The sequence below is a fragment of the Ambystoma mexicanum genome, chromosome 10 (genome assembly GCF_040938575.1).
Source record: "Ambystoma mexicanum isolate Mex_15411 chromosome 10, UKY_AmexF1_1, whole genome shotgun sequence".
Taxonomy (NCBI): Eukaryota; Metazoa; Chordata; class Amphibia; order Caudata; family Ambystomatidae; genus Ambystoma; species Ambystoma mexicanum.
The window spans coordinates 267,899,302-268,988,492 of record NC_090932.1 but is presented as its reverse complement, the minus strand read 5'-3'; the positions used below and the strand labels follow the sequence as shown (position 1 = coordinate 268,988,492).

Below are 1,089,191 nucleotides of genomic sequence, written 5' to 3'. Positions count from 1 at the left end.
GGAGTGCGCTTGTGTTTCCAGTGCGGTGTTCCTTAGCGCGAGATTTTGACTGTCGCGTGCGTATTCAAGTGAGCGCGTGCTTTCTAGCGTGTGTATTCCGAGCGCGAGTAGAGGTTGGTCTCGTTCCATTTTAAACGCGCGTGTGTTTTATTGCGCGGGTGATCCTTTGCGCGAAAAGCTGTACGCTGCGTGAGAACTACAAAGCGCGTGTGAAATACAAAGCGCGTGTGAAATACAAAGCGCGTGTGAAATACAAAGCGCGTGTGATTTTTAGCGCGGGTGTACAAAGCGCGAGAATCTGTTCGTCGCGTGCCATGTGAGTGCGCGTGTGTTTTTTCCATCGCGAGTGATTTTGCGCGTGAGAATCACTTTGTTGCGTTTGAACTCAATAGCGCGGGTGTTCTTATTTCGCGTGTCTCGCAGGAGAACATTATTGCGCATGTGGACTATTGCGCGTGTGAATTATTGCGCGTGTGGACTATTGCGCGTGTGAATTATTGCGCGTGTGGATTTTTTGCGCGTGTGGATTATTTTGATCGCGCGTCTTCATCCGTTTGCGCGTGTTCTTCAACCAGGAAGATTTCTATGTGAAGTTCATCGATAATTTTAATGAAAATAACCTGCGTGTGCAGTTAGCACGTGTTTCCTCTTTCTTCAAGGATTCAAAGACTCAAGATAATTATAAATAGTTTGAAAAGTTTTGAAATGACAAGAAAGAACATTTTAAAGACAATCTAATTGAACTACCAGTGCATGTTGGAAAAAAGACAAACAAAGAACTAAGACTTCCAGTTTTGCCTAATGTAAGAAGTTGCTGGGAATTTCAAGTATCGCAAGTAAGAGAGATTTTCAGCTTCTTATCCGCTTCTCTAAGAAATTTCAAGAGAAGAACCAGGTAGGATTCTCAATTATTAGTTAAGGATTAATGTCTTCCCATTCATAAGGTTAAGTAAGTGAATTAAGGAAGTGTATATGTTATTCTTTATCCTCTGCAGGTTCAGCACTGATTAGCCTTGACGCAGTCTGCCTGGTGTTGTTTTGTTGTCCCATTCCCCCTTTCCCTTTGGAGTGTAGTTTACAGAGCTGTATTGAAAACTAGTTCTGGGAAATACATCTCAGGGGGATTGTCGGGGGTTCAGCAGCTTCCGCGGATACAGGACCTCTCAGCCTGACAGATGGCTAGGAAGTCTAGTTTTTCTTCTAGAATTAGGTCTTCTATATCTGAGGCATGGGCTACTACGGAGCGCACATTAAGGCGCCTCTAATGGACGGGGGGATAGTTTTCGTCTGGGTAGGAATGGCTATGTTGTGAGGCTTGTACTTGGCTGTGGTATTAGTTAGGGTATTGATCAAGGGTCGTTTGGTGGGAGTGACTGTGTGTCTATATAGGGTCCGGTTAGTTAGCTTGGACTGGGTGGAATCCCTGACACAAGGTTCATGTAGATTGGGTAGTCTGGCTCGTAGTCTGATATTTCTGGTGGATGGGCTACAAGGCATGGATAGGTGGGGCAGAGTGGGTGTGATGGTGAGTGTAAGTGGTAGATGGTCGGCATAAGGCGTGATGGTAGGAAGAGTGGTGCCTATGGAGGCAAAGCTAACGGTGATGCTTGAGTAGCTGGATGGGTAGATAAGGTAGTGAATTGCTCTCAGCAGTACTGAGAAGATGCCTGGTAGGTACATTCTGGTGGGTGTGGGTGTTGCTAATGAGACTGGGTGGCAGGATGTGATAAGTGTCAGGGCAGATGGAGGCTAAATGCAGCTATCAAATGGCAAGGCAAATCGAAGAAAGTGTCCGCGAATGCCACCTGTCGGCCAGCAAGAAAAACACATCCCTTAGCTGCTGCTGGGTGTCCGGTCCATGTTAAGAAAAGAGGCAATAGAGCTGGTTCCAAAGCGACTTCAGGGCTCTGGAGTTTACTCAAGATACTTTCTGGTGAGATAGAAGACCGGGGGCTGGAGGCCCATTCTCAAGCTACTACGACTCAACAAGTACATCAAGTCCCAGAAATTCACGATGGTCACGTTGCAACACTTGCTTGGCCAACTGGAGGAGGGAGACTTTCGGTCGTCATTGGATCTAGAGGATGCTTACTTCCACGCCCCCATTCACGTAAAGCATTGCAAGTTCCTGCGCTTTGTCGTACAGGGGAAGCATTACCAGTTCAAGGCTCTTCCCTTCGGACAGAAGTCGGGGACCAGGGTCTTCATGAAATGCATGGCGCCAGTGGTGGCCCATCTACGGCTACAAGGAATTCATGTTTACCTTTATCCCGACGACTGGCTCATCCGGGTCAGGTCGAAGCACATTGCTTGCTGTTGATCACACTGAAAGGACCGTCCAGCTGCTGACACATCTGGGGTTCTCAGTGAATTATGCAAAGTCCTGCTTAACTCCATCGCAGAACGTGCTGTACCTGGGGTCCAGGCTCAACACTGTCCTGTCTGGCGGCCCCATCGGAGGAGAGGATAGCAGCCATTTTGTGCAAGGTGCAACGGCTGTTAGCACTGAAGATCGCCACTGTGGGGACCATAAAGTCACTGCTCAGTATGATGTCATCCTGCATCTACCTGGTCCGGCTCTGCAGGTTTTGGATGTGACCACTCCAGGAGTTCCTGGACGCCTGATGGATCCAAGAATCCAGAAATTTAAAAGACAGGGCCGTGTTCAACGAGGAGTTCTGTCGAGCGATAATGTAGTGGGGCGTGCGCTTCAACATTGTTGGGGGCGCAGACTTCCAGAGCCTGCCATACCAGGGGACAGTCACGACAGACGCTTGCCTTGAGGGATGGGAAGCACACATTGAACGTCTCCATGCCAGAGGACTGTGGCTGCCGGAGGAGAAGGCACTACACATAAACGTCCTGGAACTATGAGCAGTGTTTTGGGCCCTCAGGTCATTCCTTCCGTCCCTCAAGGGCAAAGTGGTGAGGGTCTTCACAGACAACACCACGATGTTCTACATCTGGAAGCAGGGGGGCACCGGGTCACCGGCACTCTCCAGAGAGGCGCAGGAGTTGTGGCCCTGGGCAGTCGCCCAGGGAGTGTTCCTCATTCCTTTTCATCTCGCAGGAGTAAACACTGCCGACTCCCTCAGCAGGGAACTGCGTGAGAGTGGGAGCTTCGGCAGGATCAGGTGAACAATCTCTTCAAGTAGGGCAATCCCCAGGTCGTTCCTGCAACGGCGACAAATGCCAAGTGCCAGAAGTTCGCCAGCATGTTCCCCCAGCCGGAGGGCATGGGGGACGCGTTCTGCTTTCCTTGGGAAGGCCTGTTTCTGTATGCGTTCCCTCAGTCAGTTGCCACAGATACTAAGAGTCATCTGTCCACTCAGACGGTGCAGAATGATCCTCGTCGCACCAGTGTGGCAGAGGCAAATCTGGTAGACTAACAGTCTCAGCATGTCAGTGTTACCTCCAGTCAAGCTGCCAGTGGTCGCAAATATTGTTGCCAGGGAAGGAGGCGCAATCCTGCACCACGACCAAGGATCGCTGAACCTGAAGGCCTGGCTCCTGCACCATTAGAGTTTGGTGGGTATCAGCTGCCTGTTGACTGCAGGGAAGTCCTCGCCAAGGCCAGAGCTTTGTCGACTCTGAAGTGTATGGAAGTGTTTCGTGACCTGGTGCCAGTCGCAGAAGATTAACCCTCTATGGGTCACTGCCCCACAAGTCCTTATGTACTTGTCATTGGCTAAGTCGGGGCTGGCGCATGCCTCCAAAGTGCATCTGGCGGGTATCTCCCGCTGCACGAGATCTCTGGGAAGCTCTTCTCTTTGGTCAGACTGTCTGGTGAAGGAATTCATCAAAAGACTGTTCCGTTGGTTCCTTCCAGTGAAGGCTCCTGCCCCGGTGTGGGAGCTCAACATGGTGCTGACAAGGCTCAAGGGGGCCCCCAATCCAGCTGATGCATCAGGCTCCACTTGATGGGGGCCCCTAAGGGACCCTGGCGTAGGGAAACCAGGCACAATCAGCACACATTAACTGATACGCCAGACACGAGGTTCAATTCCCAAAATCTAGGGTTTATTGCAAAGCAAATAGTCTCAGTTGGCCGACTGGGTCTCACGTCCCGCAACGTGTGTCAGCCAGACCTCGTGGGACGCAAGAGGGCGAGCATTTTACATCAGTTACATATATACAAAATGACCATCATATCAGTAGTTACACATTCAAACTGCCCATAATGTATCTTTCTTTGCAATGGTACGATGATTGACAGTTATGACGAATATGACACCCTTAAGACATTTCTTCAGCAACAGTTGCAATTTTCAAAGATGCAGACGACATTCTTTGTTTTAGGGAACATAGTGCTCTTGTTCTACAAGCAAGCTGCGTTCCGGCGGAGTGACATATTCCAGGCCTCACTATCTTTGAGTTTCTATTTGTGAGATAGAGGTCAGCTCGATCTACAGGGGCTCAGTGAAGGGGGGGCCGCAAAAGAGCATAATTCAAGCCATTAACTATCCATTTCTACAGTTTCCACCGCTCCAGTGGGACCAGCTGTCACCTGTGTAGTGATTAAATGCCTTTCTGCTTACTTCCAACTTGTGAGGGAGGGAACCGGGGCATTGCTGTCTGGGCTAGTTTTTCAACATGTAACTTGTGGCCTTGCTCTGTACATGAGCAAAACGAAATAGAATTCACTTACAGCAAAGCATTTTATACAGAAAAACAAGAAAAGCAAAAATTACCAAAATGGTGAATTCTATTCCTACAAAATGGACGCTTTATGGTTATGCTGATGATTCTATACTGACTATGCTAGAAATATGATGCGGTTGGTTTTAGGCCAACATAATATACCGTCAATGCTACGGAAGTGTTTTTTCTAGACTCACAAACGCATCAACCAAACATCGCGTCTTCATCTGACCATGTATCTGATTCTGAACTCTGCATACTACTATAATCATCATTATCATCGATATTAATTGACATGAATTCTTTAACTGTCTTCATTTCGTGATTTGTGTTTTTATTCAATCCGGGAGTTCTTTTCTGTGTCACCATGTGTATGCATTCATCACTTCTGTGCAAATTATTGGTAGACCGTGTATGCAACAACATGTTAAGAACACTCTGAGCACTGCTGCTAGAATTGCAACCAATTTCCATCCCCATGAGCGTAATAATTCCCAAAACCAGGAGCTTATGTCTAATTCCCAACTACCTTCTGGAGGATGGAGGTCGGAGCTCAGGACGTGTAATTTTATTTTTTTATTGCTTCAAAAATCGTCAACACAATGTGCATACGATTTTGCAAGATCAGCCAAAACTATGTCAAGAGCCATCCTATTTTGAAGTGTCATTTGCCTGATTGCTTTCTCCTCTAGAGTCGTATTATACAATATATCCGTTGTTCCATTTATTGTTTTCTCTAAAATTCTGGACATTGTTTTATATTATATGAATTTATTGCTTGACCCCAAAATAGTATAAATGATTTTGCTATGTCTTCTGCGATTAATCCTCCTTCCTCATCTCGCCGCGGCCTTGATTTAGATGATTTTGCTATGCCTGACGTTTTTGAAAGAAAAACCCCTGGAAATAGAATCCCTAAGTAACAAATACCTCCCCAATTTCTCATAAACCAGGGATAAGCTTTTTCCCCACATATCAAATAGTTACCTACATATACTGGTTCTTCCTCTCGCTCGAGGATTGCAATGTTCATACACCTAGAGAATGTCCCTACTGAATAGAGCCTTTCTTCCTCAAACAAAATGGAACAGTGCGAGGACTGTAATTTATTGTATATGAGGGGGGCACTGTATCTTTATTTCCTTCTGGGTTAATGTGAAACGTGATTACAGATGATTTTTATGGCACATATAATCTATCTTGTGGCATTACTACTGGTGTTATCAGTCTTGCTTTGCGAAATATAGAGCAACCTACAGGTTTCATTACTACTTCTTCAAATTCATCCGTTTGTCCTATCCAATCGACCCGTTTCACTCTTATTCCATTTCCCATAATATAGTGCACTTCAGGACGCAGAACATGCAGAATTTAACGGTAATGGCTGCACATACCAACCTATTCCCTTACCACCATGTTGCGGTATATGGGTACACACCCAACAATAGTTTTTTTTTCAGAATTGAATGTGCCATATTCATTATCAGAAGTAATGTATTATTTCCATAACCTTCCTTGTGTCTTTCCTCCATCGTGGACAAAGTATAGGAAATTACATGGACCAGGCTTTCAGTGACAGAAATATTACTAATAGGCAACAACACTCCCAAAGGGTGTATCTCTTCTAAATACCATAATACCAGGATTATCGTTATCGGTGCTAGTATACTCATAACGTACATGATTATTGTGATGATTAGCATACATCTTTTACGGCAATTCTTTTTCAGCAATTTTACAGTCTCTTCACTACATTATCAGCATTGGTGCAGGAGCTGGTGCAGGCATCTTCTTGAGTCTTCTTCTCCAACAATGTTCGTCGTGAATACCTCTCACCGCTGCACTTGTTCAAATACCAGTAAGTTCGGAAATGTTAAAGTGTTTAGGCCAGTTCTCGGCAGCCTGAATTGTTAAACATTAGGCAAGATTATCGTGCTTCTGCACATTGCTCAAAAGACTCTAGAGCAATCATCAATTGCCTTTGTACCATATGAGCCCCGCTCATTCGCGTGGGGTGATCAACATATGGATTTTCAAAGGTAGCACTGGGAAGCCGCGTTCCAGAGCTATCAGATTTGCACAACCCCCACTCTTCTCTCTCCTAGGCTTCCGATTCCCACTTCATCTGTGATGGGAAATAGAGGCAACAAAGAAAAAATGAAACTAAGATCTGATCACTTCAGATTTTGAGAACGTAGGTTGTACCACATTGCTCCAGGTACTGAGTGATCATCAAATAGTGCTTGTGCACTTCCGGATTCAGGCTCAGTCAGCCTGCGGCGCAGCGAGAGGTGGTGGGCGCCAAAATGATGATGCAAGTTTCATGTCAACCTGCAGCGATGCAGTTCTGCTGGGCAAGGTTGGGGCACTCTTAGCCTTTCCTCCTTTGTAGCAATCTCGCCAGGCTTTGTCTCAGATTCAGGCCAATTTTGTGGCAGAGAACTGGCAACGATGTCCTTCGATTCAGAGGCAGCTGTCTCTTCCTTGTCTGGATCAGGCAGTTATTTCAATGGCGATGGAATTCTCTTAGTATGTGCAGCATGTATCCATGCCTTCATACCGTCCACACGGACCGCTGTCTGTGTTGCCAGAAGAACTTGATAGGGCCCACGCCATCTTGGTGCAAGCAATGACTTTCTTTCGAAGTTCTTTATTAGGATCCAGTCACCTGGTTGCAGAGAATGCCCTGGACCTGTATATCTGACAGGAAGAGCCTCCTGCACCTACTGATGAATCAAACAAAGCTTTTGCATTAAGATTTTCCAGTATGTACTAAGCACAGGATATTCTACTTCATTTAACCGCCTAGGCTGCAGCGCACACCAAACATTAGCGGGCCCCCCATCACGATTTCGTAAGGGGATAGTCCAGTCCTTGCTTGCACAGATGTGTGCATGCACAACAAAGCTAAAGGCAATGCGTCCGTCCATCTCAACTTGTTCCCTGCACAAATTTTACTGATCTTACTCTTCAATATGCCGTTCTGGCGTTCAACAAGATCCGCACTCATCGGATGTCTGGCGCAAGGAATCGTTTATCAATTTGAAGACGTGCGGACATCTGTAATATCACGGCGGCAACGTGGCAGGCCGAATTGGGGAAAATAACTCTTTTAGCATCACTTTAGCAGTGCTCATGTCTGTACAATCCTTCAGCGGATAGGCTTCCACCCATTTACTGAACGCACACACTACCACCAGAATGTATTTTAAGTTCTGACACCTTGCCATTTCTATGAAATCAAAATGGATCACCTCAAAAGGCATATAGGGTGGCCAAAACTACCTTTTGGAGTAGCTGTTCCTTTTCCAACATTGTGTTGCAAACATATTATACAATTCTGCACTAGTCTTTCAGCATTTTTTCTTATGTGCGTGTTCTGCCATACAGTAGCCAAATGTTGGACCATTTTCTTTGCACAAATGTGCGTGGGACTGTGGGCTATGGTGACCATTGCAGTTACATAGGAGTTGGGCAACATCCATTTTCTACTCTTTTTGTCCACCCAGCAACCTTCCAAGTCTAATTCTGCAGAGCCCTTAGCCCACCCTTTTATTTCATCAGAAGTCCCGTCAGCCTGCATCTTTGATTGTAGCAATCCCATTTTCTATCCTGCAGGGCACTTCCTCTGACTGTACTATCAGCATCTAGGTGCTTAAGTCAGTGGCGGTTTGTTTTGCAATTTTGTCTGCAAATGCGTTTCCTTCTCCCACTTTGCTTGTTACTTTTTTATGCACCTCCCATTTCATTATCGCCAGTCGCTTCAGACATGTAAGTGCAGAAAGCAATCGCACTATCAAAGGGCCATGTTGGATCCTAGTTCCATGTGATGTTAAGAAACCCCTCTCAGCCCAGAGTCGACCAAAATTATGAACCACCCCAAAGGCATACTAACTGTCAGTATATATGTTTACATTCAGGTTTTCAGAAATTCCACATGCTCTGGTTAACGCTATTATCACCACGGCTTGTGCGGAGTTGTAGGGGATTCTTTTGCTTTCTACAATACTTTTTTGTGTCGTAATGGCATAGGTAACAGTTGATGTGCCATCAGGTAATTTAAAACGGGAGCCGACACAAAACAGTTCTCCATCTGTCTCTTTCTGTGGTGTCTGTTAAATCAACTCTTCCTTTTGTTTCTGCTTCAGTAACCATTAAACAATCCTGGGGAGGTGATTCAGTCTCACCTATTCCTCCCCTGGGCAGTGGCATTAATTCTGCAGGATTCAAAGCGTAACACCTCAAAATTTGAATGTTTGGTGCGTACAGGACAATTTCATATCTAGTCAATCTAGCAGATGTGAGGTGTTGCGCCTGCGTTCTGTTTAAGAGAACATCTATTGCATGTGGCACCATCAAAAGTAAGGTGTGCCCCGCACCATTCCTTCAGTTTGTTTCACTGACGAGGCAGCCGCTGCAACAGCTCGCAAACAACATGGCCAAGCGCATGCTACAGGGTCCAGCGCGGAAGAAAAATAACTGCATGGTCTATTTCTTCCTCCATGATCCTGTGCTAAAACAGCCATCGCGCAGCCTTCATTCTCATGCACAAATAATCTAAAAACGTTTTCATAATTTGGTGTGTCCAGAACTGGGGCAGAGCACAACACAGTTTTGAGCAGATCAAATGCATTCTGGCGTTCTTCACTCCATGGCAAAGGCAACACAACATCCTTCTTTGTCAATGCCACCATCGGCTTCACAATCATTGCAAAATTTGCTATCCATTGGCGGCAATAGGAAGCCATGCCTATTATGGCTCCAACTCCTTTCTGTGTTTTTTGAATAGGCATACCAGAGATACACTGTATCCTTTCTGGTGTCATTCTTCTTCGCTCTTTCGAAAGTAGGTAGCCCAAATAAGCCACCTCCTTTTGACAATATTGAATTTTTTTCAAACTAGCTTCATGGCCATGTGCTGGTAAATGTGACAACAACAAAACAGTACTTTTTACAAATCTCCTCTGTATCAGCAATTAACAAGTCATCTATGTATTGCAATAATACACAACCCGCTGGTAGTTCTATCATGTCTAACTGTTCTTTTAATGCTCTGCTGTAAATACTTGGGCTCGCAGTGTAACCTTGTGGAATTCGTGTGAATGTAAATGACCGCCTTCCTAACGTGAAAGCAAATCCGTATCTGCCATCCTGGTGTACTGGAATGCTAAAAAATGCATTTTTAAGGTCAACTGCGCTAAAATAAACAGCCGAAGCAGGTATGATCGTCAAAATTGTAGTGACGTCTGGGTCCAACGGGAACTGAGGAACAACCACTTTATTCAATGCGCGTAAATCAATTATAAAACGGAACTGTATTTCATTACCTCCTTTCTTATAAACCGGGAGAATGGGGCTGTTACAATTGCTCCCTGTAATCTCTTCAATTACATTTCTTTTTACCAAATCTGAGACAATGCTTTCTCGCCTTCAACCGAAATCTTATACTGCGGAATACGTGGCAATGCTACTCCTTCTTTCAACACAATTTTCACTCTTTGCCCATATACAAGTCGGTACTTCACTTGACTCTGCCGGCAGAGGTTTGGACAGGAACTCGGACACTAGTATATTCCGTGGTGATATTGTCAAAGACACTCGATCAGGAGTACAAATGGATAATCGCACTCCACAGTTTCTTCAATAAGTTTGAACCTAATACATTTTCTCCTCAATTCTGTGTCAATAAAAACGGTCAACATTCAGTAAATGGCCCTAGTGTTATTGGTACTGATTGGGGCACGGGATTAATTACTGGGGTGCCTGCAAACCCTACTGAAACATTCTTTTGCCCTGACAGTGGTATTTCTGGAACCAAGCGGTGGTCTATTGAGCACTTCTGTGCACCTGTGTCTACAAGAAAACTGCTCTCTATTCCCAACTTTCATTTCTACGTAGGGTCCTTTCTGGTCAACGGGAACAGACACTGGTTCCGACCCCTGTCTTGGGCTGTCCTAACGGGGAAACAATACGTCATCTGATGTGTAGTCACCAGAATAGTATGTATTTGGTTGAGTATCAAAAATATTCCCATCCCCACTTCCATTGTGCTGATTCTGGTTTTGGTTCTGATTTTGGCGGCTATTTCCTTGATTATTCTGGTTTTGCTGTGTACTATTATTTCTATCCTGTCCATATGTTCCCGGGCGGCCTCTGTTCTGTCTTCTTTGACCATACCCATTTCTATTTTGCAAGTGCGGACATTGTGCTCGCCAGTGACCCTCCCCCCTACAATATGCACACTGGTTTAATCCCAGAGGACCTCCATGCATGTTTGAATTACTCCCTCTCCCTTGTGCATTTCCTCTTCCTCTATTATGACCCGCTACATGCTGTAGTAACACCCTTGTTTTTAGATTCACTCTGTCTCTCACCTCCTTTTCTTTCTCTGTATTTACTCTGTTTTCATAATACTGGGCCATGTGTACTCAGTGAATTTGCTTGCCATGCACTTTCAGATGTCATTATCAATTTTTGGATTGGAGGTATTAATCCCCTCACATATTTATTAACAAATAGTCTTTTTCCGGCCTCAGTACTTAAATCTTGCCCACTAAAATCTGTAATTACTTCCTCAAATTTATTAAAGTAGTCTGTAGCCAACTCATCTTTGCTACATGCAGTTAGTTTTTCCCATACAATTATTTTCTCTGGTACTATAACTTTCAATTTCTGTATATCCTTGCTGGTAATGCTGCCATATTTGACGATGGTTTATCGCCTGCTTTCCTGTCCGCATCCTCTTTTGCTAAACTGTCCCATGTGTCACCGAAACTATCCTGATCATCTTCTTTTCTTATCTGTTTCCATATGTCTGCTGGTAAAATTACTGGGAATATTAGGTCAATATTGTTCATAGTAAAAATGGACGATTTCAAATAAGACTCTATTTCTTTATAGAATCCTGCTGGATTTTTCCTCAAATCAGGGATCGTTTGTTTTATATTATTCACCTCTTGTCTGGAGAAAGGGACATGCACATATTGTGCTGTATAATGTGCTTCTATTACCTGTGCTGCTTGATCACATGTTGCAGGAATTTCGACTTTCGGCACAAAAGTGGGTGGAACCTCCCTCATGGGAAATATCGCACTCGCTTTTCCTTCTCCCTCCCTAATATGCAGCACTATTGCCAAATCAAGGGATAAGGCAGTTTCTCCTGTGACACATGTAAATGCTCTTATACACTGCCATTAATTCAGATGGACAAATTTGCTTATCTATATATTTATCCTGCAAATATTCAACCATCACCTGCAGTGCCTTTCTTTGCATTGCTAATGTATACTGATCAAATATTTCATGCACTTCCATTGTAGGAATGCTAGCATCTGTGATCCATCTAAGCGCCTCTCGTGTGCATATTTTCATTTCCTCACTGGCTTGTTTTGACGGCGGAAAAAATCGCCGTTGCACATATGGAACCGCCTCTTGCCTCCCTCTCCTTATGTCCTTGTTCCTAAGCCCAGGCATAGAAAACATTTCAGCATAGAATTCATAAACTCAAAAAGCCTATCAACATGTTCCTTCATTTCTGAATCTTTCTCTCATACGTGCAAAAGCATTCAAGTCCCACAACTTCTGCGGCAGCACCATTCCAATTAGTTGCTTCCGTCTCTCCATTAAATATTCTCTCATGCATTCCAACAATACCTGTTTTTCACTAAGCTTCCGATAATCGTACATCGAATGCAGCGTTGATGTCTCATCACCTCCGTCTATATACATTTCTGCCTGTTCTTTCAACTCCTTCTTCCTTTCTCTGCTGACCGCACTACGGGTTATTCTAGCACACTCACTTAGCGCCGTCCCTGCTCACTCATCCCTTACGGTCTTCTCTTGTTACAGTTGATTCAAGTTCGGTAGGTGGAGTGGGGGAGTGAGATTGCAGGTAGAGGAGGGGCTGGTGCAGATGGAACGACTGGAAGGGGGAGTGGTGGCTGCGGCTGTATTGGAGGCTGGATAACGGGGCTGAGCAATGGGCGCTAACGCAATTATATCATTCTTAATTTTGGGACGTTCTTGTCTTCATTTAATATCTTATTGATTTGTCTGATGAATGCAATTCTTGTTGGGGATATATTTTGTCTATTCCTATCTTCACACCTCTGTCCGTCTTTATTTGCTCATCCCATTCTTTTTTGTCCTGTTCCTGCGCTCTTTCTTCTCTAGATTTGTGCCTACGTCTCTCTGCTTCTCAAGCGGATCATAGCTTCCTTCCTCCAATCTCTAATGACGCCAAATGTCGCAGGGCGTGCTTTTTTTCGCAGCAATACTGATTCCAAATAATCTATACTCGCCATCTCATAACTCCCATTTTTAGGCCATTGCAAATCTTCATGATGTCTGGTTTGCCTGTGCCAAATTTCACAAAACATTATTGCCCCTATTCCATACTTCACATACATCTCATACACTGGCGACCCTGCGGGTGGCGCAGCCTGGCCAGTTTCCAAAGATTGTCTACCGCAGTGAAAAAATCCCACTAAACAGGAAGACCAATTCTCAGGCATGTTTTAAACTTTTTCGTACCTTACCTTGGGCGTTTGATCTTGCAAGAGCAACAGTCAACCAATATAAGGGCTATTTGAATCGGGGCATGACTCACCTGATCAACCAAGTTGTCTTTCAAGACGCAATTAGTCTGTATACTGACGCAACCAAGGATCGTTGTGTCTGCGTATTTTGGCTCACTGCCTCGTTTCGGGATCCTCATCTTCTTGCTCTCTGGCCGGACACGTCGATCAAGGATCGGTTGTGTACAGATCTGCAAAGAGTCTCATCACTTTCACAGGGGCATCCAGAACACCTCTTTATCCCGGCTCGACGGTCTCGTCCTCGCTTCATTCTTCCCTCTCGCCTTTTTTAAATTACAGCGTATGCGATGGAGCAAATGGGGGAGGGTCCCTATTCAGGTGCCATCTTGATGGGGCCCCTAGGGGACCCTAGCATATGGAAACAAGGCACAATCACCACACACAAACTGATACGCCAGACACGAGGTTCAATTCCCAAAATCTAGGGTTTATTGCAAAGCAAATGGTCTGTCGGCCGTCTGGGTCTCGCGTCCCGCAACGTGTGTCACCCAGACCTCGTGGGCCACAAGAGAGCGAGCATTTTACATCAGTTACATATATACAAAATGACCATCATATTATCAGTAGTGACACATTCAAAACCGCCCATAATGTATCTTTCTTTGCAGTGGTACGATGATTGAAAATTATGACGAATATGACACCCTTAAGACATTTCTTCGGCAACAGTTGCAATTTTCAAAGATGCAGACATCCTTCTTTGTTTTAGGGAACATAGTGCTCTTGTTCTACAAGCAAGCTGCGTTCAGGGGAGTGACACATTCCAGGCCTCACTATCTTTGAGTTTCTATTTGTGAGCTAGAGGTCAGCTCAATCTACAGGGGCTCAGTGAAGGGGGGGGGGGTGAAAAAGAGAGCATAATTCAAGCCATTAACTGTCCATTTCTACAGTTTTTGCCGCTCCAGCGAGACAAGCTGGCACCTGCATAGTAATTAAATGCCTTTCTGCTTACTTCCAAGGACTTGTGAGGGAGGGAACCGGGGCATTGCTGTCTGGGCTAGTTTTTCAACATGTAACTTGTGGCCTTGCTCTGTACATGAGCAAAATGAAATAGAATTCACTTACAGCAAAGCATTTTAAACAGAAAAGCGAAAATTACCAAAATGGTGAATTCTGTTCCTACAAAATGGCCTCTCTATGGTTATGCTGATGATTCTATACTGACGATGCTAGTTATATGATGCTGTTGGTTTTAGGCCAACATAATATACTGTCTATGCTGCGGAAGGGTATTTTCTAGACTCACACACTTAAGTTCCTGGCTTGGAAGACAGCTTTCCTTGTAGCCATCACGTCTGCAAGGAGAGCAGGTGAAATCCAGACTATGTCCTGCTAGCGGCCTTACTTGACTTTCCACGAGACGAGAGTGGTGCTTCGGACGCACCCCTCATTCATGCCTAAGGTTCCATCGGAATTTCATCTCAACCGGCCCTTGGTGTTACCTATGTTTTTTTCCAACGCCTTTGTCGCCGGCTGAAAGGACTTTGCACTTGCTGGATGTCGCTTGAGCGTTGAAGTTTTATGTGGCCCGCACAAAGACTTTCCGGAAGACTTCTCAGCTTTTTGTGAAATTTGGTCCTGGGAACCATGGGAAGGCTTTGTCCAAGGCTTCGATCGCCAGGAGGTTCTCCGGGTGCATCACTCATTGTCACTGGTTTGCAAACCGACCGCTGCCTGGCTGTCCAAGAGCCCATTCTACCAGAGCGATCCCTGCTACGACGGAATTCCTGTCTGGTGTGCCCCTGCTGGAAATCTGCAGGGCTGCTACATGGAGGTCGACTAACACCTTCACGAAATTCTACTGCACCGACAGGGACTCCAGAGAGTAGTTCAGAGTGGGCCAAGCAGTGCTACGCAGCCTGTTCGCTTGAAGGTGAGCCTGGTGAGGAGGTAAAGTGTAATTGCTTCTGTTGGGCCTTGCCACCTCCCTTGGTTGTGTATGTATTGCTGAGCATTCTTTATTCTTGAGCATGTGAATCCATACCAGACCCCATGCTGGAGAAGAAACAAGTTACTTAACTGTAACTGTTGTTCTCCAGCATGGGTCTGGCATGGATTCACATGTGCACCCTCGCTCCTGCCCCTCTGCGGCTATTCTTAGTCATACTGCCACTTTACACGCCACCAAATCTGAAGATAGCTGCCAGAGGAGGGGCTTCGGGAGAGGGCAGTCATTGGCTGATGGCGGTATGACTCGGAGCTCAGTTTTTAGGAGAAACGAAAACGAAAGTGAAACTGTTTTTTCTGTTACTCAGGATTCCCAGCCTGATGGTGAATATTCATGAGCATGTGAATCCATGCCAGACCCATGCTGGAGAACAACAGTTACAGGTAAGTAACTTGTTCCTTCTTCAAACTCTACGTGAAATGTGGACTGTGGAACAGTTGCATTGAGGATAATCCCCTCAAGTTCCTATGTTGCCTGCATCCGGACCACGACGAGGATGGATGTGAGATTTGCCACAGATTCCCAGCAAAGATTTACTGTTATCGCAGGTTAGTGGCATGGCTCGAGTTGGGGGAAGGCCTCTGACTCGACCTCAGGACGCAGTTATGTCTCGTCCAGGATGGCCGGTCCCATGAGCTTGCTCCCACTGGGAAAAGGATGAGCTCCTTTGAGGATGCCACTTCCCAGCTGATCCAAAAGAAGGCTAAGCACAATGCTGCTGATCCCGCTAAGGTCGCTGCAGCTGCATGACCCACTTCAGGTAGGACTGGTTCTACATCTGTCCAAGGTGAGCCTACTGGTTTATGGGGGTCCTTTGGCAAGGAAGTCTGTGGCCCCTTTGAAACACAGGTCCTCTTCCAAGGACAAGGTTAACACCTGTGTTGACGACTGCCTCATCAACTACCTGATTGATGTCTGCCTCGCTGACTGTCCCGTTGACGTTCACCACCATTGTTACTTCAGCAAAGGGGGACCCTACGACAACCGTGGTTTACACTGTCACAATGACTGTGATGCAGAGGGTGGCTCTACCTATGTCTGGCTCTACCTATGTCTGGCAAATGTGAGGCAATATCTACCAGCGGCTGGAAGATATTGCCTCACATTTATACGCGCTTCGATGACTAGCACTTGCCCGAGGACTACTATTTGGATCATGAGGGATCTCCAGGGGAGCTGGATCATCCATTTGCCCCTCCGAGGCGTTTCTGTCAGGTTCCATTGCCAGGTGCACTGCTGGTGCCCAAGGACATGTCATTGGACATTCTTATGACCCTACGCACTTTGGTGTCTGAGATACAGTAGAGACTGCTGGCTGCTCCTGTGTCTGGCCCAGTCCACAATCGTCCTAGGCTGCCAGCCAGAAGTTCTCCCGGGCCTAAGTCCTCCTAGGCTGAGGCGTATGCCGAGCCCTACCGGATCGAAAGACCCTTCAGAACCGAAGTGCCAGCTGACGCCACTGCAACCCCATAGGCCTTTGACTCCAGTGGTGGAAGAACAGCCATGCACCGACACCAGTATTGATTTGGACACTACAGTGACTCATACCGATGAGTATGATGATTATGTCCGTGCTGACGAGCCCGGCAGGGCCTTGCCACCGGACAAAGTACTCTTTTCATGCAATGATTTTGAGAGCCTCTGCTTCGCTTCAGTTTGGTGCCGCAGGAAAATAGGAAAGAGGGGTTTCTCTTCCAACTCCGGGAGTGCTCACGGAAGACTGTCATGTCAATCACTTTGCTGGATGATATTTGGCCCTAATGATGACGCCAAGTACTGCACGCTCCAAGAGAGAGAGGCTGCAAAAGAAGTAGTGTTTCTCAGGCTCGGCTCCCTCGTGCTTGAGATTACAGCCTTCTCCAGACTCTGTGGTCTCTACCGCCACCAGGAAGTGCTTGTCGAATCCATCATCCTCTTCCATGGTGCCCCTGGACCAAGAGGGGAAGAAGCTTGATGTGTTGGACAAGCCCTTCATTTACACTGTGGCTTCCACCGTCCAGGCCGCCCATTTCCTGGCCATCCTGTTGCGCTACGACAGGGGGCTATGGTATAAGCTTGGGCTGATTTTGGACTTCCTACCAGACAACAAGACGACTGAGGCCCTGGCTCTGTTCCAGGAAGGTGAGGTGATCTCGGACCACAACATCATGGTGATGCTGGACATTTCAGATTCTGGGTTCCGCCAGATGGCAATGGGGTGGCCCTCCAACGTCCGGGCTGGCTGAAGGGCACTAACTTCAGGGTGGACGTCCAGTCCGAGGTAGTGGACATGCCCTTTGATGGAGACCATCTGTTCGGCAAGGCTGTGGAACAGACACTCCAAGCAATTAAGATGGATACAACCTACGGTGGAGGAGGCTTGTGTCGCTGCCTGCAGGCCAGGATGCAGAGACCCAAGCAGGCCAGACTTGGCCGTGGATCCGGGCCCCCACTTTTGCACCCCAGTGGGAGGCCGGCTAGTAAACTTTGTTGAGTGGAAGACCATCACCACCGACAAATGGGTGCTGGGCATCCTTCATCAAGGGCACACTTTGGAGTTCAAACACAGGAACCCTCGCATTCCTCCCGTTTTGTGTCGAGAACTACATATGGCCCAACTGTTGCTGGAGGTTTAAGCCATGTTGAGAAAAGGGGCTATAGAGCCAGCACCTCAGCGCCTCCAGAATGTACGCTGCATACTTTCTGGTGCGAAAGAAGTCAGGAAGGGTGGTGGCCATCCCAGACTTAAGACACCTCATTCCTAGAAGTTCAGGATGTTCATGTTGCAGCACATGCTCTACCAGCTGGCGGAGGTACACTTCCTGGCAACTTTAGACCTGGAAGATGCTTACTTTCACATCCCCATCCACCCAAAGCATCAGAAGTTTCTACGTTTTGCGGTCCAAGGCTTTGCCTTTTGGCCTGAAATTGACCCTAACGGTGTTCACAAACTGCTTGGTATTCTCGTTCCTGTGGGACTGGCTCTACCTGTATGCCTTTTCTCTGGTTCTGCTCCTGCTAAGTATGATCAACACGTTCAGATGGTGGTGTTGCAGGGTGATGCTCATTGTTCCGGTGTGGCAGCAACAGAACTGGTACCCGGACCTGCTCAGACCATCTGGCTGCCTCCACTTTTCGATATTCTTGCCAGAGAAAAAGAACAATACTGCACCATGATCCAGCGTCACTGAGCCTCAATGCCTGGCTCCTAGAGCCCTAGAGTTTGGGCTCTTTTGCCACTGGAATGCAAGAAGATCCTGGCCAAGGACAGGGCTTGCTCTACGTTGTGCTAAGTCCACAAATGGAAAGGTTTCAGTGTGGTGCAGGACTCAGCAGATGATGCAGCTGTGAATCACAGCTCCACAGTTCCTTCTGTATCTGCTTTCCCTGGCCAAGCTCAAAAGTTGCTTCTGACTGCCATATACTGTTGTGCCTGGTAAGCCCTACCTGTGGTTGCACAGGCTTGTCAAGGAGTTCCTTGAAGGCCTCTTCAGGCCTTTTCTACCAGTGAAGGCTTCTGCTCCAGCTTGGGAGCTCAACATGGTTTTGATTAAGCTCATGGGGCCCCTTTTGAACCGATTTATCAAGTCCCTTTGAAGTTTCTCTCGCGGAAGATGACTTTCCTGGTGGCCATTATCTCGGGCTGGGGAGATCCAGCCCCTCTCCTGCAAGCAGCCGTACTTGTCCTTCCACACTACTAGGGTGGTGCCGCAGACACATTCCACCTTTAGGCCGAAGGTTCCTTCAGAATTCCACCTCAAAGAGCCCTTGGTTCTGTCAATCTTCTTCCAGAATCCTTCCACGCTTGTGGAATGAACCTTGCATTTGCTGGATGTTGCTCGTGCTTTGAAATTTTATGTTGCATGCTCACAGGATTTTCGGAACACAGCTCAACTCTTTGTGAATTTTGGACCTGTGGGACATGGGAAGGTCCTGTTTAAGGCTTCAATCTCCAGGTGCCTCCCTGGCTGCAGCATGCACTGTCATCGTCTGGCCAACAGACCTCTTCCTGGCCGGTCAAGAGCCCATTCTATCAGAGCCATTGCAGCGACGACTGCATTGCTCTCTGGAGTTCCCCTGCTCGACATCTGCAGGGCTGCTACGTGGAAGGCCACCCCACCATCACAAGATTCAACTGCATCGATGGGGGTTCCAGGGAGGAGACCCCGTTTGGCCAAGCGGTGCTACGCAACCTGTTTGCTTGAGGCGAGTGTTCCATGGCTAAATGTTACTTCTGTTGATCCTTGCCACCGCCTGTGGTTGTGTATATGTACTGCTGTCTAATCATATCCATGAGCATGTGACTCCATGCCAGATCCCATTACCTGTTCCTACTGTTCTCCAGCATTTGTCTGGCATGGATTCACATGCAGAGCTCCCTCCTCCGTGGCTCTTGGTTCATACTGCAACTTTACATGCTCGACCAAATCTGAAGATGGCCACCAGGGGTGGAGCTTAGGGAGAGGACTGCCATTGTATGGGGCAGTATGACTCAAAGAACAGTGATTGGTTATAGGAGAGACCAGCCGTTTCCAGGCTAAAATGAAACTGCTTTTATTTTTTTACTGAGTATTCCCTTCCTGATGGGGAATATTCATGAGCATGTGAATCTATGCTAGACCCATGCAGAAGAACAGGAGTATGTCATTTATTTCTTCAAGGCTACTTTTTAGTTTTTTAGTTTGTCTACTAGTTTTCACTTTATAGGTTTCGTAGTGCAGTTGCTCTAGAAATTGGGGGAACAAGGATTCAAATTGTTAGCATATTGGATAGGCAAACGAACCAGTGAGTGACTATTTGGGAGACTCAAAACACTATTCTATTTAGTTTAGACTTCTATGTGCCAATTTTTTCCTGACAATTCTGATGGTGCACAAAACCTGCAGAGCTTGCACACACTATCAGCATAGACAATTAGGGTTCTGAGAGTGCTCATTTAATATTGTTCAGACTGAGTGCACAAGTGCAATCTTTCAGAGGTACTCAAGGAATGTTTCTGATGTATGTTACACTTGCTATTGTTTTCTTTTCCAGAATTTCACTAGTGTAGAATTTAGAGACCCCTTTTGTAATGGTGTGTAGGTAGAGCACCTTAAGTTTGTCCAAACTCTCATAGTTAAATGACTGAGCAGTAAGGCTTCGCTCCTCAGAAAAGGGGGAGATTGGTGTAAAGTACAGATCTGCAGGGCACCAAGGAAAGGATTCGCCACATAGTTATAAAGTACAAATATATATTGTTTTTATGTAAGTTATAATGTGCATAGAGAGTAACAGCATGGTAAGTAAAACCCAGACACGTATTTCTGAGGCATGTGGATCTGCTTCGATCACGTGCTATGCATAGGCTGACATCTAGTGGTAGCTGTGGAGTATTACATTTTTTTGTTTTCGAAACTCAAAAAGGGACGTCGACAGGGTGTGCCAGTAATACTATCCCTAGTATGACTTTGCCTGTACCCATGGTCCTTAACATGTCGCGGTCCCTCAGATTGTTTTTTTCCACCATCATAATTGGACGCAAGTTGTGGAGTGTTAGGCAACGTTTGTATGCAGTACCCTTTGGGGCCAATATACACAACTATGACTACAGGTGTGAGCAAAACCAACCTTTGGTATAAGTCTGTACTACACAGTTTTTGGTAGCAGAGCTGAGCAGCCAGGCTTATCTCAAGAGGGAATGTGAGCTGTAATGATGTTACACAGAGGTCTATAATCACAGGTGTTAAAACAAACTCTTACACTCAAGGTTTCTTTGTTAAATACTTATTAATTTAACTGTCAGTTATAAAACATTCATAAGGAGGAGGCAATATAATCACACACAAATAAACTTCAGTACTGTACACTAAGTTTCTGGGGCATTCTAGAATACTTTGAAGGAGGAGCTAAAGGGCATAGGTTATCAGAACATAGAAAGAATACAGTTATTTCTTAGGCAGTGCCGATATTTTGAGTTCACCAGAAGAGTCAATTCAATAGGTTAGGCCAAAGTCAATGGGCTGAAGCCTTGGATAGGATAAAGCAGCTCTGGTCGATAAACGGAAAAGTCTCTGCAAAAGTTCTTAGGAATAGTTTGTAGCAAGAAGAATCATATGTTGGGTCACAAGCTGATTAGGCCTGCGAGTTAGTTAGGAAAGTTTCAAGCAATTTCACTGCGAGAGGTAAGTACTCTCTCTGGTTTTACAGTACCTTTACAAAAGAAGAAAAAGATGCAGCGGAAGACTTCTGTTCCTGGCAGTTCCTGCAGATCTTGCTGTTCCTGGGCCTCAGTCATGGGAACAAGGAGGACGTCGGGCGACTCCTGCACTGGGGCTGGTCAAAAAGCTGGCAACTGGCAAATCTTCAATTCCACTGGCTGTAGTCAAGCACACAAGCTGGCATACAACCAACTCGGAGAATGGTATCCAGGTGGCTTAGTGTCTATTTGATTGCTCCCACCAACTGAAAGGGAGAAGTCGTCCTAGCAGGGCTTCTCTGTCTAGATGAACTTAGCGATTCGGACCTGCAGCAGGGCTTCATCGGGCAAACCAACAGTCCAGGAGTTGCAGCAGCCGTCCTCTTCAAGCTCGTCTTCGGTTCTTTCATTCCAACGGTTGACTCTGCCTTCCAAGCCAAGAGACTCGCCTTTTATTCAGTTCTCTCCCATTCATTCCAGCCTGGCTGTCACTCACCCAGCAGGGTGGCTTTTCTTGCCGGACAGTCAGCCACCCAATCACCACAGAGTGCATTTGGGTCTCCTAGGACTCCCTCACTTCCTGCCCACTCCAGACACTCGGGCGCCAGAGGCGGTCTTCACTCCTGAAGCCCGCCAAAGGCGAATGAATAAAGGAACCAAACCTGGTTTGGCGCGCAGAGCAAAACTCTAGAAAACCTTTCCTCAAAGAAATGGGGGAAAAAAGACCAGACCTGTTTTTACAGAGGGGGCTCAGATGCCATCTTGGAAAAACATGGCTCCCGCGATTTACCGGTACCAGTGTTCGCGGTCAGGAAAAAATCATGTTAGTTCGTTGTAAAACAACTACCACCAGCCATTTCGAATGGAAAGGGTAGCAATTGACTGCTACATGAGTATCTAGACACAGGGGATACTATGTAACCCCTCCAGCACTCTATTGTAAGATATGGTGTGCTGGGTCTAGGAAGTTAAAGACTAGTAAAGTCAATTTTGCTTTACTTACTCTGGGAAACGGTAGTTTATCCCAGAGAAGGTATTTAAACTTTGGGAAAGCCTGGAAAGGTTTCCATGTGCCACTGCACTGAGGGTGCTGTGTGACGCACATAAAAAAGACGCCTACTAGGGAGTTGGTTAGGATCCATAATCGAAGAAAACAAACACAGAAAACAAATGGAATTAAAAGTACAAAGTCCCGCAAAAGAGCTAGAGGTTTCTAAGGTAGAGAGGAATTGGCACATTTATGAGAATTCTCCCTAACACTGAGTTCCATCTTCTTGATAACACCATTACTTATGCAAAGTTTAAGATTTAGACTTTATTGCTGTCCTTTTGATGTCTGTACACCGCAAGATTTTTTTGGTGGCGGCTTCTTTTGAGGACAAGACCATTCGTCAACGACTCCCGTCTCGACAAACTTTGCGGCATACTTAGGCCCCAGTGGGTCTCGCCCCATACAGTAGGGAGAGTGTCATAATGAATCTCATTTAGAGAATGCCTTTTCCCCTATACTACCTTCTTTCCTGCCAGGCTGCCATCTATCCAGACTATGGAAAATGCACCATTTAAATTCTGTCCTTCCTGGAACAGGAGGTTTCCCTGCAAGGATGCACAGAGGGTGTGTAACTTCTACCTTGCTAGGGATAATGGTTAACAAAAAAGTCAAGTGCAGCCGACTGTTTAGGCCAAAAACTTTGAAGGACTGGACAACTAAACGCTGGGCCCACCATGCAGGCCAAGGCCACCATAGACTTTGAGGGAACCTCCAGCGATGGCAGCGTCCTTAGTGATGCAGAGGGCGATTGGGACCTGATGGATTCCCACTTGCAAGCAGGCCATCAGTTTTGCTACGGAGAAGACACCCGGCGACTCAGGCACTCCCACTGCAGGCCACACTAAACCCACAGCCGACCGTCGACTGCGTCGAGGACTGATGAGCTACATGTGGTGTTGAAGGGAAGGCCCTAAAAATCCCTGGGCCATCACGTTCGCCACATGACAGGCCCCTGAAACAGATGCAGAAGTCAGTTTCTAACACTGCAACCAAATCAGGAATGTCCTTGGGTTCCGGCAAACATGCGTCGAAAGATGGGTTGATGGCCTCTGATAAAAATACAAAAAAAGTCTCGGACACACTGCTCGAAGCAAAGACTTTGAAAAACTCATACTCCTACGTCCTGTCTTCCTTCCTCCATGTTTGTGGGAAATTCCGTCCTTCAGGACAGGACCGGAGCACTTTTGTAAAAAGCATCAAAAATTGAACATTTTTGTCCTTCTATTTTTATGCGCGGTGCGGCACATGGCCGTAACCCCGCTCTCCTGAACTCTGCATCGCACTTCAGTCCTTTTCTCTGCATGGTCGGGGCTGGAAGCAATTGCATCACCAAGAATGTTTTTTCTTTATTCCCTTTGTTCTTCCTTCCTGCTCTGGTTCCACGGTCACTTAGTCATCCGTCTATGCCGGAACATCTGGGATTTGTGTCCTGTTCTTAATACGTACATCGCTTCGCTAGGGCGGATCCCCATTCTCTCTGCTTGAAATGCCTGGGCCCGGACCATTGTTGGGACTCGTGTTTCTGCTGCGACTCCCTCTCTGTCTGAGCACTCCAGCGTCGTCTTCTTCCGGGGGAGGAAGTATTTCAGCACGTTCCTCCTCCTCATTTCCAGCTTTTCATTGACGAAAAGAAGAGATGCCCGTTAAGTTCCTTACTTTTTAGGATGCCCCGGCCAGGGGACTCCTTCCTCAGGTCTTCCAGGTCCGGGAGGGGCTTGAGTAGCTCTGTTACCACGGGTTCCCCTGAGGTGCCTTGTAGGCCTAATGTGCGCACCAGAGTTTTCTCCGAGGGTTCCCACGACGGACCAGCCAACACCGGACTACGTTGCGAGGATCACCTGTTAGGTGCTAAAGTTCAGCCCAGTTCATCTGCGGCTCTGGATACCGGGGTTCACTACAAGGTCTCAATTTCTGGAGCTTTCCACACAGATACCGGGGTACGCCCTGAGGACTCAGTTTCTAGAGTTTTCTGTACCGAGCCACAGCTTGAGGCCCCTCACGAGGGATCTACTCATACCAGGGTGAAACCTGAGGTTCCTCTTCTTGGGGCGAAGGTCTGTACTGACAAAACCGAAAGACCTGCTTTGAAGGTCTTGTCTGTGAGGTGGGTTCTTCAACATTCCCGTGCACAGGGTCGCAGTGATACCGGTTCTGTCGAGGGGGCAAAGAGGGTGGTCACAGACTGTAACTCCTCCATTACTGGCTCTGCCGAGGTTCCTCCTCTGGAGGCTAATCTTGGGGTGACCTCCAAGATGTCCAGTAACATCCGAGACCTCCCAGTACCGGCTTTGCCGAGGATCCTTGGGCCTCATTATGAGGTAGGTGGTAGCCATGGTGCTATTAGCACCATGGCTACCCCCTTACCGCATTCCGGGTCCGGGTTGTCGAAATAGGGACTTACCGGGTCATTCCAACCTTGGAGGACCCGGTAAGTCCCCATTCCGAGAACCATTCCCCATTCCCATTCAAGCCCCCATAGGGCTCAATGGGAATGGAGATGGAGCTAATAACGGTCCCGTTATTAGCTCCCTGGTCCCTTAGCAGCTCCATCTAAGGACGCCTGCAAAAAGCAGGCGCCCATAGCGGGACCCGCCAAGGGACCTCAGAATAGGGTGGTAAGGGTTTACCCGCAACGGTCTCCTTACCGGTACCCGTTAACCCTTACCGCCCACCTCGTAATGCGGCCCCTTGTGTCAAGGCTAAGGTGTTACTTAAATCCCCTGACCTGCCTGAGGAGACAATTGCCTCATCTACACATGTGACGCAGTTCTCTTCGGGTGTCCACAAAATGGCGGCTCAACCCTCCTGGTTTACGGTGGCCATTTTGGATACTTCCCTTACACCCACGCTCACGACGTCAGGTGCTGGGAACCTTCTTTTTGGGGCTGAGCAGCTGTTTGCACGTCATGTGGACAGCAAAAATCTCTTCCGCCCTTCTTATGACTGGCGCGCTCAGACACCGCTGCCTTATACTGTCTCTCTTCCTCCTGCTTCTCCACTGGTCTATGTGGACCCAGGCAGTGGCGGACCTTCCCGGCAACAATCCTCATTGCGTTTGTGGGGGTATGCCCCTTACGAGAGGCCTCTGCCCAGCTCAGAGCCTAAACCTTCATCAGAGAATGCGTTGTTTGTGAAATTTCAGATGCTCATGCACTCTGACCCCATGAAGAAGTATTTTAAGGGCCTTTTCAAGGATATTTACCATGAACCTCCTGTCCATCTTCCGTCCCGGTGGTGCCACCTCTTCCTCTTGGCCCACCTCCGGCTCTTCCTCCTCTACTTCTTCACTTTGGTGGCGTTTCAGGTGAGTGCAGTTGCAGCCTGACTTTAGACCTCCGGGCCTCTTAATGTAATTTTCAAATTGCCTAACATCTCTGCACTAGCAGTGCTGGATCACTCCCTCCCACCCCTCCCCTGCATCTGTTCCAAGCCCCAGCTCTCTCCCGCCCACCTCCCCTGATTGGAGTTCTGTTGTTCATCCCTGACCTTCCCAGGGCAGCCCTCTGCCCAGCAGCCCCTGTGGCTAAGGGCCCCTTGGCAAAGGGCAGCTCCCACTGGCAGCTCTTGCCAGTGTCAGCAGGGGAAGCCAGTTGCCAGACACCAACCAGTAGCCACCAAGGAAGGTAAGAGGGACCTGGGTTAGGCTTAGATCCTCACTGTACCCTGCAATCCTGTCAATGTAGTGGACTCTCACTTAGGTGTTTTTCCAGGTTTGTTCCACACAAAATTGCATTGTGAAAATATTTAAAATTGCATTGTACAACCTAGCCCCCCCCCACTCTTACAGGACTTTAAGACGTGTTTGTTTTTTCCAGTATCCAAATATCACTGTGATAGTAGTGTCATTCTGTTGTCGACTACTTAGCTTAGCACTCCTCCAGCATCTCTCTACCATTGTCTGAGTGTCTGTTATCCTGTCCAACCTGTCTTGTCTCACACTGTTCTCGTCTGCTTGTACCCCGCCCTGTGCCCTTCCCTGGTGTTCTCCCCTCCAACACCCCCCTCTTCTCTCCCAACCTACTCTATGGTGCTCTGTCTCCCATATCTTTTCCAACTGCTTCTCTATTGCCGATCATGCTCTCCTCACTAAATATGGTACGAAGAAGTTTAAAAAGGATATCCTGGTCTCCAACCCAGGCCTCCCTATCGCTGACAACTTAACCAGTGTTGCCTCTAGGAAAACCTTCACCGACATCCTCTTTGTCGTTCCCTCGCCAGTCCTATCGACTCTTCATATGGTCTCTGTGCTTTCTCCTTTCTCTTCTTCTCCCTTAAATGGTTGCAACCGATGGGAGGCCCTCCTGGCCTCCTTCCATTCCTCTAAGGTCATCAGTAATGTTAACCTGAATGGTACCATCTTGGTCTAAGGCCCTCAGGCCAATCTTCTCCTCTTTGATAGACGCTTCCTGTGCCTCATCAATGTTCTTCCTTCTTTTGCTGTCCCCTCTATGCCCTCCACGGCTTCCTTGCCGTGCCCTGCTGTCTCCTCCTTGGCTTGGCTACCTTGCCCTCTCCTTTACCCTCTTCTACACCACTGCAGGGCATACCTCTGTTTGGACCCCTCCCTGGAAATCTTTCAAGGACTGTGTAACCCTCTCCACATTGCCACTCTTAACTCTTGCGCAGCTGTCAAACACTCCTCTGACATCTGCCGCCTCCTGGAGGAACTTGACATCGATGTCCTCAGTCTCACCGAGACATGGTTCACGGCCAGCTCTGTCATGAGCTTCAACACTCTCCTCCCTGACGGCTACGAGATCCAGAGGGGGTGTAGCCCTGATCTTCCCCGAGTGAATTCCTGCCTCTTTCATTCCTACGCAGGCCTACTCCTCTTTTTTGAATGCCTCGTCTGCAGGTTCTCTCTCGCTCCTAGCCATTCCCTTACTGTGGCTATCTATGGACCACCTTGTCCGATGTCCGATCTCCTCCTTCCTCTTTGAATGGGCGGACCTTTGCTCTTCCCCCCCTGGTCTCGACCAATCAACTCCTCCTTCTTGGAGACTTTAACATCCACCTGGATGCTTCCTATCCTACCTCTGGACACTCTTGTGACCTCTGCGACTCTCTCTCACTTGCTATTCTCTCCTCTGGCCCGACTCACTCTGCAGGGCACACTCTGGATATTCCGATCTCCTCAGACCTTCCCATCCCCTCACCACTCCTCTCTCCTGGAGTTATCACTTTCTCCTTTCCTCCCAGGCTAAGCCAGTTCCAGTACTGCCCCCACCCCCCCCCCCCTTCTCGGTTATCTAACCCATGAAGCGTGTGTCAGTTGAGGCTTTCGCCACCACTTTCTCACCCCCCTCTCCCTTTGGCTGACTCACAGCCTGTCACAGCCCTTTCCATGCTCCACTCTGCTATAGCTGATATTCCCGATGTTCTTGCCCCTGTCATGAGGATCCGCTTGAAGCCCAAAGCCAAGTGCAATTCCTGGTACGATTCAGACCTCATCACCCTTAAACGCAAGTGCAGGGTGGCTGAGTGGAAATAGGGTGCTTCCGGTACACCCTCCGACAAACTGGCCTGCCGACTGCTCCAAAGTCAATACCGGCTCTCTGACCGCACCAAGAAGAGAGCTCACATCCAAGCCTGCATCTCTGTGGTATCTAACAACTCGGCCAAACTCTTTAAAATCTGCAAGGAACTGGCCAATCCTGCTGCAGTCTCTACGTCTCATGTCCCTTCCCAGGCCCTCTGCACGGCTCTGGCTTCTCATTTCATCTCTAAAACGCAGGACATCCTGTCCTTTCGCTCTTCCTCTCCCCCTTCTACTCCCTGCTCTTCCTCTGGCTCTTCTTCAACCACCTCTCCTCCCTCATTCTTTGCTTTTCCCCTGTTCTCCCCAGATGAGGGTTCTAGACAAGTCAGATCTATGAAAGTCTCATCAAAACAGGTTCATCCCTGTTCTTCCAAAACCATCAAGGGCCACATTGACTCCCTGGCTCCTGCTCTGGCAGTCTTCTGCAACCACTCTTTCACAACTGCAGTCTTCCCATCCCCCCCAAAGCACTCCCTTGTGCACCCTCTTCTTAAGAAACCCTTTGCCGACCAGTCCTGTCCAGCTAACTATCGCCCAATTTTCATTACTCCCTTCCTGGGCAAACGCCTGGAAAAGCTGGCCATCTCCCAGCTTAATCTTCACACTGAATCTGTTAGCTGTCTTCATGACCATCAGTCTGGCTTCAGAGCTGCCAGAAGCACGGAAACCGCTCTCCTGAACATCCGTGAAGACCTGCTCTCAAACCTTGATTCCAACACCCTGTGTCCTCATCTTACTTGATCGCTCTTCAGCCTTTGACACTGTCAACCATGCCATCCTGCTGAACCGTCTCTGTGATAATCTGGGCATCACCGGTCAGGTCCTGGCATTGCTGACTTTTCTTCTCTGATCGACCCTCCCAGGTCCAACTTGGGTCCTTCCTCTCCTCTATCTCTACCTGTTGTCCCCCAGGGGTCTAACCTCTCTCCCTGGCTATTCAACCAATACCTTGCCCACCGCATTGCCGCTCTCTGCCCCAACTTTCAGTGCTATGCGGATGACACTCAGTTTAGTTTCAGGCTACCTTCGGCCACCTCTTCTCCGTCTCTCATCTCCGGCTGTCTGCTATCCAGGAGTGGTGTGCCGCCAATGATCTTTGCCTTAATGCCAGTAAGACTTGAGATTCTCCTCAGCACTCCCGCCCCACCTTTCCTGTCACCCTTTGGCTGGCCTCTCTTGCCCTCCTGCTACCACCTGCAAGGCTAAAAACCTTGGGGTCCTCTTGGACTCCACACTCTCCTTCTCTCCTCACATCTATAAGAAGTCACACTACCAGCTGCACCTCCTCAGAGGTATTCTTCCTTTCCTCTCCTTCCCCCAGAAGCTCACTGTCTCCAGAGCTCTGTTCTCTCTAGGCTGGACTATTGCAACAGCCTCTTTCTAAATATGCCTGCTTCTACTCTCTGCCCTTTGCAACTCATCCAGAACAGGACTGCAAGACTTGTCCTTGGCCTCAAGCCCAGGGATTGTATCTCTCCAGGACTGAAATCTCTGCACTGGCTCCCACTGGCTGCGTGTATTAAGTTTAAAACCCTCTGCATGGTCCACAAGGCCCTCTGGGTCCACAATACCTTCAACTCCATCTTCCTGAATATCTTCCTTCGAGCTCTTCGCATATCTGCCTCCAACTCCCTCAGGGTTAGTTGCTTCTCCAAGCAATGAGTTGGTGGTAGATCTCTTTCTTTGGCTGGGGCCTCCCCCTGGAACAGCCTCTCTGCCTCCTGGAAACTTGAGGAGAACCACCTCACAACCTTCCTCTTTGCTTCTGCTTTCTCTCCTCCTCTCCCCTGCTGAATTCCTGGCTGATACTGTACTGGTTAACTGGCCACCCTCTGATCTCGGGCCCTGGTTCCGTCCCTCGCCAGTTACACACCTGCACTTCCTCTTTGGCAACCCCCGCACTTGGACTGTTTTTCTGTACCCCTACAGTCCCCCGCCATCACTTGACACCCGCCCTTGAACTTGCCTCCAGCTGGCCTGCTTCGCCTATTGTTTGTTTATTCTATTACCTTCCTCCCACTCTGCATGTTTCCTCTTCCCCTGCACTTGCGCGATCTGAATGACACCGGGCCTAGTAAGATTGCTGTCTCGGTCTTCCCTCTTTTGCCCCTCCGGGCACTCCAGAAGTTGACCTCTTTGTGACCTTTGCAAACAAGAAACTTCCTCTGTATGCATCCAGAAACATCTGTGTTTTCTCCCTAGGGGACGCGCACCCTTCATCTGAAATGGCATCTGAATGTGGTGCTTACTGCGTTGTGCCATAAGCCATTTGAACCCATGACCACTACCGTTCTAAAATAACTTTCTTGGAAGGTGGCCCTCCTAATCGTAGTGACATCGGCAAGCAAGTGAGCTCCAAGCTCTTTCTGTGGAACATCCGTTACTTTCCATAAGGATAAGGTGGTGCTTCACACTTATGCTTCCTTTCTGCCTAAGGTAGTTACCGATTTTCATTTGAACCAATTGACCTCATTACCTTTCTTTTTCCCAAACTTGTAATCCGATGCTGAGAGTCTTACATAATCTCGATGTCAGGAGAGCCCTGAAATTCTACCTCGATAGAACGAGCGAACTAAGTGTCTCCTCATCACATCTGGCAATCCTAAAAGGAAACCGGCTTCCAAGGCGACCATCTCCCGATGGATTGTCTCCTGCATCTCGGAAGCCTACAGCATTCAGGGCCTTCAACCACCCAAAGGCATCCATGCTCATCTTGTACATGGCAAAGCGGCTGCTGTTGCCTTTCAGAAGTATGTTCCTTGGGAAACCATTGCCAAGGTGGCTACATGGGCTTCCCCGTGAGCTTTTTGTAAGAATTATTGCTTGGACCTGAGCTCCAGGGCTGATGCCCAGTTTGGCCAGGCTGTCCTAAAAAATGTGTTCCAGTATGGGGGTTTCCATCCACCCAGATCAATTGAGGTGCGTGCTTGGGAATCTCCCACAAGTATGGAGGAAAGAGGACAGGACGTAGGAGTATAACAAAGTTCCTCACCATAGTGACGATCTTACTCCTAGTCCATAGTCCCCTTTCCTCCATACACCCGCCCCGTCCCCTCTAAAAAGTATAGTCTAGGAGACCACCAGGGGGCGCGGAGCATGTCGGACATGTAGCTCTCGCGCTCCTCCAGCACCGCAGGGCCTAGTGTGCCATCCAAATCCCCTGCCAGGATTTTCGTGTGGCGCAGGAGAGGACCCGAGCCCCATGGGGGTTGCCAAGCTGTCTCAGGGCCCCCAGAGATCTAGCAAGGACTGGTCCCGGATTGAGGATCCAGAGGAGCACTGCCAGGAGAACGTTCGCATCGGGGCTCCCTGTGGGGCAGAGCGCGCGGAGGCAGTCGGTCCCACGGAGCCACCGGCTCACGAGAGGACCGCTGCGGGGCCCGAGTCGCCTGGACTACCCCCCCCATCCCTCACCCCCCGCATCCGCAGAACAGGACTTGAGACCTGGGGTTGAGATCCCTCCCCCCCCCCAGTGCCCAGACTCTCGTGTTGAGGGCACCGGGGCACATCCTCCGCTGTCACTGAGCCCACACAGGCCCGAAAGCAGACAAGGGCCCAGCTTGGATCCCCGGCGCATGGAGAAAACCCGAAGTGGCCTACGGGAGGGGATCGCCCAGCGGGCCCCCATGGGCCACCAGTTGGGTGAGTGACTGAGGCCCGACAATCCGCCTCCCACAGCGCCCAGAAGGAGACTCGCATGCACCGGGGCCAACAGTGAAGGAGCCTAGGCTGGGTGCGCAGACCCCCGCAGATGTCAGACGTGCATCAGGCCCCCCGGCTCGAGAGAAGCACGGCCGGGAGGACACCCGCCCCGGAGCCCCTTACACAGCCGATCCTTGGGAAACGGCTTCCCCCACAGAGCCACTGGTCCCTGAGAGGACCGCTGCGGAGCCGGAGGCACAGAGACTCTCTCCCCCCACACCACAGAACAGAATCGAAGAGATGGGGTTGGGGTTCCCCACCCCCCACCACCCTGGCCTCCAAAGCCTTGAGTGGAGGGCCCCAGGACACGTTCCCCGCCGAAACTGGGCGCCCCATAGGCCCGGAAGTGGAGAAGAGCCCAGCCCGGGCCCACAGCGCCTGGGGGCGTCCTGGAGCGGCGCACTGCGGGGGGACTCCCTGTAGGTCCCCAAGAGCCAACGGTTGGGTGAGTGACCACCCCACCTCCTGCATACGCCAGAACAGGAACCGACACAAACCGGGGCCAACAGTGGAGGAGCCCGGGCCTGGTGTGCCCCAGCAGGAGCCAGGAGGAGGTGAGGAGGGTGTGGGGGGGGGGGGGGGGACCTGTGCAGAGAGGTCGTATTGGGGAAGACCCCCTCCCTGGAACCCCAAGGGGGCTTGCAGCAGTGACCCGCTCCCCAGAGAAAGTGGGACAGGCCGAACTCGCCCCTGGAGGGCCCACAAGCCTTCCCCGGACTTGGCAGCAGAGGCTTACTCAGAGAAGCGGGTTCCAGCCCCTGGTGCTGTGCCCCCCAGGGAGCCCCAGGCCCTCACCGGGGCCCCCGCCTGTGGACAAAGTAATCTGGAAATAAGGAGGGACCGGGGCCATGCAGTGGAATATCAGGACCAGGCAAGGCCGGTGCATATAACACCCCCACGCCAAGGTGCACGAAAGAGATGGAGCCATGGAGCAGAGACTCTGGCCGCCAGCGCAATCGTCTCCCTCCAACGCTTTCGCCAGTCACATACTGCCCCGAGCGAGGCGCACAGAGCCACCATGCCCACAAGCTCCAACCTCTCCTCTGCAGTGCTAACGAAGGACGATCTCAAGGACATTCTACAGGAGATTAAAGCAATCCAAACAGATATTCAAGCATCAATAGTAGACCACAGGGGGAGAGTGGATACGCTAGAGGAAAAAATGGAAGGGAGGGAAAATAACCACCTCCAGACGGATCTGTTGGACATGAAGTACGAGGCGAGGCTGACAGACCTAGAAATAAGAGAGGAGGACATGATCTTGAAGATGGATGATCTAGAAAATGGGGAATGCCAAAATAACCTGCGCATCATGGCCATGACGCGGCAGAGGGGGGAGGCAGCCGCCGACGTGGGAAAGAAAGACCAGGGACTCATAATCCAACTCTTCACATTGGAGGGGGGCAAGGAGGTCCAGCTGGAAAGAGCACATCGAGGTGGGGGGGGCAGAGGGGGAGGCCCAAGGTCCATCGTTGTGCGCTTCCTCCGCTACAGAGAAAAAATGGAGGTGCTGGAGAAGGCTAAAAGGCTGGAGAGTTTCATTTTTGAAGGAGACACAATCCGGATATACCAGGACCTCTCAACCCTCACACTCACCTGCAGAAGAGTGTCGGCCGCTCACCCAGTGGCTCACTGGCCAGGGTATAAGACATAGGTGGTCCTTTCCATTTGCCCTATCCTTTGAACGTGCTGGTGTAGACTACAGAGTTACTAGTGGCAAAGAAGCCTCGCAGGTGCTGCAAGTGCTTAAGGGTGACATCTCGGAGGAAGGAATCGAGGTGGACATACAGGCAACACCGGATGCCAGGAGAGAACCGGAGGGCCCTTGGTCCACAAAGAAGAAGACAAAGGGCAGAAGAAAATTCAGGAAACCAAACACCCCCACGATGGAGGCTGGAGATGACTAGGTGGATAAAAACTCTCCAATAAAGAATGCAAGGGCTCAAACTAAATACCCCCGGCCGGGGACACAGAGCTCGCCAAGGGAACTGCGGTGGATGGACATGTTTTCACCCTGGTGGCTTGCCCGTTGGCAGGCGTCAAGAATAGGGGTAGGAGGGGGTTGGGGAATGGGACTCTCGGACTCAACACCGATCCAACCTCATATGGGAACGGAGCAGCCCACACGGAACCGGGAAGACGATGCATTCAAGGCAAAGAATCAATGGCAGACAATGAGAGGAAGGGCCGGGTCGAGACACTGAGGATAGGCTTGCTTAACGCTAAGGGGCTAAATTCACCAGCAAATCGCTCCCTCTTTGGGAGGGAAATGAAGAATGCCAATTTGGACGCCCTCTTTGTCCAGGAAACCAGAACGGTGAAGGGGGAGGAGAGGGCCATCCCAGGATCGCAGGTGGGCCAGACCTTCTGGGCATCCGCGCACACAGAGAGGCGGAGTCGGGATCCTTCTACACAAGAACCAGATGCTCACTGAGGTAACCAAGTGGGAAAAGGAGGATGGGAGATCCTTGGTGGTATTGGGTAACTTGCACAACTCCAGAGTCACCCTAGTGGTCATGTACTGCCTCAATGTGGGCCAGATCAAACTCATCCAAGAGGCAATAGGGGAGATAATGGCCAAAGGGCGATGCGTGGCTCAGTGCTCAGGTGGGCAGGGTTACGGCCACGTTCGGTACAGCGTGTAAAAATAGGACAAACATTTTCAATGTTTTATGCTTTTTACAAAAGTGCTCCGGTCCTGTCCCGAAGGACGGAATGTCCCACAAGTATGGAGGAAAGGGGACTATGGACTAGGAGTAAGATGGTCACTACGGTGAGTAACTTCACAAGTCTCAAAGGAGAAGGAACACTCTGCGCCTTGGGACACTCTCTCAGGGGGCAACGCCCCACAAACAGCCCTTTGCTGCAGAGCCTTGGCCTGCACCTGCTCCCACAGTGTTACCAAGCTCCTCCCAATGGACCCTTGAACAGTTTGATAGGGTTATGAGGAGAATGTCTAGTTTTATTTTTTTTTATCAACACCCAGATCAACTTGCCAACCTCCAAGGCCCACCCTCCCCCTAAAGGCGAAGCAGCTAACAAGCTGCCCGACGCCAAAACAGTCCACCTGGACGTAACACAACCTAGTACCTCTACCTATCAAGATTTATCTGATGACCTATACTATTATCACACTAAAGGTTCACAAATCCTGGCTCATTAGCAGACCAAGGGGACATGGAGGGTACAAACCAATGCTATGACGATGATGATATCATTAAATCTCCAGATCATATTGACCAACCAGTGGCTGATTACCCTGTGGATAACCAGCTACAGTATAATGATCTTCTTTTAAAATCTGTGGAACACTTTAAAATCAATACCTAGGAGGCACAAGTTGATCAAGACCTCGTAGAGGACATCCTCTGGGATAAGAGATCTGCAGCACAGTTCATTCCACTGCTCCAATTTGTCCAAAGGCGCATTCAGCCTTCTTTACTTGCCCCCAATCTGACCAGGGCAGTCAACACTCGCATTGACAAGATGTTTAGACCAGCCCCATTGTACATCAGAGGGCAGCTAAAGCCTGACTCTCTAGTAGTGACCACCACAAGGAAGAGAGCGGGCCCACCTTTAGCCTCTGCAGAAGCCCCTCCTGACAAGCAGAGCAAAACGATTTACACCCTAGGTTAAGAAAGTAGCTTCCTCGGCTGCTTACCAAGTGAGGATAGCCAACAACACTACGCTACTGGTGAGTTATAATTGCCACAAGTGGGATGAGATCTCACAACAGAGACACAGCCCCAGAGAGCCCCTAAAGAGACAGCTTTTACAAACAGTAGCTGAAGGTAAACCAGTGGCAAGCGGCATCCTAAAGAACATTATGGACGCAGCAGACAATGCAGGGTGGATTGTTGCTGAAAGTACCCTCATCACATGCCATGCATGGCTGCGTCAATCAGGTTTCAAGCTAGAAACCCAAGCCACCCTTTTGAATATGCCAATTGAGCCTTATGCCTTATTTGGTAATGCAGTCGAGGGTGCACTGAAAAGTGCCAAGGAGGAATATGGCACCCTCAAATCCCTGGGACAACGAACGAACAAACAAACCCTTTGTGCAGAGAGGCGGTTTTAATACATGCCGTTTTAGAGGACAAAACTCCCAGTGATCCTCCAACTACAACCAGGGCGGCCAGAATTCATCCTGGGGTTCCCTGCATGGGCAGTCCTCCCAACAACATTTTCAAAGGGGTCACAGAAGTAGAGGCATATCATCCTCCAGAGGAGGCTCCACACCACTAAAGCAATGACCACCCACTACAGGCCGTGCTGCTCTAGTAGGAGCTTGCATTTCTCATTTTACCCACGCATGGGAGGGGAGCATGTCAGACAAGTGGGTACTTTCAGCCGTGGCGGGAGGCTATTGCATAGAACTCATGCAAACCCCACCCAACCACCCGCCAAGATGAACGACGCAGGAGGAACAGCGCATCCTGCTGGAAGAGGTCAAAGCACTGTTGCTAAAGGACGCCATAGAAATCGGCCCGGGAAAAACAGGTAAACAAGGGTATCTATTCAATGTTCTTCAATGTGCCAAAGGAAGACCTACCAATGTGTCCTATCCTAGACCTAAACCTTGCGAACACTTTCATCAAGCCTCAGAAATTCTGCATGACAATGCTACAAGTAGTAATTCCACTACTGAAACGGGGACTACATGGCAACCTTGGACATGTTTCCAGAGCACAGAAAATACCTGCACTTCAAAATAGCAAATCAACACTACCAATTCAAGGTGCTACCCTTCGGTATAGCCTACGCTCCAAGGGTATTTCCCAAGGTATTAGTGGTAGTGGCAGCACACCTACACAGAGAATCAATCCCAGTATACCCTTATCTGGACAACTGACTAATAACTGGAAGCCCCTAAAATTTGCAAGCAAAATACCCAAAGGACAAACTTCTGTTTCATTTGGGATTCTCCATCAACGAGACCAAACAGTTCTTAGAAGCTATCATAAAGATGAAAGAGGAGCTAGTCTTGCCCTCAAATGAAAGAGTACAAAATATACTGCTGCAAATACCAGGGTATCTAGCCGGCCGCCAAATAACTGTACGCAAAGCAATGCGCTTGCTCAGGATGATGGCTTCATGCATTTACCTGGTTCTGCACACACGGTTGCGCATGCAAGAGTGGTTAGCGAAACAGTGGTCTCAGGCAAGCGGTCAGTGGGACGATCTAGTGCTTGTTTTGCTAACCCTAGTTCAAGCGCATCGCTGGTGGACAAAGGAAAATCTGCTGAAGGGAAAACCCTTTCACAATCCTAAGGGTCACACGATTGTTACAGCGGACGCCTTACTCTCCCCATATGGCAACCCATTACCTTCACCACACAGCGCATGGCCTGTGGACACAGATCACCGCCCAGAATCACACAAACCTTTTGGAGCTGTTAGCGGTGCTCAAAGCCCTACCAGCCTTTTAAGTGCATCTAATAGGTCAAACAGTACAAGTCCTTACAGACAGCACCACTGCCTTGTTTTACATAACCAAGAAGGGAGGTAAACATTCTCCAAGTGTTTCCAGGGTAACCCAAAAATTGTGGAAGTGGGCACTCAAGCGGAACATGTTCCTAGTGTCTCCACATGTTCCAGGAGAACTCAATTCTCTAGCAGATTCGCTAAGTGGAGATCCTCTACCCGAAGAACATGAGTGCCAACTCAAAAAACGTTTTCGACCATATCTTTTCCCTCTGGGGCTATCCTCCTTTAGACTTGTTCGCCACAAGTCTAAACGCACAATGCCCATACTTCGCATCCAGGTTTCCCAACCCAGATCCAAGGGGAACGCCCGGCGGATGAGCTAGTCAGGGAAAATTGCTTGCGCTTTCAACCCCCCCACAACCTCAACACCGCTCCTGAGCAGAATAGTACACAAGATGCACCAGGAAAAAGAAACCCTAATCCTGGTGGCTCCAATGTGGGCACGACAACCTTGGTTCCCGCATCTGCGCAAACTGGCGATGTACGAATCAATCAAGCTCCCGTGCCCCTTCGACATGCTCACCCAACATGGCGGGACAACGTTACACCCACATCCTCAGTGTATGAACTTGGCAGCTTGGCTCCTCAAGTCATAGAGTTTGGTAATTTAAAACTACCTCAAAGGGAAATGGGAATCCTCAATGAGGCACGTAAACCAAGCACCAGACACTGTTACATTAACAAATGGAAAAGATTTGTAATATGGTGCCAGTCAAAATGTGTAAACCATATTGAATGTACCCCATCACACATTCTTCATTACATGCTGCACTTACTAGACTCTGGTCTAGTACTCGACTCAATCAAGGTTCACCTAGTGGCTCCATCTGCGTACATCACTTCTCAGAACAAGGTGTCCTGCTGGAAGGTGCTCATGGAAGTAAAGAGGCTTGGTACTCTCAAAGCTCATAGATCCTCCCTTTGAGCCTATGCACAAATCCAGCCTTAAACACCCAACATACAAAACAGCTTTTTTTGGTGGCCATCGCCTCCATGAGAAGAGTCAGCGAGCCAAAAGCTTTGTTAGTGAAAGACTTTCTTTTCTATCCACAAAGACAAGTTGGTACTAAGAACACACCCTAGGGCTAGGTTTTCACAAAGTCATATCTAAGTTCCATGTTAACAAATCCATGGAACCTACCTGCTTTCTTTCCAAATCCTTCAAACTCAGCTGAGAAAAACTTCCATGCACTGGATGTAAGGAGACAGTTCTTTACTATGTAAACAAGACAAAACCGCTAAGAAAAACAAATCAACTGTCTTCATTGCACCTGGCAGGGAAGGTGTCCATGTTTCAAAAAGCACCATCTCCCGATGGATAGTGAAATGTATACAGCTCTGCTACTCCTTTCAAACAAAACTCTGCCTTTCACTCCAAGAGCTCACTCTACCAGAGGTACAGGAACTTCTTTCGCTTTTATTGCAAACGTCCCTCTAGATCCCATTTGCAAAGCAGGTTTATGGAGTTCCATAAATACTTTTACTCAGCATTACTACATTGACACATATTCTAAAGCAGATTCACAGGTGGCACAAGCAGTGCTAAAACATATTTTTGCCGCTGTACCCTCTCACGACTCGCCTCCTTCTCCAGATGCTGCTTGCTAGTCTACGCATAACATGTGTTCTAAGCAGATCTACAAGCCTCAAAAGGGATACATTACACACCGAAATCGTATATATCTGATGCTTTGAAACCCCTTAGATTCACATGCCTCCACCCCTGCTCCCCTGTGGAGTAGAAGGTGCATAGATGTTTTCTGGCTTTACCTACTCTATCTGCTTTATTACATCTGTACTCCCGCTACACTTCATGCTATCATTCTGAGGTACCACGATGCGTGAAGGACCATGGGTACAGGAGACGTCACACTAGGGATAGTATTACTGGCATACCCTGTCAACGCCCCTTTTTGAGTTTCGAAAACAAAAAATGTAATCCTCCGCGGCTACCACTAGATGTTGGCTTATGCATAGCAGGTGAATCTAAGCAGATGCAAGCATCAGAAATGCGATTACTGTGGGTAATGTATCATATATATATTGTTGGGCTGAAAATGTTGGCAAAGGTTGGCATACCAGTCTGGGGTGTTCTGGCAATAATGAAATTTGACCAACCCCATCCATTTGCCCTGTACAGGGTGGGGTCCGGACATGTGCCATCAGTATAGATGATTTCTGGAGATTGCTGATTTTGCAATTGTTGGCTCCAGCCCCACAACAGTTGAGCTGAAATTCTGGCCCGAGGTCAGCATGACAGTCTGGGGTGTACTGACGATGGTGAAATCTGACCAACTCCACCCATTCGTCCTATGTACAGGGTTGGGTCCGCCCTATGTACAGGGTGTTATCAGTATAGGTAATTTCTTGAGATTGCCGATTTTGTGACTTTTCCAAAATTTGGAAGTTAGGACACAAGGTCGACATACCAGTCTGGGTTCTACTGGTGAAATTTGACCAACCCCACCCATTCGCCCTGCACAGGAGTGCAGTGGGGTCTGGTCCTGTGCTACCAGTATAGGCGATTTCGGGAGATTGCTGATTTTGCGATATTTCAAAAATGGGGAGTTATGGCACAATAAAACATACACAAAGCTGTTGCAGACCCCCATGTGCATGTCTGCTACAGACCTGTGCAATGCTGGGTGGTACAACTACTATATATTTCTGAGGCTTGTGGATCTGCTTAGATTGCATGTTATGCATAGGCCGACATTTAGTGGTAGTCGCGGAGTATTACCTCATTTGTTTTTCGAAACTCAAAGGGACATTGACTGGGCATGTTAGTAATACTGTCCCTAGTGTGAGGTATACTGTACCCATGGTCCTTCACGTGTCAGGTCCCTCATGTTGATTTTTCCACCATTGTGGTCGGTCGCTAGTTTGCAGAGTTCTTCTGGCTAACGCCTCTGATTAGAAAAAGTTTAATATTGGACTTTCTTAGTATTCTTTTTACAACCGCCCATCACCCGCTGCACTAACTGTTTTAGCAGCTTTCGACGGACGGCTCCATCGTCGATGCTACATCGTATGATGAACGACTGCAGCCTACACAATCCATATTGATCCCCGGCCCATTACAGTAGGGAGAGTGGGCACGGTGGCTTACACTTCTTCGCTTTTTAGAAAATTGCCTCTTCCGACCCCTTAACTTCCCTTTCATCGCTGCGCTGCCTATTCCACTCACCATGGAAAACGCACCATTTAATTCTGCCCATCCTGTAACAGGAAATACCCCTGCAAAGACATGCACAATGTGTGAAGCCACTGTCTGCCAAGGGATCTACCCAAAAATTACTGCAAGTGCTGCAGGCATTTCCGTCCTACAACTTTGAAGGACCGTCGAACCAAACGCTAGGCGGCCCATGCCATGCCGGCCAAGGCCTCCATAGACGTGGCGTGGAATCCAGTGAGTGAAGGCAGCATCCACGTCCTAAATTACACCAAGGGTGCTCAGGGTTTGAAAGAATCCCATGTGCAAGCAACCAACTCCAGCAAGCAGGCCAACGGTCCTGTGACAGGGAAAGCACCCAGCAGCAATGGCATCCATACATCACGCCTCACTAAGCACACACCCCACGTCCGAAAGGTCGACAATGCCGTAGACATTCATAGCCATGCAGTGTCTACAGAGAGGTCCTCCAAGTCACCCCTGTCCTATGGGCCATCGCGTTTGCCGCACAGCAGGTTTACGAAACAGGTGCAGACACATCACCTAAAAAGGCCTGCCTTGCGCACGCTGATTGGCGTGCGTTGAAGGGTGCTTCGATGCCCCCCTCTAATAAGTCCAACATGAGGGAACTTAATAAAAATCATGTCCCGATCACACTTTTAAAGTTCAAAACGTCAAACACCCAAATCTGCAACGCCCATCCCAGCCTTCTACCTCCCTAGATAGCGGCTATACTCCCTCCCAAGGACACCCTTTCAGGTGCCCTGCGTTACAAGGAGCCTACACCCTTGCATGACACTCCTATCCCCTCAGCATTTCCTAAGACAACTGAGGAACCCAGACAGTTTTGATGGGGTCGGGGTCCGGAGGAGGATATCTTGTTTCGTGGACTTCATGGACTGCCACCCTGAAGAATACAAAAGAAAAACCCAGGGCTTAACACAGGTAGGACGGGTAGCCAGGGATGAACCACCTGCCAAGGTGCCACGTTTGCACACTGCACAGCCCAGAAACTCCACCCAAACACATACTCCACAGTCCTATGACCCCTCACAGGAGCTCTATATTGTAGACCCCTCAAGCTCTCAAGATTCTAGTTCCCAGGAGGACCAGTATAGTCCTGCCAATGTTACAATGACGACATCCCCAGACAATCAGGAACAGCCAGTGGCTGACTCACCGATTTGACAATCGGCTCCAGTACAACAAGCTGCTCCTCAGGGCTGCCCAGCATTTCAAGATCGACACCCAGGAGGCACAAATCGACAAGGATTTTGTAGAGGACATTCTGAGAGACACGAAATCTGCTACAGTTTATCCCCCTCTTGCAATCAGTCCATATGCAAATTCAGCCTTTACTCCTAACACCAAACCTTACAAGAGCGGCCAACCCCCGTTTCAAGACGGTATTTAGGCTGGCTCCTACAGACCCACTGTACATCAGGGGTCAACTAAAACCTGATGCCTTGGCTGTCACCACAACAAGGAGGAGAGCAAGCACTCCTCTGGCACCAGCGGAGGCCCCATCTGATAGAGAGCAAAAAAGATGTATACTTTTGGCAGAAAGGTGGCATCCTCAGCTGCCTACCAAACCAGAATAGCCCTACAAAACCACCATTCTGGCTAGCTATGGTTGCCATAAGTGGGACGAGCTGGAACAACAAATTGAGCCTGTCCTGAGCCTCTGAAGTCACAACTCCTAAAAACAGTGTTGGAGGGCAAACAAGTGGCTAACTGCATTTTAAAAAACAACTTAGATGCTGCAGAGCAATGCAGGCTGCATCATAGCCAAATTAAGCTCCATGTCTGACTAAGGCAGTCTGGTTTTAAGCTAGAAACGCAGGCCACGTTACTTAACATGCACATTGAGCCTAATGCCATGTTCAGAAAGGCAGTTGACAATGCTCTCAAGAGTGCCAAAGAGGAATATGGGGTCATTTGAAACAAGAAGATTCTTCCCTGGGCAGGACCCACAATGTTCAAAGAAGCTACAAAATGTCCAGGAGCAGAGGTGGAGCCTCCTCCACCAGAGGCTCCACTCCACCCAAGCAATGATTCCCAGCTCCAGGTCCCCCCAAACCACCATTCTACTCCAGTAGGAGGTTGCATCTCACAATTCACCCACGCATCGTAGGGGATCTCTTCAGACAAGTGGGTGTTGTCCTCCGTAGCGGGCGGATATTGTTTAGAGCTTCTAGAGAAACCATCCAACCACCCGCTAAGACACAGAATAGTGACACCTGAGGAAAAGCGCATATTACTGGAAGAGGACGCCATACAGATTGTCCCGGCAAACCAGGTAAACAAGGGTATTTATTCAACGTACTTCCTTGCGCCAAAGAAAGACGTAACAATGCGCTTGGTACTAGACCTGTGCCCAGCGAACATGTTTGTTAAGCCACAGAAATTTCACATGACAGTGCTACAGGAGGTAATTCCTCTCTTAAAAACAGGGGGATTACATGGCAACATTGGATATGAATGATGCATACTTTCATATTTCAATGGTCCCAGCGCACAGAAAATATTTGCGCTTCCAAATAGTGGGAGAACACTACCAATTCAAGGCGCTCCCCTTTGGCATTGCCTCAGCTTCAAGGGGTATTCACAAAGGTACTAGCAGTGGTAGCGGTGCACATACGCAGAAGGTAAATCCCAGTGTACCCTCATATAGACAACTGGCTGATAACGGGGGAATCCCCTCAAATTTGCAAATACAACACCCAAAGAGCAATCAACCTTCTGTTCCAATTGGGATTCTCTATCAACGAGAACAAATAAAGTGTCGTACCCAGTCAGAACAATTTCTGGGAGCAATCATAAAAACAGGAGGAGCTAGCCTTCCCCTCAAAAGATAGAGTACAAAACATGCTGTTGCAAGTACCCCACTATCTAGCCGGTCACTGAAAAACCATATGCAAGGCAATGCGCCTGCTTGGGATGATGGCCTGAACTATTTACCTAGTTCCACACACGCGTGCGCGCATGCACCCAATGCAAGAGTGGTTAGCAAAACAATGGTCTCAGGCAAGCGGTCAGTGGGACGATCTAGTGGTTGTTTGGCTAACCCTAGTACAGCTTCGCTGGTGGTCCAAGTACAACTTGCTGAAAGGAAAACCCTTTCACAATCCACCAGTTCAAGTGATACTAACTACAGAAGCCTCACTCTCTGGAGGGTGGGCCCATTACCTACACAGCTCACGTCCATTGGACACAGCCCAAAATCACAAAAACCTTGAACTCCTGCAGGTCTCAGGGCTCTGCAGGCTTTTCAGCAGCATCTGACAGGTCAAACAATGCATGTCCTCACACCACTGCCATGTTTTACCTAAACAAGCAGGGAGCAACACGCTCTCCTAGTCTGTCCAAGCTATCCCCAATAATTTGGAACTGGGCACTCAAGCGGAACATGTTCCTAGTCTCTTGACACGTTCCAGGGGAGCTCAATGCTCTAGCAGACACTCTAAGTAGAAATCTGCTAACCGAGGAGCACAAGTGACTAATCAACAGAGATATTTTAGACGAAATCTTCTCCCTGTGCGGTCATCCTCCTATAGACATTGTTGCACCAAGCCTAAACGCACAATGCCCAGACCTCGCATCAGTTTTGCCAACCAAGATTCATGTAGAACACCATGTTGATGAGCTGGTCAGGGAAATTTCCTTACGCTTTTCCACCACCACTCCTCAGCCGGATAGTGCACAAAATGCACCAGGAAAGAGTCACTCTAATCCTGATCGCTCCAATATGGGCAAGACAACCATGGTTTCTACACCTACTCAAACTGGCATTGTGCAAACAGATTAAACTTCTGTTCCCTTCCAACATGCTGTCCTAGCATGAGGGAGACAACTCTCCATCTGAAACCTCAATCTATGAACTTGGCAGCTAGGCTCCTGAAGTTATAGAGTTTGGGCACTTAAAGCTTCCTCAGATGTGTATGGATATCCTTAAGTTAGCACCGAAACCCAACCCCAGACACTTGTTACTTTAACAAGTGGAAAAGGTTTGTCCTCTGGTGCAGATCACAATCCTTAAACCCAATTGAATGTTCACCATCCAACATTCTAAACTACATGCCTTATCTACTAGACTCTGGTTTAGTATTCAACTCCATCAAGGTACACCTAGCGACCATGTCTGCGTACACCACTTCACAAAACAAGGTGTCTTGGTATAAGGTTCCTGTTATCAAGTCTTTCATGGAGGGAGTAATGAGCCTATACCCTCCCATGTCTAACCCTCCTCCCGGTTGGGACCTTAATGTTGTACTCTCAAAGCTCATTGGTCCACCTTTTGAGCCTATGCACAAGGCCAGCCTAAAACACCTTACTGACAAAACTGCCTTTCTGGTAGCCATCACTTCGATAAGACAAAGTCTGTGAACTACAGGCATTGTCTGTGCAAGACCCTTCCATTGCATTCCACAAAGACGAGGTGGTTCTTGGAACACACCCTAGGTTCTCACCAAAATTCATATCCAAGTTCCATGTCAACCAGTCAATTGAAATATCTTTTTTCCAAACGCCATCTAACTCAGCTGAGAGAAGCCTCCATACTTTCGATTTAAGGAGGGCGGTCTTGTACTACATAAACAAAACCTCTAAGAAAAACAGACCTTCTCCAGCATCGGATCTGGGATGGATTCACATGCTCATGAATATTCCCCGTCATCCGGCCGGGAATCCTTGGTAAAAGAAAAAACAGTTTCACTTTCACTTACAAACTCTTTCCCCTATAAACCCATCACTGGGGTCATACTGCCCCAGCCAATGACTGCCCTCTCCCTAAGCCCCTCCTCTGGCAGCCATCTTTAGATTTTTACTGCACGTTCAAGTGTTGGGAGTCCTCGTGTTTTGCTCCGTACCTTATCTACAATTTCTTTTGTGCTTTTTCGGTTAAAAGTTTGATTTTTGTCAAATAAGAGCCTGTGTGCTCTTTAGTTTCTTTGACCAGCAAGCAGGGATCCGTTTGTCGACGTCTTTCATTGCCCCTCAAGGGCAAGAATCGTTGAGTTTTCATTGAAGATTCTAGAAGGCCATCGGGCCTACACTGCACCCTGCACCATGTCGGAGGAGAAGGACGACGGAGGTTCTCTCTTCAAGCTCTGCTCCAGCTGCAGATTGAGGAATGTTTTGTGGAGGACAAATGCTTGCAGTGCCTCTACTGTCTACATCCGGATCACAAAAAGGTGGATTGCCAAATTTGCCTGGGATTCACCAAGTGCACCATCAATGATCGGCACAGTAAATTTGCGGCGTGGCTCAATGCCAAGGCCTCTAACTCGTGCGGCAAGTAGGGGCATGCCTCACCCAGGACCGGCCGTCTGAGGAGCGGGCTTTTAAATCCTTTGAGGGCGCCCCATCCGTGGGGGCCCAAGACAAGGCCAAGCACTGCAAATCCATTTCCGTCGGGGTCGCAGGGTAAGAAGGTCCCGCGACGGGCAGGCCGCGTTCATCGTCCACATCTGTATCCATCTCAAGCCATCGCTCCAGCTCCTCTTCGAAAAAGAAAGTCGGCTAACCCCAAGAAGCTGCGGGATAAGCCAGAGAAGGCCAAGGCACAGGGTAAGGTGTCCGACCTGCCCCTGAAGGCCCAGGTAGGCCAAGAGAAGTCCTCATCAATCGAGCTGGTGGTGACTGCCCTCTCAAAGGTGAAAGGGGCAGACCCAGTCCAAGGGACCCCAGCGACGCCCAGAGTGGCCCTTCCTCCCAGGCCAGTGGAGAAGACACTGGAGAAAAGGATGCCAGCCATGAGCCCGGTTCTGACGCCTCAGGATGCAAAAAAAGGGGGGAGGGCGGTGGAGGCCTCTACCACGCTCCAGGGCACAGATATTTCCTCTTCGGATGAAAAGAATGTGGTGTCCGTTCACATGGTCCATTCCGACGTAGGCACTGGTCCCAGAAAGCCTGCTCCCCTTCCACCTCCCAGGGACGTGTCTCTGGACATCCTGTCAACTCCCCACACACTGGTGTCAGAGATTCAGAAGAGGATGCCGACGGCAACCCGCGCTGGTGGCATCGGGCCCTCCGGCAAAGAGGAAGCTGCACTCCACGCCGCCTCATCAACTGCTGCACATACCAACTCCCCTTAGGGAGACTGACATGGCACACAATGATGGCCATGGACCACGACGGCTGCGTTTCCCCGCCACCGGGAGTGTCTCCACCGGACGATGTGGGATCATTCGACCCCATGGTCACCAACGTGTAGAGCTCTTAGAGCTGGCGCCAAAAGGGATCAAAAAGGAAGGGTTCCTGTACCAGCGCTGACAGGCCAAATGGAAGACAATTCTGGTGGTGCCTCTCCTGGACGATGTTTAGGATGAGGGCCTGGCGCTGATGAAGAATCCTGCATCATCCCCGGCAAAAAAAGACGGGCTGGAGAAGAAGTACCGGGTGCCGAAGTCTGCACCCCAGTGCCTGCGATCGTCTCGGCAGCTGCGAGGAAGAAGTCCACAAATCCATCATCGGCCTCCATTCACCTGGACAGCGAGGTGAAGAAATTGGAAGGTATGGGCCGAAAGGTGATCTACTTGGCAGCAACGACGGTCAAGGCGGCAAATGCTCTTGCGATCCTGGCCAGGTTGTTAAACCATGTTCGCATAATACCGTCTGGTTATGAACATTGGCCTAAGCACATTAACATTGTACAGAAAACAAACCGCGTTTAAAATGCTCCAATTAGAATTGACTTCGCTGCCATCCTGGAACCATCCGCCATTTTGATTCTAACTTTTGCTTTGTGTTCTAAAATGGTGGACTGTGTTTTCAGCTACAGCTGTGTAAAGTAAGGCTGTTGAGAGCAGAATATATATTTTTTTTATTTACTTTGTTTATAATTGCTTTAGCAAATTTTTACAAAACTGTTGCTGCTCGTTCCAGAAGAGCCACATAAAAGGGAGAAAACCAGAAGGAAGGGAAGACTGGGCCAAGGCAGGCAGACAAACAGGGCAGACTTTAGGTCGACCGAGCATGCACCCAGTTTATCATTCTAGAGAGCGTTCCGCCTCGGGTGTCTTTATAGGACACCCTCTCTCATCGGGGTCTTGGTAAGAGGTTACTGTTGAGGAGCGAAGGGTGATCATGTGGAAAGCCGTCTCTAAGATTTTTGCAGCGGCTATGGTCCATCTCGTTTTCTCCCCTGACATTAGCCTGTTCCACCATGTTGAATCTTCCTCTTCTAGGTATCCCAAATAATCTGTACGAAGGTTAGACAGGTATGTGGCTCTTACGATTCTTAGCTCCGGGCAGTTGAGGAGAAGGTGTTTTATTGTTTCTGCGTCGGAGGATTCAGTGCAGAGCCGACAGGTGCTGATGTTTGATTGCATCCTGATTGCCATGATTTCGCGCGTCGGGAGGAGATTGAAACGCGCTCTCATATATAGTTTTCTTAGTTGTTGGTTAGGGAATTTGGTACAATATGGGATGGGTTCCTTCAGTTTGTTGAAGTTGGGTGGCAGGTCTTTAGTGAGCTTGTTAGTTTGTGCTTTGGCCAACGTCTCGATCCAGTCTTGCACCTCAAGTTTCACTTTCACTCTTTTGGGATTCGTTTTTAGATCCTCTTCTGTGCAAGCAATGACAACAAGCTTTTCTCTGAGCCTGTCCGTCCATTTGTTCAGGATAGTTAGATTCCGGTTTGTTATTTCCTCGGTTATGATCTTATATACAGACAGACTGTCTGGCATTAAGATGTTTCTGAGCAGTTGCATTGCGTTCTGGGTCACAGTCGCTTCAAGTGAGAGCAGCCCTAATTCTCTTCTGATAAGGTCCATTGAGGTTGCATTTGGCAGTCCAAGGACCGTCTTCCAAATCAGGCTCTCTAATTTCCGCCAGATGTCATTTGGCATAGTTAGAGTTGCCCCCATGCCGTACGTTAAGGTTGGCACCACTTTCCCTTTATAAAAAGATATCGCTGGAATTAAGGAGAATTTGCCATATTTTCTGTCGATGGTTTTCATCTGGGCGGCGAGATTTTTTGCTTTTCCCCATAGCACTCTTTGCATCGTGGCTTCTTTTGCTGAGTGATCGATATGCACTCCTAAATATTTGAAGCTAGACACCACTTCAATTTCAACTTTGTCCAGTGCCCAAGAGAATCGTGCTTTGGTCTTCTTTGCGCTTTTTCCCAGGATCACTATTTTGGTTTTAGATTTATTTCTTTTCAGGTTGTTCTGTTCCATATATTTCGCCAAGTTTGCAAGTTGGCGTTGAAGGCCGATTTGTGTCTGGTCTAATAATATCAAATCATCAGCGTATAGAAGGCGCAATATGTTTTCCTTGCCCAGCTTTGGAGGAAACGCTTTGACTGATTGTGCTGATTCTTTCATATCCCCCAAGAAAGCGATGAATAGCGCCAGTGCCAGTGGGCAACCCTGCTTCACTCCTCGCTCTACTGGTATCTCTCGTGACAGTAGGCCTTGATTGTTTAAGCAAATTCTTAGTTTCGTGTTGCTGTGCAGAGCCATCACGGGGTCCAGTAATTCCATTGGGCAGTGCCATTTTATCAATTTACTCCACAGCATTTGCCTGTCCACTCTGTCAAAGGCCTGGGATAGGTCTACAAATGCCAGAAACACAGTTGGTGTGTCCTGCTTGACCTTTGCTTTTAACAGATTAAGCATTAAGATGTTGACTGACGTTCTCCCTTTCTTCAGGAAACCCATTTGAAAAGGGTTGTGTGCTGGGGAGGTTCTGGCCCAGTTCCGGAAGTGATTCAGGAGGAGAGTAGCGAAAATTTTACCTATTATGTCCAGGAGGGCAATGGGTCTAAAGTTGCCTGGATCTTCTCTATTTCCTTGCTTGAAGATCGGGACCACCACAGCATTGGTCCAGGATGTTGGAATGGATCTTGTCAGACCACACCGGGCGAAGATTGTACTGATAAAATGGTCCATTGGTCAGGGTTTTGTTTTAAGTCAATGTTGCGCAAGCCATCCGGCCCAGGGGCTCTAGATTTCTTTAATTTAAGGATGGCGCCCTTTATATCATCTCGCAAGGATAGATCGATCCAGGTAGATACGGCCGATCTTTCAATTGTCGGGGCGTGAAGTAAAGGAGCCCTAAATAGGTTTTCAAAGAATGTAGCCCAAACGTTTTCGCTGACTGAATTTGCGATTTGATTTATCGTCTTCTTAGCTGTTTTTTTTTATGAGCGTCCAGAAGTTGCCGTTTTTTTTGGAGCTTAATGCCTGGATCATTTCCTCAGCGTCATTCTGGAGCATTTCATGTCTGTGGGTTCGGATCCAGGATTTGTATTTTGCATTTTCTTGTCTCCATTTGTTCCAGGCCGCCGGTGATTTATCATTTTTAATCTGTCTCCTCAGTTTTCTTACTGATCTTTCTTTCCGCGACCAGTTTGTCGAACGTATGGAGATTTTGATGCACCATTCGGATATTTCCTGGCCTCTTCATCCTGTATTGAAGAAGAAAGGGTAAATAGTCCGGGCTTTGGATCTTGTCCCCTTGCGACAAGTTACCTATTCTGTAATTTTCGATGATGCATTCTATATTTGTCGTAGTCAGACGTAAACAAGTTTGTTGGTTATTTGATTCGATGGAGTGGCTGTAATAGACATTTGGGGATCGTCTGGTTTTCCATTTTATCGCCAACAGATTATGATCGCTTTCTTGGGTTTTGGTTACTGCGTAATCTTCTATGCCCGCCACTAAACTGTGGGAAATGAAGAAATAGTCCATGTTTGCACTGGAATCCCCCCGTTCCCATGTTGGAGTGCTAATATTCCAGGGTTTGAGTGCTGACACATTATGTAGGTTTCTCGCTTTCATCAGCATCATCCATGCCACTCCCCTATGTTCCCCTGGGGTTTTTGGCTTCTTCTCCCCAATCTCTATTTCATTGCTGCACTTTGCATTAAGGTCACCACAGATTATTATGTGTGTATCTGGATCCTCGACAATGATGTCATCAATTGTTTTTGCGATTTGGTTGCAGAAGTCTGATGTGGATGATTTTTCTGGGTTCCAGTATATTTTAATGAGGGCTAGCAGAATATTTGTTCTGTGCAAAGAAACCTTATGACTAGAATGAACTGCAATCTAAGTGTTGTCTGAGCCCACAGCCTCATCCTCGTTCAAACAACGGAACATAATGTGAGACAACTGAGATCGTGCACTTTGGCTGAGACTTATTGTGTTAATTCTTGAAACTGGATGTACTTTGAGCTGGAGAACCTACATTACCATTGAATTTTCATGGATAAGCAAATATGTGAAATGTCTTAAACAATATTGTCATATTTGTCATATGAACTGGGCACGAACCCTTGTATGTTACTTATTAGTTTGGAGAAGGGCTGGACAATAACCGGGCTGGTGTATAAAAGAACATGTATTCGGATGCCCAGCTCCCTCTCTCCGTAGTGTTTGCTGGTACACACTGCAAGGTGTTGGGAGCCAGATAGCTATCTGATTTTGCTTTGAAAGTGTACAGAAATAAAGATACTTGTATCTTTCGACCCGTGATTGGCGTATTTCATTTTGTGGTACTAAGCCTCGATATTTCTTTGATCTTTCAGATGGCGCCTGAAAATGGACCCTCAAGATTGATGTCACCTCATTGAAAAGAAGACGCAGCTATCGAGCCGGGATCGGAGAGTGAAAGGCGACCCCTTTTTGTATGAGATGCAACACCTCGACAGTACTTCATGATCCGATCCCTGGACGGTGAGCAAGCGGTTCAAGAGGGCATCTTGACGAGGCGGACCTTTGCTGAAATCGCCAACCATGGGGATCCTTTGTAATCCGATCGGACCTTCTTAGACTTTGAAATCAGGTGAGTCGTGCCCCAATTCCTAAGAATCCTGATATTGGTTGCAGATTTGTACAAACAAGGCCAGGTAACACCAGTAATCTGACATGCCTGGAAATTGTCTGCCTGTTTCAGGGGTTTATTTCGCAGAGATGGACCATCTTTGGGATGAGGTCAACCGGCGCCACCCGTTGGGTCGCCGGTTTGTTTAATGTACTGCAAGTACAGCCTAAATACTACTGTATTTGATATTTGGCACATCCAAACTAGACATGCTTCTGAATTTCAGTGGCCAGTTCATGGTAGTTTTGAAATTGCCCGTATAGAGTATTAAGAGTCTATATTGTTGAAGAAAAAGGCTAGGCCTGCAGCATTTGATGTAATTAAAGATTGGAGAAAGGAAGCTATGCAGCAATTAAAGAGTAAAGAAAAATATACACGTCGACACATGTCTAATACTGAAAAAGCATTATAGTATGATCAACAGAAACAGTCAGAATCTATTAGAAGCATGGATAGCGCTTTTCAACTTGCAGAACAGAAAATATATCCGTCTCAGGATTTTCATACCTCAGGCGAACTGATTAATAAGCTATTGAATGAACGTAGGACTGTTGCCACTGCACAACCTTCTTATGTGACTCTCACTGTCGGTTTACCTTCTCCTACTGTTGCGCCTCCTCCCGTTGTTGTTCCCTTTCATCCTGCTGTTGCTCCTCTTCCTGCTGTTGCTCCTCTTCCTGTTGTTGTTCCCTCTTCTGCATCCTCACCCTTATTGACAGTTGTCAATCCCTTAATTCCGTCTCCACCGCCAGGGGTAGTGTCTCCACTGCCTATTGAGCACGATTTGTCTGAACTTCCTTTTCCAAGTGGTTCTGCTCCAGTTATAGAGATTGAAGGGGTGGGAGCTGATTCAAGAATAGTAACTTGTAGCACAGTATCTAAAGCTAGAAAAAGAGAATTGTGTACTTGGGCTAAGAAATATATAGAAGAGGGTAGAAAATCAGCTGTTTTAGCTGCGATTTTTGTCCAAGAAAGTATTCCAGAACAGAGTATTTTGATAGAGGGGATGGGAAAGCATTTGGCTGATAATTGGAGTGATTTGACGGGCATGAATGTCCTAGCTCGCTCAAGGGACACTGCAGAGAAAGTACACAAGCATGTTGAGAAGGTATTTGAGTTTAAGAGGGAGCTAGATTGGTTACTGAATGATGAAATAGATGGTAATAGACTGGAAGCCTCATATGTGCAGAAGCAATTTCTTCCTTCGTTTAAACCAATGAGTGAAGAAACGCATATTTGCACAAGAGGCGCTCTTAGATGGATTTCGGATGTTTCAATTTCTCCCATTGAAGTGACACGTTTAGTCAGTATGCTCCGGCAATGCAAAGGAAAGTGTTACAGGTAATGGTAGAGTATCTACAGAATGAGTTTATGAAGAAAAAGGTTTGTTGTCCCGCAGATTTGATGGTCATTTATAAGAGCATTTTCGCCCGATACTTCTTTGACTACTTTGTCACTTGATTTAGCTTTGTTGCTTAATGAACGTTCAGAATTGCCTACTTTACAATTGCCGATGAGGGAGGTCCCTCCGACATTTGTTCTTAAAGTAGAAATTCCAGCTAATGCCGCAACAGGCGCAGCAGCCATTACTATTGAAGCACATTATGTCTCAGTTTGTGCATGTCCCATTTTCTAGATGGGAAGTGAATACCATTAGACAAACAATTTCAGATATTAGGAAGAATCCAACATGATTTTTATAAAGAAATTGAATCTATCTTGCATTCATCAGTTCTCCAGCATGCGGTCTGGCATGGATTCACATGCTCATGAATATTCCCTGTCGTCAGGCCGGGAATCCTCGGTATAGAAAAAAATCAGTATCAGTTTCGTTTCTGATCTGTCTTTCTTAGTAGTAACCAATCACTGGTATCTGGGTCATACTGCCCCCAGCCAATGACTTCTTTCTCCCTAAGCCCCGCCTCCGGCAGCCATCCTCAGATTTTTACCGCACGTTCAAGTGTTGGGAGTCCTTGTGCTGTAGCTCTCGAGCTTTTGCTGCGTTTTCGCGCTTTTTCAGGATATTTTTCTCATTTTTCGGTTAAATAGAGCCTCAAGCTCCACCGTTTCTACATCCGATCAACAGGGATCCGTTTCAGAGTTTTCTACGCCCCTCAAGGGTGAAGATTTCGTCGAGTTACGCTTTTTGAGGATTCCAGAAGTTCCGAGGCCTACCCAGGACATGGCCCAGGAGAAAGGAAGCTCGACGCCCGGGAAGCTGTTCCGGACCTGCCCTGGATGCCAGCTTCACAATGTTTTCAAGGAGGAGAGCATTCATTATGCCTCTACTGTCTCCATGAGGACAAGACGCACAAGGAGAAGGACTGTGCGTTTTGTGGGAACATGTCGGAGTGGACCATGAGGGATCGCCACCTCCGTCTCGCCAACTGGCTGGAAGGGAAGAGCCTGTCAGGCGAGAAGAAGAAGAAGAAAAAGAAGTCTGAGCGGTCTTCTAAGTCCTGTGAGGGCGCCCCTGCGACAGGGGCCCAACAAAAGGCTAAGCACCGTGAGTCCGCAGGCACCGGGAGTGCCGAACGGTCGGGCTCCTTGGCTGCCAGGCAAGGCGCATCCTCCCCGGCGCCATCAACCACGAGCCAACGCTCTGGCTCGGGTAAGAGGAAGTCCGAGAACCCGGCGAAGCTTCTGGAGAGGCCCCGGTCGATCTCAAAGATTCCGCCAGAGGGGGAGCGAGGCTCGGACCCTCCCCCCCAAGGTGAAGGCCCCAGGCGTCCAGAAGGTGACGATGGCCTTAATTCACCCTACTAAGACCTCGATTGAGGATGTCGCCGTGGCCCTGGCTCAGCCTGTGGAGGCTACACCAGTGGAGGCGCCCTCAGGACCCAGAGTCTCCCTGCCACCGCGGAGGGAGTCTTCTTTCAGGCCCATTGAGAAGACCCCCACGAAGTCCTCGTTGGAAAAGGTGGGGGAGGGGCTGGTGGCCATCATGGATACTGACACGACCTCTGAAGAAGAGCTCATCGAAGTCGTGGAAGAGGCCCAGTCCATTGGGAGGGATCCCGACGAGGGCGATGTTGAGAGCGACGGTGTCGCCGACAAGGCTCCTCAAGAGCCCTCGCGCCCGTCGATTCCGGCGCCGCAGGACACCTCGGTGACCATTTTGTCAGCGATTCAGTCCTTATGCTCGGAGATAAGGACAAGGTTGCCCCTTCCCCCGATGGAGGTACCTGAGCCAGACCCGACGGGGGAACCGGAGGCAGGACCTTCAGAGAGTCCACCGCATAAGAGGAGGACGTATCCTACGCCACTTCTCCCACCTCTGCGGCCCGCTCTGCCTTCCCCCGGTCTACTACCCACGGGGATGATACAGGCACGGACACGGCTACGACAGGTACAGATGACGACGGAGGCGACGACAGGACGTGTCCCCCGTCGCCCCCTGCTCGGGCTTCCCCGCCCGACGAGATTGGATCCTTTCATGCCATGATTTCCAGGGCATCCAAGCTTTTTCAGTTCTGCCCAGAAGAAAAAAAGAAAGAAGGGTTCCTTTACCAACGGCGCGAGGCTAAAAGGAAGACAGTCCTCGCCGTACCGCTTCTTGATGACATCTGGGATGAGGGGCTCGCCCTCCTCAAGAACCCTGCCACGGCGGTGGCAAAGAGGGACCAGTACGAGAAGAGCACCGGGTCCCCCACGCTGCCCCCTTGTGCCTTCGGGCACAACCTACCCCGGATTCGGTCGTCTCGGCGGCGGCAAAGAAGAAAGCTGGGGGGGGCATCGGCCTCGACATCAACTTCCCCGCCGGACGGCGAGGGCAGGAAGTTGGACACGATGGGACGACAGATCATCTCATCCGCAGCAACGACTATTAAGGCGGCCAACGCCCTGGCTATCGTAGCCCACTACGACAGGGAGTTGTGGTTCAAAATCGCCCCTCTGTTAGACTTCCTTCCGGACGCCAAAAGGGCTGAGGCCCTTGAAATCCTACAGGAGGGGGAGATTGCTTCGGACCACGCCATCACGGTGGCAACGGACATTGCCGACACCGGTTTCCGTCAGTTGGGCAACGGCGTTTGCTTGAGACGACGAGGATGGCTCAAGGCCACGGATTTCTGCCAGGACGTACAAACCAAGGTTTTGGACATGCCCTTCGACGGGAACAACCTGTTTGGGAAGGCGGTTGATGAGTCCCTTCAGGCCATCAAGACAGACACAGAGACTGCCCGGGCACTGGGAGTGCTTCAACAATGACGGCCGTCCTTTCGGAGCTCCGGAGGCAGACAAGGTGCCTTCAAAGGATCTGGCAGTGGCTCCTCCACTTGCCGCCAAGCGGCAGGATCTTCGTCCCAGGAAGCCTACAGGGGACGTGGCAAGTCAGGTGGTGCCCGTCGTCGTCGACAAGGAGGTCAAGGAGGCAAGGCGGCCTCCAAACAAGATTGAACCGACCGTGGGGTCGGGCCCCTGCCGAAGCACCCCGGTGGGAGGCCGGCTGGCGAGATTCGTCAGTGTGTGGGAATCCATCTCCACCGACCGTTGGGTGCTGGACGCCCTGGCACAAGGGCACGCCCTCGAGTTTCAGAAGAAGTACCCTCGCGTTCCACCCGTGGCCAGGAAGGAAAATCACGTCCCTCAACTACTGTTGGAAGTAAGGGCGATGCTCAAGAAGGGTGCCATCGAGCTCGTCCCAAAGAAGCTTCGGGGCTCCGGAGTTTACTCAAGGTACTTCCTCGTAAAAAAAAAGAAGACAGGAGGATGGCGTCCCATCCTGGACCTACGTCGACTGAACAAGTACATCAAGGCACAGAAGTTCCGCATGGTCACCCTCCGGCATGTGCTGGGACAGCTGGAGGAGGGTGATTTCCTGTCGTCGTTGGACTTGGAGGATGCCTACTTCCACATCCCCATTCTAAAAAGACACCGAAAGTTCCTCAGGTTCGTGGTCCAAGGGCGGCACTACCAGTTCAAGGCCCTCCCGTTCAGATTGAAGTCGACACCCAGGGTGTTCACCAAGTGCCTCGCACCGGTGGCGGCGCGGCTGTGCCTACAGGGGATCCACGTCTACCCCTACCTGGACGACTGGCTCATCCGGGCAAGGACAAGGGAGCTCGCAGTGGAGCACACTGCGAAGACCGTCCAGCTGCTCACGGACCTGGGATTCTCCATCAACTTTCCAAAATCCCACCTGGTTCCGTCGCAAGTCGCCCTGTTTCTGGGAGCCAAGCTCGACACAGTGGCGCGGCTGGCCTCGCCGTCGGAGGAAAGGACCAGGACCATTCTGGGCAAGGTGCAGCGTCTGCTGGCCACGGACATGGCCAGGGTAAGATCTATCAAGTCCCTCCTCGGGATGATGTCCTCCTGCATTTATCTGGTGCTCTTTTGCAGGCTTCAGATCAGACCCTTACAGGAGTTCCTCGACGCCCGCAGGATCCAGTCGACGGGCAGCTTCGAGGACAGGATCCCTCTCAACGAGACGTTCCATCAGGCGATCCGGTGGTGGGGTACCCACTCCCATCTGTCGGCGGGCACGGACTTTCAGACCCCAGCTCACCAGGTGACGGCGTCGACGGACGCCTCCCTGGAAGGTTGGGGAGCACACTCCGGAGATCTTCACGCGAGAGGCCTTTGGCTCCGGGAGGAGAAGTCTCTCCACATCAACATCTTGGAGCTCCGCGCTGTGTTCTGGGCCCTCAGGTCTTTTCTTCCGTCCCTCAAGGGCAAGGTGGTGAGGATCTTCACCGACAACACCACCACGATGTTCTACATCCGGAAGCAGGGCAGAACCAGGTCCCCGGCCCTATCCAAGGAAGCCCAAGATCTGTGGCATTGGGCCGTCGCCCAAGGGATGTTTCTGGTGCCTCTTCATCTGGCAGGAATAAAAAACACGATTGCCGACTCACTCAGCATGGAGCTGCGCTCGTGCCACGAGTGGGAGCTATTCCAGGATAAAGTGGATCGACTCTTCCGACGATGGGGCGAACCCCAAATCGATCTCTTCGCGACGGCGACCATTCCAAGTGCCGGAGGTTCGCCAGCAGGTTTCCCCAGCCGAGGAGCATGGGCGATGCTTTCTCGTTCCCCTGGGACGGCCTATTTCTTTATGCGTTCCCTCCGCTGCCGTTGCTGCTCCGGCTCATCAACCAGCTAAAGAGGTCCCGGTGCAGGATGATCCTCGTCGCACCGGCGTGGCCGAGACAGATCTGGTTCCCGGACCTTCTGGACTTGTCAACGTCCCCACCAGTCAAGCTGCCGACGGACGCAGACCTTCTCTCCAGAGAAGGAGGCGCCATTCTTCACCACAACCCGGAGTCGCTGAACTTGCAGGCCTGGCTCCTGCAGCACTAGAGTTTGGAGGGTACGACATCCCGGCCGACTGCAGAGAGGTTCTTGCAAAGGCCAGGGCGTCCTCAACTCTCAAGTGCTACGGACATAAATGGAAGAGATTTTCTGTCTGGTGCTGTGCACAGAAGATTAACCCTCTGTGGATTACGGTCCCTCAAGTACTGCCGTACCTACTGTCGCTGGCCAAAGCTGGACTGGCTCACGCCTCCATCAAAATACATCTGGCTGCAATCTCCCGATATACCAGGACGACAGGACGGGCGTCCTTGTGGTCTCATCGCCTGGTGAAAGAATTCATGAAGGGACTATTCCGATCATACCCGCCGGTGAAGGCTCCTGCCCCGGCGTGGGAGCCTAATGTGGTGCTGACCAAGCTCATGGGGGCCCCATTCAAGCCTATGCATTCGGCGCCTTTGAAGTTCCTGTCATGGAAGACCGCTTTCCTCGTGGCCATCACCTCCGCACGACGAGTGGGAGAGATCCAGGCCCTATCTTGCAAGCCTCCATACTTGACTTTTCATGACACGAGGGTGGTGCTGAGGACACACCCATCCTTTATGCCCAAGGTGCCGTCGGACTTCCACCTCAACGAGCCCTTGGTGTTGCCAGTTTTCTTCCCGTCGCCGGCCGAGAGGACTTTGCACTCGCTGGATGTAGCTAGAGCACTGAAGTTCTACGTGGACCGCACAAAGTTTTTTTGGAAGACGTCACAGCTGTTTGTGAACTTTGGGTCTGTGAATCAAGGGAAGGCTCTCTCGAAGACTTCCATTTCCAGATGGCTCTCCGACTGCATCATGCACTGTGACCGGTTGGCAAACCGACAGCTGCCCGGCCGTCCGAGAGCCCATTCGACCAGAGCGATCGCTGCTACCACGGCGTTCCTGTCTGGTGTGCCCCTGCTGGACATCTGCAGGGCTGCGACGTGGAGGTCGACGCACACCTTCACAAGATTCTACTGCGTCGATCGCGACTCCAGGGAGGAGTCCAGGGTTGGCCAAGCAGTGCTGCGCAACTTGTTTGCCTAAGGTGAGCCTGGTGAGGAGGTAAGAGTTGCTTAATGTTGAGTTTTTGTATTGCTTAATGTTGAGCCTGTTGCCACCTCCCGGGTTGTGCATGTGTGTACTGCTATGTATTCTCTTATTCATGAGCATGTGAATCCATGCCAGACCCCATGCTGGAGAAGGAACAAGTTACTTACCTGTAACTGTTGTTCTCCAGCATGGGTCTGGCATGGGTGATATAGATTTGATGTTCCCTGTGATCCTAACTGCTGATTTATGGAAACAGATTAGAACTGTAAACGATCAGGCAGGACTGAGTGATACATGGGTTAACTTGGTGCTATAGATTAGGAATGGAATGCTGGTGAGAAACCGCCACAGGTGATATTGATGTTGCCAGACAGAATAGTAGCTAAATTGAAAACTTTGGTTCCAGAGAGAAGAAAAGTTTGGGACAAGCCTACAGCTTGCATCCAGGGGAAGTCTGAAGGTGCTACCAAATTATTTAATCGGTTCAAGTGTTTTCAGATTTCAGCGGTCAGGACTTAAGTACCGAGTCAGGAAAAAGGCTGTTTGTAGAAAAAATGTGTGCGTGGACTGTTGCCTGAAATCCAATCATAAATTATGACTTCCGAAAGCGCTTGGCAAGCAAAATCGCAGTCTGAAGTATTACATATGGCTCAGTACTATGAGAATAGGGTTAATACTGAAAAAGAGAAGGCAGAAAAGAAGGGAGACTTGAAAACAAAAGTATTGTTGCAGCAAATAGTAAGAGGAGCCAGAGGTGAGAATACAAAGTTTAGAGGTCAATTTACACCACAGAGTAATGCGCAACTGGGTCCTGTACACATGAACCAATGTGCCTATTGCAGACAGGAAGGTCATTGGCGAGCACAATGCCCGATCCTTCAGCAGTGATCAAATAACATGTATGGTAGCATGGGGTAGACGATCCAGAGCCCGTCCTGGGATAGGGGGTCCTGGTAGAAGTCAGTTCGCTCAGCATCAAGTCATCTTCACAGGATAGTCAACAATATAGTGTTTATAGTGGGAACATTTTGATAATCCCTCGACTGTCTATTTTTCGGAGGATCTTGCATTTGATGATGTATTGTTCCGTTAGGGCAGCCCGAAGTAGAGTCTGGAACACTGGTTCCTATTCCTGTCGATCAGAAAGGGCCCTACGTTGAGATGAAGGTGGGGAATAGGAAGCATCTATTTTTTATAGATACAGGAGCACAGAAGTGTTCCATTGATCATTCGCGGGTTCCAGGTATTCCACTGTCAGGGCAGAACAATATTTCTGTAGGGGTCTCTGGTACGCTAGTGGTTATTCCGGTCTCTCAGCCGGTGCAGATTTCTCTGGGGCCATTTACTGATTAATGTCCATTTCTTTTGATGACGAATTGTGGTGAGGATTTATTGGGATTGATTTTGTTGAAAGAATTGAATGCCGTGATTTATTGTTATCCTGATGGAGTACATTTAACGATTTCACCTCAACGAACTTCTGTTTCAAAATTCTTGAGTAGGCCTTTACCGACTAAATTGGATAAGGTTCCGGCATGTTTATGGGTGGTTGATGATAATGACGTTGACATTTTACAAATCGAGCCTGTTAAAATTGTTTTGAAACCAGGTGTTAAACTACCGCCTATTCCACAATATAAGATTTCGGTTGATGGTGCACAAGCTTTGAAGAGTATTGTTTCCGATTTTGTACATCGAGGAGTGATTGAGGAAATTGGAGGGATTATGTGTAATCCAATCCTACCAGTATATAAGAAAGGGGATAATGCAATTCCTTTCCGTTTCATTATTGATTTGCACGCCATTAATAAGATTGTTGCCCTGCAGTTTCCGATTGTGCCTGATGTGACTACGATACTGACAATATTTTCAGCTTCAACTACTCATTTTAGTGTTATGGATTTAAAGAACGCCTTCTTCAGTATTCCTGTACATGTTGACAGATATTTGTTCATGTTCACCCTAGGGGGATGCTTGTTTACATTTACTTGTGTGCCACAAGGGTACACTGAGAGTCCAACTATTTATAGTAGAGCATTGAAGGAACAGCTTGTTACGCTTGTGTTGACTTCCACTTGCACATTGTTGCAGTAAGTCAACGATCTTCTAGCTGCAGATCCTGAAGTTGTTTGCAAGGAGGGCACTGTGTTGCTACTTATCCATCTAGCAGAACATGGGCATAAGGCTTCATTTAAAAACTTTCAATATTGTCGACAGGAGGTCGCCTATTTAGGCTATCTCCTGTCGAAGGAGGGAAGAAGACTGTTACCTGAACGGATACAAAGCATCTCGAGCATGTCTGTCCCAAATACACCAAAAGAGGTTAGAGCCTTGATAGGTATGGCTTCATACTGTAGACAGTGGATCCCTAACTTTTCATTAATGATGAAACCTATGTTGGCATTGACAAAGAAGGGCATTTCTTTGCCTTTACCATGGAACATGGATTGCCAGAAAGTTTTTGATCTGATCAAGGCTGCGTGGTGTTCATCACCGGTTTTGGGCACACCAAACTACGAAAAGGCTTCACATTGTATGTGCATGAATGTGATGGATCCGCTTTGGCTGTACTGACACAGGAACATGGGGGAGGGGGGAAAATAGACTATGCAGTTATTTTTTCTCCACGTTGGACCCTGTTGCATGCGCTTTGCCGAGATGTTTGAGAGCTGTTGCTGCTGCATCCATGAAACAAAGTGAGGGTATGGTTCTAGGTCACTCCTTAACCGTGATGGTACCTCACTCTGTAGACGTTCTATTAAACGGAACATAGAGGCAACATCTCACATTAGCATGACTAACGAGGTACGAGCTGATTCTATTTGCACCGCATATCCAAATTAAGAGATGTTGCTCATTAAATCCGGCCGAACTATTGCCTCTTCCGCAAGAAATTGATTGCAGTGACAAAATGTCACACGACTGCCTCTATACCACAGAACAAGAGACTAAGGGCAGAATTGACCTAAGCGATACACCCTTAAAAGATCCACAAGGGGAGCTGTTTTGCGATGGCTCCCGCTTCAAACTTCCGGATGGTACATCCACTGCTGCTTACGCGATCACTACATTAAGCACTAGTGTGGAAACCAAAAGAATTCAGCATAATTCTGCGCAGGCCGCAGAGATTATTGCTTTGACCAGAGCTTGTGAACTTTCAAAAAGGGCTCAGTGTGAATATATTTATGGACAGCCAGTATGCCTTTGGGGTGGTTCACAGCTTTGGTCGATTATGGGCAGCAAAATGTTTCTTGACCTCGCATGGAACTAAGATAGAGCATGGCACTCTAATAGTTTGGCTACTTTCAGCACTTGCGCTTCCTACTCAGTTAGCAATAATGAAGTGCGCAGCACACCAGAGAGTAACAGACGATGTGGGAAAAGGAAACACTTTTGCTGACAGAATAGCCAAACAGACTGCCACTGATTTGCATTCCAAAATGTATGTGACGAAAGAGGTCACTAACACTTGTGTGATAGATGTAGGAATTGGTTGCATAAAAGAAATTCAGGCTGATGCCACACCAGACAAACTTAAACAGTGGGCTGAGGGTCCAGCAAGTTTAGATGATGAAGGTTGTTGGGTGGATAATGAAAAACAAAAATGGATGCTGCCCGATACATATGTCACTGCTATGGTTACGATGGCTCATAGTTCAACTTGTATATGTGCCAAAAAGATTAGTAAATTGTTAGAACCTGTCTGGGTTAATTAAATATCTAAAAATGCTGAGCATTTTGTCAAAAATTGCATGGTATACTTACAGCATAATGTTGGGAAAGGTACATCGCCACAAAGGGTAGTTTTGGTCCCCCCTTCTATGCCTTTTGAGGTCATACACTTTGACTTTATCAAAATGGAGCGTTGTCAGAATTACAAATATGTATTGGTAGTTATCTGCGCTTTTAGTAAATGGGTCGAAGCTTTTCCTCTAAGAGAAGCCACAGCAATGACGACGGCGAAAACCAGGCTGGAGGAATATTTTCCTAGGTTTGGTTTGCCAAGAGTCATTTGGTCGGACAGTGGTCCACATTTTATCACTGCTGTTATCCTGCAAGTATGCGCGGGATTGCAGATCAATAAACTGTTCCATTTGGCCAGACACAATCAGGAGTGCCGGACTTGTAGAACGCCATAACGGTATACTAATAAATAAGATTGAGAAGATTTGAGCAAACAGCAATTTGAAATGGCCAGATGCCTTACCGATATCTTTGTCGATGCGGACAACCGCACAATCAAAGACGGGGCTCTCTCCTTATGAGATAATCATGGGAAGACCAACCAATATTTGGAATGTACCGAAACCCAAGTCATTAAAGGATGTAGAGCATTTGCTCCTTTCCGAGTACTGTGACCAGTTAACTCAAAACTTGTATTTGATTCATCAACGGGTGTGAGAAGCCCTCCCACTGAAGTACGATGGACCGGGTCCTCGACTTCAACCTGGAGACTGTGTCCTCATAGTCATTTGAAAGAGCCTCCTGTCTCGCACCTCGCTGGAGAGGACCGCACCAAGTCCTCTTGGTTACACAGACCGCCGTACGAGTGGCAGGGAAAAGACATTGGATTCACGCAACACACATCAAGAATATTCATTTTCCTCTGCCCCACAACAAAGGGGAAGAGAAGGAGATTGTCCACTTTGATGCTCACAACAAGCCTGCTTTGTCTATGGAAATCCTTCCTGAGTCTGTGGGGCCTGGGGAGACTGCTGCTTTGTCTTCAAGTTCTTCTTCAAATTGTTCTTCACTGTTGAGCAACCTTGCTTCAGCTTCATCACTTCCTTCAGGAAACGAGACACTCTGCTTGCAGATTACACCGTACCTGGAGTCTTGAGGTACGATCTGCGACCAAGACATAAGACTTACAGTGCAGCATCGGCTATGCCTTCAAGAGATCATCGTTGAGCCAGTCCCTCATCACTCTTCTGCTGAAAAATAAATAAGAGGCGGGGACCGGCAAAGTTACCTTCACGCAAGATAGGCTACATGGTCAGGAACCACCGACGGATGAACTAAAATACCCTAACGGAGAGGCTTCTAAACGGACTCTGAGAAACAATGCCCAAACCTAAGCCCACTCGCACCGGAAAAGATATTGGTCACTTATCCGATGATGAATCTGTTTATTGAAGGTCATGGTCCCCGAGGACCCACTGTTTTCCAGTCACATTAATAATGTGTTTTATAATTATATTTACACTTGGGTTCTGGTACATGGAAGAAGTGCATCCACTCGATATTCTGTTACCCACTGGAATAATCCCCACTGTGTCTCCACCCTTCATGCATCTGCATACTCTTCCTCCTCAAGACTCCCATCATAGAAAGGGTTACCATAATAACACTCTTAATGATCATAAATGCAACCCATGCGATTCTGAACAAAACGAATTGCTGGGTGTGCTCACTTGCCACAACATGGGGAAAAGGTACTGGGCTGGTATATTCATCCTCTTCCCTTAACTACTGCATGCTATGCCTCACTCAGGGCACTACTCTTTGGTCGTTGGAATGATAGTATTTCTGTGAACTTTGACAGGATTCATCTAACTGAATTTGAAAAGCGAGTCTGAACACCTCTGCAATGTTCTCTTTGAAAATAGAAGCAAGCTCAATGTTGCTTCTATTAGGCCTTCTGATAGACTCTCTCGACTCTTTAAATCATTGATTCCTTTCAAAATGGCTCCCGTAGGCAACCGGGATGCCATGCCTCCTTCCTATACTATCAATCATAGCCCCAACTATGTTCCTTTCTGTATACAAAGAGAAGATTCTCAGCCAATGGGTACATTTGAGGGTTGTACTAACATTGCAAATCTAACCAGTGAGGACAGACCTTTGTATGCAGGAGACCCTGTTTACTTTGTTTGCGACCTATCCTTGGTTACCCAGAGATTGTCAGGGTACTTGTTACTTGGGTATCTTGTTGCCAGGAGTATATGTGGCCACCATCATTGAAGTTTCTAGAGCTCGTCCAAGGCGGGATGAGAATGGTGATACACCTTCACAAGTTATGGGTGAAGTTGCAAAATCCCTTGTGCCATTCTGAGGACAGATAATGAATTCTGAGGATATCAGAAGACTAGCAAGGGTTCTGGAAAAGACCATCAATAGGACGACCGATATTTTGTACAACATGACGCTGGAGCAAAAGGCATCTAACTAGTAATATAAAACAAATAGATTTAAATGGACTTCTGTGGAAGTTGAATATCTTTTCGAACTGCTTCACCAAATGTGTGATTTATGGCATAAGATGCCCATGTGGTCTTTGGTATTTTGGAAAAACCAAAAGAATAGTTCAAACACGAATCTGCGAACATCGGTCTGCAATTAGAAATCAAACTGCAGACAAACCCTTCGTCGGACATTTTCAAGAAGCCAAGGATTTACAGAATGATCTATACTGGTGTGTGATTCAAACAGTGAGGGCCCATCCTCGGGGTGGTGATAGAAATCGGGCCCTTAAACTGGAGCAAAAATGGATTTAAGATTTAAATACTGTTAAAGCAGGCTTAAATATCGCTGTGGAATTTGTTCTACCATTGAGGCTCCCGGTATTGGCGGTATGTAACCCACTATCATATCAAATACAACTACAGTATTGATGAATGGCTGTTGGTGTTAATCATTCATGCTGTGTCGTACTACCTCCCAGACATGGCCTTTTTCCAGGTGATATATAAATATCCTTGACCCATAGCCACGTTCTGAGGGATTCCATAGGCATACTCATCCAAGATGGCGGCCACATGCACACACGCGCGTATACGAACGCCAGACTAACAGCAAGACCACACTAACACAAGATGGCGGCTAACTGCATGCATCTACAAACGCGAGGATAAGCTCAGCGAGTGCACCCAGCAGAGAACAGTTCGATCGCTGGAACCATGTGATTGAGACTGCAAAAAGTGCTCCAGCACGCGCACAAGTAAGTGTATGTTTGTAGGCGTAGTAGAAATCAGGAATCGAGGCAAGCAGATAAATACTGATAGAAATATATATGTATATCTCTGCAGGACCCTCGCCTTGCACCAGGACAGACAAAAACACTTGTGTCTGCATTACCTCGCTGCCATATTACAGAGGTTTTGAAGTCCTGATCCACAGATCAGAGATCGATCGAGTAAGTGATGTAGGCAGGATGAACTAGATATAACAAGATTTCAGCTGACTAAATAGTCTAAAACGCTGCCTTTCCGTGTTTGTCTAGTGCAGATTAGACAGTGAGGAATTATGGGTGATGGCGGTCACCTGATTAACAGTTGTGTTCGGTGAAAAAAACACCAGGAAGAAATAGACATATCTAAATTGAAAAAGGTAAATCACACAAATTAGATGTCGACAAATAAATGCATTCAGATGCAGATGCATCAGGTTAAATGAAAATGGGGAGAGACAGGTTATGTTCTCTTCTTTTGTTTGCAGCTATGGATTTATTCAGAAGCATAAACTTTATGCAAAGTAACTTTAGAATCCTCCCACACGTAAAAGGAGCTACGAAAGTAGCAGGTTAGTGGGATGGCTTCTCCTTTTGCTGTTTTATAAAGTAATTACTGTCAGAAGCACACTATAGGTATCTTGGTTTTAAAGCTTGGTTTTTATTTTTTATTCATAGGTAGAAAAGGTAGTGCACATGGCCCAGTGCAAATAGCCCAATTGTTCCCAGAATTTAACTTCCAATGGCATCCTGAAGAAGGGGGCTGACTACACATATTGCATTAGGATCCAACCGGTTCATGTGTTTCTCTACCCCCAGAAACACGATTAGGTGTTGACGTTTCATGATAGATAGATACTAATCCATGTTTACCAAAAGTCACCAATGGTACTAACATCGCATATCTTTGAAAAAAGTCATATGTAGACTTATTTGGTCAATAGTTGCTATAACCATCTGTATGCGATTCATGTGATGTTTTTCTTGTTATTGTAACGCTCACCTGATTCCCGCAGAGGCGCCGGTCTTGACTGGGTGAATGCCGTATCTTCAAAGGTGATGTGTAACACACGGTTGGCTCTTTGGGCTGGACCTCTGTGCACTGTATGTCTGACTCGAAGAGTAAGATGTCTTAGGTAAGTGAACGCCGAGCTCTCCATCTGCCTCGGGGCAGGGTGCCGTAACCAGTTTCTTCACTGGATAAGGGTGCAGGCCTCTTGACCTCAGAGGACTGCTGTCCGTCGTTAACGGCACGAACGGTAAGTTCCGGGCACTTCAAATGTCTTAAAAGACTTTTGTAATGATCTCTTGTTTTGCAGGGTTCCGGCGATGGCGGATGGCGGGCTGATGAGAGTTGAGGATCGAACCCGCGTGAGGAATAGAAGCGCCTGGAAGCACGTAAGTAAGCGCTTGTAGCCTGCTTCACGATGCGCACTAACTGTCCCTTTTATCTTGCAGGTACAAGTTCGGAGCTTTAGAGAAGCTGAAGGGTGCTGGAATACCCACTGGATTAGGCGTGGGAAGGAGTAATGGCACGTGAGTAATAAAGTTGCCCAATGTCTTTAAACGCACCTTCTTTTGTCTTTCAGATGCGGGATGCAGCGCCGAAGGCCTCCGGAGTGTGCGAAGAGCTGGTAAGCCTTTGTCTTTCAGATGCCGGGATGCAGCGCGAGGCGTTGGTGACAGCCAATGGACCAGGTAAGAGATGCGCTGCCACTGAAGACCGTAGTGCTAACCTGTTCTTTCTTTGTCTTTACAGGTGCTGCTGAAGACTGGATTCCAGGATGCTAAGCCTTTGTTCCCTTAGGCCCAGGATCAGAAGCAGAAGACACGATGAGCGTTCTGCTGCAGAGAATGCAGAATAACGCAAAGCAAGATTCATCCATCGGGTGTGGTTTAAATAGCCTCCTGTAGTGCTTAGGTGTCTCCTTCCACAGCCACGCCTAGGTAAGAAAAGAGTTCCTGCTTTCCAGAAGAGTTCCAGTATTCTGAACCTAGGGAGTGGCTCCTGCCCCACCCAACAGGAAAAGTAGTCCCAAACAGAAGAGGATCAGGGGTTCAACTGGCAGGTAAATAAGCAGCATGGTCTGCTGCAGGTAAGTCCACCCAAGCATTATGAGCCTGGCGCTTCCAGCGCTGGGACTGGGCATCTTTATGAGCCTGGTGCCACTGGCGCCAGGACAGGGTCCAAAAGGTCCCATTTGGGACTGGCTGGCACTCGGAACCGGGGTTATGGGTCTGCTTCCAAGGGAGTCGGGCAAGTCCTGATCTTTTGGAAGCAGAGATCATGACAGCACCCTCCCTCAAGGCCCCTCCCAAACCGGGCTTCTCCGGGGGTTTGGGCTTGTTAGGAAATGTTCGATGAAAACTTTTGATTAGACGAGGCGCGTGGACATATTCTGCAGGTTCCCAGGATCTTTCTTGGGGACCGTAGCCTTTCCAGTCAATCAGGTAAAATAGTTTAGATTTGGAGATCTTGGAATCCAGGATGCTTTTGACTTCAAACTTGAGTTCTCCATCAACTAGAATAGGTTTTGGAGATGTAGTTAGTCGGGTTTGAGGTTGCACGGGTTTTAATAGAGAGACGTGGAAGACCGGATGTATCTTCATGTGAGGGGGCAAGTCCAACTTGACCGCTACTGGCTTTACTATGGTAGTGATGGAATAGGGACCAAGGTATCTTGGGTTGAATGTGCGTGGTCCTTTTAGAGGTAGATATTTGGTGGATAACCAGACTTGATCTCCTACTTGATATTGGGGGGCTTCCTTCCGATGTTGGTCTGCTCCTTTCTTGTATTGTTCTTTAGCCCTTTGAAGGTGAGAAACGGCTTCCTTAAAGGCTTGGGTGATTGTAGAATGCAGGTGGTCTACTGCTGGTGTTCCAAGATCTTGGAGTGGATCCAATTGCGAGGTTCGAGGGTGACTACCGTATAAAAGAAAAAACGGGGTCTTCCCAGTTCCCGAGTGGACAGAGTTATTGTAGGCATATTCGGCTATCCAAAGGATATCTTTCCAAGTGTTTTCAGTTTGTTGTAGCATGCAGCGCAAATACTGTTCCAGAGTTTGATTGGTCCTCTCGGTTTGTCCGTCGGTTTGAGGGTGGTGGCTGGTCGAAAGTCTCACATCAATTTGAGCCGACCGACAGCAACTTCGCCAAAAATGAGAAATAAATTGACTACCTCGATCCGAAATTAGAACTGAAGGAAAACCGTGCAGTCGGACGATGTTTTCGAGAAATTCTCGGGCCAGAGTTGCTACTGTTGGTAAGCCTTTGAGTGGAATGAAATGCGCCATCTTGGAGAATAGGTCCACGATTACTAGGATCGTATTGTATCCGGAGCATGGAGGTAGATCGGTGATGAAGTCCATAGAAAGCGTATGCCAAGGGCGAGGCGGGATGTCAATAGGGCGTAAGAGGCTGGCTGGTTTTTCCTTTTGACTCTTGTTTTGGGCGCATACTCCACAGGACATTATAAAGTCTCTGATATCTTTTTTCCAAGACGGGCACCAGAAGTAGCGCTTGACCAAGACCTCGGAAAAGGTCATACCGGGATGTCTTTCCATTAAAGAATCGTGATAACAAGAGATTACCTTTTTCTGTAAATCTGTGCTGGGCAGGTATTACCGTTCTTGGAAATATAATAGGTTGTCCTTCACTGTAAAGTCCTTTCCCTGCAGATGCCAATTCTGTATGTCTGCTGGAGTTACCAGTAGCCTGGCTTTATCCTTAACTTCCTCTATGGATTGTGTGGCGATTACACCTAGAATTCTTTGTTCGGGAATGATAGGTACAGGTTTAGGATTGATCAAATGTTCTTCCACTCCCATCCGAGAAAGGGCATCAGCTTTACCGTTTTCTGTACCAGGTCGATAGGTAATTATGAAGTCAAACTCGGCAAAGAATAGTGCCCAACGGAGTTGCCTAGAGGATTGAGCTTTTGCGGTTTTCAAATATTGCAGGTTTCGGTGATCTGTAATCACAGTAACGGTGTGTCGGGCCCCCAGAAGATAATGCCGCCAAGCCTTAAAGGCGGACTTGATAGCTAGAAGTTCCTTATCAGTAATAGTGTAATTGATTTCAGGAGGCGAGAATTTGCGGGACCAAAATGCCACGGGATGCAACTGATTGGTTACTGGGTCCTTTTGTGATAGAACTGCCCCCATGGCAAGGCTCGAAGCATCAGTTTCAACGATGTAAGGGAGTTCTGGGCGAGGATGTTTTAAGATCGGTGCAGAGATAAATCTAGTCTTCAAATTCTGGAAAGCTTGTTCCGCCTCGGTAGACCATTCAAAACGTTTGTTTTTCTTTAACAAGGCGGTGATGGGCTGGACTATTCGAGAGAATTCGGGGATCAACCTGCGGTAAAAGTTAGCGAAGCCTAACATGCTTTGAACACCTTTTACGGAGGATGGCGATGGCCATTTGAGAATTGCATCGACCTTCTTTGAATCCATACGCACTCCGCTAGGTGATAATATGAATCCCAAGAATTCAACTTCAGTCACGTTGAAAACACATTTTTCCAACTTAGCGAAAAGTTTGTGTTGACGCAATCTCTTGAGGACCATTTTCACGTGTTTCCGATGTTCAGTTTCCGATGAAGAATAAACAAGGATGTCGTCAATGTAAACAACAACACACACATCTATGAGCTCTCTGAGGACATCGTTCATAAAATATTGAAAGGTGGCCGGGGCATTGCAAAGTCCGAAGGGCATGACCTGATATTCAAATAGCCCATACTTGGTGCGGAAGGCCGTCTTCCATTCATCGCCCTCTTTTACTCGTACCAAGTGGTAGGCGCCTCTAAGATCCAGCTTTGTATATATGCATGCTTTTCTGACTTGGTCCAGGAGTTCAGGGATCAAAGGTAACGGATATCTATTCTTAACGGTGATCTGGTTCAGGGCGCGATAATCTATACAAGTTCTAAGGTCCCCTTCTTTTTTTGGAACGAAGAACAAAGCTGAGGAAGCAGGGGACTTGGAAGGATGAATAAACCCATTCGCTAGGTATTGATCCAGGTATTGTCGGAGGTGAAGATTCTCAGGCTCGGTGAGGGCATAGATTCTACTACAAGGAGGAGTAGATCCAGGTATCAGGTCTATCTGGCAGTCGTAAGACCTATGAGGAGGTAGAGAGTTAGCCTGATCCTTCCGGAGAACATCTTGGAATTCTAGGTATTCAGGAGGTAACTGAGGAGCCTCCGAGGAAATTGCTGCCAGTGCAACACCAGGTCGAGGGTGACAAGTAGAGATACATTACATTCTGGAAACTGAACCGTTCTTGCTCGCCAATCGATCTGAGGATTGTGCTTCTCTAACCAAGGAATTCCTAGAATAATCTGGAACTGAGGGGCCTTGATCACATCGAACACTATCTTCTCATGGTGTCCATCTTGACTTACTAGCGTCACTTCTTGGGTGGTATGCGTTACTGGTCCGGAGGCTATCTCCGTATCATCCACCGTAGTAATGACGTCCTTTACAGCCTTTGGACAAAGTCAGATTTATCCTCAAAACCATTTCATGATCCACATAATTGCCGATGGCACCGCTGTTGACGTAAGCTTCAATCGCATGTAATCGATCCGGATGTTCAGGGCTAATGAGGACCATAGGTATCACGAAATGCGAGGTCACAGAACTGGTTTTAACGCTCGGCAAGAGGACCTCTATTCTTGTTGGGCGAGGTCGTTTCCCTGCTCAGAGTTTGTGACCCTGGTAACTGCAGCTCCTACTGCCTTCTTGGCTGGTTTCACCGGACAGTCTCGAAGAAAGTGCCCCGAGTTTCCGCAATAGAGGCATAATTGCAGCTGTTTTCTCCTTTCCCGCTCCTTTTGTGTTAGTGGTCCTTTCAGGCCCCCTATTTGCATGGGTTCCCCGGAGTCTACTCCTTTGGTAGGAGTTGGTGGTTTGGAAAATACTCGAGCATCAAACTTGGAACGATCGGCCTTCCTGTTCTGCAGTCTGTGATCAATTTGAACGACTAAGTCAATATAGTCCGAACAGTCTTGCGGGGGATTCACTACTTGGGCTAACACATCTTTGAGCTCTCCACGTAGACCTCTATAAAACAGCGTAATCCTTTTGTCCTCAGGCCATCGAGTTTCCACTATCAGTCTGTTGAAAGACGCTATATAAGCCAAAAGGTCTTGATTACCCTGTCGCAATGAAAAGAGCTCATTGTCCAAGGCCTGCCCCTGTGAATGTCTTGCAAACAGTTTTTCCATACTGAGCTGAAAAGCTTGAAAATCATGGAGAACCGGATCATCTTGATTAACTAGAGGGATCGACCAGTCTGCCGCATTGCCACTAAGGTACGAAAGCACGAAAGCTACCTTAGCTTGATCAGTTGGAAAGGCTGCTGGCCGGCATAAGAAGTGCAACCGGCACTGATTAATAAATACTGCAAACCTCTTTGGGTCACCAGAAAATCGTTCGGGCGGAGCCAGAGGTACATTCCCAGGTAGGTTGATCTGCACTGGGTTCGTAGAGGATGTTGAAGGAAGATTTTCCCCTGATGCGGGTAACGGAGTTTGTCCGGCTTGTGACTGTAGCAATTGTCTAGCGAGATCGTCTGTTCGCTCCTTGGAAATAATCAGTTCCCTTCTTAGAGCATTCGTTTCCTGACGGGCTGCATGCACTTCTGCTCTTAGTTCCCCAAGTAACTGGGCTAGCTGGTCAGTATCCGAGGTTTCCATAGCGCCTGGGTGGGAGTTTTGCGATAGGCTTTGCGTTCTGTAACGCTCACCTGATTCCCGCAGAGGCGCCGGTCTTGACTGGGTGAATGCCGTATCTTCAAAGGTGATGTGTAACACACGGTTGGCTCTTTGGGCTGGACCTCTGTGCACTGTATGTCTGACTCGAAGAGTAAGATGTCTTAGGTAAGTGAACGCCGAGCTCTCCATCTGCCTCGGGGCAGGGTGCCGTAACCAGTTTCTTCACTGGATAAGGGTGCAGGCCTCTTGACCTCAGAGGACTGCTGTCCGTCGTTAACTGCACGAACGGTAAGTTCTGGGCACTTCAAATGTCTTAAAAGTCTTTTGTAATGATATCTCTTGTTTTGCAGGGTTCCGGCGATGGCGGGCTGATGAGAGTTGAGGATCGAACCCGCGTGAGGAATAGAAGCGCCTGGAAGCACGTAAGTAAGCGCTTGTAGCCTGCTTCACGATGCGCACTAACTGTCCCTTTTATCTTGCAGGTACAAGTTCGGAGCTTTAGAGAAGCTGAAGGGTGCTGGAATACCCACTGGATTCGGCGTGGGAAGGAGTAATGGCACGTGAGTAATAAAGTTGCCCAATGTCTTTAAACGCACCTTCTTTTGTCTTTCAGATGCGGGATGCAGCGCCGAAGGCCTCCGGAGGGTGCGAAGAGCTGGCAAGCTTTTGTCTTTCAGATGCCGGAATGCAGTGCGAAGACCTCCGGAGCATACGAAGAGTAGGTAAGCCTTTGTCTTTCAGATGCCGGAATGCAGCGCGAGGCGTTGGTGACAGCCGATGGACCAGGTAAGAGATGCGCTGCCACTGAAGACCGTAGTGCTAACCTGTTCTTTCTTTGTCTTTACAGGTGCTGCTGAAGACTGGATTCCAGGATGGTAGGCCTTTGTTCCCTTAGGCCCAGGATCAGAAGCATAAGACACGATGAGCGTTCTGCTGCAGAGAATGCAGAATAACGCAAAGCAAGATTCATCCATCGGGTGTGGTTTAAATAGCCTCCTGTAGTGCTTAGGTGTCTCCTTCCACAGCCACGCCTAGGTAAGAAAAGAGTTCCTGCTTTCCAGAAGAGTTCCAGTATTCTGAACCTAGGGAGTGGCTCCTGCCCCACCCAACAGGAAAAGTAGTCCCAAACAGAAGCGGATCAGGGGTTCAACTGGCAGGTAAGTAAGCAGCATGGTCTGCTGCAGGTAAGTCCACCCAAGCATTATGAGCCCGGCGCTTCCAGCGCTGGGATTGGGCATCTTTATGAGCCTGGTGCCACTGGCGCCAGGACAGGGTCCAAAAGGTCCCAATTGAGACTGGCTGGCACTCGGAACCAGGGTTATGGGTCTGCTTCCAAGGGAGTCGGGCAAGTCCTGATCTTTTGGAAGCAGAGATCATGGCAGTTATTTGTTCTTCATGATAAACGCTGATTGATTAACTGGCCCGGAGTAGGTCTTGTTGTCTGTTTTAATAAGACTGTTCATGTGGTTTTGGTCTTTATAGAAGTGTTGTGTACAACTATTAAAATATGTTTTTGTGATACCTGCACCGATGTTGACAGATACAGCTGAGTAAAAGTGATTACCACTCATGGAGTATTCATTCCACGGCCTATGTGTTCGGAAGGTGGGAAGCTAGTGGTGAAACTGTTCTTGTATACATATATCTCCTCAATCACCCTAGTCCCTGAAAAAAGAGGAAAAATATGTTCTCAAAATGTATATACTATATTTGTCATATGAACTGGGCACAAACCCTTGTATGTAACTTATTAGTTTGGAGAAGGGCTGGACAATGACCGGGCTGGTGTATAAAAGAACATGTATTGGGATGTCCAGCTCTCTCTTCCCTCAATGTTTGCTGGTACACACTGCGAGGTGTTGGGAGCCAGATAGCCTCTGATTTTCCTTTGAAACTGTACAGAAATAAAGATACTTGTATCTTTCGACCCGTGATTGGCGTATTTCATTTTGTGGTACTAAGCCTCGATGTTTCTTTGGTCTTTCTAAGTACGACAGGGAGCTCTGGTACAAGATGACCCCGTTGTGGAGTTCCTCCTCGATGACAAGGAAGTCGAGGTGCTGGAGCTCCTCCAGGAGGGTGAAGTGGCATCGGACCATGCCATCATTGTGACCATCGGCATCGCGGACACGAGATTAAGAACGGTGTCTGCCTCCGTCGTCGTGGCTGGTTGAAAGCCACCAACTTTCGGCAGGAAGTTCAGACAAGGGTCCTGGATATGCTGTTTGACTGGGACAATCTCTTTGGGAAGGCTGTCGACTCGTTACAAGCCATCAAGACTGACACAAAGACGGCCCGGGTCCTAGGCATGCTCTAGCAACACAGCCCTTCCTTTCGTGCCTCAGGAGGCAAATCCAGAAGATCAAAGGGTTTTGGCGGCGGATCGTCCTCATACCATTAGCCCTCCCGTTCCACAACCCAGGAGGCCTACAGGGGTTGTTCAAAGGCGTTCGGAGTTTGCCGTCGTCATCATCGCAGGCCCCGAAGCAGGACTGAACTGGGCCCCCACCCATGCACCCCGGTGGGAGGCCGACTGGCAGGCTATCTCAGCGAATGGAAGAAGATCTTCACCAACCGATGGGTGCTGGACACGCTCGCCCATGGACACTCTAGAATTTCAGCAGAAGTGTCCGCAGATGCCACCGGTGGCCTGGCAGGAGCAGCACATCCCTCTGCTCCTGTACGAGGTACGGGCCATTCTAAGAAAAGGGGCGATAGAGTGCATTCCAAAGTGACTCTGGGGCACCAGAGTTTACTCCAGCTACTTCTAAGTCAAAAAGAAGACCGGGGCTGGAGGCCCATTCTTGACCTGCAGCGACTAAACCAGTTACTCAAGTCCCAAAAATTCAAGATGTTCATGTTGCAACACATGCTCTGCCAACTGGAGTAAGGGGATTTCCTAACCTCGCTGGATCTGGAGGACGCTTACTTCCATGTCCCTGAGAAGCGTCAGCCGTTCCTGCGCTTCGTCGTTCAGGGAAACATTACCAATTCAAGTCCCTTCCCTCTGGACTGAAGTCGGCGCCCAGGTTATTTACCAAGTGCTTGGCAGAGATACATGTGTACCTGTACCTGTACCTTGACGACTGGCTCATCCGGGCCAAGTCAATGGAAATCGCCGTCGACCACACAGACAGGACCATCCGGCTGCTGACGGATCTGGGATTATCTGTGAATTATCCGAAGTGCTGCTTGATTCCATCGCAAGACGCTCTGTTTCTGGGGGCCAGGCTCAACTCGGCGGGCCCCTCAGGATAAAAGATCACAGCCATTTTGGGCAAGGTGAAGATCGCCACGGTGCAAGCCATCAAGTCATTGCTCGGCAAGATGTCATTGTGTATCTACCTTATCAGGCTCTGCAGGTTGCAGATGCAACCCCTCCAGGAATTCCTGGATGCTCGGTGGATCCAGGTGTCCGGAAGCTTCAAGGACACGATTGTTCTCAACGAGGAGTTCAATCGGGCGATAAGGTGGTGGGGCGTGCGCTCCAACATTGCTGGGGCACAGACTTCCAGAGCCCCCTGTACCAGGAGACGGTCACCACAGACTCTTCCCTGGAGGGCTGAGGAGCCCACACCAGACGTCTCCACGCCAGAGGCCTGTGGCTACTGGAGGAGAGGGATCTCCACATCAATGTCCTGGAGCTGCGGGCAGTGTTCTAGGCCCTCAAGTTGTTCCTTCTGTCCCTCAAAGGCAAGGTGAGGGTCTTCACGGACAATACCACCATGATGTTCTACATCAGGAAGCGGGGGGGGGGGGCACCAGATCCCCAGCGCTCTCCAGAGAGGTGCAGGACTTGTAGATGTTTCTCATTCCTTTTCACTTGGTGGGATGCGTTCTCCTTCCCGTGGACTGGCCTGTTCCTGTGCATGTTTCCGCTGTTGCCACTACTACTTTGAGTCATCGGTCAACTCAAACGGTGCCGATGCAGGATAATCCTTGTCGCCCTTGTGTGGCTGAGGCAAATTTGGTACCGGGACCTTCTCAGCCTGTCGACGTCACCTCCAGTCAAACTGCCAGTGGTCTCGTATCTGCTTGCCAGAGAAGGAGGCGCTATCCTGCACCACGAGCCGGGATCGCTGAACCTGAAGCCCTGGATCCTGCAGTCTTAGAGTTTGGTGGGTATGAGCTACCGGCGGACTGAGGGAGGTTCTTGCCAGGGTCAGGGCATCGTCGATTCTTAAGTGCTACAGGCACAAGTGGAAGCGGTTCGCGACTTGGTGCTTGTTGCAGAAGATCAACCCTCTGAGGGCCATGGCCCCTCAGATACTTCCCTACTTGTTGTCATTGGCTAAGGCGGGGCTGGCTCACGCCTCCATCAAAGTACACCTGGCGGCTATCTCCCACTACACCAGGTCTCTGGGACGGTCTTCTCTTTGGCCACACAGTCTAGTCAAGTAGTTCCTCAAAGGACTGTTTCGATCGTACCCCCGGTGAAGGCGCCTGTCCCGGCTTGGGAACTCAATGTGGTGCTGACAAGGCTCATGGGGGGGCCCCCTTCGAGCCTATGCATCAAGCTCCCCTCAAGTTCCCCTCAAGTTCCTTTCGTGGAAGACCACTTTTCTCGTGGCCATCACCTATGCCAGGAGGGTAGGTGAAGTCCTGGCCCTGTCCTGCAAACCGCCTTATCAGCCTTTCCACAAGACGAGGGTGGTGCTGCGGATGCACCCCTCCTTCAAGTCCAAAGGTCCCGTCTGAATTCCATCCCAACGCTCCCTTGGTGTTGCCTGTGTTTTTTCTGACACCTTTGTCACCGGCTGAAAGGACTGCACTCGCTGGATGTGGCTCGAGCACTGAAGTTCTATGTGGCCTGCATGAAGTGTTTCCGTTCCATGCTGGAGAAGCAACACGTTACTGTAACTTGTCCTCCAGCACGGGTCTGGCATGGTTTCACATGCAAACCCTCCCTCCTACACCTCTGCGGCTCTTGTTGGTCATACTGCCACTTTACATGCCACCAAATCTGAAGAGGACTGCTAGAGGAGGGGCTTAGTGAGAGGGCAGTCGTTGGCTGGGGGCAGTATGACCCAGAGCTCAGTGATTGGTTTATAGGGGAAAGACACTATTTAAGTGAAAGTGAAACTGTTTTTTCTTTTACCGAGGATTCCCGGCCTGACGACAGGGAATATTCATGAGCATGTGAATCCATGCCAGACCCATGCTGGAGAACAACAGTTACAGGTAAGTAACCTGCTCCAACTCCTTGTTTCCAATGGCGCCTGTTAGGGAAGGAGACCACATTTCAAAGAACGCTATCCCCAGATGGATAGTCCAGTGCATACAGCTATGCTATTCACTATCAAGAAAAGACTGCCTTTTGCACCAAGAGCTCACTGTACCAGAGGTACAGGAGCTACTCTAGCATGTATTGCAAATGTCCCCTTAGACATAATTTGCAAGGCAGCTATTTGGAGCTCAAGTCATACATTTACCCAGCATTACTGTATTGATACACACTCTAAAGCAGATTCACAGATGGAACAACCCACCTCCTACTCCAGGTACGGCTTGCTAGTCTATGCATGGCTTATGATCTAAGCAGATCCACAATCCTCAATAGGCACACATTACTCACTTTATTTCTGATGCTCGTATCTGCTTAGATTCACATGCACCCACGCTTCCTCCCCTCCGGGAGTCGAAGGTGCATGGATGTTTCTTGCTCTATCACTATTTTCTGCTTTATTACCTCTGTACTCGCACTACACATCATGCAGCCTCATTTCAAAAACAAAACAATCTGAGGGACCTCGGTGCGTGAAGGACTATGGGTACAGTAGATCCTACACTGGAGATAGTATTACTAACATGCCCAGTCGACATCCCTTTTCGACTTTCCAAAACATCCTGTAATACTCATCGACTACCACTAGATGTCTGCCTATATATAGCATGTGAATCTAAGTAGATGCAAGCATCAGAAATACTATTACGGTGAGTAATGTATGCCATATGAAAGTTGTTTTTCTCAAAGTAGGTTGTTGACATGGCTAGTGGTGTCACATTATTCCTACAGTACATGTGTACCCATGATACTGCATCAATGTCCTCGGATTGTTTCAATGGATTGCCTTTCTCCCACAGATTCCTCCTCTGATAAATATCCTCAATCAGCTCTGCTGAACGGAAACTCCTTTGGGGGCGTAGTTGAGCTTAACTCTGCTGTCGATCCATCTTGCTTGGGTCTCAATTGTCGGCCGTCGTATAGATACTACATCACTAATCCCTGTACCTCAGTTCCTTTTTTTCCACGCTGCTCGTGAGGAACATAGTTTTGGTATAATCAAGTCCTCCACTCTTTTTCAATTAATTTCTCGTCAGATTTTGTGCTTTCCCTCAAACGCGAGATGACCGCCCCTTGGATTTCGTGTTTTAAACAACGCATTGACTCTAAGATGGCGGCGACCTACCCACATGACGTGTGTGTGGTGCCTCAGCATTGATTATGACACCGAAGGGTGCACATCATGTGATAAAATGAATCCAAAGTCCAACCTTGTGATGGGCTGACAAGCGTCAAAATCTCCTGCGCGGACCTCTGTTCGGTCCTCTGAGGCTGAAACGGAGGGGACTACCCCTGGAAAAAAAAGAGAGAGAAAGAAAGGCATCAGCGCAATATGAAGAAGCGTTCCCACTCACAGAGCCACTCTTTCTTGTCTTTTCATAAGATTCAACGGTGCCACCAGCACTGACAAGCCTCTTGAATCTTCGACAGCTGTCGTCGGATGGGCTGACCACTCCTAAGGAAATGTTTGTGATGTTTGAAAAACCGGTGGCTGCAAGTGCTAGCTGCCCTTTCCCCCCGCAGGCGCAGTGACTGCAGCAGTGCCCGGTACTCTCAACCCCACGCAGACACCTTTACCGACTGTCACAATGGGTATTCATGCGTAGACTATGAATACCTCCGTCCCAAAGCACCAGACGGAGAGATAGCAAGACAACTCGCTGTCCGCATATTGAGGCCACAGGTGGCTGGAACAAGGCACCATGTACCCAGGTGGCTGAAATGGAAAACACTGGGTTAACAAAGCAATCATGTGAAAACAACCTCACCCAATGAGTAGGAGCACACTGCCACCTACCAATGGATATGCTGGGGAGTTGTAGAGGAGGAGGAGGAGGAGGAGGAGGAAGGAACCCTCAGGAAACCCGGGTGATGTGTCTTCCCCCACGTGGTTGGTGCATCAGCCAATCTCCATGGCCACCTCCAGGGTGGCCAAAGCCGCAATCAATGCTGCCGCGAACCACAGCGCCGAACACTAGCAAGATTTGTGGTGTACAGATGGCCCGGATTAACACGATGCTTACGCTGATATTCAGGCTGCAATCCGGAAAACTGGACAGGGTCTTCACCAGCATGCTGGAAACCGTCAGGTGTGTAACGTGAACCAGAGGTATTTGTCGGGGGTCAATGTCCTGATGTGTGGAATATGTGACACAGACACCATCAGTGTTGGGAGAGCCTTCAGGCTCGATGCTGAAAAAGGCACTAAACCCCTTGAAGCCTGGTCCCTTCCGTGAGCCTCAGGGTACAGACATTCCCGACGTCCCTTCGGTGCTCAAACCTCTCGATGCCGACATCCACCCCTTCAACCTCGAAGCATAAGCCCTCGATGCTGACCATAAGCGATCATTCTTTCCTCTCTCTGACAGACTTCTTCACCTCCATGGTGTCGATCTTCAGCGCAGACGGTGGAGACCACCTAGGAGATGTTGACCCTATGCAGGCGCTGGTGGTGTCGACTATTTCGATAACCAGACATACCTCCTGGCTTTGGCGCAAGGGATGCATGACGCTAGCGGCTGGATACATCGCCTGATGTGGAATTGCAAGAGGCTCAGCCATACACACCTGCCCCCACCAAATTCAGGGCACTAGTGGACAGGGTACTCGACACTGGGGCCAAATGCTACAGCGGTTTTGGTCCAGGTATACGACCTTACTGACATCTTGGACGAGGGTCCAACTACTGAATACCACATGCCTCTGAACCCAGCTAATGCCAAACCTGTTGCCTCCTTGTGGCAGCACCCCTGCTCCATACCTCCGGTCAGCTCCACCATGACCGGGAAATACAGGCCGACAAGAGGAGGCCCGTAATTTTTGTCTTTGCACCCATCACCGGAAGGTCTTGTTGTGAAGGCAGCCACGGTGTCCACCAAGACAGCTTCCTCACCTCGAACCTGCCTCCTGACAGTGAGGGCAAGCGACTGGATGCAATGGCAAAAAAGGTCTTAACATCTGGCAGCATGGTCTTGAAAGCACCCAATATAGTTTATGGGTTTGCCAATTATTCTTTTGGCTCTAGAAGACGGTAGAGCAAGCAACCCAATATATCCCAGAAGGGGAGCTGCGAGAAGGTTTCATAATGCTGATGGAAAATAGAAAAGAGGTGGCCAGGCAGTCGCAAACAGGCCTGGACTTGGCTGACTGTATGGGTTGTTAAATGGGATCGGCTGTGGCACTAAGGAGACAGGCCTATCTGCGCTCTTCAGGCTTTTTCGACAAATGTCCAGATTACATAACTGGAGATGCCCTTTGAGGACAAATTTCTTTTTGCTCATAAGGCTGACTCCCCCCTAGAAAAATTTAAGGAGTCTACGATTTCTGCAAAGTCGTTGGGCCTAGCTTCACAGCCGGCCAAACCTGCCTTCAACTTTGCCTCTAGGGGCAGGGGCTACAGGCGTTACGTGCCTTATGGCAGGAAGGTGCAGGTCCTGCAAGCCAGGCAGGGGCAGAAGTGTTTTTTGCACTCGGTAAGGGGGACGGAGACTTCCAGAGACACCAGCAGGCAGCGGCGGAGGTGGCTCCGCCATCTAAGCCACTTTGATTTTCCCCTCCCACAACTTACTGGTTGGTGGACTGCTGTCAGAGCATTGGCCCCAATGGCGGGAGATTAACTGACGCCTGGGCCCTGGAGCTTGTGCGGTGAGGCTATTGTAGAACTGCACGCCTTGTTGAAGGGTACAGTGGAAGAGGTATCTTCCAAGCAGAGAGAACTGAGGTATTCTCAGTATTTCCTGGAGCACAGGAGCGGAGGAGGTCACCATTCCATCCTGGACCTCGGGCCCTTAAATAGGTTCCTGGGGAAAGACAAGTTCAAGATGGTGATGTTGAGAAAAATTCTCCACGCTCTCGAATTGCAGGGCTGGCTTAGGTCAATAGATCTGCAGGACACTTAATTCCATGTGCTGGTACATCGCAAGCACAGAATGTTCCTGAGCTTCCTCATAGGGGACAAGCACTATCAGTTCAGGGTGCTCCCTTTTGGGTTGACCTATGCTCCAAGCGTCTTCACCAAGCTCATGGTAGTAGTCGCGGCTCACTTAAGGTATTCCTGGCTGTACCTGGATGACTGGCTGATCCAAGCGAAGTCGGTGCAGCAAGTTATTTCCCACTCCTGAGGAGAGAGTCAACAGCATTGTGTAGATGGTGAACCTGTTCTGGAACTATGCTACCTTACCAGCAGCTTCCTTTCTCTACCTCTTAGGCCTCATGCCCTCCTGTATTTTTCTAGTGCCAGAGGCCAGGCTGCAATTGAGATCTCTATAATGACTCCTATGGGACCAGTGGTCCCAGTGCTTTGGAACTCTCACAGATCCCCTCGGGGTGTTCAAGTCGGTGGTCGATCTTGGTTGGTGGTCCGATAGCAGCAATTTCATGGCAGGGGAACCCTTCTGGCCTCAGGCCAGAGTGGTAACGGATGCATCTCTGAAGGGTTGGGGTGCTCACTGCAAGGATCTGCAGGTGAACAGCCTTTGGTCAGCAATGGGAGCCAGGTGGCCCATCAACAGGCTGGAGTTGTGAGCCATCAGGTTGGCCCTGTGGGCCTTCGCCCCGTCTCCGAAGGGGAAGCATGTCCTGATCCTGACAGACAATACGGTGGACATGCACTACCCGAACAAGCAGGGTGGCGTGCGCTCCCTCCCGCTCTGTAGAGCGGCGATGCAGCTGTGGTTCTGGCTATTGGAAAACCGGATCTCTGCCTCAGCAGTTCATCTGGTGGGGATGGAGAACAGTTTGGCGGATGCTGTGAGCATGCAGAGCACAGTCTCACATGAGTTGCAAGTGAGCCAGGAAGTACTGGAGGAGGTCTTCTCTCTCTCGGGGTACCCCATCAGTAGACCTGTTTGCCACGGAATCCAACAGGAATTGCAGACCGTTTTGCTCAAGGGAATTCCCAGCGAACGGTGTGCTAGGGTATGTGTTTCTGGTGGATTGGACCTTCTCTCTCCACTACACCTTCCTTCCGATTCTCGTCATCCCTTGGGTTCTCAGGAGGGTGAAGAGGTTTTGAGCAGCCATGATCTTGATCGCCCCGGATTGGGCGAGGGGAACAGGGTGCTCAGACCTTCTGGATCTGACCATCTGCCCACCTCTCTGGTTGTATTGTTGCCCAGATCTCCTGACCGTGTCTGAAGGTCTGGTGCTTCACCCGAAACCGGAATCCCTCAACCTACATGCGTGACTCTTGAGAGGATGAGGTATGATGACTGGACCTCTCTGAGGAGGTACTCAAGGTGTTGCCAGCTGCATGCAGAACATCTACGAGATCCCTTTATGCATGCAGGTGGAGAAAATATGAGGCATGGTGCAGGGAGCGAGTTATTGACCTAATCTCTTGCCCCACCACTACAGTGATGGATTTCCTGTCACTGGCCTCAGCTGGCCTTCAGGTTACCACAGTCTTATATTTGGCGCCCCTGTGTTCAAGAGGTCCGTGGATCTAGGTTCCCTTTTTACAATCCCGGTTATGACCCAATTCCTGAAAGGCTTTGTAAATACATTTCCGACAACTCTTAGTTGTCCCAGATTGGTATTTAAATCTGGTGTGACTTTCTTGACGGCGGCTCCCTTTGAGCCCATGCACTCCTGTTTTTTGCAGCTGCTCACCCTAAAGAGAGCCTTCTTCGTCGTGATAACATCCGCTAGGTGGGTCAACAAATTGCAGGCCCTTTGAGGTCCACTGCACCCCCTGTCAAATAATGTTTTGAGCAGCAGAGCTGGATGAGGATATCTATCAGATGAGGAATCTGCAGAAGAAGAATCCATATAAAGAACATTACGGTAAATAATTTCTCCTTCCCCAACATGGGGTCTTTCATGGATTCAAATGCTCATGAATATTCCCCCTCGTCAGGCTGGGAATCCTCTGTAATAATAAAGCAGTTTTGCTTTAAAGCTAAAAACTGCTCATCGCTTCTATAGCCTTTTGCTGTCACTTTGGGGTCATACTACCCCATCCAATGACATACGTCTTCCTAAGCTTCACCCCCTGCTGGCCATCCTCAGATTATTGCAGCATGTATTTATATTTGGAGTTGTTGGGTACGTTTTTCTAAACTCTAACTGGTGTTAGACTTCATAAGACGTATCTCTTGGTATTAGGGACCCAACTCTCAATATAGGCATGTACTACACAAGTCGCTAGAGTGGCTGAGCAGCACAGCTTATTTTAGGAGGGAGTAATGTGAGCTGTAGAGCAGTACAAAGAAACCAGTTCATACAAAGACCCAAGGAAACACTCAAAGTTATATATACATCTATGTATTTATATATACACAAGGCACACCAGCAAATCTAAAATGCTGCAACTAACAACAATAAATGAAATTAAGATTATAAAAGAACAATAATGCAGGTGAGATACTTTTCATATCCAGCACACAGTGACTTCAGTTAAGGCCAGAAACAGTATTTATATGCATCACCTTTTCAAAATTCAGTTTAGGAGGGAACACAGCTAAGTAACAGTTTATGCTCTCCTAGAGGGATTCAGATAGTCTGTTTCCTAACTAAAAAAGTGTTCACAGTCAGGTTTATGGTGATACCAGCATTGCCAGAGTCAGTAGGATCAAGAAGATGGACCTTTGGAAAACCAGCAAAGTCACAGTAAAGAAGACTGCACCAGTTCTGAAGAAAAGCTTCAGAGAAAGGTTTAGTAACCAGTCAGTGGTTCTTGTATAAAACACAGGAGCTTGAGAGGAGCCTTTCTGATAGCACACAGGCACTAATGCCTGCATAGGGGAGTTGAGGTCAACTCCAAATTGAAGACAACCCCACTCCCAAGCAAAGGAGCACTGAAGATCACCTCAGGTAAGTACAACCCAAGCCCACAGTACCTGAAGAGTGAAGGTGAAAATGTAGCTGGTTGCCTTCTGGATGCAACAAGGAAGACCCTGATTCCTGCTCCTTGGTCGTGGTGATGGAAGGGGGGATGTTTGGGGACATTCTGTAACATCACTCGAGATAAGGGGCTGGCAGAAATGGATTCAGATCACTTCAGCGGCTCTTTGTGGGTTTAAGGCCTTTTTCTTAGCGCCAAGAAGAAACCAATATCGCTGTTTGAATTACTCTGTCCTGAACTCTGGTGAGGGGACTTTTGGTGACGAATCCCTGCCTCTGGAGGTCACACGGATGCCGGCAAAGTTTGAGAGATTCGATGTTTGTAAGACGTGGCACTCGCAAATGGTCCATGTTCCCCAGGTATTGAAATTCTGCAGCCCAGGAAAGTTTCAGGATGTCGTGGGGGTCGAGGGGGGAGGGGTGGGGCAGGGGCAGGGTGGCCCAAAATGAAAGTCTTGAGGCTAGTTGGTCCCACCAGCCCAAGGGAGGAAGTTGTGGTTGGTAGAGCGTCCCTGTTGAGATGAAAACGGGGTTAGGAAAGCTGTAGGGCTTCACCAGTACTTCCACAGCTGTTTAAGGTGCTGCTGGTGTCTGTTCGTCTTCTGCTTCGGATTCCGTGTTCCAGTGGTCGAATCTGCCTGTAGTCTAAAAATCCTCGCCTTATATGCTGGAACCCATTCATTCACTCCTATGTGAGCTCTCAGTTACCTGTGGGTTGGCTGTCCTGCTAGACAGCCAGCCGCCCAATTGCAATTGGTTTCAGCCAGTCCCACCTACAGACAAAGGACAGTGAAGTTTCGGGACCCTCCCTCACTTCCTGCCTTCCCAGACACACTGGAGCAGCTTCGGCAAAACTCACAAAGGACTCAAATCTCCATGGACTGATAGGAGAGCCCTGAAGGAATTGACAAACTAAAAATGGTGAAAAAAGACGACTATGGCCATTTTGAGAAAATGGTCACCCATGGGTGCTGTACTGCAGCTGAGAATTCTGCCTGCCAGTAACCTGCACAAAAGGTAGACAAATGATCCTATGCCACCAGCCATTTAAGTTAGTTGGTCACTGTAACAATGTAACCCCCTGCACCCCACAAAAGGTGGTGTGTGCTGGACCCACAAAGGAAAAGATAAGTAAGTTATCTTACTAATCTGGGAATTTTGGTTCACACAAGAGAATGAATTAAAACATAAAGGTAAATCCAAGGGTCTCCTCAGTGACACTGCACAGAGGGTGCTGGGTGTCACAAAGTCAAAAGCAGATGCCTGTATTAAACAGGGGGAGATGAGCATACTCCCCAAAAGCAGAAAAATAGAAACCAAGTCAGAGAAAAAGAATGAGTGGTAAAATGTTCCACTCATTCAGGAGATTAAAATCAAAGTCCAGAGTCCAGCAAAAGTGCTGAGGGTCTCTCATGTTAAAGGGAATTGGCACAGAAACGGAACATTTTCCCTAACAAGAGTCCTCATGTTTCGCCCCTCGTAATATCGATAACGTTTACTATTTTTGTCAGAAATAGTCTGAAATATTTTCATTCTTCAGTCACTGTGACTACCGGTGGCAGGGACCCATTGCTGGACGAGATCCAGTCCATCATCTGATATCCTGACCATGTGAGGCCACAGGCCCAAGCTTTGGCCTTTCTACATGTGCCATGGCTGACCCCCAAAGAAAAAGCATCTTCAGGGCCTGCTTGAAAATGCAGACTGAAAAACATATTTGTAGAGGATCAGCATCTCAAATGCATCTACTGCTTGCATCCAGACCATGACGCAGACAGATGTTCCATCTGCCTGGCCTTATCTTCCAAGATGCAGAAAGACCACCATCGAAGATTAATGGCATGGATTGAGGAAGGGAGGGCCTCTGACTCGGCCTCCGTGTGCAGTCATGCCTCTTCCAGGGGCGGTAGGCCCAAACAGCGTGCTCCGTCTGGCAAGCGGTTGTGATCCTTTGAGGACACTTCCCAGAGGTAGATGCTAAAAAAGGCTAAGTCATCTCACACTCTGACATCTTCATTGACTGGCACGGTGGCTGTGGAGCCTTCGTCTGAAATGCACCAGTTGTCTGTGATCCAGTCTTCCAGTGCTTCTGAAGAGGGCCTACTAGAGGGATTCTACTCCGACCAAGAACACAGTCAGGTTGAACTTGGTCCCAGTCTGCCAGTTCTCGACAAGGGGCTCAGCCGTCTCACCCGACTAGCCCTTGGACTCATGACCAGGTGCAAGCTGCGCCTAGAGAATCGTCAATGGACATTTTAACCACCCTCCACGTGTTGGTGTCATAAATCCAGCCGTGTCTTCCGGCAGCACCCATTGCTGCTCCAGCAGGGAGGCCTCCAATGCCTACCCGGGCCTGACTGACACTGTCTCATCCAGCCCCACTGCCCCTCTAAATTTGTGAGTTGCAACTCCTCTTGTGGTGGAAGAGGCAGCTCAGATAGATAACAATATTATCACAACCCAAGTTACAGAGGGGACTGATGAGTTTGACTACGTTTCGCTAATGGGGAGCAAGGGACTCTCCGCCAGATGAGTGTTTTTCATACCCAGATCTCACATGCTGCGAAACTATTCAACCTCATTCCTGAAGGAAGGCTTCCTTTTTGAACAGCGAGAGTCCTACACAAAGACTATGGTTTCAGATCTCCTCCTGAATGACATTTGAGAAGATGGCCTGCTGGTTATGAAGACACTGAGCACGGCCTGTGCAAAAAAGAACCGCTTAGAGAAAAGGTACTGGGTCCCTGATACAGCCCAGAAGGGCCTCCGATACCAACCATTACCGGACTGTGGTCTCTGCTGCGGTTAGGAAAAGGTCCTCTAACCCATCTTCCTCTTATGTTTCCTTCCGATCAGGAGGGTAAGAAGCTGGATGCGACTGGGAAACGCATTATCACAACTGGGGAATCGACAATCAAAGCTGCCAATGCGTTGGCCATTCTCTCGAGGTATGATGGAGCGCTTTGGTTTGAGTTGGGACCCATACTTGACTTCCTCCCGGACGACAAAAAGGCAGAAGCCCTAGCCCTTTTCCACAAATGGGAAGTTACCTCCTGTAACGCTTTATTGAGAAGCCACCCTCAACTTGGGAAGTTCCTTCCCTCCCCACTCGAGGTGTGACGCAAAAAATTGATTCTTTTATTCAGCCCTACTTCGGACACATATCATGCCCCTTGGATCCTGGCCCCTCCCATCCCCCACCCTCCCAGAGCCAACAATAAGCCAAGAACCAGGCTGGTGTACAGGAAATATGTTTGTATTTATTTAAATAAAAGTAATAGAAATCACACTGAACGACACACACCCCCTTCTTTGTGGCTCAACATTAACTTCTTGTTACACAAATCAATTACACAAATTAGTTAAAACGCAAATCACAAATCACAATTCTTGACTTTCTACAAATTTCACTTCAAGACATAATTAAACTGATCAATAACCAAAACAATTATAAATGTAGTGTTGGGCAATTTTGATTTTACTGTGGGCTTAAAAGGCTAGCACTAGGGTTTCAAGATTTGTACAAATACATATGGCAATTATGTCACCCACACATTTGGTTTAAAATAAACACAGGGTGATTTAGCAGTTTGTTTTTCAGACCCCCCCACCCCTACTTTGGTCTGTGTTGGGGAAGTCAGACAGAAAAATTGGAATGATTTGCGGAATTTTGGATTTCAGACCTCCACTGAAAGCCCGGTGTTGGGGGAAGTTGGACAAAAACATTTGACTGATTTAAGAACAAATACACCCCCTCTTCCTTAAAGAAGTCTGGGTCAACAGGACAAAAAGGATTACCCAAATTAATTGATAGGCTATAGTTTTCAGCGCACACTGGGGAGTGAGCTTTAACTTCTAATTTTAACATAAATCAGCCCATACTGCTCTGCCAAAGGGAATTATTAAATTAATATGTTTAGTTAAGTAGGTAGGCTAAGGATCTACACTGTGCCCCCCCGCCCCACCCACTATAAAGGAAAAGGATTTAATGCTAGCGGATTCCCCAACCTTTTGGTTTCCCAGGGCTCATGTCTACTTTTTACATCAAAAGCCTCTGGTTAAAGTTCAGGACAGCCAGCTGCATGTCATGACCCTCTGGAAAGATAGGGCAGGGGTTCGGTCTCTCCACTCTCAAGGATGGTCTCCCGCTCTCCACCATAGGACACAGTCAGCGTTTAGGCCTTCTTAGCAATAGACAGCGTCACCCAGATGCACTCTCAGCAATCCCCTCTGGTGTTTCCTTGCAGCTGTCAGATCATAAGTTGCAGCAGCACTCTTTTGATGGTACATTTCTGCAGCTCTGTCCCTTCCTCCTAGTACAGTCCCCCTAATATAGCAGTGATGATGCCACCAATTTTACAACCTTGAAGGAGTACCCTGCATGATTGGACAGTTGCCCTTCTCTCTATTGTCATGATTCCTGCCCCTCATGTCCCCAGCCCTCCAGGATGTCAGGCTGGAGCCAGGCCACGATCACCTACATGGCCCTCAAGGGCCTCTCCATCCCTCCAAAGACCCACTTGGAGTCAGACTTGGCGCTTGTGGCACCAGACTCACTCACTCCCATAGGATAACATTGGGGATTGGACTTGTAGTGCATTGATGGGGACAAGATGAATGCCCCCACATATTTCGGTTCCCAGAACTGCATGTGCGGTCTAGTCTTTTGGGTGTGGTTCAGCCCAGAGACACCTGGGATACCCAGAGACTATTTAAGCCACACTCAGGTTGAGAAACATGCTTTGCGTTTTCTGCACCTGCAGCGTGACACTCACTGTGTTCGGATCGGTCTCCAGTAGGCCTGCATCTTTCTTCTGCGCCCAGCTCCTGCAAGAACAAGAACACCATTAGGAACAGCCTTACCTTGTTGCCCATCATTCATCGCTCCTTATGTTTTGCAGGCATCTTCGGCGGTGTCATTCCCATCCCGGCACGCCGATTCCTAAGGAAAAGGGAAAAGAACAGAAAAAAAGGCATTAGTAAGCATTCTGCAAATCTTCGCTTATTTTTTAAATACTGTACGAGCTTCAAACACTTACCTGAATCCCAGCCGCTCTGGCGGAACTCTGTCTCCGGAACTTCTCATCCATCTGCAAGAGGGAAAAGACACTCCAGGTTAGTGTGGAAACATCTAGAGGCGCCGCATACCGCGCTTACCCACCGCATTTGTTCTTCATATCTGGCATCCACGCTGAAAATGTTGCGGCAACTAAAAGACACAGAAAAAGAACTCCGTTCAATGCAAATACGAAAGGGGTGCATCGCGCATCGCGCTCTCACTCACCTTCAGCGCTACTCGTCTCAGCAGCATGCCGCCATCCCCGGACGCCGGCCATCATCTAAGGAAGGAAAGGAACGAAGTTAGAGAATTGTTCAAAAGACTCATTATACTTACCTGTCAGACTCTTACCAGTGAAGTAACTAGGCAGCAACGAGCCCGCATCAATCAACGCGCCCCTGCGCTGAAAGCAGGATGGAGAGCACACTATCTAAGAAAACAAGGTGAGCTGTGGATCAAAGAGAAGGGTTGAACCCCGGGGAAGAAGGGGTTCAAGCACCCAGAGACAATAGGGAGTTAAGCTCTACCAATCCTGTGTTTCAGGCCCAGTCTCCAGTCGAATAGCCTCCAGGGAAGGGTTTGAGGTCGTAAGAGGTCAGAACAGGTTGAGTGACATCCCCGTGGATACCAGGTGAGTGTTACATCTCCTGCCCACTCCAGCCCCTCTCTACGGATTTGTTTACGGATCTGGAGCAGACCTATGGCAGCTTAATTTACAAGCCCCATTTGTTCTCATGTCAAATATTTGGCAAAATCTAGTTATGTGGCAAAACTGATAATTTTACTAATACCTGCCATAATATACATATTTTCTGATTCAGCTAATCATGGGGAATTAAATAAAACGACTCCCAGGTCTGCAATATGTTGCACAGCCATGTGGCAATTTTCTGCAGTTTCCGTAAAAAGCAGAACAGTTATGAATGTGTAATTTGTTGCCCATACTCCTAATTGTATCCTCCACCCGTTCACCAACTCATATTTGGAACATTTTCAGATCAGCCAGAAACCTAATTTAACTGGCCATTATAGTTCCCTAACTCGTAGGTGCATGAATTTTATATCTCCAAAATCGCCTGGAAATGACCAAAAAAAGGTACAAACAAGAAAATCTGCCTTATGTTTGCTGGGGAAAAGGCTTAATAAAAATAGTCCTTATAAATCAATAGTATTATTAAAAAAAAGGTTTTAAAAATAAACAAAACAAACCAAACTAGCAGCCTTATTTGCAACAGAACATGAACATCAATTAATACGCACTACTGCTCCCCCATTTCCTCCCCCCTCAAGAGCTTGTTTGCGTTTCTCATTCTGTATCTGCTACATGCGGCCGGGTATCACTTTCTTCCGAAGCTGCGGAATCCATTACTGTGCCAAACAGTCCTGTTACTAACACTCTCCATGCCATCAGGTTACCCACTCCTTATAAATCAATAGTAAATCTTCATGTGGGACAAATGGCCATTCTCCTGCCTTCAGGCCATATGGTCTCGCTAGGACAGCCTGTAACCAGAGTTGTTATTCTCTTTGTGTTTGCAGCTTCCTTTTTGAAGTTTGTTGCCTGTTTTGAAGTTGTAGCCTCCAGTCTTCACACCTTTGTCATGCTCCAGCCAAGGGGAACTTGTCCTAAAGTAACTGCCTTCAGAGCCAGCAAGTCTGGGGAACAATGGGTTTTCCACACCTTTAGCAGGACACTTTATTGCAGTTTGTAATTAGCTGGGGATGTAAAATCCACACTGGTAGTGGGGGATTTCTTTAAGTGTCCCACAGCCAGCAAAAGGGTTTGCCTCTGGTTTAGAAACACTTTTTCCTTCTTTTCCGGCATCCTGGGGCTCTCACCGGACTCCCCTCTTGCCTGCAGGCTGGAAATGAAGGAGGTTAATTCTCTAATTGAAAGAAAAAGGAGTTCAGTACTTTTAACACGCAGGTCCCCGGAAGATTTACATAGAATGGACAACAACAGCATACAAGTATAAAAAGACATTTTCAGCATTTTCAAAAGTCATTTTATTTATTTTCTTGTTTTATTTAACCATGAACACCAAATAAATTACTCTGTTATATATTTGTCTTAGTTTCCATCTGATTTTTCATCCTTCCTTTTCATTCTTCAGAGGGTTCCTCTGCTCGACTTTCATTTGGCTCGTCAATTCATCGTAGAGCATGTCTGTGATGACAGCTCTTCAACTGATTTATGTAGACCCATTTTTATTCAGTCTGTTCTCTTTTTGGAATGCAGATCTTGTAGGCAGCAGGTGATATTTTATCTACAATTTCAAAGGCACCACGCCAAGATTGGAGGGATTTCAGCTCCTTGGCCTGATTCCTTTGAGAATTGTACAGGCAAACCTTGTGCCCTACTTTATATTCTTTCTTGGCGGTCATTAGATCATAATAGGTCTTCGTTCCTTCAGCTGACCTTTCTAAATTGCACTGTGTATGCGCAAAAGCTACTGCTTCATATAGATCACATGCTGTGGTAACACAATCTTTTGTCCTTTCATTAGCTCAAATGGAGACTTCTTTGTTGCAGAAGATGGTGTAGACCTAATAGCTATTAGGACAAGCGGTAATCGGATGTCTCAACTGGGTCCAGAGTCTGCCACAAACTTCTTTAAGATACTCACAATTGTGTTGTTGTATCTCTCTACTCCCCCTTCCCCCTCCCCCCAACTTGAGGCCGTACTGTAGGGATTGTGAAGTTTTCTTTTTACCCCTAGAATCTCCCACATCTTCACCATCACCTCACTGGTAAAATAACTTCCTAGGTCCGACTCAGTCCTTTGAAGGAGGCCGAAACGAGAGAAGATGTGGTTGATCGTTAATGCAGCTGCACTCTCCACCTTACAGTTCGGGGCTTGAAGACATTCTGCCCACTTTGTGTATAAGCATTTCACAGTCAACATGTACTTGTTTCCTCTAGAGGAGTGAATCACTGGCCCGATGAAATCGACTTACAAACCTGACCAGGGCAATGTCATTCCACTTTTTTGTAGGGGAGCACTGTGTGATGGAACTGGTCTGGAATTGAACACACACAAGACATCCCTTAAGGCAGGTGTTGAGGTCCTGGCTCATGTGTGGCCAGTAAGCAACCTTGCGCACGATTTCTAATGTTGTGAGAAAGCCCTTATGGCCGGCAGTGGCTGCGTCATGGGTGTGGTTCTACGTCAGACTTCGGAATGAGGTAGGTACCACCCACTGGTCACAGCCAGATAGGGCTCTCCTTACCAACAAACCGTCTTGGTCCGGAACATCTTGGATAACATCATCAACACACTGAGATACTCTTTACCGGTATAATCTGACTATGATAGAGGAAAGCTTACAGGGTCTTCAATGTGTCAATAAACTTTCCCAATGATCGGGTCCTCTTTCTGCGCAGTACTCAAATCTGCATCTGGGGTATCTTTACTCCACTGAGCAGTTGAGTTTTTCTGTTTGCACGAGTTTGTGACCTGGGGACAGCAGCAACTTGGATTTCTCCCAGCAGGGATTCTGTTTCTATGAAATCCCCCTGCAGAGCTCTGGTTTTAGCCAGCAGGTCAGCCAGGTCATTCCCAGATTTATATGGCCCCTCTATCTTGGAATGACCCCTTATTTTCTCCCAATAGATGGTCATCTCATTGGAGGTCACCAGATCGTCAATTGACTGCATCAGTTTGGCATGCTTTAGGGATTTGTTGTTTGTTGTTGGCACAAAGTTTGATTCTTCCAGGTAATCGGGTGCTCCACAAACCCATTCTGTCAGTGATTATGACTAGTTCATTGAAATGGTGGTGCACTGCAGTGAGGATGACATGATGAACAGCCATCAACTCTGCAACCTGACTACTTCGTGGTACTATTTTATAATAAGCATAGGGTTCCGGGGTATCATTCACCCAGGTATTCCCAATGCCAGCCACCAGTTCTTTTTCCCTGTTATCAACATGGTAGGAACACCCATCCACATAAACTGTGGGTATCCTCTGACACGTGTCTTCTTCATAGACCTTGTGTGGGGAAGGTAAGTATGCCGCAAAAACAAAGAGGTGATGGCTGGAAGGTTTAGAATAAATCTTAACCACCGGCATTGCTCTGGGCAACCCTCCAGACCACTGTTCTTCGCCTGCCAAGCCATTACAGAAGGGGAAAGACCATATGCAAGTCAGGCTTGGCCCCACCCCAAAAGGGGCAGTCCAGCCCAAACTGCTAGGCCATATCCCTTCTGCACGAGACCACAAGCATCCCCAAACATGTTTTGTCCTTGTTGGGGCTCATCAGTGAGGAGTAGCTTGGGTCTCTAGGCCCAGCAGGCACGGGACTCACGTCTGGGCATACCCGCTCCACTCGGGGTGACAAAGCAAAAACAAAGAGGTGATGGCTGGAAGGTTAAGAATGAATCTTAACCACTGTCATTGCTCTGGTAAGTACGCCTCCATGCTGTTGTTGTTCGTTAGAATTTCATCCTTGAGACCGTTTTTTTTACCACAATCATGCAAGTCTGCCAACCCTTGCGCTAGGGGACTCTTCTTGTTTTGGACATAGCTGACCTCCACAGGAAAGCCTTGCATGGACAGAATCCAGGAAGTAATTCTGGAATTGCTAACGTTTCCCGCCCAGATTCTGTCACTTTGTAGATATTGCAAGGGTTGGTGAGGAGTCTCGACAATTACGTGCTCCCCCTGTATGAATGGGAGGCAATTTTTCAATGCCCACACTGTTGCCAGGAGTGCCTTCTCGCAGTCATTGAATTTTTCCTCCACAGCGGACAAAGTCTTGCTCTCATATATGATGACTTTGTTGATCTTGTCATGCTTTTGGTACAATAACTCTGTTGGGCAACTATCTGAGAACACCATCTCCAAGAATAACCCCTTGTTCTTTAAGGGGTCAGCCAAACAAAGAACCTAGGAAAGGCTTCTTTTCAGTCGTTGAACTGCCTCGGATTGTTCTGGACCCCACTCCCACTTGACTCCGGCCTTTAATAAATGGACCAAGGGCCGAGGGACCTCTGCGTATTCTTGAATGAACTTTCAACTATAATTAGTGAGTCCAAGAAGGCATCTTAATTCCCGTTGAGTAGTAGGGTATTTTAATTTAAATAAGGATTCCACCTTCTTCACCTGGGGATTAAGGGGTGATCTCGTGCCCTAAAAAGTTCATTCTGGTCTTACACAACTGTGCCTTCTAAAAGGACAGTTTTACTCTTGCTTTCTGCAACTGGGTTAGAAGCTAGCAGATGTCTGCTATATGTTCGTCCACAGTTGGAGTCCTTCATGAAATCATCATCCACATAGGCCAGTTTTCCCCTTTCGCCCAAATCGGGCCAGGTTTCCCCTTTTGCCCAAATCAGGTATGGACTTGTATAGGAAGATGTTGAACTCCTTGCCGGAGTTTATGTATCCAAAGGGGGTCGGGTCCACGTATACTGCTGCTCCCCCAAAGGTAAATGCAAGCTTGTACTTGTCTTCCCTACTCATGGGAACCGTTGGCTAGGTTAATTGCGGTTTACACCTTTGACCCTTGGATCTGGGCCAGTCCCTGACCGATGTAGGGAAGGGGCCATCTTGACATGTGGATCCGCTTGTTGAACTCCCTCAGGTCTACACATAGTCTCCATTGGCCGTTCGGTTTCAGTATCCCCAATACCGGGTTGTTGAAGGTACTGTGGATCGGATGAATTGTGCCACGGGATTCTAAATTCTTAATCTCTGAGTGACTGCATGGACACTAGAGGTATCTGGTACTGTTTCACAACTACTGGAACCATCTCTGGGTCTGTGGGAATGGTGGTTGAATGAATGGATGTGCTTCCACAGGCGTATGAGCCCACTGAAAAGATATCTTGGAATTCCAGCAAGACCTGTTTTAGCTTTTCTCTTTGCTCCTCGATCTCACAGGCATCAGCAAGATTGATCCTTTCTTAGACCATCTGCTTGAAGCCTGAAAAGATTTCGGGCTTGGCAAATTCAGCGATATCCTCCAGTTGGGTGGAGAGATCACTTTTGATGGTGTTGACCTGGACAGGGGATTCAAGGTAGTAGTCCTTAACTCTGAACACTACTGTCTACCTTCTACCGTCACAGGTCACCTCTTACACACCATAGGGCAAGATGAGTGCACCAGGACATATCCCCCATGCCTAGTATAAATCTTTTCTGGAGAAATACTGTTGCTGATGTTTAAACAGTCATTTGGGATTGGTCCCATGATTTCATTATCTAAATCAATAGTATAATGTTGGGTATCAACCGCCATTCCAATAAAGGTGTCTGTGCCCAAATGATACTTTGAGGGTCGCTGTTCTCCACCAATATTCAAATGGTATCATGTTCTAGGTCTACTAGTGGTGTCAGATTTAAATACAAACCTTGTTGTGGGATATGGGAATTTAGATTTAAGTGTCCTGATGTTTAAGGTTCTGTCCTCACTTAATTTTGAGAAGAGTAAATTGTTGCACATGCCCTGGGATGGTAACCTCGTCTCGCACTTGAGCTTCATGGAAAAAGGCAGCAATTGAGGTGACCGGAATGCTTTTTCAGTGTTGTCAAAACCCATGGGGTTACCCCAAGTCTGTAGCAGGCTTTATAATTAATTAGGTCCAAATTGATTGTGAATCGGTTGTGAATGTCACTTCCCAGCTAAAAGGCGGACAGGACACCTCTCACAACCCAGCAATTATGTTCTATTGTTTTGTTGCCAATTGACATTTTTAGCATACACTTGCTAGGCAGGAGATGTTTGGAATTTGGGTTTCCAAACCTACTTCCCATTTGTCAATCAATTTAAATGTGGGAATGGTCTGATCTTTTGGGAGTTTCGTGAATAATTCTTTGCTGATGAAGCTCCTTCCATTATTCAGGCATACTCTGGTGAGCACTGGCTCCACCCCCTCATTTACCTGAATGGGGAAAATCATCTGCTCGCCCTTTTTCTGAATGTCTGTCAGACTTTTAGCAGGTTCTTCCTTGTCGTGTTTCACAAGACTCAAATGTTTCTTCTGATTTTGGACTGGTGTAAAATTTTAGGGTGTTCCCTTCCAGTGTGGATTACCACTTAAAACTCGGGGAAGGTGTATTTTCAAGAATGGAGAAGGGTTCCCATCACCAGTTTGTTCTCCTACAGAGATACACCTCCCTGTGTCTAGTGGCACAACCTGTTGTTTATCTATTTAGTCCACAACCTTTTAAATTTACAAAATATAGTAGGGTGCAGGGAAGAATAACAACCCTAACACAAGGTTGTATATTGTACAAAAAGAACAGCAGGTGTCTGCAACCTTGTGGAGCACTCCCATCCCCCACACTCCTATTTGTATTGGAATCCCAATCAATATATTAATGTATTTTTCTTTGTTCCTTTACCCTATATCATAAACAACTGAGATTAGATTTTTCTTAGGATATAAAAGAGTTTTTATATATAAAAGTGGAATAATCTCACTTCTACTTTTCAATTTTTTTTTTTACAAAAAAACGTGTTTTATACGTTAACAATCTGTCCGCTGGTAACTGTCACAATCTGTTTATCATTTTCATAATATCAACTGGTCCAAAACAAACTTTCATCATCAACATTTGTAATGCATATTCAACATGATCACTTCTTCATGCATGTTGTTCTGCTCAACGCGTTTCGGGAATTAATCGTTCCCTTCTTCAGGAGTTGTCAAATCAGAGGTTTTCCCTTTCCTTTTCATTCACATCTATTAATTCATATCAGAAGGTATCAGTCAATATATTTGTGGATTACCATTGTTTCATTTTACTGTCATTATTCTCAATGTGATAATAACCTGTATGTTATCCTTCCTCTTTCATTAATACCCATGCAATGGTATAATTTGTCACTTTGAATCATCCCCCTAAAAAACATAACCCCAATTGGTTGTTCCAGTGCCATTGGCTTTACTATTCCAAGTAATTCATATTATTAAAAGACTCATGTAAATCAGGAAGTACCTGTATTATGTTGTAGATAGTAATTCCCTCTCTTGTAATATTGTTCCAGATGCAATGCAACGTAATGCTCCACTGCTACCTCTTTCACATATATCAGCGGGATCCTATTGGGCAAGAGATTATCATGTTGGTTTTAGATGTTTAGGTCCTCAAAGCTTATGTCCATACACGTTGCCTAACATCTAGTCCTTTTTATAGAGTTACTGCTGTTGTATTCATGATCCTATATAGCTCCTGGTTTCAAAAGCCAGGTATCATAAAGACTTTATTAGAATCATTCTATTAGAGCATGCTATTGTAGCATCCTTTGTCTTTAAGACCTTAAAATTTAGTCACTTTTATACCGCACTTATAGTGCATCTGAATACAATTATACTGTATGTTGGTGAGAATGACCTTTTCCTATTTAATCATGATTAAGGAGATTTCAACAGAATAATGCATACAGGTCCAGAGTAGCAAGTCTTTATGATAACTGGCTTTTGAAACCAGGAACTGTGTAGGATCATCAATACAACAGCAGTAACTATAAAAGGACTAGATGTTAGACATAAAGTGTATAGACATAAGCTTTGAGGACCTAAACATCTAAAACCAATATAATTATCTCTTGCCCAATAGGATCCCGCTGATATTATATGTGACAGAGGTAGCTGTGGAGCATTACATGCCATTGCATGTGGCACAATATTACAAGAGAGGAATTACTACCTGCTACAAAATACAGGTATTTCCTGATTTACTTATGAGGAGTCTTTTAACAATATTAATTACTTGGAATAGTAAAGCCTTGTTACGCTCACCTGTCTCCCACGGAGGTACTGGCCTGGTTCGCGCTGCTGACCTCTTCTAAGGTGATGCGCAGGGTTCGGAAGACGGACTGGACCGGGCCCCCCAAATCTGGCTTGTCTGGCTCGCAGAAGTATCCTTCTTAGGGTCTGGAAGGACGAGCTCTCCATCCTGCTTCTGATGCAGGGGCGCATTGGTATCCAGTTACTTCACTGGATTTTCGGATTGATGAGAACCAAACTTGCTTGGCTTCCAGGTAAGTTTTTTGATAAGAGGTTCCCCTTTTGTCCATGCATTAATGTAATAATGCTAGTGTCTTTTTCCCCATAGGGGCCGGGGTACGGAATGCCGGGGAACAGGCACCGACCCGAGATGAGAGGTGAAATCCTTGTAGAAATCAAGTAAGTCTTTAATGAGCGTTTTTTGGTAATGTCTTTTCATTCGCTCATTAACGCTGATGTCTCTTTTTCCCCTTAGGGGCCGGGGTCCGGAAATGCCAGGATGCGGGGCGGACCCGAAATGAAGAGGGAATGAATCAACAGGTAAGTCTTAACATGGAGATTTAGCTTTCCTTATTCCCTTCTCTCTCTCACCTTTTGTTCTGGTCTATTTCTCCCTAGGCGCTGGGGCGTGACTGCGAATCCGGATGATCGCTGCTGAACATGGAGGCGCCCTGTAAAGGTGAGTGTAATGCGGCGCTGCAGCGATCGACGCAATGAGCTTTTAAATAAAAGTTTTCCTTTTCAGGATTGTCGGCGAGATGTCTCCGGGATGCGGATTTAGCAGGTAAGGACTTTTCCTTCTTCTGTTCTCTTCTTCTCTTCCTTTGCAGGTGATCCAGGATGCTGGCAGGCGTGGCAGAAGTCAGGATGCAGGAGCAGACACGGTGAGCGTCCAGCTGCTAGATGCAGAACAACGCGAAGCACGTGTGGCTGCTCGGGTGGGGTTTAAATAGCCTTGGACGAAGTTCCAGGTATGTATCCTTCCTCCAATCAGGTGTGTATCCTTCCCCGACCACGCCTGGATGGTAAATTAGTCCCACAGGTAAAGTAGTTCCTTTCAGGCCTGAAGGAGGCCGGGATCCTGCAGCATGGTCTGCATCAGGTAAGTGCACCCAAGCACTCCCATAATGAGCCTGGTGCTTATGGCGCCAGGACTGATGTCTTTTATGAGCCTGGAGCCATAGGCGCCAGGACACTGCCCAAAGGGCCCCTATTTGGGGCTGCTGGGTCCTTCCTTGGGGACTGGATGTCCGCTTTCGGGGACGCAGGGCTTGAACCGGCTCCCCGGGAGCGGGCATCATGACAAGCCTATGGCACTGGAACAATCAATTGGGGTTATGTTTTTTATTGTTTTTAGGGGAACGATTCAAAGTGAGAAATTATACCATTACATGGGTACTAATGAAAAAGGACGGATAACATCCAGGTGATTATCACATTGAGAACAATGTCAGTAAATTAAAACAATAGTGATCTACAAATATATTGACTGATACCTTTTTGATCTGAATTAGATGTGAATGAAAAGGAAAGGGAAAACCTCTGATTTGACAGCTCCTAAAAAAGGGAACAATTACTTGCCGAAACGAGATGAGCAGAACAACATACATGAAGAAGTTATCATGTTGAGTATGCATTAAAAATGTTGATGAAGAAAGTTTGTTTTGGACGAATTGAAATTATGAAAATGATACAGAGTGGCAGTTGTTACCAGTTGACAGACTGTTAACGTATAAAACATGTGTTTTTATTAAGTAAAAGTGAAATTACTCGACTTTTATATATAAACATTCTTTTATATCTTAACAAAAATCTAATCGCAGTTATTTCTTTATGATATGGAGTAAAAGGAACAAAGACAAATACATTAGTATATTGATTGGGATTCCAATACAAATAGGTGTGCAGGGGACGGGAGTGCTCCACAAGGTTGTGAACACCTGTTCTATTTCTCCTACAGAGATGACAGTGATGTCTGGGACTTGGTTATTCTTGACATGGAACTCTATATTCTCAGAACGTTGATCAATTACGCGACGGGTACTATTCAGGCTTACATAATTGGTACTCAATTTTAATTTTATAGGGCGTTTAGTCTGAGTCCGGAGGACCTTGTTTACATAGTCTATCAGAGGTGATAACCTCCTCAGGAGATCGTTCCCCAGTAAATAAGGTGTACAACTATGACCAGATGTTTCAGCCGATGGCGTCCAATTATTATTTCCAGATCTGCAGTCACTTCGACAGAAATATCATTCCTGTCCACATTTTGGAGTTGTCTGGGAAGTGGTGGGAAGGCAATTTGATGGGCAGCCCACTGTCCTGAGTTTAGGTGGTCAAAGGCCTCTTTGGACAGGAGGGTTGCTTGGGATCCAGTATCCACCAGAGCTGATAATTCACACTGACCCTGCACCTTAACCGGTGCATAAAATCGGCCTTCTTTCTCCTCCAAGGTGCAAAGAAATTGTGAGTTATTTGACAGCTCGGTGGTTATTTTCTTAATATTGACCTCTGACACTGTGATCTTGGGCAATTTTCTGTGTCGGAGTTTGGGAATCTGTAAAAAAAACTTTGCAACTCACAATGGGAGTTGTTGGGGAATAATACTCCTTTCCCCCAACTCCTATGCTGTACCCCGTTACCTGGCAACAGTTCTCAGAACCTGTTTGGAGAAAGGACACCCCCTCCGTTTCAATTATGTTCGGCTCACCTGTTTGGGGTTGAATAGTTTCTGGTTCTGAGTCGGTCTCCATACTTACCCTGTCCCACTCAGTCTTTTGGGACCCATTTTCCTTTGGCAGGGATCCCCCTCTTTTTAAAAGAGGTCTGCTTAACCAAGTCCTCCAGGGATTCTTCTCTTTCAAAGGGGATAATCTGGAGTTCCTCCACAAAGTGGGTTCTCCTTTGGCCTCTTCTACTGACCCTTTTGCGTTTTGGGTTCTAACATTTCTGGGGTAGAAGACCCTTTCAGGCGCAGAGGTTTTTAGGGGTTCTGTTTTCGTGAGAAAAGAAGCCTCCTCTAGGGCTTGGCATCTCCCATCCACCAGGGCCCCCTCCTCAGGAACCTGTGGTTTGTCAGAGGTTTCCTCCCATAATTCCCCCCCCCCCCCCCCTGGGGCATCAGACCTGGGTGTTGGGGAATTCTGGGAAGTAGGGTTAGGTTGAGAGTAGGACTGAGCCCTCAGCATGCGCCCAGATCCTCGGTCAGTTGCTGGACCTGTCGCTCCAATTGCAAGGCCTTGTCTGGGTAGTAGGGAGGTCTCAAGTCATACCTCTGCTGCTCCTGAAAAGGGGAACTGTTGCTTCTCCCAGAGTAGCTTGGGTACTAGAAATGTCCCCCATAATTTCCCATCCTGAATCTCCCTTCTCCCCGGTTCAGGGATCTATTGTCTTGGAACTGGGGAAAGAGAGAAAGATTGTTTTGGAAGTTCTGGTTCATGGGATATCTGGGGAAAACATTCAGATTGGGAGGTGGAATGATAGTTCTCTCCTGAGGGAAGTTTGGAAGGACGTTTCCCAGGGCAGTACTTACCTGATTTGGCCCCCCCTACAATCCCCCCCATTGGGCTGGGAGAGTGTATACATACCTCAGGATTGGTTTAGTAACCTTGTACCTCAGACTTTTATATAGGTGGCAGGGGCAGGGGGATTATTGTTCTGGGGCCCTGCCTGACTAAATTTGATTGTGCCAGGTTGGGGGGGGGGGGGGATCCCTTCTGCCTTCCATTTTGCTTGTTGGTAGGTTGGTTACTTTTAGGCCCCACCGTCTCTAGATCCAATGGCGGGGTAGGCTTTACTTCTGCCACCTTCGCAGCAGCAGGGGTGTTGGATAATTTGGAGGTTTATGTGGTATTCTTGCTCTCAGCAGGCTTTTCGACCTCATAAATCCTGATGGCCTGTTCAATTACCCAAGCCAGGCTCCTATGCTTGTGAAAATCACTAACCAACTAAGTCATTATGTATTTGGGGCGCAAATGGAAATATGTAGTTATGAAGTTCCTACTATTAGTGTTCACCCACCAGGAAGTCTGAGCAAATGCCTGCTTTAACTCCTGTACAAACTCTCTAAGCACCCGATCCTCCCCACATTGCAAGTTATATGCAGCCTTACGGGCCTCTTGTGGGTTCCTACGTGTTGAAAAATGTTTCAAAATGGCCACTTTATAGGTGGACCATTTATAATCATGATCCTCTAGTCCCGCAAAGAAACTGGAGTACTCGGATGAGAAACACCATTTTGCAGATGCTATACAATTAACATCATTGCTGATCTAGAATGATATGACAAATGAACCGAGAATTGATTACCGATTTCTATAACACTACCTGATGGTATGAAATTGGTGCAGTTGTACACAGAATTTGATACACAGAAATACATATAATCCCTAATGATCACTCAATGAATGCAAAGTCCTCTAAAAAAAATAGAGTAAAGCCAGAAAAATTTCAAAGGAATTGTTTTTTTAAATGTATTCATAAATATTAGACACACAAATCATTTCATAAAACACAGTATACAAAACTAAACGGGTAGGTATTAGAAAAAGTACCTAAGAAGCATCAAATATTTTTTTCCGGGGTGTAAGTCACTAAATAAACAATTTTCAAAACAGTTGGTACAAAGAGCTGATGATATTAGCAGTCTTTTTTCAGGATAGTCGACATGTTTCGGTCATAAATTGGATTAGACACTTATCCCTAGTGTCTTTTCAGAGATGGATGTATAGGCCTTCTTCAGGACAAAAAATGTCTTCTATATTTTCTCACATTAATGAATGACCCCAATGTGTGATGCATATATGGCATCGCTGATATCTCAGGCAAAGTGAGAAGATGATTGACATAAATTTATGCCGTATCACAAATTTCTTTGGGTTGGACAAAACGTGTGCAAGTAAAGTTACGTCATTGTGGCAAAAGAAATTGCTTGTCTTTACTGTGAGGAGACTCACTGGTCGATATAGGCTGGTAAATGAAGAGTTAAATGCAACTAGCCGCCGCTGCACATGACAAATGCGGAGCAAAAACTATTCCAGAAAATGCTGAAGGGCGTTAACAAAGGTACATGGAGCAACTTTGTCCAATGACTGGGGGTGCGTGGCTTAACAGCCATGGAGTAGGCAGTTCTACCTGTGAGCTCCTATACATCCGACGGTGATTCTGATGCGCGAGACTAAAAAAGAAAGCTGAAATGATAGAAAAAGCACATGCAGCCGTCGGAACACATGGAGCACAGAATAAGCGCATGACGAAATGAAACAGATGCGCAAGTCGTCGGATATGGCCTCATGAATGCAGAGACGTGACCCGGCGAGGACGACACCAAGATGACGGATGCAGAAGAACAAAGGGACTTGCCAGTGCACCCGATGGACTGAAGATCGTGCGCAATGCACAGCGCTAAGGATCTGTATTGAGCCAGCGAGTCAGAACACATTGAGGGCGGATCACTAGCCTGATACAGTGTTCATAGCACAGCGAAACTTTGTTGTAAGCTCCTTATGAAGACCTGGCACTGCGGATCGCTGGTAGCAGAGGAAGCTAACAAACTGCAGCCAGGTGGGGGGAACCCTGGGTGCACTCTTGCCGGCAAGAGCAACGAACTTGGCCCTCTATGAACAAGGGTGCTGGTCCGGGCGTAGGGGCGATTAAGGAAGGGGCAAGCCTCCGGTGCCAAAGAATGGTGCCACAAGACACGGACGGTGGGGAGCAAACGAACACTTAGTCACATGCAGCCACGTACCAGCTGCCTAACAGGAGCCCGCCGCAGCTGATGCACACATCGGGGAGGGGTTAAAACAGGTGTGCGCCGCCGGTGCTGGAAGCGGCAGAGGCGGAGTACGCACACCATATATATATATATATATATATATATATATATATATATATACACATACACACATACATACATATGCAACGTTGCCTGAGCATTGGGAAAGGCTTTGTTCAGTTATGGCAACGCAGATCTGTTGAGAGGATGGCACAGGTCTGTCATATTGCTATAACACGTTGCCCAAAAAGGTGAGGCAAAGCCCAAATGCCATGGTGCATGCAGCACCACACTAAGGAAGGTTCTGCAAGTAACACACGCAGAGAAGTTAAGCAGCATAACAAGGTAGCATTGGGGCAGAACTGGACTGCATTGGACCCCCGAGCGAATCATCAGACACGGGGATCTCCTGGAGGGAGCAGATACACATGGAACAATACCCCCCTGTGACAATGTGCATGTCTTATTGTAGCGTCTGCTTTTATTATATATATATAAACACGACTATAAGGCTTGGCTGACACAGAGATACTGGAGCAGGAAGAAAAACGGGTAGGACCTTTCCTCTAACACTGTTTTCGTTGCCTAGGAAACGGGGTCTGAAGAGGAGATCGAGCCCAACGGTCTCAGCTGGGCGTATTCATGGATGCTGCCAGAAGTTGATCAGGATAAGTCCTGTAGCGCTGTTGCGCAAAGTTGAGTGTTTCAGCATTTAAAGTTAAAAGGTTGCTTCGACGTAGAAGCGGAGTAAGAGAGGAGAAGCTGTTTAATGAAATGCCGTTGTGTTTCATGAGGTTTTGAAGAGCCGCGGAGCGAACGTATTACCTGGAATGCGGAGAGGGAGAGCGAGGTAGGAGAAGTTGTTTAACGAAACGCCGCCGCGTTTCATGACATTTTACAGAGCCGCTGAGAGAAGCTTTTCTGTGTATGCGGAGAGAGAGAAAGAAAGAGTTCCGTATGAGCCGAACTGAAGAGCACAGCTGACTCCGGAGCCGAGCCGAGAGGTCAGAAAAGGGGCGGAAAATAGGACGAGCCTTCTCTCGCCCTCGACAGCGGAGGAAAAGACATTACTCAGATAACGCTACGTAATAACAGGGAGGAGTCGAGAGACAGAAACTGCTATGAGCCAGGCAAAGCAGGAAAACTATCTTTCAACCACTAATAGGGCATTGTACTGAAGGGGTAAAATATACAATCTACGAAGGGAAGACCGAAATAACAGGGTAGCCATAACTACCAGTCAAAATATGCAAAGGTGAAGAGAAAGCGAAGGAGAATTTTAAAGAGGGGCCGTCAGGATTGCATAAGAAACCGTCAAGCTAAAATATAAAGTCAACAGTAAGGTTGGGGAGGTTATAAAAGCAACGGAGTCTCCGCAAAGCTAGAGAATATCTGAACTGTCGAGTGCTAAAGGTTGATTTTGAAAATAAGATTGAAGACTTGTTAAGGACACTTCTAAAACAAATAGAGGAAAAGAGAGCAGACAATAATTATCTAAAAGAGAAGAAGATCTCCAACAGAAGGAGAGAATACCGCACAGAGAAAAGAAGAGAACCCGAGACAGAAAACAAGACAAAGATAAAACAAGACACACGGCTCTCATTTGAGTATAACTTACCCATTTGGCCGTGCCGGCTGACTCTCTCTCTCTCCTTGAAGATCTACAGCAAGCTGAAAAGAAGTATCCTTTTTCTGGTGTTTCTAAAAGAAAAGAAAATTTGATTAATAAAGATTTGGGCTCTCTTTCAGTCCAAAGAAACTATTTGATGGCTGAAGACTCATAATTCTTTGGTTTCAAACAATATCATAAGTATATCATACATAAATTATCACACCCCCCCAAATTGAGGCGCATAACAAAAGACCAGGAAAAGTCTGTAAAAGGCAGTGGAGGTGGACACAAGGAAAAAAGTGAGCCATGAACAACACGCATCATAAAGAGTTGAGGAGGCGGGCTGGCTGACGTGCATGCTGCGGCGTAGTGTGAGACACCAAATTACTGCAGCAAGGAGAAGGCGCAGCTCATGACCAGGAGCTGGTACACTGCCTAGGAAAAGCGAACACCTGCAACAATTGAATGCAGACAGAAGAGCTGGCCGTGGGAATAAGGAATTTGGCACCCAGGAATAAGTGTCCCAAGACAATACTGATGGCCAGCCCGCACGAAGCACACAGGAAGTTAGGGCTGCAAAACCCCCAACGAGGCGGACAGGAACAGTACGCAAGCAAGTTCAAGATGGGCAGTGCTATAGGAGACCTGCAGCCACGGAAAAGAAGCTGCGGGGGGACAAAAGACCCGCACACTACTGGTGAAACGGATCGCAAGGTAACGGCAGGGTGGCACAATGTCTGTGAAGGGAGGTAAAACCAAGGGCAAGCAGCCCACAATGGACATCTTTGCTAAGTCTCAGCAGCCCCCCACCACCCCGGCACAAGGTATGGCTGCCGCACCCGCAGCTGCGGCTTCGCCGAGAGAGGACCACTTGATCTTAATAGCCATCACAGAATTGAAAACTTAGTGGGGAACAGCAATGGCAGACTTGAGAACTGCACTGGAAACCAAAATAGATGCAGTGGGGGTAGAGGTCAATCTGCTGAGACAAGATGTGAGAGCGCTTGCAGAAAGAATGAATGGCCTAGAGAGCGCAGTGAAATCCAACACGGATACTAGCACAAACAATGCCCAGGAAGTCCACATACTGAAGCAACAGGTGGCCAACCTGAAGGACTGAGCAGAGGAAGCCGAAGGAAGAGCGAGACGCGATAACCTACGTGTGGTCGGCCTGCCGGAGGGGGAGGAAGGCAAAGACCCCACAGACTATGTGGAGAACATGATTATACAAGAAATAGGAGCGAGCAAGCTCTCCCAAGGGTTCGCAATCGAACGCGTGCACAGGGCCCTGATGAGGAAACCGCAACCCGAAGCCCCCCCTCAAACAATCCTAGCAAAGATCCTGAACTACAGGGACAGAGAGAAGATCTTGGAATTCTTTCGTAAAGGAGGGACGATAACAAGGGCGTCTGCGACCATCACTGCATTCCCTGATTTACCATGCGGGTGCAGAGACGGTGCTATAGCTATGCGCTGATCAAGAGGAGACTGCGCACAGCCGGATTCAAATACATGCTCTTGTATCCCGCAAAGCTCAAAATTCTACACAAAGGCAAAGCGCACTTTTTTGACACCCCGGAGGATGTGACGACATGGTTGGACGCACATGGCAGCCCAGAATGAGATGAGGAGCAAGGCTGTGACGAACACGATAAGTGATTACATGATAAGAGGCGGGAAGGAGGGGCCGGGGGCAGAGACTGTAGAATTAATAACAATGGCACAGTTAGTAATGGGAAATCGTAACAGGTGACACTTGAACACGTTGCACTGGAATATAAATTGTAAAAAGCAAAACGGCAGTGTTAAGCGCGCTTAGCAAGATGAGCAAAATAGGAGTTACGAGATGGAGTCAACCTACCCCCGGGAATTAGAGTAGTAGGACCGCCACTAGGGCGATATCTCCCTGCTGAGCTGTGAGTATGGGCAATTGCTGGGAAAAAGCTAGATGCGGGGATGCATGAGATCCAGGGATGGAGCGGGGCAACAGATGGGGAGTGGCAGAGATAGGAGGGGGTTGAAGTGTAAGTTTGGGCAGGGGGGAAATGAGGGAGGGAGGGGTGGTGGGTAAGAGGGGTGGGCGGGGAAGAGGGAATGTTGGGAGTTGGGTTGTGTATTGGGGTTGGGATGGGAAGGCATGGTTATATAAAAGCGAGACCCCTAGACCCACAATCAGACAATAACGAAGGAAGATGGTCGCATAGTGGACACCCAAGAAGGCGTTAATCAGGAATTTGTAGACTATTACAGACTCCTGTATGGAGATGAAGAGGGAAGCGATTGCAGGAAAATAAGAGAAACACTGGAAGACATTGGGTAGCAGAGGAGCGGGAGCCGCTGGATGCTCAGATTACTCTAGTGTAGAGGAACTAGAAGAGGTAGTAGTGCAACTACTCATCAGCAAGACTCCGGGGGCCGATGGACTACCTAGCGAATTTTATAAAATGTATAGAAATGAGGTGCTCCCCCCGCTCTTGGCAATGTTAAATGAGGCATACGAAGAGGGAAGGCTACCAGAGTCCCTAAGAGAGGCGATTATCATACCGCTCCCTAAACCCAACAAGCCTGGCAATGATTGCGGCTCATATAGACCGCTGTCAATGCTAAATCAGGACAGCAAGAAGGTAACTGCAGTCCTGGCAAACAGAATGAGGATAATTAATAAATTAATACACCCCGACCAGACCGGTTATGTCCCGAATAGGAATATATCCAACAACCTTAGATGACTCCACCGTAATATTGAACACGCGAATGAGGATGCCGGCGAAATGGCAATCCTATCGCTAGATGCAATAAAGGCCTTTGATTCAGACTAATGGCCTTGGCTGATTGCAGCCCTGACCAATTATGGAATAGGACCTGGGTATCTGAAATGGGTCAAACTATTATACAGCGCGCCGCTGGCCAGGGTTAAAACGAGAGCAGTAATATCAGAGAGGTGGCAACTCAGCAAAGGCACTAGACAGGAATGTCCGTGGTCCCCTATGCTGTATATCTTAGCCCTAGAGCCCCTGGCGATATACCTGAGGCAGCAGTATGACATAATAGGCATCACCATAAAAGGATAACCGCACCTAATCTCATTGTATGCAGACGATAGGCTGTTGTATCTATACTACCCTGAAGAAAACCTCCAATATGTTCTGGAAGTGATTGAGCGGTTTGCAGGGCTGTCTGGCATAGCAGTGAATCCTAATAAATCTTGTATATTTCCACTGGGCAGATACAAGGGGATCCTGTTAGATCAATTACCTGTTTTACAGATACCATGGGAAGTCAATACATTTAGATATCTTGGGATAGACATCTGTCACACGGTGGAGGCAAACACAGACATAACACCGAGAAAGCGATCAAGAGTATTGAAAATAGCATGAAGTTCTGGGTAAAGCTCCCCTTGGCGATGATGGGATGAGGGGCAATGCTGAAAATGGTGGTCCTGCCAAGACTACTGCATTATTTTGGGAACATCCCATACCTCATACCAAGGCGATTCTTTGCTAAGATACATGGCATATGCAGGGAATTCCTTTGGCATGGGACGAGGAACAGAGTTGCCCTTTGGAAGCTAAAAAACTCTCGCGAAAGGGGGAATACAATTGCCAAACTATGAAATTTACTATATAGCAAGCCAGCAGCAAGCCAGCTACAATATGTAGCAAAATGGCTCTCAGAAGAACCAACCACAGAATCCAGGTTGTACCGACGGCATTGTGCCCCATTCTTCTTAAAATAAATGATGTGGTTGCCCAGATCGGATATGGAAGGGCGCCCAAAGATGATTATATTGGGGTGGGAGATGTGGCGTAGGGCCTGTCAGGTAATGGAGAACCCATCCCCGTGTTCCCCGCAAGTGCCTCTAGTTGCACTGTCGGGAAAAGAAAAGCAACTAAGGATGACGATCAGGAAGCACTGGGAACCAGTAGGGATAGCAACAATGCGAGACATATGGCAAGAGGGGAGGATAAAAGACTTTGAGATGTTGGAGGAGGAAAGGGCGTTACATATGGGACAATATATTACATACCATAGGGTGGTGCGGCGAATTAAAGAGACATGATCCGAAGTAGTACTAGAAGATCAACCGGACACCACCATAGATACAATATCCAACATAGCAGAAGGAGGACATGAGATATCTAGAATATATGAGCTGATGATGTCCAGAGTGGGGAAGGAAATGATAAAACTGAGACAGAATTGGGAAGAGGAAGTGGGTGCCCCAATGAGTGATGGGATGTGGGAGAGAGCCCAAGGGTACCATATAAAAGTGTCAAGGAATGCAAGGCTCCAGTAGATACAACTATATATAACCCATAGGGCTTATATGACACCCCAGAGGATAGCCAAATTCAAATATATAGGACGTCAATCATGCCCCAAATGTGATGAAGAAAATGCCGGAATGGTCCATTTGTTTTGGACATGTCCAGTAATTGAGAGATTCTGGGGAAAAATAGCACATAGGTTGGAAGAAAAAGGGATTAAGATAGTGGTGGAAACAGCGTGGGCATGCCTGATAGGGGAGTTTCCCAGACCACATAAACTCCTGCATGTAAGTAAACTAAAAGACTTGGCATACATACTGGCAAAACATAGAATCACCATGGGATGGAAGGCATGCCATAGTCCAAGAATAGAAGTATGGTGGAAAGACCTGCAGAAATGGGCAGAAGCTGAAACCACAGTTTGGCAGGAAGCTAGTAATGTTGGAGGGGAGGAGGAGGCTGAAACCTTGATAGCCTGTAAATATCTGATAGCCACGTTATTTGGCCCCACGCAAGACTGGTCAAGTGATCGGGACCCAGCAGAGACCACAGGAGATGAATCCCTACGGCAAGAATATGAAGGAGAATAGGCTCGAATAGGGGGGGGGGGGAGCAGTGGACAAGGAGAAAATGATGTAAATTCAAAATGTCATTATATGCACTGCAAGTTTGGTTTGTGGTGCTTGTTGAATTAAAATTAATAAAAAGTGTTTAAAAAAAAACTTTGTCAAATGACTAGCACAAGGAACAAGCTCAAAGGTTGCGTAAGGTTGCTTGGAGACCAGAAGCAGGCTAGAGAAAAACTGTCATGAGTCCTGCCGTGGCTGCAAATTTTCCCACAAGATAAATGGGTGGCGTGGTGGCCTGTAGCATTGTTGCCAGGCAACAACGCTATAGGCCGCCACGCCGCCCGTTGTTACTTGTACTCCCATTTGAGAATTGATCCCCCAATACCAAAAAATAGGGAGTTTACCTCTCTTTTAGTAACCTGATCTGTAATGATGGCATCATCTGTTCATAAATTTCAAGGTGCTCCCATACCGAATACTTGGCATTCTTGTGGTATGGGGTCACAAAGCTCTTTATGGCCTTGATATATCTGATTGGTTATTTGACAAAACCCTTTCTTTGTTTCCTTGTCTTTTTCATCTTCTGCACCGGAGTCCATTCACCTTCTGACTCAGAGCTGTTACTGATACTCCCTTCCCTGTCTTCTAGGCACGCCCTTTGTCTGAGACTGGGATTATCTCCCAGAACCACAAGGTCTGGAGTCCTTTTGCCTGGGCCAAAGCTAACTCAGGTTCACACTCCCTGGATTTCCTTTCCGGCCCAGGATAGAACCCAGTTTCCTCATCCCTCCTACCAGGGAGTCTGAGGAATACCCCCCTTCCCCTGAATATACTGACATTTTTAGAATGCCCTTCCTAGGCTGAGGGTCTGGCTTTTCTCCGTCAGCAAAGCGGGCAAGATGGTCTCTTTGTAGTCGCATTTTCAACCAATCTAACTCCCTGACTTTCTCCTCATAAGAATCTTTATGGTCTGAAGTACTTAGTATTATTCCTTCCTTCCCAGGACACACTGGTCCGGCTGCATTTGCTTCTTTGTGGTATAGATGAATGTTCATCCTTATCAGACAAGGACTGGCCTTCTGCATCAGTCGGACTAAACCTGGGTAAGTGCAACTGCCCCATGTTCTCCTGTTCTTTGTCAGTGGCATACATGGGGTCAGTTCCAATTTGTACCTGGAATTTGTAAATGACGGGCCTGAGGTACCTGATGGAATGGGAATCTCACCTTAATCAGTGGGCCTTGTCCCATATCCTGATTGGTCAGGGTGCCTCAGCGCCTGTTTGTAATTTGCAATTTTGTTTGTGAGACTCACACCTGCTTCTCTGTCCTTATTTCGTGTTGGTATTCAGAGAGCTGGATTTCTAATTCTGACAATAAGGCCTGATTAATGTAATGCACCCTGCTGTGTGCTGACAACCGGTCCTTTGTTTGATGGAACTCATTCTGAAGTGATTCATTATCTCTCTGTGAATCTTGTATGCTGCGTGCATATTCAAGGCGCTTTTCCTTCAGGAGTCTTTTCTCATGCTCATCCCTACCATTCGCTGCCTCTGATAGTTCAGCTTCTATTTGTCGCACATGCCTTTCTTCTGTAATTCTGGTCAATTCTTGAAAACCTTGCTGTTCCTTTTCTACCTTCATTTCCAACCGATTTATTCTCTGTAAAAGGACGCTGTTATCCTGATTTAAGAGGTTGTATTCCTGAATCAGCTGCGTCCTCTGTTGTTTCAGAGTACTTCTACCTTGGTGCATTTCATCAAACTCCTTTTGTGAGTGCATTTGTTTAAGGATAAACTGACTATTTTCCTTTTCTAAGGTCTTGATTTGTTGCTTGAGGGCCATAATGTCATCCTACAACCCTCTATTATAAATAGTCCGATCATTAACCCTATATCGCAGTGTGCTCAAAGTTTCCACACACTCAATGTGCATTTTTCAGTGCAGAAAACGGTTTCATGCACTGCAGTCTCTTGCTGCTGGAGTTTTTTTTTTTCAAACTGTTTATTCAGTTTTCCAGCATTAGTATACAAGAAATCACATCTTAGAACAAACAAAAACAAACTTATCAAAAATGCGAGACGATCAGTCACGTTTATTTCCCTTCCGAGAGTCAAAGATATACTGATGCCTGCAAGTCCCAGATTATATATATGCTGTTGATATTCGCCCACCCCGGCTGTTCCCCTTCTGCTCCCGTCCCTATCCTTAGTTTCCCAGACCTTGCTCTCATCCCAGGTCTTGCGACCCTTCTGTCCTCCTTTGCCTATTCAGGGTCTTGGTTCGTTGGGGACAACAATCAGATATTTTCTGGCCTTGGTCATGTTATGTCAGATGTATGCCTCCAGGATCAACCAAAAGTGGTGTCCTCTGATGGGGTTCAGTTTCGATTGTCTTTTGAAGGCTGCCCGTTCGCGTCGGCATGTTTTGGAGAGTGTTTTTGCCCATTCAGCAGTCGTAGGTGCTCTACTTGACTTCCAGTGCATGATCAAAGGTTTCTGTGCTGTAAACGTTAAAAGGGAGATCAGTTTGTGGGTTAGTGTATCTTCGTGGCAGTCTGTACCATCTTCCCCTATAACCAACGCATTCAGGGTGAATGAGATGTCTGCCCCCTCGATGTCTCTTAGCGTTTAATAGATCTGTCGCCAGCATATGGATATGGAGGGGCAGGACCAAAGTATGTGTCCCATTGTCCCTGTGTTTTTGCATCCTCTCCAGCAGTTGTCCGAGGCCTGGATTCCCATTTTGCAGCTTGTCGGGGGTATAGTATATTCGCTGTAGTATTTTGTACTGGATATCCCTATTTTTGAGGTTGAGGCAGATGTTGGGAATGGCCGCAAAGCTTCTTTGGATGTCTGGAGCACTCACAGGGGTTCCCAAGTCCTCCGTCCATGCTGTATCGAGTGTGTTTAATCTGTGTTGATTCTTTGGTATTGTCATTGAATAGAAGGTGCAAATGCGTGGAAAAGCGTCAGTATTATGGTCCATTGCTTTCTCGCACAGTGTGGGGGTTGTAGTCAGGATTCTGTTGTGGTGTGTCTGAGGATCGCCGCCTGGATAGTGGTAGTATAGCCAGTCGCCTGTCCCCAAGTCCAGCTTATTGCGTGCTTCCGGGAAGCCTACTAGTGTTCCCGCCTCCATTATGTCCATTAGCCGAACGTTGGCCCATGGACTTGTTTGGTGGCAGTGTATTGCTTGCGTCACCCCATATGTCAGGATCGATCTTATACTGGCCCAGGCCGGTGCGTACTTGACCCGTGCCCCTTGTGTCTCCTGGAGTTTGTGTCACTGTTGTAGGGTTGGTCCTTTGATTGGATGTGTCTTAATACTTGATGGGAGCTTGTGTGGTGGCGTCGCCATGATTTCGATGGGGTATATCGGGGCCATTATGGATGTGTCTATGTGGTGCCAGCTGGTGTCCTCACTTGTGTTGAGCCACCGTTTCGCTCAGATCAGTTGAGCTGCTTGATAGTAGGCCTTAAGTGAGGGGATCACTAATCCTCCCACAGATTTGTGGGCTTGTAGAATAGGAAGTCCGGGCCTTCTTGCCTCGCCAGATGAATTTGCTGATGGCTTTGTTCAATTCTTTCAGCATGTGTGTCGTCAGTTCAACTGGTAGCATCAACGTGATGTTGAGTTTGGGGAAGGAATTCATTTTTAGGGCATTGATCCTCCCTGATAGGGCGAGTGTCAGTGTGTCCCATCTTTCAAGGTCTATTCAGATGTTATTGTGTACCTGTGGATTGTTGAGATCTCGAAGTTCTGCTATTGAAGCGCTTCTTCGTGTTCCTAGGTATTTTAGGGAGTGTGATTGGAGCGTGAACGGTGCTAAGTCTCCTGGATCACATGGGATGTCTCACCGGAGGGGCATTACTTCAGATTTGCTCCAATTTATTCTATAGCCCACCATCAGGCTGATATTTTGTAGTTGGGATCTAATGTAGGGGAGGGTTTAGGGCTGTTGCTGATATAGATTAATAGGTCGTCCGCATATAATGCGACTTGGTGTTCTTCCTGCCCCTGGTGTATTCCTGACCATGCTGGGTTGATGCACATCTTTATTACCATGGGCTCAATGGACAGAGCATATAGGAGCGGCGATAGTGGGCATCCCTGACGTGTGCCTGATTGTAACGTGAATTCCGCAGGCACCACTCCGTTCGTGACCATGGCAGCTGTGGGGCCTGTGTATATATAGGAGCTTTATTAACTGTATTGATCTGGGAGGAAGACATTATCTGGAGAGAGCTCTGAACATAAATTCCCATGACACTTTATCAAATGCTTTTTCTGCGTCAACCGCTATGATTGAGGGGGGCGTGGCCAAGCAGCCATGTAATAGGACGTGCATCCACACAAGCTCCTGATGATCCTGCAATGATCCTTTGAATATACTAGCACGGAAAGATCCTAGAAGGAAGAAAATCCAAGCAGAAGCCCGTGACATGCCGGGGCACAACTGGTGACATTCTTATGTTGATTGCTGGTGTGGTTCATGGGGAATCAGCAGGAAGAAATTCCAAGGCAGACTGAGCGCGGCGTCCCAAAATGTCAGACGTTAGAGAACAAAGAGACTGCTTGAGATATAGACCCCCGACACCTGGCCCGCTGCGGAGGTGAGCATTGGCGGAAGCGAAGGTATCCAGGGGACCTGAAGCAACAGCACCCCCTGGGATGGCTCCATTAGTGAGGCAGATACAGAAGAGCCCTGTAGTGCGAGGGCTGGAGGCTACACAGAGCGCCCTGAGTGAGCGTAGCAGCGGTTCCATAACCGCGGATTGCATTGCGGAGCATTCCATGCTTAAGCTGAGATCGGACACTGAAGGAAGGACTGAGACGCGTCGGAATGAAGGGCAGATTGCATCCATCTGCTAAACTCTGCTTGGAACGAACAATAGAACTGCCCGGCGTTAAATTACAGCGTGATACTACGTGCGGATCCGGTGAGGCAAACTGAGCCTGCAAACGCTCTGTAAGCCACCCGCGAACAGAAGGGGAAGGGACACAGTGCATGGACAGAACGGTACATGAAAAGGAGACGCAGATTATAACGAAAATCAAACTGGTCACGAGGCAAAACGGATAAATGGACCAAGAACTTAAGGAACTGGCACAATACAAGTGTAAATAAACACTACCAAGAAAGAAACACAGTGCCACAATCACGAGGGCTGCAAGACAGACAGAGAGTAAAGGGTGACCTAAGAGACACAGCAATAAAGATTATATTATATAAGATTACATTGACGACATCCTGGTGTACTCTTCTTCAGAATCTGATCACAGAAAACATGTTAGGGCAGTTCTTGAGAAACTGCGCCAGCACAGACTATTTGCCAAACTCGAAAAATGCATTTTTCATACCACAGAAGTTGAGTTTCTCGGATTCATCCTGACACCGCAAGGAGTCCGAATGGACTCGCGAAAGGTGGACGCCATCCTCAAATGGCCATCTCCAAGCTCGGTGAAGGGAGTTCAAAGCATGCTCGGCTTTGCCAATTTCTATCGAAGATTCATCCCGGAATTTTCCCGAACAGTCCAACCCATCACCGCTCTCCTAAAGAAAAACAAACGCTTCAAATGGACTCTTGAGGCCGAACAAGCCTTCCAGGACCTGAAAACCAAATTCACCTCTGCACCTGTATTGAAGCACCCGCACCCAGATCTCCCGTACATAGTGGAAACCGATGCTTCCAGTTCAGCCATGGGAGCTGTCCTGTCGCAAAGAGACCCAAAAACTAACCAACTACACCCAGTGGCCTTTTGGTCCAGAAAATGTTCTCCTCCTGAAATCAACTACGCAATTACCGATAAAGAGTTACTGGCCATCAAATCTGCTTTCAAGGCTTGGCGTCACTACCTTCTCGGGGCAAGACACACCATCACCGTAATTACGGACCACAGAAACTTACAGTATTTAAAGACGGCCAAAGCTCAATCTTCACGACAACTCCGATGGGCTCTATTCTTTGTGGAATTTGATTTTGTAATTACCTATCGCCCTGGCTGCAAGAATGGAAAAGCAAACGCCTTATCCCGGATTGGCATGGAAGAACCTAATTCGAGCTTAGAACCTGTGCCCATCATACCTGAGCAAAGAATCTTAGGCTTAACTTCATTGCAATCTATTGAGGATATCCAAACGCAAGTAAAACAACTTCTAGACTCTTCAACCTTACTGGAATGGAGTCAAAAGGGTCCTCATTACACCGTTAAGGATGACTTACCCTACTTCCAGGAGCGGTTGTTTCAGCCAAGTAAAGAATTGCAAGAACTTGTTATTGCCCATCATCATGAATCTTTAATGGAAGGACACCCTGGTATCGCTAAAACGGAGGAAAAAATCAAACGCCACTTCTGGTGGCCTTCTTGGAGAAAAGACATAAAGTCTTTTGTACTGTCTTGTGGAATTTGCGCCCAAAACAAGGCTCAAAAGAAAAGGCCAGCAGGCCTACTTCAACCCTTGGATATTCCACCGGCACCATGGCACACCCTGTCAATGGACTTTATAACAGATCTGCCTCCTTGTGCTGGTTACAACACAATCCTTGTAATTGTGGACTTATTCTCCAAAATGGCCCACTTTATCCCTTTAAAGGGTTTGCCTTCAGCTTCCACCTTGGCCAAGGAATTCCTGGAGAATATAGTTCGCATACATGGTTTCCCTTCCATTTTAGTCTCGGATCGTGGAAGTCAATTTATCTCACATTTTTGGAAGAAGTGTTGCCAACTAGCACAAATAGATGTGCGGTTATCCACCAGCCACCACCCCGAGACCGACGGACAAACCGAGAGAACCAATCAGACTCTCGAGCAATATCTTCGGGACATGTTACACCAATCCGAGTTAAATTGGAAAGATATCCTTTAGATCGCAGAATATGCATACAACAATTCAGTGCATTCTGGAACCGGACAAACCCCCTTTTATACTTTGTATGGTCACCATCCTCGGACCTCTGATCTAGATCCACCTCTGACCATGGAAATGCCTGCAGTAAATCATCTGCATTCCACAATAACCCGAGCCTTCGAAGAAGCTGCAACTCATTTACAGCAAGCCAAGAAAAAGTATAAAGAAAACGCTGATTTGCACCGAAGTAAAACTCCTCCTTACCAAGTAGGAGACCAGGTATGGCTAGCAACTAAACATTTACCCCTCAAGGGCCCGCAAACCTTCAATCCCAGATTCATAGGACCTTATCCCATCAAAGCTATAATCAACCCAGTGGCCTTTAAACTGGATCTACCGTCCAACATACGTATTCATCCAGTTTTTCATGCATCACTTTTGAAGCCAGTACAACCAGGAACCCGATTGTCCAAGCCTCCAGATCCAGTTCAAATTGAAGGGGAATTAGAATTCGAAGTTAAAGACATTTTAGACTCCAAGGTGGTAAAGTCGAAACTCTTCTATCTTGTTGACTGGAAGGGATATGGACCTCAGGAGAGATCATGGGAGCCTAGTAACCATGTCCACGCACCTCGATTAATACAAAGGTTTCACCGGAGATTTCCGAACAAGCCCAAACCCCCGGAGGGAAGAACCTTGGGAGGGGCCTTGAGGGGGGGTTCTGTCATGATGCCTACCTCCAAGGAGCCAGGTCCGACCCAGCAACCCCAGAGGCAGGCATCATTTCCCCCAGGGGGGTGCCAGCGGGCCCAAGCTGGGGCCCTTTGGACGCAGTCCTGGCGCCTTAGGCGCCAGGCTCATGTTGGACCTCTGTCCTGGCGCCTTAGGCGCCAGGCTCATAAAGCTAGACATGTGTTCAAGTGTTTTAATGTGCACTTACCTGATGCAGACCATGCTGCCACATCCAGGCCCTCTTGAGGCCTGAATAGGAACTACTTTACCTGTGGGACTACTTTCCACCCGGGTGTGGTTGGGGAAGGATACATACCTGATCGGAGGAAGGATACACACTTGGAACTTCTTCCAAAGCTATTTAAACCACACCCGATCAGCAACTCACGCTTCGCGTTGTTCTGCTCCTCGCAGCTGGATGCTCACCGTGTCAGCTCCTGCATCTGGACTTCAGCCACGCCTGTCAGCATCCTGGGTCACCTGCAAAGAGAGACAAGCGACTTACTAGCTAATCTGCACCACGGAGACATCACCGACGATCCAGAAAGGGAAGACACCATTTTTAAAAGCATTTCGTTACGATCGCTGCAGCGCTGCATTTCACTCACCTTTCCTGGGCTCCTCCATCTTCAGCAGCGATCATCCGGATACACAGCCACTTCCCAGAGCCTAGAGAAAAAGATAAGAATAAGAGGTGAGAGAAGGAAGGGAATAGGAAAAGCTCAGTTTCCTTCTAAGACTTACCTGTTGGGTCATTCCCATTTCATTTCGGGTCTTGCTGCTTCCAAGCAGGACCCCGGCCCCTATGGGGAAAAAAGACAAAGACATTAGATGAGCGAATGCAAAAACATTACCTGAGCGCTCATCTAGGATTTACCAGATCTTTACTGGAACTGCACGTTTCACTTCGGGTCGGCGCCATATTTCCGGCATTCTGAACCCCGGCCCCTATGGGGAAAAGACATCAACATCAGCGCTTTGTTGCAAGAAGTCTCCAAAGGAATCTTCATTCATCACCTGAAAAAGACAATGAACATTATTATTTAAAGCTTGAACTTTTGAACTTGCAACAGAACTTTTACAGCGCCTTACCAGTATAATCAAGCTTACCTGAACTCCCATCCAACCTCAATCCAGTGAAGTAACTGGGTTCAACGCGCCCCTGCGTCAGAAGCAGGATGGAGAGCTCGTCCTTTCAGACCCTAAGGTGAGACTTCACGGGGAATCGTGGAAGGGTATCGTGGAGGGTTGGAAGAGAGTGGGAGGCTTGAGCATAACTCAGTCAGTAGGTAATACTCCCTTTTCACGCACAGGGGAATATTCCTGCGAGCCGGAGAAGCCAGAGTAGAGGGCCCTTCCTGTCCATCTTCAGAGTCCTGTGCTTCACCATTGAAGAAGCATCAGCACTCGAAGCCAGACCTGCGCCTCCGTGGGAATCAGGTGAGCATTACAGTCCGGGTCAAAATAGGCAAGTTTCCTGGCTTCCGCCAGGGACTATTTGATGGTGTCAAATGCCTCCTAGCATTCTGCTGACCAGGCGAAAAGAATGTCTTTTTGGAGTAACTTTCGGAGTGGTTCGGTGATTGTGGCATAATGCGGTATGTATCTAGCGCAATATCCCACCATGCCAAGAAACGATCTGACGTCTACAATTAGTCTCGGTTCTTGTAGGTTGAAAATCGTGGCGACTTTCTCAGGGTCCGGGGTCATTCCATCTGCTGAACAAATGTGTCTGAAATGTATTTATTTGGGTTTGCTGAATCAGCACTTGTCAAGGTTTAGGGTGAGACCAGCTTCGTGAAGCGCTTTGCATGTGGCTCAAAGGGCCGTATCATGTTCTTCTGTTGACTGACCATACACGAGAATATCGTTGCTGTAATTTAGTTCTCCTCTTATTGGCCGAATGACTTGTCTGATGGCCTTGTGGAAAATTTCCACGGCTGCTGATATGCCAAAATGTTAATGCTTGTAGCGGAAGAGGCCGTCGTGCGTGGCGAAGGTGGTGATCATTCTTGATTCCGGGTGGAATACCATCTGGTGGTACACTTGGTTTAAGTCGAGCTTGGAGAAGAGGGTGGACTTGTTCAGTTGTGCTATCATGTCCTCAATCCTCGGGCCCGGGTGTCGTTCGTGCTGGATGGCAGTGTTTGCTATTTGCATATCCACGCAGAGTCGAAGTCGTCCTCCGTCTTTGGGTACTATTACTAGCGCGGAGACCCATGGGGTCGGACCTGTAGCTGGTTCAATGATTCCATCTTCCAGTAGTTGTCTCAGTTCGGCTGACACTCCGGCTTGCAGATGGAAGCTAACCCTTCTTGGGTGTTGCGGAATGGGTTGGACCTTTGGGTCAATGTGAAGTTTCATGGGTGTTCCTTTCATTTTCCCTGAGCCCTTGCATATGAGTGGGAACTCCTTCATGATGGTCTCCTTCGACATCATCTCTGTTCGGTCAGACCAGGTTTTAATGTTGAACACATTGTCTCTTGCGTCATGTGTTGGTTCTGTTGAGTGAATCTTGTCGCCCTCTTGGATGTGTATGTCTGAGTCCCAGGCATGAGGCCGTTTTGTAACTTAGGGGGCATCTCCCTTTGGTTGGGCTGCGGATGACATGAATGCAGGTAGTCGTGGAGTGCTTGTCGTGGATGAGTCAACGTTCGAAAGAGCCAATGGCTTGTAGGGGGACTGCGGCACCCAATTGGTATATCTTGGAGGTGGATGGTGTGAGGGTAGGTTTGTCAGAGATATGGTGAAACTCTTTTTCTCCCATTACATTGACGGTGGCTCCTGAGGTGACTAGGAAGCAGAATTGTCTCCCTCCTATTTCCACTGGTATTTTGGGCGCTTCACGCGCTTCTCCTTCATCCATGTTGAGATTGACATACTCGTCTTGCGAATACTGGTCATATTGGTCAACTTCGTAGTCAAATCCTTGTTGTTCTGCTCTGTAGTAATTCTGGTGTGTTCGGGGTCCATCATATTCATCTCGTATGCGACTGACTGAAAGTGTCCTTCTCTCCCGCAGTTGGCGCATCTCTGAGACAGTGCCAGAAAGGTCCCCGCGTGAGGGAATGCCATCCCACACTGGTAGCACTGGCGCTGGGTACTCGTTGTCATTAATAGTTGGAGGGTCTTTCTGTCGTTCTGTTGGTATTGGACTGCATTGCCACTACCATTTAATGCTTGTCTTGTTTAGTTGAGGTGTTCCCTGCTATCTGTGTTACCTGTTTGGCGACCCTTTCTAGAATTCTGGCCATCTCGCTTACTTCTTCTATGGTGATTGGCTTCTTGAGGAGTTGCTTTTTTAGGGTCTGGCACACACATCCCTCAATGACTCTTAGGCGTATGGCTTCGTCGAGCGAGAAGGCATGAAATTGGCAGTTAGCTCCTTTTATTCGTAGGCGGGGGATGAATTCATCAACTATCTCGTCGATCCTTTGCATGCACTGGTTAAATATGTACCTTTCATAGTCTCTGTTGGGCTCAATTACTGATCTCTTGTTCAGGGCTGTTATTAGTGCTGGAAAATCGGTTTGTTCTGTGGTTGGGGTGGTCTTCAGAAGGACTTTGATGTCATTCCCTGCTAGGTTCAGGAACATATTGCGTGGTCTGTGATTTTTCTTCCCCTGCGGCGTCTATGAATGTGTTGAAGTCTTCTAACCACTCCACCCACCTCGGGCCTTTGTCCGCTTGCGGTGTCATGGAGAAGGGTGGGGGCATGCACCATGCCGTGGCCGCCGTGTTCCCTGTAGGGCCTGGAAGGGTTGGAGCTTGCTGGTCACTTGGAGAGCTCATGGCGGAGTGGTGTTGGTCCTCGTGGACTTGGTGCTGGGGGAGCCGTTGTCTTTTGTGAGTCTCACTGTGGCAGGTCACCCTTATGATGCTTGCCCTCTGGGCTTTGTATTGGGCCCCCCAGGCTTGTGACTTGTGTAATGTGCGAGGAAATGCAGTGGGTTGCTCGGGGCTTTCTTAAGGGCGCCGTCCCTGTAGACTTTAGGGTGTCACCCACCTTGTTTCTTGAGTCTGCTGGCTTGTGAGCCTCCGATGCGACCGCTGGCGGATTGCTGCGCAGTCGAATTGATGCAGGCGCTCCTTGTGCACCCTGCAAGGGGCCAGGTGTCTTGCTTGTTCAGGGCAGCTGCTTGGTGGAATTGATTGCTGGAGCAGGAGGCACTCTGCAGGGGGCCAGGTGTCTTGCTGGCGTGGGCAGCTGCTTGGTGGAAGGATTGCTGGAGCAGGAGGCTTGTGGGGGCATAGGCCTCGTGATGCAGGAGTCTGGGAGTGGAGGACGGGCCTGGGGTCAGGCACTCGCCTGCGCACGTGGGATCCACGTGGCTGTTGTGAGGGAGCAGGAGGAGGGCGGCCCTGGGATCAGGCGTGCTCCGCTGTGGGCCAGGATCGGTCCGTTACGAGGAGGAGGAGGAGGAGGAGGGCGGGCCTGGGAGCTATTAGCGCCATGATTAGCACCATTACCGGTACCGTGTCCACCCTTGTTCAATGGGGACTTACCGGTCTAGTCCGACCTTTGCGGGACTGGTAAGTCCCTATTGAAAATGTCAATCCCCATTCCCATTTGAGCCCCCATAGGGCTCAATGTGAATGGGGAGGGTGCTAATAACGGTACCGTAATTAGCTCTGAAGTCCCTTTCCGTATCCCGTCCATAACGCCTGGTAAAAGCAGGCGTTAAGGACGGGGCCGCAAAGGGACCTCGTAGTAGGGCGCAAAGGGTTTACTGTCACCGATGTCCTTAACGGTGCCCGGTATCCCTTTGCGCCCTACTCGGAATGAGGCCCATTAACCCTGTAACATGCTCCATCCCCCAACCGGAGTTAAAACCTTCCAGAACCGCAGAGCGAAGTGAGTCAAGTGACAGTTGCAGTTAGCAGGGAGCGGTTGCGGTGTTGACCCCCCTGAGGCTGCATACTAATCTTCATCACACAGCGCGATTCCAAGAAAATTGTGTAACTGCTCCTGTTCAACCTCTTGACAAACTTTAAGTACCATATAACAAAGCTTCTGAAAACGCATGGGTGCTCACTACTTATTGCTATTGGATTGTATTAAAGCCTGGAGCCTTCAGGGAGACTGCAGGGCAGGGCCCTTTGATCCCTGAAGCCGGGTGGTCATTAGAACTCATTGGCCCTCATCACGAGGTTGGCGCTAAAAATCAACCCGTACCGGCATGGCGTTAATAACATGTCCGGCTTGGCACCAACCCGCAAATAGCGGGCGATCAAGATTGCGTGAGCACGCGCACCCCTGCATGCCGGTAACAGCCGTACCGGCATGCTGGTAACGACCCTCAAACCCCCAGATAGCGGCATCGACCAATACGCACAGAATGCCTCTGCCCTCGGCAACCCCTAAATAGCAGTACCGGTATGAACATAGTGCTAATAACGGGCCCGTTATTACCGGACCCGGAAGTAACGCCAATGCGCCGGAACGGGAAATGTCATGGCGGCCATCTTCAAAAATACAATCCATTGCCATCCTCCACCTACAGGACCTTCAACACCACAACTCCTAGGCCACCACGGACAACATGTCGAAGGCCACCCGGAAAGGCACAGCCCGCCTGCGCAAACCACGTTTCACAGACGATGAGCTGAACATGTTAGCCGACACCCTAGTGGCAAATGCTGAAGTGGTGTTCTGCAACGACCTCAGGCGCCCAGCTGAAGAAGAAGGCCATCTGGGAAGAAGTTGCCCAGAAAGTAAGTGCAGTCGACACCACCGCACGCACAATGCGTGATTGTAAAAAATGGTGGGACGACCTCAGGCTGAGAGTCCGGCACATATTGTCGGCCAATCGGAGCCAGGGGCTGGCAACAGGAGGAGGACCACACTCACCACTGAAATTGTCCAAATGGGAGGAGACCTGCAGCTCTGTCATAGACGTGGAGTCAATTGAAGGAGTCGGTGGAGCAGAGTTTGGCGTGCCAACATCGGCAGATGAAGGCGAGTGTCCCTACAAAAACACGATAATGAAACAACTTCATAGTCTTCCAAATGTTGCAGCAACGTCAGCTGATACATGGCACATCATGCACACCTACACATATCCATATACACATGCCGGGGCCACCACTATCCCATCCCAATGCATGCTGCGCCCATACACGAATACACACCCGACACACAGATTATGTGCAAGTGTCACCCAGGACGACACTCCCAACAGACATCAAGGCCCAACAGCAGCCAACATGGTGTACATGTGAACACCAGTAAGATTTCAAAATGCACCCTCCAACATTGCATATACACAGTCCCCTACAAAGCCAGGCATGCAACTGATCAGATGGCGCCACATGCCCAAACACTAATGCATGCTTAATGCAAGCGCCACCATCACTGATGCCCTGCCACTCTCTGTCCCCCACAGGTACGGATGCAGACAGTGCATCAAGCACATGGGAGTGCACAATGCACAACAGCAGCCAAAAGGCCTAAGAGGCAAGGTGATGGCACAGGAATATCAACCTCAAGTGGACCAAGGATGGGCCAAGCGGGAAGCGGGTCAACACCGGTGCCAATACAGCCACACAGACACCCACACAGGGCGAGCAGACACCTGCCCCTGCGCCCCTGGTCACACCATCCACACTGGCTGAGGACACAACAGGCATGGAGGATGGCACACAGTCTGCTGCTGCCAGCACAATTGGGGAGATGGCTGCATCGGCAGATCATAGTGTTGATGAGGGAGCTGACCCGGACAATGAGGGCGATGCAGGACTTGTCCCCTCGGAGCCTGTAGTTCACATACCAAGCCCGCAGGCCACCCCACAGGACACACCTCGGCAGGACTCATCCGACCAGGGCAGCCATGGAGAGTGGTCTCCGGCAATGCACAGCCCCATGATTCATGCAGTGCCACCACATCACCCACCGACCACAACCCACACTGCATACGGGACCTTGAGGGACGTCTGTCCAGGGTGGAGGGCCAGCAGGAGGCGATGCAAGGCTATGTGCAGCAGTACCTTGCTGAAGGGGAGACAACATGCTGTATCATCCAGGACAGCACAGCGGCCGTAATCCAGGCCATCAACTCAAGTGCACAGCAAGTGCGTGATGGCTTCAATGCCTTGGGTCAGATCCTCACCAGGATTGCTGACAGCATGGACCAATGGCAAACCCTGCCCCTGGGCTCACAACCATCTGGCTCATCCGCATCAACCACGCCAGCGACTTCGAGGCAGACCAGCCCCGTGCGCATGTCCCTGCATAGTTTGCAGCGCTCAGACATCCAACCCCCACCTTCAAAGGGGGCTCCACAGTAGCAGGGCCACCCTGCAGAATCTCTTTGGGTATACATCCATACACATGTTGTGCCATAGTTGACTTTGGGTGTTAGGGGGTGGGTGGAGGGTGGTGGTGGGTGTAGTGTGTAGTACTGGGGTGTTTGGGGACATGGGAGTAGGGTGGAGGGAGGTGGAGGGGGGGTGGGGGCGTGGATTGTTCAATCATGTCGTACAAAATATCTCACAAATACACCTGTTGTGTAGCAAACATCACATGAGTGGACATTGCTGATTTGTTGTATGTCAATTTATTGCTTCATGGTGAATCGTGCACATGTGCCCACACACCCAGTGCCCACAGTTCCCAACACATGGCACCCTCTGCATCAAAGTACATCAGAATGATTGGTCTATGACCATTTGCCGCACTGTGTGACCCTCACGTGTTTCGCGTCATCGCCTATGTCGTACTTCTACTCCTTCACCTCCTTCTACTTCACCAGGTGGTGGCAGCTCCACGTCAGGTGGCAGGGGTATGTTCCGCCGGATGGACATGTTATGCAGCATTGCACATGCTGTGATGATCTTGCCCACCTTCTCAGGCCCGTATATGAGTGCCCCTCCTGACCGTGCCTTCAAAAGGCCAAACGTCTGCTCAATAATCACACGCATACGTGTATGTGCACGATTGAAGTCCTCCTCGTGCCTGTTCTGCGGGTTTCCGACAGGGGTGAGTAGCCACGCCTTCAGAGGATATCCAGCAGCACCTACATGGGAGCAGAAGGAGGTATGTGTGAGGATGAGGCTCAGTTGACAAGTGTGCTCAGCCTGTACATCATTCAAGTTCATATGCACAATCTTGTCAATGGCAGCCACATCCACATGACTGTCAGCCCTGTACAGTGCATGCCAATCCATAGAGGGAGCCTTGGGTGACATACACGACCGAGGGTCCTAGGCTTTTAAACCACCAGGCCACCCAATGTATGTCTTGGCTAGGGGCATTTTGTATGCAAATGTGAGGGCTGTGTGTCGGCAGATGACTCACAAAACTTCCATTCCCCCCAATCCATCTGCTCCCATGGCCCAGAGGGCATTCCCCTTGCATATGCATGTAGCCCCCCCAATCCATCTGCTCCCATGGCCCAGAGGGAATTCCCCATCCATATGCATGTAGCCCCCCCCAATCCATCTGCTCCCATGGCCCAGAGGGCAGACTCACCCAACAGCCAGCCACTTCGTACAACGTCTCCTTCCATGTAGCGGGTTAGTGAGGGGTTCCGCAGCACCATGGCATCATGCGTGGATCCTGGGTATCTGGCACAGCAATGTGTTATTATATGGCTGGCATCACACACCATCTGCCCATTGATGGAATGGTATAGCTTTCGATTGCGGTACTCCGCCTCCACGGCATGTGGGACTACCAACTCTACATGGGTACAGTCGAGGGCACCAATTACATTGGGAATGCCTGCCATTGCATGGAAAGCTATTTTGGTGGCATTTGCCTCCTGTGGTGTCCTTGGTAGGGATATGTGGGCACTTGCGTGCTTCAGTAGTGCATCCAGCACTTGGTTTAACACAACAGATAAGCATGATTGGGAGATGCCATGCATTTGGCCCACTGTGTGTTGGTAAGTGCCTGTGGCCAGGAAGTGGAGCACAGATGCCACCTTCAGCAAAGGGGGAATGGCTGTGCGGATGTTGATCAGGCTGACCAAGTCATCCTGTATTAATTCCACTATGTTGGTGATGGTGTCTCTGCCCAGGCGGGACAGGGTGTGGATCTGTGCTGGGGTTAAGTCAAATGGATTGGCCCTTATACGTGGAATTGTTGGCTGTCTGCGGGGAGCGACTGCCTGCACTGGTGGGATTTGCTGGGCATGTCTCACACTCCTTCTCCTCCTGCGTCTCCTCTGTGTTTCCTGTTGTACTGCCTGCTCAAGGAATAGCAGTGCAGGCATGTCCTCCAGGCCCAGTATGGCAAGTACAAGTGGTAGCATTTTGGCTTGGAAGCGGGTGTGGTGTGTGGGTGTGCTCCTTTTGTGGTGACCCTGACTCCATTGCCTCCACCTGTGCTGATTGTGTGCACCTGTGGCACTTAGTTACACAGCAGTTTGCTGTTTACGGGTGGCCCACGATGCCGTTATTTGCGGCATCATGGTGGCCCTTCTTACCGGCATCTCAATGCCGGTATGTACTTGTCCGTGCGACTCGTGGTGTCCCCTTCTTAGCAGGATGGCGGAATTAAGGCCTCCCCATCTGCGTGCGTGCCCGCATGCCGGTACGGTGGCGCACGGCCACAGCGGGTCCTTGACGATGCCGGTAGCACCGGAATCTAGGGTCATGATACACCAGCCCGGTAATGGATGTCGGTATTGCCTTACCGGTGCCGTTCTTACCACAGCGCCAACCTTGTGAGGAGGGCCATTGTCAGTGAACGGCTGAACATCGGAATGCCAATTGAGGGGATGTAAACATCCACAAGTCAGTAAATCACAACTACGAAAACTGCAATCTAATACTTAAGTTAGACGCGGCGTGAGGTAGTGCGTCCTCGGGCGTTGATTACTCTAATACTAACATTCGACTACAAGCTGTTCATAATTTGTCAACTATCACGCGGGGATGAGTGAAAATGAAAACTCGCCAATTAAAGAAAGGGATTAGTAGTCAGTCAGCTTCTGAAGGAGACTTCAAAGGAGAGCAAGCCCCAGAACACGCAAAGAGCTCTCCGAACACTCAGAATCAACCAAATAGAAAGTCTTCAATGCGGAGAGTAAATGCAATACAATCGGAGGAGAATAACGTGATGCATGGCAAAGGAAGTATGATTTTACAACGAAAGAAATAGATTTAAGCGAACTGATACACTCACACGATGTAGAATATGAGTCTTCAACTGGCAGAGGAAGAAATAAGTCAAATAGCCTTAAATAAAGAAATAAACGGAAATCTTGCGATGGAACTCAATCCAGGAGTGAGTGGAATCATACCTGATAAGGTCTTCACTGAGATTGAGTGCCTTGGACCCTCTGGAGTCTCCGCACTGACGTGCAAGGTGGCCCTTCAAACAGAAATAGATACAACAGAGACTTCCCTTGAACCAGCAAATGACAAAGCCTGGCACAACTGCAAGAGAAAGTGCAAGTGAGTCTTCAGAGCTTTCACTGAAATATAAGAACTCTGATCTCGGAGTGCAATTAGTAAAAGATCTTTCAGTTTTAACAGAAAGAATTTCCACGCAAAAAAGGAAGAGTCTAGCCTCAATTCAAAATAGGCTCTGTGAGGTTTAACTTCATATGTCATTAGAGAAGCTGCCTAGAAACTCCATCAGAGAAACAGAAAAAAGTGAGCCAAAAGGTGAACACAACAAGAAGAGAGAGGAAGTCAGACAAAACGAGAATAATAACCTGAGTCCATCATTAAGTAAATCACCTGATGTGAGCTGTGAATATCCTGAGATCATAACACCTAACAATCTTGCATTAAATGAATCGATTAACACCTCAGACTCAAGCCAGGAAGAGTCAAATTGGGAACCACAGAGTGAGGAGGCAATTCCTTTAATAACTAATAAGGAAGCATTTGAATTACAAAGAACTATGTTAGCCTCCATTTCGCTCTCTGTCACCTTTTTTAAAACTATATGAAGCAATTAATGACTCTGAGAGATCAAAGCACTTTGATAGCAATGCCGCAGGCCAAGTTAGTAACAGTGGAGAACCTAGCTATGAAAGTGGAATCCCGTCTAGAGAAAGAAGCAGAAACCTTGGTGCTCTGGCAGAACCGTCTGTGCGACTTGGCATGTACATCATCTGCCAAATCCACCTTAATGGAAGCTATATTAGAAGATTGTAGATGGATGTGATCAATGTAGAAAGATCTGAAACACAAAGAGCCCTTGACCCAAGTGAACGCTCCACCCCTTGTTCCTGAGAAACCTCAGATACCAGCAGCGATAATAGATCTAGTCCAAGAAGATCAAGGAAACAAAGCCACTTCAAACATCTTCTCGATTTTCACGAAAAAAGATTCATCGACACCGAAAGGAGACTGGGAGAAATTACTGGTAAAAGGAAAACGAAGAATCAATCAGCCCTGAAAAAAAAAATAATAATCCATTGGTTCGAGAGCATTTCTTCGGAATCTGAGGACTCCACCGCCGCTGCTAGTGAATCAATCCGCCAAACGAGCTAGAAGGGAACTAGCCAGATCGGGAGATGTCAGCCCCGGTGGCGAAAAGATCATTCATGTTCCCAGAAGATGGGAGTCCTTTAAGAGATGATCTTTGTGAAATAAAGGACGTAACATGCCTCAGTGCCTTGGTGGAAATCATTGAGAAAGACAAAGAAGATGCCCACTGGAATAACCTCCCTGAATCTGAATGGGTAGAAATTGAATGTTTGTGATGCTGGAAATGCATCGGAGGGACTGGGCCTCCGAATCCTTGTCCTTTACTGCCTTTTATTGTGTGTTCTGTTGTGTTTTCCGTGCTGGAGTTCATGTGGGACTCCTCACGGTGCAGCTCCCTCTTTTGGTTTGGTGTACAGACCCATGGGATACCCTTATGGCACCCATGGGTGGGGGTACAACCTTCTGCCCTAGTGTATGTTTTTGGGCACCTGTGTGTGGCCCACAGAGCAGGCTATGGGCTGGTGGCAGCTCCATGCTGAATTTGACAGGTGCTCTGAGTATCCTCCATTTTGGAATATCCAGGCCCTGCCATTGGAATCAGTTGATTCCTGATAGGAAAAAAGATGGCCCCTGTGGCCTCCTGCTTTCTATTGCCTGTTACCTTGTTTTCCCAAAGTCCTGGGAAGCCCCGACTCTGTCCCTTCCCCCTGACTGGCTGTTGGGTGGAAGTTACATATATGGTGGTGTTGTGAAGTCCAGGCCAGACTGGCTGGAGCCTTCCCAGTGACTGTATGTTGTTGGTACACCCTGTGGGTGGGACCTGGGTGAAAGGAATGTGTGACGAATACGCATTCTGTGTTGTGGATGTCTAGTATCTGGTGTTTGACACAATGACTGAGACAGCCCTGCCCGAAACTGGTATGAATGCAGTGTGGAGTGTTCAATGGCTGGGTACTTGTTGCAATACACATACATTGTTGTGAGTGTCTGGAGAGAAGTGAATGGCCTGAATGCACTATGCACCTGATTGGATGCCTGTCTGCATGAATGCCCTTCTGACCGATTGGTTGCCTGAGTGTGACCCAGCAGAATGAATGGGAGATCAACTGGTATATCTGGGGGCCTCTCACTGCTAGAATTCGTGTTCAGAAGCTGAAGAGAAACTGGAGTTGAAATTGAAGCTTAACCTTGAAGCCCTGCTGGAAGAGAAGAATTGCTGTTGCCCTTCTTCATCAATCTGAAAGCTGCTGTGTCTCCAAGTACTGACCCAGAGAGGACCTGGTAAGGCGCCCTCTTCCTGAGCTATGAGGGACCATCGTGCACCAGCTGATCTTTGCCAAAGCTCCCTGGTAGACAGACATACGACAGGCTGCCGACCGGAGACGGGGAACGCAACAGAATCACAAGAAAGTGCCCGGACACTGTTGTCCACCACCGTCGACGACCACCGTCACTGACTGGAGCCGCCGTGCTCCCGTTGCATAAGAACTTTCAATTCACGGACGTGCTCTTCTGTACCGCCACCCCCCTTATCCCTCCAGAGACGGCCAGGCCGTCGACACACAGAGGAGCATCCACCGGTGGGTTTCCCGCCACTCAAAGACCACAGAGATGCCGACGACTCGACACCCTTGCTGGGCCACAGTTCTTCAAACTCTTTGCGGTCCTGAACTATCGCCATCCAGCTGCCCCGCATGCCTCATCCTTGCAGGATGTCTACGATCTGTCGCCGACGAGCACTGCTAGGAACGAAGCTGCCACTTCACTGCTGTAGTTCACCCTGTTAATCGCCGGAAGTTCGACCCGTGGCTCCTGCCTTAAAGGGAGTGTACTCAAGAAGGGCAGTCGATTTCCCGACGATGAACTCTACAACACCAGGTACTTTGGGGTTGCTGAACTATTGGAAAGACTCTTGTGAACAATATATGGACTGGGCTTGTGATATATCTTTACTTTACAGGTTGTCCAGGTGGGGGGGATATCCACACAGAGCTGTGTCTAGGTAGCAGGGCCAGTATTCTGCCTATTGTTCTAACCAACTTCTTATATCTATTGTTGGTTTCCTTTACGAACTGATTTGTGTGACATTTAACCATACAGTTGATGCACTTTAATGAGATCTAATAGTAAGCGTGGTACCACGTAGAACTGTATATTTGCCATTGTAGATAACCGAGTACAAAGTGAGTTATCGTGATATTGTACATAACCTTGAACATTAATTATATAAAGACTGTGTTTTAACTAATACAGTGTGTGGACATTTCTTTGTCGGGGCTTGGGGACTACAATGTACTTAAGAACCAGCCTGCATCACCTCCTGAGAAGATAGGCCTTGATTGCTCGACCACGTACCAATAATGAAGAATCTTGGCTGGGGTTCTCTGTGCCTCTCCTCTACCATATAGAGAGCAGAAGTACAAACACCCCCCTCCAGTTTTTATAATCTTTAGCCGCCCAGCTCACGGATGAGTCCAGTCTGAAGGAGGAGATAGTAAAGAAGAGAGTAGCTTTTACTCCTGTGAAGAACTGTGAGGAGGAGAGAGAATGTCTTACCATGGATCAGAAAAGAGAAAAATTGCGCCAACAGAAACTGCCGCAATCTATTCACTCTAGGCGATTAAGAGCGAAATGTCCACATGTTAACAACGGAAGGCATGAAAAGGAAATTTCAAAAACTTATTTAGAATGGATTGGAAATGGTTACAAGGCTCCCATTTTAAACAGGTTGAATGTGATGATATTATTTCAACACATAACACATGTGAAACCTAGGCCTTTCTCCTTCTATTCAAGATTCTCAAACTTGGGTGGTTCCACCGTGTGTTTACATGTAACTGTCTGAATACCATAAAATAGAAAATGCATTGTGAAACCTAGGCCGTTCTCCCTCTCTTCAGGATTCTCAAAATTAGATGGTTCCACCGTGTGTTTACATGTAACTGTCTGAATACCATAAAATAGAAATTGCATTGTGAAACCTAGGCCTTTCTCCCTCTCTTCAGGATTCTCAAATTTAGATATGTCTTCCCTCCTGTCTTTTTTAAAAAAAAACATATTTATTTATAGCAAGGCAGGACAGGTTACAGGCAACATTGCATGGACACATTGCATATCAATAGTAGGTCTACAAATCTGTATTTCCCGATATTGCAGCGTCCCCGGGCCATGGCCTCAGCTCACCGCCCCAGCCTGGTGTGTGTCCCCTCGATCACTCAGAGCCCATCGGGTGTTGATCGGTTTGAATGTCAATGCGGGGAATCGTTGATCATAGTACAGTACTGGGGCCCAAATGTTCTGGAAGCGGTGCAGGGCCCCGCTCTCTCCACGGTGACCTTCTCGGCGATCAAAATGTCCCAGAGTTTCCCCCACCAGTGGGCCATGAAGGGACCATCTGGGGACTTCCAGAATCGGGCCAGCACCATCTTGCCCGCTAGGAGGCATTGCATTAGAAGCTTTGCCCTGTTTCCAGAGGGGGAGTAGATCCCGGGGACCGGGACCCCTGGCAGGACAGTTTCAGGGTCCAGTGGGAGGGCGGTCCTGATAATTTGTTCGATGGTCGAGAGACACCTGGTCCAAAATTGCTGGATCTTGGGGCAGGCCCACCACATGTGAAAAAAAGAGCCCGGCTGAGCGCAGCCCCTCCAGCAGGAGGGATCCACTTGTGAATTCATGTGATGAAGTCTGAGTGGGGGGTAGAACCATCGCAGTGTGAGTTTGTAGGCACATTCCTTATTGGTGACACAGGAGGAAGAAGAGTGGGTGCTTGTCCATATATCTACCCACGTTTGGTCGTCAATTGGGTGACCTAGGTCTGCCTCCCACTGGGCCATATATCGAGTCTTTGGGCCTCATTACGACCCAGGCGCTAATGGGTTAACAGCACCGTAAAAGGCTGCGGTGCCGTTAACCTATTAGCGCCTAATTACGAGGTCCCTTTGCGGGACCCAACCTTAACGGCTGGTGTAGACCAGCCGTTAAAGTAGGGACCCGCAAAGGGACCTTGGTGCTAATTACGGTGCCGCAATTTGTGGCACCGTACTTAGCGCCTTCCCTATTCCCATTGAGCCCTATAGGGCAAAAATGGGAATGGGAAAGGGCCATGGAGGAAGGGGGAATTACCGCCCCACCAACCTTGTAATGTGGTGGTAATTCCCCCTTTCTCCATGGAGGAGTTGGTAACTTACTGGCATGGACCATTGTGCTAATAGCACCATGGTCTTCCGCCAGGGTCGTAATGAGGCCCTTTGTCACCAGAAAGTCCCCCATGAAGCGTCTGTATATGGTCGAGGTCCTGCCTCTGGCTGGTAACTCTCTGAGGGTTAGCTCAAGGGACGTCGGGGGGCGGTGGCCGCCTGGAGGGTCTGAGGATGGGAGCACCAGTGGCGGAGCTGGGAGCACGTAAATCTATCCCCTTCCTGGAGCCAGAAGACCTCTGTGCATTGTTCGAAGGTATGGGGTTTATTCCCAAAATATAGCTGTTCCAGGGTTTCGAGGCCCCCATCTATCCAATTTTGGCAGTTATGGGGATGGGCCCCCGGAGAGAAATTTGGATTATGAAAGATCGGTGAGAGCGAGCTTTGGCCTCTCCGGATTCCCTTCCGTCTCAAGGCCCAGTCCCAGGAGCTTAGGATATGTCTCGTCGTCCGCAGAATATTCTTCCAGCGTTCCCTGAGGGGAGGCTGGATGTGTGGGAGGAACCGGAGGGGGAGCGGAAGTTGAGCTTGTTCTAGTTCCACCCATCTGGGGCGAGCTGTGCTTGTTTGCCAGGCGTGCATGTGTGCTAACTGTGCCGCTGCCCCAATAGACCTGTAGATCGGGGACCCCCAGGCCTCCTAGCTTGGCATTACCAATCAGGGTCCTATGGGGGATCCTGGCCTTCTTGCCCCTCCATATAAATTTTGACATTTTCCTCTGTAGGTCTTGAAGAGCCGGAGTCAGAATGGGGACGGAGATGGAGAAGCAGGTGTAGAGGAATCTCGGGAGCAAGTTCATTTTGGTGGCTGTGATCCAGCCCATTAATGAGATTTCTTGCGTGGTCCAGCGCTTCAGGTCTCCCTCCAGTTTTCAAAATAATCTGGGGAAATTTGTCTGCTAGGTGTCCTTCGGGTTCGCTGGAATGTGAACTCCCAGATAAGGGATGGACTGATCCCGCCACTTAATTGGGCACAGTCTAGTCAGCGCCTCCCTCTCCTCCGGTCGGAGGCCGACTCTCAAGGCCACTGATTTGGCAAGGTTGACAGTGAAGCCGGTGACCTCCCCAAAGTTCTTTATTTCGGCTAGGGCATGCTTCGCTGAGGTGCTAGCTTCTGAGAGCGTTAACAGAACATCGTCCGCGTATAGGGCGATTTTATGTTGAGATGGGCCCACCTGCGGGCCTTTAATAAGTTCATTCTGCCTGATCCTCTGGGCGAAGGGCTCCATTGTGGGCGAAGAGAAGGGGAGATAGTGGACAGCCTTGTCTTGTCCCGCAGGACATGGGGATCGGGGCGGAGAGGGCGCCATTGATCCTCAGGATGGTTTTGGGGGCCTTATAGTTGGCTAGGACCATGGTCCGGAACGTCAGGCCGAAACCAAAAGCTTCTAGGGTGCATTCCATGAATGACCAGTCAACTCTGTCGAAGGCTTTGGTCGCATCCAGGGCCATTAGGGCGAGACGCTGGGAGTTACAGTGGGAAATGTCTATCAGGTTCAGGGTCCGCCGGATATTGTCCCCCGCAGATCGGTGGAGGATGAAGCCCGTTTGGCCAGGGTGGATAATGTCCGGGAGAATGAGTGACAGCCGATTAGCCAGGATCTTAGAGTACAGGTTGGCATCAATATTCAATAGGGCGATGGGTCTGTACGAGGCTGGATCTCTCGGGTCCTTCCCGTGCTTAGGGAGGAGGACCGTTATAGACTCTTGCATTGAGGGGGTGACAGAACCCGACCCCTTAAATGAGTTGAAAAGAGATACCAAGTGGGGGATGAGTTGGGGTCTGAATATTTTATAAAACATGGGAGAGAACCCATCTGGGCCTGGGGCCTGTGATTTGAGAGGCTTGATAGCCTCGTTGACCTCGTCGTCGGTTATCGGAGCCTCCAGCTGCTCTTGCGTGGAGTCGGGGAGGTGTGGCAGGGTGGCCTTTCGCAGGTATGCTTTTTGCTTGGATCGATCACGTGGAGGTGCCGTCATGACCTGGGTTAGGTGGTCCGTAGATAATTGTAGTTTCATCAGCTCCGAGTAGTGAGTCACCCCCTGTGGGTCTCGGAGACCTGCAATGGTGTTGGTGCATCTCGTTTTGGCCAGCTGACCACCAGAAGCTTGTTAGCCTTGTTGTTTTTGGCGTAATAGAATTGTCTGGTCTTAGCCAATAGCTGTGCAGTATGCTCAGCGTAGTGGGCCTCCAATTTCTTTCGGGCTGATCGGAGAGCTCGTTGAGATCTGGGGGACCAGCCGCTTATCTCTTGGGCTTCCTCAGCTGACCGCAGGTCTTCCTCTAGGGCTTGCCGGTGTGTCTCCGGTCTCGGTGGAATGCGACCCCTTGGGCTATCAGAGCTCCCCGAAGCACAGCTTTCATCGCACCCCAGTTGTTAGCAGGGGAGGTATCTGAGACTGGGCTCTCCTCAAAGAAGTTCCTGATGGTGGTAGTAATTTTGTCCCTGATTGACATGTCTTTGAGGATCGGGTCATACAGCGCCCATCTGCGCGGGGCGTAATCGTTGGGGCTCTGGATGCGAAGTTCCAGTACTATCGGCGCATGGTCCGATAAAATCCGTGGGCCTATGGACACCTCATTGGTGAAAGCGAGAGTTTGAGGGGAGGACAGGAGGAGGTCAATTCTGGAGAGTGTCTGGTGGACGAAGGAGAAGGAGTAGTCTTTCTCAGTGGGGTGAAGCACCCGCCACGTATCCACCACCTCCAAGGTTCTGAAGAGGGGCAGGAGGCTGAGGGCCTGTGCGAAATCGCCAGGGCTGGGGGGGTGTAATTTGTCTCTTGTGTGGTCTGGTACCCCATTGATGTCCCCTCCTATTATTGTTTGGCCCTCTACAAAGCCCGAGAGGGAAGAGCCCAATGAGTCATAAAAGGTTGCCTGCCCCGAGTTGGGTGCATATACAGATACAAAAGTGTAGAGGTCTCCTAGCAGAATCTGGGGATGTAGGTCCTTCCGAAACAGGATCACTGTGCCTCCCTTCTTGGTGTCTCCCGAGGCAAAAAACTGGCATGGATAGGCGCTGGATTGAAGACGACCAAAGTCAGCCAGGTGGAGATGAGTTTCCTAGATTAGCACCACCCCGGCCTCCTCATCTTGTAGTTTCTGAAGGATTGATTTACGTTTCGGGGGGGGGGAGTTAAGCCCATTAACGTTCCATGAGAGGCATCTCAGCGTCTGATGCTCCAGGGTCGGGGATCCGGGTACTCCCTGCTCGCAGGGGAGGGGGGTAGATGCCAGGCTGTCCATTAGTTGCCATCAAAGGGGTGAGTTGGAAGCGACCTGTGTTGCACTTGCGGTTTTAACAAAGGCCCCCAAGGGGAGGCCAACTTTTTAACTGGTGGGGTGGGTAACATTGTGGGTGTAGCCCCACCCCTGGCCAACAGGGCCAAATGAGAGTGAAGGAATAACATGTGTATCCAAGGACTTTAAGATGGAACGGACCTTGGAACGGGCATAAACCGTGGATGAAGCCCGCCGCACTGGGGGATCATAGATCTGTGCAGGGCCGAAGCCGATGTTTTTAGTTTGGCAATGAGGGCGAAGGGCGCCTGGGCAGATGAAGCGGTAGTGGATATTTGAGGTAGCTCAGGCTCTAATGACCTCCTCCTGTTGTTTCGGGAGGCCCTGGTCCACGAAGATCGCCTGGGTTGAGGGGGAGGAGGGGCTGACCTAGGGCTTCCTGATGCATCGGCTCGGCGAGGTGGCTCCTTCGGGGGAGGCCTGGTGCATGAACTTAGCGGCATCTTCCAAGTGGGAAATTTTCCGGAGAGAGCCATTGAAGGAGAATTGCAGTGCCGTGGGGAAGAGCAATCTGTACTTGATTTGTCGCTCCTGGAGAATGAGGGCCCGGGGCCAGAGAGCCCTTCTTCTTTGTAGAGTCAGAAGGGAGAGATCCTGGTAAATCTGAATAGGGAGGCCTTGAAAGGAGAGCTCATTGTGGGAGCGGCTGATGGCGGAGATGGCTTCTTTCGTGGAGAAGTAGTGGACTCTTGTGATGACACCCGGAGGTAGGTCCGAGTCCACTCCTCGGCGCGGGTGCAGTCTGTGGGTCCGATCCAGCAAGAGCTGGGATTTGTCTAGTTGTGGGAGGAGGGCCTGGAAGAAGTCTCCTATATACTCTGGCAGGTTTTTATCAAGAACTGAGGATGGAACTCCCCGGATCCAGAGATTGTTACGACGGGCTCTGTTTTCCAAGTCCTCTTGTTTGAATTTGAGGATTTCACATTTGTCTTGGAGAGCTCTTACTGCTTGCTGGATATCTCTGTGTGGTTGCCTGGTCTTGGGAGCGGTCTTCCACCTCACCCAGCCTCCGCTCCACCTCGGCCACCCTGTGGTCAGTTTGCTTCAGTTTGGTGGTGAGCTCCGACATACAGGACCGGAACTCGGCCTTAATGTCTGCCATGAAAGCCTACAGGTTGCCCCTGGTGGCTGGGGTGTCTCCCCCCTCATGGGAGGTCGGTAGGGTAGGCTTAACCAGTTCAGGTTTCTTTCCCTTGTCTGGAGCGGTGAGCATGGTGGCAATGTCTGCGTTTTTGGTTGTTTTCGTCTGCTTGATCATGGTGGCGGTCCGTGGGGTGGAGAAGGAGCTGAAAGAGTCTATCACGCGTTCAAACACCAAAGTATGACAGCTTAGAGTGGAGCGTTGTGCGGAGGACAAGATCCCCTACGTTCGGTGGAGGGTGGTGGTGAGGTACGCAGGTCTCGGGAGGCGAACAGATTGCCTGACACCCACTTGGATCTGGCCTGAAGAAGGTGCGTGAACAAAGCAGTGGGCCGGAGTGCCCTAGGAAGTGAGCCGTCGCTTCTGGAGATGTTCTGAGGCTGGGGGTAATTCCCTATCAGGAGACGGTGTTGTTGCTTAGTAGGTCCAGCTACCCCCCGGAAGCGGCATGAGAGGCTGAAGGCTCAAGACAGCGGGATGAGTAGGCCCCACGACGGCCCGGCAGGGACCGCCCTGCGTATGAGAGCCCAGCCTTAAGTCCACAGCTGGAGAAGATGGTGGGAAGGGGCCTCAAAGTCCCAGGCCAGGGAGGAGACGTCAGGCGATAGCGTGGGCCGGGGCGCCCTAGGAGTGCAGCGTAGGGGATCCAGGACAGTTGAAAGACACCCTCCGGAGTGGATCACAGAGCGAGGAGCCGAGACTGGAGCGTGTTCCGGGGGCGCCGGTGGGGAGGGGGCAGCCCCTACATTAAGAGATGGTTGCGGGCTCCTATAAAAAAGCCCAGGAGAGATGTGAGGCGGGCCTCCAACCCAAGCCTCATCCCCTAGCAGCCCCTACCTGGCAGGCACCGTCCGTGCCGTAGTCTGCTCCGGCGCCGGAAGAGAGGGGCTGCGTCCCACGGGGGGGGAGAGCCAGGGGGCCAGCTGCACGGTTCCTCCACTACGGATTCAGGAGCCCCGGCGGTCCGAATCGCTGCTGGGGGCGGTTTCAGGCGCCGTCACCCACACCTCCGGAGCTGGGGGAAAGGCGCGGCCGCCATTTTGGATGACCCGGCGCTGGAGTCGGCCCAGAGGACCGAGGTGGATAACTTTGCTTCTGGAGAGCGTTACGCTCCCCACTTCGGCCCATATGTGCCCCAGGTGTTTCGATGCCCTAGGGATCAGTTGGGCTCCAGCACAGGTGCGTGGGACCGCATTACTGGCCAAGTTGCGGCAGGCTTCGTACGGCGGGCCTCAAGGGAGCAGCCACATCGATGGCGCTCCAAGCCATGCCCCTCCTTCCCTCCTGTCTTAAAATGTGCATTTTGTGATCTCTTTTTAATTAATCCTGAGTGTTGTCTTGTCCCATTGCTCAAGCTGCTTGCCTCTCGCTGTCCTTTTCTGCCTGCGCTAGTTGTCCTCTCTAGTGTCTCCCCCTCTCCCTTCCACCTCTCCCCTCTCCCACCTATTCTGTGGTGGTCTCTGTCTCTTTCCCATCTCTTCCAACTGCTTCTCTATTGACTATTCTGCTCTCCTCACCAAATTCGGTAGGAAGAAGTTTAAAAAGGACATCCTGGTCTCCAACCCAGGCCTCCCTATCGCTGACACCTACACCAGTGTCTCCTCCAAGGAAACTCTCACCAACACCCTCTTTGTCGTTCCTTCGCCAGACCTATGGACCCATCATATGGTCTCTTTGTTCTCTCCTTTCTCTTCCTCTCCCATTAATAGTGGCACCCGGTGGGACACCCTCCTGGCCTCCTCCTATTCCTCTAAGGTCATCATTAATGTTTACTCTAATGGACCGTCTTGGTCCAAGGCCCTCAGGCCAACCTTCACCTCTTTGATAGACGCTTCCCGCGCCTCATCAACTTCCTTTCTTCTCCTGCTGTCCCTTCTCCCCTTTACACGACTACCTCTCCTCCCCCTTCTGCCTCCTCCTCCTCTACTACCTTGCCGTCTCCTTCCCTCCGAAGGGCATACCTCTAGTTTGTACCCCTCCCCGGAAGTCCTTCAAGGATGGCAACCTTCTCCATATTGCCACTCTAAACTCTCGCTCTGCTGTCAAACTCCTCTGATTTCTGTCGCCTTCTTGAAGAACTTGACCTTGATGTCCTCGGTCTCACTGAGACACGGTTCACAGCCAGCTCTGTCACTGGCTTTGACATGCTCCTACATGATGGCTACAAGATCCTCTCCGCACCTAGGTCCAACCGCTCCGGGTGGGGTGTAGCCCTGATCTTCCCCGAGTGGATCCCTGCCTCTGTCACTCCTACACAGGCCTACTCCTCTTTTGAATGCCTCATCTGCATGCTCTCTCTCTCTCTCTCTCTCTCCTAGCCATTCTCTTACCGTGGCTACTATCTATCGGCCACCTGGTCAAATTTACTCCTTCCTCTCTGAATGGGCAGACCTCTCCTCCTCGCTCCTGGCCTCAAGCACTCAACTCCTCCTTCTTGGGGACTTCAACATCCACCTGAATGCCTCCTGTCCTTCCTCTGTACTCTTTTGCGACTCTCTCTCACTCACTATTCTCCCCTCTGGCCCAACTCACTCTGCAGGGCACACTCTGGATGTTCTGATCTCCTCAGACCTTCCCCTCTCTGTTCCTCGTGCCACTTCGCTCTCCTGAAGTGATCACTGTCTCCTCTCCTCTCCTCCCACCTCACTCTCCCTACCCCTCTGGCCAAGCCACTTACATCACTGCCACCCACCTTCTCGGTCATCCGGCCCATGCAGCGCATGTCAGCTGAGGCTTTCTCTGCCACCTTCTCACCCCCTCCTCCCCCTTTGGCTGACTCTCACCCTGACACTGCCCTCTCCACGCTGCTATATCTGTTGCTCTTGATATCCTTGCCCGTGTCATGAGAATCCACCTGAAGCCCAAAGCCAAGTGCAACTCCTGGTACGACTCAGGCCTCCTCACCCTAAAACGCAAGTGCAGGGTGGCCGAGAGGAAATGGCGTGCTTCATGTCCGGTTTTCGGTGATTACCGATTACCCCGTTATTATTTATTTATTACTCGGGGGACTCCAATAAACCCAGGTAAATCAAGACAGATGCGTTGCCAGTGAGCTATCATGGCAGCTCTATGAAAGACTTGAATTTAGTGCCTTAAATGATTATGCACCATTGCCACCTTGTGGCTGAATGGTGAATTGAATGCATTTTGCAAATTCTATGAAAGACTTGAATTTAGTGCCTTAAATGATTATGCACCATTGCCACCTTGTGGCTGAATGGTGAATTGAATGCATTTTGCAAACAGTTTTTTTTGTTCTCTCTGTCAACTAGTCCCTTATTGTTGTGCTTATTTCTTCATAAGCACAACAATAAGGGCACTTCTTCCCCACCAACATTGCGGAAATAAATAAATTAATTGGGTCCACGGACCCGAAGAACATTGTCCAAATAAATAAAAAAACACGCCCGTGGCGAAGGGGGCACCAGAGGCAGTAACAGTCCTGCCCCAGTACTGCTTCTCGGCCACGGCCGTGTTTATTTATTTATTTGGACAACTTTCTTCGGGTCCGTGGACCAGATTAATTTATTTATTTCTGCAATGTTGGTCCCCACCAACATTGCAGAAATAAATAAATTAATCGGGTCCATGGACCCGAAGAATGTTGTCCAAATAAATAAACACGGCCGTGGCCAGAGGCATGTCATGCCCTTGGCCCCCGAGTGGCTCCCCCACCAGCAGAGAAGCGGGATGTGGGGCAGCAGAGGCAGTTACAGGCCTCAGCCACGGCCTTGGTTTTTTTATTTATTTGGACAATGTTCTTCGGGTCTGTGGACCCGATTAATTACTTATTTCCGCAATGTTGACCCGAAAAACATTGTACAAATAAATAAAAAACCAAGGCCGTGGCAGAGGAGCAGAACGGGGCAGGACTGTTACTGCCTCTGGTGCCCCCTGGTTATTTCCCCACCCATTGACTGTCTACTGCTAAACTAAACCCTATTGTCCTTACCACCCATTACCTGCCCTTCCCCACTCAATGCCCACCATCCTGGTATGTCTTAGAGCTTTCTCTATCAAACCGTAACATCAAGCCACTACTATTAATTAGTAGTCTGTTGCGAGTTAATGGCTTAATTGCGTTTGTAAATGTTTTACTGGTAAAATGAAAATGTCTTAAGTGTGCCTTTCCCCCACATCTGTTCCTCGAAGCAAAAGTCCTGTAAAAAGCAAGTACTGACAAAGTCAACGATTTCAGCTCGTTCTTAGGTTTTGGGTAGGACTTGCATGGTGGTAGTCATGATAATATAGTCATGTAGTCATAGCTGGTCACAGAGGAAAGCATACCTAGTTACATCTTGGATACAGGTATTGCATAGACTTACAAGGTGGTGTGTGAGGGTATGACCCCTTAATCCCCCTGCCCTCCAGCACTATCTGAAATCTTGTCAGGCCTAGTACGATAGTCGCTTGTTTTGTTCCTCCCTTCCCTTTCTCCACCACTCTCCCTCACCTTTTGTTTTCTCCAGCTCTACCAGAAATGTTGCCAGGCCTAAATCGGTAGTCGCCTGTCTGTTTCCATTTCCTTCCCACTCTCCGCCTCCCTTCCTTATCTATGTCTTAGCTCTTGCACTATCTGAAATGTCGCCAGACCGAGTACGATAGTTAATTTCACATCCTTACTTTTCATGGCCTGTAAGAATGTCATTAGGTCCGAAGTGTGACTCACTGGTGTGGGGAGAGAAATGCTCCCTCTTACGGTCAATCTAGAAATTGTTTAGAACATCTCACATTGAGAGATTACCCTACATTTGCATGCAATGAAGCAATAAAATAAAATTTCTGTGTTTACACCTGGAAAAACAGTTGTCCGCGATTTTTTGAAAGGGGCAAATGGGAAAACACTGATAAACACAGATTTTGAATTTTTTGAAAACACTGGAAAAACACCCCCGGAAGTAAAAAAAAAATAAACCCCTAAAACAGGAAACCCTATACATCCTCTGACAAACTGGCCTGTCGCCTGCTCCAAAGGCAATACCGGCTCTTAACGAAGAAGAGAGCTTATATCCAAGCCTGCGTCTCTGTGGCATCTAACAACTCGGCTGAACTCTTTAAAATCTGCAAGGAACTGGCCAATCCTGCCGCAGTGTCTACCTCTCCTGTCCCTTCCCAGGCCCTCTGCACAGCATTTGCTTTTCACTTCATCTCTAAAACTTAGGATATCCTGTCCTCACTCTCCTCCTACCCTCTCCCTCCCCCTACTCCCTGCTCTTCCTCTGGCCCTTCTGCAGCCACCTCTCCTCCCTCCTTCTCTGCTTTTCCCCTGTTCTCCGCTGATGAGTGCTCAGACAAGTACGATCTATAAAAGTCTTGTCGAAACAGGTTCATCCCTGTTCCTCAAACTATCAAGGACCACATCGACTCCCTGGCTCCTGCCCTGGGTGACTTCTGCAATCACTCCTTCGCCACTGGAGTCTTCCTAGCCCCCCTGAAGCACTCCCTTGTGCAACCTCTTCTTAAGAAACCCTCTGCTGACCCCTCCTGCCCTGCTAACTATCGCCCAATCTTCATCACACCCTTCCTGGGCAAGCTCCAGGAGAAACTGGCCATCTCCCAGTTTAATCTCCACACTGAATCTGTTCGTTGTCTTCATGACCATCAGTCTGGCTTCAGAGCTGCCAGAAGCACGGAAACTGCTCTCCTGAACATCCATGAAGACCTGCTCTCCAACCTTGACTCTAACACCCCTTGCGTCCTCATCTTGCTTGATCTCTCTTCTGCCTTTGACACTGTCAACTATGCCATCCTGCTCAACCGTCTCCGTGATAACTTGGGTATCACTGGTCAGGCTCTGGCGTGGCTGACTTCTTTCCTCTCCGACCGACCCTCCCAGGTCCAACTTGGGTCCTTCCTCTCCGCTATCTTTTTCTCTACCTGTGGTGTCCCTCTCCCTAGCTGTTCAACCAATACCTGGCACTCCTTGCCCACAGCATCACTGCTCTCTGCCCCAACTTTCAGTGCTATGCAGATGGCACCCAGCTCATCTTTAAGCTACCCTAGGCCTCCTCCTCTCCTTCCCTCATCTGTCTGCCATCCAGGAGTGGTGTGCCGCCAATGACCTCTGCCTTATGCCAGTAAGACTGAGATTCTCCTCATTGGCTCCCTCCTTCCCTGGAGCTCTCCGGCTGGCTTCTCTTGGCCCTCTCCCTGCTCCCACCTGCAAGACTAAAACCCTCAGGGTCATCTTCGAATCCACACTCTCCTTCTCTCCTCACATCTCTGACGTCTCTAAGAAGTCACACTACCAGCTGCACCTCCTCAGAGGTATTCTTCCTTTCCTCTCCTTCCCCCAGAAGCTCACTGTCTTTCTCTCTAGGCTGGACTATTGTAACAGCATCTTTCTGAATTTGCCTGCTTCTACTCTCCGCCCTCTGCAACTTATACAGAACAGGACTGCGAGACTTGTCCTTGGCCTCAAGCCCAGGGATCGTATCTCTCCAGGATTGAAATCTCTGCACTGGCTCCCAGTGGCTGCGAGGATTAAGTTTAAAACCCTCTGCATCGTTCACAAGGCCTTCTGGGCCTCAATACCTTCAACTCTCTCTTCCTAAATATCTCACCTCAGGGTCAGTCGGTTCTCCAAGCAACGAGTTGGTGGTAGATCTCTGTTTTTGGCTGGTGCCTCCCTGTGGAACAGCCTCCCTAAAACTTGAGGAGAACCATCTCCGGTTCCGTAAGCACCTCAAAACCTTTCTCTTTGCTTCTGTTTTTTCCTCCTCCTCTCTTCTGCTGACCTCCTGGCTGTAACCGGAACTGCACTGGCTACCTGGATACCCTCTAACCTTGGGCCCAGGCCTTCCCCTGCCAGTGTCACACACCTGCACTGCCCACCTGGCAACCCCTGCACTTGGGGACTTTTCTGTATCCCTACAGTCCCCCTACCAGCCCTTGACACCTGATGTTGCCCGCACTTACCCATGCACTTGCCACTCAGTGGCCGTTTACTTACTATGGTCATCATCTTTCTCAAGTACTGCACTGTTCCTGACCCCTTCCCATGCACCTATGTGATCTGAATGACACCTGGCCTAGTATGACCCTTGTCCATCCTCCCTTTGTTCCCCTCCCTTGCCTCGTCGCACCTTGAAACACTTGTGTAGAGGCGCGTTAAAAATGCAATATCATATCATACCTAGTTTGAGATTTCTCTCTTCCGATGATATCAAGATAGTGGAATTTGTGTCCGAAAAGTCTACCGATCGGGTGGTCTTGCACTTGACATCATGGGAAATAAAGAAGGCAATCTTGGAACAAAACAAGAAATGACTGCCATTGGGCTATGACTTACAAGACTATCAATGGTCCCGTGTCAATCTGAGCAAAGATCCCAACTTGTACCGGATTCTTCTAGAAAAAAATATAACTACAAAGAGTCGCAAAGAAGGAAATCCTCAAATAAAACAGTTTTTAAAACTTAAATAAGCGACATCACAGTAACCAAGTGGAGGGAGGCCAAAATATCCATAAGTATTCCACATCTCAACAGAAAAATGGGGGGCAAATGGAAAGAATTAGAACCCTACCATTCAAAGGTATGGAAAGAAATTCAGCTGAGAGCCTTTCACCAACTAGGAATCCTGGGAAACCTCCAACAGCAAGCATGCACGACTTGCGTAAAGTTTGCTGCACAGTGAGAAATAACCATCGAGAAGAGAAGATCAGCAGAGGAGAGTGACACCTGGAGGTGGTTGGTAGACGCATTAGCAGCCAGAAGAAAGAAATGGACTAAACGTAAGGAAGTGGCCTTGTGGATTTGGTTTGCTTCCTGGAACACTAAAGGATTTAAGCCCTTATGTATGGATGAAATGAAAGCTCTAACAAAGTATGATGTCATTTGTATGCAGGAAACCTGGCTTAGGAGTGTTCCATCATGTGATGGTTACGAAGCTTTTCTAAATCCAGCTTGTAAAGGCCTCCTAGGAAGACCCTATTTGGGGCTACTAACCTTGGTGAAGGTCGACTCAGAATACAAAGTAGTCGCGCATAATATCCCAAATCCATATATGCAAGTTTTGCACCTGCTGGGAAAATGCGAGAGCAAACAGGAAACCGTGATACTAATAAATGCATACTGGCGGGGGAACTCAGCTCAAGAAATTTACTTTGTTCAAGCAATGTGCAAAGAAGTAGATGGATCCCTGGCAGGTTGGAAAGAAGCCCTAATGATAATGTGTGGTGATTTTAATATACATCTATTAGATGAAAAAGGATTCCCAAAAAAAGAGAAAGATTTGCAAGGAAGTGCACAGACCTGGTATCAAGAAATAAATCTAAGAGACCTCCATATGCTTAATGGACAGACACTTGGGGATACCCCAGGGAGAAGCACATGGGGCTGAGGAAATAAGAGATCTTGTTTACACAACTACTTTGTGTCCGGGGACTTGAAAGGAAGAATTAAGAACCTAGAAGTGAAAAACCAGACTTCAAGTGATCATGATTTAGTTGCAATGGCACTAGAAGTAGGTGAAGAACAGAAGATCCGTGATGTAATGGACCCAGTCAAACTAGCATGGACAAAAATAGATGAAAGGTAGGAAAGAGAGAGATCGCGAAGATTGGCAGCCAATTTAAAGAAGCAGTGGAAGCTGATAACAAACAGGTGGACTACACATGGATTTTGAGAGATTTTCGAAGCCATGTATAAACCCATGTGTGGCTCCAAAGAACGCCTGTGATCCGCTAGTCCACAGAGCCCAAAAACACATCTGTGCTGATCTAAGAACAATGCAAACCCCAAAATTACCAGAATGGGTGGAATTAATCCGGCAAAGGAAACAGGGGGTTACAAATTGGCTCATTTCCACCAAGTCTCAGTGACTTCAATCTGAAGCAGAAAAAATGCTAAAATTGATTGTTCAGAAAAACACCAGAGATCTCTGAGAACTTTCAAATAATGGAGCTCCTTCAGAGCAGAAAATATGCTTGGGAAAGTCAGTGAGGCAAGGTGGCCGGCCATTATTCAAATCTTTTTTCCGACTCTGGAGATGTACCATCAATGTAATCCATCAGATCTCAAGCGGAATGGGCCATAAACATAGGCAAAGAAGATGGGGAAGCAAGGATCAAGAAGCTTAGTTCATCAAGAGCAGCCGGCCCAGACAGGATATCAAATTTCTTACTAAAAGAGAACCCAGAAGAATGGAGCGGTCTTTTGACACAAATTTTCAAACAAGTTCTGAGTACAAGACAAGTACCGGCATCCTGGCGTGAATCTATAGTGGTTCCAATATACAATAAAGGGACAGAGCGGATCCACATAACTATCGCCCAATTGCCTTGTTGGACTCAATGGGAAAGTTGTTCGCTGCCATATTATTGAGAGACCTGACAAAATGGGCCATACAATCTGGAATATTAGACCCCCACCAAACAGACTTCATTAAAGGCGTTGGTACATCCTTAAACATCTTCACAATTGGGATCCTAAAATCAAGAGCGCTGGAATTAAGGTCAGCGGTCTACATAGCCTTTCTGGACTTAGAAAAAGCATTTGACTGTGTAAACAGAACAAAATTATGGGCAGAATTTAAAAAAATGAATTGTCCCTGAGATCTGCTAGCAGCAATCCGTGCACTCTGTACAAACACCTCAGTACAGGTCAGGCTAGCAGGCACAAGTGTGCTTTCAGAAAACAAATCAGACATACAGAGGCTTAAAACAAGGCTGGGCCCTCGCAGCGTTCTTGTTCAGTTTATATATAGCTGACCTAGGAGTATTGCAGAAAGAAGTGAGGGTGTTTTCACCCAAAATAAATGGGAAATGTACACTGTGGATACTTCATGCAGATGACATTGTTCTTATGGATTTATCTCCAGTAGGTCTACAAAGGAGACTTAATTGTTTCCTGCAATATCTCGAATCCAATGACATGAAAATCAATGCCTGTAAATCTGAATTCCTAAACATGACATCAGCTCGAAGGTCCCAGCGATTGGATCAAGTTTGGTGGATAGGTGACGTGAGGATGGAAGTTGTGGACACAATTATATATTTGGGGGTCATGATAAATAAAAACTGTGATGAGAGTGCTTATTATCATGCACTTTGAATAAAGACTAAACGCCTGGCAGCACAAGGCATGAGAATCCTCCAAAAATATGGCAGTTACTCACTCATACCGCTCCTATCATTCTATTGCCAGAAGATAGTTTCCATCTTGTCATATGGCTCGGAAGGAATGCTATCTTTGTCCTGGAAAATCTGGCCCTACTACAAGGTTTATTCGGGCGGAAATGTTTGCGGCTGCACAATGCCCTCTCAATGGCAGTTATACGCCAAGAACTCAGCCTCCAATCTCTGGAGAGCATTGTGCTGTGGAAATCCATCATACTATACCAAAAAACCAGATTGGCAGAAGATGAATCTCCTTTGGAAATCTTTAAATGCCAAGGAAAAACCAATGATCCAACGTTGCAAAAATGGTGGGCTAAAATGGAGAGAATTATGAAAGATTGTGATATAGATGAAAATTAGCTACTCTCTAACCCCATGAAAATTAAAAAGAAGCTATTAGAGCAAGACTGGATTGAAACAGTGCGCATGAGGAACTTAGACATGAGAAGACCTACTTAAGAGAAGGAGAAAAGAGGGCTAAACCAACTCCCATTATATTTGCAGAAGTTTCCATCACCAATTTACAGAGATCTCTTGTTGAGAGCGAGACTGAACATCTTAGACACAAGAGAGGTGGCACTTGAGAGAAAGTTAATAACCTCGGAAGAAGCACACTGTAGATTCTGTGGATCGAACAGAATGGTGGAAACCCTCAATCACTGGGTAACCACTTGCACAACTATGTCAACTTTATGAACTATACACCTCAAGAAACATCAAAAATGTGTAACATTGAATTAGACGAGAGCTGGTGGGAGTGGATGCTAATAGGAGAGAGTACCAGTCTTAGCCTAGAAGTTCTCAAGCTTATTGAAGCCGTTCTAGTAAAGGCTAAGGAGCACTAACCTACTCAACACAAGGAGTTGGAAGCTCACATGAACGTTTAACAGGGGAAACTGATTCTGGGACATCATATTCAAAGATTTTTATCATCTCCACTTACGATTAGTCTGACCTCTTGGCTAGCTTCAAAGAAACGGACAAACTAAAATATTGAAAATAACTCTAAGAGCTTTATTTCCTATTCTAAAACTCAAACGTTCAAGGAAAGGATATTCTTGTCAGGATCAATCCAAAACATAAAGTCCCCAACCCAAATCCTATACTAGCCTAACACATTTATAGAAAAATGAACACACATAAATCTAAAGGGTTTAACAACTGAAAAGATGCTTGACTGTTGCTTCTGTTTGGTTTTCTCCCCTAGATCTTCGTGGAGGTATTTAAGTCTCTATTTCTCATGACCCCTCAGAGTGCCGTTTTCATTTGTTTACCCCACTCCAGAGTGTTTTACCTTCCCTCCATGGGTTCACCCCACTTAGGGGATTCTTCTCTCTTTGTTCTCTCTTTCAACCTTGTTCCAAGGTGTCTTGACTCTCTCCTCTCTCTTGGGGTATCTTCACTCTCTCTTCTTCTCTTATGGTATCTTCAATGTTCCCTCCTTCTCTTGAGATAACTTGACTCTCGTTCCCTATCCTCACTCACACTACCCCTATCTTGGAGTATCGTCACTCTCTTAGGTTGGCTTCACTGAGAGTAAGGGGGAGAGCCTCTTGCATGACTCCTTCACACAAGGGTCACTCCTCACCTATTGCCCCCTCCAGGAGTGGCCGGCTGCCCACAGTCCCTTCACTTTAGGTTGCCTAGCTCCTTCCACAGGCTAGCATGGTCTGCCTTTCATCTAGCACCTTTTGGCTGGGAGACTTCTTCTCCTCAGCTGAGATGTTCCTCTTATACATAGAAGGGTAGCTACCAGGCACAAGGCAGTCTTCATTCCTCTGCTTCTGGCTTCTTCTCCACTGCGTTCCCATACCAGTGAGAGAGGGAACCAGTCCTCAGCTGAGACAACTTGCAACTGAACTGGCTCTCCTTTTATTCAGCACTTTTTCCCCCTAGCACACTACTGATTGGCTGAACTGTCCAATTTTCACTGGACAGTTTAACCATTGCCTCCCAGAGTAGGTCATCTCCTATTGGCTCCAGTAACAGTTGAGTCAATTAGGAGTTCCAATTAACTCTCTCATATAAGAGCTCTGCTCCAGTTTATCTGGTTTGCTCCTCTTGGGTAGATGGTTGGTATGGCATTGTGTCCCTCTTACTTTATGAAAGAAGGTTTTATTTTATTTCCCTATACCTTTGTGGTGTTGTAGATGTTATTTAATTAATTTAGATTCAGTTTACCCATGGTCCTTAATGGTGAATGGAACCTTGGTCTTTTACATGGGAGGTACCAGTTCTACCAGTGTGCTAGGAAACCTGAAGCCCTTTCTTGCAGCTGATGAGTGATTTTCCTCTCTCCATGCTGGTAGCGCACCTTGCTGCATTTTGCCGTCTTGACTAGTCATTCCTCTCCAGAGAGAATTACCCGTGACCTGGCTAAATGTGAGAACGTGATGGATTTGAATGCCTGGGTAGATTCTTTTGAAAAGATTATTCCTCAGCCAGTCAGGATGGACAGTTAGTGTCAAACTGATTTTTGAACTACATAGTCAGTTGCTTGTAAGAGGGAGGTCAGCTGCCAAACAGATTTGGAACCAGCTATCAGTCTTTCAGTTGCAAATGATGTACTTCCTATAGGCAATATTAAGCCACAGACATCAGCCCTCAACACAACTACTTTGCACAGCATGATTGCCCTAATTGGTAATGGTCCAACGCAGTGTCCAAAACTGCCAGAACCTAGGTGCGCCATAACCAATTCAACTTGCCCTTTTCCGCAGAGTGATATATGCATTAGAAAGTCTTTAATGCCAGAGATTACGGATCCATACTTAGAATGTTTGGCTGCGGATCAAAGAAACATGATTATTGTGAATGTCAATAAACCTGAAAGATCCGAACCGAGAGATGCTCTTTTGAAAAAAGTATTGTCCTGGTTATGGTCTAAAGCTGGAGAGAGTTGTGTCAGGACCCAGGACTTTAGATTTTTCCTGAGCATTCAAATCAAGGAGTGGTGCCAAACAAATGTCTCATATTGCATTATTATTGGTTGTGGGCGTAGTAATCTCCCATCTTTTCTGAAAAGTTGTAACAAACTGGGAAAGTTGACATCTTCCTCAAGTCTAGGAATTGTAATTGACTGACCATCGTAGTATTTTACAAATGTATAGGATATGGGATGGTTAGCGTTTGTATGGCTTTCCGCACTTGTCTTTGTTTATCTTTTATGGTTGGTTGTCTGATCTGTTATGTTATATGTTGCGCCTATATGCCTCCTGGCCCTTGCTGCCATAAATGTATTCAAGTAAAGTTTGCCGCCACAATGATTCTGCGATATGTTATTTATGTGAGTTGAGCAAAAACCTCAATTCACCACAATATCTATTAGAAAAATGAATGTATTACACAGGAGTTTTTATTTTTTTTGGGCAATCCTATTCTCCAACATTCGATCTTTCATATATTCACATGCTGTGTGAACATTCCCCTTCATCAGGCTGGGAATCCTCTGTAACATTAGGGCAGTTTACATTTAAATTTGAAATAGCAATCACTTGAGTGTTCTCTTCGAGTCATTTAGTGTCATATTACCCCACAGAGAATAGGACGAGACTCCCTTAGACTCGCCGCTGGAGCCCATCTTCAGGTTTGTACGATCTACACACTTTCTCCTACAGTTTTACATCAGAATTGGGACATTTTGGAAAGCCTCTGTCGAGTTCTTTCCTTTTGTGGTGGTTGGGAGTGTTAGGCATATCTTTGCCACATCAGGGTTGAGGCCATGTTGGAGCATTCCTTTTCACCCCACCATAGCTGACCCTGAACCAAAGGCTAAGAAAAGCCTCTTCAAGACATGGGGCCTCATTACGAGCCTGGCGATAAGTGTTTAACGGCGCCGTAAAAGGATGTGGCGCCGTTAAACACTTAGCGCCTTACTACGAGGTCCCTTTGCGGGACCCGACCTTAACGGCTGGTCTACACCGGCCTTTAAAGTAGGGACCCGCAAAGGGACCTTGTGGCTAAATACGGTACCGCAATTTGCGGTACCATACTTAGCGCCTTCCCCATTCCCATAGAGCCCTATGGTTCGAAAATGGGAATGGGGAAGGGCCATGGTTCAATGGGGAATTACCGCCCCGCCAACCTTGGAATGGGGTGGTGATTCCCCATTGAACCATGGCGGACCCGTTACAACACCGGCACCAACCATGGTGCTAATAGCGCCATGGTTTAGCACCGGTATTGTAATGAGGGCCAAGGTCCACCTGTCTCTTGAAGAATATCTTCATGGAAGACCGGCATGTAGAGTGCATCTACTGCCTGTATCCGGAACACAACGTCAACCCATGTTCCATCTGCCATTCCTTCTTGAACAGACCATCCTAAAAGGTTGGGGACTTGGCTTGACAAGGGCACTGTGACCTCAGACTCTGCTTCCATTTGGAGCCATGATTCACTCCGCCACAGCAGGCCCCAGGAGCGTTATCTATCTTCTAAGAGGAGGCTTCCCATAGGAAGAGGGAGAGCAGAGAACATGCCACCCACGTTCAACCTGGGCAAGTTGCACTAGTCAATGTACCTAAGCAACCAAGAAAAAAGCCTAAGCCCATGAAGACTGCGGTAAAGGCTTCATTGACAGCTTCCACCATAATGCCTGTAGTGTCTGCGACACTCTCGTCCATTAAAACGACTCCAGCGAGCTGCAGCCATCCCATATACATCCTCATCCATCACTCCATTAATGATCTTGTCAGTGACAACATCATCCACCACTACTTCGTCGACCACCAAGACTTCCACCTGATCGATGACAAAGCGATCTCCATCGATCACAGTCACCTCTTCGTTCACCACAAAATCTACTATTTCATCTGCTGATGCCCGACCATGACCCCTCAATATCCTCTGAGCTCTCTGCAAATAACTTCTGTTTACACTGGTCGTCCTCATGTCCCTCCTGACGACATCCTGGAACATGTCATAGACATTGATTTGGAGGGCCAGAAGGGGTGTTTTCGGATGATGATGAGGAGGAATAAGTCATTGCATCACTACTGCGTACACAGCATCTGCCAGCACAACCGTCCATCATGCAGCTGCCCCATGCTCCTCCTACTTTGGCTACTCCCCACGGGAGCTCCCGGCTCTCCCACCTCCTCCTAGATGCAGCACTACATCTCTCCATTGCATTAATGCCCTCTTGTTGATCTCTCTGATTCCAAGACTGAGAGTGATGTTTCTCAAGATGGAGCCTCCACTCATACTACAGCTGATGAGTTTGATGACCTTGTATCAGCGGATGGCGAACCTGATGATCCACCCTTCAGATTGGTACTTTTCATTCTCTTTTGTCCAAGGCTACTAGAATGTTTGATCTGCTGCCTGACGAACAGAGGAAGGAAGGCTTGGTTGTCTCTATCCTTGTACTCAACTTCTGGGAAGAGGGCCTCCTAACTATGAAAAATCACTTTGCGGCCCCTCTGAAAAAGAAAAGGTTCAAAAACAAATAGAAGGCCACAGACAGTGTTCCCCAATATCTGCAAACCCAGCCTGGATTCTCTGGTCTCTGTAGCTGCTCAAAAATGCTCTGCTAACTCTTCTTCCATGTGTGCTTTTCCACCTGACAAAGACGGGAGGTAGCTGGGCACTTATGGTAAGCACATTATTTCCACTGCGGCCACGATAATCAAAGCCGCCAACTCCATGGCCATTCTGTCCCACTACGAGAGAGAATTGTGGTACAAGCTGGGCCCCATTCTGGATTTCTTGCCGAACATCAAAGAGAAGGCTTTTAAGCTTCTTTGTGAGGGTAAGGCTGCTTCCGACAACACCACCTAATGGCAATGGACATTGCTGACACTGGTTTCCGGCAAATGGGTAATGGTGTGGTGCGCTGAACAGGGATGATTGAAGGCTACCAATTTCTGGCCGAATGTGCAAGCTAAAATTGTCGATGTCTTTTAACACTGAGGATCTCTTTGACAAAAAGGGCGACAACACTTTCCAGGCCATCAAGATAGACACTGCCAGATCATAGGGTACCCTGCAGCAACAACCGCATGCCTTTTGTTAAAGGAATGGTTCGGTCAGAAAATATTTTTGGCCAAAAAGATGGCCAATAATAAAACAAATATCTAAAATATATATTTTTTTAAGTCCCTATGGAAAGTTTCGAGCAAATGAAGCTCAAACTTTAAAATTGCAAACACTAGGGGGCATCCATTTTGTGAAATGGATGCCGCCTGTTCTTGCGTTTGCAGCACTAATGAAGCAAAAGCCAGCCTGCTGTAGTAAACAAAAGCTACCACCGGGTGGCTTTTGCCTCATTGGTGCCGGACTCGGAGGACAGGGACCAGAGACTACAGGCAGGAAAGCTGCAGCTGCATCTCGGTAAGTGCTATTTGTTTTTTAAATAAGCACTAGCTGCGTTTTATTTCTAAGTTTTCTGGGCTGGAGGAACCCGGAAAACTTAGAAATAAAACTGCAGCTTTTAAAATCTTGTATTTATTTTTGCGGTAGCTTCAGCTTGCAACCCTGTGGGCTCCAAGCTGAAGCTACCGCAAACATAAATACAACATTGTTGTGTTTCAAAAACGCTGCGGTTTTTCTACGTTTCTTGCGCTTCTCCAAGCTGGAGGAGCCTGAGAAACTTAGAAAGAAAAACCGCAGTGTTTTTGAAACACAACCGCGTTGTGTTTCTGCTGCCGTGGCTATCACTTTGGGTCTCGGGTGATCCCCCGGGGGAGCACCGGAGACCCAAAGTGAAAGCCAAGGCAGGTAGAAACCCAACACAATTGTGATTCCATGCCGCAGTGTCTCTGCCTACAGCGGCTTCACTTTGGAGCTTTCGGGCTCCCCGTGGGGAGCCCGAGAGCCCCAAAGTGAAAGCTGCTGTAGGGAGAAACACAACGCGGGTGTTTAGAAATGCTGCAGTGTTTCTGCCTACAGCAGCTTTCATTTGGATCTCTCGGGCTCCCTGTGGGGAGCTCGAGAGCCCCAAAGTGAAAGCTGCTGTAGGCAGAAACACAACGCGGGTGTTTAGAAATGCCGCAGTGTTTCTGCCTACAGCAGCTTTCAAAAGCCACAATTGACTCAAAGTGGTAATCATTATAACTTGACAACAATCAAGTAAATTACCATTATGTAACATAGTCTTGTCTTCCATTAACAGTGTCAATTGCTCATTCCACATATCCCCTCAAATAAAAGGGCTTACAACATTCTCCTGTTGGACGACAATCACATTCACTTCTTGGACAACCATCATCTTTATTGCTAGATACAGTACTGAAACCTCTTTTATTATTTCTGTAAGACTAACAAACTTTATTCTTGTTACAAACTTTACCATCAGAAGTTCTTACAGCTCCATGTAATACCTTTAACACTTTGATCGGTTCGGACCAATTCACCATTCCTTCTTTCCTCCCTACTTCAAATCTTCTCTCTTTCACAGCTGTCACAACATCAAAACATTCCTTATTCTGCAATTGTTCCTTACTAATGTTTTTCTTAATGGTATGAACATCTATGTTTCTCACCCCTGCCTTACCAATCCAAGGAGGAGGAAATGCTTTGGCATTGGGCTTCCTCCCTTTGAGCATTTTAAAGGGTGAAATACCTGTTGTGGAGTGAGAGGTAAATCTATACACTGCCACCATTTCATCAGCAGCTTTCGTCCAATCCCTACTTTCAGCAATGGCACCTCTGATACTGTCCTTGATAACTCTATTCAACTTTTCTACTGGTCCATTTGTCTCTGGATGATAAATTGAACTTGTCCTATGTTGAATCCTATTGCTCTTGAAGAAGGCTTCCATTTCTTCCGATACCTATTGCACACTGTTATCTGTAATGATAATGGACGGATATCCTTCTCTCCTGAATATCTCGACTAGGAATTTAATTAGGTCTCTAGTACATATAGTTTGTAGCCATGAAGTCTCCACCCAATGTGATAGCATGTCAACTAAAATAATACAATACCTTAGATTTCCTTGACATCGTACTGGACCTACAATGTCTAACCCTACTCGCTTCAACGGAATCCCAGGAATAGACATTAAAGTCATTGGCTCCACTCTTGTAAAACATGTTTTGTCAGAATCTTCACAAATGTGACACTCCCTAACTAATCTTTCCACTTTTATGTCCATTTGTGGCCACCAATAGTCTTGTCTCCACAATAGTTTTGTCTTTGTCATACCTTGATGGCCATCATGGGCTCTAGCCAATATCTTCTTTCTTACACCCTCAGGGGGAACGAGCTTGCCTCCCATCATTTGCATATCTCCTTTTCAGCTCAGCTCATCAAACACTAGTCTTATGGCATCGGGTATGGATCCCCTCCTTATTTCATGAAATTTCATTCCACACTCAATGCGCTCCTTGCTATCTCTCAATACTTCATCTTTTGACTTATTAATATTTTAAACACATGATCATCTAAGTTCTCATTGCTTGCATCTTGTTCCTTAACCACATTAGTTAATTTAGACAAACGATCTGCCTCTTTGTTTCTAACTCTTGGTACCTACTCCACATCCCATACATAATCCCGAAGACTGGCAACCCACTTTCTAATTCTGGAAAGTACCTTATCCAAACCTTTTTTAGTCAGAATGTCCTTTAAATGTGCATGATCTGAACAAAGTGTGAACTTCACACCCCACAAAAATTGACGACATTTCTCTGTAGCCAATTTTACTGCCAACAATTCTTTCTCAATGGTGGAGTACTTTTTTTCTGCTACCTTTAACACTCGGGAAGCAAAAGTTACAGTATATTCTTTCTCCTTACACACTTGAGTTAGAACAGCTTCTAACCCATGGTTACTAGCATCTGTAGTTACTAAAGATCTCATACTGGGATCATAGCTATTTAGTGTCGGGCCTTCATTCAAGGCAGACTTGATGTCTTGAAATTCTGTTTCACGAGTGCAAGCCAGGTGAAAATTAGCAACCTTCTTCACTAGCTTCCTCATGTTCACAGACCTTTTGGCTAGACCAGGAATACATTTTGAATAATACTCTGCAATTCCTACAAATTAAACTACTTGAGCTTTGTCAGTTGGACTAGGAAACCCCAGGATGTTATTTACAAGCTCCAATTTTTGGCCTGATGCTATCCTCAGAGATTTCATGATCAAGGTGCTAAATTGTGGTTCTGTGAAATGAACACTTCTCTTTGCAAAGTGTCAATCCATTTTCTAAGCAGGATTTGAAGTATTATGCTGCCTGCATCAAGTAATTCTGCAAGTCATCTCAATTGTTTGTGGGTTTTGGTTCCATGGCAGTGTACAATGGGCTGTCTAAGTCCCCCGCCTCCCCATGGCTATCGGCGTGCCTCTCCGACTGCCACTACATCGCTAACAGGCCACTTCCTGGTTGGCCTAGGGTGCCCTCCACAATGGCTGTTTGGTCCACCACTGCTTTTCTCTTGGTGTTTCGTGTGGGATATCTGCAGGGTGACAACATCAAGGTCTGTCCACACATTCACATGGTTCTACAGGTTCACCTTCACATGGTTCTGCATCGACAGCAACTCCACAGAGGAGTCCTTTGTTGGACAAGCAGTGCCCTATCATTTGTTTGTGTGGGGTAAGCTTTTCCTGAAGGTGACCATGTTAACATCTGCCCTGTTTTTGCATTGTATGTGTATACTACTTTATAATCCAAACAACCAGTGAATCGATAACAATCCAGTGCTGGAGAAGGAATAAGTTACTTACCTGTAACTCCTGTTCTCTAGCATTTCATAGATTCACATACAGCCCTCCCACCTACCCCACTCATGGCTCTTCTTGGCTCATATTGCCACTTTCAGGTGAGATATACTAAATCTGAAGATGGCCTTCAGGGGTGTAGCTAAGGCAGTCTCTGCCTTTTGGTTGTGGGGCAATATGACCCAAAACGATTCTAAGAGAACACGAAAGTGACTACAGTTTCAAATTTAAATGTAATTGCCATAATGTTACCCATGATTCCCAGCCTGATGACGGGGAATATTCAAACATCATGCGAATCTACGAAAGATACCAATGCTGGAGAGCAGAAGCTGCAGGTAAGTAACTTGTTCCATACTGAACCGGTATAAATAATTAAGGAAATGGCAGAAGCTGATTGCTCATGTTGTCTGGCTCGGAAATAAACAATGAGTAGTGAAAAGGGAGGTTTGTGATTCCCAACAATGTATGCATTTTTTAAAGTGGCTCAGATCAGGGTATCGGTGAATGGATGCAATAGAGGTCTTTTTTTATTCAACAACCACTGGCAGGTAAATATATTTGGTCACAACCTTGGGTCTCGAAACAGGTTAGGCAACCAAGTCTTTATATTAACTCTATGACGAGAGCCACCTTGGAAGCATGGGCTGCAATACAAAAATACATGGAACTTCAGTCCTTCACATCTACATTCAACCCAATTACAGGTAATACTTTTTTCTCACTGAGGAGGAATGGAAAACATTTTAATGAGTGGGAGGAAGGACAATGTATGAAAGCGGAACCGTTTTAATCGTTCTGAATCTTTTTAAACATTTGAGCAATATAACGTAAATATGCAGATCCATCGTCCTAATGCTGTGAGCAAATATAAGATACGAAAACTCTTTTAGCAAGGCATTAGGCCCCTGGTGGTGATGTAGATGTCACATGTTGTTTTAAGTGTGCCATTGTATTTAGAGTAGATGTAGTTTTGCCAGACCTCAGAGAGCTTGCAGCAAATCACTTTTAATTATATTGTATTCTTTTTCTCATACTTGTATTATTAGATGAAGTAGTTTGGATTTAGTTGGAATGTGTAGATTGAGTTTTAGTTAGTATAGGTGTTAGTTGTATTGAGCAAGAAGTCTGCCATGTTGAAGCACACCATTGTTACATACAGGCTGCAGATCTTGGCATCCTAGGTTGCTAGGCTGCATTTTGGAGCTATTGTCATTTAATTTAAACTTCATTTTGCTGGTGGCAAGAAGGCTGCAAGCAGCCAGGGTCAGGATGGGAAGGGATGCCAAACAGTGTTCTGTTAATTGTTGCGAGGGTGAAAATTCTCAGGAGCCTGAAATGGGGGTCGAGACAGCAGGTGCCTTCCCAGATGATAGCCAAATGAATACTTAATGGTTGTGAAGGACACAGTGGGCTTCATTACGAGGTTGGAGGTAGCCTTGCCGGTAAGAGTGGCAGGGCTACCTCCATGAAAGTCTGGCACCCGCGAATGGGCAATTACTGGGGTATTCCGTTCCCGCCGGACCTGATAATTGACCTTACGCGGGTGCCAGTAGATCCCCATTCCCATTTCAGCTCCATAGTGCTCAATGGGAATGGGAATGGGGATGCCTGTAGCACCGGCACCGTTCACAACGGTGCCGGTGCTACAGGCATGCTGTGCTCACGGGTGCCTTTCATTCAGCCAGGGCAGACCTGGTGGAATGAAAGGCACCCGCGGCACAACTGAGTTTGCCGTTCCGGTAACAACGGTACCGGCAAGCACACCGGTACCGTTGTTACTGGACCAGCAACCTCGTGATGAGGCCCAGTGTGACACATAAAAGGAAGCCTACACAGTAAATTGAAGATCTAGGATGTGAGCACAGCGCCCCCAATGAGAGCAAGGCATTTGATCTGGAGATAAAAGTGCCATGTTGAAAAAGATAAATAGAAGACATTAACTTCCAGGAGCAGGGCCGCACTAATGTTTTTTCATACAGCTATTCATTGTGAGCAGATAACTAGAAGGCCAAATGCAGAGTTGGCAGCATAACTCGGGGAGGGAATTGCAGGTGCAAGGGGAGGAAGGCTAAAGGGCCAATCATAGGGAAGGGATTGTGTTTTTCCAGGGGATGGAACAAAGTTGTGACCTCACTGATTTCTACTCACAGTATCATTGGTCCCTCTCTCTGGAATGTTACGGCCCAAGCTGTCTCAAGTATCATTCCCAATTAGGACAGCGCTTTATTATCAACTGTATTCCCGAGAGTGCCAACCAATGGCAACTCTGCACCTTTTGCTGACTATTAGATCATCATGTTTAGGGGGTTGTATTTTAATTGTCACATGAAAGTAAACCCCCAATCAGATTGTTTAATGTAGAGTGTTCTTTAGGGGTCCATTGACATAGCCAATGAAAAATGTTAGAGCTATAATTAATGTTGCATTTATAGAATATTATAATTCTGCGGGTTTTGCCTCAAATATTGTAGCCGGGACTGGACGTGTTGAGTTGATCATCTTTTCAGTTCCATGGAGCGGTCTGATTCACCCGACCTTATTTGCAAATAAAAAGCTGCTTTATCTTGCAAGCTGTGCACTCTATTTTTGATTGCTTTCGTGTTATTGTCTTGCATTACTTCGGGGACTGCACCTTTACATTTAGAGGCCCCAGAAAGCTTTCCAGTACCCCCAAAGAGCTGGGTGCTCCCTGCCGCACATCTTGGGGGCGTGGCACAGCGCCGACCTGCAGTGACCAGCTTGTGTGCGCACAACCGAGGAGGTGAGCAGATGCTCAGTTGCCCGAAGGTCTGCCTGATCCCTTAGGCGGACCCAAGATCCAGGTGGAGCATGCAGTTGAGAGAGGAAACTCAGCATTGAGGGAACTCAGAGTTCTTATATAACGTGAGTGTTAATTGTTGGTTTAATTGGTTAGTAGATTAAGTTGGAAGGGAACTCCTTGGGAAAGATGCGCTGTGTAGTATTGCATGTGGTTTTTATGAGACGTTGAAGAGACCTCGTCAATTGTGAGGAAAGTTGACGTCATAAGTAGAATAGAGTTATGAACTGATGTAGGATCTCCTCTTAAGGGGGTATGATAGTGCTGTGAAAAAGTAGAAAGGGATTCCTCCATCTTTCTGTGGGAGGGGCAAGAGGAAGATATTGTTGTAAATATTATTGGTTGACATTTTATTGGAATGATATAGTTAGAGGTTTTGGCCAACGTTTGTTTAGAGTGGTGTATTTAGAGTTTTTTTGTGTTTGGGTGTGGGTGATTTGGTTGGTATAAGGAATGTGTGAGTAAGGAGAGTTGAGATTAATGTGTGAATATGAGCGCTTTTAAGAGAGAACTGGTTCAGAGTTTGGTTTTTGTAATTTGGGGTTTTGTTGTGATAAATTATTGTTGAAACTAATTGGAATTTTATACATTTTTTTTATTGATGGGACGTTGAGTTTGGAGAGTATATGAAACTGCTGGAACAGTGCGAATAGATTTTTAGTAGGTAGAGATGGGATTTTGTTGACATTATAGATACGTATTGTCCACACACCAATGGAACAAACTGAAGAGTAGACAAAGGATACTAGAATTTAAGAAAAATGTTTGAGGAAGTGGAGGACGCTCCTAATAACTAGACTGACAAAAATAATAAGGACATTCCAGTGTCTTCTACCCTGCCCACTTATGAGTACTTTCCTCTACAGCCTGCTGCAGGCTATACCATTCCTTGTTATGCACCTCTAGGTGATGATAAAAAAGGGCTGACAAGGAAACTAGCAGGGGCAATTAGGAAAACATCAACAGACACTGTTGGCAATACAACATCAAAGGTTGTTAAAAACCCAGAACTTTGCGAAATAGACAGGCATGCGTGAAGTTAGATAGATGATGTATTAAAAGAAGATGATGAGGAGCTCATCAGAGCAGCATGGGATCAGGAGATGGGGGTGCGCAACTGTAGCAGCAGACAAGTAGACATCAGGAACGACAAAGAGATCCCTACCATAGAAAAAGTGGATAGTGATTCAGTGTGTGATGACGCGCAAGTAGAAACGATGATGGCAGGGGTGTAACTGCATATGCAGGGGACAGGGTCTTTTGGGAGGACAGACGTAGGGTATAATGGCCCAAGGAGGGCAGAGATAGAATACCATCATGGTTGGGTAGCTCAGAAAGAGGCCCTCCAAAATAGCTGTTGTAAGCAGCAAGACGGAAGAGGAATAAGTACAGCCTCAAATGCAGGGGACACAATTTCCCCTACTACAGAAAGGCAGAGGGGGGGGGGCACAGTAGACACATTGGCCAAATATGGATAAGGAGTATTTAATTAACAGCTCACCGTACCTCACAGCAGGGGCAGGCAAGTGGATGTATGCCCTTGAGAAACATACAGCAGGGATTAGTCTGGATGTAGGGGATATGAAAGGTCTGTTTGTATTGTTATTGGGTGAACAAGCAGACACACTTTGGAAAAAGGCAGGGTATGAAAGAGTAACATTAAACAGTAATGACCATGATGAAGCACCATTTAATAACTCTTGAGCACACATATGGAGAGTATTAAGAGAAAGGTTCACAGATACCTCAGACATGCAGTCAATCCTAGTTTGCACTATGAGACCAGATGAAGCCCCTGTATTGTATATTCAGCAGATATAGGAGAAGTGGCGGTTAGTGTCATGATCTTTGCTTCCCAAAGGTCAGTGTTTTCCCAACTCCCTTGGATGCAGATCCATAACCCAGGTTCCGAGTGCCAACCAGTCCCAATTGGGACCTTTTGGACCCAGTCCTGGCGCCAGTGGCACCAGGCTCATAAATATGCCCAGTCCCAGCGCTGGAAGCGCCGGGCTCATAATGCTTCGGTGGACTTACCTGCAGCAGACCATGCTGCTTACTTGCCTGCCAGTTGAGCCTCTGATCCTCTTCTGTTTGGAACTACTTTTCCTGTTGGGTGGGGCAGGAGCCACTGCCTAGATTCAGAACACTGGAACTCTTCTGGAAAGCAGGAACTCTTTTCTTACCTAGGCGTGGCTGTGGAAGGAGAACCTAAGCACTACAGGAGGCTATTTAAACCACACCCGATGGATGAATCTTGCTTTGCGTTATTCTGCATCCTCTGCAGCAGAACGCTCATCGTGTCTTCTGCATCTGATCCTGGGCCTAAGGAAAAAGGCTTACCATCCTGAATCCAGTCTTCAGCAACACCTATAAAGACAAGAAAGAACAGGTTAGCATTACGGTCTTCAGTGACAGCTCTTCACTTACCTGGTCCATCGGCTGCCACCAACGCCTCGCGCTGCATTCCGGCATCTGAAAGACAAAGGCTTACCTACTCTTCGTGCGCTCCGGAGGTCTTCACACTGCATTCCGGCATCTGAAAGACAAAACAAGGTGCGTTTAAAGACATTGGGGAACTTTAATACTCACGTGCCATTACTCCTTTCCACATCTAACCCAGTGGGCATTCCGGCACCCTGCAGCCGCTCCGAACTTGTACCTGCAAAATAAAAAGACAGTTAGAGCGCATCGTGAAGCAGGCAACAAGCGCTTACTTACGTGCTTCCAGGCGCTTCTATTCATCACACGGGCTCCATCTTCAACTCACTTCAGCCCGCCATCGCCGGAACCCTGCAAAACAAGAGACATCATTACTAAAGACTTAAAGACATTAGAATTACTCGAAACTTACCGTTCGTGCAGTAAACGACGGACAGCAGTCCTCTGAAGTCAAGAGGCCTGCTCCCCTTATCCAGTGAAGAAACTGGTTACAGCACCCTGCCCAGAGGCAGATGGAGAGCACAGCGTTCACTTACCTAAGGTGAGAGCGTTAACCTTTGGGGTTCTACAGGAGAAGAGAAAGGGAAGAAGAGAGAGACATTCAATAACCCAGTTCCTTAATCCCATATTTTCTATCTGCAGACATTTTACCCTTCGAGTCGGACATACAGTGCACAGAGGTCCAGCCCAAAGAGCCAGCCGTGTGTTACACATCACCTTTGAAGATACAGTATACGCCCAGTCAAGACCGGCGCCTCTACGGGAATCAGGTGAGCGTTACAGAACGCAAAGCCTACCACAAAACTCCCGTCCAGGCGCTATGGAAACCTCGGATACCGACCAGCTAGCCCAGTTACTTGGGGAACTAAGGGCAGAAGTGCATGCAGCCCGTCAGGAAACGAACGCTCTAAGAAGGGAACTGATTATTTCCAAGGAGCGAACAGATGATCTCGCTAGACAATTGCTACAGTCACAAGCCGGACAGACCCCGTTACCCGCATCTGGGGGAAATCTTCCTTCTACATCCTCTATGAATCCAGTGCAGATCAACCTACCTGGGAATGTACCTCTGACTCCGCCCGAACGATTTTCTGGTGACCCAAAGAGGTTTGCAGTATTTATCAATCAGTGCCGGTTGCATTTCTTATGCCGGCCAGCAGCCTTTCCAACTGATCAAGCTAAAGTAGCTTTCGTGCTTTCGTACCTTAGTGGCAATGCGGCAGACTGGTTGATCCCTCTAGTAAATCAAGATGATCCGGTCCTCCATGATTTTCAAGCTTTTCAGCTCAGTATGGAAAAACTGTTCGCAAGACATTCACAGGGGCAGGCCTTGGACAATGAGCTTCTTTCGTTGCGACAAGGTAATCAAGACCTTTTGGCTTATATTGCATCTTTCAACAGACTGATAGTGGAAACTCAATGGCCTGAGGACAAAAGGATTACGCTGTTTAATAGAGGTCTACGTGGAGAGCTCAAAGATGTGTTAGCCCAAGTAGTGAATCCCCCACAAGATTGTTCGGACTATATAGACTTAGTCGTTCAAATAGATCACAGACTGCAGAACAGGAAGGCCGATCGTTCCAAGTTTGATGCTCGAGTATTTTCCAAACCGCCAACTCCTTTCAAAGGAGTAGACTCCAGGGAACCCATGCAAATAGGGGGTCTGAAAGGTCCTCTAACACAAAAGGAGTGGGAAAGGAGAAAACAGTTGCAATTATGCCTCTATTGCGGAAACTCAGGGCACTTTCTTCGAGACTGTCCGGTGAAACCTGCCAAGAAGGCAGTAGGAGCTGCAGTTACCAAAGTTACAAACTCTGAGCAGGGAAACGACCTTGCCCGACAAGAATAGAGGTCCTCTTGCCGAGCGTGAAAACCAGTTCCGTGACCTCGCATTTCGTGATACCTATGGTCCTCATTAGCCCTGATAATCCGGATCGATTACATGCAATTGAAGCTTACGTCGACAGCGGTGCCATCGGCAATTATGTGGATCATGAAATGGTTTTGAGGATGAATCTGACTCTTTGTCCCAAGGCTGTAAAGGACGTCATTACTACGGTGGATGGTACGGAGATAGCCTCCGGGCCAGTAACGCATACCACTCAAGAGGTGACGCTAGTAAGTCAAGATGGACACCATGAGAAGATCCTGTTCGATGTGATCAAGGCCCCTCAGTTTCAGATTATTCTAGGAATACCTTGGTTAGAGAAACACAATCCTCTGATCGATTGGCGAGCAAGAACGGTCCAGTTTCCAGAATGTGTCTCTACTTGTCACCCTCCACCTGGTGTTGCACTGGCAGCAATTTCTTCAGAGACTCCCCAGTTACCTCCCGAATACCTAGAATACCAAGATGTTTTCCGGAAGGATCAGGCTAACTCTCTACCTCCTCATAGGTCTTGTGACTGCCAGATAGACCTGATACCTGGATCTACTCCTCCTTGTAGTAGAATTTATGCCCTCACCGAGCCTGAGAACCTTCACCTTCGACAATACCTGGATCAATACCTGGCAAATGGGTTTATTCGTCCTTCCAAGTCCCCTGCTTCTTCAGCTTTGTTCTTCGTTCCAAAAAAGGAAGGAGACCTTAGAACTTTTATAGATTATCGCTCCCTGAACAAGATCACTGTCAAGAATAGATATCCGTTACCTTTGATCCCTGAACTCAAGTCAGAAAAGCATGCATATATACAAAGCTGGATCTTAGAGGAGCTTACCACTTGGTACGAGTAAAAGAGGGCGATGAATGGAAGACGGCCTTCCGCACCAAGTATGGGCTATTTGAATATCAGGTCATGCCCTTCGGACTTTGCAATGCCCCGGCCGCCTTTCAATATTTTATGAACGATGTCCTCAGAGAGCTCATAGACGCGTGTGTTGTTGTTTACATTGACGACATCCTCGTTTATTCTTCATCGGAATCTGAACATCGGAAACACGTGAAAATGGTCCTCGAAAGATTGCGTCAACACAAACTTTTCGCTAAGTTGGAAAAATGTGTTTTCAACGTGACTGAAGTTGAATTCTTGGGATTCATATTATCACCTGGCGGAGTGCGTATGGATTCAAAGAAGGTCGATGCAGTTCTCAAATGGCCATCACCATCCCCCGTAAAAGGTGTGCAAAGCATGTTAGGCTTCGCTAACTTTTACCGCAGGTTTATCCCCGAATTCTCTCGAATAGTCCAGCCCATCACTGCCTTGTTAAAGAAAAACAAACGTTTTGAATGGTCTACCGAGGCGGAACAAGCTTTCCAGGATTTGAAGACTAAATTTATCTCTGCACCAATCTTAAAACACCCTCGCCCCGAACTCCCCTACATCGTGGAAACTGATGCTTCAAGCCTTGCCATGGGGGCAGTTCTATCACAAAAGGACCCGGTAACCAATCAGTTGCATCCCGTGGCATTTTGGTCCCGCAAATTCTCGCCTCCTGAAATCAATTACACGATTACTGACAAGGAACTTCTGGCTATCAAGTCTGCCTTTAAGGCTTGGCAGCATTATCTGCTGGGGGCCCGACACACCGTTACTGTGATTACGGATCACCGAAACCTGCAATATTTGAAAACCGCAAAAGCCCAATCCTCTAGACAACTCTGTTGGGCATTATTCTTTGCTGAGTTTGACTTCATAATTACCTATCGACCTGGTACAAAGAACGGTAAAGCTGATGCCCTTTCTCGGATGGGAGTGGAAGAACACTTGATCAACCCTAAACCTGTACCAATCATTCCCGAACAAAGAATTCTGGGTGTAATCGCCACAGAATCCATAGAGGAAGTTAAGGATAAAGCCAGGCAACTTGTAACTCCAGCAGACATACAGAATTGGCATCTGCAGGGAAAGGACTTTGCAGTAAAGGACAACTTATTGTATTTCCAAGAACGATTATACCTACCCAGCACAGATTTACAGAAAAAAGTAATCTCTTGTTATCACGATTCTTTAATGGAAGGACATCCCGGTATGGCCAAGACCTCAGAAAAGATCAAGCGCTACTTCTGGTGGCCGTCTTGGAAAAAAGATATCAGAGACTTTATAATGTCCTGTGGAGTATGCGCCCAAAACAAGAGTCAAAAGGAAAGACCAGCAGGCCTCTTACGCCCTATTGACATCCCACCTCGCCCTTGGCATACGCTTTCTATGGACTTCATCACCGATCTACCTCCATGCTCCGTATACAATACGATTCTAGTAATCGTGGACTTATTCTCCAAGATGGCGCATTTCATTCTGCTCAAAGGCTTGCCAACAGCAGCAACTCTGGCCCGAGAATTTCTCGAAAACATCGTCCGACTGCACGGTTTTCCTTCGGTTCTAATTTCGGATCGAGGTAGTCAATTTATTTCTCATTTTTGGCGAAGTTGCTGTCGTCCGGCTCAAATTGATGTGAGACTGTCGACCAGTCACCACCCTCAGACCGACGGACAAACCGAGAGGACCAATCAAACTCTGGAACAGTATTTACGCTGCATGCTGCAACAAACTGAAAAAACTTGGAAAGACATCCTTTGGATAGCCGAATATGCCTACAATAACTCTGTCCATTCGGGAACTGGGAAAACCCTGTTTTTTCTTTGGTACGGCAGTCACCCTCGAACCTCGCAGTTGGATCCCCTCCAAGATCTTGAAACACCAGCAGTAGACTACCTGCATTCTACAATCACCCAAGCCTTTAAGGAAGCTGTTTCTCACCTTCAAAGGGCTAAAGAACAATACAAGAAAGGAGCAGATCAACATCGGAAGGAAGCCCCTCAATATCAAGTAGGGGATCAAGTCTGGTTATCCACCAAATATCTACCTCTAAAAGGGCCACGCACATTCAACCCAAGATACCTTGGTCCCTATTCCATCACTACCATAGTAAACCCAGTAGCGGTCAAGTTGGACTTGCCCCCGCACATGAAGATACATCCGGTCTTCCACGTCTCTCTATTAAAACCCGTGCAACCTCAAACCCGACTAACTAAATCTCCAAAACCTATCCTAGTTGATGGAGAACTCGAGTTTGAAGTCAAAAGCATTCTGGACTCCAAGATCTCCAAATCTAAACTATTTTACCTAATTGACTGGAAAGGCTACGGCCCCCAAGAGAGATCCTGGGAACCTGCTGAATATGTCCACGCTCCTCGCCTAATCAAAAGATTTCACCGAACATTTCCTGACAAGCCAAAACCCCCAGAGAAGCCAGGTTTTGGGAGGGGCCTGGAGGGGGGGTACTGTCATGATCTCTGCTTCCAAAAGGTCAGGGTTTTCCCAACTCCCTTGGAAGCAGATCCATAACCCAGGTTCCGAGTGCCAACCAGTCCCAATTGGGACCTTTTGGACCCAGTCCTGGCGCCAGTGGCACCAGGCTCATAAATATGCCCAGTCCCAGCGCTGGAAGCGCCAGGCTCATAATGCTTGGGTGGACTTACCTGCAGCAGACCATGCTGCTTACTTGCCTGCCAGTTGAGCCTCTGATCCTCTTCTGTTTGGAACTACTTTTCCTGTTGGGTGGGGCAGGAGCCACTCCCTAGATTCAGAACACTGGAACTCTTCTGGAAAGCAGGAACTCTTTTCTTACCTAGGCGTGGCTGTGGAAGGAGACACCTAAGCACTACAGGAGGCTATTTAAACCACACCCGATGGATGAATCTTGCTTTGCGTTATTCTGCATCCTCTGCAGCAGAACGCTCATCGTGTCTTCTGCATCTGATCCTGGGCCTAAGGAAAAAGGCTTACCATCCTGAATCCAGTCTTCAGCAACACCTATAAAGACAAGAAAGAACAGGTTAGCATTACGGTCTTCAGTGACAGCTCTTCACTTACCTGGTCCATCGGCTGTCACCAACGCCTCGCGCTGCATTCCGGCATCTGAAAGACAAAGGCTTACCTACTCTTCGTGCGCTCCGGAGGTCTTCACACTGCATTCCGGCATCTGAAAGACAAAAGCTTACCAACTCTTCGCACGCTCCGGAAGCCTTCGGCGCTGCATCCCGCATCTGAAAGACAAAACAAGGTGCGTTTAAAGACATTGGGGAACTTTAATACTCACGTGCCATTACTCCTTTCCACATCTAACCCAGTGGGCATTCCGGCACCCTGCAGCCGCACCGAACTTGTACCTGCAAAATAAAAAGACAGTTAGAGCGCATCGTGAAGCAGGCAACAAGCGCTTACTTATGTGCTTCCAGGCGCTTCTATTCATCACACGGGCTCCATCTTCAACTCACTTCAGCCCGCCATCGCCGGAACCCTGCAAAACAAGAGACATCATTACTAAAGACTTTAAAGACATTAGAATTACTCGAAACTTACCGTTCGTGCAGTAAACGACGGAAAGCAGTCCTCTGAAGTCAAGAGGCCTGCTCCCCTTATCCAGTGAAGAAACTGGTTACAGCACCCTGCCCCGAGGCAGATGGAGAGTACAGCGTTCACTTACCTAAGGTGAGAGCGTTAACCTTTGGGGTTCTACAGGAGAAGAGAAAGGAAAGAAGAGAGAGACATTCAATAACCCAGTTCCTTAATCCCAAATTTTCTATCTGCAGACATCTTACCCTTCGAGTCGGGCATACAGTGCACAGAGGTCCAGCCCAAAGAGCCAGCCGTGTGTTATACATCACCTTTGAAGATACAGTATACGCCCAGTCAAGACCGGCGCCTCTACGGGAATCAGGTGAGCGTTACAGTTAGAGACATGACAACCATGAGATAGGAACATCCCCATTTCTTATCATATATTGGTGAAAGGGCTTCCTGATGCAGTAAAGGCAGAATTAGGAAAGGTGGTAGAAATCAAGATGAAGGGATGGGCGGAAATACAATCATACATAGTACACCATTGCAGTGCGAAACAGGAAAAGGAAAGAAGCAAAACTGACCAAGCGAAGAAGGCTAAGAAAAGCTGGTTCAAAGGAAATTAGCTAAATTTAGCATGGAATGAGCAGTAAGTATAAGCATCCAAGAAGGGCAGCCTGAGTACAACTACCAACAGGAAAGGGGGAGTTTAGTAGACTATCCCCCACAAGCACGGTATCCTCTACAAGTTCCACAGGGAGGATAATTCTCACAAGCAAGGGGTGGCTTCCAGAGGGGAAGGTGGACTAGATTTGGATCTGGGGGCGCAAGACCAAGTTTTGGAGGACCATGCTTTATTTGAGGAATAATGGGACACTGCACAAGAATGTAGGAGTAAGAATCAGGTACAATATGGCGCTTGGGGTATCACTGCATACCAGAACATAACGTATGCCACACAGCCACAGATACAACGCCAACAGATGCAATTCCCATTACCACAGCAGGAGCCCCCCAGTTACACAAAATGCCCCATAGCAGATGTCCCCAGTTGCCCAAACTATACAGAGTATGGCCCAACAGTAGCCCCAATACCCACCAAGCACAACATAGGCACTTGCTTAGCAATGGGACAAACATGTGTTCCCAAGGCGCAGTACCACATTACAATGGAGTGACAGTGTTAGGACGAAATGCTTTCCCATTTCCAGGCACAGATACGACTTCACCATATGACAGCCCACAAAGGGCTCCGACATTCCCAGTTCTCTTAGTAACTACACACCTGGAAGATTAACCAGAGGTTGCAGTGAAAATAAGTGACAGGCCATTTTCATTTTTGGCCACCACAGGGGCTATCAAGTCTTGTATTAAGGAAAACATTTTTCCTTTGTCAGACAAAATAATGGACCTGCAGGGATTTTCTGGGGCTGTTGTAATGGTTCCTTTCACTGAAGATGTGCCCCTTACCAAAGGCACACAAGAAGTGTAGCACCTTTATTTCGTTATTCGGATTTGTAGAACGGACATTACAGACATATCTTAGTTGCATATACACAAGTAATACATAATTTACAGGAGCAGGTATGACATTTGTACAAATTTACAGTGCAGTATATTAACATAGGTTAGCGAGTGTCACATATTATTGTGCAAGGAAGGAGGTCTTAAGTTTCCTACGAAAAATCGGGAGTGAGTTCCCCGCTCTAATGTCTGCAGGTAGAGCGTTTTAGGACTTGGCAGCAATGTAGGGGAAGCTTAGGCCACCGGCTTTGGCTCTTTTGATGCGTGGGATATCGAGTAAGTTGGTGTATTGCGTCCTGGTGGGATGTGAGGAGGTGGGTTTGGAGATGGTCTCCGATAGGTAGGATGGGGCGGAAAGAGAGAGGCATTTGTGTGTGAGGGTGAGGATTTTGAGTGTGATCCGCTCTTTGACCGGGAGCTAATGGGCTGAGTGTCTGGCCTGGGAGATATGCTCTCTTCTTGGGATGCTAAAAGCGGCCCGAGAGCATTGTTCTGTGTGACTTGTAGTCTGTTTAGGTTTTTTGCTGATATGCCTGCTAGGAGGGCATTGGAATAGTCCAGTTTGGCTCCAATGGTTGCCCTGGCTATTGAAAGGCAGTTAGGTTTTGAGAGGTATGGCTTGATGGTGTTTATAAGTTTGGCGGTATGCGCAGATGAGGAAGTGATTGCGTTGACTTGTCTGGTCATTGATAGTGAGGAGTCTAGGTAAACTCCCAGTGTCTTGACCGCTGTGGATACGGGGATGATGGAGTTGTCAATGGAGAAGTTGGCGTACAGTTTGTCCAGTTTGTCTAAGGTGCTCTGTTGACCTAGTATCATGATTTCAGTCTTGTCTCTATTAAGGCAGAGGCCATTAGCTGCCATCCAAGCCTGGATGATGGAGTAGATCGTGTGGCGTGCCTTGGCGTCTTCGTGGTAGGATCCTGAGAGAGGTAGACGTACTTGTGTGTTGTCCGCGTAGTTCATGTACGTGATACCATGTGAGTCGAGTTTGTCTAAGAGAGGCTTAGTGAACAAGTTGTAAAGTGTGAGTGCAGTGCAGGATTCTTGAGGGACCCAGCAATGGATTGTAGTGGGTGTGGCGTTAGCAATGTCCGAGAAGACTTTCATGGCTCTTCCCTCGAGGAAGGAGGTGATCCAGAGGGCTGATTTTTTGGAGGAATTGGCTGAGTGTGTGAGGTGTGAGGTGAGGGTCTTGTGATCAACCAGATCGAATGCGGCTGAGATATCTAGGAGAAGCAGTAGGGCTGGCTTGCCCTTAAACATGATTTGGGTGATCTGACTCTTCAGATCCACCAGGCTGTTTCAGTGCCGTGTCCTTTCCGGAAGCCTGATTGCCTGGTCCCTAGGATGGAGTGGGTTTCCAGAAAGTGTTGGATTTGGCAGTGTGCAGCTTTGTCCAGTAATTTCAAGAGGAATGGCACTGTAGTTATCGGTCTGTAGTTGTTGGATTGTAGGGGGTCGAGGGTAGGTTTTTTTTAGGAGGGGGCGGACCCAGGCCTCTTTGAAGTTAGCTGGGATAATGCCTGATTTAAAGGACACATTGATGAAGGCCGTAAAATGCGGCGCAAAGCAGTCTGCGTAGTCTTTGATGAGCTTGGGCGGGCATATATCGCCTTTACAAGGGGATGGTTTGAGATTTTTTAGTAAGTTGATAACTTCTGGTTCAGTGACATCCCTGAAGGAGAAGTCAGGTATGGTCGGCTTAGATGAGGCGGGTGTGGGGTTGGTAGGCTTGGTTCCTGTCTGTTGAGGTAATGCTTTGCAATGGTCTTTGATTTTCTTTTGGAGAAAGTCAATTTTGTGTAGCAGGGCAGCTTGGATACTAGCACACCAGGCTTCATCTTTGATTATTTCATCAGGTGTATTGGGGGGAGATGAGCTCTTTAAAAATGGTGAAGATTTCTTTAGAGTGCGATTTGGCATTAGAGATTAGTGTGTTGAAGGCGTTGGCTTTGGCAGCAGTGATAGCTGTTTTGTATTGGTGGGGGATTAAGTTGAATTTGTTTTTGGCACTGCTGCAAGGGTTGGTTTGCCAGTTTTTTAGTGCTTCTTTTTTGTGGGAGCGCATTGAGTGCAGTTCTTCAGTGAACCAAGAGTTGGTGTGTAGTGATTTCTTTTTTCCATTCGAGTGGTGCTATTTCATTAATAGCTTTAGTGATGACATCTTTGTAGATGTCTGCTAGGATAATTGGGGTCATTAGCGAAAGGGGGTGCTAGTTCAGGGGTGTTGAGGTAAGGGCGCAGGTTATCCTCTTTAAGCTTTTTAGAGCTTCTGACTTGCGTAGCGATAGCAGGGGTCAGAGTTTTGTGGTTTTTAGTGATGGGAACAGAGAATTCGATACAGTTGTGGTTGGTCCAGGGCAGTGAGGTGTTAGAGGTGATAGTAGCGAGGCAATTATGGTCTGCGATCCAATATAGAATGTGGCCTTTGGAGTGAGTTGGACTTTCTACTTTCTGGGTGAAGCCTAAGTCACTAAGTTCCTTGGTGAGGGTGACCACAGGTTTGTCTTTAGCATCATTGAATCCCAGATTGAGTTCTCCTAGTAGAAAGGTTTTAGTGGAGCTTTTGATATTATTACTGAGAATGTGGATGATGTTTTCCTGAGAGTCTAGGGTGAGGCCTGGGGGACGGTATAGTAAGTGAATATTGATGGTACTGTTGGGTGACAGTGTGAGTTTGGCCGATAAGAGGTCAGAGTTGCTGGTCGAGGAGTGACTGACAAGTCGGAGTTGGAGGTTCTCCTTGTAGATGAATGCTACTCCGCCTCTTATTCATTCAGGTCTGTCTTGTCTGAGTATGGTGAAGCCTGGTGGTAGTGCAAGTGCAATGGTGGGGCCTGATGCTTCATGTAACCATGTTTCTGTGATGGCTAATAGGCCAATGTTGTTGTTGGTTAAGAGGTCATGAATATCTGATGCATGAGCTGGGAGGGAGCGAACATTGAGGGCACATTTGATGTGTGGTGTGTGTAGTTTGTTAGTGGAGGCGTGGGCGTCGGATGTGTCTGATATGTTATGTGTGGTGACATTGTGGGGTATGGTTTGGTTAGTGGGTGGTGGTTTGTAGGTATGTGGAAGTTCAGTGCGAGGGATGTGTTTGGAAGTGGTGCGGAAGCTCAATCTATAGTTTCTGTGTTCTATGTGAGGGGGTTGTGTGCTGATTTCTGCAGTCAGTGTGCGAGCTCTAAGTCTTTCTAGTCTATACATTATTGTGATGCAGGGTGTGCGTCTTTGAGAGGTGAGTGTGTTTGTGAGGTATCTAGGGCAGTGGGTTGATTTAAAACAGACACTGGTCAACACATTGGGCAGAGATAAAGCAAACTAAACATGACAATCAAATTCTTTCCGAAAAGGGCATAGTGTGTTCCATCCCAGTCGTGTATTACAACCGGATCACTGCAATCATATAAGCATTCTGTGAACACAGCGCTCCACGAGGTGCACCACTTCATCCAGACTTATTCCTTTATGGGGTGCAGACACTGTTAGGATGGGTGCCCAGGATCAACAACCACACATTCAGATTATCCACAAAGTTTCTGTTCAGACCAGCAGTTCACAGGGAAGTGGCACCAGGCACCACTATCAGATTACATTTAGAATCAGCCATCACAAAAAAAGACCAACTAGTTTTGCATGGAACAGACAATGATAGTATTGAATGGCGCACTGTCGTTTATATTCACCTAAAACAACATTTGACAGACTTGACTAACAACAGCTTACTACAGACGATGATAACTTAGAGCTGATGGTGTTTCAAATATGCATACCATGTCAGGTGTTTGTAGAACACAGAGAGGTTCCCCAGAAAATACTTCTTACAAAAACCCTATCAGCACACCTGCAAGAAGATCTGAACAGAGTGCCTAAATAAATATAGGGGCCATTTGCATCAAGCTGAAAACTGGGGCAATTTTTCCCTGTGTCAAACAGGACCCCATGCTACGGGAAGCGGATGAATTGATTTATGAAACAATTTTAATGTTGTGGCAACAGGGCATCATACTGGCATCAATATCCCCATGCAACATGGCTAAATATCCATTGAAAAATCCAAAAGTGTGGTCTTGGAGGATGGTGATGGACCTCCGCCCTTTAAACAACATTGTAGAAGCAGAGCTCCTGGTGGTTCCAAGTCCAGCCATATTTTGTATAACATACCCACAGAAACAACTTACTTCACAGCAGTTGACCTTAAGAGCACATTCTTTCCCATTCCATTGCATCCAGATACCCAGCACCTTACAGCGATTACCTACCGTGGACAAAGGTCCCAACATACTTGTTTACCACAAAGGTATTGTGAGTCCCCAAGCATTTTTTTATTTTTTATTTTTTTTAAACTTATTTTTATTGTTTTCACAATAGAAACTGATTACAAAATACCAACAAACCCCCCGAATATCCCACCTCCCCCCTCCCCTGTCCACCCCCTTCCGGAAGAAGTATCAGTGATTCATTGTCCTCGGGCTAATTTAAAAGGTGAATATGTCAGTTATTGCAATATTATGTGGGCACCATTGCGCCATGTAGTCCGATTGCAGGTATTCTAGCACTCCCCCCCCCCCCATTCTCTCATGAAGGAGTCCCGTGTTCCCTGAAGGTTATGCGTAATTCTTTCCATGGTCATTTGCGACCAGACCTTATGAAGCCAAGTGTACATCATTGGTGGGTCTTGCTTCTTCCAACTCTGTGCTATTGTAGCCCATGCCGCAACGACCAGGCCCATGAAACTTCTTTGTTGCGCCTTTGTGTATTTCCTGGTTTGTTGATCCTGCATTCCGCACAGCCACACCTTCTCCCCAACCAGGTCCGCCTCTGGGAATATCTTCTTCATTTCTGCAATCAGTTCTGTCTAGAAGCCCTTGACCCTATGACAGTCCCACCAGATGTGTCTCCATGTACCTGGCTCAGCGCAGCCTCTCCAGCATCAGTTTGGCGAGTTCGGATACATGCTGTTGAGCCTCTCCGTCGTGTAGTGCCATTGTGTGACTATTTTTATCCACATTTCTCTGGTCTGGACAGCTCTTGTTAGTTTAGGGATGTCTGCCCAGAGTGTCTGCCATTGGTGGGTCGTAAATTCTTCCCCCAGAGTTCTTTCGCATTTTTTCATGTAGGCCCATTTCACACCTTCTTCCTTTCTGTTTATGAAGTGGTATAGAGTGGAGACCAGTTTCTTATCCCCTGAGTTGGTAAGGAGGAACTTTTCAGATCCCTGGTCGCCGCCTGGTACATCTCCGGTGTCGTCAACCAGTGTTTGAGCTGTTCATATTTATACCTGTCCGCGCTCGTTAGGTTCCACATGGTCTTGCATTCTGCGTATGTTCTTATTTCCTTGTCCTGGAACATTTCCCCGATTTTCCTGCACCCTGCCTCTTCCCAGTTTTCGAAAGCCCCGTGTTCTAGTCCCGGTGGGAACTGTGGGTTCCTGCAGATCGGTGTGAAAGGGGCGGTTGTCGTGGTGATGCTTTCTTTCCTCGTTTGCTCATCCCAGGTATTCATTGTGGCCTTCATGATTTCGCTTATTCGAAGGTTTGGATGTCTGTGTTGCTTGGGTTTCCATAAGAGTTCTTCTAGGGGGGTGCTTGCGACCACCCTATCCTGCATCACCCAGATCGTTTTTTGGTTGTCCCCCAGCCATTCCTTCAGTACCCAGAGTTGCGCTGCATGATAATAATTTCTGAAGTGTGGGAGTGCCAGTCCCCCTCTCTGACGTGGGTCGAGAGGACTGCTCTAGCAATTCTTGGGGGTTTCCTGTTCCAGATGAACCTTGAGACCGTCTTTGCCAACTCTTTAAAGAACAAGTTCGGGATTGTGATTGGGAGGGCCTGGAAATTATATAACAGTTTAGGAAGTGTGTTCATTTTTACTGATTGTATTCTCCCCCACCATGATACATTTAGCGGGCACCAGCGCACCAAGTCTTTTTTTAGTTTGGTAAGAAGGGGGGGTAATTTTGTTTGTAGAGTGCCTCTACTTTTTGTGTAAGTGTTATGCCCAGGTATTTTATGCCTTCCGCCGCAATTTTCAAACCTAATGATCCCGCCCCCCTATCCAGTGGGTCTCTATCCCCTGCTAAGTGTAAAATCTCTGATTTATTCTTATTTATTTTCAGGCCCGAGATGTCCCTGAATGACTCCAGAACCTGTACCGCACAGGGGAGTGTGACCGTTGGCTCCTCTAGCGCTAAAAGCATATCGTCCGCCTATGCTATCACCTTATGTTGTCTGCCCACCATCTCTATTCCCTTAATTTGCGTAGATTCCCTAATTTTGATTAAGAGCGGTTCCAGAAATATTGCATACAAGAGGGGGGAAAGTGGACAGCCCTGTTTCGTCCCCCTAGTAATCATTACCCTCTCCGTGACTATCCCATTAACTGCTATTCTTAACGAGGGGGAAGCGTAGTTGGCTTTGACCATTTGTATTAAGTTGTTCCCAAATCCCATGCGTTCCAGGGTTTTAAAGAGTATGGACCATTCTACCCTATCAAATGCCTTTTCGGCGTCGAGTGATAAGAGAATTGTGGGCGTATGGGTGATGTTATTTTCTCTATTAGGTGTATTAGTCTTCTGAGGTTATCATGAGTTTGCCTCCCCGGGATGAAGCCTGATTGATCCGGGTTTATCAGAGAGAGCAGCAACGGGGAAAGCCTTGCAGCTAGAATTCTTGTGTAGATCTTAGAGTCCAGATTTATTAGTGCGATTGGGCGGTACGAAGTGGGGAAGGAGGGGTCTTTCCCTTCTTTGTGGAATACCAGGACCTTTGCTTCGTTCATGGATGGGGTTACATTTCCATTGTCTTTGAAAGATTTAAGCAGTCGCGTGTGAAATGGGGTCAGGATGTCCGTGAATTTTTTATAGAAGGAGGCCGTGAAACCATCGGGGCCTTGTGCCTTATTGAGTGGGAGATCATTTATTGCCTTTTTTACTTCACTTTCAGTTATCTGGGTATCCAATGCAATTTTAGCTTCTTCTGATATTTTTGGGATGGGGAGTGGCCGCATGAAGCTGTTTTGGTCCTCCCCATCTGGGTGTTCTGTTGCGTACAATTCCTGATAGACTGCCCTAAACTTTTCCCCAATATCTTTGGTACGCGTTAGCATCTCTTCTTGTGGATTTTTGATGTTGAGAAAGGTCATGGACTTTTGTTTTGCGGAGAGTTGCCTTGCAAGAAGTCGATCCGCTTTGTTGGCTTTTATGTAGAATCTTTGCTTGAGGTAGAGGAGCGATCTCTCTGCCTTTTTGTTACGGAGGAGTTCCAGCTGCCGCTGTGTGTGTTGTAGTGTCCTCTTCAATTTTCTGGTGGGATGGGTCAATAGTTCTTCTCGGATCTCAGTTAGTTTCGTTTCTAGCTCTCGCTCCCATCCAAACCTTTGTTTGTCCCTCAAGGCTTTTAGTGCTATAAAGTGTCCCCTAGTTACTGCCTTGAACGCCTCCCACACCGTGCCCAGAGGGACGTCCCCCGTATCATTGTGTTCGAAGAATTCTAAGATTTTATCTCGAATTGCCTCTCCCATCACTGGTCAGAGAGCAGATCTTGCGGTAGTTTCCTACGCCATAGGCCTCCCTCGTTCCCAGGGGTCAATAGATTTAGCCACAGTGGAGCGTGATCAGACAAAGCTATGGAGCCCAGTTCCATTCCCTGAACGTTGCCCAGAATCCTTGCTGAGACCCAGAAATAATTTATTCTCGACAACATGTTGTGCGAGTGATATGTATACCCCTTGTTGAGACCCTTTAGTTCCCGCCACGTGTCGCAGAGAGCCATGCCATCCATTTTTTGTTTAAGTTTGACGGATGGGGCTCACTGGGTGTGGGGGCCCCCCCGCACTCCTGTCTAGTTGTGGTTGCCATGACATATTAAAATCCTCCCCTATAATTAGCTCTCCTTTCGCGAACCCCTCCAGTCTCCCCATCGCATCCCGCAAGAAGCCATCCTGGCCCGTATTTGGAGCATAAATGGATGCCAGGGTAAACATAGAGTTGTGTATCTTAATGTTTGCAAATGTGTATCTCCCTTCTTTGTCTGTCTGCTTGTCTATCAGTGTTGCTTCCAATCCCCCCTTAACTGCTATCAACACCTCTGCTCTTTTCCCTGGTGCATTAGATTGTGTTAGTATGTCAAATCCTCAAAGGCGTACTTTCCCCCTATCCACGAGTCTTATGTGCATTTTCTACAGGAGGAGCACTTCCGCCCTTTCCCTCCTGAACATATTCTCTACCTTTCTCCTTTTCACCGGGGAGTTTAGGCCCCTAACATTTAGGGTAAGTAGTCTAATCTTCCCCATTTCTGCCTGCCCTTCTCGATTTTCCCCTTAGCCTGTGAGTGCTAGTCCTCAAATTCTTCCGGATGATCCCCCCTCCCCACCCTCCACAACACCCCAACAGTGCCCCAACTAGTAACTATATAACAACTTTGCTCCCGAAGAGGGCGCGGGTTCCTATGGTAGCTCTGGCGTTCCGCCTATCGCTCCCTGCCCTCAGTAAACTCCAGTTTACTTTTGCGGGGAATCCTAAACCCCGCATCTTCCTCAGGCCTACATGCGAGTCGTTCCTGATCCGCTCCTGGCCTGTAAATTCATTTGATTCCCTTCATCAGATACCTCTCTGCGTACTTTGAGTATAAATTAGTCCCATTCATGCCCCTAGGGCGTTAATGGATTTATTCTGGTGAGGCCGGCATGATCTTTCCCTTTCCGATCCGTTTCTTTTTTTGCCGAAGCGTATCCCAACCTCTCGGCCTCTTTTGTTGGTCACCCTTTGCCCTTTCGCGCCTGGTAGGAGCCTCCTCTATCGGAATGTCCATTATGTTTAGTCCCTCTTCCCAGGTGGTCACCCTTCTCTGGTTTCCTTCCCACTCAAACAACAGGCCAAAGGGGAAAGTCCACTTGTATTTTATCTCTCTCGAGGCCAGTTCTCTTATTAGTGGGGCCATTTCTCTTCTCTTTAGGAGTGTCACGGCCGACGGATCTTGGTAAAGCTAAATGTCCATACCGTTCATCCTAATCTGATCCATCTGCCTCGCCCTCCTTAGAATGAGTTCTTTTTTGCGGGTATGATGAGAGGGCGGCCTGCACATCTCTCGGTCTTTCCCCTGGCGCCCCTGTGCGTTTAGGGCCCACTCTGTGGATACGGTCAATCCCAATGTTATCCGGTTCTTCTACATCAATAATATCCCCGAACACTTCCTGCACCGTTTTTTTCAAGTCTTTGTCCAGTACTGATTCTGGTAAATTTGAATGCGGATGTTCGATCTGCGGGACCTGTTTTCTAGGTCTTCGCACTGAATCTCAAGATTGTGGGTTAGGCGCACCAGTTGCTCCTGTGTTTTGCTGTGCTGGGTTGCCTCATCCTCAACGTTTTGCACAATTTTTTCTAGGGTGTCTGTCCTTTCTTCGAGGTTGGCAATGTCCCCTTTACAGTCCTGGACTGCCTGTTTCAATTCATTTTTTATTGAGGCAAATTGATCTTGCACGGTCGACATGAGCTTATCTTGTAGCTCAACGAACCAGGCGTGCATATCGTCCTTTGTCGGGGGCTGACTGCCGCCTGTGGTGTGGGTGGAATCTGTTGCCGGCCCCGTTGACTCTTCTTGTGTTCTACCCCTAGTCGTTACTGGGGTATCTGTTGCCCACATCTGAAGGAGGCTCGAGTCTTGTTTGGGGGGTTGAGAGGTCTGTTGGGACCCCCCTTCCCTTTCACTTTAGACATGGCCCCTTCTTGATATTATTATGCCTTCATTATGCACAGGGCCTCCGTCTCTTTTTTGGTTTGGCTCGCTCTTATGGCCCCTGCTTGATATTGTTATGCCTTCGCTATGTGCAGGGCTTCCGTCTCTTTTTTGTTTCTCCTCGCTCTTATTGGCGGTGCCTCTGATTACCAGGGTGCGGGGTTTGAGGCTCTGCCTGTAGCGTTCCTCCCCTCTCCTTGCCCGCTCACTTGTTTGAATTAAATTATACCGGGTGTTGGTGGAGGAGGGAACCTTCCCCCTCCTTGTCTCTGCCGTTCCCATACCCTCTTTGGCAGGCCAGCAAGGTATATGGGCGTCCCTCCCCTGCGAGATGTTCGAGGAGTCCCGATTAATGCAGTGCGGTGGCTGGAGAGCGGGGGCGGAGGGAGCCGCTCACCTGGTTAACTGCTGCTCCGGTAGCTGCTGCCGTTGTCTCAACCTCAGGGCTTGAGCGGTATCCGTCATCAGCGCTGCCTCTACACCCCTCCTCCCAGGCTTCTTTGTTGTGAGAGGGAGCGGGGGCCAAGTCACCTAGTCCCCGTGCACCAGGCCGTCCCCCACTGGTTCCCAGCTCCTTGGAGTTCCGCTCCTCCCGCTCCGTCCTCAGTGTGAGCTGCTGTGGAGACTGTGGGGGAGTGAGGGGGCGACTCTGCTGCTGGCCCCCCGCTGTGCTCCTCGCCGTCAGAGCGGATCCCTGTCGCTTCCCCCGCCGTGTCTCTGTGACGCTGAGGGAGTGTGTCCGCTCAAGTTCCCAGCTTCCCGGCCTCGGGCTCCTTCAGTTTCCGGGCCGCGCTGGGAGTGCTGTTACCGCGGTGGGGGAGGGGGACTCCGCTCCTCCGTGCCGCCTGGAACTATTACAGGGATTTCGCTTCCCAGTTCTGCCTGCGGTCTCTGGGCGTGTGGGGCCACTCGTTACTGGTGGAGGTACCCTCTGGATAGTAGCTTATGTGGTTCTAGTGTCAGGCCCGGCCGGAGCGAGACTCACACGTGTCTCCCCATGCCGGCGGCCATCTTGGAATGTCCCCAAGCATTTTAACAGAGTTTTACAAATACATTCAGGAAATTTGCAAACACAAGGCACTGTGATAAAATGCATCGACGACCTCCTGGTATGTAGCACCACAGAAGAACAGTGTAGAGAGGATTCAGTAACACCTTTGATACTGTTAGCACAAAAGGGTTACAAGATTTACAAGACGAAGCTGCAAAACTGCCAAAAAGAGGTGGTGTACCTAGGACAGATAATATCAGCCAGCAGGGAGAAGGGTTACACTAGAAAGGGCAGCAGCAGTGCAAAGCACTCCACAGCCAAATACGTTGAAGGAAATGCAACAATTCTTGAGTCTTTGCAACTATTGCTGTTCCTGGATCTTTGATTATTCCAGTTACACCAGTTACACCAAGCCCCCCTTACAGGGGTGGAAGGAAGTGCAGAAAGTGAAGGGCCCATTAATATGGATACCTGAAATTATAGACTAATTCAAAGAACTAAAGGATGCACCTCTTAACAACAACAGATTACACAAATGTTTCCTTTTTCTCATTCTAATGGCCAGGTGATGACGGCTATCCTCGCTCAGGAAACGTCACAGGGACGCAAGCCTTTGGCTTAATGCAGTGGTCATTTAGACCCAGTAATGCAGGTACACTTTACATGTGAACAAGCACCTGCAGCAGCCTTTGCAATACAACAATCGGCAACAATCACTATGGAATGCCCAGTGACGCTCTTTGTAGAGCATGCGCTGTTTACTATCCTGGAAAATCTAAATCTGCCCTTACCACCCAATGAGCTTCTGGGTATGAAGTAATATTATCCAATCCCTCCATTAATATTTGAAGGTGCCACATTGTTAATCTAGCAACATTTCTAGCAAATCCAGTGCAAACACATAACTATGTGCATGATGGTGCTACATACCAGGACATATTAGATGATGTATCCCAGTTTAAGGAAGGCTCTTTGGAGGAAGGAGAGATACTTTTCATTGACAGGCCATCAACGATCGATTAGAGAACTGATTATCGATACATGTGGGCAGTGGTATAGGATGAGGAGGGGGAGTTTGAGGTAATGGTAAAAATGTGACTTCCATTACACTATTCAGCACACGCAGCAGAGCTTGTGGCATTAATAACAGCTGTAGAAATGTCAAAAGGATGTTGTGACACCATTTATTCAGATTCAGCATATGTCACATTAAGAGTGCACTCAGGGTTGTCCAGATGGAATAGGAGAGGGGTTTATAAAATCAGGTGGCATGCAGAATGCAGCTTTACTCTCCAGATTAACAGAAGCAATGCCATATCCTTCAGCAATAGCAGTAGTGATGTGTGCAGCCCATACAAGAGGTACAGATTGTGTATCTCGGGGCAACAATGTAGCAGACACAGCAGCAAAAGGAGCAAAATATTTACAACATGTTTCAGAAACATTTACCACACTTCCACACATAAAACAACAGCAAGTACAAATTACTGAACCCTACAATGCCCGGCCCGTGGCACAAATAATAGATTTGCAGGGAGGTGCCCTTCAGCAAGAGCAAGGATAATGGACAAGGAGAGGGTGTTCTTTATTCCCTGCAGATTTAATATGGAGGCAAAACCTTTCTGGGAAACCCGCCATGCCCCAGGAATTACTTAAAATTGAACCCTGTCGAAGTCAGCTAGCTGCATCAACAAGAAGCACCAATGACACAAGAACAAGATTCACTGCTACAGCAACCTCAACTGTACCCATGGGATCAGGTCTACATTCGGAACTTCACTCATAATTGGCATCAATCACGTTTCATTGGCCACTTTAAGGTCACCTAGGCCACTTCAACTGTGGTGAATGTTGCTGGGCAGAAGACATGGGACCACCTCTCCGACATCTGGAAGGACAAAGACAATGGGGGCGGACACAAGGAAAGGTATGTCCTGTTAACAGTGACTTTTTTTAACATCCTTTTGTGTTTTCAGGAAATCAGACTTTTTTTCCAGCCTCGCAACAGAGGAGCACCGGAATAATAATGAAATCGATATTATGCTCAATTGTTGTTTCTTGTCTTTTTTCTCTTCCTTTCCTTTGAACATGCATGGGGTTTTGTTAGAGGTAGTGATATTAATAATACAGTACCAGAGAACAATAATGTGTCAGCAATTCGAGGCAAGAGGGATGTCATAAACTCCTTTTTTTGGGGGGGCAGCATTGGGAAGGATCATCACACCGACACAGACAATATGTGTTACAACCACATGGGAGCAGTGGGAAGAAAGAGGGCAAATGACACATATAATGTGTGTTCCCTGATTCCACATGCAACAGGTACACAAAAGTCATTTATCCCACAGGAAGTACCAGTACAGACAGCACACTGTTTGGTTCATCTGGCTTTGTGCAGGGTTAGGGGGACATTCCAGGGACTCACGGTATGGGTGTAATGGGTGGAAGAGGGCCATGTTCTTTATCAAGATAATTATATTAAATTAAAAGAATTGGCAGAAAACGAAGAAACAAAGGATAAATACTTCATTATGAAACAAAGGGATCTAGGAGGGGGGAGCTATCATTCACTACACAAAACACACTTCCTTGGGAAGATGAGATAGGGCATTTGTTGCCTTGTTGTAAGACCAGGCCACAATTGCAGATAGAAGGGGCAGTTTTCTATCAGGACGAGTGTGTTGAGGGGCTCATTGGGTTTTGAGCAGAAGGATTGCTGGGATTTCAGAAGTAGCGGTGCATATGAACAAGACTTGTTTAAGTATTTGGGAAAGTAATGTCCAGAGACTGACCTGAATAGGTGAAAATAACCACCCTGTTAAGATACAGGTACTTACACAATATTCTTTATGTTTCAGATCCAGAGGTAGTGTCAAATTGGATATCAACAAGAAATGCATGAGAACAATGGAGCTCTCGAGCCTACGAGCAGGAACTGTAGCACTAATGAATACCTACTGGGTGTATGACACCCTGGCCTACACCCAGCATCCAACACTTTGGGCAGGAATGTGGTCCCTTGTTATCCTGCATTCACCAGCACTAGTGGTACCACGCTCAGATCTTCTGTCATTTGCTGAACATCCTGATACTAAGGAACTGTACCATAAGTAGACTAGGCAGTCCCTGAATGTACAAAGGAGCAGGCACAGCAACAATTATTTTTCACAGGAATCCTTGGATAGACTAGGAGATGTAACTGCAGAGTTTAGACTGTTTTTGAAAGCTGCTATCTTTTCACGTCACTCTTTGCACCCGGCATCCAGACTCCAGCCAATGCCAAATGGCTGAAGATCATCCGCTTGGAACTGTTGCAGCTAGCTATTGGTACAGAGCGGGGTTTGAACATGATCAGGGAAGAACTCAGGGCACTTTGGTTGACCACCTTACAAAATAGATAAGTATTAGATTTAATCACAGCTATGGAAGGTGGAGTGTGTGCGAAGATCAGATGCACTTGCTGTACTTGTGTGCCCTCAAATGATGCCGAAAATGGAAGCTTGACTGAAGCTATTAATGCACTGCACACACTCCACACTACTATCGAAAGAAAAGTAGCAGGGTGGTCAAAGATAACTGGTACAATACCATTTTTTCTTGGGTCCCGATGTGGTTGATTAATGCCATAAAGGTTTTGGGTACTGTCCTTGCAGTATTGCTTGTTGGTCTTTGTGCATTTAAAACTATTTTGGGTTGCTGCAATGGAGGTGGGGCTAAGGGGACATCTATGATGACAGTTAACCTGAAGAATCCCTATGACGATGCCACATCCCTCTGGATACATGTTCATACACAGATGGATAAGTGCAATGGTAAGGTAGAACACTGTATGGTTGAAATAGGGAATCCAATTGGTCCCACAGGGACGCTCTCTATCGCACCTTCAGATCCTGAGAATTGGACTTTACATTGGTTAGATTGTTATGGCGATAGTGATTCTTGTTTTTTGACCTGTACATCGGAGACGTACGCAGCACAGGGAGGACGCTTATGTGGTGTTTTTAAGATGTGGATTCCGAAAGATGATTGGGATATTAAGCAGGAGGAGTATAAATATGCAGGTCCAACGTCTTAAAGGTGTGCACAAATATAAGATAAGAAAACTCTTTCAGCAAGGAATTAGACCCCGGTGATGACATATGTCACCTGTTGGTTTTAGTGTGACATCGTATTTAGAGTAGATGTAGTTTTGCCACACTTCAGGGAGCTTTTAGGCTGTGTGCTGCACAGTAAAACAGACATGCAGCAAACAACTTTTTATTATATTGTACTCTTTTTATTATACTTATATTATTAGATGAAGTTAAGTAGTTTGGATTTTAGTTGGAATGTGTATATTGGGTTTTAGTAAGTATAGGTGTTAGTTGTTGTACTGAGCAAGAGGTCTGCTTTGTTGAAGCACACCATTGATACTGGCTGCAGATCTTGCCACCCTAGAATTCTAGGCCGTATTTTGGAGCTATGGTCATTTAATTGAAATTTAATTTTGCTGTTGGACAGAAGGCTACAATCAGCCAAGGTCAGAATGTGAAAGGATGCAAAACAGTGGTCCAATAATTGTTGTAAGGGTGAAAGTTCTCAGGAGCCTTAATGGGGCTCAAGACAGCAGCAATGAATACATAATGGTTGTGTATGACACAGTGAGACACGCAAGAAAGCCCACATAGTAGCATTGGCCAATTGAAGAACTAGGATGCCAGCACAGTGCCCCTGCAGGGCATTTTGTCCAGAGGCAAAAGTGGGATGTTGAAACAGATAAATAAAAGACATTACTTTCCAGTAGCAGGGCCGCAAACACATTTTTTCAGACAGCTATTTATTGTGAGCAGAAAACTAGAAGTCGAATCTAGAGTTGGCAGCATGTCTTGGGGCAGGAGCTGCAGGTGCAAAGGGGGAAGGCCAAAGGGCCAATCATGGGGAAGGGATTGTGTTTTTAGAGTAGATGGAACAATGTTTTGACCTAACTGATTTCTACTCCCTCTCGGTGGGATGCTACGGCCCAAACTATCTCAGGTGTCATTGCCCAATTAGGACAGATCTTTATCAACAACTGTATTCCGAAGAGTGGCAACCAATGGCAATGCGGCACTTTTTGATGACTATTAGATTGTCATGTTCAGGGGGTTGGCATTTTAATTGTCACATGAAAGTAAACACCCAATCAGATTGTTTAATGTATAGTGTTCTTTAGGGGTTCAATGACGAATAGTCAATGCTAGAGCTGTAATTAATGTTGCATTTGTAGAATATTGTTGTTCTGTGGTTTTTCGCCTTAAATATTGTAGCCCAAAGTGGGCATGTTGAGTTGATCATCAGTTTAGTTCCATGGAGCCGTCTGATTCTCCCAGACATATTTACAAATAAAAGGCTGTTTTTTCTTGCAATCTGTGCATTACTTTTGTGTTATTGTCTTGGATTACTTTGGAGGGCTGCACCTTTACATCAAGTTGAATTTTAAAGTGAGGGAATAGAATTGCTTCCTATACTGGCAGTTGAGACACTGGTTATTACAATCTAAGATTCAAAGCAACGTCACCAGAACTCTAACATCTTTTTAAAAAAAATTATCAGAAAAAAAAGGCAGGATTGATTTCGAAAATATATGGGCTCTTAGGAATACAAGGGGGAGAGGAGACAACACTCTATAAGGAAAACTGGGATGAAGATTTAGAGAATTAACAAAGCTAATTTGGCCACAAATGTAAGGGGGGCTATGTAAAACTATGATCTGCTCTACTTAGGGGGCGGTTCAAATGAAAATGTTGTGCAGGTGTTATTTAACATCGCATAGAGCCAAATAAGAGCAACAGATTCTGGAGAGAATGTGGAGAAAAGGGCAATTTGATGCATATTTTATGGATTGCCCCTGGATTATACATTTCTGGCTAAAGATGTGATCTAAAATTAGGGAAAATTATGAATATTGAAATTCCTGGTAACTGTATATGGTGCAATTGACATATTACATAGCTCTACTGGTCCAAGGGATCCTATTTAATTACACTTATTCTTGGAAGCTAAACTTGTGATTTGTGCATTATGGAAAACAATTATAGTACCAAGGAAGCAATTGTGGATGACTAAGCTGAGGTATGTAATACCATGTACAAATTAAAGGAGAGTTTCATTCAGGAGTTTTTTTTCGACTAATCAACAAAGCTTGTATTTTTTAGCATATATTGCTAAAATAAATTCTTTCAATGCATCCCACCTTAGATTTCCGTACATTTACACATTCGAACCACACGTGTCGGAAATCACCATCCTGTGATAATCTAATCAGTTTATCAATCGCTTTAAGGTCCAGTGCCCTGGTGGCAATAAATCATACCACGTGCCCCTCTAGGTGAGAACTGCACATCAGAATGCTATGATACACTCCTTCTCAGGATGTAAGTGCACAGCATAGTCAAATGTCCTCTGTCAGCATCTGCGCAATCATGTTTCCAAATGCATAACGCAGAAGAGACTCTTTAAATGTACACCCATGTTGAGTTTGTTTAGTTGTGTCTCTTAAAAAGAAGATAAAATGTTTTACTTTTCAATAATTGCCTGGAGTTGAGAATTTAGTATATCGTTATATTTTGTATACTTTTTGAAAGGTTTTAACTAGATAGATCGGAGCCATTCAAACTGTTTATGTACATAACCATTGGAAAGACAGACCATCAATCAATAGCATTTTTCGGTAGTCCAAGCAATTGAAAGCATGTTATAAGCACCAATCACAGTCAGATTTTTCTATTCAATCATTGTTACACTTTTCCATTATTATTTGAGATGAAATTGTTACTTGAAATATTTATTTTCCCTGTTTTATTCCCAGTTCTTTAATTGGAAATTAAAATGTTCCATCGACTCCCATCAAAATCCATGGAAAACATCTGTCATCTAATCACACTTGGCTACCTTTTATTAAAAAGCACATGGCGTTCCCTTGTGTAGAAAAAACGTTTTGTTGAACATCCGCTAACATGCTGTATTCGCCAGTTCTATTCACAAGGCTGCAACTGGCATGTTGGTTCTTAAAACGGGTACCACAAATGGGCAAACAGGAGCAGCACGACCATCCCCTAATATAGCGATCATTGATCTCTTGGTAATAATGAGACTCAAGTGCTGGGAATTCACTCCATCCACGGAAACAAGGCTCCCATCGCACATGCACATTTTAGTCTTTTACCATTGTCAATAAATGTAATATTATTACCTACATTGAAACTACATTATTTTGATTCTGCAGATAGACATCATGTGCCTGATTCACAGTGTGTTTAAATGGGATTGTGCCATTATAAAGGTCTGCTGATAATCGGGCACCAAGCCTGTTCCACAAGTGTTTGTCGGCTCTGGGTGTGCTGTGTTTTTCAGCCGATATTTGATATCTTTTAGCCGTCAACTCTTTAAACAAAATGTCTCTATTTGAATTTGTTCGCCAATATATGCACACCATCAAAACATTATTTGTTGCTTACGTTTATTGTCCTGCTCAATATTACATTGTTATAATATTGCATTCCCCCACCCTCTGGAACTCTATCCCATTGTCAGCTCAGAAATGCCCCCACAATTCTCCAATTTTGCAAATTTCTCAAAACATGGCTCTTTCAACAACACCTGACCAAGGACTAATTCCAATGGACGCACATACCGATGCACAGACCTCACAGTACTGCGCTACTCTTAAATGATGCTTGCCAAAATGCTGGCTACTCACACTCTGTACAGCGCTTCGCTGCTCTTGAGCTAGGTCTGTGCTTCAAACAGTATAAAGTAAAAATAAAATAAAATATTGAAAATAAATAGCATCCTACATACATAAAATTCAACTGGCCCTCATTACGGGTGAGCCAGTGCAGAAATAATACTGGAATAAATTCTGGTAATAACGGATCTGGCATTTTTACAGAACCTGTTCACTCCGAGTTTGCCGGTAGGGGTAGTAAGCTACCGACAGGCCTGACCAGGCAGGAGTTCAGGCCCCTAACGACAAATAACTGCCCCTAGCACTGGTGCCTGTACAACCGGTGACAGTGATAGGGGCAAACCCAAACCTTGTAGTCCAATGGGATTCCATGGAATGGGAATTTACCGCTGTTGCGTGCACTCATAATATTCCAGTATCACCGGGATATCGGGTGCCGGCAACGGTAAGGCGTTTCGGGGTTAACCCACCAGCACTGCCAGCAGGTTACCGGCAAACTATTAATGAGTGCCAATGGGTCCACTCTGAATATGTTTCTGTTTAAAGAGTTGTGACATGATGAGTCTATTTCAGTGTACATGGTGTTTTAGTAACACATTGGCCATTGTATGGTCGCTTCCATAAGAATATGTTATCATTGTAATGTGTACTCCCTAAAAATCTAGGGTCAGAATACAATGTGGACACAGTTTGACAAAGCTACCGACCAAGGTCAAAACTGCTTTTGTTTATTGTTTTGCAACCTTTTCTAAATTTGCTTTGCCTAAGCAAAGTACTTGAAATTCAAAATGTTACTTATTGTTATAACAAACCATGTGAACTAGTAATGTGAGTGTTAATCTGATTACACAATTTAGAATTCATTTAAAATCTTAATTATGTTCATTTAGTTGTAACTATTGATAAAGAATAAGTCCCTATTAACATAAGCAAGATTAGATGCATCAGTGAGAGAGTGTTATTTTGTTATTCGTTGTGCTTGGACACTGTTACATATCTCTGGGCTTATCACACGCTTTCCTAGTGAAAAATAATTCCCATTGAGTTTTAAATCTTATTAACTTTGTACACACAAGATCATGTTTTTTTAAAGGCATGTTAACCTAATAAGATTGAGAATTTAATTTTGTTGGAAATACAAATGTATGGATAAAAGTGTAATGTTTTTAAAATATGGAGGGATAGAGTAAGATACATTTTTTTTAAAAGAAAGATGTGCATGCCTTGTGACAGAGAGTGACATGGGGGAGGGAGGGAGGAGACGAAAGGATATTGAGAACGTGTGAACGATGTGGGGGCAGGCAGACCTACAGATGGCCCCAGCAGTACATTACATGCACAATCTGGTGGCAGACATGTGGCTATAAAACCATCTGGTATACACATTATAGAGGTATATTGTTACTAACTCAGATACATCTGTTCAGACGCTTCACTGGGGACAGAGAGCAGTGCAGGCTTAGGGAGGAAAAGAGGAGAGATAGTGAGTGGAAGTGAAGTACTTGGGGATAGACAGGGGGCAAGTAAGCGATAGGCATAATAGTAGAGAAAGACTAGCACTTTTGGGTTACATGCTTGTGGCTCTATAACACTCAAGTCTCGATTGATAGAGGTACATTGTAACCAGCAGAGAGACATGCGGTCAGACACGTCACTATGGACAGAGAGAAGAGAACTGGATAGAGGAAAGGAGAGTTAGAAAGAGTCGGGTAGAGAGAGGGGGGGTTTAGAGAGACAGAGAGAGAGAGCTAGAAAGTGAGGGAGGTAGAGGGAGCGAGGGAGGGAGGGAGAGAGTGAGATAGTTTGTGGGATGTATAGAGAGAGAGAGTCAGTCGGAGGCAGAGGCCAGGAGAAGGAGTGTGTATGAGGAAGGAAGGATAGGAAGGAGGTAAATGAAAGATAGGCCTAACAATAGATAGGACAAGCACAATTAGGTAACAGACAAGAAGCTCTATAACCTTTGAGACTTGTCTGATAGAGTTACATTATTACAAACAGAGAGACATACAGTCAACCACATAACTTCAGACAGAAAGGGGAAGAGAAAGATATTTTCACGTACATATTTAAAAAAACTGAAAAAGATGCACAATAATAGAGACAGTAATCAAAATTGACAGTAATACTGATAAACAGAGATAGCGTTTCATGTATTAAGAGTAAAATTATGAGCAATATACATCGAGAAATAGTTAAACATAGACAGTATAGAAATCAATTCTTGGACAAACAGAGAGAGAAATAGTAAAGAAATTTAGACTGAAAAAATGCATGAATTAATTATCGAGAATCAAAACAGATAAAATGATAAGCTGCCATTGATATTCAGACAAAGCGATAGCGTGGAAGAAACTGAGAGAAGACATTACAAACATTAATTTTAAATAAAATAAGATAAAGCAACTGATATATATAGAAATGTACAGATTGTAATTTGTTATGTGATATTTTAAAAGACTGACCGAAAAGAATTCCAATAATAAATGAGAATAGAGGCACAAATAAATATAGACATACAGTAACATGCAAATATATAATGAGCAATAGTTGGAGAGCAAAGGAAAAATACATTGAGATAACACACATAGATTTAGAGTTTTTATTTGAGAAATAGATATAGGGTTCAAGAGAACAAGAAAGACAGAAATATATACTAAATTATTTAAAAAAAATGTAAATGTAGAAACCAGAACTATTAGAAAAGATAAAATATATAGAGAGCATTTGACAGAGAGATGGACAGAGGAAAAAAGAAAGAAATAATACAGAAAAAACAAACAAATTCAAAGTGTTTTGGCGACAGAAATTAGACACAATATAACAATCATAATGAAAACTCCTAAAACAAATTTGTAATTTTTTTAAAAAGAGAACTTGGAATATTTATGATATGGCATTTATAACGCGCCTATACACAAGTGTTTCAAGGCGCGATGAGGCAAGGGAGGGGGAACAGGGGGAAGACAGACAATGATTCTACTAGGCCAGGTGTCATTCAGATCGTACAAGTGTGAGGGTAGGGGACAGTGCAGTACATGGGAAAAGAATAAATAACAATAAGTGACAGTAGGCCAGCAGGTGCAGGGGTAAGTGCAGGCATCAGGTGTCAAGTGCTGGTAGTGGGACTGTAGGGATACAGAAAACAGTCACCAAGTGCGGGGTTTGCCAGGAAGGTAGTGCAGGTGTGCGACTGGTGAGGGAGGGGACCTGGGCACCGACTTCAGAGGGTGACCAGGTAACCAGTGCCGATTCAGCTAGGAAGTCATCAGGGGAGAGGAGGAGAAAAAGCAGAAGCAAAGAGAAGGGTTTTGAGGTGCTTCCAAAACCACAGATGATTCTCCTCAAGTTTCAAGGAGGCAGAGAGGCTGTTCCAGATGGAGGTCCCAGCTGAGGAAAGAGATCTCCCACCAACTTGTTGCTTATAGAAGCAACTTCCGTTGAGGGAGTTGGAGGCGGATGAGCGAAGAGCTCTAGAAGGGAGATATTTAGGGAGAGAGAGTTGAAGGTATTGAGGCCCCAAACCCCAGAAAGCCTTGTGGACAATGCAGAGGGTTTTGTACTTGATCCTCGCAGCCACTGGGAGCCAGTGCAGAGATTTCAGTCCTGGAGAGATACGATCCCTGGGCTTCAGGTCAAGGACAAGTCTTGCAGTCCTGTTCTGGATGAGTTGCAGAGGGCGGAGAGTAGAAGCAGGCAAATTTAGAAAAAGGCTGTTGCAATAGTCCAGCCTAGAGGGATCCAGAGCTCGGGAGACAGTGAGCTTCTGCAGGAAGAAGAGGAAAGGAAGAATGCCTCTGAGGAGGTGCAGCTGGTAGTGTGACTTCTTAGAAACATCAGAGATGTGAGGAGAGAAGGAGAGTGTTGAGTCGAAGATGACCCCAAGGTTTTTAGCCTTGCAGGTGGGAGCAGGAGGAGGGCCAAGCGAGGGCAGCCCAAGAGTGACAGGAAAGGAGGGAGTGGGAGCCAATGAGGAGAATCTTGGTTTTACTGACATTGAGGCAGAGATCATTGGCGGCACACCACTCCTGGATGGCGGACAGACAGTCACAGATGAGAGAGGGAGAAGAGGTGGCTGAGGGTAGCCTGAAAATGAGCTGAGTGTCATCAGCATAGCACTGGAAGTTGGGGCAGAGTGCGGCAATACGATGGGCAAGAAGTGCAAAGAATTGGTTGAAAAGACAGGGAGAGAGGTTAGACCCCTGGGGAACACCATAGGTAGAGATGGAGATAGCGGAGAGGAAGGACCGAAGTTGAACCTGGGAGGGTTGACCAGAGAGGAAAGAAGTCAGCCATGCTAGGGCTTGACCAGTGATCCCTATGTTATCACGGAGACGGTTGAGCAGGATGGCATGGTTGACTGTGTCAAAGGCAGAAGATGGATGAAGTAAGATGAGGACACGGGATGTTGGAATCGAGGTTGGAGAGCAGGTCTTCACAGATGTTCAAGAGAGCAGTTTCTGTGCTTCTGGCAGCTCTGAAGCCAGACTGATGATCATGGAGACAACCAACAGACTGGGAGATGGCCAGCTTTTCCAAGAGTTTACCCAGGAAAGGTGTGATGGAGATTGGACGATAGTTGGCAGGGCAGGAAGGGTCAGCAGTGGGTTTCTTAAGAAAAGGGTGCACAAGGGAGTGCTTCAGGGAGGAAGGGAAGACTCCAGTGGTGGTGGAGGAGTGATTGCAAAAGTTGGCCAGGGCAGGAGCCAGGGAGTCAATGTGGTCCTTGATGGTTTTGGAGGAACAGGGATGAACCTGTTTTGACGAGACTTTCATAGATCGGACTTGTCTAGAAACCTCATCTGGGGAGAACAGGGGAAAGGCAGAGAAGAATTAGATTAGGATTAGAATAACAAATATATTTTTTAATAACGTATAAAAAAGATTAATGAATAAACATTTGTACAAGTAGAAGAACTGTAATCGACTACACCACTTCCCTTGAATCTTGTTAGTTGTGTCACACTGTCGGACTTTGCTGGACGCTCCACTGTTGCAATGCTCTTTGGCATAGACTGTGCCCTGGAAACATATTCAGTTGTCAGTCTGTGCGTTTCCATTGCTAACACAGCCAAAGTCAGATCTTTCCTGAAGTCAAAGTGCATCAATTCTAATACTGGCTTACCCACCCATTGCTTTTTTTTCTTTTGGTAAACACCATGTTGTAACACAGCATACCAAAAGCACCAGTATGTTCTTCCTTGTTCCCTTCCAACATACTCATTGTCAGCAAGTACAGCCAGTCTTGTGTGGGCCTCCATACTGTCTATGCCAAAATTCAACCTTTTTCACCTATGTTTTAGACACGTTTTATGAAAAACCTCAAAATCCCCAGTATGGCAAAAATCAGTGAGGCCCTACAAATCGTTGGTCATCACTTTTGTTGCACATTATCTTTTGAAGGGATTTCTGAGAAGGGGAGCCGGGCCCCAACAATTTTTTCCTATGCTCTAGATCATTACTCAAACGTCCATGTTGACATGCGTGATAATGTTCATTATATTCCCATGAGTGTTTGGTTGAAAAATGTTGGAGCGGTGACTGCCACTTTTCCAATAGTCCCTCTACTAAACCCTCACGTGTTTTGGAACACCAGCATAGATGGTTGCAGATGGACTGAGAACATTTTAGAATTTCTTCACATCCTTTTTTCCCGGCAGCATTAACGTTCTTGGCAATTGATTTAACACATGCCACACATAAAATTGATCATTTATGTCTGGAAATTCCTCTCCTATAACCTTTGCAATGACCACACACCTGTCTGTAGCTATCAATTCTATTTGTAATCCACAAGAAAGCAGAAGTTCTATGGATTTCATGAAACCATATTTCTCCATGGCAAAAGGGGATATTCAATGTGACAATTGCACCATGACAGAGCTGATTTTTAATTTAGGCATCCATGTCCTGGAAGTGGTAAGTGCAGTACTTTGCTGAAAATCCAAGACTGTTGCACTGTCTATGACCAGCAAGTCTGAGCCTTTTGCGTGCGAGAGCATTGTCAAATTCTACATGTTTGAGATTCCAGCCATGATTTACAGCTGGGAAAAGTGATTTTTCTTATATTTGTATCATGCCTTTTCAGAAATGAAATCAAGTCCTAAAAATATTCAGAAAGTTCACATGCTACTAAATGTTGATTGGCTGAATAATAGAGCACAAAAACAAATTACATTTCCGTAGGTACTTTGCCAATAACGGGTTGAGTGGATGATGTAAATGGTGAATGTTCATGCACACATCTCCCCTTGCTCTTTAGGTTGATTCTGACTCCTTAAGTACAATTCACCAATGGCTTCCCACATGTCCTCCCATGTTTCCCATAGTTGAATTTAGAACATTTTTAAATCTCAACCAGGCAGCTGTCAAAGATAACATATTTAGGCTCCCTCAATAGAAATTCGTCCTGTGCTGTGGTGCATTCAGATTCAACCGTGGTAAATTCTTGCTCACTATCCATGGTGTAGTTGATCCATTCAGATGATACCTCAGTGAATTCATACTGTGACATTTCCTTATTTTGAGACTCTGCTGGGCAAACGGGGAACAGGAGACCTTAATACTGTACAAATCAGTTTTACGGCAGAGTTATTGGGTCAGTGGATCAAATAATGGTGAATCATAATCTGTGGTTCAGGAGGACATTGTCTGCTGTAACAATGATCCATCAATACTTTCTATGGCTTGCTGGTGATATCTAGTTCAAACTCAGGTCACTGCACATTTGCATCTCAAGTCTTAACTTTGGGACAAGTATTTGAAGGTTCATACACAAGTTCCTACCAAATCACATCCTACCAAGTCACATCAGTTTGACAAGCAGCATCAATTGTTAGTGGTGTTGTCTGAGTCTTCCTGTTCTACTGCATTGGCCTCTAGTTGATAAAAGAAAAATGTAATCATTCTTTCCAAAACCTATAAATATAAGGTTTACCGTTTAATCCACTACAACAAATGTTAAAAAATGCCTTTTCTAAAAATGTTCATTACAAATTATTATTTACCCTGGTTCTTCGTCAGTGTTGATGTGCCAATCTTACACCACATCTATAATAATACATTAGACATCATTGGTAATTTTAAAATTGCAAAGTACTTTTTGAACATAATATTTAAAAAGCATCTATAATTTTGATAAATTAATACTTATAGAATTAATTATAATTTGACCTATAAAATCAAAAATAGGTCTATGTACATCACTTTTCATATCAGTATGTATGCCTGAGGTCCTTGAATGATGTAGTTTTTGCCATGATGAAAAGTTGCAATTATGATCTCTTTGATTTTCTTTTTTTAAAAGTGATACACTCAAATGATTACACACACACATTCAAAGCAATTATATAACTTCAAAACTGGCACAACATAAAGTTATGTTATTAGATATAAAACACTTTCAAATTTAAACAAAATAGCAAGAGGCAGTCACTTCTACTTTTCTACCTGTGTTCCTTGTGTTTGTTCACTGTAAACTGCATAAGTGGCCTTGTACATCGCAAAGCACAAATTAATTATGTGAGAAATTATTGGTGTTTTTTTATAGTGTTTCTCATTCATTTCAAGTTTAGTATATTTAATTTGAAAATATGCTATATTATCTGTAGCAGGGATATTTATGATCTATATATCCTAACCATGTAATAATAATAATTATTATACACGCATTATAACCATGCAATAATAATTATTATTATACACGCATTCCCAACAATTCTCTATCTAACCGTTTTCACCTTTGTGCTATAACTTGATATGTAAAAATAATTTTACTTTACAGATTCATGGCACTGCACAAGAAGTGAGGAGAACATATTGAAAATAAAATAATTATGAAGGCATAAGGTTATAAAGACTCACGATATATAAGGATCAGATAAGGAATTTTAAAAGAAAAGACTGATTAAACTTAAAATTCTCTTGCTGTAGATATTAAAGAATTGAACATGTTTAAAAAAAAACCTGTTGTCCATCAGTAGTGTTTTAGGGAATGGAGCTAACAGGTTGAACCAATTTATCCTACTGAGACTCGTGGATGAAGGCAGATGAGAATACAAAATATAATCAGAAAATAAAACATGTTATTGTTTTCATGTGCTTCATGCAGGGTTGTCCAACTAAAGACCTTGAGGGCCAGAAACCTGGTGGGTTTTCAGGATATCCCTCATTAATATTCATGAGAAAAGATGTGCATACATTTAGAATCCTTGTATGCAAATGTATCTCATGAATATTAATGAGGGGTATCCCGAAAATCCACCATGGATCCGGCCCTCCAGGCCTGGAGTTGGAGAACCTTGATGTATAGCATATTGGAAACAGTAGAATTATCATTACTAACAAACAACTCACACAATTTCACTTTATTGATCACTTTGAACACTGGAAAGTGAATTAAACTACAATGAATAATACATTATGACTATAACTTTAACCGTTGTACCTGTGGTCCTTGTCTTTCTGCCATCTCCACCGCATCAGTAGTAGACTCATCGTACAAAGCAACACATGAAATACGGATACAAAAAATATTTTTAGTATGAACATTGTATCTTTATTGAATTTCATTTTTGATTACACATGAGGCACTTTAAGTACTTCATAGTCTTCTAATCTAGTATTGAAGGACTTTGATTCCAAATAATTATGCAATCAGAACATTACCCATGTATGTTATATTTCGATAAGCACGGAATAGTGGCCTTTTCAGCATTAATATTTATGACTACAAGGGATGAGAAGACCCAAATAAAATAATGAAATGAAACCACTTAGTGTTATCATCCAAAAATTGTTATTACTAAAAAGTTATTGATTAAAGAAATGTGGAATCTAAAGACTAAAACAATTATCAAATATATACATGTTGAACATCGTTGGTGTCATGTGGATTAGACATCAAAGTTACCACAAAAGTCTTGTTCTATAAATCAAAACCGAAAATGTATCTAATATATATATTTTTTTGTTTTGTTTTTTTCAGTAAAAAAACTTTGTTAAAGGGACGTTATGGTTAAGTTGCGCTACTAAAAACCTATGAAATTCAGTAAAAAAACGTTGTTTAAGGGACGTTATGGTTCCAAGTAAAACCGAAAAACCCCTGAAATTTGCCAGTTATGGTAAGCTAAGCAACCATAACTCGCGCCACCACCGTGCATTGCTAAGACTAACACCCAGGACATCAAAGTTGACATCACAAATAACTGGAGAATTTTAGGTGGTTTTCGGTTTTACTTGGAACCATAACGTCCCTTTAACAAAGTTTTTTACTGAATTTCATAGGTTTTTAGTAGCGCAACTTAACCATAACGTCCGGTTAACAGTTTTTTTTACTGAATTTCATAGGTTTTTAGTAACGCAACTTAACTATAACGTCCCTTTATCAAAGTTTTTTTTTACTGAATATACATATACATAGTGTGAATTTGATAGATGTTTACTAGGATTCCCTTACTTTATATACATGTAACATAGAGCATGCCGAATCCCATGCTAGTGATTTTGATGTCCGCGGACTGTGCGTATGTCCGCGGACGGACACAGACAACATCAACACTACCCAAAAACTCAGGGGGTATCTTAGATTGTTCTACCATGTCATATTAACACTGAGCAAGTTCAAAAAGCAGCACATAAACACATTATATGTAATAATAAATAAGAAGTGCAACCTATATATGTAACGCATCAACCATCTATTTAAATACCATTTGTACTAAAATGGAATATACCAAAACAAAAAAGATATGCTTCCAACATAATTACCTCACAGAAACTGCACAGCTAGGTGCAACAACAGACCTACACAACAGTAAGAACACAATTTACCAGAAACTAGTAAGTAAACTTCATTTTTCTTATAGATTTCTAAACTTTCTGTATTTGGTACACTAAAAGTAATATATATTTTTTTTTTTTACACAGAAATGTCCAGTACTTTGGAATGGCTTGAAAAAAATTTCCCACGTGATGAAATGTCTGAAGACAGTGATACTAATGGTAGACACTTCTCTATACAAGCAAATTAATAATCATCACTTTATTTGTATTTAACATATATATTTTTTTTAACAGACCACACAAACATTGAAAATAATACAGTTAGAGAGACATAAAATACTCTACAGCGCATGGAAAAGAAAATGGATATGCTTATGGAAAATTTAAATCTTTTGAAACATTTTGTAGAGGACCACATAAAAGAAAAAAATAAATATCATTGTCCCACATGCACCTGTTCCCCCTCTCCATGTCCCAGTCAACTATCCCTAAACCCTCACCACCAAGAAAAACATTATGATGAGACTTCCATCCCTTCATCCCCTCCCATCGATCCTCTCCAAACCCCTAATTCCCCAGTATTTGTGTCAGTTTCTGCTTCCCCCTCTCTTTCATAAATGTTATATTTGTATATAATAATAAAATATTATATGTGTTGTTACTTCATTCCTTTGTGTCTTATTTTTTTTAAAAAGGCAGTTAGGGTGTCCGCGGACAGTGCGGGTGTCCGGAATGTCCGCAATTATCCAAAATGGAGGTGTCCTAAGGACACTACACCTGTCCGTACTGTCCGCAAGCAAGATGAAACTGTCCTTAGAACACAATCGGTGTCCGGAATGTCTGCAAACAACCAAAATGGAGGTGTTCAAAGGACACTATACCTGTCCGTACTGTCCGCAAGCAAGATGAAACTGTTCTTAGAACACAATTGGTGTCCAGAATGTCCGCAATTAACCAAAATGGAGGTGTCCTAAGGACACTATACCTGTCTGTATTGTCCGCAAGCAAGATGGAACTGTTCTTAGAACACATTTGGTGTCCGAATGTTCACAATTAGCCAAAATGGAGGCGTCCTAAGGACACTATACCTGTCCGGTCCATACTGTCCGCAAGCAACATGGAACTGTTCTTAGAACACACTCGGTGTCTGGAATGTCTGCAATTAACCCAAATGGAGTTGTCCTAAGGACACTATACCTGTCCGTACTGTCTGTAGAACATGTACGCACATGCGCACCACACCCATAAGTCCTACGAACATCGCGCCTGTCCGTAACTGTCCGTCTCACGTGTGTCACACTTTTAATTAGTTTGAGAACCTGAACACTGTCTGTAGCACATGCGCACAACCGTTCCCATCTGCGGACGTGTTCGCGACGTCATCATGTGACCACACCCACGCTGAGCATGTGTACTAATTTGCGGATACTTTCTGGGTCCCCGAACATTTTAAAAGTACTTTTTTTAGACAATCCAAAGTATTTTACAGTAAAAATTCACCATTGCACATGTCCCAGACAATGACTCTGGCTTTCTACATACTTTTTGGAACTTTTTGAGCCTTTTTGGGGTGTTTGATCTGTCCGTGGACAGCGCGGCTGTCTGCGGAGCGTACCCCTGCAACCCTATAAAAGGCCACACCCCAGAGCTCATCCTCATTGTGCTTCTGGCTACCAGACAGCATTGTCTATATTAGCTTTTGCTAATCTTCCTGATTTATCTGCTCTTGCTGCTTCCCATCAGACCTGATGGCATCTATGCTTGCTGCTGCTCCAGATGATGCTGCTAGTGCCTCAGCACCACCCCCACCCCTTCATCACCAACACCTCCCCAAGGGTCTGCAGAGGGGAACAGGCGGGAGGATGTAGAGGAGGAGGATGAAGAGGATGAGGTAGTGGAAGTCCCTACTACCAGCACTCAACGTGAGTCTTGGGTGTGGTGGTTGTTTACCATTCATGGTCACGTACCAAAAGCATGTGCGAACAAGGTCATCTGCAACCAGTGCAAAATGGTGCTGAGTCGAGGGAGGCCTGGTTCGTACAGCTTTGGTACAACATCCATGAAGCGACACCTAAGGTCGTTCCACGGTGGGGCCGTTCGCAAGGTCGTACCTTGTGATAAACTTAGTAGGTTGAGTTCCTCTACAACATCCTTCGTTTCCACTCCTGTCACCACAAGAGACACTCCGGTGGGACAGCGCATCCCTCCAGCTGCCTCACAGGCCATCCATGTTGCTGTTGACCCTTACCTTTCGAGGGTCACAATACTGTGTATGTACTGCAACGGGGAAGAGTCTTCAGAGTGCTTTCGAGGCTGCGGTCACGGAGCATGAGAAGGTCTGCTACCTACCTAAATAAGGCCTACCCTACATCTTCCTCTCTCCACCTGCCCTTTATTATCCCCGTGGTTGGTGTCCCTTCCTTACCCTCCTTTCCTAGTGTGTCGTGTGTAAAAAACAAAAAAAATATGAAACAACAACCCCCCAAAAAAAGGCTCCTTTCAGAGCCGCCTTTCACAGTTTAAAAATAGAAGCGGCAAAGAAATGGAGCAGTGCCCTGTGCATTTTGTAGAAGTCCGCGGACAGTTCGCAGACATCTAACATTTTGGGGTGCCTCCCTATCATAACCATTGCACTTTTCTCTGGGAGGAAGTGGTGGCTCTGAAATCACATCAACCATCCATTTAAATATCATTATCTGTTTGTTTGTGTTTGAAAAACTTCAAATAGTCAACACCTACTGCAAAATGGATGGCTGTAATTCCAAAAAAGGTTGTAATGCATTTTGTACATTTCTCAGAAAAATCTGATTGCCAGCATAAGTAAGAAGGACTCCATCTCTGCGAAAAATGTACGTGCTATGAAACATAATATTTTCATTGTGAAAAGAGGACATGCCAACATATCTTAAAAAGGCACAAACAGCCTTATTGACATTGCGCCTCGCTTTCTCCATTTGTGGACCAAATGAAGAAGAACGCAGCCACATTTGTCTCTGCGCAACACAAGAAGAAATTACTTGAGAATTTAGAAACATGTCCATGACCTTCCCAAGTCCTTCTTTCATTGCAAATTGCAAAGAAATTCCAGACACATGTCCTAAACTGTTCCCTCCACAATGAATTATAATTATGTCTGGATGATGCTGTGTCTCCAAAGTAGAACAGAGAGATACCAAGTCCAGCCACTTCATTCCACGCACTCCATGCCAATGCACTTCCACATAAGGGAATCCAAGATCTGCAGCTACTCCACAGTGTTCTGCATGCACCTCCAACCAATGTATCCATGAGTCTCCCAAAATGCAGATAATCTGTTTTCTGAAACACACAGCCATAGCTATCTGTTCTTCTCTGAGAAAAAAGACTTTCTGACAAACTCTCTCCTTACACAACACACCCAGTAAACTTTATTGGCCAATCCCTTGATCTACTCATTCTCATTCGCATTCCTCTCCGCCCCAAAATCCCTGTATGTAATACGCGATGTCTGCGGACTACCGCTATGTCTGCAGACATATCGAAAATCTGAGCGTGGTAAATGTAAATTTAAATAGTGTGCCCCATTTCCCCTTTGAAGTTGCCCCTGAAAAGAGCTGTTTTTTGGGGGATTTTTTGCAGATGCTTTTTCTTACTTTACTCCTAAAATCTTCATATAACCTTCTCCAAAAGAACCCCTACATTCCAGAACAGCATGGCATTTCCCATAAAAGATACAGAAATGCTATCTTCTTTAAAATAAAGAGCATTACTGGAATCAATATTCTCATTATTACAGAAGAACATACCAGCTCTAAGCATGAAAGCACACATGCCTTGGTTGATTGCACACCTAGCAATGTTTTGGTGAGGACACAAACAGAACTATTGTCCCATATTTCCCTAGGTACTAATCCAGAAAAAATAAGTTCAGCATTTGGAAGGATGCTCATTACTGCTTGAACCAAGTGTTCAAAATCTGCCAACAAAGTAGGGGCACTGACATAGCCCAAATGGAAAGCACTGCAGTGCAAAACTACCACATGGGGACTGTTCATCCTGCCCATATCTTCACAAACTTGTACAATTCCCTGTACATTGCAATCAGGCACAGTGCTCCACACCACCTCCACTCCTTTAACATCAAAATTGTTTGCCACGTTCCTGCATTGAGCATACTGCTGAAAACCATGCACAAACATATCTCCAAGCACCAACGCCCAGACTTTCTCCACCTCTGCCATCTTCACTACACACAGTCTCTTTCAACACAAATCCACAACCTCAACACCTGATTGGGTAATACCTACAGTCCCCTTTCCATGCTGGATTTGCTGGAAAACCCTGGATGTGGCACGCCCTGTCCGCGGACAGCTGCGGTGTCTGCGGACCGTGAAACTCTGACAGCCTTTCTACCCTTTCCACTTCACTCTCTGTGCCATATCCTCATTGGATACAGCTAAGCAGTCACACAACCATCCACCAATCACATCCATGACCTCTACATCTAACTCCATCATCAGAGTTCAGTACTTCAAATGTAATGTTGATCACTCTGAGTACAAGTCTCATATCATTGGAAAGCACCTACTACAAAAACTATTCTCCAGGATTTCTACTGGCTGCTGCATGCATATCCACATGCATGAATACAAACTACAGGTATGCATATTTTATGTACAGTACATGTACAACTCTTATGAATGCATATAAACAGAGTAACTGCCACTTAACCTGTATAACCTATAAAATTAACTTACTATTATTTTTCCCATCTGCTATAATCAACTGTCACTTCCAACTCTGTCTACTATCTAAATTCTTTTTTTTACACACACAACTATCTAAAAAATTATAATATTAAAAGATGGGAGAAATAACAGTATAATTGTAGAAAAACACTTAGTAGTGTATTATACAATTACACACAGCCAGTATAAGTCATGCATCTTTATACACTCACACAGACACTATCATTGAAAAACTCACAGCTGAATTAACACCACTCCCTGTACATCACATCCTTCTGCTTTATTACCCACACCTTCACAAATGCATACATTCTATGCTTTTCTATACAGTTTCTGCCTTTTACCTTAAAAAAATTGCAAAACAAGTACATCATTATTTCTTCTATCTCCTAACATGCAATAATAACACAGCCCTAAGAAACCAAGTGAGTTTCAGTTTCATATACTTAGTATTATACGCATTTGCAAACCACGTTGAACTAACATATTGTAATTAAAATATAAAGGCTGCACAAAGTCAAAGGAAACTGCATGCACACACTATGTTCAGTTATCAAACAAGAATACTACTACAAAAACATCAAAATCAACGTCTAAATTAACATCAGTGCTATAAACACACAAAATTACTAACTTCTTTCTTTTACAATTTCAGTGAAGACCACTCTCCTGAAAAGCAGTAGCATCTGAAGTACAAACAACAACTCAGAAGAAACCTGCTCATTCCAAACAAAAAATGTAAGTACAATACTACCATAATATTCTTACTGTTACTCAAACACACTGTGGGGTTGATTCATGGAATTTGTGTGCCAAAAAACAGAGATTTGTGCACCATTCTGCCCACAAATCCCCATTTGTTAAACAGGGATTTGCAGGCAGAATGGCGCACAAATCCCCATTTTTCGGCGAACAAATGACATAACTCAGCCCCTAGAATGTTAGTATTGCAGAACAAAGAACTGTTTTAATTCTATACCATTAGATTTATTATTAGTGCTTCTCCTCACCATTAGCTTACTTTCTGCTGTAATCTGAACCCCAGGATAATAACACACAAATACAAGAATAGCCTTCCCAACTAGTTGTAGCTGTCCAATGCACAATGACACACCACCACATACATCCTTAACATCATACTCAGACACTCATGCACACAGCACACATACATTGCAGGACAGCCCAACCCATACCTTCTTTTTTTTCAACAGACCCCAAAGAATGGTTACCAAAAAGCAAGTCTGTAGAAAGCCTTGAATAAGTAGAGCAAATGAAAATAAAAGTGTCCAAAATAAGCATCCATCTCTAGCAGAATGTGTACAAAAAGTTCAAACAAAAGATCTAAAAGAGTCATTAAGCGAAACAAAACAAGCTTCCAGTACAAAGACTTTCCCTCCTCTTTCAAAATGTAAAACGAAACAGAAAGTGATTAACAAGAATTCAGCTACCACTACTGCTAAAACTGCTCCTATAAATCTTGATGTAGTGGCAAGTAACCATACCCAAAAAAGTATTTTAGAAAAAATGTTCTGCCACAGAGTCCTTCAGAATCTTATAAAAACAGGAGAGAAATCATGCACAACCCCAAAACCTACCATTGAAAATTAATCTTAGAAGCTCTCATAGACAGTGCAATCCTTCTCAAAAGGAAGTTATTTATTTTAGCGTTAAACAGAATGAAAGCACTAACAAAACTAACTACTAAATTACAAAAAAGACTTCTCAATAAACGGAATGTCAACAAAAATAACTTCTTAAATATCTGTGGAGGTGAATGGAGTCACACCACGAGCACAGAACCATATTTCACTGAAGAAGCATACAAACAAAAGCAAACAAACACAATTGCCATACATAGCAGTGGACGAGGGTATGAAAAACGTAATAATACCATAATGGAACAAGAAATACTGCTTACAAAAATAACCCCAGAAAACTCAGTATCACCTCTCCATTCGACTGAACCAGAACGTCCAGCATACAAATGGCTGTGCATGTCAATGTGTAACATTGCCAAAAAATCTTTCAAATCTTTACGCCAGTTCCTCAATCAGTATGTGAAAGGCAAAGACAAAATCAAAATGAAACTACTACAAAATTTCGATACCTGTCCAGTGCGCAAATACACAGGACTAAAAGCACATGCATTAGCCTGCATTTCAGGACCTATTTGCAAAAGTGCCTTCCATCATATCAAAATGATATCAACACATCATTCAAATAACTGAAATCTACTCTATAAACTGTGCTATGCTAAAAGTCCTGCTTTAGCAGTAGACAATTTAAATAATCTTCTACATGTTACAGCCAAAGACTGACTTGAAGAAAAGTGCATATCCAGAGAAAATATTTTGGAAGTGAAAGCCACTTACAAAATGCAGTAGCTTTACAACAGACTAGCAACAATTGTACAGATGGCAACCTTCTACTACACACATACAAAAAAGAAATACTAACATCCGCTGAAGTACCAAATAATGTGTGTGTGTGTTGCTGCAGAACTTTTTATAAAAGTAAAACAAAAACTGTAGACGTAACATACAAAATAGTAGACAATGAACATTCCAAATGGTTTGAATTAGCTCTCTACCTTATAGCAGAAAACAAATACGAAATAACGGACCCCTTAATACTTTGCACTTACTGCACTACAAAACTTGACAACATCCAAACTCCTTCATGTGCTATCACAAATTACTTGGAATTATTACTACTACCAAAACCCCTGCAACAACTCAACTCATATGAGAGCATCATAATTCAAACAGTGCACTAATTTCAAGCAATAATACACCTTCAACCAAAAAGAGCAAACTTACCTCCCTCTGAATTAGTGAAAGGCATTTGTGGCAAAGTAGTTTATTTACCATTCGATCTGAAAGAAAATGTGCACTCTCTGGGAGTGCAACGTCCAATAGAGCAATCTTTAATTGTCTTAGTAAATGGTGTACCTACAAAAGACAAAATAATTTGGCAACAACTCGTAGATTTACATAAAGTTAGACAAGCCTTCCAATATCTAAAAGACAATAATGAATACTACAAAGAAATTAATATTGAAGAAAACTTGAGGGAAACCACTGAAATAATTTGAGTCACCAGAAACTGGTCAATTTGAACTTCTAGATCCTGCTACAGTATCCAATATTTTAGACCATTATACAATTCATCCGTTACACTCTAAAGACACCTTAGATGATGTAGTAGAAACGTACCAAATGCGACAAATCAAAGGATCACCAATCAGCATATGCAAAAAAAGTATAGAAGCACATGCTTTCTTCTCTTTCCTACTGGGAAAGGAGGAAGGTAGGATGGTAGACCCACTCAGAGCTCGGCATCAGAATGTATTCTGAATATCCCAGATTTAGACAAAATGTGGAATACATATTCCACCTACTCTTTTAAAGTGAACTAGCAACTCTATGCTACAGAGTTGCACACACATTGAAATCAGGTACCCACTTTCAAAATATGTCAGCTACGCAATTACTACAAAAAGTGCAATTAAAAGATGAGGTTTTACAATCAAGCATTACAAATCTGTTAGCAAACATGTGTGGTACTAAAGAGTACTGGTTCCGACGTCACAGAGATGTACGTTGTATGATAAGAAACCTTGGCCCACCCACTTGGTTTGTTACATTAAGTTGTGCAGAATATGCATGGGAAGATTTACATGATACTAACACCTGGAGAACTTTGCTCTCTAGATCCTGTTAATGTTTCAAGATATTTCCATCATCGCTTCATTGCTAGGCTACACTTTATTTGTAATAAAACTGTTCCTCCCCTCTGAGAAGTGCAACACTTCTTTTGGAGAAAATAATACCAAGCCAGAGGAGCACCACATATCCACATGCTTTTATGGATTAAAGATGCTCCTAAATTTGGTCAAGACAGTGATGCCACTGTTTTACAGTTTATCGAAAAATATGTCACCTGTGAAATTCCTACAGAAGCAACAACTATTGTACTTCATGCACAAATTGTACAATTCTAAAGACAAATGTGGAAATATTGTCATCGCAAATACAAAAACAAAGGGAACTAATACACCAAATGCCGCTTTGGTTTCCCTAGACCAGTTACAGAAACAGGTGAAGTGAACAACTTCATTTCTTCAGTTAGACATAGTGTTAAAGGTAAATCACCTAAGAACATATATTTAAAAAAAACAGAAGAAGCAAAATATATCAATGATTACAATGCAATCATTGCCCTCTTATGGAATGCGAACATAGATGTGCAGTACATTGCAGACAATTCCACTGCAGTTGCACGATATGTTACAGCCTACTTAACCAAAGCAGAAAAAACGGAGCTTCAAGACCTCTCGGATGACCTATCATCGAACAAAACACTGGGCCTCATTACAACTTCCCTGGTCCGGACTGCGGTGAAGTGATTCCGGGGCGGCGGTAACAAAGTTTCCGCATCCGCAAGGTTGCGGAAAGACCGGCCAATTACATGCTGTCGGTCGCGCGCACCACATGGACGCCGAAACGGTGTAACAGCCGTCACGGAAAAACCCACGGAAATGGACACAGCGGCGCTACAAGTAGCGTAAAACCCATTTCCGCCGCCACGGCCACGGAACCGGAAATACCATGATAGCCAAAACAGGAAACAGAGAGGCGGCCATCATATAAAGTACAATCCATTGCCATCCAGAGTCAGCACAAGCAAAATTCACACTGTGAGAAGCCAAAAGGGACCACCAGCATGTCTGCCAGGATTCCAGCCCAGAGACAGCGCAAACAACGCTTTAGCGAGGCGGAGCTAACTGTTCTGGTCGAGCACATAGTGGAGCATGCTGAGATGTTGTTCATTGCCGATCAACGGCGTGCTACACAGCAGCGGAGGAAGGAAGTGTGGGCGGAAGCAGCACGCAGGTGCACTGCTGTGGGCGTGACTTGAGGAGCGTAAAGAACTGCCACAGCAGTGGGACGACCTCAGGCTGAGGGTGCGGTACCTGATCTCCACACACCACCAACACAGCAGTGGGACAGGTGGAGGACCCCCTTCCCCACTGAGGCTGCAAACATGGGAGGAGTGCTGCAGCAGTGTCCTCCACCTTGAGGGCACCAAGGGATTGGGGATGAAAAGGCAGGAGTGAGTCCACCTGCAGATGCTGGTAAGTGCGCAAATTTGAATGCCATATGAGTATATGTTGAGGCCAGGAGTGGCCCAATGGACCCTTTAACAGCCCCCCCAGGCAGTGCATGACTGGGCCAAAGGACCCATTAACAACCCCTCCACCCCAGTCAGTGCATGACTGGGCCAAAGGACCCATTAACAACCACCCCCCCGGCAGTGCATGAATGAGATAAAGGACCCATTAACAACCCCCTCCAGGCAGTGAATGACTGGGCCAAAGGACCCATTAACACCCCTCCCCCCCAGGCAGTGCATTACTGGGCCAAAGGACCCATTAACAACCCCCCACCCAGGCAGTGCATGACTGGGCCGAAGGACCCATCATGAACCAGATGGTGACCCATATCACTACAATGCATTACCGGCAACAAGCAGATGCATGTAAATGCTACTATTTAATGATCAACCTTTATGATGCATGTGATGCACCACTACATAACTAAATGCATGCCCTCTGTGTCCCCACAGCCGTATCGAGTGACAGTGATACTGCACAACAGCCCAGGCAATCAGCTCCTGCACATGTGCAAGCCAGCGCCCCTGCCCAGGAGGATGCTGCCAGCAGTTCGGCATCTCTGCCCCAGTAGCAACTGCAACACATGTGCCGGCCACCATCACCAACACCTCCACCATCTCCACGCTGCCTGATGCAACACAGGTGCCACGGGCACCCATCATGCCAATGCAACCCACCACAGAGAGCATCTGCACTGCAGAGGAGGCAGCATGTCGTGATAACAGTGCCCCGGCAGTGCAGTCTGATACAGGGCCATAGGGGGAGGTTCCCACCCTGGATGACTTGGAATCGTTCCATCAGCTGGAGTTCGAGCCCCACATCACTCCACAGTCCTATGAGGTCACCTACCCCCTCAATGGCAGAGCTAAATTCCCACATGCAGCGGATGGAGGAGCAGCAGGCTACCCTCACCCAGCTGGTGGAGAGGCAGCTCGAGGAATCCAGGCTGCAGAGGGAGTGCTACAGCACATCTGTATGTCGCCTCTCAAGGTCCATAGGACGCTTTGCCAGCACTATAGTCACCCTGGCACGCCATGTGCGGGAGGGCAATGACAACACTTGAAGGATGATTGAGTCCATGTTGATTGGCCAACAGGCAAATCTTGCACATATGCCACCCATTCCAGATTCTGTGCCATCCAATACCACCACCCCCCCATCGAGCTCCACCACTGCAAGTCCACGGAGGCACTCGAGTCGGCTAACAGGGCTCTCGGACAAGGATGCACAAGCACATAATAGCACACAGAAATGATGGCATGTGTGTCGGGCACTGCAGGACACATCTGGACTAGAGGGGGTGGGTACGTTTGGGTGGTGGGGGAGGACCGTTAGGGGGTTTGAGTATTGGGGCCTGGTTGGGGGTGGGCACGTTTGGGTGGTGGGGGAGGACCATTAGGGGGTTTGAGTATTGGGGCCTGGTTGGGGGTGGGTATGTTTGGGTGGTGGGAGGGCACGGGAGTACAGCTTCCCTAACCATTGCACCTCCTTCCCTGTTGTTAATTCATCAATATATCATCATTTCAAAAAAACATACATGAGTGGACATCCATCATTTCATTTCCAGTACAACAATTCATTTATTGGCATCACCATATCCATGCAATGCTGTGAATGTGCTGTCTCTCAAAAGTAAATGCGAATCAGTGCATCCCATGCTCGTTGTACATCTAGTGGACTCCCAGGAGGTGGTTGTGCCATCCCATCTCCGTCTCCATCCCCATCTTCATCATCTGCGTCTGGGGGCATTGGAATGTTTCTGCGCAGGCACAGATTGTGCAGCATGGCACAAATAAGCGTGATTTTGCCCGTCTTCAATGGGCTGTACTGCAGTGATCCGCCAGATCTGCTCAAACAGCGGAACCGGGCCTTCAGTAGTCCAAATGTCCTCTCAATCATGGCACATGTGCGGACATGTGCCCTGTTGTATGCCTCTTCATGCCTGTTTCTTGGCCTCCGTACAGGCATCATCAGCCATGGCGTGTGTGCATATCCAGCATCACCTACATGGGACGTAGATGGGGGGACATGTCAGTGTTTGTGGTATCATGTCTTCATCAGATGCAGTGCAATCTTGTGTCATTGTTCATTCATGCATATGTGGCATGCAGTGGTTGGACCGGTGTGTGGTGGTTCTGTTCTTTGCCCGTCGTAGAGGACGTTGGCAACTGGACATTGACCAACGCATTGGTGTGCATGTGTACTCTGCCCTGCGGGTGACATTGGCTTGTGAGTATGGCATTGTGCAGTGATGTGCACACATGGCAGAGTCAGTCCACCGTGATGATGTAGTCCATGCAGGACGTCTCATGTACAGGCATCATGTGCATTGGAAGGGCAGTGTTGCATATTGTGGGTGGGTGTTTGCAGTGGCTCCAGGTGTATGTGCCAGCGGCAGTTCAGGCTGTGTGTGTCATGTGGCAGGGTGTGTACGGGGACACTGTGGCAACCTGTCATGTGTTGCTTTGTGATGTTTGGGTTCTGTCTATTCAGTTGATGGGCGGGGGGGGGTGATGCATGTGCAGTCACAGCGGCACACTCACATTGTTCATTGCCCTGGACACACACACACCACTTCCACAGGGCCTGTGCATTGGCAGCTGTACTCACCCAATAGCCATGTGCTTTGTCCAGCATAGCATTCCACGTACCATGGCAATGTGGAATTCCACAGTACCATTGAGTCATGGGTTGAGCCTGGGAAACATGCGCAGCAATGTGTTATCACTTGCGTGGCATCACATACCATCTGTACATTCAGTGAGTGGTACTGTTTCCTACTGCGGAACACCATCTCGATTGAACGTGGTACTGTCAGCTCAATGTGGGTGCAGTCGACTGCACCTATGCAATTTGGCATGCCTGCTATGGCATGGAAGGCCGACTTGGTGGCAATAACCTGGGGAGGGTACGGGGTAGGGCTATCTGTTCCGACACATGGTGCAACAGGGCATCCAGTACGTCTACCAGGATTTTGGAGAAACAGGGTTGTGATAGGCCGTGCAGCTCACCAACTGTGTGTTGATAGGTGCCGGTGCCAAGAAAATGCAGAACAGACACAACCTTCAGGAGGGGGGATGGCAGTGGGCTGCTGATGTCGTCCTCTATCATGGCGGTGATGTACAGGATTGTTGGACGGTCCTGCTGGTATAGTGTGTGGATCTGTCCTGGGGTAAGGTTCCAGGGTGAGGCCCTGATACGTGGTATTGCAGGCTGCCTGCGGGGTGGTGCCGGCTGGACAATGGGGTTTGCCATGGGTACAGGGTTAGCTGGTTGCCGTCTGTGTCTCCTGCGACTCTGCCTCCTCCTCTGCAACATTACTGCCATCATGTGCAATGCTGCCTGTTGGTTGAGTAGGCCCTTTCCCAATGCTACTAGAGCTGCTGCCTGCATGGTTCTGTTTTGTGTTGGGCTGGGTGTGGCCCTTTTGTAGACTCCCAGTGGCCTGCTGGGTCAGCTGGGCTGATTTGGTGCACCTGTGCCCTGATTCAGGTCATCAGGCACTGTTTGACGTTATGTACGCGGTGGCGATGGTACCGCCACCGTGGTCACAGTTTTAACGCCATTTTTCAGGCAGTGTTTCCATGTCTGCGCTAGTTGTGATGCTCGCAGTGTTTAGTCTTGCCGGTAACGGAGGAGTTTCCGTGCAGGTGGAGTTTACGGGAGCCTAAGCTCTGCGGTGGCGGTTGAGGGTGGTGCTATTTCCGGGTCCGCAGGTCATGATTGGGCGGACGCGGAAACAGTGCCGGTATGGTTATACCGGCGGCGTTAAGTCCGGACCGATGTACTTGTAATGAGGCCCACTGTCTCAGAAATTTTACAGCTTAGGCATAAAAATGCTCTCTCACAGAGAATGTGGCTGCTATGAAGCTCCAGATAGTTTAACCGGTACTGCTTTATATGAAAAATCTGAAAATAAAGTATGGCTAAGTCTTGGTCCTCCTAAATCTAGAAAAAGAGTTCTCAAATCATACGATGACATAGAAACAATAGCCAAAAATTATCCCAACAGCCAAGACATTTTGAAAAACAATTTAGTAGACACATACAACCCAAACAGGAGTACCACTTTGGAAACCATGTGTCTATACCACATAGCCTAAAACTTCACATACAAAAATAATATAAAACCCTATGAAAATACAGGTATATACAGAGTGACATATTGTGAAGGCATCTTAGTGAAACTTACCAAACGAAGCTTAATTAATCATATCAAATTGTCATTAAAAACTCCTCAACATAAAGAACTATATTACATGTCCCTGCTACAACTTATTAAAGCATGGAGAAAAGAAGAAGAGTTACTAGATATCTATGACTCCTAGGAAGACGCTTTCAAAGCAAATGAAAGCACCATAACCGATGTAAACTTTACACAGTACAAAACAATGTTGCACAATGAACAGCAACATGAAGAAGAACTCCAGGCCCAACTAGATAAGGACACTCCCGACAGTAGTCAACCTTCTGTAACAGGAATCCAAGAACCACAGGGAAAGCCACTAATAGCAAATGAGGCAGAATTAGCTATGACAGAAGTAGAAAACACCATGTCTCACTATGAAGAAGATACAGAAGATTTAACTGTACTGCAATCAAAACTGAACAATGAGCAGAGTAGCATTTTTCAAGAAGTAACAAAAGAAATTGGTGTACAACATGAAAATAAAGAAGGTACTGCCAAAATTACAGACCTATACTACTATACGTCAGTGGTCAAGCTGGTTCAGGCAAAACATTCTTAATCAAAATCATCAGCAAGTTCCTTCAACAATTGACAAACAACAAACTGTCAGCTGTTGTAACTGGCCCCACAGGGTTAGCTGCCTACAACATAGGCAGTGTCACTTTTCACTGATTACTACTCCTTCCAGTAGAACACCAAAACAAATTAGAATATTACAAACCTTCTACAGAAGCTGCAATGGAACAATGCAGAGTGTTAAAACAAATGAAAATGCTACTAATAGATGAAGTGAGCATGGTTTCCAATCTAATGTTGGCTTTGATTCACCTCAGATTACAAGAAGTACTCAAAACAAACTACGAAGAGCTCTTTGGAGGAAAACACATTATTGTTTTCTGAGATCTTCTTCAATTGACAGCAGTGAAAGGTGAACCTATTTTTAAAACCTTAGGATACAAACTATGCCATAAAACTGTTGGCAGCATAGGAAATGTTAACCTTTGGCAACATTTCCAATACAGAGAATTAACAGAAAACATGCGCCAGTCTGCAAATCTCACCTACGCCAACATTTTAAAAAGTATTAGAGTTGGTGTACTATCTCAAGAAGCACAAGCATTATTAAAAACCTGGCACATCCATGCACTCTATGGCCATAACGCATGTGCTACTGATGTCATGGAACAATTAGCACACAAAAATGTCAATTGTATGTCCTTGATGCCAACTCTTGCAAGCTGTTCCAAATTCAATGAAACAATGTTGAAAAAAGAAATCCAACCAATAATTGAAATGTGCTCCACAGACAAACTGGACGTACATGGTATGACACTACCCATGTGTCAACAAGCCGCAACAAGACTAAATACCTTGGAAAACTCTATCTCCAACACAGCTGGTTTGGAGAAAATATTAAAATTATCTTTAAACTGTAGAGTAATGCTTAAACGTAACCTTGACGTGGAGCAAGGACTAGTTAATGGAGCACTTGGTACAGTTGTTGTCTTTCAAACATACCCACGTCGGGCTATAAGCTCAGAACTCATTACAACTGGACAGGTGAGGAATCCGTTTAAAGGGGAAAAGGTGCATGAGAGACATAATTCCAAAATGCACTGGATATACGCACTTCCCAAAAAAGACCATCATAAGAGCACACCTTGTCAACAACGAACCAGCCCCTAAAACACTAAAGTAATTATAGAAGATCCATACAGAGGCTAGAGGCTGACAACAAAAGGGGGCTACTAATAACGAAGTTAAAACACAGACAGAACAGACACTTGCAGGTGCGCAGAACCAGCTCAGACGGCAAACCAAAAAAGCCTCCACAAGGAAAGCTTCAGTTACCACTCCACACTCACCAGGTATAGGAATCAGGCAAAAGAGGATTACAGGGCTTGCTCCCGGGTTACACCCCCTCAAATAAAAAAAACGATGCCCAAGAGCTTTGGCCCTAAGAAGGGAAGAGGAACCATTGAAAAATACACAACAGCAATAAGGAAAGATACGGAACTCGTGATGGCCGAGGAAATGCCCCCAGAGGAGCAACATGCTACTTCAGTACTAATGATGGACCCTCAGGCGGTCTTTCTGGCTATGCAAAAGGGATTCTCCGCCCTCAACGACAAACTGGACAGGATAACAGCAAATGTGTCCTCCATTAAAACACAACTGGATAAAACGTTGCGTATGACAGAGGCAGAGACGAGAATATCGGGCAGAGAAGATGCACTTGAGGCCTTGAAGAACACAGTGTCCACAATGGCAATAGAACTAGGGACGGTGAAATCCAAATATGAAGATTTGGAGGCGAGATCTCAGCGGAATAACATTCGCATAGTCGGAGTTCCGGAGGAAGCCTTGAAAGGGTCAATGGAAAAGGCAGTAGAAGGTCTTTTACGTAATCTCCTGGGAGATCCTGGATGGTTGGCAATGTTCATCGTGAAGTGGGCACATAGGTCATTCGCCCCAAAGCCAAAACCTGGTGCATACCCTAGACCCTATCATAGCATGCATGATAAACTACAGAGACAGGGACTTGATTTTGAAAACTGCCAGAGAAAAACAAGAACAACACCATACGTATCTTTCCGGATTTCACACTGGCGGTACAACAAGAAAGGAAACGCTTCAAAGGGGTCAAGAAACTACTTTGGGAACGACAAGTGCAATACGCAATGCTTTACCCGGCGAGACTAAAAATACAACATCAGAACAAAATATATTTTTTCACATTTCCAGAGGAGGCGGTGAACTTTGTTGAAACACATATGCCTTCTCCGTCTGGACAGCCCAGAACCGATGGAAACTCTTGAAACCCCAAAGTCATATAATAGCAAGCACGTACACGATAAAATTCGGACTTGCAAAAGCAAGGACCCCCCTCAGGTGGCTCACATAGGGGGTGAACATTACTTATTCTGCAAATCATGTTGCTGAGCATAACCCCACATGTGTCAACATGAGTGAGAGCAACAACGTAGAACCGGTCATACTTAAATGACCAATTATGGCATGGGCACTGGATGTCGCCACAGACCCCCCTGTAGCAGGTGCACAAGAAGTTGATGGGTGGGGAGGGAATCAAAGGGCACAGTTGAAGTTTGGGGAACTGTGGGGGAGGGGTCAGGTTGGGATTGTTGGGGTTTAGTTATGGAACGAAAGGTATTAAAACAAAAAGCACGCAGGTACAAAGCACTACGTTTATTGAGTGCACAATGGAAATAAACTGGCATGCATATGATTGCAATTACTTCATAGATAATGGCAAAATCAGTCATGGAGAACATAAAAATACTGAGCTGGAATGTACGTGGCTTGGGATCCAGAATCAAGAAAAGGATGATACTAGCATATATTAATAGACAGAGCCCCAAAATAATTTTTCTGCAGGAAACACACCTCAGCAAGTGGGACAACTGGTGCCGAATTGGGGGACACACCAATATTATACAACATATTCCAAACGGGCAAGAGGGGCGGCGACTCTAATACATAAAACCCTGCCATTTACCTGTATTAATCCCAGCTGGTGGCGCTCAGGTAAGAGTCTGTATTACCCGGCGCTGTCCGGTAAATGTTGCACAAGGAAAACGTGTTGTTTTGTCTCTCTTTACAGATGCGGCACGTGAAAATATGGAGAGTCACAAAAGAATGCCTCCGGTGGTAAATCAGGTAAGTCAATGGTGGTAAGAATTATATTTGTTGGTTCCCTCAGCTCACCTTGTGGTTTTCTTTTGTCTCCTAGGTGCCGAAGTTTGGCGAAGAAATGATGGAGGCAGCTCCGACCCGAAGGATGCTGTGAAGACTGACGAGTATGGCGCGGCGCTGCAGCTGGAGATGCGGCGCGTGCAGAAATGATGTTCTTTACAGGTCCGGAGACAAGATGGATCCAGAATCAGGTGTGGAATAGAAATAAGTTCATTTTCTAACCTTGTCCCTTTCTTTCCTCTTTGTTTTAGGAGGTCCGGATTCGAGGCGGGCGTGGCAGAAGACTGGATGCAGGCTGCAGGCACGGTGAGTGTTACGCTGCTGGATGCAGAATAACGCGAAGCGTGTGTTGCTGGTCGGGTGTGGTTTAAATAGCCTCAAAAGTAGTCCCAGGTAAGAAGTCCCTAGAACCACAGCCGAGTAAAAAATAGTCCCTGTAGAAAAATAGTCCCTTTCAGGCTTCATGTTGGATTGGAGTCATTTGCAGCATGGTCTGCCTGAGGTAAGTAATGACTATGAGCCTGGCGCCTTAGGCGCCAGGACTGATTCCTACTATGAGCCTGGCGCCTAAGGCGCCAGGACTGATCCAAGATAGCCCCTAGCCGGGGCTGCTGAGGTTTTACTAAATGTCTAGATGCCTGCTCCCGGGGCTGATGGACTTGGTCCGGATGCCTGGGGGTAGGCATCATGACAGCACTCCCCCTCAAGGCCCCTCCTAAAGTTGTTCTTCCCCTGGGCCCTGGTTTGTCTGGGAAGTTCCGATGGAATCTTTTCACCAACCGAGGTGATTGGACGTGGTCACTAGGTTCTCATGACCTTTCTTGTGGTCCGTAGCCCTTCCAATCGGTTAAATAAAAAAGTTTTGATTTAACCATCTTGGAGTCCAGGATATTTTTTTACCTCGAATTCAGGTTCTCCATCTATCAAGATGGGGTTGGGTGGTTTGGTTAATCTTGTTCCTGGTTGAACTGGTTTTAAAAGTGAAACATGAAAAACAGGATGAATGCGCATATTAGAGGGTAATTCCAATTTGACGGCTACCGGGTTGATAATGGCCTTAATAGTGTAAGGTCCCAAATATCTAGGGTGAAAAGTCCGAGTTCCCTTCAAAGGTATGTGTTTTGTAGCCAGCCAAACTTGATCCCCAATCTGGTATTGTGGAGTTTCACTTCTATGTTGATCAGCATTTTTCTTATATTTCTCTTTTGCTTGTTTCAAATGTTCAGTTGCCTCTTTAAAGGCGTGTGTAATAGTAGAATGCAAATGACTAACTGCAGGCATTTCTAAATGCTGAGGCGAATCTAGTTCTGAGGTTAGAGGGTGATGTCCATATATGGTATAAAAGGGGCTTTGTCCGGTTCCTGAATGTACAGAGTTATTGTATGCATACTTGGAAATCCATAAAATATCTTTCCAATTACTTTCAGTCTGGTGTAGCATGCAATTTAGGTACTGTTCAAGGGTCTGGTTGGTCCTCTCCGTCTGACCATCGGTCTGGGGATGGTGACTGGTTGATAACCTCACGTCCATTTGCGCCAGTTGACAACATTTCTTCCAAAAATGTGAAATGAATTGACTACCTCGGTCAGAGACCAATACGGAAGGAAATCTGTGTATTCAAACAATGTTTTCGCGGAACTCGTTGGCCAGAATTGAAGTGGAAAGTAATCCCCTTAGAGGAATAAAGTGGGCCATCTTGGAAAAAAGATCCACAATAACTAGAATGGTGTTAAGTCCATTACATGGAGGTAGATCTGTAATAAAGTCTAACGATAAGGTGTGCCATGGTGTAGGTGGAATATCCAAAGGTTGTAAGCGGCCAGCTGGTTTTTTCTTCTGACTTTTGTTTTGGGCGCAAATGCCACAAGACATTACAAATGACTTTACGTCTTTTCGCCAGGTGGGCCACCAGAATTGTCTCTTAATTTTAGCTTCTGTTTTTGCGATACCTGGGTGTCCTCCCATCAGGGTGTCATGATAATTGGAGATGACTAGTTCTTGTAGTTCCTGGTGCGGTAGAAATAGTCGCCCTTGATAATAAGGTAGGTCATTGATGACTGAGTAGTCCGGGCATTTCTTCACCCAGTCCAGCAGGGCTGTTGGATCGAAGAGTTGTTGGATCTTTACTTGAATATCCTCTAGTGTCTGTAGAGTGGTTATGCCAAGAATTCGTTGTTCTGAAATTATAGGCACCAGTTCCGGGTTCGCATATGCTTCTCCCATCCCTATTCGGGATAAGGCATCTGCCTTGCCATTTTTACAACCTGGTCGATAAGTGATCACGAAATCGAACTCGGCAAAGAACAATGCCCATCGAAGTTGCCGCGACGATTGGGCCTTGGCTGTTTTTAAATACTGCAAGTTCCGGTGATCGGTGATTACCGTAATGGTATGCCTGGCACCGAGAAGATAATGCCGCCAAGCCTTGAAGGCGGATTTGATGGCTAATAATTCTTTATCGGTAACTGCATAGTTTAACTCTGGTGCCGAGAACTTTCTGGACCAAAATGCTACTGGGTGAAGTTGACCGGTTTCAGGATCCTTCTGGGACAGGACAGCTCCCATGGCTAAATTGGATGCATCAGTTTCAACTATGTATGGAAGTTCGGGGCGTGGATACTTTAAGGCAGGTGCAGACGTTAATTTCGCTTTCAGCTCTTGGAAGGCCTTTTCAGCTTCTTCAGTCCACAAGAAGCGTTTCTTTTTTCGCAAAAGTGATGTGATAGGGTGTACAACATGTGAGAAATCTGGAATGAATCTGCGGTAGAAATTAGCAAATCCGAGCATGCTTTGTACCACTTTAACTGAACTGGGTGATGGCCACTTGAGGATTGCGTCCACCTTTCAAGAGTCCATTCGGACTCCTTTTGGAGTCAGGATAAATCCAAGGAATTCAACTTCCGTAGCATGAAAAATGCATTTTTCCAATTTTGCATATAACTTGTGCTGGCGTAGTTTCTCAAGGACTGCACGAACGTGCTTCACATGGTCTGATTCTGAAGAGGAGTACACTAGAATATCGTCTATGTATACAACAACACAGACGTCAATGAGTTCACGAAGGACATCGTTCATAAAATACTGGAAGGCTGCTGGTGCATTGCACAACCCGAAGGGCATCACCTGGTATTCGAATAACCTGTACTTAGTGCGAAAAGCAGTCTTCCATTCGTCGCCTTTCTTTACACGTACCAGATGATATGCCCCTCGGAGATCTAATTTAGTGTAGATGCAAGCGTCCTTTACTTGATCTAGTAATTCTGCGATCAGAGGCAATGGGTATCGGTTCTTAACCCTGCTCTGATTTAATGCGCGGTAGTCTATGCACGTTCTGAGGTCACCTTCCTTTTTAGGCACGAAGAACAAAGCTGAAGATGCAGGGGACTTGGATGGACGAATGAAGCCATTAGCAAGGCATTGGTCCAAGTATTGTCGTAGGTGAAGGTTTTCGGGTTCCGTAAGGGCGTAGATCCTACTACATGAAGGTTGTGCACCGGGTATGAGATCGATTTGACAATCGTATGATCTGTGAGGTGGTAGGGTGCTTGACTGGTCCTTATGGAAAACATCCTGGAATTCTTGATATTCCTGAGGTAACTGCACGACTGGAGTAGCGACTGTGGCCAGGCCTTGGTTCAAGGGTTTTTTTGGGTAACAAGTATGTGCACAATTCGGGAAGGTTATTCTCTTCTCTCGCCAATCAATACGAGGATTATGTGTTTCCAACCAAGGTATCCCCAGTATTATTTGGAAGTGCGGGGCTTTGATTAAATCAAACACAATAGTCTCTCGATGCCCATCCTGACCCAATAGTGTCATCTCTGCGGTGGAATAAGTTACAGGCCCAGAGGCAATTTCCGTTCCATCGACTGTGGTGATGACATCCGAAGTGGTCTTTTTACAGAGAGATAGATTCATCCTAGAAGCCAACTCATGGTCCACATAGTTTCCAATGTTCCCGCTATCAATGTATGCCCTTAATGCGTGCATACGTGATAGCTGCCTTGGATCTATAAGGACCATTGGTATGATGAAGTGCGAGGTCTGAGTATCCTTCTTCAAGCTCAGAAAGCGGACCTCTACGCTTGTCGGGCGTGGTCGTTTCCCGAATCATGCTCTGTTTGATTTTTATCAGCAACTCCAACTACTTTTTTAGATGTTTTCATAGGGCAATCCCGTAGAAAATGTCCTGAGGCCCCACAGTACAGACACAACTGCATCTGCCATCTTCTTTCTCTTTCCTTTTGAGTTAAGGGTCCCTTAACCCCCCCGATCTGCATCGGTTCTGATACATCTGTTCCTTTGAGGGTAACATTGGGTTTAACCAATACCCGATTCTCGGACTTAGCTCGATCAGCCTTTCTATTCGGAAGTCGGTGGTCTAACTGGACCACTAAGTCTATATATTCTGCACAATCCTGAGGTGGGTTCACAACTTGGGCCAAAACGTCTTTGAGTTCACCCCGAAGTCCACGATGAAATAATGTAATTTGTTTTACCTCCCCCCGGGCATCATCCAGATATTCAATAAAATCCCAGCAGCCCCTGCTGGGGGCTATCTGGGTTCAGTCCTGGCGCCTTAGGCGTCAGGCTCATAGACTTTACTTACCTCATGCAGACCATGCTGCAAATGAGTCCAAGCCAACGTGAGGCCTGGATGGGACTATTTTACAACAAGGACTATTTTTTAATTGGGTGTGGTTCTAGGGACTTCTTACCTGGAACTACTTTGGAGGCTATTTAAACCACGCCCGAACAGCAGCACATGCTTCGCGTTATTCTGCATCCAGCAGCGTAACGCTCACCGTGCCTGCAGTCAGCATCCAGTCTTCAGCCACGCCCGTCTCGAATCCAGAGCTCCTAGCAAAAGAAGAAAGAAGAAGGAAAGGTTAGAACACAGATATTATTTCAATCCTTACCTGAATTCCGGATCCATCACGTCTTCGAACTTGAAAAGGACACTATTCTGCACGCGTCGCATCGCCAGCTGCAGCACCGCGCCATACTCACCAGTCTTCACAGCATTTTTCGATCCAGCGCAGCCTCCATCATTTTCTTTTCCGAATTCCACCATCTAGGGGACAAAAGAAACATAAGGTGAGCCGAGAGAGCCAACAAATACAACCTCTCCACCATAGACTTACCTGATAAAAACAACCGGAGGCATTATTCTGTAACAAACCGCAACTTCTTAATCCGCACCTGTAAGGAGAGAGAAACCAGCAATTTAAATACACGCATATTTTACCAGACAGTGTTGGGTAATACAGACTCTTACCTGAAAACCATCAGCTGCCACAAGACAATCTTCCCTTGGACCCAGCTGCAACACAAGAAAGGAATGTACAAGAGTGAACATTGGACATATTGAACTCTTTGAACTTATACTTACGGGCTCTCGCCTGGAACCTCAGAGTCAATATTCATCCGGAACTCTTCCAATGCCTTCAAACCAGTGAAGTAACTGGTATCTACGCGCCCCTGCATTCCACGCAGGATGGAGAGCTCATCATTTAAAAACATAAGGTGAGCTTACTGAAAGTGAATATCAGTGGTGATTAGTGGGGAGAACAGTGGGGTGCCATTACTAGAATCCACGGGTGGCTAAATCCCTTTCTCCACTTGCAGGAGAATACTTCTACGGGTCAAGCAGACGGGATTAGGCGGTCCAGTCCATTCTGTCATCTCTGCACTACGCTTCACATTGGAGGAGGTTGCAGCTGTCTGGGTCCGATCGACGCCCCTGTGGGAGCCAGGTGAGCGTAACAGAACGCAAAGCCTATCTACAAATCCCCACCCGGGTGTTATGGAAACCTCAGAAACAGACCAACTAGCCCAATTATTAGGGGAACTTAGGGCGGAAGTGCACTCTGCGCGCCAAGACACTAATGCCCTCAGGAGAGAACTGATTGTGTCAAAGGAACACACAGATCTTGTTAGACAACTGCTGCAAAATCAAGCTGGGCAAACACCCCTATCTGGACTTGGGGGAAACCCAGCTCCTGTTCCATCGAGCAATCCTGTGCAAGTAATCCTACCAAGGGCTATTCCTTTAGCTCCACCCGAACGCTTTGCCGGGGACCCAAAAAGGTTCGCAGTGTTTATGAATCAATGCCGCTTGCACTTTTTATGCAGACCGGGAGCTTTTCAAAATGACCAAGCCAAAGTAGCCTTTGTACTATGATATCTTAGTGGCAGCGCAGCTGACTGGTCAATTCCACTAGTCAACCAAGATGACCCTCTTCTTTGGGATTTTCAAGGTTTTCAAAGAAGCATGGAAAGACTACTCGCCAGATATTCACAGGGACAGGCCCTGGATAACGAACTTTTATCCCTACGACAGGGTAATCAGGATCTGCTAACCTATATCGCAACCTTCAATAGGTTGGTGGTGGAAACCGGATGGCCTGAGGAGAAACGAATTACATTATTTCATCGTGGACTTCGGGGAGAACTCAAAGATGTTTTAGCTCAAGTTGTGAACCCACCTCAGGATTGCGCAGAATATATAGACTTAGTGGTCCAGTTAGACCACCGACTTCAGAATAGAAAGGCTGATCGAGCTAAGTTCGAGAGTTGGGTATGGGTTAAACCCAGTGTTAGCCCCAAAGGAACAGATGCATCAGAACCTATGCAGATCGGGGGGGTTAAAGGACCCTTAACACAAAAGGAAAGAGAAAAGAGATGGCAGATGCAATTGTGTCTGTACTGTGGAACCGCAGGACATTTTCTACGGGATTGCCCTATAAAACCACCCAAGAAAGTAGTAGGAGTTGCTGACAAAAGTCAAATAGATCCTGATTCGGGAAACGACCACGCCCGACAAGCGTAGAGGTCCGCTTGCCGAGCTTAAAGAAGGACACTCAGACGTCCCACCTAATTACACCAATGATCCTAATTGAGCCAAGGCAGCCATCACGTATGCACGCAGTAAGGCCATACATTGATAGCGGGGCCGTAGGAAACTACATGGACCACGAATTGGCCTCAAGGATGAATCTACCCCTTTGCAAAAAGACTGCTTTGGATGTCATCACCACAGTTGATGGAACTGAAATTGCCTCTGGGCCTGTAACTCATTCCACCACTGAGCTAACACTGTTGGGTCAAGATGGGCATCGAGAAACTATTGTGTTTGATTTAATCAAGGCCCCGCAATTCCAAATAATTCTGGGATGGAAACACATAATCCTTGTATTGATTGGCGAGAGAAGAGAGTGACCTTCCAAGATTGTGCACACACCTGTTACCCAGAAAAAACTTTGAACAAAAGCCTGGCCATCGTCACTAATCCAGTTGTGCAGTTACCTCAGGAATATCAAGAATTTCAGGATGTTTTTCAAAAAGAACAGGCAAATACCTTACCACCTCACAGATCATACGATTGTCAAATCGACCCAGTACCCGGTGCACAACCTCCATGCAGTAGAATCTACGCCCTTACGGAACCCGAAAATCTTCACCTACGACAATATCTGGACCAATACCTTGCTAATGGCTTCATTCGTCCATCCAAATCTCCTGCATCCTCAGCTCTATTCTTCATGCCTAAAAAGGAAGGTGACCTTAGAACGTGCATAGACTACCGCGCATTAAATCAGATTACGGTAAGAAACAGATACCCATTGCCTCTGATCCCCGAATTACTAGACCAAGTAAAGGATGCTTGTACCTACACTAAGTTAGATCTCCGAGGGGCGTATCATCTGGTACGTGTAAAGAAAGGAGATTAATGGAAGACTGCCTTTCGCACCAAGTACGGTTATTCGAATACCAGGTGATGCCCTTCGGGTTGTGCAATGCACCAGCAGCCTTCCAGTATTTTATGAACAATGTCTTTCGTGAACTCATTGACGTCTGTGTTGTCGTATACATAGACGATATTCTAGTGTACTCCTCCTCAGAATCAGACCATGTGAAGCACGTTCGTGTAGTCCTTGAGAAACTACGCCAGCACGAGTTATACGCAAAATTGGAGAAATGTGTTTTTCATTCTACAGAACTTGAATTCCTGGGATTCATCCTGACTCCAAAAGGAGTTCAAATGGACTCTCGAAAGGTGGACGCAATCCTCAAGTGGCCATCACCCAGTTCAGTTAAAGGGGTACAAAGCATACTTGGATTTGCTGATTTCTATCACAGATTTATTCCTGAATTCTCACATATTGTACATCCCATCACAGCACTTTTGCGAAAAAACAAACGTTTGTTGTGGACTGAAGAGGCTGAAAGAGCCTTCCAAGAGCTAAAATCGAAATTCACGTCTGCACCTGTCTTAAAGCATCCACGCCCTGAACTTCCATACATAGTTGAAACCGACGCATCCAGTTTAGCCATGGGAGCTGTCCTGTCCCAGAAGGATCCCGAAACCGGTCAACTTCATCTAGTAGCATTCTGGTCAAGAAAGTTCTCAGCACCCAAATTAAACTATGTGGTTACTGATAAGGAGTTATTAGCCATCAAGCCTGCCTTCAAGGCTTGGCAGCATTATCTTCTCGGTGCCAGGCATACCATCACTGTAATCACCGATCACAGGAATCTGCAGTATTTGAAAACAGCCAGGGCCCAATCATCGCGTCAACTTCGGTGGGCATTATTCTTTGCCGAATTCGATTTCGTGATCACTTATCGACCAGGTTGTAAAAACGGCAAGGCAGATGCCTTATCCCGAATAGGGATGGGAGAAGTATATTCGAACCCGGAACCGGTGCCTATAATTTCAGAACAAAGAATTCTTGGCATAACTACTCTACAGACTCTAGAAGACATTAATTTAAAAATCCAACAACTTTTCGATCCAGCAGCCCTGCAGGGCTGGGTAAAGAAAGGCCAAGATTATTCAGTCATCAATGACCTACCTTACTATCAAGGACGTCTATTTCTACCACACAAGGAACTACACGAACTAGTCATCTCCAATTATCATGAAGCCCTTATGGAAGGACACCCAGGTATCGCAAAAACTGAAGCTAAAATTAAAAGACAATTCTGGTGGCCCACCTGGCAATAAAGGACGTAAAGTCATTTGTGATGTCTTGTGGTATCTGCGCCCAAAACAAAAGTCAGAAGAAAAAACCAGCTGGCCTTTTACAACCTTTGGATATTCCACTTACACCATGGCACACCTTGTCTTTAGACTTCATTACAGATCTACCTCCGTGTAATGGATTTAACACCATTCTAGTTATTGTGGATCTTTTTTCCAAAATGGCCCACTTTATTCCTTTCAAAGGATTACCTTCCGCTTGGATTTTGGCCAAGGAATTTCTCAAAAACATTGTTCGAATCCATGGATTTCCTTCCGTATTGGTCTCTGACCGAGGTAGTCAATTCATTTTGCAATTCTGGAAGAAATGCTGTCACTTGGTGCAAATCGACGTAAGGCTATCAACCAGTCACCACCCCCAAACTGATGGTCAGACAGAGAGGACCAACCAGACTCTTGAACAATACCTATGTTGTATGTTACACCAAGCCGAAAGCAATTGGAAAGATATTTTATGGCTTTCCGAATACGCATACAATAACTCTGTACATTCAGGAACCGGACAAAGCCCCTTTTATACCATATATGGGCATCATCCTCGAACCTCAGAACTCGATTCGCCTCAACACTTAGAAATGCCTGCAGTGACTCATCTGCACTCTACTATTACACAAGCCTTTAAGGAAGCAATAGAACACATGAAACAAGCAAAGGAGAAATACAAGAAAAATGCTGATCGACATAGAAGTGAAACTCCACAATACCAGATTGGAGATCAAGTTTGGCTGGCTACAAAACACATACCTCTAAAGGGAACTCAAACTTTCAATCCTAGATATTTAGGACCTTACACCATTAAGGCCATTATCAACCCGGTGGCCGTCAAATTGGAATTACCCTCTAATAGGCCGATTCATCCTGTCTTTCATGTTTCACTTCTAAAACCAGTTCAACCTGGGACAAGATTAACCAAACCACCTGACCCCATCCTAATAGATGGAGAACCTGAATTCGAGGTATAAAATATCCTGCACTCTAAGATGGTTAAATCAAGACTTTTTTATTTAATCGTCTGGAAGGGTTACGGACCACAAGAAAGGTCATGGGAGCCTAGTGACCACGTTCATACACCTCGGTTGGTGAAGAAATTCCATTGGAACTTCCGAGACAAACCAGGACCAAGTGGAAGAGCAACTTTAGGACGGGCTTTGGGGGGAGTGCTGTCATGATGCCTACCCCCGGGCATCCGGTTCAAGCCCATCAGCCCCGGGAGCAGGTATCCAGATATTCAATAAAATCCCAGCAGCCTCGGCTGGGGGCTGTCTGGGTTCAGTCCTGGCAACTTAGGCGCCAGGCTCATAATAGAAATCAGTCCTGGCGCCATAGGCGCCAGGCTCATAGACTTTGCTTACCTCATGCAGACCATGCTGCAAATGAGTCCAAGCCAACGTGAGACCTGGATGGGACTATTTTACTACAGGGACTATTTTTTACTTGGGTGCGGTTCTAGGGACTTCTTACCTGGAACTACTTTGGAGGCTATTTAAACCACGCCCGAACAGCAGCACATGCTTTGCGTTATTCTGCATCCAGCAGCGTAACGCTCACCGTGCCTGCAGTCTGCATCCAGTCTTCAGCCACGCCCGTCTCGAATCCAGAGCTCCTAGCAAAAGAAGAAAGAAGAAGGAAAGGTTAGAACACAGATATTATTTCAATCCTTACCTGAATTCCGTATCCATCACGTCTTCGAACTTGAAAAGGACACTATTCTGCACGTGTTGCATCGCCAACTGCAGCGCCGCGCCATACTCCCCAGTCTTCACAGCATTTTTCGATCCAGCGCAGCCTCCATCATTTTCTTTTCCGAATTCCACCATCTAGGGGACAAAAGAAACAGAAGGTGAGCCGAGAGAGCCAACAAATACAACCTCTCCACCATAGACTTACCTGATAAAAACAACCGGAGGCATTATTCTGTAACAAACCGCAACTTCTTAATCCGCACCTGTAAGGAGAGAGAAACCAGCAATTTAAATACACGCATATTTTACCGGACAGTGTTGGGTAATACAGACTCTTACCTGAAAACCATCAGCTGCCACAAGACAATCTTCCCTTGGACCCAGCTGCAACACAAGAAAGGAATGCACAAGAGTGAACATTGGACATATTGAACTCTTTGAACTTATACTTATGGGTTCTCGCCTGGAACCTCGGAGTCAATATTCATCCGGAACTCTTCCAACGCCTTCAAACCAGTGAAGTAACTGGTATCTACGTGCCCCTGCATTCCACGCAGGATGGAGAGCTCATCATTTAAAAACATAAGGTGAGCTTACTGAAAGTGAATATCAGTGGTGATTAGTGGGGAGAACAGTGGGGTGCCATTACTAGAATCCACGGGTGGCTAAATCCCTTTCTCCACTTGCAGGAGAATACTTCTACGGGTCAAGCAGACGGGATTAGGCGGTCCAGTCCATTCTGTCATCTCTGCACTACGCTTCACATTGGAGGAAGTTGCAGCTGTCTGGGTCCGATCGACGCCCCTGTGGGAGCCAGGTGAGCGTAACAGAACGCAAAGCCTATCTACAAATCCCCACCCGGGTGTTATGGAAACCTCAGAAACAGACCAACTAGCCCAATTATTAGGGGAACTTAGGGCGGAAGTGCACTCTGCGCGCCAAGACACTAATGCCCTCAGGAGAGAACTGATTGTGTCAAAGGAACACACAGATCTTGTTAGACAACTGCTGCAAAATCAAGCTGGGCAAACACCCCTATCTGGACTTGGGGGAAACCCAGCTCCTGTTCCATCGAGCAATCCTGTGCAAGTAATCCTACCAAGGGCTCTTCCTTTAGCTCCAACCGAACGCTTTGCCGGGGACCCAAAAAGGTTCGCAGTGTTTATGAATCAATGCCGCTTGCACTTTTTATGCAGACCGGGAGCTTTTCAAAATGACCAAGCCAAAGTAGCCTTTGTACTATGATATCTTAGTGGCAGCGCAGCTGACTGGTCAATTCCACTAGTCAACCAAGATGACCCTCTTCTTTGGGATTTTCAAGGTTTTCAAAGAAGCATGGAAAGACTATTCGCCAGACATTCACAGGGACAGGCCCTGGATAACGAACTTTTATCCCTACGACAGGGTAATCAGGATCTGCTAACCTATATCGCAACCTTCAATAGGTTGGTGGTGGAAACCGGATGGCCTGAGGAGAAACGAATTACATTATTTCATCGTGGACTTTGGGGAGAACTCAAAGATGTTTTAGCTCAAGTTGTGAACCCACGTCAGGATTGCGCAGAATATATAGACTTAGTGGTCCAGTTAGACCACCGACTTCAGAATAGAAAGGCTGATCGAGCTAAGTTCGAGAGTTGGGTATGGGTTAAACCCAGTGTTAGCCCCAAAGGAACAGATGCATCAGAACCTATGCAGATCGGGGGGGGGTTAAAGGACCCTTAACACAAAAGGAAAGAGAAAAGAGACGGCAGATGCAATTGTGTCTGTACTGTGGAACCGCAGGACATTTTCTACGGGATTGCCCTATAAAACCACCCAAGAAAGTAGTAGGAGTTGCTGACAAAAGTCAAATAGATCCTTATTCGGGAAACGACCACGCCCGACAAGCGTAGAGGTCCGCTTGCCGAGCTTAAAGAAGGACACTCAGACGTCCCACCTAATTACACCAATGATCCTAATTGATCCAAGGCAGCCATCACGTATGCACGCAGTAAGGGCATACATTGATAGCGGGGCCGTAGGAAACTACATGGACCACGAATTGGCCTCAAGGATGAATCAACCCCTTTGCAAAAAGACTGCTTTGGATGTCATCACCACAGTTGATGGAACTGAAATTGCCTCTGGGCCTGTAACTCATTCCACTACTGAGCTGACACTGTTGGGTCAAGATGGGCATCGAGAAACTATTGTGTTTGATTTAATCAAGGCCCCGCAATTCCAAATAATTCTGGGATGGAAACACATAATCCTTGTATTGATTGGCGAGAGAAGAGAGTGACCTTCCAAGATTGTGCACACACCTGTTACCCAGAAAAAACTTTGAACAAAAGCCTGGCCATCGTCACTAATTGTTACGTCTCCTACACCTGACATCCCCTCTGCGGGTGCCACGCCCCCACCCTCGGCATCTTGCCGTCCCACTCGCTCACATACACATCCGATTGCACGCATGTCCAGGCGCCCATTCAGTCAACATACCCGGGGGTTTACTCATTCACCTGGCACTTACTTTCCCTCCCGCTCCTGGCAGCTACACTGGAGACTTCCATGTCGCCAGGGTGCCCTGAATGGACCTCGGAGGATCCGCGCGTCACGCGTCACGTGACTCTCCATTGCAGCAATACTTCCGTATCACATGATTTCTGTCACTCCCCATCACGTGATACGCCGTCATTGGATAAAAGAGTCCGGAAATCAATGAGCGTCGCTTCACAGCTGTTTCCACCCGGATTCCGTGACGCTCGTTCTGTTGCTGACTCTACGGATACTCTCGACCACGTTTCTATATCACGGATTGCCTTTGCCTTGCCCACGTATTGACATTGGATCACCAGTTGCCGGACTACCTTTGCTCATTGGATTCCTAGTGCCTTTGCCTCTTGTTGCCTCGTTTTGGAACTGTTTTTCTTGCTACCTGACCCTTGGACTGTCCTTGATCTGCCTTACGGATATTGTTCTTGTCTTCGATTCTGGGCCTCTGGCCTTCACGCTGGGCGTTTGCCTGTCTGCATACCCACCATCCGCACTCCACCACTTGGGGAACCCCAACGCCTCTCTGCTGTTATTGAAACATCTATTGCCAACACATTAGGTAAGCCATTTCGGATCACATCCCTGTGGTTCTACTCTTGCCAAATGCTCTGTGCTTATCCTATAACCCATTGCCTTACAGCGTTTGAGGGGTCCTTTTCCGGCTGTTCCCGAATCCAGGCCTACGAACCACTTCACCTGTGGCCTCAAAGACCACACAGGCAGTATTTCTGGTGTTGTCTGTGCGGTACTTGGGGACGGAGGTACCCTTACTCTGCACGACCATCAAGTCTATATCACTAATCCAGTTGTGCAGTTACCTCAGGAATATCAAGAATTTCAGGATGTTTTTCAAAAAGAACAGGCAAATACCTTACCACCTCACAGATCATACGATTGTCAAATCGACCTAGTACCCGGTGCACAACCTCCATGCAGTAGAATCTACGCCCTTACGGAACCCGAAAATCTTCACCTACAACAATATCTGGACCAATACCTTGCTAATGGCTTCATTCGTCCATCCAAATCTCCTGCATCCTCAGCTCTATTCTTCATGCCTAAAAAGGAAGGCGACCTTAGAACGTGCATAGACTACCGCGCATTAAATCAGATTACGGTAAGAAACCGATACCCATTGCCTCTGATCCCCGAATTACTAGACCAAGTAAAGGATGCTTGTACCTACACTAAGTTAGATCTCCGAGGGGCGTATCATCTGGTACGTGTAAAGAAAGGAGATTAATGGGAGACTGCCTTTCGCACCAAGTACGGTTATTCGAATACCAGGTGATGCCCTTCGGGTTGTGCAATGCACCAGCAGCCTTCCAGTATTTTATGAACAATGTCTTTCGTGAACTCATTGACGTCTGTGTTGTCGTATACATAGACGATATTCTAGTGTACTCCTCCTCAGAATCAGACCATGTGAAGCACGTTCGTGTAGTCCTTGAGAAACTACGCCAGCACGAGTTATACGCAAAATTGGAGAAATGTGTTTTTCATTCTACAGAAGTTGAATTCCTGGGATTCATCCTGACTCCAAAAGGAGTTCGAATGGACTCTCGAAAGGTGGACGCAATCCTCAAGTGGCCATCACCCAGTTCAGTTAAAGGGGTACAAAGCATACTTGGATTTGCTAATTTCTATCACAGATTTATTCCTGAATTCTCACATATTGTACATCTCATCACAGCACTTTTGCGAAAAAACAAACGTTTGTTGTGGACTGAAGAGGCTGAAAGAGCCTTCCAAGAGCTAAAATCGAAATTCACGTCTGCACCTGTCTTAAAGCATCCACGCCCTGAACTTCCATACATAGTTGAAACCGACGCATCCAGTTTAGCCATGGGAGCTGTCCTGTCCCAGAAGGATCCCGAAACCGGTCAACTTCATCCAGTAGCATTCTGGTCAAGAAAGTTCTCAGCACCCAAATTAAACTATGTGGTTACTGATAAGGAGTTATTAGCCATCAAGCCTGCCTTCAAGGCTTGGCAGCATTATCTTCTCGGTGCCAGGCATACCATCACTGTAATCACCGATCACAGGAATCTGCAGTATTTGAAAACAGCCAGGGCCCAATCATCGCGTCAACTTCGGTGGGCATTATTCTTTGCCGAATTCGATTTCGTGATCACTTATCGACCAGGTTGTAAAAACGGCAAGGCAGATGCCTTATCCCGAATAGGGATGGGAGAAGTATATTCGAACCCGGAACCGGTGCCTATAATTTCAGAACAAAGAATTCTTGGCATAACTACTCTACAGACTCTAGAAGACATTAATTTAAAAATCCAACAACTTTTCGATCCAGCAGCCCTGCAGGGCTGGGTAAAGAAAGGCCAAGATTATTCAGTCATCAATGACCTACCTTACTATCAAGGACGTCTATTTCTACCACACAAGGAACTACACGAACTAGTCATCTCCAATTATCATGACGCCCTTATGGAAGGACACCCAGGTATCGCAAAAACTGAAGCTAAAATTAAAAGACAATTCTGGTGGCCCACCTGGCAATAAAGGACGTAAAGTCATTTGTGATGTCTTGTGGTATCTGCGCCCAAAACAAAAGTCAGAAGAAAAAACCAGCTGGCCTTTTACAACCTTTGGATATTCCACTTACACCATGGCACACCTTGTCTTTAGACTTCATTACAGATCTACCTCTGTGTAATGGATTTAACACCATTCTAGTTATTGTGGATCTTTTTTCCAAAATGGCCCACTTTATTCCTTTCAAAGGATTACCTTCCGCTTGGATTTTGGCCAAGGAATTTCTCAAAAACATTGTTCGAATCCATGGATTTCCTTCCGTATTGGTCTCTGACCGAGGTAGTCAATTCATTTTGCAATTCTGGAAGAAATGCTGTCAATTGGTGCAAATCGACGTAAGGCTATCAACCAGTCACCACCCCCAAACTGATGGTCAGACGGAGAGGACCAACCAGACTCTTGAACAATACCTATGTTGTATGTTACACCAAACCGAAAGCAATTGGAAAGATATTTTATGGATTTCCGAATACGCATACAATAACTCTGTACATTCAGGAACCGGACAAAGCCCCTTTTATACCATATATGGACATCATCCTCGAAGACCTCAGAACTCGATTCGCCTCAACACTTAGAAATGCCTGCAGTGACTCATCTGCACTCTACTATTACACAAGCCTTTAAGGAAGCAATAGAACACATGAAACAAGCAAAGGAGAAATACAAGAAAAATGCTGATCGACATAGAAGTGAAACTCCACGATACCAGATTGGAGATCAAGTTTGGCTGGCTACAAAACACATACCTCTAAAGGGAACTCAAACTTTCAATCCTAGATATTTAGGACCTTACACCATTAAGGCCATTATCAACCCGGTGGCCGTCAAATCGGAATTACCCTCTAATAGGCCGATTCATCCTGTCTTTCATGTTTCACTTCTAAAACCAGTTCAACCTGGGACAAGATTAACCAAACCACCTGACCCCATCCTAATAGATGGAGAACCTGAATTCGAGGTAAAAAATATCCTGCACTCTAAGATGGTTAAATCAAGACTTTTTTATTTAATCGTCTGGAAGGGTTACGGACCACAAGAAAGGTCATGGGAGCCTAGTGACCACTTTCATACACCTCGGTTGGTGAAGAAATTCCATTGGAACTTCCGAGACAAACCAGGACCAAGTGGAAGAGCAACTTTAGGACGGGCTTTGGGGGGAGTGCTGTCATGATGCCTACCCCCGGGCATCCGGTTCAAGCCCATCAGCCCCGGGAGCAGGTATCCAGATATTCAATAAAATCCCAGCAGCGTCGGCTGGGGGCTGTCTGGGTTCAGTCCTGGCAACTTAGGCGCCAGGCTCATAATAGAAATCAGTCCTGGCGCCATAGGCGCCAGGCTCATAGACTTTGCTTACCTCATGCAGACCATGCTGCAAATGAGTCCAAGCCAACATGAGACCTGGATGGGACTATTTTACTACAGGGACTATTTTTTACTTGGGTGCGGTTCTAGGGACTTCTTACCTGGAACTACTTTGGAGGCTATTTAAACCACGCCCGAACAGCAGCACATGCTTCGCGTTATTCTGCATCCAGCAGCGTAACGCTCACCGTGCCTGCAGTCTGCATCCAGTCTTCAGCCACGCCCGTCTCGAATCCAGAGCTCCTAGCAAAAGAAGAAAGAAGAAGGAAAGGTTAGAACACAGATATTATTTCAATCCTTACCTGAATTCCGGATCCATCACGTCTTCGAACTTGAAAAGGACACTATTCTGCACGCGTTGCATCGCCAGCTGCAGCGCCGCGCCATACTCACCAGTCCTCACAGCATTTTTCAATCCGGCGCAGCCTCCATCATTTTCTTTGCCGAATTCCACCATCTAGGGGACAAAAGAAACAGAAGGTGAGCCGAGAGAGCCAACAAATACAACGTCTCCACCATAGACTTACCTGATAAAAACAACCGGAGGCATTATTCTGTAACAAACCGCAACTTCTTACGCCGCACCTGTAAGGAGAGAGAAACCAGCAATTTAAATACACGCATCTTTTACCGGACAGTGTTGGGTAATACAGACTCTTACCTGAACACCATCAGCTGCCACAAGACAATCTTCCCTTGGACCCAGCTGCAACACAAGAAAGGAATGTACAAGAGTGAACATTGGACATATTGAACTCTTTGAACTTATACTTACGGGTTCTCGCCTGGATCCTCGGAGTCAATATTCATCCGGAACTCTTTCAACGCCTTCAAACCAGTGAAGTAACTGGTATCTATGCGCCCCTGCATTCCACGCAGGATGGAGAGCTCATCATTTAAAAACATAAGGTGAGCTTACTGAAAGTGAATATCGGTGGTGATTAGTGGGGAGAACAGTGGTGTGCCATTACTAGAATCCACGGGTGGCTAAATCCCTTTCTCCACTTGCAGGAGAATACTTCTACGGGTCAAGCAGACGGGATTAGGCGGTCCAGTCCAGTCTGTCATCGCTGCACTACGCATCACGTGGGTGGAGACCGCAGCAGCCCGGGTCCGACCGACGCCCCTGTGGGAGCCAGGTGAGCGTAACAGGTACTTCTTCAAAGAAGCAACACACACTCCGAAGAAATGACTTGGACACAGAACTATCTGGTCCATTCAAATTTTCAAATATAACTGGTGTAAATTGCTATGCAAATATAGCAATAAATATTCTATTTCAATTGCCACCAATTGTTGACAACATTTACTTACACAATACAGACCAATTGTGTTTGCAAATGTTAGTCCTTCATAGAAATGCAAGCAACAATCCTGAAAACACAGACAGTGTTCATGGAATAAGACAAGAATTGGACTACTGTGCTGGAATGGTGAAATTCACTATAAACTCACAAGAAGATCCACAAGAATTTCTAATGTAATTACTACAAGTACTGGAAAACAAAAACATACCTATAAATGAAATCTGCCAGATTTCATACATGTGGAAACATACATGCACTCTCTGCAACAATATTGCAAAGGAACAAATCCCTAATGAACGCTTCATGTATCTATTCATACCCAACTGTGAATCCGTTCCATTTCAGCAACTTGTACAAAATGCAAACCATGGCAGATTATGTACTACCTGCAATTCAGATAATCGCTCTACCTTACTGTGACACTCACCTGATTCCCACGGAGGCGCGGGTCTGGCTTCGAGTACTGATGCTTCTTCAATGGTGAAGCGCAGGACTCTGAAGATGGACAGGAAGGGCCCCTCTACTCTGGCTTCTCTGGCTCGCAGGAATATTCCCCTGTGCGTGAAAAGGGAGTAATACCTACTGACGGAATAATGTTCAAGCCTCCCACTCCCTTCCAACCCTCCACGATACCCTTCCACGATTCCCCGTGAAGTCTCACCTTAGGGTCTGGAAGGATGAGTTCTCCATCCTGCTTCTGATGCAGGGGCGCGTTGAAACCCAGTTACTTCACTGGATTTAGGTTTGATGGGAGTTCAAATAAGCTTGATTATTCAGGTAAGGCGCTGTAAGAGTTCTGTTGCAAGTTCAAAAGTTCAAGCTTAATAATAATGTTCATTGTCTTGTTGCAGCAAGCGCTAACGCTTATGTCTTTTTCCCCTTAGGAGCCGGGGTTCGGAATGCCGGAGATATGGCGCCGACCCGAAGTGAAACGTGCAGTTCCAGTAAATGACAGGTAAGTTCTGGATGAGCGTTCGGGTAATGTCTTTGCATTCGCTCATTCAATGTCTTTGTCTTTTTTCCCCCATAGGGGCCGGGGTCCGGAATGCCAGGAAGCGGCAGGACCCGAAATGAAATGGGAATGACCCAACAGGTAAGTCTTAGAAGGAAACTGAGCTTTTCCTATTCCCTACCTTCTCTCACCTTGTGCTCTTGTCTTTTTCTCTCTAGGCTCAGGGAAGTGGCTGCGGATCCGGATGATCGCTGCTGAAGATGGAGGTGCCCAGGAAAGGTGAGTGAAATGCAGCGCTGCAGCGATCGAAGCGAAATGCTTTTAAAAAATGATGTCTTCCCTTTCAGGATCGTCGGTGTGATGTCTCCATGATGCAGCTTTAGCAGGTAAGGTCTTCTTTCTCTCCAATTCTCTCTTATCTCCCTTTGCAGGTGACGCAGGATGCTGACAGGCGTGGCTGAAGTCCAGATGCAGGAGCTGGCACGGTGAGTGTCCAGCTGCGAGGAGCAGAACAACGCGAAGCGTGAGTTGCTGATCAGGCGTGGTTTAAATAGCTTTGGAAGAAGTTCCAGTTATGTATCCTTCCACCGATCAGGTATGTATCCTTCCCCGGCCACACCCAGGTGGAAAGTAGTCCCACAGGTAAAGTAGTTCCATTCAGGCCTCAAGAGGGCCTGGATGTAGCAGCATGGTCTGCATCAGGTAAGTGCACATTAAAACACTTGAACACATGTCTAGCTTTATGAGCCTGGCGCCTAAGGCGCCAGGACAGGGGTCCAACATGAGCCTGGCGCCTAAGGCGCCAGGACTGTGTCCAAAGGGCCCCAGCTGGGACCCGCTGGCACTTCCCTGGGGTGAATGATGCCTGCCTCTGGGGTTGCCTGGTCGGACCTGGCTCCTTGGAGGTAGGCATCATGACACTTACAGATACAAACACAGAGTAAATACATAATATTAATGCTTCTACATTACAATGCAGATGGCACCAAAAACAACTGCAAGCTGACTGGATTCACACATGGTCAAGTATCACTTGGTAAGAAAGCCTTTAGAACAATAGGTATAATCTACCACGCAGGAGCCACAACCAATGCAGGTCACTACACTGCATATATAAAAAAGAATTGTGGATGGTTCAAATATAATGATAGTACCATTACTCTAAAGCAGAGATTACCAGCAAATCTTATGAACGCTTATTTAATCTTCTTAAGACCAACATTTAATTAGTAATCTGTACATAAACATTAACAAAACATCAATTAGAAAACTATAAACAGTTAGAATACGCTGACAGGTATCTAACTGCCCCAAGATTCTGCAACAACCAAACAAATAAATCAATACCACTAAATTATAAGAAGAAATAAAGTTAGAATACGCCAACATGTATCTAACTGCCCCAAGAATCTGCAACAACCCAACAGATAGATGAACAACTTGAGAATATAAATAAAAAACTATAATAAGTTACAATTTGACAACCGGTATCCAACAATCTGCAACAAGCCAACAGATAGAACATTAGCCAGAAACAACAAGTAAACACTAAAAACAAAGAAAGAAATGTACTGTACCATAACAAAAAAGTTTTTTTTTTAATCCAACATGGATTTTTTTTCCCACAGCCCCAATGATTTAAGAAACAAACACAGAAACTGAGCAAATTGCACAGTCCACTGGTTTGTAAAGTACTAAATATGATGGTCGAAATAAAGCAGAAATGTCTCTTATGCAATGTAATAAGTCTTTATAAACTACCTACACTAACATGATTTTTTCTTTTGTCACAGAAATTGAAAAAGAATACCTGCTCCAGTAACCCAATGTATGAAAAAAATATATCCAATCACAAAAAAATCAAACAGTAAGTATATCATAATACAACTCATAAATACTGCTCCATATCACAACCATTGAAGCAAACATCTAAACATACACCACAATACAAAATGTTTACTTTCATGGATATGTTATACTGCAGTGCTTGTTACCAAACTCTACAATCTTAATGACATGACGTACCTAAAACTTCACATACAAACTATACAAATCAAATAGTACACACACTGTAGATTTGCAAATATTTGATAGATGTTTGATTCTATGGGTGTGATCTATGGGTGTGATATGCTGCGGTGGTTGTGGCCAGGGCCTAGAGTCTTGGGTGCATGGCCAAAGGCCGTAAGCCGTAGGCCATGCACCCAAGACTCTAGGCCCTGGCCACAACCACCGCAGCATATCACACCCATAGATCACACCCATAGAATCAAACATTTGAACTGGCTATATGGGCTACTGCATTGTATTTTATATGTCTGCGGACAGCCGCGGTGACCGCGGACATGACTAACACATCAGGGGTGCCTGCCACCTAAACAAATACAGCATTTGACCCATCTCTTACCCCCCACCCTCTCCAACCACTCTCACACACCAACACACTTGCCAAAGTTGTATTTCTTCCCCGTTCGTCGCCGCACTGTCCGCGGATCCAAGATGGCGGGTGCATCTAAACAATACGCCTCAGCTCACGCTTCATTCCAGCCAATCAGCGTGTCTGTGTACATGACGCAAGCTGATTAGCCAATCAGTGTCCTATCCGCGGAGTGAACAGGGAGTGTGTCCGCAGAGCGGACATAGATATCACTAATTTTTTGTGACCTACTTTTTGGTCATTTAAAAAAAAGACTACTGGTCGAATTTTCACCAAATTTACAAAAGCACACTTTCAGGACCAAGCTGCTGCTCCTGCCGCAAATTTGGTGAAAATCCATCCAGGGGTTTGGGCTTTAGGCGTGAGCAAAGTTTTTTCCCCATTCAGTCCATGGGAAAAAAAGACATTTTGGGACCCCCCCCATAACTTTGCCCCCCCTGGAGCAAACCTCACCAAACTTTGCCATATACTTTTTTTGCAAAGTTTGGTAAGGATTCGTCCAGGGAGAGCGAAGTTATAAGCCGCCCAAAAAGTGCTCTCCCTATGGAATTAGCAATTTAACCATAACTACACAGCCACTACTGTGGCTGTGTAATGTATATGTATATATATATATATTCAGTAAAAAGAATGTGGTTAAAGGGACGTTATGGTTAAGTTGTGCTACTAAAAACCTATGCAATTCTTTAAAACCCTTTGCTAAAGGGACGTTATGGTTCCAAGTAAAACCAAAAACCCCCTGAAATTCGCCAGTTATGGTAAACTAAGCAACCATAACTCGCGCCACCAACGTGCACTGCTAAGACTAACACCCAGGACATCAAAGATGACATCAAAGATGGCATCACAAATGTCATTGATGACATCACTGATGACATCACTGATAACATCACATGATAACATCACATGTCTGACTCGCTGTTTTTTCCTTTAGTGATATAATATATCTTAGACAGTAATAGTTAGGAACAAAAAAATCAAAAAGTACTATATTTGTAGACTTATACTTTAAATGTGTTGTTACAATAATTCTCTTAGGGTCCACTCATACCATATGAAACATATACATAGGGAAGTAACAGGTTTGAAGCAGAGCAACCCTTTCTGTGCATAAAGATACTCAGTTAGGTTGTGAACACTTTCTGCTTCTACTGCTGCTTTTTTGCATACTTCACTTTCTCTATAGTGCAACTTAACCACAACGTCCCTTTAACAAAGTTTTTTTACTGAATTTCATAGGTTATTAGTAGCGCAACTTAACCATAACGTTCCTTTAACAAACGTTTTTTACTGGTTTTCATAGGTTTTTAATAGCGCTACTTAACTGTAATGTCTATGAACATCTGACTTCATTGCACACCTTCCAGAGAATGCCACATGATCATATGCTGGCACACAGCATGATGACATGTCTGAGAACCCATACGCACTTCACAATAACATATGTGCCTCATGGACAGTTTGGAACTACATTTTCTACTGATGTAGGAACTTGCAACTTCAACATTTCCCTTGCACAGCTCCAGCACCTATTTGTACTCATCCATTAACAATCTAGTACACAGTACATACTTTTGGCAAAACGGCTATTTACGTTAAAATGACATCAGCTAACGCCATCCCTCCTCCCCAAGAGACACCACCACTGCTGTAATCAAGGAGCATGAGAAACACTGCCCCCTAGGGTGGCCAACTCTTTGATAGTCAGTTGCGGGACACTTGGCCACAAGGCGGTGATGACGTCACTTCATTCACCTAAAAGAAAATGTTTAATGGCTCTTAATTCCTGGTTTAATTTAAATGCAAATGGTTTGTCCTGGGAAGATGATGGTCACGTTTTTTAACTGCAAACATGACCATCACGACCCCAGAAACAAAGCATTAGCATTTGAATTAAGGCAGGTGTCCGAGTGTTACAGCTCCACCTGTATGCTCAAAAGGAGCCAGGGCTGCAGAGGCGCCCAGAGAAAGAAAGCATCAGGCGCCAGCACCATACTGAGCAGATGGTCACTTCAGTTTGCAGAGTGGCTGTGCTGGAGGCAGGTTGTCCGATGCAAGTCGGGACAACCTACGTCCCGCACAGTCACTCTGCAAACCGCGGGATGGAGTCCCTAATTGCGGGGCAATCCGGCGAAATCCGGGACACTTGGCCACCCTACTGCCCCCTACCTTAAAAATAACACACGCACAACATTTCCCCCTTTTCCATCTGCCCCTCCATATTAGTGTTTGGTGCCTCTTCCCTAATTTCCGTCCCCACCTTTCGTTCTTACCTCTCCTGCCAAAAAAAATCCATTCAAAAACAAAATAAATGTTCCTTTAGGAACCACCTTTCACAGTTAAAAAGTAGAACTAAAAAAACGCATAGACTCCATCTACTTTGTATTTCTCAGTAAAATACAAAGACGCAATAAGATTTCCCAACATTTCCATTTGCATTTTGTGTTATAGTAATGTGAATATTGTAGCGTTCATGCACCGAACGGTGGACAACGGCTCAGTAGCCCAAGTTATCAGCCCAAGCGAAGCGAGGGTGGATAACGAGGTCTCTGGACCCTTACCCCCCATTTAGCCCTTAAAATGGGGGATGGACGCCATTAGCAGCCTAGGTTTCCAAAGCGGTAACCCGTGCTACTAAAAAATAGGATTTTTTGTCCTATACCGGGATGCGGCATCCCGGTTTAGGAATAAAATCCTTTTCCAAGATGGCCACCATGGAAAGGGAAAGCGCCAGTTCCATACAGGGCCCCTCTTCGTTTTCCACGGCAGTCTCCAAAAGGAAAAAAAAAATTCCTCTAACCATATTAACATGAGCACATTTTTCTTTCCTTTCAAATCTATCCTAATTGCGAATAACTTTATCACAAATCCAGTCCCAGGTGGACATGACCACTTTAATCCTATGTTTTGTCCCTTCTGGTCACGCCAGTAGCCACATTGTCTGGATCATGACCTTATACCATGACCCTGACATTCGGGCCACTGCCCATGACTACAGCCTACCCCTCAGGCACTAAAAAACCATGATTCTCGATCCTTGCCAATGAGCCTTACTCAAATTTGCTGTAAATCCACCCACGTTTTATTTTTTCAAAACTGTCAAAATAATACACAAATCATTTGTCATATAAACTGTGTACAAAATTCCAACAAACTTTGTAAACTTATTTGAAATTACGTCTGAAATATTCCAACCATCAACATCACCCCTCACCTCCCCAAACATTATTGCATAAGTTTCACAAGTGCAATGCTCACAAAATATTATTGTCCCGAGGGTTTGACCAGGTATTTTTGTACATACGTACATTTATCGCAAACAGTTCTGCATCATCTTACCTTATTTCTTTGAGAAACCTACGAAATCTGGCAACAGGGCGCATCCATCTTGTGCTATTGTTAACCATTGCTGCATCGGCCTAAGGTAAACTGGCCGGATGTCACTAAATTATATGCCCCGCCCCGACCCTCACATAACCAACCCTGGTGATAATGAACACCTTTCACGGTGACATTAGCCAAATGCGCCCATAATCACCTACGTGACGTGACCCAGAACCCAAAAATCAACACACATCGACTAACAACATACCACGTCACAATTCAAATTATTAAACAGGTCTTTAAAAGAAAACAATATCAGTATCGAATTTGTAAAGTACTTTTATTTCCCAATAAACTCTCCGAGAACATCCGACTGTTTCCATATTCAATCAAATTGCAAATTTGTTTCTTCGCTCGTGATCGAAAATGTTAATTGTGAGGCACACGTTCTTCTTTTTCCATACACAAAGTGTTTGTTTTTGATGAAGGAACCGCTTGGGTCACACAGTGAATTCCAGGGCGTCTGCATCAATTTACGCCTAGACCACCATAAAAGATGTTATGTTACTCCTAATCGCTAGTGCAGCATACGGACACATGGGCCCTGCCCGATTGTCCCACAAAACAGTCACAGTGATCCTGCCGTTGACGACTATGTACACCTGGCGAATGAAGAAACCATCAGTTGGCATCTGGAATCCATGGCAATCGCAGTAAGGCAGCATGTAGCTATTTGGAAAACATAACAGAAAATATGTATCAATACCCAACCTTTATTACAATATATGTATTATTTTCTTAATTCGACATAGAGTTTAAACTAACGATTAGCACACACATCAAACAATCTCAAAAAAGACAAAAAGAACCTAGAAACTGATACACAATTCCATATGGTCATACATGACATTTAAAAAAAATATTAGCGTTGAACCTGGGTGAATCTAGATATAGTCGACATACACATACATTCTGCACTCCCCATAAGCACATACAAAAGATAACCACACAGAAAAATAGTACTTGAGGTGCATTGCCGAAATTAATCTTCAGATAATAATAGGTTAAAGCTTGTTCCGGTATACAGTCGTCAAAAGCAAACTTACATAATATTCACTGTCTCCATTCTCTTTGCGTAAAGCAGTCCGTAATGCTCAATCCGCTTGCATCAAAGAATCTTCATGAATTGAATTTACATGTTCCGTACACACTTTTGGAATGCATAACCTTATCAAATGTTCATTATTACAAACCTCCTCTCACTGACTCTTCACGAAAAAATCCCTTTCTCTCAAGGTCAAAAAACAATTGACCCTTCTACTTTCTGTCCCATGCGTGGGCTGCCTTAACATGCAACCAGAAAATCAAAGCTTGTGACCTTCACTCAGAATCTAAATACATTCTCACTTTGCAACAACACGTCTCAACACACCCATGAGAACTCGTATTGTCATACACGTGCACGGCCGCTGTTTCCATCAAACACTGCAGGTGGCTGCCTCAGATGCCAAACTCTAGGGGGCACCAATCTGACTCCAATATTATTTTAAATACATTGTAACACAGACACATTACTCCTTCACTGGTATTTTATGCGCAATATATTGAGGAATATCTCCAAATAGGGTGGCCAACTTTGTCACATCCCTTTGCGGGACAAAAGATGGTGATGACGTCACAGCGTCATTCACCTGGCAGAATCAATGCATTGCACCCGAAGCTACTGACATGACCGGCCTGCAAGCCTGTCACGTCAGTAGCTGTGGTTGCAATGCAATAGGACTCTTATTTACAGAATAGCTTCCATTTGCCAGCCACTGTTATTCCCATTTGCGGGATATGTATGTATATGACCCCCTCCCCACTTGGCTCCACCCCCCAGCATGACTAATTGTGACTACTAACTTACTCTGTTAGATCACAAATTGTGCTCGGACAGAGCAAGTCGGGACAACCCGTGTACCGCAGAGCCACTCGGCAAACTGCGGAACACAGGCGCCAATTGCGGGACAATCTTGCAAATTACGGGACAGTTGCCCAACCTACCTCCAAATATACTGTATGACTTTCGTGACAAAAAACACCACTTTTTTGCTTCTTGCTACCACATCCCGTCCCATTTTCATCAACCCTCACCTCCCCAGACAGTATTTAATAAATTTAACAAATGCAATGTTGTGTTTTTTTTATATGTTTTGGCAGCGATGTCTGCGGACACCAAAACACGGATCAAAGATGGCGGCCGCATCGGAACAATTTGACGCATTTCACGCTCCACACCATCTAATGAGCGATCGCATCACATGTCCACGGACATGACACGCCCGATTACCCAATCGGTGTCCTGCACGCGGAGCGACCAGGGAAGCGGACATAGATATCACTAATTTTTTTAGACCTACTTTTTGATCATTTAAAAAAAACCTACTGGACGGATTTTCACCAAATTTACAAAAGCATACTTTCAGGACCAAACCGCTGCTCCTGCCGCAAATTTGGTGAAAATCCGTCCAGCGGTTTGATCTGTAGCCGTGCACAGTTTTTCCCCCATTCAGTCTATGGGAAAAAAAGACGTTTTGGGACCCCCCCCTATAACTTTGGACAAAACCTCACCAAACTTTGCTGAACAATTCAGAGTGGGGCATATACGTTTTGTGCAAGGTTTGGTGTGGATTCGTCCAGGGAGAGCGGAGTTATAAGCTGCCCAATAAGTGCTCTTCCTATGGAAACAGCAACTTAACCATAACTACACGGCCAGTAATGTGGCCGTGTAATTCAGTAAAAAAACTTTGTTAAAGGGACGTTATGGTTAAGTTGCGCTACTAAAAACCTATGAAATTCAGTAAAAAAACTTTGTTAAAGGGACGTTATGGTTGCAAGTAAAACCGAAAAACCCCTGAAATTCGCCAGTTATGGTAAGCTAAGCAACCATAACTCGCGCCACCACCGTGCACTGCTAAGACTAACACCCAGGAATTTTTTTTTTACTGAATTTCATAGGTTTTTAGTAGCGCAACTTAACCATAATGCCCCTTTAACAACGTTTTTTTTTACTGAATATACGTTTTCATAGTGTGAATTTGATAGATGTTTACTAGGATTCACAAAGAACATACTGAACCCCCTGCTAATGATGACAACATCAACACTACCCAAACACTCAGGGGGTATCTTAAATTGTTCTAGCATGCCATATAAACACTAGACAAATTCAAAAAGCAGCACATTATCACATTATATGTAATAATAAATGAGAAGTGGAACCTATGTATCTAACAGATCAACCATCCATTTAAATACCACATGTACTAAAATGGAATATACCGAAACAAAAAAGATATGCTTCCAACATAATTACCTCACAGAAACTGCACAGCTAGGAGCAACAGCAGTCCTACACAACAGTAAGAATACAACTTACCAGAAACTAGTAAGTAAACTTTATTTTTCTTATATATTTCTAAACATTTTGTATAAGGTACACTAAAATAAATATATTTTTGTTTTTTACACAGAAATGTCCAGTACTTTGGAATGGCTTGAGGAAAATTTCCCACGTGATAATAATCATTACTTTATGTGTACTTAACATATATATATATATATATCTTACGTGATCAAGCGCTCAGTTGAGCGTGAAACGCGTTGTAGGCGGGCCGTGCCCTAGGCGTCCTGCTCCTGTTTGTTTTGCTGTTTCCCCAGCCTTTTGCTCTGCACATTATGTGCAGTCTTTCATTATTAAAATAACTTCCTATTCTACCGTGTACAAACATTGAAAATAATATACCAAAAGACACATTGGAAAATACTCTTCAGTGCATGGAACAAAAAATTGACATGCTCATGGAAAATTTCAATCTTTTGAAACATTTTGTGGAGGACCACATAAAAGAAAACATTAAATACCATTGTCCCACACGTACCTGCTCCCCCTCTCCATGTCACAGTCAACTATCCCCAAACCCTCAACACCAAGAAAAACATAATGATGAGACTTCCACCCCGTCATCCCCTCCCATCCATCCTCTCCAAACCCTTAATTCCCCTATATTTGTATCAGTTTCTGCTTCGCCCTCTCTTCCATAAATTGTGTATCTGTATATAATAAAAAAGATATTATGTGTCTTTTAATTCAATCCTTGTGTCTTATTTTTTTTAAAAAAGTCAGCTGCCGTGCCCGCGGACAACGCACCTGTCCGGAATGTTCGTAATCAGCCAAAATGGGCCTATCCTAAGGACATTATACCTGTCCGTACCGTTCACAAGCAAGATGGAACTGTTGTTAGAACACACTTGGTGTCCGGGATGTCCATAAGTGAACAAAATGGAGATGTCCTAAGGACACTACACCTGTTTGCAGGGGAGTTGCTAGGTCTGGAAAAGACCCGGGGCTAAGCTGATGTCAGAAGTGTTGGGACTGGGGGCTAGCTAGTCTTTTGGCTGTAGCTCCTGAGATTCTATCCGAGGCTACAACCAAAAGATCAGGGGCTATAGCCTCCTTACCCCCCCCCTAGCAACGCCCCTGCCTGTTTGTACCGTCTGCAGGCAAGTTGAAAATGTCCTAAGAACATGCGCGGTGTCCGGGATGTTTGTAATTAAACAAAATGGAAGTGTCCTAAGGACACTATACCTGTCCGTACAGTCTGTAGAACATCTACGCACATGCGCACCACACCCATAAGTCCTGCGAACATCGCGCCTGTCCGTAACTGTCTGTCTCACTTGTGTCACACTTTTAATTTGTTGAGGACCCGAACATTGTCCGTAGAACACCTCCGCGCATGCGCATGACAGTTCCCATGCATTTGGTGTCCTACGGACACCTGTTCTCTTCGCAGACGTGTTCCCGACGTCATCATGTGACCGCACCCCAGCTGAGCGTGTGTCCTGATTTGCAGACACTGTCCGGTTCCCCAACATTTTAAAAGAACTTTTTCAGACAATCCAAATTATTTTACAGTACAAATTCACCATTGCACATGTCCCAGACAATGACCCTGGCTTTCCACATACTTCTTGGAACTTTATGAACCTTTTTGGGTGTGTTCGATCTGTCCGCGAAGCGCACCCCTCCACTCCTATAAAAGGCCAGAGCTGATCTTCATTGTGCTTCTGGCTATTGCAGATTGACTTTTGCTGCCTTTGCTGCTCTTGCTGAGATTATCCCATCAACCCTGTTGCTACATCTGCCTAAGCACCTTCCCGAAACCCTCCACCACCAAAACCCCCCCCCCGAAGACCTGCGGAGGGGAACAGGCATGAGGATGTAGAGGACGAGGAAGAGGATGAGGTAGAGGAACGCCCTACTACCAGCACTCGCCGGGAGTCTTGGGTGTGGCAGTTGTTTATCATTCATGGTAACGTACCAAAAGCACGTGTGAACAAGGTCACCTGCAACCAGTGCAAGATGGTGCTGAGTTGTGGGAGATGTGGTTCGTACAGCTTTGGTATGACATCCATGAAGTGACACCTGAAGTCGTTCCACAGTGGGGCCGTTCGCAAGGTTGTACCTTGTGATGAACGTAGTAGGTTCAGTTCCTCTACCACATGCTCCGTTTCCGCTCCTCTCACCACAAGAGACACTCCTGTGGGAGAGCTTATCCCTCCAGCTGCCTCACAGGCCATTCACGATGCTGTTGACCCTTACCTTTCTAGGGTCATAATATTGTGTATGTACTGTGACGCAGTACTCTGCAGTGGGGAGACTCTTCGAAGTGCTTTCGAGACTGCGGCCACGGAGCACCAGAAGACCTGCTACCTACCTAAGTAAGGCCCACCCTACATCTTCCTCTCTCCACCTGTCCTTTCTTATCTCCGTGGTTGGTGTCCCTTCATTACCCTTCTTTCCCCTCCTCTCCTAGTGTGTCATGTGTAAAAAACAAAAAAAAAATATAAAAGAACACAAATCCACAAAAAAAAGGCTCTTTTCAGAGCCGCCTGTCACAGTTTGTGGCAGAAGTGGCAAATAAACAGTGCAGGGCCCTGTGCATTTTTAGAAGTCCGTGGACAATTCTAGGACATATAAAGTTTTAGGGTGCTGCCCTAGCAAAACCAAAGCACTTTTCTCTGGGAGGAAGTGGTGGCTCTGAAAAGAGCCTTTTGGTGGTGTTTTTGTGTGTTTGAAAAACTTGACATCGTCAACATCTAATGCAAAATAGATGACTGTAATTCCACAAAAGGTTGCAATGCATTTTGTACATTTCTCAAAAAAATCTGATTGCCAGCATAAGTAAGATGGACTCCATCGCTGCAAAAAATGTATGTGCTACGAAACATAATATTTTCATTGTGAAAAGAGGACATGCCAACATCTCTTAGAAAGGCACAAACAGTCTTATTGACATTGCGCCTCGCTTTCTCCATTTGTGGAGCAAATGAAGAAGAACGCAGCCACATTTGTCTTTGTGCAATACGAGAAAAAATGACTTGGGAATTTGGAAACATGTCCATGACCTTCCCAAGTCCTCCTTTCATTGCAAATTGCAAAGAAATTCTAGACACATGTCCTAAACTGTTTCCTCCACAATTAATTATAATTATGTCTGGATGATGCTCTGTCTCTAAAGTAGCACAGAGAGGTACCAAGTCCAGCCACTTCATTCCATGCACTCCATGCCAGTGCACTTCCACATGAGGGAATCCAAGATCTGCAGCTACTCCACAGTGTTCTGCATGCACTTCCAACCAATGTATCTATGAGTCTCCCAAAATCCAGATAATCTGTTTTCGGAAACACACAGCCATAGCTATCTATTCTTCTCTCAGGAAAAAAACGTTCTGACAAACTCTCTCCTTACACAACAGACCCAGTAAACTTTACTGACCAATCCCTAGCTCTGCTCATTCTCATTTGCATGCCTCTCTACCCCAAAACCCCAGTATATGATACGCGCTATCCGCGGACTATCGCCATGTCAGCGGACATATCGAAAACCTGAGCGTGGTGAATGTAAAATTAAATAGTGTGCCCCATGTCCCCTTTGAGGTTGGCTCTGAAAAGAGCAGTTTTTTGGGGTTTTTTTTGCAGATGCTTGACAGACACCTATTATTTTGTATTTTTTGTTTTTTTTGTTCTTACTTTACTACTAAAATCTTCACATAACCTCCTCCAAAGAAACCCTTATATTCCAAAACAGCATAGCATTTCCCAAAAAAGATAAGGAAATGCCATCTTCTTTAAAATAAACAGCATTACTGGAATCAATATTCTCATTATTACAGAAAAACATACCAGCTCTAAGCATGAAAGCACACATGCCTCCGTTGATTGCATACCTACCAATGTTTTGCTGAGGGCAAAAAACAGAACTATTGTCCCATATTGCCCTAGGTAGTGATCCAGAAAAAATTACTTTGGCATTTGGAAGGATGTTCATTACTGCTTGAACCAAGTGTTCCAAATCTGCAAACAAAGTAGGGGCACTGACGTAGCCCAAATGGAAAGCACCATTGTGCAAAACTACCAGATGCGGACTGTTCACCCTGCCCATATCTTCACAACTTGTACAATTCCCTGTACATTGCAATCAGGCACAGTGCTGCACACCACCTCCACTCCTTTAACATTGAAATTGTTTGCCACATGCCTGCGTTGAGCATACTGCTGTAAAGCACGCACAAACATATCTCCAAGCACCAACACCCTGACTTTCTCCACCTCTGCCATCTTCACTACACACAGTCTCTTTCAACACAAATCCACAACCTCAACATCTGATTGGCTGATCCCTACAGTCCCCTTTCCATGCTGGATTTGCTGGAAAACCCTGGATGTGGCACGCTCTGCCCGCGGACAGCCGCGGTGTCCGCTGAGCGCGTAACTCTTAGCCAGCCCTTCTACCCTTTCCATATCACTCTCGGTGCCATTACCTCATTGGATACAGTAAGCAGTCACACAACCATCCACCAATCACATCCAAGACCTCTACATCTAACTCCATCATCAGAGTTCCGCACTTCAAATGTATTGTTGATCACTCTGAGAACAATGTTCATATCATTGGAAAGCACCTACTACAACAACTACTCTACAAGTCTCCAAGATTTCTACTTACAGCTGCATGCATATCCACATGCATGAATACAAACTACAGGTATGCACATTTTATTCACAGTACATGTACAACTCTTATGAATGCATATAAACAGAACAATGCCACTAAACCTGCATAACCTATAAAATGAACTTATTGCAATTTTCCCCATCTACTATAATCAACTGTCACTTCCAAACCTGTCTGTTATCTACAACACAGCTTTAAAAAACCAAGTGAATTTCATACACTTAAAATTCTACTCATTTGCAAACCATGTTGAACGAACATAATGTAAATAAAATATAAAGGCTGCACATAGTCAAATGAAATGCATACATACACTATGTTCAGATATCAAACAAGAATACTACTACAAAAACATAAAATTCAACGACTAAATTAACATCAGTGCTATAAACACACAAAATTACTAACTTCTTTCTTTTACAATTGTAGTGAAGACTACGCTCCTGAAAATCAGCAGCATCTGAACTACAAAAAACATATCCAAAGAAACCTGCTCATTCCACAAAAAAAGAGTAAGTACAATACTACCTTAATATTCTTACTGTTACTCAAACACACTGTGTAGTTCGTTCATGTAATTTGCACACCACAAAAACAGGGATTTCTGAACCTTTCTGCCCACAAATCCCCATTTATTAAACAGGGATTAGCAGGCAGAATGGCACACAAATCCCTGGTTTTTTTCGAACACAAGTAACATAACTCAACCTCTAGAATTTTAGTATTACAAAATGAAGAACTGTTTTAATTTTATACCATTAGATTTACTATTAGTGCTTCTCCTCACTACTAGCTCAGTTTCTACTGTCATCTGCACCGCAGTATAGTAACACACAAATAGAAGAATAGCTTTCCCAACTAATTGTAGCTGCCCAATGCACAATCACACACCACCACATACATCTTTACCATCATACTCAGACACTCATGCACACAGCACAAATACATTGCAGAACGGCCCAACCCATACCTTCTTTTTTTTTTCAACAGACCCCAAAGAATGCCTAACAAAAAGCAAGTCCGTATAAAGCAATGCAGAAATAGAGCAAATGAAAATAATTGTCCAAAATAAGCATCCATCTCTAGCAGTGTTTGTACAAAAATGTCAAACAAAACAGCTAATACAGTCATTTAGCAAAACAAAACAAGCTTCCAGTACAGAAACTTTGCCTCCTCTATCAAAATGTAACACGAAACAGAAAATGATTGACAAGAATTCAGCTACCAGTACTGCTAAAACTGCTCCTATAAATCTCGATATACTAGCAAGTAACCATACCAAAAAAGTATTTTAGCAAAAATGTTCCACCGCAGAGTCCTTCAGAATCTTATAAAAACAGGAGACAAATCATGCACAACCCTTAAAACCTACCGTAGAAAATTAATCTTAGAAGCTTTGATAGACAGTGCAATCCTTCTCAAAAGAAAGTTATTTATTTTAGTGTTAAACAGAATGAAACCACTAACAAACTAACTACTAAATTACAAAAAAGACTTCTCAATAAACGGAATGTCAACAAAAATAACTTCTTAAATATCTGTGGAGGTGAATGGAGTCACACCAAGAGCACAGAACCATATTTTAATGAAGAAGCATACAAACAAAACCAAACAAACACAATTGCCATACATAGCAGTGGACGAAGTTATGAAAAACGTAATAATACCATAATGCAACAAGAAATACTGCTTACAAAATATCCCCAGAAAAGCCAGAATTACCTCTCCGTTCGACTGAACCAGAATGTCCAGTATACAAATGGCCATGCACGTCAATGTGTGACATTCCCAAAAAATCTTTCAAATCTTTACGCCAGTTCCTCAATCAGTATGTGAAAGGCAAAGACAAAATCAAAATGAAACTCCTGCAAAATATGGATACCTGTCCAGTGCGCAAATACACAGGACTACAAGGACATTCATTAGTCTGCATTTCAGGACCTATTTGCAAAAGCACCTTCCATCATATCAAAATTATATCAACACATCATTCAACTATAAGAAATCTAGTCTATAAACTGTACTATGCTAAAAGTCCTGCTTTAGCACTAGCCAATTTAAATAACAATCTTCTACATGGTACAGCCAAAGACCTACTCGAAGATATCGACCATATCCAGAAAAAATATGCAATAGCTTTACAACAGACTAGCAACAATTCTACACATGGCAACCTTCTACTACACACATACAAAAAAGAAATACTAAAATTTAAAAGTACATCCGCTGAAGTACCAAACCATGTGTGTGTGTGTGTGTGTTGCCGCAGAACTTTTTATAAAAGTAACACAAAAACTATAGACGTAACATACAAAATAGAAGACAATGAAGATTCCAAATTGTTTGAATTAGCTCTCTACCTTAAAGCAGAAAACAAACATGAAATAACTGACACCTTAATAATTTGCAGTTATTGCACTACAAACCTTGACAACAACCAAACTCCTTCACGTGCTATCACAAATAACTTGGAATTATTCCCACTACCAAAACCCCTCCAACAACTCAATTTATATGAGCGCATCATAATTCAAACAGTGCACCCATTTCAAGCAATAATAAGCCTTCAACCAAAAACAGCAAAATTACCTCCCACTGAATTGGTGGAAGGCATTTGTGGCAAATTAGTTTATTTACCATTAGATCTAAAAGAAAATGTGCACACTCTGGGAGTGCAACTTTCAATAGAGCAATCTTTATTTGTCTTAGTAAATGGTGTACCTACAAAAGACAAAACAATTTGGCAACAACTCGTAGACTTACATAAAGTTAGACAAGCTTTTGAATATCTAAAAGACAATAATGAATACTACAAATAAAGAAATATTGAAGAAAACTTAAGGGAAACAACTGAAATAATTCAAGAATCACCAGAAACTGGTCAATTTGAACTTCTAGATCCTGCTACAGTATCCAATATTTTAGACCATTATACAATTCATCCATTACACTCTAATGACACCATAGATGATGCACTAGAAACGTACCAAATGCGACAAATCAAAGGATCACCAATCAGCATATGCAAAAAAAGTATAGAAGCACATGCTTTCCTCTCTCTTTCCTACTGGGAAAGGAGGAAGGTACGATGATAGACCCACTCAGATATCAGCATCAGAATACTTATCGTTGCGAATGTATTCTGAAGATCCCAGATTTAGACAAAATGTCGAATACATATTCCACCTACTCTTTGAAAGTGATCTAGCAACTCTATGCTACGGAGTTGCACACACATTGAAATCAGGTACCCACTTTCAAAATATGTCAGCTACGCAATTACTACAAAACGTGCAAGAAAAAGATGAGGTTTTACAATCAAGCATTACAAATCTGTTAGCAAACATGTGTGGTACTAAAGAGTACTGGTTTCGACGTCATGGAGATGTACGTTGTATAATAAGAAACCTTGGCCCACCTACTTGGTTTGTTACATTAAGTTGTGCAGAATATGCATGGGAAGATTTACATGATTTCCTACGCATATCAAACAAAAACAAAACAAACCTAGATATACTAACACTTGGAGAACTTTGCTCTCTAGATCCTGTTAATGTTTCAAGTAATTTCCATCATCGCTTCATTGCTATGCTACACTTTAATTGTAATAAAACTGTTCCTCCCCTCGGAGAAGTGCAACACTTCTTTTGGAGAAAATATACCAAGCCAGAGGAGCACCACATAACCACATGCTTTTATGGATTAAAGATGCTCCTAAATGTGGTCAAGACAGTGATGCCACTGTTTTACAGTTTATCGAAAAATATTTCACTTGTGAAATTCCATCGGAAGCAACAAATAGTGATCTTCATGCACAAATTATACAATTTCAAAGACACAAATGTGGCAAATATTGTCGTCGCAAATACAAAAACAAAGGGAAATACTACACCAAATGCTGCTTTGGTTTCCCTAGACCAGTTACAGAAACAGGTGAAGTGAACAACTTAATGTCTTCAGTTAGACATAGTGTTAAAGGTAAATCACCTAAGAACACATATTACATAAAAAGAACTGAAGAAGCAAAATATATCAATGATTACAATGCAATCATTAACCTCTTATGGAATGCAAACATAGAGGTGCAGTATATTGTAGACAATTCCACTGCAGTTGCACAATATGTTACAGCCTACTTAACAAAAGCAGAAAAAACAGAGCGTCAAGACCTCTGGAATGACCTATCATCGGACAAAACACTATCTCAGAAATTTTACAGCTTAGGCATAAAAATGCTCTCTCATAGAGAATGTGGCAACTATGAAGCTGCAGATCATTTAACCCGTACTGCTTTGTATGGAAAATCTGAAAATATAGTATGGCTAAGTCTTGGTCCTGCTAAATCTAGAAAAAGAGTTCTCAAATCATGCAACGACTTAGAAACAATAGGCACAAATGATCCCAACAGCCAAGACATTTTGAAAAACAATTTACCAGACACATACTATCCAAACAGGAGTACCACCTTGGAAATCATGTGTCTATACCACATAGTCCAAAACTTCACATACAAAAATAATATAAAAACTGATGAAGAAAAAGGTAGATATAGAGTGACAAATTGGAAGGCAGCTTAGTGAAACTTACCAAACGAAGCTTAATTAATCATATCAAATTGTCATTAAAAACTCCTCAACATAAAGAACTAAATTACATGTCCCTAGTACAACTTTTTAAACCATGGAGAAATGAAGAAAAGATACTAGAAAACTATGACTCATATGAAGACACTTTCAAAGCAAATGAAAGTACTATCACCAATGTAAACTTTACACAGTACAAAACAATGTTGCACAATGAACAGCAACACAAAGAAGAACTCTAGGCCCAACCAGATAAGGACACTCCTGACAGTAGTCAACCTTCGGTGACAGGAAGCCAAGAACCGCTGGGACAGCCACTAATAGCAAATGAGGCAGAATTAGCTATGACAGAAGTAGAGAACACCATGCGTCACTATGAAGAAGATACAGAAGACTTAACTGTACTACAATCAAAATTGAACAAAGAGCAGCATACCATTTTTCAAGAAGTAACAAAACAATTTGCACATGGTGTACAACATGAAAATAAAGAAGGTACCTGCCAAAATTACAAACCTATACTACTATACATCAGTGGTCAAGCTGGTTCAGGCAAAACATTCTTAATCAAAATCATCAGCAAGTTCCTTCAACAATTGACAAACAACAAACTGTCAGCTGTTGTAACTGCCCCACAGGTTTAGCTGCCTACAACATAGGCAGTGTCACTTTACACCGATTACTACTCCTTCCAGTAGGTGTCATGACCGCAGCCTCCAAGGAGTCAGGTTTAGCTCAACTGCCTCGGAAGCTGGATCACAACTTCATTTTCAGGCACTCATCGGCTCCCATAGGGGCCTTAAGGACCTTGTCCTGGCGCCAGTGGCGCCAGGCTCATAAGGGGACCCAGTCCCGGCACAGGACGTGCCGGGCTCATGATGTAAGGAATGGTGCTTGGGTGGACCTACCGGCTGCAGACCATGCTGCTCACTCCCCTGCAGGATGACATCCTCATCCATCCATGGCTGGAACTACCTTACCTTCTGGGTGTGGCCAGCACCACTCCCTGGGACTGGATACTGGAACTATTCTGGAAGCTGGGACTTCTTTCCTGGGCGAGGCTGCTGTGGAAGGAGACACCTAAGCACTCCAGTAGGACTATTTAAACCACGCCCGATCAGAGCAACGTGCTTCGCGTTATTCTGCAATAGCAGCAAGACGCTCACCGTGTCAGCTCCAGAGAATCTTCAACTTCTGCATCTAGGGAGGAGAAATCCGTAATCTTACCTTCTGAAATACCATCTTCGTCTTCTGCAGCATCTGAGAAGGGAAAAGAACACCAGGTTTGCACGAGATAACAACCAGCGCAGCACTTACCCAATCCATCGGTGCATCTCAAGCCACGGGCTGCAGCTTTCCATTTTTCGGCACCCTGTGGAAGCAAGAACATTGGTTAGTAACCATCGTGAAACTTTCCCTACCTGCACTGCATTCTTCTCGCCTCCGCCGACGCTGCTACTCGCATCTGCAAAACAAAAGGACATCATTAAGAAATACAAAACTCCATTCATACGCACGTGTTTTGGGCAGCTCTCATCTTTCTCACTCCTCGGCGCATTCCTCGACATCTATTTTTCTACCCAGCTGCTTCTGCAACCTGAAAAAGGAAAAGAGACATTAAGAAGTGCTTTAAACTTCGAATTGACATTTTCTACTTACTTGCCTGCAATACCTTCGCCTTTCCATCGCTCTCCATTCAAGCAACCGCCGTTCGTGCTGCTAACGACGGCCTAGCTCCAAATCTTCATCCTCTGCAACCAAGAGGCTGGACAATAAACCAGTGAAGTAACTGGCTTCGGCGCCCCTGCACAGACGCAGGATGGAGAGCTCCGCTTTCACCTATATAAGGTGAGCACATTTAGCCTACGAACTACGTGGGGAGTACCAGGAAGGGGAGTCAGCTTGCCCAGTCAGGCTTATATATCCTATTAACCCCTTGCTCTCCCAATTGCAGACACCTCACCCTTCAGATCAAGATCTCAGTGAGGAGAGGGCCTTTCCAGGGTGGCATTCGAGGCCTGCGCGTGACCCTAGAAGACTCCGAGAACCCCCAGCCCAGACCTGCGCCTCCGAGGGATTCAGGTGAGCGTTACAGAACGCGAAGCCTACCGCAATATTCCCACCCAGGCGCAATGGAAACCTCGGACACAGATCAACTGGCTCAATTGCTTGGGGAACTAAGGGCAGAACTACACGCATCTCGCCAAGAAACAAACGCTTTACGAAGGGAATTGATCATGGCCAAGGAACGGACTGATGATCTGGCCAGACAGTTGCTACAGGCTCAAGCGGGACAGACGCCACTGCCTCCCTATGGAGGGGGCGGCACTCCTACAACCTCAAGTAATCCGGTGCAAATTAATCTGCCAGGGAATGTGCCTTTGGCCCCGCCCGAACGTTTTTCCGGTGATCCAAAGCGATATGCAGTATTCATCAATCAATGCCGCTTGCACTTTCTGTGTAGACCCGCCGCATTCCCAACGGACCAAGCCAAGGTAGCGTTTGTACTTTCCTATCTTAGCGGTAGTGCTGCAGACTGGTCCATTCCTCTCGTGACACAGGATGACCCGCTCCTCTATAACTTTCAAGACTTTCAGACCAGTATGGAAAAGTTGTTCGCAAGACATTCGCAGGGGCAGGCCTTGGACAATGAACTCCTGTCACTCAGACAAGGTAATCAGGATCTCCTGGCTTACATAGCGTCCTTTAATAGACTGGTGGTTGAGACCAGGTGGCCTGAAGATAAGAGAATCACGCTCTTCTACAGAGGTCTACGTGGGGAACTAAAAGACGTTTTAGCTCAGGTGGTGAATCCGCCGCAAGACTGTTCAGATTATATCGACCTAGTGGTCCAATTAGATCACCGGCTACAGAACAGGAAGACCGATCGATCCAGACTTGAAACCCGGGTACTTTCAAGACCTCAGAGCTCCGCTAAAGGGAATGACTCAGTGGAACCAATGCAAATAGGAGTAGTAAAAGGACCATTAACCCAGAAAGAACGGGAAAGAAGAAGGCAATTACAGCTGTGCCTATACTGTGGGAATTCTGGACATTTCCTTCGTGATTGCTCAGTGAAACCGGTCAAGAAGACCGTAGGAGCTTCTGATAAAACTGCTGAGAAACTGGAATCGGGAAACGACCTCGCCCGACAAGCGTAGAGGTCCGCTTGCCGAGCGTTAGAACCAGTTCCTTGACCTCGCATTTGGTCATGCCTATGGTCCTCATATGTCCCAATAGACCAGATCGCATGCATGCTATCAAAGTATACATCGATAGCGGAGCAATCGGTAATTATGTGGACCACGACTTGGCTACCAGGATGGATCTTCCCCTACGTCCCAAGATGGTAAAGGACGTAATCACTACAGTGGATGGTACTGAAATAGCTTCCGGACCAGTTTCTCATACCACCGTGGAGGTAACGTTGTTATGTCAAGGTGGACATCGGGAGAAGATCGTGTTTGAAGTAATCAAGGCCCCGCAGTTTCAGGTGATTCTGGGCATGCCTTGGTTGGAAAAGCACAATCCTCAGATAAACTGGCGAGCCAAGGTGATTCGGTTTCCAGAATGCGCTTCAACCTGTTATCCTCAGCCCGAAATCAAGCTAGCAGCCATCACTTCCGAGGACCCCCGATTACCTCTGGAATACCAAGAGTTCAGCGACGTCTTTCAGAAAGATCAAGCCAACACCCTGCCTCCGCATCGGTCATACGACTGCCAGATAGACCTGATACCTGGGTCCACCCCTCCGTGCAGTAGAATATATGCCCTCACTGAACCAGAAAACCTCCATCTCAGGCAATACTTGGACCAGTACTTGGCTAACAGATTCATCCGCCCCTCGAAATCCCCGGCTTCCTCAGCTTTGTTCTTCGTCCCGAAAAAGGAAGGTGACCTAAGAACGTGTATCGATTATCGCGCCCTGAACCAGATTACAGTCAAAAACCGATACCCGTTGCCCTTGATTCTTGAATTATTGGACCAGGTAAAAGGCGCCTGCATATACACAAAGTTAGACCTCAGAGGAGCTTACCATTTGGTACGCATTAAGGAGGGCGACGAATGGAAGACGGCCTTTCGCACTAAATATGGATTATTTGAGTATCAAGTAATGCCCTTCGGACTATGTAACGCACCGGCCGCTTTCCAGTTTTTCATGAATGATGTCCTCAAAGAACTTATTGATGTGTGCGTAGTCGTTTATATTGACGACATCCTGGTATACTCAGCCTCAGAATCTGATCATCGTAGGCACGTCACAGCGGTTTTACAGAGACTTCGCCAACACCGCTTGTTTGCTAAACTGGAGAAGTGCACCTTTCACGCAAAGGAAGTGGAATTTTTAGGGTTCATCTTATCACCCAATGGAGTTCACATGGACTCAAGAAAAGTGGATGCTATCACCAAATGGCCTTCCCCAACTTCTGTGAAAGGTGTGCAGAGCATGCTGGGCTTCGCTAATTTTTACCGAAGGTTCATTCCTGAATTCTCTCGGGTAGTCCAACCTATCACGGCTCTTCTGAAAAAGAATAAAACATTCGAGTGGACTCCAGAAGCCGAACAAGCCTTCCAAGAATTAAAAACCAAATGTATCTCTGCTCCAGTCTTAAGGCATCCCCGTCCAGAACTTCCCTACATCGTCGAGACAGACGCTTCCAGTCTTGCAATGGGGGCGGTGCTGTCACAAAGAGACCCCGACACGCACCAGTTACACCCTGTAGCCTTTTGGTCTCGCAAATTTTCGGCTCCTGAAATCAACTACACAATTATGGACAAAGAACTCTTGGCAATTAAGTCCGCCTTTAAGGCCTGGCGGCATTATCTTTTGGGAGCCCGGCACACAGTAACTGTAATGACGGATCACCGTAACCTCCAGTACCTGAAGTAAGCTAAAGCTCAATCTTCGAGGCAACTACGCTGGGCTTTATTCTTCGCAGAATTCGATTTTGTAATCACATTTCGACCAGGCGTTAGGAACGGAAAAGCAGACGCCCTTTACCGGATAGGGGTAGACGAACTTACAGCTAATCCGGAGCCGGTGCCAATAATTCCTGAACAAAAGATACTAGGAGTAATCAACACATCATCCCTCGAAGAGATTAAAGCAAGGGTCAATCAACTCATAACTCCCGAAGATTCATCGAATTGGCAATTGAAAGGAAAGGATTTTACAATAGATCAGAACCTATTGTATTTCCAAGGAAGACTATTCTTACCCTGCGCTGACTTACAAAAACAGGTCATCACCTGCTACCATGATTCTCTAATGGAAGGACATCCTGGAGTTGCCAAAACCTCAGAGAAAATTAAAAGGCATTTTTGGTGGCCATCTTGGAGGAAAGATGTTAAGGAGTTTGTGGCTTCTTGTGGTATCTGCGCACAAAACAAGAGTCAGAAGGAAAAACCAGCAGGATTATTACGTCCAATAGACATTCCACCAGGCTCTTGGCACACGCTCTCGATGGATTTTATCACGGATTTACCCCCTTGCTCCGGATACAACACAATTCTAGTGATCGTGGACCTTTTTTCAAAAATGGCTCATTTTATCCCACTGAAGGGTTTACCTACAGCTTCCATTCTAGCCCGAGAATTTCTTGAAAACATTGTCCGGTTGCACGGTTTCCCTTCAGTACTAATCTGTGACCGAGGGAGCCAATTCATTTCCCATTTTTGGCGGAGTTGTTGTCGTTTAGCACAGATTGATGTACGACTTTCCACCAGCCATCATCCTCAAACCGATGGGCAGACTGAGAGAACTAACCAAACTCTAGAACAATATCTGCGCTGCATGTTGCATCAATCCGAGGGTACTTGGAAGGATGTCCTTTGGATTGCTGAATACGCTTACAATAATTCAATCCATTCTGGGACAGGAAAAACCCCTTTTTTCCTGCTGTATGGAAGTCATCCTCGAACCTCAAATCTGGACCCACCTCAAGCTCTCGGAACACCTGCTGTTGACCATCTGCATTCGGCGATAACTCAAGCATTTAAAGAAGCCACAGCTCATCTTCAACGAGCTAAAGAATCATACAAAAAAGGAGCGGACCAACATCGAAAAGAGGCTCCTCAATATCAAAAAGGAGATCAAGTCTGGCTGTCCACTAAACATTTATCTTTAAAAGGGCCACGCACCTTCAACCCAAGATATTTAGGACCCTACTCGATCACGGCCGTGATTAACCCAGTGGCTGTCAAACTAGAATTACCTACTCGAATGAAGATACATCCTGTCTTCCATGTTTCTCTCCTGAAACCTGTGCAACCCGGAACCCGTTTGACTAAACCTCCTGAGCCAATCCAAGTTGACGGAGAATCCGAATTTGAAATTCGAGACATCTTGGACTCCAAAATTTCCAAATCAAAACTATACTACCTGATTGATTGGAAGGGATATGGACCCCAGGAGAGATCTTGGGAACCCTCAGAATATGTACATGCACCTCGTTTAGTCCGAAAATTTAATCGGGCTTTTCCCAACAAGCCAAAACCTCCGGAAAAGACAAGCTTGGGAGGGGCCTTGAGGGGGGGTACTGTCATGACCGCAGCCTCCAAGGAGTCAGGTTTAGCTGAACTGCCTCGGAAGCTGGGTCACAACTTCATTTTCAGGCACTCATCGGCTCCCATAGGGGCCTTAAGGACCTTGTCCTGGCGCCAGTGGCGCTAGGCTCATAAGGGGACCCAGTCCCGGCACAGGACGTGCCGGGCTCATGATGTAAGGAATGGTGCTTGGGTGGACCTACCGGCTGCAGACCATGCTGCTCACTCCCCTGCAGGATGACATCCTCATCCATCCATGGCTGGAACTACTTTACCTTCTGGGTGTGGCCAGCACCACTCCCTGGGACTGGATACTGGAACTATTCTGGAAGCTGGGACTTCTTTCCTGGGCGAGGCTGCTGTGGAAGGAGACACCTAAGCACTCCAGTAGGACTATTTAAACCACGCCCGATCAGAGCAACGTGCTTCGCGTTATTCTGCAATAGCAGCAAGACGCTCACCGTGTCAGCTCCAGAGAATCTTCAACTTCTGCATCTAGGGAGGAGAAATCCGTAATCTTACCTTCTGAAATACCATCTTCGTCTTCTGCAGCATCTGAGAAGGGAAAAGAACACCAGGTTTGCACGAGATAACAACCAGCGCAGCACTTACCCAATCCATCGGTGCATCTCAAGCCACGGGCTGCAGCTTTCCATTTTTCGGCACCCTGTGGAAGCAAGGACATTGGTTAGTAACCATCGTGAAACTTTCCCTACCTGCGCTGCATTCTTCTCGCCTCCGCCGACGCTGCTACTCGCATCTGCAAAACAAAAGGACATCATTAAGAAATACAAAACTCCATTCATACGCACGTGTTTTGGGCAGCTCTCATCTTTCTCACTCCTCGGCGCATTCCTCGACATCTATTTTTCTACCCAGCTGCTTCTGCAACCTGAAAAAGGAAAAGAGACATTAAGAAGTGCTTTAAACTTCGAATTGACATTTTCTACTTACTTGCCTGCAATACCTTCGCCTTTCCATCGCTCTCCATTCAAGCAACCGCCGTTAGTTGTGCTGCTAACGACGGCCTAGCTCCAAATCTTCATCCTCTGCAACCAAGAGGCTGGACAATAAATCAGTGAAGTAACTGGCTTCGGCGCCCCTGCACAGACGCAGGATGGAGAGCTCCGCTTTCACCTATATAAGGTGAGCACATTTAGCCTACGAACTACGTGGGGAGTACCAGGAAGGGGAGTCAGCTTGCCCAGTCAGGCTTATATATCCTATTAACCCCTTGCTCTCCCAATTGCAGACACCTCACCCTTCAGATCAAGATCTCAGTGAGGAGAGGGCCTTTCCAGGGTGGCATTCGAGGCCTGCGCGTGACCCTAGAAGACTCCGAGAACCCCCAGCCCAGACCTGCGCCTCCGAGGGATTCAGGTGAGCGTTACAGTAGGACACCAAAACAAATTAGAATATTACAAATTGTCTACAGAAGATGCAATGGAACTACGCAGAGTGTTAAAACAAATGAAAATGCTACTAACAGATGAAGTGAGCATGGTCTCCAACCTAAGGGTGGCTTTGATGCACCTCAGATTGCAAGAAGTACTTAAAACAAACTACGAAGAGCTCTTTGGAGGAAAACACATTATTGTTTTTGGAGATCTTCTTCAATTGACACCAGTGAAAGGTGAACCTATTTTTAAAGCCTTAGGACACAAACTCTGCCGTAAAACTGTTGGCAGCAATGGAAATGTCAACCTTTGGCAACATTTCCAATACAAAGAATTAACAGAAAACATGCGCCAATCTGCAGGCCTCACTTACGCCAACATTTTTAAAAGTATTAGAGTTGGTGTACTATCTCAAGCAGCACAAGCAATACTAAAAACCTGGCACATCCATGCACTTTATGGCCATAACTCATGTGCTACTGATGTCATGCAACAATTAGCACACAAAAATGTCAATTGTATGTCCTTAATGCCACCTCTTGCAAGCTGTTGCAAATTCAATGAAATAATGTTGAAAAAAGAAATGCAACCAATAATTGAAATTTGCTCCACTGACAAACTAGTCGTACATGGTATGACCCTACCCATGTGTCAACAAGCCACAACAAGACTAAATACCTTAGAAAACACTGCTGGTTTGAAGAAAATATTAAAATTATCCTTAAACTGTAGACTAATGCTTAGACGTAACCATGACGTGGAGCAAGGACTAGTTAATGGAGCACTGGGTACAGTTGTTGGCTTTCAAACATACCCACATGACAACAACATTCAGTTTGTCAATATTCTCTTTGACAAACTTTCAGACGTAAAAAGGATAGGGTGCTCAACAGCTCGATTCCTTCTTTTCAAAGACATGTATGTACGCAGAGAACAATTTTCTCTAACTCTAGCATATGCAGTCACCATACCTCATGCAGACCATGCTGGAAATTAATCCAAGCCAACTGTAAGAGGATTCAATTCAACACGACAGCTAAGTCAACGCCTAGTCTAGAATACTGAATGAAAACCCTTATTGATATACCTTTATGTCCAGTTCATGCGTTCTGGATGACTACCCCTATATAACACCCCTCTCTTGGAATCCTCCTGACCCCACTGAGCCAAGAAGTAGTTCTGTTTTGCAAGTTAAAAGGTTTATTTGATAACTTAAACAATATATATTATATCACGCTTTATAATAAATTAATAATTGGATATCACACTTAATCTGGTATGATAAAGATTAACAACGGAGAATCTGGCACTAGCACACTTCTTTATAATCACTAAGGAGTTGACATGAAATGGATAAGGTAGCACACAGGTGAATAGGAACAAAAGAAGAAGGTGGTACAGAATGCTTTATGTAAGCTCAGGTGGATGCAATATTCAATGAATGCAGTACAGAAAATACTCAATATGATTTCAACCAAACAATGTAATCACTTTTCTCTGGCTATTCACTCCCCCCCTCTTTATGCAATGCAAGGAAATGGAAGGAAGCACACAGTTCTCAGAAATGTAATCAATGTAATTCAGTTCAATCCCCCCCAAGCACGCTTAAAGAAAACAGATAGGAGTTTTGAAAACACAGGCCCGAATGCTTTTATATGTGCTAGCAATGGATGAGAAATATGCTGGAAATGCTTTTAATTCCCTTTCAGAGGTTCAGGGTGAGTGGTATCTAGTTAATATTAGTCCAGGCTCACTTTAGCAAGGATCTAGGGTGTAACTAGCAGGTTAAACGAATTTTTAGCAAATGGAAGGCAAGCAGCAGCAGCTTTTTTTTACACGTGGAGAAATTTTCAAATCGCGGTAAAATTCGCGAATGCGTGTTCCGCGATTGCGGTACAACTATAGGGGGTAGGAATGCGGTTCTAGGTTCGTAGGAAAGCCACGATTCTCAGCTTTCAGGGGAAAGTTACTGCAAGTCTCTAGCACAAACGGTTGCGGAGATATGAGCGATTAAATAAAGGTCGTTTTTCAGATTTGAAATTTTAAAAGCTCAAAATGACAAGTGCAGCTTGCAACTAGAAAATGACAAGTGACAGCTATGCAAATGACAGGTGACAGTTAGGAGGCAGTTCTACTTAGATTAAAATAGCTTGGATTATATTATTTTAACTAAGAGATTGGTTCTGCACAGTTTTGCTAGGTACTCACACTATATTTAGAAATATGCCTTGCCACGGATCTGGTCAGGTTTTGGACTCGCCTCTGGTCTCTGCACTTCACAGTGATCTGGGTCAGCTCTCTGTGGTTCTGCTAACAGGTCAGCTCTACTCTGCTGGTCTGGTCTGGGTCTCTAGTTCTGGATAGATTGAAGTCTCTAGGTTGGCTCTCTGGAGGTTTGATGGAGGTAAAGTATGGATTTTCCCGGCAGAGCTTCCAGCTGCAAATGGATTTGAAGGTCCCTATCTGTCCTGTCTCTCTGCTTTTATGTGTTTTGAAAATGGGTGTGTGTGAGCATCACTGACCCTACCTCTCTCTCAGCTTCTAATTGGTCAAACTTCCATTTCTCATTTGATTGGGGAAGCTAAGTTGTGTCAGAGTGATGTCATTTTACAGCCTGCAGAAAGTCCACTCCTCCTGTCAACTTACACACAAATCTAGATTTGAAACAAATACATATTTGCAGAGGTACATATTGTTTTAAAATCATATGCACCCCTCACATATCACAGGAGGTATCTCCTGTTCAAACTCTGCTCTTCCTGGGAGCTTGCATTCAGAAATGGCAATATTTTGCACTTTTTAACTGGTTTGCAATTCCGGACATTACCCCAAATTTACACACATGTGCGCAAGGAGTATGGACATTAATTGATGAAGTGTCAGATTTTTCACATGCACACATTTTGAGTAATATCCTCTTTTCCGCTAAAACCCCCCTGAACATACCACCGGGTCCTAGCACGTCTTAAAATGTGGGCAGAAAAATCACAAGAATTATGGTGTCATTTATACAATTTTCACATGTCCGCTCTATGAGTTATTCATCTTTTTCTAAAACCATATTCTGGCTATAGAGGTGTGTCTTTTCATGTCACATGGTACAGAAACCAGTCTTTCCAGTTTCTGGCAAGCTCAGAGACCCTGCCCCTCCCAGCTTCTGCCAAGAGGAAGCTCCATTTACGACTCCCGCCAATAAAACATTTGCCTGAGTCAGGACAGGGCTTTGTTCAATTTCCTGCAGAAATTCCAGGTAATTCAATCAGGGAAGTGTCATATCCCTTTTGGTGTGAGCAGCAAAAGGGCAGCTAGGCCTGGGAACACAGCTGCGACTCAAGTTTCACTCCTGATGGGGGTAGCTGTCAAGCAAAATCAAGTTCCTTAAGCCAGACTTTCAGCTAACTGTCATGTTTTTTTTGTTGCTTTTTAAATTAACTTGCAATTTTACACATGCAGCTAGAATGCTGATTCTAAGTGCAAAACTATGACATTTCAACAGTTACAAAGGCATGTGACACCAAACATAGGTCACTCATTTAATCTAAACATTTTCGATTTTAGTGTCTTTAAATCCAGTGCAACTTAAACTGCTGACTCCATAGCAGTTTTGTTATAAGCATTGTTTTGGGCTCTTCATTTCCCAGATTTTGTAGGCACACAACACTCCATTCTACCAAATGTCTGCTGGTGTCCAGTGAGTTTTTAGATGTGTTGCAATGTTTAAAATAAACATTTTGAGCCTGCCTTCAGAGAAACACAGGGTGGTTTTAAAGCGCTTTGAAGCTAACCGGCGCTACTGTTTTTCCTTTGGCAACCCATTTCCCTCATGGCAACCCGGCCTATCATTCTCGCACTGGTGGGTGGCAAGTGAGGCAGCCATTTTGGTGTGCGCACAAACTGCGCAGCTTTCCTGGATTTCGGCGCACATGTGGGTTTTCCGCCATCTTGAATTTTCTAAGCCCACAGCACCAAATGTTGCAGCATGATAGCTTAAACGTGGGTCAGGACACCCAACACAACGTGAGTCCTGGATGGGACTATTTTTCTACAGGGACTATTTTTTACTTGGGTGTGGTTCTAGGGATTTCTTACCTGGAACTACTTTGGAGGCTATTTAAACCACGCCCGAACAGCAGCACATGCTTCACGTTATTCTGCATCCAGCAGCGTAACGCTCACCGTGCCTGCAGTCAGCATCCAGTCTTCAGCCACGCCCGTCTCGAATCCAGAGCTCCTAGCAATAGAAGAAAGAAGAAGGAAAGGTTAGAAAACATATATTATGGACTGGGCACCAGGGGGCGCATGGATGTGGAAGCTCTCCGTGTGAGCTCCCGTTACGCAGCCCCAAGAAGTGTGTTGAGCCCCCACTTTTTGGCCCCCCCGCATGTACAAACTGGAACCTGGCAGTGTGACACGGCCCCCCACCGGCTGGCTGAAAATCCGATGAAAAACGGACCTTCCTTCACTGTGAAAACGTCGTGTGCACAGAGGCCCCCCTCCCTCGGCGCGCAAAAGTGAGAGGAGTACGGAGAAGCGCTGCGGAGCAACGAGGTACCCCGTCGCGGAAGTGCGTGGGCTGCCGCCTGTGCTCCCTTGCGACCCCGCCCCACGGCGGCTCCGGGAGCACGTTTGTTGAAATAAGGTGAGAGGCAGCACACAAACAGACACCAGCCCCCCGTAGCCCTCAGACCGCGTTGAAGCCAAATCACGGGCCTATTCCATGGGCCCAATCCAGACCCCCAGCACACTGTCGCGGCTCGACCCTGCAGCGTGACTCGCCTTGATTGTGGCGCAGAGCCCCCAGTGTGGTGGTGAGGACATAGCAGAGCGCAGGGAACGCTGCGCTGATTCAAGAGGAGGCCACCCTCATGGGCACTCAGTGGGCCACGTAGGGGACACCCGCGTATAATACGCACAATCCCGCCCCGGACACAAAGCGGGCCCGTAGCAGCTGGGAACGTGACACCATCTGTCCAGATCTTGAGCCCCCTCAACACCTCCCCTCATGGACCTGCGAAAGTGGTATCTACGAGGCCCCAGAGACCCCCTGGCACATTCTGAGGGCCCATCAGTAGAGAACATCCACACGGCAACAGTGATCAAGGAGGACTGGAAAGCTAGACAGTGCCTTAATTCTGCGCACATTAGAGGTCCCCCACTACAGCCTGGCACGAAGTACCCCTCAAGAGACACCCCGACAGCACACGCGGATTTTGAAAAAGGGGGGCCTGTGCAACATCCGAGGTAAACCAGGAGGTGTACGCCTACCCTGTACAGGCGGCAAATCAATAATTGAACGACGCTGCACCCCCCGAGAATACGCAAAGAACGTCTGTGAAGCCTCTGGAAAGGCACCCCACCTGTTGCAATAGAAGCCATACCAAACGGAGGGTACGGCCCCAGGAACAGGGCGAGTGCCTCCTCCGACCACACGGACCAAGGCCACCACTGCCCTCGACACCGCATCAGCATATCCCCAACACTCTAGCCCGGCGCTGAAGTTGTTCCGCCACCGCTGAGGAGGTACAAATCTGCGAAAACTCACGACGAACTAGCGCAGAGGGTAAGGCCCCCAACACAGGAGCGTGTGCCTCCTCTGCCTAGCCTGTCGGGACAAGGAAGCCACGACCCCAACCAGCAAGACCGGCAAGCTGACCACACTGCCAGGAGATTACATGGACATTAGGCACAAGTTGGCTCCTTTTGCCTACACCGCCACCCCACATACACCAACAAGGTCTACAATGGCAAACAACGTTACCACAGCGAATGACCTGGCCGCAGCAACAAAAGGTGACATCGCTGCCCTGCTAGGAGAAATTAAAAATCTGGGCTCCAACATAGGGGGGAAGATAGATAAAATCACCCAAAGGCTGGACAATATGGAAGACAGGCTCTAAGGGGTAGAGAGCAATCAGGCCTCCATTGACACCCTTGAGATCCGTCTCGATCAGAGACTATCAGAACTGGAGCACAAAGAAGAAGAGTTTAAACTCAAACTCGATGATTTGGAAAACAGAGAGCGCCGTAACAATCTACGCATCTTTGGAATTCCGGAAAGGGAGGGCGAAACAGAGGCGGACCTGAGGGAAACTCTCCACAATATCATCAAACTTCTTGTAGCTGATGACGCGGTGGACGCACCAATGACGGAAAGAATCCACAGAGCCGGTGGCCCTGCAGGGGGTCCACGATCAGTCCTCGCCTGGTTCCACCGGTTCAGAGACAAAACCCGAATCATCAAGAAAGCGAGGGAAATCGATGAGATCACGCTGGGAGGGGGTCCGGATCTCGATATATCAGGACCTCTCCCCCTTAACATTGGCCCTCAGGAAAATGTGCGGCCCCCTCACAAGGAAACTCAAGGAGAAGAATGTTCGATATAGATGGGCTTACCCTTTCTCTCTCACGTTTGAATATGAGGGAACCAAATTTAGATTGCGATCTGAAAAAGAAATACAGAAATGCATCTCAGACCTTCTTGAGCCCCGACTAGACGGGGAAAGCCAGGGAGAGGTGAAAAAAGGAGACCGCAAATGGCTGATTCAGGGACCCAGAAGGAAGAAAGTAAAAGGATCTCGAAAGTTCCAAAGAGGTAACCTCTCTCCGGAGGGGGACAACTGAAATTGATCGACTCTGGTAAGAGGAACACACATGTTTCACCTACCAATGCTACAATGAGACATTAACGTGTATATCGTTCCAAGATGAGAATGGAGAAAATTAGGGGGGAACCAAGGAAGGGCTCAACTCAGTTAAGAGTAGTAGTATCAGAATGAGGGGCATGAAGTAACGGCCCCCACAGGTGGTTCGATGCCGACTCGGTGCTGTCAACCGCGTTCACTCGAACGCCTTCGACAGGGGAGAAGGGACGGGACGGGAGGGGGGCGGGTCGGGAGGGGCCGAAAGAAAGGAAACGGGTCAGAGCAATATCAAATGCACCTCAGAACAACCGATGCAGCTCACAATCTGAGATGAAAGAACGTTATCGATCACATGGCAAACATTGACATAAGGGAGCTTGCCTCCCTAAGAGTCGGGACACTCAATGCCAAAAGGCTCAACTCACTGACAAAACGGTCCCTTGTGGCCAGGGAATTTCGTAGAAGTGGTCTAGACATCCTACTATTACAGGAAACAAAATACATAAAAGGAGAGGAACGACAGGTCCTGGGGAAACGAGTCGGGTTCGAGTTTTGGGGGTCGGGCCCGTTCAGGAGGGGAGGGGTGGGAATCCTCATCAGGAAAGGTATAGGCTTCACACTAACCAAGATATGGTCGGATGTAGAAGGACGTGCAATGCTGGTGAACGGTCAGTTGGGTAAGCTGAGTGTCACCATTGCCACTCTGTATTCTCCAAACACAGCCCAATCTAGATTTCTTTCCAGAACAATCCCTAAGATACTACTTGAAGCCACAGGGCACATTATCTTGCGAGGGGATTTCAACCAATGGGCGAATCCGGCGAAAGATCGAAAGCCTGGGAACCCCGATATGGTGCAGCAAGACAGGACCGAACTCTCTGAGCTGGCTCATATGATGGAACTGTACAATATGATAGATGCATGGAGGGTCCGCCATCCGGAAGAACTGGGCTACACCTTCTATTCAGCTCCCCACAATACGTTCACCCGTATCGATTATATATATCTCTCCAGGGTGCTCTCTGAGGTGATATCACAAGCGCAGATAACACCGATCACCTGGTCTGACCATGACATGGTCCTCACGGACATCCAGTGGGCTGATTTGCCAAAAAACAATGGAAAATGGTGTTGTAATGAGAGTCTCTGGAGAGATGTTGTCTTCAGAACAGAAATGGAGACAGAGATCTCTGAATTTTTCAAAGCGAACAACAATAGTGAAGTGTCCAGACAAACGGTATGGGAGACTGGGAAGGCTACCTGGAGAGGGATTCTGATAAGGGAAGGCGCATCGAAAAAGAGGAACGTGCCCTCGTTGAACAAAGGCTACGAGCTGAAATCTGCCAGTTAGAAAGCAAATCCAAAGTGGGTGAAGAATTAGGCCCGCAGAAAATGAATAGGGCCAAAGAGAAAAGAAGCGAATTGAAACTCCTGGAGTATGAACAGGTTGTGCGCAAACTGAGAATGTTAAAACAGAAATTTTACGAAAAAGGCGATAAGGCTGATGCACTTCTTGCTGCCAGGCTGCGTGAACAAAGAGCTGACCGTAAAGTAATAGAGATTAAAGACGATTCCTCCCCTACACCATACGCCCACACCACTATTCCAGAATGCTTTGCCAACTTTTATGAAAGATTATACTCCTCCGACGTGGACCTAGGGCCATCAGAGATTGAGTTATACCTGTCCTCAATAGATGTACCCCGCATTCCTGGCCCAGATGCCGAATCCCTAGAATCGCCTATCACAGAACTGGAGGTCCAGGCTGCCATAAAGAGGCTGACTTTGGGCAAGTCCCCAGGCGAAGACGGCAATACAGCCGGCTTTTACAAAACTTTCATGACCATATTAGCTCCCTTTCTGACACTCCTCTTCAATGACATAATGGAAACAGGGAAGCCCCCGGACTCTTTCACCAGGGCACTGATTACTGTCATCCCCAAGGCTGGGAGGGACCCCACGAATTGCACCTCATATCGCCCCATCTCGCTACTCAACCTCGATGCAAAGATATATACCAGAGTTTTGGCGGCAAGACTTGAATCCCTTGTCCCACAACTCATACACTCTGATCAAGTTGGGTTCATATTAGGAAGACAGGGGGCAGACACAATCCGCAAAACCCTCCACCTAATCCATGCGTCCCAGCATATGGAGAATGACCCGATCTTACTCTCTGTTGATGCAGAAAAGGCTTTCGACAGGGTGGAGTGGGGGTTCCTAAAGGCGGTACTACGAAAGGTGGGATTGGGCGATAAATTCAGACAAGCAATACATGCGGTGTATACAGACCCCAAAGCATCTATATTTGTGAATGGTGAATACTCACGGTGGTTCAATCTCCAAAGTGGGACCCGACAGGGGTGCCCCCTCTCGGCGATTCTCTTTGCCCTCTCCCTTGAGCCCCTGGCAATAACGATGAGAGCGGACCCCACGCTTGAGGGTATCCGACTGGGGACAATGGAATATAAAATTGCCCTCTATGCTGACGACATCCTCCTTCATATCACGAACCCCTCCTCTTCCGGCCCCCGAGCCCTATCCTTGATAGAGGAATACGGCAAACCCTCTGGGTTTAAAGTAAATAGAACAAAGTTGACACTCTTTCCTCTCCAGGGACAAGAGGATGACAATATCATCAAATTTTCCTCACTCGGCCTACATATCGAGCATTCAAAACTACAATACCTGGGGATACAAATAACGAGAAATTTAGAGGACCTATTTGAAGCTAACTTTCCCCCCTACTGAAACAATTCAAGCTAGATTTGACAAGGTGGGATAAACTCACAATCTCCTGGCTAGGTCGGCTAAACGCAATAAAGATGGTATCACTTCCCCGCTTCTTATACCCCTTCCAGACATTACCCGTTAGGATTCCGAAAAGCTTCTTCACTGAAATCGAAAAGACCATGCTCCACTTTCTATGGCAGGGGAAGAAAGCGAGAATCCCATATAAGACTTTAATACTTCCCAAAGACAAGGGAGGGGTGGGTCTGCCCAACCTCCAAAAATACTATGAAGCCTCAGAACTCAGAGTATTGATCCCACACCTGCGCGACCAGACAAACATCCAGTGGGTCAATATGGACAACCACTACTTTTTGCCGGCCACAGTATCTGAATGGCTCTGGGCACCCAAGAAACGGATATGTCGAAAACTCAAAGATCACCCGATACTTATGACCATCTGGGACATCTGGATGCATGGCACGAATATGCAAGGCATTACCACCTGGCCGAGCCCCTTGAGCCATTTATGGTCCCCAGGAATCAACGACCACATTCCGGATGTAGGAAGGTACCAAAGCTGGTACGAGGCTGGTTTAGAGAGAGTAGGCCAACTACAAAGGAAATACGCCTTAATTTCACTCCCTGAGCTGACCGAGGCCTGGGAATAGGCTCATTATCCACATTTCAGTACCTACAACTGAAAGAGGTTTTGACAAGAACCATGTGGAGACCCAAACTGATGAGAGAACTCACCCCCTTTGAGAAAATACTGGACTCAAGAACTGTAATGAAGGGGCTAATATCAGATATGTACAGGGCATTGATAGAGGGAGAAGGTGTGAACACTGACGCACTAAAAAACAGATGGAAAAAAGATTTCGCTGAACAGTTCACACCCGAACTTTGGGACACTGTATGCCAAGCAGCCATATGGATATCCATTTCAAGTCAGTACAAACTACATGCAATCAGATTATTACACAGATGGCAATATGACCCCGTCAGACTATCCAAAATGTTTCAGACGCAAGCCCGGACTGCTGACGTGGATGCGGACAGAGGGCAGACTACTGGCACATGTGGTGGGGATGTCCCCGGATACAGGTATTTTGGTCAGAAGTTCTAGGCTGGATCAAAGAGGTCGATGGCATTGCCAGAACACCCACTCCCTACCTCATACTGTTCGGCCTCGAAAAAGATAAAGACGACTGGGTCAAGATCAAAGACATAGCCCCGCAACTGCTCTTGGCTGCTAGGGCAACACTGGTTATGAGGTGGAAGGCTCCCACAAGCCCCACGAAAAATGAATGGATCCATGTATCCACCAACATTTGTATAATGGAACACATAACAGCATCGCTGCATGGTAAACTCTCACAGACTGAAACCCTGTGGATGGAATACAAAAGCATATAACTACCAGACGGCCTGTCCCGTAACACAGCTCTTACTCTGATGGCGGAGGAGCAAGGAATAAACTAAATGATGTTTAAGTTGAACTCTTCGACGGACACTCTTACGAATAACGTGAACCCGACAATAAACTCTGATTCTGATCATTGTATGATGAATGCTGCATGATCTGTGATAAAGGCTCTGACCATGGGGGATGGGGGTGGGGATTGGGAAGGGGGAAAAAGTTATGATGTTGCGCGAACATTATGCATGCAGAAAGTTTACATGTGACGGACGCAAAACTCAAGGAATTCTGGGGGTTTGCTTTATTATAGTGAAATTCTTAATTGTGTACCTATTGTATACTTTTCCTGCATAACCTGTATTCGTAAAACTGATAAAACCAAATTTACAAAAAAAAAAGCAAAACAGATATTATTTCAATCCTCACCTGAATTCCGGATCCATCACATCTTCGAACTTGAAAAGGACATTATTCAACACGCGTCGCATCGCCAGCTGCAGCGCCGCGCCGCGCCATACTCACCAGTCCTCACAGCATTTTTCGATCTGGCACAGCCTCCATCATTTTCTCCGCCAAATTCCACCATCTCGGGGACAAAAGAAACATAAGGTGAGCCGAGAGAGCCAACAAATACAACCTCTCCACCATAGACTTACCTGATTAACAACCGGAGGCATGATTTTGTAACAATCCGCAACTTCTTACACCGCACCTGTAAGGAGAGAGAAACCAGCAATTTAAACACATGCATCTTTTGCCGGACAGTGTTGGGTAATACAGACTCTTACCTGAACACCATCAGTTGCCACAAGACAATCTTCCCTTGGACCCAGCTGCAACACAAGAAAGGAATGTACAAGAGTGAACATCGGACATATTGAACTCTTTGAACTTCATACTTGCGGGTTCTCGTCTGGAACCTCGGAGTCAATATTCATCTGGAACTCTTCCAACGCCCTCAAACCAGTGAAGTAACTGGTATCTATGCACCCCTGCATTCCACGCAGGATGGAGAGCTCATCATTTACAAACATAAGGTGAGCTTACAGAAAGTGAATATCGGTGGTGATTAGTGGGGAGAACAGTGGGGTGCCATTACTAAAATCCACGAGTGGCTAAATTCCTTTCTCCACTTGCAGGAGAATATTTCTACGGGTCAAGCAGACGAGATTAGGCGGACCAGTCCAGTCTGTCATCTCTGCACTAAGCTTCACGTTGGAGGAGGTCGCAGCTGTCCGGGTCCGATCGACGCCCCTGTGGGAGCCAGGTGAGCGCAACAGAACGCGAAGCCTATCTACAAATTCCCACACGGGCGTTATGGAAACCTCTGAAACAGACGAACTAGCCCAATTATTAGGGGAACTTAGGGCGGAAGTGCACTCTGTGCGCCAAGAGACTAATGCCCTCAGGAGAGAACTGATTGTGTCAAAGGAACGCACAGATGATCTTGCTAGACAACTGCTGCAAAATCAAGCTGGGCAAACACCCCTACATGGACTCGGGGGAAACCCAGCTCCTGTTTCATCGAGCAATCATGTGCAAGTAATCCTACCAGGGGCTATTCCTTTAGCTCCACCCGAACGCTTTGCTGGGGACCCAAAAAGGTTTGCAGTGTTTATGAATCAATGCCGCTTGCACTTTTTATGCAGACCTGGAGCTTTTCCAAATGACCAAGCCAAAGTAGCCTTTGTACTATCAAAACTTAGTGGCAGCGCAGCTGACTGGCCAATTCCACTAGTCAACCAGGATGATCCTCTTCTTCGGGATTTTCAGGGTTTTCAAAGAAGCACGGAAAGAGTATTCGCCAGACATTCACAGGGACAGGCCCTGGATAACAAACTTGTATCCCTTTGACAGGGTAATCAGGATCTGCTAACCTATATCGCAACCTTCAATAGGTTGGTGGTGGAAACCGGATGGCCTGAGGAGAAACGAATTACATTATTTCATCGTGGGCTATGGGGAGAACTCAAAGATGTTTTGGCTCAAGTTGTGAACCCACCTCAGGATTGCGCAGAATATATAGACTTAGTGGTCCAGTTAGACCACCGACTTCAGAATAGAAAGGCTGAACGAGCTAAGTTCGAGAGTCGGGTATGGGTTAAACCCAATGTTACCCCCAAAGGAACAGATGCATCAGAACCTACGCAGATCGGGGGAGTTAAAGGACCCTTAACTCAAAAGGTAAGAGAAAAGAGACGGCAGATGCAATTGTGTCTGTACTGTGGAACCGCAGGACATTTTCTACGGGATTGCCCTATAAAACCACCCAAGAAAGTAGTAGGAGTTGCTGACAAAAGTCAAATAGAGCCTGATTCAGGAAACGACCACGCCCGACAAGCGTAGAGGTCCGCTTGCCGAGCTTAAAGAAGGACACTCAGACCTCCAACCTAATTATACCAATGGTCCTAATTGATCCAAGGCAGCCATCACGTATGCACGCAGTAAGGGCATACATTGATAGCGGGGCCGTAGGAAACTACATGGACCACGAATTGGCCTCAAGGATGAATCTACCCCTTTGCAAAAAGACTGCTTCGGATGTCATCACCACAGTCGATGGAACTGAAATTGCCTCTGGGCCTGTAACTCATTCCACTACTGAGCTGATGCTGTTGGGTCAAGATGGGCATCGAGAAACCATTGTGTTTGATTTAATCAAGGCCTCGCAATTCCAAATAATTCTGGGAATGCCATGGTTGGAAACACATAATCCTAGTATTGATTGGCGAGAGAAGAGAGTGACCTTCCCAGGCTGTGCACACACCTGTTACCTGGAAAAAACCTTGAACAAAAGCCTGGCCACCGTTACTAATCCAGCTGTGCAGTTACCTCAGGAATATCAAGAATTTCAGGATGTTTTTCAAAAAGAACAGGCAAATATCTTACCTCACAGATCATGCGATTATCAAATTGACCTAGTACCCGGTGCACAACCTCCATGCAGTAGAATCTACGCCCTTACGGAACCCAAAAATCTTCACCTACGACAATATCTGGACCAATACCTTGCTAATGGCTTCATTCGTCCATCCAAATCTCCTGCATCCTCAGCTCTATTCTTCATGCCTAAAAAGGAAGGTGACCTTAGAACGTGCATAGACTACCGCGCATTAAATCAGATTACGGTAAAAAACCGATAAACATTGCCTCTGATCCCCGAATCACTAGACCAAGTAAAGGATGCTTGTATCTAAACTAAGTTAGACCTCCGAGGGGCATATCATCTGGTACGTGTAAAGAAAGGCGATGAATGGAAGACTGTCTTTCGCACCAAGTATGGGTTATTCGAATACCAGGTGATGCTCTTCGGGTTGTGCAATGCACCAGCAGCCTTCCAGTATTTTATGAACAATGTCCTTCGTGAACTCATTGACGTATGTGTTGTCGTGTACATAGACGATATTCTAGTGTACTCCTTCTCAGAATCAGACCATGTGAAGCACGTTCGTGCAGTCCTAGAGAAACTACGCCAGCACAAGATATACGCAAAACTGGAGAAATGTGTTTTTCATTCTAAAGAAGTTGAATTCCTGGGATTTATCCTAACTCCAAAAGGAGTTCGAATGGACTCTCGAAAGGTGGACGCAATCCTCAAGTGGCCATCACCCAGTTCTGTTAAAGAGGTACAAAGCATGCTTGGATTTGCTAATTTCTATCACAGATTTATTCCTGAATTCTCACATATTGTACACCTGTTAGGGGGAATTCTCTCTTTAGGCTGAAATTCCTAACCTTGTGAGTCCCCCAGCAGCTTTGCTGGATTTCTGGAGTTTGTTTTTTTTCTCCTGCCAAGAGTGAGACTCTTTTTCTCCCACTCTTGGACATGATTTATGGTATTCCTTTGACTGGTAATGTGTTTTATGGGCTATGGGGTCCTTTACTCCATAGGGTCTCATGTGTTTTTCCTATGCGTGTTACACAGCACCCTCTGTGCAGTAACACAGGGGTGTCATAGTGACACCCCACCATAGACTCCATACCCTGGGACTGACTACTGTCTCCCAGGGCATGTAAAGTCACCATTGGCTTTACTAGTCCCAAATTATTAAAAGAAACCAGTACAAACCATCATATTGTGGACGTACTGGTCGGGGCAATTCGATTGCCCTGGGGTCTGTTAGTCGAGGGGGCACGTCTCCGTCCCCCCGATCGAGTTTTGGCTGGTGGCAGTGGAAACTACTTTTTATATTCGACCGCAAATATTTTCCTATGGGATTTTCCCATTGTTCGAGGCTACCAACTTTAATTATTTAATTCTCATAGCCTCGAACATACCGGCGGTTTATTTAATTAATATTAATTCTCCGGTTGGTATTTTTTGCCAAGACTCGATTTTAAAATGGCGTTTGTGTTCTCTTCCGTGACTCCAACCCAAGTCGAGCCCTTTGTTCCTCTTTTTTGGCGGGCTTCTCCACAGAAGCCTCCAAAAGTGGTGCCACTCTGTCTGGGTACCACAGGGGGTGTGGGAGGGGGTTTATGCACCCTGGACTGAGTTACCTTGGTAACTAAGGTCGCACTCTTGTGTGATTGGCCCAAGTGGTGAGCCGGCCGGCTCACCACTTAGCATGTTTGAGTGACAGCTAGGCTGAGTGAATGGGGGTTTTCTGCATAAAAGCAGGGCTTTGGGGACTGGAACTTCAGAAGTCGCCACAGGACCTGAGAATCCAACGAGGGAGAAGCTGAGCCGACCTACCACGACGACACCACCGATGGAGCCCTGCAGAACCGACTCACCACTTCCCGACGACAGAGAAGATCTCCCGGCTGGAGAGGCTTCTTCCCCTGACTGGTGGGCACAACCAGTTTACCTTTCTTTCTTCGTACCCCAGCCCGGTTTGTGGTCGAATTGCCCGTGCCAAGCACCCCGGCAGCCGGATAGCCACTCACCACTGCACCGCGAATCACCGGACCTCTCCTTGTACCTGAGAAACTCCGCGGCTGGTTTCTTCCCTGGCAGGGCAACGGACTCCTGGCTTCCTCCACGACGAGATCCTCTCTTTCCCCGGACAAAGCACCGACTTGCACCCGCTGCCAGGAACAACTGCCCCTGCTGGAGCGTTCTCACCACTTTAAGGTACCGTGTCCGCCAGGCCTCCCTTTCTAAAGATTGCTACAAGGTAATAATAACCCCTTAACCTTCTGGACTGGGCTGGCCGCCTTGACCCTCTAACTGGTCCCTTTCTTTGGTCCAACTCCTTTTTGAACCTTTACAAGACTTTTGTGCACTGCAACCGTGTGACCTTGGACACATTTCGTTTGGATCCTCTGAAAGTGGATCCGGCCTCTTGAACTCTAACTTCACGGTTTTACTTTGCCTTCCTCTCTTGTTATGTTCTGATAAAAGTGTTGGGATCTGTTTCAACTTGTTCTCTGCTCTTCTCTCCCTTTTTAAAACAAATTATTAGAGTGCCATCTACGTTAAGCGCTCACCGCTGTCTGAAAATAAGTGGGGCTTTACTTAAGACTTGTCTAATATTCTTTTAAGGGAGTGTATATCTTTTAGTGACCGTGTTTTTGAATTGCTTACTATTAGTGCGTGTGTGTTTTTCCAGATGTGGTTTTAAATAAATAATTATATCTCTTTTACACCAAGCCCTGGTCAGTGTTTACTTGTTCTACTGTGTTCTCTTGACCTATTGTGAATACTCTACATACTGCCTAACTCTTCTTGAGGGAAGTCTGACTGCTCAGCCACAGCTACCAAGTGAATCTGTGTGGTACAGACTGCTACCAAGTGGGTTTACTGCCAAACACCTGTAGTCCTAAATCTTTTGCAGTGGTCCCAGAGGGAACGGCACAGGTTTCTGCCTAACACTGGTGTACAGCGGTGGGATTTGTATTGAGTATACACTTTAGAGTGCTTGTTGAACACTTTAGGACAACTAACCACAGAGCTTAGCACTAAAAAGCTGATTTTCTAACTATGTCTGCTATGGAGAGTTATACCCTAGAATAATTGTTTGCCAAAACTGCTGATTGCTTAAAAGTACTGTGTAGACATAAGAATGTCTCTGAGAAGGGCAAGAAAATTGAACTTATAGAAAGATTGTTAGAAAACCAAAGCCTGGGTGGTACAGAGGAATCTACCTCCCCAGCAAATGTAGAAAACAGTGTTGGTATTGATCTGAATCAAAGTCTTGAGAATGAGTCAGAAGAGGAAAGTGAACCTAATGAAGTTAGCCACTCTGAGCCTCTGTCTGCTTTACCTCCTGTACCTACTGGGCCTATACAAGGTCCTACATGTAACCCTGCTTATTTTGAACTTGAAAAAATGAAGCTTGAATTAGGGTACAAACGTTTTTTAGCTCAATCTGAAAGAAACCAAGAGCTAGAGTTCAGAAGAATGAATGCCCAGGCTGAGCAGAAGCAAGCTGAGTTAAGACTCAGAGAAATAGAGCTTAATCATGAGTTGGAAATGAAAATGTTTTCTGTGGAAAATGCTTCTCTCTCCTCTGGTTCTTCTAGGAGTTCCAGTCCCGAAAGATCCCGGATGCCTAAGGAATTAGTGGGTATGTATGAACCTAGATTGGATGTGTTAGATTGGTTGAAACTGTTTGAGTATAATCATGGGCTCCAGGACATCACAGGGAATGAGTTACTTCCCTGGTTGTTCTCTAGCTTCCCCCTGTTGCAACTGATGTGGTAATGGAGTTGGGGGAGGTGGATAAGAAGGATTATGAATGTGTGAAGCTAGCTTTGATAGCTATATTTGGGAAGACCCCTTCCCAGTACCTTAAGAGGTTTAGGACCCTCAAAAAGCATGATGGTACCCCTTGGGCTACCTGGGTGAGTGAAAGTTTGAAAAACTTAGAGGGATGGATTAAGGGTTACAGAGTTAACACTTAAGAAGGAATGAAGAATCTTGTAATGTTAGAGTCAATTTATGATGCCTGCTCTCCTGAGCTCAGACAGCACTTGGCTGATTCAAGGGGATTAGATTCCAGGGAGTTAGCTAAGGCTGCTGACTTGTGGGTTGCCAACAGGGCCACTCACAAGGATTCTGGGGCTACTCAGAAAAAGGATGAGGGAAAACAGCCAAAAAAGGACTCCAAACAGAATTCTAATAATTCCAATTCCAAAGAGGGCCGCAAACAGAACCAAAAGGGTAAGCCACCAGGGAAACCAAATCAGGCTAGTGTACCTCCTGGTGCCAAACCAGAAGGAGGTCAGAACAAGCCACCGTTCCAGAAAGTATTTGGTAAATGCTTTGTTTGTGGCTCTACTGACCATGTGAAAGGAGATCCCAGATGTAAGGGTAGACCTTCAGGGGTCCAGCTTGTCTCCTTAGCCTTCGCTCCAGAGGAGGAAGTCCAAATGGCAAGTGGAAACTTTATATTACTGGCTGATGAACCCATTGGCGTCTCAGCTAGTGTTTCTTTAGTGTCTCTGGGTCTGTGGGAACAACAGAACTTAGATGTCTATAATTCTATCCCAGATAATACTAAAGAGTATTATAAGGACAGTGTCCAGGTGAATGTTCAGGAGACTCCTGCCATTAGGGACACTGGGGCCAGCATAACTGTGGTGGACAAATCGTTTTTTCAGGCTGAGGATGTTGCTAAGGCACCCAAAGGCCTCACCAAGTTAGCTGGAGGGCCTGTGCAGATGCTTCCCCAATTACCAGTTTTCATCCAGTGTAATGACATGACTGTGAAGATACCTGTCAGCATACAAAGTGAGGTGCCAGGAAGGGTTCTGCTGGGTAATGACTTGAAAACTCTTGGAGTAGTGTCACATACCACCAGACCTCCTAGTAAAAGGTTACAGGAGCTCACCAGACCTGCAAGAGAGAGAACCATGAGAGGTACTCCCAAGGAGATGATGAAGAAAGAGATCACTCCTGCTCCACTAGAGATGTCAGCTGCTGTCTCTAAGAAACCAGAAGCAAAGGGGAAACCTAAGACTTCTAACAAGAAACCAGCAGTCAGCACTCCAGTGCAGCCAACAAGCACTTCCCCTAGGTTGTCCAAAGTTAAACCCGTAACTCCCCCTCCAGCTGAGGCTGAGAGGGAGGAACAACCCTGTGTGGTTGAACTAGACTCTGAAGAAGAGCTAGTGGAAGGCCAGGAACTCATTGGAGATCTGGATCCTGTCGACCATCCTGAGCTGCAGTCTTTACTGGCAGAAGGTGGACCCAACAGGGCAGACTTCAGTAAGGGACAGAGAGAATGTCCAACTCTGGAAGGTATGCGCCACCAGGAAGATGCTCAGGCTGAAGGGCAAGAGCCTGGGAAATATAGGTTACACTGGGAAGATGGCCTCTTCTACAGTGAACCAACCGAGTCTGCACCTGGGGACAACAAACGACTTGTAGTACCCCAAGAGAACAGACCACAGTTCTTGCAGTTAGCCCATGAGATTCCTTTGGCTGGTCACTTGAGTTTCATGAAGACTAAGGAAGGCTCTCACTCTACTTCTATTGGCCAAAGATGGGGGCCGAAGTAGATAAATACTGCAGGAGCTTCCACACCTGCCAGACTTCTGGTAAGGTTGGCTCCAAGAATGTGGCACCTTTAGTGCCCCTCCGAGTTGTGGTAGTCACATTTGAGAGAGTAGGGATCGACATTGTTGGTCCCCTTGATCCTCCAACTTCCTCAGGCAACTGTTTTATACTTGTTGTGGTAGACCATGCTACTAGGTACCCTGAGGCAATTGCTATGAAGACTGTTACAGCTCCGGCTGTGGCTAAGGCCCTCCTTGGTATTTTTACCAGGGTTGGGTTTCCTAAGGAAGTAATCTCTGACAGGGGGTCAAATTTTATGTCCCACTACATGAAAGCCATGTGGAAAACCTGCGGAGTTACTTACAAGTTCTCAACCGCATACCACCCTCAGACAAATGGGCTGGTTGAAAGGTTCAACAGAACCATGAAGAGCATGATAGGTGCTTTAAAGGACCCCCTTAAAAGAAAGTGGGACCTTCTACTGCCATGCCTTCTCTTTGCTTATAGAGAAGTCCCTCAGGAGGGAGTAGGTTATTCTCCCTTTGAACTTCTCTATGGTCATCAGGTCAGAGGTCCATTGGCCCTGATCAAGGAGGGGTTGGAGAGTGCTCCTTCCCCCAAGCCAGTCAGAGTGACTGACTATGTGATAGGTCTCCGCAGGAGAATGTCACAAATGATGGCAGAAGCAAGTGATAACTTGAAAGCTGGACAAGCATTGGTCAAGCACTGGCATGACCAAAAGGCTAACATGGTTGAGTTTACTCAGGACCAGCTAGTTCTCGTTATGATTCCAACAAAGCAGAAGGCCTTGCAAGACAAATGGATGGGACCTTTCAAAGTTGTGGGTAAACTTGGAGAGGTCAACTATCTGGTGGACTTGGGCAACCCCAAGGAGGCTCCAACAGTCTTCCACACCAACAGACTAAAAGCGTATGTCTCCAGACCTGATGTAGGAGCTTTGCTTCTAGCATCATCAGAGGAAGAAGAAGAGAGCAAAGCTCTTCCTGATCTCCTCAGAGGCTTACCTTTAGACGAAAAGATTCAAGGAGTAAATCTCTCTTCAAATCTGACACCTGAGCAACAGGAAGAGTGCAAATCTATGTTGAATCAGTTTGCCTCCCTGTTCTCACTTTCACCAGGCTTGACCCGTTGGGGACAGCATGACATACTCACTGGTGACTGTCTGCCAGTCAAAAGCAGAGGATATCGAATGTCAGAAAATGTAAGAACCCACATCAAAGGTGAGGTCAACAAGATGCTTGATCTCGGGGTAATAGAGCCCTCTACTAGTCCATGGTCTAGCCCAGTTGTGTTAGTACCAAAGGCAGGATCTAAAGAATTTAGATTCTGTGTGGATTACAGAGCTCTTCATGCAGTCACTAAGACTGATGCCCACCCTTTGCCAAGGACAGATGAGTTGGTGGATAGACTTGGTGCAGCCAAGTTCCTCAGCACATTTGACTTGACGTCAGGCTATTCGCAAATAGCCCTGACAGACCATGCCAAGGTGAAAACTGCATTTTCTACCCCAGTTGGCTTATACCAGTTTAAGGTTATGACTTTTGGATTGACAAATGCACCTGCTGCGTTTCAAAGGATGGTAAACCAGGTTCTGAATGGGATGGAGGACTTCTGCATGGCATACTTGGATGACATAGCAGTGTTCAGCAATTCCTGGGAGGAACATGTGGACCACCTGAGATATGTTTTGCAGGCTCTTGGAAAGGCCAATCTGACCATGAAGGCAAGTCAATGCCTGATTGGACAGAGTAAAGTGGTCTACCTTGGACATGAGGTAGGAGGTGGAGAAATAAGGCCTTTGCCCAGTAAGATTGAAGCTTTGCAGAATTGGACAACACCTGCTACTCAGACCCAGGTGAGAGCCTTCTTAGGTCTCACTGGGTATTACAGGAATGTCATTGAGAACTATGGGTCCATTGCTTCTCCACTGAATGTCATCTCCTCTCCTAAATTCCCTAAAAAGGTTAGATGGAATGAGGAATGCAATCAGGACTTTGAAACCCTGAAAAAGGCTCTTTGCCAAGCCCCAGTACTCAGAGCTCCTGACTATCACCAAACTTTCATTGTGCAAACAGATGCTTCAAATGTAGGAATAGGTGCAGTCCTCAGTCAACTGGATGGGAAAGGTAGGGAGTACCCCATTTGCTTCATCAGCAGAAAGCTGAAGGATCCTGAGACAAGGTGGGCAACAATCGAAAGAGGATGCTTTGCCATTGTGTGGGTACTGAAGAAGTTTAGGCCATACTTGTATGGTTCTACTTTTGTCATTCAGATTGACCACCAACCCTTGAGATGGTTAATGCAAATGAAAGGGGAAAATCCAAAACTATTGAGATGGTCAATCTGCCTTCAAGGGTTTGATTTCACCATTGAGCACAGGTCAGGGTGTCACCATCAAAATGCTGATGGACTCTCTAGGATGTATGTCATCGACTAGAGGTATGAGGTTCATCCAGGAATGGATTAAATCCTCCTGTCCCTTAGTCTGGGGGGGGGCGAGTGTTAGGGAGAATTCTCTCCTTAGGCTGAATTTCCTAACCTAGTGAGTCCCCCAGCAGCTTTGCTGGATTTCTGGAGTTTGTTTTTTTCTCCTGCCAAGAGTGAGACTCTTTTTCTCCCAGTCTTGGACATGATTTATGGTATTCCTTTGACTGGTAATGTGTTTTATGGGCTATGGGGTCCTTTACTGCATAGGATCTCATGAGTTTTTCCTATGTGTGTTACACAGCACCCTCCGTGCAATAACACAGGGGTGTCATAGTGACACCCCACCATAGACTTCATACCCTGGGACTGACTACTGTCTCCCAGGGCATGTAAAGTCACCATTGGCTTTACTAGTCCCAAATTATTAACAGAAACCAGTACAAACCATCATATTGTGGATGTACTGGTCGGGGCAATTCGATTGCCCCGGGGTCTGTTAGTCAAGGGGGCACGTCTCCGTCCCCCCTGATCGAGTTTTCGCTGGTGACAGTGGAAACTACTTTTTATGTTCGACCGCAAATATTTTCCTATGGGATTTTCCCATTGTTCGAGGCTACCAACTTTAATTATTTAATTCTCATAGCCTCGAACGTACCGCCGGTTTATTTAATTAATATTAATTCTCCGGTTGGTATTTTTTGCCAAGACTCGATTCTAAAATGGCGTTTGAGTTCTCTTCCGTGACTCCAACCCAAGTCGAGCCCTTTGTTCCACTTTTTTGGCAGGCTTCTCCACAGAAGCCTCCAAAAGTGGTGCCACTCTGTCTGGGTACCACAGGGGGTGCGGGAGGGGGTTTAGGCACCCTGGACCGAGTTACCTTGGTAACTCAGGTCGCACTCTTGTGTGATTGGCCCAAGGGGTGAGCCGGCTGGCTCACTACTTAGCATGTTTGAGTGACAGCTAGGCTGAGTGAATGGGGATTTTCTGCATAAAAGCAGGGCTTTGGGGACTGGAACTTCAGAAGTCGCCACAGGACCTGAGAATCCGACAAGGGAGAAGCTGAGCCAACCTACCACGACGACACCACTGGTGGAGCCCTGCAGAACCGTCTCACCACTTTTCCCGACGACAGAGAAGATCTCCCGGCTGGAGAGGCTTCTTCCCCTGACTGGTGGGCACAACCAGTTTACCTTTCTTTCTTCGCACCCCAGCCTGGTTTGTGGTTGAACTGCCCGTGCCAAGCACCCCGGCAGCCGGATAGCCACTCACCACTGCACCGCGAATCACCGGACCGCTCCTTGTACCTGAGAAACTCCGCGGCTGGTTTCTTCCCTGGCAGTGCAACGGACTCCTGTCTTCCTCCACAATGAGATCCTCTCTTCCCCTGGATGAAGCACTGACTTGCACCCGCTGCCAGGAAAAACTGCCCCTGCTGGAGCGTTCTCACCACTTTAAGGTACCGTGTCCGCCAGGCCTCCCTTTCTAAAGGGCTGCTGGATCGAAAAGTTGTTGGATTTTTAAATGAATGTCTTCTACAGTCTGTAGAGTAGTTATGCCAAGAATTTTTTGTTCTGAAATTATAGGCACCGGTTCCGGGTTCGAATATACTTCTCCCATCCCTATTCGGGATAGGGCATCTACCTTGCCGTTTTTACAACCTGGTCGATAAATGATCACGAAATCGAATTCGGCAAAGAATAATGACCACTTAAGTTGACGCGATGATTGGGCCTTGGCTGTTTTCAAATACTGCATATTCCTGTGATCGGTGATTTACTGTGATGGTATGCCTGGCACCGAGAAGATAATGCCGCCAAGCCTTGAAGGCGGACTTGATGGCTAATAACTCCTTATCAGTAAGCGCATAGTTTAATTCGGGTGCTGAGAACTTTCTTGACCAGAATGCTACTGGATGAAGTTGACCGGTTTCGGGATCCTTCTGAGACAGGACAGCTCCCATGGCTAAACTGGATGCATCGGTTTCAACTATGTATGGAAACTCTGGGCGTGGATGCTTTAAGACAGGTGCAGACGTGAATTTCGATTTTAGCTCTTGGAAGGCTCTTTCAGCCTCTTCAGTCCACAAAAAACAGTAACAGGACCCCGTTCCTTCTCCCACACAGGTGATGCGGGCTATCCCCTGAAGACCTGGCTCCTCACACCTGTACGGAACCCACAGAACAGGCACGAGGAGGAATACAATCGTGCACATACCCGTACCCGCATCATGATCGAGCAGACTTTTGGCCTTTTGAAGTCACGGTTTAGGTGCATTAGCAGGTCTGGCGTTGCTCTCCTGTATGGACATGAGAAGGTGGGCAAGATCACCACGGTATGTGTCATGCTGCACAATATGTGTATCAGACGGAATGTGCCACTGCCCCCTGAGGTTGTAATGGAAGCACCTGATGAGGATGATGATGGTGATGGTGATGAGGACGGAGGTGAAGGGGATGCAGGTCTTGCAAGAGGGGATGGCCAGGAGGGACGTGCTGTGAGACAGCATCTGATCAACCAAATATTCTGAGGAACATGTTTACGTACTGTCACATGGATATGGGTATCAATGCACTGGTGTATGTTTGGGAGCACGCAATGGACCCTGTCGCCAATAAAGTACACATACACAATGAAGATGTCCAAGCCTGTGTTTTGATCATAAACCAGTGTATTGAGAAACAGAAAGGTGTAGAAGTGCAAGTAACAGAACATCCCACCACCCTACCCCCCGCCCCCCACCCCCCACAACAGACCCATAACACCCTACCCCCCACAACAGACCCATAACACCCTATCCCCCAATCCCCACAACAGACCCATAACACCCTACCCCCACCCCCCACAACAGACCCATAACACCCTACCCCCCACCCCCCACCAACAGTCCCTCATGTGTCTGGCATGTTTGCCCTGGCCAATGCACACAGAGGAATCTCCATTGGCACACTATTTGCCATTGTCTTTGGCAGCATCTTGGGGGCGGTCAGTCGTGTGCCTGGTGGTGTGTGTAGAACGCCGGAGGGGGCTTGTCTGTCTCGACCCCGAAGATGATGATGGGGCAGACTGGCTGTGAAAAGTGGCAGTCCATGGTGTCGGCCATGCGAACAAGGACCTCCCTGAGCATTGCTATCTCGCTATCTCGTTGCATAGCCTGTCAGTGTTTGCATCCATTCTCTGAGTGGAGTGCCTCACCGTCTCCACAATGTTCTCCCTGAGTCGGGCAGCCTCCTCGACATGCTGGCCAACCAGCACAGTCAGCTCATGTTGTCGCTCCAGGATGGTGGTCAGTTGGGGGGCAGTGCTGGGTGACCGTGCACTGGATTCTGTGCCCTCTGATGCACCCACTGCAGCAGGTGAAGGTAACATGGGGGACATAATTGCTGGTTAGTTGTCCTCAACAGTCACATCAGACCCAGGGGTCTGGGTTGGGGCTGGCTCTGGGGTTCTAGGGGGGCTTGGGATGTGCATCACCATAGGCTCCACTAGGGTGTCCACCGGATCGGATAGGGGTGCAGTGGTGGCTGCCTCACCAGCGGAGCTTGTCGCAGCTGATGGTGGGCCCTCGGTGGCTGGCATTGGTGCAAGTGGTTTCTCCACCGGTGGTGGGGCTGCAGTTTCTGGTGCAGCTACTACTGCCCTGGCAGTGGCACTGTGGCGATGTTTTCTGCTCGTCAGGTGTGGCCTTCCCCCCTTGCCCCTGGATGTTGTTGGGGTGTCCTCCGGCTCCTGTGCCCTTGGCCTCTTGCACGTAGCTGGTGCCAGGGATGCATCAGTGGCATCCTCTCCATCTGTATGTGAGCCTGTCAGGGACGAGAAGGGGGATGGCATTGGTTGCGTTTCAATATACTTAAAACACATTACATAAATGATGCAGTTGTGGCCATTGGGACTTAGTAGTTGTGGATGCAGGTGATGTGCCAGTTCAGTGCCTCATCCATGCATGGTTGTGTTTGGAACTTGTCTCTGGTGATGTGTGCATGTGTGTGTGTTTGGGTCTGACACTGACATGGTGAGGGATGGATGCATGTGTGGATGTGTGTCCATGCATGAGAGGAGTCTGTGCTCACATATGGGGGGGACAGTACATTCACATCGCATCCTGTCATGTGTACACTCACCTCCATCTGAAGTGGTACCCAAGCCGAACTCCATGCTGCCCACTCCTTCAATGGATTCAACGACAATCAGGTTGGAACATGTCTCCTCCCATTCCTTCATTCGGATAGGTGAACCATCTCCACCGGAACTGGCAATGCGATGGTTTTCAGCCAGGAGCCCCTCACCCGCAGTCTGAGGTTGTCCCACCTCTTCCTGCATTCGCGCACAGTGCGCGTGCTGGTGCCCACAGCACTGACTTTGACAGCTACCTCCTCCCAGATGGCTTTTTTTTTTCAATAAGGTTGGCCGGCGCATTTCATTAGCAAACACTACCTCGGCATTCTCAGCCAGGGTCTGTGTTAGCATGTTCAGTTCCTCTGGTGTATATTTTTCCTTGCGCTGCCTGTCAGAGGTTTTTTTTAGTGCCTTGGGCATGATGCAGGTGTCCCAGATAATTTTGCACTGCTCACAACTCGAAACAGGTCCTGGGGTCAGAGGATGGCAATGGATTGTGTTTTTAAAGATGGCCGCCGTGTTCTTTCCCGTTCCTGTGCGATGACGCTATTTCCGGTTCCGCAATTTAACGGTCATCGCTAATAGCGGTGACCGCTATTTGCATGTAGCGCGAGGGCAGAGGTGCTATCTGCACTTTCGTGGAAGCCGGTAAGTGACTTTTAGGGGACTTTAGCGGCATGGCGGTAGGGTCATTAACGGCATGGCGCTATGCTCGTGTCCGCGTACTCGTGATCGTGCGCTATTAGCGCCCTCTTGCGAGGGCGGACACGTTAGTAGCGCCATGCCGCTAATTTGCGGATTTTACCGCACAACGTGCAATGAGGCCCTTAGAAATGCCTGAAGTGACTCATCTGCACTCTACTATTAGACAAGCCTTTAAGGAAGCAATGAACACTTGAAACAAGCAAAGGAGAAATACAAGAAAAATGCTGATCGACATAGAAGTGAAACTCCACAATACCAGATTGGAGATCAAGTTTGGCTGGCTACAAAACACATGCCTCTAAAGGGAACTCGAACTTTCAATCCTAGATATTTGGGACCTTACACCATTAAGGCCATTATCAACCCGGTGGCCGTCAAATTGGAATTACCCTCTAATTTGCGGATTCATCATGTCTTTCATGTTTCACTTCTAAAACCAGTTCAACCTGGGACAAGATTAACCAAACCACCTGACCCCATCCTAATAGATGGAGAACCTGAATTCGAGGTAAAGATTATCCTGGACTCTAAGATGGTTAAATCAAGACTTTTTTATTTAATCGACTGGAAGGGTTACGGACCACAAGAAAGGTCATGGGAACCTAGTGATCACGTTCATGCACCTCGGTTGGTGAAGAAATTCCATCGGAACTTCCCAGACAAACCAGGACCAAGGGGAAGAGCAACTTTAGGAGGGGCCTTGGGGGGGAGTGCTGTCATGATGCCTACCCCCGGGCATCCTGATCAAGCCCATCAGCCCCGGCAGCAGGCATCCAGGTATTTAATAAAACCCCAGCAGCCCCGGCTGGGGGCTGTCTGGGTTCAGTCCTGGTGCCTTAGGTGCCAGGCTCATAATAGAAATCAGTTCTGGCGCCATAGGCGCCAGGCTCAAAGGCTTTACTTACCTCATGCAGACCATGCTGCAAATGAATCCAAGCCAACGTGAGGCCTGGATGGGACTATTTTTCTACAGGGACTATTTTTTACTCGGGTGTGGTTCTGGGGACTTCTTACCTGGAACTACTTTGGAGGCTATTTAAACCACGCCCGAACAGCAGCACATGCTTCGCGTTATTCTGCATCCAGCAGCGTAACGCTCACCGTGCTTGCAGTCAGCATCCAGTCTTCAGCCACGCCTGTCTCGAATCCAGAGCTCCTAACAATAGAAGAAAGAAGAAGGAAAGGTTAGAAAACAGATATTATTTCAATCCTCACCTGAATGCCGGATCCATCACGTCTTCGAACTTGACAAGGACATTATTCTACACGCGTTGCATCGCCAGCTGCAGCGCCGCGCCATACTCACCAGTCCTCACAGCATTTTTCGATCCGGCACAGCCTCCATCATTTTCTCCGCCGAATTCCACCATCTAGGGGACAAAATAAACATAAGGTGAGTCGAGAGAGCCAACAAATACAACCTCTCCACCAAAGACTTACCTGATTAACAACCGGAGGCATGATTCTGTAACAAACCGCAACTTCTTACACCGCACCTGGAAAGAGAGAGAAACCAGCAATTTAAACACACACATCTTTTGCCGGACAGTGTTGGGTAATACAGACTCTTACCTGAACACCATCAGCTGCCACAAGACAATCTTCCCTTGGACCCAGCTGCAACACAAGAAAGGAATGTACAAGAGTGAACATCGGACATATTGAACTCTTTGAACTTTATACTTGTGGGTTCTCGCCTGGAACCTCAGAGTCAATATTCATCAGGAACTCTTCCAACGCCCTCAAACCTGTGAAATAACTGGTATCTATGCGCCCCTGCATTCCATGCAGGATGGAGAGCTCATCATTTACAAACATAAGGTGAGCTTACAGAAAGTGAATATCAGTGGTGATTAGTGGGGAGAACAGTGGGGTGCCATTACTAAAATCCACGGGTGGCTAAATCCCTTTCTCCACTTGCAGGAGAATATTTCTACGGGTCAAGCAGACGAGATTAGGCGGTCCAGTTCAGTCTGTCATCTCTGCACTACGCTTCACGTTGGAGGAGGTTGCAGCTGTCCGGGTCCGATCGATGCCCCTGTGGGAGCCAGGTGAGCGTAACACTCAGAGCTGTTTTCCCCCCCAAGGAAAATGTATGTAGTTGGAAGATCCAATGCACTTTCTTTTTTTTGTGCTGCATTTTTGCCCATAGGGCAACATTCTACTTCTGATTTCACGAGGGGCAAGTGTTCTACAGTGTCATCCTACTTTTTTCATTTTATTTACTGAAAGCCGAAGCACCAGCATTTGGCTGGGCATTATTTTCTTACTTGCATCAAGCTTTGAGGATTCAGTCACGTCATGCAGCAATGTAATTGATGATTTGTTATTATGTACATTGACTGCTTTTCTTTTTCTGTATGAATATCTATCCACTTGTATCTGTGATTTGTATTTTACACATGTTATTTTGTATTGTTTTATGGAATTCTTTGTGCATTCTGATTAAACATAAATCAATGATGGTATACAATGAATCTTGTCATATTGTGAATTTTATCGACTATCCTCTTTTTCAATTTTTAATTTTATGTATGCCAACATTCCTAACTTTATATACAATTCATAGCAATGTCACCCCTACTGTTAGCAAGTATTTGTAATATCTGTTGTTTTCTTAATTATTTTTTAATTTCAATGTCTTTTGTTACGTAGACACATGGATGGAAGTGCTGCCAGGTACTTTGGAAGAAATGACAACCCCAGCCAGAGAGCCCTTATCACATGCTTATATATTTCAGTATATTTTATTAAATTGGTCCATGTTTTAAATGATATATGTTTTCTATTGAGTTTGTCACTATTTTCATATGGGCATAACCAACTATCAGGTGTTAGACCTTCCTGCTAAGTGGGAATTTGTATGTGTCAACAAACTAAATGAGGGTCTCCAACTGCAATTTAAAACTGAGTTCTACATGGCACCAGGCCCCCTGCCCAGTCCACCCCTACCCCTCGCACTTAGCATGTGGACCCTCTCCCCCTGCACCCCATGCAAAACCTGGCACTTGCCTTTGGAATTGGAAAAGCCCAACAAAATATTATCATACTTTTCAAAGGCTTTGTTTGTGCTATATAAACCTTTAAGACCATAATAAGTGATTCAGATTCACACAATTTCATAAAACGGTTGATTCCTCCCAAGGATTGCTGCATGCTAGAGGTTTGTCTGCCAAAGTGTGGTTTGGCTGCTTTTTTTGTCATTCTGTAAGCAGCGCAGAAAAGCACAGATGCAAAGAGAAGGAGAGATACTCCATTAATTAAAAAAGCTCAATTCCAAGTCTAGCAATAAAATCTTTTTAGAATTCGAATTGAAACTTGAAAATCATAAATTAATTCAAGAATTATAGAAACCAATATCCGATGCATTGATCCTCCTGATGAGCCACCATAAAAATGGTGAAACCCGTCTGGAGGATGAGGATTTTGAATTACAGAAAAAGATAAGGATGCAAATTTTGAATTGTCAAAGAGGAAGAGGATTAGAACTATCAAATAAGCTAGTTATAATGCAATCTCAGAAGGTTAATGAGATTGTCATGTTAAAGATTGTGGAGTTATACACAATATTCTCCGGCATTGGATCTTTCACAGATTCACATGCTGTGAATATTCCCCGTCTTTAGGCTGGGAATTAAAGTTAAACTGAACTTCAGTCACTTTTGTGCTCTAGTATAATCACTTTTGGGTCATGCTGCCCACAGCCAATTGGAAAAGCTCCCTTAGCTCCACACTGTCGGCCATCTTCAGATAATTTCATGCCATGTTCATGTTGGGAGTCCTCAAAAATCTCTCTCACTGTATTGCTTCTAAAATTTACTTTATAATAATTCTACTTCAATTTCAAAATCATCTCCTTTCAACAACGCTTCAATGTCCTTTACAATGGGAATGGTATCCTTCATCAAACGGTCCTCGGCACTTACAGATTCCTATTTTCCAGTGTCCCTCAGCATTTTGGGCCTACTCTACAGCCGAGACCAAGAGAGGAAGCCTACTCAAGGCCTGTGCACTGGTGGCTTAAAAAACGTCTTTGTGGATGATCTACACAATGACTGTCTGTGCTGCCTGCACCGTACCATGTCATTAAGGATTGTAACATTTGCCAATCCTTCTCCAATAAACCCCCAGGATCATCACTGAAAGTTTACGGCGTGGCTCGAGGACACTGGTGTGGCATCGGACTCTGTTTCAGTACGGAGTCATGCCTCACTCCGGCAAGGTAGGCCTACTCAGCGAACCACCCCTAGTAAGAGGTCAACATCGCATGACGAGCCTTACAGAAGCAGTAAAAAGGCACACAACGAACAATCCAAAGGCAAACCAAGGACATCATCAGAAAAATATTCCTTGCCATCTAAAAAACCCAAGGTCGGTGGTTCCTCATTGTTGTCTTCTAAAATAAGGGTACGAAGATGTTGTCGGCAAAATTGTCATCAGCATCACTGTTGATGACAAAGACCACCTTGTCCCCTACGACTTCAAAGACCACCTCATTGATGATTGTCGCCCCATCTGCAACCACAAAAATATCACGTCTACAGCTGCGGAAGTGTCTAAGGCACCCGGTGACACATGTTCACCTCCAGTTGTACAACCTTCTGTTCTGGCGGTGCTACCACACCCTCTGTTTGGGGGAATGGGACCCACATAGCTGCAATCACTGAGGTTAGTGTTCCTGCTTGTCCCAACCTGTCATTGCCAACTGAGGATCCACATCCTATTTCCTCTTATTATGAAGCAGAAGGTGTCATGTTGAATTCCAGGACTCCTCAGGAAGCATGAGCACCCTGGGTCACCCTGCCTTTACAACCCCAGGGCAATCCACATATACCATGAATCCAACAGAAGTCAGTCCCAGACAGGGAATCCTTGCTGGTAGCTCTGACGCCTGCTTCTAGTGACAGAGATCTCTCTTTGGACATTCTTAATGCGCTTACCACTTTTGTGGCCACTCCACAGCAAAGGTTGCCAGGGCCATTTCCTCCACCAGAGCCAAGGCACCCACTAACTGGCCCAGTGGTATCCCTAACCCCCTCACCCTACTAGGAAGGAGCGGCAGCTGCTAAGGCCTCTGCAGCTAACTGACACAGACACTGATCAGGATCCACAGGAAGATCCGGCTTCAGTTCAATCAATTTATGCAGATGAATATGATGACATAATTTCTGCAGATGGCGAACCATAAGAGATGCCCACAAGGACCCCCCCCACACCCGGTGATGAAATAAAGTATTTTCATGCTCTGATGGCAGAGCTACTAAAATGTTGAGCCTTGCACTGGAGAAACTAAGGAAAGACCGTCTTCTGTACCAGTGGAGTGAACCACATTGAAAATTAATTATGTCCATACCACTCCTAGATGACAAGGCTGATCCCTCCATGGCACTGGCAAAGAAAGACAGATTTGACAAGACATGCAGGTTCCCGGACTCTGCTCCTGTCTGCCCACAATGGATTCTGTGGTTTCTGCAGTAGCCCGTAAGCGGTCGGCTAGCCCGTCTTCATTGTGTTCCTTCTCTCCAGACAAGGAGGGCAAACACTTGGATGCGTTTGTTTAAAAGTGGGCCCAGTTTGAACCATAGCTCGTAATCATATCTGGCGAGAATAGCCATGGTGTTAGCCACCTTGATGGTGGTGGCGGCTGTGGTGATTACTTTTCTGCGTTTCACCCTGAAGACGAGCCTCAAGAAGCAATAGATATTTTCCATGAAGCTGAGGAGGAGTCGAACCATGTCATCACAGCGTTTGTCTATATTTCCAACACAGGAATCCATCAGCTCAGAAACTGAGCTGTTCTGAGAAGGCAGGGCTGGCTCAAAGTGACCAAGCTAGAGGTACAGTCTAAAGTAGTGGACTTGCCTTTCGTCGGCATAGACGTTTTTGGAAAAAAGGTGGCCGAAACACTGCAAACCATTAAAATAGAATCTGACACTTCACGCTCCCCAGGCCCATCCCAACAGCAGCGCTAGTCCTTTTCGATGGGGAAAGCCAATTTTAGCAGGATGTCAAGGGATCTACCAGTCTTCCGCATACAAGACCCTGGCATACTCATCAGCGGACAAGTACAGGGGAGAAACCCAGTCATACAGAGGTACTCAGCACCGTCATGGCTCCTCCCAATCCTAGGGTCAATCTGCTAAGCGGCCCTGACCCATCCATGGCCCATCCCTCCCATTTCAGCACTCCAGTGGGAGGAAGGCTATCATAGTTCATCATGCATTGGACAAACATCACCACACCTCTCACGACTGGATGATCTCCCGACTCCGGCAGGAACATTCACTGGAATTCATAAAGACACCACCAGACATGCCTCCTGTGGGCAAGGCATAGAACCTTCACCATCTGCTGCAATGGGAGGTACAAGCTTTTCTATCCAAGCAAGCAGGGAAGAAGTCCCAGATGCACAGCAAGGATCAGCAGTCTACTCAAGATACTTCTCAGGGGGTTGAAGGTCCATCTTAGACTTAAGACTGCTCAACAGGCTCCTCTAGGTGCAAACCTTTGGTATGGTTACTCTGCAGCAGGGCCTCTCTCAGTTACAACAGGGAGAACTCCTGGCGTCATTCGATCTAAAGGACGCATACTTCCACATTCCTATTTGTCACTAACACCGCAGCAAACTGGTTTTTGGTGGCCTGAGTACATTATCAATTCAAAGCTCTGCCCTTCAGGATCCAGTCTACCCCAAATGCCTCTCTCCATGGGTGGCACATCTACACTCAGAGGGCATCACACCTACGCATATCTAAATGACTGGTTGGTACGAGCACCGTCTTACAATGTGGCGGTAAAGAGCACATGATTGACCATTCACTGTCTAGAATCTCTTGGCTTCTTCTTCAACAACTTCCCAAAGTCTTGCCTCGTTCCAGCAAAACAAGCGTGATACCTGGGGTATAGCCCGACACACTCTCTTGTGCAGCAATGCCATCGGAAGAACGGGTAACCGCCCTCCTCCGCAAGTTGCATCAACTCAACACATCAATCGTGGTTCCAGTCCACAGCTACAAATCCTTGTTGGGTATGATGTTGTTGTGTGTTCCTCTAATCAATCACTGCAGGCTATGCATGCGCCCTCTATAAGAGTTTCTCAATTCTTGATGGGTGCAAGTCTCTGGGTCCTGGGAGGACCGCATCCTGCTCAATCAACAATTCAAAGACGGGGGGCATGGTCAGCAGCAGAGCGATGCAGACGTCTAATAAAATCCTTGCAATAACCTGCACAACTCGCACTTTCACCTGGAAATGAGAAGGCTGAATCTCTGGAGAACTGAGTCAATGCCTGGGATGCCTGATAGGGGCCTGGAGGCAAGCCAGGACGCCAGCACAGAAAGCGGGCCTTCGGAGGGTGGCCAGTCAGGCATCTTGGTGGAGGAGCAGAGGTAGACCTGCTGCGGTGACAGGTGAGCCACGTGACATCAAAGCAGACCTTCTGTAGCCAGGGGGACCTGGTTGCAGTGTGATTATAAGGAAGGCTCCACACACCGCGGGCGCCTGGTGGAGCAACATCCAGCCCGGTAGAGTGCAGAAAAGAACTGTTGGCAGCAACGGGAACGCACTAACAGCACAGCAGGTGAGAGAACACAGAGCAAGCCCCTGTGGAGCAAAGGGAGGTCTGTGAAGCCTGCGTGCACTTTGGAGAACAGAAGCAGAGAGGAACACTGTCACAAGGGTCATGCCAGCTAAGGGGCATCACTGGCGATAACAGATCAGCAGCAAGTATCAGTCCAGTGGGGATCATAACCAGCAACAACAGATAAAGAGAGGAGCAAGGGAGCTTGCATCAGGAATCAGAGACCCAAGGGAGCAAGCGGCAAAAAGTAGAGGGGGGAGGCACTGTTTGCCATTCCCCATTAACAGAGAGGTTCAGGGAAGAGAGAGGACTGGACACACAACGTTGGAGCCAAAGAAGAAAAACCCTGATTAAGGTGAGCATGCAGCTACTGGCCCCTGGAGATAGGATTAGAACAGTAGCAGACCACACTGGGAAGCCCAGGACATTGGATTAGAGCAAGAGAGAACACCAAAGTCGTGGACAGGACTCACCTACAACAGCAGGGGGCACATCCCGATAAGGAGAAGAGATGGTGAAGGGGAAACAGAAGATGAATACCTTTGTGGTGGCGAAATCAAAGCAGCATAAACTGGCAGCGGACCGGCAGGAGGATGTTGTGGGCACTGAGCAAGCAGAAGGACCGGTCACTATGCAGAGCCTTATGGCAGCAATACAGGACTAAAGGAAAGCGCTAGAGACCAAAATTGAGGAGGTAGGAGTGGATGTGTCATTGGTACGAGTGGACCTGAAGAAGGGATCGACAGAGTGTCTGAGGCAGAACAGCGGCTCAGCGATTTGGAGGATGCAGTGGCGCTGCTGCGGAATCAGGTTAAGGGCTTGGTGGGCGCAACAAGAGTCCTTGAGGAGAAAGCGGAAGATGCGGAAGGCCGTTCCCGGAGATGCAATATCAGATTGCTGGGAGTACCTGAAAGAGAGGAGGACAACAGCGTGGAACTCTTCGTAGAGGAACTGGTACTGGAAGTCTTATGCCCACAAGGCTTGTCGAAGTTGTTTACGGTGAAGAGCGCACACAGAGGGCCTCATCACGAGTTGGGTGGTAAGCGGGTGCTATTACCGCTGAGCAGAAACAACATTACCGCTGTGGCCCGCATCGCAAATAGCACTCTATCACAGCACTGCAAGCACGCTAGCGCCTGGCGAATATAGTGCCGAAACAAGGGCTACCACCCAAGATCCCGGTACAAATTGCAACACTGCCGGAACCAGAAGCACTACGGTCGCCATTCTGAAAATCGCAATCCATTAAATTTCTCCACTTCCTGCAGTCATCCAGACCTGCAAACCAGACAGAATGTCCCGGGAGAGGGTCAGAGGCAAGGGTGCCCAAGATCGCCTAAGAAAGCCAAAGTTCAGCAAGGGAGAGCTGGTGGTGCTTGCTGATTAAGTGGTTGCACACCATGATGAACTGTATGGGCCAAGGCAAAGCAAAAAGCAGCCCAGCGCAGAACAGCCATCTTGCATTCAATAAGCTAGAAGGTGACATCGGTGGCAAGTGTCCTCTGTGATGGGGAGGACTGCTGTAAGCGCTGGAATGACCTGAGGGTCAGGGTGCGTGGACTGCTGTCCCAACACTGGCAGGAGAGCATAGCTACCAAAGGAGGAACTGTGGAGATACTGGTTCTCACAGCATGGGAGGAGAAGTGCAGCACAGTATTGGACATGGAGGGCATCGAGGAAGTTGGAGGTGCAGCGGCGGGTGCCAGAAGCCAGAAGGCTGGAGGTGAGTCAAGCCCCCCCCCCAGCACATGTGCATGCATCAATGACAGATGCACCAGTGGACAGACCCAGGAGCCGGGCATGGCAACGGGGTGCAGCAAGTGGGTGCCACATCAGCCATCTGCCATAGCAATCATCACCAAGGCCACCCATGTGAGTCAGATCCATCCAAGTGCCATGCACTACACACCCATGCTGACAGCACAGGAGTGCCCCCTAGGGAGCTGCCAGTGCCATGTATCAAGCCTGCCCCCCCAATTTGAGTGTCATCCGTGGAGGATGATGTGGGTGCATGGGTACTAAAAGCATGCATGCTAGACAACCGCTGCCCCAGCAAGGACCCGTTGCCATCCCCACACACAGGCCAAGGACCAACTGGCCATGTGACAGACACCCATATCTGCATCCGTCCCCATCATTGTGAACCCACATGCAAACATCCCTGACCAACCATGCCCATCAGCCCAATCGTCTGGGGTCCTACTGAGCACCATGTAATGAATGTCTTGCATGCCAAACTCATGGGGGAATGAAACCTGACAACATCTCATATGTCCCCTTCAGGCACACAAGCAATGCCAGAGGCATTTGAGGATGACGAGGTGGCAGGCCCATCTATGAGTGGGATGTCCCGGCACTCCAGAACCACCAGTACCACCAACGCCCGCAAAGGGGAAGACAGGCCATGCAAAGGTGGACATCCCGCCATGACACACTGCATCACAGCAGGACCAGGCACACCCCCACGCCCCACAGTCCACCAGGAGCATGGCAATGGCAGCTGCACCCACACCTGTGGGCCCCACCACGGAGGCCACACCACCTAGCAGAGTGACCGTGGAAACACAGGGAGACAGCAGCCCGGTCACAGCACATGCGGAAGTACCTTGTGAGGGGCGTTCTTTTACTCCCATAGTCAGTGCATGTGGACGCAATCTTGTTTTGCCTGATGGTTTGCTTGTCCAAGGCTTCGGAGCAGATGAGCATCAGAAGGAAATTACTCTGGAAATTCATTTTATGAGGAGGAGGCTGTTCAGTGATGCCATGGCAGAGAAGGTGCATCTGGTGTTCAAGGCAGATAAACAGGAGTTCTGTAGGTGTATGGAAGTTACGCTTCGGACAGGGGTGTTTGGGGCCCTGAGAAGCTTTTGTGGAAAAACCTCTATGAATGAGGGCAACAGCCCCAGAAGTCAGAGGAACCTTTTTCGCCAGTGAAGTTGGGGCATTCACATCCCGTGTGTGGGGGGCTGGCTCCTCTGTTTCTTTTTTTCTTCTTTTTTAAACCTAACTTTATTAATGCACTTGACTACACAGTTTCGACAGTACAGATCCTGAAACAAAATGAAGCATAAAATCAAAAAGCCTCTTGATGTTTTACAGGAGACTCAATGGGCAGATCCACACATTTGCATACGGCTATGCAGGACTAAGAACTTTAGACATCGACTTACACTGAACAGAGATCATTCATAAGAATGAACATTCAAGAAGCCGGGCTAATCAGTGCAGGGTCCCCCCTGCGTTTGCTGTAAGTATGCTTTGAAAGGTTGCCAAATATCAGTCAGGCATCAGCCTGTCGGTTGCATGGTTGCCCACTGGTCTTCAGTGTAATTAGCCCAAGTAACTGCTCGCAGCCACTGCTCAATTGTCGGTGCAGTGGCCTTGAGCCACAATAGCAATATGCAGCGCACTGCCAATAGCAAACAGATACTAGCGAGTTTCGCCTAAAGCCCCCTAGATTTTCAAACATATGGAAGAGTCACTGTAGAGGAGTAGTAACAAGGTTACAACCAAGAATATCAGAGAGGGATGTGCAAACATCATTACAATATTTATTGGGTTTTTATAATGCGCCTATACACAAGTGTTTCAAGGTGCAATGAAATAGTCCTCAAGCTTTGGGCAATCCCATACCATTTGGAAGTACCTGGCATCGGTTGCCCTGCTTCTAGGACAAGTAATGGTATGGGCTTGAGAGATAAATTTCAGTATGGCCAGGGTGTAGTGGTGCCTATTAAGTACCATGTGCTGTATCAGACGGAATTTGGAGTTGTAAGAGACCTCTTGGGTCTGCACACAAATCGCCCTCCAGGTCTGGTCCGCGATATCAAGGTCAATGCCTCACGGCCATTTAGCTCGGGTCTTGCTTGGGGTTGCATATGCGCGGTCCTGAACCAGGTAATATAAGGATGAAACAGTTCCTCGGCACCATGTGCGCTCAATATGAAATCCAGTATGGGGTCGTTAGAGGGCTTAACAGGAAAGTCCACCCATAAGTGTTTAAACACCCCGCGTTCCCCAAGTACTTTAGCCATTGCGATGATCTACGGTGCCTCAAGCCAAGTATATCATCTGCTGCAATTAAATTTGCATCCACATACATACACTAAATCAATTACGCATCCACTTCCACTCTGAGGCAATATCCACTCTGGGAGGGCTGAGAGGCATTTACACATATGGAAGCCACCACGAAGGGATGGATCATTCCCACGTGCCTCCAGAGTTTGCCCCAGGTCGGCGCAGTCACAAAAGCAGAGTCAGACAGGCAAGGGTCTGTAAACAGCGGTGACAGCACCACCGCTCTAACGTCCTGCTCCGCGTCCAGTGTCCTGCGTGAACCAAAACGCAGCATATTGTGCTTGCGCTGCTATCCAATACACTTTCAAGTTGGGCGCAGCAAAGTCCCCTTGTGCATAAAGCTTCGTTAATGTTTCCCATTTAAGCCGCACTGACCCAGAATGTCACATATAAGCATTAAAACTGGCTTCTAGGTGCTTAAAGAACCCTTCTCCGGGCCATAGGGGGATATTATGAAAATAATAAAAATGTTTGGGAAGGAGCACCTTTTTAAGGAGGGCAATTTTCCTGTTTCCCCCGAAAATGTACAAAAAAAGTGTACGTATGGTGTAATTGTTCAAATTTGGACTGTACTAAAATTTCGTACATCCCAAAATGTCGCACAATTATACCATACTATCCCATTATAGCGAACAGGGGAAGGAGGGGTTGCAGGGGGGTCCCCTGCACCCCTTGTTCAATATAATGGGATTGAGGGTTTTGGGGGTGTTCCGCGCTTTCATTAAATCAAAGGGAAAATAAAGTTAAAAAACTAAATGTAAAAAAAAGGACCATGTGGTGCCGGTTCCCATCCACGTAAGTGAAGGGAACTGGCATCGAAGGGAGACATGGGTATCGGTGGCACACTTCTTTGTGTGCCGCCAAAAGGTAAGTAGGGCAGGCAAGTGTAGCGGGTAAGGGGATGTGGGGAAACCTAATGTGCTTGATTACACCACGGCACACTTTTCAAATCTAACATTTTCTAATTCGTAATTTCACGCCGCAGTGTAATCACGTACATCCATTTTTTCTGCGACAGTCAGCGTCAGTTGTGCCCAGGACCTGAGCTTAGTCTTGATTTGTGCCAAGTAAGTAGCATAGTTGCGATTGGATATGGAAGTGTGTTGCCTGGTTACTGTGATAGCGAAGTATTTAATCTCCAGGGGACAGCAGCTGAAACCAAGGAGGTCGTGAGGCTCCGTCGCTGCTTCCGTTAGGGGAAATATATCAGACTTTGCATAGTTGACACAGAATCTAGACAGCTCCCCGAAAGCAATAACATCATCCATAATTGGAGCTAAGTGCTTGTGTGGTTCCTTGATGTACAGGATCGCATCATGTAAGCGATTTCAACCCAGCACTCCAACTAAGTCAATGGGCCTCATTATGACCCTGCCTTTAATGGGTTAATGGTGCCGTAAAAGGCTGCGGTGCCGTTAACCCATTAGCACCTTACTACGAGGTCACTTTGCAGGACCCGACCTGAACGGCTGGTCTAGACCAGCCGTTAAAGTAGGGACCCGCAAAGGGACCTTGGTGCTAAGTACGGTACCGCAATTTGCGGTACCGTACTTAGCGCCTTCTCCAGTCCATTGAGCCCTATGGGGCAAAAATGGGAATGGGGAAAGGCCAATGTTCAATGGGGAATTACCGCCCCGCCAACCTTGGAATGGGGTGGTAATTCCCCATTGAACATTGGCGGACTCGTTACGATACCGGCACCAACCATGGGGCTAATAGCGCCATGGTTTAGCGCCAGTATCGTAATGAGGGACAATGCCTAGTATGGGATGCCCAATGGAAACCCTTATTTATATATTTTTATGTCAAAAGTTCTTTTAATTCTGGATGATGTACCCGTATATAACGCCCCTCTCTTTGAATCCCCCCGGTCACACTGAACCAAGAAGAAGGTTTGTTTTGCAAATTAAAATATTTATTTGAAGAATTGAACAATATATATATCAAACTTTTATGAATATGAACAATATCTGAATATCACACTTATGAATATTTATGCAATGATTAGCAATGGGTAATATGACAATATCAACAATCTCTTTAATCAATTAGGAGTAGGAATAGGAAGAATAATGTAGCAGAGAATACTTTGTATGGGTTCAAGGAAATGCAATGATAGGAAAGAATGCAACACAGAAATAAAACTTGATAGGAATTCAGTCAAAGATAATGGAATCACTCTTTCCCTCTGTTACTACTCACTCCCCCCCAATATGCAAAATGAAGAGAAGGAATGAGGGCACACAGGTTTCAGGAATAACAATCAACAATTGCAATTTCAATTCTGATTCCCCCCAGCAAGCTTAGAGAGAACAGTAATGATTTTAAACAGGTCAAATGCTTTTAAATGTGGTTTGAATTGAATGGGAAAAATGCTAAAAATGATTTTTATTCGCTAAATGAGATTCAAAACTAGTGAGAGTTGCTTTCGATTGGGTCAGGTAAACACTAGCAATGATTGTAGAATGATTAGCAGATGGGAAATGAAATTCAGAAGTTGGAAGCAAGAAATAGCTGTTTTTACATGTGGTGAAATTGAACCAAATGCAAAATCGTGGCAACTTTTCCGTGTGCGAGAAACGCGATTACGGAAAAACTATAAGGAATTGGAATGTCGTTTTGGGTTCGTTTGGAAGCTGAGGATGTGAGCTTCAAAATGACATTTAAATTTCTAGGACGTACGGTTCAAAAGTTACAGAGGTTTCAGTGAAGGTAGATTTTTCTCAAAAAGGGTCAAGATTTTACAAATGGGATTGCGCTTTTGAAGATTTACAAACAAGAATGGGCTTATACTAAGGGGCTATGAAGATGCAAGATACCCAACAGCCAGCCACCAGAGCAGCTGCGCCTCCGCTCCGACTTCTGTCCGCCAGGACACTTGACTTTCTTCAGAAAAGATATTTAGCGCAAGGATGATTTATCGCTACAGTTATCACAAGACTATATAATGAGAAGGATTCAGGATGGACACAAGATTCTATAATGCAGTTCTGGATAGGTTGAAATGGATTGAATAGGATTAATTTAAACTAAGAGATGACTATGGACAGTTCTATACTAAATACTCACTACTATGGCTTTGGAATGGAATGGGTCCGTCAATGACCTGGTCAAAGGGTTGGACTTCACTCGCCACCGGACAGGATTCAGGACACCTGGACTCTGCTCTCAGCAAGGCACTCTTGTCTGCATGGCCTCTTGGACTGGATCTGACGGGTTCTGGGTTACAGCTCTGCTGGACTGATCTGGATCTTGGGTTCTAGCAAGGGTTCTCGGCCAGAAGCAGCAAAACAGCTCAGCCAGGCTGTTGGATCAGTTAGGTTAGGCCCCGTGGAAGTTTAGGGGTTAAATAAGGTTGCTAGATTTTAAAGGCCTGCTGAAAAGGGTTCAGCTTTTTGGGTTAGGCCTCTGCTTCAGGGTTCTGGAGTCTGGTTCTGGAGTCTGGTTCTGGAGTCTGGATCTAGGTTCTGGATCTTCCTGCAGGGTGCTTCACCAGTGGATCAGTTGATGAGTAAATGTGTCTCTTTCTGGGTCCTCAACAGTCCCTATTTATCCATCTTCCAAAGGGGTGGGGAGGCTGATTATACAATGCCCAACCCTCTAAGGATCTGATAGGTCAGAGAATTCCCCCTCTCCTAATTAGAGAAGGGAACAGTGTGTCATAATGTGTCAGAGTGACACTGTGTTTATGGTCCAAAGAAAAAAACTCCCTTTTGTGTCTAACCAGAAAATCAATTTTTCATAAAAAAACATATTTCCAAAATCACAAACTTATTGATAATGCATATTTACATTACAGATTACTTAAGGTACGCTTCTGTCAAAGTGGCATATTCCTATGAGTTTTGGTTCACAAATAACAGTGTCAGTTCTGTACCAATTTTCACACATTCATGCAGATACCCTCTAGGCATATTCCTGTAATTTTTCATGTTCCTAGCATAATCGCAATTGTGTAACGCTCACCTGACTCCCACGGAGGCGCTGGTCTAGTCTGGGTTGCTTTGGCCTCTTCGAGCGTGATGCGCAGAACTCGGAACACCGACTGAACAGGACCCTCAAATCTTGCTTGTCTGGCCCGTAGGAATATCCTTCTGCAGATGAGAAAGGGGATTAACAGTCTGCAGAATAGTGTGCTTGCTCCCCCCTTCCCCCCTTCGTTCTTCTCTAACTTCCTCTGAAATCCCCGTTTGAAGCTCACCTTATGGTTTGAAAGGATGAACTCTCCATCCTGCTTCTGGTGCAGGGGCGTGTGCTAGTCCAGTTACTTCACTGGATTTCAGAATGGCGCTGGCAAAATCCACTTGACTTTTCCGAGCGGAACGCCGTAAGTATGAAGATTACAAAAGTTCAAGTGTTGAGCCTCCTTTTCTTTTGCCTTCCTAACCTGTGATCTGTCCTTTATTTCAGGTGCAGAATGAAGGTGATGCGTTGAGGGATTGAATTGCCGATGGTAAACTCAGGTGAGTTAGCGATGGAGGTGATCCCTCTTAATGTCTTTATATTCCTCCAGTAATGTCTTTTGTCCTTTCCCCATAGGGGCTGGGGTGCGGTACCTGCCAACGAAGCGGCGCCGACCCGAAATGAGGAATGGTCCACCAACAGAAGACCGGTAAGTGTTATGGCTGAAAATTAGGCTTTCCTCATATGTTCCTTCTGCTCACCTTTTGTCTCTTCTTCTCTCCCCTAGGCGCAGAGATGTGGCGACCGGTGCGGACATTCGCGGTGGAGCCAGAAGAACTCCCGAGGACAGGTGAGTGAAGCGCGGCACTGCAGCGAGCAACACGATGCTTTTAAATGAAAGTCTTTTCTCAGGAACAGGAACGTTGGCGTGAAGGTTCCGGATGCAGGTAAGAAGTTTGATAAAATTCTTGGTTTTCACCTTTCTCTTCTCTTCTTTCCTTACAAGTGTTCCAGGATCGAGGCAGGTGTGGCTGGAGACCAGATGCAGGAGCAGACACGGCGAGCGTTCAGCTGCTTGGATGCAGAACAACGCGAAGCGTGAGCTACTGTCTGGGCATGGCTTAAATAGCCCCCAAAGTAGTTCCAGGTAAGTATCCTTCCCTGGCCACGCCCGAGTGGCAAAATAGTCCCAATGAAAAAATAGTCCCTTTCAGGTCTCAGGGAGGCCTGAATCTTGCAGCATGGTCTGCATCAGGTAAGTGCACAAAACACCTTCCTTTATGAGCCTGGCCCCTATGGCGCCAGGACTGATGTCCAACATGAGCCTGGCGCCAACGGCACCAGGACAGAGTCCAAAGAGCCCCTATAATGGGCCACTGGGCTTTTACCCGGGGGCATGATGCCTGCTCCCGGGGGTGCTGGGCCTGGCCTGGTGCTCCGGGGGTAGGCATCATGACAAATTCCTAGAATATGAACTTTTTCGTGGTTCAGTCTCTGGATGTTGCACAGATTCAAGATTAGTTTTAAACTGTGGGCGAATTTTTCATTTTAATAACCTATAAATCCCATATTTTTATCAGTTCAGTACAATTTGTTGTAAGTCTTTTTCTTAAACATACAGTTTCTTCAAATTCAAATCCACATTTTCAGTCTGGCCGGCCTCCAAGGCTTGGCTGAGTCAAAGAGTCACATGGGCTTGTCTTCCTGTGCAGTTGATGTCAGTCACACCCGAATTAGCATTTTCATTCAGCTCAAGGGAGTCCTTTGTCTTCACTCAGAGCAACATGCCAGAGTGCTCGTCCCATTTCCTTTCACACTTGCCTGTCAGATACTCAGCAGAGCACAGGGGAAAAGATTCCTTTGTTTAGGGAGAAGGTGTGGAATGTGTTTGAAGCTCAGTTTGGGAAACCTCTTGGAGTTTAGCTGAATCAGTGTCGTAAATCTCCCCCCGTCTCACCTGTGATCGGGATCTCCCTTGTTCGGCCGCAGGACTCTTCCTGTGGATGGTTCAGGTCTTGAATAGGCTCGCCCGAGCCTCGTCAGGTTGCAGGACGCGTTCAGAGTTCCGGGAAGTTTGTGGTTCCAGGGTATCCAGGATTAGCGTAGAACGAGTAAGTAGGGGGGGAAATCCGGGAACAGGATAAAGGCAAGGAAGGAAGCAAGAGGATCAAGGAAATCAATGTAGAGAGTAAGCACACGTCGGGTCACTACCAAAGATAGCGTTGAGACGAGCGGACCCGCAGGGGCGTGACCAATTTATAGTACGTGCCACGACGTGAATGCTAGTGCGTAGCACGGAGCTTGGTACGGCCACGTTGGGAGGAAGAAGGAGTACAAGCCCTTCGTGACAATGAGCATGTGGTCCAGAAGGGGCAATTTCGCCGGGTCATGACAGCATGCCCCCTCCGAAGACTGGTTCCTCCAGGCTTGCCTGGGTGAATAAGATGGAATCTTCTGAGCAAACGGGGGGTCTTTAAATTAGAAACTGGTTCCCATGCTCTCTCGCAAGGAGAGTAGCCTCTCCACTCGACCAGATATTGTAGTCGACCCCTCCTATACCTGGAATCACATATCCTGGACACCTCATATTCCAACTGGTCGTCCACAACCACAGGTGTGGGTTTGAAGGGTTTTCGAGTAGAACTAACGTAGGGTTTCAACAGGGAAGTATGGAAGACTGGATGTATCTTTTTCCAGGAATCCGGAAGCTTAAGTCGGAAGGAGACAGGATTGATGACCTCCTTTATAGAAAATGGACCATAATAGCGAGGAGCTAATTTGTTTGGTCGTAGATGTCAAGGTAACATTTTCGAGGCTAACCAGACTTGATCGCCAACTGAATAGGAAGGTGATGCTCTTCTCTTAGAGTCCGCATATCTTTTGGTTCGAGTCTGGGCCTGTTCTAACTGATCCTTTGCCTCTCTTTGTAAGTCGATCAGCGTCTGAATCCAAGAGTCAAGGGTAGGTACCAGAGTAGATTCGGGAAGAACTGATGGTAAAACAGACGGGTGATAACCTTGACTGCAATAGAAAGGGCTGATCTTGAGAGCTGAATGATCTGAGTTATTGTAGGAGAATTCGGCTAAGGGTATAAGGAGAGACCAATCGTCTTGAACCTTGGTGGCAAAACAACAAAGATATTGTTCCAGGGTTTGATTTACTCGTTCCGTTGCCCCATTGGTTTGTGGATGATAGCCTGAGGAAAGGGCACGTTGGATTCCTAGAACACGACAGAGATGTTTCCAGAATTGTGAAATATACTGGGGTCCCCGAACCGAAATAATCTTGGAAGGAAGGCCATGAAGATGAAAAATATGTTCCAGGAAAATTCCAGCAAGTTCCGAGGAAGATGGTAGTTTATACAATGGTGTAAAATGAGCTAGATGAGTGAACAAGTCAATGGTTACCATAATGGTTGTATTTCCTCGGGAAGGTGGTAATTCAACAATAAAGTCAGTGGCAATAACTTCCCAGGGTCGGGTTGGCAACGTAGGTTGTAGAAGCAGACCCGCCGGCCTCTGATTATCGTACTTGTTCTGACTACAAATAGCACATGTCTTGATGTATTGAACTACACTGGACTTCATCCCTGGCCACCAGAATTGTCTTTGTATAAGACGGAAGGTGTTGGTTACTCCTCGATGGCCGGAGTGAAGAGTATCATGGCATAGATTCATTACCTTCTGGTGAAGTTCTTTTCTCGGAATGACCACTGAATTGTTCTTGAATAAATATCCTTCCTTGATTGTCAGACGGCAGGGATTTTTCTTCGATATGTCCTTCCAGAGTTCAGATAATTGAGTCTGTGCTCTGATTTCTTCCAGGAGATTGATCGCTTGAGCTACAAAGATTGTGGGTGGAAACATTTTTGGATAGATCTTATCCTCCAAGGAAACATAGTCGGGACGCCGAGAAAGGGCATCGGCAATCAAGTTTTGCGATCCAGGAACATGTGAAATTTGAAATTGATATTGAGCAAAGAAGTAGGCCCATCGAGCTTGTCTACGATTCCTGCACTCCATGGATTGTAGGACCTGAAGATTTCGGTGATCAGTACGGACTTGAACTGGATATTTAGCACCCAGGAGTAAATGTCTCCATTCAATGAAGGCATGACGAATAGCCAATAACTCCTTCTCCAGAACTGAGTAGTGAGTCTCGCTGGTGGTCAGGGGCCGTGAGAGATAAGCAATGGGATGTTCCAACTTATCATCGGATTCTTGTTTTAAAACTGCACCCATGGCATAATTGGAGGCATCAGTTTCCACTAGAAAAGGACGATTTATGTCAGGTTGGGCCAGGATGGGGGCCTGGGTGAATTCTTCTTTCAAGCGTTGGAATGCCTTGTCTTGTGGTATAGACCAGTTAAATGGAACGTCTTTCTTCAGGAGATTAACAATGGGTTGAACAATCTCGGAAAAGGTGGGAATAAATTTCCGGTAGTAGTTGGCAAGCCCCAGGAAGGATTGTATTTGCTTAACAGATGTTGGGGCGGGCCAAGCCAGTATGGCCTACACCTTTGAAGGGTCCATACTAATTCCTTCTGAACTGAGGACAAATCCCAGATAGTGAACTGATGTGACATGAAACAAACATTTTTCTGATTTGGCTAAGAGTTGATTTTCACGGAGACGTTGAAGTACTGCTTTTACATGTTCCTCATGTTTCAAGGAGTCCTTGGAGAAGATCAATATGTCATCCAAGTAGACGATAACATTGAAAAATAACATGTCAGAGAACACCCTATCTATAAAACGCTGGAAGACTGTGGGAGCATTGGTCAGACCAAAGGGCATGACTAGGTATTCAAAGTGACCAAAGGGTGTTCTAAAGGCTGTTTTCCATTCGTCTCCTTCCCGGATACGGATCAAATGGTAAGCACCTCGGAGATCCAGTTTCGTGAATATCACTGCACCTCTCACAGCTTCAAGGATATCCGAGATCAGGGGTAGAGGGTATCTGTCTTTCAGGGTGTATTGATTTAGGCCCCGATAGTCCAGGCAAGGTCTGAGCTCTTTAGTATCCTTTTTCGGAACAAAGAACAATGAAGCACCAGCTGGTGATTTTGAAGGTCTTATGGTGCCGTTCTCAAGATTAGTGTCTAGGTATTCCCGGAGGGCTCTCTTTTCGGGTTCTGAAAGGATAAACATCCTGCCAAAAGGAATCACTGCTGAGGGTTCAGTATCTATGGCACAGTCTTCGGGTCTATGTGGAGGTAAGGCTTGAACAATGGCAGTAGAGAATACATCAGCATACCCTTGATAGATCTCTGGAACTTGTACAATATTGGAAACCATGAGTGGTGTCTCTGGACACCTTGGTAGACTTATAGGAGCTGTGACTGAGGTATCCAGGTTTAAAAAATGGTTCATACAGAACTCCGAGCCCAGGGATAAGGATCCGGCCGTCCAGTTAATATATGGATTGTGCCTTTGTAACCAGGGCATGCCCAGAACCAAGGGGTAATGGGCTGATTTTATAATGTCAAACACAATCCTTTCTTGATGATGATTTATGGAAAGATGGATCTCCCTTGTTTGCAGACTTATGGGTCCTGAGGAAAGAGGTCTTCCGTCAATTGCTTCCACTGGCTGTGAAAAACTTCTTGCTTCATATGGAATGTTATGACTTCTTACCCAATCTTGATCAATGAAGACTCCCATTGCTCCGCAATCCACCAAGGCCAGTATGGGGTAGACCTTGTCCTTGGATGGCGATATAAAGGCCTGTAATATCACCAATTTGTTTTGTCCAGGAGAGTTCAAGGATGGAATTGATGTGGAGCAAACATTGCTCTCCCGAAACCTTGCTCCATTTATGATCGGGAGCTGGCGTTTCCCGAGCGTCGGGGAGGAGCCAGAGGACACTCTTTAACTAGATGTTTATCTGAGGCACAATACATACATAAGCCTGTGTGTATCTTTCTTAACCTTTCCTGCGGGGAAATTGGTCCACGAAAGGCTCCGAGTTGCATGGGTTCGGATTCTTGGCAGATTCGGTCCTTGTACTATTCTCTGGGGAGTTTCTTTGAATTGAGACTTTATTCTTTTTCTTTTCGGCCTTTCTTTCTTGGATTCTGAAGTCTATTTGCATAGACAAGTCCAGGAGGGCCTGGAATGAACTAGGACGTGCCACTCTGGCTAATTCGTCCTTAATCTCTTCATTTAGACCTCTGCGAAATAAGGTAAAACTGGCTTCCAGGGGCCAGTCGGCCTCTTTGGCTAGCTGTTTGAATCTGGTAACATAGGTCAACATGTCTTGGGATCCTTGTTGGAAGTCGAGTAACTTCTCTTGAGCACCGTGGACCAGCTCTGGACGTTCGAACATGGTCTTGAGTTCCGCGATGAAGCCTTCATAATCATCCAGGAGAGCATCCCCTGAATTGAGTAAAGGAGTGGCCCATGTAAGGGCCTTACCAGAAAGATGCGATATTATGAAGCCCACCTTAGCCCTAGGAATTGAGAAATAGTAGGGCTTGAAGGTAAAATATACCAAACAAGAATCCAGGAATCCACGTAAGGTCTTTGTTGAACCGTCCTATTTATCAACCACTCCTCCCAATAGTATGCTGTCCTTGTTCGCGGAGTCACGTGACAAGACAAGCTGTCTTAGCGCCGCATTCTCGGCTTTTAAATTCTGCATCTCTGTGGAAAGTTCTTGCATTCCGAGCATCAGGTCCTGAATAGCATTCTCCATGGTAGAATCCGTATTGATCGTTTGTCGTCTCAAACTGTCGTAAATCTCCCCCCGTCTCACCTGTGATCGGGATCTCCCTTGTTCGGCCGCAGGACTCTTCCTGTGGATGGTTCGGGTCTTGAATAGGCTCACCCGAGCCTCGTCAGGTTGCAGGACGCGTTCAGTGGTTCCAGGGTATCCAGGATTAGCATAGAACAAGTAAGTAGGGGGGGAAATCCAGGAACAGGATAAAGGCAAGGAAGGAAGCAAGAGGATCAAGGAAATCAATGTAGAGAGTAAGCACATATCGGGTCACTACCGAAGATAGCGTTGAGACGCGCGGACCTGCAGGGGCGTGACCAATTTATAGTACGTGCCACGACGTGAAAGCTGGTGCGTAGCACGGAGCTTGGTACGGCCATGTTGGGAGGAAGAAGGAGTACAAGCCCTTTGTGACAATGACCATGAGGTCCAGAAGGGGCAATTTCGCCGGGTCAAGGCAATCAGGTTAGCTTTAGGTCAATTGTGACATTGTTTTTTTGTGGAAATTAAAGTTACAAATTTTAAAAGAAGCAAACATATCTTCAATTCTAGCCTTTTTCAACATGAAAATCAATGTGTGGCACCCCATATTGCATTAGATGAAAGTCCCTTCTTTGGCATATTTAGCTTTTGAGACACAAGTTTCACCTGTCAGATTCAGAGATCGCCAGCGTTTGACGGAGGCGAGTAACGGTATTACACCCATTTTTGACATATTTCCTTCCAGCAACCATCTTCAAAAGTGGATTTTGTTCTGATAACATATACTTCTGCTGACATTATATTTATGTGTATACTTGAAGTAGAATGATGTTCAGCACCCAACAAGGAGATTGGATCTTTTGGGTGGTTTGTGAGCCATGATCTTTGCAAATTTGACAACCTGTTACGCTCACCTGGTTCCCAGAGGGGCGTCGATCGGACAACTGCGGTCTCCACCAACGTGATGCGTAGTGCCAAGATGACTGTCTGGACTGGCCCGCCTAATCTCGTCTGCTTGATCCATAGAAGTATTCTCCTGCAAGTGGAGAAAGGGATTTAGCCACACGTGGATATGAGTGATAGCCCCCTCTCACTGTTCTCGTTCTCCCTTCTTGTCACCTCCGATATCCCCTTTTAGGAACCTCACCTTATGTTTTTAAATGATGAGCTCTCCATCCTGCGTGGATTGCAGGGGCGGGTTGATGGCAGTTACTTCACTGGTTTGAAGGCGTGAGAGAGTTCCGGAGAGTATTGACTCTGAGGTTCCTGGCAAGGTTCGGTAAGTATTCGGTAAGTATCAAGTTCATGGAGTTCAATATGTCCGATGATTCACTCTTGTTCCCCCCTTCCTTCCTTGTCTTGCAACTAGGATCGTGAAAAGAAAACCCTCGTAGCAGTTGGTGGCGCTCAGGTAAGAGTCTGTATTACCCAACGCCGTCCGGTAAATGTTGCTGGTGTTTAACGTGTTGTTTTCTCTCTCTTGGCAGGTGCGGCACATGAAGATGTGGAGAGTTATATAATAATGCCTCTGGTGGTAATCAGGTAAGTCTATGATGATAAGTGTTTTATTTGTTGGTTTTCTCGGCTCACCTTGTTGTTTTCTTTTGTCCCTGAGGTGCTGGAGTTCGGCGAAGAAATGATGGAGGCAGCGCCGAATCGAAAGATGCTGCGAGGACTGGTGAGTATGGCGCGGCGCTGCAGCTGGAGATGCGACGCGTACAGAAATGATGTTCTTTCCAGGTCCGGAGGCGAGATCATCAAAGCCCATGGGTTTATCCGCTAATCGTGACCAAGCTTTGAAGTTTATTAGGTCCAAACTAATGGCAAAGCGATTGAGAATATCACTGCCTAAGTAAAAGGCGGCAGTGACGTCTCGCACGACCCACCAATTATGGACTATGCTCTTGTTGCCTATGGAGATTTTGAGCATGCACCTGCTTGGCAGGAGATGTTTGGAATTGGGAGTTTCCAGATCCATTTCCCATTTGTCTATGAGTCTAAATGTGGGAATGGCTGGATATTTTGGGAGTTGGCGGAACATGGCTTCGCTGATGAAGCTCTTACCGTTGTTCACACACACTCGGGCGAGAACAGCCCTTCACTTCATTTAACTGAACAGGGATGAACAACTGCTCTCCAATTTGCTGAATATCAGCCAGACTCTGAGCTGATTTTTCATCTTTCTGGACTATAGGAATGGGAATGTCTGATTGTGGATTGGTGAAGAATTTCAGAGTGCTTCCTTCCAGTGTGCAATGCCACCTTAAACTGGAAGGAAGGTTGATTTTCAGAAATAGAGAGGACCCCTCATCACCAGTTTGTTGTCCTACTGCTATTACTGTCACGTCTCGGATTTGGTTGTTCTGGAAGTGAAATTCTACTTGGTCAGATTTTTGTTCAACCATGTGGCATGTGCCGTTTAAACTAACATGGTTGACACTTTGTTTTAGTTTGAGTGGTCTGCTAGTCTGGGTCCAGAGGACCTTGTTTACGCAATCGATTAGGGGTGGCAACCTTTGCAGGAGGTCATTCCCTAGTAAACAAGGGGTGCCCTCTGGAGTCACAACTATGACCGGGTGCTTCACCTTGTGTCGCCCAATTTTAATGTCCAAATCCGCAGTCCCCTCAATGAGAATTTCCTTCCCGTCAAAGTTCTGAAGTTGTCCAGGAAGAGAGGTGAGAGGAATTTGGTAATTCTCCCCCCCTTCCTGAATTCAGTTCATCAAAGGCCTTTTTGGACAGAAGGGTAGCTTGGGATCCAGTGACCACCAGTGCCAAAATTGTACCCTGCCCTTGCATTTGAACCGGGGCATAGTATCTTCCCTCCTTCTCTGCAAGGGGGCACAGATAATGCACAATTTTGGAAAACTGGTGGGTTAATTTTCTAGTTTTGGACATTGAGAGAGAAAAAATTTGGGCAGAATTTGGTGGGGAGTCTAGGGAATCTGCAAAGAAAAGGTGGCAACTAGAGATGGGAGTAGTTTTGAGTTCCCCTGGTTCTGGGCCGCCCACCCCTTTTTGGGGGCAGTCACCAGGATGGGTTTGAACCAGGGGATTTTCATGCTGTTGGTTCTGGGGTTGGATGACGGGCGGTGCTAGCTCAGTCCCCCTTTCTATTATCCAGTCTGGATTTGAGTCCTCTGGGACCCATTTTGTCTTTGGGAGAAGTTCCCCAATCTCTGAAGGAGAAGATCCTTTTCCCAGGATCCTCTGGAGATCCCTCTCCTTCAAATTGGAAGATCTGTACCTCCTCCACAAAATGGGTCTGTTTGGGTCCTTTGTTTCTCCTACCCCACCTCTGCTCCTTGGGTGCCAGACTATCAGGGGCAGGAGATTTTGGTTCCGGTTCCTGGGTTTCCAGGGGCTTTTTACAAGTGGGGAAGGAAGCTTCCTCCAAGGCTTTACACCCCCTTCCCCTTGTGCCTCCTCCGTGGAAACCGGTGGGTTGTCGGGGTGCTGCCCCCGTCATTGTTCTGGAGCACCAGGTCCAGAGTTGGAGGCATTCTGTGCCGGCATGCCCATCTGAGGGTTCTGGTTGAGCCCTCCGCATGCGACCCAGATCCTGTGCCATGTTTTAGACCTGGCACTCTAGCTGCGAAACCCGCTGAGGCTGATACAGGGTTCTCATTTCTCCCCTGGGCTGATCCCGGGAAGGGTAGCTATCCCTTCTCTGGTAATATCCCGGGTTGCGAAGATTTGGGTACCCCTCCACCCTTGGCCTCCCCTCTCCCAGATTAGGTTGTCTGGGCTCAGGAAATTGGGGAAAGAAGGATGGACTGTTCTGGGGTTGAAGGTTTTGTGGGTATCTGGGGAAAAGGTTTTTCCCAGGATTTGGGGAATTTCTGCCCTCCTGGGGGAATTGAGGAGGGAAATTCCCCGGGTTAGGTGCTTGGTTGGATCCCCCCTTGGGCTGGAGGAGTCCACACATAACCCAGGATGGGTCGGATCCCCTTGTAGCGGGGACTAATATAGTCAGGGCAGTGAGGGATCCCATTTGTGCCATTACCTTCTTGGCTCCCTGTCTGTGACTGGCCCGAGGGCCTTCTGGGCTTGGAATTATTCTGCTGTGCAGGTGGGTTTTTAGGCCCCCCCATCTCCAAATCCAAAATGGGGGCAACTTTTACCTCTGCCACCTTAGCAGCAGCAGGGGGGTTGGTTGTTTTTTTTGTATTCTTGTTTTCTATGGGCTTTTGCACCTCATAGATTCGGGTGGCCTGTTCAATGACCCAGTCTAGTGATCTTTTCTCATGAAAATCTCCCACTAGCTGGGTCATTATGTACTTTGGTAGAGCATGGAAAAAAGTATTAACAAATTCTTTTCTGTCCGGGCGTAACCTTCTGGTAGTCTGCGCAAAGGCACGCTTTAACTCCTGCACAAATTCTGTGGGGCCTGATCCTCCCCACATTGCAAGTTGTAGGCTGCCTTGCGAGCCTCTTGGGGATTTCTGTGAACAGAAAAATGCTTCAAGATGGCCGCCCTATATGTGGACCATCTTGAATGATTTTGGTCCACCAGCCCGTAAAGAAACTGGAGTATTCTGTTGAGAAAGTCCATTTCACATACTGAATGCAGCTACTGCTATCTTTCAAATGGAAAGTTTCCATCATCTGCTCCAAGAGCTCTAAGTGCTCCCAAACAGAATACTTAGCGTTCTTATGATAAGGCGTGATGACGCTCCTTATTGCCTTGATTTGTTTCAAGGGGTCCTTAAGCAAGGCCCTTTTTGCCTTATTGGCCTTCTTGGTTCGGGTAACCCTGGCCCAATCATCCTCTGACTCAGAGGCACTGCTCCCAGAGGTGTCTGTCTGCTCTTCCAGGTTCTCCCGGATTCTGCGAGCCTGGGAATGGCTGGCAGAATGTGGGGGCCTAGTCGCCTGTGTCCTGGGGCGCTCAGAGGAGTCTTCTGATTCCTCCTTGCTCCCAGGATTTGATGGGTACCCCCCACTGTCCTAGCTGGGCGGGGTTTTTTAGGATGCCCTCAGTGAGCCTACCCCTCACTGTACTTGGGTACCCATACCCAGATGCCCGCCCACCCATACCTGGGAGGTACTGGTCTACGAGCCCCATACTTCTGACTGGATAGTAATCTGCCATCCCCATGGCCCTGGGCTCATGTGCGCCAGTGGACATGTGGGTGGCAGAGTCCAGGGACTGGGAGAGAAGAAGGCCTCTGGTACTAGGGTTCCTGAGGTTATGCTCAGGTGTTTCCCTTTCCCAGCGAACTTCATCTCTATCAGCCCCTGCTCCCTGTTGCCATGCAAGAATCTGAGCTTTCTGTTCCTCAATCAAGGCCTTACTAGTCTCTATCAGTCTCTCTTGCATGGCTACCTGCCTGTGGAGCCTATCATTGTTCTGACAGAGAGCCTCATTTTCTCTCTGGGCTTCCTGGTTTGTCTTTGAATACTCGGCCAGTCTTTGCTGCAGGAGGGTTACTTCCCGAGTCCTGTCCATACTGGCCTGCTCCTTCCTTGCCAGAGCATCTTCCACCCTCCTGGTGTGCTCTAACAATCTATCATGCTCTTTTTGGAGGTCACCCAGTCCCTGGAGGGCCAGGTGATTTTCTTCCAGTTTCCCTTTTAAGTGACAGACTTCCTGGCCTAAGGTGTCCCTTTCCTGTGCAAGAGCCTGCCTCTGTGCCGCCAGGTCATCTCTCTGTCTTTGAAGGGCACCAGCTTTCTGGCGCTCTTCCTCAAATTCTGCCTGGGTATCCAGGTCTTTCAGAATTAATTTGTTGCTCTCTGCCTTCTCTCTATCTAGATGGCTTTGCAGGGTGGATACCTGCTCTGTGCATGCCCTGTTGAAATCCAGTTGTTGCTTCAGCTTTTTCTGGCTCTGCAGTAGGGAGTCCAAACTTTCTTGGTACTCCTTCTGCAAGGCCAGAATTCTGGCATCCTGCTCTGCCTTTTCCTGTTGCAGGATACCCATGTCCTCTTTTATTTTAACTATGTACTGCCTGCTTTCATTTTCTGACTCCTGGCTCCTCTGCAGCATCTGCTCAGAAGTGTCCAGATCAGATTGGTCCTTTTCTAATGCCATCAGCTGCCTGCTTGCCAGATCTTGGCCTTCAGCATATTTATCCTGTATGCTCCCATAGATAAATATAGATATGCCGCTATCTTGGCAATCTTATTTTGCTCATCCTTAGCCTTAGGGGCCAAATATAGTTCACTCAGGGACACATGTAAGGGACCCTGGTCTTTTCAGGTATCTAACCCTTTTGCAGTGATCTGTTGTGTGATTGCCTGCAACCACACAATCTGGTCCTGCTTCGTCCATTCACCTCTCACAAATAACTTATGTAAAAGGTGTTCTCTAGCCATCTTGATGTCTACCAATGTTGTCATTTTGGAAATATTGATTTCCTTCCTGAATTTACAGAAGTTTTTTATTTTATTTTTGCAAAACAGACCGTTTCCTTAGAGCGTTCCCTTTTAAGGGGTGCTTTTACAGTGTAACACAGCGTGGTAGCCCAACAGGATTTATGTATCCTGTCAGTTAGCACACTGTATTAAGCTGCACAAGTGGTAGTTCTAATCCAGAAATCCAGGACAAGCCCCCAATCTGTAAGCGATTTCAACCCAGCACTCCAACTAAGTCAATGCCTAGTAAGGGATGCCGAATGGAAACCCTTATTTATATATTTTTATGTCAAAAGTTCTTTTAATTCTCGATGATCTACCTTTATATAATGCCCCTCTATTTGAATCCCCCGGTCTCACTGAACCAAGAAGAAGGTTTGTTTTGCAAATTAAAAGATTTATTTGCTATACTTCTTTCAGGCGATCCCCCAACCGGTCCCCGCAAGCTTTTTTAAGGAGTTGGGGTGCTGACTAGACATTTTATCTGGGAAGGGAAGAGGCCCAGGGTGGGGTCCAAGCTCCTGATGGCTCCTAAGGGAGAGGGGGGGGGCTGGTGTTGCCGGATTTTCAGCGATACTGTGAAGTGTCCCAACTTCGGGTCATCAGGGAGTGGTTACATGACGAAGACGCCAAGCAGGACAAGTTATGGGTGCGGATGGATAGGCCAGTGGCGCACCGCAGTTTGGCCGAAGTGCTGTGGCTCCCGAAGGCGTGTAGACCCAGCCAACTGTATCAGAGCGCCATTACCAAACTAATGGCAGACATATGGGACAGACTAGCGGGCCCGGAGGGGATTACCACATTCCCGTCCCCTTTTACCCTCATTTTCGGTAATGGAGATTTTACCCCGGGGTTGGAGAAGGGGGCTTTTACAAAATGGCGGGAGGGAGGATGCGAGAAATTGTGTGACATGTTCAGGGAGGGGGGGATACTTTCCTTTAATGACTGCAAGAGGAGCTTTGCTGTACAGGAGGGGGAAAGGCTTAGGTACGCGTAGATACGCCATTGGGTCCAACAGCCGGGGGTCAGGCTCACAGCCACCTGGACCCCAACACTATTTGAGAAATTCTTACTCTCCAACGATGGATCGAAAGGGCTCATCTCTAATATATATAAAATCCTAGTCGCCGCAAAGGCAGGAACGCAATGGGCCTACATGCGGGAATGGGAACGGGTCTTGGGACGTGAGATTGGTAGGGGGGAATGGGAAAGGATTTGGAGGAGAATACCTAAGCTGGCCAGGGCGTCCCAATTACAAGAATCTTGGTATAAGATATTGATGGGGTGGCACTATACTCCTGCATGGCTTCACAGATTTTATCCTGCTCTATCAGGGTCCTGCTGGAGAGGGTGAGGACTGGGAGGCACTGCGGAGCATATTTGGTGGAACTGCCCAAAGATCAAGCCCTTTTGGGGAGAGGTAGGGGAGGCGCAGGAACAGGCATTTGGTCGGGGTGACAACAGAACTCCACTGCAGATCCTCTTGGGTATGCGTGACACCGCAGGGGTTGGGGAGGATAGAGGAAGGGAGAAAGCAAAAGCGATTCTGACCTTGGCGGCTATGCAATTAATAGCGCAAAATTGGAAAGGACCCGAGGCACCTAGGTGTCAAGACTGGCTGAGGAAAGTGTGGGAAATCGTGGCTTTGGAATGGGCCACCTACGCCATGAACAACAAGGTGCAGACCTTTGCGGCTGATTGGGGAGAGGTTCTGTCTGTACTTAAAGATGACTTTAGGGTGATGTGGTGCCCACAGCGTTTAAGACCATTGGAGCTACAATAAACTCGAAGATACAGCCTGGAGGGAAGGAGAGAGTCTAAGCTAGTCGCTGAGGGGGGAGGGGGGAGGGGGGAAGGGGGAAGGGGGAAGGGGTATTTTTCTTTGACTTCTTTGACTGTTTTGTTGTAAAACTTAATAAAAAGAGTTTACAAAAAAAAAGATTTATTTGAAGAATTGAACAATATATATATCAAACTTTTATGAATATGAACAATATCTTAATATCACACTTATAAATATGTATGCAATGATCAGCAATGGGTAATATGACAATATTAATAAATCTCTTTAATCAATTAGGAGTAGGAATAGGAAGAATAATGTAGCAGAGAATACTTTGTATGGGTTCAAGGAAATGCAATGATAGGAAAGAATGCAACACAGAAATAAAACTTGATAGGAATTCAATCAAAGACAATGGAATCACTCTTTCCCTCTGTTACTACTCACTCCCCCCAATATGCATTATGAGAGATGGAATGAGGGCACACAGGTTTCAGGAATAACAATCAACAATTGCAATTTCAATCCTGATTCCCCCAGCAAGCTTAGAGAGAACAGTAATGATTTTAAACAGGTCAAATGCTTTTAAATGTGGCTTGAATTGAATGGGAAATATGCTAAAAATGATTTTTATTCGCTAAATGAGATTCAGAACTAGTGAGAGTTGCTTTGGATTGGGTCAGGTAAACACTAGCAATGATTGTAGAATGATTAGCAGATGGAAAATGAAATTCAGAGGTTGGAAGCAAGAAATAGCTGTTTTTACATGTGGTGAAATTGAACTAAATGCAAAATTGCGGCAACTTTTCCGCATGTGAGTAACGGGATTACGGAAAATGTCGTTTGAAAGCTGAGGATGTTAGCTTCAAAATGAAATTTCGTTTCTAGGACGTACGGTTCAAAAGTTACAGAGGTTTTAGTGAAGGTAGATCTTTCTCAAAAAGGGTCAAGATTTTACAAATGGGATTGCGCTTTTGAAGATTTACAAACAAGAATGGGCTTATACTAAGGGGCTATGAAGATGCAAGATACCCAACAGCCAGCCACCAGAGCAGCGGTGCCTCCACTCTGACTTCTGTCCGCCAGGACACTTGACTTTCTTCAGAAAAGATATTTAGCGCAAGGATGATTTATCACTACAGTTATCACAAGACTATATAATGAGAAGGATTCAGGATGGACACAAGATTCTATAATGCAGTTCTGGATAGGTTGAAATTGATTGAATAGGATTACTTTAAACTAAGAGATGACTGTGGACAGTTCTATCCTAAATACTCACTACTATGGCTTTGGAATGGAATGGGCCCGTCAAAGATCTGGTCAAAGGGTTGTACTTCACTCGCCACCGGACAGGATTCAGGGCACCTGGACTCTGCTCTCAACAAGGCGCTCTGGTCCGCACGGCCTCTTGGACTGGATCTGACAGGTTCTGGGTTACAGCTCTGCTGGACTGATCTGGATCTTGGGTTCTAGTAAGGGTTCTTGGCCAGAAGAAGCAAAACAGCTCAGCCAGGCTGTTGGATCAGTTAGGGTAGGCCCCGTGGAAGTTTAGGGGTTAAATCAGGTTGCTAGATTTTAAAGGCCTGCTGAAAAGGGTTCAGCTTTTTGGGTCAGGCCTCTGCTTCAGGGTTCTGGAGTCTGGTTCTCGAGTCTAGATCTAGGTTCTGGATCTTCCTGCAGGGTGCTTCGCCAGTGGATCAGTTGATGAGTAAATGTGTGTCATTCTGGGTCCTCAACAATCCATATGTATCCATCTTCCAAAGGGGTGGGGAGGCTGATTATACAATGCCCAACCCTCTAAGGATCTGATAGATCAGAGAATTCCCCCTCTCCTGATTAGAGAAGGGAACAGTGTGTCATGATGTGTCATGATGTGTCAGAGTGACACTCTGTTTATGGTCCAAAGAAAAAAACTCCCCTTTGTGTCTAACCAGAAAATCAATTTTTCATAAAAAACATTTCCAATATCACAAACTTATTGATAATGCATATTTACATTACAGATCACTTAAGGTACCCTTCTGTCAAAGTCTCATATTCCTACGAGTTTTGGTTCCCAAATGAGTTTTTCGTGCTTTTGGCCGGTTACTCAGTGTCAGTTCTGTACCAATTTTTACACATGCATGCACATACCCTCTAGACATATTCCTGTAATTTTTCATGTTCCTAGCATAATCACAATTGCCAGAATATGATTCTATTTTTGGTTCAGTCTCTGAATGTCACACAGATTCCAGATTAGTTTTAAATTGTGGGTGAATTTTTCATTTTAATAACCTATAAATCCCATATTTTTATCAGTTCAGTACGATTTGTTATAAGTCTTTTTCTTAAACATAAAGTTTCTTCAATTTCAAATCCACATTTTCAGTCTGGCCCGCCTCCAAGGCTTGGTTGAGTCAGAGAGTCACATGGGCTTGTCTTCCTGTGCAGTTGGTGTCAGTCAAAACCCGAATTAGCATTTTCATTCAGCTCAATGGAGTCCTTTGTCTTCACTCAGAGCAACATGCCAGAGTGCTCCTCCCATTTCCTTTCACACTTGCCTGTCAGAGACTTAGCAGAGCACAGGGGAAAGATTCCTTTGTTTAGGGAGAAGGTGTGGAATGTGTTTGAAGCTCAGTGTGGGAAACCTTTTGGAGTTTAGCTGAATCAGGTTACCTTATGGTCAATTGTGATATTGTTTTTTTGTGGAAATTAAAGTTACACATTTTAAAATAAGCAAACATATCTTCAATTACAGCCTTTTTCAACATGAAAATCAATATGTGGCACCCCAAATTGCATTTGATGAAAGTCCCTTCTTTGGCATATTTAGCTTTTGAGACACAAATTTCACCTGTCAGATTTAGAGATCGGGTGGGTGGTTTGTGAGCCATGATTTTTGCAAATTTAACAACCAAGAAAAACGGATTTTCACACAGCTGTGTTTCTTTTGCAGTAATTTTGCTCTGTGGGTAGCCAAATGATGGGTTTTGGCAGTGGTCTTCTGTGTTACCACTGACATGGGCAAAAGTGGATGGCGGCCTATTTTTCAGATTTTTCCTGCACACTTCAGGGTGATTTTTAGCGAGCAGAATGCTTTCCGGCGGCCATTTCTGATGTTTCTGATGCAGGCAATGCACAGTAATGTTGCAGGGCCTGGCATAGTGGGGGAAAACATCCCACAAGCATCAGCATAAACGGATATTATATCGAGCTTCGTCTAATAAGGTCTGCTAGTGGCTCAATGACTATCGCAAACAACAGGAGGAACAAAGGGCATCCCTGACATGTGCCCCTGGCTATCTCAAAGGGGGTGGGAAGTGTACCATTGGAAAAGACCCTGGCCGGTAGAGAGGTATACAGCAGTCGCACCCATGATAAAAATCCAGGGCCGAAGTTGCATTCACGCAATATCGTGGCCATAAACGGCCATGAGACATATTCAGAGGCCGTCTGTATTTCTAGCATGACTGCCACTGCCCGGGCGGCCAGTTCCACCTGAGCTTGGATGTTAAAGAGCCAGCGTAGGTTGAGGGTTGTGAAACACCCGGGTATAAAGCCAGCCTGATCTGGGTGAGTTGTGTGTCATGTACGTTGTCAAGCGGGGGCACAAAATCTTGGCAATTGTGTTTACATCCGAGTTAATTGATGAAAGAGGGTGGTATGAGCCGCAGTATTCAGCAGGCTTTAACAGTACCATAATTATCACCTCTCTCAGCATGGGGGAGGGAGTGTGGGCTTGTCCTCAGCCTCAACCCACAGCTCCTGTAGGAAGAGAGCGAAAGGATTTTTAAAGTGACGGTAAAACGGCCCTGCCAGTGGGCAGAGCGTCTATGGTCTGAGAAATGTCATCTAGTGAAATAGGGGTACCCAACTGGGCACTGGTATCTGCGGATAGTTGTGTAAGGGGGAGACTCTCCAAAAAGTCCTAAATGTCAGCAACGGAACAAGCTTTTGTCTTTGTTGGAGTATAAGTCGGAGTAGAAGGCATCGAACACCAGGTTGACCTTGGACAGTGTGTGCACTAGGGTACTAGTCCTGTCAATAACTGAAGGGATGCAGTTGTTGCCTGCCGCTTGGCGAATCATGCGAGCCGGTAGCTTACTCAGCACACTGTGAGAGTGTAGCAGTACAGGGCCGTGCTGCTTGCTGTAGTTCCAGACTCCAGAGTCTCTCCTCTCTATTCAAAATGTCCTGTCGTATAGTTTTAAGGACCCCGTGTTCTGTGGCCATTGTAATACCCCATATATATATATGCCTTAAAGGCCTCCCAGATCGTACCAGCGGAAGTCACAGACCGCACATCTGTCTCAAAGTATAGTTTAACCTCCCTGAGGTTACTCTCAAAGGCAACATCCAATAGTGTCTGAGACTTAAATCTCCAGTTGGAGCGGGGCTTGGAGAGCCCATCCAAGTGAAGGGTGAGCAAGATCATGGAATGATCAGAATATGTCCTGGGTGACACGTCCACTCGGGTGACACCCCTGAGCAAGCTATCAGAGATCAACCACAAATTGATACGGGAGAAGGAGTCATGGACTGAGGAGTAGAAGGCGTATGCACGTACCCCCAATGGAGAAATCTCAGCGCGTCCACCACCCACAGCTCAGCTCAGTCATTCTGTCACACAACTTTTGAGTGGCCTTTGTAAGCGTTCTGGCGCTGCAACCAGCTTGGTCCAGGTTTACATCTAAAATAGTATTAAAGTCGCCACCCCAGAGGATAGGTATAAGGGGATAGAGGGCCAATATATCTGTAATTTCCTCATAGAATACTGGGTCATCAATATTGGGTCCATAGGTGTTCAGCAATATTTTTCCCCTACACGCCATCACTCCATATATCAGTACATACTGCCTCAGTGGATCTATGTATATCTTCCTGTGTGTGAATGGTACTGTGTTATGAAGAAGGATCATTACCCCCCGTGATTGCATAGAATATGCTTTATAGAACCTGTTCTTCCCCCAGTTTCATGGGAACCTTTCAGAGCCAGCAGCCATGGCATGGGTTTCTTGCAGAAACAATAGTTTGGTCCAATGCCTCTTGATATGGAGTATACGTTGATGCATTTTTACTGTGTTCCCCAATCCACGCACATTCAAGTTCACCCATATTCGATATACCAGACAAACATAGACCACAAACAGAGAATTGATTGCATCAGTGCCCCATCTGGACCCTACTGCTGCATTGTGCCTCTGTACCCGTACCAAGTGCGTTTTGAACCCCCAATAGAACCTGCCCCCCCACCACCCGCATCCTCCTCCCAATCAGGAAGATGTAACCCCAAAATACTGTACCCCAACAACACTGCAGCATTGCATGGGGAGGCCAGTGCATGTGAGGGGGTGGGGTTGGGGGCCGGGAACCCGGGCTCTACCATGATCCATTGAAAAAAAAGCATGAGTTTAAACAACAATATCACTCCTGAGCAACCTTTGCAGAATGCTATTAGCACAGTGTGAGCCACACACTGGCAACATCTTTAACTCGACAGTGGCATCAACTCTGTGTAACAGCAAAATCACCAGAGCAGAAAACAGTTCTCAACAAGTGTTAGGTGTGCAACACAAGTGCACCCTGACTGTGTATTGAATCAGCATTTGTGCAGGCCAGCTCAGCACTCATTCATTAACTTAATGGCTTCCTCAGGTAAGGTGAAGAAGTATGTCTTGCCCCCACTCTCAATACATAATTTGGCTGGGTAAAGCACAGAGTATTTCATGCCCTGATCATAGAGCCTCTTTTTAACTTCCAGGAACGATTTCCGCTCCTGCTGCACCACCACTGAGAAGTTCGGGTAGATGTGCAACCTAGTAGACCCCAAATAAAGCTCCCATTTTTCTCGGGCAGCACGTAAAATGGCATCTATGTCCCGGTAGTTTAACAATTTGCCAATTATGGGACGGGGCAGCTCTCCAGGCTTGGGCTTGGGAGCAGTGTGGAGCCGTTCAGGTTGTTCTTCGGGACTCCGATGATCCGGATGTTGTTCCGACGTGATCTGGATTCAGGTTCGTCATTTATCTTAGTGACTAGCTGTACCTGCTTAGTCAGAGCTGCCACGTCGGCCTTCAGCCGGGAGACATCATCTTCCACAGTTCCCACTCTGGTTTTAGCTTCAGTCAATCGCACATCAATTTTCTCCAGGCGGGTTTTAATGGAGCTAATGGTGCCACACATGTCGTCCTAAAGAAAAAGTGGACCAAGCTGTGAACAGCTCAATTCATTGAAAGAATTTCAATTATTTTGAAAAAATCATATCGTGCAAAAAGTCGCATAGAGTATCTCAAACATCAAGTTTTATGTGAAAATAGAAAATTACGTGTCATTCTCATACATACAGAAACAATACATGCTAGTAATATATTTGCATGACAGAATAAACAAATTACAAAGTAATAACAAACAATGACAAAAAAGAGATTATATATGTGCAAGTGATATATTAATTCTTTTTAATCCATATTATTTTGTTGTGAAGGGTATTCGATTTAAGATCCCGATTTTGGCATGGTAAACAAATGTTCATGCACTTGGTCTGCCTACGTGTGTGTCAAAATGTCAATTTTTCGCAATGTCCCTTCCTGTCTATTGGGCACATGAACACGTTTCCGTTCACCAACTGTTTGACATCCATTAGCACCTTCCTCAGGGCACGAAAAACAAACCCCAGGGGGAAGCAGACAAAGAACTAGTTCAGATTAGTGTTCTGAGAGTTTCTAAAAATATGAGATACTCTGAGTCAAATTTAACTGCCCACTCTATTGCAATTCCCCAATTAGCACTTACCTTGTACTGCCAACAAGGGTAGACAGGGGTTCCAAAATTGCAGGGTCTTCTGAGTAGGGGGCACCCAATCCTGGGATGTCAGCTGATTTCCCAATTAATGGTTTCTGGTTATAATTGTCACATAAATCTGGAATTTTGGTGACCCAGGCTACACAAGAAGCCCTTAAATATAGTTCCAAATAAGTAATGTAGCACATGCAGCATAGATAAAAAGGTTTGCAAATTATGAAGTGGTAATATACCTGGCCGCTGCGTTAACAATAAAGGATCCTGATTACATTTTCTTTAAATACGTGAAGCTGTGCTGGCTGCGCGGACGACACTTGGCGTGTCCCTGCATACAAGTTAGAATAGCATGGTCGTTGCTGCAGCATAATGGGGCACAGTAAAGGAAGCGTAATAGACCTAATTAGTAGCGCTGAATTTTTATCATTGAATGTATTGAATAGTAGCCACAATATGTTTAATATTCAAATGCTCTATTTCCAAAGACTCAGACCTCTGGAATGTATCCTGTCGGTATGGCTGTGCTGGCATGGCTGCTCCAATTGGGGATGCATGCAATGTCTGGAATCCGGATAATTCGGTCCTATGAAGAAATACTATGATGGGGATTCCTATAAGAAATGTGGTTGTGAACTCAATTCAGTACATAAAAGTGGATTCCATAAACTTACCTACCTAACTCTCACAGTTATCATCTTCAAAGTCACGTCCCCTTGATGGAGAAACCCTCCGTTGTCATGGCAGTCTGATGCTGTCTACAGTGCTGCAAAGCACGTCGCCGCGAGTAGCTGCGTGCAGCACAGTGTTCTGAGTTATTTATGTGTAGTCATGGTAACTAGGTTTCGATTTCGGTTACCCACGTATTCAATCTTGTTTGGGTCTCAGCGCCGTTTTGTGAATGCACATGCTTTTTAACAATGTTGAATGTATATGGAAGGGAAGCAGTTTTAAAAGGGCGCAAATGTATGTATTCAATCTCTATTTGGTCTCTGCGCCATTTGCTATGCATAGACTAGTTCCAGATCATCAATATTAGATAAAACAATAGTGGCGTATAAGTCCGCTGAGGGCTGTGGAATGCTGATGCCAGAGATCACCAATGAGAACAATTATCGCCAAAGGGAGGGAAAGACCCAACTTTGATGTGGATGGTTTGGAATAAGGATTCAGGAATGTGTTTGGGCCACAACTCACTTGTGGGAATAAATGTATAAATTACACTTTCAACATGCTAAAGGTCATGAACATGATTTGAGAAACAGAAAGTAGATAAGAATGGACAGTGAATCATACTGGTGGCATAAATTCCTCATTTAGACCCCTGTGGTAAGTATCTAATCTATATATCCATCGTGCTTCTTTGTGTAGAAGGCTTCCTAGGACATTTTAGAATTCTTTGACAAAATCAAAGATCTACCATATCATATCATCTGCTGTGTGTTGATACTTTATGTAATGGTTCACTAAGGGAGCGCTCAAGTTTTTGCAGTGTATCCTTGACCTGTGTTCGCAGATCCTTATGTGAACTGGTCTAATTGTTTGGGCCACGTACCTTAATCCACAAGGGCACTCAATACAGTAAATTACCTGTTTAGTTTTACAATTGGTGAGGTATCGAAGGGTCCATGTATGACCTTCAAAGCAGAATTCCTTTGTCTTCTTAGTGAACTTGCAGGCAGAACAGTTGACACATGGGTAGTGCCCTGTGGTAGTTCTGAGGACCCATAGGCCAGGTCGTGGTATTGGCTTGACAAATTTTGAATGGACTAATTTCTCCCGTTTGTTCTTGGCTCGTTTAAAGGCGACCTTGGGTATAGGTTTGCTGAGGAGGCTAAGTTTGGCCAATGGGCAGTATTTGAAATCAATTCGCAGACTTTAAATGTATTTGTACCATATGTGATGGCATATGTCATCCTTTGATCCTCTTGGTTATCAATATTTTTGAGCGTTAGTAGAGCATCTCTGTTGGTGAATCTTGCTAATTTCTTAGATTTATTAAGCAGTTTGCGTGGATAGCCCCTTTGTCATCCAGCTTCATGTGGATGGCCGAGAACCCCTCCTGCATGCACTCCATCATGCGTTGTGTCTCTGACGGTTCATTTGCATCTATTGTGGCTGTCAGGGGTGTAGTACTCCCCGAAGCCGCTGGCTCCTTCGGAGCAGCTTTAGTAGACATGTTCATGTAGCTCTGTTCCCTGCCAGCTCTCGTTGTCATCCCTGAATGTGCGGTTTGCAGAGACGTGCCCCCCACTCCTCGGGTGGCACTTATCACTCAACTCCAGAGGGAGCCAATCCCAAAGATGCAAAAACGGGGAAACACGTCCTGCCCGCAGCTACAGTCAAAAGGAGTAGCAACGATTCTCCCCGGAGGCCCAATTCTTCTCAGCACATCCACTAGGCGGTCACATAAGAAGGCCTGCACCATAAGCCCTGGAGTGGTACCAGCAACAGGGCCCTAGTAATGCAACAAGGGATTCCACGTCTGGCCAGTTCTGCAATGTCAATGTTGTCTCAGCACCCAGGCCTGCCGCCTCTAGGTGCAGTGCCACCTCCACACTGAGACACTGAACTCACAGTACCTCGTCCTGTTGTACTCGGTGCAGCTGGTATCTTTATTGGCAATTTATATGCAGGTGCAGGGACTGTACCAAAGTATCCTCTGCCAGCACTAATACCAATAGTTTGGCTGCTTCTTCACGCGGCAGCACTCACCCACTCCATTAGATGTCTTTTGCAGAAATGCTGATAATAGACCCCGCCGGTGGTGTAGTCCTTGCCCCAGGATATGTCCTTCACTGGAGGGCGGTGTGGCACACGCCTCAGGGATCAGGATCTACTGCCCTGAGGCGGCAATGATCCTCCTGCTGTGGCTCCACATCCAACCCCTCGCCGTGAGATCGCTCCCTCGACGCAGTCGCAACCAACCAGTAGTCTGAGGCTAGCAGCACCACAGAGGTCCCCGCTGCAGGGGAAAAGGATCTACCGGCCTCCCACTGACGGTGCAGATGCTGCACCAAGGCAGCGTGAGCTGTATCTCGGGCAAATGAAGACCGCCCCGGCCCTCACTCCAATACGGCGCACACGTTGGCTGCCATTTCACACTGCAGCAGGGTGTCGGGCTGTTCGCCCCTCAATTCAGTGCATCGCCACCTTCGTACCGCGCAGCAACTGGCAGGTGATGTAGAGATTGACCTGGTGCACTGTAATCCGCCCTCGGTGGTAGTGTAAGTCGGCTTCAGGAGACAGCAGAGGCCATCCCAGCACTGGGTTGAGCTGTTTCAATAAGTGGCCATTTTAGCCTGTGCACTGCAGCTGGTTCCTGTGGTTGTTGAGTGCACGAGAGGCCATATCCTCAGACGCCTGGGAAACTGGATTGTCACATGGGAGTACAGGGTGGATTTAGCATCTTGCCCCCTGTTGCCTGGAATAATGGTAACATCATTCCCAGGGGAATGAAGAAAGCCTTCATGATGTTCCAGGGGATCGTGGTCATGTGGAGTTAAGCAGCCATTCCGAAATTTTTCAAGGAGATGGCTCTGGGACTTTTACTTCATCATCTTTGTGGACCCAGAACCAAATCACTAGTTCTGAATGCTGCTTGATCTGAAGCGGTTGAATGTGATTGTGCAGATGCAGCAAATTGAGATGGAGAATCTTCAAAGGTGTATTCCCCTAATTTCCAATTAGGGAGTTGGATTTTCTGGCATACCTGGATTTGCTGGATGCATAATTTCCTGTGCCAATCAGTTTGTCTCAGATATTTCTGCAATTCATAATAGGAGAAAGGCCTTTCCAGTTTCAGGCTCTGCCCGTCGGCCTCAATGACACCCCCTGTGTATTTACCTATGTGATTGGCCAAGTGGTCTCTCACCTTCATACTGTGTGGGGTTTATGCTGTCCAGTACCTAGCTGATTGGCTAATTAGGGGAGCTCCTGGTCCAACATATGGGGATCATGTGCAGATTACTGCAGTCTCTGGGATTTCTGCTGACCCTGGGCGTGTGTTGCAAGACCTTCAGTACAACGGGGGTTGCGTTTAGCCTGCACAGGAGTGGATGTGCTCCTGTTGCTTAGGGCTCTCTAGCATCTTGTGGAGATCTGCTGTCATGTGACTCTGTGATGTCCAGGGAGGTTCTCAGATTTCAGGCTCATGTGGTCTGCAGTGTGTTTGGTTCCATTGGCAAGGACCCACATGTGCCCATAAGTATCTCCCCTCCAGTCACAGGCATACAAGGACAGGATTCTGATCACTCCTGAGATGAGGGACAAGCTTCAGTAGTGGTTGGACGGGTGGATTTTCTGAGAGGGTTTGCACTGCAGCTGCCTTTTCAAAGCATTGTTACTACCAACACCAGGGTCCTTGGCTGGGTAGTGACATTGGGAGGGACGCAGTACCAGACGTTATGCACTCTCCAGCATGTTGTCTATTCATTCATCTCCATGGAGCTGGCAGCGATTTACAGGGCTTTACAAATCTTCTGTCACTGCATCAATGAGTTCTCTGTACTAAGGGTGGCCTACACCTCATCTATGGCCTATGTCACCAGCCAAGAGGGCACTCGGTCCAGGCAGATGGAGGCTCTGACTTTCAAGATGGAGAACAAGATGGTACACAACCTCTGAGGGTGTTCCATATCAGGGGTACGGACAAGACAACGTCTGGACGGATGGTCTGAGCTGGATATTTCCTTCCTCTTCCTCACTGTTTCTTCAGGTGATGTTCTATCAGATCATCCAGCAGTTCAGCTTGCTGGTGATAAACTCTTTTATCTCTCAATAAGTTGCTCAGCTACCACACTTCTGCTCCAGTTTCCCACGCCAAGGGATATTTGGGGGAGGAAGGTGGGTGCTATGGCAGTTCCCGGGCTGAAAATACATCTCTGTGCTGTTCCTCCTCACCCCTCATCCAAAGTGAGCTGGCCAGGATCAGAGGTGTTTTGGTGATGTCCTTGGGGTTGAGAAGGTTCAGGCAACCTCTGTTTTCCATGTGTCGGTGTTAATTTCACGCTGACAATTCTGTTTACAGAATAAATATCTGCTGCTCAGGCTGGCGGTGGCCCCAATGTGGTTACCTCTGTCTTACCCATGTCCCTTCAGGGAGTTTCGAAGGGCTCGACCATCCGGCAACCCATTTTAGGGGGTTTGGCTATTGAAAGGCAAGACTGTGGAGGGTGAGTTTGACCCTGCATCTGGTGTTTCAACCTTCACCAGGCCTTCCGTGCTGGAGGTGTACGATAAACATTGGAAGAATGGTTCATAGTGATGTGCCAAAAAGTCGGTGCTGGCTCTTGATTGCTCCGTTCCTGTGCTTTTGCAATTTCTAAGTCCAGATTGGGAAATGAGTGTGGCAGTCTCCTTTATAGGAGCTCCGTGGAGGGTTATGCGCCCATTTCGCAAACTGTGTGCTATGAGCTCAGGTTGTAAATAACTGGTGGCCCAGTTTCTGAAGGTGTGACTTGCTCACCATGCCCAAGGTGTATATGCCCTTGAGGTCGTCCCCTGGTGCTGAGGGCATTGCAGGACTTTTTCTTTGATCCAATTGTTTATGTTGACTTTGTATTGCTCACTTGGCAGTCAGTTTTCCTGGTGGCCTTTATGCCTGCCTGCAGAAGGGGGGTGATTGTGATCCTACTGTGCAAGGAACTATTGCAACAAATGATCCACTTGTTTTGAGATATAAGCCTGGATATCTTCCTTAGGTTGTTTCTATGTTTTAGCAGACATGGGATATTGCGATTCAATCTTTTTCTCAGACTCAGCCTCTACAGAGGTGTAGAGGTGTAGTACAAGTTCGTCATTAAAAGGGCTGCGTTGGCTTCACCAGCAAGTACTGCAGAGGTCTGACAGCCGGAGAGCCTGTTCAAAGTGTTTGGAGGATCCAAACCTGGAAAACAGGCGTCAGTGCCAATCTACCAGCGAGTGGATCCACAAACTATTTAACGGCATAGCCAGTGGTGAATGTTCTCTTGACGGACTCTGGCCAGGGTCGCACTTGTAGGAGGATGACAGCATTCTGAGCAGAGGTGCAGGGTGTGCAGATTCATGACAAAATCCTGGACGGCAACCTAGGCCTGAGCCAGCCTCAATGGCTTCACAAGGCACTACCATATCAACTTGCTTAGACATGGGTCAAATTCCTTCAGGATAGGTATTCTGAGCTCCAGCATTCACTTTCAGCGTAATTTGGTGTTGTTTTCTGGAAATTATTTGGTGATTGGGTATTTGCTCAGTATGAGTGGTCTGTGTTTTTTTTCATGAGCTATTTCACCACAGTCTTTGGTAATCCTCAGAAGTAAGTATTGGGATGAGGAAGAGTGACGTGGAGATAATGGCATTTGTACTTAACAATACTCCTCATTACTCCAATTCACAGTACTTACAACCCACCTTACCCTCCCTGGAGCAGAGTGAAATGAACGACAATGTAGACAATGTATTGGGTAAAATTAACTGATGTATGATAGTGACTGGCAGTGATATGCTCGCAGGAGAGAAGGCGGGACGTATGCTCAATAAAGAAAAGGTAAATGGATTCCTGACATGGAGTTTGGGACCTCAGAAGTAAGTTCTATGATGAGGAAAAGTAGAACTAGCAGTAATGAGGATTACTGGGAAGAACTCAGGCCCATAGAGGCCACAAGCATTTGAAAACACAGGGAAATACAACATGCCTCCGAGCATCAGTCATTGCAATACATATTATTATGTTCACAGTTACGTACTATTAAAAAAAAGTAAAATACCACCAGCAACACTGTAGTATTTAGTGAAAATGTATTAATAACACAACAAAAAAACAATTTACAGCAGAATCGAACAGCTAACCTCAAAAGACAGATCAGCTGTATTAACTATTCATCTGATGTATGAAAACCATAGCTGCAGTTGGAGTCAGGGCTGAGTCTTGGTGTCTTAGGGGGTCATTACAAGGTTGGTGGTAAGGGGTTAACGGCACCCGTAATGGTGCCGGAGCCGTCAACCCCTTACCGCCTGATTACGCGTATGCTCGTCGGACCCGCAAAGGGCACCTGGTAAAACCAGGTGCCCTTAGCGAGTCCCGCTAGCAGACCGGGGAGCTAACAACGGGCCCGTTACTAACGGGCCCATTGTTAGCTCCCTCCCCATTCCCATTGAGCACTATGGGGGCTCGAATGGGGATGTACCGGGTCCGGTTCCTCGAATGAGGAATTACTGGGTCCTCCATGGTTGGAATGGCCCGGTAATTCCTCATTTAAGGAACCCGGACCCGGTACCAGGTAAGGGGGTAACTATGCTTCAAATTGCGGCATGGTTACCTCCAAGGTCATAATGACCCCCTTTGTGTCGACAGGGCAGCGCAGGGGGTTCTGTGCTGTAAAAAACATAAGGACAAAGTGTTGGGGGCATGCCCCCGAGTCACCAGAGCCGGCCACCCTGACGTCGGGATCACCCAACGTGATCACCAGGGCTGCGTTCACACGGCCAAAACTTGGCAGGGATCACCCTGCATTCTCCGAATCACCGGTGTTACACACAGGGCTGGGGGCACCCCGCATAATGCAACCCCAGCTACGGGTGCACCCAGGCCGGGGTTGCCCATTCAACCATGTTCACATGGTCCCGACATTCACAGGGGGACAGTGTTGCCCAAAAGGGTCGCGGGCCAAGGGAAGGGCCACCTGGCTAGGCCCTAGGCATACTGTGCAGCACCAGCATGGTGCACGAACAAAGACACAGGAGTCAGGAATGGAATCGGCTGACGATGGTTAACCCATGTGACCAGGGCACCTACACTGGAATGTACCATGTCCCCCAGAAGCGGTGACATGCAACACTCCTCCTTTTTCATAACAACAAACTTAAATGCAAAACAACAACACACTGCACACAGTGATACTAGGATTCTAACGTCTCTTAGTCTTCATACTCTCAGGGGCCCGCGGTGCCCACAGGGTGACGTGCTGGGGTGGTGGTGACATGTTAACATTTGACATCCAGGCACACACTTTATTAACCTGGGTGGGGGTCTTACACCCCTGACACACCATTACTTATAGCCGGCACCCCGCGACCCAAACGCAATAATACAATATCACACCCTATTTCGGCTGGACTGGTCCAGGTCTGTGGGTCACCAATCCGACCTCCGTTGACATCTCTTCAGGACAGTTCGGGGTTCACTGATGGGTAGGGCCGCCCCTGGGGGTTATCCGGGACCACATCAGTACCTTCTCCAGACAGTTGAGCACACTTATGGCTGGATGTTGGCGGCCAGATGAAAGTTCAGGGCCGGCAAAGCCGCACCTGGGAGCACCCATAGGCCACATCAACCTGGTCCTTAGCTAGTGGTAATCGGCTAACAAACGAGCACACAGTTCGGGGTGTCTACACACACTTCTGGACACCCCGGGGCCACACTGGTCACGTTCATCAGTGAGGTGGGCTCCCTGCTGTAGTGCACTGGTGGTGGCGTGACAGACTGTTCCTTTCCCTTCCCCCTCTGTTCCCCAGGGGTGCTGACACGGAGGCAGCAGTGACACGGTGCGTGGTCCACTAATCCTCTTCCGCTCGCCCCGGTCAGGAGTTTCTGTGGCATGGGAGGGCACACAAGCGCTCGTAAGAGCTGCAACCCTCAAGGCGATTACTCCGGTGCGGGCCACCCTGACGTCAGGATCACCCGACGTGATCACCAGGGCTGCGTTCACACGGCCAAAACTTGGCAGGGATCACCCTGCATTCTCCGGATCACCGGTGTTCCACATGGGGCTGGGGGCACCCAGCATAATGCAACCCCGGCTCTGGGGGCACCCAGACCAGGGTTGCCCATTCATCCATGCTCACATGGTCCCGACATTCTCAGGGGGACGGTGTTGCCCAGCAGGGTCGCCGTCCAATGGAGGGGCCACGTGGCTAGGCCCTAGGCATACTGTGCAGCACCAGCATGGGGCTCGAACAAAGACATAGGAGTCAGGAATGGAATCGACTGACAAGCCGGAATCGGCTCGTTCCTTTCATTTACCTGGTCACATGGTTACCCCATGTGACCATGGCACCAACACTGGAATGTACCATGTGCCCCAGAAGGGGTGACATGCAACACAAACGACAAAGTAAACTACTTTAGTTTGTCCACGGCTGTGGCCAAAAGAAAGCAAGTGAAAATGCTGGAGGCGGGTCCCCTAACTCACCAGAAGCTCTTGCTGCAACAACACAAGATCGATCCTGCTAATGAAACGGCCAACGAAACAGCGTGCCAGCAAGGTGAGTGCAAGTGATGCCTTGGCCACTGCAATGCTGCTGAACTGTCCTTAAACTGTGCTGCTCATACACACCCCCGCGCCTTGCACATCAGCATAAATGACAATGTAGATTACCCCTGCTAGCTGCGCAGGGAGTATTAATTCTATTAAAGACTAGGAGGCGAGCATTATGCTTCATCTTCCCTTTATTCTACTCTTCACAGCAGTTCAACAAACACAATAAAACTCTTGAAAAGTGACCAACAACAAAACTTTTCTTTTAAAACTACAACGTCCATGAACCTCTGTAGTCCAGGCTCCTTCCGACAGCCACAACCCACTTCCTGTACATGGGCTCCTCCTCTGCTTTTACTTGCTCTAAATGTCCATATAACTCTCATAACTGTTCCTCGCTAACGGCGCAAAGCCTCCATCAACTTGATAACTCAACTGCCGAACTTGGCCTTCTAGACTCCCTCGTCTTCAGTTACTCTTCTGGTCTTCCCCTAATAATCAAAACAAATAGAAAGTCTTTAGGGTGGTGTCTGCGTGCTGTATTTACTAACATAAGAGCAATACAAATGTAAATCGACAGTACAATACTCGGGTGGGAATTTAATGCTCGCCTCCTAGTCTTTAATAGAATTAATACTCCCTGCGCAGCTAGCAGGGGTAATCTACATTCTATGACAAGACTGGAGGCGAGCATTATGCTTGTTCAAAGCTCCCCCAACACCGTAACTGCTACATTCTCTGTTGGTTTAAAATAAAACTCTTTGAACGTGCGTTCACTGCTGCTAACATTATTTCCCTTAAAGATACACCGGCCCTTATGGCTCTCGAGGCCATTGCCTCTCTCACAGAATGAGCTCCATACATGCTCACATTCACTCCTGCAGCCTGCATAATCTCTTTGACCCATCTCGCGATAGTTGCAGCAGTTACAGCGTGAAAAGGCTTCCTACGTGGTACCTACTGCTCTATATTCCGCCGTCCTGCTCTCGTATTCCTTAATGCAACGTGCAACGCACCATTTCCCATTACTCGGAAAATAGGGATAATGTACCGACGTGGTCCCTGTCTTAGTTCTCTTCACTATCGAGACAGTCACTCCCTCCGGCCCGAATGACCTCCTGGACACCTCCAATGCTCTCACGTCCGACACACGTTTACAGGATACCAAGCACAATAGCATAGCCAGTTTGCCCGATAACTGCTTGAGTGAGAGGTACCTATCTGATGGCCAATCCGCTAGTAATCGTAGCACTATCGCTACGTCCCACGTCGAGCTATATCTGGGCTCCGGCGGCACCTTAAACTTTGCTCCTCTAATGAGCCTTACTACTGCGGGGTGTTCTCCTGCCGGCCCTCCTTCAATCGGCAAATGGCCTGCTGAAATGGCCGATCTGTATACTCCTATAGTACGGAAGGCTCTTCCGTCCTGCAACAAATGCGCCAAGAAGTTCAAAATTTCCACTACAGGCGCTGAAATGGGATGAACACCTCTGTTCCTACACCAGCTGGACCACCTAGCCCAAGCTGCGTCATAGCTCCTCCTAGTGGATGGCGCCCAGGATTCAGCGATAAGCTCCGCAGCTTGCTTCGAAATTCCTGGCAGCGCCCAGCGTCTCCTGATATCCTGCACGCGACTAACGGGAGTGTCCCTCTCACTCTCAGAGGATGAGACGACCCAACTGGGTCCGTGAGTAGTCGCTCCCCGTCTGGTAGTACCCTGGGTATGTCCGTCACTAATTCCATGAGCGTCGGAAACCATACCTGGGACTTCCACCCGGGCACAACTATCACCAGCTTCGCCTTCTCCCTCCGACATTTCGCTAGAACTCTGTCCAGCATCACAAAGGGAGGGAAGGCGTAGTGTGTGCCTCCGGACCACTCCTGCAGGAAGGCATCTGTTCCTTGTGCCCCTGGGTCTAACCTCCAGCTAAAGTAATTCCTTGTCTGGGTGTTGAGTCGGGAGGCAAATAGGTCTATGTGTACCGGGCCCCATCTCGCGTTCAATTCTCGAAAGACTACCGGATCTAGTCTCCAGTCGCTGGAGTCCGTCAGATACCGCAAGTTCCAGTCCGCCACTGCATTCAGGGCGCCTGGTAGATATTCTGCTGTCACTGACGTCTTTGATTCTAGGCAGAAGTGCCACAAATCCTTTGCTAGCTCCGCTAACATCTTGGACCTCGTCCCCCCTAGGTGGTTGATATACCGTACCGCCGATATGTTGTCCATCTTCAACAGGACACAAGATTTTACTCTGTCTCTCGTGAATGCCTTGATCGCAAACGAACCCGCCAAGAGCTCCAGACAGTTTATATGAAGGCGAAGTTCCTCTTCGCTCCACTTGCCTCCGGTCTGTAAAGACGCACATCTGGCTCCCCAGCCCTTCCGGCTGGCATCCGATTCTATGATCAGATCTGGCCTGTCTCCGAATATGGCACGCCCATTCCAGGCGTCCATATTCCTCAAACACCATTCCAGTTCCGTAATGGATTCCGAATCTAGGGGTACCGACTGATGATACTTCAACCCCTGCTGAAGGTGTCTGATCTTCAGCCGCTGCAGCGCTCTGTAATGCAACGGGCCCGGAAATATGGCCTGGATAGATGCAGCTAGCAATCCCACTATCCGCGCCATTGTCCTGAGCGATACATGCTGCTTCTCTAAGCATGCCCTGATCTCCCTCTTGATATCTTTTATCTTCCGAGGTGGGAGTTCTAGAGTCGCTTTCCTGGTATCTAGCACAAACCCCAGGAAATCTAACCTTTGTGCTGGCGTGGTGTCGGACTTCTCTGTATTCACCAGAAACCCTAGTGATCCTAGAAGGTCCTGCACCCACTGTGTCTGATAAACCAGCACCGCCCGATCCTCTGCTAAGAGTAAGAGATCGTCCAGATAAATGATCATCCTCACTCCCTTCTCTCTGATTGCCGCCGCTACCGGCTTCATCAGCTTCGTGAAAGCCCAAGGCGCTGATGCAAGACCGAATGGCATCGTCTTGAATTGCCAGAACTGCCCCTGCCAGTGAAAAGCTAGGAATGATCTGTACTCCTCGAGAACTGGGACTGTCAGGTATGCGTCCTTCAAGTCGAGACGCGTCAACCAGTCTCCCTCTCTCAGGGAGTCTCTTAGCTGATGGATACCCTCCATCTTGAAATGTCGGTATACGATCCATCCGTTGAGCTCTTTGAGATTTATAACTGGCCGCACTTTCTCCTTCCTGCGGACCAGGAACATGTTGCTCACAAACCTTGGCGCTGCCTCGAATTTCTCTATCGCTTGCGTGTGCACTAATTGCGCTAACTCGCTGTCTAAGCATGCTTGCTCTGCTAGCGCTAGCTTCTGCCTCTGAGGCCTGCTGACCTGTACTGGGTCTTCTACAAAATCTAGGAGCAAACCTCTGACGGTCTGTAATACCCAGGAATCGCTTGAAAGCGCGCGCCAATTTTCCAAAAACCTGCGCGTCCTCCCCCCTACGGGGGGATATACCTTCGCTCTCACCTGGTGTAAAACCTTGGCCTCGCCCTGATCCTCTGGATCTGCGTCCTCTCGGGAACCTCCCTCTGGACGGAAAAAAGGTGTCCTGGCCCCTGTTCTCCCAGTACTGGGCTCTGGATGTATGGGATCTTCTTCCCCCTTGGCCGCGACCGGCTGCTCGACCCCTGAAATGGCCGGTCCCGCCAAAAACTCTATTTGGGAAGATCCTGCGGATCGATGCCTGGGCCTTCTCTAAGGACCCATACGTTCCGACAAAGCGTCCCATCTCCTTCCCAAATGTCTCACCAAACAGGAGACCCTGAGCCCCTTCTCCCACTTCATAAGAAGCCAAATCACTAAGCTTAGGGTCAATCTTCAGAAGGAGGCCTCTTCGCCGCTCCGACGCAATGGCACTGTTAGCGTTCCCAAGAAGGCAGACTGCCCTCTGGGCCCAGCCGGCGAGAGCCTCGGGGTCCACCTCTTCCCCAGTATCCTTTGCCCTCTCTGCGAGGTCCATAATTTTTGCCAGCGGGCCGGCCAGGTCCAAAACTTTTTCCTGGCAGCTTCTCCAGGATCTATCGATGCCCTTGCGCGGGTCCTTGACTGATTTCGACACAAAGGTCAACATCTTTGGGTCGAGTTCGGGGGCCTCAGCTACCTTTCCCGGAAGGTCTGGGCGTGGACACTCAGCCCGAAGGCGCTGTCTTACTTCCTTGTCTAGCGCCTTGCGCAACCTTGCTGCCATATATTGCGTTACTCGGGGGCATGGCTGCCATTTCGAGGACCTTGGGTTGCGGATAATGTCTGGGTCGAACATATCGTCCTGGGGCTCCAGGAGATGTTTCTCTTTTCGCACCTTCTTTCCCCCGCTTGGGATGGCCCAGTCGTCTTCCGCGACTTCCTCGTCTCCTTGCGAGGTCCGATCATCTACCAGCTCTTCTTCCGAGCTAGGGTCCTCTCCAGCTTTTTCTTCCCCTGGAGATGGGGTCAAGAGGTGCGGCACTGTTTTTACGCTGCAAATAAGCCTCCTTCAGCTTCGCAAACGCGTCAACCACCTCTGGGGCCTTGTCTTCTGCCCCTTCCAAAGAGCCCCGGGGGTCGTCAGAGAATTTTCTCTTAAGGGCTGTCTTACTCCCCTTACTCCCCTCTTCCGAGGGTTTTGCGGGCGTGCTTTTCCAGGTCTTGGTGCTTGAACTGGGTTGGGATAGCCACGCTTCCAACGACTCCAGTCTCATCTGCAGGGGCCTGACCCCTTCCGCCACTGCATCTGCTAGGGAGGTACCCAGCACTTTCTTGAAGCTGGCAGCGAGGTCCTCATTCTGTTCCTCCTCGCTCCACTCGAACTCCGACATTATGCTGTTGTGCTCTGTGCCTACAATACCTGCCACAGGTGTCTTAGCACGCCCCTGCTCCCTTAGATGCACTGCTATACGAAAATACACTTTTTATTTTTTTTTTATTTTCGTCGCTGCACCAACCTCTTTTGCCTTCTGGCCAGCTGCGAGACACCTCACTTCATGCGCTGTGTACTGGGCTTCTCACTGCCCCTTTCCTCCAGCTGATCTCCCTCAGCTGTTGTTCTGCAGCGCCGCGACCGGGGGATCGCGTGATGAATTACAGCTGAAGCTGTAGTCTCTATCTCTCGAAGCCTTTCTTTCCTTAATGTCGCTTCAGAACGACGATCGGCTTCTGCGCGAGGCCGAACTCGCTATTGGCTCCTCCCACCCGCGGGTGGGGGCTTGCTCGCCGGAGCGCTATTCGCTCGTCCTCCCGATCGTAGCTCCGCCCACCCGCGGGTGGGCTCCCTGCGATCGGCGCTTCCCGCGCCCGCGTGTGCCGGCTCCACCCCTCCAAAGGAGGGGGCCGATGCGCGAGCAGCGATGAGCTCTGCGCCGTTCGCGAGGTCGGCCGCACCCCCGAAGTGGCGGTAATGCGACACGGGGCCGCCGCCTCGCGAGCCTACTACACTGCGTCCCCGTGGGAACGCTACTCACCTGAGGCTACTGCGACGAGGTCGCCACCTAACGTAAAAACACCTACGGTGTCTGCCGCGCCGCGCCGCCCACGCGCACTCTGAACACTGCCTATAGAGGCAGAAACAACCTCTGCTCGCCTATCAGAGCACAGCCCTGCATTGGTAAAGCTGTTCGCTATCCCAATAACCACTCTCTCTAGTCAATCCCCCCAGACACACGGAGAGGAAAAATGAGGTACTTATCTGCTTGAAGAGCAGTAAAAGAAGAGGAGGAGCCCATGTACAGGAAGTGGGTTGTGGCTGTCGGAAGGAGCCTGGACTACAGAGGTTCATGGACATTGTAGTTTTAAAAGAAAAGTTTTGTTGTTGGTCACTTTTCAAGAGTTTTATTGTGTTTGTTGAACTGCTGTGAAGAGTAGAATAAAGGGAAGATGAAGCATAATGCTCGCCTCCAGTCTTGTCATAGAATGGAAGTATACTCGCTGCTGCAGTATGCCCTGTTTCTCACGATAGCTCCGATGGCACAAACAACGGTCAAACCCCTATGAGCGGAGAAGAGAACACGAACATCATACCAGATTTAAAAAACGCTTAGCCCCAAGCTGTTGCTATTTCAAATAATTGTTTGGGTCCTCCAACTGAAACAATGACTGAATGTATCGCCGCCGCTGTTAATTTCCATACAGAAAAACGTGGAAAGATGGGTGAATTTACCGACCAAGAAATACTGGAACTAAGCAAATGTGCAGATGAACTATTTCTTTCTGTTCATTTACATGAAGCACAAGAAACTTGCATCACAGGTCGTACGCTTTTAGTATCCGTACATGAAAACTTACCTAACCACAATAAAGGCGTACCCGAAATTGAAGACAGCCCGGGCAGCTGCACTAAGGAAAAGACCTGTATTAACGAAAAGATGACCATGGTTGACAAATCACTGAACCGGAAGGAATTCGCAGCAAACAGAGTCGAGTCTGATAAAGTGGACGTGCTGACAAATGCTTGTAAAAATGGCACAACTGCTCCTTCCAGAAATCAGCTGCTGAGAAGTGTTCCACTCGAAAAACAGAATACAATCTTACCACAGACCGTGGTCTTCTCCCAAGAGGCAAGTGATAGTATGACTGCAAGAGACGACACAAACACAGGCATTCTGTCTGGCAATTCCCAATCATTAAGACTAGTCGATAACGAAAAAGGAGGTCGCGCTTTCACTTCGCAGATGAAGCTGCAGAGAGGCGCGGTTCACAGAAAGGTTGAAAAACGACTTCCCAAAAATAAAAAAGACGTTAACTGAGCCTAGGATCTCCATATCCTATAGAAACAATGAGGTTGATTCCATTACTACAGGACATCATTCCTTTTTAACAATCCCCTGTACATCACGTATGGAAACTAGGCAATCAGATAGACTAAACGCAGTTCAAAAACATGCAGAGCTAACCTTTGGTAAACAAAATTCAGACTTTTCCGAATCCAAACCAAAGATCTCGACACATCAAAACTGTGACGATGAACCGAAACCCAATGATCACATACATGGCGAAAAGTTCACGTCCTCTGAGAGTCATACAAATGCTTCACACTTGTTACACCATGATGACATTGGAAACGAGCAAGCTAATAAACACTACTTGTCAGTGGCAGCTGGCCTTCAAATCTACAACAATTGCCGCTTGATAATCCTTTTTCAATACCACACAGAGGAGCGACCCAACCTAGACTACACATTAGGAGTCCAGCTACAAAAGGAGCTCAAACTCCCACAGTTCTGTAAACCAAACAGTCAACTGATCCCAAAACAGCCTCTTTTGGAATCTTCCTAGATTCAAAGACAGATCCAACGGGTAAATCCAGTCGCAAAACAAAACTAATAGCTGTAGCCAAAACCGTTCCATTGAATGGAGGAAATGGCCAAAAACTGAAATCTAAGACTGTGATAAAACTTATTAGAAACTTAACAACCCCTCCTCTGATTGAAATCTTTAAGCGTCCAATTCCAAATGCTTTATTTGACAGATCTACTAAAAATGCTGGGCTAAAGGCGAACACAGAGGATTCGATTGGTCATGCCATCAAACGTCCGAGAATTGCGACCGATGATTTAATCGAAAAAGTATCCTTTACATCAGAAGACCTAGAAAACATTTCCACTTACTCAATAGACAATGAACAATATCATGCAACTTTTAAACTGTGTGCCAGCTTTGGGGATTATTGAGTCTGACGACATCAACATAGTTAAGTACTTGTCTGAAGATCGCTCAGATAGGGTTGCGCTGCATATGCACTCCCATCTGGTAGCCAATACCTTGCGACAGCACTAAATCTCCTGCAGCATCACCCCCGGCCAAGGAAGGAACCTGGGGGGGCGGCACATACTCCCAACCCCCAGCATTGGACTATGCAGGAGAGCGCTGCTCCGCTCCACCACCTACCCTCATGAAAACTGACCCTGCCATGCAAGATTAAGCAAGAAGGAACCTCCAGGCGGCAAGAGTGTACTTAGAGGCTCAGGAGCGGTGGGAGCACAGGGGGCACCCCAGGAAGAAATACATTCAAGAAGCTCCTGGGCTCTGGGCCAGTGTGACACCAAAACCTTGACCACTTCAAGGTCACCTTTGAGTGTACTCGCCCCACAGCCCCCAGGGGGCAACCAACCCAGACTCTAAAGCTGAGCTAGACCCCCACGGTGCACAGGAGGGAGAGAGGAGCATCCCCTTCATACAGAACAACTGGCCAATACCCCAGGGTCAAAAGGAACCTCAGAGGCCTGGGAAGAAGCCCCCACAGTAAGGTGCAGGCAGGCACTTGCCATCACCCGGCAACGTCGTGCAACAAGCTCAAGGAGGCCAGAGAGGGACCCCCCGGGTTAAGATCTCAAAAACACAGGAAGGGACCCTTCAAAAGCTATGGAGAAAGGAGGGGGAAGCCAGAGGAAGAAGATCCAGCAGTGATAGAGAGGCAGGGGTCGGAGGAACCCCCAATGCTGCCAAAGGGGCAAGAGGTCACGAGCGTGGTGCTGCAACAGTGCTTTAAGGCATTCAGTGACCGAATGACGGCTACCCTTAAGACACAATTAAGTCTAATACGCGCAGAAAATGCACAATCCCTGCAGGAAGACGACATAGTTGAATTGGATGACAGAGTTGATACAAATGAAAACACCATTCAAGAATTCACTGAAGACACCCGGAAGATAGCTGTATTTGCCAGGCCAAGAGAAGTGGTGATGGCTTCACAGTGATACGACCAAAAAGAATGGATCAGCGAAGCAGCGAGGAAAGCAACCCTGATAAAGGTGAACGGCACCATCATAGAACTTTTCCAGGACCTGGACAAATACACACTAATAAAGAGGAGGAAAAAACCGATGCCCTGGACACTATCACCCCATTAAAACTAAGAAATAGAAAACCTAAAGCACACTTAAATGCCTGGTTTAACCCTTATCTAAAAACACTAAGGAAAGAAAAACGAAAGTGCAAATCCGCATAGACACTACTTCCATCAGAAATGAATAAAGCCTCCCTCATTAACATCTCCACAAAATACAAAACAGCAATAAAGCGAGCCAAAAAGAAAGTTTCAACAACAGAATAATGCAAGCCAAATCAGGAACTAAGGAGCTTTTCACAATCCTGAAGGAACTAGAAAGCCCTATGCCAGTCCCAGATAACTCTGACAAAAACAAAACATTGTGCTCTAACATCCAGAGGGCCCTAAGTGACAAGATTGCCACACTCCAAATCAAAATTGACAAGAAAAAACTAAACATACCCGTGACAAGCATCCAAACTAACAACTCACCTACCAATGCCAAACCAGAACATAACTTTAACTTCACTAAAGTCTCCATACTGGAAGTCGAAAAAATAATCCTATCTCTGAAACCATCAAATTGTCGAGGCGATAACTGCCTGGCTCAAATAATAAAAGACGCTGCCAGAGACCTATCTCCATTCATTACTAAACTTATCAACTATTCATTCTCTTCAGGCACTATACCAAGTAACCTTAAAGAAACAAACACTAGACCCAGCGATACCAACAAATGACAGGCCCATCACTACGGTGCCCTTTCTACTAAAGATTCTAGATAGAGTGGCCTATTTACAGATCCAAATATTCTTGTAGATGCACCATCTCCTAAGCACTAGGCAATCTGGATTCGGACCACAACACGGTACTGAAACAGCACTCATCGATCTCAAAGCCCAGGTCGACGTTCTGAGAGACCAAGGAAAAACTGCCTTACTCCTCCTCTTGGATCTCTCAGCAGCAATCAACCTGGTGGATAACAAAGTGCTCTGCAACCATCTAAAATCAGCAGCTCACTTCTCGCCACAAGCCATAGCTTGTATTAAATCATTCTTAAGTGAGAGAACAATGAGGGTCTTCTCCACCTCAGCAGCTGCCGACCCTGTGCCTATCACATGCAGTGTGCTCCAGGGATCTTGCGTCTCCCCCACCATGTATAAGATTTTTACTAAGCCCCTGTTTGATGATTTAGACCATCTGGGCATCACCTACACTAACTATGCAGATGACACCCAAATTCTTATCCCACTTTCTGGGGATTACAAACAGGATTTGTCCTTGGTGAACAAGATATACCTCATCATCCAAGCATGGATGGCCTGTCATGGTCTATGTCTGAATGATGACAAAACAGAACTCATCATACTGGGGTCTACACACAACATCAAGAAACTCAGTCAAAACTACACAACCTTTGTCATAGACGGACACATAATCAAAGTTGCCAAGGAGGTAAAAACAGTAGGTTTTTACCTCGACATCAGTTTAACTTTAGCAAAACAAGTGAACGCTATGGCCTCATCCACAGCCTACACTTGTAAGTTAATCCGGTCAGCTAAACCCTACCTCTCTACAACTAGTTGCACCACACTGGCACAAGCACTTGTGCTGTCCAAACTGGATTACTGCAACGCTCGCTATCTAGGTGCGAATAAATACATCATGCAGAAAACCCAAATACTGCAAAATAATGCCCTTAGAGCGGCACTAGGAATCTCCAAAAGAGAAAATATCTCAATAATCAGCAGAGACTCTAATTGGCTATCCACGACAAACAAAATTAAACTTAAAACGGCATCCCTAACATTCAAATGTCTCAATAATTTAGCACCCAGCTACCTCTCAGAGAGGTTCAAAAGAAGAAACACATCTAGACCCATGAGAACTGCCTATACGAACTGCCTCGCAGTTCCACCTTTCACAATGACTACAATTGGAGGGAACAGCTTCCCGGTCAAAGCTGCTCAATTGTGGAACTCCCTCCCACCGACCTTAAGACTTGGAGGGAACAGCTTCCCAGTCAAAGCTGCTCAATTGTGGAACTCCCTCCCGCCGACCTTAAGACTTGACCAAACATATCCACACTTCAGATCAAACTGCATCAAGTGGCTCAAAGAAAACAAGCCATAGGTGATCCTACCAACCAACTGACCAATAGCCAAACCGACCTTTCCACCGTATCTATCTGCTATGTAAATGTATTACCTGCTATATTGTCATTGATCTGCACATTTTTGTCATTGATCTGTACGTTTTTGTGATTGTGTAACCTTGTAACTTGTAAGCCTAAAGTATTCTTATCTTCGCGCCCTGATACCTTTGAGTCCGGCACACGTCACAAATAAAGAAACAAACAAACAAACGAAATGGGTCGTGACCAAAGCCCAGATAAGTTACAGGTGGACATTCCCCTTTGGAATGGTCTTCAAGTGGGAAGGGCGCCAACACTGCATCACCACATTGGATGAGGGACTCAAGATCCTGAATATTGAAGAACAAGGGGATGCAGGGGGAGGAAATAATAGGAGGCCAGAACATGAAAGCCAACAAGAGAAGCCATGGGAGTGGAGAAGAGTAGAGCAGTCAAAGACAAGACGCAAACAATTGCGGGGCCCAGGGGGGCAGCAACCAAAGCCCCCAGGCCGAATAGGCTGTCCACTTAACAGCAGCGGCGGGGATCACAACACAAGGGTTAAGACCCAGTGAGGTTACAAGAGGAATATCAGCCTAAGGGTCGGCTCGGGGAGACGGTGATGGATCTTCGAAACGGGGAGAGCAGAGGAATGGCTCTCCCTGCACAGTTATTCTCCGGGATGCGAACGAGACCCAGCAACCTAGGTTGACGTTATGTCCTGGGAAAGATGAGTCAAGTCCAGTCGGAGGGAGCGAGAGGGAAGGGGGATGGGGAAAATCAAGGGGGATTGCTGCAACATGGTTACTCTCAGGGCGTAACGGGGTATGGGTAGCAAATGAATACTAACACTCAATGTTAGAGGACTAAACACACCGGCTAAGAGACGGAAACTGGAGAACCTCCTCCAGGAAACCAAGCCCGACATTGTGACGCTGCAGGAGACCCATATCTGTAAGCAAGACAAACACAGAATGAAGTTGAGAGGGTACCCCTGGGTTCTGCAGGCTAACGACAAGAGCAAGGCTCGAGGGCTCCTTATAGTGTTTAGACACCTACCTGACGTCCAAATAATGGGCACAAAAGCCGACAAGGATGGTAGATTCCTCTTCGTCCAGCTATAATGGTGGGGCGGGGGGACCTCTCGCAATCACCCAGGTGTACACCCCCAACTCAGGGCCAGAAGACGGATACTTGCGGGGGGGGGGGGGGTTGGAGAAGCTAGACCAGTTCACAATGGGCCAGCTATACCGACAGGGGATTTTAACTTGCCGTGGCACCCATTCACGGACAGAAGCGCGGACAGCATGCCCACATCTAAAGGCCCATCTAGTAAACTACAGGTAAGCATAAACTAAACTGGGACTCCAAGGGGTATACTTACTACTCACATGTGCACTGATCATTCTCAATAATTGATTACATATGGGTTTCAGTGACACTGCTTTGCCAAGTACAGAACATAAAAAGGGGACCCCATAGCCCTATCTGACTACACTCCCCTGCAGCTAGAAATCCAATGGGAAAGGGGGCTGGAGGGAGTCAGGGCTCTGGAAGTGGCAGTTCCCTTGACATCTGCTGAGAGACGCAGTAATTTGCGACAAGATACGAGAGTCCATCCGCGACTTCTTTGGGGAAAATAAAACCCCAGAGGTGCAGGAACATGTAGTATCGGACGCCTTTAAGGCAACCATGCGGGGGGTGCTCATAGCAAAGCAGGCATCTCGAGTCAAACAGGAGAAGGTCCTCCAGGTGGACCTAGAACAGCACTTAAAAGGGGTAATGGAGAGAAAAGAGAATGATAGGGGGGAGTATAGGCATATCAAAATGCAAATCAATATCCTTCGAGGTAAACAAGCAGTAAAATCGCTCCTATTCTTGAGACAGAAGTATTACCTCCAGGCAAGCAAGACAGGCCGGCTCTTAGCCAGGCAGGTTAAGCAGAAGGAGGCGGCAGGTACAATGCGCCGCATTCAGATGGTGGGGGGACAGGAAATCACACGTACAGAGGAGATCCTGCAGGCATTGACCGAGTTCTATACAAGCCTCTAATCTACGGAGGCACCGGACAGTGACCCCCAAAAGGCTTTCTTAAAATCTTGCCAGCTAAAAAGATCAGAACAGCCAGCGTGACGCTTTAGAAGGGACGATTACCGAAGACGAGGTGCACGCAGTGATCCAATCGCTACCACCAAATAAAGCCCCAGGCCCGGATGGGTACCCCGCCACATTCTATAAAGCATTCCAGACCACATTAGTCCCATTAATGACATCCCTGTTCAACTCCTTCTCCGATACGGGCCACATCTCCCAGTCCATGGAGGAGGCCAAGGTAATCCTCTTCCCTAAGCCAAACAAGAAACGAACCCTCTGTAGCTTCTACCGCCCTATTGCCCTAATAAACCTCGACGACAAAATCTTTACAAAAATTCTAACATCTAGAATGGATAAAGTAATCCCGACCTGATCCACCCGGAACAAGCGGGCTTTGTCAAGGGGAGACAAACATTTGACAACATTAGCCGAATATCCCAACTGATAGAGAAGTCAAACAGGGCGGGCCTGAGGGCGGGGGTGTTAGCACTAGATGCCGAGAAGGCATTCGAATGAGTCGAATGGTCATTCTTGTTTGCTACCATGGAGGTTATGGGGTTTGGGCCGGGCTTTCTCTGCCTGGTCAAAGCCAACTATGGAGCACCACTTATCAGTCTAGCTATCAATGGGCATTTCTCCCAGGCGATAAGGGTCACTAGGGGTACTAAGCAGGGCTGCCCCATGTCACCAGTCCTGTACGCAATCTTTCTCATATCCTTCCTACTTAGAATTAGAAAGGAGGGGAATAAAAAGGATTACTTTCGGTGGGGGAGACCATAGGGCAATGGACTTTGCCGACGACCCCCTGGTCGTGCTAACAGACATGGACACTTCCCTCCCGAAGTTAACAGCACTCCTAGGTGAATTTGGCAGAGTGGCAGGCCTGAAGACTAACAACCAAACATCGGAACTAATGGTGCTACAAGAAGGCACAACCTCAGAAAGATCAGATACAGGGCAATTCACACGAGCAGGTGGATCCCTTCGATACCTGGCGATGACAATAACCAGTACCCTAGAGGATATTTACCAAGCAAACTAACCCCACCTGTTGGAAACTATCAAGACTTGGCTGGGAGAGACGAGGCTCCTTAACATATCATGGATGTGCCGCATCAATGTCATCAAAATGATAATTCTCCCAGAGTGCTATATTACTTTCAGGCTCTCCCTCCAAAATTCTTCAAAACCCTGAATAAACTAGTATGTAACTACATTTGGCAAAGGCAAAGAGCGAGGGGGGCCTGGAGGGTCAAGGTCACTCCCACGGGTGGTGGGAATGGGATTTCCAAACTTTCAAATGTACTAACGAGCAGCCCAACTGAGGGTAATCCGACAATGGTTAAATGGGAATCCCAACAGCATCTGGTGAAGCATGGATAGGGCAGTTGTGGGAAGGCCCCTTGACAAGGTCCTGTGGTGCCCAAGAGCGGACAGGCCCCCCAACATGTACAGAAGCCGAATTACAGTCCTGGTGGGGATACATGGGATGCTATGGTTAAAAAAGCAAAGATCACATCCTACCCATCTCTGTTCACTCCCCTATTCTGCAACCAACAGTTTACCCTGGGGCTGGAGAAAGGAGCATATGCCAGGTGGGAAGAGGCGGGCAGCATTTGTGCAAGGGTCATGATGGAGGGACAGGAGGTTAAGTCATTCCAACTCTGCAAACAAACCATGGGTTTGTGGGAGGATAGGTACCACTATGCTCAACTGCAGCACTGGCTCTCTTCTCGAGATATGAAACAATCCACCACCAGAGAATTCCCTCCGTTAGAAAGGTTCTTGCTAACAAATTCCGGTGATAGAAAAATGATTAGTAAAATTTACAAATTATTCACCATGCCAGAGGCACAGGTCCAGTGGACCTATGGGTAGACATGCTCCCTCCTCCTGAGCCCCAGAAGAAAAGTGGTGGGTAGTGTGGCAGTGAATCCCCAAATTGACGAGAGGGATGCAGATCAGGGAAATGTGGACCAGGATACTGGTGCAGTGGCACCTAACGCAGGAGAAGCTACATAAAATATACCCCTCAGTATCACAGATGTGTTGGCAGGGCTGCAAAGAAGTAGGGACGTGGCTCCATGTCTGGTGGCACTGCTCCATCCTAAAACCGTACTGGGAAGTTGTCAACAAAGAAATGAAAGCCATCTTTGGTCCCCAAATACGGAGAGAATATGGAGAAGATATGCTGGGCCTGAGTGACGTGCTGGACACACTCCTGACTAAACCACAGAGGAAAGCATATATAGTCCAAGCATGGCGGCCCTCTCCCTAATTGCGCAAAAGTGGAAACAAACCACGATCCACAGCGAACAGGAATGGACAGCAAGAATTTGGCATTACACTTATCTGGAATAGGTAACATACACTATACAGGGGGATTACGCAAAATTCAAGAACGAGTGACGCCGTGCTGAGCTTCCTGCACAAAGACTACCGTGAACAATGGTGTCCTCTGAGACTAAGACTATTGGATATACTATAGACTATGACCCGTTATACTCTGTACATTCGCCTCAGAAGATATTTATTTATTTATTTCCATTAATAAAGCGCACAACAGCCCTAGGGCATCGTGGCGCTGTTACAGAATATTCACTTAGGTTAGGTACATGTTACATAAATACAACTCTCAACAGAGTGATACAGATGTTGTGAGACAAAAACAGTACTCGTGTTCTTTGACCGGGAGCCAGTGGGCATCTTGTCTAGCCCAAGAGCTATGCTCTCTCCTAGGGATACTGAGTGCAGCTCTCAGAGCATTGTTTTGGGTAATTTGTAATTTGTTAAGGTTCTTGGTGGAGGTGCCTAGGAGGAGGACATTACAATAGTCCAGTTTTGCACCTACGGTGGCCCTACCAATGTTTTTGGAGGAGAGGTGGGGTTTTACAGAATTAAGATGTGAAGCTCAGTGATCCGGCGGGGGGTACCGGAAGGGGGAGTTCGTTGGAAAAGGGGATTGTTAATGTTAATGTTCAAAACTTTAAAATGCCAATAAAAATAACATTAAAAAAAAAGCTTCATAAGAAATTGAAGAAGCAAAATGTAATGAAAAGTAGCTAGGACAAGAGGCCGGGGGGGAGGCAGCGCCGTCTGTCCCGCCGCCGCAGCGAGACAGCCCAGCGCTCCTTCTAGCTTCTCCACTTGGGAGTCAGCTGAGACGATCAGGGTTTTAAAACAAAACAAACAAAAAAAATCCATGCGCTCAGCCCGGGAAGCCTGCCCGCCGCCTGCAGCAGCACGGCTTCCCATGGCGACGGAGGTAGGCCGCTCTGCCGTCGCCCCCCCCCTGCTCATCCTTCCCCAACCCCCTCCGTCGCTCTCCTTTCGGGGGCCAGAAGGAGAGGCCGCCCAGAGACAGCACAGGCAGGCGGGTGAGGGGGTCGGATGGGATTGCTAGAGTCTTCAAAACCCAGCCCGGCCGCATGGGGCGAGCTCCAAGTACGTGGGCAAGAGGGAAGGTCGCCCCCTTCGCCGGCGGACCTGGCTGTCTGCACCAAGGCTCAGGGCTCGCCCGCCGTGCCGGCGCCTGTCTGCTTGGGGAGGTGTCCCTCAAGAACGGCCAGGCTTCCCTCGGCTCCCGGCTGCGCCCACCCGGGACTTCCCTGCCGACCGGGGGGCACTCACCAACGCCTCGACCACTGGCAGGTCAGGGTGGAGGAGCGCGCCTCCGCCCGGCGGCTTAGGGGTCAGCTCGTTGAGGAGGGGATGGGGGCCACTCGGGGCTCCATCTCTCCGGCGAGGGGACGTCCCTGGCAGGTTAACCTAACTCATAAGACTTTTACTTCCTCTAGATAGTCCAGTTTGATTGTCTTCTCGCCACTCTGCCAGGGCCGTTGCTGACCCCGGCGGGGCCGATCCGAGCACCTCACTAAACCATCCAATCTGTAGTAGCGACGGGCGGTGTGTACAAAGGGTAGGGACTTAATCAATGCAAAGTTATGACCCGCACTTACTGGGAATACCTCGTTCATGGGAGATAATTGCAATCCCCAATCCCTAGCAAGAATGGGATTCAGCAGGTAAGCCGCACCTGTCGGTGAAGGGTTGACACACGCTGATCCGTTCAGTGTAGAACACGGGCAGCCCCGGACATCTAAGGGCATGACAGACCAGTTATTGCTCGATCTCGTGTGGCTGAATGCCACTTGTCCCTCTAAGAAGTTGAACGCCGACAACTGGGGGGGTCGCGTAACTAGTTAGCATGGAGAAGTCTCGTTCGTTATTGGAATTAACCAGACAAATCGCTCCACCAACTAAGAATGGCCATGCACCACCACCCACATAATCGAGAAAGTGCCTTCAATCTGTCAATCCTTTCTATGTCCGGGCCAGGTGAAGTTTCCGGTGTTGAGTCAAATTAAGCCGCAGGCTCCACTCCTGGTGGTGCCCTTCCGTCAATTCCTTAAAGTTTCAGCTTTGCAACCATACTCCCCCTGGAATCCAAAGACTTTGGTTTCCCGGAAGCTGCTCGGCAGGTCAAGGGAAGAACGCCGCCAGATCGCTAGTCGGCATTGTTTATGGTTGGAACTACAACGTTATCAGATTGCCTTTGCACCTCAGACTTTCGTTCTTGATTAATGAAAACATTCTTGGGTAATGCTTTCACTTTGGTTCGTCTTGCGCCGGTCCAAGAATTTCACTTGTAGCGGCAAAATACGAATGCCCCATGCCGGCCCTCTTAATCATGGTCCCTGATTCCGAAAACCAACAAAATAGAACCAGAGTCCTATTCCATTATTCCTAGCTGAAGTATTTAGGCGACCGGCCTGCTTTCAACACACTAATTTTTTCAAAGTAAATGCTTCGGACCCCCAGGTCACTCAGTCAAGAGCATCAAGGGGGCGCCGAGAGGCAGGGCCTGGGACAGGCGGTAGCTCACCTCGTGGCGGACTGCCAGCTCGATCCCAAGATCCAACTATGAGCTTTTTAACTGCAGCAACTTTAGTATACGCTATTGGAGCTGGATTTACCGCGGCTACGGTCACCAGACTTGCCCTCCAATGGGTACTCGTTGAAGGATTTAAAGTGTACTCATTCCAATTACAGTGCCTTGAAAGAGTCCTGTATTGTTATTTTTCATCATTACCTCCCGGAGTCGGGAGTGGGTAATTTGCGCGCCTGCTGCCTTCCTTGGATGTGGTAGCCGTTTCTCAGGCTCCCTCTCCTGAATCGAACCCCGATTGCCCATTACCCGTGGTCATCATAGTAGGCACAGAAAGTACCATTGGGCAGACATCCAAATGCATCGTCGCCATCACAGGGATGTGCGATCAGCACCGGATTGTTCTTGGTGTGATAAATGCTTGCATCCCGGGAGGTCCTCGCTCGTTGGCATGTATTAGCTCTAGAATGACCACAGTTAACCAAGTAACAGATGGAGCGATCAAAGGAACCATAACTGATTTAATCAGCCATTCGCAGTTCAACTGTACCGGCCTGCGTACGTACACGTGCATGGCTTAATCTTTCAGACAAGCATATACTACTGGCAGGATCAACCAGATAGCCACACCTGCTGGAGGATGGCAATGAGGGGGGGCGCGTGCCCGCCTCAGAAACGACCTTCGCACCCTCTGGGGCCATCTGAGGGACCTGAGCGTCAAAGAGCATCCCCAGACGCGTACGTGTCGGGTGGACAGGTCGGTCATACAGGCGCCCGCAGCCCCGCCTGCTCTGCCACGGGGTGGGTGGGAGCGAGAGGCTGGGCCCAGGCACAACTTGGAGCGGTAGGGGGTTTGCCCATATGCCACCACTGTTGTAGCGACACAGGGGGTCAGCACCCCACGGAACGTGCGTTCTGAACTGCTGGAGAAACGTTCTTGGTGGAGGGGCCGCATTGTGGCCTGCGGGGGGACCCTGTCCACTCTGATCTGACCACTGGGGAGCTGCCGGGCTGCTCGGCCTTCACTTTGCTCAGAAAGGAGAGCCACCCACAAGAGGGGGCCCTCCCCGAGGGGGGCATACCCTTGACACCGTCCCAAGGCAGGTGGAAGCTAATTGCTAGAAACAACAGCCAAGGCTGGCCAAGCAGTCCAACCCTAGACCGACCAAGTGCACCAACTCGATCCCATGGAGTGCTCGGAAGATCTGCTGGGGCATTGCCGCGTGGGGCACGTCCCCCCGGCCGGCCGGGGAGGTGCAGTGGTTTCGCCACAGAGCCCGGGTCGGGCAGCGAGAACAAAGAGGAGAGCAGACAGGTCCCTCTAACCCTGTCTATGGTAATCCGGAGGAAGGTGACTAAGCTTTCTTGTAATCTGTGCACCCAGAGTGACGGAGTGGGATCTCTCTGCAAAAGCGTCCGGGCTCATTATAGACCCAACTGGAGAAAAATTTCAAATTGGCGCCCATCGGGACTTCCAGAGCAGCCCGGCCATCTGGTCCTTGCAGTCATTACTATGGCCACCGACAGCGCTCGGAGAGTGGCCATCTGGTAGGGCAATGCATTCCAATGGGCCTGGACGGGAAGGGCCTTTGGCCCCCCACCTGACAAAGGACAGAGGACCGGCAGGTGCCAAAGGGCATGGGCCAGCACCAATGCTCATCCTTGAGCTCTGGCCAGGCCACCCTAGAGCTTTTTCCCTCTTCAAGTAAGAGGTTTCTCGCCCACCTTTGAGCTTATCAGCACCCCACCCCCAGCCAGCTTGGAGCTTTAGCAGGGCCCCTTTAGAGTTTCTCCCTTCGGGGAGGGATGGGAACCACACCGGGGTTCCCTGCGACTGCCACCGCGCTTGAGGACTTTTCGAAACCAGGCACAAGGCTGGCGACCATGGCCAGTGGTGGCAGCAGCCCAGCCACCCTGGAGCTCTGGTTGGGCAAACCTTAGAGCTTCTCACGCAACATTAGAGCTTTTCCCTCCAGGAAAAGCTCCCCATGACCACCACCGGGCTTGGGGACAGTCGACACAGACGTGAGACAGGCGCCCAAGGCTGTGGGCCAGCACTCCCAACCCCCAGCCACCTTGGAGCTTAAGCAGGGCTCCTTTAGAGCTGTTCCCTGTGGTGAGCGATTGGGACCCCACAGGGCTCCCCACAACCACCACTGGGCTCGGGGACTTTCGAAATCAGGCACCAGGCACGAGACAGGCACCCAAGGCTGGGGGCAGCAGCCCAGCCATCTCCCTAGAGCACTGGCCGGGCACCCTTAGAGCTTCTCCCACCACATTAGAGCCTTTCCCTCTGGGACTAACCCACTAACACTGTGGAACTTAGGGCCGGTCACTGCAAGCGCATTTACCCCCACGTGGAGGAAAGGGACTCGCTCAGGATGCCCCTTGACAAACGCACCCGGTCTTGGGTTTCACCGCACAATGGTGGCACTGGACCGAGGACCGTGAGCAACCCATGAATGCCATGGAATTTAAGGCCGGGTGCTATAAGCGGTTATAGCCCCGTGGAGGTAAGGGGCCCACTCAAGGGTGCCCCTTGACACACGCACCCCGTTTTGGACCTGACCACACATGGGTGACACTTGCCCAAGGACCAGGAGCAACCCACAAACACAATGTAACCAAAGCCAGTAACTGCGCAAGGCCGCAGGGTGGCACTTCCACGCCGACTATTAAGCCCCCACACAGTGGGAGCTTATGGAACCTGACTGTAGCCAAATCCAGGAGCCAGCCGCAACTCGGGTCATCTGGTCTGCCGGCCACAACTTGGGCCATCAGGGCCTACTCCGCGGGCCAGTTTGCCCAGCGGCCGTGGCTGCCCCAACCCCACCGTCCAGGGGCACAGGCTTAAGGTACCACCCCATGCACCCTGGGGTGGCTTGCAGCCTCTCTTCCCCCACTCTTTAAGGCACCACCTCGAAGGCCAGGGGCTGAGGCCATCTGGTCCGCCAGGCTGAGCGGGAAAGGTGAGAAAAGCGCCACCCCAGCCTGCACACTCCCGTGGGTGTACACCTAGGGTGGGTGGGAGGCACAGCAGGAGGAAGGATGGAGACTCTTGGCGGCACCTTGCGACTAAAGTTTGGTTCAGAGGATGACTTTCAATAGATTGCAGCGAGGTAGCTGTTTTCCTACTTACGAAACCCTGAACCAGAATCAGGTCCAATGATTTTGCACCAGTGTCCCCACGCACATGCAGTACACTATGGGCAAGAGAGGTGGGCCCCTTCTGTCCACACTCAAATCCGAGGCGAGCGACTATTGCACCGGCCCAGAGGCCGGCTATCCTAGGCCAACCGAGGCTCGACAGCGGTACGGTATAGGGGGATTCTGACTTAAGAGGCATTCAGTCATAATCCCACAGATGGTAGCTTCGCCCCATTGGCTCCTCAGCCAAGCACATACACCAAATGTCTGAACCTGCGGTTCCTCTTGTACTGAGCAGGATTACTATTGCAACAACATATCATCAGCAGAGTCAAACTAACCTGTCTCACGACAGTCTAAACCCACCTCACGTTCCCTATTAGTGGGTGACCAATCCAATGCTTGGTGAATTCTGCTTCATTATAGGAAGAGCCGACATCGAAGGATCAAAAAGCGACGTCACTATGAACGCTTGGCCGCCAAAAGCCAGTTATCCCTGTGGTAACTTTTCTGACACCTCCTGCTTGAAACCCAAAATGTCAGAAGGACCGTGAGGCCCCGCCTTCACGGTCTGTATTCATACTGAAAAATCGAGATTAAGTGAGCTTTTGGCCTTCTGACCGCAGGAGGTTTCCGTCCTCCCTGAGCTGGCCTTAGGACACCTGCGTTATTGTTGACAGGTGTACCGCCCCAGTCCAACTCCCCAACTGCCACTGTCCCCGGCGCGGGTCACGCACACCGGGCGCCGGGAGCTTGGAGCCAGAAGTGAGAGCCCCACGGGGCTCACCCGCACCTCACTGGGTAAGTGAAAAAACGATGGAATTAGTGGTATTTCACCAGCGGCCCGAGGGCCTCCCACTTATCCTACACCTTGCATGTCTCTTCACAGTGCCAGACTAGAGACAAGCTCAACTGGGTCTTATTTCCCTGCTGATTCTGCCAAGCCTGTTTCCTTGGCTGTGGTTTTGCTAGATAGTAGGTAGGAACAGTGGGAATCTCGTTCATCCATTCATGCGCGTCACTAATTAGATGACGAGGCATTTGACTACCTTAAGAGAGTCATAGCTACTCTCGCCGTTTACCCGCGATTCATTTTATTTCTTCACCTTGACATTCAGAGCACTGGGCAGAAATCACTTCACGTCAACACCCACCGCAGGCCTTCGCAATGCTGTTTACAGTCAGATTCCCCTGGTCTGCACCAGTTCTAAGTCAGCTAGTAGACGTCGGCCGAGGCAGAATGTCGGCTCTGAACCCCGGGAGGGGAAAGGATAAAGGCGACCACCGCAGCAGGGGCGATCCGCAGGCAGGGCCTGGCTCGCATCCAGAGTCAGCACTGACCCTGGGGGGAGGGAGGGTGAGACACCTTGTCCAGCCGCAGGGCGCGCCAAGCCCACTTCCCAGCCCGACCGACCCAGCCCTTAGAGCCAATCCTTATCCCGAAGTTACGGATCTGGCTTGCCGACTTCCCTTACCTACATTGTTCCAACATGCCAGAGGCTGTTCACCTTGGAGACCTGCTGAGGATATGGGTATAGCCCAGCGCGAGATTTACACAATCTCCCCCGGAATTTCAAGGACCAGCGAGAGCTCACCGCACGCAGACGGAACTGCAACGCTTTCCAAGGCTCGGGCCCCTCTCTCAGGGTGAATCCATTCCAGGGTGCCCTGCCCTTCACAAAGAAAAAAACTCCCTGTGTCTCCTTTGCAGATTCCTACTTCCATGGCCACCATCCTGCTGTCTATATCAACCAACACCTTTTCTGGGGTCTGATGAGCGTTGGCATCGGGCGCCTTAACCCGGCATTCGGTTCATCCTGCAGCGCCAGTTCTGCTTAACAAATGTTGCCCACTGGCCCCTTGCATTCAATGCCCGGCTCCACGCCGGCGAGCCGGGCTTCTTATCCATTTAAAGTTTGAGAATAGATTGAGATCATTTTGGTCCAAGACCTCTAATCATTCGCTTTACCCGATAAAACTGGGGTTTCCATGCGCCAGCTATCCTGAGGGAAACTCTGGAGGGAACCAGGTCGGATGACCGATTTACACGTCAGGGCCGCTACGGACCTCCACCAGGCCTAGTTCAACATCTTTCGGGTCCTATCACACACGCTCATGCTCCATCTGCCTGACAGAGCGGGCGAGACGGGTCGGTGGTGCACGCACTGCGACGGGATCCCACTGCAATCAGCGCGCGCCGGCCCTTACCTTCTTTGAACCACAGTGTTTCATTTGGCCCCCCGACTTGCGCATGTGTTAGGACTCCTTGGACTGTGTTTCAAGACAGGTCAGGTGGTTAACTGACATCACCTCAGACCCCTGGCGCCCTTTGTGGGCGTCCCTGCCCAGCGCACAACGTGGTCTGGGTGCACTGAGGGCAGTCCGCCACAGTCGCATCGGGTGCCCTGTCTCCAGTTGCCAACCCGGTGACCCCAAGAGGGCCAGGACGGTTGCCGGAGACGGGCATGGCAGCGGTCAATCTCCCTCGGCCTGGCGGACACAGCAAAACTGCTGTCAGGGGTCTGTAACACTCTCTGACGGAGCAGAGAGCCACCTGCCCCCTGGGGCCTTCCCAGTCTGTCGCAGTGCACCGCCACAGAGGAAATGTGCCCTGCAGCTGCCGGGTCTGCCCAGGCCGCAGTTCCGTGAGAGCATCCACCGTTCCAGGCGACCGACCTGCCTGCTGTGTTGAATCACGCGGCCTGACTGCACGGACCCCACCAGTTTACCTCTCAACGGTTCATTCCCTCTTGAGCTCTCTCTTCAATGTTATTTTCAACGTTCCCTTGTGGTACTTGTTAGCCATCCGTCTCGCGCCCGTCTTTAGCCTCAGATGGAGTTTATCACATGCTTTGGGGTGCATTCCCAAGCAACCTGATTCCAAGAAGACCTGATCTCGGCATCCCAGAGACTGCTACCAGCCTAATACCGTCTGCAGGGTGAGACTCGATCAGAGGACTTGAGCCCCATGAGCGATGCTGAGGAGTCGATCTTCTGTACGCCACATTTCCCCTTGCCTGACGCTGAACGGGGATTCAGCGCTAGGCTCTTACCTCTTCACTGGCCGTTACTGAGGGAATCCTGATTAGTTTCTTTTCCTCTACTTAGTAATATGCTTATATTCAGCGGGTCGCCACATCTCATCCGAGGCCGTAGTCGGGTGGAGCACAAAGCTTGGGGCAGCTGGCCTCAGGCCCGTACGGGGGGGTTGTCCCAGCTCTGTGCCTCTGGCGCAGCAGAGCATGCGCTGTCCCAATCTGCGGCCAAAGCCCACATGGTCCCGAGGCCTGCGCTCCATGGCCAACTTGCGCCTACAGCCACAGGAAACCAAAGACAGCCACACACAGCAGGGCGCGGTGCCCCAGAGTAGGTTGAAGGTGCGCCAGGCTTTTTTAAGGCCTGCTGCGGCTGCCACCACATCCGCGGTGCGCTGGCCACCCAGCCCTTCCAAAACCCGCATGAGGCAGGGAAACTGGGCAGGCCGGAATGCGCTGGCAATGAGCCTGCGTGCCAGATCCAGGGATCCTGCGACGGTGCTGATCGGGGTCTGGCCTTAGGGGGACATTCCCTTGGGAGGGAATCCCGGGGCGATTGATTTACAAGCAACCCTCAGACAGGTGTAGCCCCGGGGGGAACCCTGGCCGCATGGTGCCTTGGAAGTGTTGATCAATCTGCCCTGCAATTCACACTAATTCTCGCAGCTAGCTGTGTTCTTCATCGACAAATAAGCCGAGTGATTCACCGGCAAGAGTCACAGGCAACATTCTTTTTGTTCCAGACGTCAGCCTGACCCTGCCTGTGGGAGTTAGCACCGCCTGTGGTGAAACAGTCCAGCCCTCTGTCTAACTCGGCCGAGACCATTGTGGTTGTTTAAAACAATTATAATAATCCAGGCTATCAGCCCGGTAAACCTGCACCCTGCTGCAGCAGCACAGCGCTTCCCAGCGGGATGGATGCAGGCCGCTCCGCCACCAGCCTACCCGCCTCGATCCACTCATCCTTCCCTTACACCCTCATTTCCCTTTTTTGGGGGTGCTAGGGGACAGATGGCAAGGCGGGCCAGAGACAGCACAGGCTGGGGGTTGGGTGGGACGACTAGAATCTTCTAAGCCCAGCCTGGCCACAAAGGGCCGAGCTCCAGGTACCTGGGCAAGAAGGAAGGTCACCCGCTGCACCAGCGGACCTGGACATCGCTCGCCCACAGATGTGGGCGGCTGGAGCCTCGACGCCCCCCAGTCGAGTAAGCCTGCTGCGCCATGGCTCAGGGTTTGCGCCTGGCGTGCCCGGCCGCTGTCTGCCTGGGAGGCGCCCCTCGGAGCAGTAAGGTTTCCCTCGGCTCCCACCACTCTGGGCTTCCCTGCTGACCGGGGTGCGCCCACCAATGCCCACTGGCTGGCGGGTCAGAGAGAGGAGTGCACGCCCCTGGCCAGCGCACCGGCCGGCTCCGTGAGGATAGGGGCCGCGCGGGGCTCCCTTTCCGGTACGTACTTGGGGACATCCCCAGCAGCCGACCCTGCCAGGTGTCCCCGTCCATCTGCTGGGTCGTGGACCCCCCTACTGTGGAAAGGAATCCCTGCTCCCCCGGCACCTGGTAGCCAACGGACCCTGGACCGATCTGTGAGATGTGCTCCAGGCTGTGGCTGTGCATGTCTGGGATGCAACCGAGGTCGGGCCTGCGGCTCTCCCTCCGGCTGCTCTGCTGTTAATGATCTTTCATGCCCCCACTCACAAGCAGATACCCCAGCCCTAGATGTCCCAATTCACACTGAAATGCCCCATTTCTCCTTCCAAACACATGTTCCAGATTCAAATGCCACCTTCCTCCCGACCCACATGCCACCATTCCTCCCCTCCCTCCGAACCCACACAGACACCAACATCCGTCCCTCCATACCAGGCAAGCTATATAGCTAATCCTGGCTAACTAGAGGTGGAAGCCGGCCTCCTTCAACAAAGGCCTACCAACCAAGGCCATCCATCTGTCTGCCCAGTTACCCCTCACCTTCACCAGGGCAGGAGTCCCCTCGTCCTCGCCCAGCTGCCGGAGCAGCTGCATCCCCGGAGCTGCGATCGTCACTGCAGGAGCAGCTATAGCCGTGACCACCCCAACGCTGGAGCCGGGATCGCCGCATCCCCGGAGCTGCGATTGTCGCTGCAGGTATACCTGTGACCACCCCAACGTTGGAGCCAGGATCGCCGCTGCTGCAGGAGCAGCAGCTTCTCTAAGCAGCTGTGCTTTTTGCCATTACCCAAAGCTTTCCACCACATTCAATGCCACTGCTTCCCCACGTGGAGTGCCCATTTTGCGGCATGAGCTACGCTCTGAAATCAAGATGGCCGCCGTATTTTGATCCGCTACTCCGGATCTTTGTTGTTCTGGTTGCCCAGCAACCTGACTAGGCGATCCATATAGCCAATCCTGGCTAACCGGAGGCGGAAGCCGGCCTCCTTCAACGAAGGCCTACTAACTAAGCCTATCCACCTGTCGTTACCTGCTGCGCCATCCATGCTGCCCGTTTGCCTTTCCTATCTGCCATAGCACACGGTAAGAGATCGTCACTGCCTATCATTGTGGCCCTTTCCGCCCCTCAAGTGCCCTAATACGAACCGGCGATCTACTTAAACTATCTGGTGCATAGACACTGGTGCCCTACTACGCTCTGAACTTCCGAACACTGTATAATTGCGTGCGCACGCGGCTCCGTTACTAATTGCCTATCCTATTCGATTTAGCCCATCATAAGTAACTATACTTTACCTATACTGATCTGCCTGTGCAATTTAAGAAAACCTATCATAGCAACTGCATTGTAGCTGCACTGAATTGCCTGTGTAATTCGTACTAGCCTATACTGATCTGCCTGTGCAATTTAAGCTAACCTATCATAGTAACTGCATGGTACCTGCACTGAACTGCCTGTGTAATTCGTACTAGCCCATTACAGCAACTGCATTGCACCTATATTGAACTGTATTCACCCGAGCGACCCTAGCCCCCCCCCCACATTAATTAAATAACATTAGTACTGAATTGCAACTAGCCTAGCGTACACATGTCCTACCAGCCTATCACAGCAATTGCACGGGATTATCCTGCCAGTATCCTAACCCGCCCTCACTCCAGCCTGACTAGTCTTTGCGCTGTTACCTAATCCCAGAATTATTCTGCTAACCCATGGCCTCACTCCCCCCATTGGCACTGTCTACAACACTATTACACCATGTATACACATGGTCTTTACACAATCTTACTAAGCACCATTCTTAACCTGATCTGCACGACCATCCACACCTGCCCGCTAGCCTTTGCCACAATAATACCACTACCCAATGGCATGACTCCTGCTCACTCACTTATCCCTAATGTCCACTTCCTGAACCTTCCTAAAACTGATAAGCCTTGCTGCCCCACTACCAGAAACCTTAGACTCCGAGCCAGGCTACCTAAACTTTTCAAACCACTCACCAGGTCTACGCTGCCCGCTAGAGCAGGAAATATTAAGAAAACATGTCCTCGTACCAAACCTATTAACCGTCATTTAAACTCACCCCACCCCCCTCCTCACTCTCACCTGAGAACCTCCAATAGAACAAACTAGGCAAAATGCCTCCTAAGAACAAACCCATCATTCAGGCCTCAATAGAATCGCCCACTGGGACTAATACTTCAAATATCAGAGGCGCACTAATAAATGCCTGCTCCATAGTAGCGCACGCTACAGAAATTGACGATCTCTTACAGCTAGAAAATCTGGATTATTTAGCTATCAATTAATCCTGGCTCCACACCGCAGCTGGTCCTGTCCTCTTATTAGCTGTTCCTGAGTATTACACGATATTCCGAGTAGACAGAACCGAGTCTCGCGGCGGAGGCCTCGCTATAATAGCCAAAACTAATCTAGCTATGAGACTCGTCCCATCACCTAACACAGAATCCTGTGAATCCCTCACCACCAAAGTACATATCACCGGCACCAAAACCCTCACTATCCATCTTCTCTATAGAGCCCCTTGCCCCTTGGGGTCTTTTGAGGAAGACCTAACCACCATCCTCTCCGATAACTTATAAAATACGTCCCATAGCCTACTTCTAGGCTACTTCAACCTGGGGTTCAATGACCCCAAAGACCAGCATGCCATACTAATCGCAGGCACCCTGGCAAAACTAGGCTTCAATCAAAAGGTTACTCACCCTAATCATAACAAAGGCAGAACTCTTGATTGGGTTGCTGACTATAACTGCCATGCCTCAATCACCTCCATCTCTCCTCAGTTATGGACTGACCGTTACCTCCTAACCTTCTCACCCAAGACCCTTACACCTGCCCCCCAAACAACCTGCTGGCACCTGCCATTCCCACCAGAAGCAAAAGAAATATTGCGGCTGAAAAACTTGTCCACTTATTCTTCCGACACTGAACTCACTAACAGAGTCCACGGATCCCTTCATCCTTGTTGAGGAATACAACAAAACTATGACTGCATCCCTAGACTCCATTGCTCCTCTCAAACTAAGAAAGAGCAAACCCAAAAAGCATCTAAACACCTGGTTCTCCCCATACCTTAAATCACTCAGGCTTGAAAAAAGAAAAAAGTGAACAGATATGGAGACAATCACCATCAGTTGACAATAAGACCAACCTCAGCAATATAAACGCTAACTACAAGAAATAAATATTATTAGCTAAACAAGACTCCTACAACAAGAGAATCTCCCAAGCTAACTCCAGCATAAAAGAATTGTTCACAATCCTTAAAGAACTGGATACTTCCACTCCTATCTCAGACACCTGTGTGAAAGACAAAAGCTGGTGCACCAGCATACAGAAAGCCCTCTCCAACAAATTAGCGTTCCTCGAGGTCAAGATTGCCAATAAAAAGAAGTCCTCCACCCCCCTAGACAATACACCTACGTCTATCCCCACACAACAGGATAACCTTAAACCTTCTCACTGCTTCTACTTCTCCAAAGAATCAATCTAAGAGGTGGAAAAAGTCATTCTCACCCTCAAACCGTCAAACTGCCAAGTCGAACCATGCCCATCCCAAATTATTAAAGATGCGGCCAGGGACCTATCACCCTTTATATCAAAGCTCATCAACACCTCCTTTTCCACTGGTACCATCCCTGCAACCTCAAGGAGTCTTGCGTCCTCCCCCTACTCAAAAAACAATCTCTGGACCCTCTATACTCACTAATTACAGACCCATTACCACAGTTTCCTTCCTTCTCAAGATCATAGACAAGGTAGCTTACCTCCAAATTCAGCAAAACTGAGAATAACCACCTCCTAGGAGTCTGCCAGTCTGGCTTCAGACCCCAAAACAGGACTGAGACAGCACCGATAGACCTCAAGGCACAAACTGACATACTGAGAGACAACAGTAAAACCGCCCTGCTACTACTCCTCAACCTATCAGCGGAGTTTGACTTAGTAGACCACAAAATCCTATGCAACCACCTGGATTCGGCCGCACACTTCTCAAAAGAAACAATAGGCTGGATACAATCATTTCTAAATAACAGGCCAATGCGTCTCTTCTCACCCTCAGCTTCTGCAGACCCCATCCCCATTACTTGCGGGGTCCCCCAGTGATCATGTGTCTCTCCCACATTGTACAATAAATTCACAAAGCCCATTTTCGATGATATCAATGGTGTTGGCATCACCTACCCTAATTATGCCGATGATACTCAAATCCCCATACCGCTGATAGGAGATTATGACAAGGATTTGGCCTCGGTGAATAGAGTGTACCTCATCAAACAGGCAGGGATGGCCGCTCATGGCCTATGCCTGAACGATGACAAGACTGAGCTTATAATCCTTGGCACTGCCCATAACACTAGCAAACTCAGTCACAACTACACAAGCTTTATCATAGATGGCAACACCATCAATGTAGCCAAAGAAGTTAAAACTCTGGGCTTCTACCTAGACGCCACACTCTCCTTCAATAGACAGGTCAACTCTATGGCCTCCTCCACCGCCTACACATGTAGACTAATTAGAGCCGCCAAGCCCTTCCTTTCCACCAACAGTTGCACCACCCTGGCAAGAGCCCTAATTTTGTCAAAACTTGACTATTGTAACGCCCTATATCTGGGGACTAACAAATATATCATCAACAAAATTCAGATCCTACAAAATAATGCTCTCAGAGCAGCATTGAGCATCTCCAGAAAACAGCATATCTCTGACATCAGGAAAGCGAATAATTGGCTCTCCACAAAGGACAAAATCTCTCTTAAAACCGCCTCCCTCACTCACAAGTGCCTCAACAACACTGCCCCACGTTACCTCATAGACAAATTCAAGAGACACTCCTCCAGCCGCCTTACTAGAACTGCCAACTCCAATCTCCTTACAGTGCCCAGATTCAAACTCTCTAAAACTGGAGGCTGTCGTTTTCCAGTGAAAGCAGACCAGTTGTGGAATTCCCCCTACCCCCCTAACCCCTCGCCTTAAGGATAGACCAGATCTACCTACACTTCAGGCATTATTTCATTCACTGGATCAAGGAAAATGACTGCTAAATCCTAGTTTTTTTTTTATTTTTTATTTGCATGTGGTTCTATCAAAAAATGACAGAACCTTTACAAAATTTAAAACACAATAATTGTTACAGTATAATTCATAAAACATGTAAAAACATAACTCCATATAAATTCATAAAAGGACATAGCACATGTGCAAAGAGCAAGGCAGTTATTGAATTTGAATTTGAGAGAGTGCAAATACAGACATTCTTAGGTATAACGAAGATGAAGAAAATTCGACATCATTCGTATAGGTCGATCTTTAGAATACCAAGATTTACATATATGGTTTTCAAGCATTCATGTCCGCATGTTTATCTAGCTCTCTATCACTTTACAAAATCTCGTAAGGGCAAAAATAAGAAGTTTGTGATTGCCTTGCATCATACGGGCCCATAAAAATGGTAAACAATCAATATAATTAATGTTTATGAAATCCATAAATAAGACAGTTCTTGCATATTTAAAATGAGGACAATATAAAATCCGATGTTTTAATGATTCTATGGTTTCAGTGCACATCGGAAAACTACACTGCTTATTTTCGCTATTCGTCCTACTACCAATCCAGTTTGCAGTTCTTTCTTTGGTATACAACAGATTATATTTAAATCGTAAGAAAGTATTGCGGGTATGATTGCAGGGAAATAGAGTAATATGATCGTATCTTGGTGTCCGCTTTTTGGTAAAAAGATAGTATTCATTATAAAGTTTGTATGAACCTATCTGGTCAATAGTTTTGCACCAATCGAACTCAAATAGCGTTTTTTGGCATAAGCAGGTCTGTAGTAAACATCCTCCACTGTGACATTAACTTCCTTCAGAATGGCATTAATTCTTGTCAAATATTGGACCATGGAAATCGTTGGTCTTGAGTTAATTGATTCCTTCATGTCTATGTATAGGGAGTTTGGTTTAGGATATGTTATTTTTGCGAAATTGGTGAGAAGTCGCCATTTCCAGCTTGTGGATAGCGCTATGAGGCCTAGTTCGTGTCTTAGGACTGCATTGGGCAGTGACATTGGAAGAGACATCGCTCACTTCAAAGATGTCCCTTGCAATTGATCTAAAATCACGCCCATTTCACTCAGACAGATATCTAATGAGTAGAGGATGACACTTTCAATTTTCAGTGTGAAAAATTCGATGAGAGGCATTAATGAGAACTTGCAATACTTTGCATGTATTATTTTTTGCTGTGATGTCAGCGGTCGGATCTTGGTGTTCAATAGATTGGTCCATATTTTGATGGAGTTTTTCTCAGCTAAATAGTAGCCTACGTAGATGGTATCAATATTTAAAGGGATGATAGTATGCATAATATGCCATTGAGTTTTTCCAGTTCTCTTCTGGACACCGAATTTCATCACTGCTGTTTTTGCTGGGTTAGGAGCTAAATTATGAGTTATGGCATATTGTTCAAATAATCGTATTTTGGTTTGAAGGCCACCAGGAGTTGGATCAAAAAGGATGATGTCATCTGCGAAGGCGAGCCATTTCAGGTGAATGAGCCCAATTTTCATAGAGAATAGATTTTGCTCATCCCAGCCTTTGTCAAGGTCTGCTAAGTATAAATTGAAAAAGGTTGCGGCTAAGTTGCAGCCCTGTTTTAGGCCTATTTCAGTATTGATTGGTTTGGTTATGCGGCCTTCTGTGGTAAGACTGATTCTATAAGAAGTGGTAGTATGAAGAGCAATGAACCAGTATATTAGCACTAGGGGTACTCCCATTTTTGTTAGTTTGGACCATAGTACGTTCCAAATGACCGTGTCAAAGGCTGAAGTCATATCAATCAGTGCAATATAAACAGGGTTAGCAGATTTTGGCTTCTCTCCGGCGATGGTAAATGCCATTATCAAGGCGTTGAGCGAGGTGCTCATCCCCTTCCTGAATCCAGTTTGATATTTGGAATATGACTGATGAGTTTCGATGTATTTTTCTAGATCGTAAAGAAGTAAGATTGCGAATAGTTTAGCCTCTGTATCTATTAAAGCAATGGGCCGATAATTTTGAGGTAAAGAGGGATCTCCTTTTTTAAATATCGGTATGATATTAGCCGATAGCCAGGAGATAGGTACAATTCCTGATTTGGGAATGGTCTCAAATTTACTTTTTAAAATTTGGGCCCATAAATCTGGATCTGCTTTATATAGGCAGGGGGGAAAACCATCAGGACCAGCAGATTTAGAGTGGTTCAATTTAGAAATAGCCCATGTAATATCAGGAGTAGACCAACTGAAGCGCGGAAGGTCTTGGTATCTTAACTTACTGATGATGGTGTTCTGGAATTGATCGGGCATCTGAAATTTGTGCGTGATATAGGTGCGCCAAGTTGCTTCAGAAATGGCGTGTAATGATAATAACGGAACTTGAGTCTATTTATTTTTGATGGTTCGCCAGATGGTGCACGTATCATGAGCTATAATTGCTCTAATAAGATTGCAATTGATTTCATTGTGTCTTAGAATTCTTAAATGTTTGAGTTTTTGTTTGTTAGATGCTATGATACGGTTGCGCTGTATTTGATATGTATTATAAGAAATAGTCTTATTTTTTTCCAGAGCTCGGAGAGCTTTGTTTTGTTCACGCTTCTGCATTTTACAGAGGGAATCAAATGAATGGCGATGGGTAGTAACAGTTTTTCTATATTTGCTGAAATGAGATATGGCAGCCTGAATGATTTCTGGATAATTTAGCTCTGTGGTATTAATAGAGAAATTGCCAGAGATATGACGATTGGAAATAGCCAACGTTACGTATTGAATAAATTGTTTACATAGAGCTTGGCTCCATCTAAGAGAGAGGTGGGGACGATCAATTTCACATAGCGTTGTAGAAGAATCAACTGCAAGAATGGGGAAATGAATCTTTAAAGTGCCAAAGATTTGAGCGTGGTCACCATAAGAGGTTGAGATGATTTTTAATGGTGTAGATATTGTAAGTAAATTGTTAAGTAACGACAATAAAATCAATAGTTGAGGATTTTGCTTCCCTAGACCATGTGGTCCATATCGTTTGTGAATCAGGAATAATGATGTCTAAATCCCAATCTTTTAAGAAGTTGCGCCATTTAGTACCTCTCTGCTTAGATAGGATATTATGGTACTGGAGGAGATCTGTCTTTAACAGTACTGCTAATAAGTTTGCAGCCTTCCACACAATATTAGAACCGAACCCCAGCGCATTATCAACTGCTATAAGGATGCCTCCGCTGAAGCTTGTATCGCTGGAATGCAATGAGTTGTATAGTCGGGCAGCGAGAAGATAGCAGTTTTCATGGTTTCTTGGATCATAACGATTGAAAGCCGATTGTGGCCATCGATCGTTGTGTGCAATTGCATAAGATTACGATAGCCACAAGAGTTGCACGATTGAACGGTTAAACAAGTTTTAGAGGGAAGCTACGATTGAGCAGAGGATTCTTTAGATTTAAGAATGGAGTTAAGCATTGGGGCTAACCACGACAAGTTGTGAGAAATGGCCACTTTGTTTAGCAATTCATTAATGGCTCCATTTCCTTCTTCTTTGGTGTTAGATAGTGAAGTAGCATAGAGATCAGAGGTAGGAGCCTGAGGGCATTTGTACTGAATGAATTTCATTGCTTTTTGTTTGTTTTCCATTGAACTTAAAGCAAGACCTTCCTCTTTTATACCTTCCCGATTAAACCATAGATATTTTAGAACTGCTTCAGAGGACAAGTAACATACTGACCGATAATTGTTTTCAGTAGAAAGTGATACTCTCAAAATGTCTTCAGATTTAAACATCCGTAGTTGAGGGATTCGGCTAAATAAGGTTAGAAGAAACGGTCTATTGATGCAATTTGTTCTAAGTAGATCGCATTTTCCTTCAAAACCCACAAGATGGTGCTTTTCCGCAATAGTCTGTTGGATCTTATCAGTGGGTAGTTCTAACGTTTTAACAGGATGGTCCGGGGAGCTGTTAGAAAGGGGGGGAAGTTTATGCTGACTGGTCGTATTTGGGTTTGTTGATTCTTTATCCAAGGAAGATCCCATAGAACGATCATAAAGTTCTTTCCTGAGAATATTTAAAATGTCATATTGTGTCAAAGTAGTGGAGGGTGATACTTCCAAGGCAGATCTATATTGAGAAGGACCATACATCATTGTGCAGTTGCGCTCAATTGAGGATGGTATACTTTGGTGGTCCTGATTTATTGTTGACGAGGACAGTGATTTAGTAGAGGATAAAATTGTCAGAGATGTAACTTTGCCTTGCCCATTGACAATTATTTCTGGTCGAGCTGGCAGGGGCTGGTCTGTTTTAGAAGTGTTAGTAGCAGGTGCATTTAGACCGTCAGGAACAATAGGTGTTAAAACATTAGAAGTAGTCGAATTAGCATTATTCGGCTGTATAGATGGCTGCTGTACTACTGATAATACAGGTATTGAGCCAAGATTTGCACATCCATTTATTGGAGGTATTGGGCGGGTCGTATTTGGGGGATCAGTGATACCTGACAAGGTTGAAATTGAATTGGGAACATGTGCGCAGACTTCGCTGTAAGTTTTAGTTACTGTAGTAGCAGAAAGTCCTAATGGCCCAGTATCAGCATGGCGAGTAGTGCGAATTCTGCCAGATATTGGGAAATAGTTGGCTAGGTTCGATTTGGAACCGGACAATTGTGCTGTTACTTGCTCATTTAATAGTGCCACAACTGCTGGTGGGTGATTAGGTGTCATCTTGACTTTTTTATTGTTTCGTTTGGATGTTGTTGGTACTTCAATACTATCACTAGAAAGTGTTGATGGTTCATTGTTAACAGAGTTCATAAGATTAGTTTCATTCAAAGAGTTTGGGTTTACCAATAAGGACAGAGTTTTTGAGGTATTAGTTACATTATTACATACTTTCAGATGAACTTTTATGGGTAGTATCAGGGCTTCTTGGCTTTCTTTGGAAAGTTGGTGGAGGTCAATATGGTCATCATCTGTGATTATATCAGTTGCAATGCATGATGCTTGTTCAAGTGGATCAGTTTGAAGTGCAGAGCCTTTGAACAGCGCCTCCTTTCTTCTTTTGGCATACCTTTTAACAGCCCTTTGGTGAAGTTTTTCAGCTCTTCGTGACATAAAACCGATAGGTGCTTCGGTTAATGGCTGTTCCAGAGGGTCTGGATGCATTTGTTCAAGTGCATCAAGCAATTCTGTTGGGCTACCTGGACCGTGTTGATGTGGCGTAGGATTTGAAGTATATAACGCTATGATAGTATTCATTTTTTCTATTGCTGATTTTAGCACGGAAGGAGCATTTTGACAGGTACATGTGGAATGAATTGACAAAGCTTCAGGAAGAGGTGGGGAGGGTATAGGTGTTTGTACGGAACAGCATTGAGTATGTTTATTTTTCATTACTGGATTGGACACGCTAACATGATTGAGAATTGGGTCTGATTTGAGATTTTTAATCGTTTCAGCGGCCATGATAAATCCTTCAATGCGATCCATTTTAGAGGACATGAGTAGAAGCATTGATTTGATCTCCTTTAATTCAAGATGAGTCAAGTCGTGGCCCTTGTCAAGGATCCGTATGATAACCGGAAATGAACCTGGGGAATGGTGGATTGAGCTCTCACCTGGGGATGGAGGGAGGTGGGAGGATTTATTTAGGTTTACCCCTGGTTCAGGAGATAAAATTGGTTGGGATGGCAATGGTTCTTTATTTATATCATCCACAATTTCAGTACTCATGTCCAATAGATTTTTAGTGTAGTTTGGTAGATTTGAATGAAAGGACATGTGCCTTTTTACTGAGTTAAAGACTATTGGAGTCAAAGTGCCGATGGAGCGGCAAATCGCCTGATCTAATGCCTCCATTTTCTCCATTGTTACCTCATGTTGCCTTTTGCCAGTTTCGTAGACCAGTGGTGATTCTGAATAACTTCTGAAATCGTCAATGGCTTGACGCACCTCAGGACTAATAGAGGGAACAGGGGCAGAAGGCGCGGAGAGTTCCATAAAAGGATCATGGTTGGGGAAGTGGAAATTCCCTGTGCGTGTACTTGGGCGATATGTGGAGCCTGAGAGAATATAAAAGGCTCTTGATTGATAACACTCATTGCATGGTCTTCAGAAGCGGATGGTTCAATATATGCGGATTTTCCAGGACAGACAAGGGAGTCAATTTTTCTAGCGGACATCGGGAAAGGGGTAATCAAGTTGCCCTTAAGACTTCTTAAGCCATTCGCCATGATAACGTTGGTTAGGGAGGCCGGGTAAATGGTATGTCACAAAAATCTTAATGCGGTTCGCTTTAGCAGGTTGGAAGTATTAGTAACATTTACATCAATGTATGTGCTAGGAGCGTTGAAAGCTAGTAGCTAAGTGACAAAATAAGGCAAAGAAATTACTAAGTGTAGTCAAAAAGGCGTTGGTTGTTTGCTCCCTTTTACCTGATGTTATTAATGTAGAACGAGGGGGCCACCAGCTGCCAGCTAACAACTAACAGCACTATTTAGAGCGCGTACCTGAAAGATTGTGGGAAAAGGGGCAGAGTTACCTTAAAAGAAGGAAGAAAAAACACTTAAGAGGAATGGCCCCAAGCTGCTCCTCGCACAATTGACAGCCCCCGGTCTACGATCACAACTCCGGGTTTGGGCTGCTGCCTTATAGCTGACAGCTGGGCAAGGATATATTTCCTCTTTTTATTTATTTTTTTTTTTTTTTTTATATACTTACAACACAGAATCAGAAAAATCAGCACAATAAATCTCAGAAAGCAAAGTGAGAATAATAAAAGCAAAAATGAGTCAGTTCACCAGCTAGGTGTAAAGCAGTTCTGTTTGATACCGCTGAATTCAACGGCACGGAGTACTGACGTTCACAGTTAGATAATTGAAAGTTCGAGCAAGGAGAGCTTAAGCAGCGGGATCAAAGAGACAAGGCTCCGCAGTCTCCCACTATATGAATTACACGGCACACAACTGCTTGTAAGTTTGAAAAGGCAGGAATTCACAGAGGGATCAAAGAGCGAAATCTCCACAGTCTCCCACTGTGATTAGGCATTCAGTACACCGCCCTACGAGAGGACGAGCAGTTTGCCCATCCTACTCCACCCTACCTGTTATGACTGCCTACCCTTGGCTGTATATACTATCCTATTGTGTTTTCCTTCTTCCTGACCATCTGCCTCCTTGCCTTTATTACCTGCTATGCCTATGCCATGTGTGTAATCTGTATATATCTGTATATAACTGTAAAGCACTGTAACCAAAGCTGAAAATCCTCTTGCTGGCTTCTGCGCCCTGATACCCTCGGGTCTGGTGCACATTATAAATAATAAAACAAACAAACAAATGCACCAAGAAGCTCCACCTCTCAGAGCCACACCCATATGCTTCACCTCTACCTCCAGACTCACACTCAGATGGCACCAACCGCCCTCTCTCTATACTCACACCTGATTACCCCATCCCTTTTTATCTCTAGACATACATACCCCATACCTCCATTCACACCCAGATGCCCCCCTTCCTTCCCAACAGAGTGCTCCAGCCCTCACTCAGACCTGCATACTCCATCATTCCCTGACATGCCCCATCATATGCCGTCCCTCCATTCCAGATCAACAATGCCCCCCTCTGATTAAGACTCCAAGATGCCTAATCCCTTCCTCAAGACCCATACCATGATGGCCCATCCTCCCCCTACACAGCAAGATTCCCCTATCCCTCCCCCGACCAATGAGCACCCATCCCTCCCTCCAGCCCCACACCAATGTGTCCTATGCCTCCCTTCACACCCACAATGACCCCATCGCTCCCGACCCACACCCATGTGCCCTAGCCCTCCCTCTCAGACCCACACCAATATGCCCCTGCAGAGGCAGACCAATATGCCCCATCCCATCCACACAAGGATGCCCCAATCCGCCCTCCAGACCAACAGATGCCCCATACCTGCAGACCCCACCAAGATCCCACCATCTCTCTAGCCACACATCAAGACACAGACCAATGTCCCCATCCCTCCCATCAAACTCACACCGATGTGGCCCATCCCCTCCCTCCAGACCCACACCAATATGCCCCATGTCACCCTCCAGACCAACAGATGCCCCATACTTGTTTCAGACCGACACCAATGTGCCCCCATCCATTGCAGAGCTCATCAAGATGCCACATCCCTCCCTCCAGACCCACACCAATATGCCCCATCCCTCCCTCCAGACCCACACCGATGTCCCCATCCAACCGAAATAGGGATGCCCCATCCCTCCCTTCAGAGCCACACCAAGATGCCCCATCCCACCCTGCAGATGCACACAGATGTCTCCATCCCACCTACACCAGGACGCCCCATCCCACCCTCCAGACCAACAGATGCCCCATACCTGTTCCAGATCAACACCAATGTGCACCCATCCACTGCAGACCCCAACCAATATGCCACCATGCCTTCCTCCAGACTCACACCAATATGCCCTCATCCCTCTCTCCAGACCCACCAATATGCCCCACCCCTTCCTCCAGACCCACACCAATATGCCCCCAACCCTCCCTCCAGACCCACACCACTGTGTCCCTATCCCTCCCTCCAGACCCACACAACTGTGTCCCTATCCCTCCCTTCAGACCCAGACCACTGGGTCCACATCCTTCCCTTCAGACCCATACCAATGTGCCTCCAGCACTACCTCCAATTACATGGATTGAAAGCACTATTATTTGCGGCCTTCATTTTGCTTACTTTAGCATTAAAAATCATTAATTCAATGCTATAGTAAGCAAACTGAAGGCGGCGCCTCTGCAATAATAGTACTTTCAATCCAATGACATGAATTGAAAGCACTATTATTTCGGCGGCTGCACCGCCTTCATTTGCTTACTATAGCATTGAATTAATTATTTTCAATGCTATAGTAAGCAAACTGAAAGCTACAACAACCGATTTTACCTTTTTGACAGGTGGGCGTGGCGTGTGGGCGGAGCCATGTGCAAATGGGCGGAGTCTTGTGTGGCTGTGGGAGGGACATAAATCTCAGGAATTTTGATTTTCAAATGTAGGCAGGTATACCGAACCCTCCCTCCAGACCCACACCAATGTGCCCAACCCTCCTTCCCGACTTACACAACTGTGTCCCTAGCCCTCCAGACCCACACCACTGTGTCCCTATCCCTCCCTCCAGACCCAAGCAGAACATGATTTTTAAAAGAAAATGCAAATTGTATTCTCGGCCAGCAAAGATCACACGGATTACTAATGCTCTTGCAGCCTGGCGCCCTGTGCGTTCGCGGTTCCCCTCAGAAAAATGACTAGAGACAAGACGAAGTTAGAAGCTCCAGGGTTTTGCAGTAACGTTCCAGGTATCCTGAAGAAAATGCCCACGTGCACTGGCAACCACAGCCTTCCCGAATTCCCGCTCAGCGCTCACTATAAAGCTCCGAAACCGCTTCATTGCTCCGGAAAAAAATCGCAATTATGACGTGTGGAGTCACGTGAAGAAGAGTGGGCGGGACATTGCTATGGTCCGTTTCTCGGAAGGGGAACTGAATTCTCGGATAGCGGTCTAGTGTTTAATTGTTTATTGTTACCGGAAGAGTAAGAGTCGGACTTTGAAAAAAAAAATGGCTGATCTGAACCGGCAACTACAGGACTACTTGGCGGAGTCAAAGACCGGAGGGGCAGGGCGGAAGCCCTCTGCACCGGTGACCTCGCCCTCTTCTTCTTCGGATGGTAGTAGCGGTGGTGGATGGATGGGCAGTCTGCCTTCACCCAGAGTTACCTGGCCATGGTCACCTAGCCAAAGTTCTACCTCTGCTGGTGCTGTGGAATCAGCCTGTTTACCCTCGATGTCTCGCGGCCAGAGGCTGGCGCTCTCTGCCGCGTGCGCGCTCCTTGCAGCTTGTTGCTTTACTTTAGCTGTTCTGCACGCTCCATTGTTGGTGCTGAGGGCGCGCAAGTTTGCGTTACTTTGGTCACTGGGCTCAGTGCTAGCGCTGGCAGCGGCGGCGTTGTTGCTAGGCGCTGGGGCAACGACCCGCATGGCACGTGAGCCTGGCGCACTGCTCTACCTAGCGGCGCTGGGGGGCACCCTCTACGCTGCGGTTGGACTTCGCAGCACTGCCTTCACCGTGTTGGGGGCTGCAACACAGGCTTTGGGGCTCCTGATTTTCCTGCTGGCCCTGGTACCCGGGGGAGCAACTGGGCTGCGCTACCTGGGCGGGCTCTGCGGCTCCCTGCTTCGGCGAGGAGTTAGTAAGAGTCTTCCGGTCTGAATAGATGACTTTGAATCCTGTTTAATGGACACGGACGAGGAATCATTTTGTTTTCCATTGGCCTCCTGGGACAATGGGATCCGAGTGTTGGCACAGGCTGTGGTCTCGCTGAAGAGACACATTGGATATCTTCGCCGTTGGGGGACGAAGGCTATACTGGAGCTCCCCTTGGAATGAAAAACTTTTGTTCAAACTGTTTTACTCGAAGGGCACTTTATTTTTCACATAATTGTCTACGGCTGCAGTCTCCGGCCCCTTCCTCGTTAGTGTTGCATCAACACCCAGCTAAGAAGTGGGCGGGGATCATGCACATGGCCATCAGAGCCATGTTCTCTTTGACCGCTTTCCCTTGTAATTGCATTTCTGCCTGGGGATTTATCATCTATCGCACCAGATAACCGGTGCAGCCAACGCATTGTTCTGCGCGTAGACCAGTCACTTTCTTCAAAAACACTCTTCAGCAACTCGTGGACTTTTATGTCCGTGGACCGTTCAACGTAGTAAATGACGCTGCAGTCCATGGGCCCATTGCCGTCTTAAATGATGTACTTAATGTTCACGCTGCCATCCTCACGACAGCTCGATATAAATATACACACATCGACAGCCACCTTAAGTGAAAATATTGAGTATGAACCTGGCCACCTTCTGTGAAGACAATTGGCCCTCGTTGACACTGTACTAATTAACCATTCTTCATCTTCAATACACATTGATTCTTTATCAAGTACCAGTATGCAGAATTATTTGGCCTTTTACCTATTGTTTATTTCGTATCCAGTGATAATGTCGTAGTGAAAATGTCCACCAAGTGGTGGCATTTTCCCTAAAAATGCGCCTTCCAGCCAATCGAACGCGTTCCCCAAATATTCGAGGATTGGAGGTAATATATAATTATACCCCTTCTACCATATTTGGGGGGGAGAGGGTGAGGGGAAAGTCATCTACCTGGCGACTTTTTCACGACGACATTATCACATGGGACTGTTTAATATGATTATAAGCGCTCTTAATAATGCCTCCTTGCTTTTCAGGGAACCCGACCATACCTTCATTTGATGCTTTGCACTGGCAGTTCTTACATTGTTTACCGTCCCGTATAGTTTGTGCTGTTACTGACTCGTCTCTTTTGCTGTTCTCATGTTTTCACATTTGGAATCCTAGTGTCATCCTTTAAAGTAGCCACTTTTTGTAGCACAGGGGCTTGCTCTGAATGTGGAGGACACCTTCTGCTGCTCATTCACTTCCTTCGAATGCAAGAAACCTATATTGAGTGACTTGCCCTGTGGGGGTTCTTCGCCCATAAGGGTGCTAGGGTCGCACCCCCCTTAATTTTTAGGATCCTCCAGTTATCCCCAAAGAAAGGCAGAGCAGCAACATAAAAAAAAGCGTACACATTACGGAGTGAGTGACTTTAACCGGCTCCATGATGATGCAAATGTATTTGCAAAGAATCTAAAAACATTTTAAGTTTTTGCAAATACTGATGGTGGTGTCCCTTATGCCCTATGCAACACTTTGCATGTCGTGTGTGATGGGCGGTGAATTGAAACAAAAAAAACACGCCTTCACTCATGTAACGGGTTGTGAAAGGGATGACGTTGCACCCTGTAAGGTGCCTTGGTGGTGCTAGAAAAATTCCGGCTCAGGAGGCATGCACCCTATCGCCTGTCTCTTACTCTGGAGGTGGGGTCAGAAAGCTGACCCTGCCCTCTGCCTAATACTAGCATAGGCAGGAGGAGGGGCGAAGGGTGCCTCCTGACCGCTCAGGTAAGTTTTGAAAAATAAAAAGGCTGTTTGTGAGTGTGAGAGAAAGATATTAAGTGTCTGTGCGTGAGTTAATTGTTCAGGTGAGTGCCGAGGGCCGTGCGTATGATTGGGAGAGTGTGTGTGGCTGAATGTCATGAATGTGTGTATTTGCGTGAGCGAGTGTTCTCCTGGGCGCTGAGTGAATCATTCACACATCACCCACCAGACCACTTACTCAGGCAGGTAACCATATTCATATATACAGGCACGTGTGTATCTGCCCAAAGTGGTCTGGTGGGTGCCGTGTAAATGTCTGAAAAAGGCTGTATTGGTGCCTGACTGCTTGTGTGCAAGTTAGTTACGGTAGGTTATTTGATTCATGTATAGCCCATGGGCCTGCAACATGTGGGGTCCTATGTTTTTGGGCCAATACTTCCATGAACCCTCTCCATTGACTATGCTGTTTAAGACTCATGGGGGCTTGTGGTCCACAACATATGGAGCCAAAGGTTGCATGTCACTGGGAGAGTGCCCATTGCTATGTCTTCAAAGCACTGTGTGTTGGGAAGACCGTATGCTCTGCAAACATGAAAATAAAGAGCATTACATGGAATACGAGCAGTAATTAGAATTGGGTAAATATTCTATTACTAGCAGAGTTGACTAGTTTCTAACATTGTAAAAATCGGGGAGAGCACTGGGTTCAGGCACAGAGATGACTGTCAGTTACTGTGACTGTTGGACTGAACTTTTCAGGAGGTGGGGGGGTCTTGCCATGTGTCTATATTAATGTGTGCATTTGCATTCGTGCACTGTTCTGCTGGGTGCCGTGTGAATCATTCACATGGCACCCATTGGAACATTTACTGAGGCAGAAGTACATAGTCATATATACATGCACACAAGCAGCCACGCCCTCCATCCAGCTTCTCTCAATCATTCAATACTTGAGAGAAACTGTATGGGGGGCTTGCCTGCTTGTGTGCATGTATATATGAATACCTTCAGCTGTCGGGGGATCCAAGCACCCAGGATCGATCTAGTGACTGCCTTTGGACCCCAAAACCACAATCTCTGTAAGGTCTTTCCCCCTCCAAAAGGGGCTTTCACTGGGTTTGGAGCAACATGGAGCTCGCCCAACACCACCAAAAGCCCTCTTTCCATCTGCCTGAGACTGCCTGCAGAGGTCAGGGAACCCACAAGAAGCATCCAGGATCGAGCTAGGGACTGTCCACCTGACCTCTGACAAAGTTACTTCTGAGTTACTTTGGGTACATAAGCACTGTAGTTTGGGCATCTGTTCGCGGAAGAGCTAAGGGTTGCTACTATAGCCTTCTCTTTTTCGTTCTGTGATCCGAGTTAGCCCCTGTTTGCCATACAAATGCCATGTATGCAGCACACATGCAACATCCAAATCAAGCTCTACCGCAACATGTCACTAAAACCACTAATTGCATACACCTGCATTCTTCTTGCTCTCGCACATGAAATTAATAAACTCATTAACACACATTCCCCAGATATACTCTTCCTTAATGAAACATGAATCAAACCCCACCACACATTCCTGGCATGCTTCCACCACACAATCGCATCCACCACAGTGACCTCCCACACAGACAAAGTGGTGGCATTTTCATCACATAAAGACACACTTACACTTGGTAATCACACACCCCCCATACACATCTTTTGAAGTTCTCATGTGCTCCTTTCCATCTCATCCATACACCACCTTTCTCCACCTCCTTTATCACCTTCCTCCACACAATCCCAAATTCCACACAATCCCAACTTCCACACTGACTTCACAACTAACAACCAAACCTCCGCCTGGAACAATATCTACCGTAGCAACTTCGACCCCGGTAGCGCCCTTCCAGACACCAATCCCATACTAAAGACTATCCTCACTTCACTCACCCCCTATGACCTCACACAACTGATCACCTGTACCATGCACACTGCTGGCAACCCCTTGGACATTTTGATCGCAAGCAAAAATCATGTCTTTGTGGATAATCTAATCTGGGTATTGTGGTCTACCCACTTTGCTATTCCTGTCACGCTCGCAGTTCTGTACAAAATCCCACCACCTGCCACACAATCCCCCTCCCAGACAAATCAAACACATTACAGACATAGCTGTGGCACCATTTACACTCTTTACTCCCCCAGACCTTTACATCCTACTCCGCCAACACCATCATCACACAGCACTCAACAAAATTGCACCCCATGAAATTACGAAAACCATCATAGTTCACCAGTTCCCTCCTCTCTATCAAGCAGGAAGCCAGATGCCCAGAAAGAGCCTGGCTAAAGATCCTATGCCCCTCAACCAAGACACACTTTAGACATTGCTGCAACAAATATAATATGGCCATACGCAATGCGAAACCCACCCATTACTTCCAAAAACGTCAATCCACCACCAATCGTACCCAGAAACTATTCAACACCGTCAAGTCCCTCTAAAACGCCATCCTCACCTTCTGTGTCCCCATCCACTGCAGTATGCAGCTTCCTCATAAACTAATTCAACTCCAAAATACACATCAAAACAGCCCTCCCCTCTGCTCTCTCACATCCTCCACTCCAAAACATTCCAATGCATGGGATATCTTCCACCCTATGAACACCCTCACTGCCAAAACACAACCTGCACTTCCTGGATGATGCGTGCTCATCTCAAGCTGCATCCAATTCCATCACCGTCCTAGTTCCCCACTGACATAGTTTTGTTAACCTGTGTCTCTTAAATGACGCTATCCCCACTTTGTCTCCATGCCCCCTTATCGATCAGACCCCACACATGTCCAGTATATAGTCCTGCAAGGCTCAGACCCTTAGCCAACACAACTTACATTTCCACCAATACACAGATGACACATTTCATCCCCATCACAACTCCACACCCTTAAAACATCTCCGCCATCTCCAACTGAATGGTCACCCACTTACTCAAACCCTCCAAAACAGAATACCTCCTCATCTGTCCCACAAGGCACCAAACGACCTCCACCCTCTTTCCCTCCCCCGTCCCCCATGGATCCAAGATATCACTGCGCCTGTTAAATCCCCTGGCTTCACCATCAATCCCACCTTTCCTTCACACACCACATACCCGCTGTCACCAAAATATGCAATCTAAAGCTACTACACCATGACAAAATCAGACCTATTCTTCCTCCTGAAGACTTCCGGAACACAGTCTAAGCCATGGTGCTCTCTAAACTGGACTATGGACATACTCTCCTCACTCGACTCCCCAACAACACCCTTGCCCCCCGTCAATCCATACAAAACGCAGCAGGCAGATTCATCCTCCACCTACCCAAACATTCACACATCACCCCTGCTCTTGCCCAGCTCCACTTGCTCCCCATATCAGAGAATTGCCTTCAAAGGACTGCGTTGTATACTGTAGGGGAAATTCTGACCCTTCTCTTTCTACCAGTTTTTATGCCATGGGATTTTAGCTAGGCATCTACAGACTGTACTGTGCTTTTCATTCTAGATGTTTATTTACCTCTGGCTGCAACCCAAACAGAACTAGACACCAATAAAGACCACTGCACGTTTTCACAGTTTGGCACATATTCAGTTTCATCAGCCAGAAAAACACACACTACATCAACATTTTGCATTGAGCACACGTGACAATATAAGAAAACATTCTGCATCACAAAGAATTTTGCGTTGGGCCAGCATAGCAATTCAAATGTGTTTTCCCTCTAACCTGAGACATCCTAACTGGCACTCTGAGAACACTATGAATACAGTTCTTGCTCTCAATTACTTTCCCTACCCTTGCCTAACGTTGGATTAGTAGCAGAATTATGAGATTGGTGATTATGTGATTCTGACCCCCTCTGCGTGAAAGACGAAACCCCCAGCTAATCCTTTGGATTCTGGTTACTTTGTTAATCCTTTGGTACCAGAAGGAGTACTAAAGTTTTGCCTTCTGTGTCGAGTCTGTTGCTTTGCCAATTAAAATACCCTGCAGAAGGGGACCCTAATAAATGATTGACCTATTTATACTCGCACTGAGCTCTGCTTTTCTGAATGATTGTCCCGCAAGTCCCTTCTTGCAGCCAAGTATGATTTGGCCTGTTTGCCAAGACACTGACCCAGATTCGAAATATTGCCTTCAAGGAACACCCTCTGAAGCTATGCTGCTCTCCATCTCAGCCTAGAAACCTCCAGAGACAGCTACGCAGGACATCCCCCCTCCTTTTAGCCAGCAGCCCCTCTCTGACCAGGAAGCTCCCAGGAAAAAAGACTTCCTCCTTCCTCTCTCTTTTAAACCTCTCTGTGAAAACCACCTCTAAACCTGTCTCTGCATGTTTTCTTTACCATTTTCCAGCCTCTTCGTGGTGTCGTCTGTCACACCACATGCCAGAACATCCCAGCATCCATTCCTGGCACTTCTGATTCTGCTTGTGTAATTTTCCAGCCCCTGACTTGAATGACCTTTGCACAGTATTCTGCATCCCAATAATGTTGTATTTTCCTTCCTTCCCCCTTTTCCTGCTCTGCATGATGACGGTTATTCTAAAGGCCCACCACTCTATTACGCTGCACGCTCTGCCTTGTGAAGCACTGCTGTCCAGCTTTCAATTTTGCATTGTTTTCTGACTGGCGATCAGTGCTCTTGTGCCTGCTGCAATATTTCTGCACTCCGAGCCTGTGGCCTAACCACTCTTGCCCACTGAATCCACCCCTATACTATGTCTTAGTAACTAATATCACCCCCTTTGTCCCAGTACTAAATGTTAAACCACGCTGTGCAAATTCTTTAGCTCATAACATCCTCTACACTTCAAAGCCATCCACCTCAAAACGTAATCTTACCTTCATGACAAAGTCCAACCTATCACCCACACAAACACCAGACAAGCCAGCCAACAACCTCTCCACTCTGCAAACTCGCATGCACACAAAAACGAGCATTTACCCACTGGGCACGCAGGGCATGGAACATACCCGTTTACCCACACATAACTCTGCCGCCTTTCACTTATCTGTCCTAATCTTCCTTTCCTGTAAACATTTTGTAATTATTTTTTTTTAAACGCCCACTTTTTTATATATGAACCATGTAAGGCTCTCCGAGGCCCTCTGGGTCGGGCCAGCGCTAAACAAAAAATTCAAATAAATAATTATGTGTACTGCCTCAGTAAGTGTTCTGGTGGGTACTGTGTGTATCTGCGTGAGTGAAGTGAAGTGTTCTGGTGGGTGCTATGCCAATGATTGTGAGAGACTGTGTGTGTGCAGGTGCATGTTTGTGTATATGGTTTTATATATATATGTGTGTGTGTGTCTGGGAGGGCTCTGGTTTGGACAGGGCATAGGTGCAGGGCAATACCAAGGTAAGAAAACATGTCCAGCAAACAAGAAGATTCCATCTTACCTTGGTATTGCCCTGCACCTATGTCCTTTCCACACACACATTCATATACACATAAGCAATCACACACCCATACAGCTTTCTCAATCATTCTCACAATGCCCACCGGAAAACCTCACTCGCTCTGATGCACACAATCCGATTCACGCTATGATGCACATAATCCTATATCTGTGAGAGTGGAGTGTTCTGTTGGGTGTCGCCGGGTAAATGATTGAGTGAGGCTGTATGGGTGCACAACTGCTTATGTATCTGAATGTGTGTGGGCTTAGGCTTGAAAGGGGCATTGGTTCAGGTCAATACCAAGGTAAGTAGAGGTGTTTGCACACGAGGGGTGAGTCAGCTTGTGCTACACCAGGATTCTTTCTGGCGTATTTGTTTGAAAACAATAATTTGTACTGATTGGTTGCGAGATCATGGTTGGTGGAGGTGTTGCCCACACCTTTTATTTTGGATAAGTAATTGTTTGTTCCTAGATACCTTGCACATGAAACAAAGGGGAAAGCGTATTCCTTATATCGTTATTAATAAACCATTTTGTTCTTTATTGATGGGGTGATTTAAGTGGTTAGCTGACACGTGTTTTGACCTCTCGGGGTCTTTATCAAAACTGGTGCGTTTATATCCATTAACCGAGCAGTTGGGTGGTTCCTGATGATTGGTTTTAGTGGATGCCTTCTACTGCTGCACCTGATGGGCTGTAAAAACTTGGGCTCTGATGGGCATTGGTCTGGCCGGTTGGCCTTAAGCGCCTTGAAGATACGTCCGGATACCAAGGTAAGATAACATGTTCTTGCTGGCAGCATGCAGTGCGCACAGTCAGCAAGAACATGTTTTCTTACTGTGCATGGCATTTGTTTGCTGGACATTTTGAAGTCGGGAGGATAAATCAGGGGCAACGTGTTTGACTTGGAAGCAAGCCAATGCCTAGCAACACGGGTTCTAATCCTGGTATCGCGCTTAGAAAATGGCCCCTGGTCTTAAGCACGTTAAGAACAAAAGTAAGTTTGATGAGTGCTATTACGTGGCTAGCCTGAAATTTTGGTGCAGCTGGTATAGCTATTATTTCTTACTATGGGAATACATTTCACACTGGGCATCAATGGTAAAGCAAAGATTGTATGTTATTACATGCCTTCATTCGTGAAGCCAATTTGGACTTTTTATTTTGGCATGGCATTTTTAATGGCAGCCAACAGGAGTATGTTCTTACAAGGGGATACTGACATTAGGCGCAAAGGAACATTCTAGTTCGAGGTATGCTCTCGTCTTGCTCTCAAAAAGAGTTGCTGTCAATTATCTTATGAATTCATTCTTGTTTTTCATATATGAGAGTAGGAACGTTTTTAGTATAGTGTCAGTTTTTAATTGCTTGAAAGCAAAAGTGCATAAAAATGGTCAGTGCCAATATTTTGGTTGCCAATGCATTTCGGACAAAGTCCGTCTTCAGGGCTAGGGGACTGTGTTTTTTAACAGTGAATGATATCATTTCCATTATTCCATTTGTAGGTGCCTTTCCCCGGCTTACCACGTGCAAGAGAAAAATAAAATAACCAACACAACCCCTGTCGGGGAAGGAGGCACTGAGACCCGGCTGCAAGAGTTCAAAGGATGGTTTATTTCTCCAGCTAGGAAATAACCCAAAAAACCATTTACATTGTCACTCATATATATATCAATTAAAGTAACTCTAACAACAAATACTAAATGGACCCGATTTGCCAGGCGGTGTGGTGCTGTAGTTGTGGGTGGCATCTCTTCCTTCTGATTGGCTGAGTGGCTGACGAGATGATGGACGTCAAATATCTTGTGCTTCACGCAGGTCAGGGTCCGGTCACTGTGGTCACTACCTAAGCTAATATGTTGCATTCGTAAAACACTAAATAAATTATCTAAACATTTTATACTTTTCATATTTCTACACAAATCACACATAGTATTTACTGTCAGTACAATTGGGTCATTCGTGGCTTTAATTGGAGGCCTTGAGCTTTATTGTGCATGTAAAAAGAGTCAAGCTGTGTTTCACATATCTCCTAAGCTTTAGACCTATTAGTATAAGTAAAAACATATATTGTGGCAAGATGCTCAAGGTTAATAGTGGGTGTGTTGGGTGGGTTTCGCAGCGCAGGTGAGGGTCTGGCACTTGAAAGAAATACCTTACAGGGAGCGCAGGGTCAGGATGGCAATACATTGCTTTAAATGGGGGTGGGTGGCTTGCACGTTTATGGGGGACGAACAAGCAAAAAGTGCTCATCCTGGTTCACATGCTAACGGTGATCTCAGAGGAAGAAAACTGTATCATATTGGTTGTTGCAACTTTCTCCAGCTTCAGCGTGAGAATGGGAGCGCAGAGCTTTCCTTCGCAGGGGGAGTGCAAGCCTGCGCCTTGTGTGCATCTCTGTCCTTGGCTGTGGCGGTGGAAGGGGAGCTGAGCCTTGCCGTACTATCGCAGTGAGGCCTGTTTACCCAAGATGGAGTCGAAAGGGGGCACAAAAGATGGATGCCCCGTGTCCTGCTCAGTAGTCCCATCTATGTAGCGGTCAACCGTGGTTAACTTTACATAAGGGCAAGGGGCAACCCCACTACTGGAGGCACGTGGTCCAAGTCCCGTACAGAGGAGTATACGGCGCGAGGGGGCCCGGGAGCCCCTCGCTCCCATACACATTTACCAAAAACATATCACCAGGTATGTATAATCGCACAGAACAGAAACCATTGTGCACATGTCATAAGGCCAATGATATTGTCAACATATATATTCATCCAAACCATCAGATAAAGTAAGTAAAAGTTCACATACCATGTCCAATTCAAGTGGTGGGTCAAAAAGCATAAAATAAAATAGCAATGGAATGAGTAATTATGCATTAACATCCCTTTACAGGTTAAATGTGCAAGGAATGGGTGCCAGGGGCACCATCTGCTTTAAACAATTTTGTTTGGCGTCAGACCAATATAAATATATGCACAGTTATCTCTAAATCAAGAATGAAACTAAGTTAGAGTCTTTATGGTATGTAGCCTATGGCACTATGATCGATATTCAAAACTGAGGGCATGTACCTGCTGGCATGTTCTCCGCTCGTGGGCTTTAACCTAAAAACAGAAGAATTGCTAAGTATACTCTTATTGTGGTGTATTCATAGTTTTATCTGGTGAACAGAAACCTGTTTGATTTCAGGATCTTACCTTTTCCAAGCATGAACGGGTGCCGAATGGATGAAGTCCAGCGTGCGCTTGTCTGTGATGTGGCTATAGTGTTTACGTCTCGCCGTTGCTAGGCGATGGATGCACGTTTGGAAGCGCTGCAGTGTCCCGTATGCCCCGCGTCCCGCTTGCCCTGTATCCAATGGCAATGAGATGGGGACCGTACTGTTTGCATGCCGATCATGCATACTAATGGCATTTTTTTGCAAATGTATGTTGTTGTGATAATTCTTAGAACAAATGTCAAATCAGTTGCATATATGCTTATACTTATGCTGTGATCACTGTGTCTAGATGGTGAGGGGACTCCATGTACTCGGAGGAATTGCGGATGTTGACAATGTGCAGCTCTGTGGTGCGAACTAAAGTATGTGCCGCTCAATGCAGTGGGCACGGGCCTTGTCGATGGAACAGTTATTGAATAGGTTGCAAACATGCTTGTACTGTGGTGGACGTACTGCCAATGTGCTGCTCTGTGGTGCAGTCATAAAGTATGTGCTCCATGTTCAGGGCACGGGCCTTAACGGTAGCTCCTCTGCTGGCGGACAGCTAAGGGTTTTAGTCTCTACTAGTATGTCAGGAAAACATGTTTGTCAGAATCAAAAACATTCAGCAGGGAAAATGTTCAATCCTATTGCAGTCAGAACAATAGCTGGTTTATGAAGCTGCTGTGAATCTGACAGCCATGTGGGAGGATCACAGCTAACAGAAACAGTACATTTCTTCATTGATGCCCCCTAGCACCAGGGTGTCAAGGTGGTCTAGCCAGTAGGTCTCCCTCTGGTCCAGGCGTCTACTGAGATTTTCATGTGTGTTGTGTCTTGTGATGACATCTACTATTTGAAACCGTATTTGGTTGATGTTGTGCTTCTTCTCGTTCCAGTGTCTTGCTTCTGCTGAATTGGTGTTGTTCGTCCTGATGCATGACCTATGTTAGTTCCATCGTGTTTTATCTTGGCGTTTGGATTGTCCAACGTAGTATATGACAAGGGCATTTGATGGTGTATATTATATTGGATGTATCGCATGTAGCATAGCTATTGATTCTGATCCTCTCGCCTGAGCGTGGGTGGTTGATAGTTATTCCATCTCTTCCTACATGTGCTTGCACAGGATACATCCTGACAGGGTGTGACACTAGTATTTTTTCGAGCCCCAAACCGGTCCTGCATATCTCGCCACAGAGAGACCTCATGCAACCAGCAACCCTTTTTAATCCAATGATCATTTTCATTGGACGGGGCATTCTCATGTATATACGCAAGGTATTCCAGTATTTTATACAAAGTCACTTCCTGTATCTTTCTGTCAGAATATATGCATCGATTTCCTCTAGTGTAGGTGCCAATTTGCTGGTTCTGTCAGTAAAATCATTAACGTGGCTGATAGGGTCATCCAATGCCTGATGTGCTGCGCATTTGACAATCGCGATCTGTTGAGGCAACATTATATCATCCAAGCGTGCTAACACATATTGACTATTTAAAAAAAAATGTTTTATTGGTGTGCTGGTTTAGGTCAAGAAGACTCTGCTCCCAGAGCTCCCCAAAATCGTGGGCTACGCCAAACGCATATCTATCTAAATATTGACTGACTACTGATCCTCCCCCAATCGGCTCGGCAAGCTCTCGTAAAGGACACTAGTTTGTCCACCTGCACTGACGTTACTTGGTGTAGTTTTCCACTCTCTACCACTTCCGAGGGTACATATTGTATACTCTGTGACCACCAGCCTACTTTCTAGAACACGACCCATCCATGAAATGCTCAAGGTCGGAATTGGGCAGCGGCACATCAGAGAGGTCTGAGTGGGGCATCACCAGACAGTCAGTTACCGACACACGATCACGAGGGGTGGAGTCGTGTGACTCTTCCTCTTGTGGTGTAGTCAACAGAGATGCTGGATTCAAACCAGAGCATTTTGTCATGGTGGGGTTTGAGGAGTTCAATAAAAGCATCTCTTACTTACTAGCTGTTGATACAGACATGTGCTGTGTTTTTGTCTTCATTAATAGTGACACTACGACGTGTGGCACAGCCACCTCTAAGGGTGGCCCCAGTACGATATGCTCACTTTGTTCCACTGCCAATGCAGCAGCTGCCACTGATCGTAAATGAGGCAGCATTCCAGCTGCATCTGGATCCAATTCCTTACCATAATAGGCTACGGGTCTGTGATGAATTCTGTGTTTCTGGTTAAGGATAGCCAGGGCAAACCCATTCTGCTCTTGACAATACAAAGTGAATTATTTCTCACAATAGGGCAGCCCTAAAGCAGTTGATTCTGCTAATTGCTGCTACGCCATAGTAAAGCCCTCCTCTGCCTCTAGCGTCTATTGCAATGGCTCTAGAGTATTCAAACGTGTATATGCCTGAAGTTATTTAATTATTTCTGCATATCCTGTGATCTTTTTCCAGCAGTAACTGACTGCCCCCAAAAAGGCTTGCATTTGTGTCAGTCTTGGGCTTTGGGATCTTGTAAACTGTCTCTTTCATTCGAAGGTGATATCGGTCAATATTCCTCCATAATGACATGACTCGGATAATGTACTCTTTGGGCACATAACTGTAGCTTCTTCTACGTTGCCTTATGCCCTTTCCCTGCCAATGCTTTTAACAATACTTTGGTGTCTTCCTTACAAGTCACGTATGAAGGTAGGCAATCAACAGATCATCAACACCTTGTACCAGTACAGATTTTCCTGGCAACTTGATATCATTCAAATCTTTCTTTAGCTATTGTGAAAAGAGGGTCCGGGACTCTGTATACTCTTGGGGCAAACATGACCACATGTATTGGACTCCCCTGTGAGAAAATGCAACCAAATACTGACTGTCTTTGTGGATGGGATCTGTGGTGAATCTGTACAATTTGTCCCTTCTCCTCAGAGGGGAGCTTCCTCCTTTTGGGGCAAGGGAGGTGAGGCTGCTACGCAAAAGACCCTCCATAGGGGCCTAGGCAATGGGGACCTCACTGGGAGTGACTCCCCTCTTTGGGACAAGGACTCGCGTTCCAATAAGGTAATCCCTGTCCAAAAGAACTTTCGGCCTATATGGGTTTTGGAATGACTTTGGTATCTCCCATTATGACTATAACAAACAACCCTTTATTCACTCTTGGCATCAGGTGATCAGTTGGAGGCCACAAACAAAGAAGACGAACACAAGTCTTTTTGTTCTGAATGTGCTTAAGAGCAGCTCAGACTGCAAATGGAGGAGAGACTCCTACGGATGGAGGGGAATGGCTATGTAGAGGTGAGCCGGGGTCCTGGATGGACAGAGCTATGCCAACCTGCAGAGGCATAGGAGATGTGAGACCTGCTAGCTGGAGGTTGAGAAGCGGGTGCTGTGACCGAGCAAGAGGCTCCAGTCAGGAGAGGAACAGAGACGTATAGAAAACCATCTTGCCTGGTGATGCGACCACTGGAGAACAGTGGTGGGTCTGGCGCCCAGCAACCAAGGCCGAGACCAGGGGAAGGAAAGAAGCCGGGTCCCCGAACTCCACATGGCAAGCGACTTTGCCGATGAGACGAGTACCAACAGGGAAGCAAGCTCTGTCGAAGCGAGGACACCAGTAAGCGCTATGAACTTTGGTTTCTGAGACTGCTGAAACCGACAACAGTGTGAGAGTCTGAGAAAAAGGAATGGGTAAAAGACCCAGGTAAAGCAAAGTGAAAGAGGTAGGAAAATTGCGTATCAAGGCTGGTGAAGCCACCAACAGTACGAGTACTTAAGGGAAATGAACGGACACACGTCCTATGTGAAAAGAAATGAAAGGGAAATGTGCTTTATGCCAAGACTGGGAAAACCAATCAATATATGAGAAACTGATAAAAGTCGGACTGACATACGACCCACGTGGAACAAAGCAAAAGGATCATGAACACTCTTCAGCAAGGCTAGCCAAGCTGACCAGGTAATAGGAGCCTGTAATACCGGAGTGGGCCGAAGCCCTGCGTTTATTAATTGGTCTGAGAACCAACCACCCAGCCAAAGATTCACAGGACTTTGGGGAGTCCAAGTGCCAAGAAGGTGGGATAGAGAGTAGGGAGGATGCTGGAGGATTTGACCAGTGATCAAAAGGTGGAGAAAAATACTTTAAAAAGATTGTTTTCCAAAGGGGAAAGAGAAAGCAAGACAGAGGATATTTTGTGTTTTTAACCAACTGTGGACTTTATCCATATACTTTAAAGGAACTTTGAGACCGAGAATACATCTCATACGAGTTGGGTCAGGGAGAGGCTCATTCTGGGGCTGTTGTGCAAGCCTCCGTTTTTCTTTTAGTAAGATTTTCTAAAGGGGTAGGGCCAGTTAGTCAAATTAGGATTTGGACTAGGAACTCTTCATTTTTGGACTTCGACTAGCACCCTTACTTTTTGTTTTAGAAGGTAGGGGACTTCCCTCATACTGATGGGGTCAGATAGGCATTTTTCTTTCAATTTAAATAAACCACATCAAATATGACCCATTGTAGTCCCAGTCCTTCTGCTCGTTCGCAAATGGACTGAGAAACAAGCTGAGCACAGATCAATTGCTGTGAAATGCGTGGCTTCTGGCTGTATGCAGGACAATGTGGTGGCCAGGTTTGTCACCACTGGGAAGGAAGGTATCACCATGACATTGACAGCCCCTAAGTATTGAACAAAACAATACATCTCCATTCCTGGTTTTTCACTGGACAAAACAGAGTACTACATGGGCTACTGGTTGAGCTCATCAATGATTCAATGACTGAGGTGATACCTGCCTCTGCCTCAGGCTTCAAGTGGTATTGGGGAGTATGGGGAAACCTCTTAAACAGATCTACCTTTTATCTTTACTGGTGCAGTAGTGTTCATGTATCCCACCTCATTATCATGGGTGGCCCACAAACAATCCGGTACCGAATCAATTAGTTCAAACACCTCTTCCGACCATTGCCTGTCTTCCTCTCCATCTTTCTCTTCCCTTCTTGATATTGTCTTTGAGTTGCCATTACCGCTACTGCATTATCGGAGTGCACACTCAAAAACACCCCCTCCGGGGTGCAATAGATAATGCACCTCGTTTTACACAACAAATCTCTCCCTAACAAATGTACAGGTGACGTTGCACTTAGAAGAAAAGCCTGCTGGTCCGTGATTTGTCCCAGCATAATTGTAAGGGGTTCAGTCACCTGATGAACAATAGTAGTGCTAGATATGCCTACTGCCATCACTGTCTCTCTGGGCTGTCCAAACCCTTTCAAATCCCCCTATGCCCACTTTGGTCCCCAGGGATGAAAGGCGTTGGCATTTGAATTCGAAAACAAAGGCATAACCTCTGGAGGGGCTGCATGCATTTGAACCTGTCCTTGCTGTGGTATCTGGCTGTTATTGGGGATCATATGTAGCATTAAAAAAATATATTGTTCCTGAAGTAGAAGCCGAGATCAGTGGAGGCCAAAGTTCCTCTGGTAGAAACAGAAGAACCTTCCATAGGATTTTTAGTTTCAGATGTCCCGCACTACATCGAGCAATGACTTGGAGTGTCTGGGCCAGGGATTCTGAGATTTTTATGCCAAGACTTTTTACTTATTCCACAGATGCTGGAAGAGAGCCCAGTTCTGATGGCCAGCTGTCCATAGTTCAGAGGCTTTTTGAAGACTGGGGACCAATGGTCAGGACCTCGTTTTTATCTCCATTTCGCTTGAGACAATTCTGGCACATCCACTGGCTAATTGCAAAAGACAATGATGTCTGTTGTAATTGCTGTTAGATCTTGCTCAATACGGAAGACCAGTTGGGTATTGTCTGCATATGAGTAAACCGAACACTCAAACGACTGAATAATGGCCATCAATGTTTTTTTTATATATACATACATATATATTTTTTTAAACTTTTGTTTATTGGCAGGAGGTTAAGACAGGTACAGCACAGATGCAGGTAAACAAGCAAACAACATAACAGCACGTATACGCATTGCATCACAGCTATTATCAACCGCACATCTTAGAAGGGGTGGACATTGTGGAATAGCACGTATGGGTCGTACCTCGTCTTTTTTATTCAGATAACTGCAAAATTCCGACCACACATTTCTAGGGCGGGAAGGCATGGGCAAGGATCCGATGTACTCCTCCTTGCATGTTGGTACCCACTTGAGGGCCCTCAACCACATGCTGAGCGTGGGGGGGGAGGGGTGCGCCGCTTTCAGCATTGTAATATACATCTTTTGGCAACAATAGCACTTACATTCAAGAATTTTGACATTTTCCTTACATTTTCTCCAGTCCAAATACCAAACAGCAAGGCTAATGGGTCCATCTCCACTGGGGAGCCAATTATCTCCAAAAGCGCCTCTGTCACCTCCACCCAAAACGTGTTCAGCGCAGCACAGGACCAAAACGTATGAACATGATCTGCCTCGTTCGATTTGCATTTCGGGCATGTATGTGCCGAGGTGAGCGTGAATTTTGCTACTCTGTACGGCGTCTAGTAAAGCCTATTGAGAAGTTTGTATTGTATGCAGCGGAACCTGGGGCTAAGTGAGACCTTGCGCATGTGTGCACACATTTTGCCCCACATTTCGTCAGTGATCTCTGTTTCGAGCTCCCTGGCCCATGCTTCCCGTGGTACCGAGGACATATTCTCTAGTTTGCCCATCTGTATTTTGTACAGGGAGGATAGTGTGCCCCTACAGCCTGTGGAGTTTGCTGTGTATTGGAGTTCAGGTGAGTCTGGAGGTTCCTCTTGGAAGGAGGGCCACATTGCCCGTACCGCTGCTCTCAGCCTGTAGTATTGCAACAAGTCAAGCGCAGAGCTGGGGTGGCCGGGGCGCAATGTTCGGGGGGTAATAAATGAACCATCAGGATAAAGGTCACTCAGGGCCCGATATCCCAGGCTTTCCCAACGCTGAGAGAGATGTTGATCGTGTGTAGGGGTGAGGCCGGGAAATTGCTTTGACTGGAGGGAAGGATATTATTCTATGCCCTGATCGTGGTAGCCACCGGGTCTAATGGGGCATCCACACGAAATCCATAGTGTAGTAGTAAGGTCATGATGTCGGTGCCGTCCCCCGCCATTTTCTCCAATTTAACATGTGGGGGCGGATTTGGGTGTGTGTACCAATGGGTAGCATGTTAGGCCTGTGCAGTGCTCCAGTATAAAGTTAGATCAGGGGCATTAAAGCCCCCTTTTTCATAAGGCAGGGTCACATGTTGCCACTTCTTGCGGACCGCTCCGGAGTGCCAGAGAAATTGAGCAAACGCCGTGTGCAGCCTCTTGAAATACTGCTTGCCTGGCCACACTGGCACATTCGCAAATATATAGAGAAGCTTGGGGACCGCAATCATTTTTATTAGGGAGAGTCTGCCTGCAAGGGATAGAGGGAGATTGCGCCACTTGAGCATCTTGGATTCGATGAGCTGTGCCGTTGCTTTGTAATTGTCTGCCAACAAGGAAACTTTAGCCAGTGACACCTGCACCCCGAGGTACTTGATTCCGCCGGGGGACCAGCGTAGCGGGAATTCGCAGGACGGTTGCTGGGTTGTTTTAGTGAGAGGGAAGATTTCGGATTTAGAGTAGTTTATGGTGAAGCCCGAGTATGTGCCTATTTTTGTTATGTCTCGAATGATGGGGTCCAAGTATGTGGAAGGTTGTCTGACGTAGAGGAGTACGTCATCTGCGTACAATGAGATGATTTCCGGTGTATCCTGCAAACGAACGCCCTTACGAGTATGTCGATCCCTGACATGATCGGCCATGGGTTCAATGGCAAGCGCAAAGAGGATGGGGGAGAATGGGCAGCCCTGTCGGGTACCCCTGTGTAATTCAAAGGGGGAGGAGGGGACGGAGTTGACTAGCACCCTTGCCGACGGTCCCGTGTACAACAGCTTTATATAGGAGATCATATTCGGCCCTATTCCCATTTTTTCCAAGACAGCCCATAAATATTGCCATGAAACCATATCGAACGCCTTTTGGGTGTCTAATGTAACTGCCACTGCGTCCGCATTCTGATCGATTCTAGACAGCACGTTAAATAGATGCCGGATGTTAAGTGCCGTAGAGCGACCAGGGACGAATCCGCTTTGGTCGGCATGGACCAAGTGGGGCATGAATGGAAGGAACCTATTGGCAATTACCTTAGCAGAGATCTTCATGTCAGTATTGATGAGGGACAGGGGCCTATAGGAACCACATTCGTCTGGAGGTTTCCCTGGTTTAGGGAGGATGGTGATTAATGCTTCTCTTAAAGAGGGGGGGAAGGGTATGTGAACGGAGTGATTCAGTCCAGACCCCATGTAGTATGGGCGCTAATATGGCAATATGCTCTTGATAGAACTCTGATGTGAGCCCATCGGGGCCCGGGGCCTTGCCCTTAGGGAGATCCGAGATCACCTGGACTATCTCGTCTAAGGAAAATGGGGCAACAAGAAGTTCTTTGGTGCTTTGAGAGATCAAGGTCATAGGGATGGACTCTAGTAGGTCGTCAAGGTCTCGGGCTGTGTGCTCAGACTGGGGACTGTATAGGTTGGCATAAAAGCTGGCGAAAGTGTCAAGGATGGCCTGGTCTGACCAGTGTCTCGACCCCTTCTCATCGATAATACTTTCTATCCGGGTCCTACCTACCTCAGACCGCACCAGTTTAGGCAAGGTCCTGCCCGCCCTATCCCCCTCACCATACCTTCGGGCAGCCGCGGGGCGGGCATAGTATCTCACTTCACTTAGGGCATGTGCTTCAAATTGTTCCAGTTCTGTCCTAATCTTCGCTAGGGTAGCAGGTGCTGGATTGGAAGCGCACTCTTGTTCTAGGGTTTTAAGCTTGGTTTCGGAGTGATTTAAAGCCTGCGTTATGGCTTTGAGGACCCCTGCTTCCCTAGAGATGCACATTCCTCTGATGTAAACTTTGAATGCCTCCCAGCGGGTCCCCTCGGGCGTGTCGGAGGCATTGTTGTTTTCGAAGAACAAGTTTATGTCTGCTAGTATCTCAGCCCTAAAGATGATATCTGATAGGGTGTCAGATTTGAAACGCCAGGCGGGACGGGCCCCAGAGGCATTACCAAGTTGGATCTGTAGCAGCACGGGGGAGTGGTCGGAGAGTGTGTGCGCGAGGATCTTAACATCAGAAACCCTGCCCATCCGGTCGCCCGACAGGAGGAATAGATCTATTCTTGAGGAACTATCGTGTACCGTAGAGTAAAAGGTGTAGTCTCTCTCCTGGGGGTGAAGTGTTCTCCAAGCATCGTGTAAATTCAGAGAGTCCATGTGAGTTAGAAGCCATTTGGCCGCTCGGGTTATGGGTCTGCGGGCAATGGTGGTTCTGTCCAGGGCTGTATCGAGTATAAGGTTCATGTCTCCGCCCCATATAATGGGGACATCTACATATTTCATGAGACTGGCAGATACTGTATCTATAAATTCGGGGGAATCAATGTTGGGAGCGTACGAATTCACAAGCAAGCATTCTTTGTTAGCTAAGGTACAATGTAGGATCACATAACTGCCTTCTGGATCGATGTGGGATGTGTGAAGTGTGAACCCTACCGATTTGTGGATGAGGGTGAGGACTCCCCTGGACTGAGTGGAGTACTGAGTATAGTATCTGTTGGGGCCCCAGGTCTGTGCAAGGTTTGATGACAAGAGTTTCTTAGCGTGTGTCTCCTGCCATAGGAGAACTTTGACCCCATGCCTCTGTGCATACGCCGTTATCCTACGAGATTTGGTAAAATTGGTCAGCCCCCGTACATGCCACGTCAACACTCTAATAGCCATACTAAAGAGTTAAGGAACATCCCAGATGTGGAATCTCACTTCGAATATCACCAGGAGCGCTGTGTTGAGGCAGACCTGCCACCTTTTAGTACCAGTCAGGACAATCCTGCCATTTTGTGTAAAACAAACCCCAACTGTCCCTCCTACCACCCTCACTGCCCAGTAATGATTAGCAGTGCATTGACAACCACCCTTAAAACAAACTGCGTGCCATCCCCAACTCGGCAGCGCCTGAGAAGTAGCCCAACCGGGGCTTGAACACAAACCCACCGCCGTAAATGGCATTGCAGCTGCAGTGGGGGCTGCTGCTGCCGTCTAGCCCACCAATGTTAAAGCTTTGCATGATAAGACATCATTTACATTTTTCAGCATTGTTCGAGTAGTAAAGTAGAGGTTACAAGAAAAGGATAACCATAGTTTTCAGGATAGCAAGGATGAAATTGGAACTACCACATGTCAGTGCATGACAGTGCGGCCCAGTTTCCGGAGTGCAGGCCCGGAATGTGGCAACAGAAACATGGGATACAGGGAGACAACTCCCGCAGGAGATAAGGTACTAGATATGGCGCCAGAGGACCAAGGCAGACCAACAAATGGGATGTCAAGGGGGCGGGCAACAGTACGCCAGGTGAACAGTCTTCTGGTCGCCCCGTCCACCAGAGGCCAGCGAAGGGGGTTACAGCATCAATCGTCGTCCATTGGTTCCTCTGGAGGATTCAACAGTGGGATCTGTGCTTCGATAAACTTAACGGCCTCATCAGGGACCGTAAAGAAATAGCTTTTATTGCGATGAATGAATTTCAGTCGGGCAGGGAAAAGCATAGAATACTCAATTTTTCTATCTCTCAGCATCTTCTTCACCCCGATAAATCGGCGTCTCTCCATCTGGACTCCCACCGAAAAGTCAGGGAAGATCCTGATGATTTGCTACTTGAGCCTCAACTACCCTCTCTCTCTCTGGCCAAACGGAGTATGTGATCCCTGTCTTTGTAGCTCAGTAATTTCGCAATGATTGGCCTGGGGAAATCGCCTAGTTTAGGCCGGGGTGCCAGAGAGCGATGCGCTCTTTCAACTGTAAAGAATGGTGAGAGCTCGGGGTTGCCAAGGAGATCTTTGATGAGTTGCTCGACCGCGAGTTCCATGCGTCCCTTCAGTGCAGATTCAGGAACCCCAACTATGCGAATGTTATTTCGCCGTGACCTCGATTCGAGGTCATCATTCTTGGCTTTGACCTGTTTCATGTCACAGACAAGCTCTGTAACTGTGTTTTGAAGAGTATGAATGTGATCCTCATTGGTCCCTATCCTTTGCTCCGTCTCCGTGAGCCTGGTCCCATGTTGGTCAATTTGAGCTCGTAAGGAGGCTACATTAGCATTGATGTCGTCCAGCTTTTCATGGAAGGATGCAAAGTTTTTTGCCATGGACTCCATCATGGTGGTTAGGTCCGGTTGCGGGGGGTCCGGCAGTGTCTTTGCTATCCTCCTGTGCTGCCGAGGAGGACGCCAGGTCCGCCCGAGGCGCCACCTTGGCAAACTTGTCCATAGCGCCCACATTGTTAGCACCTCGCGCTCTGTTGGACATTACTATGGTGGGGAGTCCCGCTCAACCTGGCAGAGTTGGAGGTGGATGGCGTCTGAGGCGTCGCGGGGGAGATGGTGGCAGAGCAGCGGCTGCGGTCTGTAGGTATTGTAGGTTCAGAGATGCTGATATTATGCCGACTGGGTGGGGAAGGCAGATTTTGGCGCGGCAGCACTGGTGATGTAGCCGTGAGCCAAGGCCAGCCAGGAGTATACGTGGGTCCAGAACAGCGCGGGTCTAGTGGGGAAACCAGGCCTCGCTGATAGAAGGAACTGAGGGTCCCCAGCGTATTCTGTGTGAATATTGACTCACTGGGGTAGGCTTGAACCCAGGGCACCGAGCCGACGGCCAGTCGACCCGGGGACCACACACAACCAAGGGAGTGACACCGCAATCAATCGTACAATAAGGTGAGTGGGGCGCCTCCCCATACAATGGCACCCCGAGGTATGTTAGTTCACTGTAGGAGCCCCGGCACGATGATTTGTGGAGCAAGATGTGGCGGGGGGCGAGGAGGTGGGCGCGCGACCACCATTGCCAGGTAGGCCTCAGCACCGGTGGCAAGGTAAGACGCAGGAGCCACGTTCCGCGGGCAAAAAAGTCAGCCGGGAGCCGAGCTCCTGTGCAGGCAGCCCCACAGTGGGCGATGAGGGCACACAGGATGTGATACTAGCAGCCGGGGGGAGTGGGGGCCCGCACCAGGAGGGAGCAGGGGGGATACAGCACAGCCCCCAGCACCCACCTTGCAGCCTTTAGGGTGGCTAGACCCGCGTGTCCTCTGGAGGCTAATGGGCGCAGGTCCGCAGTCGGCAGCAGTCCAGCGGGGTGATCCTCGTGGACGAGGGAAGGTGGTAGGAGTCTCTGCACAGGTGCCTCTCGGATGGTGTTGCAGGCATCACCCCGCCGCGGGGGAGCGCCCGCCCGCCGGAAGGTCCGGTCACCCGGCCCCCAAGCAACCGCAAGCACAACCAGCCAGCACGGCCCGCACAGCCCCAAAAGCCGGGCAGGAGGTCCGCGCCCGTATGCGGAGGCAGTGGGCTACAGCCCAGCCCGCGGCGCACGGGGCAGATCAGAGCGCCGCACCGCCACGGCGGCCAGGAGCCAGCAGTGCCGGGGCGCCCGCTGCAAATTAGCGATCCAGACGGCAAAAAGCCTCAGGGTACAGTCCCCCGGGCACCAACGAGGAAGCCCGTCCCCGCAGCGAGGAAGCACCACAGGTGGCCGCGGACAGCAGCGCAGCAGGATCAGGTGCCGCAGTACTTCCAGGCGGCGGTGGAGCCAGCGGCCGCGAGCAACCGCGGGAGGCCACGGCGAGGCCCCGCAGGGAGGCCGCACGCAGATGTCAGATGTGCGGGTCCCGGGCCCCGATTCAGCCCCAGATTACAGGTACGCGTAGAGGGCGATGCCAGCAACAAGATCGTGGTAGTGGGTGTAGCAAGCAGTCAGGATTAACGCCGATGTTGGAAAGATTCTGGGTGGCCACGACGGAGCTCACAGGCTAAGCGGCCATTTTCCTTGGCTGCTCAACAGCGCCCCCCCTATACATACATATATTGAATAAGATGGGCACCAGGGCCGAGCCCTGTGGAACTCCCCATTCTACCAAAAAGTCTCCTGCTTTATACAGAGGCATCGATACTACCAATCGATGACTGGAGAGAAATGATTTTAGCCATAGCAATACTATATCCGAAAAGCCACTCTCTTTGAACAGTTTACACAGACAGCCATGATCAATCGTATCAAAGGCAGCTGACAGGTCCAGCAGTATCAAAACCACTGCCTTTGACTTGTCAGGGCCCTGCTTGGCCGAAAACCTGATTGGTGGGGATGCAATATATTTTCTCTATCCAGATAATCTAACCTGTGGAATGACCGCCGCTTCTGATACCTTCATAAAATATCTTAGAAGGGATATTTGTCGGAAGTTAACCGGCACTGATGGATCCAACTCTGGTTTCTTAAGCCGTTGGGTAACAAGATCATGCTTCAATGATGCTGGAAAAGTAACCAGTACTTAAGGACTTATTTAATGCCTCTACGATCAGTGGAGCAAGCTCACCTTAGCAAATACTAAACCTCTAAACCCACGCTGGCAGGGAATGGACATTGCATAGCAGACCATGCAAAACCACTTGGGGCAGCAATAGGTTTTAACCACCCCGGAACCCCAACTCGCTCCGTTTTCCATTTACATGTCCAAATGGTATCAGAAGGCGCTGAGGTGCTTAGTTCCGAGCAGCTACATGCCCTTCTAGTTTCATGAAATAGAACTGCATTAACAATGTTATTGGTCGTTGGGAAAATAGTCACCTTCTTCCAGAGCCCCTCCTTGGCCTGAATGGGCCCAGACGGCTTGCCTTTTGCGCATCTTCTGCCCGTATCGGGTGCGCCTGCTGTGCCCACCTGCTGCAGGGATGTATCTCTCGGCACATAAAGGCCGTGGTAGAGAAGTCAGGTGACTGGCTGAACGTTAGCTAGTCACCAAACAGTAAAGAAAGACTGCCGTGAATGAACTGCTCTGACGCATGTAAAAAAGGTAATGTAAACCTGCAATATACTTTTTTAAAATTTAAACTGTTGTCTATGTACCCCAAGGCTCTGCCTTGTCCCCAATGCTTTTTAACATCTATGACCAGCCGCTGGTTGCTCTCACCGGCTCTCATGGCATCCAGTGCTACACCTACGCTGATGACACCCAGGTTATGGTCTGTTAGATCTTGACCAGCCTGAGGTATCGGTACGTCTGTGTGGTGCCTGGTGGCGGTGAAGGGCTGGATGGATAACCAGTTAAGGATATTTTGGGAAGGTCCGGTAGAACAAATCCACAATTTCACAAATCAATGTATAAAATCCAGCACAAAAAAGCATAGCATGCTCACACAAGCACCCCGTCTTATTTTTCATCTGAAGCCTGCGGCACCTCTCGCGGCACATAAATGCGGTGGGAGAGAAGTCAGGTAACCGGCTGAATGTTAGCTGGTTACCAAACAGTTAAAGACTGCTGTAAATGAATGGCTCTGTCGGTATCTGGACATTTCATCGAAATCTAAGACCTTTCCATCGAATTTTATTCAACGAAAATACTTCCCATCGAAAGGCATTTTGATTGAATACATTTCGATGGAAATTCGATTGATTTTTTAAAATTAGGGTATGGGGTGGGGCAAGGGTTAGATTTAGGTTAAGGGGTAGAGTAAGGGTTAGATTTAGGGTTAGTGTAAGGGGTTGGGCAAGGGTTAGATTTAGGGTAAGGGGTTGGGCAAGGGTTAGATTAAGGGTTATGGTTAGTGTAAGAGGTAGGGCAAGGGTTAGAATTAGGGTAAGGGGTAGGGCAAGGGTTAGAATTAGGGTAAGGGGTAGGGCAAGTGCTAGATTTAGGGTTAGGGTTAGGGCAAGGGTTAGGGTTTGAGTTTGGTTAGGGTTGAGTGGGTGTTTTGGGAGTTGGGGGGTTTGAGTTTGGTTAGGGTTAGGGGGGTGTATTTTGGGGGGGCGTTTAACCTTTTTTTTTTAAAATGCAACATTACATGAAGCTGGCCATTGCCAACATCCTTTGAAGATTTCAGCACTGGACACCTCCATGTAATGTTTTAACGATACAAGAAAATGCATTGAAATGCAATTTTAAACATTTAAAAGTCTATATCCATCTAAACCTGTCCAATTATATATTCGATGGACTGGTTTCGATGGAAATGCACTTTTACATGTAAAAGATAGCATTTCGATAGGAATGGCATTCGATGCATTTCCATTAATGGATTTGCATTTCAATGCATTGCCAAGGATGGAAAGACCATGAAGCACTCTGACACAATTAAAAAAAGATTGGAGCCCTGCTTCACCTCCTCCATCTGCACACCAGAAGGCCCGCTGTCTGCGCTGCTGGAGCAGATGCGTTGCCGAGACCTGCGCTGCAGGAGCAGCTATGCCTAGCACATTCTTCTGTATGCATACCCAGGTGAGAACGTTCCAGCAGTATCATAAGTAGAATCACAACCATTTCCTTGAGCCGTCGCCTTGAAACCACAAGAAGCAGCCCTTCCGAAATGGCCGCCCTGCGTATTGTTAATACGTTGTCTAGCAACGTTTGTATTTGAATTTGCAAACGCCCACCCGCCGGCAGGCGTAAGCCGGCCCTCTTGCGTGAAGGCCCACGAGAGTAAAGGCCCTGTTTGCCCCTGTTTGCACTGGGAGCACCTAAGCCTGTCAGCCCTTTAACCTGACTTATTACCCTCAATGGACCCACCGGCAGCCTGCAAATCACCTCAAATGCCCCAAGTCTGGCCGGATTGCTAAACATTGGACTGTAAAACTATGTGAGTATGATCACTATCCACACCATTGCTGTACTACTTCTATTCGGTGTCTATGCGGGGATGAATACTATTAGTTTTAGCCTACTGCATCCCTCAGGTATTCGCGCTTAGCTTGCCTCAGTTACTGTCTTAAACTAGCCTTCTGCTGCTCATTGTATGTGCCTTATGCTTTAAGTACACTGCAAGTGCTCTCTTGTAACGCCACAGTGTCTCCACCCCTCTCAGCGAGTATCTAGCTTGGGTTCATATTATGATGCCTGCAGGCCCCTAACTGTCTCACCTCACCTGGCCACCTGTTGTGTGCCTATCGGTCACCAAATGCTCGATTATAATTACAATCCAACTATATAGTTGGCCTCAGCCTACTCGCAACCTTTGGAACTGTCATTGCGCTACTGTTTACCTCATCTAGACAAATCTGGAACTATGTATGAATATTATTTTTCTATCTGTATTAACTGTATCAATTGCATTAGCGATTATTGTGTGCCCCATCTAGACAAAATTGAATCTAGCCTACTTCTACTAATTGCATTAGTGATTACTGTGTGCACCACCTAGACATAAATTGGAACCAGCCTATTTGTATTAATTGCATTAGTGATTATTGCGTGCCCCATCCAGACTAAAGTGGAACAAGCCTTTCTTCCTAAGAACTGATCCAGCGACCAATGTGCGCTCCCGCCTAGGCAAGACCAGTCTAGTCCAACTAATTGCCTCTATTCACAAGGTGCACCTTCATTTAGAGCATTTCTTAATTTAGAGCAAGCAATAACCAAAGCTACATTACATCATGCGCATTATAGTCTACAGCCTTTGCGCCCTGATAACTCTGCTGCTAATCACCCCCCTATCGCTTCGTGTTAGCCACCTAACAACTAGAAAGCGAGCCCGACCAAATCCGGCCAACAGCCTACTAGACAGTCCAATCACTATGGATCACCCTGCATCGAGTCTACCAAGCCTGTATCTAAGTACTCCTTGCAGTCTTGCCTCCAGAAATTCTACACTCAGATCAAAACTAACTAGACTTTATGAACCTCTTACTAGATTCCTACCCTCAGCTTACAAAAGAACTAATAGCCAGATGGAAAACATCACTAACCCCAATATCATGAGGACCCGACCCCTAACCACTAAAATAAAACCTACTCACATTCATGCCACTGTAGTAGCCCTCCCTCTCAAAGGAGCCCTATTAAATGCCAGATCCCTGACTGCTCACACCACTTATATCTGACCTGGAATTTCTTGCTATTACAGAGTCTTGGTTGCATGAAGCAGCAGGACCCCTATTTGTATTAGCAATTCCTGATGGCTATACCATACTGAGACAGGACAGAGACAAGACGCGAGGCAGAGGTATTGCCATCATCGCAAAATTCCGCCTAGCTATGAGAATTACACCCTCCCTAGTTACCGACTCATGTGAAGTGCTCACAGCTAAAATTCCGCTACTTAACTCCCAGACACTTACAATCCACCTTATCTACAGACCCCCTGGCCCTATTGAAACCTTTGAGGAGGACATCTACACCTTACTATCCAATAATGTTAAAATCGCTTCTCAACTACTTGTCCTAGGGGACTTCAACCTGGGTTTTAATGATCCTCTAGACAAACATGCCACCTCCATTGCCAGCACCCTTACTGGACTTGGCATAACCCAAAAAATCACTGTACCCACACATATCAAAGGGAGAATTCTTGATTGGGTGGCAGACTATAACTGCACTGCCAACATCACAACTATTTCCCCAAAACTATGGATGGACCATTTCCTCTTGTCCTTTGAACTCTCCGCCTCAAGACCACTCCCCCAAGTCCCTGCAACTGCCCTGCCATGTCTAACCAGGAATAAAAAGAGTATCACAGCGGACAAAGTGATTCCTGCCATCCTACCTACTCTCAACCAGCTGGCCGATCACTTAGACCCAGAAACGCTTGTTGAGGAATATAATAACATTATGTTAACTACGCTCGACAATATTGCCCCTATGAAACTTAGACCAAGCAAACCCAAATCCCATCTAAACAAATGGTTCGCCTCCCAACTAAAGGATCTACGATAGCTAAAGAAGAGTTGCGAAACCTCGTGGAGGCTACACCCTTCAGAAGACAATAGAACTAAACTAAGGGAAAATCTCTTCTCACCACAAAAAGGAAATCTACCTGGCCAAGTGTAATTCATACAATAAGCGTATATCCAATGCTAATTCCAGCATGAGACAATTGTTTGCTATCCTTAAGGAATTAGAGTCCCCCATCCCTATTCCTGATACCTGCACCAAAGATAAAACATGGTGCTCAGATATACCACAGGCACTATCCAATAAAGTTACAACACTTCAAATTAAAATAGCCCAAGAAAAAGCCACACTCAATTACCTACCTCAGTCCAACAACAATACTCCTGACGCCCCTCTGAAGGAACAAGACTCTTTAGCCTGCTTTAAGTTCACCAAAACCTCCATTCTTGAGGTAGAGAAAGTTATCCTCTCACTCAAGCCATCCAATTGCCAGGGCGACCTCTGCCTAGCCCAGCTCATAAAAGATGCTGCAAGAGATCTGTCCCCATTTGTCTCCAAACAGCCTCATTTGCATCTGGCACTGTCCCTACCAACTTGAAACAATGCTGGGTGCTGCCTCTGTTAAAAAAGCAAACCCTAGATCAACTCATACCCACAAATTACCGTCCCATCACAACAGTTCCATTTCTGTTAAAAATCCTGGACAAGATTGCCTACAATCAAATTCAAAAATTCCTAGAACTACATAAGCTTTTAGGAGCAGGACAACCAGGATTCCGACCTCAACATGGAACTGAGACTGCCCTTATTGATCTGAAGGCACAAATCGATGAGCTACGAGACAGAGGGAAAACAGCCCTCCTCCTATTTCTCGACCTCTCGGCTGCATTTGACCTTGTAAACCACAATGTCCTATGCAGCCACCTAAATTTGCTGCCCATTTTTCCAAAGAGGCTATAACGTGGATTGAGTCTTTCCTAAGGGACAGGACCATGAGGGTGTTCTCTCCATCAGCAGCGGCAGACCCGATCCCTATTACCTGCGGTGTACCACAGGGTTCCTGCGCCCCCCCCACCCTATACAATATGTTTACTAAGCCCCTTTTTGATGATCTGGACCTTCTTGGTATCACCTACACTAACTACGCAGATGATACTCAGATTCTCTTCCCACTTTCCGGGGATTACAACAAGGATTTACCTTGGTAAATAGAGTGTATCTCATCATCCAGGCATGGATGGCAACCCACGGTCTATGACTGAATGATGATAAAACCGAACTTATCATCCTAGGTACTCACCCTAACCTCAAGAAATTAGGCCAAGACTTCATTCGTAATTGATGGCGACTTCATTAAGGTGGCCAAGGAGGTAAAGACACTTGGCTTCTACCTTGACTCCACCCTCTCCTTTGCTAAACAGGTGAAGTCCATGGCCTCAGCCACAGCCTACACCTGTCAACTCATCAGAACAGGCAAACCCTTACAGGCAAACCCTTTCTCTCGGACGACAAATGCATCATCTTGGCCAGAGCCCTTATTCTATCTAGGCTAGATTATTGTAATGCCTTATACATCGATGCTAACAAATCCACTATCCATAGGATTCAAATCCTTCAAAACAACGTCTTGAGAGCGGCTCTCAGCGTGTCTAAAAGATCTCATATATCCATGATAAGGCTCCAAAATAATTGGCTTTCCACCCAAACTAAAATTCACTTAAAAGTTGCATCCCTTACTCATAAAGCTCTGAAAAATGCTGCTCCTAGTTATCTCATGGACAGATTCCAGAGGAGAATCTCCACCAGACCCTCGAGAACATTCAATACCAATAGCTTCATCATACCGAGATTTAAGTTGTCTAAGGCCGGAGGTGACAGCTTCCCAGTCAGAGCGGCACAACTCTGGAACTCCTTGCCACATCTTATAAGAGAAGAGCAGCCCTACCTCAAATTCAGATCAAAGTACATGAACTGGCTGAATTATTTGGATACTTAGTCCCACACTATTGTACAAAGGACTCCCCGCTTCACTTTGCTTGTATATACATATGTACCCTTTTGTCTATAATGTACGCTTTCCCATATGTATCTATTTATTTGACCTACTACTGCCATGTATATACACCTCTGCTCTTCATACTGTGTAACCCTGTAACTTAAGCTTCGCATATTTTGTACTGTTGCTCCCTGATACCTTTGTGTCTGGCGTGCATTATAAATGAATAAACAAACAAACATGGATATTTTGGGATGGGGAGGTAGAAGAAATCCACAATTTCACAAATCAATTAATAAAATCCAGCATAAAACAGCATAGCACGCTCACGCAAGCACCTCCCTCTTACTTACCTTTCATCTGACGATAAATCACCAGAACGAATATGCTATCCCTTGCCCAAAATGTCCACCCACAGACCTATTTAAAACTTATATAGTTGGGGGTCGGGGGGTCAGGGGGGTGGGAGAGGGAGAGTGCTTGACGTCAGATAAAAAGACCTCAAATGGGAAAAGAGAATTCCATCAAAGTCTCAAACCAGGAAAACCGCAATCACCTAAAGGGTACCATGTTATGCATCAAGACAGCTTCCTTAAAGCCAAAACTAGAAGGCGAGAGAATACAGATGATTTCTGAGAAAGGGAAAAAGAACAAATGTAAAAATCAATACCTTTGGCCGGGAAATAACACCACATATCGCATCCCTGCCACCCTATGATTTAAGCAAATATGGGCCAATCTGGATAGTGGAAGTAAGTGATGAGCCATAGAATCAGAGCTACTTCCACAGGATTGGTAAAAGTTAAAAAAGAAAGAATGTGTTGTATCAATGGCCATATAGAAAACGCCCACAAACCCAGATTCCTGTTAACATCATGGGAGAAGAAATATGGTTGACAGTAGCAGTGATCCCCAACCTACCAACGCAATTGGTCATTGGCAGTAACATCCCACACTTTCACCAGTGGATGACCCGAATTGCAGAAATACAAAATGGAAATATTCTCAGCCCGACTAGAGCATTTCCCCAAGAAACACCAAAGACCGTGACAGTTTCTTAAGATGAGGAAGCAACCATCATAAGGGGAAGTGTATGTGACAAATCCTCCGATGTTGTCTCTTCTCCCCTAGGGAGAGCCCCTTCCCATGTGGCCAGGGAGGTGAGGCAGCACCCTGATAGTCCCCCTGGGGGTGGTACTCAGCTGGAGGATCACATGGGTGGGGATCCTCCCTATAGGACTAGAAACATCCTGGAGAAAACACAATATTCCCCAATTCTTTCACCTACCTACTACTGCCAATGGTCAGCAGAGTACCTACAGGACAAATTCCAGCCTTACACTCTGAGTCAGACTTTGTAGTCTGGGGCGGCCAACCTTGTGGTCATTCCAAAATGTTGGCTGACACAGGTAGGAGGCTGGTCTTTCTCAGTTGCTGCGGCAAAACTCTGGAATGCCCTCCCCATTGTTCTTCGGAGCATAGAGAATCATCTGCAATTTCATCTCTCCCATAAACACTCCTATTCTAGGCCGGTTGCCTCCTGTTATCCTCGTTATTATCCTAGCGCCAAGATGCTCTTTGGGTGTACGTGCACTCTATAAGTATAGGTAACATAACATAGCATAACACTCATCAGAACACTAGTAAGCAGCCTGGTGTTTTCCCAAATCCTATTGGCCAGAGCCAGTATAAAAAGGAAGAGTGACTCAGAAAGTGTGAGAGGATACCTCTCTAAGGAAGGAGTAAAGCCAGTCCAGAGAAGCCAGAAAAGTAAAGACCTCCAGAGAGACTCTCACTGACATCCTTTTCTTCGTGAACGCACCTGACCTATGGACTCGCTACATGGTCCGCTTTCTCTCTCCTATCGCCTCTTCTCCCATTAATGATGGTACTCGCTGGGAGGTTTTCCTTGACCTCTTTGCCACCTCCAGAGTCATCATTAATGTCTATTTCAATGGAACCATCATGGTTCAGAGTCCTCAACCCCACCTTCTTCTCTTTGACAGGCTCCTCCCTCGCCTCTCCAACCTCACCTCTCCCTCCGGCCAGGCTCCATTGCCACACTGAACACTCGCTCCGCCGTCAAACACTCCTCTGACATCTGCAACCTCCTCGAACTCAAGGATCTTCACCTGGTCGCTATCACAGAGAAATAGTTCAAGGAGAGCTCTGTCAGGAGCTTTGACACATGCCTCCCTGAAGGCTACAAAATAGGCCAAAGAAGACCGGTGGGGGGAGTGGCGCTGATCTTCCCAGAATGGATACCTGTGTCCATCATCCCTACTCAGGCCTGGGGCCTAGTTTGAAGTCTCTCTCTGTCTCTCTTTCTCTGTCTCTGTCTCTCTCTCTCTTTCTCTCTCACTCTCTCTCTCTCTCTCTCTCTCTCTCTCTCTCTCTCTCTCTCTCTCTCTCTCTCTCTCTCTCTCTTTCCCGCCCGCCCGCCCCTATGGCCACCTTCTATTGACCACCCGGACAGTCCACTCTCTTCCTCTTGGAATGGGCTTTCCTCCTCTTCCCAACTCCTCCTGATGGGTGATCTTAAAATCCATCTGGACTCTCCTGACTCCTCAGGACCTTTCCGAAATGTATGCGACTCCCTCTCCCTCTCTATCCTACCCTCCGGCTCCACGCACACCGCAGGCCACACTTTGGATGCTCTCATTTCTACTGACATCCCTCTCTCTATCCATCTCACTAAATGTCTCTCTTGGACCGACCACTCTCTTCTCTCAACAGACCTGAAGCTCTCCTCTCCTCTTGCAGCAACACACCGGCACAGCCACTCAGCTTCAAAGTTACCAGACCCATGAAAAAAGTGACAACGGCTGCCTTTGCCTCCACCTACTCTCCTCTGCCCATTCCTGCGGCTGACTCCCACTCTGACACAGCCCTCGATAACCTCAATCTCTCTATCTCCAACACTCTTGATACTCTTGCCCCTGTCGTAAGGGTCCGACTGAAGCCTTCCAAAAAGTGCAACTCTTGGTACGACTCCGATCTGGCTGCCCTTAAACGCAAATGTAGGGCAGCTGAGCGGAAATGGATTTCGTCGGGCGAACCATCTGACAAACTGGCCTGCCACCTCCTTCAAAGGCAATATGGACTCTGCATCTGCTCCAAAAAAAGAGTCTTTACTCAAGCCTGCATCTCCGCAGCATCAAGCAACATGGCTGAATTTTTCAAAGTCTGTAAGGCACTGGCCAATCCTGCAGCAGCCTCTTCTTCTGTCACACCCAACCAGGACCTTTGCTTGGCCCTGGCTGCACACTTCATCACAAAAACCCAAGACATCCTTTCCTCCCTCCCTTCCACACCACAGCATACACCAACACCGGAGACTCCCTTGGCTCCCCTCCACTTCCCCTTTCTTCTCTCTCACCTGTCTCACCCGATGACATCGCCACACAAGTCCAGTCTATGAAGGCTTCATCCAAACAGGTGGACCCATGGCCCTCCAAAACCATTAAGGACAACATTGACTCCCTCGCCCCAGCCTTCTTTTCCACTGGAGTTTTCCCAACTGCTCTGAAGCACTCCCTTGTGCACCCTCTGCTCAAGAAACCCTCTGCCGACCCCTTCATTCTGGCAAACTACCGCCCTATCTCTATCACTCCTTTCCTGGACAAACTCCTGAAGAAGTTGGCTATCGCTCAGCTGACCCTCCACACTGAATCTATTGGGTGCTTTCACTACCATCACTCTAGCTTCAGAGCACCCAGAGGCACGGTAACTGCTCTTCTGAACACCTATGAAGACCTGCTCTCAAATCTTGACACCAACACCTCTTCTGTCCTCATTCTCCTTGACCTCTCCTCGGCCTTTGACACAGTTAATCACAGAATACTGATTGCACGTCTCCATGACACCCCGGGAATCACAGGCCAGCCTCTGGTGTGGTTAACCTCCTTTCTCTCTGACTGCCAATCTCAGCCTTTCTCTCAACTATCGCTCTCTCAACCGGTGGCGTTCCCCAGGAATCTAACCTATTCCCGTGGTTCCTCAATGTCTATATGGCTGCCTTGACACGTATGATTGCCACTTTCACCTCTAACTTTCAGTGTTATGTGGATGACACACAACTATCTTTCATGCTACCCTCAGCCGCAGCCTCCCCCTCCTCGCTCATATCTGACTGTCCGCTATTCAGTCATGGTGTGCTGCAAACAACCTCTGCCTCAACGTCTGTAAGACTGAGATCGTTTGCATTGGGACCCCTGCTTCTGTTTTCCCACTTTCACTCTGGCCGGCCTCCCTTGGGGTCATCTTTGACTCCACCCTCTCCTTCTCCTCTCACATTTCGGACATCTCTTAAAAGTGTATCAGCTACATCTCAGAGGTACTTACTCTACATTTCCTCACTTTCCCTCAGTGGCTCATTGTCTCCAGAGCCCTGGTTCTCTCTAGGCTGGACTACTGCAACAGCCTTTTCCTCAACCTCCATGCCTTTGCTCTGCACCCTCTGCAACTCATCCAGAACAGAACCGCAAGACTTATCCTTGGCTTCAAGCCCAGGGACTGCATCTCTCTGGCACTGAAATCCCTCCATTGGCTCCCTGTGGCTGCAAAGGTCAAGTGAAAGACCTTCTGCATTGTCCACATGGCTTTCTGGGATCAGGGACCTACCTACCTGCAACAATGCCTACCTAAATACTGTCCCTATTTGTGGAGGGGTCCTCAGAAGTATTACGTTTCTGAAAGTTATAAACACGCTAAAATCCGCTGTTTCATCAGCTTTTCTATCGACTGATACTCCAACTACCTTGCTCGGTTTGATACTTTTTGTGTAATACCTCATATACACCATGAGCAGCGCAAGTTCTGCATTGTTGTGTTGAAGCACTTTTACCTGACCCCTAACTTTATTGAGCCTACTTCCCCATCCTGCTGACCGATTTTTCAGCTGCTTTAGTTCAGCAGGTTCTTTCTCTTATTTGCATCCATAACCTATATTTTGGCTCGAGATGTTGCAAACCTGCTTTCAAGTACTACTCACTAGAGGGTTAGTGGGGATGTGCTATGGTCCTGCACCTGTACAGGAGAGGGACAGTCATTATCAGTAGGGGTCTGTCACCTGAATCCTTACGTATGTCAAGCACCAGCGGAAGTGTATGTTTGTTTCGACTTGGCGTATTGAGGGATGCTTCAAGAAACCCTTGGACTAGACCCAGCGACTCTGTGGCTCACAAATACACTTAACTGCATGGAATGCTTTTCAAAGCTTTTCCTTATTATTTTATATCAAAACTAGAAACAAGATATGGTTAGAGCATACCTATAGTACAACCACATACCGATTCCCTTAGGATATCAGTGGCATTCCATAAATAATACCTTTTACTTACCACACCAATTTAGTTTCTACAGACGGGGGGCTGACATAGTGTTCCTGTCCGAGACACATCCTGCTGGCACAGAATGCACCCTATTTAAGCGTACAAATTATAAGCTGATATTTCACTCAGGCTTTACGATGGGCTCAAGAGGCGTTATGATCCTGATACACAGAAACCTACCCCTCCACCTCTACACAGTGACCCATGATACAGGAGGCAGATACATATATGTGACGGGTGACCTATGGGGGCAGTCCATTGCACTGACAGCCATCTATGCACCACCGACCCTTCTAGAATCACTGCTCACTGACATTACCCCGTTAATTGCTAATGACACCTCTGACTGACTGATACTTGGCGGTGACTTCAATGAAGTCATGAATGTCACCCTGGATAGATCCCATATACGAAATAGGAACCCCAAAGTCCCCACTAGGCCTGCTACGTTCGCCAACGCACTCAGCCTGTGCGATGTGTGGAGGGAACTGCACCCAGATGCTAAAGCGTACTCTTTCCACTCAGGGGCCCATGCCTCGCTCTCCAGACTGGACTACATCTTCACTCCTGCAACTGACCTACACAGGGCACAGGAAATAAACATACTACCTAGAGGCATCTCTGATCACTCTCCACTAGAAATGCTACTTGTAACGTCCCGGAGGGTCCCACCGCCATGTTGGCGCCTGAACAGTTACTATCTGGGAGACCCAGAGCTGATAGATAAACTACAGGAGACCACCAACTCATACTTTGAGTTAAACACACAGACTGCAACAAACCCTGAAATGCTATGGGAAGCCTATAAAACAGTCCTGAGGGGCGAACTAATATCATGGACAGCGGCCAAAAAGAGGCTGCACATGAGTAAGATCCTTGAAGCGGAGCTCCAAGTCAAACAGGCAGAGGAGAGGCACGTAGATGAAAATACGCCGGCCTCTAACCGGACGTTGCTACTTGCACAAAAAAGACTGCAAAGCATAGCGCTGGACAATGCGCGCCAAGCGCACACTGCAATGAGAGCAAGGATCTATGAAACCGGTGACAAGGCAGGTAAGATGCTGGCATGGCTGGAAAGGAAGGAGCAGGGACATAGCCATGTCCGGAGACTTGAAGCGGACGGTTCGAACGCAAGGGTGACGGACCAGGAAATAACCCAGGGCTTTGCGGAATACTACGCAGAGCTATACAGTGAATCCACAACCCCGATGGACGCCAAGATTATGGATCGAATTGAAACCCCTACCCTGAATGAGGCGCAAAGGCAGCGACTGGAGCTGGAGATCACAGAGAATGAGATCCTAGCCGCCATTTCTGGGCTCCAGACCGGTAAGACTCCTGGTCCAAACAGCTTCCCGGTACAGCTATGGCGAAGGGTGGGCACTAACGTGATAGCCCCCCAGCTCCTGCAAATGTACCTCCATGCTCGTGAAAAGGGCATTCTCCCCCCAGATCTCTGAGAAGCAACAATTGTAGTGATCCTTAAGCCGGACAAGCCCCCAGACAGATGTAGCTCGTACAGGCCCATCTCACTCATCAACTCTGAAACTAAAATACTGGCGAAGCTTCTAGCAGACCGTCTACAAGAGGTAATTCCCTCCTTGATCCACCCGGACCAGTGCGGTTTCATGCCACAGAGATCAACTCGCATGAACCTCTGCAGACTATTCGCGGCTTTGGAAAGAGCCGGCAGCACACAGGGACCACTGGCCCTATTGGCAATTGACTTTGAAAAAGCCTTCGATTCGGTGAGACGGGAGGCTGTCTGGACCATTATGCGCCGCATGGGCTATGGCGAGAACTTCATGAGTTGGGTGAAGCTACTATACCAATCCCCGGTTGCTAAGACCAAGGTCAACGGTTGGCGATCAGAACTCTTCGGTCTGGGAAGGGGTACAAGGCAGGGCTGCCCACTATCCGCCATGATCTTTGCTATTGCGATCGAACCCCTGGCGATCCTGTTACGAAACGACCCAACATGGGAGGGTTTCCGATGGTCCGATACCTGGGAAGACAGAATATCCCTTTACGCAGATGACCTACTCATCTACCTGAAGGACCCAAATAACTCCTGCCCCAGAGTCGTGCAGCTGCTGGGCCAATATGAGGCATTCTGTGGACTAAGCGTGAACTGGTCCAAGTCCATCCTTTTTCCTATAGGGAACACTCCATCGTCATGTCTGGCGACCGGCCCCTACCAAATCGAGAAGGAACAATTGAAATACCTGGGGATACACATTACAATGCACCTTACTGAATATGCTGCCCTGAACCTGTCCCCCTTGATGGCAAAATTTGCAGACAACACTCGCCACTGGATCTCCTTGCCGCTGACACTGATGGGTAGAGCAGCATTGTTTAAAATAATCGCCCTCCCGAAATTTCTATACATCCTGCAAAATGCGCCATTACATATCGACCAACGGGACTTCCACAAAATCGAATTCACCCTCCGGAAACTGCTCTGGAAAGGTGGCCACCCGAGAATTGCTCTTGCGACCCTTCAGAGGTCTGTTTGGGAGGGGGGTCGGGCTGCCCAGGATGCAATCATACTACTGGGCCAGTCAGATGGAGGTAGTAAACGACATGCTTCACGGTGACAGGAGTCTCCCGCATATCAAGGGCTTCCATTGCAACACTACAATCAAGCCAATAGAGCACCTCTACAGAGACTTGGACCGCCCTCCGAAATCTGACATGGCATCCAACATAACGAGAATTTGGAAGGAAGCGCTTCGATTCTTGGGCTGGGGTGGGAAAACAACACTCGCCCAGCCGTTGTGGAACAATTGCAACCTCCCCGAAGTATGAAACTGCTGAAATGGCCCGAATGGACCCAGCGTGGAATCTCCACCGTTGGAGATGTGGTACAGGAAGACAACCTGGCAACGTTTGTAAAATGATGCAAGAAAGGTTCTCCCTGCTGGACACGGAAAGGTTCCACCACATGCAGCTAAATCATGCCTGGACAGCCCACCGACGGACCATACAAGATCTGCCCGAAAGCTCCCCGCTTGAATGAAACATAGTTCTGGATCGGGTGGAGCGGAAGGTCACCTCCACCATGTACACTGTAATAACCTCCTTCGCAACATCAGAGCTATCCGACCTGAAAACAAAATGGGAGTGAGATGTGGGCCCCCTCCTTCCGGAAAACTTGCCGGAGGCCCTGATGTACCCGTGTGAAACCACCATCTTTTCGAGACTTTGACTCGTCCAGCTGAAGATCCTGCACTGCACCTACTACCCGAGAGTGGCACTCTTCGGATGGGGCAGGGCCGCGGACACAAAGTGCCTACGCTGCAAGCAAGAGGAAGGTACCTTTTTTCATATCCTGTGGGAGTGTAGCAGTATTCAGTTGCTCTGGCATAAATGCTTTGATAAACTGTCTAACGTTCTGGGAAAGATGATACAGAGGTGCCCGAAACAATTGCTTCTGGGGGTCTCCGGGGAAACTGACTTATCTCGCTATGAGAAACTGCTGTGGTCAACCGCGTTCGCAGTCCTTAGGCGGAACATTGCACAACTATGGGGTTCGGAGCGCACACCCAGCTATGACCAGTGGGTCACGGACGTGGACATATGTGCGGCAATGGAGCACCGGGTGTACAAGGTAAGAGGGTGCCCCCAAAAGCAGGGAAAATATGGAGAAGATGGGAGGACGGCTGAAGGCCGAGGCTGACCCTGTATCCACTGTGACTGTGTGAGATCCATTGAAAGGGAAATACTAACTCTGTTAAGACCGCCTGTGCCATGAAATCATCCTATGTAAAAATTGATGGTCTGTTGGACCAAGGTCCCTGAAGCTGAGTTCGTAACGTTAATGTTGTTTCTTTTGATTACTTTGCTCTCTCCCCACCACACCCCTACCTTGGCACTTCCCCCCCTTCTCTCTCCCCCTCTTCGCCCCCTTCATCTCCCCCCCTTGCCCACCTCCCATGCCCCCTCCCTGGAATGTTGAGAGATGTTTGTAATGATGTTTAACCTTGAAAACCACTAAAATCTTTGATCAAAAAATGTAGTTTCTACAGCCTTTACCAAGAATACCGCTCCTTCCAGGGTTTCTGACTGAACAACCAAGTCTTTTGAAAGACACTGGCCTTCATTATAGGTCTGGTGGTCTGGACACAACGTGCTGGTAATTCCAATTACCGGCACTCATTCCGGACCGCAGCACTATGAGAGAGAATGGCTGTCACAATGGTGCCGGGAACAGCGTACACTGTGCTACTGTTGCCGGTAGCACAGGTCACTGAAACTGCGGGACCGTCATGAATCAGTGCCGGAAACAAGGTGGCATTACAACAGCTGATTTCCCAGAAGGACCAGCACATAAATGCCTTTGCCTCTGGGAAAACCCTGCCAGAAACACTGGCACCGCAGAGCAGGCAGTAACCAGGCCCAGGTGTGGAGGAACAAGCCACATGTGCACTCAATTGACCCATCAGCACACAATGAGCACAGGGACTGCTGAAAAGGACCACACCCACAACACACACACACCTTCCAACATGACCATGCTGCCACTTGTAGCAGCAGTCATGGACATGCAGGAGTGCAGCTCTATTAACCGGAGGTGCAACAGTGGCAACAGGCCAACAGGCAGTGGAGAAGGGGGAGGATGAGAAGGAGAATGTAGAGGAACAAAGGGCAGCAGATTGTGCCCAGGAGGCATGCCTGTATACCCTGCACAAGGGCCACACCCTGGTCCCTGACTGACAGGCAGATCTACACACTTTACTTCCTGAACAGGGAGACCATCATTGCAATAGTGGACCTCATCCAGGATAACAACCAGAGCGTCATTGGCATCCGCCCTGCCATACCCCCCCTGTTGAAGGTGGTGTCTATGCTGCATTTCCTTGCCACAGGCACATTTCAGAACACAGTCTTGGAGCTGCAAGGCATCTCCCAGCCAGCATTTTCAATTTTGCTTGTGCATCTATTGAATGTCCTCCTGCATCTTGTGTTCCAGCACATCGCCCTACCAACGACACAGGGACGCAGGCACAGGTGAACGCCACCAAGGCCCCCTTCCATGCCCTTGCAGGCATGCCTAATCTATTGGGAGCAGTGGACTACACACACATAGGAGTAAGACAGTCTGGATTCCGCCCACGACATGGGACTGTGACGCTCATCGATTTAAAAGCTCAAATTGACGAGCTAAGAGACAAAGGTCAAACAGCCCTCGCCTTACTTTTGGATCTCTCTGCCGCATTCGACCTTGCAGATCATAAGGTCCTCTGTAACCACTTGAATTCCGCTGTACACTTCTCTAAAGAAACCATAATATGGGTTGAATCCTTCCTCAGCGAAAGGACTATGAGGGTGTTTTCCCCATCAAATGCAGCAGACTCGATTCCCATCCTGTGCGGCGTTCCCCAAGGCTCCTGTATATCTCCAACACTATACAACATATTTACTAAGACCCTTTTTGATGATCTGGACCTTCTTGGTATCACCTACACCAACTACGCCAATGGTACCCACATCCTCCTCCACTTTCAGGGGATTACAATAAGGATTTGGCCTTGGTAAATAGGGTGTATATTATCATCCAGGCATGGATGGCAACTCACGGTCTATGCCTGAATGATGATAAAACAGAGTTAATCATTCTCGGCACACAGTCTAATCTCACCAAACTAGGCCAGGATTACTCTGCCTTTGAGATTGACGGGAATACCATTAAGGTAGCCAGGGAAGTGAAGACTCTAGGTATTCATCTAGATGCCACCCTCTCCTTCAACAAACAGGTGAACTCACTAGCCTCTACCACAGCTTACACATCTAAGCTTATTAGAGCAGGTAAACACTTTATCACAAACGACAATTCTATGATCCTAGCTAGAGCTCTCATTCTTTCTAGACTCGATTACTGCAATGCTTCATATTTTGGGGCCAACAAACACATCGTACATAGAATACAAATTCTACAAAATAATGCCTTGAGGGCAGCTCTTGGTATCTCCAAACGATCACACATCTCTCAGATAAGGCGCAATAACAATTGGCTGTCAACACAAGACAACATTTTACTGAAAGTGGCCTCCATTACACATAAAGCCCTGAATAATGCAGCTCCTCCCTACCTAACAGATAGATTTATAGAAAGAAGATCCGCCAGACCCTCAAGAACCACCTATGCCAATATACTCATCATTCCAAGATTCAAATTTACCAGCTGGGCAGCCCAAGTATGGAACTCACTGCCTCACACTATACGTGAAGAGAAATCCTACTTTAAATTTAGATCTAACTACATTAAACACCTGAAACAGTCGATCAACTAGCCAGTGCATCCTGCCCCTTACCACCCGCCTGACATTTCACTTGCATCCTGTACAATATCATGTATATAATCTACTGTATTACTGCTACTGCCTGTATATCTTATCTGTATTATTTGTGATTATGTGTATTCATGTAACTGTGTAACCCAAGCTTCGCATATATCCTGTATTGCTGCGCCCTCTTACCTTCGGATCTGGTGCGCATTATAAGTGAATAAAACAAACAAACAAACAAACAAACACATGCAACTAGTGGCTGAGTGGGTGGCCACGACTGGCATGTATCACATGAGTCAACGGAAGGACACACCAGCACAATCTGGGCACAGATGGACAGGCACACGTAATGCACCAAAGGTACCAGAATGCATGACTCCCATGCCACAAAGCACAACCACCAACCCATCCTTGAAAGTCAGATTTTACAAATGTCCTGCCCAGCCTTACCTGTCACAGGGTGCAACAAGCAGACTGACTGTCCACAAGCGCACAGACCCGATGCATGTGCCACACATCCACATCCCAACATGCATACACTGCCCAGTCACCTCAATAATATGGCCCTCACTGTGTCAATTTCCATGCAGGTGAATCTGGCTGCCCATTACTACCATGGCTGATGACCCCCTGGGAGACATCCACAGACTCACCAGGAAACAGTGTACAATTGTGCTCACATCAGAACAAGGGCCACTATTGGCCAGACCTTTGGACTGTTGAAGGCCCAGTTTCGTTGCCTTCACCGCTCCGGTGGGACACTGATGTACAGGCCAGTGAAAGTGGGGAAGATAGTCCTGGCCTGTGCCATGTTGCACAATATGTGCATCCAGCAGAACATTCCCCTGCCCCCTGGCAGACGATGATGATGATGATGACAGTGACGTGGATGCAGCTGCAGACATGCGACTACACCAACACAGGAATGGGCGTGCAGCCTGCCAGGAACTCGTATATAACTACTTCTGAGGATAGAGCACCTGCACACCACCCATGGCATACACTGCATGTGATAAAGCACAAAAATAAAGCACTCTAGCACACAAATTGAATGTCCGGACATGAATTCATGTGTATAACCATGTGTATTATTGCATGAACACACAACAAGAAAAGTGTGGCCCACCACCCCCTTCACAACTAGCTCCACCACTAACCCTCCCAGTAGGCACCCCACTAACCCACCCCAACTGACCCAGCCCATCTGACCCACCCTGACTGACCAACCCCGACTAAGCCTCGCAAACGCACCATCCCATAAACATTCCCTAGATGGCATCAGTGTCACTTGATGTATAGAACTGACTCACTTAACACTGGACCTGTTCTGCGGTGAGCATGACAGGTGCAGGGATTGGCACATCGGGCTGCTCTGTTGTGAGCTGGCAGGTGTGGTGATGGTTGTAGGAGAGTTGGAACCTTGCCATTCCCCTGCGCTCTAGTGCCGCCTGCAGGGAAAGGGTGAGGAACTTGGCTACTGATGAGATGGCCTCATTCCCGTCCCAGACCCTCTGTGCGAGCAAGACCATTGTGCATGGTAAGCGGGCCAGTGCATGTGCACAATGCCGGTCAGTGGCCTGCACACTCTCCTGCAACAACCCAGTCTCCTCCATCATCAACCTGGTCTCCTCCAGGTGCTGGCGCACAAGTCTTGCCATCTGCTCATGCCGTTCCTTGATGCGCTGCTTGGGTGCATCCATGTCTCGGATGCTGGGTATGGGTGGCGGAAGTGGGCTGTGGAGGTCAGAGGGGCTGAATGAGGAACACTAGTAGGGTGTGTGTTCTGGTGTCCCTGGCCTCCTGCCCGGCATCGACATCTATAGATGCGCTGATGTAAATGAGAGGCTGGTGTGTGGGGGATGGGCATTCTATTGGCGCACAATGCTGAGCATCAGGGGGTGCTGGCTGTGCCTCTGTTGGGGCAGCAGGTGTGGCAGCCAGCATGCTCACTGGGCCTGTGGCTTGTGTGGCCATCCACCTTGGTCATTGCCCGATGATGTTTCTGTAGGGGTAAGATGGGCATGCTCTTATTCACCTTTGTGCCATCTTATGACCTTGCAACATGCAGTTCAAACAGCGTGTGACATGATGCCTGTGGATATTATTTACAATTCATGCATTGCCAAATTGTATGGCGCATACACACAAGTGTTTCCAGGTGCCACCAGCAAGATGTTGGTGGGCATGGGTGGACAAATTAGGAGATTCAGTCATACTGGGCCTTGTGTCATTGTTCCTGTGCAAAATGTTGTGCAGGGGAGGGAGGAGTGAGGGGACCACAAGGGGCTGGGCACATGTTGATGGGAGCCACACAGGCAGGTGCAAGGGGTGAAAGGGCGAGGGGAGTACAGTGTGAAGGATGGGGTGGTCCAGATTCGGGCTAGTCCAGAGAAGGGTGTCTGTGGGACAGTGCTGGTAAGGGATTCTGGGGGTGACTGGACAAGGATGGGCTGGCACCAGTGTAACTCATGGCTCATGGGGAACAAGGTCACCGACAACCTTGTGTATGAGGCAGAGTGTCTTGCAATTCTTCCTTGTGGTCACAGGAAGCCAGTGGAGTGATTCCAGGGCTGGAGAGAAGCGGTCCCAGAGCTTGTGGCCTAGGTTGATTCACGCGGCACTATTCTGGATTTGTTTGAGCGGGGGAGGGGGTTACGAGGTAGATTGAGGGAGAGGCTGTTGCTGATGTGAAGCCTATTGGGAACCAGAGCTCTGGGCACATTGGGCTTCTGGGGATAGGTGAGGTAAGGGGGAGGATGGCTCTGAGGTGGTGGTGCTGTAGGTTGGACCTCTTGCTATGGTCCATGATGAGCGGAGGAGTGGTGTGGGATGAGTCAAAGATGACACCAAGGTCTGTAGCCTCTCAGGGGGTTATGAGGAGGGGGCCCATGGAGTGTGGCCAGGGAGTGGGTGGGCAACACGGTGTAGGCGTCACAATGAGGGGCTTCTCGGTCTTGCTGGCATTAAGGCAGGGATTGTCAGTAGAGCACGTAGCATGATTAGCAGTCAGGCACTCATGTATGAGAGAAGATGGAGAGGAAGTAGAGGATGGAAGATTAAAGTTCAGTGGTGTTACATCAGCATAACACTGGGAGTGGGATGCAATAGTGGTGATTGAGTGGACCAGAGGGGCAAGTTAGTTGTTGGGGTGCAATGGCGGTAGAATGGTGTCCTGAGGGATGCCACAAGTGGGGACTTAGGTGGAGGTGAGGGAAGGGCTCTATTGCACTTAGGGGTGTCAGTCTGACAGGTAGGAGGTCGGCCAAGTCAGTCAGGGTGCATTTGATGCACCGCCCTCTCCACATGTCCCTGCACCAGCCTCTGCCCCTCCCACTCGATCCCTTTAAAGTGCAGCACACTGCTGCATTTCTCCTCCCATGGCATGAGTTTCATTGGTGAGGCCGTCCCACTGCCGGTGGCCAGGCAAGCCTTACAGTGGGTTGCAGGTTGCCCTCAGGCTTTTGGAAGTCGCGTATTGTGCGGGCATGTTCTACAATGCAGTCTGTCAGGATGGTTAGTTCCTGCTCGGAAAAGCATGGCCTCTTCTGCCGTCTTTCAGCGATCCGAGATGCCATGCCTGCTAGTGAGAGGCCGGTGTCTGCGTGTCTGGATGGCAACAGAAACTTGGTGATTTTCAATGGATTGTGTTTTCCAAAATGGCTGCCGGAGAACTTCCAGTTCTGGCGGTAACGTTTCCGGTGCCAGTGTTTCCGCTGCTTTTGTTTCCGTAAGTGACATGCCGTAAATGGTGTCACTGGCATTGTTGCTGGCAGTGCCACCAATTTCACCATTCGATGACAGTGTTTCCGTCATGCCAGTCACACCATTTCCCATGATGTTTTGATGTGCCAGTGATTCCCTGGTTATGGTTGCCGATAACTGTGCCATCGGATACACGGAATCACCGGCAAAATATTGGCTCACTTGTAATGATTGCCACTGTTTGTGGTGCAGGGAAGAGACTTGCTCAAACCAACAATGGAGGCAACGCATGCGTCTCTGCATAGCGTAAGAAAACGGGTGACGTCAGCGCCCAAACCACCCCAGGCTTGCACCTGCAGCCTGTGTAGTTAATGTTTGCCAGCAATCGAAAAAGAGATGGTGCACACATTAAAACCACTCAGTTTATTTTATGCTTCAATCTTACTGGGCTCTGCTGGTTTACAGGTGGACATGGGCACTGCAGCCCTCAGGACCTCTCTACCCAGATGTCTGAAAGTGACAAATCTTATTAGAGAAAATCGGGTTGGGTATAGGTAGCAACACTCACTTCAGAGGAGTGGGATGCAGCACCACTGAACTTCACTGTTTTTCAGGGTGCCCATGTGCCAGCATGGAGAACATCTTTTTTCTGTGCTGTGGTCTGTGTTGGTACCACGAAAAACCCACAGTTGGGTTTCAATGATGACTCACCAGCAGGACAACCCCAACAACAAAAGGCAGGTGAAACATTTGAATTCTCTGTGATGGGACAAACATGCATTGGTAATGCCAATAGTTTTGGTGTTTACAGCTGTTCTTCTGTCATGGATATCATGCAGGTAGTTGGGGCAAGCTGGGTGGAGGCTTGGCAGGCCTGGCATAGGCACAACAAAGAACCCATAACAAATCCCTCCTTTCATTCCTTCCTAGTGTTTGTAGTAACTTCCTGGTTCCCACTTTCTGTTGCCAAACAGGAAGTGCATGATAACTCATGAGCTCTCTAGTGTTTGGGTGTGGCTGGCTATATAAGCCACACCCAAGATTCTTCCAGTGCTTCGTGTTGCTTACTGTGAGCTGTATGAGCAACACACTTGCCGTGCTCTGGATCAGCCAGCATCTGCTTACCTGCTCCGGATGATCCTGTTTCTGCTTACCTGCTCCGGATCATCCTGCTTCTGCTTACCTGCTCCGGATCATCCTGCTTCTGCTTAACTGCTCCGGATCATCCTACTTCTGCTTACCCGCTCTGGATCATTCAGCTTCAGTTTACCTGGTTCTTACTTCACGCTGCAGCTATCTCCAGTCAAGAGGGGACTTCTACACCGGCACCTGTAAGAACAAAGAAGAACAGCTTTAACACGCACACATCAGTAACGCTGCGCATACTCACTGAATCTTCCCGTGACGCTGGAATCCAGGTTAGTTGCACAAGTGCACAAACCCCTGTAAGAAAGAAGAGACATTATTCATTGCGCTCACTCCAATAACGCGGACACTTATTTCACTGCGCTCTCTCTCTCTCTACGCGGTGCATACTTACCAAAAGCCTCCGTGCAAACTTACCTAACCACCAAGTCTCCAGTAGCGCTGAACCCAGACTCGAGGCACTAATACCACATAATTTCTCCTGCAAGGGAAAGGGAGAGACATTATCAGGCGCGCTCAAATTGAAGGCGATGCGCAAACCTACCAGCAGCTAGCTTCTACACGCAGCGCTACTCACCCACAGAAATACCGGCAAACAAAGACAATACAGACAATTTTGGACACTCAACATTCTCCGCACAAACGTTCACTTGTGGGAAGGACTTTCTAGCCAGTGAAGAAACTGGCACCTTGAACTCTCGGCCTCGCTGTAAAGGCATAACACAGCGTTTGGCATCTGAACTCAGCCTACAGACATTGGCACCAATCACATGAGTGAATCACGCCCCTGCAAATGCAGGATGGAGGGCACACCCTATTAAAGATCAAGGTATTCCTCTGGGTGAAACAGGGGAAGTGAAGACTCGGGGTCAAGGGCGGCTCGTCCATCGCTCCTGCAGAGACACAGGTGAGTGTGACATCTTTGCATTTTGCACTCATAGGAACCAGGGTGCAATGAGAAGAGTGTAACATTTTTCATGGGCGAAAGTTAGAAGAGAGAAGAGGATTAGCAGAAGGCTTCTTCAATATAGGGATTATAGTGCCATGCTTGAAGGCAGAAGGGAAGGTGGCCGTAGAGAGACACTTATTGAAGAAGGAGGTTAGATAGGGCATGAAGGGGGGTAAATCTTAGGAATAAGAAGGGTTGGGATAGGATCGGAAGGAGCGGCGGTGGGGTGAGATTTAGTTAAGAGGAGAGGGACATCAGAAGGACTGATAGGAGAAAATTTAGACATGCTAGCCAAAGGGGGGCAGGGGGTGTATGGAGGGGAGAGGAGAGGAATGAGAAGGAGAACAGACCATTTTTTGGCGAAGAGAAATCATTTTTTTAGAAAAGAATTTAGCAAAGTCAGAAGGAGAAAGAGGAGAAATGGAAGAGATGTCAGGAGCGGGAGGGGAGAGGAGACGAGAGAGGGTTTGAAAGATACGACGAGGATGAGCGACTTGGGAGTGAAGGAGGTTAGAAAAGTATGCGCATTTGGTGGAGTTAAGGCAGGAGTCATATAGAGAGTGATAAGAGAAGTAGGAGGTTTGGGTTGGAAGAGTAGGGGATTTGTCCCAGCAACGCTCAAGGCGACGGAGGAGACGACGCATGGAAAGGAGGTGGGGAGAGAGCCAGGGTTGGAAAGGTTTATGAGTAGGGCGGAAAGAAGAAAGGGGGTAGAGTTGATCAAGACTAGTGGAGATAGAGGAGGAAAGAGAGGATAAGGCAAGATCATTCGGGAGTGAAGAGAAATCAGAAAAGGGAGGAAGAGAAGAAGAGCAGGTATCAAGGAAGAATGAAGGGCTAAAGTTCCGGAAGTCACATCGAGTAAAAGATATGGAGGAGGGTAGAGGAGAGGAAGGTGTAATGCTGGGAGTAAGGGAGAAGGAGAGCAGAGCATGATCAGATAGACAGATGGGTAAAGAGGAGACAGGAGAGGAGTAGGTGGAATTAAAGATGAGCTCAATAGTGGAACCAGAAGAGTGAGTTGAAGAAGAGAAGAGGAGAGAGGAGAGAGAAGGTAGGAGTCGAGGATCGAGAGAAGAGGTGAAGGTTGAGGGGAGGTGGTGAGGTGAAGGATGAAAATCACCAAGTACAGTGAAGGGGAAGGGGAGATAAGAGAGAGGAAGTGGTCAAGGCTGTCATAAAAGGAGGAGAAGGGACCAGGAGGTCTATAGATAATAATTAGGAAGGAAATGGGGTGAAGGTAAGTGAAGGATTTATACAAGTATTCAAAAAAACGGAAGGTAGGAAGGGACAGTGTAGAAGTAGATGAATGGTATTTAGGATGGAAGATGATACAAACACCTCCACCACAACCAGTGGGACGAGAGACATGAGAAAATGAAGAGGAAGGCGTAGTAAGAGAGGCAAGGACGGTAGAGTTGTGTGGTGGGATCCAGATTTCAGTTAGACAGAGGAAATGAAGATTGAGACGAAAGAGATCTGGCATTCCAAAGAGCGATATTGATTAGACTAGAAGGTTGGATTGGAGGGTAGATGAGGTTAAGACGATAAGGAAGCGAAGAAATGGAAGGAGGTGTATGGGGGAGGGGGTTGAGCAAGGGAATGGACATGAGGAAAAGGGAAAGGATGAGTAGGAGAGGAAGGGGGAGGGGAGGGAGCAGGACGGCGAAGATGAGGAGAAAGGAGGTAAAGAAAGTAGAAACCGGGTGATGCACATGACAGGGAGGGGGAGAGATTGCAGAAGGTAAGAGAATGGAGAATGGAGAAGGAAGAAGCAAGTACAGCAATGGTAGTTCCGTAAGGTAATGTTGTGACAGATGGGGGAGGGAGAATGAGCCGATAAGGAGGCGGAAGGCAGGTGCAAGGGGGCTCAGGAGGCAGTAGGTAGTGGGTAGATCGGGAGGGGAACAATAGAAAGGTCGAGGAGGAGATCGGCAGACTATAGTATGAAGCGATCTGGTGGTGGCAGGTAGTCAGTAGGAATTAAGAGAAGGGATGGAAGGGGGAGGATCAGACAGAGGGAAGGGAGGTGGTAATGAGTCTAAGGTGGTCTCAGGCATTCCGACACGGCACTCTTGCCCTTTGCCGTCTCCTTAAGAGTGCACCATGCTCCTAGTGACCGATAAGAACATAGATTGACTACACCATTTTGCTATCTCTGGTGGGTTGGACTAGTCTCCCAGACAGCGGTCCCTGGCATGGCCTGGTTTGCCAGCAATATTAATAAGCTTTTCCAGGATGCCAATCTCTTGAGCAGTTTTATAAATCTGAGGACATCCACCCCCCTCATATGCCTTGCTGCCCATCAGTCCTGCTAACATTCTGTGGAATGTATCAGAGCTGGGTCACAGTCTGCAAAGTGCTTTTTCCCATCAAGGTGCTTTGGGCGGCAGTGGATCTTCAACTGCTGCAGGAGGCCAGTGTGTTGTAACTAGGCACAGAAGTGTGTACTGCTCTGAAAGTTTTCTGTGGGTTCCCATTAAGCTGTAGGAGGTTTACTAAGTCGTGGGTGGCATTCTTTACCAAGTGGAGGCGCACTTGCTTTGCGAAGTCTGCCATTTTCTGACCTTTCTTCTGTTTTTCTGTCCTCTGTTTACAATGCTAAATCCTACTTAATAACAATGTACCGAAATCAAAATAGCCACGCCTTTTGAGAACACACAATGGCAAACAATGCCGTAGGTGCCCCAGTTGGTGCCAGATCACACTCCCCTCGACCTACCTCGCACCGCTGCGAGAATTCGACATCACAGGAGCCCCGTCGTACTTAGGCTCCAGGTGGTCCGCAAGGGTGTCACGGCTAGAGATATTTCTGGCAGCCACGGTTGAAAGAAATCAATTATGCCTTGTTCAGCTGGTCCTGCCATACAGAATATTTTTGAGACCATACAGCCTGTTGATAGCACTTTTGACGCTGCCAAGGCAGCACTCCAAGAACTCTTTGTGCCAATGCCAAACCTGGACTATGATAGGCTTCTCATAAGGACAGCGATGCAGAAGGAAGGAGAGTCCCTCAACGCATTCCACAGTAGACTGCGGCGAATGGAGGTGGCATGTGCCTGACCGGATGTGTAACATTAGATGGGGCAGCTGCTGATCCAGGGCTGTTCATCGGTTAAGATGAGGCGTCAAACACTAGACAAACCTGGCATTACCTTGGTGCGCGTTCTAGAGCTGGGACGCTCCCACAAGCTGGCGAATGTCAGAGCAAACAAGATGTGTGCCGCCATGAAATCAGTCAAACTGGAGGACACGTGTACTTTGGCCGACAACAGTATCGCAAAGTTAATAAGCAACCTTCCTGTAACAAGAAGGATGATCAGGGGAATGATCCAACCCTGTGCTCCCAGTGGGGCTATGACCTTCCTCATTCTAAAGACTGCCTATCGAAGGGCCACGTGTGCGGCAGGTGTGGCGTGTCAAATGACTTTGCTTGTGTCTGCCGTGCACCTATGTCGTCCACGCACTCGAGAGGGCATGTCTCTCCAAGGCAGTCGTTTCAAAGGCTGGAACCGAAAGTAGCCTAGGTGGAGCAGCCTCCCGTGGAGGTGGACCATCTGGAGGAGGAAGAGGATGTATTGTTTATGTCCAGTATGTCCGAACTACAGGTGTCTAAAAGGTGCCAACCTAAGTGCGTAGTCCACATCTGTGACTCACAGATACCCGTGCTGATCGACACCGGGGCATCAGTGAGTGTCATGGCAGAAGTATACACTTAAACAGTCAGCGACTAGTAAACCATTTGTGAAACCCTATCCATGTATTCACTCCACCATTACACCTTAAGCATATTTTAACACACAAAAACAGTTTTGGAGCACACGTGAGTACACATGTAGGTTATTGATATTGGATTCAATCTCCTAGTCCACTAGCACTATCCCTAGATAGAAGCACACCCTGTCCCTGTCAGGGGGTGCTATCCCTGGTTTGTCTGTGATGTACCACCTATCTAACAGGAAAGAGAGAGGTAACTATCCCCTTGAACACAACCCAATCTATTTTGTGGGGTATAGAATTGCAAATTTAAAACCATATGCAACAGCCCACACCAGGAGAAGAGAGAAATATATAAGTATTTCTTGACCTGCGAGGTTATTTTACCACCGCATTTCCCAGTTTTAAATTGTGTGAGCAACGGAGCATAATTTGAGTGGTAAGCGGTACCGTATCATAAAAAATGTCCACGGTGAGAGAAACAATTTGATGTTGATTGATCCGCAAACGGTTCCTCCCCTGGTTAATAACCAGGTCTCCATCGTATGTTTTTGAAGATTGACCGGCACACATATGCCAAGTTAATTTGAGGGCGTTGTAGTCGCTGTTGCTCATTTTTAGCGTTTTCATTTGACTTACTTTTGCTAAAAAGTTTTTTGATGAGCAGATGTGATCTAAGGTTATATGGGTCACATTCCGATGCCACGTATAAGCTGGGGGAATATCACCCTTGGTTTGACCGTTTAGCATGATAAAGGTCTCAATTTGAGTTCTGAGTACCACTGTTGTCCCCTGTTTGCTTTCCGTAATGAATTATTTCCATCATAATCAATTGGCTCCCTGCTGTTGTCAAACCAAGAGAAATACATGTCTCCACAAATAATGATTGTGAGATCTTCGTATTTAGTCATACATTCATCTATGATGGAAGTCACTGAGTTTATAAACATGCAAGCAGCGATCATTACAGAGTTCCAGTATACGTTTACTGTAAGCAAATGATTACGCACATTCGGGGCCGAAGATGTGTATTGTAGGGTTGTGGCTTTTATGAATATATTAGGATTATTCACCTTTACACTTCCCAGCCATTGGCGATCTTTATCATTGTCAGTAAACCAGAATACAGGAGTCCTGTACGATTTTACTTGGCTGCATTTAACAGTATCAAATAACCGTCTCAGATAGGGGCTTCACGAAGCCACGCTTCCTGGAGACAGATCTCAAAATTGTTTTCAATGGTGTGGCAGGCTTCCGCAAATAAATTTTGAAATACACGTGTATTCCAGGAAATCAAGGAATATAGCTCCTCCTGTTATTGGCTGCCTAGCTAATGTCTAGAATTTCACTGGAAGGAGACAACAGACGGTTTATTTTGTAATGCCGGGCATCGGTCTGAAGTATTACTGTCCAGATACTTAGATTTTATGTGGTTTCGCAAAACCCTGCACCTTTATTCGTTTGATGACTTGGTATCAACATGTTGTTTGTTATGAAGTTCATTCTCATCGTGCACTGAGGTAAGCTCAAAACCAAAAAAAGAGCAGCTCGTCTTTTGCCTCTCGTAATGTTTTTATAATGAATTGGGATTTAATATGTAATATCACCCAATCAGTATGCGTTTCGGTGGCATATTCTACGATCATCTGAGGTGATTGTACATAACGAAGGAATGCAAGGCAGCAATTTCATTATGTTATGTCTATACAAATTTACCTCATTTTGATCTTGGAGAAAATTTCCCAGTTGCAGTCTAGCATATGACAGGGTCGCACCAGACTTCAAATTTTTTGTTCTCGAAGCTGGTCGCGCTCCTTGTTTAACTAGTTGTGCTATAGTTAATTTTGTATTAGGTTTTGAATCAAGGTCCTACCATCGACCGTGGGTGAAAATTCTATACCAACCCGCTCTTTTTCATATAGAGGATTACCGGAAAAAATCTCTGATTGGCGATTTCTTCGTGAGTCAACCTCACTTTTTAAAATATCAGCATTTGTCTTTGTAACTGGATTTGGAAGTGTTGGAACTTTGGGTGGCTGAGTATTGCAAACACTTACATCACCATTCATTGTTGTGTCTGCGACAGAAACATCATCGTCACTGACTGAATAGGTTGACAAGTCGCATAGATCAACAGACGATGCAGAGTCTCGACTCAAGGAGTCTTCCAAGTCAATTTGTAGTCTTTTATTTGGATTATTTGTATCCGATAGCGGTTGAGCCAATAGTCTCGTCGTTGTGACAGAGGATTTTATTTTTGGCTGATCAACTGACTTTACTGGATGTTCAAATAATCCAAGTCGTGGGTGGGGTAGATACATTCCTTATGAATTTCTTTGCATGGTTTGATCGTATTTTTGGACCACTATTTTTTTTGTCCTCAATTAGTTTTGGTGGTTTGAGATACCACTCTTGAGTCAATTGTCAAGGTTTTTGACATGCCTGCAAAAATCCCAAACAAGGGCATTTGGGTCAAGTTCGGTACCGCCGCTTCCACTTGTTTTTTTGGATCATGTACCAAAGGACTACTGCTATCATCTTGGGTAAGAGCCTCACGCCCTTCAGAATTTTTTGTTGAACTCTTTATGGCGTGCAGATCTTTGATTGCCTTGGCGTTCCGACTTGGAACCGTTGCAGAGGAGACCTTGCAATTGTTGGGAATGATTTTGTCTGAGGCAGTGTCTTCTGTGATTGACACAACTGCTTCTCTTCCATTAGACAGTTTGCCTTTTGGAATTTGCAGAGGGTATTACATCAACTTTAGAGGGTACAGTTTGGTTGATTGATATCGTTCTGCCCGTCCCATACGGACAATTTTGATGTTACTTGATGGAATCAAGTGAGCTTAGCAACACAACGGGCGACTTATAATTATGGCGCATCCATTTTGTGCATTCAAGAACTGCTTCAATCAGGTCTGCTTTTTTTGCCAGTTCATTTCTCGCAAGATCGCTTAAGCGACTTTGCCATTTCGCTGATTGCTCCGCTTCACCATCAAGACGCTTCTCCAGCTTAAGCGTAAAATTTTCCAGCGACATACATTTTGAATTGAGCATAGCTAACATGACCCTTGTTCTTCTAACGTCTCATAAATGGCATGAGCGCCATTGAAGTGGCTTCCAAGACCAGACTACCTTGTTGATACTTGTCAGATCGTTGGCCGTCGGTCTCATTGCTGTTTGGCACTACAGTGTACTTCCTTGCCCCGCTGTTTCGGTCGGCTGGTGTCATTGTAAAAGTCGACTTTATAAGCGGTGTGCTTGTCAGCTCTTTGTGTGAACAAGACGCCATTGACACATGTGTTGTTGCAACCTCTAACACTTGAGGCAGCACTTCTTTCGGTCTTCAAGGTATGTAGCCGCTGGTTGTAAAGCTACTTTCGTTCAGCTGGTCTCGCATCTCTAGAAAGTCAGCTTTTAATTACTCTGTTAAGTGAGCTTCACATGCTGCAAGGTCAATTGTCGTATTATTTGGCAGGTTTGATAACGGTGCAAGAACTGGTTTCATCAGGCTATGTGCTTCAGAGATCGCTGCAGGCTTGGCAACCAGCGTCACATGTGTTGTTTTCTCAATAATACTAGAGTCCCCAAATTCTTTATTTAACACTTGTTCCTCACGATTCACAACATGGGGAGCAGCGCAGTTGACAGAGAGGGACATCATTTCCTCATTATTGTCACTCCTCGTGTTTTTCCCAACAAGTGCTTCTGCCGCAGTGGAATATCCGACAGAAGGATTCATTACACAAATGAATGTTCTACATCACCATTTTTGTGTGCATTGATATTGAAGGGAAATTAAACACGGAGGCACGTCTTGGCGGACCTAAAACAATTTCAGAGGCGTTTCTTAAGTGGTTGGTTGATCGTTTGTTGTCATTACCCACCACATCAAAGGGAGTCTGAAACAGGTCCGGGTTCACGTCCACTGATTGTACTCGTACCTTCCCCTTAGTTCCAATTGGTGCCGGTAAAACATCACAAATGATTAGCGGGTTTAAAGATTCGAGTGAAGGAACGTCAGTAGCAGTGTGTGAATCATCCATGTTAGCCAGGCGTGCAGTGGCTAACTCCAAAAGAAGAGGCACCAGTAAGTAGTTAACGTCCCTGTTCTCAGCAGTTTGTTCTTTTGAAATGCTTGCCTCTGGTTCAGGGACTTGGAGGAGCTCATGCCCTTTCTGCTGCTGATGCAGCATGAGCTTCTGACGTGTCAATGGGCCTAAAGTGTCTGCCATTGTAGAATGGATCACATGAGTCTTGCGGACCTCAGCGGCCTTAAGCAAACTGAGCTCTTCACTCCATGCGGGGTTCCAATGAGACTTTGTAACAGGGCACGCCCAAATTTAATCCTTCAAATGGAAGTTGGTGCAACAGAAAAAATGCTGAAAAATGATGTGACAAGGCAGACTAAGGAGCCGCTATCCAAGATACATCCCCCACTGCACGCTCCAGCCCTTATACGCCCCTTACATGCACCCAAGCAGCCAACAGACACCCTAGATTAGGTGGCAGGCCGTTGGGCAGGGAGCGCTCAAGCGGGTCGGGGAAAAGGCGAGAAAGCGGGGAGGGGAGGTGGAAGGCAACAGACTATTTGCAAACTTTGCAGCGTACTCACAGCTCACTTTCGCTGCTTCGCCTTAATGCCTTAGCGCCTCCTCCCAACTACCAGATTACCGGGCCGGACTTGCACTTTACTTTATAGTTACCACGGCTTCGGCAACCGCTCCGGCGACCACTCCGACCAGCACCTGTCACCTGAATCCGGTCTCTAAAGCTCTAAAGCTCCAGCTCGCGATTCACAACACTGGGCTAGAGGAAAGGACCCACAGAGACCGTCAAGCCGCACCAGCCACTCTATGCTTCTCATTACTGGCCACTTACGACAATCCAGGAGTATTGTGCAATCATCTGTTATGTATAGAGCATTGTCTGGGAGCATCCAGTAGTCTATCTGAGAATAGCTATGGGCTCTATGAGAGAAAAAGTTGTAATCTTGGTAATCACGGTGTGTTTCTCGCCATACGTCCTTCAGGCCAAAATTGACCATTAACGCATGCAGGGTATCACGTTTTTTGAGATTCGCGGGTCTGCCGGTGGCGGCACTCTGGCGATCTAGGATGGGGTTGATGGCTACATTGAGATCCCCCCACGATTGATAGGCTCCCCAAGTGATGTGCGCATGACGTGAAAGTGTGAGTAAAGAATGTTGGGCTATCTGTCATTGGGGCATATATGTTCAGAAGGGTGAAGGGGTGCTGATAAATTTGTCCTTGTAAGAGGACGTACCTACCCTCTCTATCGATACTTGGACATAGTGATCACATTTGGGGCCCAAGTTAGGCCGCAGGAGATGAGATGTGTGATCATTTATCTCTCTGTTTGAAAAGAAAGTTCTGCGGTTGTGCCCATCATTAAGGCCTTGGTAAGACATTAGACCAATGGGGCAGTATTAGTATCTGATGAGCTTCACCCCTGCAATTCCTGAGATACTGGACACCAGTATGGTCTTTTCCATAACAAGGAAGGCCGGGACAATACGTTCAAACATGCTGTGATGCGAATCCCCCAAGGTCATCATTTAGTTTCCCCACTGTGTCCGGAATCTGGGTCCGAGGGCCGTTACCTGATTTTTACCATTGCCCCCTCATTTGGGAGCGGTGTAGAGGGAGTGGGGAACCTGTTTGTGTTCCTTCTGTCCCGTTGTGATTAAAGTCTGTGGTCACCATGTTTCGCTGTTGCAGAAATCGCCAGGCCTCCCCTGGTTCTTCAAAAGAATGCCATTGTCGTTCCACCTGAACACACCACACCGCAATTAATTTTTTTAGTGTCTGTGCGTTTGAGCGGATCAGAGATGGGGTTGAAACTTTTCCGATGCTGAGATACTTCAACAGAATAGTCATTCAAAGAGTTTGACATCAATGTTATCAACTTTCACTTGTCCCATCGCACTGTATGCCTTTAGGATGGCCATTTTATGTTGAAAGTTCAATAGTCTCATGGTGATTGTTCATGGGAGTTCTCCCACCGCTGGCTTGGGGATAGGAGCACGGTCTACCCTCTCAATGACATACTCTTGCGGGTTTTCCATGTGCATTATATCGCGTAGGAAGTTGTACACAAACGATTCTAGATCTGGGGCCTCTGTGTTTTCTTGATCTTTGAGTTTGGCTCCCAGTCTCTGTACCTCTTTAATGACCCCATCTAGGTCCGTCGCCACTGTGTTGTGGTTGTCCTCCAAGGTGCTGATGTGTTGCTCATTACCGTGGTTCTTTCTGCTTGACCATTCAGCCTAGTCTGAACATCCTGTAGATCCCGCTTAATATCTTGAACAGTGGTATTCAACTATTGGGTCAGTTTGCCGATGATTCTCATCTCTGCCAAAATAGCCTGGAGTTGTGTCTGTGTATCCATTTCAGACGTATGCCTAGCAGCTCGACGTAATGTGGTTTCTATCTCTCCCACTTCCAATGTGGAACCGAAGTCCAGGTCCGGTTCTGAATGTGACATATCATTAGGGCTTTGCAGTCGGTGTGGTAGAGACAAGGCCTTGGGGTGTGGCCTAGGCGTAGTTTAATAGTTCCAGTTTTAGTATCTGTGCAGGTTGAGGGCCATGTAGCATCTAATATTTCTGTGGTAGTATATCCTCACTGATGATAGGTAGTGAAGTATTGCGTGTGGTCAGCCATCCTCTTTTTCTGCAATTTTACTCCTGGTGTGGACGAAGTTAAGTGAGCGCTTAGGTTGTCCTCCTTCTCTATGGTGAAGAAAGTTCCACTGGTTAATGCGGGTAGTAGCGCTGGTCACAGCGGAGGCTGTGTTATTTTACGGGTATCCAGTGATGATATGTGCAGATGCGGGGCCACGGCGGAAATGACTTAAGTTAATTTATGTATCCTAGGCCGTCATGCCCCATAACCAGCATTGTTTATTGTGAGTATTTTGGAGCAGTATCAAGCTTTCCTTTGCGTTTGCTACTTCAGTTAGCCCCTTATTTCGTATGTCTTATATTTCTTATCGTTTCATGTTGTTTTTTTTCATTTTTTCCTTTCTCTTGTTCCCCCCTACTTTTGTCTGAGTTCGGGGGTGGCGGGTGAAAAAGACTATCTGCATCCCCCATGGACACTGTTGCATGGCCCGACTGGTTGCCACTGTTCCCTCTCAACTGTGGAGCATGCAGTGTGCCGGTGGTATCCGCCGCATAGCAACAGCTGTCAGTGTATGGCGGAAGAGTACTGCAGCGGAATCACCATCGGACGATGGCCGCTGGTTACCTCCTTAGCGTCTAGTGCATGGCTCTGCGCTTCAACTGAGGTATCCGGCACCGGTTGATACGTCCCTCAGCTCAAATGTTTCGCCGAGAGCTGGGATCCCACAGGGGCTCCCAACAGCCTCCAGCTCATCTGTCGCCGACCTCTTGTATCATGGGGGGTGGATGTACTGGGTGGACAGCGTCTCGGATCGCCTTGTTACTGGGGGCTTTGTTGACCGGCGGCGCCTCGCCTCAGATCTTGCAGCCACAGACGCTTACAGCGTGGAGGTGGTAGGGCCCGTGGCCGCCGCCAAAGGCCCTTATTGCATATAGACCCACATCTCTGTCACCAGAGCTTCTCGTCCAACCAGGGTCAGGTCGAATATTCTTCTCCGTATTAATCGGCCAAGTGGCTCTTCAACAGGGCAATCCGTGCATCGTGAAGGGAGTGATAATTTGCAGTTTTATTCGTCTTGTCTGGAGCCTCATCAGCGCATGGACATCTTGCTTGGGCTCTCGAGCGCCCGACCCCCCAGTATAATAGTTTTTTTTAACGCAAATATGAACAATATCTTTGTGAGTTATGATTACATTCTAATACAAGAGACATGGCTGAATGTGGATCCTGTACTTGACAGGTTTATACTAGATACAAAAAGGCAAAGAAAGGTAGTAAGGATAGACCATTTGGGGTGATTCTCAAAGCGATAAACGATTTTCAAGGATGGATAATTAAAAAAAAGAAACTGTTGTCATGAGCAGTGTGTTGGCAACAGAAGTGGTTGACAAGCAAGACGGAAAAGAGAAAAGAGTGTTTATAATAAACATCTATTTTAATCTTCTGCGGGACAGTGTAGATGATGCTATGGATGAAATTGAAATGTCTTGATTGAATGAACAAATGGGGAAAATCCCGGTCCAATTATGTTGGGCGGTGATTTTAAATGTGCGCGTGATAAAATCGATGTTGCATTCGAGGAGTTAAATATATAAATGTCCCGTAAATCAGGAATAGCAGGAAGAATAGGTAGTGAGAAAGTGAGGTGTGGTGAAGTGTGGGGACATTCCTGGCCAGGTGGGGGTTTTGTCAAATGAATTCAGTATTTAATTCAGGTGCTCCCCCTACCCCACCTGTTTCGGAATCTAATCTACTTCAGTGATTGACTATTTCTATTTGGATAATGTAGAAATCTGTGACATCACACATTTTGAAGTAGTGAAAACTCAAAAGAGTGATCACACAATGCTGGTAGCAGAATTTTTGTCTTCAGTGTGTGGTGAGGAAAGTTCCCAATCCGGATGTGAAAACGTAGTCTTGAATGCTTCCAAGAATGGAGTATCTTAATCATAGCTCTCAACTCACACGCTTTTGGCGGGTGTCACCCGCCTTGTAAACAGCTGACTCACCCGCCAAGTCTCCTGCACGCCCATTCATTTCAATGGGCCTCTCACCCGCCAAAAATAAAATCGTGTGTTTTCACCCGCCTTTGCAAAATAAATGGTTGAGAGCTATGTCTTAATTTAGCAAAGATTTCGAAGAAGGTAAACGGTCGTCTATCTAAATGGTGGGATTCAATTAGCGACAAGGACAAACATCAAAACCGTTTTCCTTCAGATTCTCCTAAAACACTAGTAATGCTGAAAACTTCCAACCATTGTTTCTCAAGTTGTTAAAATACGGCCTTTGTTGATAAGAAGGGTAATCAGTTTGGTCAAATTATCAGACAAAGCGCGAGACTAATCTCTTAATTAGAGTCACTCAGAAATCAAATCAGCTAGATTGAAGGGGAAAAAAGTGGTAAAACGTCAGACACACCGGAAATTCAAGAACTGGTTGTAACACCACAAGATCCAGAAATACATAGTCAAGAATCAAGATCTTTAGAAATAATTATAAATAAGGACGTTCGATCAATAGGCAGGAGGTTAAATCAAAAAAAGGACGCACAGTCAAAATAGTAGTCTTTGTGTGTTGCTGAAGGTGCTTGGGTTGACCATTTGACTGCAAAGTTCATGTCACGACCCTCGCCCAAAACCCCCTCTGGCAAACCCATTGGCCAGGTGGAGTCAGGACTCAGGACTCAGGCCTCTAGAGCCTGGCATTCTCTTCAAAAGCCCTCATGGGGCCAGTCCTGGCGCCTATGGTGTCAGGCTCATACACCATAAAAAACAATGTGCTTGGGAATTACTTTATTGTATTGTTAGCCAACATGGAGGCATCTACATAGCTTGGTTCCTAAGAACCAAGCTATGCGGTCTAGTGTTTTGGGTGTGGTAGAATAGGGACTACTTTACCTGGACTATTTTGTTGGGGCTATTTAAACCACACCCGAGCAAGACAACACGCTTCGTGTTACTTTGCAGCTTTCAACGTGACGCTCAACGTGTCCAGCTATTCCCTCGAACCTCGGAGAAGCAGAACCTGCAAGGAGACAAAAGGAACATCATTAGCAGCAGCATCTTAGCTGCAGTCTTCATCTTTAAACCCTCACAGCTACTGAGAACAGCTTCCTCGAATCTGCACGCCTCCCGGACAGAACGACCTGAAAGAGGAAGATAGAGGCAACATTAAAGAAAGCAGTAGAGACATTTACAAATTACGAACTGCTCAAAAGGCATACCTGGCTGGTCGCCTCTCGGCTGGTACCACTCCGGACATTCCACTCGCACTGAAGAACACCGCGACCTACAAGGAAGGAAAACACAGGTTAGCAAAGGCAAGACTTCGCAGCGCTGCGCATATCGCTTACTTACCGCATCATAGTGCTCTTAATGCGTCATCATTTACCAGCGGGGCTCAACCAAGCCAGTTCGCCGCGCTGAAGCTCCGCATAGCTAAGGGAGAAAAAAGAGACATTTTAAACAAAGAAAGGCATGCAGGATAGCAACAAAACTAAAGAACAGCAATAAGACCTACCTGAACAATATCAAACGGGCCGGCGTCAGTGAAGTAACTGGACTGCACTCGCCCATGAAAGACAACGCGCCCCTGCAAAGAAGGCAGGACGGATAGCATGCCTAATTCTACCACAAGGCAGAACCTTCCCCGCAGACAATATCAGGGCAAAGCTGAGAAGCATTCCAGTGAGTAACCCGGCTGGGTGGTGTCCCTGTGGATACCAGGTGAGCGTAACAGAATGCGAAGCCTACCATAACAAATCCACCTGGGTGTCATGGAGACATCAGAAATCGACCAATTGGCCCAATTACTAGGAGAGCTTCGTGCTGAGGTTCAGTCTGCCCGACAAGAGACTAATGCCCTCCGGAGAGACCTAATAGTGACCAAAGAACGCACTGAAGAGATTAGCAGGCAATAATTGCAATCACAGGCAGGACAGACGCCTCTACCTGGAAGCAATCCAACGATGCAAAACCCCACCATGCCACCCACTCCGGTACAGGTCACCTTACCTGTAACAGTGCCCCTGGTACCACCAGAAAGGTTCTCAGGCGATTCACGGAAGTATGCGGCATTCATCAATCAGTGCCGCCTTCATTTTCTTTGTAGGCCTGGAGCATTTCCAAACGACCAAGCTCGGGTAGCTTTTGTCTTCGCATACCTGAGTGGTAGTGCAGCAGATTGGTCGGTGCCGTTGGTAACCTATGACGATCCTCTATTACATGACTTTGGGGGGTTCCAGAGAGAAATGGAAAAACTTTTTGCTCGCCATACCCAGGCACAAGCAGTAGACAATGTCCCTCTGACAGGGGAATCAGGACTTGTTAACGTACATTGTTACCTTCAACAGACTGGTTGCCGAAGCTAGGTGGCCAGAAAACAAAAGAACCACGTTATTCCATCGAGGCTTACGAGGCGAATTAAATGACGTCTTAGCCCAGGTGGTTGATCCACCCAGAGACTGTGCAGAATTAATAAATCTGGTCATGCAGCTAGACCACCGGTTGCAGGACCGAAAGGCAGACCGGTCTAAGACGGACCCTCTGACCAGGTATGTTCGACCAAGGGAAAACACACCCCGTGTACCTGAAAATGCTGTAGAACCCATGCAGATTGGAGGGATACGGCCTCCATTAACAAAACAAGAGCGGGACAAAAGAAGACACCAACAGCTTTGTTTGTATTGGTGGAAACCAGGACATTTTCTGAAGGACTGTCCAATAAAACCCCAAGGAGAACAGTCGGGTCACAGAGAAGGATGAAGCTAAGGAATCGGAAAACTACCAAGCTCGATAAACGTAGAGGTCAGTTTGTCGAGTGAGAAGAAAGAGTTACTGACCTCGCACTTTGCAATACCAGTGATCTTAATTAACCACCAACAGTCGTCAAGAATGCATGCCGTTGAATCATACATCGATAGCGGAGAGGTTGGAAATGATATTGATCAAGAACTGGCAGCAGAGATGGGGCTTCCTTTGTGTTCTAAGCCAACTATGGACAAGGTAACCACCGTGGATGGGACAGAAATCGCTTCCGGACCAGTAACCCAGTGCACAGCCAGGGTAACCTTGCTGTGCCAGGACGGACATCGGGAGTCTATTTCATTCGATCTCATCTAGGCACCTCAGTTCAGGCTAATACTAGGGATGCCATGGTTGGTTGCTCACAACCCTTTGATAGACTGGCGGGCACAAAAAATTAACCTTCCCCGGTGACTGCTCCCCTGCCTGCTATTACCAAGAGGAGAAACCCGACATCTGTATCCCCATGACTCCCGGAGCGACAGTATCAAACCTGGGAGCAATAATACCTTCACAAGTGAATACCATGATTTCCAGGATGTTTTCCGAAAGGACCAAGCCAATACATTGCCACCGCACAGGCCCTATGACTGTCAGATCGACCTTGTTCCTGGTGCACAAATCCCTTGCGGCAGGATCTACGCTCTCACAGAACCAGAAAACCTTCATTTGAAATCCTATTTAGACCAGTACCTTGAAAACGGATTTATCTGTCCTTCGAAGTCCCCCGCAGCCAGGAAGGAGACTTGAGAACCTGTATTGACTACCGCGCATTGAACCAGATCACCGTGAAGAACCGCTACCCCTTGCCACTTATCCCTGAGATGCTAGACCAAGTTAAAGATGCCCAGATTTATACCAAATTGGACCTTCGAGGAGCGCACCACCTGGTCCGAGTCAGAAAAGGAGATGAATGGAAAACCGCCTTCCGTACTAAGTACGGCTTATTTGAATATCAAGTCATGCCCTTCGGGTTATGCAACGCTCCTGCGGCATTCCAATATTTCATGAATGACATCTTAAGGGAGTAAATTGATGTGTGTGCCTTAGTGTACATAGACGACATCTTAGTATACTCAGCCTCGGAACAAGATCATGTCAGGCACATTTGTTCGGTCCACCAAGCTCCGTCAACATCGCTTGTTTGCAAAGCTTGAAAAAATGTTCACGTCACCGAAGTAGAATTTCTTGGTTTTATCCTTACTCCAGGAGGCATCAGAATGGACGTGCACAAGGTAGATGCCATTCTGAAATGGCCTTCACCGATGTCTCTGAAAGGGGTACAAAGCATGCTGGGCTTTGCGAACTTCTACCGCCGGTTCATCCCAGACTTCTCTCAGGTTGTGCACCCAATTACAGTACTATTACGAAAAAACTATTAAAAATCTGCTTGGACCGAAGAAGCAGAAGAAGCCTTTCAGGAACTTAAACAAAGGTTTACCTCCGCTCCAATCCTGCAACATCCTCGTCCAGACCTCCCTTATGTCGTTGAAACTGATGTGTCCAGTCTCGCAATGGGGGCTGTCCTTTCACAGAGAGACCCGGAAACGGCCAGCTACATCCTGTGGCCTTCTGGTCAAAAAAGTTCTCACCTCCAGAGATTAATTATGCCATCACGGACAAGGAACTCCTGGCTATCAAATCCGCCTTTAAAGCCTGGAGGCACTACCTTCTGGGGGCCAGACACACCATTGCAGTCATCACAGACCACCGAAACCTGCAATATCTCAAAACAGCCAAGGCCCAGTCCTCGCGCCAATTACGGTGGGCCCTTTTCTTCGTCGAATATGATTATGTAATCACATTTCGACCAGGAGTCAGAAACGGAAAGGCGGATGCCTTATCTCGCATGGGCTTAGATGAAATAGTATATACAACTCCAGACCCAGTACCTATTATATCTGAAGACAAACTCTTGGGTATCACAACAGCCTTAAAACAAGCAGAACTACGAAAAGAAATCCAGCGGACAATGAATCCTGATGCCTACCTCGCATGGCAAACTCAAGGAGAACAATATACCATCAAGGACCATCTACCCTTTTTTTAGGGATCACCTATATGTACCCAAGAAGGAATTACAACAGTATATTATTTCAAACTATCACGATTCACTGATCGAAGGGCATCCTGGGATCGCCAAAACCCTAGCTAAGGTGAAAGAGAACTTTTGGTGGCCTACCTGGTGTAAGGACATCATTCAGTATTTTCAGTCCTGCGGTGTCTGCGCACAAAATAAATCACAGAAACAAAAACCATCTGGTCTCCTACAACCATTGGACATTCCTCCAGTTCCATGGCACACTCTTTCCCTTGACTTCATCAATGATGTACCTCCAAGCCAAAGGTTCAACACCATCCTTGTAGTTGTGGACTTATTCTTGAAGATGGCCCATTTTATTCCTCTCAAAGGCCTCCCAGACGCAGCCATTTTAGCAAAAGTGTTCCTGGAGGGCGTGGTTAAGCTACATGGCTTCCCTTCGGTTCAAGTCTCTGAACGAGGCAGCCAGTTTGTTTCAAACTTCTGGAAAAAATGTTGTGCAATGGCGCAGATCGATGTTCGGCTATCTACCAGTCACCATCCCCAAACGGATGGCCAAACCGAGAGAACCAATCAGACACTCGAGCAATATTTACGGTGCATGCTGCACCACGAACAAAGGAATTTGAAAGACCTACTATGGATAGCCGAATATGCATATAACCATTCTTTGCATTCAAGCACGGGTTAAACGCCCTTCTATACCCTTTATGTCAGACATTCACGCACCTCTGAACTAGACCTTCCAGCCAGCTTGGAAATGCCAGCGGTAAAGACTCTACACACAACCATTACTCAGGCTTTCAAAAGGGCAAAGGAACACCTTATTCATGCCAAAGAAAAACAAAAGAGATTCGCCGACCAACACCGGAAAAAGGCCCCTGATTATCAAGTAGGAGATAAAGTTTGGTTAGCCGCTAAATTTGTACCCATCAAGGGAACCCGGACCTTTCATCCCAGATTCTTAGGACCCTATACCATTAAGGCAATTATCAACCCAGCAGCCATGAAACTGGATTTACCACCTAATCTACACATCCACCCGGTATTCCATGTGTCCCTCCTGAAACCAATGCAACCCGGCACACGGATTGGGACACCACCTAAGCCCATACTTGTTGACGGAGAACCAGAATTTCGAAGTCAAAGATATCTTGGACTCTAAATACTCTAGGACCAAGCTATATTATCTTGTTGATTGGAAAGGATTTGGACCACAAGATAGATCCTGGGAGTCCAGTGAGAATATCCACGCACCACGTCTAATCAGGAAATTCCATCGGAACTTCCCAACCAAACCTGGGCCAGACCGAAGGAACACCATGGGAGGGGGCTTAGGTGGGAGTGCTGTCACGACCCTCGCCCAAAACCCCCTCTGGCAAACCCATTGGCCAGGTGGAGTCAGGACTTGGGCCTCTAGAGCCTGGCATCCTCTTCAAAAGCCCTCATGGGGCCAGTCCTGGCGCCTATGGTGCCAGGCTCATACACTATAAAAAACAATGTGCTTGGGAACTACTTTATTGTATTGTTAGCCAACATGGGGGCATCCACATAGCTTGGTCCCTAAGAACCAAGCTATGCGGTCTAGTGTTTTGGGTGTGGTAGCCTAGGGACTACTTTACCTGGACTATTTTGTTGGGGCTATTTAAACCACACCCGAGCAAGACAACATGCTCCGCGTTACTTTGCAGCTTGCAACGTGACGCTCAACGTGTCCAGCTATTCCCTCGAACCTCGGAGAAGCAGAACCTGCAAGGAGACAAAAGGAACATCATTAGCAGCAGCATCTTAGCTGCAGTCTTCATCTTTAAACACTCACAGCTACTGAGAACAGCTTCCTCGAATCTGCACGCCTCCCGGACAGAACGACCTGAAAGAGGAAGATAGAGGCAACATTAAAGAAAGCAGTAGAGACATTTACAAATTACGAACTGCTCAAAAGGCTTACCTGGCTGGTCGCCTCTCGGCTGGCACCACTCCAGACATTCCACTCATGCTGAAGAACACCGTGACCTACAAGGAAGGAAAACACAGGTTAGCAAAGGCAAGACTTTGCAACGCTGCGCATAGCGCTTACTTACTGCATCACAGCGCTCTTAATGCACCAATCTTTTACCAGCGGGGCTCAACCAAGCCAGTTTGCCGCGCTGAAGCTCTGCATACCTAAGGGAGAAAAAAGAGACATTTTGAACAAAGAAAGGCATGCAGGATAACAACAAAACAAAAGAACAGCAATAAGACCTACCTGAACAAATGAAACGGGCCGGCGTCAGTGAAGTAACTGGACTGCACTCGCCCATGAAAGACAACGCGCCCCTGCAAAGAAGGCAGGACGGAGAGCATGCCTAATTCTACCACAAGGCAGAACCTTCCCTGCAGAACACATCAGGGCAAAGCTGAGAAGCATACCAGCGAGTAACCCAGCTGGGTGGTGTCCCTGTGGATACCAGGTGAGGGTAACAGTTCAAGGACAAATAATTTATTTTGGACACTTCTTCAGTAAATAATAGTGTTTTGTCTCAATAGTCATTTCAATTTGACAGGCTTAATATCGCGAACATAATAAGTAAATAAAAATACTCGGGAGCCTGTGGCACAGACGGCATGATAAATGTCTTGTTAAAAGATAATATAGAGCTGTGTGCAGAAATTGTATTCTTACTATTTACTGAAGTAGTTGCCTCAGGTGCTTGTCCAATATCCTGGAATCAGGCTATTTTGGTGCCCATATTTAAAAAAGGCCTCAGAGAAGAACCAGCGAGCTACCACCCTATTGCATTAATAGACATGTAATTGAAAATATTAGCAACACTAGTATTAAAAGAGCTCACACAGTGGGCTGAGAATACACTGAGATTTAGTCCTTTGCAGACAGGCTATAGAAAGGGCACTGGAACAGCGCTAAGTAGTTTAGCTGTATCTGCATTCATGTCATTAGCAGAAAGAAGAGCAGGACGAACGCTGTATATGGCAGCTTTAGATCTTTCCTTTGCTTTTGACAATATAGACATATCAAGGTTGTGGGGTAAGCAAAGAAGATGGGGCATTGACGATGGGCTGTTACGTTTTTACAGCTCCTATATTCGAACAATGTTGATTGATTCTGGTTTAACACAGCTAGAGATCTGTTCAGAAGCTTACCTATGGAAAAAGAATTCAGACAAGGCTGTAAACACGCCCCAACCCTTTTTAATCTTTATATGGCTGAATTATGGGATGTGAGCAGTAGTTGGGGCCGTTACCACCAAAATGTATAGATTTACAAATGAATTGCATTACTTATCCTGACAACCTATTCCTGTTAGACTATACTCCATCTGGCCTGCAGCGCACCCCGAATGGTGTTGAGTCCTATTTATGCGATAACAAATTGGCAATTAATCTGGTTAAATCTTACACAATGACAATAAGCGGAAGAAGAAAGAGAAAGAGGTATGTGTGGACTATAAATAAGGCTATAGTTGAATCCTTGAACAGTTTGGGTCTGGTGATTTCTCCACAAAAAGTTTTACTAAGACACAAAAAATATGCTAGAGGAGGAGATCAGATCTTGTACAACTTTAATGAAGGTGATAAAACCAAATTTTGGGTTACCGCCCAACGTTATTAGCGTTACCGCTACTTGGTCTGGCTCTATTTGCGCCAGATCGCGAGTAGCGGTACAGCAGTAGGTTCCCATTCCCCATCGGCTCTGTTGGTTCTTTACCCTCCAGTGTGTCCATGATATCTTCTGCCACCAGATTAGGTTGCGTGGAATGTGAAGTCAGGATCACTTGTATGTTTTCTGCATGGGTTAAAACAGTTTTCTCTGGGCATTTCCGCAGGGACCCCTAGCACCAAATCATTGTGCAGGGTCAGTACCTTCTGGTTTTGCCCACTTACCTTTTCGATTGTGTTGTTCTTTCCTTTAAAACAAAAGTCAGCCTCAAAAGTAAAACTTTTTTTAAAATCACTTTGATAATCAACAAAGACTGTTTAGGGTTTCAACTTTAACTAACATTCAATGTATTCAATATTTAAACACACCCTTGGTGCTGATCTCTTTAGTTGCCTCCACCATGCAACCCCCTTTCAAGTACCAGCATCTCAATGGTGAGTGAGGTGTGATATCGCACTGCACCTCTACGGGAGAGGGCCTGACGTTGCCATTAGTAGTATAGCACCTGAATCCTTATGTATTTTAGAAACACCAACAAGAGTGTATGACATGCCTGAACCAGAAGAATTGAGGGTCTCTTCTAAGAAACCCCCGGGCAAGACTTTGTGGCTTCCACTTTCACAGAATCGTGGTTTAAAACGGCTTCTTGCACTTGCTTCTCAAAATCAGAAACAAGAACTGTTTGCAGCATAACTATAATAAAAATACATACAGGTTCCCATAGGTTGACAGTGGCACTTCATACATCACAGTTTATATTCTAAGGATCTTAAACTATAGACCATCACAGATTTCCCCCAAAGCAGTAACAGTGAATGTTTCTTAAAATGTCTGACTAAGAAATCTATCAATCTCTTTCGTATGTTTGTTGCTCTTTGTGTCAACACAGAATTGAGTTTGTTTGAATTTGTACTTTAATTTGTGCTCAACATCTCATCAGAGCTAGGAAATAAAATATGTCTGCTACAATATAGAAAAAGCTGTTACTCCTCTTCAGCTGCTGAAAGGAGTACTCTTCATAACTAGTGCAGTTAACAATACTGGTAATAAATCCAGCTCAATTACTGCTAATGATTCATTCCATGGGACAACAATATAATTGGCTAGACATCCAGATAATAAGTGGAACTATTCAGACCATCACCAGACATTGGGCCTCATTACGAGGTTGGAGGTAGCCTTGCCGGTATTTAAACACACCCTTGGTAGAACCGGCAAGGCTACCTCCAAACTGGCACCCAGTTCCGGGCACCCACGAATGGGCAATTATTGGGCTATTCCGGCCCAGCCGGACCCGCTAATTGCCCTTTCGCGGGTGCCGGGCCCGGTACATCCCCATTCCCATTTGAGCCCCACATGGGAATGGGAATGGGGACATCGGATGCACCGGCACCGTTTACAACGGTTCCGGTGCATCCAACTTGCTGTGCTTGCGGGTGCCGCACTGCCCGCCAGGTCAGACCTGGGGGGCTGACAAGCCCCCGCAAACACAGCTCGTAGTATGGCGGTACGGTAGCAACGGTGCCAGTAACGCTACCGGCACCGTTGTTGCCTTACCACCATACTTATAATGCGGCCCAATATGGTACTACTTCAAATGAAAATGCTGTGCACCTCCCGAGACCTATACCAGCATTCCTCCTGCTTCAATTATCAAAATGGATTGTCCTGTGCCAAGGAAAGAAGGCTCAAACAAAGTTGACTATCAACTAATATAGCAAGACATTTTTATTTTATTGCTTATAGCACCACCCTAGCACGCCAGTAGCGGAGTGCTTTACAATCGGAGGGTGCCAGCATTGGCCTTGGCATTTTATACAGTAGTGCAGTACTATTTGTGGAGGGAGGGCAATGTTTTTCTTTCTCTTGAAGGTATTGTTAAAAGAGCTATGCTTTTACTGTTTTACAGTACCGGAGGAAGATGGTGGGAGCATTTCGAGCCTCTGCCGGGATTGAGTTCCAGCTGGTCAGAGCATGGCAGGAGAAGGACTACTTGTGAGTATTCTCGTTATGGGCTAGATTAGACCCCATCCTCGAGAGGTGTGGAGTTTAGCCACCATATATGTTGGTGTTTTGTTTTGAGACTGCTTTGTAGGTTATATATGCAGTTTTGAGTATGATCCATGGAGAAGGCATATACCTGGCTGGAGCTAGTGACACAGGTTCCAGCTAGTGACATACTCCAAGGTAATACAATACTCTCTTTAGCGACATACCATTCAAGTCAACAAGAAGCACCTCAGAAAGATGGTGAATTGGCACTGGCTTCCCTGCTCCATTATTTCTGGACCATGCCATGATTTGCCATTCAATTGATATTCTGAAGACAGCAGTTTAAGCCCCTACTCATATTATTTATATATTTTTACATTTATATAGCGCACATACAGCCTAGAGGCATCGCAGCACTGTTACTTGTGACAATCTTAGTTACAAAAGAAATACATACGTGTGATAATAGGTGTTGGGGCTATGGGCAGGGGACAATCATCACACTCAATCAGCCACTCTACTCAGCAAAACAAATCCAGTGAAAATGGTCAGCAACTCATGGTGAGGATACATTTATTTTAATGTCTGCTGGGCACCATATTGAGATGGCATTTCTGAAGGTACTTCGAAATCCTCTTGACGGAAGTGGGTGGACTGGAGCGCTTGTTCAGGCTGGTGTTATCACCGCTGGAAAAGAGGATTCATTTATACATGTCCTACGTGACACACACCCATGGGTATCGTTGCATCTCATTACTTCTCCAACAGCCAAGCAACATGTGCAGCCAAGACTTAGAAAATATCAGGCAAGTAACATCACCAGAAGACTAGTATGAGGAAAGAGGTGTTGCATGTCCCCAGTTCCGACTCTGTTTCGTCTTTCTACCGTTGGAGTATGTATGTGCATCTCCATGAGGTCAAAAAAGCATTCACAGATGGTGGGTGAAGAAGATGTAAAGTCTCCCACCCAAACATTAGAGGATATGGGAAACCCATTTAGTGAAACCAGCTTTTATCACATTGTACCCAACATTAGAAATATAGTACCACCGACAGTGGCAGACAATGCTAAAGATTGAGAAACTTGGAGTTCAGCAATATGTGACACACATCGTTAAGAGGCTTGTTGGTGAAACCAAATGTCTCGCAGGTTCTCAAAAACGGAATAACCAATATGTTTTCAGCCGTCCTCCATTTCGGCCCTCCTCCCTTCTTCATAGAGGATAATGGCCACAGTGTTTCTCCATCTGGACGGTCCTTCCAGCCTTCCGTCTGCCTCCTGTCTTCGTCTGCCAACTCCAGTCTGGTCCGCGCACACTAATCTCCTGCCCTGCTTTCCGAAGTCAGCCCTTTTATACTTCTCTCAGCATAAGCTGTCAACTTCCCCTATTAGCATAAAATGTAACAGAAGCAAAATGCTGTTTAGACCATCGGCCCAAAATGCTGTTCAGCTCACTGGACCAGAATCAGTGTTCAGCATCTTTTCAGGGAAGTAAAACGCTTGTTTCTGTTAAAAGCAAGGCTGAAGCTGTCTGCCGAAACCTTTCGCCTGATTATACAAACCGCTGTCATATCGCACAGCAACTACAAGTTTTTCATGAAGTGCAGTAGTACCTGTAGTTCTTTCACTTATTTCTATTTCAGTTTCATTTGCTATAACTGAGGCACTTGGAACACTTCCGAGAAAGTCAGAAATACAGTCAGGGACTTGGTTTACGCTATGTACCCGCAAGTATCATAATAAAGATAATGGTCTCACGTGGAGCCGGAAATCCAAGCCAATGTTATTCTCTGCATTTAGTTCTGAATCCTACTCATTGCCTGAATATATCAAATGCATTACATTAGGTGCCCATGTTAATGGGCATCATTACAAGTATGCCGGTCCAGAAACAGCATTGCTGTTATTTCCGTACCGGCACCCTTTACCGGACTAGTGTATCCCGAGTCACAATGCCGGTGTTACCGGCATAGCCAGGGACCCGCAGTGCCCGGCCACACCATTGCCGGTATCAGCGTTGACACGCGGCAGCTGTTCCAGTGATACCTGCATAGTTGCCGTTATCAGCGTTGACACGCGGCAGCTGTGCCAGTGATACCCGCATTGGCGTAAGTAAGTCCCCATTAAGAGGTGTACGACACGCAACCACCAGCCTGTACATGCCGGTAATAACGGATACAATGATGCTGGAAAAACCGGCATCGCGGACCAGGTGTTAAGAGGAATCTGGTGTGTAGAAACCTGCCACAGGTGCTCACAATCAGCATAGGTGGAGGCAATGGACTGTGGCAGAGCACAAAAGGACCACTCGCACACCCCACACCCCTTCCAAATCCACAATGCTACCATTAGCACTAGCAGTACTGGAGGACATGACTGCATAGTTACTCATTGAGGAGGCAGTGAGCCAGTGGATGTAGCGGAGGCGCATGAGGAGAAGGAGGGCCATGATGGCCCAGCAGATACCCAATTTGCAGCCGGTTGTACCCTGCAGGCAGCCACCAATCCCTGGCCTAAAGGCCACCCCATTCAATCTCACCCCTGCTCAGATCCACACCCTGCACCGGCTGGACATGGACCCCATCACCACTATAGTGGACATGATACATGATGACCTGGTGAGCCTAATAAATATCCGGACAGCCCTCCCCCTTTGCTGAAGGTAGTGTCTGTGCTACACTTCCTTGCCACAGGCACTTAACAACACACAGTGGGTCCGCTGCATGGAATCTCACAATCCTGTTTGTCCCGTGTGCTCACCCAGGTGCTAGATGCACTCCTGTCCCATGTACGCGACCACATCAGCTTACTGTGGAGGAGGTGAATGCAACAAAAATAGCATTCCATGCACTTGCAGGCATGCTTAATGTAATTGGTGTGGTCGACTGCACACATGTGGAGCTGGTTGTCCGGCATGCTGTGGAGGGAGTGTACCGCAACAGGAAGCTGTACCATTCCCTCAACGTACAGATGGTGTGCGATGCACGCAAAATAATCACACATTGCTGCGCAAGATTCCCTGGCTCCAGACATGCCTCCATGGTGCTGCTCAACTCCACGCTTCCCCTCTACATGGCACGAAACGCTGGACATCGGACCTGGCTGCCGGGTGAGTCTAACCACAGGCCCATGAGGAGTGTTGAATTGTGGTGGAGGCAGTAAACAGCATAGGCATCCTAGCTGCTGGGTGAGTCTAACCACAGGCCCATGAGGAGTGTTGAATTGGGGGGGGTAGTAAACAGCATAGGCAACCTGGCTGCTTGGTCAGTCTAACCACAGGCCAATGAGGAGTGCTGAATTGGGAGGGGGCAGTGAACAGCATAGGCAACCTGGCTGCTGGGTGAGTCATACCCCAGGGCCACGAGGAGTGTTGAATTGGGGGGGGGGGCAGTCAACAGCATAGGCAACCTGGCTGCTGGGTGAGTCTAACCACAGGCCCATGAGGAGTGTTTAAACATAGCACAGCATAGCATGCATAAAGGGCGGATGTGCACACTGCATGCATGAATCCATCATCACTCCTTCTGTAATATCCCATAACCATTACCAAGCATCTATTGAAGTGCACAGAGACTGAATAGGCCAATAGAAAGCTAAGGTAGATGAGGAATAACACCAAGCAACTTCACCATCTGCAACCTGCACAACATCAAACCTCACACAAAGAATGGAACATGACCAAACACAGCGTACTGAGTGCTTTGAACTTGCAAGTGTGTTTATGTAACTGAATGTGCAACACAGTAATAGCATGCCCGAAGCATAAGGCCTTCCCAGCCGTGTCTCCGTGCATTTAACAGACACAGTGCTCACATTAGCATATGTATTAGGATCATTGCAAAACAGAAACCACATGTACCACAATGCACCACTCATTAGTGACAATGAATGACATTCAAAAACACAGTAAAGTAATTCACAAGTCATGATGGTCAGCCAGAGAGAAAACAATCTGCCACACTGAAATTAATAGTGACTGCACTCACATTCCACAGGTACACCGCTGGTCAGTACGCCTATCATGTCACCTTAAGGGACACCTTCAAGTAGAATGCGTTAAGTCCAAAATACCAAAATGTTACAAATCTTGACTACCACCAATACATGATTGAGAGGTGCCGGCCTCACCCAATGTAGCTTCATTCATCCATGCAAACACCCACCCAGCCGTAATCTTGTTACGTAACCCTTTACCCGTGACACATATGGGCCTCATTACGAGGAGGGCGGTGAAGGGTTAACGGCGCCAGAAAAGGTGCCGGAGCCGTTAACCCCTTACCGCCCCATTAGGAGGTCCGCTCGCCCGACCCGCTCAGGACGCCTGGTTTTACCAGACGTCCTTAGCGGGTCCTGCGAGCAGCCCAGCATGCTAACAACGGGCCCGTCATTAACGGGCTCGTTGTTAGCATGCTCCCCAGTCCCATTGAGCCCTATGGGGGCTCAAATGGGAATGGGGATGGACCGGGTCCGGGTTCCCTGAAGGTCGGAATGACCGGTATTTCCCCATTCAGGGAACCCAGACCCGGGTTTGGGGGGTAGCCATGCCCTTATTAAGGGCATGGCTACCTCCAAACTCGTAATGAGGCCCCTTGTCATATGGGTAACGGTGTAGATGGATATGCACATGACGACCTGTAGATGTAGAATTCATACCGTGAAGACCACTGTATAACAAATGTAAATGAGGCAAATGTGTAAAGTGCCACTGTATAGGCACAGTCCACTCTCCTTGGTAACACATACATGAGATTTGAGTCCATTGTTGTCAGCTGTACTTGATTTGTGAGAGTGCAGGTTCACAGTGAATGGCCCATGTGACAGCAACTGCACCTAACCCCCTCTCCACCCCCATGCATCTGCCCTGCATTCATTTATGGGGTACATAGCCAATGACACATGCCATGTACAGTTATAAATCCCTGTGCATAGTTGACTTATCAAATGAACACTGTACAGCCTGTGCCAACATGGAATGACCACATAAATCACAAGTACCCTTTCTCTTGCTCCCATTCAGGTGATGCCAGGTATCCCCTGATGGCACGGCTCATGACCTCCATCAGACAACCACACAACAGGGACTAAGAGGTCTACAACCGTGCACATGTATGCACTCGCTGCACCATCGAGCAGACGTCTGGCCTGTTGAAGGCCAGGTTCCACTGCCTCAGCAGATCGGGAGGAGCCCTCATTTACGGGCCAGAGAAGGTGGGTGAAATTGTGCTGGTATGTGCCATGCTGCACAACATGTGCATCCGGCAAAACGTCCCCCTGCCCCCTGACATGGACATGATGCCACCAGAGGACGAGGATGAGGATGAAGAAGATGTAGGAAATGCTCCACGCCACAATGGCAATGATGGACGTGCCACACTGCAAGAGTTAATTCAACACTACTCTTGATGGACTGTTACAGACATGGCACTGGACATGGGTCGTACTGAGCACTCGACACTCTACATGAGTAAATGCATTCACACTGAATAAGCAATGTCCAGTCATGTTTCTTTGAAACACCACGTGTATTGCAACATGATTAACTATGTACAGAGGTCAATGACATTGCCTACCACTACAATCCTGTTGTACTGGCCCCACACCCCCTCCCCCACTACCCCCACACCCCATTCCCAACTACCCCCACTCCCACTTCCCAACTGCCCCCCACGCCCCCTCCCCAACTACTCCCTCCCCACATGCACAAAAACCTTGGCCTATTTACACCCCCTTTTAGGTGGACGTGGGTGCCCCTCTGGCGGAATATTGAGCCACTGTGAACGATGCACAGGGCTACTTTGCATCAAACTCATTGGTGTTGTGCTTGAGGATGGGGCCAGTGAGGTGGTGACATGGCGTTGGTCCGCAATTGCGTGGACCAACTGGTTGATTGACTCCACCAGTGAAGACATGGTCCCATTGCCCTCCCTCACACACCTCGACAGGTGGTACACCCCCTCCGTGGCTCTACCCAGCATTCGTGCCGTGTTCCGTGAGGTGTCCTGCATCGTCTGGCTTGTGAGTTGTGACTCAGTAAGGTACTGCTGCACCAATGCGTGCATTGCCTGCTGCCTTTCCTCCATCCTGGTGAGGCGCCCCTCAATGCCCAGCTAGCCTCATCAAAGATTCTGCACCTACCTTAGCCCCCTTCCTTACAGCATTTATCAACTCCTCCTTCCAGTCAGGCCATGTCCCGTCTGGACTCAAGGAAGCTTGGGTACGCCCACTCCTCAAAAAACCCTCGCTCGACCCAATAATCCCTGGGAATTACAGACCCATTACCACTGTACCCTTCCTGCTCAAAATTGTGGACAAAGCAGCTTACCTGCAAGTCCAAAAGTTATTAGAGTATAACCGTCTCCTAGGCCTGCAGCAATCTGGATTCCGTCCACGACCCGGCACCGAAACGGCCCTCCTAGACCTTAAGAATCAAATGGATGATCTTAGAAACGCAGGCAAACCTGCTCTCCTACTGCTCCTTGATCTATCAGCGGCTTTTGATCTCGTGGACCACAACACCTTGTGCCACCATCTAGCCACCCAAGCCAATTTCTCCCCTAAAGCCTGTCAATGGATCACCTCCTTCCTCCAAGAAAGGGCCATGAAAGTCTTTTCAGAGTCTGCATCCGCCACCCCCAGCCTTCTTACCTGCAGTGTTCCCCAGGGGTCCTGTATCGCCCCTACGCTTTACAACCTCTTCACAAGGCCCCTGCTCAGCATCCTGGACTCCCTTGGTATATCTTACACCAACTATACGGATGACACACAGGTACTCATCCCACTCACGGGCGACTACCTAGCAGACACCAACACCCTCACCACTATCTACTCTACCATCCAATCCTGGATGGCAGAGAATTGGCTCTGCCTCAATAGTGAAAAAACTGAACTCCTCCTCATAGGGTCACCCTTCACACTGGGCAACCCTGGAGATCAGTTCGCCTCCTTCACCATTGATAACATTCCTATCAAGGTCTCAAACCATGTTAAGACACTCGGAGTCTACCTGGACTCCGACCTATCCATGGACAGACAGGTCAATGCTATCGCCGCCTCCTCAACCTACTACTCTAAAATCCTCAACGCTGCCAGGCCCTTATTGGCCCGCCAGAATTGCCTCCCCATTGCCAGGGCAATTATCGGGTCAAGGCTAGACTATTGCAATGCCCTTCTCGTTGGCCGCCTAAACGTGGCCAAATTGCAGCTAGCTCAAAACATATGCACTTAGGGCAGCCACAGGTACCGCAAGAAGAGACCATATCTCCGAAATCAGAAGGCAAGCACACTGGCTCCCTGTCAAAGAGAGAATTGTCTTCAGAACTCTTGCCCTCACCCACAAATGCCTCCACAAACTTGCCCCTCCCTACCTGACTGATTGAATCACACCTAGCCTTTCGTAAGGCTATCAAAACTAGACTCTTTGTCTAAACCGAATACCAAATACGATTCAGTATCAGCCATTTCCTGCATACGTGCTCGCTACTGTGTAACCATGAGCCCACTGGGCACCCGCCTGTAACCTAAATCCACTATTTTTCTGTAACAGCGCCTCGATGCCTCATGGGCTGCAAGTGCGCTTGATAAATGCAAATAAATAAATAAATAAATAATGTCACGTATATGACGGAGTCCAGGTTGTGGCATGGGTGGTGGGCTCCGAGGGTCTGTGGGACTGAACACTGCATCATCCACATGGCTACTGTCACTGAGTGTGTCGTGCACACTGGCTTCCACAATGCTGTGGGCTCCAGACACTTGTGTTAGTATTGCAGGTTCATCCTGCTGGCTGGGGGCCGGGGAAACAGGTTCTTCCTGCTGGCTGGGGTCCAGGGAAACAGGTTCATCCTGCTGGCTGGGGTCCGGGGAAACAGGTTCATCCTGCTGGCTGGGGTCCAGAGAAACAAGTTCATCCTGCTGGCTGGGGTCAGGGAAACAGCTTCATCCTGCTGGCGGGGCTGCTTGGCAGCAGGTGTTTCCTGCTGGCAGGGCTGCTTGTCAGCAGGTTTTGGTGGCAGGCGGGACTGCTTGGCAGCAGGTGTTTCCTGTTGGCGGGGCTGCTTGGCAGCTGGTGTTTCCTGCTGGCGGGGCTGCTTGGCGGCTGGTGTTTCCTGCTGGCAGGCTGCTTGGCAGCAGGTGTTTGTGCCTGGCGGGGCTGCTTGGCAGCAGGTGTTTCCTGCTGGCGGGGGGGCTGGGCGGCAGGGCCAAGGGTGTTGTGGAACGCTCCAGTATTGTGGTGGATGTGCTTGGATCCTGGCTAGAGGTGGTGGATTTCCTGCTTCTGGGCCGTGCCCCATTGCCCCTGGATGTGGTTGCATGCTCCCCATCACTGTCAGATGATGTGACTGGGGGGGGACAGTGAGGCAGGGCATCAGTAATGGATGTGGGTCCATCAGACAGGCATCAATGCTAGTACATTCTGAGTCATGTGCAATGTCATGGACATGGTGGAGGGAATGGCATGGTGCACACATGAATTTGTGGGGGATACAGTGTGGGTGCATGTTTGTAGTGCGGCCATGGGGGTCTGTTGCCTGGGGTACTGGTGTTTACCGGTTTGGGTGTTATGGGCATGCCACACGAGCTGTGTGACATGTTGAGTTTGATTGTGAAACGGATGTGTTTCACTTGTGGCTGTTGCCGCGTTGATGGTGATTCAGCGTGAAGGGACATGGTGGGTGTGACAAGTGTGCGACAGGTGTCATTGATGTGTGCATCTTGCATTAAGGTGGCTTTGGCCATGTGGTGGCACGGCGGTGACGACAGCAGTTGGACATTGTCTGGGTGATGTGTGTCTGTGTGCATGCAGATGCTACTTGTGTGGCCAATGCAGGGGACATGTAGGGTGTGTCAGTGGGGTCAGTTTTCAGGTTGCAGCCAAGTACATTGTACATATCTCAGGAGGATAGCTCAGCAGCAACGTGCTTGCCTTGGGAGCAAGGTGACACGAAGCAACACAGGTTCGATTCCCGGGTCCGCGCTTAGAAACCTTAGGGCATTAAGCAGTTATAAATAGCCTATCTTATCGTATCATGTGTGAAATGAGGTTGTCGGTGGGTGGAATGGCAGCAGGGATCAGGTTCCACAAACTTGACATGTTGACCTGGCCATTTCCATTGGGGCTACTAGGTGTGTCATGTGACTTTGGGGTTACAGAGACTCAGCTGCATCATCGGATGTCGCACCTCCCGCCTCCGCATCTCCAATTCCCTTCCTGGCCTCCATGTGCAGGACGGTGCTCCTCGTCTCCTCCGATGCCTGCAGTTTTACAGGGGATGATGCTCCCCCTCCTGTGGCAAGGCCCTGGCAGCGCACTGCGGCAAGTAGGTTGCAGACACAGAGATGTAGGTCGTCCCACCTCTTCTTACAGTCTTGCACAGTCTGGGATGTTGTACCCACCACCAAGACTTTACAGGCCACATCCTCCCATATGGCCTTCTTGCGTATTTGGGGTTGGCGTCGCAGATCTGCACAGAAAACATCATCTGCGTGCTCCACAAGAGTGTCAGCCAGCATGTTCAGTTCTGGTTCACAGGTCACCTTATAGACATGTTCCTCTGTGTCGGTGGGTGCTCTTATTTTGAGTAACACTCCTGTGGACTGAGGATTGCAATGGATTGTGTTTTTATAATGGCCGCCGGTGCATTTTCTGTTCTGGGTCGATGACGTTATTTCCGCTGCTGTTAATACTGGCACCAGCAATTACGGGCTCTTCGGTGCCAGAGTCTGCGGCAGCGAGGATGCCGGTATCGGGGGTTTTGGGGCCGTTACAGGCATGCGGGTGCTACCATTTCTAGTATGCCAGAATGCGCGTGTATTCCGCCAGCAGTGCTACACGGACACGGTAGCACCAGCATGCCGGTAATTTTCTTTTTTTACAGGCAAACTCGTAATGAGGACAGTACACCACAAACATGGTTAAAACTAAAAATGCAGAACACAGGAGCTTTCTGCTCTGGAGCAATGCAGATTGCCTGTTTCCTTCTTGCTGTTGTTTGGATGAGTTTTCTCCCATGACTGATTGTGTGTCAGCTGTCCTCTTTGCAGATACATATTCCTTTATGGTTTCCCCGGTGTGCACTATCGTGACCTTTGCTGTGCATGGTTGGTAGTGCCTTATGCTGTCCTGCTTTTCTACTGTGCGTGTTCCTGTGTTGTCTGATGTGTGATCGGTAGAGTGTTCAACTCGTTTGAATGCTGTGATAGGAAGGGAGGCGCTTTATATTTGTTCTACAGTGTATCTGGAAAGGCGTTGCTTCACAGCTAAAATGTTAATGACTGTAGATGAATGACAGATTCAGAGAATGTTGGGTGAGAGTGATGGAAGTATGATTTGAGAGTGTCTCTTGCAGATGAGCTGTGTATGCCTGAGGATTGACTGGTGGGTGCCTCCCATGGCTACAACTTAAAGATGAACTTGAGTATTGTACATATGTAAGAATGAAGCTAAGTGTTTTGGTGCTGCCTGCCTCCTGCTCGTACCAGTTTGTGGAGTGGTATAATTAAGGACCTGGGCATTTTATCATAATCCTTACAATGGGGCAAATTCCTTAGCACAATTAGGGAAGGACTTGTGCAGATCCTCGCACTCTTGCCATGTGGAATGTTCCTGGGCATTTGAAGTCAGTTTTTGGAAAGAAGGCCAGTTTCTGTGAATTTGCTGTAATGCCGGACATTGGGAAAAGTAGCTGGGCTTTTGATGGCAATTCTTGGCAGCAACACAAGTACCCGGGTAGTTAATAACAATGCTTGGCAATAGAGCAGGTTCCATGACATTTGGTGGCAATTGGTGGCAAAGCGGCTTTCCTCCATCATTCATGTTGGCCGCCTACCATTTACTCTGCCCGGAACCTGGGAGAAAGCGTATGCGGTGTGCATTACAAAAGCCAAAAATGTATCAAGGATGCGTTGGACACACCATCATTGAAACCGTTAACCTTTAAGCTGCACACGTTTCTAGAAAATAATGATTTGCCATTTGTCCCTTAACCCTAAAACCCTAGGGGAACCAATAATCACTTCTACATAAGGCCTGCTAGATAGCCTATTAACAGCCTGTTTTATCCAATGTGGCAGAAGGTAAGATAGCTAAGGCAGTTAAGCACTTGCCTCAGAGATCCATCTGAAACCTCAGCCACAACATTTAATCGAGGCAGGACCTTCCTGTGCTTCCTTCAACTTTGGAGAGCGAGTGTGGACAGTGACAAGAGGGAGTGAACTTTTTAATTGAGCCCTATCTGAAAGCCCTATCACCCATGCAAGTACACACATGCATGAGTATCATAGTGCACATCAGAACTCACTACCCTCTAGCACTCCCTAGAATGTATTCATAGAGTGCCTACAACTAATTCCTCAACACAACCTATAAAATATTAAAAATTAAACAAAAAGACAAACATGATTGGATTACTTTTAGCTAGTTGATTGATGGGATCTAAACCAAGCTTTGAGGTTTACTCAAAAATCACATCTCTGGTTCAAAGTTGTGCAAAATAACTCTTTGCATCTCACTGTAGATTTGTGACCTATGAGGCCTCTTTGTGTGGGACGTCAATGTCAGTCGTGGACGCGGTGTGCCATGTGGCTGCTGTGGTTTCACTTTGTGCAGTTGAGGGCTAAGTTGGGTGGGTGTTGTCAGTGGTGCTGGATGCGTTTGAGGAGTTGCCCTTCTGTTTTGGTGTTGAGTCCAAGCAGAGCCTCTGCTACTGAGCTTTCTCCGAGTAGCTAATATCATGCTATGCTGTCGGGGCTGAAGTATCTCAGCATCTCTCCTTTGCTACTTGAAATGCAGGTTTGGAATGAATCATTTGCAGCCATTGCTGGCTGCTATCTCACAGCACATGACAGGAGATAGGTCTGGTGGTATTCGCCAGGTCTGTTGCGTGTGGCTAGTTTTGCAGGTGGACCTCATCAGCGCCCAATCTCCAGTGGAGGTTTGATCATGCGCGGACGCCATTGGTGATTGGCAGGTACTAGTTTTGGCGGTCTGGTAACAAAAGGTTTTCAATGATGTCTTGGAGAGGAGAGTGCCCTCTGAGGTTCCTGGCAGGTTGCCCCACCTGGCCACTGGGGCAGGCTCCATCATGACTGCTATGTGTAAGAGGGAATGACTGATGTTTGTGTGTGACCAAGTGTGGCACCATCAGGGGATGCAGAGTGGGGGGGGGATTGCATTGCAATATTGTGCAAGCTACAAAGAAGGCTTGTCTTTCCCTAGATTTGATGTAGATGGATCATGTGTCTGCAGACGTATGTGCATTTGAAGATGGATGGTGCTTGTGGTGGTTGTCAATATGTGCAGGAGGCTTTCATTTTCTGTTGGAGAACTGTGTTTTAAGAACCTTGCTTGTTGTGGCTTTGTGTACAGGCCCTGCTCGAATTGGCAGAGGGTGGTCTCTGCACCTTCCGCTGTGAATGGGACATTGCTCATGGGCACATGTAATTCGCATTAGTTTTGCAAATGTGCCAAATCTGTGTTCATCTCCACCTGGGACCTTGGAGCTACCGTTTACTCCCAGCAGGTGTAGGAGTGTGGTGCACACCTTAGTTTTTATCTACATTATTTGCAAGCTTGCGGGCCATGTAGCAGAGCTGGTCGAGCAAAGGCTCGTAGATGAGGCAGAATTGCTTTGCGGTCAAAAGGTGAGGAGGTGTCCCTTGAAGAACACGGTATTCAGTTCCTTCCTAATTTGGAGGGGGATTGGGCCCATCTGCTGTGCATTGCTATGTTACTCCAGAGAGTTTATGGCAGGAAAAGGCCTGCTTTCTGTTACTTTCCATCCAAATTCTAGTCTATAAATGCTGTGTTTACAAGTGATGCAGAGGCTGCCAGAGATGATGAGTTTTTCAGGCAGGTTGGATGGAATTTTGTCATAGCCTTGCATGTGGCATGTGCCGCTTTAAGCTGCAGGCTTGGAGGGGCAACCAGTATAGCTCTCTGAGGTTGGAATGGAGAGTAGGTCTGAAGTCAGTGGTGAGGATCAAGAGCTTGATTCTGGAGAAAGATGTGGTACCAGGCTGCCTGGGTTTTCTTCGCAATGTGGGTCGTGAAGTACACTGTAGATTGTGAAGCCAAAGAACTTTGTGCAGGTTGTGCGCTGAGCAGAGAAGCCATGAACTTTCATTTCTGCCAGCATTTTCTGGATTTGAGCATGCATGGTAGAGCCAGGAGGAGGTTATTTGGTTGACTTTGAGGCTTGAATAAGTGATAGACCGAGATTCAGTTCATGGATGCCACTGACAGAATGGACCTTTAGATTGAGGTGGATTTTATTGATGTATTGATGGATCTTGATGTTCAGGCTATGGAGGTGTTCGCCCAGTGCATCCATTTATATGCTGACATGACTGGGGTTCGGATCGATCCTTGCGGGACTCTGCAAGTTATGCTGCAGAGCTGGGATTTGTTGGCCCACATAGGGATGATCTTCTACCCGTCCATGAGGTAGCGGGTGAACCAACATGAACTGAGCAAACGTCACCTGGAAACTGTATTTTGCAGGATGCCTTTAACAATGGATTCCTATAGAATCCATCTGACTTTAGCAGGTGCTAATAGGAGGTGGATTTTAAAGGAATGCACTACCTTTACACCTGCATGAAAATCTCACACTGGCATAAAGTGGAGAGGTTTTGCAGGTGGAGTGGGAAGCACGAGGCAGAAACTTATTTCCCCATCTGTCTTCTACCCCATCTGGAAATCCTTTGAAAAAAATAATATTGGAATAACAAGGCATAAACAACTTTACACCTTGCTAAGCCACGCCCCCATATGCAAAATGCCCCCATAATGTTTAGATTCTTAAACATCAAATAGTCTTGAGTGATTGGGTTTAATACATTTCTATGATAGCGAGGTGGGCAGGATACTAAGTGTGACAAGGCCAGTACTGTGGCCTTGTCAAGAGGGGATGGGCTGCGAGGCCTATCAAGGAGCGACCCAGAGCCAGTCTGACCACTGAGGTGGATGATGGCAGTTGAGAAGGATGCAATTCCTGCCCTCCCCCCATTGTGCCAGCATGTATTTATGCAGACCATTGCTCTCCACCCTTTACTAATTTCCCATTCACTTGTCACTGTTTTTCTTTTAATTCTAGGGCTCCCACATTACTATCAGAAAACCCAAAACTAGAAGAGACATCTGATATGCCGTTTTATTTGCAATTTTAATTGTACTATGTATATTGTGCATTGCAAACTGTTCTCAATTGATCTTAAATAATCGTTACATTGTTATATTTGAAAGGTTGATTTATCAACCAACCAAATAAAAAAAAAAAAGAAAAAAAAAAAGATATGCTTCTTGATCTCCATGGAGGGAGAGAGAGAGACGCCAAACAGAAGAGAAAGAGAAACACTCCTGTTGAAACACAGCAGAGACACCAGCTTGAAACAACGAAGAGAGCGAGATGCAGTGTCGCTACCCAGCAGCCCAATGAACCTCACAGAGCTGCCGAACTGCACAGGCAAGCGCACACAATGACGCTGAGGCCCCTGGACCATTGGGGAGGAAAAGGCGAGAAGGACCCACCCTTCCCTTATTGACTTACTGAGAGACCCCACAGGTCAGGGACCTGAAGCATGAACATGGATACTTACCTTCCCATGCTGCAATGTCTAGTACGTGGCAAGCCCACGGAAAAAAGTGTTTTCTCACAGTATACACATGCCTTCGGTGCAGGAGCTATGGTTAGATTGGCTATGGAAATCCTGCCCAAGAACGAAAGTAGGAAGCAGGCAGTGTGTCTTTTTTGGGTGAGATCAAAGGTGGAGGTGAAGGACGAACAAGAGACCAGCATGAGGGAGGAAGGAGTAGTGGATCATGGAGTCAATTGTAGAGAATGCGAGCTATTGGCTAGGTGCAGAAGTGATGATTCTTCAGTGTGAGTGTGAATGCTTGTGGGGCAAGTGCTTAGATAAGGTATTGTAAGGAGTGATTGCGAAGTGAATGAAAAATGGGTGTAAGGAGTGCGACTGTGTAGAATACTGTCGAGGAGGGAGTAGTAGTGTGAAGGAAAGAGTAGTGACATCAAAGGGTGGAAGCCAGCTCTAGGAGGAGTGAGAACACCAAGGAACTGAAGAGTGGCGGGAGGAGCTGAGTGGAGAAATAGGAAGAGTAGAAGAGGGACAGGTAAGAGTGAGCATGGTAGAACTCTTCCTGAATCAACCGGTTCATTTGCAAGGCGCTGCCCCAACTCCCCATTAGAAAATAAACCCTTCCATAGCATAAGGAAAGTTCATAAGTCACAGAGGGTGTCTGGAACGATAAGGCAGTCAGCCTTTAGATGATCACTTCCTGCTTAAGACAGGCCTAGAAAGTAGGGGCAACCTTCAGTAAACACTAACCTGGAATCAGGGACACCGGTGTCAGGGTGGAGGTTCAAAACTAGATGAGAGAGAATGGGATGGCAATGAGCCCCACAAATTCTTCAATAAAAACCCTTGAACCGCCTCTGAGTCTGGGAGTGGTTCTCGGGCCATCTGTGACATAAAACCTTGGGCTCCCCCCTGAATTCACACCCCTGCTTCCCTTAAGCGCCCTCCCCAGGGACTACTTAGAAACATAGTAGCCCACAGGATCTTCCGATCTGCACTCCTCAACACTTCAATATTCACATCTTACCCTCTCCTCTTACTAATCTCCCTCTTGCCACCAGCTTTCTCCCATAATCATGCGCCAATAGGCTGCTGGAATGACAGAAGTTGAGCTATATAGGAGCACATTACATTACATAGAATAACGTCAAAACAGGTTTAAGAGAGTAGAGGCATCTTCTGCTCTGCGGGCAGGAGCAAGAGGTGAAATACCATCTAATTTCTGAATATCCCTTTATAATAGTCAGACTAGCATTGGCTTGGCAAGGCTGAGTAGAATGTAGTGCCTTGAAGAGAAAGAGTAAGTAGTGTGGTGTATGCTTAAAGGACAGTCTAGGCTACATTGCTTAGAATAGCAGCAGTAGTGCTGGAAACAGCACACGTATACTCCAAGCGCTTTAATGCTCAAAGAGGCTCCTAGAGGCCTATATTAGCATTGTATTGAAAAGTAGCTATATAGCAATAGAGCTAAAGCAGTAGTGTCACAAACGCATAGTGAAGTGTGTTTCTATGTTAACATTTATTAATTCATTGATGTATGTAACCATTTATTGTAGCAAAGCGTTTAGCAGCTTGATCGTCCATGCATGCCTGTGAACCTGCGTGCATATGTAGTTATGAGAACGCTAGTACATTAACCCCATATGCATCCAAATAGCACAAAGCTACACATAACTACAATGAGCAGACTGCGAAATCAAATCCATTTCATTTTCTATGTTAGTGGTATAGACAGAATTTTGCTTAGGAGCTTAGACAAAATAATATCCAGTTAGTGCCTTGAACAAGGGACATTTAGGGCAGTAGAGATAATTTAGCAAGAAGCTGAGGTTTGATATTTTGTCAAGAAGCTAAAGGTAGGTACCAATCATATTGTTTACTTACATCATACACCATACTACTGAATAGACAGGTACTTCTACATTAGATTCAGAAGCAGTGGATTTATCCCTCAGGTTCCAGCCCGTTTGGTAAGGGGGATTTCCCAGCAAGAGATCCTATAATTATTCTACAAGTCCACAAGCCAGGGCTGCAGCTGGTGCCTATGCTGAGGCCAAGCCGGAGGCTATGCCAGGGGGTGCAAGCTCTAAGCTGCAATTTATAGTAATTTCAGATTGAGATGCAATAGGGTTTAGCAGGATTGAGTGGTGTGCAACAATTCTGGTCCTTTAGTATCTTGATGCAGTGATGTTGTGCATTGTGATATATATTGAAATGCAATGATTGCTTTTTTGATTTAAGCTTTTGGTTTAGTTTGGAAACCATAGAATAGGGTTGCATACCTTTACACAGTATTGCTTCCGACAATATTGCTTCAGGGATAGAAGAGGTTTGAATGACTTCATACAATGTTTCTCTAAGTGAATTCAGCATTGGGATTTGATTTTTAGAAATATAGTGCATTTCCTTAAAGGAAGGAAATGTGAACTAAGCCCCATCTTGGGATGGAGGGCTGTTTGTATTGGATATGTGATTGGAGCCACATGATCAGAGAATTGTAAATTGGTTAAATTACAGAGAAGTGACTCGTTACCTACCAAACAGATGTGTTGGAATCTTATGTTGAACTAGCAGTTGTACCTGTGCTTCGCACAGTAATTCCTACCAAAAAAAGTGGACAAATGTATATTTATATTTTACACTTTTTACATTGTCAACACCATGGAACCTACCCAAATGCCACATTTCAGGGTTGTAGCATGTTGGGAAGTATGCTGAACATTTCAAACAGACACACACATATTCACAAATGTCCCTTTTATATATAGAGAGACTAGCAAGATGAAATGAGGGGCATTGCAAATGACAAGTGTGCTTGATTTTTATGTTGAACTAGCAGGATGAAATGAGGGATTATACATGTAAATAAAACACTTATTTTGTACAACGTTGGTCATTCTTGACTCCGGGATATGTTGGTACAGTGAAATGCTAATCAACAGCACTGTGATATGTGATGCATTTTGCCTCTCCGAAGACTTTCTGTTTTGTTACTCCCTATCCGAAGTGTGCATTAGGAGCAACAAGGATTGTCGTGGAAGTGTTGCAGAACCGGAGAGTAAACTGGCAGGTTTGATGGTTGTTAGTACATTGCTGTGATAGTGAGTTGGGAAGGGGAATACACTTTGAGCCCCACTTACTCTAAATCTAATCATTATAGCAAGAGCACAAAATCAGTTCTGGTCGAGGGGAGACGTCCTCTCTGATCGGTCCAGTGGCTGATGGCTTCTTCCGTCACATAGAAGAATGCTAGACCTTTCTCTGAGCTCAGCTGAGAACTTTGGGGTGGGCCCCCTTGAGGTCAGTGTTCTTACTAGCCGGGTGTGATCACTAGCAGACACGCAACAATCTTTCAGTGGTGGCTGGTGACATCTTTTAATGGTGTGGAAATATTTCCCAATAATCAGCAGAAGGAATGTTTTTTTTTAAATAATGGGTTAAAATGGTGCACTTTCAACATACCTCCTGTTTAAAAAAAATGGGTAAAAAGTCACAATTTACAATCTGTGCTGTAGTGTAACACATGAAAAAATCCAATAGAAGCCAAATCGCCAATAGTAATCAAAAATATAAGGGAAGATCCAACATAAGCAAACTAAATTGGCTCAAATATAGTGTCAAAAGGAAACGTTTGGATGCCCTTAAATAATGTATATGATTTATTTTTCTATTGCTTGAGCAAGTAGTTGGGAATCTTAGATACCTTTCACATGGCAATTTACTACAATCAGATAACTTTACAACACAAGTAACTGAAAATAATGTAATACATAAATAGCACAAAAAAAAACGAATAACACAAACCAAACCTAATAACACAGACGAATCCCACAAGTGTGTTGATGGGGAATGGATAGGAGACAGCATACAGACAAGTCTAACACATTAATTACATCTTGGGAGGCTTCTGTAATCTTCATCAGGGCTAGTGCTGTGTGAATATGCTTGCACATTTCTTAAATGGGCAACCAATGTGTGGTGATCAAGACTGACACTGATATAAAGATATGGAATTCAAACTTGTTAGTGTAGCCAAATATATCTTACTAGTGTACATGGGCCAAAGTGCAGGTTTTCATTGACACAGTTGGACTACTATATATCCTAAGCCAACAGCTCCCTCTAGCGGTGACATCAGGCAAAGCTACTGCATCGGACAAACATACATGGACATAGATACATCTGGTCTTTTATTATATTGTTAGATGAGATTAGACAAGTCTCACAATATCCACAACAATCCAACCATTCACTTTGAAAAATGCTCATTAGTAATTTTAAATTATAACCTAAAGAAGGCTGTGTAAATGAACAAAGAGAGCACCAGAGGGAATTGGCAGAGCTATACCCACATCTGCTGCTCCCCAAAAGCTCAACATACTGATATTGTATGCATAAATGAATGATATGACATATCCCAATATAAAGAGACTAAAGACTTATTAAGATTCCAATTGTGCAGATGGAAAGCAAATTTAAATTTTTGTCATTGGTACCCTGAAATGAAATAAATAACAGGTATTTGCATGGCATTTCTATAACTTATTAGAGCGAAACATTTGGAATTAGCAAAGGTTTTCAACAATATGTGCTTTCATTTTATAGAACTAGTGCGGCTGCACACCACATCAAGGGCCTATGCAGATACGACCACATCATCACGGCCCTCATCGGCCTTCACTGGCTCTCACTTCATGCACGAATCACCTTCAAGTTTTGATGCATCATCTATAAGGCAGTCACACTCATGTCACCCAGCTACCTCGTGGAGAAAATCAGCATCTTTGGAGGACCGCACACAACCGGAAGCCAGGACACGTGCACACTTGAAATCTGCCACTGCAAAAAGGAAAGGACCAGAAAACAAGCCTTCTCTGCCTATGCCCCAAGACTGTGGAACCTCCTCCCCGTCAGTATCAGACTCGACCCCAAGTCCCAAAAATTCAGAAAAGAACCCAAGATCCACCTCTTCAAGGAGTCTCTCCTTCTCAACACCTACGTCATCACTTTGCCCCTCGTGCCACCTGACTCACTAGACGCAGCATTCCCCTCTACTCCCTGCGACCCGGTACAGCTGTACCCCTCCTCCGTGCCCCTCTGTATCCTACCCCCCACTGTGTATCTGTTCTCTTGTTACCTTTGTAAAATGTAGAGTGGTCCGTTCTATGAAAGTCTCCTCTAAAAAGGTGCTCCCCTGCTCCTCTAGAACCATCAAAGCCAATATCGGCTCTCTCACTCCAGCCTTGGCTGACTTCTGCAATCACTCATTTACCACTGGCTCTTTCCCTCAACCCCTTAAACCCTCTCCTGTGCACCCTCTTCTAAAAAGGCCCTTCTTGCCCGGCTAACTATTGTAAAGACTGGAGGGTGGTGTCTGTACTTCCGCTCTCTATATGGTAGAGGGGAGGCACAGAGGACCCCAGCCAAGATTCTATATTATTGGTAATGTAGTCGAGCAATCAAGGCCTAGCTTTTTAGGTGGTGATGCAGGCTGGTTCTTAAGTACAGTGTAGTCCCCAAACCCCCACAAAGGAATGTCCACACACTGTATTACTGAAAACACAGTCTTTATATAATCAATATTCAAAGGTATGTACACAATCACAATAGCGCACTTTGTACTCGGAAATCAACAATGATAAATATATACAATTCTAAAGTGGTACCACCAATGTTATCAAATCTCATTAAAGTGCATCAACTGTACGGTTAAAATGTCACACAGATCAATAACGAGGAAACCAGCAATAGAGATGGGAAGGAACGTAAGATGGTTGAAACAATAGGCAGAATGCTGGCCTCTACCGATAGACACAGTTCTGTGTGGAGATCCCCCCACCTGGGCAACCTGTAAAATAAAGATATATAGCACAAGCCCAGTCCATATATTGTTCAATAGCATTATTTCCTCCTATTAAGGTTTTACCCCCCCAATGTACCTGGTGGAGTAGAGTTCTTCGAAGACGCGTCGAAGGATCTTTCTTGAGTGACTCCCTTTAAAGCAGGAGCCACGGATCGTCGAGAGGCGTCGAAGATGGTGAACTTGTCGTCGACGGCGGCGATGAGAAGTTCAAGGGAGCCGAGACCCCGATGTCGATCCAGGCGTTGTTCGTCAGCGACGTTCTGCGAGGATGAGGTGTGCGGGGCACCTCGGCGACAGATTGTTCAGGACCGCAAAGAGTTTCAGAAGAACAGTGGCCCAACAAGGGCGTCGAGTCGTCGAAGTCTTTGTGGCCTTCAGGTGGCGGGAAACCCACCGGCGGATTCTCCTCGGCGCGTTGGTCGTCCTCGACTTTCTCCGGCGGGACAAAGCGGTCAAATGTTCTTAGGCAAAGGAGCGGGCGGCTCCGGTCATCGGCGGCACGGCGTCAAGTGGTCCCCACGGCTGGGCAACACAACTTCGACGGGCCTCCAGTGGTTACACAAACCTGCAAACCCTGGTCGACGGCAATAGACTTCGACAGCGGCGAAGTCCGGGTGCTTTGCTTCGTTCTCCTCAGCGGTCCCGTCTCGGGTTGGCAGCCTTTCGAGGGTCTGACTTCCAGGGAGCTTTGGCGAAGGTTAGCGGTGCACGATGGTCCCTCGGAGCACGGGAAGAGGGCGCCTTACCAGGTCCTCTCTCGGATCAGTCCTTAACGAGTTCGGCAGCTTTCAGATCAGGTCGAAGCAAATGCAACAGCAAGTCTTCGTCTTCCAGCTGGGCATCGAGGATCAGCAGTTCCAGTTACTCTTAAAGTGTAGACACAGCTTCTGAACAATTTCCAGTGGTGAGAGGTCCCCAGATATACTATCTTGTCTCTCATCCACACTGCTGGGTCACTCTCAGCAGCCAATCATACAGAAGGGCATTCATGCAGTCAGTCAGCCAATCAGGCACACAGTGCATTCAGGCCATCCTCCTCCCTCTCAGACACTCACAACAAGGAATGTGGATTGGGACAAGTACCCAGCCATTCAACACTACACACTGCATTCAGGCCAGTTTCGGTCAGGGCTGTCTCAGTCTTTGTCTCTCATACCAGGAACCAGACAGCCACAACAAGAAGTGTACATTGGTCACACATTCCATTCACCCAGGTCCCACCCACAGGGTGTACCCACAACATACAGTCACTGGGAAGGCTCCAGTCAGTCTGGACTGGACTTCACAACAACACCATATATGGAACTTCCACCCAACAGCCAGTCAGGGGGAAGGGACAGAGTCAGGGCTTCCCAGGACTTTGGGAAAACAAGGTGATAGGTAAAAGAAAACAAGAGGCCACAGGTGCCATCTTGTTTTCCATCAGGAATCAACTGACTCCAATGGCAGGGCCGGGGTATCCCAAAATGGAGGATACTCAGCGCACCTGTCAAATTCAGCATGGAGCTGCCACCAGCCCATACCCTGCTCTGCGGGCCACTCTCAGGTGCCCAAAAACATACACTAGGGGCACAGGGTTGTACCCCCCCACCCATGGGTGCCGTAAGGGTATCCCACGGGTCTGTTCACCAAACCAAAAGAGAGAGAGAGAGCTGCACCGCCAGGAGTCCCACATGAACTCCTGCGCGGAAAATATGACAGAACACACGATAAAAAGGCAGTAAAGGACAAGGATACGGTGGCCCTGTCCCTCCGATGCATTTCCAGCATCACAACTATCACCCTATCTCTATCACCACTTTGTTGGGCAAATTCATGGGGAAGTTGGTCACCCCCCAATTGACCCTCCTCACCGAAATGGCTGGCTGCCTCATGACCACCAGTCCGCTTTCAGGGAAGCCAGAGGCATGGAGACTGCTCTATTGAAAACCCATGAAGACCTACTCTCTAACCTGAATTCTATTACTCCCTGTGTCCTGATCCTCCCCGATCTTTCTTCTGCTTTTGACACAGTCAAACACTCCATCCTCATAAACCATCTCCATGATACCCTAGGCATCACAGACAGGGAACTGGCGTGGCTGACCTCCTTCCTCTCAGACTGACCTTCCCAAGTGAAATTGGTCCTTTTCTCTCCTCCACATCCAGTGGTGTCCCTCAGGGCTCTATCCTTTCACTGTGGCTCTTCCACATCTACCTGGTCCGTCTGGCCCACCTGATCTCCACTTTCTCCCCTCATTTACAGTATTACACAGATGACACACAGCGCTCTTTTAACCTGCCTTCCCCTACCTCCTCTTCCTCCATCATACCTGACTGACTGCTGTTCATACATGCTCCTCTGCCAATGAACTCTGCCTGAATACCAGTAATAGAGAGATCCTTCTCATTGGGACACCTGCTCCGTGCACCCCCCCTCTCTCTGGCCAGTCTCCCTCGGTCCTCTCCCCTCACCCACTTGTGAGGCAAAAAACCATGAGATCATCTTTGACTCCGCTCTTTTTTACTCTCCTCACATCATGGACCTTGCCAAGAAGTCTAATTTCCAGTTGCACCTCCTCAGGGGCTTTCTCCCTTTCCTCACCTTCCCCAGAAGCTCAACGTCTCCAGAGCCCTGGTTCTCCTTAGGCTCGACTACTACAACAGCCTCTTCCTCAACCTGCCTCTTTCCTCCCTTCAACTAATCCAGAATAGGACTGCAAGACACATCCTTGGCCTCAAGCCTGGGGACTGCATCTCTCCAGCTCTAAAATCTCTCCACTGGCTCCCGGTGACCGCAAGGATCAAATTCAAGATCCTTTGCATCATCTACAAGGCAGTCTGGGGCCTGGGATCTCTTTACATCCAGCTTTCCCCTCCCTAAATACCTCCCGGCAAGAGTCCTTTGGTCTTCTGGCTCCAGCTCTCAGCAGATCAAACGATTCTCCAAGCAGAGAGTGGGAGGTAGCTCCCGTTCCTCGGTTGGATGCTCCCTCTGGAACGGCCTCCTTCCTCCCCTCAGACTTGAGCCAGATCTTCTTAAGTTCCGGAAACTTCTCAAGACTTTCCTTTTCTCCTCTTCCTTCCCTCACCATCTCCCCTAACTCTCCATCTGCCACTGCAACTGGGGCCTGGTCCCTTCAGAGTCATACTGGTGCCAGGCCAGCCCCTACCAGTCCCACCAGCATCCCTTCTCAGCACTTGCTTTCGGGCCTCCTTTCCCGGACTAGCCAAACAGGTCCTCCTCGTCCACTGCACTCTTCCTCCCCATCCCCCCTATCACCCTGGCACTTGCCTCCTTGGACCGCCAAGCATTTGCCTGGCACCCCACCCTTGGGGGCATCCCACTCCTGCACTTCTCCCTCACTCCATCCCCTTAGCACTTACCACCTTTTCATGCACTTGCACGGTAGGATTGTCACAAGGCCAATATAACCGCTTTTGTTGTTTTAATTTTTGATTCCCATGCCCCCCCTCTGTGTTATGCATCTGTAGTGTTGTATACCTCTGTAAAGTGTTCTGTTATGCATCTGTATTGTTGTATACCTCTGCAAAACTCTCTGTTGCATCTCGAAGCTAGGTCCGCGCTCAATAAATGCCATATTAATAATATAGTGCCAGTAAATTGGTTGTATTAGTATTATTTTACTTAGCACTTTTAATAAAAGTGATTAAGATAATGTAGTAGGTAAAGCTTCAAAAGTAGATGAAGGCTGAGATAAGTTTTCTGGTCTACAGCATTTTCCCCCACAGAGGAAACAAAGGCAGAAGAAGATTACACGATTTTTAACCACCCAGTTAAACCAGAGGGGTTTAACTGGGTGGTTAAATAAGTCCCTATATTCAAGCATATATAATGTTATAACATCAAGGTGTATCATAGGTGAATGTTTGGGTCGACTCTTACAATCCAAAAAGGCATTCACACAATATGGCGTAAAGCTATCAGAGATATGTTTTAAACATATAGATGGAAATGAGGCAAGCAAAACCTTTGACAAAGTTATGTCTTTTATTCGACCATGCTCATGATGTCAGATTAAATGCATCCAGGAAAAATAAATGTACATAATGCACGCGGCTCCAAATGACTGGAAACATACTTTTTCTGGCAGCGCACACTGTCCAAAAAGTGTTTTCTTGGATTGCATTGAAATGCCTGCCATGTTTATTTACAAAGATACAGCCAAGTAGAACGGCTTATTGCCCTAATGTCTCACGGGAATGTAATGACAGGGTGTCCACTGTGTGTTGGATGTGGCTGAAAATCATTGTTATTTTTATGTAAAGGATTAATTCACCAGCCACAAATGGTTACCCAAACAGAATGAAGCAAAAGGAACTACCAGTGGCATATGTCACACAAGGGGGGCCAGTGCAGAGAACAACAATGTACCCAAAGCACCCAGTTCATAAACTGACCTTGGGCAGAAAAATGGGTGTGCCTTACCAGGATTTTTCAACATAGGCAGGGTTCTGTTATGGGTATGTTTGCCCGAGGTGCAGTCACTTCTCTCAATGCGGCATGGAGCCTGTGGATCACCGGCCCTTACTCGCTCACAATTAACCACTCAGAGCCTCATCTACTTTCGACCTATTTTAATCCTTTCTCATCAACTCTAATCCCGTTTCCCTCACGCCCCTCTTCTTCCTTCCTCTTCTCACATGTCTTAAGGACATGTCATCTCGTTATCACTTCACAACATCTCCCCCCACTTATCATGAGACGTCTTACCTCTGTTTGATTAGTCTCTGTGGCTTCTTGATGATTCTTTTGGGTCTACGTTGTTCCTCTGCTGGCTCTTCTATCACAGGACATTCTGGGGCGGGTGCTTTGCTCTCTTTTGATTTTCCCGAACTGTCTTTGGGAGGTTGCTCATCTTCTTCGACCTCTGATGTACCATGGAGTTTGCGGAAGAATGTCGCATTTCATGTAATTTCTCTTCCTTCCCCTTTTTTGTCAATGACCATGGATCCTTTCACTTCTACTATCTGAAGTCGGTGTGGGTTATATCTGATGTCGCTTTTCCTTTGCTGTCATTGTCAGACCAGGACTTCTCCTGCTGGCAGTTGTACTGCCTTTGCTGCTCTGCTGCAATCCGCCCACGGTTTTTCCTTCTTTTTTTCACATCATCTCTTCTTCTGAGCTCCTCGTCTTGTTTGCTGGTGTAGTCCTCTAGTTGGATTAAGCATGTTCTTGGCTTTTAGTGGATCATTATCTCCTTTAAGGTTTTCCCAGCGGCTTTGTTCCATGTGTTGTGATAGCTTCTCAGCTTCTTGCACAGGGCTTGTCGTAGGGGCACTTGGTCAATGATCGCTTTCTGTCTTGTTCTTTTGATAGTTTGCATGAAGCGCTCCACCATCCCATTGGCCTGTGGCCACTCTGGTATAACCTTCTGGTGCTGGAACCCAAGCTGAGCTGCAAGTTTCGTAAATTCATGACCATGGAATGGGGGTCTGTTCTCACAACATTGGGTATCACCCACTCACTGAACCGTTGGTCAAGCATTCTGACCATGCTTTGAAAAGCCTTTGATTGAACTAGTTTCACTACTGGGAATCAGGGGTATAATCTATGACCACCAGCAAATATCCACCTTTTCCCAGGGGTCCATAGATATCTAGGGCGACTAGTTGCCACCGACCCTGGGGAAGTGAACTTATTCTGAATGGACATGGTGGTTTTGCCCTCACTGCACGTTAACATGCCTGGCAGTGCATGAGTATATCTTCCACCACGGTGTCCATCTAGGGGAACCACACCTGGTTGCGCAGTATTTTTTTTGTGTTGGATATTCCTCTATGTCCTTTGTGTGCCAGGTTTGCTATTGTCTTCCTTAATGTCCTGGGTACTACCAGCCTGACGCCCCTTAGGAAGATACCCTGATTGGTGGTGGCTAGTTCGAGGTGTACCTTGGCCAGTCTGCCAATTTCCTTTGGGTCCACCTCTTGGACCAACTTTAGTTCGCACTTATGGTTCCTCCACCTGTTTCCATTCGTCAATTGTACCGCTGCCCTGTTGGTGGGGTCATCCCTGCTTTCATTGGCGAACATCGCCGGCGTGAGTGTAGGGTGAAGGGCGTTCTCTGAGATGTACCAGATGCAGTATTCATCTTCACTTCCCATTCATTTGTGCCCCGGGTGTCTTGACAGGAAATCTGCTGGATTTAGTTCCCTGCCTGGCTTGTGTACTATTTTGAAGTCAAATTCTTGTAACTTGATGCCCCATAGTTCGATTCCTGCTGGCATCCAGGTCTCTGGGTTACCAAATAGGGACAGTAGGGCTTAGTTGTCTGACACGAGGATGAATTGCTGCCCTATCGCAAAGTGGTGGAATCGCTCACAGGCCCACATGGCTGCCAGGTTCTTCTTCTCTGCTTGGGAGTACGCTGTCTTAGTGGGGAGAAAGCTCTGCTGGTGTAGGCTACAATGTGCTTTACTGGCTGTGTTTCTGAGTCACTCTGCTCCAGATGGTCCCCGGTCATATGGGGCTGTTGTCCACCATTACTTCTGTGTACCATTTGGGGTTGAAATATGCTAATTGACGTCTGGTAATGAGTTCCTCCTTGATTTATTGGAACACCTTTTTGCAATCCTTTCCCCCACAGGAATGGCGTTTCCTTCTTCAGTAGGTTCCTGATGTGGTCTGTGAGGGTGGTGTAGTTTGGGAGGTACGGTGCACAGCAGCCCACCATTCCTAGGAACGATCTGAGTTCTGTTATATTCTTCGGGGGCGCTAAATTCACTATAGCACTGATCTTGTCTGGGTCTGCTGTCATGTCTTGGTCGGAGAAGATGTGTCTGTAGAAATTTAATTGTGGTTTGTTGATGTTGCATTTTGCCCCATTGAGTGAGGCCTGCTGTCTGCAGAATTTCACACACTTCCAGTAGCGTTTTGTCATGCACTGCTTGGGACGTTCAGAATACAAGGATATTGTCTCTGTATCTGAATGCGGACGTCACCAGGGATCTGCGTCTTCTGATGGTTTCTTGAAATATCTCTGCAACCGAAGAAATACTGAAATTAAGTCTCTTATAGCAGAAAATGCCATCATGGTTGGCAAATGTTGTGATGGGTCTGGAGTCTGGGTGGAAGGCAAGCTGGTGGTAACCCTGGTTTAAATTGAGCTTGAGAACCGAACTGCCTGATTGAGCCTGATGATCATATCGTCTATGCTCGGTCCCGGGTGCCTCTCACAGTGGATTGCAGCATTTGGGTTGTGCATGCCAACACACAGTCTGAGCCATCCATTGTCTTTGGGGACCATTACCAATGGGGACACCCAGGGTGTTGGTCCACTGACACTTTATATGATATCGTTGTTTAGGAGAAACTGTAGTTCTTTGGACACTTGTGCTTGCAGGTGGAACCCCACTCTTTGTGTGTGTTGTGGCACTGGGGTGACGGCTGGGTCTATATGGAGGGTTATCACTGTGTCTTTGAGTATACCTACTCTCTTGAACAGCTCGGGGAACTTCCTTTTTATGTGCAGAATGGATAGATGGTGATCCTCTATCACAATGATGTGTCTCCAATTTACTGGGTGACCTTGCACAATCTCTGATTTGTCGTTGTGCATGTCAATGAGCTCAAAGGGCCGAGCTGTGCCGTAGCTTAGCAGACATCTCCCAGCTATGGGACTCTGGATGACATGAATCGTGGATGACACAATGCGACCCTTGTGGTACAGATTGCATGTGAATTGTCCTGTTGAGATTAGTGGTTGGTTAGCCCCCCCATTGGATTGGATTGCGTTGGATTGCGCCAGGGTGTAGTGCTCTTTTATCCATTAATAGTCATCCATGTTCATCACATTGACTGTAGCTCCCATGCCGACGATAAACTGGTGATTTAACCCCCCCCCCCTATTTGTGGTGTTAATCTTGGGGCAGTGTCGTCATCAGCTTCCGCGAGCATTAAGTGCACATATTCTCTGCTGTATCTTTCAACTGGACTGTAGTCATCTTGTTCTTGATATAGGGGTGGGTTTTCATATTGATCTTCGGGGTATTGTGGCTCATAAATGTCTCTCTGGAGTTCGTATGTGTCTCTCAGGGCATGGGGGTACTCTGTGTCCTACCGGTACTCTTATGGCATCTGTAGGCTGATGCCCCCCATCGCCCAGATTACCTTTTTTTGGGGTGTCAATGGTGTGTTGTTTCGTACTGGTTGTAGCCTTGGGTAATTGTACGTTCAGTGTTTCTGGATGTTTGCCATGATGGTGTGGGTTTGTATCCCAGGGAAAATGATGTTCTTTCTCCTCACATCGATTAGAAGTGGTTCTCCTTCCCACATCTCATACATATTTGTCCCAATGCGGGAGACAGCTCCCTATGGGGGAAGGCAAATCTGCGCCTGTAGCACTGTCTCTGTCCTTGGTTTCATGGGTAGGGGCTTCCATAGATTTGTCTTGTGGTCCACTCTGACTTTTGGCACCCGATGCGTAAGTTCCGTGCATTGCTGCTACACATTTGGCATTCCTTGGCTTTTCTATTGTGGCTCTTTGGACGTCTACTCTCTCATATACGCGGGCTAAATCTATTGTCTCTGGTAGTGTGATTGGTTTCTTCTTTAAGTGTTTTCCGAATGTCGAGGATGTACATTCATCAATAATTCTTAGCCTAATGGTTTCCTCATCTGAAAAGTCCGCAAACTCCCAGTATGTCATTTTATTTTGGAGTCGATTGTCTCTTGTGGCATCTGGACACATTGGTTGAATGAGTATCTTTCATAATCCCGGTTGGGGAGGACTATTTGCTTCTTGTTGAGCCTGCGATGGTTATTTAAAATGTCGGTTTCTCTAGTTGCGGTATAGTTTTTTCAAAACTCTTTATCTCCTTTCTTGCGAGGTTGGTGAATTGTCAATAAAGAGGTGGTGTATATGGGGTGTGCCCTTCCTCACTTCGTCTCTTGCTAGCGCAGTGGGTGGTCCTCCCCTCTGTCGTCTATTGATTTTTCTTCCAATCTTTTTTCCTGCCATGCTGTTTTGGAGTGTGGGTGTACGCTTAATGTCCTGCTCTGGATGGGTATGGCGTTCTCAGCCACAGCCTCTCTCACTGGTGCACTTTTGCAGTATCTGTACTTTCACTTCTTCTATTTATTTTTTTATTGTGCGCTCCCTTGGTGTCATAATTTTCCTCCGCAGTTCGTTCCTTCTGCAATACGTTATGTTCTGTTCTTTGGTCTGTTCATGCTTCACTTTCACTGCCTGTGCGCTCCCTAGATGTCTTAATCTTTATGTACCTTCGGTATTTTTGGTTCTTTCCCACCTTCCAGTGCCTGTCACACTCCCTTGTCGCTCTTTTTTCACTTTAGTTGTATGGGATCTTCTTCACCTGTCAGGGTCTAGTGCGCTCCTTTGTTGCCTCCATATTAATTTCTTTTTTCCTTATATTGCTTCTCTTTTCTTTTCTTCTGGGAGCGTGCGCGTGCGCAAAGTGGTCGTCCTCTCCTGTATTCTGTAGCAGGCCTGATGTGCGTGTGCGGTGTTGCGGCTCCCTCTGCAAGCCTGTTCTCAACTTCTTTTTCAGCGGCCATGCACCAGCGTGCCGCCGTGCTTGTCTTTCTTTGGGCTGTTTCTTCATACTTGCCAACTCTACTGATTTAGACAGTAGGCTGCTGCTTTTTAGGCAGTCCTACCGCCTACAGATTTGGGCGACAGATCCTACTGCCTACTGGCATGTAATTTATGTGACTTTAAGGCATTTAATCTGTCTGTGCGGTGGGCGGGTAAAGTGATACAATTGAATGATGGGCTCTGAACAATCCACTAACCTGAAAGCTACATGACTCTGCCCTGCACTCTTGCGGGGACAGACCTTAGGTGAACCACCAGTCAAGGCAAGTGGCAGAGCCTACCACCATCACACAGCATCTGCCTATCAGACTGAAGAGGGTATCAGTCTCCATGTTGTTCAATGTTCAACCTGCACTGCAGGAATAATTATGTACTGCCCAGACTGCTGCTACAGAGCAGTGGCACACGCTGCCTACCAGCTCTGTGTGATTATTTTCTGTGAAGTTAGGTAATTGAATTTGGTGTTAACTTACCATTCACAATTATACATTTTAAATATTTGAGCATCTTTCCATGTTGTGCTGTTTGATTGGTTGTGCACTTTAGAATGCTCCCCGTGGTGCCACATATGTATGTTTTGTAATATTCTGGGATGTCACTGTTATGTAAGTATTATTTTTGAAACTTAAAAAGTCCTACATCTTTTTGGTCAAAGAATGTTGGCAAGTATGTAATTCTGTGTGATTGTACGTGTGTGCAGCCGCGCCCCTTACCAGCACCGGTGGATCACTGGGTCGCTCCGCTCACATTGAGGGAGTCTTTCCGGGTCCTTTGCCGAGCCTCCACTTCACGCGGCAGTCTTCCGGCTGATGATGCTGTACTCCGGTCCTCTTCCCTCTCTACACACTCACAACGTTTATCTCCCATTACTTTTGTGGATTCCGGTATTTCGGGTACCTTGGTCACGGGCACTCCACTCATGCACACTCCTGGATGTGGATCTTTCCTTTCGTCGCCAGTTGTTATGGGTATGTTTACCCGAGGTTCAGTCACCTCTCTCAATACAGCAGGGAGACCTGTGGATCATCAGCCCTTACTCGCTCACAATTAACGACTCAGAGCCTCATGTACTTTCAACCATCTTGAATCCCTTCTCATGCACTCTAATCCCATTTACCTCTCACCCCTCCTCTCCCTCCCTCTTCTGATGTTCCCCTGTCTTCCCCTTAAAGTCGTCCTCCTCTTAAGGACGTGTCATCTCGTTAGAACTTCACAACAGGATCCACAGAAATTATTCAGGGTTTGTGCCTCCTAATTGAGTGTTTGCGGGAGCCAAACATACCCTAAATATGTTCACTGTAGACAAAGGAACACTCAACAGGGTGAACCTGGAGGTTTTCTGATTGGTGCATTTTTCATATAGCTCCTTGCTCCATTGTTTTGGCTGCAGCACTGAATCCTGTGCATGGGAAACCCATGTTACAATGAACAAAACCTCCCACCATTACCAGACCCTCTCTGGTTAAGTGTGCTGTTTTACTTCCTATTCGTTCAACAGGTTACATGTCGCGTGGAGTGCACAGCTATTGTGCAAACATCGTTCTGTTTTAATCTGTACTTGGAGTATACTGGCAGGAAACATCACGCATACATCCTCGCTCCCCCCAAATTCATTCACTCTGCATTCACCTGCATTCATTCACTCGTAAATTCACCAATGAATCACCCGCATTCATTCACTTTCACATTCACTGGGTCCAGCTCACCTGGCCCACATTCACCCTCACACTTATACATCTTGCTCTCACAAACAAATATACATTCACAAGCATACACATTCACAAAACACAGTTTCTCACATGCATGACCCCACGCATAAATACAGGCTGTTTTCTTTAAATGTTTACAATGCTTACCTGCTGGTCGGCTCAGCTCCAGACTCCTGCTTACTCCACTGGTGCTCCCGAAGTTTCGATCTGCATACCCTTCAGGCAGGAAGCACCAGGGAATGACATTCATACACCGATTCCAGATTCCTTAAGGGCGTGGCTACCCCAGCCAGGATTGCCAATGGACCATGCAAGGCTGGGGAACCAACACATCCTGGCCTTGCATGGCTCATTGGCCATCCATAGTTGTGTTACTTCACTGAAGGGGAAAACATGTTTCATCCACAACATAGCCAACTCAGGAGTGCTCCTTCAGCGAGACCCTGCAGCCTAGGGAGCACGCAGGGTTTATATAGGGTCACTTTCTTCCCAGTGCTGAAATTGGCTCATTGCTAATGGGTGGTGTGTTGGTGCACCATCATCCATTATCGTAGCTATCTTATCTTTTCATTTGTGTTCTTTTGCGTGACATACTGCTTTGAACAAAAAAAACTGTAGGCAGAGCGATCCTGTTTCCATGTGCTTTACAATCGAAGGGTAGTGGAATGCAGTTGGTTAATGTACAACATTTCCATTAATTTACCAGCAGTTCAACTATTTACACTGGTTTGGATTCATGTAAAGGTGGGATAAGCAAAGATAATCGCTTGGGGGAGGAAAATGAAGCTAATGTAGATCTTGGGAGCTCCTTTGATAGAATAGGGTAGCTTTTAGGGTGATTTTAAATGGCTGATCTCAGTGGGCATGTTTTTAGTTTCAGGGAGGCAGTGGCTACCTTAAAATCATGAAGAGCCCAAAGGTGAAGTACCCGAAGCAGGACAACAGGCCAGAGGTGGACTGGAAACTCAAGGAGAACCTGGAAATAATGTACAAAGCAGCCTCATATTACACATGTTCAGCAACCCAAGCCTTTTCCGATGAGAAAATATGGAAATAAAATAGGATACCACACAAAAGAGGCCCAGGGTGCAGAGGCCTCCCAGAAAATCTCCAGAGTTCCCAATAGGCCAGCCCACCCCTGCAACAGGCTGAATGGAGAGGTTTAGGGGTATCTTATGGGTGGGAACTGGGGTCCAACTTGGGTCCTTCCTCTCCTCTATTTCTATCTCTACCTGTGGTGTTCCATAGAGGTGTAAGCTCTCTCCCTGGCTTTTCAACCAATACCTGGCCCTTCTTGCCAACCGCATTGCCACTCTCTGCCCCAACTTTCAGTGCTATGCAGATGGCACTCAACTCATTTTCAGTCTCCCCGCGGCCACCTCTTCTCCTTCTCTCATCTCCGACTGTCTGTCTGCCATCCAGGAGTGGTGTGCGGCCAATGATCTCAGCCTTAATATCAGTAAGACCAAGATTCTCCTCATTGGCACACCTGCTCCCTCCTTTCCTGTCACTCTCTGGCCGGCCTCTCTTAGCCCTCTTCCTGCTCCCACCTGTGAGGCTAAAAACCTCAGGGTCATCTTTTACTCCACACTTTCCTTCCCCCCTCACATCTCTGTCGTCTCTGAGAAGTCACACTACCAGCTGAACCTCCTCAGAAATATTCTTCCTTTCCTCTCCTTCCCCCAGAAGCTCACTGTCTTCAGAGCCCTGGTTCTCTCTAGGCTGGATTACTGTAACAGCCTCTGTCTACATCTGCCTGCCTCCACTCTCCGCCCTTTGCAACTCATCCAGAACAGGACTGCAAGACTTGTCCTTGGTCTAAAGCCCAGGGATAGTATCTCTCCAGGACTGAAATCTCTGCACTGGCTCCCAGTGGCGGCGAGGATTAAGTTCAAAACCCATTGCATTGTCCACAAGGCCTTCTGGGGCCTGGGACCTCAATATCTTCAACTCTCTCTTCCTAAATATCTTCCTTCTCGAGCTCTTCGCTCATCCGCCTCCAACTCCCTCAGGGTCAGTCGCTTCTCCAAGCAGCGAGTTGGTGGTAGATCTCTTTCTTCTGGTGGGGCCTCCCTCTGGAACAGCCTCCCTTCCTCCCTGAAACTTGAGGAGAACCATCTCTGGTTCTGGAAGCACCTCAAGACCTTCCTCTTTGCTTCTGCTCTCTCTCCTCCTCTCCCCTGCTGATCTACTGGCTGAATCTGAAACGGCATTGGTTACCTGGCTACCCTCTGATCTCGGGCCCAGATCCCCCTCACCAGTTGCACACCTGCACTGCCCCCCTGTCAACCCTTGCACCCTGGGACTGTTTCTGCATCCCTACAGACCCTACTAGCACTTGACACCTGATGTCTGCACTTAACCTTGCACTTGCCACCAGCTGGCTGCACTTTATTTATTATTTATTGCCTTATTTATTTTATTGTTACCCTATGTACGGCACTGCCCCCTCCCCGTTCCCCCTGCACTTTTCCCCTTTCCCCCTCCCCTGCACTTGTGCGATCTCAATGTCACCTGGCCTAGTAGGATCTTTGTCTCTGTCTTCCCTCTGTTTCCCCTCCCTTGCCTCATCGCGCCTTGAAACACTTGTGTATAGGCGCGTTATAAATGCCATATCATATCATATCATATGAAGTTTTCCAGGAAGTGGGTGTCATTCTAGAAGAACAAAGAAGACCCTTAGAGAAGAATATTTGTTGCAATGGGACGCTGCCTGTTCTGAGACGATGTTCAGATGTGGGAGAAGAGTGAAAAATTCTGTAGACTGTGCAGGTGGTAGAGATGAGTACTTTACCAAGGGAGAAAGGGACTAGGAGGGTGGAGCAGCCTAATGGGGACCAGAGGGGGGATTGTTTTTTTTTGTTGGGTGAACTGTGTAGTAGGGGTAGATTTGACAGATATTTAGTAGTGTTCGAATGACCGCTGTGGCAGAAGAGGAGATAAAAACAGTTGGAGTTTAAAGTTGCAATCTAAAAGAACTGCAGGTTGTGAGCCTCGGCCAATGTGGTGAGGAGATGGAAATTAAATAGGCGAGGGCAGACAATGGGGACGTTAGGAGCCAAGAAAAAGATAACATTAGTTTTGAAAGAGTTGAGCATCACGCAGTGAAGAACCATCTGGTAATGCAGCGAAAGCAAATGGGTGGTAGGAAAAGCCAAAGAGAGAGATCAGTTGGCTGATGAAGAACATGTCAAGTGTGAAGATGAGGTTAGTAAGGAATGATCCTTAAGGGCCACCTAATGAGAGTTTGTTGCAATGACAGTGGCTGTTATCGTAAGAGATCTCAAAGGGGCATTATAAGCTAGGAGGAAATCCACACCAGAGCTGTGTCCTGGAGTGTAAGGAGCTGCTCACTAGTATTGATGGGAGGCAGAGAAGTCAAGGAAGATGAGGATGGAGCAGAGTTTGGAACCAAGATCAGTTGTGAGGTGGTTAAAAACACATGCAAACATCATTTTATTGGAGTGTAGAATCCAGATTGGAAGGGGTCGCAGAGGTTCTTATCCATTTCAATATCACATGTCCCAGAACATTTTACACTAATGTGGGAGAACAGAAACATGCTGATGTTTGGGTCGTTGAACTGAGTAGATGGTTTTATTAGGACGGGTAATATGGTATCCGCCTTGAAGCAATCTGAGACGATCCTAAAAGGCAGCAAAAGGTTAATGAGGGGTGACAAGAAAGAACATGTAACAGGTCCCAAATACCTTATTGCCTGTGTGGGAAATGAGTCAATGGGAGCACAGTTTAGGTTGCAGCTTGTAGAAGTGCTGACAGTTCTGCTAGTGTCTTTTGAGAGAAGGGGCATAGAGATGTGGGGATGGCTGTTGCAGAAGAGAAGTAGGGTGGAGGAGTGAGAGATTAGACAGCAGCAAGGGTTTACCTGATTTTGGTAGTTTTAGGAGAGAGCTAATGGGCTAAGTCATTGCTAAGTCATTGCCAGAGACCGAAAAGGAGGTAGAACGCAGTGGGGCCTGGAGACAACATGACCATCCTCTTGGGCAGTGTTAGGAAAGATTTCCATTTATGTGTAATTTTCCTTCCAGTTGTGAACCCCCCAACGTTTTGCTTTGCTTTGTTTAAACACCATAGTCTGACTTTACCAGTGGAGCCCAGTATTTTATGGGGAAACTGACATGCCCTTAAAACAGTCAGTACTGGGAGACTTTGTTTAGCTTAGTCCTTGTCCATGTTGCAACCTTTCTGCAACATGTAACAACTGTACAATGTACCTTACAGTACAGTGCACTTGGGTCTAATAGTCATTTCCAAAAGCCCTAGATACTCTTGAAGGATATTTTAGGAGAAGTGCAGATGTGCCTTGGACAGGGCTGGTGGCAGCTTATCATTTCGTATATTTTTAACCCTTTCCTGCCAGGTAAACCGCGATTACCGTGTTTGACCCGAATAGGTGGCCTGGCTCCAAATTGCCATGCCACGAGGTTCTTTGTCCTGTCCTTTGGTCATCTTGTCCCTTCACCTTCCCCAGGTCGAGCCGACCCGGGTCAGTCCTTATTTGGGCATGCATTCTCCCGTGAAACACCAAGCTTTCGCAGGCTTCTGCTTCCCTTGTGTGTGTGCCTCTAGGATATGGGCTGGAACGTCTGGTTCCAATACACATCCTGGGTGCCAGAGAGTCTGAGGTGCTGTGAATGCCTGGGACCACTGTGGTCCCTGATTGGTCCACGTATGGTATGTCTGTATGTGAGCAGATCTCCCATTGGGTCCTCTTCGTTTTGGCGCGAAGGAGATTTTCGATAAGAGAAGGCCCCAAACACCCATAGCATGTCGATCTCTGGAGTTCTCACTGAATGAAGGATAGGATGCAAGTATCCTGAAACTAAGAAGCAGAGTTGAGGAACCACTTGTGACCCACTGGACGGTTTGGCACCCTAAGCCCGCTGTCGTCCCGTGGGACCCCTCTGCATCTGGTCGTCCTAGAAGGTCTGCGAAGACACTTCGACCCATTGGAATAGTGGGACCAACTATTCCTGACACCTTCATCAAACCCTGCAAGTAAGCCTTCTCAGAAGTGTCCCTGGGCCAACCAGTGGGCTGACCAGCTTATGCAGACTCTTTGCCCTGATACCACCACCGTTTTGAGGAGGCACTTAGAATTTCGTACACTTGGCCTTCCCGGGTCTGGAGTAAAGTGAGTGTGCCTGAACCGGAGTATATGCGGTTACCGTGTTGCCCAGCCGTGGTGACGAACTTTGCAGGTGCACTGCATTTGTGCCCCTCTTGCCCCTGAAGCCTGCTGCAGTGAAACTGGCCTGATCCATCCACCAGGAGCAGAGAAATCGCCACTGTCCCATTTGGGAATCAACACTGTATCTTCGTTGCTGAAAGCCACAGAGCTGCCAAATTGCCGCACTTGAACCTGCAACCGAAGTGGACTCGACTGCGGAAGTTTGGTCGGGAGTGCGCTGGGGGGCGGTGAGTGATCGCAACCCTAACTGGTGGCCCCTCGCGCCTCCATCCATTTTTACGCACGAGTGGCCCCTTAGGGACCCTCTACTTTCCACTGCCAGTGCGAACTAGCAAACTATTCCCAACTCTTGGAATCGACGCTGCCCTCAAGTGGAGGCCCCCCTTGAATAGTGGGAACCAATTCTTCATCACCTCACTCACCTTCCTGAGCTGCTACAGACCCTTGAAGAGACCCCGTTTTGCCCATCTGCATTACCGCGTGCGCCAGCATTGCAAGTACATTTGAGCAATAGGCTCCACTCTTCTTAGGGATTGGACTGCCTCTTAGGTAGGAGTGTTTTGGATGCAGAAGGGACTAAAGACTATCTGCACTGTCTGTCTCCTTCCCCTTTTTATGTTGTGGACCCATTTTGCGCATTAACCCTTTAGACCCCATTGGTCTTGTATATATGTATTTATATAGGATTGTGTTGGCTTAAAAGTATTACTGTGATTTGATTTGTGTGTTGAAACTCAAAGGCCTTGAAATAAATACATTTGTATTTTTAATATATATACACATGACTGGGAGTGATTTGTAAGTGTCCTTTGCTCTGTGTGCTCATTGAGGTCTTCCAGTCACACTCACCCCCCTGAGACCTAGTCTTGATCGCCGCCAAGCTACCTTGATTGGTCTGGCTTGTCCAGAAGGTTACCCTGTTCCAAGAAACCAATAAACTATGGTGGCCTTCTTAACCTCTGCCCACCAGGTCACAGTTCAGAAATCTGTCTTAACAGGCAGGTGCCCTTGCCACTGTTCCCCTTCCCCTGCTCCGTTCCAACTCTGTAAAACTTTCCAGCCGTCCACTAAAGGCTAGGTTACACCTTTGCCTGAATGTGCACAGCTATCATATCACTCTGTTGTACAGCTCTTTCTTGCTATTTCCTGTTTGCTTTTTCCCTGTACTTTTTCTGCACTCCCTGTTTTTATTCCTTTAAGTGTGATGCCTGGCTCTATACCTGTGCATTATTCTTTCCGACCCCCAGCCTATTCCTATTCTTCTGACTATCATAATTTCTTTTACTTGCGCTATCCTTCTGTTACTCCTCACCTTCACCGCACCATCTCAATGGCCCTTCAAAATGCATGCTCCATTTTTCATAAAACAAATTCTGTTCTGTATCTATTTTATTCCGACATCAAATCCCTTTCGAGTACATTTACAATTCCTTTGTCATACTGATATCTGGCTTTCTACCTCTTATATTGCCTGTGTTGCTGCTTTGTCCACGCCTCTTACCACATCCTGTCACTTCCCTCGTCCCACTGGTCGTGATGGTGGTACTGAGATTCTTCCACACTCTTCCCGGTTACCGTCTTCTTCTGGTCGGTCTTGATTTACCATCCTTTTCTAGCTTTAAGTCCAATTTTAATTCTTTTAAGTCTCCCTTTTTTCTGAATCTACTTGTTATTTATCACACCCTCCCAGCCCCCCAGTCCTATTGCATCCTTTTTTGAAGACCTGGATGTTCCCCTTTCCCGTTTACTCCCATACCTAGCTTCCTCTTGCCACTTCTCATAATTCTTTTCCTTTTATTCCAATCATTGAATCTTACCATCTATTCCAATTGCCTACAACCCATCTCATTGATTTGATTCCTCACTGGACATCATCTTTTCTTCTATTCCCTCTCATTCCTCTATTTCTGCCATTCCCCTGCCTTGTGCAGACCATTTCCCTCCTTTCTTTGTTTGTTTCTTTCTTTCTTTTCACAAATCTGCAACTCCTTCTCCCTCCCATCTAATGTTTTCTCATCATGACCCCAGGAACTTCAATCCATCTATATTTGTTTCCTCCTTTAGTTCTGTTCTTCCTTCTCTTGCCCAGTTCTCAGCCCTTTCAACTGACAGCACGGTGGACACTCTTTCCTCTGGTCTCCAATCTACTCTAAATCTTTTTCACCCTTCTCGTTCCCTTTCCCCTTCTCGTAAGACTGCTTAACCTTAACTTACTCCCTCTCTTCGTTCTTTCAGGACACAACTTCAGCGGGTCTAATGTTGATGGAAAAAAACTCACTCCTCTTTTTATCTTGCGTCCCACTCCGATCTTCAGACTCTATATGACAATTTCCTAGTTTCCGCTAAACAACACTACTATTCTACTGTTCTTACTTATCTTTCTTCCCATACTCGTAACACTTTTTAATGAACTTAATCACCTTCTCTCTTCCCCATCTGATCCCTCCTTATCCTGTTCGCTCTCTCCTGATGATTTTGCTTCCTACTTCATAGTTAATATCCGATCATCTTGTTCGCCTGATTCTGAAACCCTATTCTGTGAAACCCTATCCTCCTCTGCCCTCTCCTCTCCTTATTCTTGTTCTCTTTTTTCTCCCCTCTCACCGATAATCATTTCTCTTTTTCTTGCCAATCCTACTGCTGCTCCTAATGACTCGTTCCCATCTTCTTTTATTCCTCCAATGTTCCCCTTCTTTTTGCTCATTTCCTCTACCCATTCTTTCTCTTGATTTGTATCCTTCCTTTCACACTCAGCTGAAATCTCTTGGGTGGGAGAAATTTAATCACAATATGGCACTGAAATCCCTCCACTTGCTTCCTTTGCTGCAAGGATCAAATTCAAGACCCTCTGCATTGTCCACAAGGCTTTCTGGGGCCTGGGACCTACTTACCTTCAACGTTGTCTTCCTAAATACTGTCCCTCCCGAGCCCTCTGCTCATCTACGTCCAACCTTCTGCGAGTGAGCATGTTCTCTAAGCAGAGATTTGGCGGGAGATATCCTTCCTCAGCAGGTGCCTCCCTCTGGAACAGCCTCCCTGCTACCCTCGTCCCGAGCCTGATATTCTTAAGTTCTGGAAACTCCTCAAGACCTTCCTCTTCTCCTCTTCCTTCTCTCTCACCCTGTTAACCTAGCTCTCTGCTCTTCCCTCTCTCCCTCCTTTCCATACAGCTCACTGACTGGGCACCTGGTGTACCGAAGAGTCTCACAGGTCCCAGGCGCCCCTGCCAGTTCTTCTGCACTTACCACAGGGCCCTGCATCCCACCCACTCCCTGAACTTGCAATAAATCCTAAGAGCTTCTCTCCCCGCACTTACCCAGTCTCTACCGATTGGGTGCACTTGGTCCCCTGCCCCTCCCTTGTCCTGTCTGCACTTGCACTACAGCTCTGCCATTGATTGTTCTGTCCTTCCTTATATGTGCACTTGAAAAAAACTGCAGAATCGCCGTCAGGCCTATTTGTTGTATTTTAAACTGGTAAATGTACCATATTCACTTAATCTGCCTGTGCAGACCGTTATCGCTTCAGAAATTCAAGGGCTCTGACCGACTGTTGTTTTTTCCCTGTGTTCCCACCCTCCTTGAGCGCTTTGAAACACTTGCCTGTGCATAGGCGGTTTATTAATAAACAATACCAATATGTTTGAAGGAGGAAGCGTGAAGGTTAGATGGGATATGGGGGATTTTATGGCAATGTACACTATTAATCTAACCTTGTATTCTTAGTCAGACAGGGAGAGTGAGTGAAGGTTGCAGATTCAGTGCGACGAGCTGCAGGAGTCACTGTATTGTGCTGGGTAATCCAGATTTCAATAATATCCTTGATGGACATGTGGAGGATGTGGGCATCAAAACTGTCAGTAAATAAGGAGGTTTTTTGTAGACTGACTGCTCATCATAGAGCCCAAAGAATAAGGTCAAGAGGAGTTGGAGCAGGGATGGGGGTGCGGGGGGTAGGGGGTTACATAAGGTTTCAGGAAGAGTGGTGTGTGGGTGTGGCCATATTACCTTTTATTGTTGAATAGATTTGATAAGGATGGGAAGAGAGAGGAGGTTTGTAGTAAACATGAAGGGGGCATCATGGACCTCCCAGATCGAAGGGCACAGAAAGAGTCTAGGAGTAGGGAGAGGACAGGTAAGAACATTGTATAGGCATGTAGGTAGGTAGGTAGGTTAAGAGTGACGTGAGGATCTGGTTGTGATCTTTTAGCCAGTACAGTGGCAATTAGGTGGGAAACAGATAGGTATGTCCCTAACAGAACAGTCAAAGGGTTGTGTCCTCTTTTTGGATATCCCTTTTCCTGGTACATTTGAACTGTTTCTCTTTTTCTTTTTTTACATGTGTATTTAGACGTGTTCTTCCCCCTTACTACTGTTCTTACCCCATTTCATACCTGGATGTTTTGTTTTTATGTCACTTTGAATTGTCCCAACTTAAAATTGGACAGAAAGAAAATTGACCAAGAACACACCACGAGATTGTTGTTTGAAAGTATTGAATTGTATAAATACATCTCCGTTAGAATATTCATATTTTATTTCAGTCTCATCTTATTTGATTCATCTTATTTGATTTATTTGATTATTTGATTTGATACGGAAGTATTATAAAAACAAAAACGAATGTGTGCATTCTGCCTATTCTTTTATGGCAAATAATAGCATTGCAATAGCATCTATTTTTATAACATTGAAGAATACAAAATACATTCGGGTAAATCGATGTTATTAAACACAATGTTCCATTAACCTATTCTAAGTTACATTACTGTTACCCCTGCCCACTGCCCTTTCTCAGCTGTAGACGTTGGCAGTCCTGAAAATTGAAAATGCTGTCACTGGCTTTTCAGGGAAGAGGATGCCACAGGCCACAGGGGATTTATACGACAGAGGCAAATGCAACGCATTGTGAGGGAGACATTTTCGCGGCCTGAAGAGGTATGCAGGAAATGTGGAGAGAGATGGGCGCACTTGGAAGATGTCTCCCAAAATAATTAAATATTGCGGCTGTCTTTCTTACGTGAACAGTAATTCACTCTCAATGTTGTTGTCATATGTCCCTTTGAAACCCGTGGTATTTCCACAAGCCATGCATAGCATATAAAGTTACTGAACTTCGAGGACTAGTGAAAAATACAAATGTCTTCTATCCTAGCTTGCACTGAACTTTCGAAAACCCTGGCAAAGTGACCTTTCCATATAAGTAAATATTGTCATCAGTTCCCATATTGAGCTGCTTTATCAAATTCTTCTCAAAGATGACAGGGTGGTAGGCTCCCCACATGCAGGCTTCGTTTTTAGGTTTCTCAAAATAATGGCAGAGGTCGGTTTTCCTTCGGGAAGGCAGGTACTCGTAAACGTCCACTTCATCACAAAGACTCATCATCAGCACAATACCTGTGAATAAACAGCAAATAGGTTATTAGAATGACCCAGTGTCCTCAGCTGGTTTGTGGTCTTGAGGGGAAGGGACTACCTGATACTCTTGCTACACCTGGGCATATCCTACAATCCACCCAGAGGTTTGCAGAGGGAACACAAGTGCAATCACACATAGGCTTTAATGCCTTGTAGCCGACATGTGCCCTGTTCATGTGAATTTGACAGTAGGAAATGTTTTGGTTTCAACCATAGTGATCGATCCTGTGTGCAAAGGTGTTAAATTACTATTATGTCTCTGATTCTGTTTACACCCATACATAAGGCATAGAAGCATGTAGTGTTGCAGATGTCCAATTAGTTCCGTTCATGTAAAAAAGAGAAGAACACATTACTTACCTCTTGGTAATGTTCTTTCTGATGGATGTTCTGCCAATGTATTCCTCATTGGATTCCTCATCTTTGATATCTATCTCCCAGCACAGCTACTTTTCGGATGATGCTCTGTCCAATGCCTCTACGCTCCCTGCATGGATATGAAGTCGGAACCAGTATATTTTGAGGTGATGCACCCAGTAACCTCAGTCCCACCCTTTTTCCCTAGCACTCTGACTGCAGAACCAATGTGTACCTGCTATTCGACCAATAGGAGCAGGAAGGGATGGCGATGAGCAATACGTAGGAGGAGCGTCCATCAGAAATAACATTACAGAGTTCTTCCAATGGACTCCTTCCTGCAAGAGATTCCATACCTTTGATGGACTCCCACAGCAGTATGTAGATCTGGAGGAGGGAGGATAGCGAGGACACCACCTAGATTGGAGAACTCTGAAGGACAGCTCTGGCAAAAGGAGCGCCCTGTCCAGACTGAGAATCCAAGCAGTAATATTTGGCAAACACGTGCAACGAAGCCCACGTAGCTTGCCTGGCAAATGTCCAGAACAGGGACTCCTCGTTGCAGAGCCAAGGTCACAGCCATGCCTCTTGTGGAAGATGCCCTGATTGTGCCACAGGCATGTCCCTACCAGTCAGATCATAGATTTTTGAGATATAGGGGATGATCCACCTTGACAGGATCTGGTACGTCACAGCCCTTCCAGCATGGGCACCAGCATAACCAATGAAAAGCTCGTCATCTTTACTGGTCTCTCTCCTCTGAGAGATTTAGTAGTTGTGGTCCCCTACCAGGTCCAGCTGAAGGAACTGTTGCTCTGCTTGGGAAGGGTGTGGCGGAGGAAAGAAGACAGGAAGAAGAGATCTGGTCAGAGAGATAAAAATAAGAGACTATCCTCTGGAGGAAGGATGGTCTCAGTCTCAACATCACCTTCTCTTTGGAGACAACTGAATAGGAAGGATTAACTAACAACACCTGGAGCTCACTCTAGCGGAAGAAGATGGCATCCAGGAAAATCACCTTACGGGTGAGAAATATTAACAAACAAGATTAAAGTCCCATGCCAGAACAACAAACTTGCACAGGGGAAACTCATTACATAGTCCCCGCAGGAATAGTATGACCATGCAGACTGTGATAAAGAGTCCCAATCTGAGGTCCTCTTGAAAACTGAAATGGTTGCAAGATAACCGTTCACAGTGCCAATCTGCAGGACCGTCCGAGCCAAAGAAAGCAGAATATCCAGTACAGATGATGTGCAACAGGTAAAATGATCCAGATCCCTCTCCTGGAATCAAGTCAAACAAATATGCCACCTACATGCATAAATGGATTTGGGGGCATGTCTTCTAGCAGAGAGGAGCTTGTCCAAGATGTCCTATGACAACTCCCACTCCTTATGCCTCAACCTTTGAACAACCAATAATGAAGGTTTAGGCTGTTGAGGTTCTGATGCAGGATAACTTGCTGTGATTGGGAGTGGTGGTCCACTCTCAGCGGAAAGGTATTAGGGAGGACAGATGGGCATGTTGCACATGGACATGTTGTACAGCAACTCCAGGTACCACATTCTCCTGGCCCAGTTTGGAGGGATCAAAATCATTGTGGACCCAAAAAGGCATAGTCTCCTGAGAACAGCAGTATGACAGGGGTTGGCGGGAACGCATAGATCAGGTAAATCCAACTCGACCATCAAAGCATCCCCAGTCATGGAAATTCCCTGGAGAAGAACCACCTGCACTTCCTGTTCACACTGGCAGGGAAGAGGTACATCTGTGAAGTCCGCCAATTGGGGGAATTCCTCCTCCAGAACTTCCTGACAGGGCGCCCACTCGTGGGAGGCCGAAGTCCCGCTGCTCCAGGAATGCTCAATAACGTTCTCTCTGCCAGCTAGATGAGCTGCCATCAGAGACATGCTGTTCTCCAGAGCCCAGAACCACCATCGCATTGCTTCTCTGCAGAGAGGCAAGAAGCTCACACCACCACGTTTGGTGAGGAAGAGCTTGGCCACTGTGTTGTCCGTCAGGACTAGAACAGTCTTGCCCCATACCGAAATAAGAAAAGTGACCAGGGCCAGCCTGATCCCTCTTAACTCAAGCGCACTGATGTGCCCTCAGGATTCTGAAGGTGACCAGAGGTCGCTCACCTTTAGGTCTTGTAGGTGAGTGCGCCAGTCTTTCTGGGACATGTCCCTGTCTAGGCTCAGTTGGGGCCCGGGTTGCCAAAACAACTCCATATTCAGTAGGTTGTTTCTCTGGGACCACTATTACAGCTCTCTGGACTCTTTCGCTGAGGCCTGAAGAAGATCTGATGTGTGATCCTGAAACTGAGACTACTGACAACTAAGAAGCTACTGCTGTCGACCTCATAAGTAGCAGGGCCTCTGGCACTAAAAGAATGCAGGAGGTCATAAAGCACAGCCAGTGCATAAAGGTAAGGCAGGAACACTTTACTGCGATTGGAAGACACGTACCATCTTGGCGATGTTCGCTACTCGATCCTTGGGTGGGAAGGCCCTGCTCAGGCGACTGTCCATCACTGTCCCAAAGAACCAGAGGGACTGGGATGGCAAAACGTGAGACTTTCTGAAGTTCAGGGAAAAGCACAAGCAACGGGCTGCACATCCGGTACAAATGTGCTGAAGAGCAAGCTCAGACCAGATACCTAAAGGCATGGATGCCTTCCCTTCTGTGGCGGACCACTTTACCTGCCAGCAGCTAGTGAAGAGCCTGGATGGTAAAGAAAGTCTGAACAGCAGGACCTTCAATTGCTAGTGGCAGTGCCCCACTGTAAATCTCTGTTACCTCCAGTGCTTCTTGTGGATAGGCACATGGAAGCATGCATCCTGGAGATCCAGGAAGCCCAGCAAATCCTGCAGGTTGAGGTCTTAAAGGATTTGGGCTACAGTGACCATCCTGAACTTATGTTTGCTTACGCGCATGTTCAAGAGCCACAAATCTATTATCAGACTTAAGCCTCCGTCCTACTTTGCCACCAGAAAATAAGTTGAGTAACAGCCTTTGCCTCATTCTGAGCTGGGAACAAACTCTATGGCCCCTTTCACCAGAAGCTGACAAACCACATACAGTAGGAGGTGGTTTGAAGGGAAGTAATACCTGGCCAGTGGGTAGTCTAGAGGTTGCTCAGCAAAAGGGAGACAGTATCCCTGGTGGACAACCTGTAAGGCCCAGGTTTCGAATGCGGTAAGAATCCATTCCTTGCCGAACCCAAGAGATTTTAATTCCCCGGGGGAAAGGTGGTGGATGTCCGATTCGCAGGGGGTTTGCACCAGGAGCTGCAGAAGGCACGACGGAGGCTGATTACTCTCCCCATGGAGCACCTGTGCCACAATCCCTTTGGGGTTGGCGCTGCCCCTTCTTGCCAGAGGCAGCTTGACCTCGGCCCCTATGGGTGTAAGAAGCGAAGGGACCAACACCCCTGCCTCTGCCCATCGGGTTGCAGGCTGTTGCTGCTAGACTGTGTGACTGACAAAGACTTTACAGTTGCCTTAAAAGCCTGGAGGTTCTCAAGGGACTCATCAGCGTTTTTTTCCTGGACCTCCAGGGTGTAGCACAACGTCTTCAGCCATGAATATCTCAGTAACACTGTTCCAATGTCCATAGTCCTAGCTATGCAGTCGACAATATCCAGTCCCGACTGGAGGATCTGGCGAGAAGCCTCCATGCCATCCTTTAATAGGGCTTCAAACCATCCTTTATATCACCTGCAAGGATGTGCTCAGCCGCCTTGGAATTAACAGGCTGAAGGCCAAAAGAAAATGTGGCCAAGGTGCAGAAGGCATTGATGGATCGCAGGCCTAGGCTGACCCGAACCAAAGAACTTTCTTCCCCAGGCATCAGACTCTTGCTCTCCAGATCCAGGGGCAGCAATGGAAAAGACCTTGTCTTCAGGTTTGCCGTGGACGCCTTGACAACTAGGTTTTCTTGGGATGAATTAACAGACAGGAATTGTGGGTCAGAATGGGCTGCCTTGTGCTTTTTGGCTAGGTCCTGGTCCACAATAGGGACTGGGTTGGCTTAGACCACAGTTCTAAGACTGGCCCTTCTACTGCCTGATTAAAGGGCAGTGTGGCCCCTCTCGGTGGACCTTCATCCAGAATGTCCCTCAGCTCATACTGTACGTTGTGTCTAGAGGGGTCTGATAACCCTAACACATCCACCACCTTTGCTATTAGATGTTGAAAAACAGAAGCAGGGAGCATGTCCAATTCTGGTGAGGTGTCCAAGCCACTTGCATCTTGTAAATCAGTAGCAAGATCCACCAAGTCACCACATACCCATATAATTCCTCTGGAAAGTTTCTAACTACCTCGGGGTGTAGGGGTTTCAAACCAAAAGGAATGGGATCCCCTTCTTCATCATAAATGTCTCCCATGCGAGATATGAATTCACCCCCAGGGACTCGAGCATATTCCTGGGCAATCCTGGCATTGCTCTTGTCAGGGGCACCTATGAGGAAAGGGTCGGGACGGAAGACTGATGTTGGCAGACGGAGGGGTCCAGCCTCTAGACGGATCCTTATCCATTATTTTGTGGCCGAGCCTCAGGGCATACAATCGCAATATTTTGTGGCGTCTCTGCCAACTCGTCCATGCATGGAGGACTCGCACTGTGGTGACAGGCTGAGCCCAAAGCTGCCGTCACCATGGCTGAAGCTGTGATGCATATGAGAAGAGTGAAAGAGAATATAATAAGAGAGAGCTTTGGCAAACGTGGGCTGTTAAGTGGAGGAGGTTGTCAGAAAAGACTATATTGAATTTTTAAGAAGGACGTTTTTACCATCTGGAGGTGAGGGGGGCGATTGTGAGTAGAATAGAGGGGAGGTGTATTTGGAGAGAAGGGGAACCCAAGTCAGGCCCAGGATGGATGTTAGAGGTAAGAGGAGAAATAAGATGGTCCCACCTCAACAGGGGCCACGGAGGTTATTGCTTGTGTAGTGAGGTGGGGAGTCCCAGGTACCAGAGCCGAGAACAGGGAGGTGGTCAGGGACCAGAGACCGCATCCCAGCTGTTTCCAAAAAGAAATTTCAGAGAAAACTGCTAGCAGAGAAGGTCTGACCCACATGGCGGATGTTTGCTAGAGAAGGACCTGTGGCTTGACAACACATGGACAGGTCCTAATAATGGACTGAAGATGATTCGGGAATTCCATAACCCGCAATCCAAAGACAAAGACCAGGGTACTTTGATGATCTGTGGATTGGGACCAGGAAGTGCCCAACAACATTTAAATTGCAAGAAACATTTCTTTTTTTGTTTGTACCCAAGACCAAGATGGGAAGGGGGATATTCCTTCTAATTTTGAGAAAGATAAACCAAATTTGAGAACTGCATATTTATTCAGCTTCTTTATGCCTCCACTTGGGCATCGTGTTACACAGTGATATTTCAAAACTGGGGAGAAGATGTCTGGTGTAAACTTGGAAGCAATCAACTCAAGACCATGGTTGATGGTATGCTTGAGAAGTATTCATTTGACCTAATGCCTTTCAGATGTTTCCCTATCTTTATTGATTTTCTTGTCTTAGTGAAATGCACCAAAGATGACAAATCATTTGGTCTTTTTAATTTTCTCAAGAAGCATGGCACAATTAGCATACACCCACAGTCTAGTACTGAGTAGGCTTCTCATCCAACTCCTGCCTTTTGCAAATAAAATCCTTAGGTATGGGTATGAATCTGTCACCTCAAATTCACTTGGCTCTTGGGTACTGAAAAATGAATTACACTCTTTACCAAATGCCAAAAAGTTTATTTTTTGCAAAATTCAAGGTAAAGTCATGACCTTCAAAATAATTATTAGCATATTCTGTACTATTTTGTAAACCTCCTGATGTCCAATCAATATGGAAAAGTGGAAAATGGCAGTGGTAGCGGGCAGAATCCCACAATGTATTGAAGTGTAAAGGAGTGCGCAGCAACTTGGAGGTGGAGTGAAAACAGACGTGCCAGTGTGTGTCAAAGTGCTCGTTTCCAAGCGCAGCAGCAGTGGTACTGGGCAGTTTCAAGCAGTTCCCCACAGTGCGACAGCTATAGTCCTGTCTGACCGCTCTGGAAATTCTGTGAGGCAGCGACGTCATTTGGGGGATGGCAGTGGTTGCACCTGCTACCCCTGTGGCCTGCCTTGCTACCCCTAAAAAAAAGAAATACAATCATCTTTTTAATTTTTCTTTTTTAAAAATTGAAGCTCCTGGGCTGTGGCCAGAGCCATGTGGCTCTTTGTTTCTGGAGTGGCTGGCTTTCTTGTTTAGGCCTTTAAAAAAAAAAAGGGGTTCAACCAGTGTAACACGTTGAGCAGTGACCCTAAATAAGAAAGAATAGGAATAACAAATAATTTGTCTTTCTGGAATTCTATAAATAATTTCTAGACTCATTAAAGGTTTATTTCAGGCACACTTCAAGGGGCGAGTCACTGATTTAGTCTGTTCTTAAACATCACAACTTAACAATGCAGACACAAACTTCCAAAAAGCATTTATAGTAGAATAAGCATCCATTTCGGACTATGTACTTTGCTTTTTGCAAGTTGCAGTTATAGCATGTTTTTTTTCTGCCGTTGTCTCTGTTACGAGCCTCACAACAATTCATTCCATCTCAGTGTCCTCGGTCACTTGACAACATTGTGCTTAACAGTTTGTGTACAGTGTAGAAATGTTTTGCCATAGCACATAAAGTGGCCCATGATTTAATTGTGCCACTATTAATGCTTTGTTGTAATGTGTCTATCTTTCTTTATCTCCATGGCATGCTGTTCAGGATGTTTGTTTGCATGTATGAAGTAACGAGTACCCAGAGTATGTGTTGCTGTGTGAGTGCGCTGCTTTCCCTGCGCTACTCTAAATTCTTTAATACACAGTTATGGTATGTATTTGCCAACCTCTGAAGCCTGAAAAGTAGATCCATACAGGCTTGACATATGGCCAACTTCGCACCAGACCTGCTGCGATGTGTGTGGGATCTGCAGGTTGCAGGTTTGAATCTCGGCAAGGCCAACTCAGCTTTTCATCCTTCTGAGGTTGATGAATGGGTGCCAATACAGGTTGGGTGATAATGTATGTATATATGTTCTATATAAGGCGCTACAGTGTTAAGTGCTTTATAAAAAAACACATTATCATTTGGCCTTGGACGTCTGCTTGCATTCACAGTAATTTAGTAATATGGGCCTATACACACACTGATATTAGCGATACGTATGGTGATCCATTCTTGTATGAAATGTATATCATATTACATATCATAACCATATTTCGAATGGATTGTGTCCTCCCACGTATTCCTCATATTTGATATCTCCAATACCCAGCTTCAGCTGCTCCGGTAAAAATGTCAGTAGAAGGCGCTGTGCATCGATGCGGTCGACTTGATGTCCTTCGAGGACCTCCGTCTCGAGGATGATGTCATTGAAGGTATATATAGCACGCGCAGCACCTGTTGGCTTCAGTTCTGTTTTTTTTAGTAACCTTTTGCTTCGTTGAACTGCAGCTTTCTTCATAGTTTTCTTTGAAAACTGTATATAATGTCTTTGTCTTCGACAACCCCGAAGACCGGGTTTAAAAATTGCCAATACTACGACGCTAAGATGTCGCTGATGGACCCACATTGAGTGTGCTTGTGGTGTCTTGGTGTGGAGCACAAGATCTCGGCGTGTCAGAAGTCACAGCCGATGACCAGAAAAGCTCTGAAGGAGCGTAAAGAGAAATTGGCAGTATGTAGTCCCCCCCCAAAAAAATGCCCTTAGACTACCCCGTCGAAAAAAACATTCTTCCGACATAACCGAGGAACGACTCTTCTCGACAGAAGAAGTCTAAAAGGTCCAGGTCACGAAGTCGCTCCCACCACTCCTCGTCGTCATTGAGGAAGTAGAAGAAAAGGCATCATAAATCACCTATGTCTGACTCCTCCCCAGAGAGGACTATGGGCCTCATTATAAGTTAGCCAGTCCGGTAACAACGGTGGCGGTAAGCTACCGGCACTGTTGTTACCGGACCGGCTAACTACGAGTACTGCTCACGGGTGCCTTTTTTTTCGGACCGGCACCCGTGATCAGACCATGTCGGATGCACCGTAACCATTCACGAATGGTGCCGGTGCATCCGACCTCCCCATTCCCATTGAGCCCTAAGAGGCTCAAATGGGAATGGGGAATAAAATATTCCGGCACCCGGCAATGGGGAAATACAGGGTCTGCCAGGGCTGTAATGCCCCTGCATTTCCCCATTGCCAGGCGCCGGAAAAATATGCAAGTTCGGTGGAAGCCTGGTGGTTTTACCGGCAAGGCTACTGCCGAACTTGTAGCGAGGCCCTATATCATGCCCCACTAAGGCCTCTACTCTGGCTGAATTGGAATTATTCAGGCAGGAATGCTAAAGGTTTTCAAGAGCCAGAAACCCTCAAAGCAATGCTCCTACCATGCTTTCTGAAGCCGGTAAGGAAAGGGCTCGAGTCAAATCCCACGCACCTTTGAGCCCTGGATGAAGGCCTGATTCTCATCGAGAGACACGATAAAAAATAATTGAAGAATCCTTAAAGCCATCGAAGTCTATCACAGACAAAGTCCACGAACAAGTTGACGTCGAAGTCATCGACACCATTGATGCCAGCGGCTCCATTGACACCCAAGACAACTTCATCGAAGACATTGATGACTCCATCAGCATCCGGCTCAGAATCATCAAAGCCATCGATGCTTTTGCCAGTAATTCAGAAACCTTCACTCCTTTGCCTAGGAGGGATGTCTTTATGTCACCCACATCCATTTATGAGGACAATGAATATTCTGGTGACAATGTTCCACCCTTTGGATTACAATATGGCACTCCTAATGCCAATGATAGCTTTATATCAGAAGAATCTCGGTTGCAGGATCTGCGTGAAAATGTACAGACTGCCAGAGGAGTGGACACTTCACCAGAGTTGGATTTTGGTAAGCCAGAATCAGATGATCAGGCAGATGCATCTTACAGACAGTTAATGACCAAGGTCACTGATTATCTGGGATGGAGCAGGCCTGTCCACAAACAGGATGTCCTCACGGATATCCTAGACAAAGGTCCTCAAAGGGATCCAATCCTGCCTTTTCATGTCGCTCTGCAAAAGAGAGTAAGTGCTAATTGGGAAGCACCAGAATCAAATCCGGCACTAAATAGACATTTGACTGAAAAATATGATATGATATGGCATTTATAACACGCCTATACACAAGTGTTTCAAGTAGTGACCCCAGCTACTTGTCAAAACATTCTATCCCTGAAAGCCTGGTAGTGCAAGCATCAACAGCTACCTCCAAGCAGGCTGCCTATCCAATCATCCCACCGGTCAAGGAAAGTATTTTCTGCCAGGCTCTAAAATCAGCCAACTCTAAATGTGCCCTTGCAAAATTCACCTACACCTTATGGGACTGTATATCCATGGCTATCTTATATTCCCAAAGGGGAGGAAAGAGACGGCTTCTTGGCCATTGTAAAAGATGGCAAGGAGTCTATGTGTGAGTCTCTTCAGTTGGGTTTGGATTCTGATGACAGTATCAGCAGAGCCATGGCAGCAAGCACCATGATAGGCAGGTTTGTGTGGTTGAGGAAGTCTGGATTTGCACAGGACGTGCAGTCTAGACTCCTTAGTATGCCTTTTGATGGGTCTCATCTTTTTGGCAGCAAGGTTGATTAAAGCCTTGAGAAGCTGCAGACCTTGAAGGTGGCAGCCAAGTCTCTAGGTGCTGCTATTAGGCAGCCTCAGCCCTTTAACCCCAGTGGACAGTCTTGGAAGGGTTGATCCTTTCACTACTATTCGTCGGTTGGAAGAGCGAGAGGAACGGCTGGTCAAAGAAGCCGTAAGAAGATTCCCTCGTGGTGGATGAGGGAGAAGTGCAAAGCCGGCACAAGCAGCAGCATCTTCAGCAACAGCCACTGCTTCAGCTGCCTCAAAATATCTCTGAGGTCTTGACTCACGACACCTCGGTGGGAGGCAGGCTGATCAGTATGTGAAAACAGAACCACAGCCGGTACACTGCAAGTACCGTGCATCCATATACAGAATAAATAGATACAGAAATGGAAGTAAGGTGTTGCTCTAATTATTTAATCACTCCTAAATAATGTGCATCTAAGCAGTAATGGGGCAGTAAACGGATTCAGGGGAGGACCGTAACATCATCACAATATTAGGAAGCTCCTGCGTCGTCGTGTGCAGCAGAAGCATATTGTATGGATTACCTTTTCTAACTTTTGAGGGGTATCAGATTTTTCCATTGAGTTGTGCCGGCATGCATTGGACTGTGGCTTGGAGGCAGGGCCAAAGATTCAAATACCCCTGGCGCTTTAGCCAAGCGCAGTTGCGTTAAGCAGGGGCATGTTTTGAAATGTCTTACCCATTGACTATGGTGACTCTGTGAATGAATATAGGGAGTGAGTAGTAATTGCAGAACTTTTCATTCGTACCATAAGTGTCAATTCCCTGCTCTAACATGTATGTGGTGTGTCACCCCTCCTGGGAGAATGGTCCCTTCCAGGGCTCATGCCAAAGTGACATGTTGTGACCAGGTGATGAGACGACAATAAAAGAGATTGGCCATTTGCGGCTCATCAGTCAATGCAACCTGACTCCTGCCTGCTGTGTGTCCTTGGCTGCAGCCCGATACTGACGCTGCATAGTAGAAAGAGGGCCTGCTGCTGCTGGGCCCTCTACCCTGACAGTGTGCCTGCCAGGTACCGCTTTCTCTGATGCCCACCCCAATGTCAGCAGAGCCCCTGCTGGGCAACTCTGCATCCCCTTCTTCACAGAGGCCCTGCTGGGCAACTCTGCATGGAGGTGCTGGGGCCCCTGCTGGGCAACTCTGTTGCTGTGTCTGATGTTAGCCCGAGTGCCCCCAGGCCATGGAAGAGCCTGTGTGCTCACGGGCTGGCAAGGTGCCCCCTGTCCACGGATGTTCGCTTGGTGCCTCCAGCATGTCGGCTGGGTGCCCCCAGCCTTGGTCCGCCTGGCCTGCGTGCCCGCAGGCCAGGACTTAACAATGGTGATGAGGTGGTCTGGCCCCCATACCCTGCTGGGCCTTGCGAGGGGTCTGCACTGGGGACCGTGTGGAGGCAGGTGCCCAGAGTGGAGAAACGGAGTGGCCCTAATGGTGCGGCATGCCCAGGACGACTGGCAGTGAGTGTGCGGGCTGCTCCATGTCAGAGCCATTGAGAGTGGAGGCCCGCTGCAAAGAAGGAAAGATCCCGGGCTGTGGCAGCGGTGATAAATGCAGTGCTCCATGCTCGGAGCTGGTGCTGCAGGGAGCTGTGTTTCCCGCCGCCCGAAGTGAAGGCCGTGCAGCATCTGGCAAACCATCAACGACTGGTGGCCGCAGCAACATTGTTTCCCAGTCTCACCAGTAGGTGAGAACAGAGGACGATCCCGGCAGCGGGAAGGAAAGACGCATACTGGGTGCTCCGGTTCAGAGCAAAAGAAATAAATGAATATGGCCCTCTCAGGATCCCAGGCCCAACTGGCGGTGAGTGCAAATGAAACAAACAAAAAAAAAGAGTCAATCGCTCTGTGCCGGTACAGCGCTCCATGGTGGGGCAAGAGGAAAAATGTAAATGGTTTTATGCAATTCCCGGGGCAGCTGGCAGTGTTTTGGAAGGATGGGAAACTTGATAAGAGTAGAACACACCTTGTCGTGCTCTGTTGTGAGGCTGTCACATCTGAAAATGAAGGTGGTGCTGGTTGCAGGCTCCAGGATGGAGCGATATTATGCGTATTAAAGAAAATGCATGGCTGCCCATGCCCACTAAGCAGTAGCAAGCCCCAAGCCAGTGTGAACCTGCCGTGCTGGCGCCATCCTGGGGACAGGTGGTGGTGACTGCCAAGAAGAAAGGGAAAAGGGAATGAGCGGAAGAGGGTTTCAGCTCTCGTGAGTGCTTGTGCGCCCTCTGCCATCAGCAGTGTCCTGCCAGCAGCCCATGTGTGGAAGAGGAGGTGAAATGAGTGGCCTGCCCACCCGCAACCAGTACGCTGCCACTGCTTGCCCCCACTATCTATGGATTGGGCCGATGTGGCCCCTGGTGCGGCTTTGCCGGCCCCTGAACCCCTAACTGAACTGTCCTGAACAGATGCTAACGGAAGTGGGACTGTTCTCCTGCAGCATCGCAATTGCTCAATATGGACTCAGTAGCCATCCCTATGAAGGCTGGGAGCCTTCAGACCCTGGACATGCTTAAAATGGCCCCAGCCAAGTTGCTATGTGAAACTGTGATCCTGCGTATTGTGGACATGCTTTAAATGATGCCAGGTGCTAACAATGGTGTCATTCAGTTGTTTAAGTTCCACTCACCCAGTTTAATAAAGGGTTTGTTTAAATGTGGAATGTCCAACGTGTCACCAGCAATCTACCAACACTGACTGTCACCCCGCATGTATACCAAAGCTCAGTATATGTGTTATGTTTTCAGTGGTAGTGATTGTCCCAACCTGAGTCCCTATGTATGTGAATATTATTTGCACCTGGATTCCAAGCATTGCTGGTTGTGACTGTTAATTGATTTAATGTCCAGTGGCGCTTCCCATTTGTTTGTTCGTTATGGAAAAGGAGGAGTGTGGTGTGTCACCCCTTCTGGGAGAATGGTCCCTCCGAGGGCTTGTGCCAAAGTCACATGTTGTGACCAGACAATAAAAGAGACGGGCCTTTTCCGGCTCGTCAGTCAATGCAACGTGACTCTTGTCTGCTGTGCGTCCTTGGCTGCAGCGCGATGCTGGTGCTGCGTAGTAGGCAGAGGGCCAGCTGCTGCCGGGCCCTTTACCCTGACAGTGTTCCTGCCGGGTAACGCTGTCTTCTGATGCCCACCCCCATGTCAGCATAGCCCCTGCTTGCCAACTCTGCAACCCCTTGTTCACAGAGGCCCTGCTGGGCAACTCTGCATGGAGGTGCCGGTGTCCCTGCTGGGCAACTACGCTGCCGTGTCTCGTGTTAGCCTGGGTGCCCCCAGGCCATGGATGGTCGATGGGTTCCCCCAGCCTTGGTCTGCCTGGCCTGGGTGACCACAGGCCAGGACATAACAATGCATGAGTTACTGAGACACAGCACAGGAGGTCAGTTAGAACTAGAGACTCAATGCTGCCTCCAGAAATTAAAAGCGCATGCAACATCTTTGATTTGCATTCTAGATCTGCCTTACCTGCGGCTGAGCAGACGGAATCTCTAGTACCCCGCCCACTACAGGCAGGATTAGATTATATACTAACTGCCACGAAAATAAAAGGGAAGATTACAGAACACATCTCGTAAGACAAAAATTATTAGTGGAGATACTGCTGAAGTATATATGGGTGAAATTGAAAGCAAGCACTATCACACTGTGCAGATTCAATATATTCAATCAAAGCGTTCAGCCGCCATGTGTTTCGTCATGCAAGGTCTTTTTCCAGGCATCAAATGCCGGTTAAGCTAGAGTCCGTACTGGTTGCATTTCAACCATAAGGTACCCAGGAAACTCAGAATTGTATTTAAAGGTTTCCAATCCTTCCACTGCGATATCTGAATCAATATATGTGGGTAATGGGACTAAAGTTATATGCTACTCCTTTCAGCAACTTCTGCACCTGCAAGATGTCTTTGACCCTGGAAAAAGAGCTTGTAGGTCGTAGCACGTGTCGGCTGAAAGCTTTGGTTAAATAAATTGAATCTGTGCAGTGTGATCGTGCATGATTTCAATTTTAGTGTGTTAAGGGTCCAGATGGACACAGGGATCCATTTGGCACTAACACCCACTGCAGATTCTCTTTGTATGACATATTGAGAAGCGCAGCAGATTCAAGATCTAAGTGCCCTCTTTTGTCTCAAGTCTATATATGTGGGTGATGCACCAGTCTCAATTCAGTGTACACGCGACTCTTTGTCCGAAACTCTTCTCCTGCCTTGAAGCTGAACAGGATTCTAGTGAGTGCTCGATTCTCTCTAGCTCTACGGAGTACTCACACCAACCCCACTGAGTGGATTACATTTCGTGTTGAATTCTTTAGCCAAAGTTTTTGATCTATTATAGGAGGAAGTTCGAGAAAACACAGTAAAACTGGCGGAAATTCAGGGCAAGGTTTCCTTGCTGTCTCAGAAGGAAGAAGGAATATTCTTCTTTAAAAATTAAGTAAATGGTATTGTAGCAAAATGAAATGAGATTCATGACGAACTTCGGCAGATGCCTCTTCATGACGATGGGGGTCATTCCGAGTTTGGAGATAAGGGGAAAACGATACCGGTAAAGGATTACCGGCATCGTTACCGCTCCGGCTATTCGGACCAGCCAGACCGCTATTAGCGGCATCGTAAAGTACGGGGCCTCTAATAGCGGCATGGGCGCGGGCACGCGGGCAATCATGCCGTCAATAGCGGCATGCCATAAACTGGAGGAGATCACAAGTGAAGCGGACATGCAAATACCGGCATCATGAAGGCGTTAAAAGTGGCTACCGGCGTGCCGTAAATACCGGTATCTCTGACCAACCGTAAAATGCCTTGTGCAGTTTTCCCAACTGCCACAGGTGCACACAATCAGAACAGGTGGAGGCAATGGAGTCTGGCCCAGTACAAATGAAGCACACCCACACACCACGCCCCCTCCCACACCAAGATGATTCCAATAGTAGTAGCATTACTGGAGATGGAGGACATGCTTGCATTTCCACAACATCAACAACAACAACCACAGCCGGCACCACAGAGGAGACGCAGGTGGAGAAGGAGAGTGAGACAGGCCCAGCATGCCCGACCAGTGCAGCCACCGTTACCATGCAGGCAGCCCCGAATCCCTTGCATCCGAGCCAGTCCTTTCAACCTAACCCCTGAGCAGATCCACACTCTGTACCATCTGGGCCGGGACACCATCACCACCATTGTGGACATGATACACAACGACATTGTCAGCCTCATTGAAATACGCACCGCCATCCCCCCTCTACTGAAGGTAGTGTCTGTGCTCCACTTCCTTGCCACAGACACCTACCAGCACACAGTGGGGCACATGCATGGCATATCACAACCCTTATTTTCTCAGATTCTGAACCAAGTGCTGGATGCCCTCCTCAAGCACACAAGGGACTACATATCCCTACCACGGACTCCCCAGGAGATATTTGATACAAAGGTTGGCTTCGATGCACTGGCAGGCATGCCCAATTGTGTAGTTGCCCTCGACTGCACCCACGTGGAGTTGGAGGTCCCGCATGCCATGGAGGTGGTGTACCGCAATCGCAAGCAATACCACTCCATCAATGTGCAGATGGTATGCGACGCCAGCAAGATCATCACACATTGTTGTGCCCGATATCCTGCATCAACTCATGACTCTATGGTCCTGCGTAACTCCACGCTACATCGCTTCATAGAGCGACATGCTGACGACGTGCCTGGCTGCTTGTTAAGTTGCATGCCTGGCACATGGCATTGAAATGGGGGGAGAGATGCACACACCACCATTCTGCCAATGTTGATGTGACTGCACAATGTGCACATCACCAAACACTGTGCCCCAAAGCATTACAAACGGTACATGACACCCAAATTCCATAGGAATGAAGTAAGGTCGACACCTATCACTTCATGACTAACAGGAAACCACCCCACATCCCACAGCACGTGCACCACTCATCAGCGGCCCTCACCCTCTGTAACGCCATCCAGCACCATGCATTGCACATGCACTATGTTGCTGTCTCCAGCAAATCACCACACAGGACAAGCATCCCTGGGAGTGCACTGAACTGAACCAACTAGGGAATCCACTGTCTGTCACAGGGCCGCCACACCCACAGGAGTGCTGCATGTCACCATGGGAATGATCAGCGCTGATTGATCAATATTGCACAGACTACTGCTAACACTCCCTCTAAGTAAATCTCACAGAACACAACACATCACAAATTTGACACGGACACAGCTGTATGCGTACACAATGCATGTGCAACAAGACGGCAGTGCACACCATGTATCATCTTGAAGATGCAACCCACACCATTAGTCCATGGCACAGGACACATTGAGGGACTGAAAATGGCGTAAATCCATCCAGGGACATGTGCATGTGGCCAACGATAATCTGCAGGCACGTGTGACTAGTACAGCTGTCCATCATGAATCGACTAACATTTATCTTTTATTGCCTTTCATGCAGGTGATAGTGGCTATCCCTTGAAACCGTGGCTCCTCACCCCTGTCTGAAACCCACAGAACAGGCACGAGGAGGACTACAATCATTCCCATACCCATACCCGTGTGGTCATCGAGCAGACCTTTGGCCTGTTGAAGGCACGATTTCGCTGCCTCAGCTGGTCAGTGTTACGCTCACCTGGCTCCCACAGAGGCGTCGATCTGAACTGGACAGCTGCGGTCTCCACCAACGTGATGTGTAGGGCCGAGATGACAGACTGGACTGGTCCACCTAGCTTTGTTTGCTTGGCCCGTAGGAATATCCTTCTGCAAATGGAGAAAGCACCCGTGGAGTCGAGTGTAAATTCCCCCCACCCCCGCTGTTCTCCCCACAGATCACCTTTGATGTCCCCTCCTATAGTCTCACCTGATGGTTTGAAAAGATGAGCTCTCCATCCTGCATTGAGTGCAGGGGCTTGTTGATAACCAGTTGCTTCACTGGCTCGAAGGAATCGGTGAGTTCCAGAACAATAATGACTCTGAAAAATATGTAGTTCGTAAGAGTTCACATGTCCGACTTTCACTCTTGTCCGATTCCTTGCAGTTTGCAGCTTGACCCCTGTGAAGAGTTCCTCGTGGTAGCTGACGAAGTTCAGGTAAGGATTTGGCTTATCCTACACAGTTCAATAAAATAAGGCCAGAATGTAAGCTGCCTGTTCCCTTATTCAGGTGTGGCGAGAAAATATGAAGTTCGAGGAATGATGCCTCTGGCGGTAAAATTAGGTAAGTCTATTGCACAGAGGAGAGTTCCCCTTATTGTCCCGTTGTCTCACCTTGTCATCCTTTTGTTCCCCTTAGGGGCCAGGGTGTGGTGAGGAAGCAATGGAGACTGCACCGACCCGTGAAGAGGAATAGTACCCCGCGGTAATCAGGTAAGTCTATGGGGGTAGTTACTATTGCCTCTGTTTATTTCCTTGGCTCACCTTTGCTGTTCCTGTGTTCCCCTTAGGTGCCAGACTGCGGCGGAACATGCAGATGGATGCGGTGGATCGTAAGGATGCTCCGAGGGCCGGTGAGTTCAGCGCGGCGCTGCAGCAGGCGAGGCGGCGTGCGTAAATGCTTCTTTCTTCCAGTTCGAAGGTGCGGTGGATCCGGAATCCAGGTAAGGATCGAAGGTTTGCTCTTATTCTAACCTTTCTCCATCTGTTCCTCCCTTTTTCTAGGAGCTGCAGACTCGAAGCGGGTGTGGCAGAAGACTGGATGCAGGCTTGCAGACACGGTGAGTGTTACGCTGCTGGATGCAGAATAAGGCGAAGCGTGTGCTGCTCTTCGGGCGTGGTTTAAATAGCCTCCAAAGTAGTCCCAGGTAAGTATTCCTCCCCAGCCCCACCTGAGTAAAGAAATAGTCCCTAGGTAAAATAGTCCCTTCCAAGCCTCATTTGGCTTGGAGCTCTGCAGCATGGTCTGCACCAGGTAAGCTTGCAGCATGGTCTGCATGAGGTAAGTTTACTCTATGAGCCTATGGCGCCAGGACTGACTCTCCATATGAGCCTGGCGCCAAGGATGCCAGGACCCCACCCAAACAGCCCCTAACAGGGGGTTTTGAGCTTGCTCAAACAACTTGATGCCTGCTTCCGGGGTTGCTGACCTGGTCTGGTTCCCCGGGGGTAGGCATCATGACAGCACTCCCCCCCCCAAGGCCCCTCCTAAAGTCGTTCTTCCCTGTGGTTTTGGTTTGTCTTGGAAATTTCGGTGGAATCTTTTCACCAATTGAGGTGCATACACGTGGTCACTGGGTTCCCAAGAACTTTCCTGTGGTCCGTACCCTTTCCAGTCGATTAAATAAAAAAGTTTTGACTTCACCATCTTGGAGTCGAGGATATTCTTAACTTCAAATTCAGGTTCCCCGTCTATAAGGACGGGGTCTGGTGGCTTGGTTAGTCTTGTCCCTGGTTGCACTGGCTTCAAAAGTGACACATGAAAGACGGGATGAATTCGCATACTGGTAGGCAAGTCCAACTTGACGGCCACCGGGTTGATAATGGCCTTAATAGAGTAAGGTCCCAAATACCTAGGGTTAAAGGTCCGCCTTCCCTTGAGAGGTATGAGTTTTGTGGCCAACCATACTTGGTCCCCTATCTGGTACTGTGGAGTATGACTTCTATGCCGATCAGCATCTTTCTTATATTTCTCCTTCGCCTGTTTCAAATGTGCAGTTGCCTGCTTAAAGGCTTGTGTAATCGTAGCGTGTAGATGGTCCACTGTGGGCATTTCTAAGTGTTGGGGTGAGTCATGGTCTGAGGTTCGAGGGTGGTGCCCATATAGGGTATAAAAGGGACTTTGTCCAGTTCCAGAATGTACTGAATTATTGTATGCATATTCGGCGATCCAAAGGATGTCCTTCCAATTACTCTCAGTTTGATGTAACATACAACGCAGGTATTGTTCAAGAGTTTGGTTGGTCCTCTCTGTTTGACCATCGGTCTGGGGGTGGTGACTGGTCGATAATCTCACGTCGACTTGCGACAATTGACAACATTTCTTCCAAAAATGTGAAACAAATGGACTGTCCCAGTCAGAGACCAACACGGACGGAAATCCATTTAAGCGAACAATGTTTTCGAGGAATTCTTTGGCCAGGATTAAGGCTGAAGGTAGTCCTTTCAAAGGAATAAAGTGGGCCATCTTGGAAAAAAGATCCACAATTACTAGAATGGTGTTAAACCCATTAAAAGGGGTTAGATCAGTAATAAAGTCTAACGATAAGGTGTGCCATGGTGTAGGCGGAATGCCCAAAGGTTGTAAGAGTCCAGCTGGTTTTTTCTTTTGACTTTTGTTTTGGGCGCAAATGCCACAAGACATCACAAATGATTTAATATCCTTTCGCCAGGTGGGAAACCAGAATTGTCTTTTAATCATAGCTTCAATTTTTGCAATACCTGGGTGCCCCTCCATTAGGGTATCATGATAACAGGAAATGACTTGCTCTTGTAGTTCCTTGTGTGGCAGAAACAGTCGCCCTTGGTAATAAGACAGATCATTGGTGACAGAGTAGTCTGGCTTTTCTTTACCCAGTCCTGCAGGACTGTAGGATCAAAGAGTTGCTGGATCTTTACCTGAATGTCCTCTAGTGTCTGTAGAGTAGTCATGCCAAGGATCCTTTGTTCGGAAATTATCGGTACTGGTTCTGGGTTCACTTCTGCCTCTCCCATCCCTATTCGGGATAAGGCGTCTGCTTTACCATTCTTACAACCTGGTCGATAGGTTATCACGAAATCAAACTCGGCAAAGAACAATGGCTGCAATGGAGACTGCGCCGACCCGTGAAGAGGAATAGTACCCCCGGCGGTAATCAGGTAAGTCTATGGGGGTAGTTACTATTGCCTCTGTTTATTTCCTTGGCTCACCTTTGCTGTTCTTGTGTTCCCCTTAGGTGCCAGAATGCAGCGGAATGTGCAGATGGATGCAGTGGATCGTGAGGATGCTGCGAGGGCCGGTGACGTCAGCGCGGCGCGGCGCTGCAGCAGGCGAGGCGGCACGCGTAAATGCTTCTTTCTTCCAGTTCGTAAATGCTTCTTTCTTCCAGTTCGAAGGTGCAGTGGATCCGGAATCCAGGTAAGGATTGAAGGTTTGCTCTTATTCTAACCTTTCTCCTTCTGTTTCTCCCTTTTTCTAGGAGCTGCAGACTCGAGGCGGGCGTAGCAGAAGACTGGATGCAGGCTTGCAGACACGGTGAGCGTTACGCTGCTGGATGCAGAATAACGCAAAGCGTGTGCTGCTCTTCGGGCATGGTTTAAATAGCCCCCAAAGTAGTCCCAGGTGAGTATTCTTCCCCAACCCCACCTGAGTAAAAAAATAGTCCCTAGGTAAAATAGTCCCTTCCAAGCCTCATTTGGCTTGGAGCTCTGCAGCATGGTCTGCACCAGGTAAGCATGCAGCATGGTCTGCATCAGGTAATTTTACTCTATGAGCCTGGCGCCATAGGCGCCAGGACTGACTCTCCATATGAGCCTGGCGCCATAGGCGCCAGGACCGCAACCAAACAGCCCCTAACAGGGGCTTTTGGGCTTGCTCAAAACAACTTGATGCCTGCTTCCAGGGTTGCTGGACCTGGTCTGGTTCCCCGGGGGTAGGCATCATGACAGTCAGGTGGGGCACTCCTCTACAGGCATGAGAAGGTGGCCAAGATCATCATGGCATGTGTCATGCTGCACAATATGTGTATCCGCCGGAACGTGCCCCTGCCCCCTGACAGTGAAATGCTACCAACTGGTGATGATGAAGGGGATGATGAAGATGTGGCTGGACATGATCGCGGTGCTGATGCACAGGAGGGACGTGCTGTGCGCCAGTCAGTGATTGCACAATATTTCTGACACACATGGCAGCAGAGGGGGACATGATAGTCGGACAGAGGGCACTGGGTGTGGGGGTACATGTACACTATGCACTGTATATGAATAAATGACACATGCGCAATGATGAATGTCCACTCAGGTCTTGCTTTTCACACAACGGGTGTATTAAATATAACAATGATAACGAAAGTGCTAAAACCCTCCACCACCCTCCCCCTTCCTCCCCCCACAACTCCCCCACACACCCTAACCCCCTCCACCTCGCCCACAACTCCCCCACACACCCTCCCCCCTCTCCCTCCCTCCACAACTCCCCCACACACCCTCACCCCCTCACCCTCTCCCACAACTCCCCCACACACCCTCACCTCCCTCCCCCTCCCCCACAACTCCCCCACATATGTCCCATCAAGTCTCCAATGCCTACATGAGGCTGCCCTGACTATCAATTGGCACTCCCTGGTCCAGGTGGCAGCATGTCTTGCCGGCGCAGGGTACGTGCTGACATGCGGAGCGGGCTTGTCTGGGTCGAACTGGATGATGACGGTGTGACCATCTGCTGGGATCGGGTAGCCAGATGCCCTGCCTTCATGGCATCGGCTATGCGGCCTAAGACCTGGCAGAAGGCCGAGACCTTCTCGCAGAGGTGGCTGGTGTTATCTGCAAAGGTTTTGGCCATGGAGGCGGTGTTTTCTGTGATGCTCCTGCCTAGAGAGGTGAAGTTCTCACGCCTCTCCTATCTGGACAGTGTGTTGTCCTCAAACTGCCGCACAAGGGCAGTCAGCTGTTCTGACCGCTGCTGCCCTGCGGGTGCACCTGTGGAGGTTGATGGTCCCTGGATGTCCTGCTCAGCCTGCTCAGCCTCTATACTCGTCAAAATGGGACTGAAGTGCCCTTCCATTTGGTCCTGACCAGACTGCTCCAGGGTGGTGGCATGGTCAGTTTCGAGTGATGATATTTGGGGGGATGCCAGTGGACTGGGCGTACAGACCACTTCCAATGCATCGTCCTCAACGGGCACCCATACGTCATCCTGTGGTTCCTCCACAACCAGGGGTGCTGTGGCTGCCACCTCCCCAGCCAAACTGCACTCCTCAGAATGTGGTGGCTCGCCTGATTCGTCAGGATAGCCAATGGGTGTTGGTGGTGCTTCGGCCTCTATGGCCCTTGCTGGCACCGGTGTCTTGGCAACCTGGGGTGTCTTGCCTGTTGGTGCACAGCGGCCCCTGGGTTGTCCCCTCGAGGTCGAAGGGCAGTTGGCGTCATCCCGGGGCCTTCTCTGGGGTGTGGTCTTTGCGGGGGTTGCGTCCTGCCCATCGCTGTCATGGTCAGAGCCTGTGGGGGTCAAAGAGAGGGACGGCATGAGTGATGTTTTGATAGGCATCATACATACATTTGGACAATTGATCATCCACAAAATTGGGGGTAATAGGCATTTGTGATTTGATGAGCACGTTGTTTGATACATGGGTGGGTTATGCAGGCATACGTCGGCGTCACTCATGTTGGCCAAGAGCTATGCTATCTGACATGCATATTATTTGGGGCCTGCACACTGTGTGACTCATGACATTTACATCTTTGTGTGGTATGTGTCAGGTACGGCATTGCCTTGCAGCAGGCATCTGCATGTGTCTGTGATGCGTTCGCCTACTTTGCTGGGAGTGTGTGTGTGTTGGACCATGGCTTGACTCTTTGGACTGATTGACTTTCATCAGACTCGGCATTACAATGTTTTCTTAGGACACTCACCTTCATCGCCCGATGTTGTGGTGCCACACTCCATCTCGCCAACACCTTCTATCCCCTCCATTCCGATGATGCTGGCGCAGATGTCCTCCCATGGGGTCAGCTTGATTAGTGAGCTGGGACCTCCTCCTGATGCCATTGCCTGGCTCCTGTTCAATGACAGTATATTTCTAACTCTGAATCGCAGGTCGTCCCAGCACTTACAACAGTCTTTGATGGTGCGTAGGGTGTTCCTAATAGCACTGACCTTCTGAGCAACAAGTGCCCAGATCTCCTTTTTTTCAAAATTGCCTCCCTCTTCATGTTGTTGGAAAAGACTATCCCAGCATTCTCCTGCAGTGTCCCGACCAGCATCTCCAGCTCGTCCTCATTAAATCTCTCCTTGCGCTGGCGGGCAGCTCTCTTCTTAAGGGCCTTGGCCATAGAGGTGTGATAGGAGAATGTTTTCAGAACAACAGCAGAGTCCAACGGGTCCTGTGTGGTGAGTATGGCAATGGATTGTGTTTTTAAAGATGGCCGCCGTACTCCTTCCCGTTCCTGTGCAATGACGCTACTTACAGTTCCGCTTATTAGTGGTGACCGTTATTAGCAGTCACCGCTAATAACGGTCACAGCTAATAATGGTCACCGCTAATGCCGCATTGGGCCATGCCGTAGTGCTATCTGCGCTGTGCATGATGCCACGAAGGGCATTTTTCGTGCCTTTAACGGCATGGCGGTAATGACCTTACCGGCATGGCGCAAAGCTTGTGCCCGCAAAGTCATAATAGTCCTCTATTAGCGGACTGATGACAGCCCGGACATGCTATTTACGCCATGCTGGTAAGGACCGTTACTTACCTCGAAACTCGGAATGACCCCCAATGTCGCAACCTGTAACTAAGTCAATCTCTTGTAACAGCGCCTCAATGCCACTGGGCTGCCAATGAGTTTTATGAATGCAAATAAATAAATAAATGACAAAATAATAGAGATCGCTGCGCACACAACTGTAATTCAGAGATCTGTTGCTATTGCATTTGAGCAAAAAATAAGTGATGACACAGCTAAAACAAGGGAATTACCTCTGTTGCCAGTGTATTCTCCTATTCAACTTTTTGCAGAGTTGAGTTATCTTGATACTCGACCCGCTGTAGAAATAATTGAGGAATTAGTGTGGGGGGGCCATTAACTATAATCAGGAAGATTTTATGATAATCCTTGACCCACTTGAGCCTGAAGCATCAGTCCCAAAAATGAAGAAACAGAAGTGCAAGAATGTAAATAAGGAGATGGAATTGACAATGTAAAAACAAAACCAATGAGCAAAAAATAAATAATAACAATTCCTCATTGATGTTTTTGAGGTAGCTGCATCTGCAAGAAGATCATAGTCCTCATCAAATAATATGATAACAACTCCTTTGAATATTGCTCTGACTTTTAGGAAGATCGGCCCTCCAGGTAAAATTCAAGGTTTCTTTGCCCCGTCTGACCCTCATTCTCCTCCTTCTAATATCCTTGTTAATGGAAAGGGAAATTTTTCGGGCGTGACTACTGCTTGCCAAATGGAACTAGAGGATGTGCAATCTATGTCTAAACACAATTGTGCTCTTGTTTCAAGCTTGGATTTGGGAATGGCGTTCTGTAAGGAAGGCATGGTATCAACAGTAACGACAGACACAAATGATCGCAGTTCAAGGGTGTTTATTGAACTTCAAATGGGTTGGTTAAATGGCTATCTAAACCTAAATCTAAAGATGGGAGCAAGCTACGACCATCAAAGTAAAAATAATGCAGTCCTAGTGGCGTCTCTGTCAAAATAAAAGGGCCTATACTATGAAACCTATTGCCAATCCTTACTTCTAAATCGAAATGGTGTGGGACAGTAACGTATGCAAACAGGAAAGTGTTCAAGAAATAATATGTCAGGATGATAGAGCAGTTGGCTCCCCTTCCCCATATTTTCAGCACGCGGCAAGGTGGCACACTTGAGCTTCACACGCAGTCTGGCTTCTTGTCCACGAGGTAACAGTTCATAGGCATCCGGGTCTTCTGCCAAAGTCTCTCTCTCTCACTGACAGTCTCTTATTGTCGATGACCTGATGTAATAACTAAAACACAAAGGTTCCTTTCTCCTTCTCAGGTTTTCACATTCACAAGTTTCCACACGGTTCACAATTTGGTTTCCCTCATTCGGGCTCAGACCATTGATCCCCCTCCTTCGGGATCAGACCCCTTTTCCACAATGTTCACAATTTGTCTCCCTCGTTCAGGCTCGGACCATGCATCCCCCTTCTTTGGGCTCAGACCCAAGAACAAAAGACTTTCGAAAGTGCAATGGGTTTTGCTTAAACCGTCGCCGGAACACTTCGATTGACTTCACACAATTATATTTCACATCAATCTTCTACTTTCGTTTCTCTTGGCAGGATACCTTACAGAGACCTTTGATTGAGCACATTTACGGTGCAAGATCCCTTTATCAACTGTATTGTATCTTTCCTTCTCAAGTTCAAACATTCATCAGCAGTTTAGCTTTACTTGCGCCTTTCATCATACGCGTTTAACAATGTTCGTTCCAGTACTCATTATACAATGTTGCAGCTTGCAACCTTGACTTCAACACAAACCGGTATTGCATCAGTCTCGCCAACTCACTGGCTGTGTTGATCTCTCTATTGCTTCTTTGTTTTTGGACCCAAGGACGATACCATGGCTGCTGTTGCTCCTCCCCGCCTTGGTCAGTTATGCGGAAGGGCCCTCGGTATCTTCGACACACAATGCAGGCTTTTCCAGTCTGGTTTCCTGGTCTTACACTTTCTGCCTGGAAGCTTTCTTGAAAGTAACAGCGTCTTCCCGTTATGTCTTCGATATCTCATGAATTGGCACAATGGTACTCTATTTAGTGTCTGTTGTGGGTGAAAACCTGCGGCATGCAACAGGCTGTTCCTGTCTGTTTTCATAGTGAAGGTCCTAGTCTTAAGTGAATCCCCTTCAGAGTATACCTCTACATCAAGAAAGTTCAGCCATTTCTCTTAAAACTTTTAGATAAAGTGGCCTACATTCAAATACAGAATTTCCTGGAATCTAACTCCCTACTAGGATCTCGGCAATCCGGATTCCGCCCCCAACATGGCACAGAGACGGCTTTAATTGATCTTAAGGCCCAAATACATGAGTTTAGAGATAAAGGCCAATTACGCTTACTCCTCCTTCTAGACCTCTCAGCTGCATTTGACTTGGTTGACCACAAGGTCTTATGTAGCCACCTAGACTCTGCAGCTCATTTCTCCAAGGAGGCTATAACCTGGTTCAAGTCCTTCTTGAGCAATAGGACCATGAGAGTCATCTCACCATCGGCCTCAGCAGACCCCACCCCCATAACCTGCGGTGTACCACAGGGATCTTGTGTGTCACCAACACTCTATAATGTATTCACTAATCCCTTCTTCAACGAAATAGACCATTTGGGTATCGCCTACACGAACTATACAGACGATACCCAAATCCTCCTACTTCTTACAGGTGATTACGCTGTGGATCTGGCTCTGGTGAATAGAATTTATAGCATCGGTTCAGGCATGGATGGCCACCCATGGACTATGCCTGAACGATGAAAAAACTGAGCTTATTATCTTAGGCACCTCGACCCACCTATCCAAACTCAGCCCAGATTATGCCAATTTCACCATTGATTGAAATAACATAAAAGTAGCAAAGGAAGTGAAGACCTTAGGCTTCTATCTAGACACCACCCTGAACTTCACCAAACAAGTCAACTCCCTAACCTCTACTACCGCATATACGTGCAAACTAATCAGAGCTAGCAACAATTCCTCTCCACTGACAGTTGCCTTACTCTCGCTAGAGCTCTCATACTCTCCAAATTGGATTACTGTAACGCACTATACATCGGTGCGAACAAACAGATTATCCATAAAATACAGGTCCTCCAGAACAATGCCCTGAGAGCAGCACTTAAGATCAACAGAAATGAACACATTTCTTCCACCAGAAGAAAATACAAATGGTTATCTACCTTGGATAAAATCCAACTTAAAATTGCCTCGCTCACGTACAAGTGCCTTAATAATCGAGCACCGCCATACCTTACCGACAGAATCTGCATAAAAACCTCTCTCAGACCGACCAGATCAGCTAACTCCAACTGCCTCCAAGTACAACGATTCAAACTCTCCACTATCGGAGGACACAACTTCCCAGTTAAGGCTGCGCAACCGTGGAACTCCCTACCTCCTGGTATTAGAGAACCTCAGTCCTCCTCTAAATTCAGACAAAATCTAACTAACTGGCTAAAAGAAAATGATAAATAACCGTCTGATAATCACTCCCTTGACATCCTATATCCCTTATCATGTATACCCTTCTGCATATTGATTCGCTTACCACTTGTTAGTCCCTTGGGACACCCTCTCTGAAGTACTCTGATCACATTACTTTAATTCTACCTGTTCATGTAAGTTAGACTGTATATATGCTGATACATTTCATTTACCTATTGCTGCCTATGCATTTCATGCTCCCTGTATTCATATTGTATATATGCCAATGTAGTTCATGTACTTTTTGTTGCCCATGCATTTCATGTACCTATGTAACCAAGATGAAAATATCCTTGTATCCTGCGCCCTGATGCCCCAGGGTCTGGTGCGCAGTATAAATAATAAACTAAACTAAAACCTAGATACGACTTGATTCTGTTGTAAATTTGATTCGCGGATGCATGTGATCCATCATTTCAAAGAATTGTTCTAGCTCACTTTGTGGGCCCCTCCATACACCAAACACATCCTCTATGTAACTGGTATAGAGCGTCAGATGTTTATTCCATCTCTCTGATGTCAGGACATGCTCTGTTTCAAGATATAACATATAAGTGTTGGCATAGCTCGTGTCATTGCTGCCCCCATGCTGGTTCCTGAAATCTCAACAAAATGTCTATCTCCAAATATGAATACATTATTTGTAAGAACCACCCTTATCAGTGTGAGCAGAAAGACCTTTTCTGCTTTACAAACGTCTGTAGAGAGTAGAAGTCACTACATTGTCTCTATCCCATGTACAATATTTGTGTAAAATGAAGTCACATCCATCATAAAGAGGATATCCTTCCCTTGTTCAAACTCTGGGGGTAATTCATGGATTATGTGCACCGAAAAAAACGGGATTTGTGCGCCATTCTGGCCGCAAATCCCTGTTTAACAATTGGGGATTTTCGAGCAGAATGGCGCACAAATCCCATTTTTTCGGCGCAAATAATCCATGAATTACCCCCTCTATCTCTTCCAGCTTGGATAGAAAATGGGTGATGTTGCGTAAATAGGATGCACGCCCTTGTATTAGAGTTTGATTCGCCTCATATAAATATTGGGCTAAGGGTTCCAAAAGGAATTTGCAGTGGGCTATCCTGTTTGAACAGCACACTCTTAGACAAAATAAGCAGTTGAATAGTTTTGGGGGCACAGAAAAAAATGTGGGGGTGCTGGAAAAGTTATTGGAGGTGGTGGAAGTCTCAGGCAGTGGGCATGTGTGGCAGGTTGATTGGCTGTGTGATGCATCACACCTGCTTGAGAGCAGTATGTGACGAATCGAGGAAATTCTTCCCTTCTCTGCAAGGATGAGCCCCCAGTGTGAGACTAGGTGATGATCCCACTCCATAGGCAAGTGGGACATCACTGGGAGAGACTGCTCTTAGGTGACAAGGACTTCCATTACCACAAGGAACTCCCTAAAGCTGGACATACTATGGCATACATGGAATGTATTAAAATACCAGAAACTGTGAAGACGAAACGAAAATTATTCATAATGAATGCCATTATCTTGTGCAAAAAGAACGCGTTCCTTTAAATTAGAATGTCCAATCTACCAGGTCGAGTACATTGAAGAGCATGCACTTAGAAAGAGAACAGAGAGAGGGATGCTTGTGCGAGCCTGGGAAGACCCTAAGCCACGTAACACATGGAGAAGATGGAAACCAAGAAGCCAGCGAGTTTCAAACTTGCTCGATGTTGCAAAGTGAGACACCAGAGCTACGGCAGACCCGTAGCAGAAGTAACCGGAAGGGCAGGAGTCCAAGAGAGAGGGCAGTGGCGAGAACACAAAGGTGAAGCTTTGGTGGACTGTGGGTCCACAAATCATTGCAGATACCACTGATATTAGAGGGTCACAAGGTGTTCGGTCGAGCAGCGAAGGCCCAGGACATGGTGAGGAAATGAGACAGCTCAATCAGAGATGCCAGAGAACAGAAGGAGCGGCGCTGAAGGATCAGAGAGAAGGTCTCTGAGGGAGTGGACTCCCAAAGATGTTCTCCTTCAAGAACAGAGGTAACAGGGAGAACAGGAAGCACGGGAGGCTCAAGGAGAAACTCTATACCTCACTAGTCTCAGTAGAAGATATGAAACAGAGTTAAACTGGAAGCAAATTAACTATATATGTTGTGAAAGAAGAGAGAATTATTGAAAAGCAGACTAATGAGAGAGAGAAGAACAGTGGAGAATAATACCCTGGAAAAGGGGGAAGCCAAGTCAATATTCTATACAAGAAGAATACAATGATAAAGAGAAAGAGAGATATGAGCCAGAGTTTAGAGGAACCAGGCAATTGAGATGCATACAAGGTCAAGCAGATCAAAACAAGCAGAACTGTAATTATCCAGGAGGGAAAGCCTACCAGAGCAATAATACCATCACATGATACGCTGGGATCAACAAGGACTGGTTCTGGAAGTATCCTCAAGAGAAGGGGGTCATTCTCTTGACCTAAGTAGGTTTTCTTAGCATTAGGGTCAGTAAGGGTAGTTTTGGACATCAGACTTATTTCTTTGTACGCTCACAATGGATTCTCTTGCGCCTTAGTTAATAACATATGTAGGTGTCACCCATAGTGATAGGGATTGTTCGGCATTCTATTACTTTAATAAAATATCAGGCATAATGGCCTCAGAGAGTCTGTTTCCTTCTTCTGACTCACCACAAGTAGGATTACAGAGGAACTTAATTGAACACCTGTCAACTTTTCTGATCCTTTCAGTAGGTGATATGTGGTCAGGTGCAAAAGCATACAGCACTATCTCCTTTTAATAAGATACTGCGAGTCTCTGTGGTTTTAAAGGCAAAAGGCAACAACTATCAATATGTCCTCATAGCCAGCAGCCAAATATGGGGAGGGAAATAGGAAGGCGATGAGGGAATGTTGTACAGTTCACTGCAGACACAGTAGCTGCTTCAATAGCTGGGGATACATGAATCATGGGTAGTAGAATAGTATGTTGTAGAATAGTACAACATTAGTCAATAACCACAATTTGTACATCCACCATTGCTACAAGTAGTACTGCAAGCATACAAACTCTGATTTTGGGGTTGGCTACCAGTCCTTCCAATGTCATCTCTGGCTCAGCAGTTTCTGCCACTTCAGTGCAGCCTGCCCCAATACTAACTTCCCTTAGATTGGAGTCCTGCACAAGTGGAGAAGTGTCCTATGCTCCCCTGTTAAAACACATCAGTGTACACATTCACACTCTGTAGGGGTCTGTTGGGTTGCCACCTGCAGAGACTGCCACTGAATTTGTAACAAAAGTAGCAGATGTTCTTCAGGGGCTTGGATTTGCATCTCTCGGCAGTAGGCCAGTAGGCAGAAGAGGCATGCCTAATTGCCTGTGTTAGAGGAGCAGTATGTTTCTTAGCTTACCACACCCACTGCCAATGTTCCCTCTAAGCTGTCCGCATGTGCGCTTGCCCAGCTTCCCTTTGGGTGCTGCTCAGAAGATTTTTAGCAGCGCACACAGACTTACCTATTCAAAAAGATTTAATAAGGCACAAGCCACAGCAATTAGCTGAAATGTTCTTTCTCTTAAAATAAGCAAATAGTCTTGATATTCTGCTAATTTGCGTTACACTACTATGCACCTAAAATCCCTAACAGCAAACTACAACACAAGAGGTTAAAATGAATATGAAAAACTTGCTCCATGAACAGAAGAATCTAACCAAGATATGCCTGCACACATTAACCAAAAATGTTCCCTCCCTACCCATGACTCCTAAACCTGACTCTACCACACTTTTACCACACTTTTACCTTATGAATCTTACTTCTGCCCCAGAACACATTAAGATACTACTGGATAACCTTGACTCTTCCTCTTTTGGCTCTGTGAAAGGTTAGCAGACATATACCTACATCCACTTGTTTTATTTTTGTTGTAACATGAATAACGTTCACGTGCCTGAATTTCTGTTACTCATTTTGCCTTACCAAAAGCGTCACCCACACTATATAATCAAACTACTAGGTCAAATATTGGATACTGACTGTAAGTAAGCAGGCTACTTGGATGTGTAACCAAATCCCATACTTCCTCTTCTGTGTGCATATGTCACACAAGTGCTTTTAAGCGGCCCCCTTGTAAATTAACGGATTATAAAACTCAAATATTAATTTGCCCTCTAAAGATTTTGAAATGACAAATGTGATGCTCAGCGTCTCCTACTTTAGCATTACTAACATTACCCTATAAGTAGAGAGCAACATTGCAATATCATTTACTTAGCCTACAAGGGATAATGGGTATGAACCATGCCTGGGATTACACATCCATATTATCAGGGCACCGGATATTCAGACAGGAGAATGTTTTTCACACAATCTGCATTGTTTCCAAGTGTTCAGGGTTCCTTTGGGCATAGACCTTCACACATTATATGGTAACTCGCTTCTATATAAAAACAGTTTCACTGAGCACTTGTGTAATCCTACACAATGATGTAAGGGTGGGGTATGTTGCAAACAGTCTTGTATGCACTGCAAAATAATTGTGTACATGCAGAGTCATGGCATTCCTAAAATGCACATCCTATGTTGAGGCATTTAAATATACCTTGATTGCAAAGTATTGTGGGCCTGTAAATATCCCGGTGAGTGTTTACTGCTACAATCCCTCACTTTTTACAGTGCTCTATCAACTAGTATTGGAGGCAAGCACAGGGGCCGGGGAAGGGTATGGGTGTACATATCACTCCTTGCGGGTGATGAACAAAGCAGTACATTTCAAAGACCAAGTCGGACGTTTCAGCAGTACACTGAAGGAAATGTGTTGCGTGTTTGCTGAAGGATAGGAAATCCTAGTACCCATCTAGACAACAGCACCTTCTTCTTTTTTCTTTCTATACTGAACTGCTGAGGGCTTTTCAATATAACCATGTGTTCTGTGTGTGCAATCTCTAGCATTACCATGCATCTTATTTAACTGATCAAAAAGAGTTACAGAAGATGGATCCATAGTTACAGAAGAAGGTACTCAATCAGTTGTATCTCTGATGAATTGATGCATTTAACTTAAAAGGCATATTTGTGTGATTTTCTTCAACAGGGCTCCATATTAAACCTTAGTAAGGCTCTTGTTTCATTTTATCTAGGCCGTGGTACAGAAGGGTGGGCAAAACTGTACACTTTATTATGTGCACTGTCACTTCACTCCCTATGTCAGGGGAACAAGCAGGGCTCTAATCAGATTTTGCTCCCTACTTGGAGTCAAATGATTTTTCAGGGATTACAATTGCCAATAGGGATACTTTCTGCTTATTAAAAGATGTCCTTTCCCCTTAAAATTCCTTTCGAGATCAGCAGTTAGTATTATTAGAGTTCCTTCCTTCCTATGCCACTACTCTACTGGTCCTTAATTCGAAAAAACATCAGTGGAGCTTTGTGGGTTGAAGCAATGATATGTTCATTGTTTCTCGTTTTTGTTAGGCACATTTTTCTTTTTTAGGGAGTAAAAATGCATGGCGCATATGTCTATGTCTAAGGCATCACTACCCACAGGAGAACGTAATGTGGATAATAAGCAGAGGCACAGGAATTTTGGATCACCATAGTCTGAGGTGCAGATATTCTGATGCAATTAACATCCTTACATAAATTATTAGAAGCGTGTTCTCCTGGCCCTTGAATTACTTCATTATAGTGGCACTTGAACTCATTTCAGCATGTTTTTGACACATTGCTTTTAATTGCCATTAATCCATCGGAAAATGTATTCTGCCTGAGTTTCTTGACAGCCAAATCAGTTATATCAAGAGATATTTGTGTTTTGTAATACAAATTAGTGATTTTCCAGTGACATACAAGGGTCTCATTATGACCTGGGGCAGTATCTCACCGCAAACCTACCAGAATACCAACTAAACAAATTACTATTACTGCCACTTGGTCCGGAGGAATTTCCGCCACTGGTGGTGGTGGTGTAATTCCCCATTCATATTGAGTCCATTGGACTCAATGTGGCTTTTTTGGCGGAATTACCGCAGCAGAAATGCCGACGATTTCGGTGTTGAGTTGGAGGATTTACCGCCAGGATTTTCCTGGTGGTAAATCCTCCACTCCAGGCCCGAAATCGTAATTTGGCTTAATGATAAAGTTGGCGGTAATGGAGTTACTGCCAACTTTATCACTTATCACCAAACTCGTAATGAGGCCGACATTTGTCTCTGCGCAGAAGTACGTTTGCAAGGTACTGTGGTAGATATTGTCTTGGGAGGATAGCTCAAGGGCAACGTGCTTGCCTTGGAAGCAAGATGACACAAAGTGACACAGGTTAGATCCCCGGGTCAGTGCTTAGAAACCTCTGGGTATTAAGCGTGTTATAAATAACCTATCATATAATATTGAAGTCTTGGACTGGTTGATGGGTTTTCTGTATATTCACATGACATATTTTATTTTAGCCTATGTATTTGGAAAAAGTGTGCTAAGATTTGTAAAGAATTGTAGTGGCTGGGAAGAGAATTCATTTCCAAACTCTCTGCTACAAAGGTAGCTCACAAAGTGGCTTACCTGATTAGTAAGTTGCGCACATGGAAAATAATGTGCGCACAACAGCCAACCGGTCCTGCAAATAGAGAAAAATAATTAGAGGGAACATTGCCACTGCATGTCCCAATGGATTGCACTACTTTGGCCTGAGCTACTACTTTGTTGGGGTATAGAAGGACCCATCCAGTGCTAGACTGTAACCGTAGTGGTAGTCACTGACAGCATTGCTTTTCTCACAGAGCCAGTCAAGCATATGCAAAGTTAATTTCCAGTGGGTTGGAATAGACATTTCTAACTCGTGGTTTGGGAGTTTGTCACATGTCACACCTTGAGCACAATCAAAGTACTTTGGGTCTGTATGACTGGCTTATATGAGAGATCTTGTGTACGAGAGCAAGATATCACAGACAGAGATGTAACCACTGACAAAACATGTCACCGCAAGGTAAAGAACAGAGAGATTTCCCAGTCTCAGTGCAGCAAGGACATTGGAGCCATTGTCTACTGCCACACAGCTCAATGATATTTGAAAGGGAGTTAGCCACACTGCCACCATCTGCTCCTCTTTATCCCAGATCTATGCCTTTTTTGGCCCCTGTCATCAAAACCTTGCGAGAGTGGCTTGTTGGTGAACAGCATCCAGCTACTCTAATGACTTTCCTTGCTCACCACTAGAGGGGAAGGTGGCCCAATGTGCTATTACAGCCATGTAATCAGTGCTTTGTACACTTGTCATCATATCCATAAGGAAGTGGACATTCCCACCCTCTAACCAATCCAAGGCCTTTCTGACTGTACGATCTGCTGCATCATACAACACAGGTACAGACTTGCATGAAAAGTAAGTCTAGCTGTGAGTTACCAAAGGGCATTAACACTTCCCATCATTTCTCTGAACCCTTTGTTTTCAAAAAAGGCATATGGCGGAAGACCTGCCAAATGACTCGCTGAAGCTGGGCTGGTGCATCGACATTGTTCCCCTGCCGCATTCTCATGCACAATATTTTGTTACCGCCGACGTGTTTGATGCATTTTAAATGTCCCCATCACACGTATCATACTCCATGAAAGCTGCACATGATAGACATGAAGGGGCCACACTCGTGGTCGAGGTGTGTGGCAGATATGGTTGCATTTCATCCACTAACGTGGGCCAGTCCGCTGTTCTATGCTTATTGGAAGGAGGTAGTGGGTCTGCAGCATTTGATTATTCATGAACAACTCCCTGTGTCACATTTTGTCTGCTTCTCGGGGTTGTTTGGTTAGGATACAGAATGTAAAACTAGGTCCATGAACTTGCCGCTGTTGATAGCTAGGCACTGGGTAGCCATCAATTGGTTGCGTAATACCCCAGCAAAAGCTGAGGAAGGATTTAAGGACTTGATTTGTGTGAATGAAACAGAAATGGAATCTTGTAGTCTGATGCCTCCCAGAAGTCAGCCCAAAGATATTTGGTCTGTTTTTTTCGGAACTATTTGGCCATTTTAGCCAAAAATGATTCTTCAGACATGGATGAATCTGGCGGAGGATAAATTGAGTGGAGAGAGGACACAATGATTGGCGTATGTTATTAACAGGTGTATGTATAATTGCTATATATACAATGCTGTACTTTCTTCTTTCTCTTAGATGTCTTGGATACACTAAACTTGTTGGGTTGAGGCTGGGTTAAGGCTTGGATAAAGACCGTGAGGTTTTCATCATTATATATCTTCTAATATGCCTTTTTGAAAGTGTGTCTGTCTGTTTGTCCACTATAGAAATTAAGGGGAACTATGTAGAGGGCTCCAAAAGGGTGTAATAAGGGCAACCTTTTACATGGAATCTAATGGTGTTGTTGAAAGTTGCGTTGCTAAAGTGCCACTCAGGGTAGATACAACTTCAACTTGTGCTTATTTTGCTCAATTAAAAGTTGCTGAAGTGGCACCCCTTGTGGATAAACGTAGAACTGATGGCCATTGTGCCTATGCAGACAAACATAGCTATTTTGATTGACAAACAACAATAACAAAAGCTACACATGTGCTTAATAAATGACCATAACACAAACTAAAAATGTGCCAAAGATTAGTTTGGGAAAATAAAGACATGAAAATTCAGGTAATTAGCCTTAACGGCACTCAAGAAGTACACATCGCCAGTGACAAACCACCGGTAATTCAGTCATCATGCAACCTAATCTACTTTTGGAGACACCAGAACAGGTACACCGGCTGATGCAGCCAGACAGATAGCCCAAATACAGCAGGAGACCCCACAACAAAGGCAAAACAGACATCAGCTTGATGCAGTTATGCATGCCTCAAAAGGACAACAAGAGACACCAGATCAACGTCAAACAAGACGAGAAAGTAAAATGGGCAGACAAGCAGAGGTAATCTTTTTGTTTATGTTCCTGCTGGAAAGACACACAATATTGCATATTCTGTGGTGTTCAGCAACAATGTTAATCATTCTAAGTATGTACATTTATGACTATGCATTGATAAATTATACAGAACTATTTAACCAGATCTTATGTCTCTTTGTTAACCAGTGGATAACCATATAAAAAATGTTGGTTACTTTTAAGGCCAGTCAACGCTGGGTATATCTGCATGTAGTTATAATCACGGGTATGTAAATGATAAAGATAGTATGATTTATTAATATGGTTCCTCCATTGACAGTGTCTGATTTCAGTTGCTAAGACGGAATAAAACACAAGGTTAAAAACAGTCTCTGTATGAAGAGATCAGTAGCGCAAAGGAAGTACGCCATTTGAGCAACCTGTATAAACGGGAAGACATCTTGCAATGGGCAGTTATTGTTACATACCATTCCACAACCACTTGTGTGGAGTAGCTGCAGGGGAACAGGCCAACCAGAACTGCATGATAAGCGATGGTGCAACCAAGCTATCCCTACAGCACATAAGGACTGAGGCAAAAGTAAAGGCAATAGGCCTCAGGAATGGTCAACATGAAGGTTCAGAAAATCTAGTGGTTCCGTGAGTTGAGAACATGCAGATGGAGTTCCACACAACAACACAATACTGACAATAATGCAGATAAATTCTCTATGCTGCGTTGTCCTAAATTGGAATAACCCTACAAGTTTATTTGTTTCTATACATCGCTTCCCTGCAGACAAAAAGCAGGTTCATTGTGAGGTTCATTTTCTGAGGACTTAGTTGCAGCAGCTGGATACCATAAGAGTTCAATGAAAGTACACATCAGAATAAATACACCAAGGTTGGATAGTCTGAATTACTCACCAGTCAATCCAGAAGAGGGAGGGTTGGGTTGAATGTCTTCTAAAGTGTTTGCCTGTATAATATCCCACAGATGCCATAAAACATTGGGGTTTAGGATATAAAACGGTTGTGTGGGGTTCTTAAGGCGATAGGCTTGGTAATTTTCTGTAAAGTTAAACTCTGGTGTTTTAAACCACTGCAAATGAAAGGAAATTTGTTTTAAAACAATGATGTCAAGAAAGACGTGCATAATTATTTGTAAGAAATAGGTTTATACATCTTTGCTCATATTTCTATCTCTTTAAGAGGTTCATTCACAGGGACTATACTGTGTATCTGAATGGATGAAAGATTAGCCTGTGATAGGAAAGACCTGCAGAAGATTTAGCACCTGGAAAGGACACATACAACATAAAAGGCCAACACGCTCAGGGATCACAATATCTAAGACATGCCCTAAAAAGCATTGCACTTCAGTAAACGCAACGAGATATACAATATAAACTAGGATGCACGCACATATTCTAAAATAAAATTAATAGCTTGCTTTTTCATATAGCACGTACTATCAGAGCTTTTGCAATTTCATAGTGATGTACATAACTGGTGTTACTTGCTAATTTAATGGGACTAAGTTTCTCGATCTAAAATTAAAGTCTTACTCAGTTTGCTGAATTTGAATATGTGAGTTGCAGGCTTATTGCAGTTCATATCAGCAAGTGTTTTACTCAATAGGGACCTAGGGCCTCATTACGACCCAGGCGGTAAGTTACTGCCTGGGTCGTACCTTTACCACCATGGCGTAAACTACGTTTACGCCATCGTGGTTGGCTGACTTACCGCCCCATTCCGAGGTTGGCGGGGCGTTAAGTCCCCAATCCCCATTTACCCTTCCCCATTCCCATTTTTGCCCCATAGGGCATAATGGGAGTGGGGAAGGCGTTAATTACGCCACCGTAAATTACGGTGGCGTAATTAACAACAAGGTCCCTTAGCGCCATGGATTTTAACACCTGCTAAAAGCAGGTGTTAAATCCTCCATGGCGCTAAGGGACCTCGGAATCAGGCGGTAAGGGTCGGCGCTGTTTACGCCGCCGTAAACCCCTTACCGCCTGGGTCCTGGTCTAGTGGTAAAACAGGTATTTGGAAAAACAACATGTTTGCCAAATTCTCTTAAATGTTTCTGTTTTCGTGTGGAGATGTAAACCTCCACACAAAAGCATTAATGGATGTGGTATTACTCATACACTATTACCAAACATGGGGCCTCATCATGAGTTTGGCGTTAAGTGGTAAAATTGGAGATATTTCTGTTACCACCAACTTTACCACTACACCAAATTCCAAGTCACAGAAAATTGGTGTTTATTCCACTTGTGGAAATTCCCCTGAGGAATAAGCTCCATTGGTAAATCCTCTAATAATTGGCGGAATTAGCCCTGGGGCCAATCCTGTCGCGAAATTACCTCCCCCAAAAATTAACCTATTTCTGCCAAATTACAAGTTGGGAATCGTTGGAATTTCCTCCAAAGATTGGAGGAATTACAGGCAAAAACACAGCAAAATGCAGACATGCCATTAAAATCAAGGCGCAGGTGCACCCGGTCACCTCAAGAGGAGTATATAAGGGTCACACGCTCCCCAACACACATCCAGCCAACATGCAGCCACAAGCAGGCGCTCATTATGGGCTCCACAACCCCCTACTAAACATACAGCTACAGCAACATGCAAGACCCCAGCAGCGAAGGAAACAGGCACTAAAAAGGAGCAGGAGATGCATGGCGTGGAGGGCACCCATACCACGTGTCCGCCCACCCCCATGGACACTGACGGTTAAACAATCAGTGACCCTTGTTTGGACCGTCCGACCATCACAGACCTGCTCACCCTGATCCAGGCCGATCTCCTGATGCCATTTGAATCAGAACTGCCCCTCCCCCCTTCTGAAGTTGGCGTTGGTCCTACATATCTGTTCCATGGGTGAATCCCAGCACACTGTGTGTACACTGCATGGGATGTCACAGCCCGCATTTTCTAAGGTGCTGGACCAAGTCATGGATGCACTAATGAGGCATGCACATCACCCAGTCCCAGGTGCATGCAGCATTGGATTGCAAGCATGTGCCATTGGTACCCCTCCAAGGCAACTGAGCAGGCATACAGGAACAAGAAACAGTACCAATCAATTAATGTGCAAATGCCATGTGACACAGACCTCACAATCACCCACTGTTGCGCACAATACCCTGGGGCACACATGATGCCATGATGCTGAGGAAAAGCACCCTGCCAGCGTTCATGCAGAGACAAAGAGGGCAGCTCACTTGGCTCGTGTGTAGGAAATAGACATACCTGATGCACAGGACCACCATCACACACCTGGGATACATAATTTTCAGCAATGTGTAACAACTACATGATGCAACGACAGAAGTGCACAGAACAGATACGATATGATATGATATGGCATTTATAACGTGCCTATGCACACGTGTTTCAAGGCGCGACGAGGCAAGGGAGGGGGAACAGAGGGAAGACAGACAATGATCCTTTTGGGCCAGGTGTCAATCAGATCGCGCAAGTGCATGTTAAGGGGGAAGTGCGAGAGTGCGGGGGAAAGTGGGAGGGCACAGTGCAGTACATGGGATAAAAGAATAAATAACAATAAGTAGAAGTACGGCCAGCAGGTGGCAAGGGTAAGTGCAGACAACATGTGTCAAGTGCTGGTAGTGGGACTGTAGGGATACAGAAAACAGTCCCCAAGTACAGGGGTTGCCATGAAGGCAGTGCAGGCGTGCGACTGGCAGGGGAGTGGACCTGGGCCAGAGAACAGATGTAGTGCACTGACTGACCCACCCCCGTACATAGACAGTGCTCATGGGATGACACAGGGTATCCTGCCATGCAAGGCAGCACAATGCATTCAGGCTAACCCGCCACAACCATAGTAAAAATGGACTCCAACACCATTAGTGAAAAGTGCTTTGCAGATGACATGACACTGACAAATCCTTGTTTACTGCTATATATATATCCTGCAATGTGACTGACTGCAATTGTACCATGTTTGAAGAGTCTCATCAACCTCACACAGTCCATTCATGTCTTGCATGGGAAGCTGGCCACCCACAGTCACCATGGCTGAGGACGCCTGTGAGGAAACCTGGCAAACCACAGCAGGAACCCTACGATGATGCACAGAGGAGGCCGAGGCCATGCATTGAGTGCACATTTGGATTTCTAAAACCCAGATTCAGGTGCCTACGCCCTACAGGTGGTGCTCTCGGTTTATAGTGATAATATCAAATACAAAAATGTCGAAAGTCATAATTTAGAAAAAATAATGTCTAAAAGAAAAAATCAAATTTTTTTCACTACGTTTTATATTTGAAAAGGGGGGGTTCCCCCAATCCCCTTTTTTATTTTTGTTTTGTTTTTACCTTTCTTTTTTAATCGCGAAACCCCCCAAAAAATATATAAATAAAAAAATTAAGAATTTGATTTTTTTTCGACATTATTTTTTCGAAATTATTGTCTTTCGACATTTTATTTTCTCGATATTATGACTGAACACCGGTGCTCTCATGTACAAACTGGATGAAGTAGGCAAGATAGTATTCATCACTGCAACGATGCACTACTTGTGCACTTGAAGGCCCATTTAAATGCCACCAGATGAGGTCCAATCACACCGTAGCTCGGATGAGGATGTCTCTGAAGGTATAAACAGGTCAGCATACGACATAAGATGGGATGTGATGGAAGGGCCGAAGGGACAAATACCCTTGACTATGCACTTATGCAACACTGAGGGCAACGATGGGTCACTGAATACACAACTTACTCAACCATAGAATAAATACCTTACACGCACACTACCTTCAAACAGTGATTTATTCAGAACCTGACATACCCTGTTCCCCAGCTCCACCTCCCACCCCACACCCTGATCCCCATTTCTACCTCCCACCCCACACCCTGATCCCTAACTCCACCTCCCACGCCACAAACTAGCGATTGGACATGAACCTACTAGCGCAACCTCTTGTTCCCCTTGTCAGCAGCCATTACTGCATGTCCTGCATAGTGCTGTGAGCACCCAGTTGGGGTGCTCGCTAATGAACCCTTGGAGGGGTAGTGGATTGTGAACTCCCCTGTGTGGCTGCATGGTCCATGGTGTGGTGAAGGGCCCTGGCCATGGCCTCATGCGAGGATGACAACTATTTAGCCAGTTCACTCACCCTTTGGCTCATCAGACACTGGCTTGCGTTGCTGCGCTCTGTGCTCCTGCACAGCATGTCGGTGGATTTGGACAACTGCCTGGATGCCTCCTGGATACAGTCCCACCTGGCCTGAGTATGACCCAATTGTTCCTGTGCATTGGAGTGCATCTCAGCCTGCCTCTGCTCCATCCAGATGGCCTGCATTTTGGTGCCAGGCAATGGCTGGAGTGAATGGCCGCTGCCATGGTTGGCCTGATGCAGTGGACGGGGTGAACAGCGACCTGCCTCAGCCTGGCCATCGGAGGAGGACTCATGATGGTTCTGGAGTGCAGAGCGTAATTCCCGATAGGAAGGCGGGGTGCGCAATGGGGAGAGGCTACACAGGGGAGAGGATTCTGGGGATAACTGGCAGGCAGGGGAATGTGGTGGACTTGAAGCGGGGGATGCAGAGTCTGATAGCACATCTGTCGTACCAGCTGTGGCCTGCTGGGATTGTGTAGATATAGAAAGGAACCAGGCTACCCCTCCCTTTCAACACTTACAGGTATGCTGTACACCACAATCAACAGATTGCCTAACCAATCTGTATTTGACATTCAATAGATCACCACTGTTTAATTTTTCGACAATCACATTTTTATTTATCACACATATTTAAAAGTAAGCCTACTTGAGGCTATTGAGATTTTTCGTATGTAACACCAAGTTGTAAATCAGTTCTCTTGGTACCCATACTGACTCATCATATTATATAATCATATAATGTTCTTGTAGGGTGCTGAATACACAGTGAGAAGGTTAGTAGTTCAAGTGACTTATAGTGTAGCTCTCATTACAATACACATATCAAGTCAACACATTTTGTGTTTCCAGCATGAACAAGATCTCTACTGTTGTTGCAATAGTTGTTGTCATGCTTTCCTCAGGACTGGTAAAAAGGAACAGGGGGCTCTTGTTGGTGTCTTGCTCATCCAAACCTTTTCTTGGCTAGGAAATATATCTAAAAATCTGTAACGCTCACCTGATTCCCGCAAAGGCGCCGGTCTTGACTGGGTGAATGCCGTATCTTCAAAGGTGATGTGTAACACACGGTTGGCTCTTTGGGCTGGACCTCTGTGCACTGTATGTCTGACTCGAAGAGTAAGATGTCTGCAGATAGAAAATATGGGATTAATGAACTGGGGTTATTGGGTGCCTCTCTCCTCTTCCCTTTCTATTCTCCTGTAGAACCCCAAAGGTTAACGCCCTCACCTTAGGTAAGTGAACGCCGAGCTCTCCATCTGCCTCGGGGCAGGGTGCCGTAACCAGTTTCTTTACTGGATAAGGGTGCAGGCCTCTTGACCTCAGAGGACTGCTGTCCGTCGTTAACTGCACGAACGGTAAGTTCTGGGCACTTCAAATGTCTTAAAAGTCTTTTGTAATGATATCTCTTGTTTTGCAGGGTTCCGGCGATGGCGGATGGTGGGCTGATGAGAGTTGAGTATCGAACCCGCGTGAGGAATAGAAGCGCCTGGAAGCACGTAAGTAAGCGCTTGTAGCCTGCTTCACGATGCGCACTAACTGTCCCTTTTATCTTGCAGGTACAAGTTCGGAGCTTTAGAGAAGCTGAAGGGTGCTGGAATACCCACTGGATTCGGCGTGGGAAGGAGTAATGGCACGTGAGTAATAAAGTTGCCCAATGTCTTTAAACGCACCTTCTTTTGTCTTTCAGATGCGGGATGCAGCGCCGAAGGCCTCCGGAGCGTGCGAAGAGCTGGTAAGCTTTTGTCTTTCAGATGCCGGAATGCAGTGCGAAGGCCTCCGGAGCATGCAAAGAGTAGGTAAGCCTTTGTCTTTCAGATGCCGGAATGCAGCGCGAGGCGTTGGTGACAGCCGATGGACCAGGTAAGAGATGCGCTGCCACTGAAGACCGTAGTGCTAACCTGTTCTTTCTTTGTCTTTACAGGTGCTGCTGAAGACTGGATTCCAGGATGGTAAGCCTTTGTTCCCTTAGGCCCAGGATCAGAAGCAGAAGACACGATGAGCGTTCTGCTGCAGAGAATGCAGAATAACACAAAGCAAGATTCATCCATCGGGTGTGGTTTAAATAGCCTCCTGTAGTGCTTAGGTGTCTCCTTCCACAGCCACACCTAGGTAAGAAAAGAGTTCCTGCTTTCCAGAAGAGTTCCAGTATTCTGAACCTAGGGAGTGGCTCCTGCCCCCCCCAACAGGAAAAGTAGTCCCAAACAGAAGAGGATCAGGGGTTCAACTGGCAGGTAAGTAAGCAGCATGGTCTGCTGCAGGTAAGTCCACCCAAGCATTATGAGCCCGGCGCTTCCAGCGCTGGGACTGGGCATCTTTATGAGCCTGGTGCCACTGGCGCCAGGACAGGGTCCAAAAGGTCCCAATTGGGACTGGCTGGCACTCGGAACCGGGGTTATGGGTCTGCTTCCAAGGGAGTCGGGCAAGTCCTGATCTTTTGGAAGCAGAGATCATGACAAAATCAAGGGTTTTCCAGCAGGTTTCCCCATCCAGAGACATGGGGGATGCTTTGCGTTCCTGTGGGAGGGGCAGTTCCTTTAAGCTTCCCCACCACCCCCGATTCCCCTGGTGGCACGAGTGATAAGCATCTTCAGACATCAGTGCAGTATGATCTTAGTGGCCCCTGCATGGCCAAGACAGGTTTGGTACTCTGACCTCCTCGCTCTCCCCTGTGTGCCCTTATTTAAAAAATAAATAGATAGATAGATCTACTGTCTGTGAACCTTGGGGAAGTGCTCCATCACTGGAAATGTATTGGAGGGACAAGGCCTCCATGTCCTTGGCCTATACCTCCTTATTCTGTGTGTTATAATTATTTTATGCACATGAGTCCAGTTCAGCTCTTCCTTCTGTTCTTGGTGAACAGTACCCATAATATACCCTTAGGTCATCCACAGGTAGGGATACACCCCTGTGCCCCTAGTGTATGTTTTGGGGCACATGTGTGTTGCCAACAGAGCTGGGTATAGGCTGGGGGCAGCTACATGTTGATGTGACAATGGCTCTAAGTATCCTCCATTCATGGGACTCCCAGGCCCTGCCCTAGGAATCAATGGATTCCTGCACAAAGGCAAGAGGGCCACTGGCGGCCCCTTGGTTGTCTTTGCCCTGCCCCCTGTTTTCTCAAAGTCCAGAGAAGCCCTGGCTCTGTTCCCTTCCCTGAATGGTTGTTGGGTGAAAGGACCATATATGGCTCTGGGGCTGCCTCTTGCCAAGACTGTCTGCACGCTTCCAAGGGACTGCTTCTTCTGTGTGCACCCTTGGGGTAGACCCTACCTGAATGCAGTGAGTAGACAATATACATTTTGTGTTGTGAGTGTATGGTTTTGGTTGTGTGACATAATGCCTGAGCCAACCCGGACTGAAACTGGAATCAATGTAGAGTGGTGCACTGAAAGGCTTGGGAGTAGCCCCCATTCTACAATCTGTGTTGTGGGTGTCTGGTTTCTGGTCAACAGCCTGAATGCCTGTGAGCCTGATTGGGTGCTGCCTGCATGAATGCACTTGTGTGTGATTGGCTGACTGTGCTTGGCTCAGCCTGAGCCAATTGGGAGTGTTTAGTATAACAAGGGGCCTCACACTCACCTCCTGGTCAGAAGCTGTAACAAGAAATCTGAAGCCAAAGTCATCTTAAGCCTGCATCCTGTAGTCCAGTTGGAGGAAGTTGTTTGTGGCTGCATCGCTCTACCAAATCCAAAAACTGCTGTGCTGACTCAAGGACTGAACCAGAGAACCTGGATAGGCGACCTCTTCCCGAGCTACGAGGGAACATCGTGCAACTGCTGCTCTTCACACAAAGTGTTCTGAAAGCCTGTCCTGTGTGCCTGCTGTCCAGAGAAGTGATCTTTGTGGTTCAAGAAGAGGAGTGCCTGAACCTCTTGAAGCCAAGAAGATCACCTGTGTCACCTAGGGTCCTGAGGAGTGTTTGTGACTGCTGGAAGCCATGCTGCTGAGTATTGCCCAGAAGAGGGGGTACCCTGGCATAGTGCTTCTTGACACCTGGAGCTGCAAAAGTTACAAATCTCCTGAGAATCCTTCAAGGGGCATTCCTGCCACGCCATCTGTCCACTTGTCCACCTTAGAGAAGGTCCAGAGTCGCTGCTGGCAGTGAAGTTTCTGCCAATGGGGTTCCCGCCACCAAAAACCAAAGAAGATGTCCCAAGTGTCTAGACTTTGTGAGAGTCTATAGTCCAGTCCAGTGGTCATGTCCAGGTCACCAGAAGTCCTCCGTGCTTTGGCTGCAGCACCGAGTAAACCGTGAAATCCCAAAACCTGACGCCTACCTCTGCCACTGCACCTGTCACCACTGAATGTCATCCAAGGCCACCAAGGGTCTTATCTTCTTCAGCCAGGTCTAGTTGGGGTCCACTGCAAGTTTCACCTTCATAGGACATCCACAGCCGGAGTAACGACCCGCCCTCGGAGACCTCCATGAAGACCGAACATGCTCCCTTTCCGACACTGTCTGATTCCTTTCATCTTCTCGCCATCAACATCCCAGCAACTCCTTCTTCCAAAGGGGTCCATCCTCACGGGGTTTCATCGAGTAAGGCCAAAAAACTCCACCACTTCACCTGCAAAGGCACCCAAGGTACTTTTGATGAGGAAGGGCATCTTCCATCCTCAGGAATCATCCAGGGGTCCCAGATTCATCTTGGTTCTTGTTCTCCTGTGACTTCACAGGCTTTGGGGTATTGGGTCCTGTAGGAAAAGAAGAGCATCATTGAACATATTTGGACTGGGCTGTAATAGGCGAGATAAAGTACACTGGTAGTATAGCTCAGTGCCAACGTGCTCGTCTGGGAAGCAAGACGACGCAGAGTAACACAGGCTCGAATCCCGGGTCAGAGTAACACAGGCTCGAATCCCGGGTCAGCGCTATGAAACATCTTTGACGTTAAGCGCGTTATAAATAACGAATCAATCATACACCTTAACCTTTCTCTTACAAGTTGCCAAGGTGAGGGGATCCTCACACAGTATTGCCTATATACTTTAAAGAAAGCCTTCTGCCAATGTTCCTAATCTAATCTGCCGTTCTACAGTAATGCCAATGCCCTTATCCAATGCTTTGATTCCTATGGGTGTTAATAACTTGGTGCATTCTAAATTGAATTTGAACTATATTGGTACCACATAGATGTGTACATATTTGCTAATATCAGAATAGTGTCATCAGAGTACAAAGGGCCTCATTAGGACCCAGGCGTTAAGGGGTTAACTGCACCGTAAAAGGCTGCGGCGCCGTTAACCCCTTAACGCCTTACTACGAGGTCCCTTTGCGGATCCCGACCTGAACGGCTGGTCTGGACCAGCCGTTAAAGTAGGGACCCTCAAAGGGAACTTGATGGCAATTACGGTACCACAATTTGCGGTACCGTAATTGCCGCCTTCCCCATTCCCATTAAGCCCTATGGGGCAAAAATGGGAATGGTGAAGGGCCATGGTGGCGTGGGGAATTACCGCGCCGCCAACCTTGGAATGGGGTGGTAATTCCCCATTCCGCCATGGCGGACTCCGGCATCGACCATGGTGCTAATAGCACCATGGTTTTCTGCCGGAGTCCCAATGAGGGCCAAAGTGAGTTATTTACTGATGTGTATATTTACTGGAACCATATCTAACAATATATTAAAAGGACAGATATTTGTTTGTCTATGTATATTTGTCTGATGTAGTCATGCGCAGTAAAGACAAATAGCTTCACCTGTTGTCACCGCTGGAGGGAGCTGTTGCCTTAGGATATGTAGTGGTCCTACTGTGTCAATGAAAACCTGCACTTTGGCCCCGTGTACACAGGCTCTTACACTAGTTTTATATAAAATAACTGTTATCACATAACATCGTGTGTGGACATTCCTTTGTAGGGGATTGGGGATTCCCAGTACTTAAGAACCAGCCTGCATCACCTCCTGAGAGTCTCAGCCTTTGGCTGCTCATCCATACTATCATACAGAGAACCTCGGTTGGGGTGCTCTGTGCTTCTGCCCTAACTGTATAGGGGCAGAAATACAGACACCCCCCTCCAGTATTTACAATCATGATCTGGCTTCTCTCACCCTGATGGCCTGGCTCCTGTTTGCCTAGAATTTGGTTCAATCCGACTACCGCAGGAGCTATTGCTTTAGGATATGTAGTGGTCCTACTGTGTCAATGAAAACCTGCACTTTGGCCCCGTGTACACAGGCTCTTACAATAATAATAATAATAATAATAATAATAATAATAATAATAATAATAATAATAATAATAATAATAATAATAATAATAATAATAATAATAATAATACACTCGTTTTATATAAAATAACTGTTATCACATAACATTGTGTGTGCACATTCCTTTGTAGGGGATTGGGGATTCCCAGTACTTAAGAACCAGCCTGCATCACCTCCTGAGAGTCTCAGCCTTTGTCTGCCCGTCCATACTATCATATAGAGAACCTCGGTTGGGGTGCTCTGTGCTTCTGCCTTAACTGTATAGGTTACCTCTACAAAGGTAATCTCCCTAAATGTATTGTTTTCGGGGGGCCAGTATCTCAAAACGGTAGGCACACTATAAGAAAAATACTGAAGCGAGACAACTGACTACCCCACTCTATGTCTAACCAGGACAGGCATGGTGATCTACAGGATTATTGTGATAATTGCTTACACCTTCAAACTAAGTAAGCCAGGTTCATGCAAAAAGTATCATACTTTGTAGAAGGGAATGGAACCATCCCCCTCATTCAACAAACACTAACAAAATTACTATTCTTCAATAAGTCCACGTCAATTTATTTAGTGTTAAGACCAATTTAGAAAAATTAAAAAAGAGAGAGAGAACAACGGCATATATATTAATCACAATACATCAAAAAAGACATAATCTTCTCACTCAATTCTTAAAAACAGTATCCTTTGTATGGGGTTCATTGCCTTAATGAATACCACTATGTTCACTATGAATGGTTCTAGTGGGTTAAAATGCGCTTTATGTGTGGCCAAAGAACGTGACATTTTAGGAGATGAATTGATCTTTGGCTAGTGTATATAGAAATAATGGTGTGTACACAGAGGTCCGAAGGGACATTAAACAGAGTTAGAATTAGAAAACCATGAGTAAAGTCTGAGGGTTCTTCTATCCTGTATCAAAACGAATTAAATGAGAATTTGTTTTTCATTTTTAAAATAGGTTCCTAATACAGTCTGGAATTTCTGAATAGACCAGAGTTGATCCGTGAATACTCGGGGGGTAGGAACCAAGTCCTGCAACGGCTAGGATTAAGCTAGCTTGAAGCTCAGGTCCAGCCAGCATGTAAGTAAAGGCTTGGTGATTTATGGATAGAAATATGCTATTGTGTGAAAGAGTTGTGAACAAAATCAAGGATATTATGTAAAAACAACTCGATACACGATCAAGAAAGTGAAGCATCTAGTAAACAAAAAAAAGTAACAAGAAAAAGAGAAAATATTTTGTGTTGGAATGGAACCATTGTCCTTTTTATAATTGTGTACATTTGTATATGTTTGTTTTTAGATTGTGCTTAACTTGTTACGGGGGATTTGAAAGAGGTGCCCATCATCTGGAAAGAAATTGTCTGTCCTGAAGAAGGCCGTAAAAAGTATTGGCTGTAGAGACACTAGGGATAGTGTTTCATCTCCATAAAAGGCCGAAACATGTTGACACTTGACAATAGACTTGTAAAATAATATAGTCTTGTATCTGTAAACTGCTGAAGTGAACATAGTGGTTTTCATTAAGGCAATGAACCCCATACAAAGGATACTGTTTTTAAGAATTGAGTGAGAAGATTATGTCTTTTTTGATGTATTGTGATTAATATATATGCTGTTGTTCTCTCTCTTTTTTAATTTTTCTAAATTGGTCTTAACACTAAATAAATTGACGTGGACTTATTGACGAATAGTAATGTTGTTAGTGTTTGTTGAATGAGTGGGATGGTTCCATTCCCTTCTACAAAGTATGATACTTTTTGCATGAACCTGGCTTACTTAGTTTGAAGGTGTAAGCAATTATCACAATAATCCTGTAGATCACCATGCCTGTCCTGGTTAGACATAGAGTGGGGTAGTCAGTTGTCTTGCTTCAGTATTTTTCTTAACTGTATAGGGTCAGAAATACAGACACCCCCCTCCAGTATTTACAATCATGATCCGGCTTCTCTCACCCTGACGGCCTGGCTCATGTGTTCCTAGAATTTGGTTCAATTCGACTACCGCAGGACTGCAGGGATGTCCTTGTTCGTGCCCATGCTCCCTCCACGCTTGCCTGCTATAGGAGCAAATGGAAACATTTTCAGATCTAGTGCAGGGCCAAGAACCTGAACCCCTTAACCATTCAACTGAGTGACATTCTACCATACTTGCTCTTTCTGGCGCACACCGGTTTAGCTCACTCCTCTATTAAGGTGCACCTGGCAGCCAGCTCAAGGTACACCCGTTTTTCTGCCGCTCCTTCTCTTTGGTCTTACAGATTAATGAAGCATTTAAAAAAAAAAGGCATGTTTCATTCCTTTCCACCGGTCAAACGGCCGTCTGCGCTTGGGAACTCAATGTGGTCCTGCCTAGGCTCATGAAATCTCCCACTCAAATTCCTCTCTTCGAAAATCGCCTACCTTGTGGCCATCACATCCGCCTGTAGGGTAGACAAAATACAAGCATTTTACACCAAGGAACCCTACTTAAAGCTTCACAAATCCAAGGTCGTCATGTGCACTAACCCTGTATTTGTACCCAAGGTGCCCTCCTTGTTACACCTAAACAAACCTACAGTGCTGCCAGTGTTTTTTGGATCGCTGATCTCTCCGGCTGAACGTTTGTTGCACTCATTGGACGTACTGCGTGCTTTAAAATACTACATCGCTCACACATAGCCTTTATGATGAACCTCTACGTATTTCTTAACATTTGGTCCCTCTGGAGCTGGGAAGGCCCTTTCCAAGCCTTCCATTGCACGATGGATATCTTAATGCACTCCTTCTGTCATCAAGAAGCGGGCAGGCCTCTTCCGGGCAGGCACAGAGCTCATTCTACCAGCGCTGTGGCCGGCACAACAGCTTTCCTTTCTGGGATTCCCCTGCTAGACATATGCAGGGTGGCAACCTGGAGATCTGCACACACATTTACCAGGTTCTACTGCATTGGCAGGGATTCTGCTGCAGAGTCCCGGGTTAGCCAGTCGGTCCTACTTAACCTGTTTGCGTGAGCTTAGTGTCTTCTATGGTAAGTTTGCTAAATGGAGCTTTCCTCTGCCCTTATTATGGTTATAGTACTGATTTGTAATCTATTCACAGCATATGACTCTATGAAAGATCCAGTGCTGGAGAAGGAACAAGTTACTTACCTGTAACTCCTGTTCTCCAGCATTGGTATGCCTACCCCGTGGGCTATTCTTGGCTCATACTGCCACTTACGTCCGCTATGCCAAATTCTGAACATGGCCACCAGAGGTGGAGCTAAAGGAGTCTTTTCAATTGGCTGTGGGCAGTATGACACAAAAGTGACTATACTGAAATGTTAGTTTAATTTATTTTAAACTGCTCTATGTTACCTAGGATTCGCAGCCTAACAATGGGGAATATTCGCAGCATGTGAATCTAAGAAAGACACCAATGCTGGAGAACAAGAGTTACAGTTAAGCAACTTGTTCCATATTGTGGGTACCATCATAAAAACACTGGCATATATTTGTGCATGGGTAGCACAAACAATTCCTTTTCATGGCCATGATGGCACATGTTATGAGGACCATCGTAAGAGCTGCAATTCTGGCATATGAAAAAATATATATATTGTGTGTGGCATCAGTTATGTGTTTTTCAGTTGCATTACTAGAATATGTCTGGGCGGAGGAAGCACGAACAAGTCATAATGCTTGCACATATTGTTGGAAAGATATCATGAAAGTGTTTTACAGAATTAATGATGGCATACATTGAAGGCACATTATCAGAAAATTGTTGCAAAATACTCTTTTGTACTGTAGGGTATGCACTTCCTTCTGGCCTGCTGAACGAACGGGCGATATTAAATTATCTAAGCCAAAAAGATAATAGCTCTAGGCATATTTGTCATCCGTAGGTTTTGACTGATCGTGTCACCAAGTGACGCTGGGGCCCATTTTGGAATCATCCAGAGTGGAAAAGGAGGTGTAAATGTGCTATTGTACAGACACTTTTTTGTAATTTTGCATTGTTTTATACCCCATTGTTCTATTTTGCTCAAAATATCTTCAGTAAAAGGCACCATTTGAACACATTATTTTAAACATTTTCGTGGGGGAGGGGATAATTACCAGAACCACTGCGTATTACTTGGGGTTCCTGCACTAAGCTTGGTTTTTCATGCTAATTCGGGGTAAAATGAAATCCCCTGGCACTGAAAATATACACCAACGACCACTGAACTACAATCATTTAAACTTCTGGATCCTCTCAGGCATCACCCACCTCCTGGCATCAAATGCTGCCTCTGCTACTGTTCGTGGGAGGTCCCTCAAGTAATGTTGGAGGACCTGACAAAAGAGTCTTCAGATATATGTCATGGAAAGGAGGAGATAATGGGCAGAAAGTGAAACATATGCAGAGATGTAGGGATAGCAGGAGGTGGAACATGTAGAGGATGAGAAACCGGAGGACGGGAATACAGGGAAGGAGGTGCAACAGGAGGAGAAAGTTAAACAGAACGGGGTAGATTCAAGGTAGGTGGAGTAACACAAGGACTGTATCAGGATTCAAATAAAGCCCAAAACTAACCTGCTGTAGTAGCGGATGTTTACAGTGAAGTACAGATGTGATGTAAATGGACCACAACCTAGAAAGCATTCATTTTCCGGGAATTATAACCCAGGCGAAATGTGTGCCAATTAGGCTGAGCCCAAAAAAGGGGAAAAACCTGTAGAGGGAAAAAAAAAGCTAAGTCCCTGGTAGATGGTGCAATGGCTGTTTATCGACAAAGCAGAAAAGAGCTCCCAGATGCAGGCTGTAGAGGTCCCAGATGGATGGAACCAGCAATGCAGAAATGACTGGAGGGCAGGCAGCTGTCGGATGCAGGTGAAACAGCAGTTGTTAGGGTGAATTCTCACACAAGTGCTAAATTCCATCTACATTAAAGGCCTCCAGCTCTTTTGCTATATTTTGGGACTTTGAAGTTTTCATTTTCTATTTTTTTTTTAAACCTTTTTTCATTAAACAGCTTGGCAGCGAAACACAGGCGAACAATACACAAGGTAAGCACAAGGTAGGTGCATTTAAAACAGTATAGGCATACAGTCAGTGCATTTAGTTTGAACATTTTCCATCAAGGATGCATACATTTGCGAGCGCAGTATAGGAGAGCCCTCAGCTCAGGATAGACCACCCGCGCGAGTGGGTGTGGTAGTTGGGGAAGTTGTATCAGGTGTCGCATTTAAATCTACATACAGGAGCGGAACTGGACCCAGACATCCCTGGGCCTCGAGTGGGCTGGTTGTAGGCAGGACCACGCTTCCTCAGTGTCTGAGGCCCATGTGAGAGCTCTGAGCCATTGCATATGTGTGGGGGGTGCGGGGCGAAGCCAACAAAGCAGGATGGCTCGCACCGCAAGGAGCATGCAAAGGCCGGCCAGTTTCTTAGAATTTCGGGGTAACCCAGGGAAATCATGGAATAGACCCTTCATTGGGGAGGGGTCTATAGGTTGATTGAGTATAGCGGAGACGGTTGTGAACACCATCTCCCAGAATTGGGAGAGTCTGGGGCAGGCACAGATCATGTGCATATAGTCGGCACCATCCTGTCCACACCTGGGGCATCTTGGGGAATGATCGCTAAGCATACGATGCAACCTGCTCGGGGTATAATGAAACCTATGTAACACCTTTAGTTGGATCAATTTGAACCGGGAATTGAATGACACCTGGTGTCTGTGGGCACACATGTGAGCCCAGCGGTCGTCAGTCACCTCCTCCCCGAGGTCCTCCTCCCACGCCCGCCTGAGCCCAGTGAATTTCGGAATCGTTCTGGATTGGATCATTGTGTATAGCCTAGATATTTTCCCTCTGGTAGGCGTGGGGGAAGTCAATTCTTCGATAGCGGGATCAACCGGTGGCATTGCTGGAAACATGGGGTAGGTTTTTTTAAGAGTTTTAAGTAAAGCTGAATACTGAAGCCATGCACTCGGGCCACCCCTCAAGGGCAGCGGCAGGTCGGGCCACTCAACAAAGTTACCCTGCTCGAACACGTCACGGAGAAACTCGTATCCCGCCTCAGCCCATCTACGCACAGTCGATGGTGGAACCCGTGGGATCCCGGGGAGAAAGTTCCACAGTGGGAGATTGCCATGAAATGGGTGAGGGGTATCTAGTAATTTCCACGCTTTCATTAGCGCCAGGGAGGTGCAAGCCACCGGAGTTAGTGTATCCCGTGTCAAAGGAATGGGCTGTATCAGCAGGGAGCGCATGCCACGGTCGCTGACCGCTAGCTTTTCAAGTCTAACATGTGGGGGAGGGTCTGCTGTGTTGAACCAGTAGGACGTGTATTGGATTTGAGAGACCAACCAGTATTTAAGAAAATCGGGGGCCCCAAAGCCACCGTCAGCCATCGGGGTAGACAAGGTCCCGAGCTTGAGCCTGACCAAGCCCGAATGCCACAGGAAAGAGTTGATGTTGCGTGTCAATGCTTTGAAGAAACCCTCGCCCGGCCACAGGGGGACGTTGGTGAACCTGTATAATAGTTGGGGTAACACTATCATTTTTAATAGCCCTATTCTACCTGGCCGGGAGATCGGCAATTTACTCCACGCCTGAGTCTTAGTCGCCAGGTGCGCAAGGTAGTTATGATAGTTCTCCTCAAGGGCCGTCTCGAACTGATGTGTTATTTCAATCCCCAGGTAAGTGAACTTCGATTGCGCCCACGCGAACCCCATGGAGTCAGGGGGGGGAAGGGTGCATTCCGTGAGCGGAAAGAGCGTAGATTTTGCGCAGTTCACCTTGAGGCCTGAGATGTACCCGAAGTAGATAACATCTTTCAATATCGGGGGTAGATTAGTGGAGGGGGACCGCACGAGAAGGAGTGCATCTTCCGCGTAGAGGGATACAATATCGGCTTGACCCGCCGAGCGAAGCCCCCTGTGCGAGTGTAGTTGTCGAAGCATGTCGGTGAAAGGTTCTATCGCTAAAGCGAAAATCAGGGGAGAGAACGGGCAGCCCTGTCTCGTTCCCCTGGCAATATTGAAGAATGGAGAGCATCTGTCCTCCGTGCGGACACTGGCCACAGGCCCTGAGTAAAGCACCTTGACCCAGGAGCAAAAAAACGGCCCGAATTTGCATTGTTCGAGCACCCGCCAGAGGTATCTCCAAGAGACTGAATCAAACGCCTTCTGCATGTCGAGGGTTGCGGCGACCGCCTGCACATTGGGGCTGATCCTGCTAATTATATTAAAGAGCCGTCTAAGGTTTAGAGCGGTGGAGCGACCCGGAATGAATCCCGCCTGGTCCGGGTATATAATAGATGGCATACAGGGAGCAAGTCTGGTCGCTAACATTTTAGCAAAGATTTTTGTGTCACAGTTTATGAGGGAAAGCGGGCGATATGAGCTGCACTGGGTAGCAGGTTTACCAGGTTTGAGCAGTACCGTAATTGTGGCTTCGCAGAGTGATGGGGGGAGTATGCCTGCCTCTACCGATTCCTCCCAGAGAGCTATTAAATGAGGGAGTAAGAGAGTCTTATAGCATTTATAGAATTCAACCGGGATGCCGTCGGATCCGGGAGCCTTCCCCGAAGAGAGAGAGTCTATAGCCTCCGTAAACTCTTCCGGGGTGAGTGGAGAATCGAGGGAGCCAGCGGTCTCGGGAGAAAGGACCGTTAGAGGGAGAGCCGTAAAATAGGAAACCACCTCCGCCTCCGTGGCCTCGTCCGAATTGGAGTACAAGGCTTCGTAAAAAGCGAGGAACTCCGAGTTGATGGCCTGTGACCTGATAGCTAAGGAGCCATCCGGCCGAGCAATCCCAGGTATATGTGGAGCACCCAGCTCATGGCGGAAGAGTCTAGCCAGGAAGCGGCCGGGGCGTTCGCCCTCTCCGTATCTCCTCGCCAGACCGGGGTTATCTAGGAATTTTTGTTCCCGATCCGCCAGAAACCGAAAAACGTCCAGCTCCACTCCTAAGGCTGCAAGGGTCGCAGGGGTTGAGGACCGTGCACACTGGGCCTCCAGGGTCGATAGTTTGGCTTTGCTGGCAGCGATATCCCTTCGGATTGTCCTGAGTATGCCGCTCTCTTTGGACAGTGCTATGCCCCTAATATATACCTTAAAGGCCTCCCATAGGGAGGCCTATGAGGACACCAAGCCCTTGTTTATTTCAAAATACTCCTCAATGGCTACCTCGAGCTCCGATCTGAACAGAGGGTCAAGGAGAGAATGAGGATTCATCCTCCAGCGTCTGGTGCGGTCACCGTCCAGCCCCCAGCACATGGTGATGGTCACCGGGGAGTGGTCAGATAGGGTCCTAGGTAGAATTGTTAGTTGTACTACATTTTTGATCAATACATCAGAGATTACCCACCTATCAATTCGGGAATGGGAATCATGGACTGAAAAGTAAAAGGAGTAAACACGGGAATCAGGGTAGAGTAGTCTCCATGCGTCCACGACCACAAGGCGGGGAAGGGACGACAGTGCAGCATAGGCCGCCCTGGAGAAACCATCTAGAAGGGATATGAGGTGTGTGAAAAACTCCGGTCATCTGTGTTGGGGGCATAGATGTTCAGCAATATCACCTCCCTATTCTGGAGTGTAGCATGGAGTAATACATATCTACCCTGGGGGTCTATTTGTGATGAGATGAGTGTGAGTTTAAGGCTCTTATGAATAATAGTCATAACCCCACGACTCTGAGTAGAGAAGTTGGTGAAGTATCTCTGGGGGCCCCAGGTTCTGGCAAATCTCAAACAATGTTCAGAGCACGCATGCGTCTCCTGTAAGAAAAGGATCTTGGTTCCATGACGTTCCGCTTGCAGCTATATCTGTCTCATTTTTTTAAAGTTGCCAAGCCCCCTCACATTCCAGCTCATGAAGGTTAGATTGTCCTCCGTCGGAGGAACGGCGACGCTCATATCACCAGGGTGATAATGTCCAGTGGGACGATGTAGCAGCCCTGTAGCCTCAATAACGCTGCATTACCCTGTGGTCCGCCCTCGCTGCCAACGCCAAACTTTTTTATAACAAAACACCCATCACAACCCGCCCCCACCCACATCCCTCCCCCAACTAGAGGAATGACAACCCCAAAACCCCTTAACCAAATCCAAACCAGTGGCATCAACGCCTGGGGGCCTGTGGGCCGGACTGATGATGCCACTCCGGGCCAGTGGCAGATCCAGCGAGAACATGGTGCCCACAATGAGGCTTTGGACGTAACTTGACAACTATATTTGGCACAGTTTAACTTGGCACAGTCATGTGGAGTAATCCAACCGACAATCGTTGAGAGGTACAAGTGTGGTATATTCTTGGCGTCGGGGGGAGAGCCGGTGTCGGCACCTCCCCAACGGGCAAGCTGAGTGGCTGTAGAGGAATAGCTGGGGATGAAGGTCAACCTGGGAAATGGTCGTCAATAAACCTGGAGGACTCCTCCCGAATCGTGAAGAATGACACCTGATTGTTGTGCTCCACCCGTAGCTTAGCGGGGTATAACATGGAGTATTTGACTCCGTGATCCCTGAGCCTTCTCTTCACAGCCAAGAAAGTCTTGCGCTCCCGCTGGACAGCCACCGAGAAGTCAGGATATAGAGGTATCCTTGCTACATCAAATAGAAGTTCACCTTTGAGTCTTGCGGCTCTAAGGAGGGCATCGCGGTCTCGAAAGTTAAGGACACGTGCTATAATGGGTCGTGGAGGTGCACCTGGCTTGGGTTTAGGCGTCAAGGCCCGGTGTGCCCGCTCTATAGCAAACTGTGGAGAGAGCTTCGGTGAATCCAGAAGCGACAGTAATGTGTGTTCTACAAAGTCTTCCATCGGCTCTGCGATGCCACTCTCGGGGACCCCAATGATACGGAGGTTGTTACGCCTCGAGCGAGATTCCAAATCCTCATTTTTCTTCTCCACCTCTAGGACGCGGTTGGATAGCGCCGTGACCTCTGAACATAGCGCTCCCAGACCGTCCTCGGCAGAGCTCACCCTGGTTTCCACCTCCAGCACTCGACTGTCAGTCCTCTCAATATGGGCCTTAATAGAGGAGATAGTGCCGTTCATGTCATCTAACTTCGAGTGGAGCGTGGTAAAACCTTCACGGATAAAGTCCATCATGTTCTGAGATTCTGAGGTAGCAAGGGATGAGGTAGTGGCAGAGGCCTGTACGGAGACCTCCTCAGCAGGGCCGACCGCAGTCTTCACGAACATGTTGATGGAGCTCTGTTTTTTCCCAGTCCCTTTAGTCATTGTGGCAGTGATGTGACTGGAGAGAGGAGGGAGAGCCGATGGTATCAGCAGGGTATAGCCCCCAGAGGGACCAGGCCTCAGTGGCAAAGGTTGGTAGGGTACAACCCAAGCCGCGCCGGGAAGTCCGACGTCAGGCGCCCTGGGAGGAGGAGAAGCGGGGTCGGACCACAGTGAGTCGCACGGCAGGAGCAGGCCGATCACAGGGCGTCCTCTATCGGGTGCGGGTGATCAGTATCAACGTATCAATCTGTCCTTATCTCCGCTTCGAGACTACCAGGGGTAGCGGCCTCCCCAACCGCCACATACCTTGCGGCCGCCAAGGGCCCAGCAGCCTAGTCCAGGACAACAGGGGAGCGCAGCACCCGGCGTCCGTTGGTGTGCTGCAGCTCTACCCCGGGTTCTGAAATCTCGCTGGAGGGGGGGGGAGCCCAGCGAGGGGAGCCCAGCGAGGGGAGCAGCAGGATGAAGGCCGATGTAGGAGTCAATGAGGGCCCGAGCAGGAGCCGCCCAGCCCGGGCGCGGGTCCGCACACAAACGGTTACAGTTCTAATGTCTGTGATGTTCAGCGCCGGTGCCGCACGGCCCAGGCAATCGCATGGTTCGCTCCAGGTTGTCGACGCTGAGGTGTTCGACCGCCACACGGGCCTCCGCAGGAGAGGCAGGGTGGCACAGTTCCAAGGGCTTGGGCCGACTGACTCTCCTCGGGTGCCGGATTTCGGCGCGCAGATTCGCGGGTGATGGGGGATGGTCGCGGCAGTTCCCGATCACAGGGTTACCGGCGCCGATTTTCTTCGGGATTTGGGCCAGTTGGTCCCTGGTCCCGCAGCTCACGAATCGTAGCAGTCTGGTACAAGTTGTAGATCGTAAATGCCCAAAATCAGGATCGAGTGATCTGCCTGCCGCGGAGCTCATGTTTCAGGCGGCCATCTTGTTCGGCGCTCAACAGCGCCCCCAAGTCTTCATTTTCAATGTGTTTTTCTTTTGTGTTCTTTGGATATGGAGTTTTAAAACAACTCCATAGGCATCATCTTTTTCTTGTGTATCACACAGCACCCTCAGTGCAGTGGCACAGGGGTGTCTTTCAAACTCCCCAAGGTTTAAATACCTTTGCTGGGACTGACTACTGTCTGCCAGAGCATGTAAAGTTAAATTAACTTTACTAGTCTTTTTAAATGTACAGACCCAGCACACACTATCTTTCTATAGAGTGCTGGAGGGGTTGCCTAGCTTCCCCTGGGTTTAAAACCCTCATGCAACAGTCAAATGTTACCCTTTCCCACTTGAAATGGTTGGTGGCAGTGGTTTTAAACAAACAACCATGATTTTTCCTGACCGCGAACACCGGTAGCTAAAATTCGGGTCAGCCATGTTTTCCAATGTGGCGCCCAAGACCTATCTGTAAAAACAGACTCCAGTCAACTTTTTTCACCATTTCTTTTTGGAAAGGTCCTTCTTGTGTTCGTCTCTGCGCGCCAAACCAGGTTTGGTCCTTTGTTCATTGGCCTTTGGCGAGCTTCAGTGCTGAAGCCCTCCTCTGGCGCCTGAGTGTCTGGGGTGGACAGGATATGAGCGAGGTACCCGAAACTCCCTCTGCTTAGTCTCCTAGGAGACCTGAATGCTGCACTCTGGCGTGATTGGCCGGCTGGCTGTCCAGCAAGGACAGCCACCCTGCTGTGTGAGTGACAGCCAGGCTGGAATGAATGGGGGAAAACTGTTTAAAAGCAGGTCTCTGGGACTTGGAAAGCAGAGTTGACCACTGGAACGAAAGACCCATAGACGAGCTGAAGGAAGACGAATGCTGCAGCTCCTGGTCCACCGGTGAAGCTCTGCTGCAGGTCCGAATTGCCTGAAACTCCATTGACAGAGAAGCCCTTCAAGGTTAACTTCTTCCCTTGAGTTTGGTGGGAACAACCAACTCGTAAGCCACCTGGACACCGTCCCCAACCTGGTTAAATTTTCTTCAGAGTGCTGTTGAAAACCGGATAGCCAGGGGGAAGGAAACCAGTTCGTGGACGTTAAGGCACTCACACATTAAACTGACGTTTTGCCAAGCTTGTGGCCTCTTCCTGGGCAGTGCAGGAACCTCCCAACATCCTCCTTCTTGTCCCCATGACTGAAGCCAGGAACAGCGAGATATGCAGGAATTGCCCGGAACAACTGCCTCAGCTACAGCCTTTCTTCACTTACAAGGTACTGTGCAAGTGCGGTGCAGAACTCTGTTCGGCCGCTGTGAAAGTTTGTGAAACTTTCCTGACTTTGAAGGCTTGTCCTTCACTAAACCAACATCTAACTTTTCGTCTGACTAAATTCTTCTAAGATCCGTGGCAAAGACTTAACTGTTTACTACCAGAACTGTGCTTCCCTATACAAGACTCTGAACCATTGACTTTGGCCCAGGCCTATTGAATTGAATTGCTGGTTGTAGTGAACTGAAACCCTTTGCCCTGCCTATGAAAGTATTTGTGCTGTTGATTCTTATAACTTTGTCTTTTTACCCCTTTTTAAAGTACCTGAAGTGCCATTTTTCATTTTTTTCAGAAACTGATTGGTTGTGTATTGTAGTATATTAGATTGTGATATTGAGCTGCTCTTACTAGTGGAATGTTTTCCAAATGACTGTGTAAATAAATGTATATTCCTTTACCAAGAAACCTTGAGTAAGTGTTTGTTTGAATCACTGTATTTGCTGGTCCATTGTGTAACCTGTTCTACTGCTCACTTTACTCTTAAGATAAGTCTGGCTGCTCAGCCACTGCTACCACATTACTGTGTAGTACAGGCTTGTACCAAAGGTGAAATTGTACTTACACTTGTAGTCTTAATTGTGTGTAGTGTTCCCAAAGGGTACTGCATATGATTCTGCCCAACAGCAGGGTGATTGGGAAAAGGCTGGGAAGCAGGTAGGTTAGAGAGGTGAACAGAATGCAGAAGAAAAATATAAGGTGCCTTACAGCCGAGAGCAAGGAACGGCAAGCAAGCGCAACCGAGGCTGGTAGAATCGAAGACAGGGACAACGAGCAGGGGAAGGAGCGCAGCTCTGTGGTGCCGAGGGAAAGCGTGCAGAAGTAACAAGAACATAGGATATCAATAAAACAGCATCAGAGCTTAGGGAAAGCAAAGCGACGTAGGAGGCTGACCGTCGGGCTGTCACAAATACAGCCTGTCGGAAGGTTTCATCCCGCGAAGCAACGTGGTGGCGGCGGCCATCTTGGAAAAGGCTGGAAAACGTCCTCTAGTTCCACGTAAGGAATGAATGACACACCATCTTAGGGCAGTGAACACTCCATGAGGATGCATTCTTATCCATTTCTGCCAAAGAGACTAGGAATTAGCAGAAGTCCTAACAGACTGGATGAGAGGCATAAGGAGAAGGGGCAGCAGAAGGTGGAACACAAGGTGGATTCAGGGTAGGAGGAGGATGACAAAAACATGCAAATGGGGCAGTATGAAGTGAGGCAGGTGGAGAAGAAGATAGTCAGAGGTGGGGGAAGAAGAAAAGGTGGGGTGGGCTGACTGAACAAATGCTGATAGCACTTGTCCTGTTAAAAGCTAAGTTAAGCCAGCGATGGGGCAAATGAAATGGTACTGTCCCAAACTTTCTACAATGGGCTCCTCCTAGGTGTGATAGTTCTTCCTCTTCCCTTAGGCAAATTTGCGGGCAGAGGTGTACACAGTTATTAGTAAGCTATACAAGGAGAGTGGGTAGGACCGCAATACAAAGCCACATTCAGATGTAGCATCAAGACATATTTTACGCCTCGTAGCATTCACTGCCCTCCTCCAGTGGTGTAGAGGAAGCATCTGCCAGGAAGTCTGGAGAAATGGCAATTTCCCATCATGAGAAAGACCATGGTGGTGTGACAAAGAGGCACCAGCCACATCTATCAGGCCTGTGTTGTCTCCCAGCACCCTTTTATTCAAACTATTGACTGTGCCTACATAGGGAAGCAGCCAGCCTGAAAGCCTGTTCCAGCATTGCGGTGCACACTGCCTGCAATGTGTGTTGGGTAGCTTGGGGCAACTGGTGAACACTGGGGTCCAGGATGTTCTGGATGGTCACCTGCATGCCCATCACAACGACATTTAGTAAGTTGGGGGACTGAGAGCGACTCTATGAGGAAAAAGGGGCACGAAGAAGCTGTTACGTGTATGCAATTTCATGAAGCATGCCATATTTTGCAAGGACTATCCCTCCCCCTGCCTGGCAGCCTCTATCTCATGTCACTCTCCTTATCACAACTCTTCTCACTGTCATTGATTTGGAGCACAAGAAATCAGATTCCTTGGTACCTTGTGTGGACTGTTTGAAGATCTGGTTCACCTTCCAGTTCCACCAAGGCACCTACTCGCTGCTAAGGAGCTTTGTTGGAATCTGGATTGGGAACCTTATCGCCCAGCAGCCCTTGTCCCCTCTGAAAGTTCAGCTGTGCACTTGTCAGCAGTGGGACCAGGGACTACACTTCCTCATCTCAATTTTACCATCTTGCTGGATGAGCAGTATCAAACGTGCTGCAAAGGATTACAGCTAAAAATAACACTTTATCCATAGTCTAGCAAGGCCATACTTTGCTGCTCTCATGTGTTTTTATATTCTAGTGCTAAGCCCTTTAGCCTATTTTATGGGACCAGTATCCCATAGCTCCTCGTACCAGTAGCCACTCGTTTTACCTAAGAATCCGAGTTCACATCCCATATATAAAACATTGGGATATCGTGACTGACCTCATTTTCGCCAAATATTGTGCTTTATTCTGTATACTCCTCAATGCTTGGTCAGCGGTCATACAACAGGTGGAAATCCATGACTTTATTGTACAGGAACAATTGCATATCATGTGCTCACAGAAATAGTTTTGACTGATTCGTATCTCATCGCCGGCTTTCTTGCTCCTCGTTTCACAAGGCTGTAAAATCTTATCTCAGACTAGGTCCAGAGGTATGGAAGGAGGAGGGCAGTGGTGTTCAGGCACACTTCAAAACTTGGCTCGCCCACTACCGCCCTTGCTGTAAAGGAGTCTTTGGGTTTATAATTATCCTGCACCCGGCTTACAAAGGCTGGTTGTTCTTTTAATAAATCTAAGAATATATGGCTTATGCCTTGGGAACCATTATCTCATGTTCTCTGAGACTTTCAGACCCTCACTAATGTCTCAGTAACCTTGCCTGTAGTTGTCAAGTCCTGTGTGAGCTCTGCATGGATCTGCACTTAGTTATTTGAGGATTTTGAGTTTGCATGAAGTCTTGAGGCCTTTTATTTGCTTAGAAGCATGCTGTTGCTTCCATTTAAAAAAAAAAGATGACTTCCCATTGCTCTTGTGTTTCTGTGTTAGTGAGCTATATGGACGGGTCGTTCATGTTGCTTTCAGCTTATATATTGCTTATATTAGTGTTCTTCATGCCTTATGGATGTCATGTTAATATTCTTCATGTATAAATGCATATATTACCTAGTGTTAGTGTTCTTCATGTTGAGTGCACATTTGCTTTGTGTCTAATGCATTGACATTTTATGTCATAAAATTAGGTTGGCTCTGCTCATGACATCTTTAGTTTACATTGTGCTCATCCCCTGATGTAGTTACCTGGGATAGGGTAGTATGGTTGCCTTAGTGAGGAACGTTTTTCACATGTGCAAGATTAGGAGTGGGGAGGGGCAGTAGCTATGGAAGACATAACCATATGCCTCTCAACAAGGTGATTGAGGCAAGAGCAGATTTGCAAAATAAAAGGTCCTGGAGCATGAGAAGGGGAGAAGAGTGGTTGGCAATGTCGAAAGCGGCAGAGAGGTCCAGCGGATGTATGTAGAACAGAGTTTGGAGTGTTGAGCATCAGAAAGAAGACTGGAGACATGCATGAGTGCAGTCTCGGAGGAGTGTTTACTAAGGAAGCCAGATTGAAGTGGATCTTCAATGCCATTATACTCAAGTTACTTAGAGATCCGATTGAATACTGCCTGCTCAAGAACCTTTGAATAATGGGGAAAGGGAGTAGCAGAGCCATAGTTTGCTGGGACGTTTGAGTCAACAGAGTTTCTTCAATAGGAGTAAGATAGTTGCATCTAGCAGGGAGAGAGAGGTGCTGATCCATTGACAGAGGTAGAGGAGAAGTAATTGGGAATAAAAGAGTTAGGGGGAAAGGTGGAAAGGTGGTGAATAGAAGGAGAGTTGGGAAGGGAGACAGAAAATGGCTGTGAATTTTAGAGATTTTAGAAGCAAAGTAGTGAGCAAAATCATTAGCAGAAAGGGATGAGGCGATGGATATTGGCTTGGGAAGTGTGAGCAAAGCTTGGAGAGTAGATGAAACTTTGTGGGAAGTATTGTGAAGGGAGGAAATTAGGCTTGTGAAGTAGGAGTATTTGGCAGACCCCAGTGAAGAGGCGAAGGCAGCAAGGGAATTATTGCAGGCAATGAGTAAGGTAGGAGTCCGTAATTTGGAGCAGCGTCATAGGTCACAGCACGTGTTTGTTTTGTGTGTCTGAATTTACTAAATTGTCCAAGGCTTAGGACATAGACAAGAATGTGTGAATGTGCAAGTAGGATGGCGATGGTCAAATGGAGTCATACGGGCACAGTGAAAGTCAGAAAAAGCATGATCAATGGAAGAGGTCTGAATAGGGGAGAGAGGAGGAGGAGGAGAGAGGTCCTTGCATCATGAAGGTAAGAGGCAATAGAGTCTTGCCTGAATTTCCTATTTGTCATTCAAGAGAGAAGATGAGGAGTAGAAGATGAAAGGACCAAGATGCTACAGTGAACAATGGAGTTATCAGGGCGGAGGGGTCAATTGAGAGGTCAAAGGAGGACAGTGAATTAGAGAGAAGGACAAGGTTAAGAGTTCCCACCAGAGTGGGCAGGGTGGTCGTGGAGTAGAGGGAGCTGTCAGATAGGAGGAGGCTAAGTTCAAAGCAGGTAGCACAGAGGGCATGGGAAGGTTAAAGTCCCCCAGCATGACAATAGAGATGTTGAAAGTAAGTGACTCAATGAGAAGTTTTAGATCAGGAAAGAAAGAGTTCAGAAGATCAGGGAGTTGATGGAGAGCCTGAACGGTGAGTAGGAGGGAGGAGCTAAATAGTGGTATATTAGTGATTAAAATGACAGCATAATTATAAACCCAAAGACTCCATGGGAAATGGCTCAAGAGTGTCCCCAGTGGTAGAGAAACCTGTACAGCATGGCTGACCTCCTCTAGCAGTCACCTCAGATAAAAGCAGAGTACACTTGGGCCCATCAGCAACTCCCAGCCACAAGAATGGAAGACTCAGCCATAGGACAAAGTTACTGTTGTTTATTAGCAAACAAACAGGGATTACACCAGAAAAATAAAGTTCGCCCAGCTTCTAAGCATGTGTCACCCGCTTTTGTTCCGGTGTGATGTTACAAACGCAGGAAACCTATCGACTATGTGGATTGGTCGGTCTGGGCAAGATACATATATAGAAAATACATAGGTTAGTTTAGGGATTGGCAGACCATGTCCTGTCACCCCTCCTAAGGCCACCTCTAAGAGCACCCTTCTACAATGTTGCAGGGTTGCAGAAAGACCATTGGCCCTTGCAACTAATTATATCGCTGTGCTAAAGATGAATTTGGAATGGACAGAGTTTGTCTGACCACCCCTGGGAGCCCAGACAGCTCTCAGACTGAAAGTACCTCGTCAAGATGATGGGAAAGAACATGGAGGTGCAAAGCGTTCTCTAATGTTGCTATTTTCTGATCGCCCAAGCCTGTGAGAGTGCTGTCAGTTAACAAAACACAGGCAACACTTGCATCTTTTTTCCTCTGGTTCTCTGTGAACAGTCTTCTCTGTCGAGGTCACGTGTGTCGAGACCACAAAATTAAGCTCTCTCATTTGTAATTATTAGGATTTTAGCTTTAATTTCTACAAGTGGCTCACTATCTCGGGAGCTGGAATTTTCCTGCTCACCCCTCTGTCCTTGGCTGTGTGTCCTGTTTCTGCTTGCCTCGAGCTGCAGCAATCATGTCAGCTTGTCTGTGTCTCTCGAACTTTTATCCTTTCTTACTGGGTCTGATGGCCTATAACTTCTATAGCATCCCTTATAGCTTCTCTCTATTAGTAGCAGTTTAAGCATATGGAAGCTATATGTATTCAAATTCTGTCCAATTTTGCGGTTTCAGCTTTGGCGAAAGATATGAATAAAAAAACATGCATGTGTGTTCATCCTCTGCCCAAGTGGGTCATAAGCATGTGCTTCGTGCCTATATGCAATTAACTAGTGCAGGTCCATGTAGCTTCATGTATGGATGGATATGGTCCTTCACGTATAAGCACGGCTACATCGTGATGTCAGTGATGACATCATTGTTTTCTGGTTCTCCAGTCAGTCGACCTGATCAATCGAAATTAATTTCTTGTCTTCCAAATCATCAATTGGGTATGGTCTGAATGGATGTCAAAGGGAATTCCGTTTTTCACACCTGCAATACATCGATGACTGTAGTGATGGGCCTAAAAGTGAGGCGCACCTATTATTTCTCTTTCTTCGTGTAGAGAGTCATGCAGGGGGCATGAGGGTCAGATTCGGCACCTCATCTACAATCCCCCTCAGGTCGATGAATAGACCACACTACCTACACAAGTCTCTCTACTTATCTGCACTTTCGGGAGCCACACTTTTGTTATCCCTCTGAAGTGTCCATAGTACTTGGCATGGTCATCCAGGCTCCAAGTGATATAACTGCAGTCTCTGTCGGGGGTGCACCAAACCCTCTTCTCCCAATAGTCGTGCATGTTGTAGGGATATTCGAACATCGCTCCTGTCGGGAACAGAGGGCAATGCGTCAGTTGTGTTTTTAATGCATTTCATGCTTTCGTCTCCTTATCGTCTTCTGTCTCTATGTCAATCGGCACCTTCATCCCTAAAGTCTTCTTAGTCGTTTTTCTGCACTGTACTATGATTATCCTTATGACACAGAGTGCTATCAATACTAGTAGAAATACTCCTGCCAGCACCTTCAGTCCATCCATGAGAATATGTATCACAGTCAACCTTCATTTTTTCACTCTTTTTCGCTTCTACCTCCACCTTCGTATGCACTTCAGAAAGCCTAGTGATGGCCTCTGTCAGTGTCACAATGTCTTCATCATTGTCAGAAACAAATTTATGGGAAGAAGACCCGATTTTGGTGCAAACACCTGCTTCCATGGCCGTGAGGAGATCCATAACATATCTGTTCCGGAGGGCCATCAGCCTCACCGCTCTCAGCTCTTCCTTGATGGTGTTGAATCCCTTGACGGTTGATTTTATTTTCTGCATTAGCTCTCAACAGGTAATCTGGAGCCATTTGGCATTTGTGCTGGCCTGTACTGCCGGAACAATAGAAGCAAAAAACATTGCTGTCCTGCTAAACAGCCGGTGCTCTGGTGGTACTGCATCTGATGCCTTCTCCATGTCTGATGAGACATAGCTTCCTTTTTTATTCTTGTCAGTTCTGCAGAGCTCTGCTTTCTTTTGATGTTGTCCATATTTTGAAACCCTTCAATTTTTATGTCTTTCTAAGGCACTACCAGTGCTGGGGCATTCAGATGTACGAGCATATTCCCCCCCAGTTAGGTGACAGTTGTAGGTATGTTTTCGATCCACAGGCCCAGTAGTGATCCATGAGCACTGCTGTCCCGACCTTCATTCCTGGTATCTTCGAAATAAATCTGTTTGCATCCTTCATTCACCCCAATCTCTACTTCACCATCATTCTGGAAACACAGAGGTGCTCCCTTGAGTGGTATGATGGGCATGAGTCCTGCTTTGTTTTCTACCCCTGTGAGCAATTTGGCGCTTGCTTCCCAGTACTGGTGGCACTGGTCATTTTCTTGCTGTACTACTTCCGCTGGAACCGTTAGGAGAGCATGTGCTTTACTCCCAACTACTCCCTCTTTCCATCCTTCTGAGGTGAATACTTGTCCATACACCAGAATCTGCGGTCTATCCCAACATCTTGACATTCCTCCTATCTCTGTGTGTCCTGTCTTGGGACTGTTTGTCCTTGCGCAGACCTTCTGTGATAACTTCTATGCTTTTATTCATATTGCAGTAATTGTCTAACATTTCCTGAGTCTTTATGTAGTTATCTACATACGGGAAAGCTTTCTTAGACATCCACGTTAGTGTTGCTCGCTTCCCTTGAAATCGTCACCTTGTGGTCCAAAGTGACAGGTGCATGAGGCATTGTGCTATTTCTGCTGGGATATCAGTTGCCACAGTGTCCTGGAAGCACTCGTGGTGTAGGGGATGAGAGAGCAGACATCTCTCCTTGGTTGTTTGTTTCCCCACCTTAGCCATGTGGCTGTACCACATGTTATTCGATATATGGGCCGAATTAGTCATATAGGAGTTTACCTGATTGAAATATACCTCTGCACTGTGCCTAACTCTTTTTGCATTTTTAGCAGTGCTCAGTGCCTGCCTGGACATGGCTTCTGTGACAGCATAGACTGGGGTCAAATTAGTAGGGGTCGAAGCTTGTGTATGTGCAAACAATAATCTTCTTAAAACAAGGAGTGTAAAGAATAGAAACCGCAGAAAAAAACAAAACATTAGTATGACAGTTTGTGTCACGTTCCTCATCTCGTTGCCTTGTGTTTGTTGGTTGATGCTGCAAAGCGTCAAAAATATGTTGTTATCATGTTAGTGTCTGTTAATTCAAGCTTTACACCGGTAGTACTGAGCAAGTGCTCCATAAAACAGTCATTCCCACACTATACATATTCTTGGGTCCCCAAGTAAAGTGATAATTAATGAGTCTCCACTTGTCAATTGTCAATTGTGGTTAAGTGTGTGCTACATAACATAGGTGTTAGGCAGAATCACATGCAGTATCCTTTGGGACCACTACATGCAAATAAGACTACAAGTGTCAGTACAATTTCACCTTTGGTACAAGCCTGTACTACACAGGTATGTGGTAGCAGTGGCTGAGCAGCCAGACTTATCTCAAGAGTTTAAGTGAGCAGTAGAACAAGTTACACAAAGGACCAACAAATACAGTGATTCAAATATACACTTACTCAAGGTTTCTTGGTAAAAGAATATATATTTATTTACTTAGTCAGTTTCAAATCATTACACTAGCAAGAGCAGCTCAATATCACACACTAATAAACCACAAATACACAACCGGTAAGTAAATGAACAAGTTTAGCTCCCCTGAAGTGGGAGCAAAATGGCACTTCAGATACTTAATAAAAGGGTAAAAAGACAAGGTTATAAGAATAGACAGTGCAAATACATTCATAGGCAGTGCAAAGGGGTTCAGTTAACTACAACCAGCAATTCTTCTAAATAGGCCTGGGCCAAAGTCAATGGTTCAGAGTCTTTGTATAGGATAGCACAGTTCTGGTAGATAACCGTTAAGTCTTTGCCACACAGATTATAAGAATTTGGCTAGGCGAAAAGTTTGACGAATGTTAAGGGAAGGACAAGCCTTCGAAGTTGAGGAAAGTTTCACGCACTGTAGCAGAGGCAGTTGTTCCTGGCAGTTTGAGCAGATCTTGCTGTTCCTGAGCTTCAGTCGTGGGGACAAGAAGGAGGACATCGGGAGGTTCCTGCACTGCCCAGGCATGAGGCCAAAAGCTTTAGCAAGACGTCGGTTAAAGGTGTGAGTGCCTTAAAGTCCACAAGCTGGTTTCCTTCCCTCTGGCTATGCGATTTTCAACAGCACTCTGATGAAAATTCGACCAGATGGGGACGGTGTCCAGGTGGCTTGCGAGTTGGTTGTTACCACCAAACTCAAGGGAAGAAGTTAACCTTGAATGGCTTCTGTGTCGATGGAGTTTCAGGCAATTTGGACCTGCAGCAGGGCTTCACCGGTCATCCAGGAGTTGCAGCAGTCCTCTTCCTTCAGCTAGTCTTCGGTTCTTTTGTTCCAGTGTTCGACTCTGCTTTCCAAGTCCCAGAGACCTGCTTTTAAACAGTTTTCCCCCATTAATTCCAGCCTGGCTGTCACTCACACAGCAGGTTGGCTGTCCTTGCCGGACAGCCAGCCGGCAAATCACGCCAGAGTGCATTCAGGTCTCCTAGGAGACTAAGCACTGGGAGTTTCGGGCACCTCCCTCACATCCTGTCCATCCCAGACACCCTGTCGCCAGAGGAGGGCTTCAGCACTGAAGCCCGCCAAAGGCCAACAAACAAAGGGACCAAACCTGGTTTGGCACACAGAGACGAACACAAGAAGGACGTTTCCTAAAAGAAATGGGGAAAAAAGTCCACCGGAGTCTGTTTTTACAGATAGGTCTTGGGCGCCACATTGAAAAGCATGGCTGACCCGATTTTAGCTACCGTTGTTATCGGTCGGAAAAAATCATGGTAGTTTGATCAAAACCACTGCCACCAGCCATTTAAAGTAGGAAAGGGTAACATTTGATTGTTACATGGGTGTTTTGACTCAGGGGAAGCTAGGCAACCCCCCAGCACTCTATAGGAAGATAGTGTGTACTGGGTCAGTAAATTTAAGGAGACTAGTAAAGTCAATTTAACTTTACATGCTCTGGGAGACAGTAGTCAGTCCCAGAGAAGGTATTTGAACCTCGGGAAGTCTGAAAGACATCCCTGTGCCACTGCACTGAAGGTGCTGTGTGACACACATAAAAAGATGATGCCCATGGAGTTGTTTTAAAACTCCATAACCAAAGAACACACAAGTAAAACACACATCAAAATACATGGAAGAGTGGGAAAACAGGCTCTCACTCTTCCGAGGTAAAAAAATCAAATCCTAGAAATCCAGCAAAGTTGCTGGGGGTCTCAAAAGGTAAGGGAAATTAGCACATATTGAGAATTCTGCCCCCAGACTAAGGGACACAAGGATTTAATCCACTCCTGGATGAATCTCCTTACTCCTTTCGGTCAAACATCCTGGAGAGACCATCAGCATTTTGGTGGTGACACCCAGACCTGTGTTCAATGGTAAAATCAAACCCTTGCAGGCTGATTGATCATCTCAGTAGTTTAGGGTGTTCCCCTTTCATTTGCATCAACCATCTCAAGGGTTGGTGGTCAGTCTGAATCACAAAAGTAGATCCATACAAGTTTGTTTGTTTGTTTATTTTATTTATTTAGCGCTCCAGACCCCGGGGTAAGAGGGTGCTTAAGGAAAGGTTACAAGGCAAAATAAAAGTTACAATGATACATTTGTAAAGTTATGTACAGTATATACAGTCAGAGCTAATTGGAAAATACAGTTGCAACCTTTATGCATGTATAATATATACAGTTAGACATGGGCTACAGCTAGGGTTGGTTTTTGTTCAGTAACCATCCAATGGCAAGTTTCCTGAATGGTTGAAGGATTTGGTCAGTTTGATGTTCAGGGGCAGGGTGTTCCAGAGTTGAGCGGCGAGGACCATGAAGCTCGATCCGCCGGCTCTTTTAGAGGTGAATCTGGGCACTGTAAGGCATAGCGTGTTGGAGGATTTGGTAACTCTGGTGGCTGGCTTCATGGTTAATTTGCTAGTGAGGTAGGGAGGTGCTAGGTGGTTAAGGGCTTTGTAGGTAAAGCAGAGGGATTTTAAGTCAATTTTTTGTTGAATGGAGAGCCATTTGCATGAAATTCTAGTGGCCGAGATGTGCTCACGTCTAGAAATGTTTAGTGCGGCTTGTAGCGCATTATTTTGGAGAACCTGGAGTTTATTGATGATAGATTGGTTGGCGCCTAGGTAGAGGCTGTTGCAATAGTCTAACTTGGATTGTATGAGCGCCCTAGCCAGCGTGAGGCAGCTGCTGGTGGATAAAAAAGGTCTGCAGGCTCTAATTAGTTTCCCTGTGTAGGCGGTGCCTGAAGCGGTAGTGTTTACTTGTTTAGTGAGGTTGGTATTGGCGTCAAGATAAAAGCCAATATATATATATATATATAGTATGGTCTAAAGTTCTTCAGTGACCACACAATAGCAGAACATTCTCTTTCAATGGTTGCCCACCTTGTCTCAGGTTCCTTCAGCTTCCTGCTGATGAAGCAAATGGGGTGTGAAGTGGGAGAATGGGATAATACCCTCCCCCCAGTCTCATCCAGACCATGGCCTAGGGGACCACGGCCCAAGCACCCACCACGAGAGGAGTTTGACCAATTCCCTTCTTTACCAAACGACCAGGTACCATGTGTTTCCGTGGCCCACATGCACGAGAAGCATGCCCACTACCAGGCCCCGGTCAAGCCGACGCCTGTGACATGGACCAACTTGACTAGAACAACAGCCACAAGTATTCACATCATTAGAGATGCCATGATGACATAGCCAACAGATAAGAGCACACGTGCCACCATGCACACTGGTCACTCACACACCAAGCCACACGAAGAACATACTCAGTGCTATGACATAGCGGACTGACATACCCACGGACATGCATCGTTGTTATTTTTCACATAGGCCTTCTACAACACCGGAGATACGCAAGACGCCTGAAGAGCTTGTGTATATGCTTGCTGATGCCTTCTCGCTACCTATCCCTATGAAGACGCCACCATGTATACCTAATGCTGCTTGTGACACTCTGTCGCCCCGCGACCCCCATTTTATGGGTTAAGTACCGCCACCCAGAAACTAGACCCAAGTAGGCCGCAAGCAAGATTCCCCAGGCGGAGCATCGCAAACTAAAATCCTCCCAGAACGAAAATGGAAGTGCTGACCATGCAGAACGAGCCCCAACGAGAGCCCACAGCCATGGCCGCAATGTTGCAACCCACATGCCGCACTTCCAGCGCCAAGGTTACACCTGCCAATGCCAAATGCTCCTCAGAGGCGAAATACAAATCTAATGCTCATAATTCTGCTCCAGCTACGGTCTCTCCACATGTGACCAAGCCGAACTGACAGGATGCCAAGCTCACGAGACAGAAAGTCGCCAGGGTCCCACGTCTGGGACACAGTCTGCAACAACGAAGCGACAAGTTGGACACCTACAGCGATGGGAAAGACATGCACACCAGCCATTACGCAGACCTGTCCATTGTCCGCCTCAAACACATAGTTGCACATTGTTGCCAACGCCAGGTACACCGCGAGCTGGGAACGGCGATGGTCCCAGGCTTGGGGGCTCGCGGGAGAACCAATCAGAACACAAGGGGCACATCACTGATGCCATTACTCTTAGCCAATCACCAAGTGTCCCCTTGTACCAATTTCGGTGTAGAAACTGTTAGGGACAGCCCAAGTGTACCACCTGACCCGTCCTTATCCACTAATATTTCCTTCCATAGGTAACCATACTAACCCTACCACTCGGGGAACCAACCTGAAGTGGCGTTAGGTTTTGTGATGATTTTCCCAGGGGACGCAAGTAGCGTGTCATACTGCTGTAAAAAGGGCCTGCGAGCCCCACTAACGACGAGAGCCTCTCCGGATGCATACGGTCTGAGCGTATCCCTGCCGTTACTCTAATAAACAGCAGTTATTACCTTGCTCTTGGGAGTGTCACATACTCCTTTTGGGACGCGGGAGGAGTTGGGGCCTCCCCAGGCCCGGAGGTCTGCGGACGGCTCTGCCAGCCCCCGGGAAAATCACCCCGACAAGTTGGAGGCACTGCTGAGATCTGTTTGAGGTCTACCTAACCTGAGGACAGCATTCCAAGGCCTCCTGCAATGAGGCAACCCGGCAGAGCGGCCCCCTCTGCCATTGCCCCCTTTTGAAGACCACAGGACCATCGCGGAACTGCGAGAAGACCGGACAGGGCAATCCGGACATTGGCCCTCGGGAGCCGACTTGAAAAGTATCCCGCCCACGGTTGGCGAGTGTCCAGACGTGGTCCAGAAGAAGGGAGGTGGCGAGCTGCTTTGGAGGGGTGCACGCGGTCGAGCGGCCCCGGCTCACGAGCACTTGGTGAGGATGACACGCCCAACCAGCAATGTAATGTTGTGTGGGAGGGGGGAAGAATTGTAATGAGGGTGGCGGAAGGTGTTTACACTGTGTTGTAGAAGATTTGATTAATAAGTGGCGACAGAAGTGTGAGTGGTAGTGTGATAGGCACGAGGGCCGTCTTCTACCACGTCACAAAGTGAATTGGGTGGAGCTCAAAGCTACCACGTCTGGTTGTTCGAAGGCACTGGTTTGTCCAGATCGCGGGCACCTGTAGGGGAGAGGTGTGGCTTTTCTATGAATTGACGTTATAGATCAATGAGTAGACAAGGATCCCTACTAATTGAGTGTTGAAGCTCGTTAGGTAGATGCTTTCCCGCAGGAGGTAGCTAGTTTTGTTCCCAAGTGCGGAAGACAATTGGCTGGTTAAGCTCCCCGAGGGAGGGGGGCGTGTCACACGTGAGGCAACGCAGCATCCGCAGTCCGATTGTAATAAATTAATTGATTGTTGCATTCTCCACTCTGGCTGAAGTGGGAAGACAGCTGTGGGGTTTACGGGGAAAAGAAGGGTTAAACATATAGCGCGCTCTTTGGCTTTTGTAAGTTTTCTTACCGGTAATACCTTGCAGAGATTGCGACCATCTCGTGTCAATACAGGGGTGGTTGGGGGACAGGAGACGAGAAAGGAACAGGAGAGAAGGGGAGAGGAGGCCGCGCACAGAGAACGCTGGCCACACTCGATAAGGGAGGGGCTAAAAAGGGAGAGGTGGCCGCGCACGGAGAACGCCGGTCACGCTCGACAAGGGGGATTGAGAAAGGGGAGGGAGAGGTCTGACGAGAAAAGAAGGTGGGGCGGCTCAAAAGCACGCCACACAGGGCATGCAGCTGCAGGGGGCTTCGTGCGCCACGGCCGAAGGGGGCCATAATTGTTGCATCAAGAAAAAAAAAAAGAGAAGGAACTGTACACTTGCAATTGTATTACATTTCAGCGGACAGTTGGAAGTCCCCAACTTACAGGGCCAGGTAAAAAAGGTTGATATCAAGAAAAAGCAAATTGTATTATTACCACATACTATGGGTAGGGGGCAGGAGTTGGGTGGGGGATGAGAGGAAGCACTTTAACTACACCCCTCCAGCACATTTGCACGTCACTATCACCACATAAGGAGAAAATTATAAAGTACAGCATTGACTGGACACAAGGGATAGACAACAAAATACGAACACTGTGGCCGCCTTACGGCAGCTTCGATTCATATACCCAGCACTCGCTGTTGACATACATACACAACACTTACAAAGGAAAGAAATTAGCTCACCACATAGAAATGTTCAACTTATGGAAAATGTTCCAGGGAGCCCGACCAGGGCAAATAGGTATGTATACAGTGGAGGAGATAAAGGAGGAGAAAGGGAGTAAGGAAGAGAAGGAGGTAAAAGAGGAGAAGGAGAACGGAGGAGGCGCGGGTACGGCGCACAGCAACGCACTGTGCACCAAAGAGGGCAAGAGAGAGAAAGAAGGATCGGTTGCAGTATCAGAAGCAAAGGTGAAAAATGAAGGGACAGAAGATATGCCTCTGGCAAAGGTAGTGAAAAAGGAGGAAGGGGGGTTGTACCCAGTAAAAGAATTAAGAGAAGCCGTTAGACAACAATTAACACTCGCTGAGGGGTACTCAAACCCTGCATACAGCCCTCCACCATACGCCCCTACAGATAGCTACCAGTGGGGGGGTGGTGGCTACTGGCACGATAGACTCAAGCACAACACAGGCAGGCACAGGGGCGGGAAGAGAAATGTGGAAAACATCGCAAACATAGGACCAGATGAATGGATAGCAGCACATGTGCTCCTAAAGCTCCGGGGGACCCTAACAGGGGAAGAAGATGACGCAGTGAGGAGAGTGAACAAGGAAGAAATGGACAACGCACAGACAGGGACCGAGGTGAGTAAAACAAGAGAAGGGCGACTGTCACAGGTAGAGGAAGAAATGTTGGACGAAAGGTTGGCTGAGTTAAGGGAAGTACGAAGCGCACTGATCAGACAGTTCGAGCAAGAAACACGAGAAAGGAAGAAGAAAGAATGGAGAATAGGCAGGAGCAGGCGAGGATGAAGGAACGAACGGAAGAGAGGAAGATGGAAGAGGAGCGGATGAGGGCAGTAGCAGAGAGGGTCTCACGCGCGGAGCAACGGGAAATGAGAAGGAAGGAGGAAGAGAAGGATAGGGAAATGGAACTGTGGAAAAAGAAGACACTATCTGAAAGTACCCGGAAGTATGAAGAATGTAAAGTAATAGAAAGCATATTAAAGAGGGAAGGGGGAATATGGGGGAGAAAGGAAGAAGAAGAGAGGATATTAGCAAAGGTGAGTAAAGAGGTATTGGAAGAACTACACAGGAAACGAGCGGAAATAGGCGGTGAAGTAGTGGGAGAGAAGGAAGAGGAGAAAGGAGATAGGAGAGTGGAACATGGAGTTAAAAAATACACACACCAGGACTTGGAGGTGGCAACAACGTCAACACAGGGGGCCGCTGTTAAAGGAGGTGAGCACAAGGAGATGGATTTAATAGATTTAAGGACGGTAACAGTGGGGGGAAAAAGCACAGCGTGGGGATTGTCATTTCCTGATGGATTTTGCAGCGAGCAAGAGGAAGGTTCCAGAACAAGTGGAAGAGATGGCAATAGGGAGAGTTTAGACAAACTATACATAACGCGCACTAACTGCGAGTCACCATGGGCATGCGAAAGGAGGGAAGAACTAAACACAGGAGAAACACAGGTAAGGGAGGCAACAAGGAAAACACCACAACCACTAACACCGACACCAGTACAAACACCACACCCACTGACACCGCGCCCACTGACACCAACCCCTGCGCACACACCATATGTTGGCAGACTTAGGGACCTCCTAGGACGCAGGCAGGAAGAATGGGTGAGCACGCCCATGGTGAGACAAGAGGGTAACAGGAGAGGGAGGAAGGACGCAGGGGATGAAAGAACATACTACTGTAACATTGATATAATTGAAGAGTTACCTGACACAGAGGAAGACGATGAATACACCAACATAACCACACGGACACCGGAAGGGTGAGGGAGTACAATTTAATGTCACTTCTGGAAAGGGGAGGGGGCAGACCACAATATGTCCCCTGGAAGCATACCGATAAAGAAAATATAAAATGCAGGCTTCCATCACTAAGTGGAGGAGCTGGGAAATGGATATATGAGATGGAAAAACACACTGCGGGGCAAAAACTAGCGGTGGGGGACGTGAAGGGGCTCCTAACATCAATACTGGGGGATGCTGCAGATGACATTTGGAAAAGGGCGGGCTTCCCAGGGGTCACAATAACAGACACGTCACATGATGGAGCTCCATTTGCCAACTGCAGACATGCGCTGTGGCAGGCATTGAGGGTCCACTACCCAGACATAGGAGCAATAACGTCACGCAAGATGCGTGAGAATGAAGATCCTGTTGATTACATCCAGGAGATTAAGGAGAAGTTTCGCTTGGAAACGCGGGAACCGTGGGATAAAACACTAGCAATTTTCTACCATATACTAATACAAGGGGTCCCAGAGCAAGTACAAAGGCAGCTGAAGAAAATAGTGGGGATGGAAGTTAAGGCTTGGCCAGAAATACAACTAACCAAAGATCACCACTGCAGGATGTGGCAGGAAAAGATGAAACAAAAGGAGGAAGATAGGAAGGCAGAGGAGGCAAAATTGGTACAGAAGAAGCTATCCAAATATGCCATGGAAGGAGCACTAATAACAACACCCGCCCCCATGCAGGTCACGGTTGCACAAGACACAACAGCAGGTGGCACAATTACAGCAGCCAGCACAAATAATAACACAGCACAATGAAGGTTTGATTATAGTCAGGAGCTCTTAGGACTGGAGCTTGACAAAGGGCTTTCTTTAGGCCTTCAAATGCTTGAGTGCACTCCTCATTCCACCTGATCTTTTTAGGGAACTTGGGAGAGGAGATCACATTCAAGGGAGAAGCTATGGTCCCATAGTTGTCAATGAAGTTCCTATAGTACCCAGTGAGGCCTAGGAAGGCTCTCACTTGGGTTTGAGTAGTAGGGGTGGCCCAGTTTTGTACAGCTTGTACTTTGCCAGGCAATGGCCTGATTTCACCTCCTCCTACCTCATGTCCAAGGTAGACCACTTTACTCTGACCAATTTGACATTTACTAGCCTTTATGGTGAGATGGGCCTGCTGAAGAGCCTGCAAAACATATCCCAAGTGGTCAACATGTTCTTTCCAAGTACGGCGTTGAACACTGCAATGTCATCCAAGTATGTCATGCAGAAGTCCTCCATCCCATTTAGAACTTGATTAACCATCCTTTGGAATGTAGCAGGTGCATTCTTTAGCCCAAAAGACATTACCTTAAACTGGTAGAGGTCTGCTGGGGTTGAGAAGGCAGTTTTCTCCTTGGCATGGTCTGTCAGTGCTATTAGCCTGAAGTGAGATCAAATGTACTGAGGTACTTGGCTGAACCAAGTTTGTCCACCAGTTCATCTGTTCCTGGTAAAGGGTGGGCATCAGTCTTGGTGACTGCATTATGAGCTGTATAGTCCACCCAGAATCTCAACTCCTTGGATCCTACCTTTGGTACTAGAACAACTGGACTAGACCATGGACTGGTAGAGGGCTCTAATACCCCGAGATCAAGCATCTTGTTGACCTCCTCCTTTATGTTGGATTTTACATGATCTGACATCCTGTAACCTCTGCTTTTAACATGTAAACAGTCACCAGTTTGAATATCATGCTGGCTCCAAGGGGTCAAACCTGGTGATAGTGAAAACAGGGAGGCAAACTGATTTAACTGAAACGTGCACTCCTCCTGTTGTTCAGGTGTCAAATTAGAAGAGAGATTAACTCCTTCTATTTTCTCATCTAAAGGCTGGCCTCTGAGTAGGTCAGGTAGAGGTTCACTCTCCTCCTCCTCTTGAGCTGAAGCTAGAAGCAAAGCCCCCACTTCTGGTCTTGAGACATAAGCTTTTAGACGGTTGGTGTGAAAGACTCTGGGTGCCCCCTTAGGATTGCCTAAGTCCACTAGATAGTTGACCTCTCCAAATTTACCCACAACCTTGAAGGGTCCTATCCATTTGTCCTTTAAGGCCCTCTGCCTTGTAGGTACCCTAACTAGAATTAGCTGGTCTTAGGAAAACTCAACCATGTTGGCTTTCTGGTCATGCCAATGCTTCACCAGAGCCTGACCTGCTTTCAAGTTATCTGATGCTTCTGTCATCATGTGTGACATTCTCTTCCAGAGACCTATCACATAGTCAGTGACTCTCACTGGCTTGGGGGAAGGAGCACTCTCCAACCCCTCCTTAATTAGGGCCAAGGGGCCTCTAACTGGATGGCCATAAAGAAGTTCAAAGGGACTAAATGCAACTCCCTCCTGAGGGACTTCTCTATAAGCAAATAGAAGGCATGGCAATAGAAGGTCCCACTTTCTACTAAGGGGTTCCTATAAAGCACCTATCATGCTCTTCATTGTACGGTTGAACCTCTCTACCAATACATTAGTCTGAGGATGGTAGGCAGTTGGGAACTTGTAAGTTACTCCACCGGTTTTCCACATGGCCTGCATGTAGTGGGACATAAAATTGGATCCCCTGTCAGAGATAACTTCCTTAGGAAAGCCTACTCTGGTAAAAATACCAAGTAGGACTTTAGAAACACCCTAAGCTGTAACAGTTCTCATAGGTATGGCTTCAGGATATCAAGTAGCATGGTCTACTACAATCAGGATAAACCTGTTTCCTGAAGATGTTGGAGGGTCTAAGGGACCAACAATGTCGATTCCTACCCTCTCAAAGGGGACACCCACCACTGGGAGAGGCACCAAGTGTGCCACATTCTTTGCTCCACTCTTGCCAGAGGTTTGGCAAGTGTGACAGCTCCTACAGTACTTATCTACATCAGACCACAACTTAGGCCAGTAGAAATATAAAGGGAGCCTTTGCTTGGTCTTCTTAAAACTTAAGTGACCAGCCAAAGGTATCTTGTGGACTAACTGTAGGAACTGGGGTCTGCTTTCAAGAGGCACTACAAGTCTTCTGTAGTCCCCTGGGATAGACTCAGTTGGTTCACTGTAGAAGAGGCCATCTTCCCAGTACAACCTATGCTTCCCTGGCTCCTGCCCATCCAGCTGGGAAGCTGCCTGTTGGCGAAGACCTTCAAGAGTAGGACACTCTCTTTGACCTCTGCTGAAGTCTGCCCTACAGTGTCCACCTTCTGCCAGTAAAGACTGCAGGATCCAGATCTCCAACAGGAGCAAGGTCCTCTTCCAGCTCTGATTCCTCAGCAGCTGATTCAACCACACAAGGTTGTTCCACACACTCAGCCTCATCTGATGGAGGAATCACAGGTGTGACTTTGGACAGTCCTCTCAGGGATGTCTTAAAACCTCCAGGAAGAAACCAGCCAGGTTTCTTCCTGGAGGTTTTAAGTTTCCCCTTTTCCTCCTTCTTGTCAGAAATTGCAGTCAGTAAGTCCTGTGGACTGGGAGTTATAGTTTCCTCTATAATCTCCTCTTGAGGGCCCCTTAAAGTACTCTCTCTGGCCTTCCTAGTTTGCTCATGTTTCCTTTTGCTGGGAGGCCTGGGGGTGCTTGATACAACTCCAAGAGTTTTTAAGTCATTCCCCAACAGGACTCTCCCAGGTACTTCACTCTGCACACTTACAGGTATCTTGACAGTCATGTCATTGCACTGGATGAGAATTCATAACTGTGGAAGCATTTGGACAGGGCCTCCAGCAAGCTTAGTTAGGAATATGTGTGCCTTAGCAACATCCTTTTCCTTGAAAAATGATTCATCAACTACAGTTATGCTGGCCCCAGTGTCTCTGATGACAGGGGTCTCCTGACCATTCACAAGAACATTGTCTTTGTAATACTCTTTTTTTTTATTATTATTATTTTTATTTGTTTTTGGTAGCAAAAATTAATTTACACCTTTACAAAAATATTTCAGAGTAAGTAAAATCAAGTTTACATATGAAAGATCCCATTGATCCATACATAAAGCAAGATATAAAATCACAACACATCATAAAACAAATATTAGCAAATCATAGCACAATTCATAGCACAATTCATAGCACCACCCACTAGTTTCCTTACTTGGTGCGTCTCACAAACAGGGAGGCAACACCAAGTTGACATAGGGTCACAGAATTCCTAGGGTGGAACACTTTCAACAAAGAATACAAGTTTCTGCTTTCTATAAGTGAGGAAACAAAGGAACAAGAAAAGGAAATATAAAGAGTCACATCGTTAACAATTTCAACAATACTCACATCCCTAGAGATCGCATATCAGGGGGCGAATCACAGTATTGGAAGCACATTGTCCTCCAGATCCCAAACTCTTTGTAACCAGACCAGTTCCTAATACGGGAACCCATGTGGATGAGGTCCAAGCGGAATCTCATGTAGATCCTCCTGGCATTCTTATCGGGAAAACACAGAATGTAGCGCAGACGTGGAGTAAAGGCATGTCTAAATTTGGCATACAAGATGAATGATGGATAGCTTGCAATTAAATCAGAGTTATGTGCCCATGCGTTCCTAAAGAACCGTAGTTTGGTCACCCAGGGGAGTCAATTAGATCTTGCTTGGACATATTCAAAGAGTTTAGGACTTGAGTCATGCGTTTTTGAAAGGCAAATATGGATACCGGGTAGTCCTCATATAGCATTGACCTAAAGTCCTCATAAAGGGAGTTGGCTGGTGGCGACAGCATTTTCGTATAGGTGTTCAGCATACGCCATTCATACTTGTCAGCCAATGGGAGTAGGCCTAGTTCATGTAGCAAGATGGCGTTTGGTAATACTCTTTAGTATTGTCTGTAATAGAGTTATACACATCTAAATTCTGTTATTCCCACAGACCCGGGGATACTAGAGAAACACAGGCTGAGACTTTCATGGGTTCCTCAGCTAGTAAGTGAAAGTTTCCAATTGCCATTGGTAATTCATCCACTGGGGAGAAGGCCAAGGAGACAGTGTGGACCCCTGAAGGTTTACCCTTACATCTGGGATCCCCTTTCACATGGTCAGTTGACCCAAAAGCATAACATTTACCAAATGTCTTTATGAATGTGTGTTTGTTCTGACCTCCTTCTGGTTTGTCACCTGCAGGTACACTAGCCTGATATGGTTTCCCTTGTGGCTTACCCTTGTTATGTTTGGGGCCCTCTTTTGGGGTGGAAGTATTAGAATTCTCTTTGTTGTCTTTCTTGTGCTGCTTTGCCACCTCCTTCTTCTTAGTTACCCCAGAATCCTTGTGAGTAGCCCTGTTGGCAACCCACAAGTCAGCAGCCCTTGCTAACTTCTTTGGATCAATTTCCTTAGAGTCAGCCAAGTGCTGTCTCAGCTCAGGAGAGCAGGCATCATAAATACACTCCAACATAAACAGATTTCTCATACCTTCATAAGTGTTAACTCTGTAACCCTTAACCCATCCATCTATGTTTTTCAAACATTCAGTCACCTAGGTAGCCCAAGGGGTACCATCATGCTTTTGGGGGGTTCTAAACCTCTTAAGATACCGAGAAGGGGTCTTCCCAAATCTAGCTATCAAAGCTAGCTTCATAGTTTCATACTCCTTTCTGTCTATATCCGCCAACTCCATTACCACATCAGTTGCAACAGGGGGGAGCCTAGAAAAAGCCAAGGAATCAACTGATTCCCTGTAATGTCTTGAATCCCATTGTTATATTCAAAAGCAGCCAACCAATCCAAAATATCAAGCTTAACTTCATGCATACTTAATGCATCTTTGGGCATGCAAGGCCTCTTAGGACTGGAAGACATAGAAGACTCTGGGAGAGAACCAGTTTCAAGAGACAACTTTTTCATTTCAAGTGCATGATTCAACTCCATTTCTCTGAGTTTAAGGTCTTGATGTTTGCTTTCAGTTTGAGCTTGGATTCTTTTAAACTCTAACTTGAGTCTCATCCTTTAAAGTGAGACAAATTCAGGACTTAGGTTTGGACCTGATGGGGTCCCTGTGGTCAAAGGTTGAGGCCTACGAGCAGGTGGAGGTAAGACAGGGCCTACATTCTGAGACTCTTCTGCCTCATCTAACTCATCCACAATATTAGAGCTGGGCTCTGACATATTATCATCCTCATCAACATTTACCACATTTGCTGCAGGTGTGGGGGTTTCAGACCCACTCCTCAGACTATGGTATTCTAACAACTTTTCTATCAATTCAACCTTTTTGCCTTTTGCAGTGAGATTCCTAGCTTTACACATATCTCTCTATTGATCAACAGTTAAAGTCACTAGGGTCTCCTGTCTGTAGCTTTCCATATCAGTCATGATAAAACAATTGCTTTTCTAGTGTTGCTTAGCCTTGTGAGGGTTTTTTGAACAAAGGTAAAAGTAGCACTCTAAATGTAACAAGTATACTTTATCCTCACCACTGTACACCAGTGTTAGGCAGAATCACATGCAGTACCCTTTGGGAACACTACATGCAATGAAGACTACAAGTGTTAGTACAATTTCACCTTTGGTACAAGCCTGTACTACACAGTTATGTGGTAGCAGTGACTTATCTCAAGAATTTAAGTGAGCAGTAGAAGAAGTTACACAGAGGACTAACAAATACAGTGATTCAAATATACACTTACTCAAGGTTTCTTGGTAAACGAATATACATTTATTTACTCAGTCAGTTTCAAAACATCACACTAGCAAGAGCAGCTCAATATCACACACTAATAAACCACAAATACACAACCGGTAAGTAAATGAACAAGTTTAGCCCCCCTGAATTGGGAGCAAAATTGCACTTCAGATACTTAATAAAGGGGTAAAAAGACATGGGGCGGGGTCATTACAACCTGGGCGCAAAGGGAGACCGGGCACCGGTAATGACACCGGTGCCGGTAATCCCTTTGCGCCCTACTACAAGGTCCCTTTGCGGGTCTCGTAAAGGCCGTCTGGTTTTACCGCAAATTGCGGTACAGTTATTTGCACCTTCCCCATTCCCATTTAGCCCTATGGGGGCTCAAATGGGAATGGGGAATGGCTCTGGTGAATGGGGAATTACCGGTTCCGCCGATCTCGGACTGGACCGGTAATTACTCCATTCACCAGAGCGGAGTTGGACCGAATTTGGAGGCAGCCACGGTGCTGATAGCGCCATGGCTACCTCCAAACTCGGAATGAGGGCCAGGGTTATAAGAATAGACAGCCCAAATGCATTCATAGGCAGGGCAAAGAGTTTCAGTTAACTACAACCAGCAATTCTTCTCAATAGGCCTGGGCCAAAGTCAATGGTTCAGAGTCTTTGTATAGGATAGCACAGTTCTGGTAGATAACGGTTAAGTCTTTGCCACAGAGATTAGAAGAATTTGGTTAGGCGAAAAGTTTGATGAATGTTAAGGGAAGGACAAGCCTTCGAAGTTGAGGAAAGTTTCACGCACTTTCTCGATGGCTGCAAAGATTTCCAGACCGCGTTTGAACAGTACCTTGTTAATGAAGAAGAGCTGTAGCTGAGGCAGTTGTTCCTGGCAGTTCGAGCCGATCTCGCTGTTCCTGAGCTTCAGTCATGGGGACAAGAAGGAGGACGTGGGGAGGTTCCTGCACTGCCCAGGGATGAGGCCAAAAGCTTTAGCAAGTCGTCGGTTTAAGGTGTGAGTGCCTTAAAGTCCACAAGCTGGTTTCCTTGCCTTTGGCAATCCGGTTTTCAACATCACTCTGATGAAAATTCGACCAGATGGGGAGGTGTCCAGGTGGCTTGCGAGTTGGTTGTTCCCACCAACTCAAGGGAAGATGTTAACCTTGAAGGGATTCTCTGTCGATGGAGTTTCAGGCAATTCGGACATGCAGCAGGGCTTCACCGGCTGTCCAGGAGTTGCAGCAGTCCTCTTCCTTCCAGCCTGGCTGTCACTCACACAGCAGGGTGGCTGTCCTTGCCCGGACAGCCAGTCGGCAAGTCACGCCAGAGTGCATTCAGGTCTCCTAGGAGACTAAGCACAGGGAGTTTCGGGCACCTCACTCACATCCTGTCCACTCAGCACTTCAGCACTGAAGCCCGCCAAAGGCCAACGAACAAAGGGACCAAACCTGGTTTGGCGCGCAGAGACAAACACAAGAAGGACCTTTCCTAAAGGAAATGGCAAAAAAAGTCGACCGGAGTCTTTTTTTACAGATAGGTCTTGGGTGCCATATTGAAAAACATGGCTGACCCGATTTTTAGCTACCGTTGTTAGAGGTCGGGGAAAAATCATGGTAGTTTGATCTAAACCACTGCCACAAGCCATTTAAAGTAGGAAAGGGTAACATTTGACTGTTACATGAGTGTTTTGACTCAGGGGAAGCTAGTCCACCCCTCCAGCACTCTATAGGAAGAAAGTGTGTGCTGGGTCAGTAAATTTAAAGAGACTAGTAAAGTCAATTTAACTTTACATGCTCTGGGAGACAGTAGTCAGTCCCAGAGAAGGTATTTAAATCTTGGGAAGTCTGAAAGACATCCCTGTGCCACTGCACTGAAGGCGCTGTGTGACACACAGAAAAAGATGATGCCCATGGAGTTGTTTTAAAACTCCATAACCAAATAACACAAAAGTAAAACACACATCAAAATACATGGAAGAGTGGGAAAAAAAGGCTCTCACTCTTCCCAGGTAAAAAAAATCTAATCCTAGAAATCCAGCAAAGTTGCTGGGTGTCTCAAAAGGTAAGGGAATTTAGCACATATTGAGAACTGTCCCTAACAATAGGAATACATGGAAAAACAGTCTTCGAGGTGTCATGTGATCCGAGTCTCACAGTATTACAAAATTAATAAAACACTGTTAAAATGAGTTATCATATGGAAAAAAACAGTCTTTTTGCTTTCTCGATGAATGCTGTGTGTAAGAAAAGACAATTATCCTTTCCTAATGCTCTTTTTCTGGATCTACTAATATGCAGCTGTAATATTTCTTCTTTGTCTTTATCTTCTTTTTGCATCAAATCGTCTTCTTTCATCCAGGAAAAGGCCTCACCTCAGCAGGGCTTGATGTCTCCAATATAATTGTAGAACTTTTTACCTTGCAGTGTCACTGCTTTGTCTGTTGCCTTTTCGACAATAAATGGTCCCCCGAAACGCAGTTTAAACCATTGATGCATGAAACTTTGGAGTAGAACAGTGTCCACTGGATACAACAATGGTTTCTTTAAAAGTCTTTTGGTCCTGTCGGTGCTATTGTCATCTTCAATGTTCTTCGGCCCCTGCACCTGCAGTTGACGAGAAATAAAAGATGAACTAGCCATCAAGGAAGCCACATAGTTGTACATTTCATCAATGCAAACATGGAAGGTGCCACTTGCATTTGTAAATGCCCTAGTGGGAGGATCCAGGGGAAGTTGCATGCATCGTCCTGTTACCAACTCATGGGGCGTTAAGTAGTGGTCAGACCCGGGCTGATTGCGCAATGTGAACAGAGCTAAGGGTAGACAGTGGAGCCATCCTTTTTTCAAAGTAACTTTTTTATTTTTGATATTTTCTGTTTGAGCAGGCCTTTCGGGTGCTCACATATCCCATTCACTTGTGCGTGATTAGAACAGGAGAATTTGTTCTGTATCCCGGGTAGGTTTGTGATATACTCAAGAGACCAATCCACAAAATGAGGTACATTGTAAGACCACAGGACCTTGCACACCCCCCATAGTGGGAACATCTCTGTAATGAGGAACTTTGCAGCCCTGCGGGCTTCAAGTGTGAACAGGGACCAGCTTGATCCACTGGGAAAACAGGTATACGACCACTATCATGTAGCGGTAGCCCTAGCACACCTGGATCATGTCAATGTAATTCATATGGAGATGTTGGAAGGGAACAGTTGGGTGTGATATGGCCCCTCTCACTACACGCAAAGTATGTCCAGGAGATCTTTTTTTTACATGTCACACAGTTCTCTGTAAAGGTGGCTATATGCTCTGCAATATTTGGACAGAATCCCTCTTTCCCTATGTGTGCAGCCAGTACCTCCTTACTCATGTGAGTAGGGTAATGCAATTGCGTGAGAGTAGTCTGCAATAATGTTATTGGGAGTATGGGTTTGCCTTTGCTTTCCTGTCGCCACAAGGCACCAGTGGGAGATATTGAACATCCCCTTTTCATTCATAACTGTTTCTCTTCAGCCGGAGCCCTCCCCTGAAGTTCCATTATTTGTGTAGCTGGTAATGTGTTCTATCCCTCCTTTAAAATCATGTTGCACATACGGATATGTGTGTTTGATGGGGTATCAAAGCCTGTTATCTCTGAAAAATATGCAGCGTTCTTCACTTCCAGGTCTGCTGCTTTGTTGCCCTGGGAGATTGGGTACTGCCCTCTCATGTGGGCCTGTCATTTTACAACCGCTATGGCTGCTGGGAATCGAAGCGCCTCTATAGGTCTGCCCAATAGGGGCGTGTGCAGTACTGGTGTGCTGTCAGCAAGTCAGGCGCCCCTCCTCAGCTATCATGACAGTTCAGAGTGTACTGTAGATGTCATGTACACCGAGTCGGAATACACTGGCCTTGTGTGCTTCTAACACCATTATGAGTGCTACTAATTCTGCTGCCTGTGCTGAAAATGCGAGGGCAATCTCGCGCTTACTATCGTTTCTGCTGTACCGTCGGGTTTTAATGTCACCACTGCTGTCCCTGTATGTCTTTCCCCCATTATCTGGTCTATTGTCGATGACCCATCAATATAAAGTACTTCTCCCCCCTCAAGAGGCTTCTCCCCCACCTTGGAAATGTCGTCATACTGTTGCATGCATGTAGTACAGTTGTGCAAATAGTCCCCTTCCTCCACTGGTTCTGCTACAAATGTTGCTGGGTTTACAGTCCTGCACCTTATTACCCTGTTTCCTGGATTTAAGATAATCACCTCGTATCCAGAGGCCCTTTGTGTAGTCAACGTACTCTTGGGCTTTTCGAGAATAGCAAAGAGGGCATGCTCCACGTAAAGTGTGGTACTACACCCCATAGTAATACTTGCAGGCTTTTCTAATGCAAATTCGACAGCAGCCAGAGCTTGCTCACAAGGGTGTTGTCCCCTCATTACTGGGTCTAAAGGTCTGCTATAATAAGCTAAGGGTTTGTGTCCTAGGTGGTCTTCTGTTTGAGTACCGGAGTCATCACTACGCCATTGGAGTGTGAGAACAGGAAGAATTTGTCATGATAGTTTGGAATCCCTGACACTAGAGCTGTGCATATTGATTTCTTCAGCTCTTCAAATGCATCTGTAATTTTGTGTGTCCACGACAGCTTACCAGTCCCCTTCTGTGCTTCTTTGAGTCCGCTCAACAAAGGTCTCGTATATGTGCTATAGTCAAATATCCATGCTCTGCAATAATTACAGAGGCATAGAAACTTCTGCATTCCTATCACTATCTTTGGCATCAGCGTTCTGCAGATCGTCTCTGCCCTTTCTAGAGTCACCTTTCGTCCGTACTGGGAATATCAATTGTCCTATGTATAACACTTCCTTTTGATAATATTGCAATTTTGCTTTGTCCACCTTGTATCCCTTTTCTGCTAATAGTGTCCGTAAATACACTGAGTCATTTCGACACTGGTCTTCTGTCTTGCTGCAAATCAAAATGTCATCTACGTACTGTATGACTATGCTCTCTATCTGTAGGTTTCCAGATCCATTTGAAGGACCCTAGTAAAGATAGATAGTGACTCACAGTACCCCTGTGTTAATCTCGTGTGTTTCCACTTCTGTTTGCATATAGGAAAGAAGTCAGGTCTTGTGACTCTTCGCAAAGTGGTATAGAAAATAAGGCGTTCTTCAAATCGATTTCCGTGAAGTGTGTAGCATCCGTTGGGATGCTGCACAGAATTGTCGCAGGATTTGGAACTAATGGACATTCTGTCACTACTATGTGGTTCAGATGGCGCAAATCCTGAATAAAACTCCAAGACCCTGATGTTGCCTTTTTCCAAGGTTACACAGACGTGTTGCACTGAGATTCTGATGGTACTATTATTCCCAGCTTCACCAATGCGGCGATTGTCTCATAAAGGCCCTCATCTTCCCTTGATATGGGATACTGTCTTGCCCTCGGTAAAATAGCTCCTAGTTTGAGTTTTATCTTTACTGCCCAATCCCTTTTAATAAACCCAAGTCATAGGGACTAGTGGTCCTTAAGGCACTGGGTACCCACCCTATGTCTTCTTCGAGGAATGGTGGAGATTGCTTTCGAAACTCTGCCATTGCCTGTGGCACTTCTCTATAATGTATTCCCACCCAATGTGTCACACTCATGTTGAATACCACTTTGTTGTCTGAACGATCATCTTGGAATAGTTGCTCATCTGTCATGTTAGTCTGTTTGTATCCTTCCCCTATTGCAATCACTGTCCTCCACGATTGTCCTGTTTCATCTGTCCCATGCAATATTATTGCCTCGTTTCTCACTACAACAGCCTCTACTTCTATTGGGATTACCTTACCTTCCTTCTCGTCTAAGGGTATCTCTGGTCTGAATAAGAACTTGCTGGGTATTCGTAATAGCTTTCCGTGTATCCCTGGAAACCTTGTTATTAGCACTTCTGCCCCATATGAAAACAGTTCGAGGTCCACTGGAACCCCCCTCTGTACTGTTCGGGCACAATAAGCTTGCATGAGTTCCCCCACATTCATGTAATGAATTCCTGGGGTCAAGCACACTATCCTCTTGTCAGTGAATGAAATGGTCATGTTTAGTTTGCTCATTACATCTCTCTACCCTTCATATTTACTGGTGTTTGTCGGGAATATAACAGTGGCATGGTCATGTCGTGCTCCCGTACAGAAAGCGATAATTCGTCAGTGAAAGGAACCAAATCCAACGCCCCAGAAAATCCATGTGAATTCATGCCAATGCCTGACATTGGAAATCTCCACTCCCTGATATAGGATCTAGTCACCCCCATATCCACAAGAAAGGAAAATGTCTTGTTACCTATGGCCACCCCTATACATGGTTCCTCTGCTGGATTATGTGTAACGGATAGGATATAACACATCAGGTGGAACTGTGGGCTATCCTATTGTGGGTACATTGACATCCCGGTCCCTATGAATGGATTGCCACCTATGACAGTTGCCCCCCCCCCAGTTTTCACACAGGAGTCTGCGTTTGCATTTGATCTTGGAGTCCGCATGTGTTGTTGCTATGATGTTCTGCTGGATTGGCGCTTGTTGCATTGGTTGCGATTGCTGCATGTGCCCCTGTGTCAGTAATGCATGTATCATGGGCTGATATTGTTGTGGTTGCATGTACTGGGTATGCATCTGTTGTGGTGCGTATGCCTGTGCTTGCATGTCTTGCATGTGCATCGGTTGTGGCACATTTGTCTGTGCTGATATGTAGTCTTGAGTGTGTCGTCCATTCTGCTCAGTCTGATACATAGATTGTTGTGGCATTTCCCTGTTCTGATATATCGGCCCTCTATCCCTACCCACTCAGGCTATGTGTCCTTGTCGTCTGCAAAACCAACATATTATGGGACCGCCATTGGCCTTTGCTGTCCCCCTTAAAATCCTCCTGTGTTCTGCTGCATCGGTTGTCTGAACCCTATTCCCCGAGACATCCCTCCTTGTCCTCTTGTCCATTGGCTAATGTCTCCTCATCCTGCAAAACGTCCCCCTGCCATCTGGGGCCTGTTCTGCACGTGCTGAGTAACTACTCCTGCTCCGCTTGTTAACACCGCCCCTTCCTACGTATATTTGGATAGTGTTTTCTGTACTCATTTTGCTTCCTCCTGCTTCCTCTCTATCTGCTTTTTTCTTGCGTTCTCTTGCAATAGTCTGCAATAGTGCACTATAGTTAGTTGAAGTTCTGACCACGGTTTAGCCTCCATCCCCACTAGTTTCTTAAGCTGCTTCTGCACTTGGTCTGATATTTCTTGACATAATATATGATAAAATAACCCCACTGTTTTGGCCCACAGTTCCGTCATCTCAAGGCACCATTTCTCTTGAATCTGTTGAATACATTGTAGCGGGTCTTCATCCTCATGCATTTTGCGTGCCATATTCACGCTCATGTCTGACGTGTTTTGGTACTCTACTCTTAGAGCTTGCCATACGGCTGCTCGGCAATTGTTGAACGGTGCACCATCATGTGCCATGTTCTTGCTGTTACTCCAGGATACCCTGCTCTTTTCAATACTTCATCAGCTACCTCTCCAAGAATGGCTGAGAGTAGGCTTTTTATGTCTCCTACTGCTAATTTCGTCCCTGCTGTCAGTCTCTCTATCTGAATGATCCCCTTGCTCACACGAGCCGTCAACGACGGTAGCTTGCATCTTAAATTGTCCTTGTGCATTTGTTTCCTTGGTATATATTGGGTTCGCCCACCTCCCGTCTCCAATAGTGGGAATTGTGTCAGTCTACCTGCTTCGTCATGTACTCTCATATCTTTAGTAGCAGTGAACGCCCTTGCCATACCTGTGTTCTTCTGTCCTGTCCAGTCCGTAAGCTTCTGCGCGTACAGAGTGATATCGTCGGTTTCTCACTGTCCCCCTGAGGACTGCAGCAACTGTCCTTTGATGTCTCCTGCTCCTCTGACCAAGCCTTCCTCATCTCCCCATGCCGTGTCTCGGTTTACGCTCACTTCCCTGGAGTGGTGAAAGTGTTCTCCCTCCTCATCATCCTCACTCTTCTGTGAGCCTTCATCTGACCCCATGGTTCAAATACTGCTGTCACTGTCTCCCTGTCTGTGGTCACTGAAGCTAGGTTTCCTTAAAATTACGTTTGTGCTGCTGTTTTCCCTTTGTTCGGTCTGTAACTTCACGTTCCCCTCTCACCGAGGGTTCAGCAATTCCGTTTGCTCGTGAGGCAGCTGTGCTGCTCCTCCTGCTCGTATACAGTTCCCCTACCCTTCTCCATATACCTCCCCCATCCTCATCATTTAAACATGACAAATCCATCTTAATGCCTACTACCATAGTAGAGGACCCGCTCTCATCCCTGTTTCTTTAATTTCTGCCTCTCTTCCTCTTGCGTGAATCAGTGTTCTTTAATGATCTGCTCAACTTCTTTAGCTGTACTTGTCTTTCCCGCTCCTCTTCTGCCTTTCTCCTTGCTATGTCTTCAGGCTCTCTCTGTTTCCTTCGCTCCTTCTCTTCCCTTTCTCGCTCTTCTGCTCACTCTCTTTCCCTTTGTAACCTCTCCTGTTCCTCCCTTTCCTCCCTCTCTCTCTCTTATGCACTTCCTCCATTATCTCCGCCCATTCTTTAGCTTCCTCTTCCTTGTCTTTACTGGATGCTGTTTCCTTATCCACGTTCCCTGTTTTGCTTGCTGGCTTTCTGTCTAGTTTGAGCAATATCTGTCCGCCTATTCATTCGGTTGATGTTACTAACTCTTGGCCCATAGCAAGTCCTGTCTTCCCTGCGTAATTCTTCTGTAGTTTCGCTTTCATCTCGCTGTGCTCCCTGCATTTGTTGCTATTGTCTTGTGCCGTCTTATTCGCTTGTGTCGCCCTATCGGGTGTGTCCCTGCTACTGTACGCCAGTGGTGTAAAAGTGGGATTTGTGTATCCTGCTGCTGCTTTGAATTCTTTCATCTGGTAAAATCCCTTGCTCTCTGTTGCTGTATCTGCGTCGACTGTAGGAGGAGGAGGAGCCGAGGGCTGTTCGCTCTCTGCATCCCCGTTGGCTCCGCATCCAATGCTGCTGAGTCAAATCCCTGTCCTCGTCCTGAAACATCCTTCACAACCCTAATCTGTCTAATTGTTGCTTAATGTACTCCCCTTACATGCTGCCTGTATATATGTGACCATTTGTTTCTGCACACATTTGGAAACAATTCCGTCTTTGTGCCATGACTTTGCCAACTTACCCACTGTGTCGCAAGTCCATTTGGCGCTATACTTGCACATTTTGTCTTGATATCGTGGAAGGGACTTGCATAAGTGTTGGAGAGGCGTATCCCCCATTATGTTACCTTAAAACAATGCTTTTTTCAAATACTTACTTAACCTCAAGTCGAGGTTTTCGACACATCCAATTTTAATTAATTACAATATGACATATCTTTTTCTCTGTCTCTGTGCCAACACCGTAAATAGAGGTGAGCTCTGTGCTCCGCCCCTTTGTGGCTCTCCACCCTGAAGGGTTAACTTACAATTCCACTTGCGTGCTCCCCAAACTCTGCCCCATTGGCACAACTGTGGTTCAACACCCAGATCAAAAAAACTGTCTACCAAATATCACCACTTTTCGCACACTCCAAGTCCTATCACACAACCTTGTCGGTGAAATCACCACTGTCATAGAGGAAGAATTATTGCAACACAACAACAAGACAGAACATAACTTCTACACTGCTGTCTTCCTGCTTTTCCTAACAGGGTAAACCAACCAATCTTGTGGTCCCTCTTCTGTAGTGTTGCCTTACAGGATTACATCTCAGAGAGAAACTTAGGAAAACACATTCTGTAATATAAGGTTACCTTTTCCGCTAACCAATATATCCACGTTAACCACCATAGATCTCTTTTTCTTCTTCCGCAAGCTAAGCTGACTGTCTAAGCATTCCGGCCAAACTGACTGCCCATCAAACGGGCATCCTTACACCACCCCTGAACAGATCTGTTTCCCCCTCATTTGTCGTATAGCTGAGTCTATACTTACATTCCATGTTCCGCTGAGGTCTCTCAGGCACACACTCTCCCCCAACCTGCCACTCTGCCGTCCGGTTTGATGGGTGTCCCACGGGAAGCGGGCAGGAATTTTTCGAAAACAGCTCCTGTCGACCTCTGTGTTTTCACGCGTGAATTTTGACGCCGGTTTCCGCGCGTCACCACACAGCCCCTCGGGCATGCAGCGGGACGAGGCAGTCTCTTGTTGAAAGAAGTAAAGGGCTCCTTTGCTACCACTTTGTACAGCATGGCCAGGGTCCTCTAGCAGTCACCCCAGAAAAAAGCAGAGTACACTTGGGCCCATCAGAAACTCCCAGCCACAAGAATGGAAGACTCAGCCATAGGACAAAGTTACTGTTGTTTATTAGCAAATGAACAGGGACTACACCAGAAAAACAAAGTTTGTCCAGAGCTCTCAGGTTTTCAGCATGTGTCACCCACTTTTGTTCCGGTGTGACGTCACAAACATAGGTTCCCTCCTGGAAAACTATCAACTATATGGATTGTTCGGTCTGGGCAAGATACAAATATAAAATAACTAGGTTTGTTTAGAGATTGGCTGGCCATGTCCAGTGGCCCCTCCTAGTACCACCTCTAAGAGCACCCATGTACAATGGTGCAGGGTCACAGAAAGACCATTGGCCCTTGCAACAAATTATAACCCCATGCTAAATGTGAATTTGGATTTGACAGAGTGTGTCCCACCACCCCTGGGAGCCCAGACAGTCCTCAGACTGAATGTATCTCTTCAGGGTGATGGGAAAGAACATGGGGGTGCGAAGCGTTGTCTAATGTTGCTATTCTCTGATCTCTCTAGCCTGTGAGAGTCCAGTCAGTTAACAAAATGTAGGCAACACTTGTATCTTCTTTCCTCTGGTTCTCGGGGAACGGTCTTCTCTGTCCGGGTCACGTGTGTCGAGACCACGAAATAAGGTTCTCTCATCTGTAATTATGAGTATTTTAGCTTGAATTTCTACAGGTGACTCACTATCTCGGTAGCTGGAATTTTCCTGCTCCCCCTTCGTCCTTGGCTGGATGTCCTGTTTCTGCTCGCCTAGCGCTGTGGTGATGATGTTAGCTTGTCTGTGTTTCTCGAACTTGTCTCCTTTCTTGCTGGGTCTAATGGCCTATAACTTCTATTGCGTTGCCTTATGGCTTCTCCATGTTGGTACCAGTTTAAGCATATGCAAGCTATATGTATAAGAATTCTGCTGCATCTTGCGGTTTCAGCTTTGGCGAAATATATGAATATAAAAACATGCATGTGTGTTCGTCCTCTGCCTAAGTGGGTCATAAGCATGTGCTTCATGCCTATATGCAATAAACTAGTGCAGGTCTGTGTAGCTTCATGAATGGGTGGATATGTACTTCATGTATAAGTGGGGCTATGTCAGTGATGACATCATTGATTTCTGGTTCTCCAGTCAGTCAACCTGATGGATTGAAGTTAATTCCATGTCGTCCAAATCATCAATTGGGTATGGTCTGAACAGTTGTCGAAGGGAATACCATTTTTCACACTTGCTATACATCGCTGACTCTGGTGATGGGCCTATCGTTTCTCAGTGTTCATGTAGAGAGTCATGCAGGTGGCATGAGGGTCAGGTTTGGATCCTCATCTACAAAACCATAACACTCGAGAAGCATATACCAACCAGCTAGTTGTACCCCCATATAAATTGAGCACAGCCAGAGGCAACAGCTTCCCTGTCAAAGCGGCCCAGTTGTGGAACTCCCTCCCATCCTCCTTAAGATCTGACCAATCCTATCCACACTTCAGACTCAACTGTATTAAATGCTCAAAGAAAATGACCTATAACTGACCGACACTAGGACTACTCACGCCTGACCCACCTGTTAACCCGCAACTAAACGTACACGGACATGCTCTTTTAACTCTCAACGTATACTGTGTATACACCTCTGTGTACAAACACCTGTGCATGTAACCATGCATATCGCATTCCTTTTGCTGTCAATGCATCATGTAACCTGGAATGTGTAACTGTGTGTAACTGTATGTAACCATGAATACTGTCATCCTCTTGCTATCAATGTATCTTGTTATTATGTGGAATGTGTAACTGTGTGTAACTGTAACCTGTAAGCTTAAAGTATTCTTGAACATGCGCCCGGATACCTCTGGGTCTGGTGCGCGCTATAAATAAATAAACAAAACAAACAAATAAAACAAAACAAAACTCACACTAATATTAGCTAAAATCCTAATAAATGCAGGGTGAAATAATTCCAAACAAGGTCTCATCACATGTGACCCATACCTGAAGAACACTATCTATTCATTAGCAACGGATACAGATAGGGCCCCTGCCTCCTTCCTTACTGTGAGAAACCTGAAGGTGCTTCCTTGGCTAAATCCCAGGGATCTGTCATCCAGGTTTTCAGGACATGGCCATCGCTATTGTATCCCGTTCCTGGGGGTGGACTAGTGAGGGAGGATCACCTGGATGGGGGGTCCTCTGGGAGTGGGACACTGATGGGTGAGATGCCGTATCCCTCTTCTTTCAACACCTTTTGCCCATCCTATTGCGTTGGACATTCGAAACCACTGCCCCCCCTTTTTGACACAAACACTTTCGCATTACACACCAGAGAACGGACTAACACCAGAGCGATTTACCTGACATGTCCCAATAAATGGGTCAGTCAAAGTCAGGCAATTGATCAGAATCACAAACAAACCTGACAGCCCTTTCCCTTCCCCACAAGGATAAAAGGTGTAGCACGAGAGCACAGTACGATCAAGGCAGACAGCACGACGAGGCAGCTATCCAGACGTGGCAGTTCAAGATGAGGAGAAAGGCGGCAAACATCGAGAGGCTGACGAGGAGAGACGCAACCTTGCCCTCTTCGACAAAACACTGCAAACCCTCCTCTGAAAGAATCATAAGGGTGAGGACAATAGCCCAAGTGTGTTGCAGCAGATATCAATGGTACAAGGAGCGTATCGACGCTGATAAGCCAGAGCGAGGGAGACTCCTGCTTCCAGGGTACCGGCCTTGACTCCAGTAAGGAAGAACACCAAGCGGTTTATCACAGCCGGTGGGTCGAGGGGAGAGCCGATAAGAACCGGGCTGTGGTGAATGAAAGTTGCAAAGTTGCAAAGTGAGAAAAGCTTAAAGAACTTTAACATGGTAAAGGGGAGACCAGCTGCAAAAACGGGCCGCCACCACGTGGGTACTGCTCCAAGAAACTCTAACTCTGATCAGTCCCTGGCTGAGTGAAACTACAGGTACCGGAAGGCCGTCGGAGAGCCGCCAAGATAGGTCAAAGTGGTCATACAGGAGGTCAAGCAAAGTGCCTGTACAGTCGAAAGCCTTTGACCTAAGAACTGTGAGAAAGCAAGGGAAGTGAATCCTGCAAACATTTGTGAATGTGAAGTTGGCAAGAGTGAGCCTGGAAGAGGGATGCTGACAAAGAGGGGGCAGAGTCTAAAATCCCAAGAAACCGTGTGTTGACAAAAGTAAACCCAGCCAATGGATGTCCACTGTAACTGTTTAAAAAGACATTGAGATTCATGAAGGGAAAGCCATACTGAACCAGGTGGATGGAAGCTGAAAGTAAGATAAGCGTCAGCGCCCGGGAAGAGGGGGATCCAGGGGTGAATCCATCACCCGAAAAAAACATAGAACAGAACTTTGAGTTTGTTTGTTGTTTTTATTTATTAGGAAATGGCTACTCCAGAAACCACGATCACCGGAAGAGATCCTTCACCTGGCAAGATCGGATGAGGCTTTAGCACTCCTTGTGGACGGCCTAAATGACATCAAAATCACTCAAGGTAAATCAGAGACTGTCCACAGAATGGATGCAATGCCAACACACAAAGGAAACAGGGAGCCATTCTGATACCCATGTGACTACACATTTTCCCATGAAGGCATTTGCCCTGCCATTGGACAGCAATTCTTGGCCTGCAGAGGGGAGAACCATTTCAAGGCTGTATGCCGCATGTTACCGTAGTCAAGCATGCAGTAAAGGGGACAGTGGCAAGCCGATGACAAGCAGAGAGAGACCACTGCAAAGTCCTCCAAGGGTCACAAGCATACTATGAGCCACCTCATCAGAGACAGAGAGAGAGGGGGGAAGAAGGACAAGCACCAGAAAGAATGCCGGCAGAATGGCGCTCAAGCAAGAAAACAAGCTCCAGGATCAAAGGACGAACCAGACGGTACGTCCGCTATCTGGTCGAACAATCACAGACAGAAAGCCGTTCCAGTGCGTCATCAGAAGACAACTCGAGAAAGAGAGAGACCCGTTGGGAGGAATCCAAATGTAAGGGATACCTATATGCACTGGGGAACCCCACAGCGACTGAAAAAAGTCCAATCCTACTCCTCCATGTAAATGACAAAGCCACTGAATTCCTAGTTGACATGGGAGCCACAGTAAACGTCATCAGCAAGGAAGCATACAACAGCCTCCCACAGGCCCCACGACTCCGACCCGCGGAAGTGAACATTTACCCCTATGGGTTGAAAACTCCACTGCCAAGGACACTTCATGGCGCTTTGTAAATATAAGACTCAAGAAAAAAGGATACACATACACATACTGGAAACCGCGACAGACAGCGGAAGCATACTGAGCTTCAAGGCGGAAATAGATATGGGTCTAATACACGTACTGTACTGGCTCATGGCCCACAAATACATAGACCCGTCAGCCAAAATTGAACAACTTTTCCCCACCCTATTCAAAGGACTGGGAAAGCTAAGAAATCGGCAAATCAAACTACACATAGACACACAGATACCTCCAGTCGCCCAACACTACCGGGACATCCCGGTGAACATCCAGAGGCAAGTGGAGGAAGAACTGCACATACTGGTGGCGGCAGACATCGAACCGGCAAAGGGGCCCACTCCACAGGTCTCCCCAATTGTGCCCGTCCCCAAAAGAGACTCACAAGACATCAGGCTATGTGTAGATATGCAACAACCCAATGAAGCCATTCTGAGAGAACATCACCAGGCACTGCGAATAACGGACATGGTCCACCTACTAAATGGCACCCTGGTATTTTCAAAACATGACCTGAACAAAGGCTACCACCAGCTGGAACTGAGTGAAGATTCCAGGTACAAATACCGACATTCGTCACTCATCTAGTGCTCTTTTTTTTATAAGCGACTCAGTTACAGAGTTTCCTCAGCCGCTGAAATCTTGCAGGCTGAAACACACATCACCAAACATATCCCCAACTGCCTAAATTATAGCGGCGACATTCTGGTGTTCGGGAAAGATCAGGAACACCTTGATAATACCTTGCAGAGAGTATGCATGGTCCTAGAAGAAGCCCACCTCACCCTCAACAGGGACAAGTGTGAGATCAGGAAACGCACACTGCGCACACTGCGATTTTTTGGCCACGTGTTCTTGGCTCAAGGGATGACACCAGGCCCCAAGAAGGTAGCTGCTCTCACGGAAGCAGACCCACCCACAAATGTGTCAGACCTACAGTCATTTTTAGGACTCACCAGCTATTGCACTCGATATATAAAAGACTGCATCAGTGAGCGAGCCACTGAGAGCCCTCACGAAGCAACACGCGACATTCGAGTGGACAGACACATGTTAACAGGCATTCAAAATCATTCGACAAAGGATAGCCAACACCAAGAACATGGCCTACTTCAACACAGCGAGAGAGACTGAGTTGGTAGTAGACGCCAGCCCTGCAGGTCTGGGCATGATACTTACCCAAATTGACCCGAGTAAGGGCGGGAAGTGTCACATTGTCTCCTATGCCAGCAGGAGCCTCTCCAGGACAGTACAAGCCTACTCGCAAGCAGAAAAAGAAGGACTAGCAGTCATATGGGCATGTGAACACTTCCATTTATTTCTCTTTGGGAAACCATTCACAGTAGTTACGAACCATCAGGCCCTACTGTTAGTATATGGTAACCCTCAGGCGAAACTGCCTCCCAGAATCACGAGGTGGGGTCTAAGACGCCAAGACTCCAAGACTACAGTTTCAACATCATTCACCACCCAGGAAAGGAGGACAATCCTGCAGATTTTCTATCTCAGCACCCATGGAAAAACTCCACCACACCACCCGCGATAGCGGACCGATATATACATTATGTCATACAGGCGGCCGCACCAACAGGAATAGGCCTGACCCACATCCCACAAGAGACTGCAAATGATCAAGGCATCCATCCAAATTGGGCGATGGAAGCAGGCCAGACAGATGGGAGAAGGCATGAGTGCGGACAAACAACAGGACCACGGAAGCCTGATGGCAGTAAGGTGGGAGCTGGCCAAATCAGAAGAAGGGCTTCTACTCAAAGGCACCAAGCTCATCATCCCCAGAACGCTGCAAAGGAAGGTGCTCAAACTAGCTCACGAAGGACATCAGGGAATCGTGTACACAAAGAGGACGCTACGGCAGAAGCTGGTTTCCGCAGCTGGACACAGAAGTGGAAATGCTTCTTAAACAATGTGCCACATGCGCAGTCATTGGGCCCAAGACCCGACCAGAACCGTTGCACATGACGGACTTACCTGAAAAGGCGTTGGATGAGATAGCGATTAACTTCTTCGGACCCATTGAAGGCGGGGAATACATCCTGGTGGCAATGGATGAGTACTCTCGATTCCCGGATGTGCAGCTAGTACCATCCACAGTCGCATATCATACCATACCGGCGCTCAACCGAATGTTTGTTGCTTAGGGGATACCACGAGTAGTAAACGCAGACAATGGGTCCCGTTCACTGGACAAGATTTCAGAACCTTTGCAGAATACATGGGATTTGCACACCAATGGATGACCCTGCTGTGGCCTCAGGCAAATGGGACTGTTAAAAGGTTTATGAGCAACATCAAACGGAACGTTCAGATCGCACGCCTGACAGGAGAACTGCTGGAAAAGATACTATATCAACTCTAACGAAATTACAGAAATACCCCTCACAGCACTACTGGAAAGGCACCACCAGAGGTGATGTTTGGCAGCAGCATGCGCACCCGACCAGCCCATGTTGCGGCCCAGGAGAAGAATATGAAAAAGACACCGAGATGCAACGAGGAGGCCTAGGAAAACATGAAGGAGCGAGCTGACAGGGGTAGGAAGGTCCATGGAAACGACTTGGAAGCAGGGGGTGTGGTAATAGTGCACCAACCCCAGACCCACAAACACCCAGCCACGTCTGACAGTCAGCCATTGACTGTTACCCAGGTGAAAGGATCCCTCATCACGGTGGAAGGTGAACACCGCATCACACTTTAAGATAATGCCAGGAGTTATTGTGACACGAGCACAAGAGGAGGACTCCGACTCCAGGGAATGGGATGCTCCCTACGAAGAAGACAGAGAGGATTCCAGTGGCGAACAAAAGATGGCGCCTCCACCAAGACGTCCACGGCACTCTCAGGTGATCGAGACCAGAAGACCTCCAAGGGCATGAATGCGAACACAGAGACTCATAGAGGAGATGGACTAGAATAACGTTTTGTTATGAAAGGGGGTTGTGACGTTGTTGGCCTCGGCCGAGTCACATGTTCAGGGAAGTGATGACAAGGAACGGTGGGGGGATTGAGTGAGTTTCAGTTTGGAGTAATGCTTGTTGAATAAAGACACAGTTATTCACACGCCTTGTCTCCACTTCTCTTTGGGCCTCAGATGGGTTAGGCAACCGTGTGGGAAATCCGCGCGCACGCTGCGCAGGCTGCTGTCCCTGGCGGAACATTAAAGAAGGGTATACTGAGAGTGGCTTATGAAAGATACCTGGAAGTTGTTTCTCCCAAACATTGCAGGGCATTATATCTGAAGCTTCACTCAGATACTACTGCTTTCTGAAACACTACACAAGTGAAACCTCTAATATCTGTCCCTTAAGAGAATATACCACACTTTTTGTTGGCCCTTTCTAAGTATCTCAAGGTTTTATTGAGATGCAGAGCAGTTAGTACTGTGAAGCAAGCCCAAACTCTAATGATCTGGTAGTGCATTCAGTGTTAATCATTTGTTTAGGGCTTGAGAGTTTATCTAAGGGTACATTATTGGGGCAGGGTAGCAATTTGTTTACATTACATTTTTAATTCTGAGCTTGCTCTTTTAAGTGGTCGGCATCTTGTATTAAATACTTTTCAGTTTTTATATGAACTTTTATGAATGTATTTGACACGTTCATTATGACCGAAATAAATTAAATCAAATCAGTTCCGATTTATTTTATTGTTTTTTTAATGTTATTTATAACGCAGCGAATGGTTTCTAAGCACGCCCGTTGTCTATCCTTCCTCCTCTAAGATCATGTAGCACCCGATATCTATTTCAGAAAAATGCCTATTGACAATGTTGTCAGTTTCAGACCTCCATCTTGATGTAGCGATTAAGAGTCACTTATACACTGATATCTCACAGGAATATTTGATCCGTGTGACCTCTTTCATGCTGCTATGCTAAACCTCAGTGATACTACATATGCCAACATATTTCGCCCCAAAGAGGCATTCTTGGAACCTTGTCAAAGGGCGGGAGATTTGTATCATACAGGGACAGTATAGGATGAATAGCATATAGATTGGTTGTAAATAATGTAGGGGAATGTGAATGATTTCAACAAAGACATTACAGTAGGACAGCTATCCCCTGCCTGTCAGAAACACATTCTGTGTCCAGTCACTCAGAGAATTCACAGCCTGTTTAAATTGGGGGGTTGGTCAGTGCCCCGGTGGTACTCCAATTATATATTTACTGCGGTAATACCTGTGTACAGTAAGACAAAACACCAGTATGTTGTCTTGTAACAGGGTGACTAATTACTTAGATTTAGCCGGAGCAGGACGTTTTGGCGTGGCGTGGCTTTTATGCTGCAGGTCCCGTTTTGGCGCGCCCTGTTGGATGCGGCCAACATGATGCAGGGACCTTTAGACGCGCCCTGATGCCTTCAGGCTTAAGGCGCGGTATAAGCATATACATACATACACATACATACATACGCAAGGATGTTTCGGCACACAGAAACAAAACATGCCATTAATAGGACACATTTGTTTATCTGATCTAGAGTGCAGTATTTTAATCAGTGCAACTGTTTCCAGGGTGTTTTACATTAGCCAATAGTTTATGGCAAGGAAGCTCTTTTCTACAGGCAAGTTGCTGACAGTGGAACCGTGAGATAAGAAGTCTAATCCTGGCATCCATCTCCATTTGACCAAAGAGTGTGATCCTCAGCAAAACAATATTCCTCGCTGTGCTTCTGTACCTTTACCTTGCAGAATCGTACTCGCTAGTACTTAGAAAACATCATTAGGTGGTACTGAAGTTAAATATAATGGACACGTGAGTATTACCCAAATTGTCCTTTTACAATTGATGTTTTGCACAATTGACCTAATTATAGTGGTCCTAATTGACCTTCTGCACAATTGACCTTTATATTATTTTATTTATTTTATATATGTATTGGGTTGGTTTTGGATTATAAATAATATAAGGGGATTGGGTAGGGGGTTGCAGGGGTTTTGGATTGGGTTGGGAGGTTGTGGGGGGTTTCCCGCATATATGTCCTAATTGACCTTCTAAATTAGGTCAATTCTCCCGTGGTCCATTGTGAAAAGGTCAATTAGTAGACAACCAGCACGTGTACAATGAATTCATAATTGTACTATTTAAAGCTAGTCATAGAAAATCAATAGTGCTCCACAGGGAGGGGGGCATGTATTTACGCTGCAGATGGCTTTGTGGTATATTTTTGTCTCTCCTTACGGATTTCTTTAGAGGGCTACATATGGGTGTATGTTTGCAAGATCACAAACAGACGTTGCGTCTACCTATCTGTCCCTATAGACACAGCAGCAAAGAAAACGCCACTGCGAAAGTTAGTAAATAGTAAAACGTTATGATTTGCTGTCAGCTGTGCGTGATCTTGACATACTCCAAATAGCTGTGCCATTGAGAAGGGGTGAGTGTGTGTGAGCAGAGGGTGATCATAAGTGAGATGCAGCACGGGCCCGGAATAATCGTCCTTACACAGAAGTAACCCCTATGCTAACGATAAGACAGTGCAGTGGGCGAAATGCCTGCTGCTAAGCTCTGTGTTCAACTCGCTGGTCACAGGTTTGAACAGTGAAGGGCCGACTTTTCTCCCATCCTTCTGGGGTCTCTAATTAACAATAGTGTCATTCATATTTTTAACTACACATATTTTTAAATGTGCTCGCGATGACAGTGTGTTTCAAACGGAGCTAACATGAGTCATAGAAACGTTAACAAGAAAGCTTGGTTGAGCACGTCCCATTATTTATCCGGAGCTCATTTGGCACGAGGGCTTTTTACACATAGGCTGAAATACGTCCCGCGCGCCAAATAGCCGCGGCTGAAATGGCCTTTGAGCCAATGTGGTGCGCCAAAAAGGGTTCTGCGGCCAAAGAGGCGCGCCGAAACACCCGCGCCAAAACGTGGCGTAGCGAGATTTAGCAGTTCCAGAACTCAAAAATGAAGTATCACTGCCCCTAGTGGTCAAAGTTGTGAAATCTAGACAGGCTTAGTTCCTCAAAAAATGTAAGTGCAGCAGGGATCTCAAGAGTGCTTGAAATGGAAATACAGAAGTGCAGGTACTCACTATCAGAGGGCTTAGTGATAGGATGTGCTGGCACTATGTCTTTCAAATAAAAGAAGTGTAGTTACTGAGAACCGCCAAGTACCTGGCCATTTAAAGGACTGGTGCGCAGTATGAGCTGTGAGCTGCTTTCTAGAGGAGCAGCATTTCCTGTGAAGACTTCCTTGCAGACAGCATTGGCATGAAAGCTTTTGGGCTGCAGAGACCAGAGCCTGTGTAGCTTTAAACATGATAGGAAATAGGCGGAGGTTCACCCCATTGCTTGGCTTCAATGTGTCTATTTAAGCAATATGCCCCGAGCGGCGGGGGCCTTACCGAGTCAGTTAATGCCCCGGGGCCCATAGTTATAGGCCCGAGCCAACTGTCTATTAGTATTTACGATAATGGAGTCGTTTCAAAGCAGGGTCATTGTTGCCCCGTTACATCTTTAACACAATGGATGATCAGGAAAACAGTCAAAATGGCAAATGATAGGAGCTATTCCTAGTGTTTTTTCACGAAGCTCCTTTTCTGTTCATTCTCTGTGGTTTGGCGCTACAATCTTATCTTTAGGTTTAAGGAAATTGCTCAAGTTTTCTTTTCTTGCATCCTGTTGCTCATTGAATTGGTATGGTACTTGTTTTATTTAATTGTATTCGGTTAATTAAAACCTTTACAATAAGCAAACAGAAAAAAACATGAACAATTCATATACCACGCATAAAAGGGATACAGATTAGGCATTCAAATAACATTCATTTGATTAAAACGACTCATTCCCTTGTGTTTGCAGTTAATTCTAGTTGTTCTCATTTAAGTTCATAATCAGTCTAAAATGATAACCCTTGTATAAAACTGAGGAAGGTATTTAAAACATTCCTAAACTTCCTTAAGAATCCAGTTTTAGTGCTTGCCAGAAACCAGATACAGCTATTCCCACAGAGGTCTGGTGAGCACTCAAACATCTCTTCCATAACACATCTCCTTCGGCATGATAATTGTCCATCACCAATTTCTTAAACTGTTTCAGTCTCAGAGAATAAAGTGCACTGCATTCGGTCATCAAGTGTCTCAAGTTTTCAATCGTGTCGACCTCTCTACAAAAGCGACAGTTGGTTTCCCTTATTTTGACCAGTTTTCTATGGTACAAAACTTCTTTGGTTGGCAATAAGTTTCATCTAAAACTCTTGATGTCATCCCTATACACACGATTGGGAAATATGTTCTTATGCAAAGCTACTATACCTCGTTTTCTGTGTTCCAAGGTTAAATGTGACATGGAGGGGTATTTATGAAACCGGTCGCAACCTGTCAACTGTCCAACCGTCCAATCCAATCCAACCCAAATGGAATAGCAGCTCTTTCACCTTCCCAGGATTGGCCTCTAAAACATTTACGTCAATGCTTAATTCATTACATATTGCTTCACACTGTTCCTTCAGCTCTCTCATAAAGTTGACCTAACCACCCTCCATTTCCAAGAACTTACGAATTTCGAAAAATAGGCCGTCACTCAGATGCGGATGTCTTCACTTTTAAGACGAAGCACAATAAGCTCCATTTTACTCTCCCTTGCATTGATGAAATGCATAGCTCATATCGCATGGCGGCCTGAGGAACAGCATTAGGTACATTTAGTACTCTCCTCCACATTACTGCCACAATTCCATTCCATACGGCAGTTTTGGCATCACTTTCCCTTCATAGAAGGTTAGTAGCGGCTTTATGGAAAATCACCCATGCATTCGATTGAGCTTCATCATTTGGTTACCAAGGGATTTCGCTTTTTGCCTTAGCATTGTATTGATGGTTTGTTTCCGTAACTGCTCTGAAATAGGATGTCCCAAATATATGAAGCCTGTAGCGGCCTCAACAATTGTTTTACCCAGGTACCACTTATACAGGGTTCGTTTTTTCCTTTGGCGAACTCTAAGATCTTTGATTTAGTTAGGTTGACTATTAGTCTGTTGTCACTTGCAGAACCAGCACATGCAGCTAAAAGGTGTTGGAGGGACTATACGCGTATTACCAAAAACCTTAAAGTGATACGCATAGGTGAGCCATGAAACATTCAAAGTTCCCAGTTTTGGAGAGATACAAGTAGCAGTTTTTAAATAGTCATCCCCATCTGAAACATAAAGGTTAAAAAGGCAGAGAGCCAGAATGCATCCTTGCTTTAAGCCCAATATAGTCTCTATTCTGCCAGACAAATCTCCCTCCTTATTCAAGCGAACCAGTATACCAGATGACTCATGTAAACCAATCCTAAGAGGCCTTTGGGTATTTTGTACTTAGTCAGCTTCAACCACAACGGACTCCTATCAACTGTGCCAAATGCTGTGGTCAGATCTATTGTTGCAGCATATGTGGTAGTGTTTCCTTCAGGCTTGTTCTTGAATTGCTCTTAGAAAGTACCTGTCAAAGGAATAGTGCACTCAAAAATGGTATTGTCCCAAGCGTTCGGGCATGTGGTTTTATGCAAACTGTGATCAATCGTAAAAACATTTCCTATGCACCTTACCCTAGTTTTCCTCACTTTTACACATGCAAAATCAACGAGCGGGGTGTGGCCATCTTGTGCTAATCTTATTAGTTGCTGCCTCGCCCTAAGTTCGACTGCCCTCGCGGCGCAAAATCATATCACCCGCCCCCTGAAGCTGACATCACTAAACACGTGCGCCCCATTTCGCAACACGAATGAATGCACGTCTCATGTCAATGTTTTCTGTGCCCCAGCTAATGACGTGTCTCCATGGAAATGACAGGATGCCTCTCTCCTCAATAAGCATAAACAGATCACTTCTCATCACACAACATCAGAGTTGCTTTTTTAATAGTTTCACAGTTTTTTTTTGTATAGCCTGTGACTCATTTCTGCTCTGTTCAGCTATCTTCGTTGCTCGGAGCCTGTGCGAACATATACTTGTACTAGCATTACTATCGATTTTGATTTTGTCATAAAATGGCAACAATACAGCTCTACCAGTACGAGCCGGAGTATTCCGAGGTGGAATTAGTTGAACGGGAAAGATGTGGAAACGGGGAGACATCGGCCGACAGTTGGGAGGACGAACCACTGGATCCTGAGCCAGAGCCTGGTCGCATGGAAGAAGTTTCCACCTGGTGTACCTGCAATCGGTGCAAGGTCATGCCAACCGAGGAGGAGAACTTCTGCTGCAGAGAAAACTCTGGATGCTTGGCCTACATATCGGAAGAAGAGACATCGCCGGTAGGTGTTACCGAGCTGCATGAGTTCAGGTCAGTCCGCCTCACAAGGTCCGTGTTGAGGATTATGATGGTGCTTATGCACGAACTTCACGCAACAGTTCGCCCTCGCAATCCAAGTAACGAGTAAGTGTACTCTAGATGTGATGCCACTTTGACCACTGAGACCACTAACATTTCTTGTTTGTCTCCTATATTGTCGTAACTTTGATCTATCACTGCCAAATGAATGTAGTCTGGCAATTCAATACATCTCTTGCGCTTTGGGGAAATCATAGTGGTCATCTTATGTGTCTTTCAATTTCAACTAAGAAACAATATTTCTCTGTGCCCCGAACGTTATGGATTGCATGGCTGTTCACTTTTGTAATGTGTCTACACTTTAAAGCCCAAGTTGATTGATCCATGAAGTAACATTTGTACTGGCAACTATTCCATAGGATACAGGATGCATTTTCAATTAAGGTTTGTGCACTTATCAGGTTCATTTAAATACAGTATGTATGTGGTACAGGCTGTTGGCCTATCGTTCGTTTACATGGTGGCGTCATGGGAGGCTTGGAGACCGCGTTCAATGTGTAATACCCGCGTGTGTCGTTGGAGCCATTTGCGCCAAATTCCCCAGTGACAGTGGACAGTACAGGGGATTTTCCCACACTGTGCTGCAACCCGAAGTATACAATTTGTAGTACATTTGTGCCAACAACATCAGCAACAAAATAAAATACAAATGATCTTTTATGAATAGTTGTTTCAATTTTTCAGTGAATCAAGGACACGCTCACTTGTCTATGAGTGACATGCAACAATGGTTGGTGCCCTTTTATGCTCACCTCCTCTGCAACAATCCATCCCCTCTCCATTATAAACAGCCAAGGTGCCAAACCCAGTGTCTCCAGGCTCACCTGAAGCAGGCCGCGCCCCTGCAATCCACATAAGTGCGTCTCTCCCTTCAGCAATGTTCTGGACCTTGTCTGCACACCTCCTACCCATCCATCCCCCGTTTACTATCAATCGCAGTTCGCACCTGTGGCTGTGTGCTCCCAAAGGGGGCTGGCAGGGTGGGAACGGCCAAAGTGCCAAATGCCATGCATACTTCAAAGGTATCTTTGGCACAGGGGCCATTGTTCACATGACCTCCCCAGACCCAGTGTCTCCAGGCTCCCCTGAAGCAGACCACGCCCCTGCTATCCACACAAGGGTGTATCTCCCTTCAGCAGTATTCTGGCCCTTTTCTGCATGCCCCATACCCATCCATCCCCCCTCCACTATCAATGGCAGTTCGCACCTGTGGCTGTGCTCTGCCAAGGGGGCTGGGAGGGATGGGAACGGCCAAGGTGTCAAACACCAGGTGCACTTCAAAGGTATCTTGCGCACAGGGGCCATTGTTCACCTGGCCTCCCCAGACCCAGTGTCTCCAGGCTCCCCTGAAGCAGACCGCGCCAGAAACATGACACACATTCACATACACACCCACTTTTCTAATCCTTTTTAAACCCCTTGAAATTTATCCGGCAAACATCTCTGAGCACTGGAAGTCAACTCTTGATCGTGCTTCCTATGAACATCTGTGAGCGAGCACTGGAAGTCAACTCTTTATCGTGCTACCTGTGAACATCTGTGAGCACTGGAAGTCAACTCTTGATCATGCTACCTGTTCTGCTACTACTAACTCCCCTGCTTGCTGAATTTAATTGATTGTTATCAAGGTAAGGGCAGGTCAGCTGTTAACTTCATATATTCATCTCTTTCTGATCTCAAAATGTCTATCTATTCCGAATGTACCCAGTAGGGTAATGTTCATTCATCTCAATGACTTTATGTCACGATGCCTGCCCCCGGGAAACCAGGTTTGGCCCAGCTACCCCGGAAGCAGGCATCATGCCATTTAATGCAAGCCCATGAACCCCAATTAGGGGCTATTTGGGTGCAGTCCTGGCGCCTATGGCGCCAGGCTCCTAAGTTCAGAATCAGTCTTGGCGCCATGGGCGCCAGGCTCATGGTCAAGGACTTACCTGAAGCAGACCATGCTGCTAACTTACCTGAGGCAGACCATGCTGCCAGTGACCAGAAGTCAAATGAGGCCTAGGAGGGACTATTTTTCCCTAGGAACTATTTTTTACTCGGGTGGGGCCGCGGAAGGATACTTACCTGGAACTACTTCCAAGGCTATTTAAACCACGCCCTGACAGCAATCCATGCTTCGTGTTAATCTGCACCTGCAGCGTAACGCTCACCATGCCTGCAGCAGCTTCCAGTCTTCAGCCACGCCCGCCTGGATGCCGGAGCTCCTGAAAACCTGAAAGAAAGCAGAGGGAAGGTTAGAACCGGAGTTTTTACCTGCAATCCTTACCTGAATCCTGAATCTTCTTGGCTCTGTCCTAGAAGGAAGAAATTATCAGACGCGCGCCGCTTCGCATCCTGCAGCGCCGCGCGGGAACTCACCTGAAGCAATCCTCTGCATTCCATCGCGCTTTTCACCATCCAGCGGCCGCTCTCCAACACCTGTAGAAATAAAGACAATAAGGTGAGCAAGGGAGCATTCCCAGACAATAAAGGCAATCCCCAGGACTTACCTGATACCACAGGGGGTACTTACCTCATCTCGGGTTGGCGCAGCCTCCACAGCTTCTCTGCCGTACCCCGGGCCCCAAAGGGGAAACAAAAGCAACACAAAAGCGCAAGTAGGGGAAACCGAATTCCGCTACAGACTTACCTGGTTACTGCCTGAGGCCGCAATCACCGGAACCTCCACCGATTCAGCGCCTGCAAAAGGAAAGGGTCACAGGTTAGACCAGCTCCTCATTATCGAACTGAACAGAATCCATAAACACTTACCTGCATCTTACTGGTTGCCACTTGGAACTCTTCTCAAGAACTATTAAGGCAACCTAGGGAATTTGGACAGAGTGAAAGCCAGACGTTTTTGAACTCTTTTTCAAACTATTTCCTTACGGAGTCAATACCGTTCTGCAACTCTCCAACATCCCACACCAGTGAAGTAACTGGTCATCTAGGCGCCCCTGTGCTCGAGGCAGGATGGAGAGCTCATCTTTCCAAACTATCAGGTGAGAACATAGCAAGAGTTCAGAAGTAATTTGTGGGAAGAGATCGCAGGAGTGGGGGAAGGTGGGGTTGGCGCCCAGTCCCCGCAGGTGGCTAATTCCCTTTTCTCCATTACAGAAGAATATTCATACGGGCAAAACAAGCTAAGCTGGGTGGTCCGGTCCAGTCCATCATTTCTGCGCCCCGTGTCCCGTGTGTCGCTGGAAGAGGTAACAACAGCCCAGTTCAGATCGACGCACCCGTGGACACCAGGTGAGCGTAACACTTTACCATTGTCTAATTTTCAAGTGTTCTGATCTCGATATATAGTAAATTTCATCAGTGCCAATTGTAATAGAATAGCATCTTTCTCGGACCATGGGGTCATTCCGAGGTTGGAGGTAGCCATGGTGCTATTAGCACCATGGCTACCCCCATACCGCATACCGGGTCCGGGTTCCCTGAATGGGGAAATACCGGGCCATTCCAACCTTGGAGGACCCGGTATTTCCCCATTCAGGGAACCCATCCCCATTCCCATTCGAGCCCCCATAGTGCTCAATGGGAATGGGGAGGGAGCTAACAACGGGCCCGTTAATAACGTTAATAACGGGCCCGTTGTTAGCTCCCTGGTCTGCTAGCGGGACCCGCTAAGGGCACCTGGTTTTACCAGGCACCCTTTGCGGGTCCCGCGAACAGACCCGTAATAGGGCGGTAAGGGGTTAACGGCGCCGGCACCATTACCAGCACCGTTAACCCCTTACCGCCCAGCACGGAATGAGGCCGCATGTCTATAAGCTTGTTTCCTTTTGATACATAAAAGTACATTCAACGGATGAGTAACACGTTACGATTAGCATCATATCAATCAATGCTGTATGTATGTCAATTCTGTATGTATGTAGTATTCGACTACGCTACACAGGTTTTGCTTCTTTGACCAAAACAAACTTTTTAAATACTTTTTTTATACAGATCTTATCGATTTTTCAAGAATGCCTGCTTGTATGGTTTTGGGTTGCCGTTCTAGGAGCCATGTCAAAAGTCGGGGCGCAATCTTGTATACATTCCCGAAGAATATTGATTTAATAAGCAGATGGGTTTGATATCGTGGTTTTGCGGTGGACGAGATTGAAAGTAGATCCCAGGCTGTCTTGGGAGACTTGAGGGCCAATTGATTCCACATCTGCAGCCTGCACTTTACCCCGGATATGTATGACCAATCGCAGTACACAAAAAAGTGTCGACCCAGAACGTTTCGTAACCTGCTTCCAAGTGCAATTCCAACTCTATTGATGCACATGCTGCCTCAGGTGAGTCCCAGAAGATGAATTAGCTGTAGGCGGTAGGGTACTGAACAGGTAACTCCATGAACGGATTGGTGCTTTCGGTGTAAATGTGTCTTACTAAAGTTTGCATATTTACCAGATTGTATTACATTTTAACTATAGCACATTTTACTACACATCTGTCCCTGGTTTAAGGAGACTCAAATGAAGTTATTATGTGCGTGGAAAATAATGCCATACTGCCTTTCACAAGAAGCATAATGTTTTCGTGATCTGTTATTGTATGATATGATATGATATTTTATTTGTATCGCGCTCGTACACAAGTGTTTCAGAGCGCGATTGCTTGACATGTCAATTTTTTTAGGAAAGCATAATGACGGGAGCACAGACCCTCGCAAGTGACGAAACCACTGACAAGTCCAGTATACCAATGGTGAGTTCTACAGATATGCAGAAGTTTATATTCTCGACAGTGGCATTTTCCAACATATCTGATTTTCCCTTTTACCACTTCATGACAATGCACTGAAAATGAAGGAGCAAGATTGTGCATTCATTTATGTTCACGAGTCAACAACAACTTCAAGCACCTATCAGGTCATTTTATTTCACTTTTCAATTAGGAGAATGTATTTTGCCTGGAATTTCAAATAATATGAAATCGTTTATGTATCCTGTCGGTTGTTTACACTAGGTGTCATTTTTGGGTTTCTCTTTATATGTACCGTTGTCTGCATCCCATTGCCTCTGTTCCGTTTCGCTGTTTTCATCCATACTAAAACAGGAATTTTGTTACAGGGGGATGCTGGTACTTCAACTACAATTAGATCATCCTTTGCAGCTGGTTCAGGGTCTGAGGCATGCATACTTAGAGTTCCCTTGAATGAAATAAAGTAAATCCTACATAGGATACTATCAGACAGTGGCATTCATATAAACGTGCAGTGTTTCAAACTTTTCCGATTTCAGTTCTAACGTTACACTTACACCCTAATGCAGAATACATTGCAAAACGTTTGAGGGCAACATTACAATCATGTTAAGGAAGTTTGGCAGTATTGGATAGATGAGGTTAGGCGCCTTGACACTGAATTAGAGGAGCTGATAAGGGCTGCAAAAGGAAGCAAGTGTGTAGACACCCTGCCAGATGGCTACATTAATAAAATTGTTAAGGAATGGTTTGCTTCCCTAAATTGCGCACACATCAACACAAATCTAAAGGAGCTTATTTAAGCAATATTTAATCCAAGGAAAAAACAGCCGTCACGTGTTTCGAGCAATGAAGCTCTTTTTCCAAGGCTTCTGGAGGCTTGGTTGATGATTTGTGTTGATGTGTGCGCAATTTAGGGAAGCAAACCATTCCTTAACAACATTACAATCAGTATGTTTCACACAGTGATCTCTGATCAAGTACACTTACCATCAATCAGGTGAAATTCCAAATGTATATATTGACGAAATGACGTACACTGTTTGCGAGGGTATGTGTGTAAGCGATGTGTGCGATGAAAGATTTTAATTTCCAATACGATTGACTTATTTTTTTTTTTTAATTAATATTCTATTCAAGGAATGTACACAAGGTGTGGAATTAGAAGTGGAGGCACATGGATCAGAGATGGTGGATGGGGTTTCTGGTGCGGTCGTTACAGAGAAGACCACATTTTCACAGAAAAACAAGAAAACAAGGGTAACTAACATACAATTTCATTTTCTAGAAGTGTTTTGGGCTGGTGTTTTCTTCATACCATGTTTTTGTATTTAAAGTGCTATCTACTGTATGTGTGCTATGCATTGAACATGTTTTGACAACCCATCTCCTAGAGGCCCAGAAGGAAAAGAAGTATAAAGACACAGACAACAGATGAAACCAAAGATGTCGCTTGCCAAACAGATCTCACCATGGATCAAGTACTATTTTAGGCGCAGCGTGGTCCAGTCAATAAGCAGACTTGTGATGCTTATGCCCAATGGCCTGAAACTGAATACAATGTGACCGGCGAAGCCAGCAACATGTTCTTGGACCATTGCTACAATGTGATAAGTTGACAAGATGAAACTGAATATAATGAAGATGCTTTGAAATTCCTAGCTGACCACTTGACACAATCTACACCCACAAAAAAGGTCCACCCAATAAACATTCAACATTGATGGTTTCTCCAATTCGTGTGCAAATAACAAAGCTGAACTAACAGAGACTGAAGCTTCAATGCAATTGACCAAGGAAATTGCCAAAGATCTTGAATACAGTTTGTCTAGTTTGGGCGATTTGTCCACCACCGTTAAGTTGCAAACCACATTCATGCAGGACGATTGGCTAATAAAGGAGCCTAAATACATTGTATTTGACAGCTGCGTGGTAGAGATTATACTGATGCTGAATTGTGTACATAATTTAGGGGGAAAATATGCGGACAGCCATTGGTGCATGTGTCTCGTGTATTACAAGGCACCAACCTTCAAATCCAAGCCACCCGTGTTCACCTCCATGATACATTTTCATGGTCTGCTTAACCGATGCTGGGCAAAGTGCCAGCTGGAAATCTATTGTGATCAGCAGCTTTACTTTTCACTGGCTCGAGCTTTAGTAAGTTGTCCAGTTTCTGTCACTTTGTGGGAGTTCAGTTCCTTGCTAAAACGCAGTACTACAAATATCAAAGAGAATTCGTATTCACTGCTATTAGTCAAGCCTGGAAAATAACAAATGTCAATTGAAAGCACATTCTGTGGCAAAAGATTCAGGCTAGCTGGCAATGGACAGTGTGACAGCCCCGAATTTTAAGCAAAGTACTGCACATACCACTTTCAAGACAAGGAAACTAAAAAGATTGCGAGTTCGGAAATCGTGTAGGGTGTCCCAATGTAAATACTCTGTGGCCATGGAGAAACATGGTTTCATAAAATCCATTGAACATCTTCAATCGAGGGGAATGCAAATAGACCTCATAGCCACTGACAGACATGTTTCAGTAGCCAAGGCCATGCGAAAGCAGTCTCAAAACATTTGTCATCAATTTGATGTATGGCATGTTGCCAAATCAGTCAATAATAAAATTACAGCTCCTGGTAAAAAGAAGGGTTCGGGAAAATATTTTACAGTGGTCTCAGTCTTTCAGCAACCATCTCTGGTTGAGCTCCAAAACTTGTGATGGGTCTGCGGAAATTCTACTTGAAAAATGGCACTCATTGATGCACCACTGTTCCAACATTCATTCATGGACAGAAAACCAACATTTTCACCAATGTGCACATGGACATTTATCGGAGGAGCAGGGACACAAGAAGAAGTGGTTGGTTCCATCTTCACCTTCACACAAAGCTCTTGAGAAGATCGTGTTTGATAAAACTATTTCAAGAGACCTAAAGGGACTCACAGAATTCTGTCACACCGGAGATTTGGAGGTGTTCCACAATATGTGCCTAAAGAACAGATCCAAAAGGTTGCATTTCAGCATAGACGGGATGCAAGCTAGGACATTATTAGCGCATAACGCTTTATACTTCGAACACAGAATATTGTTTATTATCTGCCTGACTCATCAGTGCCCAATTATATTTTGCCGATGCATTTCGGACTTCCGTCCATCGTCAGGGCTCTTAGGCACTGTGCATTAATTATCTGTCACCACCAGTTGTATGATTCCACATGTATACAATGTTACATCAATTCCCATAACATTGAGTACACTTAGTAATGTCCCAATTGTCCATATTAAGCATGTCATTACCGATCAATACTGACGATGGACGGAGGTCTGAAATGCATCGGCAAAATATAATTGGGCACTGATGAGTCAGGCAGAGACAATACATATGATATTTGATACATATAGAAACAATAATATATGATATTTGAAAAACTATACAACCACCTGGAGTGCAATTCTGGAAGGAGGGTTGGGAGTGAGCACACTTAGGAACGGAAGGAATCTGTCCCTATTTTTTTGGATATTGCTAATAACCTTGTGCCAAGGTTACAAGTTGTGCACCCAGCAAACTTGTTCGAGAACAATTTAACTAATTACATTTTCACAGTGTTTAAATATAAACAAACAGTAGCGGTGCCCACTCTACCCCCTTGTTTTTGGCCAAGCCAATATACCAGGAAATGGAATTTGATTTTGTGAAAGATCTCACTTTGACTTGGCCATGCATACTCATGGAATCGATCCTGATTTTGTTCCTAGGACACATACATTGCCACAAAACGTTGCAAACGAGCCCTGTTCACCTATAGCGGATCTCGTTGAACAGTTGACTGCCCGGTATAAATGATTTGCAGCGGTGTTCGTACATGAACAATGGAATGCTATTAAACTCTAATTTCAAAGCTATTCAAAGTATTAAGAAGTATTTAATCATGCACGTTTAATCCGGTTTATGATTCATTAATTTATATCTCAAACGATAACATGCATGTGTGTGGTTGCTTGGTTTCTGTAAAGCTCGACATAGGTGGCCATAGCGTCCAAATTGTCTTTTCAAATGTACCCTCTTTGTCAATGTTTTTTTGCAAGACCTGCCAGTTGTAGGATGCCATACAGTGTAACTGTGTGTTTTGCCCCCTCCCGCGTTTGACCCGCTCTTGTGGGTCTTTGACTGATCAGGGCATGGGAGGGTCAGATGGATATCAGCATGAAAGGAACTGCGGGGTCTGAGCTGATGGGCTCAGGCCTGGCGGGGTGTAGGTTGTTAGTGCACGGGAAGTTCAGTGGCGATGAATGGGCACTTGGATTTATGACTTGTCAATGTCTCACGTTATCCGCAGAGCACATTCCTCCATGAGAACAGGGCGCTGGGGATGGGAGAGTAGCATTTGTAGAAAGAGCGATGGATTTATGGGCCTAGTAGAAAGATGTCATTGGGCCGATTTGAAAATGGTTTCCTCGTTATCTGTTTTACTTTGCCTATCTGTAACTGTTTTCCAAAAATAACCAAAATCAATAGCACTATTGATGGGTAAAAAAGTATTCACGATAGCGCTGCATTGGTGGATGCCAGCAAACAATTTGTTAATTTTTTAAAACATATTTCAAATGCCACGTTGGTCGGCCGGCAGGCTAATCGCTCCCATGGATTAAAGGTCACTTCGTTTGATGTAGCTTGTGTGGAGTTCACACCGACGCATCTTGTACAGTATGTTTTTGATTTGTGGCTTTTCTTCACAAAAACCAAACTTACCATACATGCCCCGAATAAGGTTCAATTGTTGTTCGACCTTGGAAGAAAGGGAGGATTCGCTATGGATTGAAAGACGGAAGTTGTGGAACTTGAAATTGGAACATTTATTTTCATTCTATGAAACCCGTTGTTCTGAGCAGACACTCTGCATTACACTGAGAGAATGGAAATACCAAATATCATGTAAGTTTAACTAAAGCCGAGTTTGTAGACGAATGAGTAAAGGTTTCATTTTCTGACTTGTATTGCTTGCTTACATTGTGAATGATTGATGGTTGTGGCATATTGTGATGACACGCAAACACAACCTGTATGCAGGCTAGTGATATCTAAACCACTTCGTCCCATGGCATATCAGTGTGTGCTATCAACGTTGTATTATTGGGTAGCAGGCACCCCTCCCTAGAAAGAACATGGCATGATAACCTGTTATGTGTTTTTTTGATACTCTGAGTGTCTGCAGCCATCGCCTTTAGCTTAATGTACCTTTCACAGATGGGAAATATCAATTTGCATATTTGTCTTTATCCCGGGCACATGGGAAGTCCAGCACCGAAATGCTATGGCAATTCCCTTCTCAACTTGAGTACCTACAGCAACCCCATACACATGTTTTAGCCTTGTTGTGCCTCATCAGTGAAGTGGAGCTGTGCCTCTCTGAGCACAATGAGCATGGCGTCCACGTCTGGGTTTAACCAGGTTCCACCAAACCCAAGTTCGTTGCTAATATTCCGTTAGAATGCTGTCTATGTGTTGTTCGAATCTTTCTGTCAGCTTGCGCATCCCATTGGGAGCTAAACATACTCCACAACGCTAAACTCTCAAGCACTTCATAGACTCCAACTTTCCCCGATGTTTTCTGTGTGTTTCTATTGTTTGTGGTTTGTGTTGGTTATTAGGTTTCACCTGGTGCAGAATTAAAGGGTAAATGGATAAATCTGAATAAAGAACGGCTACTGAAATATATTTTTATTCTGTTTTCTACACAGCTACATTCTTCTTTTCTGCGAAGGTCAGCGTTTCCAGATGCCGAGTGACAGTTTCTTCAGCCAGCAGTGGCAGATACGGCCAAATGGATGGATCTCGATTACGCTGATGTGGGACGATCTCCCGGAACCGATATGTCCTTTGGCGGTACCAACTACAAGGAGCAACCTGTCATTGTTTTCGGTGGTCTAGCAAGAAGCTGATGCCGAAGCCTTGCGAATCAAGGTGCGTCGAATGCGCATCTTCTCCCGAAAGGAACACTGTGTGCCTCATGATAAAGTTTTGATGCTGTAACCCAAGGACATTAAAAAATTGGTATTAAATGGAAATCTGCGCATGTTCTCGGAGCGTTGTTTGTGAAATAAAAGAACATTATAAATTGCTATTGATGTTTCCTTTAAAAATAGTGTTTTCTATTCCAATTTGGGACGCGCTGTGAGAGAATGTGATTATTGAATTTCTGGGTTCTGCGTCAACTGACATTAAGACGTAGGTGATGACTGGGCATGTTTGGCTACACTGTCCACTAATATCATGAAAGTAGGTGGAGAATATCGCTAGCAATAGTGATGTCAGCTTCAGGGGCATGTAATATGATTTAGTGCCGCTGGGGCACTCGAACTTGAGCCGATCGATCAACGGATAAGTGTATCCCAAGATGGCTGCGCCTGACTCCTTTATTTTGCATGTGTAAAAGTGTGGAAAACAAAGGTTAGATGCATAGGAAATTTGTTTACAATCGATCAATGTATTCTTATAACGACTTGCCCGAACGATCGGGACAATAACATTTTTGAGCGCACTATTCCTTTAAGGTCCATGCCATGGCCTCTAAGGAAACCTGTTAGAAGTTTGTTTATTTTCCCGGTGTTGTGTGCCCATTCTTCCAAATATGTTAATAAAAGGGACGTGAAGCCTTTGCTATCTGTATCAATTATTATAATTGGTCTATAGCTCTTTGGGTCAGTCTTCACGCTCCTTTTGAAGATAGGGACCACAAACGAGGTTCTTGAAGAATACGGAAAAAGTTCAGTTGTTATTATATTGTAAAGCAATATAGTCAGTAGACTTACCCAAATTGACGCGTCAACCTTCAATATTTTGTTAGTGAGCTTGTTCGGGCACGAGAGTAGCTATTTTTTTTAAATCAGCCTTTCAATTATTTCAGTGTCTGCAATAAGCTTCCAGCTATCTACCTTGCCCTGTTCATACCTTTTTTCGTATTCAACTTTAGGGTCTTTCAAAGAAAGAGTTTCGAAGTACACGGTCCACTTTTCTTCAGGTACTGCGTTTACCTGTTAAATGGCTTGTTTTACTTCTTGGGTGTTTATCACTTCCCTGAAGGTGACTAAATCCTTATTTTTTTACATGACCAACATAATCTCCTCGTCATTTTGAAATAGCCCTATATGTTTAGCCCTATATGTCTTAATGATATTCTTATAGTGCTGTTTTATTTTCTTAATATTAGCAATTCTCAGTGTAGGAGAGGGGCAGCTTATTCATTTTCCAAATGTTTGCGTGCATCGCACGTTTGTCATGTGCCAAAGAGCTTTCAAATGCCTGATTGTTTCAGTTTCCCCCTCTGGGCATTGTCTTATATTTGAACTGAATGTTCTCAACATGAGCAGTGGGGTCGCTAGGGTCGGGCCACCCCTTCCTCGGTCTACTCTCTGCACTGTCTGCAGTGCTGGCTGGCGTGCGCCCGCAAGGCACAGACACCCACACAATGAAACAACAATGAAACCTGCAGCCGTCCCATCAGAATGTAATGCACGAAACCACTAATATGGGTTATTAGTGACTTAATTGTTTCGTGTCTACATTCTGATGGGAGGGGAGGGGAGGTGCAGTGGGTGTGGTAGTTGGTGCACAAAGCTTCTCTGCAGGAGTGCTTGTGACTTCACACATTCCCTTTTATAGGTGCCCCTCCCTCCACTTTTTACACAGTCTAACCGTAATTGGTCATGCTAAACGCATTTAGTTTCCATTCACAGTAGTTGAGTGGATCGTGTCTAGCAGATTCTGATTAAACATCCTTCTATCCACTGCTCTCCAGGGTATCCTGTTATTACCAGGAATAACCATTAAACCCGTTGGGCCCCCAACTAGCGCCCTGCTCAGAATGGTTCCAATATACATTCGTCGGTATTAAAGTTCCGGGTAATACTTAGTATTGTATTGTATTTGGTTATTTATATAGCGCTCTTTCCCACTTGTGTGGCCTCAATGCGATTTTCCTCTGTTGGAAGGCCCTTGGTTACCGTAGTCGATGTGTTTGGAAATTCTAGGGAGTTTAGCTTAGGAGATGCATGTGTGCATGTTGCCGTTCTAAGACTTGGGTGGCTGGCAAGGCTCGACTAAGCAGCCCAAGAGAGGTCAGACACATGGGTGGGTGCTGTTGAGGGTTAAAGTAGATTGGTATTGTTGAGAGAGTCTATGTGAGGCCAGCTATACCGGTTTCCTTTTGGGCAGTGGTCTCTGTATGCTAGTGGCAGAGGTGTTGAGGTAAGTCAGGTGTTTCAGTCTGGACGGCGATGTGTGAACTAGACCAGATGTGCTTGGCCATAGCTGTATTCTATTGTGCATGGAATCTTGGCCGTGCCTGCGGCCTGTGTCCACACTAGTGATGTGAGAATATACGTACCGTGGGGGGCGATATTGCTCGGCTGGGGCAATATATGTCCAGGTCTAGAATTGATAGTCCTATACCAATGGGCTTAGCTTTTATACTTAGCTTTTATACTGTAGCTGCATATGTTCAACAGAGATGGAGGCAACACCTAGATTTGAGAACCCTGTATAGTGTGAGAGAGGCCTATGTTTCACAGTGCAGTAGGTTTAGGCATATGGTAAACAAAGATGCAGGTTACACCTAGATCTGAGAGTCCTATACAGTGGGAGAGAGGCCTAGTTGTCACAATGCAGTAGGTTTAATCATACAGTAAATGAAGATGGAGGCGACATCTATATTTGAGAATCCTGTACAGTGCGCAAGAGGCCTAGGTCTCAAAATGCAGTAGGTCTCATCATAAAATAAACAAAGGAGCAGGCTGCGCCTCGATTTGAGAATCCTGCATGGTGGAGGGAGATGGGGGCTAGGCTTGACAGTGCTGTAGGTTTCAGCCTATAGTACAGTAGGTTTCTGTAGTGTAACAGATATTGATGGGTTTTTTTGTTTTCTTTTTAGCTGGATTTGGGAATACCTTAGTAGTGAGAGATTGCTAGTGTTGAGAGCGTCCCTGAATGAGCGGTGTAAGTTAACAGTGGAATTGAGATACTTAGAAAAGGGCATGTGATATCCTGGGCTACTTATTTCATTGTTAGTCGTCTGTCATGTGGGCCAGTGGGCGGGGGCATGGTGAGAATGTTGTGAGTGTTGCGAGGGTGCCAGAGCGAAAGCTGCTGGTTTACCTGGAGTGCTTGTCCGGTGGGAGTGTTATTGTGGGTGAGTTGAATGGTGGATCAGGTGTGCCACAACGAAGGCTGCTGGCTTACCTTGAGTACCATTCAGCTGGGAGTGATTGCTGAGTAATATGAGGTGGTGTGTCAGGTGAAACCGCTGTGAGAGCTACCGGCCCCTGAGTTGTGATTGATGCAGGGGTGTTTATTAGTGGTGTATTCACAGGGAGCCGTGGATTAGGAGAGTATTGGGAAGAGCCAGGTTTTAATGGCCTTCCTGAATTTCAGGTGGTTTCCGTGTTGCGAATGCATAATGGAAGGGAATTCCAGATGATTGGTGCTTGGACGGAGAGGGAGGACCAGCCAAGTCTAATGGAGCTTTAGGGTGGCATCACTAGGCAAAATGCAGTGCGAGATCTGAGGTTCCTGGAAGGTTGGTAGGGGACAATTTTGTCTCAGAGGAATTCAGGGCCGGTGTTGTGAACTGCGCGATGGGTGATACACATGGCTTTGAAGGTGATGCTTTGAGCAAAAGGGAGTCAGTGGAGGACTCTCAGGGTAGGGCTGATGTGTTCTCTGGTGGGCAGGTTAATGAGCAGGCGTGCTGCCGCATTTTGGATTCTTTGGAGTTTCCCTAGGTGGGATGCTTGGGCTCCTAGGTAGAGGCAGATTGCGTAGTCTAGGTGGGAAAGGATGATGGAGTTGATGGCCAAGAAACGATGGGGATAAGTGAGGTAGGGGAAATCCACCTGAGGATACGTAGGTGGAAGAAACAGGTTTGTATAGGCTGGTGGTGTGTTGGGTGAGGGATAACTCTGAGTCAAATTCACATCCAAGGTTTTTAACCACATTAGAGGGTGTCAGTGCCTGTCCTAGTGAATTGGGCCACAGGACTGGATGGGGAATGAGCGATGTTTTCTCGCAGACTAGGATTTCAGTTTTCCCAGGATTTAGGATGAGGTGGCTGGATGTCATCCAGTGATCAATGTCAGAGAGGCACGATGACAGGTCAGGGCTGCCAGAGCCTTCAGAGTTTGGGATTTTGAGGATGATCCGGGTATCATCTGCATATTTGTAGCAGCTAAGGACGTACGAGTGGATGATTGCGGGAATGGGTTGTATGTAGAAGTTGAAGATTAGCAGTGACGTGGATGCTCCTTGGGGTACACCTTTGCAAACTGGGCGTGAAATGGATGTGAACTGGTCGAGGTGCATGATTTACGACCGGTTAGAGATAAAGAAGGAGATCCACGAAAGGGCTGGGCTTTTGATTCCTAGTGTTTATAGTCTGACTAATAGAAACGAGTGATTGATGGTATCGAAGGCTGCAGAGAGATCTAGCAGGATGAGCACCGCACAGCCGTCTGCATCGGCTGTTCTTTTTAGGTCATCCCAGATCGAGACTAGGGAGTATTCTGTCCCCCTTAGTGGTCTGAAACCTGCTTGTGCTGGGTCTAGGAGGTTGTTCGCTTTGGCATATTGGCCAAGTTGTTTGTAAGCCACACAATCAATCAGTTTTGCGATTAAATGCGTGTTGGAGATAGGTCTGTAGTTTTGGGGGAGGAGTGGGCCAGTAGTCGGTTTTCTGAGAATGGGTTTGGTGTAGGATGTTTTTAGGGCTTTCGAGAATCATTCTGATGTGAGTGAGTGATTAAGGATTGTGTCTGCAATGTTACTTGCACAGGTGGAGATTAGTATTTTTTTGACCATTGAGGGTGGACACGGGTCTGACGGGCGGCTTGCTGCTACCAGTGAGAGAAATTCTTGGTGTGTGAGTCAAAAGAAGATTGTGATTGTGGGGGGTTTGGGTGGGGCGCTTCGGGAGAGTGGCCGGTGCCGGTAGGATTTTTAGTTTGGAGATGATGGCGTTGTGTCTTTCATTGGCGACATTGTAGAAGTGGAGCGAGAGGGTGTCGCGTAAGGCTTGAGAGCTTGGAATTAACAGGCAAGAGCATGAGGGGGCTCTGAATTCTGCTATGATTTTATGTAGTTCCTCACTTGGGATGCAAGCATTTTGGATTTGGTTCCCATAGAATGATTTCTTGCTTTGTCTGATTGATTTCTGATCTGTAAATTCTGGTTGTCCTCGCTAGGGCGGTTTTGTTTTGGGCTGAAGGGTCTGCTCTCCAGGACCATTCCAGGCAGTGCCTGAGAGTTTGAGAGGTTTGAGATTAGGGGTGGACCCCCTCAGCATTGGTCCAGATCTCTGTGAGGTACGTTTTGATGGGGTGAGGGGTATGAGCGCATTGAAAAGCCAGAGGTCGAAGGAGTCATTTGCTGGGGGTCCTTCTGTGATGAAGAGTGAGTTGAGGGAGTTGAGAAGTGAGAACTCAAGATCTGGGGTGTTTACCACTTTGTTCCATAGTGGGAAGGTGGAGGGGGCGGTTGGTGGCGGTCATGTGGGTTGTTGGCCGGTGACCACAGTGTTGAGTGGTATGGTGAAACAGAGTGCTGAGTGATCCGACCATGACACGGGGTGTGGGGGCTGGGTACATATGTATGCTGTGCTGAATATTATGTTTAGGGTGGGGCCTCTTGTGTGGGTGGCAGTGGAGGTGTGGTGTTTGAGATTAAGTGTATCTAGACTGTCTGTGAATGTCCTGGTCATAGGATTTGATGGGGAATCGAACCATATGTTGAAATCTCCTGGGATGGTGAGGGCTGGGTGTAGGATGAGGTTGGCCTACGGTGCTTCACAACATCTGTCTGGGAAGTTCTGTTATAGCCGGGGGGTCTGTAGATGAGTAGGATGCTGTGTGATGTGGATGGTGCGAGTTGGAGTTTTACCAGGAGGGATTCGTAGTCTGTGGTGCTGGTGGAGGTGTCCTTGGTTATTAGCTTGAGTTGATCTTTGTGTAATATTGCAAGGCCTCCACCCCTTCATGATCTGTTCCGGATAGTGAGAATGTAACTATGTGGGAAGGTCTCGTGTGCAAGGGGTTCGTAGTCATCTGAGAACCAGGTTTCAGTAATGAAAAGGATGTCTGGGTTTTCTTCTGTGATGATGTCATAGATGTGGAGTTTGTTTTTGGAAACTGACCTGGCGTTGATGAGGGTGCAAGATATTTGGTGGGATGCCTTTGAGGGTAGAGGGTGGGTAGGGATGGGGCAGATAGCGGGGTCTGATGTGGGGACGGGAAGTGGGGGGAGGATGAGAAAGGGGAGGTGGAGTGTGGGGATGAGGGAGCAGTTGGGATGGGGGCAGGTGACTGGCAGTGGGGAGGTGCAGTGTGGAGGTGAGGGGGCAGTTGGATTGGGAGAGCAGGGGCAGGGGGGAAAAGAGCTAGGACTGGGTTGGGTGCGTGCAGTGAGGTTTTGCTCCTATATTGCGGTGGCAGTGGTTGCGAACTGTGTCGGAGAATGGGTGATGCTAGGGGGGACATTAGGTTTCTGCGGTCTCGCCCTTTCCTTGCATTATGAGCAGTGGTTCTCTGTTGGATGGGGTATTGGATAGGGCTCCTTTTGCTGTGAGAATGGTGCGGAAATGTGAGTTGGGGTGGTGAATAGTTAATTTGGGAGAATGTGAGCGGGAGGTGACAGGGGTTGGTAACAGGCACGGTTGGCGTGTGATAGGCATATTAGGGGTCTTGCTGCATTCTCTGGTGCGTTCCATGAGGGGATGCTCTCTAATCCGTCTTTCCATCTTGCTGCTCTTATTTGCACAGAGTGGGATCTACAGGTGGGAGAGAGTGTGACACTTTGAGGCGGGCAGGTGTGGTGTGGGTGTGGGAAAAGGAGCGGTGAGTGATGCAAGTTAAAAGTGCGTTGTGGAATGGGGGTGGGTTGCGTGATGGCGGGGGTAGTGAAAGACTGCGGTAGGTCTCAATGGGGATAGTGGTGCGCCCGGGAGCTACATTGTTGTGGCCTGTGAGTGACATGGCGCCTAGTTGACTGTGTTGCCCTGTTGCAGCCTTAGTTTCACAATGCAGTTTGAGTGCAAGGTAGAAGAGAATTACCTGTGTGTATAAAGTTGATAAAGCTAGATTTGAGAGTCCTGTGTAGTGGGAGAGAGGAATACGTCCCACAATGCAATTTGGGTACAAGACAAAACACAACTAGATTTGAGTACATGACTAAATACAGCTAGATTTGAGTACACGCCTAACACAGCTAGATGTGATAGTCCTGTATAGTGGGAGAAAGGCCTACACCTAACACTGCAATTTGAGTACAAGGCTAAACATGGCTAGATTTGAGTACAAGACTAAATACAGCTAGATTTGAGTACAAGACTAAACACATCTAGATTTGAGTACAAGACTAAGCACAGCTAGATTTGAGTACAAGTCCAACACAGCTAGATTTGAGAGTCCTATATAGTGGGAGAGAGGCCTACACCCAACAATGCAATTTGAGTACAAGATTGAACACAGCTAGATTTGAGTACAAGTCTAAATACAGCTAGATTTGAGTACAAGCCTAACATAGCTAGATTTGGAAGTCCTGTGTAGTGGGAGAGAAGCCTACACCTAACACTGCAGTTTGAGTACAAAGCTAAACACAGCTAGATGTGAGTACAAGACTAACACAGCTAGATTTGAGAGTTCTGTATAGTGGGAGAGAGGGAGGCAGAGGATTGTAATTACAGTATTGTACAGGTGAAGATAGGTTTCCTAAGTGGCTAGGCTTCCAGGGTAGAGTAATTGCTCTACTCCCCACCCAGGCCACTCCTACCATACTAGTCGTTGCTGGTTGACATCTGGCCACTGGCTTCCCCTGCTGACACCTGCAGACACTTTTTGAAGCTGCTGCTGTAAGAGCCGCCCTTTGCCTTGAGGCCCTTAGCTGCAGGGACTGCACAGGCAGAGAGCTGCCCTGGGAGGGTCGGTGAAGATCATCAAATGGACCAATCGGGTCTCAGTGTGGGCTGGGAGGCAGGAGAAACCAGGAAGTTTTGAGCCGGGAGTGAATGGGGGGCTCGAGGGGGAAACCACAGGCTGGGGGCTCCAAAACAATGGATGATGAAAATGATCCAAGGCCCAGGAGGGTCTTGGTAGTCAGGCACCCAACTGCTGCTGGCAGAGGCAAAGAGGCGAGCAGGGGCCTCTGCCGCACAGTAGTACTGCAATGTAGAGGCTTGTGAGCCAATCGGGTCTATGGGTGGGTTAGGAGGCGGGAGGAAGGAGAAACCAGGACGTTTTGAGCTGGGAGGGAACGGTAGGCTCGACAGGGAAACCATGGGCTGGGGGCTCCAAAACAATGGAGGATGAAAATTATCCAAGGCCCAGGAGGGTCTTGGTAGTCAGGCACTCACCAGCTGCTGGCAGAGGCAAAGAGGCAAGCAGGGGCCTCCGCCGCACACTAGTACGGCAATGGAGAAGCTTGTGAGCCAATCGGGTCTAGGGGCGGGCTGGGAGGTGGGAGGAAGGAGAAACCAGGACGTTCTGAGCCGGGAGGGATCGGGAGGCTCAAGGGAGAAACCACGGGCTGGGGGCTCCAAAAACAATGGAGGATGAAAATTATCCAATGCCCAGGAGGGTCTTGGGGTCAGTTAAGCACCTTTCGAAAAGTTGTAAATCAGCAAAAGAGTTGTTGAGAGTGGATATTCCCTCTATACCATGTTGGTTGCATCGGGGAATCACCCTGCACTTTCCCCCATTTACATTTGCAGGCCTACCGAATTACGACCCGGCATTCATTGTTTCGCCCAGTTACTCTTATTCACTATTCCCGGACTTTCAAGTGCATCAAGTCCACACTCTACATCCAAATCCTAACACCTAGAGTTGAGGTCCCCCTTCAGGATAACACATCTATTTTTGTTCTTACATTTCCATTTTATCACTAAGTCAATTACAATTTCCAGAAAAGTAGCACGGACACACCAAGATGTCAATACATATTTACCAGTAACAAACAGCTAACGTCATTTTGTTCTGCCCAGGATAATTCCACTGCAAGAATTCCATAGGGAAGACAGTGGGCCTCATTACGAGTTGCCTGGTAATAGCCGTTCCTTTCCAGCATGCCGGAATGAGCGTGTCCGTGCACGTATGAACCCGCTAACAGCGGGTGATTACGAGTTCACGAGCACGCGCGTTCCCCCATGCCGGTAGTGGCAATCCTGCCATGCCGGTAAAGTGCCACCAACCCCCTTATACCGGCATCGCGCGGCCCGCCCATACCGTTACCGCTTCATGCCAACACCTGAATACCGGCACAGTGATACTGGCACGGTATCACCGTGTACGTAAAAACCGGATCCTGAAAATTACGTCATCGCGCAGGAACGGGAAATGGGCCGCCGGCCATCTTGAAAAACACAATCCATTGCCATCCTCCATAACCACCACTACCACCGTGTTGTTGAGTGCCACAACTCAATCAGGATGTCGAAGGCCACCAGAAAAAGCACCCAAAGGAAGAGGAAGCAGCGTTTTTGTGATGCTGAACTGACAATGCTGGCAAACACCCTCGAACAGCATGCTGACATCATCAGAAGCACAGACCTTAAGCATGCGGCCCAAACCCAAAAAAAAGAGGTGTGGCAAGAGGTTGCTACGAGGCTGTCGGCAGTGGGGAGCACCTCAAGGACCGTACGGGATTGCCGAAAGCGCTGGGACGACCTCCGCCTCCGGGTCCGGAAGATCCTGGCGGAGAACCGGAGGGCCACAATGGCGACAGGCGGTGGCACACACTCCCCTGTAAAGCTCACCACATGGGAGGAGATCGCAAGTGGATTTATTGACCCGGAATCCATAGAGGGGATAGGAGACCAGGAGTTTGGCGCAGCAACTACAACAGAGGAAGGTGAGTGAACCATCACATCTACGCAAAACAAAACATAATGTGACACAAGTGATGTTGAAGTCAGATTAGGCACGCCAATGCATGTCCCAAGGCGACATCAACAAATCAATAGAATAATGAGTGCCACCCCCGGCACCACACGCATGATGAGTGAAAATTCCAATCCCAACAGAGGTGCAACATGACCCAACCATGCCCATGCCCCCCCCCCACAGACACCAAAGCAATCCAATGCCACCAGCCATGCAGTGATTGCCAACATGTCCCCTCAGTACACCAAATGCCACACAACAGAAATTAAATTGTACCTGTATGTATGAAAATATCACACCGCAAAACATCACAGCTGCCATTTGGCAACATCACTGATGACCTGCATCTCTTCTATCTCCCAGGCACCGATGAGGAAGGTGGAACAGAGGACAGGGGTGCGAGCACATCCAGTGCACGCGAGGGGACCAGGGCCACCGGCACCCCCTCGTCCAAGAAATTGCCTGCAGCCACACCCAGTGTGCCAAGCAAGGCATCAACCCTGCCGGGGGCACCTGCTGCGACAGTGGTAGCTGTTCCGCCGGCCACCACGGACGTCGTGTCCACAGAGGTGGCTGAAGAGGCAGAGGTAATGTCCGGAACGCCCAGCTCAACGCCCATTGCCAGCACCCCCCACCTGCGGAGACTGAGAGCCAGGATGACCCATGTCTGCATGACTCCGACCTTGGAGAATCGGACATTGGCATCTTCGAGGAGGACACTGCCCAGGACGAGGACCCCACGCAGGTGCCTTCCACCACCCCGCCAGCCGCCACCCTGCCTTCCACCACCCTGCCTTCCACCACCCCGCCAGCCACCAGTACACCTGCGGCTGAAACCCCCTTCGAGGTCCGTTTGGCAAGGGTAGAGGCCCGCTAAGAAGAAATGCTCCAGATAATGCAACAACAGGTCTTCGCTGGTGATGAGGCCATGAAGGCCATAGCCACGGCCATTGCTGCCAATACAGCTGCCATGGAGGCGTCCACGTGTGCATTCCGGGAGTGCAGCAGCCACACCATGGCCCAGCCAGGGGACTGATAATAGACACCTCCACCACGTCATCCCCTTCCACCTCGGTGCAATCAAGCCCTGTGCGCTTAACGCGCAGGAGCGCACGGCGCTCGGCCATGGCACCTCCAGACCCAAAAGTCGCAAAGAAATGACATTATGGGAAATGACAATATGTGAGGAACTACAATGGTGAAGGCAACAATGTTTGTTGCACACATGGGGACATTTGGGATCTGTGGGGTGGGTGAGGGAGTTTGTTGGCCTATTTACTGGGGTATGTGGGGTGGGTGAGGGAGTTTGTTGGCCTATTCACTGGGGTATGTGGGGTGGGTGAGGGAGTTTGTTGGCCTATTCACTGGGGTATGTGGGGTGGGTAAGGGAGTTTGTTGGGGGGTTCTGGGAGGGGGGAGTGGGCACAGTTTTGCTGTTACAAATAATACACAAGTTGTGATGAGAAAAATCCATGGCTGGACATTGTTATTTTTCGTGTTCATCCATTTAATGTGTTACGGTGTTCAGTGCCCGACCACCAACATTCCCTTTGTGCATGTTCACATTGGCCCAGTGTCTGACTGACACAAGTCATTCATCGTCCCTGTGTTTCAAAAGTATTCGTCAATTAGTGCTTGGCGTACAGCATAGCCGTCCCGTGCATCACGTACTGGCAGGGGGGCTCCTTCGCCTCCGTCTCCATCCCCTTCATCCTCACCCGGCCCATGCATGTCAATGTCAGGTGGCAGTGGTACATTCCTTCGGAGGCACATGTTGTGCAACATGACACAGGCCATGGTGATCTTTGCCACTTTCTCAGGCCTATGTAGGAGCCTTCAACAGGCCAAAGGTCTGCTCAATCACAACACGGGTACGAGTGTGCACACGATTGTACTCCTCTTCATGGCTGTTCTGCGGGTTCCGCACAGAGGTAAGTAGCCACAGCCTCAAAGGATATCCTCCATCACCTGCAAGCAGATACAAATAGGTGTGTGTCACTCTGAACTGCCACCTTCAGGGAGCACGGTCATGGCAGCAGCTATTTGGTGTGGGCATGCACATGTCCCTGTACGTGTACCAAATAGTCACCTATATGGAATGTATACTGTAAAGAGGTGTGGAACACTGGATGGGGTTGAATAGATGATGCAGGTTGTAATCATGCATGCTGAGGCAGATGTGCTGTGGCAGTGCGACAATGTTTAGCTTCCAATTCATGCTGTATACTCTTCACTATGCATGGTCACACTAGCCGCATTGCTACAGTTGCCATCCTATTCAGTCATGCATTGCTTGCCATCACCATGGTGCCCTGCTTGTGCCTCTTACTTGTTGTCATCCATATGCATTATTTGTGATATGTGGCCCAGTGATGTGTCAATTTCCGTTTGGCTGGGTCAGGTGAGGAGTGTTTAGCTCTGCATTCATTCTCCACTCACTGGCTATTGACACCCAGGTGTACTATTAACCCCCCCTTTCCCACCCTGGTGAAGTATCCCCCCACTTTTCCCACCCTGGTGAAGTATCCCCCCCTTTCCCACCCGGGTGCAGTAGCCCCCCCTTCTGCATCCGCACACATGAGTACCCCACAGCATGGCCATGGGCCTGTTGTGCAACTCACCGAGCAGAGAGGCACGTGGTCCAGCATGTCGCTCCATGTGACGGGGTAGCGTGGAGTTGCGCAGTACCATGGCATCATGTGTGGATCCAGGAAATCGGGCGCAGCAATGGGTGATGATCTTGCTGGAGTCACATACCATTTGCACATTGATGGAGTGGTATTGCTTGCGATTGCGGTACACGGCCTCTATGGCATGGGGGACTACCAATTCCACATGGGTGCAGTCGATGGCACCAACACTATTGGGCATGCCTGCCAGTGCATGGAAGCCTACTTTGGTTTCGGCTATCTCCTGGGCAGTCCGTGGTAGGGATATGTGGGTGCTTGCGTGCTTCAGGAGGGCATCCAGCACTTGGTTCAGCATGTGTGAGAATAGTGGTTGTGAAATGCCATGCAGCTGGCCCACTGTCTGTTGGTAGGTGCCTGTGGCCAGGAAGTGTACCACAGACACCACCTTTAGTAGTGGGGGGATGGCAGTGCATATTTGTATGTGGCTGGCAATGTCGTTCTGTATCATGTCCACTATGGTGGTGATGGTGTCACGGTCCAACCGGTACAGGGTGTGGATCTGCTCACGGGTTAGGTTGAATGGGCTGGGTCTGGTGCGAGGGATTGATGGCTGCCTACGAGGCGCTGGTGGCTGCGCTGGTGGTAATTGCTGGCCCTGTCTCACCCTCCTTCTTCTCCTGCGTCTCCTCTGTGCTGCCTGTTCTTGCTGCTGTAGTTGTTGTTGTTGCTGTTGTTGCTGTAGTTGTAGCAGTATAGGCATGTCCTCCTGCGCCATGATTGCAAATGCTGGTGGTAGCATTTTGGTGTAGGAAGGGGTGTGGTGTGTAGGTGTGCTCCTTTTGTACTGGGCCACTCTACATTGCCTACACCTGTGGGGGGGTTGTGGTGTGTGGGTGTGCTCAGTTCATACTGGCACAGCCTCCTTTGACTCCACCTGTGGGGATTGTGTGCACCTGTGGCAGCTGCCTTGTATCTTGGTTGCTGTTTGCGGGTGGTCCGCGATGCCTGTTTTGCTGGCATCATGCAGCCCATTATTACCGGGTTCGCGATGCCGGTATTTGCATGTTTGCGTGGGTTGTAATTGGCACCTATTACCGGCATGCCGGTATTTCCTGCCTGAAGAGGTGCATGTACGCGCCTATGCCGCTATTTGCGGCACAGTAAATAATGGTGCCGTTAATACCGGGTTTGTGGGTCAGAATGCTACATACCGGCATCATCCCTCACCGGCATACCTCGTAATGACGCCCAGTAAGTCTAACCTTATCCGGTCCGCTTTTCGGTCTTGAAATCTGTGATCTAATTGCACCACAAGGTTGATGAATTGTCCACAGTCTTTAGGTGGGTTAACCACTTGAGCAAGGACATCCTTTAGTTCCCCTTGTAGACCCCGATGAAATAGTGTGGTCCTTTTTTCCTCAGGCCACCCAGCTTCAACGACTAGTATGTTAAATGTTGCTATATATGTAAGCAGGTCTTGACTTCCTTGACGGAGTGACAAAAGTTTGTTGTCTAATGCTTGGCCTTGGGTATGACGAGCAAAGAGTTTTTCCATTTCCATCTGGAAGCCCCCAAAGTCATGTAACAACGGGTTATCCTGACTTACCAATGGTACCGACCAATCCTCGGCACTGCCACTCAGATATAACAAGACAAAAGCAACCCGCGCTTGGTCGTTAGGAAAAGCCCCAGGTCTGCAAAGGAAATGAAGACGACACTGGTTCATGAACGTTGCATACTTCTTGGAGTCCCCTGTAAATCGTTCAGGTGGAGCTAAAGGAACTGCCCCAGGAAGGGTTATTTGTACTGGATTGGTGGAAGAAGTTGGTACAGGTGCTGGTGGAATGTTACCAGGCAATGGGGTCTGTCCTGCCTGTGATTGGAGCAATTGTCTACTTATTTCCTCGGTACGATCCTTGGTAACAGTCAAATCCCTCCTAAGAGTGTTGGTTTCTTACCTGGGTGAATGTACTTCAGCGTGTAATTGTCCCAACAACTGAACTAACTGGTCAGTTTCTGAAGTCTCCATGACGCCCAGGTGGATAATATTATTGAGGCTTTGCGTTCTGTTACGCTCACCTGGTATCCACAGGGATGCCACCCAGCCCTGGTTGGATGATTTGCACTCTCGAACCCTCTCCCAGTCCCTTGGTAAGGCCTCTGGTTAAAGATGTGTCTGCAATATAGGAGAGCTGGATTCAATACCAGATTGTCTTTATGTTTTCCCACCTCCCTTGGCCTCAATTCCTTCCTCCCCCTTAGGCATTCTTCTCACCTTAATATTGTAAAAGGTGGATTCTCTGTCCTGCTCCTCGTGGCAGGGGCACGTAGATGTGGGGGGCGAGCAGCAACCAAGTTACTTCACTGGTGCAAGCCCCCCTGTGGGAATCCAGGCCTGCTGCGATTCCGTAGGTTTTCTGCTTTACAGTCTTTATATGCAATTCTTATGTTCCTCTTAGTTTGAATAATAATGTCTTGCTTCTTTCCTTTTAGGTATGGAAAGGTATTTTTGTTGTTGTCATGCAGTTTGAAGATGAGTATGGGCCGGTAGGCGAAATCGCGGTGTGCGCGATGTTGTCCGGTGAGTAATACGCGATGCGTGACGTTGTTTCCCCTTTTATATTGCTAACCTGTGTCTTTTCTCTCCTTGCAGGTTGCGATGTCGCCGAGCACTGTAATGTTCCAGCAATGATACTGACCAGGAGATGACTACCCAGGTAAGAATTGAGTGGCTTTCTTCATTCGGGAGGAAACGTGAGTAAACGCTTAATAATGCTGTCTTTCTTTCTCCTCTTTCCAGGTTATGGTATTCCAGGATGCGTGCAGTGCCGGATGATGGAATTCGTACCTTCAGGTGAGTGGAACTGAAGTCAGCGATGGATTGAAGACAGGATACTGTTCCAGGTAAGTTTTGTAGTGTTCTTTCTCTCTCTGCAGGTCCTTGGTTTCAGGTAAGCTGGCATAAAAAAAATTGCCACAGTGAGCATTACACTGCCCACAGCAGAATAACGCACAGCATGTTCTTCTGTTTGGGTTGGTTTAAATAGTCTCAGGTAAAGTAGTCCAGGTAAAATAGTCCCAGGCCTGCCACACCCAAAGTAGTCCAGGTAAAGTAGTCCAAGGCCTGCCACACCCAAAACACTAGACCGCATAGCTCAGTTCCTTGTAACTGAGCTATGTGTGTGCCTCCATGTTGGCTGAACCCCCCCAAGTTAAATAGTCCCAAGTAAATAGTCCCATTCTAATGTTGGTCTTCATGATGGTTATGAGCCAGGCGCCAAAGGCGCCAGGACTGACTCCAGGAGAGTCTTGGATGAGGTTTTAACTGAAAGGCTGACTTGCCAGTGAGGGCCAGGAGCAAGGGTCATGACAACACCCCAATATAACAAATGTATATTTTCTGCCTGCATATGGGTCCAGCAGTTTTGATTTGGTCTGTAAATTCAACCCTGTTAATGCCCTCAAACTTGGTGTTTGCGAGAAAATTGTCAGTATGCTTGCTCTATTTAATCAAATATACACATCATTGCCATACGAGTTTGTTATTCTAACTTTGTGCGTTTGGATGTGTGCTTCAGTTGTGATCGGTTAACCAGGTCTTACTCTAGGACAGTCCTTGTGTTTTTTGCTTATACATCCCTGGTTGTCCATACTCTAAGCACTCCTCAAAACACTATACAGAGTTTTGCCTCCATCCCCTGGCCCCCTATTCTCATCCCTTCCCAATTTTCCATACTCTCTCATTTGTTTAGCCAATGAGATTTCGCTTATCTCTCCTCTGTTTGGGCCCATGATTAAGTGCTCTCTATTTGTAGCGATAGCATTGGACTTCGTGCTCAATGGCCAATAAATTTTGTTCAACACATTTGTGTTCACTTCAGAGGTACTTCCTTTGGGCCTTTTCTCTTCACCCATGTTGGTCAGCTCTGCATCGAAGAGCGTTGCCAGTATCTCCTTTCTCACTATTTTGTCGTGCTGAGTATCTGATATAATTTCACTTTTTGGCAGGATTATTTTCTTGGTTGGTCCCTTTACACGCAGACTCGACATATACCTTAATAGTCTCTGTCTGCATTGCCGTATTTATCTCTTATTTCTGTCTGTTGTCCTACGGTTTTGTACTGCCATGATTTCATTCACTATACCAATGGTAATGGTAATGTTTATTTATAAAGCGCCTTTACACAGGCAAGTGTTTCAAAGCGCTCAAGGATGGCAGGAACATGGGGAACACAAACAGTCATTCAGAGTCCTTGAATTTCTGAGACCATAATAGTCTGCACAGGCAGAGTAAGTGCATATAATACATTTAACAATTGAGATACAGCAAATAGACCTGACGATGATTTTGCAGTTTTACCAAGTGCACATTAAGGGGTGAAGACAGGGGAGAACAGACAGACGATCTTCAGGCAAAGGAGCATTCGGATCGTAAAAGTACACAGACGCCAAGGGAGGGGGAGGTCCAAGTGCACCCAGTTGGAGGAGACTGGGGTAAGTGCAGAGAGAGAGCAACTCTCTTGGGTTCATTCTCAAGTGCATTGAGGGAGGATGGGGTGCAGGGCCCTGAGGCAAGTGCAGGGAGGACAGGTGGGGGTGCCTGGGACCTGTGAGACTCTGAGGTACACAACGCGGCCAGTCGGCAAGCTGTAAGAAAGAGGAGGGAGAGATGAAAAGAGCAAAGAGCTAGGTTAGCAGGGTAGAGGGAGAGAAAAGGAGGAGAAGAAGAGGAAGGTCTTGAGGAGTTTCTGGAACTTAAGAAGATCAGGCTCAAGTCGGAGGGTGGCAGGGAAGCTGTTCCAGAGGGAGGCACCTGCAGAGGATAAGGATCTTCCTCCAAATCTCTGCTTGGAGAACCAGCTCACTCGCAGAAGGTTGGAGGTAGATGAGCAGAGGGCTTATGGGGGACAGTATTTAGGTAGGCAATATTGCAGGTAGATAGGTACCATACTCCAGAAAGCCTTGTGGACAATGCAGAGGGTCTTGAACTTGATTTGTGCACAGGGAGCCAGTGAAGGAATTTCTGCACCGGAGAGATGCAGTCCCTGGGTTTGAGGCCAAGGATAAGTCACGCGGTTCTGTTCTGGATTAGTTGCAGAGGGTGCAGGGCAGAAGCAGTGAGGTTGAAGAAGAGGCTGTTGCAATAGTCCAGCCTGGAGAGAACTAGGGCTCTGGAGACAGTGAGCCGCTGGGGGAAAGTGAGAAAACATAGAGTGCCTCTGAAGAGGTTTAGCTGATAGTTAGACTTTTTTGAGATGTCCGAAATGTGAGAGGAGAATGAGAGAGTGGAGTCGAACATGACCCCAAGGTTTTTGGCCTTGCAGGTAGGTGCAGGCACAGGGCCAAGGGAGGCCGGGCAGAGTGAAAGTGGGAAAGCAGGAGCATGGGTCCCAATACGAAAGTTCCCAGTCTTACTGGCGTTGAGGCAGAGGTTGTTTGCAGCACACCATGACTGAATAGTGAACATACACAGGGTCGGACTGGGACAAGAAATAGGCCCAGTCACCAAAAAAAAAATGCCCACACTTTGCCTCTAAAAAGTGGCCCATCCCTCGCCTCACGACCCTTGACCTTTGATGACATCATTGGAAGTGATGTCATTTGACCCCACCCCAATGAGATATCCCGGGAAGCGATGAAACACAACCTTTCACCATTTTACAAAATAGGAAGTGGCATCATTTCATTGTTCCTAAGTACACTACGAAAAATATGGTTATGATTTTACTAATGTGATATACATTTCATACAAGAATGGATTGCCATATGTATCATTAATATCTGTGTGTATAGATGCATATTGTCAAATTACTGTGAATCCAAGCAGACGTCCAAGGCCAAATGATAATATATTATTGTATAGCACTTACGCTTAAGCTCTTTTTTTATAGAACAAATATGCATACAATATCACCCAACCTGTGTTGGTACTCATTTATTGACCTAAGATCGATGAAAGTCTCTTTGAAAAAAAAACAAAAACATTTACAACAAAAAATAATCCATTTTCTTTCCCAAACCGGCCAATGCGTGGCCAGAAACTGGCCCCCAACTCCCCAGGGACGATTTCTTTCCAGCCACGAGCCGAAAGGCAGAGGGGCCAATCCAACCCTGGACATACAGTCAGATATGAGCGAGGAGGAGGAGGCGGCTGAGGGTAGCCTGAAGGATAGTTAAGTGTCATCCGCGTAACATTGGAAGTTACAGGTGAAAGTGGCGATCACACCTGCCAAGGTAGCCATATAGACGTTGAAGAACCAGGGGGATAGGTTTGATCCCTGGGGAACACCGCAGGTTGAGAGATTGATAGTTGAGAGAAAGGCTCAGAGCTCCACTTGGGATGGGCGGTCAGAGAGAATGGAGATTAACCACGCCAGAGCCTGACCTGTGATTCCCAAGGCGTCACAGAGGCGTGCAACCAGGATGTTGTGGTTTACTGTGTCAAAGGCCGAGGAGAGATCAAGGGAAATGAGGGAGTGTTAGTTTCAAGATTTGAGAGAAGGTCTTCATGGGTGTGCAGAAGAGCAGTTTCCGTGCGTCTCATTTGCTCGGAAGCTAGACTGATGGTCATGAAAGCAACCAATAGATTTAGTGTGGAGGGTCAGCTGCAAGATAGCCAACTTTTGCAGGAGTTTGCCCAGGAAAGGAGTGATAGAGGTCAAGTGGTAGTTTACCAGAATGGAGGGGTCAGCAGGGGATTTCTTGTGCACAAGGGAGTGCTAAAGAGCAGTTGGGAAAACGCCAGTGGAAAATGAGAGATTGCAGAGATCAGCCAAGGCTGGTGCGAGGGAGTCAATATTGTCCTTAATGGTTTTTGAGGGGCAGGAGTCCACCTGTTTGGATGAGGCCTTCATAGACCGGACTTGTCTAGTGACCTTGTCGGGTGTGATGGTTGAAAGAGAGGAGAGGGAAAGTGGAGGGCGGGCCAAGGGAGGCTCCGCTGTTGGTGTATGCTGTGGTGTGGAGGCAAGCGAGTAAAGGATGTCTTGGGTTTTTGTGATGAAGTGTGCAACCAGGACTGAGCAAAGGTCTTGGGTGGGTTTCAAAGAAGAAGAGGCTGCTGCAGGATTGGCCAGTTCCTTGCCGACTTTGAAAAGTTTGGCCATGTTGTTTGATGCTGTGGAGATGCAGGCTTAAATAAAGACTCTTTTATTGCAGCGGATGCAGAGTCGATATTGCCTTTGAAGGAGGCGGCAGGCCTGTTTGTCCAGATGGTCAACCCGACGAATTCCATTTCAACTGCGTTTAAGGGCAGCCAGATCGGAGTCGTACCAAGAGTTTCACTTTTTGGAAGGCTTCAGTCGGACCCTCATGACAGGGGCAAGAGTATCCAGAGTATTGGAGACACAGATATTGAGGTTAGCGCAGGTTGTGTCTGGGTGGGGGTCTGCCGCAGGAATGGGAGGAGGTGAGTAGGTGGAGACAAAGGCAGCCACTGTCACTTTTTCCATGGGTCTGGTGACTTTGAAGCCAAGTGGCCTTGCTGGGTGTGCTGCGGCAAGAGGAGAGGTGAGCTCCAGGTCTGTTGAGAGAAGAGAGTGGTCAGTCAAAGAAAGAGAGGTATTGAGCAGGATAGAGAGAGGGATGTCAGTAGAGATGTGAGCATCCAAAGTGTGCCCCGTGGTGTTTGTGGAGTCAGAGGGTAGTTTGTAGAGGGAGAGGGAGTCTCATAGGTTGCAGAAAGGTCCTGAGGAGTCAGGAGAGTCCAGATGGCTCATCAGGAGGAATTGAGAGGAAGAGGAGAGTAGAAAGAAGGCCAGGTCAAGCCATTCAGAGAGGAAGAGAGTTGACTATCCTGGTGGCCGATAGAAGGTGGCCAAAAGGAGAGAAGATTTAGAAGAGAGTGAGAGCCTGCAGACTAGGCACTCGAAGGAGGAGAAAGCCTGAGTAGGGATGATGGACAAGGGTATCTATTCTGGGAAGATCAGCGCCACTCCACCCCATGTCTTCTTGGGCCTGGGCATAGAGAGGATTTTGTAGCCTTCGGGGAGGAGTGTGTCGAAGCTTGTAACAGAGCTATCCTTGAACCATGTCTCTGTGATGGCGAGCACATAAAGGTCCATAAGTTCAAGGAGGTTGCATATGTCAGGCAAGTGTTTGACAGCAAAGCGAGTGTTGAGCGTGGCAATTTGGAGCAGCATGCCATCTTTGAGGGTATTCTGCGGGGGGCACAGGGGATGGTGGTCCTCCCCGGGGGTGGCGGCAGGGCCGTAGGGATAGTTGAGGATGGCGGAGGAGCCAAGGCTGACAAGGGAGCCAGGACAGTGCGGCAAGGGAGCCAGTGCAGAGGAGGAGGAAGGCACAGTGGGCAAGGGAGCCACTTCAGAGGAGGAGGCAGGCACAGTGGGCAAGGGAGCCAGTGTAGAGGAGGAGGATGGCAGAGTGGGAAAGGGAGCCAGTGCAGAGGAGGAGGAAGGCACAATGGGCGAGGGAGCCAGTGCAGAGGAGGGGGGAGACAGATGGAAAGGGAGCCTGGCCGGAGTGAGAGGTGAGGTTAGAGAGGCGAGGGATTAGCCTGTCAAAGAGAAGAAGGTTGGGTTGAGGACCCTGAACCATGGTGGTTCCACTGAAATAGACATTGATGATGACTTTGGAAATGGCAAAGAGGTCAGGGAGAACCATGAAACTAACCATTTTCTCCTTAGCATACGGCGGTACAAGGTGTTGCCTTAGAGTACTGGTATGGTTGGGGTCCTCTTCATATGCACATTTACCCAGAAATATGAAGCCCTCTGTCTGTACGGCTATCGCCAACATTTTTCCCCTTGCATTGACCACTCTGGTTCCCTCCTCTCCTGCGGTCGTGCAATTAGTGCTCATACAAACACTTTCCACGCATGATTCAGCAACTAAATCTAAAGAGGCTTTAGTGTCTACAGATTTGTTTGACACTGCTGGTGAATGTTGGTCCAGCATTTCCTCAAAAGTGAGATTCCTCAGGAATTTTCTAGATGAACAGTTTTTGTAACTGTCTTTCTTTTAAACATTTTTATGGAACCTCTTGCACCCGCCCTTACTTGCCCTCCTAAATACTCCCGTGGATGTGCCTTCCAGTGGGTCGTTAACTGACAAAGAGGATCCTCTTTCTCTCAGTTGAATTCAACCCTCGAAGCAGGCTTACTTAGTTGGGAGCATTTTACCTTCCTTGTTTGTTACACTATGCTCTTCTCCAAATATTTTGTCTAATGGGTAATTGTTATGGGGTGGAGTCACTCCCGTTATTTCCAGGTCTGAGTCAAGACCAACTGTCCTGTTATCTCTACTTTCTTTAATGGTCTAAATTATACTATGGTTTGTACTTGCCTCTACCTCACCTCCACCCAATTCCCTGAAGTGAAGTAGATTAGAAGGGGTGTCTCTGATTCTAGTATTCTGCATAGCTTTAGCACAAGGCGTTATTAGGTTAGCTGGTGTAGGGAATAATGGCTGATACCGTGCAGCTTGCAATTTTAATTTCATGTTAATTTCGTTTAGTAATGTAGTGTGAGTTTTTACTTCATTGCATATGTTGTCCTACAAATCGACGGAGGAGCTCAACCCCATATTCAAAGCCGAAATGGTGGGGAAAGTAAGACGAATCCTCTCATCAACATCATGTAGTGTGAGTTGCAGTAATCCCCCGCCTCATTGGTCGTGCCCTTCTTTAGACAGAGACAAACTATTTTCAATTACATTGGTTAGTTCTGCAGGGGTGCCCACGTTGCTATCTTCGATCTGATGTATTTCAACCGAGTTAGTACAGTCCCCCAAACGCCTATGACCATCATTTTCCCTAAATCAAGTTCTGCATTCTCCACAAACTCGATCATGCTTAGATCATTAACATGCGAGATATCATTACAGGCTATTGCTCGGATTGACGTTCCCATTCTAATTTCCGTGCTTGATCCAGCGTGTGGAAAACAATCCGTTATTTAACTCCCTGCAATCGGGGTTGCCAATCTCTCATTAGCAACGACGAGTTTGTCCATAGTTGGGGATTTAACTTTCACAAAGCTGCACCCTGGGACAACTGCAAGTCCAGTGCTCCAGCCTCGGCACCCTCTAGGGGCTGTGGTTCTCTCATACCTAGTCCTCTTCCGTAGCCCCACCGCCAGGTATAGATGCCACATTTTTATCAGGCACCAGGGCCTCGGTTCCCCCATAACATTCCTGGCCAATGTTAGACATTGGGCCTCATTACGACCATGGCGGTAGAGTGATAACGGCGCCGGTAGTGCTGCCGGCACCGTTATCACTATACCGCCACATTACGAGTTCTGCTCGTGGGGGCCACTCTTCACGCCTGGTCAGACCAGACGTACAGAGCAGCACCCGCTAGCCGAAAAGGAAGGTAGCAACGGACCCGTTACAAATGGGTCCGTTGTTACCATCCTCCCCATTCCCATTGAGCCCTATGGGGGCTCAAATGGGAATGGGGACGATCCGGGCCCGCAAAGGTCGGAATGGCCTGGTTATTCCCATTTTGAGGGACCTGGGTTTGGGGGTAGCCATGCCTGTAAAAACGGTTTCTTTCGGAGATCTCAACTGCAGAATACACAGGAAAAGCCGAAATAAACGCCAGCACTGCAGGTTCCAGAAAAGCCTCTCAGTGGGTGAGATCTGGCGACTGGTGCACAAGCACACACTGAGACGTGTGCAGCCACATTCCCACAGCATGCAGGAGACTCAGTTCCAATGATGCTCAAGGTGTATCCCTATTTAACAGGTCATAGTTCATGCATCATATGAAAAAGCAGGGAGCACCCACAGATGATACAACTCAGCAGCCAAGCTGTGATTAGTCCACTGGTTGCCCTTTTGCCCCTTGCTAATCTTCCTGCCAGTACTTTATTGATATCTGTCTTGTCTTGTCTCATTGTGCGCTCTGAGGCTCACGGGCGTGTGGCGCTTTATAAAAATTAAAATAAATAAATTAAATAAAACAGCCACACCAGGTGCCATTTAGGAAACACAGCATTCACGCAAGGTTCCATGCTGAAGATCAATCTGCTGCCTTCACGCCCCCACCAGTCACTCATGCAAGCAACCCCCATCAAGTGGGTCAACACTTTTAGCATTTTCAGTCACCCTCTACGAAGAGATAAATAGAAGAGGACAACGTTCTCATCTAGTCACATTTTGGTTTATCGGATTTAATGCTTTGACCAACCTTAGTACAATATGATCCTTTACACATGGCAAGCAATGGGGCCTCATTATAAGTTTGCCGGTCAGGAAACAAGGGTGCTGGTAAGCTCACCGGCATCCTTGTTTCCGGATGGGCAAACTCTGAGTCTGCCTGCCGTGGCCGCTGTGCCGGACAGGTCTGACCCTGCCGGGCAGAGCGGCAACAGAAGGCAGATCGGTCACTGTAGCACTGGCACCGTTAACAACGGTGCCGGTGCTTCCGGGTCCCACTCCCATAGAGTCCTCTTCCGGAACGGTTTCTTTTTGTTAAAATAAAAGTATAGGAGCAGTAAAACTTAATTTAAATAAGTAGAGGAGCACTGCTTCCAACCGCTCCCGCCCACTTCGACCACTGCTCACGGGACGTTCAACGTGAAATATGCAAATTTCATTCAGACTTGCCTTTCACCTTTGAAAAAAAACACACGACAAAAAAGCATTTGGCAAGGGAACAGATTTTCATATTACCTCGCTGCTTAAGGATAACATGCATGCACCTTTTAAATCTGAGGCCCTGTAAGAAAACATGTCCATGTAGAAAGATGTCAATGCAGACATTTTGTAGAACTACAAACAGCAATTGCATTGGTCTTGCTGTCAAGTGTCTCATAGCAGAGAAGTAATGGTTCCATTCCTGTCCAGGGTTCGAAACCCACCTGTAGTTTTTCCTTATTTTTTTACTTTCTTAAACACACGGGGAGTGGTGGGGGCAGCGTCCATCCTCTCAAAAAAGTGGGCAGACGCAGTTCAGCCGCGTGGTCCCTTGGGTTGAGCCCATCATAAGGCCGTTCTTCTCATGAGACATAAAGGCTCATAATTGAGGATACATGGTGATAGAATAAATGCCACGGAGCATGGCTCCTGTTAGAGCAGATATTACATTTCTGCGCATAGAATATATCTGTAGAAATGCATTTTTCTACATCAGACTCTTAACATACAAGCATACCAGAACTGCCACCAGAAGCTGTTTATGATACACGTCGCTTGTTCTTTGTGCAGTCTACTACTAGCTGCTAAGATAGCTCAGTGGGTTGAGTGCTCCCTGCTGCCATCTGAGCGTGATCTGCAGGTTGCAGGTTTGAATCCTGGTAAGGGCAATTCAGACGTTCATCCTTCTGAGGCTGATACATGAGTACCAATTTTGATTGGGTGATATTGTATGTAAATATGTGCTCTGTAAAGCGCTTTGGATAAAGGCGCTATATAAATAACTTATCATTACTGATAGAGGGCACTCTCTATTGTCGCAGTTTTGCAAAACTGCAAAAAAGGCATTATATAAACAAATTCGGCACTTTATGTTTCTGAAATATGAATGTGTCCAATAGCAGGGTTCGAAACTGAGACAGTTTCTCTTTAAGGCCATTGCACACACCAGGCCTCAGCCATTAACCTGACCCTCATTGTTAACACCATGAATAGGCCAAGCGGTGGTGCCAGAAAACTAGTTTTCTTGCAGGTAGTCCAGGTTACATTGCATTAGCAGCACCCTGGTGAGGCTGCTGGCTAATCAGGATGCTGGCAACGCGGGCTGTATTGTATGATACAAGTCCGTTTTCCAAGCAGCATTGGTGCTGCTTGCCAGTGTTCCTTACTTCCCCCGCCCCCTCCTCACCTCTTAACACTCCCTAAGATTCTTTTATTAGGTTATCCATTTCCTAATTGCATGGCATGATCCTGCTTATGGGCGCTATCAAGGCATACAGCTAAACAGTCGTATGGTATGGACACTAGGCAGTAGCATAACATAAACTGGGGAGACTGGTGGACTGGTTTTGTTATGCAGATGACTGACTGTACATGCAGGTGTTCTCCCTCACAGTGCCTAAATAGCCCCCCTCACCCGCTCAAGAGATGCCCACACAGACCTGCAGTTTAAGTGGTATAGCTAGATGCAGATGTGGTCCTCCTCTAAAGAGCATATATGAGCATAAATACATTTCTTTTTTTATATTTTTTTATTTATTGTCATATTAGTCAACATTTTTGACTTTTTACACACATAAAAGAAAAAGATACATTAACAGTAAAACATAAGAAAAAGGAAAGAAAAAAAACAAAAACATCAATACAAAATTGCAAAAAACCGACCAATGTTAATAACATATAAAAGAAAAAGATTTCAGTTACTCAAATTAAATAAATAAAATTTAGAGACCTGTCTAAAACGTCCTCACATTTGTAGAGCCTGTTCAGTTTCATTTACTAATAAATTCATGTCAACCAAGAATTGTGTTACTTCATAAGTAAGAAATGTTTCATGACCTTGTGACAATCTTTCCCAGAAAAGAAAGAGTAGAATTCAAGGTTTCCTGATTATGCACAAATCTTTGGAATCTTTTCTGCCCCTTACACTCAGATAACAGATGGGGAGTGGTTTGTCTCACTCCTTCTTCACATTTATCAAAGATGTTACAGGGGTAAGTTATCAGGTCTCGAATATGCTGTAATTCCAGAGTCAACACCAAATTTAGCCTGAATCTTAAGAAATTTTATGTTATTTGTTTGCTAGACGCTCTCTTAAGATATGCCGGAATCAGCTTTTGTCCACGAGGTCGATAGTTTGGCCTCTCTCAATTTGGAGATAGTTCTAATCCAGTCATTTCTCCTTAGATATTTCTTTACCATAAGAGGGTTCTGGATTAGAATATCGACTTTAGAGTCCACCGCTGTCAAAATAACTGTACAGAAAGAAGTCAATTTCTTTAGGAAGCTGTTATCATTGCTTTTCATTTCATCTGCTACTGCCTCATACAGAGAGGCTTTCTGGGGACACAGAATTAGTCTATATAGACTTAGCCATTTCCTTTCCATTTGAAATAGCAAAGAGCCAAGGCCCAACTCATATCCCGTCCCGGGAGGATAGCTCAGCGGCAGCGTGCGCGTCTTGGAAGCAAGACGACACGAAGCAGCAACAGGTTCGATCCCCGGGTCCGCACTTAGAAACCTCCGGGTGTTTAAGCGCATTATAAATACGTAACTAAGACAAAAAAAACACAATTACGCAACTAAGAAAAACAAACAATTCCTGTAACAGCGCCTCGATGCCTGCGGGCTGTGTGAGCGCTTTATAAATGTAAATAAATAAATATCGTAGACTTGCAATTGGTAGAGATAGGACCTTTTTCCATAGCTGACTCTCTATTTTGTCCCAATTTACATCAAAAGATTGTGGGTAACATTCTGTCCCATAGCTGATAGATGGAAGTACCTTTGCCCCATAGAATTTTTATCAGAGGTATAAGAGAGAATTGCAGTACTTGTAATACAGCCTTTTCATTTGCGCTCCCAGTTTTCTTTGTTTGGGTTCCATTATTGACATCAAATGCGACATAGAGGGGTAGGATGGTATTTGAAACCCCAGGTAAGTAACCTCTTTATCTATCGGAACCACAATATTATTCAGATGCCACGGATATGATTTGATATTTTTGTTAGGATGTTTAAAAATCACAATCTTAGACTTTCCTGGATTTATAATCACATCATTTTGGGCTGCATAGTCAGATAAGGCTATCAATAGGTGCTGTAGCCCAATTTGAGTATGGTCCATTACAACAATATCATCGGCGTAGGCAAGCCATGATAATTTACCTGCGCTGATCCTTGCGTCCACTAAGCCTTTATCCATCAGCCAATGAGACAAGTCCGCCATGAATAATATGAACAGGAAAGGGGCCAAAAGGCATCCCTGTCGGACCCCCCTCTCAGTCTTAATAGTCTTTGATAGTAGACCAGATCTTGTAAGTCTAACTCTGAGAGCAGAGTTTTGATGGAGATATATTAAGATGTTTAGAATGCCATCAGGTAAGCCCCAGTTTTTTAGTTTCCACCACAGCCTATTCCTATTTATTGTATCAAAAGCCTGGGAGAGATCCACCCAGGCAGCAAAACGCGGAGTGCCAGCTTTAGAAAAGGAAACAGATGTAACACAAGAAAGAGTAAGTATGTTTAGCGTGGTTGATAAACCTTGCCGAAAGCCTGTTTGTTCCCTAAGAATTATACCCTTAGATGAAGCCCAGTTTTCCAGTTCCATCAGCACTAGACCACTGAATATTTTGCTATCAGCGTCCAATAAAGAGACTGGCCTATAGTTAGTAGCCAAAGCTCTATCTCCCTTTTCATAGGCCGGAATAATGATAGCCTGTTTCTACGAGTATGGAGTTATTTTGACGAGGATAATATTGTCAAACAGGATCTTCAATATTTCAATATTCACATCAAAGTGTAAAGTTCAGTTTGTATCATGTTGATATGGATAGGCTTCTGAGACAATCGGGGCATATATTTTCAGAAAAAAATCCACCCAAGCCTTTCATTGACAATTGACTCTAAAGATTGAGAACTCGAGGATTGGTCACAGTTGATAATAGACCAAAAATTCCTTGAATTTTCATGGGATATCGCCTTCAGCATTTCTTCCCCATCCTTTTGTAATAGCTTAAATTTTAACCCAGTTCTTATATTGGTTATTTAGCTGATTTATTTGTTCCATACACACCCTTTCATCTATTACTGTCTTTTTTATTTTGTTCCTTTCGGCTCTTAATTGTTTTTTTTTAGATAGATCTGGTTATCAAAGCAGTATTTGTGGGCATTATTTGGTTTATCTTTTCCCATCCTGGGTGAATTCAGGGACCATATAAAGCCTGTATAATTAGTGGGATTACAGTGATTTATCAATTCTTCAGGAGAGAGCACGTCACAAGCTTTCCCCAGATTATCATTTAATATTTCACCCCCTTTTCAAACTTTACCACTCTATTGCCCCCTGCATTCACCTCCAAAGGTGAGGTTACCCCCTATTGCACCCTGCATTTCTTCCAAACTGATGCAAAGGTGTTATCTTCCCTTTGACCCCCAGCAGGTTGTCAGGCTCCCGTTTGCGAAAGAAAGCTTGAAGCAGTCAATGGGCCTCATTCCGAGTATGGAGGTAATCATGGCGCTATTAGCGCCATGACTACCTCCAATACCGGTACCGAGTCCGCCCTCCTTCAATGGGGACTTACCGGTCTATTCCGACTTTTGCAGGACCGGTTAGGCCTCATTGAAAAGGCCATTCCCCATTCCCATTTGAGCCCCCATAGGGCTCAATGGGAAGGGGGAAAGCGCTATTAACGGTACCGAAAAATTGCGGTACCGTTATTAGCTCTAAGGTCCCTTAACGGGTCCCGTCCTTAACGCCTGGTAAAAACAGGCGTTAAGGAAGGGACCCGCTAGGGGAACTCGGAATAGGGCGCAAAGGGTTTACTGGCACCAGTGTCCTTACCGGTGCCCGGTATCCCTTGGTGCCCAACTCCTAATGAGGCCCAATATGTGTGCTGGCTGGATTGGCGCGCTTGCCTGCAGGCAGACTGAGTGACATAAGCAATGTTTCATAGGCGCAGGTGTCTCCCTTGCGACGCCCGGGACAGGGGGTCCTTTTGTAGGATGAAGGGGATCTCAAATTAGTTTGGCTCATAAACAACGATACTGCTTCTGACTTTATAGTATTATTGACTGGTACGTTTTACACTGGTAATTAAGTTAACTTTAGATCAATACATTTCTTTTTATACGTTATCACGCGAAACAGAAAAGATTGGCCAGAGGGTTAATGGGTGAACTGCGAAAATGTGTGTACAACCTTTCAAACTAAACCTATGAAAGGAAGACCACTGCACTGGCTCAGCTAAAACAAAGCAGGTGATGCCAATGTTTAGAGTGCTGCAAAGCCAGCACATATCGCAGCTTAGGAAAGCAGTTGCTCTTAATTAAATATATTTGGGAAATGCCCACAATCTGAGCGAGGTGTTTGCCTTTGCTTTACATCCCATTTCCTTTCCAGCCAGGACGGAGCAGCTGAAGGTTAGCAGGACAGCCGAGAGCAGGGGCCCATTTCAGAATGATGGAGTTTGAAACGATTACTGCCTTTGATGTCTGTCAAGTTGTTGTCTTTTCCACACATTACATTTGGAACCAAATGTAGAACTAGTTGACTTCTTCCAAGTAGTAAACGCCTGTGCCATTAATTGCTTAAGAGCTCACTTGACTATTAAAGAGGGTGCTTCTGAAACGGCGAGGGGAGCACATATGTCCCTTGAAGTATCCAAGTCTAACAGAGGAGAGGTAAGGCTCTCAGATAGGTTTCACTCTTCATTTTGAAAGCAGATGGGCTGTTTTGAAGCGCACACAGTCAGCACAACAAAGGCACGTGTTGCATTATCCATCCCCTTTTTATTGACCATGTTTTCCACAAAATTCAAAGTACCTTTTTTTTAAAAATTACAATTAGCGCCTGATGCACATTATTCCCTTTGAGGAAAAAAAGGGGCCTTTTTAGCTTCCTCCAGTTGGCATTGCCATGTAAGTCGTATGCCACTCACTGCACCTGATAACTTTCCAGTACCTCACAGACAAAGCTTCAGATGGACACTGGACCATAACGCTGACCTTGCTCTCTTCGGAAAGCAAGTTACATCTAAACTGCAACATCAAAAATAGTAATATATTTATATTTTTTGGGGGTGTGTGGTTAAGCGCCGTGCGGGGTGGTCGCTTAAATGCGCACTCCCGCTTCCAGTATCTCTTATTTTTATAATGTATTGTTATGAATAGTGGAACAAATATATTGATTTTCACTCACGGAATCCAGAGACGTCTTTATGGCAGGGCAAAAGGGACACATAATCCAGGCCCCCACCCTGGGAGGGCCCCCACATTAAAAAACAGTCAGTGCACATTTTCTTTACAAAACTAAAATATCACATCTGGATGTTTTATGGTGTGCTGCTGAGGCGCCAAACCGGCTGCCAGGCTGTTACTGACAAGTACATTCTGCTCTAATCAATTAATCCTATCATGTTTTTTGTGCTCACTGTAGTACACACAGCTTGTACATTCACTCCAGTGCAACTCCTGTAGTATTTTCAGCCTTCTGCGTGGAACAAATAGATTCTGTATCAAACTGAAAGTTGATATCGATACATTTGAGTGCCATGATTTCTCAGAAGATAGCTCAGTTTGTTAAGCACTTATTACAAACATGTGTTTTCATATGCCAGATCACAGTACCGCATTCCAGCAAGGCAGACTCAGCCTTTCCTATGCCTTAGGTGGATAAACTTGCAGGTATGCATACCTATGTGATGGTAACACTTAGGCCCTGATTCACAGAACGTTTTCCAATTGGGTTTTGCCTTTATAAAACGCTTCTGTGAATTGGTGAAGGTAAAATAAGGATTGTTAAAACTGACCACCACCACTCAATGAGGTACAGTAATTGTTAGTAGGAAGAAGTGCCTAGGTATTCAGCTTCGGGACACTGGAACTAAAGTGTTGAGGCTCACACCCGGCGTGCCAGTGGACGATGCATTGCTCCTGGACAAATCATTTTATGTCACTGTATAGCACTGTGGGGTCTTCTGTGAAAAGGCCTGCCTGCTCACTTACAGGTGGCGTTGTTTAGCCTATTGCCTGACCTTTATTTTCATGTAGGCCGTTTGATTGGAAGGGGTTCTAGAGAGAAGAGAGCCAACCAAATGTCACTGGCCTCTTGTGAGCATATTCGCAGGTCTCCTCATTTGGCAAAAACACTGTCTGCTCTCTTATACAGTTTCAAAGGCACATCTGCACATCATAAATAACAGTCCACGATTATGTGTGTTGGGTGTATATTAAAGCTTTAGAAAACAAACACAAATCCAAGGTGAAACCTTTTAAGCTCACAGCACTTAATATTATGGCATGTGTATACTTGCCTTTATGGTAGTGAAAAATAAGCTAGAAAATTGTCATTTTGCATGAAATGTTTCTATAAAGTTATGTTTTCAAATGTTGACATATTGGGTTATTGTGTCATTTGTGTATTTTGCAAGTTAGATCTTAAAATAATAGAGAATTATTTTAGTTTATGAAAGTGAAACATTCACACATATTTGCACCTTGCTCTCTGATAAGAACAAGGACACCATGTTGTTAAATGCAGAAATCAAAGAATGGGCTCAAATCTCACCTTCACCTCTTAGCCAACATATGTGATCCTGAGCAACTCATGTAATCATGCTATGTCGAAATGATCAAAATGTGCCAGTCTGTACATTTTCTAACATTGTCAGCCCTTTAGATAAATTTAGTTCTGAAGATATGCTGTTCAAAAAATGGGCACTCGTGGTTTAACTGGCTACAGTATTAGTTTGCATATAATAATAGTGAACATTCACATATCACATACCACAAAGTAATTTGTTTCTTTGCTGACGAACAGCAAAACCACTTGAAAACCATAGCCTCTAATTTATATTCACAATCTATGCAATCTGTGTACATGCTTGAGCACTTTTACATTTAGTGAGACTGCTAATCTGAGTCTTCCCTCTATGCTCGGTGTTAGGCAAAGTTTGTATACAGTACCCTCTGGGAACACTACAAACAACTATGATTACAGGTATAGGCAACCCAACCTTTGGTATAAGCTTGTACTACACAGTGTTGGTAGCGTGTTGAGCAGCCAGGCTTATCTCAAGAGGGGAAATGTGAGCTGTAGTGGAGTTACACAAAAATTCAGTTACAGGTATTCAAATAAACTCTTACACTCAAAGTTTCTTGCATAAACAATTATTAATTTATTTATCAGTCAGTTATAAAGCCTTTGTCAATAGCTAGCAATAGAATAGTAACACACACATATACTTTAGTACTGTACACTCTGAGTTTCTGGATCAGACAAGGCCCTTTTGAGTGGCCCACAGACACAACCTACACCCACAGGTGACTTCTGTAACAAGGGTGCTGGGGACATTAATACCTTATTGTTGGCATGCAGAATACTCTTTAAAAAGTAAGTAAAAGACAAAAGTTATTAGAACACAAGAAATACAAATAGTCATACGCTGGGCAAATACTTTCAGATAGCTCTGAGAAGAGTTATCCAATTCAATAGGTTAAGCCAAAGTCAATAGGCCAAAGTCCATGTATAGGATGCAGCACTTCAGGTAAGTAAACGGAAAAGTCTTTGCACAAAGTCTTAGGAGTCTTTGAGAACAAGAAGAATCAAATGTAGGGCCACAAGCTGATTAGACTTGTGAGTTGCAGAAGTTATAAGCACTTCTGCAGTAAGAGGTAAGTTCTCTTAGGCTAGTTTTTACAGCACCTTAATAAAGAAGAAAAAGATGCAGCTGAAGACTTCTGTTCCTGTACAGCTCTGCAGATTTCACTGTTCCTGGGCCTCAGTCGTGGGGACAAGAGGGAGGACATCTGGGGGTCAGGCTTGGTCAGTCCTGCTTCGTGGGAGTCCGGAGGATCTTCCAAAAGCTTTAGGCCAGCTTACAAGCAAGGCAGACAATCTGGTGCCCTTCACCCAAGCTCTACGTTTTCCTGCAGCAACTCTGGGGAAAGTCAACGAGCTCTGAGATGGGTGTCCAGGTGGCTTACTTGGGAGATGATTGGTTCTGCCCACTCAAATGGAGAAGTCGTCCTTTGCAGGGCTTCTCTGTCGATGCAAACTTGGTGATTCAGACCTACAGCAGGCAAACCAATGCTCCAGGAGTTGCAGCAGCCGTCCTCTTCAAGCTCTTCTTTGGTTCCTTCGTCCAGTGGTCAACTCTGCCTTCCAAGCCTACCAAGCCAAGAGACTCACCTTTTATTCAGTTCTATCCCATTCATTCCAGCCTAGCCGCCACACACCCAGCAGGGTGGCTGTCCTTGCCGGATAGTCAGCCAGCAATCACTACAGAGTGCATTTGGGTCTTTTAGGAGACTAAGTACAGGGAGTTTCGGGCACCTCCCACACTTCCTGCCTACTCCAGACACTCTGGAGCCAGAGGCGGGTTCCACTCCTGAAGCCCACCAAAGGTGAATGAACAAAGAGACCAAACCTGGTTTGGCGTGCAGAGAAAAACTCGAGAAGGACCTTTCCAAAAAGAAATGGTGAAAAAAGAAGACCGGGAACCTTTTTAGCAAAGGAGCCATCTTGAAAAACATGGCTCCCATGATTTATCGTAACCGGAGCTGTGAACAGTTTGCGGTCGGGGTAAATCATGGTAGTTCATTGTAAAACCACTGCCATCAGCCATTCTGAGAGGAAAGGGTAACATGTGACTGTTACATGAGTAGCTAGACATAGGCGATACTAAGTAACCCCTCCAGCACTCTAGTGTACCAATTTTTGAGAATTCTCCCTAACACTCGCCCCCCCGCCCAGACTTAGGGACAGGAGGATTTAATCCACCCCTGGATGAATTTCCTTACTCCAGTCGGTCATACTTCCTGGAGAGACCATCAGCATTTTGGTGATTACACCCTGACCTGTGTTCATTTGTATATTTAAACCCCTGTAGGCTGATTGACCATCTTAACAATTTAGGATTCTCCCTCTTCATCTGCATTAACCATCTGAAGGGTTGGTGGTTGGTTTGAATCACAAAAGTAGATCCATACAAGTATAGTCTAAACTTTTTCAAAGACCACATAATGGCAAAACATTCTCTTTCTATGGTTGCCCACCTTGTTTCAGGTTCCTTCAGCTTTCTGCTGGTGAAGTGGATTTGGTGTTCCCTGCCTTTCTCATCCAGCGGACTCAGAACTGCACCTATACCTATATTGGAAGCATCTGTCTGTATAATACAGGATTGGCTGTAGTCGGGAGCTCTTAAGACTGGAGCTTGACAAAGGTCTTTCTTAAGTCCTTCAAATGCCTTGGTGCACTCCTCATTCCACCAGACCTTGGAATGTGAGGAAATCACATTTAAGGGAGAAGCTATGGTCTCATAGTTCTCTATGAAGTTCCTATAATAACCAGTGAGGCCTTGGAAGGCTCTCACTTGGGTTTGAGTAGTAGGGGTGGCCCAGTTTCGTACAGCTTGTACTTTGCTAGGCAATGGCCTTATTTCACCTCCTCCTACCTCATGTCCAAGATAGACCACTTTACTCTGACCAATTTGACACTTACTTGCCTTTATGGTTAGATTGGCCTGCAATACGTATCTTAACTGGTCAATATTCTCTTTCTAAGTAGGGCTGATCAATGCAGTGCCATGCAGAAGTCCCCCATCCCATTCACAACATGATTTAGCATCCTTTGGAATGCAGAGGTGCATTTTGTAATCCAAACGTCATAACCTTAAACTGACGCCTGCTGGGGTCAAAAATGCAGTTTTCTCCTTCATGGTCTGTATGAGCTATTTGCCAATAGCCTGGTGTTAGGTCAAATATACTGAGGTACTTGGCTGAACCAAGCTTGTCCACCAGTTCATCTGTCCCAGGTAAAGGATGGGCATCAGTCTTCGTGACTGCATTAAGGGCTCTATAGTCCACACAGAATCTCAACTCTTTGGATTCTGCCTTTGGTACTAGCAAAACTAGACTAGACCAAGGACTTGTAAATTGCTCTATTACCCCGAGATCAAGCATCTTGTTGACCTCTTCCTTTATGTGGGTTCTTGCATGGTCTGACATTCTGTAACCTCTGCTTTTAAACAGTAACCAGTGAGAATCTCATGCTGGCCCCAAGGGGGAAAGCCTGGAGATAGTGAAAACAGAGGGGCAAACTGATTTAACAGGGCTTTGCACTACTCCTGTTGTTCCAGGGTCAGATCAGAAGAGATATTATCCCCTTCTATCTTTCCATCTAAAGGTTGTCCCCTGAGGAGGTCAGGTAGAGGCTCACTCTCCTCCTCCTCCTGATCAGAGGTTAGACACAAAGCTCACAGGTCTGGTCTAGAGACATAGGTCTTTAGTTGATTGGTGTGAAAGACACTGGGGGCCTCCTTAGGATTACCTAAGTCCACCAAATAATTGGCTTCTCAAAGTTTTCCCACAAACTTGAAGGGTCCAATCCATTTGTCCTGTAAGGCCCTCTGCCTTGTAGGTAGCATAACAAGAACTAGCTGGTCTTGAGTAAACTCAACCATGTTGGTCTTCTGATCATGCCAATGCTTCACCAGAGCCTGACCTGCTTTCAGGTTTTCTGAAGCTTCTGTCATCATTTGTGTCATTCTCCTTCGGAGACCTAACACATAGTTAGTGACTCTCACTGGCTTGTACGAAGGAGCACTCTCCAACCCGTCTTTGATTAGGGCCAATGGACCTCTAACTGGATGACCATAGAGAAGCTGAAAGGGACCAAATCCAACGCCTTCTTGAGGGACTATTCTATAAGCAAAGGGGTTCTTCTAAAGCACCTATTATGCTCTTCATAGTTCTATTAAACCTCTCTACCAATCCATTTGTCTGGGGATGATAGACAGTTGAGAACTTGTAGGTCACTCCACAGTTTTTCCACATGGCCTGCATGTAGTGGGACATAAAATTGGATCCCCTGTCAGAGATAACCTCCTTAGGAAAACCTACTCTGGCAAAAATACCAAGTAGGGCCTTAGCAACTGCCTGAGCAGTAACAGTCCTCATAGGTATAGCTTCAGGATACCTGGTAGCATGGTCTACCACAACCAATATAAATCGGTTGCCTGAAGATGTAGGAGGGTCTAAGGGACCAACAATGTCGATTCTTACTCTCTCAAAAGGAACTCCCACCACTGGGAGGGGCACCAAGGGTGCCACATTCTTGACTCGACTCTTGCCAGATGTCTGACAAGTGTGACAGCTCCTACAGAATCTATTTACATCAGACCCCAACTTAGGCCAGTAGAAATATAGAGACATCCTTTTCTTGGTCTTCTTATAACTTAAGTGACCAGCTAAAGGAATCTCCTGGGCTAACAGTAGGAACTGAGGTCTCACCTCCTGGGGCACCAGTCTCCTGTAGTCCCCTGGGGTAGACTCAGTAGGTTCACTGTAGAGAAGGCCATCCACCCAGTATAATCTGTGCTTCCCTGGCTCTTGCCCTTCCAGGTGGGTAGCTGCATGTTGGCAAAGTCCTTCAAGAGTAGGACAATCTCTTTGACCTCTGCTGAAGTCTGCCAGACAGGGGCCACCTTCTGCCAGTAAACACTGCGGCTCAGAATGGTCTTTAGGATCCAGATCTACAACAGGGGGTCAGGTCCTCTTCCAGCTTGGAATCTTCAGCAGCTGATTCAACCTTTCCTGGATGTTCCTCACACTCTGCCTCAGCTGGTGGAGCAGTCACAGGTGTGACTTTGGACAGTCCTCTCGGGGATGTCCTTGTGGGTAGCACAGGTGTGCTTTCTGACTTTTTCTTTGAGATCTTGGGTTTCCCCTTTGCCTCAGTCTTCTTAGAAGTAGCGGTTAGTGTCATACATAGGTATTCCCTATGGAAAAGGTGGAAAATACATCAGTAATACTAGTACTCACCTCCCCAACATGGCGGGTTAATTGCACTGTACTTACTATTGCACCTTCATTGGTCTAGTCAATTTCAATATGGCCGCTTCTAACTTCTCCTATATGTACTACCCTTCTAACCCAGGATGGCGCGTTACTTCAAACTTAACTCTGTGAAACTCTTGGACCTACGGGTGAAGTAAGTGCTCTCTCTTTTCTTTTTTCCAATATTTATACTTTCATATCTCCCTGCTCTATAACTCGAGCTGCTTAACGGCTTCGCCGTGGCTTGCTCAGCACTTCCCCTTCGCTCTGTTTATTTGGATTACTGCACCGGAGCAATTCTAAAGAACCTTTCAATCTCCGCTTTCGGCAAGATAGCCGCAGCGCCGTGTGTTTATTGACATGCAGCTCCCGGCAAGAAGCAGTGTCTCTCTTAATCACGGCCAACTCGGAACTATAATTGCAATTCCTTGTCAGGAGAAATGAGGAAAACGAATTTAAACCTTTAACGCTGTGTGACTTCCAACACTGCGTTTAAAAGGAAATTTCTTTCTGAAAACTTCAGTTAGCAGTTGCTTCCTTCTTCATAAACTCGCATTAGCATTTCTGCTGCTACTGTTAGTCTGCAGGACAACCATATTCCTTTTACACACAAGTCTGGACAACACTCTCTCGTGCATCACAGCTTCCCAAGACTTCCTACTTTGCGCAACACGTGCACTAATTATCTATTCAAAGCGAAGGAGTTTATACTACCGGTAAGTCCAAAGACAGCATACCTGGTTGTGTCTTGTTGCTATTCTCTCTTGAATACCCCTTGATCTTTTATAGCACGATTACTAAGAAGGTTTCTCTTTCCCTTTATGTACCTGGATCCAGAATACTGCAACATACTGCATAAACTCTGCATCACGTGCAAAGTTAGGGAACTCCACTTCAGGACCTCCAGCCTGACTCTACATTTGGGTTTTCTTCCACAGGAGGGTTTCCCCAGCTTTACCTAGGACCTTGTCTCACCACATCGGGGTCACAGATGGAGCCGGGAAAGCTCCCCACTATTCTTCTTTACCCATTTCCCTCATCTATAGGTAAGGGTTCAGTGAACCTCTTTAAAATTTACAATTCAAATATTGCATTTTTTGAAAATATACCCTGAAGAGTCATAACAGTTAGTAATTCCTGTGGGCTAGGTGTTATAGATTCATCTGTAACATCCTGTGGAGAGACATCTAAGATACTCTCCCTGGCCCTCCTGGTCTGCTCCAGTTTCCTTTTGCTGGGAGGCCTGGGGGTGCTTGATACAACTCAAAGAGTTTTTAAGTCATTCCCCAACAGGACTGTCCCAGACACCTCACCCTTTTTGAGGGTCCTAAACCTCTTAAGGTACCGGGAAGGAGTTTTCCGAAATCTAGCTATCAAAGGTAGCTTCACATTTTCATACTCCAATCTTTCAAGTTCCCCCACCTTCATCACAGCATCAGTTGCAACCTGGGGTAGCCTAGACAAAAGCCAATAACTGATTCCCTGTGAAACCCTGAATCCCATAGTTATATAGAAAGGCAGCCAACCAATCCAAAATATCAAGTCTCACCTCATACATACTCACAGCTTATTTAGGCATGCAAGGCCTCTTAGGACTGGAAGACCTAGAAGACTCTGGGAGAGAACCATTTTCAAGAGACATCTTCTTCATTTCAAGTTCATGATTCAATTCCATTTCTCTGAGCCTGAGTTCTTGATTTCTGCTTTCAGTTTGCATTTTGATCCTTTTAAATTATAACTCAAGTTTCATCCTTTCAAGAGAGACACATTCTGGACTCAGTACTGGACCTGGTAGGGCCCCTGTGGTTATAGCTTGAGGACCTAATGCAAGTATAGGTGCAGTGGGGCTCACATCCTGAGACTCCTCTAACTCTTCTAACTCATCAATAATATTAAAGATTGACTCTGAATCATTATCAACAATATCCACATTTGCTGGGTGGTGGGGGGAGGGGGTAGGGGTTATAGCTCTACCTCCCAGTCTATGATGATTCAACAATTTCTCAATCAATTCATTTTGCCTTTAAGAGAGAGAGACCTAACTTTACACATATCTTTCAGTTGATCTACTGTTCGAATGATCAGGGCTTCTTGTTCGATGCTATCCATATCTGGCCTTATAAACCAATTGCTTTTCTAGTGGTGCTTAGTCCTGTGAAGGGTTTTTGAACAAAAGTAAGAGCAGCACTCTCAATGTAACAACTATACTTTATCCTCACCGCTTGCTACCAGTGTTAGGCTGAAATGCATGCAGTACCCCCTGGGACCACCACATACAATTAGGACTACAGGTGAAAGCAAAACCAACCTTTGGTATAAGGTACTACACAGTTTTGTGGTAGCGAGCTGAGCAGCCAGGCTTATCTCAAGAGGGAATGTGATCAGTACAAGAAGTTACACAGAGGTTTTACAATCATAGTGGTCCAAATAGACACTTACTCTCAAGGTTTCTTGGTAAAACACCTATACATTTATTACACAATCATTTAGAAAACATTCACTAGAAGGAGGCAACTTAATATCATATACCAATACACTTCAATACAAAACTCTAAGATTTTGAGACAGTTTGAGCTCCCTTGAAATAGGAGCCAAATGTCAGTTCAGTTACTCAGAAGTGAGCAAAAAGGCACAAGTAGTTAGAATAGATCACATATACTTGTTAAACAGTGCAAATAGTTTCAGTTCATCAGAAGAGATCAATTCAAGTCAATAGGCCTAGGTCAAAGTCAATGGGCTAGTGTTCTGGATAGGAAAGGGCAGTTCTGGTATCAAACAGTAAAGTCTTTGCAAAAGTTCTCAGAAGTAGTTTAGGTGAAAAAGAATCATTTGTTGGGTCAATAGCTGATTAGGCTTGCAAGTTGGGAAAGTTTCATAAACTCTCACCGCGAGAGTGGCGTCCTCTCAATCGGCACAGTACCTTAGTATGAAGAAACAAATGCAGCTGAAGTTGTTGGTTCCTAGCCATTCCTGCAGATCTCACTGTTCCTAAACCTCAGTCGTGGGGACAAGAGGAGGACATCGGGGGACTCCTGCACTGCATGGGATCATCCGAAAGCATAAACAAAATGGAGTTACTTCAGTTCGAGTAGCTGTTCTTCAAGCACACAAGCTGGTGTCCTTCCCCCTGGTTAATCCTAACCAGCTTTGAGAATGGTATCCAGGTGGCTTACGAGTTGATTGGTCCCACCAAATCAAAGGAAGAAGTCGTCTTTGAAGGGGCTTCTCTGGTGAGATGAACTTGGCAATTTGGACCTGCAGCAGGGCTTCACCTAGCAAACCAATGGTCCATGAGTTGCAGCAGCCGTCCACTTCCAGCTCGTCCTCGGTTCTTTCGTTCCAGTGGTAGACTCTGCCTTCCAGTCCAGGAGACTCACCTTTTAAACAGTTATCTCTGATTCATTCCAGCCTAGCTGCCACTCACACAGCAGGGTGGCTGTCCTTGCCAGACAGTCAGCCAGCCAATCATGTCAGAGTACATTTGGGTCTCCTGGGAGACTAAGCACAGGGAGTTTCGGGCACCTCCCTCACTTCCTGCCCACACCAGACACTCACAGAGGCGGTCTTCAATCCTGAAGCCCGCCAAAGGCATGGAAACTAAGGGACCAAACCTGGTTTGGCGCGCAGAGACAAACACTAGAAGGACCTTTCCAAAAAGAAATGGCAAAAAAAGAAGACTGGGACCCGTTTAAACAAAGAGACTTAAGGCCCATCTTGAAAAACATGGCTCCTGTTATTTTTAGCTACCGGTGTTCGCGGTCGGGAAAAATCATGGTAGTTTGTTCTAAAACCACTGCCACCAGCCATTTCAAATAAACGGGTAGCATGTGACTGCTACATGAGTTTCTAGACACAGGGAATACTAGCTAACCCCTCCAGCACTCTATAGGAAGATAGTGGGCCTCATTACGAGGCTGGTGGTAGTCGTGCCCTTATTAAGGGCACGGCTGCCACCAGTAATGAAATTTTACCGGGTCCATGGAATGGGCAATTACTGGTCATGTCAACCTTGGCGGACCCGCTAATTGCCCATTCCATGGACCCGGTAAAAGTTAATCCCCATTCCTATTTGAGCCCCATAGGGCTCAATGGGAATGAGGAGGGAGCTAACAACGGGCCCGTTATTGAGGGAGCTAATAACGGGCCCGTTGTTAGCTCCCTGGTTCCCTCGCGGGACGTGAAAAGAACATCTGGTCTGACCAGTTGTCCTTTCCGGGTCCCGTGAGGGAACCTCGTAATAGGGCGGAGTGGGTTTAACGGCACCGGCACCATTACCGGTGCCGTTAAACCCATTCTGCCCGCCTCGTAATGAGGCCCAGTGTGTGCTGGGTCTAGGAATTTAAAAAGACTAGTAAAGTCAATTTAAACTTACATTCTCTGGGAAACAGTAGTTTACCCCAGGGAAGGTACTTAAACCCTAGGAAAGTCTAAAAAGACATCTCTGTGTCACTGCACTGAGTGTGCTGTGTAACACACCTGAGAAGATACCTATGGAGGTATCTTGAAATTCCATAATCAAAGAACACAATACTAAAACAGACAACAAAATACATGAAAGAGTGGGAAAAAAGGCTGACACTCTTTCCAGGTAAAAGAATCAAGTCCTCAAAATCCAGCTAAGTTGCTGGGGGTCTCTAAGTTGAAGGGAATTAGCACTTTTATGAGAATTCTCCCTAACAACAGGACATTCAAGAGAAGTGGAGATTAGAGACATGGTAATGAAAACAACACCAGCTTTTATCACATTTTGAGTCAGGGACTCCTCGAAGTGCCGAGGCCAGTAAAGATAATTAATATTGTTCATCACTGTAGATTGAAAGATGGGAAAGATAGAAAAAAAATGTGAGGAAAGGAAGATAGAAGAAGCAAAGCTAGTGCAAAATACATTATCAAAACTGACGATAGAAGGGGCCTTACTAACAAACACGGGAGAAAACAATGCTGTGCAGGAAGCACAGCAAATGAAGCTGGTGCCCAATAGAAATTTAGCAGGGAGGGGGAATATAACTATTATCCCCAGGGATGAGGATTTGCACCTAGAGGTACATGGTTTGGATTTCAAGCTCAGCCAGGAAGAGGGATTAACAGAGTGCCACCACGATTTGAAGGACAGCCTCAACAGTGTTGGACATGTGGCAAGATGGGGCACATTTTGCGTCAATGCAGAGGCAGGGGAGCAATACAACAGAACTGGCAACAGAATAAAGAACAGGCAAACACAAGAAATGGCCAGCATATCCCCCACCATACAGTTCAGAGCCACCAGCATATTATGCCCAAGATCACATGCAGTATCAGGCACAAGTGCCACAAATGCAATAAACACAGCAGGGAAGGGAATTCAACTCCAAATTCAGCAAGCACCAATGCAGACACAGCAGGCACCGATATAAACACCACTGCAGACACAGGCACTTGCACAGCGAAACGTGATGACATCATGGACAGCAAACGTATTGCCACAGGCAAGAATAGGGGGTGCGACAGGTGGCGGAGGGAACCCTTTTACAGGCACAGGACTGAAGAGGTACCTGCAATAGGATCGCCGATAGAGAGACTTCATGTGTCACATCCTATCTGTTACACCAGACCAAGAGGAGGAACCACGTGTTGGAGTGACCATAGGTGACAAACATTTTTCCTTCCTAGTAGATACGGGAGCTAGACGGTCTTGTGTCAGGGAGGGAAAGTTTCCAATAGCTGGTATATCCATGGACATACATGGTTTTTCTGGGGCGATGACAAAGGTTCCTTTTACAGACAATTTACCCATAACAATTGGAGAACACAACTTAGCTATGCCATTGCTATATTCCAACCATACAGCAGTGAATATATCAGGGGGAAACTTTATGAGTAAATGAAACATGTACTATCATTTACTAACCAAGGTAAAATGTGTTCCAGTCCAGGGATTCATTATGTGAATGTGCAAGAGATTTTAATGAGATTTTATGGTCAGAAAGAACAGAGAGGCGTGCCACTCAACCCGGAGGTTTTCCTTTATAGAGTACACATACTGCTAGCATGGCTCCCAAGAATCTAGGACAAAATATTGAGGTTACCAACAGAGTTTATATTTTGCCCAGAGGAACCCACAGACGTGGCGCAAGGGTAAATAATTGTGCTTGAGCTAGAAGCAGCCATAGTAAGGGAAGACATAGTAATCCTACATGGGATAGATGACGAAGGAGTGAATTGGCACACAGTGATAGTTCTTGGCGAGGCACACAAGCTGACTGGCAATACAGATGAAAAGATGTTTACAGATGACACTCCGACGACAAAGTAATGTTTAATATTTGTCTCACATATCAGCTGCAAATTGAGAACAGGAATATTTCACAGAGAATGACATTAGTGAAGAAGGACAAACAAGGGGGGGTCCTGGGAGTGTCTCTCAACTGGCCTATATCCCAGATTCGAGTCTCAACCAGTCTTTAGCTCACCATCCTTTCACAGAAGAAAAATGTCTACTACATATCAGTCTTTGTCCTGCCCAAGGGCAGTCCAGCATCGAAATGCCAGGCAATTCTCTTCTGAACAAGAGTCCCAACAGCAACCCCAGGCACATGTTTCCGCCTGGTTGGGCCTTGTCAGTGAGGTGGAGCTGTGCCTCTCTAAGAAGAGTGAGAAAGGGTTCCACATCTGGATTACCCTAGTAATTTAGGGTGAAAACCCAAAGCTACTTAATATGCACAAACAAGGAGGGGTCCTGGGAGTATCTCTCTACCAGCCTACATACCGGGTTAGAGTCTCAACCAGAGTCTTTAGCTCATCATCCTTTCACCAAAGAGAAATTTCCACTACATATCAGTCTTTGTCCTGCCCAAGGGCAGTCCAGCACTGAAATGCCAGGCAATTCTCTTCTGAACAAAGTACCAACAGCAACCACAGACACGCGTCCCCACTACCTACAACTTGGAAACAATATCATTATTGCTATATTTAATAGTATGAAGATTACTCAGAAACGGACTGCGCCAAATTAGTAGTTGAAAAAACAGTTGTTGGTTTTATTTAAACGATTGCCCTTGCTTATGACACGTGTTTCGGCTTTAGAACCAGCCTTTCTCAAATTAGGGCATTGTTGTCACTATTTTGTTATCAAATTCACAAAACCATAGTTACAAAAACATTGTTTGGATTCCACATTTTGGTAATCGGATCGTTTCAAAATAAAACAGAAATGAGTTTTAGATATCATGTCACAGAGAAAAGGGGTGAGGGAAGGGGGCGGATTCAAGGGTTCAGTAAAAAGAAAATTAATTTCAATTATATTCATTGACAACATAACATTAAACATAGACCAATGTGTACCACATATTAGAAAAACGGTTTTTGAAATGCACAGAGGTTAGATAGAGAAGAAACAATAAACATAAATGTAGAAGAAATAAAATAAAATAATAAAGAGACAATAAGGAATAAACAGAGTTAGTTTTAGGGTATTGGAATATGGGTTTTATTTGTGTCAACCCATTAATTCACTAATCTCAAAACATATGGCTCAAATGTGCTTACCTTAATAGATTCCTGTTCCCTATTGGGGAGATTGAGGTGAGTTTTAAACAGTCGATGGGTTCGATCCCTTCAAAATTAAATTATACTCTTTATTATCTCACAAATGGTTCACTGTTTCAGTACATTCTAAATCTATATTCTAATGCACCTGTTTGCTAATAAGCCTAATATCGTAATTGTTAGCAATTGTAGTACAAATTGTATATTTAGTGGGTCAATATGTTTTCGTATTGGCGCTGCTGGGGCTAATGGCCGGTGAACTTAAATTCTACTTGTTTACTAGATAATTAGTGCTTTCGCTCAGTCCTCATTTTATTAATGTAAATGCAAAATAAATTCGGTGCGCCAATACGTGAGCACTTAAAAAGGTACGTTCTCTATAGTTCATTGGCGATCCCTTACCTTCGTTCTATAGTAAATGCATTCAATCGTGTGCTGCCGTTTCCTTGGAACGCCGGACGCCATTGAATCTGTTAAATAATTTTTTTGCTTGTGGCGTCAAGGTTGCCGACTCACCAGACTCCCTTGTTAGTGTCTACTATTATTGCACTACAGGCGTGCCATGATGTGTAGACTAATGCATGCCTGACCTTTGCTATGGGTTGTTCAGTGGACTGATCTCTATACAAGTCCTTTCTTTATTTTTGTTACTTTTTAGCCAGGTCCTAATACACTGTCCTTAACTTAGTTCATAATATGATGGCGTGAGTGATTAAGACATTTTTCTGCTTTTCATCAGTGTATTATAATGGAAATCATCCACTGTCATTAAATTAGGCCACAACTACTGAACACTAATATTTAAATTGCCCGCACCCATTGGTTAATATCAGCATAGCTAAGTCGATTAATTACCAATAGGTAACGAGTCACATATTTGGACTCACGCCATCATATTATGAACTAAGTTAAGGACAGTGTATTAGGACCTGGCTAAAAAGTAACAAAAATAAAGAAAGGACTTGTATAGAGATCAGTCCACTGAACGCATTTAATATAGAGCGAAGGTAAGGGATCGCCAATGAACTATAGAGAATGTACCTTTTTAAGTTCTCACGTATTGGCGCATCAGATTTATTTTGCATTTACATGAATAAAGTGAGGACTGAGCGACTCATTATCTAGTAAACAAGTAGAATTTAAGTTCACCGGTCATTAGCCCCAGCAGTGCCAATACGAAAACATATTGACCCACTAAATATACAATTTGTACTACAATTGCTAACAATTACGATATTAGGCTTATTAGCAAACGGGTGCATTAGAATATAGATTTAGAATGTACTGAAACAGTGAACTATTTGTGAGATAATAAAAAGAGTATAATTTAATTTTGAAGGGATCAAACCCATCAACTGTTTGAAACTCACCTCAATCTCCCCAATAGGGAACAGGAATCTATTAAGGTAACCACATTTGATCCATATGATTTGAGATTAGTGAATTAATGGGTTGACACAACTAAAACCCATATTCCAATTCCCTAAAACTAACTCTGTTCATATCTTTTTGTCTCTTTATTATTTTATTTTATTTCTTCTACATTTATGTTTATTGTTTCTTCTCTATCTAACCTCTGTGAATTTCAAAAACCGTTTTTTCTAATATGTGGTACACATTGGTCTATGTTTAATGTTATGTTGTCAATGAATATAATTGAAAATAATTTTCTTTTTACTGAACCCTTGAATCCACCCCCTTCCCCCACCCCTTTTCTCTGTGACATGATATCTAAAACTCATTTCTGTTTTATTTTGAAACGATCCGATTAGAAAAATGTGGAATCCAAACAATGTTTTTGTAACTATGGTTTTGTGAATTTGATAACAAAATAGTGACAACAATGCCCTGATTTGAGAAAGGCTGGTTCTAAAGCCGAAACACGTGTCATAAGCAAGGGCAATTGTTTAAATAAAACCAACAACTGGTTTTTCAACTACTAATTTGGCGCAGTCTCGTTTCTGAGTAATCTTCATAATGTTTACCAATTCAAGTGGTTTTGAGTGGCTTTTTAAACCACAACTCAGTGAGACGCGACACATCAGAAAGTACAAAGGAAAAGAATATTTTTATCTCTCATCTTTTCATTCCTATTTTTCTGTTGCATAATCCTGTCGCCTTCAACAATACCAACCAAGCCACAACCTCAATTTGCTATATTTAATAGCATCTGCACAGGTCACCACAGAATGTGTCTCTTTTCAACTTTCTTTAAAATGGCAGCCACAAGACACATCTGCCTTCCAAACAAAGCCAATGTTTTAACATTTTATTTAATTTTCGATGTTTATTTATTGCAATCCTAGTTGTTTTGTGTCTCAAAAGAGTACTATAACCCTCTAGGGGTTACAGGGCTACATCAGATGGTTAGACTGGGGAACAGTCCTCAAATCATAGCATTTATTACAAGAAGGGCTTGTGCCTTTGGACTGCAAAGGGTTGTCATCACTAGGACTATTGGGCTGGGTACATTTGGAGAGTGCATCTTACCGTGTGTGAAGATGATGCTCCTTGCAGAAGAGGGTCTTCATTTATTTTCTGAATTTCATGTGAGTGGAAGAAATTGCCTAGATGGCCTAGATGCTTGTTTTCTGCTTCTTTTGTTTTGAATTTTCACTGCACTGTTCTTGCCAGTTCTTGACATCTGGTGATATCTTAACAGCCAAGTAAAACCTTTATTTATGATGCAGCTGGCTGCTTGTAGGGATTCATGTGTGTAGAGGTTGCTGGCACAGTTTGATGATTGTGGCCGTTATGTGGTATGATGTGTAGAAACCTTTCATATGGATGGCATTGGCGTACAGGATGCTTCTCATAGGTGCTATGGCGGTGGGTAGGCTGGTGGGCAGAGCATTTCCTCCTTCAAGGTAATATTGAACCAGTGCCTGCATGGTGAATCTGAAGCTGGTGTCTGGTAGGAAAGGCTTGATTTTCTACAGGAGAGGTAGCTGGTACCATGTTCTCTGAGTTGTGGCTGGTGAGAAGGGCTCCCATGGGCTCAATATAGACATTGAAGATCAGAGGGTCAAAAATAGGATCCCTGTGGGACTCCACAGGTGACAGGTAGAGGTGGTGAAATGGAGGTATCCTGTGTGATAAAATGATCTTCTTGACACTTTAGGAGGTGAATTCTATGATGCTTACATGCAATGTGAAGTCTTGATTGTCAACTACATTGAAGGCTGTGAAGAGATCAAAGAGTACCAGCCAGCAGGGATGTCTATGCAGGAGCGTGATGTGCATTTACTTTCACTCGAATGGTGGTAGTCTCTCTGTTTAATCTGGTTCTGAAGTCTGATTGATCGTCTGTACAAAGTCACTGCCATTGATTTGGATATTTGAGGTGGGTTGGCTGTGGCCCTTTCACAGATCCTGTCTTAGAAAAGGCAGTGTGTGGTGTGGCATTAGTTGCTGAGGTCCCCAGGTTCAGCATTGGCTTCTTGGCCATGTTGAGGCGTTGTCCAGTTTTGAGGGAGCTCTGAAGATTGCCCTGGGTGAGGGATGTATTGATGATTGCAATGATAGGGTGGATGACTTCCATGGGGAGTATTTTGAGGATGGGTGCTGGTAAAATGTACTCTGATCAAAATTTAGATTGTGTTTGCACTCTCGTATCTACCCTATATTAACTTTAGTATTGGAAGCCACCAGGTGTAATACATTTTTTAGGATTCCTCATGTATGTATTTAATGTATTCTGGAAATCTGACAACAAATACAAATTATGTAATTTGATCTCAGCCACCTGAAGAAGCCCCTTTGTGTCAAAAACTGAGCACCCTGAACCTTGCTCACCCACCACACGCAAACCATACTCACACCCACTCTGCTCCACAACTTGGAGGCTTCCATGTTGGTGTCCAGACTCTCTGAGCATAATCTTCTCATCCGCTAAGAGGGCCGTCAGCACCAAAAGGCCATGTAAATGGGGGGTGTTGCTCTTACAAATACTGGCTAACATAACATAATGCATGCTCAGTCAAATATAGACCTATCCATTTCCACACAGAAATAGCCTTTCCAAGAAAGGCCTTTTCCACCAAACACAATGACAGTAATATTTTATCCTCAAATAGGATAGTTTTAATTGCAGGCAAGTGGTCACAACACAGATTCAATAGCGCTCATGTTTCATGCACCTTTACAATGCAGTGTGTGTCACTCTGTGGGATTTACACCTTTAATACAGTATCATTTGTGAGTACAAGCTGGCAACTAATAGGGAGCCAGAATGTATTGTCCCAAACCTTGGGACAAAGAAGTAAGCCATGACCACAGATCACATTTCGAGAATTTTGTTTGAAGTTCCATACATAGTGGGCCAACTGAAACCATATGGGAACAAATTAAAATGTTAGGATGGTTCCTCCAAAACAAAGCAAAAGTATTAAACAGTTCCATAAGTTCCTTGCCAAGACTTCCTCCCCATTTTTACAAGTTTCAATTCCTTATCAGGGTTTAGAACTCCTGCAGGCTTCATCGAGGACTGATCAGGTGCAGGCTTTCTTAGGACTTGCTCCCCAAGACTTTCTAGCACGAATCTGGCCAGCACCTGGTTAATGAAAGGAGTCTCTATAGAGACATCCGGGTAGAGGTATTCTTTCAGGTCTGCTCTTTCCTGGGTTCTTCCTGTTTCCTCCCCTCTGACCTCTAGTGGCATGGTGTTCTCTCTCTAACCCTCACTCCTACCTCCTCCCGCCATCTGTTCCTGCCCTACCTTTGTCCGACCTTCCCTGCCAGCCCTTTTTCAAACTGGCTACCTATGGAGTTGTTATTGGTTGCCTCCTCATTCCCAGAATAGAACAGTGTTGGTGCTACAGACACCTGCTCCTTCCTTCTAGATTTTACTGCCACCTCCTTACCACAATGTATCTATCACCCTTGCTTCCTGGGTGGTAGAAAAGAAGTGTATAAAAGCTCACGGTTCCAGTTAGTGAGCAGCGCTTGCAGGCTCCGGAGGCTCGTGTTTGGTGATGGCTGCAGTCTGAAGAGTGGTGAACAAAGTGGTGAACAAAGTTCACCGGTCATTAGCCCCAGCAGCGCCAATACGAAAACATATTGACCCACTAAATATACAATTTGTACTACAATTGCTAACAATTACGATATTAGGCTTATTAGCAAACGGGTGCATTAGAATATAGATTTAGAATGTACTGAAACAGTGAACCATCTGTGAGATAATAAAAAGAGTATAATTTAATTTTGAAGGGATCGAACCCATCAACTGTTTGAAACTCACCTCAATCTCCCCAATAGGGAACAGGAATCTATTAAGGTAAGCACATTTGATCCATATGATTTGAGATTAGTGAATTAATGGGTTGACACAACTAAAACCCATATTCCAATTCCCTAAAACTAACTCTGTTCATATCTTTTTGTCTCTTAATTATTTTATTTTATTTCTTCTACATTTATGTTTATTGTTTCTTCTCTATCTAACCTCTGTGCATTTCAAAAACCGTTTTTTCTAATATGTGGTACACATTGGTCTATGTTTAATGTTATGTTGTTAATGAATATAATTGAAAATAGTTTTCTTTTTACTGAACCCTTGAATCCACCCCCTTCCCCCACCCCTTTTCTCTGTGACATGATATCTAAAACTCATTTCTGTTTTATTTTGAAACGATCCGATTAGAAAAATGTGGAATCCAAACAATGTTTTTGTAACTATGGTTTTGTGAATTTGATAACAAAATAGTGACAACAATGCCCTGATTTGAGAAAGGCTGGTTCTAAAGCCGAAACACGTGTCATAAGCAAGGGCAATTGTTTAAATAAAACCAACAACTGGTTTTTCAACTACTAATTTGGCGCAGTCTCGTTTCTGAGTAATTTTCATACTGTTTACCAATTCAAGTGGTTTTGAGTGGCTTTTTAAACCACAACTCAGTGAGACGCGACACATCAGAAAGTACAAAGGAAAAGAATATTTTTATCTCTCATCTTTTCATTCCTATTTTTCTGTTGCATAATCCTGTCGCCTTCAACAATACCAACCAAGCCACAACCTCAATTTGCTATATTTAATAGCATCTGCACAGGTCACCACAGAATGTGTCTCTTTTCAACTTTCTTTAAAATGGCAGCCACAAGACACATCTGCCTTCCAAACAAAGCCAATGTTTTAACATTTTATTTAATTTTCGATGTTTATTTATTGCAATCCTAGTTGTTTTGTGGCTCAAAAGAGTACTATAACCCTCTAGGGGTTACAGGGCTACATCAGATGGTTAGACTGGGGAACAGTCCTCAAATCATAGCATTTATTACAAGAAGGGCTTGTGCCTTTGGACTGCAAAGGGTTGCATCACTAGGACTATTGGGCTGGGTACATTTGGAGAGTGCATCTTACAGTGTGTGAAGATGATGCTCCTTGCAGAAGAGGGTCTTCATTTATTTTCTGAATTTCATGTGAGTGGAAGAAATTGCCTAGATGGCCTAGATGCTTGTTTTCTGCTTCTTTTGTTTTGAATTTTCACTGCACTGTTCTTGCCAGTTCTTGACATCTGGTGATATCTTAACAGCCAAGTAAAACCTTTATTTATGATGCAGCTGGCTGCTTGTAGGGATTCATGTGTGTAGAGGTTGCTGGCACAGTTTGATGATTGTGGCCGTTATGTGGTATGATGTGTAGAAACCTTTCATATGGATGGCATTGGCGTACAGGATGCTTCTCATAGGTGCTATGGCGGTGGGTAGGCTGGTGAGCAGAGCATTTCCTCCTTCAAGGTAATATTGAACCAGTGCCTGCATGGTGAATCTGAAGCTGGTGTCTGGTAGGAAAGGCTTGATTTTCTACAGGAGAGGTAGCTGGTACCATGTTCTCTGAGTTGTGGCTGGTGAGAAGGGCTCCCATGGGTTCAATATAGACATTGAAGATCAGAGGGTCAAAAATAGGATCCCTGTGGGACTCCACAGGTGACAGGTAGAGGTGGTGAAATGGAGGTATCCTGTGTGATAAAACGATCTTCTTGACACTTTAGGAGGTGAATTCTATGATGCTTACATGCAATGTGAAGTCTTGATTGTCAACTACATTGAAGGCTGTGAAGAGATCAAAGAGTACCAGCCAGCAGGGATGTCTATGCAGGGGCGTGATGTGCATTTACTTTCACTCGAATGGTGGTAGTCTCTCTGTTGAATCTGGTTCTGAAGTCTGATTGATCGTCGGTACAAAGTCACTGCCATTGATTTGGATATTTGAGGTGGGTTGGCTGTGGCCCTTTCACAGATCCTGTCTTAGAAAAGGCGGTGTGTGGTGTGGCATTAGTTGCTGAGGTCCCCAGGTTCAGCATTGGCTTCTTGGCCATGTTGAGGCGTTGTCCAGTTTTGAGGGAGCTCTGAAGATTGCCCTGGGTGAGGGATGTATTGATGATTGCAATGATAGGGTGGATGACTTCCATGGGGAGTATTTTGAGGATGGGTGCTGGTAAAATGTACTCTGATCAAAATTTAGATTGTGTTTGCACTCTCGTATCTACCCTAAATTAACTTTAGTATCGGAAGCCACCAGGTGTAATACATTTTTTAGGATTCCTCATGTATGTATTTAATGTATTCTGGAAATTTGACAACAAATACAAATTATGAATTTGAAGAAGCCCCTTTGTGTCAAAAACTGAGCACCCTGAACCTTGCTCACCCACCACACGCAAACCATACTCACACCCACTCTGCTCCCCAACTTGGAGGCTTCCATGTTGGTGTCCAGACTCTCTGAGCATAATCTTCTCATCCGCTAAGAGGGCCGTCAGCACCAAAAGGCCATGTAAATGGGGGGTGTTGCTCTTACAAATACTGGCTAACATAACATAATGCATGCTCAGTCAAATATAGACCTATCCATTTCCACACAGAAATAGCCTTTCCAAGAAAGGCCTTTTCCACCAAACACAATGACAGTAATATTTTATCCTCAAATAGGATAGTTTTAATTGCAGGCAAGTGGTCACAACACAGATTCAATAGCGCTCATGTTTCATGCATCTTTACAATGCAGTGTGTGTCACTCTGTGGGATTTACACCTTTAATACAGTATCATTTGTGAGTACAAGCTGGCAACTAAGAGGGAGCCAGAATGTATTGTCCCAAACCTTGGGACAAAGAAGTAAGCCATGACCACAGATCACATTTCGAGAATTAGATCACATTTCGAGAATTTTGTTTGAAGTTCCATACATAGTGGGCCAACTGAAACCATATGGGAACAAATTAAAATGTTAGGATGGTTCCTCCAAAACAAAGCAAAAGTATTAAACAGTTCCATAAGTTCCTTGCCAAGACTTCCTCCCCATTTTTACAAGTTTCAATTCCTTATCAGGGTTTAGAACTCCTGCAGGCTTCATCGAGGACTGATTGGGTGCAGGCTTTCTTAGGACTTGCTCCCCAAGACTTTCTAGCACGAATCTGGCCAGCACCTGGTTAATGAAAGGAGTCTCTATAGAGACATCCGGGTAGAGGTATTCTTTCAGGTCTGCTCTTTCCTGGGTTCTTCCTGTTTCCTCCCCTCTGACCTCTAGTGGCATGGTGTTCTCTCTCTAACCCTCACTCCTACCTCCTCCCGCCATCTGTTCCTGCCCTACCTTTGTCCGACCTTCCCTGCCAGCCCTTTTTCAAACTGGCTACCTATGGAGTTGTTATTGGTTGCCTCCTCATTCCCAGAATAGAACAGTGTTGGTGCTACAGACACCTGCTCCTTCCTTCTAGATTTTACTGCCACCTCCTTACCACAATGTATCTATCACCCTTGCTTCCTGGGTGGTAGAAAAGAAGTGTATAAAAGCTCACGGTTCCAGTTAGTGAGCAGCGCTTGCAGGCTCAGGAGGCTCGTGTTTGGTGATGGTTGCAGTCTGAAGAGTGGTGAACAAAGTGGTGGTTGGAGAGAAGGGGGAGATTGAAAACGTGACAGCGGAGGAGAGCTGGAGAAGGTAATAAATGGGAGCGGTGGTAATAGCTGAGAAGAAGGAGGTTGTTACAGTCAAGGTTTAGGATGAGGTAGTGGCAACTCAGGAAAAGGTGGCAAGAGTTAAGGTGCATGGGTAACAGGTGGAGCAGATAGGGAAAACTTGGTACTCGACCCACAAGCTTAAGGGAAGTGCTAATGATTCTGGGAGGCATGAGTATTTTGGTTCAGATAATGAACTTCAGAGTAATTAAAATTGCAGGTGCTTATTTATTTCTCCTGCCTTATTATGTTGGTTGGCAGACTGAGAGTCATCTAAAACCTCACTCTAACTTGCTGAGGTGTTCTGCCGAGTGGGGTGGCTACATGAGTACTCTGACATCACCCCTGTCTATCCACCAACCTCTTTAAAAGTGATATTTAGTCCAGAAAGAATGCAAGGAAAACCAAAAGAAAAAGAAACAAATTCAAAGACTGACAAGAAAAATAGGATGACGGAATATTTCCACTCACAAAAAAAAAAACATTAATGACTCAACCAATAGAAGTATATCAGAGCTTTAAGACTCACCAATTTAGAAAAAGTAAACACCAGTCATGGTACTGGCTAGAGTATTGAAAACATCGGATAATCATTTGTATGTAGGTTTAGTATGGCAGCATAAATAGCTAAAAGGGTGGTCAGGGCATGAAAACATTATCATGGCATTTGAGAACCCGGAATGCTTTTGCTCTTACCTTGTAGAGTGGTGCGTAATAAAGGCCAGGATCCCACATGATCAAACTTCCTGATTGATAAAATGATTCATTCATAAAATGTAATGTTGGGTCTGCAACCACCTGAAAGAGGGAAATAGAAGCATTACTGTATTGACTTACAGTGAAATGATGGCGATGTTCTCGTGTATTGTCCTCAATCAGTTAATACATTAATGTGAAGCCAGGAAGAGCAAAACCATTTGCAGAGGAATAACATTACTCGCAATGCGGTTTAATAGTGCAACACGTATCTCAATTTGCCACAAGACACGTAACATTGTGAATTATCTGCGAGAGCGCATTGATAGAAAAGAGAAATACGAACGTATGTATCTAAAAGTCTCGCGCATAGGGCAGGCGGTCGGGACACTTGCGCAAAAAGAGCAAACATTTCATGGCGGGAGAAAAAATAAACTTTGAAATGAATTGTCAGGAGAAAAGATGGCTGGAAAGCTCCTCTGCAATGAAAAGAAAACCATAAAGGAGCGAACAAAAAAGTAATCAGAGTAAAGGTCCCAAAAGGTGATTTGCAAAGAAAAATAATAAGGTCCCAAAAGGTCACAACGGCCCCAAAAAGTGATTTGCAAAGAAAACATATTATTTAAGAGTTCACATGTCAACTCCATTTTTGCCACAGGCTTCACTATGTAGTACTATGACAAAAAGCATTAATTTTACATTATTTTTACAAACCCTCTTAAAGTGAAAATGTGGTTTTGTCTGCTTCTCTGTTCATGTAAGAAATGTCAGTCCACTCGAGTCCTTTTTGATGCCATTATTGCATGGAATTTTCAGTCTTTGACACACAATCCATTGCAACAATTCCTTCTTCATCTATTCTCGTGAACATACTGAGAGGCTAATTCATGGAATAATTGTGCGCCGAAATTTGTGGTGCAAGCTGGCGCAAGCGTGAAAAGCAAGCGCACGCGTGCAAATCACACACAAGCGATTCATGGAAGTCTGTGCGCGTGTTTTTCCAGGAAGCTGCGCCGAAACCGCTCGTGGTGCACATGGGCGCACACGTCACTGCAACATCCCAAACGCTGTGCATGACGTGCACAGCGAAAGCGCACATGTAGCGCACACACCAAAAAGGGGGCGGAACATGCGGAATGGGGAAAAATGCATGAAAATAAGGGCGTAACTGGGGAAGTACTGCTGGGAAATATATAGAACGCCCACACGCTCGCGAACAACACGTATTCATGGAATCGAATAGAGGAAACCTGCGCACACCAAAAGACACGAACAGGCATAAACACTTCCACCACACGAAAGCAGGTGCAAGCGTCCCCGCTCAGCATAAAAGTGCGTACAAAAAGAAACACATATATACAGCTACGATGAATGTCCCATTTCTCGCAGCAGTGATCTTATAGGTTTCCACCTCATATCATCCTAGACCTGGTCACTGAGTGGGAGGATGAACTCACATCACCCACCGTGTGCTCCCACGCACTGAGCCCCTTGGAAAAGGTGCTCAATGTCCTGCATTTTTTGCCCACCGGATCATTTCAGCAGACAACTGCCATAGTTGGGGGAGTCTCACAGGTCACGCAGTCACGCTGCCTACACCAGGTGTTGGCAATCATGACTGCGCGTCCCTCAGTCCGCAAGCCCGGAACACCTGCAGAAAGACAGGCCGTGGTCCAGGACTTTTACAGGGTGGCACACTTCCCCAAAGTGCTCGGTGCCATAGATTGCACCCATGTGGCCCTACGTCCACCTAGGGCCACTGAGAACATCTACCGCAACCGCAAGCACTGGCATTCCATCAACGTACAGGTTGTATGCGATGCCCATGGAATCATCACCTGTGTCTATGCAAACTATCATGGATCTACCCATGACAGTTTCATATACAGAATGTCCGCCCTGAGCCGGGACCTGGAATCTGGGAAGAATGGCGTCACATGGCTCATTGGTGAGTGCAAATGTCTGTGCATACGCATGCATGTCACACACAGACAAATACACAAACCCAACTAATGACAACTATTATCACCTCCCCAGGGGACAGTGCTACCCTCTGAGCACCCACATGATGACGCCAATACGGAACCCCACCATACCACCCAAGGTAAGCTACAACGCAGCCCATATTGCAACCAGGGGCATAGTGGAGCGCACATTCGGAGTGCTCAAGTCACGCTTCCGCTCCCTTGACCACTCGGGCAGGCAGCTACTATATGCACCCCCAGTAGTGTGCAGGATCATTGTGGCAGCATGTGTCCTGCACAATGTTGCAACATGGCGGTGCGTACCGGTGGACATGATGGTGCCCCGACATCCCCAACCACAGGCACAGGCGCTGCTCATGGGAGGGGAAAGGGCACATGGCGAGGCAGCCCGGACCCAGCTTGTGGCCACATCTATCACCTAAAATCCCACCCCTGTGGAGTGCATACAGGCCTGGCACATACCAGGTGACAATCGATGATGACAAAGAGACAGTCAACTGTCACAACCGTACCACCATGAGAATGTTCCATGTAAGTGCTACATTGTGTGCATTCTTAGCTACTTAAACATAACCAATCCAATGTGACCAAAAGGAACACATGCAAGGTGCATATCACACCACCCCCCTGCAAAACAGGTCATGAAAATCACTGGTATGTCACCCAAACCCTCCCAACCCCATCACCCTCGTCGGCCACACCATGACATGCACCAGCAAAAGATTAAACCAAAAGCAAAACACATAACAAATTAGATACAAAGTGCCACGTGATAATGGAAAGAAGCCTGAGACAATCACACCTGACATGGAATCGGATGAAATGACTGACCAACAACCTCCCACACATACAAAGTCATACAAAAATGCATGCCACTAGCAGTACCATCAACAAAAGACAGAATGCCTGTTGGCATGCACATTGGCCAATCTAAATCCGCAAATCCCAAAGCCGTGTGCTGTGTGTGCCCCCTGCAACACACTGCTCAGCACACAGCACAGTGAGAGGCCATTGTGTTGGGAATACACCTTGAGCATCATATAACAAAGGACAAGCAACAAAAATTACCCAGTGACGCATGTATATGATCCCAAAATGGAAAGTGATCCTGCGCTGCATGGACACAGCATGGCAGAGAAGGCAATCTGTGTGCACGTGTGTGCATCGATGGGTGGTTGTATTTGTGTTGGTGCATTGTGTAAGTGTGTGTGTCAGTAGTGACATGCACTCAATATATGCATGTGAAAAGAAGTGACCCTCAGTGTCCTGTACACATCACATGTAAACATTGCGCATGTGGACACCCCAGTGTGTCATACCACACCAATCCCCTGACATATGAAAAGTAAACCCAACACAGGAACAGCCATTGACAAGCAGAACACATCGTGTACATAGTATCCCACATTGACAATGTCAGAGAGTGCCCAATCACTGTAGGCCAAGCGTACTGTCCAACAAGAAAAGCCCCTCCCTCATTTCCTCATCACCTTGACCTTCAGAGGAACTGTCTCTGGGATCCGTCGGCTTCTTCTAGTCTACCTGGCTTCAGGATCCCCCATCCCCTTGGTTTCCTTGTTCTTCCTTTCATGTAAATAGTGTCTAGCCCCCTCAGAGGCCACCTTGACTGGTAAAAATACCAAATCGCAGAGAACTCCAAGGAGCCAAACCCCCAAACCAGGGAAAAAGCCTCTAGGCACCAACAAACCCTGGAAGAGTCTCCAGTAGATGACTTGAAGTTGTAGAATATGGCCAAGCACATGTCCAAGCTGAATGACAGAATAACTTCCAAGGTTGCACAGTTGTACAATGGTTCAACAGGATGGGTAGGAATCTGAGTACACAATAATCAATGAGGATGCCACAACTGATGGGTAGAGCTGAAACTTGAGTATAAAATAACCAAGGAGGCTGGCACAACTGGATGGTTGAGCTGAAGCACAATCAATCCTTGATAGCATGAAGGAAGAAAGGTAGAAAAAGCACAAGTCTGGAAAGGCACAGTGAATGCGAGATAGCCGGAAGCAGATGACAGCAAGTTAAGAGCCAGAACAGTTGAATAGCATTGGTAACAGGCAAAAGTCAACATAAAGGTATGGTGCCCTGTCTGAGGCCGCCATGCCCCGCCTGAGTGAGCGGGCCGTGGACTGTGCTGACCGCTGTTGGAGCTCCACCTGCCTAGCATGTGTCTATGCGTGTCTATCCACACTGGATTGGCACCGCATGCAGCTGCAGGACTACATCCCTGCGTTGACATGATGCCCACCGCACATCAGCAACTGGTGTGGAGTGGGACCGTGCATCCCGATCCACCAGAGGTGGAGGTTCCAACACTGTCTGTCCCCTCAGTGCAGGTGTCACAGACAGAAGATCATCCACATCAGGATCACTCACCATTGACGAATGGACATGACGCACATCCAACTCAACATTATTGTCAGAGTGATCATCCGAGCTAGACTGATTGCCAGCCCTGGACACGATGGTCTGGAGCACAAGCGGGTTCTCGTGGTCTACCACCCCATGACCCCAACTTGTGCGGGTTTTTGATGTAATAGCAACCATGTGTCTGGAATGACATCACCATCCTCTGGCTCCATTGCGTCATCATCTGTAATGTTCAAAAACACAAACATGAGTACACATGTCAGAGGCACATAACCCACACACACAGACATCAAATCGACAGCCAACACATGAAGCAGACATGTCACACACAACTGAAATTCCGGCATGCATCCAGTGGCATTGATATGCAAATGCATCCCAAAAGCAGAAATCGATGTGTGTAAATAGCGAATCCTACACATGTACTGAATGTAGTATATCACCTACCCAAAAGGGCTCCTGGAGGATTCAACTCTATTCTGCCCAGGAGGGCTTTAGTTATTAGAACACAAACTAATGGGTTGAGAGCAAAATTATTGAGGACCTCCCCCCTTGTGGTTCATTCGAAAATTCATCACCGTGATGTGTAAAAGAATCACACCTTGAGTTACAAAAACTTATGTTTATATTGTTTTTTGGTATCTCCTTTTTGCATTGTTTAAGAGATATTTCTGAACATCATGTATGACAACAACACAAGCAATGTTACTTTGCACAGTCAGAACAAAACAGAAGCAAGATATTGTTCTTGCATAGTGAGATTTACCAAAGACATAATACAGTTACTAGTGTCGCAATCCGAGGAAGGCGACAGGGGTCAGGGTTCAGTGGACAAATGGACAGCAGGTCTATCATACAGAACTTGATACAAACAGTTAACATTGATAACACTGTGTTTAGAAGGGAAATGCGTCTACACCTGCTGTTTCAGCCCTATCAAGTGGCTAAGTGAGCCATTTCTTCCTAGGGCCTTCATCAGGACGGAGGAGGACTGTGTGGTCAGGATATTCAGGAGGTGCTGAAAGATGAATGAGGAATGATGAGGGGAGGTTCATAGCATATTAGCCAAAAAAGGTGAAATAAATCACAGAGTGTCTATCTTTCACTAGGAAGACACTGCGTAACTGTGTCGACGAAAGTCAGGCCACAGGTGTGAGTGGTTAAGGTAATGGTAACCTAATGGGGAAAAAACAAAAAGTGGGGTCTCCCCATAAATAACTAATGTAGGGCAGTAGAAAAAATATGCATCTATGCATGGTGATGATTCTACACATCCCTTCTATGTAGGTCTTACCTAATTAATGGTGACCGTAATCTCGGATATATCGATGAAAGCTGCTTAAACTTCACAATGGTGTTGTTATTGCATTGCTGTAAAAATGCAGGGAAACAGAAAAAGCTACAGTCAATGCGTAAGTTAGCGTGGCCAGTTTATAGCAAAAGAGATATTTGAAAGGGCAGGAGTACTGCGTTTATGGACGGCAGTCAAGCAATGGAATGCAGAAACACAAAACGTGCTTACCTAAAGCGTGCCACGTAGGTAATGTCTCAATGTGGCATCGAGGAGCTCAGTATCTGCATCTGTGTTAGTACGAGCCAGGTTGAGCCCTACGACGTACACATAAAGGGAATTGATTAAATGCTGCTCATGGCATCATTTGTATGGGATGCAAAGTTGTATCAAGGAACAGCGCTTCGTACCTGCACGTGCAAGGTCTGAGCTCTCTGCAGAACAGCTGTGCCGATGCTGAGTCTGTCTGTAGTAGGAGCACAGTGAAGCGAGCGGCGAAAGAGACGCTGTTGCTAAGCGCCATCGAATCATATAGCCGGTGCCATATTGGATTGGTCTTTGTCGAGTCCCAGATATTTCGCTGGATCGTTAAATCTAATTGGTAAAAACTCAAAAAATTAATTTATGATGAGGTGTCCAAACATCTCGTTAATATTGGTGTAAAAAACACACATTGTTGCTGCTCATTGTCATAGTGACCAATCGCGTTACGTGACACAAGGAAATTACGAAAAATGCGAAGAACACAGGACAGTCAAAACTCCCGGCCAAAGTTAGGGAGGTGGTCATGTATACCAGAACAGGGTGGTGTACCCGTGTCCATGGCAACGTGGCTCTGCAATGGACAGGCATCGTGTGGTGTAAGTCCTTACAGCAACAGGCATGCGTGGAAGCTACCCGTGTTCCTCATGTGCGAGCAACGTTGCCAGAGCAAAATCTAAGGGCACCACAGGACTCTGATTAGTGTGGAACTATTATTATAAGGTCGGCTCACGTGAAACAATGTGGAGCGAGCGCATGGTGAAAGGAGCATAGGGCATGTATGCAACCAGGCATGAGGGACCATAACGCCCAGTACGGTCCGAGCTGCCGATCCATGAAGCCTCCAGAACACCCATCCGGGGCTGATTCAGCACATTGTGCATTGATTGTGCCCAAAAACATTATTCAGTGTGTCAAATCATCACGGCCAGGCCCCACCCGATTAGCTAAGTGGGCCTGGGTGTACACGTACTGCATGACAGTGCACCTTCAGGATTGTGCCAGTTGAACATAACGGGCGTAATGCTGAAATCTCAGCAGCATTTACATTAATTAACAACATATTAGTCATTCAACAAAAAAGCTGCAGAGAACACATGTGTAAATAAACACTTTCACACACACATAAGTGAGTAGCTGCAATGTCGCACTACTCAACATTGAAGCTGCTTGCATATGTACATGTGAAAGTTTTCAAATACACCCGTGTTCATATACACCCGTATGGTGAATATGAACAGCATCCTATACAGCAAAGCAAGCAGCTACAACGCTGCTTGCTTTGATGCATGTGAAAGTGTACACATACACACCTGCAGGAAGCTCCACAGTCATTACAACCAGTTAGTGTAGGCCACAGATTGACCAATCTACTTTGCTAAACACACGCGAGGGTGTTCCAATACTGAGTACATGTGTCACAGGATGCATCTGCGCCTGTGCCTTTCATGACAGCGAAGGGATGACAATCTGAACATACATGCCAGGTCACTTTGACATTGCAGAAGTGAGTAAGCATGTAGAACGGTGTAACATGGCTCAGAGGTGGGTGGGTGCAGTGCAGAACATGTGTACGTTACCGACTATCTACATCAACAAGTAAGTTAAGATGTCAATCAATAAACATGAAGGCAGTGTAAGGGCAAGTTCAGCCATTCAGCCATCATGTGCAATGTGCATGCAATGGGTTACATGGCTCCAGGCAACCCCCCGCCGCTCCCGCCCTTAGTGAAAATGCAGGGAGGCATTGCATGGCAATGAAAGGTTGACCAGAGAACTGTGTATTGGCAGACAGTGTTGAGTAGCGCCAATTGCATCATCTGAGTCAAATGACACCACAGCAGATGAGAATGGGACAGTAAGCAGGACACATGATGAACCCTCAGTAGTACACCCATTTGTGCAGAAGGCACTACACCAGTTGAACAGAGTCAGGGGGCCTGCAGCAGGGGGAGGCCTGTGCCCCACATGGACTATGACACCCTAAACATGTGCGTGATACAGGACTGAGCCAGAGTGAGCATGGAATGGATGGTAAAATGCAATGATATGTATGTCATCCTGGACACGTACTACAATGATCATCTACATAGGGGCATGCATGGAATGCACATGGAGCATGAATGGGTACTCATGTCCCCGGGGAGCATCTGCCATCTGCACAGTCTGAGTGAGACACCCTGCATCAAGGACAAAGGATGTACCCCACAGTATGTGTCTGGCAGGTTGGCAGGGGGAAGTGTGCATGTACACAGGAGCATGGAACAGGCCATTGCAGTAGTCCAACATGTTACCCACCAGTGCCATGGTGAAATTGAGGTGCAGGGGGGTGGAGGGGCAAGGCAGCATGTCCGCATGGAGTACCCGCATGCAGGCTGAACACACATGCACGTCAGTCATGCGATGACATAGTCCGAGTGCTGAGTGGAAAGACACCCCAGGCTAGATGCAGAAGGGTCAATGAGCTGGAACTTGGACCGGAGGGGCAACCGGTTGACTAGCATGTGAGTAGGGTGCATGTGTGGTAATGAGGACAGTCCCCGTCTGCTCTACATGTCCAGCATGCAGCACAGCAGGCACGCATTTGTGAAGCATTGCATGACTTGCACATGAAAACCATGTACACATAGCATGTAGTGGCAGTCAAGCACAACACATTACACAAGCAAACCACACATGGGCTGGACAAACACACAACAACACTCACCGGACGGGCCATCAAAATCCAGCATCTCTCCCACTCCTTCGACCAATTGTGCCGGGATGAATTCCGCAGCGATCACCTTGTGCAGAGTGAGTTCTTCCTCCTCAGGTGCTGGCCCACTGTCAGTCACCCGAGTCATGGCATAATTGGAGGCATGCTTTAGCTTAGCACAGCATAGGAGGTAATCCCAACACTTTTTGCACTCCTGAGCTCTGCGCACCTCATGTCCGAATGCACTAGCACCCTCCTCAACATGCTTCCAGTGGTCCCAACAGTGGGCAGGCATAGTGTGACAATTTGTACCACAAGCTTATCACGATCGTGTTCCGACACGTAGCCCACAAGGAAGTCCAGTTCCTGCTTGCCGAAAGTCTTCTTCCTCGACGTGCCGGAGGCCGGAGCCATGTCTGGGGTCCCAGCCTCTTTTGCAGGAGCAACCTACCTCTTCTTGGGCAGTGGTCCGGACCCTGACTGCAAATGCCACCCTGATCAGTAGGGGCAGTGGCGCTGGTGGACTGGACCAAGGGAGTGGCAGGTGGAACTAGGACGGAAGCCCTGACTAGCATCAGTGGCTGCTGGGTGCTCTTGACTGGACCCAGCGCAGCAACAGCCGCTGTGCCAAGGTTTGTGACCAAGACTGTCCTGGCTGGCAGACTCACAGCCGGGGTAGTGTTGGCTGCAGCTGCCCATGCAGTTGCCAACACCCGGCTGGTCGGGGCAGCAGATGACAACACTGCCCCAGGGACAATTGCCTCGGTCCGAGCATAGCTGCGCACCCTTGGCTTCTTCCTCCTGACCACTTGGAAATCCACCTGGGAGTCATCAGGTGCCAACGCATCATGCGTTGGCCGACCCTGAGCCTGGGTGGTGGTCACCACAGCTGCACCTGCAGCTACCACTACCACTGGGCCCGTGGCAGTCGATGAAAAGAGCTGCATCCCTCAGAGCCACAGGGGGTGGTGGCATGACTGCACCAACACGTGGCAGAACATCCTGCCGAAGTGGCGCACCCCTGCCTCTTCCCCCTCTGCAGCCACCCTGGGCACCCTGGATTCCCCCTACTCCCTGTTCACCCCAGCCACGTCCCTGACCATGCCCACCACGTGGAGGATGCCCAGCTGAGGCGCCCCTCACCTTTCGTGGCCTCCCAACCATGGCACAGATGTAGTAGTGCCAATGGGAGGTGAACACAACAATTGTCCTGGGCAAATGGGGTGAAGGGTGTGGGGTACTAGATGTAAACAGCACCCCTGTGCACCTGCAAGGCTGTATGTGACCCCGGTGAGAAAATGACAGGTCACGCAATGCTCAGGCACCCCAATTCTGCAATAAAACCATGTACGCCCATGTGTGTGGAATTAACCTCCTGCAGTACGCAGTGGCACCTAGGGGCACGAAAAACATGTACGCGTGGGACACACAGGCTACTATGACCTCGAAAATGGGTAAGCGATACAGAGGGGGACCCGCAGTGGGAAAAATAGCATGCGCAACTTACCGTCTGACTAGCGTGGGAAAGAAAAACACGCGTAGGCAAGACCCCTGGCAAAAAAAGAGGTACGTCCTCGATCGCTGTGAAGGGATGGTGCGTGTAACAACAAGAAGTAGCAACACAAGCGTCGGTCTCCACGAAAAAAAAAATGTACAGCGAACTGCTGGCCCACACTCACCTTTAACCCGTGCCAAGGAAAACGCCTGCACGCATTACGTCACTTACCTTAGGCCCTTACCTTGAATTACACGCTGACATGCTCTTTTTTCACGTGCGGATTCACTCTGCATCAAGCTGGCCATGCGACAACACATGGAAGACCACGCCCCTGCCCAGAAGGCCATTTTCCTGCCCCCCAGATCCCCGAGCCACCTCCCATGAGCCATCTGCTCCTGCCTGCCTGCTGGCCACGTGCCCTGCTATTTGATGCCTGCACATCAGCCATCTGCAGGGGTCAGTTGCTGCGCCCACCCCTGCTGGAATAGAAGACTCCTGACTGCAGTTCCATCGCTCCACAGCCCAGCACCAGGACCCAGTTGCCCACCCACACCTGCCTTGGCGGTTGCCATGTCGGGCCATACTCCATCTGGGACCAGTGGCGAACCCCTGTCAGGGAGGCAGATGTCTGCCAGCTTCACTGCAGGAGAAGTTGGCATCGTGGTGGAGCAAGTCCTGTGTACATTATGATGCCCTCTTCAGACGACCACGCGCTGACAAGGATGGACGGAAAAGGATCTGGATGGACATTGTGGGTGCCATCAACGCGGAGGGGGTGGCAACCCGCGATCTGCAACATGTCCATAAGCGCTGGGAGGATGTCAGGTCCAGGACCCTCAGGAAGGCCCAGCGCCTATTGGGTGCAGCAGATGCAGTGGGGTGCCGGGTCCGCCTTACCAACGACCGATTGAGGGTCCTGGAATGCATTCACCCAGCGCTTCCCCTCCAGGTCCTCAAGAGGCAGACCTGTCTGGAGTCGAGCGGTAAGTGTCCATGCGTACTCATTCGACGCAGTGCATGTTGAGGTGTGCCAGGAGTGTGCAGCTTGGACATATGTCTGAAATGACCCATGTATGGATGTGTATGTGCAGGGACATAACCGTGCTGCATGTGAGTCCAGTCATGTGTGATGGACATCAATGGTGTGTGCGTTCCAAAGCATGACGCACAACTGCATGAGGAGATGCACACATGTTAGCATTTCTGTGTATGTACTATGCCATGGTTGGGGTGTGACACATGGATGCTGGTTCCACCTTCATATACGTGCACAGCGTACATGTGCGTGTATGTGTTGACATGTGTGCGACTGTGATATGCCATGGATGCATGTGACACAGACATGTAGTTACCCGACTGGCAGATGTGACATAGTTGCCGATGATTGCACTGTGACAGGTATTGGAGATGTACAGATGCATGTCTGTCTGGTGGCGTGTGTGCATGTGTTCGGCACTCCCTATGTTGCTTGTGATGTCATGCCAACCTTTGGATGTTCATGCAGTTGGGTGTGTATGGATGCTGCTGCCTGCTCCACGATTCCTGTTAATTTGTTCATGTGTGTGGGTTCAAATGATATGAGTGTTGGGGAGTGTGATGCCATCTGTGAAGTTTGACACTGCCACTCATGTGCAACTGCCATGAGTGTATCAGACAATTGTACAGTGCCCTGATGCCTGTGTTCTGTCTCTCCCTGTCTGCAGCGTCGATTGATGAAGAGGGCGGAGACGGTGCTGTGTAGCACAGCGGTAGGGATCCCACCGCCAGCCAGGGATGCAAGGCCCAACACCCCTCCCAGGTACTGATATCTTCCGGGAGTGAGGAGTCTGGTGCCGCGTCCATGGCCGCTGAGTCCCCACAGGGGCCTACGGAGGAAGACGGCACAGAATCATAGAGGTTGTTGGGGGGTTGGGTTGAGGAGGAGGCCGTGGAACCCCAACGCAAGGGGCCTGGAAGAGGGGATTCCACTGGTGCTAGTGGTGCAGTCCAGGGGCAGGGATCCTGCGACTGCATCACCCGGCACCAGCAGGGATGCCTCTGTCCAGACCCGTTTTCTGGGAGGGGATGCGCAAACAACAACTGGCCTTCCTCACCCTGTGGACGGGGCAATCCGTGGCCAGATTGAGCCTGTCCTAGCTGGTGTGGTGTTGCGCAAACGTGGTATTCGGGATGACATGCAGGGTTCTCGTCTGGACATTTCACGCCATTTCAAATACCTGTTTGGCCGTGCCGATCTACTAGGACAGGTCGGTGGCACTGGGTTCCTCTGTGTGCTGGATCTTCTTGCGAGGCTTGTAGAGGACACATCCCTGACACAGTCGGGAGTCGGAGGTCCAGCAGGGGTGGCCATCCTACCAACTGGACCCCAGCAAATGGAGGACGTGCAGGCATCAACAAGCAGGGCACGTGCACGGCAGCAGCAGGCTCAGGGTGGGAGCGATCATGGCTTGGGACCATCAACATCCCAGGGGCAGGCATCAGCCGGCGGGCAGGAGGACCCAGGATTGGGAGTGTCTTCCGTGTGGCAGCGGTTGGGCCAGCAGATAGATGAGGAGCAGCGGCAGGCGGAGAGGGCACGGCTCACAATGCTCAGGGCGGAGAACTCCATGCACCGGGCTTTGAGGCGGGCTGAGTGGCTCGAGGCAACTCGCAGGGAGTTGGAGGAGGACATGGCTGCATCCCTGCGAGACCTCAAGGCCAGGGAACAGGCCCACCTCAGGAACATCGACATGGAGTTCAATGATGCCCTGGTCCGGGACATCAATAAGTGAGCCATCGGACTAGCCCGCCGCCTTTGTAAATAGTTATTTAGTTTTAGGTTTCATTTGGTTTTTATTATGATTTGGCGTCCACTGACTTTGCTCCACTTTTTGTATATAGTTGTATTTTAGATCAGGTTTATGGTAGGTTTCCTTTTGTTTTGGGATAATGGACCCTTCAGACTTTCATTTTCAACATTTCCAGACATGTACATACTTACTTTTTTAGATGTTCACATGGAGTAATGTGTTTTTTTATGGTTTTCTACTTATGATTTTTTTCCATGGACTTTGGGGATGGACCACTATTCTTTCATGTTTTTGGATTTGATTTTTCCTTGGATTTTACTTTCTTTTTCATATTGCAATCATTATTTCTTCATTTGCATGTGTGGTTTTCATTTTGTCATTTGTTTTTGTTTTTAATACATTTCATTATTGGTGTGGTCTATTTATTTGGATTTATAAAGCGCCCAGCGACCCGGAGGCATCGTGGCACTGTTACAGAAAGTTCAGCTTAGTAGATTTTAGTAGCATTTAGGCAGCCCATCCACCCTCTGCATGCCCCGCAGGCAGCCCATCCACCCTCCCCATGCCCTGCAGCCAGCCCACAACACAGCGGGGTATGCGTATTCTGAGGGGTGCGCGGGCAGTTTTCCACACTATTTGCCTGGCGCGAGCAGGGTACGCGTATTACGAGGGGTGCATGGGGAATTTTACATGCGATTGGCCTGGCACGAGCACGGTACGTGTATTCTGAGGGGTGTGTATTCCGAGGGGTGTGCAGGGAGTTTTACATGCGATTGGCCTGGTGTGAGCGGGGTACGCGTATTCCGTGGTGTGCACAGGGAGTTTTACACGCGATTGGCCTGGCATGAGCGGGGTATGCCTATTCCGACGGGCGCGCGGGGAGTTTTCAACGCAATCGGCCTGGCGTGAGCGGGGTACGCGTATACCAAGGGGTACGCAGGGAGTTTTCCATGCGATTGGCCTGGCACGAGTGGGTACGCGTATTCTGAGGGGTGCGCGGGGAGTTTTCCATGCAATTGGCCTGGCGCGAGCGTGGTACGCATATTCTGAGGGGTGCACGGGAAGTTTTCCACGCGATTGGCCTGCCGTCAGAGGGGTATGCGTATTCCGAGGAGTGCGTGGGGAGTTGTCCACGGGATTGGCCTGGCGTGAGTGGGGTACGTGTATACCGAGGAGTGTGCAGGGAGTTTTCCACGTGATTGGGCTGGTGCAAGCAGGGTACGCATATTCCGAGGGGTGCACAGGGAGTTTTCCACGCAATTGGCCTGGTGTGAGCGGGGTATGGGTCTTCCGAAGGGTGTGCAGGGAGTTTTCCACATGATGGTCTGGATGGTCTGGAGGGTTGCCCAGAGCAATGCCAGTGGTTAAGATTTATTCTAAACCTTCCAGCCATCACCTCTTTAATTTTGCTTCATTCAACAAGTCAGTAAGGTACCTCAACGGGTTGAGCTCTTGCTGCTGTGATCTGTGTGTAATATGCAGGTTCGAATCCCGGTACGGCAACTCGGCCTTTCATCCTTCTGAGGTTGATAAATGATTACTACCAACATCGGTGGGTGATATTGTATGTAAATATGTTCTCTGTAAAGCACTTTGGTGAAAGTGCTATATGAATTTAACACCTATTTATGAACAGTAGTAAAAAATGACAATATTTGCATGCCCTGTCCTCAACACATGGGTGCACCATTCTCAGGCACCTAAGTGTGCTGGCGCGTGTCATGGCCAGAGCATTGGAGGTTTAGAGGTTGGAAAAATTGCATGATGGAAGCAGTGGGCCAGGACTGCTGAATTTGAGCCTCATTACCATTGCTCTTTTTATTTAAATATATATGTTAGCCATTTACAATTGGATATATTTTTTCTTCTAAACCTATTTTTCTCACTACAATATTTTGTGTCACACTTGCATTTCCATCTCCCAAACAGAAACGGAAATGCTTTTTTGTTTTCGAGCATTTCACAGATACGTGTCCTTTAAGGCAATGCACTAATGTATGCAAAGGGGCTGCACTGATCATCTTTGCGCTACTGTTCAGACTTTCCTGAAATGGGCAAGTCACCTTTGAGAATAAGGGGACCTGTTCCTTTCTAATAGTAGCGCAAGTGAAGAGATTTATCAAATGTGGCTCTTGGTCACTTCAGATGAATATATCACAGTTTATCCTCCACAGGAATAGTGAAGGACTAAGGAATTTCTTCTTCAACCATGGTGAGAGGGCGGTCTCTCCGGCCATAAGCATTTATAAAATTCAATCTGTACCGGCTGCTTTGTATGGAGGAGAATTGTGGGGATATATTGATAGTCACCAACTTGAGAGCACAGAGAATACATTCTTAAAAATGTTATTACGCATCCCGAATAGTTTCCCGAATGACCTTGCAGATGGAGTGTGGCCTAAAGCCAATTACTGCCCAGTTAGCCTGGAAACCCATTTTTTATTGGATAAGACTATGGGTGACCCCAGACATAATAAGGTTTCAAGAGGCAACTTTAGCTTTGCTAAATATATTAGGTGAGGGGGCATTCCCATGGGCAAAGCAATTGAAATGTTGGGCTTAGCTGCTATTTGGGACAGCCTGAGAACATATCTAACCGCGTGAGAGACAACGTGAAGTCTGCCATTAGGCAGGCAAACTATGAAATGCTTACAAATGATTGCTTAAGACAAAAGCTAGACCTCAACTGTCTGCTTCTAAAAACTGAACAGGGCATTGAAAGCTATTTGGACCTCATAACACCTGCTTATCTGCTTATGCACGTACCCTGCTCTTGGAATTCAGAATTGGCACTCTTACGACTGCCAAATTTACAAGCGGTTGAAAAGGTAAAACTTTGCAATGTTGCCTGCTTTGTAACTCGAGTACGGAGTCCATCATGCACTTTTTGTTATTTTGTGAGAAATATAGTGACCTGAGAAGACAGTACCTATTACCGTTGCTGAAAAAAGCTAGTGTGACTAGCCCCATGGAAGCTGTATCACTATGCCAGTCTATCAAAAAAGTTAATGTTGTATATTTTGTGGTAAGATTTGTATATCGGGCATGGACACGTCGGATGCATCTGATTAAGCATTTTTGTAGTGAAAAATAGATGAGCTCACCCAATCCAGTATTACTATGAATTGTGCCAGATTGTATGCATTCAAATGTGTATAATCATATTAACGTATTGCTTTTTATCCTGTTCTGCATCTGAAGTTTTATCTACTTTGTTTAGTGTTTTGTTATTGAGATAATGAATCATCCTGTTAAAGTTAAAGTAATGGCTGCTAATTTTAGACACATTGTCATTCTAGTTACTGGGCCTCATTATAAGTTTGCCAGTCCGGGAACTATGGTACCGGTAAGCTTGCCGGTACCGTAGTTCCCAGACCGGCAAATGACGAGTTGTGCTCGAGGGTGCCTTTCTGCCCGCAAGGTCTGACCTGGCGGGCAGAGTGGCAGCTGCGAGCACTGCATGTCGGATGCACCGGCACCGTTTATAACGGTGCCGGTGCATCCGACCTCACCATTCCCATTGAGCCCTATGGGGCTCAAATGTGAATGGGGAGCATTCCGTTCCGGCGCACGTGAATGGGCAATTACTGGGTCCGGCAGGGCCGTAATGACCCGCTAATTGGCCATTCACGGGTGCTGGAAAATTTTGGATCTTTTTCGGCAAGGTTACCGCCAAACTTCTAATTTATTTTTAGATGTTTTTATTGGCATTTAAGGTCATACATAAAGCAATTAGGCATGGGTTATGGCTCGTAATATTGATTGCGTGACACATTTGCCAATTGAACAACAAATGACAACAAAACAACAATAACAACAACTTAGACTGTCCTCTCTCCTGCTGTTATAGTGCGGTCCACTCGGCACGTGTAGACTCAGTATCGGGGCCGTCGTTCTCCGTGCCAGTCTTCGGGGGGTGGCGCCAGGGCGTGCGCAGGTTTGGTGGTCTCATCAGGATGGCTAAATTGCAGTTCATGCCATAACGCTCTGCTCAGGGGGGTTTGAAATTCGTCAAGAAGATCATGTCTCTCATGAGGGCCTTCCAGGACTCTACTGTGGCACTCACATCTTCTCCGCCTCTGCTGTTCCCCTCCTCCCAGGCTCTGGTTTCTGCGGCAGTCCATCTCTCCATTTCCTTGATCCAGGGTCCAAATGGCGGGCCTGCAGGCGACTTCCAGGCCATCGCTATTGTTCTCTTCGCGAGTATGCATGCCATGTCCATAAGTTTGACTAGATGCCTGATTTTACATAGTCTCAGGTAGGTGCCCAAGAGGAATTCCTTGGGGGTCCATTCGTACCTTTCCAGTCCAGCTTTCCTGCAGGTCTGTTCGGCAGCTAGCCAGAGCTTCTGTGATCTGGGACAGGTCCAGAACATGTGAATCATGTCGGCGTGTACCGCCAAACTTCTAATGAAGCCCACTGTGATGTTTTTGTATTGAATTGTTTGCTAACGACAACTTATCGAATAAAGTACATGATAATGATGATGATGATGATGCGAAAAGGCCCTCTGCTCAAAGCCAGCCAATTAGTCCTTTTCCTGACATGAAGAATACTGATCCTACAACAACAGAGTCTTACATAACTCCTCAGTATTTGGGCTCAAAACCTATCCTAGGCTATAAGTTATTTTCCATCCACAGAGAAAAATTCTCATGAACAAATTCACAAGGAAATTTGACTCATAATTTTTCAGGGAGAGAAGCCAATCACCACCTCCTGGGAATAATTATCAAGAAAATTACCCTCCATCTCCCCCTAGGTTCCAGGATAACAGATCTCAGTACCAGGGTGAGTGAAGATCCAACAATAAATACAACAATAGTTCCCAGAAGTACTGTTCTTCCAGAAGATACAGTTAACCTTCTGGAGAATTACAGAGATATGAGCAAAGAAGACTATGTAGTCTGGAAGGTATAGAGATTATTATAACTGGAGCGACATGTCAAGCAATTGGTCTATTCTTGAAATGCTATAATTGAGTTTAGATGTGTTGTCTACAGAAACCAATATGAAGTAGAAACGTGATATGCCTAGTATCTTTTAGAATGCAATATTTGTATCTCTCATTGAGAGTGAGTACGTTTGTGGACTTATAATAGTAAGATTCATATAGACAGGGACATTTGCTTGATTGACTATTTGATTTTTGGCTTCACTATAAATAGCGTATTGATCTCCACTTTTAAAAGCTGGAGACTAATTTGGTTGACGTTACATTATTCTTTCAAATACATTTTGATTTCGCAATACCTCACTGTCTGTTCCTCTCCCAGAATTGTGTGGTGGGATTGTATAAATGGGGATTTTAGATTGGCATGCCATGACTGCGTGAGCCAAATAGTTAAATACATAAAATATTCTACACCACTCTGCAGGACTAAAACCAATGCCCCTCTGAAAGGTCACTGCAACTGTAATAGCTAAAAGTCATGTTCACTGCAGTATTCATTGTAGGGCATCTCACATTGGCCAGGGCCCTACCACTGTAATAGTGAAGGGTAATCATCCATGCTGGGATGAAAAAAGTGTAATGCACTATATAAGATAAGCAGGCCATCTAACTTGTTCTTTCTTCATGGAGTCATCTTAGGTACATTTCTATAATTTCACGTTTAAGTAGCCAATCGATTCAATAGTATCATATATAGGTAGCCTGGAAAAGCTGACTGCAAAACGTCTTTTGAGTATGACATAATTAACATAAGGTCTGTAGATTTTACATTCATTTAAATTGATTACATTGCTTACGTTGATTGCCATATTCTCTATGCATATGCTACATACTGTATCCTTTCAATATAAACGGATCTTTCTACATTTTTGAGCTATCCTGACTGCAATTCCCCAATTAATTGATCTATTTCACATCTGGTAGTTTGCTAATTGTGGATTGATTTTTACATTTTAGGAATATGTTCATTTTTTGTAGTGTTCTTAATGATTGTTATTTAACCTCTATGTAGGGTCCACTATAAATATTTTGCAGTTCTGACGAAGGTGTGGTAAAGACTATGCGCCGAAATGTTTACTTGCTGTTGATCCTTGTAATCTTTGTTTTTGTTGTTTAAATGTAGATTAGACTGATGTTTCTAACTGCTATATGTTTGATTTTAGTGCAATTGTTTATTATTTGACTGTTATAGCTAAAGATTGTTATATATATTTAATGTAAGCACTAAGTGTGATTCTTAGAAAAATGTATAGTTATGTTCTGGTTCAATAATTATTTGATTATTATACCTGTGTTCTTTATATGTGTATTGTGATATTAATGTATTTGTGAAAAGTGTAATGTTGAATGTTTGTTTCCTGTTCATAATAGTGTTGTGCAGACATCAGCAGTTATGATACTTTTGTCTATACATTTATATAATATAATAATTTGCACTTTCACAAATAGTGATAAAATGGCAGGTATCAACATTCATTGTTTTTGAGGTTTAATTAGGATGAACCTCCCTTTATCTAAATTCTAAAATGTTAGTTTATCAGAATTGATTGAATTTTCAACAGGCACAACCTTTTGCTTTAAATGTATTTCCCAAGTTCCTTGTTGGGGGTCTGTGTGTTTTGTTACCGGTAATGAATCACTGCAGTATTTATTCACCTATTTTTTCCCCACATAAATGCAGGGAAAATTACATATTTAATTATTAAGTGTATCTGGTTAGAAATAACCTTTACACTATACAACTCATTAAAAAAAATCAAATAGAATACAAAACAAACGTACATGCATTCATGCAGTACATGTTGATAAAACAAGAGAATTTAAAACTAAATAACACACAATAGGAAACAAATTAATCAATCTAAGACAGCATCTCTAAGAACATTCCAATCAAATTAGTAATCGCTGCCCTCCAAACCTAGAGTGATGGACTTCCATACTAAATGTGCAGCATTAACAATGACGCCAGATTAAGCTCCCACTATTGATGCCTAAAATTGATCAAGGGCAACACCTTATTCAACTAACACATTTCTGATAGTGAGTCTTTAATACAAGGCATTGCGTCAGTAAATACCTCGCATATTCCTGCATTTCCTTTCGCCAACTGAAATAACCTCCCTTACTCCGATTATCATTTTTGAGGGAAGCAAATTGAAACATATGAACATAATAAAACATTGTAACCGCTGATGAACAGTGAACTTGAGATAGCTCACAAAATCCAAATAAGGAAATGACTGGGTAGCATATTCTTTTAGCGTTGTTTTCCCATGTAGATAATCTACATTATTAGCTATATCCCAGCGATTAGCCCCGTCAATCAATGTTCTTCTGGCCTTTTTGAAGTTTGGGGAGTCCACATCCTGGGTCCAACCTATCTGACTATGAAATCCAGCACAAGATGTACACGTTTTTATGAAGTCCTACCTCCACTGTGTCCAAGGCCAAAGGTTACTAAGATGGCTCTGGTTCTGACGGCATAATACCTGCCACACCAAAGGCCTAGTATCTCTATTTGTTACAAAATAACTGCTCAGAGAATGAGTTATAACAACTGTGGTGCCAAGAGTCACTAAAGTCGATCTTAGCAGTTGTAAATAGTTTTCATAACGAGGTTCTTGAGCCACATTTGCCATGCAGAGTAATTCTTGCAGCTGACTGAAGAAACAAGTTGGGCATGGCAGAAAGAAAATTGATAACAATTACAATAAAAAACTGTAGTTTCAGCTACTGAATGATTGCTTTTCAATCCCACATGCCTTTTTATCGCTTTCACAGTGACTGAAATGTATTTTTAGATTTTGTTTTAAAATCCAGAGTTTTCAGACAACGATGACACAGAGGTAAGTTTTATGCCAATCCAAAGTATAATGCAAGTCTTAGAGTTCGATTGTCTTATAGTTCACTCTTGCTCCTTTTATATATTTCTTCCCTTGCAGAATGGCCCAAGGTGAATGTTCCGTCTCCGAAAGGATTGAGGTAGCGCCAAGGTAAGAGTCAGTTTTGCACCAAGCACTAATCTTAGCAAGCAATATTGTTCATTAAGAGATTAACCAATTGTCCTCTCTATATTTTGCAGGTGTGGCGCTTCTCTGGAATGAGGGACGTAGGATAATGACTAGCGACACCTTGAGCGGTAATGTACCAAGTAAGTATCTTGCGGTATGAATTTGAATGTCTTTGCAGAGCTCAGCTTACCTGTTGTTTTTCTTTCTTTTGCAGATGCAGATGCTCCGAGCGCCGATTTGAACAGAGCGCCTCGCGGGATTGTTTGGATGAAAGGAGCATTGGTGAGTATGCCGCGGCGCTGCTGCTGACAGTGCAGAACTGTAACAGAGGTTTTTTTTTCCTCACAGGTGCGGCGGCTGCCCGATTAAAGCGACGACTAATGGTGTGGCTCCTGTTCTAATCTGCTTTTCCTCTTCTCTTTTGCAGGTTCGGTTCACGGAGAACAAGACGGATGTAGCTGTAGACTGGATGCTGAGCTGCAGACACGGTGAGCGTTACGCTGCAGGGATGCAGAATAACGCGAAGCGTGTGCTGCTCTCCGGGCGTGGTTTTAATAGCCGCCATAAAGTAATTCCCAGGGAAAATAGTTCCAGTACCACACCCAAGAAAAATAGTCCCTGGAAGAAAGTAATCCCTTGAAGGCCTCACGATGGCCTGTACATGATTTCTCTACAGGATGTCCTGCTTAGTTTTAAAAAAGGCAATATGAGCCTGGCGCCAAGGGCGCCAGGACTGAGTCCGTAAAGCCCCTAGGCGGTCCCTTGAGCCTCCTGAGTTCTCATGGGTGCCTTTACTCTGGGCAGATGGGTCTGCTCCTGATGTCTGGGGGCAGGCATCGTGACAGAATGAACGGTGCCGGTCCCTTACCGGCACCGTTCATTCCGCAGCCTCCAGGGTCCTAATGAGGCCCAGTGCCACCAAGCCCCAGGCCACTTAAAGCCCGATGTTTACTAGAACGTGCTATTCATGATAGAAATACTTTAAAAGGTATAATAACTCATAGCATCAGAAAATGTTTAATATTTAGCAACTCTATCTTTGTTACATCAAAATATCAAAATAGGTAATCTCATGATGAACAACTATTTTACTCATGGCGCTTGGCTGTGTTTGCTTGTGCATAGGGATCAATTTATTAAAAGTCACAGGTAAAACAAGGTGTCCTTTTCTGAGGCAGAATTCATGGCACAGACTTTTTGTGAGGCAGCATTTGTATGTGCTGGGCCGTCAGCTAAAGCTACCCCTGTGATCACAGTCATGTTAACAGATAACTCACTCTTTGAGCCTTAGCTGCCATGACCTAGGAAGTAGCAAGACTCACACGAGAGACACTCACAGAGTCCTCGACACCTGGCCACAGAATCCTCGACCCCTGGTCACAGATGTCTGTTTTGGCTCTGACAGTTTTCTACCAGCCACCATTTTCCCACAATGTGTTGGGGCACTGCATATGTATAATAAGGTCAATTATTGGTCCCTTCTCGACTTATCTGAAGCATTCACTTGTAAAATATCTCATATTCTCTGATGAGGTAATTTGTTCTCCCATTCCTTAATATGATCAATGAGTCATAGTGATGCTATTGTTCCTTTTACCTGAGAGTTTATGATTCGTATTGTGGTTTTTGTTCCTACATCAGCCTCGAATCCTTCAGTAGGGGCAGCATTGAACCTCAAGACAGCATCATGGGCATCTGCAAATGGCACAATGAATACAAAAAAAGATTAAAGCTTCATAAACACATCGAAAAATAGAAGCTGAACATAGATATGGAAATGTCAGGAAGACTGGCCACTTCCATCTATAGTATTGCCAGACCTTCTTTTGTGTCTGTGTGTTGCTACCAAAGGTAGCCCTCTCTTTGTTCCAGGGCATTGTAAAATCAATTATGTTTTTTCTCTGCACCTCCATTGCTCGGGGTAATAAGGTACTCCCTATTTTCCCTCCTCAGATTTGCATTGTGTAGGGAGAAGTTTGATGGAGACAATACACCAATCATACTAATGCCCTGTCCAAGATTTCCCCTTTCATCAGCAGCCTTCTTATGAGTTCTTTCATCATTGGATAATTTACTTTTAAAAATAGGACTAATTTTTTAATGTATACCTTCTGTTAAGTGTGTATATACATTATAAAACAATTTTAAAAACAAAATTGTATGCACCAGAAATAAAAGACATGCTGGGACTCGAACCGTGGTCTGGCTGAAAGGGCTATCCTTTCATCACTGGACCAAGCAAGTCCCTTTCAAAGAGCAAGGCAAACACACCCTATTTAACTAAATAAAGGACTGCACAGTCCTATGAATGCTTTCCAAATACAGCAAACAACCCTTTTCAGCAGGTAGGCTTTTATTTTGCTGAAAAGGACTTGTGTAGAGATCACAAACTCGGGAGAAGTCGCGGCCCACCACTTGCGAGACCACGCGGCCTGGAACGGGAGCGGGCGCCCGAGAAACGCATTCAGAGCCCGGCTGCCAGCGGATGCCACTGCAGTCCCAACGCTCCTCCTGAACTTTGGCTCACAACTTCCTCAGCCAGGCATCCCTCACCACTCTTCCTGCATCATACAGTAAGACTACCAACTTACAAATCAGAGCACAGTGAAGCAATTATGTTAGAAGTTGTGTACCTGCTGGCTAATAAAGCCCTGGTTCCAGCCACCAAGTGTGTGCATGTTTATTGTTGGCCACAACAGCTTGTTAGCTGTTTTTAGATGGCATTCATAGGACTGGCTATCCTGTATGTGTTTCAATTCTCTGCCCTAACAGCAGTAAAAAGCGTGCGCTGTACCAAGGGGGCTTGTGCTTGATTATTGCAGCCAGAGCATTGCATTACACAGATTTCACTGCTCTGGATACAAAATGTATGCTTGCAAGATGAAACATAATTTTTAAACAATATCATGTTTGAGAGAACTGGACACTGGATTCATGCACATACCATCCAGCAATGTCTGATATGCTGAGTGAAGAAGGGCCTAAGTCTGAACTTGAGGGAAAACCTTCCACTCCTGGTAAGGAGGGCCTCCATGGGAGTAGCACAGACCAGATGGAATAGCTTAAGTCATTGGATTTCTTGTGCTAACGAGTGTATGTAAGCAAGGAACGACCCCTTTCCAGTTGCAGAAGATTAGACAGCTCCTTAGAGTTACACGTGTCATGACACTCTGGCTATTGTGTTCTCACTAGCAGGGATTGTCCTTTAAAAGTCCTATTTTGACCAACTTTCCTGGGGTTTGATGCCCACCTATACAGAAACTTCGGCAACATGTATTTTTTACTCAGTTCTTTGTAAGCGTGCTTACAGTTGACTAAACGTGCAGCAAACCATCATCTGCAATGCCCGAATTCCAGTCTTTGCTTCAGGAACACTTTGCTCACAAGCTGGCCCGGCTGATTGTGAGAAACTTTCCATGAACAAATAAGAACGTCATTATGAGTCTGGCGTGCAGTAAGAAAGTGGTTGTAATTCTGTTACCGCACCACCAAATACAGAGTTCTGACTTTGAAAAGGAGGATTTAACTCAAGCAATATGCTCAAAGAAAATCCTCCACTTTAAGGGGAAGAATCGGTGGAATAACAGAGGCAGACTTAACACCCGCAGTAATTCTGAACAAATCCCCATGGAAATCTGCAGACTCCAAATATGGAGATTTATACCACCATCGCCCGACTTGTAATCCCCTCTTAATGCCAGGGGACGGTAAACAAGTGTTGCATTTGGTGGATTTACTACTGATTTACTGCCAACCACCTAGGCCTTGAGAGGTCCCTTGTAACCAAACATTGGTATAAAAAGATTGTCCTGTAGGACATAAGGGCAAATTCAATAACCCGAAATGGAGGTTCAGATTAATATCTACCCCATTAGAAGAACTACTCTATAGAAAAGGGTCACGGATGATTAGAAACGGTCACTAACTATTCTTGTAATTGTTGAAGTATATTTTAAAAACTATGTCACTGTATCTGGCCATTTCATCTAAAGCTTTACCATCGAATGCCATTCCATCGACAAAATTGCAGCGAAAAGATATGCATCGAATGCATGTTTTTTCAAGGTTTAGTGTTATTTATAATGGGTTTTAAAGGGTAAAAAACGGGGGTTGGGAGGGACCCCCCATTTAAAAAAAAAAGGAATGCATTTTTTTAGATGGAAAGTTCATTCGATGGTAAAAATTTGATGGAATGGCCATAAACCCTATGTCACTCTTGATTCACACTGTTTGATATTTTTGAATAGAGTTTTTAATACTATGTTTTAACTTTAATAAAAACTATTTTCTATTTTTTCTAAACTAACTGTAATGATCAATTATTGAAATTCTTGAACTGTCAATGTGTCTCTTCCTCACTGCCTTAAAACTAAACTCCTAGGGCCTTGCATACCCTGGAATCAAGAGCAGAGGTGAAATGAAAAGTTCTATTTTTCAATCACCCAGGTGCTCTGGAGGAAGTTAGGCATATCTGATGAGTTCCAAGTTAAAATGGTGTGGTACTAAGTTCTGAATATGGCTGAAGGACTTCTCCCAAAAAGTACTGCAACAGAGTCAATGGTTCTGTTTCCTGACTATTACCAGGTCACTTTTGGAGGTGCAAACCAGCGCTCCGGCACCTGATTAAAACATCCCTATACCTGCCCCTACTCCTGATGTCCTGCCCGCCAGCACCCCAAGGATTGTTCAGAGGGATGCAGTGTGAAACAAAGTATTGGCAGCAACATCAGAGATCAACAGAACTATCCATAAATGCTATGCCAATATTTTAGCTAGTATCCCCATTAGGACATATCGAGTTGTTTTCTTGGTGAAAAAAACCCTTTGATGGATACACGTTGGTGCAGGTTTGTCCACAATAAATCACAGCTAGGTGATGGTTTGAGTCAAGTGAGATTTTCTGCATCATTTCACCCATAGGTTTCTGCTTTCTATTCCACTGCATACATCAGCCTTGGTTTCTTTATGTGGCATAACTCTTGTAATGGGAATACTAAAGGAGAGCTACAGTGGCATTGAGGAGGACACAGCCTGCAGATATCCTTCAATTATGAACCCACGCATTTCGCACTCATGGGCATGCTAATGTCTGTGTGCATTTCCACCCAAACCCACCCATCCCTGCCCAAACCACGCCCAAGGGGTTTCTTTTGCTTGTGTTACACTCTTGTTTCCTGCAACATTCATTGCAGTCCTCTTTTACATGTTTAGCACACAGAGTGCCTGATTCACAAGCGTTTTTCAGTGGGGTTTTCACTTTGTGAATCAGGCCCACAGACTTTTAAAACAGATTGACTCGTGAAGCATTCGATTTTCAAGACTTGAGACTTTTGAAACTTAACCTGCTCTTGTCTACCACGTCCTGCATGCAGCCTTTGAGGGAGAGGGCAATCCTCATGTTGATTTCTTACCTGTTCCCCCTCCCGCTTTTCTTCCGAGAGGCCTAAAGCCATAGCTGCCAAGTTTCCCAGTTCCATGCAGACTCTTTGTGCCAGCTCTGTTTTTTTCCCCGCACTGAATGCTGGTACTTGTAGGCCCACCCTTGCAATGGGAAAAGTTAAATTACATGTTCCAGCATGCAGTTGGAAGCAATAAACCAGGACTGCCCCGAGGTGTCACACATGGAACTGGGAAATTTGACAGTGAGGTAAAGATGTGGATTACAGAGCACGCAAACATCCTTCCTTGGGCTTGCTGTCTCGTTGGCTACAATTCTGCCCTTTCCAGGGCAGTCCTCTGCCAGTGCTAGCTGGGAGAGTAAATGGCATAATGATCAAGGGCATTGTGCCGACAAATACAGTGCAAAATCAGTGATCGAACTGAGCGGGAACGGTCGGGAGAGGTGTTCCACTACTTTTATTTTTTTCTGTTTACCATTCCTGTAATTTGTACGACCATATTCACCATTCTATACATAGGATTTGTCCATTCATGTCCTTGTGCAGGTGTAAAGTTGTAATAGGAGCCTTAGTTACTAGTAACTTGGACTATAGCGATGCCCAAGCCACAAAACCTTGTCACATGTTTCACTATGCTGCCGCCTACCCTCTCCCCTGCTGAGACCATAGTTCCACTACTTTTTTCGTTCTGAGCCACATCAGCAAGGCATTGTGGTTATGCAAATTAGCTCAACCGCAAGCTTTTTTCTCAATGAAATTGTCTTTTTGTTTTAGAGGGCAGTGCTACTTTATACTTTAACCTTCCCCTTGGCCTCCAATTAGTGCCTTGCATCAGCTGGTTCCCCTGGACAGGTTACAGGGGCCAGAACGTATAAAACAGGCTTTAGACCCTCATCCTTTTCAAACGCTGGTCCCCCAGCTCTTACAATGCCGGCACTCATTGAACAATGTCACTGTTAAAGTTACTGGCCCTCATTACGACCCTGGCGGAGGTCCATGGTGCAATTTGCACCCTGGACCATGGCGCAGAGCTGCCAACTCCGCCATGGGGGTTGGCGGACTTACCGCCCCATTCCGACCTTGGCGGGGCGGTAAGTCCCCAATCCCCATTTACCCTTCCCCATTCCCATTTTTGCCCCATAGGGTATAATGGGAGTGGGGAAGGCGTTAATTACGCCACCGTAGAATACGGTGGCGTAATTAACGAGGGGACCCGTAGCGCCATGGATTTTTCCGCCCGGAAAATCCGGGCGTAAAAATCGCCATGGCGCTACGGAAAGTCCTAATCTGGCGGAGAGGTACGCCATGCATTACGCTGGCGTAAACCCCTCTCTGCCAGGGTCGTAATGAGGGCCACTGTCCCCATTGGATGGAGCTTCCCATCAGCAGGTTTGACTGGCACAGCTTTCTGCTGCTTCCTCCGATCCTGATGACTGCTGAAGCCAAATTATTCCACAATTACTCCTGGTAGTATTAGTTTTTACGGAATGTTGGGATACACATGCAGCATCCCAGCCAGGCAAAAAGGTTCAGGTTGAGGAAAACGTAGAGTTCATTATCGTGGGAGCAGAATGGAGGTTGGACCGCGGACAGCTCATATAGTGTCTTAGTTAGGTCTGAAACATATTAGATACCCACTATAGTAACACAGAAAGAGCAATACATGTATTAATGTTGTGGTTGCAAAGGTCATAGATAGGGCAGTATTCTAGGCACAGTATTTAGTTGACGTATTGTAGTGACGTAAAATAGCGTCATGTGCGGGTAAGAATGAAATAAGCAGAAGATGGAGTCAGCAAGGTATTGTGGTAGAACTGAGATTGGTGTATTAACTTGGCAGAAGTGTCACCATTTTTGATGTTAAGGCCTAGCACACGATGAGCTGAAAAGAACACAGGCCTTTGTGTGGAGCTGCGGCTCTGGTAGTTCAGTTCCAAAAACAGATACCCTTTCCTGTTCCTCAAGAGAGAACCCGTGGTTAGAGGCACCCATGGTGCGCAGATAAGCACTAAGTGTATCCAGCTCTTTGAAGGACAACTTCATGAAAATAGCATATATGGCTCTGTGATGCCAATGAGCCAGGTAAAGATTTAGAACACTACTGCCTTCACCCAAGAGAGGACACCCCACATGAATTACTCCTAGACACACAATTTAAGCAAACAAATCCTCAAAATTCAGACTCGAGAGCGGTGCCCTTGTCATGTCATCCCTCAGCAAATGGTGCTGGGAGGAGATAAGGGTGGGGGGTGTGTTTGGAATGTCTTGTGATTTGAGACTAGAGGAGCAGAGGTGCTGCCAATACATTTAGTACATGGTCGGGGTGCAACTTGTGTGCGCCATGGTGTCTGCGTTAATGAGGAAGCCTATGGTCTCATCAAAAGCAGGGTTGTCCTCGCCAAGTTAATTTGATCATGTCTGGAACAGGAGGGTGCACATCACGTTATGGTCCCAAATTTAAGAACCTATTGATAAGAACCTACCAATCACATATCTGGGTTCAATAGTGACGATGTTGGGGACCAAGTGTCTAGGAGCATGGGGGTAGCGTAGATGTGGCCAATTGGTCAAGGGACTGTAGGTGGGGATTAGCAAGTGCTATTGGTGGTAGCCAATGAGGATGGTGGAGTTATGTTAAAACGCAATATTATGTTAGTATTTTTAATTATGGCTTATGAAATTGGAGAGCTCTATGTGAGTTTGGTTCTACAGGACCCTCTGAGACCCTATTTGCATGTAATAAATCTTGTTTTCCCTTGCAAAGATGTGCAGTGATTATTTTGTCATTTTGGATTGTTTTTATTCCCCTGTTTTTGGGCAGCAATCCTTTCAGGAGAAAGAGAAAAAGACTGGCTTGCATTGACCTCAACAGGATTGTCTGTGGAACTTCACATCGGCAAACAGGCACAGGTAGAACGTACAGAGATAGGGTCATCCCAGGTGCCACCTCCCACCTCTGGGGCAGACTGGCCCTAGTACACACTCTAGCAGGGCTCCTACAACAGGCTGTGGTGGTCACAATCCCCTCTTGACAGATCCCTGACCCTGTCATATACCTTCACCATTTCTTCTAAATCCTCTTCACTGGGACATCTAGCTACCTCAGCATACTGAGAAAGGAAATCGTCCCTGGACTTCTTGTATCCGACCCTGTTCTCCTTAGTAAATGAGCATTGCTGGAGGCCCAAGAACCATCTTAAAATACTAGGTTTGGTATCTTTGCTCCTGCCCACCCACACCAAGGAAGCATGGTCTGTTACCAGTTTGAATCTGTGCCCAGTCACATAATATTGATGACCCATTTTACCGCCAAACACTGACTCCACCCCCAATTGTTTTACTCCCTGGGGAAAGAGCTTATTGCTGATATGTAATATAGGCTTCTCCTACCCATCTTGGACCTGTGACAAGACTGCCCCAAGTCACAATAAGGAGGCATCGGTCTGAAGTACAAACTCTTGGAGAAGTCAGGCATGGCTAAGATTAGGCCTTTTCAAAAGGCGTTCTTTAACCTTTTAAAGACCGTATGGGCCTCTTGAGCCCAGTGTACAGGGCTGGGATTGGTCTGGGTTAGCTTGTCGGTGAAGGGGATTTCCAGTTTTGAAATGTTGGGGATAAATCTTTCACCTTACTATGTTGGGGCAATACCACACCATCACCACTTGGAATCCGTGGTATTTGACGGGTGACTGGGTCAGGTGACATTTCGTTGGGTTGGTAGTGAGGTGGGCCTTTCTCAGTTGTTTGCAGACTGCTTTCTGGTGTCTTAGGTGATCTCCCCAAGTCTGACTATATGCAACTATGTTGTCCACCTATGCCGCAGAATAGTTCTGACAAAGCGTCAAGTGACAATTCATATGCCATGTATTGAAAGAGCCCTTCAGGTGTTGAGAAGGCTATCTTTTTCTTAGCATATTCATCAAGGGATATCTGCCAATAACACTTTGTAAGGTCCAGTGTTGAAATGTCCTTTCCGTCTCCAAGGGTTTCCACAAGTTCATCTATTTGGGGCATGGTGTAGGCATCTAACTTAGTGATTTCGTTAAACTACGGAAGTGGATATAAAACCTCCATCTATTATCAAGCTTTTGGGACCAGTACAATTGGGAAGAACATTCAATGTAGGATCTTTCAATTATGCTGATTCAGAGGGGTGTTGCTAGGTATGGAAAAGATCAGGGGCTAACCTAATGTCGGGAATGGCGGGATTCAGGGCTAGCTATAGCCTTTTGGTTATAGTCCCTGAGTTCTATGCGGGGCTACAACCAAAAGACCCGGGTCTATAGCCTCCTCAGCCCCCCAACCCCTCTAGTAATGCCTCTGCACTGATATCCAGTATTTTCATCTGAGATTCCTTGACGGTTTTCTTTCTGGCCTCTGGTATCTGGTGGGTTTCAGTCTAATCACTGTTTGGGGTGGCGCCTGGATATTGTGCACCACCACTCGTACCCTCCCTGGCTTTGGGGAGAACACATCTGGAAATCTCTTTAGCAGTTCTGGCAGTTATTTGTGACTGGATGTCTGAAGACTTGAAGGAATGGTGACTTCATGCTTTAGTTGGTAAGGGAGTATCCCATGTATTGTTCTCATTAGTAGGTACCTAAGTGACGGATATTTACATCTCATTTCTGTGACATCTATGCTCACAGATAATTGCCTATTACATCTGGTCTCCGCTAACCCTCGTGGTGCAGTGGATGAGAGTAGGCAGAATTCATTAGCCCTTATGTTGTTGTGTACTATCCCTACTGTGTTAATCCTCCTAATTGCCCTAAGTCACCCAAACATGTTTCCAACTATTTGTAACCCATACCGTTTCATAGCTGATTCAATACGCTGTACAGAAGGCGCTTTCTCCCCAGTGGGTAAAGGCCTCGCCAGACTTGGATGCCATAGATACTTCCCTCTCCCATGCCCCACCTCTTTCTTACCCAAAGCCTCCCCATTCCCACCTTTACAAATCAATAAACGCACCCAGTATAACTGCAGCGGCATCGCCACATTGACCACCAAAATCGACTCAAAGGATTTTAAACCAACCACTTTGTGTAAATACCTCCCACAATCCTATATCATCACCATGTGTACCACCCAGCTCCAGACCAACATCACCCCTTCTCATTAAGACGCGCCCCATTTTAGGAATCACCAGATTAAATAGACTAGCAACACGAACCTCCCATCAAGACCTTGTCAGGCTTAATACTAGGCATACACCTCACTCACAATTGCAGAATTCACCAAAAACTACTCTTACAGAGAAGTCTATTGCTGCCAACCACTCACATCCATTTACCAATCCCACACCACAATAGAGCCCTTTAACCAAACAACTCACCCCACTAAGACCCTCCCAGTCTCAGGAAACAGCCCCCATTAGAGCAGCTCTAAACATTCCCTGGAAACAACATATTTCTGCAACCAGACACACAATAAAATCGCTTAACATTAAGCAAAGAATTGACCTCAAAACACTGTCCCTCACCCATGAGTGCCTATCCAACCAGGCTCCCATTTACCTTTCCAACACCATCTCCTGACAATCCTCAACACAGCCTATCAGATCAGCCCAGTCGCATTGCGTCACCATTCCACGCTTTAAGCAACAACACGCAGGTGGGGTACGTTTCCCAGTCCTCGCTGCTAAGAAATGGAATGCTCTACCATTATCTCTGAGAGAGGAACCATCATTCCTCCTATTCGGGAAAAAGGTGAAAGCTTGGTTTCATGAGCAAGACCTCTATCTGGTCGTTTAAACAGATAGGCCATTTGAATGTATTCACTATCTGATGTATATATGTAACTCTGTACCTTCATTCTGTTGACCTTTGTATATATGTAAATTCTTATATGTAACATTTGTGTGCCTTATTGTTATACTACTGTTTTGTATCCTCTTGCAACTTGTATGAATAGCGCCCAGATGCCTCTGGGCATGGTGCGCTCTTCAAATAAACATACTAAACTAAACCACCCCCTCCTTAAGAGCCCTCTCTCAGCCTTAAAGGTGCACTCCTCAATGCACGTTTACTTGGAGCCGATGCATGAGACACATGACCTAATTATTGATCAACAACTAGACCTACTAGTCGTTACTGAAACCTGGCTGCACCAATCTTCAGACCCCCTACTAGCGTTGACTATCCCACCCGGTTACAGTATCCTTAGGGCGGATCGACGAAATGCACCGGGAGGTGGCGTGGCTATCATTGCCAAAACTAACCTTCAACTTAGATCTTGCCCAATCAACTTACTAGAAGGCTATTAATTATTCTGTCTCAAAATCGCAATGGAGTCTAAAACCACAACCAACATCCTTGTCATCTATAGAGCGCCCAACAATGGCAACCAATAGGAATCGGATATCCCACTACTCATCACTCCCCACATTAAGCCAAATACCAAATTCATAATCCTAAGTGACATCAATTTAGGTTTTAACGATAGACTAGACCACAAAGCGAGCTCTCTCCATGCTTCCCTTACGGATAGCAATTTTACCCAATTAGTTAAGGCACCCACTCATGACAAGGGTAGGATATTAGATTGGATACTTACATTAAATGTCCACATCTCTATAGAACCCATCACAACATTTGACTGGACTGACCATCACTTGATCAGTTTCAAATGAACCTGTAAAGAGAAACTCATCTCCTCCCCTACCACACCGGAAACTATTGAAATAAGAAACATTTGTAACCTAACAGTTGATCGCCTTACCCTTGTCCTGTTGTAGGCTCTCTCCACCAATTCCCCTACTAATTCTAATCCCGGCTGTCTGGCAGACACATATCATAATTCTCTCAAAACCACTATCGACTCCGTAGCCCCTCTCACAAACAAAATGCAGCACCTAGCCAAACGTTCCAATTTTTAGTTCAATGAGGAACTTGTGCTACTTAGGAGAAACAAAAGATCCCTGGAACATTTACATAAAAAAATCTCTAACCACTGACTCTGCCAAAGCATTCTTGGATGCCAATAAAATATACAAATCAGCCATCATAGCACATAGAGCTAATGCCCTGAACACCCGCATAAGCAATGCCTCCTCAAACTCTAAAGAACTCTTTACGATTCTTAGAGAACTGGAAAACCCAATTCTGTCTAATACACCAATTAACTCTAGTAAAGCCTGGTGCACAACCATCCAGAACGCCCTGCCATCAAAAATAGTCACGCTCCAAGGAAAACTCTCCTCCAAAAGAAAGCTTTTAGCTAACAAAAACTCACCTCCACCAATCAAGGACAGAATCGTTGACAACTCAAGCTCACAATTTAAATTCACACCAGTAAGCCAAGACCAAGTGCTAGACACCATATCTAAGCTAAAACCATCAAACTGCAAAGGAGACTGTTTCCCTGCACACTTAGTCAAATTGTGTGCTCCAACTCTCACCCCAATTATCACCAAATTTGTTAAGGCCTCCTTCAGCACAAGCACGGTCCCTGGTAGTATTAAAGAAGCGTAGGTTACCCCACTCCCCAAAAAAACCCTCATTTGACCTGCTGGTCCCCACAAATTACCGCCCCATAACCACTGTTTCCTTCCTGTTGAAAATCATTGACAAAATAGCCTATTCACAAATACAAACCCACCTCGAACAAAATCACCTCCTAGGAGCCAGACAATCTGGCTTTCGGCCTAACCATAGTACCGAAATGGCCCTTTTGGACCTCAAAATCCAGATGGACTCCATAAGAGACGCCAGCAAACTCTGCATCCTTCTCCTATTAGACTTGTCCGCTGCCTTTGGCTGTCTTTGATTTGGTGGATCATGGCAAACTATGTTTGGTGGAGGGGGCCCGAAAGATGTCTGTGCCGAGGGTCCCAAAAGTGCTTAAGATGGCCCTGAGTCCTTGTGCATGTGCAGGACTCTGAAAACCTATCACACACCAAGCTGAATCAGCACTCCTGCAAGGTAGAGGCACTGGAATGTCTGAATCGAGAAGCATGGCCTGTGCTATATCCAGGGCAGAAACTGTCCAATTTTCACAAGAAGGCACCCTTTGGGTCAAATCTTTCCTCGCAGATCGCACATCGCGAGTCTCCATCGAAAAGGAAACTGCAGAGTACCGCAAGGATCCTGTCTGTCACCCACTCTATATAGCGCCTACACTAAGTTGCTTTTCTCAGCACTGGATGCTATGGGTGTCATCTACACCAATTTCGCTGATGACACCCAGATCCTTATCCCTATCTCTGGAAACTATGAGCAAGACACAATCACCATCAATAAGATCTACGCTATAATGCAAAACTGGATGACTATCAACAGCGTATGCCTCAATGATGAAAAGACAGAGATTTTCATCTTGGGCTCTTCGGACAAAATTAAAGCCCTCCACTCCGACTTTTCATCTATTACCATTGACGGGACTCCAATCCCAATCCTCAACCAGGTTAAAACCTTAGGTGTCCACCTAGATGCAACCCTAACAATGACCAAACATGTTAACGCTCTCTCATCGTCCACCTCGTACACTTCCAAACTGATTGCTCTAAATTGACAATTCCTTATACCCCAAAACTGTACTACACTTGCCCTTGCCCTCATCCTGTCGAAATTAGACTATTGCAATGTTCTGTTGCTAGGCTCTTCTAACACCAATCTGGCCAAACTACAACAGCTTCAAAATAAAGACCTGTGAGCATCCCTTGGCCTAAACAAATCTGACCCCATCTCCACTATTAGGAGGGAACCCCACTGGTTACCTGTTAAAGCTAGAATTATCTACAAAGCTCTTTGCATTGCACATAAATGTCTTGCCAAGAAGGCCCCCACATACATCAACAATGCTGTCATACTAAACAAGACCACGAGAGCTCTGAGATCTAACAATAATTCACAACTCTTTGTCCCTCGTTTTAAAAGCTCGAGGGTAGGGGGAAGCAGTTTACCGGTCTTGACACCTAAACTCTGGAACTCACTCCCCCCGCATTTCAGAAATGAGCCATCACACTAGGGCTTCAAGAAGTCACTAAAAACCTAGCCCTTTCTCTAAATTCTAACTCTCTCTTGTCCTCCCATATTGCACCTCACCAACCTCATAAATGCAACCTACTACCCACCCTATACTTTTACCCACCCACTGCCATTGCCACCGTTTGATACACAGGTTTTCTAATAAATTGTACGTATTCTTATTTTGTAATCATGATGGGCTATATCTATTGTGTCCAAATGTGAGTGAAATGTCATTACTATCTAATATGTTGTAATGTTTTTCTCTATTGTAACAATATAACAAGATGTCTGTAAACTACGCAGTGATACCTCAGGGTTTTGGCGTATTATAAATGCAATAAATAAAATAAATACATAAATAATAGTGAGCCAGGAGCTCTGGGTTGCTGTTTTCTCACCATGCTTTCAGCTTATTAAGATAATAGAGTTGAGATGGGCTTTCTTCTGTTGGCCGTTGGACTTTATATATGAGGCAACCTCTATGATTACATATGGCCCATGCCACCTGGCTAATAACATGTTCTGATTAGTAGTGAGTAGACATGAACCTACTGCCTTGGCCAAAAGTTATGTCTGTCAGGAAGCTGACACAGGCTAAAAATGGGATGTGCACCTTGAGGATAGTTTTGGTGTTCTTGCTTCTCGGGGGAAAAGCCTCCAAATTTCTGGTAGCATAAACCAAGATTACAACAATATACTGGTTCCCTGCCTGTGATGCCCCCCGGGGCACCAGGATGTCGATGTTGATTCAGCAGAATGGAATTTTGATTATAGGCATTGGTTGGAGGGGGGCCCGGGGTGCGGCATCTGGCAAGGTTTTCTGGCAGATGGTGCATGCTGCGCAAAACTGTTTGACTTATGCATACATGACAGGCTGGTAGAATCTTCTGAGGATGTGTTCTGTGTCTTTCCTAGGCCCATGTGCCTGGCAGTCAGTTTGGAGTGGGCTAATCCCATCACTGCCTTCTGGAATTGTGCTGGGACCAAGAGCTGGAAACAGTTTTTACCTCCCCCCTTTGGGTTCACATACACCCGGTAAGGAGGCCATTCCAGTCGATGAATCCAGCTCTCTGCTTTGTAGACTAGGTTCTTATGTGCTTGCTCCAGAAGAGGATCCATTCTCTGTGCTTCAGTGATTTCCATTAATGTGGGGCCAGGACCCCTATTGACTGGCAGTCTTCTCTCTGTGCCCAGATTAAAAAGGACTACCTTCACTGCCTTGCATCGGGGTGGAACTATCACTTCCTTGTTTTTATACTGTTGACATCCTGTGGCTCTGGGTGTTGCTCTGGTGGGGACTCTGGCAGTCTTCGTCAAACTATTCCCAACATCTCCTTTGGCTGTGGGTGATCTGTTTCGGGTCTGAATAATCCGATAGTAACACACCAACTCATGAAGAAGCTCAAGGGTTTCGATTAAGATTCTTGGAGAAGGGCTCAATAAGGGCTGTCCCTTTCTCACTCGTCTCCCGACCTGGAACCACAAGGTATTTACTAGAGATAGGTAACACCTACAATCTACAGCTGTCTGGATAATGGTGATGGCCTAAGTGGAAACACCTTATCTACTATCTCCCTTTGGGAATTCCTGTGTGAATCCTATCCAGGGTTCCCACTAGTAACAATAATCTTAACAATTGGAATTGGTGCCTTCAAATTGCCCAGGCTCCGCTTGTCCATCCCTCCAACACCTTCATACCCCTTGCCCTAATATTCTCTCCATCTTTTGTCTTCTACTATTTTCCAGGGTTCTTCCTCCCACTGACTCTCTCTCTCTCTCTCTCTCTCTTGCTCTCACACTCTCTCTCTCATCTCTCTCATGTTCCTTTCCTTTCTATCCCTCTCTTTTTTTTACCTCTTCCCTAGAATCTGTGTTCCTCTACTTGCTTCTCGCACTACACTCCCATACTCTCTCCTTGAAAAAAACTCCACTTTTCTCTCCTTCCAGTACTTCCAGTACTCTCCCCTACGCTCTCCTCCCACTGCCTTCTACTACTCTCTCCTGTTACTACTATAAACTACTCTCTCCTCCTATTACTCTCCACTACTCTTTCCTCCCACTACACTTCACTACACTACAACCACACCTTCTTCCCCAGTCACCCTCCTTTCACTCTCTTATTCCCTGGACTAACCACTGCCTTCTTTCTTCCGCGGAGCCGTGTTAAAGTACCAGAACGTATATAACAGGTATTAAACCGAGGCCCCTTTTCATTTATGGTCCCTCTTGCTATTTTTGGTGGCAGCACACTATAAACACAGACACTGTTAGAGTTGGTATCTGCGTTAGATGGAGCTTCTCAACTGCTAATTTTACTGGTGGAGCTTTCTGTTGCTTCCTCGCTCTCTGCCGCATGTCTCCCAGGTGAGTGCATAATTCAGATTTTTTATTCATTTACTGCAGATAGGTGTAACCTACAGGAGAAAGAGGAAAACACTTGCCCACATTGTGCACAACAGATATGGGGTTATTGACAGTGGTGCTTGACATTTGCAAACAGTTTTAGGTAGAAGGGAAAGAAACTGGGGTCCTCCCAATTCCCACAGCCACCTCCGAGGCAAGACTGGCTCTGGTAAACACCCTAGTAGGCCTCCTGACCCAGGTTGAGAGTGTGCATCATCAGATCCCTAACCCTGTCACACTAATTGGCTTCGGCCCCACCTCCTCAAATATCACCCCCCACTGTTGTTCTCTGTCTAAGCAGGTAGCGGGTCTTTGACACATTGACACATTGATCTCCGACCCTTTTGCTACACAGAGTTGCTGAAAGCTTTCCAAAAGATGGGGCAGGCCATTTCCTGTTTGGGACAACAGGACAGCATTGTCTGTTAATAGGTGGACCAAGACCGTGACACTTCCCATGCTAGGAGGATCGATATCGGCTGCATGCAGTCAATTGTGCAGATCATTAATAAAAATATTTTAGCACCAAGCGAGAGTCAAGCAGAATGCAACACGCATTCTGATTGGCTCTCGCAGGTTCGTTACCCGACCAAGAATCCCTTAATTCTAGGCCGGGATTCCAGCCTCCTTGTCCACGGGGGGGGGGCGTTGCAGCCCTTCAGCCAATAAGGAGGCTTGAATCGGGGCCATCCCCGCTCCGAGCCTTCCCCACGGCTGAGAGGCTGACTTCGCCCCCCACCGGGGACTCAGGTAAGGTTTTTCTTTTGTATTCCCTCCCTCCTCCCTCCACTCCCCACCTCACTTACCTTCTTGCTCCTTTGTCCCCAGTGGGGGACGATGGCAGCCTCCAGCCCTGTGGAGACTCGGAACGGGGCCATCCCCACTCCGCGCCTCCACACGGCTGGAGGCTTCCATCGTCCCCCGCCGGGGACGCAGGTAGGTTTGCAGTCAATTGTGCAGATCATTAATAAATGAATTAAATAGACTGGGGGGCCAAAGCACATACCTGCCTTTCTTCTTTCTCACTAACAGAATCTCACTAACAAAACTCTGTTACCTCTTCTTCATACCCATATCTAATTCTTCCTGTTGTGTTTTCATGAAGGGACTTGATTAATATTAGGAGGGATGGATTTATTCCTTCTGCCCTCAGTGTTTGTCACAATACCTCTCTAGGCACGGGTTATAGCTCAGTGGCAACGCACTCGTCTTGTTTGATTGGTGCAGTGCAACACAGGTTTGAATCATGGGTCTGTGCTTAAAAACCTCTTTGGTATTAAGCACGTTATAAGAAAGCAACTATAATAATTATTAAAGGAATCGAAACCTGCTTGCACGTCGACAAACCCCAAAAAAAAGCATCTTTGTAGAACTTCATATATTTCCCCTCCATAGCAGTAAACTAAGCTCTTGTTACCCCCTTTGGCAGGAGAAAGGATAAGGACTTCATCCAACCAGCTTTATATCCCGAGAAGAACAACTTTACCAAAAATGTTGCTGAGAGCATCAAGAAGCGAAATTAGTTTATAATTTGATGGCTGGCTCCTTTTGCCCTTTTTGTAAAAGGGAACTATATCCCCCAGGCCCAGCCCTATGAGATGACGCTCTTTGTAGTTATGATTGAATTAAACAGGTCACAAAGGGCAAGGGCCCAAAAATGATTTCCGACTTACACACATTGGCCCTCATTACGACCTTGGCGGAGGACCATGGTGCAATTTGCACCATGGTCCATGGCGCTAAGCTGCCAACTCCGCCATGGGGGTTGGCGGACTTACCGCCCCATTCCGAGGTTGGCGGGGCGGTAAGTCCCCAATCCCCATTTACCCTTCCCCATTCCCATTCCTGGCCCCATAGGGCATAATGGGAGTGGGGAAGGCGTTAATTACGCCACCGTAAATTACGGTGGCGTAATTAACAACAAGGTCCCTTAGCGCCATGGATTTTAACGCCTGCTAAAAGCAGGCGTTAAAATCACCATGGCGCTAAGGGAACTCGTACTCAGGCGGTAAGGTACGCCATGGTTTACGCCGGCGTAAACCCCTTTCCGCCAGGGTCCTAATGAGGGCCATTGACCAGTTGGGTCCCGGGGCTTTGGCTGATTTCTGTGAGTTTATCACCTAGCAACCTCTTCTATAGGGCGGGGAGCGAGGGGGGTGGAACTGTACATATTCTACAAGTTTCTCCCAACTTTCCTCCTTAAATCCATCTGTTTTACACTCTGCTTTTGTGCTCATCAAGGGACTTAACATACAATGAATCAATGTATGCAGTTTTACATGTGTGTTCAAAAATTGTGAGTTAATTTAAAATATTGTATAACCAATTGTGTTTTCCGCCTTTAGTTTTTTGTTTTCCTTTATCCTGTCCTCATACAGTAAAACAAAAAAGTTTTAATTTCTTATTGTCTTAATTCTGTTCATTCTTCAATTTTCCTTCTGATACTACACTGTACCAATGTTGCCATTATATAATGTTGTTGGGTTTGTTGGGACCCATGCATTGACATTATTTAAAACATACTATTATTATCCAGTCATTAAATAACCCATATGGATTGTCACGTTGGTATTACTTTAAGATCTTGATATGTACCCCCTCTCCCCTCGTATTTCCTACTTTCCTTCCCTCTAATTCAATTACTTAATCTAGAGGTAGGTAACTGGTGGCTTTCCAGATGTGTTGCCTTACAATCCAGATCTGTCCTACCCAGCATAGTTAATAGTAAGGGGTCATGGGAGTGACAGTCCAAAACATCTGGTTTGCAAACCCCTGATCTACAGAGCAACAGTTTACTTATCTCTTACTCAAGAATGTATCCTAACATCTTTAAAACCTTGACATTGGGAACCGTAGGACTGTGACCCAACGTGCATCTGTGTCGCTCGGTCCATGTCTTTTTACTTGGATTGTGCTTACCCAACAGTACCATGATTAAAGCCTCTTGTTGCAGCACCATGGGATAACGGCCCCACAATGCATCACTCCTTTTCTCTCATTGTGTGTTGACCAGCATTACAGGCATTCAAGTCCTCGCTTTTAGGACTGTTTAATCTATGTCCCAGTATACATCGATCTCACTCTCCGAGTGCTTTTTGCCTGGTTGGATTTCATCACCATTTCACTAATTCAACACTTTGGGCCACATTACGAGTTTGGAGGTAGCCATGGCCTTAATAAGGACATGGCTGCCTCCAAACTCGGGTCCGGGTTCCCTGAATGGGGAAATACCGGACCATTCCGACCTTGGAGGGCCCGGTATTTCCCCATCCAGGGAATCCGGACCCGGTACATCCCCATTCCCATTCGAGCCCCCATAGGGCTCAATGGGAATGGGGAGCATGCTAATATTGGGCCCGTTAGTGACGGGCCCGTTGTTAGCATGCTGGGCCGCTCGCGGGACCCGCTAAGGACGTCTGGTGAAACCAAGCATCCAGAGCAGGTCCTGCGAGCGTACCTCGTAATGCGGCGGTATGGGTTTAACGGCGCCGGCACCTCTACCGGCGCCGTTAAACCCATACCGCCAGGGTCCTAATGAGACCCTTTATCTTTACTCGTTGGTCAACATAGCCATCATTATCGCAAGATAATGACCCACCACCAAGTTATGGCCGTGGGTGAAACAGATGGCCATATGTTGGGGAAGGGTCATTGGCCTTGGCGATAATTACTCCTCCTGAGGTCTAAAAGGGCTACTAGCACAGAGTGGTAATAGCAATAGATGTTTTGCAGTTTTGATGGTTAAGTAAAAAACTGTTACTTTTATAGTGATTAAAGCAAACAAAAGGATTTAGTAAATTAATTGTGGTTTTATTTTGTAGGGTTTGAATGACAAGGTTGCCTTCATAAGTTCAGCATTTTAATTGCTAACTTGGGTGAGCTGGAAGGGGCTTAACATGATCATGCATAAAGTGTCATGAAAAAGTAAACGATTTCTCTGTAAGAAAATGAGAGCATTTTTCCATGTTTAGCTTTTTTTGTGTCTTAAATAACATGTTGCAGCAAAGAAAAAAAGGTCTTTCCATAGTGGAAGTGTTATGTTGAAAGAAATCTTCCCTGTAAATAGCATTGTTGTTTCCCTGTCTGCTTTGAAGACACAGGGCCAGATTCGAATCTCTTCACTTGTGCTAAACAAAGTGAAAACCCAATTCACAAAGGCCACTTAAATGAACACATCTTAGATGTGCTCATTCAGATGCCTTTTTTTCCCCTTTGCTCATTTGCGCATATAATGGGGAGTTTCAGGGCATTTAAAAGCACATCCTGAATTCACATACGTTTTGTTTTTAAATGCCCTGAAACGAGGGTCATGCCACTCCACCTTTTAGAACAGGTGCAGGGTCAAATCTTGGCAGGGCGTTTTTTTGAAGTGTGACAACCGTGGGTTGAAAAGCTGCTGTCACACTGGCTTTTCCATCCCACAAACGGGGACGGAAATTCTTTTTTTTTTTAATCATATCACAGAGACAGGCCCTTTATCGACCTGTTTCTGTGAAATACATTACGGACAGCACATCTTTGCAGGTCACCTATGAGAATAATGTGACTTGTGCATTTCTAAAAAAGCGCAAATAGCGCAAATGAAACAAACACATTTTCTGTGCTCCTTTCATTTGCACTATTTTTTGTAATTCTGCCTCACAATGTTCAGAATGCAGTCAATAGCAGTAGTTATTGACTGTCCTGTAACCATTCTGATTGGGTGAGACGAGGTCAATAACTTTTTCCATGTGCTAATAGACACATCTTGTTCTACCCACTGCCCTCTTGGTCTCAGAACCCACTCTCTGGACTTCCACGTTTGTTCGTTTTATCTTCATCTGAAGAGGTTCACAGTGTTGCATCCCCTCTGTCTGCCACAGTCCTCGTCTGGTCAGACTAACTTCTGCTTCTTTGGGAATTTCTTGCATTGGATTCTGACACAACTTCCCCACTTGGCACTCGTCTCTGACTGTGTATGCCTTTACTCTGGATTTGCTGCTGTCAGTCCTACTCCTAATAGGCTCTTCGAGGGATGTACCACTTCTGCATTGTGGCTGTGGCTTGCAATTATGAATGTCACCCCAATGTTTCTTCTCCTTTTGGATTGGCATCACTGTTCCTGGGCATTAGTGACTGGCTTCTTGAGCCACAGTGGCGTGCATTCTCTGGCACCATTCACCATCCTGCACAACAACTGCAATGCACCTCTTCAGTGTCCTTTTCTTCTTGTCATACTTACTGAAATCTTTAAAGGACAGTGGCTGCGCAGGCATGACAACGTGACATTTAATAGAGATGCCAGACTATGAATGCCGAAATTGCTTTTATGTCAATACCAATCCACCACAATGAGAAATTTGAGCTTGGAGAACCCATCTGGGGCCCTGCTCGGAGAAGACACACCTACTCTTCTATGCCAGACCTGAAAATCGCAGACCAGGACAACCTACTTATTAGTGACTGATACCAGGAAGCTGGGGAACATTTGCTAAATTTGCTGGAATTCACAGAAGAGCTAAGCAGCCTTTTTTAGAGCACCAACATATTTTTCTAGACATCTGTACAAGCTCTGTGGAAAAAAAGTCCAGCTTTGGCAGGCCGGAGAGGTAGATTACCAGAAGGGATAAGGGTGATCATTGTTCTGAATAGAACACTGGTGGTTGTGGACCTGCTGACTACAGGATTTGATCCACGACTCTCAAACTCAACAAAATCCTTAGGCTTCACCATTGACAGCAATCTGTCCTTCCAGAAACACATAGCCAAGCAGGCCCCAATAGCCTGGCTCAGAATCTCTACCCTTCAAAAAAATAAAACTCTTCATCCTGCCGCATTAGTTCTGGACCATAGTGCAAGCCCTTGTGGCCTTACACATCAATATTAGAAATGCTCTCCTGACAGGGCTCTCAGCTGCTCACTTTGCTCCCCTAAAAGCAGTCCACCATGCTGCAGCATGTCTTATAAGGGGAGCATGGAAATTTGACCGAATTGCCCCTTCCTATGTGAACTACATTGGCTTCCACTTCAAGCAAGGATACTGTTCAAAACTGCATGTTTCATATACAGAGCAGTCACAAGTAGCATACCAGCGTACCTGGCTGCTAAGCTCCAAATATCTGGTGGCCCACGCTCATCACACAGCAAATTGACCAACCGCTTGAATCACAACTCATCCACAAAGAGAGGACCCACAAACAATCCTTCTCTTGTCACGCACTCACCCTCTGGAACTCGAACCCAGTGTCGGATCGGAATGCCCCGCAATTCCCCAATTTTGCAGATCGCTCAAAACATGGCTCTTTCAACAACACCTGACCAAGGGCTTATTCCAATGGACGCACATACCGAGGCACAGAGCTCACAGTACTGCGCTACTGTTAAAAGATGACAGCCCAAATGCCGGCTACTCACACTTAGTAAAGTGCTCTGCTGCTCTCCAGATAGGACACACTTTAAGCAATAAAATAAAAATAAAAATGAGTCGGTTTAGGGAGATATTCTCTTTAGTCAGAGTTGCGGGCCACATAGAGTGACTATTTCTGAAGTTGCATGCTAGCCATAGCTTGCATTTAGGCCAATTGCGTTAGGTACCCATATCTGGCAAATAGACCACTTGTGTTAGTTAGCCATATCTGGCATTTAGGCCTCTATCCAGGAATCCGGAATCTCAGTGTTATACATTTTCTGTTGTGTCTGATATTTAGGCTTTTTTTTCCATCCGTCCAGGAACCTTGAATCTAGGTGTTTTGCATTTGGTGTTGTGTTTGAAATTTAGGCTTTTTACCCTTTTTCCAGGAATCTCAAATCTAGGTGTTTTGCATTTGGTGTTGTGTTGGAAATTTTCATTTTTTTCTCTCTACCCAATGTAAGGAATTCATGGTGGCAACAGAAAAGACAGACACAAGTGATTACAGTTCAAGGGTGTTTATTAAACTGTATGCAGGTTGGAAAAGCGCCTAATCTAAACCTAAATCTAAGATGGGAGCAAGCATCGACCATCAAATGAAAATAAGACAGTCCTAGTGGCGTTGCGTCATATAATAGGGACCTATTCTAAGAAACCTATTGCCAAACCTTACAACTAATACAAAAAAGGGTTTGGGATGGTTTTCAAGAAAAGAAAGAAGTCTTCACAAATAATATGTTAGGATGCGGTAGCTTGGGTCTCCCTTCCCCACATTTTGAGCACGGTGTAAAATGGGATCTTGGAGCACAGTACACTCTCGAGCTTCCCCAGCATGAGACGACAGTTTCACTTGCAGCTATCAGGGCTGTTGATGGCCAAGTCTAGTTTCTCTTGAAAGTCTCTTGCCTTCGAGGGCCTGACGTATTCAACTAACAAAAACAAATGTTCCTTCAACCAAATGGAAGTTTGTTTTACTTTGAGTCAGGATTCTTCATCCCTCGGTACCCTCTTCTGGGCGTTGACCCCTCTTTACTTTCAGCCTCCCTCTTCTGGGTTCACTATGACTTTTCCAGCATTCATCAATCCTAAATGTCTTTAAAAACAGTTCACCGTGGACATCCCTCTACCGGGTTCACGTTTGTCAACACACAGTTTCTTGGGACTTCAGACTTTGCCCCTTCTTCGTCAGCATCCCTCTTCCGTTTTTTTCTCTTGCCAACTTCACATTCACATTTGCTTTCAATGTAAGCAGGATTAATTTCCCTTGCTTTCTAACAGTTCTTATGGCAAAGGCTTTCGACTATACAGGGATTTTGCTTGAACTCCTCTATGACCACTTTGACCCATCTTGGAGGTTCTCCTATGGCCTTCACTCAGACAGGGATCGACCAGAGTGCCGGTCCCCTTCTGCATCTGGCTTCCCCTGTACAATTTTACAGTTCTTTGAACTTCTCTCACTTTGCGACATTCATTCATCTGAGCCTGGTTCTTATCGGTTCTCCCTTCGACTCGCTGGCTGTGATGAACTGTTTGGATTTCCTCGTAACTGGAGTCAAGGCCGGTACCACAGAAGCAGGAGTCTCCCTCGCTCCGGCTTATCAGCTCTGACACGATCCATGTACCGTTGACATCTGCTTCAACACACTTGGGCTATTGTCCTCCGTCTTACATTTCCTTTTGTGGAGGCTTCGCGGGTCTGTGTCGAAAAGGGTGAGGTTGTGTCTCTCCTTGTTAGCCTCTCGATATTTGCCGCCTTTCTCCTCCTCTTGAACTGCCGGGCCTGTATAGCTGTCTCGTCGTGCGGTCTGCCTTGGTCGTATTGTGCTCTCTTGCTCAACCTTTTATCGGTGGGGAAGGGGAAGGGCCATCAGTGTAAAGGACCAGAGGGGGGTGTCTGTACTTCCGCTCTCTATATGGTGGAGGAGAGGCACAGAGGACCCCAGCCAAGACTTTCTATTATTGGTACGTGGTCCAGCAATCAAGGCCTAGCTTCTCAGGAGGTGATGCGGCTGATTCTTAAGTACAGTGTAGTCCCCAAGAACCCACAAAGAAATGTCCACACACTGTATTGGTTAAAACACAGGTCTTTATATAATTAATATTCAAGGTTATGTACACAATCACAATAACTCACTTTGTGCTCAGAAACTCAACAATGGTAAATATATACAGTTCTACAGTGGTACCACAAATATTATTAGATCTCATTAAAGTGCATCAACTACACTGTCAAAATGTCACACAGACCAATAAAGAGGAAACCAGCAGTAGAGAGAGGAAGAAAAGCAACATGGTTGAAACAATAGGCAGAATACGGGCCTCTACCGTTAAGCACAGTTCTGTGTGGAGATCCCCCCACCTGGGCAACCTGTAAAGCAAAGATGTATCACAAGCCCAGTCCATATATTGTTCTATGAGTCTTATTTCCCTCTACAATAGTTCTACAGCCCCAATGTACCTGGAATTGTAGTGTTCGTCGTCGGGGAATCAACGGCCCTTCTTGAGTGCCCTCCCTTTAAGGCAGGAGTCACGGGTCGTCGAACGTCCGACAGAGAACAGGATGAACTATGGCGGTGAAGTGGCAGCTTCGTTCCTATCGGTGCTCGTCGACAACAGAGCGTTGGCGTCCTGCACGGAAGAGGCGTGCGGGGCACCTCGGTGACGGTAGTTCTGGACCGCAAAGAGATGTTGAAGAACTGCGGACCCGGAAGGGCGTCGAGTCGTCGGCGTCTCTGTGGTCTTTAGGTGGCGGGAAATCCACCGGCGGATGCTCCTAGGTGCGTCGACGGTCGGGCCTTCTCCAGCGGGATAAAGCGGGCGGCGATGCAGACGAGAGCGTCCTTGGATCAAATGAAGTTCTTATGCAAACGAGAGCACGGCGGCTCCAGTCGGCGACGGCGGTCGGCGACAGTGGCGGACAACAGTCCGGGCACTTCTCTTTGGGATTCCTCGGCAGTCCCCATCTCCGGTCGGCAGCCTGTCGTAGGTCTGTCTACCAGGGAGCTTTGGCAAAGATCAGCTGGTGCTCGATGGTCCTTCGTAGCTCGGGAAGAGGGCACCTTACCAGGTCCTCTCTGGGTCAGTTCTTGGAGACACAGCAGCTTTCAGATTGTGAAGGAGAGCAACAGCAATTCTTCTCTTCCAGCAGGGCTTCAAGGTTAAGCTTCAGTTTCACTCCAGTTACTCTTCTGAATCTGAACACGATTCCTAGCAGTGAGAGGTCCACAGATATACTGTTGATCTCCCATTCATTCCGCTGGGTCATACTCAAGCATCCAATCACGACTAAGGGCATTCATGCAGGCAGGCAGCCAATCAGGTGCATAGTGCATTCAGGCCATTCACTTCTCTCCAGACACTCACAACAAGTTATGTGGATTGGGATAAGTACCCGGCCATTCAACACTCCACACTGCATTCATACCGGTTTTGGGCAGGGCTATCTCAGTCATTGTGTCAACGACCAGATACTAGATGTAACGCTCACCTGATTCCCGTAGAGGCGCCGGTCTTGACTGGGCGTATACCGTATCTTCAAAGGTGATGTGTAACACACGGCTGGCTCTTTGGGCTGGACCTCTGTGCACTGTATGTCTGACTCGAAGGGTAAGATGTCTGCAGATAGAAAATATGGGATTAAGGAACTGGGTTATTGAATGTCTCTCTCTTCTTCCCTTTCTCTTCTCCTGTAGAACCCCAAAGGTTAACGCTCTCACCTTAGGTAAGTGAACGGCGTGCTCTCCATCTGCCTCGGGGCAGGGTGCTGTAACCAGTTTCTTCACTGGATAAGGGGAGCAGGCCTCTTGACTTCAGAGGACTGCTGTCCGTCGTTTACTGCACGAACGGTAAGTTTCGAGTAATTCTAATGTCTTTAAAGTCTTTAGTAATGATGTCTCTTGTTTTGCAGGGTTCCGGCGATGGCGGATGACGGGCTGAAGTGAGTTGAAGATGGAGCCCGTGTGATGAATAGAAGCGCCTGGAAGCACGTAAGTAAGCGCTTGTTGCCTGCTTCACGATGCGCTCTAACTGTCTTTTTATTTTGCAGGTACAAGTTCGGAGCGGCTGCAGGGTGCCGGAATACCCACTGGGTTAGATGTGGAAAGGAGTAATGGCACGTGAGTATTAAAGTTCCCCAATGTCTTTAAACGCACCTTGTTTTGTCTTTCAGATGCGGGATGCAGTGTGAAGACCTCCGGAGCGTGCGAAGAGTTGGTAAGCTTTTGTCTTTCAGATGCCGGAATGCAGCGCGAGGCGTTGGTGACAGCCGATGGACCAGGTAAGTGAAGAGCTGTCACTGAAGACCGTAATGCTAACCTGTTCTTTCTTGTCTTTATAGGTGTTGCTGAAGACTGGATTCAGGATGGTAAGCCTTTTTCCTTAGGCCCAGGATCAGATGCAGAAGACACGATGAGCGTTCTGCTGCAGAGGATGCAGAATAACGCAAAGCAAGATTCATCCATCGGGTGTGGTTTAAATAGCCTCCTGTAGTGCTTAGGTGTCTCCTTCCACAGCCACGCCTAGGTAAGAAAAGAGTTCCTGCTTTCCAGAAGAGTTCCAGTGTTCTGAATCTAGGGAGTGGCTCCTGCTCCACCCAACAGGAAAAGTAGTTCCAAACAGAAGAGGATCAGAGGCTCAACTGGCAGGCAAGTAAGCAGCATGGTCTGCTGCAGGTAAGTCCACCCAAGCATTATGAGCCCGGCGCTTCCAGCGCTGGGACTGGGCATATTTATGAGCCTGGTGCCACTGGTGCCAGGACTGGGTCCAAAAGGTCCCAATTGGGACTGGTTGGCACTCGGAACCTGGGTTATGGATCTGCTTCCAAGGGAGTTGGGAAAACCCTGACCTTTTGGAAGCAGAGATCATGACAGTACCCCCCCTCAAGGCCCCTCCCAAACCGGGCTTCTCCGGGGGTTTTGGCTTGTCAGGAAATGTTCGGTGAAATCTTTTGATTAGGCGAGGAGCGTGGACATATTCAGCAGGTTCCCAGGATCTCTCTTGGGGGCCGTAGCCTTTCCAGTCAATTAGGTAAAATAGTTTAGATTTGGAGATCTTGGAGTCCAGAATGCTTTTGACTTCAAACTCGAGTTCTCCATCAACTAGGATAGGTTTTGGAGATTTAGTTAGTCGGGTTTGAGGTTGCACGGGTTTTAATAGAGAGACGTGGAAGACCGGATGTATCTTCATGTGCGGGGGCAAGTCCAACTTGACCGCTACTGGGTTTACTATGGTAGTGATGGAATAGGGACCAAGGTATCTTGGGTTGAATGTGCGTGGCCCTTTTAGAGGTAGATATTTGGTGGATAACCAGACTTGATCCCCTACTTGATATTGAGGGGCTTCCTTCCGATGTTGATCTGCTCCTTTCTTGTATTGTTCTTTAGCCCTTTGAAGGTGAGAAACAGCTTCCCTAAAGGCTTGGGTGATTGTAGAATGCAGGTAGTCTACTGCTGGTGTTTCAAGATCTTGGAGGGGATCCAACTCCGAGGTTCGAGGGTGACTGCCGTACAAAAGAAAAAACAGGGTTTTCCCAGTTCCCGAATGGACAGAGTTATTGTAGGCATATTCGGCTATCCAAAGGATGTCTTTCCAAGTTTTTTCAGTTTGTTGCAGCATGCAGCGTAAATACTGTTCCAGAGTTTGATTGGTCCTCTCGGTTTGTCCGTCGGTCTGAGGGTGGTGACTGGTCGATAGTCTCACATCAATTTGAGCCGACCTATAGCAACTTCGCCAAAAATGAGAAATAAATTGACTACCTCGATCCGAAATTAGAACCGAAGGAAAACCGTGCAGTCGGACGATGTTTTCGAGAAATTCTCGGGCCAGAGTTGCTGCTGTTGGCAAGCCTTTGAGCGGAATGAAATGCGCCATCTTGGAGAATAAGTCCACGATTACTAGAATCGTATTGTATCCGGAGCATGGAGGTAGATCGGTGATGAAGTCCATAGAAAGCGTATGCCAATGGCGAGGTGGGATGTCAATAGGGCGTAAGAGGCCTGCTGGTCTTTCCTTTTGACTCTTGTTTTGGGCGCATACTCCACAGGACATTATAAAGTCTCTGATATCTTTTTTCCAAGACGGCCACCAGAAGTAGCGCTTGATCTTTTCTGAGGTCTTGGCCATACCGGGATGTCCTTCCATTAAAGAATCGTGATAACAAGAGATTACTTTTTTCTGTAAATCTGTGCTGGGTAGGTATAATCGTTCTTGGAAATACAATAAGTTGTCCTTTACTGCAAAGTCCTTTCCCTGCAGATGCCAATTCTGTATGTCTGCTGGAGTTACAAGTTGCCTGGCTTTATCCTTAACTTCCTCTATGGATTCTGTGGCGATTACACCCAGAATTCTTTGTTCGGGAATGATTGGTACAGGTTTAGGGTTGATCAAGTGTTCTTCCACTCCCATCCGAGAAAGGGCATCAGCTTTACCGTTCTTTGTACCAGGTCGATAGGTAATTATGAAGTCAAACTCAGCAAAGAATAATGCCCAACGGAGTTGTCTAGAGGATTGGGCTTTTGCGGTTTTCAAATATTGCAGGTTTCGGTGATCCGTAATCACAGTAACGGTGTGTCGGGCCCCCAGCAGATAATGCCGCCAAGCCTTAAAGGCAGACTTGATAGCCAGAAGTTCCTTGTCAGTAATCGTGTAATTGATTTCAGGAGGCGAGAATTTGCGGGACCAAAATGCCACGGGATGCAACTGATTGGTTACCGGGTCCTTTTGTGATAGAACTGCCCCCATGGCAAGGCTTGAAGCATCAGTTTCCACGATGTAGGGGAGTTCGGGGCGAGGGTGTTTTAAGATTGGTGCAGAGATAAATTTAGTCTTCAAATCCTGGAAAGCTTGTTCCGCCTCGGTAGACCATTCAAAACGTTTGTTTTTCTTTAACAAGGCAGTGATGGGCTGGACTATCCGAGACAATTCGGGGATAAACCTGCGGTAAAAGTTAGCGAAGCCTAACATGCTTTGCACACCTTTTACGGAGGATGGTGATGGCCATTTGAGAACTGCATCGACCTTCTTTGAATCCATACGCACTCCGCCAGGTGATAATATGAATCCCAAGAATTCAACTTCAGTCACGTTGAAAACACATTTTTCCAACTTAGCGAAAAGTTTGTGTTGACGCAATCTTTCGAGGACCATTTTCACGTGTTTCCGATGTTCAGATTCCGATGAAGAATAAACGAGGATGTCGTCAATGTAAACAACAACACACACATCTATGAGCTCTCTGAGGACATCGTTCATAAAATATTGAAAGGCGGCCGGGGCATTGCAAAGTCCGAAGGGCATGACCTGATATTCAAATAGCCCATACTTGGTGCGGAAGGCCGTCTTCCATTCATCGCCCTCTTTTACCCTTACCAAGTGGTAAGCTCCTCTAAGATCCAGCTTTGTATATATGCATGCTTTTCTGACTTGGTCCAGGAGTTTAGGGATCAAAGGTAACGGATATCTATTCTTAACGGTGATCTGGTTCAGGGAGCGATAATCTATACAAGTTCTAAGGTCTCCTTCCTTTTTTGGAACGAAGAACAAAGCTGAAGAAGCAGGGGACTTGGAAGGACGAATAAACCCATTTGCCAGGTATTGATCCAGGTATTGTCGAAGGTGAAGGTTCTCAGGCTCGGTGAGGGCATAAATTCTACTACAAGGAGGAGTAGATCCAGGTATCAGGTCTATCTGGCAGTCATAAGACCTATGAGGAGGTAGAGAGTTAGCCTGATCCTTCCGGAAAACATCTTGGTATTCTAGGTATTCAGGAGGTAACTGGGGAGTCTCTGAAGAAATTGCTGCCAGTGCAACACCAGGTGGAGGGTGACAAGTAGAGACACATTCTGGAAACTGGACCGTTCTTGCTCGCCAATCGATCAGAGGATTGTGTTTCTCTAACCAAGGTATTCCTAGAATAATCTGAAACTGAGGGGCCTTGATCACATCGAACACGATCTTCTCATGGTGTCCATCTTGACTTACTAGCGTCACCTCTTGAGTGGTATGCGTTACTGGCCCGGAGGCTATCTCCGTACCATCCACCGTAGTAATGACGTCCTTTACAGCCTTGGGACAAAGAGTTAGATTCATCCTCAAAACCATTTCATGATCCACATAATTGCCGATGGCACCGCTGTCGACGTAAGCTTCAATTGCATGTAATCGATCCGGATTATCAGGGCTAATGAGGACCATAGGTATCACGAAATGCGAGGTCACGGAACTGGTTTTCACGCTCGGCAAGAGGACCTCTATTCTTGTCGGGCGAGGTCGTTTCCCTGCTCAGAGTTTGTAACTTTGGTAACTGCAGCTCCTACTGCCTTCTTGGCAGGTTTCACCGGACAGTCTCGAAGAAAGTGCCTTGAGTTTCCGCAATAGAGGCATAATTGCAACTGTTTTCTCCTTTCCCGCTCCTTTTGTGTTAGAGGACCTTTCAGACCCCCTATTTGCATGGGTTCCCCGGAGTCTACTCCTTTGGAAGGAGTTGGCGGTTTGGAAAATACTCGAGCATCAAACTTGGAACGATCAGCCTTCCTGTTCTGCAGTCTGTGATCTATTTGAACGACTAAGTCTATATAGTCCGAACAATCTTGTGGGGGATTCACTACTTGGGCTAACACATCTTTGAGCTCTCCACGTAGACCTCTATAAAACAGCGTAATCCTTTTGTCCTCAGGCCATTGAGTTTCCACTATCAGTCTGTTGAAAGACGCAATATAAGCCAAAAGGTCTTGATTACCTTGTCGCAACGAAAGAAGCTCATTGTCCAAGGCCTGCCCCTGTGAATGTCTTGCGAACAGTTTTTCCATACTGAGCTGAAAAGCTTGAAAATCATGGAGGACCGGATCATCTTGATTTACTAGAGGGATCGACCAGTCTGCCGCATTGCCACTAAGGTACGAAAGCACGAAAGCTACTTTAGCTTGATCAGTTGGAAAGGCTGCTGGCCGGCATAAGAAATGCAACCGGCACTGATTGATAAATACTGCAAACCTCTTTGGGTCACCAGAAAATCGTTCGGGCGGAGCCAGAGGTACATTCCCAGGTAGGTTGATCTGCACTGGATTCATAGAGGATGTAGAAGGAAGATTTCCCCCAGATGCGGGTAACGGGGTCTGTCCGGCTTGTGACTGTAGCAATTGTCTAGCGAGATCATCTGTTCGCTCCTTGGAAATATTCAGTTCCCTTCTTAGAGCGTTCGTTTCCTGACGGGCTGCATGCACTTCTGCCCTTAGTTCCCCAAGTAACTGGGCTAGCTGGTCGGTATCCGAGGTTTCCATAGCGCCTGGACGGGAGTTTTGTGGTAGGCTTTGCGTTCTGTAACGCTCACTTGATTCCCGTAGAGGCGCCGGTCTTGACTGGGCGTATACCGTATCTTCAAAGGTGATGTGTAACACACGGCTGGCTCTTTGGGCTGGACCTCTGTGCACTGTATGTCTGACTCGAAGGGTAAGATGTCTGCAGATAGAAAATATGGGATTAAGGAACTGGGTTATTGAATGTCTCTCTCTTCTTCCCTTTCTCTTCTCCTGTAGAACCCCAAAGGTTAACGCTCTCACCTTAGGTAAGTGAACGCCGTGCTCTCCATCTGCCTCGGGGCAGGGTGCTGTAACCAGTTTCTTCACTGGATAAGGGGAGCAGGCCTCTTGACTTCAGAGGACTGCTGTCCGTCGTTTACTGCACGAACGGTAAGTTTTGAGTAATTCTAATGTCTTTAAAGTCTTTAGTAATGATGTCTCTTGTTTTGCAGGGTTCCGGCGATGGCGGATGACGGGCTGAAGTGAGTTGAAGATGGAGCCCGTGTGATGAATAGAAGCGCCTGGAAGCACGTAAGTAAGCGCTTGTTGCCTGCTTCACGATGCGCTCTAACTGTCTTTTTATTTTGCAGGTACAAGTTCGGAGCGGCTGCAGGGTGCCGGAATACCCACTGGGTTAGATGTGGAAAGGAGTAATGGCACGTGAGTATTAAAGTTCCCCAATGTCTTTAAACGCACCTTGTTTTGTCTTTCAGATGCGGGATGCAGCGCCGAAGGCCTCCGGAGCGTGCGAAGAGTTGGTAAGCTTTTGTCTTTCAGATGCAGGAATGCAGTGTGAAGACCTCCGGAGCGCACGAAGAGTAGGTAAGCCTTTGTCTTTCAGATGCCGGAATGCAGCGCGAGGCGTTGGTGACAGCCGATGGACCAGGTAAGTGAAGAGCTGTCACTGAAGACCGTAATGCTAACCTGTTCTTTCTTGTCTTTATAGGTGTTGCTGAAGACTGGATTCAGGATGGTAAGCCTTTTTCCTTAGGCCCAGGATCAGATGCAGAAGACACGATGAGCGTTCTGCTGCAGAGGATGCAGAATAACGCAAAGCAAGATTCATCCATCGGGTGTGGTTTAAATAGCCTCCTGTAGTGCTTAGGTGTCTCCTTCCACAGCCACGCCTAGGTAAGAAAAGAGTTCCTGCTTTCCAGAAGAGTTCCAGTGTTCTGAATCTAGGGAGTGGCTCCTGCCCCACCCAACAGGAAAAGTAGTTCCAAACAGAAGAGGATCAGAGGCTCAACTGGCAGGCAAGTAAGCAGCATGGTCTGCTGCAGGTAAGTCCACCCAAGCATTATGAGCCCGGCGCTTCCAGCGCTGGGACTGGGCATATTTATGAGCCTGGTGCCACTGGTGCCAGGACTGGGTCCAAAAGGTCCCAATTGGGACTGGTTGGCACTCGGAACCTGGGTTATGGATCTGCTTCCAAGGGAGTTGGGAAAACCCTGACCTTTTGGAAGCAGAGATCATGACACTAGACACCCACAACATAGAATGCATATTCGTCACAAACTCCATTAACCCAGGTCCCACCCACAGGCATACCCACAACATACGGTCGTTGGGAAGGCTGCAGCCAGTCTGGTCAGCACTTCCCCACACTACCGACAGAGTCAAGGCTTCCCGGGACTTCGGGAAGATCAAGGTAAGAGGCGATGGAAGGCAAAAGGCCATGGGGGCCATTTTGTCTTCATCAGGAATCTACCGATTCCAATGACAGGGCCCGGGCATCCCAAAATGGAGGACGCTCAGGGCACCAGTCAATTCAGCACGGAGCTGCCACCAGCCGTTACCCTGCTCTGTGTGTCACACACATGTGCCCAAAACATACATTAGGGGCACAGGGTTGCACCCCTACCCATGGGTGCCATAAGGGTATCCCATGGGTCTGTTCACCAAACCAAAAGAGAGAGCTGCACCGCTAGGAGTCCCACATGAACTCCTGCATGGAAAACACGACAGAACACATGATAAATAGCAGTAAAGGACAAGGATACGGAGGCCATGTCCCTCCGATGCATTTCCAGCATCACAGTCAGGTGTGTGTGAATCTGATCAATTGCCTGACTTTGCTTGACCATTGTATTGCGACATGTCAGGTAAACGGCTCTGGTGTTAGTCCATTCTCTTGTGTGTCCTGCGAAAGTGTTTGTGTCGGAATAGGGGGATAGGAAGTGTTTTTGAATGTCCTACGTGTTAGGATGGGGAAAAGGTGTTGAAAGAAGGGGGATACCACGTCTCACCCGTCAGTGTCCTACTCCCACTCCCCAAGGACCCACATACAGGTGATCCTCCCTCACTAGTCCACCCCTAGGAACGGATCCAATAGTGATGGCTGTGTCCTGGGCACCTGGATGACAGATCCGCGGGGACTAGTTAGGGCGACACCTTCAGGTTTCTCACACCAGGAATCTTGAATCTAGATGTTTTGCACTTGTTGTTGTGTTTGAAATGTAGGCACTCTTCCATCTATCCAGGAAGCTAGACATCCTCCCCTCCATCACTGTTGCGCTGTGCTCCCAGCTGTAGGTGTTCCACTGCCTCTGCTGGTTCCAGCCCGAGCTGCTCACTAGCATTACAGCTGTGCTGCGAGTGAAAGAACTCCAGAACTTATAGTAAGGGACCGCAACCTTAGGCAGTCTTTCCAGCTAATAGCGATTTTGCGATCCTGCAAAATGCTGTGAAAACAGCCATTTTGCGCAAAACCAGCATCTTTTTTTAAAAATAAAAATAAAAAGGAATATGCAAAAACTACTGTTTAAAAAAAAACTCAGGGTGGCAGGTTGTCAAAACTTTTTTTTACACAAGAAATAAAATGCGCTAACATCTCATCACTTGCACCCAAAAAAAAGAGCAGCCCAATCCGCAAGGGACACATGAATGGGCACATTTTATATGCACGCCCATTCAGATGGCCTTTTTCACCTCCTCGAGCAAATCAGGGGGCGTTTCTGCCAATTTAAAAGTGCATCCCACATTTCCAAGCAAGATGCACTTTTAAATGTGCAGAAATTGTAGGCAACCCTATGTGCACGGGATGTGGGGGTGCCACTGCATGACAAGGTCTTTCCTGACCCTGTCATGTGTTTCTTTTAAGGTATGAACCGCTGCTCTGCCGCTTGCATTTCTGTTCCTCAGATAGGATAAAAATGCATTTTTTGGGTCGCATTTTACAGTGGCAAGCCCCTGAAGGGCCTGTCCCTGTGAAAGGCGCTGGGAGCTTGCAGAACACTGTTGGGAGAGTGCTTCTATTCAAGGTACATATTTCGGCCAGTATCATTCGATCGATTTTTATAAATACCGAACATGTGTTGCAGGGGTGTCACCCGCTCCCCATGTTCAGTATTTTTGGGCTTGGGGATTGCAGGGGTGGACCAAAAAAAGAAAATAACTAAAAAGGGACCCTGCTGAGTCGGATCCGACCCACGTTAGAGGGACGGATCTGACACCGCAGGGTTGCAGGGGAAGCGGCAGTGACCAAGCAGTTAAGTAGGGGCGTGGGTCGGGTGGTGATGAAAGGTACATTTTGGGTTGTTTGGCTGAAGTGCAAATCAATTTGTGGCGAAATTGACTACGGTCAATTCCGCCGCAAATAATTACACTTCGGTCAAACAACCGAGAACCCTATTCAAGGCAGCTGGCCAGCGCACAATTTACGCTACAGCTCAAGCCCGTGGAAATGCGCCGGTCACCTTTGAGAATAAGGTGACCTGCTCATTTTCAAAAATGGGTTGTCCAAAAATAGCATATCCTCGGCTCTATTTTTAAATGCCCCATTTTTTGAGGAACTGGTTCAAAATCTAAATTTTTTAAAAATTCAAAAATGGTCACACTATGAGGGAAAGGAGAGAGAGGGAGAGTGATGGGTGAGATGTGAAGTGATAGGCAAGAAAACAGAGGGAGAGTAGTGGGTTAGAGGAGAAAGCGGTGCACAAGAGAGCAGAGGAAGCAGTGATGCGGTGGGCCAGAAATCTGAGATCGAGCGGAGGTATAGAAAGTAGAGGGAGCGTGTGGTCAGTGAGCCAGAAAGCAGAGAGGAAGCAGTTGGCTGGAAAGAGGCAGTGAGCTGCAGATTGGGAAAAAGGATGAGGGAAGAGTGCGATAGAATGGGAGAAAGGATGCAAGATGCAGAAGCAGCACAAACAAATGAAGGACTGTATATTGCGGGAGGAATTGTCGAGTGTAAGGTGTGAGTTGGGAGTATGATTTGGAGTGTGGCAGGGGCTGGGGAGTGCAAATTGTGACTTGACAGTGTGACATAGCACGTGAGTATTTGTATGACAGAGTGAGAGGTTCAGGAATGCAAGTTGTGATGGGAGTTGGTGAGATATGTTGTGATGTGTGTTGGTGAGAGAGGTGTGTGGGTGTTTGGGGGATTGGAGAACATAGAAGGGGAATATTTTCAGCATCACAACTGATAATGATCAATTTAGTTAATACTATTAAATAGGCATGCACATTAAACCAAAAATGTAGCCAAATCAAACACTGTTCTGCCAAGCCAGAGACATCTGAGACGAGACTCCTGCTATTAAATTTATACAAAAGATACATAATAATGATACCCTGGGTCTCTTGTAGCCTTGTACTCTGCCTCTTTCCTGCAATGTGGCAATCTTAGACCCTCCAGTTAATACAAAATGGCCAGCAGAAATGCTGCAATAAATAAAGGTTTATGCTGCAATATTTGCAATTTCATGCTGCAAAATTTGCCATTTCATGCCGCAAAATCCTGGAAGGTCTGCTTAGGTGTTCCACCACGTCCACAATACTCAGAATCCAGGGGTAGCTAGGGATAGTTAGCGGGAAGAAGAAAGGCAGCCACTATTGACAGTGGTCCAATAAACCAAGGAATGTATACTTACATAGAAAGCCGAAAGGATAAGTACACCCAAGGCATGCACCCAGGAAGCACCAAATACCTCTGACTTCAAATCCCCTCCCTACCCAATGTGCTAGCTATCAGACCGTAAGACCCCCCCTCGACCACGCCACCTCATCCATAACCAAAGAACACCAAAAACCACAAATAAGCCGAAGGACAACTACAACCCAAACAAAACTCAGGAAAGTGAAGCTGACAGGCCAAGGCCTCTGCGACCAAAACACAATAACGCAAACTCATTAAACTAGAAGACTCCAAAGGACCACAATATGCCACGACATAGAACGGGACGATGTGAGATAAAACTAGGAGAGCGAATGAAACAAATGGAACAACACCATGGCACCATGCCAACAAACGCATACATGACAACGGAACACACATCCATAAGCATGACAGAAAATAGAGCAAACTCTAAAATAAGGGAAAAATCTTTATACCTAACACCATAGCTCGCGACGGACCACCCACCAAAACAATTCACGACCACCAACGATGCTAGACAATCCAGCAAGATACCAGGACTGCACAGGAAAATACCAGAAACACCTGGAAGGAACAAGAGAGAAAAGGACACACTCAATCCATGAATCACTCAAACTCTGGGGCACTACAGCAATGACAACTAGATAGAGAAGAGGAACTGGAAGGAAGTCAGGAACCCAATACAAAACCTAGCCGATCTACTCAATGATGAAACAGACCCTATGGAACACACTAGGTAACAAAGAAACCCACCAACAAGATCACCATAAAATGAAACCAAGAACAAAGCAACGCACTGTTAAGAAAATATAATGCAATCTAATCAACGCAAGATCAATGTCCAAACATGCTACAGAGAGCCACGCTACACAGCTTTCTAAACAACTTAAAATGCACAAAGGGAAACAGAAAAGGAAAAAGAAGAGGAGGACTTGTAATAGCCTCCAAAGAACACCTGAAAATAAATACAGATGGCCCGCTAAACATCAGAAACTGCGGATCCCTTGTCCTTCACCTGCCAGCAAACTCAAAAACAAACCCCACATTCATACTCATCTATAGACCACTGACCTACGACGCAGCCTTCGTAGCCTTCAAAGAAGGCATCACGAACCTGTCCACCAAACCCAATCACCTGATAATCCTTGGGGACTTCAACATATGGTTTGAAGAAGAGAACGGAAACTCAGAAAAAATCACTAATCAAGCAGCTCCAGACAATGGGACTATGTCAGATTGATTTATTATTTTATTTATTTATTGAATATTTGTAAGGCACCTATGCAACAAATAGTTTTTCCAGGTGCCACAAGAGAAAAAGTGGGGAGGGAAACAGGGGGAGTAAATAAACAATATCAATAAATAAACAATAGCGGCTCTACTAGACCTTGTGACATTCAGTACAAGCAAGTGCAGTGAGAAGAGCAGGAGATAGGGAAGGGAGGGATTTGAGGGGGGACCAAGGTATGGGCAAGAGCTAGTGGGCGCCCAGGAGGGCAAGTGCCAGGGGGTCCCAGGGGAGGAGACTGCTGGCTAAGTTCTAGGGCGGAGGTGCCCCAAAGGGGGTGCCCAGTCACCCAGCAGTCAGGTGGGGGGGCCCAGAGGGCACTGCTGAGGGGGGTGTGTGCTGTGTCGACTGGGCACGGGGCCTGGCAGCCTGTAAGACTCATGAAAGACCAGACCATTAGTCACAGTAGCAGTGGTGAAATTAGCAACGAGGGAATGAGGTAGAGAAAAGAAGAGTTTTGAGAAGTTTCTGGAACTTAAGGAGGTCTGGCTCAAATCTGAGAGGGGCAGGAAGCTGTTCCAAAGGGAGGCACCAGCCAAAGAGAGAGATCTACCCCCACTGTCTGCTTGGCAAAGAATTGTATCAGCAGAGAGTTGGATCTAGAAGATTGAAGGACTCTAGAAGAGAGATATTTAGGGAGAGAAATCTGCAGAGGGTCTTGAATTTGATCTTCGTGGCCACTGGGAGCCAGTGGACAGATTTTAGAGCTGGAGAGATACGGTCCCTGGGCTTGAGGCCAAGGATATGCCTTGCAGCCCTATTCTTAATTAGTTGAAGGGGGCAAAGGGAGGAAAGAGGCAGATTGAGGAAGAGGCTGTTGCAGTAGTCCAGCTTGGAGAGGATCAGACCTCTGGAGACATTGAGCTTCTGGATGAAGGTGAGGAAAGGGAGAATGCCTCTGAGGAGGTGAGGCTGAAAGTAGGCCATTTTAGCAAGGTCTAAGATGTGAGGGGTGAAGGAGTTGAAGATGACCTCAAGATTTTTGGCCTCACTGGATGGTGAGGGTAGAGGGCCCAAGGAGGGTGGCCAGAGGGCTGGAGGGAAACAGGGTGCAGGGGTCTCATTGAGAAGGATCTCTGTCTTACTGGCATTAAGGCACAGACCATTGGCCGCCCACCATGCCTGAATAGCGGTCAGACAATCGGGAATGAGAGAGGAGAAAGAGGAGGTAGTAGAAGGAAGCTTGAAGGAAAGCTGTGTGTCTTCAGCATAACACTGGAAATGAGGAGAGAAGGAGGAGATCACGTGGGGAAAAGGGGAAAGGTAAATGTTGAAAAGCTACAGCAAAATGATAGAGCCCTGGGGAACACCGCAGGTAGGGAGTGAGGTGGTAGAGGAGAAAGGGTCCAGTTACACCTGGGAAGGATGGTGAGTTAGGAAGGAGGTCAGCCAATCCAGTGCCCGGTCCATGATATCGAGGGTATCACAGAGCCATTTTATGAGGAAAGAATGGTTGACTGTTTCAAAGGCGGAGGAGAGATCAAGCAGAATGAGAACCGCATGAGAGTTGGAGTCAAGATTTGTGAGCAGGTCTTCACAGGTGTTCAGGAGAACAGTTTCCATGCCTCTGGATGCCCACACACCTGACTGATGGTTAAGGAGACAACCAGCAATTTCAGTGTGATGGATCAGTTGGGGGAAGACCAACTTCTTTCAGAGTTTACCCAGGACGGGGGTAGTAGAGAAAGGGCAATAGTTAGACAGGCAGGAAGGGTCAGCAGATGGCTTTTTTAGGAGTGGGTACACAAGGGAGTGCTTGAGGGATAGAGAGAAAGAGCCATTGGCAAAGGAGTGATTACAGAAATCAGCTACAGCTGGGGCAAGAGGGAGATATTGTCCTTTATAGTTCTGGAAGAGCAGGGGGGCACCTGTTTGGATGAAACCTTCAAAGAGCGGACAACTTTAGAGACCTCATCAGGTGCAATGGGCATGAAGGAGGAGAGTGTGGCTGGGGATTGCAAGGGAGGCAAGAGAGAAGGAGGGGAAGTAGAGATAGGGGTGGAGGAGAGTGAGCACAGGATGTCCTGTGTTTTAGATGTGAAATGGGAGGACAATGCGGTGCAGAGAGCCTGGGCAGGAAGGGGGGAGGTAGAGACTGCAGTTGTATTGGCAAGTTTCTTGCAGATTTTGAAAAGTTCAGCCGTGTTGTTTTTGGCTCCAGAGATGTGGGCTTGAATGTGGCCCCTCTTCTTGGAGCGGACAGAGAAGCAGCATTGCTTTTGGAGCTGGCGACTGGCCAGTTTGTCAGCGGATGTGCCCGAGGTCTGCTACTTCCGTTCAGCAACTTTGCACTTATGTTTCAGAGAAGCTAGATCAGAGGTATATCAACTATTACGCCTGGTGGTAGGCTTCAGGCAGATCCTCGTTACAGGGGCAAGGATGTTGAGGGTAGTAGAGGTGAAGAGGTGAAGGTTAGCAAGGACCGGGTCAGTGGGAGAATCAATAGCAAGGATAGTAGGGGGGATGAAGGTGGCGGCAAAGCAGCGACTGACACTCACTTCATCAGTCAAATGACGGCGTAAGAGGCCGGCTGTGCTGGAAGAGGCTCAGCAAGGGAACCAAGGGGCCGCAAGTGGGAGGAGAGGAGAGGAGAGAATGGTTAGACCAGTAGAGGGGGTAGTGAGCGGGTTAGAGATAGGGATGACAGCAGAGATGAAGGCATCCAAAGTGTGACTAGCTGAGTGGATCGGACCGGGAGGAAGAATGGTAAGGGAGAGGGAGTCAAAAAGGTCACAGAAGACCCAGGGGGCCTAAAGATGGTGGCGAGGGTAAGGGAAAGAGTAGGAGAGACACCAAGCCTACAGATGAGACAATCAAAAGAGGAGTAAGATTGGGTAGGTATGATAGAAGCAGGGACCCACTCAGGGAAAATCAGGGCCACTCCACCTCCAGACTGGTTGGGCCTGGGTTTGGAGAGAAGCTTGTAGTCCTCGGGAAGGAGGGTGTCAAGAGCAATAACAGAGCTGGCACTGAACCACGTCTCGGTATTGGCGAGGACGTCAAGGTCAAAGTCTTCAAGAAGGAGACAGATGTCAGAGGAGTGTTTAACAGCAGAACTAGCATTCAGGGTAGCTAAGTGGAGCTGGTTACCACCTTTAAATGTTTCCTGAGGAGGGGCACAGGGGTGTGGTACTCCCGTTGGTGGCGGTGAAGAGGTTGGAGAGGAGAAGGAAGGAGGAATGGCAGGAGAAGGGAGGAAGTTAATGAGAGAAGGCAAGCGCTGATCGAGAAGGAGTAGATTAGGATGAGAACCCTGCCATTGTGATAGACATTAATGATGCACCTAGAGGACGAAAAGTGTGCCAAGAGTACTTCCCATCTAGTACCACCATTAATGGGTGAAGAGGAAAAAGGGGAGAGGGTTGAGAACAAATGAGGAATCCATAGGTACTGGAGGGGACAGAGAAGAGGATATCGGTTATAGTCTGCCTGGAGGAAGCGTTGACAAAGGTGTAAGCAATAGGTAAACCGGGAGTAGAGACTAGGAGAGCTTTTTTAAACTTTTTTCTTCCAGGCTTCAAGAGTGAGGTAGGATAGGTGATAGAATAACAGTTAGAATATATTGGGGAGATGGAGAGCACCGTGGGAGTAGGGGGAGAGAGGCAGCCAGAGGAGCTGCACAGTGCATGAAGAAACTCACCAGGTGGCCTAGCAGCCGATAGATAGGCAGGTGGAAGTCCAACCCAAACTCTTCAGGGCTGCATGGCCTGTCAGGCCCTCCTTAGCAGGATAGAAGCAGCGATAGATGCACACTGAGCCCGGAACTGTAGAGCCGACGACTTCAGCCAGCAGACGGTCTAGCAGCCACAGATGCTGATAGACAGGGGCAGGTCGTGTCCTATCCAGACTCTTATTGGAAGCCCGGTCAGTCAGAACCTCCTTCAAGCATGACAGAAGCAGAGAAGATGTAGAAGGTGACGTCCATAAGACTGAGTCTTGCAGGAAGATGTAGTTCCTCATCTAAGATACTTATGATGCAATGTGGACTGCATCATGCTCTGTAATCACCATGCAAAAGGACTTTCCTCTCTGGATAGTCTCTGATAGTCTCTGGACTATCCAAGAGCAACTTCATTCTTGATCAGCCTGGCTTTGAAACACACTTGAGAGTCTTTAGCATTACCCCCCTGCTGCAATGACTCCTGCTTCGTTATGCTAGCCCAGGACATTTACAGACTAAACCACACAAATTCGAGGGGGGCTGAAATCCTTTCCCAGCTGTTACAAGACCTGCTCTTCAAAGCTGCCTAGAAGCCCCAGCCCTTCTATGGTAGAAGCACCCACATTGCAGGGCACACACTACTAACCAGCCCTGACCCATTCACAGCAAATTCTGCTCTGCGCTTCCCGGGCACCCAAACGCCAGCCAAATCCATGCTGGGAGGAGAGTCCACTCAGAATGCTTCCCCCAGCAAGAGGCCCTTCTACAGCGGGCTGCTGCATCCGTCATGGCCGTAGACGTTTCTGCTGTCACTTTTGCCTCCTTTCACCCGCTTGATCATCTGACCACCTGGGGGGGCTTGCTATGTGGCAGCTAACCTCGCTGTGTGCCTCTGATTCCCCTTCACCTGCTGCCCGCCACTGGGCTGCAGCTGCGCAGGGCAGCCCAGACTCCCACACTGGCAGACTCAGCGCCTTCTTACTGCTGCCAGTTCGGGTGCAGTGTTACTAACAATCCCACCACCTTAGCCTTTTGTGTTTCCTCCCCTCCGTTCCCTGGGAGCGTGGCTTCACATCGTTGTGCGACATGGCCTCAGTGTCCCCATTTACGGGGTGTGCGGAGTGTGCGGGGTGTTTGTGCTAATGGTTGAAGGAGCGACACACACAGCAGGACACACTCTCGACGCAATCTTTGCATAGAGAAAACTGATCTCAACTACGCCACCAATACAAATACTATGGAGCGACCACCTCATCATACAATTTGTGATCCAATTACCAGCTAAAGCACCCAAAAAAGCGCAAAAGCTCCCCACGATCTGTAAAAGATACTGGAATACCCTCAAGAGTAGTAACTTAAAAGAACATCTGGAATCCTCGAAACCATCAACCGCAATCCTGGATGGAACGGACCTAGACGAAAAAGCAGACTTAATCCAGAAATGGATCACAGAAACAGTAGACAGCATCTCCCCAGAAAAAACCCTTCTCCCCATCACAAAAGAAAACAGTGGCAAGATGGTTTCCACCTCACATCAATACAATGAACAAAACAAACTGGAAACTTGAATTAGAATGGATGAAAAACTACGACCAGGCAAAAAGAATAAACTATCAAAAACAAATCCAAGCATACAAAAAGGAAATTCTCAAAGCCAAAAAGAAATACTATGACAACCGAATCACAAAAGCCACCAACACCCAGAAAGAACTATTCAACATCGTAAATGAGATGAGAATCCCACCTGGATGCAATAACACACCTGTACCTTCACAAAGGCTATGCGATTATCTCGCATACCACTTTAAAAATAAAATCACTGAAATACATTGTATCATACAAAGCAGGCCAATCAACCAGACCATGCACTATGCCCCACCTACTCTGGAACCACAAAACAAGCTGCAAAGCTTCAACCAAATATCAGGAGAGAGATTCCTCGAGCTAGTGAAATATAGCAACAAGCAGACTTCCCAATGGACCCATGCCCACCAGACATCTATAAATCAATCCTTACACAGGGCACGCCATTGGAATGCCACAGAAACCTCTTCTACCAATCACTCTCAATGGGGAGAGCACTGCAGGCTTTCAAATCTGCGTACATTAAACCACTCCTCAAGGATACAAAGGGAGATATGGAAGACCTCTCTAACTACAGATCGATATCAAACATTCCCTATCCGGCAAGAATGCTAGATACCTATGTCTACGAACAAACACTGGAACAGGTAGAAAACCACCAACTATTGGACCAGGCACAAGTTGGCTTCAGACCCATGAGAGGGACAGAGACAGCACTTCTCTCTATCTGGGATGACCTAAAGACCAACGCAGATTTCAACATAAACTCGGCACTGATACTACTCGACCTCTCTGCAGCATTCGAAACATTCAGCCACAACATCCTCATCAAGAGACTGAAATAAAAATAGGGATCATCAACACTGCGCTGCTCTGGATTAAAACTTGCCTGTCTGAAAGAACAAAAACAGTATGGATAAAAACATTCAAATCTGTGGCGTGGGACACCACCTGTGGAGTACCACAAGAATCCTCTCTATCCCCACTCCTATTCAACATCTACATGACTCCACTAATCAACCTACTCAAAAGGCACGGCCTCACCTACTACAACTACGCAGATGACACCCAAGTCATCTACAAAATTGAAGATGTACAAGAGGAGAACACAACGCTAGTAGACTGTCTCAAAGAGCTCTCTGAATGGATCAACACAAGCAGCCTCAAAGTCAACCCGGGCATGATGGAAATCATGATTATATCTGAAAACTAGAGAAGCAACCATTACGTCCCAAGGCCCACAGAACTAGGAACAGTGCCCACGTCATCCAAAATAGTCAAAAGCCTTGGAATCCTAATGGACAACAAGCTTACCCTAGAACCACAAGTAAATGCAATAATCAAGAAATGCTTCTTCCACCTGCACACAATCAAATAGATTCTGCCATTCCTCTCGTTCTTGCACAAAACACTGGACATCAGCTCCCTCTTCATGTCTAGGATAGACTACGCCAACAGCCTATACCTCGCAATGCCAGATTATCTACTGAAGAAACTACAGCGTACACAGAACGCAGCGGCCACACTTCTCCACAAACTCTCACAAAAGAGACCACAACACGCCATTTTCTTACAAAAGAAAATCACCATTTACCAGCTGACCAGAACACTCAGATCCAGCAACAACATCCTCCTGGAACCCAAACCATAAACAAGGAAAACACTTGGTGCATCAGCATTGTCTTACCTAGACACTAACATTTGGAACTCCCCCCGCCCCCGCGCAAGAGAAATACGAAACATGAAGGAACATCTAAAATTCAGAAAACTCATAAAAACCTGGCTCTTCAACTCAGAACTGGACGAAAACGAATAAACAACACAAACTCTCACAAAAGAGACCACATCACGCCATTTTCTTACAAAAGAAAATCACCATTTACCAGCTGACCAGAACACTCAGATCCAGCAACAACATCCTCCTGGAACCCAAACCATAAACAAGGAAAACACTTGGTGCATCAGCATTGTCTTACCTAGACACTAACATTTGGAATTCCCCCCACCCCCGCGCAAGAGAAATACGAAACATGAAGGAACATCTAAAATTCAGAAAACTCATAAAAACCTGGCTCTTCAACTCAGAACTGGACGAAAACGAATAAACAACACCCACACCCCATGGAATGAACACACAAATGGCAAAACGGAGGACTAGACCAGACCATGACAAAGTGCAGGGAAGTAGCGAGACCTCAGAATAGGAGGTAGACCCCGTTGCACCCATTCCCAGAGAGGGCTTAATAGGAAACTAATGAGACAGATAGCAACGTCCTAAGTTGAACCGCAGAGGGCATTAGAATTGAAGGGAGAGAGTTGTGACTGAACAGCTAAACTACGGGGCCCAAGGAGCTCAAGGGCACAGGTAGGCAGGCGATGGTGACTACACAGCAGGAAAAGCCAAGGGACAAAGCGGTGTAGACATCCATTAGTCTGAACACAGGGGTGTGGAGGAGGCAACACCACTAAAAAGCCTTGCTAACAACCGAGAACTCTGCACAGAATATTAGAGGGAGACCCCCTAGCACACCACAATGCACGACAGTGGCAGGGACATGTGTCACAGGTGGATAAAACTGAGGGTATACGGAAAAGCACCACCACTAACCAACCCCACTAAAAGACTAAGCCATCTGCTTCAAGTCACATATTTAAGGCAGGTTTGAGCAAAATATTGCACAGAAACATATGATTATACATTTCCTAATTTCAATTCAGAGAAAAGATTTTCATAGATAAGTGCACATTTGGAAAATCGCTTTCCACTACGAAATCAATGCAAGGAATTTTGATACTTATGCATATCTTTCTTAAGGGTGGCTGAAATCTTTTCATTGCAGGATATGCAAATGCTCGCCTACCACTCAGATATTCACTGGGGGAGCATTGACTTCCAGTGTTTACTTGTCATTCTAGCTGCAGCCCAACAATGGGCCTCATTGCAAGTTGATTGCTAAGTGGAAAATGTGGCAGTAACAGAATTACCACCCCATTTACCCGGATTGAGGTTCACCAAAAATGGGCACTTATTTAGCACTGGTGGAATTACTGCTGAAAACCAGTGTTAATTATGTGGGGCTAATTCTGCTGGCAGAATAAGCACTGGATACAAAAATGGTAATTCCACCGAATTACAATTTCAAATGTTGCTAAAACACTAGGAAAAATAGCGGGTAATTCCACCGAAAACACAGTGCATTTACCTCCACCCAAAAGGTGTAGGTAAATGCAGTGAGGGGATGAAAATGAAGCCACAAGTGCGGCTAAATGAACCTGAAAGGGTATGGCAAGCATGCACCTTCCTCATACACACTTCCCAACACCACGCAGCCACTAGACGTTGCAAACCTCGAGATCCATGACCTCCTGCTCTACATTGAGCATCAGAGGCTTGCACATCAGCACCACAGAGCACACGCAGCAGAAAGGCAGCGGAGACAACATGCAATATGAGTGCCCATTCCGAGGATCAGGCCATCACACTGGGCATTTACTGATGAGCAGCTACTAATATGCTACTGCCTTAACAGGGTGACCATAGCAGATATAGGATGATCTACAAAACAGGATCAACATGCCACTTCTGCTGAAGCTTGTTTTGGTGCTGCGCGTTCTCACCACAGGCACCTTCCAGCACACTGTGGGCATTCTGCATGGCATGTCACAGCCCAGCTTTTCCTATTGTGCTTGCCCTGGAAGTGCTCATGCAGCATGTATGCCAGCATATCTCCCTCCCCACTGCCCCTGCATAGGTAAATTGAACAAAGGCAGGGTTCTATTCAGATGCCCACTTCCTCAACATCATTGCAGCTCGGGACTGTGCTATTGGTGGCCCTCGAATCACAAGAATAGATGTCCAGTAACAGTAAACAACAACATTCCCTTAACATAAAGGTGACCTGTGATACAGCCCTCGCTGTGACACACTGCTGTGCCTGTTTCCCAGGTTCTACCCATGATGCCATGGTCCTGCGCAACAGTATATATGGAGACCCACAGAAAGCAATAGCCCTGGATCATTATTATAATTAATTATAATTGTTCTTTTATAATACGCTTAATACCAATGAGAGGTTTCTAAACGTGGGATCGGGATTTGAACCTGTGTTGCACTGCTTGCTTTCAAGACAAACACATAGCCCCTGAGCTATTCTTCATGCCCATTTCATGGATAAGTACAATCATCATCAAACACCACATACAGGCTTCCCATGTGCAAATAGCACCAATGATGGGGAAAAGGGCAAACACCTATTTTGATGTCAATTTTATACATGCCCTCTCACATCACTGTGCATGAAGGACCTGACCTCTGACACAACACACAACACATAAGAAGCCTGACCCCACCGGACAAGGCCCTGCAGGACAAATTCAGCATTTGACAGCAATTCATGATTCTAAATGTTTTAAGCAATGCACTAAGAGTGAACTTCAGGTACCACAATGCACAAGGAAACTATACTTAGATAGGACACAGCACAGTTCTCCTGTACACAATGACAGTGCAACACTGGTAGGCAGTGATGGCATGAACGCTGCAACCCATTAATGTCAATTCCCAAGAGCATGAGCACTATCACAAAGTGCACAAGATTAACAGAAAGATTAGCAGAGCACATGCATGAGTTCCCAGCACTGTATCCACAGGCACCATGCTCATTGGCAATCCAGTTACAGTGAATGACTGTAACCTCTGATTGCTCAGTGATCTGTGTAATATGGGTTCCCACAAGTGACATTAACCATGTCCCCTCCTTATTTCATGAAGCATCATATAACATAGGGATAGACAACAAGGATTTTGAGTACAGTAGCTAACATGTTCGCCATTATGTTATGACCAATTCTTACACTTGCTCATAGTTCTGTAACCACCACCTATTTCCTTTGCAGGTGACTCTAGCTAGCCCAAGCTCTGTGGCTGATGACACCTGCCCCAAACCCATGCCCAGCACAGGAAGAGGCCTACAATGAGGCACATATAAAGACAAGGTTCTGCATAGAGCATACCTTTGGACAGCTGAAGAGATGGTTCCGATGTCTCCATCACACAGGAGGCGCTCTAATGTACTAGCCATAGAATGTGGGTGAAATGCTCCTTGTGTTTACTATGCTGCACAGCATGAGTTAGGAGAAATGTTCCTCGCCCCTGGATGTCGACAAGGAGGAAGATTGTGAAAACAAAATCAAAATATTGAGGCTGAGTACCCCAAAAGGAAATACACCGGACACGGGTTACAAAGGAACATACAAAGTACTTTAATTTATACTGAATTCAGTTACGAAGAACAGAACAAAATTAGATAGCTATCGGCCCTCAGTGCAACACAGCGAACTCCAGCATGGTTCAGTGTGTTCAGTGAGAGACCCTGTACATTAGAATTCATTGCTTTTTTATACTATTTGCGAACACGATGTCCAACCCTAATCCGTGTTAATATTCTTCTAATACATCACTCATCTAGGGTTCATGCCGAGTTCGCATATCCACATGTAACTGGTCTGCTTTTAATACATATATCAACAAGCCTACACGGCAACTGTGTGTTTTGGGATTCTTCATACAAGTCTTTTCAAACATTCATACAATGTAGTTAAGTGTTCTTAGTTCAGTATTTGAATACATTGTTCTTAACATATGCTCGTGGCTTAGTTTCATTGACGCGAGTAATCCTTTACACACAGGTCAACGAAGGACAAGGTCTCAGTTCACGACCTCAACAAGCGGCCTGCAGGCAAGTTACATATTAGCTACATGCAGAGGTTAAAGACGGCCATGTTCTATTTCAGAATGACGTCGTCCACCATTTTAACTCACAGGGTGACTTTACAAAGCGAACCTAAAACGGCGGATTGACCTAAAATGGTGGCTTACATTGATTTTAAGGTCAGGACCTTGCAACACGGATTTCTTCACAAGCGACTTACAAGCAGCTTGGCGTAGGCCAATATACATATATTCATTGCAATAGGAGGTACGATATAATTTCTCATTTGACAAACCCTCCTTTTGGCCTATGCCAAGTGCTAAACTACTTCTGATCTCCGTGCAAATAACTCCAAGCATCATCGTCCATGCATCCGGAATCGCTGTCGGAAATATCTATTGCCATTAGGTCATTCGCTAGAATTTCTTTCAACACATATTCTTTGGAAGTTTTATCTGGGGCATACACTTTATGTCCTATCGTACCTATCGATTGTGCGCAACATCCCCCTAGCATCGAACATATACTAGGTAGACACTGAATACAACAACAAAGGAACAACAGAACTCCCGAAATAATCAGTAAGACCGAAAGTACCTTCCAACCCCAAGATCGCAAGAAGTCCCAGAGCCAAGCGCTAAGATCCCAGTTTCCCTCAGGAACATGCACTTCTGAACTAAGGACGTGCAGATTCTGTATTGCCTTGAAGATAGTTGGGGAGGAATCTGGTACGAAAACACAGCAAGCGGACCCCACTAATTTACACACTCCACCACGTTCAGCCAGAATGACATCTAATGCCATCCGGTTCTGAAGCGCTACTAGCCTTATCGCCTGCTCTTCTAATGTCATATTATAGAGTATGTCCGTGGTCCGGTTGTTGGTTCTCTCCAGTACTCTCGCTAGTCTTCTGATATCTTCGGAATTCGCTATCTGCCCCCAAAATGGCACAACTGATGTTGCTATATCTCCCAAGATTTGTGCTGAAGTGTCACCACTCTTGTCCCGCTGTGGACGAGCCTTTGAACCTTCTATCGTACTAGCTATAAACACCCCAGGTAACAGAATCCCTAAATAACAGGTTCCTTGCCAATCCCTAGGCAACCATGGAAATGCTACGTTACCGCAGACAAAGTAGACAGGTTCGCCTACATACAAAGGTCTGTTTTCCCCAGTCAAATTTGCAACGTTGGCACAACCTAGAAAATCTCCCATTGACTGAGTGCCATTCCTCTGTATGCAGAAAGAAATTGAATCGGGCCTATGGTTGACAGTGTAAGAAGGAGGCATGGCATCCTTATTGCCTAACAGAGCCATCTTAAAGGAAATTAAAGATTGGAAAGAACGGGACAGTCTATCAGAAGGCCTAATGGAAGCAACGTTAGGTTTACTCCTGTTTGCGAAAAGCGAGCATCCCAGGGGAGTCAAAACACGTTTCTCAAAACTATTCAAATTAGTGCCATCAAAGTTCCCCGAGATGCTATCGTTCCAACGGCCAAAGAACAGTGCTCTAAGAGAAGCATAACAAGCAGTTGTCAAAGGTAAAGGATGAATATACCAAGCTAGCCCCTTATCCCTGTGTTGCGGTAAGTGTGAGCAGACCCAACAGTTAGACTTATTAAAAATGGCATGCGTAGCATTCATGATAAGTAGCATAGTATTATTGTGGTACCTTTGTCTATGCTGAGAATCCCTAGGGGACAGAGTATGCAAATGTACGATGGGAGTAGGAACAGTAGGTACATTTTCAGTAGGCAACAAGGATTCTAAAGGATGCATTTCCTCGAGGTACCACAAACCTAAGACAGTGACTATTATAAAATCAAATATCATTATAAAAACACAGCAATACGTTTTCGGGGCCCAGGTGCATTGTCCATTGTCCCGGTTGGTCACACCATCATTTACAAGTCCCATATTAGCGGTAGCGGTGGCAGGCATTGCAGTCTTCAAACGGAAACCCCAATGTTCGTTGCTGGCGACCTCCCGGCCGCGCGACTTCTTAGTCCTTCCACAACCCTAGCCAACAGAATCCCCTTTCTCAAATTTGGGCAGAAACAAGCCCTCGATGATCCTTTCCTTCTTTGAATGCAGAGCCGAACCGTGCCGTAAGTCTATTTTCTTGGACGCAGATTGTACCTTGCTTTTCCCAGTACTGATTGATCCAGAAACAATATATCGTCACTTCCCGTTGGAAGCAACGTATCAGAGACAAGTGAAGATGCCGAATTTGAAACAGCGGTTTCCGGATGCAAAACCTTTGGAGAGTGTGGATACAAAATGGCTGCTTCCCCAAGCTGCACTGGCTCAGAAAGATTCTCCGACACACTCTCGGTGCTATTTACTGCTTTGGGATCGTTGGTTGCAGCGTTAGCGAGGGGTTCTGTCTCTTCTGTATCGTGTGGCACTGGGTGAGGAAGTTTCTTGACGTGCCACGCGTGGATCCAATTCTTTATTCCAGAAACCCGCACCGCTGTTTGGGTGACCAACAGGACTTGGAATGGGCCCCGCCAGCGAGGTGCAAGGCAGGAAGAGCGTTCCAAGCCTTGATGAGCACCCAGCTTCCAGGCCGTATGCTGTGTCCTGGGCCCTCGTATCGCAGAGGTAAAGCCTCTCGCACCTGATGATGAATCAAATACAGGTTTTTAGTCAACTGGCTGCAATAATCTGAAAGTAATACATTTTCAACATCTCTTAACGATCTGCATTTAGGATGGTTCCAAATATTGGCAGATCTCCCCATTACCACCTCAAATGGAGTGAGCCAAGTCTTAGTTTGAGGGGTTGTACGTATGGATAATAACACAATCAGTAAGGCGTCCGGCCATTTCAATTTAGTGCCGGCACACGTCTTAGCGAGCTTGTTCTTGATGATACCATTGTGTCTTTCTACTAGTCCGGCGCTCTGAGCGTGTCTGGCTGAATGGAACCGTTTGTCGATCTGTAATGCCGCACATATCTGCAGAACTACAGCAGCAACAAAATGTGGACCATTGTCCGACCAGATGACTCTTGGTAGCCCGAACCGTGGGAAGTACTCCTTTAACATGGTTTTCGCAGTAGTCATGGCTGTAGCATCTTTGACAGGGAAGGCCTCAACCCATTTGCTAAAAGCACAGATGACCACCAGTACGTATTTCATATTGTTGAACCGCTCCATTTCAATAAAATCAAAGTGGATAACTTCAAAGGGGACAGAGGGTGGCACAAAACCTCCCTTGGAGTTGCTGTCCCCTTTCCCACATTGTGTTGTAGGCAAATCATGCAACCCTGAACATAGCGCTGGGCAATTTTCGAAATCTTGCCATTTGCCAAAACTTTCTCTAACATTTTTGTCACTTTCTGGGCACATACATGCGTAGGACCATGGGCCATGATGACCATCAGCATTACATATGCGTCAGGGAGTAGCCATTTCCCTTCAACTATGTCCACCCAACACCCGTCATCATCAAGTTTCCCCAAGCCTTCAGCCCACCTCTTGGATTCTTCTAACTTGGCATCAGCGTGGATATCCTGTACAGACCCAATACCCTCATCCATTGCATAAGTATTTACAGTCTCCCTTGACGCATACATCTTCGTAAGGGGATCGGTAGCAGTTTGTCTAGCTATCTGATCAGCGAAAGCATTCCCTTTTCTTATGTCATCTATAATCTTTCGATGTGCTGCACATTTCATAACAGCTAACTGAGTAGGGAGCGCAAGCGCTGAGAGTAGTTGTACTATTAGGGAGCCATGTTGGATTGTAGTGCCATGTGAAGTTAAGAACCCTCTCTCTGACCAAAGTCTCACAAAGTTGTGAACTACCCCAAAGGCATACTGACTATCAGTATATATGTTTACTGCAAGCCCTTTGGAAAGTTCACGAGCTCGGGTCAATGCTATAATCTCTGCGGCCTGCGCAGAGTTATGCGTGATTCTCTTGGTTTCCACGACCGTGCTTAATGTGGTGATTGCATAAGCAGCTGTAGATGTACCATCCGGAAGTTTAAAGCAGGAGCCATCACAAAACAGCTCTCCTTGCGGATTATCCAAAGGAGTGTCTTTCAAATCAATTCTACCCTTTGTCTCTTGTTCGGTAGTATACAGACAGTCATGTGACTCTTCATCGCCGCAAGTAGTATCTTGCGGGAAAGGTAAGAGTTCAGCTGGATTAAGAACACAACACCTCTTCATTTGGATGTGAGGAGCAAACAAGATCAATTCATATCTTGTCAACTGTGCGGAAGTGAGGTGTTGCGTTTGGGTTCGGTTCAGTAGAACATCTACAGAGTGAGGCACCATCAGGGTTAGATCATGGCCTAGGACCATTCCCTCACTCTGTTTTACAGATGCAGCAGCAGCAGCAGCGACAGCTCGCAAACATCTTGGCAAAGCGCATGCTACAGGACCAAGGGTGGAAGAAAAGTAACCGCACGGCCTATTCATCCCTCCATGTTCCTGCATTAACACAGCCAAAGCACATCCATCACATTCATGCACAAACAACACAAAGGCCTTTTTCATAGTTTGGTGTGCCCAAAACTGGTGCAGAGCATAATGCAGTCTTGAGCAAGTCAAACGATCGCTGGTGTTCCGCGTTCCACGGCAATGGCGAAGAAATGCCCTTCTTTGTCAAAGCCAACATCAGTTTGATCACTAGTGAAAAATTTGGGATCCACAACCTACAGTAAGAAGCCATACCTATCAAGGCTCTAACTTCCTTCTGTGTATTTGGGACAGACATGCCAGAAATGTGTTTTATACGTTCAGGTGTCAATCTTCTTCCCTCCTTTGACAGGAGATAGCCTAAATAGGCAAACTCCTGGCAACAATATTGAAACCTTTTAAGCAAAGCTTTGTGACCATGCTTAGCTAGATGAATAAGCAATAGCACAGTTCCCTCCTTACATGTGCTCTCAGAATCAGCAGCTAAAAGCAAGACATCAACATACTGAAGCAATGTACAAGTAGAGGGCAATTCAAGGGTATCAAGCTGTTCTTTCAAAGCCCTACTATAGATGCTAGGACTCTCTGTGTACCCTTGAGGTGCTTGAGTAAATGTGAACGAGCGTTCCCCTAAGGTGAACGCGAACAAGTATCTACTATCCTTGTGTATAGGAATACTAAAGAAAGCATTCTTCAGGTCCACAACACTTAAGTAAGTAGCTGTAGCTGGAATCATTGTCAATATTGTTGTCATATCAGGCACAATTGGGAATTGCGGAGCGACAACTTTATTAATGCCACGTAAATTAATTATGAAACGGAATGGAATTGCATTATCGCCTTTCTTGTACACGGGTAAAATCGGACTATTGCACAAACTTCCTGTAATTTCCTCAATCACCCCACGATGCACAAAATCGGAAACAATGCATTTGAAAGCTCGCTCGCCCTCAACTGAAATCCTATACTGGGGAATGTGTGGCAGCTCAATTCCATATTTCAAAACTATCTTAACAGGCTCAATCTATAAAACACTGACATTGTTGTCGTCAACAGCCCATAAACTCTCTGGTACATCAATGAATTCTGGCGGCAAAGGTCTAGTCAAGAATTGCGAGACAGAAAATTGCTGTGGTGAAATCGTCAAGCGCACTCCATCAGAAGAACAATAAATTACTGCATTTAATTCTTTTAACAGGTTCAACCCCAGCAAATTCTCTCCACAATTCGAAGTCAACAGAAATGGACAGTGGTCCGTAAAGGGACCCAAAGAAATGGGTACCGGCGAAGAAACTGGACAAACAACTGGTGTGCCAGAAAACCCTACAGAAACATTGGTTTGCCCTGACAGTGGAATGTTTGGAACCCGTGAATGATCAATGGAACACTTCTGTGTTCCAGTATCTATCAAAACTGATGTTTCCTATTTCCCACCACCATTTCAACGTAGGGACTTTTCTGATTGACGGTAATAGGTATAGTTCCAAACCCTGCTTCGGGCAATCCTAACAAAGCAGAATATCATCAAACGGAAGCTCTTCAGATAGATATGCAGCAGAAGGATGATCAAATATGTTCCTAGTGTCCACACCCGAAGTCTGATTATCCTGCGAAAAAGGTTGCTGAGGATCCTGTGCAAACTGACCTCTACCAGGGCCCCCTACACCCGGGCGACCTCTGGATCGTCTACCCATATTCCCAAATGTGTTGTTCGACCTCTGTCGAAGGACGGGCCATTGTGCATGCCAATGACCCTCATGTCGACAATAGGCACACTGGCTAATGTTCACAGGACCCAAGGGCACATTCCCTTGTGGGACATACTGACCTCTAATCTGAGAACAGAACTACCCCCTCTGGGGCCTCTTACAATTTGCTGTAATAGTCCTTTAGTCTTTAAATCACCTTTTCGTTTTTCCACTCTATCTTTTTCATTATTGACACGATTATCGTAGTACTGAGCCATGTGCAGTACTTCTGATTGGGACTTCGCCTGCCAAGCGCTCTCAGAAGACATAATTTGTGACTGGATGTCAGGCAGCAATCCACGCACAAATTTGTCCACAAATAACCTTTTCCCAGACTCTGTGCCTAAGTCTTGTCCGCTGAAATCCGAGAATACCTGTTCGAACCGATTAAAGAACTCGGTAGCACCCTCAGACTTCCCTTGGACACAGGCTGTAAGTTTGTCCCAAATAATTCTTTTCTCTGGAATTATAGTTTTCAATTTTGCAATGATCCTATCAGGCAAAGTTAGCATTACCTGAGGCGGTCTTTCACCAGCTGGCCTTTCTCCATCGAGTCTAGTTATATTCCCCCATGTATCTCCCAACCCTGGCACATCATCTATAGTCCTAACTTGTTTCCACAAATCTACGGGCAGGAGTACAGGAAATAATAAATCAATATCTCCTAAGGTGAACACTGGTGACTGCAAGACGGACTCTATTTCTTTATAGAATCCTGTTGGATTTTTCCTAATATCAGGAATAGATTGTCTAATAGTATTCACTTCCTGTCTTGAGAACGGGACATGAACAAACTGCGATACATAATGTGCAGGAATGTCCACAGCGACTATACCTCATGCAGCATCAGCCGCAATCTCAAACTTCGGGACAAATGTCGGAGGAACCTCTCTCATAGGCAACTGAGAAGTAGGTGACTCCGAACGCTTACTAAGCAACAGAGCTAAATCGAGCGCTAAAGCAGTCAAAGAAGTGTCAAGTGAAAAAGCTCTGTTATAAATACTGAATAACTCGGTGGGAAAACTAATCTTTCTTTTTACACAATCATCCTGTAGGTACTCTATCATTACCTGTATCACTTTCCGCTGTATTTCTGACGTATACTGACTATATGTGTCATATACCTCAACTGGAGTTATCGATATATCTGAAATCCATCTAAGCGCGTCCTTCGTACAAATTCGTGCTTCCTCAGATATCGATTTTCGACAAGGAAGGAACCGTTTCTGTACATACATACTTTCCCCCTCGTCATCCTCATTCTGTAACCTTTCCAACTCCTTTCTATACCCAAATAACCTCTCGACATGCTCATTTACTTTCTCCACAGTGTCTCTAGAAAACGCTAAAGTATTTAGATCCCTTAACCCCTGCAGGAGATCTATTTTATTTAATTTTCCCCACATTACACATAAATGAATCCCTAAATCTTCAATGAAAACATTTTTCTCAGGAAAACTATCCATATTATGAAGTGTGGCAAAGACATTAGCTTGATCATCCCTCTCCATACAATGCTTAGCCCATGCAATCAAATCACGTTTCTTCTCTGGCGGTACAGTATTGCGAGTGACAACCTTCGACCCCGCGCTCTGATCGGCTACAAGCGGCATAGGACCACTTGGAAGAGAGGGGGCAGGCAAATTCAATGGAGGTACTGTTATAGGTGCGATAAGAAGAGGTGGAGGAGCTGGAGGAAGAGGAACATTAGGAGGAGCAGGAACAACGGGAACAACAGCAGGTAGAGCAGGAATAGCAGGAGGAAGAGGCAAAGCAACAGGAAGAGGAACATACGGAGGTGGTGCAGAGGCACCAGGCCTTCATTCATTTAACAATTTGTCTATGAATTTGTCGGAAACACCAAGGTCTTTAGAATGATACATTTTCTGTATTCTAAGGGAGAAAGCCCTATCCATATTCCTAGTCAATTCAGACTGTTTATCTTGGTCATACAATAATGCCTTTTCAGCATTTGTCTTATGACGGCGCACAAGTTTTTCTCTACTTTTAAGTTGCTGCAACGCTTCTTTAATAGTATTGACTCTAAATATTCAATATGAGGGATTTCAAAACTACCATTGACTGGCCACTGAAGTTCGGAGGCATGTCTGGTTTGTCTGTGCCAAATGTCATTAAATACTATACTTCCAATGTCATGCTTAAAGTACATAGTACACGCCGGCGACCCCTCCTGTGGTACGGGACGGCTAAATTCCAAAGATTGTCTATCGCTGTGGAACAACGCCCTGAAGCAGGTAGACAATTTCCCAGGCATATTAAATTTTTGGTGTTACCTAGTTCAATAATTGTGTCTGCAGATACAATACGCCAAAATCAAATTATCAGGATTATATTAAGAGTCGGGTCACGACTCACCTGATCAAGCCTAAGGAGGTCCGATCGGGTTTCAAAGAATCTTACCTAACTAATCGAACCTCGTGTGTGGTGATTTCGGCAAATCTGCCCGCCTCCATAAGTGGACCCTCGTCAAGATGCCGTTCTCGGACCACAACAAGCTAATCGTCCAGGGATCGGGTCGTGCAGCGCTGCTGAGGTGTCGCGTCTTGTTCAGTGGGGCCCCTTTTTGTCACACCGTCCGATCCCGGTCCGATAGCGAGGGGCAACCTTCGATAATCCGGCATCAATCTTGAGGGTCCCTATTCGGGCACCAACTGTGAAAGCAAAATCAAAATATCGAGGCTGAGTACCCCAAAAGGAAATACACCGGACATGGGTTACAAAGGAACATACAAAGTACTTTAATTTATATTGAATTCAGTTACGTAGAACCGAACAAAATCAGATAGCTATCGGCCCTCAGTGCAACACAGCAAACTCCAGAGTGGTTCAGTGTGTTCAGTGAGAGACCCTGTACATTAGAATGTATTGCTTTTATATTATTTGCAAACACGATGTCCAACCCTACTTCGGGTTAATATTCTTCTAATACATCACTGATCTAGGGTTCATGCCGAGCTTGCATATCCAGATGTAACTGGTTTGCTTTTAATACATATATCAACAAGCCCACACAGCAACTGTGTGTTTTGGGATTCTTCATACAAGTCTTTTCAAACATTAATACAATGTAGTTAAACAAGTGTTCTTAGTTCAGTATTTGAATACATTGTTCTTAACATATGCTCGCGGATTAGTTTAATTGACGCGAGTAATCCTTTACACACAGGTCAACGAAGGACAAGGTCTCAGTTCAGGACCTCAACAAGCGGCCTGCAGGCAAGTTACATATTAGCTACATGCAGAGGTCAAGACGGCCATGTTGTATTTCGGAATGACGTCGTCCACCATTTTAACTCACAGGGTGACTTTACAAAGCGAACCTAAAATGGCAGATTGACCTAAAATGGCGGCTTACATTGATTTTAAGGTCAGGACCTTGCAACACGGATTTCTTCACAAGTGACTTACAAGCAGCTTGGCGTAGGCCAATATACATATATTCATTGCAATAGGAGATATGATATAATTTCTCATTTGACAAGATGATACACATGCTGGGGACCACTTGCCCCCATGCAACGACACTGATGAAGAAAGGGATGGGCCTTTTGTGCATCTAAAATTGATTCAGAATGTTTTTTAAGGTCATTTGATTTCACTTACCCTACACAATGATATATAGTCACATAGTAAATCGGTCAACTCAAAAATTATTGTGCTTGCATTTGTTCAAGTGTATATGTGATTTTTTTTAAAACATCCTTGCCCTCCTACCTCCCTCATCCCCAAGATCCTTGACCTCCCACCTCCCTCGTCCTCACCACACTTGTCCTCAAACCTCCCTCATCCCCAACACCTTTGCCCTCCACCTTCAATCCCCAACACCCATGCCCTCCCTCCACCCTTAATCCCTGACACTCATGCCCTCCCTCCACCATCAATCCCCAACATCTGTGCCCTCCCTCTACCCTCAATCTACAACACACATGCCCTCTCTCAACCTTAAATCCTCATGTCCATTATCAGACTTTATTTCTGTGGGTGTTACATCCATATGTAGTTGTTAGGCACTGCAATAGTACTGCTGAGCGTGCCTTAAAAGAGTACTGTGAGAGATACCTCTGTGGGAGTGCCTGATATTGAGCTGGCTCAGTCCACTCCCTGGATGTGCTGGAGTGCGAGTGTGATGGCTCTCATTACAGTCTCATTTGATGCAGATGTGGCCTCTGCCAACCCTCACACCCTATGTTCAAGAGTGACGCCAGCTGTTCCATCGCCGATCCTCCTGCTCAGACTCTCAACGGCATTGGACACTTTCCTGGATGCTCCCTGAACTGCCTCCCTCATGGCCTGAGAACGGCCCCATTGCTCCTTTCCAATTCTTTCCATGTGTCCCTGGTGGTCTTCAATCACATCAGGTATTTTCCAAATGGCACTAAATGTTAGTTGCAATAAAATTGCTGCTTGATGATGGGGTTGACCCCTCCTCAGCATTGCACTGCTGTGCCATCATAATCATTTGTGTCGTCAGTGTCCTGCAGAGAATGATACTGCAGTATGAGTGGATAAGGGTGAGGGAGTGGTTGGGGAGGGGTATCGGGTGGGAAGGAGAGAGGTGTCCATACTTGAACCTAGCGGAGCATGTACATTGGAGATGGCGACAGGTACAGGCAGAGGAAAGGATGAGGTGGTAATCTCCTCAATAGTGGTTGGCGCTGCCTCCACATGACTGGAGGCAGGACCGGTGGTGGTGGTGATGGCAGTTGTTAGTGCTGCCTCCACAAGGCTACCAGCAGGAGCAGTGGTGGTTGTGATGAGAGGGTGTGGTGGAGCTGCCTTGACAAGACTGCCAGCAGGAGTGTTGTTGGTGAAGATGGTGGCTGGGGCCTCTGTGTCTCTAATACATATGGTGGGCAGGTTACTTGTGTTTGGTGTGGGCATGGGCTCTGTGGAGGCTGATATGGTGGGCACGAGCAAGAAGGTGACAGTACTTTACTTGCCTGTTTTTTCCAGCTACTAATGGAACTGCACCATGCATCCCTGGAAGATTGGCTGGTAGTGGATGTGTCAATTGCTGATGCATTGGATGTGCTAGCACCTTCCTGCCCTCCTTGGATGCATGGGCTCCGTTGGTATAGATTAAAATTCTACCACTTGTGGTGTACTTAATGGTATGATTGTAAATTACAGCCATGTTCATTGTGTCTGACTCGAGGTTCATTTGGGGAAGGGCCTGGCCATCACACATGAGACATCTGTCACTTCCATAATGGCCTAAATGTACCCAATGTAGTCTCTTTCCCTGCCTTGGGTCACAGTGGCTTTGCATGTATTGCATTTACAGGGAATTCGCCTCGAAGGAAATGGTGCTCCTTGTCTATCACAGGTTAGTGATGTTTCATGCCTGCTACGTCTTGATACAGGTCGCCTCCCCTCAGGTGTGGCCTACCTTGGGCCCCGATAGCTGGGACAGCTATATTATTTGTCAAGATTGTGGTTGTAATTACCTGTCACAGGGTGAGCAGGATTTCAGGCAGTGTATGGTTTTCTATTCACATGGTTTGAGTCACTGCCAAATGGGCATTCACCTACTCACCAGGGTCTGTTATGATGGCTGCTCCAACTTGGCTGCCACAAAGCCTTTGGACCAGCCACGTAAAGATTTTGCTGGCAGTCTAATCCCATGGTGTTCGCTTGGGGGGCTCCATTCTGCCCGCCTCTTTGGATGCTGGCTCCTTGTGATGGAGTGCAAGGAGTGAGGGAACCTGGCCTTCAGGTCATGTAGTGCTTTCTTATGTCCTCAGCATCCAGAGGCTCTGTGTCAACTGCCACTCCCTTTCCCTGCACATCATTCCAGAAGCCTGTCTTTCTTTGGATTGTGTTTTTTTTTGCTTTGTGGTGAAAATAGCTCACCGACATGTGCCACTACGTCACCTGTGAAGGTGGTTAGCTCTGTTTTAAAGAATTTCGGCTTTCTGAGCCTCATTTATATTTATATAGCGCGCAAGCAGCCCAAGGGCATTGAGGCGCTGTTACTTGCAAAAAACCTAGTTACACAGGTACAGGCATAGTGGCGGTCGTTGATACATTGTGAATACTACAGAACGTCATACTGTTGTTACAGCCATTACACTTGGTCATTGTGTTTCAATTTATGCATTGGGTCATGTGGTGAGTATTCATGCTAGTGTGCGAGGCCTTATGTGAAGAGAATAGTTTTCATAGCTTTGCGGAAGGTGGTGAGGGAGGCCTCACCTCGGATCGTGGGGGGTAGGGCATTCTGTCACTTTGCTTTTTGGTTTGTCCCCTGACCTGATTGCAGCCTCCTCACCCAGAGCATGGCACAAGGAAGTTGGTGATTTAAACAGGATTGTGCTTTTTTCCCCCATATAGCTTTTTATTAGCATTTTCACAAATCCTCACAACATTGTAACGCCCCCCACCTCCCTGAGAGTCTGACCATCGATGCTGAGGCTTCTTTTTAGGGTCCTTTAAGTCATATCCTCTTGGTAACAGTTCACCAGGCCTAGCAGTCTCATCCTCCTCGGTCACCAGTTCCCCCTTGCCCCATTTTGAAGAAACCCCATGATCCGGGACCAATCCCCCCCAAAAACCTTGATGATCGCCTTGCAAAGAGTAATTAGCCCATTCCAGTAGGGCAAGGTTCCAAACCTTTCCTACCCATTCATGTTCGGTTGGAGGGTCCTTTGATTTCCATTTGTGCGCCACCCCTAGCTCCTCTGCTATCATCAAGATCACATATATGTTGCGCTCTTCTCTGGAGGATAGCTCTTGCAATTGCCCCCCTAGCCCCAGTATATACAGGCCTCTATTGCTTCTTCCTTAAGACTCAACGCCTCTCATAGTGCTTTCCGTATTACCCTCCAATATTCCTGCATATGAGGGCAATCCCACCAAATGTGATTCCAAGCCCCCACGATTCCACATTGTCTCCAACAAACATTGGGCACTGAGGGGTACAATTTATGTATTTTCTCTGGAGTTAAATGCCATTGTAGCATGAATGTTAGCCCACAGCTACTGCCATTCTCTTGCCCCTATCCCTTGGCCGGTGACCCCCTCCCAGAATGTCATGTATTTCCTTTCCCCTGGTTCGTCCCCTTGTTTGATAAGTGAATAGATTGCCCCCAATAAATGTTAATCTCCTGAGTCAGATATTAGATCTTTCTCGAAAGGGGTTAAACTGCGCGTTGCTGCCCCTTTAATGGAGGTCTGCATGACCCAATGTCGGTATCTCTCCATCTCTTTCAAACCAAAATCCTCCTTGCATTGGGAGAATGATTTGATATCTGTTCCTCTGAAGATGTCCCAGATCTTTAGGCAACCCCCCTCCCGTCATGGCCCAAAGCCCCTTTCCCCATAGCCTGGGGTAAATCTTGGTTTCCCAAAGATTGGGGTGAATGGTGATGGAAACGTGGTAATTTGGGCCTGCCTTATGAGCTCATCCCAGGAGTCACCTCCCACTGTCATTATCGACTGTAACACAACCTTTTTGGTCTGTCTCCCTTCAGTTTCCACAATACCTCATAGAGATTTTCCCCTATTACTGCCCTGTCCATTGCCCTCCATATCTTTGCCCAGTCATCTTTTAACCAGTCCCTCCATACCCTTATTTGTGATGCCATGAAGTATATTTTCAGGTCCGGTTCTCCCATCCCTCGCCTGTTTCTCGGCATCATCATCACCTTTCTAGCTATCCTTGGTTTTTTGTTATTCCAGATAAATCTCCCAGTGTGTTTTTGGACCGCTCACAAAAAGGAGGTTGGGACTTAGATAGCGAGAGTCATAAAATGATACAGCAACTGTGGAAGAATTACCATCTTTAACATATTCATTCTGCCCATCCAGGTTATCGGTAAAGGTCCCCAATCTACCAGCTTGTTTCTAATTACTTCTAACAAGTGCATGCAGTTGGGCCAAAAGAGTTCTTCCACTTTTTTAGTTCGCTTTATTCCTAGATAGGTTATGGACTTCTCCACCCATTTGTATGGAAGTCTGTGTTAATGCCTGCAGTAGTAGTCCACAATTCCTGGTCACACCACTCCCCCTCCTCCTCACCTGAAGTCTCGGAGTCCACCGGGCACACACATTTCTTCTTCCACAGAGCCTTTTTTTTGGTTAGCAGGTAAGATCTGCTGTGGAAGGAAGCCACCCTGACCTTAAGGCAGAGAGGTCTGGGGGGCCGCTCTTCCGGAACAAACAATTCGGGGGAAAAGCCTGACGGCACAAAAAACCCCTCTCTGGGCAATGGTACAAAGGTTTCCAGAGGCTGTTGCTTTCCATGCTGATGGTGGGGCCAGGTATCCAAATGCTAGTAAAACACGAGCTGGTGGAGAGGACAAGAGAGATTGCGGTCCCAAGAACCAAACAGAAGAACAGAGAGAGGGAACGGAGGCAAACAAAGAAGATACCAAGGACCAAATAAAATAGCAGTAGAGAACTGCACGACGAAAGGAAGTGAAGGAAAGTAGTAGTCGAAGGAGAAAAAGCCAAAATGGTATATTCGGCTGACAAGGGAAAAGAAAAATGCCAGGGAGGGAGATGAGGGAGGACAGAAAAGCGAGGCACAGAATGTCCTCTGAAAGGAAAGCTAAGGCGTAGCAAAGATCCAAACGGAGCGAGGAAAACAATGACAGCGTTTCACCCGAAGCCTAACATGAAAGGGTTGCAACGCGTAGGCTTCTGAGTGCGGCAGACGGAAAAGGATTCTCGCGGCCGAGGCTGCAGAAGCTAGACCGTCACAATAACAACGTGGGAAACGTGATGGAGAGATCAATGGCCGCCCAAGCGCCACTTGGTCCACACACGCCAGTTTCTTCGGCGTGTGACAGTGTGCCCCCTTCTACTCCCTACACCCCCTGGTTTACCCTGGTTTACCCGGGTGGGCGCGGTGAAACGTCCGGATTAAGAGAGGAGCGTGGACATATGACTCCGGTTCCCAGGAATCCTCTGAATGGGGATAGCCCTTCCAAGCCACTAGGTATTCCAGGCAACCTCATCTAAATCTAGAATCCCGAATGCGGGATACTTCATATTCTTCTAGGATAGAGTCGGGACAAGTAGGTAAACTGAGTCTCTTGTTTATCGGGGTGTTTGGGTCTACAGAACGGAGGAGGGAAGAGTGAAAAACAGGGTGTATTCGACTCAAATTCTTTGGGAGTCTAAGTCTAAACGCCACTGGGTTGATCTTTTGCGTGATTTCAAAGGGCCCCAGATAACGGGGAGATAGCTTAGTAGGGTGCAGCCAATGATGTAAATACTTGGTGGATAAGCAGACACAGTCTTTCCACTGGGGGCAGGGCAGATGATGGTGATCAGCTTGAACCATATACCTATCCTTGGCTGCAGACAAACTGAGCTGGGCAGATTTATGGGCAAAGCTATTTCTGTCAGAGTAGACTCGATGGTGGGTAAATTGGAAGGGGAACGGAACACTGGAAGGATACCCTGTGGATGTAAACCATAAGTACAAAAAAAAGGGCTGAGATTGGTAGCAGAGTGTTGTTATAAGCGAATTCTGCGGTGGGTGAGGGGGAAACCCAGTTGTCTTAATGACGATTGATGTAGCATCTAAGGTATTGCTCTAGAGTAGCGTTGAGCCGTTCTGTCTGGCCGTTGGTCTTGGTATGGAATCCAGATGACAAAGCTCTCTCTATCCCTAATCGCTGACACAAGGCCGTCCAAAACCGGGATGTGAACTGGCTACATCTGTCAGTAATCATCTTGTCAGGAAGGCCATGTAGACGGAAAATGTCTTTGAGAAAGACATCGGCCATCTCGGAAGCAGAAGGGACACCTGGCAGCGGGGAAAAATTTGCTAATTTGGAAAATGAATCTACCGTAACCATGAGACAAGTTAAACCTTGGGACAAGGGTAAATCAACAATGAAATCCATTGAAATCTGGGACCAAGGCCGGGCGGGTATTTCTGTTTGTTCCAATAGGCCTAAAGGTTTGCTAGTGGGAGTCCTGCTCCTGGCACATACCGGACAGGATTTACAATATTTCTTCACATCAGCTATTAGGGTAGGCCTGAAAAAAGAACGAGAGACCAACTCCTAGGTACCCAGTTGTCCCCGGTGGCCGACTGTGGCATGGTCATGACACCACCCTAAAATCTTCAACTGTAGGGCTTAAGTGGGAATGAACAGCCTCTGGCTAACCAACAACAAGCCTCCTGCCCATTGGAGATGACAATGTTTGTCCCGAGGTACCTCCATCTCCAGTTCCGGAGTTGTAGCAGTCCTAACTTCCTGTAGGAAAGTAGAGACAGTTCCCACAATTCTGTTGCGTGGAAAGAGATATTCCGTGAGGGGGATAGAACACACTTCAGGAGTGTCTCGTCGAGATAACGCATCTGCTAGACCATTTTGAGTGCCTGGAATGTACGTGATGGTGAAGTCGTACTGACTGAAAAAGTGCACCCATCGTGCCTGTCTGGAATTTACACATTCCATACCCCGGAGGATCTTCAGATTCTTGTGATCAGTGCGCAGAATGAATGGATGAGTGCTACCTTGTAATAAGTGTCTCCATTCTTCACAGGCAGTCTTAAGAGCAAGCAACTCCTTCTCGATCACAGAGTAGTTTGTTCATAGACACAGTCTTTGAGAGATAAGCTACGGGGTGTTCTTTAACCTTCTCTTTCCTGAAGCAGACCTGCCCCCAGTGCTTTGGCAGAGACATCAGCTTCGACCACAAACGGTCTGGTTTGATCTGGTTGGCACAAAATAGGAGCAGAACAGAACATCTTCTTCAAGTGAACAAACGCATGTTCGGCTTGGTCAGTCCATTGAAAGGGTTTGGCTTCCTTTTTGAGCAGAGCAGTGAATGGCAACACTATCTGGGAAAAGTGATCGATACATTTCCTATAGAAGTTAGCTAAACCTACGAATCTTTTAACTTCTTTCAGCGTGGTGGGAGCGGGCCATTCTAAGATGGCAGACACGTCTTTGGTTCCATGGTGATTCCTTCTTTCGAAAGAATATACCCCAGGTATGGAACTGAAGCAGTGCTGAAGATACACTTTTCAGGTTTCACTAAGAGGTTATTAGACTGTAATCGATGTAGGACGGTCCTGAGATGCTGGGTGTGTTCTTGTTGGGTATGAGAAAAAAACAAGATGTCATCTAAATAAACTATGGTATTTAAGAACAGGACATCCAAGAACAAACGGTCCTTAAAATGTTGGAATATCGTTGGGACGTTAACAAGGCCAAAAGGCATAACCTTGTATTCAAACAGACCAAAGGGCATCCGGAATGTGGTCTTCCACTCATCTCCTTCGCATATGCGAAGGAGATGGTAGGCACTCCATAGGTCCAATTTTGAAAAAATGGTAGCACCCTGTACCGCCTCCAGGATGTCTGCGATGAGGGGCATTGGATATCGATCTCTTATGGTGACCTTGTTGAGACCCCTATAATCTATTCACGGCCTCAACTCTGAGGAGTCATGTTTGGGTATGAAAAAAAAACGAAGCCCCCGCGGGTGATCTTGAGGGTTGTATCAGTCCATTAACCAAATGAGAGTCCAGATAAATCCGTAGAGCCTTCTTTTCCGTGAGGGACAAGGGAAACATACGCCCAAAAGGAACCAAAGCATCCTGTGTGAGATCAACAGCGCAATCCTCTGGGCGGTGCGGAGGTAGGTTCAGGATGGTCTTTTTACTGAATACCTCTTGGAACTCAGAGAGTTCAGATGGGATACAACAGACATCACAAGTATTCGGTTGCTCCAGCAAGAGGATTCTTATAGCATCCTGAAGTTGGTGGGGCAGACAATGATTCTTGCAATACGCAGACTGAAAGGCCATGGTGTTTCTAGCCCAATCGATTATTGGGTTGTGCTTCCTCAACCAGGGAATACCCAAAATCGCAGGGAAGTGGGCTGCTCGAATGAGATTGAACTTCAAAAGCTCTGAGTGTTGCAGAACCCTCACCGTCAATTGTTCGGTAGTGTGGGTGATGGGTCCGGAGGACAGCGGGGAGCCATTGACACCCTCCACCTTTTGGGCATCTTCACACAGTACAAGTGTGAGTCCTTGTTTGCCAGCCCATACGGTGTCCATGAAGACCCCTGCTGCTCTGCAGTCGATGATGGCCAGAGTAGTGAGCTGTTTTAACTGTGCCTGCAACTGAATCGATACCATCATTAAGCGAGAGTCCATTGTTTCAGATTGGGGGCTATGGCCAGGGTAACATAGGGACTAGGTGTTAGACCTCGGGAACTCGTCCCCTTCAGGTCTGAGGTCTGTTGTTTCCCGCAAACCGAGGAGGGACTTCAGGACAGTAGCGGAGCAGATGGGTGTTAGATCCACAGTACATACAAAGTCCTGCATCGCAATGTCGCTTCCTTTCTTCAGGGGTCAAAAGAGCCTGTCCTGACCCAATCTGCATGGGTTCTTTCTTATTGATGACTGGAAGTTGAGGCAAGAGAGGAGGGGCCGTAGGAGTCTGAGTGACCGAAATCCGATGTTTCCGCCTTTCGGCTTGTCGTTCACTCAAACGATACTCTATCTGGAGTACGATGGACATCAGATCTGTAAGGGTTGTTGGACGGGCTATGCGAGCCAACTCATCCTTTAATTCTTCTTTCAGGCCGCGGCTGAAGATTGTATACTGTGCTTGTTCTGGCCACCCTGCATCAGTGGCAAGGCGTTTAAAGGTGGAGATTTAGGTGCGCAGATCGCTGCTCCCCTGTTGAACATCTAGAAGCTCTTCTGCGGCAACATGAGTGATCTCTGGTTGTTCGAATGTTTGCTTAAGCAAGGTCAAAAAGGCACTGTGGTCCTGGAGCACTGGATTGTTATTGGTCACTAGTGGGGTAGCCCAAGCCAGACCATTTCCCGTCATGTTCGAGATCATGAATCCCACTTTGGTATGACCACTGGCAAAGGTGAGGGGACGAAAGGCAAAGTATATTGTGCATGATTCCAAAAACTCTTTCAGTCGTTTAGGAGATCCGTCGTACTTGCCCGAAGACAAAGCCATGGGGGGGAGATCCATCGCACTGGGCTCTCGAGCGGATACCATTTGCTCTAAAGCCGCATTTTCTGCCTTGATGTTCTGTAGTTCCACATTCATCCCTTGAACTGCTGTTACCAGCTCCTGGAACTGTTCTGGGGAAGCCTTGTGTATAGGCGCGTTACAAATGCCATATCATATAGGGCGTTGCAAACTGTCAATGCCTGCAGTAGTAGTCCCCGGGTCTTGGTCACACCACTCCCCCTCCTCCTCACCTGAAGTCTCGGAGTCCACCGGGCGCACACATTTCTTCTTCCACAGAGCCTTTTTTTGGTTAGCAGGTAAGGTCTGCCCCGGAAGGAAGCCACCCTGACCTTAAGGCAGAGAGGTCTGGGGGGCCCTCTTCCGGAACAAACAATTCGGGGAAAAAGCCTGATGGCACAAAAAAACCCTATCTGGGCAACGATAGAAAAGGTTTCCAGAGGCTGTTGCTTTCCGTGCTGATGGTGGGGCCAGGTATCCAAATGCTAGTAAAACACAAGCTGGTGGAGAGGACAAGAGAGGTAGCGGTCCCAAGAACCAAACAGAAGAACAGAGAGAGGGAACAGAGGCAAACAAAGAAGATACCAAGGACCAAATAAAATAGCAGTAGAGGAGGTACCAAACTGAACGAACGAAAGGAAGTGAAGGAAAGTAGTAGAGGAAGGAGAAAAAGCCAAAACGGTATATGCAGCTGACGAGGGAAAGAAAAATGCCAGGGAGGGAGATGAGGGAGGACAGAAAAGCGAGGCACAGAATGCCCTCTCAAAGGAAAGCTAAGGCGTAGCGAAGATCCAAACGGAGCGAGGAAAACAATGGCAGTGTTTCACCCGAAGCCTAACGCGAATGGGTTGCAACGCGTAGGCTTCCGGGTGCGGCAGACGGAAAAGGCTTCACGCTGCCGAGGCTGGAGAAGCTAGACCGTCACGATAACAACGTGGGAAACGTGATGAAGAGATCAATGGCCGCCCAACCGCCACTTGGTCCACACATGCCAGTTCCTTCGGTGTGTGACAGTCTGTCCTTGAGCCCCTCCTCTGTCTCTTTTGATATTGTGAGGTTCAGAATTTCTGTTTTATGGGGATTTATTTTTAACCCTGCTACCGTCCCGAAACATTTTGTCTCTCACTCTCCATTGCTCTCACGGAGCCCTGCTGGTCCCTCAAGGTCAGCAGCATATCGTCCACAAAGGTGCCTACCTTATGAACCCTTCCCCTAAATGTTATCCCCCCAATCTCACCATTCACTCTTATTGCCTCCAAACGTGGCTCCAAATAAAGTTACAATGTCCTTTCATTGCCAGTAATTTCAAAGCCTGGAATTTAAACATGCACATTATAACGAAAATGTTCATCACATTTTTTAGGGGGGTGGGAAAGGGCAGATAGGGGTTTGGGGGTATTGAATAGGTAAAAATAGGTGGGGGAGGGAGAGTTTGGAGGGGTGACCCCCAAAAAATAAATAATTCGATGAACATTTTCAATATAATGTACACGTTTAAATGCCAAGAGTTGAAATTACCAGCGATGAACTGACATAGAACCGCGCTCAAATAAATAGCATAAAGCAAGGGGGAAACAGGGCAACTCTGTTTCGTACCCCTTTGGACCTTAATAGGTTCGGCCAAGTGACCATTTATTGCTGACCTTAGAGATGGGCTCTGGTAGTTGGCCTTAATCTTTGTTAGACATTTTGCCCCAAAACCCATTTCCTTCATTATTATGACAGGAACCGCCACTCCAACCTGTCAAAGGCCTTTTCTACATCCAAAGCTACTAGAATCGCTGGAATTCTCATTTTATTAACCTTTTCTATGAGGTGGGCTATCCTCCTTGTGTTATCACTGGTCTGCCTGCCCCTGATAAACCCTGACGGATCTGGGCTAATTATGCTTGGAAAAATTTGATCCAAGCGATTCGCCAGGACCTTTGTAAAGATCTTCGCATCCACATTGATTAGAGCTATCGGCCTGTAAGAACCGCATTCTGTCGGGCCTTTGCCTTCTTTTGGGAGGAGGACTACCTTTGCCTCTTCCATGGTTGCTGTTATTCTTCCCTTACCCCCTTTTCATTGAGTAGTGGGACCAAATACGGAATCAATTTTTCCCTAAAAGTTCTATAAAATTCTGTGTTAAAGCCATCTGGGACAGGGGACTTGTTGGTGGGCAGGGCCATAATGACCCTCTGCACCTCCTCAGATGTGAAGTCTACTTCTTTTTTTATTTTTTATTTATTTAGGTATCGGGCAGACATGCAAGACAAGACGTTCAATCTTTCACATTAGCACATGCATTTACTTGCTTACAGGTATCCAACGCATTTACAATTCAATTGTTTGATTGTTTTGATTTACAATTTACACCTGTGTTTCTTTCACATATTCCTGGAATGGTCCCCATATATCTTTCGGCCTGCTGACTGCTATTACCGTTCCGGTATACCCCTCTTCCCTTTCATGTACATATGTTAGTTCTCTTAACCATTCGTATAGCGTAGATGCAGTCTTAGATTTCCAGTGCTGTAATATACATTTTTTCACTATAATACATCCCATGTTGAACAGTCTACGTGTTTTAATATTGACCTTTCCGATATCCCCCAACAAATATTTAAAGGGTAGGAGGGTAGGAGAGATCTTTGTCATACCATGAAGTGCCCCAGCACCCTCCCTCCAGAATGGTATCACATTTGGGCGATTCCAGAACATATGGATTTTGTCTGCTCCATCAGCCCCACATTTCGTGCATTTGTCCGAGGCGTCCCGGGAAAATCGTGCCACCCTGTCAGGAGTGTAATGTAACCTGTTTAATACTTTGAATTATTTGAGCCGCAATCGGGCCTTGAGTGAGATGTCCTCGGTTAGTGCACAGTGTTTTCTCCACTTGGTCTCATCTATACTCGCTGTGGTGTCTCTCTCCCATTTACCCATCACTGTGTTCTGTATTATCCCATGTAGTCTTGAAATCAACACCCTTTATTCATCTCTGGTTACTATGGCCTCTAAGCAATCACATGGGTCCGGCTCCTGGGGGTAAGATGGACATCTTATCCTAACCGCTGCTCACATTCTATAGTATTGTAGCATTTTAACTGGGTTATCTCCCAATTTTATTTTGTATTCCTCCACGGATATGAATCTACCCCCTGGGTATAGATCTCCCAGCTTCATTACCTCCCCTGGGTCCCATGATGTTTGGACATCTGAATTGATTGTTGGGGGGAGACATGGGCAATTCCATAAGGGGATTTTGCTACTGTATGGGGAGGAAATGCCTAAGCATTTGAATATGCGGTGCCATGCGCTCACCGTTGTATGTACTGGGTCAATCGTGCATGAGTCTATATAGTGATCGTCTAAGATGACCGTTTTAGCAAGAGCTCGATGTCCAGAGCTATCAACCATCTGGTACCAGGATCCGGCATAGTGAGCCTGTGCTACTAAATAGTACAGTTCGGAGTCTGGTGCCGCCAATACCCCCTGATAATATGGTTCAGTGACGGCTTCCCATTTCATACGGGCCGTTCCGCCATTCCAAACAAATTGTGTGGCTAATGATCAGAGTTTTGTGAAGAAATTTCACCCTGGCCATATCAGGATGGTGTTACAATAGTATAATAGCTTGGGTGACAATAACATCTTAAGCAGTGAGACCCTGCCGTATAATGACATTAGGAATTTGGACCATATATTCAGTTTCACTGTCAAAGCATAGAGATACGCTTTGTGGTTCAATTCGTATAGCTGTTTCTGTGATCGGGATAGCATTACCCCCAGGTATTTTAAGCAGGTTGGGGCCCACTGGAAACCACATAGATCTTTTGCTATATTGGTATCTTCAGTTAATGGGAATAGTTCCAATTTTGCTGTATTTATCTTGTATCCTGAATGATATGTGAATCTAGCTACCTCTTCCATGACCGGTTTTATATTAGTCTCTGGGTTTCATATATATAGTAATACATCATCTGCGTACAGGGAAATAATCTAGGAGGGTCCCGCTATATGTTTACCGCTTTGCCCATGCTGATCTCTCATCTGTTGTGCTAGTGGTTCTATTGTTAACGCAAACAGGTGGGTGGAGAAAAGGATCCCTGTCGTGTTTCTCTGCCAAGTGGGATTGGTCCTGATATCGCCACATTAGTGAAAACTCTTGCCGTAGGGTTGGTATAAAGTAATCTGACATATCTACTAAAATGACTTCCCATGCCAAATCGTTTAAGCACACCAAACAGGAAATTCTAAGACACAGAGTCGTAAGCTTTTTCCGCATCTAATGAAGCCGCAACTCCGGATGCGTGGGCATCTTTTTGTGATATGATTGCAAATAAGCATCATAAATTCAAAGCCGTGGACCTTTCGGGAATGAAGCCTGATTGATGGGGGTGTATCAGGGTGGGCATGTGTGGGAGGAGCCTATTTGCCACTGCGTTTATCAACGATAGTGGGCGGTATGAAGCAACGTCTTTCGGTGGTCTGCCTGGTTTCAGCAACACCGTTATGACCACCTCGGTCATAGATGGTGGGAGATTACCACTTGCTCAAGATTTCTCCCACACCTTTAATAATTGTGGGGCGAGGTCTTGTATAGTTCCATAACCAGTCCATCTTGGCCCCCGGGGATTTGCCTGATGCCAGTTTGGTTATGGCCTCTTCTATCTCTTCAAGTGACACTGGAATATTGAGTGGCATACGGGCCTCGTCGCCCAGTTTTGGGAGAGCTATTCCGTTTACGTATAGGTTCACTTCTTCCTCGGTGATGGTGTCTGCCCTGGCACACAGTTTCTTATAGTATTTTTCAAAGACTGTATTAATCTCCTCTGCTTTTGTTAAGAGCGGCCCTTCTGCACTTTCAATTCCTGCTATCAGCTGTGAGTCTTTTTCTCCTCGTACCACCCCTGCCAGATATCGTCCTGGACCGTCTTCCCTGCCATATCTACGGGCCTGTACCGGTTTTGTCATGAGGTGTACCTCCCGATCCGCCATCTCGCAGAGCCTTGACAGGTTCCCTTTGATTATGCCCAATTGGGCCCTATGCCCAGTTGTACCATATTCATTTTCTAGCCAACGTATTTACCTCTCCGATTCTCCCAGTTCCCTTCTGGTGTTTTTTAAGGTCCCTGATGTGATCGATATAGCTGTGCCCTCTAGCAATACTTTGAATGTTTCCCATATGGTTGCATATTGCGAGACCGTCCCCTCATTTGTTTCGAAGAACATTTCTATTTCTTCTTGAAGAGCTGCCGGCAGGGTAGCATCTGAAAGCGCCGCCTGTGACATTCTCCATAGTGGTCTGGTTCTAGGCATCATGTTCAGTGAGATACTTAGCATTAGTGGGGAGTGGTCTGACAGGGTACGCAGCAAGATCTTGCTGCCTTACAGTCTGTACATCAGTTTAGTGGAGATCAGCCAAAGGTATATACATGACATTGCATCGTGACCATAGAATAGTATTTGTATTCTTTTTCTTAAGAGTACTCCTCCCTCCACACATCAACTAGGCCATAAATATTCAGTATTTGCTTTATCGTCTGTGCTGCCGATGTGGTCCCCGCTGTCTTGTGCTAGATCCGTCTTTAAATGTGTCGAGTATTGTGTTATATGTATATTGTGTATATCACTGGGATGTCCGGAGTGTTTCCCAGAATTTTGGAGATGTGGCCGTCAAAGTTGGGGTCGTCGATGTTTGGATCATATGTGTTTATCAATGTAATTTATTCACCTGCTATTTCCTCTCTAGCTATGATATATCTCCCTTCGGGATCTACCTGCACACCGTGAGAGCTAAAATTTTGTGATTCATGTATCAGTAATAGAACTACTCTCACCTGCGAGGAGTAAGTGGTATAGTATCTATGTCGCCCCCAATTAGGTGCAAACCTTTCATGAGTGGGTCCCAAAACGTGTGTTTCCTGTAGCAGCACTATTTTAGGGGAGTGCATTTCAATATACACAAGGATCTTTCTTGCTTTAACCGGGTTGTTTAGACCTTGTATGTTCCATGTAATCTTTGTTGTCGAATCACCTGTATATTTCTACTTTATTTAGTTGTACCTGTGGTCCGGTTACCGCCAGGTGGTCATTTTCCCATCTGTTTACCTGTCTGCCAAATGTTTGTAACACTCCCCATCCCTGTAACTTGTCGGGCCTTCCTCCATTGCCCATTCAGGACCAACTCCACCCCTTGCACCCCCACCTTATAAACTTCCTGCCCCCTACCCCCACCCTCACCATCTACCCCAACTTGATGATGTACCCATTGTATACTCATGGAACTTTCCTGAGGCACGTTGCTATCAGTTACCACTACTAGGACTGCCAGCCGGCCGATTCTGCCCAGGCTTCATATAAAAACATCTTTTGTGCCTGTTTCTGCTTTAAATTAAGAAACCATAACCGTAAGGATACATTTAGCCTCCTGTTCAGTCCCCTGCTTCGTCTCTTTCATTCTCCACTCTCGGGATCCAGTTCTGCTCTACATCGCGTCCTGCTGGTGGAAGTGGGATAGATGCCTCTACATAATTCATTGCCTCTGTTGTGTTTTCAAAGGGGTGTGCCATCCCTCCATGTTGGATTTGTACCTTTGCCAGGAATATTAGCGCATATGGAACCCGTCTTATTCTCATTAGTCTTTTTATTGGTTCGTATTTTCTCCTCTGGGCTTGCACCCCGGCGGAAAAATCAGGATATATGTGTATATTGTTCGCTTCATATCATAATGTCCCTGCTGCTGGTACCCTAGTAGTGAAGGGGTGCTGTGCATCCATCACCTTCAGCATTCTGGAGGCACTTTCAGTCAGGTCTCTTGTGGCTCCAGGTCATCTACATTAATTTTCTCCTTCTTCGGGGGACTTTGCCTTTAGCAAGAAGTCTTAAGCTACAACAAGTCTTATGGTGGCCACGTGAAAGCTTCTAGAAACAGCCGCATAGTTAAGATGACCAGGTAATAGAAAGAGTATGCCAAGTCTTGGCACCCTTTCTTATATTTCACATTCTAGGCAGAGCGGGCCACCACTCACCACAGACTCGAAGTCTACTTCAAGATCCAGTTGCAAAGTATAACAGCTGTAGTACAGGCCATGGAAAAGTGATCAAGGGAAGTACCCTTCTGTGCTTATCTTAGCATTTTCCTGCGGCCCTTTCCAACTAATACCAAAGTCACCCCAAAAAATGCACAGTTCTGTTTCTACATCAGAAATTTGGCTGGGTCCACAACCCAGTGAATCAAGGATCCAAGTAGATAAGTATAAAAAAATGTGCAGATTCAGTGTTGGTAAATTATGCTATTTAAATCAATTACTTGGCGATGATGTAATTAAGCATATTGCACGGGCAGGGGGGGCATTACTGGTCTAGGTTATTCCCCGGGACCATAGCTACAGGCCCGAGTGAAGCAAGGGCCTTAACAAAGCTCCGGGCCATGTAATGCCCCACCTGCCCGTGTAATATTGCTATGTATACCCTGGCACAATGTACCAGGGTATCAATAGTATTTTTCTCGAGTTGGGAAACAACATGGAAACCGTTTTGCAACTCGAGGAAAAAGAATGGCCATCATGGATCAGGGAGAAGGGGCCTTTCCATGGGCGAAATGAAAAAATCTAAAAAAAAGTAAACAATGAAAATGGCCGTCATGGAACGGAGCTAAGGTCCCTTCTCACTTTCCATTGTGTTCAGCCGGAGAACACAAAGGAACTTCACGGGACGCAGGGTGCATCGGGAGCAGGTAAGTCATTGTGGAGCTGGTAACGACTCAGCAAGGGCCAATGAGCTCACTTGTTACAAGCGCATTGTCCCTCGCCGGGTAATAATTAATATTAAATGCCTCCCTTGCTTGTTGTGTGACACAACATGACAATGTTTCATCCTTGAGGACCATTGATTCGTAGAATAATCATTTAACAGTCTACAAAAAATAAATCGAATGTGATTGATTCCCAAACCCATTTTTCTGAATGTATGTACTGCATGAATAGATATAAACAACTCATGAATTTAAATGCATGGTATTCTCCAAAACATCACATGATTAATCAAAACAATACATACATTTGGGCAATTGTGTCATGGGATTTCGCCCATTCTTGCCTCCGGGGTAAGAAGGGGTAGGAAAGACACCACTCATTCATCAAATAGTTTGTTTATAATAGAAGAACAATTTTAGTAATGCTCTAGAGGCCAGGTAGAATTCACCATCCTGAACATGATAAGCAAATTGTTTCCAATATTATATATATATCCTGTGGAGATAGATTATACATTTTTTCAGTATAGGTATCAAAGGTAGTAGGGTGCTACATGCCTAAGGTCAGTTTAGAATGAAGTACTTACACATGCAATTGTTAGTGCTTGAAGTGCTCAAAAGCTCCTAAGGGCCTTTATTAGTTTTGTAGCTGAAAGCAGCTCCCATATTACCAGGTCTGTGGCAGCGACCCTGTAGTTATGGTTAAGTTGCTCTTCCTCTAGGAAGAGCAGTTTTTGGACGGCTTATAACTTTGGCGCCGTTCAACGGATCCTCACAAATCTTTGCAAATAAAAAGCATAGAGCCAAATCTAAATTATTTAGCAAAGTTGTGTGCAGTGTTTTCAAAGTATCCTTTTTTGGGGTTTTATGAATTGAACAATCTGTCCATTGGCTATGGTAAGAATAGTATGTTGACTTTGGGGTTACTAGTTATGTAGTTTTAATTAAATTACCACTGATTAGTTGTAGAGTAGTAGTTTTGTACTGTGAGTATAGTAGTAGTGGAGGTTCATAGTCAACATTGTTGTGGCTATGGAGGTTGAACTATTGTTCAGGGCATGGCTGGAGTGTGGATATTGTAGTAGTAGTGATAACAATACCCCAGTGGCCAGATTGTTTGGGCATGGCCAGCCACAATAGTATGTTTACGTTGGGTTGAATGCCTGCAACAATGTGGCTAATAGCTATGGCTACAATAGTGCGCTTATTTGAACGTCATAACAAAGGAATGATGTTCGGGTATGCCTGCTTGGAATATGGATATAGTAGTACTAATAACAATATGTATTGTTGTGGCCTTAGCCAATGGGCAGATTGATGTTGTATTAACATATTGTAATGATTGGGTAATGGGGAAAAATCCAAGATGGATTGAAAAAACCTATTTGTTACATTTACTATGAATACAATTTACATTGTGTTCAAGATTCTCTCCATTTTCTTCAGACTGTTGCATTTATTATTTCAGACATATTGTATGTGTAGAAATCAGTACAGTGGTAGTATGAGTGCATTAGTTAATTACATTGGCATGTAATGTAATTAAGGAATAGTTGATTTGTCTGTTTGTTTAAGTTTAAAGTAGTCAGATACCCATTGGCTTATTGTATAGTATTGTAAATGTGAATTTAAAGTGTAACTTAATGCCTACATTTGGGTTTAAGGAATATTATGCATGCATTTGTTAGATTTGCTGGTAACCTTTTTTGTAACAGAAGTGTTATTGCATTCAAACCAACCACTTCTTTTTTCACATATGCAGTATAGTGGCCTGAGGTGGTTATGTCACCAGTGTGGTATATTATGACTATTGCTTATGCCTACTGTTGTGCAGGTTTTCTTGCCAAGATATACTTGGTTGTGTGTGAAGTTATGGAGTTTACAGTTATTTTAAGTTCAATCTACCTTGAATGTTATCAACTTTAATATTACATATTGGGTATGTGAATCTATTTGTATGTTTAACAAATTATCTGAATTACAAAATGAGCAAAAATGCCATGATGTGCATTTTGGAGAAGTTTTTGAAATGGAATTGCATTACAATATGGCATAGATACATATACAAATTGTTCATTAAGGACATGCTCTTGTGAAAAATGGTTGCAGATACTGTATGTATATTTCCAAGTGTATGCAATTTGTAAGAGTCTCTAGAGTATGTTTGATCATTTAAGCACATTCCATACAAAAGAGAAATAAAATACAGAATGGGGATACATATTTACAAGTGTGCTCTTAATTTACACAGTATATTTTTGATGTCCCACCTGTATGTATTAAAAAGGGAACTATCTGGCTCTGTATTTGGCTTCGGCCAAATACTTTGGCCAACATTCAGTATTTGTCTGAATACTAAATCTACTATTCAGTACACCCCTTATTTCTACCACCACCTCTTTCTGGTCACTCTCCCCCCATGCCACTAATCCTTTTCTGCCATTGCCTCCTATTGTTCACTCTGCCCTCTTCTCATTCTCTCAGCTCACACCACCTCCTCTTGCTCTCCACTGCCACCACCTTTCCAGCCACCTCTGTGTCCACAGCCCCCTTTTCTTTCACCACTCTCCTGTCTCCAGTCTTCTCCATATGTGAGCCTCCTGCTCCGGCAACCCACACTCCCAGACTGGTCTGTCTGGTTTAAATAGGGAGATCCACCTCCTTCTGGGAGGGACGCTGGTTGGGGAGCTACCAATCTAATTTCCTATTGTTGGAGGCTTGGGATTGGCTGGTGGTTTCAGCCTCACTTGGTTCCAGTTGAGGCTGGTCTAAACCTATATCAAACTTGACATCCATCTTGGGTTGTGTGTGTGTATAGAGAGGTTAGGAGCACACTGCCTGTGCAAGGAACATCCCTGCATTCTGCTTTTGTGCTTGTAGGTACACTGACAGGGTCTATGGGGTGTTGCTTTCCCCATGTATGTGCCTCCCAAGGTGTGTGCAGTCATTTAATTAGTCAATGGGTTTGTGGCAGGACCGGAAACCTTGTGAGTTTCGCAGAAAGTTTGCTTGCAGTCACCCTTGGCCACAGAGGCCCCACTATTCATCTCCACAGAGGTTTTAAGCATGTGAGAGAAGGTCTTGAGGATCCTGTCTGGGGGGAGGAGCCTATTGGTTTCAGGATGACTGGCCCCTGCCAAATGACAGAGAGAGAAAAATCCTGCAGTGCTCTACATTCGGCCCACTGGCCCATCATCCACTGGCTCAATGAGCACCCGACCCCCTGGATCACTCTCCTTGTGGTCTGCAGAGACAGGCATGGTACTTCATTAAAGCACCCACAGGAGAGGATAATAAAGTATCAGGACGCACAACATAATGTATCATGCTTGCCAAGCTCTGGACTGAACACAGTGTAGTGCAAAATAAATCATTCTTCACTACTCTTTGGCATGCACACAAACATTGAACATCCTGGTTTATAATCTCCCTCTTAAGTGTTTTCAAGTGTTAAAAATGTATGAAAAATGGGGGGGGCACTGTTGCGCCGAAGCAAGATGGCCGCCTAGGTGTTGTGCTCCGGACGGGGAGAGCAAAGAACCTTCACGTTCAGGCCCGCAACCCCATTGCATCCACCTGAAATCGACGGCGCATCCCTATAACCCTATCCTCTGTGGCCCTGGGAGGTTTCATGGAGAAACGTGCCCCCGGCGCTGAGCTGTGGTCCCCCGTCCCCCACTGGGACTCCTTCTGCCTGATCTCCCCGTCTGCCGCTCCGTGGACCGCAGCCCTCCCAGCCACTTGGGGGCGCAGCGTTGGGGCCTACTGCGGGGGAGGGGGCTGCGGAGCCGGACTCTGTTCTTCCTGCCCTCCCGATGGGCTGCCTCGCCCTGTTGGCCGGCCACAACTACTGCAGATGCGACCTCCGTTGACACCAGCAACGCCTGTACTGAGGGATTACCGGCACGGCTGGCCCGCCGACTGCGGCTCGGCGCCTACCCGCAGAGCATCTTCCTCCCTGCCACCCCTCCGCAGGCGCTCCGGTTCAGGCCTGCTACCAGGTAGTGGGTGAGGGGGTTGAGTGTGTCTGCCTCCAGCGGGCCTTGGCCCTCTTCATCGGCTGCTGTGTGGGCGCCTCACGGCTCGCCTCCCTACTCCCCCCCAGTTGGACTACGGCGCCTCAGCCGACCCGGTGCTGCACGAGCGTGTGTTTGAACGCCTGGGGGAGTACCCATAGCCTGTCTGTGTTTTTTGGGCTCCTTGACTCAACCCTGCTCATAATACGCGCCATCATCGCTCCCTGCTACTGGCATCCTAATCATCCGTGCCTTGCTGGGGATTTCACATTTTTGGCCGGGTGGCACACATATGAACTTCTCTACTGCACGTTTCCACCCCCTGTGGTGTGAACGGCTGGCAGCATCGTCCATGCAGTAGCTCACAGCTGAATCTGGGATTGATTACTGGACCTCACCCATGGAATCGCTTGTAGGGGTTCGGTAAAGCTGAGGGAACACCGCTGTTCCACAGATCCACACACTCCTGGCTGGGGTTGGGCCATCCCTTGCATCCATTACCCTGCTTGCAGCGGCCCACAGAGACTGAGAATATCATACCCTGTCTCTTATTAGCCTGCTTCTCGTGGCCCCTGCCATTGCCGCTCTGGCCATATCCTCCCGCACTATCATAGAACAGCTGTGGTCTGGTGCGTTATCACAGGACAGGCCTCCTGTGGTTGCGCCGGGCACCCAGTAGTCCTCGCCTGCCCAGAGGAGATCTTCCTGAGCTGCATCCGGAGGGAAACTTGCCACACCTGACAGCTGGCACCTTCGGGGCGCCGGTGAATTAATCTCTACTTGCCATCATGACCAAGGGAGCGGGAGCCGGAAGAAAGCAAAGTTCACTAAATATGTTTACTAAGACACCTTCCAGACCACCGACTGAGACTCCAGAGGAATCGCCCACCGCCTCGATATCCTCACCCCCAGATGACTCTCAAAAAATGTTGGAATACATGCGCGAAGGCTTCACCACGCTGCATACTAAGTTAAACGATATGAATGGTACCATCTCGTCGATAAAGGCTCATATCGAGAGAACAGATAGCCGGGTCGCGGAAATCGAAACGAGGGTTGGCACTACAGAGGATGACCTGGGTTCCCTCCGCGCGGCGGTTACCACTCTTACCAGTCGGGTCCTGGCAGTGGAGAAGAAAAATGACGATCTTGAATCCCACTCCAGGTGGAATAACCTCCGCATTGTCGGCTTGCCCGAGGCCAACATTGGGGAGCCCATGGAGGAATATGTGGAAAGAACCCTTTTAACACTACTGGACCACCCTAAGCTGTCAGCACAATTTGCGGTAGAAAGGGTGCATCGCTCCCAGACCGCGAAACCCAGACCTGGAGCACCTCCCCGCCCCATCATAGCAAGGATCCTGAATTTTCGTGATCGAGATGCCCTTTTACGAGCGGCCAGAGCTAAGGGGGAGCTGCTCCTTGGGGGGCGAGGATACACTTATATCCAGACTTCTCCGTGGCTGTGCAGCAGGAGCGTAAAACCTTTATAGCTGTAAAAAGAAGACTCCGAGACTTAGGGGTTGAATACTCTATGCTTTTTCCTGCAAAGCTGAGAATCGAACACTCCAACCAAACGTTCTTTTTCACTATCCCAGAGGAGGCCTCCAAATTTATAGACAAACACATCCCGGGATGAACCACTTACTGTCTAAATGGGATGTGTACCTACTCTGCATACTGCTGTGCCTAGGACACGCGGGGGACCCTTGTTGGCGTCTCCCCCTATGATGGCACCTTATTGTTGAAGTTTATTGGTTGCTGGTTTGTTCACATTGCTCCTTTTATCCTATGCAATTGTGGCCCTGTGTGCCACGCTGACTCATTGTATCCAGAGGCATTACTCCCTGACAAGACCCATCTTGGGTGACTATTCTATAACTACTACCAGACCCCCGAGGGTGGGCCCCTGGACCCCTGTCCCGCCCTTACCACTCAGACTCCACATTTTGCTCCCCAGATGGTACATCGAGACCCATGGCTGCTTCCCTCCGGCTTCACTGGCTTTACTCCCCATTGGCCATGGCCCCTCTATTACCTGTACATGCCTCGAACACTATGGTAAATACTATTAGATTGCATACTCTCCTCACGCTCTCCCCAGTCTGGTCCGCCACTGCCTGGCAGCTATCAGTCCCCCAGGCGTTGATGCCTAGAAGTTCTTGGTTGATATGGGTTAGTTTGGGTCTCGTCCCTCCGATTAGGGGAGGGATGTGGGTGGGGGGAGGGAGAGGGGACGTTATGGTTAAAAAGTCTTGACGGCCACTAGAGGCGCCCCATGCTCCGAGGCAATGCGTTTTGAGTACACAGACGGTGCACCACGCAACGCCGGATCCACTAGCTCCCTGTGGCTGGTGCCCCCGTGGCAGGAATACAAGCAGTACCCACGCGAGTATGGCTAACACTGACCTGACCTTCATGAGCTGGAATATCCAGGAGTTAGGCAATCACAGAAAGATGAGACAGGTACAGCTACATGCTGAACGTCATGGGGTGAAAATGTTTACAGGAAACCCATGCTCGACCGGAGCAGTGTGAGAGGTTTGCGAGGCAATGGGGGCCCCAGAGGTACTATACCAACTATTCTACGCAAAGCCGTGGCACCCTTACTCTAATACACAAGAGCCTGAAATTCACATGCCACCACTCGCATATCGACCCTCTGGGCAGATACGTATTGATCAAGGGCAAACTGCTCCACCAAGAGATAGCCATCCTGAATATATATGGTCCTAATATCGACGACCCTGAATTCTACCTACACTTAGCTGCCCTCCTTGAAAGTTACCCCCTGCTCCCAATATTATGGGGGGGCGATTTCAATACCATACTAGATGTCACCCTAGATAGGTCAGGCACCAGACCTCGCCAACTTTCCAAGGCAGCCTATACTATCCTTACATCCCTTCCTCGTCTGGCACTTGTGGATGTATGGCACCTAATGAACCCTGATTCCCACACATTCTCCTTCTACTCTTCGGTTCACGATTCCCATTCCAGGATAGACAGATGGCTTATAACAGACACACTGGTCAGATCCTTGTCTCACTTGGCTATCCTCCCTAGGATGCTTTCAGACCATTCACCGGTACTCATTTCCCTAAACTGGGGTCAGGATGCTGGAAAAACTAGGCAGTGGAGGCTGGGACCATATGCGCTTCTCGACCAGGCCTTCGCAGCCGAACTCGAATTCTCCATCGAGGAAATGTTTGAGATCAATACAGACTCAGTAACATTGCACGCTGTCCTGTGGGAATCGTTTAAAGCATATGTGAGGGGGATGGCCATATCCAGGTGCTGCAGCATCTTTAAAGGAATCAGTTCTGACATTGCTGCTTGCGAATCGGCCCTGGCTATCCTTGAGTCCCAATATGCCCAAGACCACTCCCCAACCACTCTGGCTGCACTGGGTTCCGAGCTGGACAGGTTTCGCGACCTCGCCCAGCGAGAGGTTAAATTCCTAGACTCCCCTCAGGCGGTGAGGAAATACGGAGAGGGTGAACACCCCGGTCGAATGCTCGCCAGGCTATTGCGCTGGGAGTTCGGTGCCCCTCATATCCCTGCGACAGTGAGACCTGATGGCTCGGTCGCCACCTCCCCGCAGGACATCAACTCCCAGTTTCAGCTGTTCTACACCTCCTTGTACTCTGCTGCCGATGGTCCCCAGGTTCCGGAAATTGATTCCTACTTAGAGGTCCTTCCCCTATCAGTACTGTCCACTGAAATTAGCCTTCTCCTGGAGAGACCGTTTACCTCCGAGGAACTTGACGAGGCCATTGCGTCGTTGGCAACAGGGAAGGCTCCTGGCCCCGATGGGCTCCCCATGGATTTCTAGAAACGATATAAGTATATCGTGATTCCGCAACTGTTGGCCTTGTGGGAGGAGTCGTGTGAAAAGGGTATACTCCATCCATCTCTCCGGGAGGCACTGATAACAGTGCTCCTCAAACCGGGTAAGCCCCCTACTCAGTGCGGCTCATACCGACCGCTGTCATTGATTAACAGCGATGTTAAAATATACGCTAAACTGCTGGCCAACCGCCTAGCCCCATACATGCCGCACATCATCCACCCGACCAGGCGGGATTTGTCCCGGGCAGGTCTACATCCCTGAATTTGAGGAGGCTCTTCAATGTAATCAGAAGAATCAGTCCGACCACACGGTTGCAGCCACCCTAGACATGCAGAAGGCATTTGACTCGGTCTCGTGGAGGTATCTATGGCGAGTGCTCGAGAGGTGCAAGTTGGGCCCCAACTTTCGTGCCTGGGTTAAGCTGCTCTACACTGCCCCGTTGGCCAGAGTTTGTACCGAGGACAGATGTTGCACTCCCTTCCAGATATCCAGAGGCACACGACAGGGTTGCCCCTTCTCCCCCCTTATATTCGCTATAGCCATTGAACCCTTTGCGGACATGGTACGCCAATCACATTCACATAGGGGCCGGCACACAGTCGGCCAATCAGATTTAGTTTCCCTATATGCAGATGAAGCTCTTCTGTACATCCGTTCTCCCGACTCTAACCTCGCCCCCATACTAGCGGATGTGGTTCGCTTTGGGGACATATCTGGCCTTAAAATAAACTGCTCCAAGTCCACCTTATTCCCACTTACGGACTCCACACATCCCCCCTCAGATTTATGTGGATTCAACTGGTCGCCGTCCAGCATCACCTACCTGGGGGTGTTGGTTTCCCGCCACGTGGCCAAGCTTCGCGAGGATAATTATCAGACTTACTTAACTAGCCTCGCGGTGAGGGCTTCCAGCTGGTCCAAACTCCCCATTTCACTAGCAGGCAGGATTGGAATACTTAAAATGGTGGTATTAGCCCAAGACATGTACCGATTCACTAACCTCCCTGTGTGGCCTGGGGATGTTTTTTTCAGAACACTGCGCCAGATAAGCAACACCTTTCTGTGGCATTCGGGGGCTGTCCGCCTTAAACTGTCCACATTGACCGCTCCCAAGGAACTGGGTGGGTTCAACACTCCAGATTTCATCAGATACTGGGTGGTAGCCCAATCGCAGTTTGCGTCATATTGGTTTAATACCACTGACCCCCCCCCCACACGTTCGGCTGGAAAAACTGGCGGTCTCGGACCGTGTGATAGGTTCCCTGATCCTCAAACCAGCACCCCCTGACCCAGACTCCACAGACCTGGTTGCTGCCACGTCCTTAGCATTGACCAAACTTTGGACAATGGTTGGCATGCTTCGCCCGTTCCACGGAGACCTGCCATTATGGAACTTTCTTCCTGATGTCCCGCATATCCCACAATCAGTCGTATCTCACTGGGCAGATGCTGGCTTCCTGGCACTCTGAGTTGCCTACAAACAGGAGAACTTTATTGAGTGGCTAGATCTTCCCTTACCCCTTAGACACCGGCCTTCAGTATGGAAGAATCTCAAATCCAAATTCCATAATTTCCCTGCCTTACCCCCTGACGAGCCTATAGTGGCGGAACTTTGCTCCTACCTCTCCTTTAGGGGCAAGGTGTCGAGACTGTACTCTTTACTGCAGAATGGGGCGGCCCCCTCCTTTACAGGGCTGAGACGCGCATGGGAGGAGGATCTTGGAGTTGAGCTCACTGACGAGAGATGGTCCCGAATGTGTGCCCGCACCCACAATGTATCCTATAACACTAAATTTAAATTAATACAATTCAAGGTGCTACACAGATACCATCATACACCAGTAAGGCTACATCGCATGTTCAGCAGCGTTCCTCCCAGCTGCCCCAGGTGTGGCATGGATCGAGCCTCCTATATTCATATGTTATGGCACTGCCCCCGTCTCACCCAATTCTGGTTAGACATCTGCTCCACACTATCGGATATCCTTGAACACACTATAGCCCCCACCCCATTACACTGCCTGTTTCATGATCTCCCACAGCTGCCCCGCAACTCTAAGAAACTTGCAAGTCTCGGCATGCTGTTGGCAGTCCGCTGTATACTGTTGTGTTGGCTCCGTCCCAGGGCCCCTACCTATGCACAGTGGCTCAGGTCAATTACATGGGTTCATGATACTGAGGAATCCTGGAATGCAATGCACCACTCACACTCAAGGCCAAGAGACATCTGGCGGACGGAAGTTCCGGGACTATATGGCTGCCATGGCCTCACCCACAAACTCTGTCGTGTCCTCCCCTGAAGGCTCCCCATGAATGATGTCTTCCCCTGATACAGTTGTTAATGTCCAGTCTGCAACCTCAATCTCTGTATATTGTAATTGACGCATGTTGTGTTGCTCATTATGTATGTTGCTGGTTTCTTTGGCTCATTGCTGGTGCCATGTGGCGCCTTGTTGGTTTCTGGTGTGTTGTCAAGAAAAATAAAGAAAGTTTCTACACTGTTATATAGCCCGTGATCACAAATGTCAAAGCTGACTAGGGATGGATGGTACAATCGGATCGTGGGTGGGGTGTAATCTGAGGGTGGTAAAAACACTTTTATTTTTATTATTACAGCCAAATCATTCAATGAAAGACTGGGGACATGTCCAAGTGTGACCCCCAGGACCCATATTCAACTTTGAAGGGATAATGGACACAGCATTCTTCAGGAACACACTGTGTGTGTGGTCCAGGTCATGCATGTGAAGACATGTTTTGCCCACGACACCAAAAACTACGCATGATTATAGAAAACCAGCCAAAGCATTCCTCAGCAGTGGCATTCATTCAGTGCCAGTGTCATTGATAGATCAGAGCCCCTTCTAGGTCACATGACCTAAAACTCAGGAATAATGCCATCAAAAGGTTCTGCTCTGAGGTACTTTCCCGGGACATTACCTGCAGGAAAAATGGCCATGTAAAAAAGCTGTTTGTTTGGAAGGGGGCTGCAACGAACATGTGAGCCTTGATCCCCCATGACTGTTGTACACCTTCCCACCGGTCTGCTTTGCCATGGGCAGGACAACTATTTTAATGTAGTTGAACTGCAGACATTTCATTTTCATTACAGGGTTTGCCCCACCAATGAGAAATAATAAATAAACATTGGGCCTCATTACAACTTTGTTGGTGTGGAAACAACATGCTGATATTTCCGTATACCGGCATGTTTCTGCACCGGCAAAGCACAAGTTTGCCAGTGGGGAGGCCAGAATTACTTCCAGCTAAGAGCTTAAGTTAAAATAGTGTATTAAGCAGTAATACTGCCACCTACTTTCCTACCACATAGAGTACATGATAAACACAAGGCCTCTATACCATGGTGCTACTGGGCTTTTGTGGTGCATGTGCTATGCAAAAAAAGGTGCGTTTGTTGATTGACATGAAAACATTGTTTATTGTTGTGGACCAACCTTCTCTTGTATACAGTGTTCTGTCACGGAACGTGCTATGTTGCTCTGTCTCTTTTGCTTTCAGGTATATACGGGATTACCCAGGGTCATATAAGGTACCCACTGCTGTGAGGTGCACACCATACATTGGTAGAGATCCTATCCACCATTTAACTTTTTCACAGTTTGTCACTGATATTGTGCTAGGTGGAAATGGTATGTATACCTCAGCAATACTACCATTGTATGCTGTGTTATATATTGCAAATTCCTTTTCTACATGACAGTTATAGACGCCCTTATACTGAACCCGTATTCCGATTTTGTCCTTTTTTATATGTACTAGCGGTTTGCATATGCTGCTACATTTTCATGGCTTTTGATGGCTTGCAGCACTCAATGATACTTGTACAACTTCCAATGGGACATCTGCAAATTTGAGTTGAAACTGCTTATGCAGTAGGTATATAGCCATTCTCTCTGTAATGGTTTTAGGGGATAACTGTGGTGGGTGAACCACAGAGCAGCATGGATATGGTACTGGATATACTAAAAATATCCACTGTTTCCATACGATGCACAGAGGATGATCAAATGGGGGAGTGAAGGAGGGCTCTTGTCAGGTCTGTACCACAGAGCTGTATCTTAAGATGTTTAGTAATATGAAAGGGCAGCCACTTTCTTGATTGTATAAAGGTCTGGCCTCTGATCCTTGTACTTATAGACAGAAGGAGAACACACCCAGAGGTATACTGTTTGATTCACAATGTATTACAGCTACTGACACCTCATGATTTTATGCATCAATAAATTTATGAATAAATAAATGACTACATCTATCAGTGCAGAGTTCAGACAGAAGAATGCTGTTTTGTTGTGAAGCAGTAACATTAGGGGAGGCCTTGATCGTCAGATGCATGTGTTGGATGAAGCTGAATGAGACATAACTTTGGATGACTAGCAGGGGAGCGGGTCAGGAATGGGAGCCAATATTTGTGACATTTTATTTTGTTCTTAAAAGTCTTCAGTACATTCATCTATGATTCTCGAGTAGAAAAAGGAGACATCTGAGATTGGGAAGCACAGGCGCCTTGTTGGCTGACCCATCAAAGTTAACCTTTTTAAACAATTCCTAACATTATTTAAAACTAACAAAATATTTGAAAATAATGCAGGCCATCTCAGCCAGATAGTGTTTGCAGAAGCCAACAATGCATGGCTCATCCTCCACAGTAGTGGTTTTCAACCAGGAAATAGGCTACATGCTTCTTCCTGTTTTTATGGTGTTACATGCATGTTGACACAGGAGAACGGTTAGGGGTAGACTAGGCTAAGCTGTATTTGAACCTCTGTGGGTTATTATTAGCTTAGCCTAGTAGGAATATTTAGTATATTTCAACTCAACCACAATTGGAAATGTTTTGGGCCAGGGTTTGGCCAGACCTGCATTGAACTGTGGTCAATGTTTCCATTTTCTCTCTTCTTACATTGCTCTGTCCCATGTGGAACCCTCAAGCCAGACTTCCCCCAAAGGCTCTCTTGGCCCTATGGCACCCACTCTCTCTCTCTCTCAGGGAGGCTTTACAGGTTTGTCAATGGACATGCAGTTTATGTGGACCTCTACCTGCACTAGCAGAGAAGTGTTTGTGGAGTCTCCTAGGTTGGAGCACCCTGCCAGAGATTGTACAGTATGCCCCTTGCCTTATAGCAATCCTTCTTCAGCATATTCTATCCAGACAAAATTACTTTTTCCGGCCATTTGGGAGTGGACCTTTGTGTCTTTTTTTATTTGCATGTCACACCTTCTGCTGTCAACTCCCCACAGATTGTGGAACAGATAGCGACTGGCCTGCTACCTACCTCTGACGACAGAAGCTCACCACATTCCCCTTGGTGTTGTTAGGGGAGTGAGGCATCAGCATGACCATCTCTAACTGGGCACAGGGAGCAACAAAGTTTGCATAAAGCACACAATCATTATGGCCCTTGTTTCCAGATTGGGACCAGCAAAGGTCTTCTGAGGAATGATACATTGAACGCGTCCAACAGCACTTTAGTAGGGTAAAGGTGGGTTTCCTACTCCCATGTTTTTGGAAATCCCAAGGGCACTTAGGATCATGGGATTTGAGATTCCTTCCTGCCAGAAGACATTTGTTTGGAGCGTGATCACTTCTGTGGGTGATCAAACCAAGGGTACGCCAGGCCTACCATCTGTATCAGAAACACTTTTGGGTGCATAGATGTTAACATTCTTTTCTTATATGTCATTATTGCACATGTTTAAATGGTATATATTTGTAATTCCTTAAGTGTGGCTGAGGTATGCTTCATATTTAATTTCTCACAGAGTTATCTTGTTTTCTCTTAACATGCAAGAGACGTATTCTTAGAGCTAATGTGGGATTTCCTACCAGATTCAAGGGATTGACCTCGGTAATAATCTTCATTAGATCCTAATGGTGCCTAGCTTTACAACAGGTGTGGGTCCTCTGGCTGAACTGAAGGGATCAGCCATAGAAATATATTTAGCTACTTACACTTTCTTGACTTTGTTTGTTTTTATTTGCTCACATGTCTTATTTTGCCGTTTCAATTTAAATGTTTATTAATTGTCTCTTTGATACTGAAATTCAACATAGTCCAAATCTCCAAGAAAACAAATGGTGTAAGCACAACTACTTAATGTAGCCTAAGAAAATATGTATTGGAATGTCTCCTGTGGAATATTTTTATTTTATTTTTTAAAGAGCGGACACAGCTCGACAGCAGTGGAGCACTGTACAGGGTTTGGGTAGCAAGCATTTGGGCTGACATCTTTTAACATCATAGCAGTACTGTGAGTTCCATTGTATTTTTCCATTGGTCCATATCTACTGTGATCATACATTTGTATGAAGTAGAACATATTTAACACATGTAAAAAGGTCTGTAGAAGAAACAAGTTCAGGAAATCAAAGTTGTTGGACCAAGGGAGAGGCCGGGACACCCGTTCCCGCAAAAGGAGTCTGAACATCTACCTTGGGAGTGTAGCAGCAAGAAAGTCGGATGGGTTGCATCAGGGGTGGTATCAGCACCCTCTATCCAGTTGGTGGTTTGAATGTCTTTTATTTCTTGGCCAACTAGTCACCGTGACTCTGAAATGGCACTGCAATGTGACTATAGCCTGGCCCCCTTCTTACATCACAATGGTCTGAATTTTGTTCCTGCCAAGGGCTGGCTTTGACAACCGTATTTTCCTGGAATTTCATTATCATTTTCTGGTGTACTCTAATCTGTGAACTTCACACAGACCGTCCCATGCACACTATCTATAGTTGAAAATTCAACTCAACTGTTAGTGAAATTTGAGATATTCAGTGAAATGATACCAATGAGGTAGATAAACAACATTCAGGAAAACAATGTACTTGACAAACAAATAGATAAAACACGTTTAAATATCTAAAGAAATCCACAATATAGAGCTCAACGCGTTTCAGGAATCAATCTCCTTCATCAGGTGCATATTCATAGTATTGCGGGGAAGGTGCAAATTCAGCGCTGCCAAGGTGAGCGCACCTACCAATTATCTAAGTGACAGGGGGACGGAATGGGGAAAGAGAGGAGTCACTCCTGGGATGAGGGCATTGACTGCTAGGCTGTGTAAAGTATGTGCAGGTGCAGCCGGAGAAGTCAGTGGGGAAGAGTGGGATTGGGGGTACAGAGTGAGGCATAGGGGAGAGGGGCACGCAGTGCATAGGGATGAGGGGCGGGGGCAGTGGGTAGAAAAGGTAGTGAGTGAATCACGATGTGAACACAACAGCCATTTTGGAGTATATGCCTCAGGTAAGTAAAACATTAGTCTTTTTGCAGCCACAGGCCTCATGTCCTGGGTACACATGAATTTCTGGAGTGCTTAGCTACAGCAGTGTGCTGGAGAAATGTTTCAAGTTGACAGTTCCCAGGAGAACGTAGCCACAGGGGAATTGGACCACTAGATCATTTCGAGGCCAGCAAGCCAGGCACCTGTGTGCTCGCTGGCAAGTTTAGGGAATTAGAAATTAAATACAGGCAAATGAAATTCAAACCACAGTGGGGTATGAGGTTTCAAATCGCCCTTGGCAGATGAGCATGGGAAGAGGGCAGAGGGGCGAACAACGATGAACCAATCAACAGGAGAATTTCGTTATCCCTAGGGTGCAACACTGTTTTGTGTCCTTGCTGATGTCCACGGGGCACCCTATTGGTCAGATTACATGTGAATGTCTCCCCTTTTGCCAAACCTAGGGTGTCTTGTGTGTTCGATGGGACCTGACCAATGGCAGATGAATAAAGTTCCAATGGTCGGCACAATCACGTAATGATTTGCAACATTGTTGGGTGGTAGTGTAGGAAGGTTTGTGGCGTTAGAATGGGTGGTGTTGTGCAGTGGAGCGACGGAGGCATGAACCAATTTCGATCCTCCAATGTATGTTTGGATATAGGGGACTGGCGCAGTCCCACCGTTCAGCTTTTGCAGTGTTCCAAAATGTTTCAACTGTGGTACATGCAAATTATGCTGTGTATGTATAAAAAACCTGCCCCCTCTGGGCAGCGTTGACATCTCTCTTCACTCATTTCAGTTCCACAAGGCTGCTTGAATCGTGCTTTCCCAGCTGATTATCTGGGCCAATATAAAGTGCATACTTCTTGACTGGTGTACGCTCATTCTTAGTTTACTGTGGTGTTCCAGTCGTTATTTACCGTGGAGGACCCCTAACACATTTGGAGGCCCCAGCGAGATCCTCATTTCCCTCGGCAGGTTGAAGGTATTCTGGACACACTCCCCAGGGTGCACAGGCCAAGTGAGCGCAGACCAGTCTGAATTGCACAACCGAAGAGGCTCTACAGACACCGAGTTCAGAAAGGTCTGCCTGGTCCCGAGTGCTGTCCGCGCTAAGGTGGAGGTGCAGGCCATAAGGAAGGCTTGGTGCCGGGAGGACTTGAGGATCTCTAGGACACGTGATTGTACCCTTGCATGATCACATGATATCTAGGTTACATGCCCACAAAAGGGGAGAGGGTTTTTTATGTTGTTTTGGACGCATCCTACAGGTGGGAGGACGATCGGCCATAGTACTCGTAGATGTTAGTTCCACCCCTCAGACAGGGAGAGGGTGTGTGGTGGGCACATCTCCATTAGAGCAAAACGGTGCATAGACGGTGGCGGACCCCATTAGAGGGGAGATGCGCGTAGTGCTGGCAATTGCAAAGTTGCCTGATTTTTCGGGGATGGGATGTTGTTGATTTGTTGATTTATTGAAGGAAGGCACGCAGTAGGATAGTAGATGTTGAGTAGATTGGTCGTCTTGACATTTGGTGTTTTTTTCGGTCTAGTATTTGTAGAATTTGTTGTGTCACATGGGGTTGGCCGAGGTGGAAGGGTTGGCCAAAGTGGAAGGGTCAACACCTGAGATAGTGTGTAACAAAGTGCGCTTGGCATAGTAGTGTCAAACGTGGGGCCGGAGGTGGGTGTGGCCAGGCATTTGCTTACTAAGATAGACCACAGTAAGCAGCAGGTGGGCCTGTGGAAAAGGCTGTAGGTGTGCTAGCATTGGGTGAGTGGGTGGGCCTTTTGAGAAGGCCGGTGAGCGTGATAGGTGTGAGTGGGAGTGCCTGTGGAGAGGGCCAGCGAATGTGAATAAGGTGTAAATGGGTGAAATGATGAGTATGGATGTGTGAGGGGAAAGTGTGGGTGAGTACAGGGGAACAGTGAGCGGAGGGAATTGAGGGGGTGTGGGAATGGAACAAAGGTAATTAGGATATTTTGGGTCTAAAACTGGTAGAGATGGGGACCATGGACAACCGTGTAGCCAAGGTACGGGAGTGAGGACGGGGATGGGGTTCAGAAGGGATATACCTCTGGACCATTTATGTAAGAAGTTACCACAGTATCGTGATAAAATACTCATGTACCATTTTCAGTGGGTACAACACACTGCAGGACAGTGCTTTTCCGCAAATGGCCAGGAGAAGGAACCTTCGATAGTGGAATAATAGAAAGTATGTTTTCTTATTTATTAGTAATGTATAAAGGGTCTAAATTGAAGCAAAGGCAAATATCCTAGGGCTTTGGAAGCTCTATGAAGAGGAAAAGGAGGAGTATAATGTGCCACCACCTCCCTATGGATTGTACCTAACAGCCCACTGCGCACGTCCCCAAATAGAGGGGGGCTAGGATGGGGAAAGGTAAGCCTGAGGCGGGTTGTGCTGGGGAACAAAAGGAAAAAAGCAACAGGAAGTATTTGGCTGACATAGAAAAGAGCATGCAGCAACAGTTGGACACTATGTTTGAAGGAGGCAGAGAGGGTGATAGAAAATGAGGTGCAGAGTCAGGAGAAGGAGCAGGAGGACGATGGGGGTAAAGAGTGGTGGTCATTGCGGAAGGTAATGTTTAAGTTAGATAAGGGGTCTGTGACGAAAGGTAGGAGCAGCAGGACGGTCTGACGAGTATTCTGTTGCCTCAGACAGGGATGAGGGGGCAGGAATGAGAACCGGGGAACGGTGGGACGATGAACTCTGGGTTGCGGATCAGGAGAAGGAGAGGGGGCGGAGACAAGGAGAAAAGAGGGCTAACAAGGGAGAGAGCAGGGACTGGTCCCAGACAATGCGCAGTTGAAAGGGGAGGATGGCGGTGGCGAAGGCTCCATAGGAAAAGGCGGGCCCCGTTCCTCAGACCCAACTACCCCTGTTGCAGAAGAGGGTGGGGGGGAGCGCACTACATACCCTGACAGACGATGGACAGAGACAATTTAATATACAGCTTGCCCTCCCTCATTGACAGGTGCGGGCAAGTGGATATATGCCATCGAGAAGGAGACAGCAGGGGTTACCCTAGCGATCAGGGATACGAAAAGCCTGTTTGCAGCAATCTTGGGGGAGCGAGGGGACAGGAAATGGGAACAGGTGGGATACAATGTGGTAAAACTGAGTAATAATATGCATGATGGAGCACCCTTTAATAACTGTTGTGCCCATTTGTGGAAAGTGCTAAGAAATATGTGCCCCAATATTTCTGACATGGGGTCCATACTGGCCCGGAAGATGAAACCAGACAAGAATCCTGCAGAATATATATGACAAATACAGGAGATGTGAACGCTAGAAACACAACAATTGTGGGATGCAAAAATACCCATATTTGATCATATAGAATCATATACTGGTCCAAGGGCTCCCCTCAGATATGCAGACCTCACTATACAAAGTAGCAGCGATATAGGCTAAGGGGTGGCCAGAGATACAATCGACTATCTTACACTTTTGCAAACGAAAGCAAGAATGGGAGAAAGATGCGGCAGATATTGTTGTGAAAGCAGAAATGAAATTGGTGCAGAAGAAGCTTGAGAAGCTTTCAATGGAAGGGGCTGTGCTCACCCAAGGTGCCACGAAGTGGCCCCTGCCCAGCAAGGGGGATTTCCAGTGATAGGAGGACCACAACAAGTGGGGTACCCTCAGCCAAAGTATGTGTAATATTGGGGGAACCAACAGCCTGGCTTCTATCCACAGGGGGGGTTTCAACCCACCAATTGGAAGATCTGTCATGACAGAGGAAACCCACAGAGGAGCTGGGGATTTGGGTATGGAGGGACAGGACCCCAAATTTCAGGGAAATGTTTCCTGTCTGGGTAACAAGGCCATTTTACGGAATGCCCAATACGACAACAACTATATTAGTATCCTGGGGGACCACAACCAGTGGCCCAGCTGATACAGCCTCAGGTGTAGCCCCCACATCCACAGACACACCTGCAGCCCCAGCAACCCCCACCACAGACACCATCCCAAGCAGGGCCTGTGGGGATCCCAGAGCTGCCAGCAAGTGCATTGCAGGCACCCATGCAGACACATCCACAAGTGGACAATACACTGCTGGGTCAGAATGTATTCCCTAGTATTACCATAAGATAGGGAGCCAGCCTATCAGTGTGAGTGTAGGGATTGCCTAGCCACAGACATCTATTCCCAGTGATTGACTACTTGGCGCTGATTTATTGCCAGACTAATTCCTATATGTACCGCCTTATTCCTTTGCCCTGGACCGCAAGTAGGTATTTAGCAGGTCAGTGTCAACACCTGCCCTAATGCATGCAGGCTCTTTTCACGACCGCGGTCCAATCCACATGTCGAGTACATAAGATAGATGTGTACTCATTAAGTACATTTTACACAGATACTCAGTTAATGCAAATGCCACAGTATGGGGATGTGCCTGCGAATGTATTGCGCACCAACACCCAGTAAAGCCAGGGATGCCTGACTTGCCTGACCTTCCTAGCGGGGCGACACATAATGCACGTACACATCAGTTTCCATAACCACAGGACAAGCCGTGGTCCCGATCAACTGATGGTTGAAGGGATGCAGACTGACTGTGTGCGTCATTACAGCATAGGCACAGTTCGTAAATATTACTTGGAAACAGGACAGGTATTACACGGTGAGAACAATATAATAGTTGTTCACTATCCAAACGGATAGACATGGACCCTATGTAGAGGACTGATATAACGTGAAGTTGCTTAACGTTGCAGACCAGAACGCGTTGCAGACCAGAATGCAAATTAGCCAGCCAAGGGCCTTAGTGGATGAGAACACTGGCACGTCTAGAGGCCAGTGTTTTCACTTAACAATGTTGAGCCCCATGTTCGAGAGGTTGCGCACACAACCCTGACTATGCCTTTTTTGATACTCTTGATAGCTTGAGCAAGTGAGCGTAGCTACACCCTTGAACCAAGTGCCCCAGCTATATCTGAATGGCAGTTAGTATGAGGAAACATCTGTAAAAATCATACAGGTCAGTGCCCCTCTCTATATCATTGTATGGGCTGTTGGTATATGTATACCCCTGTTTTTGAATTGACCCCATAAAGAGTTTGGGCAGGTGTGCCTTGCCCTGTGAGAACAACTAATTAGTTGGGCAATTACTAAAATTAAGAGGATGTAGTAAATGGTTATGTAGTGTTTGAAATGAAATGTGCATATTGGGAATGCGATGAGACGCATATCCCCTTTTCTAATTGAATTAGTCTTGCAACTAAAGCGTGACCCTGTACTGCTTTGGTTTGTTACAGGGCCACCAGTTCTTAAATTCACAAACACCAGTTGAGGATGGTGGGGTAAGAGGCCCAGTACCTGTCCATCATACTGCCAGTGGTATTGAGTATACCACATTGGTTAATGAAGACCATCCTGAAGAAAGTGGGTCTAAATTTAAATACCATTGAAACCGGTAGACAAAAATACTGTGAGATGGTTAAGGTCACTACCCATACAGCATAGTTTTGCTCCACTCTCGGTGTGGCCCTATTTGATCCACAGGGGTTTACACAAGAGAGCGGATGCGTTGTGGTCTTCACAAACATTTCACATGGATGTTTTAGTAAATATCTAATGCTTTTAGATTTGCTCTTTATGAGTAATGGTAGTTATTCATTTTGTCTATAGGTCATTAAAATTGTATTACACCACAAATAGACAAGTGAATCACATTACATTGCCCTATCTCCCATATTTTAGATGTGTATGAGTGAGATTGATGGATGAGGAGAAGAGGTCGATTCCTATTACCTTGCACAGCTGAAGAAAAAATTGATTTGCCTTTTCCTTTCTTTTACTGTCTGCTGTTAGATAAGCGGCACACCAGCGAAAACTAGTATGAACAATTTGCAGGCAGTGTTAGATAGACCTTCATGCTATCCTTGTGTCTCTCTTTGTTACAGCTAGACACTAAAGGTGACCTCTTTCTCCACATTTGGATAAGTCTGAAACATGTTGCAAGTGAAAGTAGTTTAGGCAAGTTGGTCCTCTTTTGTGTGATCAGAACGTAGTGCCCCAATACACCGGGGTAGTAGTTCTAAGACGAAATCACCTTCCCGTTCCTGCAGGGAATGACACCCCAATAGGATTGCCCACAGAGAGTGTGTGTGAGTCGAGTCCTAGAAGTAACTGAAGACCTTGAAGAGGAAACACCCAAGTTAGCAGCGAAGATAGGACAGAACGATTTCTCCTTTTTGATAGGTACGGGAGCCACCAAGTCCTGTAAATAGGAGGGTGGGTTCCCGTTGTCAAACAAAGTAATGGACACAAAGGGCTTCTCTGAGGCTATTGTCACGGTTCCACTAACACAGGATTTACCATTAACGATAGGCACACAACAGCTTGTGGTGCCTTTATTGTACTCAAAAGATACTCCCATTAACATAAAGGGGAGGGATTTGCTGAGTAAGTAGAACACAACCATTTCATTTTCAGAGAAGAGTGATCCATACATAATATATATCCAGAAAGAGTGGCGGTTATCATACAGACATACTGTGCACACAGCACCGTGAGGGGACAATCAATATACCTCAAGGTGTTCTTGTAAGGGGTCCAAAAATTATTGGTGTGGGTGCCCTGGATGAAAGGAAAAACATTCAGACTGGTGACAGAATTCCTATTTAGGCCATCAGTGCACAAGGAAGTTGCCTCAGGCATGCCAATGACATTGCGGTTGGAGGGGGCAGTTACATGGCAAGACATGGTGATATTATGTGGGACAGATGAGTATGACATAGAGTGGTGCACAATTATCTGTACTGACCGCACATTGAGCGTGACTGATGTCCTTGACGAACAACTGTTCACAAAGGGCGAGGAGGAGGGAGGACTAGTGTTCCAGCTCTACATCCCATACCCAATAAGAGTGGTAGAAAGGCTATTGCCACAACTGACACAGGTAGCGTGGAAACAGACCGCCCACGACCAGGAAGATTTGAAGAAGGTCCTGGGAATGTATGAACTAAAGGGTCCCATGATGTGGTGGGACTCAAAGGGGCAGGGGTGGTCCGCATCAAATTAAAAGAAGGGGCATTGCTGCCCCAGGTGAAACAATACCTGCTTTCCTGTGAAGCAGTCATGGGCATATACAACACGCCTCTCGTGTTATGGCAGCAGGGCATCATAAAGACATTGACATTCCCATCCAATACGGCCATATACCCAATTAAAAAGGCAAAAGGAGGGACATGGAGTTGTATGCAGGATCTCCGCCCCCTGAAAAATATGGTGGAGGCTGAGTTTCCACTTGTGCCGAACCCGGCTATGATATTATGCAATATCCTGTCCAATGCAAGATATTTTACAGTGTTTCATTTAAAAAATACTTTTTCCGCATCCAATTGCATCCTGACTCCCAATACCTCACTGCGTTTATGTACCGCAGTCTTCAATTTGAGCACACAAGATTACCACAAGGGTATTGTGAGTACCCTAGTGTATTAAACAGAGTGATCAAGATGGATTTGAGCAATTTGCAAATACCCAGTACTGTGATGCAGTACGTAGATTAACTCCTAGTTTGTAGCATGATGGAGGAGCAATGCAGGAAGGATTCAATAGTTCTTTTGACCCTGCTAGCAGAAAAAGGGTACAAGGTAGACAGAGAGAAGCTAAGTACTCTCAGACAGAGTATCTGGGGCAAATATTATTGGCAGAGGGGTGGAAGATAACACCTGAGAGGGTGGAGGCTATACACAAGACACCACCACCCAGAACAGTAAAAGAGATGCGAACATTCTTGGGATTGAGCAACTATTGTAGGGCTTGGATATTTGATTATTATACATTCATGAAGCCCCTCCTCCAGGCACTTAAAGAAGTGCAGAAAGCTAAAAGCCCCATCAAATGGACTTCAGAGATGAACTAACATTTTTCCAAACTCAAGGAGGCACAGGCTCATGCCCCATTGATGGCAACCTCAAGCTATGAAGAAGTTTTATTTCTTTTCACATTCTGATGGCACGGTGATGACGTCTTACCCAGAGAAAACCACAGGCACACAAGCCCCTGGCATATTACAGCGGTTTGTTGGACCCAGTCACGGAGGGCCATTTTTCATGCAAACAAGCGCTTGCGGCTGCAGCGTTTGCCATAGAGAAGGCTGCTGCCATAACAATGGGTTGGCCAGTGATTTTGAATGTAGAGCATTCGCTTTTTGCAAACGTGGAAAAATCCAAATCCATGTTAATGACTCAGAGGGCCTCAGGATATGAGGTAATACTGACAAACCCAGTGATTGAGGTTGTCAGATATCATGTAGTGAACCCAGCAACGTTCATAGCTGAGGTAGCTGCGCCCGGGAGAATATGTTCACAATTGTGCATTTTATATGGACGGGATGGAGGGGAAACCCCCAGGTGCAGGAATAACCTATAGAGGGGGCAGACATGCTCTTTGTAGAAGGGTCTTCTATAATAGATTCAAGCACAGGGGTTGGCACATGGGTGCAACAGTATTGTATTATCATGAGGGAGGATTTTGCATTTGTTCTCAAATGCGGCTGCCAGCACACTACTCGGGACAGGCAGCAGAGTTGGAGGCTTTAATAACAGCCCTCAATATTTCAGAAGGGCACATGGTCAACATTTTTTCAGACTCCGCATATGTCACGTCCACGGTGCACTCAGGACTAGCCCGATGGGAGAGGAGGGGGTTCAGGAGGAGCAATGGGTCCCTGTTCAACATGCAGAATTACTAGAACGGCTACTTGAGGTGTTACCCCTCCCAGTGGAGGTGGCCATAAACAATTGCAAAGCCCACACAGGCGGCCTGGATTTCATTTCACAGGGAAACGATATGGCTGACAGAATGGCCAAAGAAGTGGCCTATATGCCAGAAGGCACTACCAAGTTACTCCCAGGTAAAAAAGAGAAGGTACCCATTATGGCACTTGGATCTAAGAGACCCGAGAGCAATAACACCACTGAGCCCTTTAACACACTACCCATTGTCAAGATAATAGAGTTGCAAGGTGAGGCGCCCCAAGAGAATAAAGGGAGCAAGAAAGCTCCATGTTAGCTTTCTTGCTTCTCATGCCAAAATACAATTTAGTTAGTGGTGGTGCATGTTACAAATTACAAATCATATAAGAGAATACTAGGCATGTTAGCCTGATTCTCAAGTAGACTGGGCCGCAATCTATGTCTACCGATATGTTTATTTTGGTAATGTGGCCGGTTAAGATGGATGTATTGAATCCATTCTTTTCCTCCTTTTGATGAATGAGTCTACAGAGTTTATAATACAGCCTCTACATCCAAGAGCAGAGGGATGGGGCTTATTTGCCAGCACCCAATAGTCCTCCTCCATCATTAAAAAGACTCCTCCGCTAAAATTAGTGGCTGTATGTTTCCATGAAGCGGCTGTTTCAAGTACAGCAGTAATCAAAGATCAATAATGCAAGTTCAGCATCCATCTTAAGAAGCACTGTTAGTCATTAATGCATTGTGGTAAGAAATATATATCAGTGAACTATGTGGATGAAGAGCAAACTGAAATTGAAAATATATGATTAATGTACTAAGTTATTCTAATAGTATTTGCAGACAAGTCTATAATGACAAAGGGCTCAAATAGATATCAGGAACAGAACTGAAAAAAATGGAAGATCAATTTTCTATATGTTAAGCAACACTCTACCTACTATTTAGAGCAGTCATAATCTGTCCGTGTTGGTTGAAGTGATTGTGCAACTATATTTGTTTTCAGCACTCTTCCCCAGCTGCAACTGTTATATGATACGATAGAATCTTGCTCCAGATATATTTGTGTGAGTGACAGTCACAGGGTCAAATCTCAGCCCGTTATTCTTCTTGGTTTGAAAAATTGAGAACTGCTACACTGGGTACAGTGACAGTAATTATGACATTTCTTAGGGTGGAAGGACTTCGTCATGAAGCATTACGTAAGATCCTGATGTAATCACCTTTATTAGTATTCAAAGCATCCACAGAATCATATAATTGAAATCCCATGTGTCATGCTGGCAGTGCAATGCTGGCAACACAGTCTTCTTTCTATTTCAATTGCAGTATTTTGCATAATGAGGCCTCCTCTTTCTCTACGGAGATTGCGACTGAAATGGAATTAGAACATTGCTAAATGAGTACAGGAACCCCGATATCATTAAAGAAGTTGGAAATAAACCTTGTCTAAGTCCAGGAAAAAAACTGCTAGAGAGTAAAATCATATCACACCTGGAATATATTGATGGCCAAATGTACATCTATGCTGCCACTTCAAAGGATCACAGGAGTTACAGTGAAAGCAGAATGGCATGTGAGTCAATGCATAAGAGCATGATATCTTCAGATCATATCTACATGGGACTGTGGAAAGCATTACAAGAGAATTAAAGATCCAAAATAGGTGCTGGGAAATTATCACTGATGCCAGGTATGCAGAGGAACGTGTAATTGATAACTTTAATAGACGACAATGGTGGGTGTCATTTAAAACATTTTTCTTTTAAGTTGTGCTTCTAGAAAAAATCAAATCTCACTGTAGAAAATTAATATTTAAATCCAATGTTGACTTGTTTATGGTGGTTTCGAATAACTGGTAGATGCACTATATTCCCTGGAAGTTGTTAGTGTGGTTGCATGTAGTAAAAAATGCCACAACACAAGTGAGTGTTGTTGGCAATATACATTTTTTGGTCATACCTATTTCAGGTCCCAATCCTGATGACTTCATTGCCCCGGAAGAAGAAACCACAGCACATTGTTTCAAATTCCCCACCACATCACTGAGCGCATTTAGTGGTAAGTAACTTGTCCAATTAGAATCACTGATGGGCAAATCTGTCGCTTTGACCGTTTCCATGGTCACATTCTTGAGCCTGCACAGCAGATCAATGGCACTATGTTTCCGGCGCTCAGTTGTGTTTGGAAAAGTGACATTGTACATGTTCAGTTGGATAAAGTACCTTTTGATTTTCTGCAACCCGGGGACCAGGTGCTTTGATGAGGTGTTTTCGTTCCAAACTGGATTACCCCATTGAAAATATAACTTATTTGCATCCAATGTTGTTGATAATTTCTTGTCATGATGAGGGCTTGCGTCCATGGATTTGTTTCCTGCTTTGAAGCGATTGATGTGGTTTGTATTGAACCCAAAAAACATAAAAGATACCAATAGAAAAACAAAACAAAAAATCGTATATGCTTTGCAAGCAACAGTGTGTTTCATTCTGCACCAACCAGCAAATCGAGATGGAAGTCCCATAAAGTTGACAAGATCCTAAAAAAAGAAACAAACAAGATGTGATAGGCCCTTTGATCATAGGTTCTAACAGTTTTCACAACAAATGTCTACAATTGTCGTGATTGGCATTTTCTGGACATAAAAACGATAAAGAAGTAAATATATAAATAATTATTTGAATAGTGAATTGAATAGCACAGTTAGTTAACTCAATTCTGTGAACAATTGCAGTGTGGGAGTTCATCATTATTAGGGAGTGTAGCAAGTGACCCAAATGGACATTAAGCTCCACATTTGCTTTATCTAACCACAGTGTATGATCAATGAATTGCTATCCATATTGCAGCAAAAGATGTATCTCAAGAAGTAGCAGCAACCCCTATTTACAGTGCGAGAGTGTAACTATGGTGGCCTTGTGAGACAAAGCCCCCTGTTTGAGAAACAACCAGTGTGCTTTCTGTGGCTTAATGCCTTTGCATCTTATTTAAGGCAGATTTGTATGCTTGTAATGTTCATATATATCATTTTTTCCCTTTACTCTCTTCTTACACAGATGACAGCTATATTCCCAAGACGCCTTTTGGCAACTGCTTAACAGGACTTCCTGAAAGGGTGAGACGGGTAACAGAGGTTATCATCCCACAATCTAGTTTACCCAGTATCCACCCACTATTCTGTAAACAGAAAAGTGTACAAAAGCATTTTAGTTCTGGCCCTCTGGGTGGGTGGAGGCTGAACGATCTGATCTGCACTATTAAGGGAAGTTTTCATGGCATCTAGAATGCACTTCGAAGGGCAATGTCACATGCCATGTTGGATAATTTAGGAAGTGCGGGGAATGCTAACAAAATGTTCCCACTACTTGCATTTGATCAGACTGTATGTACTGCGGGGGATGCATTATCTGAGTTACTTTTGCTGACTCAAAAGTCCACAATGTCTTCTGGTCCAAACGAGAGATGTTCTCAGATGTTGGAATTGAGATTGATCTGCACAGTGGGGCTCTGCAATGTCAGTTTCACAAGCATTAGTACCCGGCACGTGCTGCGCACTGGGAATATGTGTGGATTGGCTCTTTTCTGAGCCATACCACATGGTATTCCCATATACGCCACTGCGTCCAGTGCGTGCCGGGTTCTCTATTACCGGCGAGGGGCGTGGCAGCCCCTTAGCCAATGAGGAGGCTCGAAATGGGACAATCCCCGCTCTGAGCCTCCCCATGGCTGGATGCTGCCTTCGTCCCCCTCTGGGGACTCAGGTGAGTTTATTTTTTCCTCCATCCCCCTCCCCCGCAAACTATCCCCTCCCCACCATCCCTACCCCACTTACCTTCTGTTTTCTTCTTTTCTTGGGAGCGAACGCTCTGAAAACACTTCTGTTCCCAACGCACCCGCTCCCGATGGCTGCCATGAAAAAAATGCCATTAGTACCCCGGTCTAACGGGCCAGGGTACTAATGGCTATAAGACCTTCGGCGGCGGGCCAATACCACCCACGGTAATGTCCCCAGGGCTTCATTAAGGCCCTCGCGGCTGTAACTACGGCCTTGGGGGCATTACCTGGGGCGGTATTGGCCCACCGCCTCGGGTCTTATTGCCACATTAGAATCTCCCAAAAGCTGCCAAGCACTGAAGAGTGGCCGCCTGACTGAACCTAACTTACAATCTAGAGATCTACATGATACTTTTACCTCTGCAAACATTATGGGTATACATCTGAGCACTTTGGAAAGAATTTTATTGAACCGCACCAAGATGCAGCTCAGGGATGTCATTTCACCAAAATGGCAGGGGTTGCGGAAGTGACATCACACGACCCTTGACCTCTGATGACATCACATGAAGTGATGTCATTTGACCCCTCCCCCAAAAAAGTGACATCACGGGAACCATCGTTAAAAAACCTACATGTAATCTAGCACTCGAGCGCCCACTGTACTAGTTCCAGCACAAATGCTCTCTACAGTCCCCATTAGCTTACACACCAACATTACAAACAAAGAATGCGACCATCGTTAAAAACCTACATGTAATCTAGCACCCGAGCGCCCACTGTTCTGCTTTTCAGCACAAATGCTCTCTACAGGCCCCATAAGCTTACACACCAACATTACAAACAACGACATAGTCTTACATCCTACGCGGAGATTGTGCATAATCTTACAAACACTAGCTAAGCCCTGCAGCACCGTGGCAGTCAGGTGAGTGGAACAATGCTGGCGTCGGTTCAAGGATTTAACTAGTTGGCAAGCCCCATTGGAAAGCTGTTTAACCTAAGGTGCGGCGGCCAGCACACTAACCTAACAATGCAAGTTCCCCCACCACCCTATCTTGTGCTTAGCCAGCGCGTAGCCAAATACCATCAAACCAGTAACACCGCTGCACCTAACCAGCAGGGACCCCTTCCGTAAAACTCGAAAAATGTACCGCTGCACCCCTATAAAAATTCCTACACAACTCACTGCAAACCCTTTGGGGATTGCTAACCAGCGACGCTATATAGGGGTAGTTTCTGCTACCCCTAACTTCCTCTTTGGTGCCACTGGCATTGCACCAATGTATTTATATTTCCATATAAATATATTTATAACGCACCTTGAAACACTTGTGTATAGGCGTTTTATAAATGCCATTTCATATCATATCATACATTTTTGAAGCATTTGTCTGCGTGTAGCTGTAAAACGCAAGAACCTCCAATTGCATTGGATGTGACAACCTTGCATCAGTTCACATATTGATTTAATAGTATTAAAAGATAAAACAACTAGCGTACTTACTGAAGCACTGCAAGTTAATGATGCCTGCTGCAGCATGCCATGTGTCCGCGCTGTGCCTGGACGTTATGTGCACATGTACTCTCCTAATGGAAAGGAAATTCATTGCAAGTCCGTCCCGTCCGTGCTTGATTAAATGGCCCTTTTATGAATATCTAACTTGCTACATACAGAGGAGCTTAATGAGCCGCGCACAGACCGGGATTCACATCTCCCTCTCATGAGTTCTAATTGTTGCAGGGTCATGGAAGGGCAGGGATGTTTACTCAATCAGTGGCGCCACCCCAGCAGCCGCAGTCTGACACTTGTAGACACAGCTTTTGTGAAATTGGAAAAACGAGAATGACCACGTGGAAGAATAGACATTTTCTTCCTTTTTCCTCTCGATGATGAAGAAAGGGCAGCCTGCCTTCACCGTGATCATTGAAATATCCGAGTGAAGGCAGTAACAGGCACTTCCCTTCCAGCCAGTAGTGAAAAGGTGTTGGAGCTTCTGTCCGTAAAAAAAATAATAAAAAATGCTTTCAAAAACAGCAAATACAGCGGTCGCAAGGGAACCACAGAGGTCGCAGCCCACAGACCCAGAGGTCGCACTAGCGACCTCTGGCGACCCCCAAATGACATCCCTGATGCAGCTTTGAGCTGAGCCCAAAGATCCTGTTTACAAGCCTATGGGCCAGCTTTACAAGCTGCCCCCCTTTGGCAGGTACTGCAACGGGGTCTATTCTTATAATTCTATCCTGGAACTTTGCTGGCTTGGGAAGACAACTGCATGACCTCGATTTTTTGATGTTCTTAGTCAGGTTTGATATTATATTGTTTCAAGCAATCTGGCCAACCTCCCTGTTGGCTGTGAATGGTTTTGCGACTTTTTTTGTCTCCAGCAAAAAAGACAAATCTGCTGGGAAACTGAGACGGGTTGTTTGTTATGGTCGCATATGTTCCTGCTCCCTGCTTTATTCAAGTTCTCCCGTTTTGGCTGTAAGCTTGAACATGTTGGCGGGTTTTGTATTTTTTATTTAATTTTTTATAACGCATTTCATGGTTATGCTCTGGGGGATGGCATACTGGAATTTGTAAATGCGATTGGGAAATATTTAGGAAATGCTTGGTCATCTAAACACAAGCAATCTCTTTTATTATTGGGGGGATTTTAACTTGAGGCTGGGAGACTGCACTGGAATAGGCTTTGCTTTTGAAGAAGAAGATCAAGCATACAATATAGTTCAACAAATAGATATGGACCCTGTGATGAGCAGAGCTGGTAAGCTTTTATTAACTCTTTATCTGAATTAGACCTTCAAACTGTGAACGGCACGTTTTTTTTCTGATCTGCCAGGGCCATTTACCTTTTGAAATAACAGGCACGTTTCGACAATAGATTATTTTATACTTCCTGTGCAGGATTGGAATCTTATATCCGATTTGCAGATAAAGTGCCAACCAGAGAGCAACCACAATCCTCTAATGTTGTTACTGAATGTTCAGTTGTGAGACAGAGAGAATGCAGAGAGGCATCCAGGTACATCCACAGTTCAGCTACAAAATGAAATCCTCCTATGGGTGAGCTTGTGTCGGCTAGTTTGATTTTTCATGCCCTAGCTATAGTAGACACCTGCATCACCTGTAACATGATCTGAGATCGAACCCTATTGTTATTTTGTTTATTGTTGTTGGTGAATAATAACCTTTAACAAAAATACAAACAATCTATAAAGAGAATAACATTATCAAAATAAGTTTTTTAAACAATTTGCATTTATCGCATCTAAAAAAGAAGACATATTTCATTAACCATTTTAAAACACTCTCAGTGACCATAAAGCACATACAGAATATTATAAGATCATTCACATTCTACTAAAACCCTTATAAATTTTTTAAAAAATGATTTAAGAAAACCAACAACCGCAATCTGATCCGGGGTGGTGCAACCATTCAAACATCTAGTACAAAAATAATCTGCATCAATGAATGAAAAAAAAATCTAAAATATCTCAGTCTATTTGTGTAATGTATAGGACAATTAAAAAAACAAATGCTTCAGCTTCAAAGTTTCAATTACATCAGGATCCTTACAGTACCTACAGAGAGCATTTTCAGAGTTCAATCTTTTGTGTCTTATCAATATTTTGTTTGTTAACTTTAGATTCCTCTGTGCAAATCTACTTGGATAAACCTTAAAGGTGATTTAGTGAAGAATAACAATGCATTTCTTCCATGGTTTTAACCCAATCCCAGATACCTAAAAGATGTTTTGTGCAATCAGGCCTACAAATGAACTCCTCTATATTAAAGCCAATCCCTCTCAAAACGTATCACACATGGTACTGAAAGAATCAATAAAAGCAGCCATTGCCTGAGTTTGTTTGTTAGAATTTCAAATAAATCTCTATATAACGTATTGGGACCTGAACTCAGGACTTTCCCCCAAAAATGAAAATAATTCCAAATCACTCCCATTGTAAATTTCGAATGCCCAGTTCAAATCGAATTGCAGTAACTGTAACAGAATTTGGAAGTTTAAACATTCTTCTCCATACCAAAGCCTCTAGTAATGGCACCTAATCCAATATCCAGGAATCCGACAATTCAGTGCCCTATACTCGTCTGGGTGTTATTTTCCCTTCATAATATTTCAATCCTGGGAGAATTGAAAACCTTCCAAATTTCCCATCAATTTCACAAGCTTGATTCGCCAAACGTACAGATTTCCAAAGTAACCAATCCTTCATGTCAGTCTTGCATGGCTTACCGAAAATGGGGAATCCCAAATACACAAAATTATTCAGTATTTCTAGTTTTTCTTTTCCATTGTACCATGAATAATTGGACCGTTTCCTTTTCATTGTATAGTGACTAGCCTTACTTTTTCCGAATTAACTAATACATCATTCCTCTCTGCATATTGCATGAAGGCATCAATATGTTTCTGCAGGCCCTTTGGTGTTAAATCAAACACCAAAAAATTGTCAGCATGGGAGAGCCGTGTGAGTATTTGCTTGGTAAACTTCAGAGAGGCAAATGCCACCTACTCTTTTTTATTTAATAATCTTTATTGAGTTTTAACATATTAGAACAATATATAATGAAACGATTACAGACTGAAGGATAACCTGGACAAAATGTTAAACACTAGAGATTTGAGGATTTATGATAAGAGAAGTTCAACAATTTTGAATCTGCAATTGAATATTAAATCATGAGCATATGACATACGGGGGAGACAAACAAGGGAGTCGATTACAAACAAACGCAAGATCAGGAGGGAAATAAGAGGGAGGGAAGGTGGAGGGGGGTATCAATCCCAATGTAATGGTGTGATATCCAGATCATATATACATACAATAAAGTATTGACATAAACATATGTACAGGCATTAATGATCAAGCATTACCCAGCAGGAGAAAATAAATCCAGAGCTAATGTTCACGAACCATGTGAAGATGCATTAAAGCTGTCTAAATAACGGGTGAAGGAAATTCATTTGGCATTACATTTGGGAATGTTGTCTAAACAAGAGGCCATACATGACTCCGTTCTGTGCACATGACAAATATTGTTCCACCACCCTTTGATAGAAAGATTATGGAAGTCCTTCCAGCTGGAGGTGATAAGCTTCAGGGCAAGGGCTATAAACAAGACATATAGTTTGGCCGAGGGATGCAAATCTGGGTTAATGACCGCTAGGCTACCTAGAACTATATTTAAAAAGGATAACATGATATCCACAAAAAAGATACGTTTAAGGAATTTCCAGACTTTTTGCCAAAACATATGTACATACGAACAGTCAAAAAACATTTGTTTATAAGAGGCAGGAGCACCACCACAGGACCAACATCTGTCATCATTATTTCTCTTGTATTTGGATAGTTTGACGGGAGTTACAAAAGCTTGATGGATAAAGAAAAGCTGATGTTGCGTGATGTTGGCTGATGCAGATATGCTCCTGATCCTAGAGCACAAAAGGGACCATGTTTGGTCATTTAAAGAACAACCTAGGTCTTCCTCCCATTTTGAACGAGTGGGCCAAGCAACGTGATTGGAGGATACTTTGAAGCCTTCATGTCGGAAACCATGGTTAATAATATAAGTCATGAGGCATCTGGTGTGAGGACGGTATTTGAGAAATGATGAAGTGCATCCAGGCATGCATTAACCAAATTGTTATCAAAATTAAAGTCCGAAATAGGGATGGAAAAGAGATTGCTTAATTCTTGAAATGGGGGGGATGGAGGAGCCATTAACAATTTTCTGAATGCATCTGATGCCAGACTTTAACCAGGATTTGCGACTAACAATTCTATTATTGATAGTGATATTTTTATTATGCCATATTAAGGGAGAAATATTTTTTACAGGGGAAACTGTGTGTGGAAAGGGAAATAATCTGAGAGCAGAGATAGTGGCTTTCATAGGTCAGACTGGGCTGAAGAAAGATGACCAAAGGCATAAATGAGATCTGCTATATCATAGGTTGAGCAAGGTATTTTTCTAAGACACACCAGGAGGGAATGTCAAAGGGACTATTGGTGGTAAACCAGCAACGGGATTGCTTAAGTAAGAACGCAGAATGATAAGCGTTGAAGTCCGGGAATCTGAATCTGAATAGAGCAGATGGATTTAAAAAATGACAGAGATAGAGTAACTGGCAGGAGTTGTAAATAATATAAGACTATGGGGAAAAGCATCATTTTAATGGTTTTAATGGTTTCAAGTCGACCCCACCATGAAAGGTAAAGGGGATTCCATGATGAGATGAGTTCATTGAGTCTATCTAACAATTTTTGCTTATGTAGTTTGATAGTGTCACTTGTAGAACACGCAAAGTGAATGCCTAAATATTTGATTGACTCGATGCACCATTTGAAACTGAAGGCATCTAGTTTGATACAAAAGAAATTTAGTGGTAAGATCTCTGTTTTTTCTTTGTTGAGTTTATAACCGATACATGGGAAAATTGAAGCAGTCTATCAAGGGTTTTTGATCAGGATAAGAATATCATCTGCATAAGCAGCAATTTTAAAGTTAGTACTCCCACTGGGAATGCCTGGAATACGTTTGTCAGATCTGATGAGATCAAGTAAAGGTTCCAGCAACAGAATATAGAGGATGGGGGATAAGGGGCAACCTTGTCTAGTACCTCTGCTTAAGGGAAAGAAGGGTGAGGATTGGCCGTTGATTAACATGGATGATTTGGGGCATGAATATAGAAGCTTGTCCAGGGAGATAAAATGCTCCCCACAGCCATGCCACTGAAGTGATTGCAACATGAAGTCCCAATTAACCCGATCAAATGCTTTTTCCGCATCAAGCGCAACAGCAGCATAAACCAATTTCTCCGTTTGTATTTGGAAATTCCATGAAAGGCTTCAAATAATAATCTCGCATTGGTTGAGATGTTCCGTCCTTTCACGTATCCGACTTGATCTGGTTTGATCATAGCCGGGGAGGAATGATTCAATCCTTTTGGCAAGGATTTTAGCAAAAATTTTGCATTCAACGTTGATGAGGTAGATTGGTCTATAATTACAAGGTAATGTGAGATCTTTGTTTGGTTTGGGGAACAAGAAGAGTATGGCTTTGGAAAAAGATCCTGAAGAGGAGTTTTGTGAGATAAAATAGGAAAACAATAGTTTAAGTTTAGGAGTTAGGGATTGAGCCATAGAATCGAAGAATTCAGTAGACACACAGTTGGGTCCAGGGGCTTTTCCTCTACCCAAACCTTAAATGGCTCGAGTGATTTCGGGACGTGAAATGTCACCTTCTGGGTGTGATAAGTCAATTTGGGGATAAAAGTGTCTATTGATATTACGGAGAAAGGAGTTAATATTTTCCTGGGGACTAGTGGTTTCAGGAGTGTAAAGATCAGTGTAAAATTGTTTAAAACAGTGTAGAATTTCATTGGGTTGAGTAAGGGTTGTGCCGAACTTGTCTTTGATACGCGATATGTCAGCTCTTTCCTTCTTGGTCTTAAGATAGGAAGCCAATGATTTTCCAGCCTTTTTTGATGTTTGATACATTTTAGCTTTGTAGTTAAGTAAAGTGCCCGCTGCTAAATTGGTAAGCTCATTGTTTATTTGGAATCGTAATGCCATGACCTGACTCAAATTTGAAGCATTAGAATCACTATACTATTTTTTCTCTACTATGGAGAGTTGGGTGTAAAGTTGATCAAGGTGTAATCTACGCAGCTTCTTTTTTTCCCCAGAATATACCATGATATGCCCTCAAAGCGCCACTTTGAATGCATCCCAATTGTTTGCGATAGATGTGTCGCAGTCGAGATTGTCAGAAAAAAATTGCTGCAGGAATAGTTGTGTAGAATGTATAAACTGCGGGTCTTGTAAAATTTCCATCTAGATGATAGTTTTTTTAATGTCAAAATTGAAGGATGTACAGACCGGGGCATGATCTGAGATGATGATATTGGAAATCTTAGAGACAATGATTGTGCCAGTAAGAGACTTGGACGAGAAGATATAATCTAGGCGAGAGAGTGTATCATGTGGAGGCGAGTGAAATGTATATTCTAACTGCATAGGATGTGAGAGCCTCCATGAATCAATTAGACCTGTTTCTGCAAGAAAATTCTTGAAAGCTTTATGGGTTTTAGAAGTTTTAAACAAACATTTAGATTTACGATCTAGAAACAGGTCAAGCACCTGATTAACGTCCCCACACACAACAAAATTGGTGAAGTTATTTTTAAGAATCATTTGTTCAATGAGGACCAAAAGCCATGCTCTGGTAGAGTAGAACCATAGTCATTAAGAATGGAGATATTGGCATCACCAATTAAGAGTTTGACCCATACCCATCGTCCATTGGTATCGGCAACTTTGTTCATAATTGTAAATGGTAATTTCTTGCTAAGAAGGATAGCTACCCCATTTTTTTCCATAGAGTGACTTGAAATGACGTCTTTAATCCAAAGGGACTTTAGCTTCATTGCTTCTGAATTTGATAGGTGTGTCTCTTGTATGCAGGTGATTGATGGTTTATGTCTGTTGAGATGAGAAATGATCTTACTCCTTTTGAGTGGGTTATTGCAGCCTTTGACATTCCAGGTTGTACACTTAAATACCATTGAAATAATTTAGTAAGCTAACGGTTTGGGTATATGCCTGTGATGCATAAAACACACAATTAAACCTGAATATGATAGTTAATACCATAAAGGCGTGGGTTAACAAGATTTTGATACATTTGAAACCTTTTATAGCGAGAGTGACACAAAAAGGGAACACATAAGGGTAAGGGGCTAGGGAGGGGAGGTCTGATCAGATACAGTGCATTCTGAGAGTGTGAATGAGATAAAAATCTCAAAGTTAAAAAGAAAAGTAGACAAAACAGCATATATGATATATGAGTGAGAAGATCAGACCAGGAAGCGGGATAGAAAATAAGGGAGAAAAAAAGCTTCAGAAAAGCCAATGGGGTCGGTGACACCAGCAGAGCCGTCCAACAGAAAAACGAAGATGACTCACTGCAGGAGAGGAACGCCAAGGCAGTGCCCATCTCACCAAAATTATGTAATGGAGTTAAGGACGACATTTGGTGAGGTCAAAAATTATCGAAAGATATTGAATGAAAATAAGGATTCAAGAGCCATAGGAGGTTGAGGGATTCATTGGTGATGATGTGTCCATTCCTTCAGATTTGATAGAACAGTTATAGGCTTTTAAGTCAATAGGGTCATCAAAGATAGCAGTGCGTCCATCATGGGGTATTTTGAAGGAGCATGGATGATATAATGCATATCTAATGTTGAGCTATCTTAATGTAGGGCGGAAAGATAAGAATTATTTTCTACGAAAGGCTGTGCTTTTTGCGACATCTGGAGAGATGTGTATATTACTGCCGTGTCCGGTGAGAGATGTTTGTCCTTTTACTGTTGTAATAATCAATGGTAGATGGGTGTATTCTAGCAGGTAGAATATGAGAGTTCTAGGAAAGGAACGTGGAGATGCAGCATTTCCCAATGGGCCAATCCGGTGAGCTTGCTGTATGTTAAAAGGAGTTTCCATAGGAAAGTGCAGGATGGCTGGAAGCAATTTCTGAATAAATGCTATGGGGTCCGAGCCTTCACATCCTTCAGGCAAACCAGAAATGTGTACATTATTGCGCCGACTGCGGTTTTCCCGGTCCTCGTTATGTTTCTGAAGATCTTTGACACCTTTCTCAAGGAGCAAAACCTTCAGGGACAAATCCTCCGTAAGGCCCACCCTTCTTTCCACCTCCTCCATTCTGTTTTCAAAGCCCTTCCATCGATCGTCCAATTGTTGGAGTTTTTGTTAAGTAGTTTCAATGAAGGGCTTACTGCTCTAATTTCGGAGACAATGGCATCTATGTCAGGATCTGTTAGAGAAAGCGGAGGTGGTGAGTCACTTTTGGGCCTTTTAAGGTTGGCCGAGGCAAGGGTGTGGTCTTTGCTAACTGGTGTTGATTTTTGCTTGCCTTTGCTAGTAGCCAATATGGCAAGAAGTACCAAATTGAGAAGATATGTGGGGAGCACTAGTTATAATGATGTGAAGGGTGGTAGAGGGGGTTGCCCAGAAGTTTGAAAAGCAGCAGCGCAGGACAATGTGTATCGTGAGAACTATTAATCTGATGTTGGATTTAGGCACACTGTGTGCAATGATCCCGGAATTTGCAGATGTCATAGATTTGTATGAGCAGCACCCAGCATGAGATTAGCTGTAAGCAGTTTGTCTTGTCTGTTCGCTGTAGCAATTAACCTGTTTTTCCCCTTATGTTTGAAGAACTGTGTTCATTAAATTAATATGTAGCTCCTTATTAAATATAGTAATTCTCAAAGATGTCAGCGTATTTGTATTCAGTAAAGGCAGTACTGTAAATCCTTATTAATGGCTAAAAAAAATACGGCTGTAGCTTTAATTCGTTCCACACATTTTTGAAGCACTGTGTTCATTAAGTTAATATGAAGCTTTAATGCGTTCCACACATTTTTGAAGAACTGTGTTCATTAAATTAATATGCAGCCCCTAGTGAAATGTAGTAGATCTCCAAAATGTCAGCATAATTGTCCTCAGTCAATGGCTGAATAATACGGCTGTAGCTTTAATTTTATCTACATGTAGAAAAAGTAAGCCTGCTAATGTAGGCGAGAGAGAAGCACTTAACTTTTGTAGTTCGGAGAAGCTGCCATGCTGCAAAGTCTGCCAAAGTTGGCGCAATGTGTGAGGAGGAGATTGACCAGGCCCCACCAGCGCTCTGGAGTGAGCGGGGTGCCGAGCATCTCCACACGCAGCTCGGCTACAGTAAGACGGAGCAGCCGCTTGAATCAGCTGGATGAAGCACCAGGGGCACAGGACGTCGGCAAAGCTTTAGTTTTTCAGCAAAATACCACTTTCACTACGCGGACACTCCGGAGCAGAAGCATGTGCACAAAAAGTTTGTGGCAGCAGTAGAAAAATGTTGATATACTTATAAGGTGAGATGGAGCGCACACACTAGACGGCCATCTTCTGTGGCGCCAAACCACGCCAAGGCCACCTTCTCTAGTGACTCGCCAATGTACAACACATAACGATTGAATAGACAGGGGGCAAAAATGTGCCACTTCCTAACCCTCATATATGTGGCTATTTTCCGAGAGAGTGAGCCCTGTTGATCCAATCTGACCTGAATGTTAGAATGCGAGTCCAGGGCAATAATTAATCATGACAAACCCATCAGAATGCCCCAACAGATGAATTTTGCCCACAGAAAATGTCTATTGACTTTGTCAAACACGGCTTAGAGATCGATTGTTACTACATTTAAAGAATCAGTCTTTTTACTCCAAGCCAACTTTTGAGCTGATCGTAATACAAAGTCATTCAAATTAGTCCCGTGATTTAGTCTAAAACCTGTTTGCCACTTTTGTAGCCTACTTTTGTAGCCTACCAACCTTGGATGCTCAGCTCTCTAGATGGTGAACTAGCAAGGCTGCAAAGACCTTACTTTCGGCATCCAAGATATATTGGTCTATACTTCTCTCGGTCAGTACGGTTACCCTTGTTATACACTGGAATTACATATGCTGTTTGCCAGGACAAAGGCACAATCCTGCCGTCAAATACTTGCTTAAAATATATTGCCTCATTACGACCCTTGCGGAAATGGAAAAATGATGGCGGAAATGCAATACCGCCATCGAACACCGCTCGTTGCGATCATGACCCGTCACCGTAAAGTACGATGCCATTAGCGACACCGCAGTGAACGGCAACGCTAACTGCACCAAGTACGCGCACGCGCGCCTTGCAAAACCGGAATCACCGCCATGGCGCAACGGTACGCGAATTCTGACCCTAGCGGACATGTACTGAACGCCATCAAGCACGTCGTAAAGTACCATTCCGCCATGGCGAGAAATACGGCAACGCGAACCAACCGTAAATGGCCCACTGAGTGCCAGTACTCCACTCCCTGGCCTCATTGCACAACTCCTGGCAGGCGCAATGTACTCACACTATGCAACCAGTGAAATCCACAATTCACCCATGCATGCCAACGTAGAAAAGCATGCAGGGGCTCAAAGCGCCCCGTGAGTGGGCATCCATTTACGGCATGTCACCATAGCCGTACTGACGCAGCACAGGCATGTGAAGGTACAATACATCAAAATGAAAATCAAGAACACATGACACAAAACAACAGTAGTCCCCCATCGCTTGCCACCAGCGCAAGGCAACATCCAAAACAGCATCCTGAGGGGGATTGCACCAGCCCTGTACTCATGCCAGTAAACAAACCAACCATCAGCAGAAGCATGTACCACACAAGTCGGCAGAGTGACTGAGCAGCCAGGCTCATCCCAAGAGGGGCCGATGGGAGCTGCAGGGCACAGATGGCATCAATACAGAAGCTATTCCAATGGACATGACCCCAGTCCCCCTCCAACAAACGCACGCAAACACAGTCACCTGTGACCAGCCACATTCTGAACAACCCATCATTCCACCAATCGACCTGGCTGACAGGCACCAGTCGGCCAAAAGCCAATCCCCCGCCCCTGAACAGCACATCATGTAAACAGTCACAATGGCAGCCCCTATCCGTGACCATACTGTGCTACGTAGGCAAACGCGGCCAGTACTGTACCACACAACTCAACTCAGAAGGCGGAACACAATGCAGATCATCACGCAATACATACCGCCACAAAGCGAAAATCGCCACATCACCTGCAAAGAACAACGCAACACGACAAATTTCGGAATACAATTTAAATGCACATCCAAATGACAAAGGCCCCACAGCAATTTGCAAAATACCACCAAAACAACCATCATCACCGAGGGCTGCATCTGCAATAATTGACCGGCTTCCACTTGTGTGACGCCCTGTACCATCATGGCACACAGGGCCTACATCAACGTTCCAAAAGGCAACATGGAAGCGGCAAGAACCGCAGGTCCGTCCCATGAGGCAGGCACTAGTCGAGCTGAAAGGCCGAAATGTTGCACCTAGCCACCAGTACAGCGTAAGGGCATGTGGCCCATTGGCGATCGTCCCATATGATCGAAATGGTGCTCCACTGATTCACCCAAAGCTGCAGGAGTCGAGAGTAAAAACCATCTGGAGGAGTGGCATAGAGATGGCATCTGCAATAGGGCAGGAGATACCTGTCACCCAAAAGAAACACAAATCAACCGATTGCATTACGGGACTCATGATGCATTACAATCTTCATTCAACACACCAAATCCACACCCATATGCATGCTAGCCCACTCCAAAGGAATATACACACCCCTAAATCAGTATCGAATCATAACGAAATCAATCGAGCTAAATACACCATTGTCAACGTCGGTTACTGTGCATGCGTCCGTCAAGATAGAACCCATTACATGGGATTAGTAACGTGCCTAGACACAAGTGTATGAAGGCGCGTCGAGACAGGGAGGATCCGACAAGGGCAGATAGACGTATGTCCCACTATGGCAGCCTTGCATCACATAACGCAGGGGAAGGGGAGTGAATCAAAAAACCCATGTACATGGCAGACCCTAAACGGAATCATCAGTCCATGCATCCACACATCATTCCCTCATCCCGCAATGAAAACGCATGAATATTCACTCACATAATATGTGAAACTTCCATCGCGTCTGTGCGTAATGCAGTCCGCAAAAACCACTGTGCCCCTGGCCGGATCTGTAGTGTTGTGAAGCAAGATGGATTTGGGAACGTCCTGCCTTATCGTCCACTACGCTATTGCGCATCCCATTCAATTCATATCATTCATTGCCTGCTCGTTATGGGCCATGTCCCAAGGACATTCTACAATAGAACGTTACATTTCCAGCCAGACCTGTGGGCGTATCCTCGCCGCTACTTCAAAACCCAAAATGCTGGCCTTCGAATTCCTCACTTGCAACATTACGTCGAAAAGGCTTCTGTGAACGCTTGCATTCACAATTACATCAATGTAGTGCGGCTGTGTGTCATGATGCTAACTGGCTGCAATCACAAATGGCACGCCACGCCCGTCGGTGAAGTACGTTACTGTGCTGCATGAGGGTCGGCCATCGATCGAGCCCTACATACCACTGACTCTTCACAGGTATGTAAGCGGCTGCAATCATAGCATGTGTAACAATGGGAGCATAGCATGAAGATCAGTCAAAGTACATCACACTGCCATCGGGATTTGATACATGAATCAAATCCCAAGATGCCATGCGGCCAAATGCAGCCTTACGTGCGGGACGTGCTCGGCCAGAAGGGATTGCATCTGCCACAGATTCATTCAATCAGCACAGGTGGAGGCCATACAGGCCGACAGCACATATATTGCAGACCCAAACCCCTCCCACAACCACTCCCACTCCAAAATGCTACCGGCAGGACTAGCGATGTTGGGCCTGGGGTACCAGATAGCACTGCAAGTGCTACAACTACAAGAAGACGACGAACAACAACAGGTACAACAACCGGGCGCACAGGGGAGACGGAGGAGAAGGAGGAGGAGGAGGGCAAGGCAGGGTCAGCAAGGCCCACAAGCACTGCCACTACCACCACGCAGGCGGCCCGCAATCCCACGCCTCCGAGCCGATCCGTTCAACCTCACTGCTGAGCAGATCCACACCCTCTACCGTTTGGACCGGGACACCATAATCGCCATTGTGGACATGACACATGCTGACCTCGTGAGCATGATAGATAGCCCAACCGCCATCCCACCCCTACTGAAGGTGGTGTCTGCACTCCACTTCCTGGCCACAGGCACCTACCAGCACACAGTGGGACAGTTGCATGGCATTTCACAGCCACTGTTCTCACGGACACTCTTCCAAGTGCACGATGCCCTCCTGAAGCACGCCGACGACCACATCACACTACCACGCACGTACCAGGAGATTACCAACGCTAAAGTGGGATTCCATGCACTTGGCGGCATCCCGGGTTGCATTGGTGCCATCGACTGCACCCATGTTGAATTGGTTGTCCCACATGCCATGGAGGTCCAGTACCGCAACCGGAAACAATTTCATTCAATCAATGTGCAAATGGTGTGTGACTCCAACAAGATATTTACGCATTGTTGTGCCAGATTTCCAGGATCTACCCATGATTCTATGGTCCTGAGGAACACAAGAATACCACGCTACATGGAGCGACACGCAGGGCACAGATCCTGGCTACTCGGTGAGTCTCATTCCATGCATGACATCGTGGCCCATTTGATGCGTCAATGACCTTGCAGGGGGGGGGGGGGGCTACTTAGCACTATCATTCCACTGACACCCTTTATTCGTCTCATACAGGTGATGCCGGGTATCCACTGAAGAGATGGCTCCTTACACCAATCCGGAACCCACAGAACGAGCATGAGGAGGACTACAACCATGCCCACTCACGTACCCGTGTGGTCATTGAACAGGCATTCGGCCTACTGAAGGCTTGTTTCCGCAGCCTCAGCAGGTCTGGCGGGGCACTCATGTACAGCCATGAGAAGGTTTCTAAGATGGTCATGGCATGTGTCATGCTGCACAACATGTGCATACGTAGGAATGTGCCCATGCCCCCTGACGCTGTACTGCATGCACCTGAAGATGATGATGATGATGAGGGTGGGGATGTGGAGGCACCTCAAGGAGTCCATGAGGCACAGGATGTACGTGCAATCCGACAGAGCATCATAGATGCATGCTTCTAGCAACCACGCATGGTGCCTATTACACGGAAAGGGGACCTGTGGCACTGTGTGTGTGTAGTACAGGCACATTGTGGACTGTACGCCTATGAAGGCCTCGTACGCAAATATCAATGTCCACACATGTCATTGGATGATAATGAGGTGCTGTATTGTTAATGTGATTTGATTTATACACCCTATGGACCCGCCACCCAGTGAAGCCCAACACACCCCCTCCACCCTACTACCTCCCCCCCCAACACCAGTGTCCAATTATGCATGCTGTCCGTGGGTAGACGCTATTGCAAGCCCCCTCTACGGGTATCAGGGGCACCCCTGCCCGTGGAGCGCAGGTTCCTGCCAGATCTGCGTTGGGGGCTGCCCTGGACGGAACTTGCCACGGATGATGTCTCTGCCTGCTCGCGTCCATGCATGTCTCTGAGGGTTTGTGAGAGCTCCGAGAGCACACGGCGCACAGCAGCAAGTTCAGCACAAACGTCTTTGGACGTCGCATGCAGTTCCCCCCTCAGGCTCTCGGTGCTTTTCTCCATTTGTGCTCTCAGGCTCTCGGTGCTTCTCTCCATTTCTCCCCTGAGGCTCTCACTACTTTTCTCTATTTGTGCCCTGAGTGTCTCGGTGGATGTTTCCATGGCTGCCCTGGAACCCCCGCATTCATTTGCATGGTCCTTGAGTAGCGTGGACGCTTCCTGCTGTTGCTCGATCAGCAGGTCGAGGGACTGTTGCCTCTGCTGGGCCATGGACATTTGCGGTGGTGTGACAGGGGGGCTGCTCAACACATGTTGCCTTGGCACAGGACTTGTGGGGGTTGGCCAGTCGTCGTCTTCAGGGTGCCCCTGCGTGGTTTCGTCATGGTGTAGGGGATGGAACATGCAGGGGGATTGGGAAAGGTCATGGATGGTACCTACGTCGCCAGCACTGTTTTCCGTGTCGGAGCATGCTGGCATGACAGCTGTGTCACCTATGGTGCTGCTACCACCAGAGGCAGTGCCATCAGATACGTTCTTGGGGGGGACCTGTGGTGCTGGGGTTGTGGACTTGCTGGCTGCTGGGGTGCCTGTTGCAGTCCCCTCCAGTGTGCTGCCACTTGATTCCTGCTGCTGCCGTGTCTTGATCCTTGCACCTGAGGTGGAGGCTCTTGGGACGTTGGTCCTGGCCCTCTTTGCAGGCGTGCTGGTAGGGGTGTCCTGCAGCTCGTCGTTGGTATCGGACCCTGTGGTGGAGTAAAGAGGGGCGAGCGTTAGTTATGGGTCTGTCGGATTTGGAATGGCAACGTATCAAATGCATTGGGGTGGTACATGAGGCTGATTTGGGACTGGGCCTTGGAGGTGGTCTCATTTTCGTGTGGATTGAGGATGCATTCATTTGGCTGCCTGCAGTTAGGGGGTGCATGCTGCACATGTAGGGGTTGTTTATGGCTTCTTGATTGATTTGTTTGTTCATTCTGACTTTTAGAGGGCGCTGTCAGGGCAAAGTATGTATTGCACTATGGGGTCACATGGTACTGCACATGTTCGTGGTTTGTGGATTTCGCATTGTTTCTCTTGGCCAACCTACCTGATTCTCCGGATGTCGGCACTCCTTTCTCCATCCCTCCGACTCCCTCTATGCTCTCCATTCCTATGGTGGAGGCTCAGATTTCCTCCCAGGGGGTCAACTTGATGGGCGACTCTGAACCCCCCCCGGTAGCTGTGGCGATGTTCCTGTTCGCAGAAAGTATGCTGCGTACGCGGATCCGCAGGTCGTCCCACCGCTTGCGACATTGCTGTGGCGTGCGGGGTGTTGTCCCCACCGCACTTACGCGCTGTGCCACCAGGGCCCATATGGCCTTCTTGTTGGCAAGGGCCGTCCTGGTCATTTGACTGGAGAAGACGACGGCGGCATTTTCCTGGAGGGTCTCGGTGAGCACGGTCAGTTCCTCTCGGGAGAAGTGTACCTGCCGCTTGCGGTCACACGCTTTCTTGGCTACCTTTCCCATATTTATTTTTTTGACTGGGGTTGCTAACGGGTTGGGATGTGTGTCAGGGTCGGATTTTTATGGTTGTGTTGGGATTCGGATTTTATAGTTGTGCGGCGTGCTGTTTCCCGTTCCGGCCACATGCTTTTACTTCCGTTTCCGTATATTTACGGTGGCCGTAATTTGCGGTGCACGCTCGTTACGGTGACCGCTCATTACGGTGACCGCTAAGATGGGTGGCGGTATTGCACCTGGTGCAGCGTACGGCGGCGGTAAGGGCCGTTTTGGGGTCATTTCCGCCATCGCAGCCTTTCGGATTCCGCCATGGCGTAATGCTCGTGCCCGATGGGTCGTGATTGGCCGCACTTTGCTCCTTCGTGCAATGGCGGAAACGCTATTTACGCTGTTGCGGTCCGGTCAGTCAATTTCCGCCAGGGTCGTAATGAGGCCCATTGTAAGGATCATTGACCACATGACAGGGTTCTCCTTAAACACAATATTCAATAACCTATTCAGGCCTGGCTCCAGTGATCTACAAATACCCATTATTATTTTCAATATGGTTTCTGGATCAATGTCTAATTGCCAGTCCCGGTGTCCATCCCTTCTTCATTAATAGTAATTTCTTTCGAATTCCCCATACCAAATACAGCCCCAAAGTGGTCAACCCAGGCTTCTTCACTAACAGGATTCACTTGCATATCAACTTGACATACCCCTTGTTCATTCACTTTTCTCCAAAAGGAGGCAGAGACCTTGTTGCGTAAAAGTTCTAACATTGTCTCTGCCTCCTTTTGCAAGAGATGACCATGACATTTTAGCTCTTGCTAATCGTTTTTCCTGCATCACTTTATATTCAAATTGATGTGTATGCTTAATAGAACACTTCCCGCTCTTTAACGATATCTGTTTCATCTGTTCAACCACAAAATGTTCAAAGATATTTAAATTGAATGTATTAATTTTCCATTCTAACGAAGTGAAAGTCATGATATCTGTGATTCTCCTATTAAAGCATGCAACTCTTCCCAAGGTCCAACCCACCTGATTCTGACCTTGTTTAACCATCAACCCAGGAACTACCAATTCTGCATGCGCTGCCAAAGGAAGATCAAACACTGCAGTAATAATTTCATGATCACTCCAGTCACTAGGGATAACTTTAATAACTTTACATCTTGCAAATAAATAGTCTTTAACAAACATATAATCTAATATTGCCTGCTTTGACCTTCTCAACCATGTAGCTTTACAAGGAACATCCCCCTCCATGACTCCATTAAGCCTTTGTAGCCCCAATTCCTCTAAACGATGTTGCCACTTTATTCCTTGACGTCTTTTCTTTTTGTCATTATTATTGCAAGGTTTCCCCCCAGTTGTCAATATATTGACAGAAGTGGAGTTTAAGCCACCCCTCAAAAGGACAAGACCTTCCTCAACTGATGAAAGCCAATCAGAAACAAAGACCACAATCAAACAATATTAACTTGCGCACCCTATCATGCGCATACTTACTATTGCATACATACCACACGCACTTTCCAGTCTGTTGTGATAGCGGTTTATTAATTGTGGACACTTTCGGAGCACATCCAAACATTCTTCATGGGCAGCAACCTAACGTTGCATGTTACTAAGCCACGTGAGGCAAGGAAACTGATGCTGCATGTTACTTAGCCACCTGCGGCCCCAGTAGAGCCCTGCATGTGATAAGTATGTGAAATAGCCACATGCGGCTACTGTAAGGAAGGCATGGTGGCAACAGTAAAGACAGCCACAAGTGATCAAAGTTCAATGGTGTTTATTGAACTATAAATACAGGGTGGAAAAACGCCTAACCTAAACCTAAATCTAAGATGGGAATGAGCTTCAACCATCAAATAATAATATAAGGAAGTCCTAGTGGCGTTGTGTCAAATAAAATGACCTATACTACGAAAAACCTATTGCCAATCTTTATGCTAATTACAGAAAGAGTCTGGGATAGGGTTTTCAATAAAGAAAGACGTGTTCACAAATAACAATTCAGCATGTGGTTGCCAGGGCTCTCCCTTCCCCACGTTTTGAGCATGGGACAAGGTTGGTCTCCTGAGCACAGCACATACTCGAGCCTTCCTAGCACAAGTCGACAGTTCAATACCAGCTATCATGTTCTTCGATTGTTAAGTCTCTTTTCAGTAAAAAGTCTCTTGCCTTAGAGGGCCTGATGCTTTCAACACACAAACTCAAAGTTCGCTTCCACATATATACTTTGGGTTACGGCTTCACCCCTGGGTTCACCTCTTCTGACCACAGACCCCTCACAAGTCGTATTCAACAAATCAATCAAACAGTTTCTTTTTCAATTAACTTTGGGTGATGATTTTCCACCCCTGGATCTTCCTCTTCCGGGTTCGGACTCCTTTTCAAATGCTAGCTTCCCTCCTTCGGGTTCACAATGGCTTTTCTTGCATTCACGAGTCTTAATGTCTTTTCAAACAATTCACTTTGGACATCCCTCTATCAGGTTTATTCCTGTCAACACATTGTTCGTGCACTAATTTTTACCATGCAGGATTAATTTCCCTTTAGCTTTCTCAATCATCTGTCGGTCAAAGACTTTCGACGGTAAAGAGGATTTTACAGGCCACAGCATCACTTGACGCTAGTTAAACCGAGATTTAAACTGGTAAAGGCTGGTGGCTGCAGCTTTAATGTACAAGGTCCCGAGCTCTGGAACCTGCTTCCGCTTGAGCTTAAAGTAGTGGATGTAATGGCTAAGTTTAAAAAGGAGCTGAAGACACTGCTGTTCAATCTTGTGCCCGATTAGGGACCTGTGCTAATAGTATCCTCTGCCCGCATATTTGACCCTGTGTTTTTGCCCTGGTTTTCTTCCTCTCATTCCTCTAATTCTATCTGTCCCGTTTGTGTGCCTATCTTGTTTCTTGTGCGCGCACTGAGGCCTTCAGGCGTGTGGCGCAAAGACATACAAATTGTTAATAAATAAATAAATACATACATACTATCAGTCCCCTGTAATCCCTTGACCGATTGGCCACATCCTAATCTACCCCTGCAATCTAGCACATGGCTCCCCTATTCCGTCAACTTGGTTCCCAGCTACTGCATTGGCTAGTTACCTGGGATGTCACCCGCCCTATTGGCCTAGTCACGTGGTGTGCACCTGGTTGTTTGCAGGAGCTCAATGGACAACTCTGAAGTCAAATTAGCCCTTGGATTTAATAGTGCACTCCTCTTGATACACACAAGCACCCCTGCCATGCCTCCCCAGTCTGACCTAGATTTGTTTGCATTACCCCTTGCTCTTCATATCACAAATCATGGGATATTTTGCTCCTCAAGCCCCTATTAGTTGCCCACTTGCAGTACACCTCCTTGCTCGCTCTTGAGGACCACATTAATCAGCCCAATACTGATGGATTTATGTACTCTATTTTCCAGCCGCCTGGCAATTCAAATAGGATGTCCATTGCACTGGGAGGCGCTAGTGCCCTAAATCTAAATCGAGCATGTTGGCAGCTTGAGACTTCCAACCTGGCTTCCATGGATTTGTCCTTTGGGAAGGCCGCAGCCCTACTCTCGCTCTGCCGTTCACATTCCACTCTTGTTCCCGAGGCCTGCAGCTTGATACCTCTGCTATTCTGCCTGAATGCTACTATTCTCAGCTTCACTCCTAGGGCTTGGGAAAGGAAAAATAATTCAAACTCTTCAATATGCCCGGCTGCTACACCTTCAATAGGGAATATAAAATGCTAGGCCTCACTTCCAATATTTTGATGCTTCAGTATTTCCCACATCCCGGCCCTGCGTCTGCATCATCATAGTTACACATTATATTTGACTACTCCTACACAATATCACCTGTGCCCTACACCTTGCCCTCCTAAGCCTCTATAACTATTTTAAAGACATACAGTTACAAAGAAATGTGGGAGCCCCTCTACTGAGAATTAACATGGGTCAAATACTCTGTTCTATGTAATTTCTTTCTTTCAGGAGAGTCTACAATCACACTTTAGCTCACAGAACCCTTCACAGAGGAGAAATAGCAATTTGCATATCAGTTCAGCACCAAAATGCTAGGCAAATCTCTGAACAAGAGTACCATCAGCAACCCCAGACACACGTTTCGGCCTAGTCGGACCTCATCAGTGAGGTGAAGCTGAGTCTCTCTAAGACACAGCGAGCAAGGGATCCACGTCTGGATTACCCCGGGTTACTTAGGGTGAAACCCCATGTTTTAGAAAGTTACAAAGGAGTGTGGGAGCCCCTCTACTGAGAATGTACATGGGTCAACTACCCTGTTCTATGGAATTTCTTCCTCTCAGGAGGGTCTACAATCACACTTTAGCTCACTGAACCCTTCACAGAGGAGAAATAGCCATTTGCATATCAGTCCAGCACCAAAATGCTAGGCAAATCTCCTCTGAACAAGAGTACCATCAAGACAAGTAACCCCAGACAAGTTGTTTGGCCTAGTCGGGCCTCATCAGTGAGGTGAAGCTGAGACTCTCGAAGACACCACTATGTAAAGCAAGGGCAAGGGATCCATGGCTGGATTACCCAGAGTTACTTACGGTGAAACCCCAAGTTTTAGAAAGTTGCAAAGGAGCATGGAAGCCATTCTACTGAGAATGAACATGGGTCAAATACCTCCCAGACTTTTCTGTGTACTTTAAAGATACATTTGTTGCTTACTCTATATTTCCACCTGCAAACTACTCATACATATGCAGCCCCCAACTGCGCTCCTCATGCCTCCGCTACCACGCACCCTCACTTTCCTGTGCGCTAATAGATTTTCCTTCATCTGAATTTGGCCGTGCATGAAAGCTGCAACTGCATGCCAACATTAGTGAAGAGCAGCATAAGCTTGCCTTTACCTTCAGGGTCAACAATATACTTGGACAGGTATGCCCTACAGATTCATCAATTCCAGAAATTAGTTCAACATTTTACTCCACAGGGCCATGCCTGATTTGAATGGAAGAGGAAAATTGGCCTATGTGGATATCTGCTGATCAAAAGTTCAACTGTGGAAGAGCATCATCGAGAAATCAGTTATGTTCTTAACCAGTTGCAAAAAGCTGGTGCAAAATTAGCTTTTCAGAAAGCACAATGGTGCAAAACCAGAGTGAACTGTTTGGGACAAGAAATCACAGCTGAGGGTGTCAATCCCCAGAATAATAGGTCCTGGGAGTAGGGAGATGGCAGAGTAAATGGCAATTTATCAAGTCGTCCTCACTGCTGTAAACCACCAACTCACAGAACTGGTGATTATCACCAACTCTGATTATGTGGGAAATGGAATTGTGGAACACCCTGATTCATTGGTAGAAAAGAGGCATGCTTTGTGTAAATAAAAGAAATGTTAAAACATGGTAGATTGATCCAGACTATTGATGGTCTGGTGATGTCTATTGAAATGACCATCTATTGGAATAAGATCTAAGTTCATTTCAAGATAGAGGGTCCTGATAAAACTGGAAATTACTTGGCTGACCAATTAGCTAGCACATGAGCTCTACAGGGGCACTTCATAAATATGGAACACCTCCTGGGACAAATCCAGGTCACGGCAGTGACCAGATCACAAACTTGCACTGGAGGTTAACCTACGGCTTCTCAGTGGAGTAGAGATGCTCCTGATGCATACATGATCACTGCTCAAGAAGAGGATCTCATTATTGGGAAATGGTATACATTTGTAGAAGATACAGTCACGTTTCCTCTATGTTGAAGATACAAGACAGGCTGATTATGCGGAAACTCCAATCTTGGTATGACCAATGGGTGGTATCAACCACATTTCCAAGTGTGGTGCTAAACCATATCCTTGACGTGGCTGCTGCTGGTCATAGGTTATTTCAAAAGAATCTTGAGATACTCCGAGTAGTCGCTTACTGGCCACACAAGGGCCAGGAACTCAATACATATTTAAAGGGATGTCTTGTGTGTGCTCAGTTCCAAAAGAGTCCTCCCACACACAGAGAACAGAGAACATTTGCAGAAAAGAAGAATGATGTTACTAGTAATGATGTTACTAGGGTCAAATGTGCAAGTAGACTTCATTGGCTCAATAACCCATTATTCCAGAGGAAGCAAATACATGTTGACCCCAAATTGTAAGAAAGAGACAATCAGCACTTTGATGATCAACTACATCTTTTCTTCTTTCGGCGCTCCCTAAAGGATTGAGTCCGATGGTGGCAGTCATTTTACTAGCGTGGTGTTGAATAAGATGTGGGAAATTTTAGGAGTGAAAAGAAAACTCCAAATTGTCTGCCACCTAGCATACAGCAGGGTGTGGAGAGATACAATAAAACAATTCTGAGTTTCTGAAAGAGGTTTGTGATTGATTCTGGACTAAGTTGGGCCATACGATTGCTGCTTGTCCTAATGACCATTTGATGTACACCTTCTTCTACCACCAAGATGTCTCCATTTGAATTAATGACTGTATGAAAAATGGTATTACCTCAACATTTGCTTTAGCGAAATGAGGAGCAGACATTGATCAAACCCTCAATTACTCACAAATATATTGAGAATTTGAGGAAGCATGGTTTTGCATATGCCCAACGCAATCTGGAGAAGTCTGCTGAAGGGATTAGAACGTATTACAACCACAAAACAACTAAACGGGAGTACGAGGAAGGCAACAGGGTTCATCAATATAATTTTCAAAGAAACCAATTCAAGGAGAAGAAGGTTTTTCCTTCTTGGCTTGGTGATTTTGTGACTATGGATAACATTTCTCATGTCACCTATAAAATCCTAACCTCAAATGGAAATATGGTTGAGGGAAAATGGGTCCACATCAAACAATTGAAAAACTGTCGACCTTGATCAGCTTTGAGAATGATTGTGGACCCATCCAAAGTTAGTCCTAAAGATAAGGATGAAGAATGAAATCAGAAGAACAGAACAAGAAAAGGAGTAACAAGGGAAATTAATGGGTAAGTAATCAAATTAGAGTGCAAGGAATGACTGGATGAAAATATTCATATAAATTAATGAAGTTAATGTAAAGATTTCGTGATAGAAGGTACTGTTTTTGTACGAATGTGTGTCTCAATGTGCCACTAAACCAGCCTTTCTACCCCTCTATGTAGTTCATTAATGGAATTCTTTCCAGGCTCGGTGGATATGTAAGTGTACTTCCAATAAGGGAAAAAAGAACAGATAGAGAAGATCGAGTTGGAAAACATGATCTCCATCGTTCCCTGAATGGAAAGTGATGGTGGAGGAAAACACTCATCCAAAATTCCCGTTGAAGGAAAAACGAGTTCAGATCAAATTCCTTGTCCTCACCCTTTTGCTGCTGCAAGGAGTAAGAGCAATGCGAAAGAGGTTTGTAGGGGAATTCTAATTCAAACAAAAGAAGCAGAGCATTGCACCATTTTAAAAACAAACATGTGAGCGGTGGACTGCGCATAGTATCTGAAAAACATACGCGCAAGGAAAAGCTGCAATGTTTGCAGTTCCTGTAAAATTAAAATATAACTGACAAGGCCCAAGATAAATATTTCCAAGCCCCAAATAATATCCTGCAACTCTTATTAAAATGGAAAACTGCACAATCTAATATTAAAAGCACATTATTCAAACTGACAGAAAGAAGCAGGAATGTGGGCATTGCCGTGTGTATTCCATTACAGGATTAAAACGATGTATTCTGAAACATGAACAGACATTAAAGATGTGTCTTGGACAGAATTCTGGTTAGCAAATACATTGGGCCTCATTCCGAGTATGGAGGTAGTCATGGCGCTATTTGCGCCATGACTACCTCCCATACCGGTACCGTGCCCGGTTTGGTGAGATGGGGACTTACCGGTCCAGTCCTACCTTGGCGGGACTGGTACGTCCCCATTCACCAAACCATTCCCCATTCCCATGTGAGCCCCATAGCGTTCAATGGGAAGGGGGAAGTAGCTAATAACGGTACCGTAATTTGCGGTACCATTATTGGCTCTGATTTCCTGTGATGTCCTTAACAGTGCCATATATCGCTTTGCGCCCACCTCGGAATGAGGCCCATTGTTATAGTGTTGTTCGGTTTTGTTTTGTTTTGTCACATGAAGAATACAAATGCTTTTAAATGCTACATTTCTGAATCAAACACCACCTTTGGGTCTGGAGACCATATGGGAAATGGAGCTCTTTTGAAGTGGAGCAATGAAGATAATAACTGTCTCTGGAACTAAGTCCCAGGAAGGCAGACACAGCTATTAAGTCCAAGAGCCTGCATCTGTTTCTGTACTTGACCTTAAAATCTTTAAACAAAATAAGGAATTCAGCTCGGCCAGTGGTTCTTTCTCATTCAATATGATATTTCAATCAACCCTGAAGGAAGGAATCTGGCACGTGGGAAACCAATGGGGGTTATTACATGGTAGGAGGTAACCATGCCGCTAATAGCGGCATGGCTACCCCCTTACCGGGTCCGGGTTCCTTAAATGAGGAATTACCGTGCCATTCCGACCTTGGAGGGCCCGGTAATTCCTCATTCAAGCAACCCAGACCCGGTACATCCCCATTCCCATTCAAGCCCCCATAGGGCTCAATGGGAATGGGGAGCAGGCTAACAATGGGCCCGTTAATAACTGGCCCATTGTTAGCATGCTGGGCTGCTCACGGAACCCGCTAAGGCTGCCTGGTAAAACTAGGCAGCCTTAGCGGGTCCCACGAGCAGACCTCGTAATAGGGCAGTAAGGGGTTAATGGCTCCGGCACCTTTACCGGCGCCGTTAACCCCTTACCGCCCTCCTCGTAATGAGGCCCAATGTCTTACCTAAGTCCAGCAAGGCCCTGACACCACTCCAAAAGGGACAAAACAAAAAGGCAATAACAAACCCTGCCATCTTAACTACAAAGAATATTTGCCATGGTGATGAAGCATTCACAGGAGCCATACATTCCACAACAATTAGGTGGAAGAAACTTACACCAGCTGTTTTGAGTACCAGGCAGAAGAACCAAACTGCCATGTAAGATTGTATTTAAAAAAGCATGCGGGAAACTGCATTGCGGTCATATTTCTGGTGATAACATTTACACAAAAAATTGCTGAGTGCTTTTTTGAAATGTTCATCTTGAAAAAATATATCGGATTGAGCAAAATTGAAATTGGTCTGATGTTGTTTTCATTGTGTGAATTGGGTGAGTTTCTTTTTTGTGGTGCAGGGCCGGCACACACCAGTGAGTCATGTGTTCTAGCATTCGTGTTGGCAAGCACATTACTTTGAGATTGAAAAATAATTTGTACTTAAAGGTGTGAGTTAAATGAAGTAATTTGTAAGTCATTAACTGTATATTGTAATTGGATGAAATTTGCATTATTTAATTTGCACCAGAGAAGGCAAACTGCTGAATCTATTGTTAAAACGGTCACATGTGTGGAGTTTTATATTAAAGAAAGTACAATGTTTAATGCAAGACACTTCTAAAATGACATCACATCAAATGGGAGGGAAACTTGGTTTAGAAGTTAATCCCATCAGACTACCCCTTCATTAATATGCCCAATGGCCACGAAAGGGTAGGTCTAATGTGATGTCACTTTTTGAACACTGTCCAATCCCATTTATTGTGCAAGAAGAGATGGGTATCCCCTTCATCGCGGGCATGGGGGAAGCTAATGAAACTCAAATACATAAGGTGGTTATGTCACACGTTACAAAAATAGGTTTTTGTTCAAACCATTATATATATTTTACTTCTACTGGTTGCTAGGGAGGTCAGTCAGGTCATCAAAACAAGCATAACAATATATGTTCAATTATTTTTATTAGACATAATACATATATAAAAAGACCATATATCAAAATATCCGCAGTCAAATTCTTATAAAACATCAGGTATTGGTTAAAAAGCACAAGACATTGAAGGGAACATGGTCCCTGACATAACAGTCTAAAAGAGCTGTAGAATAATAGCCATGTATCCTGAGCAAAGGACAGACCTCACTCCACGTGATCCAAGGTTCACGAGGGTTGAGGCTCTGACTCTCTAAGATATTCAATAAAGTGCAACTCAAGTGCAAAGAAATCAATCAAGGTTAAAGTGCATAGGTCAACTACAGGTTATGGGGAAAAGAAAGGGCTTTCAAACTTGTCACCCAACTATCCTCTAATTGGTAGTTTTGACGAAATATAGGGTCTATTCGTAAGAGACTGACAGTCGTCTTCCTCAGGACAAAGCACTATAAACAGTTAATAAACAAAAAACATTGCATTCAAGTTTATGATCAGTGCCCCTTCTAGATCACAATTAGTTCTCATAAGGTATTCTTCTGGCGACAAAAGTCTAATTGAATGAAGACACACATTCTAAGACAAAAGTACAAAATAAACAAAACATTAGAACATGAAAAACCCTTGACTGGACCAGCATCACAAAACAGCCAGTATGAAATTCAATAAATAACAAGACAGGAGAACAATATGTATACCATGGTCTCAACCAAAGTGGGAGCTTGGAACTAATTTCTTCTGGGTCCCAAGCTCAAACCAAACGCCAGGCATACATTAATTTATCTGTAAAGATAAGAGAGACAGAAAGAACTGGGATAAAGTCCCTAGTTAAAAAATGCGAAAACCCCTAGAGGACCGTGCCTCCAGAATCGGGCTAAACTAAAATGGTAATTAATAAAAGTAAATTTGAAATGGGCACTTACCAATACAAATAGATCAAACGAGTCTGGGTTTATCCAGATTTAGGGCAAATTCAGACGTGATGGCGCAGTTCAATCATCCATAACGCCCATCTGTTCCCAGTAAAGCGTGATTACGTGCAGGCTTATAGCGTGAACCCTAAAGGAAGACAAAAGTAATTGTCTAAAATCAAAGGCAAAGATTGTCTAAATGCCAAACTAGCCGAATGACAGTTGTTATTTGTTAAATTACCAATACTTGTCTATGTTGGTAAGGCAAATATATAATGGGGATATAGCAAATATGTAACTGGTCGAAGAAGAAAGCATTGGGTAGCCGAACGGTGGAATGGGCAGTTGCGTGGCAGTAATAAAATAACTCACACCATCTGGCTCGCAGCCCCAATGAACGTCTGGACAATTGAATAATCGATGCTTTCCAACTGCATCATATAAAGCCAAAAGCATGTCCAGTCCCACCGAGGTGAAACCAAATTACATGCAACAGATGATGTCATAAAATCCATCATGTCACTATACTTTGTGACGAAAACAAACATGGAGGGCCAAGTGAATCCAGCGGGGTAAGAATAAGCTATGCTAACTCATGTTTGCTAATGCCACTGCATGAAATAGGTCGACCAGAATTGAAAACAAACATGAAGGGCCAAGTGAATCCAGCGGGGTGTAAATAAGCTATGCTTACATGTTTGATAAAACCACTGTCGTCCAGAGTTGCACGCAAAATCTCAAAGCGGCAATGACTCCCCAAACATAAAACCGAATGCACATGCGTTTGCAGGCACATGGAAAAGACGAACGCAGAAGCCGACTTTGTTTAGCTTATTTAAACTCGTACTGCAGGAAATAGGTGTTATGTCTTACCTATCCTGGTTCATTAGCTGTTTCCTAAGTATATGTGAGCCTGTGCCTGGAATGCTTGTATTATAGTGTTCCTTCTAGAATGTTTTGGTGTGAGTGCCAAGGTTCTCCCTGTTCAGTTGGAAAATGAGCTGAACAGAGGGGGGACCGGTGGATGCTTCCCTCCCTTATGTACTTATCCTGCCTGTAACTTATTACCTGTGACTTATGTACCACGAACCCACTAAAGTCTCTTAACCCAACCTGGTCTCCTGGCTCATCATTGCAACCCCTCAACTTGCGTTGTAACACTGGCGACGAGGATTTTGGTGATTGAGGTGTACCTGGGGCTGAAAAGCGGCAAGAAAGGACAGAAAAGAAGCAAACTTGTGCCAGAAGGAATATGGTGCACAGGAAGTTGCCCACCAAAAAGGAGTGAGGAACCAGAAGCATCCACCGCCCCCCCCCACCCCCCAGACCCAAGGTGAGCGCACCCCATGTCCTGCATGACTGACTAGTGAGGGACATTTATAGTGATTTATAGTGATTTTGGGGGGCAGCGCTGCTCACTTTCACATGTTCTGCATCTGCCACAGCATAGGCATAGGCGCATTTTTAGTTTGGCGCTTCACAAGAAGTCAATGGCGTGTTATTGGCAGAGCAAGGGGTCGGGGGAACAAAAGAGAGACTCTGCTTATCAGCAGTGCAAATGGCTCCAGCGAGAGAGCGCATAGAAGTAGCCGGGCATTTGACATCACGCCCACGTTCATAAGACTTTTACAAGCTGCGTTTGAACATGCTGTAAAAAGGAGCTGCTGCAAGTCATATTAACGCTGAGTAGGAGTTAAAGGCGCAGCTGGATTGACTGTTCATTACCTTCGGCATTACTTGAACGTAACATGTACTGCAATGACCGGAGGATGCATTTCAAGGCTATCAAAATGAAAGCGGCAGGCATTTATTTTCTATTAGCATTTCCATTTTGTCTGATCGGATCTTCAGGAAAGTGTTTCTGCCTTTCGATTTTCTTGAAAGTGTAATGTGCGAACTCAAAATGTTTTGCCTTATGTACATTGCAATTTTTTTTGTGACATTGCCATTTTATTGAGCTGATATTTAAGAGTTAAAAAGCAACATGCAATGTACCCATGCAACGTTTCTTTATATTGAAAATGCAAAGGCCATCACATGCTAAAATGTTGTTTGGAAAATGAAAATGAAGGCAATGCATCACTTTGGGAATGTGATATATGAAAACATGGGTCACATTTTGCAGGCATTGTGGTGTAGTTTTTATGGTTTGTTATATGGCATTCTATAACATGCTTCTGGGAAAGGAGTTTCCTGTTTTTTTGTGCCAATAGCGTTGGCAGGAGTGTTGATTTACAGTGGCCATGTGCTGTGGGTCTCTTTATTGGTGTGAATATAGATTGGTGTGTGCCAAACTGTAAGCATGAGTGTTACCCAAGGGTGGGCAATTGAATTATTTTTTGGAGCCATATGGTGGCTATGTGCCAATAAGCAGTGTTTTATTATGGTGCCAATGTGTTTTGTTTGGCAAGTGTTTTAGTAATTGCATTGGACCTAAGGTTATGGTGCCAATGTTGGTTATTGGCAAGTTTTAATTGGAAATGGCTATGGTACCAATGTTTTTAGCAGGTTTTAAGTGGTAATGGAATGGAATTAATGCAACCAAAAGAAATGGCAGGTAATAAAATGTATAGTGTAGTTGCAGTAACTAACCCACAGATACATATCAACAAAGACTCTGCAGGCATAACATTTTGAATTTTATTGCGGTGCACCTAATTTTCGGATTATCAAAATTTGTTATGCTGAATTCGTCTTGTTGTTTTTGTGTGGATATTGTGAATGCCATAGAACTACTGCATTTCTTTGATATGTTCACCTTGACAATGCTTTTATTAACCTAACAATTTTTCCACAGGTATATGTCAAAACTGAACTTTGCAAGCATGATTTTTGGGACTCGCTATGGTGGTGTAACTTAAAACGTTTTATATTCCCAAATTTTTCAAGCTGAATTTGTTCATTAGTTTATTTAACAAACTGTGTAGGTTATTAATAAGTCAGCTGTGTGATTGTGGTTGTGTGAACGTCTGTTTGCCAGTATGAGAGCATGGTTTGCTCATTGTCTAGTAATAGGTTAGTTCCTTGACCTTTAAGCATGCCTATGTTTAATATGCTTAGTTGTGGCGAGCATTCTCTTGTTCAGGTAGTGAACTTACATAGGTTCAAATGTTAATATGCTCAGTTGTGAGCATTGGTGTTTCAAGGTTAGTAGCTAGGTTACAGACCTGGTTTTATGTTGGCACATTTTTGTGTCAATATGTTAGTTAGTTAATGATTGATCATTTAGTTGGGTATCAACATTGGTGCTATTTGTCACCGTTAATGTGGTTGGTGCTCAGCAGGATGTTATGTGGAGGCAATTTGTGTCTCTAAAATATGCATTAGGCAGATAGAGGGTATTAACCCTGTAGTTTCTTTCAAGAAGCTTTTGATGTTGGAGAATGTTGTAACAGGGTTAATGATATGATGTAGGTGGTCAGGTTTGTTTATTAGATTGTGGGCTGGTTCCCTGTAGCTGAGTTCCATAAATGGCCATTATGGTTCTGGCGAGTGTCTTGTAGTGGATTAGCTATTTTTAGCTATATCATGGAATTGGAAGGGAATAGCATATGACTATTAGTGGTTTGCTGGATGGGATATGGAAGGATAGTTTTTGTTTAGATATATTGTCCATTTATGACTTTTCCTTCTGTTTCCTTCCTTCATTGTATTGTCATGTAAGGGGGGAGATGTGTTATGTCTTACCTATCCTGGTTCATTAGCTGTTTCCTAAGTATATGTGAGCCTGTGCCTGGAATGCTTGTATCATAGTGTTCCATCTAGAATGTTTTGGTGTGAGTGCCAAGGTTCTCCCTGTTCAGTTGGAAAATGAGCTGAACAGAGGGGGGACCGGTGGATGCTTCCCTCCCTTATGTACTTATCCTGCCTGTACTTATTACCTGTGACTTATGTACCACAAACCCACTAAAGTCTCTTAACCCAACCTGGTCTTCTGGCTCATCATTGCAACCCCTCAACTTGCGTTGTAACAATAGGCAACTTGTCATCTTTGGCTGTACCTAACCCAACCTGTCCATTCACCAACTATTGATGGACATAGAAAGAGGACTGGACAATATGCCGTCTATCGCTGCATAAGCATCAGAACTATGTGTCCCAGCTACACAAAGCTAGAAATAAAATGATGCAATGAGACAAAGGTTAGGCGCTCAGGGCAATAGAGGTTTCCTGCTAAAAAAGTAGTGGAAAATCATAAGTATCCCAATGGTCGACAAGAATAAAGTAAGCTCCTGGAATACTTACAGGGACTAGTAAGCTGGAAAAATGAAGGACATTGTATAAACAAGTGCAATGTTCATATTTGGCAAGAAAGGACATAAATAAGAATGAACAAGTACACTTCCCAGGATAGTAATTATGGAATAGAATACAATGTCGACGAATAGTAAAGAAGGAAGATGAATCTATAGCACCATAAACTTTCAATACATAAAATTCTTAGTGTGTTGCAGCATCAGAGATCTTCTAATGCAATATTCTGAAACAAGATATGTAAAATAACCGATTAAGACACACATAAGCCACTCTTTCTTCTGATTAAGGCCTGTGTGAAAACTTTGAGTGTTGTACACCCACCATTGCTCTCTCTGTGCTAATCTAGTAGCGATTGCATTGGAATTAACTCCCCTTATATATTCAAGTGCCCACCATTTAAGCTGTTCACAGCTTTGGTTGTTTTCAATGAAATGAGCTACCAATGGGGATGTAATAATTTTGGTCCTAATTTTAGATTTATGTTTGGTAATTCTAAATTTGATAGGTCTCGATGTCTTGCCAATAAATATGATATGATATATGGCATTTATAACGCGCCTATACACAAGTGTTTCAAGGCACAATGAGGCAAGGGAGGGGGAACAAAGGGAGGACAGACAGCGATCCTTCTAGTCCTGGTGTCATTCAGATTTTGCAAGTGCATGGGATGGGGGAAGGGAAAGAGCGGGGGGTTAGGGGGAAGGGACAGTGCAGTACAAGGTAATAAGTAATCACAAAAGTAAAGTAATGGCCAGCAGGTGGCAAGTGCAAAGGTAAGTGCAGAAATCAAGTGTCAAGTGCTGGTGGTGGGCCTGTAGGGATACAGGAACAGTCCCAAGTGCAGGGGATGCCAGGCAGGAGGTGCAGGTGTCTGTGACTGGCGGGGAAGGCACCTGGGCCCGAGATCAGAGAGTGGCCAAGTAACAAGTGCAGTTTCAGCCAGGAGGTCAGCAGGGAAGAGCAGGAGAAAAAGCAGAAGCAAAGAGAACGGTTTTGAGGTGCTTCCGGAACCAGAGATGGTTCTCCTCAAGTTTCAGGGAGGCAGGGAGGCTGTTCCAGAGGGAGGCCCCAGCAGAGGAATGAGATTTGCCACCAACTCGTTGCTTGGCGAAGCGACTCACCCTGAGGGAGTTGGAGGCGGATGAGCGCAGAGCTAGAGAAGGAAGATATTTAGGAAGAGATTGTTGAAGGTATTGAAGCCCCAGTGGCATGATGCCTACCCCCTGGCATCCAGACCAAGTCCATCAACCCCGGAAGCAGGCATCATGTTACCTGGAGCAAACCCAGCAACCCATGTTAGGGGCTATCTGGGTACAGTCCTGGTGCCTATGGCGCCAGGCTCATATGGGACATCAGTCCTGGCGCCATAGGTGCCTGGCTCATATGTTAAAACTTACCTGATGCAGACCATGCTGCAAGGGATCCAAGCATCCAAGCCCATGTGAGGCTTGAAGGGACTATTTTATCCTAGGGACTATTTTGTTACTCGGGTGTGGCTGTGGAGGAATACTTACCTGGGACTACTTTGAAGGCTATTTAAACCACGCCCGAAGAGCAGCACATGCTTCGCGTTATTCTGCATCCAGCAGCGTACCGCTCACCGTGTCTGCAGTCAGCATCCACCATCCTGCCACGCTCGCCTCGAGTCCAGAGCACCTAGAAAGAAGGGAAAGAAGAAGAAAGGTTAGAACAAGAACTTTACTGGATTTCTTACCTGATTTCGGATTCAGCGCATCTTCGAACCAGAAACAGACTTCATTTTAAACGCATAGCATCGCCAGCAGCAGCGCAGCGCCATACTCACCGTTCCTCGCAGCATCTCTACGATCCGGTGCTGTCTCCATCACCTGGTTGCCGCATTCCAGCACCTAAGGGGGACAAGAAAACAACAAGGTGAGCCAAGGGAACAAACAAGGACAATCTCTTGCCACCATATGCTTACCTGATTTTACCGCAGGAGGTATTATCCACCAGCACGACAAATCTTCCTACGCTGCACCTGCAAGAAAAGAGAAAGCAGCGAGTTAAACCTTGGCATCATTTACCGGACAGTGTTACAAAACACAGACTCTTACATGAACGCTTTCAGCTGCCACAAGACGATCATCTTTTGGGTCTAAGCTGCAAAAGAAACAAGGAATTGGACAAGAGTGATTATTTTGACATTTTGAACTCATTAGAACTATATATTTACGGCCTTTCGCCCGGAGGTTTGGAGCCAAGATTTGTCCAGAACTCTTCCAATATCCTCAAGCCAGTGAAGTAACTGGCCATCAACGCGCCCCTACATTCTTCGCAGGATGGAGAGCTCATCATACAAAACTATAAGGTGAGCTTTGTGAAAGGGAATGTCAGAAGTGATAAGTGGGGACGCAGTGAGGTGTTAATACTCAAATCCACGGGTGGCTGATTCCCTTTCCCCGTCTTTAGGAGACTACTTCTACGGGTCAAGCAGACGAAGCTAGGTGGGCCAGTCCAGTCAGTCATCTCTGCACTATGCACCACTTTGGTGGAGACCGTGGCTGTCCAGTTCCGCTCGACACCCCTGTGGGAGCCAGGTGAGCGTAACAGAACGCGAAGCCTTCCTACAAATTCTCACCCGGGTGTCATGGAGACCTCAGAAACTGACCAACTGGCCCAATTATTAGGGGAACTTAGGGCTGTAGTACATGCCGCTCACCAAGAAACTAATACACTCAGGAGAGAGTTGATTGTTTCGAAGGAACGCACTGATGATCTTGCTAGACAATTACTGCAAAACCAAGCGGGGCAAACACCCCTACCAGGACTCGGGGGGATTCCAAACCCTTTTTCACCAAGCAACCCTGTGCAAGTGATTTTACCAGGCAATATCCCTTTAGCCCCGCCAGAACGCTCTGCGGGGGACCCGAAAAGATTTGCCGTGTTCATGAACCAATGCCGTTTGCACTTTTTATGCAGACCTGGAGCCTTTCCAAACGATCAAGCCAAAGTAGCCTTCGTATCATCATATCTCAGCGGCACTGCAGCGGATTGGTCAATCCCACTAGTCAATCAGGATGACCCTATTCTTCGGGATTTTCAGGGTTTTCAAATGAGCATGGAAAGACTATTTGCCCGGCACTCTCAAGGACAGGCCCTGGATAACGAACTTTTGTCCCTACGACAGGGTAACCAAGACCTTCTAACCTACATAGCAACCTTTAATAGGTTGGTGGTGGAAACTGGATGACCAGAGGAAAAAAGGATTACGTTGTTTCATCGGGGACTTCGAGGAGAACTCAAAGATGTTTTGGCTCAAGTTGTGAACCCACCTCAAGACTGTGCTGAATATATAGACTTAGTGGTCCAGGTAGATCACAGACTTCAGAATTGAAAGGCTGATCGAGCCAAGTTCGAGAACCGGGTGTTGGTTAAACCCAACGCTACCCCCAAAGGAACAGATGCCTCAGAACCCATGCAAATCGGAGGAGTTAAAGGACCCTTGACACAGAAAGAAAGCGAAAAAAGGCGGCAAATGCAATTATGTCTATACTGTGGAACTTGGGGACATTTTCTACGGGATTGCACTGTAAAACCGCCCAAGAAGGTGGTAGGAGCTGCTGATAAAAGCCATATGGAGCCTGACTCGGGAAACAACCACGCCTGACAAGCATAGAGGTCCGCTTGCCGAGCTTGAAGAAGGATACTCAGACCTCGCATTTCATCATACCAATGGTCCTTATAGATACAAGGCAGCCATCACGTTTGCATGCAGTTAGGGCATACATTGATAGCGAGGCTATAGGAAACTATGTGGACCACAAATTGGCTTCTAGGATGAATCTACCTCTCTGCAGAAAGACCACTTCGGATGTCATCACCACAGTCGATGGAACTGAAATTGCCTCTGAGCCTGTAACTCATTCCACCACAGAGATGACATTATTGGGTCAGGATGGGCATTGAGAGACTATTGTGTTTGATTTAATCAAAGCCCCGCAGTTCCAAATAATACTGGGGATACCTTGGTTGGAAACACATAATCCTTGTATTGATTGGCGAGAGAAGAGAATAACCTTCCCGGATTGTGCACATACTTGTTACCCAATAAAAACCTTGAACAAGGACCTGGCCACAGTTGCTACTCCGGTTGTGCAGTTACCGCACGAATATCAAGAATTCCAGGATGTTTTCCAAAAAGAACAGGCAAACACCTTACCACCTCACAGATCATACGATTGTCAAATTGATCTCATACCTAGTGCACAACCATGTAGTAGGATCTACGCACTTACGGAACCCGAGAACCTTCAACTACGACAATACTTGGACCAATACCTTGCCAATGGCTTCATTCGTCCATCCAAGTCCCCTGAATCTTCAGCTTTGTTCTTCGTGCCAAAAAAGGAAGGTGACCTCAGAACGTGCATAGACTACCGCGCCTTAAATCAGATCACGGTTAAGAACCGATACCCATTGCCTCTGATCCCAGAATTACTAGACCAAGTAAAGGACGCTTGCATCTACACTAAATTAGATCTCCGAGGGGCATACCATCTGGTACGTGTAAAGAAAGGCGACGAATGGAAGACTGCTTTTCGCACTAAGTATGGGTTATTCGAATACCAGGTGATGCCCTTCAGGTTGTGCAATGCACCAGCAGTCTTCCAGTATTTTATGAACGATGTCCTGCGTGAACTCATTGACGTCTGTGTTGTCGTATACATAGACGATATTCTAGTGTACTCCTCTTCAGAATCTGACCATGTGAAGCAGGTTTGTGCAGTCCTTGAGAAACTACGCCAGCACAAGTTATATGCAAAATTGGAAAAATGCGTTTTCCATACTACAGAAGTTGAATTTCTTGGATTTATCCTGACTCCAAAAGGAGTTCGAATGGACTCTCGAAAGGTGGACGCAATTCTCAAATGGCCATCACCCAGTTCAGTTAAAGGAGTACAAAGCATGCTCGGATTTGCTAATTTCTATCGCAGATTCATTCCGGATTTCTCGCACGTTGTACACCCTATCACAGCGCTCTTGCAAAAAAACAAATGCTTCCTGTGGACTGAAGAAGCTGAGAATGCCTTCCAAGAACTGAAAGCGAAATTCACGTCTGCACCTGTATTAAAGCATCCTCGTCCTGAACTGCCATACATAGTTGAAACCGACGCATCCAGTTTAGCCATCGGAGCTGTCCTGTCCCAGAAGGATCCTGAAACCGGTCAACTTCACCCAGTAGCATTTTGGTCCAGAAAGTTCTCGGCACCCGAGTTAAACTATGCGGTTACCGATAAGGAGCTATTAGCTATCAAATCCGCCTTCAATGCTTGGCGGCATTATCTTCTCGGTGCCAGGCATACCATTACTGTAATCACCGATCACCGGAACTTGCAGTATTTAAAGACAGCCAAAGCCCAATCATCACGCCAACTTCGATGGGCATTGTTCTTTGCCGAGTTCGATTTCGTGATCACTTATCGACCAGGCTGTAAAAATGGCAAGGCAGATGCCTTATCCCGAATAGGAATGGAAGAAGCATATGCGGACCCGGAGCCGGTGCCTATAATTTCAGAACAAAGAATTCTTGGCATAACTACTTTACAAACCCTAGAAGATATTCAGGTAAAGATCCAACAACTCTTCGATCCAACAGCCCTGCAGGACTGGGTAAAGAAAGGCTCAGACTATTCTGTCATCAATGACCTACCTTATTATCAAGGGCGTCTATTTCTACCACATAAGGAACTACAAGAACTAGTCATCTCCAATTATCATGACACCCTGATGGAAGGGCACCCAGGTATCGCAAAAACTGAAGCTAAAATTAAGAGACATTTCTGGTGGCCCACCTGGCGAAAAGACGTAAAGTCATTTGTAATGTCCTGTGGCATTTGCGCCCAAAACAAAAGTCAGAAGAAAAAACGGGCTGGCCTTTTACAACCCTTGGATATTCCCCCTACACCATGGCACAGCTTATTGTTAGACTTTATTACAAACCTACCTCCATGTAATGGATTTAACACCATTCTCGTTATTGTGGATCTTTATTCCAAAATGGCCCACTTTATTCCTTTAAAGGGATTACCTTCTGCTTCAATTCTGGCCAAGGAGTTTCTCAAAAACATTGTTCGAATACATTGATTTCCCCTCGTATTGGTCTCTGACCGAGGTAGTCAATTCATTTCACATTTTTGGAAGAAATGTTGTCAATTGGCGCAAATCGACGTGAGGTTATCGACCAGTCACCATCCCCAGACCGATGGTCAAACGGAGAGGACCAACCAGACTCTTGAGCAGTACCTGCGTTGTATGTTACACCCGACTGAAAGTAATTGGAAGGACATTCTATGGATCTCCGAATATGCATACAATAACTCTGTACATTCTGGAACTGGACAAAGCCCCTTTTATACCATATACGGGCACCACTCTTGAACCTTACAACTTGACTCACCTCAACACTTAGAAATGCCTGCAGTGAACCATCTGCACGCAACTATTACACAAGCCTTTAAGGAAGCAACTGAACATTTGAAAAATGCGAAAGAAAAGTACAAGAAAAACGCTGATCAGCATCGAAGTGATGCTCCACAGTACCAAATTGGGGATCAAGTTTGGTTGGCCACAAAACACATACCTCTAAAAGGAAAGCAGACCTTTAACCCTAGATATTTGGGACCTTACCTTATTAAGGCCATTATCAACCCGGTGGCCGTCAAATTGGAATTACCTGCTAGTATGCAAATTCACCCCGTCTTCCATGTGTCACTTCTGAAGCCAGTACAACCTGGGACAAGACTAACCAAGCCACCTGACCCCGTCCTTATAGACGGGGAACCCAAATTTGAAGTGAAAAGTATCCTGGACTCCAAAATGGTTAAGTCAAGACTTTTTTATTTAATCGACTGGAAAGGTTACGGACCACAAGAACGGTCATGGGAACCTAGTGACCACGTTCATGCACCTAGGTTGGTGAGAAGATTCCACCGGAATTTCCCAGACAAACCAAGGCCAAGGGGAGGAACGACTATAGGAGGGGCCTTGGGGGGGAGTGCTGTCATGATGCCTACCCCCGGGCATCCAGACCAAGTCCATCAACCCCGGAAGTAGGCATCATGTTACCTGGAGCAAACCCAGCAACCCATGTTAGGGGCTATCTGGGTACAGTCCTGGCGCCTATGGCGCCAGGCTCATATGTTAAAGCTTACCTGATGCAGACCATGCTGCAAGGGATCCAAGCCCATGTGAGGCTTGAAGGGACTATTTTATTTTAGGGACTATTTTGTTACTCGGGTGTGACTGTGGAGGAATACTTACCTGGGACTAGTTTGAAGGCTATTTAAACCACGCCTGAAGAGCAGCACATGCTTCGTGTTATTCTGCATACAGCAGCGTAACGCTCACCGTGTCTGCAGTCAGCATCCAGCATCCTGCCATGCCCGCCTGGAGTCCAGAGCACCTAGAAAGAAGGGAAAGAAGAAGAAAGGTTAGAACAAGAACTTTACTGGATTTCTTACCTGATTTCGGATTCAGCACATCTTCGAACTAGAAGCAGACTTCGTTTTAAACGCGTCGCATCGCCAGCAGCAGCGCCGCGCCATCTCACCGTCCTCGCATCATCTCTATGATCCGGTGCTGCCTCCATCACCTAGTTTCCGCATTCCAGCACCTAAGGGGGACAAGAAAACAACAAGGTGAGCCAAGGGAACAAACAAGGACAATATCTTGCCACCATATGCTTACCTGATTTTACCGCAGGAGGTATTATCCACCAGCACGCCAAATCTTCCTACGCTGCACCTGCAAGAAAAGAGAAAGCAGCGAGTTAAACCTTGGCATCATTTACCAGACAGTGTTACAAAACACAGCCTCTTACCTGAACGCTTTTAGCTGCCACAAGACAATCATCTTTTGGGTCTAAGCTGCAAAAGAAACAAGCAATTGGTCAAGAGTGATTATTCGGACATTTTGAACTCATTAGAACTATATACTTACGGCCTTTCGCCTGGAGGTTTGGAGCCAAGATTTGTCCAGAACTCTTCCAATATCCTCAAGCCAGTGAAGTAACTGGCCATCAACGCGCCCCTGCATTCTTCGCAGGATGGAGAGCTCATCATACAAAACTATAAGGTGAGCTTTGTGAAAGGGAATGTCAGAAGTGATAAGTGGGGACGCAGTGAGGTGTTAATACTCAAATCCACGGGTGGCTAATTCCTTTTCCCCCTCTTTAGGAGACTACTTCTATGGGTCAAGCAGACGAAGCTAGGTGGGTCGGTCCAGTCAGTCATCTCTGCACTACGCATCACGTTGGTGGAGACCGTGGCTGTCCAGTTCCGCTCGACACCCCTGTGGGAGCCAGGTGAGCGTAACACCCAGGCCCCAGAAGGCCTTGTGGGCAATGCAGAAGGTTTTGAACTTAATCCTTGCAGCCACTGGGATTCAGTGCAGAGATCTTAGTCCTGGAGAGATACAATCCATTGGCCAAGATAAGTCTCGCAGTCCTGTTCTGGATGAGTTGCAGAGAGCGGAGAGTAGAGGCAGGCAGATTTAGAAAGAGGCTGTTGCAGTAGTCCAGCCTAGAAAGAACCAGAGCTCTGGAGACAGTGAGCTTCGGGGGGAAGGAGAGGAACGGAAGAATAACTTTGAGGAGGTGCAACTGGTAGTGTGACTTCTTAGAGACATCAGAGATGTGAGGAGAGAAGGAGAGTCCGGAGTCAAAGATGACCCTGAGGTTTTTAGCCTCACAGGTGGGAGCAGGAAGAGGGCCAAGGGAGGCCGGCCAGAGAGAGACAGGAAAGGAGGGAGTGGGTGTGCTGATGAGGAGAATCTCAGTCTTACTGACATTAAGGCAGAGATCATTGGCGGCACACCACTCCTGGATAGCAGACAGACAGTGATGAGAGACGGAGAAGAGGCGGCCGAAGGTAGCCTGAAAATTAGCTGAGTGTCAACTGCATACCATGGAATGTTGGGGCAGAGGGCAGCAATGTGGTGGGCAAGAAGTGCCAGGCATTGGTTGAACAGCCAGGGAGAGAAGTTAGATCCCGGGGGACATCACAGGTAGAGAAAAAGGTAGCAGAGAGGAAGAACTTAAGTTGGACCTGGGAGGGTCGGACAGAGAGGAAAGAAGTCAGCCACGCCAGGGCCTGACCGGTGATACCTAGGTTATCACAGAGACAAAGGCGGAAGAGGGATCAAGCAAGATGAGGACACATGGGGTATTAGAATCAAGGTTGGAGAGCAGGTCTTCGCGGATGTCCAGGAGGGTAGTTTCTGTGCTTGTGGCAGCTCTAATTCCAGACTGATAGTTATGAAGACAACCAACAGTTTCAGTGTGGAGATTAAGCTGGGAGGTGGCCAGCTTTTCTAGGAGGTTGCCCAGATTTAAATTTATGATTTGAGACACAAGCAGATAATAACATAGATCACATTCTTGGAGTTGCACGTAGTATGATCTTTGAGTTGCCAGAACTTCATGTTGATGGTAACTGAAGTACAAAGAGTAGTTGACTCGCATTAACAACAGTAGCCACAAGGGAAAGGTCCACTGATCAGTTAAGGACCCCAAAGTGCTTGAATAGTCTTTGGGCGTTGCTTTATTTTGGCTCTGTCTGCTTGCAAGAGCCAGTTTCTTAGATGTTTCCCTTTCTTGAAAGCGTGACTAGGGTATTCAAGTGTGGGGTTGTTAAGTTGTAAGAAATGCCAATGCTTGCAAATGGCTTTTTTTATAGTACTGTGATATGTATTAAAAGTCATGTCCCAAACCAAACTTGTTTAGTCATATTCTCTTTAGTATTCTTGGCCAACAGTATCTCAAGATGTTGGTTCTTGGCCCTCTTGCGGGATTGTCTAAGTAGATGTGACGGATATCCTTTATTGGACAATCTATTTTGTATGATATCTGCTTGGTTTATAAGATCTTCAGTTTTAGTGCAATTCCATCTTGCTCTTAAATTGGCCATAAGGGATACTTTTGTGTGAAGATTGTGAGTGAAAACTGTCAAAACAAAGGATCGTATTGTTGTCCGTCTCCTTACGATAGAGATCTACAATTGTATGGCCATCCTCAATCTTGACAAGAAGATCCAAGAAAGGTATGGACTGGTTACTGGCAGACATGGTAAAGCGTAGATGAACATTCAAGGTGTTAATCCATGCTAAGAATTATTTGTAATTCCCTTTGCCCTTGTCCTATATGATGATGATATCAATATATCGTTTGTAAAAGACCAAGGCCAGTTTGTAAGGATTAGAATCATGTCAGATTAACGATCTTTGGAAATTCCACATGTATAAGGTGGCATTGCTAGGGGCAAAAGCCGCCCCCTTAGCTGTACCCTTGATTTGTAAAAAAGAATGACTCGTTAAACTGAATTTTATTTTGTAAGAGTTATTTGAAGCAATTCGATCAGGAATTCACTAGGAATAAGTTGCGGGTCACTCCAAGAATCCAAAAATTCCTTCATAATATGAAGGGATTCTAATTGAGGAATATTAGAGTAGAGTGATTCTACATCTAATGTATTAAGCATGTTAGTAGCAGAGTAGATGTATAATGGCATCAGTGGTATCAGCTAGGTAGGTTTCAGAGCTGACTGCCAAAGGTTTAAGGAAAAAATCCAAGAATTGATCGATGGGCTCAAGTATGGAGCCACAGAGGGAAACGATAGGCCTGCGCGGTGGATTAACGCTATCCTTATGGACTTTAGGTAGGATATATATAAGTGGGGTCCTGGTACCTTTGGAAGTTAGGAATTTAAATTCCTTTTCACTTAAGACACCAATATCACGTGCCCGTTTGCGATGGCACAAATTTCCTTCCTAATGCTTTCGGTCAGGTCTCCCCTAATTTGAGATAGAAATCTGGATTCACCAATTGTCTCATGACTTCTGAATCGTATTTGTCAGTGTCGCAAACTACGACCTAGCCTCCCTTGTCCGCCTTTTGATGATAATCAACTCATCTTCTTTGAGTTTAAGAAGACAGGCCCATTCTTGTTTATTAAAGTTATAACATGATTCATGTTTGCGTCCCCTAGGGGATTCGTAGCTCGAATTAAAATCTCTCAACACTGCCCGCTCAAAAATGGCTGTTTCTTTTGAAATCATCTGAAGAGTAGGGGTAAAGTTAGATTTGCATTTGAATGGTGTATTGGTGTCACTGCTACTGTTATCCGTGCTCTCAGTCCCAAAGTAATCCTTGAGACCAATTTTGTGAGAAAAGAAATTGCTATTCGATCTCCACCTCCATCTTACTGGGGTTCTTCATGGGGACACATGAAAATCCCTTCTCCAAAACCAGTATTTCATCTTCACTCAGGATCTTTTTAGAAATATTGTAAACAGCAGATGGTTTGGCTACCTCCGGTACGCTCTTCTTCTCATTTCGAATACGTTTTGTAGTGGAGGTGGCCGTTGGTCGGTGGGAGGAAAAGGAAGATTTTGGGGCGGAAAAGGGCAGTGCAAACCTTGGGGGACAAAAGTGGTAGGTTGACCATAATATTGGTATTGCCAATATTGTCTTGCCCTTCTTCCTCTATTTTGACCCCTGTTCCAATTTCGTCCTCTGGACTCACGGGGATTCCTGTTAGGATAAGAACCACTACCATCTGAGGAAGTATCGGAAAAAGTAACACTTTTCTTATAGGAATTTTGTCCATTGTTAGAATTGTTCCAACACCCTGGGCCTGCGTAGTCCACACTAAGGTAGGGATAGGCAATCTCTTTGCTAAATGCCTGAATGTCTTTTTTAATTTAGCCATTTTCTTGTTAGTGGTAGACTTGATGAATTCTTTGGCATGTTTCTCAATCAAATCAAATTTCTCTTTGATGTTTAATATTGTTGTGTCTGGAGAGAAAGCAGGTTTGGCTCTGTCTATTTCCTCACCTACTAATGCACTTTTCTTAAGTGTGGCATTAATGGTAAGGAACAGTAAGTCCTGACTGCATTTGGTTGCAACTCCTGAAAAGGTTATTTTGTATTCTTCATCGTCGATGAAGAGACATGGTTCATTGCGAACCAAAAGACCCTGTGGAATTATGTGCTTTTTCAAGTATTTGGTAAGCAGGTGCCCATGCATTTTTGTTCTGAGATTCTTCTTTATAAGCTTCAAAATGATGTTGCTAGTAATGCAAGTACTATCTCCCCCAGAAAGGAAGGTGCTCGAATCGCCTCTGCTAGTTGTTCTTCACTGAACGAATAAGTGTCAACTGCTGCCATAATGAAAATCTAATGATGGATGTAAACCAAAAATGCCCAAAGCTGGAGAGAAAATCGACTAAGAGCTTCTCAATTGTCATCCACAAGTCTCCTAATGTACTGACCCATGCAACAGAACTATTGAACTTAAACTTTTCAAGAAGAGATGGGTATCCCCGTCATCGCGGACATGGGGGAAGCTAATGAAACTCAAATACACAAGGGGGTTATGTCACGTGGTACGAAAATAGGTATTTGTTCAAACCATTATATACATTTGACTTCGACTGGTTGATAGGGAGTTTGGTCATACCATTTATTGAAAGTAGGTAAAATGAAGAAACTATACACCTCAAAATTGAGTGATTTCTACTCTATAAAAGTCCAAACTCCTAAGATTCGGGCACACTCACTCACTGACTCACTGATTGGTGGAGAGGAAGAAGAAGAGAAAGGAGAATTGATAAAAGCAGGGTGAGATGGAATAGATTGATTTCATTTTGGACCCATGTTGGATTAATAGCAGAGAGTAGGCCTACCAGGAGTTAAAGTCCCAGATCCTCTTCAGTGAAAGAGACAGCAGACAGGTGGTTTTAGGAAAGCCAATCCCATCTTGCTGACTGATGGCCACTTGTTCCTAAAGGGAGATAATTGATTGAACCATTCCTCAAGAGAGTGCCTACTTGTCTGTGAGAGGGAAGTGATACTATAAAGGGAATTAGATTAAACACTGGCCTCTTTCATTTGTAAGTACTGAGGGGTTGGTATATAAATTGACTTTATATTATGGGAAATAAGTAAATATTTCAGAAGCATATATGCTTCTGGAATTATAGATATGATGAAATGGAACATGTGGTGTGCATATGGGGAGATCCATTGAGTCCTTTTCTTTGTATTGAACAATCACAGAAGAGCATACCCAGAAAAATAAAGTAAATACTGGTATTAATGCTGAGTTGGCCAAGACAAAAAGGAGAGGGTCATTATTTGCTACACATTTTCCTGCTTTTTACATTTGCCAATGAACGAGAGAAAGGAACATTTTGACCCAGTAATTAAATAGAAACACCACTAAAGGAAATTTAGCCCAAAAACATGTTGAAAAATGCATTGTCCTTTACACAAGCAATTTGCATGCAAGATGGTCCTGTAGCTTGTTGCAGTTGAGTTTTCTAGAATGCTGCTGACATTCTGACATGTCTATTGATTAAGGGGGGAGGGGTATCTTTTTTCAAAAAAAGGGACGTGTAGAGAATTGGGTAGGCAGGGATGTCTTGAGTTAATTTGCTTTTTAACAAATGAAAGATATATTTTGGACGTCCATGCATTTGTCATCCCATGGTGCATGCACACTCAGTGTCAATTAAATATATAGAAACATATGGTAACGTTTTATTTTTTTTTTACAAAAGTCTCTATTTCTATAACTGTATCATTGAAAACTGAGGAGACTGGTGTATTGATGTTTTTTTCAACACTAGCATTGGAATTTCATGGATTTATAAGTTGTGTATATTTAAACTAATTCCATTATTTCTATTTTGTTAATAAATAGAGCTTCTGTCCAACCCTATTTGTTTCTTATCCCGAAAGGGGAGGGAGGCTGTAATTAATAATTTTGTGTTAATTAGCAGTCCCAGATTCATAAAAAGAACTTTCTCAAATCAAGGAATATTGTGCACGTCTGTTTTGGGTTGGGTGGAAAGTTCCCCTGAATCATAACATCCTACAAAACCATCATCTTGGACCATTCCCTCAGCTCCTCTTTGCATCAGGCATGAACTGTAGCCATGCCACACACAAATAGGATACGCAATGACTTACTGGGCACTACCTATGGTGATGCTCAGAGGGCACTTTGCTTAGGGCATGACATTTGACCATGCCTCTGGAACCTTGAGTACCCCATTGGGTTCGCTGGCCTGTGTCATGTCCATATGGCTCTTTGTTTGGTGTATGGCCTTTAGTCAAGCCCAGTGGCCACTTTACCCAATAGAAGCTACAACTGACTCAATGTGACTACTATACATGGCCGGGGGCCATGCCCAGTGGGCACATTACTTGGGGCATGCCATTCACTCCTCCTTGGCACCTTAAAGAGCCCCAATGTGGCAATGGGGCATGACCTGAGGAAATGTCCAGTAGGCCTTTTGCTGTGCTGCATGTATAGCCTTTGGCCATGCCCAAGTTTCCTTCAGGAGCCCCAGTGCTCTGACTGGGTATGATTGGCTATGCCCTGTGGGAACTTTACCAGGGCAAAGCCAATAATTTCCAAGCCGCCTATTTTGATGCACAGTGGACCCTGTGCCTGGGGCTTGTCCTTTTCAGGAGCTCCGATTTTACCATTGGACATTCCCCTCTGCCTCCTGCAGTGGTATCTTGTCCCAGAGCATGACATTTGGACATGCCCCGACACCTCAAAGCCACCAATGTAGCCCACTGTGCATGGCCTCTGGTCATTCCCAGTTGACATTGTGCTGGTGCATGGCTTTTGTCTGTATCCCAGGCACAATTATTGAATCTTACAGTATCAGCGGATCTAAGATCATGTTCAGACACATCTTCAGATCTAGAAAAAGAGGTGCGGACGCCTTCTGCAAGAATGAATATAGCGTAAATGACTTGTTCTATGGGAAGGTGCCCATGCAAGAGTCCCCAGCCACATTTTGGTACTCTTGTTCAAAGGAGATTTGCCTAGCATTTCGGTGCTGGACTGGTCAAGTGGGCGGGACAAACACAGATATGTAAATGGTTACTCCTCCTTTGCAAATGGTACAAAAGCTAAAACATGTGGCTGCAGACTCTGAGTAGGTATATTCCCACAGAACAGGTTGTCATGCCGTGTATTTTCTTGCAGAGGGGCGCCCTGACCTCTTTTTGACATCTTCAGATCTGCAAACTCAAATAGGGATTGATAGACCCAGCTCAGAACTGGCTTGGGACCTATGGGCCCTGTGCTGTACCTGAATGCCCCACACAGACCCAACTCAAATCAGCTGCGTGACTATGTGTCCTAGACTGAGTTCACACTGACCTTGCTCAGACCCAGCAAAGGGCCCAACGGCCAAAACCTAGGTTCACAAGCCTACATGTGGCTGATGGCTGAGACCTAGCTCAGAACCTGCAGGCCCCAGGCCAGATCAGCAGCCCCACCAAAATCTAATTCACACCTGGCTCTGTGCTCTTGGTCCAAACCTACATCTGTAAGTGCCCACAGACCCAGTTCAAACCCAGTTATGGGTCCAAGGTCCCCAAACAGAACAGGCTTGGGTCTCACATATCTAGAGCTTGGAACACAGGCACAACACCAATCTGGGTCTAAGTACCTACACTTTTACAGCACATACACGAGTAGGGGAACCACAGGTTTTTCACCATTCTGGATTTGCACCAGGTCTGACTAGCTGGGTCTATGTACAAAATGGCTATTTTAGATGGGAATATTCTACCCCTGATGCCCAATTGACCTTGCAATAATTTGTGAGTTGCCTTAGAGGGCTGCAATATGCCTCTTTTAAAAAGGTTGGCACAACAGGTTCCATGGACCAGGCACAGAATCAGTAGAACTCATTGGCTGCCACAACAATTTTAATCCTGGTCCAAACCATTTAGAAATGCTCTTTCAAGCAGCCATCCAGATTTTCTTTTACTGAAGTCCATTGACCTACTTGAGTCTGAAATCCCAAAAGGGCGAACCCCTGTGAAGGAACTATCACAAACTCAATTTTGGTCATTTTTAGGCAGTTTCTTTTTAAATCTCTTGGTAGATTTTCAATAGAACTTTATTTTTAAATCCCTGGGTAGATTTTCACTAGAACAAGATAAGATCAAAAGTAGGATGAGCATTTAGCACCTTTTTCAATGCATATCTGTACAGTATTTTTTTTTTTGTACATGTGAGCATTCCCCGTGGGAGTTTGCATTGGGAATGCAAATTTTAGGACACCCGTATAACGTGGCCACCAGTAAATAAAACTGCATGAAACTGTAGTATAGGTGCTAATTCAGTGCCAGATAGGGGGGTGCACCTATCACCTATGAGAGTAGACAAGGGGGGACGGGCCACCTTCCAGGGGGGAAACATATGGGTATATAAACAGTTCAGTCACACCATGAAAGAAGGCCTTGCTGGGTAGGGTTGCACTGGGTGTACCATCAGCCCATGGACTCTTTGTACGTCAGAACAAAACATAGAAAAACGCAGAGATGAGCAAATCCGGCTGGGGTGCCCCCAGGTTTGGCCTGCCCGGGAAATCTACTCTCTCTGAACACATAACCAACACACGACAGACCAGGGAGGAGGAAGACAGAGTTCAAACTTCACGCCACGGGTAGGCCGAAGCAGCTAAGACAACACTGGGTGATGTAATAACAGGCCGGCAAGCCAATCCTGCGGGCAGTCAGGGGTAGGAGGGAAGTGGACCTAAGCCAGCCAACCGTTCACATGTCCATCAGTGCCAATCGGCAGGTGGTTATGGGAATGGGAAGCTGAACAAAGTGGCGTTCCTGAAAGAACTAATCAAATGGTAATTTTACATGTACCTGGGAGGTGGGCAGCTTTCAGAGTATTAAACACAAGGTTTGCGAAGACCGATATCAGGCAGGTACTGTGTGACTGTCTCCCTTCCCACCAGAAGCAGGGTGTCTCGTGTTCCTTTCGCAACAGTGCTGACCAACGGCAGTATAATAAAGTTCCAGTGGTCAGAACAAATGTAATTTTACTAATTGCAAACTGTTCCTGAAAGGGTTGAGAATCGATGTGGTGCCACATGAGTTAAGATACTGTTGATCTGTCAGCTCCAATCACGTTCTACTAACATACGTTAGCCCTAAAGATATGACGTAGCTTAGCCAATGAGTTTCTTGGGAACGGTCGATAATATGAACTTTCAAGCTGTAACTGTGTCTTGACCATTGTATTTGTGTTAAAAAAGTAATGTTTACTGTATGCACAGATGTCAGCACTTATCAATCAGTGCCTGTCCATGTTCTGTTAGATTTGTGCATGCCCAGCGGTAATAAACAGCGTTGCTTCTTGCCCGGTGTGTGCTCCTTTTTTGAGTATGTGTTTTATATGGTGGGATTGGATAATCCCTGAGTACATTTTTGGAGGCCCCAGCGAGATCTGCAGTCTTCCCGGTTAGCTGAAGGCATCCACGGGTATCAATGCCGGCCTCCCCGGGAGCACGGGTCTGGCGACTGCAGACCTGACTAACGCGCATCACTGAGGAGGCCTTGCAGACGCTGCGTTCACGAAGGTCTGCCTAGTCTTGAGCACTGTCAGCGTTCAGTGGGAGGGGTGAGCTTGTGCTGGAGGCTCGGTGCAGAGGTGACTGGAGGTTCTATAGGACATTAGTTTAACCATGCAAGAATGTGCTGCATAGTGGTTGCATGCCCAAAGGGGGGAGGGATCCATTTTTATGGTGTCTAGGACGCATCCTCAAGGGGGAAGGACGATCGGCCATAGTAGTATTAGAACACAGTGCGTGCCACCCAATAGGAAGTGGATGCAAGTGTGGGCACACCTGCATTAGAGCGGGACAGTTTGTCGCGGACCCCGCCACCTCGGATTTGTGCATAGTACCAGTGATTGTATAGTTGCGTCATTGGGATAAGGGTTGTGTTATTGAGTTTGCCTTTTCCTGTTTCAGGGGTATAGAGAGGGACACATGTTTGGTAGCACCAGGGGGTACCTCATGTAAAATAGTGCACTTGGCAATGTAGAAGCGGTTGTGTGCAGATGTCATGGAGAGGGCACACCGGTTATTTGTTCTAACATAGGAAACAGTGAGCCCGTGGAGAGGGCTGTTGGATACTAACACTCAATGAGTGGCCGGGCCTGTGGAGAAGGCCAGCATGAGTGGTGTGCCTGGTCGGGCCTGTGGAGATGGCCAGAGTGAACGCTGAGCTAGGTGAGATTGTGAGTAAGTGCGTGTGTAACGGGGGAGAACAGGAAAAGAAGTACAGAGTAGCTAGGATAGAAAAAAAATGACAGGGAAAAGGGGAAAAATTGCCTCTTCAGATAGACCACTGGATCATATGTGCCAAAGATTACCCTAGTATCGTAATAAACTATCAAAGTACAATTTTCAAAGGGCCCAGGAGACTGCAGGAGAGGGAACTTTTGACAACAAGGCAATAGAAAATATGTTCACATATTTGTTAACAAAATACACAGGTTCCAAGTTGAAAAGCAGACAGAACATATTGGAGCTCTGGAAGTTATATGAGAAAACAAAAAGGGAGAAAGTCAAAAAGTAGGGAGTGGAGACAATGAGAGGGTGGCAGACAGAGCTCTCCGCCTCCACCCTACGGGGTCTACTCGTTATTACAGCCTGCAGCGGGGTATACCAACCTCCAGCGAGATACCTCGGGTGGGGATGGTGCAAAAACAACAAGGGAAAAGGACAGAGACGCACAAAGGGAGGAGCTGCACACAAGGGGAGAGAGGAAATACCTAGCGGACATAGAAAACAATACACAACAGCAGGTGGATGCGTTATTCAGTGGGGCAGAGAGGGTGATTTAAGAGGAGGTACAGAGGAAAAGTAAGGGAGATAAGGGGGAATGGCTGTCAGGGAGAATACAATTCAAGTTAGATGAAGAAGAGGAAGAGGCAAAGAAGAAAGAGGCGATAGGAGGGGGCAACGACGATGCAGCCTCAGATGAAGGATTGCTAGGGGACGACTGGAGTGATGGGGATCATGACGAATGGACATCTGACAAAAAAGGGAGGATGGGGAGGAAAGAACAAAAGTTACAAGACAGTGACAGGAGCGACAGGGACTGGTTCACCTCCCTCCGCAGCAGGGTAGGGAAGGTAAAAATGGGAATAACTCAAACGACCACAGTGGGAGGAGGAAAAGGTCCTGAGACACGAGTGCTGCCATTACTACAGAAAGGAAGAGGAGGCGCACATTATTTGCCATGGAAATCAATGGATAATGAAAATCTAATATGCAGCCTGCCCACCCTTGTTACTGGGGCCACTAAATGGATACAAGCACTCGGGGAAAAAGACAGGAGGGGTGACATTAGCAAGGGACATGAAAGGTTTATTCACAGCCATCATAGGAGAACAGGATGATAAAATATGGAACCAGGCAGGATACAAAGGGGTGAAATTAAACACAAATACTCATAATGGAGCTCCATTTAATAACTGTAAAGCACATGCCTGGGAGGTTCCGAGAAGTATGTATCCCGATAGTTATGATCTGGGGATGGTAATGGCTCATAAAATGAAAAGTGATGATGACCCAGCATATTACATAAAACGAGTGGACACAAGAGATGCGAAGGATCTGTGGACACAAGAGACGTGAAGATCCTGGGATGAATGCTTACCCTTGTTCTTTCCGATATTGATAAAGAGACTGCCGACAGAAGTACAGCAATCATTAGACAAGATTGTGGGCATCGAAGCTAAGGGCTGGCCTGAAATACAGGCCATGATGGTATATTATTGTAAACGAAAACAATAAAGCAAGCGACAGGCTGTAGAAAATGCTGCCAAAGCAGAAATCTAACTGCTGCAAAAGAAACTGGCGAAATACACAATGGAAGGGGCAGTGTTCATGCCAGATGCCACAGCAGTGGCACCCGCACCGCAGGGAGGGTTTCACACGGGGAACATGCCACAGCAAGGGAGCTACATGCAGCCGCAATACACACCAGAATGGTGAGCCCCAGCACAAAGGCATTACATGCACAGGGGATTTACTCCTATGGGGAGAGGGTGCTTCAACGAGAAAGAGGGGGATATAGAGGATCAGGATACAGGGTCTTTGGACCATGTCATAATTGTCAGAACAAGGGGCACCTGGCATGCACCTGCCCTTTCGTGCAGCAATCTCAGGCACAGCCGATCCAAGTGGCACAGCAACAGGGTTTTGGTTCAGCACAGCCGCAGTGGCAGCAGATGCAGCTTCTTCCAGCACAACCACAACAGGCACAGATGCCCAAACAGCCAGGTGGGTTGTGGATACTAGGAGGGGCATTGGATGGTGGGATGGAAGCCCCAGCAGTGACACAACCCCCAGCAGTGGTGGCAGGGACTGCAGAGGTGTTAGGACAGAACTTGGTGCTCCACTATACCAGGGTAAGCGTTGTAGGGGGAAATCCTTTCTCTTTCCCACCAAGTAACACGCAACAATAGGGAAGCCTACAGAAAGCCTGAGTGTGTCCAGTCCTAGCAGTAACTGATGACCCTGAAGAGGAACCTAAGGTAGCAGTGAAAATAGGACCCTAGAATGTTCTTTTCTTATAGAGACAGGAGCAACCAAATCCTGCATTAGGGCGGAGGAATTCTCGTTATCAAACAGGGTGATGGAAACGCAGGGCTTCTCTGGGGTGCTGGTCATGGTTCCATTTACAAAAAATGTACCACTAACAATAGGGACACAACACATTGTAGCGCCACTACTATATTCCAAAGACAATCCTATCAATATACTAGGAAGAGATTTGCTCAGCAAACTAAATGTCACAATATCGTTCACGGAGAAAGGGATGGTGTGTACTACGCCAGGCATTTATTACACCCGTGTGGCTGCACTCCTCTTGGCAGTGCATGTACAAAGCAATTTCTGGGCAGAGCCCTTATACCCAAGCATGTTGCTGTATGAGGTCGAGATCCTGCTGGTGATACAGGGAAAGGTGTTACCGATTGGCCTCAGACTTTATGTTCAGACCACAGTGGAGATGGATGACATGAAGGGGACAACAGTCGTGTGACAAGTAGAGGAGGCAGCGATACGAAAATACATGGTGATCCTGTGTGGGACAGACAATGACAACATGGAATGGTGTATGGTGCTATGCATTGACCCCACACTGACAATAACAGAAGTATCAGATGAACAATTGTTCTCCACTGGGGAAGAGGAGGGAGAAATGGTATTTTAGATACAGATACCCTGTCTTGTTCAAGTAATGGAAAACTGGTACCGATACTAACCCAGCTAGTGAATAAAGAGAACAAACACACAGCAGAAGATCTCAAAAAAGGTGCCAGAGAAATTATGGCCCATGGGGCACCATGATGTGGTGATACTGAAAGGAGTGGTGGTGGTGATGATAAAACTGAAAGAAGGGGCATTGTTGCCCCATGCAAAACAATACCCATTGTCCAGAGAAGTAGTTAAAGGAATATACTTGACTCTACATGCACTATGGCAGCAGGGCATCATTCAGACATCCTCATCACAATGCAACACAGCGATACACCACATAAAGAAATTAAAGGGTAAGTCATGGTGCTTCATCCAGGACCTGTACCCACTAAACGATGTGGTTGAAGCAGAGTCACCCTTAGTCCTGAACCCCGCCACAATACTGTGCAACATCCCAACAAATGCAGATCACCTTACAGTCATTTGATTTGAAGAACACCTTCTTTTCTATTCCATTGCACCCAGAATCAAGATACTTGACCAGATTTACCAGTTTCAAGCACACTCGTTTGCCTCAAGGGTACTGCGAGTCACCTAGCATTTTTAACAGGGTAATCCAGGTGGACCTGTGCAATATATAAATGGCAAGCACAGTGATTCGGTATGTTGATGATCTGTTGATATGCAGGGATAAAGAGGAAGACTGTAGAGCAGACTCAGTACACCAACTGACATTTCTATCAGAAAAATGATACAAGGTGGACAAAGCAAAATTGCAATATTGCCAGGAAGAGGTTGTGTATCTGGGCCACCAAATAATATGCACTGAGGGGCGCAGGATAAAACCAGAGAGGGTACAGGCAGTCCACTGTACAGCTAGCCCATGTACAGTGATGGAAATGCATCCGTTCCTGGGACAATGCATCTATTGCAGGGCATGGGTGTTTGATTACTCTACATTTATGAAACCATTACTGCAGGGCCTAAAGGAAGCACAAAAGGAGAAAAAGGAACTAAAATGGACCTCTGAGACGAATGAGAGTTTTACAGAGATAAAAGAAGCACTGACCCACGCGCCAGAGATGGCTATCCCAAACTACAGAGACATGTTTTATTTGTTTTCACATTCAGATGTCTCAGTGATAACGGAGGTCCTCACACAAAATAAGCCCCACGGACACACGCCAGTGGCATATTACAGTGGGACAATAGATCCCGTGATGCAGGGACAATGCCCCTGCAAACAAGTGCTCACGGATGCACCGTTTTCAAAAGAAAAGGCAGAAACAATCACCATGTGGTGTTCCGTAGTACTGTTAGAGGAACACTCGCAATTCGCCATTCTCGAAAATTCAAAAAGCACATTAACACATTGACAGATGGCATCAGGCTATGAAGTAATCCTGACAAACCCAGCCATTGAGGTGGTGAGGTGTTGTGTGGTCAACCCAGCTACCCACATAGCAGATCCCATAGAGGAGGGGGACTACATACACGATTGTGCAGTGCACATGGACAGAATGGAAGGGAATGTATAGGTAAAAGGGGAGGAAATAGCAGGGACAGACATGGGGCCTCATTACGAGTCAGCCAGTCCGGAAAGAACGGTTGTGGTAAATCCGCCACCACCGTTCTTTCTGGACCAGCTGATTAAGAGTCCTGCAGGTGGGTGGTGTCACTCCTGCCAGGTCTGACCTGGCAGGTTTAACACCACCCACCTGCAGGCGGACATGGAAACACTGGCACCATTACAGCATAGTGCCAATGTTTCTGGGATTAACAGAATTCCACCTCCGGAATTACCAGGTCACCAGGGTTGTAATGCCCCGGTGATTCCGGCAATCACGGAGGCAGAATGGTAATACGAGTCTGGCGGTAACCTGCCGGAATTTGCGGCACGGTTACCGCCGGACTCGTAATGAGGCCCATGGTTTATATTGACGGGTCATCAAGTATAGACACAGAGATAGGAAGGAGATATTCTGGAGCGGCAGCAGTGTGCAGCATAAATGGGGAAAATATAATAGCACCCCAACAATGACTACCCTCACATTACTCAGCACAGGCAGCAGAATTAGTGGCAATGATCAGTGCATTAAACATGATGGAAGGACATGCAGGAAACATTTTTCTGATTCCGCCTATGTTACATCAACAATACATTCAGGATTAGCATGGTGGGAAAGGGTTCAGAAGAAGTGACAGGTCTCCTGTGCAACATGCAGAGCTGCTCAAACAATTAATTGAGGCCCTAAAAGTACAATTGTAGAAGTGCAATAATAAAATGCGCTGCCTGCACAAGTAAACAAGACAGAATATCATTGGGAAACAAAATGGCGGACAGAGCAGCAAAGAAAGCAGCCTACTTACCTGAGGGAAGTATAAGACCGTCCCCGGGGGTAAAGGAAAGACCACAACCTATGGCAGCAGAATGGAAGGTGGATGCGTAAGAAGAGAGAGAGGAGAGTTTCAACACAATACCAATTGTCCAAATTATAGAGCTGCAAGGAGAAGCACCAAAAGAGGAAAACGACTTATGGGTACAGCGGGGGCACTCACTCTCAGCCACTGACTTAATTTGGTGACAGAATAGCACAGGGAAGCCTGTAATGGCCATAAAATTGCTAAGTGTAGCACTAGAACCACCTCTGCACTACCCCACCCATGCATTCAAAGAAATTATAGTGGCAGAACTGATGGAAGGATGGGATTTGTCAAATTTGCATGAGAGAATGGTGAAGATCATGGGAAACTGTGTAACTTGTCAACAATTTCTGTTGGGTCATTCTTACAATTAGGGGAACAATACCCTGGCCAGAAGGGCCCTTCTGGCACTTGCATATCGATTATGTTGACATGCAAGACTGGTGTGCCTCCTATAGGTACACGATAACCGTTGTCTGTCCATTCTCATGTTGGCTTGTGGTGGGACCCTGTGCAAAATACGACATGAAATATGCAACCAAATTCTTGGTAAGGGAAGTGTTCCCAAGATGGGGAATATTTGAAGAGATAAGGTCAGATAATGACCAGCAATTCGCCAACAACCTTTTTGATGAGAATACACATCTCTCAGGGATAAAACATGAGCTTTTCACAGTGTACTGCCTGAAAACTAACGAGATTGTCGAAAGGCTCAATGGCTTACTAAAAGAATGCTTGGCTAAGCTAACCTCTTCTCAGCGCCAAAATTGGCTTTCTTGCCTCCCTCTTGCCCTTTTTGCCCTACGTAATTCACCCAGTGCGGATCACCATTTGACCCCACACAAAATTGTAACGGGTAGGAGGGGGCATGCGCCCGTCCCTCCTACACGTTCAGTTTTGGATGATAACTCTAGCTCAGAGATCTTTGGCGATGAGATGAAGAATTACTTAAAAGAAATGACCAATGTGCTTTGCTCCATCTCCGACCATATTCAGTGATCTACATGTCGGCCGACCAACATTTACAAGCATGCCAATGTCCATCAAGAAGAGGACTTTCCGCAAGCACAGACTCTCTATCATGGGGAATGAGTCCTTATCCACAACGTGGTGAGGAAGTGGAAGGAACCCAGGTTTTCCGGTCCTTTTGAGGGTGTCTACACAACCCCAACGGCAATGAAGATCAAGGAAAGAAGAGCATGGATACACATGTCTGGTGCTCACAAAGACAACAGCAGCACGACAGAAAGAGAAAGAGTAACCCAATGGGAATTATTAACTAGTTAACATTAACTTTGTGTACTGCAGTAATATTTTATCGAAGACCCATAGATGAAAGAGAAGATGGGCAAGAGAATATGACGAGGAATGGGAGAAGAACTTAAGTTGATACAAATATAATAGGGGTTGAATTGTTCTGTGTTTCAGTCTTCTGTCTTCTCCGCTTCTGGTTATTACTGCATAGGGGTAGTATGAGCACACCTGCTTTCGGTGGAAGGGACATACAGACCAAAAGAAATATATCTAGCATTGAAGGGTTCTACAGTGCAATTGAGGACGGAGGGGATCTAGCAAATAAAAATGCCTGGTACAGGGAAATGAAGAAGGTGGGGTGTGGAAGCACCAATGACAAATGCTATGTGTGCTCACTCATCCCATACCTCACAGGAACACTGAAACAAGTCTGGCCAAAAGACGTAACAGTAGAGGAGGGGGGATGTCTGATGCATATGTCTCTGTGCAAAACAAGGGGACTGTTCCAGGGTCACAACGTAGAAGTAAAATGGATAGATGAGGGGGGGAAGTGTATGTGGACAACTATATGTAACTAGAAATCACGGCCCAGAGAGAAGCAACCAAGCACATGATATTAGACTATAACACAGAAGGGGCACAGAGAGGAAAACAGGTGATAACTGCCCACAAGAGTATATAATGCAAGAATGCAGTCGGACATTACATACCATGGTGCCACGCAAGGCCTCTGATGTGAATCCGAGGTTCAGTGTATCACAGTGGAAAATGGGAAAGGGGGATGGTACAGGGCTGGCAGAGTTCAAAGAGAAAGTGGTGAAGAAAATAGATGCAGGCTGTAGGAAAATATGGAATACAATGTACACGCCTTAACATGGATAGCGAAAAACAAAGCTCACTCTACATAAAAATGCTCACACAGTAATCTTTATGTTTTAGAGCAAACGGGACGGTGGTGCCATAGATGGACATTGGCTGTGACATGAGGATCATCATTGCAGCGTTGCAGAAAGGAACAGCAGCAGTGATGGACGTATGGTGGGCCTGCGGGACAAAAGCATGTGCACAGCACCAGATTGGGGAGGAGTCTGTGCACGGATGACCTTCCACAGCCCAGCATTGTTGATGCTCTGCACAGATTTACTGCCATTCAACAGGCTATGAACTCAGAAGTGGATGAGTAAAGCAAAAGGGTCAAAGGAGATACGAGATGAACAACCGGAAATAACAAGGAGGAAGAGGTCCAGCAATTATGTGTCAGCAGAATCCACTCAGAGCTTGGATGATGTCCCACCGCACCTACGACTCTTCAGCAAGGCGTCCGTGTTCTTCAGCTCGCTCCTACTAGCCGGGGTACAAGCAGCAGCTAACGAAAATGGCATCATATTGCGTGTTATGAGCTGTTCCAATTGGCCAATGCAACTGAAAAACGACTGAATTCAGTGCGAGAAGAGATTCGAGCTTTGCGCCCAATGGCCTTGCAAAATCGCTATATATTAGACATCATGACTGCTATGGAAGGCAGCGGCTGCCACACTATCAGGAGAGCATGTTGCACAGCAATACTCGATAATGATACAGCCAAGGGAACACTCACAGAAGCTGTCAAGGAGATATGCACAATACATGAACATATGAACGAAGGATACACAAGACCTGGCTGGACGCACTATTTGCCTGGGTATCGGATAGACTGGCCGCGATGTTCAAAATAACTGTCCCTCTGCTTGTCGTGATGCTTTTTGCAGTTTGCATCGGCTGGTGTGTCATCAGCTGTTGCAATTACCACCAAAAAAACAATGTCACTTAATGTCAGCAAATAAAATTGAGCTTGGTAAACTGTTAGGTGAGGAGTCTCCAAGCGTGAATGAGAGTGAAGATGATGTGGAGTTCATTTCTACAGCACCACCACAAGACTTAAGAAACTACAAAGCCCTTTGGGGAAAGTGCTCACCTGATGGTACAGAGATATTAGTATTCAGAAAATACTAAGAAGGGTAAGAAGGGTACAAAGAAGAAGGGGACATAAACCGGGTCACAGAGGTGTGGGTGCGCAAGGATAAGGGTCAGGAAATGAGAGGGAATTAGATGTCGATCGAAAGATCGATCGAACGAACGCGGGAATGTACTAAAGGTGCTAATTCAGCACCATATGGGGGGGCGCACCTACCACCTACAAGAGTAGACAAGGGGTACTGGGCACTTTCCAGGCGGTAAAGCATGGGTACACAAACAAACTGCAGTCACACCATGAAGGAAGGCTTTGCAGAGGTAGGGAGGCACTAGGTGTACCATCTACCCAGGGCCTCTTTGTACTTCAGAACAAAACATAGAAAAACATCCAGATAAGCACATTTAGCCGGCATGCCCCCAGGTTGGGCCTGCCCGGGAAATCTTCTCCGAACACATGACCAACACACCGCAGGCCAAGGAGGAGGGGGACGGAGTTAAAGCTGCGCATCACGGGTAGACAGAAGCAGCTAAGACAACACTAGGTGATATACTCAGGGCTAGGAGGAAAGTGGAAATAAGCCAGCGAACCATTCACATAGCCATGAGTGCCAATCAGCAGGTGGTTATGGGAATGGGAAGCTGAATGATGTGGCGTCCCTGGAAGAACCAATCAAACGATAAGTTTCCATGACCCTCGGAGGTGGCCAGCTTTCAGTCTTTGCAACACAAGGTTTGCAAAGGGCCATATCTGGCAGGTACCATGTGAATGTCTCCCTTCCAACCAGAAGCAGGTTATCTCGTGTTCCTTTCGCAATGGTATTGACCAATGGCAGTACAATAAAGTTCTGGCGGTCAGCACAAATGTTATTTTACTAATTGCAATCTGTCCCTGGGAGGGGTGAGAATCGATGTGGCGCCACATGTGGAGGTGATGAGTCACGTTCGACTTACATACGTTAGCCCTAAGGATATGACTTAGCTTAGCCAGTGAGTTTCTTGCGAATGGCAGGGAATACAAACTTTCAAGCTGTAACTGTGTTTAGGCCTTGGCCATTGTATTTGTGGTATAAAACTAACGTTCACTGTATGCAGAGATTTTAGCTCTCCTCAATCAGTTCCAGTCCACTGTTCTGTTTGATTTGTGCTTACCCAGCTGCAATAAAAAGTGTTGCTGCTTGCCCATTGTGTGCTCCTTTTTTTGAGTACAAGTTTTATATCGTGGGAACAGAGGAGCCCCGAGTAAAACACTTTCTGAAAATGTGCAAGTTAATTTATTGAACAGCACCAAAGTCTGAAGCATCAGACAAAGGGTTCTTCCTATGTCATGCATTTATAGTGTTTTTGGAGACTGTAAATATGCCTTCACTGGCTTGTTATTTACAACTGTCATTCACTAGAGCTTGGCATTAACTTTGTATAGTACATCACTGATTAATTGATTGACAATTGTACAAAATGTGAAATATAATAAAATGGAAACAGCCGGACATACAGGGACAGAAATGTGTGGCAGCCAGAAGGCAATCCAATAAGTGACTTAGCAGTAGGGGGTCAAACAGAGGAGGTGGCCATCGCGATTCCAGAGTCCACATTGACAGTCCTCCAAAGCACGTTTCCACTTTCAGAAAAAAAAAAACCTGTATTGGTAAAAGAAAAGGGACCCCCCCCTCATGGAATGAATGGGCACTTAATTATTATGTGTATATAGTTGCTTTGTGTACATTCCTGGCTCCAGGCGAGAACCTCTTTTGGTGGAACCTGGAATGGCCATTCTGTGTTTGAGTGCGCAGTCGTGTTTTGATACAGGGAACAAGCGCAAGTTATTGCCACAATGCTTGAGGGACACGGACTCACCCAAAAAGTTCTCACCCCCACCCACGACAAAGGGAGAATTTTAGACTGGGTAGCCACCTCCAATTGCCCTACTACTATCACCAAAATTACACCCCAGCTGTGGACGGACGTCTTCCTCATTAACTTCTACCTTACATTGAACAAAATGCTCAGGACTGAAAAAATAATGGCTCCATCGGTGCCCACTAGATCCAGAAAAAATATCACACCTGACAATATCTTACCCCTGCTCCTCCCAACCATCAATGCCTTGCCAACAGACTCTGACCCAGATACCATGGTCAAAATATACAACGACACCATGGCCATAGCCATGGACACTGTTGCCCCTCTGAAGATTTGTAAAAGTAAACAACAATCCCACCTCAATACTTGGTTCACCCCCTACCTAAAATAACTGAGATTAGAAAAGAGGAAGCTTGAAACTGTATGGCGACACACCCCTACAGCTGAAAACAAACTTAAACTCAAACTATGCGCTACTAACTACAAGAAAGCAATCATTCAAGCAAAAAAATACGTCTATAACGATAGAATCTCCAATGCATGCTCCAATACTAAGGAATTATTTGCAATCCTGCGTGAACTTGAATCTCCCATACCACTACCCGACAACGTACCCAAAGACAAGCAATGGTGCACTAATATCCAAAACGCCCTCACAAATAAAGTGAAAACATTAAAATCTAAAATTACCATAAAAAAAGCCTCGCTCCCTTGCAGCGAAACTCCAAGCACGCCCACGCCCAAACCTAGCTTAACACCTTTCAAATTCGCTAAAGTTTCCACTCTTGAAACTGAAAAAATCATTGCCTCACTAAAACCTTCAAATTGCAAAGGCGATTACTGCCCGGCCCAGATAATCAAGAATGCTGCCAGAGACCTAGCCCCATTCGTCACCAAACTTATCAACGCCTCCTTCTCATCTAGCACAGTCCGAAGTAGCTTTAAAACATCCTGGGTTCTTCCCCTGCTAAAAAAACAAACCCTGGACCCCTCCGTCCCCACCAACTATAGGCCCATCACCACTGTCCCTTTCCTTGTGAAAATAATTGACAGAGTGGCTTATCTCCAAATCCAAAAATACCTGGAGACTAACCAACGCCTTGGCACTCGGCAATCAGGCTTCAGACCTCAGTAAAGCCCAAATCGACGAGCTCAACGACAAAGGAAACACAGCCATGCTACTCCTCCTTGATCTGTCGGCGGCCTTTGATCTAGTGGACCATGCAGTACTCTGCAAACACCTAGCGTCAGCCGCCCACTTCTCAAGTGAAGCTATAGCCTGGGTTCAATCCTTTCTCGACAATAGAAGTATGCAAGTCTTCTCCACCTCAGACTCTGCAGATCCCATCCAGACAACATGTGGAGTCCCACAGGGCTTTTGTGTCTCGCCAACGATGTACAATATCTTTACTAAACCTCTATTCGACAAATTGAACAGACTGGGTGTCACCTACACAAATTATGCAGACAACACCCAGATCCTCATCCCCCTTTCGGGCAATTTCGCTACGGATACAGCTTTATTAAACAAAATGTACACCCTCATTCAGGCATGGATGGCAACCCATGGCCTCTGCCTGAGTGACGAAAAAACAGAGATCCTTATCCTAGGCCACCCAACAACTTAAAAAAACTTGACTCCAACTACAGCTCCTTCAATATTGATGGCAATATAATCCCCCTCGCCAAAGAGGTGAAGATCCTTGGCTTATACTTGGACTCTACCTTGTCCTTAAAGAAACAAGTGAACACACTGGCCTCATCCACTGCTTATACGGGTAAACTCATCAAAGCATGCAGACCCTTCCTTTCACCAGCTAGCTGCATTATCCTAGCCAATGCACTGATCCTCTCAAAATTGGATTACTACAATGCACTCTATGCAGGTGCCAACAAATACATCATCAATTAACTCCAAACCCTGCAAAACAACGCGCTTAGAACGGCCTTGAACCTCCCAGTCAGAGAGCACATCTCCAAGGCACGTAGAAACTACAACTGGCTAAAAATTAGCGATGGGATCACCTTCAAAATTGTCACTCTAAAGTTCAAATGCTTGAACAATGCTGCCCCCCCTTACCTCAGGGACAGAATAATAAGAAAAGCTTCTGCACAACCAACCAGAACAGCCAACTCCTTCTGCCTCCAAACCCCAAGATTCTGACTAAAAATAACAGGAGGCAATAGCTTCCCTGTGCAAGCAGCTCAGTACTGGAACGCCTTACCAGTGAACTAAGAAGGGACCAGTCCTACAATAGCTTCAGGCACCATACCCGCACCTGGCTCCGACGCAATGACAATTGAAACCTGAGACCATGTGCATTGTGTTCTGATGCCACATGTACCCATCCACTCTCACATGTAAATTGTACATAATGTATTTACTGTTTATACTATGTTACCCTCTACTCTCTACATGTAAATATAAAGAATGTATATAATGTAATGACTGTATATAACATATGATACCAATAACCTGTAATATGTAATCTGCAACCTGCAACCTGCTACCACGTTCTAAGTAATCCTGTTATTCTGCGCACAAGCAAACAAACATACAAAGCGGGAGAAGGAATTCCAGGGCATTTGGAGCTAGCAATGAAGGAGATGTAGCTGCAGCTTGGGGGTGTCTTTACCTACAACTTGCTGTGACATACCATACACAATAAAAAAAGTACCACACAATTACCTGCAGTGTGGAACATTCTATTTCAGCAATCCTGGTGGTGGGAGGAACACTGCTAATGTAACTTCACTGACTCGAGACTGAATCTATAGTTAGCAGTTCCATGCTCTGCCCCGGCCTCCCATCAAAACATCTGTGCGGGGTGCAGAGGCCATTGAAGGGCTGTGGGGAGGAATCTCAATCACTGAACTTTTATGTCCCTCCATTATTATCTATGCCAAGAGAACCTCATCACCAGAACAGTCTCTCATTTTCATGTCTCTTACTTCCCCTTCTTCCCATAGTTCAGTTTGGCATTTTTTTTAAATATTAAATTAATTATTGAAGCAGGAATTTGAATACTACTATATCCTACTATATCCTACTTGGTAAACTGCAGTAACGACATTCAAATTGCACTTAATTTGAGATTGTAATAGCAATATTTTCTGTATAAATACAATGCACAGTCATTGTGACAGTGTGAAGTCAAGGACGAGTGTGCTTCCAATTCCTTTTGGACAGGCTTACAGCAGACCCTTTGGGCATATCCTTGCCCAGGAAAATGCAAAGACGTGCCCCACAGCGGTGGAATATGTGCCATGTCGAATTTGCAAACTCAGGAGGACAGGTTTACGACTTGATGGAGCAGGACATTGCACATGTTAGCATCATCTGACAAGCCTAGGGTTGACTATGCAAGGCACAAGCAGATTATGAGGAACTTATAGCTTTGCTCTTCATGTATGAAACTGTACCGAATTTGAATCAACAATTAAAAAAAGATCACATCACTTTCAACCTTGTTCAACATGTCTGCCATCCACTCCACTTTCGAATCACAGTGGAGTTAATCTTACACTGAAGGTCCCACTTTTTAGGAGATCCTAAAATGTGGGCTCTTTATCATACAAAGCCTTCTTTTCAGATGCCCAAAGATTTAGGAATTCCCTGACTCACACTACTCACCTGTTGCCACACTTTTTAATATTCAGGAAGGTCCTGATATCCTATCTGTAAAGGATACATTAAAAAAATCACTTTGGGCCTCATTATGACCCTGGCGCTCACGTAATGAAAGGTGCCGGTATGGGGCCGGCACCCTTCATTACGGAAGTGCCGATTACGAGGTTTCCTTTGTGGGACCCGGAACAGACGTCTGGTAAAACCAAACGTCCTTTCCGGGTCCCGCGAGGGGAAGAGGGAGCTAATAACGGGCCATTCGTAATGTGCCCGTTATTACCTCCCTCCCCATTCCCATTCGAGCCCTATGGGGGCTCAAATGGGAATGGGGAATGGTTCCTTCAAGGAGGAATTACCGGGTCCTCCAATGTTGGAATGACCCGGTAATTCCCCATTGAAGGAACCTGGTATTGGAGCCCGGTTTGGAGGCAGCCATGGTGCTAATAGCACCATGGCTACCTCCAACCTCGTAATGAGACCCTTTGTCTTTTTTATTTGCTATAGCATTGTATTTTAATACTGATACACACCCTTTTTCTCACTGCATTCTGTTATGCCATTTTGGTGTTAATACTCTATTGTACAGGTCGAAACACCTCGTGAGGTCGTGTGCTCTAGATGAGCTAGATAACATTTTATTTTTACAAAATAATTTACAAAACTACAAAAACCTAAAAAGGTCATATTTTCTATGATTAGCTCAAGATGTCAAACATGATCTCACATGACATAACAGATGACATCACACAAGGCATCACAGATGAGATCACATTTTGTTACAATATGATGTTTTCTGGAGGTTGTAATGTGGTCAAAGAGGTGGCTTATGATTGCAAGTGTGAAGAAAAGAAGAGGCTGATGGAGAGTTCTAGTAGTGAGGGGCAGTGTCCCAAGAACACTGCAGAAGGAGTGTCACCAATGATTGTCATACTATTAACTGATTGGACATGAGACAGGTTGGAAGAACGTCAGAGTCCTACAGGATGCAGAATGCTATTGAAAAGGCACTTACATCTGCGATGGCCTGTAGGCATTAGCAAGCCAAATGATGGCTGGTAGACAATAGTGTTCTCTGTCTCAATACTGTGCTTAACCTGTAAATAGTGGAGCGTTATAAGGTCCAGTGTCAGGGAGGCATGGTTGCAAAGGTTCAGGCCAAAGCTGAGGCTTGTGGTAGAATGTTGAAGCTGCTAAAGTGGATTGTTTATCCTACACTGAAGGGCCTTGAAGCTAAGCAAGAGCTCTGCTAATCAGTAATTTAGGTGCCATCCTGTCCCAATAGTGCCTTCTCTGTGCAAACAGTAAAATGGGATAATGTCCAGCTGAATGTGCTCCTCCGCAGAAATCCTTATTTTCTCTCCTTTAAGAACTGGCTGACCTTAAGACCAAGAACAACAGTAGATAACATAAAGCGAGTAAAACAAGGAATGTTACCCTGTACCTTGCACTAAGAAAACATGATATGCTGGCTCTGCATGTGAGTTCACCCCGCTCCCAGACCGTAAATTGTCTGATGAAAAACAGCATATTGTGCTGTAATGATGTTTAAACTATAAATCAGTCACGTAAGAAGGTCACAACCCCTAGGCTTTGCATTACATGAAGGAGGGTTGGATGATGTGTCCGGGGCTGTGAACAAACAGTATAAATGTGTGTACTTGTGAAATGTTCGCTCTCTCTCGTCTCACAGTGTCTGCTTGCACACATTGTGGGGTTTTGAGAACCGAGTAGCTACTTGTTAATAAATGCAATTGTAACTTTGACTTCATGACTGGCGTATTTCTATTATGTGGTAGTAAGCCTTGATTTTAATCTTTCAAATGGCACCCGAATAGGGACCCTTAGGATTGATGCCACATCGCTTGGACGAAGATGAGGCCACTGGACATAGGGGAGAGTGACAAGGCGCCCTGCAAAGTGAGATGCGATTCCTCTGCAGTACTGCACGCCCAATCCCTGGGCGCTGGGCAGCATTTAGAGGGTATCAGGACGTCAGTCCTGGTATCGAGGCTTGTTTGCCGAAAGAGCCAGCCACAACGATTGATGTCCATTGGACCTTGAAGGTTGAAATCAGGTGAGTCGTGCCCCAATTCATAAACGCCCTGATATTTGTTTGCTAGTAAGTGTTGTGTTTGCAAATACAAACGCAGCCAGGTGAGCCAGTGATTTTGATATGCCTGGGAAATTGTCATCCTGCTTTGTGAGATTATTTCGCTGCGTAAGACAATCTTTGGGACAAAGCCACCCGCCGTCACCCGAAGGGTCGCCGGCTTATGACATGTATTGTAAGTACGGCCTGAGAGCTATCGTATTCAATTCGATTTGGCACAGACAGACCAGACATGTCCCCGAAATTCAGTGGCAGTTTTGAGGTTGTCTGCTTACAACATTTGGAATCTGTATTATTGTGGAAAAAGGCTAGCATTTTATGTCGTTACAGACTGGAGGAAGGACGTTATGCAGCGACTCAAAAGTAGAGAAAAGCATGCATGTATACACATGACGAATGCTGAGAAAGCAATGTTGGATGATCAGCAGAAATAGTCAGAATCCATTAGAGGTATGGACAGGGCTTTCCAACTAGATGTGCAAAAGATATATCTATCTCAGGATTTGCATGTATCAGATGAGTTAATTAACAAACTGTTGAATGAGCATAGGACTGGATCAGGTACTGACCCACTGCACCGCATCCTTATGTGCTCCTTCCCATTCTTGTCCATCCTTCTGCACGTGCACCTGTGCCAATAGCTCCCATTTTCATAGTTCCGTCTGCACCAGCAGCGTCATTTCCTCCGCCGCCTACTGAACGTGATTTGTATGAACTCTCTTTGCCAGGTGGTTCTGCTCCATCTATAGTGCTTGATGGGGCGGGAGCTGATTCAAGAATAGTGACTCGTAGCACGATAACTAATGACAGAAAGAAAGAGTTGCATAGATGGGCTGGGACGTACATGGAGGGAGGTGATGAATCAGCCGCTTTAATTGTGATGTCCCATCACAGGGGTATTTCTGAGCAGAAGGTATTGAAAGAGTTTATGGGAGCATATTTAGCTGAGATGTGGAGTGATTTGACAGACACAAATGTCCTACAGGGGTTGCAGAATTTGAATTTCCTTACTCGCTCAAGGGACACTGTGGTGAAAATATGTGAGCATGTAGCACAAGTATTTGGATTTAAAAGAGAACTTGATTGTTTGCATAGGGATATAATGGATAAAGGTGGACGACAGGCTTCACATGTGCAGAAGCTATTTCTTCCTCCATTAAAACCCATTAGTGAAGAAATGGACATTTGCACAACAGACGCTCTTAGATGGATTTCGGATGTTTCAATTTCTCCCATTGAAGTGCATGACACGTTTAGTCAGTATACTCCGGCAATGCAAAGAAAGTGTTACAGGTGATGGTTGAGTATTTGCAGGATGAATCTATGAAGAGAAGGGAATGTTGTCCCACCCATCAGATAGTTATTTATAAAAGAGCATTTTCGCCCGATACTGCATTGACTTTTTTGTCACTCGATTTGGCCTTATTACTTAAAAGACGTTCAGACCTACCTTCTTTGCAATTGCCAATGAGGGAGGTTCCTCCAACATTTGTTCCAAAAGTAGACATTCCTGCTGATGCAAACACACCTGCTTCCACTATTCCAGCACATTATATCTCACATTTTGTCCATGTCCCGTTTTCTAGACAGGAAGGGAATACCATTAAGCAATCAGTTCCAGATATTAGGAAGAATCCAGCAGGATTGTACAAAGAAATAGAATCTGTCTTGCGTTCGTCGGTTTTATGGATTTTAGAGGTCAAGATTTAAGCACAGAGTCAGGAAAGAAGTTGTTTGTTGACAAGTCTGTGCGTGGATTGCTTCCTGAAATACAATCACAGATTATGACTTCTGAGGGTGCATGTCAAGCGAAATCACAATCTGAAGTGTTACACATGGCCCAATATTATGAAAACAGGGTTAATACGGGGAAAGAGAAGATGGAAAAGAAGAAGGGTGATTTGAAGACTAGAGTGTTATTACAGCAAATAGCAAGAGGAGCGAGAGGTGGGAACACACAGTCTAGGGGACAATTTACACCACAGGATGGCGCACAACTGGGTCCTGTACACATAAACCAGTGTGCATATTGTAGATAGGAAGGTAATTGGTGAGCACAGTGCTCGCCCCTTCAGCAGAGATCGAATGACACGTATGGCACCATGAGTAGATGATCTAGAGGCCACCCTGGGATCGGGGGTCCTGGTAGAAATCAATTTGCACAGAACCAACAGGCACCACCACATGATAATCAAGGGGGGCAGCAACAGAATGTTAATGGTGGGAATGTTTTTGATAACCCTTCGAATGCTTATTTCTCTGAAGAGTTTACATCTGACGACATACCGTTCCGCTAGGACATCCCAAAGCAGGGTCTGGAACCGATACCTATTCCCGTCGATCAGAAAGGGCCCTACGTTGAAATGAAAGTAGGGAATAGGGAGCATGTCTTTTTAATAGATACAGGGGCGCAGGAGTGTTCTATTGATCTCCGTGGGTTCCAGATATTCAACTGTCAGGGCAGAGCAACATTTCTGTAGGGTTCTCTGGTATGCCAGTGGTTAGTCTGGTCTCTCGGCCGGTACCAATTTCACTGGGACCATTCACTGATTCTTGTCCGTTTCCATTGATGACAAATTGTGGCGAAAACCTGTTGGGATTGAATTTATTGAAGAAATTAAATGTTGTGATTTATTGTTCTCCAGATGGAGTGTATTTGACGGTTTCGCCCCAACAATATTCCGATTCACAATTTCTGTCTATGCTTTTACCAACGGAATTAAATAAGGTTCCCACATGTTTATGGGCAGTTAATGACAATGATGTTGAATTTTACAGGTTGAGCCAGTTAAAATTGCTTTAAAACCAGGTGTTCAATTGCCACGTATCCTGCAGTATAAGATTTTGGTCGAAGGTGAACAGGCCTTGAAAAGTATTGTTTCAGATTTGATACACCGAGGTGTAATTGAAGAAATTGCAAGGAGTGTGTGTAATAGCCTGATTTTACCAGTTTACAAGGAAGGGAATAATGTGCTTCCTTTCCGTTTCATTATTGATTTGCGCGCAATTAATAAGGTTGTTGCTCCACAGTTCCCAATTGTGCCCAATGTCACCACTATTCTGACTATGATTCCTGCCATGGCTACACATTATAGTGTCATGGATTTGAAAAACACTTTCTTTAGTATTCCTGTGCATGGTGACAGCAGATATTTGTTTGCATTTACACTAGGGGGACGCTCGTTCACTGTCACTCGTGTGCCGCAAGGGTACACTGAGAGTACAAGTATTTGCAGTTGAGCATTGAAAGAGCAGCTTGATATGCTTGAATTACCTTCCAAGTGCACGTTGCTACAATACATAGACAATCTACTTATAGCTGCTGATTCTGAAGATGCTTCCAAGGAGGGTACCGTGTTGCTGCTCATTCATTTAGCAGAACATGGCCATAAGGCTTCATTGAAGAAATTCCAGTATTGTCAGCAGGAGGTCGTCTATCTGGGCTATCTCCTGTTGAAGGAGGACAGAAGGCTGACACCAAAATGAATACAAAGCATCTCTGATATGTCTGTTCCAAATACACAGAACGAGGTCAGGGCTATAATTGGCATGGCTTCAGATTGTAGACAATGGAGTCCAATTTTTTTGTTGTTGATAAAACCTATGTAGGCGTTGCCAAAGAAGGACATTTCCTTGCCTTTACCATGGGACATGGATTGCCAGAACACTTTTGATTTGCTTAAGGCTGCGTTGGGTTCAGCGCCAGTTTGGGGCAGACAAAATTACGAGAAGGACTTTGTTTTGTATGTGTATGAAAGAGATGAGTGTGCGCTGGCTGTTTTGACACAGAAACATGGGAGCAAGAATAGGCAGTCTGGCTATTTTTCCTCCACGTTAAATCCTGTTGCATGTGCTTTGCCAAGATGTTTGAGAGCTGTAGCTGCAGCATCAGTAAAACAAAGTGAGGGTATGATTTTAGGTTAACTCTGATGGTACCCCACTCCGTAGAGGTTCTATTAAACAGAACGCAGACTCAACATCTCACATCAGCTCGACTAACAGGGTACAAGCTGATTCTATTTGCACTACATATCCAAATTAAGAGATGTTGTTCATTGAATCCGGCTGAACTATTGCCTTCTCCACAAGAGACAGACTGCAGTGACAAGATGTCACATGATTGCCTTTATGTTACAGAACAAGAAACCAGGGGCAAAATTGATTTAACTGATACACCCTTAAAGAGTCCACAAGGGGAAGTTCACTGGCTTGTTATTTACAACTGTCATTCACTAGAGCTTGGCATTAACTTTGTATAGTACATCACTGATTAATTGATTGACAATTGTACAAAATGTGAAATATAATAAAATGGAAACAGCCGGACATACAGGGACAGAAATGTGTGGCAGCCAGAAGGCAATCCAATAAGTGACTTAGCAGTAGGGGGTCAAACAGAGGAGGTGGCCATCGCGATTCCAGAGTCCACATTGACAGTCCTCCAAAGCACGTTTCCACTTTCAGAAAAAAAAAAACCTGTATTGGTAAAAGAAAAGGGACCCCCCTCATGGAATGAATGGGCACTTAATTATTATATGTATATAGTTGCTTTGTGTACATTCCTGGCTCCAGGCGAGAACCTCTTTTGGTGGAACCTGGAATGGCCATTCTGTGTTTGAGTGCGCAGTCGTGTTTTGATACAGGGAACAAGCGCAAGTTATTGCCACAATGCTTGAGGGACACGGACTCACCCAAAAAGTTCTCACCCCCACCCACGACAAAGGGAGAATTTTAGACTGGGTAGCCACCTCCAATTGCCCTACTACTATCACCAAAATTACACCCCAGCCGTGGACGGACGTCTTCCTCATTAACTTCTACCTTACATTGAACAAAATGCTCAGGACTGAAAAAATAAGGGCTCCATCGGTGCCCACTAGATCCAGAAAAAATATCACACCTGACAATATCTTACCCCTGCTCCTCCCAACCATCAATGCCTTGCCAACAGACTCTGACCCAGATACCATGGTCAAAATATACAACGACACCATGGCCATAGCCATGGACACTGTTGCCCCTCTGAAGATTTGTAAAAGTAAACAACAATCCCACCTCAATACTTGGTTCACCCCCTACCTAAAATAACTGAGATTAGAAAAGAGGAAGCTTGAAACTGTATGGCGACACACCCCTACAGCTGAAAACAAACTTAAACTCAAACTATGCGCTACTAACTACAAGAAAGCAATCATTCAAGCAAAAAAATACGTCTATAACGATAGAATCTCCAATGCATGCTCCAATACTAAGGAATTATTTGCAATCCTGCGTGAACTTGAATCTCCCATACCACTACCCGACAACGTACCCAAAGACAAGCAATGGTGCACTAATATCCAAAACGCCCTCACAAATAAAGTGAAAACATTAAAATCTAAAATTACCATAAAAAAAGCCTCGCTCCCTTGCAGCGAAACTCCAAGCACGCCCACGCCCAAACCTAGCTTAACACCTTTCAAATTCGCTAAAGTTTCCACTCTTGAAAATGAAAAAATCATTGCCCCACTAAAACCTTCAAATTGCAAAGGCGATTACTGCCCGGCCCAGATAATCAAGAATGCTGCCAGAGACCTAGCCCCATTCGTCACCAAACTTATCAACGCCTCCTTCTCATCTAGCACAGTCCCAAGTAGCTTTAAAACATCCTGGGTTCTTCCCCTGCTAAAAAAACAAACCCTGGACCCCTCCGTCCCCACCAACTATAGGCCCATCACCACTGTCCCTTTCCTTCTGAAAATAATTGACAGAGTGGCTTATCTCCAAATCCAAAAATACCTGGAGACTAACCAACGCCTTGGCACTCGGCAATCAGGCTTCAGACCTCAGTAAAGCCCAAATCGACGAGCTCAACGACAAAGGAAACACAGCTATGCTACTCCTCCTTGATCTGTCGGTGGCCTTTGATCTAGTGGACCATGCAGTACTCTGCAAACACCTAGCGTCAGCCGCCCACTTCTCAAGTGAAGCTATAGCCTGGGTTCAATCCTTTCTCGACAATAGAAGTATGCAAGTCTTCTCCACCTCAGACTCTGCAGACCCCATCCAGACAACATGTGGAGTCCCACAGGGCTTTTGTGTCTCGCCAACGATGTACAATATCTTTACTAAACCTCTATTCGACAAATTGAACAGACTGGGTGTCACCTACACAAATTATGCAGACAACACCCAGATCCTCATCCCCCTTTCGGGCAATTTCGCTACGGATACAGCTTTATTAAACAAAATGTACACCCTCATTCAGGCATGGATGGCAACCCATGGCCTCTGCCTGAGTGACGAAAAAACAGAGATCCTTATCCTAGGCCACCCAACAACTTAAAAAAACTTGACTCCAACTACAGCTCCTTCAATATTGATGGCAATATAATCCCCCTCGCCAAAGAGGTGAAGATCCTTGGCTTATACTTGGACTCTACCTTGTCCTTAAAGAAACAAGTGAACACACTGGCCTCATCCACTGCTTATACGGGTAAACTCATCAAAGCATGCAGACCCTTCCTTTCACCAGCTAGCTGCATTATCCTAGCCAATGCACTGATCCTCTCAAAATTGGATTACTACAATGCACTCTATGCAGGTGCCAACAAATACATCATCAATTAACTCCAAACCCTGCAAAACAACGCGCTTAGAACGGCCTTGAACCTCCCAGTCAGAGAGCACATCTCCAAGGCACGTAGAAACTACAACTGGCTAAAAATTAGCGATGGGATCACCTTCAAAATTGTCACTCTAAAGTTCAAATGCTTGAACAATGCTGCCCCCCCTTACCTCAGGGACAGAATAATAAGAAAAGCTTCTGCACAACCAACCAGAACAGCCAACTCCTTCTGCCTCCAAACCCCAAGATTCTGACTAAAAATAACAGGAGGCAATAGCTTCCCTGTGCAAGCAGCTCAGTACTGGAACGCCTTACCAGTGAACTAAGAAGGGACCAGTCCTACAATAGCTTCAGGCACCATACCCGCACCTGGCTCCGACGCAATGACCATTGAAACCTGAGACCATGTGCATTGTGTTCTGATGCCACATGTACCCATCCACTCTCACATGTAAATTGTACATAATGTATTTACTGTTTATAATATGTTACCCTCTACTCTCTACATGTAAATATAAAGAATGTATATAATGTAATGACTGTATATAACATATGATACCAATAACCTGTAATATGTAATCTGCAACCTGCAACCTGCTACCAAGTTCTAAGTAATCCTGTTATTCTGCGCGCCCAGCTACCCAAGAGTTTTCTGGCGCCCTATAAATAAATAAACAAGCAAACAAACATACAAAGCGGGAGAAGGAATTCCAGGGCATTTGGAGCTAGCAATGAAGGAGATGTATCTGCAGCTTGGGGGTGTCTTTACCTACGACTTGCTGTGACATATCATACACAATAAAAAAAAGTACCACACAATTACCTGCAGTGTGGAACATTCTATTTCAGCACTCCTGGTGGTGGGAGGAACACTGCTAATGTAACTTCACTGACTCGAGACTGAATCTATAGTTAGCAGTTCCATGCTCTGCCCCGGCCTCCCATCAAAACATCTGTGCGGGGTGCAGAGGCCATTGAAGGGCTGTGGGGAGGAATCTCAATCACTGAACTTTTATGTCCCTCCATTATTATCTATGCCAAGAGAACCTCATCACCAGAACAGTCTCTCATTTTCATGTCTCTTACTTCCCCTTCTTCCCATAGTTCAGTTTGGCATTTTTTTTAAATATTAAATTAATTATTGAAGCAGGAATTTGAATACTACTATATCCTACTATATCCTACTTGGTAAACTGCAGTAACGACATTCAAATTGCACTTAATTTGAGATTGTAATAGCAATATTTTCTGTAGAAATACAATGCACAGTCATTGTGACAGTGTGAAGTCAAGGACGAGTGTGCTTCCAATTCCTTTTGGACAGGCTTACAGCAGACCCTTTGGGCATATCCTTGCCCAGGAAAATGCAAAGACGTGCCCCACAGCGGTGGAATATGTGCCATGTCGAATTTGCAAACTCAGGAGGACAGGTTTACGACTTGATGGAGCAGGACATTGCACATGTTAGCATCACCTGACAAGCCTAGGGTTGACTATGCAAGGCACAAGCAGATTATGAGGGACTTATAGCTTTGCTCTTCATGTATGAAACTGTACCGAATTTGAATCAACAATTAAAAAAAGATCACATCACTTTCAACCTTGTTCAACATGTCTGCCATCCACTCCACTTTCGAATCACAGTGGAGTTAATCTTACACTGAAGGTCCCACTTTTTAGGAGATCCTAAAATGTGGGCTCTTTATCATACAAAGCCTTCTTTTCAGATGCCCAAAGATTTAGGAATTCCCTGACTCACACTACTCACCTGTTGCCACACTTTTTAATATTCAGGAAGGTCCTGATATCCTATCTGTAAAGGATACATTAAAAAAATCACTTTGGGCCTCATTATGACCCTGGCGCTCACGTAATGAAAGGTGCCGGTATGGGGCCGGCACCCTTCATTACGGAAGTGCCGATTACGAGGTTTCCTTTGTGGGACCCGGAACAGACGTCTGGTAAAACCAGACGTCCTTTCCGGGTCCCGCGAGGGGAAGAGGGAGCTAATAACGGGCCATTCGTAATGTGCCCGTTATTACCTCCCTCCCCATTCCCATTCGAGCCCTATGGGGGCTCAAATGGGAATGGGGAATGGTTCCTTCAAGGAGGAATTACCGGGTCCTCCAATGTTGGAATGACCCGGTAATTCCCCATTGAAGGAACCTGGTATTGGAGCCCGGTTTGGAGGCAGCCATGGTGCTAATAGCACCATGGCTACCTCCAACCTCGTAATGAGACCCTTTGTCTTTTTTATTTGCTATAGCATTGTATTTTAATACTGATACACACCCTTTTTCTCACTGCATTCTGTTATGCCATTTTGGTGTTAATACTCTATTGTACAGGTCGAAACACCTCGTGAGGTCGTGTGCTCTAGATGAGCTAGATAACATTTTATTTTTACAAAATAATTTACAAAACTACAAAAACCTAAAAAGGTCATATTTTCTATGATTAGCTCAAGATGTCAAACATGATCTCACATGACATAACAGATGACATCACACAAGGCATCACAGATGAGATCACATTTTGTTACAATATGAGGTTTTCTGGAGGTTGTAATGTGGTCAAAGAGGTGGCTTATGATTGCAAGTGTGAAGAAAAGAAGAGGCTGATGGAGAGTTCTAGTAGTGAGGGGCAGTGTCCCAAGAACACTGCAGAAGGAGTGTCACCAATGATTGTCATACTATTAACTGATTGGACATGAGACAGGTTGGAAGAACGTCAGAGTCCTACAGGATGCAGAATGCTATTGAAAAGGCACTTACATCTGCGATGGCCTGTAGGCATTAGCAAGCCAAATGATGGCTGGTAGACAATAGTGTTCTCTGTCTCAATACTGTGCTTAACCTGTAAATAGTGGAGCGTTATAAGGTCCAGTGTCAGGGAGGCATGGTTGCAAAGGTTCAGGCCAAAGCTGAGGCTTGTGGTAGAATGTTGAAGCTGCTAAAGTGGATTGTTTATCCTACACTGAAGGGCCTTGAAGCTAAGCAAGAGCTCTGCTAATCAGTAATTTAGGTGCCATCCTGTCCCAATAGTGCCTTCTCTGTGCAAACAGTAAAATGGGATAATGTCCAGCTGAATGTGCTCCTCCGCAGAAATCCTTATTTTCTCTCCTTTAAGAACTGGCTGACCTTAAGACCAAGAACAACAGTAGATAACATAAAGCGAGTAAAACAAGGAATGTTACCCTGTACCTTGCACTAAGAAAACATGATATGCTGGCTCTGCATGTGAGTTCACCCCGCTCCCAGACCGTAAATTGTCTGATGAAAAACAGCATATTGTGCTGTAATGATGTTTAAACTATAAATCAGTCACGTAAGAAGGTCACAACCCCTAGGCTTTGCATTACATGAAGGAGGGTTGGATGATGTGTCCGGGGCTGTGAACAAACAGTATAAATGTGTGTACTTGTGAAATGTTCGCTCTCTCTCGTCTCACAGTGTCTGCTTGCACACATTGTGGGGTTTTGAGAACCGAGTAGCTACTTGTTAATAAATGCAATTGTAACTTTGACTTCATGACTGGCGTATTTCTATTATGTGGTAGTAAGCCTTGATTTTAATCTTTCAAATGGCACCCGAATAGGGACCCTTAGGATTGATGCCACATCGCTTGGACGAAGATGAGGCCACTGGACATAGGGGAGAGTGACAAGGCGCCCTGCAAAGTGAGATGCGATTCCTCTGCAGTACTGCACGCCCAATCTCTGGGCGCTGGGCAGCATTTAGAGGGTATCAGGACGTCAGTCCTGGTATCGAGGCTTGTTTGCCGAAAGAGCCAGCCACAACGATTGATGTCCATTGGACCTTGAAGGTTGAAATCAGGTGAGTCGTGCCCCAATTCATAAACGCCCTGATATTTGTTTGCTAGTAAGTGTTGTGTTTGCAAATACAAACGCAGCCAGGTGAGCCAGTGATTTTGATATGCCTGGGAAATTGTCATCCTGCTTTGTGAGATTATTTCGCTGCGTAAGACAATCTTTGGGACAAAGCCACCCGCCGTCACCCGAAGGGTCGCCGGCTTATGACATGTATTGTAAGTACGGCCTGAGAGCTATCGTATTCAATTCGATTTGGCACAGACAGACCAGACATGTCCCCGAAATTCAGTGGCAGTTTTGAGGTTGTCTGCTTACAACATTTGGAATCTGTATTATTGTGGAAAAAGGCTAGCATTTTATGTCGTTACAGACTGGAGGAAGGACGTTATGCAGCGACTCAAAAGTAGAGAAAAGCATGCATGTATACACATGACGAATGCTGAGAAAGCAATGTTGGATGATCAGCAGAAATAGTCAGAATCCATTAGAGGTATGGACAGGGCTTTCCAACTAGATGTGCAAAAGATATATCTATCTCAGGATTTACATGTATCAGATGAGTTAATTAACAAACTGTTGAATGAGCATAGGACTGGATCAGGTACTGACCCACTGCACCGCATCCTTATGTGCTCCTTCCCATTCTTGTCCATCCTTCTGCACGTGCACCTGTGCCAATAGCTCCCATTTTCATAGTTCCGTCTGCACCAGCAGCGTCATTTCCTCCGCCGCCTACTGAACGTGATTTGTATGAACTCTCTTTGCCAGGTGGTTCTGCTCCATCTATAGTGCTTGATGGGGCGGGAGCTGATTCAAGAATAGTGACTCATAGCACGATAACTAATGACAGAAAGAAAGAGTTGCATAGATGGGCTGGGACGTACATGGAGGGAGGTGATGAATCAGCTGCTTTAGCTGTGATGTCCCATCACAGGGGTATTTCTGAGCAGAAGGTATTGAAAGAGTTTATGGGAGCATATTTAGCTGAGATGTGGAGTGATTTGACAGACACAAATGTCCTACAGGGGTTGCAGAATTTGAATTTCCTTACTCGCTCAAGGGACACTGTGGTGAAAATATGTGAGCATGTAGCACAAGTATTTGGATTTAAAAGAGAACTTGATTGTTTGCATAGGGATATAATGGATAAAGGTGGACGACAGGCTTCACATGTGCAGAAGCTATTTCTTCCTCCATTAAAACCCATTAGTGAAGAAATGGACATTTGCACAACAGACGCTCTTAGATGGATTTCGGATGTTTCAATTTCTCCCATTGAAGTGCATGACACGTTTAGTCAGTATACTCCGGCAATGCAAAGAAAGTGTTACAGGTGATGGTTGAGTATTTGCAGGATGAATCTATGAAGAGAAGGGAATGTTGTCCCACCCATCAGATAGTTATTTATAAAAGAGCATTTTCGCCCGATACTGCATTGACTTCTTTGTCACTCGATTTGGCCTTATTACTTAAAAGACGTTCAGACCTACCTTCTTTGCAATTGCCAATGAGGGAGGTTCCTCCAACATTTGTTCCAAAAGTAGACATTCCTGCTGATGCAAACACACCTGCTTCCACTATTCCAGCACATTATATCTCACATTTTGTCCATGTCCCGTTTTCTAGACAGGAAGGGAATACCATTAAGCAATCAGTTCCAGATATTAGGAAGAATCCAGCAGGATTGTACAAAGAAATAGAATCTGTCTTGCGTTCGTCGGTTTTATGGATTTTAGAGGTCAAGATTTAAGCACAGAGTCAGGAAAGAAGTTGTTTGTTGACAAGTCTGTGCGTGGATTGCTTCCTGAAATACAATCACAGATTATGACTTCTGAGGGTGCATGTCAAGCGAAATCACAATCTGAAGTGTTACACATGGCCCAATATTATGAAAACAGGGTTAATACGGGGAAAGAGAAGATGGAAAAGAAGAAGGGTGATTTGAAGACTAGAGTGTTATTACAGCAAATAGCAAGAGGAGCGAGAGGTGGGAACACACAGTCTAGAGGACAATTTACACCACAGGATGGCGCACAACTGGGTCCTGTACACATAAACCAGTGTGCATATTGTAGATAGGAAGGTAATTGGTGAGCACAGTGCTCGCCCCTTCAGCAGAGATCGAATGACACGTATGGCACCATGAGTAGATGATCTAGAGGCCACCCTGGGATCGGGGGTCCTGGTAGAAATCAATTTGCACAGAACCAACAGGCACCACCACATGATAATCAAGGGGGGCAGCAACAGAATGTTAATGGTGGGAATGTTTTTGATAACCCTTCGAATGCTTATTTCTCTGAAGAGTTTACATCTGACGACATACCGTTCCGCTAGGACATCCCAAAGCAGGGTCTGGAACCGATACCTATTCCCGTCGATCAGAAAGGGCCCTACGTTGAAATGAAAGTAGGGAATAGGGAGCATGTCTTTTTAATAGATACAGGGGCGCAGGAGTGTTCTATTGATCATCCGTGGGTTCCAGATATTCAACTGTCAGGGCAGAGCAACATTTCTGTAGGGTTCTCTGGTATGCCAGTGGTTAGTCTGGTCTCTCGGCCGGTACCAATTTCACTGGGACCATTCACTGATTCTTGTCCGTTTCCATTGATGACAAATTGTGGCGAAAACCTGTTGGGATTGAATTTATTGAAGAAATTAAATGTTGTGATTTATTGTTCTCCAGATGGAGTGTATTTGACGGTTTCGCCCCAACAATATTCCGATTCACAATTTCTGTCTATGCCAGGGGTGCACAACTGATTTTGACAGAGGGCCGAAAGTACCTTACATGAGGGCTATAGTGGGCCGAAAAGTAAAAGTGGGCGGGGCGGTAGGCGGGACATGTCAGGAGGCTTTTTCAACCCCCAATTTGTATTAAACACATGGAAAAAGAATATGTTTTTGTTGTACTACACATTTTCCATTGTTATAATTTATTTCGATTTAGTTATTGTATATCGTCTGTTTAAATTATATATATTTTATTGACCATTGATTGGACATTCCGTTATTTTGGACTGCTATAGTTTGCTGTTTGGGTTGCCCAAGAGGAGTATGGCCTTCGTTGAGTCAGGTTTCCTCAAAAAAGCAAAGGATGTACATCTCCTAACTGTGCCTGTTTTAGCTTTATTATTGAGTTCACTCATGGAGTGCAACACTATGCCCCATGGCTCCCACCCCAACCAAACACTATGCCCCCTGTCCCTCACCCGCCAAGCAAACACTATGCCCCCTGTCCCTCACCCCCAAGCAAACACTATGCCCCATGGCCCCCTCACCCCCAAGTAAACACTATGCCCCATGGCTCCCACCCCCAACCAAACACTATGCCCCATGGCCCCCTCATCCCCAACCAAACACTATGCCCCATGGCCCCCACGCCTCATGCAAACACTATGCCCCCTATCCCTCACCCCAACCAAACACTATGCCCCATGGTCCCCACGCCTCATGCAGACACTATGCCCCCTATCCCTCACCCCCAACCAAACACTATGCCCCATGGCCCCCTCACCCCCCAAGCAAACACTATGCCCCCTGTCCCTCAACCCCCAAGCAAACACTATGCCCCCTGTCCCTCACCCCCAACCAAACACTATGCCTCCTGTTCCTCACCCCCCAAGCAAACACTATGCCCCCTGTCCCTCACCCCCAACCAAACACTATGCCCCCTGTCCCTCACCCCCCAAGCAAACACTATGCCCCCTGTCCCTCACCCCCAACCAAACACTATGCCCCCTGTCCCTCACCCCCAACCAAACACTATGCCCCCTGTCCCTTACGCCCCAAGCAAACACTATGCCCCCTGTCCCTCACCCCCAACCAAACACTATGCCCCATGGCCCCCTCACACCCAACCAAACACTATGCCCCATGGCTCCCACCCCCAACCAAACACTATGCCCCCTGTCCCTCACCCACCAAGCAAACACTATGCCCCCTCTCCCTCACTCCCCAAGCAAACACTATGCCCCCTGTCCCTCACCCCCAACCAAACACTATGCCCCCTGTCCCTCACCCCCAACCAAACACTATGCCCCATGGCCCCCTCACCCCCAACCAAACACTATGCCCCATGGCCCGCTCACCCAAACCAAACACTATGCCCCATGGCCCCCTCACCCCCAACCAAACACTATACCCCAAACACACTCTCAAGCATGCACCCATACAGATCCGAACCCCCCGCCCCCCAACGCAGCACACACATTCTCAAGCATGCACCCATACAGACCCGAACCCCCCACCCCCCAACTCAGCACACACACATGCACCCTTACAGACCCAAACCCCCACCCCCCAAATCAGCACACACACCAGCACCCATACAGACCCGAACCCCCGTCCCCCAACTCAGCAAACACACATGCACCCATACAGACCCGAACCACCCCACCCCCCAACTCAGGACACACACATGCACCCATACAGACCCGAACCCCCACCCCCCAAATCAGCACACACACAGACCCGAAACCCCCACCCCCAACTCAGCACACAAAAAACATTCAAATCAAAACATTCACACACATCCGACACACCCCCCCACCCCTGCATCTCAACATACACACAAAATACATTCAAACACACATCCGACACCCCCCCCACCCACCCACCCCCGCATCTCAACATACACTCAAAATACATTCAACCACATTCACACACATCCGACACCCCCCCCACCCCCGCATCTCAACATACACTCAAAATACATTCAAATACAAACATTCACACACATCCGACACCCCCGCATCTCAACATACACTCAAAGTACATTCAAATACAAACATTCACACACATCCGACACCCCCCCACCCCCGCATCTCAACATACACACAAAATACATTCAAACACAAACATTCACACACATCCGACACCCCCCACCCCCGCATCTCAACATACACACAAAATACATTAAAATTCCAACATTCATATACATCCGACACTCCCCCCACCCCTGCATCTCAACATACACACAAAATACATTCAAACACAAACATTCACACACATCCGACACCCCCCCCACCCCCGCATCTCAACATACACTCAAAATACATTAAAATTCCAACATTCATATACATCCGACACTCCCCCCACCCCCGCATCTCAACATACACACAAAATACATTAAAACACAAACATTCACACACATCCGACACACCCCCTCACCCCCGCATCTCAACATACACTCAAAATACATTCAAACACAAACATTCACACACACAAACATAAAGCAAAACAAACCCGACACACAAACACAAACAGAGCACTTACCGGAGACGTGCTGGAACTGGAAGGGAGGTAAGCGGCAGGAACGCTGGAATCGTACTACGGCTGGCGTGGCCAGCAAGGCTGAAATGCCTTCCGGCATCAAGCCTTATGGGCCACGCCAGCCGTAGTGCTGGCCCTCCATTGGGTCAGCACACACACACTACGTGGCTCGTAGGAGCAACGTGGTGCATGTGTGTGCTGAGCCAATGACGGCCAGTGTTTTGTCCGGCCCAGAAGAGAACAAAGACTTTCCTAATGGAGGGCGACCGCGGGCCGCCCTCCATTAGGAAAGTCTTTGTGCCTCGCGGGCCGGACAAAAGAGCATGGCGGGCCGCAACTGGCCCGCGGGCCGTATGTTGTGCACCCATGGTCTATGCTTTTACCAACGGAATTAAATAAGGTTCCCACATGTTTATGGGCAGTTAATGACAATGATGTTGAATTTTACAGGTTGAGCCAGTTAAAATTGCTTTAAAACCAGGTGTTCAATTGCCACGTATCCTGCAGTATAAGATTTTGGTCGAAGGTGAACAGGCCTTGAAAAGTATTGTTTCAGATTTGATACACCGAGGTGTAATTGAAGAAATTGCAAGGAGTGTGTGTAATAGCCTGATTTTACCAGTTTACAAGGAAGGGAATAATGTGCTTCCTTTCCGTTTCATTATTGATTTGCGCGCAATTAATAAGGTTGTTGCTCCACAGTTCCCAATTGTGCCCAATGTCACCACTATTCTGACTATGATTCCTGCCATGGCTACACATTATAGTGTCATGGATTTGAAAAACACTTTCTTTAGTATTCCTGTGCATGCTGACAGCAGATATTTGTTTGCATTTACACTAGGGGGACGCTCGTTCACTGTCACTCGTGTGCCGCAAGGGTACACTGAGAGTACAAGTATTTGCAGTTGAGCATTGAAAGAGCAGCTTGATATGCTTGAATTACCTTCCAAGTGCACGTTGCTACAATACATAGACAATCTACTTATAGCTGCTGATTCTGAAGATGCTTCCAAGGAGGGTACCGTGTTGCTGCTCATTCATTTAGCAGAACATGGCCATAAGGCTTCATTGAAGAAATTCCAGTATTGTCAGCAGGAGGTCGTCTATCTGGGCTATCTCCTGTTGAAGGAGGACAGAAGGCTGACACCAAAATGAATACAAAGCATTTCTGATATGTCTGTTCCAAATACACAGAACGAGGTCAGGGCTATAATTGGCATGGCTTCAGATTGTAGACAATGGAGTCCAATTTTTTTGTTGTTGATAAAACCTATGTAGGCGTTGCCAAAGAAGGACATTTCCTTGCCTTTACCATGGGACATGGATTGCCAGAACACTTTTGATTTGCTTAAGGCTGCGTTGGGTTCAGCGCCAGTTTGGGGCAGACAAAATTACGAGAAGGACTTTGTTTTGTATGTGTATGAAAGAGATGAGTGTGCGCTGGCTGTTTTGACACAGAAACATGGGAGCAAGAATAGGCAGTCTGGCTATTTTTCCTCCATGTTAAATCCTGTTGCATGTGCTTTGCCAAGATGTTTGAGAGCTGTAGCTGCAGCATCAGTAAAACAAAGTGAGGGTATGATTTTAGGTTAACTCTGATGGTACCCCACTCCGTAGAGGTTCTATTAAACAGAACGCAGACTCAACATCTCACATCAGCTCGACTAACAGGGTACAAGCTGATTCTATTTGCACTACATATCCAAATTAAGAGATGTTGTTCATTGAATCCGGCTGAACTATTGCCTTCTCCACAAGAGACAGACTGCAGTGACAAGATGTCACATGATTGCCTTTATGTTACAGAACAAGAAACCAGGGGCAGAATTGATTTAACTGATACACCCTTAAAGAGTCCACAAGGGGTGCTATTTTGGGATTGCTCCTGTTTTAAGCCACCAGATGGTACATCCACAGCTGCTTATGCAATCACCACGTTAAAGGCTGTTGTAGAAAGCAAAAATGACAGAAGGATGTTTGGTAAAAAGTTTTTCCTAATGCTGGATCCCTAGCGATAACTGATTGGCCCTATAGGTTTAGGAACCTCCTATACAGTCGCTACCAACCCTAGTAAGTGCTGGTGTGCCGCCTGCAAATGGGGTGTAGAGGTCCTATCCCTGTCCTCTCTCACTACTTTCCTAGTTTCTAAAAGTAAGTGCACACATGGTGGGGGTCGGTCTCAGTCTTTTAATGTTGCCGCCTCCAAAACGTGTGTCTTATCACACATAACACCTTTCCTGTGACCAATGGTCTAGGAATGTAAAAAACGCTATTTTTTATTTGCCTAACAGGCAGTTAGATCAAAATAGCAATTACAATTGCTTCAAACGAGCCCCTTTCATCTGTGTATGTGGGGTATCAGAGTCTGGGTAATCAGTCCAGTACTACTTAGGAAAAAAGTCACCTGGTTTCAGCAGGATTAATTAGTAGCCGCTTTCTTCAGAACAAATACTTTTGAGTGTGGTATTCTATATACAATCTTCAGTTTTGTGAAGGTTATAAGGATCTCTTCGGGTGTCCAATGGGCTTAATGAATGGATCCCTGAATACTAAAGGATAAAAAGACAAGAAATACATGTGGAACTGTCATCAGTCTAAGAGTGCTTCTAACAATGAGTTGCTGCTATTTAATATGTGGGATTGTTTTTCCACATACTCTGAGGGTAAGTCATTTCTTACCTGCATAGGCAGGATTTTCTCGTTACTGCCTGTTCTGTGGTGAGCGGTTCTTGTACTCAACTATATATTTTCCATACTGGAATCTGTAAAAAAAATGAATGAACAATGCTGGTATCTCATTCTCTTATATTCTGGCTCACTATCCCTCAAGGGGAAGTATAATTCAACATGACACAACAGAGCAATTTATTCACCTGTCTTCACTACTTGTTCTTGTATAGTGGGAGGTGCAGAGTCAATTCCTGTGTGCTTGGGATTTTCTCCTGTGGACAAAAAACAAACACACACAGGATCCCTTAGATCGTCACCCTTGGTTGTGGATGTGCATCTCAAAGACCTGTGCAAATCTAGGGCCCCACTATTGATGGCATATATCCAATGTTAATCATACCAAATTGTGGCTGTATATTGCACAATTTAGGCATGTATATCTACACATTTTTAGCTCAAACGTGGTGTCTATTCTGCGGCCAGTCCTGCATTATGAATTACGGCCATTGATCACTGCTCCAGCTTGCCTCATGGTTCCTAGACGGCTAAATCAACTTTGCATTCGTTTCGCCCGACTATGAACCAACACGACTGTTGTGCACTGTCTAAGCATCATCTCTACTGAGTAGCCACTAGATGCACAATAATCTTGTTTCTCACCTTAATTTCTTTTTGGGACGCCGCCTCTCGTTTGTCATTTGGTAAAGACGCCATCTTGGATTGCTATCATTTTTATAGCGACGTCGCACTCAGGTGACCCAGTTCCTCCGTTGTACAAAGGGAGTTGTTATTTCTGATTCACAGCGTCAATCTTTTTGATGGAAATAAAGTTGGAATAAAAGCTTTGTTATTCCCGCGCCTTCGTATTGTTGGATATATGTTCCTTTATGTCTGCTGATCACGTGGTATACAAAATGACTACTGGTTTAGACCCAAGGATGCTGGGAATTGTAGTGCCCACTCACGTTGTTTTATGCATAGTGATTGTTGTTATTTTGTTGCAGAATCATATATACGGGTAGAGTATAGTTGCGTGCCCATGTTTGTGGATCCATATTTCTTTATGTGTTCCGTCATCCCAGCAACTTCAACTCGAAAACTAAGGGCTTACCCAAAATTGAGATCCAATGTTAAGTTCTAGCGGTTCTCTTGAATAGAAATACTCTACCACAGCATCTCTTGTGGCCTAGGGATTCACTAATATTGGGTGCATCCTTCCATCTATTATTGCGAGTCCCGCAATGTTTACTAATCAATCCTGGTTGGTGATGGGAAAGGTAGTTCAATGTGTTATTCTGTATTATTCTTCTGTAGAGTGATGTGTGTGTGTCTACACAGTGTTCTGTTCGTATTATGTGCTAATGGTGGCTCCATCAGTTGTAATCATGAGTGTGGTTCGATTGGTTATTCCTCATAAGAATTCAGGAGAAAATTATTATTGAGTGTTACTTGCATATGAGGACTCAGTGGGACTTGTGTACCCGCTGCGGTGCACAACTGTTTCTGCCTGATAAAACCTATGGTGGATGATTATTGAAACCCATGAAGGGATCAGTCATAGGTCTATGCCTGCCAGGTCTAGGTACCACGTCCTGAGGGAGATCTTTCGACGGGATAAGTCTTAAGTCTATGCCTGCCAATGTAGTCCTCTTACATGACCGCCAGAGCTTGCCAACAGATTTCTTTGTTTAGGCCGAGTCGATGGCTGCGTAGCCTAAAAATCCATTGTTACTCTCTTCTCAGTAAGAGAGCTGATATATTGCCACCTCTCGTTGGTATTTTGACCTTTTCTAGTAGTCATTTTCTGAATGTTTCATTTCAATGTAGTGTTCGACCAGTGAAGCAGTTCTTTTTTTGGTCCTAATGTTGGACCTGTGTTCTCCAATGCATATTTTGATGCCTCTATTTGTCATTCCAATGTATTTTTTGTTGCATGGACACTGGATCAAGTACACCACATTCATGGTATTACAATTTGTAAAGTTCCTGTGTTCCCAGGGATACTTTCAACCTATATCTATTGATGCAGTTCGTTGAGTGAATATACAAACTGAGCAGTTCCCACAGGTGGCGGTCTGGCTTCTTTGTAGATATGCACCAAGGAGTCCCTTAGGTTTTTTCTCCTTCTTATTACAAATTGAGGTTCAGGTAGTGTGTTTTCCTCTACATTTAATATGTGCCATGCTTTTGGGATTAATGACTACAGAGTGACTGAATACCGCTGTAATTGTATTTTCATCACTGTTCCTTCTGTCATGTTGGTTGAGGGTTATTTCTCTCGGTATATTTCTAGCCCATTTTCTTGCTTGTTTTATTATTCTGTTTGGATAATTCCTGTCCTTCAGGTTATTTGAGAGTATTTCTGCTTGTTGATCATACTCTCTTCTGGTAGTACAGTTCCTCTACGTGATGGCAGAAGCAACATACTTGGCCTTTGCCGAGGACTTAATAGAGGGAATTCTAGCTAACCCCTCAATATTGGGCGTGGAAGAACAAGCCGCCATAGCCCCGAAAGGCGATGAATGGAACGAGCTGGAGGCTCTACGGAAAAAGCTGGTCAGAACTGAACTCCATGGGTCCCTAATGACCGAGTTTCTTCAGGCGCATATAGCCCCGAATGGCCTCATCATCCGAATAGAACCCAGAATCTGCATGGAAGAACTCAATTTCAGAAAGGACTGGAGTTTCATTTAAACAAGTGTACAATGGACTGGATCATATTGATCATAAACACGGCAAAAACTGTCTCGGAGAGACTAATGAATGAAATCATTACTAAACAAGATGCCATAATGACCAAAATGATTGTAGGAGATTATCTCAAGAGTATGGCGGTTCTGGATGCAACAATTAAAGAGTTCAAAGATTTGAACCTTAATAAAAAAGTGATCAAACTAAAAAGGACATCACAGCATACTCTCATTAAAAGATGTACCCATACACAACGGATGCATTATGAGGAACAGGAGAAGAATGCAAAAATGCCCTATACAGGACCCATGAGAGGAAAACAATACCAACAAAGAAACAGACCGAGGCCGGGGAACTGGAATTTTTCGAGCGGTAGCTCGGATGAAGACGCAGGCAGAGCAAATAGTAACGTCCGTTTTGAAGACCAACAGCAGAACAGAAGTGGAAAAACTCGGGGTTTTCGGCCCCAAGAGGACACGGAAGAGACAGGGGTTGGTGGCAGGAAAAATCACCCAGGTCACCAGGAACAGAGGGAAAGGGTGGTACCAACAGAATGCATACCCTGAGAACGCCCCCCAATAGTAAGAACAGACCCCGACAAAGCTGGGAAAGAATCACTGGTAGTTAACCCTGCTACGTTCACTTTGTCAACTATAGATTTAACAATGCTCCAAAAAGGCCTCTCTTTTGTACCCACATCCCGACATGATCTGTTCCAAACCAGAATTGAAATCACCCAATTGATGAGAAAAATACTGTTGAAACAATTCTTCTCAAAAAACACCTGTGATAGAGCACCTGATGTCACAGGACTGCACAATAAATCCACTTACTTTCTGCCCCCGAATGCAATTACAGTGGAATCTCAGACTTTTGAAAAAGTCATTCTCAAGAAACTAGAAGAAATTGAAGCAGAAGAAACCAGCAGGGGCTTCCATAACATGACCAGAATGGAAAGTATAGCCTTGAAAGAACTACAGAAGAATGGAGATATAATCATAAAACCCGCAGACAAAGGGGGAGCTATCATCATCATGAACAAACTAGACTATGACAGTATGGTGAATACCTTGATAGAAGATCGAGCAACTTATCAAAAACTTGGAAGTGACCCCACAGAGATACTGAGGAACATGATTAAGCCAATCATTGAGGAAGCAGAAGCCAAAGGCTACATTAGTGCCAAAGAAGCCGCTTTCTAAAGTCCACAACATACTAGGCGACCTGCCTTTTACACCCTGCCCAAAATTCATAAGGGTATCTCTCCAATACCTGGGCGCACAATAGTTTCTGGCATTGGTTCCATCTTAGAACCTTTATCACAATTTGTGGACTTTTTCTTAAGAGAAGAAGTCAGTAAAATGCATTCATACACAAAGGTACTACTGCAGTCCTGGTCCATTTGAATAATCTCACACTAGAGAGCCAAGACATCAATATTGTGACTATGGACATTGAGTCTCTTTACTCAAAAATTCCTCAAAGAGAAACTTTGAAAGTGATTGAGAAGGTATTACAAACTAAAAACCTGGACATGCCTATCTCATTGATAATGCAATTGGCAGAAATAGCCTTGACTAAAAACTACTTTTTGAATGAAGACGACTACTACGAACAAATAGCCGGAACAGCAATGGGGCAATCTTTGCATCAAACTTAGCGAACCTATATGTCGCTGACTTTGAGGAGAAATGTATATATCCTGAGACTAACTCCTTTGCCAGCAATATTGTGAGTTGGCGCCTCTACATTGACGATATACTACTAGTGTTCGATGGAGATAATGACACACTGAACAACTTCAATAGATGGATTAATGAACTCAATCCGTTCCACAGATTTACACATGAGGCATGCAAAACAGAATCCACCTTTCTTGACCTCAAAATTATGAGAACAGGACACACATTTGAAACCACCGTCTTTCAAAAACCAACGGACAGAGGAATTGACTCTGCACCTCCCACTATACAAACTCCTTGCTCGTCTACACTAGTTTCCATCAAAGTTCATTAAAAGAAAATGTACCTTTTGGCCAGTTTCTGCATTTCAGGAGGAACTGTACTACCAGAAGCGAGTATGATCAACAAGTGGAAATACTTTCAAATAACCTGAAGGACAGGAATTATCCGCACAGAATAATAAAACAAGCAAGAAAACGGGCTAGAAATATACCGAGAGAAATAACCCTCAACCAACATGGCAGAAGGAACAGAGATGAAAATACAATTACAGCGGTATTCAGTCACTCTGTAGTCATTAATCGACTAAAAAAAGAAATCCGAAAAGCATGGCACATATTAAATGTAGAGGAAAACACACTACCCGAACCTCAATTTGCAATAAGAAGGAGAAAAAACCTAAGGGACTCCTTGGTGCATAGCTACAAAGAAGCCAGACCGCCACCTACAACAACACTCTGGAATACACCAAGACCACTGGGCCACACACCGTGTGGGAACTGCTCAGTTTGTATATTCACTCAACGAACTACATCAATAGATATATGTTGGAAGTATCCCTGGGAACAGAGGAACTTTGCAAATTGTAATACCACGAATGTGGTGTACTTGATCCAGTGTCCATGCAACAGAAAATACATTGGAATCACGACTAGAGCCATCAAAATACGCATTGGAGAACAAAGATCCAACATTAGGACCAAAAAAAGGAACTGCTCCACTGGTCGAACACTACATTGAAATGAAACATCCAGAAATGACCTTGTATGGACAATACTTGAAAAGGTCAAAATACAAAGAGAGGTGGCAATATATCAGCTCTCTTACTGAGAAGAGAGCAAAAATGGATTTTTAGGCTATGTAGCCATCGACTCGGCCTAAACGAAGAAATCTGTTGGCAAGCTCTGGCGGTCATGTAAGAGGATTACATTAGCAGGCATAGACCTAAGACTTATCCTTTCAAAAGGTGTCCCTCAGGACGTGATACCTAGACCTGGCAGGCATAGACCTATGACTAATCCCTTCATGGGTTTGAATAATCATCCTCCATAGGTTTTATCAGGCAGAAACAGACGTGCACCGCAGCGGGTACACAAGTGCCACTGTGTCCTCATATGCAAGTAACACTCAATAATAATTTTCGCCTGAATCCTTATGTGGAATAACCAATCCAACCACACTCATGATTACATCTGATGGAGCCACCATCAGCACATAATACGAACAGAACGCTGTGTATACACACACACACATCACTCTACAGAAGAATAACACAGAATAACACATTGAGCTACCTTTCCCAGCACCACCCGGGATTGATTAGTAACATTGCGGGACTCGCAATAATGGATGGAAGGATGCACCCAATATGAGTGCATCCCTAGGCCACAAGAGATGCCGTCGTAGAGTATTTCTATTCAAGAGAACCGCTAGAACTTAACATTCAATCTCAATTTTGAGTAAGCCCTTAGATTTCGAGTTGCAGTTGCTGGGAGAACGGCACACATAAGGAAATATGTATCCACAAACATGGGCATGCAACTATACTCTACCCATGTATATGATTCTTCGACAAAATAACAACAATCACTATGCATAAAATAAGGTGAGTGGGCACTACAATTCCCAGCAAACTTGGGTCTAAACCGGTAGTCATTTTGTATACCACGTGATCAGCAGACATAATGGAACGTATATCCAACAACATGAAGGCGCGGGAATAATGAAGCTTTTATTCCGACTTTATTTCCATCAAAAAGATTGACGCTGTGAATCAGAAATAACAACTCCCTTTGTACAATGGAGGAACTGGGCCACGTGAGCGCGACGTCGCTATAAAAATGAATAGCAATCCAAGATGGCGCCTTTACCAAACGACAAACGAGACACGGCATCCCAAAAAGAAATTAAGGTGAGCAACAAGATTATTGAGCATCTAGTGGCTACTCAGTAGAGATGATGCTTAGACAGTGCACAACAGTCGTGTTGGTTCGTAGTCGGGCGAAACAAATGCAAAGTTGATTTAGCCGTCTAGGAACCATGAGATACGCTGGAACAGTGATCGATGGCCGTACTTGATAATGCAGGACTGGCCGCAGAATAGACACCAGGCGTGAGCTAAAAATGTGTAGATATACATGCCTAATTATGCAATATAAAGCCACAATTTGGTATGATTGACATTGGATATATACCATCAATAGTGGGGCCCTAGATTTGCACAGGTCTTTGAGATGCACATCCACAACCAAAGGTGACGATCTAAGGGATCCTGTGTGTGTGTGTTTTTTGTCCACAGGAGAAAATCCCAAGGAGGAAGGAATTTACTCTGTACCTCCCACTATACAAGAACAAGTAGTGAAGACAGGTGAATAAATTGCTCTGTTGTGTCATGTTGAATTATACTTCCCCTTGCGGGGTAGTGAACCAGAATATAACGCTCACCACAGAACAGGCAGTAACGAGAAAATCCTGCCTATACAGGTAAGAAATGACTCACCCTCAGAGTATGTGGACAAACAATCCCACATATTAAATAGCAGCAACTCATCGTTAGAAGCACCCTTAGACTGATGACAGTTCTACATGTCTTTCTTGTCTTTTTATCCTTTAGGATTCAGGGATCCATTCATTAAGCCCATTGGACACCCAAAGAGATCCTCATGACCTTCACAAAATTGAAGATTGTATATAGAATACCACACTCAAAAGTATTAATTTCTGAAGAAAGCGGCTCCTAATTAATCCCGTTGAAACCGGTTTACTTTTTTCCTAATTAGTTCTGGACTGATTACCCAGACTCCGATACCCCACATACACAGATGAAAGGGGCTCATTTGAACCAATTGTAATCGTTATTTTGATTTAACTTCCTGTTAGGCAAATAAAAAATAGCTGTTTTTACATTCCTAGACCATTGGTCACAGGAAAAGTGTTATGTGTAATAAGACACACGTTTTAGAGGTGGCAACATTAAAAGACTGAGACCGACCCCCACCACGTGTGCACTTACTTTTAGAAACTAGGAAAGTAGTGAGAGAGGACAGGGATAGGACCTCTACACCCCATTTGCAGGCGGCACACCAGCACTTACTAGGGTTGTTAGCGACTGTATAGGAGGTTCCAAAACCTATAGGGCCAATTAGTTATCCCTAGGGATCCAGCGTTAGGAATAACTTTTTAACAAACATCCTTCTCTCATTTTTGTGATATAACAGTTAAGGTATAGACAGGAGGTGCCACCTTTCAACTCTTATTGGTTGTTACTTTGTTGTAGAAAGCAAAAAAATTCCACAGAATTCTGCGCAAGCTGCGAAGATTGTTGCATTGACTAGAGCTTGTGAGATTTTTGAAGGGCTTAGCCTAAACATTTATACAGACAGCCTTTACGCCTTTGGGGTGGTTCACAATTTTGGCTGACTATGGCCTGAGAGTGGATTCTTGACATCACATGGGACAAAAATTCAACATGGCACTCTGATAGTTCAGTTGCTGTCAGCACTTGCACTTCCTACACAACTAGCAATAATGGAGTGCGACGCACACCAGAAAGTGACAGACGAAGTAGGTAAAGAAAACGCTTTTGCTGACAGTATAGCCAAACAAACTGCTACTGATCTGCACTCGAAAATGTATGTGCTCGATTCAGCGAGATGGGTTACTGATACTTGTATGATGGAGGACGGGATTAGTGGTGTAAAAGAAATTCAGGCTGAAGCTTCACCAGAAGAAATCAAACAGTGGGCTGAGGGTCCAGCAGGTCTAGACAATGAGGGTTGTTGGGTGGACAATGAAAAACAGGGATGGATGCTGCCCAACGCCTATGTCACTGCGATAGTCACCATGGCTCATGGCCCAACACACATATGTGCTAAAAAAAATTGTCAACGGTTAGATCCCGATGTTAATATCCAGAAAGCTGCTGAACGCTTGGTTCAGAGTTGTATGATATGTTTACAACACAACATCGGAAAAGGGAACACCAACACCAAAGGGCATTTTTTGTCCTCCCTCCATGCCATTGTAAAATGATTCATTTTGATTTTATTGAGATGGAACATTGCCAAAAGTATAAATATTTCTTAGTTGTATTTTGTGTAGTTTTTTTGCAAATGGGTTGAACCTTTCCCACTAAAAGATAACACAGCAATATCAAAGGCAAAGACCACGCTTAAGGAACATGTTCCAAGGTTTTTCTTGCCAAAAGTAATTTGGTCCGACAATGGCTCTCACTTTATCGCTGCTGTCATTCTGCAAATATGTGCGGGATTACAGTTTGATAAATGTTTTCACTCGGCCAGACATCCTCAGAGTGCCAGCCGGGTGGAACATTACAACGGTATTTTGAAGAATAAACTTGCCAAGGTGTGTGCACACAGTGAACTGAAATGACCTGACGCTTTGCCAATAGCTTTACTATCGATGCGGATGACAGCACAGTCAAAAACAGTGCTCTCCCCCTCTGAGATTGTCATGGGGAGACCAGCCAATGTATGGAATGCACTGAGACCAAAACAATTGAGAGATATTGAATACCCACTTTTGTCTGATTATTGTGATCAGTTGACTCAAAACTTGTGTTTGATTCACCAACAGGTACGAGCAGCCATCCCTGTAAAATATGAGGGTCCAGGTCACCAACTCCAACCCGGCGAGTGGGTCTTGGTGAAAAATTTCGAGAGGGGCACCTATCTTGCACCTCGCTGGAAGGGGCCCTGCCAGATCCTTTTGGCTACTCAAACAGCTATGCGAGTGAATGGCAAGCGACATTGGATCCACGTGACGCATGTGAAAAGAGTTCCTCTTCTTTTGCCCTGTGACAAATGGAATGAGAAGGAAATTGATGATCCTGACGCTCCAAGTGAGCCAGCTCTGAGCATACCAAGGATACCAAGTGTGCTACCAAATTGCTTCCTGAGCCCGTGGGGCCTGGGGACACTGCAGTTTTTTCTTCACCATCGACTGACATTGTTTCTTCATCCTCTTCAGAGAGCGACAACACTCTGTTTGCTGATCATTCTGTACCTGGTGTTTCAAGGTACAATCTGCAGCTACGAAACAGGATTTAGATTTAAGGCCTGACATTACATTTTATAATAGAATAGGAAAGTGCAGCTAGGATTCTGCCACAAGAGACCAATGTTGAGCCAGTCCCACTTCAGTCCTCTGCTACATGTGATAAGAGGCAGGGACCGGCAAAGCTAATTCAAGCAAGATTGGCCAATTGGTGAAGTGCCACTCACGGATGAACTAAAAGAATCCTAACAGTGAAGTGAGGCTTCTTAACAGACACTGAGAAACTATGCCCGAGTTTGGGGCCGCTCGTACTAATGATTATACTCACCATTTTGCTGATGATGGGCCTGTCTATCAAGGGCTATGGATACTGATCACAATAACAGCTTGTATTGTAATCACATTGATACCTGTATTATGATACCTAGAAAGTGTGCATCCACTTGATACCCTATTGCCAACTGCAAGTGTCTCCACTGTGTCTCCACCACATGTGCATTTGCATACTCTTCGTCCTCGAGACCTCAGACATAGAGGGGGTTATCAAAACAAAACCCTCTTGATGATAAAGAATGCAACACATGCCATTTTAAATAAGACCAATTGTTGGGTATGCTCACATCTACCACAACATGGAGAAAGGGTGTTGGGTTGGTACATACATCCGCTCCCTCTAACTACTGCTTGTTACTCTTCCCTCAGGGCATTATTCTTTGGTAGATGGAATGATAGTGTCACTGGAAATTTTGATGGGCCAAATCTCAATGAGTTCGAAAGACGGGTTTTGGCACCTCTTGGGTTTTCCCTGTTTGCAAATAGGAGCAAGCTAAATGTTGCTTCTACTAGGCCTTCTGATAGACTCTCCAGACCTTACCAATCCATGATCACCTTCAAAATGGCCCCCGTGGGTAATAGGAATGCCATGCATCATTCCTACACCATTAACCATTGTCCGTACACTGTCCCATTCTGTATACAAAAGGAGAGTTCCCAGCCGATGGGCACATTTGATGGATGCATAAACACTGCTGTATTGACAAGTGAGGATAGGCCTCTGTAGGGGTCCCATTTTTTTTTTTTTGTCTGTAGTACCAACGCATACCCGTGGCTGCCAAGAAGCCAAGAGGCTGGAAGGGTACCTGTTATTTAGGGATACTTCTACTCGGTGTATCTATCGCTACTACTGCCGAAGTGTCTAAAACTCATCTCAGGCGGAATGGGGATGGTGACACTCCCCTACAGATTCTGGGTGACATTGCTAAATCCTTTGTACCATTCTGGGGACAAATAATAAACTCCCAAGATATTAGGAAATTAGCTAGGGTCTTAGAATTAACCATCAATTAAGCTAGATACATCCTATACAACATGACACTGGAACAAAAGACTATTAGATTAGTGGCCCTCCAGAACAGGATGGTACTAGACATCATTCTGGCTGAGTGTGGTGGTGTATGCAAAATGGTGGGATCCGCATGTTGCATTTTTGTACCCGATTCCTCCCCCACCATATTCAAAGCAATAAAGAGATTGCACAGCCTGAGTATTGAAATACATGTTCTAGAGGGAAACTGGAATATTAGTGCATGGTTCTGGGACCTGTTACAAACTTGGGGCTGGAAGATATTTGCAGTTCTGATGGTGATTCTTGGCATTGAACTATTCTGTTGTTGCTGCATGCAGTGCCTTCCTGCCATTTGTTCCATGATAGGGGGTACCTGTGCACAAGCCATTGGTAAACTAGAAACTAATACACATCTGCAGGAAAATGTTACTAATGACTTGGTAATGCAGGATGTCAATATAAAGGAATTCATGGCAATCAATGTTTATGAAGATGGCGATTTAGGGTGTTCTGATGACGATACGTGGTCCTCGGAGGATGCTATATTTGGCTAATGCTCCGGGCTTAGGCCAAAAGGAGGGTTTGTGAAAACATATTTGCCATAATGGCACTTGATAGTAAATGTTGGCCTAAGCACATTCGCATCACACTATAATATCACAATGAATGAACCAGAAATAAGCTGACTATGCTGCCAGTCTGTTTCGTCCACCATCTTGTTCCATACTCAGATTATGTGTTTTCAGCTTTAACACAGCAAGAGGCCACTTTGTGAACTCCAAACTGCTTCATGGTGCTGTCATAGACAGGAATATTGAAGCTGCTAAAGTGGATGGTTTATCCTACACTGAAGGGCCTTGAAGCTTAGCAAGAGCTCTGCTAATCAGTAATTTAGGTGCCCTCCTGTCCCATGCAAACAGTAAAATGGGATAACGGGCAGTTGAACGTGCTCCTCCGCAGAAATCTTTATTTTCTCTCCTTTAAGAACTGACTGACCTTAAGTCCAAGAACAACAGTAGATAACATAAAGCGAGTAAAACAAGGAATGTTACCTTGTACCTTGTACTAAGTAAACATGATATGTCAGCTCCACATATGAGTTCACCCTGCTCCCAGACCGTAAATTGTCTGATGAAAAACAGCATATTGTGCGGTAATGATGTTTAAAGTATAAATCAGTCACGTAAGAAGGTCAAAAACCCTAGGCTTTGCATTACATGAAGGAGGGGGGGTTGGATGACATGTCCGGGGCTGTGAACAAACAGTATAAATGTATGTACTTGTGAAATGTTCACTCTCTCTCGTCTCACGGTGTCTGCTTGCACACATTGTGGGGTTTTGAGAACCGAGTAGCTACTTGTTAATACATACATTGTAACTTTGACCTTGTGACTGGCGTATTTCTATTATGTGGTAGTAAACCTTGATTTTAATCTTTCAGTGCTAGCCGGTAGCTGTGAGCAAGACATTACGCTAGTGAAGAAAAATGCTGTGATTTGTTGGGACACATGACATTTTCTAGTTTCGTCCACCATCTTGATCATTTTCTGCTCTCTGTTCCATACTCAGATTATGTGTTTTCAGCTTTAACACAGCAAGAGGCCGCTGCGTGAACTCTAAACTGCTTCATGGTGCTGTCATAGACAGGAATATTGAAGCTGCTAAAGTGGATGGTTTATCCTACACTGAAGGGCCTTGAAGCTTAGCAAGAGCTCTGCTAATCAGTAATTTAGGTGCCCTCCTGTCCCATGCAAACTGTAAAATGGGATAACGGGCAGCTGAACATGCTCCTCCACAGAAATCCTTATTTTCTCTCCTTTAAGAACTGACAGACCTTAAATCCAAGAACAACAGTAGATAACATAAAGCGAGTAAAACAAAGAATGTTACCTTGTACCTTGTACTAAGAAAACATGATATGTCAGCTCCACATATGAGTTCACCCCGCTCCCAGACCGTAAATTGTCTGATGAAAAACAGCACATTGTGCGGTCATGATGTTTAAAGTATAAATCGTTCAGGTAAGAAGGTCAAAAAGCCTAAGCTTTTCATTACATGAAGGGGGGGGGGTTTGGATGACATGTCCGGGGCTGTGAACAAACCGTATAAATGTATGTACTTGTGAAATGTTCACTCTCTCTCGTCTCACGGTGTCTGCTTGCACACATTGTGGGGTTTTGAGAACCGAATAGCTACTTGTTAATAAATGCATTGTAACTTTGACCTCGTGACTGGCGTATTTCTATTATGTGGTAGTAAGCCTTGATTTTAATCTTTCAGTGCTAGCCGGTAGCTGTGAGCAAGACATTACGCTAGTGAAGAAAAATGCTGTGATTTGTTGGGACACATGACATTTTCTAGTTTCCCTTTTCAACAGTGATGACACGCTAAAGGAACTGCAGATAGAAGAAGGCATACTTTGTGACTGCATTGTATTGTAGTAGAAAGAAGAGATTGATTGTTTAGAAGGCCACTTATATGTTGTCAACATGAGATTTGGGTGGCTCGGAATGGGTGGAAAAATTAATGGCAGTGGACATGGATATCCCAGGCCAGCAAACACAAATTGAGGTCCGAGGTCTTGTAGCACAGAACACTGATGATAATTCTGGCCTTTATATGCAGAAGACACTCAGCAAAACCTTGGCCACTGCCAGAATATTATTTAAGTTTGCGGTGTAACTGATTTTAGTTAAGATACACTTGGTTACCAATCACTTTCCAGGTCAGTTCATATACTTTATTTTCAGAGTGGTAACTTCATAAAAGTACAATTCATCATACAAAGACATTTGATAAAATACTATATATATATATATATATATATATATATATATATATATATATATATATATATACTCAGTAAAAAAAACTGTGTTAAAGGGGCATTATGGTTAAGTTGCGCTACTAAAAACCTATGAAATTCAGTAAAAAAACTTTGTTAAAGGGATGTTATGGTTCAAAGTAAAACTGAAAAACCCCTGAAATTCGCCAGTTATGGTAAATTAAACAACCATAACTCGCGCCACCACTGTGCACTGCTAAGACTAGCACCCAGGACATCAAAGATGACATCACAAATGTCATTGATGACATCACTGATGACATCACATGTGCATTTACTTTTCATAAAAAGTCTGTGCAATGCATTCTTATTATAATGTTCACAAAAAAGTGTCAAGGATCATTTGCAAATATACTAACGTACTCATGTAGAAACATACGCATTGTGTGCCGCATACATGATGGAAGTGTAATATACATAATTTTCCTTCCTCTCCTAGTGTGTCGTGTATAAAAAACCAAACAAAATATAAAAAATAAAAAATAAAAAAAGGCTCTTTTCAGAGCCGCCTTTCACAGTTTAAAAATAGAAGTGAAAATAAATGAAGCAGGGCCTTGTGTATTCTTTAGAAGTCCGCGGACAGTCCATGAACATCTAAAAATGTGGGGTGCTGCCCTATCATAACCATTGCAGTTTTGTCTGGGAGGAAGTGGTGGCTCTGAAAAGAGCCTTTTGGTGGTGTTTGTTTGTGTTTGAAAAACTTGAAATGCTCAACACCTACTACAAATTGGATGCTGTAATTCCAAAAAAGGTTGCAATGCATTTTGTACATTTCTCAGAAAAATCTGATTGCCAGTATAAGTAAGATGGACTCCATCTCTGCGAAAAATGTATGTGCTACGAAACATAATATTTTTATTGTGAAAAGAGGACATGCCAACATCTCTTAGAAAGGCACAAACAGCCTTATTTGTGGACCAAATGAAGAAGAACGCAGTCACATTTGTCTCTGAGCAATCCGAGAAAAAATTACTTGAGAATTTGGAAACATGTCCATGACCTTCCCAAGTCCCTCTTTCATTGCAAATTGCAAATAAATTCCAGACACATGTCCTAAACTGTTCCCTCCAGAATGAATTACAATTATGTCTGGATGATGCTCTGTCTTCAAAGTAGCACAGAGAGGTAGCAAGTCCAAACACTTCATTCCACGTACTCCATGCCAGTGCACTTCCACATGTGGTAATCCAAGATCTACAGCTACTCCACAGCTTTCTGCATGCACCTTCAACCAATGTATCCACGCGTCTCCCAAAATCCAAACAATCTGTTTTCTGAAACACACAGCCATAGCTATCTGTTCTTCTCTCAGGAAAAACAGTATCTGACAAACTCTCTCCTGGCACAACACACCCACTAAACATTACTGACCAATGCCTTGCTCTGCTCATTCTCATCTGCATGCCTCCCAACCCCAAAATCCCTGAATGTTACACGCGATGTCCGCGGATTACCGCCATGTCCGCGGACATATCGTAACATGGACAGTCCTTCTACCATTTCCATTTCACTATCTGTGCCATTCCCTCATTGGATATAGCTAAGCAGCCACACGACCATCCACCAATCACATCCAAGACCTCTACATCTAACTCCATCATCATAAATCAGCACTTCAAATGTGCTGTTAATCACTCTGAGTACATGTGTCATATCATTGGAAATCACCTTCTACAAGAAATACTGTACAAGTCTCCAAGATTTCTACTTGTAGCTGCATGCATATCCATATGCATGAACACAAACTACAGGTATGCATATTATCTGTATAGTACATGTACAATTCTTATACATTCATATAAACAGAATAACTGACTTTTAGCGTCTATTACCTATAAAAAGAACTTACTGTCATTTTTCCCATCTGCTATAATCAACTGTCACTTCTAAACCTATCTGCTATTTAATTTCTTTTTACACACACATTTGCAAAGCATGTTGAACTAACATATTTAAAGTAAAATATAAAGAGTTCACATAGTCAAACAAAATTGCATGCACACACTATGTTCAAATATCAAACAACAATACTTGTACAAAAACATAAAAATCAATGTCTTAATTAACATCAGTGCTATATACAAACAAAATTACTAATTTGTTTCCTTTAGAATTGCAGTGAAGACCACTCTCCTTAAAAGCAACAGCAGAATTTGAAGTACAAAGAACAACTAAGAGGAAACCTGCTCATTCCACAAAAAAAGTAAGTTAAATACCACCATAATATTTGTACTAAAAATAATGTAAGGTTAGTTCATGGTATTTCTGCGCCTAAAACAGAGATTGTGCACCATTCTGTCAACAAATCCCCATTTGTTAAACAGAGATTTACAGGCAGAATGGCGCACAAATTCCCATTTTTCGGCGCACAAATGACACAACTCAGCCCCTAGAATTTTGATATTATAGAACTGTTTTAATTGTATACCATTAGATTTACTATTTGTGCTTCTCCTCACCACTAGCTTACTTTCTACTCTCATCTGAACCCCAGTTTAGTAGCACTTAAATTCAAGAATACCCATCCCAACTAGTTGTAGTTGCCCAATGCGCAATCACACACCAGCACATACATCTTTATCATCATACTCAGACACTCATGCACACAGCACATATTGTCAAGGAGTTCCCACCTTCTCACCTGAGTTCGATCTTTGCTGGATTTCTTGGTCAATGCCTTCTTGCGAACTGATTGAGTCTTGAATAAGGCTGCACGAGTCTCTTCCGACTTCAGCGGGCGTTCAAGGTTCCGGGATGCAGGGATCCAGGAGTCCAGGAAAGTAACAGGGTGCGCAACAAGCACATGAGTCCAGGAACCAAGAAAGGAAGGAAAGGGACTAGGATGGGGTAAGCAGGAATAAGCAAGGATACAATACCGCGAGCTACGGAGCACACGTCTGGTCGCTACTTCGCAATAGCATTGAGACGTGCGGGGCCGCAGGGGCGTGGCACATTTATGGGACGTACAACGTCCGCCGTGAAGGCTGGTGCGAGGCGTGTCATGTGATATGCCCATGTTGGAAGAAACAATGAATACAGGCCCCATCGCGATAAGGACCAGGAAGTCCAGAAGGGGCGCGTTCTGTGGGCCATGACACACATACATTGCATAACAGCCAAACCCATACCTTCTTTTTTTTTCAACAAATGATAAAGAATGCCTACCAGAAATCAAGTCTGTAGAAAGCAACGCAGAAGTAGAGCAAATGAAAATAGAAGTGTCCAAATTAAGCATCCATCTCTAGCAGAATTTGTAAAAAAAGTTCAAACAAAACAGCTAATACAGTCATTTAGCGAAACAAAACAAGCTTCAAGTACAGAAACTTTGCCTCCTCTATCAAAATGTAAAACGAAACAGAAAATAATTAACAAGAATTCAGCTACCACTACTGATAAAACTGCTCCTATAAATCTTGATATAGTGCCAAGTAAGCATACCAAAAAAAGTATTTTAGCAAAAATGTTCCACCACAGAGTGCTTCAAAATCTTATAAAAACAGGAGAGAAATCATGCACAACCCTTAAAACCTCATGTAGGAAATTAATCTTAGAAGCTTTGATAGTGCAATCCTTCTCAAAAGAAAGTTATTTATTTTCGTGTTAAACAAAATGAAACCACTAACAAAACTAATGACTAAATTACAAAAAAGACTTCTCAATAAACGAAATATCAACAAAAATAACTTCTTAAATATCTGTGGAGGTGAGTGGAGTCACACTACAAACACAGAACCATATTTTAATGAAGAAGCATACAAACAAAAGCAAAGAAATACAATTGCCATACATAGCAGTGGACGAGGTTATGAAAAAGTTAAAAATACCATAATGGAACAAGAAATACTGCTTACAAAAATATCCCCAGAAAACCTAGAATTACCTCTCCATTCAACTGAATCAGAATGTCTAGTATACAGATGGCCATGCACGTCAATGTGTAACATTCCCAAAAAATCTTTCAAGTCTTTACGCCAATACCTCAATCAGTATGTGAAAGGCAAAGACAAAATCAAAATTAAACTACTGCAAAATATGGATACCTGTCCAGTGCGCAGGTACACAGGACTACAAGGACATTCATTGGCCTGCATTTCAGGACCTACTTGCAAAACCACCTTCCATCATATCAAAATGATATCAACACACCATTCAACTATAAGGAATCCAGTCTATAATATGTACTATGCTAAATGTCCTGCTTTAGCACTAGCCAATTTAAATAACATTCTTCTACATTGTACAGCAAAAGACCTACTTGAAGAAATCGACTATATCCAGAAAAAATATTTTGGAAGTGAAAGCCACTTACAGAATGAAATAGCTTTAAAACAAATTAGCAACAATTCTATGCATGGCAACCTTCTACTACACACATACAAAAAAGAAATACTGAAATCGAAAAGTACATCTGCCGAAGTACCAAACCATGTGTGTGTATGTTGCCGCAGAACTTTTTATAAAAGTAACACAAAAGCTGTAGACCTAACATACAAAGTAGAAGACAATGAAGATTCTAAATGGTTTGAATTAGCTCTCTACCTTATAGCAGAAAACAAATACGAAATAACTGACCCCTTAATACTTTGCAGTTACTGCACTACAAAACTTGACAACAATCAAACTCCTTCATGTGCTATCACAAATAATTTGGAATTATTTCCACTACCAAAATCCCTACAACAACTCAATTTATATGAGAGCATCATAATTCAAACAGTGCACCCCTTACAAGCAATAATACGCCTTCAACCAAAAACAGCAAAATTACCTCCCTCTGAATCGGTGAAAGGCATTCATTGAAAAGTAGTGTATTTACCATTAGATCTAAAACAAAATGTGCACACTCTGGGAGTGCAACGCCCAGTGGAGCAATCTTTAATTATCTTAGTAAATGGTACCTACAAAAGACAAAAAAAATTGGCAACAACTGGTGGATTTACATAAAGTTAGACAAGCCCTGCAATATCTAAAAGACAATAATGAATACTACAAAGAAATTAATATTGAAGAAAACTTGAAGGAAACAACTGAAATAATTCAAGAGTCACCAAAAGCTGGTCAATATGAGCTTCTAGATCCTGCTACAGTATCCAATACCTTAGACCATTATACAATTCATCCATTGCACTCTAATGACACCGTAGAAGATGCACTAGAAACGTACCAAATGCGACAAACAAAAGGATCACCAATCAGCATATGGGAAAAAAGTATAGAAGCACATGCTTTTCCTCTACTCTTTCCTACTGGCAAAGGAGGAAGGTATGATGATAGATCTATTCAAATAACAGCATCAGAATACCGCTCGTTACAGATGTATTCTGAAGATCCCAGATTTAGACAAAATGTGGAATACATATTCCACCTACTCTTTGAAAGTGAACTAGCAACTCTATTTTACGGAGTTGCACACACATTAAAATCAGGAACCCACTTATGTCAGCTACACAATTATTACAAAAAGTACAACAAAAAGATGAGGTTTTACAATCAAGTATTACAAATCTATTAGCAAACATGCGTGGTACTAAAGAGTACTGGTTCCGATGTCATGGAGATGTACGTTGTATGATAAGAAACCTTGGCCCACCCACTTGGTTTGTTACATTAAGTTGTGCAGAATATGCATGGGAAGATTTACATGATTTCCTACGCATATCAAACAAAAACAAAACAAACATAGATATACTAACACCTGGAGAACTTTGTTCTCTAGATCCTGTTAATGTTTCAAGATATTTTCACCATCGCTTCATTGCTATGCTACACCTTATTTGTAATAAAACTGTTCCTCCCCTTGGAGAAGTGCAATACTTCTTTTGGAGAAAAGAATACCAAGCCAGAGGAGCACCACATATCCACATGTTTTTATGGATTAAAGATGCTCCTAAATTTGGTTAAGGCAATGATGCGACTGTGTCACAGTTTATCGAAAATGATGTCACTTGTGAAATTCCATTGGAAGCAACAAATAGTGATCTTCTCTTATGCTCACCTGACTCCCACGGAGGCGCAGGACTGGTTTGGAGTGCTGTTGCCTCTTCTATGGTGAAGCGCAGGACTCGGAAGATGGACAGGACCGGACCCTCTAATCTGGCTTGTCTGGCTCGCAGAATTATCCTTCTGTGTGTGAAAAGGGAGTATTAACAATCTGCGGGATAATGTGTAAGCCTCCCACTCCCTTCTCACCCTCCACGAAACCCTTCTGCGATTCCCCATGAAGTCTCACCTTAGGGTCTGAAAGGGCGAGCTCTCCATCCTGCTTCTGATGCAGGGGCGCGTTGTAATCCAGTTACTTCACTGGATCTTGGATTGTAGCGAGTTCAAGTTTGCTTGATCTTCCCAGTAAATACTGTGAGAATTCTGTTTATAAGTATGAGCACGAAATAATAATTGTCCGTTGTCTCTGTTTCAGGTGCAGAGCAAAGATTCCGAGATGAGCAATGGAACCGATGAAGGAAACTCAGGTGAGTTGTTTGATGAGAGGTTCCTTTTGTGTCCTTGCATTAATGCACTAATGCTTGTGTCTTTTTTCCCCATAGGGGCCGGGGTTCGGAAATGCCGGAGATATGGCACCGACCCGAAGTGAGAGGTGCAGTTCCAGTAGATATCAGGTAAGTCTTTAATGAGCGTTCAGGTAATGTCTTAGCATTCGCTCACTAACGCTGATGTCTCTTTTTTCCCCTTAGGGGCCGGGGTCCAGAAATGCCAGGTTGCGGCACCGACCCAAAATGAAGTGGGAATGACCCAAGAGGTAAGTCTTATGATGGCAAATTAAGGTTTTCTTATTCTCTTCCCTAGCTCACCTTTGTTCTTGTCTTTTTCTCCCTAGGCGCTGAAATGTGGCTGCGGATCCAGATGGTCACTGATGAACATGGAGGCGCCTAGTAAAGGTGAGTGGAATGCGGCGCTGCAGCGATCGATGCGATGTGCTTTTAAAATGAATGTCTTCCTTTTCAGGATCGTCGGCGAAATGTCTCTGGGATGCGGATTTAGCAGGTAAGGACTCTTCTTTCTCCTATTCTCTTCTCTTCTCCCTTTGCAGGTTTCCAGGATGCTGGCGAGCGTGGCAGAAGTCAGGATGCAGGAGCAGACACGGCGAGCGTCCAGCTGCTAGATGCAGAACAACGCAAAACGTGAGTTGCTGCTTGGGCGTGGCTTCAATAGCCTTAAAAGTAGTTCCAGGTATGTATCCTTCCTCTCAGGTATGTATTCTTCCTCCGGCCACACCCGTGTGGTTAAGTAGTCCCCAAAGATAAAGTAGTCCCATTCAGGCCTCTAGATGGCCTGGATGTTTCAGCATGGTCTGCATCAGGTAAGTTTACACCAAGCACCTTTAAACACAAAGTCATCTTGTATGAGCCTGGCGCCTATGGCACCAGGACTGTTGTCCAATATGAGCCTGGCGCCAAAGGCGCCAGGACTGAGTCCAAAGGGCCCCTACTTGGGGCTGCTGAGACTTCCCTCCGGGACATGATGTCTGCCTCTGGGGTAGCTGGGCCTGGTCTGGCTCCTTGGAGGTAGGCATCATGACAGTACCCCCTCCCAAGGCCCCTCCCAAGGTTGTTCTCTCCGGGGGTTTTGGCTTGTTTGGGAATTTTCGGTGGAATTTTTGTATTAATCGCGACGTGTGTACATGGTCGCTTGGTTCCCAAGATCTCTCCTGAGGTCCATACCCCTTCCAATCAACTAGATAGAAGAGTTTTGACTTTATCACCTTGGAATCCAATATGTCTTTAACTTCAAATTCTAATTCCCCATCAATCTGAATTGGTTCTGGTGGTTTGATCAGTCTGGTTCCTGGTTGCACCGGTTTCAACAGTGAGGCTGAAAAACGGGATGAATTTGCATGTTTGCTGGTAGATCGAGTTTAAAGGCCACCGGGTTGATTATAGCTTTGATGGAATAGGGTCCTATGTATCTGGGGTTGAAAGTCTGCGGTCCTTTGAGAGGTAAATGTCTAGTTGCTAGCCACACCTGGTCCCCTATTTGGTACGGGGGTGCTTCACTTCGATGTAAATCAGCATTTTCTTTGTACTTTCTCTTGGCTTGCTGAAGATGAGTCGTAGCTTCTTTGAGAGCTCGGGTTATCGTGGAATGCAAATGATCTACCGCAGGCATTTCCAGGTTTTGAGGAGGGTCCAGGTCTGAGGTTCGAGGATGATGACCATACAAGGTGTAAAAAGGGGTTTGTCCTGTTGTTATATGCATATTCTGCGATCCAAAGGATGTCTTTCCAATTGCATTCAGATTGGTGCAACATACACCGAAGATATTGTTCAAGGGTTTGGTTAGTTCTCTCGGTTTGGCCATCGGTCTGGGGATGGTGACTGGTGGATAGTCGTACATCAATTTGTGCCAGTTGACAACATTTCCTCCAAAAATGGGAAATAAACTGGCTTCCTCGATCTGAGACTAATATGGATGGAAAACCATGCATACGAACTATGTTCTCCAGAAATTCCTTGGCCAAGATGGAGGCTGAGGGTAACCCTTTTAAAGGGATAAAATGGGCCATTTTGGAGAAGAGATCCACAATCACCAAGATAGTGTTGTATCCATAGCAAGGAGGCAAGTCGGTAATAAAGTCCATCGACAAGGTGTGCCAAGGTGCCGGTGGAATATCCAAAGATCGTAGAAGACCGGCCGGTCTTTTCTTTTGACCTTTATTTTGGGTGCAAACGCCGCAAGACATCACAAAAGATTTTATGTCTTTTCTCCAGGATGGCCACCAGAATTGTTGTTTGATCTTTCCCTCAGTTTTAGCGATACCAGGATGTCCTTCCATTAATGTATCATGATAATGGGAAATAACGAGTTCTTACAGTTCTTTGTTAGGCAGAAATAATCGCCCCTGGAAGTACGGTAAATCGTTATTAACGGAAAAGTGTGACCCCCTTTGGCTCCATTCTTGTAAGGCTGTGGAGTCTAATAGTTGTTTAACTCGAGTTTGAACGTCCTCAATAGTTTGAAAAGAGGTCAAACCCAAAATTCTCTGTTCAGGTATAATCGGTACAGGTTCTAAGCTCGAATTTGTTTCTTCCATCCCAATCCGGGATAAAGCGTCCGCTTTGCCATTCTTGCAACCAGGGCGATATGTGATTACAAAATCAAATTCCGCAAAGAATAAAGCCCATCGGAGTTGACGTGATGGTTGGGCTTTGCCATCTTTAAATATTGCACATTTCTGTGATCTGTAATCACCGTGATGGTGTGTCTTGCGCCGAGGAGGTAATGACGCCAAGCTTTGAAGGCGGACTTAATAGCTAGTAACTCCTTGTCAGTGATTGCGTAATTAATTTCAGGAGCCGAGAATTTTCTAGACCAAAAGGCTACAGGGTGCAGTTGGTTAGTTATTGGATCCCTTTGAGACAGGACAGCTCCCATGGCTAAGCTGGATGCGTCGGTTTCAACAATGTAAAGGAGATCTGGGCGTGGATGCTTCAACACAGGTGCGGAGGTGAATTTAGTCTTTAGGTCTTGAAAGGCCTGTTCTGCCTCATGAGTCCATTCGAAGCGTTTATTCTTCCGTAAGAGAGCTGTGATGGGTTGGACCACTCGAGAAAATTCCGGGATAAATCTTCGATGAAAATTGGCAAAACCAAGCATGCTCTGAACCCCCTTCACAGAGCTAGGAGATGGCCATTTGAGGATGGCGTCCACCTTTCGCGAGTCCATTCGGACTCCTTTAGGTGTCAGGATGAATCAGAGAAACTCGACTTCTGTGGTATGAAAAACGCATTTTTCGAGTTTTGCAAACAGTTTGTGCTGGTGCAATTTTTCAAGAACTGCCCTGACATGTTTTCTGTGATCGGATTCCGAAGAGGAGTACACCAGGATGTCGTCGATATATACGATGACACAAACATTGATAAGTTCCCGAAGAACATCATTCATAAAGTATTGAAAGGCGGCAGGTGCGTTGCACAATCCGAAAGGCATCACCTGATATTCAAAGAGCCCATATTTAGTGCGGAATGCAGTCTTCCATTCGTTGCCTTCTTTTATACGCACCAGGTGATAAACTCCCCGGAGATCTAACTTGGTGTATATACAAGCATCTTTTACCTGGTCGAGAAGTTCAGGGATCAGAGGCAGAGGATAACGATTCTTAATCGTTATTTTATTTAGGGCGCGGTAGTCAATACATGTTCTAAGGTCACCTTCTTTTTTCGGCACGAAGAACAGAGCTGAGGAAACAGGAGACTTTGACGGGCGAATAAAACCATTGGCAAGGTACTGATCTAAATACTGACGCAAATGAAGGTTCTCAGGTTCAGTAAGAGCATAAATCCTACTATAAGGCGGTTGAGCATTGGGTACCAGATCGATTTGACAATCGTACGACCGGTGGGGAGGTAACGTGTTGGCCTGTTCTTTTTGGAAAACGTCTTGGAATTCTTGGTACTCAGCCGGTAGTTGTATAGTGGCGGAAGTTACTGAGGCCAGGCCCATATTTGGATTTCTTGGATAACAAGTTGGTTCACAATCAGGAAAGGTTATTCTCTTTGCTCGCCAGTCTATTCGAGGATTATGTGTTTCTAACCAAGGAATTCCTACAATTACTTGAAACTGTGGGGCCTTGATTACGTCAAACACAATAGCTTCCCGATGTCCATCCTGACCCACTAGTGTCACTTGTGTAGTGGAATGAGTTACCGGCCCTGAGGCTATTTCGGTTCCATCAACTGTAGTAATGACATCCTTGTTAGTTTTCGGACGGAGAGGAAGATTAATCCTGGAGGCCAATTCACGATCTACATAGTTTCCAATAGCTCCACTGTCGATGTATGCCTTTATAGCATGCAACCGCCGAGGCTGTTTCGGATCCACGAGGACCATTGGCATGATGAAATGCGAGGTCAAAGAGTTTGTTTTCAAGCTCGGCAAGCGGACCTCTACGCTTGTCGGGCTTGGTTGTTTCCCGAATCAGGTCCTATTAAATTGTTGTCAGTGGCTCCAACCACCTTCTTAGGTGGTTTTACCGGACAATCTCGTAGAAAGTGACCAGAAGCCCCGCAATAGAGACATAATTGCTTTTGCCGCCTTCTCTCCCGTTCCTTCTGCGTTAACGGTCCTTTAACTCCACCGATTTGCATAGGTTCTGAAACATCGGTACTCTTGGGGTTAGCGTGAGTTTTGATCAACACTCTGGTTTCAAACTTGGATCGATCTGCTTTTCTATTCTGAAGTCTGTGATCAAGTTGGACCACAAGGTCTATGTACTCCGCGCAGACTTGGGGTGGATTTACTATTTGGGCTAGCACGTCTTTAAGTTCTCCGCGCAGACCTCGATGAAATAATGTGATCCTTTTATTCTCTGGCCACCCAGTTTCCACAACCAACCTATTAAAGGTGGCGATGTAAGATAAGAGATCATGGTTATCTTGTCGTAAGGATAGCAGTTCGTTGTCTAGGGCCTGTCCCTGAGAGTGTTGAGCGAATAATCTTTCCATGCTTGCCTGGAAGCCTTGAAAATCCTGGAGAATTGGGTCATCTTGATTTACCAAAGGAACTGACCAATCGGCAGCACTGCCGCTGAGATAAGATAATACAAAAGCTACCTTGGTCTGGTCATTAGGGAAGGCCCCAGGTCTGCATAGGAAGTGTAAGCGACATTGGTTTGTACCGGGTTATTCGAAATCATAGAAGTGGGATTACCCCCGGAACTAGGTAAAGGAGTTTGTCCTGCCTGACCCTGCAACAACCGTTTGGCCAGGTCATCAGTTCTTTCCTTAGATAGGATCAGTTCTCTTTTGAGAGGGTTAGTCTCCTGGAGGGCTGGGCCTGGTCTGGCTCTTTGGAGGTAGGCATCATGACATCTTCATGCACAAATTTTACAATTTCAAAGACACAAATGTGGCAAATATTGTCGTCACAAATACAAAAACAAAGGGAAATACTACACCAAATGACGCTTTGGTTTCCCTAGACCAGTTACAAAAACAGGTCAAGTAAACAACTTCATGTCTTCAGTTAGACATAGTGTTAAAGGTAAATCACCTAAAAATATATATTACATAAGGAGAACAGAAGAAGAAAAATATATCAATGATTACAATACAATAATTGCCCACTTATGGAATGCAAACATAGATGTGCAGTACATTGCAGACAATTCCACTGCAGTTGCACGATATGTTACAGCATACTTAACCAAAGCAGAAAAAACAGTGCTCCAAGACCTCTGGAATGACCTATCATCAGACAAAACACTGTCTCATAAATTATACAGCTTGGGCATAAAAATGCTCTCCCATAGAGAATGTGGCTCCTATGAAGCAGCAGATCATTTAACCGGTACTGCTTTGTATGGAAAATCTGAAAATATAGTATGGCTAAGTCTTGGTCCTGCTAAATCTAGAAAAAGAGTTCTGAAATCATACAACGCTATAGAAACAATAGCCAAATATGATCCCAACAGCCAAGACATTTTAAAAAATGATTTGCTGGACACATACTACCCAAACAGAAGTACCACTTTCGAAACCATGTGTCCATAACACATAGCCCAAAACTTCACATACAAACATAATATAAAACCTGATGAAAAAAAAGGTAGATACAGAGTATCAAATTGTGAAGGCAGCTTAGTAAAACTCACCAAACCAAATTTAATTAATCATTTCAAATTGTCATTAAAGACTCCTCAACATAAAGAACTATATTACATGTCCCTGCTACAACTCTTTAAACCATGGAGAAAAGAAGAAGAAATACTAGATAACTATGACTCCTATGAAGACGCTTTCAAAGCAAATAAAAGCACTATAACCGATGTAAACTTTACACAGTACAAAACAATGTTGCAAAATGAACAGCAACACGAACAAGAACTCCAGGCCCAACTAGATAAGGACACTCCTGACATTAGTCAACCTTCTGTTGCAGGAAGCCAAGAACCACTGGGAGAGCCACTAATAACAAATGAGGCAGAATTAGCTATGACGGAAGTAGAAAACACCATGTGTCAGTATGAAGATAAAGAAGAATTAAATATACTACAATCAAAACTAAACAATGAACAACATAGCATTTATCAAGAAGTAACAAAAGAAATTGCACATGGTGTACAACATGAAAACAAAGAATGCAGCTGCCAAAATTACAAACCTATACTACTGTACGTCAGTGGTGAAGCTGGTTCAGGCAAAACATTCTTAATCAAAATCATCAGTAAATTCCTTCAATAATTGGCAAACAACAAACTGTCAGCTGTTGTCACTACCTCCACAGGTTTAGCTGCCTACAACATAGGCGGTGTCACTTTACACCGATTACTACTCCTGCCAGTAGAACACCAAAACAAATTAGACTATTACAAACTTTCTACAGAAGCTGCAATGGAACTACAGAGTATTAAAACAAATGAAAATGCTACTAATAGATGAAGTGAGCATGGTTTCCAAACTAATGTTGGCTTTGATTCACCTCAGATTACAAGAAGTACTCAAAACAAACTACGAAGAGCTCTTTGGAGGAAAACACATTATTGTTTTCAGAGATCTTCTTCAATTGACACCATTGAAAGGTGAGCCTATTTTTAAAACCTTAGGACACAAACTCTGCCATAAAACTGTTGGCAGCATAGGAAATGTCAATCTTTGGTAACATTTCCAATACAGAGAATTAACAGAAAACATGCGGCAATCTGCAGATCTCACTTATGCCAACATTTTAAAAAGTATTAGAGTTGGTATACTATCTCAAGAAGCACAAGCAATATTGAAAACCCGGCACATTCATGCACTTATGGCGATAATGCATTAGCTACGGATGTTATGGAACAATTAGCCCACAAAAATGTCAATTGTATGGTCTTAATGCCAACTCTTGCAAGCTGTTTCAAATTCAATGAAACAATGTTAAAAAAGGAAATGCAACCAATAATTGAAATTAGCGCCACAGACAAACTAGACATACATGGTATGACACTACCCATGTGTCAACAAGCCACAACAAGACTAACTAATTTAGAAAATTCAATTTCCAACACAGCTGGTTTGGAAAAAATTAAATTGCAGAGTAATGTTAAACGTAACCTTAACGTGGATGAAGGACTAGTTAATGGAGCACTGGGTAGAGTTGTTGGCTTTCAAACATACCCACGTGTCAACAACATTCAGTTTGTCAATATTCTCTGAAAAGGATGGGACGCTGAACAGCTCGATTCCTTCTCTTCAAAGACATGTATGTACGCAGAGAAACATTTTCTCTAACTCTTGTATACGCAATCACCATTCATAAATCACAAGGTCTTACCATAGACAAAGCATTGATAGACATTGGTAACACAGTCTTTAAAGAAATCATGAGCTACGTAGCACTATCACGCTTACGTACACTTGACGGTCTATTTCTAATCAACTTTGATGCAAGTAAGGTAAACGCTGATATTCCTTGCATTTTAGAATACAATAGACTTTGTTCACTATACACCCCCATCTAAAAACATATCCTGTTCCACAAAAAGTAAAATGTTGTAAAAGAAAACTAAATCAAACAGAAATGCAACAGGATGTAACTGCAAATCCTCCAAAGAGATTAAAAAAAATGAATACTTCATCAAGTACCACAAACAAAAAAGAAACTATCAGGGAAAATAAACCAGGTACTTCTTCAAAAAAGGAAGACAAACTCAAAAAAATACACTCAGATACAGAACTACATGGTCCATTTAAACTTTCAAATGTAATTGGTGTAAGTTGCTATGCAAATGTAGCAATGAATATTCTATTTCAATAACCACACATTGTTGACAACATTTACTTACACAGTACAGACCAATTGTGTTTGCAAATGTTGGTACTTCATAGAAACGCAACAAACAATCCTGACAACACGTATAGTGTTTATGGAATAAGACAACAATTGGACTACTGTGCTGGAATCGTGAAATTCACTATAAACTCACAGGAAGATCCACAAGAATTTCTAATGTACTTACTACAAGTACTGGAAAACAAAAACATACCTATAAATGAAATCTTCCAGATTTCATACATGTGGAAACATACATGCACTCTCTGCAACAATGTGAAACAAGAACAAATCCCCAATGAGCGCTTCGTGTATGTATCAATACCTAATTGTGAATCCGTTCCATTTCAGCAACTTGTACACAATGCAAACCATGGTAGATTATGTACTACCTGCAATTCGGATAATCGCTCCACCTTACTAATACAAACACATAGTAAATACGTAATACTAATGCTTCTACGTTACAATGCAGATGGTACCAAAAACAACTGCAAGCTGACTGGATTCACACATGGTCAAGTATCACTTGGTAAGAAAACCTTCACAACAATAGGTATAATCTACCACACAGGAGCCACAACCAATTCAGGTCACTATACTGCATATATATATATAAAAAATGTGGATGGTTCGAATGTAATGATAGTACCATTACTCTAAAGCAGAGATTACCTGCAAATCTTACAAATGCTTATTTAATCTTCTTAAAAACAAAATGTATTAACTAAACTGTACTTAAAACATTAACAAAACTTCTATTGAAAAACTATAAACTGTTAAAATATGCCAACAGCTATCTAACTGCCCCAAGATTCTACAACAACTAAACAGATAAATTAATACCACTAAATTATATAAAAAAAATAAACAGTTAGAATACGCCAACTGGTATCTAACTCCCCCAAGATTTTCAACAACCAAACAGATAAATCAACACCACTACATTATAACAAAAAATAGACAGAATATGCCAACTGGTATCTAACTGCCCCAAGATTTTACAATATCCAAACAGATAAATCAATACCACTTCATTATAACAAAAAATAGACAGTTACAATATGTCAACAGATATCTAACTGCAACAAGCCAACATATAGAACATTAGCCAGAAACAACAAGTGAACACTGAAAACAAACAAAGAAATGTAGCATAACAAAAAAAGATTTTTTTAATCCAACATGGATTTATTTTTTCCACAGACACAATGATTTTAGCAACAAACACAGAAACTGAGCAAATTGCACACTACACTGGTTTGTAATCTACTAAATATGAGGATAAAAAAAAATGTTGATTATTCCATGTTATAAGTCGTTACAAAATACCAATACTAACATGATCTTTTCTTTTATCACAGAAATTAACAAGGAATACATGTACTCCAGTTACTAAACCAAACAGTAAGTATATTATAATAAGTATAACCATCGCAGCAAACCACACCCATAGTGACTTATAACTTCTGTGTTTATAAATTTGGTCTTGACCATGCACCCAAGACTGGATAAGCCACTATGGGTGTGATATGCTGCCATACGGCCATGCTCCTAAAACTCTATGTCCTGGCCACAACCACCGCAGCATATCACACCCATAGAGTCAAACATTTTAACTATTCCATATGGGCACTTTTAATGTCCGCGAACATGACGAGTGTTCTTAGAACAGTTTCAACTTGCCTGCAAACAGTACAGACAGGCATAGCGTCCTCAGGACACACCTATTTTGTTTATTTATGAACATCCCAGGACACTTGATGTGTTCTTAGAACAGTTCCAACTTGCCTACGAACAGTACAGACAGGTATAGCATCCTCAGGACACCCCCATTTTGTTTATTTATGAACATTCCAGGAAACATGTTCTTAGAACAATTTCAACTTGCCCATGGACAATACGGACAGTGTCATCAGGACACCCCCATTTAGTTTATTTACGAACATTTCAGGACATCATCGTCTGTATTCTTAGAACAGTTTCAACTTTCCTGCAAACAATACGGACAGTCATAGCATCCAGAGGACACACCCATTTCGTTTATTTATGAACATTTCAGGACACCACTTGTGTTCTTAGGACAGTTTCAGCGGGCTTGCGAACAATTCAGACAGTTCTAGCATCCTCAGAACACCCCCATTTTGTTTATTTACGAACATCCCAGGACACTTGATGTGTTCTTAGAACAGTTTCAACTTACCTATGAACCATACGGACAGGCTTTGTGTCCTCAGGACACCCCATTCCATTTATTTACGAACATTTCAGGACACCCGTATTGTCTGCGGTCAGAAGAAACACAACAGGGGTGCCTGCCACCTAAATAAATACAACATTTAACCGATCTCTTACTCCCCCACCCTCCTCAAACAGTCTTCAACACCAAAACACTTCACTAAATAGTATTCTTCCACCAAGTTCACCGCACTGTCCGCGGAAGTCCGCGAATCCAAGATGGCGGCCGTTTCCAAAATCTGATGCACTTCGCGCTCTTCACTGTCCAATCAGTGAACACGTTGCATGTCCGTGGACATGACGCAAGCCGATTGGTCAATCAGGACACTATCCGCGGAGCGAACAGGGAAGTGTGTCTGCTGACCGAACATAGATATCACTAATTTTTTGTGACCTATGTTTTGGTCACTTTTTGAAAAAGTACTGGATGGATTTTCACCAAATTTGCAAAAGCACACTTTCGGGACCAAGTCACTGCTCCTGGTCCAAATTTGGTGAAAATCCATCCAGCGGTTTGGGCTGTAGGCGTGAGCAAAGTTGTTCCCCATTTAGTCTATGGGAAAAAAGAAGTTTTGAGACCCCCCCTATAACTTTGCCCCCCCTGGACCAAACCTCACCAAACTTTGCAGAATAATTCAGGAAGACCCATATACCTTTACTGCTAAGTTTGGTGAGGATTCGTCCAGGGAGAGCGGAGTTATAAGCCGCCCAAAAAGGGCTCTTCCTATGGAAACAGCAACTTAACCATAACTACCGTGGCTGTGTAATATATATATATATATATATATATATATATATATATACATATATATATATATATATATATATATATATATATATATATATATATATATATACGATTATCAAATCGAGTCCTTTTTTATACATTTCCAAAAAATAATCCCAAAACAATAATTTCACCCTACAATTTAGTTTCCCTGTGTCCATTCCTAAATATATTAAACTATCAGCTTTCAATGTCATATATAAAAATCATTCTTTATAGATTTTGCAAGACACTTACATATAAAGACATCAGGCAATACCAACAAATACAATAAAGGTGGCCTACAATGTCTAATGCCTGATTATACCAGTGAAGGCCTGAGATGAAAATGTTTGATCCTGACATAGGAGGGACAGAAAAGTAAAAAATGAATACAAGTTTCAACATCAGCAGCTCCACATGTGCATAATATTTGGATGTTTCCTTATTGGTCCATCTATCGATTGTATAGCAAAGTGGTAAGATGGGAAATCTAAAGCGCAATAGTACATTTCAAACTACTCTCTCAATTGTTGTTTTTTAATGTATTAATAGAGTGTTTTATTTTGTGACCTTAACTTTACTATTTCTGATTTTTAAGTTTTTGTTGGTTTAACCATAATTCCTTTGTAAAAAAAAAATTATAATTTTCAAATAATGATTACGGTTACATGATTAATAATTCTTAGTATTTGTTGTAATACTAGCCTGTGTTTTAAGAGCATGTAGAATAGGTGTGTGTGTGGCATAAGATCATTTTGCATAACAGCGCATGGCATAAGTATATGTGTTCTAAGTGCATGTGTTGTAAGCTTCTGTGTTGTAAGACTGTACATCATACAATTGCGTGTTGTATGTGTTGTAGCAGCATGTGTCGTAGGAGCATGTGTCACAGGAGTGTGTGTCGTTGGAGAGTGCATTGTAAAAGTGTGTGGTAACTGTGCAGTAATAGTGCGTCATAAGGGTGTGTGTGGTAGGAGCCTGTGTCGTAGAAGCATGTGCCATAGGACGATGTGTCTTAGGAGCATGTTTCTAAGGTGCACGCTTGGTGTACAGTTCGTATGAAAAGTATACATTTGTTCGATCACCTTAAAACTGACGTCAAAGTCAGCTGTGACTTTCCTTTAATGTGAGTTTTTAGGAGATGTTAATTGTGTAATGTGAGAACTGTACAACTCATATGCTCTGTGTATAGTTCATATGATAAGTGTACATTTATTCTATTACCTCATAACTCACATTAAAGTCAGCAGAGGGTTACCTTTGATGTTAGTTTTTAGGAGATGTTAATTTTGTAATGTACCAAATGTAGAACTCACAAGCCCTGCATATATGATTGCAGCACTTGTTGTAGGTGCCTCTGTGGAAGGAGTATGTTTTATAAGAGTGTCTATCATAAGAGTGTGTATGTGTGTTGTAGGAGCATGTGTGGTGGGAGTGTGTGTGGTAGGAGCATCTGTGGTAGGAGCATGTGCATGTGTCATAGGTACATGTGAGAGTTTGTACTATATATCCACATGATATATGCAGTAGCTGTGCATGTGTAGTAGGTGTGCAGGTCATAAGAACATGTATGATAGGAGTGTGTGATGTAGGAGTGCTTGTTATAGGAGCACATGTCATAAGAGCACATGTTGTAGGAGCACGTGTTATAGGAGAGTGTGTCATTAAAGTGTTTGTTGTAAGAGTGTGTGGTAAGTTTGTCATAAGAGTTTGTGTGGTAGGATCGTGTGCTTTAAATCATGTGACATATGGGTATTCTGTCATAGGTGCATGTGCCACAGCTGCATGCTCTGTGTACCATTCATATGAAATGTGTAAATTCATTCCATCACCTTAAAACTACATCAAAGTCAACTCAAACGCTCTGTGGAAAGCTTGTAATGAAAGTGCACATTTATTCCATCACCTTAAAACATACATTAAAGTCAGCTCAGGCTTGCTTTTAATGTGAGCTTTTGGAGATGTTAACTGTTTAACGTACATATTGTAAAACTCATGCACGACAGTTTGTATCGAAATTGTACATTTATTCCATCCCCTTAAAACTCACTTTAAAGTGAGCTGAGACTTGCATTTGATGTGAGTTTTAGGAGATGTTAACTTTTTCATGTACCAACTGTAAAACACAAACACGTGATTGCAGCACATGTTGTAGGTGCCTCCATGGTAGGAGTATGTGTTGCAAGAGTGTGTGTCGTAGGAACATGTGTTGTAGGAGCGCATGTCATAGGATTGTGTTAGAAGAGTGTGTAGCATAAGAGTGTGTGTGGTAGGAGCATGTGTAGTAGGAGGATGTGTGGTAGGAGCGTTTGTAATAAGTGCATGTGTCGTAGAGGCATGTGTGGTAGGTGCTTGTTGGAGCATGTACCGTACATCCACATGTTATGTGCAGAAGGTACATGTATCGGTCCATGTGTGATAGGAACATGTATGATGGGAGTGTGTGTTGCAGGAGCGCTTGTTATAGCCGCATGTGTCATAAAAGCAGTTGACATAAGAACATGTGTTAGAAGAGTCTGTGTCATTGGAGTGAGTGTTCTAAGAGTGTGCAGTAAATGATTGTTGTCATGGTGTGTGTAGTGTAAGGGAGGCATGGTATCACAAGTATGACACTGACACAAAAGGTACAAATTTCAAAACCTTTATTCAATTCTTGGGGTTTTGAAAAACTCCTACATTGTCCTATAACTATGATGGGAGTAGTCTCTACTATCAAATAATAAAGAAAACACAGACCAAGTCAGTCTTTGTCAAATCAAAATGGCCTATACTAACAAAACCTAATGCCTGCCCTATCTCTTCTTCAAAATCTGTGTAAAGGGGAATGTGTATGCAAAGGAAAGTCAGTGTTACAACATAAAGGATCAAGATGGCTGAGTCAGCTCTCCTCCCCATGTTGGACAGCACAGAGTAAGGTGCTCCCCCTAGACAGGATTAAACACTATGGCTCAAGATATTAAAAAAAAGGCAGTTCAAAACGTGGGTCAAGGCCCGTTTGGCCTTCCACATTAAAGTCACTTATTCCAGTTTTTCAAAAGTTCTTTCACAGTTCAACAAAAGTTCACTTAGGTCTCCCTCAGTCGGGCTCGGACCTTTCAACCAAAAAGTACCTGATTCAACATAGATCTTCATCAGCCGGGCTCGGACCTCTCAATCACAGCACTTGCAAGGGTACCCTTTCCCAAGCTTTATTCACATTCGTTAGAGGTTCCCTTCCCCTAACTTATTTCATATTCCAGGTCTCCCTCTGTTGGGCTTGGACCTTTCATTGACGTCGAAGACTTTGCAATGTGCAAGGCTTTTACTCTAGACGTATGCAGGACCACTTCGACTTTCACTTCCGCTCTCTCTTTATGTTATTTGCCCCAATGTCTCTTGGTCCTGGTAGTTCCATAGCACAAGCACAAAGGTTCAACAAAATATTTCTCTTAAAGCATTCACCTTTTACTTCTCCTTTCGCCAGGGTTAATCTTGACCATTGCACATTTCGGAGTTCATTCACTTTGTCACTTTATAACAAGACATCAAACATTTTGTGGACAATTCGAGTGGGCGACTTCCTTTCGCCGGACCATTCTGCTACTCTGTATCACTGGCTTCACAGTAATCGGCAACTTAAAAGTTCATCACTGGTTAGCTTTCTTTTGCATCTCATCAGCATGTGTGCAACCTTCAATCGTGTGATACACTGTCACAGCTTCAATCTTTCTTTGACACAAACTGGCCTTTCATATCTTTCGCAAACTCATCGGTTGTGCGCGTTCCTTTCTTATCTCTACGGCTTTGATTCATGAGTCAAGGTTGATACCACAGGCTTGGCCTTGCCTCCCCAACTCTGTTGTTCACCCGGGAGGGTTGATGGCATCCATGAAACACAATGCAGGTTTCTTCTTGTCCATGATTTTGCTTTCTCTGCATGTCCTTCATGGCTTCCCAGAGTCAGTGACCACCTGCCGGGAACTTCAGGGTTTCTTTACCCTTTGGTCTTGTCCCTCGATCGGTCGTCCTGCTCCAGTGGGTTCGCCTTCACCCCGGAAGATCTGCTTCTTCTCGTGTTCCACTTTGCTCAGAGTGTGTCTCTATGGTCCGCCTTTTATCCGCGTGGGGAGAGATGTGTCAGATGTATGTGATTAAAGTCAAGTGCCTGGCTTTGCCTGACCTGATTAGCGGGACATGATCAATGAGATATCTAAGTGTTGGATTTTATACCCTCAGTCGCCCTCTTCCTCGGCCCAGTGGTTGTGCAGAATAGGGGGATGGGAAGGTGGGATGGTCGGACGTTGGAGGATTCTAAAAAATAGGCTGGGGTATGGGTACGGGAAAGGAGGGAACATCGCGTCTCACCATCAGCTGCCTCACCCCCACTCCCTGAAGACCACCACCAAGGTGATCCTCCTGCACTGGTCCATCCCCAAGGTCTGGATCCAAAGACGATGGCCATGCCCTGCCCACCTGAGAGAGAGAACCCTGGGCACTAGAAAGTGAGACATCCTTTGGTTTCTCACATAACCTCACCCGTGCGATGTAGCCGTATCTGTTTTGCAAGGAAACCGGGAAAGAAAGTCAAAGTTCTCCTGTTCTTTACCTTTTTGGTGTTCCACAGTGAAACAGTTGGGTTGCAGGTCTAAGAACCATCACATGACTCAAGGGTTAGAGCCCTTTCATTGACTTATCCATACCAAAGCTGAGTGGTTAGTGATGAGTCTAAATTTTCTCCCTAGAAGATAGTATCTAACATGTAATTGCTCATTTGATGGCAATGTCTTCCAGCTCCAACACAGAGTAGTTCTTCTCACGGGGAAGAGTTTATGACTAGTGAATAGGACAGGGTCTTTTAATCCATTGTGTATTTACAATAATATTGCTCTTAACCCTGTGAGGGAGGCATCAGTATGTAACGCAAATTCCTTTGAGAAGTCTACTACATTTAATATTGGATTCTGACATGAGGTTTGTTTCAGGTTATTGTAACAAGCATTATCTTCATCAGTCCAAGGACTCCTCTGGGGTTCCACATTTCTTAATTTATCTTTCAGTCTGGCTGTTCTATCTGAAAAATGTGGGATAAACATACCATAAAATCCAATCAAACCTTGGAATGCCCTATGGTCTCTCTTGGTCTTGGGTGTGGGAACATCTGGGACGGCTTTCACTTTTTCTTGCTAGGGCTGGACACTGCCATTCCCTACAATGAAGCCTAGATATTTAACTGCTGACTGAGCCAGCTTACATTTTTTTGGATTGGCAGTTAGGCCGCTCTCTTGAAGCGATCTCATAATAGTAGAGGGATGGAAAAGATGGTCTTCCAAAGTTTTACTATAAATGACTATGTATTAAATATAGGCTGCACAGAAATCGGAATAAGGCTGCAATATCCTGTCCATGAGTCGTTGGAAAGTTGCTGGGGCCACATTCAATCCAAAAGGGAGGACTTTGAATTGGAATGGCCCTATTGTCATTGAGAAAGCATTTTTTTCCTTATCAGGTGCATGCACAAGGTCCTGCCAATATCCGTTGGGTTAATCTAGGGTTGACAAGAATGTGGCATTTCCTAGTTTATCTATCAAATCATCTATGTGTGGCATAGGCTAGGCATCGAAGGCATAGATGGCATTTACCTACCTAAAGTCTATGCAAACCTCCAAGAGTGATCGGGTTTAGTCACCAGCACAATAGAGGAGACCCATGGACTTGACGAGGGCATGATGATATTTGCCTTTAACATTTTTTTAATGCTGTCAATGACTACCTGCTGTCGTGCTTCTGGGAGTCTGTATGGCTTCAAATGGACCACTTTTCCCTTTGGAGTTCTGATATAGTGGCAAGTACCATGTACTCTCCCTAGTTTCTCACAAAATACATCGGGGTATGCAGTAAAAAGGTTGTTCAAATCCCTTTGCTTATCTTTAGGTATTTCTTGAGGAATAGGTTCTGAGTTTTCTATCTCCTCTGGTAACAAACAAGACAATATAGAAGAGGTAGTAGCAGAAGGTTTTTCTTTCCACTCTTTCTGGAGATTTACGTCGTAGAGATGGGTCTTTTGCCTTCTATCGAGTTGGGCTATTTTATAGGTACAGGTTCCTGTTTGCTCCAGTACCTTATAGGGCCTGTGCCACTTTGAGACACGATTATTTTCAGAGGTAAGTAAAAGGACTAACGCTTTCTGTCCCACTGGAAATTATCTTAGTTTTACCTTCTTGTCATAGGTATGTTTTTGTTGGGCTTGAGCTGTCTCCATATGAGTGTGGACAAGATTTCAGATAATTTTCATGTGCTCTCGCAATCGGGAAGCTGTCTGTAAGACAGGTATTATCACCTCTTCTCTTACTTCGCAGGTTGCCTTGAGCATGTCTAAGACATCTCTTGGTTATGTAAGAAAGTCATGGTATAAACAGTAAAACAGACACAAGTGACCACAGTTCAAGGGTGTTTATTGAACTTCAAAAGGGTTTGATAAATGCCTTTTTAATCCTAAATCTACTGATAGGAGCAAGCTACGACCATCAAATAACAATATTGCAGTCCTAGTGGTGTCTTGTCAAAATAAAAGGGCCTATGTGACAAATCAACTTCCGGGGCACAAGTGGTCCAGGGATGAATATCAGTTTCTAAACCATCATTCAACCCAACAATTCTAGCACACCAGGAGGGATCCAAACAGATTGGAATACAAGTGAATTGTAAGAGTTCCAATTTTGGTAATGTGAACGGAATGGCAGGTTTATCTACACAAGATCGTGGATCGTTGGTTAGTTGCAACGCAGCGAAAATACAATTATTGCCCAATAATAAAAGGCACTGTCCAGTCAATGTTGTATAAACATATCTACTTTATTATTACTACAACAGAACATTCTAGCACACTACAATTACAACCCACACTGTACAGGAACACAGAGGACAGACAGTTTCACAAAGGACAGGGATGCTCTCTGGATACTGACAGGAGGGTAAAGCAATCCATCTTAATGTTTAAGGTTTTAGTGTTGTAACTGTCTCTCGGGGCCTTTAGAGAAGGACCAGGGGGCAGAACCACAATGTACCTTGTGCTGGAGAAGTGTTGAGGTGGTTACATGGTGCTTTGAAGCCCCTGAGACAGAGCTAGTGACGACAGACAGCAGCAGGTACCAGGCAGCAGGCAGTTCAGCAAGCGAGGCTGGACACATTTCTGCAGGCTGTCCGGCGCAGCAGCTCAGAGCCAAGTATCATTGTCTCTGGGCTGGTTGGCGGATCTAGAATGCTGGTCGAGGCGTCTCCGATGGCCCTGGTGACTGCGGCATGACAACAGTCAGCAGTGCAGTCAGATGTGGCTCAGGACTCGACGGTCTCGAAATTGTCATTAAAAAGATGGATGCTGGATGATGCTTGTGTGGCACTCCTCCTAGCTTCTTCTCCGGCCTTGTGTCATTTCAAGACTGATGGCCCAAAGGTCAGGAGGGTGGTAGCAGGCAACAGCCTTATCCTTTTTCCAGAGACTCTCGGGCACACACCACCTAGGAAGCTTGCTGTCAGAATTTAGCAGGGCACGCTGTGTGCTGGCTGGGTACCGGTTCTGGAGCTGCTGTATGGGTCCTCTGAGTCTGGTATCTTCCTCTGTTCCCTGGGAGATGTTTAGGGGAGGAATCTTGCTTCCCTTTTGGCCTTCCTTCACTGGCGGAAGATGTAAGGTAGTACCTTCAGCTAGGGTCCAAATGAGTCCTTCTTTTTACTCCCTGCAAAGTCTTCAGATGATCTGCTTAGTGAGGGGTTCCGCCCTCTTTTAAAGCCAAATGAGCCCCAGTGATTAGTGTAGGCTAAGCCTACCTTAATGAACCAATCCTGGGTCCCCACCAACAATCTTTAATTATCTGTTAGGTCAGGACCAGAGTGCTCTACAACAGGACAGGCAAGGGGGTGACAACATATACCTAAGTCTCACCCATCTTCCTGTCTTTTGTAGATGAAAGTGTCTCTAGTTAACTGAGCCCTGTGTGACTCTTGATCAAAGTGCAGGTTTTCCCTTGAAGTATGTTCTGGGAGCAGACTTCCTGTCTCCCCCAAACCACATACTTCTCCCATCTGAAAGGGACCAGCTCTTGCAGGGTTTGCCTACGGTAAATAGTGGACCCAGACATGTATTTCACTGCCTTCCATACAGCGAGGTGGGAACTAGCTTCAAGATGACATACTGTACACCAAAGGGGTGTTAGTCCCGCCTTCCTGTTGTCTCTCCGGCAACCAAGCCCACTCGGCAGGCTTTTCTCAATTATCTTTCATTAGTTTGCACTGCCACCAGCCGCAGAACAAAGGAATACAGATCCATGGAGCATTTGATAGTTTAATAGGCTGCTCATGGCTGGAGGAAGGTGTGCCTTCCCCCTTCTTGGAATGCTTTGCTGTACCTAGGGCTGTCACATTCCATGTAAATATGACAGTGGAAGATAGCGCCTGTAGGCTGTGCCTTCCCAGAGTACAGGTGACTATGTGTTTGGTGCGGGAAGCAGATGAAATGGATGCGGAATGGCTGGACTCATTTCTCAGAGGTTGCGCTCCCATCATTCATTTTCATTTATCAAAAAAGCCCAGGCGAGTGCACTCTCCCGGTGTGGATGGTCGAATTCCTCACAGCCTATACTAATAAACCTAATGCCAATCCTTACCTCTAAATACAAATAGTGTGGTAAACAGTGTTACGAAAAAGAAAGAAGTGTTCAAAAAATGATATGTCAGGATGTTCAGGCTATTGGCATGGGGTAAGGCAGCACGCTCAAGTTTAGCACAGTCTCTGGCTTCTCTAGTTCAATGATACAGTTCAGAGCAAACACCAGGGCCTTCTGCGACAAAGCCTCTTTCCCCTTGAACGTCTCTTATTGGTAGAATACCATGGAGTGCAAAATAATATTTAAAGTTCACTTCTCTTTCAGGCTTACACAATTGAAACAGGATATCTTTCCCCCAACCTTTTTACTTTCAGATACACTTTGCTTTACTGTCAGAGACTTCTGAAACTATATGGCTTTGCTTTAATCCCATACATGACCACTCCAACATTGCTGCATTCTGGTACTTGTATTTCTTAAGATCAATTCCTGTTACTTTACATTCAGATCCGTTTCAAACTTCTTGTGGATTCTATTCACTTTTCCTCTACTTAGTTATTTCCCTGTTTTGGCTTTTACTTTCATTTGCTTTTCAGTGTTCACATCACTCCCCTTCACTTCAGGGACTTCTCTTTCATTTTACAGGGACCCCTTCAGGTATCAATTTCTCGAGTGATCACAGTTCACCGTGGACCCCCCTCAGCCGCGCTCAGATCCTCTTAACACAATGTTCAATTAGTCTGCCTCTGCCGGACTTGGACCAATTTCAATTCAACCCAAACTTGCTTTAACAAAAAGCTCTCAGATGATCTCCATACTCCAGGCTCAAACCAACTTAATTTACTTTGCCATTAACGTTCACCTTCCTTTTTGGATTCAGGCTACTAGCCCGCTTTACTTGGTGCCTTTCCTCACGCGCTCCACTTTCCACCAGCTCGCCCAAGTCTCTCTCACTCTCTCTTTTGATCAGACTCACTGGGCAGCGTTGCAAGGTCAACGGTGCCGTCCTTTGGCGTGGGGATGAGGTCCGGGTCTCACCACCTGCCCTTCTACATCCTTGGGGTCGGCACTGGTCCCAAGGGAACACGCAATTGTCCAGACCTCAACAGCAACTTCCTGACTGCCTGAATCCAACACATAGGAGGCATGGCTCCTGTCATACACTGCAGCCCTTCCTTCTCACTGGGCCAGTGTCGCTGCACACCATCCTCCTCTGGGTTCACCAGGCAGTTCCCAGCCTCTTGGTTTCTCTGCTCAAGACAATCTTCCCAGCTTGCTTTTGGTGTTTGGGATTTGAAGAGGGATCCTCTGCCGGTTTCAGCCTTGAAAACTCCCCCTTGCTCTCCCAACTGCATCTGACCTTTCTCTCTCAGCATCCTCCCTTTAAAGACCTGTGTGAGGTTAATGGACAGCAGGAGTGTGATTAGGGTTGGGTCTGCCTGACCTTGCCTGACTTCATTAAGGGGACAGCCTGCTGTCAGAGTGTTGTAACCTATCTTGTGTGTAGTAGTGGATTTTTCACTGGTAATCCTCACCTCTCTAGGTAGCCTCTTCTTCTTCTCAGTATTATGTAAAATTGGGGAGGGGAAATGTTGTGTATTTGAAAATACCCGAAAAGGACAGAGGGGTTGTATGATTGTGGTTAACGGTTGAGAGGGCAGTGTCACACCTACGGTATTCCCATGGGAATGACCCCAGACTCCCCTACCCGGGGATCCTCCTGCACTGGTCAACCCCCAGGATCTAGGCCCAAAGGTGATGGCCATGCCCTGGCCACCCGAAGAGAGGATTCTCAGGGTCCAAATGGGAGAACACCCCTAGGTTTCTCACAGTTCTCTACCATAGAGTATCTGAAAAGGGGAGACACCAGTGGATGCCAGAGGAGTCTTTCTCACTGCAAAAAGGTCCCAAGGGATCATCCCAGTCTTTCCCATCCTCGTCTACTAACTTTCTCAGAATAATTGTGAGGGTCTCATTAAATCTATCCACAAATCTGTCCATTTGGGGGTCGTAAACTGAGGTTCTTAAGGTGGTAATGTGTAGTAATTCCTTAACTTCACCCATGAGCTTACTCATGAAATTGGATCCCTGATCCATTAGAGTTTCCTTGGGGGACTTAACCCTGGAATAAAATTATAGCAGATGTTTTAAAATTGCTGGGTTGTGTTGATCCACATGGGGAAGTCTTCTGGGTCCCGGGTAGCATAATCAACAATTACGAGAACATATTTATTGCCCAGTTTAGAGGTTTCCAACAGTCCAATAATATCCATCTTGATTCTAGAGAAAGAAACTTCTACTATCGGTAGTCAGTTTAGAGGGGCAGGGAGTGGAATGTGTGAGCTGTTTTTGGCATATCTCACATGTCTGAATGAAATTCTTGATTTCAGCATGGATACCTGGCCAATAGAATTTCCCAATGATGTTAGCTTGGGTTTTAGATTGTCCCAAGTGTCCCCCTGTCAAGTGAGAGTGTGCAATTTTTAGCATAATATTGCAATGGGTTTTAGGTATTTCTAATTAAGTCTTACTTAGGCCTTCACTGGAGGTTTCTCTTCTATATAGTAATCCCTGTTTCAGGAAGAAAAAGGGACTTCCCTTTTCTTGTCCTTCTCCCTCAGGAATAACTTGCAATAAAGCCTATGTGAGTACTGGATCATTTTGCTGGGCGAAGACTGGGTCGGGAAGGATGGTAGGTTCATCTTCCCTTTTTTCTTCGGTGGTATGTGTCTCATCGGCCTCTCCAAAGCCTAAGTTACCTCTCTCAGTTTCCTCGGATTCAGTTTCTTCCTCAAAATGGGGAAATAGTGCCTTCTCGAGAATTCCTTGTGCAATTTTGTCCCCAGGAAGTATTTCAAACAGGGTTTCACCATGGTTCTGTAAAAGAACTTTTATGTCTCCCAGAAGGTCTGGCTCTGTGGTGCCCGCTAGGACATCCAGACCAAATTTCCATGCTAGCCCAGATTTTGAGGCCAGTCTTATATAACAACCTGCATGGGTATTAGAACTAAGCCAGTGGGAATCATCCCTCTTTTTCCAGGAGGGGATAGTGGCTTCTCTGCTGCTACATATATCAAAGCCTATGGATTCTTTTGTGGTGGTAGAGGGGTCTGAGGCTCTGTGGTTAAGTTTCTGGAATGTTAGGGTTCCTAATTTTTCTCAATTGAGTCATATCCCACCACTGACACCATATGTAAGGGAAGCATGGTATCACAAGTGTAGAGGAGGAGCCAAGTACCCCCTCCAATTGCCCCACCCTTATTACCTATAGAGTAGGAACCAAATTATGTGATGTATGCGGAACATTTGAACCAGAAAAGAGCACAGAGTGTACTCTGTGTAGTACCCATAAGAGTACCAGTTCCTAAGAGAATCTGGGAGGCAAGGTACCCATTGAGAACACCGTACCTGCATGCAAAACAATATGCTGGCCGTTTGAATGAGATTCCTGAAGAAGCAGAGCAGATGAAAGGCAAGGATAAATGGTGACATCACACAGAAAGAGATGACGCACACAGAAAAGATGCAGAGACCAGAGAATGCAGATATTCTATAAGGCATCAAGAAAGTACCAATGATAAGTAACATCTTGGGATCAAGGTGAATAATCTTATGCCACAGACACAGACATTAAGCTAGTTTATACGTGTACAGATGCTACAGAAATGCAAGCAGCAAAGTAATCTTGAAACGTAGCTTCAAGCTTCATAGTAAATAGATCACAGCAAGCGCCAATATATATATAGATGCATATGGACCAATAGAAGATGGATGTTTCCACTATGTTTTATAAAGCATTGCTGAACAAAAACAAGAAGACCTCACTTCAGTGTGTCTCAGTTAGAAGCAATTTTAATTACAAATGAATCACAGCAGAAGGAATTGGATGAGCCAAGAATCCAAAGTCTTATCAAACAGGATTTGTCTGAAATTGGATACAAATTGTGTGAAAAAACAGAAGACTCCTGTTCAGAAGGCTTGAGAAAAACAAAAGACATCAGAGGACTATTAAAAAATAATATTAAATACATGAGAAGACTTGATTTTATGGTGTCCAGTCATGTGGAAGGAAGAAATTGGATGATCGAGGTGGTCACACCTACGTACAAGGGCAGGCATAGCTATGCCTTCACTACTTAAAAATTCTCACAGCACAGTACAACTCAAGGCCAAACTTCAAAGCACTAATTGACAATAGACCATTGAGGTGATGATGGATTGATATATTAATTGGTGGGAAGCTAGTGTTTAGATGTTCCCACTTGCAGCTGGATGTTCAGTCTGAGTGCTGCTTGACATAGGCGGAAAAGTACTGGCAGGGGTTCGAAGCCAACCAATTGTAGAGGAGCGTGTCATCCTGGGTCCTATAGTTTGTGCAGCCAATCAAACATTGTGCATTTAGTGACGTTCATAGTGGCCATTTTGAGGGCAGGGCTTAGTTGCCCCACCTGATGTTAAGTGCCCTATCACTCTCCTTCACTGTTCTATACTGATATGGAACTTATAATTATATATTCACTTAGAGCCTATCACTTTCCTCCATAGGTTTTGTAGTTTGCCTCGTAGGTAATGACGCAGGTCAATACGTCACTGATAATGATTTTATGCAATATAACCTCAGTTTCTACTAAAATTAGTCGAGTAAGAGGACCGAACGAATGCTGGTGTTCGTTGTACTACCTGTTTTATATACCTGTTCATAAAATGGACTCCCCTTTTGCTAAACTATCTGAGTCATTTTGATTATTGATGTAGGAATAAAATCTGCATCCCTATCCATCTCCAGGGTATTGCTACGATACTCATCATAAAGGGCTTGGCAACCCAGTTCACTTGGTAGCAGAGAGAGGATGGTTCTCTAAAAAGTCCATCAACCGTTGACATAAGTAAACTTTAGAGTCTCAGTAATATTGTATACCTTTGCAATTCGGCTGACAGGACGTGAATCTCCCTGTGTATAGTGGTTAGTATAAGTACAAAAATCCTTGGAAGGAGGGTGTGATGGGTGCCTTTTGTTTCTATAAGAATCCCCTCCCACGTCTACGAAGAGCGGAATGGACCACAGTTTGAAGAGGCGGTGAACAGAGGCGTATGATCCTGAGGGTCAGACGAAGAAAATATGCGAATGGTGAGTAGAAACTGAGCAGTGTGGCAAATTGATGCATGCGTAGTATATCCCCCGTAACGTATCTCCCTCCGTGGGATATACGTTATGTTTATCCCACGGAGGGAGGTGGGATAAATGTAACGTAAGAGTAAGAGTGTAAATAAAAATATATATGGGGAATGAGATACTGACTTGAGTGTGCCTGAGCAATATAATAAATAATATCATGTGAGAGGCCACGATAAAGAGGATATGCCCTATACCTAAGTTTTTAAAGAACGTTAGAAGAAATCTTAATCTAAAATCCTGTTTGTGGATGATGTAGAAAATGGGTCTGATTTAAGACGGACCTAAAGAGATAGATTTAAGTTCTGTGAGGAGCATTTTTAGAGGGTAAGACAAGTCTTAAGGAAAAAGATCGTAGGAGATGTGAACGGTCAAGTTTGTCTGTTTGTTTTATGTGGTTTTGAAAGCATGATGACATCATAACTAAAGAAAAAATGTGTGATAAATGAGAGAAGTGCGAAGTTGGGGAAAAGAAAGTGATTGTTTTAATTGTGCTTGATGGTTGCTTTTTTAGCAAAATTAAAGTGAAACTGTGATTAAACGGGATTGGAGCTTGCGACGATTGGTGCTCGCTCATATGATATTATTCTCTTGAAACATGCTTTAAACCTTTGATCAAAAAGCAAATGAGCGTTAAATAAGTTAAGAATAGACACATTGAGGATGGAGGAGGTTACCCCATTAGTACATCTCTGCAAGCAATTGCAAAAACATGCACCTAAACTTAGACAGTACAGTGCAGAATGGTTTAAAGGAACCACAGACAAAATGTGTATGCCGTGGCCACAAGGTGCATCACTATCTAAGGCAGTCTTGCAGCATATGACAACATATCTGCATGCAGCATATACTGGGAAGAAGCTAGACAAGGGCCTAGCGAGCTTAGAGCTTTGGAAAATGTACCAACAAGAGAAAGATGAGGAACCTCCTTTAGATTGGATACTTAATGTATGCAAGGAGGGGGATGGTGAGAGAGATGATGGGTTATACCCATTAAGGGAACTTAAAGCAGCGGCAGTGTATAGCAACCCGTCTTCTGAGACACCTATGCAAAGTAGTGACGAAGGCCCAGAGAAAATACTGAGAAAGATGTTATCTCTAAAGTTCCGAGAGACAAGGAGAGACGCGATGAGGAAAGAAGCAATCGACCAAGTACATCTCTAGATATAGGAAGAGAAATAAAAAGATGGAAGGGAGAAAGCGATAAAACTGATGAGATAGCGCTCTTACAGAACTAATGGATGGGAGGTCCGATTTTGCTTAAACTCGATGGTAAAGGCATTGAGGATGTAAGACAAAGGGGAGATCAAGATGAGCAAGATAAAAGGAATAAAGGGAAGAACGATTAAAAGATGAAGGAGTGAAAAGGAAAGATAGACAGAGATGAGAGCAGTTCTATCAAGACGAGCAAGCTAAAAAACAAGAGAGAGCAGAAGAGCAAACAAAAAAACATGACAATTAACAAACAACAGTTGATGAACAAGAGACGCTAGAAAGAAAAAGAATAGAAGAAGAGGAACAAATGTTAAGAGAAAAAAGAATGCAAAGACGAAGGAATGAAGAGATACAAAGGGCAAATTAAAGAAGGGATATGAAAAAGAAGAGGAAGACAGAGTGAGAGAGGAAGCTAGAAAGCAGAGAGAATTTGACAATGATATGGAACGTAAAAGAAGACAGAGAGCACGCGATCTCGACTACATAGAAAAGCAAGTAAGAAATCCTGTTCCAAACGTAGCATGAGAGGATATAGAGGAATTCTTCCCAGAATACGAGTCATTACCAGGCCCGTCCAGAGCAAATCTAGAAGACGTGTTTGACTCGAGGAGCATTGGGGAAGCGATCGACAAAGTATACCATGCAATGAGAGCTCAGAAAGAGCCAAGGGGGAAGGGAAAAAATGACCGCCTCGAGAGCACTCAGTTGTATGTCACGGAGGAAGTCTCATGTACTGCGAGACATAAGGAGCTGTCTTTAGACAGTCTAACTCTGAATAGAGATGAAGAGGAGAGAAGTTGCACGGGTTGGCCACTAGAAATGTCAGATGAAGAAAGGGAAGCCTTCCACGGGGAAGAGAGAGAGAAAGCATGTGGTTCTGAGGGATGCTTTTCTATGGAAAAGGAAATAAGATGGTTGGATTTAAACATGCCTGTATCTAAGATACAGCCAGACCGTCCTAGGGGGCAACTCCACGGTCGGAGGGGGCAGTCGCTGCCTTATATAAGCAGGTTAAGATCATTGCCAGGTAGACGGCGATGTGGCAATATTGTACCTGCAGTGGACAGACAAATGATGAGAGATGAAAATGAGTTTGGGGTGTCTCAGTTTCCCTTGTTAGAAAAAGGAGGGACCAGACCACAGTATATACCATGGCCCCAGATGGACAAGGATAATTTAAGGTGTACACTCCTGACTTTAACTTCTGGCTCTGGGAAATGGATACATGAATTAGAGAAAATGACTGGAGGAAACACGTTGGCTATAGGGGAGATTAAGGGTCTTTTAGTTGCCATACTTAGTGAGAGAGCTGATGACATGTGGACAAGGGCAGGGTACCCTGGTGTGACTACAGTCAGCACTGCTCACGACGGAGCACCATTCATTAACTGTAGGGCGGCAGTCTGGAAAGTGCTTCCAGTACTGTATCCGGACATGTCTGATATGGGATCTATAATGACGAAAAAGATGAAGGACGGAGATGATCCGTTGCTTTATACTCAAAATGTTCAGAAATCTTGGGCTTTGGAAATGTGCGAATCTTGGGGAAAATCTATACCAGTGTTCTATCATATATCATGCCAAGGGCTGCCATACCCAGAACAGAAGCAGCTCAAGAAGTTAGTGGGGATAGAGGCTAAACCATGGTCAGAAATTCAGCTGATTATTGTGCATTACTGCAGACTCTTGCAAGAAAAGAATCGCAAAAAAGACGATGCTCGCAAAGACGAGGAGGCAAAATTAGTACAGTACTATCCAAATACGCCATTGAAGGGGCAATGATGACTAGCGTAGACAGATCAAACTCACAGCAGACAGTGAACATGCAGCAAGTGAATAATCAGACACTTCGATCAAAACAATAGTGGATACACTCCAGGATGAAGGGGATTTCGAGGACGAGGTTGGCAAGGTTATCAAGGGAATAGGCAGAGTAATCAGGGAAGCTTTCAGAATAACCAAGATGGGTTTCAACATATGTAGAATGGTAATCAGAGTATGCAAAATAGGCAGGTTAGGAGACCACCACCTATATGTTGGACGTGTGGAATGACAGGGAACTTTATTTGCATGTGTAGAAGTCAAGGGATGGTGCAAAATGGCCAGTTTTCAAGAGGGGGATGTCAAATCCACCTGCATATTCACAGCAGAATGGAGACGGATTTGCGCAGAATCAAACAGTGCAGCAGAAAACGCCAAGAGCACAGCAAGGCTTGTAACCACAGCAGGTAGCTGTTAATCTGCCACAAGGACAGTCACAGCAATCGCCTATGCAGCTTCAGCAAACCACAAACACAGGTCAGTTAATGACTCCTGGAAAAGGGGATGTCACTGCCAATGGAGGGAATCCTTTCACAAGTAAAGGGCTGAGGCTGTACCCGCAATAGGGAAGCTCACTGGGAAACCTGATGTGTTCAATACTATCTGTGATGCCAAACCCTCATGAGGAAGCAAGGGTGGACGTCAGTATATGAGGCAGACGTTTTTTGTTTTTAGTAGACATGAGTGCAACACGCTCATGTCTAAGAGAGGGAACATGTTCTATGTCTGGCAATGCCATGAATACTCAGGGGTTCACAGGAGCTACGAGCATGGTTCCTTTCACGGAAGAATTGCCTGTTTCTATAGGAGAATGTGACATGAAGGTGCCACTGCTATACTCGAGGCAAACACCTGTCAATATATTAGGACAAGATTTAATGACTTAGTTGATTATGGCAATCTCGTTCACTGATTAAGGTGTAGTGTGTTCAATACCAGGAATGCATTATGTAAACGTGCACAAAATGATTATTGCATATGCAGGACAACAGGCTATGAGAGCAATTCCATTAGAAAAGAGGTTTTTCAGCATGGCGTACACATTCTGTTGTCAGGGTTACCAGGCCTAGCAGGCAGACCAGTGAGAACTCCAGATGAATTTTTGTTTAGACCAAGAATATCTATGCTTGAAGAAAAGGGAAAAGTTTTTCCCTTAGAGATACAAGAAGCCACAGTACAAGGGGAAATGCCTTTACTTGATGTACATGATGATGAAGGAAAACAATGGTGCGCAGTAATCTCCATCGGGGAGGGTTACAGATTAACTGATATCACTGATCAAGATCTGTTTGAAGATCATCCATCTGATGATGAAGTAACATTAGAAATGTGCATTACTTATTGGGTAAGAGTAATTAAAAGAGAAGTTCCTGAGAAAATGATGATAGCACAAAAACTTGCCAAGTATTTTGATGAAGGTATGGCGAAAGTGCTAGTTTCGCTGTGGACCACCGGCTCCTATGACGTAGGCCTACTAAAGAGGGTTGGAGAAGTGAAGATTACATTTGAAACCAGGAGCAATTTTACCTCGAGCACGACAATATCCCATGTCTCAAGAGGCAGATGAAGGAATTTTTAAAACAATTTCCGCCATGATGGATCAGGGTATCTTAGTGACGTCAGAGTCACTGTGTAATATGTCAGAGTACACTGTGAAAAAAAGATCGGGGGCGTCATGGCGTTTAGTGCAGGTCCTTTGCCCAATAACCAAAATTCTAGAGGCTGAGTTCCCTGTAGTTCCTAACCCATCTACAATCCTATGTAGTATACCTGTTGACGCATGATACTTCACGGTGATTGATTTAAAAAATGCATTTTTCTCAATCCCATTACATAAAGACTTGCAGGATGTGGCGTCATTTAAGTTCAGACAGAATCACTTGAAACACACTCATTTACCCCAGGGTGAGTCCCCATTTATTTTCAATAGAGTCCTTCAGATGGACTTAAGCAATATCGTTTTCGAAAGCGTTGTGTTGCAATACATAGAAAACATTTTAGTTTGCAGCACCTCTGAGGAAGAGTGCAGACGTGATTCTGTCCAGCTGATGATTATACTCACTGACAATGGATATAAGGTTGAAAAAAAAGTTACAATATTGTCAACAAGAAGTGTTGTACATAGGCCAATTGATTTCACATTAATGGAAAAAGGTTACTCCTGAAAGAGCTGAGGCTATTTTAAAAATAGCCAAGCCACACACGATAAAACACATACAGAGATTTTTGGGATTATGCCACTACGTCAGAGCATGGGTCTTTGACTACAGCTTATATATTAGACCCCTATTACAGGCCCTAAGGAAAGCACAGGCAATGTAAGAAAAAATTGTGTGGACTGAGGAGATGGAAGAAGGGTTTGATGAATTGGAAAAAGCAATTTGCATAGCTCCAGTTTTAGGGATTCCCAATTATGTTGAGGAATTCTTCTTGTTTTCACATACAGATGGCACTGTTATGATAGCAGTCCTTACACAGAAAACCATGTTGGGGTACAGGCCCCTTGCATATTACAGTGGAATCTTAGATCCAGTAATTAGAGGTCATTTTACGTGCTAACAAAGTGTAGCCGCTACCGTGTTCGCCATGTAGAAGGCTGAAAGCATAATAATGGGATGTTCCATGACGTTATTTGTTGAGCACGCACTATTTGCCATTTTAGAAAAACCAAAAGGCACATTGACTTCTCAAAGAGCTTCTGCTTATGAGGTAGTCATATTAAATCCAGCGATTAAAATAGCTCGATGTAAAATAGTGAATTCTGCCATGTTTATAGCTGAGCCAATAACAGAAGAAGAGCCTGTACATGATTGTGCAAACTATGAATAGTTCTGTGATGAGCTCCCCAGAATAAAGGAGAATGCATGAGCAGGAGGAGAGATTGTTTTTATTGACGGTTCCTCAAGGATCGATCAAAGTGACAAACAGAGATATACAGGTGGCACTCTGGTAAAGCACACGGCTAATGGGGAATTTCGGGTGCTTATTAGTACTCGATTGCTGTCTCATTATTCAGCACAGGCTACAGAATTATTGGTGTTGATACTCGCCATCAGACCAGGAAATAACGGTATACAGCGACTGCGCCTATGTGACGTGAACGGTGCATGCAGGGCTAACACGTTGGAAAGGAGGGGCTACATCCGAGCGGATGGCACGCTGGTGCAACACGCTGCCTCATTGAATAGGCTCATTAAGGCACTACAACTCCCAGTAGGCATTGCAGTTGTTAAATGCGCAGCCAATACTAAAGGGGCAGATGTTATATCACATGGAAATCAAGCAGCAGACGCTGAGGCCAAGCGTGTAACGATTGCAGATAAAGAGATGATGAATGTTGAGACTCTTGATGTGAATGAAAACATTATTATTATGATGACTGTATCTGAAGGGTACAACCAATTGTCAAAAATGCAGTTAGTGGAGGTCCAGGGGGAAGCACCACAAGAGGAAAATAAAGTGTGGACGCGATGAGTGTGTTCTTTAAACCCCTCTGAAGCATTGTTGCGACAGGACAGTACTGGTAAACCGGTGATGCCTGTAGCCTTATTGAGGGTGGCGCTGGAACAGCTACACTACCCTTCGCATAAAACTAGGTAGAATCTCGCTGCAACAATTGCTGAGGAATGGTTTATGCCAAATTTAATGGAGCATGTTGGATTTTTTATAGTGAACTGATTTGTGTGTCAACAATGCACGCTTGGGCATACACTGCACACAGTTAGGGGACTCATTCTGAGACCTAATTGCCCTTTTCAGCACTTGCATATCGACTATGTCGACATGATACAAGTATGTAATGGGTATAGATGTCTGACCGTTGTGGGGTGTCCTTTTTCAAGATGGATTGAAGCAGGTCCATGTATACACCCAGACTCTACCTGTGCAGCAAAACTCTTAGTGCAGGAAGTATTTCCTAGATGGGGAGTATGTGAAGTTATGAGGTCAGATAATGGTCCTCACTTTGTGAATCAGATATTTGAACAGATCAGCTTGTTGCTTGATATAAAGCACAAGTTTTCTTTGGTTTATCATCTGCAAGGAAATGGGATCTGTCAAAGGCTCAACGGCTTGCTTAAAGAAAGAATAGCCAAGTTGAAGCTTAACTTGAAGAAAGGGTGGTTGCATTGCCTACCATTGGCATCATATGCTTTAAGGAACCAACCAAGTTCTAACCACCATCTCATACCCCAAGAAGTAGTGACAGGGAGACGAATGGGAACCCCCCTAATGCCTCCATCCAGAGTTAGAAGTGATGCTCAGCCAACAGCAGAAGTGTTAGGATTGGAATTACGTGATTATTTGAACTGTATGACTTCCAGCATTTGTGTCATTTCAGGACAACGGCAGAGACAAGGGTGTAGAGCAGTACAGAACACAGAAGGAGATGCTTCGACAGACCATTCTTAGAGACTTGTGTTCCCCAACTATTCCCAGGAGATGCTGTTCTAATCCGTAACCACGTAAGGAAAAAGTGGGACGAACCCTGTTTTTGCAGTCTGTTCATTATGGAAGACATCACACCATCTGCTGTCAAACTGCAGGGCAGGCATGCTTCTATCTTTTTGGGGGACGTTAAAATCTTTGCTGGAGAAACTCCTCTGCCTGCGCCCCTACACAACGAGGCAAGTACAAGGATCGGGGAAGAACCACAGCATGTGCAGATGAGATCTATGACGAGGAAGAAGGACGCAGAAGCTGACAAGTAGAAAGACAAGAGTTCATTGGACTGCGGCTTGATTCGGGACACTCCTTTTAAGTCATTTATAAAAGGGTCAAGGAAAACTAGTTTGAATGCTCTGTGCTGTCATTTCAGAGAGAAAGAAGATCTTTTTTTTTGTTCTTAAAGCCACAGTAGCATATTGACTTTGGACTGAGGCATGCTTAAGCCTTGATAAGAAGCAGATTATGCCAGATTTCGATCGTGGACACAGCAATTGGAAAAGGGTACAATGCCCAGATACGTTTGACACTGAGTTCCTGCTTGGATTTATCTATGGTGTTACCCTGTAATTACCATTCTAGGCATATTCTTACTTATTTTTAGTTGGTGCTGCGCGCTTACCCTTCACTGGTGGGGAGAACCACTTGCATGCCAGCATTTTTACAAAATCCTAAGAATTAAGAAGTTATAAGAAAATTACTCATAGTCATCACTGAACAATTCTTGCAGCTACCTGAGTACAGTGAGGAGAGTACAAATTCCCCTATCAAACGAAGCAGCTTATAGACTAGTCAGTGTGGTGTTCTTTCATCTGATTGAAGAGTATCTGCACCTTGTTGGGAAGCACACTGATGTGCACACCTTTCTAAGGGATCCGAGAAACACTGCAAATCTGAATGTGAGCTGGTAAGGTATTATCATCCAAATGCGCATCTATTCTGAGCGAAATCACAGATTGGTGTAGAAACTTTCCTTCAACGGACAGATTGAAAGGTTGCTGATAAAGAAAGATTTTTGTTTCCTGCTGAAAGAAAGTCAATATGTCGTCTGGGCTGAGGCAGATTCGAGGCATAGATTGGGAGATTATCTATGTAATGAGCTTGTTTAGACTTACTGAGGTTGTTTTTCTTCATACTAAAGAGGCGTCTACAATTCGACTGGTGAAAGACTGATTTCAGAGAGACAGAGAACGTTGTTTTTGTCGTCCAGTAAGCAGAAAACTGTTCAAGGATGAATTGCTGAGTCAAGATAGCAGCTTCAAGAAGCAGTTCACAATGCTGATGTATTAAAGTTTTAAAGTTTTTTCCTTCCTTAGGTAGTCAAGATGGGAAATGTAAGCAGTAAAATTATATTACCACATGAAGACAGACGTTCATGTTGTCCAAGAAGTAAATGTTGTAGGATGATGTATCACTGCATCATCTACACTTGCATTGTGTTCATAATCGTACTGCTTTCATTGACTGTGTGAAAGGCATTGTATATTGGCGCAAATGGAGCTAACACCCCTGTGCATGTTTCTGAGCTGAGGGAAAATCTACGCTTGGCAACAATTAGGCAGCCTAGACCCTATGTAGTCATTCCTGTTCAATAAAAGGATGGCAAATTGCCTGAGCTTGAGATGGATATCATTAGCAATAACACACATGCAAAACGTGTCTTAGAGGCTGTTTCTGGATGCCAGAGACAGGATTGGCGAAGCAGGCAAGGTAAAGGGTTGATACAAGGTGAGCCTGCACAAGTAATACATGCAAATATACCTGGTCCAATGAAAATAGACCCAAAAACAGTTTCAAAAAGAAGATCCCAAATAGAGATTATGCAAGACATTTTCATACCTAAAGAACTTGTTGAGAGAATAAGGCTTGCTGAACTTTATCCTACACAGGGAACCCAGACGGATGTTCCTGTGATTAATTCAGCCAGAATAGCTATGTTGGTACACTTCATGGTATGATTATGGAAGCTCATATGAAAAGAATGAGACCTAAAAGAAGAACACAGGAAGATAATTATGAATTAAATGATTACCTGGACAGCACAGCACACTTGGGAAATAACATATAGTGCCAACACATGAAGGAAGTTGGGAGAAGAACTTCAAAGGAGGAATGCTTCGTATTTGCACTCCTGCCACACTTCATGGGGAAGTCCAAAATCTTCACAGCTGTTGAAATATATGTTCACACAGCACATTGTCTTTCCCACATAGCACTTTGCAAGACCAGGGGCCTGTTAATGGGAAGTGATGCTTCTCTCAAATGGGCAACTGAATGGACAGATCCAGATGAATATGATTACATTCAAGATATAAAGACAAGAAACAATGCAAAGAGTCTTGTGATTAGATATCAAACACCTGGAGTCAAAGGAGCTGAATTCAAAAGTGAAGTGAAAACAAACTGGAGCCCGCAGGAGAATCTGCAGATGATATTCGCTTTTGGAAGAAGAGAGGTCAGATGCAGATCTGGGGATCAGTGTTATCATCAGATGGATGGGGAAAAGGAGTGGTGATCTGCAGAGCCTGGATGGTAACTAATCCTCTTGAATCCATTATTTTGAATGTACAAGAGGGGTGCAAACCATTGTGGCCAAGACTTTCTAAACTACTGACGTGGGTCGAAGACAGTGGAGGACCCCTGCAAATAATGACTTTGGAGAGCTCCGGGCTGTGTTTCAGAGGGAATAGTACAAGAAAGGTTGGAGAAAATCAGAAGTGCAATCATATCTTTTATACATCAGGGATGGTGCATGCAACAGCAGGAATCATAGATCATTATTGGGCTTGTGGATCCAAGGCCTACATAAGACTACCTAAAGACTGGGAGGAATATGCACATTGGTGAATATCCATGTTCCAGCATTAGTGATTCCAAAGAGTGATCTGAATCTTTCCCATTTCCCAAAAGCAAATGCTCACCTGAGGAAGAAAAGATCTGTGGAGCTGATAAAGAGGATAAAGAAAGATAACTATTTCTAAGCCAAGTCAATAGAAGGTTTTGACTCCATCCCATATGAACACAGACTGTTCAGCCACAGCTCTTCAGTGTTCACGTTGATCTTTATGCCAAGAATCCAAGTTGGAGCAAATACCAAGTGGCTTCAGATAACCAGATGGGAATTGCTGCAAACAATTAACACTACTATAAAGGGATTCAATAAATCAGAAAAGAGATGAGAGCCATAAGACTGATGACTCTCCAGAACAGATACGTCTTGGACATGATCACAGCTATGGATGGAGGTGTTTGTGCAAAAATTGGAGAATCATGTTGTACATTCATAACTTCTCATGATGACTAGAATGGAACCTTGACAGAGTTCATAGACATGCTGACGAAAATCCATGGACAGATGATAGACGAAGTAGAAGATATTGCTGATGACAGCTTGTTTGGATTACTCTTCTCTTGGGTTCCACAGTGGATGGCAGATATGTTCAAGTTTCTTGGAGCCCTGATCGTGTTGATATTGCTTGGATTTTGTGTGATCAAGATAATAATCTCGCAGTGCAAGAAGACAGCAAAGAAAGCTATAGGGATGAAGATTATGATTGATGTTGAACCAGTATGGAAGCCCAAAGATATGACAGATGAAGAGATCAGAGACTTTGTGAAGGCCAGTATCCATGCGCCTGAGGTAACAAAGTTCCTGTACCCAAAGAACCATAAGAAATATGTGGGAAGATAGATGGATCTATTGCAGTCCAATTGGACAATGCATGCTCATGACATGGAACAAGTATGAGCATGTGAAATCAGCAGGTTGTCTGAAAGCAGTCATAAAGATATGGATCCCCAAGAAACATTTATTCAGACCAGGATGTCTAGAGGTGAAGGAGGATGAGAAAGTGGTCAATGAATCGCCCATAGGGGAGAGTGTAGAGGAGGAGCCAAGTACCCCCCTCCAACTGCCCTGCCCTTATTACCTATAGAGTGGGAACCAAAGTATGTGACTATGCAAAACAGTTGAACCAGCAAACAGTATAGCGTGGCCTCTGTGCAGTACCCATAAGAGTACCAGTACCTAAGAGAATCTGGGCGACAATGTACACATTGAGAAAACAGTACCTGCATGCAAAACAATATGATGGCCATTTGAATGACATTCCTGATGAAGCAGAGCAGATGAAAGGCAAGAATGAATGGTGATATCACACAGAAAGAGATGACGCACACAGAAGAGATGCAGAGACCAGAGAATGCAGATATTATATAAGGCATCAAGAAAGTACCAATGAAAGTACCAATGATAAGTGACATCTTGGGATCAAGGTGATGAAGCTTATTCCACAGACACATATGAAGACATTAAGCTAGTTCATACATGTACAGACACCACAGAAATGCAAGCAGCACAGTCATCTTTAAAGGTAGCTTCAAGTTTTATAGTAAATAGATTGCAGCAAGCGCCAATATATATATATATATATATATATATATAGATGCATATGGACAAATAGAAGATGGATGTTTCCGCTACGCATTATAAAGCAGTGCTGAACATAAACAAGAAGCCCGCACTTTAGTGTGTCGCAGTTAAAAGGAATTTTAATTCCAAATGAATCTCAGCAGAAGGAGTTGGATGAGCCAAGAGGCCAAAGTCTTATCAAACAGGAATTGGCTGACATTGGATACTGTGAAAGAAAATAAGACTCCTGTTCATAAGGCTTGAGCAAAACAAAAGACATCAGAGGACTATTAAAAATAATATTAAATACACGAAAAGGCTCGGTTTTATGGTGTCAAGTCATGCGGAAGGAAGAAATTGGACGATCGAGGTGGTCACACCTACGCACGAGGGCAGGGTGTGCTTTCACTCCTTCAAAATACTCACAGCACAGTACAAACTCAAGGCTAAACTTCAAAGCACTAATTGACACTGGACCATTGAGGTGACGATGGATTGGTATATTAATTGATGGAAGCTAATGTTTAGATGTACCCACTAGCACCTGGATGTTCAGTCTGCGTGCTGCTAGACATAGGTGGAGAAGAACAGACAGGGGTTAGAAGCTAACCAATTGTAAAGGACCATGTAATTTAGGGTCCTACAGCCCATGAAACGTGTACTTAGTGATGTTCATAGTGGCCATTTTGAGGGCAGGACTTAGTTACTCCACCTGATGTTAAGTACCCTATCACTCTCCTTCACGGTTCTATACTGATATGGAACTTATACTTAGATATTCATTTAGAACCCATCACTTTCCTCGATAGGTTTTATAGTTTGGCACATAGGTATTGATGCAGGTCAAAACGTCACTGATGATGATTTTATGCAATATAACCTCAATTTCTTCTAAAATGAGTCGAGTAAGCGGACCAAACAAATGTTGATATTTGTTCTACTCCCTGTTTTATATACTTGTTAACAAAACGGACTCTCCTTTTTCCAAACTACCTCAGTCGTTTGATTATTGATGTATGAATAAAATCTGCATCCCCATCCATCTCCAGGGTATTGCTACTCATTTTAAAAGGCTGGGCAACCCAGTTCACAAGTTTGACACTGAACACAGGAGATACACATTTCAAAACCTTTATTCAATTGTTGGGGTTTGGAAAAATTCCTGCTTTGCCCTATAACAATGATGGGAGTAGTCTCTACCATCAAATAATAAAGAAAGCACAGTCTTAGTCAGCCCTATCTCTTATATAAAAAGTGTGAAAAGGGGAATGTGTATGCAAAGGAAAGTCAGTGTTACAACATGAAGGATAAAGATGGCTGAGTCAGCTCTCCTCCCCACGTTGGACAGCACGGAGTAAGGCGGTCCTTGTAGACAGGATGACACACTCTAGCTCAGGTTATAAAAAAGGCAGTTCAAAACGTGGCTCAAGGTATGCTTGGCCTTCTGCGTTAAAGTAACTTATTCCAGCTTTTCAAAAGTTCTTTTACAGTTCAGAAAAAGGTCACTTGGGTCACCCTCAGTTGGGCTCGGACCTCCCAAAGCATCAATAGTTCACGTAGGTCTCCCTCAGTCGGGCTCGGACCTTTCAATCAAAAAGTACCTGATTCAACTTAGATCTCCCTCAGCCGCGCTCAGACCTCGCAATCACAGAACTTGCAGGGGTTCCCTTCCCCAAACTTTATTCACGTTCGTTAGGGGTATCCTTCCCCTAACTTATTTTACTATAGACTTCTGCAGGACCACTTCAGCTTTCACTTCTGCTCTCTCTTTATGTTAGTTGCCCCAATGTCTTTTGGTCTTGGTAGTTCCATACCACAGGCACAAGGTTCAAATCAATCTTTCTCTTAAATCATGTACCCTTTACTTCCCCTTTTGCTGGGGTTAATCTTGACCATTGTGCATTTCAGAGTTCGCTAACTTTGAAACTTTATATCAAGACATAAAAAATGTGCAGAGACTTTCGAGTGGGCGACTTCCTTTCACCACACCACTCCGCTACTCTGTATTGCTGGCTTCACACTTATCAGCAACTTAAAAGTTCTCATCAGCATGTGCGCATCCCACAGCCCAGACGTCCCGCAGGTGCAGGAGCTCCCCCCTACTGCAGGAGCAGTGCCTTCCACCCCAGTATGCAGAGTACCCTAGGTAAGCCACTTGGCTTCTCCGCAACATAAGCTGATCTGCAGCTTCTTTAACTGCAGAACGTGCCGCAATCTGCTACTGACATGTAACTAGAGAACCTGTGCGGACCGTGCCGCTGCTTGCAGCTGAGACGCTGAGCGAGCCTAACTCCCATGGGTGCATGGAACCGCCATTGCACACCACGAGTACAAACCTATGATAAGGTGGCTGCCACCTTCCACTGAGATGCTCCGAGCCTCAGCAGCACACCTCATACCCCAGATTGGCTGATCAGATCTTCATCAGCACCAATCCGAAGCCAGTAGGCGCAGCCGGCCCACCGCTCCATGGTCCACGCTCAAAGGACAACACCTGTCCTGAGCCCAGTTGCAGCCCACACATCCCGGAGGAGCAGAAGCTCTCCCCTACTGCAGGAGCAGTGCCTTCCACCCCCAGTATGCAGAGAACCCTAGGTAAGCCACTTGGCTTCTCCGCAGCATAAGCTGATCTCCAGCTTCTTTAACTGCAGAAGTCAAGCGGACCGTGCCACAATTTGCAAACTACTGCCACCTAAATAGAGAACCTGTGTGGACCGTGCCGCTGCTTGCAGCTGAGACGTTGAGCGAGACTAACTCCCGTGGGTGAATGGAATCACCATTGCACACCACGAGGACAACCCTATGATAAGATGGCCGCCACCTTCCACTGAGATGCTCCGAGCCCCAGCAGCACACCTCCCACCCTGGATTGGCTGATAAGATCTTCATCAGCACCAATCCGAAGCTGGTAGGCGTAGCCGGCCCACCGCTCCAAGGACCACGCTCAAAGGACAACACCTGTCCTGAGCCTGTCCGTTGCTGTCCGGACCGTCGGCTGGAAACTCTGGTCCTGTAACCTTCCAACCGCTGTGAGTACTATTTCTACCCTCAGTACCCTAACCCCCACCTGAATACCGCCTCCGGCCAGTCGGTATCTATACATGCTACCCAGCCTCCCCCTTCACGAGCCCAACAACGGGTACTATCACTGCTTACTAAAGCTTAAGCAACCTGCATCTGCCATAACCATTCCCTCTTGTGGTCGCTCACTATCTGGGTCCAAACCTGTTGGCCAATCTTGCCTCCATATGTCTCAGCAATACTGCATGGGCTTCACCTATAAATTCTTCCTATGTACTCTGACTCTTTTATTTCCTGACGTAGACATGCTTTGAAATAGCCTGTTGTGCCTTGATTTGTACCAGCCCTACCTTTATAGATGTGTGGAAATTGCCCGTTGTGCCTTGATTTGTACCAGCCCAACCTTTATACATGTTTTGAAATTGCCTGTCGTGCCTTGATTTGTACCAGACCATCCTTATACATGTTTTGAAATCGCCCGTTGTGCCTTGATTTGTACCAGCCCAACCTTGTACATGTTTTGAAATAGCCCATTGTGCCTTGAATGTATTAGCCACTGCTAAAAGTGATTCTAGCCTCTTCCTGTGCTAATGATTATAGCCTAATCCTTGAAAATTTGATGTTAGCCTATCCAGCAAGTAATACTAGACTATACTAGAAAGTGACTTCAGCCCGCCTATCCTGGATAATTCATCATAGCCCACTTTGGGAAACTGACCTAGCCGACTATAATACAAGCCCACACCTAAAGTTATTAGCCTATGCTGTGTCAACTTCACCTCTACCGGAAACAACACCCCCTGTGGTTCTCCAATAATCCACCTCAGGATAAAGTGTCCAAGTCCAGTCCAGGAATGAGTAAAATCCTGAAGACTCAGATAACCCAACAACTATTAGGCCTCCTTGTTATTATGGCCCTCGCCTCACTGGCTACATGCCGACCTAACAACAGAAATTTGAGACGTAGATCTGCACTGCCCCGCCTTTACAAACCGAAAATAAACTGGACCAGTAGACGACCCTTACGTAAGGCCACCCAACCAATAGAACTATCTTCCAATCGCGCACTACAGAACAGTCCACACAAACTGGCTTCTGCACTTCTCACTACCACATCAAAAATATCCCTAAGAGTCAAGGCAACTACTACCATACATCCCACTACTACCAAATCTACAAGTACCCTATCCCTATCTGGGTCGCTTATCAATGCCAGATCCCTAGTGGCCCATGCCACTGATATTGCAGACACCCTAACTAATGAGAACCTGGACCTGCTTGCCATAACTGAAACCTGGCTTCACAAGGCAGCAGGACCCGCCCTTATGGTAGCCATACCAGATGGTTACCAGAGGTTATAGGTCATAGTACCGAAAAGGATCGAATTACAAAAGGGTCGAGTCAATTCGACTGAAAAAAAACGTTTTTGGTGTAGAAACACCCTTTTAAAGCTAAACTAGAGGAAAAAAAAATACATTTTACATTTTTTTTCGATCCTTTGGTTTTCAGTCGAATGCACTCTCACCTTTTGCATTGGATCTTTTGTTTTCGAAACTTTAACTGGACACCGTTACCAGATACTTAGAGCTGATAGACCTAACGCGAGGTGGTGGACTAGCTATTATCTCCAAAACGAATCTACCCATCAGACTTGCTACCTCTCCTTCATACCAATCCTGTGAGATACTCACAGCTAAACTCACCCTATCTAATAACCTTACTCTTACAATCCACCTGATATATCTACCGCCAGGACCATTGGGAACCTTTGAGGACGAATTTACCTGCCTCCTAGCCAATAATACTAAAGACGATGCACAAATCCTGCTGTTGGGTGACTTTAATCTTGGCTTTAATCACACTGATGACAAACATGTCAAATCAGTCGCCGCACTACTGAAGGATCATGGGTTAATACAACAAGCCCTCGCCCCTACTCACATCAAAGGAAGTACCCTAAACTGGGTTGCCAACTTAAACTGTAATATTACCATCACTAACATCACCCCGCAATCCTGGACTGACCACCATCTCATTACCTTCTCTGCCACACTAGACCTATCTTCAATAGTGCTATGAATAAGGCCTTGGACACGATTGCACCTGTCAAAACCCGTAAAGGCAAACAGAAATCTCACCTCACTGCTTGGTTCACACCCCAACTTAAAGAATTAAGACTCCAAAAAAGAAAGCTTCAATCAACCTGACGCCACTCTCCCACTGATGAGAATAAAGCCAAGTTAACAAACGCTATCCTTCGGGAAATGGAATCTCTGATACCACAGGCCGACAACACTCCCAAAGACAAGTCTTGATGTACGGACATACAAAATGCTTTATCAAATAAAATCACCTCCCTCCAACTCAAAATATCTAATAAGAAAGCCTCATTGCTCCTACCTGAGCAGCAACTCCCACTAGTCACACCGGACAGCTCCACCCTACCTTTCAACTTCAAGAAAATCTCCATTGCCGAGATGGAAAAAATCAAACTTTCCCTAAAACCCTCAAACTGCAAAGGAGACAATTGCCCAGCTCAAATTATAAAGGATGCAGCTTGAGACTTAGCCCCTTTTATCTCAAAGCTCATCAATGCCTCATTCAAGATGAACTCAGTGCACAATAATCTCAAAGAATCCTGGGTGCTGCCACTGCTCAAAAAATAAACACTAGATCCGTTCATCCCAACCAACTTTAGGCCCATCACCACAGTCCCCTTCTTACTTAAAATTATCAACAGAGTAGCTTACTTGCAAATACAGGACTACCTGGAAGCTAACCACCTATTAGGATCACGTCAGTCTGGCTTCCGCCCTCTCCATGGCACGGAAACAGCCCTAATAGACCTCAAGACCCAAATTGACAAGTTGAAGGACAAAGGGAAATCAGCTATGCTACTCACCTTAGATCGGCTGCACATTTTTCAAGGGATGCCATAACCTGGGTTCAGTCCCTGCTAGCTAACCGTACAATCTCCCCATCAGCAGCTGGTGATCCCATACAAGTCTCCTGCGGAGTACCCCAGGGATCATGCGTTTCTCCTACCATGTATAACATCTTTACTAAGCCCCTGTTTGACAAGTTGGATAGGCTGGGCATCACCTACATTAATTATGCAGACGACACCCAGATCCTCATTCCCCTTTCGGGCAACTTTCCAGAGGACTCGGCCTTAGTAAACAAGCTATACCTCCTCATTCGGGCATGGATGGCATCCCATGACCTATGCCTGAATGAAGACAAAACGGAGTTACTGATCCTAGGCTCAGAGACGGCCATTAAAAAACTCAATCCCAGCTACGCATCCTTTAACATTGACAAAAACGTCATCAAAGTGATGCCCTCAGTTAAAACATTAGGCTGCTACCTGGACACTGCACTTACCCTTAAGAAGCAAGTCAACTCTCTAGCATCTTCAACAGCATATACATGCAAACTGATCTGAGCCTGCAGACCATTCCTCTCTGAAACTAACTGCATTACCCTGGCCAATGCCCTCGTAATATCCAGATTGGATTATTGCAATGCCCTGTATGCGGGAGCCAATAAATATATTATTGACAAATTGCAAAGACTTCAAAACAATGCCTTGAGAGTAGCTCTGAATATCCCCCACAGAGACCATATCTCTACATTTAGAAGAGACCACCACTAGCTTAAGATTAACGACAGGATCCTCCTTAAAATACTCTCTCTCACGTCCAAATGTCTGAACAACATAGCTCCAACTTATCTCGTAGAAAGAATGAACAAGAGATTCACGGCCCACCCCATGAGATCTGCCAATACCCACACTCTAGAGATCCCAAGATTTAATCGTACTACAGCTGACGGCTCCAGTTTCCCGGTCATCACTGCGCAATCTTGGAATGCCCCCCCCCCCCTTGATCTCAGAACCAACCAACCTTACTCCACATTTAGATGTAAAGTCCTCACCTGGATACGATGAAATGACTCCTAAACTGACTGCGTTTAACTCCTTAACCCACCTCTTCCAGCACTCATACCATGTCTGCACTTGCTACCTAATGTTTGGCAGGCCTTACCGCTCTCAATGTATTTGCTACTTTGCACCTGTCGACTAGAATCTTGAATTGCCTTATGTGACCACTAGTCTCTGTGTAAACTAATGTGGCAGTATATCTGTGTATTTCCTGTATTTATGTACCATATTTACCGTCTAACGAAGCTTTAAGTATACTTGTAACATTGTGCCCAGCTACCTGAGGGTTTGGTGCGCTTTATCAAATAAATAAACAAACAAACAAACAAGCATCCTTCAATTATGAGATACACTGTTGCAGCTTCAATTTTTCTTTCACACAAAAAGGCATTTCATGTCTTTCGCTAACTCACCAGCTGTGTGCGTTCCTTTCTTGTCTCTGCTGCTTTGATTCATGAGTCAAGGTTGATACCACAGGCTTGGCCTTGCCTCCCCAACTCTGTCGTTCACCCGCGAGGGTCGCAGGCATCCTTGAAACACAATGCAGGTTTCTTGTCTGCGATTTGGATTTCACAGCATCTCCCTCATGGCTTCCCGGAGGCAACAACCTCCTGCAGGGAACTTCAGGGTTTCTCTACCCTTTGGTCTAGTTCCTCAATCGATCATCCTGCTCTAGTGGGTTCGCCTTTGCCCCGGAAGATCTGCTCCTACACATGTTCCACCCTTCTCAGCGTGTGTCTCAATGTTCCTCTTTTTATCCGTGTGGGGTGAGCAAATGGGTGTCAGATGTATGTGATTAAATTCAAGTGTCTGACTTTGCCTGACCTGATTAGCGGGACATGTCCAATGAGATATGTAAGTGTTAACTTTTCTACCCTCAGTCGTCCTCTTCCTCGGCCCAGTGTTCATGTAGAAGGGGAGGTTGGGAGTTGAGATGTTGGGGGATCCTATACAATAGGATGGGGAATTGGTAAGTGAAAGGGGGGGAATACCGCATCTCACAATCAGTTGCCTCATCCCCACCCCCCACATACCCCCCACTAAGGTGATCCTTCCGCACTGGTTCCCCCCAGGTTCTGGATCCAGAGGCGATGGCTGCGCCCTGGCCACCATAGAGAAAGATCTAGAAAATGAGATAACTTTAGTTTCTCACAGTAGTCGGAGTCTGTGTGGTAGAAGCATGTGTCATAGGAGCATGTGCCATAGGTGCATGTGTCATAGATGCTTGTGCCGTAAGTGCATGCTCTGTGTACAGTCCATATGAAAAGTGTACATTTATTCCATCACCTGAAAACTCACATTCAGCTGTGACTTTCCCTTGGTGTGAGTTGTTAGATGTTACTTGTGTAATGTACGTACTGAAAAACTCGTATGCTCTGTGTAAAGTTTGTATGAAAAAGGCACATTCATTCTGCACGTGTCATATATAGATACATTTTCAATTGTTAATATCTCAAAATTTACAGAGTCGATTTTCAAAAATAAATTCAGTGCACCAATCCCAGCTAAAATCTAGGCATCTGGAAATAGAAGAAATTAATTGCTAATAACTTTTGTCTCATGTGACAGATTCCGCCAACATTATGCAGACAATTTTGTATGTCTGGGCCCCCGTAGACCGAAAGGTTTGGGAAAGATTCTTTAAAAAACAAAAAGGTTATGAAGAAAACAATACAAAGCAGTTTCATCCTAGTCCGCATCCATTTTCCCATAGACAAAAAGGTTACGAAGTGTTGACTCACAATCCTTTGGTAGTTTGGGATTATTCCGTCCATTACTTTTTGCATTATTTGACGGAGAAGGGGGTGACACCTTCTCAAAAATAAATAGCTGTATCTGTCTGGTTACATTGAGTATCTGGGTGTTTAGGGTGTTTATAAATGAAACAGTTGGCATTTTTTTTGTTCTTGATGTGAGTGATAGCAGCAGTATTACCTCAGATTTTAGCCCATGGTATCGGAAAATAAATCACAGAAAAAAGCCATTTGCGGGACAAAAAGCATGCAAATGCCATAAGGCTATAGATAGGGGGGGCAAGACACCAAGTGCAATTTATACGTTGGAGGGGGGCTACGCACCAAGCAACAAGAGGCTCAACATTATTTCACATACCCTCTGGTATAATCTGGGGTATAACCCTGATACCCAACATTTCGACTGAAGCTGCGTCACAGAAACAACTAATTTTGTGGGGGAATGAACGAGGGCAGGGGAGGTGAGAAGGCCATAACGGGAGTCGGGGGTGCAGGCACACATGAGGAGGCACTTGGTGAGGGTCTAGGAGGGCAGGGAAATATAAAGTGGGCATGGGCGAATGCTGGTTAGTGTTAAAGAAAATTGAGACTAGGCACAGCTGAAGGCAATAGTGTTAAAACAAAAAGAGTGGGCCTAGCCAAAGCCCATGGTCACTGGCCATGGCTGAAAGCCTTGACTAGTGAGCAGGGCCTGATTGAAAAAATACAGTGGGAATGGCCGAAGGGAGATAGCCCAGCTGCTTTAACCTTAAACAGTAGAGTAGGTAGTAGCTAAATCGATTATAAATTGGTCAATATTGAATACTGCGCTTTGCTGAAAAGCTTTGCAGTTGTGCACTGAGTGGAGAGCGGCCCCCATCCTTTGGTGCTGTCTGTCTGTAGCTCCATGTTTCAGATTGTAAGAGAAAGTGATGCACGTCAAGACGTAACAATGTGAATCAAAGGGCATCCTAGATGAGCCATCAAGTGGGTCAATATCGATACAGCTACACTAATCTCGGAAATATATAGCAGTATTCTTCCTATGCTATAAGTACTCTTATCAGAGATGCATTGTCCCAATGTTGATGTAGTGAATGCCCATGTGGAAGTCACACAAAATCTGCTGATGTTTTTTACCACCAGTGCTTAGCTTGTTGAGAAGGCTTGCCTCACAACAAATCCCTGGTATGAGAGGGATTGCAGGGGAGCTAAGGGTGTATTAGTACAAAGATCAAAAAAGAATGTAGACCAGGAATCCCTTTACAAATCTAATGAAGAGCAAAAGGGAGTACTTTGAAGCGGAGTAGTGGAGTCAATTGTTGTCAGCCATAAATAATAAAGACCGCCCAGAGGTTTTTGAAATTAATGAGAGCGGGCACCACTGCAGAACACTCATCAATTATTGGCTGTATATCTGAACAAGCCTGGCACGACCATTTCCAAAACCTCTATCATGAAGATAGAGATCTGTTGGATTTGCAAATGCCTGTTGAAATGGGAGAATCAGGTCCTGCTGAGGTTGGGCCAACACCACTGGTTCTCATCCAGGAGGATGTGAGGTTGGCTCTAATGATGCAAAGAACAGATAAAGCTGCTGGAACTGATACAATTCTTGTTGATTTGTACATGTCCTAATGATTTGGGTACCATATTTGCTGAAACTGTTTAATTCCAATCTAAAATTCAACACTCCCCCACCTTCCTGGACTAGGGGCGAGATTGTCTTCATAGTCAAAAAGGGGGATAGGGAACAACCTTGAAACTACAGGCTGATCTCACCACTCGATTTGAGTGTGGAAAGGCCATATTGGGGCATCTGGAGACTCGGATCGGTGAACAGTTAGTATGTAGCAACTATGTCTTCCTGCAGAAAATATTCCTATACAAAGTCTTTATAGACCTAAACATGGCCTTTGACAGAGTTTCCACAGTAAGGCTATGTGATGTGCTGGAGCATATAAACATGCCCTTACACCAGTTGGGTTCCTTCTAGGATTTAAATCAGAAACAATGAGGCAGTGGTTAGGTGGAAAATGGATGGGAGTACAACCAAGCCCATCGCTATAGACATGGGCATGCAGAAAGGCAGTGTCCTTGCCCCAAAGTTGTTCTGTTTGTTTGTTAATGTGGTTTGCAAGAGGTTGTTGGAGCACCCTTTGGATGCCTCATTGTTGGTGGGCGATAGAATTTTGATTCTTTTGTTCACTGATGATGCAGTACTCATGTCACTTTCCCTGGAGGACTTAAACTACAACTAAGCAAATTGCAAATTGAGCTGCAATTTGTGAAGTTTTGCATAGTCCATGGACTATCCATCAATATAAGTAAGGCAAAAGCCTTGGTATTTAGATCGAACCAGGCCAAGCATGAAGCCAGGATTAAACTGGAGCTGAATGGAGAACCCATCGAAAAAGAAAAGTGGCCATCTATGATTACTTAGGGTTGAGAGTGAGGGATGATTGCTGATGGACTGCCCAAATATCCAAATCAGGTCTGACGAAAACAAGGTATAGTGGTGAAATCTCTAGGTTTGCCCGCAAACATGGTAATGGGCCGGTTAAGGTGTCCATTGATGCCTATAAATTGCAGGCCACTCTGTATGTGGCAGAGCTGCGGGGGTATGTAAACTGTGGTTCAACTGCAACAACTGAAAATAATTGTGTTAAGAATGTGCTTGGTCCTCCAAAAAGTGCTCCTAACCTGCAGGGTTTCATGGAGTTGAGCCTCAAGAGGTTGGAGATGTTGTGTAGGTCTAAACCTATGTGTTTTTGGTCAAGACTATGGACAACTGACAGTGTTGTACCTTTTGGCTCAGGCAGGGGGGACCTCGTTACCATGGTTTCCGCACAAAAGGAAAGCGCTTGATGCGATATGATTGAGTGCTTTTTGGTCTCAACCTAATTCATTGAATTCTACATTCAAGGTGATGATCAAACAAGCGCTGATGGCAAAACGAGAATCAGGGATTGTGAGCCATGTGAACCAGAAGCCCAGACCTAGGCACTACTTGGATTGTAAACTAAGCTTTGGCTTTGAAGTATACCTGGATGCTGTACAGACTATGTACCTGAGAAAATTGTTCGTCAAATTGTGATTGGGTTTTCTAGCAGTGAAGGAATTGACCAGTAAATGGAGTAATGGGGGGGGAAACATGACCATCATGTGGAATAATAACTGAGAGCACAATTCACTTTTTGCTAATCTGCTCAGGACACTTAGATATCCAGATTTCTTTTTTTAAAGCCCCTATTTCTGGGAAGATAGATTCAATCTGTGGAACAGGCTATGAATCTCTGCCGTGATTCATCCGACAGTTTAGCGATTCAGTAACTACTGGCTTTGAGATTCGAGGAGGAGGATCTCTAAAATCTGAATAATTCAATAGGGAAGCCACCCTCCATCTGCATTCCTATTAACAATATGTTACTCTGGCTTTTGATGATGTTTGTCTCTGGCCCTGTGGAATTAACAAAGACTAAGAAATTTGCTAATTTGATCAGATGTCTATTTTAATGTAAATTGTTGTATTATTTGCAGGTCTCTTTTTAAATCGGGGGATTGTTTCTATCCTTTTAAATAAGATTGCCTATCCTGTATTTGTACATGGCTGGGTGTTTGCCTTCAACTTTTATATAGAGACCATCAGTATTGTATGAACGATGAAATGAAGGTTTTATTATCTGTATATTGTTGTTTTTTGTTGTGATTTATTGTATGTGCTTTTGTGGCAATGTTTGCCAAAATAAAGCTGATTGAAATGAAATGAAAGCATTTAAAAATATACCATTGCCATGTTGGTTATGGCCAGAGGCCATGTCCAGTGGCGCTGAAATATATACAGTGGACACACTGTCCACGGTCGATATACAGTAGGCCCAGCCACGGTCAGTGTTGCCGAAAAATACAAACATACAGTGGGCACGCTGTCCATACCCGCTATACAGTAGGCACAGTCATGGAAAGTGGAGCTGACAATTATACAGTGGGCACGCCCGAAGGCAGTGGTGATTATACTGTAGGCAAACCTGAAGGCTGTGGTCACTGGTCACGGTCGCAGGTCATGGCCAGTGGTGCCCAAAAATATACAGTGGGCATGAAAAGAAATGATGGTATAACAAAACCGTTGAAATTCAAGGAAAAAACTCTAGTTTAAGTACCATTAAGGTGAGTAAATTTACTGCAACAAAACCCTTCAAATTCACTGCATTGGCAAACACAGGACCGGCTTAACTCGGCATGTTCCAGTTGCAAAGCCCAGGTGCACCTATATATTATAAGAGAAGGAATTCCAATGCCATTCAAAATAGCATTGTGGGGGATATGACATTATGGGGAGCTCAAAGGGAAGACGCCGAGTAAAACCTGGTCTTGAGCCCAAGGTGCTGAATGTCAAGGGTTTTATTGCATTAAAGGATAGTTCCGGGACTTTTTTTTTATTGTCCCTACGGGTCGGCCATGTGTTTGTAAGCATAAATCGGTAGATCGTAGGAAACTTTCCTATGGACCTTACCCGACTTTTCGCCCATTATCGCACTCGAAATCAGCCTCCATTTTGTGATAATCCTATCATTCCGCCGCATCGACCTGGCTCACCTGCCTTTGCGGCACTAAATCAAATCCCCCGCCCCTGAGCCTGACATCAGCAGACGCGTACTGCCCATTTCAAGCACGTCTCGTGTCAACAATCGCTGCGCCTCAGCTATTGACGTGTTGCCATGGAAATGGCAGGACGCCTCTTTCCCCAATAAGTATAAACAGACCGTTTCACAACATACAGCAGCAGATTTTCGATTCCATTCCTCTCTCTGTGTTACTTTGAGTATTCTGTGACTCGTTTCAGTGCTCTGGTCAGCTACCTTCGCCGCTTGTAGCCCGTGTGAACACCTGTACCATCTCTGTAAATTATTTTACTATCTTTACCGCACAATGGCCACAATAATGCCGTATATGTACGAGCCCGAGTACACCGAGGAGGAACTACTGGAAAGGCAAGCACGCGAAAACGATGGGGATTCGGACGGCAGTTGGGAGGACCAGTCAACGGATGAAGAGCCTGGACCATGTCGCATGGACGGCGTCTCCACCTGGTGCACGTGCAATCGGTGCGAGCTAATGCCAACTGAGGAGGAGAACTGCTACTGCCGTGAAAATTCCGGGTGCTTGGCCTACATTTCGGAAAGCGAGCAAAGTCTGCAGGAAGGCGAGCAAAGTCCGCAATGCATCACCGAGCTGCCAGAGTTCAGGGAAGCCTGCCTCTCACGGACAGTGTTGAGGATGATGATGGTGCTTATGCACGAACTTCGTGGCACTGTTCGTCCGCGTAATCCGAGTAACGAGTAAGTATACTCTGTTTGTGATGTCAGTGATGCCACCACTATTTCATGGTCGTCTCCCACATATAAAATTACATTTACATATCATTCGAACGCATGTAAATTGGTTCCATATAGTGCATTTTCTAGATATAATTTTTTTCTAAGAAAAATGACATGTGTTACCTGAATCGACATTGATAAGAAAGTTTGGTCAGTTTAATACAGTTTGCATCTTTTTTTTTCACAGGTGGTACAGGCTGGTGGCCTATCGTTGCTTCACTTGGTGGCTTCACGGGAGGCTCGGACACCGCGTTCGGAGAGTAATACCTGCCTGTGCGGTACTTGCCATTAGACAACATTTCCCCAGTGACAGTGGACAATACCGCGGATTTTCCCTCGATGTGCTGCAACCTCAACTTTACAATGTGTAATGTTTATTATTTATGTTTAACTAAAATCTAAAATAAAGCCCAACATATATTTTAGCAATGGTTGTTTTGATTTTTTAAATGAATCTAGTGTGTCTCCGTTGAATAGCCTTCCAGTGCCTTGTCTTGTCACACCACATGTCTCTGGCCAGCATCCTCCCTCACGCTGGCCGCACACCTTCAATCCACATAACCGTTGAACCCATATATGCAGCAGTCATACATATATTATTTTGTGGGTTGGCATCAAGCGTTGGCAATAAAAAGCTGTTGGATTTTATTGATACAAAACATGGTTATAGGTAAATAATAAATATGGTTGATCATAATAAATCCTCTTTTTGGGCACCGGGTACAGAGATGACCCCCATATATTCTCCTGGGAGGGTGAGGTATTTATAAACTCACCCCCCTGCCTTCCATGTAGTAGATCCTGCAGCCATCCTCTTACATTCAGTTAGATGGCCTCTCCTTGGTGAGGCCCTGCGGCAAACGGGTCTTGTCTGCACGACCACCGCCCCGATCCACCCCCCCGCCCTATCAAAGGCAGTTCGCACCGGGGTACTTGTGCTGGCAAGTGGAGCTGTCAGGGAGCGATAAAGGCCAAGAGGTGCCAAAGACCATGTACACTTCAAAGTGGTCTATAGAGCATGGGTTGTTGTTCCCATGTCTACCTCCAGACCCCGTGTCTCCTGCCAAGCATCCCCCCTCACGCTGGACGGCCCCCTGCAATCCACATAAGTGTGTCTCCATTCACGAGTCTTCCTGTGTCTTGTCTGCACGACCACCGCCCCGATCCACCCCCCCGCCCTATCAAAGGCAGTTCGCACCGGGGTACTTGTGCTGGCAAGTGGAGCTGTCAGGGAGCGATAAAGGCCAAGAGGTGCCAAAGACCATGTACACTTCAAAGTGGTCTATAGAGCATGGGTTGTTGTTCCCATGTCTACCTCCAGACCCTGTGTCTCCTGCCAAGCATCCCCCCTCACGCTGGACGGCCCCCTGCAATCCACATAAGTGTGTCTCCATTCACGAGTCTTCCTGTGTCTTGTCTGCACGACCACCGCCCCGATCCACCCCCCGCCCTATCAAAGGCAGTTCGCACCGGGGTACTTGCGCTGCTGGCAAGTGGAGCTGTCAGGGAGCGATAAAGGCCAAGAGGTGCCAAAGACCATGTACACTTCAAAGTGGTCTATAGAGCATGGGTTTGTTGTTCCCATGTCTACCTCCAGACCCTGTGTCTCCTGCCAAGCATCCCCCCTCACGCTGGACGGCCCCCTGCAGACCGCATAATGCCACGACATATACACGTCATTCATTCACAAACACACCCCTGTTTCGAATTCTTTATAACCCACTTCATATTTCTAATGAGAACTTCTTTGCGCTTTGCTAGTCAACCCGTGAAGGTGCTGGTTATCTGCTCTTCGTCTCTGTGAACTTCCGTGACCACTTTGAGCAAACTCGTCAGTTTGCAACCTGTGAACTGCTCCCTGTTCTACGACAAGAAACTACTCTGATCCCTGCATCTAACTGTTTGTTCGTCAAGGTAAGTCCATGTACCATAATCATTTTGCGTCCAATTTTTTAATTTATATCTATTTGCTAGTAGTCATCAAATTGCATCCATGTTTTCTTTTCGTTCACGACAGTACATGCAAGGAACTAGTCACATGTTCTGAGTTTAGTCAAATTACTTTTTCTATTTTTTGAACGTTATTGAAATACTTATCCGCATGTGAATAACGTGTATAGTTCCAAGAACCAAAACGGACCTTGCATTGAACCTTTTATGTGTCATTTAATGTTTTAACACATTGGTATTCATAGAGAATTGTTGATCTTTACTTTTCAGAACTTTCCATAATGCCTGCCTGTTCCATTGGCGGTTGCCCTTCGAAGACCCATAACAAATCTGAAGATACTATAATGCATGTTTTCCCTAAGACAATAGATCAGATAAGAGAATGGGTCCGATATTGCGGATATCCAGCCTCTGAGCTAGAAAGTAGAGTCCTTGAAGTCTTTGCGGACAAGAGGGGTGATCGATACCGCATCTGCAGCAGGCACTTTAGCCCAGACATGTACTCCACATCATTGCTAATAAAGAAGAAAACACCGCGAGCGAGGCGAAAATTGCTCTCAACCGCTATTCCCACTCTATTCGTCCACATCCCTCCACTGGTGAGTCAAGTTTACGTATTTGTCTCTCGGCCTTGCGGTAGTGTGTAGCATTAGCTAACAATAATTTCCCCATTTATGTATCCACTCAATATGAAGGCGGAAGATTCTCCATCCGTGTCGTTATTGCAGTCATCAGCCACTTCAAGCGCCTATCGGGTAATCTTACTTAGCTATTCTGACACTGACTTGTTTTAGGCATGTAAATCAATAGTTTTAATTGATCGTGTAATCATTTTACCTAATGGTACACCACAGTACTCGTCCTCTAGTCTTTGTTTTCAGTTATAATTATTGTTATCCAAAATAATGCAAGTACTGTCTTTCAGGGAGATGCTGAGGAGTCCAACGCATTGACGACAACCGTAGATGTCACTCAGATGCTCGAGGTACGTTTCCGGACAGTTCCATCGATGGAGATCATCAGATCTTGCATTCTTGTAGCGTGATTGTTACACACAATGTTTCTTTCGTTTTTAGCCATTGGTATGTCCTTCTGTCGTCGCCCTCCTATGTGTCTTCTTTTTTCAATATTGTGTTCATTACTAATGAAAGTCCTATGTTTCAGGGAGTCGATGGAGCATTAGTCCAAGAAGAAGGGGGAGCATGCAGTTACGGGTCGGCGCAACAGCTTGCAGAAGTGTGCACCGCAGTTACAGCGTCCCTTGATGTTCTTATGCATTTCGAGGTATGGATACTGACAGATCAATCATGCGAGATCAAATGACGTGATTACATCCGCTATACTTCCTTCTTTATTAACGCAAGTACTATGTTTCAGGGAGCTGACGGAGCTTCTTCAACAAGAACATCACCCCTAGTAGTTGATGCAGATCTCTGGGTGGTGACACTTCCAACGATGGAGCAAATCGAATCATATTTAGATATCCATTATTTATTTTAGACAACTGATCATTTGTGCAGGTCTATTTAGATGAGCCGTTGACGCCTGCAGAAAGTTTATGTTCTTTTAAACAAAATAGAAAACCATACTAATGCAATTACTGTGTTTCAGGGAGTTGCTGAAGCGTCATCTTCAATAATATCATCAATGGAAGTCTATGCGGAGCCCGAGGTATGGATCTTGACAGTTCAATCTAACTAGATCAACAATGCGTGAACTATTGTCGTTTGAATGTTCTACACAATGCGTTCATTCGTGTTTTGCTATTGAGATGTACGTATGGGTATTGGTCCCCAAGTACATTTTGTGTTTTCAATATTATTATACATACTAATGAAAGTTCTATGTTTCAGGGAGTCGATGGAGCCTCAGTGAGTGATGGATGTGCTTATCATGAAAATATAGTCGTTGCAGCGCGAGAGGAAGTGGAGACATGCACACACGAGTCGGAGCAACAGCGTCCAGATGTTGAATTTCTAGGCAAGAAAGTTTCAAAGAAAAGAAAGCAAAAGAAGGTTAGTGTCCTGTTCACTATATTATGTTGTCTTTCACTGTCAATAGTTCAATACTGTAAGTTGTGTTTAAACTGAACATCCCTTTTCTAATCTGTCCTCTAGTTGCGAGTGGGTGTAAGAACTAGATCTACACAGACAGTGAAGCGAACGAGAGATGTTGCTTGTCAAACCTTTTGGCAGGGACTTGAGACTGGAGATGCATCGTGCCAATGGGAAGAATATGAAGTGATTGACAACTGAGCTATACCACCACCAGCCATTGATAGTGAATGTCCTCCTGGTAGTTTGGATGCAGTCGGAGATCAATTCACAGAATCCACACCCGCAAAAAATAAGAGCGCGCGAAAGTTGAAGACATTGTTTTTTTCTCCCATCTCCGGACAAGGAACAGATGTTGCAATGGAAGAGAATGAAGTGGACGACAATGAAACACCATCAATATCACTCAGCATAGCGGAAGACGATATCAGAGATTGTACCTTTCAATCGAGAGCAAAGAAAAATGCAAATCGCTGAATATTCTCTAAACATTTGATGTCCAATAAACGTACTTTGCCAAATGTACAATCTTGCCGTTTGCTTTTAAACCACGGTTTCACATTCCGAATTGTGGCGCTGTATTGTGAGATGCTCTAAGACCCTGTGTACAGCAAAGGACCATCGCGTTCCTCAATACGAACTTTTTGGAACATGAGCAAATAAAAATGCAAATCGCTGAATATTCTCTAAACATTTGATGTCAAATAAATGTACTTTACCACATTTACAATCTTGCGGTTTGATTTCAAAGTACAGTTTCATATTCCGAATTGTGGTGCGCTGTATTGTGAGCTGATCTGTGTTGATTTCCGGGGTCTGTGTGGAGTCGCGTAGAAGACGCCTGGGCGCGTTTGCCTACGCAGCTCAGTCACGTCACGGATAGAGGCGGGGAATATGAATGTTTTGATAAAGTCTGTTTCAGGGGCGGGGGATTTGATTTAGTGCCGCAAAGGCAGGTGAGCCAGGTCGATGCGGCGGAATGATAGGATTATCACAAAATGGAGGCTGATTTCGAGTGCGATAATGGGCGAAAAGTCGGGTAAGGTCCATAGGAAAGTTTCCTACGATCTACCGATTTATGCTTACAAACACATGGCCGACCCGTAGGGACAATAAAAAAAAAGTCCCGGAACTATCCTTTAAGTTTACTCACCTTAACTGCACTTCAACTAAGGTTTTTTATTTAAATATATATATATATATGTATATATATATATATATACATATATATATATAAATATATTCAGTAAAAAAACTTTGTTAAAGGGACGTTATGGTTAATTTGGTAAAAACCTATGAAATTCACTAAAAATGTGAAGGATAAGTCTACAAATATAGTACCTTTACAATTTTTAGTTCCTGACTGTTACTGAAGAAAACGATGTGGCCTAGATATGTCAGCAATGGAAAAAAGGGGGGGCCAGAAATGTGATGTCATCAGTGATGCCATTAATGACATTTGTGATGTCATCTTTGTTGTCCTGGGTGCTAGTCTTAGCAGTGCACAGTGGTGGCGCGAGTTATGGTTGCTTAGCTTACCATAACTAGTGAATTTCAGGGGGTTTTCGGTTTTACTTGGAACCATAAGGTCCCTTTAACAAAGTTTTTTTACTGAATTTCATAGGTTTTTAGTAGCGCAACTTAACCATATCGTCCCTTTAACAAAGTTTTATTACGGAATTTCATAGGTTTTTAGTAGCGCAACTTAAGAATGATGCCCCTTTAACAAAGTTTTTTTACTGAATTTCATAGGTTTTTAGTAGCGCAACTTAACCATAATGTCCCTGACTTTATATACATGTAACATAGAACATACTGAACCCCCAGCTAGTGATTTTGATGTCCGCAGACTGTGCGTATGTCCGCGGACAGACGCGGACAACAGCAACAGTACCCAAAACCTCAGGGGGTATCTTAAATTGTTATATCATGCCATATGAACACTGCACAAGTTCAAAAACCAGCACACAAACACATTATATGTAGTAATAAATAAGAAGTGGAACCTATATCTCTAACACATCAACCATCCATTTAAATACCATATGTACTAAAATGGAATATACCAAAACAACAAAGATATGGTTCCGACATAATTACCACTCAGAAACTGCACAACTAGGAGCAACAGCAGATCTACAGACCAGTAAGAACACAATTTACCAGAAGCTAGTAAGTAAACTTAATTTTTCTTATATATTTCAAACATTTCTGTATTAGATACAATAAAAGTAATATACATATTTTTGTTTACAGAAATGTCCAGTACTTTAGAGTGGCTTGAGGAGAATTTCCCATGTGAGGAAATGTCTGAAGATAGTGATACTAATGGTAGACACTTCTCTATATAACCAAATTAATAAGCATTACTTTATGTGCATTTAACATATATATATTTTTTAACAGACCATACAAACATTGAAAATAGTACACCAAAAGATACATTGGAAAAGACTCTCCAGCGCATGGAAGAAAAAATGGACATGCTCACAGCAAATTTCAACCATTTGAAAAATGTTGTGGAGGAACACATAAAAGAAAAAAATAAATACCATTGTCCCACATGTACCTGTCCCCCCTCTCCATATCTCAGTCAATTATCCCCAAACCCTCTCCACATTTTGATGAGACTTCCATCCCTTCATCTCCTCCTATCCATCCTCTTGAAACCCCCAATTTCCCTGTGTTTCTGTCAGTGTCTGCATCCCCTTCTCTTTCATAAATTGTACATCTATATATAATAAAAAAGAAATGTTATGTGTGTTTGAATTCAGTCCTTTTTTTTTTTTTTAAAAGGCAGTTGGGCTGTCCGCGGACAGTGCGCATGTCTGGGATGTCCGTAAATAAACAAAATGGGGGTGTCCTAAGGACACTATGCCTGTCCGTACTGTCCGCAGTCAAGTTGAAACTGTTCTAAGAACACATGCGGTGTCTGGAATATCCGTAAATAAACAAAATGGGGGTGTCCTAAGGACACTATGCCTGTCTGTACTGTTTGCAGCCAAGTTGAAACTGTTCCAAGAACACACGCGGTGTCTGGGATGTCTGTAATTAAAGAAAATGTGGGTGTCCTGAGGGCACTATACCTGTCCATACTGCCTGAAGAACATCTACGCACATGCGCACTGCATTCATAAGTTCTACAAACATTGCGCCTGTCCGTAACTGTTTGTCTCACTTGTGTCACACTTTTAATTAGTTTCAGGACCCGAACACTGTCCGTAGAACACCTGCACACATGCGCATGACCGTTCCCATGCATTTGGTGTCCTGCGGACACCCATTCCCTTCACAAACATGTTCGCGGTGCCATCATGTGACTGCACCCACGCTGAGCGTGTGTCTTGAATTGCAGACACTGTCCGGGTCCCTGAACATTTTAAAAGTACCTTTTTAGGCAATCCACAGTATTTTATAGTAAAAATTCACCATAGCATATTTCCCAGACAATGACCCTGACTTTCTACATACTTTTTGGAACTTTTTTAGCTTTTTTTGGGTGTTCGATCTGTCCGCAGACAGCGCGGTGTCTGCGGAGCGTGCACAAGCACCCCTATAAAAGGCAACACCCCAGAGCTCATCCTCATTGTGCTTTTGGCTATTTGACAAAGCATTGTCTACTTTGGCTGGTATTTTGCTGCTCTTGCTGCTGCTTTCCATCAGACCTAATGGCATCAATGCTTTCTGCTCCAGCTGGTGCTACATCTGTCTCAGCACCACCCCCACCTTCTCCACCACCACCTCCCCAAGGGCCTGAAGAGGGGAACAGGCGTGAGGATGTAGAGGAGGAGGATAAAGAGGATGACGTGGATGAGGTAGTGGAAGTCCCTACTACCAGCACTCGCTGTGAGTCTTGGGTGTGGCGGTTATTTACCATTCATGGTAATGTACCCAAGGTGCGTGTGAACAAGGTCACCTGCAACCAGTGCAATATGGTGCTGAGTCGTGCGAGGCCTGGTTCATACAGCTTTGGTACAAATATGAAGCAACACCTAAGGTTGTTCCACGGTGGGGCTGTTCGCAAAGGTTGTACCTTGTGAGAAACGTAGTAGGTTGAGTTCCTCTACTACATCCTCCGTTTCCGCTCCTCTCACCACAAGAGACACTCCTGTGGGGGAGCGCATCCCTCCAGCTGCCTCACAGGCCATTTACAATTCTGATGACCCTTACCTTTCGAGGGTCACAGTTTTGTGTATGTACTGCAACCCAGTACTCTGCAGGGGGGAGAGTCTTCGAAATGCTTTCGAGACTACGGTCTGGGAGCACAAGAAGACCTGCCCACTACTCAAATAAGGCCAACCCTATATCTTCCTCTCTCTACCTGCCCTTTCTTATTACCGTGGTTGGTGTCCCCCCTCACCCTCCTCTCCCCTCCTCTCCTAGTGTGTCGTGTGTAAAAAACAAAAAAATATATAAAACAACAAAAATACCCCCCAAAAAAAGGCTCTTTTCAGAGCCGCCTTTCACAGTCTAAAAATAGAAGTGGTAAATAAATGTAGCAGGGCCCTGTGCATTTTTCTTTAGAAGTCCACGGAAATTTAGGGGTGCTGCCCTATCAAAACCATTGCACTTTTCTCTGGGAGGAAGTGGTGGCTCTGAAAGAGCCTTTTGGTGGTGTTTTTTTGTGTTTCAAAAACTTGAAATAGTCAACACCTACTGCAAAATGGATGGCTGTAATTCCACAAAGGGTCGCAATGCGTTTTGTACATTTCTCAGAAAAATCTGATTACCAGCATAAGTAAGATGAACTCCATCTCTGCGAAAAATATATGTGCTACGAAACATAATATTTTCATTGTGGAAAGAGGACATGCCAACATCTCTTAGAAATGCACAAACAGCCTTATTAACATTCCACCTTGCTTTCTCCATTCGTGGACCAAATGAAGAAGAACACAGCCACATTTGTCTCTGCACAATACGAGAAAATATTACTTGGGAATTTGGAAACATGTCCATGACCTTCCCAAGTTCTTCTTTCATCGCAAATTGCAAAGAAATTCCTGACACATGTCCTAAACTGTTCCCTCCACAATGAATTATAATTATGTCTGGATGAAGCTCTGTCTCCAAACTAGCACAGAGAGGTACCAAGTCTAGCCACTTCATTCCACGCACTCCATGCCAGTGCACTTCCACATGAGGGAATACAAGATCTGCAGCTACTCCACACCGTTCTGCATGCACCTCCAACCAATGTATCCCTGAGCCTCCCAAAATCCAGACAATCTGTTTTCTGAAATACACAGCCATAGCTAACTGTTTTCTCTCAGGAAAAAGACTTTCTGCCAAACTCTCTCCTTACACAACACACCCACTAAACTTTACTGAACAATCAGTTGCTATGCTCATTCTCATTTGCATGCCTCTCCACCCCAAAATCCCCCTATGTAATACGCGATGTCCGTGGACTACCACCGTGTCCGCGGACATATTGTATCTTGGACAGCCCTTCTACCATTTCCACTTCACTATCTGTGCCATTCCCTCATTGGATACAGCTAACCAGTCACACAACCAACCACCAATCACATCCAAGACCTCTACGTATAACTCCATCATCAGAGTTCAGCACTTCAAATGTTCTGTTGGTCACTCTGAGTGCAAGTCCCATATCATTGGAAAGCACCTACTACAAAAACTACTATTCAAGTCTCCAAGATTTCTACTTACAGCTGCATGCATATCCACATGCATGAATACAAACTACAGGTATGCATATTTTCTGCACATTACATGTACAACTCTTATAAATGTATATAAACAGAGTAACTGCCACTTAACATGTATATCCTATAACATTAACTTATTGTCATTTTTTCCATCTGCTATAATCAACTGTCACTTCCAAACCTGTCTGCTATCTAATTTCTTTTTACACACATACCTATCTAAAAAATTATAATATTAGAAGATGGAGGAAATAACAATATAATTGTGGAAAAACACTTAGTAGTGTATCATAAAATCACACACAGCCACTAAAATGTCATGCATCTTCATACACTCACACCCAGAGACACTTTCATTGAAATGCTCCCAGATGCAATAACAGCACTACCTATAAATCACATGATTCTACTTTATTACCCACAGCTTCACAAATACATATATTCCATGCTTTTCTATACAGTGTCTGCCATTTACTTATAAAAATTGCAAAATAAATATAACATTATTTCTTCTTTCTCCTATCATTCTATAATACAGCTTTAAAAACCCAAGTGAATTTCATACACTTAATATTCTACTCATTTACAAAGCATGTTGAACTAACATAATATACATAAAATATATAGGCTGCACATAGTCAAATAAAACTGCATGCATACACTATGTTCAGAAATCAAACAAGAATACTACTACAAAGACATAAAAATGAATCTCTCAATTAACATCACTGCTATAAACACACAGAATCACTAACTTCTTTCTTTTACAATTGCATTGAAGACCACTCTCCTGGAAAACAGCAACATCTGAACTACAAACAGCAACTCCAAATAACCCTGCTCATTCCACAAAAAAAGAGTAAGTACAATACTACCTTAGTGTCTCTGCCTAGTCTTTAAATCTCTACACAATCTTGCTCCCCCTCATCTCTCCTCTCTCCTCTCTTTCTACACTCCCTCCCACTCCCTTAAATCTCCTAAGCACTTTCTTCTCACTGTTCCTCCTTCCCCTTATGCCACATCCAGTTTCCGCTCCTTCCATCTCCTAGCCCCCCTGCACTGGAACTCCTTACCTCTCTCACTCCGCTCTATTTCTACCTTTTACTCATTCTGCACTTACCTCAAATCTCTCCTTCTCCATTCCCCACAATGAAACCCCTCCCACCTTCTTGCCCCCTACCCCCTTGCCTTATCTCCTTAATCATCTCCCTCCGCTTCCCCCTCTCCCCATTCTCACCCTTAACCCCATCCTTTCCCTCCTCCTCCTTTTCCCCACCCCTTCTTCTCTCTCACTGCTACTGCACTACTCTCCTTCACCCCTTCAGTTTAATTGCTCTACTTACTGTTTTCTTGGTCTGATTCTCAATTTTAAATCGCTTCCACTGTTACTGTTATAATGTTAATTGTTAAATGTATCCTCTTGCTAAAATGTGTTACTCAAACACACTGTGCGGGTGATTCATGTAATTTGTGCACCAAAAAAACAAAGATTTGTGCACCATTCTGCCCACATATCACCATTTATTAAACAAGGATTAGCACACAGAATGGCACACAAATCCCTGTTTTTCAGAGCACAAATAACATAACTCAGCCCCTAGAATATTAGTATTACAAAACAAAGAAGTGTTTTAATTTTATACCATTTGATTTACTATTAGTGCTTATCCTCACAACTAGCTCACTTTCTACTGTCATCTGAACCACAGTATAGTAACACACAAATAGAAGAATAGCTTTCCCAACTAATTGTAGCTGCCCAATGCACAATCACACACCACCAGATACATCTTTACCATCATACTCAGACACTCATGCATACAGCACACATACATTGCACAACAGCCCAACCCATACCTTCGATTTGTTTGTTTCAACAGACCCCACAGAATGCCTACCAGAAAGCAAGTCCGTAGAAAGAAACACAGAAACAGAGCAAATGAAAATAGAAATGTCCAAAATAAGCATCCATCTCTAGCAGAGTTTGTAGAAAAAGTTCAAACAAAACAGCTAATACAGTCAATTAGCAAAACAAAACAATCTTCCAGTACAGAAACTTTGTCTCCTCTATCAAAATGTAAAAGAAAACAGAAAATGATTAACAGAAATGCAGCTACCATTACTGCTTAAACTGCTCCTATATATCGTGATATAGTATGAAGTAACCATACCAAAAAAAGTATATTAACAAAAATGTTACATCACAGAGTCCTTCAGAATCTTATAAAAACGGGAGACAAATCATGCACAACCCTTAAAAACTACTGTAGAAAATTAATTCTAGAAGCTTTGATAGACAGTGCAAAAGAAAGTTATTTATTTTAGTGTTAAACAGAATGAAACCACTAACTCAACTAAGTACTAAATTACAAAAAAGGCTTCTCAATAAACGGAATGTCAACAGAAATAACTTCATAAATATCTGTGGAGGTGAATGGAGTCACATCACAAGCACAGAACCATATTTCAATGAAGAAGCATACAAACAAAATCAAACAAACACAATTGCCATCCATAGCAGAGGACGAGGTTATGGAAAACCTAATAATATCATAATGGAACAAGAAATACTGCTTACAAAAATATCCCCAGAAAACTAAGTCTCAATTCTCCATTTGACTGAACTAGAACATACAGTATACAAATGGCCATGCACGTCAATGTATAACATTGCCAAAAAATCTTTCAAATCTTTACGCCAGTTCCTCAATTAATATGTGAAAGGCAAAGACAAAATCAAAATAAAACTGCTGCAAAATATGGATACCTGTCCAGTGCACAAATACACAGGACTGCAAGGACATTCATTGGCCTGCATTTCAGGTCCTATTTGCAAAAGCAGCTTTCATCATATCAAAATGATATCAACACATCATTCAACTTTAACACATCTAGTCTATAAACTGCGCTATGCTAAAAGTCCTGCTTTAGCACTAGCCAATTTAAATAATAATCTTCTACATGGTACAGCCAAAGACCTACTCGAAGAAATCAACCATATCCAGAGGACATATTTTGGAAGTGAAAACCACTTACAAAATGCAATAGCTTTACAACAGACTAGCAACAATTCTGCACATGGCAACCTTCTACTACATACATACAAAAAAGAAATACTAACATTCAAAAGTACTTCCGCTGAAGTACCGAACCATGTGTGTGTGTGCTGCCGCAGAACTTTTTATAAAAGTAACACAAAACTATAGACATAATATACAAAATAAATAGAAGACAATGAATATTCCAAATGGTTTCAGTTAGCTCTCTACCTTATAGCAGTAAACAAATATGAAATAACTGACCCCATAATACTTTGCAGTTACTGCACTACAAAACTTGACAACAATCAAACTCCTTCACGTGCTATCACAAATAATTTGGAATTATTCCGACTACCAAAACCCCTGCAACAACTCAATTTATATGAGAGCATCATAATTCAAACAGTGCACCCATTTCAACCATTAATATGCCTTCAACCAAAAACAGCAAAATACCTCCCTCTGAATTGGTGAAAGGCATTTGTGGCAAAGTAGTATATCTACCATTAGATCTAAAAGAAAATGTTCAAACTCTGGGAGTGCAACGTCCAATAGAGCAATCTTTAATTGTCTTAGTAAATGGTGTACCTACAAAAGACAAAAAAAATTGGCAACAACTGGTAGACTTACATAAAGTTAGACAAGCCTTGCAATATCTAACAGACAATAATGACTACTACAAAGAAATGAATATTGAAGAAAACCTAAGGGAAACAACTGAAATAATTCAAGAGTCACCAGAATGTCATTATGCCTACCTCCAAGGAGCCAGGTCCGACCCAGCAACCCCAGAGGCAGGCATCATTTCCCCCAGGGGAGTGCCAGCGGGCCCAAGCTGGGGCCCTTTGGACGCAGTCCTGGCGCCTTAGGCGCCAGGCTCATGTTGGACCTCTGTCCTGGCGCCTTAGGCGCCAGGCTCATAAAGCTAGACATGTGTTCAAGTGTTTTAATGTGCACTTACCTGATGCAGACCATGCTGCCACATCCAGGCCCTCTTGAGGCCTGAATGGAACTACTTTACCTGTGGGACTACTTTCCACCCGGGTGTGGTCGGGGAAGGATACATACCTGATCGGAGGAAGGATACACACTTGGAACTTCTTCCAAAGCTATTTAAACCACACCCGATCAGCAACTCACGCTTCGCGTTGTTCTGCTCCTCGCAGCTGGACGCTCACCGTGTCAGCTCCTGCATCTGGTCTTCAGCCACACCTGTCAGCATCCTGGGTCACCTGCAAAGGGAGACAAGAGACCTTACCAGCTAAATCTGCACCACGGAGACATCACACCGACGATCCTGAAAAGGAAGACATCATTTTTAAAAGCATTTCGTTACGATCGCTGCAGCGCTGCATTTCACTCACCTTTCCTGGGTGCCTCCATCTTCAGCAGCGATCATCCGGATACACAGCCACTTCCCAGAGCTTAGAGAAAAAGACAAGAATAAGAGGTGAGAGAAGGAAAGGAATAAGACTTACCTGTTGGGTCATTCCCATTTCATTTCGGGTCTTGCCGCTTCCAGGCATTTTCCGGACCCCGGCCCCTATGGGGGAAAAAAGACAAAGACATTGAATGAGCGTATGCAAAGACAGTTCCCGAGCGCTCATAAAGAACTAACCTGCCATTTACTGGAACTGGAACTGCACGTTTCACTTCGGGTCGGCGCCATATCTCCGGCATTCCGAACCCCGGCCCCTAAGGGGAAAAAAGACATAAGCATTAGCGCTTGCTGCAATAAGACAATGAACATTATTATTAAGCTTGGACTTTTGAACTTGCAACAGAACTTTTACAGAGCCTTACCTGAATAGTCAAGCTTACCTGAACTCCCATCAATCCTCAATCCAGTGAAGTAACTGGGTTTCAACGCGCCCCTGCATCTGAAGCAGGATGGAGAGCTCATCCTTCCTGACCCTAAGGTGAGACTTCACGGGGAATCGTGGAAGGGTATCGTGGAGGGTTGAAAGAGAGTGGGAGGCTTGAGCATAACTCAGTCAGTAGGTAATACTCCCTTTTCATGCACAGGGGAATATTCCTGCGAGCCGGAGAAGCCAGAGTAGAGGGCCCTTCCTGTCCATCTTCAGAGTCCTGCGCTTCACCATTGAAGAAGCATCAGCACTCGAAGCCAGACCTGCGCCTCCGTGGGAATCAGGTGAGCGTTACAGAACGCGAAGCCTACCCACAATTTCCCACCCAGGCGCTATGGAGACTTCTGAGACTGACCAGCTGGCCCAGCTTTTGGGGGAATTACGGGCAGAGGTGCACTCAGCCCGCCAGGAGACTAACGCTCTCAAAAGAGAACTGATCTTATACAAGGAAAGAACAGATGACCTAGCCAAAAGGTTATTACAGGCCCAGGCAGGGCACACTCCTTTACCTAATTCCGGAGACATTTCCACATCAATGGGTTTGAGTAACCCGGTACAAATGAATCTACCTGGACACATGCCTTTGGCCCCGCCTGAACGTTTGGCGGGGGATCCCAAGAAATATGCCCTCTTTATGAACCAATGTCGTTTACACTTTCTATGCAGACCCGGAGCCTTCCCTAACGACCAGACCAAGGTAGCCTTTATACTATCTTACCTCAGTGGCAGTGCTGCCGAATGGTCTATTCCATTGGTAAATCAGGATGATCCCATTCTCCAGAATTTTCAGGGCGTCCAGGCCAGCATGGAAAGATTGTTCGCTCGACACTCCCAAGGACAGGCCCTTGATAACGAACTGCTATCCTTACGACAAGGTAATCAGGATCTTCTGTCCTACATTGCCACCTTTAACAGACTGGTTGTGGAAACTGGATGGCCAGAAAGCAAAAGGATCACATTGTTTCATCGAGGCCTGCACGGAGAGCTTAAGGATGTTCTAGCTCAGATAGTAAACCCACCCCAGGTCTGCGCAGACTACATTGACTTGGTGGTTCAACTTGATCACAGATTTCAAAATAGAAAAGCAGATCGGTTCAAGTATGAAAACCGAATACCGATCAAAACCCACGCTAACTCCAAGAGTACCGACGTATCTGAACCTATGCAAATCGGTGGTGTTAAAGGACCATTAACGCAGAAAGAACGAGAGAGAAGGCGGCAAATGCAACTTTGTCTGTATTGCGGGACATCCGGTCACTTTCTTCGAAATTGTCCAATTAAACCACTTAAGAAGGTGGTTGGAGCTACTGATAACGAATTAGTGACACCTGATTCGTGAAACGACCTAGCCCGACAAGCGTAGGGGTCCGCTTGCCGAGCTTGAAAACTAACTCTTTGACCTCGCATTTTGTCATGCCAATGGTGCTCGTGGGCCCAAAACAGCCTCAGCAGTTGCATGCTATAAAAGCATACATCGACAGTGGAGCTATTGGAAATTACATAGACCGTGAATTGGCTTCCAGGATTAAGCTTCCTCTCCGCCCGAAAGTAACCCAAGATGTCATTACTACAGTAGATGGAACCAAAATAGCCTCAGGGCCTGTAACGCATTCCACTGTTGAAGTGACACTGGTGGGTCAGGATGGACATCGGGAAGCAATCGTGTTTGATGTGATCAAGGCCCCACAATTTCAAGTAATTCTTGGAATTCCTTAGTTAGAAACACATAATCCCAGAATTGACTGGCGAGCAAAGAAGATAAGTTTTCCTGATTGTGAACCAACTTGTTATCCAAGAAATCCAGCTATGGGTCTAGCCTCAGCAACTTCCACCCCTGTACAGCTACCGTCAGAATACCAAGAATTCCAAGACGTTTTTCAGAAAGAACAGGCTAACACGTTACCTCCCCATCGGTCTTATGATTGCCAAATCGATCTGGTACCCAATGCTCAACTACCTTGTAGTAGGATTTATGCTCTTACGGAACCTGAGAACCTGCATTTGCGTCAGTATTTAGATCAGTACCTAGCCAATGGTTTTATTCGCCCGTCCAAGTCTCCTGTCTCTTCAGCTCTGTTCTTCGTGCCGAAAAAAGAAGGCGACCTTAGAACGTGTATAGACTATCGCGCCCTAAATCAAATAACGATTAAGAATCGTTATCCTCTGCCCTTGATCCCTGAGCTTATCGACCAGGTGAAAGACGCTTGTGTGTACACCAAGTTAGATCTCCGAGGAGCTTATCACCTGGTGCGCATAAAAGAAGGCGACGAATGGAAGACTGCATTCCGCACCAAATTTGGGCTCTTCGAATATCAGGTGATGCCCTTCGGTTTGTGCAATGCACCTGCCGCCTTTCAGTACTTTATGAATTATGTTCTTCGGGAACTTATCGATGTCTGTGTCATTGTTTACATTGACGACATCCTGGTGTACTCTTCTTCAGAATCTGATCACAGAAAACATGTTAGGGCAGTTCTTGAGAAACTGCGCCAGCACAGACTATTTGCAAAACTCGAAAAATGCGTTTTTCATACCACAGAAGTTGAGTTTCTCGGATTCATCCTGACACCTCAAGGAGTCCGAATGGACTCGCGAAAGGTGGACGCCATCCTCAAATGGCCATCTCCAAGCTCGGTGAAGGGAGTTCAGAGCATGCTCAGCTTTGCCAATTTCTATCGAAGATTCATCCCGGAATTTTCCCGAACAGTCCAACCCATCACCGCTCTCCTAAAGAAAAACAAACACTTCGAATGGACTCTTGAGGCCGAACAAGCCTTCCAGGACCTGAAAACCAAATTCACCTCTGCACCTGTATTGAAGCACCCGCACCAAGATCTCCCGTACATAGTGGAAACCGATGCATCCAGTTCTGCCATGGGAGCTGTCCTGTCGCAAAGAGACCCAAAAACTAACCAACTACACCCAGTGGCCTTTTGGTCCAGAAAATTTTCTCCTCCTGAAATCAACTACGCAATTACCGATAAAGAGTTACTGGCCATCAAATCTGCTTTCAAGGCTTGGCGTCACTACCTTCTCGGGGCAAGACACACCATCACCGTAATTACGGACCACAGCAACTTACAGTATTTAAAGACGGCCAAAGCTCAATCTTCACAACAACTCCGATGGGCTCTATTCTTTGTGGAATTTGATTTTGTAATTACCTATCGCCCTGGCTGCAAGAATGGAAAAGCGGACGCCTTATCCCGGATTGGCATGGAAGAACGTAATTCGAGCTTAGAACCTGTGCCCATCATACCTGAGCAAAGAATCTTAGGCTTAACTTCATTGCAAACTATTGAGGATATCCAAACGCAAGTAAAACAACTTCTAGACTCTTCAACCTTACTGGGTTGAAAGGGTCCTCATTACACCGTTAAGGATGACTTTCCCTACTTCTAGGAGCGGTTGTTTCTGCCAAGTAAAGAATTGCAAGAACTTGTTATTGCCCATCATCATGAATCTTTAATGGAAGGACACCCTGGTATCGCTAAAACGGAGGAAAAAATCAAACGCCACTTCTGGTGGCCTTCTTGGAGAAAAGACATAAAGTCTTTTGTACTGTCTTGTGGAATTTGCGCCCAAAACACGGCTCAAAAGAAAAGACCAGCCGGCCTACTTCAACCCTTGGATATTCCACCGGCACCATGGCACACCCTGTCAATGGACTTTATAACAGACCTGCCTCCTTGTGCTGGTTACAACACAATCCTTGTAATTGTGGACCTATTCTCCAGAATGGCCCACTTTATCCCTTTAAAGGGTTTGCCTTCAGCTTCCACCTTGGCCAAGGAATTCCTGGAGAATATAGTTTGCATACATGGTTTCCCTTCCATATTAGTCTCGGATCGTGGAAGTCAATTTATCTCACATTTTTGGAAGAAGTGTTGCCAACTAGCACAAATAGATGTGCGGTTATCCACCAGCCACCACCCCCAGACCGACGGACAAACCGAGAGAACCAATCAGACTCTCGAGCAATATCTTCGGTGCATGTTACACCAATCCGAGTTAAATTGGAAAGACATCCTTTGGATCGCAGAATATGCATACAACAATTCAGTGCATTCTGGAACCGGACAAACCCCCTTTTATACTTTGTATGGTCACCATCCTCGGACCTTTGACCTAGATCCACCTCTAACCTTGGAAATGCCCGCAGTAAATCATCTGCATTCCACAATAACCCGAGCCTTCAAAGAAGCTGCAACTCATTTACAGCAAGTCAAGAAAAAGTATAAAGAAAACGCTGATTTGCACCGAAGTAAAACTCCTTCTTACCAAGTAGGAGACCAGGTATGGCTAGCAACTAAACATTTACCCCTCAAGGGCCCGTGAACCTTCAATCCCAGATTCATAGGACCTTATCCCATCAAAGCTATAATCAACCCAGTGGCCTTTAAACTGGATCTACTATCCTACATGCATATTCATCCAGTTTTTCATGCATCACTTTTGAAGCCAGTACAACCAGGAACCCGATTGTCCAAGCCTTCAGATCCAGTTCAAATTGAAGGGGAATTAGAATTCGAAGTTAAAGACATTTTAGACTCCAAGGTGGTAAAGTCGAAACCCTTCTATCTTGTTGACTGGAAGGGATATGGACCTCGGGAGAGATCGTGGGAGCCTAGTAACCATGTCTGCGCACCTCGATTAGTACAAAGGTTTCACCGGAGATTTCCGAACAAGCCCAAACCCCCGGAGGTAAGAACCTTGGGAGGGGCCTTGAGGGGGGGGTACTGTCATGATGCCTACCTCCAAGGAGCCAGGTCCGACCCAGCAACCCCAGAGGCAGGCATCATTTCACCCAGGGGAGTGCCAGCGGGCCCAAGCTGGGGCCCTTTGGACGCAGTCCTGGTGCCTTAGGCGCCAGGCTCATGTTGGACCTCTGTCCTGGCGCCTTAGGCACCAGGCTCATAAAGCTAGACATGTGTTCAAGTGTTTTAATGTGCACTTACCTGATGCAGACCATGCTGCCACATCCAGGCCCTCTTGAGGCCTGAATGGAACTACTTTACCTGTGGGACTACTTTCCACCCGGGTGTGGTCGGGGAAGGATACATACCTGATCGGAAGAAGGATACACACTTGGAACTTCTTCCAAAGCTATTTAAACCACACCCGATCAGCAACTCACGCTTCGCGTTGATCTGCTCCTCGCAGCTGGACGCTCACCGTGTCAGCTCCTGCATCTGGACTTCAGCCACGCCTGTCAGCATCCTGGGTCACCTGCAAAGGGAGACAAGAGACCTTACCAGCTAAATCTGCACCACGGAGACATCACACCGACGATCCTGAAAAGGAAGACATAATTTTTAAAAGCATTTCGTTACGATCGCTGCAGCGCTGCATTTCACTCACCTTTCCTGGGTGCCTCCATCTTCAGCAGCGATCATCCGGATACACAGCCACTTCCCAGAGCCTAGAGAAAAAGACAAGAATAAGAGGTGAGAGAAGGAAGGGAATAAGACTTACCTGTTGGGTCATTCCCATTTCATTTCGGGTCTTGCCGCTTCCAGGCATTTTCCAGACCCTGGCCCCTATGGGGAAAAAAGACAAAGACATTGAATGAGCGTATGCAAAGACAGTTCCCGAGCGCTCATCCAGAACTAACCTGCCATTTACTGGAACTGGAACTGTACGTTTCACTTCAGGTCGGCGCCATATCTCCGGCATTCCGAACCCCGGCCCCTAAGGGGAAAAAAGACATAAGCATTAGCGCTTGCTGCAATAAAACAATGAACATTATTATTAAGCTTGGACTTTTGAACTTGCAACAGAACTTTTACAGAGCCTTACCTGAATAGTCAAGCTTACCTGAACTCCCATCAATCCTCAATCCAGTGAAGTAACTGGGTTTCAACGCGCCCCTGCATCTGAAGCAGGATAGAGAGCTCATCCTTCCTGACCCTAAGGTGAGACTTCACGGGGAATCGTGGAAGGGTATCGTGGAGGGTTGAAAGAGAGTGGGAGGCTTGAGCATAACTCAGTCAGTAGGTAATACTCCCTTTTCACGCACAGGGGAATATTCCTGCGAGCCGGAGAAGCCAGAGTAGAGGGCCCTTCCTGTCCATCTTCAGAGTCCTGCGCTTCACCATTGAAGAAGCATCAGCACTCGAAGCCAGACCTGCGCCTCCGTGGGAATCAGGTGAGCGTTACACAGAAACTGGTCAATTTGAACTTCTAGATCCTGTTACAGTATCCAATATTTTATACTATTATACAATTCATCCATTACACTCTAATGACACCATAGATGATGCACTAGAAACATACAAAATGCGACACACCAAAGGATCACCAATCAGCATATGGGAAAAAAGTATCGAAACACGTGCTTTCCTCTACTCTTTCCTACTGGCAAAGGAGGAAGGTACGATGATAGACCTATTCAGATAACAGCATCAAAATACCGCTCATTACAAATGTATTCTGAAGATCCCAGATTTAGACAAAATGTGGAATACATATTCCACCTAATCTTTGAAAGTGAACTAGCAACTCTATGTTACGGAGTTGCACACACATTAAAATCAGGAACCCACTTTCAAAATATGTCAGCTTTGCAATTACTACAAACAGTGCAAGAAACAGATGAGGTTATACAATCAAGCATTACAAATCTGATAGCAAACATGCGTGGTACTAAAGAGTACTGGTTCCGACTTCACGGAGATGTACGTTGTATGATAAGAAACCTTGGCCAACCCACTTGGTTTGTTACATTAAGTTGTGCGGATTATGCATGGGAAGATCTATATGATTTCCTATGCATATCAAACAAAAACAAAACAAACATATATACTAACACCTGGAGAATTTTGCTCTCTAGATCCTGTTAATGTTTCAAGATATTTCCATCATCGCTTCATTGCTATGCTACACTTTATTTGTAATAAAACTGTAATAAAACTGTTCCTCCCCTCCTTGGAGAAAAGAATACCAAGCCAGAGGAACACCACATATCCACATGCTTTTATGGATTAAAGAAGCTCCTAAATTTGGTCAAGACATTGATGCCACTGTGTTACAGTGTATTGAAAAAAATGTCACTTGTGAAATTCCATCAGAAGCAACAAATAGTGATCTTCATGCACAAATTCTACAATTTCAAAGACACGAATGTGGCAAATATTGTCTTTGCAAATATAAAAACAAAGGGAAATACTACACCAAATGCCGCTTTGGTTTCCCTAGACCAGTGACAAAAACAGGTGAAGTGAACAACTTCATGTCTTCAGTTAGACATAGTGTTAAAGGTAAATCACCTAAAAATACATATTACATAAATAGAACAGAAGAAGCAAAATATGTCAATGATTACAATACAATCATTGCCCTATTGTGGAATGCAAACATAGATGTGCAGTACATTGCAGACAATTCCATTGCAGTTGCACAATATGTTACAGCCTACTTAACCAAAGCAAAAAAACAGAGCGTCAAGACTTCTGGAATTACCTGTCATCAGAAAAAACACTGTCTCAGAAATTGTACAGCTTGGGCATAAAAATGCTCTCCCATAGAGAATGTGGCTGCTATGAAGCTGCAGATCATTTAACCGGTACTGCTTTGTATGGAAAATCTGAAAATATACTATGGCTAAGTCTTGGTCCTGCTAAATCTAGAAAAAGAGTTCTCAAATCATACGACAACATAGAAACAATAGCCAAAAATGATCCCAACAGCCAAGACATTTTGAAAAACAATTTACTAGACACATACTACCCAAACAGAAGTACCACTTTGAAAACCATGTGTCTATACTGCATAGCACAAAACTTCACATACAAAAATAATATAAAACCCGATGAAAAAAAAGGTAGATACAGAGTGACAAATTGTGAAGGAAGCTTAGTAAACTTACCAAACCAAGTTTAATTAATTGTATCAAATTGTCATTAAAAACTCCTCAACATAAAGAACTATATTACATGTCCCTGCTACAACTCTTTAAACCATGGAGAAAAGAAGAAGAAATACTAGATAACTATGACTCCTATGAAGACGCTTTCAAAGCAAAAGAAAGCACTATCACCGATGTAAACTTTACACAGTACAAAACAATGTTGCACATTGAACATCAACACGAAGAAGAACTCCAGGCCCAACTAGATAAGGACACTCCTGACAGTAGTCAACCTTCTGTAACAGGAAGCCAAGAACCACTGGCACAGCCACTAATAGCAAATGAGGCAGAATTAGCTATGACAGAAGTAGACAATACCATGTGTCAGTATGAAGATACAGAAGACTTAACTATATTACAATCAAAACTAAACAATGAGCAGCATAGCATTTTTCAAGAAGTAACAAAAGAAATTGCACATGGTGTACAACATGAAAATAAAGAATGCACCTGCAAAAATTACAAACCTATACTACTATACCTCAGTGGTGAAGCTGGTTCAGGCAAAACATTCTTAATCAAAATCAACAATTGACAAACAAACAACAAACTGTCAGCTATTGTAACTGCCCCCACAGGTTTAGCTGCCTACAACATAGGCGGTGTCACTTTACACTGATTAATATTCCTACCAGTTGAACCCCAAAACAAATTAGATTATTACAAACTTTCTACAGAAGCTGCAATGGAACTAAGCAGAGTGTTAAAACAAATGAAAATTCTACTAATAGATCAAGTGAGCATGGTCACCAACCTAATGTTGGCTTTGATTCACCTCAGATTACAAGAAGTAGTTAAAACAAACTACGAAGAGCTCTTTGGAGGAAAGAACATTCATGTTTTCGGAGGTCTTCAATTGACACCAGTGAAAGGTGAATCTATTTTTAAAACTTTAGGACACAAACTCTGGTGTAAAACAGTTTGCAGCATAGGAAATGTCAACCTTTGGCAACATTTCCAATACAGAGAATTAACAGAAAACATGCAACAGTCTGCAGACCTCACCTATGCCAACATTTTAATAAGTATTAGAGTTGGTGTGCTATCTCAAGACGCACACACAATATTAAAAGCCTGGCACATCCATGCACTTTATGGCCATAACTCATGTGCTACTGATGTTATGGAACAATTAGCGCATAAAAATGTCAATTGTTTGTCCTTAATGCCAACCTTTGCAAGCTGTTCCAAATTCAATGAAACAATGTTGAAAAAAGAAATGCAACCAATAATTGAAATTTGCTCCACAGACAAACTGGACGTACATGGTATGACACTACCCATGTGTCAATAAGCCACAACACAACTAAATACCTTAGAAAATTCTATCTCCAACACAGCTGGTTTTGAGAAAATATTAAAATTATCCTTAAACTGTAGAGTAATGCTTAAACGTAACCTTGACGTAGAGCAAGGACTAGTTAATGGAGCACTGGGTATAGTTGTTGGCTTTCAAACATACCTACGTGACAACAACATTCAGTTTGTCAATATTCTCTTTGACAAACCTTCAGAAGTAAAAATGATAGGGCGCTCAACAGCTCGATTCCTTCTCTTCAAAGACATGTATATACGCAGAGAACAATTTTCTCTAACTCCAGCATACGCAGTCGCCATTCATAAATCACAAGGTCTTACCCTAGACAAAGCATTGATAGATATTGGTATAACAGTCTTTAAAGAAGGCATGAGCTACGTAGCACTATCACACTTACGTACACTTGACGGTCTATTTCTAATCAACTTTGATGCAAGTAAAATAAACGCTGACATTCGTTGAATTTTAGAATACAATAGACTACGTTCACTATACACCCCCATCTAAAAACATATCCTGTTCCACAAAAAGGAAAACGTTGTAAAAGAAAACTAATTCAAACAGAAATGCAACAGGATCTCACTGCAAATCCTCCAAAGAGAGGGAAAGAAGTTAATACTTAATCAATTACCACAACCAAAGAAGAACCTTTTACTCAAAGTAACTCAGGTACTTCTTCAAAGAAGCAACACACACTCCAAAAAAATGACTAGGACACAGACCTATCTGGTCCATTCAAATTTTCAAATATAACTGGTGTAAGTTGCTACACAAATGTAGCAATGAATATTCGATTTCAATTCTTACCAATTATTGACAACATTTACTTATACAGTACAGACCAATTGTGTTTACAAATGTTAGTACTTCATAGAAACACAACAAACAATCCTGACAACACGGATAGTGTTCATGGAATAAGACAAGAATTGGACTACTGTGCTGGAATGGTGAAATTCACTATAAACTCACAAGAAGATCCACAAGAATTTCTAATGTACTTTCTACAAGTACTGGAAAACAAAACCATACCTATAAATGAAATCTGTAAGATCTGTAATCTTACAGATTTCATACATGTGGAAACATACATGCACTCTCTGCAACAATGTCACACAGGAACAAATCCCTAATGAGCGCTTCGTGTATGTAGCCATACCTAATTGTGAATCCGTTCCATTTCAGCAATTTATACAAAATGCAAACCATGGTAGATTATGTACTATCTGCAATTCAGATAATCGCTCCACGTTACTAATACAAACACATAGTAAATACGTAATACTAATGCTTCTACGTTACAATGCAGATGGTACCAAAAACAACTGCAAGCTGACTGGATTCACACATGGTCAAGTATCACTTGGTAAGAAAACCTTCACAACAATAGGTATAATCTACCACGCAGGAGCCACAACCAATGCAGGTCACTACACTGCATATATTAAAAAGAAATGTGGATGGTTTGAATGTAATGATAGTACCATTACTCTATAGCAGAGATTACCAGTAAATCTTACAAACGCTTTAATCTTTTAATCTTCTTAAAACCAAAATTTAATAGCTAATCTGTACTTAAACATTAAAAAAACTTCAATTAAAAAACTATAAACTGTTAGAATACGTCAACAGGTATCTAACTGCCCCAAGATTCTATAACAACCAAACTGATAAATGAATACCACTAAATTATAACAAGAAATAAACAGTTGGAATACACCAACAGGTATCTAACTGCCCCAAGATTTTGCAACAACCAAACAGATAAATCAATACCACTAAATTATAACAAAAAATAGACAGTTAGAATACACCAATAGGTATCTAATTGCTCCAAAAATCTGCAACAAGCCAACAGATAGAACATTAATCCGACATGGATTTTTTTTCCAACAGACCCAATGATTTGAAAAACAAACACAGAAACTGAGCAAATTGCACAGTACACTTGTTTGTAATCTATAAATATGAGGGTGGAAATGAATAAAGAATGTCTATTATTCAATGTTATAAGTCCTTACAAACTACCAATACTAACATGATCTTTTCTTTTATCACAGAAATTGACAAAGAATATATGTACTCCACTTATCAAGCCAAACAGTAAGTATATTACAATAAGTACAACTCATAAATACTGCTCCATAACACAACCATTGAAGCAACCAGTGCATATAACTTCACTCTAGGCCCTGGCCACAACCACCACAGCATATCATACCCATGGTGGCTTAGAACTTCAGTGCTTATAACTTCGGTCTTGGGTGCATGGCCTTCGGCCATGCACCCAAGACTCTATTCCCTGGCCACAACCACCGCAGCATATTGCACCCATGGTGGCTTATAACTTCGGTACTTATAACTGCGGTCTTGGGTGCATGAGACTCTAGGCCCTAGCCACAACCACCACATGCACCCAAGACTCTAGGCCCTGGCCACAACCACCGCAGCATATCACACCCATAGATCACACCCATGGAATCAAACATTTTAACTATGCCATATGGACATTTTTTATGTCCGCAGACACCACGAGTGTTCTTAGTGTCATGATCTCTGCTTCCAAAAGGTCAGGGTTTTCCCAACTCCCTTGGAAGCAGATTCATAACCCAGGTTCCGAGTGCCAACCAGTCCCAATTGGGACCTTTTGGACCCAGTCCTGGCGCCAGTGGCACCAGGCTCATAAATATGCCCAGTCCCAGCGCTGGAAGCGCCGGGCTCATAATGCTTGGGTGGACTTACCTGCAGCAGACCATGCTGCTTACTTGCCTGCCAGTTGAGCCTCTGATCCTCTTCTGTTTGGAACTACTTTTCCTGTTGGGTGGGGCAGGAGCCACTCCCTAGGTTCAGAACACTGAAACTCTTCTGGAAAGCAGGAACTCTTTTCTTACCTAGGCGTGGCTGTGGAAGGAGACACCTAAGCACTACAGGAGGCTATTTAAACCACACCCGATGGATGAATCTTGCTTTGTGTTATTCTGCATCCTCTGCAGCAGAACGCTCATCGTGTCTTCTGCATCTGATCCTGGGCCTAAGGAAAAAGGCTTACCATCCTGAATCCAGTCTTCAGCAACACCTATAAAGACAAGAAAGAACAGGTTAGCATTACGGTCTTCAGTGACAGCTCTTCACTTACCTGGGCCATCGGCTGTCACCAACGCCTCGCGCTGCATTCTGAAAGACAAAGGCTTACCTACTCTTCGTGCGCTCCGGAGGTCTTCACACTGCATTCCGGCATCTGAAAGACAAAAGCTTACCAACTCTTCGCACGCTCCGGAGGCCTTCGGCACTGCATCCCGCATCTGAAAGACAAAACAAGGTGCGTTTAAAGACATTGGGGAACTTTAATACTCACGTGCCATTACTCCTTTCCACATCTAACCCAGTGGGTATTCCGGCACCCTGCAGCCGCTCCGAACTTGCACCTGCAAAATAAAAAGACAGTTAGAGCGCATCGTGGAGCAGGCAACAAGCGCTTACTTACGTGCTTCCAGGCGCTTCTAATCATCACACGGGCTCCATCTTCAACTCACTTCAGCCCGTCATCCACCATCGCCGGAACCCTGCAAAACAAGAGACATCATTACTAAAGACTTTAAAGACATTAGAATTACTCGAAACTTACCGTTCGTGCAGTAAACGACGGACAGCAGTCCTCTGAAGTCAAGAGGCCTGCTCCCCTTATCCAGTGAAGAAACTGGTTACAGCACCCTGCCCCGAGGCAGATGGAGAGCACGGCGTTCACTTACCTAAGGTGAGAGCGTTAACTTTCGGGGTTCTACAGGAGAAGAGAAAGGGAAGAAGAGAGAGACATTCAATAACCCAGTTCATTAATCCCATATTTTCTATCTGCAGACATCTTACCCTTCGAGTCAAACATACAGTGCACAGAGGTCCAGCCCAAAGAGCCAGCCGTGTGTTACACATCACCTTTGAAGATACGGTATACGCCCAGTCAAGACCGGCGCCTCTACGGGAATCAGGTGAGCGTTACAGAACACAAAGCCTATCACAAAACTCCCGTCCAGGCGCTATGGAAACCTCGGATACTGACCAACTAGCCCAGTTACTTGGGGAACTAAGGGCCGAAGTGCATGCAGCCCGTCAGGAAACAAACGCTCTAAGGAGGGAACTGATTATTTCCAAGGAGCGAACAGAGGATCTCGCTAGACAATTGCTACAGTCACAAGCCGGACAGACCCCGTTACCCGCATCTGGGGGAAATCTTCCTTCTACATCCTCTATGAATCCAGTGCAGATCAACCTACCTGGGAATGTACCTCTGGCTCCGCCCGAACGATTTTCTGGTGACCCAAAGAGGTTTGCAGTATTTATCAATCAGTGCCGGTTGCATTTCTTATGCCGGCCAGCAGCCTTTCCAACTGATCAAGCTAAAGTAGCTTTCGTGCTTTCGTACCTTAGTGGCAATGCGGCAGACTGGTCGATCCCTCTAGTAAATCAAGATGATCCGGTCCTCCATGATTTTCAAGCTTTTCAGCTCAGTATGGAAAAACTGTTCGCAAGACATTCACAGGGGCAGGCCTTGGACAATGAGCTTCTTTCGTTGCGACAAGGTAATCAAGACCTTTTGGCTTATATTGCGTCTTTCAACAGACTGATAGTGGAAACTCAATGGCCTGAGGACAAAAGGATTACGCTGTTTTATAGAGGTCTACGTGGAGAGCTCAAAGATGTGCTAGCCCAAGTAGTGAATCCCCCACAAGATTGTTCGGACTATATAGACTTAGTCGTTCAAATAGATCACAGACTGCAGAACAGGAAGGCCGATCGTTCCAAGTTTGATGCTCGAGTATTTTCCAAACCGCCAACTCCTTCCAAAGGAGTAGACTCCGGGGAACCCATGCAAATAGGGGGTCTGAAAGGTCCTCTAACACAAAAGGAGCGGGAAAGGAGAAAACAGTTGCAATTATGCCTCTATTGCGGAAACTCAGGGCACTTTCTTCGAGACTGTCCGGTGAAACCTGCTAAGAAGGCAGTAGGAGCTGCAGTTACCAAAGTTACAAACTCTGAGCAGGGAAACGACCTCGCCCGACAAGAATAGAGGTCCTCTTGCCGAGCGTGAAAACCGGTTCCGTGACCTCGCATTTCGTGATACCTATGGTCCTCATTAGCCCTGATAATCCGGATCGATTACATGCAATTGAAGCTTACGTCGACAGCGGTGCCATCGGCAATTATGTGGATCATGAAATGGTTTTGAGGATGAATCTAACTCTTTGTCCCAAGGCTGTAAAGGACGTCATTACTACGGTGGATGGTACGGAGATAGCCTCTGGGCCAGTAATGCATACCACTCAAGAAGTGACGCTAATAAGTCAAGATGGACACCATGAGAAGATCGTGTTCGATGTGATCAAGGCCCCTCAGTTTCAGATTATTCTAGGAATACCTTGGTTAGAGAAACACAATCCTCTGATCGATTGGCGAGCAAGAACGGTCCAGTTTCCAGAATGTGTCTCTACTTGTCACCCTCCACCTGGTGTTGCACTGGCAGCAATTTCTTCAGAGACTCCCCAGTTACCTCCCGAAAACCTAGAATACCAAGATGTTTTCCGGAAGGATCAGGCTAACTCTCTACCTCCTCATAGGTCTTATGACTGCCAGATAGACCTGATACCTGGATCTACTCCTCCTTGTAGTAGAATTTATGCCCTCACCGAGCCTGAGAACCTTCACCTTCGACAATACCTGGATCAATACCTGGCAAATGGGTTTATTCGTCCCTCCAAGTCCCCTGCTTCTTCAGCTTTGTTCTTCGTTCCAAAAAAGGAAGGAGACCTTAGAACTTGTATAGATTATCGCTCCCTGAACCAGATCACCGTTAAGAATAGATATCCGTTACCTTTGATCCCTGAACTCCTGGACCAAGTCAGAAAAGCATGCATATATACAAAGCTGGATCTTAGAGGAGCTTACCACTTGATACGAGTAAAAGAGGGCGATGAATGGAAGACGGCCTTCCGCACCAAGTATGGGCTATTTGAATATCAGGTCATGCCCTTCGGACTTTGCAATGCCCCGGCCGCCTTTCAATATTTTATGAACGATGTCCTCAGAGAGCTCATAGATGTGTGTGTTGTTGTTTACATTGACGACATCCTCGTTTATTCTTCATCGGAATCTGAACATCGGAAACACGTGAAAATGGTCCTCGAAAGATTGCGTCAACACAAACTTTTCGCTAAGTTGGAAAAATGTGTTTTCAACGTGACTGAAGTTGAATTCTTGGGATTCATATTATCACCTGGCGGAGTGCGTATGGATTCAAAGAAGGTCGATGCAGTTCTCAAATGGCCATCACCATCCTCCGTAAAAGGTGTGCAAAGCATGTTAGGCTTCGCTAACTTTTACCGCAGGTTTATCCCCGAATTCTCTCGAATAGTCCAGCCCATCACTGCCTTGTTAAAGAAAAACAAAAGTTTTGAATGGTCTACCAAGGCGGAACAAGCTTTCCAGGATTTGAAGACTAAATTTATCTCTGCACCAATCTTAAAACACCCTCGCCCCGAACTCCCCTACATCGCGGAAACTGATGCTTCAAGCCTTGCCATGGGGGCAGTTCTATCACAAAAGGACCCGCTAACCAATCAGTTGCATCCCGTGGCATTTTGGTCCCGCAAATTCTCGCCTCCTGAAATCAATTACACGATTACTGACAAGGAACTTCTGCCTATCAAGTCTGCCTTTAAGGCTTGGCGGCATTATCTGCTGGGGGCCCGACACACCGTTACTGTGATTACGGATCACCGAAACCTGCAATATTTGAAAACCGCAAAAGCCCAATCCTCTAGACAACTCCGTTGGGCATTATTCTTTGCCGAGTTTGACTTCATAATTACCTATCGACCTGGTACAAAAAATGGTAAAGCTGATGCCCTTTCTCGGATGGGAGTGGAAGAACACTTGATCAACCCTAAACCTGTACCAATCATTCCCGAACAAAGAATTCTGGGTGTAATCGCCACACAATCCATAGAGGAAGTTAAGGATAAAGCCAGGCAACTTGTAACTCCAGCAGACATACAGAATTGGCATCTGCAAGGAAAGGACTTTGCAGTAAAGGACAACTTATTGTATTTCCAAGAACGATTATACCTACCCAGCACAGATTTACAGAAAGAAGTAATCTCTTGTTATCACGATTCTTTAATGGAAGGACATCCCGGTATAGCCAAGACCTCAGAAAAGATCAAGCGCTACTTCTGGTGGCCGTCTTGGAAAAAAGATATCAGAGACTTTATAATGTCCTGTGGAGTATGCGCCCAAAACAAGAGTCAAAAGGAAAGACCAGCAGGCCTCTTACGCCCTATTGACATCCCACCTCGCCCTTGGCATACGCTTTCTATGGACTTCATCACCGATCTATCTCCATGCTCCGGATACAATACGATTCTAGTAATCGTGGACTTATTCTCCAAGATGGCGCATTTCATTCCGCTCAAAGGCTTGCCAACAGCAGCAACTCTGGCCCGAGAATTTCTCGAAAACATCGTCCGACTGCACGGTTTTCCTTCGGTTCTAATTTCGGATCGAGGTAGTCAATTTATTTCTCATTTTTGGCGAAGTTGCTGTCGGTCGGCTCAAATTGATGTGAGACTATCGACCAGTCACCACCCTCAGACCGACGGACAAACCGAGAGGACCAATCAAACTCTGGAACAGTATTTACGCTGCATGCTGCAACAAACTGAAAAAACTTGGAAAGACATCCTTTGGATAGCCGAATATGCCTACAATAACTCTGCCCATTCGGGAACTGGGAAAACCCCGTTTTTTCTTTTGTACGGCAGTCACCCTCGAACCTCGGAGTTGGATCCCCTCCAAGATCTTGAAACACCAGCAGTAGACTACCTGCATTCTACAATCACCCAAGCCTTTAAGGAAGCTGTTTCTCACCTTCAAAGGGCTAAAGAACAATACAAGAAAGGAGCAGATCAACATCGGAAGGAAGCCCCTCAATATCGAGTAGGGGATCAAGTCTGGTTATCCACCAAATATCTACCTCTAAAAGGGCCACGCACATTCAACCCAAGATACCTTGGTCCCTATTCCATCACTACCATAGTAAACCCAGTAGCGGTCAAGTTGGACTTGCCCCCGCACATGAAGATACATCCGGTCTTCCACGTCTCTCTATTAAAACCCGTGCAACCACAAACCCGACTAACTAAATCTCCAAAACCTTTCCTAGTTGATGGGGAACTCGAGTTTGAAGTCAAAAGCATTCTGGACTCTAAGATCTCCAAATCTAAACTATTTTACCTAATTGACTGGAAAGGCTACGGCCCCCAAGAGAGATCCTGGGAACCTGCTGAATATGTCCACGCTCCTCGCCTAATCAAAAGATTTCACCGAACATTTCCTGACAAGCCAAAACCCCCGGAGAAGCCCGGTTTGGGAGGGGCCTTGAGGGGGGGTACTGTCATGATCTATGCTTCCAAAAGGTCAGGGTTTTCCCAACTCCCTTGGAAGCAGATTCATAACCCAGGTTCCGAGTGCCAACCAGTCCCAATTGGGACCTTTTGGACCCAGTCCTGGCGCCAGTGGCACCAGGCTCATAAAAATGCCCAGTCCCAGCGCTGGAAGCGCCGGGCTCATAATGCTTGGGTGGACTTACCTGCAGCAGACCATGCTGCTTACTTGCCTGCCAGTTGAGCCTCTGATCCTCTTCTGTTTGGAACTACTTTTCCTGTTGGGTGGGGCAGGAGCCACTCCCTAGGTTCAGAACACTGGAACTCTTCTGGAAAGCAGGAACTCTTTTCTTACCTAGGCGTGGCTGTGGAAGGAGATACCTAAGCACTACAGGAGGCTATTTAAACCACACCCGATGGATGAATCTTGCTTTGTGTTATTCTGCATCCTCTGCAGCAGAACGCTCATCGTGTCTTCTGCATCTGATCCTGGGCCTAAGGAAAAAGGCTTACCATCCTGAATCCAGTCTTCAGCAACACCTATAAAGACAAGAAAGAACAGGTTAGCATTACGGTCTTCAGTGACAGCTCTTCACTTACCTGGGCCATCGGCTGTCACCAATGCCTCGCGCTGCATTCTGAAAGACAAAGGCTTACCTACTCTTTGTGCGCTCCGGAGGTCTTCACACTGCATTCCGGCATCTGAAAGACAAAAGCTTACCAACTCTTCGCACGCTCCGGAGGCCTTCGGCGCTGCATCCCGCATCTGAAAGACAAAACAAGGTGCGTTTAAAGACATTGGGGAACTTTAATACTCACGTGCCATTACTCCTTTCCACATCTAACCCAGTGGGTATTCCGGCACCCTGCAGCCGCTCCGAACTTGCACCTGCAAAATTAAAAGTCAGTTAGAGCGCATCGTGGAGCAGGCAACAAGCGCTTACTTACGTGCTTCCAGGCGCTTCTATTCATCACAAGGGCTCCATCTTCAACTCACTTCAGCCCGTCATCCACCATCGCCGGAACCCTGCAAAACAAGAGACATCATTACTAAAGACTTTAAAGACATTAGAATTACTCGAAACTTACCGTTCGTGCAGTAAACGACGGACAGCAGGCCTCTGAAGTCAAGAGGCCTGCTCCCCTTATCCAGTGAAGAAACTGGTTACAGCACCCTGCCCCGAGGCAGATGGAGAGCACAGCGTTCACTTACCTAAGGTGAGAGCGTTAACCTTCGGGGTTCTACAGGAGAAGAGAAAGGGAAGAAGAGAGAGACATTCAATAACCCAGTTCATTAATCCCATATTTTCTATCTGCAGACATCTTACCCTTCGAGTCAAACTTACAGTGCACAGAGGTCCAGCCCAAAGAGCCAGCCGTGTGTTACACATCACCTTTGAAGATACGGTATACGCCCAGTCAAGACCGGCGCCTCTACGGGAATCAGGTGAGCGTTACACTTAGAACATCCCCATTTTGCCGGATTACGGACATCCCGGACACCATGTGTGTCCTTAGAACAGTTTCAACTTGCCTGCGGACAGTACGGACAGGTATAGTGTCCTTAGGACACCCCCATTTCTGTTTAATTACGGACATCCCAGACACCGTACTTGTTCTTAGAACAGTTCCAACTTGCCTGTACACAACACGGACAGGTATGCAAAATCCATAGATATGTTATACTGCAGTGCTTGTTACCAGACTCTACAATCTTAACGGCATGATATAGCCAAAACTTCACATACAAACTGTACAAATCAATCACTGCATACACTGTATATTTGCAAATATTTCATACATATTTGATTCTATGGGTGTGATCTAATGGTGTGATATGCTGCTGTGGTTGTGGCCAGGGCCTAGAGTCTTGGGTGCATGGCCTACTATGGCCTACGGTCTTCAGCCATACACCCAAGACTCTAGGCCTTAGCCACAACCACCGCAGCATATCACACCCATAGATCACACCCATAGAATCAAAAATTTTAGCTATGCCATATGGGCATTTTTCATGTCTGCGGACACCGTGTGGGTTCATAGAAAAGTTTCAACTTGCCTGCAAACAGTACGGACAGGTATAGTGTCCTTAGGACACCTCCATTTTTGTTTAGTTGCGGCCATCTCGGACACTGCGCGTGTTCTTAGAACAGTTTGAACTTGCCGTGAACAGTACGGACAGGTATAGTGTCCTTAGGACACCTCAATTTTTGTTTAATTACAGAAATCCCGGACCCGTGTGTGTTCTTAGAACAGTTTAAACTTGCCTGCGGACAGTACGGACAGGTAAGTGTCCTTAGGACACCTCCATTTTTGTTTAATTACGGACATCCCGAAACCCGTGTGTGTTCTTGGAACAGTTTCAACTTGCCTGCGGACAGTACGTACACGTATAGTGTCCTTAGGATGCCTCCATTTTTGTTTAATTGTGGACATCCCGGACACCACGCATGTTCTTAGAACAGTTTCAACTTGCCTGCGGACAGTACGGACAGGTATGGTGTCCTTAGGACACCCCCATTTTTGTTTAATTACGGACATCCCAGACACCGCACGTGTTTTTAGAACAGTTCCAACTTGCCTGTGCACAACACGGACAGGTATGCAAAATGTTTACTTCCATGGATATGTTATACTGTAGTGCTTGTTACCAAACTCTACAATCTTAATGGCATGATATAGCCAAAACTTCACTTACAAACTATACAAATCAATTACTGCATAATCTGTACATTTGCAAATACTTCATGCAAATACTGCAATACTTCCTACGGCCTTCAGCCATGCACCCAAGACACTAGGCCCTGGCCACAACCACCGCAGCATATCACACCCATAGATCACACCCATAGAATCAAACATTTTAACTATGCCATATGGGCATTTTTTATGTCTGCGGACACCGTGTGTGTTCATAGAACAGTTTCAACTTGCCTGCAAACAGTACGGACAGGTATAGTGTCCTTTGGACACCTCCATTTTTGTTTAATTACAGACATCCCGGACACCGTGTGTGCTCTTAGAACAGTTTCAACTTGCCTGCGGACAGTACAGACAGGTATAGTGACCGTAGGACACCTCCATTTTTGTTTAATTGCACACATCCCGGACACCGCACGTGTTCTTAGAACAGTTTCAACTTGCCTGCGGACAGTACGGACAGGTATAGTGTCCTTAGGACACCTCCATTTTTGTTTAATTGCGGACATCCCGGACACTGCGCGTGTTCTTAGAACAGTTTCAACTTGCCTGCGGACAGTACGGAAAGGTATAGTGTCCTTTGGACACCCCCATTTTTGTTTGATTGCTGACATCCCGAACACCGCGTGTGTTCTTAGAACAGTTTCAACTTGCCTGCGGACAGTACGGACAGGTATAGTGTCCTTAGGACACCCCCATTTTTGTTTGATTGCGGACATCCCGGACACCGCGCATGTTCTTAGAATTGTTCCAACTTGCCTGCGGACAACACAGACAGGTACCGTGTCCTTAGGACACCCCCATTTTGATCGACACAACAAACACAACAAGGGTGCTTGCCACCTAAATAAATGCAACATTTGACCCATCTCTTATTCCCCCACCCTCCCCAAACAGTCTTACACGCCAACACACTTGCCAAAATTGTCTTTCTACCCCGTTTGTCACTGCGCTGTCTGCGGATGTCCGCGGATCCAAGATGACGGGCACATCGAAACAATCTGACGCATGCCACACTCTTCACCATCCAATCAGCGAACACGTTGCATGTCTGCGAACATGATGCAAGCTGATTAGCCAATCAGGACACTGTCCGCGGAGCGAACAGGGAAATGTGTCCACGGAGCGGACATAGATATCACTAATTTTTTGTGACCTACTTTTTGGTCATTTTAAAAAAAACTACTGGACAGATTTTCACCAAATTTACAAAAGCACGCTTTTGGGACCAAGCCACTGCGCCTGTCGCAAATTTGGTGAAAATCCGTCCAGCGGTTTGGGCTGTAGGTGTGAGCAAAGTTTTTTCCCCCATTCAGTCTACGGGACAAAAGACATTTTGGGACCACCCCTATAACTTTGCCCCCCCCTGGACCAAACCACACCAAACTTTGCAAAAAAATTCAGAGTGTGCAAAGTTTGGTGAGGATTCGTCCAGGGGGAGCGAAGCTATAAGCCACTCAAAAAGTGCTCTTCCTATGGGATTAGCAACTTAACCACAACTACACAGCCACTAACGTGGCTGTGTCATATATATATGTATTCAGTGAAAAAACTTTGTTAAAGAGACGTTATGGTTAAGTTGCACTACTAAAACATGTCATCAGTGATGTCCTGGGTGTTAGTCTTAGCAGTGCACGGTGGTGGCGTGAGTTAAACTTTGGACACCTCCATTTTTGTTTAATTACGTGAGTTATGGTTGCTTAGGTTACCATAGCTTGCGAATTTATGGGTTTTTTTGGTTTTACTTCGAACCATAATGTCCCTTTAACAAGGTTTTTTTCACTGAATTTCATAGGTTTTAGTAGTGCAACTTAACCATAACATCGCTTTAACAAAGTTTTTTTCACTAAATATATATATAGACAATGGAAATGTGACAAATGTTTACTAAGACTCCCTTACCTAACATTTATATAACATAGAAAATACTAAACCCCCCAGCCCCGCTAATGATTTTGATGTCCGCGGACCGAGCGCATATCCGCAGGTGCACGCAGTCACCATCAGGACTATCCAAAAACCTAGAGGGTATCTTACATTATAGTATCATACAATAAAAACACACACACATATTCAAAAAGCACCACATAAATACATTACAATTAATAATAAATAAGAAGTGGAAACTGTATATGTAAGACACCAACCATCCACTGAAGTTGCATTTCCAATATAATGGAATATACCAAAACAAAAAAGATATGCCTCCAACTGAATTACCTCACAGAAGCTGCACAGCAAGCAAAAAGCAAGCGCATACTTACACACCAGTAACAACAAGCATTTGTCAAAAAGTAGTAAGTACACTACATTAATTTCATATACTTATACATTTTCTGTATTATGTACAATAAAACTAATATATATATTTTTTTAGAACAGAAATGTCCAGTACTTTGGAATGTCTGGAAGAAAATTTCCCACTAGACGAGATGAGTGAAGAGAGTGGTAATAATGGTAGACACACCACTTCTCTATATAAGCCAATTAATAACCATTACTTTACATGTACTTAACACAATTTTTTTTAACAGACAACCAATAAAACTAACATACCACAAAAGATAATAGAAGATCCTCTCAAACGAATGGAACCGAAAATGGATTTATTATTACAAAACTAAAGGAGTGTGTTGTGGACCACATTAAAGAAAACATTAAATACCACTATCCCACGTGTGCCTGTTCCCCCTCTCCATGTCCTTGCATCTATCCCCAAGCCCTCCCCACCAAGAAAAATGGTATATTAAAACTTCCATCTCTTCTTCCCCTCCCACACCTCATGTCCAAATCCCTAATTCACCCTTATTTGTTTCATTTTCTGCTTCCCCCTCTCTTTCCTAATTTTTCTACTGTTAAAGCATAACAACATTTTAAATGTGTTCTTAGTATATACCTGTGTCTTATTTTTGTTTTTTAAAAGGCAGTTAGTGTGTCTGTGAACAGAGAGGGTGTCCGTTGTGTCTGCAATTGATCAAAATGGGGGTGTACTAAGGACACTATACCTGTTCGTAAATAAAATGGAGGTGTCCTTAGAACACACAAGATGTCGGCTTATCTGCAATTAACACAAATGGGGTGTCCTATGGACAATATATCTGTTCATACTGTTTGCAATTAAAATGGAGGTGTCCTTAGAACACACAAGATGTCCGCCTGTCCGCAATCACCCAAAATAGGTGTGTCCTAATAACACCCCCGCTGTGCGTAATGTCCGCAACCAGAATGAATATATCCGTAGAACACATATCCCGTCCACCTGTCTGCAAAGTTTTGACGCGCATTTATTTTATTCAGGGAGTTCAACATTGTTCGTAGAACACTCGTGCACATGCGCATCACACACTTGGGTGCTACAAACATCGCGCCTCTCCGCAACTGTCTGCCGCATGTGAGTCGCACCTTTAATTAGTTTGGGGACCCGAACACTGTCCGTAGAACACCCGCGCATGCGCACAACTGCCACTGCACATTTGGTGTCCTGTGGACAGCCGTTCCATTTGTGAATGCGTTCATGATGTCATCATGTGACCGCACCAACGCTGAGCGTCTGTCCTTATTTGCGGACACTGTTTGGGTCCCTGAACATTTAAAAAAATGCTTTTTGAGCAATCCAAGGTATTTTACAGTAAAGCTTCACCATTGCACTCGTCCCAGACAATGTCCCAACGATCTACAAACTTTTTGAACTTTTTGAGCCCGTTCTTAGTGTTCAAAGTGTTCAGGGACGGCGCAGGTGTCCGCGAAGCACGTCCCATCACCCCTATAAAAGTCCACACCCCAGAGCTGATCCTTATTCTGCTTGTGGATTTCCAAGATTTACAACATGACTATTGTGAAGTTGCTGTTCTTGGTTCCTGCTTCCTAGTTCCTGGTTATTAACCTTCCAGATGGCATCCCAAATTGCTGCTGGGCTACTGCCTCCGCATCAGCACCCCCACCCCCTCCACCTCCACCACGTCCCCTAGGGCCTGCAGAGGGGAACAGGTGTGAGGATGCAGAGGAGACGGATGAAGAGGATGAGTTAGTGGAAGTCCCTACTACTAACACTCATCGTGAGTCTTGGGTGTGGCGGTTATTTGCCACCGTTGATGGAAAGTCAAAAGCTCATGCGAACAAGGTAATGTGCACTCAGTGCCACATGGTGCTGAGTCGTGGCAGGCCTGGTTTGTCTAGCTTTGGAACTACATCAATGAATATATCCGTAGAACACATATCCCATCTGACTGTCTGCAAAGTTTTGACGTGCATTTATTTTATTCAGGGAGTTCAACATTGTTCGTAGAACACCCGTGCACATGCGCATCACACACTTGGGTGCTACAAACATCGCGCCTCTCCGCAACTGTCTGCCGCATGTGTGTCGCACCTTTAATTAGTTTGGGGACCCGAACACTGTCCGAACACCCGCGCATGCGCACAACTGCCACTGCACATTTGGCGTCCTGTGGACAGCCGTTCCATTTGTGAATGCGTTCATGATGTCATCATGTGACCGCACCCACGCTGAGCGTCTGTCCTTATTTGCGGACACTGTTTGGGTCCCTGAACATTTTAGAAAATGCTTTTTGAGCAATCCAAGGTATTTTACAGTAAAGCTTCACCATTGCACACGTCCCAGACAATGTCCCAACCGATCTACAAACTTTTTGAACTTTTTGAGCCCGTTCTTAGTGTTCAAAGTGTTCAGGGACGGCGCAGGTGTCCGCGAAGCATGTCCCATCACCCCTATAAAAGTCCACACCCCAGAGCTGATCCTTATTCTGCTTTTGGATTTCCAAGATTTACAACAGGACTATTGTGAAGTTGCTGTTCTTGGTTCCTGCTTCCTAGTTCCTGGTTATTAACCTTCCAGATGGCATCCCAAATTGCTGCTGCGGCTACTGCCTCCGCATCAGCACCCCCACCCCCTCCACCTCCACCACGTCCCCTAGGGCCTGCAGAGGGGAACAGGTGTGAGGATGCAGAGGAGACGGATGAAGAGGATGAGTTAGTGGAAGTCCCTACTACTAACACTCATCGTGAGTCTTGGGTGTGGCGGTTATTTACCACCGTTGATGGAAAGTCAAAAGCTCATGCGAACAAGGTAATGTGCACTCAGTGCCACATGGTGCTGAGTCGTGGCAGGCCTGGTTTGTATAGCCTTGGACCTACATCAATGAAGAGACACCTAAAGTCATTCCACGGTGGGGCTATTCGTAAGGTTTTACCTTGTGATAAACATAGTAGGTTGAGTTCCTCTACAGCATCCTCTGTTTCCACTCCTGTCACCACAAAAGACACTCCTGTGCGACAGTGCAACCCTCCAGCTGCCTCACAGGCCATTCATGATGCTGTTGACCCTTACCTTTCGAGGGTCACAATATTGTGCATGTACTGCGACACAGTACTCTGCAGGGGGGAAAACCTTCGAACTGCTTTCGAGATTGCGGTCAAGGAGCATGAGAAGGACTGCCCTCTACCTAAATAAGGCCCACCCCACATCTTCTTCTCTCCACCTGCCCTTTCTTATCCCTGTGGTTGGTGTCCCTTCCTTACCCTCCTTTCCCCTCCTTTCCTTCTGTGTTGTGTTTAAAAAATCCCAAAAAATATAAAACAACAAAAAAAAGGCTCTTTTCAGAGCCGCCTTTCACAGTTTAAAAATAGAAGTCACAAATAAATAGTGCAGGGCCCTGTGTTTTTTTTAGATGTCCGCGAACAGTCCGCGAACAGTCCGCGAACACCTAAAATCTGTGCAGTGCAGCCGGTCCGATAGCACAGCGAGCAGAGCGCTCGCTTTGACATTTGTGCAGAGCCTGCCGATGCAGGTTCGAATCCCGGCAAGGCCAAACTCAGCCTTTCATCCTTCCAAGGTCGATAAATGAGCACCACACACTGTGTGTCTAAGCAGCGCTCAGATGCCTGAGGGTTCCTAGCGCTATATAAAAGCAAAAACAAACAAACAAACAAACCCTATCACAACCATTGCACATTTCTCAGTGAGGAAGTGGTGCTCAAAAATAGCCTTTTTGTGGTGTTTTTTGTGTTTCAAAAACTTCAAATGGTCAACACCTACTGCAAAATGGATTGCTCTTATTCCAAAAAAGGTTGAAATGCATTTTGTATATTTCGCAGAAAAATGTGATTGCTGGCATAAGTAAGATGTATCCATCTCTGCGATAAATGTCTGCGCTACAAAACATAATGTTTTCATTCTGAAAAGAGGACATACCAACATCTCTCAAAAAGGCACAAACAGCCTTGCTAAAATTGTGCTTTGCTTTCTCCATTTGTGGACCAAATGAATAAGAACGCAGCCACATTTGTCTCTGCGCAATACGGGAAAAAATTACTCTGTAGTTTGGATACATGTCCATGACTTTCCCAAGTCCGTCTTTCATTGCAAATTGCAAAGAGATTCCAGACACATGTCCTAAACTGTTCCCTTCACAATGAATAATAATAATGTCTGGATAACTCTGTGTCACTAAAGAAGCACAGAGAGGTACCAAATCCACCCACTTCATTTCACATGCTCCATGCCAGCGCACTTCCACATGAGAGAATCCAAGATGTGCAGCCACTCCACAGCGATCTGCATGCACCTCCAACCAATTTATCCACGAATCTCCCAAAATCCAAACAATCTGCTTTTTGAAACACACAGCCATAGCTATCTGCTCTTCTATCAGGAAAAAGACCAACTGACAAACTCTCTCCTTACACAACACACCCAGTAAACCTTATTGACCAATCCCTTCCTCTGCTCAGTTTCATTTGCATGCCACTCAACCCCAAAATCCCTGTATGTAATACGCGCTGTCCTCAGACAACCGCGCTGTCTGCGGACAAATCAAAAAATCTGAGCGTAGGGGATGAAAAATTAAATAGTGTGCCCAATTTCCCCTTTGAGGTTGGCTTGTTTTTGTGCATATGCTTCAGAAACACCTTTTATTTTCTATTTTTTTTATTTTTTTTAACTTATTTTCCTCCAAAAATCTTCATGTTAGCTTCTCCAAAGCAACCATTACGTTCCAAAACAGCATGGCATTTCCCATAATAGATGATATGATAGGTTATTTATAACACGCTTAATACCCAGAGGTTTCTAAGCACGGACCCGTGGATCGAACCTGTGTGTCTCCATGTTGTCTTGCTTTCAAGGCGAGCACGTTGCCGCTGAGCTATCCTCCCGAGACAAAGAAATGCCCTCTTCCTTAAAGTAATTGACATTACCAGAGTTAATGTTGTCATTGTCGCAAAACAACATGTCTGATCTAGTCATAAAACCAAACATGCCTCGGTTTTCTTAGCACCTAGCAACATTTTGCTGAGGATAAGCAACATATTTATTGTCCCATTTTGCCCTAGGTGTCAACCCAGAAAAAATGACCTTCGCATTCGGAAGGACTTTCATGATTGCCTGACCCAAATTTTGCAAATCTTGCAAAAAAGTAGGGCCACTGACATAGCCCAAATGCACAGCACCACAGTGTAGCACAACTACATGTGGACTATGAAACCTAGCCACATCCTGACAAACTACTAGAATTGCCTTCAAATTCAAATCAGGCACAGTGCTCCACACCACATCCACTCTTCTTGTGTCAAAATGGTTAGCTACATTCCTAGATTTTGGATACTGCTCCAAACCATTCACAAACATATCTCCAACCACCAACACCCTGACTTTCTGCACCTCCGCCATCTTCACTAAACACATCCTCTCTCAATACGAAGCAGAACCTCAACACATGATTGGCTAATCCTCAAAATACACTCCCACTTCATGCTCGGAAACCCCGGATGCAGCATGTCCTGTTTCCAAATAGCTGTGCTGTCCGCAGAGCACGCAAGTAACACTAAGGCAGCCCTTCTACCCTTTCCACTGCACCATGCACCATTTCCTCGTTGGCTACTGTTAAGCAGTCACACAATCATCCACCAATCACATCCAAGAACTCTACATCTAACTCTGTCATCACAGATCAGCACTTTAGATGTACTATTGATCACTCTCAGTACAATTCGGCTGTCACTGCAAAGGACCTACAGCAACAACTACTATAAAACTTCCCAAGATTTCCACTTGCAGATTCATGCACATCCACATGCATGAACACAAACTACAGGTATGAATATATTCTACACAGTACATGTTCACCTCTTCCAGAAATACAATACATCCCGACAGAATAGCTAAGCAGCAACATGCGCGCCTGTAAAGTAGTTGGCGGGAGACAGTTATATTGGTTCACTTAACTTTTATTATACCATTCACTCTTGGCACATCATAAAACAACGTAAAGAGTTTATCTTTCTTGGAGTTTCTCTGCTTGCCTTAATTGCTCACACGGTGCACTGTTATGTCCACAAATTCTTCACATGCAACGCCTAACCCTCTAGAATGTCCAAAATAAAGGTTGAGACGGCTGCTTGCTTTCGCTCTTTCAGGAAATACTGCTTACAAAAATATCCCCAGAAAACTCAGTCTCAATTCTCCGTTCAACTGTACCAGAACATCCAGTATACAAATGGACATGCACGTCAATGGATAATATTGCCAAAAAATCTTTCACATTTTTACGCCAGTTCCTCAATCAATATGTGAAAGGCAAAGACAAAATCAAAATAAAACTGCTGCAAAATATGGATACCTGTCCAGTGTGCAAATACACAGGACTGCAAGGACATTCATTGGCCTGCATTTCAGGACCTATTTGCAAAAGCAGCTTCCATCATATCAAAATGATATTAACACATCATTCAACTTTAAGAAATCTAGTCTATAAACTGTACTATGCTAAACGTCCTGCTTTAGCACTAGCCAATTTAAATAACAATCTTCTACATGGTACAGCCAAAGACCGAAGAAATCAACTGTATCCAGAGGAAATATTTTGGAAGAGAAAACCACTTACAAAATGCAATAGCTTTACAACAGACTAGCAACAATTCTGCACATGGCAACCTTCTACTACATACATACAAAAATTCAAAAGTACATCCGCTGAAGTACCAACCATGTTGTGTGTGTTGCCGCAGAACTTTTTATAAAAGTAACACAAAAACTATAGACATAACATACAAAATAGAAGACAATGAATATACCAAATGGTTTCAATTAGCTCTCTACCTTATAGCAGTAAACAAATACGAAATAACCAACCCCATAACACTTTGCAGTTACTGCACTACAAAACTTGACAACAATCAAACTCCTTCACGTGGTATCACAAATAATTTGGAATTATTCCCACTACAAAAAAACCCCTGAAACAACTCAATTTATATGAGAGCATCATAATTCAAACAGTGCACCCATTTCAAGCAATAATACGCCTTCAACCAAAAACAGCAAAAAAACCTCCCTCTGAATTGGTGAAAGGCATTCGTGGCAAAGTAGTATATCTACCATTAGATCTAAAAGATAATGTGCACACTCTGGGAGTGCAACGTCCAATAGAGCAATCTTTAATTGTCTTAGTAAATGGTGTACCTACAAAAGACAAAAAAAATTGGCAACAACTGGTAGACTTACATAAAGTTAGACAAGCCTTGCAATGCCTAAAAGACGATAATGACTACTGCAAAGAAATATATATTGAAGAAAACTTAAGGGAAACAACTGAAATAATTCAAGAGTCACCAGAAACTGGTCAATTTGAACTTCTAGATCCTGCTACAGTATCCAATATTTTAGACCATTATACAATTCATCCATTACACTCTAATGACACCATAAATGATGCACTAAAAACATACCAAATGCGACACACCAAAGGATCACCAATCAGCATATGGGATAAAAGTATAGAAACACGTGCTTTCCCTCTACTCTTTCCTACTGGCAAAGGAGGAAGGTACGATGATAGACCTATTCAGATAACAGCATCAGAGTACCGCTCATTACAAATGTATTCTGAAGATCCCAGATTTAGACAAAATGTGGAATACATATTCCACCTAATCTTTGAAAGTGAACTAGCATCTCTATGTTACGGAGTTGCACACACATTGAAATCAGGAACCCACTTTCAAAATATGTCAGCTATGTAATTACTACAAAAAGTGCAAGAAAATGATGAGGTTTTACAATCAAGCATTACAAATCTGTTAGCAAACATGCGTGGTACTAAAGAGTACTGGTTCCGACTTCACGGAGATGTATGTTGTATGATAAGAAACATTGGCCTACCCACTTGGTTTGTTACATTAAGTTGTGCGGAATATGCATGGGAAGATCTACATGATTTCCTACGCATATCAAACAAAAACAAAACAAACATAGATATACTAACATCTGGAGAACTTTGCTCTCTAGATCCTGTTAATGTTTCAAGATATTTCCATCAATGCTTCATTGCTATGCTACACTTTATTTGTAATAAAACTGTTCCTCCCCTCGGAGAAGTGCAACACTTCTTTTGGAGACAAGAATACCAAGCCAGAGGAGCACCACATATCCACATGCTTTTATGGATTAAAGATGCTCCTAAATTTGGTCAAGACAGTGATGCCACTGTGTTACAGTTTATTGAAAAATATGTCACTTGCGAAATTCCATCAGAAGCAACAAATAGTGATCTTCATGCACACATTCTACAATTTTAAAGACACAAATGTGGCAAATATTGTCGTTGCAAATACAAAAACAAAGGGAAATACTACACCAAATGCTGCTTTGGTTTCCCTAGATCAGTTACAAAAACAGGTGACGTGAACAACTTCATGTCTTCAGTTAGACATAGTGTTAAAGGTAAATCACCTAAAAATACATATTACATAAATAGAACAAAGAAGCAAAATATATCAATGATTACAATGCAATCATTGCCCTATTGTGGAATGCAAACATAGATGTTTAGTACATTGTAGACAATTCCACTGTAGTTGCACAATATGCTACAGCCTACTTAACCAAAGCAAAAAAAAAGGAGCTTCAAGACCTCTGGAATTACCTGTCAGCATTTCGGTGCTGGACTGCCCATGTGGGCGGGACAAAGACTGATATGCAAATCGATATTTCCCATCTGTGAAAGGTACAGTGAGCAAAAACCGTGTGCTGCAAACTCTCATCTCAGAACAGGTTATCATGCCATGTTCTTTCTGGAGAGGAGCGCCTGCTACCTTCTTTGAAATCAGACAAAACACTGTCTCAGAAATTACACAGTTTGGGCATAAAATGCTCTCCCATAGAGAATGTGGCTGCTATGAAGCTGCAGATCATTTAACCGGTACTGCTTTATATGGTAAATCTGAAAATATAGTATGGCTAAGTCTTGGTCCTGCTAAATTTAGAAAAAGGGTTCTCAAATCATACGACGACATAGAAACAATAGCCAAAAGGGGGCGTGGCTAACCGCCATGTAGAGTGGACGTGTCTCCTGAGAGCTCTGCGCTGATGTGCCACGATAAACTGTTTTAAGTGACTTTAAAGTGCTCAGGAACCGTACAAGTTGCACCATCCGCCGCAGAACCTCCTCAGCAACTTTTGCACCGTCTCCCAATCAAGGAAGAGACGGCTAACACCTCTATCCGGCGAGTGAAGAGGGTCACCGAGCGGATTCAAAATGGCGGCTCCCGCGCCCTGATCCCTCGAGAGGCTGGAGCGCACTATCACCACTGGTGACGCTGCCTGCCGGTGGGAGGAGAAGATCCTGAGCTGCCGACTTGCGCCGGACCCAGAGAAGGGGACTGAACAGCTGCACTCATCGATCGAGAGGACCGACCCGGACACCCCGGCCGGACTGCACCCTGCTCGCAGCGCGCGACCGGGCTTAGGTGTGCCCTGGATAGTCGAGAGGGCCCCTGGCGTGAGCGGTGGCCGACTGGTACCGCAGAGGTAAGAGGGCGTGTCGAAGGATCACCCCGGACACCTGCATTGGAGGCAGGGTGAGGGGGGCCTATTCTATCCCCTGCGCATTACTTTGCCGCTGGTGGCAACGCAAGAACTTGGGCTTTCCTCCCAGAAGCATTGAGACCCTCGCTGTCTTCCTTTCCTCCGCCTGTTGATCCTTCACCGGGGGCAGGTATGGCCGAAAACACCTGGCCCCTACCTGCAGACTGACGCTCCGGCGGACCAGGAGGCCCACTCCCAGGGCCCCCATCACTTCACAGCTGACGGCGGAGGGGGCCGTCCGCGCCTGCTTGAACCGAGATACCTTTTGTTTCCCGAAATTGGCCCGCTACCCCGCTGCTTCTTATCATCGCCATGTCGGCCCTGCGAAGGGAACGAGAGGTTCCCCTGCTGCTAGCTGCTTCTCAATTGCGCCCCCGGCATTTTCAGTGCAGGGAGGCCCTGTGTTGATGACATGTCCGGCAGGAACGGCAGGCCCATGCAGCAGTGCCAGACCACGATGGACACCTTCACAGCCTGTGAATCCCCGAATCCTGAGGGCACAAACAAAGCGGCCTCGGGAGCTCAATCTAACCCTACGGTAGCTGCGGCTTCAGAGCCTAGTAACACCCAGATACTCTAAGCCATCAAGCTTTTCCAGGCAACAATGGAGAACAAAATAGATGCCGTTGCCACAGACCTGGGCCTCCTGCGTCAAGATGTCCGCTCCCTGGCCGGCAGGACTGAGGCGCTTAAAACACAAGTCCGGGAAAACACTGAATCTAAAACTCACCTCCTTCGAGACGTCGACGAGCTTCAGCAAAGGGTCAAGAACTTGGAGGGCAGAGCCGAGGAGGCAGAAGGGAGGGCTCGCCGGAACAATATATGCCTCCTCGGTTTGCCAGAGGGTTCCGAAGGCTCCGACCCCACTAACTACATAGAGAACCTCCTGCTACAAGAGGTGGGAGCCCGCAAACTCTCCCAGGAGTTCACCATCGAGAGGGCCCACAGATCCCTGGCTAAAAACCACCGCCGGGGGCCCCACCCAGGCCGGTGATTGTGAAAGTTCTCAACTACAGGGATCGTGAGGTCATTCTGTCCTTTTCCCGAGCTGGCGGCCAAATCCAACGGGACTCTGCTAAAATCGCCATATACCCTGATTACACCTTTCAGGTTCAAATGAACAGAGCATAGTTCATACATACCAAGGTCAGATTGAAAGCCGCCGGGCTGTGTTATATGATCCTGTATCCTTCTAGACTTAAAGTACTGCATAACAACAAGGCGCACTTATTCGACACTCCGGCCCAGGCCAGGGACTGGATGGACGGATTACAGATCCCTGATATTGAGGAAAGGAAACAGAGACCGAGATAATGATCCTCCTGTCATTTAGGGGGGAACTATACTTGTTTGAATGGATCCTCCTCGCGGAGACCCGGAGTCCAAGTTCACTCCACCCCCTGATTGTTTCCTTTTTTTGGGTACATATACCCGCCCGTAGGGCACCTGGAAACCAATGCACGGTCCAACGGAGCAGAAACTGGACAGTCATAACGAGGGTAACCTCGCTGGGCCAGTTCTATGTTTGGAGTTTTCACAGTTAAGAAGGGAGGGTGAGAATAGGGGAGTTTTTGCACAAGTTCGGGACATGCACTGGGACATATTGAAACCACTGGAACAATTCACATGCAACGTAGCACCTCCTAGATCCCGAGCTCCACCCGTTACACACAATAAACCACACTACACCTATGGCTGACACAATAAGGGTCGTTACCTGGAACGTCAGGGGCCTGAACAGCTTCGTTAAACAACGGCGGGTCCACACCTACCTGAAAAGATGCAAGGTCGGAATCGCCATGCTGCAGGAAACTCACTTAACTCCCAAGAAACTAGAAGCCCTGGTAAAAACTTGGTGTGGTACCCTAATAGGTTCGACTTACTCCTCCTACGCCAGAGGGGTTCTGATTTGGATTGCCCCTACTGTTCCTTTCAAACTCACTAGCACTAAAACAGACAACGAGGGTAGGATGGTGGTGGTGTGCGGCTCCATAGAGGGCAAAGAGGTATGCTTGGTCAGTACTTACGCATCCAACCATGACGCGACTGCCTTCTTCCATTCCCTTCACGCTTGACTCAGCCCGTATGTGGACAGAATTATGATATGGTGGGGTGACCACAACTGTACCCTTGATCCTCTACTTGACAGTTCCGATAACAAACACGATCGACCCTCGCCTCCAGCTAAAATACTTTCCAAGCTAATCCTACAGTTGCAATTCAGTGACCTATGGAGGGTCCAGCACCCTGAGCAACGTGAGTACTGCTTCTACTCCCCACCTCACGCTGTACACACCAGGCTGGACTACATCTTTCTCAGCCTAACGCAACAGTCCAAATTTGTTGATGCACGCTATCTGCCTAGGGTGCTGTCGGATCACTCTCCCCTTCTGGTAACCTGGGAGGTGTTCCCGCCCATACCCCCTATACCCACATGGAGGCTGAGGGCTGAGGCCCTACTTAACTCTGCATTCAAGGAACGCATAAAAGATAACACTGACGAATATTGGCAAAATAATCTGCATAGAGTTAGACACTTGAGCACAATTTGGGAAGCATATAAGTTGGTCATGAGGGGCGAGATGATTGCAGCAGTTGGGGGAGCTCAGAGATCTATTACATCCTCAGTTGAGCGTGCAGAAAGGGACCTGAGTACGCTCGAAGGTAGGGCTGACCCTTCCCCTGACCACTTACAAAAAATGGCCGAACTCAGACAAACCTGCCTAACTCATTGGGAATCCCTTGGTAAACTGAGTTTAGCCAAGCACACAGAGAGAATCCACGCTCTGGGAGACAAGCCTGGGAAACTCTTAGCTTGGCTCTATAAAAGGGAGACCACCAGGCCACCCATATGCCACATACTCACTCCCGACGGCACGGCCGTACATACCCAACAAGAAATCAATTTGGTCTTTACCGACTTCTATCGTAACCTGTACTCCGAAGCCCCGCCCCCTCTGACACCAGGATCGAAGACGCCCTTGATGTCATCGACCTACCTATACTAGACTTGCAATTGACGAGCCCATCAACCCCGACAAGGTCAGGGTGGTAATTAGATCGCTACCAGCTGGGAAAACCCCGGGTTCGGGTGGGCTCCCGGGGGAATTTTACAAGACCTATGAGGAAACTCTTGCCCCAATATTGGCCCAGGTCTTTAATGAGGCCTTTGAGTGTGGTACCCTCCCGGACTCCATGAATGAGGCCGTGATTATACCCTTGCTTAAACCGGGGAGGGACGGGGCAGATTGTGGTTCATACAGGCCCCTCTCTATGCTAAATGTTGATTGTAAGATCCTTACTGCCCTGCTTGCGTATAGGCTGCGCAGAGTTATCCCTCTGTTGATCCATCAAGACCAAACGGGATACGTCCCGGGGCGCTCCATCACCGAGAACCTACGCAGGCTGAATCATGTCATCTATAGCACTGAGGGAAGGCTGCAGAAACTTGCAGTGGCATCACTTGACGCCACCAAAGCTTTTGATTCTGTGAGGTGGGACTGGCCGTATGTCACCATGGCCAAAATGGGGATAGGCCCTGTATTCCTAAAGTGGACCCAGCTAGTTTACGCTGGCCCCACTGCGAGAGTACGCACCAACAAAACCTATTCCGCTAAATGGTCCCTACACAGAGGCACCCGCCAGGGGTGCCCTCTGTCCCCCATGTTATACATCCTTGCCGCTGAACCAGTGGCGGCCTACCTGAGACAGGAATATGGGGAGGGAGGCATTAAGATAGACGGGGTGACCCACCTCATCTCTATGTATGCTGACGACACCCTATTGTACCTACGGGACCCTGAGCACCTCCTTCCCAACATCCTGGAAACCCTGGACTGCTTCCACAAGCTCACCGGAATCCAGATCAATAGGAGCAAATCCTGCCTTTATCCCCTCGCAGCACTTTACACCGATGAATACAGATCCCTCCCCCCTCTAGATCTCGAATGGCAGGCTACTTCTTTCAAATACTTGGGGATAACTATACACCGCAACCCAGCCACAGAACACATCCTTAATACCGTAAGGGCCAAAGAATCTCTCACAAAATCCATGGAGTTCTGGGGTCGGCTCCCGCTTTCGATGGCTGGGAGGGCAGGTCTCCTCAAAATGGTCGCCTAGGGTCTACGGCCTTCGACCATGCACCCAAGACTCTAGGCTCTGGCCACAACCACCGCAGCATATCACACCCATAGATCACACCCATAGAATCAAACATTTTAACTATGCCATATGGGCATTTTTTATGTCTGTGGACACCGTGTGTGTTCATAGAACAGTTTCAACTTGCCTGCAAACAGTACGGACAGGTATAGTGTCCTTAGGACATCTCCATTTTTGTTTAATTACAGATATCCCGGAAACCGTGTGTGTTCTTAGAACAGTTTCAACTTGCCTGCAGACAGTACGGACAGGTATAGGGTCCTTAGGACACCTCCATTTTTGTTTTATTACGGACATCCCGAACACTATGTGTGTTCTTGGAACAGTTTCAACTTGCCTGTGGACAGTACGGACAGGTATAGTGTCCTTGGGGCACCTCCATATTTGTTTAATTGCGGACACCCCGGACACCGCGCGTGTTCTTAGAACAGTTTCAACTTGCCTGCGGACAGTACGGACAGGTATAGTGTCCTTAGGACACCTCCATTTTTGTTTAATTGCGGACATCCCGGACACTGTGCGTGTTCTTAGAACAGTTTCAACTTGCCTGCGGACAGTACGGACAGGTATAGTGTCTTTAAAACACCCCCATTTTTGTTTGATTGCGGACATCCCGGACACCGCGTGTGTTCTTAGAACAGTTTCAACTTGGCTGCGGATAGTACGGACAGGTATAGTGTCCTTAGGACACCCCCATTTTTGTCTGATTGCGGACATCCCGGACACCGCGCATGTTCTTAGAACTGTTCCAACTTGCCTGCGGACAACACAGACAGGTACTGTGTCCATAGGACACCCCCATTTTGATCGATACAGACATCAAGGACAGTGCGGCTGTCCGCGGACACAACAAACACAAGGGTGCTTGCCACTTAAATAAATACATCATTTGGCCCATCTCTTACTCCCCCACCCTCCCCAAACAATCCTACACGCCAACACACTTGCCAAAATTGTCTTTCTCCCCCGTTTGTCACTGCGCTGTCTGCGGATGTCCACGGATCCAAGATGGCGGGCGCATCGAAACAATCTGACGCACTCCACACTCTTCACCATCCAATCAGCGAACACGTTGCATGTCCGCAGACATGACGCAAGCTGATTAGCCAATCAGGACACTGTCCACGGAGCGAACAGGGAAATGTGTCCACGGAGCGGACATAGATATCACTAATTTTGTGTGACCTACTTTTTGGTCATTTAAAAAAAAACTACTGGACAGATTTTCATCAAATTTACAAAAGCACGCTTTTGGGACCAAGCCACTGCTCCTGCTGCAAATTTGGTGAAAATCCGTCCAGCGGTTTGGGCTGTAGGCGTGAGCAAAGTTATTTCCCCATTCAGTCTATGGGAAAAAAGACATTTTGGGACCACCCCTATCACTTTGCCCCCCTCGACGAAACCTCACCAAACTTTGTGAAGTTATAAGTCACCCAAAAAGTGCTCTTCCTATGGCATTAGCAACGTAACCCCAACTACACAGCCACTAACGTGGCTGTGTAATTTATATATATACATATATATATATTCAGTGGAAAAAACTTTGTTAAAGAGATGTTATGGTTTAGTTGCACTACTAAAACATGTCATCAGTGATGTCCTGGGTGTTAGTCTTAGCAGTGCACGGTGGTGGCATGAGTTATGGTTGCTTAGGTTACCATAGCTTGCGAATTTATGATTTTTTTTTGGTTTTACTTCGAACCATAACATCCCTTTAACAAAGTTTTTTCACTAAATATATATATATAGACAATGGAAATGTGACAAATGTTTACTAAGACTTCCTTACCTTACATTTATATAACATAGAAAATACTAAACCCCCAGCCCAGCTAATGATTTTGATGTCTGCGGACCGAGCTCATATCAGCAGGTGCACGCAGTCACCATCAGCACTATCCAAAAACCTAGAGGGTATCTTACATTATTGTATCATACAATAAAAACACACAAACATATTCAAAAAGCACCACATAAATACATTACATTTAATAATAAATAAGAAGTGGAAACTGTATATGTAAGACACCAACCATCCACTGAAGTTGTATTTCCAATATAATGGAATATACCAAAACAAAATAAATATGCCTCCAACTGAATTACCTCACAGAAGCTGCACAGCAAGCCAAAAGCAAGAGCATACTTACACACCAGGAACAGCAAACATTTGTCAAAAAGTAGTAAGTACACTACATTAATTTCATATACTTATGCATTTTCTGTATTATGTACACTAAAACTGATATATATATATATATATATATATATATATATATATTTTAAAACAGAAATGTCCAGTACTTTGGAATGTCTGGAAGAGGATTTCCCACGAGATGAGATGAGTGAAGAGAGTGATAATAATGGTAGACACAACATTTCTTTATATAAGCCAATTAATAACCATTACTTTACATGTACTTAACACATTTTTTTTAAAGTCAATCAATAAAACTAATATACCACAAGAGATAATAGAAGATTCTCTCAAACAAATGGAACTGAAAATGGATTTATCATTACAAAACTAAAAGAGTGTGTTGTGGACCACATTAAAGAAAACATTAAATACCACTGTTCCACGTGTACCTGTTCCCCCTCTCCATTTCCCAGCTATCCATCCCCAAGCCCTCCCCACCAAGAAAAACGGTACAATAAAACTTCCATCCCTTCTTCCCCTCCCACACATCATGTCCAAACCCCTAATTCCCCCGTATTTGTTTCAATTTCTGCTTCCCCCTCTCTTTCCTAATTTTTCTACTGTTAGACAATAACAACATTTTAAATGTGTTCTTAGTATATACCTGTGTCTTAGTTTTGTTTTTTAAAAGGCAGTTAGTATGTCTATGAACAGCGAGGGTGTCTGTTATGTCCGCAATTGATCAAAATGGGGTTGTCCTAAGGACACTATACCTGTTCGTAATTAAAATGGAGGTGTCCTTAGAACACGCAAGATGCCGGCCTGTCTGCAATTAACCCAAATGGGGGTGTCCTATGGACAATATATCTGTTCATACTGTTTGCAATTAAAATGGAGGTGTCCTTTGAACACACAAGATGTCCGCCTGTCCGCAATCACCCAAAATAGGTGTGTCCCAATAACACCCCCGCTGTGCGTAATGCCCGCAACCAGAATGAATATATCCGTAGAACACATATCCCATCTGACTGTCTGCAAAGTTTTGACGTGCATTTATTTTATTCAGGGAGTTCAACATTGTTCGTAGAACACCCGTGCACATGCGCATCACACACTTGGGTGCTGCAAACATCACGCCTCTCCGCAACTGTCTGCCGCATGTGTGTCGCACTTTTAATTAGTTCGGGGACCCGAACACTGTCCGCAGAACACCCGCGCATGCGCACAACTGCCACTGCGCATTTGGTGTCCTGCGGACAGCCGTCCCATTTACGAATGCGTCTATGATGTCATCATGTGACCGCACCCACGCTGAGCGTCTGTCCTTATTTGCGGACACTGTTTACGTCCCCGGACATTTAAAAAAATGCTTTTTGAGCAATCCAAGGTGTTTTACAGTAAAGCTTCACCATTGCACATGACCCAGACAATGGGACTCATTACGAGTCAGGCGTTAAGGGGTTAACGGCGCCGTAAACGACGCCAACCCTTAACGCCTGATTCCGAGGTCCCTTAGCGCCATGGTGAGTTTAACGTCTGCTTTTTGCAGGCGTTAAAATCCATGGCGCTAAGGGACCATGGTGCTAATTACGCCACCGTAATTTACGGTGGCGTAATTAGCGCCTTCCCCACTCCCATTATGCCCTATGGGGCAAAAATGGGAATAGGGAAGGGTAAAATTGGAAATGAGGCTTTACCGCCCCACTCACCTTGGAGTGGGGCGGCAAATCCACCAACCACCATGGCGTAAACATAGTTTACGCCATGGCGGTAAAGGTACGACCCAGGCGGTACCGCCTGGGTCGTAATGAGGCCCAATGTCCCAACTGATCTACAAACTTTTTGAACTTTTTGAGCCTGTTCTTAGTGTTCAAAGTGTTCAGGGACGGCGCAGGCGTCCCCGAAGCGCGCCCCAGCACCCCTTTAAAAGTCTCCACCCCAGAGCTGATCCTCATTCTGCTTTTGGATTTCCAAGATTTACAACAGGACAATTGTGAAGTTGCCGTTCATGGTTCCTGCTTCCTAGTTCCTGGCTATTAACCTTCCAGGTGGCATCCCAAATTGTTTCTGCTGTTACTGCCTCCGCATCAGCACCCCCAACCCCTCCACCACCAGCACGTCCCCTAACGCCTGCAGAGGGGAACAGGCGTGAGGATGCAGAGGAGACGGATGAAGAGGATGAGTTAGTGGCAGTCCCTACTACCAGCACTCATCGTGAGTCTTTTTGTGTGGCGGTTATTTACCACCGTTGATGGAAAGTCCAAAGCTCATGCGAACAAGGTAATGTGCACTCAGTGCCACATGGTGCTGAGTCGTGGCAGGCCTGGTTCGTATAGTTTTGGAACTACATCAATGAAGAGACACCTAAAGTCATTCCAGGGTGGGGCTATTCGTAAGGTTGTACCTTGTGATAAACATAGTAGTGTCATGATCTCTGCTTCCAAAAGGTTAGGGTTTTCCCAACTCCCTTGGAAGCAGATCCATAACCCAGGTTCCGAGGGCCAACCAGTCCCAATTGGGACCTTTTGGACCCAGTCCTGGCGCCAGTGGCACCAGGCTCATAGATATGCCCAGTCCCAGCGCTGGAAGCGCCGGGCTCATAATGCTTGGGTGGACTTACCTGCAGCAGACCATGCTGCTTACTTGCCTGCCAGTTGAGCCTCTGATCCTCTTCTGTTTGGAACTACTTTTCCTGTTGGGTGGGGCAGGAGCCACTCCCTAGATTCAGAACACTGGAACTCTTCTGGAAAGCAGGAACTCTTTTCTTACCTAGGCGTGGCTGTGGAAGGAGACACCTAAGCACTACTGGAAGCTATTTAAACCACACCCGGTGGATGAATCTTGCTTTGCGTTATTCTGCATCCTCTGCAGCAGAACGCTCATCGTGTCTTCTGCATCGGATCCTGGGCCTAAGGAAAAATGCTTACCATCCTGAATCCAGTCTTCAGCAACACCTATAAAGACAAGAAAGAACAGGTTAGCATTCCGGCATCTGAAAGACAAAGGCTTACCTACTCTTCGTGCGCTCCGGAGGTCTTCACACTGCATTCCGGCATCTGAAAGACAAAGGCTTACCTACTCTTCGTGCGCTCCGGAGGTCTTCACACTGCATTCCGGCATCTGAAAGACAAAAGCTTACCAACTCTTCGCACGCTCCGGAGGCCTTCGGCGCTGCATCCTGCATCTGAAAGACAAAACAAGGTGCGTTTAAAGACATTGGGGAACTTTAATACTCACATTCCATTACTCCTTTCCACATCTAACCCAGTGGGTATTCCGGCACACTGCAGCCGCTCCGAACTCGTACCTGCAAAATAAAAGGCAGTTAGAGCGCATCGTGAAGCAGGCAACAAGCGCTTACTTACGTGCTTCCAGGCGCTTCTATTCATCACACGGCCTCCATCTTCAACTCACTTCAGCCCGTCATCCGCCATCGCCGGAACCCTGCAAAACAAGAGACATCATTACTAAAGACTTTTAAGACAATAGAATTACTCGAAAACCTACCGTTCGTGCAGTAAACGACGGACAGCAGTCCTCTGAAGTCAAGAGGCCTGCGCTACCTATCCAGTGAAGAAACTGGTTACAGCACCCTGCCCCGAGGCAGATGGAGAGCTCGGCATTCACTTACCTAAGGTGAGAGCGTTAATCTTTGGGGGTCTACTGGGGAGCAAAAAAGGAAAGAGATAGGGACACCCCAATAACCCCAGTTCATTAATCCCATATTTTCTATCTGCAGACATCTTACTCTTGAAGTCAGGCATACAGTGCACAGAGGTCCAGCCCAAAGAGCCAACCGGGTGCTACACATCACCTTTGAAAATACGGTAGTCGCCCAGTCAAGACCGGCGCCTCTGCGAGAATCAGGTGAGCGTTACAAGTAGGTTGAGTTCCTCTACAGCATCCTCTGTTTCCGCTCCTGTCACCACAAAAGACACTCCTCTGTGACAGTGCATCCCTCCAGCTGCCTCACATGCCATTCATGATGCTGTTGACCCTTACCTTTCGAGGGTCACAATATTGTGCATGTAGTGCGACGCAGTACTCTGCAGGGGGGAGAACCTTCAAACTGCTTACGACATTGCTGTCAAGGAGCATGAGAAGGACTGCCCCCTACCTAAATAAGGCCCACCCCAAATCTTCTTCTCTCCACCTGCCCTTTCTTATACCTGTGGTTGGTGTCCCTTCTTTGCTCTCCTTTCCCCTCCTTTCCTTCTGTGTTGTGTTGAAAAAATCCCAAAAAACACAAAACAACAAAAAAAAGGCTCTTTTCAGAGCCGCCTTTCACAGTTTAAAAATAGAAGTCACAAATAAATAGTGCAGGGCGCTGTGTTTTTTTTCGATGTCCGCGAACAGTCCGCGAACACCTAAAATCTGTGCAGTGCAGCTGGTCCGATAGCACAGCGAATAGAGCGCTCGCTTTGACATTTGTACAGAGCCTGCTGATGCAGGTTCGAATCCCGGAAAGGCCAAACTCAGCCTTTCATCCTTTCGAGATCAATAAACGAGCACCACACAACGTGGGTCTAAGCAGCGCTTAGATGCCTGAGGGTTCGTAGCGCTCTATAAAAGCAAAAACAAACAAACAAACCCTGTCAGAACCATTGCACTTTTCTCTGGGAGGAAGTGGTGCTCTGAAAATAACCTTTTTGTGGTGTTTTTTGTGTTTCAAAAACTTCAAATGGTCAACACCTGCTGCAAAATGGATTGCTCTAATTCCAAAAAAGGTTGCAATGCATTTTGTATATTTCGCAGAAAAATCTGATTGCCAGCATAAGTAAGAGGTATCCATCTCTGCGATAAATGTCTGTGCTACAAAACATTTTGCGTCTGTTTGCCGCCGCACTGTCGCCTGGTCCAACTTGGCGGGCACATCAAAAGAATGTAAAGCGCCTCATGGTTCACTCCAGATAATCGGCGAACACATTCATGTCCACGGACAAGACGCAAGCTGATCAACCAATCGGTGTCCTGTCCGCGATGCGAACAGGGAAGTGTGTCCATGGAGCGGACATAGATATCACTAATTTTTTTACCTTACGTTTTGACCATTTAAAAAAAAAACTACTGGATGGATTTACACCAAATTAACAAAAGCATACTTTTGAGACGAAGTCGCCTCTCCTGCCGCAAATTTGGTGGAAATCCGTCCAGCGGTTTGAGCTGTAGCTGTGCGCACATTTTTTTCCCATTATGTGTATGGGAAAAAAATAAATGTTGGGACCCTCCCTATAACTTTGCCCACCCTGAACCAAACCTCACTAAAATTTGCAAAATATTTTTGAGCGGGCCATATACTTTTTTTGCAAAGTTTGGTGAGGATTCGTCCAGAGGGACCGAAGTTATAAACCGCCCAAAAAGTGCTCTTCCTATGGGATTAGCAACTTAACCATAACTACACAGCCTCTATCGTAATTAGAGGGTGGCGATAGCCGCCATATAGTTAAGGTGAGTCATACTGAAATAGGATCCCCTCAAAATTATATTTGAGTAACGGATTTGACAGAAATTTCAAAAGTGATTAAGGATTTGCGGCCGTCCATACAGCTAAATTTCATACAGGTCTGTTAAAAAATTAAAAAAGGGTATTAAGAAGACAAACTTTTTTTTTCTCCAAAAGTGCGGCCTAATTTAATTTCATTTTCCCATAGACAAACAAGGTACATTTTTGCTATACACTTAACACTTTTGTGTGTCAGTGTTTTATTTCTTTTTGAAAGTTATTTTTGTAGGTGTAGCAATTTTGGCGGTGAAATATTACCGGCCATTGCCCAAGGTCATGGTCAGTGACACGGTAGGTATTTGGGAGTCTTATATATATTGGCTGTGTGTTTTCAGACTTTTGTACATGTGAGACTGTGGAGAAAAACAGAAGAAAATAGTTTAGAAAAATGAATACTAAAAGGAGCCACCCTACTCTTGTTTTAGAGTCCCCCTTACACTGTATTTTAGTCTGTGTATTGTCACTCAGACTATTATTTCTTATGCCTATTAAATGTTTCCCTAGCTAGTTTACTGTCATGTATTATTCTCTGCTTTCTTCATCTTCAGCTACCTTAAATAACTACATGAGGAGTGTTGTACTGTATTAATCTTTTAAGGTCTATTGTATTATAAAACCCCAAGTTAGCCCCCCCTTTAACTAACCATTTTTAACCACGGTTGTAATAAACGTCAATCAACTGTAGCCACAGGTATAATAAAACAAAGGTTTTTGCTTATTATTTTATTGTATTTTTGTATTTATTTGTGATAAGTAGTCCTTAAAAGGACTGTTTTGGGGTATACTGAGTGTAGTATTTTAGCATATTTATAGTACTGTTTTGATGTTATGAAGGAACACTACGTTTCCTCCATCGGTTAGGTGTACTCCATCATGTTTATAGAAATTGGCTATGTAGAACTACACCTTGTTTATGAAATCTATAATTGGTTGTGGTCTCTAATGAAAGCTGAAACTACTTCATTAACATTTCTCCATGATTTCTCCATTTTACCATTAAGTCTGGTGGTCCATCTCCATTTTTTACTCTGAGTCAAATTGGAAAAGATAAAGGGGTCGATTCATGGAATTAATGAGCGCCGAAAATTCCCGAGCAGAGGTGCCAAAACGTGTGATTCGCAGTAAAAGTGCGAAAATCGCAGGGAAACCAGCGCACATCGATTCATGGAAGTCCGTGCACGAGAAAAACATTGGATGTGCGCTGAAAATGTGCGCTGCGCACGCCGGCACACAGGTCATCCAACAGCGTGCGCCATAGCCAACTCGAAATCGCACATAGCGCGGCGCACATCACAAAAGTAGGCGTAACACGGGGCGTAACACTCGGAATGGGGAACAACGCGTGAAAATATGGGCGTCACGGGGGACGTACAGGAGGCAAGTGCGCGGAACGCCCACAGGCTCGCCTACAACCCGTATTCATGGAATCGAATAGGGCAAACCAGCGCACGGTCAAAGACGCGCACATGGCCAAAAAAGTACGCCACAAGAAAGCAGGCGGTAGAAAAAAATGTGCGCCTGAAAAAAATGTGTGCCAAAATGTGCGATAACAAAAAGCACCCATATGCAGCCATGATGAATGGTCCATACAGTGGCCCTCTAGGACAAATGAGGTGCAAAGGGGTACCGACAAACACGGACACCCGCTGTGTGAAAAATAGCATGTGCGTGTGTTCCTGGGTGTGCGGGAACTTCCACACGTGATTGGCCTGGGTATGTGTACTTTGGGATGCGCGGGAAGTTCTACATGCGATTGGCCTGAAAACGTGTACTTCGGGGTGCGCGGGAATTCCCACACGCGATTGGCCTGGGTACGTGTGCTTCGGGGTGCGCGGGAAGTCCCACACGCGATTAGCCTGGGTACGTGTACTATGGGGTGCGCGGGAAGTTCCACACGTGATTAGCCTGGGTACGTGTATTTCGGGGTGCGCGGGAAGTTCCACACGCGATTGGCCTGGGTACGTGTACTTCGGGGTGTGCGGGAAGTTCCACACGCGATTGGCCTGGGTACATGTACTTCAGGATGCACGGGAAGTTCCACACGCGATTGGCCTGGGTATGTGTACTTCGGGGTGCGCGGGAAGTCCCACACGCGATGAGCCCGGGTACGTGTACTACGGGGTGCGCGGGAAGTCCCACACGCGATTAGCCTGGGTACGTTTACTACGGGGTGCGCGGGAAGTTCCACACGTGATTAGCCTGGGTACGTGTGTTTCGGGGTGCATGGGAAGTTCCACATGCGATTGGCCTGGGTACGTGTACTTTGGGGTGGTGGGAAGTTCCACACGCGATTGGCCTGGGTACGTGTACTTCGGGATGCGTGGGAAGTTCAACACGCGATTGGCCTGGGTACGTGTACTTCGGGGTGCGCGGGAAGTCCCACACGCGATTAGCCTGGGTACATATACTACGGGGTGCGCGGGAAGTTCCACACGCGATTGGCCTGGGTACGTGTATTCCGAGGTGCGCGGGAAGATTCACACGCGATTTCAGCAGGGTACGTGTATTTCGCTGGTGCCGGGGAATGCTACACGTGATTTGGCCATGTGGGTTCTCCCATGTGTTCCCTCTACACCCTCCAAGGCCCCTGCAGGAAGCCCACACCACAGGGGACTACCCTGCACCCCTGCTCATGTCCCACAGGCAACCCATCCACCATGGCCATGCCCCCCAGCCAACCCACATGTCACCTTGCGCTACTGATCACAAACACATGTCTCCCAGCACCCCCACCCCCCAGCATCCAGGGGCACCCTCCACCAGGCCCCCACTCATGTCTCCCACCACCCCCACCCCCCAGCTTCCAGAGGCACCCTCCACCAGGCCACCACTCATGTCTCCCACCACCCCCACCCCCCAGGATCCAGGGGCACCCTCCACCAGGCCCCCACTCATGTCCCCCTGCACCCCCACCCCCCAGCAGTGCAGGGGCAGCCTCCACCAGGGCCCCACTCATGTCCCCCTGCACCCCCACCCCCCAGCATCCAGGGGCACCCTCCACCAGGCCCCCACTCATGTCTCCCACCACCCCCACCCCTCAGCCACCAGGGGCACCCTCCACCAGGCCCCCACTCATGTCTACCATCACCCCACCCCCCAGCAGTGCAGGGGCAGCCTCCACCAGGCCCCCACTCATGTCTACCACCACCCCCACCCCCCAGCCACCAGGGGCAGCCTCCACCAGGCCCCCACTCATGTCCCCCTGCACCCCCACTCCCCAGCATCCAGGGGAACCCTCCACTAGGCCCCCACTCATGTCTACCACCACCCCACCCCCCAGCCACCAGGGGCAGCCTCCACCAGGCCCCCACTCATGTCCCCCTGCACCCCCACCCCCCAGCATCCAGGGGCACCCTCCACCAGGCCCCCACTCATGTCTACCACCACCCCCAACCCCCAGCAGTGCAGGGGCAGCCTCCACCAGACCCCCACTCATGGCTACCACCACCCCCACCCCCCAGCCACCAGGCGCACCCTCCACTAGGCCCCCACTCATGTCTACCATCACCCCCACCCCCAGCAGTGCAGGGGCAGCCTCCACCAGGCCCCCACTCATGTCAACCATCACCCCCAACCCCCAGCAGTGCAGGGGAAGCCTCCACCAGGCCCCCACTCATGTCTACCACCACCCCCACCCCCCAGCCATCAGGGGCACCCTCCACTAGGCCCCCACTCATGTCTACCATCACCCCCACCCCCCAGCAGTGCAGGGGCTGCCTCCACCAGGCCCCACTCATGTCTACCATCACCCCCACCCCCCAGCAGTGCAGGGGCACCCTCCACCAGGCCCCCATTCATGTCTACCATCACCCCCACCCCCCAGCAGTGCAGGGGCAGACTCCACCAGGCCCCCACTCATGTCTACCATCACCCCCACCCCCCAGCAGTGCAGGGGCAGTCTCCACCAGGCCCCCACTCATGTCTACCACCACCCCCACGCCCCAGCCACCAGGGGCAGCCTCCACCAGGCCCCCACTCATGTCCCCCTGCACCCCTACCCCCCAGCATCCAGGGGCACCCTCCACCAGGCCCCCACTCATGTCTACCACCACCCCCACCCCCCAGCCACCAGGGGCTGCCTCCACCAGGCCCCCATTCATGTCCCCCTGTACCCCCACCCCCCAGCATCCAGGGGCACCCTCCACCAGGCCCCCACCCATGTCCCCTATCACCACCACCCCCCAGCAGTGCAGGGGCAGCCTCCACCAGACCCCCACTCATGTCTACCATCACCCCCACCCCCCAGCAGTGCAGGGGCAGCCTCCACCAGGCCCCCACTCATGTCTACCATCACCCACACCCCCCAGCGGTGCAGGGGCAGCCTCCACCAGGACCCACTCATGTCTACCACCACCCCCACCCCCCAGCCACCAGGGGCACCCTCCACCAGGCCCCCACTCATGTCCAACTCATGTCTCCCACCACCCCCACCCCCTAGCCACCAGGGGCAGCCTCCACCAGGCCCCCACTCATGTCCCCCAGCCAACATGTCCCCACAATGTAGATCCCTGGCCCTTATGGTCAGCCTCCAAATGCCAAACACCGACCCGAGTATTGCATCCACCCACTTAGAAACGGCAAAAACATGATAGAACCCCAATTGCAAGTTTGGAAATGAACACATGTCCCTCACATACACCCAATGGGTGTCAGTGAATGTCAAAACCCATATCATGATATGCATGAAACCAATGAGATGATACTACACATTGAACTTTGCAGAAAAAATATGTATTAAAAGCAACATAAATTGAATCAAAAATAAACAAACAATAATAGAATTTTTTTTTAAAAAAAACAGCAGGTCCGTGAAATAATGCAAAACCACAAACCATAATGCAAAGGAAAGGTGTCCAAAGTCACAGTCGACAAAAGTAAATCCAATGGAAAATTAAAATCGAAAACCATTGCTCCATGGCGAAATCATAATAATAGCCCGAGGACCCAGTTGCCCACCCACTCCTGCCTCTGGGGTTGTCATGTCGGGCACTGCAACATCTGGCACCACTGACAACCCCCGGCCAGAGAGGCAGAGGGGCACCAGCTTCAGTGCCAGGGAAGTTGGTGTCCTGGTGGAGCAAGTCCTGGGGCAGTATGATGCCCTCTACGGAAGTGTGCGCGCCGACAAGGAAGGACGGACTCGGATCTGGATGGACATCGTGACTGCCATCAACACGGAGGGGGTGGCAGTCCGCGACTTCCAACATGTCAAGAAGCGCTGGGAGGACTTCAGGTCAAGGACCCTGAACAACGCCCGGCGCCTCTTGAAGGCAGCGGATGCTAAGGGGCACCGGGGCCACTTGTCGGAAGATCAGATGAGGGTCCTGGAACGCATATCCCCAGCGCTCCACATCCAGGTCCTTGAGAGGCAGACACGTCTGGAGTCGAGCGGTAAGTGTACATGCATCATGATTGTAAGCTGTGCGTGTGGTGATGTGCCAGTAGTGTGCCGGTTGCACATCTGTTTGTATGGGGCCGAGTATGGGTGGGGGTGTACAGGACCGTGAGGCTAACACATGCGAGGGCTGTCATGTGTGAGACATGGATGGTGCTTGTGTGTGTAGGCTTGAATGCCAAATGCAGTTGTGTGGGCACACATGTTTGGATGAATGTGTATGTAAGTGGGCATGTTTGTGATGTCACACATGTATGTTGTTTTCAGCTGCATGTATCAGCACTGTGTACATGTGCATGTGTGCGTATTTGACAAGGGTGCAACAGTGATGCAACATGGATGCATGTGACAGCGGGATGTGGAAGCCTGATTGGCAGATGTGACATGGATGCCCATCGGAACACTGCGACAGTTGGCTGAGGTGTACACATGCATGCAAGTGTGGTGGTGTGCGTGCATGTGTAGTGCACTCCCTGTGTTGCATGTGATGTCTGGCTCACCTTTGCCTGCTCATGCTGTTGTATGTGTATGGATGGTGCTGGCAGTTGCGATGTGGCTGTGGTATGGCTCATGTGTGCAAGTTGAAATGACATGTGTGTTGCCGATTGTGATGCCATGTCTGAGGTTTGTCAATGCCACTCATGTGCAACCGTCCTGTGTGTATGTGTCCATTTTACAGTGCCCTGATGCCTGTGTTTTATTTCTCCCTGTCTGCAGCGTCAACTGGTGAAGAGGGCGGAGAAGGTGCTGTGGAGCACAGCGGTGGGGATTGCACGGCCAGCGGAGACGCAAGGCCCGGCTCCCCTCCCAGTTGTGATCTCGTCGGGGAGTGAGGAGTCCGGTGCAGTGTCCCAGGCCGCAGCTGCCGGGGGGAGGTCCACGAGGCGGAGGTCGGAGTTAGACTCCTCGGCAGCAGAAGGGGCAGCTGGGACCCCACAGGGCCCAACGGGGGAAGATGGCACAGAGTCATCCAGGTTGGTGGGGGGTTTGGTGGAGGAGGAGGCCGTGCAAGCAACAGAGACGGGGTCTGGAGGTGGGGATTCCACTGGTGCTAGTGGTGCAGTGCAGGACCAGGGACAGGAGGCAGCATGGGTCGCCGCGGAGGTGCCTGTGTGCAATCCTGTCCCTGATCCTGTCACTGCATCATCTTGCACCAGCAGGGATGCCTACGTCCAGACCCGTTTTCAGGCAGGGGATGAGCTCACGACAACTGGCCTTCCTCTGCCTGCGGACATGGCTATCTGGGTCTGGGTTGAGCCTGTCCTGACTGGTGTGGCGTTGCGTCAACGGGCCATGCGAGGTGACCTGCAGTCTTTTCATGAGGAGACTGCACGTCATCTCGAATGGCTCGTTGACCGCGTCGGACTACTGGGACAGGTCACCCAGGCCGGATTCCTCCTCAACTGAACCCCCTATGCGCCAGTCGTCCTCCGTGCCATCTTCCCACCCATCAATCATCTGGGTGCCCTGTGGAGCTGCCTCTGACGGTGCGGCCAGGCTGGTGGAGGAGGCATCCCTGCCACAGTCAGGAGTCAGACGTCCAGCAGGGGTGGCCACATCAACGACTGCACCCCAGCCAGCGGAGGATGTGCAGGCAGCAGGAGGCAGTGCACGGGCAGAGGCGCAGCAGCAGCAACTTGGTGGGAGCCATGATGGCTCGTGGCCTTCCGCATCAGAGGGGCAGGCATCGGCCGTAGGGCAGGAGGACCCAGGACGGGAAGTGTCTTCCGTGTGGCAGCGGTTGGGCCACGCCATAGATGCGGAGTGGCAGCGGGCGGAAGAGGCACGGCTCACGATGGTCAGGGCGGAGAACTCCATGCAGAGGGCCCTGAGGCGGGCCGAGTGCCTCGAGGCAATCTGCAGGGAGTTTGGGGTGAACCGGTGGACGGCCCTGCGGACCCTCGGAGGAGGACCGCCTCCGGGACATTGAGCAGGAGTTCGATGATGCCCTGCCCCGGAACATCCCGAAGTGAGCCGTCATACTAGCCCGCTGCCCTTGTAAATAGTTCTATAGTTAGTGTTAGGTTTCCTTTGGTTTAGCATTTTTTTGGACCTTTTGGACAATGGGCCACATTTTTGTTTATAGTTATTTTTTTTAGGTAGTGTTATTCGATAGGTTTCATTTCTTCGGTTGGGATCATGGACCCTGGATTGTTTATCTGTACATAGTTGACTTTTGGATTTTCAATTTTTATTATGATTTCGCCATGGAGCAATGGTTTTCGATTTTAATTTTCCATTGGATTTACTTTTGTCGACTGTGACTTTGGACATCTTTCCTTTGCATTATGATTTGTGGTTTTGCATTATGTCACGGACCTGCTGTTTTTTTTTTTTAATTTCTATTATTGTTTGTTTATTTTTGATTCAATTTATGTTGCTTTTAATACATATTCTGTCTTCAAAGTTCAATGTGTAGTATCATCTCATTGGTTTCATGCATATCATGATATGGGTTTTGACATTCACTGACACCCATTGGGTGTATGTGAGGGACATGTGTTCATTTCCAAACTTGCAATTGGGGTTCTATCATGTTTTTGCCACTTCTAAGTGGGTGGATGCAATACTCGGGTGGGTGTTTGGCATTTGGAGGCTGACCATAAGGGCCAGGGATTTACATTGTGGTGACATGTTGGCTGGGGGACATGAGTGGGGGCCTGGTGGAGGCTGCCCCTGGTGGCTGGGGGGGGGGTGCAGGGAGACACGAGTTGGACATGAAGGGGGCCTGGTGGAGGCTGCCCCTACAATGCTGGGGGTGGGGGTGATGGTAGACATGAGTGGGGGCCTGGTGGAGGGTGCCCCTGGTGGCTGGGGGGTGGGGGTGGTGGTAGACATAAGTGGGGGCCTGGTGGAGGGTGCCCCTGGATGCTGGGGGGTGGGGGTTGGTGGGAGAAATGAGTGGGGGCCTGGTGGAGGCTGCCCCTGCACTGCTGGGGGGTGGGGGTCATGTGAGACATGAGGGGGGGCCTGGTGGAGGCTGCCCCTGCACTGCTGGGGTATGGGGGTGGTGGTAGACATGAGTGGGGGCCTGGTGGAGGGTGCCCCTGGTGGGTGGGGGTGCAGGGAGACATGAGTTGGACATGAGTGGGGGTCTGGTGGAGACTGCCCCTGCACTGCTGGGGGGTGGGGGTGGTGGTAGACATGAGTGGGGGCCTGGTGGAGGGTGCCCCTGGTGGCTGGGGGGTGGGGGTGGTGGGAGACATGAGTTGGACATGAGTGGGGGCCTGGTGGAGGCTGCCCCTGCACTGCTGGGGGGTGGGGGGTGATGGTAGACATGAGTGGGGGCCTGGTGGAGGGTGCCCCTGGTGGCTGGGGGTGGGGGTGGTGGGAGACATGAGTTGGGCATGAGTGGGGGCCTGGTGGAGGCTGCCCCTGCACTGCTGGGGGGTGGGGGTGATAGTAGACATGAGTGGGGGCCTGGTGGAGGGTGCCCCTGGATGCTGGGGGGTGGGGGTGCAGGGGGACATGAGTGGGGGCCTGGTGGAGGCTGCCCCTGCACTGCTGGGGGGGTGGGGGTGATGGGAGACATGAGTGGGGGCCTGTTGGAGGCTGCCCCTGCACTGCTGGGGAGTGGGGGTGATAGTAGACATGAGTGGGGGCCTGGTGGAGGGTGCCCCTGGATGCTGGGGGGTGGGGGTGCAGGGGGACATGAGTAGGAGCCTGGTGGAGGCTGCCCTGAACTGCTGGGGGGTGGGGGCGATGGTAGACATGAGTGGGGGCCTGGTGGAGGCTGCTGTTACGCTCACCTGATTCCCACGGGAGCGTCGATCTGGACTGACCAGCTGTTGCTTCCACCAGAGTAACACGTAGAGCCGAGATGACAGACTGGACAGACCCACTTAGCTTTGTTTGTTTGGCTCGTACGAATATCTTTCTGCAATGGAGAAAGGGAATTAACCTCCCGTAATCTGAGCATTCCACTCCCCTTGTCTGCCCACAGAACACTCCTGAAGTCCCCTCTTAATCTCACCTGAAGATTTGGAAAGATGAGCTCTCCATCCTGCGTCGAGCGCAGGGGCGCGTAGACGACCAGTTACTTCACTGGCGTGGAGGAATTGGTGAGTTCCAGTATTGACTCTAAAGTCCAATTGTTCGTAAGAGTTCAAAAGTCTGATCTTCACTCTGCCAGATTCCTTGCAGGTTGCAGATTTAAACCACTAGAAGAGTTCCAAGTGGCAATTGGTAAGATCCTGGTAAGTCTATTGGGGTACAGCGATGATGCAGAATTAACTGCGCCGACCCGAAATGAGGTGAGTACCCCCCTGTGGTAATCAGGTAAGTCTTTGGGGTTAGGTTGTATTGTCCTTGTTTTCCCCTTAGGGGCTCGGGTGCGGCGGTGATGCAGAATTGACTGCGCCGACCCGAGATGAGGTGAGTACCCCCCTGTGGTAATCATGTAAGTCTTTGGGGGTGGTTTGTATTGCCCTTGCTCACCTATTTGTTCTTGTCTCCCCCAGGTGTTGAAGAATGGCCTGGAGATGCTGGGTTGCGATGGAGTAAAGGAATGCAGCCCCGGATGGTGAGTTCAGCGCGGCGCTGCGAGGTGCGTGGCAACACACCTGTGAAGGCTTCTCTCTTCCAGATCGACGATGTGCTGGATCAAGGATTCAGGTAAGGGTTTTGTTCTGACCTCTTCTCCTTCTCCTTTTCTTGTTCCAGGTGTTCCAGGGCTGAAGCGGGCGTGGCTGAAGACTGGAGCTGCTGAGGACACGGTGAGCGTTACGCTGCAGCAAGCAGAATAACGCAAAGCACGTGTGGCTGTCCGAGTGTGGCTTAAATAGCCTTGGAAGAAGTCCCAGGTAAGTATTCTTCCACAGCCCCACCCGAGAGGAAAGGAGTCCCTGAGGTAAAATAGTCCATCTAAGCCTCATTTGGCTTGTGGCTTTGTGCAGCATGGTCTGCATCAGGTAGGTATGCAGCATGGTCTGCATCAGGTAAGTTTTCTGTAATGAGCCTGGCACCCATGGCGCAAGGACTGACTTTATTCTTATGAGCCTGGCGCCATAGGCGCCAGGACTGTAGCCTAATAGCCCCTAACTGGGGTTTTTGGGCATGCTTCAAGTGGCATGATGCCTGCTTCCGGGGTTGCTGGGCCTGGTCTGGCTTTCCGGGGGCAGGCATTGTGACAGTTGCCCCTGCACTGCTGGGGGGTGGGGGTGATGGTAGACATGAGTGGGGGCCTGGTGGATGCTGCCCCTACACTGCTGGGGGGTGGGGGTGATAGGGGACATGAGTGGGGGCCTGGTGGAGGCTGCCCCTGGTGGCTGGGGGGTGGGGGTGGTGGGAGACATGAGTGGGGGCCTGGTGGAGGGTGCCCCTGGTGGCTGGGGGGTGGGGGCGCAGGGAGACATGAGTTGGACATGAGTGGGGGCCTGGTGGAGGCTGCCCCTGCACTGCTGGGGGTGGGGGTGATGGTAGACATGAGTGGGGGCCTGGTGGAGGCTGCCCCTGCACTGCTGGGGGGTGGGGGTGGTGGTAGACATGAGTGGGGGCCTGGTGGAGGGTGCCCCTGGTGGCTGGGGGGTGGGGGTGGTGGGAGACATGAGTGGGGGCCTGGTGGAGGCTGCCCCTGCACTGCTGGGGGGTGGGGGTGATGGGAGACATGAGTGGGGGCCTGGTGGAGGCTGCCCCTGCACTGCTGGGGGGTGGGGGTGGTGGGAGACATGAGTGGGGGCCTGGTGGAGGGTGCCCCTGGTGGCTGGGGGGTGGGGGTGGTGGTAGACATGAGTGGGGGCCTGGTGGAGGGTGCCCCTGGTGGCTGGGGGGTGGGGGTGGTGGTAGACATGAGTGGGGGCCTGGTGGAGGGTGCCCCTGGTGGCTGGGGGGTGTGGGTGCAGGGAGACATGAGTTGGACATGAGTGGGGGCCTGGTGGAGGCTGCCCCTGGTGGCTGGGGGGTGAGGGTGGTGGGAGACATGAGTGGGGACTGGTGGAGGCTGCCCCTGCACTGCTGGGGGGTGGGGGTGATGGGAGACATGAGTGGGGGCCTGGTGGAGGCTGCCCCTGCACTGCTGGGGGGTGGGGGTGCAGGGAGACATGAGTTGGACATGTGTGGAAGCCGTGGAGGGTGTAGAGGGAACACCTGGGAGGACCCACACGTGCAATTCACGTGTGGTGCTCCCTGTGCACCCCTGGAATACACGTACCCTGATGGAATCGCGTGTGATACTTCCTGCGCACCCCTGAAATACACGTACCCTGCTGCTTTTGCGTGTGATACTTCCCACGCACCCCTGGAATACACGTACCCTGATGGAATCGCATGTGATACTTCCCAAGCACCCCTGAAATACACGTACCCTGCTGCTTTTGCGTGTGATACTTCCCGCGCACCCCTGAAATACACGTACCCTGCTGCTTTTGCGTGTGATACTTCCCGCGCACCCCTGGAATACACGTACCCTGCTGTTTTTGCGTGTGATACTTCCCGCGCACCCCTGGAATACACGTACCCTGCTGTTTTTGCGTGTGATACTTCCCGTGCACCCCTGGAATACACACACCCTGATGGAATCACGTGTGTTACTTCCCAAGCACCCCTGATGTACACGTACCCAGGACAATCGCGTGTGGGACTTCCCGCGAACCACTGAAATACACGTTCCCCGCTTGGCCTTTGCTGTTTGCCAGCCCTGTGAACTGATCCAGGGTTAGCACAGCCCTTTGCGATGATTTGGGGATTTTGAAGGCTTTTCCTTGCGCAAGGGCGTTCTTGGGGGCATAACTGGCGCTGCTGCAGGGTCGCTGCGCCACTCTGAGCCACGGCTGGTTTCGGAGGCTAAAATCCATGAATACGCTGTGCGATGAAAAGGATTTTTTCGCACGCGGCTGGCGCAGTGTATCCACGGAGACACTGTGCGCCAGCCGCGTGCGCCATTTTTGTGCGAATTTCTATGAATTACCCTGCATGATGGTGTGCGGAAATAGTTCCATTAACTTTCCAATGTATTGTTTGATCATTAAAGTAAGGGACACACCTTGTACATTCCCCAAATAATTGCCTCCACAATTAATTGGTATGACATCTGGCTGCCCTGTACTTCTCAGACTTAACAATTTTGGAAAAACATGGAACCAACACATTCCCGCTATCCAAACCATTTAATTGTGAAATCTCCAAACCTAGGTCCATGTTAATATTTAGCTTCTCACAAAAAGCCAGTAACCACAACAGCCAACTGTCTCCTGTCACCCACACAGTTTTCAAACTAGCCATGATATCTGCAGTCTTTCTATGTTTCCAGGAAAATTATTCTTAGTTTGAATTTCTAGTAGTTTGTATGAGCAGGGTATGTATGATGTGTGTGTTTTCGAGTTTGTAATTGGTTGATTGTACTGTTGTAATTATCTGCGGCTATCCAACAGCCACTCCATGCGTGGCATTGCTACCCGCGGGCTGATGTGGTACCCTGTGCAGCTGCGGCATATTGTGACAAATGGCATGTCGTGTATTTGTTGACATGTGTTAGCCATGGCTATCCAATATTTTTGGTGGATTAGCATCATAGATGCATTGAGTGTTTTGGGGGATTGGGAGAGAACAGGGGGATGGGGGAGTCCATGGGGAGTGGCGAGTGGCTGGTAAGCATGCTAGGGTGGCTTGTTTGGGTGAGTGGAAATACATATTTTTATTTGTAGTTTTTTTTAGTAAAGTCGCGTCTAACAACAAACAGACATGCAGATCTTTTCTATAACCGCCTCTTTTGGAAAGCATGTGCACGCCAATGCTTTTTGTCATTTTATCGGTTGTAGGTGTAGGCCCGGTTATATTTAAAGCTGCGACTATAAACTATACATTGTCTGTGCAATAATCATGATTTTATGTGGATGATACAATACAGAATTTTATTTGTGTGTGTTATTTTATCTGCTTAGGTGTTCTCTTACATCATTTGAAGGCCGATTTAGTTTGGTTTTGGGTTTGCAGAAAAATGTACGTGCAGCCACGGATACAAAACAAGATCTGTAGCTGCGTCGAATAGCCGCGGCTATGAAAGTTGTTGGGTGGAGAAAAAAATTGATTTTGTGAGTTTCATTGATTGTTATTAGTTGTTGCTACTATTCTATTTGTGTAGCTCTCAGTGATAAATTGTGGTGAAAATGCATCATCCATATTAGTAGGTTTATTGGTAAATACCCCTGTTTTTTTGGTATTCGTTTTGGAAAGTATAAAAGGCACCATTTTCTGAAGTTGCATTATTTTGATTGCAGAAGTTTCACTGTGCACGTGAGAGGAGTGTGGCTGATGTGAAAGTAAGTGTTAATAAATATTTATAGATTTGAAGCTTTATTTGTATTGTGTGTGTTGGTTTATACCAACCACTGCTATCAGGTGGTCATTATGATTTTTTTCATCTGCTCTGATTGTGTGGCAAGTATTTAATGCATTTTTTAAGTTTTACAAATGTGGACCTATACAATTAGATTTGTCAATCAAAGGCATTCATATGCAGGCAATTCATTTGTTGTATTTATGTTAGTGAGGTTGAAGGTTTATTTGATTTTATTTCTTGTAATTTGAATGCACTTTCAGGGATGCAGTACTCTTAGGTCTTTTGAGTGTTTTGTGAGGTAGTTGAATTGACAGTGGTTTTCAAGTTCATTTTAGCCATTTGTTTATTTCTTTATTTTATTGTAGCTGTATCATTCTCATCATCCTAGTGGACTTTCACTAGATGTTATACAGTTAACTCCCGTGAAAGGCCAACCCATATTCAACACATTGTGGTACGGCTGGTGAAGGCAGCAGCATATCTGTAAACTGTTAATGAAAAGCCTCCTTTGCGACCTTTCTAGCATTTCTGATGATTCTTTAAATTGAGTGTTGTAGTGCTGCAGGTGTTTTAAGACTCTGGCTGTTGGTAGCAGCACCTTCAATGTGTGGTGGTTGATTTTGTACAAGCACCGTTCACAGCTGCAGTAAAGAGGGAAGACAACATATAAATCAAAAAAGGCTGCAGTCCAGTATGGGGCACATTATCTGGAAACATTTGAAGGCCCACGTCTTCGTGTCTTTTTGGACAAGGTGCATTGGACTTTCTCCATTTATTTTTTGCCGAAAAATATGTAAACTGATTTTATTTAAAGTACTAGTGGTTCTACCTGTTTGGTTCTTTTCTATTGAATGTTCTCCAAGTTTAATTATCACATCCTTTCTTTTTCTGCATGTTTACTTAAAATACCCCATTCTCTCTTGTTTTTGAAGTTTACTTAACCTACCCCTTCACTCTATTGTAATTCCTTAGGATGATGTCCTTTGTTTGTTCTTACCCAGTTTAAATATGTATGTTCATTGATTGTAGTGACAGTTTTTATACTTTTATTGTATCTCTGTTGTGTTAGTGAATTAGTGATGGCAATGTACATTATGTTTGGACAGAGTAATTTCTCAATGGGCTAGTGTGGCATGTCCTGGGAGAAGCAATTGTGGAATAGGCAACACATTACTCTTAGAACTGAAACATTGGACATTAGGAGCAGTAAAATTGGAACAGGTGGAATTGACAATGATGCAGAAGTTGACGGTAAATTCATTGTTGTGGCCTTCCACTGAAAGCTTCGAAATTGAACATTTGAAGGCCCACGTCTTAGTGCCTTTTTGCACAAGTAAAAACAGTGTTCTAATATCTTGAAATAGTTTGGAATATCTGCAGTGGTCTTTTTGTAGGTTGTTTCATTGTGGGGTGACAGAGACTGGTAATAAATATGGTACTAGTGTTTCTTTCTGCCTGTGTGATTGTTTTTTATCCCTTTTTCTCCAAGTTTACTTATCCCACCCTATTCTCTCTTGTTCTCCAGGTTTACTAAACCTTCACCATCCGCTGTCCTGCAATCACCCAGTATAATGTCCTTTGTTTATTCTCACCCAGTTTATATATATCCCTGTTTGTTTATTGTAGTAGTAGTTTTTATATTATTGTATGTGTTTTTAATCCAAGTTGGATTTGTTTCCCAATGATCCAATGATTAGTATGTGCAAAGAGAACAACAGTGTTGCATGCACAAATGTTGTATCTTATAGTGTATGTGATGCACTGCATACAAGATATAAAGATCATAACAACGTGTGTATTAAATAGTGTTTCTTAAAGTGTGTGTATTCTTTAACTGATTATGTTTTCTTTTTTTCAGCTAGAACAATATTATTATTTTTTTTAAACATAGATGAATAACCGCAGCTCCGTTGTAGCACAATTTGTTGTTGAATATTGGAGTGTGGTTAACCACAGCAATGACTGGGGAGGGTCATAGCTGCAGGTTTGTCGCACCATACCCGTGGCTATACGCCTCAATGAGCAAAAAAGTACACTGTTTGTACCCCAAAGAGTCCTTTCTAAGAATTATCTATTACGTATATATTTATAATAAATCTATGTGACTTTCCCCCCAGAGTTTCATATTCTAACCGTGGCTAGAAAGAAAAGTCAATGAACTCTAGCTACGGCTACGAGTGATGAGTTATCACACACTTTACACAACTCTTTTTATGCACTCTTTGTACTGTCTCTTTTGTTATTCAAATTCTATACTTAGTTTCTTGAGAAAAAAAACACTATCCCACAGCCGTGGCTACTACAAAGGGGGCACCATTCGAATATATTCATGATCACGTCTAAATGTATCAACGACTGGGGGTGTTTGCCTGGTCCGAAACCCACCCCATGTTCAGAGTTGTTATCCGTTGTGTAGCAGCGGCTATGGAAAATGTTTAAAAATAATTACATGTGGGTGGTATTGAGTGTAGTGTTTGTAAGCAGTTATTGTAACATTTGAAATACTTATTATTCATTAATAATACATATAAGTGTACATACTTGGAAAAGGTAAATAAATATGCAAACAATGTTTGTTGAAAACAGGTTTATTTGGGGGGATGTGGTTGTGGGTTTTCTTTTTCTTTTAGTTGGAACACATGATACATCTTCTTCTTTAGCCCAATTATCTGGATTTTTACTGTCAATGATTTGATTTTAACTTTCAATGTCCTTTTTCATTGATTGTACATATTTTTGAATATTTATAAATAGTTGTTTTAATTATGTTCATGAATCTATGATTAGTTTTTTGGGTTTTTTTGTTGTGCTTCTTGTTTGATTCTTCTGGATATTTGAATTACTTCTTCATCTGTTTGAAAATATTTGAAATATTTTTAGACAATCAAGATATAATACATTTTCCAAATATTTGTGTTGGTTGTATATACATTTGATAGTAGGTAGATAATGTATATCTGTTTGGTGACTGATATTTGTTCCTTAAAATGTTATTGTTAGTCTAATTGTGTGGTAGAAAGAAATACTGTTACTCACTTCCGATATTACAATTAGCAATGAAGGAAGAGTACATGAGGAGAGAAGGTGGAATGTTTGTATTTATTTTCTGATTGGTTGTTCATTGTCTGTGTGGTGGGTGGCTTCCAATAGGATGTCAGGTACCTCAGATGCTAGTGACTTGTTGAACCTATCAGAGAATGTATTTTTCTGAGTGATATTTATACATGCCAATAAAATTGTAGGTTTTATTGTATCATTGTATTAAGAGTTTTTCTACATAATACATTTTTATTGTTTGAGAGTGAGGTGTAGTTGTAGGAGATTGTGCTATTTTCTGGGTATATTTATTGTTTGATTGGAAATATCAAACATGCAGCCATTTTCAGAATGAGAGGTTTTTCATTGTTCAGAAGACTGTGGAGAATTTGAGAATTTTGGGAATGGGGTTCATAGTTATGTTGAGGATGTGATGTGTTGTCAAAGCATTGGCTTACAAAGTTTTTTTTATATGGAGTGTTTGAAATGAGAGGTTTATGCTGCAATTGTGGAGAAATATTTTTGACAGAGAGCACATGTTTTTTCTCTTCAGGAAAATAAAATAAATTGATCATCTAAAGAAAGAGCACAGAGAAATATTGTGTTGAATTGTAATAGAGGTGAAGAGTATTTCTCTGATTGAAAATATATTTTGGGATATATATTGGTAAAAGAACCCATAGACTCTTTAAAGAGCCACCCAGAGAACATTTTAAGTATATTGGAAAATTAAAACACTTTGATGGCTTTTTTTTAAAATAGCCGCGGTTACAGCAGCAGCCAATGAAACGTTGCGCCCTGTCAGATGGATTATAGCCACGGGTACCACTAAGCCAATGAGATGTTGTGTATTTTTGGCGGGTGCAGCCACATCTATGACGATCGCCTTAGGCGCGGGAATGGGTTTTCCAATTCTGTGTATTGATTAATTGATTTTACACTACACAATTGTACATGTGTTCCTGATTCTATGCCCTCATGTGTACCTTTATGTTGTTTGAATTGTTACACCTTGTCAATATGTCTTTTTGAATCTGTAAAAATGTTACAGGATGCTGTGGCTACTGACTCGATCTGTGGCTATGAACGGTCCAATTGTACGTCATTATTTGTGGCAGGCTTTGGTAGCCGGGGGCATGAACCTGCTCATTCTACCCATGGTTATAGCTGTTTGTATTTTGGTGCAGTGCTCATATTATCTTTTGGATGCTTTAGCACTGATTTTTACATGTGTTTCTGATTGGATGTGCTCACCTCATCTCATATGTGTTTTCCAGTGCATTTGAAAAATGTATGTTTACCCGTGTTTATAGGAGGGTCCTCGCCGTCTAACCAGGGTTATAGCCATGGTTATGTAATTTGTCAAATTAAGACAACATTTTTTAAATTTAATTGTGTTTGTACATGTTGTGCGAAACATTCTTTGGAAGGATTGTGTTGGGGTTTATTGACTGTTATACGTTGTAATAAAAATGTGTTGGCCATTTTACTTGTTTGCTTTCTACAGTCCTCGTTTTGTGCTATTGATTTCTGAAAGCTATGAAAGTGACCTTTTTGTGAACTTTTGACATTCTGTTTGCAGAACTCAGAGCGTGCACGTGTTCTGTGTTTGGCTATTTTGAAGATCTATTCATTATTTGGAGCAGCTGAAGGTGAGTGATTGTGTGTTTTTCTATATTTTATGTATTGTATACATTGTTGTATTTCTAAGATAAATTAAGTATGTTTAGGTGTCTGATTTAGTAAAATGTATAAGTATTGTTTGGAAAGTAGGGTTTTCCATATTTTAGTTCAGTGTGTTTAGGAAAATGATGAAGCAGTATCACATGTTATGCTATGGTTATGTGTGACAAAATATAAATATATATTCGCAATTAAAGGTTGTTTCTCACAGACATTGGAAGATGTGATATGAATGGGGGTGCATGAGAAACCCAAGTGTCCTTGACAACTATTGCAACTGTGTATGTGCTTTGTAGTTGTATATTAAAGTGTTTTCTGTGACCCTATATTGGTGATTTTCTACTGTGTAACAATCGTGCAAGTGTTTGAATGTGCCTTTATATTTGAGAAGTTTTATGAGACAGTGCACCAGATAAATGCTGACCTGTTTATGATGTTCAACAATGTTCTTTTGCTTATTTGTGGAGATTTGTGGATTACGCTAGCTTACTGGGAAATTTCATTTGAGCTGGTAAGTTTGGAGTAAAAATCTTTTCTCTTGAGAAGTGGGTTGGAAATTGTATTGTGAAGTTATGGCTAGAGTATGCCAGGTATTATTAAAGTAATTTAGCATTTCAGGCAAAATACACCTGGTAAATGGTTTTTTGAGAAATTATGAAGCAAAGCGAAGAAGGTGAATTCATAGTGTCTAAGTGAGTAGGGTTTTAAAGTTTGCATTTCAGATTTTATGCAGTAATGTATGAAATGTGTTTGACTCTTTCTATATAGGTATGAGCTTGCAAATGACATGGTTTATGCATATATTTCTCTTAATATGTGCATGCTTTATCATGAATTGCTAGGTTATAAATGAAATGGCTACTGTGGCATTTAAGATTAGCTCACTTTTCATTTAGGTTTATTATTCAAAAATGTACTGTACCAACCTCCGATATATCACAGCCTGACAAACTTAATGCCCACCTAGTGAAACTCTACTTTTTTCATCTTATTTGTGCTAGACAAGCTGCTGAATAGCATCCCACATTACTCAAGTATTTAGAGGAGAGGTCTACATGGGACATTCCTTCATACTGCAATATTTTCACTGCCTGCTAATTGTTGGTAGTAATTTAGCAATTATAATCAGAAGCCATATTTGGCAGTCTCACAATTTGCTTGGAAATGCTGCTCTTTGCAAGGGCAGCAGCCTATTTGGGTTTCATGCTATGTAATCTCATATGTTGTTACACAATGCACTGACATAGGGAGATGTAAAATGAATAGGGTTGCATAGTAATTTGTATCATTAAACAAGCAGCATACCTCTATCCTTGGATAGCAAGCTCTTCACTATGATCCCGCATTTGTAACTACTTCTGTGTTAGATTTGTGGATGATTGCAAATGTGGCCTTAAATATGACAAGTCTTATGATGGAGGGCAGCTGATAAATACTAACTTGGTTTTGGTGTTGGCAAATGTATTTTTTTTTTAATTTGTTGTAATGCCTGGATTCTGCCATGTTACAGGGAACGTTTCCAGAGAATATTTCTTCTCTTTAGAAGTGGTTTGGGAATTTTACTCTGATGTTATGTATGGTAACAGCATGCCATGTATTACTTTTTATTACTTTAGAAAAGTTCACTGAAATGGGGGCAAGAGCATTATTGATAAGGCTCGCTAGGGTAGCACTCTGGGGCTGCCAAGGGCACTTGGCCGTTCAAACCCTAGTGAGAGTGGAGATGGGCAGTGGAGAGAGGATGCACATGGTGATGTCTTTTGTTGAGTAGCAGTAGCAGCGATTAGTTTGTAGGTGAAATGCAGGATAGTGGGTAAGGCCATTGGCCTTTTCAGGCCTGGACAGGTACAAACAGGTGAGGCCCTTGTCTTTGCATGTCCTTTAATGAGGACACTTAATGAGGTCTGATTAACTAGGGGGTGGGAGGAGTAAGTGAATGGCAGGCTCCAGTCCTGTGACCAGTAGCCTTCTCAATGCTGTGTGCCTGGAGTTGACCTACAGTCTTTAAGTAGAGGTTTGTAAGGTATCAAAACTGGAGCTGAATAGAGCAACTGAGTGGCAGTGCAATAACCTTCAGGTCTCCTACCTCATTACCTTCCTCATGAATTGAGGACACACCAGAGATTAATCAATGGCAGGTTGCTACATCAAACCAAAGATATGTAGCTGATTATTTTGCCACACCTTTATGCATGTAAATTAACAAATTATGCTAATTCATACTGTATATGGGTGCCAGACCCCTGCCCCCCTCAATTGAGTACAGATAACATGATAGGAAGATCAATGGTTCCATTATTACAGACATCAGGATTATAGTGCCTTGTTTTGTCACAGCGTATACTTGGGCTAAATGAATCAGGAAGTGAAGGGTGCTTGAAGTATCACATGTAGATCATGAATATATATAAATATGTCATAAAAATGAGGTACAGGGTGAGAAAATGGTTAAAATGTCATGATGTCTCCACGTTTGGTAGCACAATGGTAGACTGGGATATATTTTAAAATGGATGCAAACACAAAATGGTGTCCAGTGTTAAGGGCTGGCGGGGAAAAACCTGATTCATGCTGATACAGTAGGATGTTTTTGACAGGATTTTACTGTAAGATAACTCTGCCTGGGAGGTTTATTTTGAAAACTTGGCAGGAAAAAGCAGACATGATTGATGATAAAGGCATATAAAGGCAAGAAAGTTACCAATTAGTACAGACCAGCTGCATTATTTGGCACAAAATGGATGAGCGTATTTGTCTTTCCACAGTATTAGACACAACTAGATTTTGGCAAGGCCTCAAGAGTATGTTAGAACTGACAAGTAAGATGATTATAATTGTTTTTGGCAGAAGATGAAGAACAATGGCATTGTGTTCAGATCGGTAATAAAATAGCCTATCAGTCTATGGGCCTCATTATAAGGCTGGCGCTCCCGTAATGAAGGGGGCTGGTATGGGACCGGCCCCTTCATTCCGGGTGCACCGATTACGAGCTTCCCACTGCGGGACCCGGATCGCATGCCTGGTAAAACTAGCCTGGTAAAACCAGCCAATAACGTTATTACCTCCCTCCACATTCCAATTGAGCCCTATGGGGGCTCAAATGGGAATGGGGATGGGTTCCTGCAAGGAGGAATTACCGGGTCCTCATATGTCAGAGTAACCCGATAAGTCCCCATTGCAGGAACCCGGTAATGGAGCCCGGAACGGAGGCAGCCATGGAGCTTGTAGCTCCATGGCTGCCTCCGTTCTTGTAATGATGCCCTGTGTGTCAGTCAGCAAGTGTTTGCCAAATATGAGCTAATGTGGGCTTAGTGAGTGAAATATAAGACACCCAATCAGAAGATAGGAAGGGCTTTTTTCTGGTTGGGAGGGCATATCAGATGTATGCTCCAACAAGGTAGTAATTTGTATGAGGGTATTGCATCATTCAAAAGGCCTACATAAGCAAGTTAATGGCAGAACTGCTGTGCGCTTTTTTCTGAAGTGTCTTGTAACCTGTAAATAAAAACTTCTGAGACAACCATCCAGGCCTGTTCTTTTTTGTTCCTGTGCTGAGCCTCAGAATTAACCCACAGATGCCAGACAGCTTCAGGAGAAGTTTATTGTGTTCAGGACTAAAATGCACAGTTTGAATGTTCCATTGTATGTGATGAATGAATGTAAAGGGAAAATATCATGTGCCCTTCCTTCAAAATTCTGGTGAAGAAAGGCCTTTTGCCCTATAGGCAGAAATAGCTCTTATAGATTAGCCTTACATGATTGGAGAAAGTGTGTGAAGGATTGCATATAGTGTAAATAAGCTGAGAAAAGTAGAGTTTGAAAGGATGGTTACTGAGTTTCTCAGATTGTGATGCATTTGTGGTTGGAACAGTACATTTTCAAGATGGGAAGACTGTATGAAACCTGAGTTAGTTGTATAGATGATAGTGACCATTTAGTTCACAGTTTTAGAAATCATGTTAAGGGATGCACTTATGAAATGGAAGATATGCACCACCTAAAGACATTGCCAGGTCATATGTATAGAATAAGAAGGAAGGACATTTGATATGGAAATGTATTTTCTTTTTATACATAACTATAGCATAACATGTACTACTGCTTGAACCATCTTCAGAAAACACTGAAATTAAATACGGAAAACCCTACTTTCCAAGTAGGACCTACAAAGTGTATTAAATTACAAACCTAAATATGCTGAATACATTTTTTATAAAGAACAGTTCATATTACATATTGAAAATATAAATAAACACAATGACTGCACTTCACCATCCCAATTTGTTTTTTGCATCTTTTTTGTGAGATGCCCTCAAGAAAGCAACAACAATGTGCCATAAGAAATACTGTGTGCAGGGAAGTAAAGTATTAAAATATAATATTTTAAAAAGTAGTGTTCTTAAATCTGTAGATACAAATACTGTAGATAATACAACACCTGTCACTGATAATACTTTTCAAAATCTGCAATTTCAAATAGGCGATGTGCCAACTGAACCAATTGATGTAACCAAGGATTTTTTTTAGTAAAAGTAAGAAAAGAAAAAAATGTATCAAATCTGTTAGTAGCTGGTAAAAAAAATATTTTTAGGAGAAAATATAGCAAATGTGCTATCAATTTGAGACAGAGGAATCAAGATAGGTATAGGAAAATGTACCACTCTTGAGTTTTTACAAATCTTTGGAGAAATGTGAAACTGAAATCTACATATGTGGTTAAGTGTTTTTTGGAAATGAAAAAAGTAGAAGTAATAATTAAAAGATCTTTTCATATGAAAAGAAAATTGTTCATTTTCATATTGAATAAACTTAAGGAATAATATTAGGGTGACTACACCATTGGATAGAAATATGGAAAGAGATCATGTACTTACACGTGATAACTTTTGTGATGTGTTTGGCGGAGAGTGGAAACACACTTCTTATACAGAAAGATTTTTTAATGAGCAGAGTTACATTCAAGGAAAGAATGTTCCCCTAGCTACTGATGAGAGTGGACGTAGCTATGAAGTCCAAAATGGTGTGATTTCTAAAAAAGAAGAAATCCAAAGATCTGATAATGCAGAAATGGAAAGTTTAGGTCAGTTTAGTATAACACCTATGAAGCATTGTGAGGTATGGATGTGCAATGTTTTGTGCAAAATTGATAAATAGGTTTTCTTGTAAAGTCTTAAAGAGAATAAAATGTTCAAAAACTGATCAAGGTGACTGTGACTTCTGGGTAACTCCCTAGCTTGTCTTGATAAAAGCAGATGTAGGAGTCAGTTTCATTATATACGGATGGTGACTGCACATCATTCTAAGAATAAATATCTTCTAGTTAAACTGCATGAGTGCAAAATACCAAGTATGTATCTTGCACTTTTAAATCAAACACTTCTGATTGAAACTGTAGAAAGCTTAGTTTCTACGGACCAAATGATAAATATTGTGCATTTAAAAGGGTATGTGTACATAGATGAAACACTTACTGGAAGTAGAAATGACGATCCTAGGCTTTCAAAGAATCAGATTTTTCAACAATATAAAAAAAGTTTTGCAATGTTTGGTTGTCTTCTACTGAAAGACCTGACATTGTTTGCGTATCTTGTCGACATACTTTTTATATTTTTTTAAATCTCAAGCACGGCCAGTGTACATTGAGGAGAACATTAAACATAGTGTAGAAGATGTTTGGAAAGAACTTTATATCTGTATTTGTTTGTAAAATAATGATTTGACACAAGTGAGGCACTTTATATGTAGAGACACTGTGTTGGGTTTCATAATCAAAGACATATTGCTCCTAGAAGTGTCTTGAACAACATGGTAGTGACTGATATGCTTGTTGTGCTTCAGAAATTGAACATGTTTGAAGTGATTGCTTTGAAAAATGTTCATCCTTTCCAAGTTATTGTTATATTGCAAAGATGTCAAATCTGCATAAAAAAAATTAGTGCAAGGTGTGAGAGGCAAAATTGTGTATTTATCTCTCAATTTGGAAGAAAATGTGAACAATCTAGGAGTGAAGCATGTCATTGCAGATTCTTTGTTTGTTTTTAGTAAATCAGGTTACCACTAAGGATAAGGGCATTTGCAACAGCTTATAGATATTGGAAATGTGAAAACCACATTGGTGTTTCTCTTGGAGCACAATGATTCATACAAAGGCAGTCTGACTGTACCAGAGTTGTCTTTGCTTGATGTTCAGTCAACAAACAAAAGCAGTAAAGGTCAGTTCCAATATCTATATGTTCCAGAAGTGAATAATTTGCATGAACATTACGCTATCCCCCCTCTACACTCATGTGAAGTCATGTGTGACCATTTAGAATTGTATCAAATGAAAGCAATGTAAGGTGCACAAATCAGTGTCTGGGAAAAGACGTGAGAAGCTTATTTTTTCCCTATTCTTTTTCCTACTGTTACAGGAGGCAGATTGGATGATTGGAAGGTTTGAATCTCTTCTTCAGAATATCGTTTTACAAGAATGTATTCTCAAGATTCCCGATTCCACACCAATGTTGAATGTATTTTTCACGTATTGTATGAAAGTGAATTTCCAACATTATGTTATGCTGTTTCTCATACACTTCAGACCGGAGCTTCAAAATCTTTCTGCATGTGAGATACTGCAACAGGTAAAAGAAAGAAAAAAATGAAGTTTTAGAGGGTAAACTTACCAATTTTCTTTCTACAATGAGAGGAACCAAGGAATATTGGTAGAGGAGACACTCTGGCGTTAGATGCATGTTCCGAAACATGGGCCTTTCAACTTGGTTTGTGACTTTATGTTATGCTGATTATAATTGGGATGATCTTGCAGAGTGGATTTGTGAACGTAATCCACAGAAAGAAGACATAGAACAAATGACACCAGGAGAATTGTGTTCCATGGACCCTGTAAGTGTATCCTGGTTTTTCATCACATATTTTAGCCATGTTACACAGAAAATGGTCTGTTAGGCTCTGTGGAACATTTGTTTGGCAGAAAGGGTACCAGGCATGGGGACTCCACATATACATACATATGCTGTTGTGGATTAAAGATGCTCCTAGATTTGGTCGAGAAAGTGATGGTTGTGTGATGCAGTTCATAGAAAAATATGTTAATTGTTCAATTCCTCCTCAGCATGTGAATGCTGATCTACGGAACAAGATGGAAAGGTTTCATAGGCACTCATGTGGAAAGTACTGTCAGAGAAAATACAAAAGTAAAGACAAGTACTACACTCAGTGCAGATTTGGCTTTCCAAGGCCTGTGACACCAGGTGGTTGAGTGAATAGTTAGATTTCATCTGTTGGACACCATGTTACGGGTAAGTCACCAGGAAATATATATAATTTAAAAAGAAATAAGGAATTCCAATTCATGAATGATTACAATCCTGTCATTGCTCATCTTTGGAGTGCAAATACTGATGTACATTGCTGATGATACAACAGCTGCTGCTCATTATGTTACAGTCCATATGACAAAAGCTGAAAAGAGCAATGCAGCTGAGGTATGTACAGATTTATCAGCAGATAAAAGTCTTAGTCAAAATCGTCTAAACTTTAGTCTGAAGATGCTCTCACATCGAGAGTGTGGTGGCTACGAAGCTGCAGATTGTCTAACAAGTTTGCTTCAATATGGACGTAGCATGAATGTGTTTTGGTTAAGTCTTGGCCCAGCTAGTGCTAGAAATCGGGTACTGAAGCCTTTGAGTGAAATTCAGCAGTTAGTTGAACAGTACCTGACAGTACAGAGATTCTGAATACCAACTAGATTGATGCATATTATCGCAATCGATCTATAGCATTGGAGAATATATGTTTATATGAATTACCAGAATTCTACTCATATTGAAATATTGAAGCAAACAGTGGCAGAGGGCGGTTTAAAGTAGATGGTTATTAGTAATTAAAAAGAGTCTGCAGAACACGTTTGTCTTAAAAAATCTTAAAAATGTGTACTTTTTTATTTCAGATGTGCATTTTTGTTGTGTCTGTAAAGTGAGGGCAATATGGATTAACCTGCTATGCCAAGGATTTTATCACACATATAGGAGCTCATTTTCAATTGAGCCGTAATGTGAACAGAAGGTGTAAATGCCTTGAATAAGGCTTTAATGCCTTTGATTCACCACACAGCTCATTTTCAAGCATTTCCTTGACAGAGTGGAGGGGTGCAATGCAGCTTGCGCTTCCTGCACCCAATTCCTCTCCAGGATACAAATGCTCCAGTATTTGCACAGGAATGGATTTTCATGCTGGTGCACATGCTGAAGATTACTATGGGGTCCGCCAGCTTTATGCACAAGCATAAAGCAGGTGGAACCCTTGGGGATCCATTGTACATGTTGCCTACCATGCAAGCATGGCAGGGAGTGTTAACAAGCTAAATGGATTCATCCCCAACAAGTTGAAATGAAACCCTCCCAAAATGCGAGCATGTCAGAGGGGGTTTCATTTAGTTTGTGAGCACCGCTTGCCATGCGAGCATAGCACGTCGCTCTCACTAACAAAAGTAAATGCTGCCTGGTATGTAGGCAGCATTTACTTTGCACTGTGGAGTTCAAATGCACTTTACATTTGTAACCCCACAATGCAAATGATTAACATTTGGTAGCGGGGAGCTGCTTACATTACAGTGTAAACATAACAGCACCCCGCCGTCAAATTACTCATTTATGGAATATGTGCCCCATAAAAGTAATATGCAGTGACAAAGCCAAAATTATGAATTCTTGAGATGACATCCTTGTGATTTTTGTTTATGAAGATATACTACTTATATAGTTTTAAAGAATTGGTTCTTTGTAAATGTTCACATACAATAACTTCTCAGGAAAAGCGAGCAAAAAATAAACTGCATTTTTTATACTCAGAGAAGGTTTAATACACACTAGTAGGCACTGCAAGAGCCCATTTAATGGTGAGAAGTAAGGTTTATTTTAAGTATAGCAGCCTATGTTGCTAATAAGACAGTCCTAGCAGTTATGATGAGCAGTGTGACACACGTATCCCGCAGTGGTAATTTCAGGGAATAGCGTTCTCTGTATGCCACCTTTGATTAACTTGTCTGCTCCAACTCCAGACAAATGACATATTGCCCCTTCCCTCACAGCTATTCACAGGCACTGATCTGGTTGTTTACTTTTGGATAGTCATTAAGAACACTTTCAGCTTGACCGTAGCCATTTACAAATTGCGTACACACGTGACAGTCTGTACAAGAGGGTTTTACAAAGGCGCCATCAAGTTACCAAATGCAGCTCACTGTGTTTCTGCACCTGCTATGTAGATCCAGGTTTAGCATGGAATTCAGATAAGCGAAACTCAGTGAAACAGCTCAGTGCGACTAGAAGATAATTTGTTCGAAATTGAACTGAGCTCAAATACGCTTCTACCTCTCTATAGGTTTGCAGTAATAGAAAAATAGTAAATGCACTTCTCACCAAGGTTTGTATAAATCCATTGGGAATATCATTTTGTTTATTGATTGTATATAGAGCTCTGTGACACCTTAAAACTAGCTTTGGGCACTTTATAAGCCCTTCTTAGAAGAGCTGTAATACATTTAATGTGGTAATATATGAGTGTCTCCTCGGCCGTTTTCCTCTTTTCTTCTAAAAGTGTGTGAGAGTTTCATTTTTGGCGATGGAGGAAACATTATTTCTGGAAACGATAAGGAGGATGGCCCTCAGACTACAATGGAGTGAGAGATCCCATAGATGTTTATCTGCACTTCAAATCCCTGAAGCTGCCTATAGGGGAATATATATGGTTCATAGTTCTTAATACTTTAATGATAGGATGAGAGTTTTGCAAAATACAGTTAGAACCAATCTAAGTGTGTACTGTATGCTTAGTGATCCAAGCATACCGCATTTCTATCACAGATATAGATCTGTGGCCTTTCTTATGTTCCCACAATGATCTTTAAATGTATGCATTACAGCCAGTAACTCTCAATGGTGCCATTGTCTCCTTCCCATTTCTCATAGAGGAATTTTTAAAGAGTTCAATAAGAGTGTACCAGATTGTCTATCTTGAAATGATAACCTTCTATTAGCAAACAATTTATGTGAGTATTCTAGGTTCTGATAATGTGCTTAGTTTAGGGACACAAGTATAATGTTCTTATTATGACTACAATATATACTGTAAATTATCATTAGAAATTAACACTGCAAACTATTGCTTTGTAAAATGTTACAACATAGGTAGAATCAAATAGCTTATTTGTTCAATAGCCCCTCTTTCCAAGTTACACCACATGTTGTATTACAAAATGCCCTTCCTTCTTTGAAAGGGTCACACTCGGATTTAAATGAATAATCTTTTTTTTCTGTGAGCACCAGGGCAGTGTTTAAATTCATATGAGGGCCACTGATTGGTTGTTGGTGCTGTGAACGTGCATGTTTTACAGTAAGCATAAACACTTACAGTTAACAAAAAGTACAAAATAACAAACGCAGTGGAAGACTCTGCAGCCTGGTATTTTGGTCCCTTACACAGTCTTTCAAACCCTTCCAGGGCCTTTCTACATCCTCCTCACCTCCTGTATGGACAATGAATCCTCGGTATGATTGTGATAGTACACCTGGCTAGCGAGCAGCTAAATAGTACCCCTGGTGCAGAGGTATGCAGATGTCAAACTGCTATTTTGTCCAATGGACCTGAGGTTTCTCCTTGTTGGAGAGTCCACATTGGGGTTCTTCAAAAGGTGCACCATAATATCTTCTAGATGCACATTTCAAAGGGAACAATTGAAGAAATGCTGAAGAATTGAGACAAACATGACAGCAAATCAAGTCGATAGCCACTCACACGCTTGGTCAGTTTATACATGTATTGCCTTTCACGTGTTATCAGGAGCAAACAGTGAGGGATTACAAATAGTATAGCTCTGTGTGACCATGTGTATTTTCAGTAGCATAGTCTGAATGAGTCTGGCTACTGTCAGGAGCATATTTTGAGTGACTATGCAGTTCAGCCTCAGAGTGAGTGTGGGCATTTTCATTTATTTTGTCTATTTATCAAGATCAGAGCTCTGGGACATTTGGGAAAGAGTATGCATTAACGGCAGACATCTGAATGTGTTTAAGCATTGTTAGAAGCAGAGCTCTAAATAGTTACTATGGCCTATAGCAGATCTCAGAATGACTGTTTATCAAATGTCAGAGTGGCACACGGTTACTCTTGTCATGTTGCAATGTGACTCATGCTACTCTCCCACATCGATATGTGGGTGACCTCTCTTTTGGGCCATCGTAACAGACAAGGGATGTTGGGCTAGTGCTGGGGGCGTGGACTGGAAGAGTCACATGGAATCGGGGTTCTGGCAGTTGAACCATAACTTGTGGACAAATAAAGAAGTGTTAAAACATCCTCTGTGTATTCGCATTTATGGCCCTATTGGGGCCTGGCCTCCCAACCCTGTTGGAAGAGCCTTGTGCCTTGACAGCACATAGGCTCTTACATTGGCGATGAAATGAGGCGCAAAAGAATCCAGCACTGCATATGGAGTTGAAGCCACATGTGTGAGGAGAAATACAGATGCTGAGGAGAGATGGTGGATGTGGACTGGTGAGGAAACTGACAGGAGGGTGCTGTCTGACACTTTATCCACGCATTGGCGTGCCTCTGTGTGCTGTCAGCTACAAAAGAACTGCAAGTACTTTTGTTAAAGAAACACAACCAGAAGCGTGGCACGTCAACATTGTAGTTTTCTTGAACCTGCATAGTGCGCACATCCTTCCAATAACCATAATCAAAAAGCATAAAAAGGGGGAGGAGAAAACAAAACATGCTAGAAGCCTAGCACCGTTAGGAAAAAAGAAAAAAAAATAAGGAACATATCTCCAGATTGACACAGCATGGACACCCAGCCTCGCGTGATATAGAGCATAACAAATCCTGAAAGAAAAAGCACCATGAGATTATACACAAGCCCAGCAACATTAATAAAAGTGTGGCAACAGTGCCCAATCACGTGTAATGAGGCAAATGAATCACAACTTGCCACACCATTCCTTGTGACTGTGCCAAAACAGTGTAAAGCAGCATGAAAGCCAAAAATAAGGCATTTTCAACCAAGAAAAGAGACACCATAAAAGTGAACATACCACAGACAGACTAACAAACAACATAGCTTAACATTTAACAAAGGGTCTCCAACCTGCACGTCAAACCACGTTAGCAGCTCCTTGAGGAACCCAACCACTCACTATTTCTGAAAAAGATCCCACATCCACGTCTGGGGTTGGCCCTAGAAATGAAACACCGCCATCCACAAATGGAGGGTCCCAAGTATTACATTTACCACATACCTTTGACATCAGAGATACCAGCAATCTTGGGCCGCGTTGGGCAACATGGCTATGAGATTTTAACCTCTATGTAGGGGCCATCAGGCTTAAAGATGACACCAGACTTAAAAATACACTTTCCATGCCAGTGGGTCCTGCAGTTAGAGATATTGTAGGAGAACTAATCAATCTTGACACATCTTTGTATCAAGAATTATACATCAAATTAACAGAATACTTCACTCCGCTCACTCTCAAGACATATCTTTCATATCACACGTCAAGAAAAAGGGAGATTGTTAGACAATTTTGTGATGAGATTACGCATCAAGTTGAAGCACTGCGAACTTCATCAATACTCCAATGATGAAGCGCTCTGGTCCCAAGTAATAGCTGGGTGTGACTCTCAAGGTTTTAGAAAGAAACTCTTGCAAAACAGCAATCGCTGGATGAAATTCTTGCCCTGTCATGCATGGAAGCAGTTTTGGAATCCCAACTGGATAATCTAGGAAAAGTCACCATACAGACAAAAGCTGCTGAACCAGAAGCTGTTAACAAACTATTCTCCTCAGCAACTCATTACCAAGGCACACCGAGGCAACATGCTGCATTTGTGGATATGAGTACCCTCACATGGGAGAGTGCCCTGCCCTGGGACAAAAATGGACTGCATGTGGGGGCTATGACCATTACAAGGCCATGTGCAAAAATGCCCCCATCCAACCCTCCTTCCGGAGAAGTTTTCAGAGAACCAAGAATACTGGTATCCATGAGCCCGTGTGAAGGAGGCGCATAAACAGACATCCGATGGCAAAGGCGAGATGAAAGGGACAATAAGAAAACATACTCGAAAGAAGAACACAGGCCGTCTGACAAATCCAGACTCAGGAGGTGCCGGCGCTATGTCCGATACATCGAAATGAAGTTACATTCTAGCAGTGATCCATCCTCATCAGGAGGAGACCAGCGGAACAAAGGGTATGTGTGGGCTTTGAATAACAGCACTGCAACCCAACATAGTCTTGTCCTTAGCATCCAAGTAAATGACACAACCATGGATTTTCTCATTGACACAGGTGCAATTGTCAATATAATGAGCAAAGAAGCCTATGATTCTCTCTCAAATGCACCAAAACTCAAAAAAGCTATGGTTGACATCTATCCCTATGGCTCCACCATATCACTGCCCTGTAAATGTGTCATCTCAGTGACGTGTGCACACAAATCACATGTTGCAAAAGTACAAGTGCACATTCTTAGGACAGAAGCAAAAAGTGATTGCATACTCAGTTTAAGACCACAGTAGACATGGGACTAGTTCACATCATGTATCAGTTAATGACCCACAAGTATTTTTCTAGATCAGAAGTCATTGAGACGGCCTTCCCAAAATTGTTCAAAGGGCTAGGGAAGCTAAAGAATCGGAAAGTCATATCAATCCGGAAATAAAACCTGTCACTCAGCACTACAGAGGAATACCTATTAATATACAAACTCAAGTGGAAGATGAAATCAACAAACTAATAAAGCAACACGTCATAAAGCTAGTAAGAGGTCCAACTCCAAGGGTGTCATCCATAGTACCTGTATCAAAGAAATCACAAGATGGGTCCATCAGGTTATGTGTGGATATAAGTAGGGCAAATGAGGCTATAGAAAGAGAAAGACAACATGCATCTCGGATAACTGATATGATCCACCTACTGCACGGAGCCACATACGTCTTAAAATTTGGATCTTATAAAGCAATATCATCAGATTGAAATTGCCCCAGAGTCCAGATACATCACCACTTTCATCACACATCTGGGCTTATCCCAACACAAAAGGCTCCGTTTTGATATCTCCTCGGCTGCTGAGATCTTCCAAGAAGAGATCCATAAGGTCATCCGCCATGTTCCAAATTGCCTGAATTACTCAGATGATGTACTGGTTTATGGCAATTCAAAAGAAGAACACGATGCAGCTCTACATAAGGTCTGTTTAGCGCTTGAGACAGCAGGACTTACACTCAATAGAGCAAAGTGTGAGTTCAGAAAAGAATCTCTTAGATCCTTCAGACACATATTCTCTGAAAGAGGAATGAAACCAGACCCTGAAAAGGTTGGGGCCCTTAATTATGCTCAACCACCACAAAACGTATCAGAATTACGTTATTTCCTTGGGCTGGCGAGCTATTGCTCCAGATATTTACAAGACTATGCTACAGTGAGTAATCCACTACGTCTACTCACGCAGAAAAATCAGACATTCGAGTGGATGTCAGAATGTCAAAATGCTTTTGAAAACCACCCAGGACAACATCACCAAAGACATGGCATACTTTGATAAAATCGGAAAACTGAAGTAATTGTAGATGCCAGCCCAGTCGGCCTGGGTGCCATATTGACACAAAGTGAACCTACAGATCCCTTTGGAATACTTATAGTGGCATATGCGAGCAGAAGCCTTACAAAAGAACAAGCCTATTTTCAGGCTGAAAAAGAAAGTTTAGCGGTGGTGTGGGCCTGTGAATATTTTCTTCTAACAATCTTCGGTGACCCCAAGGCAAGAATGCCCCCTCAGTTAGCAAGATGGGGATCAAGTCTTCAAGACTATAAATTTAAATCATACATCGCCCAGGGAAGGAAAGCAACCCGGCAGATAACCTCTCAAGATACCCTGCAGGACCACGTCAAGCAAGCCCATCAATAGTCGATAACTACATGAACTACATCATACATCACCTTCAACCACTACCGGTGGAATGGGCCACTATACGCAAAGAATCCATAAATGACAGGGCCCTCGTTATAATGTCTCATTGTATCTGGACTAATAGGATATCACACACCAAGCAACACAACAAGCTAGACAAGAACAAGTGTCTGTGAGAGATGATATCAAAGCCATGGAACTTGTGAAAGAGCAACTAACAGTCGTTGATGACTACATCGTATTGAAAGGGTCTACAATCATCATCCCGTCCTCACTATGTGAACGTGTTGTTGCGATAGCACATGAAGGTCACCAAGGAATTGCTTCCACAAAACGTCTCCTGCGTGAGAAGGTATGGTTTTCAAAGTTGGATGTTATGGTGGAAGATGTCATTGGCAGGTATGATCTGTGTGCACTAGTTGCTCCTCCGCTGCTCCCAAATCCGCTACAGATGACAACACTTCCTGGAGGCGTCTGGGAAGAGGTGGCAGTCGACTTTTTTGGAGTGCTACAAAATGTGAAATACGTACTAGTACTCATAGATGAACATTCTCGCTTCCCGGACGCACAACTCATTGACTCTACGGCTGCGACACACGACATTCCAGCTCTGGACCGAATGTTATCCACCTATGGAGTACCCAAGGTCCTGAAATCAGACAATGCACCCCCTTTTACAAGTCATGATTTTGAGAACTTCCCCAAGTGTATAGGGTTCCTGCACGGCAGGAAAACACCACACTGGCTTCAGGCCAATGGGATTGTCGAACAATTCATGGCCAACATCAAGAAGGCTTTAAAGATGGCCAACCTGATCAACAAACCCTTCAAACAGGCACTTTATTAGCTGCTACGTGACTATTGTCACACTCCTCACAGCACCACTGGGGTCAGCCCCTCTGACCTCATGTTTCGACGAGTCATAAGAACCAGATTAGCGGACGGACCGAATCAAGAGCAAATCACTCCCGTCGAACAACAAGTCAAGGATCGTGATAGAGAGCAGAAGGAGAGAATGAAAGATAGAGCAGACACTCGAAGAGGAGCACAGCAGTGTGAAGTGACTCTCTGGGATCAGGTAGTGGTGTGCGAGCAAAGAACCAGGAAGTAAGACTCAACATTAGCCACAGATATGCTGGTGGTGACTGGCAAGAAAGGCAACATGGTAAGCGCCAGTGGAGATCACCAACAAGAAATAGCGAGGAACTACTCCACCGATTCAAGAGACTTCCCAGTCGCATACCGGAAAAATAGGAGCTGTCAAGTGACAGTGCTGAAGGATCATTTTCAGATGACTCATATCAAGGAGACAGTGAACATTCTGAAGATGATGAACAGTGCCAAGGAGAATTTTCACCCGCCCAAGAACTTCTTTTTTCCAGAAGACGCACAGTCATCTAAAACCCATAAGGCTGATTGAAGAAATGGGGTGAAGTGTGGGACCATGCTGTAAAAGGGGGGAGATGTCACGTTGCAACATGACTCATGCTATCCTCCCACATCGTTATGTGGGTGTCCTCTGTTTTGGGGCAGAGTAACAGACAAGGGACGTTGGGCTAGGGCTGGGGGCGGGGACTTGGAGAGTCATGTGGGATCAGGGTTTTGACAGTTGAACTGTAACTTGTGGAGAAATAAAGTGTTAAAACATCCTCCGTGTATTCGCATTTATGGCCAACTATTCGCAAGAAGCCAATTTACAGAACAAAACTCAAGCTAAGAATGCTTTGTTGGAATATAAGTTGGCTATTTTTCTGGCCAACAAATATTTCTTGGGAAAGAAATTGCAATCTGCCAGCAATCAACCAAGAGAATTGTTCTCTGTTATATCTAAGTTCTGTAAGCCAAACTGCAAAAATGCAGTGCCTGACTTTTCTGAGGCACGAGCCAACATTTTCATTACTTTCTTTGAACGAATAAGGGCAGACATTGAGCAGGCAACTTCTATAAATCCATCGGTATACGTAAGTAATCCTTTAGTAACCGAGTTAGATAACTTACAAAATCAGCTCTCAGCATCTGTTTTTTATTTTCACCGAGTTACTGAAAAAGACATTTTTCAACATATTAGGACTCTTAAACCTAAGATTGATTCTCTCTCTCCCTTGCCAGCCTATGCAGCCAAGAAATTGGCACATGAGCTTACTCCATTCATTACCACTTTTGTCAACAAGTCACTATTGAGTGGGACTGTTCCAGAGAGCTTGACATTTTCTATTGTGTCACCTCTACTGAAAAAGCCATCACTAGATGTGGAGGTTTTACAAAATGATTGTCCTATTGCAGAATTGCCATGGCCAGCCAAAGTCCTCGAAAAGGTTGTTACTAACCAGCTCCAGGACTTTGTTGAACATGAACTACTACTGGATAAACTCCAATCTGGATTTCGACCAAAATATGGAACCGAGACTGCCCTTCTAGTAGTACAGGATGAATTGTTAAAGGCCGCGGACCAAGGGGTGCTTACATTCCTCATAATGTTGGATTTGTCCGCAGCCTTTGACACAGTAAACCACAAAATCCTTATAAAAAGACTACAGTAGGTTGGAAGAGTCTTCGATTCAGCACTAGACTGGATCAGGTCTTTTCTGACCAATTGCCAACAACGTGTGAGACTAGGGGAGTTCCTGTCAGACCTCATCTGTCTGAATTGTGGGGTCCCGCAGGGATCCTCCCTCTCCCCATTGTTGTTTAATTTGTATATTCGGCCTCTTCTAGAAATCTTGAGATGCTATAGGCTGGATTTCCACTCATATGCTGACGACACCCATATTTTTGTACGAATTGTTAATTTCCAGTAAGCATTTAGTGAACTAGGGCAATGCCTGGAAGAAGTAAGCAGCTGAATGTCAAAGAACTATTTGCAGCGTAATGCTGCTAAAACCGATTATTCGGACCCAAACACCTGCTGACGGCAGCCAAGAAGTTGTCTATTCCAACACTTCTGGACAAGAGTCTTAAAATCGTATCGAAAATCAAAAACCTGGGCTATATGTGGCAAGAAGACCTTGGTAGTGAAGCCCCGGTGGGAGCTAAGATTAAAGCAGTACATTTTCTTTTAAGAATGCTACGTCAAGAACTCGGTTATATACTCAAAGAAGATTATGCATCCGTGGTGGGGGCACTAACCAGCACCCACCTAGACTATTGTAATAGTCAATTGCTGGGTATTCACTCTCAACAGCTTCGGTGGCTCCAGAAAGCAGAAAATGCGGCTCTTAGATTAATTTTCAAGCTAAGTAAATCTGGTCATGTATTTTCAGTTCGTCGGGAGTTGCACTGGCTCTCAATTGATGACCGCATTAAGTTTAAGACAGCCTGCATTGTCTTCAAATGCATAAATGGCATTTCCCCTCTGTATTTAAGAGAGCTAATTCAGCCATATTATCGACGAGACATCTACACTCTAGTGACAGCCATCTTCTGATCATTCTTCACTCGGTCTACACCTCCCGAGGTGACAGAAGATTTTCTGTCTTTGTTCCTAGGTTAAGGAATTCCCTGCCACTACAACTTAGGACAATGAGCTCACTTTTTCAATTTCGCCGAGCACTGAAGACCGTCCTTTTCAGGTAGATGGCCCCTTGTATTCCGGGGGCACTGTTTCGATCCATCTCGTCTACTACTGCTGGTGTCATCTGTCCCAATATACGGTTAATTTCGTTTGGTGCGCGTTACAAATACAAATACAAAAAAACCTCAAATCATGGCCCTTTTGGGGCCTGGCCTCCCAACCCTGTTTGAAGAGCCCTGTTTCATGCACGTAGGATCTTATAACTCTAGGCACTATTAAGATGAAAGCCACAGTGAGAAAAGCTTGGGTCAAGAACACAGGAGTGTGTCAACAATCGCACAAATGTCATAAGATATGGGAAAGCCTCCATGGCATATCCGACACTTCCTGTCCCTCATGTAAGAGGAAAGGACCCACAAACTTGCTGGCACATGCACCCCTCCACTTCCCACTCATCATCAAAGCCTATGCGCGTAATGCCTAAGAGGAATGAATCTCAAATTCTCGAGCACGGACACACCGAAACTCTACCGTAAGCCGTTGAACAGAATGGGGATCTCTGATTACAAATAATAACATGCGTTAATATTAGTAAATATATACCAGAGTTAATACTAATTACCCCCCAAGCAGTGAAAAAAAAATCCCAAAATACTGGTAAGAGTTATGGACATATAAACTGAGCCTGATCAATCCATGTTGTTTTCTCCACGATCTCTTCAGGATAATCCGGATAGACCGAAAGGGGTTTCCAATTGCGCAGTGTTTTCCCTTTGTCTCTGGCAGCTTTCAGGATCCTTTCTTTAATACTTAATTTTGCCATAGCTAAAATTATCTGGCGAGGTTCGTCCATATCTAGTCTAGCAACTCTGTTAGGCGTAATCCAAATCCTTAGCTTCACTAACTAAATACTTCAGAAATTACTATTAGGATCCAACCATTCAAATTAGACTTCAGTTTAGCATTGGAGTACATTGTGGGAGAGATGAAGTGAGGCGGATACTTGCGTTTTGATGGAAGAAAATGTGTCTGGAATGCGACCTTAATATATATTATTTATAGATTTATGCATTTACTGGTCGCATTGAATTGTTTGTAGTCGGGTGACACGTCCTTAAGTACAAGAAAATCGAAATGGTGATTGTCCTTCTGATATACTCTAAATTAAGTTTTTAACTGTAGGTGCGTCAACCAGATCATTGAAAGGGGTGACTTTTTTCAGTGACATTACTACAAAAGCAACGTCATAGCACAAAACAAAAAAGCTTGTTTGGTCCTAATCCTAGTTTAACATATAAGAGAAGAGAAGGCAGCAGCAAATACATGTAGACATTGAATTTAGACGAAGAATAGATAAATTCCACAAACAATATAAAACAGACTTCCCTTAAAGTATTGCTTTTCTAAGCGCCGGTGTCAGGGGCGGCTCGTCCCTAATGGCCAATGGGGCATCGACCCACTGGGTCTTGGCCCCCTCTCACCTATTATGGAGGAGCAAGCCCAGTAAAATATGAGCACACCCTCAGTTGTTTTTTTCAGCTGATGGAGTGTTCTTAGCTGTGAAAGGGAAACGTTTCTCTTTCACAGTTAAGTTTCCCCAGCCGCGCAAGCTCAATGAGCCACGCAAGGCTGGGGGTGCTTGCTTCCCCAGCGTTGCATGGCTCATTGGAAATGCTGGCTGGGAAACTGCACATCTGTATGTATAAGGGGGCGCCTCTGTGCCTTCTCACACATACAGGCAGAGCAGGCTGGAGTGGGGTGTTTCTGGACCCATGCTCAGGCACCTTGCACGCATGTGCAGGAACAAGGAAGCTTCCTGATTCCTGTTCATGCTTGAAGGGGGCTGGAGCATTGGAACCAACAAAACCGCGGCAGAAGGTAAGTTTGTTTATGTTCATTTTTTAAAAAAATGTAATTATGTGTATGGATGTGTGCATGCTTGTGTTGTTAGTCCAATGTATGATTATGGATGCTGGTGTGAATGAGAGACTGCTTTTTGTGTGTATGTTGTGCCAATGTGTTTGTTGTGTATGTTTGTTTATTTAGTATTGAAATATGTGTATGGATGCGTGTATGCTTCTGTTATGAGTGTGCATGATGGATGCTCGTGTGAATGAAACAGTGTTCGCTGCATGTGTGTTTGCATGCTCATTTATTTATTATTTAAGTATGTGCATGGATGTGTGTATGCTTGTGTTATGGGAGTACATGATGGGTGCTTGTGTGAATGAGACAGAGTGCTTGCAGTGGGTATGTTGTCTAAATGTGTGCATTTGTATGTTCATTTATTTATTTAAATCTGTGTATGGATGCGTGTATGCTTGTGTTTTAAGTGAGTCCATGATGGATGTTCGTGTGAATGAGACAGAGTACTTGCTGCGTGTATGTTGTGTAAATGTGTGTTTTTTTATGTTGGTTATTTAAATATGTGTATGGATGCATGTATGATTGTATTTTGAGTGAGTGCATGATCAATGTTCATGTGAATTAAACAGAGAGTGCTTGCTATATATATGTCTTGTAAATGTGTGTGTTTGTGTGCTAATTATTTAAATATGTGTATGGATGCGTGTATGCTTGTTTTATGAGTGAGTGCATGATGGGTGCTTGTGTGAATCAAAGAGTGTTTTCTGTGTATGTTGTGTGTGTATGTTGTGTAAATGTGTGTGTGTGTATATGTTTTTTTTATTTTTTAAATATGTGTATGAATGCATATATGCTTGTGTTATTAGTGAGTGCATGATGGGTGCTCGTGACTGAATGAGACAGCCAGTGCTTGCTGTGTGTATGTTGTGTAAGTTGTGTGTGTGTGTGTGCTAGTCCGAGATGATTTTGGCGAGTAGGGATAGGAGGTTTGTACAACAAAGTAGTTTTAAAAATGCCTTTGTTGTGCAAACCCCCTCCCCACCAGCCAAAATCAGCTCTCCATCTGAGGTGATTTGGGGCCCAGGGGACAGACATGGCATTTTCTTACTGGAGATCTATGATAGATGTCTAGTAAAAAATACCATACCTGCCCCCTATTCCCCTAGCGTCTTCCATACACACATAATCACTTTGATTGTGTGTGTTTTTTTGGTGCTGTGAAGCCCAGGGGACAGGCATGGAATTTTTTTACTGGACATCTATGATAGATGTCTAGTAACAAATACCATACCTGCACCCCTGTCCCTGCATCATCTTGCATACACCCTTAATCTCTTTGATTGTGTGTGTTTGGCGTTTTAAGGCCCAAGGGACAGGCATAATATGATAGATGTCCAGTCAAAAATTCCAGCCCGCCCCCTGGTCCACCAGTGCCTGACATGCACACATAACCACATTGATTGTGGCATGTGTGAGGAGCTTGGGACATGCCTTACCCCGGTGCACCCCAGTGCCTCGCAATAACACATAATCACATTCAGCATTATTGTGATTATGTCTGACTGCAAGATGCTAGCACACCATGGAGGAGGCATTGCATTCTTTATTGCGCATGGCTGATAAAGCAAGCATGATAAGTGTCAATATGTAGCTAGATTTGCATTTTAATTCAGCCAGTATAGCCATTCTTATTGTGGTATGACATTTTGTATTCGGCATCTTTGGTAAAAACAAGCATGATAGGTGTTATTATGTAGCTAGACTGGAATTCAATGCACCCAGTCTAGTCATTTCTTATTGTGGTATGCCATTTTATATTGGACATCTTTGGTAAAGCAAGCATGATAAGTGTTATTACAAAGCAAGACTGCACATTCATACTGCAAGTGTAAAGGGGCAGGTCAGTACAGATTCTGTACTTTTATCCAGCTAATTCAGGCAATACAGCCACTTTAAGATACAGAACGTCTATTATCTATATATATGAAACCAGTAAATACTGTGAAGCTACTATATCTTGCTTCAAGATTACCATCCAAGATCATTTTCAAACTTTAAGCATGCATACGTAGTTTAAAATATGTCCTCTACCCCGCTAGATACTAAACCACAGCAGCAAGTAACTCAGACTACCAGGAATTATTGTCTACATTAGAAAAAAGAATTCCACCAGTTGATCAATTGTAAACACAAGGTGGAGGAACTACATACAACTTGCTAACAGGCAGGTAAGTTTAATAGAGTATTTTGACAAATAGATTCAAGTACAAAGACGTGTTTCCATACAAATCCATCCCAGACCTGAAATCTTTATTCTGTTAAATCCCTAATAGAATATAGTCTAATTGCTTCATACCCCAGGTGCCTGAACTACGCTGGGAAGACATACTATTTATATACTAATACAAGCCAAGTTTATGTGGTTGATTGCTTGTTTTCTTGATAATCAAGCCCCACCTGACCACGTTCAGGTAAGCTTCACACAACCTTTTGATTTAAAAAAAAATAATAACAGAGAGAGAGACAAGAGGAGAGGTTCATCTTAGTAAACAGCGACCCCTTTAAATTCTCCTTATAAAATTGCAGATAGAACCTGAAAAGCAATCACTACTAATTCCCCAGACGATGCCCATACATAGTAGCACCCAGTCCAAAGTAAGGATCGCCTCCACATACTGGAACAGGTAAACATTTCTACACTTGTTTCTAGTTATACAGCTTTAAACTGATAATAGGAACTACTGCATTAAGAGCTGACCCTATTTTTATGCTCTATCTACAGTTCCGCCAACTGAATGTTGAAAATAGCTTTTATTGAGGGAAGATCGAGCCCTACAACACATATAGTCAATGTGACATATCCCCTGAAGAATGTTCCTTATCCAACTTTAGAACAGAAACATGTTGAGTAATGTGTACTTGGATGTTCCTCTTAAGCCTATCCGGATCCCAAGTAGCTTTTTATTATTTGCCACGTAGAATGATATCACCTTTGATGTATTTTTAGTATAAAGTCTATATTGTGTGAAAAAGTCATTGAGAGAAATCGAGCGTACGTCCGTTGATGTTCGTTGTAACTCCCTGGTTTAGATAATTGTTAATAAAACAGTACTTTGCCATCTTCCTGAGATGGTTTGGTTTATTTATTTATTTATTTATTTAGATTTATATAGCGCGCAAGCAGCCCACGGGCATTGAGGCGCTGTTACTTGTGAGAGCTTAGTTACAGAGGTACAGGAATGGTAGCAGTTGTTGGTACATTATAAGTATTACAGACATAATACAATACTTACAGCTTCTGCGATTGGTCATTACATTCCAGCTTATGCAGTGGGTCAAAATGTACAGTATTCATGCTGATGTGAGGGACCTTATGTGAAGAGGATGGTTTTCATAGCTTTACGGAAGGCGATGAGGGAGGCCTCACCTCGGATAGTGGGAGGTAGGGCATTCCAGTCTGTGGGTGCAAGATATGGGAAGCTGGAACCCCCCGCTCTGGCTCTTTTTACTAGTGGCACATAGAGCATGTTGGTATAGGGTTATTTGGTATAGGGTTATTTGGACTCACAGTTATTCTGTGAACCCATCCATCGCATGCACGATCCTAATGGGCCATAAACTCAGAACTGTTAAGATAATGCTACAGCATCTCTGCCATGTTCCTAAAACGTGATGTAGTTTTTCATGTAAGGTTCAGACTACTTAGCTTGCAGGAGATAATGGCAGAGATAATGGCAGTTAGACGTTCTTAAGTATTAAGCTCAGCGGCTCGAGAGTAATATATTTAAAGATGCCTGTGAACCTATGATGGTTGCTATTGCTTTTGAAGATGGATGTGTCTGTGTGCTGAGGGGTGCCTGCCTGGTAATTCTATACACTGGGAATGCGTTTTCTCAGATTCTTAGGAGGCAAGTTTCTAGGCTGCTAGTTGTTGTTGTGGGCTTCCTCTCTCTCAAAATGTTCACAAAATTGAGGGTCCTAGTGTCGGATTGGGTTTTAAGTTTGACACGGCTATCACAATGTTTCTGGGAGTTGTGAAATGTGGATGCCTGACATTATGGGTAGTGTGTGGTAAGCGTTGGTCTCCGGTATTGATGTAAGCCTGAAGTGGAGTGAGCGTTGGATCCATTTTCTTGTAGTTTTGTTAGTTTATTTAGGTGCTGTATGGGAATATACTGCACTTTACTGTTATGGTTTTTGATTTTCTTTGGTATCTTTAGGTCCTCTGAGACACTTACCTCACATAGCCCTTTGGCGGGCAGGGGTTTCATTAATGGATGTTTCCCTTTAACAGATTTTGAGGCCACTGAAATGCAACTTAGCTTTCAGGAATGCATAGATTTCTTTTTGTTTACTTTAAAGGGAGATTAAAATGGGGAGTGGGTAATTTCAGAGTTGCCAATATTAAGGCTTTGAGGGGCTTGGTCAGAATTGAAAATACCAAGACATTTGTGTTTTTTCTTTTTCTTTTGCTCATTTGGTTATTTGTTTTTTTAACTTTTTTCTCCTTGGCCATCTGAGTTATTTTTCAGGCTGTGTACAAATGATGTGATTATGAAGGAGCATTCTAAGCAAAGTTTGAGGGTAATCTCTTGGAAAGTTATTAGTATCTACTGTCATAATAAAAAGGAAAAGAAATTCGCCTAGCTTGACAACATTTTTTATTGTTTTTATTTTTTATTGTGCTCTAGTCAATTAATTCAACTTTTCACATACATATACACAATTGGCAAGGACAAATACAATATTAAAACATATTACAATTACATAACCAGTCCTCGGGTCACAAACAAATGATTTTACATCAGAAAACCTCAAATACCCAACAGTAATTTTCTAAGGAAAAAAAAAGAAAAAAGGAAAGAATAAATAAAAAGTAAGAGACAAATTCTTAACAATCTTTTTAATTTTTCAATCAATATTCAAGTTAATAAAACCAAAGCCATTCAACATTTTCAATACTTCCACCGTCAGGAAGGTTTCATGGCCTGAGGATAGTCTTTTCATAAAGTCCTCTGTATTTAGCCACTCTACTTTATCGACAGACCACTTCAAATACAGAGTTCTCTGGGCCTGAACTGTGGAGCATTCGATCATACTATGCCTTAAGGTCTGCTTTAGGGCTTCGCTACACAGCATGCATTTGTCCTCTATTTTTTTACCCTTGTTGTGAACTGCCAGGATCTCACCCATCAATATCAGGTTTAGGTGGAATCTTAGGAACTCTGCTCGCCAACGAGAGTTTGGAACACGCTTTTGGAATGAAGGTAAACATCCTCTTGGTTTATCAAGGGTAGAGAAAGATTTAGCTGTGGGATAGCTACGCATTTGGTCTATTGTGCTAGCCCAATCGGTTCTCATAATTTGCCATTTGCATTCAGATAGGGTTAATGACAAGATCTCTCTCAGTCCAATGGCACTTTTCCAGGATTATGGCAACATTTTCCTTCAATTTGCACAAGGTGAGACGGGTTCCAACTTCTAGCTGAAGTCTGATATCCTCATATAATGATTGCTTTTTGGGTGTAGTATTAATCTAAATAAAAGTACCAATTTCCAATCCAGACTAGCCTGAAGCAAGTTCAAACCTAGCTCAAACTGCAACCTCGCCATCGGTAGGGGCCGTGGTAAGTTTTCACAGCCTGCCTTATATTCTGGTCCAGTCCAGAGTTCAGGCTTCTGGGTCTACATACATCCTGTACAACAACGTTGTTATAATCTTGTCCTTGCAGTATTTAATCAGTGGAATGATGGAGAAGCTACAATATCTGCCAATACGTTTTTTCATTTGGCACGAGAATTGGTCAATTTTTCCATCTAATTCTGATTCTACCAGTTTGAGTGAGATCTAATTATAAAACCCAGGTATGTTACTTGTTTTGTGATGCGTACGGTCTGACCATTTAGAATCCACTTAAAGACAGCTAGCCTTTTTGTTGGTTTACTAAAACAAATATTTCTTTCTTCGGACGGATTAATCAGCGGATCATGTGTTCCTCAATTTTTCCAAAGACATTCAGGAGTCGCTGGAGGCCTATTGGAGTGTGGCCCATTAGGATGATGTCATCTGCCTATGCGATCCAGCTAACTGCTGTTCAGAGCCTCATTTAAGTATGCCAAATAGAGGTTAAAGAGTCAAGGGGCTAATATGCACCCCTGCGGCATTCCTCTTTCCATTATGACTAGACTAGCTTAGTGTCCCAAACCATCTAGTCGCACTTGTACGTGTGTATTTTCATGTAAATGGAATATTATAGCCAACAAACTTGCTGGCAGTCCCCATAGCTTAACCTCTGCCATATGCACTGTCTATTAATGGTGTCAAAGGCCTTTGATGAATCTATCAAGGCACCATAGAAGGGGAGGCACCCTTAGTCCAAGCCTTTCTAGACTAGATATTTAGTATTCTACCATTAAGGGAAGTTGACAAACTCTTTCTGAAACCGATTCTTAATTTGCGGAAAATATGCATGCTGCTGGTCCATGATCCCAGTTCTCTCAAGCCAGCGCCTACAAAGACCTTACTATATGCATCTGGAAGGGCTACTGGGCCATAGTTGACAGGATACGCCCGATCGTCTTTCTTACAGATTGGAATTATGATAGCGGTCTTCCAAGTCTGTGGGCACTGTCTATTTCTTATCACACTATTGAACAGCTCCAACAATATTTTGGACCAGGTAGCAGTATCAGATTTTAGGATAGTGTTGGTTAGGCCATTAGGATCGGCAGCTCTGGAGGATGATGAGTTTGTTATCAAGTGAGCTATATCCTACTGAGTCAAATGTAGCGCCCATGTTACCTTTACCAACCCTCTCTTAACCTCACCAGAAAACTTCTTATATCAATCCAAGGACTGTTTTCTCAACCTCACACAGGTACTGAATTACTTTGAAGCTGGCACTGGTTCCATTGGTTTTGGTTTACCAACAACCAGAAATTCTGCAAGTTCTTTGTTACTAGGATTCCCAGCATTAATTCACCCTCTCTTTGTGCTCATAAAAACTGGTGAGCTCTTGACCATATTATGTATTCACTGTTTAATTTCTTTTTCTTCTTATAAAACTTTTATGCTTCAGAGCCCTGTTATTCTGTCTTAGAACCCGTTTATGTTCCCAGGTTTCTTGGTCAAAGGAGTACTAACGTTTTATGCTAGATTTTGCTCCAGTATGCACTGGTGGGTCTCCCATAAAAAATCTACAAAGTTGAATGGTCTACTTGCTCTGCCAAGTTCAACTTCTGACAGAATACCCAAATATTCGGTTAGCTTATTATTAAGCTTTGCTCTGCTGCCCTTGAACTTCCAGATTCTTTTCCCACCAGTATTAACCAGAAGCCCATCTTGGTATCCCGCCTCTGCTCCAGTCACTGACAGTGATAATCCGGCAGTCAAAATGTCATGGTCACTGTACCCAGTCTCTTTTACCTCCAAAATGGCACAGTGACCAAACCTGCCTTTTGAAAAGACCTAGTAGTCGATAATGGAGCGAGAGGACAATTTTCCAAGTTGCCGCCGGATCCAGATCCTCTTAACACTACCAGTTGCCATATACAGGTCCCAGACTTTGAAAAAGCTCTGCCATATATTACTGTTCTTACAGGCCACTAAATTTATGGTACCTGGTGGCCAGAGCTGTAGAAAGTAGGAATTTAAATCACCTGCTATAACCAATCCTACTGGGCCATTCTGGGAGATCGCATTCAATAATACTGCAGACAAACTCTGCAAAAAAGCTTCCAAGTTGGAGCACCAGGGGTTCCAATAGAGATTCACCACAATTACACCCTATAGAGCCTTACCCATTTTGAATTTTACTTTTACGGGTAGCTCTTACTAGTCCTCCCACTGGGCAGCCTCCATTATAGTGGGCTGCTATTTGTTGCACAAAAGAGAAACCGTCCATTTTAAAGCTACTGATTAACCTCGTTTCCTGCAGCAATATTAGGCCATACTTGTCAAATATAGTGTCGCTCATGATCTTATTCATAAAACTCCTAGAACCTCTCGTGTTCCAAATAAAGAAGTGACCACTCTGATCGACTAAAACGTCACATTATCTGCCTCAATTTCGGAAAGACTTGTGTTAATATGTCCGGCAGCAAGGACCATACTTTGCTCAGCAGTGCACACCTGAGGTTAGTGACCGTAACCCACTTTCTTTTTATGCCCTTTGTGTGGTTTTCAATGGAGTAGACATCAAAATATGTATGCATACCTAATGGCTAATCTTGGGAGAGAGAAGTACTATTACTCCTGAAAGAAAACATCCCCAGAAATGGGCGATCCTTATTGGAATTGGGCTACCCAATGACCGTAAGTGTGAGACCGAGATTTCCACGTAGCTACAACTGAACAAATGAAAGAAAAAATCGATTGAACAGAACACAGAGTTGAACAAATAATAATCCTGCACAAAATTGAGTATTCAACTTTATAAAGGCTGGGCAAAATCCCCATGAGGCCTGTAATCTTAGAATCAAATGATGACAATGTGGGACCAAAGGTCATGAAAGAAGAGCAATAAAATTATCAGTGAAAGAGTTTCTTGTCAGTTCACTGACACTTGACATAGGCCATATTTTAGAGGGTGAAACTGAAAACATCCACAAAGAAATCTAGTGATCAACCCTTGGTCTCTGAGTCTCGAGAGCCCTCTTTTGGAATTGCAGAACTGAGTCTTGCTCTTTTCCATCACCTCCAAGCGCATTGTAGAAGCTACATCTCGTGTAACTGAAGTTGAGCCGCCCTGAGTGGAATGGACCTTTCATCTTTTGATTTGGACATTTTGGGTTCTTTTGAGCAAAACAAGAAATGCGAGTGAGGACATTCTTGGTCAGCTTTCTGGTATGTGTAAGTTTGAAAAACACCCTGTGAGTTTGATTTAACATGAAGTCCAGCATTGATTTTTCACCTCGAATATCAGAAAAGAGGTTGCTGAAATAACCATACACATTTCCAGAAAACTCCTCTAAACTCCAAGCATATGTATACTATTGTGTTGAGACCTGGATGGTTTCTTTTAGTTGTAAAACACAGTCACAATATCATGTTCATAGGCATGTGCACACTGGGTGATCACGGCTTCTTTTATCTGCTTTTCAATTGCAGAGAAAGTCCACACCAATTCTTGGATTGCATTTGAAAGATTGCCTGAACTGGTAGCAATGTCCCTCTTGATTTAATTAAGTAAGACAGCAATGTCCCCTTCAGTTGTTGGTGAAGCTTTGTCCTGTCGATGCAGAGAGTAATGGATCTCGTCCACTGTGGTAATCCTGGAGTTTTCTGAGGTATTTCATTTAGAGTCCTTCAATGGAACTAGCACTTCATTAATGAAGTTGGGTTCACGTTGTCATGCATCGACCCCTTTGTTTTTTTCTCATCCTTTTGTTCTTTATTTTTAGGGGTACCCATGCTTGACTGCATCTGGTGAGGGAGTGATGGTCACCGAATGTCCACGCTTGAGTAAGAATGATTTAACCAGCTTCCACAGATCAAAATCACTTGAGATCTCAGTCTTAACTAAAGGCCAATTAACAGTTTTCCAAATGTTATGTCAGAGATATGTTCCTGGTAGTGGTTGGTCTCTCTGACTGATATGTGTATAAGTGCATTAATCAGTCACACTGCACAGTGTGTTGGCTGTGGGAAGTCATCTCAGTTTTTCAGCCCTAGCGCTCAGTGGCTGATTTCCACACCAACATTCCCTGCATCACCTTTGAAATGTAAGAAAGTAATGCTGGTAGCACTCACACCTCAGGGCCAGTTGCGGTGGGAGTACTCCATCCCTCAGGATCTTTGATTTTGTTCTGGTGCCTTCGGGTGGGGGAAGACAAGAAGGATAATGCAGAACTCTATGGTTGCCCTGGTGCAGGAGCATAGACCCACACCCAAGGCAAAGGCCTCCATTTGCCAGGCTCTGCAAAGCCCGCAAACTAGACCTCACAGAGGGAGCAAGTAGTGGTGGGGTTCCACTCCTACTCTACTGGGCAATGGAGGCTGAGGCTGAACTTGCATCCAGGTTACATCTCCAGAGCTTCAGTTCGTCCAGATTCCGTCTCTTTCTACTGCAGTCTCAGGAGGCTGCACTTTTCTCAGGCAGGCATGGCTCCAGGCACATCACTGAGGCACCAAGCTTTCCTGGTGGGTTGCTTTTTTGTGTGCTCCACTCATGCCAGAGTGTGTCGCCTTTACAGCCCCCTCTCTGAGGGATTGTGAGTCCCTCTACACCAGCAATATATTTCATAGCAGCTCATGGCCCCCTGGAGCTTGTGCGAATCACTGTGCCGTGGGTGCTGGCTAGGCAAAGCTCCCTATCAGAGGAGGATTTTGATTTTCTCCAACATTACGACAATGCTTTTGCGTGGGCCATTTGAATGCACATGGCTTACCTGTAACATGCTTGCTCATCTGGGCTTCACTTAAATTGGGCCTTCAGTATTTGATATGAGGAACGACTTCACATTTTTGTGTGCAAATCTTCTCATTTGTTTGCAGTAAAAGTTTGAGCAATACAGGGCAGCCCATGTTCCTTTCTGCTGAAATATACTGTCTGCGAGGAGGCTGGGGATAGGTCAAGGATGGTGAAAGCTTTACTGAAGACGTAAATGCTGCTGTATCAGCACGGGTTAGATACCCTGCTCCTTTCTCTATGGTAGGCTTGTGGCGTAGCTTTCTGGACACATCAAAGATAATCAGTGGATGGTCAGACTGTGCAATCCTCGGAAGTGGACCTGGAGCATTCACTCAGCACAGGGTCACACTGCTGGAGGTCTTCATGTCACAACCCATATTGTTTTCTTACAGGTTACTTGTGCCATTCCCTTATGTGAAGGGTCTGCAACCTTCGGCCTTCCAGATATTTTGCACTACAAATCCCATGATCCCTCCAATTTTGAATATGCTAGCTGGGGCTGGCGGGAGTTGCAGTCCAAAACATCTAGAGAGCCAAAGATTTTAGACCCTAGCCCTATATAGAAGCTCTGTTGACATATACCTATATGGTCTCCTTGAAGATCATTTCCCTCAGTCGCTTTCAATCTGCCTTTCCTCTCCTTCCCCCAGAAGCTCATGGTCTCCCAAGCTCCGGTTCTCTCTAGGTTGGACTATTGTAAGAGCCTCTTTCTAAACCTACCTGGCTCTACTCTCTGTCCTCTGCAACTAATTCATAACAGGACTGCGAGACTTGTCCTTGGCCTCAAGCCCTGGGATTGTATCTCTCCAGCTCTGAAATCTCTCAATTGGCTCCCAGTGGATGCAAGGATTAAATTCAAATCCCTCTGCATTGTCCACAAGGCTTTCTGGGTCCTGGGTCCAAAATATTTTCAGCTATCCCTCTGCAAATACCTCCCTTCTCGAGCTATTCGCTTCTCTTGCTCTAACTCCCTCAGGCCCAGTCGTTTTTCAAAGAAATCAGCTGGGGGTATTTCTCTGTCTTCGGCTCGGCATCCCTCTGGAACAGCCTACGTGCTACTCTAAAACTTGAGGAGAACCATCTCTGGTTCCGGAAGCACCTCAAGACCTTCCTCTTTTCTTCTGCCTACGCTCCGCCTCTCCCCTGCTGATCTCTTGTCTCTTGGCACTGTGCACCTAGCCACCCTCTGTCCTCTGGGCCCAGGTACCTGCTCACCCTGCCACCATCCTGCACTGCCTCCGGGCCACCCCTTGCACTGGGGTCTGTATCTGTACCCACACAGCCCCCCTTTTTCTTCCTGCACTCTACAGACCTAGCCTATCTGCTGCCTTAAACCTAGCACTTGCAAATTGCTGGCTGCACTACCACAGTTTGTTGCCTTTATTATTTATTTATTTATTATTATTTATCTGTTTCTCCTTTGCTTCGCACTTTCCACTTCTCCCCCCTTCCATGCACTTTTCCCCTCCCCCTCTCCCATGCACTTCGCATTTTCAATGACACTGGGCCTATTAAGATCATTGTTTTGTTCTCCCCTGTTTCCCTCCCATGCCTTGTCGCGCTCTGAAACACTTGTGTATGAGCGCGATATAAATAAAATATCAATATCAATATCAATCGCGTGGCCAAGGCAATGTTACAGTAGCCTCAACATGATTGCAAGTCTGAAAGATAGTGTGATTTTTAACGATCATTTGTTTTGTTCTTAGGCACCTGGCCATACGTGGCCTGATGGCTGAGGGAAGGAGGGTGTCAGTGGATAACTGTAAAAGAGTCCAATAAGTGACAGAACGCATTAACAAAAGGCACACAAAACACAACGACAAGCATCTTATCTATGCGTTGTCTCCCAAGTATCATGTTCAATCGAAATATATTCTTCAAACAGACTGCAGGTGTTGTGTACGATGTGTTAGCAGATTTTTCGTAAACGGCAGAGTAATTTATAAATAGAAAAATGTTTGCATAGTTTCACTCTTGTTTTAATCAAGCGCCTGACTGGTCTTCTTGCCATCATGTTGTAGCACACTAATGTATGCTTTGCATGAAGATGCTTTCATGTGAAAGTTGTGTGGGTTGTATGATAATATAGGCTTTTCCCCAGCGAGACTGCAACAGAGGAAAGCTGAAGCCGCACACAGAAAACAGTCAGACAAAATGATACACACATATTCAACATTTAGAAACAAATCTTTGAAAGGGGTCCTTCTAGCATCAGCTCTCTAGTCGTATACATGTTTGAAATTACTTTTTTGGCAATGGATACAGTCAAAGGACCTTCTCTTTGGGCGAATCCAATTATATATTTAGATGTACATCAGTTGTCTGCACAGGTCTATCTATACCTCTATCTTGACTGTCAAAAATAGGGAAGAGTGTTTTTTTATGAATGGTATTGTCCTGTTTGCAGCATACTTATACATATGCTTATTCCATGAGCTGATATGTACTCCTTATGTGTGATATCTGTATTGTGGTATATTCATCTTCAAGGTGAGAACCAAAGAAGTCAGTCAACACATTTGTTAGTTTCACAAACATGATTTATTCCACGATATTCACTCTTAACTCTCTACAAGTGTTTCACCTTCTTTTATAAGGAGTAGCTATCAGCTCATGGAATAAGCATATATATCAGTATGGCGCAAACAGGACAATACCATTCATAGAAACCATGTTTGAAATGACACCTCAAGTCTACGGTTGAAAGGTGACAAGTATTTTACTAAACACCATCTCTTTTCGATTCTACGGAAACCCATAGTAACCATTAACCGTGCCCTTTTGCGCCATGGAATAACATTAAGGAGCCACATTACATAATCTTTGCACCAGTGCAAGTGCACAGTTGCACCGTATTAGCACTAGGGCAAACTATGCCCAAGTGCAAAAAAACATTTGGGCCATATTAGAAAAATGTGCACCATGACAAGTGCCATTTTTCAGGGCACTAGGGCAAAAATTTCCCTGGTGCAAAAAGCATGCACTTTCAAAGGATTTTAGCAAGAGGGCAACGTTTCCCCCATGGTAATATGGTGCCATCTTGCACTTGTATCGTGCAAAGTTAATGTATTCTGGCCCCTGGTCACTTTCAGTGACAGTAATGTGCAATGAATACCACGCTTCCTTAAGTCATTGTGTAAAACTAGCCATCTTTAGTAATGAAATTTCAAAAAGCGGAAGGAAGGGTCCACATGGGGTTGTTAAGTGTGTAGATAATGTTTTATCTGCAAATATTCACTGAATATGACATTCTGGGACACCGATGTTTCCGGGTGTATTTGGGTGTATTGCTGTCATTAATTTCACTCTGCCCTTTGCTATTACCTATTAATGCACTTGACACTTTTTGCGAAGGCCATTAATTGCACTATTTAGTCTGTCTGAAGAAGTGGCACACTATGGACATAGGCAACTTGTTTTAGTCCGAACACATTATAAACATTCTTTATTGGTAGGGAAGGCTCTTCCCCTGGCAAGATGCCTGTGCCGTGAAGGTTATTGAAGAGCAAGACGCTCACTATTGTGACAGAGTGTTCGTATTAGTCAATGTACTTTTAAGGTTTATTTTAAAACTGATACCTGACAATAGCATCGCATTGAATTTACATTGGTTAAAAAAGTACATCTTGTGATATTTAGAGTCGGAGGCATAAAACTCGCACAAAGACAGCGTTCCGACTTAGAACGCATGAACCTTTTTCAGTTCGTCTTCCTTCACACAAAACTAGCCCAAGCCCTCTCCATGCCTTATGGTGTCTTATATATGCACCATACTTCACGGCTATTAATAAATAGAAAAGAAAAAAAAGCACCTTCTCATGGTCCATGGCTTTCACAGTAACATCTCACAGCTTTGGAAATCGTTGCATCCCTGTTTCCTCCTTATCTGTGTTACTTTCTGCTCAAAGTGTTCTACCAGTGGTGGAAGTACGCAGGAATGGCCCGGAGCGGTGGTCCACTACTTATTTTTTTTACTGTTAAAAACTGCACTACTTTTTGCAACCATTTTACCCAATCCGGAACTATTCTTGGTGAAGTTATCACACACTGCTCCACTTTACCGCCGGATACTAGTTACAGCTAAACTGCTGTCAACCAGCATGGCTGCCACCCTTGAAAAATGTGTTGCACGTTGCTCCATTCCTGCCTATTCTGTACTTAGTCGGAGTCACAGTTCCACTACTTTTCCAATGTAGACGGTCTCTGCTGCTACCCAACGCTCAACCCAGCTTCAAGGTCATTGAGTTTTACAACTCCCATTGGAAAATGCTTCACCAGTCCGGCCTATAGAGGTCTAAGTAGAATGTAAACATCTGAAATTGCCAGAGAATAAATACTTAATCCAGATTGAATTCTTCTGTAGCGCCTTGAATGTGCCATCGCCCGTTCTATAAAAACATGCACTTACTTTATGCTTTTGCTGGCGCTGTTTGGGAGAATTCGACTTGTATTCCAGCGTTACAGGAGGATTGAGCATGGAATGCCGGCAGCTTTTCGTTTTTAGCCTTGGTTGCAGGTAGGTGGGACACCCCAACACCCCGCTCACCTGGTGCAGGCTCCACCGTATGTAGTTTTGCAAGCTCTCATCTTTCAACATATGACCTTTTGCTGTTCTTGTCGTTTGGCAGCATTCCTTGAGCAATGGTCTGTACATTTTGTTTCTATGCCTTCAGATACAACTCCACAAACTTTTGCTTGCTTAACCTCCTGGTCCAGTTGAGCAGAATGTTTAGCAGAGAATGAGAGGCTGGGAAATTCCACATTCAATAACGGAAATAGTGAAAGGTAAAAGCCGCTTTACTAAAAATCCACATAAAGCAAGGACAGCATATAAACATTGACTCACGTTAAAGTTCTTATACGAAAGAATGGGTTATAAACGAAAATGTCATAATCCCTGATGCTTTATTGCAATCCTTGATACAAAAACCTACGGGGCACTGCAATTCATTAGGGGAATTGACTACATATACATTGTATATGAGTTAGTCTGATTGGTTGTCACATATCTGATGGTTTCTCCTAAAACCACCTCTAACTTGATCATAGTGAAAACATGTAATTTCTAAAGTAGGTAATTGGTTAATGAAACATGTAGTGGGCGGCTTGACATTGAGGTTCCTGATTGGTTGGCATTCTGCTGACCAACCATGGGCAACTGAGAGATAGTCAACACGTGAGCCAAAATGATGTGAGTAGAGGGAGAGAGGTCAGCGGACTGCTCTGCCTTCAATTAAAATATATACTATCCCTTATTCCTAGGCCACGAGCCAGGGTGATTGCTCTGTATTTGGCCTTGCATGGTGCCCCATGACCGGGGATATGCATTAGGATTAAGACAGGTGCCATATCTGTGTCTGGGGTTCATGGATAGGCAGTGTTCTTCCAGTTGAGTCACATGTGATGGGACCACATTTGGTTTTATTTCCCCCTGCATTTATGGGGATATTAGCTAATTTTATTCTGAGTGGCATGGTTTGCACTACCAGTGGAGATTTGCTTTATACATTCTTATTAGGTTATTGGCTTAAAATATCATACACCTGGCTTTCAAAGGCTGTGTTTTCTCTTAATGAATTTAAGAATACATGGCATGCACCCTGGGATTTATTATCTCGTATTCTCTCCGAGTCCTCCAGCTACTCCCCAATTTCTCAGTAACCTTGGCTGGGTCCGCCTAGCCACTGTCTCTGGCCTGCACACATATGTTTTCCACCAAATTCAGCATCTTGGGTTTTCATGAAGCTTTGAGGCCTCTTTATTTCAATGTGTGCTGCGACTTCCATTTTGGAAAATATGGCTGCTCAGTACTGTTGCATTCTATGTTAGTGAGCTTATTTACGTGTGCCGTTCATGTTGATTTCACTGTATACATTGCTTTTGGTAATATTGTTCATGTCTGGATAGATGCAACCAATATTCTTTGTGCATAAATGCATATTTGACCTAGTGTTTGCATTTCTTCATGTTGAAAGCATAGCTGCTTCATGTCTATTGCATGCACGTGTGTCATTTCAACATGAGTTTGTTGATTCTTTTGCTTCCCAGAAATATTTTTTTTCTGTTTCTTCAAAAGCAAAACAAAAGGGTGATGGCTGGAAGGTTAAAAATAAATCTTAACCTCTGGCACTGCTCTGGGCAACCCTCCAAACAATTTTTCTTGCCTGCCACGCCATTACAAAAGGGGAAAGACCATATGCAAATCAGGCTTGGTCCCACCTCATAATGGGCAGTCCAGCACAAACTTCTTGGTCACATCCCTTCTGCACGAGACCACATGCATCCCCATACATGTTTTGGCCTGGTTGGGCATCATCAGTGAGGAGTAGCTTGGGTCTCTAGGCTCAGTAGGCAAGGGACCCATGTCTGGGCATACCCATCTCACTCAAGGTGACTTTAGCAAAGCAAAAGGGGTGATGGCTAGAAGGTTTAGAATAAATCTTAACCTCTGCCATTGCTCTGGGCAACCCTCCGAACCATCGTTCTTCACCTGCCAAGCCATTACAAAAGGGGAAAGACCATGTGCCAATCAGGCTTGGTCCCACCTCAAAAGGGGCAGTCCAGCCCAAACTGCTTGGTCACATACCTTCTGCATGAGACAACAAGCATCCCCAAACATGTTTCTGCTGGTTGGGCCTCACCAGTGAGGAATAGCTTGGGTCTCTAGCAGGGGTGTTGCTAGGTCTGGAAAAGATCTGCAGCTAAACTGATGTTGGACTGTTGGGACTCGGGTTAGCTAGCCTTTTGGCTGTAGCCCCTGAGCTTCTATCTGGGGCTTCAACCAAAAGACCCGGGGCTATAGCCCCCCTCAGCTGTCCCCTTGCAATGCCTCTGGTCTCTAGGCTCAGCAGGCATGGGACCCAAAAGGTCAGTGTTCACATGAAAAACTGTGTTAATAAGGCAAGAAAAATTCTTTCAACAATAAAATATGTCTTCATGTTAACCAACAGAACAATGCAGCATATGTTTCTCACTCCTAGGGCAGGATAAGTGCTGACTAATTTGGACAAAGCCATAAATAATATAACTGTTATAGGAAGCATTTTGTGGGTGTGTGACATGTTTCTTCTCTTCTATTTTCCAAGGTGTAAATGTAACTTTTTAATTCGCACAGGTCCCTATAAAATATTTTGTTCTGTTCGTGTGTGTCTCTAGGGGAATCAGTATCCTTTGCAACCTTTTTGCTGCTGATTGGTCCTTGCCATTGACCTTGGCTGCACCCCTCCCAATTCTTCTTCACCTTCACGTTCTGGGAGCTCGGGCAGTGGGGTCTCTCCTTTGTAGGGCTGGACAACACCAAGGTCGATCCATGCTCTTCTTCCTTGGAGCTTCACTTCTGTCGGAGTGACTTCTTCCACGACAAAGGGTCCTTTAAATGGTGGCTTATGGCAGTGGGGGGAAAAACCTCTGCAGAGGACCTTGTCCTCTGGATATAATGCCAAAGGTTTCAGTATTGTTGTAAAATCAACTTGTTTGGTATCTTAATCAGTCTTTTGATGCACCATGCTGTTCTCAAAGCTGGTGAGTCAGGTGATGGTCAGAGCCACGCTGATTGTGCGATGTAAATAGGGCTAGAGGAAGACATTGGAGCCAACCCTTTTTCAGTGCTACTTTTAGTTTGAAAATGCGCTCTTTTAAGAGGCCTTTGAGGCTTTCACAAAAGCTGTTTGCTTGTGGGTAGTAGGCAGAGGAAAATGTATGCTTAGTACCCAACAGAACTGTAGTGTGCTCAAATACTTCATTTATAAAATGTGGTCCATTATCAGACACTCCAAACCTTGGGAAGACCACTCATACGAGGAACTTCACTGCACATGTGTCATCAGGATGTGTGCATGGACCTGCTTCAATTCATTGGGAAAATGGACATACGACTACAAATTTGTATCATATCAACATAGTCAGTATGTAAATGCTGAAATGGTTCAGTAGGTTGGGATATCAGCCCTCTCACTGTCAACAGAGTGTATCCAGCAGTATACTGTTGGCAAATCAAGCAATTAATAACAACATTTGTGACCTGTTCGGTCAGGTTGGGGACAAACCACTCATCTGCAGTCAATGCTGCAAGAATTCTATTGATGTGTGTGCTGGGTAATGCAGTTGGTTTAATGCTATTTTAGGCAGCCCTAAAGGCATAACTGGTTTTCTGGTGCTGTGCTGTCTCTGTATTGCATATGTGGAGGTGTAATGAGTGCCCCCTTCGTTTCCATTATCCCTGCTCTGCTGGTGTTTCTCTTCCTTGTAGTTCTACAATTTGTGCTATGGGTAGTGTATTAAATCCTTCTTTCATCACCATATTGCGTACACATGTGTATTTAGTTGGTGCAGTCGCAAAATCAGGTAGTCCATACAAATATGCTGCCCTTTAAGCTTCAAGTTCAGCTGCCTTGTTACTGGGGGAAATGAAGTCTGCACCTCTTGTGTGTGCTGCACACTTCACCATGATGATGGCTGATGGAAGTTGTAGTACACTTATGAGTCTGTCCAATAATGGAGCATGCTGGACTGGTGTGCCGTCTGTGCGTAAGAAGCCATGCCTCTTCCATCGTGACAGTCCTGTGTGTACTGTTGATGTGACATAGGCAGAGTGGGAGTACACTGTTACCACCTCATCCTCATGCACTCCAAGTGCTGAAATAAGCAATACCAATTCTGCTGCCTGTGCAGAGAAATGCAATGGCAATCTCACACTTGTCACTGTTTCAAAACTGTCAGTCAGGGTTGTCTTTATTACTGATGTCCAACTGTGTTCTTTGCCCGTGCTCTGGTCTATCAACTACGACCATCAATGAAGAGGATTGCCCCCCTCCTGGGCATTTTCTCTAACGTGTGGTATCTCATCATATTATTCAGTATATTTAGTGCAGTTGTGCACATAATCCCCTTCCTCCACTGGCTCTGTTACAAATGTGGCTGGATTTACCACTTGGCACCTGACAATTTTAATCAATGGGTTTGATATAATCACCTCAATACCAGAGGCTTTCTGTGTGGTCAATGTGCTTTTGGGCTTTTCAAGGATGGCAAATATGGCATGCTCCACACATAACGTGACTGAGCTTTCCATCATCATACTGGCAGATTTCTCAATCGCAAAGGCTGCTGCAGCCAATGCTTGTTTGCTTGGGTAATGACCCTTATTACTGGGTCTAGGATCCCACTGTAGAGAAGTTCCCCCACCTCAATCATCTCACCTGAAGTACCTGCATAATGGTTGCCAGGGTGAGAAACATGTGCAGTTCCAGTAAAGGCACGGATACCTAGGAAAATTTGGGAGGAACGGTTCCCATTGAGGAAACCATACCTGCATACGAGACAATATGATGGTCAAATGATTGAAATCCCTGAAGAAGCAGGGAAAATGAATGATGAAGAAGAATGGTGATGTCGTCATCACCAGTGATGTCATAACAAAGTAATGCTGATGAATAGAGAAGAGATGCAGAGACTAAAGAATGCAGACAGGTCTATAAGACATCAAGAAAGTATCGAGCCTGAAGACATCTTGGGATCAAGATGATGAAACTTATGCTGCAGACATAAGGGAGAGATCAAGCTATTTTTTACGTATAAACATGCAAAGAAAAGCAAGCAGATGAAGTATTCGTAAAAGGCTAGCTTTATAGTGAGTAGATTGCAGCATGTGTGCCAACATACACACATATATTTTGGAGTCAGTAAAGGATGGATGCTCCCACTACGAACAATGGCACTACTGAGCAAAAGAAGGTAAGTTGTTTTTCCATTTTCCAAGCATGGCACAGTCAGAAAACAAGTGAATTACAGGAGTGAAACTCAGAAAGGCAAAATTGGATGAGCCAAGAAGCCAAGGCCATATCAGACAGGGGTGAGCTGACATTGGATACAAATCGTGTGAAAGAATGAAGCTTCTGTTCAGAAGGCATGGATAAAAACAAGAAGACGTCAGAGGTCTATTAAAGAATAGTATTTTAATACACTAAAAAGCTTGATTTCATGGTTTTGAGTCACTTGGGAAGAAGAAGTTGGATGAGCATGATGGTCACACCTACGCATGAGGGCAGAGCGTGCCTTCACTCTCCTGAATTTCCTGGAGCAAAGAACATGTTCAAGCCCGGGTTCAAAAGACCTAATTGACATTAGACCACTGAGGTGATGATGGATGGATATGTTAATTGGTGGGAAACTATGGTAAAGAATAGCTCATCTGCACCTGGATGTTCAGCCTGCGTGCTGTCAACGTAGGTTGAGAGGGCACTGACAGAGGTTAAAATATAACCATTGATAGAGGGCTGCATAATCAAGGGTCCTATAGTTGTATAACCAATTAGACGATGTATATTTAGTGACGTTTGGAGTGACACATTTTAGGGAAGGGCTTTGTTGCCCCACATGATGTTAAGAGACCTATCACATAATTCCACTGCCCTAGACGAGTATGGATCGTATACCTAGATGATTCTTGTAGAATCTATCACACTCACCATTAGGTTTTTGTAGTATGCCATGCAGGATGACGTTAGTAGTACGTAGGTTAAACGTCACGTATGATGATTTTTTACTATAAGAATGTCATTTTTTATGAAATGCTTTGAGAAGTCTCGAGAGAGATCATGAGGGATGTCTGTTGATGTCCATTGTACTTCCAGTTTTAGATAATTGCAATTAAAACAGTACCTTTTGGCAACTACTTGAGTTGTGTCTATTATTGATGTGTGAGTAAACTCTACATCTTCTCTAATGCATTGCTAACCTATCTTAAAGGGCTAAAAAGGAACCTCCGTTCACCACTTTATAATGCTAATGGTTTGTGGTTGAGGGTAGTCTTTTGTGCGAGGACTGCTGTCATCACTACCCCATTGAATGGGAAAATAAAAAGCATTCAGCATTTTAATCAGGAATCTCTAACACACATGCTGTGCTTGTCATTTTTTATTTTTCGAAAGCATCTATCATTTCACCTGTCTAGGCTATGTCACTGTTGTCTTTTTGTGCTTCCTTGAGCCATTTTAAAAGTGTTCTGACATACATACTGTAATCCAAGACCCATGCCCTGCAGTAATTGCAAAGGCCCAAAAAGTGCTGCATTTCTCACTGTTCTTGGTCTGTCTGTTTTCATACTCACTTCTGCTCTTTCAGTGGTCACTTTTCTTCCTTGCTGGGATATCAGCTGGCCTATGCATAGATGTTCTTCCTAACAACATTGATTTTTTTCTTTGTCAACCATGTACCCTTTTTCTGTCAACACTGTCATCAGCTATACTGAATCTCTCCTGCAGTGTACACCAAAATGTGTATTACTGCGCTGTCATCTGAAGTACTCAGATGAAGACTGAGGGTGACTCGCAGTACCCCTGAGATAAACAAGCATTTCTCACATTTTTTCCAAGATAGGTAAACAAGGTCAAGTCTTGCGACTCTTCATCGAGTGGGATCAGAAAGAAGGCATTCTTTAGGTCCATTACTGTGAAATATTGCTCTGTGGGTGGGATATTACACAATATTGTAGATGGGTTTGGGAACAATGGGAACTAAGCCTCAACTATGTTGTGCAGGGGGCATAGATCCTGAATAAATATCAATGACCCGCCCTATTGCCTTTTATACTGGGTACACAGCTGTGTTACATGGGAATTCCGATGGCACTAATATTTCCTGTCTCATGGGGTCAGAAATACTTCGCCAGCTTCATTCGCCATGGGATACTGTTTCACTCGAAGTAAAATGGGTCCTTGCTTCAATTTAATGTTGACTGCCCCATCTCCTTTCAATAGACCAATGTCATATGGACCACTGGTCCACAATATAATTGATGCCTGCACCAAATCTTCATGGATGAAGGTTGGTATCTTTTTTAATAGTGACATTCTCTGGGGTACTCCTCTACTTTCAATTTCTAACCAATATGTAAGACTTATATTAATTACTTTGTCATCTGAATCTTCATCTGTCACATAAGCCAGTCTGTGCCCTTCATCGAGGGCTATCACTGTGCTCCAGTTTATTCCCCCCTCATCAACTCCATGCAAAAGACTCTGTCCACTCTTTCTATTACTGTTTCTACCTCTAGTGTGATTACTTGCCATTCCTCCTCATCCATGCGTACTTCTGGTCTGAATACAAATTAATTAGGCAATCAGAATACTTAACCATATATTCTTGGGAGCCATGCTAATAATTTTTGTACTCCATAGAGGAACAATTCCGGATCTAATGGCAGACCCTGTTGTGCTTCTTGGCTATAAAATATTGTTATACATTCTTGTGCATTTACATAAAGAATCCCTGGCTATATGCTCTACATATGTGGCGCTTGCAGGAACTGGACAAAGGGTCTCCCAGCACCAAATCCTGACAGTATTGTGGACCGTCTAGAATATAGGATCACATGCTCTGCTGCCCCGTGTACATCATGGCATTAAAGATGTGTCTCAGAGGATGTTTCCTGTCTGTTTCTAGCCCCCCTACAGTATCTGGTCTGCTACAGACACCACAATGTCTGTCCCTTGGATATGACCACCCTTGAATTTTAAGAAGTAGATCATCTACCACACAAGAAGTAACTTTGGCCCTGAAGAAAGCTGGGTTTATCACAATAGATCGAGCACTCACAGCTGAAACTCGAGTAGGCCGTTCTACAACCAGGTTATGTTGAAAGAAGGTCCAGTATTAACTGGCAGCCTGAATGTGGAAGTTTTGCTCTGTCAAAATGGCATGCTTGCAAGTTATCTGTGCTTCCTGGACATAGAATGCCGTAAAAACATTTTTGTGCATTTATATAATGAATCCCTGGGGTTGAACATAGTATCCCCTGGTCAGTGAATGGTATCATCATGTTCAGTTTGCTCATTAGGTCTCTCCCCAATATGTTAACCGGTGTCTTACAGGAATACAATAGTGGCATGGAAAGATTGCGCCTTTCTATAGAAATAGTCGTCAGTAAAAGGAACCATACTTGTCACCACCGAAAAACCTAGTGCGTTCATGGCAAGGCCTGACATTGGCTATCTTCCTTCTCTGACACAGAATTGAGTCGCCCCTGTATTTAATAAAAAGGAGAATGTTCTGTCACCTATTGTCACCCCGATCCTTAGTTCCTCTTGTGGGTCTGGTGTAGCAGATAGGATGAAACACATCAAGTCTTCCTGTGGGCTTTCCTATTATGGGTACATGTCCAGTCCTGAAATGATCCCCACACTACTGTTATACCTCCTATCCTAGGTGTAGGTGCCTGTGTCACTGTGTTCACATTCCACAGGGATTCAGCATTCTGTTGTACTAGTGCCTGTGTCTGTGAAGGTGCTTGCTGTGTCTATGCTGGTATCTGCCGCGTCTGCTTTGGGGCTTGCTATGTATACATTGGTGCTTGCTGCACTTTGTCTCTGATACTGTTTGTGATTTTGTGCATAATGCTCAGGTGGCTCTATGCTGTATGGGGGTGGGTACGCTGTGCATCCCTCCGATGCTCCTGCACTTTCATGAAATGTGCCCCATCTTCTCACATGTCCAAAATCTAGGCTGTCCCCCATTGAACTCTTCCCCCTGAAGAGCCTGAAACCCACATCCCCTACCTCTGGGTGGCCCCTTCTTCCTCATAGATAATAGTTGTATTCTCCTCTTCCTGCTAAATTCTCGTTAGTTGGCGGTTGTACCTGTTGTACTCCTTCTGTATTAAATACTTCCACTCTGTTTGTCAACAATTTATTCTGCACTCGTTTTTCGTCCTCCAACTTCCTCTCCTCAAATTTCTTTCTGTCCTACTCTTGTTTTAATCAATATTGGTGAACAATAGTCAATTGAATCTCTGCCCATGGTTTCACTTGCATCCCCACAATCTTTTGCAACTGTCTTTGCAAAGCATCTGCCATAAAATATGATAAAGAGTGTACTATTATTGTCCCATGGCTCTCTCGTTTTCAGTCACCATTTTTCCTGAATCCCCTGAATATAAGCCATCAGTTCTTCGTCCAAAATCATTTTATGTGTCATTATAATGCTCATGTCTGCTGAGTCTGGATATTGAACCCTAAGCCCCTTCCATATGTTAGCTCGACAATTAATAAAGGGTGCTCAGTCATGGTCACTGTTTTTGCAGTCACTCCAAGGTTGCCCGACCGTGTCCAAAAGTCATCTGCCCGCTCCCCTAATATGAAAGCAAGCACGTACTGAATGTCACTTACTGCTAAAGTCATCCCAGCTGTCATTCTTTCTAATTCATAAATCCCTTTACCCACCACCAAGGTCAGAGTTGGGAGCTTGCAAACCAAATTATGTTTGTCCTTTTGTGGCCATGAAATATTTTGTGGTTATCATCCCCCCTTCTCTAATAAGGGGAACTGTGTAATTCCAGCAATCAGACCATGCACAGTTGCGCCCTTTGTCTTTGTCACATGGTCTGTCGTGCTACCTCTCTTCCGTCCCGGTAAACTTTACATACAGTGTTTCATTCTCCGAACTGTTTAATCATTTTTTCGGATGTCTAGGATATTGGCTGTTCTCTGGCCTCTTCACTGGTTATTCCAGATCTAACCACGCTATCTATTTTCCTATCCCAATGCTCATAGAAGGGGTTTGTGTAGTTTCTTCCTCGCCCCTTTCCTCTCTTTCTTCATCTTCAAACATAGTGGCATCACTTTCAACCCCCGTCATCTTTCTTGTCCTCGAAGTCTAGCCTTCCAATGGGATTCAATCTATATGTTCCACCCATTGTGCCTTCCAATATGCTCTGTCTCTCCCCTTTCGGAGAACCTATCCTACTTTCCATCATACTGTAAGAACCATCCCTTCAGCTCCTGTACAAGTTACTAACCCTCTTTCGTACTGCCCATTCCTCTTCTTCATTTGGAAAGTTATGCTGTCTAAGAATCTCATCTACCTCCTTGCAGCATCTTTCTAAACTCCTCTCTCTCTCTCTCTCGTTCCTTCTGTCTCCAGTTCTTTTCCTTGTCTTGAAGTATATGTCCCCTGATAACATTCTCAACTTCTTTTCACTGTCTTTCTCTACTTCATCTATGTCTTGTTGTCTTTCTCTGTCCCTCTCTTCCTCCTTTCATTTTTCTCTTTCCCGTTCCTCATCTCATCTTCTCTCCCTTTGTCTCTTTCTTTCTCATCTTTTTCGTTTTCTCTGTCTGCCTCTCGCTTCTTTTCTCATTCTTGTTCATTTTCATTGCTATGTTCCTTTTCGGTCTGCTCTCTTTTCTGTTCTCTTTCTCCCTCCTCTTACTTCTTCTTCTTGTCTTCCTTCTCTTGCCTTTCTCTTACTTCCCCTTCTCTTTCTTTAAAATAGTCCATGCCCTTTCCATCTAGTTTCAGCATTTTCTGTCCTCCTGTCCACTCATTTGGCACCATCACCGTCTGGTCTTTGTCACCCTGCCTGCCCCTCGCTTTTTCAACCTTCTCCACGTCTTCTGTCAATTTTGCCTGCAACTCGCAGCCCTCCTCATATTCTACACATAGGGACACTGGTCTTTGTTTGTTTATTTTTTCTCTGTTCATAGTGACTTGACTGCTATATGCTGGGGGGGCATATGTCGGGTTTGTATATTGTGCTACTGCTTTTAATTCTCATAATAGAGATATGCTCCTTGCGCTTCAGAGGAAGGATCGGTACTCTGGAGAGGAGGAGGAGCCGTGGGTGCTGTGTCCCCTGCATCATGTTGATTAAGCATCCACACTTTCATGGGTGGTTTGTCCGTCTCCTCTCCATATAATGTTCCACAATTCTAGTCTCTTCTGTAACATTTACCTTTGTATGTAGCATGTAAATATGTCGTCATGTGTTGCAGCACTGTTTTGAGTAGGTGCCCTCCTGTGGCCAGGGCATACACTTTTTTTCCCACACTGTCCTGCACCCATTGGGTGTGGTACTTGAGGATTCTGTCCTTGGTAGTGCCTTACACAAACGAATAGTAGGGATATACCCCACCATAATATGTCACAGTTTATCTTGACAACATTCTTTTACTATTATACTTACCCGCTATCCCTTTCAATTACCTTCCACCCTTTGTTTACCTCCCTTCTCAAACCCTTCACCAGCAATAGTCTTCTCTGTGCATCTCTCTGCGAGACCAAACCTACTCCGTCACCCATTGCTCCCAAGCGACACCACAAATGCTGCTTGCACCCCAGACAGCTCCAATGTATAGCTCCTGCACCAAACAACACCCCTCGGGTCCAAACCACACATTCTCGTCCTCCACAATATACACCAATATACACAAAAATTCACTTTTCGCACAACTTAAACTGATGTACAGACAATGCTGGTGCCAGCAATCACTACACAAATCAATACACTACAAATACAATACAATACGGCCAGCTTCCCATCTCCTGGTGAGGTAATCTTCTCTTTTCATCATACCCTGGAAGGGGTCTTTCCATGCACTCTTCCCTGACCTTGCCACAGGATATTTCTTCACTATTAATACCTCATACAAGGTTTAGTGCAAAGTCTTCTGCAACCTTGTCGCAGGCTATCCATCATCATAACTCCAAAATTCCCACAATATACCAACAATTACCTCCCCCATGTTTCTGTTTTGCCAGGCCAATGCTATATACTTACATCCATGGATCCGCCAACGGCCTTCGGTATCGAACCTCCACTCTATCGCCAGCTGCCCTCTGCCCTATGAGATGTCCCATGGGGATTGGACAGGATTTTTTCAAGGGGGCTCCTGTCAACCTCTCTCTTTTCACACATAATGCTGGTCTCCACAGGTCATCTCGCAGTCTTCGGGCCAACGGCAGGCTAACTCGACAATCTGAGTGCTCTGGCCAACCATCAGCTCTGCTACCATATGTTAAAATGCTCTGTAAAACTCCAGTTTAATCAGAGAATGAGAGGCTGGGTAATCCTGCACTCAATACCAGATATAGTCATAGTGAAAGACAAAACCTGCTTTATCAACAATCCACATAAAGCAAGGACAGCATACAAGCATTGAATCTTGTATACCTCTCAAAAGTTTCCATTCAAAGCAATGGTTTATTAATCGAAATGTCCTTATCGCTGACGTTCTACTGCAATCTCATTTGCAAAAACCTGCTGGATACAGGGATTGGTTAGGGGAACTGACTACTGTGAAGGTATAATGAAGCAAGACACAGACAACAGATTCCAAGTTCAAAAAGAACTAATGTATTAACTCAAATGTCAGGATGGTAGAAGACCTAATTTGCCCTAAGCTAAGGTGGGACTAAAGCTAAACAACGTGAAGGGATGTCAATAATGAAAGACATGGTGATTACCATAAAGTTCTGAGCTCCATCTAGCTCTTAGCTTTCTTATCAGCTCCCCTTACTTAAGTTCAAGAAAGTTCCACAAAAGTCTCAAGATTACCTTTCCCAAGTTCAATTCACCACAGTTCAAACGAAAAGCTTGGGGTTCCCGTACCCAAGTTCAGTGTAACACAGTTCCAAAGAAAAGGGTCTTGAGGCTCCATCCTCAAGACAGCATTTTCAATTCATCACGTCTCAGGGTTCCCTTCCCACGACTTCAACGTAGCAACTGGTATTTATCTTAGTATTTTCAAAAAGGTTCAACACCACTCTTGTCTTGTTTTACAATGTGTTTAGTTTTCACAATGTAGGGCTAACTGGTCAATGCGTAGGTATCAGACTACATGGTTCACCCATCACAGGTCATGCAAACACAATCCCTAGACATCTCAGCCCAAAAAGGATCTTCTGTACTTGCCCCTGAGTTCAGAGTAACATTCACTTAGCTCCTCTTTGTTGGCCTCTTGGCTTTATGTGCAGTTTTAAACTCCTATGGCTTCTCCTAATCGGCTCCTTGCCTTTGCCACCATGCGTCACACACCTCTTGCCAGTCTTTGGCCTTACCACACTGCATCTGTTCAAAAGGTTCACTTTCATGCGGTCTAATTAATGCCTCATCTTTATATGGCACTCTTACACAATTGCGCTCTTTTCTGTATGTTGCTTTCACATGGACTATTTTACTTGGCTGTCACCTGCCATTTGCTTTTCCCATAAAGTTGTGTTCAATTTAGTATTCAATATACTTAAGTTCAAGTTTTCATTTAGTTCGATATTCAATATGCTTAATTCCACTTTGTTTCAAGTTTTAATTCAGTTCGGTATTTAATATGTATAATGCAGCTCGGTTGCACATTTTCATTCGGTTCGAAATTCGAGTTACATAATTCAATTTAGTTTCAAGTTTTAGTTTCATTCGATAATTAATGACGTATTTGCAGCCCGCCAGGAGTGCCCCGATCTTCTGCCGGATGCACGTGATTATTTTGTTAATGAAAATTTCAAATTCATAAACCGCGAATTCGAAATGCCCATAACGAAATAATCACGTACATGAACTCGGCACGCTGTCCCCCCACCTTGCACCCCTACCCATAAAACGTACGGCCTGCTCCTCACTTACCTGCTGTTCTCTGCGGCACAAGTTCTGCCTCTTCATTGAGGGGTTGGAACTTCCGCTGCAGGGTCTGTTTAAAATAAAATGTATCTTTCTTTGTCCCTCACTTTCCTTTTAATGGATGCAAGGGACACCCCTGCAACTTTCAAAGTACCATATTGTCGATCAAAATGAGAGGGGGACACCCCCACAACCCTTGCTCTCCTTGATCAACAGTATGGTTTTCATTTTTTTTCTTCCAATGCCGTTTTTTTTTTTAATTTTCGGCGGCACCCCTTCTGCGGTTCTCCCCAACACTTACTGGTCCTTGGTGTGCTCCCCAGTGGCTCTCACTGTTTCCTCCGGCTTCTCCAGTCAGCTGAGCGGTTTCTGTGAGCCCCTCTCACATGCAAGCTGCAGCTCTGCACTCGCCGGCAACTCTGTTGTCTCTGCAGGGATGCGGACGGCGTCCCCTCTACTGTTCTGCTTGTCCACAGTTCCAGCAGCTCCTGTTTGCATAAAGAGGCTCCCACACCTATGACAGCCACACAGCCTCTCTCATCTTGTGCTCCCAAGGTCCTGCAGTATATCACCCGGCATCTTGACTCTTTCTCCAGACATACCACGGCTGCCTCTCTCAGTAAGGGTCTCCTGTTGGTCTCCCCAATTCAGGCCTCCCTGTTTCTCCTTGTGCTGTTCTTTGGTTCTCCATTTTTACACCTGCAACCACTTGACAGATTGCAGGTGTGAATTCTCAATGGGACCTGCCGGAGCATAATTAAAGGGACATGCCTGACCCTCACAATACTCTGCAGGCATCTTCCTTGTCCGAGTACTAGAATGATCAAATGTGTTTTTAGTGTTCATTCCTCTCAGTCACCTCTCTCTCATCTCAGTATTAAAGTGGTGAACTAGTCTTCACTATCCTAGTCTCTTCTTCTTCATGTCAGTACTGTCAGATGAAAAACGTGGGAAAATGAGGGGACCTGGCTTATAATAACCTATACATGCTGGGAAGGGTTAGGGTGGTCTTCCATAGGGAAAGGGGATAACAGGTCTCTTCCTTAACTCCTTTCTTCTTCTTTGCCCTCTTCGGGTGCTTCTAGACTAGTAGTATCCCTGGGCACATCCCTGGCGAGTGGGACAGGTATAAGAATTCCCCATAACTGCCTCTGGGATATAGGGTTCTGCCTGAAAACATGGAATGCTGAATCTCATCCGAGAACATTTTGTACCTAATCCACAAGGACCCTCCACCCAGGTGATCTTCCCTTGCTTCTCCACCCCTAAGGTCAGGATCCAAGAGTGATGGTCTTTCCCTGGCCACCTCAGAGAAGTACCAAAGGGGAGTAGATGTGAGGATGCCCTCAGGTTTTTCACACTAGATATACATTGCATATGGTTTAGTCTATTGATTGGTTGCACATATCTGATGGCTCCTCCCAAGACCACCTCTAACTTGATAATACTGAATACATGTCATTTCTAAAGTAGGTAATTGGTTAATGCAAAATGTACTGGGTGGCTCGACATTGATTGTCCTGATTGGTTGGAATCCTACTGACCAATCTTGGGCATCTGACAGGTCATCAACACATGAGTCAAAATGGGAGTACAGAGGGGGGGTCTGCAGACTGCTCTCCTTTCAATTGAAAAAGATACTGGGCCTCATTACACGGATGGCGGTAAGGATTTACCGGTACTGGTAAAATACCGGTACCGGTAAATCCTTACCGCCTTACTACAAGGTCCCTTTGCGGGTTGGGGGATTTAACGCCTGCTTTTTGCAGGCGTTAAAAACCAACCCGCAAAGGGACCCAGGGAGCTAATTACGGTACCGCAAATTGCGGTACCGTAATTAGCGCCTTCCCCATTCCCATTGAGCCCTATGGGGCAAAAATGGGAATGGGAAAGGGCAATGGTGGAAGGGGGAATTACCGCCCCGGCAACCTTGGAATGGGGCGGTAATTCCCCTTTCCGCCAAGGCGGTGCCGGTATTTTTCGGGCATGAACAATGGCGCTAATAGCGCCATGGTTCTCCGCCATCCGTGTAATGAGGCCCACTATCTCTTATTCCTAGTCCATGAGCCAGGGTGATTCCTCTCTAGATGGCCTTGCATGGCAACCATTTCTGGGGAAATGCATTTGGAGTACGGCAGGTGCCATATCTGTGTCTGGGGCTAATGTATAGGCAGTGTTCTTCCAGTTGAGTCATGTGTGATGCGACCACATTTGGACTTATTTCATCCTGCATTTATAGGGATTTTAGCTAATTTTATTCTGAGTGTCATGGTTTTTACTAACACTAGAGACTTGCTTGATCCATTCTCTAAGAGTTTATTGGCTTATAATATTACTTTGCACCTGGCCTTCAAAGACTATGGGCCTCATTACGACCCAGGCGGTAAGGGGTTAACGGCAGCGTTAACAGCGCCGACCCTTACCGCCTGAGTACGAGGTCCCTTAGCGCCATGGCGCTTTTAACACCTGCTTTTAGCAGGTGTTAAAATCCATGGCGCTAAGGGACCATGGAGTTAATTACGCCACCGTAATTTACGGTGGCGTAATTAACGCCTTCCCCACTCCCATTATACCCTATGGGGCAAAAATGGGAATGGGGAAGGGTAAATGGGGATTGGGGACTTACCGCCCCGCCAAGGTCGGAATGGGGCGGTAAGTCCGCCAACCACCATGGCGTAAACATAGTTTACACCATGGTGGTAAAGTCACGGCCCAGGCGGTAACTTACCGCCTGGGTCGTAATGATTGGCTATTTGTTTTCTTAATGGATCTAAGAATATATGGCAATTTCTCAGTAACCATGGCTGGGTCCGCGTAGAATCTCTCTGTGCCCTGAATATGTTTTTTAGACAATTCAGCATCTTGGGTTTTCATGAAGCTTTGAGGCCTCTTGTTTATTTTGACCTAGTGTTTGCGTTTCTTCATGGGGAGTGCATATCTGCTTCATGCCTTTTGCAAGAATGTGTGCCATTTCGCTATACGTTTGTTTAATCTTGACATATTCAGTTACATTAGGTCAATTTCCTACTGCGCCTGTCTGGGATAAGGCAGTACAGTCGTCTTAGTGAGTAAGGTTTTTCACAGTGCAATATTGGGGTCAGGGAAGGGCGGTAGCTATGAATGATGTATTCCCCTTTACATAAGGCAAAACCCTTTTTTGTTTGGTACAATGGGTTCAATCAAACATTTTTCACAAACATGTGCCCAACATCTTGCTTCTTTAATATCAATTACTGTTTAATTTGACTTCAATTAATGAAAATACATTTCTTGAAACAAGGGGGCCGATTCATGGAACAAACGTGCGCCGAAAATCTACGCGCAAGCAGGCGCAAGCAGGCGCAAGCGGAAAAAAAGAGGCGCACGCGCACGCGTGCGATTCATGGAGTCCCTGCGCGTGTCTTCCTCGGGATGTGTGCCAAACCCGTGCATGGCGCACACGTCACTGCAACATCCCGAAAGACGTGCGCGACGCGCACAGTGAAAGCGCACAACCTCTGCGCATACACTAGAAAGTGGGCGGAACACGGGGCGTAACGCGCGGAATGGGGAACAACTTGCGAAAACAAGGGCGTAACTGGGGATGTACTGCAGGGAAGCAGAGGGAACGCCCACACGCACCCTAACCACACGTATTCATGGAACCGAATAGGGCAAAGCCACGCACAGCGAAAGACACGCACAAGCCGATACACGTCCGCCACACGAAGGCAGGCGGTAGCGTCCCTGCGCATTACAAAAGTGGCAACATACAGCAATTGTGCGAGCGGGGCACGTGTATTACAGGGGTTCGAGTGAACTTTCTCACGCGATCGGGCCTGGGGGAGCGGGCTACGTGTATTTCAGGGGTTCGCGTGAACTTTCTCACGCGATCGGGCCTGGGGGAGCGGGCTACGTGTATTTCAGGGTTTCGCGTGAACTTTCTCACGCGATCGGGCCTGGGGGAGTGGGCTACGCTTATTTCGGGGGCGCGCGGGAAGTTACACACGCAATTCCATCAGGGTACGTGTATTACAGGTGTGCGCGATATCAACAGGGTACGTGTATTACAGGGGTGCGCGGGGAGCAGCACACTTGAATTGCACGTGTGGGTCCTCCCAGGTGTTCCCTCTACACCCTCCACGGCCCCTGCAGGTGGCTCACACCACAGGGGCCTACCCAGCACATGTCATGCAGGCACCCCACCCACCATGCCCATGCCCACCAGCCAACCCACATGTCAACTTGCACTACTCCCCCCCAACGCATGTCCCCCTGCACCCCCAGCCACCAGGGGCAGCCTCCACCAGGCCCCCACCCATGACTCACACCACCCCCACCCCCCAGTCACCAGGGGCACCTGCCAGCAGGCCCCCACCCATGTCCAACTCATGTTCCCCCCCCCAGCACTGTGGGGCACCTGCCAGCAGGCCCCCACCCATGTCCAACTCATGTCTCCCACCACCCCCACCCCCCAGCCACCAGGGGCAGCATCCACCAGGCCCCCACTCATGTCCCCTATCACCCCCACCCCCCAGCCACCATGGGCAGCCTCCACCAGGTCCTCACAATCCCCAACACACATGCACGTCAGCGTGTAATACGAGGAAAGGGCCATGCGCGTAAGCGCGTGTGGAAACTGCACGCGAACCCCTGAAATACACGTAACCCGCTCCCCCAGGCCCGATCGCGTGAGAAAGTTCACGCGAACCCCTAACATACACGTAGCACGCTCCCCCAGGCCCGATCGCGTGAAAAAGTTCACGCGAACCCCTGAAATACATGTAGCCCGCTTGCCGTGCTGGTACAGGGTTAGCGCAGCCCTTTGCGCTGGATTGGGGATTTTGATGGCTTTTCCCTGCGCGGAAGGCATTCTTGGGGGCGTAACTGGCGCTGCTGCAAGGTCGCTGCGCCACTGTACGCCACGGCTGGTTTTGGTGGCTGGAATCCATGAATACGCTGTGCGCAGAAATGGGTTTTGGCGCACGCGGCTGGTGCAGGGATTCGCACGCGCACACTGTGCGCCAGCCGCGTGCGCCACTTGTGCGCTGAATTCTATGAATTAGCCCCTGAATATTGCCAAAAGATTTTGCTCTACGCCGTGTGTCTCTTCGCTTCGCTTCACTCATGCGTTGCCTAGGGAACCCTGCATCGTACGTACATACCTATAGGTTGGACGCTGTCCACCGGTTGCTATTGTAATTCATCTCTTCTTCCTTTTACTGTCTGTATATGGACCCTTTATTTTGTGGGCCCAAGTCTGCCAGGTATATGATCAGTAAAACAAATGTATACATGTATATATATACTTTCTGTGTTTGTCTAATAATTATTAACTAGCTAGCCGCCGCTCTCTACCTGTAGTAATGTTTACCCCACCTACAGCCTATTCAGGACCAACCTGTAACCCGGTCCACTTTAGCCACTGTAACTTTTTTTCTTTTTTGCATATTCTCTGTACATACTTTTCTTGGTATATTCTACTCTTGTATGTAATCATTCAGAGCCTGGACTAATGTACGTTCTGTCTGTTGTACTATGATGCTCGTGTAACAATATGTAACTCTGCTGTACACATGATTATGCGCCCAGTTACCTGAGGGTTCGGATGCGCTTTATAAATAAACAAACTAAACTAAACTAAACTAATGTTTATGTATCTCTAGTAAAGTCTTGAAGCAATGGGTCCAATCCAACACGTATTGTTTTTGTTGCATTACATTTTTTGGGCTACTAGCCCAATTTGTTTGTTCTGTCCCCCTTCAAAACATTAATACACTAACCTGTCCCCCTGTGGTGTTTACTTTGGGTGAGTGGATGTCCTCATTGGTATGCTGCTAGCCTACACATGCGTTGATTGTTCTGTTCGTCTTTCCGTGTGGAAAGACAGCGTTTGTGTCGGTTCATTTCACACTTAATGCATATTCAAATGTGTTTCATATATCTGTGCTCTGCACTGCTCGTGCTCGATGGCGCATTTTTCTTACCTTCTGTTTACTTCTTCTCCAGCTGAATTCTCTGCCGGGACGTTATAATTTGCTTTTGCTTACCACCCATGCCGTAGATCGTGGGATAACTCCACGGTTTCTGTGGAACAAACAAAGTTTTTTTTTCATGCGTTATTCGTGGAGGAGGGCTTGGAGTGTCTGCTACTGCCCGTTATCACACTCCATATCATTTTTCAAAAATACTCTTTTGGATATTGTTGTATGCCGTGTGTCTCTTCGCTTCGCTCTGATGTGTTGCCTTGGGAACCCTGTGTCGTACATATTCGCCTATAGATAGGACGCTGTCCTCCATTTGCTAAGGTGATGTCTGTGTTGTTTTTACAGCACCTATGTGTTCTCCAAAGAGTTATACTAACAGTCTCTATGACGCCATTCCAATTCTGTTAAAGACGGCACGATCTACAAGGCGCTCTTTGATGAAATCTCTGCACTTTTCCATGCCACTATGCATTGCAATATTGAATATTTTCTGAAGGTGTGGAAATTGTGGAAATTGTTGAAATGGTCAGTGATTTGTTCTTAATCCCCATAACCCATGAATCACATGTACATATTAATTGTTGCTGACCGCCTTTTCCAGATTGTATGTTGGTGTGCATCACAATATTAAAGGCGTCCTCTGTGGCCACCTTTTTCACTTACATTCTTGCTCATATCCTGGTTCCCATTGGGTTTCGTAATGGTTGGTCTGCCTGCTGCTGTTATGAATCTTCTATTTGAAGCTAATGGTCTTAAAGGAACAGTAACTCCTCATTTGGACCTGTCGTATGTGAATCTAGTTTATGAATCCACCACGCTTCCTTGTGCTGGAGTGCCTTGTTTCTATTGGATGAATTCTTTACCGTGTCCAGTATCCACCATGTTAAGTCATGTGGAATACCCTCCCCTCTAACATTAAATCTATCCAAGTATTTTCCAACTTCAGGAGGAGTGTCATCTCTTGGTTACTCAGTAAAAACTAGCTAGCACCTCCCCTGCCTTAGCTATGCCATCATCTGAATGCACTAAACTGAATTAGGTTATTACATTCTGACTGCCCCTACCCCTCTCACCCACCAGTACTTGCACCCTGACCGGCCCACTTATCAGCCCACCTGTACTATCACCCCACCTGTCCTTACCTAGTGTTAGGCATGCCTTCATGCACTTGGAGGTGTAACCCCCCATGACTCCAAATGCCTATCCTTTCTATGTGCACCTGTTCATGTCCTCCATGCATGTCCTCCTTCGCTATTCTAATGTATGCTACTATATTTGTTGTACCTTGCTTATGTCTGTAACATGCCATGCCTTGAAGAGCGCCAAGATACCCGTCGGTCAGGTGTGCCATATAAGAAAAATAAACAAACAAACAAACAAATCTGCCGAATGTTGGTGCGAGATATAGGCCCTCATTCCGGGTTTGGTGGTAGTCATGGCGCTATTTGCGCCATGACTGCCACCAATAACTGTGCTGCGTCCGTATTGGTGCAATGGGGACTTACCTGTCTAGCCCGACCTTGGCGGGACTGGTAAATCCCCATTCACAAAACCATTCCCCATTCCCATTTGAGCCCCCATAGGGCTCAATGGGAATGGGGAGGGCGTAAATAACGGGCTCACGAATGTCAAGCCCGTTATTTGCGCGCTGGTCCCTTAACGGGTCCCGTCCATAACGCCAGGTCAGACCAGGCGTTAAATGAGGGACCCGCTAAGGGACCTTGTAGTAGGGCGGTAAGGGATTACCGGCACCGGTCTCCTTACTGGTGCCCGGTATCCCTTACCGCCAACCTCGGAATGAGGGCCATAGTGTTCCAACAGTGGCACTGTTAGTTTCCTACATCGAATTTGCGAACAATGTTCTCCAATTCTTTTGTGGGTTGGACTGCAGGTTTTCCCCACATATTCTTTGGCGCACGAATAATGTATGCAGTAAATTTCATTTGGTGTCTTGCAATTTGTAAATTGCTTGTGTTCCCATTGGCACCCTTCCACAGGAAATAATGTTCTTTTTCTCGTGAAGCTCCAAGCTATGAAGTTCCCACATGGGTGGTGTCCTGTGATCTGTTTAGATTCCAGAGTGTGCTCTTTCTTTCTTTTGGAACTGTGCATCGGTCAAATAGTTCTTTAAGTTTTAGATCTTTTCAGAGCCATTTTTGGTAGTGGCTCATCTGGTAAGGCCAGTTTCACCAAAGGTAAGGATTTCTTAATGAATGACCTTAGTCTCTGTGTATTTTGGCAACAGGTTGTCACACATATCATTTTTGAACCTTCATTCTGCACTGATCTTTCCCTTGGGGCCAAAAGTGTCTCTGGAGGGTTGAATCTCGCTCTCTTCTGTGAATGGCTCAATAGTTTACTTGGGTAGACCCTGGCTTTCAGTGTCTGAGTAAGTAATGCTGCATGTGTGCGGTAATGACCATAGAGAAGGTTTTGTTATAAAGGTGGACACTTTTGACGTATTTATCTGCCTGTCAACAAGAATAATACATCATGCTACCTTTGACACACTATTAGGCACTGCAAGAGCCCAACTCTTCTCAGAAGGGCTGTTATACATTTAATGAGGAGAAATAAGGCTTATTTTAAGTATAGCAGTCTATGCTGCTAATAAGACAGTCCTATCAGTTATGATGGGCAGTGTGACAAACATACCCTGCAGTGGTAATTTCAGGGAATAGCGTTCTCTGTATGCCACTTTTGATTAACTTGATTAACTTGTCTGCTCCAATTCCAGACAAATGACACATTGCCCCTTCCCTGACAGCTATTCAGGGTACCAGGTAATATTATCCCCACCAAAAATATTGCCGTATATATGGTCATCGGGAATGGCCATAGGTGATGATTTTAGTGGGGATAATATTAGGGTTTTCTGTGAGTGGGGGTTGCCAGGGTGCCCCCTGCTCCTTTTAAAATAATACAGGGGTTGCGGGGGTGTCCCCCGCCGGTTCCATGTCTTAATATCGCCGCAAAAATATGGCGAGATTTTTGCAGGGATATTAACACAAGGAACCCTATTCAGAGGCACTGATCTGGTTGTTTCCATTTCGATAGTCATTAAGAACACTTTTAGCTTGACCACAGCCATTACCAAATCGCGTACACGCGTGACAGTCTGTACAAGAGGGTTTTACAAAGGTGCCATCAAGTTACCAAATGCAGCTCACTATGTTTCTGCACCTGGTCCGTAGATCCATGTTTAACATGGAATTCAGACAAGCGAAACTCAGTGAAACAGTCCCACTAGAAGATAATTTGGTAGAAATTGAACTAAGCTCACATAGGCTTTTACCTCTCTATAGTTTTGCAGTTACTTTAATAGGGCAATAGTAAACGCACTACTCACCAGGGTTTGTATAAATCCATTGGTAATATCATTTTGTTTATTGATTGTATATAGACCTCTGTGCCACCTTAGTACTAGCTTTGAGCACTTTATAATCCCTTCTTAGAAGAGCTGTAATACATTTAATGTAGTGATATATGAATGTCTCACCGGCCGTTTTCCTCTTTTCTATTAAAAGTGTGTGAGGGTTTCATTTTTGGCGATGGAGGAAACATTATTTCTGGAAACGGTAAGGAGGATGGCCCTCGGACTACAATGGAGTGAGAGATCCCATAGATGTTTATCTGCACTTCAAATCCCTGAAGCTGCCTTTAGGGGAATATGCATGGTTCATAGTTCTTAATACTTAATGATAGGCTGAGAGTTTTGCAAAATGCAATGAGAAGCAATCTAAGTGAGCATTGTGTGCTTAGTGATCCAAACATACAGCATTTTTATCACAGATATAGTTCTCAAATGTAAAGATGTGTGGTCCTTCTTATGTTCCCACAATGATCTTTAATTTCACGCATAATAGCCAATAACTCTCATTGATGCTATAGAGGTATTTTTAAAGAGTTCAATAAGAGGGCAACAGACTGTCTATCTTGAAATGGTAACCTTCTATTAGCAAACAATTTATGTGAGTATTCTAGGTTTTGATAATGTGCTTAGTTTAGTGACACACGTGTAATGTTCTTATTATGACTACAATATATACTGGAAGTTATCCTTAGAAATTAACACTGCAAACTGTTGCTTTGTAAAATGTTTCAACATAGGTAGAATCAAGTAGCTTATTTTTTCAATAGCCCCTTTTTCCAAGTTACACCACATATTGTATTGCAAAATGCCCTTCCTTCTTTGAAAGGGTTACACTCGGATTTAAACAAATAATCTTTTTTTTTTCTGTGAGCACCAAGGCAGTGTTTAAATTCATATGAGGGCCACTGATTGGTTGTTGGTGCTGTGAACCTGCATGTTTTACAGTAAGCATAAACACTTACAGTTAACAAAGTACAAAATAACAAACGTAGTGGTAGTCTCTGTAGCCTGGTATGTTAGCCCTTACACAGTCTTTCAAACCCTTCCAGGGCCTTTCCACATCCTCCTCACCTCCTGTATGGGCAATGAATCCTCGGTATGATGGTGATAGTACACCTGGCTGGCGAGCAGCTAAATAGTTCCCCTGGTGCAGAGGTATGCAGATGTCAAACTGCTATTTTGTCCAATGGACCTGGAGTTTCTCTTTGTTGGAGAGTCCTTATTGGGGTTCTTCAAAAGGTGCATCACAATATCTTCTATATGCACTTTGATTCAATCACATTTCAAAGGGAACAATCGATGAAATGCTGAAGAATTGAGACAAACATGACAGCAAATCATGTCAACAGCCACTCACACGCTTGGTCAGTTTACACATGTATTGCCTTTCACGTTTTATCAGGAGCAAACACTGAGGGATTACAAATAGTATAGCTCTGTGTGACCATGTGTATTTTCAGTAGCATAGTCTGAGTGAGTCTGGCTACTGTCAGGAGCATATTTTGAGTGACTATGCAGTTCAGCCTCAGAGTGAGTGTGGGTATTTTCATGTATTTTGTCTATTTATCAAGATCAGAGCTTTGGGACATTTGGGAAAGAGTATGCATTAACGGCAGACATCTAAATGTGTTAAAGTATTGTTAAGAGCAGAGCTCTAAATAGTTACGATGGCCTATAGCAGATCTCGGAATGACTGTTTATCAAATGTCAGAGTGGTACAGGGTTACTCTTGTCACGTTGCAAAGTGACTCATGCTACCCTCCCACATCGTTATGTGGGTGACCTCTGTTTTGGGCCATAGTAACAGACAAGGGATGTTGGTCTAGGGCTGGGGGCGGGGACTTGGAGAGTCAAGTGGGATCAGAGTTTTGACAGTTGAACCATAACTTGCGGAGAAATAAAGAAGTGTTAAAACATCCTCTGTGTATTCGCATTTATGGCCAACTATTCACAAGAAGCCAACTTTAGAGAACAAAACTCAAGCTAAGAATGCTTTGTTGGAATATAAATTGGCTAATTTTCTGGCCAAGAAAGATTTTTTGGTAAAAAATTGCAATCTGCCAGCAAACAACCAAGATGATTGTTCTCTATTATATCTAGGTTCTGTAACCCAAACTGCAGAAATGCAGTGCCTGACTTTTCTGAGGCACGAGCCAACATTTTCAATACTTTCTTTGTAGATAAGATTGAACGAAGAAGGGCAGATATTGAGCAGGCAGCTTCTATAAATCCATCGGTGTATGTAAGTAATCCTTTAGTAACCGAGTTAGACATCTTGCAAAATCAGCTCTCACCATCTGTTTTTGATTTTCACCCATTTACTGAAGAAGACATTTTTCAACTTATTAGGACTCTTAAACCTACAATGGAATCTCTCTCTCCCTTGCCAGCCTATGCAGCCAAGAAATTGGCACATGAGCTTAATCCATTCATTACCACTTTTGTCAACAAGGCACTATTGAGTGGGACAGTTCATGAGAGTTGTGTCACCTCTACTGAAAAAGCCATCACTAGATGTGGAGGTTTTACAAAATGATCATCCTATTGCAGGATCGCCATGGCCAGACAAAGTTTGTTGAACATTAACTACTACTGGATAAACTCCAATCTGAATTTTGACCAAAAAATGGAACTGAGACCGCCCTCCTAGTAGTACAGGATGAATTGTTAAAGGCGGCGGACCAAGGGGAGCTTACACTCCTGGTAATGTTGGATTTGTCCGCGGCCTTTGACACAGTAAGCCACAAAATCTTTTTGGAAAGACTACAGGAGGTAAGAAGAGTCTCTGATTCAGCACTAGACTGCTACAGGTCTTTTCTGATCAATCTTCAACAACGTGTGAGACTGGGTGAGTTCCTGTCAGACCTCATTTGTCTGAATTCTGGGGTCCCACAGGGATCCTCCATGTCCCCACTGTTGTTTAATTTGTATATTCGACTTCTTCTGAAAATCTTGAGATGCTATGGGCTGGATTTCCACTCATATGCGGACGACGCTGAGATTTTTGTACAAATTGTTAATTTCCATGAAGAATTTAGTAAACTAGGGCAATGCATGGAAGAAGTAAGCAGCTGAATGTCAAAGAACTATTTGCAGTTTAATGCTGCTAAAACCAAACAAATATTATTCGGACCCAAACACCTGCTGATGGCAGCCACAAAGTTGCCTATTTCGACCCTTCTGGGCAAGAGCCTTAAATTCGTATCTAAAATAAAAAACCTGGGCTGTATGTGGCAAGAAGACCTTGGTAGTGAAGCCCAGGTGGGAGCTAAGATTAAAGCAGTACACTTTCTTTTAAGAATGCTATGTCAAGCACTCCCTTATATACCCAAAGAAGAACATGCATCCATGGTGGGGGCACTAACCAGCGCCCAGCTAGACTATTGTAATAGTCAACTGCTGGGTATTCCCTATAAACAGGTTCAGCGGCTTTAGAAAGCACAAAATGCGGCTGTTAGATTAATTTTCAAGCTAAGCAAATCTGCCCATGTGTCTTCATTTCGTTGGGAGTTGCACTGGCTCTCAATTGATGACCGCATTAAGTTTAAGACAGCCTGGATTGTCTTCAAATGCATAAATGGCATTGCCCTCCTGTATTTAAGAGAGCTAATTCAGCCATATCATCCGACGAGACAACTACGCTGTAGTGACAACCCTCTTCTGATCATTCCTCACTCGGTCTACACATTCCGAGGTGACAGAAGATTTTCTGTCTTTGGTCCTAGGTTATGGAATTCCCTACCACTACAACTAAGGACAATGAGCTCACTTTTTCAATTTCCCCGAGCACTGAAGACCTTCCTGTTCAGGTAGCTGGCCCCTTGTATTCTGGGGGCACTGTTTCGATCCATCTCGTTCTCTGCTGCTGGTGTCATCTGTGCCAATATACGGTTAATTTTGTTTGGTGCGCATTACAAATACAAAAAAAAAATATCAAATTTTGGCCCTGTTGGGGCCTGGTCTCACAACCCTGTTTGAAGAGCCCTGTGCCTTGATATCATGATTACAACTCTAGGCACTATTAAGATGAAAGCCACAGTGAGAAAAGTTTGGGTCAAGAACACAGGAGTACACCAATAATCACCCGAATGTCATACGATATGGGGAAGCCTCAATGGTATAACTGACACTTCCTGTCCCTCATGTAAGAGGAAAGGACCCACGAACTTGCCCGCACACGCACCCCTCCATTTGCTGCTCATCATCAAACCCTATGCGTGTAATGCCTAAGAGGAAAGAATCTCAAATTCACGAGCATGGACACACCAAAACTCTACTGCTAGCCGTTCAAAATAATGGGGATCTCTTATTACAAACAGTGACATGCGTTAATATTAGTAAATATATACCAGTGTTAATACTAATTACCCCCAAAACAGTGAAAATAAATTCCCAAAATACTGGTAACAATTATGGACATATAAACTGAGCCAGATCAATCAATGTTGCTTTCTCCACAATCTCTTCAGGATAATCCGGATAGACGGAAAGGGGTTTCCCATTACACAGTGTTTTCCCTTTGTGTCTGGCAGCTTTCAGGATCCTTTCTTTAACACTTAATTTTGCCATAGCCAAAATGATCTGGCGAGGTTTTTCCATATCTAGTCTACCAACTCTGTAGGCGTAATTCAAATCCTTAGCTTCACTAACACTTGCACTATATACTTCAGAAATTACTCTTAGGACCCAACTATTAAAATTAGATTCCAGTTTAGCATTGTTGTACCCGGTGGGGGAGATGAGGTGAGGCGGATTCTTGCATTTTGATGGAAGAAGATGTGCCTGGAATGCCACCTTGATATATATTATCTATATATTTATGCATTTACTAGTCACATTCAATTCATTGAAGTCGGGTGACAGGTCCTTAAGTACACGAAAATTGAAATGGTGATTGTCCTTCTGATGTACTCTAAATTACATTTTAACCGTAGGTCGATCAACCAGAGCAGTGAAAGGGATGACTTTATTTCAGTGACATTACTACAAAAGCAACATCATAGCACAAAACAAAAAAGCCCGTTTGGTACTAAATCTAGTCTAACATATAAAAGAAGATAAGGCAGCAGCAAATACATGCAGACATTGAATTTAGACGAAGAATAGATAAATCCCACATCAAATATAAAACAGACTTCCCTCAACGTATTGCCTTTATATGCGCCAGTGACAGGGGCAGCTCGTCCATAATGGGGAAGGGGGTGTCGACCCACTGGGTCTTGGCACCCTCTCACCCATTACGGAGGAGCCAGCTCAGTAAAATATGAGCACTCCCTCAGTTGTTTTTTACAGCTGAAGGAGTGCTCTTAGCTGTGAAAGGGAAACGTTTCCCTTTCACAGTTAAATTTCCCCAGCCGCGCAAGCTCAATGAGCCATGCAAGGCTCGGGCGCTTACTTCCACAACCTTGCATGGCTCATTGGAAATGATGGCTGGGGAACTTCACATCTGTATGTATAAGGGGGCCCCCCTGTGCCTCCTCGCACATACAGGCAGAGCAGGCTGGAGTGGAACATCTCTGGACCCACGCTCAGGCTTCTTGCACGCATGTGCAGGAACAAGGACATTTCCTGATTCCTGTTCATGCTTGCAGGGTGCTGGAGCACTGGAACCACCGAAACCACGCCAGAAGGTACGTTTGTTTATGTTCATTTTTTCAAAATGTAATTATGTGTATGGATGTGTGCATGCTTGTGTTGATAGTTCAATGTATGATTATGGATGCTGGTGTGAGAGTGCCTTCTGTGTGTATGTTGTGTCAATATGTGTGTTTTGTGTGTTTGTTTATTTAGTATTCAAATGTGTGTATGGATGCGTGTATGCTTGTGTTATGAGTGTGCATGATGAATGCTCGTGTGAATGAAACAGTGTTCGCTGCATGTCTGTTGTGTAATATGTGTTTACATGCTCGTTTATTTATTATTTAAGTATGTGTATGGATGTGTGTATGCTTGTGTTATGAGAGTGCATGATGGGTGCTTGTGTGAATGAGACAGAGTGCTTGCAGTGGGTATGTTGTCTAAATGTGTGCGTTTGTGTGTTCATTTATTTATTTAAATATGTGTATGGATGTGTGTATGCTTGTGTTTTGAGTGAGTCCATGATGGATGTTCGTGTGAATGAAACAGAGAGTACTTGATGTGTGTATGTTGTGTAAATGTGTGTGTTTGTATTCTAATTATTTAAATATGTGTATGGATGCGTGAATGCTTGTTTTATGAGTGAGTGCATGATGGGTTCTTGTGTGAATGAAAGAGTGCTTGCTGTGTGTATGTTGTGTGTGTATGTTGTGTAAATGTGTGTGTTTGTATGTTTATTTATTATTTAAATATGTGTATGAATGCATATATGCTTGTGTTATGAGTGAGTGCATGATGCCTGCTCGTGACTGAATGAGACAGCCAGTGCTTGCTGTGTGTATGTTGTGTAAGTTGTTTGTGTGTGTGTTTGTGCTGGTCCGAGATTATTTTGGTGAGTAGGGACGGAGGTTTGTACAACAAAAGCATTTTAGAAATGCCTTTGTTGCACAACCCCCCTCCCTACTAGCCAAAATCAACTCTTCATCCGAGGTGATGTGGGGCCCAGGGGACAGGCATGGTATTTAGACATCTAAGATAGCTGTCTAGTAAAAAATACCGTACCTGCCCCCCTGCTCCCCTAGTGTCTTGCATACACACATAATCACTTTGATTGTGTGTGTGTGTTTGGCGCTGTGAAGCCCAGGGGACAGGCATGGTATTTTTTTTACTGGACATCTATCATAAATGTCTAGTATAAAATACCATACCTGCCCCCCTGTCCCAGCAGCACCTTGCATACACACATAATCACTTTGATTGTGTGTGTGTGTTTGGCGCTTTAAGGCCCAGGGGACAGGCATAGTATTTTTTTACTGGATTTCTATGATAGATGTCCAGTCAAAAATACCATCCCGCCCCCTAGTCTACCAGTGCCTGACATGCACACATAACCACATTGATTGTGCACATGTGTGAGGAGCTTGGGACCGAGGAGACAGTCAGTTCATTTTTTTACTGGGCATCTATGATAGATAGCCAGTGAAAAAAACATGCCATACCCCGGTGCCCACCAGTGCCTCGCAATCACACATAATCACATTCAGCATTATTGTGATTATGTCTGACTGCAAGATGCTGGCAGACCATGGAGCAGGCATGGCATTCTTTATTGCACATGGCTGATAAAGCAAGTATGATAAGTTTCATCATGTAGCTAGACTTGAATTTAATTCATCCAGTCTAGCCATTCTTATTGTGGTATGACATTTTGTGTTGGGCATCTTTGATAAAGCAAGCAGGATCAGTGGTCTTATTCTTACTGTGGCATGACATTTTGTAATAGATATCTTTGGTAAAACAAACATAAGTATTACTATGTAGCTAGAGTGGCATTTTAATGCACCCAGTCTAGACATTTCCTATTGTGGTACAACATTTTATATTGGACATCTTTGGTAAAGCAAGCATGATAAGTGTTATTACGAAGCAAGATTGGCATTTTTTATGCTACCCGTCTAGCCATTTCTTACTGGGGCACGAGATTTTGTATTGGGCATCTTTGACAATGCAAGCAGGATCAGTGGTACTATTCTTACTGTTACAAAATATAGAAGGTAGTTGGATTCTATACCAGTTCAGCCAATAGTTCAGAGATTCATAAGAACAAGTATCACATTTATTCAGACTTCATCAATAAAAACAATATAACAATATAAAGTGCATACATATATTAAAATATTATAAAAAAAACAATAGTCTCGTGCCTATTTTCCTTTTCAATAGGAGTCTGAGTGTTTAATAAACTCAGTTAATTTTTAAATAGCATTAGAGTACATATGTTTGTTCAGCTAATAACAGTTTTTGTTTTGTTATGATACATTTCTAGTAATACACAATCTAGAAATATAGACTCAACATGTTTCTGTTCTGAAGTTGGATAAAGAACATTTTTCAGTAGATATGTCACATTGACTATGTTTGTTTTAGGGCTCGATCTTCCCTCGATAAAAGCTATTTTCAACTTTCAGTTGGTGGAACTGTAGATAGAACCTAAAAATAGGGTCAGCTTGTAATGCTGTAGTTCCTATTAACAGTTTAGAGCTGTATAACTAGAAACAAGTGTAGAAGTATTTATCTATTCCAGTATGTGGAGGCAATCCTTAGATTTGGACTGAGTCCTACTATATATGGGGACCGTCCAGAGAATTAGTAGTGATTCCTTTTCAGTTTCAATCTGCAATTTTATAAGGAGAATTTAAAGGGGTCGCTGTTTACGAAGATGAACCTCTCCTCTTGTCTCTCTCTCTCTGTTATTATTATTTTTGTTTTCAAAAGGTTGGGTGAAGCTTACCTGAACGTGGTCAGGCAGGGCTTGATTGTCAAGAAAACAAGCAATCAACCTAATAAACCTGGCTTGTATTAGTATATAAATAGTATGTCTTCCCGGCGTAATTCAGGCACCTGAGGGATGAAGCAATTAGAATATATTCTATTAGGGATTTAACAGAATGAAGGGTCTAGGTCTGGTATGGGTTTGTATATAAACAAGTCTTTGTACTTTAATCTATTTGTCAAAATACTCTATTAAACTAACCTGTGTGTTAGCAAGTTCTCCGTAGTTCCTCCACCTTGTGTTTATAATCGATCAACTGATGAAATTCTTTTTTTCGAATGTAGACGATAATTCCTGGTAGGCTGTGTTACTTGCCGGTGTGGTTAAGTATCTAGTGGGGGAGCGAACATATTTTAAACTACGCATGCGTGCTTACAGCCGGAAAATGATCTCGGATGGTAATCTTGAAGAGAGATTTAGTAGCTTCACAGTATTTAATGGTGTTCTATGTATAGATAATATACATTCCGTATCTTAAAGTGGCTGTATTGCCTGAATTAGCTGGAAAAAAGTATAGAATCTGTACTGACCTGTCCCATCACTCTTGCTGTATCGATGCGCAGCATTTAGTCTGTATCTCACCACTCGAACTTGCACAATAACTATAGTTCTGGTCGCCATCTTTGAACTTTGTATAGTTCTGTTAGCATTCTCTCCTCGTTTGGTAAAAGTGTTTAGCTAGTATAGATTGTAGAAATCAGAAAAGTAGCATTCGTGTATAATGACAATCCTAAGTTCTATTTAAATAGTTTAAAAACTCATTGGCACAAGGTCTGACTGTTCTTAATGAGCCCTGTCTATTTCTGGACAATGTAAAATTTAAGCTACAATGGAGCTATATAGCCAATCGCTGTGGTCACGATTGGCTTATACTGATCATTGATACAGCTGAAGAAACAGCAGACAAGATAGAAATAGACCTTGAAAAACTAGAAGAAGACATTAAAAAACTAACATCATTGGACAATCTTAAAAAAAGATTGGAAGAAATAGAAAAAGAAATGAAATTGTTCAATGAAAAAAACACCTTAGAACGTATACAATGACTGAAGAAAGATCTATCCAGATATAGCCATGAAAAAGCCTTTCCCTATAGCCAAGAAGGATATAAAAATCCATCAGTCCAACAAAATGGGTATTATGACCAAAATAGAAGAGTATGTTTTCCAACTACCTCGTATAGCACGAGTAATGATAGTGGCGACCCAAACGATCTAAGACAAGGAGTTTTGACTGCAACCCCCAATAGAGGGAGAGGTAACCCGAATAACAGACACGGAAGAGGGAACCGCAACATGTCATCCAAGGCTTTTTTTATACAAAGGACCGAACAGAGGGAACTGGAACGGAGACCAGAGACTAACCAGGAGCGGGAATCGCTTCTAGTGAACCTCTCTAACCACAACTCTAACCACAACCTAACTACAATTGAACAACAAGTTCTTAATAAAGCTCTAGGTTTTATGATTTCTAAAAACACAACCCCTTTGAATTTCGCACAGACTTTTATGAGTTGATGCGAAAAATACACCTAAAAGGATGAAATGAATAACCCATAAACTATCAACCATACTGGCCTCCGCACACCATCTAATTACTTCCAACCCTCCTATACCTTCTCACCCGAATCATTGATTGTTGAGAAAAGAGTACTTGCAGAAGTGGAAAAATTGGAAAAAGAAAACCCCCTGATTTTTCATAATCTAAGCAAAGCTGAAAAGGAAGCTCTAAAGGCGTTGGCTAATAATGAAAACATTATCATAAAAAGAGCCAATAAAGGGGGAGGCATTGTCATACTTAATAAAAGAGACTACATAGATGAGTGTCTTAAACACCTTAATAACACCAATTACTACAGAAATCTCACTAAGGACCCTACTAATGATCTACTCGCAATAATAGAACTAAACGCTACCAAGGCCAGAGACTGGATTAATAAGCAAGAATGCAAGTTCCTTATCAATTCAAATGCTACCACCCCTTTGAGAAACCCTGCCAGATGACCCATAGTTGCGGGAATCAACTCCTTACTTGAACCCCTTTCCAAATGTGCAGATCATTATCTAAAGAGGCATGTACTTGCCATGAAATTTTACTTAAACGACACCAAGGATGTGATGAAAAAATGTGAACATTCTAACCACAACCTGGATACTAATTACCTTATGGGTTTGGATATTGTATCACTATATACGAATATCCCACAACAAGATACCATCAATACAGTGGAAGAAATTCTTCTGACTAGAACCGACAGTGACCCGGTTCCTACTTCGTTCATAATGTGGAACTACCGTACCGCCATGGGAGCATACATGGCCTCCAGTCTCGTTAACCTATATGTAGAAATGTTCAAAAAGCAATATATATATGTTATCCATCTGTTCAAACAACAACTGCAGGCGTGGGGTAGATACATTGACGATATCATCATAATATGGACAGGGACCCATGAAAAAGCCATATCGTTTTTTGCTTGGCTAAATCAACTGAACCAACACCTCAAATTTACTATGACCATCACAAAACACTCTATTGATTTCCTGGACTTAACGATTTCTCATGAACAATGCAAACTGTTGGTAAAACCATTTCACAAAGAGACAGATAAAAATTATCTTCTTCACTAACAAAAACACCATGTCAAACATTTGAAAGATAACTTGCAATACAGACATTTTTTGAGGCTGAAAAGGAACAGCAGTCAAAATAGTTCCTATGAAGAAGAAGCAAAAACTCTAACTAAAAAACTGTGCAAAAGAGGCTACCCCAAGAAACTGATAAGAAAAGGCTGCTAAAAGGGCCTTTAGTAATAACAGGTATGCACTCCTTCAGGACAAGATGAAAATACCTCTAGATAATAGAATAGTATGTGTTAACACATTTACCAACTTCAGTTTAACCGTATGCAATATTGTTTCCAAACAGTGGAAAATATTTGGAACAGCTGATTCAAAACTAGCACCTCCGATGTTCACCTGCAAAAAATCTACCACAGTAGGTAACTGCGTTAGTAGCGTTAGTAGCAGTAGGATCAAGAACAAAACCCCTATAACTGAAAACATAACCAATCTATGGGTGTTAGAGCCCATTAAGGGACATCACCCATGTGGCCATTGCATAGTATGTAAACTAACTACAAAATCGAAGGAAGTAGATATTGGTACCAATAAAATCTGGAAACAAATACATTTTTCCAATTGTAACTTAGAATATGCAGTATACATGATTACCTGGCCATGTGTCGTGATATACATGGGAAAGACCAACAGGAAAATAAA

General features: G+C 45.8%; 2 protein-coding genes and 1 pseudogene across 3 annotated transcripts; 1 reads left to right on the top strand and 2 right to left on the bottom strand.

Annotated features, from left to right (window-relative positions):
- Window positions 1–360,099: 360,099 nt before the first annotated feature.
- LOC138496197 (5.8S ribosomal RNA) lies at window positions 360,100–360,249 on the bottom strand (annotated as a pseudogene).
- A 15,228-nt stretch (window positions 360,250–375,477) lies between these two features.
- SFT2D3 (SFT2 domain containing 3) lies at window positions 375,478–377,004 on the top strand. The gene has a single exon (XM_069617824.1). The coding sequence runs from the start codon at window positions 375,624–375,626 to the stop codon at window positions 376,272–376,274; it is 651 nt and encodes a 216-aa protein (XP_069473925.1). The 5' UTR covers window positions 375,478–375,623; the 3' UTR covers window positions 376,275–377,004.
- Window positions 377,005–488,033: 111,029 nt separating this feature from the next.
- LOC138491341 (beta-galactoside alpha-2,6-sialyltransferase 1-like) lies at window positions 488,034–1,054,390 on the bottom strand. Of its 2 annotated transcripts, XM_069617823.1 has the most exons (7): window positions 1,054,185–1,054,309; window positions 813,730–813,865; window positions 783,602–784,178; window positions 682,914–683,011; window positions 660,445–660,546; window positions 525,606–525,780; window positions 488,034–488,915 (listed from the first exon to the last, which is right to left on the bottom strand). In XM_069617823.1, exons 3-7 carry the CDS (start codon window positions 784,161–784,163, stop codon window positions 488,665–488,667), a joined length of 1,188 nt encoding a protein of 395 aa, XP_069473924.1. In that variant the 5' UTR covers window positions 784,164–784,178; window positions 813,730–813,865; window positions 1,054,185–1,054,309; the 3' UTR covers window positions 488,034–488,664. The 2 variants fall into 2 exon arrangements, with proteins under 2 accessions (XP_069473924.1, XP_069473923.1); XM_069617822.1 differs by lacking the exon at window positions 813,730–813,865 and having other exon boundaries at window positions 1,054,185–1,054,390.
- Window positions 1,054,391–1,089,191: the final 34,801 nt, after the last annotated feature.

Bases quoted from the DNA above. Each gene is read 5' to 3' on its own strand.
- SFT2D3 (XM_069617824.1), top strand. From the start codon at position 375,624: ATGGCTGATCTGAACCGGCAACTACAGGACTACTTGGCGGAGTCAAAG.
- LOC138491341 (XM_069617822.1), bottom strand. From the start codon at position 1,054,373: ATGTTGAAAGATGAGAGCTTGCAAAACTACATACGGTGGAGCCTGCAC. The intron at 660,547-682,913 runs GTAAAAGGAACA...TCCCTCTTTCAG, and splicing joins TACGAATCATAAACTCTCAG to GTGGTTGCAGACCCAACATT. The intron at 488,916-525,605 runs GTGAGTAATTCA...GTTTATTCACAG, and splicing joins TCCCTCTTCTGGATTGACTG to GTATTGTGCTGATGATGAGT.